Source organism: Ambystoma mexicanum, chromosome 11, assembly GCF_040938575.1.
Source record: "Ambystoma mexicanum isolate Mex_15411 chromosome 11, UKY_AmexF1_1, whole genome shotgun sequence".
NCBI lineage: Eukaryota > Metazoa > Chordata > Amphibia > Caudata > Ambystomatidae > Ambystoma > Ambystoma mexicanum.
In genome coordinates, this window is record NC_090934.1 from 1,017,224,382 (window position 1) to 1,018,377,814 (window position 1,153,433).

At 47.3% G+C, this 1,153,433-nt stretch overlaps 2 protein-coding genes and 1 long non-coding RNA gene across 5 annotated transcripts; 2 read left to right on the plus strand and 1 right to left on the minus strand.

The window, feature by feature from the left end:
- Positions 1–118,622: 118,622 nt before the first annotated feature.
- ANP32A (acidic nuclear phosphoprotein 32 family member A) lies at positions 118,623–355,559 on the plus strand. 3 transcript variants are annotated; one of them, XM_069624237.1, is made up of 7 exons: positions 118,623–118,790; positions 246,470–246,619; positions 321,985–322,107; positions 323,188–323,389; positions 333,468–333,565; positions 338,129–338,189; positions 353,869–355,559. In XM_069624237.1, exons 1-7 carry the CDS (start codon positions 118,737–118,739, stop codon positions 353,928–353,930), a joined length of 750 nt encoding a protein of 249 aa, XP_069480338.1. In that variant the 5' UTR covers positions 118,623–118,736; the 3' UTR covers positions 353,931–355,559. The 3 variants fall into 3 exon arrangements, with proteins under 3 accessions (XP_069480338.1, XP_069480337.1, XP_069480339.1); XM_069624236.1 differs by lacking the exon at positions 118,623–118,790 and adding an exon at positions 119,028–119,162; XM_069624238.1 differs by lacking the exon at positions 118,623–118,790 and adding an exon at positions 156,323–156,960.
- A 92,209-nt stretch (positions 355,560–447,768) lies between these two features.
- Positions 447,769–872,827, minus strand: CORO2B (coronin 2B). Its single transcript, XM_069624239.1, has 12 exons — positions 872,429–872,827; positions 598,680–598,880; positions 538,775–538,891; positions 485,413–485,562; positions 483,896–484,060; positions 483,571–483,687; positions 478,844–478,948; positions 477,875–477,971; positions 471,878–471,990; positions 471,363–471,453; positions 459,151–459,290; positions 447,769–449,009 (listed from the first exon to the last, which is right to left on the minus strand). Exons 1-12 carry the CDS (start codon positions 872,441–872,443, stop codon positions 448,881–448,883), a joined length of 1,440 nt encoding a protein of 479 aa, XP_069480340.1. The 5' UTR covers positions 872,444–872,827; the 3' UTR covers positions 447,769–448,880.
- A 34-nt stretch (positions 872,828–872,861) lies between these two features.
- LOC138504051 (uncharacterized) lies at positions 872,862–961,567 on the plus strand. The gene is made up of 4 exons (XR_011279760.1): positions 872,862–872,960; positions 873,546–873,640; positions 954,365–954,515; positions 955,299–961,567. It is a non-coding gene; the product is annotated as an uncharacterized lncRNA (long non-coding RNA).
- The last annotated feature ends 191,866 nt before the right edge of the window (positions 961,568–1,153,433 follow it).

Sequence of the window (1,153,433 nt, forward strand, 5' to 3'; positions counted from 1 at the left end):
GAGGCTATTTAAGCCACGCCCAGACAGCAGCTCATGCTTCGCGTTGTTCTGCTTCCTGCAGCTTAACGCTCACCGTGTCTCATCCTGCTCCTGGACTCCAGCCACGCCCGCCTCGAACCTGGATGACCTGCAAGGAAGGAAGAGAAGAGAAAGGTGAAAACCAAGGACTATTTCAAACTTCTTACCTGCATCCGGAATCTTCTCGCCAGCATCCCTGAAGAAAGACTTCCATTTAATAGCATCGCGTTGCTCGCTGCAGCGCCACGCTTCACTCACCTGTCCTCGAGACATCTCCCGGCTCCATCGCGGCTGTCAGCATCGGACGCCACATCTCTGCACCTAGGGGAGAGAGGAAGAAACAAAAGGTGAGCAGAAGGAACACAGAAGGAAAGCCTGATTAACAGCCATAATATTTACCAGCTTTTCTTCCACATTTCGGGTCGGCGTGGCCCCGTTGGCAGGTACCGTACCCCGGCCCCTATGGGGAAAGGACAAGAGACATTTCTGGGGAATGATAAGGACATGTAGAGGGATCGCCCTCATCACTACTCACCTCGGCAGTTTAACCCCTCGACGCATCGCCTTCATTCTGCACCTGAAATAAAGGACAGATCACAGGTTAGAAAGACAACATAAAGGGGGCCTCACTTGAACTTTGAACTTTCATACTTACGGCGCATCGCTCAGGAAAGTCAAGTGGATTTTGCCAGCGCCATTCTGAAAACCAGTGAAGTAACTGGACGAACACGCGCCCCTGCACCAGAAGCAGGATGGAGAGTTCATCCTTCCAAACCATAAGGTGAGCTTAAACCGGGGTTTGGAGGAAGTTAGAGAGGAACAAAGGGGCAAAGGGGAAAGGGGGGAGCTAGCACACTATTCTGCAGACTGTTAATCCCCTTTCTCATCTGCAGAAGGATATTCCTACTGTCAAGGCAAGCACGATTTGTAGGTCCTGTCCAATCGGTGTTCCGGGTCCTGCGCATCACGCTAGAAGAGGCCACAGCAATCCAGACAAGACCAGCGCCCCCGTGGGAACCAGGTGAGCGTTACAAGTACCTCGGACTTGTCCAAATTTATCCTAAGGCCTGAGTGTTCACCAAACCGAGTCACTTCCAGTATCAAAGGGGCCAAATTTGCGCGTGGATGTTTAACGTATAGTAGGATGTCACGTGGATGTTGAACGTATAGTAGGATGCTTTAGGGCAGGACCACTACATGTGATACAAGTCTCCTCTGTTCCCATATTGTCTGCAGCAGTTGGGGGTGTATGAGGGATTCATTTTAAGGTGCCTGTGTGGGTTAGATACCACCTGGTGCCTATCTTCTCCCTGACAGCTGTGCATTTGGATGTCTTTTGTGCCCTTTTCCATATTCGTCCCCATTCCTCCTCTGTAAGGAGGGTGCCCAAATCCTGCTCCCAGTTGTATTTGTATGAGATTTTGTCCTCTACTTGTGCGTTATCAAGTAATCTGTACATTTTTGCTAGTGCCTTCGATGGTACCCCTTCCTGGAGGGTGAGCTCCAGTCCCAATGGGGTTCTAGTAGCTGCCTTTTTAACCTCTTTCTGAGAGATCCAGTGTCTTATTTGTATGTATGCGTATCTCTCTTTTTCCCCTATGCCAGATTTCTGCTTACAATCTTCAAATACTAAAGGGGTTCCCTCTTGAAAGAAGTCTCCCAAATGGATCAACCTTGCTTATCCCCAGTTTTCCCAGAACCCGCCCCGCATGTCCAGGGTGAAATCTAGGTTATGCGCCATTGGGGTAAAGGGACCTAGGCCTGGAGTAATGTGGCGCTTCTTAAGTTCTTTGTCCCATCCCTTCAGAGCTACTCAGGTGGCTTCCAGCAGCTGTCCTTCTCCCCTGGCCCTCGTTCGTAGTGCATGTAATGTTCCCAGTGGAATGTTTGTCACTCCTTGCTCCCGCCCACCCAGTCAGTGTGTTCCCGGCCCTCCATTTCAGCATTGGTGCTATTTGGGCTGCGAGGAAGTATCTTTCAAGGTCCGGGACCCCAAGTCCTCCTAATAGGGGTAGTCTAGTCAGGACCCTTTTTTGCATTCTGGGTTTTTTCCCCTACGATACGAAGGTGACTGTTTCTTTTTGCAAGGCTTTGCTGATTTTAGGGGGAATTTCGACTGGGAGGGAGCTAACCAGGTACAATAGGCGGGGTAGTAGCGCCATCTTGAGTGCGGCAATGCGTGCAAACCGGGACAGTTCTTGTGTATCCCATCTATGTAAATTGTCTTTTAACTGCTTCCACAGTGGCGTTATATTTGCCCCATATAGGAGTTTGTATTCTTTTGTTCGTAAGATGCATAGGTATTCTATGGCTTTGGGTTCCCAGGTTAGTGGGTATCAGGTCTTTATAATTTCAGCCACCCCCTCTGCCTCTGTTACATTCAGGGCCTTTGATTTGGTGTAATTAATGGTGAAGCCAGATATGTTGGCTAACTCCTGTAACCTCTCCAATGCTTTGGGGATCGAAGTAATGGAATCTTTAAGAAACAGTAAGATATTGTCGGCATATAATGCAATTTATGTGCTGTTCCCCCCACCCCCCACCACTCCTTGTACATCCGGGTCCTGTTTTACCATTTCTGCTGTTGGTTCCATTGCCATTGTAATGATCAGGGGGGTTAGTGGGCAACCCTGACGCGTACCCCTATGTATTTGTATCTTTGTTGTGGGTTTTCCATTGACTATAAAGGTTGTTGAGGGGAGCTGGAAGTTCGCCAGTACCATTTGAATAAAGGTGTGATCACACCCATATTTCGCGAGGACCCGTGTTTAGGTATGCCGAGTCCAGGCTATCAAATGCCCGCAGTGCGTCTAGTGCAATTATAGAAAACTTCTGTCCCGTTCTAGTCCCTACGTCTATGATATCCACCGCTCACCTGGCATGGTCTTGCATGCGCCTTCCTATGATACCCCTGCCTGGTCCTCATGGATTATTTTCGGTAATACTTTTGCCAGCCTGGTTGCAAGGATTTTTGCGTAATGTTTGGCATCGCTGTTGAGCAGCGAGATCGGTCTGTAGCTTGTGCATTCAGTGGGATCTTTCCCCGGTTTAGGGATCAGGACTGTGGTCGAGGTCCCCATGTCAGGTGTGACCGTACTGCTCTCCCTTATGTGGTTGAAGAGTTTTGTCAGGGGGCCTAAGAGCTGATTCCGGAATGTTTTAGAATACCTGTTCCCTAATCCATCTGGTCCCGGGTTCTTATTGGGAGGAAGGTGTGTTAAAGTGTCACTAATCTCTTGTGTTGTGATAGGGGCCTCCAAGGTAAATTTATCTTCGTCAGTAATTTGAGGCAAGGTGAGTTTTGACATGTAGATATGTGCTTGTAGAGAGAGTCTCTCCCTTTCTAGAAGGTTCTGGTGGAACTTCTCCATTATGTCTATCTAGCTTCTCCTCCTCCGATGTACATGTTTCCTCTTTTGAGTTGTTGAGACGCACTATGTAGTTTCGGGACCACTGTTTATTTAGTTTGGCAGCTAAGAATTTGTTGGCTTTCCCCCCATGCACCTAATATGTCTGTTTGGTGTGAAAGAGTGATTGTGCAGTGCGGCCTGACCTTCCAGAGGATTCTTAATGTTTTAGGCGTTTGTTTAGCTTTGTGCTGCGCTTCTGCCTCCCGTAGTTCTACTTCCAGTTTCCGCTTGATGAGCCCCCTCTCCCTTATGTATACTGTGGCTTACGATATGAGTTCTCCCCGGGCGACTGCCTTAAGTAATATGTGTTCTTATATGACAATGTATCTCACACTTTTGATTGAGTATATGAATTTGATGAAAAATAAAGTAGACTTGTTTGAGGACGGATTTTGAACTATGATGTGTGTTCTATATACTTATGCATGTAGCCTTTCTTTTTATGCGTTTTACTTTGTTAAGGTTGAGTTTTCTTTACTTAGCCAATAAAAAAAAAAGAAATGGTGCTGTTTTGGTCTAGTCAGCGTTTTGGCAAAAGCGCTGTACACATTCAAAAATAAAATGGCACTCATCCACAGGGAGCAGCACCACAAAAATGGTACTCGACCCTCCCAAAAACTACTCAACAATGGAGTTAGATGTCTCAACTCCTTGTGTAGGTTAATCTGATGGTTCAATGATAGGTCAAGGGTTCAGTGCTAAACTAATTTGCTCGACCCAACAGTGTAAACATCTAAGAAATGTATGGTACATCTAAGAAATGTATGGTAAAAGGGTATCGGTCCATTCCATCAAGGCAAGGGAAATATATCAAAGTCATTCTGACAACTAGTTCATCTGGATAACTACCTAACTGTCAAACTTCCTTGCCTAGCTTTTGTCCCACATTCCCCACAGAGCACCCTTGCTACACTTCCTTTTGGGGACATTTTATGGGTAAAACCTTAAAGAGTTCTAACTATTTGGTGAAGATCAGGGTATTTGGATATGAGGCTGTCTTCAGGCATGTCCTTACCCGCTCTCAGGATCTGTATATCACCTCCTTGGTCTCAGTTCAGACTTCAGGGAACTTTGTTATCCCTTAATACACTAACTCATGGACACAGTTTAAATTGTATGTGATGGAACAATGTGCAATGTCCCTTGTCATGTAATACTGTTCTCTCATACTCCAAAACCTGAAGAGGTCTCCTTTTCAAATGCCCCAGAAGCCTCCTGTGCCTTGCACAACCATTGATGTTTTTGTCCAACATACTTTCATACACATCTGCACTCATAACCATGTAAGGTGGATCCGGTATCCAGAAAAATCTTCAGCTTACTCTGCTCAATCATCATTTGCACCATGGGCACTTCCTGGTAGAACCCTAAATATGCAGTGTGATTTCTACTGCCTCCCCACTACCTCAACAAATTTGACTAATCACAAATTTCTTTCCGACTCTCACTTGCACATCCTAGTGAATTACCTGCTGATGTTAGATTTGCAACATTCACGCTTCTAGCCAATATAGGCCATGGTACTCCCTTGCTCTAACCACCAACACATTTTTAATTTCTAACTGTGATTGGTGCCTTGCTAACTGAATCTATTTTTTGGCCCACTTACATCCAACACTTCAACACTGTCCTTGCTATCAGAATCCTACCTAATCCTTGTTGCCAGTATAAGAACGGGGAGGCAGAAAGGATGCAAATTAAGTTGATTCTAAAGAAAAAGCAGGGTACCTTGACACCTGCTGCAACCCAACAGCTGCTTCAACTGTCTCTCATTGAGCACCTCTCAAGCTACAAAATCTTTTGACCTACTTTCCAAACTCTGGAAGGTTACATCAGTTGACATCAGTTGACATCCCAATACTTATCATCACTTTTAACACTAAGTACCCCCACAACAGTCCTCTTCAGTTATAGAGTTAGAAGAAATATGTGACATTGAATGCATTTTAGAACACTACAAATATGATGCAGTGAACAGAACCATTATCAGGCATTGTTCAAAGGTATCACTAACTCTAAATGTTGTGCAAATTAAGGAAACGTGAAGCAATGTGGTGGATTTTTAAAATCAATATTTTATTGATGTTTACAAAGATAAACATCAAATGTATCAGTACACAAAACATACAGCCATAGTTCATAAACAGAGCAGTGCCAACCAAGGTCTGAAGAGGATGGGTTTCCACTTCCAAGATATGATAGCAAGATTAAATGGCATTACGCGTGTTGAGAGGCAGATGAATATGTTGTCCATTGCTTCTGCCCCTCACCGCCCAATACAGCACAGGTGAGAAATGTTAGTCACTGAGGCAACCGTACCACCCTTATCCTAGGCAAATACAGCAGGACATAGATACAATTTAGGCTGAAGATGGCAAAAGCAGTAAAACTACTGTTGTAACAATACATGTGCATGCATAAGACACAAAGCAAATGTGCACGCAACATGAAGAACATATACACTAGGTAAAATATGCATTTATACATGAAGAATATTAACATAGCATCCGCAAGAGATGAAGAATATTAACATGCCTAACGTAGAAAGTGACTGTAACATTAAGAATACGCACATATAGCTCAGTTACAGTGTAACAAGAGTGTAATTGGGCAGCAATCTTCTTTAAAATGGAAGCCGTAGCATGCTTTTAATTAGAAGAAATGCCTCAAGGATTCAAGACAATTCAAAATGCTGAATCCACAAAAATACATAGTCATGCAGAAGCTCAGACAGTAGCTAGCAACTCAAGCCAAGGTTACCATCAATAAGGGTGCATAGGAACTGCAGAGAGAAAGCACAAGATAACGATTCCCAAGACAAAAGCAATATATTCTTAGATTAAGAGCACAACCAGTATTTATTAGCCAGGTGCAAGGACACGCTAAGCCAAAAAGTTCCATGTAGGATAACTCAAATGTGTTCCCCGTAGTAACAGAAAAATAGCACATGCATTTATATTAGCTTAAATCCCAATAAATAAAAGTTAATTAAATTTCATTCATGGGCCCATCACATGTGACTCATAATTGGGGGACACTGCCTATTCATTACAAGCAAACACAGATAGCACATCTGCTGTACTCCCTATACGTACACACAGACACGAGACGCTGCACAAGGCCAAGTACAAAGAGATAACCTTGGCCCATGGCCTAGGAATGAGGGATGTTAACTTATTTAATGAACGGTCTATGGGCCTCTCTTACCCTACCCATTGTCTGGCTCATGTCTTGATGACCTGTCAAGTGCCCAAGGTTGGTTAATAAGAAACCAACCAATCAATGGTATGCCACCCATGAAAGAGCTTGCCAACCAATCACTTGGTATAGGGATGATGTATTTTTACCTTTATCACTTTAGAGGTGGTACCAGGTGGAGCCATCAGATTGCTGTAACCCAACAAAATGTGTTAAACCTATAGAGTCTATATGTAGTCACCAACACTAACCTATCCCCGTTCACCATGGGTTTTTGTAACTAAGATTACGTTATGACGTCAAAGCCATCTTTTAATGAAAAGATTGAGAACCTCATGATTTCATTGCTTGTATGCTGTCTCTGCTTTATTTTGTTGATAATTAAGCTGGACTTTGCCTTACACTTTGTGTACTTCATTTTCTAGTCCGGTGTGGATTGACTCCAAGTCCTCTGGGTAATTTGGGACTTTCCTGGGCCATCTTAGTAGCAGATTTAGCCATCCAAAGCAGTTGAGCTTCTTAATCAAGAATCTTTGGATGCCCCTGTCACACTGCTCCCCACGCTGGCACGATACATGGAGGTGTGTGCTGCTGCTGAAGCTCACTAGGGGTTTCATAGGGCTGAACGCATGTGCAGCAGTGGACACAGACATTCGGCTTGTGTTAGATTTGAGGAACGAGGGCAGTGCACAGGTTTTTTTCACTTGCCCTGGGTGTTAGTCAGTGTTGCATAGTTGCCTCAGTATTATTTGCCCTCTACATTAATGAAATTTACCGGGCACTGGTAGAAACAAATGCGGACTACATCAGGGTGGGTTACTGCTCCCAATACTGGGTTATGCAGACAGCATGGTCTTAATCGCCTGGATCCCCATAGCACATTTGGTAGATGCTTATACTTGGGTTCATGTCTAATCTCAAGTTAACAGTGAACTCTGAAATCCGCAGTAATGGCTTGTTCGGCCAGAGGAGGTAGATCGCAAAAGATGCAAAGTATCTGGAGTGGTGACAAACTAATACCCAGGGTTGAAAGATTCGACTATCTGGGAGTTACTTTAAGTGAAAACTGGCAGGGGTCCAGTGTTACGATGTTCGTTGGTCGTGTAGAGTATGAACAACCCCTCTGTCCCCAAGAAACACCCTGACGGTTTAGAAATATCGTCAGTGTGAATATTAAGGCCACAGGTGGAAGTCCGGAAAACCAGGACGCGGGAACAGCCGGAAGAACCCCTTGAGCGCTGTAAGGAAAGGTACAGTGGTTAAGTAAAGAAACAGGGCCCGAATACCTTTATGTGCATAACCCCAAAATACCTGAATACCTGTGAGGTCTTGGGTCAAGGCGTGGGTCTCCTAGCTGTAGCTGGAACAAGCTGTAGGGTAGAACAGGTAACCACCTATTTGTAGGACTGAGGCCCTAGCCAGTGAAGGGTTAAGCAAGAGGAATCCGTGGAGCAAGCGTGGGTCGGTAACAGGCAAATCCAAAAGTACTTGAAGGGCTAGGCAAGAGGAATCCGTGGAGCAAGCGTGGGTCGGTAACAGGCAAATCCAAAGTACTTGAAGGGTTAAGCAAGAGGAATCCGTGGAGCAAGCGTGGGTCGGTAACAGGCAAATCCAAAAGTTACTGAAGGGCTGAGAAGGAGCAATCCGTGGAGCGAGCCGAGGTCAGAATCAGAGCAGGTCCTTGAACGAAGAGAGAACGTCACGTGATCCAAAACAAGACAGCTGTGAAGCAGCGCCTTCGGTTCACAGACTCCTTTTATCCTCGGAAGGGTCGTACGTAGAGTCACGTGTGATGCAAACCGAAAGCGTTGCCATGCTGCTAGGCAACAGAAGTCACGTGATCCGTGAAGCGCCGGGAAGCGCCGGTCTCCGCAAGGGATGTGAGTTCCTGAAATGACGGAGCCTCCAGTTGATCTGCCACCGCCGTGAAGGGCGATAAACACCCGTGACCCCAAACCTGTCATGCCGTGCCCTGCTGTGTGCGACGTGAGTGGGGAGCATAATGCACGAGTGTCGGGGAGTGCGGGAATGGGTAGACAAGGAGGGGCGAGCGGAATGGTGTGTCCGCGGTCTAGGAAGCGGTGTGACATCCAGCCATATAGAAAAACAAGTGTCTGAAAATGAGGCAGGGTCTTGGGGGCTTGTCTTGCTTTCAGAACATGTGTATAGGGCAACAAATCAAGTTGATCCTGGAGGTTTATAGAGCTCAAACAAAGGCTGCCACCAATTATGGACCTTCCTTGTGGGGCATGGAGAATGTAACATCAATCGAAACCATAGAAAACACTTTCTTAAAACAATTGCTTGGGTTACCGTGTTCAACACCCAATTTTGCCACACACATGGAACCCGGAAGCCTCCATATTGCCGATGAGTGGCATATGGCCTCCTTGTCACAGTCGCTGGCGGTTTGGTCAAACCCTAAAGCCACCTTAAAACACATGATTATTAGAACCGTGCAGCCTGACAAAATCTAAAATCCCATGGTTATCCTATATCGACAAATGTGTCTCCTTGCTGAATGCCCAGAATCTGTAGAGGACTTACCTTTTTGTCAGCGATTACAGTAATCAAATACAAGCACCTGTTTAAAGCAATTCTTGTGTCAAACAGAGAAACCTCTGCGCTCAGGGTTGAGGCCAACAGAAAGCATATGCTGATCTCGGCTGCAGAGGGCATTCAGCCATATTTGCTGCATAACCACAGGCCTACAGACCGCTGGACACTGGCGCGGGCACGCTTGAACTCCCTATGGCTTAGGACACGCACAAAGAATTGGTTAAGCACGGAACAGTCCACAGCCTGCCCGTATTGTCACTGGCCAGAGGAGGATATCATGCACTTTGTAATGTTTTGTCTGACCTATCACGACATAAGAAGGAGGACTATTGTATCTTTGCTAAAAAATGCAGGCTTTAGTCAGGTAAGACCGGCTTTGATTTTCTTGCTGCGTGCTGAGACCACTCCATTCCCATGGGGCTGTGTAGATTTCTTAAGAAAAGCCTGGTAGAAGCTGAACAAATTGATTGTAAGTTGAGTGAACACATGCATTCTTTTTTTTATCTTGTTCTTTTAATGTTTTTACACTGCTTTGTATGAATATCATGATTTACCAGGAACTGTCTCTTAAATATTATTGAAAGTTGTAATATTTTTTGTGTATTGTTTGCAATGTGGTTTATGGATCTTTTTCCGAATAAACTTATGCAATGATGGTAAAGTGTTTCTACAGGACTCTGGCTGTGCGATCCTTACGGATTCACTGTAGCCTCAGGAGAGGCCTTCTAAAACTCACAGAAGAGCCCAGCTCCTCTATCCTCATGGTCTTCGTTCTGCAATAAAAACCTCCAGCGTGCATTTTTTGCTAACCATATGTTCCCTAGAGGCCATTTTATCTGACCAGCACAAAAAAGAAAGCAAGCCCCTGTAACTTGCTGCTCGATCCACTTGACCCACTCAGCACACAGCCTAAGGAGAGACCTGACCACAGATATGGTCCCAGCTCCCCATGTCTGAGCCCAGAAATTAGCAGCCTTAGCCTGCAGTAGCTTGCCAGCTGCCTGTCCGTGTCCAGGAGAGGCACTTTTCTGAACAGACCGCCTCACACAGGCTGCATGGGTCACATGACAGGCACACAACTGCAGACCACAGACACCCATGCACCTGGAATCAATGCAAAGGGCAGTACGGCTAGGAGTATGATATGTTTGACCCTGTTTGGGCCATGGACCCTACCCATCGGTATGCCCCACTCCCCCTTCTCAGTTTTCAAACCTGCCCTTTTATTTCTTTGACCTCGCACTATCCTGGTCTTCGCTCATTGACACAATTTGTTTACCACCAACACATGGTCGCTGTACTACACACTGCTTTGTGGTCACCTAGAACCCGTTTATAAGGTTCATTGCAGCTTTCTGGTCTTCCAGGACTGTTTTAACTTGTATTACAGACGTTGTCAGGTGTAGCCCACTTGTCAATTATTTTATCATAGAACAGTGTGTCCCCTATTTGAAATGCAGCCTGGGACAATATGGGTTGAGCTTTCTGTAAAGTATTTCTTTGTTTAGATGTCAGGGAAGCTGTTTATTGGCTGTTACCAGAGAGGCTGGGTTGAGTAACTGTATCTTAGGGACTGTATGACTGACAGCAGACTGGGAGTGGGCTAACATTTGACAGAATAGAGAGCTGGGATTGAGGAAGGGATTCTGAGAGAAGGCGGCCAGAGGTGAAAGAAAAGAAGTACATCATGTGATGTGTGAATTGATTAATATCCCTGGACTAAAGGGCTTTGAAATCCACAGCTTGGGCATGGATGATGCACCCATAAGAGCTTTGTAGCCTTTATTCTAGGAAGACTTGACTTTTGGCTGCTGGTATTATTTGGTTGCGAAGTGACTTTGGCCTGAATCACAGTGGCACAAAGGGGGGCATGCTGTCTGTAACGCAGTGTCCTCCTGTTCCCCCAATGGATAGTTTAAAAGGTGAGAGTACTAGCATACCATTTTGTTTTTATTGTAAAACTTCAACTTGAAATATTATATCAAGCTTTTCTTACATTTCAAAGAATACTTTATTTCATTTAATCTCCTCCGTAAGATAGCCAAAGCCAAATTCCACAGAGATGGTTAGACTATTATGATGCAAAGTCACATGGAAAAACTTGGACTGTTATGACATGCCCTTCAGTTACTCACAAGGTTCAGTTAGGAACTGACTTTAAGACTTCATCAAAGAAATTGACTAAGTTACAGGAAAGCTTAATGTTATGACCTGCTACAGCATAATCCCACCAGTCATTAGACACATGGATTTGTGGTTTGAATTCATTTAAATGCACTTCGCAGAGATCTGTCAGCATTGGGCATGTAGTCGCTAGGTGCTTTAAAGTCTCGACTTCTGTTGATTTACAGAATCGGCAATTGTTGTTAACTGTTTCTTTGTTCCTGCGCAGCCACAGCATTTCATTAGTGTTTAACGCGTTCAGTCGGAACCTTAGAAATTGAGCCCTATGGTGACGAGATGGACAATTCGTGAGATATTTTGGTTGACAGTGTAGTTTAACCAAACTTCTGGAAGTGGGCAAAGTAGATTTAAGAGCTAGACGACTGTTATAAGTTGCAATCCAGTCCCATATTGCTAGCTTCTTTTTAGCGTGTTGCGGGCGCTGGATGATCTCTTCTTCCGATATGCCTGCTTCATCCATAATTGAATTTAGTTTGAGCTTCCATGCATGAATGAGGGCATTTTCGACAGATTCTTTCCCCTTCTTGAAGATGTTATATGCCGGGATGGAAGAGCCAAGTTGCATGTTACGTAAAATGGATAAAGATTTCCAGGCAATTGTCATGTACATTGAGTTCAGGGCTAGCTCATATCTCAAAGCTGACAGAGATATAATTAGGGAGGCCCAGAACACGCCTCCAAAACTTTCCCTCCAATCTGCGCCATACTGTATGATTGACATTCAAGGCTGCTTCGCCACCAAAGGTGAGTGTTGGGATTACTTTTTGAAGGTAAAACATTACTACGGGAGTGATGTAAAATTTCCCGTAGTCAATGTTGATTTTAGCAGATTGGATACTCAGAATTTTTGTTTTGTCCATCAAGTCGCTAATCCAGGGAGCTTTGCAAATGGAGTCGTTAACCATTACACCTAGATAACGGATTAACTTGACAACATTTAGAGCCTTTTTTCTATGTACCATCTGAAGGACTTGTCTTTCTTTGACATAGTTTGTCCGATGCACATGATTTTAATTTTCTCTGCATTTAAACGTAGCTTGTTAGTAGTTAAAAACTCATGCAGGCGAGAAAGGAGATGTTGGAGGCCAATTTGTGTTTGGTCAACCAACACTATGTCGTCAGCATAAACCAGGTGGTTAACAAAGGATCCATTAAGCTTAGGAGGGAAACAGTGGACAGACTTTAGCCACTCCGGTAGATCAGCAATAAAGAGTTTAAAGAGATCTGCTGCAAGAGGGCACCCTTGTTTAACGCCTTTGAATGTTCTTATTGGATCAGTAAGGTTGCCTTGTGAATTGACTCTAATTTGAATGGAAGTATTAGAGTGCAGGGCGATAATGGGTTCTAACAGGTGATGTGGACAATGCCATGAGCGTAGTTTTGCCCATAGTTTGCTGCGGTTGATGGCATCAAATGCTTGTCGAAGATCGACAAATGCAAAGAAGATTCTTTTTTTTGCTTCCATTGCTGACAACTTTAGGAATGACAAGATTGTAAGATTTACATCGGTCCCCACATGTTTCGTGAATCCTGTTTGGCGACAGTCAAGTTTTCCAGCTGCGAATGCCCAATTCACCACTGTTGGCGCAAGAAGGATCCAAACATTTTTCCAATAGTAGCAAGAAGGGCAATCGAGCGATAGTTTGCAGGATCGGCCCGGCTGCCCTTCTTGTATATAGGAACTACAATTGCCCTGGACCAAGAGGACAGAAGCTTCTTGCTGTTTGTGATCTGGAAAAACAGCTCATGGATGAATTTAGCCCAGTGTACACGATGCTTCTTGAGCATAAGATTTGAAATTTGGTCTGGTCCAGCAGCTCTTGAATTTTTCAACTTGGAGATTGCATCCTCAAGCTCTTTGCACGAAGTTGCAATATCCCAAGTGGAAGTTGTCACCACAAACGGCAAGGAATCTTCACATGCAGGTTTTTCATAGATTGAAGTAAAGTATTCACGCCATTTATCGCTTGTAATTTCATTAGAGATTGCTGGAGTAGATTTGGAACGCCCTTTATTCAGGATGGACCAAATTTCACGTGTGTTTTTCTGTGCTAATAGTTTTAGCATCGTTTCTGCTCGTCCTTGATCGATGATGGTCGAGTGTGATCTTAGCCAATTTCGATATAGTTGCCGCCGAACCTTGACCTTCCTTGCCTTACAGCATGGGTCGCTCAGCTCTCTTTTGAATTGTTAAAGGTCTTTTCTTAGTAGTTTTTTTGCCGATGCTATTTCAGAACTATATAGATGTTTCGGCGATGACCCAAAAGACCTTGAAGTAAGCATTTTCAGAGTGTGGTCCATCAGCAATGGGGTGTATTTCTACTGTCTGGAATGCATTTAAGCTTTGGCTTAGATGTGCGATGGCAGATCACTTAGTTACCAATCGGTTGCCTGCAGCATTTGATTGTAATTGGAAGGAATATTTTCCTGCCGTGTTACAGTGCTCTTCACACCATACAAGCTGCAGCATATCATGATCGCTACATGACATCGGTTGCACGTTGAGAGAAGAGGCTTTATCAAAAAGATGAGTCGAGGCCCAAATGTAATCAAGAGTACTTGTTCGGGCCATACTATGCCACGTCGGATTAGCAAGAAGGTTGCCTTTTATTGCTCCATTTAACATCTGACAGTTGCGTTCCGACAGATCTTTAGCCCAAGTTTGGCCTCTCGAAATAACTTCATGATCAAGTAGGCGAACATTTGACTTGGTAGATGGATCAAATTTAAACCAACTGCAGTTGAGGTCACCACAGATGAGTACAGAAACATTGTCATACTCTAGAAAAGAGTGGTCAATTTCATTCAGTACTGACTGGATGAAAGATGTTGATGAGATCATGGCGGGATTCCAGTATCCATCGATTATTAAGAGATTTGAAACAGGGGCTCTCAACAACAGTTTGATCAAAGTACTTTGCACAAAAGGATTTGGATTCGTGGAGGCTATTAACGACCACCAGTTCTGGATTTTCAAAAGTGTTATCAGACCTGCAAAAGGTCAACCCTTAGGGTTTTTACCAGCTGGGTTTATCAGCGTGGTAAATCCGTCGCGAGTGGGTGGATCTCGTAGCCATGTTTCTTGTAAGCATATGACAAACACATTTTCTAAAGATTCTTGGAATGTGTTAAACAAATGCATGAATCCTCTCGTATTCGAAGACAGTAGAATTAGTTCTTGTTGCTTGACGTTGGCTCATTGCTATTTGCATGGTCCATTTGGGAATATTCTCACGTTGTTGGCTCTTCTTTCGAATGACTGATGTGTGGCGGCGTCTAAAATATCAGGTGATGAGACTAGAGACTGGCGCAAGGCCGATCGCTTGGTGGCTCTGTGGCTTGCTTCATGCTCAAAATTTGCCTTAAAAGATGAAGCAGGTCTCGTGGCAAGAGTGATATCGAAACCGTAAAGCAGGAGATCTTCGTTTGCGTGGAGTAACATGTTTTTCACTGCCACCGATGAAATGTGAAGAATAACTTGGTCGGAAGACGATTCAGATAAATATTCCACAATTTTGATGTCATCTGATGAAATAGCTCGCAGTGATGGAATACATGCAAGTAGTTTTAGAATATTTGCTCTGTTTAAGTTAACTTCATTACCATCCGAATGAATGTTTTGAAGACGAAGTTTACACTTGCATGTTGAAGTCTCGAGATTTGCAGGTCCAGAAGCTCGCTGAAGTCGAGGCAGATGCGAATTTAACTGATTCGACGTGTGTTTAGGGTTCAACCTTGAGCTTAGAGGTTGCTGAGAGGCCCCCTTAGTCCGAGGAGAAAGTTGTCGAACATTGGGTCTTGGTTGCGATGTGCTCTGGATTTTGCTGGCCAATAAGTTCCCCATCATTGATGACCCGGTTGTTTTGACAACTTGAGCTTCAATAGAGGCATTGATGGGGTTCTCTCGGTCAGCCGAGTAGGTCGATAAATTACATAAATGAATGGAGGTGTCAGAAGTGGCATTTCCAATGGAGGAATCATTAGATGCTATGCGCCAGCGTTTTGCAGAAGTCCTTGAAGGATACAGTGGAGCACCTGTTGTCCTCGGTGGTGCACAGCTTGCAAAGATTGTCGCCACAGTTGTGTGAGCAGGTCGGATAAACAAACTTGTCTTCTTTGGGGTCGTTATGTTTCTTAATGTTTTTTACCTTCTGTTGTGTTTGTTTAGGCTGATCTTTTTTGGATTGCTGAGCATGTTTCCCAGATAACTTTTTCAATTTAATTTCAAGGCTTGTAGTAATGGTTTTTGCCGGACCTTTAAATATATTGAATGAATTCACGGACATTAGAGTTTGAGCAGATTCGCTTCCTTGGATCGGGATCACATTTGTTGCAGAACTACTCACATTAGGGACTAGACCCTGCATTTTCGAATTTGGGTCCAGAGCCTAATGAGAGGGAACCAGAGAGCTCCCCATTGGGACAGGCTGTAATGGTTCTTTGCAGCTGTCGCGGGTGCAACCATCGGTTGAGGATGGGGGGATCCAGGTGAATTGTCTCGAGTATTAGAGTCACCCCTCGAGGGGATGATTGCATTTTTTCGCATCCATTTCACAGAGTCCAGCAGGCCCTCCATTTTGGCAATGATGACGAGCAGCTAGATCGCTCAGCCTGTCTTGCCATCTCACCGCATTTTCAGCATTGGATGCCATTTGAACTTGCAGGAAACTTGAAAGTGTTCAAGTTTGTCAATTTTTGTCATTAAGGTGGAAATGGCAGCACCTTGATCACTTATAGTCCCCATCAAGGATTCAAAATTTTTTGTGAATGGTGCTAAGGCAACAGCAGACGCAGCTAGGACATTGTTATGTATCTGAGAAAGTGCTTCAGATGAAATGCTGAGCGATGGAGGTGCAAAATCATGAAGTGACGAAGAGCAGGCTGAATTGTCCAAGTTATATTGCGGATTGAAGGAGGTGATATTTTTGGCAAAATTTGTGGGATGAACTTCTTCACCAAACTGAGACAACATGGGATGCGGGGTGCTCGCATTTAGCATGGAGTTGTCACGCAGAGGAAGTATGGTAGAAGTGCATTTTGCCTTGAGCTCGGCAACTCTTTGCAGGCGACTAGCGCGCGCAATCACACTCCGCTCAAGATGAATAGGGAGTGGATTGGATTCGAGCACCCGAGGCCCAGGGTTGTCAGATGGATTGGCGTCAATGAACTGTTCATTTGCGCTCAGTGTGGAAGAGCGACCAACATCTGGTGCTTGGCATGCTAAAGCACTGTCATTATCAAGTTCAGTACTTTCAAATACAGCTCCTAGAGCAGCTCAACCTGTTGTTTTTGGTCCGGTAATCTCGATTAAGGGACAAATTGAATTGGTTGCAGACAGAAGGCATGGAATAGTAACACAATGGGCCTCATTCCGAGTATGGCGGTAAGGGATAGCGGCCACCGCTAACGAGAGCGGTGGCGGTAATCCCTTACCGCCATACTCCGAGTTCCCTTAGCGCCATGGTGGTTTTAACACCTGCTTTTAGCAGGCGTTAAAAACCATGGCGCTAAGGGACCTTGATGTTAATTACGCCACCGTAATTTACGGTGGCGTAATTGACGCCTTCCCCACTCCCATTATGCCCTATGGGGCAAGAATGGGAATGGGGAAGGGTAAATGGGGATTGGGGAATTACCGCCCCGCCAACCTTGGAATGGGGCGGCAATTCCGCCAACCACCAAGGCGCTGCCGGTCCGGGTACGGCGTCAACCAAGGCGTTAATAGCGCCATTGGTTAGCGCCGTACTCGGAATGAGGCCCAATGCCTCACTCCATTTTTGGCATCAGCCGAGCCAATCTGTAGATCATGCGACTGGGCAAGAAGGCAGCAAGAGGTTTTCTCCTGTAGCAAAATGTCTTTGGCAGTAAGGGGACGAGTGGACCCAGAGGTAGGCATGAGTAGTCGTTTCTCTTTTGGAGCTTGTTTAAGAGGCAGTATGGTCGCCGAAAGATTTTCCACTTCGTTCGGAATCTTTAGCAGTTCTTCATCAGTTACTAGATGTGATGAAAGACCTTTATCTATAGCAGAACCGACAATCTTTGTAGAGTTATTGTTCTGTGAAGGTGCCCTGGCCAATAAAACCGATTGCGTCGTTTGTGATGTGACAGACGCCTTGACATCAGACTGAAGCACCGCAGTGGCGTCTGGAGCGCTGGGTATGCTCAGTGAGTCCACCTTGTCCGCTCTGTATGCCAACGAGATTGTTTCATCGGCAAACATGCTTGCGAGTTTATCACAGTTGAAGGCAGGATTACAGTCAAGATTAGAAGCGGGGATAATCGAAGAGCAGGAATTTCCAAGATGGGCTGCTGAAGAGCCAGAAGGAACAGTTGACGGAATGGGTGGAGTTAAGACATCCGGTGACATGTATCGCTCATCGAAAAACGACGAAGCTGGATGCGGTGGAGAGCAGGTAGCCACCGTTGTTAACAAGCCATTCGCAGCCAAAAGCGCGCGTCCGGTTGCTTTGCTTACCTTGGGTCCAACGGCTGCTTTCATCATGGACCAAGGTTTTGTTGTGGGCCGTTGCTGTGAAGATTTTTTCCGGGTCACGGGGCCGTCTGCTAACAAAGTCATTACACCGCCGCCAGAGGGTGTGTGATCAGGCAGAGAAAGCGGGAAGGAGCGGGGGAGCAGACTAGGAGCGGACTGGGGCAGACTGGTACTCTGCTCCTTGACTCCACGCCGCGCTCTGAAGGTGTTTTTAAACACTGAAGCAGTAGAGGTAGAAACAGGACAGGACGTGCAGCTCCTCAGCAGAACAGGGAGACTGGGGCAGACTGGGACTCTGCTCCTTGACTCCGCTCTGCGCTCTGAAGGTGTTTTTAAACACTGAAGCAGTAGAGGTAGAAACAGGACAGAACGTGCAGCTCCTCTCAGCAGAACAGGGAGACTGGGGCAGACTGGGACTCTGCTCCTTGACTCTGCGCCGCGCTCCGTTCTCTGAAGGTGTTTTTAAACACTGAAGCAGTAGAGGTAGAAACAGGAAAGGACGTGCAGCTCCTCTCAGCAGAACAGGGAGACTGGGGCAGACTGGGACTCTGCTCCTTGACTCCGCATACAATACTTAAAGCTGTTATAAGTAACTAGTCTGAGTCCTTGATGTAATGCACACCACAGGATCTCCAGTGTAGATGATGTTATCAATTTGCCCCTCAGGCATTATATATGTGACTAAGGATAATAGGTTTAATTTCTGTGATCAGACTAGGTCATGGAAATAGATTGCTCTACAGGTATCCTACTATGGGGCTCATGTTCGGCCTGGCGCAGCTTAAGCGAAATGTGTTCACATATTTTGCTTATGCTACGCCCCATTTTCAATCATGTGTATGGCGGCAAGGAGGTGCCAAATGCAACTTGCATTTCCGCTGCCTTCGTTCCTCTCTGTCCCAGCTACCTGCCATAAAATTAAACACTCCCTACCATGCATGCATGCTAGGCAGCATTTGATTAAAATTGATTAAAATTGTGAATGCTGCCTGCAAGCATGGTAGGCAGTGTTCATTCATTTACACTCCCCCATGCAAATAACCAAAATGTGTAGCAGTGAGCTGCCGACGTATACGTCTACACGTAATGGCTCTTTTGCTATTTGTGATAAAACTACTTTTACCACCGACTCTCACAACCCCCTCTTGTAGCCAATGGCATCAGAGACATGATGCCCTGCTGCCTTACACACACTGCTACCTTCTCTCATACCTCTCCATATTCTAAAGGGTGCTAAGGGTTGGCCTATTGATGAACAAGACTCATCCACCTGTCCTCTTTGCACCTTCAAACTTTCTACATCTCTCGTTTGAGCTCAATGCCTTCCAACTACTCCCTCCCACCACCATCCTGATTTATTGGCCACTAGGAGTCCCCATTTATACACCAATTAGGACCACCATCTCCAGCCGGTGCCCTCAACAGATAATCACTCAGTGTGCTTCAGATATCCTTTGCTTGACATCGGGGTGGCAACATGCTTTCATATGTTTCACAGTAGGCCAAAAGCCAAAGCCATTTTTGGGGAATAGGTGGAGGCCCTCTTTACCAGGCTCTCGCAACCAGGTTTCTCACGGAGGTGGAGGCCATGTTCAGAAAATGTCCCATACAAATACTTGTTTTGTCAAATAGGCCCAGTAACCATATTTCGAATGGATTGTGTCCTCCCACGTATTCCTCATCTTTGCTAACTATCCTTCCAGCAGCTTTGGAAAATAATTTTCTCGACACAGGGCGCTGTGCGGTAGCGTCAATGACTTAATGTCCCTAGAGGTCCACCGTCCATCCGTCAAATCATCTGCAGTATATGTTGCACGCGCAGCACCTGTTGACTTCAGTTCCATTTTTCCAACGCAGCTTTCGCTTAGAGAGAAACTAAGGAGCACTTTGGTTCTTTAAGGAAAACATCATGCGTTTGCCTGTGGTGCCTTGGCATGGAGCATTGTACAAAGGAGTGTAATTCCTGTCAGGCGATGACTGACACAGCTCTGAGAGAGCGTAGAGGTAAATTGGCATTGGGGAGAGTTCCTAAGTCCCCTTCTGTTCCAGAAAACATACTTCTGATGAGTCAAAAAAAGAACGATGAAATCTCGATCGAGAAGTCGTTTGTGTCATTCTTCATCTTCCTCCAAAAAGTAGAAGAAAAGACGTCTTACGTCTCCTTCTACTGCGGGTGACTCCTCACCGGAGAGAATCACATGTCCAGCGATATCCGACTCTCAAGCTAAATGGGATGAGTTTCAGAGGGAAATTATGAAAATCTTCGAGAGAGAAGCCCCTGCTCCCTCGAAAGAACGAAAGAAAGACCATCTGCCCCATCACGAGTTTGGCGGTAACCCTTAAATGCGGAGGTAATGCTATTACCGGCACATTTAAGGGTCCGCCAAATCACAGGCTTTGCAGATTTACCCCCAGCTCTGAGCTGGAGGCAAATCTGCTGCAATTTTGCGGATTTTCGGCGCTGTTACCGGTAATAGCACCAAACATTTCCCATTGGGCCCAATGGGGAATTCCCAAAGGAGCCCAATGGGGAATGTGGAGAGTTCCGACAAACCCGTGATCCGGCGCTAATAGAGCTGGGGGTTTGGCGGTAGAGCTAATAGCCCCGGCGGTAATACCACTGGGGTTAGCACCCAACTCGTGATGAGGCCCCATATCCCAGTCACTCTGCAAAAAAGACGACAAAGGGAAGTCTAAGGTAAAACCCTGTGCAACCTCCAGTCCGGGGCGCAAGCATGACGATCATCAAAAGTTTTGAGGCCTCGAAAGAATGAAAAAGTGTTGAGAGTCCAGCCCTTTGAGGGCTTTGTCAAGGAAAACTTTGATGAAAACAAGATCGGTTCCATCAACGCCATCAACGTTGGAACCTTCGATACCCATATCAAAGCCATTGACACCTAAGTCGAAGACCTCAATGCCATTGGCCTCAAAGTTTACTCTGAAGACTTTTCCGGAGCCATTGAAGGCAACACAAGAGAAATCTTATAAACCTCTGCCACAAAAAGATTTCTTCAAATCTCTTTCTTCAATTTATGAAGAACATGAACCATCTGACGATCATCAAACACCTTTTGGCCTTCAACATGGCACTCCAAATGTTCCAGATTAATTTATTTCAGAGGAATCTAGGCTTAAAGACCTGTATGAAAAACTACAATCAGCCACTAGGGTAGATACATCTCCTGAGCTGGAATTCGGGAAGCTAGATCCTGCAGATCACACCGATAGCTCATACACCCAATTAATGAGCAAAGAAGTGAAATATTTGGCATGGAGTAGACCTGGTCCTCCTTCTCAACAAGATGACTTAACAGACATTTAGACCAAGGTCCACAGAGGGAACCCATTTTGCCCTTCCATATTGCTTTAGAAAAAAGGGTTCCAACACATTTGGAAACCCCAGATTCTATTTCTGCGGTTAAGAAGAACTTTCCCAAAAAATATAGACCATCCAGCAGTGACCCAAACTATTTAACCAAGCACCAGACTCTGGAATGTTTGGTGATCCAGGCAGCCACGTCCACAAAACAATGCGCTTAGCGTACCATTCCTACAGACAGGGATGATAAACGGGTGGATGCTTGGGCGCAGAAAGTATTTACTGCTGATAGCATGGTTTTGAAACCGGCAATGCCACTTGAGCCTGGTTTACATTTTTGTTCATCCTGTGGGATTGCAGAGCAATGGAGTTTGACCACATCCCTGAAGGGGAAGAAACGACTTCCTGGCTATCATCAAGGATGGTAAGGAGGCAGTGTGTGAATGCCTCCAATCAGGTCTGGATACTGCAGATTGTATTAGTAGATCCATGGCAACTACTACTGTGCTCTGCAGATTTGCGTGGTTGACGAATTCTGAATTTGCACCGGACGTGCAATCTAGATTACTCAATATACCTTTTAATGGCTTGAGGCTGTTTGGTAGCAAGGCTAATGAAAGTCTGGAAAGCCTACAGACATCAAAAGCAGTGGCTAAATCTATTAGTGCCACCATTAGACAGCCTCAACATTCCTACTCCGGTGCATCATCTTGGAGGGGTAAGTCCTTTTGTTTCTACTCCTCAGTTGGAAGAGGTGGAGGACAAGCCAGTCATAGAGGACAAAGATGATTCCCTCGTGGTGGACAAGGGAGAGGTACTAAATCAGCCCAAGCAGCGGCCGCTTTGTCCTCAGCCGCTGCTTCAGCTGCCTCAAAACCTCTCTGAGTTCTTAATCCACAAGACCCCAGTGGGAAGCAGGCTCTCACAGCATCTGAAAGATTGGTGAGACATTCCTTCAGATGCTTGGCCACGGGAAACGGTAGCCCTGGGTTACTGTCTTCCTTTTCTAAAAAGGACTCAGGATCATCCACCGGTGAACAGCTCATTGAAAATTCCAGATCCGCCCCTTATGCAGGAAATGTTGACCCTGCTAGAGAAAGGTGCAATAGAACCAGCACCTGCGGCGGAGAGGAACAAGGGTTGGTAGTCGCTGTATTTTCTAATCCCTAAGAAGGACAGAGGATTAAGAAACTCCAAGACTGGATGGTGTCATTGGACCTTCAGGATGCTTACTTTCATGTGCCTATCCATCACAAGCACAGGAAGTACCTGAGGTTTGCGGTTCTCATTATCAATTTCAAGTTCTGCCATTTGTGCTGACCTCCGCCCGAGGGTATTCACCAAGTTGATGGCGGTGGTGGCAGCGAGTTTCAGGAGAGGGAGGGGGGGATTCACATCTAACCCCTCCATAGACAATTGGCTGATCAGGACTCGTTATTCCAAACAGACCCTGGAACATTTCAGCGTGACTTGCCACTTTTTTTCCATAAACTGGGCTTCTCCCTCAATTACAAGAAGTCAAAATGATACCATCTTAAAATCCCCAATGTAATGTATCGGGCAGTCCTGGATGTCTCCTTGGGAAAAACCTCATCACCCGAGGCGAGGGCTCATCACATTCTGCAGATGGTCACCAAATTTCAGAGTATCCAGCATCTAATCGTCTTTGATTTTTTTGAGGTTGCAAGGCCTCATAGCATCCTGCATTTTTATGTTGCCAGAGGCTCGCCTGAGAATGAGATTCCTGCAATGGGCTCTCAGGACTCAATGGTCCCAATTCTCAGGCAAGATGTCAGACCTATTTTAGGTTCCAAACATGGTCCCACAGGATCTCCTGCAGTGGGCCTTATAGGACAACATTCTGAAGGGAGAACCTTTTTGGAAACCGTGGCTAGAGATAATGGTAGTGACGGATGCCTCACTCACGGGTGGGGAGCACATGCCAACGATCTGACAATCAGCGGTTGTTGGTCTCCATCGGAGTCCAAACTACACATCAATCTTTTGGAGCTGGGAGCAATCAGACTTGCGCTGAAGGCTTTTCTGCTCTCTGTATGGGGATGGAATGCCTGATAATGACAGACAACCCAGTGGCCATGTACTACCCCAACAAGAGAGGAGGTGTAGGGTCATTACCACTGTGCAGAGAGGCAATGCAGCTCTGGTTCTGGGCAATTCAAGAAAAAATCTCCCTATTAGCTGTTCACCTAACTGGACAAGAGAATACATCAGTGGACACTCCGAGCAGGCAGAGCACAGTCTCCCACGAGTGGGAACAAGCTCAGGAAGACTTTCAAGAGATCGGCACCCTTTGATGAGCCTGTCAAGTGGATCTGTTCGTGATCAGTGTCAACCAGAAGTTCAAACTATTCTGCTCCAGGAAATTTCCCTCAAGAGGAGATCTAGGAGACGCGTTTGTGGTGGACTGGGAGTTTCCACTTCTGCACGCGTTTCCTCCAGTCCCCGTCATTCCTCACATGATCAGGAGGTTGAGAACGTTTGGGAAATCCATGATCCTAATTACTTAGATTGGGCCAGGAGGACGTGGCACCCGGACCTTCTGGACATGTCCATCTGCCCTCCGATATGTCTTTCACAAAGAGGAGTTCTCTGTCCAGGGGTCAGAACACTCATTCTTCAGGCATGGTTTTTGAGAGGCTGAGGTGCAAGGATTGGGACCTCCCGGACGATATAATGGAGATTTTGCTTTCGGCCAGAAGACCAGCAACAAAACCCTTATACCGCTGTTGTTGGAACAGGTTCAGCAGCTAGTGTAGGGATAAGAATGTGGATCCATTTCAGTGCAATAGCATTACACCTACATTATTATCTTTTCTACTTCACTTGGCAAATCTGGGGTTCCAGATCGCAACAATAAAGGGTTATCTGACAGCGCTTTATTTTATTTTTTTGTGTTTCATTAATAAAAAACTTTTACAAAAATCTCAGATTAAAATGCAGAATCAGAAAATTATTAACAATACATATTACTTTAAAATCATTACATCAGTGTGTATACAAAAATAGTTACTAAAATACAGTAAGCCATTTCCATCAGTATCGATTTTCAAAAATTACCAGGTCTTTTTCTATGATCTTTGAAAAGGTGGCCCAATGCAAAATGTGTGGATAATATATACCATGCATAAGTCTATCCCATAAAATTTCAGTGCAATCTACATTGGTGGCACACACAAATTTCGGTAAAAGCAAAGTTCGTGGAGTTTTGAACTGCGGACATTCTAATACCAAATGTTTCAGTGTTTAGTTTGTTTCATTACAATTTGGAAACCTGCATTTCATCGTCTGCATAAATAGAGGCATATCCGCCCAGTGTCTACATGTTTTTGCTTCCATCAAATTGTGTAGGTCTCTATATAAACAGGTACTTGGAGGATTTAAGAACTTTGCGTTATTAGAGAGTGATCGGCATAGTACTCTACATGAAAGAGATATGAGACTAAACTAATGTCTGATTACGCAATTAGGAATGGATATTGATACATTAATAGCACCTTTGAGCAGACGACTTTGCATTGAATCCAAGTAAGTGCTCATATCGAAAGGACAGATATCAAGAATATAGATTAGGATCGCTTGCACTTTCATTATTAAAAAATCCCTTAGTGGTTTTAGTGACTAAAGACAGTATTTAGCGAATATAATCGTCATTTGACTGGCTAGTGGTCTAGCTTTCTGATTCAGTCTTTCTTTCCATATAGCGATGGATGAATTACTGCTTACTTGATAACCCAAATATCGTATCTCAGTTAGTTGCTGTACAATCATTTCACCTATTTTCCATGTGAAAGATAAACAAGTTACTTCTTACCTTGTAACGTTCTTTCGATGGGATGTTCCTCCGACGTATTCCTTATCTTTGATAGATCATCTCCCAGCTTGCTGGCCTCAGAATTTTTTTTTCAGTAGAGGGCGCTGCGCGTCGATGTCCCTCGAGCCGATGTCCCTCGACGGCCTCTGTATCGGTGCCGACGTCATCACGCGTATAAATAGACTCGCGCAGCGTCCGTTGCTCAGTTCCGTTTTGATGTTAACAGTTGTTTTACATGAATTGGTTATTGACCTTGAAGGAGCGTAAGCTGCAACCACAAGGGAAGTATTACTGCGGGGATGGATGGGAGGGGCGATAAGGAATACGTCGGAGGAACATCCCATCGAAAGAACGTTACAAGGTAAGAAGTAACTTGTTCTTCGAAGGGATTGTGTCGTCCAAAGTATTCCTTATCTTTGATAGACTCCCATAGCAGTGGTGTGTAATTGGAAGGTGGGAGTAAAATGCTTTTTTCCTTTCAGGAATGAACCGAATGTAATACGGCTTTGCCAAACCTAGTCTCTTGACTAGAGGAGGAATCCAGGTTGTAAAATCTTTTGAAGGTATGTGCGGACGACCATGTGGCAGCCGCACATATGTCTTGAACCGGAACCCCTCTTTGGAGGGCCGAGGAGGCTGCGATACCCCTGGTTGAATGAGCCCTAAGATTTTGAGGAGGCTCTTTCCCTGCTAGTTTGTAACATTCCAGGATGGCCAAAATAATCCATCTGGAAATGGTTTGTTTTGTTATCGGTAGTCCTAATTTGTGCCCTGAGTAACCTACGAACAGTTGGTCTGCTTGCCTAATCCTAGCAAGTCTGCTGATGTAAAAGCTTAAAGCCCGCTTTGGGTCCAGCCTATGTAGCCTTTCTTCCCCTTTCCCCGGATTGGGAGGCGTATAGATTGAAGGTAAGGTAATTTTCTGAGTGATGTGGAATTCAGAAACCACCATTGGGAGGAAATTAGGCTTCACCTGTAGGACAACTTTGTCTTTATGCAAAATTGTATGAGGGGGTTTACAAGATAGAGCTTGTAATTCGCTCACCCTTCTAGCAGATGTTAAAGCCACTAATAAGACCGTTTTAAGGGTGAGAAATCTTAGCGAACAAGAGCGGAGTGTTTCGAAAGGAGTACCCATCAGGAAATTTAAGACTCCATTTAAGTCCCATAAAGGAACCTGGAAAGGTCTTGGAGGGTAGACATTAGTTAATCCCTTTAGAAATTGTGTTACTAAGGGTAATTTGAAATATGAAGGCTCCTCTGCAGTGCGCTTGAAGATCGATAGCGCTGTGATATAGCCCTTGATAATGCCAACTTGAAGGCATGAATTTGCCAAGTAGAGTAGAAAGGATAACACCGTTGGTGTACCACATGAAAAGGGGTCGATATTCTCTTCTCTACACCAGCTGCAAAATTTGTTACAACGGCAGCGGTATAAAGACTTTGTTGCTGGCCTTCTGGCTGAAAGCAACACTTCCATGACGTCATCAGGGAGGTCCCAATCCTTGTATCTCAACCTTTCAGAAGCAAGGCGTGAAGGTTGAGGGTTCTGATGTCTGGATGGAGAACCTGACCTCCCTTTTGTGAGAGAAGATTCTCCTTGAGTGGAAGACGAATTGGAGGGCAGATGGACATGTCTAGAAGGTCCGGGTACCATGTTCCCCTGGCCCAGTCTGGGGCAATTAGGATCATGGTCCTCCGGAATCTTCTCAACCTCCTGATCATTTGAGGAATGACAGGGACTGGTGGAAACGCGTACAGAAGTGGAAACTCCCAGTCCACTACGAACGCGTCCCCTAGAGCTCCTCTCGGGGGAAATTCCCTTGAACAAAACAGATCGCACTTTCTGTTGGTACTGGTGGCAAACAGATCCACTTGAGGGGTTCCCCAAAGGGCGAAGATCTCCTGAAGGACTTCCTGAGCTAGGTCCCACTCGTGGGAGACTGTGCCCTGCCTGCTCAGAGCGTCCGCCGTCAAGTTCTTCTCTCCGGCTAGGTGAACTGCCGATAGAGAGATTCCTTCTTGAATTGCCCAAAACCAGAGCTGCATTGCCTCTCTGCACAGTGACAGTGATCCTACGCCTCCTCTTTTGTTGAGGTAGTGCATGACCACTGTGTTGTCCATCATTATCAGGACAGTTTTCCCCTGTACAGATGGCAGAAAAGCTTTCAGCGCTAGTCTGATTGCTCTCAGCTCTAACAGGTTGATATGTAGTCTGGACTCCGATGGAGACCAACGACCGCTGATGGTCAAGTCGTTGGTATGGGCTCCCCACCCCGTGAGTGAGGCATCTGTGACTACTGTTATCTCTGGCCATGGTTGCCAAAACAGTTCCCCCTTCAAGTTGTTTTTCTGGCGGCCCACCACTGAAGGTCTCGAGCCTCCTTGTCCGGAACCTGAAGGAGGTCTGTCATTCTCCCTGAGAATTGCGACCACTGAGTTCTCAGTGCCCACTGAAGAGATCTCATTCTCAGGCGAGTCTCTGGCACAAGGAAGATGCAGGATGCCATGAGGCCTAGCAACCTCAAAAAGTCAAAGGCTGGGAGACGTTGGGCATTTTGAAACTTAGTGACCATCTGCAGAATATCTTGAGCCCTCACCTCTGGTGGCGAGGCTTTTCCCAGGGAAGTGTCCAGGACCACTCCAATGAACTAGAGTCTCTGTGATGGTATCATCTGTGATTTCTTTAAATTGAGGGAGAAGTCCAGTTTGTGAAGGAAGTGGCAGACATAATAAGCTGGATCTGAGATTGTTCCGAAGATACAGCTCTGATCAGTCAATCGTCCAGGTAGGGGTAGACGTGGATCCCTTCTCACCTTAGACTTGCAGCCACTACCGACATTAGCTTGGTGAAGACCCTCGGGGCAGAGGTCGGCCCAAATGGCAGAACTCGAAATTGATAATGAGAGCCGCCAATTGCGAACCTCAGGTATTTCCTGTGTTTGAGATGGATTGGCACATGGAAATAAGCATCCTGGAGGTCCAGAGATACCAGCCAGTCCTGGAGCTGGAGGGCCTAAAGTATCTGAGAGAGAGTTACCATCTTGAACTTGTCCTTCCTGAGGAACTTGTTCAATTCTCATAAGTCCAAGATAGGTCTCAGTCCTCCGTCTTTCTTCGGTATGAGAAAGAAGGGCGGAGTACCAGCCCTTGTTCCTCTCCGCTACAGGTACCGGTTCTATGGCACCTTTCTCTAGCAGGTCTACAATTTCCTGTAAGAGGAGCGGATCTGGAACTTTCAGAGAGCTGTTCCCCGGTGGATGACTCTGAGGGATGCGTAGAAGAGGCAGGCAATATCCTTGGGCAACTGTCTCCAATGCTCAAGCATCTGACGTAATAGCCTGCCATTCCGTCAGATGTTGAGTTAATCTGCCCCCTACTGGTGTTTTGTGAAGAGAGTCCTCAGAGCGGTTTGGAGGCGGCTGATGCAGATGCCGAGGGTAAAGAGGCACCTGCTGCTGCTGCGGTTTTTGCATTTTTACCCCGTCCACCTCGGGTGAATTTTTTCGGACCCCTTTGAACCGGCTGTCCTCTGCCTTTTCCGACCTCGGACTAGAAGCGAAAGGATTTACCTCTCCAAGAGGTTCCTGAGGGGTGAGGGGTTCCCGACGGATTGCAGCTCCTAGGGATTTTGCTGCTGCCTTTGATGTTTGTAGTTTTTCTAAACTGTCATCCGCCTTCTTACCAAACAAAGAAGAGCCGTCAAAGGGCATATTCAAGAGTCTGCTATGCACATCTGGAGCAAAACCAGACTTTCGCAACCAAGCGAATCTCTGGGTTGTTGTACTTGCCGCCATGGCCCTGCTGATGCTGTCAGCAGAATCAATGCCAGTTTCAAGGGATTTGCTTTTTGATTTTTCGTGTCTTTCACCCAGGGTATCACCCTGAGCAGTCTTCGAGGGGGTCGAGGCCGTTTTCTCGAAGACGCTTAGCATCTTTTTCCTTAATTCCTCCCACTCAGCCTGAGAGCTATGTTTTGTGGGGCAGGAGACCCTTTTTGGGGAAACGGAAGAAGACAAAGACGAGGAAGGGGATCTTCGACGTCTCTTTTTTGAATGCTTAGATCTCGAAGAGTGATGGGAACTGCTTCGAGACCTAGAACAAGAATGTCTTTTGTGATGGCGAGGAGACGAATGTCTCGACTCCGCTGAGGAAACTTTCGAAGAAGTTTTAACTGCCTTACCTCTCTTGAGCTTCCCCTTACGCTCCTTCAAGGCTTTCGCCGTCATGGACATGCAGTCCTCGCACTCCGAACAATGGTGCTCGATTCCCAGGCACCATAAACAGATCCTGTGAGGATCCGTCAACGACATTTTCTTTCCACAGTCTCGACATTTTTTGAAGCCGGACCATGGAGTCATCGGTTCGGGTGAGGAAGCCATTGAGTACGAGTCGATAGTCACAAGGAATAATGATATATTTGACTGAAGAACTGAGCAACGATATAACGAGGCCCCATGAAGCGGGGAAAAACGGAACTGAGCAACGGACGCTGTGCGAGTATTTATACGCGTGATGATGTCGGCGCTGATACAGAGGCCGTCGAGGGACATCGGCTCGAGGGACGTCGACGCGCAGCGCCCTCTACTGAAAAAAAATTTCAGAGGCCAGCAATCTGGGAGATGATCTATCAAAGATAAGGAATACGTCGGAGGACACAATCCCTTCAAATTAAATTTTCTTCCTGCATGGAAAACCACTATGCTGGTTTTACTTACATTAGGTACTAGATTCAGATCGTATGCATGACTTTCAAATAGTTGTAGTTTAGTCCGAAGGCCAGCTGGTGTGGAGTCCATGATAATTAGGTCATCGCGAATGCGAGCCAATGTATTCTGAGACTACCAAGTCTAACAGAGTACATACCCAACCCATTCCATACTTCATCAAGGTCGCATAAGTATACGTTAAACAAGATTGCTGCAAGGTTACAACCCTGTTTGAGACCTATAAAAGTGTTGATGAGGTCAGTCATTGCTCCCCCTCTGGTGATTCTAACTTTATATGCTGTGGCCGAGTGCAACCTTATCAGCCAAAATACAATTCCTTCAGGTATTCCCAAGTTAATTAGTTTACCCCAAAGGAGGACTTTCACTACAGAATCAAACGCAGCCGATAGCTCAATACTCGCCATGTACACAGGGTTGGCACCTTCCTTTTTTGTGTTTGCTATAATATGGGAGATTACATTTGCATTCAACAAAGTCCCCATACACTTCCTGAATCCAATCTGCACTTTGGAGACACAGCCTAGACTAAATAAACTTAACATAATAAACGTCACATAGCTTATAAATCATTCATCATTGATGGGAACATCATTAAGGTGTCTAATGATACTAAAACCCTCTGTATCCATCTAGATTGTACCTTATCACTTAATCGACAAATCAACGCAGTAGTCTCTGCAGCAGTGTACGAATGCAAGCTGACAACAGCATGCAGACCCTTTCTTACAACCAATAACTGCATCATCTTGTCCAGAACACTCATACTGTCAAAGATTGACTATTGTAATGCCCTCTACCTTGGAACTAGTCAAAGAAATATTAACAAACTTCAGGTTACTCAGAACAATGCCATCAGGGCTGCTCTCAACTTTCCCACGAAATTACATATTTCAGACACCAGACGGAGCCTTCACTGGCTACCGATTTCACACAGAATTTCATTGAAAACTCTAGCTATCACCCACAAGTGCCAAGCTAATCTTGCCCCGGAATACCTAGCTTTACTATACATACTGCCCTACGTCCACTGAGATCTACTCTCACTCACTCGCTGTCAATTCCTACATTCAAGTTACAAACAGCAGGAGGGGCCAGCTTCCCTGTCCTCGCGGCCAAACTATGGAACAACCTCCCCTGCCCACTAAGAGTGGAGCTCTCCTTCTATGCCTTCAAAAGCAAAACAAAAAAATGGCTTATTAAGCAGGATTTAGCAGCATCTCGCTCATAATGTTTGTATTTCTATGATCTGTATGATACCTACTGTATTCTTGGAACCCACACTTTTGATGCAACAGCTGTACTAGCTAATATTTGTAACTTATGTACATTGTAAGAAATATGTTGTTATGTTGTAACCTTACCCTGCAAGTAATGCGCCCAGATGCCTCCGGGCCAGGTGCGCAGTACAATTAAATAAACTAAACTAAACTTGGATAAGATGTTATTTTGTGCTATAAACTTCTCTAGATCGTATAAAAGTAGACTTGAGAATATTTTGGCACAAATATCCATTAGGGAAACGGGTCTTTAGTTTTGGGGATCGTTCAGATTACCTTTCTTATAAATTGGGACAATTAAGGATGTGCCCCATTGTTCAGGAGTGTTACCCGTTTTTATTATCAGATCAAATTTGATCTTAAGGATTGATGCCCACAAGACAAGGTCAGCTTTATATACGCAAGAAGGAATTCCATCCGAGTCAGGGGCTTTCGAAAGGCCACGTTTATTTATTGGCCAAATAATATCTTGCTCAGACCAAACAAGACAGTCCCATTTTACATTTTTAGTCAATGTAATTCAATTTCCTTTACACCCTAGAGGGCAAGAGAATCGCTGAAATATAGTTTACCCAAGTTTGAACAGGTATCGTGTTCTCAATGGTTGTTCGTTGCGTAGGAGTTATATTCTGTATAGTAGACCATACTGCCCTAGAATCTTTTTAATGTAATTTTTGGATAATCGCGCAATTTTGGTTGTTATTTTTCTTGATTCTCAAATGTGTTTGTTTATTTTTGTAAATCACTAGGATTTGTTTTTTTAAAATACCAGTATTGGGTTAGATTCTTTATAGTTTTTTTAAGTTGGCGTATTTCCTTGTTTTTTGTGCATTTTAACTATTGTACATCAGGATCGTATTTCGAAGCGTTAGAGTTTGGCTTCCTTACAGGTTTAGCATGTATTGAATGTATAGCAAGGGTTATGATGTCTCCTATCATCATTTCTTTTGTGAAGAGAGATAGATGATAGGTATCGGTCCTCCTTGCTCTTAGAAATTCTGTTCGTATCTTTTGCGAGGTCTCTTTGCACAGACGAGGATTCCATCTAATAGATGTCTTAGGGTGGTTGTCTTCAATCAAGGAAAGCAAAGGATTTACATTATAAATGAGATGGGTCATATCTAAGTTTAGATGTATCGGAGCATGGTCACCGGTTGTGATTGGGTAGACAACAACCGGTGCCGCTAATTGCATCATCGTGTTGGGAACAGCTAAAAAATCAATCATTGATACAGCAAACCCTCGATTCCATGTATGCAACTGGCCCGATTCCACAACCTTTACAAATGATATCTCCCACGTATCAAGGTAAGCAGACCACTTAATTCCACAAGTCTGAGCTGGGCTATTTCCTAAATACCATTTTGGCCAGTTTTCTCATTTCATATCCAGACATCTTGAGTTGAAATTGCCAGCAATGATGATATTACAACAAAGATTATGGGTATGTAAACATTCTAAGCATAGATCTAAATCGTCAAACATATCTTCTAAAGGCATTTTTAGTGGATTCCAATAGACTGATACAATTACTAAAGGACCTTCAATTTCGTTATACACCTCTAGTCTTATTGCTAGCACATTTGCTGACGAATACACAATTTTAGCATTGCATTTCATTTAGTTATTAATTGTTATCGCAATACCACCCATTGGGCGACCCAGTTTGCCTTTGATAGCATGGCTACAAAAGGTGTCATATCCTTCTAAGTTTATACCATGAACACTCATTGTTTCCTGCAGCAGAAGAATATCTAAATTACATCTACCAGGAAAAGATGAAAACCAACTATGGAGCATCGAGTGGGCACAGGAGTTCCATGTAACAAGATCCAATCCCCATTTCCTTACTTGCTAATTTGGGCTTTTCACATGTTTGATGAGAGCAATTGAACGAATTAAGGGTTCCACCCAGGCCAAATCATGTTTTCAAGCAGTCATTGCTATGAGCTGAGAAATACTGTTTTGCTCCATTAATGCATCCCTTGATGTTCCATTGAGATGCTCTCTTCTTTGTATTGTCTTTTGAAGAAATTCATTAGCTGCAATTTCGCAGTTAAACATATGAAGTTCAAAACCAAGTTCCTTTACATCGGATCTAAATGCTCAGATATATTTCAACACGTTGGTATTAGATATGTAGCAAATTGTTCGATAGTTAGCCAGATTGGCCAGAGCTATCCTATAAAAGTCCCCAGTAGTGAGGATACGAAGTGACGCGATTCGGGCAATAATGTCTAGGAAGTATCTACAATGGATTTGTTCGCACCTAAGAATGTCAGGATTTCCTTCTAGTCGATAATATTAAACTCAAGGGGTAACGATGTTGAAACAATGTTTGTTGGTTCAGAGTACGGAGTGGAGTGCCTTTTTCAAACTGTCCCTCTACAGAAGGAAACAACACATCCCCATTTGATGGTAAATTAGATGACCCATGTTTTACTAAATCAATGCCAGGAGCGCAAGATGAAATATTCGCCTTTATATTTAGTGGTCCTTCACAATGCAAATGTTTGTGCGCTCCTATTAAGTTCAATTCCTTGACAAGATAATCTGATGAAACTATCCCACTTTCTACCGCAGTATTCAAAGAATGTATAATGTTTGCATAGTTCAGTGAGTTGATCGTAAAGGCGCACTTGTAGTCATCGAGTTTAGGGCAGAGTGGTAATCTAGACGGTGGATTAAATACTACTCCTGGTGGATTTATGTGTGGGTCCAAAACAGCCATGTTGTGGTCTAAGACTAAGGGGGCACATATCTTAGTTGGTGTGTCATTTTTAGTTTCTAACTGAGGAAGACAGCTACATTTCCCCGGGCCGCATATGATAACAATCATTTTTAGTAAGAGGGTGAACTGATTTGACGCCTTCATGCATAGATCTACAAGCATTGGCGTAGGGGTTCTGGGTTTCTAGGCCGAGAACCTCTTGTTCTACCAGATCTTGACCTAGGGAGTTGTTAGTAGGTGGCTCAACTTTGGGGGGGGGGGCACCAGGTTCTCTTCTTTACTCAACACTTTGTTACTCGATTTCATACCTATACTAGGGAAATAGTCCTTCAAATCAGTAGTATTTTTCTGGCTTTCGTTAGTAGAGGACTCAGGCAAAGCAAACTAACTACGCGGCTGATTGAGAGGTACATTTTCTTTTCTTAAATACATTTTTTTGTGTGTTTTTTATTATTGATGCGGACGAAGTGGGGAAGAGTAGAGCGCGGCTCTCTTCCGACAATTGATCCACATCAATTACATCATCATCTTGGGGGTGAGGAATTACGTTCCCCTCTTCCAAGTTCATTTGATTTTATTTTTATTGATAATTTGCCTTTCCTCCACTTCTTAGCGTGTTTGACCGCTCTGAGATGGGCTTTTTTGATGCGCCGGGATAAGAATGAGGATTTTTCATTTGGAATATTCCCCTTTCTCTCAGCGTGAGCAGTGTTTTCTGTAATTTTTAAGAGAGCAGAAGGACTATCAGCAGTTTCAGATTCATGAGATATCCGAGGGGGGAGTGTCCTCACCAAATTCAGTCGCTAATCTCATTTTAATTTCGCCCAGATCTTGTTTAATTAGGTCAATGGCATTTGACCAGTTGTTCATGGATTTAAGAGGCGTTAAATCCACAGGTTGGGTAAGCAATTCTTCAGGATGTGGTAAGTTGTTTGTTATATAAGCAGTATCGTACTGTGTTTGTCCATCAACCTGGAGAGGTCTGTTATTTGATTTGCTGATATTCTATAGTCCTATGTATGCAATTACAATAGAAGGTGGGATTCGCCTCTTTTGCCATTATAAAACCTTGTAGGCGGTTAAGTTTTAGCATCATCTCATTTGAGGTATTTTTCATCTCTCTTACGTGAAATCGTGCCCCTTATCTAATAGGTCCAGTATCCTGATAATAACGGAATGTGTAAGGGCTGGGAGGTGGGGAGGGGAGATGTGCCTAATAGGTCCTTGTTCCCATACCCATGGCGCCTTTCAAACTCTGTTTTGGTAGATGGGGGGTTTGAGTTAGGCGATTTCCGCTCTAAGTGTTTGCAAGCAATTTTTACTTTCTTTGGGGTAATGTTTGGATTGATATAGGCCTCATGCAGATTTTTGCTAAATGAAAATTCAGGGCGGTAGAGGAGGTATAGATTGGGTTTGAGAGGGAAGGTCCGACAAGAGTTTTCGGTCAATCAAGGACGTTAACACCCCGATAGAATCACAAATTTGCTTGTTCAGCTCCAACATTACGAGAGGTCCTTCTGCTAGCATATCGAATGGTGTTTCGCCTTCCGCTGACGACATGCTTTGAGCATTCTCAGTGTTAGGCGGTACAGCATCCATATTGCACAAGATCCCTACTGCTGCACTCTCGTATACAGATGAGTCCTCGAATTGTAAGACTACTGAGAGTGGATTACCATTGGGAGTGTTAATCTGTCTCTCTTTGCTTGTATTAAGTTGCTCTTTATTGGGTTTATTCAAGAGTATGTTGATCACTGGGGATATAGGCATTTTTTTACGATCAATATTGGTTACACGAAGTGGGTTGGATAAATCATACCCCAAATGAAAGTTTGAGTACGTGATGTTTCCAGGACATACTGAGGCACAAACATTCATGCTATTTAGAGCAACCGGCTCAGTTAAGCGGCAGCTGTGAAGCCCGGACGCCATTGTAAGTGCGTCCGTAACTTGATGTCACAGTATGCAAGAAAACCTGTTAATTTACACAGTTACGGTCTATAGCGTTCTAGTGCAGTAATAAATATAGTGATTAGAAATGCTTTAATTAAGTAAGCAGCCACTCACCCGCCACCCTAACAGATCCAACAGCCAGGCACTTGGCAATTCACTTTGCAATGCGCGCGCACATGTTATTTGAATAGTAGGTCGAAGTTTGTGATGCGAATTAGGGGGCATGTCAGAGAGCAGGTGGGCAGGTCAGGTAGGCAGCAACAGAAGTCTGTGTTGCGAGGGTATGGCACTTACTCTTGCTGACTAGTGCATCAATGTAAAGCTTGATGTAGGTTCCGATGTCCTGGTTCCAGAAAAGGTTTGATTTTTTAAGCACTCATCAGAAGAAACATCATACTTTAAAATCCCTTTAATCATCCAGTTTCTTAAGGGACTCACTAATAGGTTTCATCCTACTTTCTTTCAGGTCTCTGTTTGGGATTTAAATCTTGTATTAAAATTCTTAACATGCATCCCTTTTGAACCCATGCATTCATGACCATTAAGACTATTAACACTAAAAATTGTTTTGCTAGTCACAATCACATCAGCCCCCAGGGTTGAGCGAATTACAATCACTGTCTTGTAAACCTCCATATGCGGTCTTCTATAAGGATAAGGTCATTCTTAAAGTAAAACCATTGTTTCTGCCAAAAATGGTCTCTGAATTCCATTTGTCCCAAAAGATAGTTTTACCAACTTTCTATCCACCTTCTCATCCTGGAAAGGCAGAGGAGAGGTTACATAGACTGGACCCTAAGAGGGCTTTCAGTTTTGATGTTTCGCAAATGTCAGAAATTCTCCAGGACCACCAATTATTTATTGGATACACAGGTCATAAATTGGGTTTAGCAATAACAAAGCAGACTCTTTCCAGATGGATTATTCTGGCTATCCAAGAATGCTATAGATTGGCTGTTAAAGATTCCCCAGAGGGTCTAAGAGCTCACTCATGCAGGGGCATGCCCACCTTTTCCGCTCTTGAGAGCGATTACCAATTAAAGACATTTGTGCAGCTGCCACTTGGGCTTCCATAGACACCTTTGTAAAACATTACTCCCTGCACACTTCTACTCAAGAGGGAGCGTTTGGGAAAGCAGTCCTGCACTCTGCCCATGATAACTTCTAAGGACAAATCTAAATTATATTACCACCTCCAAGACTATTACTGCTTTGGGAGGCTATCAAAGAGTAGGAGTACGTGGGAGGACACAATCCATTCGAAGAACAAGTTACTTACCCCTGGTAACGTTCTTTCAATTGGACGTTCCTCCCATGTATTCCTCATCGCTCTCCCCAACCTACCCCACTGCAGAATGTACGTCTTTTACACTCTACGCTCTCTGAAAGTCTTCTAAGTTCTAAGGAGGTACTAGTTATAAAACATGGAAAAAGAGAACTGAAGCCAACGGGGCGCTGTGCGTGCTACACATACTGTGATGACATCGACGGTCGGAGGCCCTGGAAGGACATTGAGTCATTGACGTTACCGCACAGGGCAGGAAGGATAATTATCAAAGATGAGGAATATGTGGAAGGAACATCCAATCGAAAGAATGTTACTAGGGGTAAGTAACATGTTCTTTGGGAAACTCAGTGATTGAAATACCCGTCAGTCATGTCACAGGTCATTACAATTATTTGAGCCCATAAGTCCTGCACTTCTGGAAATTCTCATGACAAGGGTATACCATCTGCAACTTCCTCATTGCATCTCTCACAAGGAGTCAATGGGCCTCATTCCAACGTTGCCGGTCTGGAAACAACGCCGTTGTTTCCGGACCAGCAAAGTACAACTCTGCTGGGTGGGTGCCCTCCCGCCAGGCAGTTCTGACCTGCCGGGCGGACCGCCACCCACCTACAGAGTTTCACAGAAGCACTGGCACCATTATTACTGGTGCCTGTGTTTCCATGGTCCCCATCCCCATAGAATCCTATGGGACTTTGTAGGAATGGGGAACAACAATTTACAGGCGCCTGACTTTCCGGCCGCTGGGGTTGTTACACCCCGGTGTTAACGGCAAGTCAGGCAGTGCTAACTATTTACGGGTTCGGCAGCTAACTGCTGGTTTTACCGGCATTTACCACCGGACCCGTAATGAGGCCCAATGAGGATAGAGGATAGATTTTCCTTAGCTTAGCTGGGGTGTAATAGGTTTGGTGGAGATATTTGTAGGGTGTTAACCTAAATTTACTTTTCAGGGCCACTGTCTTAGTAAGTGTACACGTCTGCTTCCATTGCTCATCCGTGAGGGATGTTCGAAGAGAGGTTTCTCATCTCACTCTTGCTGCCAATTGGGGCCTTCCAGTGCCAGCCTTCAGCATTTTTTAGATCGTTGACACCAGCCTAGTGTAGCGGGGAGGTGAGGTGATCTGCTATGGGATGGGAGAGAAGAGCGAGTGACTGGGGATCTATGGATGTGTTGCCCTATTGTGTGCTTAAGTCGCATGTAGAAGAACGTTGTAAGGCCATTCACCAGGCCCTTCTCTCTGAACTGCTGCAGTGTTAACAGTTGACCATCCAGATATAGGTCACCCAATGGGCCTCATTCCGAGTTGGGTGGTAAGGGAAAAATGATGACGGTAAAGGAATACCGGCATCGTTTCCCTTTACGGGCCATTCTGACCCACCACACCGTTATTTACGGCGTCGTAAAGTACGATGCCGTAAATAGCGGTTTAGTGGCACGCGCACGACACGCCATGCCGTAATTAGCGGCATGGCGTAAACCGGAGCTGATCCCAAGTAAAGCGGACATGGAAAAAACGGCCTCCACAAGACCGCAAAGTACCTTACCGCCATGGAGTAAATACCGGCATCGCTGAGAAGGTGTAAAGGACCCTGAGCAGTGTTTCCAAGAGGAACAGGTGCACTCAATCAGCACAGGTGGAGGCAATGGAGTCTGGCACAGCACAAAAAGAGCACACCCACACCACACCCCCTCCCACACCAAAATGATACCGATTGTAGCAGCATTTCTGGAGCTGGCGGCCCTGCTTGCAAGGCAAGAACAACTACAACAGCAACAACAACAACCACAGCCACCACCACAGAGGATACACAGGAGGAGAAGGAGGGTGAGACAGGGCCAGCATGCCCTACCGGTGCAGCCACCATTACCACGCCGGCAGCCCCCAATCCCCCGCATCAGAGCCACCCCCTTCAACCTCACACCAGAGCAGATCCACACCCTGTACCGGCTTGACTGGGACACCATTACCAGCATAGTGGACATGATACATGATGATATCGTGAGCCGCATAGAAATACGCACTGCCATCCCCCCTCAACTGAAGGTAGTGTCTGTTCTCCACTTCCTTGCCACAGGCACCTACCAGCATACAGTGGGGCAAATGCATGGCATTTCCCAGCCCATATTTTCACGGATACTCAAAGAAGTGTTGGATGCCCTCCTCACCCACACAAGGGAATACATATCCCTACCCCAGACTCCCCAGGAGATCTACGACACCAAAGCTGCCTTCTATGCTCTGGCAGGCATGCCAAATTGCATAGGTGCCCTCGACTGCACCCACGTTGAATTGGTGGTCCCGCATGCCATGGAGGTGCCGTATCGCAACCGCAAGCAATACCACTCCATCAATGTCCAGATGGTGTGTAATGCCAGTAAATCCATCACACATTGCAATGCCCGATACCCCGGATCAACTCATGACTCCTTGGTTCTGCGGAACTCAACACTACCACGCTACATGGAGCGACATGCCGGACGTCGTGCCTGGCTGCTTGGTGAGTCATCTGAATGGGCCATGGCGTTGCTTTGGGGCTGTGAGTAGTTCTGGGAAGGGGGGGGGTTCATACTCTACCTGCCTGGGAAGGGCGGGATGCATGCTCATCCCAGTAATCATCTGCGGCCATGCATGACCAGTACAATTTTCAAAAATTAGGGCACACACGATTACCTCTTTTCCACTTCCATGCAGGTGATGCTGGCTACCCTCTGAAGCCGTGGCTCATGACCCCCGTCCGCAACCCACAGAACAGGCACGAGGAGGACTACAACAGATCCCATACCCGTACACGCGTGGTGATAGAGCAGACCTTCAGGCTCTTGAAGGCACGATTTCGTAGCCTCAGCCGTTCAGGTGGGGCACTCATGTACAGCCACGAGAAGGTGTCCAAGATCACCATGGCATGTGTAATGCTACACAACATGTGCATCCGTCGGAACGTGCCACTGCCCCCTGACGTGGAAGTGCCACCACCAGATGACGATGAGGGGGAGGAGGTAGGAATGGCAGGACAGCAGCCGGGTCCCGATGCACAGGAGGGACGTTCTGTGCGTCAAGCATTGATTGGACAATATTTCTGACTCACAAGTCAGCTGAGGGTTTCAGGATGAGAGGACATTGGCCACAGGGTGTGGGGATACATGTACACCATGTACTGTGCGACATTAAAATACACAAGCAAAATGATCAATGTCCACTCTGTTTTAGTGAATGAACAACCAGTGTATTATAAATTTAATTCTGAAAGTGTACAACAAAACCACCACCCTCACCCCCCTCCCCCTCCCCCCAACTCCCAATAACACACCCTCACCCCCCTCCCCCCAACTCCCAATAACACACCCTCACCCCCCTCCCCCCAACTCCCAATAACACACCCTCACCCCCCTCCCCCTCCCCCCAACTCCCCAACTCCCAATAACACACCCTCACCCCCCTCCCCCTCCCAAATGTGTGTGCCAGGATGTTCATTGGCCACTTCCGGAGCCAGGGGGATTCATGTTCTGGCGGCGGAGTGTCCGCATTGACCGGCGGACAGGACTGGTCTGTGTGGATGAACTTTGTGATGGTGGGTACTCCCACTGGGGCTGTGGTCTTGGGTGTGCTGCCTCCAGGGCATCAGCAATCCGGCCCAGCACCTCACAGAGGCGGTTGGTGTTTGAAGTGATTACCTCACCCAGGGCCTGCAGGTCAGTGTGGCATTGTGATTGCGATTGACGGTTGTCCCGTAGGAAGTCCTCCAGCAGGGCTGTGATGCGCTGCCCTTGCACTCCATCCGTGGATGGTGTGGCAGATGTGGTAGCCAGCCGTGGTGTTGACCGTGCAGGGCTCTGTGGGCTTTCGGCAGGGGAGGAGGATACAGGACAGGCAGGTGGTGCTCCTTGGCCTGTAAGGATTGGGGTGTCACTCTCCCCAGAGTCGCTGAGTGCGACTTGTGTGTGAGATGGTGTTTCCGGGCTGTACGCTGTGTCACATGTCTCCCCCACGTCAGATAGGTGAACCGATGTAGGGCTCTCCGGCCCGTCGATGAGGCACATGGCAGCGTGCTCCCCTGCCACACTGGATTCCTCCGAGTGGACTGTGGGGTATGTGTCCGTTCCCAGTGCAGGCATGGGTAGGGGTGTGGGTGGGGGTTGTGCAGCCTCCATGGGGGTTGCTGGTGCAGATGGTGTTGCCTGTGGCCTCCTCCTTCCTACAGGCTTCCGCTGTCCCCTGCCTGTGGCCCTGGAGGTGGAGGGCTGGGTGGCTTCATGGCCCTCAGTTTCATGTCCGCTGCCTGTGGGGTGGAAGAGAGAGATGGCATTAGCTATGATTTGGGGGTCAGCATTGCTTCAAGGCTATGGTATGAGAATGGTGTTGCAGCGTTTGGGTGACATTTGGGTGGTGAGTGGGACATAGATCTGGGCTAGGATGGTAAATGCATGCAGGTGTCTGGGTCAATCAAGCTGGCAGAGTACTGTGCTGACTCACAGTGACTGCCTCTTTGTGTGCTATGGGCAGTATGGGTTGTAGCCTTGCAAGTGGCATCAGCCTGGGTCTCACTTGTTACGGCATGATTGGGGGGGGGGGGGCATATGTGACATGACTGCTTGCCCATCCCTTGGCGGTGGCTTAAATTGGGAATGCATTTACTGTCTTCACTCATGACACTCACCTCCATCTGCGGATGACGGGGCACCGCACTCCATCTCGCCGACCCCCTCGATGGATTCAGGGCCCATCATGTCGGCACGAGTCTGCTCCCAGGGCATCATCTTGATTGGAGATGCTGGGCCTCCTCCTGTCTCCAGGGCCTGGGTCCTGTTGGCCGATAGGATGGCCCGCACCCTGAGACGGAGGTCGTCCCATCTTTTGCGGCAGTCCCTTGTTGTGCGGGGGGTGTTGCCGACAGCGCTCGCCCTCTGGGCAACCAGGTCCCATATTTGTTTTTTTCTTGCTATGGTGGCCTTGCGCATATCAGAGCTGAACACCACTTCTGCATTGGCATGCAGGATGTCCACCAGGACCTGTAGCTCATCCTGTGTAAAGCGCTCCTTGCGGAGGCGTGCGGCTCCTTTTTTGAGTGCTTTCGGCATGATGTAGGTGAATGCTGGAATGTCTCAGGTTCAGAATCTTCCTCCGGGTCCTGTATCAAGGGGATGGCAATGGATTGTGTTTTTAAAGATGGCCGCCGCGCTCCTTCCCGTTCCTGTGCGATGATGTAATTTCCGTATCCGTTAATTAGCGGTGACCGTAATTTACGGTGTCCGTAAATTACGGTCACCGCTAATAACGGACAGCAGAGCTTCGGTGGCGGTGTTGTAACGACCATCTCGCTTCATGCCGCTAAGGGGTTTTACGGGCCCTTTAGCGGTATGCCACGAGGGGATTTACCGGCATGCCGGAAAGCTCGTGCCCGCGAAGTCGGAATGGCCTGTAAATTGCGGCGTTCTACCAGACCGGACTCGTTCTTTCCGCCATGCCGGTAAAAACCCATACTTACCGCATACCTCGGAAGGAGGCCCAATGTGTGTAAACCCTGCTGTTCAAACTTCTGTCTGAATAGTTTCTCTTGGGTTAGGGGTATACTGGCAACATTATAGAGAGTACACAGGGGAAAAAAGACTACCCACCCCTAACTTGTTCACTATTTTCCTCCAAGCCATTTGACAACTGTTTGTATTGTGGCCTTCTCTGGAGTACAGGAACCCCACAAGGCGGCCCTTGGGTTCAGGGGGTGTGTGTTTGCCCTCTCGATATGAACATGGGTATATTCATGTTGATCCATAAACCACCATGTGGCATATTGTGCTTGGATGGCTCGGAAAGTAGGAATGCAAGTCACGGTAATCCATGCCCCCCAGCTCCTAGGGCTTGACAAATATTTCATACACCACCCAGGTTTGTTTCACTGCCCGTGTTCATTTAGTCATTAAAGATTTGATTATGCACCAATATGTCTCTGGGGGCACCATCGGGACATTATTGAAGATGTTTAACATCTTGGGGACCAGCACTATTTTTGCGAGAGCTATACGTGCTGCCTGTGATAATGAGAGACAAGTCCATCTAGCTACTTTTGCCTCCAGGGTGGCAATATAGTTATCTCTACAGAGATCTTCCACGGTAGCAGAGATGGTGATGCCTAGATAATGTATTTTGTCATCCCTCCAAGCGAGATCTGTAACAATCTCTTCCCTACGAACGCTCTGCATCAGGACGAAAAGCTCAGATTTCTCCCAGTTGATTTGGAAACCTGAGGCATCCGAAGACATCAAATCTTCTATAATTACCTGGAGATTACGTGCCGTGTGTTTGATGTACCGCAACATATCATCAGCGTACAGTGATATTACATTGATCGCTGAATACAGCTTGATCCCTCTCCGGTTGTGATACTCATAGATATGGCACACAAGCGGCTCCTCAGCCAGGGCAAACAGGAGGGGTGACCATGGACATCCCTGCCGCATGCCCCTAGAAGGTGAGAAGGTCTCCGAGTGTATACCGTTGGCCAGCACAACAACCCTAGGATTGCTGTATAGGAGCCTAATCCGGTAGAGGAATTGTGTGCCCAGGCCGGGCCTGCGAAGGACTTCGAATTGAAAAGGCCAGTCGACAGAGTCCAAGGCCTTCTCCGCATGAAGCACCGCTATAATCGCAGAGACGGCAGGCTCTATATTATGCACCTGGGCAAAAAACCTACTGAGGTTATTCTGTGTGGACCTCCCAGGCATAAAGCCGTCCTGGTCAGGCAGGACCAAGACAGCCATATGCGGCTGTAGCCGAATGGCAAGCATCATGGCTAACAATTTATTGTCCCTATTAATCAGGGACAAGGGACGAAAGGAGGAGCATTTTGATGATGGTGTGCCTGACTTAAGTAGGACGTTGATTACTGCTGTTCGGGTGGATGCAGGGAGGACTCCCCTCCAGTGAGGAGCAAGCATAAGCCGGTAAGATAGCTCAGCGAGTTGAGCGCTCGCTGCTGCGATCTGAAAGTGATCTGCAGGTCGCAAGTTCAAATCCCGGCAAGGCCAACTCAGCCTTTCACCCTTCTGAGGTCGATAAATGAGTAACAATTTCGGTTGGGTGATATTGTATGTAAATATGTGCTCTGTAAAATGCATTGGATTAAGGCGCTATATAAATAACACATCATTATCATTATAAAGATGGACTATGTGTGGCATACGCTCAGCAACTAACTCTTTATACAATTCACTAGACATCCCGTCGCTCCCAGGGGCCTTACCAGTACGGAGTGCTTTTAAGCAAGTGTTATATCTTCTTCAGAGATTGGACAGTTAAGGAGTGACCTGGTGGTATCATCGAGCCTTCCCAGCGCCACTGGGTCAAGAAAGGCAGTGATGTGCTCAGTAGAGGCTGTATTTTTACGCTGCACATAGCCGGCCATAGAATTGGGCGAATACATAATGTATCCCTGCATTACCCCCAACCATGATGTCCCACTGTCCCCCACCACCTCTACAATGTCCCCATGGTCCATCTCTAGGCCTCTGGCCCTAGCCAAGGACCTCCCAGGTCTATTGCCCTCACTGTGCCACTTGGCTCCATGTGGGTCTTCCAGCACGCGTGCCTCCCGAGCAGCAGTGTCTGCAAATTCTTCTTTGGCCAACCTTATCCGGGCCAGCAGGGCAAGAGCCTCTTTCTGATCAAGTATTACCTCTGTGCCTTTAATCTCCTGCTGCAGCTGGGACAAGAGACACCCGAACGCCTTAAGTACTCCATGCTCTTTAGCCATGCATATACCCCTTATGAAAACCTTGAACACCTCCCATACTATGTGGAAATCATCCACCAATGATATGTTACGCTCAAAGTATTGGGTTATTTCCTGTTCTATATCCTCACGGTTTACCGGGTCACGGATAATCTCTGCCCAGAAGCGCCAGTGTCCAACGGAAAGCAAACACCAGGGAATTTTCCGAGAGTGTTCTAGGCAGTATATCACACTGGAAATGATCACGCAGAAAAGCAGGCATCAACATTACATAGTCAATATGGGACGATGATCCTTGTACCAGAGAGTGAGATGCAAACTCCATATCACAAGGATGCACCAAGCGCCACACATCAGAGAAAGTTGTACCACCTTGCGATTTCCCCCCACTGTGCCACTGATGCAGATAGCGCCTGCTGGACTGAGTGTGCTCCATATGGAGCTTATAATGTAGAGGGGTGGATATATGTAGTGACCCCTCTCGCATGAGAAGAGAAGGATGCCCCAAAGTGGTGAATCCCCCACCCCTGTGCCCAAGAAACTCCCTCGCCCTCTCGCAGGTGTGTCTCCTGAAGCATCAGTACGCTTATGTGGTGTCTTTTGGCATATTTCGTCACCAGCCGGAGATGTTTTTTGTTTCTGAAGACTCATCACATTCCATGTGAGAAGCCTTATCTCTGGGCCCCTATTGTGAACTAGTACTGCATACCAAAATATAGATTTGCATAGGTCAAGCAGGAAACATGATCATGCTGTGGCTGGGCTTTGGACTGTTAACTCCCACAAACTCCCCACCCACCCCAGGAACTAAAATGGACTGGCTGAAACCCCTGCACCACCATCACCACCCCCCAGTACCCTAAATAACCAGCAATAAAGCAAATGAGGGGGGGCTGACGGCCAAGCACAGCCGCTCTCTGCAGTAAAAAAAACAATCAGATCTGGGAAAATAATACATGCAGGATTGCTGAGTTTGCAGTCTGGGATGCTATATGTCTCTCACAAGGCTAGCATCTGGATATTTCCAGCGGTAAGAATCATGCGCATCTTGCTTGTAGCGCATTCCCCATATAACAGTGTCAATGGATTCCAACAGGGGAGTTGCAACCTCAGGAGCTTTTGTCGTAACGTTTAAGGAAAGGAGCACCACCAGAATTAGTTACACATGCTAGTCAGGGTGCCCCCAAATCTTCTGCAGGGGTTGGAAGGATGCCTGGGTCATTTTGGGGCGGAGGTACCCTCCAAATCCGTCAGTGATGGCATATCCTGGGTCCCTTCCTGCCCCCGCCAACCAGCTCTACCACGAATCGTGATGCCACAATCGGATTAACAAAGGAGGAGGATTTACCCTCATGATTAATTTTGAGCTTCGCCAGGTACAACATTGTGTATTTAATATCAGGCACGGGTTGTATAGCTCGATGGCAACACGCTCATCTTGGAAGCAAGACGACGTAGAGCAACACAGGTTTGAATTCTGAGTCCACGCTTAGAAACCTCTTCGGTATTAAGCACGTTATTAAGAAACAATTATAATTGTGCTTGCGCATCGTGGCCTTCAACTCAAGAAACAACCGCCTAGAGTCCTGCACTTGTGGGCTGAAGTCTGTAAAAATGTGTATGATGAAGGATCCAAACTTCAACTCCCCCCACCCCCTGCTCCCGGGCTAGCTTCAATATGGTATCTCTATCTCTGTAATTGAAAATACACACACAGACCAGGTCCTCCAAGGGGTGGCCTAGGTCCTGGGGATCTATGGGCACGGAAACATTGGGGTCATCTCCTGTTGACCAAGCAGGTCCAAAGCAGCCGTTCCAAGAATGTCTCCATTTTCTCGATGGCTGTGGATTCAGGCACCCCGATAATTCTAATATTATTACAGCATGACCACCTCTCGAGGTCTTGGTTTTTGGCCAACACGTTTTCGAGAGCTGCTTAAAGTAGTCCAACATCTGTTTGCAGTCCCTATGCACCCCTCTGCCTCCATGACTCGACCGCAGAGTTTTTCCAGCTGAATTGAAGAGTTGTCGACCTTGTGCATCAGGGAGTCTTTTTTTCTGGCCAAGCTTGTCCACACTATCTTTAAAATGCTGCTAGGGTGATATTCAGCTGCTGCAGGCCTGGTACCGTGCAGTGTGCCTCGCATGACTCTGGGGCCAAAGCAGGAGCCCTCGCAAATACCTCCATCTTGGCCTGACGCTTTTAGATGCCATCATGGGGCTGGGGGTGCAGGTGACGTAGCAGGACACGCAGATAAAACAAAGAAGGGCAGGTTGAGCAAACTCGGCCTGTAACACAGGATGCAATCTAGGGCAATTCGGTCCGTCTGTGCACGAGAAAGCCGATGCTCAGACTCACACTGGCATTCATTCCACTCCGGAATGTGCACGTTTTGAGAGACGGTCCACGCTAAGAAATCACACAGGATTCCTAGACTCTTGGCTCTCCGGACCACAATTATGAGGATATTTTGAAAGGAATTCCCTGGATCGTCACTGAAACCCTTTCAGACACAGCCATCTTGCTAGCAGTGCCCCCGATACCTACCCCTTTGACCACTGTAGCTCCACTTCAGGATCTCTGCCCAAGTCTCTCCCTGTCTCATCAGCTCCCTAACTAAGCAACAATTCAAACCGTTTCCTTGGTCCCCTACATAGCTAAAGTGTGGTCCTCACTTCTCTGTGTTGCTCCTGATGATCAGGTATCCTCTGTTAAACAAGCTTTCTGTGACTTCAACCTAGCTCTCCGATCACCATTATCCTTCTTGCATCCTTCACCCACTCACCCCAGCCGGGGGAACCCCTCCGATCCGCCTCCTTAATACAGACATGCAACACCACCTTTGGTGCAATGCTTGCACCTGCCTTTATCTCACTTGCAAAAAATGCCTCATGTCTCTCACAATGGTACTTCTCCATTTTGTGGAACAAGGCCACCTGTGTCCACGACTGTGTTCCCAGTTGGTTTCCCCGCAGACTACATCCCTTTACTTTTTATACATTATGCGTCATCAACTTATTTCCTTTGGATTCTCCTATAACATCTTCATGGGTCACACACACATTTTCTTTTTTTAATTTTTTTGTTTATTGACAACATACATAACAGGGAGGGCCATGCGGCCTATCCAAGTAGCAAAAAAGGAGTTAAGCAAGATGAAGATCATATTGTCAGTAACATTTTCCGATACGTTTCCCCCCCCCCCCGTTACCCAAACTCCCAACCCCTCTTACCCCCTCCCGTACCCTCACCCCCAACAATTAACCTGCCAAGTTCAGAGAAGATGCTAATACTTTAAGCTTAAAGGAGAACACTTGCATAGCATACATTAGTAATAAGTGATCCTTGAAACAGTGGGGTAAAACCCCGAAGCGGTTAGGCCAAGGTAAGACCAAACCTCTGAGGAGTGAGTGGGCCTATGCCATGCAAACGTTTGTACAATTGCCCCATTATAATCGCATTGAAATACAGTCATCGTGCAGCAGCACTGCTGTCCAATCTTGGATAAAATCTGACATAGTATCGTTTGCTATTGCGGTGAGTTTATCGTAGTTGAAAATCACCCTGAGTTTGCAGAGCCATTCCTCTTTAGAGGGTGCCAGGGCACTCTTCCATTTTTGCGCGAGCGCCACCCTCCCTGCCCGCAACATGGCGCCAATGACCTTGGGGAAGGCATTCACCTCGGACTCGGGCAAGGGGGAGCCCAATAGAATTTCCAACGGGTGCAGCGCTGGACCATAACCCTCTATATCTTTGATCCAGCTAAGTAGTTCCGTCCAATAAACTTGTATGGGCGGGCAGCTCCACCACATATGAAACCAAGTCCCCCATTGGTGGCACCCTCTAGGGCAGAAAGGGGAGACGTCCCGGAACATTTTAGACAACAAGGCCGGGGGGCGATGCCATGAGTGAAGGATTTTAAAGTTATGTTCCATAGCTGCTGTGTATAAGGAGCCCGTGAAGATGCACTTAAAGACCGCCCTCCAGGTGTGATCATCCAGTGACATTCCCATCCTCTCTTCCCATATGTGCTTGAAGGGTTGTCTGCCCTCCAGGTCCGATGTAACCAGTACATTATAGAACCTAGACAGCGAGCCTTTACGTGATGTACTTTTGGCCAAAATAAGTTCGAGTGGGGTGAGGGGGCGACTGAGCAGCTCGGACCACCTTGGTTGAGTAAGTATCCCTTTCAATCGCAGGAATTCGAAAACCGAGGGGGGCCTATCCACCAGAGCCTCCGCCATGTCGGCGTGTTCAATGAAGCCCTCTTCTCGTAAAAGCTGGGAGACTCTTTCCAGGCCCATGTCAGACCAGGCCTGGGTATCCCGGAAGCCCCTCATGTCCAAGTCGATGGGCGGACCCCAGAGCGATGACAGCGGAGAAGGCCATGTAGTTAACATTTTGTTGGCTTTACTGGGTCTCCACACCGCCCAAAGAGCAGCTAAGGTGGGATGTGTCCTGAGCTGTGGGGGGAGGGACCTGGGGGAGGGCCAGAGGTAGTCTCTGACCTTTTTTGGGTGAGCGTGGGTATCTTCGACATACGCCCAATACGTACGCATGTCGTCCCGCATGTGCTCCAGCAATACCCTAAGCTGGGCTGCTTTATAGTAAAGCCTAAAATCGGGGAGTCCAAAGCCACCATGGGATTTTGGGAGAGTCAGGGTGGACGCTTTGATCCTGGGTCTTTTGCCATTCCAGATGAAGTGTGAAACACGGGACTGGAGCACCTCGAAAAAGACCTCGGGAACCACAGTGGGGAGTGCAGAAAAGAGATAAAGGAGGCGAGGTAGAATATTCATCTTAACCGTTACCATGCGTCCGAGCCAGGAGAGTGTAAGGGGAGCCCATCTTTTGAGATCGCTACTGACCTGGGCGAGGATTCCAGGGAAATTGCACTGGTATAGTTTTGACAGGTCTCTGGGGATGGTGGTGCCCAAGTATCTTGTGGATTCTCGCTCGATTCTAACCCCCTGAATGTCGGAATTGTTCCCGACATCTTGTTCCCCCGGGCCCATGGGCATGATGCTCGATTTGGATGTGTTTATTCTAAGCCCCGAAAAGGAGCCAAAAGAGTGTATGAGATCAAACAGTCTCAGTAGGGACTGTTGAATGTTGGTCAGGTAACCAAGTATGTCGTCTGCGAATAGGGAGAGCTTAAATTCACACTCCCCACACCGTATTCCCATGACTACCGGGTCGTTCCTGACCGCTATGGCGAGGGGCTCCATGGCCAGGGCATATAAGAGGGGCGATAGGGGACATCCTTGCCGAGTGCCCCTAGAGAGGGAAAAAGGCTCAGATGTACCCCCGTTAACCAGTACTCTCGCCGAGGGCGAGTTGTACAGTGCTGCGACCCACCCGCAAAAATTAACTCCCAATCCCATCTTCCGAAGAACCTTGATCATGTAAGGCCATTCGACGCGGTCGAAGGCCTTTTCTGAGTCGAGTGAGAGGAGGTATCCCTCCACTCCCTGTTCGGATGCCTCATGCATAAGGTCGAGGGTTTTTCTTATGTTGTCTGACCCTTGACGCCCCGGGATGAAACCCACTTGATCCCCATGTACCAGGGTAGGGAGGAGTTTTGCCAATCTATTCGCCAGAAGTTTGGCCAGAATTTTAACATCAGTGTTTAGGAGCGAAATGGGGCGATATGATTGGCATAAAGCGGGGTCCTTGCCTTCTTTAGGTAAGACCACTATTAGGGCCGACATCATCGTGGGCGGGAGAGACCCGTGGCTAAGTGCAAAGTTAAACATCTTGGCCAGAAAGGGGGCTAGCGTGGATCTATAGGTCTTATAAAATTTGACTGAGAAGCCGTCATCCCCCCGGGCAGTGCCGCTCTTTAGGGAGGTGATTGTATCGATTACTTCTTCCGGGGAGATGGGGGCTTCCAGGGTGTCGGCTGTGTCAGGTAGCAGGCCCGGGACAGGGAGAGAATCTAGAAACCTGTCAATGTCCACCCCATCTCCCTTGTATTCTGAGCAATATAGTTTTTCATAATAAAGCCTAAATTGTTCCGCTATCTTGGAATCCCTTGCAGTAGAAGCCCCATCCGCGGCGCAGACCGAGTTCACTCTCCTGCTATTCCTAAGTTCGCGGAGTCTCCAGGCCAGAATCTTATCGGCCTTTTCCCCTTTTCCATGTATTTTTGTTTAAAAAAATGAGAGCTTCCTTTCCATTTGCCCTACTTGCAGGTCGGCCAGCCTAGTGCGCAGCCTCTGCAGCTCCTCCCACTGCCCCGGAAACATCTGTGTTTTCAGTTTTCCACCCGGTTGTATGACCTCTATCTTGGATTTCAGATCTTTCTCTTCCCGTTCCCTCTCCCTTTTTTTTCCCGCCCCAATGCCAATCAGGGTACCTCCGATAGTTGCCTTAAACGCCTCCCACACTCCCATGGTGCCCACTCTCCGTTGTCGTTGAGGGAGAAGTAGTCTTCTATGGCCTTCAGGAGGGTTTGGCGTGTCTCCTTGTCATGCAGAAGGAGGTTGTTACAACTCCAACGGGAACAGACCGCCGGGGCAGGGGGGAGGCCAATCCTAATCTTAACCATGTCATGGTCCGTCCAGGGGACGGTTTCCACCCCTGCGCCGGCGACCTCCCCCTGCATGGACGAGTCCACCAGAATGTAATCTATTAGCGAGAAAACATCGTGGGGTTTTGAGTAAAAAGTGAAGCCGGGGTTTAGACCTTCCTTGGGTATACTCGAGTCGCACAACCCCAATTCCTCATTCACTTTCTGAAAGGTTGATGCCATTTTTTTGTGAAGACGGAAGTTAGGGCAAGGGTTCACGGATTTCCTATCCCTCTCGGGGCACAGCACCATATTAAAATCCCCACCCACCAGGAGGGTGCCTTCCGCAAAAGCGACTATTGTCGCCTTCATACTTTCCCAGAAAGTGTCCTGTGACTCGTTTGGGGCATACATGCAGACCAAGGTGAACAAACGTCCCCGCACATCCCCCTTTACCATGAGGTACCGGCCCTCAGGGTCAGCTTTAGACGCTTTGAACCCAAAGTGAGCCCCGGGAGACACCAGTAAAGCCACTCCCCTCTTCTTAGTCTGGGCAGAGAGCACCTGTTCTATGTTTTTGGCCTTGAGTTTGGGCTCCTTCCCCCGAACCCAGTGGGTCTCCTGCACAAAGAGGAATTGTAGATTCATCCTCTTAAATTCACGCATAAGGAGCGACCTCTTGGTGGGTGAGTTGAGCCCACGTACATTCAAAGACCCCACTGACAAGGATTGGAGTGAATCATCCATTGGGACGCAATTTGAAGCTCATAGCTCCAATTTCAAGGATGCAAGTGTCGTAGTTCTCAAATTCTGTGGTCAAGTCTCCGAGCCTTGGGGTACTATAACTATTTCCCCAACAACCCAACTTCCCCCCTTCTCTCCCCCCACCCCCCGCCCCCCAGATCGCCTGGTTGTGTTGAGGCATCGTCCCAAAGTCACACAACCGGCCAACCATGTCTCCCTCCTCCGGGCTCATTACCTCTTCATAAGCACCCTTATGAGCCCCCCCCCCCCTTTCTTCGGGGACAATACAAATCGAAAATCATAACAACCTCCCCCCTTGAAACTTTCTTGAATGAATTGTTCGTCGGACACCAATGGTTCGTTTCAGCCATTCTGAATGTCCGGAGACGTTGGGGCCACTCTCCTGAATTTCCTTTGGCCTCGTACTCTGCGCCACTCCTTCGGAGCATTGTTCCCTTTTGGGCCCTTCGGGGCTCGCTCCCGATCGTGGTCACCTGGTTCCAAACCCGAGCCATTTAGGAGTTCACCCGTCACTCTATGGATGTCGTCCTCGGTGACCAGGGCATATTTATATCCCTCGAACTCAAAAGAAAGTGAAAAAGGATACCCCCACCTGTAACAGACTCCCTTGGCGTGGAGCATTTTTGTCAGAGGGGAACAAAAGCGGCGTCTCGCCAGAGTGAAGGCCGATAAGTCTTGATATACCGAGATCTGGGCCCCTTCCCAGTCCACCGGGCCCTTCTTGCGAGCGAGCTCGAGGATCCTGCTTTTCTCTGAGAAATAGTGGAAGCGGACTAAGACGGACCTGGGGCCTCTGGGGGCTGCCCCCATTCTGTGGGCTCTGTCAATAGTGGGCTCGTTGGTATTGGCCCCGTCAAAGAGCACTCCCACCACCGCGTTTACGGCCTTGACGATGTCCGCCTGGGTTTCGCCATCTTGTTCCGGGAAACCTAAGAAGCGTAGGTTGCAGCGCCGTTCCCTATTTTCCAAATCGTCCATTTTTAGAGAACATTTCTCCTCTCTTCTCTCCAGTTCCGATAGGCGCATGTCAAATTGCGTCTCGAAGATGCCATTCGAGGTAGTATTATTTTCCAATGCCTGCACCCTGTCATCTAGATTGTCCACCTTTTTGTCTAGGGTGTCCAGCCTATGGGTGATATCTGCGCGGAATCCTCTAATTTCCTCAAGAAGGGCCGCCATTCCCCTGGAGACCACGTTTGCATCTGTTGCTTCTTGCTGCGTTTGGGACGCCATTCCAGGGGCTGTGGGGGATTCTGGGAGCGGACGCCGGAACCTCTGTAGCGATTCCCTCCAGGACATAGGCCTTCTTCGGGCCCACTTGCTCCGCGGGGGCCACCACCGGGAGATCGTAGCCAGTGGGGCCTGGTTAGCCTCTTTGCAACCTGGGGGAGGCGGGGGCCCCTGGTTGGCCTGGGGCCAAGGTCCGGTTATGGGGGGTTCAACGCCGCTATCAGGTCCCTTAGTGTGGGTGGGGGTCTCCCCTTCTCGGGTTTTCACCTTGTAGTTCACCGCAGTTGGGGCCGTGGCCTGGGGTGGTGTAGCTAGCCAGGGAGGGGGCGGGGAGGGGGTCCCGGGACCCTCGGAGCAACTTTATGCAGCACTTGCGGGGGGTAGATGCTCCCAGTTGGGCCCAGCCCCCCACTCCGTCTCAGGGTGCTTGTGTGGGCTACCCTGGGTTTCTCTCCTTCCCCCCCCCGATGAGTCTTGTTACCCCCGGCGGGTGCCCAGCCCGGGTTGGGCCTCCTTACCTCGGGGGGCCTCTCCTGCGCCGATCGGGGGATTCCGCGCACTTCTGGGGTGCTCGTTCTCGCCTCCCCGTTGGGAGTGCTTTACGACCTGCCGCAGTGCCCTCTTCTCGGGCTCCTGGGACCTCCTCTCGGGCCGTTGCTCCGCCGCCGACAACCGTCAGGCCGAGGCGGATGCCCGCGGCCTCGGTCGTCTGGGTCTCTGTGGGCCTTCCCTGGGCCCGGCGCTGCGTGCCGCGGAGCCTCAAACGCCGCAGGGGGGAGGGACTTCGCGCCCTCTGGAATCGCGGGGCTGTAACTCCGGCTCCTTTGCACCCCCGAGGCTCGGGTTTGAGCTGGGGGTGCTCTGCACCTTCGTACTGTGGGGGGGGTGTATGTCCCGCTCCGGGGGTTTCGGGGGGGGGCTCAGGTCCCTCGATTAGCGCCCAGCTGGGGAGACGAGCGGAGATGCTTCAGAACATCTCGGCGCCCCCTGGTGGATCCCACACACACATTTTCTACTTGCATTTCTGCCTGCCCCTCTGTAATTAGTCACTGTATGGAACCTAATTGTCTTATGCTGAACTATGTACCTTTCTGTATCCAATGCCCTCTCTTTCCTGAATTCCTCCATCTATTTTACAACAGACATGCTCTACCCCGCCCATGTACTAACTAGGTGTACTTTTTTACAGTGACCTTAGCCTTCATCTCTATCACCTCTACTCCACAGTGGCTATGATTAACCTCCTTAATATTAGGAAAACTTGCTCCCTCTTCACCGACAACTCCTGATCCTGGTACTTAGTTGCCTTGACCTCTGTGCCAATCTCCTCTTGGGTCGCCAAGTCTACTCATACTCACCCTGGGAACGTGTTCTAAATTTCGCCATTCATACCTTGTTTAATCTCCCCTGTTCCTTTCCCACCCCCAAAAACAATCTGCCTTGAGGCCAGTTGGATTTCGACAAAAAAGAAAAACAGTCCCTTTTCAAATGTACTGCTAATATTTAAATATTGTGGGGAGCCCTACGCCCCCCACATAGCAATTTAATGCTACTTTCCTTTACATACCCTTGCTCCACTAACCTCCCTAATCTCTCTATTCCCAGACCACCCTCTGCTTCGGTTAGCTTTTGCTCGTTGTTCCCTCCCTGATCCCCCCCACCCCCACTGGTACTCCCTGCTTCTGTGAAATATAAATTACCCTACTATTAACTCTTAATTCTGCACTGAAGCTCGACCTGGAAGCATCAGCCTCCACTTGACATTAGTCAACCAACCTGACTACCTAGTACCAAACTCTGCAGCAAACACAAGCGTTGAATACCATGTCATCTCGCTCAGCTGCCTCTCATCTTTCTTATCCCATCCCCGGTTTCTGTTCCATGTACACATTATCCACTGATCAACTTCTCATTAGCTATCTTTTCTTATGCAAGATATGTGATCCAAGACTGCCTTAATGGCTGCTGTTTGCTTATTTGTAAATATTTCTACTTGTAACACCTTGTTTCCCCAATAAATACAAAATACCAATACTTGTCGCCACTGAAGGATAAATCGGTCAGGGGAGACGGGGATGAGGAAAACCACCATCACATCCCATGCTCACACCATGGTCGTTGGGGCTATGTGCGGATTACAGCAGGGCTGTATCAGACTGTCACGCACCCGACACGGAACCGCCACCCACGTAGCAGCGCCCAGTGCTGTTGCGCCTCACTCTCTTTCCAGCTACGGCACTTCATGGCTCTGCTGCGTTGTCCTCTGCCTCCGTGGAGCCGTGCACTGCTCGATTGGGGGCTGCTCCCGCAGCGGCTACCTTGGGGCACATCACGGCGTACCCGGTATTCCACCTGCACAGCTCCTGGACGTCTCCAACATCATGTGACTCATCCATCCGCCACGTGATGCTTGGTATCACGTCGATTCCCCTCATTCTCATTATAAAAGCAACACAGGAACTGTACACATCGCTTCTCAACTGCTCCAGTGATTGACCTTACCCTGATGTTCTTTTCTCGTGGAGATCTTGTGTTTTGGATTGCCTTCACGCCAGGATTCTGGGTTACCCCTTGAACTGGATGCTATTTGGACTATATGGTTAGATGTTTATGGATAGATGTTTATGGATTTTATTACCCTTGGCTAACGAACTTGGACTCTCGCTGGCTCATCCTCTGGATTCGGCATTTGGACTTGGACCTTGCTTCTTGCTGCCCATATCCTTAGTTTCGCCCTTGTGCCACCCGGGACTCCCTCTCCTCCTAGTTGCCCCCTTGTTCTGCCCGGGTACAGGTCTCTATCAGCTTCCTGCCGTTTTAGTACCCTGTGCCACACCTGCCCCATCAGCCTTCGTAGGTACATTTCCTATGGTGCATTTTGTCTTTTCTTTTTCCCTCTTATTTTCTGCGAGTGCTAACTAAGTTTTGTTCTTTTACAGCGGATGACTTCCTGTCAATATTACTGCTCCCTCCTCCCTTTTGCTCCATTGGTCCGCCAGGGTGGTCCATGGGAAGGAAGGTTTCTTAGTTCACCTGGGGTGAGCTCTTGACAGATTGAGAAGCCATTAGTCCCACCTGAGCTAACATGGATGCCACTGTGGATCCGTTTGCAGCCTTGATGTAGGCCATTACCATGCTCAGCGTTCACGCTAATGCAGCCATCCATCACCGCTTAGATGCTATTCGAGGGGGGCATCATCCATTACCTCCCGATGATGAATTCGGGTATGTGGCGGCAGCTCCTCCCACACCCCCTATTCCTCCGAACATTGCTCCCGCAGTTATGCCTATGGACCCAACATATGTCCCCACTCCTTTACCATTGGCTCTGTGGAGAGGTTTCTGGGGGACCCACAGAAGTTTCGTACTTTCCTCAACCAATGCAAAATGCATTTTCTGTGTAGGTCACTAGCCTTCCCTGATTCCACCACAAAGAATGCCTTCACATTGTCATACCTCGCTGGTATAGCGGCTACGTGGGCCAAACCCTTATTAGAAGTAACAGCCCCATCTTGTATGATTTCGATCTTTTGGTGTCTGAAATTACTAAGGTCTTTGACACTCTTTCTGAGGTCTCAGGCACGTGACCTAGAAATATTGGAATTATCCCACAACAAGACAAGCCATCTAGACTATATTACCCGCTTCAATCAGTTAGCTTCTGAGACGGCCTGAACAAAAGAATGATGCAGTATTTTATACTCTGTCCCCACAGGCCATCACCACCAATTTAGTCCTCCCGTGATGTTCCCTTGTGCCCCCCCTTCTCACACAAAGGTGTTGCCTGTTTTGCTTGATTCTTCTACCTGGCTCCCCCTCATCCTCTCCAGCCTACTTCTGCAGGAGTCTGTCCTGATACATTCTAGTTTCACCATCACCGTCATGTGGCCAATGCTGGATTTTACTTTTATCGACTTCATTGATTCATGGTGTGTCACCCTTTCTCATCATGCTGTTCCCATCTTCATCTTGTATCCAGGCTCGCAACATTATGTGTTACTACTGACTGCAATTGTTTTCGCTCTACCCCTTGCTTGTCCACTCGTTTTGATTGCTTACTCTATTCTCTGCTTCTCTCCCTTTTCCTATGTCCTCCCCTTACTTTCTTCTATGCACTTACTCTATCAGAATTGTCTCTGGACCTAGTATGATAGAAACCTCGTCTGTCTCCTCCCACCTCCCCTTACTTGCCACCCCCACCCCCCAGCACTATCTGAAATGTTGTCAGGCCCAGTACGATAGTCGCTTGTTTTGTTCCTCCCCTCCCTTTCTGCACCCCTCTCCCTCGCCTTTTGTTTTCTCTGGCTCCTCCAGAAATGTGGTTAGGCCTAGTATGGTAGTCACCTATCTGTTTCCATTTCTTTCCCACTGTCACCCTCCCTCCCTTATCTATGTCTTAGCTCTTGCACTATCTGAAATGCCGTCAGGCCGAGTACGATAGTTAATTTCACATTCTTATTCATGGCCTGTAAGAATGTCATTGTGTTTTCCCTTGTTCCCTCCCATGAAGCGCTTTCAAACACATTGGGCCTCATTACGAGTTGCCCGGTAAAACTGGGTCCATTACCGGCATGCCGGAATGAGCGGGTCCGTGCTTGTATGAACCCGCTAATAGCGGGTGATTACGAGTGCGCGAGCACGTGCTTTACCCCATGCCGGTAGTGGCAAAACCGCCATGCCGGTAACGGGCCACCAACCCCCCCTATACTGGCATTGCGGGTACCGCCCATTCCATAACCGCGTCATAACAACCACTAAACACTGGCACAGTATTACCGTGGGCGCAAAAAAGGACCCAGAAATTACGTCATCACGCAGGAACGGGAAATGAGCCGGCGGCCATCTTTAAAAACACAATCCATTGCCATCCTCCATAACCACCACTACACTTGTGGTGTTGTGTGCCACAACTGAAGCAGGATGCCTAAGGCCAACAGTAAATCCTCCTAAAGGAAGAGGAAGCAGCGTTTTTCTGATGCTGAACTCACTATGCTTGCTAACACCCTCGAACAGCATGCAGACACAATCAGGAGCACAGACCTCAAGCATGCGGCCCAAACGAAAAAACGTCTGGCAGGAGGTCGCTCAGAGGGTGTCGGCAGTGGGGAGCACCCCAAGGAGTGTACGTGACTGCCGGAAGCGCTGGGACGACCTCCGGGTCAGGTAGATCCTGGCAGAGAACAGGAGGGCCACAATGGCGACCGGGGGTGGCCCACACTCCCCTGTGAAGCTCACCGCATGGGAGGAGACCGCATGTACATTCATTGACCCAGAATCCATAGAGGGAATAGGAGACCAGGAGTTCGGCGCTGCAACTACCACAGAGGAAGGTGAGTGAACCATCACATCCACGTATACCAAAACATGATGTGGCACAAGTGATGTGGAAGTTAGACAAGACAAGGCATGTTCCAAGGCTACATCAACACATCCATAAAATGAGTGCCACACCCTGCACCACACGCATGCTGAGTGAAAATCCCAACAGAGGTGCAACATGACCCAACCATGCCCATGGGACCCACCACACAGACACCAAACCAATGCTATGCCACCAGCCATGCATTGATTGCCAACATGTCCCCTCAGTACACCAAATGCTACTCACCAGAAATGAAATGATGCCTGAATGTATGAACATATCACACCGCAATACATCATAGCTGCCATTTGACAACATCACTGATGACCTGCATCTCTTCTATCTCCCAGGCACTGATGAGGAAGGTGGAACACAGGACAGGGGTGCGAGTACATCCAGTGCACGCAAAGGGACCAGGGCCACCGCCACCCCCCCGGCCAAGAAAATGCCTGCAGCAACATCCAGTGTGCCACGCAAGGCATCAACCCTGCAGGGGGCACCTGCAGCGACAGAACAGCAGCAGGCACCCACAACAGTGGGAGCCGTTCCGCCATCCACCGTGGACGTTGTGTCCACAGAGGTGGATGATGAGGCTGGAATCATGTCTGGAACACCGACCCTAAGCCCCATTGCCAGCCCCCACCCACCTGCAGAGTCTGAGAGCCTGGACGATCCGTGTCTCCATGACTCTGACCTTGGAGAATCAGACATTGGGATCTTCCTGGAGGACAGTGCCCAAGACGAGGACCCCACGCAGGTGCCTTCCACCACCCTGCCAGCCACCAGTACACCTGCGGCCGACACCTCCTTCGAGGCTCGCCTGGCAAGGGTAGAGGCCCGCCAAGAGTCAATGCTGCAAATCATGCGTCAACAGGTCGACGCTGGGAATGAGGCCATGAGGGCCATAGCCACGGCAATTGCAGCCAATACAGCTGCTGTGGAGGCATCTACGTGTGCATTCAGGGAGGGCATGGGGTTGCTGACACAGGCCCTTCTTGCAAACATCCCGCAAATGCAGCGGCCACACCTTGGCCCAGCCATGGGACTGACAATAGACACCTCCACTACAACAACCCCTTCCACCTCGGTGCAATCGAGCCCTGTGCGCTGAACGCGGAGGAGCGCTCGGCCATGGCACCCCCAGACCCAAAAGTCTCAAAGAAATAACAGTATGGGCAATGACAATGTGAAGAACTACATTGGTGAAGGGAACACTGTTTGTTGCACACATGGGGACATTTGGGATCTGTGGGGTGGGTGAGGGAGTTTGTTGGGGTATTTTCCGGGATCTGTGGGGTGGGTGAGGGAGTTTGTTGGGGTATTTTCTGGGTTCTGTGGGGTGGGTGAGGGAGTTTGTTGGGGTATTTTCTGGGGTTTGTGGGGGAGTTTGTTGGGGTATTTTCCGGGATCTGTGGGGTGGGTGAGGGAGTTTGTTGGGGTATTTTTTGGGATCTGTGGGGTGGTGAAGGAGTTTGTTGGGGTATTTTCTGGGGTTTGTTGGGTGGGTGAGGGAGTTTGTTGGGGGATCTGGGAGGGGGGAGTGGGCACATTTTTTCAGTTTTAAATAATACACAAGTTGTGAGAAGAAAAATCCATGGCTGGACATTGTTATTTTTCGTGTGCATTCATTTAATGCGTTACAGTGTTCAGTGCCCAATTCCCAACATTCCCTGTGTGCATGTTCACATTGGCCCAGTGTCTGACTGACACAAGTCTTTCATAGTCCCTGTGTTTCAGAAGTATACTTGAATTCGTGCTTGCCATACAGCATGGCCATCCCGTGCATCACGTACTGGCAGTGGGGCTACTTCACCTCCGTCTCCGTCCTCATCATCCTCACCCGGCCCATGCATGTCAATGTCGGGTGACAATGGTACATTTCTCCGGATGCACATGTCGTGCAGCATGACACAGGCCATGGCGATCTTTGCCACCTTCTCAGGCCTATATAGGAGTGCCCCACCAGACCTGCTGAGGCAGCGGAACCGCCCCTTCGACAGGCCAAAGGTCTGCTCAATGACAACACGGGTACGGGTGTGCACACGATTGTACTCCTCCTCATGGCCATTCTGCGGGTTAGGCACAGGGGTGTGTAGCCACGGCCTCAACGGATATCCTCCATCACCTGCAAGCAAATTCAAATAGGTGTGTGTCACTCTGAACTCCCGTAATTCAGGGAGCACAGTCATGGCGCCAGCTATTTGGTGTGGCCATGTACATGTCCCTGTAAGCATGAAAAAATGTTATCTAGGTGCAATCTGTACTGTCATGAGGTGTGGTAGTCTGGTTGGCATGCAATAGATGATGCAGGGTGTAATCATGCATGCTGAGGCAGATATGCTGTGGTAGTGCAACAATGTTTTGACTCCAATTCATGCTGTTCATTATTTACTATGCATGGTCACACTGCCCACATAGCCACACTTGCCGTCTTGTTCATTCATGCATTGCTTGCCATCACCATGGTGGCCTGGTTGTGCCTCTTACTTGTTCTCATTGATATGCATTATTTGTGATATGTGGCCCAGTAAAGTGTCATGTACCGTTTGACTGGTTCAGGTCAGGAGTGTTTGGCTCTGCATGCAATCTCCAATCACTGGCTATTCCCACCCAGGTGCAGTATTGCCCCCCCCATGCATCCCCACACATCAGTACCCCAAAGCACTGCCATGGGACGGTTGTGCAACTCACCAAGCAGCCAGGCACGTGGTCCGGCATGTCGCTCCATTTGATGGGATACCGTGGATTTACCCAGTAACATGGCATCATGTGTTGATCCAGGAAATCGGCCGCAGCAATGGGTGATGATCTTCCTGGAGTCACATACCATTTGCACATTGATGGAGTGGTATTGTTTGCGATTGCGGTACACAGCCTCTATGGCATGGGGGACTATAAATTCCACATGAGTGCAGTCGATGGCACCTACACAATTGGGCATGCCTGCCAGTGCATGGGAGCCTACTTTGGTTTCGGCTATCTCCTGGGCAGTCCGTGGTAGGCATATGTGGGTGCTTGTGTGCTTCAGGAGGGCATCCAGTACTTGATTCAGCATGTGTGAAAATAGTGGTTGTGAAATGCCATGCAGCTGGCCCACTGTGTGTTGGTAGGTGCCTGTGGCCAGGAAGTGTGGCACAGACACCACCTTTAGTAGTGGGGGGATGGCAGTACATATTTGTATGTAGCTGGCAATGTCGTTCTGCATCATGTGCACTATGGTGGTGATGGTGTCACGGTCCAACCGGTACAGGGTGTGGATCTGCTCAGGGGTAGGGTTGAATGGGCTGGGTCTGGTGCGAGGTATTGCTGGCTGCCTACGAGGCTCTGGTGGCTGCGCTGGTGGTAATGGATGGGCCTGTCTCAACCTCCTTCTCCTCCTGTGTCTCCTCTGTGCTGCCTGTTCTTGCTGCTGTTGTTGTTGCAGTTGTTTCTGTAGTTGTATCAGTATAGGCAGGTCCTCCTGTGCCACGTTTGCAAATGCTAGGGGTGGCATTTTGGTGTAGGAAGGGGTGTGGTGTTTAGTTGTGCTCATTTTGTACTGGGCAACTCTGCATTGCCTACACCAGGGAGGTGGGGGGGTTGTGGTGTGTGGGTGTGCTCAGTTCATACTGGCACAGCCTCCTTTGACTCCACCTGTGGGGATTGTGTGCCCCTGTGGCAGCTGCCTTGTATCTTGCTTGCTGTTTGCGGGTGGTCCGCGATGCCTGTTTTGGTGGCATCATGCATCCCGTTATTACCGGGTTCGCGATGCCGGTATTTGCATGTTTATGTGGGTTGAAATTACCCCCTATTACCGGCATTCCGGTATTTACTACCTGGCGCTATGCCGCTATTAGCGGCACCGTTGTTTGGTATGCCGCTAATACCGGGGTTCCAGGTCAGAATGTAAATGATGCCGGTATTTACATACCTGCATCGTTTTTCCCTTACCGGCATACCTCGTAATGAGGGCCATATTGTGTGTAGGCGCTATATAGATAAAACTATCATATTATAACATAGGCATCACAGTAATGCCCTAAAATATGCTTTAGCTGTTAGACCTGCTTTACCTGCCTAATATCCAGATTTAGTCGACTTGTTCCTACACATTGACGCTAGAAGAACGGAACGTAGGAGGGAAATGCAGAAGCCTGTTTCTTTCCATTCACAGCGCTTCCCTCCTCTGCGTCTTCGAAATCTACTCCTGAACCTATACAAATAGGGAATGTTCATGGGCCTATTTCCCCTACCGAAAGAGAGAGACAGTGTTCCTCTAATGGCTGTTTTTATTACGGTCACGCTGGTCATTTTGTAAAGCAGTGCCCTAAAAAACAAAGACAATGGGCCTCATTACAAGGTTGCTGGTCCGGTAGTAACGATACCGGTACGTGAATACCGGCATAGTGTACCAGACCGGTGCATAGCACCTTCCCGCAATGAGTGCGGACATGCGGCAGCCGTGCCAATAACACAGGCATGAAGTAAATAAAGGGGTAAACCTGCACTCGAAATCCCTGATCCTTCAGATAGAGCATATAGCAATCAAAAGAAATGGATCAGTGGAATGGGATGACTTTGGTTAGATTAGATACATATCAAATTTTATGCAAAAACTCATCACATGAAAAATTCATCTTAATGTCATAAAATTTCATGAAAACCATTGATCAATTCATACCTTCGTACGTATCCACATACGAAAACACATTCAAACATACATGAATAAAACACCCTAGTGTAGTTATAGCATCAATTAGTATGATTCCGAATATTTTCAGTTATCTTCTATAGTGACCCAGTCCATAGTATCAGGTGTCGTTGTGTAACTGGTATCAAATTTCACCAGATATCTCTCAATACTGAGGCTGGAGGACATGCCTGCACTGCTACTACTCCAGCAGGCATTGAACCAGGGAATGCAACCGAGGAGAAGGAGGGTGAGACAGGGCCAGCACATACCACCAATACAGGCAATTATACCCCGCAGGCAGCCACCAATCCCTCGCCTAAGGGCCAGTCCATTTAACATAAGCTCTGCACAGATCCACACTCTGTACCGCCTGGACAGGGACACCATATGCACAATAGTGGACCTCATCCATGACGACCTGGTAAGCGTCAACATCCGGACAGCCATCCGCCACTTGATGAAGGTAGTGTCTGTGCTGCACTTCTTTGCCACAGGCACCTACCAGCACACAGTGGGGCAGCTGCATGGCATCTCACAACCATGTTTCTCCTGTGTGCTCAACCAGGTGCTAGATGCCCTCCTGAAACATGGAAGGGACCACATATATCTACCACAGACTGTGGAGGAGGAGAATGCTTCCAAAATAGCATTCAATGCACTGGCTGGCATGTCCAATGTCCCTTCTGAATGTCCAGATGGTGTGCGATGCAAGCAAAATAATTACGCATTGCTGTGCAAGTTTCCTGGGTTCCACAAATGATGGTGGGGTGATGTGCTTCCCCGCTAACTGGCACAACGCGCTGCACAACGTACCTGGCTGCTGGGTAAGTCCAATGACAGAGCAATGAGGGGTGTTGCCTGGAGGGTGGGGGGTACCACAAGCATTAGCAACCTGTCTGCTGGCTGGGGAATGAGGGGTGTTGCATGGGGGGGGGACCACAAGCATAGGCATCCTGTCTGCCTGCTGGGGTATGAGGGGTATTGCCTGGGGAGGGGGGGGACCCCAAGCATAGGCAACCAGTCTGCTGCCTGCGGTATGAGGGGTGTTGTTTGGGGGGTGGGAGGGAACACAGCGACCTGGGTGGCAAAACTGTGACCCCAATCACTTCGACAGAATGTTGGACACAGCCAATGGATGCAGATGTGGCATGCCTACACAGCTGTGCATTAGTGTAAGCAACATACACAGCGCCCACGCCAGCACATGCACCTTGAACACCATCGGACATGAACCATGGGTACCAAGATGGACCACCCTGAAGGCACAATGCATGAAATACATGAGCGGAGCAAAGTCCATCATGGGGCATGCAGCCGGCCTCTGTATCATGATGTTGGGCCATGGTGGCAACCAACTGGGTCACAGCCTGTGTCATGGCTGCCATACCTTCACGCACATGCCGGGCCACACGGTAGACAGCGTGGCTTACTGTCCTGGAGTTCTCGTGCATGGCCCGGCGTGTGGCTTCCCCTTCCGCAACGTACTGCTTGACCATGTCATGCATGGCCTGCTGGCGCTCCTCCATGCGGGTCAGCCGCCCCTCCAGGTCCTGGATGGATTGTGCAGCTGGTGGTTGCAAGGGAGGTGGTGTCTGTCTGGTTCCAGGGCTGCATCCAACTACGGGCATGTCCTCCGCAGAGCTGCGTCCAACTGAGCCATGTTCGGAGGAGAAGTGTGGGGTAGGCAGCATGGTTGGGGTTTTCCGGCATGTCCTCAGACAAGCAATAGCCTGCGGTGTCTGCCTCCTCCAGTTTCTCCTCCTCCTTCACGCTATGTTGCGCGGATTGTGCCGCCTCACCGAGATCACTGGTGGCCGTTGGCTGTGGCACCACCATACCACTGGCCACTGGGGATCCCTCCACATCCACCCGAGGTGTTTGCTGTGGGGCACATTTGTTTGTTGTTGTGACCATTGTGGCAGGGTTACCTTGATGGCAGCAGTGTGTCCTTGCTGGGACTCCTTCCTAGGTGTTGGTGGTAGCTGCTCGGCTGGTTCTCCAGCCTGTGTGCCCTGTTAGCTGGGGGGGGGGGGGCTGTGGCTCGGGATCTGTGGTTCGCTTCTGGCCAGCCCTTGATGTTGAGGGCCTAGAGGCGTCTTTTTTGGTGTTGTGGTGTGTTCCGCCTCGCTGTCTGATCCCGTACCTGTGGGAGACAGAGAGGCAGGGCATCAGTCATGGGTGACGTACATCCTACATACATTAATGCTAGTACATTTAGAGTCCTGTGCATTCTCGTGTACATGTTGGAGGGCAGCCATGGTGCTTACAGGAGTTGGGGGCGGGGGTGTAGTGTTTGGGCATCCTTCTGGTGCAGCCTTGATGGGCATGGTGTCTGTTGGGTGGCCTACAGGTGTATCGTGGCTTGCGTGCTGTAGCCATGCCGGAGGGGGTGTGTGCCATGTGTTTAGATGTGGGTCAGATATGCTTGCACAGTGTGCATTGTTGCATTGGTGTTTACACTGCATGCATGGTCATGGTGGGTGGGTCAAGTGTGCAATCAGTAGTGGTGATGTGCGCACCATGCAATGGGATGGCACAGTGGTCAGGCCTGCATCTGTACATGATGTATATGTGTGTGTGCATGCAGATGGTGCTTGTGTTTCCAAGTGGGGACTCATGTAGTTTATGTCAGTGGGGTTTGTTGTGTGTTTTCATGGCAGGGAATTTGCGGTTTTGTAGGGGCCCGACTTCAGGTGGGAGGTGATGGGCCATATATTTGCTTTCATCTACTTGCCATTTGGACTCCACCATTGTACTTAGGGTATTAGGTGTGTGTGGTGACTTTTGTATTACGCTAAGAGTCACTCGCCGTCGGCCGAAGAAGGGACTCGAATCTCGGAATGGCCAACACCCTTGATAGACTCCATGTCTGACAGTGCTGCATGTCTCCTCCCAACGAGCCAGCTTAATAGGGGATGGTGCTCCGCCATCCATGGCCTGGGCCTGGCTGCGATTTGCTGAAAGGATGTTGCAGAAACACAACCGCAAATCGTCCCAGCGTTTCATGCAGTCTCGTATGGTGCTTGGGGTTGTCCCCACTGCAGAGACCTTTTGCACCACCTCCTCCCTGATGTTTTTTTTGCAGATTTGTGCTACACTGAGCAGGTCTATGCAGAACACAACATCTGCATGCTCCACCAGCGTGTCGGCGAGCATGCTGAGCTCCTCATCACTGAAACGTGGCTTTCGCAGCTGCACTGTGCCTTTTCTGGTTGCCATGGCCATCACCTGGCTGACACAGTACACAGTTCGCCGATCCAGGTGCTGTAGGCAGAGGATTGCAATGGATTGTGTTTTTAAAGATGGCCACCGGAGCATTTCCCGTTATGGCGCGATGGCGTTGCTTCCGGTACCGGCATTTACAATACCGGTATCAACGGTACCGTTCCTTATGGCATCTAGGATGCCAGTGTCTACGCCACTGATGATGCCGCTATCGGGGGTTTGCAGGGCCTTACCGGCATGCCGGTGCAGCAGTTACCGGCATGCTGGTATGCGCGTGCATGCAGACTCGGAATCAACCGTTGATTCCAGCAGCAGTGCTACACGGACACGGTTGCACCGGCATGCCGATAATTTGCTTTTTTTACCAGCCAACTCATAATGAGGCCCAATGATGGCTTTTCAGAAGGCTCATCCCTAGGTAGAGGGGAATGGATAAGCATTATCCACAAAACACCCCTCAAGGACCACTAGACAGATTCTTCTACCCATTTCTTTGTAGAGGCACGTCTGGTTACCCCTGATCTTGACATTACCAACATTTCGGTTTTGATTGATTCTGGAGCCACAGGTAACTATATTGATATTGGGATGACCTCCTCCTTGGCATTACCCCTTGTGGACAAGACAAGTCCTGAACCAGTACGAGCAATGGACGGTACATCCCTAGTACTTGGTCCCATTAGACAACAGACTTGTAGTCTCCTTTTGACATTGCTACTAGACCATTCATTCATTTGATTTTATAGTGGCACCACTGTTTGGCATCATTCTAGGAATCCCCTGGTTGACTAAACATAATCAGGTAATCGACTCGGAACAACGTTCTCTTGCCTTTACATCCTCCTTCTGTCATGAACACTGCCTTCAGAAGAGGTCTCCGGCATGCACACCTGGCCAAGCCTTGGTCTCTGTCGGGCATTTGGTGGGGGTGGTCCTTACAAGCATCCCATCAGAATACCACTGAATTCTGGATATCTTTGATAAATGCCAGGCCGAACTACTCACTCCACATCGGCCCAATGACTTCCCTGATTGATTTAATCCCAGGTGCAGACATTCCATGCAGTCAGAATTATTCCCCCTCCCGACACCCCCAATATCTGGCACTGAAAGATTGCATTGACAAGGTCCTACGTAATGGCCGCATTGGACCCTCTCAGTCACTGGCCGCAAATCCCATCTTTTTTGTCCCCAAGAGGGAGGGTGACTTGAGGCTGTGTGTGAATTACAGATAGGCCAACCATGGAACCATCAAGAACAGGTACCCCATACTATAGATATTTGTTTTACTGGACCAATTGAACCATGCCACCATCTTCTCCAAACTCGACCTTCCGGGGGGGGGGGGGGGGGTTAAGAAATTAGTGAAAAACTGCTTTTTTCACCAGTTATGTCTTATATGAATACTTAGTCATGCCTTTTCGGTTTGTCATGCTCCAGCAACTTTCCAAAACTTTATGAATGATGTTTTCCATGACCTCCTAAATTCTTTATGTTGTGGTTTACTTGGATGACATCCTGATATTCTCTCCATCCTATCAAAAGCATGTCACCCAGGTATCGGCCATAGTAGTAAATTAAATAGAATACATTCTGGAATGCCTCAATGGAATTCAAACAATTGTTCAACTAATTCCTAAACACTTAAGTCTTATTGCTTATATGTTATTTCCCCAACTAACCCCTAGATTCCCGAAATGCCCACCTGTTATTCTCTGACTTGAGTTGATAAGCAAGGAGATTGTGGATTTGCACATGTAAAGTAATCATGGCAGTGTGTTAAAGGTGCTAATTCAGCGCCAGATAGAGGGGCGCACCTACCAACAGCAGAAATTAAGAAGATGCACGGTGGGGGTGGCTACATGGGGAATACCAGATACTCTGAGACACAGATGCACTGTATAAAGGACTTCACCGGGAACGGTAGGGGGTAACAATACATTGGATGTAAAAACTTTGTCCAACACATTGCTCTAGGATTAGCTAAAGGAGGGGAGGGTTGTAAAGAGCACAATCACAAATTTGCATAGTGGGAAATCACTCGGAGCAGGCTGGATCTGGGAACTTTCAATTTAAAACATGGGTCCACAACAACAGGGGTGTGCAAAGGGGAGGGGGGGTTTGGAGGCTCAATTTATTCATCATATGGGAATTAAGACTACTAGAACTGGGTGATGTAACTGCAGGGCGGTCAGCCAAACAAGCTGCCCTGCGCGGTTGCAGGGAGGATGGCCCTGTACCAGTGTGCCGGTCACATGACTGCAGTGCCCATTGGCAGGCAGCAGTGGAAAAGGAACACTGGGCGGAGTGGCATTCCTGGAAGGACCAATCTGACTAAGTTCCTAAGCTCTGAAAAGGGGGACAGCCCTCAAAGTATCTAAAGTATCTACCACAGAGTCCACAAAGGTCATTGTCTAACAGCTATCGTGTGAATGCCCCATTTCCTATCAGGTGCAGGTTGTCTTGTGTCCTGTTCTCAACAGTATATTAAAGTTTTGGCGGTCAGCACAAATGTTGCTTCATTAATAACAAGATGTTCCGGGGTGGGTTGTGAATAAAATGTGGTACCACATGGGGAGGTGAGGTGATGGAAAACTATTGAACCGTTTGCTCGAATGACGTTTTCACTAATTAATGTAACTGCCAAGGAGGAGATTTCAAACCAATCAAATCCCTGCGAAGCACAAAAAAAGCGAATCGTCCAACTTGCAAGTGTTTCTCCCGACTTCTGATTATTATATTTCTGGTTATAAAACTGGTGTTCATAGTCCATTCAGGTGTCAGCCTCTCGATCAGAGCTAATCCCCTGTTCGGTTTGATTTATGCTCACCCAGCTGTAATAAACAGCATTCGTTCCTGCCCGGTTTGTGCTACATTTTTTGAGTATGTGTTTTTAATTATGCACTAATTAGCATACCCCTGACTACAGTTTGGAGGCCCCAGCAAGATGTCTCAGTACTCCCAGCACTACTGAGGGTATCCAGGCCGCCCTCCCTGGGGGCACAGATCTGGCAACCACAAACCTGTTCACAGCGCATCACTGAGAAGTCCCTGCAGACGCCGAGTTCATGAAGGTCTGCCAGGTCTTGTGAGCCATCCCGCATTGCAGCGGAAGTGCAAGCCTGTGGTGGAGGCTCAGTGCAGAGGGGACTCAAGAGTATCCAGGACGCGAGTATAACCTTGCAAGAAGACGCTGCACAATAGGTGTATGCTAGCAGAAGGGGGAGGAATAGATTGCTTTAATGTTGAATAGGATGCACCCTCGAGAGAAGGGATGGCAATCGGCCCTAGAAGTGTAACTATTGGAGCGTAACACCCGATAGGGAGTGGGCGCTGGTGTGGGTATGCCTGTGGTAGACCAGGAGGAGTGTGTGGCGAACTCCGTTAGACAGGCAATTGTATAGTTGCGTCATTGGGGCACGAGTTGTGTTTCTTGTCAGTAGGGACATGCATGTGGTAATTAGCGTCATTGAATGGTGAGGGTTTGTGGTGGGAGACTCTGCACCCAGAGGTATCTCGTGTAAAATAGCAGGCTTTTTGCATTATTAACAGCAGGAGTGTCCTGTTGGTGCATGGGTAGACACTGGACACTCTAACATAGGGAATGGCAAGGACTGTGGAGAGGGCAGTCAAATACTAACATTGAGCGAGTGGTCGGGCCTGTGGAGCGGGCCAGTGTGAACGAGTGGAGTGGCTGGTTGGGCCTTTGGAGAGAGCCAGACTGAACATTGAAGGGTGTGCTTGGGAATATAGGAGAGCTGAAGAGTTGGGGAACAGAAAATGGGGAAACACAGGGTAGTGGAATGATATTATATGATAGGATATTTATAACGTGCTTAATGCCCAGAAGATTCTAAGCGCGGACCCGGGGATCGAACCTGTGGTGCTCCGTGTCGTCTTGCTTCCAAGGCGAGCACGTTGCCCCTGAGCTATCTTCCGAAAAGGAAATAATGGCATATATGGACAGCCCCTTAGACCACATGTGGCGTAAATTGCCCCAGTATTGCAATAAAATATTAAAATATAACTTCCAGTTGGCAGAGGAGACTGCAGGCCAGTGTTTCCACGCCTGGCCAGGAGAAGGGACGTTGGACAGTAAAATAGAGAATACATTCTCATACCCGTTAACAAAATATAAAGGCTAAAAATATATTGGGTCTCTGGAAACTATATGAGGAGACTAAAGAGGACAAATTAAAAAGAAAGAAGAAGTGACAGTGGGAGGAGACAGCCCGAGCTCATCGCCCCTGCCCTACGGGTTATATCACACTTTATGACCAGCCGCAGGGTACACAAACCCACGGCAGGAAACATCTAAGGGAGAGAAGTAGAAAAGCACAGGGGCGGGGGAGAGAAGGAGGCACAAATTGAGGAGATGCATACGCGGGGCGAAAGAAAATATCTAGCAGACATTGAAAAGAAAACGTGCCAGCAAGTGGATGTGTTGTTCAGTGAATTAGAACAGGTAATCGAAGAGCAGGTGAGGCGGAAGAACAAGGGGGACAAGGGGAAATGGGCATCAGGAAGAATAACATTCAAATTAGATGGGGATGACGAAGGGGAAACGAATATAGACGATGAGGGGGACAAGGAAGACTTAGCGTCAGAAGTATGGTAATGGAGTGATGGGGACAGTGACGAATGGACACCGGACAAACTATGTATAACAATTGTAAAACATTGAAACCAAAAAGAAAATCCTGATATTGAATTTACATTTTTATAATCATATAATATTTTTATAAAGCAGTTAATGCTGGATTCCTCACATGCCTAAGCGCCACAGTAACAAGCATGAACATACCCAATTCAATTGGTGCTCAAAAGATCCACTTCAAAGGGATGAAGGTTTGAGTGAGAAATACAGGGATTCAAACCTGTGATTGCAGGATGTAGACAGACCTTTCAAGTGGGCCTTAAACTCCCAGGGATATCACCCCAGATGATGCACTTACCTGTAATATATTTTGAACATAAGTGTGCTCATAATTTCTTCAACATGGTGAAAGAGGTTTATGCATCTTTCCTGTGTAAGAAAGTCTTAATGTATATGTCTAAATGTTAAACAGAATGCTGCTGCCAGCGCATCAGAATCCTTTAAAGAACAATAAGATCTGTGCAAGGCATCGATGTGCTCTGTAACACAAACAAGGCAAAAGCAAGACAAACAATGCTGAAATAAATTATCGCTTTGAAAGCGAGCACCATAGTTGAACAGGGAGTTGTGATCAGGTTTGCCTTCACTGACTGTAGCATTGTTAACCTTCGTATGTGCAACAATTACAGTAGGACTACTACTGACATATGAACCCATCCCGATCCTTTGGAGAGAGTAAGGCAAAGGATACAGCAGAGACCATCAGGGTTCATATTGCCTAAGGTGCTTATGGAGCAGCAAGTTGGATTAGGAACCCCGGTTACTGTGGCGCTGGCTTGGGTGGTTGCCAGTTGGTATGTTGATACCTTGTATTGCATCTCCAATGAATCAGGACACAGTTGTGTGCTTGGGATTGGTCAATTTTAATAGTTTGTTGATTTCTTTACACACTTTGCCACGGTTTGGCTGACATAGCCAAGTACAGCTCTGTCCCCCTGGAACCCCATCTACAGGCTGCAGGAAATATAATTTATCAAAAAATTGAAAACAGATCAGCACGGAGATCCACAGTTCCTTCAAGCTCCTACCCTCTAAACTGCTTATGGAGCAGCAGTACTACACAAAAAGGTATATGCACGATGCACCATTTTGGAATCAGGGTTACTCTACAAAATACTGAAGGAAACGTATATGTATCACTTCAGCACACTTAGCATAGTATCTTGAGTGATAGGGCATGAGGCGGGACAACATTCAAGCTTACAGTAACTAATCCAGTTCTCTTTTCGGGTACAGTCCCAGATTTCAGACCATTTTCCCGGTCTGACCTGTGTCCCCAAATGTGTACTTAAGCATTCGTCCCCAACAGTACATCCAATTAGCCAGCCAAAAAGAAGAGTGAGTTTTGTGTTTAGCCTTCTCTAGTACCGTCCTCTTATGCCACCCAAGGCAGGCATGCTTGCCTTTGGACATATGCACTGGAGACGTGAACGTGGGCAGCCATAGGGGCACCAGTCTCAGCAGTTTAAAGAGCAGTTGCAGCTGGTTAGCCTCTCACCCACAGCCACCAAAGCCAAATTCTAAGAGCAGCGGGGTCAGCGAGTCATGCCATGCACCGTCCTAGACATGGTCTTTACATTAACCTTTATCTCCAAAGCTTCTAACTTCTAAAGCTGTAACTCCACCACAAGCATGCACCACCTACAGTCCAGGTATCCAGTTTGCAGGTTATGAATTACTAACCACACTACTGAGCTTTTCTTTTGTACGGGAAGTGAGTTTTTTGCAAAGCAGAGAGAAATATTTAAAAAATAACGATTCATCACACTTGACCCTTTTCAGTGTGAAATATGCCCATCCTATTTGCAGAGTGCAAAACAAGCATCACTGTGGAAAAAGAAAGCGTTGCAATTATTTATTGTTAAGCATATGCTAAATAGATTTCTAAAAACAGTAATGTTGGATAGATAAAAATTGTAGTTTGTACTTGGTCTATGATAATTTGTTTTCTTCATTGTTGCAGGGAAAATATCTCAAAACTGACAAAGCAGAACAGGGGCTTCTGTGTAAACAATACTCCTTATTTTAACATCATGATTTTCAACTGCACGAAAACAAATTCACAGCACTTGATTTACGGCTTCTGTGAAACCACTTTGTTGACTTTCTTCCAAAATAAGCATAGACATGTCTACTCAATGTACACTGATGTAATAATTTACACACGAGAGGTGCAAATGTTCCCAGAGCAGAGAGGAACATTTCGCTCCCCGATCCTTCGGTCATTCGAAACTAGCTTCCGTCTTAGAAATAAAAGTTGTTGTAAACTCACCTGTGCAAAGGGAGCAAAAAAATCTGCACCATTTTTGTAGGTCTGTTTCTAAATTGTACTTTATTAGTTCTAAAGAACATATACTCCAAGCAACCTCAATTTTCACACAAAAATTAGATACAGTAGCATTTTCACAGCATTATGCTGCACATGCATAACAAAGGCTTTCCTGCTCCATCTAGCCTCTTTTTACACTATGCAGAGGTTAGCATATGTATCACATTTAGATTAAATGTGAAGGTTAACCTATGTATCACAGTTAGATGAAATGTGGAGGTTAGCCTATGCATCGCATTTAGATGAAATGTGGAGGATAGCACATGTGTCGCATTTAGATGAAATGTGAAGGATAGCATATGTGTTGCATTTAGATGAAATGTGGAGGTTGCCATGTGTGTCGCATTTGGTTGAAATATGGAAGTTGCCCTATGTATTACATCAAGCTCAGCCTCTGTATTGCGCCTAGACTGCGAGGGATAGTTCTCTACTGATCCCGATGAGGCTTGTAGGTTGGCATTGCGTTACACTCAGAAAAAGTACCACTTAGAAGATGGTGAAGCTAGCCTAGGCGTAGCACACAGTAGCTCTAGGAGAATAGCAAACGCACCACACTTAGATGAACCACAGAGATAGCCAATGTGTTGCACTTGGAGGATTTTGAGGGGAGCCAATGTGTTGCACTGTTTACTAATAACGCTCTAACTTCCTAACACTCAGCATATCCACCATCCACTACATAACTAACTTGACACAAGACACTGAAACTCCAAACTCTCTCTCATCTCTCCACAACACCCAACACACACCTAAAACACCTGCATACAACATACAAACGCAATCCACCAAAATCCTACTAGCATACAGTGACCATTTTTTTTCCAAACTGAAGCTAGCAACAGCACATCAATGCTCTCTTGCGCTTGTCCCTCTCATCCCCTCTAACCTTCCAAACCGGCTTCTTTTTCAGATCGGCCAGAGAGCCTGGAGACCATGAAAAATGGCAGCGGTGCGCGGTACAAGTCCCAATAACAACTATTCATCCTCCATCTCAGCAGAACAGCTGAATAACAACTTAGCGTACATCGTCCCACAACCGACACCCCTAGACCACAAACATCACATACAGCCCGCTTCCGCCGTATATCCTCTGATCACTCATCTCCCAGAATTTCCAATATTCATTTCCGTTCCTCATCCATGAATTAGCCTTGTCTACAGCTTCTGCCCCAATTCCTGACATTTCTGGAGTATTTCATTGTGTTCTCACACTTGCACATCAAAAGGTGGAATAATAACTTGGTGTACAATTGCTGATGAGATCCTGCACTGGGGTACAATCTTGAGCCGATGGTTGGAAAGAGGGTACCTCCCCTCAGTAGGACCTACTTAGGAATTCCCACACTGGGCTATCTGAGGAGAATGGCCATTCACTGGGAGTAGACACATTTGTACTGCTGGTAGGTGGGGCTGTCTATGCGATTCATGCAATGCGTCACTTACTGGAGAATCACATACTCTATGAAGGATGTTAATAAAAATATGGGTCTTCTGCAGACTTTGGAGGTGGATAATATTGCCTCATTTCAAAACATAATTTGGGGGAACCACATTATGCTAGAGAGGTTATAGCTTTGGATGTGTGTTAGGGCACATTCCAGGCAATGGAAGGTATGAGGAATCTGAAGGTGTTTCACTTACTAGTCCCCGGGGATCTATCATGCAGGTGGCCAGGACACGGCCATCGCTATTGGATCCAGTTCCTGGGCGTGGACCAGCGCGGGAGGATCGGCTGGATGGGGGCTCCTAGGGGTGTGGAAGTGGGCCATTGATGGGTGAGAAGCAGTATACTCCTCCTTATAACACCTTTTTCCCATCCTACCCCACAGTATACTCAAAACACTCTACCCCCATACCCCTTTTCTGACACAAACGCTTCGCACATCACGAAAGATGACATACGCCAGAGCCATTTACCTGCCATGTCCCACCACAAGGGTCAGGCAAAGTCACGCAATTCATCAGAGTCACACACACCTGGAGGCCCTTTCCCTTCCCCACATGGATAAAAGGTGGAGCACGAAAGCACAATACGAGAAGGCCAAGATTTAGGATATTTTTTTCTAAATTTCAAAACACCTGGCTGACCAACTGGGTTGGGAAGAGAACCTGCATAGTTGCTATTTGGGTCCTTATTGAAAGGCGAACTCCAAACTTCCTATCAATTACTTAACCTTGCACAGGGAGCTACCTTTCTGTCTATCAAGGAGGGGTTACTAAAAAGAGTGGGGCAGACCTGTAATTTTTAAATCGACAAATGTTACGGGCCATGAGGTTAAACCAAGGAGAAACCCCTTTAGAACTAGTTGAATGTATGAAAAACACAGTGGCCCTATGGATTAATAACAAGTCCTTAGAAGAACTATCAGAGATGATTACCTTAGAACAATTCACAAATTCCTTACCCCCCTTTTTTTTGCAAAAATCTGTCCTTCATTTAAATCGGGCTACTCTAGCCAAGGCCATTGAGACTGCACAAAACCATTTGGATGCAGCAAAACACTTCCATTTGACCCATCCATGGAAATAATGGAAGGACCATAAGTCTATCCATTGACCTCAACCTTAAGGAGTAGATAAACCAGGGATGCCACACAGGATTAAAGAAGGAACACCTGGGAGAGATTAGAAAGTAGGAAAATTGATCCAAAGGCTAAATATGAAAGTAGAAAAGAGGAGTCAAAAGGAAGAAGACAATCTCTTCTGATCTGTGTTTCTTGTGCAGAAACAGGACATCTAGCTAGACACTGTCCAAATAATATAAAAGACAAACCCATGGAAATAGGCTGTTTGAAGGGGGAAGAACCAGAGGAAGAGCTAGAGACCTTCAGCATGTGCTTGTGTCAAACTCCTGTTGAGTTTACCTATGAAAAGGCTTGGGTGAATGGGAGGCAAGGGAAGGCCTTGATCGACTCAGGTAGTAAGCAAACCGCTATACAGGCTGATTTGGTTACAACAAAAGGTCTGGAAAATGAAGCCCTATTCAGAGTGACATGTGCTCATGGAGACAATGAAGTATACCCCAAAATACTGGTACACATTTAGATCCGAGGCGAGTCCTGCAAAACAACATCGATATAATCCCTGGACTCCCCGAAGAAGTCATTCTGGGGCAGGATTTCCCGATCTTCTCTACTCTCTTATAAGAGTCTCCACCCCCTTTGGAGATTTTCTACCCCAAGGATCATGGCAGACTAAAGCCTACACCCAAAACTCCCCAATATGGGAATGGGAAAGCATTGAACCCAAAACAGCCCTTAAACCCCAATTTGTGGGCTATTGTAAAGAGACAGATGAACCACCTCCACCTCTATCTCCACCAATCACAACTAGCCAGTGGAATATGCAATCCTGTTCTCTTCCAGGTCTTACCAATCAGAAACCTGGACAAAGTACAGGTATATCGACCTCGCCTAGCAGAAGGGTATATGTGAAACCTGAATGTGTCTCGCTTACTAGACCCTGGGGATCTGTCATCCCGGGGACCAGGACACCACCATCGCTATTAGATCCAGTGCCTGGGGGTGGACCAGTGCAGGAGGACCACCTGGATGGTGGCTCCTCTGGGAGTGGAAGTGGGACACTGATGGGTGAGATGCCGTATCCCCCTTCTTATAATACCTTCCCCATTCTGCCCCTTAGGATAATCACTCTACCCCCCCCCTTTCCGTCAGGAACACTTCGCAGATCACGAAAAACGACAAACACCAGAGCCATTTACCTGACATGTCCCATCACAAGGGTCAGGCAAAGTCAGGCAATTCACCAGAATCACACACACCTGACTGCACACTCCCTTCCCCACAGGGATAAAAATGTGGAGCACGAAAGCACAATACGGGCAAGGCTGACCGCACGAGGAGAGAGCCAACTCTGCACAGCAGTTCAAGAGGAGGAGAAAGACGGCGCGAAACGAGAGGGTGACAAGGAGAGAAGCGACCTTGCCCTTTCTGACCAAGGCCTGTGAAACCTCTGTGGAAGGAATTGTAAGAATGCGAATAATAGCCAGAGTGTGTTGCAGCAGATGTCAATGGTACACAGGGTCCTCCTCCGTAGATAACCAAGCCGGGGAGAGACGCTTGCCACCGTGGTACCAGCCTTGATTCCAGAGACAAGAAAAGCCAGGCGGTTCATCACAGCCGGTGAGTCAAGGGGAGAGCCGATTAGACACTGAATGTGTTGAACAAAAGTAGCAAACGGCTAATAACTAGTAATGTGGGACGAGAAAACCAGCTACAGAGGGGTCAGACACCACGTGGGTGCTCACTTGGGAAACTTTGGGCGATTACCCTATTGTTCAAACTACCGTAAACCAGAAGGCCTTGGGAAAGGCGAGAAAAGGGGTCAAAGTGGTCATAAAGGGGTCTTGTGAAATCCTCGGTACAGTCGAAAGCCCTTGGCCGACAGATGATTGTGAAGCTAATGGAAGTGAATCCTGCATCTTAAAGAACTGTTCAAGCAGTGACAAAGTTGGCAATAGTAAATCCAACAGGCGGATGCCGATAAAGAGGGGGCAAAGCCAAAAGTCCCAATAAAAAGTGTGTTGACAAGAGCAAACCCGATGGAGGGAAGGCAAGCATTCGAGAAGTGTGCGAGACCGGAAGAGGGGGATCCAGGGGTGAGAAGCAATCACCCTAACAACACGTGAATTTTATGGGTAAAAGTGTGTGAATACAAGTCATAGTGAACCCGACAGAGGGACGCTGATATTCAAGAGGGGTCTGAGCCCGGAAGAGGGACCCAGGGGTGAAGAATCATTAACCCAAATGCAATTCGAAAAGAACTTTTGTTTGGTAGTTTGAACATATCAGGCCCTCAGAAGCAAGAGATTTACCCACCGAAGGTCCTGATATCGCTGATAACTTTTTGTGGAAAAGGGGGATCCAAGGGTGAAAGGTCATCGCCCACCGTACTTACGGAAAGGAACTTGTTTTGGAAGACATCATGTCCCCGGAGGCAAGAGACTTTTTACAGAAAAGAGACTTAACCACCAAAGGTCCTGGTAGCTCAGAGCCGAAATGTTGGCTCGTGCCGGGAAAGCTTGAGCGTGTGCTGTGCTCCAAAATCCCACCTTGTCCCATGCTCAAAACGTTGGGAAGGGAGGCCCCTGGCTAACTCATGCTGACTTATTATTTGTAAACACTTCTTTCTTTCTTGTGAACTTTATCCCACTCTTTTTTTGTGTATTTAGCGTAAGGATTGGCAATCCGTTTCTCCCAGTATATGCCCCTTAATTTTACAAGAAGCCACTAGGATTGCCTTTTTGTTATTTGATGGTTGTAGCTTGCTCCCCTCTTAGATTTAGGTTTAGATTGGGCCTTTTTCCAACCTTCCTATACAGTTTAATAAACATTGTTGAACTGTAATCTCTTGTGTCTGTCTTTACTGTTGCCACCATGAGTTCCTTACAAAGGCCACTGGTAAAAATGCTGTTGCATCATTTCATTTTTGAAGATGTAATTAGATTTCACTCCAACATACATTAGTTTAAAAATTGTGCTTTTTAGGATTAGAAATATTTTTCTTAAAAAGAAATACATGAAAATCCAGTAACTTCACAGTTGCAACAAAGGACACCACTGTTCTAAATGAAACTTTAATCCCTAATCTAGGAGGTGCTTAACTGGCACTTTTGCTATAGCATAAACCCAACGTTCCTTGTTGCAGGGAATGAAGGTCACAGTATCAGCACAATAGAATACATTATTTTTTTTTATTAAATTGCATTTGGTTTGTATCGTAAACCTTACATTTATACATTTGCATTTTAGTTCTTTAAGTTATTCTTCACTCATAGATTAAAAATTCTTAATTTCCGATCTTCTTTGCATCTGTACAGGTTTTTCCGGTAGCCATTAGTTGTGTCATTAATGTCTGACCAGAATCGAGTGATGGTCGTTACCAATTTTCCATTATTCCCCATCAAGATTTGTGACCATCGTTTACTTTTGTTTAACTGTGTTGTGGGTTTGAGGTACATTTCACTGAAGAGAAAGAGTTTCTGAGTCAGTGCTGGATATTGCATTATTATATGGTAAATGCTTTCGATTATGTCTGTTTTTTCAAAATCTGCAAGACTGTTCAATTCCTTGTGTCGGATTTCTTTTTCCCATGATTTCTTGGGTCGGAAGTATATTTAGTCGCAGTCTCAAAAAAATGTCATGACTCTTGCGGTCTGGGAATAGATTGAGGTAATGAGGGAGCCGATTTAGGGCTCTTGCTTCACCTTCACATGGTAAGGCAAGCTTATATTGGCTTTTGAGGTGTTGTGTCGTTATCCAATCGATTCTTGCCAGTTGTGTTAGTTTTTTGGGGTCTCTGGATAAGCATTTCCAAGGATACGTCTCCTTCAATTCTTTTAGTGTCTATGATGTTTTTCCATGTTGTTAAGGCAATCCCATTGGTCAGTTGTTGTTTGGTCCGAAGAATATCTAAAGCGGATACATAATCGTCATTATTCAATTTCCTGAAGAGATTGACTGGCTTCCATGTTATGATGGAATGTAGCGATTGTAGAGCCAGTTCATATCAGATACGTGGCATGGGCGTGGATGATGGTAAAGATGACACCTTTCTCCAAAATATTCCCTCCAATTTTTGCCAAATTTGAGGGTCAATATTAATCATGGTCTCGCCACCGTAGGTCAGGATTGCTGCCACCTTCTGCCTATAGAATGATATCACTGGTTTAAGAGAGAATGTGCCAAATTTCTTATGGAGGAAAAGCTCTTGTCTGGCCAAGGAGTGAGGTTTGGATTTGAGGTATTCTGCCCAGTTCTCCTCTACTTGAAATTGATTCATACCCTGAGATATTTGACGGTTTGAACATGATCGATTTTTTTTGTTTTTGTAGAAAGAAAAAGTATTGGTTCTTTCTCTTACCATATTCCTGAGTCAATGGGGGTCATTACGAGGTAGGAGGTAACCATGCCGCTATTAGCGGCATGGCTACTCCCTTACTGGGTACCGGGTCCGGGTTCCTTAAATGAGGAATTACCGGCCCATTCTGACCTTGGAGGGCCCAGTAATTCCTCATTCAAGGAACCCATCCCCATTCCCATTTGAGCCCCCATAGGGCTCAATGGGAACGGGGAGGGTTCTAACAACGGGCCCACTTACTAATGGGCCCGTTGTTAGCACCCTGGTCTGCTCACGTGACCTGCTAAGGATGCCTGGTTTTACCAGGTGTCCTTAGCAGGTCCCGCGAGCAGAACTCGTAATAAGGCAGTAAGGGGTTGACGGCTCCGGCACCTTTACCGGCGCTGTTAACCCTTACTGCCAAACTCGTAATGACCTCCAATTTCATAATTTTTGTTTTATTTACGTTTATTTCGAGTTGGTTGCGAATCATGTATTTTTGCAAGTTATTCAGTGCGATTTGTAAACCTCTAGAGTTTTTGCCAGGTTCACAAGATCGTCGGCATACATCATGCATGAAAGGATAGTTGCGTTCAGCTTTTGGGGGGGCTGAGGAGGGGGTTGTGGTTGGTATGTATACATTTTCTTCAAAGTCTGAGGTGAATAGATTGAATAAAACTGCGGCCAGGGGGCACCCCTGCTTGAGGCAATGCCATGTTTGAATCGGCTGGGCTATTAGTCCTTCTTTGGACATTTGTATTTGTATGTTGATGTTAGAGTAAAGCATCTTTATTGGCTCTAATACTTCTCTTGGGCAGCTCCACTTCGAGAGTTTTTCCCACAGGATGTTTCGGTTTATCCTATCGAATGCGAGATGGAGGTCGACGAAGGCTGCGTAAATCTGGGTTTGACTTTTTATTGCTTCTTGCTTCACCAAATTCAGAAGAAGTAGGTTTATGCTCGTGCCCATCTGTTTTACAAAGCCAGTTTGTCTGATAGAATAAATTCATGCAGGGATTTACATACATACAGAACAAGGATTTCAGATCTGAGAGATCAATTTGCAAATATAGCTTGGCATCACTAGTAGCGCTAGTTAAAATAGACATGGGGCGCTGAGGGCAAATCAACACTAGACAATGGGCAGAAAATGCGGTCGTGGCAGATATCAACAGTGTTCGGGTACAAGTAAGTGGGTGCCTTTTCTTTAACGTAAAGGTCATTGAAATCCTTCCCACCCCCAAAATACATTTATATTGCTACAGCCTTTCACGCTGGGTGTGCATCGTTTTTTCATACTTGGATAGCATCAACATACAATTCACGAAGTTGTCTGTGCCAGGAACTCTGTTGGTCTTACAAAGTCAAGAGCTTGTTATCTGCTCATGTAACCACCTTATAATTGAACTGGTATGTTTGGACAATGACGTGGAGATGTGGATGAGAATAGCAATAGTAAGCAACTGCGGGAGAGTGGTAACCACCAGCAATGTCATGTGCTCAATTACCCCCTTAGGCCCTGAACTCCTCATCGATCAGGGGAAGGCCCGGAACATACAGCCATGGGACACTGCTCTCTCCCCATAGTACCAGCATGCATTAGTCACTCAGCAAAAGCTTATACATTTTTGCGCGGGATGGGTAATCTCTCAATAAAACGTTGCATTGTGTAGCGTAAAGCCGCATCCACTTCTAGTTTCCTCATTACATATAGATGCCCATGACTCCCGCCGAAAATCTCAACTTCCAGGAGTGTCCTCTGTTGCGCTCAACAGGGTTTGCAGCATCCCCGCTCTCCAGACCTCCTGCCCCAATAATTTGTTAATGGGGAGCAGTTCAGAAAGTCTCCCACGCACCTCCAGAAACGTACACACAAGGCACTACCTTGTCCTTAAATGCCCACCATTTTCCCCGGTATTAGTCCCACTTTCCCCTACTCAAACCCAGTCATTAAGTCATTCGAACTCTTCCCATTATAAGAGGCTCACTTTCAGTTCAACTACGCTACTACCGCTTTTGTGAAAAAAGGGCTTTTGTTTCCATTTATCTATGTAAATAAATAAATATCTGACCCTTTCTGTGTGGGCCAACTTGTACTTACATTTTAAGAGTTCAAAGTTACAAACAGTATTCCCAGGCCAGATTTCTGCCACTACCACAAAACTTGCAGAGATACAGGACCGCCAGCAGTTTCTTGTGTATGATTAGAGCATGGTGGTCCCACAAGGACCATCCAAAGTGCAGTAGGTTATGATAGACAAATGGCTTTCACTGCAGTGTGTTGGGTGGGTGGGGGGGGGTGGGGGTACACTGCTGTGATCAAGTGAGCTTTCCATTGTCAAAAGCGATTGCAAAAGTGTAAGATTTCACGCAATCCTGCTCCCACTTTATCCCACCGCAGGATTTTGTCCAGCTCAGCCACTATTCCCGACTTCCTCCTCCACAGCGTCCTTTCCGAATTAAACTTTAATTCCTAGTCACTCAAATAGCATGGTAGAGAATTAAATATACAGCATAGCCAATGTAGCATTTTGTTTTAATACACGTCACTCGTCAGCGAGAGTGTGTGGTGCTCCTCTGTGCCTGTGACTTTGCTACAAACTGCATTGGTATTTGTTCTCCACTACATGGCACTGGATTTTGAATTTACAAACACAGTGAGAGATCCTTATTGCAGCATCAATGGACTTCCCCGAGTTGAACACTCCGTGCTCTGCAGCCCTTCCTGGACCAACGGGCTCATTAACACACAGGTGCACGTCAGCGCAAGTGTGTGTGGAGTGTGCCTTTTGGCATTGTGGTCTTGTAGGAAACATCACGTTCTGAAGAATTTAAGTGGTCGGTTCTTACCAGAATCTTGCACCATATTTGTACTGCATCGGACAGGGCGACCACCCGTGTCAAAACGTACAATTTGACACAGGCACCAAGCGTAACGAGGCACCATGTAGCGAGAACAGCCTTAATGTAGACTCAGACAAAGGGGGTGCCTCGTCGAGCAATGTCAGCCAAACTTTGATTGAAATTGACAACAACTCCCTTATCCAATTGTGTTATTCGTTGCAAGTCAGTGCGCTGGTACAAGCACGGGCGATTTCTACCCATCTGAGTGAAAATTACTTAGATACAAGTCCAGTACAATGTAGCAGCAAATCATCGCTTTCGCAATGGAGTCCCACTGTTGCACAGGATAAACCCTTGAAGATGTCTTACCACCACCAGTGTATTCCCATATCTTGAGGGCGATGTCCAGGGGAAATACACATCCAAAGCTATTCCCATTTCTAAGTTAAATACAAGTAATGTAAGTGCCAACTCCAACCTAAATGTGGCAGTCTAACCGTTTGCTGTGACAATTTTATTAAACTTGTGTGGCAGAATCCATGAGGACGGTAAGCTGAAATGCACTGCTACAACTCACTTGTCCAGTTTGATTAAGAACTCTGCAACGCACAATGAACTCATCTTTTCACAGCAGGCGAGTGCAGGCGAATTGGGGGATCCTGGAACGGATGGTAAAAGTGAGCAGGGCATCCCTCAAGTTACTGAGTCAATGTTGTAAATGACGGTTCGCCGTACATTTACATGATAGGAAAGGAGAGGAGACAAGCGAAGCACATTGGGACGCCTCTACAATTTTTTTTTTTTTTTTTTTTTTTAAAACACATCCTCTGCCCTCACCTGTGTCATTTCCCAAAGCCAGGGACTCTTAAATTTCACCATTGTGTCCTTGTCTATGGTTAAATCAAAAAAACAAAAAAAGATAAAAGAGCGGTAGAAGAAAAGACAGCAAAAGAATGCTGGAACACTCACTAGCTGGTTAATTAAGGACAATGACATCAGGGCTGTAAATACTGTGGGCCTCATTACGAGGCAGGCGGAATGGGTTTAACGGCGCCAGTGTCGTTAAACCCATTCCGCCCTATTATGAGGTTCCCTCGCGGGACCTGGAAAGGACGCCTGGTTAGACCAGACACCCTTTCCGGGTCCCGCGATGGGACCAGGGAGCTAACAACGGGCACGTTGTTAGCTCCCTCCCATTTCCCATTGAGCCCTATGGGGGAATCGAATGGGGATGGGTAAATTGAATGAGGAATTACTGGGTCCTCCAAGGTTGGAATGGCCCGGTAATTCATCATTCAAGGAACCCGGACCCAAGTTTGAAGGCAGCGGCATGGCTACCTCCAAACTCCTAATGAGGCCAACTCCTAATGAGGCCCTGTTACTCCTGAGTCACTGACATCGGTTAGTCCCCCAAGAGAAAACGGGGGTAACCTTGATGTGGTATTCTGTCATGAGAGTGGTTCTAAACTGGCAGTGAATGTTAAAATGTGATAAACAAGACAGCTTAAGTGCATACAATCCCGAGATAGACGAGTCCGCGAAACTAGATCCTATGGTCTTTACCATCGGGCCTGTTTAAAAATACTAGAGAAAAAAGATGTATTAATCGATCAACATTACAGGGCTTATTGCCATACCTGAGAATTCTGAATGCAGGCGATTTTGAATATGTGGAGCAACTAGATCTAGTGGAAGTGGGGGCGGGGGAGAGGGAAGGGTTAATCGGTCACATGTACACTGTTGCTTAGCAGACACAGTGTCCATGATCCAGTTTCACCACAATGCTTTGAAATCCTTAGGTTATCTGTTGGACCCCAAACCCTCCAAGGTATCAAATCCGGTTTGCTGTACCAGCTGCCAAGGCACACAGAACCAGGGAAAGGCTGTTTCACACTCTGTTTTTGTGCCTGTGCCCTCTCGTGTCAATAACGTGCAGGGCTGGGAATGGTTACTAAGTTTTTTTCAAAGCAGCCGATGAGGAATAAGTGATGGTTTAAACTGGCGAGTTGGAACACTAGAGGCCACTCGCATGTATTGGTCTTGGGTGGTTCCTTGCCTTTATTATTAGAACAGGAGAACATCTGGAAAAAATCTCCACAAAGAAAGTAACCTGGAACAGAAATCAGATCAGAGCAAAAGGTTACAACACACTTCACGAAGCGCCCAAGCAGCAAGTAACTACAGAGCACCAGGGGCAAACCAAACAGAGCTTTTGTCTTGGCCTAAATCTGACAACAATTCTCGTTGAAAACACTAGCAACGATTACCGGAAGAGAAGAGCCAGCATCCGGCAAACTGGAAAAAGGTAATCGACAAGAAAACACCCCCATTGAAGCTACTAAAACTAGGATGCTGGAACACGCAGGGTTTTGTGCATCTCACCAAAGAAAAGGATGTCAACTTGGGCAACTTTGATATTCTCTGCCTACAGGAGACTTGGCTGACCACCAAACCCCAATTAGATGGATTCGAAATAATCTTTACGAGTGCTAAGAAAGGAGCAGCAGGTCGTCCCTCAGCCGGACTCATAACTCCGATCAGAGCCGGATCAGGCATCGACGTTTCTGAAATCTTGCCGTCGCCGCACTGGATCCAGGCATCAACACTCACGAGGAAGCCCTCGCCTAGTGAAATGAAAGAGAGTACAATCCTCTTAATAAAGGTCTATTGGAATCCCGAGATGACAACGAATGAGGATTTCATCAACGAACTCCAAAACCTCCTAGATGAAGCACAGGAAAATATCTCGCAGTATAGTATAATCATAAACGGCGATTTCATGTGAAGGGATCAGTAATTGTTTGAAGTGGCCGAACCAAAAGTCCCGAGCGAGGCTCGACAAGCTAATGACTGACAGGGACATGCATAATCTCCATTGGCACTGTTCTAAAACAAATCTCCTGATCCCGACATGGCAAAGAGGTGATCAACAAGGGACGATTGATCATATATTCGTCTCAAGAGACATCTTGCCCGAGATTCACTCCTTTAAGTTCTTACCCACAGCCTTCAGTGACCATAACCTCCTTATCATAGAAGGCTTGGCGTCTAGGATACAAACGCCCACGTGCTCTTTGCCACTTGAGACATCGGAGAAAGGCAAACGAGTTAAAATCTCTGAAAAAGGACTGCTTGAATTTGACGCACAATATACTCGTTCTCGAAATAAGATCAAGATAAACGCAAAAAGGAACGGATCGACTTGGACTATACCTCCCTTATTAACCAGATTCTTGATGCTTACAGCAAAAACAACTAAACCGCAGAAAGGGCATCTACATTCATACAACAAAGATCTGGTAGAGAAAAGACAGGAGCACAGAAGGCTCAAGAAATTGTATCAAAAGTTACCTTCCACTGAAACTTTGGCAAATTGGTCAGAGGCAGTCAAACTACAAAAGCTGGCTTTTGCATTACCGTCACAAATTATACCAGAACGACTCTGAATAAATGCTGTCTGCCATTTGTGGAAATAAGCCAAAGGAATTCTGGAACCTGATTAAGGGGACACTAACCAATACCAACGATAACATCCAGAACAACGTGGGGGAGGCCCGTTGGATTTACCACTTCTCTGAACTATTTGCACCAATTTAGTCTGTGAACACCACCCAACCGCTTGTCAGAGTAAGGCATAAAAGCGATATTCCGTGAAACATCCCTGATGACAAAGAGTCAATCCTTAACAAACTCAAGAAATTGAATAATTCAAGGGCATAATTCAAGGGCTCCCGGGCCTGGTGGCATTAGCAACCTGGAACTTAAAAAACATCGGAGCTGTGGGCCAGCATCATGAGCAAGCTTTATTCAAACTGCAATCTTACTAAGGAAATTCCATCAACCTGGAAAAAAGCAACTATTGTCCCAATATTCAAGAGAGGTGCAACTTGCGATCCTAACCAGTACAGGCCGATTGCCCTCTTAGACGTGATGGGGAAAGTATTTGCGTCCCTTGTACGGGACGCTTTTCAAAATTGGACTTGTTCTACTCATCTTGTGGACCTCTTCCAGAATGGTTTCATCAGAAACTCCGGAACAACCACCAACATCTTGCTCATGAGTTCCCCGAAGGCTAAAGTCTTACAAGGAGGCCTTCCCATCTAGTGGCCTTCATTGACCTGGTCCAAACTTTTGGCCAGGTCAATAGACAGCGCCTCTTGGCGAAAAGGCTGTCCGGATTCAATCTTAGAACCCACAAAGGCTTTACATCAAGGGACCTCCATACGAGTACACCTCAGTGCGGACGGGCGTTTGTCTGAGGAAATTGAGACATCACGAGGAGTAAAGCAGGGTTGCCCCTTGGCTCCCTCCTTATATAACTCTTACATAGCAGACTACGGGGAGTCAAGTAAAACGGTCAGGCATTTTCCACCATCATTGGGAAGAGAGAAGATTGAGCGTCTATTGTATTCAGACGACATCATTCTGATGGATTTGACGCCCATTGGCCTTCAGCGCCAATTGGACAATCTGGTATCATACATGTCAGAGAACAACTTAAGGTTAAATAATGATAAAACCAAAGTTCTCATCCTGAGCCGGCCTGTAAAGAGGAAACAAAAACCTTCCTGGCACTGCAACGGCAAGAAATTGGAAACAGTCCAAGCTTTCAAATATCTCGGACTCACGATCAGTAATGATAAGGACGAAAAGACCATGCAAGAATCACTTTGGTCGAAACTGAAGAACCTTACAGCGCAAGCAAAGGCTGTGGATAGGAAGCATGGTCGCTTCTCGACCACCCCCATCCTGAGATTCTTCATGGCAAAGGTGGTCCCTGCCTAGATATATGGCATGGACGCAATGCCTCTGGCTCCGAATTCCATATGGGAGAAATACGAAAGTTACTTCTGGCAAAATGTCGTAGGCCTGGCGACATCTACTCCAATAGCATTAATAAGAAGAGAACTTTGTTTATCATCTCTCATAGCAACAAAAATGAGAGCCTCTCTCTCTAGCTATACCGTAAAGTTATAAACAGGCCAGAAGCGAGAGTTCTGGGTCTCATCCGAAAGGAAATCACAGATGGTGACAATTGGATGCTTTCAAGCCAATCTATCGATCTTGAAAGAATTGGACCTGTCTGTGGAAACACTGATCCAAAATCCTAACAGAGTATCGAAGAAACAGTTTGAAGCAGACTGGATCCACACGCAAGAAGTGGCTAACAACTATTCTTTGACAGCTAGTTTGCCAAGTGTTCCGATGAAGCTCAACGCGGTGCGAGGATACCTCCATAAATTCCCAGACAAGGGGCTCAGTCGAATGTTCCTACGGTTTAAACTAAACCAATTGAAAACCAATGAAATTCTGGCAATCCGCAATCAAGTCCAACTGAACATATGTCGCTTCAGTAAATTACAGAACACAGAAACTACAAAACACTTGATACTTGAATGTCCCGGGCGCGTGACGGAAAGACATCGCTTTCTTATGGAGCCGTTGAAGAACTATTCCACTATAGATTTGGATAATCTTTAGATATTGTTGACCAACGGGAATAACAAGCGATGTGTGATAGGAGTGACTTTGTTTCTCAAATCGCTGAACTTATAATAGAAGGATCCAGCTTCGGGGTGGCCTGTCACCAAAAGCCTTCCACTGTGAACCTGTTGAAGCTTCTTTCCTTTTTCTAGCTGGGACTCAGGACTAAAGATAAAGACAAAGTAAGGAACTGTTTCATACAAGGTTGTAAACAGGAGTTTACAATCGTCTTCCTGTTTTTTGTAAAAATTGTTATACAATTAAATTTAATAAATAAATAAAACGAACAGGATATATTCATATTGCAGGAAACCTGACTGACCTGTCTGGATGGTTACCCTTTGTATCATATGCCTGCTAAAAACCGTCCTAGAGGCCGGCCATTCGGGGGGCTTGTAACAGGGATAAAATCCTCTTTCTGTTCAAAAGTCATTGTACGTGAAGAAACCAATGGCAATGTTTTGACAGTGGAGGTCCAGCTGTCCCTTGAGGGGGGTAAAGTCAATACATGCTGATATTACGTGTCTGTGATACCCCGAGGGGGGGGGGGTCTACACCGAGAATACATTTATTTTTATCGATCAGCTCTGTTCTGAGTGGGTTGGTGTCGCTAATCACAACTTGTTGATTGGAGGGGGCTCTTAAATGCTCTCTGTGGGGACGATGAACGCTGTACATCATTTGAGAACGTTGACAGTGAGTGTGTGTTCCTCCACGGTAAATTTAACCAAGGTAAAAGATGGCCTTCTTTTCTTAGGGAATGGGATCTTGCATTAGTGAATGGCCGAGCAAGGGGCGACCATCCCGGTAAGGCTACCCGAGGTAATGGGTCACAGTCTGCCACATTGGACTAAGTGTTTGGCAGTAACATGGTCCTTGCACATACTGATGAACTGTGTGTGGCGCCCGACAGCTACAGCGATCATGCAGTGCTTAAGTTGGTACTGTGTAGTGATTTAGAAGAAACTGATGTTAGTAATATCAGTGGTGTTAGTCCCATCTCAGCTCGGAATCGCATTACATGGTCCAAATCCAACATAGATGAGGCACTGCAAGTGCTAAGAGGACACAAATTCACATGGCATGCTTCCCTTGGGCATCTTTCAGTCCAAGAAATTAGCAATTGGCTGGGGCATCTGGCCTTCACAACCGGTAGATCTTGTGGCAGGACTCACCTTGATTGTGAAAAGGCACATGCAAAATCTTTTGATAACATGATTCCTGATGCTAAGCGGACAAAGCATAGGGAGTTTTGAAGACTCTGTATGATAGACAGGCTGACATCAATAAGACAAAGTATAGTTATGACTGGCTCAGGTTATGGTCGTTTTCAATGGGAAATGTTCAATGGTAACGGATGATTGGGGTACTAACACGCGTTCTGTTTGGCAACTCCTGTCTTTAGCAAATGGACAAGTCGGGAAAAGGTTAATTAATTCAGTGAGTGAAGAGGATTGGCTCAAACACATTGCGGACGGGATGATAAAAACGGGGGCAGCCAGGGAACTTTGGCAGAGGAGGTTGCCCAGTGGCCACTTCCTATGATGCAATCATATAAGCAATTTAAGTTAAAAGGTTCGAGGGCCCCAGGACCAAACGGTTTAATGCGATCATTAAGAGCGATCCGCCGGGATGGGGAGAAATATTGCAGGTCCCGTTTGATAAAATAGGTTGTGAACACAGATTTCCGTTGACATGGCAGCAGGCGGTGCCGATCCTCGTCTTTGGAAAGGGTGACAAGAGATTGCAGAGTAATGTCACTCCTGGATGTCACCGGGAAGCTGTTGGCAAATTTGGTGCTCCAGGTTTGGGTGGAGTCGAATGAATTGTTCCCTTTTCATACAGGGTTTCAGTCAGGGTCCTCCACGGTCCACATTAGATCACTAGACCTCCTCACATGTGCAGCAAGAAGAAAGGGTAGCCCTGCTCTTTATGTAACTTACATTGATTTTAATGAAGCACTTGACACTGTCAACCGGGCTCTTTTGTGGGAGAAGATGCATGTTTTCCGACTTGCCTGGGATTTTTGCTGAGAACTGTTAAACTGCTGCACACGGACATCAGTGCGAGGGTGCCATTGAATGATAATGGAACGGGTTTTGCCCCAGTGATGATCAGCACGGGTGTCAAGCAAGGATGTCTCTTGGCTCTCCTGCTGTATTTGGTCGATCTGCCCCCACATTTGCTATCAAAGGTGAAATGCCCTCTTAAGAACCGTAAAACCAAATTCACCTGTATGTTATATGCAGGCGATTTGGTTATGATCGACCATACAGGCACAAAGTGGGTGAACTCCGAGCATGTACAAACTAGTTTGATTTGATTGTCAATATTGAAAAATCGAATGTTATGCTGAAAGCACCCTGAAAAATCAATAGTTATGACTTCTCCCTTAGAAACCATCGATTATGTGGAGAGTTATCGATAGCTGGGTCTTGACTTCAGTGCTACTGTGGATTATACAATAATTAATGAGGATAAAACGAGAAAAAGGCTAGGGTTATTACCAGCCTCTTTTATAAATGTGCAGTACAAACCGCATGATATTCCATAGAGGGTATCTTGAAGTTGTATAAACAGTGTTTTTTTGTTCTGCACTGTTATACGGTTTAGAGGCTGTGGTCTGGACAATGTGGCATGGTTTGTCTAAAGAGTAACTTTTGGCGAGCCATCCTTAAACTGGGCCCATCGGTATCTATAGAATACATGAATCTGGAACTTGGATTTCCCTTGGAGGTATGTAGTTGAAAAAACATGGTGACCTGTACATTAAATCTAAAACTACACCCAGGTGTCATTTATTGACATTTCTGAGCGGACAATAATGTGGAGAAGGTGGCAAGTGGCAGTAGTAACTTCAAGTTGATGAATCTTGCTACCTTTAAGTTAATCGATTGGACTCCCAGATTCAACGCCAGTAGTTCCTATGAAGTGGTGAAGGAGTGCTTTAAGGGGAAATTGTTCCTTTGGGATTGGAATAAAAATGATATCCACTTATCCAAACTGAAATACTATGAGCAGGTCTCTAATGTGACGCACAACTACCTATGCTCTCAGACGCATTTGATCTTGAGCCCCAATCCTGCCATCAGATGGCTGATGTTACGCTTGGCTATAAACCAACTGCCCCTTCTCTCTGTACTTGGTCCCCAGTTGAATTTGACCGTAGAAAAAAGATGTTGTTGATTGTTCATATTCAAGAAACAGCAAAACATGTGTTCATGGAATGTGCAGAACTGGGACCTGCTTACATGTGTATTTATGAGAGTTTTGTAAGCACTAAGGATTTTTAGAACTATTGCCTAAACTCTGATTCAACGTCACTGCACATTGCACTTTACTGCCTTTGGCTGAGAATAGCAAAGCAACTAAAGTTTTAATCAATAGCTTACTGATTCTAACAGATTAGGTTGTCTGGAGGTATCAGAATGTTGTGTTTTGTTGGCATGTGGATTGCGTGATGCTGGAAATGCATTGGAGGGACAGGGCCTCCATATCCCTGTCCTTTATTGCTTCATCATTTATGTTCTGTCTTGTTTTCCGCGCAGGAGTTCATGTGGGACTACTGGCGGTGGGGCTCTTCCTCCTTTTTGGTTTGGTGAACAGACCCTTAGGATACCCTTACGGCACCCCTGGGTGGGAGTACAACCCTGTACTCCTAGTGTATGTTTTTGGGCACCTGTATATGGCCCACAGAGCAGGGCACGGGCTGGTGGCAGCTCCATGCTGAATTGACAGGTGCTCCAAGTATCCTCCATTTTGGGATACCAAGCCATTGGGATCAGTGGATTCCTGATAGAAGACAAGATGGCCTCTGTGGCCTCTTGCTTTCTATTGCCTGTTACATTGTTTTACGGAAGTCCCGGGAAGCCCTGACTCTGTCCCTTCCCCCTGACTGGCTGTTGGGTGAAAGTTCCGTATATGGTGTTGTGAGGAAGTCCAGGCCAGACTGGCTGGAGCCTTCCCAACGACTATGTTGTGGGTACACCTGTAAGGTGGGACCTGGGTGAATGGAGTGTGTGACGAATACGCATTTCATGTTATGGGTGTCTAGTATCTGGTGTTTGACACAGTGACTGAGACAGCCCTGCCCGAAACTGGGATGAATGCAGTGTGGAGTGCTGAATGGCAGAGTGCTTGTCCGAATCCACATTCCGTGTTGTGAGTGTCTGGACGGAGAAGAATGACCTGAATGCACTGTGAACCTGATTGGCTGCCTGACCGCCCTTCTGAATGATTGGTTGTCTGCGTGTGACCCAGCAGAGTGAATGAGAGACAAAACAGTATATCTGGGGGCCTCTCACTGCTAGAATTCGTTCAGAAGCTGAAGTTGATACTTTTAACCTTGAAGCCCACTGGAAGAAGAAGAATTTCTGATGCTGTCCTTCGCCAATCTGAAAGCTGCTGTGCCTTCAAAGAACTGATCCAAGAGAGGACCTGGCTAGGAGACCTCTTCCCGTGCTGGGTGTTAGTCTTAGCAGTGCACAGTGGTGGCGCGAGTTATGGTTGCTTAGCTTACCATAATTGGCAAATTTCAGGGGTTTTTCGGTTTTACTTGGAACTATAACGTCCCTTTAACAAAGTTTTCTCATTGAATTTCATAGAGTTTTAGTTTTTTAGTAGCGCAACTTAACCATAACGTCCCCTTAAAGTCTTTTCATTGAATTTCATAGGTTTTTATTAGTGCAACTTAACCATTACGTCCCTTTAACAAAGTTTTTTTCAGTGAATTTCATGGGTTTTTACCAGTGCATGCTATTTTCCTACAACTTAGTAAAATCATACTTGTCAAATATAGCAATGTTTGTGTCCCATTTACAAAGCGTCACCTTAAAACTCTGCCATTTCCCACCATGCGGAATTATTTTTAACACTTCTATACACTTTTTTGCAACTAATTCAACTAGTTTTGTATCCGTAAAAGTCTACGAACATCTAACTTCATAGTGGACCTTCCGGACAGTGCCACATGACCATACGCTGGCGCGTGGCATGATGACGTGTTTGTGAACCCGTCCGCACTTCTCGAAAAGATCTCTGCTTCGCGGACAGTTCAGAACTGCATTTTCTACTGATCTAGGAACTTTCAACTTCAAAATTTCCCTTGCAGAGCTCCAACACCTATTCCTACTCATTATCCATTAACAATCTAGTACACAGTACATACTTTTAGAAAATCTGCTATTTATCTTAAAATGGCATCAGCTAATGCCATCCCTCCTCCCCAAGAGCCACCACCACTGCTGTATGAGAAACACTTCCTCCTACCTTAGAAATAACACACGTGCAACATTTTCCCTTGTCCACCTACCCCTCCATATTAGTGTTTGGTTCCTCCTCCCTCATTTCTCTCCCCACCATTCGTTCTCAGCTCTCCTGCCAAATAAAATACATCCAAAAACAACAGAAGACATACTCCTTTAGGAACCACCTTTCAGAGTTAAAAAATAGAACTAAAAAAAAAAACATGTATAGACTCCATCTACTTTATATTTCGCAGTAAAGTACATAGACTCAATAAGATTTTACAACATTTCCATTTTGTGTTATTCTAATGGGAATATTGTGGCGTTCATCCTCCGTTACAGGGACTAGATTGGTGGATACTGGCCCAGCAGCCCAAGTTATCAGCCCAAGCGAAGCGAGGGTGGATAACGAGATCTCTGGACCATTATCCCCCCCATTCCAGCCCCTGAAATGGGGGATGGAGGCCATTAGCACTCCAGGTTCCCAAAGCGGGAACCCAGGGTGCTAAAAAAAAAAAAAAAAAAAAAGAGGATTTTTCTTCCTACACCAGGATGCCTTCGGCAGGAAGGAAAATCCTTTTCCAAGATGGCCACCAAGAAAGGGAAGGCGAGGGTTCCATACATGGCCCTCTTCGCTTTCCATTGCAGCCTGCAGCAGGCAAAAAGAGAACCCTATGACCATATTACCACAAGCACATTTTTCTTCCCTTTCAGATCTAACCTAATTTCGAATAACTTTAACACAAAGCCAGTCCCAGGTGGACATGGCCACTTGAATCCTATGTTTTGTCCCTTGTGGTCATGGCCAGTAGCTAGATTGTCTGGATCATGACCTTATTCCATGACCCGGACAATCTGGCCATTGCCCATGGCCACAGGCTACCCCTCAGTCACTAAAGGTATACCGCTATTTTTTGTAGCTACATTATGACACTTGTCAAATAATAAAATACTGGCACATTTGCAAAACCATGCTTGTAGGTCCTTGCCAATGCTCCTTAAGCAAGTTTGCTGGAAATCCAACCAGGTTTTATTTTTTCAAAAGTGTCAAATGTATGCATATACAATCGTCATATAACCTAGCCCCCACTTGACAAAATCCACTCAGACTTTACGAAAACATCTACATCTAGATCTATAATAGTTTTGCAAACCTTTGTGTAGATTTGTCAAATGACACCACATTTATAAGCCGTTACAATATTTTGGGCCCCCCCCTCTAATTTTGCCCCCTCATGACAGAATCCCACCAAACTTGGCATTCTCTCTCAGAATTAATCAGGTCAGGAATATACATGCAAAATTTCACGCAGTTCCATTAAGTGGCGCCAAAGTTATAAGCCATCCAAGAACTGCATTTCACCAACCCTTTAATGCTGAGGTGTCCGCGAACTTTCACAGGACTGTTCACGAACATCCGAACTGTTTGCGGACTTTTGTGGCAAAAAGCACCAGTTTTTTTGCTTCTTGCAGCCATATCCCATCCCCTCCTCATCACCCCTCACCTCCCCAGAGATTTTTTCATATGTTTGACAGCTGCAATGTTGTGTTTTTTAATATATTTTTACTGCGATGTCCGCGGACAGCGGCGAAGTCCGCGAATCCAAGATGGCGGGCGTTTCCAAAAATCTGACGCACTTCACGTTCTTCACCATCCAATCAGCGAACACGTCGCATGTCCGCGTACATGACGCAAGCCGATTAGCCAATCAGGACACTGTCTGCGGACCGAACATAGATATCACTAATTTTTTGTGACCTACTTTTTGGTCATTTTAAAAAAAAAACTACTGGACGGATTTTCACCAAATTTACAAAAGCACGCTTTCGGGACCAAGCCGTTGCTCCTGGTCCAAATTTGGTGAAAATCCATCCAGCGATTTGGGCTGAGCAAAGTTTTTTCCCCATTCAGTATATGGGACAAAATACATTTTGGGACCCCCCCCCTATAACTTTGCCCCCCCTGGACCAAACCTCACCAAACTTTGCAAAACAATTCAGAGTGGGCTATATACTTTTTTTGCAAAGTTTGGTGAGGATTCGTCCAGGGAGAGCGAAGATATAAGCCGCCCAAAAAGTGGGTTTGGGTGGGGGGGGGGGGGTTTTGCGGGGTGTCTCCCCCCACATATATGTAACAATTGACCTTCACAATTCGGTCAGTTGTGCAAAGGTCAATTGTAATTTGACCAATTCATATACAACCGATCTCTGCCAAAGCTCCCTGGATGTCAGACCCTCGAAAGGCTGCCGACAGACGGGACCGCCGCGGAATCACAAAGCGAAGCACCTGGACATTGAAGTCCATCACCGTTGACGACCGCCGTTGCCAACCGGAGCCGCAGAGCTCCTTTGCCCAAGGCATTTGATGCAAGGACTCCCTTGCTCATCGCCGTCGACCGCTTCTCGCCCTGCCAGAGAAAGTCAAGGCCGCTGACGACCCAGGAGAATCCACTTGTGGGTTTCCCAAACCCGAATACCACAGACGCCGAAGATCCGACCCCCTTGCTGAGCCAAAGTTCTTCTACTCTTTGCGGTCAAGAACCCTCGTCATCAAGGTGCACCGCATGCCTCAGCTTGCAGGACATTTGCGAACGAGCACCGCAAGACCCCGAAGCTGCTGCTGCAACAACAGTGTTCACCCTTTTCCTTCACCGACTCTCAATGACCCGTGGCTCCTACCTTAAAGGGAGTGCACTCAAGAAGGGCTCGTCGACGACTCACCGAAGAACCCTATGAGACCAGGTACTTTGGGGTCATAGCACCTTTAGAAGGAATTGAGACTATATTAAGCATAATTGGCCTGCGTTTGTCAATACACTTTATTTACAGGTTGCCCAGGTTGGGGGGGGGGGTGGTAGGGGATCTTCGCACAGAATTGTCTCTAGGTAGACGGGGGACTGTTCTGCCATTGCTCGAGTTAACTTGCTTTCTTTCTGTGTCTATCGTAGATTCATTTAACAAATCGGATTCGTATGCTGTTTGGGGCTGTTAGCTGTGGGAGCATTTCAAAGGAATCGATAGTAAAGAGTGGTACCACGTAGACTTGTATATATTTGCCATGATAGTATTGACAGCGTACAAAGTGTGTTATTGTGCATATTACGTGAACCTTATTTATATCATGACTGTGTTTTCACTAACATAGTGTGTGGACATTCCTTTGTGGGTGCTTGGGGACTACACTGTACTTAAGAATCAGTCTGCATCACCTCCTGAGAGCTTAATCCTTGATTGCTCGTCCATTACTATACTTTAAAGAATCTTGGCTGGGGTGCTCTGTGCTTCTACTCTGCAATATAGAGGGCAGGAGTACAGATAAACCCCCCTTCAGTCTTGAAAGATTTTCATTTTAATTATTAGTGTGGGACATGGTTGGGGGGTGATTTGATTGGATGATGTATTTATCTTGTCTTTTTAGTCATATTTAGGTGACGTCTGTCAACATTTATATAGGTTAATTGTAATTTATCTGCACATTTGTATATTTATCTTTGCATACTAATTGTTTTTATGATAAGTAATTTATAAGAAGTCTTTATATTGACTAAATACAAATAAATATTCTATTGTATTATTTGTATAGTTCCAATCTTGCCCCAGATTGTAAGGTTCAGTATAGACCACCATATAGTCTTCCTTTAATCCCAGCATCACACATGCCACATTCACCCACAGAGTTCTCGAGGGGCCTCTAACATGTCTCATACTTAAGCATGTCACTCCACCTTCCGATTATTTCATGCCACTCTGCTGAAAGTACTCATGAAAGCAAGTCCTTCACAGTAGGACCACGTCACTTTTCCCTTTATCTTATATCCAAACATGTCCTCATATCAATATATGACGGTCAACAGTGGCATTAGCGAGTACACTGAATCGGACTAGGTCACTACCACATCCTTTGCATATTCCAGGGTTTTTACTGTGGTAGGGCCAGAACAACACCACAAACTCTATGGTCCTGATGTGATGCTGCCAGTAGAGGTTCAAGCGGCAAGTTAAATAGTATGGGATAGAGTGGGCAACCTTATCTTGAACATCTTTCCAGGGCAAATATTGGGGACTGGTGGCCATTCAGCTTTGAAGACCCCTCCCCCCCCCACAGTCTAAACGAGCTGATGTTTCTGGTGCAATCTAGTTTCTCAATCTTGCTTTCCAGTATGCAGCCGTCCTTTCCCCTTGTTCCCAGAGAATCTGTTGTGTATAATAAGCTTCCTTCTCAGCCTGACTGTCTCGTTTCACCTGCCTGCTCAACCTTGCTTTCTTGAGAATTGGCATATCTTCTGCAAGAACTTTAATCACTGGGTTCCTTACTTCCCTCAGGTGTGTGTTCCTTCTAGTTGATGCATAACTAATCTTCCCTGGTAAGGTTGCCTTCTATGAATACCAAATAATAAATATTTCAACCCACATCTCATTAAAATCACTGCCTATTAAGCATTTCTGCTTTCTCAGAGTTAGTAAGTCTCGTAGCAGCATCTTCTAGAAAAAGTATGAAGAACATGCTCATTGTTTGGGGCCTAGATGCTACCTAGGATTTATAACTATTCTCCACTGACCAAATCTCAGATTCTTATTGGACAATATGTTCACCCCTTGTGTTTTGGGGCTGCGACAACAAGGGCAAACGTAAATGATCTATTTAGAATGTATTCACATTTTTCTTTTAGTTGGGATTCTTGCAGCAGCACAATGTACACTTAATTTTTTGGACAGGTGAAGCAACACTTTTTTTCATACACATTCCAGGAGATCCTGGTCAGAGACTCTGCCATTCTATTTCAATTCACCTTTGAATCTATATATAGCAGCTGCAATTTACATAAACACTCGTATCCAGGGATATGCCTCCCATTTCTACTGGGTTGACTTAGTACACAAGATCCATCTAATAGATTGCCCTCTTGCCAGCCATACAGATTCATAAATGCTGTAGAAATACACAATAACGGGTAGAAAAAAATAATGTGGGAACGGCACATTACTGCTTCCACAATCAAAGGAACGGCACTAAACAGAAAAATAAGACAAATTGCTCTCCATCCAGGGATTTCCACCTTTCCTTCCTGGCCCACTCTCGCACTTCACCAGTTTACTGAGATCAACCCCCCTTCATTTCTCAGGACCAGCAAAGCAAGAGGACTCGGTCACAAGTGCTCTACACAGACTGGCACCATAACAGCATGAAGGCCGGAACCACATCCCCACTCTGTGCTTCCATGTTCTCATTTCCTTGTCCGAGCTCGACCTTTTACCCTTTTCTTGCTACATCCTGCAGATTATTCATGGAGGAGTAGGTGGCAGATTCCAAGCCAAGCCTTCCCCAAGGAATGCCTCCCCTGACCATGTTGCCATGCATGCCACATGTAACGAGTGTGCTCCCCATGCATAGCCTGTTTTCTGAACAAGGAGTGGTTGGCTTCCGACAGTGGCAATATGTCTTCCTGCTCTGCAAGCCAACCGACGCTGTAACTCACCCACATCTGATCATCTTCTCTGAACAGTACCAGGCGCTGAAGCAAAGTGCCGGACTGAAACATCAACTGGTACGATTTGTTTTTTTTTAAAATGCATCAGCTCCATCTGATCTCATTGCCATTTCAGGGCCACAGGGGGACAGTTTTCAACTATGCATAAAAATGTGGGGTGCCAGGCCAACATCCACCCTTATCGCTCTCAGTCTGATATATTTAAGAAACTAGAAGAAGCAGGTATTCCTCACTAGCAAAGGCCCATACATTCAATTCATCCCAACTATTACCAGCAACCCAAAGCACTACAGTTCACATAAGAATCACAGGGAAGACATTCCTGTGTGATTATATTGTGAAGTGCTTGTGGAGACAGGCACAAAGTTATTCTATAGCTTTGGCTTAGTCTATGAATGCTAGGACTTGGCCATTCCAGCATCCGCTCGCAGCATTGTCACCTGTGTCCCCTTACCGGCAGGAACCTCAGTAGCTCCACTGCTGTTACCCGTGCCTTCTACCTGGTCCCAGGGCCTTTGCCTGCCTCTTTTCTGCTCCAGCCCTCTTCCCTACACTTTCCCTCCCTATCCACGGATTGGTTGGCCCGTGGGGCAGTGACTAGAACTCCTCAGGGTGTGTTGGGCCTCTTACTTCATCAGAGCCCTCGCAAGGCTCATTTCCAGCATCTGCTCGCAGAAGTAGGTTTCTCCCGTGTCCCTTTACCTGCAGGAGCCTCGGCAGCTCCATCACCTTTGCCCGTGTCTCCCATGCCTACTTCCTGGCCCAAGGGTTTTCCCTGCCTCTTTTCCCCTCCAGCCGCTCTCCCTTCACCCATCCCTCCCCCATCCATGGATTGGTCAGACCTTCGGACAGCTAACCGGAACTCCTCAAGGCATGTTGGGGCCCCTTACTTAGTCGGAGCCCTACAACGCTAATTTCCAGCACCCGCTCCAAGTGGTGTCTTCTGTGTCCCCTTACCTGCAGGAGCCTTGGCAGCTCCATTTCCATTGTGTGTGCCTACCTCCTGGTCCCAGGGCCTTTCCCTGCCTCCTTTCCCCTCCATGTCTCCTCCTACCTCCCCATCCACGGGTTGGTCGGCCGTGGGCCAGCTGGCCCGAACTCTCGAGGTGTGTTGAGGCCTCTTCATCTGAGCCCCAAAGAGGCTCATTTCCAGCATCCGCTTGCAGCAGTACATGTCTCCTGTGTCCCCTTACATACAGAAGCCTCAGCAGCTCCACCGCCGTTGCCCGTGCCTACTTCCTGGTCCCAAGGCAGTTCGCTGCATTTTTTCCCCGCCAGTCTTCCTCCCTCCCTTGGATTGGTCGGCCCCTGGGCCAGCTAACCAGAACTCCAACCTCATCAGGAAACCCCTCCCCTTCCAGGGCAGCCAGCCAAGGAACATCCTGTAGCCACCTCCTTCGCCCGTTTGCCCCAAGCCAGGCCTCCAAAGCTGCCTGCAGCGACTTCCAGGTAAAATACCATGATTTGGTTGCACAGCCAATGCTGCATTTGTGATTTCCTGACACTGTCTATCTAGTATCTACCTTACCTATAGTGCTACCACAGTTTGAACTCTTGCTGAGTTTTGAATTTACCCCCATTTCAAGTTAGCTGCATTTGAGCATAGCCACTGTGTTGAATTTAGCTGCGCTTTGAATTTTGCCACTGTTATATTTAGCTGCATTTTGAGTATAGCCAATGTGTTGAATTTAGCTGCACTTTTGAATTTTGCCAAAGTTGAATTTAGCTGTATTTTGAGTATTTTCACGGTGTTAAAATGTAGCTGCATTTTGAGTATAGCCACAGTGTTAAATTAGCTGCGTTTTGAATATAGCCACTGTGTTAAAATGTAGCTGCGCTTTGAATCCACCGAGGACACACAGGTACGTATCGCACTCCATGCTTATGGAAGATAGCCAAAGGCATGGCCACCCACCTGCACGCATCTGCTATCATACACTACTTTAAGACACATTGCACAACACCTCTGCCATAAGAGTGCAGCTCCCCCACAATAGAAATGTGGTCTAGCTGGATACATAAGGAGTCTCCTGCACTTGCATACTCTCCAGACTATCTCACAGCTCCGATCCACATGCCAGCTCGACATGGGTAGCCAGGAGGGACACCCCTACCTACCTTTGTATTAGCTAAAATGCACACATGCATTCTAAACTCTTCTGACGAATTTCCCATGCCTTGGACTTCGGTCCCCCGAGGTGTTCACCTGCAGCGCTTTGAGCCCATACCAATGGGTAAAGGCGACTGTATACAAAGGCGATTGTATACAAAGAACAAATTACATTACATTATGCACAATTTTGAAGATTGCAGGATATTTCCTATAGTAGGTGATGTTCCTCTGTCGTTCCATTGGTTTAGCCTCTGCAAATTGCTTCCATTGATCCCTTACCCCTCTGCTCAAGTAATTAAAAGAACATTTGTCTAATTTCCCATAAGTAGACATTTTGAAGGCAGACCTCAAGTTTTGTATAATCAGTGTTTTTACTAGTAGGCTTAGAAACTTGACTTTAAGCTGGCAGAGTCTTCTGCCTTCTCTGGATTTGGGTGCAGAGTTGCAATACGTCTTCTCAATTTTAAGTTGTTTTAGTATTATCAGTTGCAGGATATGTTGCAGGAAGTCTATTGGATATGAGACAAACCAAAGACTGAGAGGAACCAGAGATTGCGAAGGTGCAATAGACATTTGGTACTATTTTCTGGAACTGTGCAATAGGGCAAGCAACCCCTTTTTCTGATAGTGAGAGACCTCATGGTGGAGTCAGAAAGGTTAAACAGGCAGGGTGACCTAGCCTTTCTGTAGGGAAACGTAGCCAGTGATGTGCTTTGAAATTATGAGGAAATACATATGGTTCTTCTATTGTTGGGATACAGGAGTCAGAAACCAGCCATCAGTCCTCTGTTGGGCAATGGCTGTTACTGTATTTTTGTTAATGTTAAGCTCTTGCAAGACCACCAGGGGGTGCAGGCAACATGGGGTAATGTCATCTCTCTTGCCAAGCAGCAGATAATGTTTTCAATCAACCTTTTAAGAGAATTACCAAGGAGAAGAAGTGACTTACTGACAATCGGAAGGGGTAGAGAAGCCCCCCCGCCAATAATTGAACATTTCTGCCACCAAGGCGTTGAGAAAACGGTCCTCCCCAAGCCCCGAGGTCTCCTCGACCCCGGAACAAAATGAGGATTGCATGCTCTGAGAGAGGAAGGCGATGTTCAGTGCTGGCCCTCATTCTTTGTTTAAAACGAGGAAACGGCAACCTACAAAAGGGAACACTTATAGCCTCAATAAGGACGGCAGCCGACAGAGAAACTAACGCGCACCTCACAGAGACCACAGATCTTCAAAAGTAGAGTGCGGCCCTGGATTACCTTCCCTCTAGGGGGTGGCGACATGGCAACTGATGGTCCTATTTGAAGGAGCATGCAATGAAGTACGGAGCACTCCAGGGGATCCCTGAAGTGAGACAATAAGGACGGTCAGACATCCATTCCACAGTCTTCATCAGAAAAGGCAGTTACCAAGAGCCCAAAAGGACACGCAACTCAAATGGGTTGAGAACTCCTCCCCTCACTACTGGGTGGCATAGTATAGCTGAGCCCAGACTGCTCCAGGGGCACTTCTCCACCTAATGACACCCCAAGCACATGAGGAAGTGGGAACCGAAACAGTGAGGCTTCAGCTGGAGCGGGCACCAATACAATCACTGTACCTGAACAGCTGAATAGAGCCGTTAAGAGCGGTACTGGGTAGGCCCATTAGACGCAGCCTATCTCCATCGACAGGCAGCGCCTTCCCTGTACAGCCTAATCGGGCCCACACCGTGGATTGCATAACTCCTGCACCTGAGACTGCGTTACAAATTGGCTCTACACATCCTTCTGCCATTCATCATAACATCCTGCAGAGAAACACAGGGACTGGATAACCCAGAATCTGGATCCTCACACGGCCAGACTGCTAAACAGCTTTTGCAGGAACTCAAAAATGTTGGCAGAGAAGCAAATGGAGAACCCTCCAATTATCGCCGGGCCGGATCATGAAACATCCACCAAGGCAGACATATGCTTCTCTTGGAGATTAGATCGATAGAGAGTGGTATATCTGCAGCGATAACCGAGCTGAAGGTCCGGGTTGACAAAATGGAACACAAACTTGAAACACCAGAAAACAACCAATTGGCAAAAGACCTACTGGAAATGAAAGTCGAAAGTCGCATGCAGGCTCTTGAGCAAAGGGAGATAGATCTTGCATTAAAAGTTGATGACCTTGAAAACCGAGAAAGGCACTCAACATACGAATCATGGGGCTGAAAGAAACAGGAGCGTAGCCAGTCTCTCGCTTGAGCACTGGGTGAAGGCACTCATCAGCCTCTTCTATGAACCCCCCATTCCAGAAATCTTGTTCGATAGAATTCATTGAGGTGGCGGTCCTCCACGCGGATTACGATCAGTCCTCGCAAAGTGTCATTACTTCAAACAAAAAATAGACATTACACAAAAGGCAAGAGAACTGGGAAGGCTCTAAAATGTGTATATACTAGGATCTGGAAGTGAGGACATGGACCAAGAGAAGAGAATGCCCTCCGCTAATCCACTGGCTACAAGAACCAGATATTTGGCATTGATGGGGGTTTCCATTTGTGCTATCCTTCGAGCATCGAGGAGAGGACTATAGTCACCTTAAAGTAATTACTGCAAGGTGCCCTAAAACAATTGTCCTCGACAGATCGCAGCTCGAAACGGAGGTTGCAGGCGGTACGCCAAGCCCAAAGGACGGGAAACAGAAATCTCAGCTACAGAGATGCTGCCCAGCAGGCACAAGAACATTTTTTTAAATTTCTTTATTAAACTTTTTGAAAACATTATACGGATACAGTTCAATGCAACGCATTTATGCATAATCTCAGAATCTTAAGCACTCCAATCCTCCCCCTCCCACAATATTAGCCTATGTATAATCTTCCCAGTCCACTATGTTCCTCCTGTTCACGTCACGCCTCAGCTTTATCTTGTCCATCTAGTGTACTCCTTTCGCCCCTGCCCCGGCTGAACAATGTTACAGTGAGCAGGATCTTGCTTTTGCTCTCCTATCGCCTTCTCCCACACCCCAGTTTCGGCTGTCGTCCATTTCCGCAAATCCACCATCTTAACACACTCTGATCTTTTTCCGCTTTCCAATGCATAGCTATGCTGCGCCTGGCTAACACATATTATTAGGTCTTTGATCTTCCACATTGCTTTCTGCTTAATGTCCCAAAATGCATGCCTCTGGGGTTTGAATATCTAGATTTATGCCTCCTTCGGTCACTATGTTTGCGATTTGCCTCCAGAATTCCTGTGTGATATTGTATACCCAAAACAATGTGTCATGCCTGCATTTTCTTTCCTACATTTCGGACATATCCGTTTTCTTGCACCCTTAAAGATGGCTATTGCTTCTGCATTAGGTATGCCATTTTTGTGATGTATAATTGTATCAATTGTAGCCTAGCATTCCTGGAGACCTTCTTGTGTTAAGAGACTATTTTCTGCCAGTCCTTATCTTCAAAAGGCTTCCGCAGTTCTTTCTCCCATCCCCTTCTGCATTTCAGTTCTTCGCTCGAGTTACGTTCTAGTAATACCTCATACAATCTGGATATGGCATGTCCTCTGTCCGAAATGTTTATTATATTTTCGATTTCTTTGCACTCTGTACTGTCCTCCGCGATTGTTGGCCATCTTCCCCTTATAGTGCATATCATAGCTCTGTGCAGTAAGAACTGACCTTCGTGTATGCCCGTAGCGGCTTGCAATTCCTGAAAATCTAGCAGCTTATTTCCACTCCATTGGTCCCCCATCATGGCAACCCCACAGGTCTCCCAATGTTTACGCACACTGGCCCGTAGTCCCCTCTTGTCGGTCATCACCGCTGCCAGTGGTATCTGTGGTGAGGGCTCTTCATTACCAGTGTTTTGCAGGTCCTCTGCCATATTTGTATGCCTAGTGTCACTAGTTGCAGTGTATTTTCAACTCCTGTGGGACGACCCATATCAGGTCTCTCAAATGTAAATGCTTAATTGCCGGCCGTAGGAGTGCAGTATCTTCTGCTGTGGGGTCATCCGCCAGCCAGTTTACTACGTATTGCAACCGACATGCTAGGAAATGGAGTTCAAAGTTAGGGATTCTCAGTCCACCATCTCTTTAACAAGTTGAGTGCTACTCTGTGCCTTCCATCCTGCCACAGGAATCGCCTACAATCCTTGTCCAATTCGGTGAATAATTTCTTTGGTACGTTACATGGGATGTTCACGAAGCAGTGCATTAGCCTCGGCAGTGCTATCATTTTTAATAGGGCCGCTCTCCTCATAACTGACATTGGCAACTTTCCCTAGAATTGCATGGATTCGATTAATCATTCTTTTGATTTTATTGTGTTGTCTGTGTGTTCTTGCTTTGGGTCGTGGTGAATATTTAGCCCTAGATATCTGAAGGAGTTCCTGCTCCATGGCAGAGGTAGTTCCGGCAATACTGTGTTGCCATGCTCAGCTATTCCTGCCAATGGGAATAAGCAGGATGTATTCTTGTTTATTTCTATCCCTGTTAATATGCTAAAGTTATCCAGTACCTCCAATACATGTTGCAGGTTCTCCCCAGGGTTCTGTGGGTATAGTAATGCGTCCTTTGCATGCATGGACACAATATGCCTTGCCCCGTCAGCAGGCACAAGAACATTTTAAAGATTTAACACTCTGACTTGGCAACCTTCACCTATCCCTAACGCAGAACTCTGATTCTTTCATAATTGGGGCTGCCGAAGCAAAGACCAGCCCAAGGATATTATCCCCCAACGGCCAAAGGCTCTGTGAACTTATCTTGTACTGCTGTGATGGAAATCACATCTCATGAGTAACACAGTTATAAAGGTTTCATATAGAGTTCTTATTATATTGTTGAGGGCAAGGGGTCTCTCCTAGATGGCTCTACTTTTACAGGGCGTCTCAGTACCTGGATTGAGGGGGGTTACAAACTCGACCTGTAAGTTGGAGGGTTTGTAACTCCCCCTAGGTGGGGTTGCCAGGAAATTGGGTATTTGATGGAATCTTTTGAGCTGTTTTTATTTTCGGGGATGGGAACATTGTGATACAAATAGGGACTGTAATGATCTTGAGGAGGGGATAGAGATCGATCAGAGGCCGTTATGATGCTTGGACAGCAAAGGGGGGTCAGTCATGAAGATAAAGGAAACAGTAGATAACACGGGGCAATGCAGTGAAAATTGGGTCCCTAAATGTGAAAGGCATCAACACACCACAAAGACGCTCAATGGTGATGCAGGAAATCAAAGAATCTGTGATAGATATATTCTTTTGACAAGAAACTCAATTTTAAAAAGTTGAGGAATATACACTTAAAGGAAGGCAATTAGGGGGGGGGGGGGGGGGAGTATTGTGCTCATCTGGTTCGTCGAAAAAAGCTGCGATGGGCATTTTAGTCCACTGGGTTTAGAGATTTCAGAGATCAAAAGGGCATGCAAGGCGACTACTAACAGTAAATGGTATGATAACACAGCAGTGACACTGTGTTCTGTGTAGGCCCCTAATCAACAACAGTTATCATTCTGTAGCAAGGTTTTGTCATTTCTGAGCATGTGGAAAATTGGGCTTGTCATTTGTGGAGGGGACCTGAATTTAATAACAAACCCATTACAAGACTGGTCATCATTGAGGGTCAGAGCTGCACACAACACTGATAACCTGAAGAAACTCTTACAAGAACACTATATTATAGACGCATGGAGAACGACGCACCCTCATACACCTTTTATTCGTTGCCACATAAAATATAATTGATTCTGAAGAATGTTTTATCAGACGTTGCCCAAGAGCATAACATTGACACAAGCAAATAAACATAAGGTGGTCAAATCACGACATGTGTAGGCTAACAATGGACATTGGGCCTCGGGCCCCGTTGGGCAAAAGATGGGTCTGCAATGAAACACTATCTAGTGATATAGTGTTCAGAGAATCCCTACATACAGAGATTAAACAATTCTTTCCACATAATGATACTGGCAAATCACCACTGCATGTAGTTTGGGACGCTGCCAAGGTCACCTTTCATGGTCTATTCATTTCCAAAGGGTCACCAAAAAAAGAAAAAGAGAAAGGAGCTACATGAGTGCAAACTGAAACTAACAATTAAGGAAAAGGAAACTACCCTCCATAACACAGATCAATCAGAGGATAAACTTGCCAAAATTGGGTAATTGTGCCGAGAATTATTTGGAAGGAGAAAGCAAATCGCACAACTACAATGTGTCAAGCAGAAATACTACAAAAAAGGAGATAAAGCCCATACCTTATTGGCTGCCCGTCTGAGGGGCCAGAGAGCAGAAAGATTGGTTTATGAAAGGTGAGAAGGGTACAATCTCAAATAAGACTGAGCAAATTGCACAATGGTTTGGCATATATTACACTCGACTACATACCACCGAAAATTCATGTAACTAAAAAAAAGTACATGATTACCTTGGAGCACTCTCTCTTCCTACATTATCCTCTGAGGAAAGGTCTCTGCTAGATAGCCCAATAGATGGCAGTGAAATTCTCAAAACTAAAAAGGCAGGATCTGCTCAAGACAAGATGGCTTCACCCAAACCTTTTTCAAGAGCCACGGTCCCTTGTGTGATGCTGGAAATGCATTGGAGGGATGGGGCCTCCATGTCCTTGTCCTGTACTCCCTTATGTGTGTTCCGTGTTGTTTTCTGCACAGGAGTCCATGTGGGACTCCGAGCAGTACAGCGCTTACTCTTTTTAGTTGTGGTGTACAGAGACCCTTGGGATACCGTTATGGCACCCATGGGTGGGGGGGTACAACCCTGTACCCCTATTGTGGCATCAGCTCCATGCTGAATTTTACAGGTGCTCTGAGTATCCTCCATTTTGGGATATCCAGGCCCTGCCATATGAATCAGTGAATTCCTGATAGAAGGCAAGATGGCCCCTGTGGCCTCTTGGTTTCTATTACCTGTTACCTTGTTTTCCCGAAGTCCTGGGAAGCCCCGGCTCTGTCCCTTCCCCTGACTGGCTGTTGGGTGGAAGAACCATATATGGTATTGTGGGGAGGTCCAGGCCAGGCTGGCTGGAGTCTTCCCAGTGACTGTATGTTGTGGGTACACCCTTGGGGTGGGATCTGTGAGAATGGAGTGTGTGACCAATATGCATTGCATGTTATGGGTGTCTGGTATCTGTGTGTGTGAGTAAAAGAACAAGACAGCCCTGCTTGAAACTGACATGAATGCAGTGTGGTGTGCTGAAAGGCTGGGTGATTGCCCCAATCCACATTCCTCGTTATGGGTGTCTGAGTGTAGGTGAATGGCCTGAATGTACGGTGAGCCCTATTGGCTGCCTGCCTGCATGAATGACCTTCTGTCTGGTTGGTTGACTGAGCTTGGCTCAGCAGTGTGAATTAGGGACAGGTGTGTATATCTGGGGACCTCTCATTGCTCAATTTGTTCAGAAGCTGAAGTTGAAACTTGAAGCTCATCCTTGAAGCCCAGCTGGAAGAAGGTGGTTTGTTGCTGCTTTCCGTTGACAAAATCTAAGAGCAGTCGACTCGGTCAAGGACTGATCCAAGAGAGGACCTGGCTAGGAGACCTCTCCCCGAGCTACGAGATAACATCATTCAGAAGCTGATCTTCATTGAGGCACCCTGGAAGCCAGTCCTGAAAGGTATTGACCGGAGACAGGGTTTGCCTAGAAATCTTGAAGTAAAGTGCCAGGACATCAAGGCCATCGAAGTCCATTGTCGTTGACCAGGGTTAGGAGGATTTCTGTAACCGCTGGAAGCCAGTCAAGTCGTGTTGCCCAGAAACGGGGACAGTGGATCGTGCTGCTCGACGACCGGAGCTACAACGATCCACTGTGCCTAAGAACATTTAAACGAAAGGCTCCCTTGCCATCACTGTCAACTGCTTTTTCCCGCAGAAGAAAGTCGAGGTTGTCGACGACAGAGGAGAATCCACTGGTGGGTTTCCCGCCACCTGAAGGCTACAAAGACGCCAACAAGTGAAGATCCGAAATTCAGCCGTGGTCGAGTCCCAATCGTCGGTGCAGACACCCAACGCCTGCTGCCGGGCCTACGTTCTTCACTGAGTCTTCTTTGCGGCATCAAACTCTTTACATTGAGGTGCATCACACGCCTCATCTTCGCAAGACATCCATGATCGATCGTCGACGAGCACCACGAAGGGCAAAGCTCCTGTCTCGACCACAGTGTTCACATTTCTTCAAAGGAATCACAACGGCCTGTGGCTCCTGCTTTAAAGGGAGTCCACTCTCGAGGGATCAGTCGAAGAATAACTTCTAACTCAAGTACATTGTGTAGTTGAACATTTTGACCAGGAATCAAGACTATTTCAACATTAATGGACTAGGCTTGTTAATACTCTTTAGTACAGGTTGCCCAGGTGGGGGATCCTCACTCATTCTGCCAATGTTTTATCTAACTTGCCTTCCTTCCTATGATCTATGCTGATACACATTGTTATAGGATCTGTATGCCATTATAGCGGTCAGCAGCTGATGCATTTTAAAAGGAGTCAATAGCTAGGGGTGGTGCCACCTAGACATTTTAGATATTTGCCATATTAGAATTGCCAGATTACAACATGCGTTATTGATTGATGTATATATCTTGAACCTTATTTATGTATAAAGAACTGTGCTAGCAAATAACAGTGTGCGACCATTCCTTTGTGGGAGGCTTGGGGACTACACTGTACTTAAGAACCAGCCTGCATCACCTCCTGAGAGCTTAAGCCTTGGTTGCTCGTCCATTGCTACTACATAGAGAACCTTGGCTGAGGTGCTCTGTGCTTCTACTCTGGCATAGGGCGGGAGTACAGATAACCCCCCTTCATTTTTCATTAAGCTCTTTAATGACATCTTAAATGGTGGGAAAGCCATGGATAGGTTCACACAGGCAAGAATTATAGTCCTTCCAAGAGATACATTGGAATGTGGATCATATCGCCCATATCAAATGTTGATGCCAAAATATATGCCAGCGTTGTGATGAATCTGATGAGGTCATCACTCCTTTCCTGGAGGTATGTTCCCCTCATGTGAGTCATGTGGCCTCATTAGAAGTTTGCCGGTCCGGTAACTATGGTACCGGTAAGCTTGCTAGTACCGTAGTTACCGTACCGGCAAACTACAAGTTCTGCTCACTGGTGCCTTTTCGCCCGTCAGGTCAGACCAGGTCACGAGCAGACACTGCCGGTAGCACCGGCACCATTCTGAATGGCCAGTGCCAGTGCTACCGGCCTCCCCATTCCGATTGAGCCCTATGCGACTCAATGGGAATGGGGAGTAAACGTTTCCAGCTCCTGCCAATGGGGAAATACAGAGTCCGCCAGGGTTGTAAAGGCCCTGTATTTCCCCATTGCCAAGGGCCAGAAAAATGTGCACGTTCGGCGGCAGCCTGCTGGTCATACTGGCAAGGCTACCGCCGAACTTGTAATGAGGCCCATGGTATCCCCCACTCCTATTTAGGGACACCCCTCAATGCTCAAAACTTAGTCATAGAATGTTTAAACATTGCATAGTTAATCAGTAACAAAGACTGACAGAAGGAAGATAGCGAACGGAATGAAGATTGCTCAGTTAGACTGAAGAGAGTGGTCTATCTGTTCCGATTGGCTCCCATCAGTAATCCCAGGAGTTCATAGATGGAGCCGTGGAGAAATGCAGAGAGATCTGACTGGCTACTAACTGCTGGGTAAGCCAAGCAGTCAAGTGGACAAGCGAGCGAGGAGACACGAGCGAATCCAGGAGGCGGTGAGCGAGGCAGAGAAGTGGCCCAGAGAAAGGCACCATCTGGACCAGAGAGCATTCTTGCAGTCAGGAGACACCGAAGCAGGACATGCAGCAAAGGAGCTTCGTGCCGGCAAGAGAAGCCAGATCAAAACCAGACCACCACCAACCGCACCACCCAAGCTGGAGAGAAAGAGAGCAGAAGCAGAGAAGTACCCGAGTGGGGTCGGACAAGCCAACAGAGCCACCCTAAAGCCGGTGAGCCAACAGTGGAAGGTCGGGCCCTAGGAGGGAGCTCGAGAAGGCATTCCTGGTCCCTAGGTGGAACAGGAGGCAAATTCCCTAAGCTTACATCACAAACTGAATTTAATATGTTCCTGTATTTGGGGAGATACAAATGCACCAATGATAAGAGTAACTTTGGGGAAAGGCATGTGCCCCAGATCTTGAAAGTGAATGAACATATGAGAGAACCTAGCAGGAGAGTACACCAGGTGTTTTGGGAGTCTGGGACGCACACGCCCAAATTGTATCAAGGACCCTATGAGAGAGCATGTCAGGATAGTATACCAAATGTTTTGTGAGTCAGGTCACCCCAAGGAAGAGTCATTCCCTTAGGATTTTGAATTAACTGGGGAAAAAGACCTGGGGAAGGGAGTCATTTCCCCTGGAGTGAATTGCAACACCCAGAGAAGGGGGTTATCCTCTTGGGCTACAAAGAACTTAATTATTATTTTGAACTTTTGTTTTGGTGGAGAGAAACCTGGGGAAGGGAGTCATTCCCTGGAACTGTGAACATATATCAATTCTGAACTTTTGTTGGGTTTATACCTTTTGTTGATTTGTGCACTTTTCACGCCAAAGACCATACTCTAAGCACCTTCAAGTTACTTTTAGAATGAGAGGGCTAGGATAGGATTTCTGACACAGGACATTTTTGCTTTGGACATCTTGACACAGGACATGCCCTCGGTTTTTGGCTGAGGTAGGGAAATACTTCCTAGATTAGAGACAGTGAGGCATTTTCCAAACCCGTTATTTAACAAAAGTGTGTACAAATCACCATGCGTCATCTGTGTCCGTGTCTCATTCCTGGTTCCTCAGTGTCCTGGCTGAGAGGTTAAACGCAGTCCTCCCCAAACTCAACTGAGCTTTATTAGAGGCAGACAAGAGTCGGATAATATTCATAAGACCCTGAACTTCATCCCTGGAATCGAAGACAATGTGCAGAACCCTGTCCTGCTATTGATCTATGCCGAAAAAGCTTTCAACGGACTTGAGTGAGGCTTTGTGGAAAAGGTCTTGAGAAAGTGAGCTTGGGCCGTAGATGGCTCACTGGAGCCATAGTGTTCTGCCAAACCTGTAGAGCCAGGGTGGTAGCCAGAATTCCAACTGAGCCACTGAACTCGACGCTCAATGGGGTAAATACGGGGCCTAGTGATTGGAGACAGGATTTACAAACTGGCCTTACATGCAGATGACATACTGGCCTATGTAACACACCCAGAAAGATCAATCTGGGAACTTATTTCAACCACCACAGAAAACGTGAGGCTGCCTGGCTTTAAAATGAACCTGAATAAGACGCTAGCCTTACCATTAAGGGTGATTACAACCCAGTTGAGCTTGAGCATAATGAACCAGGGCATTAAAATACAAACTGGCAGCATAAAATACCTAGGGGTAAACATCGCTTGGAAACTCGAGCAAACTATCCACCCTCATGGGATAAGATAAAAGGGGACTTGCAAAACTGGTCGAAGGTTATGTTGTCCTGGGCAGGTCACCTTACATCAATAAAAATGAACGTCTTGCTGAGGCTATTATTCCTGTTTTATGCCCTTCCAATCACATTGCAGGCCCTCCTTCCACTAAGAGATAATAAAACACTCCTTGCATTTCTTTGGGCAAGGAAAAAACCACAGATCGCATATAACACATTTTTTACTGAAGGAGAAGGGAGGGGCAGGATTCCAAGATGTTTATGAGTACTATAGGGTGGCTCAGCTACGAGTACTGGTAGATCATTTAAAGATGAATGAAGAGAAACAATGGGTAGCCCTCGAAAACCACCTTTTTACACCAGTTACTTTGAGGGAGTGGTTATGGGTTCCCTACCGACGGCTAGCACACAAACTACATCACATATGCCAAGAAACCTGCTCCTGGCAGTGAAAAGTCTCGCTCTTCATTGGAAGAGAGCCCCTTGCACGACGCAGAGGGAATGGATAAAAAAAGAGCTAATGAACTATATAATATGGCATGGAAAGCTTGAAAGCAGTGTTAACAAACAGAATCTATTCACATGTTGATATTGAGTGGCTTCCCTTTTTGGAGTACTATAGACCCCAAACTTGAGGGAAAATAGTGCACATAGGCCAGATGAATATTAACGACCCAGAATGGTTCTCTTTACAATGGGCCCGAAGGACTGTCTAACCACATTGAACTCACAAGGTGTATAGTCAAAATCCCCTAATCATGCTATAAGAGGTTCATCCTCTTCAGTGCCCCATCCATTTTGTTTCCATCAATCCAACAGAGGTGGGAAATACGGGGATGGGTTTATGAGTTAGCTGGAACAATATCAAAGTAGGATTTTTGAACTGTGTCACAGTGATGTTATAAACAAAACTTGGACAGAGTAATGTTTGAATTCCACTGAATGCCCTCAATCTTCATTTCGATGTTATTATTCAGATTCCTCATGGAAACTTGAATAAAGATATATTTAAAAATAAAAAACGCAGACTGATTATTTTGTAGGACACCTTGGCGAGCTCTCTTTTAGACTCCTTTGCTTTCTTCTAGAGAAGGGCTGAGCAACTCAGGGACAGCTTCGTTTTTTGGGTATTCAAATGAAGAAATCCCTAACCCAAAACGCAACCTTGTCCGCCTCCTGATACTCACTCAAGAACAAAAGACTCAATCCTCCATACCAATCCAGAAAAATCAGAGGAAGTGTGTGTTTTGGATTCAAGACAGCAAAGTAGAACAGACTATACCACAATCACAAATGGATAGATTATGGGCTGGGATTGAACATAGGAGTCTGTTTTCAATGTTAACACACCCTATTTGCGTCAGGAACAGGGTTAAAATAAAGAAACTCAAGCTGCAAGCTACTACTCAGACATAAAAAGTTACTTGCCCCCTCAGCTTTCTACATGCACACAGCACACCATTTGTCAATGGCTAATGGATAGAGAATATGTTCAAGCCTAACAAGAACATCGAGGGGACAACCTGTTACTATTACTCAAGTCCTGAAAGCATCTAAGCCACAGCTACAAAATCTAGCCCTCCATGATAAATGTGGCAGAGGAACAAGGGGAGCGTTCGATACGGTCAACCACGCCATCCTTCTTGCCCGGCTTGCCGCAGCAGGCATCACTGGAACCATCCTGGACTGGTTTTCCTCTTTCCTATCTGACTGCCGCCAAACACTCTCTCTACCTCAATTTCTCTCTGGCTTACATTATCTATCTTGTGGTGATCCTCAAGGCATCGCCTTGTCCCCTATGCGGTTTAATCTCTATGTAAAGCCGCTAGTTGCTCTCATCCGCTCCCACGGCTTCAGATGCTACACCTATGCAAACGACACCAAAATACTAGTTAGGTTTGACCAAGATCAGGCAGAGGCGTCGACACAACTGGGCGAGTGTCTGGTGGCCCTGAGGAGCTGGATGGACAGCAACTGGCTAAAGCCTACTGGGGACAAAACAGGTACTGGTGGTGGGTTCCTTTAAGGTCACTCCCAGGGTTTCCTCTTGTTGGCCATCTGTTCTTGGGGACCTTCCTGGTCTGGTGTCCTCGGTTAAAAACTTGGGGGTCTATCCCCTTCCCTGTCAATGGCCACCCAGGTGAGTGCGGTCTGTAAGATGAGTTTCAACTCCCTGAGGGTACTCCGGAAGATACTTCCTTTTCTGCCAGCGAATCTCCACCTTCAGCTAGTGGCGTCCCTGATCACTAGTCGCATCGACTACTATAATGCTCTCTATCTAGCCCAGCCGAAGGGCCTGATTCAGAGGTTGCAGAGGCTGCAAAATATGGCTGCCAGGGTGGCCACGGGCTCCTCTTATGGAGCTCATTATCGGCCCAGTATTTCGCTCTCTGCATTAGCTGCCAGTGGCCAAAAGGATTCATGTCAAAGCCCTCTGCCTGGTCCATCGGGCCTTCTATCTTCAAGGGGCAGAATACTTACAGGCAAAATTTTGACCTTACACCCCTATCCGTCTGCTGCGATCTAGGTCGGCCAATCCCACATTTCAGAGAACACGGGTTGGGGTGGGGCTTTCTCTGTGGTAGCAGGAACTGTTTGGAACGATCTGCCTATGGCCCTGCAGAGCATGCAGAACCACCTACAATTTCGCTGTCTTTTAAAAACTTTCCTCTTTTAGAACAATGGGTTGGTCCAACCTTAGCATCCTAACACCATGATACCTTAGAATGAACGTGCGCTCTACAAGTTTTCCTAACATAACATACCATAACAAGGGGAGTGTTGAATTCAGCGTTCACCTGTGTGAACACCCTTTCTATTATAGATGATGGCTTTTTGAGTTATCGTTGAATCTGTGAAGATATTGGCCCCTGTACATGTGTGGGGGTACATTGGAAGTTGCTCATTGAAAAGATATGAGAGGTATGTAATTTGTTTCACCGATACTTGACAGTAGTGTATGTCACCACGAGCACCAATGCAAGTAGGGTGATTGTTTTGTCTCCCTCTATGTTTTTTGGTCTTGCTTGCAGAATCGATGAGCTGCATTAACCCAAAATAAGGGCTGAGATTGACCAGACTGGGCTTCCAACAGATGAGCCAACAGTATGTCGTTTGCTCTACTTTTATATATAGGAGCTATTAACAGATGTTGATAGTCTATGGACAGTTGGGTTTTGCTGAATATTTTAATTGGTTTTATGTATGTCTTTTTTAGATTATGCTAAACACTATACGTGATGGTGGTCTTTGAAGATTTTAATAATTTTTGGTCAATGAGAGTCGAGTCCTGAGGAAGACGGGCATCAATGCTATTGCAGCCCTAGATGCTGCTTGGGAGAAACTAGGAGAAGGGAAGGTCTATGTAAAAATTAGAGAAGACAAATGGATATCTGAACAACCTCTAGTCGACAGTTCATTGCGTTGTATGCATTTTACGACAAGTGATGGACAAAATGATGAATACTTTATCCAATTTTTATGGTAAAGTATTGTATGAATTTTGAAACATTTACCAGCACTTTAGGGTTCGAGTGTTGTAGATAGGGATTGGTACAGTCTAAATGGATATAAATTCTATCATCAACTCAATAGTGACCATTAAATTGCACTTTATATCTTTAGTGGACTCTACACATTCCACTGTATTATTCCTTGGCTTATATGCTAAATACGTGTGAATAAAGGCTTTTTCCAATTGTTAGTAATTTTTCTATTTGTATTTTATATTATGGTATTTATATAAGAATAAAATATGCTATTTTCGCAGAACTGTCTTGATCTTTCAACCTCTGTCTAAGACCTTTCAGCTAAAGAAATATTTGTAAGTGCTTATCCCATGTGACACCATGCTTGTTGTTTTCTTCATGATTATTTTCCAGGTGTCTACGATGCAGGGGGACACCCATACATAGTTGAGATATTAAGAACACAAGGCATTGCAAGTTGTGGGTCTACCCACATTGAAGGTTGAGATCCCAGCAGCTAAAAGAAAATAAGCATCATCAAATGCAGTGAGGTTTCTGTACTGTGTTCCCTCACATCTAGTTCTGGATTTTGCAAATGAATAGAATAAAAGGAGGATGCCAGTGGCACGTCACCCTCACAATAAATAACAGGGAAACCCCAGAGCCCTAACCAGGAAGAGCTCTCCCCATTGCCTGGATTCACATTCTGCTATGACTTATACCAGATGAGGGTAGGGATATTCATAAGACTCATGGTTTCAGTTAGGTACTTGAAGAGTGAAAGGTAGGTAGCCCCCTTAGACGAGCTGTGCTCGTCAGTTAGGATTACTGCAAGGTTCCTCCATGTAAACCTTCAACCTTTGCCTGGATTGTCAAGCCCCATTTCGTTTCCTCTTCCTTCATCACCTGTACATTGTGGTTTTCTGTGTTATGAGCTTGTGTAGAACGCCAGCCCTGCCTCTAATGATCCATTCATATTTACTTTTCTTAATGTTGTATTTTATATAGTAATGTTGTGAGAGCATAAGGTTGAACTTTTAACCATAGCACACGCCATAAAAAATAAATAAATAATGGCTACCTTCTACACACAGATCAGTGCTTTTGATTGGGAGTTTATTGGCCCATACCTACTTCCGCTGTGCTGTGTTCCTCGAGTCCTTAAACCTGTATTATGTGTCCTGGCCAGATTACATCCTTCGGGATTGTATGAGTTTGCTGAGGGAAAGCTCTAATTTCTTATCTCACAACATATGCACAAATCTGCCTACACATTAAAATCCTACGTATCCGAAGTGGTGTGTGAAACAGGCCTGTGTGATAGGTGCACATGATGAAAAACTCGAATTCAAGGTTGGTCTACACATTTATTTGATGAGCAGCTCATTCTTAGACACGCTGATGAGTCTAAAAGAGTTTGTAACAAATTCTGGACTTTGTCCTGGAAATTAGAGAACTTTCGCTGATCCACAATTTGGACCAATGGCACTAAGACAAAACCCTCACATTGTACTAAAAAAAACCCACCCCATTAAAGGTGTCACTCCACAAAAATGGCTTACGGTCACGTGATACCCAAGTATAAAAGGCCATAAAGCCCGCTAACACAAGTATTTTTCCAGACTCCTCCACAGAACGCTCCCGGAATAATAGAGCTGTATAGTTCGTAAGCAGTTTAACTTTACACTGCAATGTGAACAGTTACAGATCCCATTGACGGGTAGTGCAGTGGACCCCAAGCCGAGTTAAGACAGCAGCTGACAGGCCGGGTCGAAAAAGCAAAACCCAGTCTTATTCACTAGATCCGTAGCGCAAGGTCCTAGAGCCTTCAGCGCGTGGGTCCCGCAGGACGAAGAGACACGCTTGTCAGCATATAACTAAGAACAGGAGGCAAAGAAGGGCTGAGCTTGTTGATTACACACCAGAGACAGTAGATTCCCGGGTGGGAGGGGGTACCGACCTCAATGAAAAGATGCTGCGGTTTAGGGTGGGTACTCCCTGGCAAAAATCTCGCTGCTATGAAGAATGGTAGATGCCTGTGAAAAGAGTCGATGGGAATAATACTAACCTGACACCAACCCGGTCCGAGAGAACAGGACCCGCTTTCTTCAGTCCCTCCGCGTTATATGAGGAATCTGCAGTGCACCCTCAGATGGCCGCCCTGTGCTGCTCTCGATTGGCTGTCTGCGAGCAGGGGGATCCGAGCTCGGCCTGTGGTTGGTGAGATGGCTCGTCAGTCCGAGGCAGACCCCTCCCACCGGTGATCAGTTTAGTGTTGTGCAGGCGCGGGTGGATCCAGCTGATCCCAGAGAGTCTGCTTTGGTAATTATCGATTATCGGAAGCGAGGGCAGAAGATGGATATGAAGAAGAGGATCCACCTGGAGCTCAGGAATAGGACGCCCTCCGAGGTAAGCATAGGAGGCGGGATCTGAAGGTAGGGGCCCGGCCTCTGCGACCCTGCGTGATCCCCCGTGGTAGGGTGGATGGGTCCGCTGCGCACGGGGTAGAGGGGTCAGGCATTTGGGGGGGAGATATGCATACCACAGCCATGCGTGGGTCATGCCCCCGCAGAGAGCGTGGAGATAATGCCCACTCAGGTCAAGGATCCGTGTTTGTAACTTTGTAGCGCGGGGGATGGCGCGCACGCACCCTTTCTTTAGATGCGCGGATATTTGCGCGAGGGGGAGGGGTATGGCACGTTATCGTATCCAGAGCGCAGGAAGACCCGGCCACCAAGATGTTATAACTGGCAACTTTCCGAGAGGAGTGATCGTGGGGAGGTAAAGATTTCTGCTGCGCGCAACGTCCGCGCATAAATAGTGCAGATAAACTCACTTCAGGCAGCGGTGCGCCCTGTACAGGGAGTAGAGCGCAGTCTTATTTAGACCAATGAACACACGGTCCTGGACTTTTACCTACGCCTACGAGGATCATTTACGCTGTCCTCGGCCAGATGCGCTTTCAATATTCGCGCACCTCCAGCCTCAACTACATTTCCCCGCGGGGGTGATAGCATCCGGGGATTGGAGACGTATAGCCTCCCATGTCGCCAACGTAGGGAAAATGCATTTTCCGTGCAGATTATGTGCATTTTTTGGGCGGGGTGGGGGCATTTTTGGGAAAGGCGGGGGTTAGCGGTGTCCAGTGACATAGTCAGTAGGTTGCGTTTAATATGGGGGGTGGTGTTAATTGGATAGGGTGTCTGCCTACAGTATCTTATCAATACGGTTCTGTTCTGGGGGAGGAGGGTGTCGTGTTATAAAACCCCGGGTCTCCTCCGTCCTTACCCGGCGGACTGCGTCTTTCGGGCTGGAATGACACGGGTGAGCACGGGGAAACTGGTACTGCCAGTGGAGGCAGCCGACCTCACCCAGGAGGCGCCATTTTCTTCTCGGTGCAGTCTGGTTAAAAAAAGAGACGTCAAGGCGGGGAGCCGCGGTGCACACGGTCAGGCATCTGGGTTGTGAGACACTGTACCTTGTTAACGGCGCTTTGTGGTTGCGGAGGACGTGTCTGGCTTCGGAACATTTCTTGCGCCGGCGGCTCTCTCGCTGCTGCCATTTTGTTGCAGTACCTGTTATGCACAGCTCTGTCCCCTCCCCCAGAACATGCGAGCGCTGAGCTCTTGCAGGAGGAACCTTTCGACTGTATCCCAGAGCGGACAGGATTTGGGGGAAATGAACGTTCATTAGACCACCAGGACGTCTGGACAGTGCACTGTGCTCACCAAGAACGCTTTTTGAAAGTAGAGACCATAGCCTCTCCTATTGGTCTCGGGCGGTGACCTTCCGGAGCGGTCAGCACGTTGACACAATAAACAAACTGTCTCGTGGTTAGACCGTTGGGGCGATGCCCCTGCTGCGTATTCGGAAGGTTTTGTGCGTCGCTCGCTTGAATCAGCCAAGGCGCTGGGTGACGATGCGACTGCAAGTCGCTCTCAGAATAACGCTGAGACAAAAGCCCACATGCCAGGACCTTGAGCACAATGCCCGGTTGACAGTTGACACTTGAACATGATCTCATCTGCGCAGAAGGGAACCCATGAGATCACAGCTGCAGACTACGCGCGTCCAGCGCCGACCGGGGAGCAAGTCTGTGCAACTGAAAAGATTTGCCTTTGCTCCCTACTCTCATTTTGACCGTGGCAGTTAACTCTTTAATCAAAAGTATTATTTTGTATGTATGTATTTTTTTGCGGGTACACTAGCACTTTTGTTTAAGGGCGTGGGGAGGAGGGGCTAGATATTGTTTCTGTGGGGCGGTGGTTTAAGGCCAGGGGGTTGATGGTGAGGGTGCAGATCAAATCTTCGCGGTGGAAGGGATACGCGGACCGTTTCAGAACCCATTCCGCTTTAAGACAAAGAGAAGGAGCGGGTTCCCGGGGGTCTGAGTCTCGGGGGAAGAATAGATGCGTTGTGTACGTAGAGTAGCAGGCCAGTGAAGCCAACCTTGGTTGGGTGTCTGGTCAATTGGAAAAGCACCATCGGGTCTGTAGGTCCGGGGGGGTGTTCGTTCATTTAGGGTTTTGTGGACTGGGCGGGACTCGGCGTTTAACAGCTGGTGTGAGCAAGTCTGTACTGATGGCACAGCCCAGGATTTCGTTCTCAAGGCAGCCTCCGTGACATTTCCCGCCACCAGATCTGTAATGAGGGGATACCTGTGATGGGCAGGCCTGGCTCCAGCAGGGGGGGGGCAGACCCCACCAGAGTCAGCCTCTGCACCCCCCGCCCCCTCTAGACACTGATTTATGCCTCACCACCATTAAAGTACAAATGACCATGACCATGGAGATGGAGGACCATTCATATCTCCACGCGAGGTAGCAGACTTATTCAAGCAGGCTCCCTACAACTATTTTCTCAAACCTAAAATTACAATTTTGGTTTCTGTGATTTAAAGTATGTTTGTTTTGTGGGAATATAGTGGTTTTTCACATCATGCTTAATAAAATGGTTAACTATATCAAACAATAAATGATAGGTAAAGTTGCTTGAACACAGATTTCTACAGAAGGTGCGTCAACTGACTTGGGGCCCTTACAAATTACATTCAAAGTATATATTATGCTGCATTAACTAATCTACTTGAGTATAAGTGAATAGATAAGGTTGGTAGTAACACAAATGTAATTCTAAAGGGGAGAGTTTAGTAAAATCAAAAAGTGCGAAATGCAAGGCTGTGAATTAAACATTACCACGACTGTTGCTCTGTGCAACATTCCATGCCATAATTCTGTAGTATGTCTGTGCGATTATAGAAGGGGACAAGCCATTAGCAAATGACTTTTGGTGCTGCCATCAAAAGGCGCGATTCAATCTCAATTGTTCGGTTGTGTTCCATCTGCACTGGAACACAAGCAACCATATGCATTTTTAGGCCCTGTGGTCTAGCAGTTAGGGAAGGGATTCTGGCATTAGTGACAGGGCCAAGGCTGATATGCAAACAATGGTATGGAAGGTTGCCCAGAGCAATGACGGTTGTTCTAATTGATATTGGACACAACCAGAACGCATGCTGTGAAACGCAGATAGGATGGCAATAACGTGAGGAGAAACACACATCCTATGGGTGTTTCTTGTCATTTATCCACCTACTAGCCATGGCTATGTCAATGCCCCACCACCAAAACCTAACCTTTCTAGAACTCTTTGAGCAAGCTCTATCACAAAGTAACAGCAAACGTGTTGCTGTATAGGGCCTGCCAGTGTTATATCTAAGCATTCTTTTGAGTGTTTAATTACTTAATTAACTCTGTAAATGAGCTCCTGGTGTAGTGCTGTTCTCTTGATGTGTGTCTTCAGACTGTTGATTTTATAATCAAGATATTTATCAATGCCTCTGTGACTTGCACTGAAGTCCTGTCTTAAACAAGCAATCACAAAGCCAGCAGTTTTGGCTTATGTATAGGTATTAGCAGACATTTGCCATGCAATGCCATTATATGCCCAGTTACTGGCACCATTTTCCAGCTGTTCTCATCTTATGGCCAGGTGATACCCTTATGGCAGTGCCTGGCAAATGCCTATCCATGCCTAATCAATGCCAGAGCTGTTTTCTTTGCCAATGCACGTTGGCTTCCGTTTGTCTCCATAGCTGAATGTGTATATGCCTAGGAAATCAAGCTGTACCTCACTGAGCTGGACCAACAAGGCCCTACCTGAAAATGATGGGGCTAGGTTGGCAAGTATTGACCAGTTTCAGATCTTTTCATGCATACCTACCAGTGGGGCGCCGACCTAAATAGAGTGTACCTTTGTTTGGAAGCCTAGTCTACTCTGACGGAATGTTTCATGATTAAGTACTGACTTGATAACCTCATTCTGTTTGAATACATTTACAGAGTTTGCATGCAAACAGAATCTGTTGTGTGTTGTGGGATTTGTTTGGAAAGTATGATGTAAATCCTGGGTGCTGGTTGTTTAGGCAGTGCTGGAAATGAAACATGAACACCCGTAAAATAATAAAAAAGAAGAGCGTTTCTACAATGTTGCGGGCAAAGTATAAATGGTGTACATCTTTTACAGCTAAAAAGCAGTATTTCAGTATTTTCTATAAAGTGCAATCAGAGGTGGATTTAACATTTGAACAAGGGACACATGCCAATGCCACCCTCCCCTCACCCCACCTGCTCTTCTCTCTCCCCTCAAATACAAGCAGCAGGACTGATCAGGCCCTACCAATGAGATCTTATTTTTTTAAAGTGTCCCAGAGGCGGATTATTTACAATAGGAAGTGATTAGAGATGAGAAAAGGTAAAAAGGCACTGCCCATTGCTGTGGCACTTAATTAGTAATTAAGGGGATACAGAAAAAGCTGTGAAACAATAACCTTGTCATGCATTTCATTTTGCTTTGTGTCTGTAGGAAATTGTAAGTTCTCGTTAATGGCTATGCTGGAGCTTGTAGGCTTCCATTCAGGGTGGGGAAAATAAAGCTAGAGTCATAGGGGATCATTTTCCAGGTAAAGTGGAGTGGAAGAAGTGGCTCTAAATGCATGTTGCTCCACTTTTTATGAGCTGCATGGTTTTGTATGATTTGACAGGTGAAGTTGGAGAACAGATCAGACTTAACAAGGTTCCACTGCCAAATCCGATTGGTATTCCACCGGCATGTATTTTTATGTTGGCATAACACCAATAGATTGCTATGGGACCTGTCTGTCTTTTACACCTGGAAAAAGTGGGCAGAGTCCAAAGAAATCCATTGTGGATGGCTGCCACAGTCAGTAATTGTGGAAGAAATGTACACTTTTCCAGACACGTAGTGGTAAAGTAAAGAGCAAAGGAGATTTTCGCCTGTGGTTTCCTTTTTACTTTTCCAGTACTTGGTGAAAAGAATTAAAATTAATGAATGGCCCCTTTTGAAAAAAAGTGCAAATCGGAGAATTCGGATCTGTGCAATTTAGGATTCAAAACGAAATGCCCTCATTAATCTTTTCATCAACATGTTTCTACATGAATACATTGTCGAGTAGGTTTATCATGTGATTTGTGCATTTTTAAAGTAATCTGTATACAATTTAGTATTTTAGGTATTAAAAGACAAACTTCAACACACATTTGTTTCAACTTGAGCTCGGAAGATGTGTGGTCTAGTATCTAAATTTCAGGCTAGGCTCAAATTATGGCTTTATCACTTGACCAAAGTGTGTGATCCTGGGCATATTTTTTTATTTCACTATGCCTTACCTGTTAAAATTAGGTGCCCCCTAGAAGTGATTCAGCTTGCATTATAAGCTATTCCAAAAAGCCTCACTTGTGGTTTAATAGATGGGCAGCACAGAGATTAGGACACACACACATCTAACTTTGAAAATATTCGTGCCACATTTATTGAACACAATTGTATCATTCAATAGCAAATCAGAGTAAACACATCAAACAAAGAGTCATGGACAATTGCATATTATAACCAGTATGTACCGGACAATGATGTACAGGGGCAACGACCCACCAGGAGCGATACTAGGAGACCGCAAACCCCTCAACCAGCACTGTCTGCCTCCCGATGCAATCCTTTCAGCCCTACCACTCCCTTGCACTCTCAACTCAATTAAAATGTGCTGCAAAAATGCAACAAAAAATAACATTTTGTGTTTAAAATGTAATTTTGGACATGAACCATTGATGGGAGACATTCAGAATGGGACTACTGTAGGGGTTCAGTTGGAAAGGAGGGGGGGGGAGTTGTGGAATGGGTGGGTGAAGGGAGGATTGTATACTTGTGTATGTTATTGGAGGATATGTCGCTGTGCTCGAAATATTGTTAAGATCAACAAGACTACCTGTAATGATTGGACATGGTATGTTCTGTTCTTAAAATGTAAGAAGTTTGAAAAAAATGTAATTTTGTAGGAAACAAATTTGTTTTTTTTTTTGCTTCAGTATTCTGGGTGGGGCGTCTATCTTTCACAACAAGATGGAGGGAACACAAGCATCTCCTGCAGGGCCTGCTGGGAGTAGCCACAAGGATCAGGAAGGTGTTGTTGGGCAGATACCATCCGAGATGGTACAAAGACTGGGGGCCTCACTGCTTAGCCCTCTCGGAGGAGGAGGAGGAGGAGGAGGAGGAGCAGCATCACCCTCAATTCTCCCAAGCCAGTCCAGGAAAGGCATGCTGGGTGCTGGTGTGAATAGGTTGGAGGGGAGGTAAATGGGAACATGGTTAGGGCAGCTGAAGGAAGGTGACTGGGCGGTGAAAGGTGAAGGAGGATCAGATATAACAGAAAGGGGAGAGCAGATGGGAAGGGAAGATGGGTAGATTGATGTTGCAACACTATTGTCCTTGCTACTCTTTTGCTATGTACAGTTTTTTTTATAGAGTGGTGCAAATGTATTTTAGCAGATCTGGGAAGACACTTTTTTTTGGATCACAGATCTGGGAAATCTGGATCAACGCCAGCACTTTGTTTAGGGTACGCCTAAACCCACACCCAATAGAATGTGGGCCCCCCTGATCACAACCCTGGCCCACCCAGATACAAATTCCTGGAGGCCGGGCCTGGTGATGGGTTAACAGATACCGCTCTCGGCGCACATTGAATGACATGGTAGCATTGGCTCCTTAATGACGACAGGCATCCCTATTTATCTACTTGAATATGTGGCTTCTCTCAGGAGAGTCTCACAAAAAACCTTTTAAAAATCTGTTTTTTATTTTCGTGGTATCTGCTTGTTTGGCAGACTTAGGTTTTTTCATGTTTTGTTTAATTTCACGTAGCATGTAACATGCTACATGCTTGTGTCCAGTAAGCAGGTGGCCTCCTCCCAGTTTCATTGTTTCTTTTCTGAGTTTTGAAAGTAGATGTACTTAATGAATAAATAACAGGATTTTAAAAGAAATACATTTGGGAACGGAGCATCCAGGACCAGAGGGTGGATTTACACTGATGAAAGGTGGAGTGTGCATCCATGAACGAACATAATAACTAGTGTTAGTAGTAGTTACCGGTTCTGAAACGGGGCAGTAACTAAAGGACATCAAATGACAATATCATATAGTGGTGTATTCAGTATTTACACTATTATATAGTTTTATATGGGTGAGAAGAGGGAGAAGAAGGGACAAGCGTATTAGCGACGGTGTGCTGTACACCCAACTCCCAGAGCAAGGAGGCACATTTTTAAGGCATCCAAGGTAGAGGTGGCTTTTATGTCCATTGGTGGAGTTCCAGCAGTAGTATACAGTGAAAAGGGAGGAGCAGCCGAAGCACGAGTTAGCCAGTCGGGGGAATAGGGGGTTAGGAGACACAGATGTTAAGGATAGCAAGTGGGGGTGTTAAAAGATGCCAATGTGCAAAATACAAAAGGGTAGTGCTGGAGGCTAAAAAGCATTGTCTTGCCTCTAAAATGTATAACGCACAAGGTTCCTCCCAAGCTCTCTTTTGGATCTTGGAGGAATATTGATACCTTTCAACCAAGATTAGTGATGGCCATTTTACGATTGATTGATGCAATAATCTTAATCATTTTTTGTGGAAAAAATAAATGCTATCCATTCTCACATCGGCGACTCCCACGGATTGGGCATAGCAAGTCACCCGACCTACCAATACGTTCCCAAGAAGTGTTTACAAATTATTTTGCACTTGAACATTTTACATTGTTCGATGTTAAAATTGCAATTCTTAGTTTAAATCCTGCCAAGTTCCCTGATGATCATTGCCAGTCACAGGCAGTGAAATACTGTGAATAATCTCTGTCCTTTAGTCTCCCATATTAGCAATGCTTCCTTTTTAGGATATTATTATTCCTGAATGTTTGAAACTTTCTTGGATTACACCCCCCTTTTGAAGAGGCCTTCCGTAGTTAAATAAAATTGAGTTATTATAGACCTAGCACTAATGTCCCCTTTTCTTTTGAACATATTGGATAAGGCAGAAAAATAGATCTGCAAGAGCACTTGGAATTCAGGGCGAAATTAAGATTGGGTAAACAGGAGCTAAAGGTATCTCTTGGTTATACTTCATTAACCAGTGACCAGGAGCTACCATTGGGGAACATGGAGCAAGTACATAACATTTCCGCAACTCTAAGTACCACATAATATGCAAACATATTATTTAGTCCATTACTTAAGACTCTTTAGGCTATAAATGTTGTGTATATATATATATATGTGTCCTAATGTTTATTTATAGAAGAGTTAAATCACTTAGGTGTGTGTGTTTGGCATCATTTGCCTGGGGGCAGGGAAGCTAACAGGCTCTTCTACAAGCAGCTCCTCTTCCATTTCAAACCCTGGGAATCTAACCAAATAATCAAAGACAGACAAGTCTATCTAGAAGCACTAAAATGGTGACGTTGGGATATATGAATGTTGATGCTGCTGAACCTCTCGGCAGCTTTCGACATCCTGGACCATGCTGTCTTACAGAAACGTCTGAGATAGCTGCAGTCTTTGTTTTTTTGGGGGCATTTTTAACAAACTGAACCACTCGTGTAAAGATAAGGTCTATTCTACGCCTGAGATTCTGTCATGTGGTATAACTCAACCGTGATGTATTTCTCCTCTCTTATTCAACATGTTAAATCATTGCATGACCTATTGATTGATCTGGGTGTAACTTTCCAGAACTGTGCCAATGACACCCAGATAGTATTTCAACTGAAAGGGGACTTTTATTTAATCAACTTTTCATAAAATTTAGTCTTTAATGTCAGTGTATTGGCATGAGTTAAACCAAGGCAAAACGAAGCTCTTGATGATTCCACCATCCTCCATGAGATGGAAAGAAATCTTGCTGGCCCGATAGTCTCACTAGCCAATAAGATGAGGTGAAATCCCTTGGCATGAACCTGGATGTCTAATGGTCTATGACCCCACACATTGGAAGCATAATTAGGTGCACAATCTTTAATTTAATTAGGCTTAGACGATTAAGACCCCTATTAGCTGAAAAACACTGTGCCACCGTAGCTGGGGCTAATATTGGGTAAAAAATGGGCTTTTGCAACAGCTTGCATTTTGGATCGACTAAACAAGCTATTCAATATCTACAGATTCTTCAAAGCTGCGCAGCTCGTATAGTCACTAAAAGCTTTAAATATCATATTACATCTCTACAGAAGCGACTACGCTGGCTTCTGGTCAGTGCAATGATAAAGTTGAAAATTCTTGTGCTATATCTTAAAGAGTGACTTATTCACTATGAGCCCCCAATACCTCTGAGATCGTCCACAAAGTTAAAGCTTCTGACTCCTAGGTTCCTAAAGAATACATTTTTTGGTAGATCTAGCGCAGTCATGGGGAATAGATTATAGAATAGTCTTTCCATATGTATTAGAGAAATTACTGCTTTTTTAATCTTTGCAAAAACAGTAAAAACCTTTCTTTTTGGTCAGCATTCTTAATTTCTCTTTCACCTCTCATTGCTGATATCTGTGGTTTACCTGAGCACTGGGAAACCTTTATGATCGTAGTGCCTTAAAGACTATTGAAAATAGGTAGCATAACAACAAACCCATTCATTTCTGGGAAGTCCATCTTTTATGTGAATTTCCGCTTGGAATGTGGTATGATGATTTCAGTCTGCTGATCCTGACCACGGGGCATTGGATCTCCACCCCATGATAACTTCTGGTCGCCTATGAACGTCCTTATTGTCCATACTAGTTTAGTCCGCTGTGCGAGACCCTCATCCATGGCTCCAGCTACCTCGACTGCACAGCAGCCTTTAGTCAAATTTCCATAGGCTATGCAAGTTATAGTAAAGCTAAAATGGGATCGGGAAGCCTAAGAATAGTCCGCTAAGGAAACACAATCTAAGGGAAAGTGGTTGATGAAATGGTAGAGGCGGGAACACCTTTATTCAAACTCCTAATCGGAAAGACCAACTAGAAGAGAAAAGTTCACCTTTTACCCAATCGGAATTAATTTATTTATTAGTGATCCTTTTCCCACAATCCCCTAACCCCAAATTTGCACTTTAGTGCAATCTTAAACTAAAATCAAACTTTAATATACATTCCCAGTTCCTCGCCGTGTTACAAAAACAACCCAGCTTTCATGAGCGAGGCCCTTTATGCCCCCCCCCCCCCCTACAATCAAATTTCAATGTTCATCAAGGCATCCAAAACCAGTTGTAATTCCTTTGGTTCTTGTGACTTTTGATGAATAATCATTTTCACTATTTGACATTCCTATGGGCTCCGAGGGCTCAGTATTCACCACGATTCAGTCCCTTCTACAGCGACAACATGCAGTTAGTCTTGCCCAAAGAACAATATTGCCTACACAGTGTGCAAATCCTGCTGCACGTCTATAATTCTCGCAAACCTCCTTTGGATCGTTTGTTAGTTACTGTTCTGATTCAACATGCAATCTTACCAACTGCTTCTCTTTTTCTGGCCAATAGATATATTATTTCATCTTTGACTACGAGATAACATGAACACCCACAAAAGACACACACTCATTCGACGCAGCTATCGTTTTCCTGGAATAGTAGTCTACCCTGCAAGGTACCACCTACTGCAAAATCCTACCAACATATCCTGTTTCCCACCAGTACGACCAGTCATTGAGCTAACTTGCTAAGACATTTCAACTGTAGTGGTTGGAAAGGCCAGCAGTTCCAATTTGTTCCAGTGCCTAACCACAAATCAGGGGTGTCCCTAGCGCAGAAGTCAAATAATGAGCAGGACTTCCAGTAGGCGCACATTTCCACACATTGCAATGAGTGACCCAGTCCCACATAAAGCCTCCCAGAGACATAGTAAAATCTTGGTTGTCAGAGACTATGGGTTTGGAGGCAAGGTAATTAGACCAAAATCCCTTTGGAGCTTTATGAACTTCATAAATGGGGACTAACACCACCATACCGCCACTTGTAATTCGGGTGTAATTCTGTGGGACCAAGTAATGTAAATCAAGATACCACCAAACTACCAGTTTGGTTAGCACCTCTGGCAGTTGCACTTAAAGTTCCAATAATGTGGAACTCACCCACCCAGTGAAGGGCGCTGTTGCTTTTTGTAGGCGACCTAACCAATCATGCATAGATTGCAGGGGTCGAAATTGAGCATCATGGAGCAGAAGCTGAAAGTAGCTCCTGGGTGTTTGGGATATTACTCTGACCAGGAGCTGTTAAATTTTGTCTTATAAATGTGTTATTGTTTAAGTAAAAACGAAAATACAAGCAGCACAACAGGAATAAAATATAAACAGATTGGAAAATATGCATGTTTTATTCAACATTTTTACAAGACCTGTACTTTCATCGTAAATAGAATCTGAAAAATGCGTGATTAAGGACGGGACAGAGACCTATTGTCTTGTCTTGTGTTCCTATGTGTCCAACAGTACAGTCTAGAGCAGCGATAGGCAATCTGCTCCCTTGCAAATGGTTTGGTTAACATGTTACCTCATCACTGAGTATGCTTGCTAGGGATGATGAGAGTTGTAAGCCTAAAATATCTAGAAGTTTGCAGGTTCCTCGCCACTTATCTAGAGGCGATCTGGTGAAGGATTCAACTTCACTGTACATCAGGGCATACCAGTAGCTTCACAGCAGCATCGTAAATACAATTGTATGTACACTTGGTAAACTAAAGCTACTGATGCAGATGAACCAAAGTCCACGTTTACCACCTAAGAACACAGTCTACTAATCAGGCTTCAAAGTTTGGAGTTGCCACTAGCCACTGACAAGTAAGAAATTGTGTGCAGCATGTATGTGGAGAAAGTGACGTTTTATGCAAACTAGTAGCTTTCAACTTGACATTTTTACTCTGTGCACCGCATTAACTCACTTCATTCGTGAGAATGCACAGGAAAAACTTGCAAGTCATGCTAACCTAGTTTAAAAGCCTGGACACTTTTTTTTAAAATTTCATATCTAACATTGGGACAGATTAAGATCTCTGCTGTCCTAACTTCTTAAATATACCACATACGAGGCCCTGTGTCACCTACTTCGAGACTGTTAAAGACAGCCATGAAGCTTCTTTTTATGCATGGAAATATGCTTAATATTTGCAATACCAGCAACCCCTTGCCCCCAAACCCATGAGGTGATACTCATCTAGAATCCTGTTTTTTTCTTTGGATTCTTTGGCTTGTATATCTTCGTTAGCCACTATAACCCAGGAGTACCAGTACCAGTTCCAGTGCAAAGGAAGACAATCATAATCTTTTCTGAATGACATTGGCATGTTGGAATCAATATTTTAATGGCGAACATGTTTCTTTGTTACTTCATTTATCGAGGAGTATGCTACAGAGATTGAAGCGCCAACTCCAACATTTACAGTTAACATGAGCAGACACTTGTCGGGTCTCACTTAAAATCTTCACATGTTATGCCAAGACTTGGAACAGTTTTGAAGCTTTTTGACTCCGTGTAACATACCAGAAATTACCTTTCAAATCTTACGGGGACATTTCTGTGCATGATTATCAGGGTTCCAGTCGAGGATACATGGATTTTCCCTCTTAGCTAAATGTTTGTATGGGTAGGCACTGTTTCTCATCTTACTACAGAGAACATGTGTATCTTCAGGCAACACACACTGAAGTATAAGGGAGCGCAGGAGCAGCTCACCAACCCCTGCAAAATAATATAATTGGAGCCAGGTAAACCCGTGGGCTATTACAGATGACTGGCACCAAAATCCGCCGTGCGCCGCTCAACCATCTTCTACAGAACAGCTGATGTAGCGTAATTGCAGTTTGTGACCCCCACCTTTGCCGTGATATCTCCAGTTGCCGAAGAAAAAAATGTATGCTCTTTTTTGCCCATTACTGTATTGCTACAAACCGCAAGGTTTGTCCGCTACAAGATGGCCGCCGGAGCAAAGAATTCGCTCTGAGCCTGCTATAACCTTTGATTGGCCCTCTCCACCTTATAGCCAATCCTGGGACACTGGCAGGCATAAGCCAGCCCCCAACGAAGGCACTCAACTAAGGTACCTGTCCTGTGCCTGTCCGCGAAGTCCACACGCCCACGCTAAGACCTCTGCCCTAACCAACTCCCATTCCCACCATCTTGTCTCTCAGACCCATTGTCAGTTTGAGGCAGCAACAGTAATGTTGGATGTATGTACTGCCATCTATAGTATGAGCTGCACGTGAGACTGCCAGCAGGCATTCACCAAGCCCAAAATCAATTGTACGCAGAATTACCATTTGCCTTGCCTTGGTACAAACCACCCACAAATCAGTGCGCTATTGCCGATGTACCGCTTATCACCGCTAAATTACCATATGCATTGCCTTTGAATATTTCATGATAAGCACTCAGCCAAACCCTAGCATGTTTAGATGTTATACCAAAGTTTGTATTGTACAATCGCACACGAGCATTACCTAGCTAAACATACTGCTTCTAAGAACTGCCTTACTATGATTGCTTGGTCTACTCCCCTAAATGTGCATGCCCATTTGCCTTTGACATCAGATCTCATCCTAGTTCCTCCTGTTATGGCCATAGGAAACATATGCCAAATGTATCTTAGACCAACCAAAGCCTTAGGCATAACATACTGTGCGTTGTTATACCTATCACTCCTACTGTCCTATAACAAACAAATCTCACCAGCACGACTGCAGTTACCACCAGCATACCATGTTTTTAAACATGCCAACAACACCTTAGACACCACACCATGCTCCCAGGGCGCATTCATCCAACTAGGTTCTGGCCTAGTGTGCATACACTGTCCTACACCACCACCCCCTACAATGCCCCACCCCATTTCTGCCCAACATAACAGCCTTCCCCCATGCCAGCACCCATGGCACCGTTACCACACCCCACTATGCCTCTCATTGAACACCTACAGAGCTCGCTAGAATAGAACGGCGAGGAGCAATTAGAACACTTACAGAGTGCGCTAGAACAGCACAGTGAGCGCCTCACACAGACCTTAAACCCTACCAGGCGTAACCCCTTCGCCCACCCTGATGAGATTGGGAGGACTGGCGAGCGTTACACTCGGACGAGTTCTGAATGTTAGCATGCTAAACTTCATACAACCCACTAACAAAAAACTCAGCATTTCTGTAGCCTTATCTCACTCAAAAATCTCACACAACCATCCCTCGCACAACAACCCACACACACTTCACAACAACACATAAACTGCACCAACAGCACACGAGAACGGACACCGATCCGATACTCGCACCAAAGCTCGACACCCGGTGTATACTTAGTTGAAGCTGCCAACAGAACACCACTCCTCTCACTATCCTACTCCCACTTCACCTACTAACCCATCCCACCTTCTGGTTTGCAGATCCGCGAGAGCACCTGGGGACCAACTCTGTTGGTGACGGTGCACGGTACAAATACCAACATTTAACGTAGCCTGCTGGTACAGACGCTCTTCCAGAACACACACCATACACACACTCAAAAGACCCATACTAGGAATCTTAAGAAAAATAAGACTCTGTTCCTGCACTATCAAGAATAGATCACTCTCCCACTCCTTTGTCACTGCAGACAAAAATATAGTGGCTGTCACTGACAAAACCACTAACCTCAGAACACTGACACAACAAATCCAAAAACAAGCATAAAAAAACTCAATGTACCACCTCATCTCCCCCACCAGCACTTGTACCCCAAACACTTTTCCCCCCTCCAGGCACAGAACACTTAAAAGATGTATTACTCCACGTACGATCTTTAGGTGCACACACCATTAATGTACACGACCCTATTCTTGGAGTACAAACTAGATTTCTTAGTAATAACAGAAACCTGGCTCATGCATTATCCATACCACCTGACTACACACTACTCAGAGCAGACTGCCTCGAAGCCCCAGGAGGAGTTGCCATCCTCTCCAAAACCACCCTCCAGTTTAGAAAATGCAAAACAGAAATGCTATTAGGCTATGAACTCTTAGTTAGCTCTTAAGTTAACCACTAACCCCAAAACAATCATCAATTTCCTAATGGTGTACAGAGCCCCAAGCTCTTCTAACAACCCAGACATTTAATTACATTTGCTAATCTCCCCAATTCTCAAACCCAACACCAAATCTATCCTACTAGGAGACATTAATCTGGGGTTTAATGACCCCCCTGATCTCAAAGCTAATGCCCTCCATTATGCATTCCTCGAAATGCAATTCAAACACATTTGTAACGCTCCAACCCACTCAAAAGGACGAATTCTGGATTGGATTCTAACATTGAACACCACAGTCTTCCAAGAAGACATAGAAATGTCTTTGTATTTTATTGAATTTATATAGTGTTTTAATCCAAAACGCTTTACAAGAGGAACCAACAATATACAGCAAGCATTACATAACAATTGAATTAAACCAGAAAGCAATACAAAACACAATTTACATTATGGAAGGGGAAGAAGAGAATGGAGGGGTCAAGAAGAGATAGTGGGTGAGAGGAAAGGTGAGAGTAGAAGTAAGAGAGGAGGCAGAGGGAGTAGGTAGAAGGAAGGAAGAGAGCAAGATGAGAATTGCACAGGACATAAGGAAGGAGAGAGTGGAGAGAGAGGGGGAAGGGAAGTAGGAAAAGGAAAAAGGAGGGGTAGGAGAGAATACTAAAAGAAATAAGAGGATGCAAAGGGTTTCAAGGAAGTGAATGAAAGAGGAAGGATTTTAGGAAGGTACGAAAGTAAGTGAAGGAAGAAGTAGAGCAGATGAAAAGAGGAAGGCGGTTCCAGTGGTAAGGGGCAAGGAGTTGGAAAGAGTGGAAGCGAGAAGGGGCACAGGGTAGAGATTGGAAGAGCAGAGAGAACGAGTGTAGAAAGTGAGGAGGGGGGAAAGATGGGGTCGGGGGGCAAGACCATGGATGGATTTGAATACAAGACAGAGGAAATTGAATTTGAATTTGAGCTGGGAATGAAATGGGAGTCAACCTAGAGAGGAGAGAGTCTTGGACCGACCACTCCCTCATCAGGTTCAACATTATTACAACGGGAGACCCACCCCACCCAACCGCCAGCCCCACATTGCCCATTCTCATGAGAAATATTAGTAAACTCAAGCTTGAAAATCTAACTCCCTTGCTGAACAAGCTAATTAATACACAATCACCAGTTAACAACCCTGACTACATTTAAATACACTATCAAAACGGCTTGAAGTCAGCCATTGATGAAATAGCTCCTCTCAAATCCAAACTTCCCAAACATAAGCGTAGTAACATATGGTTCAATGATGACCGCATTGAGCTTAGAAGAAAAAAAGGAGCACTCAAACACCTTGCCAGAAAAATCCCACTAAGGAAACCAAAAGTAAACTACAGCTAATATCTAAATCCTACAAACAAGAAGTATATACCCAGAAAGCCAACTCACTGAACCTACGTATCACTTACGCCACTTCCAATAGCAAAGAACTGTTCACCATAATCAGAGACCTAGAAACACCTATTCTTCCTCCCAGCATAGTCCTAGCCAATAAAGCATGGTGTACCACCATTCAGGACGCACTAGCCTCCAAAATAAACCCCCTCCAAAACATAATCTACTCGCAAAGAAAACTTCTAACAGCCTCTATAGAGCCAACCCCTCTGCCATCTACAAACACCACAACCAACATACCTGAATTCCAGTTTACCCCAGTAACCGAGGATCAGGTTCTAAAAACTATAGCCTCACTTAAACCATCCAATTGCAAAGGAGATAACTTTCCTGCCAAATTAGTTAAGGACTGCGCCCTAATTTTAGCACCCACCATCACTAATTTCGTCAACGCCTCATTCAACACCAATATCATCCCTTCTAGTATTAAAGAAGCTTGGGTAATCCCCCTCCTAAAAAAAAAACAACCTTTGATCCCACTATCCCCACCAATTATAGACCCATCACCACAGTCCCCTTCCTCCTCAAAATCATAGCCAAAATTGCTTATACCCAAGTCCAAGCCCACCTTGAAAACGACCAACTACTAGGGGAAAGACAATCAGGTTTCCGCCCCAGACATAGCATGGAGACAGCCCTGCTGGATTTAAAAAACCAGATGGACTCCATCAGAGACTCTGGGAAACTATGCATCTTATTAATACTTGACCTGTCCGCGGCATTTGATTTAGTAGACCACAATAAAGCCTAACACTAACTAACAACTTTCACTTTTCTAAGAAAGCCACAGCCTGGATTAAATAATTCCTTGCAGACCGAACATCCAGAGTAACCATAGGTGATGTAGCAGCAGATCCCATATCAGTTCCACTGGGAGTTCCCCAAGGGTCCATCCTCTCTCCTACGCTCTATAATGCGTACACTAAATTACTCTTTGCAACCCTAGATGCAATGGGATTAATTTATAATAACTTTGCAGATGACACACAAATACTTATCCCGATAACAGGTAACCTTGAACAGGACACCATCTATGTAAATAAAATATATTCTATCATCCAGAACTGGATGGCAATAAATAGCCTCTGTCTAAACGGAGAAAAAACTGAGATCCTCATAGTAGGCTCCCCCGTCAATCTAGGCACGCTCCACCCACATTACACAGCCATAGTCATAGACAGCACTCCTATTAATATATCCAATCAAGTTAAAACCTTAGGGGTTTATCTGGACTCTAGCCTTACCATGTGCGAAGACATAAGTGCACTCGCCTCATCCACAGCCTACACTGCTAAACGTATTGCCTTGAGTCGACCTTTCCTCACTCCCCAAAACAGTATCACCCTCTCCAGAGCTCTTATTTTGGCCAAGATAGACTACTGTAATATACTCCTATTAGGGACCTCCAAAAAATATATAAACAAAATGCAGCTACTTCAGAATAAAGCACTAAGAGCAGCGCTAGGCATAAAAAAGAGGGCTCACATATCGCAACATAGGAGAGAGGCACACTGGCTTCCCATTCAAGCCAGGATACGTCATAAAACTCACCTATGTGTCTCGGGCATTGCCTCCAGTTATCTCAACCAATGCCTATACCGTAAAATCACAACCAGAACACTCAGATCCAACACGGACACAAGCACCTATTTATCCCCTGCTTCAAGAATGTAAGACCGGGCAACACCCGCTTCCCAGTAGCAGCCCCCAGAATCTGGTACTCACTCCCAGTTCTGAGCCTTCCCTGGTCAAATGTAAAAAAACTACTCAAAACATGGCTCTTTTAACAAATTCTAAGCCACGACAGAGACACAGCATGACGCCAACTGGCCTGTCCCTTCCCTGTTATCCAGCTCCTTACCACTTAAGACAAATTCGAAATACTAATGAAACCCACCATGTAAATATTACTGTGTGCAAATTTGATGACTGCATGTTTATAAGTTAAGTGTTTACCAAGTAATTATTAAGATTGTAAGACTATACTGTACCAATGTTAAGCTATTGCTATCATGATGTAATAACCAAGATCAAGTATACCTGTAAACTTACGCTGTGATAGCCCTGGGTTTGGGCGTACAATAAAGGCAATACATACATAAAATAAAAAATGAATAATATAAGTCCATCAGCAACCTGATCTCTGTTCTTTAACCAGTAAAGTTTAATCATTAAGCTATTCTACATGGACATGAAAATGGCAGCTAGGCGCTAGTGACAAGCATTACTATAACAGCCTTTTGAGACGGCTATAAAAGGTTGCTCTTTCTGCTTTTGTATACGGGCAAAGCGCAGAATGCAGAAAATATAGCGTCACTATAAACACATACATTTGGGACACATGTACCTAGGCTTGGCAAAGCTGCAAATGTGCTTCAAGCAGTTGAACATTGTTTTATACAAAGGCTGAACAGGGGAGTGTAGTAGCTTGAATTCCAGAGACACTGGGGGCCATTACAACCCAAGCGGTAACCATGGCGCTACTAGCGCCATGATTGCCGCCGGTATTTTACCGATTTTGCCATGGTGAATGGCGGAATTACCGCCCTATTCCAAGGTTGGTGGGGCGGTAATTCCCCATTCACCATTGGCCCTTCCCCATTCCCATTTTTGCCCGCATAGGGCTCAATGGAAATGGGGAAGGCGGTAGTTACCGCAAATTGCGGTACCGTAAATACCTCCACGGTCCCTTTGCGGGTCCAATCCTTAACGGCTGGTAAAAACCAGCCGTTAAGGTCGGGACCCACAAAGGGACCTCGTAATTAGGCGGTAAGGGGTTAGCGGCGCCGTCAACCCCTTACCGCCTGGGTCGTAATGAGGCCCACTGTATGCTAATAAAAAAGCAGTAAAGGGGGGCTGCTGCCATCTCAGCAACGAACCACCTGAGTTGAAATCCACTCATGCATGTTTTGAAATAACAGGGTAGTTACTTTCACATTGGCATGTGTTCTTGTTGGTGTGATTGTGGCCTTTTCATAGGGGGACCTGAGGGCTGAACCAGACACTGCACATTTTTCTGGGAGGTATCCGTTACTAGAAACATCTCCTGAATGCCTAGCGCTAGTCATTTCTGTGATCGTCATTTGCAATTTCGTTTTGTCATTATTTTTACTACTACATGTATAGTTTTTGGATTGCATTACAAATAAAATAGCACTGTAAAAGTATATTGTTGACAAAAAACAATCCAGAATCAACCAGTTTCATAATATTTGATCTTTTCTTTTAAATTGTATTTTGAGAAAAAGCTGAACAAGAAATGCTTTAAAAGCTTGTTGTGTCCATCTGGCTGCTTATGGCAGCGTGGAGTGAGGCATTTTAGATTGATAAGTGATGAGGTATTGCAGCGTGGTGTGCCGCCACCAGCAATTACCTAATGGTACCTAATTAGAGAACCGATGAATCCTACAGACTCCTCACTAAACCCTGTCTGAGGTCTCCTCCCATTGGCCAGGCAAAGGCAGACACTTTCTTATCCTGACCTTGGGTGTGGTGTTCTGGGGGAGGATCACCTGGGAGGAGAAAGGGCCCAGGGGAATGAGATGACTGCATGGGGGTGAGACGCAGTATTTATCCTCTACTGAGGACATCTCCTCAATACCAAAGTAGGTAATGGCTTGTTGTCATAACAATATTTTTGTTTCACAAATTGAGCATCTTAAAGTGGGTAAAAACAATCCTAAACCCCTAAGCATTGGGAGAAATAAAAATACTTCTAAAACCCTGGAGACTTCTAAGGCTAGAGGCTCCCCTACGGAATTCTGTGAATAATAACAATTCAAACTCTAAAGAACTTTATTCCTCTATACAATGAAGTCTCTGAGACTGCTTTCATGCTCAATACAGGCAATTACAAATTAACAAACACGTGCGTGTGAATGGAAATAATATTAAAGGCAATTTTGAATACTGAACTATTAGAAAACAGCGAAAACAGTTTCAACACCAAATGATTGTGACTTCAAGTGTGTGAGTTTGTTGAGAACCCAGCAACAAGATGGGGCAACATTATTGGAACCTAATGCAGACAACCATTGCCCAAGCCCAAAGATACCAAAAGTAATGATGCAAGGTCCAAAGGTTGTGAAGCCTGTTGGCCAGATTTGAAAAGAACATATAATAAACACTGGTATGAACCCACATTGCCAAAGCCAACTAAGAAGCAGAATAAAACCTTATCCATGGCAGTATTTGGTTACTTATGCAGAGGGGAATCAAGAGTGGCAAGAAGACTGCCCTTCTGGAAAAGGTTATTCAGAAGGAGAGGGCTTAACTTGCAGAGGTTTGGGAAAGTGCACAAGAGTACCAAAGAGCAGCAATGTGAATCTTGCTTTTCCTGAACTAATGCAAAAAGTCTGATGTTTTAAATTAATGAACATTGTGAAGCTGTCATAAGCTGATCTTAACCACAGAAGCCCTTGTTTGTGAATCACTATTCGGGCAGTGGAGTATACCCAAATGGCAAACCTTTGAAGTAGTAGGCCTGTCATGGGAGTAAACCAGGTGCGATTGAAGTAGTAGGGCTGGCATGGAAGTAAACTAGGTAGAAGTTTATGAAGTGCTGTAAAGTTTGGTGCTGACAAGTTATGTTGACAGACATTTGGTGCTGAAGAATGAACTGTATAAAACTGCTGCAGAGGAGGTATATTTCTTCAGAAATAATAAATTGTTGCAAAGCATCGTGACAAAGACAATTTGTTGCTACTGACGAACTAAGACAATTTTGTTTATGTGAAGATGATAATTTGGAATCATACTATTTTAATTTATTTATTTTTCACATTAGTACAGTACATGGGTAAGAAGAGCAGAATATATAGTCGCCTCGGCCAAAGGCCGCAGGCAGCATTAACTCATATTTATTAAACAACCAAGTCTTAACTCATTTTTTGAAGGTGGAGAATGATTGTTCGTTTTTAAAGCGAGTGGGCAATGATTCCAGAGTGAGGGTGCCGTGATGCAGAAACTGACTGCACCCGTGCTTTTGGTCTTGTACTGATCGGTACGAAGAGAGATGCTGGAGCTAGATCTTAGTACACACATGGGCAATTTGGGTGATGCCATTGTTGAGGTATATACGCAATGGTGGGTATCGCCCAACAATGGCATCAAAAGGGTTTCGAATTCCACTCGTGCTTTGATAGCAGCCAGTGTGAATCGCACCTGGTGGCTGAGATGTGGTTAGAATGTTTGAGACTGAGGGCAGAGCGTAGTGTTTTACTTTGGAGTAGTTGGAGTTTGGACATATTGGCTGTCCCCATAAGTCTACTCAAAGAGATAAGTTTGGCTGTGTAGACAGTGGATGATGCTAGGGCATTAATGTGTCTAGATATGGATAGGTCCGCTTCCAGGTGTACTCCCAATGTTTTATTTGTTTCAGAACAGGGATAGACGTACCGTCAATGCACAAAGATGAGAAGGTGGAGTCCAAGTGTTTGAGATGGTGTGGGGGTACCAATGATGAGGAGCTTGTCTTTTTCGTCATTGAGGCACAAATTATGCATGGCCATCCAGTTCTGGATTGTGCTGTAGACTGCACTGATTTTGATAGTATCGGCGACGTGATCACCTGTTAGAGGGATGAGAATTTGTGTATCATCAGCAAAGTTGGTGTAGATGATACATCTAGCATCGAGGAGCTCAAAGAGGGGTGGGGTTTTGTGTAGGTATTGTAGAGGGTGGGAGAGAGACATGATCCTTGTGGAATGCCGAGCGGGGCAGGGATAGCATCAGCTGCAGAATACCCATGAACACTCATGTGGTCCGACCACTAAGAAAGGATTTGATCCACTGGGATAAGTGTTAGCTGAGGTGTTGGCACAGGATATTGTGATTGACAAGGTCGAAGGCCACAGAGAAATCAAGCAGGAGGAGGATAGCTAATTTGCCGGAGTCACGGATGGAGTCCATTTGTATGTTACGTCCAGTAGGCCCGTTTCTGTACTGTGCTTAGGGCGAATACCAGATTGCCTTTTCCCAAGAAGATGGTTGCTCTCCAGGAACGGTTGGACTTTAGTATCGGCTAGGCGGTCCAGGATTTATTGTAGGAATGAGACTCTGGTGATGGGGTGGTAGTTGGTGGGAATGGAAGGGTCCAGGGAGTTTCTTTTTTGTTTTGTTGTAGCGGTGGCACCCAGGCAGCTTTGATAGTGGAGAGCACTATTGCACACAGAAGAGAAAGAACCTTGATGCTGAACCACTGGAATGTTGGAACCTTTCTGTTGTTAAGTTGGAGTCATAAAGAAGTGTTTTGGAACCTTTTATAAACCAGGATTCTCTTTTTTGGAACTGTGGAGCAGAATCCTTCTTGAATCCGGGGAAGGGGAATTCACCCAGATTATAAGGAGATACTGTTATCATATTGTGAAGTTCACAAAGTTGGCTATCTCACATTTCTGACCCCTCACAGCGTGCATAACAAGTTCTCTACATGACTCTTCATCAAAACTACATATGAGGGCAGCATCTGCCTCTGAGCCCATCCCCTAGTCACAACCACAGTGTAATGTGGTAATGTTTACCTAGGGGCATGTTCTGGGAATTAAGTGCACTGAATTGCATTCCCATTTAGAAGAGTCAATGGTAGGCTCATGTGTTCCAATCTTCTGGTCGCCGTGCTGCCATCTAATGGTAATTACCTAAATCTCACTGGAACATTACACAGCAGGCGCTGATAACCACAGCTGGGCACACTGATTTACATGAGTCAGCCGCTGAATAAGTGTCCTGAGGAGCTATTTAGCGCTCAGTTCCTGGGAATCTCGAACACTGCATTGCCCCTGATAAACACACCAGACTGCAAGGGCTGTATTGCACCAACCCATCAGACCTTATGCATCAATTGCCTTTAACCCCTTATAGGAAAAAATGTTTCTCTCTTCTGCTGCAATTTGAAGGGTGGTCCTTGTGAGCAGTTCGGGAGCAGAGTGGAAATCTGAAAGGCGGATGGAGGGATTGAAAAACAATTGTACCTGAAAATGCATTGACAATGACATATCAGAACCTCAACCTATCTATCTCACTAACGGTATCATACCGCTAGTACTGGGGGAATAACTCTAGTACCAATATTAAACTCTGAAACGCTAAATGCTTGGAACACCACATGATGGATGACCAAACAAAACCTATTCTCCTTACCACAATTGTATTGACAGATTATTCTGGAGTTTGATTAGATTCCACCTTCCTGTGCCTGTCACTGTGTGAAATCCTTGAGGGATATCTATTAATCTATACGTCCCCTCATTAACAAATGGTCGACCTGTAGCATTTACAACCCCGGTGAGGACAGAGTCGATCTTCATCCAAATAATCAAATTATGATCTATAAAATACAGTATAGAAACACAGTAAAAAGACAAGTTAGATAAATTCATCAATTCAGGCATAACTAAATCATTTTGGGCTGTTTGAGTTGGCATGGGTGATGTCTTATTTTGGAGTGCAGGGCTGGTGTTAAGATCCACTTGTTATGATCTCAGTGCCTCCTCTCTGGTATGGAGATGCTAGAAGGGACTGTTGGCCATTCCAGGATAGCACTAATGCATTTGCCGTGATCACGCTCCGACGTAGACCGTCAAAATGGCGCGGCGCAGTACTGATCGGAAACATCACAAAAGATGCTACGAAACGGTAGGCTGTGCATCGCAATCTTGCTCCTTACCCAGATTACCATGCCGCTCGGTACATGCTTTCTTCCAGCCCTTTCTGCTTTTCTCTTTGCTCTCATCCAGTCCTGCCTTGCCATTTCTTTTTTTTTTTAACATGGTTTATTTATTCCGCAGATTCATACAGAGAGCAAACATTTGGAAATATTCATGAACAGTTATCTTTCCACTTTAATTTACAATCCCTTTAGAGTCCCATGAAATGTCTCTTTGGGCTCCGCGGGTTTTAACTTTTCAAACTCCCCATCCCAACGGTACCCCCCTGGCCCTCCCTTTCCCAAACTTATTCGAATCCAAGTTTGTTTATTGTTAAGGTCTGCCCGGTATCTTTGACCATCTAGGTCAAGCTTATTTGATATTTTAGTAGGTGTCCACAGGTATCCTGGGTCTGTAGTACTGAGGCTCTTTATCTTTTACCATCTCTCGGAAGGGCTCCCAAATTGCCAGAAACTTGAGGTATCTCCCAGCTTGCACAGAGCTTCTCCATTACCGGAATTCCCCATATTTTAATCCACCGCCACGCTATAATTGGGCCCTGTACCGTTTTCCATCCCTGGGCCAGAGTCAGTCTTGCAGCCGAGAGCAGGTGCATGATTAGCATGGCCTTGTATCCCCGTCTTTAGCGCCCTCCCAGTAAGGATCCTGCCCGCGTCTCTAAAATTCTGCAGGTAGCTATTTCTGCCTTTGTGTGGAAAGGCAAAAGGCCCAGAATTCAGAAGAAAGTTATGACGCGACCCCTACTTCTCGGAGGCCTAGGAAAACCAGACATGCAGAGATACATCCGGGCGGCACATATAACACCTATGCTATCTCTACTGGGCGACTCAAGACACCAATTCGGAAAGTTTTATAGAATTCCCCCCACCCCCAAGGCCATCCGGGCCAGGAGTTTTATTTGCTGGTAGGCCGGTTATAGCATCGCTGACTTCCCGTGCCGTTATCTCAGCTCCCAGTGCGTCCTTTTCCTCCTCTGTTATTTGGGGCAGGGTTGTCTCCGACAGATCATTTCCCTGGGCCTGGGTATTTAATTCCTCTTGCTGTAAAAGGTTTGTACAGTAGTTTACCATTATTTCCATCTTATCTTTTTCCCCAGAGCGCAATGCTCACTGACTATTCCTCAATTGTGTCATATATTTGCGAGATTTCTGTTTTTGTAGCTTGGCCACTAGGAATTTATTCACTTTTTTCCCCCATGGACATAATAGGATTGCTTGGTACGCAGGAGGGATTGCGCTAATTTATCTGCTCTGTGGGCTTCCAATTGCTCTCTAATTTTCTTAAGCGCTCGGAGTGACTTGTGTTTGTCTGAGCTTGTGTTGGGTTTCGGCTTCTTTCAGTTCCTTATCCGATTTTTTTGAGTTACTAATGCCCGCTCCCTCTTGTACATTGCTGCCTGTGAGATGAATTCCCCCTGGGTGACTGCCTTTCCTGCATCCCAAACAGTTTTATAATCCACCTCTTCCTTATCATTTTCCTTAAAGTAGTTAAGGATCGTCTCTTCTATGTTCGCTCTGAGCGCTATGTCTTTCAGGATGAGCTCCTTAAGCAGCCACGGCTTTGTTTTATTCATTTTAACCTCCCCCATATCCATGTGAATTATAACGGGTGCATGGTCCGTCAGATATTGAACCCCTATATCCACCTTACTTACTTGTGGGATTATTGTAGCAGATACCAGGATCATAACGATCTTGGAATACCACCGATGGACTGCTGAGAAATGTGTGTACTCCTTTTCTTTTTCGTGGAAGAACCTCCAGGTCTTGATCACCCCCAGATCCCGAAAGAGTTTGCCTAATGCCTGCCTATGCCTCCCGTCTGCCATTGATTCTGGCAGAGTTGTATCTATTGACGGATCCATGACGTAATTAAAATCCCCTCCTATTATTGTTTGCCCTTCGCACCACCTGCCGAATTTATCCAAGACCCCCGAAATATACTTGTCCTGGTTGTCGTTAGGTACATATAATGCAATGATAGTGTATTTCTGCCCTCTGATCCAGCCCTTGAGGCCTATGAACCTCCCCTCTGGGTCAGTAAGCATTTGTTCTTTCCGGAACCCCAGCTTTCTGCTCAATAGGATTGCCACCCCCTTCGATTTCTTCCCTCCTGAGGCAAAATATTGTTGTGGGAAGAGTCTGTGGGCCGTCCTCCGGGAGGAGATGTGTCTCTTGTAGGATCCCCACCGACACCTTAAGTTCTACTAGCCTCCCCAGTATTGCGCAGCGTTTTGCTGAGGAAGTTAATCCCTGCACATTCAGGGATACTATTACTGCTTCATCCATTTCGCATGACCTGTGGAATCTGTTGTCCCTGCTTGTTGCCCCTAGTCTCCTGTATGTATTTCCTTAATGGGTTGCTGCTTCCCATATTCAAACCTCGAACTCTGAACCTTAATGTACTTTTCCCCAATCTACAGTTAGCCCTTCTTCCTGTTCTTCCCCGCGTTCCCCTCCTGCCCCCCCGCCCTCCCTCCTTTCTCTTTATCCCTCTCCCTTACATGGCCAGGGTCCATCGGGACTTTCCCTTATTCATGATCAGGGCTTTGGGCCTTTTCCTCTTCAAACATTCTCCACTGTCTGGACATTAGGATGCCCAGTATACAGATCCAAGATGTCTCTCTCTCAATCTCTATCTTCGCTTGCAGATTTGTTTTTTGCAGTTTAACTTCCTCCTGTTGATCATCGGTCAGGGGAGATATGAGTCCAATTTCTCCAGCTTGGTGTCTGGCATGGATTCACATGCTCATGAATATTCCCCGTCGTCAGGCTGGGAATCCTGGGTAAAGAAAAAATCAGTTTCAGTTTTGTTTCTGAACTGTCTTTCTCCTAATAACCAATAACTGGTCTCTGGGTCATACTGCCCCCAGCCAATGACTGTCCTCTACCTAAGCCCCTCCTCTGGCAACCATCCTCAGATTTTTACTGCACGTTCAAGTGTTGGGAGTCCTTGTGCTATAACTCTCGAGTTTTTACTGCGTTTTGCAATTTTTCAAAGAGTTTAATCTCATTTTTTCAGTCAATCGAGCCTCAAGCTCCACCGCTTCTACTTCCGATCAACGGGGACCCGTTTCGGAATTTTCTACACCCCTCAAGGGCAAAGGTTTCATCGAGTTCCACTTCTTGGATGATTCCAGAAGATCTGAGGCCTACTCCGTGTGGACATGGCCCAGGACAAAGGAAGCACGACGCCCGGATCCAAGCTGTTCAGAATGTCTTCAAGGAGGATGAGCATTCTAGATGCCTCTACTGCCTTCACGAAGACAAAACGCATGCAGAGAAGGACTGTGCGTTTTGCAAGAACATGTCGGAGCGTACCATGAAGGATCGGCGTATCCGCCTCACCAACTGGCTGGAGGGGAAGAGCCCAGCAGCAGGTGAGAAGAAGGAGAGGTCTGAGCGGTCTTCTAAGACCTTTGAGGGCGCTCCGGCGATGGGGGCCGAACAAAAGACAAAGCACCGTGAGTCCGCGGGCACCAGGAGCGCCAAACGGTTGGGCCCCTCGGCTGCCAGGCAGGGCTCACTATCACCGACGCCATCAACCACGAGCCAACGCTCTGGCTCGGGGAAGTGGAAATCGGAGAACCCGGGGAAACTTCGGGAGAAGTCCTGGTCGATCCCGATGGAGACAGCTGAAGGAGAGCAAGGCGGTGACCCTCCCCATAATTGAAGGCCTCAAGTGCGCCCAAAGTCGTGAAGGCCTTGATTCACCCAGCTAAGGCCTTTATCGAGGGAGTCGTGGCGGACTTGGCAAAGCCTGTGGAGGCTACCCCACTGGAGGCGACCTCAGAGCCCAGAGTTTCCCTGCCACCGCAGAGGGAATCTTCTTTTCAACCCATCAATAAGACCCCGTGAGAACCCCGGCAGAAAAAGAGGGGGAAGCCGGTGGCCATCACGGACACGGATACAGCCTCTGAAGAGGAGCTGGCTGGAGTCATGAAGATCCTGAACAAAAAGTTTGAGGAGATCCGGTCCCACGGGAGGGATTCCGACGAGGCGGACGAAGAGAGCGATGGTGGTGCCGACGAGGTTCCCATGGAGGCAGAGGATTCCACTCCCCAACCGTCGCAGCCGGTGCCGGACCACAGGACAACTTGGGAGCGATCTTTATGGCGATCCATGCCTTATGTACAGAGATAAGGACGAGGTTGCCCTTACCCCCAACTGACGGTCCAACAGAGCCTGGCCTGTCGGGGAGCCCTCCAAGCAAGCGGAGGAGAGTTCATCCCCCCCCAACCCTTCCGGCCTTCACGGCCCTCACAGTCTTCATCTCCTTCCCCAGATCCTAGGGAGGACACGGGAACAGAGATGGCCACGACAGGGACGGATGACGACGGTGGTGACGACAGGATGGGCCTTCCATCACCACCTCCTCGGGCCTCCCTGCCCGACAAAATTGGCTCCTTCCACGCCATGATCGCCAGGGCATCCGAGCTCTTCCAGCTCTGCCCCGAAGAACAGAAGAAGTAAGGCTTCCTCTATCAACGGCGTGAGGCCAAGAGGAATACGGTCCTCTTGGTCCTGTTACTTGACGACATCTGGGACGAGGGACTGTCGCTCCTAAAGAACCCGTCCACGACCCCTGCCAAGAGAGACCGGTACGAGAAGAAGTACCGGGTCCCGGATTCCGCCCCCTTGTGCCTCAGGGCGCAGCTGACCCCGGATATGGTCGTCCCGTCATGGCCAAGAAGAAAGCGGCGGGGGCGATGGCTTCAATTTCAACCTCCCCGCCGGATGGCGAGGGGAAGAAACTGGACGCCAAGGGACGACTGGTCATCTTGTTGGCGGCGACGACAATTAAAGCGGCCAACACCCTTGTGATTGTGGCCCGCTACGAAAGGGATCTGTGGTTTAAGATTGCTCCACTGCTGGCCTTCCTTACGGACGACAAGAGGGCTGAGGACCTGGAGATACTGCAGGAAGGCGAGGTGGCGTGGGACCACGCCATAACAGTGGCCACGGACATTACTGACACCGGTTTCCGCCAGTTGGACAACGGCATTTGCCTTCGACGGCGCGGTTGGCCCAAGGCCACCGATTTCCACCAGGGCGTGCAAACCAGAGTTTTGGACATGCCCTTCGACGGGAACAACCTGTTTGGCAAGACAGTGGATGAGTCACTGCAGGCCATCAAGGCCGACATGGAGACGGCCCGGGCCTTAGGAGTTTTACAGCAACAACGGCCGCCCTTTCAGAGCTCCGGAGGCAAGCAAGGTGCCTCAAAAGGATTCGGCGGCAGCTCCTCAACGTAGCGTCAGAATGCCCGCTCCTCGTCGCAGGAGGCCTACAGAGGATGCTGCAAGTCAGGAGGATCTTGTCGTCGTCGCCAAGGAGGCCAAGGCGGCAAGGCCACTGCCAAGCAGGACTGAACCGGCCGTAGCGTCGGGCCCCCACCTGAGCACCCCGTTGGGAGGCTGGCTGGCGAAGTTCGTCACCGTGTGGGAGTCCATCTCCACCGACTGTTGGCTGCTGGATGCCCTGGCCCGCGGACACACTCTCGAGTTTCTAAAAAAGTGCGCCCGCATTCCTCCTGTGGCCAGGAAGGAAAACCACGTCCCTCAACTGCTCCTGGAAGTAAGGGCGATGCTAAAAAAAGGAGCCTTCGAGCTCGTCCCAAAGAGGCTCCAGGGCTCCGGAGTGTACTCACGATACTTCCTCGTAAGAAAGAAGACAGGTGGTTGGCGAACCATCCTGGACCTTCGTCGTTTAAACAAGTACATCAAGGCCCAGAAATTCCAGATGGTCACCCTCCAGCACGTGCTGGGGCAGCTGGAGGAAGGTAACTTCCTATCGTCGCTGGACTTGGAGGATGCCTACTTCCACATCCCCTTTGTAAAAGGACATCAAAAGTTTCTCAGATTCGTAGTCCAAGGCCGGCACTACCAGTTCAAGGCCCTTCCTATCGGATTGAAGTCAGCCCCCAGGGTATTCACCAAGGGCCTAGCACCAGTGGCGGCACGGCTGCGTCTGCAGGGGATCCACGTCTACCCCTACCTGGACGATTGGCTCATCCGAGCAAGGACAAGAGAACTCGCCGTCGGACACAACTTCTCGAAATCCCACTTGGTTCCGTCGCAGGTCCCACTGTTTCTGGGAGCCAAGCTCGACACAGTGGCGCGACTGGCCTCTCCGTCGCAGGAAAGCACGAAGGCCATCCTGGGCAAGGTGCAGTGGCTGTTGGCCATGGACGTGGCCAGGGTGAGGTCCATCAAGTCCCTTCTCGGCATGAAGTCCTCATGCATCTACCTAGTGCGCTTGTGCAGGTTGCGGATGCGTCCACTGCAAGAGTTCCTCGACGCCCGTTGGATGTAAGCGACGGGCAGCTTCGAAGACAGGATCTCGCTCAACGAGACCTTCCTCCAAGCGATCTGGTGGTGGGGCACCCGCGCGCATCTGGCGACAGGTACGGACTTCCAGACCCCGGTACATCAGGAGACAGTGACAACGGATGCCTCCCTGGATGGATGGGGAGCGCACACCAGCGATCTCCACGCAAGAGGCCTGTGACTCCCGGAGGAGAGGTCACTACACATCAACGTCCTGGAGCTCCCAGGTCGTTCCTTCTGTCCCTCAAGGGCAAGGTGGTGAGGATCTTCACCAACACCACCAGGATGTTCTACATCCGGAAGCAGGGAGGCACCAGATCCCCAGCCCTATCCAAGGAGGCCCAGGATCTGTGGCACTGGGCCGTCGCCCAGTGGATGTTTCTGGTACCCTTCCACCTGGCAGGAATAAAGAACACCATCGCCGACTCACTCAGCCAGCATGGAGCTGCGCTCGTGCCACAAGTGGGAACTGCGGTAGGACCAAGTGGATCTGCTATTCCAACGATGGGGCAATTCCCAGATCGACCTATTTGTGACGGCGACGAACACCAAGTGCCGGAGGTTCGCCGGCAGGTTTCCAAAGCCGGGGAGCATGGGCGATGCATTCTCATTTCCCCCCTGGGACGGCCTGTTCCTGTATGCTATCCTGCCGTTGCCGTTGCTGCTGCGACTCATCACCCAACTCAGACGGTCCAGGTGCAGGATGATCCTCTTCGCACCGGCGTGGCCGAGACAGGTCTGGTTCCCAGACCTTCTGGACATGTCAGCGTCCCCCCCCCCCCTCAGTCAAACTGCCGATGGATGCAGATCTCCTCTCCAGAGGAGGAGAAGCCATCATCCACCATGACCCGGGGTCGCTGAACTTGCAGGCCTGGCTCCTGCAGCACGAGTTTGGAGGGTACGATATCCCGGCGGACTGCAATGAGGTGCTTGCAAAGGCCAGGGCGTCCTCAACTCTCAAGTGCTATGGACACAAATGGAAGAGGTTTTCTGTCGGGTGCCGGGCACAGAAGATTAACCCTCTTCGGATTACGACCCCTCAAGTGCTGCCGTACTTGCTATCGCTGGCCAAGGCGGGGCTGGCCCATGCCTCCATCAAGATCCATCTGGCTGCTATCTCACGCTACACCAGAACTCAGGGGCGCTCATCCCTGTGGTCCCATCGCCTGGTGAAGGAATTAATGAAGGGACTGTTCCGATAGTTCCCACCGGTGAAGGCTCCAGCCCCGGGGTGGGAACTCAACGTGGTGCTGACCAGGCTCATGGGGCCGCCATTCGAGCCTCTGCATTCGGCACTGTTGAAGTTCCTGTCGTGGAAAACAGCGTTTCTTGTGGCCATCACCTCCGCACGACGAGTGGGAGAGATCCAGGCCCTCTCCTGCAAGCCTCCATACCTGACTTTCCACGAGACGAGGGTGGTGTTGAGGACGCACCCATCCTTCATGCCCAAGGTGCCGTCGGACTTCCATCTCAACGAGCCCTTGGTGTTACCTGTTTTTTTTCGTCGCCGGCCGAGAGGACTTTGCACTCGCTGGATGTAGCTAGAGCGCTGAATGCACGAAGAGTTTTCGGAAGACTTCACAGCTGTTTGTGAACTTTGGACCTGTGAACCAAGGGAAGGCCCTCTCGAAGGCTTCCATTTCCAGATGGCTCTCCGACTGCATCATGCACTGTCACCGGTTGGCAAACCGACCGTTGCCCGGCCGTCCGAGAGCCCATTCGACCAGAGCGATCGCTGCTACCACGCCGTTCCTGTCTGGTGTGCCCCTGCTGGACATCTGCAGGGCTGCTATGTGGAGGTCGGCGCACACCTTCACAAAATTCTACTGCGTTGACCGGGATTCCAGGGAGGAGTCCAGAGTCAGCCAGGCAGTGCTGCGCAACCTGTTCGCCTGAAAGTGGGCCTGGTGAGGAGGTAAGAGATGCTTAATGTTGAGTTGAGGAAATGCTTAATGTTGAGCCTTGCCACCTCCCGTGGTTGTGCATGTGTGTACTGCTATGTATTCATGAGCATGTGAATCCATGCCAGACCCCATGCTGGAGAAGGAACAAGTTACTTACCTGTAACTGTTGTTCTCCAGCATGGGTCTGGCATGGATTCACATGCGAACCCTCCCTCCTACCCCTCTGCGGCTCATCACTTGGTCCTACTGCCACTTTACGTGCTACCAAATCTGAGGATGGCTGCCAGAGGAGGGGCTTAGGTAGAGGGCAGTCATTGGCTGGGGGCAGTATGACCCAGAGACCAGTGATTGGTTATTAGAAGAAAGACAGTGGGAAACAAAACTGATTTTTTTCTTTACCGAAGATTCCCAGCCTGACGACGGGGAACATTCATGAGCATGTGAATCCATGCCAGACCCATGCTGGAGAACAACAGTTACAGGTACTGTTTCTGCTAGGCCTTTGATCCTAATATTTTATCTTCGAGATCTATTTTCTAAATCCTCAGCCTGTATTGCCAGGTTAGTTGTGGCTCTGGCCACTTGTTCTAGCAGGATGCTATTCTGCTTGGAATCATCTGCCACACAGGAGAGACCATTCTCGACCGTGTCCACTCTCTTCCCAAGTTTGCTAACTTGTTTCCTAATGTCCTGTAAGGCCACCTTCAGCTCCTCCTTCAGTTGGCCCAGTTGGAGCTGGAATGTGCTCATCATTCCCGTTTCCATGCCTTTGAGACTTTGCAGCAATTCTTCCTTGTCCGAAGCCATGACAGCTAGCGCCACAGCACTTTCCGTGTTATCTTGCAAGGATGCAGGTGTGAGACTAACCCCCCCCCCCCAACTGTTTATTTTTCCAACTCTTCTCTATCTGGGTTTCTAGGGGTGCATGTACTCCTTTAGCTTTCCTTGGAGCACCTCGAGATTTTACACCTGGCATCAGAATCTTCAGGATTGGGCAGGCATTGCAGTCATGCTGAGTCCTACCTATACGCTCAGATGTTTTCTTGCTTGCGTTGGGGCCAGAAAGGATTCCCTCCAGTCAAAGTTTGGCGGTATTTAGATTGGTGTCCAGGTTCCTGTCGGGGGAGGGGGATTATCTCTCACTCTCAGGTATGGGCAAGTGTCCACTACTCTGTTTCTGTGGCGGGCTGTGGCGCTCCACCGTCATAGCTACTATGTTGGACTAGTTGGTGATTTTTAATTGCCCCCGAGTGCTAGGCGGCAATGTTTTGCACTGCCCTATGTCCCAGGAGACGGGATGGCAATGTCTGTATTTCCCTGAAGATTAGTATTGCCGAGTATTGAAGACCTCCATGGTGCTATTGCGGCTGTAGGTCCAGTATCCCTGTATTTTGGTTTGTTCAGCTTTCATTGGTACTTCCTGCACATTCAGGGTACTGGTTTCTGCTGCTGTTTTCTTCAGTCTTCCGGGCTGTGTGTGAGTGGTATGTTTTGATTAGCACCTCCGTGAGGGCTGGGGTTCTCCCTATGGTCGGTGGCAGTCCTTTTGTCACTTCTGGAGTGGCGGGGGTCCACTGCTCCAGCTCTGCTCCCATTAGCAGGATTCCCGTGCTATGCCTCCCCCTCGCCATCTCTTTCAGCTCGTTTCAGTTAGTTTAATGAATCTCTCCCATGAGTTTGCTGGGACTCTGGGCAGCTGCCTCCCCCTCTATCCCGTATTTTGCCGCACTCCCCACCTCACGAGGGCTCCGCACCTGTTGTTGTTATTGACTCTCCGAGTTTCAGGGAGAGCGCGAGGCCCAGCTGGGTTCCCTCGGCCGTGGCTCCTCCTCCTCTGCTGTAATATGGGTGCAGATGCCCGCCGCTCCTCCGCGCCTCTCGGGCAGGGGGGGGGCTCATCTTACCCCCACCCCTCGGTAGCGGCCCGCCTGCCTTGGGCCCGGTTGTCGGGGGGGACTCCTCCTCACGCCGCCCAGACTTCCCTTTACAATTGCATCTGTGTGTCCGTGCGCGGTGTCTTCCGTCCCTTCTCCCCCTGTATCTGTTTCGCGGTCAGGGTTCTCCAGACCAGCTTTGCTTCTTTCTTCACTGCCCATAATCAGACCTCAATTTTCGGGGTCAGGGCTTTTTAAAAGCTGCTTTTTTCTGCCTTTAGAAGTTCCCGCTCGGACGGAGACCCGAGGAGCACGTCTCCTCTACAGCGCGGCCATCTTGGAATTCCTGCCTTGCCATTTTTCCTTTCTGGTCTGGATTCTCGGCTGGTTCTAGTTGTCTGTATTCCGGCGGAACTGTATCCGGCTTCCTCTGGCTTTCAAGAACTCTCTACTATTTCATGTCCTGGATCTTCTGTTCCATCTCAGAGGTTTTTTTCCCTGTAAAGGGTTTTCCATCTGTTCAGGGACTTGTTCTCTCAGGATGGCCTTTGTGCCCTCCTGTTAAATATCAGGTGGCACGTTGGCCACTTAGGGAGATAGGCCTAACCTCTTTGGCTTCAAGCAGTGAAAGGCTCCTTAGGTAAGGCCTGTTGCTGACACCACTGTTCTGTGGCAGGAGCATACAGATCATTTTAATTGCAGATCCAATTTTCAAGGGCTTCACACGAATATGGTGGTTCCATGATCTAACCTTAGAGGAAGTCCCTGCATAGAAAGGGTTCAGCTTTCATCCATGTCTATGCTTAGTGGGAACTGATTAGTACGATTTTGGAGAGAAGTCTTTCAGAATAACCAACAGATTGCCAAAACCGCTTGTCTCTGAACAGTTTCAAAGCACATTGCTTTAGTGGCATCTCACAATGGCACTGCAAAATGTAAAGCCAGGCATGTAATTCTCTTACTTTTATGGCATAATTAGCTGCAAGTATTACCTGGTACAGTCCACTCCATCTTGGAGCATATGCAGATTTCCTTTGCTAGCTCTTAATAAGGACAAAGTCCCCATGTTGCAGAGAATGACTATCCTTAGCCGGTTCCTGGTGCAAAGTCTCCTGCACCTGCGTCTGAAGAGAACTGATGGAAGAAATGACATATTCAAGATGATCATCTTTCAATTGTACATTTGCTTTGATATCCTTTTCTGGCAGAGATGAAGGCAGTCTCACACTGTGTCCATAGAGGACTTTGTAGGGGCTCAGTCCCGTTGTCTGTTTTGGAATTTATGCATACTAAAGAGTACCAAGGGAAAAGCTTGTGGCCACTGGAGGTTAGTCTCCGAACATGCCCTTCTGCCGCTCCACGTGTATGCAACAAGGGGGTATCCTACCACATAGCATTTAAGACATTTCATTATTCAAAAGATGTCAAACGTTACTTGGGGAGGGGGAGAGGGTCTAATAGCTTTAAGAAATTACCTTTTGGCACCCAATCTCTGAAATGTTTTGGATTTGCCCGGTCAGTCTGCAAAAGAACAAAGGAACATTTTGTTTATGTCGAAAGAGCTTTATTGAATTGGCTGTCCGTTGACTTTTTTTGATTATACTGTTTCATTTTTTACTTTGTTTCAACTTTATTTTCTTTTGAATACAGTGCAAACCGTGTACAAACTAACATATTTCTTAATACATATAAACAAGTAGGTGTTGTGTAAAACAGACAATAACATATCAAGTGTTAGGACCATCAAATTAAGTTACAGATGGTCAAATAAAACATTTTAAGCACTTGAAAACAGGAATTCACCAAAGCTATTTAATTTTGCTCGGATTCTGTACTTCTGTGACACCGGGCCTATGCATGTGTCCTAGTTCAAAAACCTAACATAAAATGAAAACAAGAGATGACCAATCCATAGGTCTACGCCTCGGGGGTGCGCCCTTGTGTATAATGGAAGGACTCAGCAGTGAAGGTGCTAGGTTCAATGGCGTTTCGGCTCCTGTGATTGCGCCTTCTTCCGGGCCTCGGAAAGTGTCTCTCTAAGGGGGTGAGGGGTGTTTGTTAAAAAGTGTTGGAAGACCAAAACTAAAGCCTAGAGAGATAGATCACTAGGTGAGTGAGTGCAATATTAAAAAGATTAGAATCAACATCTCTTGACCTCATGCGAGGGAAGGCACTAACCCTGGGTGTGTCCTGGGAGCTTGGAGGAGACGAGCAGGTCAGGGATCAATTTCTGTGTCCTCCTCATGGGTGGCTTCTGGTGATGTTACAATACTGTGTGGCTAGAGTAGCTGTACTCTCGGTCTGTCTGCTGTAAAAATACATGGTGGGACAGGTTCAGTTGTTGTGATGGCCACTAGTGCATTGTCCCACATTGCCATAAGTGGGGCTGGGCAAAGGCCATATGGTCATTGCTAGGCCGTCGGATTAGAAAAGAGAGATGTTTACCTTAATTTTTGCATCTTCACAGTAACACTAAGCAGATTCTAAAGTTTCTGCTGTTTAGCTAGCTGCTGCTCTTCTGGAGAGGCATGAATTGTTTCCTCCTTGTGGCACACGTGGGACCTGGAGCGTGTGCTGCAAAAAAGGAAGGAGACTTGCGTGTGAAATTAATGCTTAGTGACTTGAAGTAGGCAGAGCCCTGCACTGTCAGCGGTTAGCCGGGCCGTGTGTGTCAATGGAGTTACACCTTTACTGGAAAAACTAAGGCATCTCGCGGAGAACTACTTTCTCGGGCTCCTGATACTGTGGAGCTCTGTGGCACAGTGAATAGCGCCTGCGCCGTTGATTAGTGTGTGTGTTCGGCTGTTCATGCGTGATGCTACTGTACACGTTTGAGTTTTTAGTTACGGCAAGGTGGTGCACAAAATATGTTCTGATGGAGGGGCGCAGTGTGGAACCAGACGAGTGCCACTTTGTGCTCTGACAAAGTTGCTTGTCTCATTTGTATGTAATAAATTAAATGCACCGAATCTCCTAGTGTGCTCAAAGGGTGGCAGTCTAGCTACGAGGGATGGAAAAGAAATGGAGCTGGTGTCTATATTGCTGTGTGAGGGCCTGCTCAGCAAGTACCTCCAATGAAATGGGCTTATATTAGTTTGTCCAATTGCGCGATGGAGAGACGCTCATTACTTCGGGAGGGTGTGTGTGATGAGCCAGAGGAAGCTGAGGTACCTCCGAGTCAATTGAATAGGGAAATACCATCAAATCGCTATGTTTTCAGGAAGAGTGAGCTGTGGGACTGATATCATAAAGGGTCTTGGAGGGAGGGCCTTCCTTATTGACAGACAAGCAAGTGCTCCAATGAGAGAAAGAGTGAGGTGGGAGAAAAGGTGCTTTGCTTTAATACTGGACTTTTTGATATTGTGTTTTGTTTTGGTAGGCGATGGAGAAGGGCGAGGAAGAAAGGGCCCCTTCGGAAGAAGAGCCAGTTTATGAATGGGCCTATTAAATAATCCTGTTCAGAGTTAAGCCGAGGTACGTTCCGGTTGAGCGCCTCGTGAAGTGTGTGGTTTACACTTTTTAAGACCTGCGGAGAAGTGAGGGGGAGAAAGACAGTGTGGAGTGACCAGGAAGCTGTTAACTGTCAAGTGTCTAATGACAGTCAACGTCGGACAGCTGTTATCACGATCAAAGACAGGGGCAGCATAACGTCCGGAGGCCTGAAGCAGCTCTGGCCCAAGCCCGATCCAGGGACTGACAACACGTAACTGTCGACAGAACAGCTGTGAGGAAGTGTGATACGGCGCCCGCTTTGCCTCAGCCCCTTCTGAGGAAGAACCTGCCATCGTGAAGCCGACCGGAGCGCACAAATCAGCTGGAAGGAGCTGCTGCGGAGCGCCGTGCTGATCCGGGCCCCCACCTTTGCAGGGGCGGGGCTTGCCTGGAAACGAGGAGCAGAGGCTCACTGCAGCCGCGACGAGCCTCGTATGAAAGGGTCACAGAGCCTGAGGGGCCGCAGAAGTCCGGGGAGGAATGCTCTTTAACTAACAGCCAACTAAAGAGCCCAGAGGCCATCTAATGAGGTGAGAGGCTTGCCTGGCGAATGCTAGAGAGGCTGGATTTACAGAGTCAAAGCTTCCATATGAAAATCAGAGAGTGTGATTGATAGTGATTGATAGGGCTCAGCAAAAAGAACATTGAGACGGAATTCCTTGTAATCTATATTGGTTGAAAGAGAGCCACATAAAGGAACTGTCATATGATTCAGGATGTGAAGTCCATGTTTGAAACATTGCTTGACAAACCTTGTTAAAGATATCGGGGGAGTCTATAAGAAGATAAGTCATCTATTCTTGCCAAAACACGTAAAAGGCCAAAGTTTGTCCAACCAAAGCATAGAGACTCTTCCCTCTGAACTACATACCTGGTGGTCATTATATCAAGGCAAAGGAAGCGTGGCAGTTGAACTTAAGGCCCAGAAGTTGCCAATAAACTGTTATATACTGCTGTTATGAAAGTAAAAGGAGTTAATTAATAAACACAGTTCAAATAAATCATATAGTGTCTAGCCTATCTCTATCTGCTCTATCACAGGGTGCTAGTGTGGTTTGTTGATGGGAGGCAAGTTATGGCAACAAGGTACCCAAAATATGTTCGGATAGAGGGGTGCAGTGTGGAACCAGACCAGTGCCACTTTGTGCGCTGAAAAAGTTGCTTGTCTCATTTGTATGTAATAAATTAAATGCACTGAATCTCCTAGTGTGCTCGAATGGTAGCAGTCTAGCTACGAGGGATGGAAAACAAATGGAGCTGGTGTCTATATTGCCGTGCGAGGGCCTGCTCAGCAAGTACCTGCAATTAAATGGGCTTAGATTAGTTTGTCTAATTGCGCGATGGAGAGGCACTCGTTACTTCGGGAGTAGGTGCTAGTGTAGTTTGTTGATGGGAGGCAAGTTATGGCAACATGGTACCCAAAATATGTCCGGCTAGAGGTGTGCAGTGTGGAACCAGACGAGTGCCACTTTGTGCGCTGAAAAAGTTGCTTGTCTCATTTGTATGTAATAAATTAAATGCACTGAATCTCCTAGTGTGCTCGAATGGTAGCAGTCTAGCTACGAGGGATGGAAAAGAAATGTAGCTGGTGTCTATATAATAGCGCAAGGGCCTGCTCGGAAAGTACCTGTAATGAAATGTGCTTACACTAGTTAGACTAAATTCGCGATGGAGAGGCACTCTCTACTTAGGGAGGGGGTGCTAATGTAGTTTGTTGATGGGAGGCAAGTGATGCCTAGACAGGGTAGCGAGGACATGATAGCCAATCGTGGCAGCGTCTGTTGGGAAGTTCTTGATTCATGATGGCTGCGAGTCTGGGAACTCCTATTGATGACATGTGGGCTAGTGAAACTGCTCCATTGACTTTTAAAGGTCTAGCCGGGGTCCACATGTCAGAGCGTGGAGTGGTGCAATTGTACAGGAGCCTGTGTGCCTGGATAGATCAAAGGCATGGTCTCAGTGGGATATGAGCGAGAGAAATCATTTTCAATTATGAGGGTAGGCTGGGGTGGCCTCTTTGAGTCCTTTGGGTAAGGATTTTTATTTAAATATCCACTACGCTTCCTTGTGGTTGAGGGCGTTGCTGGTATTAGTGTCATTGATTACTTTATCGATCACCCACCATCTAATGTCATCTGGACCATATTGGTATTCTAGAAAGTGCGAGACCAATGGGGCATTCTGCGTCTTGTATCAAATTGGGGAGTGGTGTTCGCCAATCCTTTTATTCATCTGTCTCTGGGTTTGGCCCACATATCTTAGCCTAAAGGTGCATTCCACCATATAAATTACATCGTTGGTTTTGCAATTTGTGAAGTGTCTTAAGTGCTAATCTTTGCCTTCAATATTGAAGGTCTTTGTCTTGCTGGTAAATTTACAGACTGTGTATGTCCCACACGGGTAGTGGCCCGTAAAATCCCTTAGTTTCGATACCTGTTCTGGGGGCTTTCTTTAGTCTGGCATGCGTCAGGAGCTCTTTAAGGTTCTGAGAGCACTTGAGCGCCATCCTAGCACTGGGTTTCTTTGGAAGGCTGATCTGCACCGGAGGCGAAGATTGGATGTCTGATTTTCTTTGTATCCAGACTGAATGTGGTGACGCAGGTAATTCTGTCCTGCTCCGGTTCCCTGGTTTTTGGTGTCGGGAGTACTTCTCTTGGGGTACATAGTACTCTTTTCCGTTTGTGCTTCACCAATTTATTGGGGTACCCTTGTGCTTTCTATCTTGTCTCTAATTCAACTGCATGTTGTCTGTACTGTTGTACTTCTGTACAGTTTCTTCTCAGTCTCAAGAATTGTCCAAACAGTAGATTATCTTAAGGTTTTTGGGATGGCTACTTCTGTAGTGCAGTAAAGTGTTGCGGTCTGTATCTTTCTTATATAGAGTACAGACTAGTTTGTCATCTTGTGCCTTTATGGTTAGATCTAGGAAACTGATGGAATCAGGACTACTGTTAATGGTAAATTTCATCTATGGCGTTTGCGAATTGACCCAGGTGTAGAAATCCGAAAGTGCTGTTGTGTTCCCCAGCCAGATGAAGATAATGTCATCAATGTATCTACGCCACTTGCCGATCTGGTTGGCAAAAGGATTTCTGGTGGAGAGGACATAAGTGCTTTCATATTCCGCCATGAAGATGACTGCCAGGCTTGGCACAAAGACGGCCCCCATCGCCGTACTGCAGGTGTGGAGATAAAAGGTTTCATCAAAGGTAAACAAGTTCTTAGTCAGGGCCAGTTCTAGTGATTCAATTATGAAGTTTACCAGGACTCTCATTTGCGTCATGTGATGGGTGACGTGTCACCTTACACATTCCAAAACTGCCTCCTGCGGGATACTAGTGTAAGATTTCATTTTTATTGAAGTGTTCTCAAAAGTGGAGATGGCTGACATGGTGTCCCTGAGGTAAGTAGGTGTTTGTTGGCTCAGGGGTTTTAGGAAAAAGTCGATGAATTTGCAGAGGGGCTCGAGGATTGAGCCACAACCCGACACTATAGGTCTACCAGGGGGGGTTTGTGGCATCCTTATGGATCTTCGGGAGGGCATTAAATGCTAGAATCCTACCCTCAGAGTTGTTTAAGAAGGCCTCCTCTTTTTCAGAGATCCAATCGTGTTCCGGAGGTGTGATCCTTTTAAAGTTTTCTGTAGTTCGTCCCATCCTCCAAGAGATCAGCAGCCATTTTTCTGTACCGGGTCGTCCGCCCCCCACACCTTATCTGCAGTTTTGATCACTAGGTCTTGACTCTGCTAGAAATTTCAGAGCTTGATGCTCCTTATTGGACATATTATGTTGGAGGGTATGTGGCCCATTCTGTAGTTTAATCATTTCTTGTCTGATGCACTTCTCAAAGGTTATGATTGGAGGTGGAGTTTCGTTTTCACTCGGGCAAAATGATGATTTAGTTCTTAGTCCTCGGTCTTCATCAGATTGGGTGTGCTGTGAGTCTCTGATATACACTTTAGGGTGTATCGTCTGTGTAGTTCCTTTATCAGGGTTGAACCAATTAGTTGGATTCGTTGGCACATAGGAACATAGGATAAACCTTTTGAGAGGACAGAGAGTTTGTTTTCTGTGAGACTGGTTCCTGATAAGTTGAAGATCGGAATTTCTTTGTGGTTGTTTATCTCCATTTGTTGCGTCTCCTCCCTCTTGACTGAATCCAGTTTGGATATTGTAAGGGTGCCTCTCGGGCCCCTCTTCCTAAAAAAGTAGGCAGCGGTGGGTGAGAAAAGGGTCTGTGGTGAGAGTATGCTCTGTAATCGTAATTGCTGTATTGATCGCCTGGACCAGAGTCTGAATTGGACGAGTCAGAAAACATTACCCATTTTCTTCTTTGCCTAAATATTCCTGCTGTGTTCTGTGCCCTCTCTTTGTCTTTGTTTTCTTTATACTCTGGCGATAGGTACGCGTAGACATTTTCTAATGTGAAATTCTTGGTGTCCTTCGCCAACTTTTTATACTTCCTTTTCAGAGTGTCTGATGTAAATTGGTCCAATACAGAATTAATTTCCTTCAATTTATCTTGCGCATTATCCAGACTAGTGTTGGACAAAAACTTTTCTTCCTTTCTGGCAAGTTTTTCTTTGATTTTGATGTGAATCCTTTGTGCTGTTGTAATTGTGAGGACCATCGGGTCCCTGCTACATTTAGTAGCGATGCAGCTAAATCCTGTCATATATTCTTAGTCTTCAAGAAACAGGGCTGGTTCATTCCGGACTGTGGGACCCATAGGGACTAGGTTGGCTTTAAGGTAGTCTCGCAAGAAGTGCCTGTGCACCTCTGACCTGAAGCATTGTTTGCTTAATTTTAGGAGTTCATCTCCAGATGTAGTGGACTCTATATGATAGTTGGCCTCCTGCATGTTGAAGAGGATGGGGCCTTGAATGATCTCATTAATTTGTTCCTCAGTGAAACTTAATCTTTGTTTCATCCTGAGTGGTGGACCGGGGCAGAGGGGAGGGGTGCAAGGTAAACTGGATAATGCAAAGGACAAATGAAGGAAATGCAATGTTAAATTATCCAGAGGTTATATAAGTCAGGGAGTTGTAAGGCTGATGTGTTAAAGCCTACCAAGCTGCCACCGGTTCCTAGACTAAAATGCAAAAGTAAAAGTGAATGGCTAAGGATCGTCCTTACAATCCAAAAAAGTGCTAACCAATTAATGGGTCACTGATATAGCTAGAGCTGTAGCTAGATACAAGGTAACGGGAGGGACTTCCCGCTACGTGGAAGGATTAATCCATATAGAGGGAAGTCCCTCCTGTTAACTTCTTTCTTCTGCCGCTCCACTACACCTGCTGACTGAGAATCGTGGGGGTTAATGGAGATACATTTTAAATATTCAGAGCAACAAATATTTTGTATAACCTTACTGGTCAAGTGTGCACCTCTATCACTGTTTATGCTCAGAGGCATCCCAAATCTTGGTACAACATCTCCAATGAATCCATTCACCACTGAAACAGCACCTGCTCTCTGACATGGATAGGATTCGACTCAGCTGGAAATTATGCCTCGGACTTAAAACATACTGCAGATTACAATGTGGCAATTGAATAAAGTCCACCTGGATGTCAAAGAAATGGCCATAATCTGGTGGATGTGCTCCCTGTGCAGTCTGAACAGTTTTACATATGCTATTTTGAACACTGATAGTATATCTGCTGCAGTAGTCCTGTTCCTTTGCTGTAAATTCTGGCGCAAAGCAATGTCTATTGAAAGTTGAAATCATTCCACTTTTCCATACATGTGCTTGTCCGTGATATATTCTAACCAGTTGAGCCAGTATCGTTTTTTGGCATTACAAAGCATCCCAGTTCCTCTCTCCATAAAGAGTCCTCAAGTAAGCAACACCCCTTTTGTATCCAAAAGTCTTTCTCTCTTGAACGAGGATTCTCTTGTATCTGTGCTAGTTTCTCAAGTTTGTTATAAGGCGGTGGCTCATATAATGTTTTAGTACATAGAATAAATTCAGCCTGAGAGTTTGTAACATCCTCCAGCGATGTTGTATAGTCTACAAAGATACTGCAGTTTACCTCCCTATCTAATGGTTGATGTTCTGTGTACTTAATAATCGCTATTTGCTTGGGAAGTATAATTGCATCTAACGGTGTACCGAGGGATGTGTTATTCTTTATAGGGGAACCAGATGAAGTCGGGAAGGCGTGTTGCTTCCACAACTTTCCAAAAACATGACCAACTCCAAAGGCATACCTAGAATCACTGTCTGTTCTTCTGCCAATTGACATGCCCTCATCAGTGAAACCGATTTGGCTACATGTGCTGACATGACATTTAGTAATTTGCCACTCTCCACAACCTCTTCTGGTGTACATTCAGCAATCCTACCACCAATTGACCATTCTGATACCTATGAGAAGACCCATCCACAAACAGATTTCTGTGGTTAAGAGGAAATCTGTGGTAGCTACATAGCCATTGGCTCTAATTGCGTGTAGTTCACCATCATCATGAGTGGGAAGTAAAGATGCAGGGTTTAGCACCGGGTTAAGGTAACTTTGGGATAATTCAACAGCAGGATTTCAAATTTGTTAGCAAGGGAAACGGATCTGTCTTGTGTTTTAGACTTGAGCAAAAGCACTATTACTGAATGGGGTACAGCAACTTCCAGAGGAGAACCTAACACAATCGTTTCTCACAGTTATACTGCTATAGATGCAGCTTCCACTGAATGCAATCCGGGTGGCATACCTGCAGCTACAGAATCTAATCCTTTCCTATGATATACAACTGGTCACCTATAATGGATGCGCCCCTGTGTCAGTACTGCTAATGCAAATACGTTTCTTTCATGACAAAACATCATACATTTCTTCTTAAGATCTGGTAAACCCAAAGCAGGTGCCTTTCTTAAAATCCTGCTTCCGCAAAGGACCTGCCGCATCTACAATTGCCCAGGTTTGCTCGAAATGGTAAAACATTTATTTGCAAAGTGCAAAACCCTGGGATCGACTATTATGATTACCATGGGTGGTTTTGTGCATAACTACGACTCAATAAAGCATGATGCCTTTTGGAATTTTTTCCTCAACACAGAGGGTGAAATGGTACAGTTGGCCTTGTACAGCTTTTGGTATATTGTTGAGAAACTGTTGCCCAAGAATAACTAATGGTGTTTACTCCTTGTATTCTCATCTAATGAATGTTAATTGGTTTACTGCACTGCACTAACAGTTCCTTTTATTGTTTAGTTTGTATAGTCAATGATGACTGGTAAATTTTAGTATTTATAATTTAAAGATTTGAAGATATTATGGAACATTTACAGTGGACCATACTTAATTTTTGTACCCTTTTCTGGAGTACCAATTCTATGGAGCCACTAACTGTTGTACACCCTCGGATGAGATAACTTGGCCAGTGTAGTCCTTAACAGATTGAATATGTGGAATTTCTCCCCTTTTTGGGTAAAGCATATAGTGTACTGTGTAGTGTGTATTTTGATCAGTTTGATTTTATTTTATGTGATGTTATGTCATATGTTTTGTAAATGTTTTCAAACTTAAATACAAATAAATAAATAATAAATGCAAATTCTTCTTTAGGTTCTGTTGAATAGTGGTGGAGCGTCTAGAGTTTTGGCCTTTGTATAGTGTTGCAATGGTTTTACTATCTCTCCGAAACCAAAATTCCATTGCCTACAATAACTCGCTATGGCTAAGTAGGCTCTTATTTGTGAAACAGTCTGGGGTTTTGGGATCTTGTATATTGCCTCTTTTCTTGAAGGAGCTATGGTCCTTTGTCCTGTTATATGATGTCCCAAACAGTGTACCCTTTTTCTGCATAACTGCAATTGTTGTTTTGATGTTTTGGCCTTTTTTGACCCGAGCAATCAGCTATACCTGTGTGTCCATTAACATGCCTCATATGAAGGGCAAGCTAACTGCAGACCATTAACATATTTCAGCAACATTGACTTCTCTGGGAAATTAATATCATCCAATTGCATCTTCGGCTTTTGGGGAAAAACAGTAGGTGTCCCAGTATATCCATGGGACAGCATAGTCCATGTACACTGAATTCATGGGTAAGAAAATGTGAACAGGAATTGACTATCTACGTGTGCACATAGTAAAGGAATCTATGAAATCCTCTGCTGGCTCCTGGCCTTATGTCTCATCTCCTACTGGGGGCTTATCAGTGCAGGGTACTTGGCTGCCTTGTCCTTTGGGTACTTCATTTTCCCCCTTAGTCGATCATTTGAATCTTCCAGTCCTCTAAACTTTGATTCCTTCTGCCCATCAGTCACTTCCTCCCCCAAGATGACTTCTGCTCGATTATGAGCAGCCTTATTGTCCTCACCGGTCTAAGCTGGTTTAGTCTGCTGTGTGAGAGTCTTTGTCGTTGGCCCAGTTACCTGGACTGGACAGCGGTTTTTAGTTTCATTTGTAGAGTGGTTGTTCAAGTGAGTTCAAAGTTCATGCGCATAGTCCATGTGAGTAATGACATGGGGAGGCACTTGTCAGGAAAGAAAATCTAAGGGAAATCGGGTGATGAGGGTTAATTTATTCTAATTCATAATCAGAAAGTCCACCTGGAAGAGAAAACATTCCCCCTTTTACCCATTCAGAATGTATTTATTGGCAATCCTTTACACACAGAGGTAAATGAAGTACGGGAAAGAAGGAAGAGGCTCTAGGCAGCAAAATTGATAATCTTGTCAAAAGGGTTGACAGATTAGACGGGTATGCCCACCAGCAGGCTGTGTACAGGGGTGGATGTAAGCTTTTTGGCAGCAAGGAAGGCCATGATGACGCATCTTGGAAATGTTCAGGATGTTAAGGCTGGCTTCAATGGCAGTAGAGGTGATTGAGCTACTCAAATTTGAGTTTGGTGTCAGTGGATCCCCAGGTTGTGAGCCTGGGATGACTCTGTGAGGGTTTATGGGGAGGGGGTGGAGGACGACAATGGGAAGAGAAGGAGTGCTGTCAGAGAGGCTATGAGATAGATGACTTCATGCTTTGAAGAGTTAAACATGAGCGAGCAAAGCTTGTCAACCAGTCCTGTACAGCTGACAAACAGAGTATTTGGTGGAATGTTCCGGGAAGAGGAAGGGGAATGAGAATAAGGTCTGGATGTTGTTCATGAAAAAGATGGTAGGATGAGAGTGAAAAGGGGAGATGAGGAGGCTATTGTAGGAAGATTTGGGTGAGTTAGAGAAGGGCCTCCGTATCAGAAGTAAGGAACAACAGTGCGATTTCCTCCAGCGCCTGGGTGTTATCAATGTCACATCTTAGCTTTTGAATGGCTGGGGAGATTGATGGTTAAGGATGCAGGCAAGCAGGGAGAATAGTTGAGTAGAATAGCTTTTATCAAAGGGGGTAGCAAAAACATTATAGAACCCTTGGAACACCTTCTCAATAGGGCAGGCATCCATGGATGAGATGGCTTGAGGGTAGGAGTTCACCCTGTCTAAGCCTGACTGTAGGCAATTTTCTCAAATCGTTTCTTTGGTGATTATGGTAGGTGGAGGCAGGTGGAGAATTTGCAGGATGGAGACAGTGAAGTCTATAAAGATGTGGTCTTCTGGGGAAGGGTTATTGGGGGGATGAGGAATAGAAGACAAGATGTTTTGAAAATCGTGTCCGGAAATGTCCATGAGCGTGAGTGTAATATTTGTGGGGAGAGACCAGAGAGTGGTCAGATGGAAAAGAATTAAGCAGGAGCCGATATGAGGTTTAAGTCCCCAAAGACTTTTTGGTAAAGCCCTAAGAAGAGGGATTTCATTACAAAAAGAGGGCAAGAGTGCCACGTGGCAATAGATGCTATTGAGGGTGATAGGATTCGAGCAAGGTGTTGAATTTCAGTGTGTTCGGAGGGAAATAAGTAGAGATGAGGGGACGGTTGAGTAGAGGGTATGTTTTTCCGGACCCTTAGGCCCACTCCATCTCCCCTCTTGAAGTGCTGAGGAGAGTGTGAGAAGGTGACCGACTCAGTAGAGGGGGCTACAAAAGTTGCTGTCTCGTGATGTGTAATTCACCTTTTTTTAACCGCCATTACTGTTAACCGATGAAGGTGGGAGTGAAAATATTGCGTAAGAAAGGAGGTTTTATTGCAGAGGGATTGGGCATTCCAAAAGCTAGAGGTACGATCAGGGCATGAGAGAGAACTGGGAGAAGGGGTGGGAGGCAGGAATGGGAAGGTGAGCCAGGTAGTTGTGTCTAGGGTAGCATGGGGACTTAAAGTGACGGGGGCACTTGGAAGAGGCAGAATTAGGGATAAGATGGGCGTACCGCAGCGGGAGAAGATGGGACGGGTCCAGAGGAGAAGGGGACAGCAGCGCGAGAAGGCATGTGATGGTGTGCTATAGAAGAATGCCTAACCGTCAGCATGAATACATATATAACGATAATTGACCATTTGCATGTTACACACCCCAAAGGTATTTTGTCTCTAGCCAACTTCTAGTAACGTAACGTTCCATTATGCCCTCAAGACAGATGTGAATCACTTTGGCATCTTCTGTTTGTCACTTCTGGTAATGTCAAGACATAAAATAGAGGCCCTGGAAAGCCTTTTGGTGCACCAGGCCCAGTAATCATAGAAGTGGCCCTAACTGTAATGTGGCCCGAGTTTTATATCCCCAAAATGAGCCGAACACTGGCAGTCTGGGCCTGACCTCCGACTTAAGCCACCACAGGTCCCACTACGGTACTCCATGCTAGAAAAGATGACCATAGGTGTTCAGGTGATGTGGTGGGAGGGCAGTTTTAGGAGTGGTGGGGTCTGGCATACTAATTCTAGATGACATTGTTGATTACTGTTGAATCTGAGATTGTGTATCGTGCGATATGGTTGTGGCACAGGAGGCAGTTTTGTTCCCCTCCCTCCCCCAACGCTTGCTAGGTAAACATTCACCTTTTTTATTTTATATTTTTAATTCCACCCATAGTTGTGTTTATGTGTGTGTAATATATATGTAATATACAATTCATAGAAAATCTGACACCCTACCGGCCCTCAGAGCTGTCCTATGCAAACAAAGCATACCAAAAGGTAATGTTTGCTAGAAATTATATATACATGTTGTAATATGTAGTGTGGAGGCATCATGAAGCAAGACACAGACAACAGATTCAAAGTTAAAAAAAATCTGATTTATTAAAGTTAATGTCGAGATGGTAGAAGGCCTAACTTGCCCTATGCTAAGGTGGGTGTTCCCTACCTGAACAAAACGAAAGAAAGTCTGAGTCAAAGAATTCTACTTAAAAGTCTATGTCCAAAACCCATCCTTACCCTCACAACTAAAGCAAAACCATGTTTAGGGATGTCAATAACCAAAGAAATAGTGATCAACACAAATGCTCTGAGCTTCTTCCAGCTCTAGCTTCTTCTTCAGCTCCTCTTCCTCTTCAGCTCCTCTTCTTCAAGTTCAAAACAGTTCTACAAAAGTCTCAAGGTTACCCTTCTCCAGTTCAAGGCAATACAGTTCCCCACAGTCCTCGGGGTTCCCTTCCTCAAGTTACAGGCAACACCTTTCAAAAGAAACGGGTCTTCAGGCTCCGTCCTCAAGATAGCACGTGCAGCTCCTCAAGTCTCAGGGTTCCCTTCCCCAAGACTTTAAGGTAACAACTAGTATTTGCTTATCAAAGTTCAACACAACTTTTGGTCAACCTGACCCTCCTTCTGAATGGCATTACCAGTTCGGGTTCACTGGTCTAGGCACAGTTGTCAGAACACATGGTCCACCCATCACAGGTTGCGCAGCCAGGATCCCTAGGAACATCAGCTTGCACAGGTTCTTCTGTACCCGTCCTGTGCACAGCTTTACATTCACTTAGTTTCTCTTTGTCGGCTGTTTGACTTTATTGGCGGTTTTACACTTTCTTGGCTTCTCCTGGTTCGCCTGTTGGACTTGCCATACCGTTTCACACACCTCTTGCCAGACTTTGGCCTTAATGTACTAGATCCATTCAAAAATGTTCACTTTATGGTGGTCTGATTCATGCCCCACCTTTGTGTTACACTCTTTCACACTTGTGCTCTTTTTCGTAGGCTACGTTCACTTGGGCACTTTCGTGTTTTAGCTTTCATCCGTTATTTGCTCTGCCCATAAAGTTTTATTTCCATTTAGTGTGCAGAATGTTTAATTTCAAGGTTTAATTTAGTTTGATATTCAATGTGCGTAATTTTTATTCTGTTCGTACGCAATATGTATAATTTAACTTAGTTTCAAGCTTATATTTGGTTCCGTATTCAATATGCATAGTTCAGATTAAATTCTTAAAGTTTGTAGTCGGTTCAGTATAACATTATCTCCATGCAGTCCGCTAGGAGCGCTCCAGCTTGTCAGTGTCTTCCTCTGACACCTGCTGGTCATCTGCGTCCCTTTCCGGCATGGTACCACTGCTTTCTGCTTCTCCACGAACCCGCTCGCATGCCGGGTGATGTCTTCTGCACGCTGGCAATTCCAGTACTCCTGCATGGACGCAGATGTCGTCCTCTCTCTTACTCGCTTGCAGCTCCGTCCGCTCGCTTTCCAATCTGGAAGCTACCACACTTGTGGCAACTGCACGGCCCACCTGCCTTGGACTCCACAAGCTCTATGGGATGTCGGCCGGCATCCTGTCTCCTTCACAGGTCCCACCACGGCTGCCTCTTCACGACACAGGTTCCCTGCTGGTCTACCTGTTGTTCTCTTTACTTGTTGCACCTTTATACCCCTGCAACCACGACAGGGTACAGCTGTGGATTCCCAATTGAATCTGCCTGACTGTGATTAAAGGGACATGCCTGACCTTGCGAGTACTCTGCCGGCATCTTCTTCCTCCCAGTACTAGAGTGGTAAAAGGAAGGTTTAGTGCTCATGACTCTTAGTCACCTCTTCCTCGTCCCAGTACTATCAAAGGTTGAATTAGGAGAAATGAGGGGAGAGGTTCTACAATAAGGGTACAAAACTGCAGAGAGTTTGGAGCTATTTAGCTCCTGGTTATAGCAAAGGGGAGCGTGGTTAGCTTGGAACCATTAGCCACCAGGAGCTACTTTTCACTCCCCAGGCAAGTTGTGCTATACAAACATAGCTATGTGATATTAACTGTGAGGGTTAGGGAATGTGTCTAAAGAAAATAAAGGACACACCTAACACACCTAACAGACATTTAAAGCATATTCCATAATATATAATAGGAAAAAAAAGGAGTTTGCAACTTGCGCACAAGTTAGATTTGCTGTGCACAATGTTTTAGCTCCTGGATCCCCAGAGGTAGCTCCTGGCTAAAGGGTGATGCCCGATACCCAGCAACTGCTTTTTGCGCCTCATCAACTAATCCTAATTTCGACCCCTGGCTACAGTAGCCTATTAAGACCTGGGTAGGGTTAGGTTGGTGTTCCATAGGGAAATGTGGATACCATGTTTCAAGGACTCCACCCAGGTTGTGCCCCCTTCGGTGCTCCACCCTCAGGGTTAGGATCGAAAAGCGATGGCCTTTCCCTAGCCACCTGAGAAGAGGATCCAGGGAGAGTATGGGTGAGGATACAGTCGGGGTTCTCACAGTAGGTGTACCTGACATTTTCTAGAACTAAATCCTGAAATTAAACTACCATGTGAAATGTCTTGTGGGCTATGTTTAGAATAAAACTACATTAACTACTCCAGTACATTTTTATTGAAAGTTGCGTTTACAAAAATCACTGCGCCTGCCTTGCTTAATTTACACACAAGAAGACAACCCTAACTACATACCTGGAGATATAGGGAGTCACCAGCAGTGGAGTAACTTTGCAAAAAAAGTTGAGGGGTCGGGGACATGAATTCTGAAGAGAAGGTCCCCCAGCCAAATGAATGGGGACACAATGGTGTGCCATTAAAGTTGGGGGGGACAAACACCCCTGTCCCCCCAACTTTAATGGCAAAATTACACCCATGGTCACCAGGATGCTGCTTGGTATCATTATTCTGCACTTTACGCTGTCTTGGGGAAACACTTCAGTTTTCACTGGCACCTTGCTCGTACCAACCTAAAGGAACTATTACAGAACTGCTTTCTTCTGGCTTTGCTCATTTTCTTGTCAATGTGTATAACTGCAGCCTGAGTGCAGTTAGGTTTGAATACTTGGTGAAAGAATTACATTTACAGGCCACATGCTGTGTTCCATATATCATGGATCTCTGTGGTTCAGCTAATCTATGAATGATCTAGAACAGAGTCTCTCATTTCTTTTACGTTCTCCTTTCGTAGCCTAAGTTTGGCAGCATTTTTTCCCTGTTACCCCAGCTGGAAAGAGAATGTCACTGCTTTGGGATATGGTTGTCATGTTTGAGCTCCATTCACAAGGAAGAGCAGTCTGGTTCGGAATTACAGGCTGGAAGAGGTGAGCATGTATTTTTTTGCATTTGTAGTGTCGCGAAGTGATATGCACGCTTAGTGACAAAGGAACCGTATTTGTTCCATTTCTGTTTCATATGCAGTTATGACCTTTTCTAAGTGTGAATGTAACGCGTTTTTCTGTGAACCAAACGATCTTCAAGTTGGGCAGTCATGGGGATCTGTGAATTTAGTAGGGGGTTGTTTTCCCCCAAAAGGGCCACTCCAGGGCTTATAGTGCCTAGATCTAGGTGCTAGAACACCGAGAGGAAGTTTTGCGAGAAAACTGTAACCTGTAAAATAACGATAAACCAAAGCTCATGACTCCTGTGGTGCAGCAAGCGTGTGGTAGCATTGGAACTGGAGTCGAGTAGGAATGTAGAGGTCATATGAAGACTACCTTTGCCTAGATATTTTAGATATTTCCATTACAAAGGACTTGTGGATGTGACTCAGCCACAGTAACAACAGGGGCCTTTATAGAGTTATGTTCTCATGGCTCTCTAGATTTATGCCTGGATCCACTCTGATCACAAGAGCAGAGTGAGTGGGCTCTGGTTTGAAGGATGTATTCTGTACAGGAACTGCAGTAGATCAGGTATAGAGTCTAGAAGCCAGGTGCATGTATGATGTTCTCCCTGCACTTCGAGGCGACCTTCTAAAGTTGCCACTCTTCCTTTATCAACTCTAAACCGGACTCCGAGGCTGGTCTTGGTTTCAATGTTTATATATCCTGGTAGTCTCATCAAAGCTACCAGAACCACTGTTGCTTGGACGGAGCACAGCTACAAAGGTGGGGAAGTGGTGGTCCGTCTGACCTTTTTCCCAGCTAGAACCAGCACGAGGTAATTCCCAAGGATGCAAACAACATGGGGCCTCAGATTCCAGAACTCTCAATGTTCTGTTTAGTGGGTGATTCCCCTTTAAGATGAACCTTCTCATTACCATGCATGCTTATAGGTACTGTGTTAGCCAGGTTAACTTCGCTGGAACAATAAAAAGGAGGTCCCTTCATGTGCATGGGACTCGCAGTTCCAAGTATGAGTTGGTGTGCGTATTCATTTATACTGCTGTGCCTGCTAGCACATCTTCCCTTGTATGCTCAGTGAGCTATTGGCTACATTGAATGGAATCACATTTCTAAAGTAAGAAACATACTGTTTCTTTTAATGCTTTTGTTTCACAGATGCACACCCAACCTCAGCTCAAGGGCTGTCTCACAGGTGACATAACTTGTCCCCACGTACCCTTCTCTTCCTCTCCCACCTAGGATCCGATTGTGCCAGCAGTACGTTGTACCAGGATTCTTGGGCGTTGTATTGCGACATTAAGCACAAAAAGCTGCTGGCAAATTGTTTCTGAATATCGACTTCTCAAAAGTGCTATATTGCAAATTTGGGTCCTGATAGTCTTCCAGCACAGGAAGGAAGATTCAACTGTAGACTCCTCACTGGAGTTAATGTTGAAGACCCAAATCAAAGATTGTCAGCTTTCTTTCCAGATTTCTGCCTAAGACTTTTCAAAGGGCCCATGCTAACCGCTTCAGGAGATGTTACATTAGTCCCTGTAAAACTATCTTCATTCCTCTGCTGAAATAATTGATGACAGTATTTGGACTCCCGATGAGTTAAAGTTATGAACTCAACCTGCAAATGTTTCCTGGGAAGCTTATGAACTTTAGCTTTTTTAAAGGGTTGTAAAAAAAATGTCAGATAAATCCACTAGGGAAGTGGCCTTCTGGGTAATGTGATGAATCCAATAGAGTCATCACGGATCCCTTGCCGGTATCCTCTACCATGTGGCCAGGGGACGGCAGTCGCTACCTGATCCTGAGCCTGTGGGCGGCTACATGAGGGAAGATCACATGGGAGGAGACCGCCTCCAGGGAGATGTCATGATTTCATTGGATGAGGCATGGTATCTCCCATTTGCACATGAAGAAGACTCTTTGTTGCTCAATACCCCAAGGCCAAACTTCCTTTTCAGAATTAAAGGGTAAAAGCTCCAAGACTGTCTTTTCCAGTTCTAATTGTCATCCATGTAGAACTGGTTCATCATTTTGAAATCATTGCAAGCAATTCCCCAAGTGGTCTGCGTCAGTGGACTCCATCTCCCACAATTATTTAAGCACTGTTTTGAAAATGCACCTGTACGCTGGACATTTAAAGATTGAAAAGCTACTGCATAGAGAGACTGCTGCGTTAGTGGCTGCTGCTTGGGAGAAGTCGTTGCGCCTCTCCGTGAGGCTGGGAAGCACAAACCGTGTGGCAGAGCCGAGGCTCTCACTGACAAAGAGGCAGAGGAACGCTGCACGAGCAAGGCATGCCCCTGATCCGCCAGGAGACTCCTGGGCATTTGGCAATGGGAACCGGCAGCATTTCACCTACTGTGTCCTGACACAAGACAGGTGTGCTGTAGCAGAGCCATGAGGGTAGCTAGAAAACGGTAGAAGCATTGCAGAGTAGAAAGAGAGCGGCAAAGCTGAGCCGTGTAAGCACGAGGAGGATCGAAGACACCAAACCGAGCCGGTGAGTCAACCCAAGCAAAGTCGGAATCCTGAGGCGTTTGGGCAACTGAGCCAAATACAAACTGTGAACATTGAAGCTACAGAAAAGAGGCATTAAAGAGACTGATTGTAAATCAAGGAAACCGACTACAAATACAGTCCGCAGGCATATATGAATGTATGGGATACAAATATGGGGGGAAATCAGAACGAGTGTGGAATCAATCAGATGTACAATATCCAAGGAGAGATGTGATTGTGCAAGTGAAAGAAGAACTGTTACCTGTGAATGTAAGAAGTCCTGACAGGCGAGTAAACCAAGCAGTTACAAGTGCTTAAGAAGTCTACTGTGATTATTACATTTTCTACCTGTTTTACAACCATCCTTTACCTGAAATGCAAATACCTGTACCACAACCAATGTTCTTCTAACTCTACCTGTAATATAACTACCCTATAACAAGACAAGTAAGCTTTCTTTAACCTACACCGTGATACCTCTGGGTTTGGGCGTATAACAAATGCTATAAATAAATAAATAATAAAATAAGTCCTGGCAAGGGAATATACCAGGTAGTTGCAAACCTGCAGGAAGTCCCAAGAAAGGGCATGAACTGTGTTCTGCTAAATGAGAAGGAACCTTTGAAATTAGAAGGAACTTTTGAAAGAAGGAACTAACAGGATTGTTGTGAACACAGACAAAGATAACGAATTGTTAGATCAAGAATTGTTGGCCATTAAAGAAGAATCCAGGGGAAGGGAACCACCCTGTGGAACCAAGGGCTGTTTACTCTTTAGATAACTTTCTATGTTGGAGCTGTTCTTGTTTCTTTATGAACTATATTTGCAGCACCAGGTTAAAGACTCCCCTTTTTACCCTATGGTTTGATTTGTAGTGTGGAGGTCAGGATGGAACTCTTGGACACAAGGAAGGTTTATGCTTTTGACATCCTTACTCAGACAGATCCTTAGTTTTTGTTATACATGGGGAAATCCTCTTGAAGCGGGGACAGAGAGGCCTTTTCCTAACCTTCTTTGTGTTAATGAAGTATTTAACCAAAAACATGACAACTTTGTGTCCGACCTCCATTTCTGACCCCTCACAGTAACCCCTTGCCCCCCAATCAAGAACCAGATACAGCTGGTGGCCTTGAATATTAATGAGAGCAAGCTAGCTAATTGTGTGGGAAACCCAAGTGAGAAATGTTATTAAAAAAGTATAGATCAACTTGATTATCTACACAGTATATGTGAAAATGAATATGGTCAAGGACCGACATTGGCCTTTGAAGGTCTATAATTAAAGGAGTCTTCCCAGTTCCTTTCTTTATATATTGGGATAAAATGGGAATGCTTCCAAGAAGTGGGCGTTTTAGTCAAAGTAATAATGTTACCAAATAGAGCATAAAGACCGTTGGCCCACAATTCTGGTGCCTTTTTCAAGACTAGATTTGAGAGACCATTTGGGCGGAAATGGCCCAAAATGTCGCCCTCGCAATTGAGACGGCCAAAATGGCAGACATTGTTTTTTTAAACACCCCCTTTACACCATATAAATATGTGGGGTGTATGGGATATTATAGTAATATAGGGGGGTGGGGTGGGTTGCTGAGGGTCTCCCTGCATATCTATGTGGTGTAAAGAGGGTTTAATAAAAATAAAAAAAGCCTGCATTTTCGGCCGTTGCAATTATGTGTGGTCGCAGTGATGACATAGATCCATTTGGTCCAAAAGCACAAGAATAGCTGGCCTTTTTGATAGAAGATAGGGCATCCTCATAATAAAAACTGAGTACCCATTTAGCGTCTGTTGCTCTTTCTCCCATATTTTGCATATCCGTATTCTTTGCATATAGTGTATAAAAATATTTGACCCAAACAGCTTCCAAAATAGGAATGGTCTGCACATATCCATGCGGATATTCGAGGCTATTAATTAACGTCCAAAGGTTCCCACTGGACATTATAACCTTTAACATATTTTAATCTTCTTTCTGTGACATAAGTATTTGTATTGCTTCATCCAGTTTTTGAAGCTTTGTCGTCTTTGCTTAGATAGTTGGATTTTTCTTGGGTATGTTGTCTCTGTAATGCTCCCCCCTCATACCACTTTTTTTCCTGTTGTAGCTCCCAATCAAATTTGTGTGTAAGATATTGGTTAACTTTGGGAGACCCGTTTTCAAACCCTGTATTCTGTATCTTAAAACAAGTTAAAGTTTATGTGCGATATTAAGAACCTTCTTGGTTGGGCAGCCACTTCATAAAAGGCATTTGAAACCAGGTTATTAAGCTTTACTGTGCTACTACAGTTCTATGTAATTCGATTGCCTGCCATATTGACTAACCCATTTGAATGCCCCCCCTACATTCGGCAACTTGTGCAGGAGAAAAATGTATGCAGTAAGCATTCTATGGTCACTATACTCTGAGTCAATGATATGGAATTTGTTGCACTGTAACAATTTACCAGCATATAATCAATTATTGATGACTGAGGTCCATTATGCCAGGTATCTCAATTTTTGAGGTCGCCCACAACATTGCCATATAGGCTATACAATTCTCATTTTTGGAAGAAATCTGTTCATTGGTGGCCATCAACATTTGAATTAACTACATGCACAATGGGCCTCATTATGACCCTGCCGGTCCAGAAACAACAGTGGCGGTAAATTTGCTGCCACCGTTGTTTCTGGACCGGCTGATTCCGAGTTCTGCTGGCGGGAGGTGTCACTCCCGCCAGGTCTGACCTGGCAGGAGTAACGCCACCCGCCTTCAGGCGGAAATGGAAATACCGGCTCCGTCATACACGGAACCAGTGTTTCCATTGTCCCCATCCCCATGGAGTCCTATCGGACTCCATGGGAATGGGGATTTACAGAAATCCGCCTCCGGAATTACTGAGTCACCGGGGTTGTAATGCCCAGTGATTCTGGCAATCATGGAGGCGGAATGGTATTTTGGGTCCGGCGGCAGCCTGCTGGTTTTTCTGGCACGGGTACCGCCGGACTCGTAATGAGGCCCAATGTCTCATCTTCGGCTTCCTTCTTTCTAAATACATATTTGAATTGAAATCACCTGCCAACAAATTATAGCCCCCTCTCCCATCCAAGTACCAATCTATAGATTGTTAAGAAATTGAACAATAGGGCAATTGGCCACATTCCAGTAAATGTTTCACAATCAAAAAAATCATTTTTAACAAATCCATCATCCATGGAATACCAATTTGTTAGGAGACCATATGTGCTTGAATCTGAATCCACAAGTGCCCATCCAAAGAATTTGTAATCACAATTGGGAGTCCCCTAGACGGGCGTCCAATTTGCCAATTGTTGATTAATACTATATTCATCAATGTAGATGTAAGATGTTAACTAGATCTTTTGCAAGATGACTGCTAAGTATTGCCTCAAGTATATAAATCAATATTATGTAATAGATGCCCATTACCTCTAGTATTTCAAGATAAACCTCCTGATTTTAGTCGTTTACTAAAGGTGCTGTGTTGTACCGCCTAGTTGGCAAGGATTTTTATTTAACACTGTCGATAACCACGCCCAATCTAATTCACATACCTTTAAAGGGTTCCCTGTTTTCACAACCCTATGTGTGTTTGAGTCACCACTTTGGGTAATGCAGGTTATCTTTAGATGTTGAATAGGATACTCCATGTTTTGACTTTGCACAGAATGTGACCTCCCTTTTATAAGAATAATTTTCTGTCTCTGGCACTATATCATAGGCCATCTGCCTATCTGTTTTGGATAGTAACAATTCTCGTATGACTGGTGATGGGATATCTACATCAACTAAATCTGTTCTGGAGTCATCGACGTAGTCAACCAAATCAATATCACAAGAGGAGATCAGTCTAAGCTTGATAGTATCATAAATGAATGCCAAGACATTTATTCTATTGAGCAAAGGTTGCTGTCTATCTGACAATAACAGCTCTATTGTGATTATTGATGATGACAAATCCATTACCCCCCTTCAATTATGTTTGGGGATCTCATTACCTAGTTTTGAATCTGGGAATCTCACAGTCCTCTTCTGTTGATCACTCTGGAGTTCCTTGTCACAATCCAGAAATTACTGGCTTATTGTTGGATTTTCTTCTGAGGGCCTCAAAGATGCACAATAAAGCAATATGACCCGAGCGGCGGGGGCATTACCTGAGTCGGTAATGCCCCCGCCGCGAGGGTCATATTGCTATTAGTACCCCGGCCCGCATTATGTGCGTGACCGGGGCACTAAAAGCATTTTTTTCTCTCCCGAAACGCTGCAGCGTTTCGGGACAGAAAAAACAAAACAAAAAAACGACCAAGAAAATGGCCGTCATGCAAAGGGAAAACGGAGTCTGTTTTCCCTTTCCATGGCCGCCATCGGGAGCAGATGCGCAATACATTTTAATGCCCACCTCCTTTATAAGACAAATCACAGGCTCATCGTACAGGTCTCTGTGATTTATTATGCATCCAATTCCTTGTGCACCCTGGAGTCTCATTCTCCCAAACCTGGATCTGTCTATTTTTCATATTTTGTTTCTTTTTGGGCCCGTACAATCTGTTATTTTCATTTATTTATTCGAGGTTGCCTCTTCAATTGGTTCATGTAAACGTGATGATCTCTGATTTATTCTGGGTTTCTTTTTATTTTTAGATTTTTTTTTGTGGCTGGTTGTTCAAGTTTAACGCTCTTTCCTTTCTCATCAAAAGGACATTCATTTTTAGAATAGCTGAGACTGAGATTGTCATTCTTTCTTTATCTCCTCTCAAAAGGACATTCATTTTTAGAATAGCGGAGACTGAGATTGTCATTCTTTCTTTATCTCCTCAATTAACAATGATAGAGAGCCCTGCTCCAGTGCAATCTGTGTACATTTATTTGGCGAATCTAAGGGAATAATCTCAATAGGTTCCAAAGTACATTTCGGGCCCCATGAGTCAAGGCATAGAAGAATATAATTTAGAGTCACTGTATGTTGTTTTACTTAAATTCTTATATTATCATACATGTCCATCATCGAGGTCAATACCATATTCATTGCGGATATGGAGGCCGGGCCAAGGTTAATAGTATCTCCAGAGGCCTTGACATTATTCGTAGGTGGAACAACGACTGAAGAGGAATATAAAACTGATAAATTAAATGAAAAATCAGAGGAACTGTCAGCAAACTTTCTAGAGGAGAGGGAGAGGAATTGCAGAGTTAGTGTATGCGTCAAGAGTCTTTTATTCAGTCTGGCCTTCCCCTACCTCACCATACTCTAGCCCCGCCAGCAACTTGGCATCAACCACGCTTCCATTAGTAACTATGGGTGGGTTCATTTCTCTAGATAAGTCTAGAGGTACAATAGCCCCTGGGACCGGTGTAGAATTGAGGGCATTTGAATTATTGTTGTTAAAATAGTGCGTAATTTTTTCTCACATTTTGTTGCCATTTTTAATGACGCAATTTCACTTGCCTCAAACCGTCTTTCTGATGATTTAAGCAGAGTTTACGAAATACAGGTAGGAGTAGAGTAACAGATCTGATTCGAGCAGGTGCGGTTTGGGTTAACAATAAAACAATTATCTGGCTGTGGCACCATAACATGGGCATGTAGGGGCCGCTCCAAGGGTACCTAAGCTATATGGACTATGGGGAACCTTGCAACCCCACCCTCAGCCTTCTTGCTATGCAGGTCATACATTGGCAATGTTAGTTTCTACCACTGGGAGAAACTTGTTAAGAGGAAGTATTTGATACTTTTGAGTTGGAAAGCACAGACTGCTTCCCTCACTGCTTCCTGAGGCATGGCATTGTTACATTGACTGCGTCAACTGCTACCAACTGTGCTTTCCTCCACTGAGCTTCACGCTCGCCAAGCTTCACGCAGTTCAGGCAGTTTTATGCCCATCAGCTCCTTTGCTTCCTGTGTCACCCAAAAGACCGTCCTCACTGCAACTAACTGCGCTTTCCTACACCGCGCGTCACGCTGACTTTTTAATAAATGTGCAGCGCCCATAACCCGTAGCTATGTAGGCGCAAGTTCTTTGAATTGTGATAGTACAAGGTATTTATAACGCGCTCGTTTATTTTTCTTCAGGCGCGGATCCAGGATTCAAACCTGTGTTTGCTCAGCATGGTCTTCCAAGACCCGCATGTTGCCAAAGCGCTGCTGACTACTGTGCCAGTCTACTCTACGGCCTTTCCAACTACACGTTTTCACCTCTCAGGAAAGTCCTTAACTTTGCTGTACATACTGCGAAGGCATCATGAATAGTGTTCAAAATGAAGACCTGAGCTTTTTCCAGCTCCTCGGCTTGTTGTATAGCCCTTCTTTAAGTTAAAAGTACCTTCATACACCAAACCCCGAGATCCTTTCCCCAAGTTGAACATAGTTCCAAAATGATATTCAGTTCTCATGTTTTCCAGTAAGCTTTTCACACCAACTTTGCAGTTCAAATAGAGCTAGGTGCAGTTGTCCGACCATACAGTCCACTCATCACAGGTCACACAATCGACAAATTGGCACTTCATTATAGTCACTGGTTCTCTTTAAAGTTCCTTTAATGCACAGGCTCCCTCTTTATACCTGCAACATTTAGCTATTGGCAGCACTTTCCTCTTCGGCAGCGTTCTAGGCTTTGCCTCCACATGACTTTAACAATGTTCTCTTTGGCGGGGGGGACTTTCCTTACCTCGTCAACACACTTTCATGCTTTGTAATAAAGTTGTATTCATTGTACTTCTCACTTGGTTTCAAAAAGAGCTGGTTACTGGCTCTCCTTTAATTTGTATTCTCAGAATATTCATTGACTTCTTGATTCGACTTTCATTATTGTCAAAATTGTATTTCACTTTGCTTTCATTCACCCGGTAGGTTTCACGTGCTTTACACAACTTTACTTCTGTTTGGTGTTCAAAATTGCAGATACGATTAATTTAATGTGTTTCACATAACTTTACTTCAGTTTGGTATTCAAAAATTGCAGGTAATATTCAGTAGCTTGTTCGTGTTTCATAAAACTCTTCTTTGGTCTCGTGACCCAACAGACATTCGCCTTTGTCCAATCTGCATCCTTGACTGCCCGAACCCAAGCCCCTGGAGTGCCCCGGTGTGACTTTCCCTCACCGTCACTCACTGGTATCCGACAACTCCTCTGGGTGCCTTTGGTTCTCTCCTTGGCATTCGCTCACTCCCCGTCGTCCCGTTGGGAGCTTCAGCAAGCCTGACTCGCCTTTTCCGAGCCTTCCTGCTTTACGCTGCGGCTCCCTGAAGTTTTCAGTGTCCCCCAGCTCCAGCAGGGGACACGTGGCATCGTACCTTGCAGGACTCTGATCCTTCTCACAGTCCAGTCGGGCTGCAGTGTCTTCTCTGCTTGTCCTGCAATGCTCAACGCCCTTTTCACCGAGCAGGCTCCTTTCTCCACACAGGACACCGTCTGCTGCGTGCTGGGCACACTCTGTCCTTCTGATATTTCTCCCATTATATACACCTGTGTTGGCAATTGGCTCCAGGTGTAAGTCCTTTACCTGACCCCAATTAGTGGGACTTGCCTGACTTGTATACTGATGTTTCACAGCCCTCTTCCTCGTCTCGGTCCTAGAGTGGTAAAGTGACATGTCATTGTGTACTGCTCCTAGTCGCCTCTTCCTTGTCCAGTACCAAAGTGGGTTAGACATGGGGAAAAGAGGGGAAATGCCTTTACTATAGCCTATAAAGACTGGGGGAGGGTAGGTTTCATTCTCAGAGGTAAAAGGGGATAGAATGTCTTTGAACCTACACCCTCTTCTTGGCACCTTATAGTGATAATATTTTCTAGTGTTTTCCTGGTCAGTGGGACGGGGATAACAATATCCCATGAATACATATTGGATTAAGGGTTCCTCCTGGAATGGAAACGAGGGATACCGCGTCCCACCCAAGGATACCTCGTCCCCAATTCCCAAGGACCCTCTGCCCAGGTGATCCTCCCTCGCTTCTCCACCCCCATGGTCATGATCCAAAAGCGATGGTCTTTCCCTGGTCACCTGAGAAGAGGATCCTCAGGTGAGGATGTCCTCAGGTTTCTCACAATACACTCTTCAACTTTCCCAGCTTCACCTCCACCTCCCTAGCCTGTCGTCAATTAGGCTGGTGATGAGACAAAGGGCAAAATATAAACTCATTCTTATCATCTTCAAAACTATACATGGACTTGCCTCACTCTACCTATCGGCCCATCCCACTCCTACTCTCCTTCTGGCTCCCTATGATCATCCTTGGCTCACCTCCTTGCCACCTCTCTTGCTCCTTGCACTCCCTCTCCTTTCCATTCTCTTCCTCTCCTCGCTCCCTTACTCAGGAATGGTCTTCCTCTCCCTCTCTGCACTACTCTGACTCTACCTCTCATTAAATCCAACATCCTAGCTCTCCTTGTTTCTGAAGAACCACTTGCATAGTATTCTACACCACTACATCTCCTTGTTCTCCTTTCCCCCAAATCTCTGTACGACAACCCCACAGCACTTATCCCTCACCCCTTCATCCTAAAAATTAGCACTTCCTATACTCTCTCGTTCCAAAATCATGCTCTACTGTTCTTGTCCCTGGTTCATGTTTGTACCTCCCCTGCTTCATCTGGGCTTAATTGAATTTTTTTAATTTTCGTTGGTTTTTAATAACCAGAGTTCAGGTTCTAAGCGCAGATCTGGGATTCCAACCTCTGTTATTCTGTCTGGTCTTGCTTCCAAGACCAGCATGTTGCCCCTGTGCTATCCTCCGTTCATATTTTCACATCCTCCAACTCCTCTCACCCATTGTTGAGGACACTGGTCAATCAATGTTAACATTTTATGTAAGCATTTTTGTACCAAAAGTAATTTATTTCCCCCTGTAATTTTCATTCATTTAAAAAAAGTTGGACTTGAGGGCAGAACAAGACATTTGTAAGATCTTAAGTATGTTACAAGCGCGCCATTGCACTGTACTGTCAAATTCTATAAAATGCGACTCCTCAGGCTCTGTTCCAATAAAGAACATTTGGTGATGTAACTGTTGCAGCAAAAAATGCCTTGGAGAATGCTATTTCGGCATTTACTATTCTCAGAATACCATTGTATGTAATTCTGCTGTTTCCTGATATTTTCAGCTTCTTTGTGCACAGATTGAAAATGTAAATACATTGTTGCATGGATGTTTCTGCAACCTAATCCCTCGCACTGTGCAGTTGCACAAATGTTTTTATCGCTTCAAGCACTGCTGATCTGTTCCTCCCCTTTGTGTTGCTTGTTGAATGTGCAGGGTCTAAAAATATTTGTAGCTTTATGTGATCGTAAACCTTGATGTCACGTTTCAGTCAGTAAACCTACGCAAATCGCATACATCTGCGTAAAACTCTGGGTTTTACAGCGAGCAACAGAAAGGTTGTCCTACACCATAGAGGAGTGAAGAGACCTATATCCTTATGGTGTTAACTTTTATTTCTTTGGCTTTGTGTAGTGTGCCAGTGCTTGTGTTTAGTGAGCTGCTCAGATATTGCTGCGAAAAAGACACTGTACAGTGATCCAGGAGTGGGGCAGCGGGTAATGATAATCTTTTTTGTAATATATGTATGTGTGGTGTGCTCGCGAGTGAGTGAGGGAGTGCATGTTGTATCTGTGCGTGAGAGAATGGGGAAATGTATGTATGTTTGAATGCATATTAGAATGAGAGAGATGGATGCATGAATAATAATGCGTGCATGTCTGCGCAGAGAAGGTGTTTATTCACATTTGTTAAGCGCGCAGCAGCCCGTGGGCATCGTGGCGCCGATTACAGTGGTTACTCATAGCTTAGTTACATACAAGCCACTGGTTACAGTGGTTACTCCCAGCTTAGTTACAAACAAGAGAGCAATACAGGTGCTGGAGTCATTGAAGCGCTAATTGCAGTAGATGAACATAGCATAGATGCATACAAAATACAGAAACTGAGCAAGCATGCTAGCGTGTAAATCTTTGATATTGGATATAACTGTTATGTGTAATAGAGGAGAACAGACAGAGGGTGTGATAATGTGTCTTATTAATTGAAGAGGGTACTTTTAAGGTTTTTGCGGAAGGCGTAGAGAGAGTGTTCGGCTCTGAGGGCGGTAGGGAGCGCGTTCCATAGCTGTGGTGCAAGATATGGGAAGCCTATTCCTCCTGCCTTAGCCCTGTTGATTTCGGGGTACTGAGAGTTGGTTGGTGTACCCTTGTCTGGTGGGCCTTGTTGATAAGAGTTCTAGTTAGTGTGATAGGTATGAGGGTGCTGAGAAGTTGATGCATTTGTGAGTGGTGGTGAGAATTTTGAATGTGATGTGGTCTTTGACTGGGAGCAAATGAACAGTTTTTCTTACTTGTGAAATGTGTTCTCTTTTGGGTATACTAAGGGCTGCTCTGAGAGCGTTATTTTGGGTTGTTTGGAGTCTAGTTAGGTTTCTGTTGGAGGTGCCAGCTAGAAGGGCATTGCAGTAATCCAGTTTTGCCCCTATAGTGGCTCTAGCAATAGAAAGGCAGTTGTCCTTTGTTAGAAATGGCTTTATAGCATTGATCAGTTTAGTACTCAGTGCTGAGGCCGAGACAGTGGCGCTTACTTTATCCATGGATAGTGTGGCATCAATGTGGACTCCAAGCGTTTTTACAGAGGATAGGACTGGGATAACACAGTTGTCGATACTGAAGTTGAGATAGGCCGATCCTAATTTAGCTAGAGTGGACTTTTGACCAAGAATGAGGATTTCCGTTTTGTCCCCATTGAGGCACAAGCCATTCGTGGCCATCCAGGCTTGGATTGTGGAGTACATTTTATGAAGGGTAGTAGCGTCTTGGTGATAGCACCCAGTGAGTGGAAGGAGCACCTGGGTGTCATCAGCATAGTTTGTGTATGTGATCCCAAGTGCATCCAGTTTATCAAAAAGAGGCTTGGTAAATAGATTATAAAGGGGGGGGGCGGTACAGGATCCCTGTGGGACACCACAGTGTATGATAGTGGGCTCTGCATTGGCTATGTTGGAAAACACTTTCATAGCTCTGCCTTCTAAGAAGGATGCGACCCAGATTGCTGCGTGATTGGAGAAGTGCGCAGCCTGCGTGAGATGATTGGTGAGGGTGTTGTGGTCAACCAGATCAAACGCTCTGAGGTCTGGGAGCAGGAGTAGTGCAGGCTTGCCCTTGTCAAGGATGTTGGCGATTTAGTTTTTTAGATCTAGTAAGGCTGTTTCAGTTCCGTGTTCTTTGCGTAACCCCGACTGTCTCTTACCTAGGATAGAGTTAGTTTCAAGTACAGTTGGATTTGTCTGTGGGCGGCCTTATCTAGAATTTTAAGAACAAATAGGATGGTTGTTATGTGTCGGTAGTTATTAGGTTGAGAGGGGTCTAGCGTGTTTTTCTTTTTTAGGAGTGGGCGCACCCAGGCCTCTTTGAGGCTGTCGGGGACTATGCCTGATTTAAATGAGGCATTGATGAAGGCAGTTAGGAGAGGAGCGAGTTGCTCAGCACATTCTTTGATGATTTTGGGAGGGCATGCATCGCCCTTACATTGGGAGGGTTTGAGATGTTTAAGGATGTCTATAACATCTGCTTCGGCGATTTCTGTAAATGAGAATTTAGGAAGGTTAATATTTATGGGTTTCAGCGGGTTCTGCTTCTGGTGGTTCTGACTGGGGAGTGCTTTGTAGTGGTCTGATATTTTGTTTTGTAGGAGGTTTATTTTGTTTAGCATAGCAGATTGTATGCCATTGCACCAAGCTTCATCTTTAACGATCTTGTCAGTGCAAATGGGAGGTACTGTTAGCTCTTTAAAGATAGTAAAGAGTTCTTTAGATTGGGAGTTTGCAGAGGAGATTTGTTTATTATAAGCTTCTGATTTGGCATTGAATATGGAGTCTTTGTATTTTTTAGCAATGGGTTGGAAGTTAGCTTTGGTGATGTCACAGGGGTTGGTCTACCATGTTTTAAGCGCCTGGCGTTTGGAGTTGCGCAGGTTTTGGGGTTCTGCTGTGAACCAGGAGTTGGAGTGGAAAGATTTTTTTCTCTTTTTTATTTTGTAGTGGTGCGATAGTGTTGATGGCATTGGTAAGTGTGACTTTGAATAATTCAGCTAAGATGTTAGGGTCTGGTGCGAATGGAGGTGATAGGCATGCAAGGTTAAGACAAGCACTAATGCTTTCTACAGTGAGTTATTTTGCACTTCCAGCTAATGTAGAAGGTTTTGGTATAGTAGGTTTGGCGCAGTGTGTCGCTGGGATGGTAAATTGGAGGCAGATGTGGTCTGTCCCTGGGAGGCCAGTATAAGACACGATGGTTGTGTCACAATTATGGTCTATAACCCAGTCTAGGATGCAACCCTTTGCGTGAGTGGGAGAAGTGACTTTCTGGGAGAAACCAAGGTCTGCAAGGTCCTTCGTGAAGGAGGTGGCATTTTTGTCATTAGGGTCATTGAAACCTAGATTGAGGTCGCCTAGGAGTAGTGTTTTTGTAGATTTTTTAATATTATTTCCTAAAAGGTGGGTGACTTGACACTGGAAGTCGGAAGTGGCTCCCGGTGGACGGTAGATAACATGGATATTTATAGTATTTTTAGGAGAGGGAGCTAATTTAGCTGATAAGATGTCTACATTCCCTCCTCCTTGGTGGGGTACAGGCCTGACGGCTAAATTCTCTTTGAAGATTAATGCTACTCCCCCTCCTGTTTTGCCAAGCCTGTCCTGTCTGAGGATAGAGTAACCTTCAGGAAGTGTTAGTGTGATGGCCGGGCCGGATGCCTCGTGAAGCCAAGTTTCCGTGATGGCTATTATGTCTAGGTCTTGGCTAGTGATTAGGTCATTAACTTCTATTGCATGGGCATTGAGAAAGCGTACAGTGTTGTGCTAGTGGTGAGACTGCAATATCCTAAACACCCTCTCACCCTCATATTGAGGGTCAGGGGGGGTATTCCAGGGCATGACATTACATGTTTTTATGGCCATCAAGAGTAAAGCAAACATGATTCATGTTTGCTTTACTCTTAATACACATTTTGCTTTTACATTGGAAAACTGGCCTATGTTGGTTGGCAAGTCTGGATATATGTTTTACTGTGTCAGTATAATATATTTCGAATGGATTTGGTCCTCCCATGTATTCCTCATCGTATGATAATTATCCTTCCAGCTTCAGCTGCTTCGGAAAAAAATATTCTCGACAGAGGGTGCTGTGTAGTTGCGTCGATGACTCTATGTGCCTCGAGGATCTCCGTCTGATCGTCGACATCATCCGCAGAATGTTTAGCATGCGCAGCGCCCGTTGGCTTCAGTTCCGTTTTTCCGACGCAGCTTTCGCTTTCAGAGAAATTACGGTGCGGTTCGTTAAAAGAAAACGTCATGTCTTCACTGTCGACTCCATCGCCGTCCAAGACAGATTTTAAGAACTGTCAGGACTGCAGGTCAAAGATGTCCATCACCAACCCCCACCGCATTTGCCTTTGGTGCCTCGGCACGGAGCATCGTACCAAGGATTGTAAATCCTGTCAGGTGATGATTGAGAAGGCTGTGAGAGAGTGTAGAGGTAAATTGGCGGTGGGTAGAATTTCGAAGTTCCCTTCTGTTCCAAAGAAACCTACTTCTCATGAGTTGAGAGATGCTCCTTGTCAAAAAAGATTGAAGAAATCTCTATCGAGAAGTCGTTAACGTCATTCTTCATCTTGCTCCAAGAAGTCAAAGAAAAGACACCGTAGCTCTCCTTCTTCGAGTGACTCCTCACCCGAGAGAATCACATGTCCAACAAAATCCGACTCCCCACCAAAATGGGAAGAGTTTCAGAGGGAAATGATGAACATCTTCGAGAGAAGCCCCTACTCCCTCGAAAGAACGGAAAAAAATAATGTCCCAGCCGCTCAACAAAAAGACAAAGGGAAGTCTAAGGCAAAACCCTGTGCGCCCTCGAGTCCGGGACGCAAACCTGACGATCATCGAGAGCCTTCGAGGCCTCGTAAGAATGAAAAAGTGTTGAGGACATCGACAAGTCCAGAGCCCAGCCCTCGACGTTGGAAACTTCGACACCCATATCGAAGCCATTGACGCCTAAATCGAAGACTTTGACGCCATTGGCCTTGAAGCCTACTCCGAGACTTTTTCTGAGCCATTGAAGGTAACACAACAGAAATCTTATAAACCTATGCCACAAAAAGATTTCTTTAAATCTCTTTCTTCAATTTATGAAGAACATGAATCATCTAACCATGATCAAACACATTTTGGCCTTCAATATGGCACTCCAAATGTGCCAGATGAATATATTTCAGAGGAATCTAGGCTTAAAGACCTATATGAAAAACTACAATCTGCCACTGGGGTAGATGCATCTCCTCCAAAGCTGGGGAAGCCAGATCCTGCAGATCATGCGGATATCTTATATAGACAATTAATGAGCAAAGTAGTGCAATATTTGGGATGGAGTAGACCTGCTCCTCCTTTTCAACAAGATGATTTAACTGACATTTTAGACCAAGGTCAACAGAGGAATCCCATTTTGCCCTTCCATATTGCTTTACAAAAAAGGGTTACAACAAATTGGGAAACCCCAGATTCTATTTCTGTGGTTAATAAGAACTTTTCCAAAAAAATATATACCATCGAGCAGGGACCTAGATTATTTAACCAAGTACCCGACTCCAGAAAGTTTGGCGATCCAAGCAGCCACGTCCACAAGCTGCCTACCCTACCATTCCTACAGGGATGATAAACGGGTGGACGCTTGGGTGCGGAAAGTATTTACTGCCGCTAGCATGGCTTTGAAATCGGCTAATGCCACTTGTGCCTCATCTAAATTGTCGTTCATCCTGTGGGTTTGCCGCAGCAATGGCGGCTGACCACATCCCAGAAGGGGACGAGAGAGACAGCTTCCTGGCTATCATCCAGGATGGTAAGGAGACAATGTGTGAGTACCTCAAGTCAGGTCTGGATACCTCAGAGAGGATTAGTAGTTCCATAGTGACTAGTACCATGCTACGCAGATTTGAGTGGTTGAGGAAGTCTGGATTTGCACCAGATGTGCAATCTAGATTACTCAATATTCATTTTGACGGCTCAGGACTGTTTGGTAGCAAGGCTACAGACCTCAAAAGTGGCGGCTAAATCTCTTAGTGCCGCTATTAGACAGCCTCAACATTCCTACTCCGGTACATCATCTTGGAGTGGTAAGTCCTTTCATTTCTAATCCTCAATTGGAAGAGGCAGAGGACAAGCCAGTCAGAGGACAAAAAAGATTCCCTCATAGTGGACGAGGGAGAGGTACTAAATCGGCCCAAGCAGCAGCAGCAGCTTTGCCCTCAGCCGCTGCTTCAGCCGCCTCAAAACCTCTCTGAGGCCTTAATCCACAAGACCCCAGTGGGAGGCGGGCCCTCACAGCATCTGAAAGATTGGCGAGACATTACTTCAGATGCTTCAGCACTGGAAACGGTAGCCCAGGGTTACTGCCTTCCTTTTCTAGAAAGGCCTCAGGATCATCCACCGGGGAACATCTTATTGAGACTTCCAGATTATGCAGGAAATCTTGATCCTGCTAGAGAAAGGTGCAATAGAACCAGTACCTGCGGCGGAGTGGAACAAAGGTTGGTACACCCTGTATTTTCTAATCCTCAAAAAGGACCGAGGATTGAGACCCATCTTGGATTTACGAATCTTGAACAAGTTCCTCAGGAAGGACATGTTCAAGACGGTTACCCTTTCTCAGATCCTTCGGGCCCTCCAACTCCAAGACTGGATGGTCTCATTGGACCTTCAGGGTGCTTACTTTCATGTGCCTATCCATCACAAGCCCAGGAAGTACCTGAGATTCGCAGTTGGTGGTTCTCATTATCAATTTTGAGTTCTGCCATTTGGGCTGACCTCCGCCCAAGGGTATTGACCAAGTTGATGGCGGTAATGGCAGCAAGTCTCAGGAGAGGGGGGATTCACATCTACCCCTACCTGGACGATTGGCTGATAAGGGATCATTCTCCCAAACAGACGCTGAAACATCTCAATTACAAGAAGTCAAACATGATACCATCTCAAAGACTCCAATTTATCGGAGCAGTCCTGGGTGAGGGCTCAGCACATTCTGCAGATGGTCACCAAATTTCAGAGTGCCAAGCGTATTCTGGCCTTCGATTTTCTGAGGTTGCTTGGCCTCATGACACCTTGCATTATCCTCGTGCCAGGGGCTCGTCTGAGAATGAGATCCCTGCAATGGGCTCTCAGGACTCAATGGTCCCAATTTTCAGGCAAGATGTCAGACCTACTTCACATTCCAAACGGGGTCGCACAGGATCTCCTCTGGTGGGCCTGCGAGGAAAATATTCTGAAGGGAGAACCTTTTTGACAACCATGGCCAGTGATGACGCTAGTGTCGGATGCCTCAATCAGGGGGTGGGGAGAACATGCCAACGATCTGGCAATCAACGGTTGTTGGTCTTCATCAGAGTCCAAACTACACACCAATCTTTTGGAGCTGAGGGCAATCAGACTTGAGCTTGAAAGCCTTTCTGCCCTCTGTACGGGGAAAAGAGGTCCTGATAATGACAGACAACACAGTGGTCATGTCCTATCTCAACAAGAGAGGTGGTGTAGGGTCACTACCACTGTGCAGAGAGGCAATGCAGCTCTGGTTCTGGGCAATTCAAAAAGGAATCTCCCTATCGGCAGTTCACCTAGCCAGAGAGGAGAACACATAGGCGGACGCTCTGAGCAGGCAGAGCATTGTCTCCCACAAGTCGAAACTAGCTCAGTAAGTCCTTCAAGAGATCTTCAACCTTTGGGGAACCCCTCAAGTGCATCTGTTAGTTTCCCCCAGTCCCCATCGTTCCTCACGTGATCAGGAGGATGAGAACGTCCAGGAAATACATGATCCTAATTGCCCCGGATTGGGCCAGGAGGGCGTGGTACCCGGACCTTTTGGACATGTCCATATGTCCTCCAATACGTCTTCTACAAAGGCAGGACCTTCTCTTAAGAGGAGGGTCGGGTTCTCCATCCAGAGGTCACAACACTACCGTACAGCACCCACTGTCGAGAATTATTTTTTCTGAAGCAGCTGAAGCTGGAAAGATGATTATCATGAGATGAGGAATATGTGGGATGAACATCCAATCGAAAGAACGTTACGAGGGGTAAGTAACTTGTTCATCCAGACCGGCCCACCAGCATATGCCAAGGTTCAGGGGACTGGAATCCGGAGCGAGGCTCCAGTTAGGAATACAAAAACATTATTTGTGTGTGCGCGTATGCCGGGGTTTGTATCTGTATGTGTGAGACTGTGAGAGTGTATGTTGTTTGGGTGCGCATGTTTATGTTAGAGCGTATGAATGCTGTATGGGTGCAAGGGCGAATGTGAGTGTTTGGGTGAATGAAGAATGAATGCTGTATGAATGCTGATGCATTTGAATGTGAGAGTGAATCAAGAATGATGTGAATCAAGAAGTGAGTAAATGCTGTATAAATGATTAATGCTAATGTGTGTGTTTGAATGTGAGATGCTGTATGATTGAATAAGCATTAATGGATGCATGTCTGCAAGCTGGGCACTAGGCGTCTTACTGAGGGATCAGGAGGAGAAGGAAGAGGGTGGGATGGAAGCCAGGAGGACTTGTTTTAATCTTATATTTGATGAAGAGAATGTTTGTTCGAACTGAACACACCAAGTGGTGGGCCCAGTTTGGACACAGATTCAATGTGGCTTTGCATTTTATTACTTGGCATCAAAGGGCATCATAATGAGAGTTCTTTCTTGGCACTGACCCACAGTGTAGGCCAGTACCACGTATTAACTCTCATTACGCTGCCTCCACCATTGGTGGGTCCAGTGTGGACCTATTTCTTTACTGAGGTAGTTTTTTTTTTTAAAGTGTAAAGTTGTCCTGAGTGTTCTACATGCTGCTGACCCACATTGGTGGGTGCAGTCTGCAGGTTTCTTTACTGTGGCATGGCATCACTGGGCATCAAGGGTGAAGGCTGCATAATAAGTGTTCCTACTTGGTAGTGGTCCACATTGTCGGCCAGTAACGCGTAGTAACCCTCCTTATACAGCCTTTACCATTGGTGGGTCCAGTCTGGACATATACTGATGTAGGGCATTTTGTTTACTAGGTATCAGGGTGAAGACATTGTGAGCGTTCTACATTGTACTTACCCACATTGGTAGGTCTGCACATGTTTCTTTACGGTGCCTGGCATATATCACTGGGCAGCAATAGTGAAGGTAGGATAATGAGGGTTCCTGTGTGGTACTGGTCCACATTGTTGGGTCCAATATGGGCATTTTCTTTACTGGTGTTGACATATTTTCTTACTGGGCATCCAAGGTGAAGACATCACAATGAGCCTTTCCATGTGGTACTGGCCCTTATTTGTGGGCCCAGTCTAGACAAATCTTCACAGTGCTATGACGAGATATACTGGCCATCAAGGACAAAGGCAGCATGATTAGTGTTACTAGATGGTACTGGGTACTGGCCCGCATTGGTGGGTCCACGCTGGGCATATTTTCCTATTTGCATTTGGTACTGTTAAAGCTATCCAGAGTATGTTCTTGACACCAAAAAATGTTTTATTTATACTCACAAATATTGTGTGCAAAGGCACCATGAAAATGAGCTGGAAAATGCAGCTGTGCAATGTTGATGAGATGAATCTGTTGTATTTTTTACATAACCCATTGCAAACTGCCTTTGTACCCAATTTTTCATGGAAAGTGTGCTGACAATGTATTATTTCAATCAAATATTTGAAAACATTCTCAGGAGGAGAACAACCCCCCAACCTCCAATGCTTCATGCTAGTTTCAGGCTCCAGCACTATGCTTGGTCACTCCCACATATTCGGGGAGAAACATTTACTCCACCCTCCAATTAAAACATTCACTACCTGTCACTAACCTGAGCTTTTGTGATATGTTTCAAACTGGGCTCTCCAAGTTCAGTCCTCGAGGGCAAAATCCACTGAAGAACAGAAAAACCATTGGACTATGATGCAGCTAAATGGTGGGTCTCCTGAACACCTGGTGTGGTCGAGGTCTGTTCTGAAGCACTCTTCTTAGGAATAAAGGCTCAGGAAACAGCAGTAAGAGTTAAGCCCTTTATTATGGAGCAGGTTCCTTGGCAGCGACCTCCCAGCTCACCATCCAGCAAACAGCCCCTCCTGGAACCTGGAACCTATGCACACTCCAGACCTCCAGGTTCTGTCGATGCTGGATACCATGCTGTCAACTAAGTACAATGTAATGCATGACTTACGGCATACTAAACATAATGTGATGCATAGTTGTTATGTTATTATGCTTGTACCGCGCCAAAGCCTGTGGGCATCCAGGCGCGGAGAGACAGAAAGATGAACAAGTGAGTTGCTTACAAGTATTTATACTAGTTGAAAAGGTACGTTTTCAGCTGCTTCCGGAAAGCAAGATGATTTTCTGTCTTGCGCAACAGAGGGGGTAAAGCATTCCATGCCTTGGCTCCTTGGATGTGGAAAGCCCGGCCCAAGCCACGGGCACGTTTTACCCGGTGCACTACCATTAATGAGCCCTCCGCTGACCTCAAATTTCTTTTAGGCTCATAGCTGTTAACTTTGTCTTTCAAATAGGCAGATGCGTTGCCAAAGATGCACTTATGGCTTATACTTAACAGTTTAGACTGGATTCTAGCTCCTACTGGGAGCCAATGTAGCTTTTTCCTTGCTGCAGTAGTTGGCTCTGAACGCTTCATCTGAAAGATGATGCAGTAGCTGCATTCTGGATTTTCTGTAGTTGTTGGAAGTCTTATTTGCACCACCTAAGAGTGCGTTGCAGTAATCTACCCGTGGGAGGATAACCGCTCTCATGAGTTTGGTCCGGTTTCCAATTGAGACTAATGGTGCTACTTGCCTAAGCACTTTAAGGTGGTAATTAGTACTGGTGGTAATGGCTGCTACATGGGCTTCAAAGTCTAGGCTGTTGTCCATATATGTACCTAGGGTTTTTACCTTTTTGTACTACGTTTATTTGACTACTGTCTATGATAAAACCGACATACTCCTGACCAAGTTTGATTTGCGCCTGCCGGGGGCCAAATAGCATGAGTTTGGTCTTGGTTGCATTTAGACAGAGCCAATTTGTTGACATCCAGCATTTTATGATTTTATACACCGCATCCAGCGTGCATTGGTCTTTCTCATAATCGCCAGTGATGTCCAAGACCAACTGAAAATCATCAGCATAGTTACAGAAAAATATCTGTAATAAGTCTAAGTCATTGCAGAGGGGAAAGATGTAAATGTTAAACAGCAAGAGGGAGAGACCAGCCTCCTGGGGCACTCCACACGTCATAGTTTGAGAGTTTGTTGGATCTCCATTGATGTACATTAGAAACACACTCCCTAACACCTCCCTTCCTTCCACCAAACTCTACTCAGATGCCTTCTTCTGATGACAGCCATTCAAACCTTGCTCCAAACTCCTCCACTTTTGACTATAACCGATTCACCCAAATCCACCTCCCTTGAAAACCGTAGTCACCCTTTTAACCTTGACCCTCAACTTCAATTTGATAATATCACCTGGCCTCACACCAACAGCCTTGCAACAATTCTTCTCACCAAACACCCTCACACCTGGACCTGCCCATCCAACCCGGGCATAAATGTGTATTGGGCTTCCTGCCTCTCAACAACTCAAATGGTGCCACCCCTGTCACAGTGTAGGGAGCCAACCTATACTGAAAAGTCCTCTTTGTGACTGCCCTAATCCAATCCCCACCAGTGGCCACAACAATCCTGATGACATCCATCAATGAGAGATTGAATCTTTTTACACATTGGTTGCCCTTGGGGTGATACAAAGCTGCCATCACTTGCTCAATTCCATACTTCTCTAAAAATGCTCTGAATTATCTTGATACCAACTGTGGACCATTGTCCGACAGACATCTATGTGGAAAACCTTGCCAAAACAAAGGTTTTAAAAACTTGGTAATGCTACTGGATGTCACATCTTTCAAAACACAAATTTCCAGCAATTACGATTGCATGTCCATTACTACCAACACATATGTATACTTGGCCCATTTATTATTGAATGGTCCAATAAGTCCAGAGCTATTTCATACCATGGCACCCTAGGACTATCCTGCACCTTCATGGGCGGTTTACACACCATGAGTCCTTTGTCACCATTTGCACAATCTGAGCACTCCTTTGACTTGGCCTCCACCTCTTTATCTATTCCAGGCCACCAAAAATCAACGCTTTGGTTCTTGCCAGACCCAAATGTCCTCTGTGGCTGAACTTCATAACAGCATTCCTCATATCCTCAGGAACTACCAGTCGATGGCCTCTGCAAAAATAAGAATCACTCTCATACAATTCATCTCTTACCTTTCTATACTCCTTAACCTTCTAATCACCACTGGCATATGAATTTGTTTGTACCAACTCCAACACTGTCTGATAAATCTCATCTTTCGCACATACTTCGTTTCAATCTTTCTGTTTGATGCTCTCCTGCACCTGAAAAATACCTGCTACTTCCTCCTCACCTTCATCATCATCATCGTCCCCTACCAATGAATATTCAAACGCAGACCTCGACAATGCATCTGCTATGACATTGTTCCTCCCCTGAACATGCTCAACCTGAAACTGTATGACCAATATACGTCACTTTGTCTGCCCTGAGAAAACAGTTCTCCATGGCTATTGTCAAGCCTGTCTCCTTTAAAATTTCAAGCACTCTTTTTAACTGTCTATCATGCTCCTCCATAGACACATCACACACAAGGATATCATCTTGATGGAACAGCACTCCCAACTGGTTCACCAACAGCCTGTGCATAACATTCTGAAATACACTTGCCGCTGAGACAAGCTCGAACGGCATCCTCTTACTCATAAACAAAACAACAGGAGTTATGAAAGATGTCAAGTCCATTGAATCCTCATGGAGTTCAAATTGGTGGTACGCTGCTCTTAAGTCTAGAATTGAGAATATTTGCGCACCAGCCACCCCAGACAGCAAATCATCGATTCTGGAGAATGGAACTTTCTCTGGCACTATGTTGCTATTCAAGCTCCTAGGATTGATACAAAGTCTTACAGATCTATTGGGCTTCTTCACAGCAACAATCGGACTGACCCATTTGGAAGTATCAATTTTTTAAATAATCCCTTCATATTCCATTGTTTTAATCTCCGCTTCTACTTCTTTGCGCAGAGCCAAAGGTACCATCTGCACTTTAGCAGACACTGGAACTGTCCTATGCCTGAGTCTTATGCAATGAACAAAACCTCTGAGGCAACCCATTTATTTTCTCGAAAACCTTCGGAAATCCAAGCTGACACTTCCACCACATTGTTCTTCACTGCACTTTCTTGAACAGTCAAAACTTGTTCCAGGTGACGAGATTGTAATCGGATTGCCAACCCCCGCCTGATCATTCATGGAAGTAGCTCTCTTCCTTTTCTTGCTACGTACACCATAGCAGTAGCTCCCCTCCCTTTAAACTGTAATTCGTCCGAGAACTGCGCTACTATGTCAATGGGGCTATCTCATATGCATTTGCCCTAATCTGAGGTTCCTCTACAGTACATCACTTGAATTAATTCTTCCAGGCTTGTACACTGACCAGTGTGTAGTCTGCCCCACTGTGTATTAACATGGGCATTTGCAGCACATTTATGGAAACCAAGGCATAGAGATTCTTCCTCTTCACCTTCTCCGAGACTGCTTAAACAGAGTTGAAAACTTCTCTTCCCATGTACTCCTAATCATCACTGTCATCCTCCTTGTACACTTCCCTTACTTGTCCAAAAGACTTGACATTTTTGCAACATTGAGCCAGATCCCCTTTTTAACCACACCTTCGACAAATATGTGCAGCGCTACACACTCCTTGTCCTTTGCTAGATGACTGCCACTTCCACATCTGTATCATCTTCTTCCTTGTACATTCCTAGACTCCACTTAGGACGGATCCAATGGGCACCCAAAATTCTTGGTACCACGGGGTACCACATCTTTCACTTTCTGTCACCTTTCTTTCCTTAACCACACCATTGCCTTTGGGCTGCCTTGGTCATTTTATTGATTATCCCCTCCTCCGTGCCTGTTTTGTGACTATCACCATTCTTCTCATAGTGTAATTCTTTGATACACAGCTTGGTATGTTCAACGTTCTTCGCAATCTCAATGGCCCTATCGAGTGTTGGGTTGCGTTCCTCCACAGCTCTTCCCTGATCTTGTCATTGAAGCTCTTAATCATTAATTGGTTCCTAATGTGCTCCCCTTGGCAGTGAGTAAAGCAACATTTAACAGCCAGGCCCCTCAACACCGTAACAAATTTCTCAGTGGATTCACCCGTTTTCTGTTCCCTGGTGGCAAAGTGATAATGTGCAAGAATTATGTTTTTTTGCACCTCGTAGTGCTTGTCAAGCTTGGCTATGCTCCTCTCATATAGTCCCACGTCACCAAGTCCTACAAGTTCAGGCAATTTCTTAAGCACTTCCTGGCCAGCGGACTCTAGACAGTGAAACAATAGGACCTCCTACCTGTCTTTCTAATAATTGGTGCCAAATACTCCTAGAACATATTTCGTAAATCCATCTCTCCAAACTTCCCACCGTACCTTGGGCTCACCAGGTTTTGGCAAAAAAACACTGGCCCTGGTACATTGGCTATTATGTAGTCAATTATCAACACTGTATAAACAAGTTGAGTGAAGCAGTTCCAGTCAAATCAGGCAGGCAGATGTGTGAAGAAGACGAAAATGAAATTAACAAAAATCCCTGCAACAGGCAGGTCCTTATGTTAATCCAGCCTGCCACAATGAATTTAATGATCACTCCCACTCAGTGTACTGGGACGAGGAAGAGCGCCGGTATATGTTGCACAGCGGTTCACAAAGTACTGAGACGAAAATGATGCCGGCGGGCAATGCTGATCAAGGGATGAAACGAATGTCCACCCAGATGGCCACGCGCATATCCACATTCTCGGGTGCCTTCCACTAAGCACCCGAGAGCTTGTCACAGCCTTTAACCTTGTACAGCGCTGAGTACAGCGCTGACGCACAGGCAAACATTAAACGCAGGCACATTCGCCACTTTGGAAAATGCCTTTCTTGCCCTCGCGCTCCAAGGGGCCACCAGCTTGTGGTCCGGATTTTGGGCACCACCACTCTCTGAAACCTCAGGCCCCCACTAACCACCATCGAGGTGCCTGTTTTCTTCCTCTCGCACCTGGCTGCCACGCAGGAAGCGGCACAGGGCACCAGCATGGATCGCAAGCCACTGGCAAGCAACTAACAGCTGGAGGTCGCTACCCTTCGTCAACCAGCCTATCGCCAGTTGTTAGGAATAAAGGCTCAGGAAACAGCAGTTAGAGCTAAGCCCTTTATTGTGGAGCAGGTTTCAGGGTCCTTGGCAGCGACCGCCCAGCTCACCATCCAGCAAACAGCCTCTCCTGTAACCTGCAGCCTCTGCACACTCTAGACTTCCCCCAGAAGTTCCAGGTTCTGTTGATGCTGGACACCATGCTGTCAACTATGTGCAATATAATTCATGACTTATGGCATACCAAACATAATGTGATACATATGTGGATCTCCCTTGATGTACATTAGGAACACACTCCTAACAATTCCTTTAGATGTTGCCTTCACAAGATATGCTTTTATTTATCTTGAAGAAGTAATAGGGAGGTGGTTTGTACAGCCTTTTGCGTAGTCTGTTCCAGTTGTCAGAAATGCTGTTCTTCGGCATCGGTAGGGGTGTGAAATTAAAAAGAAATCTAACTGTCTAGGGGACAAAATGTTTTTTATGAAATGTTACTGTTTTTAGGGAAATGCAAACCTTGAAATTAATGCTCCATGCATTTTGATAATGCTTCAGCCGTGTAGCTTTATGATTAAGTCTCACTAAAACATAGGGCATATGGTAGGCAAAACTAGATATGAGTTTGGTCATGCAACCACAGACAAGAACATTGCAGCTATACATGAAATTACTACATTGCATTTCAAAACTTCTCAAGACTCACAGAATACCCAAATGATACCAAGGTTCCAATGTCACATGCTATAGCAGCTCGGCGGAGCTCCAGGGTTTGAGATGGTGCCAAATCTGAGATGAAGGGGTCTGTGGTCTTGAAGTCAAAAGAGGCTAGTGTTGTTTTATTATAGGGTTGAAATTTGAAATTATTCTGTTGAAATTTATAAGGGCCCATGAACAACAGTTTAGCTTGCAGATAGTGCATAGTTAATTAAAATGTATATTTTGTAGCGGAAAAGTGAGCTGGATCATGATCAGTTGGGTTCTTCTAAGGCCTTTGTTTGAATCCATGATTAACATTAGCACTTTTCCGACCAAAACAAATAGAATTAACTAATTCTCTTTGCCTAAACCAGCATGGTCACTGCCATTAGTTCTATGACAGTTCACTAAATTAGATGGAGAAAAACATAGAGGGGACTTTTTCAGATTGCTTTACAGTTGTCCACAGATTTAACACTCAGTCTTAATACAGAAACAGTAATTTGCAGGCTGCAGCCCTCTGAAATAGGACCATGGGTTCCTAAAAGGCTTTTGAAGTTGATTAGCATTTCAATGTTGGAATTCCCTCTTTGAAAGGCTGGGATCTAGAACAAGTGAACAGTGGATTATCCGTGCATTATATTAGGGGAAGCCATTTCCTCCACCCAGGAAGCCCAAAAAGAAGTGGTACTAGCCTGTGTTGTATCCCCGTTTCCAAGCTTTTACACAGCTGCTTGACTTTGCTCCTCTTCCTCTCCCCTTACATTTAAAATCGCGTCACTTGCCTCTTATAGTTGTCTGTATCCTCTTTTGGGTCGGCCACATGTCTACATTCACTTAGCGATTGACATGAGCAGAGAAAAGGGGCTCGATTTGACCTCAATTTGTTCTGGAAGCATTCTGACAGTGATCAACTATAAGCCTTCAGAATCTAGGGTTTCCCTCGAGTAAACATATTGCCAACCTTCTAGTGAAATTAGCTGTCATGTGACATGATATTTTTGGCAGAGGTAAAAAAAAGTCAAATTATGAAAGAGACAGAGCTCAAAAAAGGCAGGTTGCACGCCCAAATAGATTCAGAAAAAAAACGTATAACAATTTTAATTTGATAAACTTTAAGAGTTAATAAAACACACAAATAGTCACTTCACACAAATGCTACATACATACAAAAGGTCAAAGATCATCACATAAAAAACATAGGATTTCGTCATTCACAATCAAATGTTTCATTAACATCAGCTGCAGGATACAATTAACATATAGCTGGTACTGTATCAGTTTCTAATCATTATTAGATAACGGGTGTTCTTAGCTACTTCTTTATGTAACTATTGAATGAATCAAGCTTGGTTTTTAGCTCACTGGAAAAACTCTCAATGAGGTTTTTCGTGTATTAGTTACAGGTGGTGAACTAGTGTATTAAATTAAACTTGTTATATGTTTTTTTCTGAATCTATTTGGGCGTGCAACCTGCCTTTTTTGAGCTCTGACTCTTTCATAATTTGATGTGTCCCTCCCTCCCCCCCGGGTATAGACAGAGTAGACATTTTCTCCATTCCGTTAGGTGGACTAGTGACTACCGGGATTCCTTCCCTATTAACAGTCAGAGGTAAAAAAGTTACACGCTACTAGCCATCCATAAAAAGTCACAATCCCTCTCAGTTCTCCACATAGACGCAACACATCATTTATTACTCGCAAAGAATCAATTATCAATAGTGGTGCCAATTGGTAGTGGCAAGTGCACATTTTGAGGCCTGTTTTTGGCCATGCTTCTACAATACTAACCTGATGAAATGGGGGATTGCTGCTCTGTAACGGGGAGTGGAGCTTGGTTTTCCACTCCTCAGACGTGGTTGCATTATTTTCAAGTTTAATTGTCCAGACTTGTAGTGGTATGCAGTTTGCCTAATGGCATGGGGAGGAATCTTTGCACTTCACCCATGTCTGTGTATGGTGCTGCTGCTTGTGGCAATACATAAATGTGGTACCAAAGTTGGCACCTGCACTCTCCCGGCACACTGTTTTCTGGCTGAATGTGCAAGTTGTCATATTAAGTTATTATTCAAATGGATTGTGTCCTCCCACGTATTCCTCATCTTATGATATACTCCATTTCAGCAGCATCGGCTAAAAAGCAAATTCAGCAGAGGGCGCTGTGCGTAGATGTGGTCGACTCAATGTCCCCCAAGGGCTTCCATCCTGGAGTCACTGTCATCGTCGGTATATATAGCATGCACAACGTCCGTTGGCTTCAGTCCTGTTTTTCAGCAATAGCTAACGCTTTGAAAAATTGCAGCGTGCTTCCGTTTTGTCTGTGAGAAAAATGTGTTCGAGTACGATGGCCTCGTCGTCTTCACCTTCAACCTGAAAGACCTGGTTCAAAAAGTGCTACAACTGCGGCACTACAATGTCTCTCACGGACCCCCATCGGGTGTGTCTGTGGTGCGTTGGCCTTGCGCATAGGACAGCGGACTGTGAAACTTGTCAGTCTATGACTGGTAAGGCTCTAAAAGAGCGTAAAAGGAAACTAGCGGCGGATTGGCCCCCTACTAAATCCCCTTTACGGACTCCATCAAAATTAAATCATCCGACGAGTCAAGGGGTGACTCTCCTTCAAGGAAAAGGTCAAAAACACGCTCGCGCTCCAGGATCAGGGCCCACCATTCCACGCCATCCTCGAGGAAGTTGTAGAAATCACCCTTTCCCAGTTCATCTGATTCCTCTCCGAAGAGAAGTATAACCTGCCCAACTAAATCCTCTACTCCAGCTGAGTGATAACATTTCAGACAGGAAATGTTGTAAATCTTCGACCCCCCCCCTCGAAGGAAAAGGTAAAAGACCATGCTCCTGTCGAGCCACCTAAGGCAGACAAGGAAAGGCCTAAGGCTACATCGTGTGTGCCCTCGAGCCCGGGACATAAGGTGAAGACCCCTCGAGATCCTTTGAGATTTCAACACAGCGAAAAATCGTCAGAAGACTCATTCAAGTCGAGGGTCAAGCCCTTCGAGGGCTCCAGAGAAGACGAAATTGGTGGAAAAGTAACCGTCGACACAGTGTTGAAATCATTGACACCTTTGGTGAAACCATCGGCACCTTTTACCTTCTAAGCCTAAAGAAATTCAGGAATCTTACAAACCTCTACCAAAGAAAGATTTCTTTAAGTCTTTATCTTCAATTTATGAACATTATGAACCTTCAGACCCCGATACTACACCATTTGGATTAGAATTAGGCACACCTAATGTCCCAGAAAGCCTTGTTTTAGAAGAATCCAGGCTAAAGGATTTATATGAACATCTGCAATCAGCTAGTGGGGTCGACACTTCACCTGAGATTGAATTTGGCAATTCAGACCCAACATATCATGCAGATATCTCTCTTAGGCACCTGATGACAAGAGTCTTTGGGCCTCATTACGACCCTGCCGGTCCGGAAAGAACGGTGGCGGTAAAAACGCTGCCACCGTTCTTTCCGGACCATCTGATTCAGAGTCCTGCAGGCGTGAGGTGTCACTCCCGCCAGGCCTCACCTGGCGGGAGTAACGCCACCCGCCTGCAGGCACAAATGGAAACACTGGCTCCGTCATAGATGGAACCAGTGTTTCCATTGTCCCCATCCCCACGGAGTCCATTGGAATGGGGATTTACAGAATTCTGCCTCCAGAATTCCCGGGTCACCGGGGTCGTAATGCCCCAGTGATTCTGGGAATCACGGAGGTGAAATGGTGATACAGGTCCGGCGGTAGCCTGCCGGTTTTTCCGGCACGGTTACTGCCGGACTCGTAATGAGGCCCATTGAGTTTCTGGGATGGGGCAGACCTACCCGACCGTTTGGGCAGGATGACCTAACAGATATTATGGATCAAGGACCACAAAAGGATCTCCTACTTCCTTTTCATATATCTCTCCAGAAAAGGGTTATGGCAAATTGGGAGGTTCTTCAGTCGAGCCCAGCGGCGAACAACAACCTCACCAAGGAATACAGGCCATCCAGTAGCGACGCTAGCTATCTGTCAACACACCCAACACCGGAAAGCCTAGTTGTTCAGGCAACAACATCTACCTTGAAACAGGCTGCATACCCCACCGTCCCACCAGATAGGGATGATGAGCGGTTCAACGCTTGGGCAAGAAAGGTATTTTCTGCCGGAAGCATGGCGCTCAAGTCTGCAAATGCCACTTGCACTTTATCAAAATTAAACATTCACCCTCTGGGACTGTGTAGCTATGGCGGCTGACCGTATTCCCAAAGGGGAAGACGGAGATAACTTTCTGAACATTGTAAGAGACTTCAAGGAGGCTATGTGCGAGTCTCTACAATCAGGATTGGATTCAGCTGATGGTATCAGCAGAGCCATGGTGGCAAGCACGGTAATCTGCAGATTTGCGTGGTTGGGAAAGTCAGGTTTCGCACTGCAGGTGCAGTCTAGGCTCCTCAACATGCCCGTTGACGGCACACAGCTGTTTGGCAGCAAGGCTGATGAACGTTTAGAGGAGCTGCAGACCTCAAAGGCAGTGGCCAAATCCCTTGGATCCGCCATCAGACAGCCACAACCCTCTCATCCCAGTGGATGATCATGGAGGGGTAAGTCCATTCGCTTCTACTCCTCAATTGGAAGGGCGAGAAGACTGGCTAGTTAAAGGGGTCAGAGAAGATTCCCTCGTGATGGACAAGGGAGCGGTGCAAAGCCCGCCTAAGCAACAGCTACTTTACCATCAGCTGCTGCTTCAGCCGCCTCAAAACCTCTCTGAAGCCTTAACCCACAAGACCCTGGTGAGAGACATACTCTCACTGCATCTGCAAGAATTGCAAATACATTACTTCAGATGCATGGGCGTTGGAAACAGTAGCCCAGGTTTACTACCTCCACTTTCTAAAGAGGCCTCGGTACCATCCACCAGAGGATCACTCTTTCAGAGTTCCAGATCCGTTCCTTGTGCAGGAAATTTTAAGCCTGCTAGAGAATGGTGTTATAGAACCCGTACCTGTAACGGAGAGGAACAAAGAGTGGTGTTCTGCCTATTTTCTAATCCCTAAAAAGGACGGAGGATTGAGACCCATTTTGGACTTGAGACGCTTTAATGGTCGCACTTTCTCTAATCCTTCAGGCCCTTCAGCTCCAGGATTGGATGGTGTCATTAGACCATCAGGATGCTTACTTTCATGTGCCGATCCATCACAAGCACAGAAAGTACCCGAGGTTCGCAGTTGGCGGTTCTCATGATCAGTTTCGATTTCTGCCATTTGGGCTGACCTCCGGCCAAAGGTTTTCACCAAGTTAATGGCAGTGGTGGCAGCGTGTCTCAGGGGAGGGGGGATTCACTTCTAACCCTACCTGGACAATTGGCTGATCAGGACTCTTTACCCTGAACAGGCCCTGGAACATCCCGGGATAACCTACAACTCTCTCCACAGACTGGGCTTCTCCCTCAATTACAAGAAGTTCCACATGATACCATCTCAAAGGTTCCAATTCATCAGAGCAGTCCTGGATGCATCCTTGGGAAAAGCCTTGCCACCCGAGGTGAGGGCTCAACACATTCTACAGATAGTCACCAAATTCCAGAGTGCCCAGCATCTTTTGGCCTTGGGACTTTTTGAGGTTGCTCTGCCTCATGGCATCCTGCATTTTCTTGGTGCTAGAGGCTTGCCTGAGAATGAAATCTCTTCAATGGGCCCTCAGGACACAGTGGTCTCAATCCTCTGGGAAGATTTCAGACCTATTGCAAGTTCCAAACAGGGTTGCACAGGATCTTCTGTGGTGGGCCTGGGAGGACAATATTCTGAAGGGAGAACTTTTTTGGCAACCATGGCCGGAGATAGCAGTAGTTACGGACACCTCACTCACGGGGTGGGGAGGTCACACCAACGTTCTGACAGTCAGCGGTCGCTGGTCTCCATCGGCGTCCAAACTGCACATTAACCTTTTAGAGCTGAGGGTGATCAGACTAGCGCTGAAGGCCTTTCTGCCCTCTGTACGGGGAAAGAATGTCCTAATAATGATGGACAAATGTACTACCTCAACAAGAGAGGAGGCGTAGGGTCACTACCAGTGTGCAGAGAGGCAATGCAGCTCTGGTTCTGGACAATTCAAGAAGGTCTCCTTATCAGCAGTTTGCCGAGCCGGAGAGGAGAACACGGCGGCGGATGTTCTGAGTAGGCAGAGCACAGTTTACCAGGAGAGGGATCTAGCTCAGGAAGTCCTTCAAGAGATCTTCACCCTTTGGGGAACCCCTCAAGTGGATCTGCTTGCAACCAGTGTCAACCGGAAGTGGCAATGGTTCTACTCCAGAGAATTTCCTCCAAGGGGAGCTCTACGGGCGCGCTCGTAGTGGATTGGAAATTTCCACTTCTATATGCCTTTCCTCCAGTCCCCGTCATTCCTCACGTGATCAGGAGGTTGAGAAAGTTTGTGAAATCCATGATCCTAATTGCTCCGGATTGGGCCAGGAGGGCATGGCATCTGGACCTTCTGGACATGTGCATCTGCTCTCCAATATGTGTTACGCAAAGAGAGGACCTTCCCTTTCGAGAGGAGGCTTGGGTTCTCCGTTCAGAGTTCAAGACACTGAACCTTCACGTAAGGTTTCTGAAAGGTTGAGATATAAGGATTGGGACCTCCCGGACAACATAATGGAGATTTTTCTTTCAGCCAGAGGGCCAGCAACAAAATCCTTGTACTACTGCCATTGGAACAAATTCTGCAGCTGGTGTAGGGAAAAGGATGTGGACCCTTTTCAATGCAATGTTGTCTTTTTTTCTTACATTTGGCTAATCTGGGGCTCCAGATTGGAACAATAAAAGGGTGTTTGGCAGCGCTTTCAATCTTCAAGCGCACCTCAGAAGAGATCATATTTCAAAATACCATTGATTATGCCATTTCTTAAAGGGCTTACTAATGTGCTCCTTTCAGCCACTTGACTCATGCCCATTAAGACTGCTAGCATTTAAAACCATTCTGTTAATTGCGTTAACATCAGCCCGCAAGGTGAGTGAGTTGCAGTGCCCATCCAGTAAACCTCAATTTACAATATTTTTACAAAGATAAGGTTATCCACACTATTACAAAGCATTACTGTCTGGATTCATCCTCTAGCCCGGAAGGAGGATTTGGGAGAGCAGTCTTATACCCGATCCATGATCTTGAAACTGAAAATTCTTACTCCCTCATCCAAAACCTAACACTGCTTGGGAGTCTGCCATAAAATGAGGAATATGTCTGAGGACACAATGCATTCGAAGAACAAGTTACTTACCCCTGGCAACGTTCTTTCGCTGTAGAATTTCTAGGCATTAAGCTTTACGCTCTTTCAGAGTCTAGTACTGTCTAGGACTCAGTGAGACTGGTAATTCTTCATGAGGAAGAGCCTAAAAACGAAACTGAAGCCAATGGGCGCTTTGCATGCTATATGCATCGACGATGACGTTGACTCCAGGATGGAAGCCCTTGAGGGACATAGTCTACGGCATCGACGCTCAGCGCCCCCTGATGAAATGCTTGCTGAAGCATCTGTAGCTGAACGATATATAAAACAAAGTCGTGTTTGCTTGTGAGTTTGTATGCGGCGTTCTTATGGACGTAACTCCTCATGAACAGTGAGGTCTGGTGTCATGACTTTCGGAATATTCTGTATTTCATTGCCAAATTAATGCAACTATTTCTGGCTCGATAGGTCATCCCGTTCCTGAGATAATTAATCTTTTTGTTTTTTTGGCTTTGTTTTTCGCCATTACGTTTTCTGGTGTTACACTGCCATCTACATACAGGTCATTTGTAGAAAGTGCACATCATCACGCATCGAAGCTGAAACATGATCAACATTCTGAGGAAGGAAGATCTCAAGACCATGAAGCTGATAGAATTTAACATGCTTTGAGATGGAACAATGAAAGAACCTGAAGCAATACTTACTATTTAGAGAATTTGTGCTGCTAAAAACCAAAGCAACGGGACTGCTGAAGAAACTGAAATACAACTTGTGAAGAGAATTAGTGCTGCTGAATGACGATGGAATGAAACTGCTGAAGAAACTCAAGCGACAATTACTGATCTGAGAATTTGTGCTGCTAAAAAACGAAGCAATGAAACTGCTTAAGAATCTGAAGTGAGACTACCGATCAGAGATTTAAAAATCTGAGAATTGAAATCCTGTGGAAAGCCGGGTAGTTCAGCCAGTCATATCATAAGATGAGGAATATGTGGAAGGAACAGCCAGTCAAAAGAACGTTAGCAGGGGTAAGTAACTTTTTCTTCTATGTGAAGTACTGCCACCCTTTTGTTGTGGGCTAGCACAGAATCTGGTCTCCCAGTGGCACAATGGCAGGGTTCTGGATGCCACATAATGGTGATACTTTCTGGTCTGTGACAGGAAGCATTTTTCTCGAGACTGTGGTTGGGGGGCGCATTCTTTTACTAATATAGCCTCTGTATCTATGAAGTACCTCTCTTAGGTTTCACTGCTTTCCAAAAGCAATGCACATTCCATTGTTGTCTGACTGATTAGTGGACGGGGTGGTGAAGGTAGATACCTGGTATTTTCAGCCACCTCTCTCCAGCTAATCAACTACACCATGTTTTATTCTACCCTGATGTTGTCAGTCGATATCTGTACCCAGTACCTAAAATGGTGGAAGGAACTGAAATTGCAACCTTCTCTCTCTCAGTGGATGTTCACCCATCATCACTCAAGTGTGTGTCTTCCTTTAGCTGCCCTCAGAAATTCTCTACTCTTCTTCCACTGACAGCAAGAGACGGACACGGACTGTCTTATCACCCGTCTCTCGGAATCTCTGCTGCTTTTTCACTTAAAAATAACGTGAACCCGACTCCCGCACTAACTGCCCTCTGGGATTCTCCTGGGTTACACCAGAGTCGCTCTCCCTAGCAGGGATTTCCTCACTCTAGACTTGTACTGGATGGCACTTTGGTGTGTTACTGAACGTGTTGCACAGCGCTGCCTAGAGCAACACCACTCAGTTTATTAACCCTGCCTTACATTTCTTAAGCTTGCTTCCAACAATGATCTCCTGTATTTCTGAAGGCTCACAAAGACCTAACACAAGCTCAAACCACATGTGCCCCTTCAAAGGCCACGTTGCTGAACATTTTTAAAAGCTTGTCTGATATTTGATCTGTTCAAATCTCCCAAACGTGGGTTAACTTCAGTGGCTGTTTGAGCAGCCAAGCTGTTATTTGAACTGGAGCCAGTGACAAACTGGTTGATTCAAATACATGCATGTATTGTGTACATTGCATGTGCCTATTGTGAAGGCATCATGGAACAAGACAAAGACAATAGATTCAAAGTTGAAACAGAACATTTTTATTAACTCAAATGTCAGGATGGTGTAAGGCCCAACTTCCCCAATGCTAAGGTGGGATTTCCTTACCTAAAGAAACTAAGGATAGTCTGTCAGTAAGTTCAATTTAAAGGTCTGTCTGTGTCCAAAACCTATACTTGCCCTCACAAATAAAGCTAAACAATGCGTAGGGATTTCAACAACAAAAGAAGTAGTGTTCCAATAAAGTTCTGAGCTTCTTCGAGCTCTAGGCTTGCTTTCCAGCTTCCGTTCCCCAATGTTGAAGCAGTTCCAAACAGACATTGGCGTTCCCTTCTCCAAGAAGACAACACAATTCCAAAAGGGCCTCAGGGTTCCCTTCCCCAAGGCAACAACAAAGTTCACAAGGTCTTAGGTTTCCCTTCCCCAAGGCGCCAGCTTCTCCAGCTTGCCAACTCACACTCAGTTCCAGTCTCTTAATAGTCAAAACCAGTTCCAGGTCGACTTTACAATCTTTAGACTCTTCAATAGTTTACAGAGATTGCCATCTTCTGTATTCACTTCAGCAATCTATTTCATAAGTGAAAATATGTTATCTTGTTATCTGTATTTTTCCTTGACTTTTTCAGACTTGGTATCCTCGGTCTAGGCGCAATTGTTAGACCACATGGTGCACAGATTACAGGTCACGCAACCGATAACTCTAGGTTTTCTTGCCAACACAGGTTTCTCTGTCACTACACTTGTGCTCTGGTTCACATTCATTTTGGTTTCTCCTTGCCAGTCTCTTGGCTTTGCCACAGTGTGTTCTTCCATACAATTCACTCTGCGGTGCTTACTCTTTTTCACCACCTTACTTTCACAGTCTTCAGCAATGTTCATTACTTGCTTTTCACTTTATTATGTTTGTTTATTGTATTTATATAGCACTTTAAGCCAATTCAGTAAGATTCATTCTTTGTCTTTCAGTGTTCATTACGTGTGTTTCACACATGCTTGCATTCCAATCTTAGAATTATCCAAGGCTTTCCTTTAGTTGGTATTCAATGATGCTTGATTCACGTTCCTTCACTTATAGTTCAACTTGTTCGTATTGTTCAATAAAACCCTCACTTTGGTTCACTTTCAATTGCACATATATTTCCGTTTATCTAGCAGTAACATTTGTCCTGTAGTAGCCCCAGGATCTCCCCAGTACGAGTGGTCCCTCTGGTTCACTCGCCGGTCCTTGGCGGCTCCTCCAGCCATCTTCTCTCTTAGTTCTCGGCTCTGCACACACTTCTCTGTAGCTTTGCGAGCAGCACTCGCCTTTCAATAACCTTGCTGTGGTTTGCCAGTAGCTCAGCTCGTCACTCGAGGACACTACCATTGGCCTGCAGCACTGGGGACTCTTCTGTGCCACACAGCTCTGGCTGTGGGTACCCGACTAAGGAGGCTGTGGCAGCTTTGACCTTCTCACGGCCCAGTCGGGCCCCAGCATTGCAGTCTCTCCTTAACAATTGCTGGCGTCTTGGACTTCAGGCAGGACCCTCCTCGGCAGGCTCCTTCTTAGCAGGATTTCTCCCCTCTCATGCCGTACCTCCCGATCCGGATTCTCTACTGCTGGTCTCTCCTTCCTTGCTGGTGGCTCCACCTTTTATGCACCTGTGACCTGTTAATAGGTTGCAGGTGCGAGTCCTTCAGTGTAGTTGCCTGACTCCAATTACTTATGTTCTTGGGACATGCCAGACTCTTGAAATGGTTTCAAGGCCTCTTCCTCGTCTCAGTACCAGAGTGGTGTAACTAAATGTTAGTGTGCACAACTCCCAGTCTCCTCTTCCTCGTTCCAGTACTAGAGTGGCGTGACTGAGGGGAAATAAGAGGAAAGGACTGGCAACAACCTATGAAGGTAGGGGGAGTGGAGGGTTTGCTATCACAAAAAGGGGGATACCATGCATCGTCTAAAGACATCCTATCCACCCTCCACCCAGGTGATGCTCCCTCGAATCTCCACCCGCAGGGACAGGATCCAAAAGTGATGGCCTTTCCCTGGCCACCTGAGAAGAGGATCCAAGGGGAGTATGTGTGAAGATGCCTTCACGGTTTTCCCCCTATCTAAACTGTATCGACCAATGTGGTTAGACAACTGAACTGGCATTCGAGAAATAGTAAAAGTTTCCAACATGCCCTGCTGAAGCCCTGCTGTATTCTGTTTGTGCCCCAAGAAATCTCAATATGACCTATGTTATCATATACTGATGTAGGTAATTCTGGAATCCCGGTAGTAAATAAGAAAGGAACATGGTCACTCTCCTCTCACGGATGATGATTCTCAAGTCCAGGTCAGATTCAAATTATGCTTAATTTGCAAAAACATCATTAGTGATGTAAGCACTTTCTGGTATAATTTCTGTGTGTCACTGATACAGTGTCTATTAAGCATGCATGGTTGATGCTCCAAAAAAGGTCAGCCCAAACAATGCCATACACATGAAGGCATACATTAGTTTTCAAAAACTGATAAGCAGAGTTTTCTCATTAAAATATTCTTTATTAGCAAACAGCCCCATTTGATTAGCAATGTTGAATTAATATTTTGAATGTTACCAGAAGTTATTTGTACCCAAGACATAAAATGCGTAACAATACAGCAGTTTTGTGCACCTCTGAAGTAAGACATTAGTGAGATGAGTCAGGCCTTGCAGATTATTTAAAATTCCACTAGACCTGCAGGTCAAGCAACTTAATTGACCTACTCAAATGATGAGAAATGCACTTCTGTAAAGAAGTGCATGTCACCACAAACCACTTTGTTTGGCACACTGCTGCCACCCAGAAACCAGCCATGCACAGTGAAACTTTTATTTGACATTTACTGCAAACAAGTAAATTATTAGATAAAAGTTTCAAACATCCCCTGTAAATGATACTCGTCCTTCATGAAATCTACTCGACTATGTGAGTGGGCAAACAGACTGCGCGGTCTTGATGAGTGTCTGTAAAATTTAAAAGGTTAGCTGCATAAATGGACACAAATAAATGGATATGATAAAAGGCTCTGAAAACAGTGTGGCCAGCTCTCTTTTGGTGCTGATATAAAATGCAATCATAATCGTAGAGCAAAGCCAGCTCTGGAGGCTAGCTACAGTGTATAGTAGTTCAGTCGGTGCACCAGATAAAATGGGTAATTGTAAGTATTTTACGTCTTATTTTTTAAAGTTGGGAGTAAAATATTATTTTAGGTAGTGAAGAGCAAGTTCCTTTCCTAATAGGAGTCAAATGTGTTAACTATGAAACTGAAATGTATTTGCAATAAATATGTATTTGCACCTAGGTATTCCGGGGCAAGCTCATATGTGCCATTTTCCTAGTTTCTATTATTATTTTTCACTCTCCATTTTACTTTTATGGGAGTATTTGACAATATTTAGGACGTAAAAGTGGCTGATACACCCCCTATCTGTAGACTGGGTGCAGTAGATGTTCAGAATGGATAAAACTATTTATCACTACTTTGCGTAAACATCTAGTTAGCTATGTTCATTCATTATGTAAGAGTAAACGAAGTAAGAGACTAAGCATAGTGGATGGCGTAGCAGGCAGAGAACTGGGCAAACTAGGTGGAATATTGCAGTTTGCAGCCGTCTCACTTTCAAGGTAGCTGGTATAAAGCAACATGATGATATGGAACGTCATTGAGTATGGGTTCAACCAATGGCTTGAGCACCAGTTGCAAGATTTATGCAACCAGCAGGTTACAGAACTAGGTTTGCCATCAAAAACTTATCACCATGTGATCATCTACTTTTTCAAAAGTATTTACCCATCAATATCGTGCATCTTTCCCAACAAAATAGAATATGGTTGACACATTGATTTCAATACAATAACCTAAACTTATATTTCTATGTCGTAATCCCTCATTTTAAAGGCTGACCACAAAAAGGACCGAACACCCCCTTTCTCCACCCACTACCCCTTCCCACATAGAAACACGCATTCTGCCCACCCATACGCATACAAACACATACACACTTACACACACACATACATACCTGCTCTCCCGCGATGGTTCTTCCTGCTACTGACATGCCTGTCAGCCCCTGTGCACGCTCGTGTGCGGCAGGGGCAAGACAATCCGACCACTCTGTGCGGTCACAGAGCGGTCTTTCTAAATCAATATATTTTTAGTTTTTTTTTAAAAAGGTCTTTTCACTTAGGACCAAACTTTACAGTAAAACATGAAGACCATGCAGTGTTTTACAGTAGCAATACTGTAATTATGCATTATATAACAACTTGTTATGCTCACTGGCTAGTCATGCTCAATTTTAAACGGGCTAAGGCCAGTGGATCAAGCGTCCCAGCCATGGCTGCCAAACATTGGAACACTACCACCGACCGTACGATCAGAGTAATCCTACTGGGTCTTCTGGAAAGCCCTAAAACCTTGGCAATTCGTGTAAGCATGTACTCAAGCTATCTCATGCATTTACCTGTACTGTAACAGTGCCTCGATGCCCCAGGGTTTAGTGTGCTTTATAAATGAAAAAGAAAATAAATAAACTTACATGTTTAGGAATGGAATTGCATGGCTGTGTTAAAAAAATAATAATAATAATAAAGTTCACACATACTCGTCTTTGCCAGACAGGAAATAGTTAGCTTAATAAAACTATCAACATGATTTCTTCTGGTTTGGAATTATTTGAAAAAGAAAAAAAATGTTTTGCGTAGTACTCCTACACATGCCGTTAGCGCTTAAGAGTGGAGTAAAGGATTACTGCTGCATTCTTTCCACTAGCCCCTTTGAACTTCAAGTGAACAGAGGGTGGAGAGGGCCCTTAAGGCATGAGAGGCATGCAGGGCGAGCGCTGCGTTCATTGAGCAGGGTAACTTAAATAGCTAGCATTACTACATAAGTGCCAATTTAATTATCAGACCTACAGGGCCTCATTACGACCCAGGCGGTAAGTTACCGCCATGGCGTAAACTACGTTTACGCCATGGTGGTTGGCGGACTTACCGCCCCATTCCGACCTTGGCGGGGCGGTAAGTCCCCAATCCCCATTTACCCTTCCCCATTCCCATTTTTGCCCCATAGGGCATAATGGGAGTGGGGAAGGCGTTAATTACGCCACCGTAAATTACGGTGGCGTAATTAACTCCATGGTCCCTTAGCGCCATGGATTTTAACACCTGCTAAAAGCAGGTGTTAAAAGCGCCATGGCGCTAAGGGACCTCGTACTCAGGCGGTAAGGGTCGGCGCTGTTAACGCTGCCGTAAACCCCTTACCGCCTGGGTCGTAATGAGGCCCACAGAATTACGTAGCAAATTGCTATGCGATACTGCTTATTTTATGCCTTGCACCTCAGAGGAAGTTTGTAATAAAGTGGACACTAGGATACATTTGTGTAAAGAAGAGGTGAGTGGGGGTTTTAGCATTCAAGTCTCCCATTACCAGTATATGATGACTATCACTGGAAGTCTGAAATAGATTATGAGGATCTGCATGATTGTACCGAACCCAAAGGTTCAACTTCCAAAAGATTGATTTTTTTTTAAAATTCCGCAAATATATATGTGGGGGCAGACCTTACCCCTATACATTTTTTATACACTTTACCCCCCCATATATATATATATATATATATATATATATGTGGAAAATTGGGGGTTGGACTTTTGCGAGTCGAACTTTTGGTATTTGGTCCTTTTGTACAATACCAGATTATGAACCAAGTTAACCAATGTAAGATTGTGCGCTTGTTCCGGAGGATCATCTAAGTTAACTATCAATAAATCACACTGATTTTCTGAAGTATTCCATGTAATCATACCTGCCAACATTAAGTCCGAGGGGAATGCCCAGTTTATTTAATGAGAGTGAATTTTTAACATTAATAATAAGCCACCCCCTTATGGCGACCCCAGGAAATGTATAAGTCTGCTGCTGCTACCTCCTCCTCACTGTTTCTGGGATAGGTCTGTAGTCTTCGGGTTTGGGTGCCTCCACCACTATTGTAAGCTCCTCATTTCCGTGGGCTTCAGAAATTGACAGGAAAGTTTGCAGGAGATCTTCCCTTTCTGCCTACTTGTATGTCCACACTCCAGGCTAATCCTTTTCATTAAAGGTGCTTTCTACCCATTCCCAATTATTTCCCAGCGGATCACTATGGCTGGCTTGCCAGGTTTTACCCAATATTTTTAGAATCACGTTAGATCCTTGGTTTCTTGAAACATGCTATCATACAACATATTATGAACATTATGCATCATGTTGTTGCCAGACTTTCTCAAAAGGTACATTTTCTCCACATAGGACAACTTTGATAAGGGGTAAATGGACTGCTCATAAAGATTCAGATCTTAACAAAGTTTATGGAAGCAACATTGTCATAGTAAATAATGAACCAAAAATACTTTATATTTCGTATGCATATTAGTGTTGTAAAGTAGGCTTACTAAGGCAGATGGTGCTCACTTAATCCGAGGCCTTCTGGATAATCACATTAGATAGATAAATGACAAACTTCAATACACATTATCAATAGGCTATATGGACAGGTAATATTGTAAATTTATTTAAAAATGTAAAATTGTGATGTGCCACCATTGCTGTTAGGCCACTCCAAGATGGCCGTGTTCCGAGTTGCCGTGCCAAATGTTTTGTTGTTGGTGTGGGCCAGCCCCTGCCTCCTCTCCCATTGGTTGCCTTGGCCCCTTAAGCCAATGGCAGCAACCAGGAGGCGGGAGCCGGCCACACCATTGAAGGCCCACTTCTAAGGCCCTGTCTACCCCTGTCCACCACGACCCCCGCGAGTGTCTGTGTTCCCCCATGCCCCCCAGTGAGTGTCTGTGTGCCCCCATACCCCTCGTGAGAGTCTGTGTGCCCCCACCCTGCCTTGCTCCCCCCTTTTATGGCTCTGTGTACCCCCCCTACGTGCCTTCTACCCCTTTCCCCCCTCCAAAATTCCCTCCTCTTCTACTATCTTCCTACACCCCATCCTACTTATTTCCCCCTCCTCTCAGCTTTCCCCCTCCTAGCACTTACTCCTATCATCTGTTCCCTTGACTTTTGATAGCAGCTTGTCTGTCTCCCCTCCTCCCCCTTGTTCTTCTCCCTCCTCCCCCACCCCTGCTTTTTAAATTTGTCACTGACAAATTTGCTCAGTAGCGTGCCTTGTTCATCTCCTTCTCCCCACTCATTTCCCCCCATCCCCCTCCCACCCCTCCTCTTGTATACCACCTGCACTACATCAATTGTCGTCAGACATAGTAATATTACTGCTTGCTTTGTTCTCCTTCTTTTCCATTACCTCTTGCCTTACTTGTTCTATGCACTTGCACTATCAGAAATGTCGACAGGCCTATTATGATAGTTATTTTTCACATTCTGTATTGTTTCAAGGACTTTTACTGAATGTAACTGTATTTTCCTATGTTCCCTCCCTCCTTGAAGCGCTTTGAAACACATTGTGTATAGGCACTATATAAATAAACAATCAATCAATCTACCTTCTCTTAAGACTATACCTCACTTAACCTATCAAACTAGAAGCACCATTGTTAAGATTGAGGGGATTTGAGAGTGGGTCATAGTGGTCCTTTATTGTGATAAAATGTACTTCATCCAACGTTGAAATGCTGTGTTGTGGTGGCAATACGACTTTTTTAAAGGCTTTTGGTCCATAATAAATTATAATTTACATACCTTTTTGTTCCTTTCCAACCAATGGGAATCCCCATGGTTTATCATTGACAAACTTCCTCATAGAAACTTGAAACTCTTCAAAAAAGTGATTTCTTACATTACCACACATCAGAAAGGGTTGCAATAGGCAGATTGGCAATCACTAAGTAGCTTGCAAATCTTCTATGGTGGCTTAAACATTTAGAATGGTGGCATGGAAAAGATTCCTGGGGCCTTTCCTCTATTAAATCAGCCATCTTATTAGATGCTTGGCATCATTTTGGGGTTCCTTATGGAAACCATGCTTCAGGGGCCAGGTGGAACCACAAGGAAGCATCTCTTCACAAAATCAGTCTTTTCCAAGTTGGTTACTTGTAGTATTCTATTGAAAATTAACCATATTCTGACAGGATAGTACATTATTCAGATAACCAGATACGGGTGAAATATACCAAAAGAATTAAGAAATGATATCACTAATTATTTAATGGAATGCAAAACAATATACTCATTTCATGTTGTTTGGTATCCAGGGTCAACTGTCAACTTCGGGGTCAGAAAATGTAAATTCCATATCTTGTAAATTTACAACTGCCTCAAAGCTCACGTACCAAATTTGAGGAAGCATGACTGCCAGAGGGAGCCTGGCAATCTTCCTTTCAGTTCTCCTGTTTTCATCCTAAGTCTGGAAGATTGCAGATGACAGTTTTCATTTTGTGTGTCCTCCCCACTGCCCAGCCTGCTATTTTTCTGGGGGGTGGGAGGGTGGAGTCAGGCTTTGTGGTACCATTTCATGTTTACCAGTATGAAGCACTAGTCCCTTGAAGAATGGTTAATCTGGTTAGCTCATGAAATATTAAAAACAAGTCGTGCTAATCGGCACGAGGAGCGCCACTGGGCAAGATATCCCTCCTCAATAAGGAGATATGCATAAGAAGGTAAACAGCATTTTTCATCCTATGCAAGCTCATATATGAGGAGACCCTCAAAACTAACCTAAAGGACCATAAGTAAAAGCCCTGTTTTGAAAAATACCCAAGCACGGTCGAAAAACAGGTCAACATATGGTCAAATCCACATCATAAAGAATATTGGGCGCATAATTCCAAGACTTAAATATTTCATGAGCTAACTAGCTTAACCATTCTTCAAGGGACTAGTGCCTCTCGCTGGTACCCAACCACGATTAATACTTAAAGTAATGTATGGGTATGCCTTAAATTACCAGCAGAGAGCGACAGTCCATAAGCGCAAATCTATAAAAGAGTTTGCGCAGTGTCAAGAAATGCCCCATACTTTGATGCATTTCATGTTTACCCTCCCTCCGGCCCCTGATTGGTGGTTAAGAAGCTTTGGTCTTTGCTGACCACATGTCCTGAGGGAGAAGTGAATTGTGCACAGAGCGCCAATCCTGAATGAGGACTGGATAAACACAAAAGGTGGTCACTAGAACTGAAACAAGTCGTGCAGCAGTTGGTTAGTAGTTTGCAAGTTTTTTTTAACTATACAGGGAATGGGGTAAGCCTGCTGCAAGAACACAGGAAGAGGAGGTGTAGCCCACACCATGTAGAACGACTAGTTGGGTTGCAGCTAGATATCTTGCACTGGTTACCCTAATAACAGTCAAAGAAATGACAGTAATTGAGCAGTGACTGACATTTAATTGCAAGATAAGTGTGGTGAGATCAGGAGATAGAAAGATCTTCTCGAACTATTGATAAAACTCAGGTCCACCTGAGTAATAATTAAATAATAAAAAAGTAAAAAAAATTCCAAGATAAGTGAATCAGCCGACACGTGTTTCAACCCTCTCGGGTCTTTCTGAAGGCGAAGAATTTTTCGAGATTACCAGTCTGATCTGGTTGTGTTGTTCCCTGTGGGTGAGTATATCCTGGATGGATTTTCAAAAATATGCACAGCGTGGCTCATGATGGTTAATATGTTATTGGCCCAGCCGGTTGGGGGCACCAGCAAAGTAAGGCATGGTAGGGCTTAAAGGCAATAATCATAAAGAGTGAGGGACTTGCAGATCAGTCCTCCTCCCGCCTTTCGACTCAAAGTGCTTCTTGGCTCTGTCTGTGTTCTCTGTGGGTAATACAACTATTTCAAGTTGGGTTGACCTAATCGAAATTGCCATTTGCACAGCCTTTAGAGAGCCCATTGAATTCAAATAGGTGACACCAGGATGTCTGGCTTTGGGCCTTCCTAGGCTTTTCCCCATCTCCTATATGCCTGAATGTGCTTGTTGAGGTGATTTCAGTATCTGGGGGATTTCTGATTGGTGCTATTCGGAAATATTGCTGGTACAGAGACCAATGAAGGGCAGCATAGTCTAGCCTTGAGCATTAAATGAGCCTTTGAGCCATGGTGTGTGGGTTTGGAACCAAAAGGATCTGTGGATGTAGCACATGACTGTCTGTGACATCAGATCAGTGCCCTGGAGTGAATGTTGATGTCCTAGCTTGTGGAAGCCTTAATGTGCTTGAAGTCTCTGGTGCTGGGGAGCTGGCAGTCATTGGCCTGCAAGCCAGTTGGAAAAGAAGAAACGCACACAAAATAAATGATAGAAATTACTGATCAAAAGCAACATGCATGCGCTTGGTAGAGATAATCTACTTCACTACCAAAGGAAGATTTGAATCGGGAGAAACTAGATGCAAAGAGTTAAAAGCACATAATTAATTATTCTTCTGTTTGTGACAAGGAAGTGATGTACAGCTACAACAAATGAATCCATGACTTTGTAAAGAAAAAGTGCACAATAAACAGTCATGTGAGAATGGGTCCTTCAAGATGCAAAGATTTCAAATCGATGGGAACAATCTTAAACTCAGTCATTGTGGGGTCCACAATGAGTAAGTGTAGCACCTTTTGTAATAATCCACACATTACATAAACGAGACATTTTCTGAAATAGGCTTTTAAAAAATGACTCCCATTTGCTCTACACTGAAGTTACCCAGAGTATTGAATTGACTGCAATCCATCATTGGCATCGGTATGATCTGTGAACGCTATCAGACTAAAGATAGAACAGAGAAACCCTATCTCACCACAAAGGTTTAGACAAGTACAATTTAATATTAAACACCATAGATAGATAGAATGGTGAACTTTGGCCTACGTCGCATCTAGGTAGAGTTGTGAATATTAGCATGTCCACAGTCAGGTAGAACTGTGAACATTAGCATGTCTACACCTAGATAGAATTCTGAACAGTGGCCTGCGCCGCATCTAGATAGGATTGTGAATGTTGGCATGCCCACACCTAGATAGAATTCTGAACAGTGGCCTGCGCCGCTTCTAGATAGGATTGTGAAGGCCAACAAGTGCCACGCTTGGACAATACTGTGAATGTTCGCATGCTAAAGGTCAGGTAACCCACTAACCAATATAACCTCAAACTCTGCATACTTATCTCACTCAAAAACTCACACAACCATCTCTCGCACCACAAGCCGCACGCACTTCACAACACTGCAACAACACATAAGCCAGAGCAACAGCACACGCGGACTGACAACGATCCAACAATCCAATACCCGCACCAAAGCTCAGCATCCGGTGTATACCGAGCTGAAGCTGCCAACAGAACACCACTCCTCTCACTATCCTACTCCCTCTCACCTTACTAACCCCCACCCCCCTTATCGTTTACAGATCCGCCAGAGCGCCTGGGGACCAATTCCATTTGTGACGGCGCGCGGTACAAATACCTTTTAACATTTAACATATATATATATATATATAATTCTCTCTCTAAGGTTTAAAGGGTGCACTAGTGTGGTGGTCTCTGCGATAAAGACAAAAGACCATATGGACCAGGAGCAGACTTACAACCGAATATAACTGTTTTTTTCATCTGGTTGGCTATTGAATTCACAGTTCACTGTGTATGTGGTCCTCCCTAAGAGACAGAAATGGTCACCTGGAATTACTGTACTCAGAATATTCATCCAGAAACACCAAGGTGTCAGCAGGCAGTGTAATATCACCAGCAGAGGGGTTAATGAAGGTACCAGTGGTAGCGATAGAGGTAACATGAAAACTGCATCTACATCAGATTTTCTTTTAACTGTTCAGTTAGTAGTAAATGGTAAACATTCTCACTCCCATTTGTGGATGAAATTCTACTCTTGAAGGTTGACATGCTATCTGCTATAAACTCCTGTGGTGGATCCTCCTTTGGGTTCATCTAATAATCCCCTCTGCCAAATATGTATCCTCTTGTCTTTGGTTTGGCATATCCGTCATCTTGGGTTTTGTTCCCGACAGGAGAGTCCATTTGTGGCACACCCTCAAGGACCAGCTCCGTTCACAAACGCCTCCTTCTAATATTATTCTGTCCCCTTATATAATGTGCAGGAGGTTTTGGGTTATCAGTTTGCTGAGCCTACAGGTACCTATTAGTTCCCAACCTAGATTCATAGAACCTCTTGCTGGGCAGGTTTTGGTGACCGATTACTTTTACCCTGTGCCTAGTTGACAAGACTGCAGTTAACCCACCACAGGCTCGGGCATAGGGCTTGCTCCAATTGTCTCCTACTCAGCAACAACTTCTCCAAGGAAGTAGTAGGATTCTCGGGGAGCACTACAGCCACTCTTGGAAACATTTATGATAATTTACAGAGATCAAAATAAAGATCTGATGAGCCTGTGATCAAAGCTGCTCCTGGGTGTCAGTGATCACCCTGTAAGCAGGAGCTACTCCCATGGCACAAGGAGCTAGTAGTAATGTGCTGAAAGTGTAACTTGCACATGAATTGCAAACCATAGCATTGTTTCAGCCCCAATATGCTTTCAATGTTTCTAGATGTTTTATAGTCACCATTATACACATTTCCTTGACACGGTCTTTGTCACATGGGTATGTTAGTTTGGCCCCAGTTCACCTAGGGAGTGATGAGAAGTGCTAAGTAGTTGTTGGTTTCAAGCTAGCCAGCCTTTTCTAGGCTACAAGCAGGAGCCAAATAGCTCCCAGGAATTTTGATATCTGTGTCTTATTAGTATCAGTCAAGTCAATCTGGAAGTACATGAGGGCAATGTCTGAGGAATATTGCAGAGATTTTGGTAGGGCTTGAAGAATCGTCTAGTTACCCTGGCACCTTTTGGTAGTATTTAATGAAGAGCCTGAATTTTCAATCCGCCATTTTATCTCTGATGGAAAACACAAGGCTAGTTTTTACAGATAGGTTCAGTAAGCCCAAAGAGCACTATCAGGAGCGGCACTCGACACTCTGTAAATTAGAGTATGACTGTGACAAAGCATGAGATGAGAATGCTGCAACAATGCTGCAACAATGCTGAGCTGATGGGCTTCACTACTGGGACGACCATCAAGGGTTAAAGTTCAGGTGATATTTAATGCTCCATGAAAAGTGGGAAGAACACTATGAGAATATTGTTTTAGAGTTGGGGGTTTGGAGCGAAGCAGATAACCCATGGCGTTTATAACTGATCTTCTTAAAATAGCAACTCTTGGAAACCCATGATCTTGACCTTGCTTTGAGGTTCAGAGAGCCCATAGCACCCCCTTTTCTCAGTGCTCCAATAGGGCTAAACCTTTGAGATTTCAAGTAAACTGCTATAGTTTTCAAGCTAGAGAAAAGGCGTTATTCTTAGTTTTGATATCCGCAGGGAAACTGAGGCTCGGCTCCAGCGAGTTTAGCCCAACCTATCCCTTACTCTAATTTAGAACATTAAAGGCCACAGCCAATTGAATTTTTCCTGAAAAACCTAGGATAATATAACGTAACAAAATGGGGGTGGAGGTACAAGACAAAGGAATGTTGGAGGGTGGGGCCGGCCCAGGAAGTATTGGAGGGACATGACAGTGTTGTGCAGAAAGAATGGTGGAAACTTAATGCTGTACAAATGGTAGGATTATCAGAATGGGATACTTTGGCAAATGCAGATCGAGTTTTGGTTGTAATACATCTATACATGTTTTGCATTCACTGGGCACCCAATGATGTCTTTGTGACAAGTTGAATATTTCTTTAAAGTGGGAGAATAAAGTTTGTCCCATGGAATGTTATTGAAAGCCATTCAGGAGACTTATTTATCAGAGGATAAGATACATACATTGATTAGAGAACATTTTAAAGTCTCATGTTTAACCAACCCACACCACTCGAATAGCATGTCGCTGGTTGTTTTACAATCTAATTCTGTCTTTGCAGTCACCAAGCCATTTTTGGACAAAAGGGCTGAATGTGTTTTGCTGAGCGCTGTGGGTACTATTATTATTATTTATTTTATTTATCTTCTGTTATGCATAGGGCCTACTACTAATCCCTCTGCTTTTCTGAACTTCTCTATGTACTAGCACAGTGTAAGCAGTCTTTCATTGTGGATGGAGACTTTACTTCCTATTGAACTGTGCAATCAATAGGACTGGCTATGGGACGGGGCGGATAGGACTCCCAAATGTGAGACTTTAATTAATTGCTTTTGTCTATCTAATAGCTTAAGGATTACTTTGGGTTTTCCAAAAAGTGGATATTGTCATATACATGCATTCCCCTCCCTAATGATCAGTACCACAATGGTCTATTAGAACGTGTCCCTGAAATAGTCTGCAATTCTGGTCAAGACTATATCATTACCTCTTGCAATGAGGAGTAGCGCCCCAGCTGTTACTTTCACTGTATATTCTGTTTAAACTGGGAGTACTTCTGCTTGCTAGTGGGAGGTCAACTGTTTAGCAAAGTCTTCTGCAACTGTGATGGTGTCTCTTTGGAAACCCGGAAACATTTTTACTTCTTTTTCCCCTGTTGTTCTATTAGGGGAAAATGTTAGAAATTGGTGCTTGGTGATTGACATCAGTAGAAAGAACTTTAACTCGGGTGCTGCTAACAAGTGCTCCCCCTGTAGGCTTTTCCTTCTCAAAACTATCTGTGAAGAGTGTGGACGTGACAAAAAGTGACTGTGAGGAAAGAGCAGAGCGAGCACCTGCAACCTGTTACACAAGGAACAAGGGTTGCCAATAAGTTATATAGCACAATCCCACCTTATGTGGCGGGTGAGCAGGAATTGTATCTGATAATGTAACAAATTGACTGGTTTTCTTTTTCAAATGTATTGTCCTAAGACTTTTCTCATTTTATGTAATAAAATGCAATATTGCATTGTCATTATTTTGATGTTTGTAATGGCCATGCATAATGGTACTACTGTAGGAAATGTAGCAGCAACTTCCAGTGCAAACAACCCAGATCAGACAGCACCACTTGTTGATGCATAATTTCCCCAATGGTGCTGTCCTGCTTAGAAAAAAAGTATTGCCTGCCCAGAGACCGAATTCCTAGTTGTGCAATGTTTGCATGGTGGAAATGTAAATTAATAAGTCAGTGGGCCTCATTACGAGGTGGGCGGTAAGGGATTACCGGCACCGGTAAGGGCACCGGTGCTGGTAATCCCTTATCACCCTACTACGAGTTCTCTTTGCGGGTCCTTCCTTGACGCCTGGTTTTACCAGGCGTTAAGGAGGGGACCCGCAAAGGGATACCGGGGTCAATAATGGTACCACAATTTGCGGTACTGTTATTGCCGCCTTCCCATTGAGCCCTATGGGGGCTCAAATGGGAATGGGGAATGGCTCTGGTGAATGGGGAATTACCGGTCCCGCCGACCTCGGAATGGGCCGTTAATTGCTCCATTCACCAGACCGGAGTCTGAACGATTTTGGAGGCAGCCATGGCGCTAATAGCGCCATGGCTACCTCCAACCTAGTAATGACCCCCAGTGTATTGATTTGCATAATGCAGCAATATGTCTGCGACCTGTAATCCATGGGTTTGTATCACAGGGAGGCAGATTTGCCCCCTCCCTTCCTCCCTCTACAATCCTTGCGAAGTAGGTAAAATCGTGGATCGTGGCAGGCAGATCTCTGTATAAAACAGGTAGGTACCTAGTGTTCATCATTTGTTAGTCATGTCTTGACAACCGCAATCGCCTAGTATTCAGGATATTCTACATACTGCTGCAGTGTGCGAAATGTGCATTCATATTATATAACACGTGGGCCTAAGTCCTTTGGTTCTTTTGATGTTTTTGGACATCCATTTCTACTATAGGTTATGCTTTAAAGGGCCAATAAAAGTTGTAGTCCACAACATCTGGAGAGCCGCAGGTTGCAGACCCGCAATATAGCATATCCTTTTTGTTTGAAGTTACTGTGACGTTGGCACCCATGAAAGCAGAAGGGAGACTCTCCACTCTTTATGTTCTCGCGTGCTTGAGCACCTGTGTGGCTCAGAAGTAGCTTTTGCTAGTTTTGCTTTAGGAAATATGTTCTGTGTGTCCATACTTCATTGTCGAAAGCACTAATTGCAGCTGCACTGAAGCTGCTCTTCTTTTCATATGTGGAAAGCACTGAGGGCGCGCACTACAGACAGAGTGGTCTGCCCTGAGTTTTTAGTATATGACCGGCACTTGCTTCCAAGAGGCTTGGTCATTCTCCAGCGTAGGACAGTGGTAAAACAAGAACCCTCTTGTTTGAAAGGTCTGTTTCAACCCCTGTTAACATGTGGGGAATGCTCCATTGTGATGTGGGGATGTAATATTGTACTTGTGAGATACCCACAGTTCTTCTAAACGTTCAGGCCCTTTGTCTGGAAATCCATATTCTGCCTTTTCCACATTTGTTAGTATACTGGAACTCTTCAGCTAACGGATAAGGAATCCCTAATTTGGATAACTTTTTTCTGGCCATCAAAAGCTCTGTATCCTGCAGGGCGGGCAGTATATGTTACATGCTGTGTTTCCTTATGCGAATCTGGCTGCTGCACAGCACTTTGTCCCGCCCCCCACACACGTTGCTTCAAGGAGTGCCACAGGGTTGGCAGATACTTTCTCTAGGTTGCCCACTAAGGTTGAATATTTTGCAGAGCCAGTGATCACTGGGTATTTGTTTATGAGCTCAGAAGTGAGATAGGTGATTTATTTCTTTCATAAAAAGAACAATATATTATTTACCTAAATCAAATCCAAAAACTGTTTTGAAAGCATACACTGTTTGTAACAAAACAGTAGAAAAAGCATACAAATGTCCGTTGAGTGCATTCCAGAATGAGTGCAGAATAACATCCACTTTACAGTGTCGAGCAAGAGTCCAATCTAGCACAGCGCCGTAAGGGAGATTGTTATTGAGAATTGACACCTTTAGGCTCAGCCGCTTTTTTCTTCAAGATTTCTCCTGGATCCCAGGAATACTTTTCTGATCTGACCCATTGGGAATTGGTATAACCTTTTTATCAAAGAGGACTGATTGTTTTTTCTCTGGGTAGATACCATCAAGCGGCCACCAGAGTCACACCAGAGGGTCCAACAAACTGACCAACTTACTCACCCACTTCCCCTTCCTGCTTCTCCAACATAATCAACGCCACTACACCAGACCTTGGGCTAGCCACACTACACAATAACACACCAAGAATCCATTCTATGATCACAACCACCATCTCTGAGATGCCTAGTGTGAACCATCCCAAATAGTCCATAAAACCGCCAACAATGCAAGTACACACCAAAACACCAGATAGTCTTACAGCTACGGCCACCCGCGACTGCGGATTCCTTAAGGACCCTATCTAACCAGTGCACACAACCCACCCCAACATCACATAACATACTAACACAAATACTAACACACAGCCAAGGAACTGGGTCTTACCCATACGGTTACAACGCACAGGGCCTCCCGCACTAACTCCCACATGCAAAACAACACTCACTGACACCAGTTCCTCCTGGTTGTGAACCTATTCTCTCATCCCATCCTCACTAACCTCCCCACCCTCCTGGGTGATAGCGGTGCACGGTATAAATCAACATAATGTAATATTATGGAAAGGGTATTGCGCTGCGTCTTCCCCTCCCAACAAAGGCAACAGTGCAACAAACCTCTCTGTGGAAATATGGCAGTTTGCTCCATTTCGCTTGCGGAAGCCTAAACCTATGTTTTACGTGGAAAGGGTGTTTCTCAAAGCAAGTAGAGGTCACGTGGGATCCAGTGATTTGCTTTCTGTGAGATTCCTTGGAATTGTGAATGAATTGCCCTGATGTTTGCAATGTTCTGTTCCTACTCTTGACATCCTGTTCCCATTACATGTGCCCAACTACAACGAATCATACATAATTGATTCCTACCTTTCCAGATATGCATGACTCGCTCCTAGCCTTATAGCCTCCAGATGCCCACATTGTCCAGCTCTCTTTTGCTTTGTGTTTGCAGGACAACAGAAGGCACTTGTTTGACATTTTAAGACAAACTATATTTTGAGTCGCACAATATCAACTCGTAGGATTTAAGCCATGCAAAGCATATCCATATCAAGATAATAATGATCGCGGGGAAGTGTTTTATTTGCTTTTCTTTTTAATGGATTTCTCTCAGGAACAACGGGTGTCAGATAGCTTGTTCTTCAGCTCTTAAGATGAGGACACTGGGAGTATCTGACGTATGAAGTTTGGGCAGAAGCTAGGTAGCGACCATAGAACATAGTGATCTGGGGTGAAGCCAGTGTGGTCTGAAGCATGAAGGATGCCTTTTTGGGCGTGGCGCCGGAGATGGGAGAACAGGATCATGGTTAAACAAAAAATAGCTAAGGAATGTCAAGGTCAAGAAGGCTAGAAAATCCATGACTGGAGCCACAGGACACAGCTCAAAATGCAGAGTAAAGACTGAATGAATTGACCTTTGAGTCCTATATCCAAGGCTGACCGGGCCCCCAGAGTCTTGTCTGGGATGGGGAAAACTTCTGACTCTGCTTGTTCACAGCAGGACCATCTATCTCTTTACTGCCTTTTCAGTGTTTGAAGCTCAGACTAAAGAACTCAGTTTGTCTGTTTGCCCTTGTATTTCAAGCTCGTGGTGGCACGGCAGATTCCCCACTTTTGTCTCTCAAATAGCTTCATAAATCACCCTTTGTTTTAACAGACATTGGGCCGCATTACGAGGTTGGTTTTAAACCAGCGGTGCGACCAGTGGGTTGCCGCCAACCCCGTAACACTGAATCCGTCGTCTGACTTCCCGGTGCCATCGGGACATTACAAGTATGGGCGGCGCCGGAAGGGCAGGCGCCACATTTTGTAACTCCCCATACTCTATGGGATTGGGGAGACGGAAGCACTTGGCACTATTGCTAACTGGCACCCAGGGTGCTTAGCGACACCCTGGTTTCCGGACCGCCACACTCGTAATGAGGCCCATTGAAATGGGAGAGATCAGTGAAAGATAACTGTGGACACAGAAGTGAGTGGTTTCTTTGGGGGTGATGTTTGTCCCTCAAGAGGTGAAAATCGTGTTGATTAGGAATAGTAGCATAATGTTGCATGTCTTGTGAAATAATGATTACAAGCCGGTGACCTTATCATAAAGGTGACCTTACACAGAGTGTATTTAAGTCTTGATAACATTATTTTTAAACCCAAATGACATTTGTTTAGGCTATGCAGCTACAATAATCTTTCACTCAGGATGGAGAAATTAAACCTATAACCTCTTTTTGCTCGATGTTGCTTTAAATTTTATATATTGTTAGCTTTGTTTATTGTGTAATGTATGTACTTTTCAAGACATGTCTTCAAAACAAAGTATTATTTTAGCTCTTGAAAGCAAGACCTAAACCACATATATTTCTATCTTCAGTGTCTCCAAATATTGAAGCATCTAAATTTCACACCAAGCTGAAATACTAGTTTCTTCAAAAACAAAAAGGAGGCCCAGGTCATACTTGACCAAAGTTAAATGGGTTAAACGTAATGCCTTTATAAACACACTTTGGCAGTTAGTGTGTAAATAATTACGATGCAACAAAACAAAATGTTACTACTGTTGTTTTTCATAATCTTAAAACTCCTAGAGAAAGTATGAAAAACAGTCCAAAGTAAAGTGATTTTACATTGTAGAAAATATACATATACCAACACAGCATACATCTCCACTGTTAAATATGAGGTACATTGTAAGGATGTTTATTTTAAAAAGGCATCATGAATTAACCTCTACAGTAGTTCTTCTAGGATATGTTGCATATATTTTGTACAGCATGATCTGACAATTGATGATTGGCAGGATCTACAGAATACTTACCTCTGTAGTAAATGCACCGCTCTTTCAACTGCATTTTTCCCCAGGTGAGATTCTTTACAAGATTAAATGTCAAGTACATTTAAGGTCAGCCCTTCACATACTAAGTTCTACATATTAGTGTCCCCCTTTTTTCCCCACAATAGGTGCATGTCTATTCATAAGACATGATGGGATCATATGTGTTACCAATAAAATCATGATAAAGACTTCATTTATGGAGGTAAGTGAGAGTACAAAGAATCACCCGTGTTACATATCTAGTGTGTATTCCTCAAAAATATTATTTTTGTATTAAAATCCTCCCTCCCCCTTCCTTTTTAGATTCTCTTTTTCCACCTCTATTGTTTCGTTCTTTGCACCTGAAAAAGATCCTATAATAACATAGGGGATTGAAACATGTAGGGCATTGATTATAATGACCAGAGAAAGTAATTGTTGCATATCATTGATTGTGACTTTTTCTTTTACATTGTACTTAATATTTCACTGTAGCTGTCTGTGGCCTTGATATTTGTATATTTTATTTTATGTCAAAAACTCTCTTTGTATATATCAATACAAGGGCTCAATGACATACCAATTCAAGTTTATTTCTCCCCAGTAGGGAGGCACTTCTCACAATTCACCCACGCATGGGAGGGAATTATTTCAGACAAGTGCGTACTATACACTGTGTCCAAAGGGTACTCCATGGAGTTCCTTGAAAAACCTTATTACCATCCACCAAGACACAGAAGAATTTTGCAGGAACACTAGCGGATTCTAGAGGATGAAATACACTCTCTTCTGTGCAAAGGAGTGATAGAGCTGGTCCTGCCTCTCGAGGCTTCTCAATCAACAAGAAAAAATCAACTCTTGTTCCAAGTCAAGTTGGAGCTCTAATTCGGGCAGAAGACGCTTTTGTTTTCCCCTCAAAACGAGAGGGGACAAAACATGCTTTTTCAAATCCCACATTATGTAGCTGGTCGTCAGATAACTGTATGAAAGGCCATGCGCTTTCTCAGAATGATGGCTTCATCCATTTACCTATTGCCTCACGATAGGCTGCGCATGCGTGCTATGCATGAGTAGTTGGCGAAACAATGGTCGCAAGCAAGCGGCCAATGGGATAATCTAGTGGTCGTTTGACGGTCCCTCATTCACTCTCTGCAGTGGTGGACAAAAGAAAACCTTTTGAAGGGAAAGTCATTCACCACCCCCACAGTATAGGCCACTCTAACCACAGATGCATCACTATCAGGGTGGGGAGCACATCTTCTCCAGTAAGCTGCACACGGCGTGTGGACACAGTCCCTAGTAAAGAAACACATCAACTTTGTAGAGCTACTAGCATTGTTCAAAGATCTTCAAGCTTTCAAAAACCAGCTGCAGTTGAAAACAGTACTAAAGCACAGCATGTTCCTCCTATCCCCACATGTTCTAGGGGAACACAACTGTCTAGCCGATGTGCTAAGTAGAAACGTAGAACTTCCATCAGAGCACGAATGGCAGTTGCACACAGACATCCTACACAATATTTTCACAAAAGGGGGTCAATCAAACATAGATCTCTTTGCAATTTGAAAGAACGCACAATGCCCAGACTACGCATCCAGGTATCCCCAAACAAGGTCTGAAGGGAACGCTCTATGCAAGGCACAAATTAGTTTTAAAAAATCGATTAGCAGAGTTTGCCGATTTAAACATTCTTGATTAGCAAATGAACTTCTTTGATTAGCAATTTTGTACCGATAAGTTTAATGTCACTAGACCTTTATTTGAGCCGGAGACATGAAATTAGCAAACAAGAAGCATTTTGGTGTACCTGTGAAGTAAGACATTAGTGAGATGAGTGTTTGTAAAATGTAAAGGCTAGGCACATGAATGGACACAAATAGAAATGATAAAAAAGCTCTAAAACAGTTTTCAGTGCAAGACTCTGTGCAACCAGGTGCTGTCAGTTTTGCACAGAGCAGTGTCCAGTATATTGAATGCTTGATCCATCATTTGCTGTGTAAGGAGAAGTTCAGAGGTTTTGTAAATCAAAAAGTTCACAATGTTAAAGGAAGGTCATAGCCCGAAACTATTTAAGCAGCATGGTGTTGAGGCAGGCAGGCTAAATGCAAATTTCTGGTAGACAAGATGGCCATGTCATTGTCATTGATATCAACGGTTTTCAAAATAACGGTAAATACCACTTTTGGGAGAGGGCAGGCCTCTAAAGGTCCTCAAGCCTGGGCCAGGTAGACCCAAGCACGGAATTACAGCTCTGCGCACCCATGAAAGCAGTTTTTACCGCTGTTTGTACTCTGAGCCCCATCTGGACTGAGGATACTTTTTTTTAAGGGAACCAGGCTTTGCACAGTTCATGCTTTCCTTAAAAAGAAATTACCCATATGTCCGTATTTGGAAATAACTATTTCCAGGACATGGATGTTAGAAAGGAGGTGTGCGCATGTGAGTGCTTGCGGGGATCGAGGTGTGGCACTGCAGTGGAGGCTTGTGCTGGGGCGCCGCCTCCTAGGACCGGGTGAAGGTTAGGCAAAGGCTCAGCGGCCTAGGCTGAAATGCGGGCTGCTACTTGCAGATTCCGTTATTGTTCTTAGCCAATCCTGCAGGAGCTAATATATAATGCAACCATAATCTCAGCTAAGCGAGTTCTGGGGGCCAACTACTGTGCACTGTGTTTTAGTACATGTGTAGATGTACAGACTGGATGGAACTATTGCTAATTTCTTTGCGTAATCACCTAGTTAGCTTTGTATATTCATTATGTATGAGGAAAGAAAGTAAGAGACTAAGCAGAGTGGATGGCCTAGCAGGCAGAAACCGAGACAAACTGGAATATTGTAGTTTGCGGCTACCTCACTTTCAGGGTAGTTAGCATAAAGCAACAGGGTGATAATAGAGAATGTCAAGGAGTTTCAGATCCGCTTATGCGTTGAGCACCTGTTGCACAGATGGATGCAGCCAACAGGTTATAGAAGTAGGTTTGTCATCAAAAGCATTTGGCTGTGTGATCATCCCAGTATACCATATGGTGTCCCCCAAGAATTCTGCATCTCCCTCACTCTCTACAACATGTACACAAGACCTCTGTTTGACCACCTTTCCACCCACTACTCAACATACCATGTACTAACTTTGCAGATAATATGCAAAGTCTCCTGAAGATCACTGGGAACTACAGCCTAGACTCAGCAAACATCAACCGAGTGTGCAGCATTATTCAGACTTGGATGGCTGAACAATACCTCTGTCTCAACAATGACAATATGGAGCTCCTCATTCTGGGTTCCCCCCATCTTCTCAAACTACTGGACCTTTTGTATTTATAGCAGCATGCCAAACCCACAGGTATCGGGGTGCTCATTACAGTAAGTGCGAGGAGACATTCTGAGAGCGCAAGATTCCGCTTAGAGTTACAACATGCGGGTGGATCTTGGAAACATGCTTAGAAAAAAGACCTCTTTTGTGGTATGGGGGGGCTACATCAGGTGAACAGGGAAACATGACAGACAAAATAGGTAAGGGTGCACACCCTGGAAAAGCCTCGCCTCATGGTACTGGGGCTACATCAGGTGTACAGATCAGCATAACATGCAAAATAGGTAAGGGTGTACACTATGGGAAAGCCTCGCCTCATGGTACAGGGTACATCATGTGTACAGATAAGCATAACAGGCAAAATAAGTAAGGGTGCACACTTTCTGGGAAAGCCTCACTCCATGGTACTGGGGAGCTACATCAGGTGTACAGATAAGCGTAACAGACAAAATAAGTAAGGGTGCACGCTCTGGAAAAGCCTCGCCTCATGGTAGGGTCACATCAGGTGTACAGATAAGCGGAATAGGCAAAATAAGTAAGGGTGCACACTTTCTGGGAAAGCCTCACTCTATGGTACTGGGGAGCTACATCAGGTGTACAGATAAGCGTAACAGACAAAATAGGTAAGGGTGCACACTCTGGGACAGCCTCTCCCCATGGTACGGGAAGCTACATCATGTGTACAGGTAAGCATAACAGGACAGGTTTGATTGCAAGTGTAGTAGGGGGTATTGGAACCGCGAGTGGCGAGAAGTATTGAATAGACAATGCGATGAGGGCGTAGTGTGGGATCGCTTGGAATGAGAACAGTGAATAAGGTTAGTGTAGATGGGAGGGAGGGGGGTAGGCCAGTATGTGGTGTGAAAAACCTGAAGGTGTCTCACCCGCTGGTCCCCGTAGATCTGTCGTCCAGGTGGCCTGGACACGCCCAACACTATTGGATCCAGTTCCTGGGGGTGGACCATTGGGGGAATATTACCAGGGTGAGGGGTCTTCAGGGAGTGGAAGTGGGACACCGTGGGTTGAGACCCAGTATCCCCTTCCCTGTAACACCTTTTCCCCATCCTACCCTGTAGGCTATTTAGAAGCTATACCCCCCTCTTTTCCCACACAAACACTTTCTTACACTGTAACAGACAACGGATTAACACCAGAGCCGTTTACCTGATATGTCCCAACACACGGGTCAGGTAGAGTCAGGCAACTGACAATAACCACGCACACCTGACGGCCCTTTACCTTCCCCACAGGGATAAAAGGCGCAACACGAAAGCACGCTTCGAGCAAGGCCGAACGCATTAGGAGACAGCTATACCAAACCGGCAGGTCAAACGGAGGAGAAAGGCGGCGAGACCTGGAAGTACGATGAAGTGGGAATTGCCCTTGCCCTTTTCAACTCGGACCCACAAAGCCGCTGAAAGAGAAATCATGACACCAGGAGTTACAGCTGGCATGTGGAGCAGCAGATGTCAACGGTACATGGGGGGCGTCCCGCATTGATAACGCAGGCGGAGAGGCAAGCTGGCTACTGTGGCACTATCCTTGACTCCAGAGATCAGAGAAGCCAACGGGGGAAGCTGATAGCAAGCTGAACTGTGTCGAGCCCAAGGTTGCAAGTAGCAACATTTTGAATGGGGGGGGGGTGGGGGTGGGGGTGGGGTGTGTGTGTGTGTGGGGGGGTGGGGGGGGAGGTGTGTGTGTGTGTGTGTGTGTGTGTGTGTGTGTGTGTGTGGGGGGGGGGGTTTGGGGGGTGGGGGGTCCGGTCCCCCCCAGTTGAGGTGCTGACCGGTGCCTGTTTTGAAACTACAAGAACCAGAAGGCCCTAGGGAAAGGGTGGCATGAGGTGTCAAAGTGGTCCTACAAGGGTCACGCCAAATCCCTTGTACAATTGAAAGTCACTGAGCCGTTGCCTTAGGACAGCTAGGGGAAGGGAACCCCACTTTCCCATAAGATTGTGGAATAAGGCAAGTGTGAACCCGACAGAGGGATGCCGAAAGAAAGCTAGGAAAAGGAAGGTCCCTCTTTCTGATGAAAATGAGAAATACATGAACTGTGTTAAAGAAGGGCCGTAGTGCGCAAGGAGGATCCGAGCCCGGCGGAGGGAGATCCTGGGGCGAAGAGAAATCGCCCAAGATAGAAGGCTACCGAAAGAACTTTAGTTTGTCATTGTGAATCAGCAGGCCCTCTAAGGCAAGAGCCTTTTGCAGGAAAGAGCATAGCCTCTGAAGGTTTTTGATATCGTTGAACTGGAACTGTGAACCCAGTGCTGACGTGGCCAAGGAGTGTGCTGTGCTCAGAAGTCCGCCCTGGTCCCGTGCTTAAAACGTGGGGAGACCCAGTCATACCATCCTGAGTTAGCATTTTGTGAACACTTCTTTCTTTTCTGGTGAACATTTTCCCACACTCTTTTTGTAATTTAGAAGTAATGCTTGGCAATATTTTTTTTTTTTTAGTATAGGCCTTTTTTCTTTGACAAGATGCCACTAGGACTATTATTATTTGATGGTCGTAGCTTGCTCCCATCTTAGATTTAAGTTTAGATTAGGCGTTTATCTCACCTATTATAAAGTTCAATAAACACCCTTGAACTGTGATCTTTACTGTTGCCACCATGAGTTCCTTACATTGGTGACATAGGCAGCAAAGCGCAGGGTACAGAACAATGACAGGGAGTTTTAACAAGTCGATGCAGAGGCCAGATGCAGCGTGCAGGGCTCACCTTGGAGCTCAGAGGTTTCAAAGACGCCTCCAGATGAAGAGGGGAGATAGCATAGCTTAGCGGTATCGCTGGCGGAGACCGGCAGAGAACAAGTGAAGCTCAGGCCTTAACTGCTGGCCTTTTACCAGAGCCGGCTGTGTCTCTCGGCTGTTGTGTGCTAGATTACAAATACAGCACTCCAGCCAATCAGGAACTTGCCTGTTGCATGCTAGTATGTTGTCTTCATGGAAGAACACTGCTGTGGCAGCCATGCTGGAATGGCCTTACTGGAGCACATGTGCAGTGCACTTTGCTTCGGTAGCCTGGCTGATGGTGTGCAGGCGTCTAGGAACCAAGTGGTCTCCAATACCAGCAGAGAGCAAGTGAAATCCTTCTCTATAGACGGCGACACGACCCCTGTCTCCAGGGATGTAAAACCACTGGGCATCTACCCCAACACAGAACTTTCCATGCACAAGCAGGTTAACTCCTTGGCCTCATCTGCAGTGTACTACACAAAACCTAATGACAAACTGAACATTTCTCATTTCAGACAACTGCCTCACCCTTGCCAGGGATATTAATGGTGGCAAGCTAGACTACTGTAATGTCCTTTTCTCTGGCACCTCCTCAAAAATCCTTACCAAGCTACAATTGATCTACAATAATGCCTTACGTGCTGCCTGGGGTATGAAATGCAACAACCACATCTCACAAGCCAGGCATAACACCCACTGGCTTTCAGTCAGAGCACAGATTGAATTTAAGATCCTATCAATCGCACACCACATTATCCATAACACTGCACCCCCTTATCTCGACCAGCACATCTCAAACTATTCCTTGCCATCAACGCTCATCGTCCGACCCTTACCTTATCTACTCCCAGCCCAGATACAACAGAAAAAGAGCAGGGGGAGAGAGCTTCCCGTTATTGCACCCACCCTGTGGAACTCCCTCCTGCCTCTCATCCAAGATGAACCCTCATTTACCCTCTTCAGGAAACCACTGAAAACCTGGTTGTTTCACAAATACGACTACTACCAGTCCACCTGTTACCCACAGTACCTTGACTTTACACTAATGTCTTCAATGATTTTTATGTTACCTACCATGTACTAGTGCTGTGCTACCTACGGGTCTGGGCACTGCAAACAAATAAATTAGGAACGTTTTCAAAAGTGCTCACTCGTCAATACGATGCATCTTCCCCAACATAATGAAATATGAACAGACCATGCAGTAAGTTGCAGTAGCAATACTGTAATTATGCATTATGTATCAAATTAACATTTTTATGAATCGAATTGAAGGACTGTCTTTAAAGAATAAATAAAGTTAACACGTATTGCTCTTTGGCAAAAAGGAAATAACTTATTAAAAATATCATCCTGAGTTCTTCTGATATGCAATTATTTGAAAAAGAAAACCTTTCTTGCCTAGCACTCCCACACAGGCCTTTGGTGCTTTTAAGAGTGGGGGGGGGGGGTGATTTCTGCTGCACTGTCTCTACGCTAGCCCCTTTCATCTTGCAGTAAGCAAAGAAATGAGGATGGAGAGAGCGTCAAGGGCAAGAGAGGAAGGCAGCATGAGCTAATCTTTCATTGAACAGGACTGGGTAATTTAAATAGCTAGGTGTGCTACACAAGTGTCTATTTAATTAGCAAACCTGCAGAATTGCATAGCAAATTGCTGTGCAACACTGCTTATTTTATGCCTTGCTGTGGATGAACTGGTTGGGGAGACTTGCATACGGTTTTCCACCAACACCACTTCTGAACAAAATAGTCCACAACTTGCACCAGGAACAAGTCAGACGTATTCTAATAGTGCCATCGTGGGCACGTCAACCATGGTTTTCACACCTGCTCAAGATGTCTCTTTGCATGCATGTCAAACTTCCATCCCATTACAACATGGTGTTCCAGCATCAGGGAACAACACTTCATTCATGTCCGCAAACACTGAACTTGGCAACTTTGCTCCTGAAGTCATAGAGTTTGGCCATTTAAACTTCCCACAAAGATGTATGGGCATCTTAAAAGAGGCACGCGGACCCAACATGAGACACTGCTATTTCAACAAGTGTAAACACTTTGTAATTATTTTTTACAAAACACGCAGCATCAATACTATTGTTTGCTCACCTTCTCACATATTTCTTTACCCGATTTACTTTTTAGACTTGAGGTTAGTCTTTAACTCCCTTAGAGTTAATTTAGCAGCACTCTCTGCATACACCACCTCTCGGAGTAAAGTATCTTGGCGGAAAGTTCCAGCAATTAAAGCCATCATGGAAGAGGTTAAAAGATTCCACTCCCGCTCCCAATTTAAAATCCAATCCGTGGATGGGATTTGAATGTTGTACTTACTAAACTCATTGGTCACCCATTGGAGCCAATGCATAAAACCAGTCATAAACATTTCACTTACAAGACTACATTTCTCATGGCCATTACATCAATAGGAAGGGTTAATGAACTGCAAGCCCTCTCAGTTCAAGATCCATTTGTTGTTATTCATAAAGACAAAGTGGTTTTAAGAACGCATCAACGTTTTTCTCCCCAATTTATCTCAAGTTCCATGTCAATCAGTTCATACAATTTACAGCTTTTTTTCCAACAGCCAAATAGTTCAACAGAAAAGAGCCTCCACATATTAGATGTTGACAGGTCATGTATTACCTAGACAAACCCAAACCACTAAGGAAAACAGATAAGTTCTTTGTTTCCATAGCTGCAGGGAGAGAAGGGGATCCTGTCTCTAAGTCAGCTATTTCAAAATGGATAGTCAAATGCAGACACATTTGTTATACTGTATCCAATAAAATTCTACCTTTCACGCCCAGCGCACACTCAACTCGAGGTGCAGGGGCTACTTTAGCTTTTATTGCAAATGAACCAGTTAGATAACATTTGCAAGGCAGCTACTGGAGTGCAATTCAGACCTTTACACAGCACTACTGTCTAAATACACATTCTAAACAAGATTCTCAGGTGGGACAAGCTGTGTTAAGACATCCTTTTGCCTCTGTGCTTTAAACATCCCACCACCTTCTCCAGGTACTGCTAGCTAGTCTATGCAAGCATGTGATTCTAAGTAGATCCACAAGCCTCAGAAGGCATACATTACTCACCGTAATCGTAGTTCTGATGCTTGTACATGTTAAGATTCACGTGTACCCACCCTCCCTCCCCTCTTGGAGTTGACGGCACATAGACATCTTCCACCTTCCTTTCCTTTCATCTCTGTACTCACGTATACACTTCATGCTCCCTCATGTCAGAAACAAAACAACATGAGGCGCCTTGATGCATGAAAAACCATGGGTACAGTACACGTCAAACTTGGGATAATATTACAGATGCCCAGTCGACCTCCCTTTTTGAAATTCGAAAGCAAATCATGCAATACTGCACACCTACCACTTGGCCTATGCATACATCTGAACTAAGCGGATACAAGCATCAGAAGTACGATTTAAGTGAGTAATGTATGACATATATACGTACAAGTAGAAAAGTCCATTTGAGCCAAGTTACACATTCCACAACACCACCTAGTAGCCATCGCTGGAAGTTCACCTCCAGTTCTAAGCCACAACAGCAAGGCATTGTGGGTATGCAAATGAGCTCAAATGCAAACCTTTTTCTCCAGGAAATTGTCATTGTCTAAGAGGGCAGTGTCACTTTATACATAGCTTAATCAACACAAGACAGACATTTGCAAGGCTGCCACGATAACCACATACCTGGTTTCACTGTTATTAAGGATCATCAGTGCAATATAATCCTGACAGCGTTGTGGTTGGAACATTTGGCCATGTTTTCACAACACCAAGAAAGTTATGGTGGGTTTAAAAAGGTATGAAAAAAGCCCTTTCACCTGAAATGTGAAAGTAGGAAAGTCCATTTGAGCCAAGTCACACATTCGACAATGCCACCTAGTAGCCATCGCTGGAAGTTCACCTCCAATTCTGAGCCACCACAGCAAGGCATTGCAGGTCCTACTTTCACATTTCAGATTAAAGGGCTTTTTTCATACCTTTTTAAACCCACCATAACTTTTTTGGTGTTGTAAAAACATGAAGTAGAATGATTTTTTAGAGAGTAAAAATGTAAATCCAATTCCCATTGAGAGTATTTTAAAAGTGAGTAAAAATATGTTTTAACTGGAAAACGTTAATGTTTTTGTTATAGTTATTTATTGGTACGTAGTTATTCATGCATATTAAAAGATGCATGTTTATTTCTTCCAGTCATGCAGTAATAATGGTTGTTTGTTCCTATGCTACTGCGTTCAATCCTGGTCCAAACACATCCTTATAGCTGTGGGTGAAAGCAAGAACAGAAGGTTCTACATGTCTATTTTCTATTTTTTGTTGGGAGTATTTTTACTTCCCCATTTATTTTTGGGGGAGTATTTGCCTATTTTTAGGGAGTAAAAGTGGCCAATACAACCCTTATCCGTGGGGCTGCTTATAGGTGATGCAAGTCATGAATGCTCAGTGTTTTTGATTTTCAAACATGAGCCAGGTCTGAACCATGGCCCCATGAGGTACAAAAGTATGGGGTAGATGCCGTGGCATTGGGATGCTTATGACGGATTACATAGGTATACTGAAATATTGTCCAGAGGTCGTACTTTTAATTTTTCAAGGTATCAAAATGTATTTACTGAGATACATCATTTTCCACAATGAATTAAACATCAATTAATACACACATTAAATTATATAAATATTGCAGGAGAGCATAGTACACCAGGCTATAAAAAAACTTATACACAACCAACATCCCTCAACAGTCAAACGGTCATTTACAACTCACATCAATCAGCCTCATTCAATCACAATTTGATAAAAATTGAACCATACTGTTGGTACAATATATATATATGTAGTGGCACTTCACTAATTAACCCTACATAATCTTTGTCATTTCATCCATATTAAATATGTATCAACACAATGATTGTCAAAAATGTGCTCTGTTTCACGGGGTGGGTACATTCAACAGAAAATGGCTGATCCCATCCCCGGATGTTCTTCTCAACCGGTTTCGACGTTTGAAAGCCATTGCAGCAACGTCTTCATCAGGAGAAACAATTAATAAAATACAACAACTGGCTCCCAGGGTCGTATGCTCTCGATAACCAAACCTGCAGGTATCACTCGAAATCAATTCAAGGAAATTCTACATCTCGAGCAAGGAATGGAGGATGTTCCAATGTTCGAATAATTGTTGCAGTGTATGCAGCTACAATCGATGCCGGCACAACGCGCACTCGCCATTGACATCGGATTGTGTCCTCCGCAGCGCGTTCTGTTTTCAGCACCAAAAGTAACAACTTCGAATTTCGATTCCTTTGAGCTGAATGAACACTACCATCGATTGTGGCTGCATACACTGCAACAATTATTCGAACATTGGAACATCCTCCGTTCCTTGCTCGAGATGTAGAATTTCCTTGAATTGATTTTGAGTGATACCTACGGGTTTGGTTATCGAGAGCATACGACCCTGGGAGCCAGTTGTATTTTATTAATTGTTTCTCCTGATGAAGACGTTGCTCCAATGGCTTTCAAACGTCGAAACTGGTTGAGAAGGACATCCGGGGATGGGATCAGCCATTTTCTGTTGAATGTACCCACCCCGTGAAACAGAGCACATTTTTGACAATCATTGTGTTGATACATATTTAATATGGATGAAATGACAAATATTATGTAGGGTTAATTAGTGAAGTTCCACTACGTATATATTGTACCAACAGTATGGTTCAATTTTTATCAAATTGTGCTTGAATGAGGCTGATTGATGTGAGTTGTAAATGACGGTTTGACTGTTGAGGAATGTTGGTTGTGTATGGGTTTTTTATAGCCTGGTGTACTATGCTCTCCTACAATATTTATGTAATTTAATGTGTCCATTAATTGATGGTTAATTCATTGTGGAAAATTATGTATCTCAGTAAATAAATTTTGATACCTTGAAAAATTAAAAAAACGACCTCTGGACAATATTTCAGTATACCTTGGTACATTAATACCCCGGTCCAGGGTGTAGGGTTTTCCTGCGCCTTTCAGTGTGCATGTGACGGATTACATGCCAGAGTCCAACATAATTCTCTCTAAAGGAAAGCAGTGCTTTCATATCTTTCCTCTTTACTGCATCGAGGGGTGGACTATTTTCTTTAATAAAATCAGTTCAAGTCCGCAAAGTGTACGTTTCACAATGGGTGCACTTTAATGTAGATAATGTATTTTAATACTTTGATGTGAAAAATTGCTTCATCTTTTATAGTACAGAAGAAGGGAATGTCCTGATTCTTACACTTGCCACCTTAATTACAGTGTAGACATTTTGAGAGTCTTTGATTGTTTGGCGGGATCAAATCCGTGCAACAGACTTGTTTGGCCACTTCACCATAAGGCTTTGTGCGCCATTATAAGGAATCATTTCAGAAATGCTCTGTAAATAACAGAACTGCCAAGTTGACTGTCACGCGTATCCCCCCCACCCACCCCCCCCCAGTTAGTCCTGGTTTTCTCCCATTGAATGCTGGGACTTGTATGTTCATACTTGCAATGGGAGGCAACGAAACTGTAAGTCGCAGCATGCAGTGTGAAAAACCAGGACAGGTCAAGCATAACACAGGGCACCTTGGCAACTATGAAATAATTGCAGAGTTATAGATTTGAAGTTGCGAACTACTAGCCAGCTATAAGCCACTCACCACCTCAATGCTGTGCATACTGTACAGTCACCTGAGGTCAGGGTTACCTTTCATCTACTACACATCCTGTTCTCTTTCTGTGTTGGGTATCTCCTGCCCGTATCTCTCTCGTGCTCTGCACATGCACATCACGAGGAGGACCGCATCTGCCGATGGGTGGCTCAATTCAAATATTGTTAAAATCATTCGAGCACGGGACGTTTGCTTTTCCCAAAGCTAAGTAAGCCTATGTTTCGAGAAGCATAGTCCGTTCTTGAAAATGTAATTTCTCCTCTGGAGGGGTCCAGCTGTGAGAACACCACAGGGTTCAATATAAAGCAGCTTGGTTAAGTTTTGTTTGGATCTTCATAATACACATATTATTTTCTAGCATGTGCATCATGACTAACATAGACCGAATTTGTACTTGTTGAGTGCTTTGTTTGCCCAAATGCTGAGGATAGCTCATGGGCAACGCGTTTGTCTTGAAAGAAAAACCACAAAAAGCATCACAGATTAGAAACCCGGTTCCGTGCTTAGAGGCTGGCTTCGACATGAAGCGTGATTTAAGTGCTGCCTGGAGATCGACCTTAGTGTCAGAGCACTTGGCTATCATTGGCACTAAGAAGTAAGAGTAATGGCGATGCACAGCATGTGATAATTGTAGGGCTAGATTTGATTGGCCAGATGGGTTCAGTGACTTTGAAATGTATGAGGTCTGTGGGGGGATGACAGTGGGCCTCTGGGGCTAGATGACGCCACCATCTAAATGATGCAACCCTCAGGAGGTGGTAAATCAGGGATCCACCAGAGTCCATGCAACCACCCCGAAACAAATTGTATTTGTATTCATTTTATTTATAAAGCACACCAGGCCCAAGGGCATCCGGGTGCATCTCTTAGGTTACAACATGGTATGGACAGACAAAGCATTACAAATAATGACAAGTATGTACATACATATAAACATAAAGTAAGGATAAACAGTTACATATTTACACAAGGTGAGGCAGGAGGCTATCACATGAGTGGAGGCTGGTGGGTGGTCGGGTGCGAGTCTTGGGCAATTAGCCAGGTTTTGGCCATGTTTTTGAATCTATGGAAGGATGATTCCATTCTTAATGGGTTGGGGAGCGAGTTCCGAAGTTTGGCAGCCAATACTGGGAAGCTGGTCCCGCTAGATCTCTGGAGGTTGAAGGGGGGTATGGTTAGGCAGTAAGTCTACGCAATTCTGCGGGTCTGTTAGAGATGTGAATGGACAATCTATTGGCCAGGTAGCTGGGTGCTTGGTTCGAGAGACATTTGTGTGTAAGAGCAAGTGTTTTCAAGGAACTTTGTTGTGTTACTGAGAGCCAGCGCATACTGCGTCTGGTGTCTGAGATATGCTGGTTCCTAGGGATATTTAGTGCAGCTCTGATGGCATTGTTTTGGATGTTTTGTAACTTATTTAAATTACAAAGGTTAGTGCCAAGATAGAGGGCGTTACAGTAATCGTTTTTGGACAACACCAGTGTCCTGGCTCTTTTACCCTTCCCCCTCTCCCATGCACTTGCACGTTCTCAATGTCACTGGGCCTAGTAAGATCGCTGTTTTGTTCTCCCCTGTTCCCCTCCCTTACCTTGTCGTGCTCTGAAAAACTTGTGCATGAGCGCGATAGAAATAAAATATCAATCAATCAATCTGGCTAGTGTGGTACAGTTGGCTGGAGATAAAAAAAAGGGCGACTGGCTGTGATAAGCTTGCAGGTGTAAGCAGCTGCGGAAGAGACCGCATTAGTTTGTCTAGCCAAGGATAGAGTGGAATCAATGTAGATACCTAATGTTTTAGTGGGTAACCAGTCATAATGTTGAATGCAAAAAGTCAAATCCAAAAATGTCGCAAAACAAGTCAGAAAAAAAATTGGAATGTGTTTTTTTTTATTTGTATTTTTTTGGCTTTAGCTAGTAAAAAAAATTAAAAAAAGAAACACATTCGAATTTTTTTTTTTTCCCGATATTTTTGAATTTGACTTTTTTGAATTGGACTTATTCACTATAAAGCGTTTTAGTGTCCTTGGAGACCTTGATGTTATTACCATCGATAATGAAGGAGTTGAACAGGGGGTCAAGTCTGGTGAGTCTTTGGTGAGAACCGAGGATGAGGAGCTCTGTCTTTTCGTCGTCCAGACAGAATACATGTTGTGCCATCCAGGCTTGGAAAACTTGGTAAATGGAGTTAACAGCCAGAGAGTCAGTAGTATAATCTCCTGAGATGGGATGAGTATCTGGGTTTCATCGGCATAATTAGTGTAGGTGACACCCAGATAGTCCAGAATATCAAGAAGTGGCTTTGTAAACACGTTGTACAAAGTAGGAGAGACACACGATCCTTGTGGTACCACACAGATGACTGGTGAAGGTTTTGCTGCTGACGAGGGGGAAAAAACCCTCATGGATCTGTTATCCAGAAATTAACTGATCCAAGCCATTGCTTTATCTGAGAAGTGGGCAGCTAGTTTGAGGTGTCGACACAGTATTTGGTGATTTACAAGATCGAACGCTGCTGAAAGGTCAAGTAGAAGTAGTAGGCCAAGTTTACCCTTATCTTTTAGGTCTTCAATCTGGATTTTAAGAGCAATGAGGGCAGTTTCGGTACCGTGCCGTGGATGAAACCCAGATTGCCTCAGTCCCAGGAGTTTGTTAGATTCAAGGTACTCTTAGATCTGTAAGTAGGCAGCTCGATCGAAGATTTTTAGTAAAAAAGGCACCGTAGTGATGGGCCTGTAGTTTGTTTGTATGTCCAATGATGGTTTTTTCTAGAGCGGGATAACCCAGGCGTCCTTCGAATTGTCAGGTACAATCCCAGTGCTGAAAGAAGAGTTGATGAAAGTAGTAAAAAAAGGAGCTAGGTCATGGGAGGCCTCCTTAATGATAGGCGCAGGGCATAAATCCCCCTGACAGTTGGAGGGTTTAAGGCTGTTGATAATATTTTCAACTTCAGTAACGGAGAGGAGGGAAAAGCTGAATGGTTTCAGTGAGTCAAAGCTAGGGTTGTATTTGGTCAAATGGATATTGGATTGTGGGTTGAATTGCAAGTTAGTTTTTTTATCATTGATTTTGGCTTGGAGAGAAGCTATCTTCCCAAGGAGTGCGTTTTGAATATTAGTGCACCTGATGCTATCTTTGGTGCATGTGTCTGGTGGGGTGACAGGGGATTTCAACTCTTTTAGTATTCTGAACAGCTCTTTGGTATTGGATTTAGCTTGTTCAATACGTTTGTTATAGGTGTATTTTTTCGCCTGCAGTATGGCTTCTTTGTAATTTAGAGTTGCAAGAATAATGGTAGCTTTATTTGTTTCAGTAGGGTTACTTTTCCAGCGTGCTGTGCATGGAGCACTGACACACCCACTTCTTGAAAGCCCCACCCCACCCATTATGAACCATTGGAAGATGTGTTCTCTAGGCGCAGGGTTATACAAATCCCACAAGTTTTATGAGGCACAACATGGACTTATAATTATCTGTCTTAAAACAGTAAAAGATTAATACACCAGGCTGTAGTTGCTGATCAATGAAAGGAAGCCCACAGTGTGTGGCACCCCTGGGCTTCTGATTTAGAATTGGGGAACCAACTGGGACTTGGGTGCTAGGCCCTCTTATATAAACCTGTTCCTTTAATTCTCCAACCTGACACTGTTGGCTATGGAATCTCACTCTTGTGGTTCAGGTTTCTTCTCCTGTAGACTTTGTAAGAGTCCCTCCAACCCTCCACTAGAGAAAAATAAAGGTGCTGGCATTTTTCCTTATGTATCAAGTCTTCCGTTTCACCCCCTCTGTGGCACCGTGCAAAGGTTCACCTTATATATAGCAAGGTTGTGATGGCCTTATAGCATTTAACAAGAATGGAGTTGAGGCGAAGGGGTGCTGTAGAATTTGCAGATTTTAGAAACTTTGCCTGTGAAATATCTGCTTCTGATGTTTCTGACTCTAAGGAATGTGCAGGTGGGAGAGCAGAGAGCTGGGTAAAGTATTACTGTTCCCAAGTTGTGGCAGAGGTGTGTTTGAGAATTAAGATGGGAACAGTGAAGTATGCATATATGTTTTATTTATTCCCACTGCAATATGGCAGCCAATGAAAGGAGTTGAGGGGTTTGAAGAAAGGATTGTATTTAGAAAGATAGCAAAGAAGTAGGTTGGCCAGGTTTTAAACCCATTAAAGAACGGTTATATGGGATGCTGGTATCCCTACAAATAAATACTGCTCCCTAAATTGAGGTAGGATGCTTGAAAGGCAGCACCCATTTTAGGAAGGAGAGTGTGCAGAAGAACACAATCACACGTGAGGGATCTCCAGAAGAACAGTTCCTAATTTACCCAATGCCCTTGTCTACAACAAAGTGTGGTCAGGTCTGGCTACCCTGAATGGATCTTGTCAGAAACCTGAGCCTCACATTTTTCAATTATGCAGGCAACATGTCGCAAAGACAAACACACCTAAGATCAACATATGACTGGACCTTGAACATGCCTAAGTTCAACCCACCCAAAACAACTAATTATATTTTGAACCGACCATTAGAACCACAGGTTAAAGTCATGGTGCAGAGCTGATTCTTTACACTCTACACCTGACGACGAACCATTCCCTATTGGACCTAGACGCACAGGACCATGACAATTGCCTTACTGGTACTATTGAGATTGAGACTCTATTACCTCGACAGCCTTTAACTTGCATTCCTAGATTACATACTACACAGATTACAAAGAATCACAAATACAGCAGCCAGATTAACCCTAAAACTGAAAATACACAAACTCATTATGCCAGCCCTCGTACCTTCCACTGGCTCCCAATCAAAAAGATCAACTTAAAAACAATATCACTGAATTTACCTACCCACAGCAGGGACCAAGAATTCACAGAAAATTCTCAGTGTGAACCATCAAGAGCACACGGATCCAGCAATGCACTACAAACCGTACCAACTTCAACCGAAACCCCTTACCAAGCGCATCCATACGGAAGCAAAACAGCTAGAAAAAACTGTTATCAGACTTCATCACTAGACCAGCACTAGGACTCATTCAACCTTACGCCTACTCACTTCAACCTTGCACCAGCAAAGGGATTTTTAAACTATTGAAATTACCGGATGCCCATATGCGTCCTTCTGAGAAACTTATCAGAAACAAGGTCAATCAGGTCTGATTCCATACAAATGAAGCAGATTTTAACAAGTATCAACGATAATATCCGACAAACCAAATATATTCCCTTCATCAGAAGGTGCATAATACCTCACTCCGGGAGGGTGCCCAACATTTACCTCCTCAATTGCTTCTTGTTCCTGCATTTGACTACTTGCCTCAACTAATCAACTTCCCCCTAAAATCTCCTACCACCTTACACTACACAATCACATCCCACACAGGGATTACAGATAATACATGAACACTATGGAGCGATGACCATGCTCGACTTAGTCCTACAGCACTCTCCCACCTCAGTGGATAACGCTGTCGAAAGCACATTTGCCCTCACATATCTGGGGTGCTCCCTTCTGGATAATATTCCCAAAGGTCTCAGCCAAATCCCTAGATGCATACCAGCAAGCAGGAGATGGGTAATTCGACCTGCATCCATCACAGGTTTCACATCTGCCTCTCACATGAGCCCACAAACTCCCCTTGCCTTTTATTTATTTTTTAACAGAGCCATGCGTATTGAGGCCATCAACAAGTGACAGGCACTTTACAAGACCACATTATTATTCTTGTTTTTCTCCTGGTTTGCCCTTTATTCTGTTGTTGCTGCAGGGAGGTGTGGATGGATTGAGTTGTGAGTCTGGGAATGACGGAGAGGCTCAGATCCACCATATGCTGTCTCTGGAGTTAGCAACATCAGATAGGTGGGTTTCACCATCCCCCCACGCACCCCCTACCCAAGTTCCCAGACTCGGTCACAGAGACCAAAATATCAACCTTGCCAAGGATATGTTTTAAAGAACTTAAAGTAATCCCGTTTTTAATAGTTGTGAGGAATGCTCAGAGGTAAACTCTTATGGACCCCTAGTCCCCATTTGTTGGGAGTTGGATGTGGGTGTCATTAGCATTGTCCTAAAGATAGACACTGTATTTGTGGCATGTGGCTACAGATGTAAATTGTAAGGGGAAATCCTTGCGGCATTGCAGGGGAGGGGCATGAGCAGTAAAAGGTGGAATGGACATAGAATGACCTGAGGCAGTGAGTGCCAAGTGTGTCCCCCGAATCCCAACCACCCCGTGTGTAGGAAGATGTCTACCAATTTCTGCATATGGTGGTGACAAAGCATAGTTATCCTTTTTCTGATTATAAGCTATTTGAATACTATCACTTTTTTTTGCTCTTTCTACAGCATTGCTCCAATATTGTTGGTTGTAGCTCATCCATAATCTGTTTTATCACTTTCAGATGAAAGAGCTTGTGCTTGATAATTGTCGGTCCAATGAAGGCAAAATCGAAGGTTTGACAGATGAATTTGCAGAGCTGGAGTTTCTCAGCACGATCAACGTTGGCCTGACCTCTGTGACAAACCTACCAAAGTTAAACAAACTCAAGAAGGTATGTACGCAAAAGCGTGGTTTGTTTTACTTGCATACGTTTTGAACACTGCCGATTCCGAAAGCAAAGAGAACAATGTGAGACCCTCTGTCTATCCTCAGAGCATGACGCCGTCTTTCTTTGGAGTGTCCCTTAACCCTCGGGTAGATTAATCTTTTGAGCTAGGATCTTGCACGATTAAAGAAAACATGGGTGTTTTTGTCATTTCCAGGTAGAAACGTGTTCTGCTACAAAACTCTTCTCACAGCTTCACATCAGAAAAAAAACATTTAAAAAAGTCCCTGCTGTAATGCAGCTCAATCTATTTCAGGGAGGCTCAGAATATTTTGTGACCCCCTTTGAGGGGAAGTGTTTTAGTTCCTTGAACTGTCTGTCAAACTTCTAGGGCAAGAATCCCAGTGTGCTTCTGGCATCAAAAAACCCTCAAAGTATTCTGGAAGCAGGGTTGGCTGGCCCGTAGGGGACACTCGGGTGGGGCCCCCCTCCCTCCCTCAATTTTCAGGACCCTATATATAGATCAAGAAAATGTAACAACAGAAAAAAAAGAATTGGCATTATGGAGAAAATGCAATGTAGTGTTTGTAATTTGCAAAGAATCTAAAAGCCTTTAAATGATTTGCCAATGCAAAGACTAGTGGCGTCCTTCATGACCTACATAGCACTTTACATGACAGAAGGCAGCAAATTAAATGACCATCCTGTCACTTTTGTAGAGCTCGGTGAAAGGCATTGGGTAGTACATGGGTGAGTGACCCCACAGTTTTCAGAAAGCTTCTGGATGGCTTGAAAATCCAGTCCATGAAACTTTCTGAAGTCCTGTGAGTCTGTGGCAGGAGGCGGGGTGAGAATGCTGACCCCACCCGCTGCCTGTTCCAAGAATGTGCAGGAGAGTTGAAGGGTGTGTCCTGACGTTCATTCTTCAACATGATGATGTCTGCAGGAAATGGAAAGCCCATCATCCTGTTAAGATCACAGCTATAGCCCAGTACGTTTTTAAAATAAAGACATTTTATGTTTGCATGATTTGTTCGTGCATGTATGTGTTTGTGTGATTGAATGTGTGTGAGGGTTTTTTCAAAAGGGTGCGTGCATGTGGGTGACATTGTGCATCTGTTTGAGTGTGTGACCTTAAATCTTTTGTTATAGACTCATTAATGACGAGCAAGAAGGGCAGAGTTTACACATGAAGAATCTTAGTAGGAAGCTCTTCATTTGTTCACAATGGTATGCCTTCATTACTGTGCAGATTTTTGCCTGAGAAAGGCTTGTGACGTCAGAATGCAACAGTTACAGAAGCTACTGCAAGCCATGTTTCACATCCAAATGTAAATATGATGAGGTATTTCAACAAAAAGTAAAGGAGATAAGTACTTTCATAGGCGTGGAACCAACCGGATTATAACTTAACTTGAGAACACAAGGTCCACCCTTTGTGTTCACTATTGCCTTATGCATAGGTACTATTGTGCCAAAAAACCCCTCACCTTTTAGGTAAACATATCCTCCTTATCAAACATTAAAAAAAGACTTAGGGGCCGATTCATGGAACAAACGTGCGCCGAAAACCCATGCGCAAGCAGGCGCAAGGTAGCGCAAGCGCGAGAAACGCAGCGCACGCGCACGTGTGCGATTCAAGGAAGACGCTGCGCGTGTTTCCCGCTGTCCGTGCACCCAATCCAGCCATAGCGCACGCAGGCATACACGGCGTGCGCTACGCGCCCAGCAAAAGCGCACATAGCGCGGCGCACTCAACCAAAGTGGGCGGAACACGCGGAATGGGGAATAACACGTGAAAAAGAAGGCGTAACTGGGGAAGTACTGCAGGGAACTACACGGAACGCCCACACGCACGCGAACAACCTGTATTCATGGATCCGAATACGGGAAACCCGCGCACGGCAAAAGACGCACACAGGCGTCAACGCGTCCGCCACACGAAGGCAGGTGGAAGCGTCCCGGCGCACAGTATAAAAGTGCGCGCAAACAACAAACACGTATATACAGCTACGATGAATGCCCCATTTGTCGCAGCACTGATCGTGGGACACCGCAGGAGGAGGAGAATAGCCAGGGCACGCATTTTCGCACCACAGACAAGCCTTTTTGGGATGCGTGACGACCAGGTCTATGGCAGGTATAGGTTTCCACCCCACATCATCCTAGACCTGGTCAGGGAGTGGGAAGATGACCTTACATCCCCCACCCTTTGCTCCCAAGCATTGAGCCCCTTGGAGAAGCTGCTCAATGTCCTGCATTTTTTGGCCACTGGGTCATTTCAGCGGACTACTGCCATAGTGGGGGGGGTCTCACAGGCCACGCAGTCACGCTGCCTACACCAGGTACTGGCAATCATGACAGCGCGCCCCTCAGTCCGCAGGCACATATACATGCCCAGAACACCCGCAGAAAGGCAGGCCGTTGTCCTGGATTTTTTCAGGGTGGCACACTTCCCCAAAGTGCTTGGTGCCATAGATTGCACCCATGTGGCCCTACCTCCACCTAGGGCCACTGAGCACATCTACCGAAACCGCAAGCACTGGCATTCCATCAATGTACCGGTGGTATGCGATGCAAAGGGAATCATCACCTCTGTCTATGCAAACTACCCTGGCTCCACCCATGACAGTTTCATATACAGAATGTCCGCCCTGAGCTGGGCCCTGGAAGCTGGGCAGCATGGCGACACATGGCTCCTAGGTGAGTACAAATGCCCTTGCACATGCATGCATGTCACACACACACACACACAAATAAACAAACCCCAATAATCATAACTATTTACACCTCCCCAGGGGACAGTGCCTACCCTCTGAGCAACCACATGATGACGCCAATCCGGAACCCCACCACACCACCCCAGGTAAGATACAACGCCGCCCATATTGCAACCAGGGATTAGTGGAGCGCACATTCGGAGTGCTCAAGTCACGTTTCCGCTCCCTTGACCGCTCTGGCGGGCAGCTACTCTATGCACCACCAGTAGTGTGCAGGATCATTGTGGCAGCATGTGTCCTGCACAATGTTGCAACAGGGCAGGGCGTCCCGGTGGACATGGTGGTGCCCCCACATCTCAAACCACAGGCACAGGCGCTGCCCATGGGAGGGGACAGGGCACGTGGCGAGGAAGCCCGGACCCAGCTTGTGGCCACATTTTTCACCTAAACTCCCACCCCTGCGGAGTGCACACAGGCCTGGCACATACCAGGTGACAATCGATGATGACAAAGAGACAGTCAACTGTCACAACCCTACCACACTGAGATAGTTGCCATGGAAGTGCCACATTGTCTGCATCCCTAGCTACTTAAACACAAGCTATCCTGTGTGACCAAAAGGCACACATATGACATGACATGATATGGCCTATACACAAGTATTTCAAGGTGCGATGAGGCAGGGAGGGGGGAACAAGGGAAGACAGACAACGGTACTACTAGGCCAGGTGTCATTTAGATTGTGCAAGTGCAGGGGTAGGGGGAAGGGAAAAGTGCAAGGGGAAGGGGAGGGGGGGAGTGCAGTACAGGGTAAGTAGACCCAAAAACAAATACATAGGCCAGCTGGTGGCAACTGCAAAGGTAAGTGCAGACAAGTGCTGGGAAGGGGGGGCTGTAGGGATAGAGAGACAGTACCGCAGTGCAGGGGTTGCCAGGGAGGCAGTGCAAGTGGAGAGTGGCTGGGCCAGGGACCGAGGTCGGTGAGAGTGGCCCAGTTGCAGATCCAGTGCAGTTCCAGTGAAGAATTTTGCAAGGGAGAGGCAGAGAGAAAGCAGAAGCAAAGAGGAAGGTCTTGAGGTGCTTCCCGAACCGGAGATGGTTCTCCTCAAGTTTCAGTGAGGCAGGAAGGCTGTTCCAGAGGGAGGGCCCTGCCGCGGAGAGAGATCTACCCCCAGCTAGTTGCTTTGAGAAGCAGATGACCCTGACATGCAAGGTGTGAATCACACACACCTGCAAAACAGGCCATGGCCATCACTGTTATGTCACTCAAACCCTCCCAAACCACAACATGACATGGCAAGCAATACCCATACACCAACACAGTAACAATAAGGTACACATTGCCATGTCCAAAATGTACAGTGGCATCAGACAATGATGCCTGACCTGGAATCAGATGAAATGACTGACCAACAACCTCCCACCCAAAATAAGTAATTTCCAAGTGCATTACAAGAGTTGTAGACGTAACATAACAATGAATGCCTGTCTACATGCACATTGTGCATTGCAAAATCAACACTGCAGCTTCTGTGTGCTGTGTCCTACTCCTGCAACACACTGCTCAGCGCACAGCACAGTGAACAGCCATTGTGTGTGATGCACACCCTGAGCATCACATCTAAGTGACAGACCACATCAAAAAGCAAATTGGGCATGTACGGGATCCATAATTGGTCACAGAACATGTGCTGCAGGGACACAGTGGGCACCAGAAGGCAAACAGTGTACACGTGGATATGCAAGGGTGGTAGTACATGTAGTGCATCAGAGTGCAAGTGTGTGGGTCAGCAAGGACATGCACTCAACATATGCATGTGCAATCAAGTGACCATCAGTGTTCTCTACACATCACATGTGAACATTCACCATGTGTACACCCCAGCATGTCAAACCACAACTATCCCCTCACACCTGAAAGGTAAACACAACACATGAACAGGCATTGATCAGCAGAACACAACATGTACATAGGATACCACCATTACAATGTCAGGGTTCCCATCACACTGCAGGGCAAGGCAACTATCAACAACAACCCCCCCCCTCCCTCACAAATGACCATGACCCACTGAACAACTGCACCTGGGTCATGGAGCCTTCAACCCTCAATTCCACCTGGCCACAGGATCACCTTTACCCTTCGTCACCATCTCCCACCTTGTGTGTAAAAAGGTGCCTGCACCCTCAGAATCCACACTCATTTCCAAAATCACAAAATCCAAGGCATAAAAACGAACCAGAACACCCTCCAGTAGATGACTTGACGTAGCAGTACCTCACAAAGGCCAAGTACTACCACAATGATGCAACAACCAAGGTAGCACAGTAAAACAATGTCACAACAGGATGTGAACCATGTGTGGTACATAACATAGAATGATGCACCATGAACGGATGTGTACCGTCACATGTCCCGTGTACAGGCGCGGGAGTGTCATGAAACAACCACCCCCACCGTGTCCCGGGTGCCTGCAAGGTCAAACTCACACAGGCCCCTGAGACCCTGGTGGGGAAGGAGGTTCAGGGATATGCAGTCGGGACAGGTGTTGGCACACTGGATAACTGGAATGAGTGGCAGGAGAGGAGAGGAGGAATGACACATGAAAATAGGGACTGCACGAAAATGTACTACCTGCATGAACACATACACAGTCCAAACAAACTTGGACATCATTGTCATGGCCTTCTGTAGTTCAGGCTTAGGAGTGGCACGAACCAACCACCCCCTCTAGGGTTTTGGCGCCTGAAAGTTTGGGGCTTACACAGGCATCCGCAACCCCAGCGGGGAAAGAGGGTTAGGGAACGTTGCTTGGATAGGTACGGGAAGCAGGAACACTGTGTAGAGGGTACAGGGTTCAAAATTGCATAGGATTCCGGGTGATTAGGGGGAAGAAAACATACAAAATTGAATTACACATACATCCATGCATTAGTGCACCCCCCAGCAAGCCTATGCAGAGCAGTTTGAAAGAAAAACAACAAGACAGTTAGCTCTGGTTTTGAGTGCTGGCCTCCTGCCTGCGCACTCTCAGTTCCGGTTACAGGAGCACTGCAATGCTGCAAAGAGAGCCACAGTCAACAACCTGTACGTGCCAATCACACAAAAACACACCACCAAACATGCCCCATAGCAACAAACTACTCTACACACAGATAATCTGGTGTGCTATGTACCCATATATAACATTACCCCTGTGATGGGTCATTCACAGTCAATGCAGTAAGTCAGCCGCCGGTGGGTGCGTGGCAAATGGAACACCAATGTGTCACAATTCACACAACATGCAATGTTCCCTGGGTAAGCAGACATACCCATATAGCAAGCCATGACTTTAGAGCAAGTTGTGTACCACCATGACCAAAACAAAGTTGGCAGTGCATTTATCATAATGTACATGGAAATGAAATGCACTGCACCCGAGTATGTCCCTTGCTGTATGTCCCTGTGAGCTGCCCCTTTCCATGTCTCGGAAGGCTACATGGTTGATACAAGTGCCTCGATGGACCTTGGTGTACCGGAGGGTATGTGCCACTGCCCCTGCAGGTGTCCCAGACAACCTTACAATCAACAGCCATCAGTCCACCAACACATCTGAGCTGCACTGTGTGCTTCAACACCAACATTCGTCCAAGCTCACCCTCAGTGCTGTGACTAAGCCTGCATGTGCAACTCGCCTGGTGCAAGCTTTGCTGTGTTGTGGCCCCCCTGTGCTGCTCACCTTGCCTGGAGTTCCTTGGAACACGTCAGCAGTTCTAGGATGTAGGTCTGCAATCCCTGTGCCTCTGCTTGTGCACACATGTGCATGTGGGCACCAACAAACGTGTCCAGAATTCCGTCATCCAATGGGCCATGTCTGCTGGCAAAGGTGCTCTGGAGGCTCATCCCCCTGCAGAAAGGGCATGAAACACATGATTAATGCTTCAAAGTCATCTGTGTGTGTCTCTTCAGGCCTCTCATTACTTGACCATGTCAGAGAGTCACATCATAAATCACACCATCAGTCCGTCTTTCACATCCAAAGTGTGGAACACTATCTACAGCATGAATTGCAACAAGCACGTGTACAGTAAAGATAAGAAACATACTACACAATGCATAGCAATGAATGTACACATTAATCATGAAACACCCCATCTAGCAAAAGCTGAACAGTGGACAATAACACCAAAATCATCCCCACTAGGGGTGTAAACACAAGTCACACAGCAACAGACATGCCACAGATATGACAGTCCAAAGCCCTTGTGTAAAAGGTTGTGACACCGAACAATCCTTGCGAGCCCATGGATAATGGAGGCAGGAGTGGCATATGTGAGTCAAGGACCCCAAGCAGCAAACACATACACAAGACCAGCCTGAAGGGCCCAGCTGGAACAGACAGTGGATGCCTTCAAAAGCCACAAAGCACCGCACCGTCACATGAAAGCACAATAGACAAGCAATTTTAAACTATATTAACTAATTACACTAACTATGGAAAACCTACATTACCTAATTAAACTAACTATCAAACAGAAACCTAACTTACTAAACTAAAAGAAAAATCAAAAAATGGCCACATATGACCCGGGGGCGAGGGGAGGCACCCAGGAGGGGGGAGGTACAGGGTGCTGCTCAACATCCACATGCGATGATGCTGAGCCAAAAAAAAAACCTCCATGGGCTCAACGCCTGCACAGCCCGACCTATGTGGGAGATAGATGGTCGTCCGAGTCTGGCTCATCCTGTAAAGGAGGACGTGGCACAGTAGCCTGGCCACGCCTAGCCGCAGCTTGCCCCTTGTCAGCAGCAAGTCTGCTGGACGGGTGAGCCTGGTTCTGTGTGGCGATGTGACGTAGGTCTGCATGCAGAACCTCACGTGATACACGTGTTTCCTCTTGCAAGGTAGCACGTGTAACACAGAGTTCCTCCTGCAAGGCCTGGCTGGAAAACCGCTGCACCTCCCGGCAAGCCTGTAGCTCAGCCGAGATGGTACGCTCAAGCTGTGCAAACCTCTCCTCTGCCTGCTGCCTCTGGGACATCATAAGGACATCCAGAGTGGATCTGAGGGAAGCATACTCCTCCCTCAGGGCATCCATGTGCGCCTCTGCGTGAGCAGCAATTGCTTGACGCAGAGACGACATTTCAGCCTGGCGTGCCCTGTCTGAGGCCGCCATGCCCAGCCTGAGCGAGCGGGCCGTGGACTGTGCCACCTGCTGCTGGAGAAGCACCTGCCTAGCAGGGGGGGAGCACAGATCGGGCCACACGCTCCATGCTCTCAGCGATGTTCTCCATTGCTGCCCCCTGCCGTTCTGAATTGGCAGTCATGTCTTGCTCCCACTCAGTATACTACGGTTGCGCGCGGCGACCGCATTGCCGGGCTTGACCCCTGCGGGACCCAAGGACCAGGGGTCCTTGCTGTGTTGGCACCGCCTGCGGCTGCACGACTACATGCCCCCGTCGACGTGATGTCCCAGGCACATCAGTGACTGGTGTGGAGGGTGACCCTGCGTCCCGATCCACCATGGGCGGAGGAACCAAGACTGTCTGATCCAACTCAACATGGACGTCAGAGTCGTCATCAAGGCTGGACCCATAGGCAGCCAGAGACAAGATGGACTGTAGCACTTGGGGGTTTTCGTGGCCTACCACCCCACGACCCCCACTAGTGCCAGGTTGATGTAGTGGTAACAACCCTGTGTCTGGCATGACAACACCATCCTCCGCCTCCATTGCGTCATCACCTGAAAAATAGAGAGAAAAAAGGTCACTACACATGTCAGAAGCACACAACACACACACACACCGACAGCAAACACATCAGGCAGACATGTGACACACAACATATAACCTGGCATGCATGCTGGGTCAACTTTGAATTGCATCTGTGATCAGACCTGTTGAAAGGTGGCAGTTTCCATGGAAGTGGGTCTATGCAGTGCAGAAAATGTGTACGCCACTCACTACCTACATGTACAAGGACTCCATGGTGTGTGCCAGGAAATGTGAAGGCAGTGCAATGTCAAATTCAGACATCACGTGCATTGTGCATTCAATGTGTACCATATCTAGAAGCCAAGCACCCCTCCACCCCAGTACCAAAGCAGGGATGCCTAGCATGGTATCAAAAGGCTGACCATACACCTGTGTATTGACAGGCAGTGTTGACTGGCATCAACAGCTTAATGTGATTCAAGTGACAACACTGCAAATGATGCTGGGACGGTAAGCAGGACACATGATGAACTCTGGATTCCGCCCATGTGTGAAGAAGACACAACAACAGTTGGACAGAGTCATTGGCCGTTGAACAGGCTGAGGCCTGTGAGCCACACAGATTGTCAGACCCTAAACATGTGTGCAACGCAGGACTGAGCCACAGTTGACATGGGAAGGCTGATGAGATGGCAGGCAATGTATGTAACCAAGGACTTGTATTACAGTGATCATCCAGTCAAGGACACATAGGGGCATGCGTGCAATGCACATGGAGCATGAATGGGCACTCATGTCCCTGCGGGACATCTGACCTATGCACAGTACAAGTGAGATACCCTGCATCAAGTACTAAGGCTGTACCACACGGCATATGTTTGGCAGATTCCACGCTGGAAGTTAGCATCTACACAGGACGCATGAACAAGAAAGTACACATTGGCAAGATTGAAGAACACCAGTGCAAAGGTGGAACTGGGGTGCAGAGTGGCGGAGGAGGGGCAAGGGAGCATGCCTACATGGAGTCCCCGCATGCAGGCAGAGGAGACATGCCTGACCGAAGCATTGCATTACTTACACATCAGAACCATGTACACGTCACATGTAGTGGCAATCATGCACAACACATCCCACAAGTGAAACACACACGTCCTCAACAAACACGCATCAACACTCACTGGACTGGGCATAAAAGTCCAGCATCTCTCCCACTCCTTTGACCAATTCAGGTGGTATGAACTCCGCAACGAGTGCCTCATGCGGAGTGAGCTCTTCCTCCTCTGGTGCAGGCCCACCGCCAGTCACCAGAGTCAAGTTGTAATTAGAGGCACGCTTAGCCTTAGTGCTGCGTTTGATGTCATTCCAACGCTTCTTGCACTCTTGCGCCGTGCGCACCTCATGGCCGAATGAACTGACATGTTCCGCAACATGCTTCCAGTGGGTGTCACGTTGGGCAGCCGTAGTCTGACTATTGGCACCCACTAGCATGTCACGGCTGTGGCCCCGCACGTAGTCCACGAGGAAGTCCAGTTCCTGCTTGCAGAAAGGCTTCTTCCTCGACGTGCAGGAGGTCGTGGCTGTGTGTGGGGTCCCAGCCTGTGCTGCAGGTGCAACCTTCCTCCTCTTGGACTGTGGCGCAGACCCTGGCTGGTTAATGCCACCCTGACTAGTATGGCCAGTGGGTTCGGTGGATTGAGCCAAGGGAGTGGCAGGTGGAGGGATGACCAAAGGCCTGACTTGTGTCAGAGGCAGCTGGGTGCCCACTAATGGACCCTGCGCAGCAACATCAGCTGTGGCAGGGTCATTGACCGCAACGGTCCTGGTTGGCAGACTCACAACCGGGGTGCTGTTGGGTGCATCTGCCCCTGCACTTGCCAACACCCGGCTGTTCGGGGCAGCAGATGACATGACTGCCCCAGGGACACGTGTCTTGGTCTGAGCAGCCCGGCCTGCCCCTATGGTTTCCCCCCTGGCCTGTTGGAGATCTACCAAGGGCTCCTCAAGTGCCAACGCAGCCTGCGCTGGCAGACCCTGAGCCTGGGTGGCGGTGTCCACAGCTGCACCTGCAGCTACCACTACCCTTGGGCCCGTGGCAGTCGATGGAACAGACTGCCGGGTCACACGGGTGCCAGTGCCAGATGCAGAAGCTGCATCCCCCGGAACCACAGGGGGTGGTGGCATGACTGCACCGACACATGGCACAACATTGTGCTCAAGTGGCGCACCCCTGCCTCTTCCCCCTCTGTGGCCGCTCTGGACACCCTGGAGTCCCTCTACTCCCTGGTCACCACGGCCACGTCCCCGACCACGCCCGCCACGAGGAGGACGCCCAGCTGAGGTGCCCCTTACCTTTGGTGGCCTCCCAACCATGGCACAGATGTAGTAGTGCCGGCACAGATGGAGTAGTGCCAGTGGGAGGTGTACACCACAATTGACCTGGGCAATTGGGGTGAAGGGGGTGGGAAGCAAGATGTTAACAGCCCCCCTGCACCTGCAAGGCTGTATGTGACCCCGGTGATGTAGTGATGGGTCACGCAACGCTCAGGCACCCCAAAACTGCAGTAAAACCGTGCACGCAACCCTGCAGCCTACGTGCGTGGATTCAACCTCCCGCAGTACGCGGTGGCACCCAGTAACACGAATAACGCGTATGCGTGGGACACGCAGGCTACTATGACATCGAAAATGGGTGCGATACACAGGGGCACCCGCAGTGGGAAAAAGAGCATGTGCGACTCACCGTCTGACTAGCGCGATGCAGAAAAACACACGTAGCCAATACCCCCGCCAAAGGAAGAGATACGTCCTTGACAGCTGTGAAGTTGTGATGGCGCGCGAAACAGGAAGCAGCAACACACGTCGGTCTCCACGAAAAGCACGTACAGCTAACTGCTGGGCCCGCTCACCTTTAACCTGTGCTGAGGGAAACGCCCGCGCGCGTCACGTCACTTACGCGCATGGGCCCTTTCCTTGGATTACACGCTGACGTGCAGTTTTTCACGCGCGCTGAAATGCCCATGCACGCCTGTGCGCGTCACGTCACAGGGGCGCTTGCGCTTGAGGGGCCTTCTGTCCAATGAAATTGCGTATTCGTGCAGACGCGCTTACGCGCTAGGGGCCTTTCCTCGAATTACACACTGACGTGCAGAATTTTCACGTGCCAAATCACTCCGTATCAAGCTGGCCACGCATAAGCACACGGAAGACCATGCTCCTGCCCAGAAGGCCGAATTACTGCCCCCCAGAGCCCCGAGCACGCTCCCACCTGCGATCTGCTGCTGCCTGACTGCCTGCTGCCCACGTGCCCTGCCATTTGCTGCCTGCACATCAGCCAGGGGTGCTGTTGCTGTGACCACCCCTGCTGGAACCGAAGACTCCCGACTGGGATTCCATCGCTCGACAGCCCAGCCCCAGGACCCAGTTGCCCACCCACTCCTGCCTCTGGGGTTGTCATGTCGGGCACTGCAACATCTGGCACCACTGACAACTCCCGGCCAGAGAGGCAGAGGGGCACCAGCTTCAGTGCCAGGGAATTTGGTGTCCTGGTGGAGCAAGTCCTGGGGCAGTATGATGCCCTCTTCGGAAGTTCCCGCGCCGACAAGGAAGGACGGACTCGGATCTGGACTGACATTGTGACTGCCATCAACGCGGAGGGGGTGGCAATCCGCGACTTACAACATGTCAAGAAGCGATGGGAGGACTTCAGGTGCAGGACCCTGAACAAGGCCCGGCGCCTCTTGAAGGCAGCAGATGCTAAGGGGCGCCGGGGCCACTTGTCGGAACATCAGATGAGGGTCCTGGAATGCATATCCCCAGCGCTCCACGTCCAGGTCCTCGAGAGGCAGACCTGTCTGGAGTCGAGCGGTAAATGTACATGCATCATGATTGTGAGCTGTGCGTGTGGTGATGTTTCAGTAGTGTGCAGGTTGCACATCTGTTTGTATGGGGTCGAGTATGGGTTGGGGTGTACAGGGCCGTGAGGCTAACACATGCGAGGGCTGTAATGTGTGAGACATGGATGGTGCTTGTGTGTGTAGGCTTGCATGCCAAATGCAGTTGTGTGGGCACACATGTTTGGATGAATGTGTATGTAAGTAGACATGTTTGTGATGTCACGCATGTATGTTGTTTTCAGCTGCATGTATCAGCACTGTGTACATGTGCATTTGTGTGTATTTGACAAGGGTGCAACAGTGATGCAACATGGATGCATGTGACAGCGGGATGTGGAAGCCTGATTGGCAGATGCGACATGGATGCCCATCTGAACACTGCGACACTTGGCAGAGGTGTACACATGCGTGCAAGTGTGGTGGTGTGTGTACATGTGTAGTGCACTTCCTGTGTTGCATGTGATGTCTGGCTCAGCTTTGCCTGCTCATGCTGTTGTATGTGTATGGATGGTGCTGGCAGTTGCGATATGGCTGTGGTATGGCTCATGTGTGCGAGTTGAAATGACGTGTGTTGGGGATTGTGATGGCATGTCTGAGGTTTGCCAATGCCACTCATGTACAACTGTCATGTGTGTATGTGTCCATTGTACAGTGCCCTGATGCCTGTGTTTTATTTCTCCCTGTCTGCAGCGTCAACTGATGAAGAGGGCGGAGAAGGTGCTGTGGAGCACAGCGGCGGGGATCCCACCGCCAGCCGGAGACGCAAGGCCCGGCTCCCCTCCCATGTTGTGATCTCGTCGGGGAGTGAGGAGTCCGGTGCCGCGTCCCAGGCCGCAGCTGCCGGGGGGAGGTCCAAGAGGCAGAGGTTGGAGTTGGACTCCTCAGCAGCAGAAGGGGCAGCTGGGACCCCACAGGGCCCAACGGGGGAAGATGGCACGGAGTCATCCAGGTTGGTGGGGGGGGTTTGGTGGAGGAGGAGGCCGTGCAAGCAACAGAGACGGGGTCTGGAGGTGGGGATCCCAATGGTGCTAGTGGTGCAGTGCAGGACCAGGGACAGGAGGCAGCACAGGCCGCCGCGGAGGTGCCTGTGTGCAATCCTGTCCCTGATCCTGTCCCTGCATCATCTTGCACCAGCAGGGATGCCTACGTCCAGACCCGTTTTCAGGCAGGGGATGAGCTCACGACAACTGGCCTTCCTCTGCCTGCGGACGTGGCTATCCGGTCCGGGTTGAGCCTGTCCTGACTGGTGTGGCGTTGCGTCAACGGGCCATGCGAGGTGACCTGCAGTCTTTTCATGAGGAGACTGCACGTCATCTCGAATGGCTCGTTGACCGCGTCGGCCTACTGGGACAGGTCACCCAGGCCGGATTCCTCCGTTTGATGGGGCTTGCTGCGACCTCCTCCTCAACTGAACCCCCTATGCGCCAGTCGTCCTCCGTGCCATCTTCCCACCCATCGGTCACCTGGGTGCCCTGTGGAGCTGCCTCAAACGGTGCGGCCAGGCTGGTGGAGGAGGCATCCCTGCCACAGTCGAGAGTCGGACGTCCAGCAGGGGTGGCCACATCAACGACTGCACCCCAGCCAGCGGAGGATGTGCAGGCAGCAGGAGGCAGTGCACGGGCAGAGGCACAGCAGCAGCAGCAACGTGGTGGGAGCCATGAAGGCTCGGGGCCTTCAACATCGGAGGGGCAGGCATCGGCCGGAGGGCAGGAGGACCCAGGACAGAAAGTGTCTTCCGTGTGGCAGCGGTTGGGCCACGGCATAGATGCGGAGCGGCAGCGGGCGGAAGAGGCACGGCTCACGATGGTCAGGGCGGAGAACTCCATGCGGAGGGCCCTGAGGCGGGCCGAGTGCCTCGAGGCAATCCGCAGGAGGTTGGAGGTGGACACGTCGACGGCCCTGCGGACCCTCGTGGCCATGGAGGAGGACCGCCTCTGGGACATTGAGCAGGAGTTTGATGATGCCCTGGCCCGGGACATCCAAAAGTGAGCCGTCAGACTAGCCCGCTGCCCTTGTACATAGTTATGTAGTTAGTGTTAGGTTTCCTTTGTTTTTGATTTTTTTTGGACCTTTTGGACAATGGGCCACATTTTTGTATATAGTTTTTTTTTATTAGTTAGTGTTGTTAGATAGGTTTCATTTCTTTTGTTGGGATAATGGACCCTGGCTTGTTCATCTGTACATAGTTCACTGTTGGATTTTCTTTTTCTTTTACAATTTACCCATGGAGCAATGGCTTTCAATTATAATTTTCCATTGGATTTTCTTTTGTGGACTGTGACCCTGGACACCATTCCTTTGGATTATGATTTTTGGTTTTGCTTTTTTTCAAGGACATGCTTCTTTTCATTTTTTTACATTCCCATTTCTGTTTGTTTATTTTTGATTCAATTTATGTTTCCTTTAATACATATTTTTTGATCAAACTTCAATGTGTAGTATCATCTCATTGGTTTCATGCATATCATGATATGGGTTTTGAGATTCACTTTTGAGATTCACTGACACCCATTGGGTGTATGTGAGGGACATGTGTTCGTTTCCAAACTTGCAATTGGTGTTCTATCATGTTATTGCCATTTCTAAGTGGGTGAATGCAATACTCGGGTGGGTGTTTTGCATTTGGAGGCTGACCATAGGGACCAGGGATCTAGATTGTGATGACATGTTGGCTGGGGAACATGGGTGGGGCCTGCTGGCAGGTGCCCCACAGTGCTGGGGGGTGGGGTTGCAGGGGAACATGAGTTGGACATGAGTGGGGGCCTGCTGGCAGGTGCCCCACAGTGCTGGGGGGTGGGGGTGCAGGGGAACATGAGTTGGACATGAGTGGGGGCCTGCTGGCAGGTGCCCCACAGTGCTCGGGGGTGGGGGTGCAGGGGAACATGAGTTGGACATGAGTGGGGGCCTGCTGGCAGGTGCCCCACAGTGCTGGGGGGTGGGGGTGCAGGGGAACATGAGTTGGACATGAGTGGGGGCCTGCTGGCAGGTGCCCCACAGTGCTGGGGGTGGGGGTGCAGGGGAACATGAGTTGGACATGAGTTGGGGCCTGCTGGCAGGTGGCCCACAGTGCTGGTGGGTGGGGGTGATGGGAGGCATGAGTGGGGGCCTGGTGGAGGCTGCCCCTGCACTGCTGGGGTTGGGGGTGATAGGGGACATGAGTGGGGGCCTGCTGGAGGGTGCCCCTGGTGGCTGGGGGGTGGGGGTGATGGGAGACATGAGTGGGGGCCTGGTGGAGGCTGCCCCTGCACTGCTGGGGGGTGGGGGTGGTGGGAGACATGGGTGGGGGCCTGCTGGATGGTGCCCCTGGTGGCTGGGGGGTGGGGGTGATGGGAGACATGAGTGGGGGCCTGGTGGAGGCTGCCCCTGCACTGCTGGGGGGTGGGGGTGGTGGGAGACATGGGTGGGGGCCTGCTGGAGGGTGCCCCTGGTGGCTGGTGGCTGGGGGGTGGGGGTGATGGGAGACATGAGTGGGGGCCTGGTGGAGGCTGCCCCTGCACTGCTGGGGGTGGGGGTGATAGGGGACATGGGTGGAGGCCTGGTGGAGGGTGCACCACAGTGCTGGGGGGTGGGGGTGCAGGGGAACATGAGTTGGACATGAGTTGAGGCCTGCTGGCAAGTGCCTCACAGTGCTGGGGGTGGGGGTGATGGGAGACATGAGTGGGGGCCTGGTGGAGGCTGCCCCTGCACTGCTGGGGGGTGGGGGTGATAGGGGACATGAGTGGGGGCCTGGTGGAGGCTGCCCCTGGTGGCTGGGGGGTGGGGGTGATAGGGGACATGAGTAGGGGCCTGGTGGAGGCTGCCCCTGCACTGCTGGGGGGTGGGGGTGGTGGGAGACATGGGTGGGTGCCTGGTGGAGGCTTTCTCTGGTGGCTGGGAGGGTGGGGGTGATAGGGGACATGAGTGGGGGCCTGGTGGAGGCTGCCCCTGCACTGCCGGGGGGTGGGGGTGATAGGGGACATGAGTGGGGGCCTGGTGGAGGCTGCCCCTGCACTGCTGGGGGTGGGGGTGATAGGGGACATGAGTGGGGGCCTGCTGGAGGGTGCCCCTGCACTGCTGGGGGGTGGGGGTGGTGGGAGACATGGGTGGGGGCCTGCTGGAGGGTGCCCCTGGTGGCTGGGGGGTGGGATGATGGGAGACATGAGTGGGGGCCTGGTGGAGGCTGCCCCTGCACTGCTGGGGGGTGGGGGTGGTGGGAGACATGGGTGGGGGCCTGGTGGAGGCTGCCCCTGGTGGCTGGGGGTGCAGGGGGACATGCGTTGGTGGGCAGTAGTGCAAGGTGACATGTGGGTTGGCTGGGGGGCATGGCCATGGTGGATGGAGTGCCTGCAGGACATGTGCAGGGTAGGCCCCTGTGGTGTGGGCCACCTGCAGGGGCCGTGGAGGGTGTAGAGGGAACACCTGGGAGGACCCACACGTGCAATTCACGTGTGGTGCTCCCCACGCACTCCTGTAATACACGTACCCTGATGGAATCGCGTGTGATACTTTCCGCGCACCCTGAAATACACGTACCCTGCTGATTTTGCGTGTGATACTTCCCGTGCACCCCTGGAATACACGTACCCTGCTGTTTTTGCGTGTGGCACTTCCCGCGCACCCCTGGAATACACGTACCCTGATGGAATCGCGTGTGATACTTCCCCCGCACCCTGAAATACACGTAGCCAGGACATTCGCATGTGGAACTTCCCGCGCACCCCTGATATACACGTACCCTGCTGATATCGCGTGTGAAACTTCCCGCGCACCCCAAGATACACGTAGCCAGGACATTCGCGTGTGGAACTTCCAGCGCACCCCTGGAATACAAGTACTCTGCTGATATCGCGTGTGAAACTTCCCGCGCACCCTGAAATACACGTAGCCAGGACATTTGCGTGTGGAACTTCCCGCGCACCCCTGATATACACGTACCCTGCTGAATTCACGTGTGAAACTGCCCGCGCACCTCTGATGTACACTTACCCAGCTGAAATGACTTGAGGTACTTCCCGCGCACCCCAGTGATACACGTAGCCCGCTTGCCGTGCTGGTACAGGGTAAGCGCAGCCCTTTGCGCTGGATTGGGGATTTTGATGGCTTTTCCCTGCGCGAGAGGCGTTCTTGGGGGCGTAACTGGTGCTGCTGCAGGGTCGCTGCGCCACTGTGCGCCACGGCTGGTTTTGGTAGCTGGAATCCATGAATACGCTGTGCGCGTAAATGGATTTTGGCGCACGCGGCTGGCGCAGGGATTCGTACGCGCACACTGTGCGCCAGCTGCGTGCGCCACTTGTGCGCTAAATTCTATGAATTACCCCCTTAATATATAGTATTATTTGTATAATTGCATCACTAAACTATATATATGAAACAAAGTTGTGTTTCTGATTTGGTAAATGGCGATGATCTTGGGGACGTAACTCCTCATGAACAGTGAGGTCTGGCATCATGATGTTTGCATGGAATATTCTTTATTTCATTGCCAAATTAATGCAACTATTTCTAGCTCGATAGGTCATCCTGTTCCCAAGATAATGATTTTTTTGGTTTTCCAGCATTACGTTTTGTGGTGTTCCGCACGCCATCTACAGGTCATTTGTAGAAAGTGCTCATCATCACTCTGTTTTTTTTGTTTTCAATTTTTTTTTTTTATAAGAGAGTTAATGTGTCTTTCTTTTCATTGTTTTGCAATACACTCTATACATATTAATTTCACAAATTAATTGAACACCACATTTTTATTCCGATTTAAATTCTCACGTGAATATCATGTGTATGCTTACTCTGATTATTTGCAGTGTGTGTTTAGCAGTGAAAATAGCCTTAAATTCAAATAATCAGAGTAAGCATACACATATGATATTCATGTGAGAATTTAAATCAGAGATAAATAAAAATTTGGTGTTCAATTAATTATTGAAATTAACATGTATCGAGTTTTACCTTTTGTAGCAAACAACAATATTTGTTCATCTTTATCGGTTGAATATGTAAACAAATCTGAGAATGGACATCTCGGCAGAAGCCGGGCACTTAAGCTAGCATGCCCTTTTTCTATAAATCTTGCTAAGCAGTGTTATGCAAAATTCCTGTGTCTACTTTGGGAAGCACAGGATCTTTACAGTTCTGGAGCCCTATATCTCAATTTCAGTTCAATCTTTATTCGGTTCATGGCCATAAAGTGCAAGTCAACAATAAGTACAAGAGCAATAAATAAAACAAACAGTGCAACAATATAATTCAAGCACGCTAAAAATGATGTTCCTTAAAGGCTTAAAATACATCAAAATTGTATGCAACATGTTACGAATCGCTAATTTCCCACAATACCTATGCACAGGTCAACATGGCCTGGCTTCAGTTTCTCCAAATATGAAGGACATAGGTGCTAAACGAAATTCTTTTCTTGTGGTCCTTAAGTAGTACAAATACTTGAAGAACTAATTCTATTAAATTTTGAACCGATCCAGTCTTCGGCAACATTCATGAGACTTAATAGGAAAATGTCCTTCATCTTATAAATGGAAATTTATAATACTAACTTCATTATAAAAACAACATTTTAATACAATTATTAATATTTATTTAGCCCATTGTTAAGATTGTCGATAGTTAATCTGTTCCTTAACCTTCATCTAAAGCTAGTTACAGTTGCTATATATGGGTCCAAGACCATCTTCCTTGACACCCTGAGATGTCTCATTCTCTTATTTCAGGCCCTAGATACAAATTGTGCCACATTTTCCAGTAGATCCCAATCACTAGTAGATTTCCAGCCCCTATATTTTAGTTATGGTAGTAATGTAACACATAGTGTGCCATATTACACATTATTCGACTACTGTTTAGGTTGCCTCTGAACCCATTAACTACTGAACACGTTTCTGTTCCCAGATGTATTTTGGAACATTCCTCCGGATGTGCATTTTTCACAAAGCTTTATTAGTTTTGATTATTGGATAGCGCCCGAGCACTACTTATACTCCAACATTATTTCATTGGAGCACAATAATAAGTAGGGATTGTCTGTCAATCCTAGATTGAATTGTTTTGTCACGTGCCAGAATGGGATGTGATATTTGGGTATCTGAAAATTCTGTGTGTTGTAATCAAGTAGGTACATTTTAACATCTCAAGTGAGAACATCCAATTCCAAGCAATTTTTGGGAAAAGCCAACCATTTACACATATATATACACACACATACACACACACTCTCTCTCTCTCTCTCTCTCGCCCTCTCTCTCCCTCTCTCTCTCTCTCTCTCTCTCTCTCTCTCTCTCTCTCTGTCTCTGTCTCTCTCTCTCTCTCTCTCTCTCTCTCTGTCTCTCTCTCTCTCTCTCTCTCTCGGAATGTCACTGATTGGGTAGACGCGCCAATGGTTAGCTTGAGCAATTAAATTTCCTCCCATCATTATTTACTTTACTTTCTTATGGATGGGATAAGTGTGGTGGAGTCCACTGGGCCTGGGTAATTCTTATATTTCTGGCTATTGTATTATTTGAAAATGAATAAATAAATGACAACAGAAGAAGGTAAGTTTTCTATTTGCACTTAAAAGGCATTTCTAAAAAAGCAAACTCTGAGACACCTTGTGCCACCATATGACGTTACCCGTGAATTTCGGCAAGGATCTAAATCGGATCCACTTCTATGTTAAGACTGCACTATTTGGTACCATTAGCCCATCAAAATTATATTTTCTGCTGATTAGTGACTGATATCCACGATCGCGTGCTTCCCATCCTACCATTTGCTGCATAGAATTACCTTTTTGTGTCCTTTCTTTACTCTTCTCTAGGTCGGCCTCAATTTATCATTTATGTGCCCTCATTTGAGGAGATTGTTGCATCTTGATTTGAGTGGGTATGAGCAGCAACAAGAGTATTGAAATGTACTCTTGCTTGTACTGTAAACAGCCTTTTCTACAACCCTTGCCTTTGTAAAATGCCATTCCTTGTTTTTTTACTATGTCACAGCATTTTACAAAGGTGTTAAGGTCATACTGCATACCCAACGTGATGGGTGTTCTTATATGGGCAGAGCCAGCCTAGATTCTGAGAGGGTTGAAGCCCTCCAACTTTGAGACAGAAGGCATCACTCTGATGTGACGCCCAACCCGTTGTTCCGTTGGCAAGACAGCCATGTATCTACTTACAGTTAAATAATAATTAACTTGATGACAGCAGCAGCAAATGTACAGTGGCAAAAGTTGGTCCGGGCAATATCAGTTTCTGATGTTTTCTATATAGCTTCCGAATTTGGCGGAAAGAGGCATCTAATGGGCCAAAGGAAGGCGTTCTAGCTATTCAGCCTCTTGGTATTAGAGGAAAGGTCTGCAGTGCAATGGATTTATTGCCCCACCCACTACTATCTTTAAAAACCGCCATCCAACCCCCTCCAAAACATTGAGGCTGCCCTGCCCCTGGACATAGGGAGAGGGCTTATGGGATTATTTCATGCTATAGGGAAGGATGGTTGATAGCTCAAAAGCTGCTTCAGGGCCGGTTGGACTGTGTTCTGCATCTGCCATCTATATTCACGGTGGCAGAACTATCAGTTCTTCCTGCTCCCTTTCAATACCCTTTTGATTATATTTAACATGCGTTCACGTTGGCAAGAAGCTGTCAAGTAGTTGTATTCCCCTGTCTAGCGCCTTTTGGGTTCATGAGCCTGCACTGTGTCACAGGATTTGCTGTTCTTCCCTGTACCATTTCAGAAAAATCAAGGCAGGGTGATGTTGTGTTCCTCCCTGCCGGTGCAGGGAGGGATGATGCGGGCCTGCGGCAGAGGCCCTGCAGAGGAGTCAACAAAGGACATGACACGCTTGCTCTGGCTGATGCCCGGAACTGCCTGCCTTCTGGCAGGGCGAGCCCTTTATTAAACGTGCACCTCACGTCACCATGTATGCGGGACGTGAGGTGTAATGAACATTCCTCCTTTTTTCCAACCAAACGCAACGACACACGAACACAGGACCACTTTAAACAACATCACTAATTTTCCTGTGCAAATCTAGTCCGACACAGTTCCGCACTCTCCACCTTGTCATTTCACCACTCTTAGTCTCTTAGCCTTTCCAGAGCCTTTGGGGCTGCCCTTAGGTCATACCGGCTGGGCCTTTGCCGGGGATCTGTCTCAGGGCCAGGTCCCCCGTCTGGGGCACCTTCATCTTCTTGATATGCCCCCTCAGATCCTTCTGGTTTCTCCTCGGGCCCTCCACTCTGGGTCGCTTCTCCCTCCCCCTGGTGCCTCACAACGTCTGGTGGCAGGTCTGCCTCAGCCTGGGACTGTCTTGTCTCCATCATTCCACATTTGCTGGAGCACCCTCTTGAACCACGAAGCATTCATGGCAATCGTCTGTTGCCCTCGTGCCGCTGTCACCATTGTTCCTTCCATTCGGATCACTGTCCAGGGTGTGCAGTTATACCGTGTTTAAAGCTTGGACTTTGTGGGGTTTCGCAGCACCAATACGTGATCGCCGACCTTGTGTCTCGACTTTCTTGCATGCCTCCTGACGCTCGTGTGTTCGTTTGCTGCCACTCTCCTTTGTTGAGTGCAGTCACTGTCGAAGGTGTCTACTCCTCTGCTCGGGTGGTGTGGTATGGTTGAGTGTACCAATGTCCCGTACATGAGGTCCGCCGGGGTTTAGTTGATGGAGTTGTGGAGCGTCACCCGGTAGTTCCATAGGAATCTGTATAGATCCACTCTCCAGGGGCTGTTTGTTGATTGTCCGCATGAGTCTCTCCACATCGGCATTCGACTTTGGCCACCGGGGCGTGATGTGGTGATGGTTGATATCAAAATCGTCCCAGTATTTCCTGAGCTTCGTCCCTTGGAATGGTGGTCCATTGTCGCTCCTGATGCGTCTTGGCAGGCCATATGTTGCAAACATCTTCACGAGTGCAGGTATCACGGTCTCCGCTACTGTGGAGGATATGATCTCCACTTATGGGTATCGTGAGTGGTTGTCAATGGCCACCAGCAGGTATGTTCCTTCCTGTACTGGGCAGAAGTTGACGCTGATGGCGTCCCACCTCGATGACCCACACTCCGCTGACAGTATGGGTTCAGGGTTTGGAGGTGCTCCTGTGATTTGGCAAGGGTGGCAGGATGTAATGACTTGCTCTACCTTGGAGGCAATGTGAGGAAACCACACCCGGTGTCATATTCTGGCCTTTGTCATGACCATTCCCTGGTGGCCTTTGTGTGCCAGCACCACAATCCTGTCCTGCAGGCTGCTGGGGATCACAATGCGTGTTCCCCTCAGGATCAACCCTTTGCTGGTGACAGAAAATTCCTGTTGTACTGGGAACATGCCATTCATGAAGTCTCTGGCTGCTAGCGTACGGTTATGTACATGGCGGAGGAAGGATTTCTAATCACCCGATATGATGGTGTTCTTGACTATGTCGCAGCAAGGGTCAGCGTGCGTGGCATCCACTATGTCCTCGATGGCGACCACCTTGGGCTTCATGGTGGGAATGATTTGGCCTATGTGCTCCTCCGTTTCCTCTGCTTCACTCACTTCCTCCAAGGATGCAGCCCTCGGATGCCTGGATAGGAAATCGTCCTTGCCTGCTTGGTAGCCCAACTCAAACTCATACTGCTGAAGGTCGAGCAGCACTTCCCAGGGTGTGCTAATGACCCTGTGAAGTTCGGGATGAGTGGCTTGTGATCTGCGAAGGCCCTGAATTTTCGTCCATAGAGGTAGATGTGGAAATGGCGGCAGCCGCAGAGCACCGCTATGGCCTCCTTCTCGATGTGGGAGTATCGCTGTTCAGTGAGCGGGAGGCATATGCGATGGGCTTTGTTTCGCCTGTCCATGATAGTTGAATGAGGATAGCCCTGATGTCGACGGGGCTAGCATCGACATATAGCTCAGTCGTCAACGTTGGGTCGTAATATCCCATTGTTGTTTCCGATGACAGAGATGTCTTGATTCGCTCGAACGCCACCTGGCATTCGGAGCTCCAGTTCCATTTGGTGTTCAACCTGGTAAGCCCTGTGAGTGGCTCGGACATTGTTGCCAGGTTGGGGATGAACCTCCTGCAATAGGTTGCCATCCCCAAGAAACTGCGTACCTCTGTGGATGTTGTCGGAGGGGAGGCCTCCTTTATGTCTGCCACCTTTTGTAGGTCGGCTGACACTCTATCACTGTTGAAGACGTACCCGAAGAATATTATCTCCTCTTTGAGGAACTCGCATTTGTCCCAGTGGATGGTTAGGCCTGCGGTCTCCAGCCTGCTGATCACCATATCGAGGCGACGCCTGTGTTCCTGCCTGTCACTAGCGTGGATAAGGATATCATCACTGACATTCAGCACCCCTGGGATTCCCTGGATTACTTCCTGGATGGCCTGCTGGAACACCTCAGCCTCTGAGGAGATGCAGAAACTCAGTCTCGTGTACCGGCGTAGACCCAGGTGTGTGGAGAAGGTTGTGATGTACCTTGAGTCGCATGTAGTTTCAACTGGTGGTTTCCAGCGTGCAGGTCGATTTTCGAGAAAACATTTGACCCTTTGAGGTCCGTAATTATCTCGTCTAGCGTGGGGGTGATGTGACGTTCCCTTTTGATTGCTGCATTTGGTAGGCGCATATCAATGCAAATCCTTACTTTCCCCGGTTGCTTCGGTTTCTTCATCACCACCATAGGCAAGACCCAGGGCGTTCGTCCTGTGGCTTGTTTAATAATGCCAGCCTTTTCGAGTTCGCGTAACTCCTTTTCAACCAAGTCTCTCATATGAAATGGGGTTCTCCTGTGGCGTACTGCCCAGGGCTGTATCGTCTGGTCGTTGTGAAGCTTTATGAGTTTGCCTTTCAAACATCCAATGCCGTTGAGGATGCCCGCGTACCTCTCTAGGAGGTTGGAGTTGTCCGTTGAGTCTGTGACGTCTCGGATGAACCGGATCAGTCCTCGGCCTTCCGCTGCATCCCCACTAAGCAGGCATTCAATTCCTGCATTGACAACGTTTGATTTGAGGACTCTTGTCACCCCTGCTGAAGCGTCCTTCCACTGGTAGTGGCGTCTTGCATCCGTAGGCAAACAGGAGTGTGGTCAGGTCGAGGATGCAGTGTCCGGAACATTGTTGATGGCATGACATTTACTGATGCTCGGGTGTCTATCGTGATGTGTGTCCTGCCCTGTATGGACACCAGGTATTTGTGTCTTCTCTGTCTTTTCCTCGGGTCCATGCTTCTGTGCTCAAGTGCTGAGATCAAATGTACCGTTCTTCTTCTCCTCGTTCCCCCAGTCCCCACATCCGTCGCTGGGTCGCCATCGTCATCTCTGGATTCATCTGTCGACGAGTTGTCGGCCTCTACGCCACACGTATCCGCTTGCTTCTTTTTCTTGGAGAAGGCTTTAGCTTGTTAGGTTGTGGTTGTGGAATTTGAGGCTGCACTGAGGATCTGCAGACATGTGCGTAGTGGTCCTTCCGGCTATACACCCCTACACATGGTTCCCTGCACTGGGCAGTTTGTTCTTCCATGACATGCACCACCACACCATCCACACTCAGTAGGCCCCGGGATCCTTGGGATGCTACCGTGGTGAACTGTTCGCCTCATTGTAGTCTTCCCTGAGTGCTTGGCGGTTGGCAACCTGTGCTATCACTGCAGTCGTTGGCGCCAGTTGGAGCTTCTGTAGCATGGTTCCCATGTGTGCCGCCCTCACGTGCGACAGCTCTCTTTGGTGTCCATATTCAAGGATCCTGGCTAAGGTGATGCCCTTTTCGCCCAAAACCATTCTGCGTGGTTTCCACCGAGTGCATACCGTTGATGATCTGGCGCCTTATTTCCTTCTCAACGTTATCGAATTCACACAAGAGTGCTAGTTTCCTAAGCCTGGTGTGGTAAGCGTCCAGTGTTTCATCCCCGGATACAACTGTGGCATGAAATGTGCTGTAAGGGTGTCTTTGCAGCCGGCGGAGGGAGGGATGATCAGGGCCTGCGTTGAGGGCCCTGCAGAGGAGCTAACAAAGGACACAACATGCTTGCTCTGGCTCGTGCCCGGAACTGCCTGCCTTCCGGCAGGGCGGGCCCTTTATTAAACATGTACCTCACGTCACTGCGCATGCGGGACGTGAGGCGTATGTAAAAAGTGCTAACCCGACGTTCCATTTCTACTTTCACCTGGCCTCTTATTATTTGGGGAAAAGACATGTGTAAGAAAAAATCTGTTTCTAGAACTGGTTCTTTGATTTACTTTTGCAATTTGAAGCTGATAATTGAGGCATTTCCTACAGTGCGTAAAAATCAACTCCACACGATACAGAGCATAGCGAGTTCTCCCTTTCAATCTTGCTTGTTGTTCTGCACCAAGCAGGGGAGGAATTGAGCCGGAGCAAGACTGCGCTCTGCTCCGGCAACAATTCTTGCCAAAGCTGCATTCTGTGTAGACCAGAGGCCTAAGCAGCCCCCGTGCCACTGGGCTGATTTGGTTTACAATAAAATGCTCAGCAAGTGACTGCAAAGACCAATAGCGCAGAGAGAAGGCTTCGAGACCAGAGTCGAACTGCATTTGCGGAGAAAACAGCACCGCCTGGACTGACTATTACACAGTGATTGGCTGAATGCTTCCAATCCTTATGATTGGCCAGAAGCTGAATAGCAGCTTAGGCTTCCAATCAGAAGGAGGAACAAGCAGCCAATCATTGTATAGCCCATTTGAGGAAGTGCAAGAGCTGTGGAGTGTGTAGCCTGTTAGATGAAATGTTCCTTTATGAGACACTCTTCTGGTCCAGAGCTTCTTTGCTGCCACCATTGCTATCTTAGAATGCCCATCCTGGCCAGCAACAACCTCTTGCTGCTGAAACTTGGAGTTCCTGCTGCCCAAAAGGTACGTTTGCGTTAGCTCTTTTCCATTAAATCTGCATTCTGCACTTTAATTTACTGGGTTTCAGCCGTGTTCGGCATTCCCATGTTTCGTTTGTTTAATGGGGGTTGGGACCTTGGGTGGTGCAGAGGTGCCTGCTTGGAAAGGGTAGCGGGTTGGGGACTGAGGTGCCTGCTGGGGATGGGGACAGGGACAGAGGTATTTGCTGGGGAGGGGTAGCTGGTGCCTGTCCTTGTTTCAAATGTGGCAGAAAGGCGATGGAACCTTTCCTAAAACTGGCTATTTTTAACCTTTGTTGCGTTTTTAAACTAATGCTGCAAAGTGTTAAAAATAACTCGCTTAGGAGACTTCCATTGACTCCTCCCAGTATTACAATTAAAATAAATGCACGCATCAGTGCCCTTGCCCGCATACCATCAAACACATGTTTGCACTCAGAGAGAAAAGTGATATTAAAGTGCAATTGCATTTTTCTCTCTGACTTCATTGGTTTTATCCGGCATCCTGGCAGGGGCGGGGGAAGCCTTATATGGGCTCTTTTTTGATTGAAATGTGATGAGGAGGTAAGTTATGGAACCCTTACCTGAGTGTTTTATTTGTAGTGGTTTACTGTGTTGGGTGAAAATTAAGCAAACGAGTAAAGTAAGGCGCCAGTTTGTCAGAGCTACGCGTGTTGGGTATGCTACACAAAAGTCCTAGCTATTGGCGCTGATAATAGAATACAGAAAGTGAAGGGACAGCAGATAAATGCTGGTAGAGTGCTAGGGTGTAAAATAGTGTGCAAGGGGGAATCCGCGGTACCTGGTGGTATATAAAGTGACTAACGTGTGACACAAAAACTGCAGGAGCTGCATAAAGCCTATTAGTACGCTGCTAGGGCTGAGTGTCGGCCTCCCAGCCAATGGGGAGACACAGAATGCGGCAGTTACCAGACAGTAATCCCGCTGCCCTGAGCCTCCTCTGGGCTGGCGGCTGCTATCTCCCCTCGCCAGAGAATTGGGCAAGTGTTCTGCTTCCCCCTAGCCCTCCACAGATTTCCCTTTCCACCCCACCCCCTTCCCTCCACTTACCACTTGCTTGGCTCCTCTTCGGAAGCAGACGTGCTGGAAACACTTCTGTTTCCGCTCTCGATCTGCGACACGCCGCCATGGAAAGGAAGAAGGGACTATATGTAGTCCCTTCTTTCCTCCTTGGTGGCCATTTGGTTTGTTTACTTTTTTACCTATTTCCAATGGCCGCCATGGACATGGAGAACGGACCTTGTTCTCCGGTCATAGGTGGCTATTTTTCTTTTTTTTTTCTTTCATCACTGCGCACAACCAAGAAAATTGCTTTTAGTTCCCCAGTCCGGCATGCCGGGGTACTAATAGCAATAATCCCTGATCCGGGAGTATATGGGGGTATCCGAGTCTCTTCGCTCGGGCCAGTAACTATGGGTCCTGGGGCATTAACTGACTCTGTAATGCACCCCCCCCACCCACCCCCGGCTCAGGGATTATTGCTTAAATAGCGCAATAGCGCAAAGGACGTTCGTTTTCTCTGTTTTGTGGGTCATCACTCCTAACTTTAATAAGATAAAACGTGGAGAGCAATGCACTGTATCTGAGAATGCAACCTCATAAACCATGGCCGCTAAGCGTCATTGTGAGGATATCACTGTAGAGGAGCAAGGTATGGTCACCAGGCGAAACGGGTTTACAGACAGCAAATAAAGTTGGGGATCTTGGGGCTTTGTGGACAGTACTAGTCGCATAAGCATAATGGGATGAGGTTAAATGTTAAAAAAATCTAAACTCCTCCCTATGATAAGTGCAGGAAAGACAAAATTAGAGAGACTCACATGGAGGGTGGATGGAGCCACGCTCGAAATGGTGGAATCAATAGTCTACTTGGGAGTCACACTAAACAAAAATAGTAATGATGCGGCCCATCTAGAATACCTATGGTTTAGACTAACATTGTTGATTAACCAAGGTAGAGCATTCCAACGCAGATATGGCCGTTTTACCATGGAGCCAATTCTGTCCTTCTACAAGCAGAAGATGGCACAAATTCTAACCTATGGAGCAGAGTCAACCCTCCATCTTTCCTGGCAACTGTGGGGAAAATTGGAGCCTCTTATTTGGAGATGTATCCTAAAATTGCCTTCTTCACTCCCCCCCTTGTGCCATTAGGCGTAAACTCAGGCTCCAATCTTTAGAGTAAATGGCAATTTGGAAATTTATTTCCCTTTACAGAAAGTGTGCACTGGAGGAAGTCAAAGGGCCATTTGAAAACTTGATCTTTAATAAAACCCTGTTAGAGGGACCTCTTTCTTAAGCTTTGGAAAAGGAAGATCGAGGCTTTTCTACAGGAAAAAGACATTGCAGTGGAAATGTTAATTCAGAACCCTGATATGGTAAAAAAGAAACAAATCACTAGGGAATGGATCACCATGGTGGAACAGTCTGCAAACTTGAAATCTCATCAAATCCTAACCTTTAAGATTGGGAAGGTAAATGTTCTCCCTAAATTTCTTTTGAATTTCCCTTCTTCCAAATATAGAGACCTTCTTCTTAGATGTAGGCTAAACATCCTGTCCACCCTAGAAATTTTGTTTATGAGGAAAACCCCTGGGGTTGAAAATGCTCTGTGTCGTTTCTGTACATTTGAGAGGCCTGTTGAAATGCCAGAGCACCTAGTGATGCATTGTGTGGGTCTTCATGAAATGCAAAGTTTTTTTTGGGATGAATTTAAAATGTTGGGTGGTACCCTTTCTCGGAAAGACTGGTGGAATTGGATGTTAATGGGAGAGCAAATGAAACTGGTAATTGCCGTAATGAAGATGCTAGAAGCTGTTTTATGATAACTTAGTAAACAGTGATAGCTATTTGGAAATTTGAGATTTTATGCATGGAAGATGTAATAATTTTAAAGGTTTATTTTGTGTATGCAGAAACCAATAAAACATTTTAATTAAAAAAAAGGTAGCATAAGCAGTGGTCCCACTGTTTGCCCCAACACCTTGATTTCTGGAAGCAAGTAGCCAGTCTGTTTAGCTGAAGTGCAAGCAGACTACTTCAAGTCCCATAATCTCTGGTTGCAAATAAAGAAGGGGAGACTAGGTTGTACTATGTGTGCCCAAGTAGAGAACCATGGTTTACATACACACTCCAGATGTATAAGATTTGCAAAAGAATGGAGTCTAAAACACTGCATAAATAACTTTATTTGTCCATTCTTTTGCATTTTGTGTTAATATAACCTGCTGTCTGGTGACAAATGATCTCATGCCATCTGTAGTAGCATTTTATTTTGTTTAAGTTGTGCTTAAGAAAAAAGGTAAATCCTCCTTGCTGAGCTAATCACAAGCTTCCCATACAGCTTTACCTAGCTCTGCCCCTTGGGACATGCCCACATCACTCTGACCACGCACCTCCCCCAAGAGGGTGCCGTGGAGAGAGTCCCACCAGTAAATGTTGTCTATTTCCAGCACAGGTGTCAAGTAACCAGCAGCTGGTTCCATTCAAGCGTTTTCCAAAGATTATGGCCTCATCTCTGTGTAGGTTTCCACGCATCTCCCAGTATTAACCAGTAACAATCCTTGAAATCAAAACCAATCTGGGTTTCCAAGCAAGTTTTTCATTGTCTACTTAAAGCCACGCCTTCTGACTCCATAACTTCCGTGCACGTTTATTTTAAAAGACTGTACTGGAACTAGCCACCAGGTGGCATTAGATGCAAACGTTTGAGTTGATGCAGCCCACCAAAATCCAAAAATAAGAATTGGCCGTGGTATATGACGTCTTTTACAAATTCTCTCTTTCAAGTTCACACTCTGTCTTTTAATGCTAATGCTTTTTTTTTTTTAACGAAACCGAGGACTTGGAAGACCTGCCTTCCCAGCGCACTTTTGCTGATGTGAAACTTGTGCATGTTCTCCTGTGTGGCCAGCTAAGAGAGTACATTGGAAGGTGGCAATCCACTAGCAGAATAACTGAAATTGTCCAGAATGTGAAATAGCACTTCGGTATGAGAGCCACATGTGATGTTCTTGGGTTTGCGTCGCTCAGCGACTGTTCATAGCACCCGAGAACACCCATTACCCCATCGTGTTGACGTAAGTAGAGGAAAAAAAGACCATGCTAATTGGAAATTGGAATCAATGTCAGCAAAGCACTAATACCTTGTGGAAATATTTAACAATTATTAACATAGCATTTTAAGGACTTAATATAGTGTGTTACTTACTGAAGAATATGCACCCAAGACTGCCTTTCACTACATACATACCATAGTCCATAATTTACTAAGTATACGTAGGTGGGTAGTGTAATAAGATGCAAGTGCTCACAGCAGTGGGCCAAAATGAGAAGCCATTATCAGAACTAGAAGACTACATACGTAGACCACCCATGGTCAAAGGTCTTATCTTAATATGGATAACAAAACTGGTGTGAATCACTTCATCACAAATCAATGCTTAGAATGACATATAATGAACATAGTCATAATTTGTCAAATAATAAGGTGCAAATACTCGCAATATTAACAGAACTACAGAAGCAGTCCAAGTTAACAATATCCTAAAAGCCAACATAGCTGATCGATCAATCGGGGCAGTTCTAGAGTCATACGAGTGAAATGCTAATAAACGTTGCAGGTGAAGAGAAAAATGGATCATGTGATTCATATAAGGTGCGAGTGCTAGCAGCATTTGCAGTACTCGAAGAACAGTACTAGCTTCCTAAAAGACACCATCATGGCACAGCCCAAAATGGACAGTGGCTGTTGTAAACTGAAAAGTCTATGAGAGCCTAATTGACCCGAACACTGAACGATTACGAAGGTGATCTGGAGGTCTAAAGTTAGGTGAAGCCCCACAAGGTATACATACAATACCAACACTGTAATCAGAAATGGAAAAAGATTAAAAATAGCCCAAACCTTCCTTGCATACAGAGAGATAAAAGACAGTGAGCAAGATTAATATTGGCCAAGGTATCGAGCAGCTAAAAAGAGCTGCAATGTCTGGCCAAAAACTCCAACAAAAAGAGATGGCACTAGAAGAATCCCAAATCATGTGTTAGTAAATAGAATTGTAAAGGAATAAAACTGCGTGATTGAATACAAATAGAGAAAACATATCAAGATGACAAAATGGAAACAAATTAGACACCTATAAAAGTGTACAATTCCTCGCCAACATTGTCCCATTGGTACTTTAGTGTGAAAATCCAGGATACATTTGCTCTCAAGCTGATGTAGTTGGAGCACCCTGTCACCCCCACCCCCTGGGATGCTTGGCAACATGTGCCACCCCAAAGAAACTGAACATTATTATCATGATGTTCCTTGAAGTGCTTGGCCATGGAATACGAGGGATCCAATGTTTTTATAGCCCTCAAGTGCTGAAGTATCTTTAATTTTAATTTACAAGTGGTGCTGCCCACGTACCATTTGTCGCACTGGCAACTGAGGATGTATACAACAAATGTTGTATCACAGGTGATGAGCTGTTTGATGGCACTTGGAACGGCTGTGACAGGATGGACAAAATATCTTTGGACGATGGCATGAGCACAGATTTTGCATTTGTGACATTTGGCAAAACCAGTAGAAGGCCCAGAGAGTCAGCAGTCCCGACTGGATTCTTAATGGAGGGATGCAGAAAGCTCGACACCAACTTATACTTCAATGAGGGGGCCCGTTTGTAGGTTAAAATGGGGTGAGTATAAAGTAAAGGAGAAATGTCCTTGTCCATAGTAAGGACATTCCAATGCTTCTGAATTATTTTTCTTACATTAGGTGTGGATGTGTCAAAGGTGATGATAAGACTCTTCAGGTTTAGCTATGGCTAACCTAGAATCCTAAACCTCCTTCCATCATGCAAATCTTATTACTTAGGTCTTCCCCGCGCCTTGATGCATGCAGGCTTTTGGCGTGTTGCAAGCATATAGAAATAGAAATGGAAAAGAAGACGTAGGTCATTACTAAAGGTAGATTTAGGAAGCTTATTCATGTTGAGTAAAGCATCTCTCTGTAGTAATCTGGCCTTAATAAATGCAATTTCTATCACCACTTTGGAGTAAACTTGTGCGAGAAAGGTAACGGAAGAAATGGCACAGCTTTTTGTCAAATTGCTTAATGTCAGTACAATTCCATCTATAACTGACACATTCGCCATATGGGATGCTCCTCTGGCAGCTTGATAATTGGCTGCTTGTGGCATGTAGAGGAAGACCCGTATTGGTCGGTTTTTTATACATGGAGGTGTGTAATCCAGAGGTATCCAAAGTGACGGTAACTTCTAGATACACAATCTCGCTACAACCATGGCTTTCCGTGAACATCAGATTGACTCCATTGATGTTGATACTCTTGACAAAGGCTAGCCAATCACATTCTGTGCCCATCCAGGTGACAAAAACATCTTTGATGTACCTCCACCATGATACAATCTGTACAGGAAAATTCTCTGATGAGTGGTCTGACACGAAGGTGGCTTCCCACCAACCCTTAGTCAAGTTGGCATAGGACGGAGCAAAGGTACTGCCCAGGACAGTGCCTCGCACTTGACGAAAAAAGTTCCTTAAAAAATGAACACATTGTTACATATACAGAAATTCAACATTTCCACAATCATAGTGCTATGTGCTGGAAAATGTAACAATTGTGTATCCAAAAAGTATTTATAGGCATTCAAACCCACATTATGAGCGATGGAAGTATATAAGGAAACAACATCAAGCGTGGCCAAAATCAAGCCTTCTTCCCATGGTACGTCATTAATGTTTTGCAAAAAATCCTTTGTGTCCTATAAATAAAAGGGTCAAACTAGCACAAAGAAAATCAAAAGTTTCATCAATAAAGCAGGCAAAGTTCTCCAACAAAGTTCCTTATAATGTGACTATAGGTCTGCCAGGTGGATGAACTAAGGAGTTATGAATTTTAGGCAAAAAATAAATGGTAGGGATAGTGAAAAAAGAGGGAACCAAAAATGTCAGTGTCCCCATCGAGTAGACGATTCTCACATCATTTAGTCTCCAATGTCCTGAGTTCCAACTGTATGGCAGAAAAAGGACTGGAGGACAAAGCTGAGTAACACGTTCAGCCACATAATCACAACGATCCTGGAGGACAATGTTCAAACCCTTATCAGCTGGTTTGATGACAATATCTTGCAGATTTAGATTTTGCAATCCCTGTAAAGAACTGTGTGATTGAAAAGTTAAGTTCTGTTTGATGGTGGAGGTATATATAATTTCTGAGGCTTGTGGAATCTGCTTAGATCACATGCTGTGCATAGGCCAACATCTAGTGGAAGCTGCGGAGTATTACAGTTTGTTTTTCGAAACTCGAAAAGGGGTGTTGAACTAGGGCGGACCAGTAATACTATCCCTAGTGTGACGTCCACTGTACCCATGATCCCTCACGCGTGTAGGACCCTCAGATTGTTTTTTTCCGCCATAATAGTCGGGCGCATGTTGTGGAGTTCCCTTGGCATTTGCCAATTATACTAAAATTATTGTTAAAACTTCCCCGTTCTTTCCACCCTACGCCGAATATCGACACCAGTGAAGATCGAGGAAACCAGCCGTCGAAACTCCATGACGGACCTTGGGCCTTGGAAGGCCTCTCGTCTCGGCCCTGTACAAGTAGGGAGAGTGGGGGGTGGTCATACAAGCTCCCACATTTATTTCCTACACATACACGCCCAGTGCCAAATTGATACATATGGAGAGTACTCCTTTCAAATTCTGCCCTAAGTGTAACCGGAAGTTCCTCTTGGTAGATAAGCACAATGCGTGCAATTTGTGTCTCCCACAACACCATCCGAGGCTACCTGTCGAGCTTGCAAGCTGTTCAAGCCGAAAACACTTAAGGACTGCTCCACTAAACGCTGGGCCCACTACACCAGGCAACGAGAGGCCATGGACGCGGAAGGGTCTATTAACGACGGCAGCAACGCGGCCGTTTTGGACGGCGAGGGCAGAGGGGTGACTTCAGACACCCACGAGCAAGCCCTCGACGCTGGAGGACTGGCCAGCGGCTCAGTAATGGGGACAACACCTGGCAGCATAGGTTCGAAACACACCACTTCCACTAAGCACATCAGCCCCGGCCACAATTCGACACACGTGTCAAGCGATCAGCAACGGAAGACACCAAGAGAGCGGTCCCACGATTCTGTGTCCTCTGGGCGATCTCGTTCAATATCGCCTCACGAGAAAGACCAATCGTCCGCGGTTGGAAAAGGTGTCGCACTCCCAATACTCCCGGAGGCCTGATCGTCGGAAGACGATTCCGACCTCTATCCCCAGTCAGGACGCGTAACGTCTACACGAGGTGTCAGTTAACACCTCAGAATTTCGACGTAAGGCGCCAGGTTCTTCGGAGGCCCCGAAAAACACTGGGAAACATTCCTCTAATCATGGGAAGGGGGAGAAACAACACAAAAAGTCTTCAGAACACCATGTTCATAAAGAAATACAAAGGGCCCCATAATCAGTTGGAAAGGCTAAGGTCCCTGACCCTCCCACTAAAAGAAAAAACACCCCACCCACTGCTCACGACATGGGTATGGAAGAAGAAACAGAAGAGGTTGTAGTTATTCTTAGCTCCAAGGAATGGAGCTCAGCTGATATCGACAGGGTTATGAGAAGAATGTCATTTATGACAGACTTTTATGAAAAAGACCCTAATTATTTTCATGGTTATGCCAACACACCAGCCACCTCGGCCCCTTCGGGATCCAAGGATTCTCAACACCCTAATAAAAGACCCCGCTCTGATGCCCAGGTGCAGTATTTGGTCACAGACCTTTTGGTCATTGAATCTTACCATCCCGAGTCATACTGTGATGAAACAGACCTACAAATTATGGAAGACCAGACAGGGGTCTCTTATTATGGGGATGGTGAGGACCAGGAGGAGGAGGCTGAAGCCTACAATGTTGGCTCCCCAATTCCTAAAGAACCCCCAGTGCATAACCATAATCAACCACTCCTCAACGAGGTACTGGCCAAGGCAGCAGCCCATTTTCAAATGGACACACAAGGTTTCCAAGAAGACAGGGATTTTGTGGAAGAGATCCTGGGTGACAAAAGAGCCATTGCTTAGGCTATCCCTGTATTAAAGTCTCTCCAGGGTAGAATTGACCCCTCGCTGGTAACTCTTAATCTTACTCGTGCAGTTAATCCACGAGTTGAAAAATTATTCTGTGCTGCACCTTCTGATCCCCTATACATTAGGGGCCAATTAAAACCGGACTCCGTGGTAGTAACAACCACCAGAAAAAGGGCAGATACACCTCTCGCTTCTTCGGAAGCACCTCCCGATAAAGAGAGCAAGAGACTATATACTCTCGGCAGGAAAGTTGCCACCACTTCTGCCTATCAGGCACGAATTGTAAACAGCACAACTCTTTTGGCAAGCTATAATTGCAACCAGTGGGAACAAGTAGCTGCTTTAGTATCCTCTGAACTTGAACCACTGAAGAGGCAGTTGGCTCAGCTGGCGGCAGATGGTGGGTCGGTATCGGGATGCATTCTGAAAACGAACTTTGATGCAGCAGATAATGCAGGAAGACTAATCGCAGAAGGCACTGAAAAGCATCACGCATGGTTAAGACAGTCGGGGTTCAAACCCGAGACCCAAGCCACCCTTATAGACATGCCGGTAGAGCCGGACGTACTATTCTGCAAGGCAGTGGAGGAAACCTTAAAGACAGCGAAGGACGAGTACGAGACACTTGTCATGATGCATACCCCCGGGCATCCATACCACATCCATCAGCCCCGGGAGCAGGCATCATGTCGTCTTGCGAAAACCCAGCAATCTCTGCTAGGGGCTGTCTGGGTTCAGTCCTGGAGCCTATGGCGCCAGGCTCATATGGAACATCCGTCCTGGCGCCATAGGCGCCAGGCTCATAGGTGCACACTTACCTGATGCAGACCATGCTGCAAGAAGATCCAAGCCCATGTGAGGCCTGGAAGGGACTACTTTACCTTAGGGACTATTTTGTTACTCGGGTGTGGCCGGGGAGGAATACCTACCTGGGACTACTTTGGAGGCTATTTAAACCACGCCCGAAGAGCAGCACACACTTTGCGTTATTCTGCATCCAGCAGCGTAACGTTCACCGTGCCAGCAGCAGCATCCAGCCTTCTGCCACGCCCGCCTCGAACCTGGAGCACCTAGAAAGAAGGAAAGAAGCAAAGGTTAGAACAAGAGTATTACCTGATTTCTTACCTGATTCCGGATTCATCGCATCTTCAAACCAGAGAAAAGACTTTGTTTTAAACGTGTCGCATTGCCAGCAGCAGCGCCGCGCCATACTCACTGTTTCAGGCAGCATCTCTTCGATCCGGCGCTGTCTCCATCTTTACATCGCCGAATCCCGGCACCTAAGGGGGACAAGAAACAACAAGGTGAGCAGAGAGAACAGACAGAGACAATCTCTTTAGCCGCCATATGCTTACCTGATTTTTACCGCCAGAGGTATAATTCATCAGCACGCCACATCTTCTTATACCGCACCTATAAGATAAGGAGAAAGCAGCAAGTTTAACCCTTGGCATTATTTACCGGACAGTGTTGGGTAACAGACTTTTACCGGAGCGCTTTCAGCTGTCAATCTTCTTATTGGGTCAAAGCTGCAAGATGAAAGAGGAATTGGACACGAGTGAATTCCAGACATTTTGAACTCTTACGAACTATATACTTACGGCTTTTCGCCAGGACCTTTTGGAGTCAGGATTCGTCTACAACTCTTCCAATATCTTCAGGCCAGTGAAGTAACTGGTCATCAACGCGCCCCTGCGTGCTTCGCAGGATGGAGGGCTCATCCTTCAAGAATATAAGGTGAGATTGCTGAGAGGGCGCTTCAGTGGTGATTAGTGGGGAGGACAGTGGGGGTGCTATCACTTGAATCCACAAGTGGCTAAAACCATCTCTCCACTTGTAGGAGAATATTTCTACGGGTCAAGCAGACAAGATTAGGAGGGCAGATCCAGTCAGCCGTTGCTGCACTACGCATCACGTGGGTGGAGGCCGCAGCAGTCCGTGTCCGACTGACGCCCCTGTGGGAGCCAGGTGAGCGTAACAGAAAGTGAAGCCTATCTACAAATCCCCACCCGGGCGTTATGGAAACCTCAGAAACCGACCAACTGGCCCAACTATTGGGGGAACTTAGGGCGGAAGTGCACTCCGCTCACCAAGAGACTAATGCCCTCAGAAGAGAACTAATTGTATCGAAGGAGCGCACAGATGATCTCGCTAGACAACTGCTGCAAAATCAAGCTGGACAAGCACCCCTACCTGGTTCCGGGGGAAACCCAGCTCCTGTGTTAGCGAGTAACCCTGTGCAAATAAACCTACCAGGAAATATTCTATTAGCTCCACCCGAACGCTTTGCCGGAGATCCCAAAAGGTTTGCTGTGTTTATGAACCAATGCCTCTTGCACTTTTTATGCAGACCAGGAGCCTTCCCAAACGATCAAGCCAAGGTAACCTTTGCATTATCATATCTCAGCGGCAGTGCAGCTGATTGGTCAATTCCACTAGTTGCTCAGGATGACCCAATTCTTTGGGATTTTCAGGGCTTTCAAATGAGTATGGAAAGACTATTTGCCTGGCACTCCCAAGGACAGGCCTTGGATAACGAACTTTTGTCCCTATGACAGGGTAACCAGGATCTGCTAAACTATATTGCAACCTTCAATAGATTGATAGTGGAAACTGGATGGCCTGAGGAAAAACGAATTACATTGTTTCATCGTGGACTTCGGGGAGAACTTAAAGACATCTTGGCCCAAGTTGTGGACCCACCTCAGGATTGCCCTGAGTTTATAGACTTAGTGGTCCAGCTGGATCATTGACTCCAGAATAGAAAGGCTGATCGAGCTAAGTTCGAAAATCGGGTATTGGTTAAATCCAACGTTGCCCCCAAAAGGAACAGATGCATCAGAACCTATGCAAATCGGGGGTGGGGGTCAAAGGACCCTTAACTCAAAAGGAAAGGGAAAGAAGAAGACAGATGCAATTGAGTCTGTACTGTGGAACCTCAGGACATTTTCTACAGGATTGCCCTATAAAACCACCCAAGAAGGTGGTAGGAGTTGCTGATAAAAGCCCAAAAGAGCCTGATTCGGAAAACGACCATGCCCAACAAGCATAGAGGTCCGCTTGACGAGCTTAAAGAAGGACGCTCAGACCTTGCATCTGATCATACCAATGGTCCTAATTGATCCTAGACAACCCTCACGTATGCACGCAGTAAGGGCATACATTGATAGCGGGGCCATAGGGAACTATATGGACCACTAATTGGCTTCAAGGATGAATCTCCCTCTTTGTAAAAAGACCACTTCGGATGTCATCACCACAGTCGATGGAACTGAAATTGCCTCTGGGCCTGTAACTCATTCCACTACAGAGATGACACTGTTGGGTCAAGATGGGCATCAAGAGACTATTGTGTTTGATTTAATTAAAGCCCCGCAGTTTCAAATAATACTGGGGATGCCGTGGTTGGAAAAACATAATCCTTGTATTGAATGGCGAGAGAAGAGACTAACCTTCCCGGATTGTGCACACACCTGTTACCCGGAGAAAACCCCGAACAAAGGCCTGGCCACAGTCCTCAACCCAATCGTGTAGTTACCTCAGGAGTATCAAGAATTTCAGGATGTTTTTCAAAAAGAACAGGCCAATACATTACCACCTCACAGACCGTACGATTGTCAAATTGACCTTCTACCCGGTGCACAACCCCCATGCAGTAGAATCTACACCCTCACAGAACCTGAAAATCTTCACCTACGGCAATACTTGGACCAATACCTGGCTAATGGCTTTATTCGCCCTTCCAAGTCTCCTGTATCCTCAGCTTTGTTCTTCGTGCCAAAAAAGGAAGGTGACCTTAGAACGTGCATAGACTACCGCGCACTAAATCAGATTACGGTAAAAAACCGGTACCCACTGCCTCTGATCCCCGAATTGCTAGACCAAGTAAAGGATGCTTGTATCTACACTAATTTAGATCTCCGAGGGGCATATTGTCAGACTTCTTTCTTCTCAACGCAGAGGCAGCACAAACGCAGCTAGAACACCTCCCTCCCCGTCGGGTCTTGGTACCTGGGTGCAAGTAACGCAGGCCGCCTTGACCCTTGGGGGAAAGAGGGTTAGGGTCCGATGGTTGGATGGGTAGAGGTTGTTTGGGAACACCGGAAAGAGGGAGAGGAAGAAGTTATGGATGGGGATGGGGAAGATCAGGGTAACATGCTCTTCAGCTCCAGCTCCAGTATCTGGAGTTCTCCGCCCTGGTGCTTTTGCATTCACTGGCACTCTCTTGCTCATACCAGACGGAATGGGCCTTTGTACTGGAGCCCCAGACCAGTTACTATGTTCAATTCACATTCAACAATACACTCAGATGCCAGATGATGTTAGGCTTTTGTACTGGAGCCCTCTACCAGTTTCTGGACCTTCGGTCCTACCGCTATCCACCCATTACTTCATGGAGGGAAGCTGTGTCTGCATTTACATCATACAGAATTATACATTCAATGCCCAGTTTCTAAACATGCCCTACTGTAACAATGGAAATTGCACTTAGCTTCGGCACTGCCGTGTAGTCTTCTGGTCTTTTCGGGCTGCTAGACCCCTATGACGTTCTGTACCTCACAAGCACTGCAAGAGGCAAGAAATAAGTCAGAATGAAAGCGTACATATGAGCGGAGTCGCTGTTTAGGGATTAATAGTTCAGAAATTGCACTTCTGCTCGGGTGTCGTTCCAGTCTAAACACATATAGGAAGCATGCTTCATCTAGGAACACAATCGCGTGTTAATGGTGTCTCATGCTGGGTTATTGGACGGAGCGCCATGCATTCCTAAACTGCCTCGGGCGCGGTTCCAGTTCGGAAATCCAAGCGCGACTTCTGCTAATTAACTGTCTCTCTAGAATGCTGCCGGAACGTGCGCGCTTTGCTCTGCACTTATCTGATTAGTCACGCGGGGCCTGGGGTGGCTAACAGGCGGCGGGGAGCCCCGCGTAGGCGTGCCTTCAGGAGCTAAGGCTCTGCACGTCCTTCCTCTCTGCTGGCCGGAATCGCAAGCGTGGGACTTCGGGTGTGGCTCGCGCATGCGCATTCGCACGGGCGTGGTTGACTTCATCCCAGCAGGCCTGTGCCACGCTCGGCCTGCTGGGAAACGTAGTTCCTAGGCTGTCCTTCGTCCCAGAGGCTGTTTCCTGAAATAGGGATGAAGGACACGCCTGGGGAATAATGTAGGATGAATCCTACGCCCCATTAGGGTACCTGCCACACTGCCAGAGCCCCCACCAGCCTCAATCCTGACAGTACTTCCCCTCCCTCCGGCAGGCCCAGGTTTAGATGGATTTGACAAATGAAAGAGGCGAAGGAGCCGAGGAGCATGAATGTTTTCAGCGGGCTCCCAGGACCTATCCTCCGGGCCATACCCCTTCCAATCCACTAAGTAAAAGAGTTTACGCCGGGTACAACGGGAATTAAGGATTTTGCGGACCTCAAACTCGGGCTGATCATTGACTAGAATAGGAGGAGGATTCTTGGTTTTGGAAGTGGCCGGGGCTGGTTTGAGTAGAGCTATGTGGAATACAGGATGTATTTTCATGTGTGCTGGTAAAATCAACCGTACAGCTACTGGTCCCACCAAAGCTTGCACAGGAAACGGGCCGATAAACCGGGGCATGAACTTTCGTGATCCCTGTAGCCGGAGATGACGAGTGGATAGCCACACCCTATCCCCTACCTGGTATTGTGGGCCTGGTCGTCTTCCTTTATCTGCTTGGTATTTATAAGCCTTTTTCACTGCTTTCAAGTTATCCTGCACTGAACACCATATTTCTTCAAGATGTTTTTTCTTCGCGGCTGCTGCTGGTACTTCGGGTACGTGTCCTACAAGGGCTGGTTGAAAGCGGGGATGATACCCATAGTTACTGTAGAAAGGAGTCGTCTTGGTTGAAGTATGTATTGCATTATTATATGCTATTTCAGCTAACCAAATAACGTCCGCCCAATTATCCTCCTTACCAAGAGTAAGGCACCGGAGGTATTGTTCGAGAGTTTGATTTAGCCTCTCCGTCTGCCCGTCAGTTTCTGGGTGAAAAGCGGTGGAGAGTCGTATGTCCATACCCACGGATCTACAGAAGGCCTGCCAAAACCTTGACGTAAATTGCGGTCCACGATCAGAGATGACAATGTGCGGTAAGCCATGCTGGCGGACGACATGCTGCAAAAACAAGTCTGCTAGAGTATTGGCTGACGGGGTACCAGTGCATGGTATGAAGTGAGCCATTTTGGTGAGGTAATCCACTATTACATAAATTGTGTTAAACCCTCGACTTGATGGTAGATCCACAATTAGATCCATAGACACGGAATGCCAAGGAGCAGGAGGCGTCGGTAAGGGTTGTAGAGTTCCTGATGGTCGTTGATGATCTGATTTGTTTCTGAGGCAAGTTTCGCACTGGGTCACATATGTATGAACATCCTTAGGTATGGATGGCCACCAAAAATGGCGTTTTATTAATTCAATTGTTTTAGCTTTCCCGGGGTGACCTACGAATTTTTAGTCATGACACCATTTAATGGCTTGTTGTTGCAGGGGTGTCGTGGGTAAATACAAGGCTGATTTTAAAAAAAGGTAATCCTTCCTTAATAGTTTGGTTTTTGTTCTGGCTAGCCCATTGGACTAATTGCTGTGCTGACATCGCCTTTCTAATAGTATCGAAAACTGCATCCGCAGCTACACTCCCGATTACACGACTGGGATCAACCATTGGCTTGGGCTCTTCTACTCTTGTGGTGGATTGATCGGGATCTGGTTCCGGATACCTCGATAGAATGTCTGCTTTTCGATTCTCAACTCCTGGGCGATAAGTGACTACAAAATCGTATTCGGAGAACGGCATGGCCCATCTGAGCTGCCTGGGACTGAGAGCCTTTGCTGATTTCAAGAACTGCAAGTTTCGGTGGTCGGTATAAACGGTTACAGTATGTCGAGCCCCCATTAGATAATGTCGCCATTCGTCGAATGCTGTTTTAATCGCCAACAGTTCCTTGTCAGCTATGGCGTAGTTTTGTTCTGCGGGTAACAACATTCGAGAGTAGTAGGCAACTGGGTGTAATTGTCCATGTTCAGTTCGTTGCGAAAGAATGGCCCCCACAGCATAACTAGAGGTGTCCGTCTCGACAATGTATGGTTTGGTTGGATCAGGATGTATTAGCACCGGGGCAGTAACGAAAGCCTTTTTTAGAGCCTGAAAGCCTGCCTCAGCCGCTTCATCCCAGGAAAAGGTTACCCCCTTCCGTAACAGTCTAGTCATGGGCTGTACCTTCTTGGCGAATCCTTCTATGAAGCGACGATAAAAATTGGCGAAGCCAAGAACTGTTTGAATGTCTTTTACTGATTTCGGTGAGGGCCAATCCAGGATGGATTGTACTTTTTTCTTGTCCATGGTGACTCTTTGAGGTGACAGAATGAACCCTAGAAACTCCACAGTGGATTGATGGAACTCACACTTCTCGAGTTTTGCATATAGGTGATGTTCCCGAAGCCTCTGTAGGACTGCCCGGACGTGTTTTTGGTGATCCTCCAAGTTCTGGGAATAAATCAAGATGTCATCAATGTAGACCACCGCGAACACGTCCAGGTACCCGCGGAGCACTTCGTCCAGGAAATGCTGGAAAGCTGCTGGGGCATTGCATAGGCCGAACGGCATAACCTGATACTCGTACAGGCCAAATCTCGTCCGAAATGCCGTTTTCCACTCATCACCGTTGCGTACCCTTACCAGATGATAGGCCCCGCGCAGGTCCAACTTGGTGTAAATTGTCGACCCACGCACCTGATCCAACAACACCGGTATCAAAGGCAAAGGGTAGCGGTTCTTGATGGTAATTTTGTTGATTGCCCTGTAGTCGATACATGTTCTGAGGTCTCCAGTCTTTTTGGGTACGAAGAATAAGGGGGAGGAAACGGGTGACGTAGAGTGTCGGATAAACCCGTTTGCCAGATTTGTTTCAATATAATCTTTCAGATACTGATTTTCTGCTTCTGTGAGAGCATATATCCTACTACAAGGAAGTACTGCCCCTGCTTCCAAATCAATCCGGCAGTCAAATGGCCGATGTGGCGGTAGGGTTTCGGCGGCGGCCTTGCTGAAAACATCCCGAAAATCGTGATATGCCTGAGGTAATTCTGGGAGTGCACTTCCTGCGACGAACTGTGGAACAGATACTGAACAATATTCTTGACAGAAGACAGAATTAAAAGAAACTGAGCCAGCCTTCCAGTTTACCTGTGGATTGTGAAGTCGCAGCCAAGTCAGTCCCAGGATGAACCCGAATTGAGGGGCCGCTATGACATCGAAGACAATGGTTTCCTGGTGTGTGGTACCCATTTTCAGGAGCAACGGTTCTGTTTGCTGAGTCACTGGCCCTGAGATTAACGGGGACCCATCTACGGACTTCACTTCTTCTGGTAGAGTCTTAGCACGTAACGGAAGACCCATTTTCCGAGCTAATTGAACATCCACGAAGTTACCCGTGGCGCCCGAATCCACCATCAGAGTAACGGGCACCCATTCCTCTTGCCAGTGCAAATTCCCGATCACTGTGATGTGGGCTTCCTGAGTCGTGTGCACATTAGCCAAATTCAATGGGGTGTTTTCTGCTTCGCTCGCTCCTACCACCCTTATGGGCGAGCTTTCTCGTTTCCCGAAGGCCCTCCTTTAATGGGCTTGGTAGGACATTCCCGCACGAAGTGCCCTGCTTTTCCACAATACATACATAACTTGTCTCTGCGCCTCTTTTCTTTCTCCTCCTTGCTCAGTGGTCCCCGCACCGAGCCAATTTGCATAGGTTCCTCAGTTCCCTTCTCCACTGCTCTGGTTAGTTTTTGCTGGTCCAACCTCACTATCGGCTTATTGTCCCATTTCCGCCTGTCCTGCCGTCGCTCACTCTGTCTTTGATCCAACCTGAGTGCTAGGTCAATCATCGCGGAACATTCATCTGGCTGGGGATCTACTTGAGCCACGAGATCCTTTAAGTCCTCCCGTAGTCCCTGGTAGAACAGAGCCATTCTTTTTTCCTGTGGCCAGTCGGTTTCCATTGCCAACCGGTTAAATGCTGTTACATATGAAACCAAATCTCTGCCCCCTTGTCTTAGAGTCAATAGTTCCCTATCCTTAATTAAGGTAGCAGCTCGTCTGTTAAAGATTTTGCCGAACTCCTCTAGGAAGATATCCCAACTATAAAGCAGAGCGTCATCCTTTCGGACTAAGGGTGTGGCCCAAGAAGCTGCATCTCCACTGAAATATGAAATCACGAAGGCTGTGCGGGACTGTGCTGTACGAAACACTGCCGGCTTGGTCAGGAAATGCAATTGACATTGCATGATGAATTGGTTAAAGGTTTGAGGGTCTCCATGATACCTTTCGGGCGCAGCTAGAGGCAGTTGGGGTTCAGTAGCGACCTGCACCTGAACCGGGATCGGCGGAGGGGCCCTAGGCAGTGGCGTGGCTTGGGCTTGTTGTTGGATAGTAAGGGTGTGCACCTGACCCGCCAGATTCTGGTAATCCTGCCTAGTTGCTATTAACTCAGTCTTGAGTTCCTGGAGTAATGCTACCACGTCTGCCATGGTTGTGCTGCCCAGGCGTCTGATGAATACTTGGGCTTGCGATTCTGTCAGACTTCTTTCTTCTCAACGCAGAGTCAGCACAAACACGGCTAGAACACCTCCCTCCCCGTCGGGTCTTGGTACCTGGGTGCAAGTAACGCAGGCCGCCTTGACCCTTGGGGGAAAGAGGGTTAGGGTCCGATGGTTGGATGGGTAGAGGTTGTTTGGGAACACCGGAAAGAGGGAGAGGAAGAAGTTATGGATGGGGATGGGGAAGATCAGGGTAACATGCTCCTCAGCTCCGGCTCCAGTATCTGGAGTTCTCCGCCCTGGTGCTTTTGCATTCACTGGCACTCTCTTGCTCATACCAGACGGAATGGGCCTTTGTACTGGAGCCCCAGACCAGTTACTATGTTCAATTCACATTCAACAATACACTCGGATGCCAGATGATGTTAGGCTTTTGTACTGGAGCCCTCTACCAGTTTCTGGACCTTCGGTCCTACCGCTATCCACCCATTACTTCATGGAGGGAAGCTGTGTCTGCATTTACATCATACAGAATTATACATTCAATGCCCAGTTTCTAAACATGCCCTACTGTAACAATGGAAATTGCACTTAGCTTCGGCACTGCCGTGTAGTCTTCTGGTCTTTTCGGGCTGCTAGACCCCTATGACGTTCTGTACCTCACAAGCACTGCAAGAGGCAAGAAATAAGTCAGAATGAAAGCGTACATATGAGCGGAGTCGCTGTTTAGGGATTAATAGTTCAGAAATTGCACTTCTGCTCGGGTGTCGTTCCAGTCTAAACACATATAGGAAGCATGCTTCATCTAGGAACACAATCGCGTGTTAATGGTGTCTCATGCTGGGTTATTGGACGGAGCGCCATGTATTCCTAAACCGCCTCGGGCGCGGTTCCAGTTCGGAAATCCAAGCGCGACTTCCGCTAATTAACTGTCTCTCTAGAATGCTGCCGGAACGTGCGCGCTTTGCTCTGCACTTATCTGATTAGTCACGCGGGGCCTGGGGTGGCTAACAGGCGGCGGGGAGCCCCGCGTAGGCGTGCCGTCAGGAGCTCAGGCTCTGCACGTCCTTCCTCTCTGCTGGCCGGAATCGCAAGCGTGGGACTTCGGGTGTGGCTCGCGCATGCGCATTCGCGCGGGCGTGGTTGACTTCATCCCAGCAGGCCTGTGCCACGCTCGGCCTGCTGGGAAACGTAGTTCCTGGGCTGTCCTTCGTCCCGGAGGCTGTTTCCTGAAATAGGGATGAAGGACACGCCTGGGGAATAATGTAGGATGAATCCTACGCCCCATTAGGGTACCTGCCACACTGCCAGAGCCCCCACCAGCCTCAATCCTGACACATATCATCTGGTACGTGTAAAGAAAGGCGACGAATGGAAGACGGCCTTTCGCACCAAGTACGGATTATTTGAGTATCAGGTGGTGCCCTTCAGGTTGTGCAATGCACCAGCAGCCTTCCAGTATTTTATGAACAATGTCTTTCGTGAACTCATTGACGTCTGTGTTGTCGTATACATAGACGATATCCTTGTGTACCCCTCCTCAGAATCAGACCATGTTAAGCACATACGTGCAATCCTTGAGAAACTATGACAGCACAAGTTATATGCAAAATTGCAAAAATGTGTTTTTCATGTTACGGAAGTTGAATTCCTTGGATTTATCTTGACTCCAAAAGGAGTCCGAATGGACTAGGAAAGGCGGACGCAATTCTCAAGTGGCCATCACCTAGTTCAGTTAAAGGGGTACAAAGCATGCTCGGATTTGCCAATTTCCACCGCAGATTCATTCCGGACTTCTCACATGTTGTACATCCCATCACAGCACTTTTGCGAAAGAACAAACGTTTCCTGTGGACTGAAGAAGCTGAAAAGGCCTTCCAAGAGCTGAAAGCGAAATTCACGGCTGCGCCTGTCTTAAAGCATCCACGCCCAGAGCTTCCATACATAGTGGAAACTGATGCATCCAGTTTAGCCATGGGAGCTGTCCTGTCCCAGAAGGATCCTGAAACTGGTCAACTTCACCCAGTGGCATTTTGGTCCAGAAAGTTCTCAGCACCCGAGTTAAACTATGCGGTTACTGATAAAGAGTTATTAGCCATCAAATCCACCTTTAAGGCTTGGCGACACTATCTTCTCGGTGCCCTCTGCCTTTGATCCCTGAACTCCTTGACCAGGTGAAGGACGCTTGCATATACACCAAGTTAGATCTCCGGGGGGCTTATCATCTGGTACGAGTTAAAGAAGGCGACGAATGGAAAACGGCCTTCCATACAAAATATGGACTATTCGAATACCAGGTGATGCCATTCGGGTTGTGCAACGCGCCTGCTGCCTTCCAATTCTTCATGAACGATGTCCTTCTGGAACTCATCGACGTCTGTGTTGTCGTGTATATCGATGACATTCTTGTGTACTCCTCTTCAGAATCTGATCACAGAAAACATGTCAGGGCCATCCTTGAGAAATTGCGCCAGCACAAACTGTTTGCAAAGCTGGAAAAATGAGTTTTCCATACCACCGAGGTTGAATTTCTTGGATTCATCCTTACACCTAAAGGGGTCCGAATGGACTCACGGAAAGTGGATGCCATCCTCAAATGGCCATCACCTAGTTCGTGAAAGGTGTCTAAAGCATGCTTGGTTTTGCCAATTTTTATCGCAAGTTTATCCCAGAATTTTCACGGGTGGTGCAACCCATCGCTGCACTCTTGCGGAAGAATAAACGTTTTGAATGGACTGAGGAAGCTGAACAGGCCTTTCAGGAATTAAAAGCTAAATTTACGTCCGCACCTATTTTGAAACAGCTGCGTCCTGATCTCCCATATATAGTCGAAACCGATGCATCCAGCTTAGCCATGGGAGCTGTCCTGTCTCAGAGAGACCCCGAAACCAACCAACTGCACCCCGTAGCATTTTGGTCCAGAAAGTTCTCGCCGCCGGAGATAAATTATACAATCACCGATAAGGAATTATTAGCCATTAAGTCCGCCTATAAGGCTTGGCGGCATTATCTTCTTGGCGCCAGGCATACCATCACCGTGATCACTGATCAACGAAATTTACAATATTTAAAAACTGCCAAGGCTCAGTCTTCACAACAGCTCCGATGGGCTTTATTCTTTGCTGAGTTCGATTTTGTAATTACCTACCATCCTGGCTGTAAGAATGGCAAAGCGGACGCGCTATCTCGAATTGGAATGGGAGAAATGGACACAAACTCAGAACCTGTGCCGATAATTCCCGAACAAAGAATCTTGGGGATAACCACTTTACAAACCCTTGAAGACATTCAAGCACGGGTAAAACTATTCTTGGACTCTTCAGCCTTGCAGGATTGGATCAAAAGGGGGTCTGCCTTTTCAATCAACGATGGCTTGCCTTACTTCCAAGGACGTTTATTTTTGCCAGAAAAGGAATTGCAAGAACTGGTTATTTCCCGTCATCACGATACTCTGATGGAAGGACATCCTGGCATTGCCAAAACAGAGGAAAAAATTAAACGACAATTCTGGTGGCCGTCCTGGCGAATCTTTCGTGATGTCCTGTGGAGTTTGCGCCCAAAACAAAGGTAAAAAAACAAAATCCGCCGGTCTTCTTCAACCCTTAGACATTCCACCAGCACCTTGGCACACCTTGTCACTAGATTTTATCACGGACCTGCCCTCTTGTAATGGTTACAATACTATTCTGGTTGTGGTGGATTTATTTTCCAAGATGGCCCATTATATTCCGTTGAAAGGATTACCTTCAGCTTTTGTTCTTGGCAAGGAATTTCTCAAAAATGTCATCCGCCTGCATGGATTCCCGTCCATACTAATCTCCGATCGGGGAAGCCAGTTCATTTCTCGTTTTTGGAAAAAGTGTTGTCAACTGGCACAAATCGACGTAAGACTCTCAACCAGTCAGCACCCACAGACCGATGGTCAGACGGAGAGAACGAACCAGACCCTTGAACAATATCTATGATGTATGTTGCACCAATCGGAGGGTAATTGGAAGGACATTTTATGGGTGGCTGAATATGCATACAATAACTCGATACACTCTGGAACTGGTCAGAGCCCCTTTTATACCTTATATGGACATCACCTTCGTACTTCAGACCTGGACTCACCTTTGAGCCTCGAAATGCCCGCAGTCGAACATTTGCATTCTACGATTACTCAAGCCTTCAAGGATGCTACTGCACACTTACAACATGCGAAAGAGAAATACAAAAATAATGCGGATCTGCATCGCAAGGAGGCGCCTCCATACCAAATAGGGGATCAAGTATGGTTGGCTACCAAACACTTATCACTCAAGGGACCTCGGACTTTTAATCCAAGGTATTTAGGCCCTTACTCGATCAAAGCTATAATTAACCCAGTGGCAGTCAAGCTAGATCTACCAGCTAACATGCGGATTCATCCCGTCTTTCATGTGTCGCTTTTGAAACCAGTGCAACCGGGAACCAGATTAATAAAGCCACCAGAACCAATCCAGATAGATGGGGAGCCTGAATTCGAGGTGAAGAACATTTTGGACTCTAAGATCTTAAAATCAAAACTTTTCTATCTAATTGATTGGAAGGGGTACGGGCCTCAGGAAAGATCTTGGGAACCCAGCGACCACGTACATGCACCTCGGCTAGTAAAAAGGTTGCATCGGAATTTCCCGAACAAACCAAAACCTCCTAGGGAAAAGGCCTTGGGAGGGGCCTTGGGGGGGGGGGAGTTCTGTCATGATGCCTACCCCCGGAGCACCAGGCCAGGCCCAGCACCCCCAGGAGCAGGCATCACGCCCCCGGGTAAAAGCCCAGCGGCCCTTTATAGGGGCTCTTTGGACCCTGTCCTGGTGCCGTTGGCGCCAGGCTCATGTTGGACATCAGCCCTGGCGCCATAGGCGCCAGGCTCATAAAGGGAAGTGTTTGGTGCACTTACCTGAAGAAGACCATGCTGCACACTCTCCTGATGCAGACCATGCTGCATGAAGAACCAAGACAAATGAGGTTAGGAGGGACTATTTTTCTGAAGGAACTATTTTGTTACTTGGGTGGGGCTGTGGAAGAATACTCACCTTGAACTTCTTCCAAGGCTATTTAAGCCACACCCGGACAGCCACACGTGCTTCACGTTGTTCTGCATCCCAGCAGCTGAACGCTCACCGTGTCTGCTCCTGCACCTGGACTCCAGCCACGCCCACCTCGAACCTGGAACACCTGTAAGGGAATAAGAGAAGAGAAAGGTGAAAACCAAGAACTATTTCAACCTTCTTACCTGCATCCGGAATCTTCACGCCAGCATTCCTGAAGGAAGACTTCCATTTAAAAGCACTGCGTTGCTCGCTGCAGCGCCGCGCTTCACTCACCTGTTCCCGAGACGCCGCCCGGCTCCATCACGGCTCTTAGTGCCGGTCGCCACATCTCTGCACCGCACCTAAGGGAGAGAAGAAGAGACAAAAGGTGAGCAAGGGAACACAAGAGGAAAGCCGGATTTTCAGCCATATTACTTACCGGCTATTCTTGGTGAGCCATTCCACATCTTGGGTCGGCGCCTCATCTCTGGCAGGTACTGCACCCCGGCCCCTATGGGGAAAGGACAAAAGACATTACTGGGGAATTATAAAGACATTTAGAGGGGTCGCCCTCATCACTGACTCACCTGATTTTACCCCGGCAATTTAACCCCTCAACGCATCGCCTTTGTTCTGCACCTAAAATAAAGGACAGAAAAAGACAACATAAAAGGAATCTCACACTTGAACTTTTGCATCTTCATACTTACGGTGTATCGCTCAGTAAAATCAAGTGGAATTGCCAGCGCCATTCTGAAAACCAGTGAAGTAACTGGACGAACACGTGCCCCTGCACCAGAAGCAGGATGGAGAGTTCATCCTTCCAAACCATAAGGTGAGCTTAAACCGGGGGTTTTGGAGGAAGTCAGAGAAGAATGAAGGGGAAAAGGGGGGAGCAAGCACATTATTCATCAGACAGTTAATCCCCTTTCTCATCTGCAGAAGGATATTCCTAAGGGCCAGACAAGCAAGATTTGTGGGTCCTGTTCAATCGGTGGTCCGAATTCTGCGCATCACGCTTGAAGAGGCCACAGCAACCCAGACCAGACCAGCGCCTCTGTGGGAGCCAGGTGAGCGTTACAATCCAACCACATAAACCTGTTGGAACTGTTGGCAGTGTTCAAAGCATTAAAAGCTTTCCAGACACAACTGCAGGGGAAGATGATCCTAATCCTCATAGACAGCACCACGGCCATGTACTATCTGAACAAACAAGGGGGAACTCATTCTCCAGGGCTGTCCAAACTGTCCCAGAACATTTGGAAGTGGGCTTTCAAACGCAACATGTTCCTGTTATCACAAGATGTTCCAGGGGAAATCAATCTTCTGGCAGACATACTAAGCAGAGTCTTTCCGCTGCCCATGGTGTACGAATGGCGATTACACTGAGACATCATCTCCAACGTTTTCGCAGAATAGGGCTTCCCAGAGATCGATTTGTTTGCTACGCTGGAGAACGCTCAATGCCAAGATTACTCCTCCAGGTACCTCCAGAACCTTTCCAAGGGGAACAGACTCTGGATAACATGGTCAGGGAAATTTGTCTATGCTTTTCCCCCCCGACTCCCCTTTTCAACAAGATTGTGCACTAGATGCACCAGGAACCAGACACGATGATACTGGTGGCCCCCGCGTGGGCCCGCCAACCCTGGTTCCCACATCTGATGGAGATGTCCCTATCTCCTCCAGTCAAACTGTCTTGCCTGTAGAACATGTTGTCGCAAGACAGAGGGGAGATGCTTCACCCATGCCCGCAAACATTGAACTTAGCGGCCTGGCTCCTGAGGTCATAGAGTTTGGGCACCTGCAACTCTATCAGAGATGTATGGACATCTCAGGGAGGCAAAAAAAACGAACACCAGATACTGCTATTCCAGTAAATGGAAACGGTTGGTCATCTGGTGCAATTGAAAGAGCATTAACCCGATTGACTGCTCTCCCGCACACATTCTTTTATACCTAACTCATTTACTTGACTCAGGCATGGTCTTTAACTCCATAAAGGTGCTCTTGGCTGCGCTTTCAGCCTACACTACATCACAACAGAAAGTGTCATGGTGGAAGATACCAGTTATTAAAGCTTTCATGGAGGGAGTGAAGAGAATTCACCCTCCCATTTCTAACCCAGCTTCCGGATGGGACCTAAACGTGGTGTTGACTAGGCCTATGTGGGCTCCTTTCGAGCCCATGCACAAAGCAAGTCTTAAAGACCTCACCTATAAGACTGCATTACCTCCATTAGGAGAGTAAGTGAACTACAAGAGCTCTCAGTCCTAGATCCCTTTGTAACAGTTCCCAAAGATAAGGTGGTTCTGCGCACTCACCCTAGGTTTGCGCCTAAATTCATTTCCAAGGTCCATGTGAACCAGTCCATAGAACTACCAACGTTCTTTCAAAATCCTTCAAGCCTGGGAGAAAGAACCCTGCACACACTGGATGTACGCAGAGCTGTCATGTCTACATGGAAAGAACTCGACCACTTAGAAAGACTAATCAGTTTTTTGTTTCAGTGGCGACAGGAAGAGAAGGAGATGCAGTCTCCAAATCCACTATCTATGCTAAGAGAGATCTGCCCTTCGAGCACATTCCACTCGAGGCACTGGGGCGTTCATAGCATTCATTGCAAATGCTCCCCTTGAATCCATTTGAAAAGTGGCAGCCTGGAGTTCTGTACACACCTTTACAAAACACTATTGCCTAGACACTCATTCTAGGTCTGATTCTCAGGTGGGACAGGCAGTACTAAGACATCTTTTCACTACTGTTTTTTCTCACAACCTACCTCCAACTCCGGGTACTGCTTGCTAGTCTATGCACAGCATGTGATTCTAAGCAGATTAACAAACATCAGAAGACATGTATTACTTACCATAAAAGCATTTCTGATGGTTTTATCTGCTTAGATTCACATGCGCCCACCCTTCCTCCCTGCTCGGATGGAAGGAACATAGATGTTTTACCACTTTTTGTCTTTCTGTACTCACTCACGATAGTCATAAGGCTCCCTCTTCGCTGAAAAAATACAATCGGAGGGACCTCGACCCGTGAGGGATCTTGGGTACACTACACGTCACGTAGGGATAGTGTTACAGGCACGCCCATGTCGACGTCCCCTTTCGATTCTCGAAAGACAAGATGCAATACTCTGCGGTTACCAGTGGATGTCGGACCATATGCACAGCATGTGAATCTAAGCAGAGACAACCTTCAGAAATGCTTTTACGGTAAGTAATGCATGTTTTATTAACTCAAATGTCAGCTCTCTTTCCCCAAGTTCAAGAAAGTTCCACAAAAATCTCAAAATTACCTTTCTCACATTCACGGAAGTACAGTTCCACACAATCCTCGGGGTTACTTTCCCCAAGTTGGAACACAGCTCAAAGGAAAAGTGTCTTGGGGCTTCGTTCTCAAGACAATGCATGCAGCTCCTCAAGTCTCAGGGTTCCCTTCCCCAAGACTTTAATTTAGCCACTTGTACTTGTTTTAGTCTTTTCAAAATGTTGACCACAACTCGAGGTCAACCTGACCCTCCTTTCTGGATTGCATCACCAGTTCACATGCAGTGCTTCTCCTTGGTTTATTTCGCAATGTTTTTGGTTCTCACAATTCAGGGTCTAGGCGCAGTTGTCAGACCACGTGGTCCACCCACCACAGGTCACGCAACCAGGATCCCTAGGCTCTTCAGCCCACGCAGGTTCTTCTACACTTGTCACTGTTTACATAGTCACATTCCCTTAATTTCTCTTTGTTGGCATAACATGTCAACACACCTTTTGCCAGTCTTTGACCTTGCCGTACTGCATTTACTCATGCATTTACTTTGTGGTGGTCTTGTTCATCTTCCACCTTCCTATGGCACTCTATCACACGTGTGCTCTTTTGCATGGGTTGCTTTCACATAGGCACTTTCGCTTTGTCTGTCCTCTCCTATTTGTTTTGCCCATGAAGTTTTACTTAATTCCGTATTCAATAAGCTTAATTGCAAGGTTTCATTCAGTTCGACATTCAACAGATATTAAATATGCTTAATTTCACGTTTCCATTCAGTTCGGTATTCAATATGAATTTGTTATGCTGAATTTCAAGTTTCCCTTTAGTTCAGTATTCAATATGCACTCAATATGGTTCATTTCAAGTTTTTATTCAGTTCAGTACTTCATTACCTATTTGCAGCCCGATAGGAACGCCCGGCTGTCGAGTAGCTTTCCCCGACACTCACCATTCCTCAGCGTTGTTCCTCAGTGGCTCCTGCTGCTTCTTTTCTGCTTCGTAGGTTGGCAGGGCAGATTCTACGAGTCCCGCTCGCACACCAGGCTGTCTTGCACACGCGGGTAACTCTGCTGCCTTTGCACGGACGTGGACGGAGTCCTTCTTTCTCCTGCTCGCTCGCATCTCCCACAGCTGGTTCCTTGACACAGAGGCTCCCACACCTGTGACGGCCCAATGGGCCGACTGCCTTGGGCTGTACAGATTCTCCGGGTTGCTGGCCGGCGTCCTGGCTCCTCCACTGGTAACGCCACAGCTGCCTCCTTCTGAAAAGGGTCCCCTGCTCTCCCACACAGGCCTCCCTGTTGCTCCTTGTGCTGTTGTCTGGCCCTCTCTTTATACACCTGCAACCACTTAACAGGATGCAGGTGTAGCTCCTCAATTGGGTTTGCCAGACTATGATTTAGTGGACGTGCCTGACTCTCACCATACTCTGCCGGCATCTTCTTCGTACCAGAGTGTACCAAAGTGTTAAAATCAAGGTTTCATTTCATTACTCTGTCTCCTCTTCCTCGTCCCAGTGCTTTCAGAGGTTAAATGTGGGGAAATGAAGGTAGTGGTTTTGCAGTAGCCCATAAAGACTGGGGGAGGAGTAGGTTGGTTGTCAATAGGGAAAGGGGAATACCATGTCTCGCCTCTGGGTACCCCACTCCCAATACCCAAGGACCCTCCACCCAGGTGATCCTCCCTCGCTTCTCCACCCCCAGGGTCAGGATCCAAAAGCGGTGGCCTTTCCCTGAGCGCCCCTCAAAGGTAAGTTTCTTCTACAATTTATCGGTCGTCACCATTGTGGTGCTCAGGAGCACAAACGACAGAGCCCGCAGGAGGACACAAGGATGGGGAAGGTTGAGCAAGGCGGCCCTCGAGCAAGCAGAAAAAGGCAATCCGGTGCCACCCAAGAGGGACACCCACAGACTTTGCTCATTCCACCATACAGCCGGACACGGGGACAGCACAGCAGGCCTCCAATCAGGGAATGACAAGACTCCACAGGCAAAGAATGGCCTCCCAGGCTGTCAGCACTACACCTGCAGAGATCCCGCTGGCTATGCTCAAGTCCTATGGGGCCACGCAGCGGGAGTCAGCTGCCAACATGATCAGGAGTGAAGTCATCAGACCGCTGGATGCAGGCGCAGCAAGCCAGAGGTCTTAAGGATGCACAGCCCCCAAGCTACCACCACTGTGCTACTGCTGAGCAATCACGGGCCCCGGGGGCCACCTGCTGGACTAGAAGGGCTGCCACCTGGTGGGAGTGAGGGGGTTCAACAAGTGCCTAACACCAGCAGAAAAGCACCAGCTGGGGGCCATTGGCACCCCCGGACTGCAGGATTAAGCAGCTGGCGTGGCTCCCAACTTCCACCACTAGCCACTCACAGGATGTTGCAGTGTCTGGGACTACCCTAGCACTCCGCTCCGGGACCCAACTCTGCTGGCCCAGCTCCATTTGTTAATGGAGGGGGTTTCAGCAGGCACCACACACTAGCAGGAATACATCGGCTGGGGCTACCAGCGACCCTGGACCACAGGATTGAGCGGCTGGTGTGCTCCCAAGTGTTGGCGCCAGCCCCTCACAGGATGTTGCAGCGTCCGGCAAGCCCTGCCATCCATCACTGCAGCCCAGCTCCACCTATCAACGGAGTAGGAGGCTCACCCCAGGAGCCCACTTGTCACCAAACTGGAGAAAACGGCAGCACAGAGGGACGTCTCCCTGCCGATTGCCACAGGTCCAGGGCCAACCGCCAGCCACGCTGCCAAGGCTGTGCCAGCACCCCTGCCAAGGCTGGGCCTCCTCTGCGCTGAGACCACCTCACTGTGCAGCCCTGCAGCACTCTGCCACCCCACCAGGCAGCCGGGCTGGGCCAATGCCAACAAACAAGCACACCGGCCAGAATCAATGTTGCAACCCTCCTGCGGACCACCACTGCTCCCAGGAGACAATGGCAGAAACCCATCCAACTACTTCAGCTGCAGCTTCAGCCCTCTTCCGTGGCCTGTCACCCAGACACGCCCCCACCCCCTCCACCCCCTGGGCCGAGTGCTGCCTCCTCACCGGCAGACCTGTCACCTCCACGCCAGCGAATTTGCCACCAGACGGGTCTACGTGCCTTTAGTCCCCCACTGGCTTCTGCATACACCAACGGGCCTCCCGGGTGCCGCAGTAAAACAGGATTTATGTGAGCCGACAAGTCCCCCATTCCTGAACAGGCTCTGTAGCGCAACCCCATGGACTGCAAGGTTGATCTTTTCTCTCAAAAGAAGTAAATCAGTCCTGTCTTTAGAGATATGGCAAGTTATTAATAAAAGTAAGTCCTCAGATCATCAGGTCCTTTTCTTGTGTGGATTTTAAGCTGTGTAATTGTCTTGTGGTCCTCCTCGGATATTATCAGTTGGTTCAAACCCACCTGACCAGTGTGCAAACAAACTGTCCTCTTGTTGGCCGACTCCTTTTGTAGACTGTGTAACCATTTTTTTAATGAGTCATGTGACAAAGAGATACATTTTCAGTTTTCTTCCCAAGAGACCTCTTAAATTACCTAAGTGGGGCAGTATGATCACTCTGGCCCGCCTTTCCTCCAGATGACTGTCTGTCACCCTTTTTTCCTCCCTCTTTTCTCTGTATCCTTGTCTCCACTCTTCTCTGCCCTCCTTTCTCTGTGTCTCTCTCCCTCTCCCCCTCTTTCTCTCTCCTGCTCCATCCTGGTCTTATTTGCTTCACCCTAGATCTCACACCTCCCAGATTATCCCTTCTGCTTTTCCACTTCACCCTCCTAGCTATCATTTCTTGCTCTGCTTTCTCCTCTCTGCCTTTACTCAAAGCTTCCTTATAGCTCCACCTGTTCAACCCTCCTATCTTCACTCCCCAATAACTATCCTGATCTAACCTCTCACTCACTCTCACTCACTCTCGCACTCTCTCTCTCTCCCTCTCTCCCCCACCCACCCTCTCTCTCTCTCTCTCTCTCTCTCTCTCTCTCTCTCTCTCTCACTCACATGCAAACAGACAAACGGGTACCAAACTCTAACTCTACACCTTACTTTCACTCTCTCCAACAAGTCTCGCATTCTCCTCCAAGTTCTCCTCCACCTGATACACTCTCCTTTCTTGTCTCTTGGTCCTCTACTGTGGAAGTTGGGGCTTAAAAAGGGTTATGGGAGTGTTCCCAGGTCTCACCTATACATGTATATTTCCTTGCCAGTTCCTGCTTTGCTGCCGTTGCCCCATTGTATACAAGCTTGGGTATGTGGGCTAGCTTTCTGCTCTGGAATTCAGCTCTTAAATGGAGAAGTCGATTCCCTTTCCCTTAGTGTAACCATTAATTTGCTCCTTGTCCAGGTTAGGTTTTGTCTGTTGTTTTTCATATTTGCTTCTTAATTGTGCTGCTTTTCTGGATCCACAGTCCATCCTATGAGTCAGAAGCATTTGTTGACTGCTGGTGGTAGTAGTAGTATTTTGTGCTGAGATCTCTTGCTCGCACTCGGTCTCTCTCTCACTCTCATACAACCAGCCAACTAGGATTTTAGCCAGTAGGTTGTTCTGGTCCCAAGCCTCTGGCGAAGTATTACAGGATACAACCAAGACCTGGCCAGGAAAGAGGCTGATGGGCATCAGGTCAGAGAAAGAGGCACTAATGTGCATACAAAGCTCTAGGCATGCTGGGGACGGGGGTCCCCATAAACTCCCCCACAGTACTTCTTGGGTAGGTCTAACTTTGGTGTTGTCCATTTAGGTCGCCAACCCAATTTGAGTCCTTGGACATCCCCCCTAACCGCTCTTGACAGGGTCATACCCATGATCCTGCCGTATCTAAGACCAGGAACATGTTTTCAGACTCTCCCAATTTGACCTTCTCGCCCCCCACCTTGGTCCCATTCTCCACTCTTTTGAGGGACCTTTGACAATGTATAGTGCCCGACGTATTACAGCAGGGAGCAAAAATTCAAGTTGCAAGTTACTAGCTAGCCATAAAAAAGTCACTCACCAGCACAATTCTATACATACAGATAGCACACTATTTCTTACTCGCCAATAATCAAATATCACTAGCCATTCGCTAGTGGTGAATTAAAGTGTTGCACCCTATTATACAGTAGTCATTAAATCCCTTGGTAGAATTAAGGGGTCCTCCCTCGGCTATATTAATCAATAAGGTTTTAAGCTGCCCTCTCACCTTTTGTTAGCTGTAAGTAAAGTGACATTGAGCTTTAAGCCTTGGCTCCTCTCTTGATTGTGCCGCAGTCAACCCTGGAGTCTTCTGCTCGCTACTGCCAATTAAGTAAGCCTGCTAATTTCCATGACTTTCAGAGAATCCCATACAACATCAAAAGGGGTACTGTGCTCAGCAGTTAGAGCAAAATATTCATAAATTGCAAGAGCAATTATCTTAATGTGAACTGCTTCCCTGAGAATATAAACCCAAGTTGCCATGACCCTCTTGTCTTCATTTTCTTCCCTAAATCAAGCTACATTCAAACTGGACTGTGATGTGAAATTGAGATCAGACATATGCTGGACAAAGATACCTTCCTCATCTAGGTCGGCCGAGAATGACTTATGGAGATGATTGAAAAAAAGAAAGTGTACTCCTTTGGGTGTTATATGTGCCAGGCATCGACAAAGGCCACAATCAGTTGGTTCTTCAGCTTAGTGTGAGCAGCCCCATCACTTACAACATGTTTCTTTTGGACCAGTGCTTTTCACAGCATTTGTTATTATTGAAATCTCCTGCAGATGTAATCTCCCCTTCCCCAAAATCTTCCAAGATCTTTAAAAAGTGATTTAATAACCACTCCAGATTCTGGTGTGGGTCATAAACTAATGATTTGGTGGTCATAGACCTTGAATTTAACGCTTTAGTTCTAGGATGCGCCTCTTAACCTGAATAGGGGCACAAGGCTGGAGCAGTGTTGCAGCTTCCCCCTCTCTTAGCAGTGTTTCCAGCTTTAAACTGAAGAGGAAAATGCCCACACTGCAGATTATGTGTTTCCCTAACTCTGAGCTGGGTCTCCTGCAGACATACCACCCCAGGATTTTCCCCTTCTGTGCTCAGTCAAGAGGTCTACCGATTTGTTGAGGGAAATCGGGATCCCGGATGTTCAGTGACCAGATCAGAACCATTATACCGAACATGGATATCTGCCATGGGCCTGGTCTGCCACCCAAGCATCTGCCAAATTTATATCAACTTAAGCTCTGTCTCAATTATGCACTGAACAATAAATGTTGAAGCTGTAACACCCCTCGCCCCACCAGAAAGCACACCAGCATCTCGTGCTGCACCCCTCCGAAAGCTGCATGCACAAGAAGCAGAACTGAAACCACTGAGAGAGTCCTTCACAACCTCTCATGTATGGGTCTTGATGCCCAATCTCCATGTAAATTGAGTCTCATCTATACCCCACCACCAGGTAAAAGGCAAGCTCTATAAGAGGAGCAAATGCACACCCCTGCATATTGACACACTGAACATCCAGTGTTCCATAAAGAAAGAACCATGAAAGTAAAAGCTGACCGAATAAGCACCCCATAATGCGTATGATAGCCCAAACTAAAAGCTTAACTCAATAAACAAAAGGCTCTTCAACAAGTTGGCAGTGTGCACAGCACTTCCACCGACTCCCCGATCTGCGCCTCCCTCTGGTTTTCTACCCTGGGGATGGTTTCTGGTGTGCACAGTCTTTATTTGATGCATGTTGTTCTGAGCCATTTGATGAGTTAGCCTGTGCATCCTGCTCCATGAGACCCAGCTGCTGCATGATGTCCTACTGAGTTCACATATAACTCTTAAGTCCTCCATGCAAATCTTCAAGGCAAAGTGAAAGAGCAACCTGTCCTGTTGCACTGCTCCACCAGAACCTCTGTTATGGGTGTACCCCCTTTCATAATTTCAAGAGTACCCAGTGTAATCTCTGGATACAGCTGCACCTAATTGTTCAAGTAGCCAATGCCTCAATCTTTCTTTGCTACTGCCCTATCCTTCTTTTTAAAGGAAAAATCACATAATTTTACAAAGATGTTTCTCTGTGTCACTTTCGGGTCATGTCTCCTGTACACTATATGGTCTCTATCCTGACCCAGATCCATGGAAATCAGTTCTTGCATGCAGGTCTGGTTATCGTTGCCCTATTTCAGGGTGCTTGTCACTCATATTGTCCCTACTATAGTGGTTTGCAGAGCTTCACGCTTGTGCTGTGGCGTCTGCGTTGTCAATCGGATATGGTCGAGGTCCACAAGCTGTGGCAAGTTGCTCTAATTCCTCATCTTTGTGTGGGGGGCGGCGTGAGCTACCAGAGAGAGTGGGAGGATGAAGAGGAATCCCACTTGCTTGCTGTACATCCAGGAGATGCTGTTAACTCTTCCCCAAGGAAACCCTTGAGGCTAATGATAATGATTATAATGATATGTACCACAATGTATTGCCTTTATTTCAAGCTGCTACAGATATAGAACCACTAACTTTCAACAGAGTGAGGAGCTCTAAGAACAGGTCATTGGCATTTAGGAAACCTGCAGAAGAAAAGGGGCACTGGATTGATCCAAAGACCTGTGTGCCTTTGCGTATATGGTTGCATCGCAGAGTGCAGATGGGAGAGCCCATGGAATACTGAAATCCTGCTTGCTGTGAGAGACCCACATCCAAGATGTTGCCGCATGCCACAGGCTCTTTTAAAGACTTGCTATCTAGATGTAAATTCCAGGTAAGCCACCAAATAATGTACCTTAACTAATATCGGAATAAATGCATTTAAAGGTGCTCAAGTGAATAACCAATTATGAGAGAGAATTTAAAAAGCATGGGAATTAATAACCAATTAAAGATTGAGGAATGAATAAAAGGGCTGGGGAAAGAGAGGTCTTAGATAATCCTGTTGCAAGCAGTCCTGCAGAACACTCCTCCCAGCACATGGGAAGAGTACTGAGCAGGTTTGTGTTCCTCACATACAACTCGCTGAAGACCGAAGCTCATGCTGCATGATCAATGTCTGGTGCATCCCTACCTCTATCCATGCCTGTTAGAGTGTCAGGAAGCTACAACTGCTCAAGCTATCATCTTATCCAGGACCCAGGCAATAGTTCCTTCTTTGTCAATGATTGGAATTTCATTCTCTCAAGGTCCTCTAGGAACTGAGACTCGAAGTTCCAGCATACAGCTTTGTTTCTTGTGCTTACTTTCTTAATGGCTTGCATATTATTTGCATTCTATTTCTCCCACGGATTCATCAACTTAAAAATATCTTCCCTTTTCACCTGTCACTGGTGCCCATGACACCATGGGCATATATGGAGCCGGCTGTGCCCACTGCTGCCAGTTCTTTTTTTTTTTTTACATGCTCAGAGCACTGCTTGAGGAACACCATGCTTAAAGGTGTCCCTGCATCAGGTCACCCCCAAGACTCAGACTTTAAAACCTGCAAGGAATTGAAGAAGTAGATGTTGGTGTTAGATCCACAGCAGGCTGTGTTTGGTGTGGTCTGGGACCGTATCACGAAACAGAGTGCAGCTCTGCAGACCCAGCCTCCTCCAGATCCTTGGCTCCCCCAGCAATTTTGAGAAATGTTTTGCCCAGTCGGACAGGAAGAAGAACAGGGGCAAGATAATCGGGCTAACAGCTTGTAATCCTCCAAGTATCATTCTTTTCCTTCCTTCTCCGACACTTCAACTCCCTGGCTCAAGTATCTGAGGAATCACCACTTTCCTTACCAGGCACCTTTCCCCACTGCTTTTTCTACACTGAAGCAATGGGCAGAATTCATTCAGAAGATGATTGACGTTCTTGCCAAAGCCCCAACGGTTCTCTGTTCACCGACTGCGCCAACCCCCCATCCCCCATGCTGTACTGTTCAGACTTCTAGCTCAGCAGCCTCTGTGCTGAGCCACAACTAGTCAACAACTTATAGTGCTTTACACTCAGAAATGCATTCCAGTTTTCAGGAACTAGACATGGTCTGGCCACATATTGTCACATTTCTTACGAGGAATGAGTCTCAGTACCTTTTGGCCTCAAAGCCTTGAAAGAGGGTGAAGTAGGGGACTTTCCAAAGAATTTTATGGCAAGGATGAGGAGCTGGTTGACTTGGCCACCGATATGAAATAGGCCAGTGATCTATACACAACTTTTGAGGCAGATTTTATGCAAGCAGTCTCCTTTGGTTTTGAGACTGTTCCTTTCCAACGTACCGTTGCAAATGCTTTGGGATCCCTGGGTATTGCAGCCCTTAAATTGCATAAAAGCAGCATGACATCATGGACATTCTGGGTTGAGGTCCACCCAAAGGGACCCTGCTCACCCTCAACTCTGCTCTCCCGCCACCCATAAATGTTTGAGAGAGAAGCCTGCTTCGTCTCTAACCTTCGACAAAGGTTTGGCTACGGCCAGCATCTTCAGATCCTGTGTTCTTGTCTGTTGACCCGACGCTCCGGATATTCGGGTGTTTCAAGCTTCCACTGCCAGTGCCAAGGGCTATTCCTTTCCTTGCCTCCCATTGGCCAGCGAATGCAAAAAAAGTGATGCCCTCAGTTAGAATATGTTTCCCTTGGGTAGTCTTATGAACTGCATATGCAAGTCCCACACTCCTCTGGATATAGTCAAGGAGGCAGCTTCCCATCACCCCCTCCCTCCCCAAAGAAACAGTCCATTTTCTGAACAATTTTCAGAAGGCAAGTGGTCAAACAAGCTAAATTTACAGACTCGCTGGGACATGTGTGGCTAGACAGCACAAGTAAAGTGGTATGGAGGCACTGGTGGATGTGAACTTATGGATTCGCTCTTGACAAATCTTTGACATTCCATGCGTGAAGCACATTTGTATGTGGGGTATCCCCAAAACTACCGTTCTATCCCCTCTAGCCTACTACCCTTCATATTCCTGATTTCGTTAGCCCTTAACCTGCAACACCAAATAAAAATACTGCAATATAATGCTGTGAAATGTCCTCTGGGCAAAGGGCTGTAGTGGCGTGGGGGATACCACTCCAGACATCCGAACAAAGGTTTTAAATTTGATCTTTTAATCGGGGCAACCGTCCCTGCTCCAAGGCAGATTACTCCTTGGAGAGGTTCAAGGCCAGTCGAGCAACCTTTAACATCGTTTTTGTGGGGCCACTACTTTTGCCGACCTAGATAGGCACCTATGTAGGCACCTATGTTAGAAGCAGAGGCGATACATGCCTCTATCTTAAGGGTAAGGGCAAAGGTGCACCTGATTGTAAGCTCGCCTCCATGTTCCCTTTCTCAGACCCATTCCTCTGTAATTTGCCATTCCGACCAATGGGCGAGGGGGAGAAGCCGTCCCTGTTTTTTTCCAGAATGGATACATACCAATTCTCGTGCCTGTGCTTTCCCAGTCGTTTTGTAGGGTTACTGCCTTCCTTTCCTCCAATGCCCCCCCCCCCAACAATCCTCCTCCCCCTTGTCCCTCCAGCCCTGCTGAAGGAAGTTGCTTAACTCCTGGAAAATTCACCAGAGAGCTGTGACCTGTATTGGGAAGGGGTGGCGGTACTACTATTTCCTGGTGCCAAAAGAGAAATTCTCCTTCACCTCCTGCCCTCCTTTCCTTTGACCTGTTCTGACCCTCATCTCCGTCACAGCCTTCATATGTTTCAGCTATTTGCTGCTGGGAAACAAGTGCTATGATTGGTGCTTGCTGTTGTGAACTACAAAGTTCTCAGCTGTCTTTGATCTGCAACCTGTATCCGTCATAGAGGCCATAGCCAGTCATCTAGGAAATGCTGGTCACCCCAAGCAGACCCCACGCTCTGTTTTCCTTCCACTCACTGACAGGCTCCCTCTTTAACTTTGAAGCTTGGGCCATCCTTTGTGTATCTCCTCTGAGTTTTACTTCAATTAACAGATGCTGGCAGCTGGCTCCCAAGGTCACCCCTGACCCAACATCCAGCCTCTGACATGGGACTTGGTCATACAACCTTAGCCTTGGGTTATGCTCGTTACAGACTCCTCCTGGAAGGGATCATGGTTATTTTTCAGCAAGGGGCTTTCCGCAGGACATGACTCAATGTACACTGTTCTCATTCACCTCACCTCTTTCCCTCCTTGGGCAGGTCTTTGAGCCTTTCCGGCTACTCTGCGTCCTATCCTTACCAATACCTCCAGCTTACCCCACTTTTTTCGGCACTTAGCATCCACATATCTGTTTTCCACTCCCCTCTCATGGCCTGTGTGATTATCTCTTGGTGCACGGGTGTCTCTCTTTCTGGTACTGCCTTTCATGTTGGCCACTCCAGTGCACTGTGTGCCATGGTGTCCCTCTTCTCATGGTCTTTCTACCCGTTCCTTCTGACCATCAGCCCGCCTGCTTCCATAATACACCATACTGATGTGAAAAGTCTGCACAAACTTTTCCATGTGTCCACAGAAAGATGACCTGCTCTCCCTTGAAGGTGCTCGGGCGACCACTTGGGCGACTTTACAGTGAGCCACTTTTGGACTCCAGCAGAGTGAAAAGAGCACAGCAACCTCCTGAAACGTTGGGCTATCAGATGAGCATTTGTGACCTCTATGCCATCAATGCAAGGCAGATTTGTCCTCATTGCCTCCTTTTGTAGATCTATGGTATTGTGATTTGCTAAAAGGTGAACATTCTTTTGCATATAAGTTAGATGTATTTGGTTCCTTGTGCTGGCAAATTAATGATAAAAATCCCAGATTTCTGACCGAACAATGTTTGTTAAATACTTATGATTGTTATGAATTGCAATGGATCCACCTTTATTTCTGTACTTTAGCCTGGCATGTAGTTTATTGTAGCATTTGAGGCTGCAGCTGACTTATGACAGTCAAAATCTGTTGGGGTGGCCAAATTATTGATTTTGAGTTTTGGGGAAAAAGGGGAGAAAGTGGCATCTTCTTTTAGTTGCCATGTTAGTTTAGGCGTGCCCACCCAGCCAGACAGCATCCCGTCTTTCACTGAAATATTTCCAGGAATATATGCATTTGCAACCTCTTTAAAGTTATTTCAAGCTAATTATTGTTTGACTGACATTCCAAAAAATGTCAAGTTTATAGTTTTTAATTAAAGTGCAGGAACATTTAAGAATACCCATTTGGACAGCATCAGTTATTATTCTATGTGTGAAAGCCAGAAAGAGATGAACACCAATATACCTGATTTTGCTTGGACCATGTATCCAGGAGACGTTTTAGTTTAGGTTAACTAGCTGTTATCGATTTGTTCTTTTTGCTCATCAGGTGCTGTTCCTGATATTATGACAATTTCTAGATTGGTCACACGTGCAGAAAGGATTCTTTTTATGGTCGGGATCTGAACATCAAACTTCCATTTTCTTTTTAGCAGCACAAAGCACTTTACAACGCTGCAATGAGTCCCCATGAGTTTTCTCAAGTGGGGGGAAGTTGGGGATAAACAAGGGAAATCAACGCAGAAGGCACTGGACAGCCACAGAGGTGCAGACCCGCTGGATTGATCAGGTGTGTCTTCATTGTAGTGAGAAACACAGATGGATGACTCTTCCTTGCAAGAACCGCTTGATGTGGTGGTGAGGAAGGCCATAGTGATGTGACTGTCTCAGGGCCATGGTTGGTGATTATGTGGAATATGTGCAAAGAAATATATTATTCTCCAGCATGGGGTCTGGCATGGATTCGCATGCTCATGAATATTTCCCGTCGTCAGGCTGGGAATCCTCGGTAAAGAAAAAACCAGTATCAGTTTCGTTTCTGATCTGTCTTTCGTAGTAGTAACCAATCACTGATCTCTGCATCATACTGACCACAGCCAATGGCTGCCCTCTACCTAAGCCCCGCCTCTGGCAGCCATCTTCAGATTTTTACCGCACGTTCAAGTTTTGGGATCCTCGTGCTATTGCTCTCGAGCGTTAGTGCTATTTTTTCATGTTTTTTTCTCAAAAACTTCGATTTTTCGGTCAAAAGAGCCTCAAGCTCCACCGTTTCTTCATCCGATCAACGGGGACCCGTGTCGGATTTGTCTACGCCCCTCAAGGGTGAAGATTTCGTCGAGCCACGCTTTTGGAGGATTCCAGAAGTTTCTCAGGCCCATCTCGGACATGGCCCAGGAGAAGGGAAGCTCGACGCCCGGAAAGCTGTTCAGGGTCTGCCCTGGATGCCAGCTTCAGAATGTCTTTAAGGAGGACGAACACTCCTTTTGTCTGTTCTGCCTACATGAGGACAAGACGCACGTGGAGAAGGACTGTGTGTTTTGCGGCAATATGTCGGAGCGGACCATGAAGGACCGCCATCAACGTCTCGCCAACTGGCTGGAAGGGAAGAGCCCGTCAGGCGAGAGGAAGAAGAAGAAATCCGAGCGGTCTTCTAAGACCTTTGAGGACTCCCCGGCGACGGGGGTCCAACACAAGGCCAAGCACCGTGAGTCCTCTGGCACCGGGAGCGCCGAACGGTCAGGCTCTACGGGCGCCAGGCAGGGCGCACCCTCCCCGGCACCATCAACCATGAGCCAACGCTCTGGTTCGGGTAAGAGGAATGCCGAGCACCCGGCAAAGCTCCTGGAGAGGCCCCGGTCGAGCTCGAAGGCCCCATCGGAGGGAGAGCGAGGCAGTGACCCTCCCCCCAAGGAGAAGGCGGTGAGCGCACCTAAGGTGGTGAAAGCCTTAATCCATCCGGCCAAGGCCTCTATCGAGACAATCGCGGCGGCCCTGGCTCAGCCTGTGGAGGCTACACCAGTGGTGGCGACCTCAGGGCTCAGAGTCTCCCTGCCACCGCGGAGGGAGTCCTCGTTTATGCCCATCGACAGGACCCCCGTGAAACCTCCGATGGAGAAGAAAAAGGGGGGGCAGGGGGTCGTCGTGGATTCGGCCTCAACCTCTGAGGAAGAGCTGATCGAAGTCTTAAGCCACGGCGTTGGCGTGGAAGAAGACCAGCCCGTCGGGAGGGACCCCGACGTGGGAGACGACGATAACATCGAGGGTGCCGACGGGGCCCCTGACCGCCCGTCGGAATCCCCTCAACCAGTGCCGAAGACAACTCGGCGGCCATTTTGTTGGCTATACAGTCCTTATGCTCGGAGATAAGGACGAGACTGTCGTTACCACCAGCGGAGGAACCGCTCCCGACGGGGGACCCGGAGCCAGGCCCTTCTGGGAGCCCTCCCCCTAAGAGAAGAAGGATTCATCCTCCACCTCCTTTTCAACCATCGTGCCCTGTTCAGCCCTCCTCCCCGTCCACGACTTGTGGGGATGATACGGGGACTGACACGGCCGCGACGGGTACGGACAATGAGGTTTACGACGAGGATCTGCCGTCGTCACCTCCCACCCGGGCTTCCCCGCCCGACGAGATTGGATCGTTTCACTCCATGATCGCCAGGGCATCCGAGCTTTTCCACCTCTGCCTGGAAGAGAAGAAGAAGGAAGAAAGCGGGGGGGGGGGGGGGGTGCGGCCTCTACGTCGACCTCCCCGCCGGACGGCGAGGGAAAGAAATTGGATACGATGGGACCCAGGGTCATCTCGTCTGCAGCGACAACGATTAAGGCGGCCAACGCCTTGGACAGGGAGTTGTGGTACAAACTGGCCCCCCTGCTGGACTTCCTACCGGACGACAAGAGGGCGGATGCCCTAGAGATCTTGCAGGAAGGAGAGGTGGCGTCGGACCATGCCATTACGATTGCGACGGACATCGTTGACACCGGATTTCGCCAGTTGGGCAACGGCGTGTGCCTTAGGCGGCGTGGATGGCTCAAGGCTACTGACTTCCGTCAGGACGTGCAGACCAGAGTCTTGGACATGCCGTTCGACGGAAACAACTTGTTTGGGAAAACAGTGGACGATTCCCTTCAAGCCATCAAGGCAGACACGGAGATGGCCCGGGCTCTTGGGGTTCTCCAGCAACGGCAGCCGCCCTTTCGGAGCGGCAGAGGCAAACAGGGTGCCTCCAAAGGTTCCGGCGGCGGATTTTCCACCTACCGTCAAGCGGCCCGTTCGTCGTCGCAGGAAGCTTACAGGGGACGAGGCAAGACAGGCGGACCCCACCGTCGTCGCCAAGGAGGTGAAGGCGGCAAAGCCTTGTCGAAGCAGGACTGAACCGGCCGTGGGGTCGGGCCCCCACCGAAGCACCCCGGTGGGAGGCCGGCTGGCGAGCTTCGTCAGCGTGTGGGAGTCCATCTCCACCGACCGTTGGGTGCTGGACGCCCTAGCACAGGGTCACGCGCTCGAGTTTCTAAAGAGGTGCCCGCGCGTACCCCCTGTGGCCAGGAAAGGACATCACGTCCCTCAACTTCTCTTGGAGGTAAAGGCGATGCTCAGGAAGGGCGCCATCGAGCTCGTCCCAAAGAGGCTTCGGGGCTCCGGAGTTTAATCAAGATACTTCCTCGTGAAGAAGAAGACGGGAGGATGGCGTCCCATCCTGGACCTACAACGACTGAACAAATTCATCAAGGCACAGAAGTTCCGGATGGTCACCCTCCAACACGTCCTGGGTCAGCTGGAGGAGCGCGATTTCCTGTCGTTGGATTTGGAGGATGCCTACTTCCATATTCCCATCCTAAAGGGACACCGAAAGTTTCTCAGGTTCGTAGTCCAAAGACGTCACTATCAGTTCAGAGCCCTTCCCTTCGGACTGAGGTCGGCACCCAGGGTGTTCACCAAGTGCCTCACACCGGTGGCGGCGCAGCTGCACCGAGAGGGGATCCACGTCTACCCCTACCTGGACGACTGGCTCATCCGAGTGAAGACGAAGGAGCTCGCCGTGGAGCACACAGCAAGGACCGTCCAACTTCTCACGGACCTGGGATTCTCCATAAACTATGACAAGTCCCACCTGGTGCCCGCGCAAGACGCACTGTTTCTGGGAGCGAAGCTCGACACAGTGTCGCTTCTGGCCTATCCATCGGAGGAAAGGACGAGGGCCATTCTGGGCAAGGTGCAGCGGATGCTGGTTGCGGACGCAGCCAGAGTGAGGCCCATCAAGTCCCTCCTCGGAATGATGTCTTCTTGCATTTACCTCATCCCCCTGTGCAGGCTCCGGATGCGCCCGTTGCAGGAGTTCCTGGACGCGCGCTGGATCCAGGCGACGGGCAGCTTCGAGGAGAGGATCACACTCGACGAGAGTTTCCGACGAGCGATCCGGTGGTGGGGCACCCGCGCGCATCTGACGGCGGGCATGGACTTCCAGACCCCCGGCCACCAGGAGACAGTGACCACGGATGACTCCCTGGAAGGGTGGGGAGCGCACACCGAAAATCTGCACGCGAGAGGCCTTTGGCTCCCGACGGAGAAGTCCCTCCATATCAATGTCCTGGAGCTCCGTGCAGTGTTTTGGGCCCTCAGGTCCTTCCTTCCGTCCCTCAAGGGCAAGGTGGTGAGGATCTTCACCGACAACACCACCACCATGTTCTACATCAGGAACCGGGCGGAACCAGGTCCCCAGCCCTGTCCAGGGAGGCGCAGGATCTGTGGCATTGGGCCGTCGCCCAAGGGATGTTTCTGGTGCCGTTTCATCTGGCAGGGATAAAAAACACCATCGCCGACTCACTCAGCAGGGAGCTGCGCTCTTGCCACGAGTGGGAGCTACGACAGGATCTAGTGGACCGCCTCTTCCGACGGTGGGGCACACCCCAGATCGATCTGTTTGCGACGGCGACAAACTCCAAATGCCGGAGGTTCGCCAGCAGGTTTCCCCAGCCGAGGAGCATGGGCGATACGCGTTCCCTCCATTGCCATTGCTGATCCGGCTCATCAACCAGCTCAAGAGGTCACAGTGCAGGATGATCCTCGTCGCACCTGTGTGGCCGAGGCAGATATGGTTCCCGGAACTTCTGGACTTGTCAGCGTCCCCGTCAATCAAGCTGCCAGTGGACGCGGATCTTCTCTCCAGGGAAGGAGGCGCCATCCTCCATCACGACCCGAAGTCGCTGAACTTGCAGGCCTGGCTCCTGCAGCGTTAGAGTTTGGAGGATACGACATACTGGCCGACTGCAGAGAGTTTCTTGCAAAGGCCAGGGCGTCCTCAACTCTTAAATGCTATGGCCACAAATGGAAGAGGTTCTCTGTCTGGTGCCACGCACAGAAGATTAACCCTCTACGGATTACGGCTCCCCAAGTACTGCCGTACCTACTGACGCTGGCCAAGGCTGGACTGGCGCACGCGTCCATCAAGATTCATCCTGCTGCGATCTCCCGATACACCAGAACCACGGGGCGGACGTCCTTGTGGTCTCATCGTCTGGTGAAAGAGTTCATGAAGGGACTGTTCAGATCGTTCCCGCCGGTGAAGGCTCCGGCCCCGGCGTGGGAGCTCAACGTGGTGCTGACCAAGCTCATGGGACCTCCGTTCGAGCCTCTGCACTCGGCTCCGTTGAAGTTCTTGTCGTGGAAAACGGCGTTTCTTGTGGCCATCACCTCCGCACGACGGGTGGGAGAGATCCAGGCCCTTTCCTGCAAGGCCCCGTACTTGACTTTTCACGAAACGAGGGTAGTGCTCAGGACGCACCCCTCCTTCATGCCCAAGGTGCCGTTGGACTTCCACCTCAACGAACCCTTGGTGTTGCCTGTTTTCTTCCCGTCGCCTTCGTCGCCGGCTGAAAGGACTTTGCACTCGCTGGATGTGGCTGGAGCGCTGAAGTTCTACGTGGACCGCACAAAGTGTTTTCAGAAGACGTCACAACTCTTTGTGAACTTTGGACCTGTCAATCAGGGGAAGGCTCTCTCGAAGGCTTCCATTTCCAGATGGCTCTCCGGCTGTATCATGTACTGTCATCGGTTGGCAAACCGACCGCTGCCTGGCCGTCCGAGAGCCCATTCCACCAGAGCGGTCGCAGCTACCACGGCGTTCCTATCTGGTGTGCCCTTGCTGGACATCTGCAGGGCTGCTACGTGGAGGTCGACGCACACCTTCATGAAATTCTACTGCGTCGATCGGGATTCCAGGGAGGAGTCCAGGGTCGGCCAAGCAGTGCTGCGCAACCTGTTCGCCTAAGGTGAGCCTGGTGAGGAGGTAAGATTTGCTTAATGTTGAGTTTGATGTAATGCTTAATATTGAGCCTTTGCCACCTCCCGTGGTTGTGCTTGTGTGTACTGCTATGTATTCTTTATTCATGAGCATGTGAGTCCATGCCAGACCCCATGCTGGAGAAGGAACAAGTTACTTACCTGTAACTGTTGTTCTCCAGCATGGGTCTGGCATGGATTCACATGCGAACCCTCCCGCCTACCCCTCTGCGGCTCTTCACTTGGTCATACTGCCACTTCACGTGCTACCAAATCTGAAGATGGCTGCCAGAGGCGGGGCTTAGGTAGAGGGCAGTCATTGTCTGTGGTCAGTATGACGCAGAGATCAGTGATTGGTTACTACTACGAAAGACAGATCAGAAACTAAACTGATACTGGTTTTTTCTTTACCGAGGATTCCCAGCCTGACGACGGGGAATATTCATGAGCATGTGAATCCATACCAGACCCATGCTGGAGAACAACAGTTACAGGTAAGTAACTTGTTCCTTCGAGTTTACCACACTTTTTATTCAGCAGTACTATTGGATTCTCATTGGTGCCGGATATTGAAGCAAGATTTTTACTGTAATTCTATTTTCAACAACTCTGACTGTTTTGCAGAAGTGTGTGTCTGTTTTACTGCTCTTATTTCTTGCATCGGTAACCAGGTATGTGATATTTCATTGTGAGGCATGTTTATAGGGTACTAGTGTTTTTACCAAAAACACTTCCTAGCAATAAATATGTGGTGAAAATGCTTCGGCAAAATGACTGGATGCTTTTTTATTGTTGCAGACTGGTGAAATAGTGTTGATTTTTTTTATTTCACCTGCCCAACACCCGTAGGATCACCTGTCGTACATGGTAAGGGCTGTTCTACTTTGGAATGTGAGTGCAGTTTGAGTAGTTCATAGAAGACTTGGGTTTTATAAGGTGACTTGGATCCACAAAGGTCGAATGGCAACCTTTTCTCAAGTGGAGAAGTTCTGTCTGTCGCATAGGAGATTTGCATCGCAGTGTCATGAAACCGGTTCCAGGACAACTTGTCCAAACATTGTGTGAGGAGCCAGGAATGAGACACAGACACAGAGAGCTCATAGTTTTGGCTATAAACTTTTTTTCAAATATAAAAAGGGTTTGGAAAATGTCTCGCTGTCCAATGTATTTTCCTACCTCAACCAAAAACCAACCTCTGTCAATGTCAAGATGTCCAAACCAAAAATGTTCTGTGTCCGAAATACTATTCTGGCCCTCATATTCTAAAATTAAATCTAAGGTGAAAAGGGTTATGTTTTTGGCCTTGAAAATGCCAAATAGTTAAAAAGAGAAGGTTTAACTCCAACACAAAAGTTCTCAGTGATAAAGTTCACAGTTATAGAGGGTTGCTCTCTTCCTCTTGTTTTCTCTTCCAGACACGTTAAACTCCTATGGGGTTAAGTCTTAATTGGAATTCTCTAATCAACAACAAAAAAACAACTTGTTTATAAAACAACTTGTTGGTTAGTTCCAACTTTGTAGGACACCTGGTGTACTGCCTGTCAGGTTTCTTCTCCACTTTAATGTAACTCTTTATTCTCAGTGGTGGCTTTCACTGGTGTATTCTCCAACCAGGAGTTCCTCATGCGAGTCACTTTACACACTTGCCAACTTGACTTTCCCTGGTATACTCTCCTGCCAGGGCTTTTTCGTGTGGGTCACTTCACACACGCGCAAGCTTGACTTTGCCTGGTATACTCTCCTGCGGGGGCTTTCTCATGTGTTTCACTTTACTTGACTTTGCCTGGCATACTCTCCTGCCAGGGCTTTTTCATGTGTTTCACATTACACACTTGGAAACTTGTATATATCTTGCATTCATTCTGTTGTTCCCCCATTGGAAATATTGTGTTTCATATTCCTCATTATGTGCTTCATTTACTCTTATTTGTCCATGGTAAGGTTGCCGAAGCGCCCCAGTGTCCCAGTTTCCCTCCTGAGGACTCGACGGCTTTCTGAGACATTCTTCAGTTCTGCAGTGGTAAAGGCAAAACAGTGCTTCAGTATCCCGTTCCCACTTCCCGGGCTCACCGACTTCGATTGGCGGCTTCCGCTTCCCACACAGCGCCTACTGTTTGCTTCTCTGTGCTAGTGCACCATGGGTACTGCTCCCTGATTGCCAGCAAGTCTTCTTTCTTCCTCTCACTGCCTCTGGAAGTCTTCTTCCTCTGGCTGGCACTCCCTGAGCTGGCTCGCTCCATGGTCTTCTCAGCAACACAGAAGTTCCTCGGTCGATACTGAGAGGACGAGGCTTTCCCAGATAGCGTCACTCTCATGGCAGCTGGTTAGGGTTTTTAAATGTTCTGGCACCTATCGTGCGCTCTTGTGCTTCTCGTCTTTACTGCTCCATTCAGCTTCCTCTTCACAGTACTTTCACATGCATGTAAATGGTAGTCCCTTTTTGGTAACTCATGTAAAGAACATAAGAAGGTATTAACACTGGGTCCCATTGATTGTTGAAGGGAACTATTACAATAGGCCGTTAAGGCATGGGGAATTGAGGGGGTCTCCTTCAGAGGAAAAGAGGGATACCATGTCTCATCCAATGATGTGTCACCCCTCTGAGGGCCACCTCCCTCTATGTGGTCGTCCCTCATATAGCCACCCACAGGGTCAGGATCAGGTAATGGCTGCTGTCCCCTGGCCACATGAGGAGAAGTTACCGCTGGGAAAGGCGTGATGACATCAGCCACACCCAGTAAGATTTTACTTTAGACTTGTAGTACAGCAATGTTAACAGAACAATGAAAAGGACGTAGCTGTGTCTGTTCTGCTTAGCGGTTTCCATCTTTAGGAGTAATTAAGTTGTTCATGTGTTAGCGATTGGGAGGATGGGAGCTGTACCACAGTGTAGTATTTTGTTTTTAGGATTTGTCATTATTTAAGTGATATATTAAGTTATTTGGTGATTTGTTCATTTATTATACCAGAAATCAGTAATAGAATGGCAATAAAATGTAAGACGTTTGCATACATTCTAGGTGGCTGAGGTGGTAAGAGTGGAACATTCAAATGCCTGTAATTGGGTGTGTTAGTGCAGTAATCTTGAACTCTCTTATTTGTTTGCATTTATATTCTTCCATAGCAGCAGAGAAACAAAAAATGCTCCTAAAGCATTAGTAATCCCCCTAAAAACTTTATTTTCTTTCTGAAATTACACATACTTGTGTCACTTTATTTTCTGACATTGCCCCTCTCAAGATGGCCGCCCTGAGCCTTGAAGGATTTTTAACGAGATGGCTTTCCGATAGTCTAGTCTTTCTTATATTGCGGCCTTACACATCGCTTGAGCAGTGAAAGGCCTCTGACCCTTGTTTGGTTTCCCCAGAATACGTAGGTACGTGGAGAGGTCTAACTTTAAAGTGGCAGCCTACCTCAATGAATGTGCAGAACTATAATTAGTGTCAGGCCCAACTACGCTTGCAAGTGGTCCCTAACAACGCTCAACCGCTTTAGGCTCCTAATAGAAGTCCCAGCAGGTGTTTTTCTTCTTTTTTGTTTCCTGGTTGATCTTCTCTTCTGGTCAGGGGTGGGAATAGGTAGTCTGAGAGATCAGCGCTAGGGTAAATTGGATTGCCAAATCCAGCTACAAAGCACCTCAGAGGTTGGATAAATACAGTAGGTGCTTGAGTAGCTTAAATCCTTTTTAAATCTTAATTATGAACTTATTTCTGATGGTGTCGTCAGTTGACATAGAGGTGAGTGGTGAAGTTGCACTCTTGTGCTGCAAACATTTATTTAGCAACCCAATTCCATATTCCTTCTAACAGGCTTTGTACCACAGCATGGTATTGTGCAATTATCGCTGGCTTGTTCAATATGCACACTTGTTAGATCCTTCCCTTGGCTTGTACAGTTACTATAAGCCTCTACATTTCCGGTTCCATTTAAAAGAGGGGGTCGTGAGTAGCACAGAGATGCGTGAAGAAAGTGACTCAGTTTAAACTAGATCAAGGAATAAGGAGACGAAAAGAAACACTGGTAGATGGGGGGGGGAGATGAAATTCTGGCATCCCTGCAGCTACCAAATTGTGAACCTTTGACTTGCTGTGAGACTGGACATTGACCACATCATATCTATATATAGATTATCCAGCAGAGTTTACAACATGATAGAACATGTAATTCTTGTGGATGCTGAACAGGCATGGGACATTTCATACTTTGCTGGGCATTATACAGTGCATGTGAGACATTTGGTTGACTAGTCCACATGAGAAGGTTGCACGTTCTTCCAGTTGAGTTATTTTTAACTTGTTTTTTTCTCACCTTTTGCAGTTGGAATTAAGCGACAACCGAATCTCTGGAGGCTTGGAATTCCTGGCTGAAAAATGTCCAAACCTCACACACCTCAATCTAAGTGGGAATAAAATCAAAGATCTAGGCACCATCGAGCCCCTCGTGAGTGTCATTGTTATTGCATGTTCATAACCAGAATTTCTGAAGCCTGGGATCAAAAGAAAAGCTTGTATCCATGTTTCTCCAAAAAAGAATTATGGTTCTGATGTGTGTCCTTAGTCCTCCTAAGATTATGTGCAAATAAAATGTTGCTTTATGGTGGCTGGGATGGGGAGTGGTGGGTGGCTTTCACTATTTTCGCCTTGTCTAAGTCCCAGCAAAGGTTCCTTCCACTTAGGAGCAGAATTGTGGCACAGGGCCAAATACTGGAATGATTGGGGCATGTGGACAGACAATGCGAGCATGGATATAATGCGCTCGGAGCACATACTGAGCAGATACATCTTAGGAGCTTGCAGCACATGTATAGTGAGTTACTTGGGGTACCTAGACATTCGATGTGAGGAGCCTTGGGCACCTGGGAAGCTGGTGTGAGAAGCTGTGGTGCATTGATGGTGTGGGGAGTTAGTGGCACATGGTCCTACAGTAACCTAGGGCTCATGGGCAGAGTGTGAGGGGCTTCAAGCATAGGTTGCATAATTCAAGTTACTTGATCTACATGGACAGACTGTGTGGGTAGCTTGTGGGGCTTGGGCAAACCGTGTCGGCAGCCTTAACATAGTGTAAGAATTGAGGTCCCTTGAAAAGATTGTGTATGGGGCTTATGTCACCTGGACAAACTATATGTGAGTTTTGGAGTGCATAGACTGTGTGAGGAACATGGGGTAGGGCATGTGAACAGACAGCACAAGGTGCTCAGGGCACAGGGACAATGTGCAAATCCTGAATTGCCATTGTGGATTCCAGGATCCAGCAGCCATAGTCCTCTTGGACAAGCACCGCTGACCAGGCTTGCTTGTTAAACATTCCCTAATACTTGCTGTGTTAGCTCCCCTTAATGGACCCCTTTTTGCTGCATAGTGCTGGGACACTTCTGGTTAGTAATAGTTTTATATAAATAAAGAAATCTGCCAGTGTGCTTTTGCTTGTTACTTGTAAAGTCGCTAATAGCTAATTGAATAGTTATATAAATAATGAAATATTGACATGCCAGAATACAAAGAGGATGTTTTTTTGTTCCAGAAAAAATTAGAAACGTTGAAGAGCTTAGACCTTTTCAATTGTGAAGTCACTAACTTGAACGAGTACCGAGACAACGTGTTCAAGCTCCTCCCACAACTTACCTACCTTGATGGCTATGATAAAGACGATAAAGAAGCACCAGACTCTGATGCCGAAGGCTATGTGGAGGGCCTAGACGATGACGATGAAGATGACGAGGATGGTATGCAGTTTTCTCCTGCAAAGTCGTATAGGAGCGGATGTCTGTGTTGAGCATGTCACTAATTAGGCTGTATTGCCAGATATGTCCTGCTCAGCTAACTCCATACTAATGGGTTAGTACTCCCAGTATGGAGAAGGGGCAGAGAACCCCTGCACAGCATAGGTGTATCCCATTTAGGAATTTTAATCCTGCCCGTATTTGCGGTCCTGCCTGTGCCAAGGCTCCGAAAGACCACCACCCCAACACAACATACCTGCATCCTGACCTCTCTCAAGTGCTTTCTCTCCATTTGGGGAAGTATGTCTCGCACAGCTCTCTTACTGCCACACCAACAGTACTCACCATGGTGACTGCACTTTTAGTCAACAGTGCTAAGATGTATAACCCATATAGGAAACCCATTATCTGTATTCACAAATGAACCTTTGAATCGGTGGAAAGTAAGCCAGCAAATCTGCTTGGCGGTGGCAGGCCCTGGAAAGGCCATACCTGTTCTTTACATTTCTTAAGAGCACAAGTATGCTGTACAGAGGTTCTGCTGTCCCCACCTGTGCACGGAGGAATGTGTGAATGGGATATTTTTTTTTCACCAATTTCTTTTTTATTCATTATCTTAGACATAGGTTACAATTGTTCAGTTAACATTCCTCCACTCTCCCACCCCCCTCACATGGTGTAGCATCCAGTCTCTGAGCATATCCTTACGCCTGTACTATCTCCATTATTCAAGTGTTATGGGGGACACCATTGTTGTAAATAGTCACTCTGAAAGTGTCTGATCACCTGTCCCCAATCTTCCTTGAACGCCTTCTGGGCCCCCGGCAATTGATAAGTTACCCATTCGAGGGATACAAAGTTCTATGCTTTCTGTAGCCATTCATATACCGTGGGTGCTGTTTTTGTCTTACCATTGCTGGGCAATCAACAACCATGCTCCTATTACTAGTATCATGAAGCCCCTTTTTTGGGCCCTAGTGAGATTCCCGTGCCTTGTTCCCATATCCCCCCAACCATACCCTTTACCCGTATCTGTTCTGTACGTAGAACCATTTCGCCCACCTGCTCCTTCAGTTCTTCCCAAAACTGTTGTAGAACCGGGCAGCTCCACCATATGTGCTTCCAATCCCCCTTCACTTTGCATCCTCTCCAACACCAGCCTGGAGTAGTCGGGAACATGGCATGAAGTCTCTCAGGCGTATAGTGCCATTGAAGAAAGACTTTTTCCACATTTCCCTCAGTTGTATTGAACGTGTAAGCTTGGAGGTGATTCCCCATGTGTATTCCCACTGTTTCATCGTTATCGTTTCCCCTAGTGTCTTTTCCCATTTCAACATATAGTTCCACCAAACCTCCTCCTGTGTGTTCAGGAACCTATAGAGGTTTGTTACTAATTTCCCTGATCCCTCATTCGTTATCAAGTACATCTCGAAAGACGTCAGTTATCTAGTGGCAGCTTGCCTCAACTGGAGGGTTGACAGCCAATGTTTTAGTTGAGTGTATTTAAAGCTATCTTTCCCCGTAAGCCCCAAAGCTCGGTTGCATTCTTCAAGTGTCATTAAGTTCCCCCCTGATACATATCCCTTATCGTCCGACACCCCACCCTTACCCATCTCTTATATTCATTCCTCTCCATCCCTGGTTGAAAATCGGGTTTCCCAAACATTGGTAGAAATGGGGAGGGGAGTGTTAACAGTGCCCCTCTTTTGATTGCTGCATCCCATATCTCGACCCCCACCACTTTGCAGATCCTGACGTTCTGGTGTCTATGTTGACCCTTCAGCTAAAGAAGACCCGATAATGGGTAAGCTGCCACCGCCCTGGCCTGTTCTGTCCATATGCGTTGTGGGGTCTCTGCAAACCATTCCTTCACTACCCTCAGCTGGGCCACTTCATAATATCTGCAAAAGTGGGGGAGTACTAGTCCTCCATGTTGTCTTGGTGCCATCATCATTGGCATTGCTATTCTTGGCGTCTTTTGTTTCCATATATACGCCTTAATGGCTTTGTTTAGGGATTTGAAAAACATATTTGGGACTCTATTTGGTAGGGCTTGAAAATTGGATAGCAACACTGGCAAGACCACCATTTTGATTGCCACCATTCTCTCCCACCAAAATGTGACTACGGGGTTCCTATTCAGGATATCCATTTTAATTCTTTCTAAAAGATTCAGATAGTTTGCCTTATAGATTTGGTCCAGTGTCGAGGTCAATGTTATCCCTAAGTAGGTAATCCCTGTTTTTGCCTATTTTAACTGCATTTCGCAGGATAATTTCCCCACTATATCTGGTTTTACCGTTGGGTTCAGTATGATTTTTTTGTCGATTTTATTTTTAGCCCGGATATTGCTCAAAAACTCTTTAATTCCTTTATAAGCTCCGGGAGGGAGCATTCCGGTTCAGTTATTGCCTCTAACATATCATCCGCAAATACCTTAGTTTTGCGTTCCATTCCCGCCATCTGTATCCCCTTTACTCCCTCCGCCTCTCTAATCCTAGCCAATAATGGTTGCAGATATATCGCAAATAACAGCGGCGATAATGGGCGCCCTTATTTCGTACACCATCCCAGGTTAACCGGTTCCGACAATATTCCATTTAAGGCGACCCGCATCTGAGGTGAGTAATAATAGGCTTTCACCATATGGAGGGAATTCTGTCAAACCCCATTTGTGTCATTGTGCGGAATTGCTGCGTCCACTCCACCCTGTCGAAAACGTTTTACACATATAATGAGACTATAACTGCCGGCTTGTGTGTTTTCTCCACTTTTTCTATCAGATGGCCTACCCAATGCATATTATCAAAAGTTTGCCTTGTTGGAATAAACCCTGACTGATCTGGAGCTATAAGTACTGGGTGCAAGTGTGAAATCCTATCTGCCAACACCTCTGTATAGAGCTTTGCATCTAGATTTATCAAGGCTATCGGGCGGTATGATCCCAGAAGTTCTGGGTCCTTTCCCTGTTTTGGGAACACTATTAGTTTCGCTTTGTTCTTTGACTGAGTGATGTTGCCTTCTTTTTTAAACAATTCTGTTAATTTAGGAGCCAATATATCCTGGTACTGTTTATAAAAGCAATTTGGGTAACCATGTGGGCCAGGGGCTTTTGTTTCTCGGCAGACCTTTAATTGCTTTCCGGACTACTTTCTGTCATAGCTCCCTCAAAGGTTTCCCTTTCCTCATCTGAAATTCTCGGGAGCGAGAGTCCTTCTAAATATTTCTCCTGTGTGTCGGTAAACAGGCTGTCAGTTTTATTTTACAGTGTCTGATAGTATTCTTGTAGTATCTCAGCCATGTCCTCATGTTCTGTCTGCACCTGCACCAGTTTGTCCTGGAGTTTCAAGACCATTCTGCATTCTCTTTCACCTTTAGTTCCCTTGCCAGCAGCGTATCTGCCTTGTTGGCTCTTAATATAGTACCATTGTTTTATGTAGAGGAGTGCTATTCCTGCCTGTATATTACGCATCATTCCCAGCTGGCCCTGGACATGTCTTAATGCTAGTCTCATTTTCATTATTAGATTCTTTGAGATCTTCCCTTGGATCTCTTTCAGCTTTCACTCCAGCTGCTCTTCTCACCTGCGTCTCTGTTTGTCTCTTCCCGCTTTTAGGGCTATCAATTCCCCCCTCAGCATCATATATGCCATTGTCCGAGAAGTATTGCGCTATTCTTTCCTCTTATGGTGCCCACCATAACCTCATCTTGTAGAAGCTCTGATGGAAACTTCCACTTCCACATGCCCCTTCTAACGTGCCCCAATATGAAGGTGGCCATGACCGGGGCCTGGCCCAAAAGAGAGATGGATCCTACATCAATTTCTTTTACCTACTAGTCCGGTTGAGGCCCATATATAATCAATCCTCGTTTGTGAGGAGTGAGCCTAAGAGTAATATGTGTATCCCCGGTGTTGTCCCCTTACTGCCCTCCACACATCATGTAGTGCCTGCATCTCCATTTTGTTTTTCACTGCCCTCGATGGCGTAGTGGTGCTCCTGTCCAAGTAGGGGTGCCATGCTAGGTTGAGATTCCCTGCCAGAAAAATCTCTCCTCAAGCAAACTCTTGCAGGGTGGACAGGACCCCCTTTAGAAACTCATCTTGGCCGGTGTTAGGGGCATATATATATCGAGGCTAATGTTAATTTCCAGTCTCTAAGAGTTATATTCAAAAAAAGATATCTCCCCTCTTTATCGACCCTTGTTCCCTGAACCCGTATCCCTTGTCCGTCCCAAATTGCTATCAATACCCCTGCCCTTTTCTCCCCAGCGTTGGCTTGATATACTTGAGAGAAACCTCGCAGTCTTAAATGGTGTTTGAATGTGTTCTCAATGTGTGTCTCCTGGTACATTAACATGTCCGCTTTCTTCCCCCTCACCAGGTGTTCAACCTTTTTCCTTTTAATTGGGTTATTTAGCCCCCTTACGTTATAAGTCAACACTTTTAATGACGCCATCTAATCTTCGTCCCCTCTATTTACTTTCCTTTCAAGGACTTTTATTCTACACCCCCCTTCCTGGCCTTAGCCCCTTCTTATGCCCCCCTAACTCCTCCACCCACCCCAAACTTCCCTAACTGTTCATCCCCGCTCCTCTCCCCAACACCCTGAGGAGGGTCCAGGTTCCTATGTCCGCTCGGATAACATGTCCGCCGCACCTGGTCCTCAAACCACTCAGAGTTATCTGAGACATTACTAAACCCGACTGTGAGCCCAAGATTCCACTCCCGTCCCGCCCCCCTGGGCCTCTTGTTCTCTGTAACACTGACAGTTCCTATCCCTGTCGGGATCAGCAACCATCTTTTATCCCAATATCTACCTTGTGTTCGTTGTTCTCTGACTCTGGCCTATATCGCCCCTTCATTTCTTATTGTCTTTTCTGCCGCCGCTTGTGACCTTTTTCCATTCCCACAGCTTTCTGTGGGCTAAGGCCCCATTTCGTAGTCCCTCACCCACTTCCTGCGTGTCTCCTTGCCAGTTCAGTATCTGTTCTCCTTCTTCGCATGTGGTGATTCTGTGCTGTCGTGCTTCCCATGTGACTAGCAGTCCAAAAGGAAATGGCCACTTGTACCTTGTTTGCTTTGACGCTAGAAATTTCATCACTGGCCCCATCTGCCTTCTCTTCTGTAGCGTGACTTGTGTGAGATCTTGATAGAGTTGCACCTCTTCTCGATTTATTTGGACTGGGCCTGCTAACCTCGCTTTCCGCAGGATCAGTGCCTTCTGCCCATAGGATGTAATTGCTGCCAGGACATCCCTTGGGGAGTGCTCCTGGTTCCCTTGTTCTTCGTGCGCCTACACGATGTACCTAGTCTATCTGAACCCCTTCTTCCACTTCGTCTGCTAGGATTTCTGCGAACAGCTGCTGAGTAGTTGCTTTCAGATCTTTATCTTCAATTGATTCCGATAGATTTTTGATTCTTATATTGATCCTCCTCGAGTGGTTTTCCATGTCCTCGCTTTGTATCTCCAGATTTTGCGTCAAGCGCGCAAGATGTTCCAGGGCCTCCTGTGTTTTTTGCGAGTCCTCCTCCATGTTCTGAACTATCCTTTGCAGCGTGTCAGTTCTTTCCTCCAGTTTTGCAACATCCAGCCTTATTTCCTGTATTGTTTGTCTCATTTCCACTTTCAGTGTCTTGAATTGCGTTTGGAAGGAGACCATGAACTGTTCCTGGAATTCCTTGAACCAGCTCTGCATGTCTTCATTGCACATTGCCATCAATGTTTTGGTGAGGTTTGCTTCTTGCCTCCTCCTCACATGCTCGTCGTTGACTCCGCTCCCCACAGTTGTTTGATGTTCTCCATTTGTTTTGTTGGTGGGCTTTGTAGGTTTGCCACCACCGCCACTTTCCCTTTTGTCTTTGACATGTTGGGTTTTGTAGTTGTGCAGGCTTGTTCATGTCCTGGCCTTTTTAAGGTTTGTGCATTGTGCACTACCCGTCCTGCGTTCGTTTGTGACCCTCACTGGGTCGGTGTCTTTTTCTTATGGCTCCCTTGCCCCACCCCTGGGGTTTCTGCTCCTTTTGCTGGGTTGACCATGTCTCCTTCCTCCCCTTCCTTTGTTCTCGCCTGTGGCTTTGAGTGGCCCTGTGGTTCTTTTGTCTAAATGTTGTGTTTGCGCTTATTACCGGGCCTTGGATCGGCCTTCAACCCTGCTGTCCCTGCGCAATCCCTGAGCTTAGTTATGATGGGGGTGCCGACTTAACATTTGTTTTTCCGTGGTACTCCGTCCCACTGGTGTGCTTCTGGTAGAGCACGGGTGCCTGCCCCTCCGTAGTGAGTTGTCTCCTCTCGCTGCCTCCTTTACTTACACGTCTTCGGGCTGTTTTTATGCGGTGCAGTTCGACTGCACCAGGTGGACCCTCTCTCATGTGGCTGGGCCGGAGCTGTGCCGTGGCTCTCCTTCTCAGCACTACTGTCATTGTGTGTTCCTTGTGCTTTACAATTGGGGGGTGCCTGACAAGTTTATTTCTTCATTACCAGTCCGCCCCCCTGGTGTGCCTCAGATGGTGCGCGGGTGCTTGTTCCTGCGTGGTACGAGGCACACCTCCTTGCTGCTTCCTTTGGTTCCCTGTCCTCGTGGTTGCCATTTATTCTGGTCCTTTATGATCGCATCAGGGCGGGCTCTCCCTCCTTATGGCTGGATCTGATCTACGCCTCCACCCGTTGTCTCGAGCCACGCTGATTCCTTTTCTTTAATTCTTTGGGCTGTGGCGCTTCGCCTGTTACTGCCGAGGCTGCCTGTTCACCTGTCCCTCTCTGTGGGCTGCGCAGCAGAGTTCTCTATGCACTCTTCGTATCAGCCTTCAGTATTCTGCTCACTGTCGTTCCATCACGTGCCAACCCTTTTTTCTTCCAGGATAACGTTAATTCATCTGCCAGTGTTGCTTTAATTGTTCACCTTCAGTGCAGCCCTGTGAGGTGAGCCTCTCACACACGTCCTCTACCCACGGTGGCCAACTTGGAATCGTGAATGGGATTTTGAACTAAGAGTGCAGTCGTTACTATTGTACATAATGGGTATTTCTTTGTGTACCATTCTTCCGCTTTCTTATTGAACCCTTCTATGGCCCTTTCTGTAATGTGACTGACTCTTGTACTGTGATGCTGGGATTTCCTGACACACCGCCCTTTTGCAGCATTCAGCTATTGCCAGTTTGTAGCCAAAGGGTGTGTCTGTAGTGAAGCTAATGAGGGTGCTCTGCTAGGTCATTATATTTGATTTGTTACGTTGTCTTATAACGCTCACTGTTACCATTAGTGTTGTCTCCATGCACTCACGTGGCTCTGTAAGAAACAGGGCGGGGTGGGTTAGTGAGGGAAGAGGGTTAAGCTAGAGGTTGTGCTCTTCTGCTGGTGCTTGCAGAACCAGGAGAAACTGGCATCTGTGCGTATCAGCCTTCTATGTGAGTTTAGATTGTTTTCACTGGCTTGTTGTATCCGGAGGGGTAAGGCCTCCAGTGTCTGGGATTGTTTGTTGTATCCAAATGTTTATTATGTTTGGTGTGTCTGTGTTTTATCTGTGGTTTACCTGGCCCATAGGCATGTGTGGTACTTGGGAGGTATGCTGGAGAGGAGCTGGGTGGTTATGTATTGGCTCCTCCAAGTGTTCTTTTAAGAACAACATATTGGCTAATCCTCATTTTCCTAAGTGCACAGTTTTTGAGTGCAACACATACCTTGGAAAACATTCATAAGTAGTTTAATTGTAACACATTGGCTAATATTCACCATTCATCTAAGTGCAGCACATTGGCTGAACTGCACAATTCTTCCATGTGTGATACCATGGCTAACCTTCTCAATTCTTCCAAGTGTAATACATTGGCTAACCTTCACCATTCATCTGAGTGCAATACATTGGCTCGCCTTCACAATTCTTCTAAGTGCAATACATTGGCTCGCCTTCACAATTCTTCTAAGTGCAATACATTGGCTAACTTTCACCATTTATCTGAGTGCAATACATTGGCTCGCCTTCACAATTCTTCTAAGTGCAATACATTGGCTAACCTTCTCAATTCTTCTAGGTGCAATACTTTGGCTATCCGTCACACTTTTTCTCCGTGCAATCCATTGGCTAACCTTCTCAATTCTCCTAAGTGCAATACATTGGTAAAGAGCCGGTGGTAGTAATGTGGGAGTGACCAGGTTTTATCAGAGCACAGTAATGGCTGTGCTCCACGCCGTACTACCTTGCCTGGTTGTAGCTGTACAATGTCACCTCATGCGTCCATGGCAAACAGGGGCAAACGGAATGGGAGCCACCTAGGGAGATGCCCTTTGCCTTAGGCCCTTAGCTGGCTGCCTGGGCAGGGCTGCCCCGGGGTCTAATCACGGGCCGGCTGGGTGGGAGAGGGGCAGGAAGAGGACAGGGAAGGGGGTTGGGAGGGCTGGAGTCACAGGGCGAGGGAAGCAGGTAAAATAAGGATAAAAAATAAAATAAGTATAATGGAGGTGGCAGACGGGCAGAGGGCACTCACCTTAGGTGCAGTGCACCGAGCCACGAGGTGGATGAATCCCTTCTCCAGAATCCTTACAGAGAGTAGATCAGTGTCCTTGAGTGGCGGTGGACACCTCTATCAGCCCTTCACCTGTCTTTTTATTTCTCATCCAACCACAAGGCATCTCCTCTCTTTCCAGCCTCCACACCTCTGTAACTTCTCATATTCACTAACCCATTAGGTCATTCACCGGAATGCCTTTGTCACATAAATTATTAAAGCTATCTGCCCGATAACTCGCCCCCACCTTCCTCACCTATCCAACATGCAGCTCCAAAAGCCCTTACTCTACCTGCAAAGCTCCAATTTGTAATGATGCCACTGCTGCCACGCTTTCCAATTGCCACTCCTGCTCCCTGCTCTCGTTCTTCTCAAAACTTAGAAACATTTATTTTCAAGGAACTTACCCAAAAGCTCTCACATCATAACCTCCTAAACCCAACATTTTAAATCATCAATTGAAGGACTCCATCAGAACGTGTAAATTTGCTGCATCAGTTTTGAACTCAATCATTACTGCCATCTTCCTAAAGCTTTCTACAGCCCTTGAAACTGTTATGAACAAACCCGAAAGGACACTATAATCTCTTGGCTAGAACATGCATGCTTCTCTTGCCACACAGACATTATCCTACACTTGCCATGGTGGTCGGTCAACTCCTCCCCTCATCCCTTAAGATGGTATTTGCCTTCTTCAACTCCTTGGCGGGTGTATCACCTTCTTGTGGTTCACCCCTCACCCGTTGCCAATGTTGCCCAATTCTTTTGTCTCCTTCTGTCACTTGCCCATATCTTGTATCACTATGTATGCCTCTGTCATGTAGAGCAGCACTTTTAAACATTGCATGCCATAATGTGAATTTGCATACATTACATGTGGACCGCCCACTCCCTCTCTCCGCCCCTCTCAGTCAGACTGAAATCAATAATATCCCTCAAGAACAGCTTCTTGAACTGCCTCATACTTCTCAGCCTTCCTTCAGAAATGTGTTGTCCTTCGCACTCTGGAGGGAGCAAGTGGACCACCTGCTGCACAGATATTTGCATTATTTGCAGTTTACAGGTGTATTTACTTGTTTATTACTCATATCCTAACTGAATTGTCAACAAAGAGATTTCCAACAAACTAAGGTATTTGTCAAATTATTTAATATGATCACAAAAGACCAACAACCAGCCCACTGACAGCAAAACATTGCTCAGGAGATTCACACTCCTCAGCAACGAAATAACTATTCACAAACAATATACAATGAATTGGGGATGAGAAATGACAGCAGAAGCTGAGAAGAAGGGTAGAACTGTGAGTTATAGGAAACCATAGGTAGTAAATGGGGAGTGATGAGAATAGGCAGATGGTAGTGCAGAAATCTAGGAGGTTTGAATCCCCTCAGAGCTGGCCCGGCTTTTTAAAAAAATTAAATTGCTTGGATGAGTATCATTGAGTTTGTTAATAACATCTACGGTTCAAGCACCCAAAACAAACACCTCTTTGTTGTGTGTGTGCTTAATAAATTATAGATATCACCATGGGAAGAGCTTTGGGAGAGACTTTAAATATTTCTATTGCATCAACAGAGGAAGAGTACGATGAAGAATTACCACCAGGTGAAGATGATGAAGAAGATGAGGACGATGAAGAAGCAGAAGAAGAGGAAGTGAGTGGTGAAGAAGAGGTATGCACATTGGATAGAGTTGAGATGGTTTCAATGTATTCTGCATAGCACAATTTATAATGTGGCACTCTTGTGTTTGGCGGGGCCTGGGATGCTATATATTTTTTCCCATGTCCTACAAGTGGAAATAAGGCAAGACAAAACCTTTTCCGGAGACCAGAGCTACCTGAGCTAAGTGCAGGGGAGGCCTTAATCGAAGGAGTGGGCTCCGCAGGGTATAGTATCTGAAAATGAACAGGATCAGTCCTTATTCCTGAGTCTGCTTAATCCATCTTTTTAATGATATTTGTATTCATTTTCAGCAATGTGTATTGGTACATTCAGTACAAGCAGATGAGAAAACGTGGATCAGCAATGCCAATATACGTCTTTGGGTAGGGTGTTGGCAGATACTGTTTAATTATAAATGAAGATGAGGGAACATAATGTAGAGACTTGGAAACTGCAGTACTTAATGGAGGTTACTATGAGGTATCACATAGGTCGGATAATAGTTGTAGGTTTAGTTATGTGCCCAAACTTTTATTTTTAACATATTTATTTATTCTTATTTTATTGGCGCCTATATGACAAATGGTGTTTCAAGGAGCCACAAGACAAAAAAGGGGGGGAACAAGGGAGAAAGATAACAAAGACCGTCCTACTAGGCCATGTGACATTCGGATCATGCAAGTGCATTAACAAGAAGTGCAAGGAAGGGGGGGAGTGCCGGTCTGCGCGAAATGCAAAGTGCTAGGGTGGGAAGGGAAGTGTAGGGTAAAGGCGAGAGAGTGCACGTGAAAAAAGGGGAGGTTGGAAGGGGGAAGAGGGCAACAGGGGCTTGGCGAGTGCTAAGGGGAGGCCAGGAGGGCAAGTGCCAGGGATTGCGTGGGGTGCAGAGGTTGAGGGTCCACATGCTAAATGCGAGGAGTGGGGGGGTGGGTGGGAGGACTGGGCGGTGGGGGGAGGGCTCTGGTGCCCTGTAGAACTCAGAGGGAACCACACAGCCAGTCACTGCGGCAGATTGGGGTGTTAGCAGGGGAGAGGGAAGGAGGAAGGGAAAAGTAGGGTCTTGAGGAATTTCTGGACCTGAAGGAGATCTGGCTCAAGCCTGAGAGGGGAAGGGAGACGTTTCCAAAGTGAGACTCCTGCGGAGGAGAGAGATCTAACCCCCTCTCTCTGTTTAGAGAAGCGTCTGATCAGCAGATAGTTGGAGCTAGAAGACTTAAGGGCTCTAGCAAGGAGGTATTTAGGAAGAGAGAGTTGGATGTAGTGGGGTCCCAGGCCCCAGAAAGCCTTGTGAATGATGCATAGGGTGTTGACCTTGATCCTAGCAGCAACCAAGAGCCAGTGGAGATAGTTTAGGGCTAGGAGATGGGGTCCCTGGGTTTGAGGCCATTGATATGTTTTTATGCCTCACAAAAGGGGGAGGGGACCCATAGAGGGGGGCCAGAGGGAAGGTGGAAGCTGGGGTCCCAAGGAGAAGAATCTCCATTTTACTGGCATTAAGGCAGAGATCATTGGCAGCACGCCATGCCTGACTAGCAGTCAAATAGTCAGGGATGAGAGAGGAGGAAGAGGAAGCAGTAGAGGGAAGCTTGAAGAAGAGCTGGGTATCTTCTGCATAACACTAGAAGGGGGGAGAGACGGAGGAGATGAGGTGAGCCAGAGAGGTTGAAGAGCCACGGCAAGAGGATAGAGCCTTGAGGAATACCACAGTTGGAGAGTGTGATAAGGGAGTGAAAAGGGCAAAGTGGAACCTGGGAAGATCGGTCGGAGAGGAATGAGGTCAGCCAGTCAAGAGCCAGGCCTGTGATGTCAAGGGTGTCACGTAGCTGATTTGTCAGGGTGGCATGATTGACCGCATCAAAGGCAGAGGAAAGATCCAGAAGGATAAGCAAGGATGTAGAGTTGGAGTCGAGATTTGAGAGCAGGAAGTCTTCACGGGTGTTCAGTATAGCAGTTTCCATGCCTCTGGCTCCTCTGAAGCCAGACTGGTGAAGACAACCACCAGATTCAGTGTGTTGGATTAGTTGGAAGATGACCAGCTTCTCCAGTTGTTTTCCCAAGAAGGGGGTAATGGAGATAGGGCGGTAGTTAGCCAGGCAGGAGGGGACGGCAGAGGGCTTTTTGAGAGGAGGCTGCACAAGGGAGTGCTTAAGGGGTAGCAGAAAGGATCCAGTGGCAAAGGAATGATTACAGAAGTTGGCCAAGGCTGGTGAAAGGGAGGCAATGCTGTACGTGGTAGTATTTGAGGAGCAGGGGTGCACCTGTTTGGATGAGACTTTCATAGAGAGGACTTGTCTAGAGACCTCATACAGTGCTATGGGCGAGAAAGAGAAGGAGGGAAGAGGAGAGGGGGGTCAAGGTAGGCCTGAGAGCTGTGGAGGGAGGAAGGGAGGGAGAGGAGTAGAGGAGAGTTTTGGTTAAGAAGTGCGAGGCCAGTGATGTACAGAGAGAGTAGGGGATGGCAGGGGAAAAGTGGAGACTGCAGTAGGATTGGAGAGTTCTTTGCAGATTTGAATCAATTTGCCTGTGTTGTTAGTGGCCCCAGAGAGGTGGGCTTGGCTATGGACCCTCTTCTTCAAGCGAATGGAGAATCTGTATTGCCTTTTGGAGCAGGTGGCAGGCCAGTTTGTCAAGAGTATGTGCCTGATGCCCGCCACTTCCGCTCAGCAACTCTGCACTTAGGTTTCAGAGAGGCTAAGTTGGAGTCATACAGGGTCTTGCGTTTGGAGGCAGGCTTCAAGCTGATCCTCGTGGCAGGGGCAAGGGTGTAAAGGGTGTTGGTGAAGATTAGCAATGGCAGAGTCAGTGTGGGAGTCCATGGTTGGAGGGGGAATGAAAGTGGCGGCAAAAGCAGCAACTGACATTCGCTTCATCAGTCAAATGACAGAGAAGGAGACTGGCAATGCAGGCAGAGGTTTAGCCAGGGGACCTAAGAGATCCAGTTGAGAGGACAGGAGAGCATGGCCAGACCAGGAGAGAGGTGTAGTGAGGGGGTTGGAGATGGGAAGGTCTGCTGAGATGAGAGCATCCAAGGTATAACCGGCTAAATGCGTCAGACCTGAGGGCTGAATGGTGAGGGACAGAAACTCGGAGGCTGCGGAAGAGTCCAGTGGGCAGATCAGGAGTGTCAAGGTGAATATTGAAGTCTCTGAGCAGGAGAAGCTTCGAGGTGGCGGCAAGAAGTGAAGAGGTGAGGTCAGACCACTAGGAGAGGAAGTGGGAGACTGGACCAGGGGTCCTGTAGATGGTGGCAGGAGTCAACAAGAGGGTTGGAGAGACGCCAAGCGTGCAGACGAGGCATTTGAAGGAAGAGTAAGTCTGAGTGGGAATCCTAGTAGTAGTGACCCATTCAGGGAAGATCAAGGCCACTACGCCACCAGATATGTGGAATTTTCCAGCTTCTCAGGATAAAGTGCTTGGCAGTGACCAGGCCTTTTGCATTCTATTCAAGTACTTCTTCAAGGGCAGCTCAGTGCTCTTTGAAATAGAGAGAGGGCTTCTTTTGCTGTTGGACCACCACGATACAAATGTCCTATTCAGTTATTCCTTCATTCAGCCCCTGCTCTTCAGCAAAACTGAGCTTTTTTGTCTTGTTCTCAAATGAGCAATTGCGGTTTTATGGTGATCAATCAAAAATGTCACGTAGACAATGTTTTTTAAATGGATTTAACCACTATTTTGTTCTCTGGTGTCACGTAGATCCATCTGTATGCACAGAACTCCTACAGTGTCTTGTGTTCTCCATTGAACATCACTTATAATGCACACTAGTGCTCAAAGTGAAATGTTTGCATTGGCAGGCAGTGGGCAAAATGTGCACTGCTGGACGATGACCTCTGGGAGAAGCTGGTAATGGTGGAGTGTTCCTCTCTGTGTCATATGATAACATTGTTCTGATGGGCAATGTGAACGCTTGTTTCAATGCCAAGTTTCAATTCACTGTAAGCACAAAAAGAGATTTCCTTCATCGCTACTGTTATGAGGAGCCGTCTGATTGTGGCTTTGTTTACTAGTAAACACTAAGGGCCTCATTCCGAGATTGGAGGTAGCCGGTCTGTTTCAATGGGGACTTACCGGTGCATTCCAACCCTGGAGGGACCGGTAAGTCCCCATTGAACCAACCATTCCCCATTCCCATTGAGCCCGTACAGGGCTCAATGGGAATGGGCAGGGCGCTAATAACGGGCCCGCGAATAGCAGGCCACACGTCCTTTACGGGTCCCGCTAAGGGACCTCGGAATTGGGCAGTAAGGGATTACCGGCAACAGTCTCCTTACCGGTGCCCGGTATCCCTTACCGCCCAACTTGTAATGACCCCCTAATTCTCATTATAAGACCGAGCACTGGTAATAGCTTGCATCTTTGCTACAAGGGTTTATGATGAAAGGGTTGCCACTGTAAGACTCATGTGTTCCTGTACATGGTTGGTAATTGCAATAGTACATGCATCTTTATATCTTGGATTTGGAAGTGCTTTAAGTGAGAAGAAATATTGTAATATCTGTCCTATCTGTTAGAGCTGCTGATTTCTGCTGTAAGGCTGCTGTTGAGTCTCTTGTGTTGCTTTTCCCACAGGAAGACGACGAAGATCTGAAAGACGGTGAAATAGATGAAGACGAAGATGAGGAAGAAACTGGTATGTAGATGTATACTTGCACATGTCATACCTTGACTCGCCCAGTACAGAGGATTATCCTTATTGGTTCTAAGTAGTTTCCCACCATGGGTACGAAATAGAGAGGGCATGCATGCTTGTCCCATAGGTGCCCCTGTGTTTCCCTTCCTCCATACTAAAGGGCTAAATGTTCAAACGACTTTGGTCGAGGGACTTGCAGGTCGTTCATTGAGTTGAACCATCCTTTTCCACCAGTTGATGGGCCCCCTTTGCACAGTGGTTGCACATTTCTACACCCAGTGCTTTTTTTCTGCTATTAAGGGATGGGTTTCTTGGTTCCTATAACGGAGTCCTTGTTGCAGAGGCACCCACTCATATTGCAGGTAAAAAGCTTAAAGAATACATATCTTGTGGATCCTGTTTCTGGGGGGGGGGGGCTGATCCTCTTGGGTTCTACCTGCAAAAGGTGTATGCTCAGCATCACATGCATCACTTTTGTAAGTTTGACTCATTTAGCTAGGACGATGTTAAAAATATTTTTAAAGAAAGGGATAGACCACTTCAGTTCCCTGATAGTCTGACTACTTGGTAATGTCTCTTCTGCTAGTGGGACTATCGCCACATGAAAGTGACTTGTTTTTAATGCGTCCTGTGACTGTTTATCTTCAGCCTGGTCCACTAGAGTGGGGACGATGAGTTGGCTGGCGTTTCGCTCTGCTTACTCTCCACTAAAGAAGTCATAGCCTGCAATTGTGTCAGGATTCCTCTCCAGGGTCCCAAACAAACTTGCAATGCACAGAGGATCAGTGCCAAGGACCTTACACCAGGGCTAGCTGAGGTATGGACCAAATTGTCTTACACTGGGATCCTCGCAGGGGTACCAGTTAAAGCTCTCTTTAAATTAGGGTCCATCCTTGTGTGCAACGTTTTACCACAATCCCTGCCAATGTGCATGGTCACCCAAGTATTTTGAAAGCTCAAGCACCAGAAGCATAGATCTGAACTTTCCGGGATTTATCTCGCAAGAAATTGGTGCCTTCAGCAGTCTTGGGCTCATCTGTCCAGAACTAGTTTTTGTGATGAGCTTTGGATAATCTGAAGACACAAGATCCATTGATTGAGTGGTTCTTGATCCTCTATTTCTTCCAATGAAGTATGGCAGGAGGAGAGACTTGGTCTGCCTCCCCTCGCTCCCCCAAAGCTTCTGTTGGGAGGAGGTATTTTTCTAAATGCACCTTCAAGAGCAGTTTGTTGTCAGCACATTATTCAGAAATGCATCCCGTTGTTCCTTGGCAAGTGCTTTTACTTGAACTCTGATTGTGTATCTTCCTCAAGCTCTGGTTCCAGCTAGCAATGGCAGTTTCATAATGCTAATGTGTGGGTTTATGTAGCACCTTAAGATTGAGTGCCGCTCATTTAAAGAAAGGAAGTGTCTGATGCCATTCTTACCCAGTTTTAATGATACTCAAATTATCGAACTAAGAAGAATGTTGGGCTGAGCTGCCATCTTACTAACAATAATTTAAAATAGCTATCTGAACTAGTTACATGCTTTCCATAGGCTTCTTAAGGATAGCATTATCATTTTGAGTCTTAGGGCATATGAGCCTTTGCCCTCCAAGAATGTTTTTCTCTATATCCTTTCTTCCAGTTAAAACGTCCCACACACACGTATTTAAGATGGGCACCAGAATTTTGCAGAAGATTCTCTCTGCCATGCTTGTTTCATTAAACACAAGGAGCCTCATTATAAGTCTGACGGTAACCCTGGCGGTGCTTCCGGCGGGTTGCCACCGGACTCATAACATTTTACTGGCACATTACAAGTCCCAGCAGTCCGGGAAGCTGGGTGCCAGAAAATGTTAGTCCCCATTTCCATGGAATCGGGTTCACAGAAGCATCAGTACTGTTACTAACAGTGCCAATGCTTCCGTGAAAAGTCTGCATATTGGGGCCCCTGCGACTAGCAGGGTCAGACCTGTCAGGCGCTGCGGCCCCAGCAGGCAAACTCATAGTGTGCCTGTCCAGAAACAAGGGTGCCGATGAGCTTACCAGGACACTCTTTTTTCCGGACCGCCACACTCATAATGATGCCCAAGGTCTTCAAGATGATGGCTGGGTGCATCTTCATAGTTATTTTCCAGGGCATAGCTCTCTGTTCATATGAAGAAAGCTCTTCCCCTTTTAAGGTAATTTTTCGATGTTTGTGGGATTGGCCGTCCAGAACTTGAAAATATAGTTTTTATCCCCTAAAGGTGGTGGTTACTTTCAGAAGGTAGGTTCAGTGCTCTCAACAAATGGAGCAAAAGGGAAACCTGCTCTCATCAAATGCTGGCCGAATAACTCTGCACCCATGCATTTAGCCATTTACTCCTCTGTGAAGTGGTGCATGGTTCTTATTTTATCTCTTCATGCTGATGCCCAAACTAAGAGTCCATATGTATCCACTACTTGAGCAGTATTTCAACCTCTGGCAAGTACATGTGTTCTAACATCTATGTTTGTCACCCATCATCATTGTTCTATTCACTTGTGATGTACTAATGCTCTTCTTCCTGTCCCTTTCCCTTTGCACTTGAGTGCTCTGAATGCTTCCTGAGCCTGTGAAAGATCAGGTCCCCATCCTTCCCCCTTTTCTCTAGGAGTGCTTAGAAATGGCTCTGTCTGCCCGTAGCATCTCACAAAAAAACAGATTAAATAAATACATTTGGAAATAATTTTCTCCGCCTCCAGATGTGTTGACACTCCTCGACCCTAACCCAGAGAGGCATAAAATCCTGAAATGTAGCTTTCTAATAGCTGGATCAGGCACTTCGCTCCTTTCACAGATTAAAAAAAATAATCCATTCAAGTCGTAATCTTTTTTTAATCCAATTTTGCCTCTGTCTTCTCTCCCCCGTCTGCTCAACTGTCCCAGGAGTCAAGTGGGTCCTGCTCTGCCAAGTCTGTCCAGGATGTCCCATCTGATTTGTCTATAGTGGACCTGGATGCAAGTTCCAAAAGTTATCTGGGGTGGTTTGCTTTTTCCTCACTTACAGATAAAGGATGAACACAATTATCTGTCCTTTGCTGCAGATTAAAGACCACGGGCCTCATTACAACTCTGGCGGTAGCCGTGCCCTTGTTAAGGGCACGGCTGCTGCAGAGTTGCCTTTCTTCCGGCACCCGCTAATGGGCAAGAACCAAGTCATGCCGAGCTCGGCGGATCATTTGCGGGTGCCGGAATCAAGGGCCTCCCGATCCCCATTCTGCCCCATAGGGCTGAATGGGGATGGGGACGTTGGATGCATCGGCACAGGTCAGCATGTGCCGGTGCATCCGACGTGCTCTGCTCGCGGGTGCCGTAACACCCGCCAGGGAAAACCTGGCAGGTGAAACTGCACCCGCGAGCAGAGCACGTAGTATGGCGGTCCGGGAACTACAGTACCGACATGCTTACTGGTACCGTAGTTCCCGGACCGCCATGGTTGTAATGAGGCCCCACTTCTCTCCTGCAAGAGGGGCTAGTGCAGGGGAGGGGTGTCACTGTGAATGGGAGGGCGGTCACTCTGGAGCCTTGTTTGTTGTGGGGAGGGATTCAGTCTTCCTCTCTGTGTTTTCCCACTCGCTGCTGCTCCGTGCTAAGCAGTGGCATTGTAGTCCTGGCTGGAAATGAACAAGCTCCTTGATTTGAGGTCATTAGGCTTTTTGCACGTGTTCTGCTTCTGGTAGTGCGATGTCTGTCGGAAATGCTGAATTTATCCGCGAGTTGGAGCCCCTCTGTTAAAATTACTAAAGGAATTAAATCTCCCCTTAAATATATTCAAGAAGTGAAAAAACCTAACTTTGATGTAAACTACATGTCCCAGAATCCTAGAGAGACTGAGACAAGTAAGAGGGCTGAAGAGGCATGTAGATGTAGTCGGGCAATTAGGCCTAACAGCCAAGGCAGGAGTCAAGCAATTGAAACTAATGGCTCACACCTGAAGCCAATTGCCAAACCTGTGAGACAAAAAAGGTTCCAGCAGGAGTAGAGAGGAGGGAGGGGCCAGAGCAGGAGTTGGAAGGCAGACAGTAGTAGTAGTAGAGGAGGAGCACGAGGCTGGCAATTCACAAGGAAGTGGGCACACAGAAGTTACGCAGGGGCATGGAGATAGCAGATTCCATCTGCAAGTTCTGAGAGAGTGGCATGTTCTCAAAATCTGCATTGCCTTGGCTGCACAGAGGAAGACATGCTGAGAGTTTTCCCTAAGCTGTGATTGCAGAGCCGTGACCGTGCTGGAGCCGAGGCACATAGCAGAAGGCAAGCTGACGGACTGAGGCATGAAGGAGACTCCCAAGAATTGTGGCTGGACTGGAGACAGCCGTGCTGCAGAAGGGTGTAAGTCGCAAGTGTGCCCAAAGCAGTCGAAGAAGTCGGGAAAGTGAAGCAGCCCGCAACCGCAGTGATCTTGTAGCCGGTGAGTAAAGCTCAGAGCTCAGGTTCACTCAGTAAGCCTTGCCGGTAACTCTATCCAGCTCTAAAGTGACTAGCGTATAATTGGAAGTGAGTAAAAGCGGTTTGTTGTTATAAAATCCTTTCTGAAAATGGAAATGTAGCATGTACACCAATAGTGAAAGTCGTAGTGATCGCGTAAGAAGTAAAACCCATTGTCTCCTTTGTTGAACATTTCTTTTTGTTACCGGAGTGTTCGCGTGTCCTTAATTGAATAGGGAACATCTGTGAAAACTTTTCCGAAAGCTTAACGTTGATATCTCATCAGAGTTACAAGTGAATACCACATCAAAGGAAGGTCACCTATGGCCAATTGTGTTTCCCAAGAGAAGTCCAAAATCATCTCCCTTAAGATTATTTGGGACTACAATTACTTGCAGTCCTTTCCTTTAAGGAAATAGATCTACCTTAAAGAGTAGTCGCTTGTGCCTAAAAAAAAGAAAAAAAAAAAAAAAGCTTTCCCTTTGAAGACTGAACCTTGTAGCATCCTGAACAATCATTCTTTATTACCAGAAGTTAGTATACAGACGAGGAGAACTAGTATTACCCAAGCCAAGAGGCAACACACTTTCTATAGTGGAACAAAGCCTGTTTAGTCTCATCCATCTAGTCTATGAAGTTGTTAATGATCAAGTAGCCCCTGATAAAAGTGTGGCATTGTAACCTGAAAGAGTGGGACTACAGCTTCTGGAAAGTTGCTGGAGCAGAGAAGGTGTGAGGAAAGTTGGGGAAGGGAGCCGGGTGCTTGTCAAGAATATTAAGGAAACAGTCTTGGGGCAGAGGCAGGTTATACTTGTGGCAGTGAGATAGACGGAAGAAGCAAAGAGGTTGCCCTTTTCTTGGAGTATAGAAATGAAGAGTGCCTTGCCTTACCTGTAGAGGTTGAAATGTCTTGTCAATACATGCTTACTAATTCTGACATAAGACTGAAGCAGAAGTACCTGAACTGTGGTGGTGTATAAAACTGTCAGTGAATGTCACATTGGAGTAGTAGCGTACTGTCAAAGGAACAAAGGTGACTGTTCTCACAGTAACCTAAGTAGAAGGGGGTTAAGAGGAAAGCAGCAACCCAAAAAGAAGCATCCTGAAAATTATACCAAATGTACTGCAGAGGTCATAACCAATTGTAAGTTGTAGAAGAAGTTTACCTATTCTCCAGCATGGGGTCTGGATTCACATGCGCATGAATATTCCCAGTCGTCAGGCTGGGAATCCTCGGTAAAAGAAAAAAGTTTCACTTTCACTTCAAAACTGTCTTTCTCCTCCAAACCAATCACTGTCCTCTGTGTCATACTGTCCCCATACAATGACACTCCTCTCCCTCAGCTACGCCCCTGGTGGGCATCTTCAGATTTGAACTGCACGCTTCAGTGTTGGGAGTCCTCAAGTTGGTCTCCCAGCTAATTTCAAATTTTGTTCCAAATAGCTAAACTTTGTGTCTGATTTTTGCTTGATCACACTATCATGGTTGCAGTGGACATTGCAGACACTGGCCCCACGGACAAATGGGTGCTGGACACTAACGGACAAGGGAAGAATCTGGATGCAATGGGCAAGAGGATCATTTATACAACAGCCTCTACCATAAAAGCAGCTAACACCATAGAAATGTCATTTCGATACAATGGTTCAAGCTGGGTCCTATTCTGAACTTCCTGCCCGAAGACACGTAGGTCGAGGCGCTAGAACTCTTTCAGGAGGTGGGAAGTGGCCTCGGAGAGAGACCGGCAGTGGGGATCCGCTACTGGCGAAGATCTCTAGAGTATATTCCAAATACTTCCTGGTTCGAAAGAAAACAGGGAGTTGGAGGCAGATCCTGGATCTAGGTAATCTCAACAAGTTTCGGGATGATCACATTGCAACACGTGCTAGGTCGCATCCAAGTTTTGAGAATGCCCGGCCTTGGGCCTACTTTGCACTTTTCAGCCATGACTGAAGAGAAGAAGGAAAGTCATAGACTCTTCAAACTCTGCTTGAAGTGTGGATTAAGAAACCTCTCTATGGAATATCGGCTTCAGAAATGCTTATATTGCCTGCCGTAAGGTGAGATACGGCTGCATTGGCCGCAGCGAAGGCTCCGGGGTCAAGAAAAGAGCAGGCGGCCACACCGGCCCAGCAACCTCCTTTTGAAGGAGAAGGAGAGCGAGACGGTTCCTCCGGTGGAACTTCTCTGGTAAGTGGACCAGCAGGTTTCTCCAGATAGGCCGGAACAGATCTACTTAAGTACGGACGAGGAGAATGATCTGCACAACGGTTACTGTACAGATCAAGATGGGGAAGGATCTGGGTCGGTGGACCCCAGTCCCCGGCTCGCAAGAGAAGACACATTAGCCCAGACCCCACTTCGCTGGCTCCTTTCACCCCTAGACCTAGGGACGTGTTGCTGGACATTCTAACGACCCTTCACACACTGGTCACCGAAATCCAGCAGAGGATGCCTCCACTGGGTCCTACAACTCCTTGGGAGATGCCAGAACCTCTGAGGTTGAACTCTCCCCTGCGGAAGAGAAAGTCCAAAAGGGGTGCTAGCCCACACCATCATCCGACTCCTCCACCACCACATTGCAAGAAGACCCCACCCAGAGCCCCTGACCCACAGTTGGACACGCCTACCACGGCTACGGGCACCGACGAGGACAACGATTTCATCACGGTTGATGGAGATATGCCACGCACGGACGAGCCCCATAGGGCTTCCCCACTGGACAAAGTTGTTTCCGTTCATTCTGTCATGTCAACGGCTTCTGAACTGTTTCAGTTGGTCCGCGAAGAGACTAAAAAAGAAGGTTTCCTCTATCAGTGGCGCAAGTCGAGAAGAAAGAACAATATTGTCCATCCCCTTCCTGCATCATATCTGTCCTAGCTCCAATAAAAATCCAAGTACGGCCCGACCAAGCGGGTCAAATTGGAGAAAAAGTACAGGGGTGCACACCGTCAGAGGGCAAGGTGGTTAGGATCTTCACAGACAACATCACCACCATGTTCTACATCTAGAAACAAGGTGGGACCCGCTCGCCAGCACTCTCCAAAGAGGCACAGGACTTGTGGCGCTGGGCCATTCGTCAAGGCATGTTCCTCGTCCTGTTTCACCTAGCATGAGTCAAGAACACCATTGCGGACTCGCCACGAATGGGAACTTCACCGGGACCAGGTGGATCTTCTGTTCGGCAAGTGGGGGCAGCCCTAGCCTAGATCGATTTCTTCACGACGGCAACAAACGCCACGTGCCATAGGGTTGCCAGCTGGTTCCCTCAACCAAACAGCATAGGGGACGTGTTCTCGTTCCTGTGGGAGGGACGGTCCCTGTACGCTTTTCCTCAGTTTCCCCTCCTCTTACATGCAATCAACCCACTCGGACAGTTGCCCCCAGCGTGGAGACAAATCTGATATCTGGACCACCTGCATCTGTAGGTGGCCCCGTCCATGAGGCTGCCACTGTCCCCAGACCTTCGCGCCTTCGAAGGGGATGGGGGGGGGCGGCAATTCTGCATCATGACAGCCCTAAGGTTTGGGGGTTATACTCTACCCGCAGAATGTAAGGACACCCTGGCCAAGGCCGGGCCCTCTTCAACATTGAAGTACTACATGCATAAATTGGAACGCTTCATTGTGTGGTGCCAGACTCAGAAGATGACCCCGCTGTGTGTCACAGCCCCACAACTTACCATACCTTGATTTCCTTGGCCTAAGCGGGACTGGCTCATGCCTCTATTAAGGTGCATCTCGCCACCATATCCAGGTACACCAGGTCTCACAGGCTCGTCAAGGAGTTCCTGAAGGGAATCTTCAGGAATTTCCCACCGGTGAAGGCTCCTGCCCCGTGGGAGCTCAATGTAGTGCTTAGTAAGCCCCGGGGAGCTCCTTTCAAGCCTATGCACCAGGTCCCACTCAAGTTTCTCTTGTGGAAAACCGCTTTCCTCGTGGCTATTACCTCAGCAAAGCAGCTCAGGGAGATTTGGCCCTTGTCTTGTAAGCAGTCTTACTTGTCTTTCCACGCTTCAAGGGTGATGCTCGGTATACACCCCACCTTTATGCCAAAGGTACTGTCGGAATTCTTCCTCAACAAGCCATTGGTGTTACCTGTCTTCTTCTCGAATCCGTCGTCGCCAGCGGAAAGGGCCTTGCATTCGCTGGACGTTGCTTGTGCCTTGAAGGTCTACGTGGCACGTACAAAGAATTTCCGGAAGACTTCTCAGTTGTTTGTCAACTTTGGACTCTTTTCAACCAAAACCGGAGAGTTGTTACCAGTGGATTTTTATTTGATGAAGTTTGTTTTGACTTGGAATTTACAAGAACTGGTTTAAGACTTTTCCTTTGACTTGAACATTTTTGAAGTTGACTTTGAAACCATGGGGAAGGGATTTACCCAGGACAGGTGAAGGCCATCTAAATACTGTTTAATTATTGTTTATTATCTTATGTTGTTTTGTGATTACCTGTGAATGTTTTGTTGTTCAGTGTGAGGGCCAGTTTACCTATGTTAGGAATTGTTCCCTTAGTCTTTAAACTAGGCCGTCCATATCTTGACATCCCATGCCTGGCACCTTCTTTCGCACAAGACCCAAACATCCTAGCGGATATATTGAAGGACACCATTACTCACACAGTCCACACCATTGCCCCACTAGAAGAAAAGAAGGAAAAAAAGTCCTTCCACTCAAACTCATGGTTCACGGAAGAGCCCCAAAACGTACGTAATAATAAACGCCAGGCGCATAAAAACTGGCAGGCTAACCCCTGTGTCACCACTAAAGAAAGCTTCAAAACTATTGCCAAAAAATACAAAGACACCATTTTCACTACCAAATCTGAAGCGTATAATCGACGGTTATCCGATGCCAAGTCCCAATCCAAAGAACTCTTTACTATCTTTAATGAACACACTGACCCTCCTATATGCACAGATGAGATCATTAAAGACGAAACATGGTGCTTGAGCATAAAAGCTGCCATGTTTAAACAAACAGACCTACTGCAAAACAAAATACAAGACCAGTACAAAGCCTTAATGAACCAGAGCCAGCCAATAGAGACCCTGCCAAGCAGCAAAACCACCAACTTCACTAAATTTGTATTTAAAGACATCACAGAAGAAGAGGTCATAGACATCCTTATACACCTCAAACCCTTGCAATGCAAGGGCGACTTATGCCCTCCCAAGATCATCAAAGAGTGTGCAGAGTCTCTTGCACCACTCATTACCGCTTTCATGAACGCATTGTTTAAATCAGGCATTGTCCCGGACAGCCTTAAGGAGGCGTGGGTGCGTCCCATCTTAAAAAAGCATACACTAGATCCACCCCAACCTAACAACTACCGGCCAATAACTACCATCCCGTTTCTGCTCAAAATACTAGCAAGGCTGCACATATCCAGATTCAACATTATTTAGAAACCAATTCCATACTGGGAAAAAGACAGTCCGGATTCCGCATAGGGCACGGAACTGAAACCGCCCTGTTAGATCGAAAAAAATCAAATAACACAGATCTTAGACAAAGGCAAGCCTGCCCTACCCCTCTTATTAGACCTCTCAGTGGCGTTCGATCTTGTTGACCACAAAACCCTCACCACACACCTCACGCATGATGCACACGTCTCTAACCAAGCAGCTTCCTGGATCACTGCCTTCCTCGAAGGCAGAGCAATGAAAGCCCTCTCCAACACAGCAAATGCTGCCCCCACCATCATTCACTGTGGCGTCCCACAGGGATCTTGTACTGCCCCTACACTTTACAATCTCTTCACTAAGCCCCTATTTGATACATTGGATGCATTGGGGATCGCATACACAAACTATGCTGACAATACCCAAGTGCTCCTGCCTCTATCTGGCTCATACCACCAAGATGCCACAACCCTACGGCAAGTCTACTCCACTATTCAAGGATGGATGGCCTCAAATGGCCTATGCCTCAATGGGGACAAGACTGAGATTCTTATCCTTGGGCATAAATCCACACTAGCTAAGCTAGATTCTCTCTACTCCAACTTCAACATCGACAACTGCATCATCCCAGTCCTTTCCTCTGTGAAAACACTAGGTGTCCATATTGATGCGTCACTCTCTATGAATAAGCAAGTCAGCGCTATTGTCTCTGCCTCTACCCATAGCACCAAACTCATCAACGCTATTAAACCGTTCCTAACTAAGGACAACTGTCTATCAATAGCCAGAGCCACCATATGGGCCAAGCTTGAGTATTGTAATGCGCTATTAGCGGGCACCTCCTCTAAAAAATAGACTCCAAATCAGCCAAAAACACTCACTCAGAGCAGCTTTAAGCATACCAAAAAGAGACCACATTTCACAAGCGAGAAAATCTGTTCACTGGCTCCCAGTGAAAGACCTTATCACATTCAAACTTCTCACAACTGCACACAAATGCATACACCTTACAGCACCATCCTACCTCTCAGATACACTATCTAGATCCACCAGAACTTGCTACTCCAACCAACTCACCATCCCTCGCATTAACAGAGCCAAAGCAGGAGGGATAAACGTCCCATATTTAGCCCCGAAGCTCTGGAATGAGCTCCCCACTGCCCTCAGAGCTGAAACTTCCCTCCCCGCCTTTCAAAAAAACCTCAAAACTGCTCTTTTCAACTAACCACTTCTACCCGTCATTTTTGCCTCTTCCTCCTCTTTACTCTCTCAGAAGTGCAAAAGGTTCTATTTATATAGGACATAATGTATTACTGTCTGCTTTTCAATGTAACTAAGCTATGATCACTCAATGTAACAAGCGCAGCGATGCTTTTGGGCTGCTGCGCACTCTACAAATGTGAATATATAAATAAATAAACCCCTGATAGAGTAGGGCAAGCAAGGCTTTATTATCAAGTTTTTACTTTAATAAAACGTCTGCTCTTGAGAGAACTACAAGCAGTTGTCCTCCTCGCATTACTGACCTCTCACAATTGCCATCATCCATGTGGGATAGGAGCAGTGGATTTAAAGCTGTCCGGTGGGAGGAAGGGCTTGACTTTCCACAGGATGGAGTGCTGACACCAAACGGTCTCGGTTTTCTTAGCTATATTTGTCTTGAAGGAGATGTGTTTGTCGATGTGGAACCCGAGGCACTTGGCGCAGAAGGAGAGCTCCGGTGTGGAGCCGTCATAGTTCCTGGCTGAAACCAGGCCTGTATGTCTGGGTGTTCGGTGTGGTTGGCGAGGAGTAGGAATTCGGTCTTGGACAGGTTGAGCTTCAAGTATGCACTGGACATCCAAGACTGGCTCAGCGTGAGGCAGGTCTTGAGCCTATGGATGTTCTTGGAGGAGTCGATCTTGAGGTATAGCTGTGTGTCAGTGTATTGGTGGATGTGGATGTTGTTTGTGGCTAAGAGGGCTCCCAGCGGCTCCATGTATAGATTGAAGTTCACTGGGGAGAGGATGGAACCCTGCAGGACTACACAGGTGACTGGTAGCATTGGCGATTTAGAGGAGTCCATGTTAGGTAACATTTTCATATCAATGATAAATCTTCCTGACCTGTGTCCACCCCAGAACTTTTTGCTGGACTGGAAGATTATTTTCCCTATAACTCAGTGAGTGGGAACCTATTTCCACACACAAGTCTTTTACTCTTTTTATGGGTGTCCTTTTTTAAGACTCTCCATAGTGTCTTTTTAATTTTATCCTCTTAGACAACTTTTGGCACATACTGCCTACTGTTGCTGGGTTACCCTTGGGGCTCCCCTTTTAACTTTCTCTGGGTAACCTTGTTAGAACTACAGTTCTCAACGATAGAAAGGATGTTTGGATCCCTTCTACATTTTATTCGGGGAGACCAGCACACCCCACCTTAATTGGAGTGCTGGGGAGATACAATGTATCCCCTTTCTCATTTTAAATGTAACATTTATGTTACAAGGACAAACATATCTTTAATGGCTGGTGGCAGTGAACCTTGTCATTAATTTGGTGATGGGGTGATAGTTATCTAGGTTGTCGGGATCCAGAGTGGGTTTCTTTAGTAGAGGGAGGATTTGTCCTATTTTTAGGGTGGATGGGAAGGTGCCTTGAGTTAGGGAGCTGTTTAAGATCTCCAGGTAGGGAAGGAGAGCTTCTGTGGGAAGGGTCTTGAGGATGGATGATGGGGGGGATGTTGTCTATACGATGTGGCTTTGAGGGTGGCCAGGGTTTTTACCAGGTCCTCTGTAGAGAGTGTATTGAATGTTGTCGCGGGTGTAGGGATTTCGTGAGGTGGGTCTATGGATACAGAAGTAGAGACTGTGTGCTGACAAATCTTGCTGATTTTGTCGATGAAGAAGGGGTTGATGGCAGTGGATTTTTCAATGGAGTGTGGTATGGTTGGTGCGGGTAGCAGGTTGACGCAGTGCTTGACCGCTTTGACGAGGGCTCTGCTTTTGCTGTCGGCTTCTACTATGGTGTCTGATAGTAGAAGGCCATGGCTGTGTTGATGAGTTTGCGGTGGGTTGCTCAGATTTCCTTGAGGAGTGCCAGGCCCAATGGATTTCCAGGAGAAGTGCCAGGTTTTCTCTTATTTCCTGATGACTTTTTTCTGAGGTTGAGTTCTTGCATGTACCAGGGTGCTGATGGTTTCGGTTTGCAGGTGCGTTGTTTCAGAGGCATGTGTCAGTCAATGGAGGCTGAAAGGGTGGTGTTTAATATTTCCACTAGAGTCGCAGTTCGGTTGGGGGTGTTCAGTCCATGATAGGTGGAGGTTGGCGAGGTTGTCTGTAAGGGGTTCCACTAGAAAGTTCTTGAAGGACCTGAAGGTTTGTGTGATGGGTTTCTTGACTGGATTGGTGTACAGGATGTTGAAAGACACAGCAAGGTGGTCAGACCAGTCAAGCAGGAGAGGAGAGCTGTAGTGGAGGGAAGACTGTGCAGTGATGATTAGGTTGAGGGCGATACCTTTCTCATGTGTTGGGTCTTTCGTGTGCTTTGTGAGGCTGAGGGTGTCGAGGAGGCAGAGGAGACCTTCCTTCATCAGTTTGGTGGTCTTGTTGCCTGAGAGGTTGAAGTTGCCTAGGAAGATGATGTTGGTGTGCTTGAGGGACATGGTGGTGACCAGGTCGGTGAAGTCGCCAATGAAGGCAGTGTTTGGGTTGGGTGGTCTGAAGATGAGGTGGAAGGTGTCTGTGTCGGTCGAGGAGAGCAGGAAGTGGAAGGAGAGAACTTCAAAAGAGCCAATGTTGTGGACGTCAAGTCTGGCGCAGGGCCAAAAGGTCTTGTGGACGACTGTGAGGCCTCCACCTGTCAGTTTCAGCTGGTGTCTCTGTTGGATTCTGTAGCCATTGGGGACCAGGACATCTAGGAGGTGGGTGTCGGCTAGGTCTCAGTGATGAGGATGGCGTCAAGGTTGTGCGTAGTGATGAGGTTGCAATGTCTGCTGCACAGTGGTCGAAGTGAGCGGGAGCGGTTGGGAGCGGTGCTCCTCTACTTTTTTAATTACCTTTTACAGCTCCTATACTTTTATTTTAAAAAGAAACCGTTCTGGAATGGTTTCGTTTTAAAATAAAAGTGTAGGAAGAAGTTGAAACTTGCACTTTCAGTGCAGTGCACTGGACGTTTCCTTAAACAGCAGGTGCAAGTGTTTGGGGGTGTGTATTGTGTGTGTGATGGGACGTGGTGATGGGGTTTGCGGGGAGTGGGTGCAGGCCAGCAGGGAACATAGTTCCACTACTTCTTTTCGTACATTTCGATCCCTGCTGCTGCATAGGTGATAGCGGAGCAGACGTTGGCGAGCATCAACTTCTGTGTCTTGGACGATGAGGGGGTGTTGATGGACTTGGGGCTGATGTGGGTGAGGTTGCTGTATTGCAGAGTCTATGCCTTAGAGGAGGGGCAATGTCATTGGTGTTGCCTAGTGATGGTGGGGATGGCCTGTGGGGACGGAGGGAGAAAACGCATGTCGGCGTGCGTATAAAGACTCCCAGTTCGAACAGGAATTGCCCTTTTCTTTGTCTGCCCTTCACTTCAGACCCCTGGGCGAGAAACACCCTTCCTCTCAGAGTTAAGAGCAGAAATGACAAGGCAGGGCTAAGAAGGTGGGGTGGGGCTTAGGCCAGGTGACCTAGATCCACTTTCACCTGCTCACCAGCTGCAAAGAAAAAGAGGCTGGAGGGCTGCTTAAGTAGGGAATACATTGTACACATCATCAACCTGATACAGAGGCATGCTGGCTTATGAGAAAATCTGGACATTTCATCAGAGAGGCCAGTGCCTCAGAGTACTATTACTGTGAGTTACTTTGCCTACCGGCCTTCCGAAGTGCTAGTGTAATCCAGAAGAATTCCTTATTTCCCTTTAGTAAAGACCACCTCAGGCTTTGTTGGTAAGGGCACCTGTATGTGGAACCCAGTTGTTCTTTGCTTCAAAAGCACGACCCAGAACTGGCACTGCTACAAATACAGCTCTGTGACTTGCTAAAGAGAATTTATTGAGGTGTGAAAAACAGTACCCACACAGATTAAGAATATGTTGGCTGTGCACATTCCAGGTTTTAACATGAGTAACGTGCAGCGTCTGGTCGGCAAATGTACCTTCAGTCCTCTCACTGTTTTATTTTGGAGGCTGAAAAATTGAATGCCTGAGCTTTCTGAAGGAGTGGGGGTGGAGGGGTCATATTTTGTAAGACGTGCACTAAACATAGGTTTTGCTGTCAAAACAATCGGTGCAGTCCTGGTGGTGGGGGGAGGGTAACAGAAGAACTCCTCTTAGAAAAAAAAGACACTGATAAAAAACTGTAAATAACTCTGCAATCTGAATGCCCATGAAACACCTGCAGGTTAAAGCCAATCCATGCCTCAATTATTCTACTTCATACATTGAATGCTTATGAGCTGGGTGGAGTTACCTGTCATTATAGGGCAATAACGTCTTTATTTTAAGCACTGTTTAAAAAGGGAGAGGAAGAGTGATATTTTAGCCATTCCAATAAGCGTTGTTAACATTTTTCCAATAATCTACAAAACAAAGCTTGGTTGCCAGCAATATTGTTATGCCAAGTAAAAAATCAATGTTGATGAACGGTGTGAAAAGGGAGTGAATGAAATTGCACAATAGGGCTTTGCTAATTAATTTTGCTTGCGTCTGGGAAGAGGACTTGTCTTGGCTATCTAAATTTTGAGTAACATCTAATTTACTAGCCACCTCCTGCCACCTTACACATGAGATCTGGAAAGGAAGTCTACATGTTTTTAAATATGTGTATAAAGAAAAGCACTTTAAGTTCTTGTTTGCTTTACTTTTCAGAAGAAGAAAAGGGACAGAAAAGAAAACGGGAGCCTGAAGACGAGGGCGACGAAGATGATTAAAGCCAGCAGTGTATTTTATTAATCCCTTGTCATAAATTTGACTGTTTTTACCATGTATTTCCCCTGAACCCTGTTTCCCTCCTAGACTTATCTTTTTTTGCCTCCTGATCGTGATGTTGCTGTGGGAATGACAGGTAATGTCTGTTGACCGGCGAGGAAATAAAGACGACTATTTTATTGCCACTCCTTTTTTTTTTTTTTTTTTTTTTTTTAATTGGTTACATTTTCTTTTGTGTTTTAGTTGAATTTCTATTCGTATGAACCCCAGTGGTAAATGTGTTTCTTATTATTGGAGTGATGATTTTGACACCTTTTAAAAAATGTTATTCAAAAAATGTAATAAAAAACATTGTTAAAGTATCCCTGAGATTTACAGTGCAGTGACTTTGAGGCGACTGACGGTTTGGGCTTGACTTCAGCCCAACCCATGCCACTGATGCGATGAGCATATAGTATGTGTGTAAATGGTTCTGCGTATGTTTTGTAGGTAACGAGAGGACCCAGTGCTCGTCCTAAGCATTTTAATGTTCCCATACTGGATGTTTGCTTATATTTATAAAGTAACAACCCTTCACAAGGAGGTTTTGCACTGTTTCTTGCTTCTTGGCATGTTGTTGCCCACACTTGCTTCTCGGCATGTCGTTACCCACAAGCCATTGCTTTGCAACTCAGTGCAACAATTTCAAAAGCAAATTTGGTCACCAATATAAAGATACATTGGTTTAAAAAATGTTTTTCGAATTTGCAGGGTTGCGGCCTGCCACTATCCTATCGCACCCTATTGCCTTTCATAGTTTTTCATTGAATGCCAAGGGGGCTGCTCTGCTAATAAAGAGGGGCAAGAAATGGAATGCAATCCCACCCCCTAAATCCAGAGGCGTAGACAGGGTAGGGCCTGAGCGGGCAAGGACCAACCAAAATCTGTAAATGCCCACTCAGCAGCTTTGTGTGGGCATTTACTGATGATAATGTCACTGCGGTGGGCCCAACTACATTAGCTTCAGGCCCCACTTGTTAGACACTATTGGCTACATCTCTGCCTAAATCTCCAGCCCATCAAATTACTAGGCAGATTATCACTGTTTGCCAATATTGATGAGATGGTTTAATGCCCTTATATTTTTTTGTGCAGCAATTTTGTGTTCTTGATTGTTTTTGGGCTGGAACATCCAAAGGGTACAGCTGGCCAGATTACCAAACATGCCGATTCCTAAACGGCTAGATCATTTTTCTAAGCCAGCTCGTTTTAGTAATGAGACGCGGCTGCCACGTCTGCCGTATACTTTGGAAACGTTAAGTTCCTTGCGTGCAGGAGAGTAGAGGAGGCATGCAATGTAGACATCCTTTTCCTACACACCTGCATGAAGTAAGAGTGTACATTTGTATTTCCCCACTTTGTCAAGGTTTCTAAAAATGGCTGAACACCCCTCCCCCCAACTCCCTTCCGGTGAATGTACAGTTTTTCTTTCATGTCCCTTTTCAGTAGTTTTCAGGGTGACTTGTTTTATAAATGACAACTCATCTGTATAAACCATCCGCCACAGTCTACCCCATACTGCCAGAGGAGCAAAACTTTGACTTATACGTTTGTTTGTCATTGATACATTTCAAATAAATCTTTTGATACAATTTTGGTGACTTTCTCCTTCTGTTCACTGGGCCACAGGCTCTGAGGGGTTTAATGTTAAATGGTTTCATGCAGGCGAAAGCCTTTCATTTTGCTTGTTCTCGCACCATACACTTAACTTGGGTTATATGCAAGAATGCAGCTCTAGGGCGAGCGCTTGGGAATGGTGCCCATCTTTGTCCATAAAAGAAGTTAAATTGTACTGTTTTAATGCATCTTTGGAAACTTTTTGTTATTGTGTTCGTTATTTGTTTGCATTTGAACCAGATACCAAATAGATCTCTTATGCCAACCGTTTCAAAGGCAATATCTTAAAACCCCCTTAAACTGCCTGTGGAGGGCAGTTGCTAAGGAGACATGTTTGCTTTTGGGGTTCTGCATCTTTGCTAGTGGGAGGCAGTGATCATGGATCTGGGTGCTTTCGCTTAAAGAGCCCCGGGATTGCTGATCTGAACCATGGCCACATACAATGTGGTTGACATTTCTTCACTGTATCCCTCCATTTAGCCATATCCAAGAGCTTGGAGATGCTGTCGTAGCAGACTGGTACCGTTCCCACTCCCTCTATATTGTGGATCTGGCTCAATCAACCGAACCCACCCAGAAACGAAAGGCACAAGATGTATGTTCTGTCTCCAAGCATTCTGCAGACATGTTTCACCTTATTTCCGAAGGTCAGACAGAATTACTCTTCATCACAGAAACAGGGTTTTCAGATGATGAGTCCCCGGTTATCCACTAGAGTATCCTATCAGGGTACACGGTCATCTGTGCTAATCGCAACAATAGGGGAGGAGGTGTTATAGCTCTGGTGCACCGTGACTCCTTTGTTATCTAAACACCCTTCATTGACACCATCCCAGACTGTGGATCCCTTTCTCAGTCCTGCTCTCTCCTACAGCTACACTAAGCTTCTTAATCCACAGACCTTCCTCTTACATCTGCCACTTTGCTGACAAACTCACTGATGCTGCCACCATCCTGTCCGTAGATCGCTAACTATACTTGGACATTTCAACATCAGGTTTGAGAAAGAAGACAATGGACCTCATTACAAGGTTGCCAGTCTGGTAACAATGGTGCTGGTAAGCTTGCTGGTACCGTTGTTACCGGACCGGCAAACTACGAGTTCTGCTCGTAGGTGCCTTTCAGCCTGCCAGGTCTGACTTGGCGGGCAGACCGGCACCCACGAGCAGACCTCGACGGATGCACCGGTACCATTCATGAATGGTGCCGGTGCATCCGGCCTCCCCATTTCCAATGCGACTCAAATGGGAATGGGGAGTAATAATTACTGGCACCCGGCAATGGGGATTTACCGGGTCCGCCGGGGCTGGAATGCCCCGGTAAGTCCCCATTGCCTGGTGCCTGTATATTCATGACTCCGGCGGCAGCCGTGCTAGTATTTACCGGCATGGCTACTGCCAGACTCATAATGAGGCCCAATGCTATTGCAAAGTTACTTGGAGCGAACCTTACTGCATTAACCTTAAACATATGTTCAAGGGTCCCAGACACATCCCATCCCCTCTCAAGCACTCCCTTGTGCACCCCCTTCTTAAGAAACCCTCTTCCGACCCTTCCTGCCCAGCTAACTATCGCCCAATCTCTATCACTCCCTTCCTGGGCACGCTCCTGGAGAAACTGGCCATCTCCCAGCTAAATCTCCATGCTGAATCTGTTGGTAGCCTTCATGACTATCAGTCTGGCTTCAGAGCTGCCATAAGCACGGAAACTGCTCTCCTGAACATCCGTGCGGACCTGCTCTCGAACCTTGACTCTAACATTCCATGTGTTCTCATTTTGCTTGATCTCTCTTCTGCCTTTGATACGGTCAACCATGACATCCTGCTCAACCGTCTCCGTGATAACCTGGGTATCACTGGTCAGGCTCTGGTGTGGCTGACCTCTTTCCTCTCAAATTGACCCTCCCAGGTCCAACTGGGGTCTTTCCTCTCTGACATCTTTTTCTCTACCTGTGGTGTTCCCCAGGGTTCTAACCTCTCTCCCTGGCTGTTCAACCAGTATCTGGCACTTCTCGCCCACCGCATCGCCGCTCTCTGTCCCAACTTTCAGTGCTATGTGGATGATACCCAGCTCATTTTCAGGCTATCCTCGGCCTCCTCTTCTCCTTCCCTCATCTCTGACTGTCTTTCTGCTATCCAGGAATGGTGTGCCGCCAACGACCTCTGCCTTAATGCCAGTAAGACTGAGATTCTACTCATCGGCACACCCACTCCCTCCTTCCCTGCAGTTCTCTGGCCGGCCTCTCTTGGCCCTCTTCCTGCTCCTACCTGCAAGGCAAAAAACCTCGGGGTCATCTTCGACTCCACACTCTCCTTCTCTCCTCACATATCCGACGTCTTAAGAAGTCACACTACCAAATACACCTCCTCAGAGGTATCCTTCCTTTCCTCTCCTTCCCCCAGAAGCTCACTGTCTCTAGAGCCCTGGTTCTCTCGAAGCTGGACTACTGTAACAGCCTCTAGCTAAATCTGCCCGCCTCTACTCTCCGCCCTTTGCAACTCATCCAGTACAGGACTGCAAGACTTTTCCTTGGCCTCAAGCCCAGGGACCGTATCTCTCCAGGACTGAAATCACTACACTGGCTCCCAGTGACTGTGAGAATCAAGTTCAAAACCCTTTGCATTGTCCACAAGGCCGTCTGGGGCCTTGGGCCAAAATACCTTCAACTCTCTCTTCCTAAATATCTTCCTTCTCGTGCTCTTCGCTCATCCGCCTCCAACTCCCTCAGGGTCAGCTACTTCTCCAAACAACGAGTTGGGGGCAGATATCTCTCCGCTGCAGGGGCCTCCCTCTGGAACAGCCTTCCTGCCTCCCTAAAACTTGAGGAGAACCATCACTGGTTCCGGAAGCACCTCAAAACCTTCCTCTTTCTCCCCCCCCCCTCCCCTGCTAAAATTACTGAAACTGCACTGAATCTGCAACTGGGCCACTCACCGTTCTCGGTCCTTGGCCCAGCCACTCTCCCCTGTACTGCCTCCCTGGCAACCCCTGCACTGCGGGACTGTGTCTGTATCCGTACAGCCCCCCTTCCCAGCACTTGTCTGCACTTACCTTGCACTTGCCACCAGCTGGCCCTTGTTATTTATCCTGTATGCTATAACCCCCCTGTACTGCACTTTTCCCTCTACCTTTCCCCCCTGCACTTTTCCCTTCCCCTCTACCCTTGCACTTGCGCGATCTGAATGACACCTGGCCTAGTAGGATCGTTGTCTGTCTCCCATTGTAACCCCCGCCTTGTCGCGCCTTGAAAAACTTGTGTATAGGCGCGTTACAAATGCCATATCATATCATAGCATTTTTTGGAATGAAAAGATAATCACTGTCTGCACCCCAGTGCACCTCCCCTGGGGACCACTTATTTATTTTGTTCACAATATTCACAGAGAAACCACTGCTTGCTGGACCTTCAAAGAACCATCAACCATTACCAGACCGTGGAAAGAAATACACATCAAATCCCTATCAGAAAGACTAGAAACTACCATATCTACAGTACCCGCAGATGGACATTCACAACTGGATTATTTCCACATTGGACTGTATTGCCTCCACAAAAACTTTTCAGTAACCCTCAAAAAAAGAAACAAGCCAACTGGTTCACCCCAGACAAAATCACTTAAAAAAGGAAAATCGCAAACTGGATAAAATCAGGAGGAAAATCAATCTACCATCAACAGTTACGCCTTTACAGGGCTGTAGTCCTGAAAGCAAAGAAAGCACACTACTCCATATGCATTGATTTGATGCATCATAGCAAAAGGGAAATGTATAACATAATCAGATAATTCAAAAACCTGACAGCCAGTAGCACAACCCTACCCGTACACGAGCTCTGTAACTAGATTGTTGCATACTTCAACAAAAAGATCTGAGACATTCAGGATCACCTTGACAATAGAGGATGCACCCATCCACACGCAACCGAGATCCCACCAACACATCCCACTATCTCCTCTCTACTGTCTTTCTGCCTTCTGTCTGCAGAGGACCTACACGCTACTACTGACTCATGCAACCCACCAGGATCTCCTGTGGATCCATGTAGCCCCTATCTTTACAAAAGAATCATGAAATCTCCAGACTTATCGCCCAGGTTCCTATCCCTCCTCAACAACTCCATGAGCACCAGCTCAGTTGAAATCTGAATACATCTGACTTCTGCTCAAAAAGCCCAGAGCAGACCCAAATGACCCATCCAGCTATCAGCCCCGATCTCAAACACGTCTTTCATTAGGAAACCTATGGAAATGTCATAACATGAACTCTGGGACTTCATCAAAACAACACCTGAATGACACACAGCACAGATTCAGACCTAGGAGTATAGAATCTGCTCTGTGCTCCATCTGGGATACGTTTAAAAACAATGCGGGTGAAAACTAGAGTGCACTCATCCTGCTAGACAGCTCAGTTGCTTATGACACCATCAATCACAAGATCCTCCTGAAAAGACTGTTTGGGAAGGCAGTGGTAGAGGCCTTGGAAACAGCTAAAAAGGAACACGAAAGCTTAAAGTCTCTGAGCCAAATTACTCAAAGACCCTACCAGCAGCAAGGGGGTAGCTCTAGCTTTGCCTTTCTGGGACAATCCTTCCCACGTTCCCCTCACAATCAATACAGAACAGGGAATACACAAGGGGCAACTGCCACAGGCCAATATGAGCCAAGAGGGCAGCGCCCTGACAAAGGAAGAGGTAGAAACTCCACCCCAAGATGCTCCACGGCTTCCAATCAAAAAAGACTTACCGGTCTGGGTCCCCTCCCATGCCTCCCCCGGTTGGGGTTACCCACGGTTACTGTATCGCGTTCAGGCAACCACCTGGATACCGACCCCCAATGTCCAGACGCTTATCGCCAGAACACCTTAAGATCCTGCTGCAAGAGGTGGAAATCCTGCAAGAAAAGGCCGCGATAGAAGTCCTATTCTACAGGTAAACAAAGGTATTTATTCAGTGTACTTCCTTGTACCCAAAAAGGATATCACCATGCGCCCTGTGCTAGACTTGTGCCCAGAAAATAAATTTGTTAAACCACAAAAGTTCAGAATGACGACATTGCAAGAGGTAACCCCTCTAACTAACACATGGGGGGATTACATGGCAACATTGGATATGAAAGATGCATACTTTCATGTTTCAATGTTGCCAGCGCACAGAAAGTACCTTAGGTTCATGATAGAGGACAGGCACTATCAGTTCAAGGTCTTTCCCTTCGGCATTGCCTCAGCCCTAAGGGTATTTACAAAGGTACTGGCAGTAGTTGCAGCTCACCTGCGCAGGCAGTCCATTCCAGTCCCCCCTTACCTCGAAGACTGGCTAATAACAGGGGACTTGTACGGAACATGCCTATCAAACACCCAGAAGATGGTAGATCTACTTTTCAGTCTGGGATTCTCAACGAGAAAAGTCCAGCCTAGACGCCAGCCAAGTCAAACAATCTCTGGAGGCTCAAATTCAGACAGAAGACAGCCTCCTCTTCCCCTACATGCTGTTCAAGTCCCTCATTATATAGCCAATCACGAGGTGACTGTTAGGGATGATGGCCTCCTGCATTTACTTAGTCCCACTTACACGGTTGCGCATGCTCCCCATGCAAGAGTGACTCAGCCAATGGCGTCAGACCAGCGGACAATGGGACGATCTAGTGGTTGTCTCGGCAGCCCTCATTCTCTCTCTGCAGTGGTGGTAGAGGGAAAACCTCTTACAGGGAAAAACCTTCACCACCCCCGCCATAGAAGCCACTCTCACCACAGACGCATCTCTCACAGGGTGGGGGACTCCCCTCCTTTATCCCATGGCACACAGCGTTTGGTCCCCAGCAGTAGCATCCAACCACATACACCTGTTGAAATTGTTAGCAGTGTTCAAAGCCCTGAAGGCTTTTCAGACACAACTACAGGGGAAGACAGTGCTAGTCCTCAAGGATAGCACCACGGTCATGTATTACCTGAACAAACAGGGGGGCATGCACTCCAGGGCTATCCAAACTGTCCCAGAACATTTGGAAGTGGGCTCGCAAACACAAGATGTTCCTCCTGTCTCAACACGTTCCAGGGGAACTCATCTTCTGGCAGACGTGCTCATCAGAGACTTCCCACTACCCACATAGTATGAATGGTGATTATACAAAGACATAGTCTCCAATGTTTTTGCAGAATGCGGCTTCCCAAAGATCAGCCTGTTCGCAACTCTGGAGAACACACAATGCCCAGATTACGCCTCGAGGTACCCCAGAACTGCTCCAAGGGGAACGGTCTCTGGGTAACATGGTCAGGGAAATTTGTCTACGTACTCCCCTACTCTAAAAGATAGTACACAAGATGCAGCAGGAACCAGTCACAATGATTCTGGTGGCCCCAATGTGGGCCCGCCAACTCTGGTTCTCCCATCCAATGGCAATGTCAATCTCTCCTCCTATGAAGCTACCTTGCCCATACAACATGCTATCACAAAACAGGGGGGGAAACACTCCATCCATGCCCGCAAACTCTCAACTTAGCGGCCTGGCTCCTGAAGTCTTAGAGTTCGGGCACCTCCAACTTCCTCAGAGATGCATGGACATACTAGAAGCAAGAAAACCTAACACCAGACATTGCTACTCCAATAAATGGAAACGCTTCGTTATCTGGTGTAATTCCAAGACTGCTCTCCGACACATATTTTCTTATACCGACTCATCTACTTGACTCAGGCCTGGTTTTTAATTCCCTGAAGGTACACCTAGCTGCACTTTCAGCTTATACTACGTCCCAGAAAAAGGTGTTGTGGTGCAAGATCACAGTCATCAAGGCTTTTATGAAAGGGGTTAAAAGACTTCATCCCCCTATTCCAAACCCAGCTCCCGGATGAGACCTAAATGTGGTATTAACTAGACTAATGGGATCTCCTTTTGAACCTATGCATAAGGCTAGCCTTAAAACACTCAGTTACAAGACCGCCTTTCTAGTGGCAGTCACTTCAATTAGAAGAGTTAGTGAACTACAGGCCCTTTTAGTTCAAGACCCATTTGTCACAATTCACATAGACCAGGAGGTTCATGCGCACTCACCCACGGTTTGCGCCTGAATTAATATCAAAGTTCCATGTGAACAATCAATAGAACTACCCACCTTCTTTCAGAACAACCACTAACATGACAGAAAGAAGCCTAAACACACTTGATGTGCTCAGGGCAGTCATATATATTATCTGGAAAAGACTAAACCACTAAAGAAAACAAACCAGTTTTTCTTTTCAGTGGCAGCTGGTAGAGAAGGGGACCCTTTCTCTAAATCAGCCATTTCAAAGTGGATTGTAAAATGCATCAAACTCTGCTACACTCTTGCCAAGAGAGACCTGCCCTTCAAGCCTAGACCACACTCTACTCTGGGCACGGGGGCTTCCATAGCATTTATTTGCAAATGTTCCTCTCGAGTCCATTTGCAAAGCAGCTACCTGGAGTTCTCTACACACCTTTACAAAACACTACTGCTTAGATACTCACTCTCTCTAGGTCTGATTCTCAGGTGGGGCAAGCAGTACTAAGACATCTCTTTACTACTGTTCCTTCTCACATCCCACCATCAACTCTGGGTACTGCTCGCTAGTCTATGCACAACATGCGATTCTAAGCAGATTCACAAGCATCAGAAGACATGCATTACTTACAGTAATAGCATTTCTGATGATTTGTATCTGCTTAGATTCACATGCGCCCACCCTTCCTCCCCGTTCAGAGTAGAAGGAACATAGACATCTTACTACTCTTTTTATCTGTACTCACTCACAATAGTCATAAGGCTCCCTCTCGCGACCTCGATGCGTGAGGGATTTTGGCTACACTGCACGTCACGTTAGGGATAGTGTTACAACCACGCCCATGTCAACACCCCCTTTCGAACCTCGAAAGACAAGATGCAATACTCTGCGATTACCACTAGATGTCAGACTATATGCACAGCATGTGAATCTAAGCAGATACAATCATCAGAAATGCTATTACGGTAAGCAATGCATGTCATACAAGCTCCGGTGAGAGCGATGACAATCTGCCCGAAGACTATTATTCAGACCATGAAAGGGGTCAGGGACCAGTGTCTATAGGTGGGTCACCACGAGGTGAGCCCAGTCCTCCACCTCTCCAGAAGAGGTGCACCAGTCCTCCACCTCTCATTCCTTCCATGCCTCAGCCCAGGGGCATGTCTTTGGACAGTCTAACCATGCTGCACACGCGTGTATCAGAAATTCAACAGATCTCTGCCCACTCCCAGACCCTGCTCCGTCTAGGAGTCCCCCAAGACAGCTTCCCAGAAGCCCTTCCTGGCGCAAGCACAAGTCAAAGGACCCTGCTGGTCCAAGGCATCAACCAACCCCACTGCCACTTCCTCGGGACTTGACCCTGACTGGGGATACTGCCACGCACAAAGGCATGGATACAGTGATGGACACCGACAAAGCCGATGACGGGGAACCAGTGGGCACGGATAAACGCACAGGGCCTCAGCGCCAGATGAGGTCGGCTCAAACCACGCAATGATGTCCAGGACCTCAGAACATTTCCAACTGGTGTCTGAGGAGATGAAAAAGGAAGCATTCCTTTACCAATATGGTGAGCCCAGACAGAAAATCATCATGTCTGTTCCCTTGCTGGACGATATCTGGGATGAGGACCTGGCACGAATGAATAATCTGAGCACCGCTGCACCCAAGCGGGACATGGTCGAGAAGAAATACAGTTCCGGGCATGGCCATTCAAGTGCCTGAGGCCCCAGCCTTCTCCTGACTCTGTGTCCTAAGCCGCGGCCCAAAAATGTTCTGTGAACCCGTCGTCCTTGTCCATGGTGCATCCGGACCAGGAGGGGAAGAAGCTGGACACTATGGGGAAAAGGATGATCTATACTGCTGCCAGCACCATTAAGGCTGCTAATGCCCTGGCTACTTTGTCCCACTATGATCGACAACTATGGTATAAACTGGGCCCTAGTTTGGACTTCTTAACTGAAGACAAGAAGGTAGAAGCTCTGGTGGGATGTGGTCTCGGACCATGCCATCACAGTGGTGGTGGACATCGCAGACACTGGGTTCCGTCAAATGGGCAACGATTGGCTCTTTGTCAGCAAGGATGCCTGAAAGCCACCAACTTCAGACCGGATGTACAGTCCAAAGTGTTGGACATGCCATTTGATGGAGAGAACCTATTTGGCAAGACGGTCGACGAGTCTCTGCAAATGTTCAAGACAGACACGGAGACAGCATGTTCACTGGGTACCCTGCAGCAACATTTGTCGTCCTTTCGTTCCTCCAGAGGAAAGCCAGGCAGGTCCTCCAAGCGATATATCACCCTTTATTGGCAGCCTTCCCGATCAACGACTCAAAAAGCCTACCTAGGTCGCCTATAGAGGTCGCTCATGGGCGACGAGAAAAACACAGGTTTGGCAGAAAAAGTCACAAAACCACAGCGCTTGTATGAATAAACATTAAGAGTGCACATAGGCTGCAGGTGCCTGAGAGGTGTGGGAGTACTGCCAAGTACAACCCACTGTTGTGGAAACAATTAGAGCATGGGCAATTCTCAGTCGCACTGCGCCCAAGAGTGCAATATAGGCATGTGTTGCAAGTAATTGAAGAGAGATGTGGTTATAAGTCCGATGGATTTATTTGCATAGTAGCCTGACATGTGTTTCGAGTCTAAACCGACTCTTCATCCGAGGCTGTAAATGGGAGATGGAACCTAAGATAAATTGAATGAAGGACAGTGCCAGAAAACTCTTTATTTATTTATATTTATATAGCGCGCAAGCAGCCCAGGGGCATTGAGGCGCTGCTACTTGCAATAACTTAGTTACATGGTACATATGATAGTGATTGTTGACACATTATGAATAGTACAAGAAATCATACTGTTGTTACAAATATTGCATTTGGTCGTATATTACAAACATATATGATAAGTATTCGTGCTGATGTGTCGGTCCTCTTTCACGGCTTCGCAATTGCAGTAATTTCAACACAGCAGGAAAAGCCAAAGTAATGTGAAAGGAAGCAGGCCCGCTTTTGTGGAATCTGCTAGCCCTAAATTTGAGAGCTGTTCAGTTAACTGTCAAGTTTAAAAAAGAGCTTAAGACGCTCCTCTTTAACCTACCTCATGACTAGACCTTGTCCGCTCGATTTGCTCCCCTTCTGGATCTGGTACTGTTGACCCGAGCTTTCCCCTTGTATTTCCCTTTTCACACTGCTCCTAATGCTTTCTTTTCTTGGTTGTCTGTCTTGTGGTCTTATGTGTACGTGCCCTGAGGCCCATGGGCATGTGGCGCAGTGGTACAAGAATTTTTAATAAATACGGCAGCAGAGGACAGCATTGGCCCGACCGCAGGGCAGAGTCTGGGCCCCGAAACAGGCTTCACCCAGCCGTGGACTCGGGCCCCCACTTGTGCACCCCAGTGGGAGGCCAGCTGGCGATGTTCATGCTGGATGCTCTCATACAAGGACACACCTTGCAGTTCCAACGCAGGTGTCCTCGTTTTCCCCCGCTGGCTCCACAAGCACAGCAGGTGGCTGCTGCAGGAGATCCATGCCATGTTGAAGAAGGGGGCGATGGAGCCCGTCCCCCAGCGCCTCCAGGCACTGGAGTGTACTCAAGATAATTTCTGATCTGAAAAAAGTCAGAGGGTGGAGGCCGATCCTGGACCTGAGACGCCTCAGCAAGTACTTGAAGTCCCAGAAATTCAGGGTCGTCACGTTGCAGCATGTGCTTGGCCAACTGGAGGAAGGCGACTTCCTGGAGTCTCTGGATCTGGGGGAGGCCAACTTCCCTGTCCCCATCCACAGGAAGCACCGCAAATTCCTGCGGGTCGTGGTCCAGGGGCAACATCATCAGTTCAAGGTGCTCCCCTTCGGCCTGAAATCAGCCCAAAGGTCTTTACGAAGTGCTTGGCTCCAGTGGTGGCGCATCCTCGTCTCGAGGGCATCCAACTCTACCCTTATCTGGACAATTGGCTCATCTGATCAGGCTCCCACGCTCTGGCGAGCCTGCACAGGGTGAGGACTGTTTGCTGATGGATCTGGGATTCTCCATAAACTATCTGATGTTTCTGCGAGGGCGACTCAACACAGCAACTTGTCTGGAATCTCCCTTTGAAGAGAGGGTGATAGCCATCCTTGGAAAGGTGCAGCGCCTGTTATTGGCACGGTCAACTACTTTGTGAACCATGAAGTCGCTGCTGGGCATGATGTCATCCTGCATCAACCTCATCCTCCTTTGCACACTACGGTTGAGGCCTCTCCAGGAGTTTCTGGATGTGTGGTGGCTGTAAGTTTCGGGATCCTGAACAGACAAGATCACCCTCAACAAGGAGTTCGGACGAGCAATACAGTGGTGGGGCGTGTGCTCATCTCACACAAGGGGCCCCATTCCAAGTCCCTCTTTACCAGGAGACAATCACCACAGATGCTTCTCTGGAAGGTTGGGGAGTTCACACCGGACAGTTGTACGCCAGAGGCCTCTGGCTGCCAGAAGAAAAGACCCTTCAAATCAACGTCCCTGGAGCTACGGGCCATTTTATGAGCCCTCAAGTCCTTCCTGCCATCGCTAAGGGGCAAGGTGGTGAGGATCTTCACGGACAACACCACCACCATATTCTACATCCGGAAGCAGGGTGGGACGCGCTCTCCGCTCTCTCCTAGAAGGCCCAGGATCTGTGGCACCGGGCCATTCCTCAGGACATGTTTCTTGCCACAAGTGGGAGCTACGCCAGGACCAATTGGATCTTCTATTCCAGGAATGGGGTCACCCCAGATCGACCATTTTGCGACAGGGACAAATTCTAAGTGTCAGACGTTCACCAGCAGGTTCCCGCAGCCGAGGAGCATGGGGGGATGCGTTCTCATTCCTCATTCCTGTGGGAGGTGCTTTTCCTACACGCTTTTCCTCCATTCCCACTCCTGCTACCAGTGATCAACACACTCACAGTGCCACTGCAGGATGATACTTGGCGCTCTGGCGTGGCCGCGATAAATCTGGTATCCAGACCTGCTACATCTGTCGGAAACCTCCATCCATCAGGCTTCCACTACTTTCTTCTCTACAGAGAGGGAGGGGTGATTCTGCACCACAACCCAGCATCACTGTACCTTAGGGCCTGGCTCCTGCAGCCCTACAATTTGGATATTATTCTTTATCTGCAGAGTTTAAGGACATCCTGGCCAAGGCCAGAGCCTCTTCAACGTTGACATGCTACGGCCATAAGTGGAAGCGCTTTTCTATGTGGTGCTGGGCTCATAAGATTACCCCTCTGCGTGTCACAACTGCGCAGCTCCTATCATACCTGCTTTCCATGGTCATGGCTTTATCAAGGTGCACCTGGCTGCCATATCACGTTACACCAGGACACCAGGTAGGGCTTTCTTCTGGTCGCACAGACTGGTCAAGGAGTTTCCCAAAGGCCTCTCCAGGACATTTTTGCTTGTGAAGGCTCCTGCTCAGCTTGGGAACTCAATGTGGTCTTGACTAAACTCATGGGGGCGCCCTTTGAGACGATTCATCAAGCCCCGCTCAAGTTTATCTCGTGGAAGACGGCTGTCCTTGTGGACATCACCTCGGCCAGGCGAGTTGGGGAGATTCAGGCTCTGTCTTGCAAGCAGCCATACTTGTCCTTCCACATTTCAAGGCTGGTACTGCATACACACCCCACCTTTATGCTGAGGCTGCTGTCGGAGTTCCACCTCAACAAGCCTTTGGTGTTGCCTATCTTCTTCCTGAATCCGTCGTCGCCAGCGGAGAGGGCTTTGCATTCGCTGGACGTGGCTTGTGCCTTTAATTTTTACATGGCATGCACAAAAGGGTTTCAGTAGATTTCTCAATTGTTTGTCAAATTTGGATCTATGAATCCTGGGAAGGCCTTGTCGAAGGCTTCCATCTCCAGATGGCTCTCCGGATGCATCATGCACCGTTATCGGCTGGCTAACAGACCCCCTCTAGGCCGGCCGAGACCACCAGAGCCATTGCAGCAACAACACTGTTTCCCTGTTGTGCCCCTGCTCAACATCTGCAGGGCTGCTACGTGAAGGTTCACACACTCCTTCGCGAGGTTCTACTGCGTCAACGGGGATTCCAGGGAGGAGTCCCGGGTTGGCCAAGCAGTGCTACGCAAGCTGTTCACTTGAAGTGAGTCTGTTCCACAGGTGTTTTTACTTCTGTTAAGCCTTGCCACCTCCCATGATTGTGTATGTGTACTGTTGTGTAATATTTATTCATGAGCATGTGAATCCATGCCAGACCCCATGCTGGAGAAGGAACAAGTTACCTGTAACTCCTGTTCTCCAGGATGGGTCTGGCATGGCTTCACATGCAAACCCTCCCACCTTCTCCTCTGCGGCACTTCTTGGTTCATACTCCCACTTTACATGCTACCAAATCTGAAGATGGCCTTCAGGGGTGGAGCTTAGGGAGAGGACCGTCATTGGACGGGGGTATTATGACCTAAAGGATAGTGATTGGTTTAGAGGAGAAATAGTTTTGAAGCTAAAGTGAAACTGTTTTTTCTTTTACCGAGATTTCCCTGCCTGACGACTGGGAATATTCATGAGCATGTGAATCCATGCCAGGCCCATGCTAGAGAACAGGAATTACAGATACGTAACTTGTTCCTTATTTAACATTCACCCACAGGGCCATGACCATAATTTCTCTAATACTATCCAAAGTAGACTATCCAAACAGTTTCTATCTTGGACTCCCAGATTACGTAATTGGGAAATTTCAAAGAGTTCAAAATGCAGCAGCAAGTCTACTTCTCAGAATGAAGCGATTTGAAAATATCACACCAGCATAACGTACTCTCCACTGGCTGCCCATCGAAAAAGAGGATTCATTTCAAAACCATGTGCATTGTCCATCGCTCATACCACAGAGTTGGCCCTTCCTCTTTCAAAAGTAAGTTTCAACACTACACTCCTTCCAGAACACTTGGGTCCAGCAATGTGGCACTAGTACTAGTCCCCAATTTAAACAAGAAACGGCAAGGAGGCTCCTCTTTTTCAATTCTGGCAACGAAACTGTGGAACACCCTACCCAAATCTCTCAGCCTGGAGGAGATCCACCTGACTTTCAGGAAACGGCTTAAAACTCTCCTTTTCAGCCAACCGCTTTGAAAGAAATTAACAATAATAGCAACCGACTAAAAACTGTGCACCAGAAACTTGGGCTAACGTACCACAAGCATTTTCCGAAACTCATGGCCCTACCATCTGTGGGAAACTAATCTGACTCATGGAACCTCTCATGTGCAACACTGGTCACACCTTTAATTTCAATGAACTATACCACCAAGAGCCAACACCCTCACCCCATCCCTCAACTACCTCCTCACTCCTAAAATCTTGAATTCTTACACTCCTAGAGATGGCCTCCAAGGTCTAGTGTTCTTAATAGATTCAGACCATATCCATCTTCTAACAGATAACCAAGTTGTTTATGTTTTTGCACTCTGCAATCTGGGGGCTGCCCATATAACTAATCTGCCTGGTCTGTAACATCTACACACAACATAGGGATTTTCATATTGACTCACAGGTAACAGGTACGTATGACTTGCATCCATCAACACCAAAGGTTTCTGCATGTGCCTTCCTGCTATGCGATCAACACCCTGCAATCCTTTCTTACAGAGCCATGCGAAGCAAGGCCAACATAATCGGCAAATTGGCAGAAGGGAGCTATATAAGACCACTTAACATTACATTACATCTAATCCTTTTCTCCAGTTTCATGGCTCTGACTGTTAATGATTTCCTAGCTTTGCTGTATCAGGGCCTCACTGTGGAAATACTTTGTAGCATCACATGCCCGAGTGACTTAGGCGGATCTCATTACTAAACCTTGAGGGTGAATAAAGATGAACAGTAGTAATACAAGTGTTTGTTTTAGGTAAATATTATAAACTGGTTGAAAGTTACTGATGCAATTGAATTTTTAGCTTAAAAGTTAAATATGTCCAGATAAAGAATGCAAAGCCTCTTTTGTTCTTCCAGGGCTGTACATGCTGTGTGGCGCAATGCTCAAATAATATTAACTGACAAGTGAAATTCTGTCAGCACACACAGAAGTGCTCGGAACGACAATATCCAGGTAAGAACCCTTGCAAAGAATAAGACTTGGAACGCTGTGTTGTAATGAGCAAGCAAATGATGTTGGCTTAGGTCGAGCTAAGCACAATACTGAGCCTTATTTGTTCAGACTGAGTGGGGGTGCTTCTGTATTGGCTGTAGCGCTGTTGTCCTTTTAGTCTCTTTTTGAAGGGCTGGCTGCGCTGCAGTTCTGAGTGGTAATACCCCAACCACCCCAAATTTGTACAAGTTTATACACTGGATTAGTACTGCAGAACCGCGCAATGCCCAATAATAGATTCCAATTAACACAATATTGAAATAGTTTGAATTCTTCGTTAGTGTATTTTGTTGATCAGCCGACACGTGATTCAATCTCCTGTCATTCTCAAGGCTGAATATATATTTAAGTATATTCCAAACATATTTAAATCATAATCACAAAAAATATCAAATAAAAATTATATAATTGTGGGTCTCACAACAATTAAGACGTTCCTATCACCATCAAATAAAATAATAAGAGTAGTACTACAAATTTAACATACAAAAATTGGCCCGTTAGGCAGAGCTTCAGAGTATAGAAAGAAAACTTTTCGTCAGTCCTTTTGCATAGCAAGTACTAAGGTTTCAATATTTATGCATATGTTGCTCTTTGCAGTTGTTAATCATTCATTAAGGTCCCACTTTTAATAGTATACTAATATGCAGTGTTGCATCAGTGCTGAAATGATAAGTGCCACCCTACAGCCTGTGACAGTTATATAGTGGTATATTGTCTATTTTTGAGTTATTTCAGTATTACCACCTCATACGTGAATTATTAAAATCGAGTCATTACCGTGCTACATCTAACTCTCCTTACCTATTAGTTGCTGGTTCTTACACCCATCAATAAAAAGAAATTGGTTTTTAATAGTATTAGCTTGCTAACGTCTTTTGTCATGTGTAAACCCTGCTTAATATTCACTTACCTAATTTTTGGAGTCGGCTCACTCGGCTCCACTATTGAGCGTGTTTGCTATCTGTACTAGTCATGGATAAATATCCTGTGGAATAAAGTATAGTACATCACTATAATTCCCCATATGCGTACCCATTAGATTTGCCAAGGTTTGTGCATGCTTGTTTTCAAATAGATATACAGGGGACTAATGAACACAAATATGACCCGTGACGTCCGACCCGTACTAATATACTTGCTCAAAGTTAGGTGTACCGTGTTCTCAAGTTCGCTGTCCCACTTGCCGAGGAACCCCAATCATTTACGGGTTAGATCCTGGGCGCTGCAATAGATCCAGCACGCCAGCGTCATTACCTCTGTTGTTTTTAATGGTTTAGTGTGTGACGTACAGGAAAACGTGTGCATGCTGTCATAATGATGCATCACGCTAAGTACATTTAAGTAATCACTATTACTAATATTGATAATCCGTTACCTTGTAATACCAGAAATGTTTGTTGAAACTCAGAAATGCTGCTTAGGCCCTTCCCTTCTTGTATTGCCACTCTTTCAGCTCTGACTGACTTTGTGTTGTGCATAGTATGAATTTGAATTAATTCACTCAAGTTATGATTCCTTTGTATTCTGAACGAGCATACAAAGTAGTGGCTTAGTGTCACAGTTAGCTCTGCCTCTTATCAATAGATCCGATTCTTGTTCCTACTAGGTCTGCACATTAACCTCTTACTCCAGAACATGTCTTATTAATCGATTGTGCAATATTGCGTGATCTCTTCAGTTGGTAGTGCACCAGCAATTATGCACCAATTATTGGACCAATTGTGAGGGAGTATAGTATTTTGTTAATCATAAATTACATCTCTAATATGCAGTTGACTATATGACTAAATGCCCTATAACCCACTAGTTAATATTCCGAATGGTAGTACAAATGTTGTTTTCGTTTCATTAACCCTTGTATCGCTCTTCCATTCCGCTATTTAGTGTAAATTACAGTTTGGTGCTCTATACGACCCTCCAGCTTTTGCATTGAAGTGGTCTCACAATGCATGCCTTCCTTCTGATCATTTTTGCAGAATTATGTGTGGGGTGCATATCAAAACATATGCATCATGGATTACACTGATTGTACATCATAACCTCCTCTCCAACCCCTATAAGCTGTACTGGTTGCTCGGGTGCCGCACACACAGATTTTTACACAGCTAGATATCACTTCACAAAAAAGTATTCATTTCATGCTCTGCATTTAGTCCCTGTGTAACACAATGTATAAGACATATGCATTTCCATTCCATTCTCTGTAGTTTCAATTTGAGGGCCCCCTCTTTTTCCGCTCTTAGCTCGCATAAAGCCTATGAATTTTTACATCATTTCGATTAGCCATTTGGTGGCATTGCTGCCAGTGAACAGCGAGTGGTAGCCTGTCATCCTGGCTACCGAGATAGGCCATGTATTCCCTAATTCTCACCCGCAGTTGTCTACTTCCTACATAGATCCTCTTACATACACAAATAATGGCATACACAGTGTACGTGGTCCGACAGTTGATAAAATCTTGGATTTTAATCACAGTACCTTTGTGGTCTCTAAACTTGCGACAGTCAGCATGTGCAAACTTGCACATAACTGCAAGTGCCACATTTGTGGAATCCTGTTGTTTTAGTAAGCCAATCAGTGCCCCTTGTTGGTTCAGTGTTCAGAAATGAGGAGCACAGCTTGTTCTTAATAGTGGGTGCTCATGTAAATATGAATTCAGGTTTCTTCCCCAGAAAAGGGCAAAGGTCTGGGTCCATAAGTAATATTTTCCAATGTCTCGGGACAATTCTATATAATGCGTTAGCATCCTTAGAATATTTTGTAATAATGAGGATGTTGTTGGGAGCGGTCTTGGTTTCAGTGCATGGTTGTAACATGGAAGCCCTTTGCTTGAGTAATATTTTCCAGTGCAATTCCTTAATGGTATCCGCTGTATAACCTCTCTCCTTGAATCTTTCAGTTAATAAGCTACATTCTTCAATGAAACAATTTTCCTCACTACAGTTGTGGCGTGCCCGATAGAACTCGTCAGCAGGTATATTGTTAATGGTGGACTTTCGATGACGCTTTCAATATACAGGGTTCAGTTCACCTCTGTGGCTTTACAAAAGGTTTTGGTCTCAATTTGACCGGGTTTGATCTAGATCTGTAAATCACGAAAATCTCTACATAAATCATCACATTGTCCCTTTAGCATAATACCAAACACATTCTTGTTCAGATATTGTGTGTACAACTCAAAATCTTCCGAGGACCCATGCCAAATGATTAGTATATTGTCAATATAGCGCTTCCACATAATCACATTTTGCAAAAAAAACATTATTTGTTAAGGCATGCGTCTGCTCATATTCTGCCATAAAAAGATCTGTATGGGACAGAGCATACTTTGCCCCTATTGTCACTCCTTGTGTTTGGACATAATAATCATCTAAGAACAGAAAAACATTGTTGTCAAGTGTACATTTTAGAAATATCTTAAGCATTTCAACATGTGATCTATATGATACAGAAAAGTCTCGATAGCCATAATCAATAGTTCACATTGCCAAATTATGATTAATAGAGGTGTACAGGGCGTTACATCCAAAGTGGCCAAACAATATCCTTCTTGCCATTGAATGTTAGACAATAGTTGGAAGACCTGTGTACTATCTCTTATGAAAGATGGTAAAAGTGGTACACATTCTCTAATAGTATTGTCAATATATTTGGACAGGCCCACCATTGCCCACCCTATCGCACTCATGATGACCTAACCTCTGGAAGTGTCATAAATGGTTTGTGTATTTCTGGCAGAAAGTACATTGTTGGGTCAGTTATTATCAGATATCTTCTCTCATCATCCGATTATAATCACTTGGTATGTCAAACTTGAATCATTGTGGACAATATCTGAACACAATTAAGAACAAGCTCTGCCCCTCATTTCTGAACACTGAACCAACAAGGGGCCGTGATTGGCTTACTAAAACAACTGGATTCCACAAATGTGGCCCTTGCAGTTATGTGCAAGTTTGCACATGCTGACTGTCGAGAGTTTAGAGACAGCAAAGGTACTGTGATTAAAATCCAATATTTTATTAACTGTCAGACCACGTACACTGTGTATGCCATTATTTGTTTATGTAAGAGGATCTATGTGGGAAGTACGATTAGATAACTGCGAGTGAAAATTAGGGAACACATGGCCAATCTCAGTAGCCAGGATAACAGGCTACCACTGGCTGTTCACTGGCCGCAATGCCACCAAATGGCTAATCAAAATGATGTAACATTCATAGGCTTGATGGGAGCGAAGAGCGGAAAGGGGGGGGGGCTCAAATTGAAACTATGGAGAATGGAATGGAAATGCATATGTCTTATGTTGTGTTAAAGAGGGACTAAATGCAGACCATGAAATTAGTGTTTGTTTGTGAAGTGATATCTAGCTGTGTAAAAATCTTTGTGCGGCACCCGAACCACCAGTACAGTTTATAGGGGTTGGACAGGAAGTTATGATGTACAATCAGTGGAACCCATGATGCATATGTTTTGATATGCACCCCCCACATCATTCTGCAAAAATTATCAGAAGGAGGGCATATATTGTGGGACCACTGCAATGCATAAACTGGAGGGTCGTATAATTGTATCACCAAACTGTAATTTATGCTAAATAGCCAGAATGCAAGAGTGATATAAGCGTTAATGACACGAAAACAATATTTTTATTACCAATGGGCATATTAATTAGCGTGTTATAGGTTTTGTTTATTGGTTTGTTTAATTTATTTGTAAAGCGCTCCAGACCCATGGGTATATGGGCGCTCAAGAATATGGTTGCAGAATACAGGTTATACATTTAGGACAGTTATACGGAGTTATACAATTTACAAAATACAGTTTTTATAGAGTTACAGTTTTTGCATAGGAGATATACATTGGCAATAATATGTACACAAGAATGATACAGAGGCTAGTGCCCATAGACCCAAGGTGGTAGTGAATGGGAGCTGGGAGGGGTCAGTGTGTAAGGTCTCCTGAGTCACCTGTGGTGGGGTTAGTTTTTATTCAGTAGCCAGGTGATAACCTGGGTTCTGAATGGTTGAAAGGTAGAAATGGATTTGATGTCCAGTGGAAGTGTATTCCACAGTTGTGCGGCTAGAACCGTATTTAGTCTTATAGTCAACTGCATATTAGAGATGTAATTTATGATTAACAAAATACTATATTCCCTCACAATTGGTCCAATAATTGGTCCATAATTGCTGGTGCACTACCAACTGAGGAGATTACGCGATATTGCCCAATTTATTAAAAAGACGTTCTGGAGTGAGAGGTTAATGTCCAGAACCAGAAGGAACAAGAATCTTATCTATTGATAAGAAGCGGAGCTAACTGTGACACTAAGCAGCTACTTTGAATGCCCATTCAGAATACAACGGAATCATAACGTGGGCGAATTAATTCAAATTCCTACTATGCAAAAAACAGTCAGAGCTCAAAGAGTGGCAATACAAGAGGGGAGTGGCCTAAGCAGAATTTTTGAGTTTCAACAAACATTTCTTGTATTACAAGGTAACAGATTACCAACATTAGTAATAGTGATTACTTAAATGTACTTAGCATGATGCATCATTATGACAGCATGCACACGTTTTCCTGTACGTCAAATGCTAAACCATTAATGGCGCTGGCGTGCTGGATCTATCGCGGCGCCCAGGATCTAACCCGTAAATTATTGCGGTTCCAAAGCAAGTGGGACGATGAATTTAGGAACAAGGAACACATAACTTTGAGCGAATATATTAGTACGGGCAGACATAACGGGTCATATCTGTGTCCACTAGTCCCTTGTATATCTATTTGAAAAAAGCATGCACCAACCTTGGCAAATCTAATGGGTACGCCTATGGGGAATTATATTGATGCACGATACTTTATTCCACAGGATATATCTGTGATTAGTACACACAGCAAACATGCTCAATAGTGGAGCCGAGTGAGCAATCTCCAACGCTGCAGAAATTAGGTAAGTGAATATTAACTAGGGTTTACACATGACAATAAACATTAGCAAGCTAATACTACTAAAAACCAATTTCTTTTTACCGATCGGTATAACAACCAGCAACAAATAGGTAAGGAGAGTTAGACGTATCACAGTAATGACTCGATTTTAATAATTCACTTATGAGGTGGCAATACTGAAATAACTCAAAAATAGACAATATACCACTATATAACTGTCACAGGGTGTAGGGTGCAACTTATCATTTCAGCACTGATGCAACACTGCATATTATTATGCCATTAAAAGTGGAACCTTAATGAATGATTAACAGAATTGCAAAGAGCAATATATGCCTAAATATTGAAACCTTAGTACTTGCTATGCAAAAGGACTGACGAAAAGTTTTCTTTCTGTACTTTCTCAGATGCTCTGCCTAATGGCCCAATTTTGTTATGTTACATTTTTACTGCTGCTCTTATTATTTTTCTTTGGCAACATCTTAATCGTTGTGGGACCCACAATTATATACTTTTATATTTTTTGTGATTATGATTTAAATATGTTTTTAATATACTTTAATATGTATTCAGCCTTGAGAATGACCGGAGGTCAAAACACGTGTCGGCTGATCAACACAATAAACCAACAAAGAATACAATCTTTTTCAATATTGAGTTAATTGGAAGCTATTATTGGGCAGTGCGCAGTTATGTGTTACTAACCCAGTGTATAAACCTGAGCCTTATTTGGACTCAATTTCTGGACCATAACAATGTTATATTCCAGCTAAGCAGATGACCAAACATGCTAGCCATAGACCAGTGAAGATAGAAGCATTTGGTGGAACACCATATCTGAAGCTCTCCCTTTGAGCCCACTCCATACATCTTTCCTTCAAGCTTGATCAACTAAAGTTCTGCAAAGCCACAAAAACCCACCTGTTCCAGAATGCCTGTGGCTTATGACTTCCTTGTTGGAGAGACCACCTAACCTATCCTTGTCGTCCTCTCCTTCTGAAGCAGCCACATGTTGTCTGAGCATGTTACAAAAAGGTACTTCATAAGTAATCCAATACATTAGAAAATTAATGTTAAGTGGGAATGTCCCAAGTGGTTATAATAGAGCTGTATCTGAAAAACCTGATTTTGTTTTTAAAACAAATGCTTTTAACTGTGGGCACTCTAGTTTCATGTAACTTATTTTGGGGACACATCACATGTTTTGATGTTCCTTGTATAATGAGTTTACTGTTCGACTACCATTTTATTGACAGAATAATGCTGGTTGCCAAAAAGTGCTAGACAGGCTAGTCATCAAGTCAAAAGATGGACCGTCACACCTTATCAAATCCTTTGATGACTAAGGAGTTGAGGGGGCAAAGGGGATGGTTAGGAAGTTCTGAGTGAGGGAAGGGGTTGTGGAATGGAAAGGGGATTAGCAGGGGAGGAGGGGTGCTGAAGGTGGTTTTAGGGGGACTCCTTGGCAAAGATAGAAACTGGTTGGAGGGGAATGGAAAATGGATTCCAAAGTCTGGGGTGAGGAGAAAGGGTTGAGGGTGGGCAGGGGTCACAGAAAAGGGAGTACAGGGGGGGCTCCCAATGAGCAGAAATCACTGAGTGTAGGGGAGAAGCGGTGGCAGTACTTCTGGCAAGCAATTGCATAGGTTAACCAATAGGGGTTGACAAATATGCAACTGTCCATTGCACATTAATAGGATTGACCATCTTGATGGCCGGATCAGTTGAGGTTGACTAGCGGTTACGAAGATCCAAATGGAATGAGCATGAGACATGCAACAGTTCTTAGGTGTTAGCTGATTAAAATGCCCACATTAACATTGTGTGTTTAAGGTATTTTTATGTTTGATTTTGTGATTAATCCGATGGATTCATCACCGATTCCCTTGCGATATCCTCCTCCCAAACGGCATGGGCACTGTGATGCTGGAAATGCATTGTCCTTGTCCTGTACCCCTTTTATCATGTTTGTTATTTTCTTCATGTGGGACTCCTGACAGTGCAGCTCTTCCTCTTTTTGGTTTGGTGAACAGACCCTTGGGACACCCTTATGGCATCCATGGCTGGGAGTACAACCCTGTACTCCTAGTGTATGTTTTTGGGAACCTGTGTATGGCCCACAGAGCAGGGAATGGGCGGGTGGCAGCTCCATGCTGAATTTAACAGGTGCTCTGAGTATCCTCCATTTTGGGATACCCAAGCCCCTGCCATTGAATCACTTGATTCCTGATAGGAGACACAATGGCCTCTTGCCTGTTACCTTGTTTTCCCAAAGACCTAGGAAGCCCTGACTCTGTCCCTTCCCCTGACTGGCTGTTGGGTGGAAGTTCCATACATGGTATTGTGGAGAAGTCCAGGCCAGCCTTCCCAGTGACTATGATGTGGGTATGCCCTTGGGGTGGGACCTGGGTGAATGGAGTGTGTGACCAATATGCACTTCATGTTATGGGTGTCTAGTTTCTGGTGTGTGACAAAATGACTTAGACAGCCCTGCCCGAAACTGGTATGAATGCAGTGTGGAGTGCTGAATGGCTGGGTGCTTGTCCCAATACACATTCCTTGATGTGAGTGTCTGGAGGGAGGAGAATGGCCTGAATGCACTGTGAGCCTGATTGTCTGCCTGCCTGCATGAATGCCCTTCTGAATTATTGTTTTTTTGAGTGTGACCCAGCAGAGTGAATGAGAGACCAAACAGTATATCTGGGGACCTCGCACTGATGGAAATTGTTCAGAAGCTGGAGTCGAAACTTGATGCTTGATCTTGAAGCTGAGCCGGAAGAAGAAGGTTAACTGCTGTTTTCCTTCAACGCAATCTGAAAGCTGCTGTGCCGTCGAGGACGGATCCAAGAGAGAGCCTGTGCCCTAAGGAACCCAGTCGGAAGGACAAGGGCAAAGAAAAAGAGGGCTTCTCAGAGGTCTCAGGAGTTCCAAAAGCAGTCACAGTCAGGTACATCTACACCTTCCTCTCCTAAGACCCAAATATCTAGTGGAGATATGTCCTATGTTTGTGGGAGTAAGAGTAATGGTCCTCCTGCTGCCATGAAGGCTCCCAGTGGCTCCAGTACCATACCTCGCATTCCTGGCACTTGTTGGGACTGTGGGGCTCTGGACCACAAGAAGGGTGACCCCAAGTGTAAAGGTAAGGCACTTGGAGTCCAGGATGTCAGCCTGGCCTACCTTTGCTCCATATCTGAGGTGGAGGCCACCGTGTACTCCCCTCATCTACAGGGATCACATTCGGTGCTCCTGTAGATATTTCCCTACTGTCCTTTGGGTCCTGGGACCAATATGCAGAAGTACTGGCTACAATCCCCCAGAACACCCGCCGATTTTTAAGAAGTGTCCTCCTGAATGGCCAGCCTTCAACTGGTTTGAGAGACACTGGGGAAAGTATGACAGTGGTGGACAGGACCCTGCTCATTCTAGAGGACTATGTAGGTGCTCCTCTGAGAACTACCAGGTTAGCTGGTGGTCCTCCCAAATTATCTCCTGTAGCCCTAGTCACAATCATGATTGGTTCAGTACAATGTACCTGCTAACATTTTGTGAAGCAATGATATAGTGGAGTTGGGGTTGATCTCTGATGGTCTACCCCTGACTGCTGCTGCAGTCACTAGGTCACAGGTCGCACCGGGTCTGACTGCCAGTCAGGTACCCAAGCGCAAGGGGAGGCCCAAGGCATGATGGAAGAGTAAGAAAGCCACCTCTGTGAATGGGGCTCCTTCTACTCCTGTTGCTTCAGCAGCACCCACTGGGATTCATGCTCCGGACGGGCTGGGTTCAGTGGTAAACCCAAACTCAACTCCTGAGGGAGAAGATCCAGAAGACCCTTGTGTGGGAGAGGTGCTCGACCCAGAGGATCACCCGACCTTCAATGCCTGCTGACTGAAGGGGAGACTTCTGTAGGGGTCTGAGGAAACAGGCCTTTGCCCAGGCACAAGGAGAAGTGCCTAGGTCTTTCCGGGTTTATTGGGAGGGTGAACTCCTTTGTAGTGAGCCCACTAAGCTTGAACCTGGTGCCCTTAAGAGGTTGGTGGTACCCCAGGTTTACAGTTCCTTCCTATTGCAGTTGGCGCATGAGGTGCCCTTAGCTTGTCATCCTGGTACCAAGAAGACTAAGCAGAGGCCCTCTGTCCATTTCTACTGGCCCCGGATGGGAGTAGAAATGGGGTCTCACTGAAGGACTTGTCCCACTTGTTAGTTGTCTGGCAAGACTGGAGGAAGTGTCATTGCCCCAGTGCAGCCATTGCCAGTGGTTGGCACATCTTTTCAGAGGGTGGGCATTGACATTGTCGGTCCCCTTGACCTTCCCACTTCAGGTGAACATCGGTTCATCCTGGTCTTGGTAGATCATGCCACCAGGCACCCTGAGGCTATACCCCTTTCGGACTGTTACTGCCAAGGTGGTTGCCAGGGCGCTCGTGGGCTTTTTTTTTTTTTTACCAGAGTTGGATTCCCTAAGGAGGTTGTCTCTGACAGAGGATCCAACTTCATGTCGAGTTACATGAAAACAATGTGGAAAGAGTGCAGAGTAATCTACAAGTTCTCTACCTCCTACCATCCCCAGACCAATGGTCTGGTTGAGAGATTTAACAAAACTCTCTAGGGCATTCTGGGTGCTTTGGAAGAGCCCCCAAGGAGGAAATGGGATCTTCTCCTGCCATGCCTGCAGTTCGCTTACAGAGAAGTACCTCAAGAGGGTGTTAGTTTCAGCCCCTTTGAGTTGCTCTTTGGATATCCCATGAGAGGGCCCCTTGCCTTGAGCAGAGAAGGTTTGGAAGCGACCCCTCCAGGTCGTGCCAAGCAAGTGGGGGACTATGAGTTAGGCCTCAGGTGGAGAATGACACATATGACGGGCCAGGCGACAGCAAATCTTAAGGCAAGCCAGGAATTGAACAAATAGTGGCATGACCTTAAAGCATCACAAGTGGATTGGACTCCAGGACAGGAGATCCTTGTGATGGAGCCTACCAAGCCTCGAGCTTTGGCAAATAAGTGGATTGGACCCTTCAGGATCATCTCCAAGATGGGTCAAGTCAATTATCTGGTTGACATAGGAGTCCCTGGCGTAGCCGCTCGGGTATTCCACGTCAACAGGCTCAAGCCTTTCCATAGTCGAGCAGAAGTCTCATGCCTCTTGCTAGCTTCAGAGGAAGAAGAGGATGAGAGTAAACCCCTTCCTGATTTGCTGCATAGCAACCATCAGGATGGCTCAGTGGAGGGAGTGTATCTCTCTCCAGATCTGACACCAGAGCAGCAGAGGGCCTGCAGAGCTTTGCTCTGGCAGTATGGCCCTCTGTTCTCGCTGACACCAGTCTTCACCCCGTGTTGCAGGCATGAAATTGACACTGGTGACAGCGTATCTGTCAAAAGCAGATGCTACAGGATGTCAGACACAGTTAAGAAACACATCCAGGCTGAGGTCGCCAAGATGTTGCATCAAGGTGTTATTGAACCCTCAACCAGTCCCTGAGCCGGTCCAGTGGTCCTTGTCCCCAAGGCAAGTTCCCAGGCAGGTATCAAGAATTGGCAGTTGTGTGTGGACTACAGAGGGGTCAATGCTGTCACCAAAACTGACGCGTACCTATTGGCCAGGGCTGATGAGCTCATGGACACTATAGGTGCTGCCAAATTTGTGAGCACCTTTGACCTTTGACATTGTTGTCTACAGTTCCACCTGGGAAGAGCATTTGACTCATTTGGATAAGGTGTTGCAGGCCTTGAAAAGGGCTAACCTCACTACCAAGGCCACCAAGTGCCAGATAGCTCAGGGGAAAGTCACGTATCTTGGTCATGAGGTAAAATGGGGTCGAAACCAACCTCTCCCGAGTACAGTCCAGGATTTACATGACTGGGAGACTCCCACTGCTCAAACCCAGGTGAGATCCTTTTTGGGCCTCACTGGGTATTACTGTTACTTCATGGCGGACTATGGATCCGTAGCTGCCCCTCTGACAGCTCTGACTTCGCCCAAACAACCAAGGAAGGTTCATTGGACAGAAGACTGTCAGAGGGCCTTTGTTGGCTTGAAAGAAAGTCTCTGTAGGGCACCTGTGTTGTGTGCGCCTGACAAGAAATAACAACAGGGTAAATTTAACATATATAGGAAAAACAACTGACTTCCCTAACCGTTAATCAACAGTCTTATATCATAACATAAACGGTTCTTTGGGAGAAATTGAATTTGTTGATCAAAAATGGACTCTCAAACCATTAAACAAAACAGATAGGGGAAAAAACAATGTGCTATCTATTCCTAAGTAAGAACGCCATAACCCTAGCGGGAGTGCCTGTCCCTAGAAGGTGGATGGTGCAATGCCTGTCTGAGACGGATAGATGAAGAGAAAACTGTCCCTCAACACTACCAATTGAGTGAGTAAATTAATGATAAAATCGTTTTTAAGCAACAACACACACAACCAGTGGGATATTAGGAACACACAAGACTTTTTATTAGATCTTGTGAAAAATAGGTGTCTGGCTTGCATGAGGGTAGTTGTGTCGGGGGATTTCAAAAATGTTGTATTCACCTTTTGGCATCAATTTAGCCACATGCGAAAGGTTGTGTATGCAAGAATTTAAAGTGTTAAAAAACATGTTGAAGAACACGTGCCTATATCTATGGGCCAATCTTAAAAGGCTCACGTAATGTGAGTAGTTCGATGTTATTGTGGTTAGAACGTATCCCCCATTGTTGTAAGGGATATCTAGGTGGTCGTGGGAACACCCAAGACCAAAAGGGTTGATCGGTTTCGATGGTACAGCGTGGTTACACCATCTTCTTCAGGACCAATACTTTGTTCTGTAATCTATACATCTTCCAGTGTGTCTCATAATGAGGCAGCGTAGGCAAACTGCTCCGTCCCCTGTAGGGAGACACAAACAAGAAATGGGGGGCTGCGTGTCAGTCAACCCTAGAAATGGTCTGCACTAGCTAGAAAACAAACGATTGGAGCACATTGTTGTAGAGTAAAAGAGATTCAATCTGATTGTGCAGGAGGATACAGAATATGCGTGGCCACACGACTATGTGGCATGATGTGTGCACAAGTACCCAAGGGGTGAGGGAGGGAGTTAGTGTCAGAGCTGAGGGGGTCTAGTGAACCCGATATTCAGAGAAGGCTGAGTTCAAATGATCAGGGGGCCATGCTGCTCGGTGTGATCAGTATATATGGAAAAACTCATGCAACAGGTGCAGGATTAGGCATGCACAATGAATTTAGAGACAGATGCCCACCTGAAGTTCTGGGCGCTAGGTGCGAATCCTGGAGAACAGCATGGGAGGGGAGCAGGAGTCTGAGGAGTCGCATACCGTTGTTCTGCAAAGGAGCACAATCCTGACGGATCGGATTACAATGTGAGTTTGTGAATTACCAAAGGGAACTCCTGCATAGGAAAGACTGTGTTGCAGTTAGTGAGCTAGTGAGTAGCTCTTACCTGTGTAGGTCAGGAAAAGCGCCGTCTCGTCCGTCCGCCGGTAAGGAATGGAATGGACTCAGCGAGCGTAGACAGAGCAACAGCGCTTCCGCATGCGACACGGGAGTGGGACCGGAGGCGGGGGCTGCAGAAGCATGTAGACGGAGAAGACAGCCAATTGTGTGTTGGATGGGTGTGACAGGTCCAAAGCCATGTTACTATAGGGCAAGCAACTGGCAGTAGGCGGTTGTCATGCGAGTGTTGACAACTGTTAACATGTTAGGGAAATATATGAATATGTGTGGGCGCGCATGGAAGCGGCTGCAATTGCGTGCAATGTCTAAAGGTGTTCTCGTCTAATTGTGTAGAAAACAACTTGACAGGGTGTGCGATGAAGATCTGCCAACAAATGTTGGCGAGTCCAATAATGGTGGTGTGCGCCTAACTACAGCAAACCCTTTATTATTCAGACTGATGCCTATGACACCGCAATTGGAGCCGTCTTGTCCCAGTTAGATGACAAAAGGAGGGAACATCTGATCATATTCCTCAGTAGGCAACTCAAAGGTAGAGAACTTAGGTGGGCTACTGTTGAAAAGGAATGTTTCGGTATCGTTTGGAGCCTTAGGCGTTTTAGGCCCTACCTTATGGGGTCTACCTTCAAGGTCCAAACAGACCATATGCCCCTGAAGTGGCTTATGCAGATGAAGGGTGAAAACCAAAACAGCTCAGGTGGTCCATAAGCCTGCAAGGGCTAGACTTCACCATTGAGCATAGGCCAGGGAAGAGTCATGATAATGCGTATGTCCTTTCCAGAAGGTATGTTGACCATCTGGATGAGGGTGTCAATCTTGTGGGAGATTAGACCACCCTAACCTCAGTAAGGGTGGGGCAACTGTGATGCTCGAAATGCATTGGAGGGACAGGGCCTCCATGTCCTTGTCCTGTAGTCCTTTTATCGTGTGTTCTGTGTTATTTTCTGCACAGGAGTCCATCTGGGACTCATGGCAGTGCAGCTCTTCCTCTTTTTGGTTTGGTGAACAGACCCTTGGGATGCCCTTATGGCACTCCTGGGTGGGGGTACAATCCTGTACTTCTAGTGTATGTTTTTGGGCACCTGTGTGTGGCCCACAGAGCAGGGTATGGGCTGGTGACAGCTCAATGCTGAATTTGACAGGTTCTCTGAGTATCCTCCATTTTGTGATACCCAGGCCCTGCTATTGGAATCAGTTGTTTCCTGATAGGAGACAAGATGGCCCCTGTGGCCTCTTGCTTTCTGTTGCCTGTTGTTGGGTGGAAGTTCCATATATGGTATTGTGTGCAGGTCCAGGCCAGACTGGCTGGAGCCTTCCCAATTACTATGTTGTGGGTACGCCCTTGGGGTGGGACCTGGGTGAATGGAGTGTGTGACCAATATGCACTTCATCTTATGGGTGTTTAGTTTCTGGTGTGTGGCACAATGACTGAGACATCCTTGCCTGAAGCTGGTATGAATGAGGTGTGGAGTGCTGAATGGCTGGGTGCTTGTCCCAATACACATTCCTTGTTGTGGGTGTCTGGAGGGAGGGGAATGGCCTGAATGCACTATGAGCCTGATTGGCTGCCTGCCTGCATGAATGTCCTTCTGAATGATTGGTTGCCTGAGTGGAACCGAGCAGAGTGAATGAGAGACCAAACAGTATATCTGGGGACCTCTCACTGATGGAAATCGTTCAGAAGCTGAAGTCGAAACTTGATGCTTGATCTCAAAGCCGAGCCAGAAGAAGAAGGTTAACTGCTGTTTTCCTTCTATGCAATCTGAAAGCTGCTGTGCCGTCGAGGACTGATCCAAGAGAGGACCTGGCTAGGAGACCTCTTCCCGAGCTACGAGGGAACATCATTCACCAGCTAACCTTCACCAAGGCTCCCTGGAAGGCAGTCCTTGAAAGGCTGCCGACCGGAGACAGGGACCACCAAGGAATCTGAAGCGAAGCGCCCAGACATTGAAGACCATTGCCGTCGACGACCAACATCGCCGACTGGAGCCGCAACACTCCATTGCCTAAGACATTTCAATCAAGGTCTCTCTTGCTCATTACCATCGATCGCTTTGTCCCGCCGGAGAAAGTCAAGGTCGCTGACAAACCGAGGAGAATCCACCGGTTGGTTTCCCGCCATTCGAAGTCCTCAAAAGTGCCGACGAAGATACAGAAGCCAGTCGTGGTCGAGTCCCGATTGCCAACGCCAGTCGCCGATGACCCGACGCCCTTGCCGGGCCAAAGTTCTTCACTGACTCTTTGCGGCAACAAACTATCGTTGTCTAGGTGCACCGCACGCCTCATCTTCACAGGATGTCTGCGACCGATCGTCGACGAGCACCGCAAGGACTGAAGCTTCTGCCTCTACAACATTGTTCACCCTTTTCTTCGTGGAATCTTGATGATTCATGGCTCCTGCCTTAAAGGGAGTCCACTCAAGAAGGATCCGTCGGCGACCTGACTTTGAACTGTACTATGCCAGGTACAATGGGGTGGTAGAACAATTATAGAAGGAAATAAGACTCTGCTAAGACTATATATGGACTGGGCTTGTTAATTATCTTATTTACAGGTTGCCCAGGTGGGGGAATCCTCACGCCGAACAGTGTCTAGGGGTAGGGGCCCAGTATTCTGCCAATTGCTTAACCAGCTTTTTTTCCTTCTCCAGTCTATTGTTGGTTCACTTTATTAATTGATTGGTATGCCATTTTGAAACAGTCTACAGTTGATGCATTTTAATGGAATTAAAGAAATAATTCTGGTACCACATAGAAACTGTATATATTTATAATTTTAGAATTGCCTGTGCACAAAGTGTGTATGTTTAGATAACCTGAACCTTATTTATATAAAGAACTGTGTTATCAGTAACATAGTGTGTGGACATTCCTTTGTGGGGGCTTGGGGACTACACAGAACCAGCCTGCATCACCTCCTGAGAGCTTAAGCCTTGGTTGCTCGTCCACAGCTACCGAATAGAGAACCTTGGCTGGGATGCTCTGTGCTTCTACTCTGCCATATAGGGAACAGGAGTCCAGTCTATACAGGTATGGCTGCCTGGCCTGGGGTGGTTATATGAGGAAGGATCACATGGGAGGGGGCAATAGCCAGAGAGAAGGGATGATTCCATTGCATGAGACACAGTATGCCTCCCTTTTCGCTGACAAACACCCTATGACACCTACGTTCTTGAAAGCTTGTAGATACCCCACAAACCCTGCTTTTTGGAAAAATCAGAAACCCTTTTCTTTATGTCACTCTAGAAAAAACACCATATATACTCCAACCATTCATAACACACATAAAACATCTTCTATTTTTCACATTTCTTTATGTGAAAGTTTTGAACGACATCGTTCTACAAATCCAGTTACATCTGTGGACTTCATCTCCCATAAAACCTCAAGTACTGAGATGCGGAAGACGAGGGAAAGGTTGATACAAACTAAACCTAGTCCAAAGACTAACATGCGGACTAGTTGTTCTGTTGGAGCTAAAGTGCCTGAGACATTTAAAAATGGCATTCAGAATATTCAAGAATTAAGCCGTATTGAAAAGAGCTGTGCTGGACAAAGCCGACAGAGAGAAAACTGACACAACCGTGCGGCGGCTCGTGAACGTGAGTCATACTTACCAGCATGGCGTGAAGGAGGGGAGCACCGAGATGACAGCAGAGGTCCTGGAGGTATGGTTGCACCAGGAAACAGCATTCTCCAGTCCAGGTCACAGAGGTAAAACGGCGAGTGAACACGGAGCTGCAGGAAATGCTGGGGAGACGTCCACATCGAGCCAGAAGCCAATCCAGCGAAGAAGCTTCACCCCAGAGGCATGCTATAAGTTGGAAATGTCGTGAACAACCGGTGAGTCTGCACAGAGCCTTTGGCGACCCCGGGGCGTACCGACAACCATATAATGAAGTGAATGAAGTATACAAGATTGATATTATGGACATTGCTCAAAAACAATTTAAAAGCAGACAAGACCTAATATATTGATGCTTGAAAGGAAACAGATTTGAATATCAACAAGATGAAGTGCAACAACAAAAATTAAACAAATACATTTTCATGAGATGTCAATGTGGGGGAGAGCTGAAACAAGTATTACCTCAAATGAATACATTAAACTGATCAAAGCAGATGCTGATGTGGTAAATTGAAAAGGACATTGAAAACAATAAGTCCTGTTAAAGAGAAGACACTAGGCAGTTGATATTCTAGGGGGAAAGATACCTGGCAGGGGAGAATACCAGGGTATCTGAAACCCAGCCCAACAGGATTCCTGCTAGGGGAGTAAACCAAGCAATCCACCAAAAGTTGTACAAAGACTAACATTCAGGGAAGTTGCCTTGCAGTTCAGTATACCAGGGAATCTGAAGAGCCCCATGAAAGGGATTTCTGACGAAGGGGTATATAAGGAGTCCACCAAAGAAGACGTTTATGAAAGACGTTTAACCTCGCTATAAAATACCTGGCAGGGAAGTGTACCAAGGAATCCGAAAAGTAAATGAAATACGTTCTGACATGTAAATACACCAGTCATTTGAAGTTATATCAAGACTCTTAACATCTTGTAAGAATACCTGGCCAGGGAGTATACAAAGAAGTATAAAAAGCTCACAAGATGATCTCTGATAGAGGAGTACACCAGCCAATAGTTTAAGAACCAGAACCTCGTGAATCCAATATATAGAAATTGTTGTTCAAAGGCACTGCATTTGCTACAAAGACATCATTGAATATTATGGAATGTGTTGATTGAACAAGAACTTTCCGAATGAAAGTTAAAGCCTCAATGAATTATTGTTTAAAAGAGACACTTTGCCATCCTACCCAACAATCCAGGGGTAGAGAACCATCCTCTGGAAAAAGAGACACTTTGCCATCCTACCTAACAATCTAGGGGAAGAGAACCACCCTCTGGAAAAAGAGACACTTTGCCATCCTACGAAACAATCCGGGGGAAGAGAACCACCCTCTGGTAAAAGAGACACTTTGCCATCCTACCCAATAATCCAGGGGAAGAGAACCATCCTCTGGAAAAAGAGACACTTTGCCATCCTACCCAACAATCCAGGGAAAGGGAACCACCCTCTAGATCCAAGGGTTTCTTCTTGGAAAACTCTTTTTGGATTTATCCTTCTATTTTATTTATGAACACTTTACATTGAACATAAGTCAGAGACGTTGGGCCTCATTACGAGCCTGGTGGTACGGGGTAAACGGTGCCGTAAAAGGTGTCGGCGCTGTTTACCCCGTACCGCCTCATTACGAGGTCCCCTCCTGGGACCCAGGAAGCAACGCCTGGTCAAACCAGGCGTGCTTACCGGGTCCCGCAAGGGGAAGAGGGAGCAAACAACGGGCCAACTCGTAATGGCCCGTTGTTTGCTCCCTCTCCCATTCCCATTCCGCCCTATGGGGGCTGAAATGGGAATGGGGAAGGACCGGGTCCGGGTCCTTGGAGGGAGGAATTACCGGGCCTTCCGAAATCGGAATGGCCCGGTAATTCCTCATTCTGAGGACCCGGGCGCGATTTTGGCGGCAGCCATGCCGCCAATAACGGCATGGCTACCGCCGAGGTTGTAATGAGGCCCATTTCCTTGCATACTTAGTTGTTTCTAGTATGAGGGTCAGTTTAGAAGGTTTTGAACACAAGAACAGTTTCTAAGTTACTAATTACTTGACACAGACCGATTCTTAGGGCCTCATCACGAGTTGGCGGTAGCCCTTAAATGCAGCGGTAAAGCGATTACCGCCACATTTAAGGGTTGGTCCAATCCAGAGTATGGCCACATTCACCTCCAGCTCTGAGCTGGAGGTGAATACGCCTGCGGTATGGGCCATTTCAGCACTATTGCCACTGCCGGTATTTCCACTGGTGGTAATAGTACCACCCATCCCCATTGGGTCCTATGGACCCAATGGGGAATAGGGGTTTACCGCCTTGCTGCTACTTGTGATCCTATGCAAATTGTGCCAGACTGGGTAGCAGTAACGCTATTTGCGTTGGCAGTATCCCGGCGTCATTACCACCAACCTCGTGATGAGGCCCTTAGTTTTAGTTTTGTAGGCAGGGAACCTCTTTCTTTGGGATAGGGCTAGAGAGGTGTTATTCCAATCCATTTGAATGTTGAATAAAATGTTTGACTCAGTGAGAATATTACAACCTTGTGCCCGCCTCTCATTTCTGACCCCTCACAATTCCCATGCATAGTGCTATTAAGCCTGCATCCAGTGTATTTGTATGAAATTGTGGCGCCTCGAAACACATTTTTGCTGTACAGTGCATTTTAGAAATGTTCAATGAATAAAAATGTATTAAAAAATCATTGGAAGTCGATTGCCAACACATTTTGGCCATGTGGTGAGCTAGCAGAGATAAAACACTTGGTGAGGTTCAGATGAGGGTCCTGGATAAGCTGTGTGGGCACTGTTTGCAGTCAATTGAGTGTATTATCGGCAACCAGTGGAGGCCTGGAGAAATGCGATCAGAGTGCTGCAGACCAACCATATTGCAGACTTTTTTTTTTTTAAGAATGGTTTTTGCTAGGACCCGACAGTTTGTGCTTCAGTTAGTCCAGACTGGATAATACTGCTATCAGAATGATTCAAATTTAGTTTTTCTTGCAAAGATGTGGGATTCCTGAAGTACTCCTAGACTGAAGTACACACCTGTGGCGCGAAGTATAGGTTGTTGAGGGTGATTACTAAATTGAAGGGTGGTGGACAGGTTGTGGCCCCATTTTAAACAAGACTGCCAAAGGCCCTTTGCCACTTCCTGACTACCACCAGATCCCTTTTCAATTTTAATATTTAGTTGTGTTTAGTTTGCACAAATAGGTGATCCTACGGTTATGTCCTATTGTCTTGGGCGGGGATCAGACTGGAGCCAGATGCGGAGCAGCAATTCAAGACTGAAAACAGAATGTGGGTCACAGACATATGCAGAGCCTTCCTTATATATGCTCCCCTACCATCAGTACTTTTGGAAGCGAAGTCAGAGTAGCAGTATTTTGTGCAGAAGTACTTTTATTGCATAGTTTAAACAGTTTGAGATCCGATACCAATGTGGGCCTGTACTTTTGTTTGTGATTCACGTTCCTTATGTTCTTTGTGGCCCGAAGTGAAAAGACGTGTTTCACTCTTTCTCCACAGAAAACCAAGGCTTTGTGTTGTGAAGGTGAGTAGACATTTATTTTCCAAGGCACCCCGTCTTGGTAACACATTCCTTGGGTGCAGCCTTCACAGAGACTTGTCCGGAGGTGCCTGTTGGGTCTTATTCTGCTTCCTAGACCAAAGCTTTGTTGTCTGTTACCAGGACCTGTCCCGATGGGAGTGTTTTGCTTCCCAACACCAGTCACACTCGGGTTACCTCTAGGACACACAAGTCTGTAAAGATCGCGGGGGGTTCTTGGGTGCCTTTTCCTTCTTGCACATCCAATTCCCTTTGAGTCTTTGCCATGGGGATTGAAGACCCAAGCAGAGAAACCTTGCTGCTCCATGAAGAAGTATGCATGGTTGTCGTTTTCACCTGGCAAAGAGGGCGCTCAATGCTCTTTATCCTTGGTGGAGGACTGCTTCTCAAACAACACCGCAACAGGTAACCAAGAAGGATTCTTCTAAACACAAGAGAAGTAAGCCTTGGGGGACGTGGGCAGGGCTTGCAGGTTGAGGGAGTTTGACCCCAAGGAGAATGAGTCCTCTACTAGAAATAAAGTACCCCCATCCCTTCCTTGAGGGATTTCTTAATGCATGGAGGGGCCCCTCCTTGATGCCTTGTATCACGGGATACCTTTTTCCATTCCGGATTCTGAATGTCTCATGCTTTAGGATGCCAAAGCTTGCCATATCAGGTGTACCTAGGGGAAATCGGCCTTGCTGACCAGATTTAGAGCTTTCATGATGTCCCCAAAAATGAGGGACAACTCCAGAGGCTCTGCCAGTGACTCATCCATTTCTTTCTCTGCCACCACAACCTCTTCCTTCTCACACTGCTCAGTATGGTCGCTGGAGTTCACTTGGTAGGCTCAGATGCTGGATCAAGATCCCAACATACAAGGGACTGGGGAGGTGAATCGTGCATCCTCGATTTGATCTTTTCGTGTGATGACGCTGGCGGTTATGGGTTTCTTGGGCATTCAGGTACCATAAGCTCCCCTGTTTGAATTTTGGGTGCCTGTTCCGGTTTTGTCTTCTAGGCAGGGCAAATTGGGTATAACCCTGCAACCCCATGACCTAAAGGAGGTGCAGAGAGCATGCAGAACCCCATCACAGATAAAAAAGAATAACAAATGTGTCATGTCACATGCGCGGCTGACTTAGTCGTCCTCCACTGTTATGTGGGCTGGCCTGCATTTTGGCCATATTGAAGGGAAGTGAAGTTGGGGATAGAGAGGCGGGTGTTAAAGGAGAAGTTCAGTTCTGTTGTGATGTATGATTAAAAAGGATGTGTCCAAGTATCTTTCTCACCAGAGGTGAGAGCCTGCCTGCTAGCAGAATGCTGGCCGATCCCCGCGCGTCCTGAACTGCACATTGGCGACGAGGCTGACGGATGCACATAGAGTGCAGGTGAAGCTTTGTGGGAGCGGACGTTGGAGGTGAAGGGCCTGGACGATGCAGTTGGGCATTTACAATGCACGTCGGCGTGCCTCCCAAGTGTAGGTCTGCCCCTCCCCTCACACATAACGGCAGCAGAGGTCTCGCACGTACCAATAAGGGGTGGAGGGAAGCACCCTCCTTCCTCAATAAAGGCCCAGGAGGGCCTCCAGTCACAACAGCAGGCCCGTCCCTCCCCCACTCATACCGGCAGCAGCGACCTCATGCGGATAAGTATGGGGAGGAAGGCAGCACCCTCCATCCTCATTAAAGGCCATGGGGGGGCCTCCAGACATAACGCCCAGAATGGGGGCATGCAGGGGGATGCAGTAGATGCCCCAACAGCCTGTACAACTGCCAGGAAGGGGCGGTGATACAGCAGACCACAGGACCCCAGGCCTAAGAGGGGGTGCAAGTCCGGTGTGTCCTACCAAAACACAAGGCACGCAATCCCCAGAAGAGGAAAGTACCTACAACATAGGCATAAGTGCGGCCTACCAAATACTCCGTCATGTCAGACCAGGAAGCCTCATCCACATCGGCAGATGGCACGCTGGGTGGCGGCGCATGCCCGGAAGCCACGTCTGGGGGCACCTCACCTGCCTCACGCCTTTGAGCTGCGAGAATCTGGGGCCCTGATGGGCTATATGGCTAAGGGACTTCAAGTTCTACGTGGGGGCCATAGGGCTCACGGATGACTCCAGACTAAAAAAATACCCTATCCATGGCAGTTGGACCCGCAGTACGGGACATCACGAAAGAGTTGCTCAATCTCGACACTGCATCATACCGCGACCTGCAGGGCAAATTGTCGAAATACTTCACACATACACCAATATAGACTACGGGAGACACATCTTTTATACGACACGGCAGGACAAAGGGGAATCTCTCGAAAACTTCATCATGAGGCTCTGCGAATTCCACCGATATTCCAATGAAGAGGCCCTGCAGTCTCAAGTCATCGCCAGCTGCGAGTCACAAGCATTTAGGAAGAAGCTACTGCAGAAACAGTCGTTGGCGGAAATCTTGTCGTTAGTTCGGATGGAGGCGGCAGTGGAATCCCAGCTCGACAGCCTGGAGAAAATCACAAACCGGCTGATTCGGATGCTATAAACAAGCTGTGCACCACACCAAACCAAATTGGCAGATGAGCAGAAGCCATGTTCTTCCGGTGCGGATAGGAGTATCCCCACACGGGCGAATGCCCGGCCCCGGGACAACAGTGTGCTGCATGTGGGGGAGATGACCACTTTAGGGCCGTCTGCAAAAATGCACCACTCACCATGCCCGGCATGATGGAGAAGCACCGGGACCAGCCTACCAGGCAACAGGCAGGAAGGAGAACCCAGGAGTCCGAGGCGGGAGGAACGAGAACGCCGAAGCACGTATGTTCGAGACGACCGTAGGCCCTCGATGGGTCCGGACGCAGTGGCAGGAGAAGGTTTGTCCGATACATAGAGATGAGGAGCGGCAACTCCTCATAATCAGGCAACAATCAACAGAGGAAGGTTTATGTGTGGGCACTCAACAACAATACTGCCATGCAGCATAGCCCCGTCCTCACACTCCACGTGAATGACACCCCACTACAGTTTCTCATCAACTCCACGGCAACCGTTAATATCATTAGTGAAGAGGCGTACGACACTCTTGCCCGGCCTCCGAATCTCAAAAAGTCACAGATGACATTTAAACATATGAGGTCGATCACACTGCTACTGTGCAAAGTCAGCATAATGGCCTGGTGCACTCATAAAACACGCAGTGCTAAGATCCCACTGCATGTATTGAAGACGGAAGTCAACAGTGGCTGCATACTTGGCTTCAGGGCAGCGGTCGACATGGGGCTTGTACACATCTCATACCAGTTAATGGCCCATAAATACTTTGCCATTTCGGAAGACATGTAAGCTGCATTCCCGAAGCTGTTCAAAGGGCTTGGAAAGCTGAAGCACCAGAAAATACAATTCCATATAAATCCTGAGGTTCATCCAGTGGCGCAACACTACCGGGGCATACCTGTCAACCTACAGAGGCAAGTGGAAGAGGAACTAGAAAAACTCATGCAGCAACAGGTGATTGAACCAGTCAACGGCCCCACCCCGTGGGTCTCACCCATACTCCCGGTACAAAAGAAGTCGCTGGATGGATCCATATGACTGTGCATAGATATGAGAAGGGCCAACGAAGCAATCGAGCGTGAGCGACACCAAACATCACCAACATGATTCATCTGCTCCACGGAGCGAAGCTGTCGTCCAAGCTGGACCTCACAAAAGGGTATCACCAGATCGAGATTGTGCCCAAGTCTTGATACATCACCACATTCGTGACACACCTGGGGCTATTTCAATACAAAAGACTTAGTTTCAGCATCTCACCAGCAGCCGAGATATTTCAGGAGGAGATCCAGATGGTCATACGGCATGTACCTAACTGCCTCAATTACTCGGACGATGTTCTCGTGTTTGGGAAGTTCAAGGAAGAACACAATGTAGCCCTACACAAGGTGTGTTCTGCACTCGAGGCGGCAGGCCTACCGCTTAAAGCAAAATGTGAATTTGGAAAAGGGTTGCTTCGTTTCTTCGGGCACATTTTCTCAGAAAAAGGGATGAGGCCCGATTTTGACAAGGTGGCAACGCTCAACACAGCACAACCCCCTGAGAATGTGTCCGGACTAAGATCCTTCCTCAGCCTGGCAAACTACTGTTCGAGATACCTCAAGGACTACACCACCATCAGCAAACCTCTTTAGCTCCTCACCTAAAAGGACCAGCCTTTTGAATGGTCCAGAGACTATCAAAGTGCCTTTGAGACTATCCGTAACAACATCGCACAGGCCGGGGACATGACCTACTTCGATTCACAGAGGAAGACTGAAGTGATAGTGGATCCTGTGGGGCTGGGAGCAATCCTGACACAGAGAGACCCGGCTGACCCTGCTGACACATTCATGGTAGCCTACGCAAGCAGGAGCCTCACAGCCATGGAACAGGCATACTCCCAGGCAGAGAAGGAGAGGCTGGCGGTTGTATGGGCCTGTGAGTATTTTCACCTGTTATATGGAAAGGCACTCACAGTCGTGACAGACCACCAGGCCCTTTTAACGATCTATGGGGACCCGAACGCCAGAATGCCTCCCAGAATAGCCAGGCGGGGGCTGCGCCTGAAGGACTACATGTTAGACATCAAACATCGCCCGGGCAAGGAAGAAAACCCAGTGGACTCTCTGTCCCGCCACCCCACAGGCCCGGCTTAGGTGAGGCCCTCCATTGCGGACATGTATATCAACTACGTGGTGCATAACCTACAGCCACTCCCAGTGGGCTGTGCTGATCTCAAGGTAGCATCGGAACAAGACAGAGCCCTCAGCATTGTAACTCACTGCCTTAAGTTGGAAAGAATGTTGCATCTGAAACATCAAGCCAAAAACGAGAACGAGTCTGTATGGGACAACATTCGGTGTCTAAACCTGGTAAAAGAGGAATTGTCCATAGTAGATGACCATATCCTCCTAAAAGGCTGTAAAGTGGTCATTCCAGAGGCACTACGATAGAAGATAGTCAGGCTGGCCCACAAAGGTCACCGGGGGTGCCATGTGTTAAAATTGTGGCAAAAATGGCCGTGAACACAAAATATCGTGGCAAAAATGCTGTGGTTTTGATGTCGCAATCCATGTAAAGGATGCGGGGGACACCCCCGCAACCCCTGGACCCATTATATCATTTAAGGGGAGCAGGAGACACCCCCGCTCCCCTTAAATGGTGTAATGGGGTGCACCTTTAACGGGTCAAACCACAGCATTTTTACCGCGATTCTTTTTTTTTTTTTTACAGGCGATATTTTTGCCACGTTTTTATCACTGCATACCCACCGGGTGTAGTGTCAACGAAGCGTCTTCTGAGACAAAAGGTGTGGTTTCCCAAGTTGGACGCTCTGGTAGAGGATATGGTCAGAGGATGACTGACAGGTGCACAAGTGGCTCCGCCTCCACACCCAAATCCATTACAAATGTCCCCACTACCCGAAAATGTATGGGATGAATTGGCAGTGGACTTTTTCGGCCCTCTCTGTAACGGCAATTACGTCCTTGTGCTGATGGATGAACACTCTGGTTTCCCAGATGCTCAACTGGTCGAGAGTACGTCTGCTACGTGTGTGATCCTGGTACTCGACTGCATGCTGCCAACATACAGAGTCCCGAAAGTCATAAAATCAGACAACGGCCTGCCGTTTACAAGCCAGGATTTTCAGAACTTTGCAAGGTACATGGGGTTTCAGCACAGGAAGATAACCCTGCGATGGCCTCAAGCCAGTGGCATTGTGGAGAGGTTTATGGCAAGCATGGAGCGGACTCTGCAGATAGCCACCATCCTCAATAAACCCTTTGAGCAAGCTCTCTATCAGCTGCTGTGGGAGTACAGGCACACCCCTCACAACACCACCAGGGTTTTCCCAGCAGACCTGGTCTTTCGGAGACCTGTCAGAACCCAGCTGCCGGAAGGGCCTATCTCGGCCTTGCCAACACCACTTGAACAGCAGGCAAGAGACAAGGAACAGGAGAAAAAGAGCAAGATGAAGGACAGAGCTGACATGCGAAGGCGAGCCCAAGAATGCACCATTGAACCTGGAGACCAAGTAATGGTGCGCCAACCAAAGGGTCGGAAGGAAGACTCCGCCTTTGCGCCAGAACATCTGATAGTGACCCCTGGAAAGGCACAATGGTCACTGCCAATGGGGATAGACATTCGTCTGTGACCAGAAACTCATCACAGAAGCTAATTGCATCCCAGACACTGGGATGAGAGCAGAGACACGACAGTCCTGATGAGACAGTCAGATGAATCCTACCTTGGAGATGGCGAGTAATCTGAAGCCGATGACGGTGGTGGGTGAGAGCGCTCGCCTCTGCCGGTGACTCGCATTCCCATGAGGCCTCAGCGATGTCGCATGAAGCCTCACATTCTAAGCGAGGAGATGGGCTGATAAACTGAGTGAACCACTGTCTTAAAAAGGGGGGAGAGGTCATGTCGCATGCGCGGCTGACTTAGTCGTCCTCCACCATTATGTGGGCTGGCCTGCATTTGGACCATGTTGATGGGAAGTGACGTTGAGGCTAGGGAGGCGGGAGTTGAGGGAGAAGTTCAATTCCGTTGTGATGTATGATTAAAAAGGATGTTGTTGTGATGTCACGTGCCGGGGAAAAGCCGGTCATGTGTCAGGGGGCGGGAGCAAGGAAATAAAGGCATCCCCGGAACTGGCGTTTTGGCGCCAGTCCGGGTTTATGTAGTGGACACAGTGGTCATGTTATTCTTCCGCGCTGCGCCGCGCTTTCTGGCCTAAGCAGGCCCCTGCCATTTGCCGGTCCTCCGCTGCACTGGAGTGTCCCAACATCACACTGGCGATGAGAATAACACGAATCCCCAGCTCCGAAGCACCAACAACCAGTGCACAACCTTCTGCGAAGGGCTGCTTCCAGAACTGAACATTCTACTCCTTACCTTAAAGTACCGACAGTGCACGACGGACTTGCATGCAGATTCCAGGCATATGCATCAATCGAGTAAGCAAGCCTCACTTTCAGGCCTCCAACGTTCTAAAGAGGCCTCCAATAGTCTATCTGCTTCACGTATGAATGAACTCGGAAGCGCGAGCCTCGCTCTCACACCCCCAACGTTCCAAGGGGACATCGGCAGCAACATCAACGTGCACAGCCTCGCTCTCACACCACCAAGGTTCCAAGGGGATATTGGTGGCACAATATCAATGCACACAACGTTCTCAACGTTCCAGAGGTGTGCCAGAGTACTTAATCCATGGAATAAGGCAGAATCATTGTATTAACACTGGTGAGTGACTCATCCCACCCCCAGTGAACCTCAGAGACAGGAGGTGCTGTGCCAACGCGCCCAAGGAACCGTAACAATAAAGGGGAAATATTGCTTTCCGCTGCCACACGTGCAGCACCACCAGAAGCACGTGTTTACACCAGCGCCTCAATAGTACTGTTTGGGTAAACAAGTGACTTAATCTCCAAGAGAAAAGAACAACTTCCTGCAGCCACACTTGCAACATCACTGTTTGCACCTGCGCCAGGAAAGAACTGTACCTCCTGGGCACAACCAGCGGCCCACCGCATAACACCGCAATGCAACCATGTCAAGCACAAACACAAGCCCCTCAAGGGCAAGTGCAAGCCCATCAGCCAGAAGGAGTGTCAACCCAGAACACCCGGACCTGGCACACACCACTCTCATGGCACCCTTCGACCCATTCACCACAGGGGCAGCCATCCGATGGGGCATCTGGCTACAACAATTCGAGATGCATCTCGATGCCAGGGAAATCACGGCAGACAGGAAGAAACGCACCTTCCTCCTGCTCAATGTCAGAGCAGCAACACTATGCCTGTTCAATGCCATTCCCGACAACGGTGTTACAAATGACTACAACGCTGCCAAGAATGCACTTATGAACAAATTCAGATCTGACATTAATCCAGACTATGAACGTTTCTATTTCTGCATGGCCAGGCAGCGAGAGAGTGAGACAGTAGACAACTTCCATGTCCGCCTACGGGAGATGGCAGTCGGTTGCGAGGTCCCCAACAAAGAATTCGCCATACGTCTCCAAATAATCAATGGGATTTCCTCAGAAAAACTGAGGAGGGCCATCCTGTCGGAGAAGAACATAACGCTATCTCGCAACCTCGAAATGGGCCGTCTTCGGGAATGCACGGACGACCAGGTGGCAGTAATCGAGGCTGCGATCTAACGACTCTGGACAACCCAGGAAAACAGAGGAAGTCGCAGCCGTCTCAAGGCACCAAAACACTTGAGAATCAGGATACCGAGGAATGAACCCCTCCAAGCCCCACATGCCTCATGGACGAGAAAACGCATGCAAGTGGAGTGGTGGCCCATGGCACAGAGGAGAAACATGCCTTGCATGGGGGTCGACCTGCCTCAAGTGCAACCGCCTCAACCACTACACGGCTGTCTGCCTACATCCACCAAGCGGAGGAGACCGAGAACAACTGCTGTCACGGCCACAAGAACACAAAGAAATTTGCTCCTCGAGAAACCTCTCGTCAACCAAACAGGAAAGGGAGAGCGAGAGCCGTAGACCAGACACACAGATCACCGGATACGAGTGAGAGTGAAGAAATCGAAGACAGTGCATCCCCAGATAGACGGGACAAAGAAAGGCGAAAGGAGCCCAGCAAGAGAATACAGTGTGCACACCTCATATCAGCAGTAGAACCTAAGAACCACAAGCAAGAGAAAAGACCATCATGCACAGTCATATCAGACGGAAAGCCCATAAGAGTAGTTATTGACACCGGCGCAACCAACAACGTAATGCCTATAACTGCATTTGACAAGCTCCACCCAAATCCGAGACTCCAAGACAGGAAAGTCTGACTGTACGTATACGGCTGCAAGAAACCACTGCCGGTATAAGGGTCATTCAGATCAGACCTTTCACATAACATTACGTGCCGAGCCAGAATCTATGTAGTCGATGCTGGCTGCGAGACCCTCCTAAACTGCAGAACAGCCGAAAAACTGCAGCTAGTACAATTTGCATTCAGCATTCAACATGCAGAAATCACTGACCTACTAGAAAAACACCAAAAAGTGTTCCAGAGTATTGGCTGCCTAAAGGGCAGGTCCATCAAACTACACATTGACCCCATGATTGAACCGAAGGCAATGCGTCATTGCAGGGTACCGTTCTACATGAGGGAAGCCATAGAGATGGAACTAGACAAGCTAGAAAAGGCAGGCATAATAGAGAAGACCTCAGGGCCGACCCCGCGGGTGTCATCCATGGTGGTAGCGCAAACGTCCAAACAACCTAATGCAGTACGGATCTGCATCGATATGAGACTCCCCAATGCAGCCATAGGAAGGGAACGACATCACACCAACCATAGATGAGCTCATTGTTGATCTGACAGAAGTGACGATATTCAGCAAGCTAGACCTCAGGTCAGGGTACCACCAACTCAAGCTGGCGAAGGAGTCGAGGTACATCACCACCTTCTCCTCCCACCTCGGCCTGAGGAGATACAAGCCCCTGAACTTCGGGATATCGTCGGCAGCTAAAGTGTTTCAGCATGAGATCCAAAAGGTCCTCAATGGCCTAGAAGGAACAACAAACATCAGCGAAGACATCATTGTGTATGCAACAAATGACAAAGAACACCATAAGCGCCTTGCTGCAGTACTGCGCAGACTGGAAGAAGCAGGACTAACCCTGAATGCGGAAAAATGAGAGTTCGTAAAAGAAGAACTCTGCTTCTTCACTTAGATCTTTAATTCAAGAGGGGTATCACCAGATACAACAAAAGTAAAATACATCAAGAGCACCAAGGCCCTGCAGTCCGCCACAGAAGTAAGGAGCTTCATGGGATTGGCAACGTACTGTGCAAGATTTATCCCAGACCTCGCCACCATAGCAAGCCACTCCACAAACTCACAAAAAATGACCAGAAGTGGGAGTGGTCCTCCACTCACCAACAAGCTTTCCAACTAATCAAAGACTCGCTGTCTGCCTCCATGACAATGGCGTTCTTCGACATCGAAAGACACACAGAGCTCCTGGTCGACGCTAGCTCAGTTGGCTTGGGGGCCGTGCTTACCCAAATTGACAAGGAGGGCAACGTATACCCCATCGCCTTTGCCAGCCGCACTTTGACCAAAACTGAACAAATTACGCGCACATTGGAAAGGAAGCCCTCGCAATCCTTTGGGGGTGTAGACACTTCAAAGTCTATCTACTGGGGAAGTGAGAGAAGGTATTCTCAGACCACAAGCCCCTCATCCCTATTTTCAAGGGCTCAGCACCACACCTGCCGGCACGCATCGAAAAGTGGATGCTACAGCTCCAGCCCTACAACATAGAGGTGGAGTATCAAGCAGCAGCAGACAACCCAGCAGACCACCTGTCCCGCCACCCGCGGCCCGCTACAGACCAGAAGGAATGACACACGACAGAGACAGACGAACACATGTGTCACGTAGTTGCATGTGCCCGATCACGGGCCCTCACCCTGCAAAAAGTAGCCTACGGAACCGAGGCAGACGCCATCCTGACCCACACCACACTCACAATACAATCCGGAAACTGGATGAACTTCCTAACCTCCATAGCCCAGTGCACAAAGTCCTCTCAGGAGAAACTGCAAGCACTCTCCGGGATCCGCCATGAACTCACTGTAGCCCCGGAAGGGGCGATACTTAAGGGACACCGAATTGTGCTACTTACAACACTCGAAGAAAGGGCTCTCAAACTAGCCCACAGTGGGCACCAAGGAATCATAAAAACCACGTCATACTTAAAATCCCGGATGTGGATGTCCCACATGCAACAGCGAGTGATAGATCTCATAGGATCCTGCCACTGGGAGGGCTCAGAGCCCAGAACCCATTATCAGTGCCCCGAGGAGTAACAAACGGTGGGAATCTGTTAGCATAGACTACTGCACCATCGCAGGGGAAGGCTACCTACTGGACCTGGTAGACAAATTCAGCCGATACCCTGAGGTTGTACATGTGGCGCCTGCCAATGCCGAGACAATGACTCTAGCTCTAGAGAAAGTATTTGCAATACATGCAATCCCGTTCAAGATCATGAGTGAAAACGGATCACCGTTCACCAGACAAGAACTACGACAATTCTTCCAAGACCTCAACATACGACACAAGAGGATCACACCAGGATGGTCGCAAGCAAACGGCGATGCCGAACGATTCATGGCATTGCTCAACAAAGTCATCCGCATTGGAAAGGAACGAGGCCACTCCTGGCTTAACGTAGTATACAGTTTTCTAAGGACTCACTGTTAAACCCTGCACGCCTTGACAGGGATCAGCCCTACTGCCCTCATGTTTGGGGTACCAATACAAATGGAACTTCCCATCCACCCAACCTGGGTAGCACCCGACCCCGACGTCCCCGCCATAGAGGCAAGGTGAGTCAGGCAGAACAAACAAGAAAGCTGCACCCGCCGCGCCAGCCACCGTGGACTGCTGCCCAGAGACACCGTACTAGTCAAGAACCGAGCTCCGCCCAAGAAGATGTCTCTGAACTTCGAGTTCAGACCATAGACAGTCAGTGCTGCGAACCACAGCATGATCACGGCCATGAGAGGAAGCGAAACGGTGACCAGGAACATATCACACTTCCAGAAGGTTCCAGCGGCCATGTGGGAAGAAGGCCCGAGGTGCCCAAGGAGAGAACTCAGATCGCCCGCTCAACAATATGACCCCCGATGCGCCAGAAGCCTACAACACACCCCACGAACCCCGAGCACTGACACTGTGCGAGAGCGAGGCCAGGTCAGAAACCCCGCCAGCAGAGGAAGCCGAGAGGACTCAGCCCCGATACAATCTGAGAGAAAGGCCACGACCGTCACCTCACCTCCAAGGGTATGTCATACAAGGACTCTACCATCGATTGAGCATGCCCAGGGCACGCTCCTAAGAGACTAGAATGGTCTACACCTGTTTGAAAGTTATTATTTATGAGCAAGGAAAAGCATTCCAAGTTTGGGTGGAATGTGATGTGACGTGCCGGGGAAAAGCCGGTCACGTGTCAGGGGGCGGGAGCAAGGAAATAAAGGCATCACCGGAACTGGTCATTTGGCACCAGTCCGGGTTTATGCAGTGGACACAGTGGTCATGTCATTCTTCCGCGCTGCGCCATCAGGCCAAAGCAGGCCCCTGCCTTTTGCCGGGCCTCCGCTACACCGGAGTGTCCCAACATCACAGTTGTGACCCGAGGCTCCGTGTCCGAATATCTTTCTCACCACAGGCGAGAGCCTGCCTGCCAGCAGAATGCCAGGCGGTCCCTGCGCGTCCTGAACTGCACAAAATGCTTGATGCAAAATTCAGATTGGCATCTGAAGAAAAGCCGTGCTTGTCCTCAATTCCTCTACCACACTCGTCTGTAGTCTCGGCAGTACTTACAGGGGTGGACTGGGAACTAAAAGAGGTCCTGGAAATCATTACTGGGGGCCAGAAGAGGCCCTGGAAATCATTTTCAAAGTGGCCCCATATGACAAATGTTCAGCAAACCCAATGCTTTTCCTATGAGAAAATTTGCAAATACCACACAAAAGAGGCCCAGGGTGCAGAGGCCCACCGGGGAATCTCCAGAGCTCCCTGTAGGCCAGTCCACCCCTGCACAAGAACGTCCGCCTTCTCTCTTGGACCAGTCATCACTCATTCTTTCACGGAGAGAAGGTATTGGACAATAAGCGTTAAACAATGTTTACTTGTATAGTTCCCACCATTTGAGGCAAGCCAATGCTGATGCCATCCCGGCTGCCTGCAAAAAAGAAACTTTGGACGAAACTGGGGCAATTCACCAATGAAGTTTCAGGAGACAGGAAGAAAATGTAATAGAGGTATAGGCTAATCACATGGATAACAGCGGGAAGGGGAATGTGCCTTGGATTGGATATGAAAAGGATGGCTTATCTTAAAAGCACAAATAATCCAAGAGGCACAGGATAAAGTTCAGGTTCCTCGATTAGGTAGAATTAATTTGTTCCATTCTACAAACGATGACTAGCTTTCGGAAGAGAAGACAAATTAAACAAGTGAGGGCACAGCTTCCAGGCCCGAGCTCGGTGGGGAGACAGGCGTGGGAATCCACTGCAGCATCCTAGGCAGAGGAAATCGTTCTACACCTCGACTTCCTCCACCGTAAACCTAGAATTTTATTATCTCCCACATCAGTGCTTAGACTGCCCAATAGGGGGCAGCATTTCCCCATTTCTTCATTCTCAAGGAGTCTACCATCAACGTCCTAGAACTGAAATCCATCTTCCTTTCACTGAAAGCTGTTGGTCCCTTTATATAGAACAGCAGGGCATTAATCCTTACGGACAACACTGCTGCAATGTTCTATCTCAACAAGTTTGGGGGTCTCCAATTTTGCATATGCAGGCTAGTGATCCTAATATGCAAGTGGTCAATCCCTCTTGGGATCTTCGCAATGGCAGCAAACCTCCTGGGAGAATTACTCTAGAAGAGGATGCACTCAACATGAGAGAATGGGCCACTCACAAATGGGTTCTTGTTGATCAGATTTTTTTGTCAGAGTTTCAACCACGGGTGGTCCCCCATGGTGTATGTATGAGAAATACACCATGGTGTACCTTGTGAGAAGTGCCATCTTTGCTGGACCACGTCAATTCCTGTGCACTTTCCCTACCCTTCCTCTTCTAGAGGAATTGTTATGCAAACTGTTAAGGAGCCCCAATTATCACATTGTTTGACTGCACCTCACTGGCCAAATTGACTGTCTTTTGGACCTTTTGCATCAGTCATTGGTTCCATGCAGGCTCCTCCCAAAGATAGAGGACATTTTCACTTGCGATGAGCAAGGGGAGTTTTTCAGTCATCCTCTCTGCGCATAGCTTCTTGGACCCTACGCACTTGGTTTTTGCAAATCATGGCCTTTCCCACGACAGCATTCAGATCATTAAAGCAGTTAGGAAGACCTCTACAGGATTCCTAAGTGTCCGCAATTGGATGAGGTTGTGCCATTGTTATGTTGAGAGAGGCGTTAAACTTCAAAGACGTTTGCTGGTTAAAGTCCTCACACTGGTTTGCCATCGGGCTAGCTGCGGAATCAAGATGTAATCCGAAAGTACTGATCAACTGCCTTAGTCTATATTTCGGGGGGGATCCAACAGTTTTTCCCCTCTCAAACCCAGTTGAGACAACTTGTAGGATAAAGGTTCAGGAATCCATTAGTAATGAACTACCCCCCCCGCCCCACAGTGGGACCTATATGTTCTGCGGTTTTTGCCCATAAGCCTTTTGTGCCTATGGCTGCAACATACATTAAAATAGTGAACTGGAAAACTGTTTTTTCTGGTGGTAGCCTCTTCTTTGCCTAGACTAAGTGATTAACAAACTTGGTTCCATTTGATTTTATCGGAAAGCATACATCTGAATTTCTTTTTACTGGTCGATTTTGCCACAATGATATGCTGGGGGGAGATCCCCCCTTTAACTCCACTACATTATTTGTTCACCTAAACCCACCTCCCACGTATATTTGGGGCAAAATCTGACAAAAAACTTTGATGCATTCTTCTCCGATTAATTCTACTGTGGCAAGAACACCTGTTACCACAAGCTCTATGTGTGTCAGAAACATACTCGAGATTCTGGGAGGACAAATCCTTCAAACTCACCCATCCTTGGTGGCGATAGAGTTCCATATCGACCAAGAAATTCCTCGTCCTACTTTTTCCCCTGGCCCACAATCGCACGTCAAAAGGACCTTACATTGTATTGATATTGGTCAGAGCCTTACAATTTTATTCTAAATGATTTAAGATTATTGGATCATCGCTTCCATTCCTTTGGGGGTCACATCTCCTGGTCCTTCTGCCTCCGAATTGTCTAAAGGCAGGTGGGTGGTATTCAGTATATTGGAACGCTGCAAGATAAGCAATTACCAACTGTAATTTCCTTCTAAAAAATCCTGGACAAGGGGGCTACTCTACAACTTCAGGCATTCGTGGTGTCCTTCAGTGTGCTACACCCAAGGCAGTCGAGATTCAGACCATCCAACAGTACCAAACCAGCCCTCATTGATCTCCAGATGCATATGCTGGAAGTTGTGGATAAGGGATATACTGGACTAATGGTCCTATTAGATCTGCCGGTGGCCTTTGACCACCTGGATCATGAGCACCTTCTCTATACTCAGAGATATTGACCACTGCACAGACAAAATATGTAAATGGGTCCAGTCCTTCCGGACTGGTCAGATGTCCAGAGTCTGCTGGGGGAGGCTTCCTCTGCTCCAGCCCCAACATACTGTGGTGTGACTCAGGGAGCCTGCACGCCCCTGGTTCTCTTTATGTGTATGCCAGACCCCTTTGTAGCCTCCTGGAGGACACAGGGGTATTTTTTTCCAACTGTGCACACTACACCCAGCTGGTCCTTAGATCACTCAGTACTATGATTCTGATGCAGCAAATCTTCAGCATATTTACAACCTGATTGAGTCATGGATGACTGAAAATTGGATGTGCTTCAACGAAGGAAAATAGAGTTATTGATTATTGGTTCATCACAGGCGAGAGGCAAATTGAAGCCTAATTATCAGTATTTTTCCACCCAGGATTGTAACATCTCTGTATTAGGCAAAGTCAAAACTCCTGGCACATACCTTGATTCTTCCTTGAGTGAAGAACCCCAAGGCAGCCAGGTGCAAAACATTGTGCATACTATCTTCGATTGCTAAAAAACATTCCCCCATTTCTCTCAGAGACTAACAGCGTAACGATAGCGCGAGCTGTTATTCTACCTAGGTTTGATTACTGCAATGTCCTCCTTATAGGTGCAAACAAAAAATGCTTGCAGAAACTCTAAGTTGCACAGAACAACGTTGTTCGAATTATCAAAAGGATACATAAAAGAGATCATGTATCTCTTAGCAGACAGGCACTGCACTACCTCCCCATGTCGGCCAGGGTACAATTCAAGACAGTCACCATTGTGCATAAATGCTTTGACGGGAAAACTCCTGCCTATCTGTATACTTTGGTGACCCCATATGAGCCAGCAAGATCTCTCCACTCTTCTAACCTGGTACAGGTGAGCTGTCCAAGCTTCAAAAGGGCTAAAGGTCTAGGCAAATCCTTTGCCTTGTGCTCAGCTAAAATCTGAAGCAAGCCTCCCCTGGCCATGAGACAATAGTGAAATACAAGAGCTATCAGGTGATCACTGAAAACGTTCTTCTTTAAATGAGTAAGTGCTGCCTTACCACCTCTTCTACTCTGACCTTCACTGGGCCTCATTACGAGTTTGCTGGTAAAAAAAAGAAAATGACCGGCATGCCGGTGCTACTGTGTCGGAATGTGCTAGCAAAGATGTATGTTGGATGTATGCAGACCCATGACTAATGCCCTGCCTCACTGTCCCCCCACAGGCATAGGAACAGACAGTGACAGTGAACACGCCCCAACACCCCAGAGAGCTCCTGCACGTCGGCGCCGTGGTGAAGACACTGCCTCCAGCCAGGAGCCTTCAACCTCCATGGGAAGACAGAAGCGTGCCACACCTTCCATGCCACAGCCCCCCCACCAAGAGGACACACTGGCTGGCCAGCATGCCAAGCAGGCACCACCTGCCTCCAGCGAGGCCCCCCAGCAAACTTCCACTCCTGGCAGCAGGGCCCCCCCAGCCAAGACCTACTCCTGGCAGCAAGGCCCCCAGCCAAGGTCTACTCCTGGCACCAACTCCCCCACCCCCCGGCAAACATCCACTTCTGGGGCACAGGAGCCACTTCAAGTGGAAGAGCTGGAATCCCCCGTGGCCAGTGAGGTGGAGGAGCCACAATCTGCGGTGCAGAGTGAGCAGTGTGAGGTGGCCCAATCTGCCCTACACAGTGAGGAGGCAGCAGACTCCCCAAGCCACAGCCAGCATGAGGCCCTCCAATCAATGCCACCCAGGCAGGCAAGCCCAGGTGGTGCATCTGTACATGGCTCAGGTGCCCACAGCACAGTGGAGGCTAGTGGCCCTGAAGTGAAGCTGTGTTCAGCCCTGGAAGCCCTCACACCTAATCTCCCGTGCCAGCACCTGGTCCACAGCACATCAGGGATTTCAAGGGGCGACTGTCACGCATGGAAGGGTGGCAGCAGGCTATGCAGGGCATGGTGAGGCAGTACGCGACGGACGCAGAAGCAACACAGCAGGCCATGCAGGAAGCCCTGCATGACAATGCAAGTGTGGTCAGCAGGGCTGTGTACCGCGTGGCCAGGAGCGTGCGGGAAGTGAATACAGTAATGGCTGCCATGGCCCAGGCCATCACACAGTTGGCGACCACCATAGCTGAGCAAAGAAATGTCACCACTACCCCCCAACCCGGTTCATCATCGAGCACGACACCGGCCAGTTCAACACAAACTAGCCCTGTGCTTCGCTCGCAGCAACGTGTGCGCCGCACAGACGCTCAATCCCCTCCTCCAAAAAGGGGCTGTGAATAGTAGTACTCACAAATACATGTTGGGATGGAGTAGTAATGGAGTTGTGGTGGGGGTATTTGGAGTGGGAGTGTTGGGGTAGTGGGGTTGGGAGTAGTGGGGGCGGCGGGATGAGGATGGCGGTGTGGGGTCAATTCAATGGGATAGTGGTGGTAGTTAAGTAATGGAAATATGTATATATTTAATACTTGATCAATACAGCTGGTGTGAGTAAGAAAAACACATGACTGGACATTGCTTCTTGGGTGTGTGTCATTTTAATTATGTACAGTGCCCAGTGTGTCGCATGGCCAGTGCCTTGTGTAGTTTAGTCCATCAGAAGTATTTGGGTAATTAAATCTTGGCGTGTCACACGTCCTTCATTCACATTGTGCCGCTGATGATTTCCACCATCTTCCACATCATCATCCTCATCCTCGGGTGGGATCATCTCCATGTCAGAAGGCATGGGTACGTTGCGCCGGATGCACATGTTGTGTAGCGTGGGACATACCAATACAATTTTGCCCACCTTCTCTGGCCTGTAAATGAGTGCCCCACCCAACCTGCTGAGGCAGCGAAACTGGACCTTCAACAGCCCAAATGTCTGCTCCATGGTGACACGAGTGCGTGCATGTGCACCGTTGAAGCCCTCTTCGTACCTGTTGACTGAATGGGGTCAGGAGCCATGGCTTAAGGGTTGTACCCAGCATCACTTGCATGGCAGCAATAGAAAGGGTACTTGTGATTAATTCAGTAATTCCTTGTTAGGATTGCCTGTACAGTGTACATGATTACATGCAGCAGAATATTCATAACTGTACATGGCATGTTCCTTATTCAAAGACCCAGGTAAGGGTACCTAGGGATAATCCATGGTTGGGTGGGGGATGGGTGCTGTTGACGTCCCAAGGAACATTCAATCTGAACCTGTACTCTCACAAATGAAGTCCAAAAGTCCACGATGTCCTCACATCTAATTGATGTGTTACCAATGAAAATGGCCTATGCATGGACAGTGCATATTCACACATTTGCCTAATGTGCTTCATGAAACACAGTGGTTTCCACATTATGCATTTGACTAATTGATGTCATCATGTACATGTCCATCAACACATTGCCCCATATGACGAATGCAGATTCACATTGGTGGTATGGGCCGCGGGTGAAAGGTTACGTTTCTGTGATACGGCTGGTTGGGGACTGGCATGGTGGGAATGAGGTACTTTGGATGAGTCCTGCTCCTCTCATTCATATGTTGGTGGTGGTAAATGATTGATGATTGCATTTGTTTCCATAATTGAGCCATTGTACTTGGAGGCGTCCCTTTAGGTGACGTGACAAGACAGGCATACTGATCTGCAGTGTACCTGTGGACTGAGTGCAGGGACTGAGATTTCTCTGTGTGGCAGTTGGATTTAGCTCAGGCATGGCAGCATGACTCATGATTTCCTTTGCTGCAATCACGTATTTCATGTATTGTGACTGCAGGGTGGTGCATTGTGGTACCTGTTGTTCATGTCTTATGATGTTCCAGATGCATGTGCTGGTGTGAGCACTGTATATTGCTTGCATGTACGTGCAGCTCTGTAGGCATGCCACATCTGCATCCATTGGTTGTGTTCCACATTCTGTTGAATCTACTAGGGTCACAGTTTTAGGCACCCAGCACGCAGTGTGTGGTCTTGTTCCATTCTATGTGTGTGATTTGTTATTGGTAGCAGATCTTGTGGCAGAGGGGGACTGGCAAGGTCCAGCGCAAGGACTGGTGCGTTAGGCTGGTTTGAGAGGGCTGCAGATGAAAGCAAGTAGCACGAACCTGCCAAGTTGACCACTAGGTAAAGTATACACAAGAGGGCTGTTTGCAATAACACTGCGCACACAAACTACAATTGAGTACAGTTGTTTGTGATTTTAATTGGAATGCAGGGCAGCCTGACACGTGTTTCGAGCTAGAGAGCTCTTCTTCTGAGGCTGCGTGTCAGTTGTACAATTAGAATAGTGCATTCAAGACATTGAATTTGATATTGGAACATCCAATATCTACAAACCCGAAACACAAAGGCAGGGCACATTCAGCGTTTTATTTATTTATTTATTTTCCGATCAATCAGGCAAGCCAATCAGAAAGACACAAATCCATCATATTTGTTCAGAAGAGAACATTGTAACAGATTGAACAAATTAAATAAAGGATATTGATTGGCCGGATGCAGTTAGCGTGTGTCCAGTACAAGGCAGGTACAGAGGGGAATAAAACAAGGGGAAAGATATGGAGATAGCTGAATTCCATTGTTGGTCATACAAATAGACTTGTGCAGAGTTAACAAAAAAAATAATTTGATTGGTAGTGTACCTTGAAGTCTTGAAAAACGAGTACAGGTCACTAGAAAAACAAAAGCTTTTTTTAACAATATGGTGATGCATAAACCAAGTGGTTCAAAGGTCTGAGAGTCCCAATGAGTTAAGCAATGTACCTCACTTAACAAAAATGTTGTAAGGCTCAATCTAATAATTTGTGTCAAATCCCGGGCTCCACTGAAAACGGAAATGAATTGCGTTAGGCACGCTGGTGTATTTACGAATGGTTAGATAGCCATGCATTAAATTGCATGCATAGAAATCACATTGTGTGAAAAAGAACATACTTATAATTATGCAGTTGCAAGTACAGGCATTCAATTTGGACGTAATTGTAACTGGTAATCCCCATCGTTAAGGACCACAGCATGTGTTGGAAGGTAGGCATTTGCGCAAAACAGAGAAGAGAAGGCGAGCGCATTTTGCACTCATTAGCATGATCATTACACCCGTCTAGACTGTCAGATGCGCTGCGAAAGACCCTAATAGACAGTCTAGGGGTGTGCGCGAAAGAGCTGACTTACCTCATCCATCGGGGCCAGTTGTCCCATCGACAACCTCCCGTAGACTACTACCTAGTCGTTGACTTTGTCTACAAAAATGAGCCCTCCGTCGACGGCTGCGATTCCACCAAGGGGATCATCCAGCACCATCAATGTTGCCACTATGATGGTTACCAGACCCGAGTATCCTTACCGCCTAGACCTCCATCAGCGGTACCACCGACAGTCCCATCAATGACGGCACCTGTTCCTGCGGCGCAGGCTCCAGTCATCACCTCTTTCCCTAAAGGCTCGGATTTGATGAGGGAGATGCCTCCAGTTGAGGATTTCCTGCCTAGAACCGCCAAGGTCACACCGCTTTTCACCCTGACCCCTCTGGGATCTCCGAGGCTGTAACCAACACATTCCACCAGTTCGGGGAAGGACCTGCCAGAGGGATTTTGCTCAGACCAGGAGGGTGGTCAAGGTGAGCTTGATCCCATTATGCTAATACCTCGACAAGGAGTGCCATCTTGGTAAGGGGAACCATCTCACCAGCCATCTTGGCCTTTTAACCCTAAAATTCAGAGGCCAGCTCCTGCACCAAGGGATATGTCTTTGGACATTTTGACCACTCTGCACACACTGGTGGCTGAGATCCAGGAGCGTCTACTTGCTGCTTCCATTTCTGTTCCAACAAAAAGTCCTCCAAGGCCTTCTCGAACTCAGCTGACGCTGTCTCATCTGGCCCCCCCCATTAGCCCTCGGCCATTACCGGTTCCAACCCCTCCTGTGGTGGAGTAAGCAGCTCAGACAGACAATGATACTGTCACAACTGGTGAGCAAAGCACAGATGAGTTCAAGGACTATGTTCCTGCGGATGGGGAACCCTCCCGACTTCGAGGTGCTCTCTAGGGCTTCTCTGCTGTACAAAATTGGGTCGGTCCACTCCATGATCTCTTAAGCAGCAAAGTTATTCAAAGTCATGCCTGAGGAAAAGTTTAAAAAATTGAAGTTTCATTTTCGAACTACAGAAGTCCTCCAAGAGGACCATTGTTTCAGTCGCCCTATTGGATGACATTTGGGAGGATGGCCTGTGGTTTATGGTCATTGCATCTAAAACTTTCCAACAAAGGTTTTTTGCATCGAAAATGTAACCATCGAATGCATTTTTTTGTATTTTTATGGGGGCAGTGGTCCACCGCCAACACCCCGTTTTTTTACCTAAAAAAGACACCACGAAAATTAACCCTTTACCACCCCCACATATGCATCCGATGCTAACATTTTCCATGCATATTTTTTGATCTTAAGTGTTTTGTTGGAAAAATGTTCTATGCAATTACCAGACACCATGGCCTGTTGGTCATGAAGACACCTAACACAACTCCTGTGAAATGTGATTGCTTGGAAAAGAACTACCAGGTTCCAGACTCAGCCCCCACGTGTCTCAGGACCCAGCTCTCACTGGACTTGGTGGTCTCGGCTGGTCTTCCAACCCATCTTCCTCGTCTATGGTTCCTCCGGACCAAGAGGGTAAAAAGCTGGATGCAATGGTAAAGCGTATCATCATGAAGGCAGCATCTACGATCAAGGCCACAAACATCCTCGCCATTCTCTTGAGGTAAAACAGAGTTGTGGTACAAGTTGGGGCCCATCTTCAATTTCCTGCCGGAGGACAAGAAAGCCAAAGCCCTGGCCCTGTTCCAGGTAGGGAAGATGGCCTCCGACCAGGTGATCACTATCGATCTCGACATCGCCGATTCAGGCTTTCTTCAGTTGGCCAATGGAGTGACCCTCCACCGCCAGAGTCGGGTCATGGCCACCAACTTCTGCACAGATGTGCAGACAAAGGTGGTCGACATGCCGTTCGTTGGTGACATCCTCTTTGGAAAAGCTGTCAACAAGACTCTACAGGACATAAAAGTGGACACAAAAATGGAAGATTCTTTGGGCACTCTTCAGCAGAGGCGGTCTTCCTTTTGTGCCTCTAAAGGGAGAGTCTCAAAATCCTCTAAAGCTTTCACTCACCCTTATTGCCAGGCCTGTCATTCAACCACCCAGGAGGCTTATAGGGGACACTCCCAGGCTCACTGTAATTGTAATTGGTTATTTATAACATGCTTAATACCCAGAGGTTTCTAAGCGCAGACCCGGGATTGAACCTGTGTTGCTCCGCATTGTTTTGCTTCCAAGGCGAGCGTGATGCGCATAAGCTATCCTCCCGAGACCACGGTAGTGGCAACCAGCGTCGTCGTGGCCCCCCGTTCAGGACACAGATGCTGAAGTAGACTTGAACCAGCGCAGGACCTGCACTCCCTCCTCTGCACCCCACTAGGAGAATGGTAATGGCAATTTGTTGATCAGTGGCACACAATCTCCACAGACAAATGGGTGCTCGATGTCCTTCAGCAGGGCTGTGAGAAACCTAAAGGTACTCTCACCTCTATTCCCCTGAGTTCTTCTGTTCAGGTAGCGAGGGAAGGGCCATCGCTCTTGGATGCCGACCCTGGGGGTGGACAAGCGAGGGAGGACCAGCAGAGTGTAGGGTCCTTGGGGATTGGATAGAGGGTACCTGGCGGCAAGACATGGTATCCACCCTCCTTTCCTGACAATAACCTACGCTCACCTCTCCTCCCTTAGCATTTATGGGCTTTTGCCAACTGTATTCCATCACCCCCAATACATTTCCCTTGCGTACTGGGAAGAAGAATAAGAAGCAACTAGGAGCAGTGCAGATTTCCTATTGTAACCACTCTGGTACTGTGATGAGAAAGAGAGGTTCAGAGGCATATAACCATGAAGGATCAGGCATGTCACGCTAATGGGTTTACACAAGGTCAGGCAATCGGGAATACCTTGTTCCACCTGCAACCCATTAGTAATCATGGAACATACAAAAAGTGGAAGAGACAGAGAGAGAGACAGAGACAGAGATTGAGAGATTGTGACCGTGTTGTGTGGAGAAGAGAATCCAGATGAGAAGCCGAGACGCCGGAACGCTGTCAATCATCCCAGTAGTGCCGATGAGAGTGCCATGCAGGACTGGGAGCCCTTGTGAGGGAAGGCGGAGACTGACCGCTGCGAAGGAGCGGGGGCCCAGCAAGAATACCAGTGTGTGCCGACTAAAGCACCCACTGAATAGAGCTGCAACCCGGTAAGTGTCTGCGGACCCTCAGATCTCCGGGGCACTCTGAAAGGGGCTGTTGAGCCTGATGCTTAGATATATTGAAAGCCAATGCAGCAAAAGGGGCTGTTGAGCCTGCACCACTAAAGAGTTACAAACAATTGAAGGCTGAATGTAATGTGAGGGGCTGTTCTAGCATAGCGAACACTTGCACAATTGTGGATATCGAACTTCAGGAAAGAGGCAGTTTGAGCCTGCATCAGCGAAATCTACATGCACTGAATACTGAATTTGATAAGAGGCTGTGTGAGCCTGAATAACTGAAATTGCATGCATACTGCCAGAGAAAAAGGGGTACAATGAAAGACCTGAACTGAAATGTGAGAGGTGTCTTCTTTGCCATTGAATATCAGCTATGGGAAACATATGTTTGCGCAACCTGTAATGGGTGGACGATGTGGTCCGACAACTGCCTAGACCAGAAACCACTGAAGGTATGACAAGCAGGAAAGTGGCGTGAACCATTGGTGAAGTGAACCAAAGGAAGGATCAATATTATCTTATGAACTTGTGCACTTATGAACTTGTGAGCTTGTGAATTGTTAAGTCATCTGCTGAAAGTGACTCTTGGGGAAGGGAATCCTGAGAGTTAAAGCCAAAGAATATTTGTCTTGGGGAAGGGAGTCCCAAGACCACAGTGTTGTATGAGCATTTGAACTTGTGGAAGGGGAATCCCAAGACCTTATCGTATACGAACTGTGATAACTATGAATCTACAGAAGGTAACTTCAGAACTTGCTCAGTCCTTATTGCTAAGAGTTTACATTGGAACTATGTTGAACTTGAAACAGAACTTTAGAAGAACCTACATTGCCATTATTTCACGCTTAGAAACCTCTGGGTATTAAGCGCGTTATAAATAACCTATAATATCACTTACTTTGGAACAGTGAAACTTTGGTTGAGAGCATTTTCCCCACAAGTGGTGTTGTAGTTGTGAGGATAAGCATTGATTTTTGACACAGGGACTTTTTGATTTGGACTCCTTGACACAGACTTTCCTAAGATTTCTTTAGGAAGGGAAATACCGCCATAGCATAGGGTTAGTTAGGTGTTACACCATCCTGATCATTAATAAAGCTTTGTTTAAAATACATCTCTCTTGATACCATGCTTGTCTCACAGGGCACACTCTGGAATTCTAGGACAAGTGACTTCACATTCCTCCTGTCCCACGGCACGAATAGCACCTGGCACAGCTGCTAAACGAGGTTCAACCTATGCTAAACAAAGCGGCAATCGAACCCATCACTCAGCGCCTCCAGGGCTCCGGAGTGTACTCCAGATATTTTCTGGTATGGAAGAAGTCAGTAGTGTGGAGACCCATTATAGACTTGGGACGCCTCAACAGATTCCTCAAATCCTGACAGTTCATGATGGTCAAGCTGCAGCACGTTCTCAACCAGCTGGAGGAAGGAGATATCCTAGTGATTCTCGAAGATGCTTACTTCCACATCCCCATTCATCGCAGACTCCGCAAATTCCTGCATTTTGTCATCCAGGGGCGCCATTACCAGTTCAAGGCCCTGCCATTCGGCCTAAAGTCATCCCGAGGGTGTTGACCAAATGCTTGGCTCTGGTGGCAGCACACCTGTGTGGCGGAGTCCATGTCTATCCTTACCTAGATGATTGGCTAATCTGATCCCGCTCTCCTGCTCTGGCAATCTGGCACACTGCAGAAACCATCCAAACCCTGACTTCTCTGGGATTCTTGAAAAACTATCAGAAATCCTGCATAGCACTATCTCAGAACACTCTATTCCTGTGTGCCCGCCTCAACACACTCTTCTCTCTAGCGACGCCTTCAAAAGAGACGTTGAAGGCCATCCTGGGAAAGGTCCAGCGGCTATTGACAGCTTCCTTTGCAGGAGTCCAGTTCATCAAGTTCCTGCTGGGGATGAATCCCTTCAGGAATTTCTGGATGCCAGATGGCAGCAGGTAACTGGCGCATGGAACGACAAGACCGCCCTCAATCGGGCATTCTGTCAGGCCCTGCATTGGTGGTCAGTTTGACTACATCTTTCGCAGGGAGCCCCTTTTCAGATCCCCGCATATCAGGGGACAGTCATGACTGATGCCTTTCTGGGAAGTTGGGGAGCCCACAAATTACATTCTCACGCCAGAGGCCTCTGGCTCTTGAAACAGGAGTTACACATCAACGTCCTGGAACTGCAGACATTTTTCTGGGCTGAAGTCTTTTCAGCCTGAGGTCCAAGGGGAGCTGGTGCGGGTCTTCACGGACAAAACCACCACCATGTTTTACATCAGGTAACAGGGCAGGATGTGCTCCCCCGTGGTCTCCCTCTCTCTCTTTGGATGCTCAGTCTGGGGCATTAGGCCATTGCTCAATAGATGCTTCTCATCCCATTTCACCTGGCAGGCATTTGGAACACCATTGTAGACTCAGCACGGAGCTGCGGTCCTGCCATGAATGGGAGCTCCAGCAAGCACAAGTGACTTGTCTCTTCAACGGTGGGGGTCTCCCTCAAATTGACCTAATTGCGACAGCTACCAATGCTAAGTGTCGGAAATGTCCCAGAGGCATCCTCAGCGAAGGAGTCTAGGGGACGTCTTCTCATTCCCTTGGGAGGGCCTGTTCCTGCATGCTTTCGCGCCAATTCTGCTGTTGCTATGAGGGATCAACACACTCAGACGTTACCACTGAAAGATGATCCTCATTGCACCGGCGTGGCCCAGGCAGATCTGGTACTCAAACCTTCTCCATCTGTCAGTGGTTCCAGCCATCAGACTGCCTCCAGCTCCAGACCTGCTCTCCGGAGAAGGAGGGTCAATCCTGCATCACAACCTCGCTTCTCTGAGCCTCACGGCCTGGCTCTTGCATCCGTAGAATTTGGGCTTTATTTGTTGCCTTTGAAATGCAAGAAGATTCTAGCCAAGGTAAGGGCCCCTCTAGGCTGGCTTTCTACAAGCACAAGTGGAATCGTTTTGCAGTGTGGTGCCTGTCAGGGAAAATATCTCTGCTGTGCGTGACTGTGCACAGCTTCTCCTGTACATGCTCTCACTGGCCAAGGCTGGCCCTGCTTATTCATCTATCAAGGTCCACCTGGCTGCCATATTCCCGTGCACCCGGGCTCCAGGTAAGCGCCCCTGTGGCCGCACAGGCTAGTTAAGGAGTTCCTCAAGGGACTCTTCAAAATATTTCTTCCTGTATAAGCTCCTGCCACTGCGTGGGAGCGCAATGTGGTACTATCCAAACAGATGGGGCCTCCGTTTGAAGCTATGCATCATGCCTCCTTAAAGTTTCTGTCGTGGAAAACCGTCTTCTTGGTGGCAATCACTTCGCAAGGCGGGTGTGTGAGAAACAAGCTTATGTATCTGTCGTTCCACTCAGCTAAAGTTGATCTACAAACTCATCTTTCCTTCATTCCAAATGTTCCTTTGGATTTTCATCTAAATCAGCCTTTAGTTCAGCGGGACCCGAATCTGACCCTCGACCGAATACTAGACCTCGGCTGCGCCCAGGAATTGTCGGAGGTGCGGGCCTCAGTCATGGACTCGTCCAGACACCACCTCAAGCTGGAGTCCCCCATGCAGCGAGTCAAGCTCGAGGAAGTGGCCTCTATTGGCAAGTGGCAAGGAGGAAAGCCCATGAGGAGGAGGGACTGGCCAAGGAGAGACCCCAGTGCCCAAATATGCCATCACTGTGGGTGGGATCTTCCACACCCGCAGGACTGCCCTGCAAAAGGACACATCTGTGGAAGGTGCGGGAAAGTAGATCACTTCGCACGGGTGTGCCCCGCTCCTATTCCAGGCAGCTTGGTGGGGGCCTCCGTGGGGAGTCAGTCGAAGGGGAGAAAGACCCCCAGAGTCGCGGCGGTCCAAGTGGCGGAAGATCCAAGGAGAATGCAATATGATGTGGGAGAGGATAAAGAAAATGTATTCTTGTCCTGCAGCAGCGCCACTGGCCAGTTCGATCCTGGAATATTCTGAGTTTAGACAGCCCGCGGTCGGGCCCCGTGGTGTGCGGACTGGAACACACCTGCTGGTTGCCGTGATAACAGTTTAAGTTTGTGAGTAGATGCTAGGTGCTGCTTGGACTGGAATGCACCCAATGTTTGCAGTGATGATGTAGGGGCACAGTGGGTGCGCGGACTAGAATGCACCCAGTTGGACCCATAGAGGGTCACCGTTTTGCAGTGGGGTGTGATTTTTCTTTGTTATAATAAAGGAGGGATGTTGTGTGTTGGTCTAGTGTTTCCATGTGAGAGAGCGTCGTGACGATGTCATGACGCCTCTTTAATAAAAGGGGCACTGCTGGCACGCAGAAGCCATTGCAGCAGAGCCCCAGGAAGTGGCAACTCGTGTCTGTGTGTGTTCTTTTGGTGGGACCGATCGCCGCGTGGTCGCGGCCTGGCTGGCGGACTTTGCCTGGGTGCCTCCAGGCCCTAGCCAGCCACTGTTAGGGTGAGCCCAGCCTGGTGATCCAGGTGCCGGAGATCCGGGCCCTGCAGGGTGATCCCTGCCTATGGTACGCTGCATGGACGCAGCGTCTGCAAGCCGTGTCGGGGATCCCGACACGATCTGTGGCGCGCCCCGGTGACCGGAGGCGGGCCACCACAATTAGGATTGGTAACTTACAGAAGAAAACCATTCAAAATGTTGGCAGTTACCATCGTAAATCAACTTGATAGAAGTTGATTCTAATGGGGTAAAACAATCTGAGCTAGCTTCCATCACTACAGGTTATGTCAGGTGGTGTTCCCAAATCTTCAGGATATGTGTGCTACTGCGGACACTAGCGTACTTACCTCTGGGGGTACAGTTCACCTAGAGGTTTGTTACGTGTTTTGCTGGTGTTGTATTTTAAGTACATACTGCCTCCTCGTTAGTAATGCAATAGCGCCAGCTAGCCCTAAAGTGGCATTGCAATAATTCCTGCAGGATTACCATCTGGTGGTGCAGTCGGTTCAGGGGAGCAGTCATTTGGCAGTGACGTTTTTTGTTAATTAATAGACTCTATTTCGTTCACGTGCTGTTGCAGAAGTGCAGTGTCCAGTCACATGGACGCCTGGGAAGGCAACACTCAATGCCGCCTTGCGCGCATGGCAGAACGCGAAGCAGGTACTGCTTTAAACTGTTCATGCATCTGTTTTTCCGTTCAAGGAAACATTCAACCCACGCTCGTGCCCGGATTGACAGGTGACTGGGGTTCTGCGATCCTGCGCATGCGATGTATTTCCTTGTAGATCCCCTCACGCCTCGTTTTGGTTGATCTACCAAACACCGCAAGTGCTTAAGGGGAAGCTAGGTGGCAGTATAACGCAAGTTAGTACCACGGAAACATCTCGTAGAAAGGGGAGGAAACATGCAAGCTTTTCGGTTTGAGTTTTTCTCATCTTCTAATCTAGGGGCAAAGTTCGCACAGCCATCCCATATTTGACAAGGCATAAGAAATGATGCTACCATCCTCTGTTTACCATTTCTTCATAAATTCACGCCCTATGCAATGTTTATTAATACTTGTCGGAAATGTGACATCTATTAAATTGAATGCCTTCCTGTAAATAGAATTTAGTCAGATCTGCCGTGGCAGTGCTATTAGGCAGGATTCTAATATACGGTGGGTTTCTGTGGTTATTTCGTTTCTTTTTGAGTGGAGCCTAAACCTATCCGTTTTACCTTCAACTGATGGTAGGTGCTTCTGGGGTGCACTTCTCTTCAGCTTGAAGAGGCACTTTTGGGCGAGCCAAGGGGCACGTGGCACTGTCAGCACTGGCTGTCTAAGCCGGTTTATGCCGGTTCGTGCAGGGACGGCAGGAAGACCAGGGCGTAGTGCCTCCAGGGTGTCTCCTTCCGTGGGTTTCTGGTGAGTACTGTAGTATACACAATGGGCCTCATGATAAGTTTGCCGGTCCGGAAATAGGGGTGCTGGTAAGCTCAACGGCACCCTTGTTTCCGGACCAGCAAACTACGTGTTTACCTGTCGGAGCCGCTGTGCCAGACAGGTCTGACCCTGCTGGGCGCAGCGGTCACGCTAAGCAAAGCCGCCATGGAAGCACCGGTACGTGCTTCCGTGTCCCCACTCCCATGGGAATGGGGATTAACAAATTTACTGGCGCCTGACTCCCCCGGCCGCTGGACTCGTAATGAGCCAGTGGCACCGGGAAGTCAGGCGCCGGTACATTTTTACAGGTCCGGCGGCAACCTGCTGGTAGCATCGGCAGGGTTACCGCCGGACCCGTCATGAGGCCCAAGATCTTCTTGAAACCCCTGCTGGCAAAACCATAGGACGACCTAATGGCTTAGAGATTCTGCTGGCCTCACAGATGACGACCCAGGAACTAATTGTATTTAAATACATCTCAATGGCACTACAAAAACATGACATAGCCATCGCGAATCTGCTTACCACAGGTAGGCTTGATCTTCCAAATCAACTGCCCACAGCTGAAATTATTACCATCAATAGGCCGTACCTATTAGTACCTTTATTAGCAATGCAATGACACTGGCCACCGTTGAGCAGATAGACCCAACTGTCAGCACTAGCTTAGTCTTACCTGGTCATGCAATACTACCTGACCGGTCCACGGTCAACAAACCTGAACTGGAGGCTTCCAGCCGTTTAAGATGAGGTAGCAATACCCTTGAGATGAATGGGGATGCAGAAGTTACTCAAACATCAATAATCGAAACGACTCAATTAGTTGGCAAAAGGATAACTGTTTTAACATCAATTATCTAAAACAGGGAGTACAACGGACGTCTCAGCATAAGATCTCTCAATGCATCTTAAAAAAAGCATTGTTTTATAGCAAAATAATCATCATTGATGGCATCAACCTACGTATTACTAACGCCATCCTATGTGGCAAACTACAAAAACCTATTGAAGAAAGTGATAGGACTGGAGGGAGCATCTAAGTATACGATCCATACTCGTCTAAGAGAGTGAAGAAAAGTGATAGGTTTCTTAACATCAGGTGGGGCAACCAAGCCCTCCCCTTAAACAGGTCACTATGAACGTCACTAAATATACATCGTCGCATTGGCTACACAAACTACAGGACCCTTAATCCCATGTCCCCCTACTGTCGGTTGGCACTCTAACCTCAGTTCTTTTCCACCTACGTTAGAAGCACGCAGACTGGGCTTCCAGGTGCTGGTGAGCTAGTCTTCAACCATAGCTTCCCAACAATGAGCATATTCATCTATCATCACCTCAGTGGTCTGCTGTCAATTAAGGCTTTGAACTTGTCCTTGGAAGTGTTCTTTTGCTCTGGAGAATACAGGGGAGTGAAGGCACACTATGCCCTCATGCGTAGGTGTGAGCATAGCGTTCGTCCAACTTCATCCTTCCACGTGACTGAAGATCACAAAATCGAGACCTAGTGTATTTAAAATACTATTTTCTAATAGACCTCTGATGTCTTCCTTGTTTTTGTCCATGCCTTCTGAACAACAGTTTTGTTCTTTCACACGATTTTTATCCAATGTCTGCTCACCCGATTCTGATAAGACCTTGGCTTCTTGGCTCATCCAGTCTCACCTTTCCGATATCTGCTTCTGTACTTTAATAGCTTTTTTAACTGCGATACACTGGAAAAAGAGGCCTTCCTTTTTTAGTCCAGCTCTGCTATAACACGTAGTGGAAACATTCATTCTTTACTCGCTTCAATATGTATATGTATGTATATGTTTGCGCATGCCGCAATCTATTCACTATGAAGCTAGCCTCAAGAATATTTCGTCTGCTTGCGTTTCTTTGCATCTGTACATGTGTAAAATGTCTTGATATCTTCCTCTGTTCTGTAGAATAAGTTTCTTCATCTTGATCCCAAGATGTCACTTATTTTCGATACTGTCTTGATGCCTTATAGAATATCTTCATTCTCTAGTCCCTGCATCTCTTCTATGTACGTCAGCTCGGCTCTTCGTGACATCACCATTCTTCTTTGCCATTCATTGGTCCTACTTCATCCGGGATTTCATTCAAATGGCTATCATACTGTCTCGTATGCAGGTATGGCTTCCTCAGGGGAACCTTGCCTCCAAGATTTTCCACGGTATCAGTATTTTCACTGGTACCGCACGTGACTCACACTCTGGTTCCCAACATATAGGCAATATGGGTGAAGTGGTTGAGGTGGGGGTACTTAGCTCCTTCTCTACAAACCCACATTATCAGTGTCACCATCTGGCAACTTAAGTAGGGGGGGGACACTGAGGGGATAATAGATCCAATCCCCATCACCTCTGCACTTTTTGCTATGACAACAGCGCTGACAGACATAATCACTCACCACTAGAATGTTCCCCCATTGCGTCGCACAAAACAAATGCCCTTTCCAAAAAGGTGACCCCTACAACACCTCCTAACCTGCGCCACGTTGCTAGATTTCCAGCAACACCAAATCTACCTAGAAGGGACTATATAAAGATAGAACTACTAAACACCAGGTCTTTAAATAAACACGCATCTGATATACATGACTACATTTTAGAAAATGACTGACATTTTGCACAACGGAATCCTGGCGTAAAGACTTTAACGGCCCTACTACTGTCCTCGCCACCTCCCCAGGCTACGTCTGTTTTGCCCAAAATTGCTCCCTGGGCAACGGGGTGGAGTCACAGTAATAGCCTAAAAGGAGTTCCCATTGTATGAGGTCTCATGCCTGTGTAATGGATGTGAAAACATGCATTTTAAATCCAACCCAAACCATAACGTGCATTATAATTTTACTGTATCGTCCACCTGAAAATATGGTCACCTTTAATGATGAAATTATGCATACTCTGAGCCCGCTGACCAAACCCAACTGCTCCACAATTTGAATGCGTGACTTAAACCCCTGGCGGGGGGACAACTCAGACAAAGAGGCTGTCTCTTTTGGAATCCAACTGCAACATCATCGAAATTAAGGTTCACAACACTGAGGTCACACACACAAAAGGAAAAGTATTAGACTGAGTGGCATCTCGAAATCTAGATATTCTTATAACCGTTATATTCTTATACTAAGACGTGTTTGTGGTCTGATCACTCATTTGTAGAATTCACATTTCACCACCTAGTCAAAGTTTAGGACATGGTAAACCATACTGAGATAATTCTTAGTAGAAACTTTAAGAAGTTGAAAACCCCCAACCTTACTATCTGCATGGAGGCAGTATTAAATGCCACCAAAGACACAGACTTCCCAGAAGAGCTGGCCGCCTCTTATCGGACAATCTTGACGGACAGCTGGGATCAGCTGGCACCGTTAAAATGGAAGACCATGAGAGATGACTCGAATCACCAAAGTTGGTTCACACCCGAGGTAGAGGTCATCCACTTGCGTGCTCGATCTACCGTCAAGACGCGAATGCCGGCAAGTTCTCCCCACACAGGAGGCAGCCCCGAATGCACACGCTAGGAGCCACACCGGACAACAGCCACGCTGTCAAGGAAACAAACCTCTGCAACAGCTTGTAAACGACACAGCAGAACATAACTATCCAGTTAGCAGAACCTCTGTGTGGTTCAAAATTACTGTCCGGTTTCCCACTGTTTTCACGGGACCTGTTTGAGGATCTATCCTGCACAGCATTACGCTTCTTAGTTATCGACAACCGAGTACTTGGGATACGTAGCACCGGCAGGGTCGCCCATGTGGAGCCCTGATGAAGGCGGACGCAATTCACTGCAATTCCGCCCAAACATGAAGCAAACTGGGAACACCTGATCAAATCGGTTCCCTGTTTACACAGACTCTGTTCAGTCAGTCTTTGCCATGTTGGCAAATATATCTTTTTCCCCATGACCCTGTAACATTTATTGTTATATCTCTAAAAAACATTCACTGCCTATTGGAAATCACACCCTAGTTAAGGCACCTTTGAAACTCAGGCGATTTTACAGCCACTTTATTTCTCTTCTTTGGATTTATCATAAAGTACTTATATATTCACATAAGCATGTATATTAACTGTGTCAATGAAATAATAATTGATACCTGTCTGTATAGTAGCTGTACAGTATTTTATGTTTTTCTGTTGTATATTTTTTATGATGTCACTGTCAACTGTTAATTCTCACATGTATGTTGTATTCTTTAGCAATTTTTCACTTATGTACCACATGTTACCTATGATTAGAAAATAAATTATTGTTTTCTAACACTTGTATATATCAACACAGTGAGTAATTAGCACTTTTAGACTCAATTTTTGGATCTCTTATTTAGGAGACCAACCCTTTGAAAAATGTGTGAGAGACAGGCCTAAAAATCGGTGTCTGTCCCCCTCAGTATCTGCTTTATACTTATTGCATTCTTTACCAGTAAGGGTACAAACAATTGTTTACAGACGTCATCAAAAGAACTAAACGTCAGGCAGAAAGATCTTGGATTAAATCCCAGATGGAAGGCAACAAGCTTAAATGGGAAGATCTCAAAAAAATATATAGCTTGGCCATATACAAAGCTAAAGAAATCTTTTTTAACACCAACATTTTGAATGCTAAAAACTACTCATAGAAATTCTTTGAGATCATAAGATCCCTGGAAAAACCAAAAGTAAAAGCAGCACCATTTGTACTTCAGTAGATTACATCAAGGCCAAACTAGCTTTTGCAGACAAAGTTTAAAAAGCTAGAGAGAAAATATTAAAGGGCCAAAATCCCTTATCCAGTTTTAGATAACAACCAAGATGCAGACGAGAGGGTTGAGAAGGCCGCGAGCATCAAACAAGTACCGAACATCCCTAAATTTACCTTTCACCATTTTAATATTTCGGAGATGGAAGATATGCTGAGGACATTCCATCCCACCTCTTGTTTCAGGAACTTGTATCAACCAAAGTAATCCTAGACAACAAACACTTTCTCTCCCTTTTTGACAAGGTTTGTGAATTCATCATTCCAACATGCGTTGATGCAAGATGACATTAATGAAGTCACAGTGACACCACTTTAAATAATAAATAAAACAAGACTTAGCCCAAGGGACACAGCCAATCTTAGGCCGGTCACCAACTCACATTTCTTATTAAAAAATAATTGACAAGGTCGCCCATTTACAGCTCCAAGAACACCTGGAAAAAGCCATCCTTCTGCACCCGAAGCAGTCTGGCTTCCGCCCACATCATGGGACAGAGAGCGCTGTGATAGACCTGCAATCCAACTTGGTAAATATCCTGGACCAGGCAAAGCAGGACTATTGGTCCTGTTGGCTTTTTCTGCTGCCTTCGATCTCCTGGATCACACTCTGTTACTAGCCAACCTTGCTACATCAAGTCACTGCTCAGAGAATGCAGTGTCTTTGATACAATCCTTCCAAAGTAATAGACAATCCACACTGCAATGGGGTAGTGCCTCTTCCACCCCAGCCCGTATTGTTCACTGGGTACCACAGGGTGCAAGCCTGTCACTGGTGCTGTTTAACAGTTCAGTTATATCAAACCGCTCTGTGACATCCTTTCAAAGAAGGGTGTGACTTTTACAAACTACGCTGATGACACACAGTTACTGTGGGAGCTGCTAAGGGGCATATGAGGACCGGTTTCAAATTATACTTTGCTTTGCTCTCTTTTTTTTAATTGAATTATTAGAGTGCCATCTGCGTTAAGCGCTCACCGCTCTCTGAAAATAAGTGGGGCTTTACTTAAGACTTGTCTAATATTCTTTTAAGGGAGTGTATATCTCTTAGTGACCGTGTTTTTGGATTGCTTACTCTTAGTGACCGTGTTTTGGATTGCTTACTATTAGTGCCTATGTGTTTTTCTAGATGTGGTTTTAAATAAATAATTATATCTCTTTTACACCAAGCCCGGGTCAGTGTTTAGTTGTTCTATTGTGTTCTTTTGACCTATTGTGAATACTCTGTATACTGCCTAACTCTTCTTGAGGGAAGTCTGACTGCTCAGCCACAGCTACCAAGTGAATCTGTGTGGTACAGACTGCTACCAAGTGGGTTTACTGCCAAACACCTGTAGTCCTAAATCTTTTGCAGTGGTCCCAGAGGGAACTGCACAGGTTTCTGCCTAACACACATCAGTCCAGTACTAAGCTTCCACCAGACTACTCCACATTTTGGATAGAGGACTATAAGATCTCAGTTCTCAACAAAGTTAAAACCTTGCAAGACATCTTGGAAGCATCACTAGGCGCAGAAGCCCATGTTAACTACATAAAGAAAAACACCCATTACCATCTGAAATTATTAAGACAGATAAGACCGTTTCTCTCTGAAGAAAATTGTATCTCTATTGCACGGGCCACCATTCTTCCGAGAATGGACTACTGTAACGCCTTACTGGGAGGTGCAGATAAGCAGAGGTAGACTGGCCTATAGGAAACTCTGGATATTTCCCGGCGGGCCTCTGCACCCTGGGCCTCTTGTTTGGTAACCTATTTTATTTTAGCATTTTCCCATGGGAAAAGGGTTGGGCTTTCTGAAAAAGGGTAATATGGGGCCACTTTGAACATTATTACCAGACCACCCCTGCAGATAAGACTAGCCTCCGGAGACTACAAGTTCTCCAAAATGATGCTATCCGCATAGTAAAAAAACTGCCATGGAATTCCCATGTCTCTGAACTGCGGAACGAGCTGCACTGGCTTTCTGTTGCATGGCGCACACAGGTCCAGTTACTCAAAGGGTCATGAAAGACCCTGTGCCAAGTGTACTATGCAGGCCGGAGCTTCATTTTCCAGTTTCAGCCGTTGGATCGATTAATTCCCCTTTCTTTGTACAGCAGTCTGTGTTTTGACATTTTTCTGATGCCACTTGTCCGCAGCCACTATTTTGGAGCAGGCCACGTGCCTGTCTTCCCTCCCATCGGAAAATGCCATGATACAAGAAGTGGTTCAGCTGTGTTTGGATCAACAGGAAGGGAAGCAGGGAATCTGTCGATCAGATGCCGAGGTCGCGCTGGTCTCTGGGCTCCAGGCGCCGTTTTCACTTCCTTGAATGACAGCTCTGGGCTCCAGGCGCCATTCACAGTGCCTTGAATGACAGCCTATGTGTTCCTCACTCTTTTATTTGCTACCAATCAGGGAGCCTTATCAAAATACACCCAAGATTTCAGTTCTTTGTTCTAGTCTTCAATCTGTCAGCCCGGGAATGTTTTCTCATGTTCTCACCCGGTACCTTTGGTTATCAGTGGTTGTGTTTAACTTCTGACTGGATCCCTGGGTATTGACCTCCATCTGTTTTAATTATAAGCCATTTTAGTTAGCTCTTGAGTGACACAGAGGCTGGTATTTGATACAATCAGGCTCATTACGAGTTTGCTGGTATACAGTAAAAGTCCCAGTAATACCATTTACTGGCACTTTTACCAGTTTGGCCAAGTACGAGTTTGCTAGAACACAGTTGCTGTAATTACCGGCACCGTTAATACTGGCAACAAAAATACTGGATGGGACGGAAACCTATGCTGGTATTACTGTTTCCAGCATAGGGGAGTGCACATGGCCGAGGACTTGTATTGCATCAGTATTTCCAGTGGTCGCCCTGCCGAAGACGGTAATGGCGTGATGGTGTTACAGGCAAACTCATAATGACCCTCAATGTATGCTTCCTGAAGGTACATACCTAGATTTAGCTTACTCCATGTGCGTGTTGGACCCTTATTAAGGGCCAGGACTTAGGTTCGGCTCTTTGATGTCTCCATCACCTATTGAGACAGGACTACCATTGATGGAAGTTATCATTGAAGTGTCTCTAGTTTGGTGTTGCATCTTAAAAAGAGAACTGGTTATCAGAATATAACTGCTGCAGCACTATACTCCAGGTGTGTCTTGGGGGCATTGCTCCCAGAGGAATAGATTTAAAATCGATCCTCATTTAAGAGAGCCAGTAGTTCCTCCCAGCTTTACTCTGTGTATAACCTGGCAGTGGCGGAGTATGTCCATAGAAGGGCTTTTGGTCTCTGGTTTCAGGCTAACAACGACACCCAGGCTTTATGGAAGGCCTCCATGCCCTTGAGCCGAAGATAGTTTTACGTCACTGCGAGATGCCACCCAAATAAGGCTAGATGGTGGTGGCAGAGAGTGGCAGTCATGCAGAGAACCCTACCCTGCAGAGTCTGTCTATCCTGTCCATTCCTAGCTGGAGGAGGAGTCATTGGAGCACCTCCAACTTCCTAGCAGCCCGCATAGCAGACGCGGAGTGGCAGAGGGTGGCAGTCGTGCAGTCATGGCTGTCGTGACTGCAATGACTGTCCCCCCCCCTCGTGAGGATAAAAATCAGCACCTTTGCACCTTGTGTCCTCACCTGCACCATGATAAACTCATTAACTGAAACCCAGGATCCGGGCGAGACGATTCTAACAGAAGCAAAACTAACAAAAACCAAAACAAAAATCTAAGAAAGAAGGACCCCAAACCATATGTTCAACCTACTGGTCCAAGAACTTTGCCGACATCCGCCGGCCTTCCTTGCATATTGTCAAACACATCACCAGCCCTCAAACTGGCTCTTCAACAACAGACCGATGCTTCCAAAGCTCAGCTGAGTCCCACAGGCCTGCTCGGTGGTGCCCCTCCCGCCAGCTTACCGGCTTTCCGCGGAGGGGGGGCTGAGTCTGCAGTGCGGCAGGCAAGCTCCGCCGAGCGCGAGGCGGGACTCTGGACGGCCCATGGGGAATGACGTGTGGAGGAGGAGTGTTGCCGGAATCGTGAGTCCTCCAGCTCCCAACCACTGCCTCTCTCCACGCCGTGCCGGGATGCGACTGAGGAGCAGCAAGGTCCTGGGGCGGAGGCGGCCCCTTGCTCGTTGGAGACAGTCGATTTTGCTTCTGGTGTGCATGCTCGCGCGGTTCGGGCCCTGGTTCACGTGAAGGCCGGGGCTGCCTCGTCTCAGTCGCCACCCCTGGAGCCCGAGATCACAGCGGTGCCACTTCCTCATCTGCATGCTGCAGACGTGGATGATTCCAACATCGGTACGTCATCGGAGCAAAGTCCACACCTCCCTTCTATGGACTCTGGGCCACGCCCCTTAGGCACCCTGCCTCACCAAACCCTTAATAACTAAGAAATGCCCAACCCAAGGAAACGTCCTCGTTCAGCGTTGGACAATATCTCGGAATGGAGAAAAAGAGGCACAAGATGTAACCCAGACAAACATATCCACGTCTCCATTTCCAGCTCACAGAACAAATCAGTAAGATCTAAGCAGTCAGCCAATAAAGAAAGACGTACGCATGCCAAGAAATTAGGGCCTGCATCCTCTTTGTCCGCCCTGGCAAATTTTTAAAAAAATAAAATAAAAAATAAAAAAACACAAGGGTCCTGGCATACTGGAATGTTGAACTAACTCACGGACGCAGAAATACTTGATGCTGTACTTGACCTGCAACCACTAAATAAGCAAAGAAGCACTGACGAGATACCAACGGTCACTCCATCTCTCTCCAAATCCATCTCTCTTGACCCAGAAAATGTGTCCCTGACCACTGCCGCCCAGCAGGGGCAAACTGCACCAGACCCAGTACACCAGATCCAAAAAATTGCTGAGCCATTCTTTGAGCAAATCCCATGTCAGGCTCAATTTTTGGCCTCACCAACATTACTATTGAGAAACTTTCCATCTCTATTACCCAAAGACCAGGAACAAAGTACAGAGCCCGGTGGCTCGCCCTGCTTCGACCTTCGTCAGCACTGAGCGGTCTCACTCAACTCTACCTCGCCTGCACTACCAACTCACCCTGACCCAGCACACATAACCGGGACTGAACCAGTGCCTCAGAGTGAAAAGAGGAGAGCAGTGCCAACAGAACATGACCTGCAAGCTCAACATCAGAAAAATGCTCATCTAAATTCAATTCCTCTGGAGATTAGGGCTAGGTCCAAATCGTTTGCACACACTGATTCCCGCTTTGACAAATCAAGTTTCTCCATTCCATCTACCCCCACGCATGGCCTTAATCAAAAACCCTCAATAACTACGAAAGACACACCTTCAAAGAAGCCAGATCTTCTCTCATATATGTCTACACTCACGATTGCACTGGCCCCCTTTACCAAATTGTATGAATCACTCCACGACACATTGAAGGATCAAACAACTTTACAGGCCATGATGCACACAAAGTTAATTTTTCTAGAAGGATATGTTATGGCCGAGGAGTAAAAAGCCCAAAACCCCTTACGCAAACATGGCCGTCATATCTTCACGCCTTCAAGCAATAGAAACTGCTCTGACCCACCTGGAGAAACGTGTCTTGCCCAACGCCAAGGGAGTCCCGGCCATCGCTCCCACACCTTTCATTGATCTGACATCTACTCAACTACAAAACAACTTCTGCCACAAGAATTAAGCTCGCCTACAATAAAGTTCTACAACCTTCTACCCAAGGTGCCCAAGGGATGTCTAACAACATCATGTTAGTTGTAGACGAAGAAGGGAGTTGAAACACGGCTCCTACAGAACTGGTGGACCAACCCTGCTCAATTTTTGAATCTTCAAAGCTTAGACACAATCAGCTTCAGTCGAATTTGGAAACTTCTAGACCCAACGTGGTCAGCAAAACAAGACCAACAATGCCGACTAAGACAATCAGGCCATCGTCTCGCACTCTACCCTTCAAAATCTACAAAACCATCCGGAGTACGGAACCACAACCTCTTACGATACACCCATGAATCCAAAAATCTTGGACTCACCAAAAACAACAGAAGATTTTATGTTAACTGAAGACCTGATGAACCTCACTGAGCACTTAGATGTCACAGTTTCCTCTGGCATGACGGATCCGTTCTCCGAAAAGAAACAGATCCCCCACATCGGGACCCTAAACCAATTTCCCCTCGTCAAGACTCAAACTAGACAAAGAAAGGCTTCAATCCCCCTTCATGACCCTAGAGGAGCGTAGGAAGAAAATCAAAGCCTCAGCTTCACACAGACCAAAAACAGCATCTAAAAACATAAACCTACAAAACAAAACAGACCTTCAAGGATGGGCCGAAACAACTTAAGCCTAGCTCTGAAAGTCGCTGGCTACAACCAGTAGATCGTTCCAACGCTTTGGAAACAGCCTCCAACACTAGACCTCCATGTCAAGCCATATTGAGAAACCACCTTCCAGAGGACCACGTTAGACACAACACAGGTCACGCTGCCCTACACTATAGATCTAAGACGGATATATACCACCAACCAACAAAGCCCGAAAAACCTACTAGGAAATGGATCCTCAAATTAAGGAAAACCGAGACGAAGTAACATTAAACGGAGGTGGAATCCTTTACTTGATTCACCTCATACCCAAGCTTCACCAAATCAACTCGGATGACTTGAGGATCATCGACCCAAGCCACTACCACAGAAGGGCGATATATCACCTTCATATCCTTTCAAGAAGGGTCAAAAACATGTTGATCGACCAGGACAGAGACTTCCTAAGATTAGGATATCACCTGTCCTTACAGAGCGAGCCCACACTACACGACAACTCAAAAAACTACAAACCTCCACGTACCAAGGCTGGTCAGGAAACCAGGAATGTCAGCGAATACTATCAACAACCAGAAAAACAGTGTAAACCAAACACTACCCAACCTAACCAGAGAGTCTCCTATCCATCATCTTCGGGAGATCCCTACCTCAGTGCCAAACCGACTTTTTCGATCAAAAATCAATCTTTGTCACAGGAGTCTCCAATGCTACCTAAATCAGGAATCGCCCATTCAAAAAAAGCAGACATCGAAGGAAAAGTTAATCTCTGCAAAGAATGTCAAGAAACCAAAAGGACAATCACCCAAAATCTTCAATCGAAGAAAGACGGACCAACAGCATTCAAAACCAACACCCTGTCCATTTCCAGCTTCTGGTCATAGCTTCCAAAAGCACTTACATCCCAGCGTACTAAATAGCAGTTCAAGAACAGGAGTTCTACTGAAGACTCGACTGTTTCAAACAACATCGCCCCCTACGAGCTAAGGATAGGCTCCTGGAATACTAGAGGCTACTTGCACCTAACCTCGTCAAGTGATGTTAACCTGGGTTTTTACGACCTCCTGTGTCTACAGGAAACTTGGCTGTCCAACAAGCCCTCACTTGACGGATATGAAATATTTCTGGCACCAGTCTACTTATTTCAACTATGACAGGCTGAAGCTCGGGTTAGAGCAAAACCCTCATGGAACCAGGCTGAGACTCACTGCAAACAGCATCAGAGACCTAACGAACCAATACAGAAAACCAGAAGACTAACTCCGCCCAAATCCCCTGGACTATGGCCCCTTACTTATGGCGTATAGGAAACCACGAAGAAACCAAAACGCCAGCTCTCAAACGACCATCCATTCTTACGACAAACTTCTGGTCCAAAAACGACATGGATTCAGAAAAGCAAAAAGAACTGCAGCAAAGCTCTCACTGGAGGAAGTAAAAACAGCTATTCAAGTGCTCACTAGAAGATACAAAGCCTGGGAGAGATCATACAGGTGGAAACTACATCAACAAGATGCAGAAGCTGTACTAAAAACAATTTGCTCCAACAACTCCAGGGAATTCTGGTCACTGCTGAATACAACAACAACCACCGACGGATTGGCAATCTTAAACAGCATCCGCGGAGCTACTTAGTCATCGCACTTTAGATCGCTCTTCCAACTTCCTACAGCCAATCCACTCGTGAGTCCCTCTCATCAGCTAACGACGACACTAGTGGGCTCAAACCAACCCAACGATGCATGAAATGTGATGACCAAGAGGACATATGTGACATCCTACGAAAACTGAAGAAATCACGGGCGCCAAGACCCGATGGCATCACAAATTTTGATCTAAAACCCACCCAGAGGAATGGTCAGCATTTATAAGAGCTGTTTTAATCATATGTGCAGATTTTCAATCTGTCCCGCCATTGTGGCTATCGGCAATTGTGGTCCCGATATGCAAAAAAGGAGACAAACAAGACCCTTCAAACTATTGTCCAATCGCCCTCCTGGACCCGATAGGGAAAGTCTATGGTCATTACTGCTAAAAAAACTCCAAAGATGGGCATCTCAAGCGCCATCCAATGACAACTTTCAAACAACCTAGGAACCGTGATAAACATCTTTTTATTGTCCATCTTAAAAAGTAAAGTGATGGAGGGTGGCCCAAGACTGTTCAACGCATTCATAGACTTCTCCCAGGCCTTCGATAGAGTCGACCGAGCTAGACTCTGGGGAAAACTGGAAGCCTGGGACTGTCCTAACGACATCCTTAATCCTATCAAAGCCTTACACACAGACACTAACATCAAAGTCGGTCTAAATCAGCGCTGATGGCTATCTGCCCCTATTGAGACAAAAAGAGGAGTTAAACAGGGGTGCCCTTTGGCCCCAGCCCTTTTCCTAGCCTATACGGGGGATTACCAATACACAGAGGAGGCCATCAGATCGTTTCTGCTGAAATTAGCCCAACAAACATCAGTAGGCTATTCTACGCAGACAATCTTATTTTACTGGACCAGACCCCCATAGGCTTACAGCGCAAACTCGCCAACTTACATAATGGTTTTGGAACGATCGAACAAGAAGCTGGAAAAACTCAACTGGTCTCTGAACAAGATTGCCATCGATAAAGTCAAAAGGTTCAAATACTTGGGCGTGGTTCTAGACAACTCAAAAAAAAAAGAACTCACCATGCAAGAAGCGCTCCGAATGAAGATTAGAAGCTTGGTGGCAAAAGGAAAGGCCATTGATAGAAAATCTGGACGATTTTCTACTATCCCAGTAATACATTTTTACAAATCAAAAGGTTGTCCCTACTGTGACCTACGGTTCTGAGGCCATGCCTTACCTACCCAAAATGATCTGGCCTAAACTGGAGGCTTACTTTTGGAGAACGGTTTTTGGCTTACCAAACTCAACTCCTGTCCCACTGATTCGAAGCAAACTAAGCTTACTCTCCCTTCAAGGTACTGTTGAGTGTTACACACTCTTGCTGTACAGGAAATGTGTCCTTCTGAATTGTACTTTCCTCCATGGCTTGGTCATCAAAGAAACTCACGCATTAAACTCCTAAATGTTGAAACTATGGAGAGATGAAACTTTAGCGCTAATAAAAAGTGTACAATGCCCGGAAGACAACCTAAAGTTCAATCCCACAAGGGCAATCAAAAAAAAAAAAAAAGAGTTGGACTGGATTTGCACTCTAACTACAGCAACCAGCAGTAAACTGACTTCACCTACCCCCGTTATGGAACAAACTGAACTCGCTACAGAACTACATAAAAAAGTTCCCTAGGCGACCAGCACGAAACATCATAATGAGAGCTAGACTAAATCTCCTTGACACTAATGAAATACGTCATATGAGAGGTCTTTCGCTGACCAACATTTCTAGATTTTGTAGCAAGGAAAAGGAGACTATTCGCCATCTACTACTATCCTGTACAGGCACGGTGGACATCAGGCTCCCTTACATGAAACATCTACTAAGACAATCTTCAACGACAGACGAGGGTACATGGTGGGCAAGAATGATCAGTGGGGACAGAACTGCATGGCAACTAGAGACCTTTAGGATTTTAAAATACATTTTATCAGGACAAGAACACAGAATAAATGCCCAACAATAACACCTCACTTTCAAGGTGCCGGGCTGTCAATATCAGACCGGGCTAATCCCCACCCTATCCTTTCTTATCCACAAACCTTCACCTTTTACACAGCTTATTCTTGCCAAGGACACAATTGCCATCAGGTTCTGCAGGCAAAGCATTAATATTCTGGGGTTCACCCTGCAGTATGTCCATTTATGCCCCAGCAAATAAGCCTCCAAGCATCAAGGCTTTGCCAGGGCACATCTTAGGCCCATCATGCATCGAAACATTACATTGTACCCTAATTTGACAGTCTCCAAATCTGCCTTGAAACACATTGCAATTGATCCCACACACTTCAAGGCATTTCTTTTTTGCAGTATGTAACTATGGTCCACCAAAACAGCACCAACATGCACCCATGCAATCACAAAATATTCCCCACCCACGCTGCATTCATCCTATGCTTTTTTTCTGTGGTACATATTCCCTCTTTCCCATTTCACATACCAAGGTCTAGATAACCCTCTCCTTGGGCACAATACTGCAACGGACATACAATCTAGGCACTCCACTACTACGGTGGTGACTTGGTGCAGTATAAATGCCTCATAACTATCTCAGATGTGGTGAAGATTCAGGCAGTGCTTGTTATAGCCTCAAAGAGTAAAGACTGCGATGAGGAAGACCAATGAGGGTGTAATTATCTTATTACTGAACTATAATCTTCATTACTCAAAGGGTTCCTCTTTCATAATCCTTGCAATGCGTCCTTTGTCAAATGGTTTTTGTGATATAGTACTCTTGATTGTCAAACATGGAGTCCCGGGGAGTCAGCCATGTTTGTAGTTTTGTTTAAAAAGAAAACTTTTTGGGAGCTTGTGCGTCCCCTGTATGCAGGGTGAGTATGGTGGGAAGGAGCCAACGCCCTCCTTCGTTCCCAAGCACTTTAGAATTAGGCAATACTTCTTTTGACTGTTTCTAAGCACTAGAGCACTGAGAAAGCCTTTTTAATGCAAATATAATCATACACAGACATGGGTGGGCACTAAATGAAGATAGTTAGTATTAAAATATAAGGTGTAAATAACTATTAGCTGAATAAATGTGTAAATGTTAAAACCTATGCAGTTCTTAGCACGGTATGAGTCAGAAATACTCCCCTTCCCGGAAAGAATGCAGCCTGTGCTAAAAATGGACTACAGGCATTGCTGTGGTGTTCGCTAGCTCTGGCAGGCCAGCACATAACTCAGCAGCTGTTTGCTGTCTGTCAAAAACCCATGTACGCTAAAAGGGGATTGTACATGCTCAATGAACGACATGCAGAAATATGAAAACAAGGTTTTGAGGAGAATATAAGATCAGATAAAAATATCAGTTGAATGAATGAAATATGGAGAGAATGGCAGGAAAAGGTTTTGTATATATAAATGTTTATAATGTAGCAAAATGACGAAAAACAGGAGCTACAGTGTATTCTTGCATAGGCTAGCAATATGTAACATGGCCTAAATCACCGACCATGAAGAAAGGAAGACTTTGCAGAACCCCTTGTATGGAAGAAAGACAGTTTTGGATGGAGCCATCCCCATATCCAGTGACCAAGTTAAGAGTATATAAACTCCTGACTTACTCTAGTCTAGAGGAGCTAGGAACAGAAGGACATTCAGGGAGCAAAGTTATTTGCGCCCCATCCTCATTTCTGTAAAGATTAAATGTGTTATCCTTGCAAGATAAGACTCTTGGCCTTAATTTCCCACAGGGGTGCATTTACTCTGGTGTGAACGTGATTAGGCGTACCCGTATAATTAAAGGGTACCCCTGTAAATTGGGCTACCTTTCGAGGATTTACCTCTAAGTACTAGGACAACGAAGACCAGGAGTAATGAAGGTTACTGCTATGTAGGGGTGTACCAAAGAGTAGATTTAGGTATTCAGCCGAATGCCGAATAGTTGGCCAAGTATTCGGCCGGAGTCAAATAGTTGGCTTTTCAATAAATAAAGTTATGTATCCAAGAAAAACACTTTGTAAATTAAAAACACACTTTACAATATGTATTTCTGTTCTTTGTTGCATTTCTTTTCTTTGTTGTCGATTGAAGATGTTTGTGTAAACCATTACCAGAAAAGAAATGTTCAATAATAGCAGTGTTTGTATTTATGTGGATTCATGGGTGTCACGTGTTGGGTAAGGCTGAGTAAATAGGACTAGCCTATAACTATAGTATGCATGTATGTAATCACAGTGAGGGGTGACTGGGATGTGTCTACTCTGACTTTCAAATGCTCCTTTTGGCTCTGCCTGTACTTAGCATTCTGGCTCCAGCAAGGCACTGAAACACAAAAGGAGGGATTACATCAATTAGCACCCTGCTGAAGTGCTACTGAATACAAACCTGTGGGATGCTAGAAACATGCTTTCTATTTGTGGTACTGAGTGTGGATGAGGTAGTTGAATAAATGTCTTTTCATGAATAGATACTATTTTATTTTTGGGTGGGGAATGTTTGTGGTGCTTTGTGTCAAAGTTAAAGACACTAGACAAAAATATATATAGGAAATGCCGAGTCCTCCCGTCTGAACCTATAGGGGAGGGGCAGTGCTGATTTACAGATATTTAATTGGCATGTTTATTTTACTTATTTGTTTCACTTGTACATCCATTTAGTCCAATGTTACTAAATTGTAAACTTGTATCTCCTCTTTATTACACAAATATCCCTCTTTTGTAGCTCTCTAATGTTGGGAGCAGTATTTCTGTTGCCACAGACTGGAACATTCTGGTAAGATATCCATGTTCTTTAGTAACATCTGTCACTTTGCACCTTGAAACAATGGTGTATAGGCGCGTTATAAATGCCATATCATAACATATCACTTTTACTCAATTCAAAGGGACTCCTTTTGGGAACGTGAGACAGTTGGGGGAAAGAATTGCAACCTACGTTTCAATATTACAGGTACATCTCTGCCACAGGAACACTTCCCACTGAGCCATCTTACTTGCTTTAGAACCTTACCCTGCAGGTTTAACACTTTGCTGCATGTATACTACCCCCTGGGCTATTTTACTCGGGGTTTGGAACACACTGATCACAGCAACAGCTATATTAATCCACTTAATTATATTATTTGGGTTGGGAATTGGTGCGACTGGAACTTTCAAATTTCTCATACAGGCCATCAGCAAATCAATACATGCATTAAGAATATATCATTTTTCAAAAGTGACGTCTTAAACTATGTACCAGCTCAATGGTTTTCAACTGCAAAATACAGGGGAGACTGGATATACATTCACAATATTGAGAGTGTTGTGTCAGCAGCTCACCCCTCCACACCACAGAAAAGCACCAGCTGAAAGTCTGTCTGTCCAGTGCAGGAAGGGCAGGGATTTTGTTGCACTTTCTCAGCTGTGCTCTACCTGCACTAAATCAAAAAAGGTGACAGCAACATTCATTTAAAGGATCCTTTTAAAGCATAAACAAGACATGCCTGAATAATTCCAGGCACCAGGCAAAGCAGCGCTTAATGTATTTTGAAGGGGAAACTATTCGGTTTCGAGTGATAACCTCAGCCCTGCCACTTCTCCGACTCACTTCAATTATGAAGTGGTGATCGTCCGGGCATCCATCAACCACAATGAGCAGGTGCAAGCATTAGTGTAACCCCAAAAATGGCGACACTGTGTGGGGCAGCTATCGGTGGTGGCACTTGGGACCTGCCCACCCACAGAGTCACAAGAGTGGTAGAAAATATTTCGGCCCTGGCACCTATTTTTCTTTTTTTTACAAATTAAGCATTTGTACACGTTGCCTGGACTGTCACATACATGCATAGCCCCTGCTCTGATCGCTAGGCATCTGCAGACGCATGGGAGCTTTGCATTCTTGGCCCGCGGTGGGACCCTGTGACTATTTCTCAATAATAAGGGCCGAATTCACAGAACGGGTTTATAATGGCAAAACTCCATTGGAAAACGCTATGTGAATAAGGGCCTACATGGTTTGTGTTTTATCTTTAGTTGCAAGAACGATGGCAGTAACAGAACTCCTCCAGCGAGCATTTCGGATCAACGTACGGTGCATCATTTACATTTTATTGAAAGTAAAGATATTTAATAGCGCAGTCTGAGTGTCAACAGGCACTAAGGGAGAAGGGACTAGGGACGATTCTAGCCACGCAATACATCAAGTGCAGACTTGTTTTACCTGGATCCCTTGAGTGCTTTGCAGAGTGGTGGTACAGCGTGCAACAAATCTATACATCCACGGTCAGCAATAAGCATTAGATTGGTGGGGGTTTCCCCCATGCGTTGACAGATGGCAAATGGGGATTTTGTGGTGGCTTAACATGCAGTGCAGTAGCCCCAGAAATGATTGTCTGTAAAATCACCTCGAAGCAAACAAGGAGGACTGAGCCAGTGGGATGGGGATATACCAATGCGAGGTGTGGATGGTCATTACCAGGCATTGGTCCATCTTCAACGGTTACAGAAGGTTAAGCTTCAAAATGTATGTAGGAAACAACGTAATGTGTGAATCTCTCATATCTCGTGTCTAAGGTAGACGGCATAGGACGAAATGTCTGAATAAAAATGACTGACCCCACCAAAAGACCTAAAACACACACCACAAAAAGTTCTAACTACCAAAAGTTCGAACATTTCGTGGTATGTGTTTAGGTGTTTTGGTGGGGTCGGTATAAAAAAAAAAAGGCTGTGGGGAGCAGGGGTTGCGGGCAACACCCCCGAGCTCTCCCAACAGAACAGAAAAAATAAAAAGATAGGGGATGCGGGGGTGTCCCCGCAACATCCCGCTCACTGTACTAGACAGCATAGTGAGCAGGGGTTGCGGGGGAAACCCCTGCAACTTCGCATGGGAAATGTACGAGCATTTTGTGTTCCTGCATTTCCCATGCAAACATTTCCGTGGCGGGAAATGCAGCCGCGGGCAGATCACGCAGATCATGGTAGACCAAGTCCTGAGTGTTTTGCTCATGATGGCTGTCTGGGAGTGGACATTTGCAGTGACAAGCTGGCCACCAAACCCTGTGATTAGATGCCAAGGCTAAACGTGCTGATGTTACCGCTCTCAGTGCTCAGTCTGTTGTGTGTATGAGTGAATAAGTCACTGATGCTGCCCATGTTGTGCCATTTCTGTGTGTGATGAAACCTTACACTGGGTGTGCCTGTGCGGACTACTCCTTTTGGAGTAAGCTTGCAAAGATGCCGTACCACAGTGTGCAGGTCTGTTCTAGGATCTGTACGGCCTTGTGTGCAGGAAGACATGTGGTGGGGGTGTAGAGTGATCTAATTTGCATAAGTATTGACATCCCTGCAAAGTGACAGTAGAGAAGAGGATCTCATTTTACAGCCAAAGGGCGTGAAATCAGTCTTTGATATTCTATGGCATCATGGGAAGTTACATTAAAAGCATTGGCAATTACAAAGGACTGATATGCATATGGTCAAGGGGTTCGAAATTGAGGGGAGCTGCGAGCTATGTAGCTCCTTCTTATAGCCTAGAAGAGCCTAGTTAGCTTTACAGCAAAGGCTGCCAGAGGTTACCTTTGGCTCCTGGGCCAACTGATGCTGAACACAGAAACCTATGGAAACTTAACTCTGTGCTTTCAGAACAATCACTAAATAAACATTAGGACACATCTATATGACATTTAAAGCATGACAGGGCTGAATAATGCACAAAGTGATATGGGTGTATCTTGCATAGCACTGTGTACTAGCTCCTGGGTCCCCAGTCCTAGCGCCTGGTCACTGGTTAATGCTGGATACCCAGGACCTGCTTTTAGCTCCTGCTTATCAAATCTTAATTTCGATCCCTGTTCTCACAGTATTATTATTCCTGGAGGCATTCCGCAGTCTACGATTGAGGCCTTTTGTCCCCAAAAGCACACACTGCAAACTCAATGATTTACACAGACTTGCAGTTTTGGCATGCAAAGCTCAGCACAAGAAAGTGATGTGCCAAGGTCACACACTTAAGTGGTTATGCTGGGATATGCGCCCAGACTGCAATGTAGGCACTTGACACACATCCTCAGCTCGCACTGGTAAAAATATATAATAAATGGACCTACATTTTCTACTCACAGGAAAATGAGGCAAAAGGTCACAGCACAGCACCAAAATGCATAAACCATTTTTGAATGCTGACCAGCGCCTGTTTTGTTAGACTATTTAAGAATTAGGAACATATGTGGCAGCAGGAGAGGAATAGAAAGGAATACATTGCGGTCATTTAAGAGACTGAGTTTATAGTACTTGTTAAAAAAAAAGCTGCTGTCTTGATTTCATAGTGTTCACATATTGCCCGCAATGCTATTTATCACCCGTCTTGACTAACTCATGCTTGACAACTTCTTATAAGGTAACCACCCATGATGCCCTCATCTCGAGTATCAAAGGCTGGTGATGACAATGGATGTCTCTCTGGCAATGTTATCAGTGATCACAGAATATTATATGGAATTGATAATGCACAAAGCTAGCTCTGAAGAAACAGAGTTTTTCACATATGGGAGGACTCGCCTAGTTGGTTACAACTAGGGTGAAGATTTGGTAGGTAAAGGAACTAGATCAGTGAGGCTGGGGGAGGGGGGTCCAGAGGTGGAGAAATACAGTTGAATGGTGCAATTTGAAAGATGTTCTTTCAGGAGTAGTGTGAGAAACCTGAAGGTGTCTAACCTGCTGGTCCCCTGAGATCTGTCATCCAGGTGGCCAGGACACAGCCATCGCTATTGGATCCGGTTCCTGGGGGTGGACAAGTGGGGAAGGATCACCTGGGCGAGGGGTCTTCGGAAGTGGGACACTGAGGGTTGAGATGCAGTATCCCCTTCCCTGTAGCACCTTTTCCCCATCCTACCCTGTAGGATATTTAGAAGCTCTACCCCGCCCCCTTTTCCCGCACGAACACTTTCTTACACTGTAACAGACAACGGACTAACACCGGAGCCGTTTACCTGACATGTCCCAACACACGGGTCAGGGAGACAGGCAATTGACAATAATCACACACACCTGACTACCCTTTACCTTCCCCACAGGGATAAAAGGCAGAGCACGAAAGCACACTTCGGGCAAGGCCGACAGCTACACCAAACCGGCAGTACAAAAGGAAGAAAAGCAGTGAGACCTGGAAGGACAATGAAGGGGGACTTGCCCTTGCCCTTTTCAACTCAGATCCGCAAAGCCTCCAGAAGGGAAATCGTAAGACTGGGAGTTACAGCTGGTGTGTGGAGCAACAGAGGTCGATGGTACACAGGGACCTCCCACTTTGATAACGTAGGCAGAGAGGCAAGCTGGCTACCGTGGTACTATCCTTGACTCCAGAGAACATAGAAGCCAATGGGTTTAGCACAGCCAGTGAGTCGGAGGAAGCTGATATCAAACCAAACAGTTAAGCCCAAGGTTGCAAGTAGCAACATTTTGAATGCAAGAAGAAAGGACTTGTGTGTATGCTTGAACTTTAAAAAAAGCCCAGTTGAGGTCCAGGTGCAGAGGGGTCTGGCGCCATGTTGGTGCTCATTCGAAAGGCTCTGACCAGGACCTGTTTTGTTTGAAAACTACAACAACCCGAAGGCCCTAGGAAAGGGTGGTGTGAAGCGTCAGAGTGGTCCTATAAGGGTCACATCAAATCCCTTATACAATCGAAAGTCTCTGACCCATTGCTAGAGGAAAGCTAGGGGAAGGGAAACCTGCTTTCCACTAAGATTGAGAACTGTGATAATTGTCAAGTGTGAACCCGACAGAGGGATGCCGAAAGAAAGCTAAAGAGAAAGAAACCACGCTTTCTGATAAAACGGACAATACATGAACTGTATTAGGAATACATGAACTGTGTTGAGCAAAGGCTGTATTAAACCAGACCGAGAGAGGCCCATTTTTGTAAGGAGGATCTGAGCCCGGCAAAGGGAGATCCCAGGGGTGAAGAGCAATCGCCAAAAGAACCTTTGTTTGTTTGTCATTGTGAAATCCGAGCAAATAACAATTGCCCAAGGTGCAAGATGACTCAAAGAACATTTGTTTGTCTTTGTGAAACATCACAGGCATTCTAAGGCAAGAGACTTTTTCAAGAAGGAGACTTAGCCTCGGAAGGTTTTTGATATCGTTGAACTCAACTGTGAACATTGTGCAGACGAGGCTATGGAGTATGCTGTGCTCGAGAGTCCTGCCTTGTCCCGTGCTTCAAAGGTGGGGGAGACCCAGCCTTACCATCCTGACCTTTCATTTTGATGAACACATGTCTTTTCTGGTGAACATTATCCAACCCTTTTTTGTAATTTGGTAGTAAGGATTGGCAATAGGTTTTTTAGTAGAGGCCCTTTTTCATTTGACAAGACGCCACTAGGACTGCCTTATTATTTGATGGTTGTAGCTTGCTCCCATCTTGGATTAGGTTTAGATTAGGCATTTATCTCACCCATTATAAAGTTCAATAAACACCCTTGAACTGTGATCTCTTGTGTCTGTCTTTAATGTTGCCACCATGAGTTCCCTACAGTAGGGTCTTCATGTCCTTCCTGAAGTGCAGGATGGAAATACTGCATTGGTAACTTTTTCCAGACACTAGGTGCATAGCACGAAAATGCATGGCTCAGGCTCTAATACTGATATTGTGTTGGCTTGGCAATTGGTAAACCCGCTTTGCAAGTAGAGCCTGCCACGCTGTGCTGGCTGGCATAGTAGGTCCTGGTCTCCTTCGCCCTTGCATCACTTTGTTGCACACATGACTGAAAAGCAGCCTGCACCCAAACATTCTATTGCCACACAATGCCAAACACAATTGGAGGAAACATTGAGCCAGACCCTGATTTGTGGAAGAAAAGGTAGCAAGGGTGTGAGGGGATAAGAGGCGGGGGGAGGCGAGGCTGCAGGAGCCACTGCATGAAGATCTATGGTCTACAGTTCAGAAATGCAGACAATAGTATAATCATAAAATGTCTGTACTCTCCCAGACTCTTAAATGAAGAAGGTTCAAAGTGCATTATTTAATTATCTTGCTATAACTGGCACAGCGTCCCGGGAGGATAGCTCTGCAGCAACAAGACGACACGAAGCAACACAGGTTCGATCCCCGGGTCCATGCTTAGAAACCTCTGGGTCTTAAGCGGGTTATTAATATGCAACTAAGAGACATATTCCTGTAACAGCGCCTCGATGTCCCCGGGCTGTGTGAGCACTTTAAAAATGCAAATAAATAAAATAAAATCAAATAAATAGCTTACGCTGATATTGTGCTCTCTGCGTCTGTCGGATCGACAGACACACTCTCTCTTTCTATGTTGGTGAGAGGCCTGTTGCCAGGTGTGTTTTTACTGGAGCTACCCCAGCCTGTGCTGAGAGCTCTGTAACCAGAGAAACACACATCACTTTTTTGTAAAAGCATTTGCAAAAGAAACGACAAATTGCTGTTTTTAAAATCTTAAAATGTTCCTTTCTGATCTTCACTTCCAGTACATATTTCAATTATAAACAGAATGCTACACTTCTATTAATGAGCAAATTTCATGATCAAAACCTAGAAAAACCATGTACAGTCTTTTCTGATAGGTTATCATTCCAAGATGAACAGTCTAGTACACTCTTATTGTACTTTGTCAAACAAATACTAGGAGAAAGGGGACAGGGAATAAATAAAACCACAGAGCTTTCCAGACTTCTTTACATACCATCAAGGGGATTTTGGAAACATAAATAACCACAGAGCTTTATAATTCACAAGTGTAGGGATTACATCGTCAGATTCGTCACACCACCCTCAAATCTATGCAAGTGCAACACATTGCCCACCCTCAGGAATTCACCCAAGTGCCAACCCTACCTCCGTTCAAAGTTCCTCCCTGATTGAGAGACACGCTACCCCCATGACCCTCCCTCCCGAGTGCAACACCCTGGCCACTTTTCAGTAGTTCTAGAGTCGCATCACAGTTAAACCTCCCAGTAGCTCCAAGGGCCGTACACAGCCTACCTTCAGGATCCTTCTGAGTTCAACACATTGGCTAACACGAGAGTGCCCTGTGTGGGTCTACATCAGGTTAGGCACAAGTAAGAGTAATGAGGAGAGGCAGAGTTTCACCACAGCACAGTAATGGCTGTGCTCCCTGCTCATACCCAGTGGCAAAGGGTACCAGCTTTGTTTAGTAACTCTGAGCTGAATGATCATGATGTGCCCTTGGAAACGCCTGTTATGTCTCCCGCTACCTAATAAATGCGTTGCTCAGTCCTGTTCTCCATGGGTCCTTTGGAGGATGGCCTATGTCACCTGATCAAACAGCTGCTTGATATTATTAAACACCAAAACAGATGTGCACTCCAGCTTCAAATACTTCAAGTCCTAATTAAAGTCAGAGTATTAATTGTTTTATCCCAGAAGGCACTACTTTGTAATCAGACAAAAAATGATCATTTTAAAATAGAATGTGCTTACTTTTCTATTCTTTACACAATTATTTTCTTATATCATTTGAACTTCATTTTTCATCTAACATTTTGTGTTAATTTTTCCGACCTCAGTATTTTTAAAGCTTCGCTATTTTGTCGTTATTTAAATAGAAAATCCAATTAATCGGCTATCATTGAACATTGGTTATTCTTTATCAATATTTCAATTGTTGGTCCCAAATTATTTTTTTACAAATCTTTGTTTGCTTTTTCCAAAGAATCCCAGTTACTTTCTACTTTTGAAAAATCACAGTTGCCTTCCAACTTTTAGCAGTCACATGTAAACATTGAAAACACTGGTTTTGCTATGTGTATTTCTACAGCTTTTTTACACCGTTATGTATTTAGTTTGGTGAGAAATCCAGGGGAAACACTAGTCCAACAGAAATTGCAGCAGATACCATGGGTCTTTTCCCACCTTTTTTTGTTGTTGTTCGAAACAGAAAAAATGCCATTCACAATTAGGGTTGCAGGCTCTCTGATCCCAGCAAAATGGTGATGCAGACTTTCCATCAAGGGTTTTTCCATCAAATTTTTTTCCAACGAAAAAATGTGCATCGAATGCATATTTTTGCATATTTTTGTGTGGTAAAGGGTTCATTTTGTTTGGGGTGTGTTTTTACGTGTTAAAAACGGGGGATTTGGGGGAGACCCCCCCCAAAAAAGAAAACCAATGCATTCGATGCACATTTTTTCATTGGAAAAAATTCCATGGTACTTCCCTCCGATGGAAAAAATGTGAAGCAAAGACATGTAACCAATGGAGTGTATATCACCTAGGGTGGGCGGGATTAGCAAAGGCCCTAGCGACGTCGAGTGTATACACAAAGGAGCTGCAACTCGCTCACCCCAGTGGCCTGCACTGCATTAGCTAAGACAAGGGTCCTTCTGCACAATGGCCATTAGAAAGGGGGATTGCAAGCACATTGACACAGATGCTTGTGGGGACATTGTAGAGGGCGTTATCTTCACGGGCTGCCCTCAAGCCCCGCTCAACAATCTGGGTTCAGGGTGTGCGTGGCCAATTACTATCAGCAAAGGCCTCGCTGCACTTACAGTGTTTTGGCAAGTAGGCTGTAGCCTCTCTTTATAGTGTCCTGGACCACCATGATGGGGGCACTGCGGTCTGAGGACACTTCCCATGAAGAGAGTCTTCTAAGGGCCTACAGCAGTGCTCTGCAACCTTTGGAGAGCCAAAGGTTTTGGACTACAATTGCCATCATCACTAGCCAGCATAGTCAATGGTGAGGAAGCCCACTTTTTGTGGTCCAAAACATCTAGAGGGCCACATGTTGCAGACCCTTGCCCTATAGGAACCCGCATGGCCCCTTAAAGAATTACTACCAGGGAGTGCACAAAACAGCCGCCATCTCCTGGCTGGTGGACTGCCAGTGTGCACCTTCAGGGATCTTTATTGCAAATGGGATTGCCTAATTTGCAAGATGGGCACATCTAAGAGGGAGTGCATGCGCAATGCAGTGATAAAATCACGGCAAAAATGTCGCATGTACAAAAAATAAAAATGTTTTCCAAAAAATAAAGGTGTACCCCATTATACCATTTAAGGGGAGCGGGGGTGTCCCTCCCTCCCCTTAAATAGTATAATGGGTCCGAGGGTTGTGGGGGTGTCCCATGCATCCTTTACATGGATTGCAGCGGCAAAACCACTGCCTTTTTGCTGCGATATTTTGTGTCCACAGCCATTTTTGCAGCGATTTTAACACATGGAACCGTGCACTCTTGTGAATGCACTACCACCACAACAGAGTCTTCGAGCTTTCGTAGTATAGGGAGACCACAATGTCCCATGTGTAATAGCAATGTGCACCCTCTGGGGCCAACAGCAGAGTACGCCATTTGCAAAGGGGGAACTGGTTTAGTAATCTGAACCCTGGTGGGTAACTGGTCACTCGGAGGAGAAGAGCTTGTGGGCCCTGCCATTCGAGCCAAGCACAAGATGGGCGAACGTACCTATCCAGAAACACCTGAAGAAGGACCAGTATCCAGCTGTTAAGTCCTTGGCCACACCTGATGCTTGATAGGACCAGCAACACAATGAATGCCAGAAACAAAGAAGATGAATACTTGTTACTTTTTAGAATTTTAATTTTGTTAAAATAAAAAAATAAAAAGGGCTGACACTGATACGTTCACACTTTGTTTAGTTCTTTGCCAAACACTTTGCACCTTGTCAAACAACCTGCTTAGCCTGCTTAGAATAATGGCAGATGGACTGAGTGTGTTCGAATTCCCATTATTAAGCGGCGTACAACGGTACTCACTTTGCATAGGACAAGCATCGGACACGCCCTGCTCTAGTACTTTCATACTTACAGCGTGCCATAAATATTACATGTCTTTATAAAAAGGTTGCGAGTGTGCCTGTGAGGAGGGTGGAAATGCTGCAGTTCTCCCCATCCACAACCCACCTGCATCATCTGTGAGTATCAAGGGGCGTGGATAAGATAAATCCCCTGGAAAAGAGGGCACCAGGCAACCAAAGAGGAGGGAAAAAGAGAAGAAAAGACAACGCAGGAAGAGTGGCTGCAGAGGGCAAGAGAAGGCAAGATGGACAGCATACAGGATAGAGACTATTGTAAGAAAGCCAGTGCTGCTGAAATGCTGGTAGGGTTTGGGCAGACAAGCCATGTTGGCCCTGACATGGGACTTCCTCTGTCACCCCCCTACTAATGTTGCAGAGCCCACCGGTCTGCGGGAAATGTCCAAATTTCCCAATACACCCGTTCGTCTACATAGATGCATTCATTATGGAACAAACATACAATGAATGAGTTTACAAGGTTTTTTTTTAAGCCTGTGTTGGACTGTCCAAAGCACACAGTGGTTCCATCTCTGCAGCGGTTATTACATGTCATGGTTTCGCTGGCACATGCCCAATATGGCTTCAACTGGATCCATAGCATCTTGATCCGAAAAGGCGTTTATTTTCCTGCGCTTCGAGATATGCACCCAGATGTCACAGAACATACAATGTCTCCCTCACGCAACAGAACACAAGCGCTTGATGGTTCTTCCGAGTGACACGAAAGGTCAGTCAGAACATTCCGTCCAGTGAATAGATTGATGCTCGGCAAAGTGACTTGTTTCTGCTCCTATTCTGGGGTCAGCGTATAAAGTTAAATTAAATTGGCGAAAGCAGACTTTTTATTTACAGAAGGCCCAAGGTGACAGTTATTTTTTGGGGCAGTTCCGCAGGTTTTTCAGCTCAAGTTCCAGCTGTCGAACTCGGACGTCTTTCTGGTTGAGGTCTTCCTTTAGCCGTCGGATCTCATCCTGCTGCCGGAAAAACATTCTAAGAAGCTACAAAAGAAAAGGGGCGATATGGTCAGAAGGGGACAGAGTTATTTCTCAAGTGATCACATGCGCAGTGTGGAATCTTTGTTCTTTTTACAAAAACGTGTACATGTATGGATTACTCATCAAATTGAGATCACAAACAATTGAGATTCAAAGTCAGAAAATAGAATCTTGTGATTATTAATCCTTGATCAATAGATCAACCTGCCTCAGTCACTACTTCTCTGCATTTCAAAGGAGCTGAAAAAGGAAGGTTCCAATTGGAATTTCATAGAAATACATATAACGTTTGATTGCTTTACATCAATAACCACTGTTACACTATGTAGATAAAAACACTTAACACATTGACAAGTATACTTTTTTTTAGGATTCGCCCTCCCGCCCCCCAAATTCATTTGCCCCTTGTGCTTGCTCTCCGCAGATTGTTCTCGTTTGCCATCACCTTGCACGATTTGCTTTGCTGAGCTAAGATAGTTTATTTGAGCAGAGATCCGGAGAGAGGTGCACTTCCCAAAAGGGTCTTGTATTGTCATAGGCAGGCTGTCCGATTATGTACTTGGTTTCACCTTATGGTTGATTCCCCCATCAGGATTATGCGGAACAAGCCTTGGCCACAGGATTCAATATGTTTCTTAAATGAACATTCATACACACCCTTGAGTCTTACTTTGTGTCTTCGGTTTTGATTTTCTAGATCCTCAGATTTGTACATGAACTTTAGGACTGTTAAGCTGCACTAGAGCTAGTCACTTGATGGTTATTACTATACTCCGATCATTAGTACTGTTGCTTCCCTCTTAATGAATTAAGTATTCCGAATGTGGCTAATCACTGCTATCATATTAGCCCTGTGGGTTGGAGATTTAGTTTCTGATCGGTTTCCTGAGGTCTCTTTTGCAGTGCTGTATATATTCATGACTGGTGTAACTTCTTGTCCCTTTTTAAACACCAATATTCTAGCTTCTAGGGGCTGGCTAGAATTGTTGCTGGTAGGCTATCAATGGCCCATCTTAGTTTAGTGCTCGGAGAGCTGTGACGAACCTGGACATTCGTCCCTTCTCCATAGTGGGGAGCCACCCCCCGTAAGGCTATGGAGGTGAGCCCACTCTGCAAGACCATCCCTAGGGTTCTGGGCAGGTGGAACCTCACTGGGAGGGACTCCCCTCTCAGAGACCAGGACTCCTCGACCAATGACGATTGGATCACACAGAGTGTTCACTTTTTTTTACTGGAAGTACCAAAAATCCTTCTTCCTCCCTATTGGCTTTAGGTAATGCTGACGTATGTGCACAGAATAAATACTGAAGCAGTGTGCGACTCCTACGCAGGGAGGAGAATCCACGGTACGCAGAGGTGAGCCTCTGGAAACACATCCTGGAGGGGCAGAGCTACACACAGACGTGGAGCGAGCGGGAACAAAGCCCGCAAGCTGGAGGATATGATGTGAGTGGGTACGCTGACCAAGCAGGAGGCTCGGAACAGGAGGGGAGCGTAGACTGGAAGCAGCCCGTCCTGTCTGGTGACGCGACCACTAGAAGTCAGTGGTGGGTGGGGCGCCCAGCAACAGACATCAAAACCAGAAACAAACAAGGAGCCAGAGCTCCACACAGAGTGCGCAGGACAAGGTCGGACGAGCATGAACAGGGAGGTGAGCGCTCCTGCCGTGAGGACGCCAGTGAAGACAAAATGCTGTGATGTCAGACTGCCAAAATCATTCTCGGTATGAGACAAAGGCCAACCAAAATTAGCCCAAGATCCAGGTAACCTGGAATTAGATTGTTGCAAATATCGCTTGTCATGGCGGAGAAGTCACTGTGAGAGTGAAAGCCAGACAGCATTGAATGGGTATGCAGCGCCTTGCAAAGAGATTGAAAGAAACGAGGGATCTACCTATGAAGTCTGGGGAAGCAGTGTTCAGTATCAGAAAGTGCAGGATTTATATGGACACACGTCTTGTGGACCAGGGAGTTAAAGGAATATGTGTGATATGTATCCTGGCTGGGGAAGCCAATACATGTGTCCAAGTGTTTGAATTGAGAAATAAACCCGCCACATAGTCAGAGGACTTCGAGACGTCCCAGTGCCAGAGTAGGTGGGATAAAAGAGAATACCAGCAAAAGTAATCCTGGAGGGATTTTATACTACTGGCAAAAGTTGATGAATCCTGAAGGAATGTAACCAGTGGTAAACAGCAAATTAGATAAAACAAGGGGAATTGCCCTTTAGTTCCCAGAGAGGGGGGGTAAGAACTGTATACCAATACTCACCTTTCAAATGATAAACGATATACCAGGACTGGATGATATGTAGGGGTATCCTAATTTAACTTTGAGACAGAGTAGTACTCCAAGAACCGGACCAGGCAGAAACGCATGCCAAGGTTGTTCTGCAACCCTCCTTTTCTTTTTAGATAGGTTTTTCTAAAGTGGAAGGGCAAGTTAGGAACTTAGGAATTTGGACTCCATATTTTGGACTACGACGAGCACCCTTAGTTTTTGTTTTAGAAGGCAGTGAATTTCCTTCATAGTGATGGGGCCAGTTAGGCATATTCCTTTTATTTTGAATAAACACTAATATACCATAACCAATTGTTGTCCAAGTCCTCCTCCTGGTTCGCCAAAGAGCCTTCCCACGTTTTGTAGTGAATGGTTAATGTTTCTGCTTTTCCTCCCTTTCTCCCTTTTGCTTTGTCCTCTAGTCATGCGCTGGCCAATCCTCAGCACATTAAGGATATACGCTTGGAAGACATGTCTTTCCGTTTGACGGAGGATCATCTCCTGTCAAGATCGAATGTCCAGATAGTTCATCTGCAGGAGGAGATCCTGCAGGCAAGAAGCATCTGCTCCGGTTTCAATGCCTTTGATGCCCATCGGGCCTTCATGACACTCGCCCTATGCCAACGGAGGACCTCATGTTCAACTGACCTTCAGTGGGAGAAAATCACAGATTCGGTTTGCAGAATGCTTCATACAGATTGAGAAAAATAAAACTCATGAACCGAATAGACGCCCTTAAATTGTCCTCAAGATGCTTAACGATGCTAAGCACATCCCTCATCTCAGCATCGCAGCCAGATGGACAACGCTAGGGGCCTACACTACAGTCCTCACAAAGGTGCCTCAACTGTAGAGGCAGCAGGTAGCCGTAGAAGCAAGCCATGAGAGACGCTCTTCTTGAAAAGCAGAATTTTATTAAAAACGAGTTTCCTCTAGTCAGCCCTACAGATAAGGGGTGTATCGGCCACTTGTACTCCCTAAAAATAGGCAAATACTCCCCAAAAATTAAAATGGGTAGTAAAAATACCCCTCCCCACCCCCAAAAAAATAGGAAACCGATACGTAGAACCTTGTCACCCTCATTTCACCCACACAGCTCTATGGATATGTTTGGGCTAGTAGGGCACGTAGTTAGGAAGAAATACTATTGTTCCTGCCTGATCGGAAGAAGTAAACATGTACCCTTTAATGTGCATGCATAACTAGGTGCAAAGAAATAATTATGACAAAAACATTTGTTTTTCCAGTTAAAACCTATCTTTACTCGCTTATAAAATACGTCCTTCGGGAATCGGACTTACATTTTTACTCCCTAAAAAATAATTTTACCCCCAACTTTAGAAAACAGGGAGTAAAATACTCCCACTTCCAAATCTTACCCGGAGCACTGCCTCTAGTCAAGGTTTGGACAGGTTTTACTGTTCACATCACTGATACCTAGTTTCCACTCTTAATTCACACTCACTTATCTGTCATTTTGAGGGGCCTGCAACCTTTGGCTGTCCAAGATGTTTTGGGGTAAAACTCCCATCAGCCTTAGCCGGCATAGTAATGCTGATGGATTATGGGAGTAGAAGGCAAAACACTAGGAGAGCTGCAGATTGCAGACGCCCATCTTAGATTAAGCCGTTTTTACAAGCCATCCAGTACAGCTTTGTCAACAGCCCTTCATTATTCCATTACTGCATTCCCCATATCTTTTCCTATAATTGTTGCTTATGGTCAGGCCAGTTTTTAATCAATATCTTTTCATCTAAACGAGGTTGGGGTGCATGTTTCTGTGAAGGTGCTTCTCCGCTCTGCTACTTCTTGACTATCAATAATGGAGTAGGGTGCACATGTGCAGCAAGGACAGGCCAAGCTCAAGACCTCCACAGACGTAGACCTCATGAGGTCCAGGCCAGAGCCAGGCACATGCCTGCATTGGCAAAGTGGGCCACTCTATTTGACCCCACCTCCCAATGCATCTGCCTGTTCACCAGCTGGGGTGACTTCAGACAAGTGGCCCACACATACGAGGGCATAAACAAAAATAGAGGGTGCGTCAACCACTATCGTTCAATCTGAAACGCAGAAAGTATGTACTTAATTAAAGTATCCATACATATTGAATGTATGTGCCACGACAGAGTGCAATCTACACTTTATTAGGCGTTGTAGCAAAGAGTGGGTGTGACTCAAAAGTGGTGTTGGCCTAGGTCACTGAAAGGACCAGTATGTGGTTTGATGCGGCCCCTACAACTCAGCGCCACTCAGTGGGAGAACCACTTCTAGCTCTGGGTCCTACGATTTTGAAAAAGCTCACAAGTTCCCTATTTCAGACCAGTTATTCCACATTAGTCATTAAAAAATGTTCTCTATCCGATTTTCTTTTGCTTAATTATGGTCACAGCAGCACCTTGAGGCGGTCTAGTTTGTGGGAGAATGTGATACATGTATACATTCAATCAATATTATTTCAGTATATAGAACAATTAAACTATCTACAATGGAGGATTTTTTGTTTGGTGCACAACCGCATGGACTACTACAGACAATAAGGCAAGTGTAAGTAAAATGATTTACCCAGGATCACAATTTGCTCTAGTGCTGGAGCTGGAATTGGACCATAGCCCCCTCTAGCAAGTGTAAGTAAAATGATTTACCCAGGATCACAGCATTTGCTCTAGTGCTGGAGCTGGAATTGGACCATAGCCCCCTCTAGCAAGTGTAAGTACAATGATTTACCCAGGATCACAGCATTTGCTCTAGTGCTGGAGCTGGAATTGGACCATAGCCCTCTCTAGCTTTACACCAATGGATAATGAAATGTGTATAGTCGTCTTTCAAGAGCTCACTTAGTTCTCTGGATGCAACCCAGCAGACTTTCAAATCACAATCATCATATGTGGAGCCAACCATTTTAAAAGAGGCGATACAGCAACTTGCTTGGCAAAATGTGTAATTCAATTCTAATGGGGACAGGAACAGGAAAAACCAGTGTGCGCGTCAGCAACAGTATTAGCTAATCCAACAAAATGTATGGATTAAAAAAAAAGTGTTGTTCTCCATAGCTACGCCAATTTAGGAAAAGAAAAACACTCAATTTCTAGGTCAATATCAATGGGCCCCAATAAATGAACAAGCAGTCCTCCTGTATCAGAAGCTGGGAAACTTGCCAAGCAGGTATTACAGACATATTTGAATAGGGGCAATAAACTGTACTTGGAAAACAATTAATTAATTAATTCACTATCGTCTTACTGGTCTTGCCAGGTCACAAGCGTTACTGGTCTTGGATCAGCAAAATGCATATTTGCTGAAGCCGCAGGACTTGTGTTCGCTTTGGTGTTTTCTACACCCAGCAGCTGCGCCAGCGTAATTAGTGGTGCAAGATGACTTGTAGGACAAAAAGTCAGTGGATAATCCCAAAATGGAAGACACAGCACACCAGGCCTTCACATCCTGCCCACAGCCTAAACTCCCATGGCTCCATGCGCCTGGACTTCAGCTCTGGCACAAGCGCACTAGGGGGCTTGCCAAACCACCACCTCTCCACCCCCACAGCCCTCCTCACGCCAGTCATGCAACATCTAGAATTGCTCCCTTGTCATTTTTTGGCAAACCAACAGTGTCCATGCTCCCAGCTCTCCACGACCAACCTCGTAGTGATCTCCACAGAGTGTGAACCCAACAAGAAGTGTGTCTAAGGGATTTGTGGAGTGAGGTTACGAGTTTTCAGAACTCAAACAGGAGGAGCTCCGTGGATCTCCATCCTGTCAACTTGCCATTTTTACCACACCTCGCTCAACCTAGGGCAACATGAATTTCCAGAAGGTCCCATAATCAGTTATCAGTTACTCATAAATTGAATACATAGGGCCATGATGGCCAATCGGTTGCTTATGAAAAACTAATTTAAACATTCCATCATTGAGCATTCTTTAACGGCAGATTGTAGTAATTGGGGTCAAAGGTCAGTGACTGGTTAAATCTAGAGCTTTCTCTCTCCAGATCAGAAGCCAAATACCAATTAAATTCAGACTAATAACTATTAATTTGATGACCAACAAAGAAGTCAATGCTTGCTAAGCCAAAACATTAGTCTACACAGACAATGGCTATCAAATGGGTGTCATCGTCAAAGGTGCCTAGACTCAATAACCTTGACATCTATGGCGTACGTGATCATTGGGTAACTGTAGTAGGTATATACCACTATGACATGAATACTCATTGGTTAATCTCAATACCATTTGACCCCAAATTCATGAATACTCACTTGATGGGGATCACTGTAAATATCTTTGTGATGAGTAAATTAAAGCTTCAAAGACTAATTGACTCAATCAAAGACCTATTTTCATTTATGTCAAAACAACCCACAGTGATGGATTCTCTTGGACTACTGAGGCTGTCCAGCAGGCACTAACCTCTTAGAGGTCTGTGAGTAAGGAGGTCAACCAATGAGTACTAATGTGATTTAGGTCTAAGATCCCTCAGTCTAGGGATCTTTCAGTTACTTAAGGAGAGAGGTCCGTTGCCCGCGCTCATGCAGTGACTGTTCAAGGTAAAAACCTCCTCCGATGGTCATACCTGGATCCATAAAGTTGAACTTTCAGACAGAGATGCAGGGAGGAAGAGTGTAAAAACAAAGCCAGCACACATGATTCTGATTCTAGCCGCCATCACACAAGCCTCCCAATTACATTTTAGGGATTTGAGGATTGAGGTTATTTAAAGGCCATTAAGTGTTGTGGCGAATCAGAAGTAGGAAGCGAACTGAGGGATGTCAGATTCCGGGTGCTTTATTTAACTAAAAGAAAAATACCCAGCTGTCCCTACTGCTCAGAGGGATTTCCCTACCAATGAACTAAAACTAAAGGTACTTGTCTATTGTCAATGTAAGAAATGATGGTCCTCATTCCAAAACCTATCCAATATCTGCCTATCACTTTAATAAAACAGACAATTAGTCCAGAACCCTGGTCTCTCAGTTCAGGCTTTATCCAGCCAATGTGATTGGGATCACTCCCAGGGCAGTGTCCACAGTTCACTAAAGAAATATTCTTACCATTCACCAAAGCCAACTCCTTAAGTCTTTCATTACACTCCTCATAGAAATGTGGACGTCTCTGCATAAACATAATGTCTCTCGTCTTTTATGGGGAGAGAGGATTTCCTTCCTCCATGTCCACCAATTTGGCCCTTTTCTTTCCTCACCTTTCCTCTCCTATGTGGGAGTCTTGACCAGACGCATTGAACCCTCCAGCTCCTCTTTCATATCAGTTGTATAAAGTTCCTTGTTTTCCCAGAGCTCTCCAGACCCACCTGGGTTTTTCTCTGTCTTCATTTTTGTGGTCCGATTATTGGCTTCTGACAATATTCATAACTCTGGCTTTTTGGACTCGTGTTGTGTTTTGTTTTTCTCCCTCCTTACTGGGCGGCCCTGGTACCTTCTTGGATGTCAGGGGTGCTCCATCGGGATAGGGGTGCATGTGGAGTTATTGCTCTTTCCTCGCGTTCGCTTCTTGGATTCCCGTCTTGGCAGCGTCGTCAGTCCTTTTACTCCTAACGCAGATTTCGCTCCTCCGATCTCTGTTCTGGTCTTGGTGTTCATTTCAGGGCCCACCACGGCTTCAACATGGTCACGCCACCAGGTAAGGTGGTTCTTCAATCCCCAGTCTCCTTCACGGCAGTATCGCCATGTTTGGCATCTCTCTTGATCCGCTCTGCTGTTCCACGCTACCACTCCAGGGCGTATGCTCGTCAGACATTTGCCTCGGCGTAGGACTCCTCTTCCTCCATTTGAGCTTCTTCGTCTCTATTAACATCGCTGCCCTTCAAAGTGGCATGTTGTTCTTCACCAGCTGCTAAGCCCAACGTGATTCCTTACCTTGAGGCAAAGATATAGAGGCAATGTCATTATGTTTTGAATGCCACACAGAGAGGGCATCCATCTCTTCCACTCCCATATATGCTGACAGGGTGTTCTTTATAGGGAGTTCCTTATGGGATAGGGAGTCCTTGTCCCCTAGAGGGGGTCCCTCCCAGTGAGGTCCTGCTTTCTGAGACCCCCTAGGGAGGGTCTTGCTTAGCGGGCTCATCTGCCTAGCATCAACGGGGGTGGCTACTCCCTCAGAAGATGGGACGAATTTACCAGATTCGTCACAATGTATAAAGACATACATGGATTAGGCTTGGTAGTATAGGCCAATCTTGTCAACTCCACCCATGATATACTTGCAGGTAGACACTACACCAAAGAGAAGGAGGGCAGAGAACAGCAGGCTTGGCTACTTATTGGACCTTACAGTGTCTATCCATTCCACCACGGGTGGCAATGTGTACACAATCATTCATCCCAGAAATAATCCTTACTTTCATTCTGCCAAACTGCCCAAACCTGCGTTGACCTCTCTCTCTCTCTCTCTCTCTCTCTCCATATTTTTTTTAATGTAACTTTTAGGCTGGCCATTAACATAATGTGAGTATTGACAAATGGAACATTTGACATTGGTGGACAGAGACTGGCCGACTGCTAAGCACTACCTGGTCTGCCAGATGTCCCTCTGCAGCTTAAGCACATCCAAAACGTCAACCACTTCTCTTCCACCAATTCTTCGAGCTAATTTCTAATCTTTCACAGAACCTCCTACAACGTCTCCGTATTGTGCTACTGTTAGGCTGGGCTAATACCTTGGTTAGGTCTAGTCCCAACAACTAAAGTGTTATCCTGGAAAGAGCAAAAATAAAATGAAGTATAACTGCATATGCTTACAGAACTGCTCCCCCCGGATGAACACCATCATGATTGACAGTACGACAAAAAACATGCATTGCTGAATTGTTGTGGGGCTACCCCCTGGTGCATGCTCCAATTCACTAGCGCATGGAATTCTTGCACTAGTGTGGGAAGAACTACTGGAATGGTGGGGTACTCGGCACTACAGCCGCACAGCACAGTGCCTACCACATCTCAGAGCCGAGTCTGGTCCAGTCGAAAGTTTCTCTAAAGACCTCACCAGGCTGTGTGCTGGCATTGATTGCCCCCATCGTGGTAGGTACCCTCAGACCTTTGACAGACCGAGCAAGCACAAATGTCTAAATGCCCCCGGGAATCTAACCAGCATCTGCCTGCGTGCCATGGTGGTATGACTTTGGGTGAAGGTGCAATCGTCACTTCAAGCTCTTCCACCCCCTCTTTAGGGACTAGAGGTCCAAGCTTTCCTCCCAGAGTAAAGGCCCCTCTACATCCCAACAGGCCCAAAAGGTCTGCTAAGCCACCATAACAAAATGCCACCGGGCACTGCATGCCCATTTTGGGTGGCTAGTGCTTCACTGCATGATCCCCAATGGCAACGTGGGCAACGTGCCGCCATGCCAACCATGGATCTCACTATTACCAATGCACGTGCGTTAGGGGAGAGCCTACTCATTTGGTATGGCAGAAGGGAGTAACACATCCCTTTCTGTAACGCCATTCTGCACAGCTTGCACTGCACACAGCACTGTGTGCAGTGTTTGGAATGCAGCCCCATGCCTTTATTCTTAACACAACCTCTCTTTCCTGTCATTACCAAGGCTCTTTCAATCGGGTTCGGACTGGCCAATAGGACAGTACTGCAATTGCCGAAGGACAGGCCAACGGTGGGCCAGTGTGAGGGCTTGGCCAACTATGCCGCCAATGTTGATCAATGCTACTGACCCAATATTCTGTGAAATGCACAATTTGCCAGCTACTGTCACAAAAATGTATCCCACGGAACAAGTTAAACAGTTTTTGAAAGTTGATAAATTGTGAATGTGGGCCACTGTTTGGTGCCAATCTGACAAGAGATCAAATGTGTGGAAATCAAAAAGCGGGTGCAACGGCTTTTGCTCACCTCATTTTCTGTCCTAGGTGGGACATTTTCTAGTAAATCGATTCCATTCACCACAACGCGCTTCTTTTCTTTAATGGGTGCCTTAAAAATCACCTTCACGTCCTTCTTGTAACCTTCTTTGAGTGACATCAGAACGGGATCTGGGAACGGGAAGAAGCGATTAGAAGGAGCCTCTATTCCAACCGCTGCTCCTTCACAGACACAGAGCATGCACTGCAAAGGGCGTTGAAGAAGATGGTTCAAGCTTATTAGAGCCACTCACACACACACACACACACCTGCTATTGTGAACCCAAGGCAGAAGTTAACTAGCGAGCTGATAAGACTCCTTATGGGTCTTTTAATGTATGTGCCTTAAATCCAACGGGTCTACATTTCCCTTCTGCTATCGTCCCAATTACATGGGGGTTCTCAGGGAGGATAGCTCAGCGGCAACGTGCTCGCCTTGGAAGCAAGACACACGAAGCACCATAGGTTCGATCCCCGGGTCCCCGCTTGGAAACCTCTGGGTATTAAGCATGTTATAAATAACCTATCATATCATATAATGTATCGTCTTAGGTTTGGAACAATACTCCACTCATCAATTACATTTCTGGATTAATTTGAAAGACACATTTTGAAACACATACTTGTTATTCTGTTTGGGCATACAGCAGTCTCAGAACCCTGTCATCAGCAGCTACTTGCTCCCATTTCCTTTTTGGAAGCCATTTTGAATGACGCCCACCATTTCTTCCCAAATAAAATGGAAGAGAGGTAGCCTTGTGACTCCAAAATACAGCATCACTGTTACATGCAGGCTTTGTGTTATTGCCAACGACTAATGTCACTAAGCTTTAGAGAATAAAGGATACGCGGCAGCTTGATTGCATCCTTTACTAACCCACTCACCCTTCTACTTTCCACTTTTTACTACACACATTGTTGCACCACGCGCACATTACAGGTGAACACCAGCTAGTTCCCCCCTCTTTCGCCTGCACACACTAACACCATGTGAACACCACACCTCCCCAACTAACTTGTCACACACACCCTCTAGTAACCGCCTGGCCACATGCCTGGGTTGCACACACCATCTTCCCATGCCACCTAAGCTCCTCTCATGCTCTGTCCATTTCGTCCAAGCTCTTCAGAGTGTCACGTGATCTCATTTCCTCACATTATTTTCCAACGGACGTCCAACCTGCCATGTGCCTTCAAGCTCCTCAGACCTGTTCAGTGGGCTGCCAGGCTGGTCCCACTCTGCATCAGTGCCACACAATGTTTGCCAATGTGTACTGAACTCCTCCACTGACCACCATTGCCAAGCACCACGCACTGGCCATCCATGTGCTCCGATCTCTGCTTAGAATGGCCAATGAGGGCTGTGCGACGACCATGGCAAGGGCTTAGACGTAGAAGGCACCCTCCTCGCCCCATGTGCGTAGGCCGGCTCCTAGTCCCTCTCAGACTGTCGCATCTTGACTACCTGCCAAAAGATGTCGGTGGAGGGATCTAGTGTAGGAAAAGGTTACATAAACATGTTGGGAGAGGCTTGGAGAGACCAGCGGGAACTCTGAAACAAGCATTCCAGGGGCCACCTCAGAACTAGGAATTGTTGATAGGACCTTAACAGACAAGCAGACGAGTGACAGAAATAACAGTGTCAACGTTTTAACAGGCTGGCAGCGGCGGGGACGACGTGGAGTAAGTCGCAGGTGGAGTTGTTGCAGTGTTGTGGGAAAGTCTGGGCAGTGCCTCCCTGGAGTCCAGCACAGGGGTGTTGCTAGGCCTGGAAAAGACCTGGGGCTACGCTGATGTCGAAACTGTTGGGACTGGGGGCTAGCTAGCCTTTTGGTTGTAACTCCTGAGATTCTATCCGGGGCTACAACCAAAAGATCAGGGGCTATAGCCCCCTCAGCCCCCCCTAGCAACGCCTCTGGTCCAGCATAATATCAGAGTTGATTACACTGCCTAGCCAGCTCAGTATGCCTGTGCAAGTACCTGTTATGTGTAATGGAGATCCCAAAACACTTAGTTATCACACACACATGTGCCCCGAACAGGCTTATATTCATAGTCATGATATCAGTGCCGTCATTTCCTGTATTCAGGCACCGATAGCTTTTTCACATGTCACTGCGCCCAATTGTTCCACGGCTGATTACCACTTCCTTTTCAATCAAAGCGTCATTTGTGTATTTCATCTAATCACTTTCACATGTCCTAATACTAGTTATTTCATATTTTACAGTATACATCATTCATATACAACTTGTCCACTTCCACACTAATCGGATATCATTTCTGTCGCTGATGTAACTGTCCCATTTAGTCTGATTCCAATGATTCTTATAGGATCTTGTCCCATGTATTGTCCATTTATCACAGTTCATAGATCATATCAGATATGTTCTCACGATCCTACAGCAGAACCCATTTGCCATGCACCTATACCAAGGTTGCAACTATACTTTATATACCATATATCTGATTCCATGAAACACATAACATGTCATACACCCCTTAATACACTAAATACCATACACTTGTTAGCTTACATATTTGTGGCCAGATTTGATGGCTCAATTTATTGTCCATTACAGTATATTATTGCTTTTCAGTAATTGTATTACAAATATAATAAAATGGCTTTATGATATGGGTATAGTTCTTCCTTAATGTGGTTGGTAACTCTTCCTTTTCTTTATCTATGAATCGTCATATCTGCGGATAGTAGGGCTTTAGAGGAAGTAACTTCTGCTTTGATTTGCACTCTTGCTCGACTATCGCTTGCCAAAATATTCTTTTTTTGGTGGATTTTTAAAATTAACTCTGTATTCGTACACTCTTCTCCCCCCACCTGATCTAATTCAAAGCGCGATGGCACACGATAGTCTTGCTTTTAATGATGCCAAGACAGAACATACTCTTGTTGGGTACTCATCGAAGGTGTTTCATACAAGAAACGCCTCCGATTCATACAAGAACTTTACTACTGCGGATTGCATTATCTCAGTTCTCACGAAGGTCAAAACATTGGTTGTCTACCTAGATTCTACTCTTTCTATGAATGATGAGGGTAATGCTGTGATGTCTTCTTCTGCATATTACTTAAAATTGCTCTGTCGTGTTAGGCTCCCTTTATCTTTGATGATAGCTCTGCTACGCTTTCTCGCACAATACTTGGTGCACAAATGGACTACTGTGGCGGTCGTTTTGTAGGCAGCACTCAGATGAACATTATTAAACTTCAAGTATTGCAGAATGGGGCTGTGAGGATTGATGCTCATCTTAATTGAATGGCACATATCACATCTGTTGGTAGAGCGTTGCATTGGTTACCGATTAAAGAGCGCTTGAATTTTAGGGTGCTTACCATCACCCATAAATGCATATTCAGTAAAAGTCCAGCAAATGTATAACTAAAGGCAGCTTGCTGAGATCCTGTCAGAGTAATCTGCTTACGGTGCCTCGTCTAAAGCTTGGGAGGGCCGGCAAATAGTCTTTCAATATGGAATGAATTGCCCATTTCTATAAGATTGGACTCCCCTCTCTTATTCAAGAAATCAAACAAAACGGGTGCATGTGCTCCATTTCATAGATCTGGGCGTCATCCTGGTTCACTAGTGACAGGGAGCTTAGACTAACCAAAGTGGATGTTATCCAAAAAAGGTACAGTCTCAAAACAAAGACGGACAGCCTTTTGGGCACCAGTATGGAACCTACTAGAGTAGATTAATTTCAAACCTGCACCCGTCATGACTTAATTGCTCACACATCAACCCACTACTGTCCAAAGGCCGGCCCTGCTCCGATTCTCACAATATTGACACCCCCTGTGTATGCTCTTCTCCTTCGCCTCTGGACATGGATTCTATGGCATGACCAGAGGCGAGTATTACGGATTTACGTGATTTTTTGTTGCAGAAAAATCTGCGACGGAAAAGTTTGCATGAAAAATGTGCTTACCACAAAAGATGCATACATTTCCCATGCAAATATAATTTTACAAAACCTACAAAACCCACACCCCCAAAACCCCCCCACCCACGCCCCCAACAAACGCACACCCTACTTACCTTGTAAAACGCTCTGTGTCCCTGCGACGCCAGTTCCCCTTCACTTCTGTGATTGGGAACCGGCGTCGCAGGGTCCTTTTCTTTTTTTTTGGGCAGCTGCAGGGGTTTCCCCCCGCAACCCACGCTCACTATACTGTGTAGTATAGTGCTATAGTGAGCAGGGTGTTGAGGGGGACACCACCGCAGCCCCCGTTTTTGTTTCCCTCGGGAGTGCTGCGGGTGTTTCCCCACGCAACCCCCCACTCACCATACTGTATGGTGAGCAGGGTGTTGCGGGGGACACCCCCGCAGCCCCACCTGTGGTTTTTTTTTAAATGCATACCACCAAAAGTTCGAACTTTTGTATAGGTCGGACCGTTTTTTGCGGTCATTTCTTCCTATTCCGAGTATTACAGTCTCTTCGACTTCCCTAATCTTGGATCAGCAAACGAAACACAAACCAACTAATATGTGCATACAATTTAGGGTGGTGAGACTTGCGGTTTGGCACCAACACTGTGTGACTCCATAGAAAAATCAATATTCCCAAGAATCCTTTTCCTCCTTTCATGACGCCACCATTTTCCTTACTGATCAGTTACAAGATAATGCACCTTTTTTTTATAGCCCCAAAACACTACATTTTGGTTGTTTGCTTTGAATGTATCAAAGGAAAAATGAAGAATACTTTTTTGGACGTAAAGTCCCTTACAGGCACATTGTACTTTTATACCATGGATTCCGGTGAGGCGGAACCCAGATCATCTGACATAGGATGGCTCTAGTGCTTCAAAAGACCAGCTCGGCAAGCACTGTCGAAACCACTGCTTTGCTGACGTATCTCCTGAGGGCCATCGCGGACGCAGTCAGCCAGGACTAGGAAGCTTCTGGCATCCCCAATGTGAGGTTGCCATATATTGCAAACCCAAGAAGGACCTAGTGCACTTCCTGCTTCCGCCGGGACTAGGAATCAAACAAACAAAGGGGCTATTCTAGTGAGCTTCTGGCATCCCCAATGCGAGGTTGCCATATATTGCAAACCCAAGAAGGACCTAGTGCACTTCCTGCTTCCGCCGGGACTAGGAATCAAACAAACAAAGGGGCTATTCTAGTGAGCTTCTGGCATCCCCAATGCGAGGTTGCCATGTATTGCAAACCCAAGAAGGACCTAGTGCACTTCCTGCTTTTGCCGGGACTAGGAATCAAACAAACCAAGGGTCTATTCTAGTGAGCTTCTGGCATCCCCAATGCGAGGTTGCCATGTATTGCAAACCCAAGAAGGACCTAGTGCACTTCCTGCTTTTGCCGGGACTAGGAATCAAACAAACAAAGGGGCTATTCTAGTGAGCTTCTGGCATCCCCAATGCGAGGTTGCCATGGATTGCAAACCCAAGAAGGACCTAGTGCACTTCCCGCTTCTGCCGTGCAAGGATTCTGCACAGTTCTGGAACCTGTGACCCTCAGCAGAAGATCTAAAAAGGGATTAGGGCAGAAGAATAAATCAGTTTTCTCCTGAAGCATAGAGAGCCCAGATGTAGAGTTTGGCAGGGGCACCAGACAACCTCCCTCTCGACCTTCAGGGAAATTGCTAAGATCAAAGACCTCACCGACACTATTACCAGATTGGCAGAGCTAGAGGTATAACTTGCCTGGAGGGGCAGTGAACATGTCTGGTCAGGGATGGTCTGATCATGGTGAGGAAGAGAGCTGAAGATAGCAAGAGCCAGATTTTCTAGAGAGTTTCAGTAGCATGCTAGGCTCTTCCTTAGACACTGCCATGCAGTAAGCCATTTCAGAAATCCCGCAGCCAGCTCAGCAAGGGTGAGGCTCCCTGCTAGGCAAGTCTGGTATCACGTGGGAGACACACATTTGGCATGAATTGGTTCTGATCCGAGTCCACCAAAAGCTCAGAGACAAAGTAAGAGTGGAAGAACACAGACCTGCCGTAGGCCTACATCGTTTACCACCCGGGCACTTCGAAAGAAGGGAAAATAGATCCTCCATCTCCAGATGCTTTTGTCAAGCTAAGATCAGTGGGTCTTCCAGGAAATCGGCAAAAGAGAATCTCCCCATTTGTCCGACAGAAGTTAAAGTCTCTCTCTGCTGCAGACACATTGGTTGCAGTTACTGAACTCCAAAGAGGACACAAAGAAGGACCATGCTTTGTCAGCTCTGTGGAGACTGCACAGGACGTGAAAGGACTGTAGATCAACCACACCATCCCTTGGACGAGGATGATGGAATATTTGGTCTGGATGAAATTGGTCACCCAGGAACCTCAATTGAAACTCTTAGACGCAAGTAATGGAGTACAACAATACATGTTGATAAAGAAACCGGGAGCAGGCTGAAGTCAACATGTCTGCACTCCGGCAGAGTGGAAATGGACTAATACACAAGCTGTATTCTAATATGAGGACATTCTTTTTCCAAATGTATTGGGGCCCCAAGAAAGTCAGTCATCGACAATGTTTGCCAAGACAAGCTGCTGAATCCGATTGGGCCACTGTCAAAAGTATTGGATTTGGCAGAAGATGAAAGTGAATGCAGGGAAATGGTAGATCCAGGATTTCATCTGAGCCTGGACACAGTGAGCAATAAGCATTATAGGCAATGCAAACTGAACCACATCCATTGAGTAGCGTAGAAGCTTATTGCCAAGGATTTATGCTAATTAGGAGAATGGTGGTGTTGCAAGTCGTTCGGCAGATGGGCCCCTGAAAAGGAGATGGCCCATCTACAAGAAAGATGGGGACATTTGTGGCTACTTATACAGACTTTATTTATTTATTTATTTGATTTATTTTATATTTTTAAAGCGCTCACACAGCCCACAGGCATTGAGGCGCTGTTACAGGAATTGTTTGTTTTTTGGATGCGCAATTGTTTTTTTTTTGTCTTAGTTGCGTATTTATAACGCGCTTAAACACCCACAGGTTTCTAAGCGCAGACCCGGGGATCGAACCTGTGTTGCTTCGTGTCGTCTTCCTTCCAAGGAGCGCACGTTGCCGCTGAGCTATCCTCCCGGGACTTGACCTTCCATTAGGAAAGTATTCCAATCACACGTTTGCACAGGTTTAGTCGAGGTAGGAGCCACCTGCCTGCCCATTTCCACAACACATTTCACAGATTCCACTGCAGTAGAAGTGCCTTTTCGATAACAGAAGGAACAACAGAAGATGAGTCCTTTCTTCCTTAAAAGATGCTGCTGCGGTGGCAGCTACAAATGGAGGGGAGTGCCTAGGCATCAGCCCTTACCTTCAGGTGAGCACACGGGGGAGTGGGAGTGTCCTGCTGGCAGTGGGAGACAAACTGGCCTTGTTTGCAGAAAACAGCAATGCTGTATCAGGAGATCCTAGGTCATTCATGAAAGTCCAGATGAAGGCCCAGCATGGTGTGGGCGACTGGTACATACATGATGTCCACAGTCTGTTTGTATCTTCCCTAGGGGGAATCTTGACTAGTAGACTGGGAAGTGCCAGACACATTAAAGAAAGGGGCAGTGGCCAGATCCGTCGAGCATCCTAGATGTTTCCTGGACAACTTTTCTTGGTGAAAAGAAAGAAAGATTATGCAGCCATCATCCTCTGGAAATTCTACATGTAGCTGCTGACAAGTCACTACAGGGTCAAGGCAGCCATTTGCTCAGAAATGCTTCCATGGTGGGATTGACTAATGAGACTAGACCAGAAGGACACATATCTGATGTTAGTGGTGTTCAACCCACAATTCCTGCTCCTACCGTTGCAATTGGCAGGACACATTCAGGAATTTCCATGCTCCCCATCTGGGTCTTTCATTCATCCCTTGATGCTTCCTCAAGCCAGTAGTCATGTGGCAATGGCAACAGTTAATTGCCTTGAATCTTTGTGAACAGCTAGAAAATCAGAGCGTTAGCACCCCCAGGAACATTGCCTGGAATTCCTGGCAATGATGGTGGAGACCAGAGATGCGACACTGACACAATCTAGAAAGTAAATCCTATGAAGATGGCAATACCACTCATGTCAATGCAGCAATCCACCCAAGTGGAAAATTGCAAAGATGTCAGTACTCAAAGCATTTCTCAATGCCCGTTTCATTATGTATTGTTTCCGAGGCTGAAGAACAGCCATTTATGCAGAGGGCTGTTATGCTCCCATCTGATCCACTTTCAATAGAAGCCAGGATACAGCTGTAAGGGTGGTTGGATCCTATTTTGTGCTGGAACTGAAGAGCCATCTTTTGCAGCACCCCGGATTGTGTCACAAAATTGAACATGAGCAGGTCCAATTGGGGTGTAAGATGGTGAAACATTACCACTGGAGGCAGGGGGCCACTAGAGATATTAATGTTAGACAAATTATTTAGGAATTCTACCATATTCTTTTACAGTTCAGTGATTGGTTTGAGGATACATTAGTTAATTTCTGATTCTACAAATGGACAATTATCAGCAGTTCAGGGTACATTTACCATCTAAGAGGTATGAGGTCCAATGTTCTAGCTGAGCTAGCCAAGGATGTTTGGTTTTTCTGATTGGATAGAATCAAGTCCTTAATGGCAGACTCTCTACCAGGTGTGAACAACCAAGCAGCAGATTGGAATTCCAGGTACCAAGCAGATCACAGCTACTTGATTACAAAGTGGAACGTATTCAAGAGCATTTGAGTTGCAGGGATCCACTGAGACAAGCTCTTTCAATATCATGACACAACGCCCTACTAACAAGATGATGCTAGATACATACTTGCATTCAAGGGGTACAGGGACAGACTATTGACTTCCACCCATCTAAATGATTCCAATATTGCTTACCCAAGTGAGAATGGACAAAGAAAGTGCTGATAATGACTATGATGATCACCCTCCCCCACCCGTTAGGGTAACGTAGACGTCCTTCTGACAAAGATAGACATTTTTATGGATTTTCTGATCCATTTTTCCTCATAAACCTTATTTTCTTGGGAATCACCATCCATTCATGGAAGACTAGTAGATTGTTCTGGATGATTTTAGGGATTGCTGGAGAACATCAGATGTTTCCAAACATTGTAGTTGCTCATCCAAGATTGCTGGGCAGCATCTAAAGGCTGGTGTGTGAAACATGATCCCTATTTGCGAATCAACAGCTCTGGTGAACGTTCTCAAATTTCTGTTATCCATCTATTGCAGATGGCAAAAAAAAGCCTACAGCACTGTCCATTCATACAGAGCTGCTCTGCCAGCAGAGCCGTATTCCGGTAGAGTGTGCCCCAGTAGGAGGACACCCTCTAGTTTGAAGATTGGTGAAAGGTATTGGTCTGCCTCAACCTCCTGTGGCCAGATATTCTTCCCTTAGGAGTTCGGGCAGGTTTTGAACCTGCTTTTTTGACAGGACAGATAATACAGGCAATTTCTGGAAAAACACAATGCTGTTACGTTGGATTTCTTGTACAAGGGCCGTAAGGGTCTTGGATGTGACTAACAGGATGCTCTTCCTGAAAGGCCAAGTCTTCCAAATATCCACCAAGATAAACATCAACACAAAATTGGTTGAGTGCCTGTCTTTTTTGAATTGTGTGGTTCGGTGTAATAGTTTACCTGGAAGCAACTAAAGGCTTTAGGAAGCCACATAGTCCAGTTTATTCTCCCACTTGGACCAGATGGGTTTGGTGGATTATGAAATGACCCTGGGGAGGTAGGAGTGGGTTTGGAGCTCATCAGCTTCAGGGCTAGCCCAGCCAATGCATATGCAGGAGACGCAAAGCTTGAAGACATTATGAAGGCCACGCACTTGTCGTAAGAGTGGAGTGAAGGGTTTGTATTTTAAGCTGATGAATCAGGTAGCATCTTTAGTAGCAAGTAAACTTTTGATTGCACTATAAAATGCAGATTTACCATAATGATATAGCACATGAAATTCATGATTCAATCAATGATCCAAAGACAAATGTTAACCCAACCTTTTTCATGAATCAGTAAGATTATGGCTAAAACGTTAGATCATTTGATAACTAGTTCTAAAATGTCATTCATTTGGGGGGCAGAAGGTTTAAGAATGGGTTTGATGCCGAGGGTCTTATGAACCTGTAGATTGTTACAATGGATCTGCTGAGGTTTTCTTGCAGATTCAGGGACCAAAGTGGAATGAGTAGGTTAGGAGTAATCCAAGCAAGAAAGGCTAAGCATCTTGCAGGAGACTTCAGATTGTATAACAACGTCATCTAACTACACTAGCATCAAAGAAAAAAGAGGAAAGAAGGCAATGAGCAGCACTGATTGGGGCATGGGGCACACACTTTTGTCTGTTGCAAACCATACTTTGATTCCAAGGCCTTTTGGGAAATCTAGTTTGTATTGTTTGGTTTGCTGCTCAAAGTCCTGTAATGTTAAAGAGACAGCATAACACTTGCCTCACTGTCAAGAACAGAATCAGGATTTTGATCTACTAGATTAATATGAAAAATCTGGTTTTGCGGGCAACCATAGTATTGATGGATTAGACAATGCAATGTTCCCTCTTACTCAGAAGCCTTTTCGTCACATGAATGAGTTTTCTGAACATTTGACAAACATTGTTTTGCTGTGCAAAGGGCTGCAGTAGCCGAATACAACCTTCCGGAGTGATATCTTGCGCTTGTGGACCATCTGCCCCATGGCTATGGGAACACGCCGACTGCCGATATTATGGTTGCTACTGACTCGTATGAATGTTGATTAAACTGCTTGATGGGGCGATGTCTGATTTTGTTTGACTAAAGGTAAATGAGAAAAGATGTTCAAATCCCCACCGGCAAAACCCCGGTGACTCCAACATCCTTCGCTCACTTGCTTTCAGGCAGAGAGCATTTGTGTATAATCCTATGCACTATAACCATCCCCTACAAATCGACATCAGAGGATGTAGCCTGTGATCCACTGATCCCTGCAAAGTGATCTGATTGGGAGAGGGGATTTCAGATCTTTAAATAGTGGTCTTCCTTGAGGTGGGCCTCAAAAGGAGGAAGCCAGAGGGAACCACCCCAGGTAGCACACCCCAGGAAGCAAAACGTGCCTGCTCTGCAGTGGTAGGGACATCAACTATGAACATGTCCCTGACCTATAATCGAAAGGGACAAACATACAGGACAGGGGAGCTTTGTGGGAACCTTCAAGTGACTAGTATGGTTTGGAAGCAGAATGTTTGCCAGAAGGGAAATCTTGGAAGCAAGGCGAGGCAGTCTATCACATGGGGCAGGTGCTGGGAAGCCCATGAAATCCAAACTAATGCACAAGGTGTTGAAAAAAATACCTGGTTCTTTGAGACGGCCGAGACAAGAGAGATCATTGTCAAAGCAAAACACACTAGTTGGTGCAGTCGATGATGGCAGATAGAAGATTTCACATTACTAAACAACGCTGTGACAAAAGAGGTAGTAAAGTGGGCAGGGTAAATCCAACAAAGAAAAAGTGAGCAAGGAGGTACCATCGCGAAAGCTTTCCTTGACATTCTAGTGTGAGTCATTCAAGAAGATCACGACTACGCTAAAGAGGGCATTGGCATCCTGAGCACGAGGCATGGTCAGCTGGCTAAGCCATCCAAAAATACTCTTGCAATCCTCATAAGATGTCAGCTGTCACCACTGACTAAATAGAATGGTTACTCACAGCCACAACATATTCATGACCGGACAAAACACTAAAGAAAGACAAATCAAGCCTGATGTCCATCTTCAGGTCCACCATCTGTGGCACATGGAAAATCACTACCAAAACGAGCACATACCGAGTCACAGTACTTTCTATAGAATAAGAACATTCTGCAGAAGGTAACACACACCAACAAACCAATGCTCAGATCTTACACAACATTGTGTGCTTGGCTTTACCCACACCACACTCAAATCATATCCTGAAAAATAAGGCCACAGAGGTGCAACACGTCTACGATGATATCTTACGAAATAAGCAAATCCATGGTGACAGGCACCACAGCCACAGCCATGTATCACAAAGTGGACTAATTAGGCACATGCATCACAGCCACAATAATATCGTTCAAAATGAACACACAGCACATGCACCGCATCTCCAATATCATCCTGCAAAATCAACACATCATTCAGCAGCGCCTATGCCCCACGCACACAATCCTCTCTAATCCACTGCACTGACAGTAGCTGAGCACGGACAGAAGAGCAGGCTCAAACACAAGGCCTCATTTACCTCGGTCAATCCCGCTCAGCCACTCGTCCGGATTAAGAGCCGGCTCCAGCCCGGGGGTCATGGGGTAGATGTCCTCTTGGTAGGTTTCTGACTGATGAGTGAAGACATCTGATTAGAGAACATTGGAAGCTCAACCGAGCGACACACCTAGATGTACAATTACTACTATTGTGATAACAACTGACATTGCAGGGTAGTGGGAATGAGAAGGCCTAGGGAATGTCAATAAAGACTGGATACGGCCTGGCGTAGTACATCTTTGGAGGTCTATTGTTAGAAGGGGGCTGCACTGACTAAAGGTGCAATGGGTGCAGTGGGGTCATGGCAGGAAGATCTGCACCAACTCTACAGGAATCTGCAAAGAGTCTCCCAGGGAAACAATAGGTATTCTATCACAGTGGATGTCGCGGCGGGGCATCTATTTCTTCTTATCACTCACCGGCACACCCAGAGTTTACAAATACCCACAGGGTGACTACGAAAGTGACCACTGCATTTATACCCTACTTACATACCCGCCTTGGCACAATCATGGAGATGGGCTCGATGAGTCCTCGTAGGGTGATAAGCTTGTAGAATCTGAAGACCTCACACGCGGATACATCCAGGCCATGCTTGGGCATGACTCCTAGGAAGGCAGAGACAAGAAAACAGGCAGGGCAAAAAGACAGATTAGCAAAGCAAGAAACACCTAGCTTTCCCAAAAGCCTGAAGGGATTCCTTAAACATTCCCAATTTAGCAGACACCTTCCACCAATAAACAGAAAGAATCACTGGTAACTCAACCAAATGCAGCAGCAAAAACCAGTCCCTATCCGATTCCAACTAATTTACCTATTTCTACCTACCAGGCGTAACAGTGATAAACAGATCCCTTGGCTGGGGTGTGCCTCCGCGGTCAAGATGACCTTACTACCGAGACTCCGATATACCTTCCAGGCCTTGCCTTTTATAGTTCCAGAGCAGATTTATTGGAACATACAGAAAGCAGTGGGACGTTTCATTTGGCAGGGTTAAACCCCTATACTCTTGAGATCAAGTGGTCTGGGGGTCCCGTCGATCGAGGGCTACTTCCAGGCTTTGCAGATTGCGCCAATATTGGATTGGGCGTCTGAGGACCGGCACCCGAAATGGAAAAAATTGGAACAGGTAGACCTACCTTTTCCACTGGCCCACCTCCCGTTCCTTCCTAAATCGGCAAGGGGCACTGAACGGGGCCTACTCGAATCCAGTCGCTCTTCCTTGTGTCATTGGGGTAAAGCTTGCTCTCAGTTGGGACTGAAGTCAGGTCTAGGCCCCCTCCCCCCAGTACTGCAAAACCCAGAGTTCTCCCCGGGATTGGAAAAAAGGGTGTTTGCGCAATGGGAATATTCTGGGGTACTGTGATTAAGGGATCTATAGAAGGAAGGAATGCCACTGGTTTGCAGAGTGTAAGGAGAAGTTCAAGCTACCCGAGTCAGAGCGATTTAGATGCATATCACTGGGTGTCCAATAACAGGGTTAAACAAGCAGGATGTAGGCCACCTAAAGTACTAGAAACTCAGGATGCTAGATGGCCAAGAAATGCCCAAGGTGTCCACATGCTATCGTTTTCTAGAAAATGCTTCTTTGGAAGATCGATTACCCTATATGGTACTTTGGCAGAGCGAACTGGGAACTGAAATCACAGAGGGATCCTGGCAAAGAATCTGGGCTCACACTCATAAGAGCTCCTGCTGCACTCTTATTAGGGCAGGGGCAATCAAGAGTTACCAGTGGTACAGGACCCCTCAAACGCTGCATGCAATCTGCCCCGACTATTCTGACCGTTGCTGGCATGGATGTGGACAGCTAGGAGACCTCGCACACATGTGGTGGCACTGCCCAATCATGCAAACCTATTGGCAGGAGATTTGTTCGAGAATGAATGATATAACAGGTAGCCTACTCCCTATGTCCTTGCTGCTGAGGGATGTCCCTGAAGATGGTACTTACCCATTAACAGTGGCGCGAGTGGACTTGACGTCACATTTACTGATGGTGGCAAGAATAAATCGAGCATGTTTCTGGAAGTTGGCAGAGGGCCCCAGTATCTCATACTGGTGGGTAAAAGTGTGGGAGACTATAGCCATGGAGAGGCTCACTGCACATTTATCAGAGAGCATGGTTAGATTCTCCTGCACCTGGGCCCTCTTGCTGGATTTTGTCCAAGAGAGAGAACATATGTTTTTCGTCCACAAATCATGAAACGCCTCTTTCAAAACTAATAAGGCAACAGTGAGGTTGGAGGATGTAGGCGAGGCAAGAGGAGGCCCACTTTGGGGGTAGAGGAGGAGTTGGAATCGAGGTGATGGGAGGAATCAACGGCTTCCATCTGTACACTGGAGTTCACTAAATCGTTTGTGTGTACCCGTGTGACAACATTTAAGTCGTTTTCATTTGTTTTATTTTATGCCAAGGTTGGGGGGTTCAAGAATGCAATGTGAAAATGAAATTTTGATGTTCCTTAATGTTTTGGCAATGATATGGCACTGACATGTAACATGTTCATTGAGATATCAATAAAAAGATACTTGTAAAAAAAAAAATAAAAGTGATAAACCAGCAACTGCAGAAATCAACAAAGAATCCCTGTAGGAAATAATTAAAATATAACCTAATCTGCCTGCGAACCAAGACCAAAACGACCCCAGAACATGTCCCACGCAACAGAATAATCACTGGCCCACCACAGTGATAGAAGACGAGAATGGGATTTCCACACAGGTGTCAGCTGTGAAAAGGGGAGGGGGGGGTCTTGGTAAGGCCAGTCTGCCTGGCAATTACATTTCCTATACACCAGTACAACACTGGAAACGATTTTGGGAGAACAATGCAGAGCTTGCTCCTGGCAAGCGAATAATGAATTCGGAATCACACAAGATACAGACCCACTGGGGAGAAAGTAAATACTGGATATGGAGCGAATGACCCCCAAAGAGAATGTAGAAACAGACCTTGATACTGGGAAAAGCTTGGAAGAGACCCCAGATAATGAAATACCCTGACCCATACAAGAGCAAGGAAAAACCCAGAAAATGAAAAACCCCTGACCCATACAAGAGCAAGGAAAAACCCAGAAAATGAAAAACCCCTGACCCTTAGAAGAGCAAGGAAAAATCCAGATAGTGAAAGACCACTGACCAACAGAAGAGCAAGGAAAACTCCCAGATTATGCAAGACTCCTGACCCACAGAAGAGCAAGGAAAAACCCCAGATAATGAAAGATCCTTGACCCATAGAAAAGCAAGGAAAAACCACAGACAATGAAAGACCCCTGACTGACAGAGGAGCTAGGAAAAGCCAGAGATAATTAAACACTTCTGACCCACAGAAGAGCAAGGACAAATCCAGCTAGTGAAGACCCCTGACCCTCAAGAGAGCAAGGAAGAAACTCAGATAATGAAACACCCGACCCACAGAGGAGCAAGGCAAAAAAAAGATAATGAAATACGGTGACCCAAAGAAGAGCAAGCAAACCTAGAGGCGTAGGCAGGGTAGGGCCTGAGCAGGCAAGACCCACCCAAAATCTATACATGCCCACTCAGCAGTGCTGTGTGGGCATTTGCAGATGTTGCTGTCACTACGGTGTGCCCAACTACATTAGCTTCAGACCCCACTTGTTAGACAATCCTGGCTACGCCTCTGAGAAAACCCACAATAGAAGAGCAAGAAAAACCCAGATAATGAAACACCTCTGACCCACAGAAGAGCAAGAACAACCCAGATAATGAAACACCTCTGACCCACAGAAGAGCAAGAAAAACCCAGATAATGAAACACCTCTGACCCACAGAAGAGCAAGGATACAAGCCAGATGACGAAATAACCTGATCCATAGAAGAGCAGGGAAATCCTCAGATAATGAAAGATCCTTGACCCATAGAAGAGCAAGGAAACCCACAGATAAGGAAATACCCCTGACCGACAGAGGTGCTAGGAAAAGCCAGAGATGATGAAAGACCCCTGACCCACAGAAGAGCAAGGATACAAAACAGATAATGAAATGCCCTGACCCATAGAAGAGCAATAGAAATAGAATAGAACCCCCCCAGATAATGAAAGATCCCTAGCCCACAGAAGAGCAAGGACAAATCCAGCTAGTGAAGACCTCTGACCCACAGAAGAGCAAGGAGGCAACTCAGATAATGAAACACCCGACCCACAGAGGAGCAAGGCAAAATAAAAATCATGAAATACCCTGACCCATAGAAGAGCAAGGAAACCCCCTTATAATGACAAATCCTTTACTCATATGAGAGCAAGGAAATTCCCAGATAAGGAAAGACCTCTGACTCACAGAAGAGCAAAGAAAAAAACCCAATAATGACAGATCCTTGACCCATAGAAGAGCAAGGAAAAGCCACAGATAATGAAAGACCCCATATCCACTAAAGAGCAAGGAAACCCCCCAGATTATTAAAAGACCCCTGATCCAGAGGAGCAAGGAAAACCCCAGATAATGAAACACCCTGATCCACAAGAGAACAAGGAAGAATCCAGATAGTGAAAGATCACTGACCGACAGAAGAGCAAGGAAGAAACTCAGATAATGAATACCAGACCCAGACAGGAGCAAGGCAAAAAAAAGATAATGAAATACGGCGACCCAAAGAAGAGCAAGGAAGCCCACAATAGAAGAGCAAGAAAAACCCAGTTAATGAAACCCCTCTGACCCACAGAAGAGCAAGGCAAAACAAAGAATGAACAACCTGACCCATGAAGAGCAAGGATACATTCAGATAATGAAAGACCCCCTGATCGACAGAGCAGCAAAACAGACCCAGATAATGAAAGACCCCGAACCCACAGAAGATCAAGGGAAGAAATAGATAATGCAAGAACCCGGAACCACAGAAGAGCAAGAAAACCCCACATAATGAAAGACCTCTGGCCCACAGAAGAGAAAGGGAATAAATAGATAATGAAAGACCACTCATCGAATACATAGTTCTCTCCAGTGTGTGTGTATCTGTGTTTCCCTTTTTCATTATTGCCAGACAGCAATCGTTTCTAGATAGACATATTGCAATTCTGGCTCCTGGCGTGTGGCGCCATCCCAAATGTCCACACATGTATTTACATTTCCCCATAAATCTTCAGGAATAGATTTTAGAACTAGAAGTCTTATTCCACTAAAATTGAAGACATATCTTGGACGAATCCTAACTCTTGTTTCCTTATTACCCATAATGTCAACTGACATGTTAGATTGTTGCTCTTTCAATGATTGAGGAACCTGCCAGGGGGTAGAAGTCCAGTGGCCGTGTTATGGGTTCAAAGATCTAAAAGGCAGCAGCTTCAGAGCATAGAGAGAATTGGCTTCTGTGAACCTAAGAAGTCCCCCTCACATATTTGTCAAGAAGCCCTCCTATGATGCATATGTCCCTTACAAATAATGATGTAAAACCCATAGTGTACTTGCACTGATGCTTCATGAACAATTTTGTTTCTCCCAAGTGTTGGAATCATTGATGCATCTCACAAAATGGCGTCATTGATGAGTGAGTGGCTGACCTGAGCTGGGCTGAGGCGAAACTATTTCTGTTCCAGCTCGATATCGACTGAGCATTCATTCTACAGAGAGCACCTCAACATTCTCAGAACCCCCTGCTCCAGCAAGGCATGGAGCAGTGCTTGGGAGTGCCATTGTGCCTCTGGACATCTGCTAGTTCTGGTTTAGACATAGGGTTGACTGTGTTGCTACCATGCTCAGGCACCGGCCTGTTGGAAAAGCCCCAACGTCTACATGAGCTTTTCTGCATTTAGGCGTCGGTCTGTCAGACCAGTGCACCAATATTTTTTCATTTGAGTAAGGGGGGCCACCAGGCTGAATGTCACTGGTAGGGATATCTGTAGAGTGTCAAAACCGTATGTGAAAAATGTAGCCTATGATAGCTCAGCAAATTAAGAGCTTACTTCATTAAATTGTTGTGAAACCTCCCGGCGCAAGTTCAAAAACAGCTGGGCTGAGCCAGGATTTCATACTTACGAGATCGATAATCTGAGCAACATTTATTTGAAGAAATACTACATATTATTTCAGTACTTGAAAGCTTAAGGATTCAGCCATGAAGCACTATATACAAAAGCAATAATATTTTATGCTCCACCCACTTCAACAACCTTAGGATGACTTATCCTCATTCCAGTTCCGGCCCCAGGTCTACCAGCGCCCTGTGCGAGAATTACATGACACTGTCATGTAAAGTGTCAGTCAATGACTTTCTATTAGTGAGTGACAGAGGCGCAGCGCCTAGTCAAGAATCACGACACGCCTCTGTCAGTCACTAATAGAAAGTCATTGATTGACACTTAGGGCGCCGGCAGCTCTCACAATATAAAGTGTCATGGTGACACTTTACATTGTGTGAGCTGGTCGGCGCCCTTTATGTGCTGCGCCGGTATGTGACCGCACCACTTAGTCCCCCCCCCCCTTGAGGCGGCTCGGACTCATTCATACATTAGGCACATTTTTTAAGGAAAATCCTTACCCAGTCCTTTTTGAGGTGCAGGTGAGCGGAATTCCATGAGGTAATTTAGGTATGGCTTCTCACCAATGATCTCATAGTAACGGATGTTTCCGTCGCCCTGAAATATCAGACGAGTAAAAATGAAGAGGAAAGAAAGATTGTAATGTGTGAAGGCATCATGAAGTGGATACCGACAACAGGTTAACTTTTGGTTCACAAAAGTTGTATTAACTTAAAAGGCAAGGTGGAGTAAGGCCTAACTTGCCCTATGCTAAGGTGGGATTTCCCTACCTAAAGAAACAGAGTAGTCTGTGTCAGAAGTCCAAATCAAATGGCTGTGTCCAAAACATATACTTGTCCTCACAACTAAGTCCAAAACAGTTAAGCCACTGTTGTTGGGGTTCCTTTCCCTAAGAGTTCAGATCTTCCAGCTTTTCAAAAACAACACAGCTCCTTGGGACACTTACTAGCTCTTTTGATATTGGGGCTTTTCAGTAGTTCACATAGGCAGTTAAATGCCTTCAGCTCAATTTCTTAACATCAGGAATCACATAGGAGATTGTTGTAAAACACAAGCTTCTTTATGGAAACCTTCAGTAGCTTTTCCATACAGTGGGGCACTCAGTCTAGGCACAGTTGTTGGATCACACGGTCCACCCATTACAGGTCACGCACGCTATACCCCTTCTTGGCTGCTTTCCATCCACTATGTGCCACTGCTTCAATTTGACAGTGATGCTTGGTTAATTCACCCGTGTCACACTCATGCGACACTGTACCGTGGCTTGGTTGGCCACCATGCATTTGTTGCACTTTCTTGAATTCTCCTGGCTCTTGCCAATAAGTCAAAACTAGCTACTCACTGGACCTGTGGCCTGGTACAGCGCATGTACCTAAAGGCAAGTGGAAGGTTCTGGAAGACTTTTCATTAATCTTACTATAAATACTGCAGATTCTTAAATTACCAAACCATGAGGAAAACCAACCTACCTTTCCAGCCAAGTAGAGCATGTGTGTATCAGCATCATAAAAGGGAAAGAGGAGGCCGGAGAGCCCATCGATCTCCTCCTCAACGAGCGGCATGGATAGATCTTCCTGCAACAACAAAGAAAACAGGGGTCAGCCCGGTGTGGACGGGGCAGGGCAGTAGACCTGCATGGGAACAAATGGCTCAGCTAGAAGGTTGAACAGTCACATGGCTAGGAAGTGGCACCGACTAACGAGGTGGAAGACATCCTGAACTAAGGAGGTGAACAACACTCTACCAAGCAATGAAGACACCCCTTGTCAAGAGAGAATACTTGGTACTGCTGATCAACTTGGTCTCAGCAGTCGTCAAATCATTTGAATGAAGGCAAAGCCTGTATTGTCATCAATATTGACTCAGGAATTTGCCCCACAGCCATGGTCCTCGAGCCCTGGAGGTCTCTGGTGGGGGAAGAGTCGCTGCCCTATGCCCTAGCCACTTATGCACCACACAGCTTCTGTGTGATTTGGCTGTCAGCCCCTGTGTTTGAAAGAATTCTGCTCACCCAGAGAGAGTTGGTCCCAAGTGATATTATGAGAAAGTGGTCAAATATGTTGTGGTGTCTCCACGGAAATGCTCTACCGCCTTCACTTTGAAAGGATGCAGGACACAGTAGCCATTTGATTCCAGGCAGGCCGTGCCAGGGTTCATGTAAAGAAGATGCGGACTGGGTGGGATACTCAAAATGGGGATCTCTGTCCGGAAAGTTCCTTCACAGGATTTCTCTGATCCATTCCCCTCTTCCCAATCCTTATTTCTGTGAACCAGGAGATTTTAAACTCACCTCATCATCACTTCACAACTGCAGCCCCAGAACGCCTACTGAGAATTGGAGCGACATGGGCAGATGTGAGTCACATGCTTGTGCCTGCTACTCACGCTGCACCTCAATAATGAGACCCCATAGCGTTAAGAGATTTCTGGGGTTGCTTGTCCTCGGAGACATGGACTCTCAGTGTGGGCTCAAGGGGTTCCACAGCTCAATCCCATTCGTCTGGCCTCTTTTCCATGGGCAGCCCCTCCAATTTAAAGTACAATTGGATTCCCATCAACCTCTCCAGCTATCTTGCTCTTGGCGCTGCATCCCGTGGAATACAATTGCGTCCCGTGATAAATTTGGCCCAATTGTACACATAGCTCCTCTACCCATTTCCTTCTCATGCCTTCCCGTGCGCATGTTTTATCCCTCGCCCTCATCCCAACTGTCTACCTGACTTTGCTTCTCCCTACCACTACTGGATATCCCTTTTGACTCCTCCTTTGCCTCTCTGACAGGCAAAAGCACTTTGAAGCCATAAACTATGGCAAGAGGTGCTATACAAATGCAAGATAACATAACATCACCCTAAGTTAACAGGGGACTCCAGACGTGGACCCCCTGCTCACTGCTCTTAGAGACACACAGCTTCACCTCACTGATGGTGCCCAACTAGGCTGAACCACGTGTATGGGGTTGCTGTGGTACTCTTGTTCAGAGGAGAATTGCCTAGCATTTCGGTGCTGGACTGCCCCTGGGCAGGACAAAGACTGATATGTGGGGATATTTCTTCTCTGTGAAAAGAAAAGTGAGCTAAAGACTTGGTTGAGACTCTCCCAGGGGCCATCCACCCAAGAACAAGTCAATGGGCTGTGTTCATGCTGGTAGTGAGATTCCCAGACCTCCCCCCCTGTTTAACATATCAGTTTCAAGTTTGAGCAGTCACTCATTCTGCAGGTCAATGTCAAAAAAAGTGTGTTCTTTAACTTTAAAGGATCCGCCCCCTGCTGCTGCTTCCCCATCAGATGAGCCTGGTCCTTGCAGTGCTCTTCTCCCGCAATGATTACTGCAACAGCTTTGGTCACGGCCTTGCAGACAAAATAATGACCAACCTCCAAATTGTACAAAATTATGCAGCTCGCCCAGTCCCAGTCTAAAAAGTGCACATCGAATTATCCCCACACTTAAGTTCCTCTATTGAATGTTGAGAAAGCAGAAAGTTGACCTCAAAACCCTCTGCCTTGTGCATGGACACGGGCCGCAAGGTGATACTATTACTTATGTATCAACCAACCTTTTGCTTTGCATCATCCTTCTTAAACAGACCCATGTATATGACCCTTGCTCTAGGGCCATATACCTGTTTTTTGGAGGATCCATAAATTCAAGACTGACTTCTGTACCTTTATCCCTCTGTCCAACATCTGTTCATGAGAAGGTCCTCTGAAGCAGTCAACAGGCTGTGCCAGCTCTACACAAACACAGATACATTACATTGTTTTAAAACAAATGCTGAAAAGCTTCCAGCAACCCCCAGTCCAATGCAAATATCAGAGGTATTCACTACGAAATCAGAAAGTTACTACTGACTGGACACTACCAGAGGCATTCAAATCCATGGAGGAAGCAGTGACGAGTTGGTTTACACTACCAGAGGCATTCAAATCCATGGAGGAAGCAGTGACGAGCTGGTTTACACTAGCAGAGGCATTCGAATCCATGGAGGAAGCAGTGACGAGTTGGTTTACACTAGCAGAGGCATTCGAATCCATGGAAGAAGCAGCGATGGGTTTGTTTACATTACCAGAGGCATTCAAATCCATGGAAGAAGCAGCGATGGGTTTGTTTACATTACCAGAGGCATTCAAATCCATGGAGGAAGCAGCAATGAGTTTGTTTACTTTGACTGGACTCCTCAGGCTGATGTCTATCCTATTTAATGAATTTAGGCTTACAGAACAGAACGTGTAAAATATGAGCGTGCTGCAACTCGTCAAGTCGAGTGATGGCAAAGGCCAGCCAGTCAATATACTTTGAAAAGGAGTTGCAGTGTGATGAATGAAATTTTGCGAAGAACTCGCACATCCTTTCAATCACGATCAATGGAACCATATATAATGTGACCAAAATAGAAATCGGATGTGTGGTGAGCTACCAATTGTGGATCAAGCTCCTAAACTGGGATGTACCCAAAATGTTGGTTCAGCTCTTGGCGCTGCTTCACGCAGGCACTTCTCTGAGGGTGCACCTTACAGGCAAAGGTTCTTTGTCCTCTTGTATCCGGACTTGAGTGGGTTTGAAGCAGGGCTGTACTGTTGACCCTGCCCTCTTCAATCTATATGTGCGCGATGTGGAATATTCGTGGAGGGGTGAGATAATGACATCGGCTAGATTAAGCAGTCTCAGACTTGATTGGTTAGCCCTTGCAGATGATTTTATCCTCTACGATCAAAGACACCCATGGGCCTCCAACATAAATTAATCTTATTTGCTCAGTATTGTACCTCCAACAATGAGTCCCCTAATGGGGGTAAATCCAAAATAGTCATATTTTCCAAGGAACGAAAGATAATCAAACACTGTTCATGGAATCTAAGCGGGGAGAGACCGGAACATGTGGACTCGCTTAGGTATTTGGGTTACAACCTGAGCAATCGGTCCTCGGGTGTTATCTGGAAGGAAGGCTCTCCCCCCAGACCTGCCAAATGAAAGGTCTCTACAGAAAGGTGTGCACATTTTCAGTTTTGCCAATTCAGCATTTTTACCTGGCTAAGGTTGAACCTGTGTCACTGTATGGACTAGACTTCTGCCTTCTAGACATGGGTGATTACCTCAGTGTTGTGCAAGGTAAACTGTGGAAACAGGTCCTGGGTCTTTCTAATGCCATTCCTAATTGCATTATTAGGCATGAACTTTGCTTCACCTCGCTCAATGCCCGCTATACTTGGCGTATGCTAGTTACCTATTCTAAGATCCTCTACCCACTGCCCAATAGCCTCTACATGGATCTAGTCAGTATCACTAAAGAAGCCACAGCCCCTTCCGTCAATTCCTTTATTAAAAGAATGCAGGACATTCAAATTCATATTGCTGGAATGGAAGAGGAACAAGTTAATCGACCTGGTTATGTAAAGGCTAAATTGTATAAATTAGACTGGGTGGAAACAGTGGATTCAATTTATTTGTATGCTACATATCCCGAATATGCCAAATTTGTACACAAAAAAGAATGTATTGCCAGGTATTTGCAGAGGTTACCATGCAACAGAGTTTGTGAGGTCTATCTACGCTTTCGCCTCAACAAGTTCCACTCCAAAGAACATATCATCCATTGGAAAGGTCAACAGTCTCTATTTGATAACATCCACTGTGAGTTCTGTTATAGTACGAATGATCAGGAAACCCTTAAACTTTGGGGCAATGCCCGTCCTTACTTTCGGGAAAATAAAGAAAGATGTTTTAAACAAAATGCTCAGAGGGAATAGGATTTCTCTATTGATTTGGTCTTGGTTAATGTGGGGCCATAATGTATTGCTTATTTTATCTCTATCAATTTTTATTATGCGTTTCTGTTCTTATAGTGAGAATTGCCTTTGTTCACACAGTGTGAATTGTTTATTTTCTGTTTTTTTTTATTTCTGGATATGTGCTTCTTTTTGTGTAAGGTTGCTTTGGTAACCACTATCACTAAAACAAAAAAATTAAAAAACGATTTAATATAGACCATTTCACCAGTGAGTTAGAAGAAGAGAGAAATAAAACAAAAAAAAAATAAAGAGTTCCATGAGACAAACACCTCCATACTGCCAAGCCCTCCCTTGACCTTTTCAGCTGCCCCTTACCACCAAAACAACACTTTGATATATTCTGCCATAGTGTAAAGCAGTACGAGGCTAATGTAGAGGGATGTTCTCCGTGGGGCCTTCACCTCACCTGATCCCACAGTGCAATCTGCCTGGTGTTCCATCTGGAGACACCAGTCGTCAGTAGACGCTTCATGTCACCCAGGAAGACGACACGGTTGACTTTATGGTTCTTGCAGTTGGCTTCCTATGGGGAGAGAGAGAGCTCAATTATAGACTGCACACGAGCACCGTGATTACCTGAATCACAGTGAGGCCACAAGCTACCAGGAAGTGGAGATCGTTCACTGGGGCAGAGTGAATGGTACAATGCGGCCACATGTGAGTGGCGTGTGGAGGCTCCATCTTACCCAGCGCCCTGTTGTAGGTTCCCTGTAAGGGCCTCATTTGCTCACCTGCAACACTTTCCCCGTGCGTGGTTCGCAGACCCGCAGCTTCTTGTCCTTGCACGTGGTGGTGAGCAGGCTTCCGTCTGTGTTGAAGGACATGCAGAGAATGACATCCGTGTGGCAGTCAATCATTTTCACCGGATCGCCCTTCTCTAGGTTCCAGATGAGGATCTAAGGAAAGGAGGTTCAAGTTAGCAAGCAAAAGCGTGCAGCCACCAATCATCAGCCAGCAGTCAAAAGTAGTTTACTCAACGCACCCTTAGCTACCAATTAAGTGTCCGTTTCTTGCATCAAACTAGTCTGTAACCCCAAGCTTGCCATCAGGCTTAGTTTATACCACTTTACAACCCCCGGGTTCCGCTGTTGTAGCAGTATCAGATTGCATCAATTTCAGGGTACAACCCTGGCCTGCCTTATACCTCAAGTTAACCTTTTAGCTAGTTTATAACGACCAGTTCCTAATCTGCTATATTGTGGACTCCTTCGCTTGTTCAAAGCTTGTAGAATTCAGTAGTAGCTTCCAAGACATGTTCCCGTGGAGGTCAACACGCATCCTGCGTTCACTCAGAGCCCGGATTTAGCATCCGCGTCTTTGGTTGTCACATTTACATCAAGTTTGTCTTGGAATCCTCTTAATCGGGTCCAACAAAAGAAGCCCCAGGTAGATGGCCAAGTCTTATGGGGTTTGGATTGCACCTATTAAGGCTGTAGATTGATTCTGCAATTAATGGCTACAACGATGGTCCATAATGAATGCCTTTCAGCCACGGCCAATGTGGTGGACGCATCATGTTGGCTCCTTGGAAGGCCAGCGGGAGCAAACCAATTATAGCGATACGCCAATGAAAGCCCAATTTTCTTCAGATTTTGCAAGTGATATTAGACTACATTCTAAATGGTTGGTCATTGGCATTGCAAGGGTTAATGATCATGAGATGTTTAAAAGACTATGGGCAAGCCCGCCCACGTCGACTGTCTTCGGAAGGTGAATAAGCAAAAACGATCACCGTAGAGAGAGAAGAGATGGGAAGAAAGGGTCACGTCACATTTGAATACTTTCATGATGCGTTACTCCTAAAAGTACCCCATTGCTGGTAACCTCTTTGAGAATGGTTTTCTTATACGAGCCATGTGTGGGTTAAAGTTTAACTCTTGCAGACTGGTGGGGGCGTGCAAGGAATTCTTTATAATACATATATGTGCCGGGAGGATAACTCAGGGGCAACGAGTTTGTCTTGGAAACAAGAAAACGCAGAGGAAAACACAAGTTTGAATCCCGGTCCCGCGCTTAGAGGCTGGACTCCGGTATTAAGAGCGACATAAAAGATGAATTCATTAAAATAGTATGAAACTGTTCAGACTAACCTATTGAAAGATGGTGCATGTTAAAGGAAGTGTGAATTAAATATAAGAAAACAAAGAATTGCAAAAGAGTCATTCCATAAATTATCGGTGGTGTGCTCACCTTGCACACCAGGTCTTACCCAGAGGAACACACACTCCGAGTGGCCCCTGCCGCTCACCTTATAATCGTAGCCTGCGCTAAAGAGGATGTTGTTGGCTGTTGGGTGCCACTCGATCAGGCCCACCCTTCGGCTGTGCCCATACAGCTCCAGGAGGGCGTCACTCATGTGCCGCTGCAGCCCGCCATCCGGAATCTCCCAAATCCTCACCTGAACAGGAAGAGATGGAAGAACATTCCCATTGGAAGCACCAAGCAAAGGCACAAGATCTTCTGTACGCGACAGGCTCCGCCCATCAGTGGAGCAGTACAATAAAAAACGGACAAACCATAGAAATGCAGATCTGTCCGAGGATCTGCAAACCTCGAGGAGATCACAGAGCCTTTTATTCACCAGGAACTCGAACAGCCATACAGGTGCCACATTCACACCAGGCTTTCAGGAAAACCACAACATACGTACGTACACACGCGCACACAACTCCAGCGCTTAATGCAAAAAACAAATAAGTGCAACCGCTGAAATATTTTCTAGCACGCCTGTGCCACGTCGGGGTAGCAGGTCGCCTGCAAACTTCTGCCAACACCCACTGTGTCAACATATATTTGGGTTACGGCTGTAACTCCCGCCAGCTCACTGGGGGTGATGGGTGCATTACCCATGGCAGATGTGCACTTTACAAATACCAATCAACATAACATCAATTAGCATAACATACTGGTTTGGTCATGAAATGAGACCCCAAATGTTTCTTTAAACACATCATTCTCGTTGTCGTTGGTTTCTTCTGATCCTACAGGCGCACGTGGAACATGTTGACGGTCTATCCACAGAAAATATACCGCAAGTGCTCCCCCCCCCCCCAGAGTGATGGACACAGAGAAAAAACATTAGTGACCTGATGAACTTGCCAGTCACAAATCTCATCAAGATCTTCTGCTCTAGGTCAGCACTCCATCTATGCCCTCTAGCTCAGCCGCCACCCTTTCCCTTGCCTTGCCCCTGTGGTGGTGTGGGTGGCTGGTGGGGGCGGAGTGTCCGGGTGCCCTCTATGCCCTGGGTATCCGTCTGCTTCCCTAATGGCACTGAGAACTGTGCAGGAGCAATCCCAGTCCCACGGCAGTATGGGCCTCATTCCGAGTATGCAGGTAATCATGGTGCTATTAGCGCCATGACTACATCCAATACCGGTACAGAGTCCGCCCTCGTTTAATGTCGACTTACCGTCTATTCCGACCTTTGCGGGACAGGTAAGTCCCCATTGAAAAAGCCATTCCCCATTCCGATTTGAGCCCCCATAGGGCTCAATGGGAAGGGGAAAGGCGCTAATAACGGTACCGCAAACTGCGGTACCGTTATTAGCTCTAAAGTCCCTTAACGGGTCCCGTTAAGGAAGGGACCGGCTAAGGGAACTCGGAATAGGGCGCAAAGGGATTACCGGCACTGGAGTCCTTACCGGTGCCCGGTATCCCTTTGCGCCCAACTCGTAATGAGGCCCTATGTGTTTAAGATTCAGGGAGTCAGTGGCCTTCACGTGCCTGCATATCGCTGCACTGCTGGCGGCCTACAAGAAAAAGAATCCGTGCCCAGCTGCACAAGGCCGGTGATAGCAGTGTACAGAAAATAGTAGTGGAACTGGGGTCTCAGCAAGGGAGAGAGTAGGGGGAAGCATAGTGCAACATGTGACAAGTGTTGCAGCCGGGGCATTACAATAGTCTAAGTGACTAGTAACTAAGGATCCTATTACAACTTTACACTTGCACAGGCATGAATGGACAAATATTGTATATAAAATAGTGAATATGGCCATAAAAAGTAGAGGAATAGTATAGAGAAAAAAATAAAAAGTAGTGGACCAGCACTCCCGATTGTTCCCCCTCACTTCGATCACTGCACAAGGCCCTGATTGTGTTGGCGGAAGGACCCCACCTGCAGGGGATAGCAGCACCAGAGCTGTGCGTGCCACACTCCACCCATACCACCAGACCACTTAAGATTCCCAATTCTTTGCAAGAGTAGGTTATCAGGTCTTGTTTTGTAATTTTATTGTGGGACTTTTATTCTAGAATTTAAAATTGGAAAATCAAAACTGCCAATACAAGAATGCAAAGAATAAAATAAGGACTGGATGACCTTCTCAACCATTAAGTGGGCAGACTAGAGCGCTCTGTGCCACTAACTGAACTAGTTGGCTGCTCTCGACACCACAGCTGCCCACACTACTGAGGCAGTGCAGCTTATTACAATTCCATGCAGGCTGACTGAAGCAGTGTGCGGGTATGGCCAGCATGAGCACCCAACACTTTCACATTCTGTCTCACTGTTAACTCATGAACATTGATTACTAAAAAGTGCATCACAAACATAGCTCATCAGGTTCATGTTTAACCACCAGCAGACGCGGGATGCAGAGGCAGGTGAGTTCTGCACAGTGGTCTTGCTTATTACTCAAGCACGACTGAATGAGAGATAAAATAATAAAGTTGCCAAAACACTACATTATCAAACTGAGTGAGAGATGGTAAGTGTCGGTGTTCAGAAATATGTGCCGGGCTCAGCCTTGGCAATCACCCCCCCCCCACAAATTAAGAACGGTGCAACTCGTTTAGAACCAGCATTGATAAAATGAAAAGGTCTAGCTTTGTTACAGTGGTTGCCTACACAGCCAACACTTGCCTCCACACATGCAAACATCTGCCTATTCTTTTACATGTGTAGCCACTCCCTCTGCATGCAAAGTATTGCCATCATCTGCCAAGGTACTTGCAGGACAGGAGGGATTTGCTTATTTGTCATTTGTACCAGGCCATGTGCAAACACATCACACACATTGTTGAAGTAGACAGGAGGGAAGGACAAGATATTAGCAAAGGTGTCAGTGGTTAAAGAAGGAAAGAAAAGTACCAGGGAGATTTTCCACAACTCTCCGGTGAGGGATGTGAAACCATTAAACCAATCGTCAAACAGGGTTCCGACCAAAGGAAAGACCAGACCGCTCTACAGTAGTATCTGTGGCAGAGCAATCCGAGAGGAAGGCTAGTAATGAAGTGCAGTCAATTTCACAATTACCCCCAAGAACACATTACATTGGTCTACTCAAAAATATACACTTTATTGTAAAATCACAAATAGAATCTCTATTGGGCAAAACAAGTACTTTGGGTTAAATAGAATACGTAGTAGGTATGTATAAAAGCATTGATGGTCAGGCGAGCCCCAACCTACTCCTACACTACATGCGTTATTCACTGCCTCGTGATGGGCAAAATACAAGGCTAAGGGGTGGGAAGAAAGGGGAACGTTGGGCAATAAGAACACACAGTCATGGCCAGGAGCCAATATAACCGTACAGAATGGGTTATTCTTACACCTTTACTACACAGTAGCAAACATGATATAAATGCATACCATCAGGGTCAGACTGGGACAACCAAGCAGCCCAGGCATCAAAAAGAAAGGGTCCCACTACCCAAATAAAAAAAGAAATTGGCCACGCTTGTAAACTGCGATTGCAACTTTTCTTTAATAGCATACCGTCTAAAATAAATCCTCTCTAGGGACTAGCAATTTTGGAATGGAAGGCGCAGTGAGATGATTTGCGCATGATCACACACTTTGATTATATGTTGAAACCTGATTGTGAGCCCCTTCTCAATGTACACACTTGACCACACTGTTCTGTAGCTTAATTTGCAGGGCAAGATGGAAGCACTTGTGAATATGTAGGTTTGAAGATCTGAAATTAACATCTCTTTTATAGTATTGACTTGCACTGTAGACACACATTATGATAAACCAAGGATACATCAACCTAACTATATATATACATGTATGTTTTGTTTAAAAAAAACGTAGAGATGCAAGTTACTCAAAAGGAGGATGATTGAAGCTTTGTTTTTCTGTTATAAGTGGAAGAGAAGTAGTATCAAAACACATAGCGATATGAGACTAAGGTCCTAGTTACGAATTTGAAGGTACTGAGAAAAACAGCAATAGGATGACCTCCTTTTTTCAGAAAGCCTGATTATGGGTTGCAAACCATAATGAGATAATATCTCTTTGCATGTGCTGGAGGTATTGCCTTCACAAAAATGGAGCGATTATTTTCTGAGGTCTTTCCTTTGGAGGCAACTCCTCCGTGCTCCTGTGAAGTCATGTGGGACTGCGGAACGGGCCTCAACCAAACCTCGAAATCAGGTGGAGATTCACCAGTTACTACTTGTGGTAATTTAATTCTGTTTGGAGGAATGCAAAATTCCTCAAATACTTCCAAACTATGAATGTGGTCCCATATCTGGTCTTGCTTTTACAACTGTACTTACAAGAATCAAAAGACAAACAAAACTGTGATGAAGCCACATTATTTGATAGGTATGCAGCTGTATAAAACAAACTGAACAGTGCAGCTTCGTGAGGGAGCTTGAGGGCAGTGAATGTCTTGGTTTACCTCGTGATTGCATTCAGCAAGCAATCGTATGGTTGACAACCACATAAAAACATGACATTTAAGAAATCTTAAAAGCAGCAGAAGTATTATTCACTGTGTGTGGTACAAAACAAATCAATCAAGCACCTAAAGAGGACCCAGCATGCATTGTCCTCTATACAAGAAAAACCACAACTACCAATAAGCATTTTGTGGGCACTATACAAGAAAATGTAATCTTCTAAATGTGATTTGGTGTGCCATGCACAAAAAACCTCTCAAGCTCTTAGGTGATTGGGTGTGCATTGAACTATACAAGAACATCACTTCAAACCACTGACGATTCACAGTGCTTATACCACAAATCTCACTAGGTCCTGTCGGTGGTCGGTGTGAGGTACAAAGGAAAACATACAAAAAACCTGGATTGTGCGCACACCGTTCACTGTAGAAAAAAACTCTTCCTAGACGTAGTCCGCAAAATAAAATTAAGCACCTAAAGATGATGGCTATTTATACAGCCGGTCCGATAGCACAGCGAGTAGAGTGCTCGCTTTGACATCTGTGCAGAGCCGGCTGACGTAGGTTCAAATCCCAGCAGGGCCAAACTCAGCCTTTCATCCTTCTAAGGTCGATAAATGGGCACCTCACACCACACCGTGGGTAAGATACCGGAGGTTTCGTAGCGCTATATAAATGCTAAACTATTATTACAATACAAGTAGCCTCATCAACACTTACATTAGGCCTCAAAGATGACTTGTGGTCCTAAAACCCGAGAATCAAGTCCCAACACAGAATCTTCAAAGGTCCACCCAGAAATTTTTTAGTTTTTGCACTTAAAAGATGAAGTATAACCTTGGCATCTAGATTCCTGAGGGAGTAAATTCCCAACCAGAAATGTACAGAAGTTTCCACGTCCAGCTGCAGCAATCAGCAAGCCTGCCCTACTGACGTACTCCCATGAAATGACCTGCACGGAGCTCCATTTTCATGGGATTTCATTCAATTAGGCCAGAATAATGGCTCATTAACCACCTGCGTCATTGATCTTCCCCATGCTGTGTTGACCACCCATCCCTTATGATTGGTCAAAGTCCTGTCTCCTTGCTTGGACGTGCCTTTTTACAACAGTGGTTTATCTACTGCTAATTATATCACCTTTGAGTAATTATTTGAAAGCTTTGGGCCTGGTGTTTTCTTTTTTTAGTTAACCGGATTGCAATTGCCTTTCTTTCACCAACATATTGTTCTTCAACTATGTTCAGAAGAGTTACTTTATTCTCATCCTGTTATTAAGCCATAAACAAGGATGCCTTTGAGGACATGTACCCTTCTTTGTGCAAAACAAGACAGCTGTGGCCCTCTGACCGTGCTTAAAGCGATGGCAATACTTTGACCGAAGTCTGCCCTCCATCTTTTCCTCAGAATGCTTTGTGAGGGTGCGTGAAGCAGCTGCTAGCTAGTGCGAGGGCTCACAAAAACAAGAAGCACAAATAAAAAGCACACTTTTTGGAACTTGACCAACATCAAAAAAGTTATCCAGCACTTCTAGCACCCATACATACATTCCTTTCGCAAGGCAAAGCAGAGCATTTCCTAAATAAAGGCAACGGGGTGCCTGCTGCATGCTTTTAATGCTCGTCTGCGTGAGTACCTACAGATCTTCACAAGGGACCAGCACAGAGGCGAATGCGTTTACAGGAACATGCATCTCAGCTGGAGCTCGCGGTGCGTTTGTTTCACCCCTTCAGTGGGATACCTAACAGGTACACGAATGTGACGCTGCATAGAAGGCAAACTATCCTTCAAGATGTCTTGGAACCAAAGGGCCCCCCACTAGGAGAAACTATTCCAGTGAGGTGTTGTATCTCAGTAATTACCCAGCCACTGAGGAGTTATACATGCCAATCCCGGCGTCTACTATCGACCAGCTTCCATGATCTCATATATGTATATGGCGCCGGAGCCCACAGGCGTCAGGGCACAGATCTATTTATTTTCCTGTGCCTCCCTGCGTCCCCAGTCTGGTCATGCATTGAGTAATAGGTTAATCCCCATTGTCTCGGGAGGATAGCTCAAGGGGCAACGTGCTCACCTTGGAAGTAAAATGACATGGAGCAACACAGGTTCTATCCCTGCGTCCGTGCTTAGAAACCTCTCGATATTAAGCGCATTATAAATAACCCATCATATCATATCATAAATCGCTGCATAAAAAGGCCATGTGTGTATGCACTAAACAGAGCCACGTACACAAGGAACGTTGGGCTCGCACTTCCTTCCAATTCGGAAGGTGGGGTGGTACCCTGAATCCTACATCAACATGACCCGTTTTCCTACATTCCAGGGTAGTGAGTGTGACCTATAACCTTCACCAGCCCCCACCCGTACCCCCAGTGACAACACTGATCAGAATCATGTTCCAGGTTCTGCTTCTGAATTATGCCAGCCTTGGGGACCACCGAGCCCACTGCACATATACACCCCTGCCCGTAAATTACCGATGCTGCTGTGCCCCTCAAAATAAGTTGAGGCGCTGAGCTAAATCTGTTCTTAGACCAGCGTTTCTAGCAATATTATATATACGGCAATCCAGGCAGGACACAATGACAGGAAAGCACTCCTTCGCCCATCTGACTTGAGGGACTCTACTGGGAGACCAGGTTCATAGGTGAAAGCGTTCGGCGGTTTGCTGAGCGAATTCAGAGTTCTCAAGGGCCTCCTCTTCGGAGACGACTTCATGCCACGCAACAGCCCAGGTGGAGGGCTGCTCCTCTGACACTACGTCTACCGACGCACCAGGAAAGAAAATATAAGAATGACATCATAGCGTCCTCACCTCGTCAGTCACATGCACAACAATGAGCTGGTAAAGTGCCTGTATGCATCATTCTTTTTATCCATGTGTAGACTCTGAATGCAAGTTAGCTATTTTGCACTTGCATTATTTTAGTGAAAGGTGGAGCATGCATTCAGCATAATAAAAAACGGCCCACACACTGGCCAGGAAAACCGTCCCATAATTAACATTTACCGGGCATTGGCCGAATGCCCATTGGGCCAATCCCACCCGGCACACCATACACTAAATATAGCACGTAGGGGGAGAGAAAGGGGTTAATACTTTAGAACACAAGCCCAGGATACAATTAGACTGATCGTAACAGAACCATATGGTCACATAATACTCCTAGAAATACAAAGATACAAAACCAACCACAAGCATAACAGACTGGACTGTAAAATAATTCTTTGAAAATGCATTAGAAATCAGTGGTAATTGCTAAAATTCTGGTCTTTGGCCTAAAACTCCCTGGACCCATTGGGGGTCTCAGGAAGAAGTCCAGTCAAAAGGTAAGTACCGGTTTAGTCACTTCCAAAGAGTTTTAGACACATTCAAAATGTTCCATGTAGGAATCAAAGGGACACAATCTGTAGGTATAACCGATTAGGGGAAATGTTCTCCTTAATATATGTGGATAGCGCAGCATCCTACCTCAGACCCAGGAGACATCAGGCGAGACCCTAGAGAGCAGTCCCCGCCCCAGGTTCAACCCAAGGAGCCCAGGCGGAAAAGTAAGCAGAGCAGGATTTGTGCCAATGCAAGTATATTGGCACAGCACAGTTGAAGAGGGCCTGCAGAAACCGTCAACCACGGACCACTGGGATCCCCAAGTGCAAGTATTTTGAATGACCCACCAACCCAGGACCCAGAGGTAGATACTCATGGCCGCATATACTCAAGAAGGGCAAAAGAACCTTGTGAGTACAAGATCATCTTTTTACAGGAGCCGGTCACCCAGGGATTTTAACTACAGCCAATGACGACCTAGACAGCCCAACGGAAGAACAACCGCCTTCCTTGGAGCAGGACGCACCACCCAGGAGTGCCAACAATGGTGAAGATAGCTCCAGGAAGACAGAGCACGTTGACCAGGTGGTTCCTGGTAGCTCGATGAGAGAAGGGTGTATCCAACCAGCAGAACATGGACCTACAAAGGAGACGGCAATGGAGGTACCCCCGGATGACGCAGACAAACAGCAGAGGTGGGTGGTAGTGGTGTCCCATGGCTCTTCCAGATGACATCAGTTTCCTAGACCGAGGCCCGCAACCATGGTGGTAAAACCTGAAGACAGTGGTAAAACTGCTCAGAGATGGTCCAAGCATGGGCATCCCAGCCCACCTGGTATGGAGAACCAGGGGGAGGACAGGGACATCCAAATAAGGAAGTCCAGTAGCTAAAAGGAAGGGCTCAGGAGACTATTACAATTGCAGCAGCTGCATGGCACAATCCTCCAGCAGTTCAGTAAATCGGCAGAATTCCAAAAGTAAACCAACAGCAAGAGGCAGAGTTATGGCCTCCCATAGCTATACCCATACACTCATGGGGTGGGCTATGCCAACTCTGCAATCACACAATCAGACGTACTCAAATGAAGGTTTTGGTAGCCAGCCAATCAGGCTGGCCCTAAACATTGCCCAAAATTCATGTCCACTCACACGGTATGTGTTTTGTCCAGTCTTCGGCTAGTGACTGGTTTAAACCATAGGAGTGAGTGCAGGGCTGGACTCAGAGTGGCAATTCGGTCATGTTAGGCCCGCCTCATGATTTCCCCAGAGGAAAGACCCAAAATCAAAAAGCCCAAGAGCAGTACTTCAGAAATATTTCAGTACCTACGTGGTCACCAATAAGATACATTGGGTTACTAATGCGGTAAATCAGTTTGCACCCCTATTGAATCCAAAACGAAATTGCGGCTTCCAACAGCCTACATTCTAAAACCAATATAGAGGGATAATGTTAGATTAAAAAGCTACCATGGGACTATATACAAAAAAGGGTTACAGTGGCAGAGGGACTACAGTAGAGGCAGATCTCAAAAAGAGATCAGAGGTTCTAAAAACCAAAGGGGCAAAGGAGTAAACAGTTTAGTTGTCCAATAAAAGGGACATCAGAACCCCCAAAAATGTAATTCAGTTTTTACAGAAGGGATAAAATAGGCATATTCAAAGCTAGACTGGATAGCACTGCAGGGACGAAATAAAGTAGGCAATTGAGTGTTTAGTCATGAGGGCCTAACAAAAGGCTTTTAGATGCTTCTGGTCCCATTCATTGCTATAGCCCAATTCCATTGTCTATTGAAAGGCCTGCTTGAAATGTTCAGTTTTATAGCCTTAATAGCCTTAATTAACATGACAATGTTATTTTGTTGTTTTGACAATTACCTAATGAAGGGATCAAGGGACTGGTGGGCTGGGGTGTTGATCTTTGTGGCTTACAATCAGCCTTGATGTATTGTTCTGGACCAATTGTATTTGGTTAACAAACGTCTTTGATAGTCTTAATGTGCAGGGCATCGGAATACTCTCCGGGAGATGAAACCAAAGACTCTGATTATATCATTGGTCATGTTGGCCTATCTCGACCAGAAAAACAATTGAGCATCACTGGCCTTCATTTGGACATTTGGAAGGATTCAGTGATGGGTGCTAGAGGTCTCTCTGGTACGCCCCCCATTGTCCAAAAGTACTACAACCACACGACAGGTGTTGTCAACACATGCCCATGTAATTTCACCACATGCTAGGTTTTGCTAGCGCATACTCACATTCCCCACATCACATTTCAGCTATATTGCCATTGGTCAGATGTTTTACCCATAGGGCGATCTAAGCAGGTTCCATCCTGACACAAGCAGGGCTCTGTATGCTCCCAAGGCTTGGCTATTGCCAGCAGTGGTTGAGCAATGAAGGCCAAGCTACCTGAAGAGAAGATGTGAGGCGAATGCAATCCAGGTTAACAGAGTTAGCCCTTGAAATACGGGAATGTTTACACTAATACATAATCTTAAATAAATACATTCTTTCTTTTATAGGTGAGGACGGAGGTCCAAGTGTGGCCCTCTGGAATCCCACATGACTCGCAGCCCGAAGGCAGAGAAATGGCGAATGCACATCACTCCTAGGCCCCTCATCGCCATCGCAGATGTGAGAAACGTTACTCTCTCAGACAGCCATTCAAACCATACCCGACTGACGACATGGAGAAGGTAGAGGTGTCATCAATCGAACAGGTCGACTGACTAATTCGAGAAGTTAATGGCATCATCACCGACATCACGCCGTAGATGCACGTAGACATGAAGTACATAGGCGTAGATGCACGTAGACATGAAGTACATAGGTATCCATGCACGAAGCTACACAAACATACATTAGATTATTACAGGTAGACATGAAAACATGCTTATGGCTCATGCAGATACATGATGGACACACACATATATGAAACAGTAAGATGACAAAAATACATATACCTAGCTTGCACATGCTTAATTGCAACTAACATGGAAAGCCATAAGAACAAAGATGAAAGCTGTAAAAGCGCTAAAGTGAATGAGAAATGGGAGACAGACTTCGAATACATGGAGGGACTGACAGCCTGATTCATCTAAACACAGGCAGACAGAGCTTCCAGCACAGACACGGTGCACACCCTATCCAAGGCTCGAGCAGAGACAGAAGGTTTCCAGTTACCAAGACGATAAGGCACCTTCAAGAAATTCAGTTTACAATCCTCATAATTACTCGTAGAAGAGCTCAATTTTGTGCTCCCTACACACATGACCTGGAAGAGCAGGACAATGTCTATTCACTCAAGGTAGATGGAGGGAAGCTGTTCCCATCGAACCAGAGGTGTAAAGATACAAGTGCTGCTCAACAACTGAATGTACTCCAATCGCCTTGAAAAGCTACACCTAGCCTGGTAGCTGTCCAAGGTCCCAAGGCTTGGAGGACACGTTCTGTCCAATCTGTAGTTACCTTCCACGTTAAGACAGAAGTGACCAATAGCTTCTTTATGTTCCTGTAACTTTGTATTTGTTGTAGGCAGAGGTGGTCCTAGGAAGAGCCACCAGACATGGCGATCCAAAAATCAAACTAACCCCCACATATCATATATGTATTTTTTAGGGTAACATTCTGTGCTCTGTTCTCCGAGTGCCCTCCTCAGTCCCGGTGGAGGCATTACGTTGTGAGCTTGGTGTTCCCTCTATCCGCTCCCTGTGGCTTTTTCAACGTATAAAACTTTTCTTCGATATTTATAGGTCCGCCTCCAGTGTGAACAACTTTTTTCAGTTACCTCGCAAGATTTTATCGACAGACTGGTACCAATCAATTTTTAACCCAATTAAGAACTATGGCTATTAATCACTTCTAGAAGATTGATGTAGCGCTTGATGCATTAATTTTAATGCCTAATCTATGTAATGTTTGAAAGAAGAAAGTTAGTGATTTTGATTTTATATCTAACATTTCCTATTTAAACAAGGTAACCTATGAAATCTACAGCACTCCGAGCTTTGGATTAAATTGGCACACAACAATAGGATTTGCCGTCTTTGTGAAATGGAACTTGAAACTGCCAGACACTTATCTCATGCTCCCTCTTATTGACGGTTATATCAGAGGATATAGTGGGCTTGTTCAACAAAGCTAGCAGGTGCCCCTCTCTCGGAAAAACAAGGCATGATAACCTGTTCAGTGGTTGTTAACCACATTGAGAGTTCGCAGCCAACTGCTTTTTGCTCACTGTACCTTTCACAGATGGGAAATATCCATTTGCATATCAGTCTTTGTCCCGCCCACATGGGCAGTACAGCACTGAAATGCTATGGCAATTCCTCTCTGAACAAGAGTACCAACAACAACCCCATACATGTGTTTCAGCCTTGTTGGGCATCATCAGTGAGGTGAAGCTGAGCCTCTCTAAGCACAGTGAGCAGGGAGTCCACGTCTGGTTGCCCCCAGGTCATTAAGGGTGACCAACCCCAAGTTCCTTCAAAGAATTCAACAAAGGTAGCAGGCGCCCCTCTCTCGGAAAAACAAGGCAAGATAACCTGTTCAGTGGTTGTTAACCACATTGAGAGTTCGCAGCCAACTGCTTTTTGCTCACTGTACCTTTCACAGATATAGTGGGCTTGTTCCTGATATCAGATCTATTGAAGGTGAACAAGTATGGAGCTGAAACTACTGTATCCTCTGCAGCAGCATATTATGTGTGGAAAGAAGCTTTGCGTGCCATTTCTTCCCCTACTATTAATTCTTAATGCTTAAATTATATTTGATAATTTTATTGATCGGAGTCAGTAGCATAAGTCTAATTTATGCTAGCTTTTTTTTTAATGATTTTTATTGTTGGACGAATATTTGAATTTGATTCTGTAACTGATTAAAGGTGCAAAACGTTTGTATTAACTATATGCACCAAGTTATAAAAAAGAAATAAAAAAAATATGTATTTTCCCTAAATTGCCCAATCCGCACCCCCGATAGGTTTTGTGGGATGTAGCCTGTTTTTGTGACATCACCTCTGGTTAAAACAGGGTCACACGTTTGGAGGACGAGCGCTCTGGAAGCGATATGTTCTAGTGTGATCCCTGTCTTTTTTTTGTTGAATAATAAAGACAGTAAAATGTGCCCTATGGTTGAGTCTTTCGTTCTTGCCGCAGTATTTTGTTGGGACCCAAGTATCCTTTTGCTGGTAATCAGGGTGACTGCTAGAGATCCCCCGTCGCCCCTTAACATAGGTATGCATGTTTTCGTACAAGGAAAGGCAAGGTTTACTGTTGAAAGTCCCAAGTCTTACAAAGGCTCCTGTTAGCCTAAACATTTGTGCTAGCAGCAACTACATGGTGTGATGAATCCTACGGATTGCTCAACAACTCCCTGCCTAAAGTCTCCTGCCAGGTGGCCAGGGAAAATCAGACGCTTTCTGAGCTTGACCTTGGGTGTGTTGTTCTGCGGGAGGATCATCTGGGAGGAGAAAAGGGCCAGGGAAACGGGAGGAACCCATGGAATGAGACACTGTATTTGCCTTCCTCTAGGGAGGATAGCCCCACAATGCCAAAGTATGTAATGGCATGTTGCATAACCATCTTGCTATTCCACATGATCGACCTGATAATGGGGATGAAAACAATCACAAACTCCTAGGTCTTGGGAGGAATCAAAACCCTTCTAAAAGGAGGGGGACTTATAAAGCTAAAGACCTCTCTGATGTCCAAAGGTACAGTGAATGAAAGTCTATGAATAATACGTTAAAATAATTGGCTGTCCCTTGTCAATCAAGTTTGGTTACTAATTCTTATGAAATTCCTTTAAAGATTATTGTGAAGAAAACACTTGTACTTAAAAATGAAAATCAACAGGAGACCGCTACGGGGCACATAAGGCAATGACTGCCTGAAGTGCGGCTCCTCGCCCAGCGGAGATAACAAAGAGGATATAGTGATGATCCCGATCCGTAAATAAGGAAGGAAACGATTACCCAAACATTGGAGAAGCAGTCCTACATGGAGAAGCACCTCACACCCCGTGATACGGTGGAGAAGACCACCAGCAACAGCAAGACCCATCCCCCACTCTGTCCGAGTCATGTCAGCTGCGAAATAAAGAGCGCCAACTAGCTTGGGAGACCAGTATCAGCCAAGTGTCTGGCAGAGGCACTTCAGAGGGTGAAAGAACATAGCCCTGACTTGGCACTGGGTTCGCTGGGGCCCCAACAAAAGTGAGGTTACTCCTCCAAGCGTAACACAACCGATGGAGTAGAAGAATCTGGAGGGAGGCAAACTGCACGCATGAAGGTCTGCGCCCCGGGTAGGAGAGATGACAAATCGGCCTGTAATAGGGACGCAGAGCAGCAGGCCCCAGATGACAGGCGAGAGGAGCAGCGCATCGAGAAGAACCGGAAAGCCAAAGACCCGCAAGAGAAGTACAGCAGAGAGGGGTTGGGGCCACGGACCAGAGGCTCCAGTTCTCCCTGATCAAGGTAAGAGGTGCCCTCTTCCCCTCCCACTCCCCAGCGCAACGGGACAAAGAAAGGCGAGGAGGGAACGGGGAGGCGGCCACAACCAGAGAGCGCCCGATGTGGCATTGCCGCGACCTGGGAAAGGCAGTGCGGGGGAAATGAATCCCTGATGGGAAACCTGAGAGAGGCCACCTGAATTGAAAACGGGAAACAGGCGAGCGGCAGTGCATCAGTGAGAGAAGCGTATGTAGATGGGCTGCTCCCCGCCACCCCTCGGGAATGTAGGAAAACATAGGGCAGTGGGAGCGGCTCCCCCTGATCTGGACAATGCCACAGAAGTTCCACGAGCCGGGGTGGGGCAGATAGAGTGCTGCAAAACCTCTACAAAGTGCTTATAAAAAAAGACGACTACAAGTGATCCCAAAAGGGCTGACAAGAGATAATAAACAGCCTCCATGACACCCTCCTTGAGGGAAATACGAACTGAAAGCTGCCTCGCACCAACAGGAGAAGAGGCCCAATACGTCAAAGACAAAACCTCCTGCATTCCCTCAAGGGAGGTCGTACAGCAGCCAGCCAAGGCCTATTAACCACCCCAACATACACTGTGAAATCCATACAGAGGTTGAGGTCGGACAGCAGGCCAGAATCCACAAGGAGAACTCCACCTAGCACCCCCAAAAGGACAGTAGAACTGAAAAGTAGCAGAGGCTCATCCTGAAAACATTCTAGAGAGGCTACAGTAATACAGGAGCCAAGGGGCCAAGGGGCCCATAAAGCAGAGGCCCCCTCCAAAGAGTCTCCCAAAATGAGCAGTGCTTCCACGAAAGAGGACAGTGCGAACATCATGGCACAGATTAGGGCCCTAGGCTCCGACATCCAAACCTCCATATCAGAAATTAGAGGGAAAAGTGGAGAAAACTGAAGGCAAAGTAGAAACCCTGGAACACAACCAGATCAATGTGGACCTGGTAGAAATGAAACTAAATGCAAGAATGACAGATATTGAATTAAAGGAAGAAGAACTAACCCTCAAACTGGACGATCTGGAAAACGGAGAAAGAAGATTGAATATAAGAATAGAAGAAATAATTAATCTCTTATTCGAGGCAGAGGGAGGAAAAGAAGTACAAATCGAGAAAGCCCACAGGTGGGGAAGGGCATACGGAGGTGGACCCAGATCAATAGTTGTGAAATTCCTCAGATAAGGAAAGAATTGAAGTCCTGAAAGCAAAGCAAGCGCAGGACAGTGTTCAAGGGCTCCAAAATAAAGATTTTCCAGGATCTCTCAAACTTCACGTTGGAACGCAGGAGAGGGTGAGACCACTTAACACATGGCTCATGGAACGGGGCATCCGATATCGATGGGGCTACCCCTTCACAATGACTTTTGAATATAAAAGGAGAGGACTATAGAGTAACCTCATCCGAGAAGGCAAGACAAGTGCTGAATCACCTAGCACCAGAGGTCCACTGGGGGCCCCGGGACCCACTTGCCAAGATCACAAAATATAGAGTCACCGCCCCAGAGGAGAAAGAAGCAAGGTGGCGAGAAAATACATTAAATTGGGTCCCACTTCCCCCACAAAACCACCTTGAACAGGGAAAGGGGAGGCAGGAGCCAGGGGCAATAAAACCACATGGGGTACTTAAGACACATTAAGGGATTACATATAGGATTCCTGTTTGGGGGAAGAGTTTAAAAACCTAGAGGCCCTCAGTTTTACAAGGTCATCTCAACCCAGGGGACTGTGGACGTTCTGAAACATCTCTGGTCAATTTTGTGGACTCCCTTATGTTAATATTTAAAATAGGGGGGAGGGAAACGCACAGACGAGACCAATGCTAAAGGAGGCACGTCTAGTAAGGTTTCATACAAGGCAAGGGGGCGAACAGGGAGGGAATGAGCGAGAGAGGAAGGGCCCAACATAGGAATGGAAAGGACCTTTAAACAAGAGACAGGGAGGGTGACATTAAAAGTGGGCACGCTCATGGTAAAGAGATTAAATTCCCCCACCAACAGATCACTAGTTGCAAGGGAATTTGATAGGGCTGCACTGGATGTTATGGTTAACCAAGAGACTAGGCTAAGAGCAGGGGAGGAGAAGCCATTGATGGGAAGGGGAGTAGGACAAACATATTGGGCCTCAGCAGACCGCAAGAAAGGGGAAGTCGGTCTGATATTACATAAGCGAATCAAATGAAGAAACTCCACAATACAAACAGATATGGGAGGCAGGCTCCTGATATCGAAGAGAGAACGGGAAGGTACTCAGATCACGATCGCAGGGGTATATGCACCAAATCAAGGTCAAGGGGCATTCAACGAGGAGGCCCTCAAGACAATCACGAAACAGAACAAATGCCCCATAATAATAGGAGGAGATTTACATGGGCTGACCCGCAGATGGACAGACAGACGGTGAGGGTAGAAGTTAAGAACCGTACAAAGTAGGATGGGAGCAGGTTCTTGAACAATTTAAAAGAGATGGGTCTGGTGGAGGTCTGGAGAGTAGTGAACCTCGAGAAAAAGGGATATACTTTTAGATCCAGTGTCTGTGAAACATACACTAGAATTGACTACTTGCTAATTAACAGGGAGTGCGGCCCCAGGATAAGGGATAGCACAATCTGCCCCATCGGACGGTCGGATCACGATATGGTGATAGCAAGGCTAGAAATGGAGGGGCTGTGGAACCGCAACTCTAAATGATGTTGCAACAAATTCCTGTGGCGAGATAAACTCTCTGCTCAGGAACTCAAAGCTTCTATGGAGGAGTACTTTCAGACTAACGATAACGGTGAGGTAGGGATCACAACAGTATGGGAAGCAGGGAAAGCAGTGTGGCGGGGCCTTCTCATGAAAGAAGGGGCAAGGCAGAAAAGGGAACAGAGCTTGCAAGAGGAGAAACTTGGGAATGAGATCTCAAGCTTAGAAGAAAGATTACATACCCAGGGATCATACCGGAAGGAGCACTTAGAGACACTTAAACAAAAAAGAAATTAATTAAAATCACTGGGGATGGGGGACAGCATGAAAATTGAAATAATTAAAACAAAAACTCTACGAAAAAGGGGACAAGGCTGATAAGATGTTTGCTTCCAGACTACGAGCTGAAAAGGCCAATAGATGGGTAGAGAAAATCGAAACGGGGGAAAGGAGAATGGGCAACGACCCCAGAAGACATAGCCAACCATCTTGCCAAATACTATAGTGGTTTATACACCACAGAGGGTGGCAAGGCAGAAAAAGAGATGCAAAACTACATTCAGGGGGCGGGGTTAACACACCTTTCACAATCAGAGCAGTCCCTCCTTGAAACGCCCATATCCCCATAAGAAATAAAATCAGCAATAAAAAGGCTCCCACCTGGAGGGGCCTCAGGGGAAGATGGCTATAGTATCAGTTTGCAGATACTCTAGCCCCCCCCCCCAGCTAGCTAAATTATTTAATTATATCCAAGAATCAGGGCAAGCCCCGCCATCATTCTCAATTGCGAATATAGTGATAATCCCAAAAGCAGGAAAAGACCCCACATCCTGCAAAGCCTATCGTCCAATATGGATGTTAAATAGGGACACGAAAATCTATACAGGGATCCTAGCCACATGAATGGAAGATATTATGCCACGTCTGATCCACCCTGATCAGGTGAGTTTTATAAAGGGTACACAGGGGGTGGATGCTATGCGCAAGACACTTGATATCCTGGAGAACACAGAAGGGTGGGAAGGAGACCAGGCTCTCCTAACTTTGGACTCGGAGAAGGCCTTTGATCGGGTCAAGTGGGGTTTTCTCTGGGCAATACTCAAAAACATGGGCTTTGAAGAGCGATTCATAAACGGAGTCCAAGCAATATACAAGGCCCCAAAGGGAAGGGTGGTTGTAAATGGCAAGCTCTCGAGAGAATTTGAAATATCAAGGGGAGCCAGGCAGGGATGCCCGCTCTCGCCACTCCTCTATGCCCTATCCATCGAGCCACTGGGTAATGTAATTAGAAAAGACGCCACAATAGAAGGGATAATGGTGGGGATGCAGAATACAAACTGGCCATGTTCGCCAATGACATGCTTCTCTAGCTGGCAGACCCACAAATCTCTATACCCAAAGTGTTAAGGATTGTACGAGAGTTCAGTGAATGGGCAGGGGTGAAAGTTAATGCTGGGAAGTCCACACTCTTTCCCTACAATGCGCCAGACCCACCAGGTACAGAAATACCAAACGTATTGGGAATACCAGTAACATAACAGAAGTTAAAATATTTAGGTATCAAGGTCACAAGAAGAACAAAAGTCCTATCTGAGGCTAACCTCCCTCCATTAATGTCGGAACTATCAAAGGACCTGGATAGATGGGCCATGCCAACAGTGTCATGGCTTGGATGCCTAAATGCGATAAAAATGGTAACCCTCCCCAAAGTTCTATACCACTGTCAGATGCTCCCAATCGATATCCCAGGAAGCCACTTCCTAGATTTGAAAGCAAGAATCTTGAAATGTTGATGGCAAGGCAAAAAACTGTGAATAGCCTGCAGTAATTTAACACAGCCCAAGGAAAAAAGGAGGAATGGGTCTCCCGAAATTTTATACATATTATCGAGCAGCCCAATTAAGGGCCCTAGTGCCGCACCTAAGAGAAGACAAGCAGCAACAATGGGTTGCAATAGAGAACCATATGCTGGGGACAGTAACACTGGGAGAATTGCAGTCTGCCCCCAAATCAGCATTCCCGGCGAAAGCAATCAGACATTTTGTGGTGGAATCCCTTCCAAGGCTGTGGTAGAAAAAAGGTGAGATGAGGGGCCTTACGATATGGCCGTCCCCCATGAGCCACATATCGCCCCCCCTCCCATCAGAAATGAAATTCGAGACCCACAGCGCTTCCAGAAATGGTATGAAGCAGGACTGGAACGGGTGGGGCAGATGATAAGCCGGACGCTGCATAACCATCCAAGCTCTGGAAACAGGTTTGCAAATCAAACCCATAGGGGTGTTCTTTTTTCTGCAGCTGAGGGGAGTCCTAACAGCCCCAAGATGGAAGGAGAATCTCCAAAGAGACCTAACGCTACTGGAAAAAATCTTAAGTGAACCCACATCGACCAAGGGCCTCATCTCTAGGTTATACAACACCCTACTAAGCGAGCAAAAAAACGGGATTGGAGCCCTCAAAAACAGATGGGAGGCTGCCCTGGGCCGCATGATGACCGACCACCTATAGATAAAAATGTGCAATTCGGCACATAAATCTTCTATCTCTGCACAGTATAAGTTGCATGGAATAAAACTGTTACACAGGTGGTAGTACAATCCCAAAAGACTCTAAAAAATGTTCAGTCAAACGAGCCCTCAATGCTGGAGGGGGTGTGTGACCCAAGCAGACTATTGGCACATGTGGTGGGATTGTGCGATAGTTCAATTGTTTTGGAAAGAGGTACTGTCATGAATCAGGAAGGTGGACAGGGTGGTCCGTGAATGCAACCCAAGGTTGGTGTTATTTGGATTGGAGGAACCTGAAGAATGGTGGACGCGACTTCCCCATATGCCCCACTTCTTGCTACTAGCGGCCAGGGTCTGCATCACGATAAATTGGAAATCCCGGACCCTTCCTTCGGAAGCCGCATCGGCCCGGAAAGCTAGAGAACTATATGAAATGGAGAACATTACCGGACTTATCCACGAGATCTCTCTGAGCAGAGAAATGGAATGTGCACCATTCCGCGACGCCTACAAATAAGCGATAACGAAGCAAGGGTCAGGTGCTGTGCCGAAATGTTTGAAGCCCCGCTTCAGAACAATATCCAAGTCTCGTCTTGTGTCAGGGGGCTTGGGGGGAGGGGAGGGAATGGGTTGTTCATGGTTAAATGTTATCTGATCTGAAAACCCGTTGTCCCATGATGGTACAATTGAGAAATGGAGAGTGTTGTGAACCATGTAAGAATATAATGCTTAATAAAAATTAGTTTTGAAAAAAAATGAAAATCAAACTCAGAAACCTAACTGTCATTAGGGACTCCAAGTCCCATAATTCTCTAAGGACTGGGGAGAGGAAGAGGGCTGAAGAGGTGCAATGTTGCAGGAGTGGTCAAATCATTAATTTCAATGGCCCACACCGGAGAGAGACAGAGGCTCAAAAAGCACCCTCAGGTGCAGGCCCAAAGAGAGCAGGAGAAGAGCAGTAGCAGTAAGAAGCAGCAGCATGACTCGTGCAGGCAGTCCAGACTCGAGGTGAAGGAGAGAGAAGATGCTGGGACCTCTTTGCAACTGTCGGTCCAGAGAGGGTTTGTACCTCCTGGATTCTGAAGGGCAGAGGTCGTTGCAGTGGGAAGCGTGGAGGAAAGAAGCTTGTCCGTGGGAGACCTGTTTTTCAGAGGCTGCGCAGCGGAAAGCGAAGTCAAGGGAAGCTTTTTTCCCCCGAGGCGCTGCCTTAGGTGGCTGGCGTGCACCTGAGGGCCTCAAGGAGGTTTCTGGCGACTGGCGTGCATCAGACGACCTCTGGAGCAAGAGATGCTCCAAATGCAGGTGGCGCAGAAGGAAGCGGACTAAAGGAAGCAGTTTGAGGAGCCACAGGAGCAGGAGACCTGCGCACGGCGAGTGGAATGGAGATGCTTGTCTTACCCGTTGAGTTCACAGGTTTGTAGTCACCTCGGAGCACTCCATTCCCACATGTGTAGCTCAGGGCGGCATTCGGCGAGTGAGCAATGCTCATGTAGGAGTAAAAGAAGTTCAGAGCACAATTTTGAATACCGGAATATTGAACAGCAGCAGACGAGATATTCGCGTATGAGAAAAAGTGATTCCCAAAGGGATTTCAAAACTATAACTAGTGAAAGGCAACCCATTGTAACCAAGGTGAATGAATGTGGGAAGCCCAGCAAAATCAAGGCAGTGAAATTGGTAAAAGCTAAGACCAACAAGCATTGCCCAAGCCAAAAGAGACAAAAAATTAAGCAAGCAAAATTTTGTCAATATTGCCAACTGCAGAAGGGGGCTAAAGAAAGGTCGACGGGCTGGGAGACTTGTTGCCCACACGATGTCAAACATATGGTGAAAGTTGAAATAAACTGACATTGTCAAAGCAAAGGGAGAAGCAGAAAGAAAACCTATCATTGGCAGTCATTGGTTACTGGTGTAGTGGGGAAATGAGAGTGGCAAAAGTACTGCCCTGCTGGGGAAGGGATACCCAGAAGTTAAGCATAATTGTAAAAGAATATTAAACAGCACCTATGTGAACCTCATTTTCCCTGAAGAGTTGTTGCCAGTTCTGAAGCTGCAATTTGTTGAATACTTTGAAGTGCTTGTGAACCTCTCATCACTTGATTTAAATCACAAACACACTGTTGTGAAACATTGTTCGGGCAGGGGAGTATACCCGGATGACAAACCTTTGGAGCTGTAGGTATGGCATGGGAGTAAACCAGGTAGAAGTTGAAGGAGTGCTATAAAGTGGTTCTGGCAGAGACAATTTACGTCGGTTGTGGTGCTAAAAGAAAAGCTCAGTAAAGCTGTTGAAAAGGAACTATATTTCTTTTGAGTTTATTTGTTGTGGCAAATCATCCTGACCAAGACAATTATTGTTGCTATTGATGAACTGAAAACTCATTCAAGGAGGAAGAGGAACCTTATAAATCATCATGACCAAGAGAACTGTTGTTGCTATTAATGAAATTAAAAGATGTTCAAGGAGGAAGAGAAGTCTTATACTTTTTGTGTTGAAACTTTCTGCGGACAAGTTGAGGTGGTATAAACGGTGTTAGAACTTTAATTGAAAACCAGGATTACCTTATGCTGGCTTGTTGGACTGTGCAACAGAAACATTTTTAAAGCTGGGGAGGGAAAATTCACCCAGGTTGTGAAGAGAGACTGTGGTTACAACGCAAATATATTTATCATCATTATTTTTGAACTTCCATGTATTTCCTTATTTATTCGTTATGTGTATAAGTGTGGAGACAGATATCCTTTTGTTAGAGTGTTTCCTTTAGTTTATTTTAGGCAGGGAAATCCTCGCCAGGATAGGGATAGTGAGGCATTCATCCAACCTTTGAATATAATAAAATGGCATTTGTTGAGAAAACTTCATAAAGTGGTCCGCCTCACATTTCTAACCCCTCACAATGGTTACCAGTGTTTCTAGAACTCGCTGGATCTTGGTTTAGTTAGCATCTGGTGATTGATGGGAACCGTGGGGACACTGGACTACTCTCCACTCAACAGATGCACAAGGTAACTTTGGGATACAGACTTGTGGCTTAGGTGGTCAGTGATGGGTGGAACATGAGATGGTCCAGATGCTGAGCCCTTAACATGCGTTGGGGGGATAAGACAATGCGGCCAGAACATCTAACTGCCCTTCAGATAACGGTCCTCTGCAGTCAGAAGCTCCTATGGTGCTTTTGGAGGGGCATCCAAATGCTCAGGTACTCTGCTGCTGGGGTTCTTTGGTTGTTTCCTCCCAGAGATGTCAGAGGCCAGGCCTCAGTGTTGGTCCCGACGCTCCTTGGACTCCTGTAACTTTGGGGTAATCTGCTGATGTTTCTACATGCCATACAAGCACACAGATGCTACGAAGGTGAATCTCTGAAGATGGGTTAAATTGCAGGCCGGTTTGGTCTAGTGCAAAGGCGACTCATGGCAGAGAAAAGTGGCAGGAGTCCAGTGCTGGTGAAACAAGCGAGGAGGCACTCAGAGTTCAAGCACCATGATGGTGGATTCAGGCCTTCCATTTCCGTCTGCTACCTGTGTCTCATTGTTGGTGTTCTCTCATCCTTGTGGTCAGTGTCAGTGCAGGGACCAGGCATAGCAAGGCTTCTGGAGTCTGTAGGGTTTGAGGCTTTGCATGGAGACTGGTCCCACTACGACAGTGGGAGCGAGCACCAACCTGGTAGCCGTGTTTCATTAAGTCTTGGACAGAGACTTGTAACCTACAACCTTTCAAAATGCTTCTATTGCCAGTTTCAGCTGGGATTCCTCACCTCCAATCTTCAAGTCTTCATTTTCTTCCACAAGTTAACAGAAGCAGATCTTCTACTTTTATAGCAATATGTCCTTGTGGTAAGGGTCCCAAACCTCATTCAATCAAAGAATTGAAGTTCTTCAAAATGTTGCCTGCTACCCAATTATTGGGGACACTCTACTTTGTGGGTTTCTTCGATTGCAATTACTCCAGTGGTGGAGAAAACTTTGCAAAAGTGTTTGGCTTGTCCACTGGTTTCCATTTTAGAAACAAATACCACAAACTAATCAGGGGAATACGGATACTCAGCCTGTGCCGAGGTCTACCAGTCTAATTTGCTAAAACCTTATTTTTTTAAATCTCCAATCTCTTGAGAGTGTCCTCCATGTGCTTCCACATTTTGAATCGAACATCAGGTTTCGCGAATGTTCCTCAACACCAGGATGTAACCAGTATTTTGGTCTATGTAATCCCCTGTAGAGATGTTCTGTCACTCAGAACCACCTGTGACACTGTCTCCGACCATTAGATTGAACATGTTGAGGCACTGCTTTTCCTAGTTTGTGTGACTTCAGTCGTCTCTTGTAGGCATGAGACCTAAGTGCCTAAGAGGTAGTTGATCACCAGTTATCCTACAGCGCTCAGATATTTTTATACATCCAACGAGTTCCTGGAGCATCACATGACATTGAGCCTCAGAATTCATGAAGACACGGAGTACGTGCAACAGCAGAGGTCATGAGGACTCTAGGGCAGAATTCTGCAACTTGTGGCTCTCCAGATGTTTTGCAGTACACCTCCCATGATCCCTTGACATGGACTATGCTGTCTCGGGTGGATGGGTGTGGAGTTTGAACAGCCAAATGTTGGCAGCCTCTGCTCTAAGGTAATCGCTTTGGAGAACTGGAGGGCATGGAGATGGCCAGCGGTCACTAAGCACCATGCTGGCCAGATTCACGGAGCAGGCAGTGCCGGAAAAATATTAAGAAAAGGTCCGTAAGGATTGTAGGGTGCATGAGACACTCTAAACTCATGCCTGAAAATAGATCCTCAAACCTCTGAAAGTATCCCTAAATCTGAAGGTTGCCAACTTGTACACGATTTCCCTTTATGACAAAGGTGGCCCTGGAAGCACAAAGGGTTTAATTCAGAGAAAGAAAGCTTGCAAGACCTCTCCTAGACTTTGCGTTTCCATAGTTCACAGAGTGGAGGGAGGACAAGGCTGTGTGGTGGGAAGTTGTTACTTTTGCATGAATCCCTTGTGTGGGCCTTTTACAAATGGCTGATCTAGTCATTAGTCTTTGCCTCGTGAACCCTGTCTGCCTACAACTGGAACCATGAAAACTGCAGCAATGACTTTAGGGGCAGGCCATGTCTAGGAGAGTCAATACTGTGGTTGATAAGAAGCTGCAAGCAGAGGGAGGAGCATGTCAGTCTGATCCAGCGGCCTGCAACGTTTAGCTCTGCAGAGGTTTTGAACTACAATTCCCATCAGCCCCAGTCAGCACAGTCAATGGCCAGGAGTCCCAGCTCAAAACATAGGGTGAGCCGCAAGTTTTGCCTCATCCAAATAATGTGGTGCCACCTCAAGAAGGTGGCGTCCACCCCCTCCGGAGTTGGCAAGGTTCACTCACAAAGTACAAGACTCTACCTCCTTCCACGTGCATCTTAGAGCCCAGGGCCTGGTGGAGGTCAAGACCTCGGTTCATAGCCGCGAAGCTGTGAACAGAGCCTTGTGGGTGGCAAAGAAGACCTCTAGAAAGCCAGGTGAAATGATCACATTAATGCATCAATGATTACGGAAAAAGGTCTGTCAAGGTGCACTTAATGCACTCTCTCTGCTCAGTCCATTTTTGCACAATTAATTTTGGGCGTCATTGAAGCAGGATGTCCGCTGGATTCAAGTGACGCTTAGTAAAGCTGGGGAGTTGGCACGAAAGTCTGGTGGGCAACAGCCATATTACAGTCGCTGCAGGGGACAAGGATGTTATATTAATCCTGACGTGAGGATTAGTGCAAACCTGTTGGACGAACAATCACTTCACAGTCTCTGCTGTGGCGATGCCAACTACGCAATCTCAGATCGGCAAATAATACTGCCTAATGGGTATTGGGGCCAACTACGCAATCTCAGATCGGCAAATAATACTGCCTAATAGGTATTGGGGCCAACTACGCAATCTTAGATCGGCAAGTAATACTGCCTAATAGGTATTGGGGCCAACTACGCAATCTTAGATCGGCAAATAATACTGCCTAATAGGTATTGGGGCATTCCTGCAGAGAATCTGCTGGGAGAAATGGCAAGAGTCACAATCTCCCCTGGAACCAGAGGCGCGGCTGGGGGGTGTTTTGGCTGTAGCCCATGGGTAGAAGCTCATGGGCTACAAGCAAAAGGCTAGCTAGCCCAGAGTCCCGACATTAGCATAGCCCCGGATCTTTTCCAGACCTAGCAACGCCCCTTCCTGGAGCGGATTACCGGCGGAATGCTGTCTGGGACAGTGATTACTGACAGGAATCTTCTACGGGCAATGGTTACTGGTACACTTACGTCGGTGTGCAAAAAACACGGACTCAGTCTTTGCTAGGGGTCCAAATAACATCTACCCCTAGCAAACACAGAGTGTGTTTTTTGCACACCGACGGAACTGTGCCAGTATACCCATAGAAGATTCCTGTCAGTAATTCATGCCCCGGATCTGCGGTGTTTCCACGCAGCAATTTGCTCGAATTGTTTCAATGAAATTTCACTGCAACCAGAGTGGGGTGCGGCCCCCGCAATCTCCACCACACCTTTCTAAATCCCTAAACCCAGCCCCTCCACCACCATCCACATCGGCAGTGAAATGTGGTAAAAAAAATAAAACATAAGAACAAATTGGCCTCGAACAAAGTGGTCTGCGAGGAAACGGGCTGGTTCTCCAATGTCGGACGCCGGTGGAGGGGGCATTATTGCCAAAACGGCTGTAGCTGCCTCGGACCAGTCATAGAACAGAACTGAAAAACAGTCACTGGTGCAGCAACCCCGGAAGCATTGGAAGTGTTGGCCAAGTGTCGGGTGCTAGCAGACACGGTATGGTCATGTTTCAGAGGAATAGGTGGGCATTTAACAGATCTCAGTGGGCACAATGTCTAGCGAGCGTGGATTTGTCATAGTGTATTGAGATATCTGTGCCACTCCACATCAATGTAAGTGGCAAAGCATTGTATTGACCTAAACGTGTTCCGCCAGTGTTTGGAATACGTGTGGAAGTCTATGCCAGAGGCCTTTTTGGTAGGGGTGGCTGCTTAGGTCCTTTAGAGCTCAAATTCATATAAGCCGCAAACACAACCGGCACCTCTAAAGCTCCAAATGTCCAGGTCTCGTACTTTGGGGTAGCTGGAGACCTGGGCAGCAAGAGAAAGAGTAACGTGCAACCGTTTCTTGGCTTCTGTCAATACTGTGCAGCGTGGCACTGTCATACGGCACCGTCATACGGCACCGAAGGCCACTACTTGGACAATGAGATCATTACTGTGTAGCGCTAAAATACTCCGCGCAAGGATGACATTACTACATGGAATGGCAATATCCATAGCGCTGACAATACTGCGTGCCCCAGTGACAATACTGTGTGGCACAGCAGAATACTGTGCACTGGTGTCAATACTGCGGCATGGCTCCATTATGTGCCACAATGAAAATGCTGGGATGCGTGCCAAGATTATGGACATTCAGTGAAGCAATGCATGGTGTTACGGTATCCTGCCCATCAACAGCAACAGTGTGCAGCATTGTGGACTAGCCTACCTCGTCCTTGGTGCAGATTCTGTGTGGCATGCCAATATGGTGCGCATCGCTGAAATTGCTGTGTAGTAGGCCAAAAGAGCAGTTGCCCTTGACAATCACTTGGATTAAGGGTGTATCTAGTGGACTGGTAACACTACTGTACAGTTGGCAGTGTTTATCTACTGTACACGACACCCTGTGGCATGCCAACATTTTGTGCATTATTAAAAATGTTGACATGAGGCATTGTATGAACTGATAACAATACTATGTGGCATCACAATATCATTTGTATTTTTGATAATACTGTGCACGACCACACCTGTAGCATGGATGATGCAACTGTGTGGCAGGATGCCATTGTGTATTGCCGACATTGTAGTGTGGTTTGGCAATATTCAGTATACCGATGACTACACTGTGCGGCAATAGGTAGTGTGCATATATGGCAAGGCCCTGTCCGGGGCACAACATCTTGAGTATTGCTAATACTATGGATGGTCACAGACCGGTATATAATGGCTCTACTGTGAGATGCTAATAGGAATGGCAATATTAATAACATGCGGCGGCTCTGAGGAGTGGCCTTTCCTCGGTGGAACAGTTAATGGCGGATACACAGCATTTGCAGGCTGAATGGGTCAGGGGCAGGGGATTGTGATTTTGGTAATGGTGTATGTTAAATGTTAGAGGTGTTTGTAACGCGCACGGTCACCAACAGAATTGGTCCCCAGGCGCTCAGGCGGATCTGTAAATGATAAAGGTGGGATGGGTTAGTAAGGTGAAGAAGGGAGTAGGATAGTGAGGGGAGTGGTGTTCTGTTGGCAGCTTCAGCTCAGTATACACCGGGTGCTGAGCTTTGGTGCGGGTATCGGATCGGGGTCAGTCCGCGTGTGCCGTTGTTCCGGCTTATGTGTTGTTGCAGTGTTGTGAAGTGCGTGCGGCTTGTTGTGCGTGAGATGGTTGTGTGAGTTTTTTGAGTGAGATAAGTATGCAGAGTTTGAGCTTATATTGGTTAGTGGGTTACCTGACCTTTACCATGCTAACATTCACAGTTCTGTCCGAGTGTGGCACTTGTATGTTGAATCCAGGGGAATTTTATATGAGCTCTGGGGGGTGTAAACATATCTGTTAATCCAAATCTTAGAAACAGGTCTGGCGGACGGGTAACTTTGCAAACATGTACGTATGTAGATGTTTGACGCACTTACACGCCGCCATGATTATCGGTACGCCTAGTGGACGCCTCTTGCGATACAAGCAGAGAGCAGTACAGTGCCCCCGCATCACCCCATCAGAGCAGCTTTCACATAATCCAGATTGCATCCGAGGTACCATCTGGCTCTCATGACGGATGAAGTAGATAAGCATCTTATATTTAGCTCACCCATCCGAGAGCAACGGCCCACAGAAGTGGGCGGCGCCCTACAGCAGGGGGAGGGGCGAGAGAACATTATACAAGTGCAGGATTATGGAATGCTGAGAAATCCGGGAACACAACGAGGGAAGGGGCTTATAACCAGTGTTGTCACTAGAAAATCAGTATTGGGAGGGGGTGGGCCAAATACAATAAGGGTGGGGTGGTGGCACATCAAATAAGGGTCAACAGGCCAAAATGGTTTAAGTAAATCTATATTTTACCAAGCTGATTTTAAAAAAGGGTGACAATTAAGCATTTTCAGAGTAGGTTAAAGGCAAACGTTTTGCATCCAGGTAATATCTATCCTAAAAAATATTCAACAGTTGCAAAAATGCCCGAGGCACCCAGAAAGAGACGGAATTCTTTATACTCAAGCAGGCATCCCCAGCACAGCTTCAAATAATGTGGTATTTTTCAGAAAAGACATTAGTTCTCATTACATGTGTGCTGGTCTCCGGACCGGCACACTATGGGTTTGCATGCCGGAGCTGCTGTGCCCGACAGGGCAGACCCTGCCGAACACAGCAGGCACGGTAGGCAAACCATCACGGAAGCACCGGCACAGTTACTAATGGTGCCGGTGGTTCCGTGGTCCTCACTCCCATAAAGTCCTCTGGGACTCCATGCGAATGGGGATTAACAGAATTGCCGGCGCCTGACTTCTCAGCCGCCACGGTTGTAATACCCTGGTGTTACCGGGAAGTCAGGTGCCGGTTATTCATTGCGTGTCCAGCAGCAATCCACCGGCATCACCGGCAGGGTTACCACCAGACTTGTAATGAGGCCCATTGTGTCCAGCTCAGCTTTAAATAGCGAGTCAGAAAGAGTCAGTGTAACAGAAGAGATGTCACTCATACATCAGTTTCAAATGATAGTCAAGGACAGTCTCTGTTAAATCGATGAAATATATCACATACAGGCGCCGAGCACAGGGGGAAAGAAGGCAACAGCTTCCTCGGTTCTTTAGCAATGTTTGCAGGAATCTCACTTTGTCCCCATAGAATTATCCACAGTTTTCAGTTTCTGGCTGTACATCCCAGTGGCAGCTTCTGATTTTGTTTAATTGCCGGGTGTAAATATTTCCCCCCAGAGTGACCGAGCGTCGCTAAGGAGCCCGAACCAATCAAGAGGGCTGGGGGAGGGTGTGGGATTTTTTTAAATAATTGTTTAAAAGTGGGGATTTTACAGCACACTTTGAAAAAAATTGAGTAGAAAGCCAAACAGTTTGCAATTGGTTTCAAAGGGTAACTCATGAAAAGATCCAAGACGCAAGTCACCAACAGTGCACAGGAGCAATACCCGAACACATTTTCGTGATGTCTTTGCCCACAATAATGCTAGTATACAAACATTTCCATGCTGACTGTGCCCATACATTTCCATGCTGGCTGAACCTATACATGCCGGTATTCCCATATAAGAACATACTCGTGTTTGCTTTGCCCATAATGATACTATAAGAAAACATGTCCACGCTTGTTCTGCCAATATATGGCAGTATCCTTACGTAAGAAAATACTCCAGTTGGCTTTACCATAAAAAATGCCATGCTACAATACGAAAACATGTCCAAACTGGCTCAAAATACCAATCTAGCCACGTAATAACACTTATTTTGTATTGGGCCTCTTTGCTAAAGCAAGCATTATGTCAAGTCACAGTAGAATTGGCAAGACTAGCTGCACCAAAATGCCAGTTTAGCCATGTAATAACACTTATCATGCTTGCTTTATCATAGATGGTGTGAGACAGGCATGGTATCAAGAGATGAGACAGACAACAGAATGTGAATTCAACAACATGACTTCTTAATTAACAGGATGGATGTAATGCCTAACTTGCCCTGTAGCTATGGGTGGTATGTCCCTACCTATAGAAACTAAGGAAAGTCTACGTCCATAAGTCCAAATCAAAAGCCTGTCTGTGTCAAAACCTATGCTTGTCCTCAAATGTAATACAAAAATGTAGTGTAGGGTTATTCCAACTCAAATAGTGTTCATCATAAAGTCTGGAGCAGTCTCTAGCTCCCTTCTCCAAGCTAAGATACAGTTCCAAGAATGATATGCTTCCAACTGTCCATTCAGGGCATGAATGTATCTTCTCCCAAAGCACAATTGGTTTCAATATACAACGTTCAGGAGGAAGTTAGGGTTCCCTTCACCAAGCTTCAAGTATTGGTTCATTAAAACAATGTTCCAAAAGAGCTCAGGGTACCTTACCCCAAGCTTAAGGCACAGATGTAGCAAAAGTTCAACAAACACTTGTTCTTAAGTTTTCTTCAGCAACTTTCATACACTTGGTTGGGGCTCTTTGTTCGAGTCGCACGGTCCACCCACTACAGATTGTGCAACCAGGGGCCCTTGGCATTATGTTTTGGCTTGAGACCTTGTCCAAGCGTCCTCCTTGGTATTACTTGACCCTTTGTACTTTCATTTGTTAACATTATATTCAGTCTGTCCACGGTTTGCTGCCTATAGGTTCTCTTTTGCTCCTCCTTCTGCTGTTCGCAAAACAGCTTTTAACCACTTTCTCTTCATTAGTAGTGCTTTAAATACTTTTTATTCATCTTCGGATATCCAGAGACTTTTGAAACAGTGCCTATTGCCTGCACCTGACTACTCTGATATCCTGCTTCAAGATATTCTCTTACCAACATGTCAGTCTTTCGCCGTTATTCGAAAGGCTTTCAAAACTTTGTAAATCTTCTATTTGCGATCACTTTGATAACCAGTATCTTCATACTGCCTCATTAGCATAACATTCGATTGTTCATACAGTTCAGAAGCACTCAAGTTTATTGGCGACCCGTGCCCGCTCTGCTACAATGCATCTTCTCTTCCTGTTGCTTGCGTACCAGGCTTCTTTACACAGAAACGTACTGGTCGTGTTAGTGATGCTGCGACTCTTCTGTTCTTACGGCTTCTCACAAATGAGGCCAGGGTCCCACCACCTGCCACTCAGGCACTCCGGGGCCGCCTCCTCCACTCAGGGGAAGGACCACATGCAGAACTAAACAGGAAGGGCCGACACTGCATTTGGCTTCCATCCTCTGACCTCACTATCTCCCTGGAGACACGGCTCTCTCGCCACGCTTCCGCAGCGCGCCCTGCTCTCAGACTTTCCAGTGTTCTCGCTTTCCGCTCTCCTCCAGTTCCCACTGGTCTGTCTGGTCTTCTCTGCTGTTCTTGTCCCTTCTGCTGCGCTGCTCTTCCCTTCTCTTTTATACACCTGTATCCCATCAAGGGTGTTCAGGTGTGCTTCTCTTGCCGGTTTTGTCCGATTTTTATTAGACCACTTACTGGGACATGCCGGACCTACAGCACTGCAATGTTCAGACTCTCTCTTCTTCGTCCCAGTACTATAGTGGCGTTTCCGATAGGAAGTGTGCATTACTCTTAGTTGCCTCTTCCTCGTCTCAGTACTTGATGTGAGATTACAGGGAAAAGTTGGAAAGGACTGACAAAATCCCATAAAGATTGAGGGAGGGTGTGATAGGTCAGTGTTAGTGAAGGGAAGATATCATGTCTTACCTTCAGGTACCCTCTTTCCAATCCCCAAGGACCCTCTACCTAGGTGATCCTCGCTAGTCCGTCCCCAGGATGGGGATCCAAAAGCAATGGCCCTTCCCTGGCAACCTGAACAGAAGATCCTTGGGGAGTAGATGTGGGAGTACCTTCAGGTTTCTCACAATGGGAAGTACAAAAATGCAATGTCTGCCCACTAGGTGCCACCAGTGCCTCAAATGCAATGAGAGAAACCGGAGGGTATTCTCACTTCTACTCCCCTTTCATCCTCTTCTCAGGTGGCCAGTGAAAGACCATTGTTGTTGGATCTCGACCCTTGGGTCGGAAAGGTGAGAGAAGATCACCTGGGTGGAGGGTCCCTGGGCATTGGGAATGAGATGGTGCAGAGAGGATGCCGCCCATGTCCAAGAAGCAGTCTTGAGCCGGCGTGTATAGACCAACACACGGCAGGTGAGCGGGGCTTGCGCGGGTGGGTTTACTGACTTCAGCAGTCAAGAGGAAGTCACAGTAACTGGCGGGAAGACAAACCAAAGGCCAGTGAGTGTCAGGAGGGCATGTAAGCCCCGGGGTGCACCTGTGGGACTGCAAGTGAACAAAGGTCTTATATGCACGGACAATACATGCATATTGAATACCAAACTAAATGGAAACCACTTTGAAGAAAATAAGTGCATATTAAAAACTGAATTGAGTGAGACCTTACAATTAAGCATCAAAAGTGCACATTAAACACTGAACTGAAAGCGAACAATATTAAATGTATGTTGCAAAATGATTTAACTTAAACTCTGAAGTTAAGTACGTCAAAGGCTAAAGGGAGCCAACAGTGAACTTTGATGAGTGACTGCAGTGCAGCAAGTCCACAGATTGGCAAGTGGCGTGTTACACGTGATGGCAGAGCCACAAGGCTAACAAAGAGAAGCCAACAGAGTGCAAGACTACACATAAAGCCAAGTGGCCGCCAAAAGGAACTAACTGAAGGTGACTTGGTGCACAGGAAAAAGTGTCCAGGAACTTGATTGGGAAAAAAAAATAAGGAAGAGGGTGGCGATCTGTACACATAGGCCAGAAAAAAGTGCGGCTAATTGTGTGGGTTACGCTGCAGTAACGGAAATCAAAAGGAAAGCGTTTGGAATTAGTCTAACAGTTGTTATCAGGGTACATTGGTGCCGAAGGGACATAAAACAAAGAGGGCTGTGCATTGTATGTGTTGCTAAGTGGGGAGAGCATAAAATGAGTATCTTCGGGGACATCCCCTGCAAGAGACAGGGATAATATTTAAGTTTGCAACACAAAAAGAAAAAGAGGGCTACTACCCAGGAGTTGGGGAATGGACCCAGCTACTCTGGCGGCCATCATTGCTCTATTACAGGGCAATGAGCTAGAGGCAGTATTATGATCCCTTCTCAGTGGTAGTGGGACTGAGCAAATGGCGGTAACACAGGTGGAGGGTGTAGGGGCCAACTCACTGGAGCCCCCTCCCTCGAGACCTAGGAGGAAGAATGTGACCCCGAGAGCTGCATTTCCCCCGGCATAAAAGAGGAGGGCGGCAAGACGGCCACAGCTCACAGACCAAGAGTGGTGAATGATCCTCCTATCCCCACACAGGCAGCAGGCAATAGGAGCGGGGCAGCAAGCTCCAACAATCACAGACAGAAGGGCCACGGGGCAGGAGGCACAGGCAGCCAATGGCATAGTGGCAATGGGTCATCCACAGGGGCAATATAAGCAGGGGCATCACAGAGGCTCCTTGGCGGTATGGGGGAGCCGGACAGGCAGGCTCCTGGGGGGGTAAACAACAGACAGGGGACAGGATTTCGATGGGGAAACTCATCTACAGGGCCTCAGGTTGGAGGGAGTGGTTTGCCCCCTGTGGGTAATGGTGGGAACTGGCAGGGAACTCCACTGCAGCAGGGCAGCACCAGACGAGTCTGACTGGTCACAGGGGCCACACCAGAGGGGGAAGCACGCCCAGGGTGAGCAAGCAATGGGGGTGTGACACCCAGCACCAGGAGGGGTGGGAACCTCTGCTGGAACAACAGTGACTACACAGGGGGGCACCGGTGAGCCAAAAAGGGGCGAGAACCCACAAGTGGTGGGGCATTTGCTAAGTTCTGATTTGGCAGCAAAGGCAGCAGAAACCATGGCTACAAGCCTTGGGGGCTCATGCTCACATGTGGGGGCAAGGCACGGCAAACTTCCATCCCAATACAGGTAGTAGTGCCAGGCATGTTTACCTGGCATGTGCCTATAGAAACAAAGCAGATTATATGGAAGGAGAAATGTATTGCCATATTCTCACTCCCTCCTGGATTATAGGAGGGAAGAAGAAAGCAAGGAGGGAAAGAGTGTGGGAAAAGAGAAGAGATTCTTTGTCGAGAGGTCTCTGGACAAAAGGGTTACTGGCTTTGCAATATTTGTGGCCATACTGCTGGAAAAATGTCCTTAGCTTCATTAAAAAAAACTGCGGTCATACCCCATTTGGTTTAGCAATGTATCATGATTGCATATTTGGTGCTTGGTTGGTATACAATGAGAGATTTAGGAGTGCAAACGCAGGTAATGCTACATTGGACTGGGGTAGGAGGGCAATAGATTTGTGGGCAAGTTGCACGGTAGCACGGCCATCCATCAGCAAAGGGTTTACACAGGGAGGCCGACGTAGACCTTTTGGAACAGCAGAAGAGGCAGGGACAAAAAAGAAGCATGTTGGACATACAATAAATCCTCTTGTGCAAGACCGGTCTGTAAATGTAATCATGTTTGCTCATTCTGTGAGATGTCGGGGCACGGGGAAGCAAAATGCATCAAGCGCAGCAAAGAGCACAAAAAGGAGCAGGGGGCTCGGGGTTCCACTGGCAGGCCTATCCTCACCCGTGCATTTGGACGTGGTAGGGGCTTGGGTAAACGGATACTCACGGGTGGGCGCAAGTTTGTTAGTGGAAGGGTTTTCATAGGGTTTCCGGATCCTGGTGGAGGGGATTACGGTCCCCCCCTATGCCCGAACACTAGAGGTCAGCCAGGTCACAACCATCTATATTGATAGGAAAAGTGGTCAAGGAGATTAAATTGGGGAGGTTTGCATGTCCATTTTCATCCCCATCACCAAAGGGGTTGGTTTGCTCCCCGTTGGGCATTCTCCCAAAAACAGAACCAGTGAAATATAGGTTGATCCATAACTTATCATTTCCAAAAGGGGTTTCTGTAAATTATGCTATCAATGGCAATCTGTGCTTGGTTAGGTACGCCTCTTGATTCGGTGCAGTGGATGGGGATGGGGCGCTGATGGCAAAGGCAGACAATGAGACCACCTTTCGGCTTCTGCCAGTTCAGCCAGAGGACTATCATTAACTAGGATTTCAATTATGACAGGTGCTTGCCCATGGGGTGCTCTATCTTGTGTGCTTACTTCAAGACATTCAGCACGTTTCTCGAGTGGGTGACAAAGAAGGAATGTAAGGGGGTGCAGGTCCTACATTACCTGGACGATTTCCGGTTTATGGGGAGAAGGGACACCACTGAATGCAGAGAGGCATGAAGAACTTTTAAGGAGGTGGCAGAAAAAATGGGGGTGCGACTGGTGGCAGAAAAAACAAAGGGCCCCACCACCTCCCTATGCTTCTTCGGCTTCGAAATGGATTGTGCAGCTGGTGAATGCCACCTCCCAGAGGACAAGGTACAGGATTTCAGGGAGGTGGTTTATGCTTGCCTGTAGGCTAAGAAGGTAACTTTGGGGCAGCTTCAGAGTTTGGTAGATCAGCTAAACTTTGAACTCAGAATTATTCCTATGGGGAGACCCTTCTCTCAGCCCATTGAAGGGGCCATGTCATGCTCGACTAATCACCCATCAGCATAGTAGGTTGTCTAAAGATCAAAAACAAGACCTATTGATTTGGGACACTTTTCTGAAGGATTTCAATGGGGTGCAGGTCTGGCCAAGGGAAGATGAGAACAAGTTGGGCTTGTTCATCAATGCTGCAGGGAGCTTAGGATTCTGGGCCATCCTGGCCATTAAATGGTGTGTGCAACGGTGGCCGGACAGCTGGAAGACGGAGGAACTGTGCAGAACATTGTAGAACATTCAAACGACAATTATTCACGCATTGTTGATCTAGTTAGATGGAACTGTCAAGATCCATACCTCGGGCTCCTCATAGACTTCCATTGATGATATTATTGAAGATGATGCTTCAGTGACTCCCTGAAACACAGTAATTGCATTAGTATGGTTTTATATTTTGATAAAAAGAACAGAAACTTTGTGCAGGCGTGAACGGCTCATCTAAATAGACCTGCACAAATGATCAGTTGTCTAAAATAAATAATGGATATGTCAATATGATTCGATTTGCTCGATCGTTGGAAGTGTCACCACCCAGAGATCTGCATCAACTACTAGGGGTGATGTTCTTGTAGAAGAAGCTCCGTCATCTCCCAGAAACATAGTACTTGCGTTAATAAAGAAGGAAGTATAGCGGATGTAATCACATCATATGATTTCGCTTGATTGAACTGTCAGTATCCATACCTCGAAATGCATAAGAACATCAAGGGACGATGTAACTGCGGTGCACACTTCTGCAAGCTGTTGCGCCGACCCGTAACTGCACGCTCCCCCTTCTTCTTGGACTAATGCTCCATCGACTCCCTGAAACATAGGACTTTCATTAGTAATGAACACAATATTGAAAAAAGAAGACACATAGGAGGGCGACGACAGAAGGACATATCAATGGCTAAAAACGAAAGAAACATTGTGTGTAACAATCACGCTACAAGAATGCAAGATCTGATGATCTCCATCGATGGAACTGTCCTGAAACGTACCTCGAGCATCTGAGTGACATCAACGGTAGTCGTCAATACGTTGGACTCCTCAGCATCTCCCTGAAAGACAGTACTTGAATTATTTTGGATAACAATAATTATAACTGAAAACAAAGACTAGAGGACGAGTACAAGGGTGTACCATTAGGTAAAATAATTACACGATAAATTAAAACTATTGATTTACATGCCTAAAACAAGTCAGTGGCAGAATAGCCAAGTAAGATTACCCGATAGGCGCTTGAAGTGGCTGATGACTGCAATAACGACACGGATGGAGAATCTTCCGCCTTCATATTGAGTGGATACATAAATGGGGAAATTATTGTTAGCTAATGCTACACACTACCGCAAGGCCGAGAGATAAATACGTAAACTTGACTCACCAGTGGAGGGATGTGGACGAATAGAGTGGGAATAGCGGTTGAGAGCAATTTTCGCCTCGCTCACGGTGTGTTCTTCTTTATTAGCAATGATGTGGAGTACATGTCAGAGGTAAAGTGCCTGCTGCAGATGCGGTATCGATCACCCCTCTTGTCCGCAAAGACTTCTAGGACTCTACTTTCAAGCTCAGACGGTGGATATCCGCAATATCGGACCCATTCTCTTATCTGATCTATTGTCTTAGGGAAAACATGCATTATAGTACCTTCAGATTTATTATGGGTCTTCGAAGGGCAACCGCCAATGGAACAGGCAGGCATTGTGGAAAGTTCTGAAAAGTAAAGATCAACAATTCTCTATGAATACCAATGTAAACTCAGAACATGTGACTAGTTCCTTGCATGTACTGTCTTGAACGAAAAGAAATTGGACGCAAAATGATTATGGTACATGGCCTTACCTTGACGAACAAACAGTTAGATGCAGGGATCAGAGTAGTTTCTTGTCGTAGAACAGGGAGCAGTTCACAGGTTGCAAACTGAGGAGTTTCCTCGAAGTGGTCACGGAAGTTCACAGAGACGAAGAGCAGATAGCCAGCACCTTCACGGGTTGACTAGCAAAGCGCAAAGAAGTGCTCATTAGAAATATGAAGTGGGTTATAAAGAATTCGAAACAGGGGTGTGTTTGTGAATGAATGACGTGTTTAAGTCGTGGCATTATGCGGTTTGCAGGGGGGCGTCCAGCGTGAGGGGGGATGCTTGGCAGGAGACACAGGGTCTGGAGGTAGACATGGGAACAACAACCCATGCTCTAGAGACCACTTTGAAGTGTACATGGTCTTTGGCACCTCTTGGCCTTTATCGCTCCCTGACAGCTCCACTTGCCAGCGTAAGTACCCCGGTGCGAACTGCCTTTGGTAGGGCGGGGGGGTGGATTGGGGCGGTGGTCGTGCAGACAAGACACAGGAAGACTCGTGAATGGAGACACACTTATGTGGATTGCAGGGGGGCGTCCAGCGTGAGAGGGATGCTTGGCAGGAGACACGGGGTCTGGAGGTAGACATGGGAACAACAACTCATGCTCTAGAGACCACTTTGAAGTGTACATGGTCTTTGGCACCTCTTGGCCTTTATCGCTCCCTGACAGCTCCACTTGCCAGCGCAAGTACCCCGGTGCGAACTGCCTTTGATAGGGCGGGGGGGGGGGTGTGGATTAGGGCGGTGGTCGTGCAGACAAGACTCGTTTGCCGCAGGGCCTCACCAAGGAGAGGCCATCTAACTGCATGTAAGAGGCTGCCTGCAGGATCTAGTACATGGAAGGCAGGGGGGTGAGTTTATTAATACCTCACCCTCCCAGGAGAATATATGGGTGCAGTTCACCCTGGAGACCCTGGATGCCTAGGCAGTTAGTCAGCAGCAGGCTGGCCTGTGGTGGCAAGGCGGCACTGGCCAGAGGTGGTCATCTCTGTACCCGGTGCCCAAAAGGATGATTTATTATGATCAACCATATTGATTATTTACCTATAACCATGTTTTGTATCAATAAAATCCAACGGCCTTCCTTTTATTGCCAACGCTTTAACAAAGTGGTGTGGTAAGTATTTTTGGGGGAGGAGGCAAGGCCGGGAGGCTTGATGCCAACCCGCAAAATAACATATGTATGTCTGCTGCATATGGGTTCAACGGTTATGTGGATTGAAGGTGGGCGGCCAGCGTGAGGGAGGATGCTGACCAGAGACATGTGGTGTGACAAGACAAGGCACAGGAAGACTATTTAATGGAGACACACTAGATTCATTTAAAAAATCAAAACAACCATTGTTAAAATATATGTTGGGTTTTATTTTAGATCTTAATTTCAATTGAACATAAATAATAAACATTACACATTGTAAAGTTGCGGTTGCAGCACATCCAGGGAAAATCCGCGGTATTGTCCACTGTCGCTGGGGAAATGTTGTCTAATGGCAAGTACCGCACAGGCAGGTATTACTCTCCGAACGCGGTGTCCGAGCCTCCCGTGAAGCCACCAAGTGAAGCAACGATAGGCCACCAGCCTGTACCACCTGTGAAAATGAAAGATGCAAACTGTATTAAAATGACAAAACTTTCTTATCACTGTCGATTCAGGTAAAAAATGTCATTCTGCTTTGAAAAAAATTCTATCTAGAACATGCACAATATGGAACCAATTTACATGCATTCGAATGATATGTAGATGTAATTTTATATGTGGGAGACGACCATGACATAGTAGTGGCATCACTGACATCACAACCAGAGTATACTTACTCGTTACTCGGATTACGCGGACGAACAGTGCCGCGAAGTTCGTGCATAAGCACCATCATCATCCTCAATACGGTCCGTGAGAGGCAGGCTTCCCTGAACTCTGGCAGCTCGGTGATGCATTGCGGACTTGGCTCGCCTTCGGAAATGTAGGCCAAGCACCCGGAATTTTCACGGCAGCAGCAGTTCTCCTCCTCAGTTGGCATTAGCTCGCACCGATTGCACGTGCACCAGGTGGAGACGCCGTCCATGCGACATGGTCCAGGCTCTTCATCCGTTGACTGGTCCTCCCAACTGCCGTCCGAATCCCCATCGTTTTCACGTGCTTGCCTTTCCAGTAGTTCTTCCTCGGTGTACTCGGGCTCGTACATATACGGCATTATTGTAGCCATTGTGTGGTAAAGAAAGTAAAATAATTTACAGAGATGGTACAGGTGTTCACAAGGCCTAGAAGCGAAGGTAGCTGACCAGAGCACAGAAACGAGTCACAGAATACTCAAAGTAACACAGAGAATAATGGAATCGAAAATCTGCTGCTGTGTGTTGTGAAACGGTGTGTTTATACTTATTGAGGAAAGAGGCGTCCTGCCATTTCCATGGCGACACGTCATTAGCTGAGGCGCAGCGATTGTTGACACGAAACGTGCTTTGGCGTTGGGAAATGGGCGGTACGCGTCTGCTGATGTCAGGCTCAGGGGCGGGGGATTTGATTTAGTGCCGCAAAAGCAGGTGAGCCAGGGCGATGCGGCAAGTGAGAGGATTATCAGAAAATGGCGGCTGATTTGGAGTGCGTTAATGGACGAAAAGTCGGGTATGGTCCATAGGAAAGTTTTCTACGATCTACCGATTTATGCTTAAAAACACATGGCCGAACCGTAGGGACAATAAAAAAAAAGTCCCGGAACTCTCCTTTAACATTCTTGGAGCTTTTTCCAATCATAGTGGCACTAACCATTTGGGGTAATGAGTTATGGGGTAGAGATGTGGTTTTCTGGTCAGAGAGCAGGTCTGTGATCTGCTCAATCAACAGTAAGAAGGCAGCGTGCCCAATGATACTGAGATTACTGAAGAGATTGGTGTTACTATGTTTGAAGGGAAATATGCGCTTTCAGGCTAAAAATGTACCAGGTGTCTTTAGCAATGCGGCTGATGCTTTATCCCGTTTTAAACTGCAGGGATTCCAGCGATGGTTTCCACAGGGCAGGCCTAGCAATGTTTTCATTCTCCAAGATACTATGGGAACTTGGTGCCCAGAGTTAGCATCTTTGATAGAAGTCTCAGTGTCAAGGAAGGCAAAAAGGGCTTATGACAAAGCATTTCAGGAATTCAGGGACTTGTGGAAGGAACAGATGCTGGAAGACATCTTTCATAGTCGTGCAATAAGGAAATTCTTGGAGCAGCTGCACACAGAGGGCAAAACAATGGGGATGCCCAGAACAAAGATGGCGGCCATTCGGTTTTTCATGGGATTACAAGGAAGGTCCCTGCCATCTGCCGATTTTGCCATCAAAAAGGCTTTATCCGGCTGTAAGAGGACAGTGGTACCAGGGGAGGATATTAGGAGACCACTAGACCTGGAAAAGTTGGCAGCAATAGTTTGGGTACTGTGGGGAATGTGCAGAGATAACTGGGAGATTGCTCTGTTCAGGGCTGTCTTTGTCACAACATTTTTTGTGGCCTTCATGATTGGCAAGGTGGTAGGGGCAGCCACAACTGACCGTGGGGGAAGGCTGTCCAGGGACGACCCGTCATTTGAAAGGGGGTGGGGAACTGGCCCTCATATGGTTGAGAAAGTAAAAAGGAGCGAGGGTGACTATGTCAGTATATACAATAACAAACATCTGCCGTGTGGGGAGGTTACGGGTATACCTGGGATTCAGGGGAAACAGACAGCCCATTGTTCTTACACAGGGACGGGTCTTGCCTACCCAGGTATCAGTTCAGGAAGATTCTTCAAAAAGCACTGGAGAAAGCAGGGCTTGGGTGGGGGATGGGATTTGGCGCACACTCCTTCAGGATGAGGCAGCCAGCACGGCCACTGGTTACAGGTACGGTGAAGAGCAGATCAAGGCAATGGGCCAGTGGAAATCTCATGCATATAAAAGGTAACATCAAGCCACATTTATTGTGTTAGTATGGGGGGTGCTGACTCTATATAAATGTAAATACGATGGTAGAATACCGTGAGATGACTAACGTGCTGTTTTTTGTGTCTATTTTTGAGGACGGAGATGGTGAAACCAGTGGTGTGGGTCGTAGGACACTTTCATGAGAAGGATGGAGCAGAGTGCGAGAATGGCTGTGGTTGCTGTCGGACATGTGGATCCACTGGATCAATCGCAGGGAGTTGCAAGTGTGCCAGCTGCAGTCCTTGGTGGAAGAAAAAACGACGAGGTGTATGCCGAGCCCCGTGTTGGTGATTTTGCACATTGGGGGAAATGATCTGATGCGGCTGGGAAGAAAGGAGCTGATCTGGTCCTTGTTGTCTGTGCTGAGCTGGTTGGGACGGGCACTACTCGCCTGGTCTCAGGCTATCCATAGATTGAACTGGGGCACCTGGGCCTGGCGCACCCTTTGAACATGTTGGCACGGAAATTGAACAATGAACTGGCTTGAATGGCTGCTGGCCATGGACATTTTCACATCATTAAGAACGGCCTGTTGAGGGGCCCAGGAACTTGTCAACAAGACCGGGTGCACCTATCCCAGCACAGGATGGAACTGTTGTTGCAGAACTGTTTAGCTACGATGTGAACATTTGTGCATTTTGGTGGGGAGGAACATGGGTCCGCGCCCCTGTGACAGGTGGGGGAGGAACAGGGGACACTGAGATCCCTTTCTGGAGGATTGCGGAGCTGCAATGAGGCACATCATCTGGAGGCTCCCGGCAGGGGAGGTGGGCGGCAGGGGACTGAGGAGGGGGGCAGCTGGAACCGGTAAGAAATGGGACTGCTTCCTGTTAACATCTCCCGAGAAGGGGCATGGTGGGGAAGGGACAGGGCCTCACCACCATGCGACGCCCACCCCTGGGGCAGAGAGACATGGTCCAACTGGACCACTTGCCAGTAGGAAGTGTTGACAGTTATGTTTTGATTATTGATAAATGTGTATTGGAACTGATGTTTGCTGTGTTAGTAAAATGTGGCCGGCCCGGCATCCAAAAGATGTGTCTGGTGTGTTCACTCTCCACCTGGGGCATGCCCCCTTGTTCAGCCCATAAATCCAAGAGGCTGCCACAAGGAACTAAGTGAAGGTGACTTGGTGCACAGGAGCAAGTACCAAGGGACCTATATGGGCTGAGGAGTCCAGGCATCCTGGTTGCACGACCTGTGATTGGGGGACCGCATGCTCTAACAAATGCGCCTAGACCAGTGAGCCCTGAATGGTGAAAAATAAGGACACTGTGAAACAGCCCAATGAAACCACTGCAAATGAACTGGTGAGGCAAGCCAGGAGGAGGGCGAGGTTGACCTGGAGTTTTGTTAAGACTTTTTGGAAAAGATTAAAACATGGGTAAGTGGCAAAGATGAAGTCTTGGGGAAGGAAACCCTAAGACTTAAAGGGACCACACTCGTCTTGAGAACAGAGTCTAGAGACCCCCTTTTGTTTTGTAAGGTTTTGGGGCAGGGAACCCCAAGAAGTGATTTTGAACTTTAACACCCTGAATTGGAGAAAGGTAATTGTGAGATCTTTTCATGGAACTTTGTGTTTGCGGAAGGGGGTGTGGAAAGAAAGCTGTGAGCAGGACAGAGCTCAGAACTGTGAGTTGAACACTATGGGCCTGATTCATGGAAGTGTTTTATAATGGCGCAATGCCATAGGACAACGTTCTGCAGGCCCTATGTCTTTTGACATTGACATCCCTGTATGTTATTTTGCTGAAGTTGTGAGGGCAAGGATAGGTTTTGGCCACAGACAGACTTAAGTTGAACTCTTTGACTCAGACTTTCCTTAGTTTTTTGTTCAGGTGGGGGAATCCCACGTTAGTATAGGGCAGGTTAGGGCTCCAACCAGCCCGACATTTAAGTTAATACATATATTTTGCTTGAACTTCAAGTCTGTTGTCTGTGTCGTACTTTGTGATGCCTTCACAGTACAGAAATGTGATTACATGTGCATGTAAGGTGCTTGGGGCCCAAGAGGGCGCTACAAGCCCCCTCTGGCCAAAATCAGCTCCACTGCCCACCACAAACGCACACGTTCACACAACATTCAGACATAGCATACACTCATTAAATCCCACAAGCATCCATCATACACTCACTCATTGCACACAATACACGCATACATACACACATTTAAATTAACTTACCTTCTGTCCCGGTCCTGAAGTTTCATCCCTGCGTTCCAGGTCCAGTATCACTAACAGGAACCAGAAAACAAAGCGCGCTTCCTGGTTCATGCACATGCCAGTATCCTCAATGGGCCATGCAAGGTTGGGGAAGCACACGTCTCTGGCTTTGCAGGGCCCATTTGACATGGGTGGCTGGGGAACAGAACTGTCAAATGGAAACCACGTTTCACTTTGACAGGTCAAGCCAGCCTCGGAGCACTCCCTCAGCAGCATAAAAGCAGCTAAGTGAGCGCTCAATGTTTACACTGTGCTGGTTCCTCAGCTCCTCCATAATGGGCGAGGGTACCCATGGGTCTGTGTACCTTGCCCATTCTGGGCTAGCCGGCACTGGTACAACCTCAATGAATCGATGCACAGGGTTCAGTGAGGCTGGAGATGAAATACTGTTGTCTTTCAAGTCATGTAAATGAACTGCACTGTTGGTAATGCAGTGATTTTGAGAAAATTAAGGGATCCATAGTCACCTCCTACAGTAGAAGATGACCAGGGTAGCTCTGCAGGTTGAGTGACTGTTGCTGAGATGTTATAGATTTAAAACTGGCTGTAAATCTTATGACATTTTGCTGTTCCTTATAAAATGTGTTCTGCCAAGGGATGGGATGGGTTGGGCTGGTCGCTTTCATATATATATTGCATGGGGGTCGGCGGACCTTCTGCTCCTGTAGTGAAAATCAAAAGTGGTCACATCTTTATGAAGATATCTCATGATAAAACACAAAGGAAGGGGCACATAATGCACAGGGTATTTGTGTGGTAGTCCGACAAAAAAAAAAAATTTTGAAAGAAAACTAGTGAATGTAAGTTTAAGAAGCATATTTCAGTTAGGAAACATATTTGTTTTCTTTTCTATGGAGGTGTAAGCTGCACATTTTGAAAAAAATAGTGTGCCAGCATGTACGAAGCCTGCTTTTAATAGCGATTGCTCCGACCCCAGTGATATTCATGGCCCATTTATTCCTTTGGTGTCGCTTTTAGGCTGAAGAAAGAACCCAGGCTAGGCAAATAGTAGCTGCAAATGTGCACCTTTAAGACTCCTGAAAGAGTTCTTTGCAGGGATGGGGTAGTCCACCCATTATGGTTGGGCAACGCAGCAAATAGGGGGTGCAAATTGCCCCTATTTCCTCCCCACCTGGCATGCCTATGCTTAAAAGAGCGGAAGTGAACAGGGTGGCAATGGGGCAAGGGTAAGGTTATGTATGGAGAGCAAAAGCGGACTGGGGGTAGCAAGAGTGAGAAAGCGAAAGAGTGACAGGGAAGAGTGCAAGAAAGCGAAATCGGACTGAAGGAAACGACAGAGGACTAAATAGCTGGGTAGAAGAAATTAAAAGACGGTAAGCACATGATGGGTTTAATAAATGAATTATCTACGTTTTATACTGCGCTGAAACACTACGGTAGTGGTTTCATAGCGACTATCCTTGCCTGAGATTTTAGGGTGTGTTGTGTACCCCCTCCTGGGTCACCAGACCTTAGTCTGCCGGTGGAAAATAGATACAGAAAGGAGGGTTGGAAGAAAGGAAGGGAGCTTCAGCCAAGGGAGCGAGTGAATGGAGAGATGAAAATAATGGAATTGTAAACGTAGTCTGGATGGATGAGTGTCTGGATTTGTGCTCGGGCTATTCTATGTATAGTGAAGGAATGATTGACCGGGTCACCGCTGGATGGACCATGCCTTTTAAAGCTTTGGAAAAGTTGGTGGCCAAGGACATCAAAGTCCAACATATGTGTGTTGCTAATATATAAAGAAAGTAGTCTTGCCCCTTAGAGTCTATTCCATTAATTCCCCTTATTGCCTTGTAAGGGTTAAGTTACTTAGTCTTTGCCAAAACCTTTCGACTTGCTACATGGTAACTGCCCCACTTGAGCAGTCCACCAGTCTGCCATGACTGCATTTTTCTCGACAGTTATCAGTCCACACTTGGGCACACTCCTTCCAGGGCTCGAAGCGCACACAAGAAAGTAGTGGAACTATGTCCTCTGCTGGTCTGTACCCACCACCCCCACTTCCCACCAACAACATACCCACACGTGCCCCAATACAAACTATAACCCATACCTGGGACACCCTGCCTCTTCTAATAATCAACCATTCACACCTCTTAAGGGGCACACCAAAGACTAAAGCCACCCTTAATTACTGTGAGAAACCTGAAGGTGTCTCACCTGCTAGTCCCCGGGATCTATCATCCAGGTGGCCAGGACACGGCCATCGCTATTGGATCCAGTTCTGGGGGATGGACCAATGCGGGAGGATCACCTGGATGGCGGGGCTTCGGGGAGTGGAAGTGGGACACCGAAGGGTAAGACGCGGTATCCCCTTCCTTATGACACCTTTTCCTCATCCTGCCCAGTAGGATACTTAGAAACTCTGCCCCCTCAAACCCCCTTTCCAACACAAACACTTTCTCACACCGTGAGAGAAAACGGACTAATACCAGAGCCGTTTACCTGACATGACCCAACACAAGCGTCAGGCAGAGTCGGGCAATTGCTGACAACTACACACACCTGTCTGCCCTATCCCTTCTGCACTAGGATAAAAGGAAGGAAAACAAGAAAACACTCTGAGCAAGGCCGAACGCACGAGGTAGAAGCTATTCCAGGACGGCAGTTCAAACTGAGGAGAAAGGTGGTGAGACCTGAAAGGAAGTCAAGGAGGGAGTCGCCCTCGCCTGTTCAACCCAGAGCCACAAAGCCTCTGACAAAAGAAACTTAAGACCAGTAATTGCAGCTGACGAACGGTGTGATGGATGTCAGCGGTAAATGGAACCCTCCTGCACTGATAGCCAGGGCGGGGAGATCTGGTTGCCATCGTGGTACCATCCTTGACTCCAGCGGCAAAAGAAGCACCAATGAGTTCATCACAACCGGTGAGTCGGAAGAACCTGGTAGTGGGCCAGACTGTGTTAGGCTCAAGGCTGAAGTGGCAAAAGTAAGAAGATGAAGATACAGAGGTCTTTTGTGAACGAACTTGGTACCAGAGATATAGTGGTCCGGCGCAACATGGGCGCTCGTTCGAAGGTTTCTGGCTGGTACCCCTCTCCTGAACAAAGAAAGTATTGAACAGCAAGATAGTGAAACTACAAGAACCAAGAGGCCATAGAGAAGGCCAGTGTGAGGTGTCAAGGTGGTCATAAAAGGGTCAAGCCAAACCCCTTGTACAATCGAAAGTCCTTGACACATGTAGAAATTGTGAACTGTGGAAAGTGTGAACCCGACTGAGGGAATTGTGAAACTGCTGTTTGTGCCCAGCTCAGTGGAACGCCGTGCGAATGGTAATATTGTGAACCGCACACTTGCCTATAGATTATCCCTATTGGATCCAGATCCTGGGGGTGGACAAGTGCAGGAGGATCATCTGGATGAGAGTTCTTCGGGGCATGGAAGTGGAACACCAAAAGGTTGAGACGCAGTATCCCCTTCCTTATGGCAACCTTTCCCCATCCTGCCCAGTAGGATACTTAGAAACTCTACCCCCCCAATACAGACTAAACCTGAGCCCTTTACCTGACATGTCCCAACATAAGGGTCAGGCACAGTCAGGCAATTACCGACAACCACTCACACCTAACTACCCTTTCAATTCCCCATAGGGATAAAAGGTGGATCACAAGAGCACACTCTGAGCAAGGCTGAACGCACAAGGAAGCATCCATTTCAGCATGGCAGTTCAAATAGAGGAGAAAGGCGGCGAGCCCTGATAAGATGTCAAAGAGGGAGTTGCCCTTGCCCTTTTCAACCCAGACCCGCAAAGCCTCAGATGAAAGCAACACAAGACTGGGAATCACAGGTGGCAAATGGTGTAACGGATGTCAGTGATACATGGCATCCTCGTGCACTGATAGCCAGGACGGGGAGACGTGGTGGTCATCGTGGTACCATCCTTGACTTCAGCAGAAAAGGAACTGCCAACGAGTTCAGCACAGCTGGTGAGTCGGAAGAACATAATAGTTGACCGGACTTTGTTAAGCTCCAGGTTGGAGTGGCAACATTAAGAAGATAAATAGACAAGAGGTTTTTTGAGAACAAACTTGGTACCCGAGATAGAGTGGTCCAGCTCCCCTTGGGCGCTCAGTCGAAGGTCTCTGGCTCGTACCCCTCTCCTGAAGAACGAGATTGTGTTGGACATTATAAGTAAAGAAACTACAAATACCAAGAGGCCATAGTTGAGGGTGGTATAGGGTGTTAAGATGGTCATACAAGGGTCAAGCCAAATCCTTTGTACAATTTAAGGTTTTTGAAACATTGCAGAGGTTCTATGATATTGTGAAACAGGCGTTTGCACCCGGCTGAGGGGAACGCTGGGTGAACTGTCAAGGTATGAAGCCTTTGCTTTCTGTAGGCTAACAGAGTGCCCCTGCGAGACAAGATCCCCCTTTGGAAGTGTCCGTTTAAAGATTAGCCAGTGCTTGGAATGCCTGAGCCGGCTGAGGGGGACCTCACTTAACCGAAGGGGTTGTTTAAAAAGACATTAAGACTTTTTGAATAGTACAACTGTGCAAAGCCTGACTGGGGGCTTTAAGGAATGCCTGACTGGGGGCTGAGACCCAGACTTAGGTAAAGGGAAGAACTTAAGGGGTCTAGAAGGACTGTTTGTTGAACGGTGAAAAAGCTAAGGGAGCAACATTGTGATGGCAAGTATGAACCCGACTGATGGATGTCTGCAGTGAGTGGTTGGTCTGAGCCTTACTGAGGGAGGCTGACGACAGAGAAGGATCGGAACCCAGTTTAGGGGGATCCAAGGGTGGTGGGTAATCACCCAACGTAAAGGTTAACAGAAGAAACATTCATTTTGTTGTTTTTGCTCATCAGGCCCTCTGAAGCAAGAGACTTTGTATAAAAGAGACTTAGGCGCAGTAGGCCCTGATACTGAGAAAAAACGACCTGTAAGCTTGTGCTGGAGAAATCCAGAGTGTGTAGTGCTCTAGAGTCACGCCTTGTCCCGTGCTAAAAACATGGGGAAGGGAGACCACGGCCATAACATCCTGACTTATATTTTGTGAACACCTCTTTCTTTTCGTGTGAAACATTACCCCACACTATTTTGTATTAATAAAAGGCCCTTTTTATTTGACTAGACTCTACAAGGACTGTATTATTTGATGGTCATAGCTTGCTCCCATCTTAGATTTAGGTTTAGATTAGGCGTTTATCTCACCCATTTTACAGTTTAATTAACAACCTTGAACTGTGATCACTTGTGTCTGTCTTGCTTTGATACCATGCCTTCTTTACATTACTCAAATGCCCATTATCTATATGCGCAGGTGTGCCTGCAGCAATATCACATTCATCGGTTGATTATGCAGAACGCAAACGATGATGACTTTGGGAGCAGGGCTATGAAGGGGCTTGGGAATGGGCTTTATGTCCCGACAAGGCTATTGAAATAAACAGCGGCTGCAAGATAGCCCAAAGGGATGTGACGTCAGAACAGATCCAGCGGGGACGAAAATTGAATCCCCAGTAAGGCGGTAGCAAAAAGCAAACATGCTCTTGGCGTGCATTTCAGGAACGGTTCTCAGCAGAAGAAAAAGTATAGGAATGGTGGCAGATTCCAGACCACTTCGACCTCCGACTGCTTCCCTCTTGTTCAGATGGCCACTCTACCCCCTTTGCAATCTCTACAAATGATTGCAAAAACATAAGCTTTGGAAGCTATCTAGGTCAATTCATTATTACCCGTGTTGGCCCCGATCTCCTTCATAACTCAAATCAGAAGCTAGACAACAGAATATAGACATTACCAGAATCTCTCTCTAGGCTTTGATGCTCTTGCCACTTCTAAAGTCATCTGTATGAAACCAGACAATCCACTATTCGGTCGGGAGCTAAGATTGGCTGTCGGCCAATGAACGTATCTGAGGCTGCTCTTGCAGCATCACTGCGCCAAAACGTGCAAAGAGGTCTTAAAAACCACCACTTGGTTTGAAACAATAAGGCTATATTATGACCTCAGAACTGCCTGAGCATAAATATAATCAAAAGAGGCATTCACCATCATGCATAAGTTCAATTCCCCTCCAACCGTGCATTGACCGCTCCGATATCCCTCTCATTAAATTCATCTTTCATTCCATTTCTAAAAACCAAAAGGGGCCATATTCACCTTAATATCACAATTGAAATCATAACTCTTGCACCTTCATCCCTCCTCTTGTTTCACCCCAGACCAACTGAACGCTCATAAAACCAGTCAGTGCTCTGGGCCTTCCCTGGGTCCTCCACCAGAGGGTTATCAATACATTTCTCCTTTCATCAAGCTAAAACTACTTCACGTATTAGATTTTCCGAACATCAGGACTGTTGGACGTGCATAAACGAGACACAATAAAACCCATGCTTAAGAAGTCTTGAGTATATTTGATGAGCATTTGGTTGATCGCTCAATTGGCATTCCCAGGTGCTTGACTTGAATGCCCAATAAGGTAGCAGCTCCAAGCATTTGCAGAAGCAGATGGTACTCTTAAGGCTGTTCAAGCACACTGACCAGGAAAAAAGTATGAAACTAGTCAACAATAACATCTTTTTTGTTTGTTTAATTGTTTCTTTAAACCTCTACTTGGGGATTGGCAGAGAAGGCAGTGGACAATAATGACATCATAGCTCTTTTAACGGTAATGCCCAATCTGACCAAAAAAAGTTGTTCAAATGAGAGATTTGATTGAAGATTTGATTAAATAAGATCATTGCGATCAAATCTCCCATTCATATGGCATTATAGTGAACAAGGGAAGCGGGTGTTGCAAGCGTGTCCCTGCATCCGACCCCTTAAAGATTAATACAAATAAAAAAGAAAACAAAAAAGAAAAAGGCAACCTGCAGCGTCAAATCCAATCCACGTTAGAGGGACGGATCTGACGCTGCAGGGGTGCAGGCGGAGCAGTGGAGGCGGCGGGAGAAAAATGTTAAGTAGGGGAAGGGGATGTTTTTTTTTTTTTAGTATGGCATGATTTGGGCTGTTTTGCCAAAGTGAAAACAGATTTGGGGGCGAAATTGACTAAGGTCAATTCCGCTGCAAATCTTTACACTTTGGTCAAACAACCCAAATCCCTTTTAAGAGCATAGTAACTCAATGCCTCCTTATTTTCCTCTCTGCCCAGTAAGAAAATCCTGGTTAATACGTATTTGCTTAGTGCACTTCTGAGAATGATTGCCCCAGTAGAAACTCCCATAACAATCCACCAAAGATCTGGAGGGGGTGTTGGAGGAGGTCAGAGAGGAAACAAACTTTGGTGGCGTTAAAGAAGATTGGGTCTATTTGTTGTTCTGGCCTGGATATAACAGCATCAGGTCGACTTTACTGCCAGTCTGAAGGGAAGCTAATATCCGCTCCAATAGGCCGGCAGTCTTATTTCTTTTGACTGCTCATTCTGTTGTAACAGGGTGGGCATTATTATCATTCTAAAAAGAGCGATGCATCATAGGAAGGGGATGTGAATATAATGGATACAAAAGCATGGGAACTCATCACATGTATAGAGGTCGTATTGCCCCTACTGAGTTGGGCACTATGCTACCTGTTTTCCAGGTTGGTTAATGCCATTATGAAATTTTACAGTTTAGGTATTCTCACTAAGTACTTTGTTTTATGGATTATTTTGTATGGGATTTTATGAAGTGTTTGTATTCTGCTACTCTATATTGTTGAGAAATGTGATTTATCGATATTTTGTGTAGGTTTTTAATGCGGGAAAGGGATTGTATTAATTCTGTGGGGTTTTTTTGTATGTGTTTGATGGACCAATGGATCTGAATAAACATATTGATTGATTGAAACAAACTGAAAATGTCCTCAGCTCGTTACGTTGTCCCTCTCCCCCTCGACCACAGGTCATTCAAAGCAACACTGATAGGAGTTACCTGCAGCAGTACTCCAGAGTCGCCTTAACTCCTGGCAGGAACCTCCTCGTCTCCTCTGGTTGGATGAAGCCAGGGACGTTGTCCTCTAGTACCGCCCTTAGACCAGCAGAATGGAAAACCGTGTCATTGATCGGGAGCTCCCCTGCTCCTTTCACGCATCTTAAAGACATGTTAGGCTTATTGGTGTCTCTAGTTAGAGGGCAATTAAGACGATTACTCTGCACCCTTCCGGATCGAGCATTTTTAAATCGTTGCAGCGCCTAATGCAGAGTCGCCTCCTACAGCCAGTGTTCGAAATTGAGCGGGAGGGTGTGGTGCTCCTTTCCTATGCTTTTATTTAAAAAAGAAACTGTTCCGGAATGGTTTCTTTTTAAAACAAAAGTAGAGGAATAAGTTGAAACGTGCACAAAGTCCCCATAAACAGAGATAATAGATTCATTGCAGCAGTAGATCCCCAGCTAGTCTAATAAAAACCTGTTAACCAAGTGTGCCTTCAGCCACGTCATTTATATCTGATCCTTGCTCTGAAGTCCTGTTAAAAACTAATATTGACAAAGGCAAAGGTGTTGGCATGTTTATAGTCATTAGACAGACATTTGCCAGGCACTGTTGCCATATGCCCAGTTAATCGCACCATGTATAGCTGTTGCCAATTTATGGTCAGGTAGTACCTTTATTGCAGTGCCTGGAAAATTCCTATACCTCCCCACACAAAAGCTTAAACTGTTGGCTTTGCCAACTCTTGTTTATGTGGCACTTCCATCAATCCAATCAGTGCTGTAACCGCTCCATGTGCGTGCAGTCGGATTCTGAGGAGTGGAAAAGGGCCTCACTCGCCCTTCACGTTTCCCTGTTATGGGGAAACAACCAACCCTGACAAGCTCCTCCCCACCGTGGCCAGCGCTGCGTTTACTCATGGACCTTTGATTAGAGGATGGCGTGTTTGTCTTGCAGGATGAGGATAGAATGTTCCGGCCATGGTTGTGCAAGAACATTTCCCTTCCGGTATCCCACAGATCCTCCTTTGGCGTCAAACCAATACTCCTTCCTCACAATTTCCACATTTTACTTCCCACACAGATATTGGTCATGTGCTTCAAGGATCTCCTGTGTGTCCCCCTCTTAAAAACATGCATGGGCATGAAAGGCATGAGGCATGAAAGCGCACTAGGAGGAGAACATCTTTGGACTGTTTGAGCTCAGTGCAGCTTGCACCCAGGGTAGCGCCCCTGCCACCCTTCCTTATATATATACAAAAACCCAGGGCAGAATTGGTACTTTATCCGGATAAAGGTCTCTCTGGGTCAACGTACAGGTTCCACCCATCTCCACAGTCCAGCAATTCACATATACTCATTCACTGCATACACCCAAACTGAGCTATCATGGAGGACAGCAAGTAAAAATGTCTTACCTGAGTATTGAGCTGCAGTAAAGTGAAAGGCCAAAATCGAAACTGCACGTGGAATGGTACAAATGTCTCCTGCCATAAGTGCGGGAGTGGGGTGGGCTATTGGGGGTGGTGATCAGTTAAGAGCCTGGTGCCCCCCTTCTCCTGTTGCTGATGTGAGAATTAAGAGCTCAGGAATGCAGCCATCATAAGAAATGGTGTGGGAGAGAGGCGAATGGGGAAGTATGTTTTCTGCAAAAATGTAGCCAGTTCAAAATAATGGGAAAAGGGACAGGGGAAATGCTAGGCCCCATGTTAAAAAGGGAAGAGTGGCCTAAGGCTGTGAGGGGGAAAAGGGGTGAACATTAGACCACCTCCCTACTCCACCATCTGGGGTAATGCATGAACTCACTGAGGTGTCTTCGGAGCATGAGGCAATAATGTTCTCCATGAAAGGGCTCCACTTGATGTCCAGCACGTTGCCTTGGTGGCCACACACCTTGGGGAAGTTCGGCTCGATGCGCCCGGTCTAAAGAAAGAGAAGACAGCTGAGTTAGTAAAGGGTGCAAAATCCTAGAAAGGCGCAGGCCTCCAGATTTGGAGAGACCACATGTCCAGGAGAGGAACTCATGAAGCAACACCCCAGTTCAGAAGGCTGTAAGGGAAGCTGGTGGATTGTCCAAGAGGCTTGGGTCTCCGAGAGACCAGCATTTATTTTGATGTATCCATTTAGTTAAGATAATACAAATAGAAGCTCTGTACATTTCTGGTTGTTTTACAAAACTGGTTCATTGAAATATCAGGTGAGCACGCACCAGGTACATTTGAAACACTCAGGGTGTCACCCTAATTAGAAAGATAATACAACATGGACCCTTTGCTCTATGTGCCAGACTGGCACATCTTCACCTCACTGATGACCCAAACAAGGCAGAAGCGAGTGGGGTTGGTTTTGGTACTCTTGTTCAGGAGACAATTGCCTAACATTTCAGTGCTGGACTGTCCTTGTGGGTGGGTCCAGACTGAAATAGAAATGGCTATTTCTCCTCTGTGAAGGGTGCAGTGAGCTCAGCCGTGGTTGTAGACCCTCCCGGGTGGGAACCAACCCAGAGAATAGGCTATCTGGCCATGTTCCCTCTTAGTAGAGGGAATCTCACAATTTTGTTAAATTTTAAGCATGCACCAGGCATTTGAGGTAGACCATGTGGAGGCTAAACAGTCCAACAATTAGATATACAGTAATTTACAGAACTTTACAATTATTTACAGGTGGAAACACGGTAGAGGTCCAGGAGGTTAAGCTGGAGGATTGAACACACTGAATGTCTCATTTTAAAGCTCTCAGATGCTGTGTGGGGCTAAATCCATGCTGTATGAAACAAAATAACGAATCAACCAGTCTTCCTGTTGGAGTGGGTGGTGAGTAGAGAGCGACTGGGGTTGGCGGGAGGTGAGGAGGAGGGAGAGTATGGCGACTTGGGAGAAATAGTGGGAAAAGTCCTCAGCAGAGGGAAAGGAGATGATCAAACAGGGATAAGTTGGGTGGCAGCATTGCCCAGAGGGTTCACAGTACCTTGTGATGATGGAAGCAGATACATATGAGGAGGCTGGTTTAGTGCTTGGATTTAGCAGTATCTAGAGAAGGGGAAAGGGCAAAATAGGATTCCTTATGAGAGCCAATGAGAGTGGGACAATTGGAATTTCATGAGCAGACCGTGTGAAGGTGCATGGTCATCAGCTGTCGAATCTTTGGGGTAGATTCAAGGCTGGGGGTGATGGGGAGTGAAGGAGCAGATTGGATAATCATGCTCCAAAAGAGAGGCTAGAGCTGAATTCAAGGACTTTTCAGAGCTAGTGTGGGGAGGGGCAAGAGCTTGGCAGGAGGACCCGATTTTGGCAAGACAGGATCCAAGCGAGTCTGGTTTGAGTTTTCAAGTGCTGATGGAGAGGTGGGGGGAGCAGAGGGGTACAGATGCAGACGGGTATGAGGGAATGGTCAGAGTGAAGGGGATCAGGGGTGGAGGCAGTACATTTGATGGGGGAAGAGAAGAAAATGAGGTCAAGCATGTTGCTAAGAATGCGAGCCGGTGGCTTGCAGTGGTGAAGCAGACAGTAGAAGGAACAGGTAAAGTTACGCTGGATGCATTCAGAAGGTTGAAGCCCACCATAAATAGAATCAATGTTTCGGAGGGTTGGAACTCAGTAGGAGGACAAGACAGGAATTTAAATTGCTGGGGTAGATGGATGACTACAACAGGAGAGGTTGGTAGGTTTAAAGGAAGAAGGGGAAAGAGGTCGACTCATGAAGCGGCCTCCACTCCCTCTCTTGTCCACATGTGGAACATGGAAGACAGTAGAAGGTTCTGGATGCGTGGCCGAGTGACGAGGGCTACTTCATGCTCTTATAATGGCCAATGCAGATACACAGGGTTGGTAGGGGGCGTCAAAGGAGGTCAGACGGGAAGAAGGCTCATTTCCAGAGTAATTGGCGATTCCAGAGTTCAAGGGAGAGGTCCCTAAGGGGACAGGAAGATCAGGGGGGTGGTTTGCTTCTGGGAAAAGAAGACAGGTAGATAAGATTGTAGTGGATCTGGTTGCTGTGGCATTATGCCTTTTATCCGAGGTATGAATGAGAGGGATGGGAGACGATGTGGGCAAGAGAGTAGCAGTAGGGAAAATGAGAAGGTTAGTGGATCAAATCCCCATATGACGGGTAGGTTATGGTTGGATGAGGAGGCACATTGTATGTGTAGATGGCTAAGCACTATACAGTGCTTCTGTCCCATCACCAAAGGATCTTTTCCTTTTCGATGTTAAACCGTAAAACAATAGGGCTGCATGTCACCATCTGGCACTGGAAATAAAGTAAATAACGGTCAATCAGGACAGATATTAGATCACTGTAAACTCAGTAGCGCCCAAACAGTGTTCTTACATAGGCTCATCCATGTCAGTGGAGAGTGATCGGTAACCAGCCTAAATATTATACCAGTAAGGTAGTACTTTAAGTAGGACATTGCCCACTTTATAGCTCAGCCTCAAGCTCAATTGTGGCATAGTTATTTTCTCTTGGGTAAAGTTTTCTACTGATACAAAGTATTGGGTGTTCAATGCCATCACGATTTTGGGAAAGGAGCGCCCCTAGTCTGACAGGTGAGGCATCAGTTTATAAAACAAACTAATTAAAGTTGGCTACTTTGAGTACTAGCTCACTACATAAGATTGTTTTAAGTTTGTCAAAACAGCTTTGATCTTTAGGGTTCCATTTTATCTTTTGATACTCTGCGTTCTTAGGTTTTTCAGTGAGGCAGGAGGTGATTGTAGAATAACTGGGAATGAACCATCTGTAATATCCCTCTAACCCTAAGAAGGCTCTCAGATCTTTCTTGGTCTTGGACTTGGGGTAGCTTGTACCACTTTCACCTTTTGTCTCTGGGCTGAATAAGTCAGTTTCCCACAAAGAAACCAAGATACTTGACTGCTGACTGTGCCAAGTGACATTTGTTTGAGCTTGGGAGAAGGCCCGCTTTTCTTAAGGCTCTGATGACTAGATAGAGGTGGTGCATAGTTCTTCCCATGACCTGCTATGAATAAAGATATCATTAAAATATGCCCTGTAAAAAGAGGAATATGGCAGAAGAAATTGGTCCATTAACCTTTGAAATGGGTCTGGTGTCCTGTGCAGGCCAAAGGATAATACCTGGAAGAGACCAATAGGGGTGGAGATGGCCTTTTTTCCACTTGTCCTCAGGATTGACCAGTACTTGCCAGAAACCTTTAGTCAGATTGATCATGGAGAGGAAAACAGCTGCTCCCAAACAATCAATTAGGTCATCTATCTTTGGCACAGGATGACTATCAAATTGGGACACCGCGTTTACCTTTCTGAAATCGATGCAGAATTTCCATGATCGATCTGGCTTGGCAACAAGTATAATCGGAGAGGACCAAAGACTCTGGGATGGCTCAATTATATCAGAGTTCAGCATCTTCTCCACTTCCTGTATGACCACTTTCTTTCTTGCTTCAGAGATTTGATAGGGTTTTAAATGGACAACTTTTCCTGGGGATGTGCGAATGTAGTGAAAAACCCATTTTACTCCCACTGGTTCATTCTTAAAGACATCAGTAAACTGCTTTAGGAGGTCTTGTAGGTCTTGTTTTTGGGTCAGGATAGGTGGGAAGGAATCAAATTATCTTCATCCGACTCGTCAGTCAAGAGACGAGTCAGCACCACAGTTGTGTGTTCGAGAGGATCCTCTCGCCACTCTTTAAAGAGCTTTATATGATATATGTGGGTTTTATTCCACCTGTCTGGTTGGGATACTCTATAGTTATATGGCCCAGTTTGTTCAATTAATTCATACGGTCTTTGCTATTTGGACAACATCTTATTGTTAGATGTTGGTTGGAAATCAAGGACTTTTTGCCCAATAGAAAAAGACTCAAGTCAAACCTTTTTTCCTGATAGGTCTTTTGGGTTTCTTGAGCTTCAGTAAGGAGGGTTTGGACTATTGTTCTTACAGTGGCCATATGTTCTTTCAGCCTTTGAGCAGTTGTGAGAGTGGCGTAAGGGCTTCCTCTCTCTCGTCCCAGGTTTCCCTCAACATAACAAGGACATCCCGTGGTTCCCTACCATACAGCAACTCAAATGGTGAAAACCATGTGGAGGATTGTGACATTTTCCAGATGATGGCAAACAGGGCCCAGGGGATCATAACATCCCAATTTTTACTTTAGGCTTCCACCAATTTAGGAATAACATTTTAAAGAGTTTTATTGAAATGTTCCACTAATCCGTCAGTTTGTGGGTTGTAGAGAAGCAGATGTGAACATCACTGATAGAACCCGCCCCCTCACATCCGACATATTGGATGAAGAACAAGAAGACACTGGGCATGACACCAGGTATTATTCCAATACTGCATTGGGTGTATGAGAGACGTTATGCACTCAGACAACTGTACTGAATGTACCCTTGAACTGAAGTGGTAGCAGGAGATTTGCAGACACCACTAAATATCAAAGACCTTTAAAGGAAATCCGACAGGCGCAAAGTGATGTAATAAGGAGAAGACACGATGATGCATTGAAACGGTATAAGAATACTTAAAGAACTAAAATGTAACTGAAGAAACAAGAGTAAGCCTACATACATGTGAGAAGAAACCATATATATATATATACAAAATATAAGTAACCAGATGAGTAGTAAATGTATATAGGCAGAAACGCAAGGTAGATGAGTCACATAGAAGCTTGCTGCAGTAGAAAATATAAAACAGGTAAAGCGGCCATCTGGAAAAGGTGGACTTTGTCTCTGAATAAAAGTAGGCGAAAAGCTCGTAGGAGAGAGACCATGGCTGAAGAGTTGACAGATGCTGGAAGTACATTTGTGCATGAACAAAGAATATCTGTTGGCCAGAGATAAAGGATGCCACAGCAAGAAGCAATTGCAGAGCACAATGGGAGTTAACAAGGATAAGCAACATACACAGGATATATTTCTCCTAGATTAAGTAAATGAGCAAACATTTGTAAATACAAAGGACTGAACAATTAAAGATGCAGAAAGCATATACGAAATGGAGAACCCAAGTCTCCAGTGGCCAAAGTGAGTTATGACACCCAGGATAATTGAGTCAAATAGTACTAAATGGAAAGACGGGAAGGACAAAATCATTGTCTCTTCATCCATAATTCAAGGCTTGAAAACAAGGCCCATTCATTAGGCTCTAACTGAGGATAGTGATGTACCTACACTCCCTTAAAGGTTCCAGAGAAGAGGACATCTAGCAAGGTCAAGTACAAAGGAGAAGCCTTGGCTGAAGGATTGGCTGATGAGAGATGGTAGACTAATTGGGCAAGTGGGCAGTAGTCCGACGTTGTTCTCGGCACCTGGGTTTCGTTTTTTGAATATGTGCTGCTAACGAGTCGAATGTCTAAGGTTGGGACAGAATACCAACCAACCAACCAGAGGGCCTATGCAATGGTGAGCATACATTGTTGCAGGTGCCAATCCGCCGTTATAATCTGTATTATACGTAGCTCGAGGGAAGTTCAAGGCATGCCTGCCAGAGAAGGGTCAGCCAATGCGGTTACCAACACTTACAGAAACTATAAGTAGATATGTTCCACTAACCAATCCCTCTGTACGGTAGGTTTTATTATTTGACATGTAGGATGATGTCATAACTGATGCACATCGAGGTATAAAGCCTTTGTGTAACTGAAATGTAATCGAGAATGTGTGGACTACGATTTGTTGTTTGCCAGGTTTCTCTATTTTATTGAACTGATAATAAGGTAGTATTTTGCCATATTCTTTGAGTCTGTCTGGTTATTTGGGCCCAAGAACATTTATTATGGTAATCCTATTCCACGAACTCTCAAAAGTGCTACTGCACAGGGTGGTAGACCGAGGTTCTAAAAGTATTAATGCAGAGAATGTCCTTTACTTCTGTCATTAATCGACTCATGAAAGTAGTCCCTTGATCCATTAGGATCTCTTTCTGGAAACCGACTCATGAAACAAATGCGATTAGGCGTTTCAAAATTTGTTGGGACGTATTGATGCGTAAAGGAAAGGCCTCTGGGTATCGAGTGGCGTAATCCACAATTATTAATATGTACAGATTTCCCAACCTAGATGCCTCAAGGGGCCCCACTATGACCATGCCTATGTGAGAAAAGGGCACATCAATAATAGGTGAAGGTTGTAGTGGAGCAGGGGTAGGTATTTGGGAGCTAGTCTTAACATAGGGAACATGCGATTACACAATTCTTCACATCAGCATAGATTCCCGGACAATAGAACCAGTTTAGGATGTTTTCCCCTGGGTATTAGCTGTTCCTAGGTGACCACCTGTTAAATGGGAGTGGGAACTCTCTAGTACCATCCTTTTATGATTTTTAATCACCATAGTCTGGGTCATAGGAGTATGTTTGGAACTGAGATTGCCTCTGTAAAGTAGCCCCGGTTTCCGAAAGAAGAATGGCTCCCCTTTTAATCTTCCCTCCTCTTCAGGCACTACCTATAGAACGGCCTCTGCTAACAAGGGGTCATTCCTTTGAGCAAAGGCTAAATCAGGAATGGTCTCCATCTCCTCACCAGTCGCTGAGGACTTTTCCTCTGCCTCACCAAAGCCCCCTTTTCAGTTTTATCTGTCTCCTTAACTTCTTTCATCTTGATGAACAAAACATTTTCTAGGATACCATGAGCTCTGTATCCTCCTCGTTTTACTCGATAGGCTTTTTCCCATTATTTTGGAGTAGCACCTTTATATCACCCCTATGATCAGGATCTATGACGCCTAGGCCATACCTGCCAAGCTAGGCCAGATTTAGAGGTTAACCCTATATACACGTGTTGGTGGGTACTACAACCAGGTCAGTGGGTGTTAGCATTCTTTCTCTGAGTTGTATCACTTCTTCCCTGTTACTACAAAGGTCGAACCAGATAGATCTTTCTGTAGCTACTGATGGATCCGAGGCTCGGTTGCTACTTTTCAAATTTGAGGGTTCCCCAGTGTGACGAATCAACTTCCGGGGCACCAGTGGTCCAGGGATGAATATCGGTTTCTAAACCATCAATCAACCCCACACCTCTAGTACACCAGAAGGGATATGAACAGATTATAATACAAGTGAAAGACCTCCTTGTCCAATTTTGGTAACTTGGATGAACAACAGGCTTATCTCTGCAAGGTCGTGGATTGTTGGTTAGTTGCAACACAGCAAAAATACAATTATTACCCAATGATTAAAGAGACTGTCCAGTAAAGGTTATATAAAAATATCTACTTTACAGTTCTAGCACACTACAATTACAACCCACTGTAAAGGAACACAGAGGACAGACCGTTTCAGGAAAGAAAGTGGTGCACTCGGGATACTGACAGGAGGGTAGTTGGTAAAGCAATCAGTCTTACTGTTCAAGGTTATTTGGTTTCAACACCAAAAGGGCATAAAGTCGTAACGGTCTCTAGGGGCCTTCAGAGAAGGACCAGGGGGAAGAACTGCAATATACCTGGTGCTGAAGAAGTTCTTGGTGCTCGACAGCGTAGAGGTGGTTCGAGGGTGCTTCCCAGGCCATGAGACAGAGTTGGTGGCGGGAGACAGCTGCCGGTACCAGGCAGCAGGCAGTTCAGCAAGCGAGTCTGGATGGATGCCTGAAGGCTGTCCGGTGCGGTGGCTCAGGGCCAAAAATCGTCATCTCTGTGCTGGTCGGCGGATCTGGAATGCTGGTCAAGGCGTCTCGGACGGCTCTGGTGACTACGGCGTGACAACAGTCAGCGGTGCAGCCGGATGCGGTTCGAGGACTCTACTGTCTCAAAATTGTCCTTAAAAAGATGGACGCTGGATGATGCGCGAGTGGCACTCATCGTATCTTCTTCGCAGGGCTCGTGTCCCTTCAAGGCGGACAGCCCAAAGCTCAGGAGGGTTTTATCAGGCAACAACCTTGTCCTTTGTCCAGAGACTACGGCACTTCCCACCTAGGAAGCTTGCTGTCAGAACCTAGCATTGCAAGCTGTGTGCTGGCTGGGTACCAGTTCTGGAGCTGCTGGATGGGTCCTCTGAGTTCGGTATCTCCTGCTGTTCCCTGGGAGATGTATAGGGGAGGAATCTTGCTTCCCTCTTGGAACTCCTGGCCTTCCTTCACTGGCGGAAGATGGAAGGTAGACTGTACCTTTAGCTCGGTTCCAAATGAGTCCTTCCTGTTCCATTTGAAGTCTTCATATGATCTGATCAGTGGGGGTCTCAGCCCTCTCTTAAAGCCAAACGGGCCCCAGTGATTGGTGCAGACTTAGCCATCCTTAATGAACCAATCCTGGGTCCCCACCAACAATCTTCAGTGATGCTTCAGGTCAGAATCAGAGTGCTTGGCAAAAGTCAGGGGAAGGATGACAACATATACTTCTAAGTCCCACCCATCTTCCTTTCTGTTGTAGTTTCCCTACCTAAACCAAACTAATGGCTCTGTCTTTTGTCAAGATGTCCAAAGTAGAAATATGTCCCGTCTTCGAAAGCATTTTCTGGCCCTCACAATCTAAAACTAATTCTAAGGTGTACAGGGGCAATGTCTCTGGTTCTCAAAGTGCTCAAATGTTCAAATCCATCAAAGGAATAAATCCAACCAAAAGTTCCTCTTGAATGATATTCACAGTTGCAGGGAATGGCTCCCTTCCACAGATGTCTCTTTAGCAGAACAAAAGTGTCAAAGAATCATTAAGTTCCTTTTAACCCAAGCAGGTAACTCTTCTCTTTGCATGTTCACAGTTCCGGGGCATGGCTTCTTTACCAAGGTTTCCTCTTTACCACTTTGAAGATAGTTAAATAATCCCAAGAACATATATCGTAGAGTTTCTCATTTATGATATCACAATTAAGTGCGGGTCCCAGACTCGCAGGTTACCTGGTATACTTCCCTGCCAGGTTTTCCTTTACCTTCACTACAATTCACAAACTAAAGGGCATGGATCTTCCTTGAGATTCTCCTCTTTACTGAGGTGTGTAACTTGTACGTGAATTGTCCTGGTATATTCTCCTGTCAGGACTTGCACTTGATTCACAGTCTCTTTCAACATCTTGAGTTTGCCTAGTATACTCCCCTGCAAGGACTATGCAGTTTCTTAAATATTTGCTTTCAAAGACTTGGCGTTTTCGGGTGTACTCTGCAGCCAGGACTTCCATGGAATATTTCAAAATGTTTGATTCATAATTCCTCTCAAAAATACTCGGCCTTGCCTGGTATACTATCCTGCCAGGACTTGCATGAAATTGTCTCTCTCTTCATCCATATAATATTTGCCAAATGTTGGATTAACAGCTCTTGTTTGCAAAAGTCTTTCAATATTCACTTTCCTGCTTTGGGTCTCTGCCCCTTTCACCAGACTATTAAAATATAAGGGATTCTCCTTTATGTATGGGTTCAACGACCAAGTTGTTGTGGAACTCTCATTAATGTTACTTTCTCTACAGGCTACGTTTTGCATCTCTTGCTTTGCTTTCGTAATGCAGCATACACTTCTAGGTTATCCGGTAACACATCTGTCTTCCCTGGGCTTATCGGTTACTCTGAAGTGTTATCATGCTTCTCTGCTTTGCTTCAGGTTGTTGAGTTGCTGTGCATCCGGTTAGCCGCTGCGCCTTCGCCGATTTTGCTGTGTGCGATCTCTGCTGCTTTGCGGTTTCAGGTGGCAGGCTTACTGCAGTCCGGTTTCTCCCTGCACCAAGATTCACTGTCTCCCCGCTTCCTAGGGTCATCTTCTCTTCAGCATCTGGATCAGCGTTCACAGAGGCCACTGCACCATACAGCCTCTTTACTTTGTTGCCTTGCATGTCAGCTATGGCAGATTTAAATCTCCTGACGTTTTCAAACAATTTCCAACGACTAGACCGTAGCGTTGGTTTTCCAGTCTTAGTCTCTTCACTGTTTTGCCACTCTTTCTCATCTCAGTCGCTGGTATATTACTTCTTGGAACATATTGGGGAATGCCTGAAGTAGGTCTGGGAAGTGGCTGGGGAAGAGTACCACAGTAGGCCGTCAGTCAGTGCCTCAGGAAAGGAAGGAACATCCCCGAAAGGGAAGGGGGTGGGTGTATGTAACCTTCTCGCATGATGTTGTGCCATCCTCCCAAGGGTCACCTTCCCCATGTGATCCTTCCTCATATAGCGCCCCCAGGGTCAGGATCAGGTAGTGGTTGCGGTCCCCTGGCCACATGGGCAGAGGGTACCTCAGGGAAAGGAGTGCTGACACCATCAGATTCATCACAGCATCTAAACCAGAAAGGCTACCTTTCCTTAGATTTTGTGTATCACTTCTTTCTTACAGTGGTATCCATTTTGCAAATGTCTATTTTTTCCCGATAAGTGTGCTGCGGCAACAAGATGTAAAGTGATTTTCCTAGCACCACAACATTTTCGGGAATACAGGATTGTAACCCAGATCTCTCGATACCAAATTCTACAACACCCTTGCACAAATAAAAAAAATATAGTAGTCAATATTCTAAATGTTTCAATTTATTCCATGTATTAGTTCCATACATTCATCATCCTTCTGACATTGGTTAATCTCCTGTAAATGTTTCAATTTATTCCATGTATTAGTTCCATACATTCATCATCCTTCTGACATTGGTTAATCTCCCAACTCGTGTTTCCCCATAGCTTTGGCTATGGTTTTTCAGGAGAGATTTCTAAATAAACTAAAGAACATAATGTTTTTTCCTATATAAATATTCAGAAGTATTTTCTATTTTTGGTTAGCAATTGCATAAAATAGAAATACCACATATGTCATATCTATATGGAAGAGGACAACTCACCCTTATTATTGTTTTCTTCCTTCCACAATATTGTTTAGTATTGTTGGTTTGTATTATCCTTCACTTTTACAGGAAAATTCAGATTTTCATTTTGAAATCTGAAAGAATGGGTGCACAGAGTTTATTTAGTATATTATGCTTAGGTTCTGGATTTCTTTGAAAAGCTATAGATAACTTCATTTCTATGCAAGTATAGTGTTCACAGAGCTTTTTTTTCCCTAATCCCTTTTCTTCAACTCTGTTTGACTAGAGTTTATTACATTTCAGTGCTTCAGATTGCATATAACAATTGCTTTAATTTAATGTAGGGTACAACTTGCCAGGTTCAACAAAATCCAGGCTGTGGTAGCCATTAGTATTTAGGAAAAAATTTGAATCCAAAAAATAAGGTAAGTAAATCTACAGTCTAAGTTTTACCTTATGTTTAGGTTGGTGCAGATCCATCTACAAGGTGCGATTGCCTTGATTCCTCCACGATTCTGGATGGATCAAGCACTGACAAATCCTTTCATTTATATGCCGTTCTGCATCGCGCGTAATGACGTCATTGCGTAAGCGTACTGCAATGCCGTCATACCTGTAGAAACGTGCGGCGGCCATTTTGGGATAATGGTTCGTTCAGCGAACTGTGTTTGTATTATTCCATTATTCTATATGAAAGCGACCAACTAATAAGTAACGTATATTTATATCTGCTTTTAGCATATGTGAATGAGTATTAATTGGCTTCATGATACTGTGTTTTTCGGCACCAATTGGTGTGTCACCATGAAGTTTCCACGGTAACTTCAAACTTGTATATAAACGAGTCACGGCCATCTTAAAGGGGCATATTATACCATTTGTACTTAGACATTACTGACTTTAGTTAGCAGTTTTCTACATTTTTTTAACATCTCAATATTTGTTGAATATAGATTATTATGACATTCCAAAAATGAAAGAAGTAATAAACTGAATAGAAAGTACAGAAAAAGAATGAGAGTAAAGGTAAGCGATGATTGGATGCATGGTAAATGATAAATGGAGGGTACAAAATATATGCAAAACATCAAAGATTGTAGCAGTCTAACCTGCAAATGGCTGCTATTGCATACTAACAGTGCAAGGAGGAGAAAAAGAATGAAAAAAATAAAAAAAGGAATAATGAAAAAATGCAAAAAGAAACAAGATATTTTATGTGTTCAAAAAAAGTTTTTCTTTGAAGTTCTAGTGTAGTCATGCAGGGTTTTGTTCTTTAAAGCCAATATGCCATCTCAGGTTCCGTGTTCAGTCCAGTATGGCATATGTCCATAATGCAAAACCATTTTGATTCCATTCTCCGTAATAGAAGTTCTCTATCTCCTCCTCTTTCTGGTTGGTCTATTTTTTCAATTCCAAAGAATCTGATGTCTAATTGGCTATGTTCTTGGGTGAAGTGAGTAGTCATTGGATACCTGGCATCTCCATTTTTAATTGCTCTGAAATGTTCCGATATATGTGTCTTGAGTTCCCTTATTGTACTGCCTATGTATTTCTATTCACAGATACATTGTATTGCATAAATTACGTATTTGCTTCTGCAATTTATGAATTGTTTAATGTCTTGCATTTTCCCAGTTGGTAGCTTGAATTGTTTGGTGCCATTAAGCATTTGAGGGCAGATGGTGCACTTGCTGCATTTATATGATCCTGTTGGTGCCGGCACTTTCAAAAAGCTACTAAGGTTGTTTTTCACTGGATTCCTTAGGTGACTTGGACTAAGTTTTTTCTTTAAAGTTGGTGCCTTTCTGTATACCATTGTAGGTTTCTCTTCAATAAAGGTATTTAATGTGTCGTCTATTTGTAAAATATTCCAATGTTTGTTGAGTATTTTCTTCACACTGGTAATTTCACTGCTGAATGTTGTAATGAAATGCATTTTCATTTCTTTCTTTCCAGTTTTTTGTTTTTCCGTTAAGAGGCTAGTTCTTGCTACTTTTTCTGCTTTCCTTATAGCATGATTTAAGGAGTCTTCATTGTATCCTCTCTGTAGGAAATTTTCTTTTAACTCAGTTAGGTGTCTTTGATACTTTGTGTCCAGGCTGCAGTTTCGTTTAACTCTGAGTATGTCTCCATATGGTATATTCTTTATGGTGTGTTTTGCATGGTCGCTCTGTGCATGTAGCTTGTTATCAACTGCTGTTGGTTTGATATATAAATCCGTTAGTATCTTTTCCCCATCTGTGTATAATAGTAGATCTAGAAATTCTATTTCTTTGGTGCTGATTTTTTCTGTAAATTTGATGTTGTACTTATTCCCATTCCATATTACAAGTACATTGATGTAGCGGCCCCAATACACAATTTTGTTTTCACTAAATGCTTGGTGCTGACATGCGTGATTCAGTTCGAAATGGCCCATGAATAAATTTGCATATGGAGGGGCAAATTTGGCACCCACGGTCGTCCCCTGTTCTTGTCTGTAAATAATCTTATTGAATAGAAAGATGTTATTTGATACAACAAAGTTTAACATCTCTAAGATCATATTATTTTGATTAAGATATGAAATAGATCGTGTTTTTAGAAAAGATTCTGTTGTTTCCAGTCCCTTGGTGTGTTGGATACTTGTGTATAATGACACCACATCAAGAGCACAAATAAGTAATCCGTCTCCCAAGGGATGCATTCTATTTGCTGTATCACATGTGTGTCACGTAGGTATGAAGCTAGTCCTGTTGTTAGAGGCTGTAAATGTAGATCTATGTACTGTGAAATTCTTTCCGTTAAAGAGCTTATCCCATTTATGATAGGTCTGCAGGGCGGAAAAGTCTTGTATTTTTTATATATTTTTGGAAGAAAATAGTTTATCTATGTCCAAATAGTTTGTTTCTTCTGCCGATAGTAAGCCTAATTCTTCCCAATGTTTTACCATCTGATGCCATTCTGCTTGTAAGGTTTTGATTGGATTATTTTGTAGCACTGAATAGCATTTGGTGTTTTTCAGCTGTTGTGTGCCTTCAGCAATATAGTCTGATTTTTTCATAAGAACAATGTTCCCACCTTTATCTGCTGATTTTACAACAATATCTTCATTTTTGGATAATAGATCGTTTGCTTTTGTCTCTTCCTTCGTCAAGTTATGTCTGATATATGACTTTTGTTGTCTAGATATTTCTTCCTTAGATCTGTGCTTACAGCTTTATGAAAAAGATCTATGGCATTGTTTTCCATTAGAGTTGGTGTGAATTTAGATTTCGGTTTCAAATATGTTTCCTCTGTCTGGAAAGGATCTATGTTTTGTTCTGCCATAAAGGTGCCCATTGAGTACTCTTCCTCCATTCGATTCATAATGTTAACTGATTCTTCCACTAGTTCCACAGTTAGGGGTGAAATATCTTTGATGTTGCGTTCTTTAGATTTAATTGGGGTTTCTGCAAAGTATTTTTTAAGTTTCAATTTTTGACAAAATTTAAAGAGGTCTACTTGTGTTTGAAAGTAGTCGGCTCTGTTGGTGGGACTGAAGTTTAGTCCTTTATTCAATGCTGTATTGAGTGTTTTTTCTACATCTTGTTTCGATAGATTCAGGACCAGATTCACTCATTTCCTGTTTTCCCTGTTCTTGGATCTCGTTTGCATTCCTCTTTGTCCTGTGCCTATATTTGTTTGATCTCCTCTCTTCCCCCTCTTGGTTTTGTGGAACTGGGTGTAATATTTCCACCGGTATTTGGTTCTAAGGTTGATCCATCCAGAATCGTGGAGGAATCAAGACAATCGCACCTTATAGATGGATCTGCACCAACCTAAACATAAGGTAAAACTTAGACTGTAGATTTACTTACCTTATTTTTTGGATTCAAATTTTTTCCTAAATACTAATGGCTACCACAGCCTGGATTTTGTTAAACCTGGCAAGTTGTACCCTACATTAAATTAAAGCAATTGTTATATGCAATCTGAAGCACTGAAATGTAATAAACTGTAGTCAAACAGAGTTGAAGAAAAGTGATTAGGAAACAAAAGCTCTATGCACACTATCTGCCCGATTCATGGAATTATTTGCGCTGAAAACGCAGATTTGCACACCTTTCTGCCCGAAAATCCCTATACTTCAACAGGGATTTTCAGGCAGAAAGGAGTGCAAATCTGCGTTTTCGGTGCAAATAATTCCATGAATCAGGTTGTAGACTTGCATAGAAATTAAGTGATCTATAGCTTTTCCAAGAAATCCAGAACCTAACCATAATATACTAAATAAACTCTGTGCACCCATTCTTTCAGATTTCAAAATGAAAATCTGAATTTTCCTGTAAAAGTGAAGGATAATACAAACAACCAACAATACTAAACAAGATTGTGGACGGAAGAAAATAATAATAAGGGCGAGTTGTCCTCTTCCATATAGATATTACATATGTGGTATTTCTGTTTTATGCAATTGCTAACCAAAAATAGGAAATATTTCTGAATATTTATATAGGAAAAAACATCATGTTCTTTTGTTTATTTAGAAATCTCTCCTGAAGAACCATAGCCATAGCTATGGGGAAACACGTGTTGGGAGATTAACCAATGTCAGAAGGATGATTAATGTATGGAACTAATACATGGAATAAATCGAAACAGTTACAATATTGACTACTATATTTTTTTCTCTGGGGATCGCACCAAGCAGAAGTACCAACTTCTTTTTTCACTAATTTGATTTACATATTGTTTCAGCCACAATATAGGCACTCTAAGTTCAGACCCTGGAATCTTTAAACTGAAAGTAAGGCACATAGGATTCGCTCTGGAGAGGTGTTATAGCTGGAATTGGCTGAAAAAATGTGTACTTGCTAAATAACCCTTGCACAAATGTTTGACACAATAATACATTGTCAAAGTAGAATATTCAATACTAGTTCAACCGTCCAAATATATTTATTATGATTTTGGGTAAAAAGGATTGCCACTGCTTTCCTAGTACAAGCCGTGGACAGGATGCAACCCATCCTCCAGCTGGTTTTGTTGGAACACAGGCCACCCCCTGTAATGGGAGAGACATCTACATATAGATGCACAAAACTAGTGGGATTGTCTAACTTCGCGCTCTAGGGCTACGGCCATGAACCCACCCCTTTCTTTCTAAAAATGGGCTGGTGAGCTGTGTGGTTTCAAACAGCCAATCACAGTCTGATATATTGAAGTGTCCTGAGCACTTCTTTTTTGGATGATGGCGGATTCATCAGGGTATCATGTAGGTCCTCCTGGACTCGCCCACCGGGTATCAGCACTGTGATGCCTTTAGAGCATTTTATGGTGTCAGGTCTCACATATGTCAGGGTCATGGGGACCCCCCGGTACTTCATTGTTCCCCTTCTGAAGGTGGAGTTTCTTAAATGAAGGCCTGCAGAAAAGTTAACCTAAATTACTCTGGGGTCATCTATCTTGGGGCAACCTTACTCTCAGAAATATGAACTGGAACCTAATATTTGGGCAACACTGGCCACGAGCTGCCCAGTTCTTAAATCGCTCACCGCTCCTTACTCTCCATTTAGGGCCTTTTTCTCAATGTATCCTCGTCTTGTTCTTCTTTCAGTCTGGTCTTGTACTCCTCCTCTTCTGCCTCTCCCCCTTGGGCTTTCTCCTCATCCCATTTCATTTGGGGTTTGCCACCTCTCCTTCCTTTCTCGCTACAGGTTTCTTCTCCCCATCCCCTCTCTCATGGTCTTGCTCGTCTTCTCCTCTCCCTGTGTCCGCAAGTAATGTCTTGCTGACAGTTTTGATCTGTCAGTGGGGTTGTTGGATACCGAGGCTGAGCCTCATTACTCCAGGTTCTTTGGTTAAAAGCGTAGTCACGGTTTGAATTGCTTCTGTTTATCTTGCCACAGTAGTGATGGTTTCACACGGCCAGCATGGTGATAGGCCGTGGGTAGCGGTCTACTCTCCTTTGTCTTGGATTCCTTTTTATACTCCTCCTAGGACTGTAACTGGGCTTAGGGGCAGTAAACCTGTGGGACCAATGGGAGGGACATCTGATTGGTAGAGACGATGACTAACTACACTTCGCTCAGTTGCTTCCTGTTGGGTTGTGGAGCGGGCTGCAGATACACACGCGCTGGGAGCATGCTGATGCTCAACTATAATTGTTCTTTTATAACGTGCTTAATACCGAGTGGTTTCTAAGTGCGGGATCGGGAATCAAACCTGTGCTGCGCTGTGTTGTCTTGCTTGCCACCTCTTACCTGCAAGACAAACCGGTTGCCCTTGAGCTATCCTTCCTCCACCTTTAAGCTTCCCTGCATTGTTGGGATGACACAGAAGTTCCATGTCACTTCGCCGACAGTAATTACTTCGACATTTTTCATCCATTTTCTTTCATTATAAAGTTGGGGGTCAACCCATGTTGCCCCTTCCCCTTCATTACTGCCCCTACTCCAAACCCTCGTCACAGCCTTTTTACTCCCTATCCACAAATACTTATATTTTTTTCAATTACATTTCCAAGTAATTACTTTGTGGTCAATTACCACAAAGTAATTCCTGTCGGCAAAACAACGGGATACCCACACAGTGTGTGTGTGTGTGTGTGTGTGTGTCTCTCTCACGGGACAAGCTCATGGCTTCCAGTGAACCAAGATCCTCCGCTGTTCACTAGCGGTTATCCCTTCTCCGCGACTAGTGGATCCTTGTGAACGTGGGCTCAAAGGCTATGTACAAAATGTCCTTCTCGAACAATTTTCTACTAAAGCTCTAGAAACGCGGTGCTGGTCTTGTACAGTGGAACTCGCAAGACTAGGGATGGGATGAGGCCTAGGAGGAGCCTTCATACGTGGCCACTTGGGCCAGCATTACGGAGCAAATGGTGGTTCTTAGCCCTCGAGGTCTACAGACTTCCATCCCGTAACCTTTTCAATTTAAGTGACTTGGTCACCTCCCCCAGCAAATGTTGCAAACCTTGGGTCCATCACAGAAAACTCAAACAAGTCATACTACAGGTGATGTTGCCACGAGTGAGCAAAGCAAGCTTTCAGCCTGCAGAGTGCCCTCTAAAAATATTCTTCATTATTCTAGTGTATGGAGCAACACTATAGTCCATTTACCCTTGCACGCTTAACAGAATCCCGTTGATTCCAATTTTAGCGGATAACGAAAACTGTGTACAGTGGAGTCAAGTGATTCACACAGGATCATGCAATTCTGTCAAACTGGGACGCTGGGTTTTGAGCCCAGATTTCCTGGTCAACAATTTGCATTTTGGCAGCACACTACAGCTCCTCTGTTTTAGCTTTACACTAATGTATGATGCTTTCTCTCCAGTGCTCTTTCAAGAGCTTAATCTTACTCTGCTCGTTAACATTGGCTTACAAAGCACCCAGAACAAAACCACATGGTAAACGAGCGTGGCACAATACGAGAAGCACTTATAGAAACAAGTCTGTGATTCACTTGGAAAGCAGGAAAGGAGGCAGAGAATTCCTGTCTGTAAAAGGCAATTCGGCCAATTACGTTGATTGAAAAGGCACCTGCCCCTGTTCCCTGTAGAGAAAGGTTAAACCAAGGAATGCAAAATAACGCAAACATGGCTGACAGACATGAGGAAATAAGCTATGGTTTCCCATGTATCAGTACAGGGGATAAACTACTACATTAGAAAAACAACAAGGCCACTAGAGAAAGAGACTGGCTCAGGGGTTCAGGGCTGCGGACTCGTTTGCACCGAGGTCTTCCAGCTTGCGCGCCTGCAGCCACTTAATAGCGGAAGGGAATCTTGTCCCGGGAGGATAGCTCAGCTGCAACGTGTTTGCCTTGGAAGCAAAACATCACAAAGCAACATAGGTTCGATCTCTGGGTCTGCGCTTAGAAACCTCTGGGTATTTAAGGGCGTTATAAATACGCAACTAAGACAAAAACAAAAAATAACCAACAATTACGTAACTAAAAAAAAACAAAAAGAAATTCCTGTAACAGCACCTTGATGCCTGCGGGCTGTGTGAGCGCTTTAAAAATGCAAATAAATGAAAATATATATATATAAAGCGGTATGTATGTATGTATGTATGTGTGTGTGCATGTTAGTTTGGCTATACAAATCCACACTGCTACCAACATTTGCATGGATACCTCATTTGTCTGGGGCAATATTGCAGTCTATGGATGCAAAAAATTCACTCTGTAGACACCCTCATTTACTGATGCTTACCCCGATTCACTACAGTAGGTACCAGGAGGAGGCAGCATTTTGAAAAGTGTCTGAAGCAAAATGTTCGATGTGCTGGTTATTCCTTTGAAATATATTATTACTGTATACAGTTTGAAAGTTTTTATTAAAGCATTTTTCAAGGGAATAAAAAAAAACATTTTATCACGCCACTCCAAATATGGGCAATGGCAAGGTTACAGTTTACTTAAGTTCATACACGAGAAGAGAGCACAGTCAATCAATCTTTCTTGGACATTTTCGCAAATGTGCTGAAGCCATTGAGTGACTGAAACATGCCGCACAAAAAATGAACATCAGTTGGAAAAGCTCCATCTGACGCAAAGCGAAAATCAATTTCAAGAGCTTCTGAAACACAACAAAAAACAGCAGCACGACTTGCCGACCAGAGGACAAGAGCAACTTTCTTCAGGGCAACTGAGATACCAGAGCAAACTGAAGCAAGACTTGCTGGCATGAAGACAACAGCAACATCCTCCAGGGCACATGAGACACCAGGACACAGGCAACACCGGGTACCCCAGCTAGTTGAGAATAAGGATAAAGTTGTGGGAATGGCTCAGCAGGAGGGCACTTGTGGGGCCCAGTCAGCTGCTGACAAATCCACGCCTGTGCCGCTCTAGGGGAGGAAATCTGCAACCGGGGAAAGGCTAGAGGAGAGGTGCTGGGTTGTTGATACAGGCGCTTTAGGCTGAAATTAGGGACAAGTCCGCAGGGTCTATTTTTGCTAGTTTAGCTGGACCCAGGGCACAGGCAGGTCAATTTCTAGCCAACTTGGTGCCCAGGACGAAACACTAGAACGCACCTCCCCTGTCTGGCACACATCACTTTCAAACTACACCTCTGTGTCGCGTGACAAAAAACCCCTCCTCAATATCAATTCATTGCTATACAAGTGAAGCTGGTTTCATTACATTGTAATTCAAGTACTTTACAGAAGAAATCTGATGTGAAAACACAGCTGTTGCTGCTCAAGTAAATGGTTCTTCTCAGGGCCGCAGACAAAAGGGGGTGGACTCTGGCTGCCTCTTCCTCTGAGACACTAACAGGTGTCGCACTGGCATACATGGAAACAAGTCTAAACTGATAGGACTTGTATTTCTTATAGTAGAACCCAACAAAACTTTTTCAAAGGTGCTAAAACTTATTTATTTAACACACAAGTGTTCCTTTTTCATAATAGATATACAAACTAAAAGTCCACTTTCACAAATTGCATTTCCATTATATTATATCGGCATATAATGTCAACAACAAATGATTGTTAGTACAACATAGTTATCAAGTGCAATGTTACTGCGCATGCACTGAAAAAGAGTCGACACTCAAATGTCTTTCCAGCTATGTAACAACACAGGTGTTGATAGTGGGTTGTTCTATAGCTTTCCTCAGGACTGTAAAATGGGAAGGAATCGAGTAGTCTTTCGTGTGTTGCTCAGAGAAAACTGTGGATAAAGAAAAGGAACGTGTGTTGTTTAAAAGGTTCTACTAGATAAGTAACTAAAAAGCATGATGCAGTGCTCAGACATACCTGTCTTCAACAGTATTTTGTCTCGGGGCAAAATGATGCGTGGGGAATGGCGGATCCAAGTGTGCCAGACCAAGGAGAGATCATTCTCTTGAGTTGCAGAAGAGACTTCCATTACAACATATAGGACACAGCATGTTTTAGAGAAATGTGTCCTACTTGTGTCATGTAATTGACACAACGTGCACATAAAAAATAAGTGCTGGTGACTTATTATTGGCCGGTGTAGAAATCGTGAGACAGTGTGGCTAACTGTGCAAGGACGAGTGTCCTATTCGGTAAACATTTTCGGATGTTGTTACTTATTGGGGAGAAAGTGGTGACATGTCATTTTTTCAGCGTGTTCCACTCTCGATCTCTTTGTAAGACATGTTTCCCTACTCGTATGCCTTGCTGTCCTTCGTGCTCTTCGTATGATTTTGGGTGGGTACCCCCTTGCTTTTAGGCGGAGTTCTAGGTCTTTTCCATTTCTATCGTATTCTGGTAAGGGTGTACAGTTTCTCCGTATCCTCAGAAACTGTTTCTGACCTAGAACTCCTGTGTCACCACTTTCTCCCCAATAAGTAACAACATCCGAAAATCAGTCCTATCAAATTGGAACCTCCTACAAACAGAGGATTTTTGCCCCGAAAAGCCCAGATTTGCATTCAAAAGAAGCAAAAATCTAAAAGACCGCCTAGTCCATACATACCCAGGCTCCATACAAAAACCCAGCCAAACTAACCTGTGGGACCTACCCCCTGTTATTGGACATCACAGATGTGGCAAATGCTCAGTCTGTAACATCACAAAAGACCAAAAAACCATCTCGCTAAATGGCCTAGAATGGAAGTATAAAACCTTCTCCAACTGCCGTACGAAGTGGAGTATATACGTCATACGGTGCCCCTGTGACTTACTATATATCGGCAAGAGTAAAAGAGAGGTGAGGCAGCGTATCTGTGAACACAGATCATGTCTAAAAAACGCGGTTGAAGATAAACCATTGGTTGCCCACTTCAGCAAACTCAAACATAAATATACAGACTTCCAGTGAGCGATCATCCAAACCATAGATGAAAAAGAACGAGGAGGTGACAGAGACCTGGCCCTGAGGAAATTGGAACAGAAATGGATCCACAGATTGGATACGGTGAAAAATTGATTAAACATTTGTATAGAGTGGAACCTCTTCTTCTAAAACATAACCAGCCGATTTATACCTTCATACAATTATCTCCCAGCACTGTACTTCCTAACCTTGCCCCTCCCACCATTAATCAATCAAGATGCAGAAAGTGGTACAATGATGTTACAGTAAGGAGAAGCACGCCTGGTTTTTAAAACCATTTAAAACCACTTCGGGCTTTGTGTTAAAAAATATGTTCAAAAATGTTTTTCAAAATATCAAAAGTCTGTTTATCTAAACATGGACATGCTTCTATGAACGAATATACATACATGTTCAGTTCTATATTTTTGAGATTCAAGCTCATAATGTATACTGTGTTGTGTTGTTATTGTTTTCAAAATGAGCACCCGGACTACACAGACCCCCTACATACATAACAATTACAGGACTAGTTCCCCGCACACACAGACTACGCCTTCCTCTGACGCGACATAGCAACAGTAACCACGCCACATACACACGTAGGCTCTCGCATTCTCCTCTCACGCATGCGCGGCAGTTCCACCACTATTCGCTCGCACATGCGCAAATCGCTCGCTCTCGTCTTTCTGATCGCTCGCATCCCCGGCACGACACAACGCATGCACGGATCACGTCCAGCGACAAACGGAATACACAGCTCACTTCGGGAGCTCTTCCCAGTACGAGAAGGTAAGCATCCCGCTCTCTCCTTCGGGATATCACAAGTACTGGCACCATGGGGATTGTTACATTTGACCGTCAGGCCCCATATAAAAGCATTTTTTCGTTTCTCATATAATGAATAGAGATTACCGAATAGGACACTCGTCCTTGCACAGTTAGCCACACTGTCTCACGATTTCTACACCGGCCAATAATAAGCCACCAGCACTTATTTATTATGTGCACGTTGTTGTCAATTACATGACACAAGTAGGACACATTTCTCTAAAACATGCTGTTTCGTATATGTTGTAGTGGAAGTCTCTTCTGCAACTCAAGAGAATGATCTCTCCTTGGTCTGGCACACTTGGATCCGCCATTCCCCACGCATCATTTTGCCCCGAGACAAAATACTGTTGAAGACAGGTATGTCTGAGCACTGCATCATGCTTTTTAGTTACTTATCTAGTAGAACCTTTTAAACAACACACATTCCTTTTCTTTATCCACAGTTTTCTCTGAGCAACACACAAAAGACTACTTGATTCCTTCCCATTTTACAGTCCTGAGGAAAGCTATAGAACAACCCACTATCAACACCTGTGTTGTTACATAGCTGGAAACACATTTGAGTGTCGACTCTTTCAGTGCATGCGCAGTAACATTGCACTTGATAACTATGTTGTACTAACAATCATTTGTTGTTGACATTATATGCCGATATAATATAATGGAAATGCAATTTGTGAAAGTGGGCTTTTAGTTTGTATATCTATTATAAAAAAGGAACACTTGTTGTGTGTTAAATAAATAAGTTTTAGCACCTTTGAAAAAGTTTCGTTGGGTTCTACTATAAGAAATACAAGTCCTATCAGTTTAAACTTGTTTCCATGTATGCCAGTGCGACACCTGTTAGTGTCTTAGAGGAAGAGGCAGCCAGAGTCCACCCCCTTTTGTCTGCAGTATAAATGTGTCCTCCAGACTCAGGCCCCTCTATAAAACACAAAGAGGACCCCCCTTTTCCCTTTTCTAAAAACCTCTCCTCAGGGCCAGCCTTAGTGCAGGGCCGACCAGGCGACCGCCCGGGGCACCATGCCCCCCCAGAGCGCCAGTAACCCCTTCCATGCCAGCTCAGGGGAGTCTTTCAAGGGCTCCCCCGAGGTGGCGTAGTGGGAGAAGGCTCAGCAGGCACCCTTTTTTTTATTAAATGCACCCACGGCTTTACATCAGTCCCCATTCAGATTACCTCCCAAATCTGACGCAGGAGCGAGGCGGTTTATATTCGAAGAGGGCGCCCATGCGCTAGCATGAGCATCCTATTCCAGTGATTAACTCCATGCTAGGCGCCGGAGCGGGGAGTTAAAAAGAAAATGTGGCGCTCCTTCCCCCCCTACACCGCCCCTACCCCTGTTGACCAGGGGCATGCGGAGAGAGAGAGAGGGAGTGCCCATTCTTTTTTAACCAGCCTAGGACACTGCTGCAGCTAAGGCCGGCCCTGGTTCTTCTGTCACCTGCTCTGAAGGAAGGCCTTGCCTGAATACAGTTTCAAACTGTCCGTACTGGCACACTGCGGTGTGACCAGCCTGCCAGGGTCTGAGGGCCCACCAACCTCTGGCCCTGTGTTGCAGGCGTTCTGTTCATACCACCTCACTTGTATTTTGCAATGGGCAATACTTGACTAACCATATGAATTATTTTCTGATAGAAGGTTATCATTCCAAGATGGACAGCCACTCCTATTGTATTCTTTCAAAATACCCCAATAAGAGAGAGGGAAAGGGGACAAATAGCAGCAATGAGTGCTCCTGTCTCCTTTGCATTAATTCACAGAGCATTTCAGGAAAATAACAATGATCAGAAATCCGATATTTGATAAACAAGTCTGTGTTTATCAAGTCTGTGCAAAGGGTTGCATAGGTAAATCTCTAAATACATAACCAACACATGGCTTGGTGCTTACATCACTACTCACAACGCTCACCCTAACATTAAAATGTTTTTAAAGATGAACCATGCATACTCATTCGAACATCTTACATTTTTGGATGTGACGATAACATGGCTGCAACCTCAGCCACTCAAATGGCGTACAATGGCTCTTTTGCTTCTTGTTTCTGTAGAATTTTAGATGAAGATGGGCTCGGTCTAAGTGTGAGCATGCCCAGCCCCCAGTACAGAAAAATGTAAAGGGAATTATATCTATAGACACGAAAGGATACCCTACAAGAGACACACAAAAAACAATGCACAGAAAGGATGTACCCCTTACAAACTTTAGCCTGACCAGTAATAAGCGGATAAAGCGTTTTGAACCAAACCAGCTTCTGATATGTGTTAAAGGGTCCAGAGTTCCTCAGCCACAACCTCCTCACTATGGCGCAGGCCTCAGGGGTTATTTCTACAAAGAAGAGCAGGCCCATGCTTTATCTAACAGAGCTGGCATTAGCGTCAAGGATCAAGCAACCCACAGGTAAGTTGTACCAGGGGTAGGACAGTACCTATAAGTGAAGAAACAGTTGCTGCAGGACAGTTCCAGCGGTGAGGTGACAGCAGACCCGGTCACTGGTTTCTCGGTCTTGGTGACAGAAGAAAGGAACTGCAGTGGATCTGGCGACAGCTCTCATGAAGACAGACACCCAGCAAACGATATTCTCGGTTCTGGCTTGTTGGCACCTTTTTCAGGCTTGGTTGAAGGATGGTTGTCATGGTGAGGGACTCTTCTCGGTTTCTTGGTCCTCGTCTCAGTTTAGGGGACTTTTGGGAGCTGGATCAGGTCACTGCAGACATAGAAGGATGCCCACAAAGTTTCAAGCAAAACCACACCTTCAAGAAACTATGCACAGCGATGCAGCCGAGGTCACAGCTTTTCAAGGGATGGCACAAAATGCAGTTTTTCTTGGGACTGGTTAGGCCCACCAGTCCAAAAGGAGGAAGTCGTCTTCAGATCTTCCCTGTCGCTTAGAAGTTGAGGTCACGACAGCAGCGGTTACTCAGTAGGCCCTGGTGGTTGCTTGAAGTTGCTGGCGTTATCCCTTTTGTCCTTCTTTGGATTCTTCAGTTCCAGTGGCCAACCCTCGCTTTCAGCTCTAGGACCTCTGGACTTCTACAGGAAACCTGGCTGCGTTCGCCAATCGTATCCTATGCACCATTCAAATTTGGGGATGGCTGTTCAATGGGGACAGCTCGCCTCCCAGTCTGAACTGGTTTCTCTCAGACACACTGCAGGACAAAGGACAGGGGAGTTTCGGTTGACCCACTAGCTGTTCTGCCAGTCACTCAAAGGGTCCTTGCAGGCTTTCCAAGGGAAGCCCGGCAAAGACAAAGGGACAAGAGGACCCTCCCCCACCTAGCAGGGTAGAAGAAGACATAAGAAAGGTCAGGCCATCATGTTCAGGGTTTTACAAAGTACAGCCATTTGGGGCAAATGGGCTCCCTTGTGTTCTCTACTGCACTTGCAAAGACAGCCTGTGATGAAAGTTCACAAAAAGTTGTGTCAACGGTACACTGCCACCAGCTTAAACGGATAGACCTGTCACAGTAACCAAAATGTTACTGTAAAGTCGAGAAAAGGGCTACATTGGATCCCATCTGCACTCCACATAAGGTGGGGTGTGTTATATCCCAAAATAAAAAAGACAGGTCGGATAAAAACGTATCCCCCTGTCTTGGAGTTTGCCAAGTAAAGTAAAAACAATCCCAGGGAGGCCCTAGGAGCCTCCAGCAAGACTGCACTTTGTGCTTTCTTTAGTAAATTGCAGATGCCTTTAAAATTGGAGCAAAGCCTGTCTCCACAAAGAAATACCAAAAAGAGGAAAAAAGGGTTCCCATGATCGGAGTAAAAGAATGAGTGAGTGTGGAAAACAGTTGCCACTAACCCAGGAGAATCAGTAAAAAGTACTGGGGGACTCACAGGTGGAGAGAATTTCGCATAAAGATGCAAATCTACTCTACCACCATCTATGACTTATTCCTCATTCTAAAATAATATGGTATTTAGTTAAGGCAACTCAGAGGGTTTCTGAACTTGGAGAGAGCAGCGGGGACTCGAGGTTGGTCTGGGTCTGGCGCACGCGGTCATGTTTTCGGAGAAGTGGGAATGCCGCAGGTCTCCAAATCACCCATCACATTTGCAGGGTAGTCTCCAAAGCTCGGCTAGGCAGCGAGGGCTCCCCGGGCAAGAGGTGTCTCGGATTGGGAGCCCCTGGTGCGTGCATGTGCAGAGTCTTTCTTCTCGCTCCCCTATCGATCAGGCTGTGTAAAAGATGCCAACTGAGAACAAAATACACCGGTCCCCAGTTCCCTGATGCCACTGGAATCAACGGGGATTTTCTGCACACCAGAAACGATACGTGTCACTGGAATATAAAGCGGGTATAGCATTAGCGATCTTTAGGGTTGTTTACCAGGGCAATTTGGGTTCAAAATTCTATGTTGGCAGGCCAGCTGTCTCTCGCTCGCACACAGAAACGCACGCACGCACGCAGTATTATTCAGGGCAAACCCACAGTTGTTTCGGGCGCATGTGAAGGATTCGGAAGTAAAGAATTATTATGTACCCGTTAGAAAGTAATTTTTTACATGTTATGGAACAATTTGAACAATACAATTACAGTATCAAATTGGTAAGAAAACAATTCATGGCCATTTCGGTTGTACTTAATGGGCATTTCAAAGAAATGACAAAGATAGCAAGGCAGCTTGAAGGAAAAGTTATATGTATAACGTGTGGTCTCTGTTGCCATGATTGCAGACAAGCCCTGGCAAATGTGATGTATTCATTGGTGCAACCCCAGCGTATCCTGGAATGTGGTTACTATGTCATCACGCGAGACTACGGGCATCACTCCAGGTGTCACGCCAGAGGATGCTGACACCTCCTGGAGTGGGCACGCATCCCTGCCATGATGGCTGCATTACTCGCAGCTGTGCAGGTAAATAACGGACCCCCCCCCCTCCTCTTGGAAGCATAGCACAGGGTGTAAGGGCAGCAAAATGGGGTGCTAGCTTGCGACCACGGACGAATGTAACAGGCGGGAAATCCGCTGTTATTTCATTTGGTTTGCTCTCTGTGTTTTACTTTTTGCACAACAAAAGGAACCCCGCCTGGAAGGGGTATGGTTGGTGCGGTAGACTCAGGTGACTGGGGGAGGTGCAGGGGGGGCTGTGTTGGAGCTGCAGGCGAACTATTAGTTCCGGATGTAGTAACATCCTGCTCTGAGAAGGGGAGGGCGGGGGGGGGGGGGGAGTAAGACCCATTTCAGACGTTTGGCTGTGCTCCTGTTTGCAGCCTTGCCTGACTATAAACTTTTGGTTCTCTGCTTTCAATTCTGTGCCTTTGCGTCATTATGCGAGTGCAGCTATGCTCAGACCGCACTCTCTAGGAAGGGGTTCAGCCAAGCCTGAAACTGTGTCTACTTCTTGCAGGTAGCTCGTTGGATGGAGAAGGAGATGCTGCGGCCTCTCCTGTGATCCTCGGCCTGTTGCTGCTGTCGACCCAGGTAAGGGGTGTGCAGTCTTTGAGTCCCTAGGGCGACATGAAGGTAACACACATGTTAAATATATTTATTTGGGGATTGTACAGTGCTAATTGTCTACTGCACGTCCTTTCATCCAGGCATCCGTGTACCAGGCACCACTTCTGCAATTTTATGCTTGTGAAAACCTCTGGATCATCTTCGACGCCACACCCTCCTTCTCTCCTCACATCTCTGACGTCTCTAAGAAGTCACACTACCAGCTGCACCTCCTCAGGGGTATTCTTCCTTTCCTCTGCTTCCCCACAGAAGCTCACTGTTTCCAGAGCTCTCTCTCTAGGCTGGACTCTATTGCAACAGCCTCTTTCTAAATCTGCCTGCTTCTACTCTCTACCCCCTGCAATTTATCCAGAACAGTACTGCGAGACTTGTCCTTGGCCTCAAGCCCAGGGATCGTATCTCTCCAGGACTGAAATCTCTGCACTGGCTCCTAGTGGCTGCGAGGATTAACTTCAAAACCCTCTGCATCGTCCACAAGGCCTTCTGGGGCCTCAACACCTTCAACTCTCTCTTCCTAAATATCTTACTTCTTGTGCTCTTCGCTCATCTGCCTCCAAATCCCCCAGGGTCAGTCGCTTCTCCAAACAACGAGTTGGTGGTAGATCTCTTTCCTCGGCTGATGCATCCCTCTGGAACAGCCTCCCTTAAACTTGAGGAGAATCATCTCTGGTTCCGGAAGCACCTCAAAACCTTTCTCTTTGCTTCTGCTTTTTCTCCTCCTCTCCTCTGCTGACCTCCTGGCTGTATCCTGAAATGCACTGGCTACCTGGACACCCTCTGATGACGGGCCCAGGTCCCTCCCCCGCCAGCGTCTCACACCTGCACTGCCCACCTAGCAACCCCTACAGTCCCCCTACCAGCCCCCTGATGTCTGCACTTACCCATGCACTTGCTGGCCGTCACTTACTTATTGCTATCATCTTATACTGCACTATCCCTGTCCCCTTCCCACGCACTAGCGCGATCCGAATGTCACCTGGCTTAGTATGATTGTTGTCCACCCTCCCTTTGTTTCCCTTGACTCGTCACGCCTTGAAGCAGTTGAGGGTAGAAGGGAATTTGGTCACTGGTCATGTGTAATATTAATGTTTGTGCTACTATTTCGGTGTACTGGGATAGAATGGACTTGCATCGGAAGCTGGTCATCGGACACTGCCTGGAACTGGCTCTTCAGTGAAGAAAGAGGGGAACCGGAACCACCGAGTGCCTGATCCTGGTCCGGCACCAGCATCAGAAATAAGCACCCCTTGAGTAAAAAGCAAGTTGGTTGACACCCCTATTAAATGTAATGCTTTATCTTCTCAGTCAATATGCCAGTGAAATCTTAGTCTTTTCCTGCCTCATCTCTCCCCTCTACCCCGGCATTCCTGTGAAGACATCTTGGGGTTGATACCCTTGTAAAGTTTGCAATCGACTATATGCCTAAGCCTACAGATCTATAATTGTATGTATTGTGCTTACAAAGCTGTTTCACCAAAGCATGATACTATGTGAATAAATAACCAGTTAGGCAGAAAAGCAGTAAGGAAACAAGATAAACAGACAGCCAAAAAGAGAGCATATAATTGTGGATGTGGCTTTATTAAATATTGAAATCTGAACAATTTCCAGATCTTGATATAGTTTTTCAGGTTTGAGAAATCTAATCATTTTTCTTTTCTTATATACACATAGGAACATTTGTCTCGTTACAGGCTACATGGTGAACCAATGGAGATTGTGATGTCGGCACAAAAAGACAGACGAGCCACTTGGCCCGCTACCTGCTGAAAAAAACGCTGGCACGTGAATGTAGCAAAATGGCAGAAAAGGGAAGATTAACATTGGATTGTCAGTGACAAGAAGCAATAAAAGGTACCTAAATGCCATTCAGAACACACATGTTAAATATATTTATTTGAAGCTTGTACAGTGCTAATTGTCTACTGCACTTCCTTTCATCCAGGCATCTCTGTGCCAGGCACATCTTCAGCAAAGCTATGTTTGTTAAGCATCTTTTTCCAGCTATTTTCAAACAATTTCTACAGAATGATTCCTTTTTTGCATTTAAGAATGTATCCATTAAAGCAACAGAAATGGGCTTTGGAGAACACTCTGCTGTTGAATACCGAAAAGCACTGCCGAAAACAATTGGGATCTACTGTCTGAAGCAGAAGGCACCAGACTTTTCTTTTTCTACGCAAGTCTAGTCACTATTTACAGAATGCAAAATTCATCTTATTTTTCAAAACATTTAGTTATTGTATTATAAAATGCTACCTGGGTTGGTTCAGGGGAACTCCATTGCTACCTGTACTTGTCTGGGGCCCCCCGGCCCTCTTGCTCCCTGCGTTGTGGCTGGGTCCCCGCCACCACTTGCTACCTCGCATGGTTTTGTGCCCTCCCCTCTCTTACTCTCTTGCTCCGTGGGCCGGTATCCCTCCCTTGGCGTCCTGGGCTGGGTCTGCATCTTCCCTCTCCTCTGCTCCCAAGGGTAATCAAGGGCCGCCCCAACACTTGCTTGATCCCTGGGATGAGTCTGCACCACCATCTTGTTTAATCTCTGGGTTGTGTGCACACCTCCGTTTTCCTCCCTGGGATGGGACGTGCCCCCCAACTCCCTGGTCTGTGCCTGTGCCCCCCATGCTCCATGGGCTGGTTCTGGGTCATCATCTGACTCCCCTGGACTCACCCTAGGTCCACATCAGAATCCCTCGCTCCCCAGCTTGCTCTGGTTCCCCATTTGACTCACTGGCTTGTTCCGGGTCCCTAACAAACTTCCTTACTTGCTGGGCTGTGTCTGGGTACCCATCTGGCTCGCTGCGCTGGTTCCGGGTCCCTCCTTCACCCTTGCTCCCTGGGCTTGCCCTGGGTCTCAATTTGACTCATTGCCTGGTTCTGGCTCCCCACCTAACTTCCTTGAAAGCTGTGCTGAGTATGGGTACCTGCTTCACAATTGCTCTGTGAGCTTGGTCCGTACCTGACTTCTTGCTTACTGGGTATATCCGGGTTTGACTCCCTGGCTGGTATTGTTTTTTTTTAAATCCATACATGTGCACTAATTGTAAAGTACCCAGTTCTGGGATTGCTACAGTCATGCTTGTGTATATGTGCCCATTTTCAGGTTGAACCTCATTGTGCCTCTTTTAATAAAGGAAATTGAATTAAAAGCAGGTGTGTTCTTTTTTAAAAAATAGATAATATCCCATTAGCCTTGTTCGACTGTCATATAATTTTACCCAAATGACGACTAAGACCCAGTGAATGTAATGCCTACAAGAGGGTTTCTTTTCAGGGTTATAGTTAACATCGCTTTGGGATTTTTATAGGATTGTCTTGGGTTTGCATTGCTTTTGGATTTTTATAGGATTGTTGTGGCATTTCATTGCTTCTACCAGGAAGGACTTTGAGTTAACATATTTCGGGTGCATTAAACCAAAAGGAAGCCATTACTTGGGTTTATTTGAAGATTGTGTATTTTAGTGCAGCACTTTGTAATTGTGGGAGTTTATTGGGTGTGAGGACATGTTAGCTAGAGGTGAGAAATTAAATGTGGGAGTTTACAGATTGGTTCGTGACATGGGGGGATTTGCAGTTTTGTACGCTAAATCAGCTTAGTTAACGACATTTGGGTGCTATAGCATAGAAGTCAAAGAGGGAAAGTGAGGGCTGCAAAATTCCCTAGGAGTTTTTCCAGTACACTATACGTAAGTCTAAATAGTGTCATTCTAAAGTGATGCCACCAATCTTACTCAAAAGGGGTACATCCTGGGGTAATCCAACCCCTTTTCCTAAATCTTTTGGAAGCATCTTGAAATCATTTAAGCTCATCCTGGAGTGGTCTGCAATAATCATTCACAATTCAAAACCCATCCTAAAGTTATCATGGAACCATCCTGGAGTAATCCCCACCCATCCTGAAATTGTCAAAGTCATCCTCGAGTTGTCATGGAGTCATCCAAAGTCATCCGGGAGTAATCCCAGCTCATCCTGAAGTTGTCATAGAGTCATCCTAGAGTAATCCGAAGTCATCCTGGAGTAATCCCCACCCATCCTGAAGTTGTCATGAAGTCATCCTGGAGTTGTCATGGAGTCATCCTAGAGTAATCCAAAGTCGTCTGGGAGTAATCCCAACTCATCCTGAAGTTCTCATGGAGTCATCCTAGAGTAATCCAAGATCATCACTGGAAGTAATCCAAACTCATCCTCGAGTAGTTTCTGTGATGACTCTAGAGTCATCATCTCATTACATATTTTGGCCTGTGGGAATACTTCGGATGATCTTCCTGAACTATCCATGGATGACTCTAGAATGGAGTCATCGGATGACTCCATAATGATTCCAGGATGATCTTCCTTTTTGACTAGGGTGAGGCTGCAGAGTGTAACCCCTAGCCTTCGATGGCCTTCTCAAGGAGAGTTGCAGGATGAAACGTGCTGTGCGTCGAAACGTGAGCGGTGAACAGCAACCAGCTGAAAGAGTCGGTGGGAGAGGGGGGTGTAGCGAAGGGAGAAGGGAAACATTTGTGGAGTGCGTCTTGCTGGAGAGGAGGAGGAGGGTTAAGAGAAGAGGAAGGTGGGGATGGGGAATGGTAGGTGCTGGAAGAGGTGGGAGAGCAAGAGAGCGGGAGAGGAAGGAAATGGCAGAAGAGAGGAATGGAAAGAGGACAGAAAGGCTTGATGCGGTAACAGAGGAAGCGGGGGAGGAGCAGGGGGATTGAGCGACTAGCGCAGCTTTCACTCCACAGGCACAAATTAGGCAGGAATAGCTGGGTAGGTTTCTCCATCATGAATAAATATAAAGGAAGTGACAGCTGGAGGGGGCTGCCTGGAGTCTCCATGGAAACCAAGCGTTTGGGGGCGGAAGAGCATATTATGTTTTAACAACTTTTTTATTATTTCTGAAAAGAGTAATAACGCCCTTTTAGTTCAGGCGTTGCCTAGCAACGACAAATGCTTGGGTGAAGCAGCCCGTCATACAGGGGGCTGAAACAGGCATGTGTTCAATGAACGCGCTACCACACACGTGCTTAACGGTCTTAAAGAGGGGACAGACCACCAAAACAAAAAAAGCCCTACCTTTTATCCAAGGAGGTGGGAGACTTTGCACCCACAAAAACAAAAAAAGTTCAACCTGTCCTTCAGAAGCACAAGTCATGTGACTTTGTACCTGCCATTATGAAACATCAGTCAGGCATGCAACTGTACTCCAGAGATAACTAACAACTGTGGTGGATGACAATGCTGTAGCCTCCATTTCTTAGCAAGTGAGGTTTCCTTTGGATAGCAATATATTTAATTGTTTAGCTCATTTGTGCATTTAAAGAAGAGGACCCACTATATGCAAATGAGGTGACAGTGAAAGGCTAGTGAGTGGCAGACTCTGCCCAAAGTCCTACTGGCCTTTTAGGGGCAGAAGGGCAGCCATGCTCTGTTCTTCTCTGGACCAAATGGGATTTTAGAGGCACAAGATTGTCATGTGCAGCCCAGCGAAATGTAATAAATACAAAAAAAAAAAAACAGACAGAGCATAAGATATCATGGAAAATAGCCACAAAAGGAAGGCTCCAGAAACTGAACACATACTTAGACACCGACGAAAGCCCTCAAGTGACTCCCCACTCGCACGTACCGGACGCACTATATCCAGACCGGCAGACGCATTTAGATGGAATTGAGAATATTAGCATGGCCACACTTGGATGGAGTTGTGGACATTGGCCTGCGTCGCATCTAGAGGGAACTCTGAATGCTAGCATGGCCACCCTTAGATGGAGTTGGGAATGTTAACATGTCTACATTTGGACAGAATTGAGATTGTCAGCCTGCATTGCATCTAGGTAGGACCATGAGTGTTGGCATGCCCGCACCTAGGTGAAAGCTGAATGGCAACATACCCATACCTAGATAGATTTGTGAAATATAAGCATGCGTTGCACCTAGATAGGACTTCGAGCGTTAGCATGCCCGCACCTCGGTGAAAGCTGAAGACTAGCACAGGCCACTCCTAGAATTGTGGACACTGGCCTGCGTCGCATCTAGATGGGACTGATTGAAGGATGGCAAGCCCGCGCCTAGATGAAACTTGAATGTTGGCGTGTGCCACACTTGAATTGTGAACACCAGCCTGCGCAGCAGCCAGATGGGGTTGCGAATGATAGCATGTCCACACCTGGACAGATTTCTGGATGCTAGCTTGCGCCATATCTGGACGGGACTGAATGTTGGCTTGCCCACACCCAGATAGAATTCTGGACATTGGCCCACGCCGCATCCGGATAGAGTTGTGGGGGTCAACTGGTGCCACACTGGGAAAGAACTGCAAAGGCTAGCATGCCAAAGGTCAGGTAACCCACTAACCAATATAAGCTCAAACTCTGCATACTTATCTCACTCAAACTCACACAACTATCTCTCGCACAACAAGCCGCACGCACTTCACAACACTGCAACAACACATAAGCCGGACCAACAGCACACGCGGCCTATCACAGACCCAATACCCGCACCAAAGCTCAGCATCTGGTGTATACCGAGTTGAAGCTGCCAACAGAACACCACTCCTCTCACTATCCTACTCCCTCTTCACCTTACTAACCCACCCCCACCCCCACCCCACCTTATGATTTACAGATGCGCCAGAGCGCCTGGGGACCAATTCCGTTGGTGATGGTGCGCGGTACAAAAACCTTTAACATTTAACCCAAAAAAAAAATATGAAAAAATAAATACCTTTAAACATTTAACATGTGACTGGACGTCCTGCAATCCTACTGGGTTTTGAGTCTTGAGTCTGGCAACAGTCTTGCCCCGCCGTGCCTTCTGGTCTTCATCGGTAAGATGGACATAGGAATAACTGTGCCCCAGCCCTGTTGCCCTATACAAGCCCCAGAACGATGCATCATTGAACGTGGACCATCCCCACCAGCCTTTAAGAGGCACTGGCCCTACAATATTTATTTATTTATTTCGTTTATAAAGCATGCAAACAGTCCGGAGGCATCGAGGCGTTGTTACAGGTATTGGAATTAGCATTGGTTATGACGTCCAGTAGATTGTTGACATTAGTTTTGACATAGGATGGATTTTACAGGCGACGGAATTGCAATGGCTATGACAATTGGTTATGACATACAATACATTAGGTACAGGGAGAAGCCGCAAGGCTTTATTGAACACCCGGTTGGCTTTTTCTGCTCTGAGTGACGGGGTGGGAGGAGGGAGTTCCACTGTTTGGCAGCAATGTAGGGGAAGCTGGAGCCGCCACCTTTGATTGTTTGACTTTATGTAGGGTCTCCTGGTGGGCCTAGTTGAGTGAGCTTTGGCTATTTTCTGGGAGACGTAGGGGGGCTGTGTTGGGGATGCGCTTGTGGGTGATGGATAAGGTTTTAAATGTGATGCAGTCTTGGATGGGCAGCCAGTGGGCCTCTCTTCTGGCTTCTGAGATGTGTTCTCTTTTAGGTATGTTCAGGGCTGCTCGGACGGCATTATTTGGAATTATTGGAAGTTCATGGATGTTTTTGGCGGAGGTGCCTGCGAAGAGGAAATTGCAGTAGTCAATCCTCGGCTCATGATGGCTCGGGCAATAGTCAAGCAGCTGTATTTCAAGAGTAAAGGCCTAGCGGCATTCAATACCTTGGTTTCGTAGGCTGCTGATGATGTGATGGCATTCACTTGGCGGGACATGGTAAGGGAGGCGTCATGGTACACGCCCTAGAGTTTTTACTGTGGGGCAGAAGGGGATAGTGATGTCAATTTGGAAGGCAGTGTATTGTTCAGTAAGACTATTTAGTGCTTCAGGTGAATCGACTAGGAGGATTTCAGTTTTGTCACTATTTAGACATAAGTGTTTGGCTGCCATCCAGGACTGTATCAGGGTGCAAGTATTGTTAAGGGTGTCGGAATCACCTGCATAAAGGTCTGTAAGTAGGAGCCGGATTTGGGTATCGTCAGCATAGTTGGTGTAGGCTATGCCGAGGGAGTCAAGGATGTGGAAGAGGGGCCTGGTGAAGATATTGTAAAGGGTCATAGATATGCACGGCCCTTGTGGTACCCTACATGGGATGGGGGAGGGTGATGCATTGGCACTCACTGAGAAGACCCTCATGACTCTTCCTTCCAGAAAGAAAGCAATGCAGGCAGTAGCCATGGTGGAGAAGTTAGCAGAGGTAATAAGGTGGTGACATAAGATTTTGTGGTTGACCAGGTTGAATGCAGCAGATGGACCTAGGAGGAGGAGAAGTGCTGGCTTTCCTCCAACCCTGAACCTATCCAGTTGATTTTTTAAGTCATCATTCCATGGCCGTGGCAGAAGTCAGATTGGCGCAAACGTAGGATGTGTTTAGTTTCAAGAAGTGCTGAAATTGCAGGTAAGCTGCCCTGTCAGGAAATTTTAGTAGGAAGGGGTCTGTAGTGATAGGGCTGTAGTTGGTGGGAAAAGCAGGGTACAGGGATGTTTTTCTTTTAGGAGCTGGAGGACTCAGGCTTCCTTGAGGCTGGCTGGTACTGTGCTTGTGGAGAAGGAGGCATTTATGAATGCTATGATGATTGGGACGAGGATTTCTGCACAGTCTTTGATGGGGGTGCTGGGCATATATCTCCTTTGCATTTTGAAGGTTTAAGACTTTGGATAATTTTCAGGGCTTCAATTTCTGATATCTCCTTGAAGACAAATAGGGGGGTGATGGGGGTTAGGGCAGTCAGGTGGGGATAGTGCGGCTGAGGTCTGAGGGTGCATAAGGTAATTTGCTTGGTGATTAAGAATGTTGTTGTTCAGTGTGTCCATTTTATTGAGCATTGCCCTTTGGATGTTGGAACACCAGGTTTCATCCTTGATGAATGTGGGGGGAGGGGATGCTGGAGTTTCCAGTTCCCTAAAGATGGTAAAGATCTCTCTAGTGTCCGATTTGGCATTGTATATTCTGGCATTGAAGGAGTTGGATTTTGCTGATATTACTGCAGACTTATATTGCTTTGAGACTTAAGTGAAGTCATCTTTCCGGTAATGGTGGGATTTTTTTGTCCACATTAGTTGTGCCTGGAGTTTTTGTTACGTAGTTCAAGGAGGTCGGGGGTGAACCACGAGTTGGAATGCCTGACGGGTTTAACTTTGCGAGGTGCTAAGGAGGGCAATGGTGTTCACAGCTTTGGATAAGGTAGAGGTGAACATGTCCACTAGTGACTTGGGGCTGGTGGAGAATGGGGATTTGAGGGCATGATGTTCTCCCTTGTGAGCTTCCGTGATCTACGTGTGACTGCAGGTGATAGTGGGGCAGCTGTGCATTTGCGTTTCCTGGGCTGAGGGATGGAGAAGTAGATGTTGTGGTTGTCAGACCACACACAGGGAGTTTTTGCATTGGTTGAGACCTGGCAGTTGCGGTCGGCAATCCAATCCAATATGCGCCCCTTCACATGCATGGAGTTGGTGAAGTGGTGCTTGAATCCTATGGTTTCTAGGGCGTTGGCCAGCGCGATGGACTGAGGGTCATTGGGGGTCATGAAGGCCTAAGTTGACATCTCCCAGGAGGGGCATTCTAGAGGTTTCTATATTACCCTCAAGGATGTTTTCCAGTATGGGGCCTGGGGGCGGTAGACAAGATGGATAGCCATAGTACATGTGGGTGAAGGAGATAGCTTGTGGGAAAGCAGGTCTACATTGTCGTGGCTGGTGGTATTGACCTGTCTGATGGGGATGGATTCACTAGCTACAAGTGCGACTCCACCTCCTTTAGATGTAGGCCTGTCATTCCCGTAGATGATATAGCCGGAGAGGATGGCTAGAGATAGCGCGGGACCTGATGCCTCATGGAGCCAGGTTTCTGAGATTGCTAGGACGTCAAGATTGTGGGTGGTGACAAGGTTGTTAATTGCCAGTGTGTGAGCTGGTATGGCACATGCATTGATGAGTGCACATTGTTAGGAACGATTTCCATTTCATGTGTAATTTTCCCTCCAGCTGTGTACCCCCCAACTTTTTGCTTTGTTTAAACACCATAGGCTGACTAGGTAAACCGCGATTACCGTGTCTGGCACGGTTAGGTGGCCTGGCTCCAAAATGGCCATACCACAAGGTTCTTTGTCCTGCCCTTTGGCCATCTTGCCCCTTCACCTTCCCCGGGTTGAGCCGACCCGGGTCAGTCCTTATTTGGCCTTGGGCATGCATTTTCCCACAAAGCGCCAAGCGTTTGCGGGCTTCTGCATGCCTTGTGTGTGCACCTCCAGGTTGTAGGCTGGAACGTCTGGTTCCAATACACATCCTGGGTGCCAGAGAGTCTGGAGTGTTGTGAATGCCTGAGACCACCATGGTCCATGATTGGTCCACGTATGGTATGCCTGTATGTGAGAAGATCTCCCATCGGGTCCTCTTCGTTTTGACGTGAAGGAGATTCTGGATAAGAGAAGGCTCCAAACACCCATACCATGTCGATCTCTGGAGTTCTCACTGAATGAAGGATAGGATCCAAGTATACTGAAACTAAGAAGCCTGGTCGAGGAACTGCTGGTGACCCACTGGAAGGTTTGGCACCCTGAGCCCGCTGAGGTCCCGCTGGACACCTCTGTATCTGGTTGTCCTAGGAGGTCTGCAAAGATGCTTCGACCCATTGGAATAGTGGGACCAACTATTCTCGGCACCTTCATTTTAACCTGCAAGTAAGCCTCTTCGGAAGTGTCCCTTGGCCAACCAGTGGACTGAAACGTTTTGCCCTGATTCCGTCGCCATTTCAAGGAGGCCCTTGAAACTTAGCACATCGCAAGTTCTGTGTTCACGGCACCTCACACCAAATTTCGTACACTTGGCATTCCCAGGTCTGGAGTAAAGTGAGTGCGCCCGAACTGGAGTTTACGCGGTTGCCGTGTCGCCCAGCTGTGGTGACAAACTTTCCAAGTTCATTGCAGCTGTGGTCCTCTGTGACCTGAAGCCTGCTACAGCAGAACTGGCTTGATCCATCCACCAGGAGTGGAGAAATCTCCACTGTCCTATAGGGGAATCAACATTGTATCTTCTTCGCTGAAAGGCACAGAGCCGCGAGATTGCCGCATTTGAACCTGCAACCGAAGAGAACTCGACTGCCGAAGTTTGGTCCGGAGTGCGCTGTGGGTTGGTGAGTAATTTCAACCCTAACCGGTGGCCCCTAGCGCACCCATCCATTTTTACCCAGAAGTGGCCCCTGAGTGCCCCTCTCCTTTCCACTGCTAGTACGAACTAGTGAACTATTCCCAACTCTTGGAATTGACTCTGCCCTCAAGTGGAGGCCCTCGTCGAATAGTGGGAACCTATTCTGCATCACCTCACCTACCCTCCTGAGCAGCTACAGCCCCTACAAAAGACCCTGCTTTGCCCATTTGAACTACAACAGGCACCAGCTTCGCAAGTACATTTGAGCATTAGGCTCCCCTCATTTTAGGGATTGGACTGCCTTTTAGTTAGGATTGTGTTTGAAACTCTGCCCACCAGGTCAGAGTTCAGAAATCCATCTTAACACACATGGAGAGCATTTCAGTAGACTTACGGAGGTGGGGCGGAAAGTGCTTTCACTGTGCCAAAAGCGATATACAAGCTACTGACCCAACACTAGAGAACACTCCTGCTCCCTCAGCGTGTTGAAGGTGCCCAAGTGCAGATCATGAGGTGATGCGAGGGTCCGCGCCTCACAGTACAGATTGGCCTTCAGATGACCACGTTGATGTAGGACTTAGCATCTTGAGATGAGGGGGGGCTTAAATACCAATTGTGGTTGGTGGGAATTATTGGGGTTTGTGCAGGGGTGTTGTTGAATAGGTGTCTGCTCCAGCATCAAACCAAGAAGGATCTTTGGTGTAGAAAGCAGCACAGCACGCCACACTCCACAGACAATCCTGGGTGTTCCGAAATGAATGCGCTGCAGATTTGGCGCAGTATAAAAGCATATTAACATAGCATAACAGGCCACCTGCAGAACAACAGAGCCACATCTTGCATAAATGGATATGCTGCAGATTGGCGGCAAGGGGATACGTTTGTTTGGGTATTGAAAGGAAATAGTTTGTGCGGTTCCTGCTGTCCCCGTTTGGGCCTGAACCGCTGTGGTGTTTCTTTAGAATTCTCAGTGTGCCAGAAAAGGCTGGGCAAGCCAACTCGCACTAGAGGTTAGAGGACGAGGGGCTAACAAAGGGGGGACGCTGCAAGTGGACATTGAGGATGCGTGGCTGAATAGTCCAGTTACTGACAGTAATGCAGATGGCCCCGAATTCCATCGAACACAGGGTCTTTCTCTGGACTAGAATGGTAAGAGCGGGCTGTACAGGGCATGCTGCACATCAGTTGAGACATTGCTTTGTTATGCAACGTGATGCTTTCTGTCCTTTGTACTGTGCATTTCACCACTACCGTGGCCTTAAAGTGCAGAACCATGTCTTTGTAAAGGCGAAGTGTGGCAGCCAGACCGTGATCTGTGAGGCAAAACGGAAATGATGTCACCGGAACGGGAAGAGTCAGGGAGATGAAAATGGAGAAAACGTCTCTCACAACATGTAGGGAAATGAAGCAATAGTGGTGTGCGATAGTGGTCATTGGGATGAATGTAAAGTTTTCAGTGTTTTGACCAGAAGAAAACGTAATTAAAAGAAGGGAGAAGAACGTCCCTTCAATGGCCAGCAGAACTTTCATGGCGGCCGTTGGAAGCGGGCTGGTGGCATTACATCAAGTCATTCTGTAGATACATGATGGTCTTGGGGTATTCTCAATAGCACCTCAGAGTTGTGGGGGCAACTAACCAGATTTTACATGCGATTCCCCTCCTGTCGATGGCCAGAAGAGTGTCCGTTATGTGAAGGGGATTTAAAATTGAAAACCGAGTGGTAGATGACTGCGGACACATCAGTAAATTGGTAACTGGGGGGGACTCTTGTCTGTGGCATGCCCCCTAAGAGGTGTGTATGTTGGGTGATTAAAAACGAGAGGGGTAAACGGGTTGCATGCTGTGTGAAACAATGACTACATGTAGGTGACTTCAGAAAGGTTCTTTCACTGTGTGTCTAATTCTTTAAAGTACAGCTGTAAAAGCAGATTTTTTTTTTAAAGCTCACATCACAGTTTGCTGTATTTGTTTTCTTGCATTCAGGATTGGGAAAATAAATCTACAATTGCACTCTTTCTCAGAATGTTACTATAACGATTTATACAGGGTCGGGTTTATTATTTGATCTGCGTACTTTTAAAGTGCTCTCTAAAAACCAGTGTGTCATTTTAGCTCTGGACCCAAAACTTAGAAACTATTTGTGCAGGATAGAGCTCGGGGGATATGTTTTCAAGAGCCTAACTCCAAGATTGGTCGCAAATCCTGGCTTCACCACTTAACAGAAGTGTGAGACACTGGACAAACCCAGGGACGTCATTTAACCAAAATGACGGGGGTAGCGGAAGTGACATAACACACCCTTGACCTCTGATGACATCACAGGAAGTGATGTCATTTTACCCCACCCCAAACGGACATCACGGGAAGCGATGAACACAACCTTTACAAAACAGGAAGTGGTATCACTTAGCAGTGTTCCTAAGTACACTACGGAAAACATGGTTACAATATCACTGTAATGTGATATACATTTCATACAAGAATGAATCATCCTGTGTATCATTAATATCAGTGTGTATAGGCCCATGTTACCAAATTACTCTGAATGCAATCAGACGTCGAATGATAATGATGGGTTATTATATAGCACTTAGGCGTAAGCGCTTTTTATAGAACAAATATACAGACAATTTCACCCAACCTGTGTTGGTACTCATTTATAGACCTCAGAAGGATGAACACCTGGGTTGACCTTGCCAGGATTCCAAACTGCAACTTGCAGATCACACACACACACATCGCAGCAGTGAGCGCTCAACCCACTGAGCTATCTTACCAGATATAGCTATCTTACTGACCATGGCAAAATTAGAAATTGTATGTCTGAATGTTTTCAAAGTCAGAAAGCAAATTACACTCTGTAGTGTATTCCAAAAAACTGGTAACTGAATAGAATTCAAGAAAGACTATTTGTTATTCCTGTTCTTTCTCATTTAGGGTCAATGCTCAAAGTGTTACACTTGGGGAACCTCCTGTTTTTTCCAGAGGCCGAAGAAAGCCAGCCACTCCAGAACAAAGATCCACATGGTGCTGGCTACAGCCCAGGAGCTTCCATTTTTTAAAAAAATCATAATTTTTAAAAAGAAAATTTGGGGTCGGGGTAGCAAGGGAGCCCCAGGTGGTAGCAAAGAAGACCACAGGGTCGCAGTTGCGACCCCCCAAATGACATGCCTGGACAAAACCTTTAATCTTACTGTCCCTTATATTCTTAAAATTAGAGTCCTTAGACATGATGGAGCTCGCAGTTTAGTAAAAAATAACTTTAGGTTTACTAGAGTATATTGGTAAACAATTATGGCTTGTGGACAGAAAAAAAATGTATTTTTTTTCTTCAATATATTCACCACACAAAGAAACATTTCATATTTCCAAATGTGTGGCTGCCCTGAGCATCTGGGTTTCATTTCCAGTTGCTGTTATGAGGGGAGTTTCAGTAATTAGTACCCGGCGAGGGTCAACCGGAATGTAACAACCATTCTGATTGGCCCTCGACCAGTCCCCACCTCATCGAGAAACTCTCGAAGCTTCAGCTTCGTTCTCGTCCCAGCGGGCCTGTAACTATGGGCCCTGGGGCATTACCTGACTCGGTAATGGCCCATGGCTCAGGGCATATTGCTTAAGTAAAGACTGATGAACATATTTACAGCCTTTATTAGCTTAGAAGAAGCTATTTGATCTTGTTATACTTTCAATTGTATTCTTATTAAGGTATTTATTGAGTGTAGGCCTAGCTTCAGAAAGTATAGTGTGTAGAACACAGTGAGGGGAGCAGAGAAACAAGGAAGCGGGAACTAAAAACAGGCGAGAGAGAGGTCAGGCAATTTGTCACCAAGGGATCTACAAGCAACCAGGAGAGGAACAAGTGGGGAACAGATCACCCAGTCTCAGATAGGATGGGGAGTGGAAGTGTGTGTGGCCCTTGATGTTATGCTGGAACCATTCCTTGAACATGAGGGTTTTGAGCTCCTTCCTCAACTGCAGAAGTGAGAGGTCAAGCATGATGTTGACAGGGAGGAGTATTTTGGCGTAGAAAGCTTCAGGTAGGTACTAGACATCCATGACTGGATAACTGAGAGGTAGGCCTTGAGCCTGTGGATGTCTTTGATGGAGGATATCTTGGAGACAGAGCTGTGTGTCATCTACGTATTGGTGGATGTGCACGTTGTGTGGAGTGAGGAGGGTTCCAAGCGGTTCCTTATAAAAAGATTGAAGATCACAGCGGAGAGGATGGATCCTTGTGGGACAGGTTGATCGGTGATCTGGAGGAATCCATTAGTACAAAATGGTGGCGATGAGCAAGGTAGGATTTGAACCAGCTGCGGACAATCTCGCTGATCCCGATGCAGCGGCGTAGATTGTTGGCGAGTGTCTGGTGGTCTACTGTGTCGACGGCTGCTGAGAGGTCACGGAGACCCAGGAGGCGAGAATGGTCATCGAGTATTTTAAGGGCATCGTTGATCACCTTGATGGTAGTTGTTCCTGTGCGACATCCGGGTCAGAAGCCAGATTGCTAGGACTGAGAGGTTGTTGCCTTCGATGTGTTGGAGGAGTTGCTTGGCTTCCGCTTTCTCAAGGATCTTACCTAGGAAGGGAAGATGGGTGATGAGGCGGTAGTTGCTGAGGTCTTCAGGGGTCGGTGTTGGTTTCTTGAGAATCATGAGGATTCGTCCGGTTTTGAGGGTTGAGGGGAAGGTGCTTTGAGTTAGGGAGCTGTTGATGGTCAGGTAAGGGAAGAGTGCTTCAGTCGGAAGAGTCTCGAGTATGGGGGCAGGGAAGACATCATGCATGTATGGTTTTGGCCATGAGGGAGGATGCAAGGATGATGGTGAGGTCTTCCATAATGAGTCTTTTGAAAGCTGTTCAGGCAGTTGTTTCTTCGCGAGGCGGGATGTGTAGTATAAAATAAGAGCAAAATGATTGGAAGAAATACATTACACAGCAGAAATAAACACTTGAGGAATCAAACTCTAGGAGCGTGCATGTTTAAGCAATGACCATGTACCCGAGGGAAAAAAAAAATTGAAAATGGTCTACTTTACTCCATCTACTTACTATATTAAGTACTTTAATTAGGTTTATGTTAACATTATTTAAAAATGCTGAGACAGTTGTAGTGCGAGGTTTAAGTAGTTGGGGTGGGGTGCATTCTAGTGTTTCTCCCCGAGTTACATATCTTCTAAAAACTGCCCTGCCATGCGGGGTACCAAAAGGGAGGCTAGGGTCATCACTTTGAATTGAGGAAAGGTGTGTGGTCAACAGGGACGGAATCTGCAGCTAATAACCCCCTCACTTGATTCCTTTATGTGTCCATTAAATCTAACCACCCCACTGGGGCCTCAAGCTGTAGTCAAGGGCGCCCCCAAACATGTTGAAGCAGGTCCCTACAAACCCAGACGCATGTTCAGCTGACCTTGGTGGTCTATGTTGCCGCTGCTTCAAAGTTGGGAGTGAAGTAAGATTAGGTGGGTTGCAAAATAAAGTCTACAGACAGTAGGGACTCTGCAGGGAAGCAGAGTCAGCAGATCGCCATCGTGCACCCAAAGAGCCCCGAGGCTGCGGCGCGGATCGCTAGGCGGAAGTAAGCAGAATCGACAACTACTTTGCACCATGTCAGCTCCCTGTCTCCCTCCGCCCCATTACTCAATCACAGCCCCCACCAGTGCGCACAAGATGCAGGCGCCTCGTCCATCTGCCAGAATGCGGACACCGGCTTACACCTCGATGGGCGTGGGTGTATTCGATGCTCCCTCGCAGTTAGTAAGTGCAGCAACATCTCTGGCGCCTCAGCAGCAGAATGGGCGGGGGGAGTTTGTGTTAGAAGAAGCACGTACTCTGTGGGGAGGAGGGCGGCCAGCCCCCGCTCCTGCAAACATCCGTAGTGCCCCGCCCTGCCCCGCAAGCGTCCTTGAGTGTGTAGGGCGATGCACCAATCACGCAGTATTGCCATCACTCGGGATTTACAAGTATTGTCAACGGTTTAATGAAGGCTGGTGCCTGCATGCCATCTGCAGAACTGTAACTACAACTCCCAGAAAACAAGGACTGGATGGGGCATCCCCTGAATGGAGTGGGGCGTGCTGGCATGCACGGCAGGGCAATATCACAATAAATGCATTCTGTGTAACTTCGTGGATTTCTGGGTGTGTATCGAGGGGTATTCTGCTGCTTTTTTCGGCAGTCCCTGGGCGCGATCCGAGTTGCAGTCCATCGGAAAGCCCTTTGCAGCTGGCGACCTTGCTGTGAGCTGTGTGCCAGGGTTTTCATTGTTAGGCTGCAGACCGCTTGGACCTTTCTTGGCTTTTCAGCTCTGCCTGTGCCATCCCGTTTCCATTACTCGTATTCTTGGACTGTGTGCTTCATCAGCGTCTGCCTGCGCGTGTAGCTTGTCACTGTGATCAGGCAGTGTGCCAGGGCGCACCTCCTAGCTAGCATTCACTAGTATTTCATTGTGTGGTGCGCCTCCATCAGAGTTTTAAAGGGTACCTTTGATTGACATCTTCCGTGAGCAGTTCTGTTTCAATGTTTCTTTTGTTTCTGTGAGGTGTGGGTCTTTGATGATTAAATATTAGTGTGAAAGCTCGTGTACACGTGCCAAAATGTGTGAGGAGAACAAAAACAACGATCTTACTAGGCCCAGTGACATTGAGAACGCGCAAGTGCACAGGAGAGCGGGAGGGGGAGAAGTGCATGGAAGGGGGAACAAAAGGAGAGCGCGGAGCAAGGAGGAAAAAAAACCCATCAATAATAAATTAATAAATAATACAGGCAACAAACAATGCTAGTGCAGCCAGCAAGTGGCAAGTGCTGGGTTTAAGCAAGCAGCCTGGGTAGGTCTGATAAGTGCAGGAAGAAATTTCTCACGCGCACCAGACAGACTACACTGCATTCGGGCGCAGATGTTAACTATCCTTCAGCAATAGAGTATGTAGATTTAGCATATGATCTGTGACTAGGTTATTTAAATAAAAAAGTTTTTAGCCTCCTTCTGAACACTTCCAAGGCCTGGCATGCTCGAATTTCCACAGGTAACTGATTCCACAATTTGGGCCCAAATACTCCAAACCTCCTGTCGCCCCTAGAGACCCGTTTGGCCTGCGGTACACACTTCAGCATTTTGCCTCCTGACCGTTGATCTCTTGTTGGATGATAGCATACTCTGGTAGTAAGGTACTCCGGTGCCAGTCCATTAATACATCTGCACATCAGGCAGACCACTTTGAATTTAATTCGGTCTTCCACTTTCAACCAGTGTAGAGATCTACATAGGGCCGAAACATGGTCCCTCTTCCCTAGGTGACCAATCGGCTGCATTCTGAGCCCTCTGTAGTCTGCTGATCTAGTTTGCTGGAATCCCTGCCAGCAGACTGTTACAGTAGTCCAGGTGTGAGTTGGTCATTGTACCCATCACTGCTGCCTGATCTTCCTTGGGAATAAATTGAAGCACGCCCCTCAGTGTTCGCAGTGAGTGTAGTATACTGCCTTCACCTTGGCACCCACCTGGGCTTCACCACGCAGATTTTCGTGCGAAAGGCACCTGAGGTTTTTGACTTTCCGAGAGTATTGAAGTTCCTCGTCTAGTATCCGGGGAGGTAGCTTTGGTCTTTCTCCCACCATATTTCATTCTGGCCCAAACATTATTTGCTCGGTTTTCATTGCATTTAACTCCAACTGATTTCCTGCCATCCATTTTTTTTTACTTCTTCCATACATTGATTAACCTTCTCAAATGCCTCTTCGATATTCTCTTTCTGAACATATATCTGGGTATCGTCAGCATAGGAATGAAACCTCACCCCATGCTTCCTCAGTATGGTGAGCACCGGGCGAATGTATAGGTCAAACATCAATGGGGAAAGTGATGAGCCCTGTGGAACTCCACATGTTAGTCATAATATCTCAAAGAGAAAGCCCCCCAGGGTAACCTGTTGGGTCCTATCTTTCAGGAAGGAGCTGAACCATTCCACCACTAGTTTCGATGCTTTCCCAGCTTTCCCTATCCGTTGGAGCATGATCTGATGGTCCACCGTATCGAAGGCCACGGATAGATCCAGCATCACAGTATTGTAGATTTCCCTCTATCCGCAGCCTCCAATAAATCATCCTGGACAGCCAGCAATGCGGTCTCCGTCCCATGTTTGGGTCTAAAACCGGACTGGAGTTCATCCAGTAGTCCCTTACTGTCTACAAAAGCCTGAAATTGACCACACACTACTTTTTCTAAAGTTTTGGTGGGCTAGCACAGATTGGCATTAGGACAATAGTTTTTCAAAACTGTTGGGTCCAGGTTAGATTTTTTTAACAACGGTTTAACAAGTGCCTTCTTAAGGGCCCTGGGGACCTGGCCCTCCAGCAGTGATTTGTTGAGAAAAGATGTTATAAAGGGGGTAATGTCCACTACTAAACGGTTCGCTGTGCATGCCTGCATCGGGAATGCTCGGCCATTCGTTGGTTTTAGTTGGAGTATCCAAGAGTGGACAAATTCCTCGACAACATGCTGGAAATGGAGGCGATCTTTCTCTTCCTCGGTTTCATCTATGTCCTTCTCTTCTGTGGGTTCCTCCCTTTTTTCTAGGGCCCTCACTTCCGCAAGATTTTCTTGAATGTCCACAATCTTTTCTTCAAAGAAACTGGTGGACTTATTGGCTTTTCCCTGCGTAGGAGCAATGGGCATGGCCAAACATGCTGGATTTTTGAATCTAGACACTACATCAAACAATGGCCTTGATTGGTTCCCTGACTGTTCAATTTCCATATGGAGGAATTCTTTTTTTGCCTCAAATAAGGCTATTTTATACACTTTGAGTATTTATTTTGCCTTCACTGCATCACTCTCCAATTTAGATGACCTCCACCACTTATTTGCTTTTCGCACCTGTTTACGCATCAAGGCCAACTCTGGGCCAAACCACGATTTGGATTTTTTGGTGGTCTTTAATTTGAATTTTATTTTAAACCAGATTAGAATTTCAAGGTCCCATGGATTTGTATCTCCATTGTTAAACCTTGCTGGTGGTGGCGAATACTGAAGAATGTTAATTAGCAGGCCTCAGGGAAGTCCTCGTGCAGGAAGCGACAATGGAGACCAGACGCCAACACCTCTTTGTAATGCAATGTGCCAACTTGGTACCAACACCCCTCCTTCGTATGAAGGGCCAGTGAATGCCCTTCTGGATCCACTCCTTTCAGAGCAGGGAAGTATGTGAATTGCAGGAGACAAACGTTTAGCTGCAACTCCCTGCATCAAAGGAGGCCCATGTTGTGACAAAGTGCTGCATAGGGCTCAGTTAATTAGGGAGACACTTTGATGTACAGCAGACAGGAAGATGGATGGGACTTAGCAGTATATGTTGTCATCCTTCCCCTGACTGTTGCTAAGTGCTCTCATTCTGACCTGAAGCATCACTGAAGATTGTTGGTAGGGACCCAGAATTGGTTCATTAAGGTGGGCTTAGCCAGCACCAATCATGGGCCGGTTAGGCTTTAAAAGAGGGCTGAGCCCCTCACTGATCAGATCATCTGAAGACTTTGCAAGGAGTAAGAAGGAGGACTCATTTGGACCCGAGCTGAAGGTTCAATCTACCCTCCATATTCCACCAGTGAAGGAAGGCCAGGAGTTCCAAGAGGGAAGCAAGATACTTCCCCTAAACATCTCCCAGGGAACAGAGGGAGATACTAGAGGACCCGTCCAGCAGCTCCAGAACCGGTACCCAGCCAGCAAACAGGGTGCCCTGCTAGGTTCCGACAGCAAACTTTGTAGGTGGGAAGTACCGGGGAGTCTCTGGACAAAGGACAAGGCCGTTGCCTGCAATCACTCTCCTGAGCTTTGGGATGTCTGCCTTGAAAGGACACAGGCCCTACGCAGAGGCTAGGAGGAGGGCCACACAAGCATCATGCAGCGTCCATCTTTAAAGGACAATTTCGAGACAGTCGAATCCTCAAACCGCATCTGGCTGCACCGCTGACTGTTGTCACGTTGCAGCCACCAGCATTCCAGATTTGCCAACCAGCACAGTCAACGATTCTTGGCCCCGAGCCGCTGTGCCGGACAGCCTGCATTTGTCTGTCGAGCCTCGCTTCCCGAACTGCCTGCCGCCTGGTACCCGGGGCTGTCTCAGGCCACTAACTCTGCCTCACCAGCTGTGTAGTGGCCTGGAACCGCCTCAAAGCGGTCGAGCACCAAGAACTTCTTCAGCACCAGGCACATTGTGGTTCTGCCCCCCTGGTCCTTCTCTGAAGACCCCTAGAGACAATTACGACCCTGTGCCCCTTTGGTGTTGAAACCAAATAACCTTGAACTCTAAGACTGATTACCAACTTCCCTCCTGTCAGTATCCAGAGTGCATCCCTCTCCTTCGTGAAACTGTCCTCTGCGTTGCTTTACAGTGTGGGTTGTAATTGTCATGTGCTAGAACTGTCTTTTGTAGTAATAATAAAGTAGACATTTGTATACAACCATGACTGGATAGTCCCTTTTACCATTGGGTAAGAATTGTATTTTTGCTGTGTTGCAACTAACAAACGATCCACAACCTTGCAGAGATGAGCCTGCCATTCCATCCACGTTACTAAAAATTGGACAAGGTTTTCTTATAATTTACTTGTATTCAAATCTGTTTGGATTCCTTCTGGTGTACTGGAGGTGTGGGTTTGATTGTTTAGAAACCGATATTCATCCCTGGGCCACTGGAGCCCCGGAAGCTGATTCGTCACACTTGGTTAATCCATTTTATTGAACCGGGGGCTGATTCACAGCAACTTGAACTCAGGAACTTAATTGTCAGCAACAACGAGGCAGCATGCTTAGTGCCCCTGTGGGGCACTACACAATGTAACATTAATAATGTTTTGTAAAAAATGTGCATTGACATCTGTGTAACAGGTAACGGGCAGAGGTTCTTCCCGCAGTGAGCACACGAGGCACGTGCCCCATTTGCCCACCAATTGAGTTGCTGCTGAGAGAGAGGGGGGTGGTTAATTATTAGCTACCACGAAAATGAAAAGGCCAATACACAAGTCCAGGTCCAAGAAGAACAAAGGAAGAAAAGAAGGATTGCCCATACCGTGGCAGTTTTGGAGAAGATTGATCGCAAGGCTAATGGGAGACCAGTCGAGGCGAGAAGGACCTCCTGGATCCCAGCAGTAAAGGCTAAGAAACTTCCACCCCTCTAGTTCAGTCTATGCAGAAATTAAAATCTTCTCTTTTTAACCTACTATGCAAGTTCCTTCCTTAATGTTTTGGAGGAAATCTTTACACATCTGTTGAGTTGGCCATCAGCGGAGTCGTCAAAGGGCTCCGTGCCATGAAATGGCAAGAGAAGATGAACGCTGCTGGTCTGCATGCATACAATCCATGGCTTAGTTCACGGCCTAGGATGCTGTGTTTAGGTGACCCAGGCCTGAAATATTGAGGTCCAAGCCAGTTTTCCGCTCCTCAATAAGATGTGCTCCGAGCCACACCTTTCTTTCTGGGGAAGGTCCATCACAAAAGCTACTCACAAGCCCAAGCCACATATGGTGGCTATACACTGCCATGATAGCCTCCAGGTTTGCCCGGCACAGCGAACCATTTAGGTTGTGCTTTTCAGTATGAAGATGACGAAGAGCATCAGCGTTCAAGGGAAGAGCACATTCCAGTACTCCTTTTGGGGACAGTATGGAGTATATTCCTCCAGACCCATCCATAGAAAATGTCAGCTTAACAAGAGCCCCCCTCCTCCAGTTCATCCGATGCATCCTGCTCCGACTCAGAGGCTGCCACTCTGGCTGGTGGCGATGGCCTCGGTATCAGCAAGTGTGGGTAAGTATCAGACTTAGGAACAGGAGTGCAAGGTGGTGGCAGAGAGGACGCGGGAGGTGGTGCAGCAAGATTGAGCTGTCCCAGTGAATATCGCTAGGGGGGAAAGCCTCCAGTGGTGATATCAACCAAGGAAGGCATCAAGGAGGATCTGGTTACCACACAACATGGATTGCGTCGGTTGGCAGGAGGCAACGGTGCAGCCAGGAGGTCTACACCTAAACCAGCCTGACTGGAGCCCCAGGAAAGACCGACTCAATGCCAGTGTCTTCAGGTACAGGAGATATCCAAAAGGAGTACCAGCTGTCTTTGGAGTGCCCCCCTCCCCAAACCCTCCCCCACACATCTGCCCCATGAGATTGCGATCAAGGGGTAACAGGACTAGTCATCACCCTGAAAGAGTACCTAGCCCTGAGTCCACATTGGACAGGCTCAATCTGTTCAAAGACGGCAAACCACTGGAATATCATTCCGCTGTTGGTGAGTGCCAGACTGATGCCACTCCCTGGACCTATTCATGGTCAAAACCTGCCAAGGACAGAGGAAAGGGGGCGGCGATCAGCTGGTTTGCTACCAGCCCAGGCATCCAGAGTAGAAGCGCTCCCAGCCTTATTCTTGGCTCTCTACGCACTGCCATGAGTAGGTATCTGATACGAATTTGACGTGAAAGTATTTTATTCCCCGTTTTGGGACTTTAATAGTAAAATGATTTTAAGGGAGTAAAAATGTAGCTATTTCTATTTTAACTTAAAAATAGACATGTTTCTTGTACATCAAACATTGTTTTTAGATAGCAGTTCTCATAAGTGAGGAGAAACAGGTTTGCCATCTGGTTAATCTTCACATCAGGCCGCACCAGGGCTGCCTACGCCCCCGATCCGAGCACATCACCTTATCAGCAGTGGCGTCGCCAGCAATCACATTTCAGAGGGGTTTAGAGGGGGCCACAGCCAAAAGTAGGGGGGCACCTATAAAAGGGCAATGTGTGATGTCAGAAGCACTCCTGAAGAGAATCTTTTGTGCACACCAATTACCACACCCCACTGCACTTCCCCTCCCAGTGTAGGCACTAAACCATTAAGTCACTAATTATCCATCACTAGCGGTTTCGTGCACTACATTCGGATCAGAGGGGCTGCTTTTGGCTGCAGGGGGAACTTAACAGCTCCATTGTTGTGTGGTAGCATTGACTGCGGCCCTGTGTGTGTGCGCGCGCTGTACTGGCGGACACAGCACTGCAGACAGTGCAGAGAAAGTAGCCCAGCTGATGTGGGGAGGGGTACAAGCGGGGGCCCAGCCCCCCCAATCCTCCCTAGCGACGTCACTACTCATCACTGGTGGTGGTATGCATGATACATGCTTGCCCGGTATTTTCATTGCATTTCTTTTCGAAAAACGCTGCAATTTTCCCCGCAAAATGCAGGGGCGTTGTTTGGGTAAAGGAATATGGGGCGGGCGTTGTAGGGAAGAGGGTGGGTGTTGGCGTAAGCGGGCGGGCAGTGTGGTGCCCTCTCCACTCCCCCGCTCCGCATTTTAGTGGCAATGAAAAAATGTGTGGTGAAAAGACACCCGCTCACCTGTTACTTCCTGTTTTTCGCGGCCTGATTGTAAGGCATATAACAGCCCCTTGGCTGCTTATCTGGAGCTCTGGCTTTAGGCAGGCATGGTAGGCCTGCTGTGCCCATGCACACAAGCGAGAAGTAGACATCTCTCTTCCAGTGATCCCCAGCGCATGGACTCTTGGGCAGAGTAGCCCCATATTTCGGCTGCTCTGCACACCGGGGCACAGGAACCGGTGATGAAACGCAACCAAGTTTGGCTGTTTAAGCCGCCGAGGCCTGTGACGTGACCACTTGCTCACAAGCGGGAGATCTGGGGGAGCCTCCGGCTCCTTGATGTGATACAGACCCCCATGTGGGTGGGAAATGGAGGATCCCCCGTCATCCTCAGCACTTTATTCTTGGGGCCCTGGGGTAGTTAGCACCGAATATGGAGCGGGGTCCGCACAAGGCCATAGGAAGGCCATGCCTCCTCCCCAAGACCCAACACTTGCTCTGGTTCCATACGCTGAGCATGGTCAGGCCCGGCTCCAGAACTAGGTGGGCCAGAGGTGTTATTGGGGGGCCTGTGCCCCCTGGCCCCGTGCTGAAGCTGGGCCTGGCAGCGTGCTTCTGGCGCGTGAGCCCTGGCATCAACTCCAACCGTGTGCACAGCAGAAATCCTTAAAAAAAACCTGCGTGGGGCGGATAGCTCAGACACAGTTCACCACGGCCGGTGTGCAGTGGTCGAAGTGTACGAAAAGAAGTAGTGGCGCCAGGTACCCTGCAGGCCTGCCCCCACTCTCCGCAAACTCCATCACCACGCGCACTCCAAACACCCAAACGTGCACACCTGCTGTTTAAAGGAACTTAATCGTACACGTTTATTTGCAAATGAAACCATTCTGGAACAGTTTCTTTTTAAAATAAAAGTATAGGATCAGTACATTTTTTTTTTTTTTTTAAAGTAGAGGAGCACTGCTCCGATCCGCTCTCACCCACTTCAACCACTGCCAGTGAGAAACTAAGACACTCACAGAGACTGCCAGGATTAGCGGAAGTGACATCACATGGCCATTAACCCCCCCTATGACATCACAGGAAGTGATGTAATTTGACCCCGCCCAAAGTGATATCACAGGAAGTGATGGAAAACAACCTTCAGATTTTTTAGATGCATCTAGCACCCGTGTTTCCAGGTGCTCTCATTTCAGCCAGATATTTGAACCGAGGCACAGAGAGAGCCGTGATTTGTCCACGATTACACATTTGGGGGAAGCCATTTTCCAGATTCCACTTGGGTTTTATATTTAAAACATACATAATGCAGTATTTCTAACGGGGTAACCGAAATATGTAACGCAGGCTACAGCTAATGTATGAAACATCTATAGACAGTGCCTTAAGTGGCACTACAAATCGAGCCGGGGCTCATCGAGGAGGCGTGGCCTAACAGCGGGGGCCTTGATGGCCCGTTAGGCCACGCCCCCTTGACGAGCCTGGCTCAATGGGCTACTGGCACCCCTGCCAGGCAGCCTTTTGTAGAGATTAGCACCCTCTCCCTATGGGGAAGAGGGTGCTGATCTCTGCATTTCTATTCTATAGGCTTGCCTGGCAGGGGACAGCGCCTCTCCTATTCAGCCTTAATGGTGGTGCTGCCCCTCGCCAGCTGGGGAGGGGCAGCGTCACCATCAAGGCTGAAAGGGTGAGGCCACTGGAAGCAGAGGCCTTTTTCCTAAAGACTGAAACTCCCGCGAATCCGCGAGAGCTTCAGTATTTAGAAAGCAAGGCCTCTGCTTTCAGCGGCCTCACGTTTTCTCCATAATGGTGGCGCCGGCCCACGTGCATCACCTGATTAAAGGGATGCCTCGTAGGTGCGGCGCCACCATTATGGCTGAAAGGCATTTTTTTCTGAGGGCCCTGCCTTAAAACGAAATTTCAGAGCCTGCCGGGGCTGAGCCCCGGCAGGCCCGCGGCCCACTTAAAGCCCTGTCTATAGATCAATGGGCACAGAAGTATGTGTTATCTGTGCCATTGCTGTGCTAAACAAACCAAAAAAGCACTGACCTAGGGAGGTGTGCGCTGCTGTTTAACCAGGAGAAAAATGCTAAACGAGCAAGGCCTGAAAATTCAATCATTGACCAGGATTTAGAATCAACAAAATTATTCCCTGGTTATAAATAGATCTATGATTCATCTACCACTATGATTGAAGAAACCTATTAGACTGGTCAGCGTGCACAGAGGGGAGTGCACCTGATAATGTTCTCTTTGCTGGAGTATAGTACTGGGTAATCTTCTTTCAACATACCCAAGACCCCCCATAGTTTTTATTATCTAAGCGTAATACTGTGTGCCAGAGGACTTAAAAAAAAAAAAAAGATTTCATGTAGTATCATTGCTGCACACATAAATTCATAGCACTACAGTTATTTAAAATTGAAAACACCCACGAGTTGCTTCTCACCCAGGGACTCACTGGCAGACTTCAAGGCGTGCGCTGCACACTACCCCTTTGTCAGACCCAGTGGTGCCCAATGGTGTAGCACAACATTTGTCAACTCCCTGGCAAGCCATGCTTTGCCCCCCCTAACCCCAAGCTCCTTAAAGCACATCGCACCCCACGGTCCGGTTGGGACCACCATGTGTGTGGAATGTCCACGATGATTATGCCGCTGCAGGGGCATGCACTACTGAAAGTGAAAGAAGTAAATATGCTTTGCAATCAAAACTTAAATCTTTAACGTAACAGAGAAAAGGGGGCATTCCTGGTCCACAAATATACCAGCCACTAGTGGTGGCTGGTGATTTGTTTTTTTGGACGGTGTAAATATTTGCCACAAGTATGTGATTGCGACTGAGCATAGCGATGTAGCACGAACAAACGAAAATGGGTTTGGGGGGACCCGGGGTGATTCTTCTCCCTCCCCAGAGTAAATGGTTTGAATAATGGGTTAAAATGGTGCATTACAAAGCACACTTTCTGGGAAAATTTGGGTCAAAGCCAAGAATGTGTGTAAAAGGCCAACAATCTGTTTTGTAGGGTGTAGAGTAAATCATGAAGAAAAGTAAAATAGATGCAAGTCACCAAAAGTGCACAGGGCATTTCCCAATGCATTATCATGCTGGTCCCTGCGATATCTTTTATACTGGCATATGTGCTCATGCTGGCTTTGCCCATACATTTCCATGTTGGCTCCACCAGCATATGCTAGTATTCCCATATAAAACAATACTTATGTTCGCTTAAGACATTTTTCTATAGTATCATTACTGGCACTGGGCACAAAACTGGCTCTGCCAATATATAGCAGTACTCCTATGCAAGTACATACTCCTGTTGGTTTGGCCATTAAAAGTGACATGTCACAAAAGGAAATCCTGTGCAAACTGGTTCCAATGTAAGCCAGTCTAGACCGATAAGAACACTTAACTTGCTTGATTCATCATAGATGCTCAGTTAACAAAAAGTCATGCTACAGTGAAGAATATACAGGCCGCTATGCCAAAACATCAGTGTAGCAAGGTAACAATACTTATCATGCTAGCTTTTTAAAGATGCGGAGTAATAAATGTAATGCCACAGTAAGCAATGGCTAGACTGACAGCACCAAAATGCCAGTCTAGCCAGGGAATGGCACCCATGAACTTTCCTTTGCCCAAAAATACCAATAAAACATGCAAAGTCAATAAAGGATGTGGCAAAAATGCTCCATTGAAGCCCAGGGCCTTACACACACCTGCATGCCCTTTCACCCACCAGCCACTCGCCCATACAGCTCCTCTCACACTCGATTCACTACACAGGAACATACCAAACCCCACCCGGAAAAACACACTACCACATGTATGCTCATTCATCCACCAGTCACTCACTCACACCTTCTCTTACATGCACTTGTTGTATTCTCTACACAGGCACACACTCACCCACCCAGAACGCTCAAAAACACACATCACATCTAATTCACCCACCAGTCACTCATACCTGGTGGATGTAATCCACTCATTGCATTCTCTACAGAGACACATACCCACCCACCCGCCCAGTCTGTTCATTTTGCAAAGAACAGACTGAGTGAGGTATGGGGCACAGCAGAGATAGGCTGCTGGCATTGGGGGGCAGCAGTGTGGCAACCTGGTTTCTGGCGATTATTCAGCCTATGGCAGGATAGGCCTGCTTATCTTATAGTTTACTCTCTTCATCATAGAGCATGCAGAATATATCCCCTTGAGAACCCATTATCTATGTATTGTTCTGTTCCTACCTGCTTGAGACAAGTTGTAAGAGTGGGCCTAGATGGCACTTTATGGTAAGTCATGTTTTTCATAGGGGCACCACAACACTCATGTTTTTTTTACGTAACTGGAAGGGGTAGCCAGTTGCTGACATGATCTCAGCATTTTTCTACTTCTGGGCTCTGAACTCCTGCAGTTCGTTTGGTGGGGGCAGTGCTGAAAATGGATGGCCAAGGCAAAAACCTACTTTTGAGGGACTGGAAAGAAAGGGTGTTACAAGGACATCCTGCGACCACACACAGAACCCCCCCGCCCCCCTCCCACACACACACAACCACACATGCAACCACACACACACACTTACGACTCCACACACATGCAATCACACACTTATGACCCCCCCACACACACACACACACGCTTATGACCCCCCACACACACACGCTTATGACCCCCCACACACACACTCACACATACTTACGTCCACACACACTTATGACGACCACACACTTACGACGACCACACACACTTACGACGACCACACACATGCAATCACACACTTATGACCCCCCCACACACACACGCTTATGACCCCCCCACACACACACTCACACATACTTACGTCCACACACACTTACGACGACCACACACTTACGACGACCACACACACTTCGTTCTCTTTATGACAGTTGCATGTTGCCGAGGACAGAATGTGGTCAATGCACTGCACTGTGGCGGGGCATCCCATCCCACAAACAGGTATGGAGGAAGTGGGAATGGGCATGCCAATAAGGCATTCAAAAAGATCAACACTAGTGAGCCATAATACATTTGATGGGGGTGAGTCACAGACGTCTTTATGGGAGGGCAAAAGGGGCATTTGCCGTGCATCAGCCCCCATTGTTAATCTAACGTAAAATAGCACAGGCCATGATATTTTATGGGGTGCTGCTGAGGCCTTAACCCTATTGCCTGCCTGTTGACAAGTGCATTCTTCTCTGATCAATTGATCATGCAATGCTTTGTGTGCACTGTGCTATTCATAGTTGGTCTGTTCACTAAGACAAAATTCGTGTAGCATTCTCACCTTTCTGTTGTGATTATATTGAGCATGTGGTGTGCAATAGCCATAGTTGAAATGTGTATTACTAAATGGGAGTACTGCGATGGTTCAGAAGATAGCACAGCGTGTTAAGCACCGATTTCAGAGATCTGCGTTCATATGCAATATTACAATGCCAAATTCCAGCACGGTCAACTCAGAATTTCCTTTGTCTGAAGCTGATAACATCTGTGTACATGCACTTTGTTTTGTAGCACAACAGGTGCTATTATTAGTAATGTACCTGCACCAGATAGGGGTTGCTATAAAAAGAAAAAAAAACAAGAAAAACACAAAGCATCAATGTGGTGAAGGTCTAGAAATTGGTTTGTTCATATGGTGTGTGCTGTAAAACTCAGGCAGCCACCCCTAATTATGAACATAAAGTGTTCGTCCAAGAGGTGATTATATATCCATATTCAAGACTGTGAAACCAAAGTGTTCTTGCTTATAGCCTGGCTTTGCCCGCAGACGATACAGGGATCCTGGACAAATCATCTTATATAACTGACATTCCTGTGCTGTCTTCTATGAAAAGGTTTGCCATCTCACATGCTGGTGGCATTGTTTAGCCCATTACCTGATCATTTGCTGATGTAGGCCACTTTTGTGGAAGGCGTTCTAGACCGAATAGAGCGCACCAGAGATTGCAGGCCTCTGGCTGCCATATTTTAAGGTTTGCTCATTTGACACAAAAAACAGCTGGCTTTTTTGTACAACACAAAGGTTTGTCTCCACATGTATAAAGAACAATTTTTATTTCACACTCACAAGCCTGTGTTTTGAGTGTATTTAAAGCTTTAAAATACAAAAGAGAAACCCAGAGGAAGTCTTAAGAACACAACTTATTATGCTGGCACTTACGTACTTCCCTTGTGGATGGAGGCAATGAAGCTAAAAGCATTCCCATTTTGCTTAATATGCTTCCATTACATTTTGTTTTAAAAAATTGCCATGTTAGTTTATGACATTTGTCTACTTTCCAAGTCAGTTCTATCAAATGCGATTATTTTAGTTAATTTAAGTGCTAGAAAAGAAAGTGGTACAATGCAGAAATTGCAGAGTGGGTGAAAATCCCATCTTTACCTCTTAACCAGTGTGATCCTGGGCAACTCATTTAATCTTTTATTTCCTAGTATATCAAAATTGACAGTCTCTAACCCTTTTAAAATTGTCATCCTGTAGAATGATTTTGTCTTCAGGGTATGATCTCCAAAACAGCCTCACTCGTGGTTGCACTAGCTATAGTGTTGCATCCTCTATAATAGTGAATTTTGATATGCTGCACACCACATCAACTTGTTTCTTTGGTCTCTAATGGCAACACTCCTTGAAAACCCGGTCCCTTCTTCTAATCTAAATCCGGATGGATTAGGAAACCTACCTGGTAGGATCTAATCTTCAGCCACAACACATGCCATTGTATGTGTAGCTTTCTACTGGCTTCCAGTTGGTCTCCTGTATCCATGATGGAGTATGTTTGCATTCAGTGAGGCAGCCAGTCATCCGTCTACTCTGGATTATGTGCACCACTTTCATATGATCTGTGTCCTGAATTTATATTAGGTCTGGTATACCTTCCTCGTGGCGGTTATTGATGCAACATGTCCAGCACCTATGCTAGAACACAAGTACCCTTGTTGTGGACTGCTAATGTTGGCCTTGAAATGCTACTGGTTTATCATTCTGATTGCAGCAAGAATGAAGAGAGTTACAGTATTGAAAGGGGAAGCACCCTTGCCTATTTAAATCACTGTGAGGCAGCATATGAAACAATGGTTTGTGATTGCAAGGAGGGGGCGCAACCAGCTATTCCGAATCCCTTCAATGTCATGGGTTCAGTGCCACCCCTCCCCCCCCCCAAAGGTGTCCATGTCCTGGGCCACAAAAGTGCTTAAGATGGCCCTGCAGGCAGTGCTGACTTGCAAGATCAATTCTGTAAGATGTCTGCTAGCCAGCTCAGGCCTTCCATGCTTGCTGCTAGGGAAAGACCTACTTGAGATCTTTCACACACTTTAAATGGTTGCCATTTTCAGCATTATCCAACTGCTGGAAGTGGTGGTAACGAGTTGAGGGGAAGGAGCTGGTTTAGGAGCCTTCTGTGGATTTTGGTCTGAATATGTCTGGAGCCATTTATCCAGAGCTGCGTTTTGGGCCTGGAAGGGTGCGCCAGGTGGAGCCAGTTGGGCGTGCTTACCTGTTGAAGGGGTATGACGAGGAAGGCGCCACCGCCAGCGCTCTCGGTGACCACGGCAAGGAACTTGGCGTTGACGGCACAGAAGTGGTTGTCGTGCACATTCTTGGTGATCGGAACGCAGTCGAAGCAGTGCTCCCGGCTGGCCGCCTTCCCATAGACGTTCCGGAACTTGGAGCTGCGATACTGCGACCGCCATGACATCTGCAGTCAAAAGACAAAGGGGGACACAGATTAATCAGGGGGACTCACACAGGAGACCCTCTCAACCCTTCCCCTCATCACACTGGACTTTTCCAAAGAGGCACTGGGCATTGGCTACACCCAGTCACGTATCAGGCGGGTTATTCATAAACAAATCTACTCTACCCAGTCCTTTTTGTCCTTTTAGGGGCACCATCAGGTCATGGGCCTACCGCACGACAGCCTGACAGTTATTTCACAGTCCTCACCACCTCGAAACAAACAGCCAGATTTCCCTATAGAATAGACCGCTTCTGCGAATTTGGCCTGCACCGCTGGGAGGAGACACCCTCATTCTGAATGCAGTCTCTTTTTAGCTACACATTTGAGCAGTTTTCCACTCCCCCCGATCAAGCGCTTGCAGCCTCAGTATGCCCAGGTACTATTAGCATATGCCTGAGGCAGCTTGATATGCCTAGGAATTACATTACAATAACATGTCCTGTGCAGCCATTGAGGCTGCAGTGCTCCAACCAAGTAACCGCACGCATGCTTCTTCGGTCAGTGCAGAGGTTCCATAAAACTGCATTTACCAGAAGGCACCACGCCTGCTGAGAATACATGCCACACAAGATACATCACAATACTGCATGTCCAAAAGCACACAACGTACTCAGCACAGAGCCTCCTCCTCACACCAGCAATACTAGAATACCACAGAACTCACTATGCCTCGTTCAGCACAGTGCCCCCCCCCCACGCCCCATCATCTCGACTGACTATCGCATAGTGCTCTCTGGGTCACTCAGGGCAGGTGGTACCACAGCACTAAATGCCACAGAGCACACATGCCCTTAGTCAGAGGACCTGCCGCAAGACAATGCGCCCCAGGGGGCACTTTACTCACCTCAGTATGGAGCCCCACCCACAACACTACTTGTGCATCCTTCGGTACAGGTGCTAAAGACAGACTACATGGCCCAGAATGCAGTGAGTGGAGAAAACCGTCTGCACATAGGTGTATGCCCCACCATAGACTTGCTTCAGGAGGAAATGGTTATTAGGTGACTGCTACAAACCCCCACCAGATTCTCATTTGTGAGGCTTGGGGATGGGTAGGACCTTGGGGTATCTTGTGAGGGCCACCCACACTTATTTGGAAAGGGCGCCTGGAACCATCTAATGTATCATCAATAATAAATGCACGGGTTCAGCCATCATAAGGCTGGTGCACTTATGTCATATGCCCAGGTGTACCCATATGGCAGGTTCACACATCCTACACTAGGTCAAGCTTGCATGCCCAGAAACATCGATTGTGTGGCAGGTTTTGCCATATTCCCAAGCACCCCCACTGCACGCCATAATTCACGCCCCTTACTCGGGACAGGAGCCCTACACAGGCTCACATTTGCTACAATACAGTCATGCCCGAGATACTGACCTCACCCCGTCTGGTTTATTCTGACCTCTAACTCCCTCCGGGTCAATCGTTTTTCAAAGAAATGAGCTGGGGGTAGATCTCTATCTTTGGCTGGGACCTGCCTCTGCAACAGCCTCCCTGCACTAAAACTTGAGGAGAACCATCTCCGGTTCCGGAAGAACCTCAAGACCTTCCTCTTTGCTCCCCCTCCCCCCTTGCTGTTCTGCTCTCTCTTGGCCCTGTGCACCTGGCCACCCTTTGTCCCCTGGGCCCAGGTACCTGATCACCCTGCCACCCTCCTGCACTGCTTCCTGGCCACTCCTTGCACTGGGGTCTGTATCTGTACCCTTACAGCCCCCCCCATTTTTCTTCTTTTTCTGCACTTATCAGACTTACCCGGTCTGCTGCGTTAAACACAGCACTTACCACTTGCTGGCTGCACTACCACTGTTTATTGCCCCCATTTTCTATTTATTTTTATTTATTATTCATCTGCTCTCCTCTGCTGCACACTTTCCCCTCCCCCTCTCCCATGCACTTGCGTGTTCTCTATGTCACTGGACCTAGTAAGATCGTTGTTGGTGTTGTGTTCTCCCCTGTTCCCCTCCCTTGCCTAGTCGCGCTCTGAAACACTTGTGTACGAGTGCGATACAAATAAAATATATCATATCATATCATATCTTTTTCTCATGGCGCCCCGAAGCTGCTTACACAGCCACTGTTGCACGTTCTAAAGCAGCAATGTGTCAAATAGTATGCCCTCTGCCTCGACACTACAGAGGTTAACATCAGAAGTCCCAGAATACATCTTTCTATCTCAAAGCTGGTGCTGTGGCAAACTCAGGCATTCGATATTCCGCGACAGCATCTGTGGTTCGCTTGGGAGGGTATACACTGACTGCAGGCCATTGTAAACTATGATCTTTAGGTCTTCTGATGCACCCGTGAGCGACGCCATTCCACTGGTAACACCGTGGAGAGCGCAGTGGCCCTTTTAGGTAGGAAAGTGGCAATGTGGACAGGGACGTCATTTCAGTAAAATGCCTGGGGTAGCGGAAGTGAGATCACATGACCCTTGGCCTCTGATAACATCACAGGAAGTGATGTCATCTGAACACACCCATAAGTGTCCTCATGGGAAGCGATGGAACACGAACTTTCACCCCTTTACAAAACAGAAAATGGCATCACATAGCATTGTTTCTAAATACACTATGAAAAATATTGTTACGTATCACTGTAAAGGGACATGCATTGCATACAAGAATGGATCACCATATGGATCGTTAATATCATTGCGATTAGGCCCATATTACCAAATTACTGTGAATGCAAGCAGACGTCCAAGGCCAAATGATAATGGTGTGTTATTACATAGCAATTACGCTTATGTGCTTCATATAGAACAAATATATATATACAATATAACTCAACCTGTGTTGGTACTCATTTATCAATCTCAGCAGGCAGAAAGGGTGAGTTGACCTTGCCGGGATTCGAACCTGCACCTGCAGATCACACACACATTGCAGCAGCAAGCGCTCTACCCACCGAGCTATCGTGCTGGCTACAGCTACCAGAAAACCAGCCACTCCAGAAACAAAGAGCCATATGCTCAAGCCTCAATAAAACATTTGGGGTAGCAAAGGAGACTTCACCGGTTGCATTTGCGACCCCTGGCCACCCCTAAATGACGTCCCCGAGTGTGGACCAGGTTTCCAGAAGCTGGGTGTGGTGGGCAAACCTCGGGGAGGCCCATGTAAGTGGGACATTACTTGAGCGGCAGCAGAGGAGTTGAAAGGAAAGTTGGCAGTAGAGAGATGAAGATTCGACTATTCCTGTGGTTGTTCAGGTAAGAGATCCTGCACAAACACTGACGGAAAGGGATTCTATATTTCGGGTTTGCCTGGACTCGGCCTACCAGGCAGTCAGAAGACCACGCGCCTATGCTTTTTGATGCTCCGACGGCTTGGCAACAGAGAAAGAAGCCAGAGGGATAACCCCGACATGAGCTTTCTGGAGGAAATGCAGCACCCCGAGGGAGCGGGTGACACATGACTGGACAGAAGACGAGTTGAGAAAAACACTAGCCCACAAGGCCCCCTCCTTAGTAATGCAAGCCACCTGTCCTGATCTGCCAGTCTATCTCGTTCCCTGGTTCAAAGCATCCTTCAAGCTGGACATCCGTGTCCTTATACGCGTCATGTTCCTATTCGTCTCATCCTCAGACTTAAACCAGGGAGAATTGTAAAGAAGGAGGAGGAGGAGGTAATAAAAGGGTATTGAGCCTGTCCAACAAATTAGGCTTTAACAAGATCATACGCACAGGATAAGAAAGGTGATCACGCTATCATTGAGCGCGAGAGCCTTTATATTGAACTAGGTGAACAGCCCATGCATACGGGCCAAAGTGCGTATATAAAGACATTTTTAAGAGTGTGGCATATTTTGCTGTCATTTATGTAAGAGAAAAGAAATGTACACAGTAGGACCAATATGAATCCTAAGGCAATAGCTCCCTCTAGCAGTGACAACAGGCGAAGCAGGCAGTCTGTACTCTGGGTGACTGCATCAGACATACATTTGGCCTTTTATTATAGTAGGATGTGGTCCCCAATGTGGTTATAATTACTCTGTTGTAATTTACTTCGACAAAAAAAATTGTTTTATTGTGGTAGGTTGGGTGCATCTCAATCCAGCCAACGTAGATCAAAGATCAGGCGTGCAGAAGGTACAGAGGCTACATTCCAAGGTGTCTGAAGGAGAAGGGGACGATTCAACGAGGGGAGCTCCAGAAAGCTAAACGGGTAATACTAAAAGCTTCGTGTGACGGACTCGAGATGTGCTCAGGCAGAGACATGCAATGTAGAATGATAACCATACAGGACGCACAGGCTGTAAATGTATCTACTACAAAGTACACATGCTCAAACTGACATACATCGCTAAGATGCACTTGGTCTCACTCTATGCACAACTCCCCCCCCCCCCCTTCCAAAAGGGACTACATGTCCCAGAAGGAACACAATCTCACCCAGGACAGCAGCCCCTGCTGGAGTACGCGTCCAAGAAGCCATGCGGCCTCGCTCAGGGCACCGACCAGCACAGGACTACATCACAGAATGAACGCCGCTTCAATACACTGGACATCCCCAGACATTGTGAAGACTCCATTTCCTGAAATGACCCCACAGGAGTAGGTGCCAGAGAAGGCACCCTGCCCACTCTCTACAGAGGCACCACAGGAGAAAGCAGTCTTCTCACTCTGTCCACATCTGAGCCAACAGGCTACAACACTCATATCCCCACAAAAGGCTCCACCATGTCTCCATTCGCTCTGCCTGACCCAGATAACCCCAAAAGACTACACATCTCCTAACATCTTCTGTTCCTCATACTCTCATCTGTGTAAACAGGAAGTGCGATTTGTGAACTCAGTGGACTTGTTTTTATACTGCGTACAGATCTATAAACAGGGGGTCTACAGATGCTTTAAACTACAATTCCCATCAACAATATGCACCTGAGTCAGTGAGGAGGGATCATGGGAGTTGTAGTACATGCATCTGGAGAGCCGCATGTTGCAGACCTATTTAGAAATCGTAAACAAATTCATCATTTATAAATATAAAATACAAATATTGATCACAGCGGTTAAATTACCAAAAGGGAGTTGGCATACACGGAGGCACTGTGGGACTGGGTTCCGTTTGCAGAGGGCCGTTAAGGACAGCGGAGGCCGTGGTAGTGACTGGATGGGCAGTGGGACTCGGCAGGTCTCATTACAACCAGCCACATGCTCCTAGGGTACGCATAGAAGCATGCCTCAACATGCGAGGCAGAATGGGTGGAGGCGGGGTCGTTTATTGAGCCTTGACATCCAAGCTCCAAATGTACTTACCGGGTAATGCTAGTGAAGCGGTTTATGTTATGTTATCTCTCATTTCTATAGTGCCTGCTGCCATAATTCATGGCGTTGAACAGTGCTGGTCATTGGGCCGGCTCTCGGCGGATCTGAGATCCGGCACCAGATATGGAGTCGGAACTCGGGATCCGGCCAGAGTCAGCCGCCCAAGCCCATGAACAAAAAAAAAAAACAAAAAAAGCACCCGCGAAGGCAGCATTGCCTTTTACCGCGGCTTTGGCACTGTTGTGTAATGCACAATGATCGCTACATGTACAACTGATTCCTTTCAGTTGTACATGTAGTGAGCATTGTGCATTACACAACAGTGCCAAAGCCGAGGTAAAAGGCAATGCTGCCGTCGCGGGCGCTATTTTTTTTTAAGTATTCCAGCATTGCTGGTTGTCCACTACGAGCCCCGGCCCCTGTATGACCACGCCCCCCTCGGGTTCCGCTCCCCAAACTCCTCCCCGACCCCGGCCTTGTGTTGTGGGATCCCCCACAACATTTTTTCCATTTCCACCACTGGCGTCGAAGCGTCGTCTATGTGGACAACATGACCCATTCCAGTCTATAGGCGTTTATCCAGTCCTGTTTTTTTTTCCTTTTGCATTCTGCGACTTGCCGTCCGAGTTTTATAATGGGAAAAGTGGAACACAAGTCCCAGAATGCAAAGAAAAAAACCAGGACTGGATAAGCACCTACAGATTGGAATGGGTCATGTTGGCATCCATCAGACAACCCTAGAGACATCCAATATGGGACACTTTTTAGTTAAATAAATGTAGCACAATGAGCGACGGAAATACCAAGTCCTGTTTCCATCTTTAACACGGATTTGGGTCCTTCTTCAAGACCGTTTTTTGGCTGGCACAGTGTACTGGGCATAATTAAGTACTAAACAGAGCTGTGCACAAGGTCGGGGTTGAGGGGGTGATACGAGTACCCAGAGTATCAACAGTCCCTTATCCAGGGCTTTAAGTGGGCCGGGGCCTGCCGGTGCTGGGCCCCGGCAGGCTCCGAAATTTCGTTTTAAGGCAGGGCCCTGCCGGGGCCCACTAATCTCCCCTGGCAGCCCCAGCCACAACACGAAAAGGTCTTTTTTTCTAAAGCCTGAAGCTCTCGCTCGTGAGCAAGAGCTTCAGGCTTCAGAAAAAAAGGCCTTTTAGCTATAATGGTGGCGCCGCACCTGCGAGGCATCCCTTTAATCAAGTGATGCACGTGGGCCGGTGCCACCATTATGGAGAAAACGTGAGGCTGCTGGAAGCAGAGGCCTTGCTTTCTAAATACTGAAGCTCCCGCGGATTCGCTTCCAGCTTCCAGTGGCCTCACCCTTTCAGCCTTGATGGTGACGCTGCCCCTCCCCAGCTGGCGAGGGGCAGCATCATCATTAAGGCTGAATAGGCGAGGCGCTGTCCCCTGCCAGGCAAGCCTATACAAAATAAATGCAGAGATCAGCACCATCTCCCCCTTGGGGGAGAGGGTGCTAATCTCTACAAAAGGCTGCCTGGCAGGGGTGCCAGTAGCCCATTGAGCCAGGGCTCGTCAAGGGGGCGTGGCCTAACGGGCCATGAAGACCCCTGTTGTTAGGCCACGCCCCCTCGATGAGCCCCGGCTCGATTTGTAGTGCCACTTAAGGCACTGCCCTTATCACCGCAATACCCTAAGAAATAGCATTGGGCGACCTCTCCAAACGGCAGGCACCAGGGTCTCTCCTAGGATTTGCGAGGATCAATGCTGCAATATACCAGGACCCCTAATTTGCATATGCATTGACATCACAGAAAATATCATCACAGCGGGTGACATTAGTCATCGATACGCAAAAGGATCATGGGAAGTTTCAAGGCAAGAAGTTGCATCATTAAGCCAGGAGGAAAAACGCAGTGATGCACAATATAAAAAATGGCCGCTGCTATGAGTATATCTGGAGCAATACCCTCAGGGAGGCATTAAAAAAAAATGTTAGTGTACCCCTTTTAGGAACTTTTAATTTTGAAAGCTCCCCCTACCAGGAGAATTCCTCTAGCAGAGCTCCTCCTGTAAGGAGAATTTCTCTAGCAGAGCTCCCCCTGCCAGGAGAACTGCTACACCGTCAGCTGCACGGCCAAATCAACTCCCAAACCAGGCAGATTCCAACAGACACAGGAGTTTCCGCTGCCAGAAATATTACCAGTACTCGCTCCGCCAGGGAAAATCTAGAGGACATTTTTCCCGACTCGAGAATTGCTATACTCCGGTGTGGACAGGCAACCAAAAGAGGCCCTGGAAATAATTTTCAAAGTAGCCCCCTATTACGCATTTTCAGCAAGCCCAACCCCTTTCTTTTGAGGAAATGTGGAATTAAAATAGGTTAGCACATAAGAGGTCCAGGGTGCTGAGGCCTAGCCGGAAACCGCTAGAGTTTCCTATAGGCCAGGCCAGCTACACTAGGAGTTCCAGTTGCCCCACCAGAGTTCTCCCTGCCAGGGAGCCCTTTGCCGTAAAGAATTCTGCACCAGAGCTTTTCTTGCCAAGAGAATTGCTACACCAGAGCTCCCTCGGCCAGGGTAATTGCCTCTGCAGAGTTCCCCCTTTCAGAAAACCCCCACTTCCACAAGAATAGTTACACCAAACTTCCCATGCTAGAATAATTTCTGCAGCAGAGGTGCCTCTGCCAGGACTATTAGCAACCCCTCCCTGGCTGAGCCAACTGCCAGACCAGGCAGATTCCAATAGACACACGAGTTTCCTCTGGCAGGAAGATTGGGACACCAGAACTCACTCTGGGAGGGAACATCTAGATTAAAACTTTTCCAGGCAGGAGAATTGCTACATTAGAGTTCATCCTGCCCGGGAATGGCCTAACCAGGCCTCCCCCTGCCAGAGACCCCAACCTCCCCGCCACAAGAATGGCTAAGCTGGTGCATCTTTGCCAGGAGATTAGTTACACTAGAGCACCCCCCGCCAGGGCACATCTACGTTCGAGCTCGAGCTTCCATGCAGAGAAACTTATCCAGGACTACATTTAACCGAACAGGAGAGTAGTTCATGGTTTGCACCCAGAAATGATAGGTCTTGTACATTTCCAGACTTTTGATGAACTATTCTTTTCCGGCCAGTAAGCTAGTGGTCAAGATGTACGGTGGGCCAGTGTGGGACGCTGCTAATTCTCCAGTATTTTCCCATCTCCTGGGGAAAATGAAAACTTGACGCGCGGAACCCCGTGTAGCAGAGGGGGGAAGAACAGCGCTTCCGGGTGATCACAAGGAGCCGGGGGCTTACCCGTTAAGGTTTCATAGTTTATCTTTAATTATAGTCTAGACTGGAGGAATTCAGGGGGAGCGAGGCCAATTTTTGATATAATTGTATGTTTGTGGTGAGGACTAGTTTGGTTTGGAGTGCACCCTTTAAATAAGAAAACCTCTTGGACTGCGTAGGACTCGGTTCGGGGGATGGGGGGGGGGTTGTCACCATGATTCCTAGCAGCTCATCCAGTAGTAGCAGAACGCACAGTTGCTTTTGGAAACTTTTCCGACCATTGGCGGCCTGAATAATTCCAACACTGAATTTGGAGTCGTGGAGATCCTTCTCTACATGGACGCACACGCTGGAATGCAGATGTTCCCTGGCAGGGGGAACTCTAGTGTAGTCATTCTCTTGTCAAAAGAAGCTTCAGTGTGTTCTTGTGGCACAGGGGAGGCCTGGCGAGCCAATTCCCGGACAGGGTAAAATCTAATGTAGCAATTCTCCTGACTGGGAAAGTTTGAATCTAGATTTTCCCTGGCAGAGGGAGTTCTGGTGTAGCAACGTTCCTGGCAGAGGAAACTCCTGTGCCTGTTGGAATATGCTTGGCCTGGCAGTCGGTTGGCCGGGAAGGCGTTGGTGTAGCAATTCTCCTCACAGGAAGAGCTCTGCTGGAGCAATTTGTCTAGAAGGGGAAGTACTGCTGTAACTATTCTTGTGGAAGTGGGAGGTTCTCTGGCAGGGAGAACTCTGCAGGGGCAATTCCCCTGGCAGGGGGAGCTCTGGTGAAGCAGTTCTCCTGGCAGAGGGAGCTCTGTGTAGCAATTATCTTGTTGGGGGAGGTTTTGGTAAAGTAATTATTTTGGCAAGGTGAGATCTACTTGTTGAGGGGGCCTCAACCCCCCCAGCATACCACCAAGATGACAGATGCCACCCACTGAAGCAGCCCCACAGACCATAACTGCATAACATCACCAACGAAATTATGAAGAGGCGACGTGGCTGAAGACACACGTAGATTCATTAGCCAGGTGCAAAAGAACACACATGAACTGCTCGCAGAAACCCAAAAGCAACTAACATGAACAGCTATGAAAATAAAGATGTAAGGCCACGGCGTCATTGAAATGACTGGAGGATGCCTTGCACACCGATTTCCCTGAGAAGCGCAAAGCAGAGCTGACAGTGCAGTCCCTGTGCCCAACCTGGTCAAGGACGCGGGGAGAAAGTGTTTCGAGTTAACAGAAAAGATAGAACACCTGCAAGGGCTGGGAGTTGGCATTCTTCATAAATGCAAGCAGAGAGCTCAATTTTGCGGTCCCTACACACGTGATCTGAACCTGGGGAACAAGGCCCATTAATCTGAGGCAGGCAGAAACTGATTTTGCATCAAACTGCAGACAAGATTAGAAAATGTGACACAGCATGAAGCTGGAGGCTAGAATGTCCTTGCTCAGGGCCAGAGGGGCCAGAGGAGCCAGAGAGGTGGTAAAATTGGTGGGGAACAGGCAGAGGCATTCTCTCCACCCACTACTGTGCTCACAAGCTGGTAAATTTCCCAAGCTGAGAAGGCTCACACTGGCTTCCTGTGGGTGGTGCCATGGGACGCTTGTGTGTGGCTTGTGTGCAGGAATAAAGCTTGCATGACAGGTGGCTTCTCGGGGGGTGTTACTGGTGTACCAGTTCTACTACCAGGGAGCGCTCTGGTATAGGTATCGCTCTGATGGGGGGAAACTGATGTGGCAAATCCCTTGGCTCGGACGTTCTGTTGTAGCCATTCTGCCGGCATGGGAAGCTCTACTGTAGGCGTTGCATGCCAGAAGGATCCCTGGTGTAGCAATAATCCTGGTTGGGGAAGCTCTGGTGTAGCCAGTCTTCCGGCATGGGGAGATCCACTGCAGGCGTTGCATGCCAGAGGGATCCCTGGTGTAGCAATCCTGGTTGGGGAAGCTCTGGTGTAGCCAGTCTTCCGGCATGGGGAGATCCACTGTAGGCGTTGCATGCCAGAGGGATCCCTGGCGTAGCAATAATCCTGGTTGGTGAAGCTCTGGTGTAGCCATTCTTCCAGCATGGGAAGATCCACTGCAGGCATTGCATGCCAGAGGGATCCCTGGTGTAGCAATAATCCTGGTTGGGGAAGCTCTGGTGTAGCCATTCTTCCGGCATGGGAAGATCCACTGCAGGCATTGCATGCCAGAGGGATCCCTGGTGTAGCAATAATCCTGGTTGGGGAAGCTCTGGTGTAGCCATTCTTCCGGCATGGGAAGATCCACTGCAGGCATTGCATGCCAGAGGGATCCCTGGTGTAGCAATAATCCTGGTTGGGAAAGCTCTGGTGTAGCCAGTCTTCCGGCATGGAGAGATCCACTGTAGGCGTTGCATGCCAGAGGGATTCCTGGTGTAGCAGTAATCCTGGTTGGGGAAGCTCTGGTGTAGCCAGTCTTCCGGCATGGGGAGATCCACATGCAGGCGTTGCATGCCAGAGGGATCCCTGGTGTAGCAATGATCCTGGTTGTGAAAGCTCTGGTGTAGGTAGCCATTCTTCCGGCATGGGAAGATCCACATGCAGGCGCTGCATGCCAGAGGGATCCCTGGTGTAGCAATAATCCTGGTTGGGAAAGCTCTGGTGTAGCCATTAGCCCAGCAGGGGAAGCTCCCCTGTGTGTAGGTGTAGGAATCTAACTTGATCTGGCAAGACACTGCTGGTATATCAATTCCCCTGGGAGAAGGAGCTCCAGTGTAGACATTTTCCTGGCAGGAAAGGTTCTGGGGTAGGATTTCCTTGGCACAGAAAGCCCTGTTGTAGCAATTCGCCCGGGAGTTGGAGTTCTGGTGTAGCAATAATCCAGGCAGGAGAAGCTCTGGTGTGTGCAGGCATCAGACTGGGATTTGATTTGACTTGGAAGGGCAGGTACTGGCAGGGAACGTGCAGTGTAACAGTACCTCCTGGCACAGCAGTTAGGTTCTATTGCAGTGCTTTCCCTTTCCCTGGGGAGGCTTTGGCTCGGTGGGACCCAGAAGCTCCCACGCACACCCTGTGAGGCTCCTGATTATTCTCCGAGGTCTTTCATTCTCTTCCTGAACACATGCTGATCTTAGCCGTGCAAGCGGTGACTGGCAGCTTGAATCAAGGGATTGGCAGCCGGTCCTCTGGCTGTGCCAAGAGCCTGCTTCCCATCCTCGCAGGGCAGACGTGCCAGCGCACACATGGACACAGGAGGCTAGAATGAGGGTCTGAGCGCAGAAAGAAATGACAACTTTCCCCAGCACCAACAGAAAGTGATAATATAAAATGGACTCATTTTTTATCTAGGTTTTAGCAGTTCATGACCCCGAGCTGCTGTGAAGGTCAGCCTGCAGCTGTTCGCTTAGCTTTACCGCCACTGACTCCCATCTCGAACTCAGTCGCAGAAGCATGAAAAGCGCCCTGAAGCCGAGACAGGAGTCAGTGGCGGGTGCAAGAGGTACATTGTGGTTCTGTCCCCCTGGTCCTTCCCAGAAGGACCGTAGAGAGATTTTAAGACCCTTCATTTTCCGTTTGCTGAAGCCAAGAAGCTTTTTAAATGACTATTGTAGTTATTTACCATACCAACTACCCTCCTGTCAGTATCCAGAGTGCATCCCTTTTCCTTTTTAGAAACTGCCTGGTCCCTGCATTCCTTTATGGAATCGGCATATTTGTTTGAATAAAATGAAAAGAATGGGAGATTTATTCGAATGTCGGCTGTATGAAAATGACTACAGCCGAAAACTTTGAATAAATACCCCATTCAGTGTCATTGTAGTGAACAAGGGCTGCGGCGATGTCGCTGCACCATTGTTCACTGTAATGCCATTGGGGGTTGCGGGGGTGGCCCCGCTCCCTATTGAAACAAGCTTGAAAAGAAAAAATAAAAATAGAGGAAGAGAACCTGCGGCGCTGGCTCCCATTCACGTAAGTGAAGGGAACCGGCGCTGCAGAGGGATGCAGGAGACGGCGCACACAAGGAGGTGTGCCGCCAAGAGGTAAGTAAGGCAGTGGGTTGTCAGAAATGTTCGGCGCAGTGAAAACCAAAAGTCATTTTTGTTGAAATGACAAGTCTTTTTCTCCCTCGAACATTTCTAATTTGGTAAATTAACAGTAATCCTTCCTTTACAGGGTGGATTGTATTTAGTAATGTTATTAGATTGTTGTGCTAATAATAAAGTAGATATTTGTATACAACTTTGATTGGACATTCCTTTTATCATTTGGTAATAATTGTATGTTCGCTGTGTTGCAAATAACCAACGATCCAAGGCCTATAGAAGAGATGAGCCTTCCGTTCTGTCCACGTTACCAAAAATGGACAAGAAGGTTTATCATTTTAATTGCATGCTTGTTTAATCCAATCTGTTCAAATCCAGTCTGGTGTTTTAGAGGTGTGGGGCTGATTGATGGTTTAGAAACGATATTCACCCCTGGACCACTGGTACCCTGGAATTCGATTCATCACAGCCATCTAGAAGGATTTTGAGATTACCCAATGCATTAACTATCCTGCTTATGCTACCCTCCAACACACCTCCCAAGTACTATACACGCCCTATAGGAGAGCCAAATTACACACAAACACACACCCAACACAAGTAACACTCGCATACAACAAACAATCGCAGGCACTGGACTTTAAACGTACAGATACAACAAGCCTGTGTGCAAACCCACAACCTTAAATACCAGCCAATCTACACATAAAACACACAAACACGCACCCAACATAACAGACATTCACATACAACAAACAACCCAGACATTTGGTCTTACCCTTACGGATACAACAAGCCAGTGCATGCAATCAACCCATTGGCAATCCAACACACACAGACGCCAGTTTCTCCTGGTTCATGACCTATCCTATCCTCTATTCTAACTAACCCGCCCCATTCACTTTCTTGCAGAGCCACGTGAGCACCTGGAGACCACCTCTGCGGTGGTAGCGGTGCACAGTATAGGTCAACATGACATAACCATATATATAGTGATGCAGACTGGCCTATCGGGATGTCAGCTTAGATGGCATGCTGGTGATAATCAAATATCTGCATATCATGCTAGCTCTGCATTGATATAGATTTAGTATCAGGTTAGGGACTGGCCTGTTGGGAGATCACCCAGCAGGAGATTGCCTGTCAAAGGGTTAGGAGGTCAGGCCCCAATGGAAGGCTAGACGTGTTGGGCTACAAGGGTCTACAACATGTGGTTCTCCTGCTGTTCCGGACTAACGGCCCCATGATCCCCAACCATTGATTATGATGGCTAGGGCTAATGGGAGTTGTGGTCCAAAACATCTGGAGAGCCAAAGGTTGCAGACCCCTAGGCTAGGAGCACTGACCGGCCTGGCGCTCAAGGGCAGTGAGGCTGGGAAGTGTGACTTGCAAAACGCAAATCAGCCCAACAGGGGGCAGAATCTGCCTCGAATTCTGAAGACATTTCAGAGGCACCGATTCGGAGTGACCCTGATGTAGTCTTGAAGGTAGTGTTCTTTGAAAACGGGGTGGGTCCCCTTCATAGCAGCACTTAGATCAGTGATGATTGACAGCAGTTAGGATGGGATTTGGTAGGTTGGAATAAAGGGGGGAGGGCACAGTCCAGATCTTTGTTAACCAGACATCCAATCACAGCAGAGTGGCGTCTAGGAGGGAGAAGAGAAGGAGCAGATCCGCGGGCAAAGCACTGTGGTCATCTGGGAAGTTGGGTCTACGTGGCACTTGGGTATACTCTCACGCCAGCGTGGACTCGGTGAAGGAGAGTAGCGGGTGAATGATCGTCCGCAGGGTGACACTGGGGCTTGAGCATGGGCATGGAAGCAGTATTCAGGTTTCACCTCCACCAATGACCCCCTCAGGGCTTCATGGCACCAGTGCAGTGTGGAAGGGTTTTAATGGATGGATGGATGTGCCTAGGATTGCGAGCATGGGAGCGGTGAGGGAGTCTACAGTTCTGGAATACTCAGAGGTAGCAGGCAAAGGATGAAGAGTAGTGGGCCAGCGAGGGACATTGTAAGAAGGTGGCCCTGATGGACACCGAGTCCCTTCGTTTGACATGATCGACTGACTGCATCTCACTAGTGTCAAGTGATCCGAAAGGATGCTCCATGAGGCGGTGTCACGACTCATCTGGATGATCTCTGGTCCAGACAGTACTCAATGCTCCTCTGCCAGACCTTGGCAGGGGTGGACTGGGCACCAGAAGAGGCTCGGGAAATAATGTTTAAAGTGGTCCCATATTGCACATTTTCAGCAGGCCGAACCCCGAATTTGGAGTGTAAAATAAGCTGCCACATAAAAGAGGCCCTGGGTTCAGGGGCCTGCCGGGAAACCTCCAGAGTTCCCTGTAGGGATGTCCCCCCCTGCACCTTGGACACGGGCTGTTGGTGGTGCCAATGAACCCAAACAGGCACAAAATGTATGTTTTGCCGAAGACTCATCAGAGCATTTGGCTGCAGTGATCTCAGGTTATAGAAGACCAAGCAAAAGTCTGCGTTGAACTAACATTTTTCTTTCCATGAAAAAGCTCCGGAAAATATCCTGTCAGAAAAATCAATTGTAGCTGAGGCAGGAGAAAAAGGGGCATTTTATAGGAAAACATGATATTGGCGAGGCACAAAAATCCCTGCAGTTAGAAATGTTAGAGGAAACTCCCGAGGTTTATTTTCAGGGGTTTTGACATCTTACATTATTTTTGTTTCGCTACACAACATTTGGGAGTATAAGCTAGAAGAAAAAAAAATACTATGCTGTGGCCGAAACATCCAGAGCCATCGGTGAAAATTTAAGTGAAGTCAAAATTAAAGATAATAGCTTAACTGTGGTGGGGATTTTGGCCTTTTGCAAAAATTATTCATTATCACACTATGGTGCCCATCAGAGTAGCCATCATGTGATTGGCTGTCTCCCTGCAGGACATTCTTCATTATCACGCTATGGTGCCCGTCAGGGTAGCATCATGTGATTGGCTGTCTCCCTGCAGGATATTCTTCATTATCACGCTATGGTGCCCGTCAGGGTAGCATCATGCGATTGGATGTCTCCCTGCAGGATATTCTTCATTATCACGCTATGGTGCCCGTCAGGGTAGCCATCATGCGATTGGCTTTCTCCCTGCAGGATATTCTACATTATCACGCTATGGTGCCCGTCAGGGTAGCCATCATGCGATTGGATGTCTACCTGCAGGATATTCTACATTATCACGCTATGGTGCCCGTCAGGGTAGCCATCATGCGATTGGCTGTCTCCCTGCAGGACATTCTTCTTTATCACGCTATGGTGCCCGTCAGAGTAGCCATCATGCGATTGGCTGTCTACCTGCAGGATATTCTACATTATCACGCTATGGTGCCCGTCAGAGTAGCCATCATGCGATTGGATGTCTACCTGCAGGATATTCTACATTATCACGCTATGGTGCCCGTCAGGGTAGCCATCATGCGATTGGATGTCTACCTGCCCGTCAGAGTAGCCATCATGCGATTGGCTTTCTCCCTGCAGGATATTCTACATTATCACGCTATGGTGCCCGTCAGGGTAGCCATCATGCGATTGGATGTCTACCTGCAGGATATTCTACATTATCACGCTATGGTGCCCGTCAGGGTAGCCATCATGCGATTGGCTGTCTCCCTGCAGGACATTCTTCATTATCACGCTATGGTGCCCGTCAGGGTAGCCATCATGCGATTGGCTGTCTCCCTGCAGGATATTCTTCATTATCACGCTATGGTGCCCGTCAGGGTAGCCATCATGCGATTGGATGTCTACCTGCAGGATATTCTTCATTATCACGATATGGTGCCCGTCAGGGTAGCCATCATGTGATTGGATGTCTACCTGCAGGATATTCTTCATTATCACGATATGGTGCCAGTCAGGGTAGCCATCATGCGATTGGCTGTCTCCCTGCAGGACATTCTTCATTATCACGCTATGGTGCCCGTCAGGGTAGCCATCATGCGATTGGCTGTCTCCCTGCAGGACATTCTTCATTATCACGCTATGGTTCCCGTCAGAGTAGCCATCATGCGATTGGCTGTCTCCCTGCAGGATATTCTTCATTATCACGCTATGGTGCCCGTCAGAGTAGCCATCATGCGATTGGCTGTCTCCCTGCAGGATATTCTTCATTATCACGCTATGGTGCCCGTCAGGGTAGCCATCATGCGATTGGCTGTCTCCCTGCAGGACATTCTTCATTATCACGCTATGGTGCCCGTCAGGGTAGCCATCATGCGATTGGCTGTCTCCCTGCAGGACATTCTTCATTATCACGCTATGGTGCCCGTCAGGGTAGCCATCATGCGATTGGCTGTCTCCCTGCAGGATATTCTTCATTATCACGCTATGGTGCCCGTCAGGGTAGCCATCATGCGATTGGCTGTCTCCCTGCAGGACATTCTTCATTATCACGCTATGGTGCCCGTCAGGGTAGCCATCATGCGATTGGCTGTCTCCCTGCAGGATATTCTTCATTATCACGCTATGGTGCCCGTCAGGGTAGCCATCATGCGATTGGATGTCTCCCTGCAGGACATTCTTCATTATCACGCTATGGTGCCCGTCAGGGTAGCCATCATGCGATTGGATGTCTACCTGTAAGGCATTCTTCATTGTAGGTATCAATGCAGTCTACCCCAACTTCACCTCTTTTCCACAAAGCTAATGGTCTAGTGAACATTTAGATGTTAGCACCCAGTCAGGGTTGAACTGGGCCATAACATTGTCTCGGGCACCAATGAAAAGGTGGCTGACAGTTGCAAATGGCTATTCATTCCTTTTGTGACACTGTTTGAACAGTACCCAAGGGTTTTTTGGATAAAATGTGATGCAAATTGTGCATTTTAAAGAATATTTATTCAGCAACACTGGTCAAAACTGTTATATATGTGATTTTATCGACCCCAATTTTAGAGTGGCACATTTCATCACGGCCATAATACCGAAAAACACAGAATTGGTTTTTGTTGCTTTTAATTTGAGGGGGGGTTCCGCCCCTACAACACCCCCTGTTTTTCTACCCTCATAATGCCACCTCAACCCCATCCTAACCCATTTTAACCCCTTACCCCACCACCCATTATATATTTAATTAATATTTTTGGTGTTTTTCGGTGTTATGTACCTCAATGAAACGTACCACCCTTTTGCATTCGGTAAAATGACTGGGTACCAGCAAAACTACTAGCCACATAGTGAAATAAGAAGTACCTCGTCAAACTGGCCCACAATGGTGAAAAAAGTGGCCCACTTTGACCCAAAAAAACAAGCCCACACCAGCATTTTGCATTTTTGGTTCGGCCATAGGCCTATTGCCGTATGGGCCAGTCCGAGCCTGCGCCCCATAGATCTCTTACCCGCACTTCGGTTCATCTTTCCAGGCATAGAGATGCACATCACAGCAGCTACGTCACCTCTTGCCAGAATCGAACACCAAATGTAGCAAAGGTTGTCAATGGCAACAGTGCACTAAAACAACCTGAGTCAAAAGGCTTCCATCATTCGAGCCCAGTACAAGCTCAGCCATCTTTTCTCTTCTAGGAGACTGGGGCACCTGTAACTGCAGATCCAAGCCCTGGACACCCACATATCTGCTTCTGTAACTGAATACCCACACACATCTTTATCAGTTCTGTGTCTCCACCACCAACTAAACAGGTAACTGGGGTAGAGGTGGGACCCTCAGGGTCTAATGTTAACTCGGCCACAACAAAGCAACCCCAGTATACAATCACCACATTGAGAGAGGTGGGGATGCAACATGCACTGTGTGCAATGATGCAGAAATTCCTTGTGTTCCCCAATATCGGCAGTGGGTCTGGGTCCATAGCTTCTATACGGTGTGATTTTACTTCCTTTCACTACACACCTGTGATAATATTGTGACACACGCTTTCTTCCATCCTTCTGATGTGTGCAAAAGGTCTTCCTTTTTGCTACTCCCTGTGCATGCATGTAGAAATGCGATAGTCACTACTTTCTTCCCCAAAATGGCACAGGGGTGCATCTAGGTCTCTCCAGTCCTCCCTCCGACACCGACTGCCCTACACCATAAAACAGACAAACCATGACACTTCTCGATGTTTAAGTGGTGTAGGGAGGTGCCATGGCAGTCGCCAAACCCTGCTCCTCAGCCAGGGATCTGCAAAGGCCCCTAGTTAGCAGCCCCTCTGCTTTCCTACTGTGCACATGCCCAGAGGATCAGGAGAGGTGTGCTATGGGACAGTTGCAGATAGCAAGCAATTGTCGTGCAAAGAATGCATTTCAAGAAACACTTCTCTGTCTGATCAAGCAGAGAAGCTCAAGCTCCAAGGCTGAGGCTATCTGAATGCTTGTGGTTTGCAAACAATATACTGTTAGGGTGAGGGCTCTGACAAATGAAATGAGCATGGAGTCCAGTGTGTATTACATCACTAAGAGTTTCATACTTGATTTTACACAACACGGTCCGGTAGCCTACATTGGTGTTATTTATCCCCTTCCCTTCCTCATGGGTCAATTATTTACAAAACGAGGGTGTTCTACTCTCGGAATGAAGCATTATATACAGATAGAGTGATTTATTTACAGAGGGCGATTATTTACAAACCTCAGGGATTTGTTTACAAGATGCAGAATGGATGCAAACAAGATCACCCGAGACCATACCGAGTGTCCCAAAATACATGTTTGCAGGGTCTCGTGATGTATTGGTTGGGACAGCCGGTGCCTGCCTTAGACCACACCCAGCACTTTTTAGGGGACAACAGTCATGGAAGCCATGCCACATTCTTAAAGACCGTCCTCCATTTTGTATCCCACTTAAAGCACTGTGCCCTCTCCTATAGTCTAGGCTAAGCGCAATGCCTTTTTTTGAAGAGCCCACAGAAAACTAAAGCCCGTAGTGAAAAAGTAGTATTTGGTCTCTTGCTCTCACTTTTTTTGCATGCATGTTTACAGAGACAGAACCAGCCCCAAGCACAGTCCCGTGGTTTGGGTTATGAAGCTCGGAACAGGAGCCCATTCGGCTATCATCGCTAGAGTGGTCAATTCTTGGCCCAATCTCCCTTTAGACATTGGTTTAAGTTACAGTGTACTCGTTTAAATCTTCAATATGTTGGTAAGTCCATCGCTACTGCCAGTACACAGTGCACTGCTTTGGCTTCTGAATTTACGCCGTGGCAGATAATTCCACCAGTTATGGTGGGGGAAAAGTGTAACAAGGTATTGCGGAGTGCCAGCATCTACTGAATATCCTCCATCTTGGATAAGATGGCGGTCAAGCACACTATTTCCAGGCCTGGCTTCAAAACCATACATCTAAAACGTATTGGTGACAACAGATAATCCTGGAGCACTCTGCGCGCGGAGTACCCCTTTGGCTCATAAATTAATTTCTGCAAATTAAATCAAAACAAACCATTACATTCTCTAATTATGCACGTTTAATGTTTGCACAGAATTTATAAATCACTCTTTCAAACATTAATATGGTCTCAGCCAAAACCACTGACTCAATTTTGGCTAGAGTCGCAAAAGTTACAAGTTTCCAGTTACATCAACTAGAGGTATTTTTCAATCCTCTCCCCCCCACCCCCACATCAAATTTAAAAGACATCATAATCAGTGTTTCGTGAGTGATTGTTGTTGGCAACGCGTTTCGGATATACCCGAGGTATCCTTCTTCAAAGGCTAATCTGTTGCGGTTTCCTATTCTCTGTTAACATTCACTTATATTGTATTTTATAGTGAAAAAAAATCATATTTGCAAATCGGTGCTCATTCCCAAAATATCATGACTCAAGTAATACACATATTCACCAGTCTGTGCATCCCTGACCTCCAGTAGTGCGTCTCCATTCTCGTGTAGGCCTGGATTCAAGCCACACGTGGCATAAAGCGCCGGCACAGCTTTCACCTGCTACCCAACTATCACTAAGAGCAACGAACACGTGGTCGCAATGAGTGCATTGCGCTCTGTACGCTCCGATTCGCAATATCATGCACCAGAATCCCCCAGGGGTCGAGAGTTTGGAGTTGGGCGGATCACATACATCGATACTGTGCAAAACTTCTCAGAGCTTCAGAAACTATTCCCAGAAGCCACTGAGGAAGCCCAGAATGTCTCCTGGGACCCTGTACAGAGAGCAACGAACAGAAGCGGGAGAGGCAGACTAGCCTTCTCGGTGCCCGCTGCCAGAAGCACCCCGAACTCCCGGCCGGGTCCCTCTTTCCGAGGCAGCTGGGAGGGCACAGACTTTGCAGGCGGTGCTGCTATCTGGCTGGGGACATGTTGGCTTCGCTGACGCTCCTGGTTAGCTCGCTCGCTGCACGCCAAGCTTCTCTGCGGAAGTGTGTGGGAGGCCGGAGGAAACGAGAAACACTCACCAAAACAGGCAAGGAACACGCTCCAGATTTCCCGAACCAGATACAAGCGAACGATTTCCGAAACGTGGATGCAAAAGGGAGAACACGCTAAGGGGAAGATGAAGGGATACAACTAAGCATTAGAAAAGTCAAAAATCGCTTAAAAGAAAGAAGAAAAAAACACACAGTCTACAATGTTCTTATAAACCTCAAGCATGGCCTACCAGAACCCCCAAACATTTGTTCAGGGGTGGACTGGGTGCAGAGGCCTAGCGGGAAATCTCCAGAGTTCCCCATAGGGCAGTCCACTCCTGCGCCCACGGTGCAGAGGCCTAGCGGGAAATCTCCAGAGTTCCCCGTAGGGCAGTCCACTCCTGCGCACAGGGTGCAGAGGCCTAGCGGGAAATCTCCAGAGTTCCCTGTAGGCTAGTCCACCCCTGCGCCCAGGGTGCATAGGCCTAGCGGGAAATCTCCAGAGTTCCCCGTAGGGCAGTCCACCCCTGCGCCCAGGGTGCAGAGGCCTAACGGGAAATCTCCAGAGTTCCCCGTAGGGCAGTCCACCCCTGCGCCCACGGTGCAGAGGCCTAGCGGGAAATCTCCAGAGTTCCCCGTAGGGCAGTCCACTCCTGCGCACAGGGTGCAGAGGCCTAGCGGGAAATCTCCAGAGTTCCCCGTAGGGCAGTCCACTCCTGCGCACAGGGTGCAGAGGCCTAGCGGGAAATCTCCAGAGTTCCCCGTAGGCTAGTCCACCCCTGCGTCCACGGTGCAGAGGCCTAGCGGGAAATCTCCAGAGTTCCCCGTAGGGCAGTCCACTCCTGCGCACAGGGTGCAGAGGCCTAGCGGGAAATCTCCAGAGTTCCCTGTAGGCTAGTCCACCCCTGCGCCCAGGGTGCAAAGGCCTAGCGGGAAATCTCCAGAGTTCCCCGTAGGGCAGTCCACCCCTGCGCCCAGGGTGCAGAGGCCTAGCGGGAAATCTCCAGAGTTCCCCGTAGGCTAGTCCACCCCTGCGCCCAGGGTGCAAAGGCCTAGCGGGAAATCTCCAGAGTTCCCCATAGGGCAGTCCACTCCTGCGCCCACGGTGCAGAGGCCTAGCGGGAAATCTCCAGAGTTCCCCGTAGGGCAGTCCACTCCTGCGCACAGGGTGCAGAGGCCTAGCGGGAAATCTCCAGAGTTCCCCGTAGGCTAGTCCACCCCTGCGCCCAGGGTGCAAAGGCCTAGCGGGAAATCTCCAGAGTTCCCCGTAGGGCAGTCCACCCCTGCGCCCAGGGTGCAGAGGCCTAGCGGGAAATCTCCAGAGTTCCCTGTAGGCTAGTCCACCCCTGCGCCCAGGGTGCAAAGGCCTAGCGGGAAATCTCCAGAGTTCTCTGTAGGCTAGTCCACCCCTGCGCCCAGGGTGCAAAGGCCTAGCGGGAAATCTCCAGAGTTCCCTGTAGCGCACTCCACCCCTGCCTTTGCTGCCCGTAAGTGGAAGGAGAACACATTCTGTGGTACCATGCACTCAAAGCAAGGTTTGGTAGAAGCAGTAGGGTCACCCACTGAACATCGCCATCAGCTGCGCTTCTGCTCTATATCTTGATTGCGCTGCTCCGATGTGCAGTTTTTGGATCAGACAGTGTAGATGCTTATTCGTGGAAGTCCCTCCACGCTCCTTCCAAAATGTAGTCCTAATCGTCAAAAAGCCTGGGATAGTCGCAGATAAACTTCTCACCTGCTAACTTGCTCATGTATATTTTTTTTAATAGATTTTTGTTACAGATCTTTCACTTCACCATTGATCAAACTGCTCACTGGGATCTGTAAAGAAATGCTGCCTTTTATTTGGTTCAGGGAAATGGTGCCAACACAGGGGGCCAGGAGGATAGCTCAGGTGCAACTGTGCTCGCCTTGGAAGCAAGACATGCGGAGCAACACAGGTTCAATCCCCGGTCCGTGCTGAGAAATCTCTGGGTATTGAGCGCCTTATAAATAACCAATTAAGTAAATAAAAAAATAAATTATTCAGGGAGGCAGACATTTGCTGTCATATGCCAAAAAACTCCATGAGAATTGGGATCCACAGTCACCAAAATACTTCAGGATTTCATTTCCCCACAAATCAAGCCCTGGTGTTTTTTGAATTTTTCAGCGCTATAGTTGGCCATTCAATATCCAGGGCAGGAAATCAGTCCATTATGGCGTTGAACTACAGTTCGTACACAAGACCCCTGTTGCAGGCTTTAAAAAAGGCACATGTAGATAAAAGTTTCCATAGAATGGACTGAGGAAATGGAGGGAGGATTTTAAGAGTTGAAAAAAAGCAATCTGTACAGCTCCCAGTTTAAGAATTCCCAATTTTGCGGAGGAGTTTTTCTTATTTTCGTACACTGAAAGAGTTCCCAAATGATCTCAGCAAGCGGGAAAAGTTTCACCTGGCGATAGACAAAATTAGCCAAAGGTAAGGCTCAACCCTGCCATTCCTGCAAGGAAAGGGGGCCCCGGAGATTATTCAACTTTTCAGACAACCAAAAAAAAGGTCATTAATAACAGAGGATGAGGAAAGGATCCCATGGAAAATTTGAAAACCTATGAATCCACTCCCATAGAATTGCAAAAAATGCTCCATTAAGGTCGGCAAAGAAATGTGCACCCCGCTAGCAATGACCAAGAGATTTATGAAGAATTGAATGTGTATGGAGTATTAACGCTCTGCCCGCCCGCCGGAGCAAGTTTGAATTAGGACTGGGGTGGGGCAAGAATTGGGCTACGTGGCGATCGGGATGAGAAGTTGATAGGATTTCAGGTAATGCGCAGAGCTGGCATTGAGGGAGTAGCGCGTTGAGTTGGCAAGCATGGAAGGTGGCGATGTGAGACTTCAGGCACATCACTCTTTTACGAACCCACTTGTGAAGATGCAGTCTGCAGAAATTAGAATACAAGGTTTAAAAAGGAAATCACGTGCACAGTGATTTCACTTATCAAAATCACTTATCTGGTCGAACAATCTGCCCCCTGCAAGTCCCCACCTGTGTTGAGACCACTTTTCTTGCACTCTGAAATATCAATGTCAAGGTCATCCCATCAACGCCACTCAGGGAACCTTCTTGATCCTAGGATGGTGGAGATGTGTTGATGTGGCTCAAATGACCTTGCAAGCAAGAATAACCAAATGATAAAAGCTGTGGATTCTGGTGTCCGCCTCATGCATGCCTTGCGATCACGGCGATGGCATGCACCAGGTGCGTTTTGGGGGGAAAACATATTTCGTCCACATTTACCTTAAAAACAGCCTTAGCAAGAGAATAGACGCCTGCTATAAGCAGAAGGGACTTCACAGGGCCCCCCCTAATCCCACCTTGTCTCCAGATTCCATTACTATGCCACCAGGAAGAGCTTCTTTCCGGGGCTTGGAAGGAGCTAATGCTGTCAGAGGTTGGGGATAAGGTAGGGGTTGGGTGAGAGGGGGATTGGCGAAAGAGTTGGATCCTACTTTTTACCTGCTTTCCCGAAAGCTCATTTTACTGTCCATGGCATGTGTTTGCAAATGGTTTATAGTCTTCCATCGAAAATCATCCATCGAAAATAAAATCCATCGAAATAAAAGCACCGAAAATGAATTCATCAAAATGCTATCTTTATCATTTAAAAGTACACATCCATCGAAACCTGTCCATCAAATGTAGGAATACATTCGATGAAAATAGCAGATGCAAGAGTAAAGCATGTAAAACGCTTTAACGTTATATGGAGCTGTCCAGTGCTTAAATCTCAACAGCTCGGTATAAGATGTGTAGTGTGCACTTTTATTTTATTTGGGGTGGGGATCCAATAAAATAAAGGTCCCAAGCCTAAGAAAATAAAAAAAAAATACACACCACACATCTTATACGGAGCTGTTCAGATTTAAGCACTGGACAGCTCCATATAACTATATGACTACACACTACACTAGTCGTCGGAGGGAGCTGTCCAGTGCTGAAATATATAATTTATTTTAGCACTGGAATGCTCCCTCTAGCTTGTGTATATTGCCCCCACCCACCCCCTAACTCCCAGGGGTCCCCTTTCCCTAACCTCCCACCTCAACCCCCATTTTCAAAAATGTAAAAAGGCTTTCAATGAATAAATTGCGTTGGATTTTAATTTGATTAAAGTATTTGATAGATAGACTGGATATCTTTGTAAACCTGCCCGTGCATGCTTTCCACACCTGCAGTGAAACATCTAGCATCCCCACAATATCACAGGACTCGTGATGCCCTGTGTTGGATGTCGCGGCGGGGGGGGGGGGGGTGAGGGGGTACATATGGGAGAACATAACTCTGAACACCTGCAGTGAATTAGAAGAAAACACTACACCTTCTGCAGGTGAACACAAATGAAAAAGCACAGAATTTCACCCTCTGTAACATAGTGGCAATAATTCTCGTTGAGCCACTGACACTGGAGCAGTGTTTAGATATAAATGAACATAAATGCACCCAAGCACCCTAGGACACCCTAATCTCTCAACTGACCTGGTCTACGGTCCCCGTGCGCTTTTAAGTCATACCAATGATATGTGGAGCGCTATATAAAAATGCCAACATAACATTTAGGCCAGGTTGTCATGATTAGCACGTTGATGGGCCGCTCTACAAAATGGTCAGAGCCTCCCATCAACTATTTTAAACTCACTGGAAAGTCTCTGCCTGAGGTGTTGGAACCCAAATCCTTCCAATGGCTCCCCTTCAGTAACCTGAAAACATACGTTGTAAAAGAAAAAAATGTTTGCCCTCAAAAATGAGGGCTGTGGGACTGCTACTCTGATGCGCAACCACACAAAATATTGCTCAAATGTTCAACCCAAGAACATCATTGCTGCAGGGTTTTGCCAGTATAGACCCAGAGTTCCCGATGAGCCTAACAAGTGGTATATCAACAGACAAGGTATTGATTCAACCACTGTACATAGACCAATCCTCTCCTTAATATACAATGTTATCAATAGGTATCAGTATTCTTTCCAATTTTTCCGCAAATTAGAGTTTAACAGATTCTTCACGTTCAAATTTAATTTCAATTGGTGATTAATATGCCCCTGCCAACATGTGTTTCGACCTTACAGAAAACAGGTCTTCTTCAGGGCCAATGTATCACCTTTCAACATTACAATGATTAATAAAAGTCAACATAAAATACACAATAGAAAATCAACATAATTTACTAAGCACAATCGAAGTACAGAACACATGTAACTCACAGGTGTTTTATTAGAAAATGGAAAATGTGTAGTAAATACTCATGAGGTATTTTATTAGCTGATGTAAAGATATTACAGTAGTATTATTGTTTTTCTTTCTTTTTATATCAACGGTTGATAATGACACCTCATCCCCTGGATGCGAAACGTTTCCCGATTTGCTTGTTATGCGGTATTTATATTGTTGACAACAAACACTGATCACTTTTTTGAATAATATTGTTTACATGTGAAAACATATGTTGCCTAACCTTGGCCTTCCAGCAATTCCTATAATGCATTTACAGAACATTGGCGCAAGAGAGTACTCTTAAGCTCGGCCAGGGAGAGTCCTTACATACAGATCCGCCCTGTCATGGCGGAACTGGAAGACTGAAAGCCAACCATCAAGTAAGCACCGGCCTGACAAACTCTTCTGGAAAACAAAATAAAAAATCCAAGCTCTTTTAGCATGCTTAAAAATCGCCGGGTCTGTAATAAACCCTTTTATGCATTGCTTTACCTTGGCATCAGAATTTAAAAAAGATGCCACTTGAATTTGGAGCCCAGAGACCTATTTAATTTTCCATTCTGCAGTAGCTTCTGGGATTTTTGTGGGAGTCTAAAATCCGTGAGGACACCATGCAGCTCTTTGCAAGGAGCCCATGTTTCTAGGTTTGGCCTATACAGGTGCACTCACGCTGCTAAAATCCTGCCCATAGTCCAACCCAATCAGCATTCCCGCTTCTGTACAGCTGATCCAGCGAGGTGCATAGCGAGTCATTTGGCCTAGCCTCAGAGTTGAACCAGCACTTCACCAGGGGTCCATTTGCCCCCGGCTCTCAATGACTCATGACTCATCATTACCTACTTGGGATTTCTTACTGTACCTCTTGCTCACGTTTTCATCCAGACACGTATTAGGAGGGTCATTTTAAATACATGTTGTCCTATATTAAATGTTGTAAAAATCATGATTAGCACCTTTAGGTCCTTATTCTGTAATTCTATTGGCATTGCGTTGCGGACATAGCATCCACAGCACCTCTGGCAGCTTTGAATTTTGGATTCAGCCTGTGTTACTAAAAGGTGAGCCAAGGGCAATTCACCAAGGCGTTTGTCATCCCTCTTCACACAGCTTATTAGGGAGTTGTAGGAGCCTAGGCACCAACTCAACAATTTCTAACATTAGGATTTAATTCACTTTTAGTGTTCAGATTTAAAGTTAAAAAATGTCAAAATTGAAGATGCCCCTCTAGTGATAATGAACATGCCCACATGACCTGTTCCTCTGGGATGATTCCCACTCTGGAGGGTTCACAACTACACGTTAGGTCACTGTACCGTTCAAAACCGAGAAATTCACATTTACAGATCAATGGGATCCTTCCCACTAGCACAGCCCTCCTTGGATTTCCATAGTGCCAAGAGTTTGCCGAGCTAGGTTTGGCGGCAGAGCCTTCTCTGTCGCAGCTGCACAATTATGGAATAAGCTTCCTTTGAAACGTTGAAATATCACAGATCATCTGGCTTTCCGACACCTGCTTAAACCCGTTCAATTCCAGTAACTGTGAGTGTTCTAATTCTTGCCTGTTCTTTACTGAATCTCTATAGCGCCATGATGCCGAAGGTGTAAGATGCGCTTTATAAGACTGTCTAACATAACATAACGTAGAAATGTCACGCGATTCTCCCACTTAATGTTTTACTTGTCTTTTGGATCTGGACAGGCTGCTCATTGATAGTGCATATACTACGGTTATGTATAGGCAGGCATGCACGTGCGCACCACACACGCACGCACACGTGCACTGCTTTGCTCATTCGGAAACGAGGCTAATTTACATAAAGAGTGCGGAGTGGATTAGGGTCGGTGGTAAGGGCAGGGACGCCCATTAGGTTAAGGCTGGCAGAGCAACTGTGTGCACCGCCACCATCCAATGTGCAGCTCTTTCGCTCAAACATGGATGGATTTCATTTACTAAAATCTTAAAAAGACAAATTCATTAACAAGCCGTGAACGAAAAAAGTCACATCTTACAGAAACAGTCAGGATGGCCAAGCAAATAATATGATCTATAACCAAGACCACGGTTATGTTTTGTTTAGAGCCAAACTACTGCCTGTCTGCTCAAGGCCTAGGCCAAGACACCTGCCAACTGCAGGCTGAATTTACACCCCATTTCCCCCTTTTCTGAGCGCCGAATTTCATCTGTGAGCAAGTGTGCCATTCTCCTGTAGGTTCCGGTCAAAGAGGGTTGGTACTGGTGAAAGGGGTCCCCTGTCAGAGTGTATAGAGGTCAGTAAGAGTGTGGTAACTTTCCGGCCAGAAATACTAAAGGCAGTAAACCTTAGGGGTCCAGCTGCGAGTATTCTATATTACCACCCAACATATACATGTACTTCCCTCCAGGTTTAAGGGAATTAAATGTATATTCGAGAGCTGCGGTGCACACCGCTACGCTCCTGGGAGTGAGAAAAGGAGCAAAAGGGGCAGTACAATAGTGGCTTGTGCCGGGGCTTATTAATTTGCTCCGGAGCAGGGTGGTCCACTGAGCTCTGGCAGAGACTACTACCTAGTAAGGAGCAGGATTCACTGCAAATCAGAGGCATTGCTTGGTTGTAGCCCCGGATAGAAGCTCAGGTGCTGCAACCAAAAGGTGCTAGCTAGCCCCGAGTCCCGCCAGTCCCGACATTAGCTTAGTGCCTGATCTTTTCCAGACCTAGCAACAGCCCTGCTGCAAATGTTCTAATGCGCCAGAGTTCCAAATTCAGGGGAGCTGGGAGCCTCGTCAGCTGGATACCAACATCTACCAGGAGCTACTTTTGGCTCCACAAGCCAACTAATGCCTAACAAACACACCTATGTAAATGTAGCTCTGTGCATTTGGGATAATCTATAAATGAACATTAGCACCCCAGGCGGGTGAGCCAGCCAATCAGTTGTCTAGGAAGGCAGGCTTGAACCGCCGGTACAAGCCCACGTTCCAAGCCGCCTGATGGCCGGCTCTCCCTGCCGCCATCTTCCCCCCACCCTCCTTTTTATTTAGCACCCCAGGTTGCTGCTTTGGTAACCTGGGCTTGGGCTGCTAATGGCCTTATGTACCCATTCCACAGACAACACCAGGGGAGGTAACAGTCCTGGGCCCACATTAATGGCCCTCGCTTTGTTATAACGTACACCCATTATGTTATGCAAATAAAGGGATGAGGGGGTACATGGCTTCCCCTGTGGGGGGAAAGGATTTTGTGAGTTAGCCCCATTGTTTTGGCTCAAAAAAGTGCTCTAGGTTGCAAAAACAGGCATTCTGTTTTTACTATTAGTTCCATATGCATGACGAGCCCCTGTGTCTCTGGGAATCTCTCTCCTTATCGATCAGAGTTATTACTAGGAAGCGATGTAAACTGCAAACACCTTCCAGTTTCCATGGTAACGTCTTGAAGAGCGTTAACGCTTCACCCCCCCCCCCCCCAGCCCCCTTCTTAGCTCTCCCTTCTGAGTCGCTCCACGTGGTAGAAGGGCCAGGAAGGTGTAAGAAGTACATACGATAGAAGAGGGTGGATGCAGAGCTTGCAAGTTCTTCCAGGTGATCACCTGCACTGTGGCTCACGGCACCAGGGCAATACAATGGGTGCTATAGCCCTCTGGGATCAGCACCAAGCGGAGCCCTGGGGTGCAGTGGTCAAAGTGGATGGGAGTGGTCGGGAGCGGTGCTCCTCTACTTCTTTTGATGACGTTTTACCGTTCCTACACTTTTATTTTAAAAAGAAACCGTTCCAGAATGGTTTCGTTTTAAAATAAAAGTGTAGGAAGCAGTTGAAACTTGTACTTTCAGTGCAGTGCACTGAACATTCCCTTAAACTGCAGGCACTTGCATTTGGGCGTTTATATTGTGCATGGGAAGGCGTGTGGCGATGGGGTTTGCGGGGAGCAGTGCAGACCAGTAGAGAACATAGCTCCACTACTTCTTTTCGTACACTTCGACCACTGGTGGGGTGAGCTTGCACACTGTAAACACACCAGCTATGTTAGGATTCTGCTACAGCTCTTGAAGTCCTGCGTTTTCAGAGCACTCTACAGTTCAAGAAATTTCTGTTAGGAAGGAAGGAAAAGTCAAATACGTAGCGTCACATGGAGCATGCAATTACAACAAACATGCCCCATGCTGCGAGTCTGAGTGGCAAGGGTCACACCTGGAATTCATTTCTGCAGCCTGGTGCTCCACCTGTAAAGGATCCACTTCAGGGTTTAAGCCCGGCGCGCAAAGAGCAAGTTACTTTTTGTGGATTGGCAACGCTGTTTGGCTGTGCTGTGTGGGCGAGCGGGAGAAGAACACAGCTGAGAGCTGAGTGACGGGAGACACGAGACCTGGCTCTGCCCCCTTTTTGCTCCGCCTTGACCAGGAAGTACCTGGATAAAACACTGCCCCGTCAACCCTTGCGGCGCTAAAGTGACGCAGTGTTGCCAGGTCCGCTTATTATAAGCGACTTTGGGCTTGTTTTTGCCCAAAGTCGCTTATAATATTTGGAGGTCGCTTGTCGCGGTTTTCGTCCGCTTGTTGGATCGTCTGTGCGCGTGTAATTGGGCTTGTTTATATTGCTGTTAAGCCCATTACACGTCGCACAGAGCGTCCTGCACTGGGCTGCTGGCAGCATTTGACGGCAGTTGCTGCTGTGTCTTGCTCTCGGGTGCGAACTGTATTTTGAATATGCTTAAGTGTTTGGCACTGATGGGATCGTTACTTGCCCACCAGGTGGCCCATCAATGCCAAATGCCTAAACATATGCAAAAAAAACGCACTTTAAAAGTTTTGTCATGCAGGCAGACACACTGACATGTAAAGATGTAAAGAAGGGGATTGGTTTAGTTTAGCAAGCGTCACTCTATAGCAATATTATCCTGGTGATATCCCCAGTGCTGACGCATTATCCACTAACATCCTTTATTTATTTATTTTTTAAAAACTTTTTTTTGCAAGACTGGGTTAGAGGATTATTCGAATCTATATACAACATTTTCTCAGAAAGATGTATTCAGGAAGACCATGTTTCTTTTCAGCTTCCAATTGGCCATGTTACAATATTATATAGCGCCTTGGATTAAGGCGCTATATAAAACAATAAATACAAATATTTCAGGGTCGTATTATTTTGCAATCTGGGACTTCTAGTCACCATGCAATAAAATATTGTTGTTCTAACACACTATGCCAGTGTTCTGTCTATGTATGTTTTTCTTGTTGTGTTATGTTTCTTACTTTTGAGACCTTTCCACAACTTTTTAGGTGCACGCTTGTTTTTTCCGCTTATTTGGATGGGAGTCAGCTTGTTTTGGGCTTGTTTTTGAAGGGCATTCAGCTTATTTTTTCCTTCCGACCTGGCAACACTGCGCTAAACCCGGCGCGCAAAGGGCCAGTTACTTTTTGTGGATTGGCAACGCTGTTTGGCTGTGCTGTGTGCGCGAGCGGGAGAAGAACACAGCTGAGAGCTGAGTGACGGGAGACACGAGACCTGGCTCTGCCCCCTTTTTGCTCCGCCTTGACCAGGAAGTACCTGGATAAAACACTGCCCCGTCGACCCTTGCGGCGCTAAGCCAGGCGCGCAAAGGGCGAGTTACTTTTTGAGGATTGGCAACGCTGTTTGGCTGTTTGCTGTGTGCGGTGAACGGCCCCTGATCATCTTGGTTTGCCCCCCCTTTCACGGCAGTACACCAGGAAAATCAACGCAGGCGGAAGAAGGGAGACGGCCGTGCGATGATCATTTTGTGGCCAAGCATGCTGCGACGCCAATAATCGGAGTCCGGTGCCAACGAGCCTGTGGCAAGATGCAGGAGACAACAAGTAAGTTCTAAGGAGGAAAACGTTATCCATATAACTGCTTCTGTAAATATTGCGGATGCAGGACGAGGCCAAATTGTTAAGTTGTAACCATTGGAGTGCAAGGACAAAGAGCCTACCAGAAACTCTGAGAGGCTTGAACGCTTTGGCCCACAGTCAAACCGCTGCAGTATGCACTGATGTTGGGCAGGATAGTTTGAGCATGCCTAACAAATCAGATGCCTTCGAACTAGATCGCGCCCCAGAAACAATTAATTCGAGTGGAACAACAAACAGCCATCAATCGGTTGTTTTACCAAGAATGAGCCTTGATTCAATGATTATATCTGGTGAGGGCGTTTATGCAGCAATAAACGACCAATGCGGCGATTTTGAGGGAAGTGGCTTTGCAAAACTGAACAAAGATGACACTTGGACGATATCAAATGATGAATTTGTGGTTAATCATGACAATGCTACAGCGACAATCAATGATGAAGTATTTACAGTGGAGAACGTAGACAAACAAATTATACTAAACAGAATGGAGGAAGAAAATTGCAGCTTACCTGATGCTACTGGCAAAAATAGCGATACATCACACAGGAGAGACTCAATTGCAGTCGTAAACAAATTGTTAAACGACTTGAGGGGCATAAATCAAACACTTAATAGTCTCACACGTGGTCATAATCCCGAGAACTGGGATTCTTCTGGTAACCTTAGCATCCCCTGAAATCCTCCCCTTCTCCGATAGGTGGGAATGGAAGCCTACAAGAGCCAATGAAGCACTTATGCAATAAAACACCTTCGCAGTTGATATGAAGAAAGGTGCTGCACCCAGTGCTGAAAACGGAAAATATGTACTCTGGGATCCTCCCTGGCTGTTGCTTATGGAGTCTGGTGGGGCAGTCTGTGTGGGTGGGGCTGAGGGGTGGAGCCACAGGCCAAGTCGAGCAGCAAGCTATCGCTTCAAGGAAACCAATCCTGGCAATTTGGATAAAAGCAAAGTGCAATCTGGGACCATAGGAATGACCACGTTATACATTTGAAATAGGACTGTGATGGTGATTGAGAATTAAATCCTGACCAAAAAATGCAAATTGGGCTCTCTGCTCTTTACATTTGTCTCAATACTCACCCTAACAGAAACATGTCTGTAAATCTCAAGTGATGTATGTTAAGACGGATTTCTGAACTCTGTCCTGGTGGCGCAGAAGTTCAGAAGGCCAACCTAATTACTTGGAACAGGGTAACCTCTGGACAAGCCAGACCAATCAAGGTAGCGATCGCGGCGGTCAAGACTAGGTCTCAAGAGGGGTGAGGGTGACTGAAAGCCCGCAGTGAGCACACAAAGCAAGAGCGCTTACAAACTACTCCAAACAGTTGTTTATATCAAAAATAGATACACATTTATTATAAGGCCTTGAAACTAATAACCACAGTAAAAGCAGCAATATACAACGATATTAAACCAACACATACACTATCCACCCAATATATATACAGAATACACAGTTTCACAGCATTAGCAGCACGAAATATGTTATCCACCTGCAGGGGAAGGAAAACAGGCAGTGCGAACCAATGCGTGTGATATGTCCGCCTTCTGAGGCCCCTAACTAGATGGTAGTCCAATCCCTACGAAGAGTGGAGCCTAGCGCTCAAAAGTACCTGCACACGCCGGTGCCAATGGGCAGAAGGTGAAGCTCTTCGGAGGACGTTGGACAGCTCTGTAGGGTGCCCTAGTGAAGGAGAACACGGTCCGCGACTCTAGCGCAGCCTCCACTGTGAGGCAGAAGCAGGGCGCGAGTACGGACAAGGGGTGCTGTATTTACAGCGGGGAAAAGCAAGGGGCACTGCAGGAGGGCGACCAGATCCTAGCTAATCTACTCACCGGTCCCCGAAGCAAGCAGGCCCGAGCTTCTCCTCGATAGATGCAGCTTCTGGCAGGTTCTGAAGAGCAGGGAACGTCTCGTCGTCGTGCAGAGTAAAAAGACGTCCCGATCGAAGAAACAAGCACAGTTTTGTCGCCACAGCAGGGCAACGGAACGGCCGGGTGTATTCAAGCCAAACGAGCACTGCTCACCTCTAGCTTAGGGTTGCTAAGCAAACGAAGCGTGTGAGCGTGCCCCGGACTCAGAATACCACCCAACCTGTCGGCGATTACAGAGCAGGACTCCTTAGTAAGCTGGTCAGTCAACTGGATGGCCCAGAGACACTTCCGAAGGCTTACGGCAGGAGTTGATGAAGGTGCCGGGAATAGCTGGTCCTGCTATTCCAATAGGTCGAAGCGCCAGTACAGGCCTTCTTGTTCGATCTTAAGTGGAAAGGGCTTCACCGGACGACAGCAATGAGGAGCAGAAGTTCTTCAGGGGGTCACCAGCGATTCCTCGGTCCAGCCTCGTGTTCGCAGGATACTTGGCTCCTGTATCCCTGGGTTCGTAAGAACTCAGGAGATCGACATGGTAGTGGTGTTTCCAGCTCCCTCTTATCCACGGTTCCCTTCGCGCCAAAACGGAGGGGAGCCAATGGGAGATCCGCTCATCAACACACATACCATACGTGGACCAATCACGGACCACAGTGGTCCCAGGCATTCACACCACCCTAGACTCTCTGGCACCCAGGATGTGTATTGGGACCAGACAGCCCAGCCCACATCCTGGGGGCACTCAAACGACATGTAGAAGCCCGCGAAAGCAACCGTGTTTCGCGGGAAACTACATGCCCAAATAAGGAAGGCCCCGGGTCGCCTGACCCGGGGGAAGGTAAAGGGAGCAAGACGGACAGTGGACGAGACAAAGGAGCCTCGTGGTCCGGCCATTTTGGGTAGCCGGGCCACCCTTTTGTGTTCGCGGCAAAAAGGTGCTCAGAACGGCAAAAGGAGCTCAAAATAAACCAAATGATCGCTGCCACCAGCCCAGTCCCTGAATGACTTGCACCGATCCAAAAACCATCCTACAAGAGTGTCTAGGGTCTGTAGAAGGCTAGAGACCCAAGAGAGCTGTAATTTAGCTTACAGTGCCCTCTTGTGTCGTGTTGCACTAAAATGGCGACACGATAAAAGAAACTACGGGAAACAGCGTTCCCCGGTACTGACTGTCTTAAGGGCATGTCAGTTTCCCCATAAGAAAGGAGCGAAAGCCCAGAGGAGTACGGCAGAAGGCTGCACTTCTCTGGCAAAGTCAAGAAAACAGGTTGAAAACAATAGCAAAAAGTTTAGGGGTTGCCACATGGAAGGAAAGTTCCCTATAATAACGAAATCTTTCCTAACACTCGCCCCTCCCAGACTATGGACAGGGGGAACTAATCCACCCCTGGATGAGTCTCTTGTTCAGGTCGGTAAAACATTCTGGACAACCCATCAGCATTGCTATGTTGGACACCTGGCCTATGCTCAATAGTGAAGTCGAAGCCTTGTAGACTTATGGACCACCTAAGCAACTTTGGATTCTCCCCCTTCATGTTCATTAGCCACTTTAACGGCTTATGGTCAGTCTGCACAGTGAAGTGGGTCCCATAGAGGTAGGGCCGCAGCTTCCTTAGGGCCCACACAACAGAGAAACATTCTTTCTCTACCGTGGACCATCTGAGCTCTCTGTCCTTAAGCTGGCGACTAATAAAACCGATAGGGTGTTCCTTACCCTTCTCATCTACTTGTGATAGTACAGCTCCTATCCCAGTGTCAGAGGCATCCGTCTGCACGATAAAAGGTCTTTGATAATCAGGGGCCCTGAGCACAGGGGCCTGGCACAAGGAGTCTTTCAAGCCATTGAAGGCCTTCTCACACTCGTCAGTCCAAGTTACCTTCTTGGGTTTCTTCGGAGTTGTGAGGGCAGTCAGAGGAGCAGCTATGGTGCCATAGTCTGCCATAAAATTGCGGTAATAACCCGTGAGTCCTAAGAAGGCTCTCACTTGGGTTTGTGTAGTGGGGGTAGGCCAGTCTTGTACTGCTTGTACTTTACTGGGGAGAGGCTGTATCCTTCCTCCACCTACTTCATGCCCAAGGTAAACCACTGAGCCTTGTCCAATCTGGCATTTACTCGCCTTTATGGTCAAGTGGGCTTTCTGAAGAGCCTGGAGCACAATCCCGAGGTGTTTCACATGGTCTTCCCAGGTGGCACTGAAAACTGCTATATCGTCCAGATATGCAAGACAGAATTCGTCCAACCCATTCAACACATGATTCACAAGCCTCTGGAAAGTGGCAGGTGCATTCTTCAATCCGAACGGCATTACCCGGAATTGGTAAAGCCCGTCGGGAGTTGAAAATGCTGTCTTCTCCTTGGCATGTTCTGCTAAAGCTATTTGCCAATAGCCCGCAGTCAGGTCAAACGTGCTGAGGTACTTGGAGGCACCCAAGGTATCCACCAGCTCGTCAGTTCGAGGCAAGGGGTGAGCGTCTGTCTTGGTGACAGCATTCAGAGCCCTGTAATCCACGCAGAACCTCAATTCAGAAGTGCCTGCTTTTGGAACCAGAACCACAGGACTGGACCAAGGACTACTAGAGGGTTCAATCACCCCAAGGTCTAACATCTTGTTGACCTCGGTCTTAATATAAGACCGTACTTTATCCGACATCCTGTATCCCCTACTTTTGGTAGGTACACTGTCTCCTGTGTCAATGTTATGTTTGCACCAAGGTGTCAAACCAGGCGACTGTGAAAACAGGGGGGAAAACTGCCTAAGCAAACTTTTCACCTCAGCCTGCTGATCAGAAGTCAGGGGAGGGGCCACTCGGACACCCTCAACGGAGCTATCTGAAGGACCGCTTTGGAACAGGTCGGGAAGAGGTTCTGACTCCTCTTCCTCAACGTCTGACGCCAGTAGCAGTGCTGCGATTTCGACTCTTGGGACGAAAGCCTTCAGCCTATTTACGTGGAACACTTTTGGAGCCTGTCCAGGCCTTCCAAGGTCCACTAAATAGTTCACCTCACCCAGGGGCTCCACCACTGTGTAAGGGCCTGACCATTTGTCCTGTAAAGCGCGAGGCCTTATAGGGTTCATGATCAGGACTTGCTGACCAGGGGTAAAGTGAATTAAGGAAGCTTTCTGGTCGTACCAATGTTTCACCAGCGCTTGTCCTGCCTTCAACTTTTCACTAGCCAAGCCCATCAGGAGTACCATCCGTTTTCTGAGCCCTAGCACATAGTCAACTACATTGGTAGTAACAGGGGGAGTGGGCATCTCCCATCCCTCTTTGACGATGGCTAAGGGTCCCCGTACGGGATGACCGAACAGAAGTTCGAAGGGGCTGAAGCCAACACCCTCCTGTGGTACCTCTCTGTAGGCAAACAACAAGCATGGTAAAAGAAGGTCCCATTTCCTCCTCTGGGGCTCCTCCAGAGCCCCAATCATGCTCTTTAGCGTTCTGTTGAAACGCTCCACCAGACCATTGGTCTGGGGGTGGTATGCAGAAGAGAACTTGTAGGTGACCCCACATTCTTTCCACATAGCCTGCATATACTTCGACATAAAGTTGCTGCCACGATCTGACACAACTTCTTTAGGGAAGCCAACCCTAGTAAATATGCCGAGTAAAGCTTTTGCAACTGACTTGGCAGTTACAGTCTTTAATGGGATGGCCTCAGGATACCTGGTTGCATGGTCGACCAGCACCAGGATAAACCTATTGCCTGAGGATGTTTGCGGGTCAAGGGGACCAACGATGTCGATCCCTACCCTTTCAAATGGTACCCCCACAACTGGGAGCGGTACCAACGGAGCTTGGATTGTCGCGCCAACCTTACCAGACAACTGGCAGGAGGCACAACTCCTGCAGTGACTTTCTACTTGCACCCCCATCTTGGGCCAGTAGAAGTGCATAGATAACCTTTGCTTGGTCCTCTTCATTCCAAGGTGACCAGCAAGGGGAACTTCATGCGCCAACTGCAGGAGGAAGGGTCTAACAGAAAGGGGAACCACCAACCTCCTATGGTCTCCTTCTGTAGACTCTGTGGGCTCACTGTACAGGAGTCCACCTTCCCAATAAATCCGATGCTTCCCAGGAGGTTCACCCTCAAGCTGGGAGCAGGCCTGTCTCCTTAGGCCTTCCAGAGATGGGCACTCACGTTGGCCCTTACTGAAGTCGTCCCTATCAGGACCTCCTTCAACTAACAAGTCTTTTAGTTCAGGATGGTCGTTGGGGTCGAACACTTCAGGCATCGCCACCTCCTCGTCAGGCTCGGGCGATTGACCAACTCCCTCCACCGCAGTGGTAGGCGAGCTCGGGGGAATATTCTCTTTCCCCCGTCGGGACTTGTTGACTCCTTTCGCCTTGGGTTTCCCCTTCGGCTGGGGCGGCGTATTGGACTTGGCCAATGCTGCCCGTGCTTGAGACCGTGTGTAGGGTCTTTCGGCAGTGTCTCCTACGAGCCCTAGAGCTCTGAGATCATTGCCCAACAAGACCTTTCCCGGGACGTTTCTCTGAATGCTCACTGGAATCCTAACTGCTGTACCATTTAAAGTTAGATTAACAGGGATCACGGGAAACATACGGAGGGGGCCGTCAGCCAACTTAGTGGGCATCAGAGGAGCTCTGGCAACTTCCTCTGAGTCTACCAAGGTAGAATCCACTACAGTTCGACTGCACCCACTATCCCTAAGAGCTGGAGTATCCACTCCATTGATCAGCACACTGTCTTTAAAGTAGTGCTTGGTATTATCCGGAATCCTAGCATACGCCTCTGCGACTTTAGGCTCCCAGGAACCCAGGGACACTAAAACTACCTCAGCCTCTATTCCGCTGGGAAATGAGTCTGAGGAGAAGGATGCTCCTGTAATCTCTTCTTCCTCGTAGGAGGAGAAGGCCAGATTAGCGGAGTGGACCCCCAAAGGTCTAACCTTACAACGGGGATCCCCCTTCACATGGTCAGTTGCTCCACAAGAAAAACAAGCCCCATTGGGTCTGTTTACGTAGGGAGGCTTATTATAACCAGAGTTCTGTTTCGGAGGCGAACCTCCACTACCCTGTGAGTTCTCGGATGGCTTACCCTTATTTTTCTTTTTGTGGCCCTTATGGGAAGAAGATTTAGCAGATTCCCCACCCTCCATATCTTTGGACTTTTTCCCTTCCTCCTGCTTACCAGGATGAGTTTTGTCCTTATGGGACACTCGATGTGACACCCATAAGTCTGCTGCAATGGCCAGCTTCTTAGGATCTATCTCCTTCGAATCGGCCAAATGCTGCTTAAGCTCCGGGGAAGAAGAAGCAAAAATGTGTTCCAGCATGACCAGATTGATCATGCCTTCGAAGGTAGAAACCTTATAACCTTCAACCCAGCCAGTCAAGTTTTTCAGGGACTCAGCTACATACGACACCCAAGTACCACCTTCCTTTTTCTTATACTCTCTAAACCTTTTCAAATATTGGGTCGGAGTCTTCCCAAACTTTAAAATGAGAGTCTGCTTCAACATTGCAAAATCAGCGCGCTCAGCCTTCGACATTTCCATAATGGCACTGCAACCAGAATGGGGCAGTCTGCTGAGTAACCATGCAATCTTATCCGCATTATCAACCTCTTGAACCTCGCATGCATACTCAAACGCATTTAACCAGTCCATAATGTCATTTCGTTCCTCATACACACTGAGCAGATCTTTTGGAAACCGTGGATGAGAGGAAGCCCCAGAACCATGTCCAGGACCCTTGGACCCATTTGCGAACTGAAGCTTGGCCAGTTCCAACTGGTGATCCCTGTCTTTTTGTTTTTCTGCCTGGTCGATTTTCAGTTTGGCTAGGCTGAATTCAAGCTCCTGCTGCCTAAACCGCAGCTCTTGCTTCTTGAATTCAAGCATAGCCTCCCCATCAACACTGGCAGAGGAAACGTTAGACATTACATCCTCCCTGTCCTCGTGGTCGTGATGGATCAGTGCAGCGGCAGAACCGTCGGTTCTGCCAGTGAGAGCAGCCCCACCACCTTCTGCACTGTCCTCGGAAGTTATAGCGTCAAGCTGCGCTTCTTGCCACGCCACGATTCTCTGGATCATTTCCAATTTAGTGCCTTGAGAGGAAACCCCTCTCTCCGCACACATCTTCTTCAATGTTTCAGATTTCGAAGCATTTAAGGTTAATAAAGTATTCGTTTCCATACTGTTGATAGGACTATGGCCTTTTTAACGTTATATTCAATACTTTACTGCGTGTCCTGGTTGGAATAACCTGAAAACGCCTTAGCTCGTGCGCAACACTGGATACCTTCAGTCGTATCCCACCGCTGTACACCAATTTGTTAAGACGGATTTCTGAACTCTGTCCTGGTGGCGCAGAAGTTCAGAAGGCCAACCTAATTACTTGGAACAGGGTAACCTCTGGACAAGCCAGACCAATCAAGGTAGCGATCGCGGCGGTCAAGACTAGGTCTCAAGAGGGGTGAGGGTGACTGAAAGCCCGCAGTGAGCACACAAAGCAAGAGCGCTTACAAACTACTCCAAACAGTTGTTTATATCAAAAATAGATACACATTTATTATAAGGCCTTGAAACTAATAACCACAGTAAAAGCAGCAATATACAACGATATTAAACCAACACATACACTATCCACCCAATATATATACAGAATACACAGTTTCACAGCATTAGCAGCACGAAATATGTTATCCACCTGCAGGGGAAGGAAAACAGGCAGTGCGAACCAATGCGTGTGATATGTCCGCCTTCTGAGGCCCCTAACTAGATGGTAGTCCAATCCCTACGAAGAGTGGAGCCTAGCGCTCAAAAGTACCTGCACACGCCGGTGCCAATGGGCAGAAGGTGAAGCTCTTCGGAGGACGTTGGACAGCTCTGTAGGGTGCCCTAGTGAAGGAGAACACGGTCCGCGACTCTAGCGCAGCCTCCACTGTGAGGCAGAAGCAGGGCGCGAGTACGGACAAGGGGTGCTGTATTTACAGCGGGGAAAAGCAAGGGGCACTGCAGGAGGGCGACCAGATCCTAGCTAATCTACTCACCGGTCCCCGAAGCAAGCAGGCCCGAGCTTCTCCTCGATAGATGCAGCTTCTGGCAGGTTCTGAAGAGCAGGGAACGTCTCGTCGTCGTGCAGAGTAAAAAGACGTCCCGATCGAAGAAACAAGCACAGTTTTGTCGCCACAGCAGGGCAACGGAACGGCCGGGTGTATTCAAGCCAAACGAGCACTGCTCACCTCTAGCTTAGGGTTGCTAAGCAAACGAAGCGTGTGAGCGTGCCCCGGACTCAGAATACCACCCAACCTGTCGGCGATTACAGAGCAGGACTCCTTAGTAAGCTGGTCAGTCAACTGGATGGCCCAGAGACACTTCCGAAGGCTTACGGCAGGAGTTGATGAAGGTGCCGGGAATAGCTGGTCCTGCTATTCCAATAGGTCGAAGCGCCAGTACAGGCCTTCTTGTTCGATCTTAAGTGGAAAGGGCTTCACCGGACGACAGCAATGAGGAGCAGAAGTTCTTCAGGGGGTCACCAGCGATTCCTCGGTCCAGCCTCGTGTTCGCAGGATACTTGGCTCCTGTATCCCTGGGTTCGTAAGAACTCAGGAGATCGACATGGTAGTGGTGTTTCCAGCTCCCTCTTATCCACGGTTCCCTTCGCGCCAAAACGGAGGGGAGCCAATGGGAGATCCGCTCATCAACACACATACCATACGTGGACCAATCACGGACCACAGTGGTCCCAGGCATTCACACCACCCTAGACTCTCTGGCACCCAGGATGTGTATTGGGACCAGACAGCCCAGCCCACATCCTGGGGGCACTCAAACGACATGTAGAAGCCCGCGAAAGCAACCGTGTTTCGCGGGAAACTACATGCCCAAATAAGGAAGGCCCCGGGTCGCCTGACCCGGGGGAAGGTAAAGGGAGCAAGACGGACAGTGGACGAGACAAAGGAGCCTCGTGGTCCGGCCATTTTGGGTAGCCGGGCCACCCTTTTGTGTTCGCGGCAAAAAGGTGCTCAGAACGGCAAAAGGAGCTCAAAATAAACCAAATGATCGCTGCCACCAGCCCAGTCCCTGAATGACTTGCACCGATCCAAAAACCATCCTACAAGAGTGTCTAGGGTCTGTAGAAGGCTAGAGACCCAAGAGAGCTGTAATTTAGCTTACAGTGCCCTCTTGTGTCGTGTTGCACTAAAATGGCGACACGATAAAAGAAACTACGGGAAACAGCGTTCCCCGGTACTGACTGTCTTAAGGGCATGTCAGTTTCCCCATAAGAAAGGAGCGAAAGCCCAGAGGAGTACGGCAGAAGGCTGCACTTCTCTGGCAAAGTCAAGAAAACAGGTTGAAAACAATAGCAAAAAGTTTAGGGGTTGCCACATGGAAGGAAAGTTCCCTATAATAACGAAATCTTTCCTAACAATGTATACTCATTTGGACAGCTTAGCTATGGGATGCGAGCTGTTAAACATCCAGTCTCGCTTTCGTGAGTCTTCTGAAGCCTGCTTGTAGTAGAAAGCTTGGGTACCCGGCAGGGGAGTTGCTAGGTCTGGAAAAGACCGGGGGCTAAGCTGATGTCGGTACTGTTGGGACTGGGGGCTAGCTAGTCTTTTGGCTGTAGCTCCTGAGATTCTATCCGGGGCTACTACCAAAAGATCAGGGGCTATAGCCCCCTTAGCCCCCCCCTAGCAACGCCCCTGGTACCCGGGGAGATTAGATTTGGAGATGGCTGTGCTATCTTTGCCCCAGGGGTCTGAGGTCTCAGGTCGAAACAGCTCTCTGGCAAGACAAACTAAGCTGGAGGTCGTGTTCCTGCCCATTTCCTGCCCTGGCTGCACCATGAAAGTTTGCCAACAGAGGATCGTGTGGAGATGCAAGAAGTCCAGCAAACACTGTGCTCAGAGGAAACCCCTGAACAACATTCAGTGCCTATACCACCACCCAACAATCAGTCTGCGCAATATAAGATTTAATACGCCAAACAAACAGACGTTTATTTGGTTACTTGGAGATGGCCATAGTCTTGGTGGTACAGGGTGAACCTCGGATTAGAATGGAGATAGTGAAGCCCAAACACTGTCAAAGGAAACCGCCTGAACCTAGGACTGCATGACAACGTGCGGTACTTCTCTGCTCGGACTCGGAGCAGGAATTCGCTGTCCGAAGTGCTCAGTTTGGGAAAGTGTCCACACGCCCAGTTATCAATGCACCCCATTGAGAGTATGAGAAGCCTTGTGTCATCTGCAACGGAGGTCCCCATGCACTGTTGCACGGCGTGGTTAGTAGCTCCCCCTGTGGCTCTGCATGCAAACTAGGCGTGGCCACCGGATGGAGTCCCGGGGTACACCTCACTTTTGAGAACCAGTCCAAGACAGCCACCAAAACTCCCTGCGTCTTTCAAGGTGTAGAGAGGATTGTGCAGTCATGCCTTGGAAAACCCAAACTGGATCAGCAAAGAGAATAATTGGTTATTTAGCACTGGGAGACCAAAACAAAACATTACCAATAAGGGGCAACGAGAACCAATGAAAATAGCCAAGAAGGAATTCAGAAATGCCCAACGAACTTCAGAAAAGATGCAACATGATTCAACTGGGGTATGAAGGTTCGAGAGCCCAGATTGCTGTACGTGTGGAGGGAACCAGCGTGCATTTCTCCACGGAAGCAGAAGATCGATATTACAAGAATCAGATTATGTGTAACGTTGCATGGGAAATCATTCTAAAAGATGTACAAGAGACGTGTTTTGGGGCAGTTATTATGAATTATTGTACAAAGCTGATGGGTGCAAGTATTTGTTTCGAGAACATCGATACATCCGTAACGTCCAATCCGTCCCACAGGAACATTGATAAAGCAGGATTTAAATGTTGTGTGACCTTTTCAACACATATGTTACAACTTAACAGAGTACAATTAGATGCGGACTGTCTCCGCCCTGCCAATGCAAATTAAATAACCGGGCAAAAAGCAAAGCATTAAATGTCAAGAAGGAAATAAAGATTAAAAATGGGTGGAGTATTAACCAAACAAGACTGGTGGAGAGACTAAAAAAAAAAAAAAGGAAAAAAGAATGGGAAGCTGACAGTTATGGCGAGTTCTAGGAAGGGATGTGAAAAACCAAAAAGCCAACAAAGTGCAAACACTATAATGAGACCCTTCATTGCACCATTGAGGTGAGTGACGCATATTAGGATACAAGCTGTGCACTCTCACAGAGGCCGAGGAAGACCCTGTCTCTTTCTGCTTTTGGCACATTTTGGTGACAGCCACCAAAATATGTCAAAAACCCTTACCACCCAGAAAAGTGAGGGGAAGGGGGCTTTAAGAAGTAGAATATCCCGTTGGAATTTCAATCGGCCACGATGTGCATGGATTTTTCAAATTACCAAATGTTTTTTTCTTTTAACATTCAACTGTGTGATCCAATAAGGACGTGTTTAACTTTAGTTCTCCCAATCACAGGCTTCCAACCAATAAGTTATGCGCCTGGGCTTTTAGGAGAGGAGGGGGTTGCTCAGTGATTTTACCAACTTCTTTTTGTTTGTCATAGCAGGCAGGGAAACTACCACAAGTAATGCAATCTCACCGTATCCCACCGCACCCCAAACCACCACTCCTGCCACTACTCACCACCACTCCATTAAAATACAAACCCACCACTCCACATAACATCCCCACTCCTTCACTCCACAACACCAGCCCACACTCCCTCCCCTACTCAAGCCTTCACCCTCCCTTCTGCATCGTTCTCTACCCTACCACCCTTCATCACCACACCATGCACCATACCTCACCTGCCTCTATTCCCATCAGTCAACCCCACCAATCTAAACCTTCCAACACACCTTACTACTCTGTCCACACTGCCTACATCTCTCCTCTCTACCGCACCCCTCTCCGTTCCAACTTTACCCCACTCTACCTTCCCCACTCTAGCAGCACCTTCTCTATCTCACTTTTGCACTCATGCTGCATCCACCCACTCAGCCTCACCCCTGCCTATCCCCAGCAACCCACTCACCTTAGCTCGCCTCTAACCCTGAGATCTGAGGTCATTACTCATGCCTACCATGATCACCCTCTGACTATTGCCTTCCATCTTAGCTCACCCCTTTTCCTTTCCATCTTACCTCATCCCTACCTTTGCCACCCTAGCTCACGCTTAGCATCGCCATGCTTATCTCAAAAGTTCCAAGCATGCCTGCAAGTTAGTGTTTGCAGACACAAAATGTCAGTAATACACAGGCTATAAATACTTCCATTCACTGCAGTGAAGAGCAGTCTGTCTACCATGTCTATTAGTGTTATTTGTCTGCAAGCATTAACTTGCAGACATTTTTTAAATTACTCGGTAATGTGAACAAACAGAGGGTGCCTTACCTGCTAGTCCCCAGGGATCGATCTCTATCGTGGCCATGGCATGGCCATCGCCTTTGGATGCAGACCCTGGAGGTGGACCAGTGTGGGAGTATCACCTGGGTGAGGGGTGTTCAGGGAATGGGGGTGAGGCAGCCGATGGCGAGACGCGGTATTTCACCATTTTTGTACATCCAACCCCTCCTATTTTGTAGGATCCGATGTCTCAACTCTCCCTTATCCTCCCTTTTCTGCACAAACACTTGGCTGAGGAAGAGGGCGACTGAGACCGACTCTTATACATCGTACTGGACATGTCCAGCCAATCGGGTCAGGCAAAGTCAGTCAATTGACTTCATGTGCATACATCTGATTCCAATTAGCTCTCCTCCCACGGATAAAAGTCGGAACCTAGAGACACAGTCTGAGCAAGGTGCAACACAAGTATGAGCAGGGCTTCCGGGGCAGAGGCGAAAATACTGGAGTAGAGTGACTGACCAAGGGACAAGAGCAGCGGGCCGAAAACCCCAAGAGTTCCCTATAGGAGGTTGTTGCCTCCACAAGGCCATGAAAGGCACATGGAGAAGGCAGATCCCAATATCAAAGACTGCATTGTGTTTCAAGGATGCCAGCGACCCTCCTGGCTGAATGACAAAGTTGGGGAGGCGAGGCCAAGCCTGTGGTACTAACTTTGACTTACGAATTAGAAAAAACATGAGAACCGCACACAGCTGGTAAATTGTCAAGCGACCCGAGAGACCGGTGTGTGCTAAGAAAGATTGACGTTTGCAACAAAATATCACAAGTGAAGGCTGCACACGTGTGGATGAGATGCAAGGAAAGGCAGACCTGCGAATGAAGGTTAAAATCAAGAACAGCTGTGGTATCAGCGATACTTAGTACCAGAGTGGTTGGGCAAAAAGGAGTAGTCCACTTGAAAGGCTCAGTGAAAGGTACATTGAGACGATAAAAGTACATGAACTGTATAAACGAAAGTGAACAAAGTTAACCCCGAGAGAAGGGGAGAGGAAAAGCTATGCATTTAATATTGAGTCGAAGTGGTCCGACGGTGAAAAAAGGTCCGAGCCCGGCAGAGGGAGACCCGAAGTTTAAAAGGCTTGGGGAAGGGAGCCCCAGCAAGTGTTGTTGAATGTGCAAGGTCTGAGCCCGGCAGAGGGGGACCAACGTTGAATTATGCAAGGTATGAGCTCGGAAGAGGGGGACCAACGTTGAATGATGCAAGGTCTGAGCCCGACGGAGGGGGACAAGTGTGAACATTCTGTTTCATTATTTGGGGAAAACTGGAACATGAGCCTTTAACGTGGAAGGCCAGGCGGGCTTCGATCAACGTTTCAAACTGTTTCAGTGTTAAAGCCTAAGCCAGAGTGCGTCATCCTGCCTACAGAGACTGCCTTATTCCGTGGGTAGGCGAGCGGATTCAGCCACATGTATTCTTTGCCGAACACTGACTTTCCTTTTACATACATACTTCCTTTACACACCTTTTTAGTACAAGAGGTAAGGCAGGCATTAGGTCTCGTTAGCATAGGCCATTTTCATTTGACAGAGACAACCAAGACCGTTTTCTTTATTCTTTGATGGTCAAGATGACTCCCATCTTAGTTATAGGGCAAATTATGAGTTTTTCCGAACCCCACGAAGTTAATAAAGGTTTTACAAATTGTATCTTTTGTGTCAGTGTCATACTTGTGATACCATGCCTCCCCTACAGTAAGCAAAGCTAAACTATTTACTGCATTTTAACCGGTAATTGTGAAATGCAATAAACTGCAGACTTCAAAAATATTTGCAAGTCTTTAAAATGTTCAAAACTCATTAAATAATGGGAAACATTTTGAACAATTGATGAAGAGTATGGATGTACACTTGTGTTGTACGTTCACTTGATCTAGGGAACATTACGCCAGATGCTCGATTTCCTTAAAAAACATCTGTCTACCCGGACGTCAACGGTGTTATGCAGGGATGGGTAGGAAGGGCCAGTGCACATGGACACCGGATAAGACTATTTGTATTCTACAAGTAAATTATAATGGTGCAGAGCATGCACTGTTATGCACATGCACAACAAACAATAGGAACATAGTGGAGTAAATGAATAAAGAAGTCACTGTTAAAGATAAACGAATGCCAGAAATGTATAAAATGACCTCAAGGGGCACCCTTGCCGAGACGCTACAATGACTACAGCATATGGAGGTTCCAAGTTACTCACGCGCACTTCACTAACCTCCCTACACTAACATTCTTAACCTCTACTCTCAATCATACGGTACGCCTACCAGCTAAGCGACACACATGCAGGGCATTACCTGGAAAGCAGAAACCTAATGGGACTCTGCCAATCAGGTTTCCGACCTAGACGTGGTACAGAGACAGCCCTGCTAGATCTAATAACACAAATGGAGTTCATTAAAGACAAAGGCAACCTGGCACTCCTTTTGCTACTAGATCTATCAGCGGCCTTTGACTTGGTGGACCACAAACACCTCATCTGCAGCACACTTCTTGGACGAAGCCACCTCCTGGATTTAGTCTTTCTTAGACAACAGAACCACCAGAGTTTTCTCTCCCTCTGCCTAGGCGACTCCAGTCCCCGTCACCTGTGGAGTACCCCAAGGATCATGCACCTCAACCACCTTGTACAATATTTTCACGAAGTCCCTCTTTGACGACTTGGACCATTTGGGTGTCTCCTATGCAAACTATGCAGACGACACCCAAATCCTCCTTCCCATCTCAGGTTACTACGACATTAACGCCAAACAACTAAAAGACATCTATCAAATCATCCAAGTCTGGATGGCCAAACAGGGACTTTGTCTTAATGACGACAAGACGGAGTTGCTTCTAGTGGGAACTGAAGCCAGACTTAACAGCCTTGACAAACAGTTCAATGCCTTCAACAGTGATGGTAACATTATCACAGTCTCAAAAGATGTAAAAACTCTAGGTATGTACATCGACTCTTCCATCTCTCTGACTAGACAAATCAATGCAACGCCGTCCACTACTGCATACACCTGCAAGCTTATCCTTGCTTGCAGACCTTTTCTGACTACAGGTAACTGCATCACTTTGGCCAGAGCCTCCGTTCTAGCCAAGATAGACTACTGCAACGCTCTCTACCTCGGCATTAACAAACACAAACTAAGTAAGCGTCAGACCTTCCAAAATAATGCCCTCTGAGCAGCAACAAACCACCCGAGATCGCACCACATTTCAGAACTCAGGCACAGTGTTCACTGGCTATCCGTCCCACCAAGTATCAACATGAAATCCCTTTCAGTCACTTTCAAACGCATACATAACCTAGCACCGGAGTACCTGTGTGACAAATTCTCATGGAAATCCTCAGACCAGCCCACTAGAAATGCATGCTCCAATTGCCTGACCATTCCTAGGTTCAAGCTCCAAAAGGCAGGCAGCAGTAATAGCTTCCCAGTCCGTGCTGCCAAAATGTGGAACTCTCTACCAGCAACACTCAGAGCAGAACCTTCCTACAATACCTTCAGAAGTCGGGTAGTAACTTGGCTCAAACTGTCTGATCATCCATAATGCTACCACCCCCTAGAAGGTATATCTTACCGGTTGGACATTCTTCCACCTTACTTGTCCTTTGAACCTCAGTTTGTATTGTGTACCTACATCTCTGTGATTATCTGTAAGCACATGTAACTTACCTACTGTATGATTATTAATCACCTTCCTCTGTATTTACTGCATATCCACTTCTCTGCAATTCTCGTGCAAGTCCTTGTAAATTACCTATTGTATTTCTTTTAACTGCGATCCTTGTAATTGACCTCTGTATGTACATGTAATCCCCTTGCTCAACCAATGTAAGGAATGCGCCCAGACGCCTAAGGGCTTGGTGCGCTATAGAAATAAAAATACAATACAATACAAATGAATAACCCTTCCAGACAGGTAACAGCTGAATGCTGCACCTCTACCACCAACTCACTCACCGCCTAGACGACCAATGCCTCCCACCACCACAGCCCACACACTGTCTGCCGCCAGTGCTTTAAGTGGGGCGGGAAATCAAGGGGGAGAGGTCTGCAATGAGGGGTTGTGGCCGAAATGATAGGTGTGTGTGCTGGGCATGTCGCTGCAAGGCATGGAACTCAAACTTTGTTTTAAATGTTAATACTCCCCAGCACCAATCTGCAGACATTAACAATTAACTAGCTAAATGGCACAGGTTTGATTCTATTTTGAAACAGAGAAAACAAACAAGTTAGCGCCCAAATCCATCTTCTTACTAAATAGTTAAATGACCACAAATAGTGCGTCATTGTCCCGCACAGCATGCTGTTTTATGCATCCCCCCCTTTCAATCACGCAGCACTCCAGCCAGACAGTGAGGAAAGCCATTGTGTTTTCCAGTTCCTGTGCTGGGATTTGGACCCAAGCCCTGCCGGTGACCAGCCAGTGTCACATCGCACTTTTGTAGGTGCTGAATTGCTTTTGTTTCATTCAATAGACTACTTGACAGATAAAGCCTGTAACAGGCGTGGTGTGTCAAACAGTCTATTGAATGAAACTGAAGAAATCCAGCATCTCTGAAATAGCACCGTCCAATAGGGCTCGGGTTCAAATTCCCGGCACACGAAAATGAAAAAAAGCGGATTGCTGTTGTGGTGGTGGGGGCAGAGGCTAACTTAAAGCCTCGTCTGCGGCAAACGCTCCAAAACGCTCAGTGTCAGTACCTTTCTCAAAACACTCAGTCAGGATAACAAGGAGGTAACTTGACAGAACAACGCAAACCCTCAGAGGCTGACCAGCCCCCGTAGGGGGCGCTAGAGGGACAGCCTATATAGCGGACTGTCCCCTCTGGCCACCCCCTTCCGGGGGTTGGTCTAGCCTCTACTCTCCCTCCCCTTCTTGGGCAGAAGAGGCGTCCTCGGGGAACTGGCTTCCGGTCTAGTGGTCCGGGGACTCTTATAAGGGCGGGAGCTGCAGGTCAGGTGCTCAGTCTCTTTGAACAAGCAGCTCCCCCCGTCAGTTGATCACCGTCAGCACCCGCCGTGCTGTTGCAGTACAAGGAGTTGGTAAGTATGAGGGGCGTTTCGGCGCACGGAGGGTGGCGGGTTAAGGGGGGGGTATGCTCGCTGGTCGCCAAGTAAGCTCGAGCAGACCCATTCCAATGTTCCTTTGGAGCGTTGCCATCAACGCGCCGGTATTGGCAAAACGGGAGCGCATATCTAATTTACCGTTATGCCTCCATCAACTTCTGTTCTGTTGCCGGCAATGAAGTGAGTTTGCTCTTATCTTTGCAATTGTATTGGTGGATCGGGAGTGCATAGTTAATTTATCCATTATTCCTCCTGCTATTTCTAGTATGTTAGCCTGCCATTAAGTGAGTTTAATTTATCTTTGCAAATTTTAACGTGTTTATTGTGGCCGCCGTGCCGCTTGTATAGGTTCTGTTGTATGGTTTTCAAGGGGTGTGATGGCCGCCGAGCCACGTGTACTTGCTCATGTTGTTCATTGTTAGATGGGCCGCCGTGCCACGTTGGGGATATTTATCCGCGGTAAGGAAACAGAAAAATTGATATGAGGCCGGGAAGCCCAAAGGAAACACACCAACACAGGTTACAAAGGACATACAAAGCGCTTTATTCAAAGTTACAACAATTACCAAAGTCAATTGACATACGGATAGCTATTCGGCCCTCAGAGTAACAGAACCAACCATCAACGGTAGTTCGCCGTGTTAGTATGAGAGAGCGAACATTGGGATACTCGGGTTTTTATACTTTTTATCCAACCTTGGCCAACCCCCTCGCGGGTTAACCATTCTTCGGACCAGGCCTAGGGTTCGTTGCCAGGTCAATCCCATAATGTATGCAATTTGATCAGTTCCGCTGATACAGTTGTTCATTTACACATAGGTCAGGGATAGGACAAGGTCTCAGTTCGCGACCCCAACAAGTGGCCTGCGGGCATATTACTTATTCATGTGTGCGGAGGTCACAACGGCCAGAATCCCACTCGAAATGTCATTCGGCCTCCATTTTGTTGTTCAGGGTGACTTCCACACTGCAAGAGTACCTAAAATGGTGGCTTAATCCAAGATGGCGATTTGCACAATACATTAATGTCAAGACCTTGCCGCGGAATCTATGTACACAATGTTTTTAGACAACTTGGCGTTGGCCAACATACATTCAAACAATGTGATAGGAGGCACAATATTATTTCGATTTCCAGAGACCCTCCTTTTGGCCTATGCCAAGTGCTAAACATCATCCCTAATACTGTCGAAAATGACTCCATGTATTATCATCCATAGGTTCGGCATCATTGTCTGTAATGTCTATAGCCATAAGGTCGTTCAGAAGAACCTCTTGTAACATGAATTCTTTAGATGCTGTATCTGGGGTATATATTTTATGCCCTATTGCGCTCACTGCTTGAGCACAACACCCCCCTATCACTCCACATATACTTGGGAGGCATTGAAAACAACAACAGAGAAATAACAGAATCCCTAAAATAACCAAAATGACGGAAAGCACCTTCCAACCGCAAGATCGCAGAGAATCCCAAAACCAAGTACTAAGGTTCCAGTTTCCTACAGGGATATGGACTTCAGAACTGAGAGTATGCAAGTTCTGAATTGCTTTAAAAATTGTTGGGGAGGAGTCTGGTACGAAAACACAACAAGCGGACCCCACTAATTTGCATACTCCACCTCGTTCTGCCAAGATGACATCTAATGCCATCCGATTTTGAAGTGCTACCAATCTTATCGCCTTTTGCTCTAAGGTCATATTGTAGAGTATGTCCGTGGTCCGGTTGATCTTTCTCTCCAATACCCTTGCTAATCCCCTAATGTTCTCCGAGTTTGCTATTTGTCCCCAAAAGGGCACAACCGATTTAGCTATGTCCCCAAATACTTTCCCAGGGGTAACTCCATTGTTGTCTCGCGGTGGGCGAGCCTTAGAAACCTCCAAGGTACTTGCTATAAATACCCTGGGTAACAATATTCCTAAATAACAGGTTCCCTGCCAATCCTTGGGCAACCAGGGAAATGCTAAACTACCACAAACAAAATAAACGGGCCCTCCTACATACAGAGGCCTGTTTTCCCCAGTCAAATTTACAATATTTTTACAAGTTTCAAAATCTCCCATTGGCCTAGTGCCATTTCTCTGTACACAGAAGGGAACCGAGTCGGGACTATGATTTACAGAATAAGAAGGAGGTACAGCGTCCTTGTTGCCTATCGGAGCCATTTTAAAGGAAATCAGAGTTTGAAAAGAACAGATAGTTTGTCAGACGGCCTAATAGAAGCAACGTTAGGTTTACTTCTATTTGCGAAAGGCGAGCATCCCAGGGGAGTCAATTCACGTTTCTCGAAATCATTCAAATTAGTTCCATCAAAGTTCCCTGAGATGCTATCATTCCATCGGCCAAAGAATAGTGCTCTAAGAGAGGCATAGCAAGAAGTCGTTAAAGGTAGAGGATGTATATACCATCCCAGTCCCTTGTTGCGGTAAGTGAGTACAAATCCAACAATTGCTCTTATTAAAAATAGCATGCGTAGCATTCATTACTATCATCAGAGTGTTATTATGATACTTCTGTCTATGTTGGGAGTCTCTAGGGGACAGAGTGTGAAGGTGTACAGAGGGAGTCAAAGCAGTTGGTACGATCTTGGTCGGTAATAAAGGTTTCAAAGGATAGACTTCTTCGAAATACCAAAGTCCTGCAGCAGCAGCTGCAAAAATAACAATAATCAAAATCAAAACACAACAGTACGTTTTCGGGGCCCAGGCACATTGTTCATTGCTCGATTTGGTCACCCCCTGATCTAAAAGTCCAATGCGGGGAGCAGCAGTGAAGGTGGCAGGCATCGTAGTTCCTTGATCGACGGCCCCAATGTTCGTTGCTGGCGACACTACGGTCGCGTGATTTCTTAGTCCTTCCCAACCCTAGCCAGCAGAATCCCTTTTTTGTTCAACAAAACAAAACAATTTTCCGATCACTTCCTTTTCCAGATGCATGACACTTGTGCCGTAGTTCTATTTCCGTGGTCGAAAGTTGTACCTGATGGTACCCAAATTTGTCTGGTCCAGAAGCAAAGTATCGTCACTTCCTGAGGGAAGCGACGTGTCGGTGGCGACGGAAGTCGCAGAGCTCGAAACAGTGTTTTCCGGAAGTGATTTTTCAAGAGGGTGCAGAGACGAGATGGACTGTTCCCCAAGCTCCTCAGGCTCAGAGACCTTCTCAGACGCACTCACAGCGCTGTTTGCTACTCCAAGATCAGAGACTGTAGCATCAGCGAGGGGTTCTGCTTCTTCTATAGCATGTGGCGTCGGGTGAGGAAGTTTTTTGACGTGCGTCGCGTGAATCCAGTTCTTCTTTCCAGCCACCCGCACTGCTGTCCTGGTGACCAACAAAACCTGGTGGGGTCCCAGTCAGCGAGGCGCGAGACAGGAAGACCTCTCGTAGGCCTTCACGAGGACCCAACTTCCAGGCTGTATATCGTGTCCTGGGCCCGTGAACCGTACAGGTAAAGAAGCATGCACCTGGTGGTAGATGAAATACAGGTTTTTAGTTAACTGGTTACAGTAGTCTACAAGCTCCACCTCCCTCAGGGCCTTAGGTTTCGGGAGACCCCAAATGTTAGCAGGCCTCCCCATCACTACCTCAAATGGAGAAAGTCCAGTTCTAGTCTGAGGTGTGGTACACATAGCTAATAACACAATAGGCAAAGCAGCTGGCCATTTCAGTTTGGTATCAGCACAAGTTTTCGCAAGTTTATTCTTTAAAATACCGTTGTGTCTTTCTACCAACCCAGCACTTTGAGGATGTTTAGCTGAATGAAATCGTTTCTCAATACCTAGGGCTGTACAAATTTGCAAAATTACTGCTGCGATAAAGTGAGGACCATTGTCCGACCAGATTATCCTCGGGAGCCCAAATCGAGGAAAGAATCCTTTTACCATAATCTTTGCAGTGGCCATGGCGGTAGCATCTTTGACGGGGAACGCCTCGACCCATTTACTAAAGGCACAAATAATTACAAGAACATATTTCAGATTATTACATCGCTCCATTTCAATAAAATCAAAATGTATAACCTCAAAGGGGACAGAGGGGGGCCCGAAACTTCCCCTTGGAGTCACTGTCCCCTTTCCCACATTGTGCTGTAGGCAGATCATGCAGTTCTGGACGTGCCTCTTTGCAGTTTCCAGAATTTTGTCATTTACCCAAACCTGTTCTAACATTTTCGTGATCTGCTGGGCACACACATGCGTAGGACCGTGTGCCATCGTAACCATCACCAATACATAAGAATCAGGAAGCAACCATTTCCCTTCGGATGTATCCACCCAACACCCTTCGTCATCCAGTTTCCCCATTCCTTCAGCCCACTTTCTAGATTCTTCCATTGTGGCATCAGTCTGAATATCTCGCACAGACCCAATACCTTCATCCATTATGCAAACGTCTCTCATTTCCCTCGAGGTATACATGTCCGTGCTAAGGTCTGTGGCCGTTTGTCTGGCTATCAAATCTGCAAAAGCGTTCCCTCTGCCCACATCATCTATGACCTTGCGATGTGCTGCACATTTCATGATTGCTAACCGTTTAGGGAGTGAGAGCGCCGAAAGTAATTGCACTATCAAAGGACCATGCTGAATCTTGGTCCCATGTGAGGTCAGGAACCCTCTTTCCGACCAAAGTTTTCCGAGGTTGTGAGCCACCCCAAATGCGTACTGGCTATCGGTATATAGATTTACTCTTCGCCCTTGGGAAAGTTCACAAGCTCAGGTCAACGCTATAATCTCTGCGGCCTGCGCGGAGTTATGCAAAATTCTCTTAGTTTCGACAATTTTGCTCAATGTAGTAACTGCATAGGCAGCTGTAGATGTACCATTCGAAAGTTTGAAGCAGGAGCCATTGCAAAACAGCTTCCCTTCTGCATTATCCAAAGGAGTATCTATGAGATCTATCCTGCCCTTCGTTTCTTGCTCGGTGGTATACAGGCAGTCATGTGATTCTCCGTCACCGCAAACAGTGTTTTGCGGGAAAGGTAAGAGTTCAGCCGGATTGAGAACACAACACCTCTTAATTTGAATATGAGGGGCAAACAGAATTAGTTCATACCTTGTTAACCGTGCAGAGGTGAGGTGTTGCGTTTGGGTTTTGTTCAATAGGATATCAACAGAGTGAGGTACCATCAAAATCAAATCATGGCCTAGGACCATTCCCTCACTCTGTTTTACAGACGCGGCAGCAGCAGCAACAGCGCGCAAACATCTTGGCAAAGTGCATGCGACAGGATCAAGGGCGGAGGAGTAGTAGCCGCACAGCCTATTCTTCCCTCCGTGTTCCTGTGTTAACACAGCCAAAGCACATCCATCACATTCATGCACAAACAACACAAAGGCCTTGTCATAATTTGGAGTACCCAGAACCGTTGCCGAACATAGCACGGTTTTGAGAAGCTCAAATGATCGTTGATGTTCCGATTCCCATGGCAGTGGCAGAGAAATGCCCTTCTTCGTCAAAGCCAACATCGGTTTTACCACTAGTGCGAAATTCGGGATCCACAACATACAGTAGGACGCCATCCCTATCAGGGCTCTGACTTCCTTCTGTGTATTTGGAACAGACATGCCAGAAATGTGTTTTATTCTTTCAGATGTCAATCTTCTCCTCTCCTTCGACAGGAGGTAGCCTAGATAGGCAACCTCCTGACAACAATATTGAAATTTTTTAAGCGAAGCTTTGTGACCATTTTTATCTAGATGAACAAGCAACAGTATAGTGCCTTCTTTACAGGCCTTTTCAGAATCTGCAGCCAAAAGTAAATCGTCAACATATTGAAGCAGCGTGCAAGTAGGTGGCAATTCAAGGGTGTGGAGCTGCTCTTTTAAAGCTCTACTATTAATACTGGGACTTTCAGTATACCCTTGAGGTGCCCTTGTAAATGTGAATGAGCGTCCCCCCAAGGTGAACGCAAACATATATCTGCTTTCTTTATGTATAGGGATACTAAAGAAGGCGTTTTTCAGATCCACAACACTAAAGTGCGTAGCCGTAGCAGGGATCATTGTTAATATCGTCGTCACATCAGGCACAATTGGAAATTGTGAGGCGACCACTCGGTTAATAGCACGAAGATCGATTATAAACCGGTATGGAATTGCATTGTCGCCTTTCTTATATACGGGTAAGATCGGACTGTTACACAAACTACCTGTAATCTCTTCGATCACCCCACGATGTACAAAATTGGAGACAATGCATTTCAAAGCACGTTCACCTTCTACTGATTTTATACTGCGGGATGCGTGGCAGTTTCACCCCATGTTTCAGAACTATTTTAACGGGCACAATCTGTAACACTCCGACATCATTGTCGTCCACCACCCACAAGCATTCCGGGACAATGCTGAACTCGGGAGGTAAAGGTCGAATCAAGAACTGAGAATTAGGAAGTTGCTGTGCTGAAACCGTTAGCCGTACTCCATCCGAAGAACAACTAATTACTGCGTTCAATTTTTTTTAACAAATTCAACCCCAGCAAGTTCTCACCACAGTTTGAAGTGAGAAGAAAAGGGCAATGGTCCGTGAAGGGACCCAAAGAAATGGATATCGGCGCAGAAACCGGACAGACAGTTGGTATACCAGAAAACCCTACGGAAACATTTGTTTGCCCTGACAGTGGGATGTTTGGAACCCGTGAATGATCAATGGAGCACTTCTGTACTCCAGTGTCAATCAAAAACTGGTGTTTCCTATTCCCCAGTAATAATTCAACGTAGGGGCCTTTTTGATTAACGGGAATAGGCAAAGGTTCCAAACCCTGCTTCGGGCAATCCTAATAAAATAGAGCCTCATCAGAAGGAAGCTCTTCAGAAAGGTAGGCAGCAGAAGGGTGATCAAATATGTTTCTCGAGTCCATACTCGAGGTCTGATTTTCCTGTGAAAAAGTTTGCTGAGAATCTTGCAAAAGCTGACCTCTGTCAGGGCCCCCTGCTCCAGGGCGGCCCCTAGGTCGTCTACCCATACCCCCAAACACACTGCTTGACCTCTGGCGAAGGACACGGCACTGTGCTCGCCAATGACCTTCCTGGCGGCAATAAGCACATTGATTAATATTTACAGGACTCAGAGGAGCATTTCCTTTTGGAACGAACTGACCTCTAGTCTGTGTCGTACCTCCTCTGGGGTTTCTAATAATTTGCTGTAATAATACTTTAGTTTTCAAATCTCCCTTTCTCCTTTCAATTTTTTCCTTCTCATTATTACCACGGTTCTCATAATACTGAGCCATGTGCAAAACCTCAGATTGAGATTTTGCCTGCCAAGCGCTCTCAGAGGACATCATTTGTGACTGGATGTCAGGTAACAATCCACGTACAAATTTGTCCACGAACAACCTCTTCCCCGACTCTTTACCTAAATCCTGTCCACTGAAGTCAGAAAATACTTGCTCGCATCTATTGAAAAATTCGGTGGCGCCTTCAGTTTTCCCTTGAACACAGGCCGTAAGCTTGTCCCAAATAATCCTTTTTTCTGGGATTATAGTTTTTAGTTTAGCGACAATCCTATCAGGTAAAGTAAGTATTACCTGTAGCGGTTTCTCACCAGCTGGTCTTTCTCCATCAATTCTAATCATATTTGCCCACGTATCTCCCAACCCCGGCACATCGTCTATTGTCCGAACCTCTTTCCATACATCTACGGGTAGGAGTACAGGGAATAACAAGTCAATGTCACTCAAGGTGAACACAGAGGACTGCAGAAAGGACTCTATTTCTTTGTAAAACCCCGTCGGGTTTTTCCTAATATTGGGAACTGATTGTCTAATTGTGTTCACTTCCTGTCGTGAAAACGGGACGTGAACGAATTGTGATACATAATGTGCAGGGATATTCACCGCGGGGGCACCAGTCGCCGCGTTGGCGGGGATCTCAACTTTTGGGACAAAGGTCGGAGGAACTTCTCTCATAGGCAACTGAGATATAGGTACCTCCGGCCGCTTACTAAGCAAAAGAGCCAGGTCGAGCGCTAAGGCAGCTGTGGAAGTGTCAGGCGAAAAAGCCTTTTTACAAATCCCCAATAATTCTATGGGGCAACTAACCCTCTTCCTTACACATTCCTCTTGCAGGTGCTGTACCATCACCTGAAATACTTTTCTTTGCATTTCTACTGTATACTGACTATACGTGTCATACACTTCGTCTGGCGGTATCGATGAATCTGAGATCCATCGAACCGCATCTTTGGTACAAATTTGTACTTCCTCAGGTGCTGTTCTTCGGCACGGAAGGAACCGTTTCTGTACATATATTCTATCGTCCTCATCATCCTCATCTCGTGATTTTTCAAAGTCTTTCCTAAACTCAAACAATCTTTCAACATGTCCATATACTTTCTGCTCTGTGTCCCTCGAAAGTGCCAAAACATTCAGATCTCTCACCCCTTTTGGAAGATCCGAATTTTGTTACCTACCCCACATCACACACAAATGAGTCCCCAAACCTTCGATAAAAACATTTTTCTCGGGAAAACTATTCAAATTAGATAATGTAGAAAGAACATTAGCTTGATCACCTTTCTCCATGCAATGCTTAGCCCATGCAAACAATTCCCGTTTCCTATCTGCAGAAACAGTACTACGAGTCACAATCTTTGACCCTGCACCTGGATCGACTCCAATTGATACGGGGCCACTCAGGAGCTGAGGTATAGGTAAATTTAACAAAGGTGCAGGTGCAGGGGGAAGGGGCGGTGCGATAGGCGGGGGAACAACAACCAAGGGACTAGGAACAATAGGCTGTACAGGGGGAACAGGAATAGCAACAGGAACAACAGCAGGAATGGGCAGAGTGCCCAAAACAGGAGCATACGGAGGTGGTGCTGAGGCATCGGGCCTGCGTTCATTTAATAATTTCTCAATAAATTCCTCAGACACATGGAAATCTTTAGAGGGATACATTTTCTGGATCCCGAGTGAAAAGGCTCTATCCATATTTTTAACTGTTTCTGTCCGCTTTTCTTTATCATATAATAATGCTTTTTCAGCGTTTGTTTTATGACGACATGCATGTTTATCCTTACTTTTAAGCTGCTGCAATGCTTCTTTCTTCCAATTTTGTAACACATCAAAGGCTGCTGGTCTAGCCTTTTTCTTTAACAAGATCGATTCTAAGTATTCAATACGGGGGATCTCAAAACTACCGTTGATTGGCCACTGAAATTTGGATACATGTCTGGTCTGTCTGTGCCAAATATCATTAAATACTATACTTCCAATGCCATACTTACAGTACATAGTACAGGCCGGCGACCCCTCCTGTGGTGCCGGGCGGCTAAATTCCAAGGATTGCCGATCGCTGCGGAACAGAGCCCTAAAACAGCTAGACAATTTCCCAGGCATTTCTCAAAAAATTGGCGTTACCTGGTCCAATAATTGTGTGTGCAGATACAATACGCCAAATTCAAAGTGTCAGGGTTAAATTAAGAGCCGGGTCACGACTGCACCTGACCAAACCTAAGGAGGACCGTACGGTTTACAAAGAACTTACCTAACGAATTTTACCTTGCGTTTGGTGGTTTCGGCAAATCTGCCCGCCTCAAAATTGGACCCTCATCAAGATGCCGTGTCAGACCACGCGACTATCGTCCAAGGATCGGATCGTGCAGCGCTGCCGAGGTATCGCGTCTCGATCGGTCGGGCCCACAGAATCACACCGTCCGATCCCGGTTCGATAGTCTGCGTCAACCTTCAATGATCCGGCATCAATCTTGAGGGTCCCTGTTCGGGCGCCAACTGTGGAAACAGAAAAATTGATATGAGGCCGGGAAGCCCAAAGGAAACACACCAACACAGGTTACAAAGGACATACAAAGCGCTTTATTCAAAGTTACAACAATTACCAAAGTCAATTGACATACGGATAGCTATTCGGCCCTCAGAGTAACAGAACGAACCATCAACGGTAGTTCGCCGTGTTAGTGTGAGAGAGCGAACATTGGGATACTCGGGTTTTTATACTTTTTATCCAGCCTTGGCCAACCCCCTCGCGGGTTAACCATTCTTCGGACCAGGCCTAGGGTTTGTTGCCAGGTCAATCCAATAATGTATGCAATTTGATCAGTTCCGCTGATACAGTTGTTCATTTACACATAGGTCAGGGATAGGACAAGGTCTCAGTTCGCGACCCCAACAAGTGGCCTGCGGGCATATTACTTATTCATGTGTGCGAAGGTCACAACGGCCAGAATCCCACTAGAAATGTCATTCGGCCTCCATTTTGTTGTTCAGGGTGACTTCCACACTGCAAGAGTACCTAAAATGGCGGCTTAATCCAAGATGGCAATTTGCACAATACATTAATGTCAAGACCTTGCCGCGGAATCTATGTACACGATGTTTTTAGACAACTTGGCGTTGGCCAACATACATTCAAACAATGTGATAGGAGGTACAATATTATTTCGATTTCCACAGCGGGACTGTTTGCGGCCCGCAGTCGATTACATAATGTACAGTTTGTCGTTTCATTCAATTTGGTTCAAATCAGTGGCTTGAGCTTTGGGGAGAGGGTTCTCTGGGCGTGACATTTTGTCCACGATGGGGAGTTTTTGTTGTTGTCTGCTCCACGTTAAAGGAAATTAGTGCACACCCCGCGCCACTGCTCAACAATCGTACAATGCAATGTTCATCTTACCAGCCACCAGTGGCACAAGTGGGAAGGGCTTGGTATTGTAATGCGGGAGACCTGGGTTCTAATCCAAATTTTGGAATCTCTTGGGAAGGTTCAAAAATATGGGCACACCACTGGTTATAGCGGCGGGCTTATATATTTATTGTATATGTACAATATATGTGGGTGATAGATTACAGCGCCTAATGGCAACACGTGGTCGGCCACGGATACTTTCACGTTCTCCTGCACAATGTACAGCAAATGTCAGGAACTCCAGGGCATGCTATTAAACATGGTGTATATACGTAAAGGTTTTGCGTTTTTCGTGGTTTTTCACGTGTGTTACAATACATAATGTCTGTGCCTGCCGCATGTAATTACTTGTTTTCTCGCTTGGGCACAACACGGTTTAACGTGGCCAGCTGCACTCCTTAAAGGCAGTCACGGCGAATTGTGGGCCGCCATGCCAAGATGTGTATTAAGATCAGTTTTAATGTTAGGGTGGCCACCGCGCCACCTTTAATGCAACGTTTACGGGTGCAAGCACAGCACAGCCACTAGTGGCTCAAGTGATAAGTGCTTAAGCTTGGAACGCTGGAGACCTGAGTTCTAATCCAATGTCTGGAATCTCCTAGGCATGTTTTAAGCGGCGTGTTTTGTGTTTAATTTAAGAACGTAAGGCAACATGGTGTCTCCGAAGTTATAGAACAAAAATAAGTTCCCAATTTAGGAACTTACGTCCCCTGCACACTTTCTAATATCTGGATAACCATACCAACGTTTATAGAAAGATTAGTAAAGTAACTCTATGCAATAAAGTCTTAATACAAGTCGTGTTAGTGTGAAAGCAACAAATTCTTAATAAAAGACAACATTCAATTGTTTAAGGTCACAAGAACCAGTATTCATTTTTTATTCTTGGTGGTGGAGCTGTGGTAGGCCCAACGCGTTTCGAGTGAAAGAGACTCTTCATCAGGGGCAAAACAATGATTCTAGGAAAAGATATGCACAATATTTAAATTAGAGTAATGTATAAATCCAAATGAAAACATTAACCAAATGTCATTGTGACTCAACAAAGAAAGTGGTCCCACGATCTTTGTTGAGTCACCGTTAACATGTATGAGATTTACTGAGTACAGATGAATAACTAACAACAAACACATACTTATTCATATATCTGAAGAAAGAAAGCAGATATTAATTGTTTAATAAAAGAAATTGCCCAATTGGTGGTATGTGGATCCCAGACCAATTGAGAATAGGAACTAATATACCCCAAAAGTATGCAAAATAGAAAAAAGGAGAGAGAAAAATCTAACCTTGTGGGTTTTCTGTAAAAAGTTCTAAATTAGAACAGGCCGGGGTCTGGGACAGGAAACCCCGTCATTCATGTATGCAGGGAACCCTTTGTCTGAAAAAATAGAGCATAACAATACTCTGTTCAGTCAAAAGTTAGTTAGAAGTCTGAAGCAAAGTCAACCACAGAGATTCACTTACATGCTTAATTGGTCATCTGAATGGGAGAACCCATCAATAGGAAGTTTGAGAGGATAGGTAAGCAGAGGGTCTTGTAGTAGTGCAGGGCTTGAACACTATAAATGAAAGTCCAAAGAAAAAGGAACATGTGAGAAAGTCAGGGTGCGAAAAGCAATGTGGATGGAGTAAAGCGGGTTCAGCAGAACCCAAAAGTAATATAGCTTACCTAACGTAGTGCAGCGTTGCAGACAGGAGGCAGGAGACCGGCAGGTAATCCTGTTCCTCCTACAACGCTGCCGCCATTATGTACTTTTTGTTAGCATGACGTCATCACATGCATGCGCGTGATACGCCATTATTGGAGCTGCTGTGAAAGCGCAAAGCAAGTATGCGCAAATAAATGGCATTAGCCAGTGCCCGAAACGGATGATGCCATTATGGGGAAAGAGAGAATAATAGGGAGAGGTAAAGGTGAGTGACCACCAGCCCGGGAGTGTTTACAGTGTGATGTCATCACGCACACGCGTGCATGACGCCACTTGCAAACCCACCGTGGGCATGGGAAGAAGCATCTTAGGCGAAAGGTAGCGCCATGTAAAAAAATGCCTAAAGATGGTCCATGCAGTTGCATGGAAAGATAACATGTCACAATACTTTACTCAAGGTATAGCTAAAATAGGTATGTCTAGAGCAGCACCTAAGGGAAGGCAAAGTTCGAGGGAGGCGTACGAGCGAGGAGAGTCCGCCAAGGTATTTAAGAGGAGCTCACTGCATGTGATGACGTGATGTCAATCGGTATTTGTATAATAGATGTCATTAGTCGTCGGAAAAAACACAAAGTCAAACTATATAAATACAAGGGGTTGCAGAACCCAATTAGGAAAAGTAGAGAGGGTCAATGTTGGATGATAAACTAAAGGAGACTCTCAGGTTTGACATAGTCCAGAACTGGAAAAGACATCCATTCAGAAAGCATGGTAATGGTCACAACAAAGGTCTTAACCAACAAATATGTTTGTTATAAGGTACCTTGATACATAGTCCGTTAGGTCACATCTTAACAACATGTCTTTAGCCATAAAAGGCAATCTGAATGCACAAACAGCGCTTTTGTCTAACTTTGCATGTCCCCAAAACATAGGATAAATCACTGCCCACAGTTGTGGTTCACATACTCATAATTCGGTTATATTCTACTTAACAGAGAATCCTCATCTGTGGAAATGTCAGATGTTTCTACATGAAATCATTGAGCTAGTGGACATTTTCAACCAGTATAACAATAAGGTGGATGCCAACAAACTGCCCATTGGAATGGTTCACAGTCTTTAAGTTAGGATCTGGTCTTCTCAACTGTCATTAGTTAGTGAAGTATATGCCCATTATTCCCATGGAGTAATCCAGGTAATAGGAAAAGAAAAAGGAAGAAACAGTATATCCTTAGATAAATGGGCCTAGGTAGTAGTCCTCATTGAGCCCAAGAGGGGCCATTGCATCTAGCCTATGTATCCAGTATAGTTCCTTTTGTGCCAATAGTTTTGTTAAGTTGCCACCTCGTTGGAGGGGATGTACCACTTCCAGCACTGCAAATCTCAATTTTGAGATGTTGTGTTTATTGGGCCTCATTATGAATCAGGCGTTAAGGGGTTAACGGCGCCGTAAATGGCGCCAACCCTTAACGCCTGATTCCGAGGTCCCTTTGCGCCATGGTGAGTTTAACGCCTGCTTTTTGCAGGTGTTAAAATCCATGGCGCTAAGGGACCATGGTGCTAATTTCGCCACCGTAATTTATGGTGGCGTAATTAGCGCCTTCCCCACTCCCATTATGCCCTATGGGGCAAAAATGGGAATGGGGAAGGGTAAAATGGGAAATGGGGATTTACCGCCCCACTCACCTTGGAATGGGGCGGTAAATCCCCCATCCACCATGGTGGTAAGGGTACGACCCAGGCGGTAATTTACCGCCTGGGTCGTAATGAGGCCCATTGTCTCTAAAATGCCTGAAAACAGGTGATTTGACATTTTTAGTTCTGATCTGAGATTTATGTTCGGTCCACCTTTCCGTGGCTTTTCTACTGGTTTCCCTGACATAATATTTCCCACAAGGGCATCTGATAGTGTAGATGACGTTTTTGGAATCGCAAGTAGCAAAGTTTTTTAAGGAGATCTTGTTGCCATTATTCGGGTGTCTGATGTAATTGCCTTTAATGATGTTTGAGCAATGCTGACAATTTAAGCATGGAAAAGTGCCATTTTTTAATTTTGTCAATACCCTTTGGGTGGATTTCTTCGGTCTTTCCGCTTTAATTATCCGCACTATCAATCTCCGAAGTTATGTCCGCCAAGTTTTTTTAATAGGTTTCTTGGATAGGCATCATGTTTTTCGTTTATATCAAAAGGTAATGCAGCATGTTTTCATAAATTGTGGCCGCCGCGCCATGGAAGTAGGGCAGGGGTGTATTAGATATATGATATTGCACTTTTGCTGCAATCGATTGCCGCGCCACAGACATTAATTGATGGGAGGGCGGCATATATATATATTTTTTTTTAAGTCGTGGCTCGCAACGGCGGTGCTCACTTGGGGTCAATGTTATGCCTGCGATGCCACGTGGTAGTGAATGGGCAGCAACATGCGGGCACCATACCAGAGCTTTGTTTGTGCAGCATGGCATTGGTGGGCAGTAAAAGTTTTAAGTATTTGTGATGGGGGGAGTTTTTGTGCCTGGGTCATGCTTGGAGCGGTCTTTGGCAATCAAAGAAGGGCAATTTGTTAAGAAGGGATGGGCAAATAAATTATTGGGGTAATAAGCAATTCCTTTCTACATTAAAATTTGTCCGATGCAGGTTTGGCAAGGAAGCAAGCTATTAGTCAAAGACTTATCCTTTTTTCAACGCAGAAAAGAAGAGGGGTAAGGTAAAGGCTGATTGTTTTCCCAGTATGGGGAGTCTTTCGTGAACAGGTGTGAATCGAGTGTTTTTGCCCAATCCAGCACTGCGTAGTACAACAAGGATCGTATTAATTGTACAACTTTCCCACGTTAAGTTTAGGATGTCGGTGGTGGACTCACAGGACCTGTTCCACACAATTGATGAAGTACCCAACACCCCAGGTTCAAGTGAGGAGGAAGATGAAGGGGCAATCTTGGCCTTATTCAAGGGAAGGGCTGGGCTAAGAAGGTTCTGGGAAGCAATCTACCACCGCCCCCGCAGCCCTTGGTGGTGGATGTCCAGATCTGCCCACCCCCATTGATAGACACCCCTCCCTCGAGCGCGATTACACCAAAGCCCTTACCCGCCAAGAGGAAGCGTCAGAAAAAGGGTAAGAGATCTACAGAGGTATTACAGGTGGTGCTTCCACCACAGGCACCAAGCAAAGTGTCCCAGGCCAGGCCAGGGTTTACGGCCATACAGACCTTGACAATGCCTGGGGCAACAGGAGTTACCCACGTGGGAACGGCCCCCGTAGCTACATCCCCAGTACTTCCAACCGCTAATTCAGCAGTATTGTCATCAGGATGGGGCGTATCGGGTAACGAAAGGTTTGGCATGATTTTGGAGGAAATGTTGTTGTTGGTCAGGGGAGGAGGGTTCCTTCCTCAGGGGCGGTCATTCAGCCAGTGGCAAGAAGCGTTTGGGAGGGTCGCAGCTTGAACACCCTTAGCAGTAATCTACCCTCCACTTCTGCTCTCACCCCCACTGCCCCCCTACTGGTGCCTAGCAACAACACCCCAGAAGCTCCCAGTGCTCTGCCCTTAGCCGCTGCAGCAGCGGACCAGCCGGTGACGGTTGCCCCATTGTTATCTGGCAGGTCATCTTTGGCCTGGCACATCCCCCAAGATATAAAAGAACAGATATGGGCCAGAAAAAATATTGACATATTTAGCCTTTTGGCGATTGAAGATGCTGGCCCCAATATAACTTTAAGTGCGGAAGAAAACAATAAAAGGCACCGCAAATATCATCCCGAGGAGAACATCTCTAACTGGGAGAAAGCGTTCGCTATACTCTGTGCTCGTTATGGAGAAGAATCCGGAGCATGGCCCGGGTTTGGTAAAATATAGGGAAACTATTGTTGGGGAGGCAAGGCAGTATGGCTCGACTGGTTGGATAGATTATGACAGGAAGTTTAGACATATGATGGAACAATGCCCTACTATGACCTGGGACCAGAAAGAGATGGATGGTTGGGTCACATACATGGGTGGCAAGCAAAGGACAAGTATTGTCTGGGCTGAATTTTACAAAAGTGGTAAGAAGAACTGGTATGGTAAGAAGAATCAAGGGGGCACGGGGCGCCCTTTTCACAATGCCCCTCAGGGACGGGGGGCCAGGATGCAGGAGCAGCAAGCTCAAATACAAACGGAACCCATGACGACAGAACAAGAGGTAATGTTGCATGCCGGTTTTTCAACAAGGGCAGCTGCACCTGGGGACCCAAGTGTAGATACAATCACGAGTGTGAAAAGTGTGGGGGGAGCCATCCGCTGGTCAAGTGCATCAAGCGGGAAGGCGCCTCCAGGGGCAGAGGACAGCACAAAGGGCAGTAAGTGCCCAGTATTTACTGGCCCCCCCCCCATTGCATTGTTGGCATCACAGACCATGGATTTAGAAACAAAAGGTCCCACCCCAATTAATTTGCACGTTCTAGAGGAACACCTAAATCATTACCCCAGGAAGAGGTAGAGGGAGTTGCTACTACAAGGTTTCACGGAAGGATTTGTAATTCCTTATGAGGGACCACTGACCTGCCGCTTAGCGAAGAACTTACCTTCGGCGATGGAGTTGCCAGGGGAGGTTGATCGGAAGATTAGTAAGGAGCAGGAACTGGGCAGAATTGCTGGTCCTTTTGATGTCCCCCCCCTTCCCAACTTCCTTGTATCACCCCTGGGCATAGTTCCCCAAAATAAGAGCCGGGTAAGTTCAGGCTCATTTATCACCTTTCCTATCTGAAAGGGGAGTCAGTGAATGACTGGTTGAACCTGGAACTATGCTCCGTGCACTATGAATCCTTTGATCAGGCAATGTTGGTGGTTGCCAACATGGGCAAAGGGGCCTTGCTGGCCAAAGTCGACATAGAATCGGCCTTTCGCTTACTACCGGTGAATCCGGCCAGCTTTCACTTGCTGGGTTTCCAGTGGAAAGGCGGTTTCTACGTTGAAAAATGTATGCCCATGGGTTGTTCCGTGTCCTGTTCCTTTTTTGAGGCATTCAGCATGTTTCTGGAATGGGCTGCGCGCAGATTGGAGCAAACAGGGGCAATGGTGCATTATTTGGATGACTTTCTATTCTCAGGCAGGTATGGGTCTGGTGACTGTGCACTGGCAATGTCTGCTTTCCAGCAATTGATGTACAAGATGGGGATTCCCCTAGCTCCAGGGAAGACAGAGGGACCGTGTAAGGTGCTAACCTGATTACCTGAGGATAAGGTCAAAGGATTGAAAGCAGAAATTGCCAATAATCTGTCAAAAGACAGAACCACCCTGGAAAAAATCCAGCAACTCCTGGGTAAGCTTAATTTTGCGGCCAAGGTTATCCCAGCGGGCAGGGTCTTTGCGCGCAGGCTGGCCAAGGCAACTGCAGGTGTAGAGCAGAAACAACACCACATTAGATTAAGTGCTGCCCTAAAAGAGGACTTAAGGATGTGGTATACATTTTTAGACAGCTTCAATGGGGTGCAGATTTGGCGAACACCTTGGGAAACCAGTGCTGAGCTGCAGATGTTTCCTGACGCCGCTGGGAGCGAAGGTTTCAGAGTAATTCTAGGGCGGGAGTGGTGCGCCCAGAGGTGGCCACAACAGTGGCACAAGAAAGGCAGGACAAGGAACATAATGGTCTTAGAAATGTTCCCCATTGTGATTGCACTACTGTTATGGCCTATCTGTTAGCCAACAAGAGGGTACGTTTTTTGGTCAGATAATAATGCTGTGGTACAAGCCATTAATCTTCAGTCAGCATCCTGCCCCGCTATGTTGAGCTTACTCAGAAAATTGGTGGAGATATGCCTGTAAAACAACATAGAATTTAGAGCTCGGCATGTGCCGGATACTGCTAATATTGCTGCTGACGCTCTTTCTCGCTTTCAGTGGTCCAAGTTTCGGAAGGCCCACCCAGGGCCAGGTTGGAAGGAGCGCAGTTCAGGAAGGAATGGTGGCAGCTGGTGGTGTGGACAGGGCGCTCTCCGAGTTAAGTGAGCGTTCGCTTACGCCAGAAGTACGCTTTAGGTATCAGCAGAATTATGGTAAGTTTAAAAGCATAGTAGCTGGCCTGTGTGGTGTTGAACAAACAGTGGAAGAACAGGTACGGGCATTTGTGGTTTGGGCTCACAAAGAAGGCAGGTCAAAAAGCTGGTCTGCAGCCCAGTTAGCGGAAGTAGCCTTCCACGTCAAACTGGAGGGAAAGAGCGATCCCACAAAAGGATTTTTGGTACGCTTCGCTCTGAAAGGCTGGGCCTGTTCCGAGCACAAAGCTAAAGATGGGTGCAAGCCCATTGACTGAGTTATTGGTGAAGTTGTTATCCGCACTATCAAGCGTATGTTTATTATTATGAATTATCATTATTCAGGTTAGCATTTGCATTGGCCTTTTTCGGGGCATTTAGGATTAGTGAGCTGGTTTCAGCATCCAAGAAGGACACATCGGGAAGAGCCATTGCCTTGGGGGATGTCACTATTTTTTCCAGGGACACAGGAGAAGGGGTCAGAATACAGTTAAGAAGAAGCAAAACGGATCAGCTGGGAAAAGGTTTTAGCATAGTATTACAATTCAGATATTCAAGCGCGGGCCCCCTGCTAACGCATGCTGACTCATCCCCCCCCCTTTATGCATTTCAATTTCGCAAGGTGTTGGCAATGTCCTTGGGGGTCTTGGGCATCCAAGGGGAAGGTTGGTGAACTCATAGCTTTAGGATTCGTGCGGCTACCACAGCATTTCAGCAGGGTATGTCTCCCCGGGCAATCATGAGGCTCGGTAGGTGGAAGCCTGGCCGGTATCGCCTCTATGTACGCCCGCTGCATTTCCAGAGGAATATTAGATGCACATCTCGCACAGGTCCATGGGCAAGGCGGAGGGGCAAAAGGATCTGGGTTTGTTATCTTGGCTGACTTACAATATGCAATTTTCTCCCCACAGATGATGCAGTGTGGCTGATCAGCCACTCATTTGTTACGCGCACAGAGAGAAGGGCTAGGCAATGGAGAACGGGTCCCAACCTAGGATTCAAGGGTACCGAGTGCGTGTGGTTGGGCACACCTGGAATGAGGTGGCACTCCCTGCTGCCCGCCATTCACTGGCGACTCCAGTGGCGGCAGGCACCAAGGGTGTTGTTGATTAATTTGGGGGGCAATGACTTGGCCAAGCTGGGTCGCGGACGCTTACTGGCCCAGATACAGGTGGCTTTGCGATTGGTTGCACACGAATTACCAGGCACGGAAATGTTCTGGTCGGAAATGGTACAAAGGCAAGTTTGGAGGGACGCCATTTCTGTGGCGGGCATGGAGAAATCCAGGAAGCCCCTCAACAGAAGTGTTGAAAAATTCACTAAGGCAGAGGGCCTGGGCTATGTAGGGCATGGCGGCCTGAGCTCCTTGCCTTCCCATTTTCATACAGACGGGGTCCATCTATCCGACAGAGGCAATGATGTGTTCTTGATCGCTATACTGGGGCACTAAAAAGGTCCGGCTGCAGATAAGCTTAAGGCGAGTAGGGTCCAAAAGTTGTGTGCTGGAACTAAGTATGGTCCTAGAGTTTTTGGGGGCATTAATGGCAGCGTAAGCCCCCACCAAAGCGTGGCAGAGTATCAGGGCAGTCCTAGCCAGTGAGGGACTTCTCGCTGCAGCTTCGGTGGCAGCAGTTCGGGATTGGCCGGGCTCGAGACGATCCCTTGACGGGCACTGACTTCTCTTCTTTAGGGCTCTAGGCCAACAACCTCCTGGTCAGTGCCCAGGAGTGTCCTGCTGGTAGTAACCAGTGTTAGCTGGTAGTAACCAGAAGTTTGTCAGTTTTTGCCGGTGGCAAATAGGATGACATGGTTCACCTGTAACCGGACTGTAATTATTATGTGGCTGGGACCGGCCCAAATTATGGTCTTGCTCCTAATAAACTGCGACCGTGTACTTTCCAAAATCTTACAAAGATGTCTGTGGCTACTTAATCTGGTATCTGTTACACTGAGCAAAGGAGGTGGGGGTGTCCAATGGGGCTCTCCCCGTTAAGCAAAACCACTCAGCAAGAAGTGGCCCTCAGTTCATTTCACAATTGAGATCAGGCACAAAGCAGTGCATTCAAAACTGCACTTAGTTGCAGAGTTGCTTTTATTTAGCTACTGGTTTGGTTTAGAGAAAGCGAAGTCAAACGTCTATTCTGCCTTTTTTCCCTTAAATGTGCGGCCCTTTGGGGAGTAAACGTTTAGTTGGGCGGGGGCGGGCATTCTCTGCGGGAAACAGTCTAGTGCCCCCCCCCCCCCCCCTTCAGCAGGTGACTCTTGATGAGGCCACTTCATCGGAGAGCGGCCGGGCCGACCAGCGCCGCCTGTTCCACTGGAGTGAGCCCCGTGCAGTGCTTAGGCATGGGAGCAGTTTAGTGGCACCTCCTCCTGGGCAGACCCTCCCCTAGCAGGGGCTTCTTGGTGCCCAGCCCGGTCTGTTCCAGCAGAGCCCTGTGCAGTGCTCGGGTCTGTGACAGTGCCTGGGGCAAATAGAAGCTGAATTCTGGAAGCTCGAAAGGCCCGTTTGTTCGAAGGGAGGAAAGGGCATTGTGGGAAAGCAGCGTGCCTGCTGCCAGCGTTTAGTTACAGTCTCGCTGGGAAGCACAGCCTTGGGAGATTAACTATGCGTTAGATTTCTGCTTTGAAGAGGAGACTTGGAAGACGCGTAGCCCCCGACTAAAGGTTTTTTTGTTGCGAGTTTATATGGCGGCTACACAGTGATGTAATTACGGGTGGGGGCTGGCTTCCTCCCGCCTCCAAGAACTGTACAAATAATTGCTGCTCCATGTAATGCTGTTCAGTTTATGGCTCTCAGAAGGATAAGGGTCCAAGAAGGCCTTGCTAGGTCTGCAACCTACGACTGCAGAATTACACAATTCTCAACAGTGAGCACTTGCCTCGCTGAGCTGTTCTGCCAACTAATACCATCAGCTGTTACAGCACGTCGAGTCTCTGATGAAGAAAAGCAGTATATATGTATTTAATCATTATTTTCTGTAACTGGTTGAATGATGTGTCGGCATGAAGCAGTTTGCAGATATAGACATGTTTCGCTACTAAACGTAGGGCTTCTTCAGGAGGAGTACATGTAATGTAGCCGATGCGGTCCTGTATTTGTAGGTTTATGTAGCGCAAGCCTAACTATGGAGCAGCAGAGTGTTGTGAATGTCGTAGAGGGTTACTTTGGAGGTAAGGGGGGCTTACAATATGTGGCACAGGATATTCCGGCCGGGCAGGGAGGTGGGACGGGTCTAAGAAAAGCAAGGAGCCCAGGTGGCACCTAGGTACTCACAGAAGTGTAGGGTCTTGAGTTCCTCCCTGAGCTGCAAAAGCATAGGTGCAATCCTGCACAGTCTAATGGATTTCTTCTTGCAGTGTAGCTACTCGCGTTAAATGATTTCCAAAATAAATTCTCACAACATCTGGGTTTCAGGTGGCAGCCATTATGCTGATAATGTGCCCAGCGATGTGTTCTAGTTGAGTTATCTGCATGAAACTTGGAACAAATCAGAGCTCTTTACAACACATGAATACAATTTTTTTGTTTGGGCTATTAGGTGGTGCTGAAAGCACTATCTTTAAGCCGAAACGATTGTCATTAAAATAAGAGCGTTATGATAAGAGCTTGAAATATGGGCTTCGATTGAGGGTCTGTAATGCTTTTAAATGGAGATTACATCTGAGGAGGGATACACAGTGCATTTGGCATCATTTGGTTATGGATCCCTCCCATTCCTTACCCCTAGCCAGGCTAATCCCTATGTCTAATCCCACCCATTGCTGCACATTACAGAACTCTTTGAGCTCTTCCATGGAAGGAGCCATCTTGGATGACTGTCTCTAAGGAAGCTCTCTGGAAACAAGCCAGAACTAGCGTCCATCTTTGAATGGGAAAGATACCATGCATCATCCAAATAAAATGATGCATTGAATCATGCAAGTATAATCTTTTTTTAAATAGCTAAATTAATTAGCATTTTGGGAGCTTGCTTTACTTTGGAATGAAATGATGGCTAGTTTTGTTTCTAAGCTCTTTGGTGAATTTTACTCTGTGCTCTCTTGTATGAAGTCTCCTTGCCTCGACTGTTATAGACCGAGGTTGGATTTGCTGCTGTCGCTTGTGGGACATCGATGTGGTGCCTCGGTGGGGCCCATGGAGGAGGTGGAGGAGCCGAGGGCACCCAGGCTGGGAGCAGGAGTTATGTCCGGAGCTGTGGCAGGGACTTTCCTCCACGAGAAACAGTGTGGACTGGTGGCAGCCTTCCTACAGGGCGAACCCGGGAAGAGTTGGAGCCGCTGGCCATGGAGGAAGGATTCCAACAGGGACGCAACCAGGACTTGGGGGACTTTATGGCCGACTTTAGGCTCATGGTGGATAGTTGCCATCAGCGACGAGGAGTGGGGCATTGGATGTCCAAGCAGGGCCAGCGCCTGGATGGCATGCTGGAGAAGAAGCGGTCTTTGCTGGCCCGGTGGGAGCCCAACGTGCTGACAGGAAGAATGCCTGTCTATGCACCTATATTATTTTGCCAAATGCCCTTCCACTCCACTCCACTCCACTTGTACTGCTCCGGGTCCTACTCCTCCGTTGGTCAGTCTCCACCTACTCCTCACAGCTAAATTTCACCTGTCAATTTATTCCAGTACTCATGTATTAAGCCACCCACTACCTTTCTGTTTGCTCATTCTTTCTGGCTTCCTATCTTTTTGATCGATCCATTATCACTCGCCTCTATGGTCACTTTGCACAAGCGAGGCTGTCAAAGCTTACCTTTGTTTTAGGTACGATATAGGCGAGAACGAAGTCCCAGGGGCAGCATAGTTTTTTTACAGAGAGCATTTCAAGCCTGAAATTCAGTATAAAGTGTGCTTGAGACCGTATTTCAGAAAACGTGATTTGATCTGCCCTATGTTATTGGGAGTGTAGTGTGTGGCAGTCTGTACAGTTTTTTCAGTTTGAAATTGGGGATATGGGGAATTGCCCCGATGGGGGTCTTTGGTAACATCCAGGCCGGTATCTCCCAGAGTCTAATTTAGCTGTTGGGTCACGCCCCCACACTATAGGCTCCTGCTATTTCTTTTAAGGACATCCTGGTACACCCGTGTCAAACCCTGAAGACGCGTGCCCCATGCATATCGAAAACATTACATCTGGATTGGATTGTAACACCAAGCAAGATCCATCTTAACTCCATGTTGCTGATAATGATTGTGGTTTTAGAGGGAAAAAAATAGTTGAAGTTGACAGCTGTTTCTCGCTACAGTTCTTTAGGACTTTGACATAAACTTTGTTTCCGTCTGTGGAGACGCTAGCGACGGACTCTGTAGAAAATGGATGTGGTGTTGATTCTCATCTTTTCTGAATAAACAAACATCATTACACTAAAGGTGGTAAACACATTTCGATAGTAGGCTGGATTGAATTCAAATGTACCTCTCGTGGGCCGCAGAGGCGGCCTGTGAAAATTAACAGGATAGTAACAAACAGTAGCAGCTGGTGGATTTTTCAAGTGTGTGTTTCTCCCCAAATTAGCACAAGCGGTGTTGGTAGGGTCCCAAAGATTGTTCTTTTAAATAATAGATCAAAACGACACAGTGGATTTTAAAACAGCCCTTTCGGGAGAAATTGGATAAAAAGCCATAACATTTACAAACAATTCTGTTAGGCAGAGGTCAACAAAGTTTGGCTCTCCAGATGTTTTTGACTACAACTCCCATTAGCCCTAGTCAAGGGTGAGGGACCATGGTAGTCGTAGTCTAAAACATGGGAGCCAGAGTATGCAGACACCTACTGTAATGTAATATGTCAATTGTATAGCGCCCTTCACCATTAGTATAGTCACAAAGTGCTATAGATTGAACGCCCTCGGTCGAGTCCACCTGTACGGGAAGAATTTGAGGAGGTGCTAGTATGCATGTGTGCATAATGACCAAAACGAAGATATGAGGGGTGGCCAAGTCCCTCCTGCAAGCCCCCCAGGCTGAGCTGGTATGTGGATGGGTGGCGAGAAGTGGTCTAGAGAGGGTATGCGAGAGCGGGAGGGACACGTGTGCAGCTACTAATGGAATTTTTGTTGTGAACGGTAGCTGCATTCTGACGGCAGAGTTGTTGTGCCAGGTGTCTTCCAGTGGTGTACAATGGCAGATGTGTGCAAGTCTGCGGGCCTGCAGATGTGTGCAAGTCTACGGCCGTGCCTTTGGCTAGAAACCCTATGCAAGGAGTGTGAGATGTTCAAAGCATTGTCTACATTTTACCAGTGTCCCTGATGAAAAAAATGTAAGCTATTTTAGTTAAAATTGTCATTTCTACCCATTCGACACATTCTGGTGGTCTACCGCCCCCCCCCACCATGGCGCATGGTTCCTTCTGTGACTATTTCTTTGAGTTTGTCACGGATTTGGAAGATATCTGCACCTGGTTAATACAGGACATTTTAATCTTCATTTTAACTGTCCTGCCATAATGGCAGAGAAACAGTTATTTGAAGCAATGAAGGATGTGGGTCTGATTCAACCGGCGTCTGCTCAGACTCATTTAGCTGGTAATACATGCAACCTAGTTTTTGCCAGGACCCCCTGGTCACGGCTTTTCCCCTTTTCCCTATTCTATGGTCCGACCATCTAGTAGGCCCTTTTTTGATTCAGGCACAGGTCGCTCGTGACCAGATGGAAGGCAAATATCAACTCTGTCAAAACTGGTTAAAAGCCTATAACGCAGACATTGCCTCCAATATCCAGGCACACTAACAAGCGGCAGGTACAATACATTTTTCCACACTAACAAAAATGTTCCCTGGGTTGGCAGACACCTTAGCCCTGCTTACCGTCCGCAAGCTGAGGGGTCGCCCCTCTCGGCCTTGTTTAACGGATGAACTCAAGGCCCTACGGTCTAAGGGCTCCTGTCTTCTTGTGATTCCTCCCTACCAGTTCCAGCGGTTGGGGGGTCGCGCTTTCTCTGTGGCGGCTGCGAAATTGTGGAACCCTTTTTGCACCCCCAGAAACAATGGACGTATAGTATACAGACATATTTTGGCCACAGCACAACTGAGGCAACAATCCCTGATTCAGTTGCCTCTGCCACCCCCAGATAAAAAGGTCAGTGGGCAAACTGCATGCCAGTAAAAATTAGAGCAGTTTAACATGTCAAAGTGCCTGGAAGACCTGTATTCGGCGCTGCAACTTTGGTTCCATGTCGTGATACACTCTTGAAAGGTTAGTTTCGATGGGAGGCAATACCCTTGAACACATTCATGAAGGAGGGGTGAAGAGTGTGCCCTCGCCACTTTCTAGAGACATTTGCCTCTTTGCAAGTGAGGCATGGTGTGCTGTGTGCATGTGCAGATCTGAAGTGGCGAGTGACTATTGTGTGGCTGGCTAGTAGTTTGCAGGTTGAATGTTTGGCCCCTGGTGTACAATTACACTGTATCGTGACATTGAGGTAAACGCCTGTAGAAACCTGTACTGGTATTTCGGAAACCATTTTAGATTTAACCGTGATCAGATAATTAACATGTGTGTGTCTGGCATGGTATTTTCTTTGTAATACCCCAGTAACTAATGGCCCTTGATAGGGCGTTGCTGTGTATGTTGTGGACTTCAGAATAATTGCATTCTTTGTTTATACATGGTGCCTTCCTTCCAGGGACATCTGCAGAAAAGTCAATGTGATTTTATGTCAAAGAAAGGCACTTTTTGATGGAAAGGCGATTTATTCCGTGTCTCTCTCTCACTCTCACTCTTTACATTTTCGCTGGTTTGTGCATGCTTTACCTTGCTTCGGCTAGGCTGCTTTGCACCCCAGGGGGTCTGCAGGAAATCAGCTTCTGGTGACAGTGACTTTCTCACCGATGCCTATAGGGGGAGGGCGGGAGGAGCCGGGTAGATCATCCCGGCTGCTGGAGCAGCACTTTGCTCTGTAGTTTACTCTGCCTGGAGGGATGGATCAGGGGCCTTCGGGGTTTTGATGGGGGCATTCGGATTGACACCGCTGATTTTGCTCACACGATCGAGTGACCCTTCCGTGGTCTCATTTAGAGACTCGACTCGCGGTTACTTAGAATATTGCTGTAAAATACTGTATGAGGGATCCGTTATGCAACGAGGTGTAGAAGCATTCGACTCGGCCTGCATTTACATCATTCCTACTTCACCCCCCCCCTCCAAACACACCCCTCCCTCCTCCAACTCCTGGTTTTATTTTAACGGATTGTACCCCTCCTCCTACTTATATCCGGAGACACATCATTCCTTAAACCTTGGGGTTCCCCTGGCCAGATCGCGCACAATAAACAGATGAATCAATGGAAAAGGTCTGTGCCGCCACCCCCTGTGATGTAATGGGGCGCCTCGCTCCGTTTCACCCGTGAGCTGACGAATCCTCAAACCTTGAATTTGCGCATTAAGGCTTTTTATGCATTTACCCCCTTTTGGAGCAACCGGTTTCCATCCATAGTACCACACCTGCCGGGCAACCTCTTTCCCTGACCTATTTTGATCACCGGAATTAAACCGGTTAGATGAGATTTTACCGACCCAAATTTCATAGTGGTACATTTCATTGCGACCATAATACCGAAAAACACTGAATTTCTTTTTGGGGGGCTGGGAGCGGGGGGCATCCGCCAAGCCCACATTTGTGTACCCTTATAACGCCACCCTAGCCCCATCCCAACTCATAGTAACCCCTTACCAGCATACTGTTCCAGCATAAACAAACATTGTCAAATCCCTTATTTCTAGTTTGGGCTGTACAATCTAAAACTGTTGTATCGGAGTTCAGGTAGCGGGGGGAGGAGATATGAGGAGGGACACACACACACACACACACACACACGGTATTTGCACACTCATTGACTGCGGCCATGCCTATCCTTATTCCTTTCCACCCACTGCCCATGGACATCATTTAGGGGTCGCAGCAGTGACCCCTGAAGTCTCCCTTGCAACTGCAACAAAACAAAAAAAATGTTATAAATTTAAGTTCCTGAGCTCTGGCCAGTGCCATACAGTTTTCTGTTGCTCAAGTGGCTGGCTTTCTTGTTCAAGGACACAAAAAAAAAACCAAAAAAAATAAAAAACACAAAAAACCACAAAAAGGGGGTTCCACAAATGTAACACATTGAGCAGGGACCCCAGATAAGAAAGAAAAGAAATAACAAATAATGTGTCTTTCTGGAATTCTATACAATAATTGCTAGACTCATTTAAGGTTCATTTCAGGCACACTTCAGGTGGTGAGTCACTGATTTAGTCTGCTCTTAAACACCTCAACTCAGACTTTCATCCTTCTGAGGTCGACAAATGAGTCCCAACACAGGTTGGGTGATATTGTATGTATATTTGTTCTATATAAAGCGCTTCAGCGTAAGTGCTATATAATAACACATCATTATCGTTTGGCCTTGGATGTCTGCTTGCATTCACAGTAATTTGGTAATATGGGCCACAGTGATTTTAACGAAACATATTGTGAGCCATTCTTGTATGAAATGTATATCACATAGTGATATCATAACCATATTTTTCGTAGTGTACTTCAGAACAATGCTATGTGATGCCACTTCCTGTTTTGTTAAGGGGTAAAAGGTTGTGTTGCATCACTCCCTGTGATGTCACTTTGGGGTTGGGTCAAATTACATGACTTCCTGTGATGTCATCAGAAGTCGAGGGCCGTGTGATGTCACTTCCGCTACCCCTGGGATTTTGGTGAAATGATGTCCCTGCCACTGCCTGCCCTTCCTTGGCCAAAACACATCCTCCTGGGATCTCTGAGTTCGCTCCATCAAGCATTTACAAAACACCTTACCTTGACAGTGTTTTTTCTGCAGTCTTCCGAGAGTTAATTGCCCAATTGCAGCTGTAAATGGCTACTAATGTAATAACATGTCTTAACCAAGTGTACCTTCAGCTATTAATGATCTGTACTTGCAGTGAAGGTCTCTAGTTTCAAAAGAAAAGGTTTGCAATTGCTGCACATGTCAAACTCCATTTTGCTGCTTGACTGAAGACAGAAAGAATTAAAACCAATATTGATGAAGCCCGCATTTTGAGCTTACATATACGTATTAAATAGGCTTTTGACAAGCACTACTTTCATATGTGGAGGTAAGCACACCATTTTCCAGCTGTTGCAATCTTATGTCCAGGTATATCAGTGCCTGTCAAATGCCTAGCTCATACCTAAACAAAAGCCCAAACTGTTGGCTTTGACAATGCTTGTTTTTAATGCTTTCTGGCCTCAAAATGGAGTATGACATGCACAGCGATTGCAAACATTTTCTTTCAAAACTAGAGAGCAGATGACACCTGGTTGGGTGCCTTGGATTTTCCAAGACACAAATGTACAGTTATATGTTAATTGGTCTCCTGTGCTGAACCTGTGGGCTGTAGGCCTGTTAGAAGATATATATAGAAAAAGTGCCACAGAAACAGCTACCCGCCTACACACGTACTAGGTGTGTTTAGTTGCAGAGTGCTACCTATCATGTCAATTAATAGCGACAGAACCAATAGAGATATACATCTTTTAATTTATGAATACAAAACACTCAATAAGATTAATGTTAAAAAGAAAAGACAAAAATGCATTTGTTTGTACAGAACATCACATAAAAAACATAGTGAAAGTCAATGTTTTCAACCAAAAACAATTTCTTTGAACTTAACACAATCATCCTGTAATGGTAATGTTGTGGGGTTAGTAAGGATGTGAGGTGAACATCTTGTTATTTCATGAAACCTCAAGTTGCAATAAACTTGTCCTTGACTGTGTCGACACCAAGAAGTGTGTTTCTGGGTCTTAGCAATGTTTGTTGAACAAAAAAAAAACACTCTGTAGCCAGTATGAAATTGCTATAAGATGTGTGCTAGACTCGTCTTCAGGACTTTGTATGGAAATACCCGAGAGTAGATGTCAAAGGTAGTTCAAAGGTTGACGCCCTTCACATATGGCGATCTTTCAGTTACTTGGTTGACGTGTGTGGCCTCAGATGAGGTATAAATGTGGACGAAATTCAATTATCCAGGCTGTGGATCGTCACAATTATTGAAACTTTCAGGGAAAGCAAAATGTGCTTTCATTCGTTTCAGCAAGCCGCGGGTGTATTGACATGTGCCTTGTCCGATGGTAGCGAGAAATGTTGCTCACCCAATCTTTGTCAAATGTTGATAACTTCCAAAATCCGACGCTCACAGGGATTTCGTCCTGTGGCTGTCAGGTGTAATCACACTCGCGTGTGGCAAAACTCTAACTGGCCTGTTAGAAGAGCCTGTTTCTTTCATAATTTCAAGGGGTAATTTGTGCAATTCATTCAGGGAAGAGGCAGTTTCCAGCTTCTGGGACATTTCAGTGGTGAACTCTGTTGTGCCCCCTAATCCCCAGTATGTGTGGGTACTAGTTGAGGTTGACTGCACAATTCACTTGCATGCCTCACTTTTCTTTTCCCAGAAATGTGGCCAATATACATTGTCCTTTTGACTTGGGACAGTCGCATGGAGGGAATAAGGGTTTTTAGGCTTGAGTGGGATATGCAGATCAGCTTGGATCTTGATTGGGGTCTGCATGCCCGCAAGAAAAGGCCACTAAGTTGCAGGAATGAATACAAATAAAGTCGGGGAGCAACATGGAAACTCAGCTAACCCTATCACTTACAGGTGGTCAAAAGTTGTAACAAATGACACAATGAGTATCTTCAAGTTGATACTTTTTATTTAAGGTGTCAAGATGGTTGTTCTTTTGTTTATAGTGTTCTCCAATACGTCACAAGGACAGTATGTTCTTCTTTCCTGGTTAAGTCCCCAGGGGACCTTTTACTTTCTTCACCCCCTGTTTCTCGTTACATTTTTTGCCCCTTAGGCCACAGTTTCTACCCTTCCATTCTCTGCCACCTTTGAGGCACTTCCTCCTTCTCTGTTCAGGGCCTCTGCCCTTTCCTGCTCTGCCTTCCCCATGGCCTTAGTCTTCGCCTGCTCTGTCGTTCCCTCATCAAAGGCCCCCATCTTTGCTTCCTCTTCCCTATTAAGTTGGGGCTATTGCGCCACCTATCAGTCAAAACTATTGCATTAGAGTACAAATGGGGAGAAATGGCATACGAGGAGGGACACACAGCTTGTAGGTGTTGTTTATTTGTCCAGCCATTGATTGCCCATAGCCCAGCTAATCTCTGTAGCATTACCGCCCAGTCACTGCTCCTCCTGACCCAAAGCACCTGCTCATGGGATCTCTGAGCTCATTTTACCATCAATCTTTGCCCTCAAATGAGCTCATTTTCATTGAGTAATTTGAGGTTGGGGAGTCATAATGTTAACATTTTAACATAGGTGTCCCTCGCTGCCACCTTTTCGTCATTTGCTCGGTGGGGTGGAAATGTAAAGGTTAAAGGGCAGCATACAAGCCCGTTGCAACCGTTTTGTCTTGTCTATAAGTATTGGGCATTAACCAGGCACCGCTATTAAATGCACAGGTACTCACACCATTTTGCACCTGTTACCATCGATGGCCAGTTAACACAACTATGGCAGTGCCTGGTAAGTGCTTTTGCCATGCTTACACAGAAGCCCAAACTGTTGGATTTGCCAGTGCTTGTTTTGACTAGGGCTGTGGCTAGGTCTATATTCATCTGCTGTTCAGTCTCTGCTTCAATCGCCTTCCTTTTATGTATTTCTGGTTTTCGGCTTTACATGCCCTGGTCTCCAGGTTTTACAATCAACCTCTTCTCTCCAGGAGTGAATGCTCACCACTCCACTCCAGGTCTTACAGTCTGCCCAACAGTCTTCCCCCCCTCTCTGGGTTTTAAATCTGTTCTTCCACTCCAGGTCTTACAGCCAGCACAGCAATCTTCTTTGCTGCTCCAGCAATCTTCCGCCTTCTCTTCAACACCACAACTCACCTTCTCTGTACCACAGAACTCCATTCCACTCTCATCATGGAAGCTGGCCCACATATAGTGATTGGGCTGACAGGTTTCCTGCTGATTGGCCAGATGGGTCACATGTCCACTCTGGGCATACTCCATGGCAGCAATGCTTTGTACTCCCCAGTTCATGGAGAACGCTTTAAATAGGGAAGTCTTCTTCTTGGATCCAATTTCCGTCTGCGTTTGTTGCTAGCTGGGAAGGAGCTGCTGGTTTGTTCCCCTGTCTCAGGCCGGGGAGTTTCCCTCTGAATTACGTTTTGTGTCCTCCTGTGTCAAACCGCTCAGGGTATGTATTAAGCATTACTACCGTGGGATGGGCATTTGGAATAATGTTTGTTATGTTTGGTGCAGCGCTGGTATACAGTCCCCTGCTTTTAGAGGAGGCTGCATCTACAGGTGATTCGGGTTGCCCTTGTGCTGGAAGACACAGGTTCTCCCGTCCCCTCTGTTCCTGGTCATGGAGGAAGGAAGTGGGGCTCTGCCTGCGAGTTCATTAACTACACGGGCGAGGACAGGGCTTCCTGCTGCCATTCTGGATATCAAACAGACGAAGGATGCTGGTCCCTGAAGACTGCCCCCTTTTAGGGTGTAAAGCACTTGCAGGAGTTACCCCATTCTTCCGCATTAGATTCTTGGGTCCAAAGATGCAAGCAGGTTTTGCTGATCTGAATTTTCCTCTCATAGGAAAGGAGGATTATGGGAAATGTAGTCCCTTTCATTTTGCGTTGTTAACATGGTTTGTGCAGTCTGGCCAAGGGACATGCTTTCCAGTCTTTTTCCTGGCCTAGGAGACCTGACTGGGTCTTCGGTATGGTCCACCCTCTTCCGGGTCCAAATTTCCATTACCTGAACCGGTCCTGATTTTTTCATCCAAAAGGGATAGGCCTATGACAGGGTATATATTTTTACTGTAGAAGACTGCTGTTGTGGACTTGGTGATACCATACCCAGGTCAATGTGGCGAAGTCAATGTGGTCACTTTGCCACAAGGTCCACAAGTTTTACCCTGGCAATGTACTTGCACAGGCATCTATCGTTCTCTGTGCTCTTACTGGATGAAAATCCAAACTGTCAGCAGGCGATTAACCCTTAAGCTCAAACCAAAAGTGCAAGTGCAACTAATTTTCCCAAAAGTCACTCAGGAAGAGGATAGAACAGCCTTTAAAAGGAAGCAAGCCAGAATTTGCCTGTGAGGAATTCGACCATCCGCACGGGGAGTACGCTCACCTGGGCTTTTTTATTTTTTTATATATGAAAATTAATAATGGGAGACTAACCTCCGAGAACTGTGTGGGGCCATTCCGTACACAGTTCAACTGCTTCCCGCACAAAATGCATAGTCACATGTACTCCAGGGAGACACAGCCTACAGGCGACATCTTCCCTGGTCATATTAAGCTGGAATATGACAGCCACAGGTACATCAAACCATCTCCAGAAGGAGGAAGGCACACCCATGTCCAGCCATGGGCAGCCTAATTTGAATATCGAAGGCTCCATGGATCTGCCTTCCCTTTGTCTTATATGGCTGGTGGCCGTGCATACTAATAGGAGGAAATTGAGACAAGCCTGCCGAGGGGGGCTTGGTTGCCAGACACACAACAGGGAAGGCGGGGCTAACACCCCTTTGGTATGCAATGTGTCAGCTTGAAGCTAGTTCCCACCACCCTGTATGAAAGGCAGTGAATGGCCTGTCCGGGTCCAGCAGTTACCGCAGGTGTCCATGCAGAGCAGAGCCCTTTCAGAGTGACAAAGGATGTGATTTGGGTGAGACCGGAAGTCTGCACCCAGCACATACTTGAAGGGAAAACCTATGCTTTCAGAGGGCTCAGTTAACCAGAGAGACACTTTGATCAACAACAGATAGGAAGATGGGTGGGACTTGGGTATATGCGGTCACCCCTTGTCTGTCCTGTTGCAGAGCACTCTGGTCCTGACTCCATTCATAACAGAAGATTGTTGGTGGGGACTCAGGATTGATTCATTAAGGTAGGCTTAGCCTAGACCAATCACTGGGGCCCATTTGGCTTTAAAAGAGGGATGAACCCCTCACATAGCGGATCATCTGAAGACTGGCCGGAGTAAGGACGACTCATTTTGGACCCGAGCTGAAGGCACAGACTACCTTATATCTTCCGCCAATGAAGGAAGGCCAGGAGTTCCAAGAGGGAAACAAGATCCCTCCCATAAACATCTCTCAGGGAACAGAGGGAGATACCGGACTCAGAGGACCATCCAGCAGCTACAGAACCGGTACCCAGTCAGCACAAAGTGTGCCCTGCTAGGTTCTACCAGCAAGCTTCCTAGGTGGGAAGTGCCAGAGAGTCTCTGGACAAAGGACAAGTCTTTTGCCTGCAAACACTTTCCTGAGCTTTGGACCGTCAACCTTGAAAGGGCGATATGAGCCCTGCGAAGAAGCTATGATGTGTGTCACACAAGCATCCAGCGTCCATCTTTTAAGGACATTTTCGACACAGTCAAGTCCTCAAACCGCATCCGCCTGCACCGCTGATGTTGTCATGCCGCAGTCACAAGCGCCGTCCGAGACGGCTCAACCGGCATTCCAGATTAGCCAACCAGCACAGAGACAACGATTCCTGGCCCCGAGCCACCGCGCCGGACAGCCTGCAGACGTCCGTCCAGGCTTGCTTGCCGAACTGCCTGGCACCTGGTACCCGCAGCAGTTTCCTGCCACTAACTCTGTCTCAAGGGCTGTGAAGCACCCTGCAACCGCCTCAACGCTGTCGAGTACCAAGAACTTCTTCAGCATTGTGGTTCTGCCCCCATGGTCCTTCTCCGAAGGCCCCTAGAGACAGTTACGACCCTTTGCCCCTTTGGTGCTGAAACCAATAGCCTTGAACAGTAAGACCGATTACTTTACCAACTACCCTCCTGTCAGTATCCAGAGTGCATGCCTTTCCTACGTGAAACTGTCGGTTCTCTGTGTTCCTTTACAGGGTGTGGTGAATTTGTAGTGTACTAGAATTGTCTGTTGTAGTAATAATAAAGTAGATATTTGTATACACCCTTGACTGGACAGTCCCTTTTATCATTGGGTAATAATTGTATTTTCGCGGTGTTGCCACTAACCAACGATCCACGACCTTGCGCAGATAAGCCTGCTGTTCCATCCACATTAACAGAATTGGGCAGGGAGGTTTATAATTTGCTTGTTATTCCAATCTGTTCGGATCCCTTCTGGTGTACTAGAGGTGTGGGGCCAATTGATGTAATTGGTGGTTTAGAAACAGATATTCATCCCTGGACCACTGGTGCCCCGGAAGTTGATTCGTCACATTGTCACACCTGGGAAGACAAGGCAGCAGGGGAGCAGCACGCCCTGCGATACCACTTCCTCTCAGATTCGGAGTGTGTGGAGCACAGCAACCAAGGCCAGGAGAAGGAGGGACTGGAAAGTGGTAGGAGGCAGAAGTGCGGTACATAGAGTAAGGGGATACTATTTTAAATATAGAGCTTGTGGCATTTCATGAGGGGAGTAGTGGGTGGGCGCTTCAGGAAGGAGCTCCTGGCTAGCATGTGCCAGAGAAGGGAATGGTACAGGACCAGAGGAAGATGGGTAACACATTGTAGGGGAGAGTGGGGAGGCGGGACATCATTGGGAAAGAGGAGGAAGAAACTCTGGTATAGGAGAGCAAGAGTATCTGCAAGGAGACAGGTGAGGATATTGATGGTTTAAAGAAGGAAGGCTATGCCCAACTGGAGAGGCATGGTGCTAGCAATGGGAAAGGATGAAATACCATTTGGTAGAAGAGAGAGAGACGGAGAGAGACAGAGAGAGACAGACTGAGAGAGACAGACAGAGAGAGAGAGAGAGACTGGCTGGGCAAGAGAGGATGCTTTGAAGCAGACTGATGATCATGAGTGCGGGCTTGAGGATGATGCTGGAGGCGGGAAAGAGGGTTGTGGTATAAAACAGACACCATTGGGGCGAGTTGAGCTGCTAGAGAGGCAGATTGAGCCGGATCATCTTTGGTGGCTGAGAGAAGGGGGAAATATCAAACTGTCTAGCAAGCACAGGGAGGTTCTGGAGGACCATGTTGGTTGGTCAAAAGGAGTTCCTAGTTGCAGGTGGAGAAACAAAACATCCCCACAATGGCGGGGAGAAGGGAGGCCAGCATAGGCTCATGCTTGAGGAATAAGCCAATCAGCAACACCACCAAGGTGGGCAGGGGATGGAGGACTAGAGCAGGGCCACGCTTCTCTCCTGAACCCCACTAGGGCACTCCAAGGCATCTGGTAAGTGCCGACCTTGTGCCCTACTCGGAGGAAGGAGGGTTGCGCTTCTTGACCGTGTCCCAGCAGAGTGCCCCAAACCATCTGACAAGTGGCAACTGGGCCACGTTTGATGAGAGAAGAAAACCGCCTCTGTCAAGGGAGAGCCCCCAAGATAAATGCAAAAAAGGGAATCGATCAGGACGAACACCAAAATACTGGTACATGGATCAGCGGCCTACGCAAACCTGCAGTCCAAGATCAAGACAAATCTTTCCTGCGAAGACCCAAAAGGAGAAGACTTGCCCTCCTTGAGGATGAGAGACTGTGTGGTGTTCTTTTAATTTGGGACACAGGACTATTTGTTGGGACACTTGTTTTGGCACGGACCTAATTTGAATTGTGTGGAACTTTGAGTAGCTTGCTAGAGAATGCCTTTGGGATAAGAGGGGAATCCCCGTTTTTCTGCACATTTCAGAACACAGCTGGCCCCTTCCACACTTTATAAACCGGACACTCAAAAGAATGATCATAATCCCTTTTGGCCATTTCTGTAATTTAACCTTTTAGAACTGCACATGTATCATCACCCTGGGAGGTGCCGTCAACCAATGAGAAGGCTCAGAGCGCATTCGGAGCAGTTTCATTGGTGTTGGGTGCTTCCCTTCCCCGCTCCCCCTTCACCTTAGCACCCGTGTAGGTCTCTACACCAGTGATAATGGAGTTTTTTTCAGAATGAAAAAAAAAACATACCTTTATCCCGATGCCGCACAGCACTGTCAGCCAGGCCGTCCCTCTTCAATATTGATGATGTCATCCATATTGTAAACAGACATCCTGGCTGACGGCACTGTGAGGGCGCGGGATAAAGGTAAGTTTTATTTATATTATTTAAAAAAACATGATCACCCATGTAGGGATCTACACGGGTGCTAATGTGGATATACAACTCGGTAGCGGCCGACCTTGTGGGTAACAACCCACCACCCTCGTTAAGCAACCCTTGCTCAGGGTCGGACTGGGACAAGAAATGGGCCTGGTCCCCCAAAAAAAGTGGGCCACCCCTCGCCTCAAAAAAGTGGGCCACCCCTCGCCTCACAACCCTGGACCTCTGATGACATCACTGAAGTGATGTCATTTGACCCCTCCCCAAAGTGAAATCCCGGGAAGTGATGAAACACGACCTTTCACCCCTTGACAAAACAGGAAGTGGCATCAAATAGCATTGTTCCTAAGTACACTAAATTACTGTGAATCCAAGCAGTCGTCCAAGGCCAAATATGTTATTGTATGGCACTTACGCTTAAGCTCTTTTTTATAGAACAAATATGCATGCAGTATCACCCAACCTGTATTGGTACTCCTTTATCGACCTAAAAAGGAAGAAAGGCTCTTTGAAATGAAAAAAAATGTTTTTTGAAAAAAATATGTATTTTTCAAATTTTTTTTTCCTTCCAAACCGGCCCCCAATCCCCAGGGACGATTTCGCTCGGGCCCTTAACTTGGTGGTGGCCGTTACCTACCGGGTCGGCTCGCCACCTCGAGGCATATCGTCTCAGTTCTGTGAGCACAGTGATGGTCAGTCATTCAAATGATAGGTCACAGCATGTGCGCTCATCTACAACCTCCCTGCCCCTAAGGTACAAGAGGGAACGGTTGGGCCAGAGATTATTCCAAGTAGCTGACCCTTTGGCTCTCCCTACCCAACCCTTCCAGGGGGATAGGCAGGCCACACGTAGAGGGACCATGCGGGAAGACAGTCTCCGCCAACATTTCTGAGGGGAGATGCAACCCCCATATATTTTGGGAATAAAAAAAATACCAGTTTGTTGCACACACTTTGAAGTGTTGTAGTGCCCCTGCGAGGATTCGAACCACGGCCATGCGCCTTACACACATAACCGCAATCCCATACGAATAGTAGACTGCGAATTAGTACAATGTCTCATATTGACATCCTGCTATACAGTAATCATTCGAATTCTTAAATGTAAAAATATCTAAAAAGGTGTCTACCGTTTATAATTAGCCAGCAATACAATAATAAAAATGTTCTATTGGCAAATGTTTGTTCTGTGCATTTTATTCAGCTGTGAAAGACAACGAGAATGAAATGTCCATATTTAACTTAAGGAAACGGCCACTTCCCACAATGTCAATTCCCAATGGGTGTGTCAGCGATCCCTCGCTTTATATTTTAGAACTCGAGCCCTGGGTGTAGGCTAGAACACCCTTGTTCACAAGCCACTGCAAACCAGGGTCGGACTGGGACAAGAAATAGGCTTGGTCACCCAAAAAAAGTGGCCCACCCCTCGCCTAACGACCCTTGACCACTGAGGACATCACCAGGCGTGATGTTATTTGACCCCACCCCAAAGTGAAATCGCGGGAAGCGATGAAACACGACCTTTCACCCCTTGACAAAACAGGAAGTGGCATCAAATAGCAGTGTACCCAGGTACACTAAATTACTGTGAACCCAAGCAGAGGTCCAAGGCCAAATGATCATATGTTATTGCGTAGCACTTCCGCTTAGGCTCCTTACAAATCTGCATACAATATCACCCAACCTGTATTGGTACTCATTTATCGACCTAAGAAGGATGAAAGGCTTTTTGGAAAAAAGGCCCCCACTTCCCAGGGACGATTTCGGGCCAATCCGACCCTGCTGCAAACACACATTTGCCTCCCACAGTTCAGTGCCACATAGGTCAGTGTTGCTCTGTGTTGTGTTTGATGAGTTGGCAGTGACGGAAGCCACTTTTGCCATTAACGCCCTCTATAAATGACCTTCAAAAATCAGTGTGTGGCCAAGGAATCAGATTGTGCAGTTTGGAGTGTGATGGAGGACCAGATTGTGGAGGTGAGAGGGATCGACCTTCAAAAAGGGGGTTCTGTGCTCCATGTGGGGGCAGTACAAGGTCTGGCAGGGCAATTTTTCAGGGTCCATTTTCCATAGTTCCACACTAGCTTGGCAACCTGGTCTGAAGAAGTTGCCAATGTGTTTATATGTTGTGTATTGGGGAGTAGGGGTGAAAGGCAGCTTACGCTTTGCTTGGGAAAAGGCAAGCCTGGGAACATTGCCAAGGACACACCCTAGCCAAGCCTAACATGACCACAGGTCAGCCGTTAAGTTCCCATACAAATGTAACATTTGGCAGCCTCTGCCACTAGGTCCAATAAGAAGAAGTGAGGAGGCAAAAACACGAAACCGGAAGTGATGAGTGCAGACCGGAAGTACCAATGTTCTGCATGCTGGTATGCATCTAGGTGAGTTGGTGTGAGGGTACTTTAGATAGGGGTATCCAGAAGAGAGCCCAAGGTGTAGGTATCCTGTTTGGTTTGTACTAACGAAGTCTGTCGTCAGAGCATGGGGGTCGAGAGTCGGTGCAGGGCTGTGAAAAAGAAGCTGGTGGGAGAGGTCTAGTGTTGGTGTGAGGAGGTGGGCGATGCTAGCGCGTGTTCGCCAGCAGTGTGTGAGCGGCGGGTCGATGTGTGCAGTAGGAGTGGGAAAGTAGAAAGGTGATCAGGTTAGCAAAGGGGGCAAGCACCCAAGAAGCCCCGTATCACAACGTGGCATGAAACGTTATAGCAGGCATAGTATAAAAGTCTAACAAAGCATTGAAAGGCACAATTTGCCCTCCTCCTGACAATCCTACAACTCGTCTCCGCAGGCAGCTTCCATGCTTTCTTTCTCATTTTGCAAATGTCACAACACTCATACAAACGCGCACGTTGCAGTTTTGCAAACATCCGTGCACTTCAAACGCCTTTCTTGGAGTTGTTCAGTTTTCACGACAGGACAAAAACACCTATATTTCAAAAGGTACACGTGACTAGAGACATTAAAACAATTCTCAAGCAGAAAATGACCAGACAGTATCATTAGAGCAAGTCATAATAATAGGTGCTATTATTACAGTGCTTGGAAGCGGGAGGAAGGTGACAGCGCTTTATAAAACATGATATCATTATGCGGTTGAATGGACAGAGTCTTTAAACGGAGGGCCGGCCAATCTGCAAACGTTTTTGTAGCTCTGAAGATGCCCCCTTTACGCCCCTCGTGCCCTCCTCTCACAGCCAATGGGATGCTACTTGACAGATGCCTTGCACTTCAGAGGCTGTGCAGCCGTGGCCGTTTACCTGCGACTCCCGGACAAAGGGAATGTGTCCTCTACAGACTCCCGCTCAGGAAATGGTGGGGGCTGGTAAGTCGCATCCCTCGCCTCCACCCCACCCCGTCCGGTCATTTCTAGGCGACACCTCTGCTGGAAAGGCCTATCTAGATGACATTTCATTCGTCCAGTTTGCTTAGGGACAGTGGTGGACTGGGAACCCAAGGTGGCCCATGGAATGTTTTTCCAAGTCGCCCCATATTACACACTCACTCCTCTAAATAGGGTTAAGGGAGTGCTCCCATAAGATTATCTGAAGAATTGGTCCAAATGGGGAATTTGAAAGCACATTTCCCTATATAAGGTTCAGGCGCTGTGAGACCAGTACAGTGGTGATGGGCGCAGGGCGCACACTTATTAATACATTGGGATTAATAAGGAGGTCACACATTTTACATGTCAATGTTTTATTTATGTGTAAGTGAGAAATAACATTCTGTAACCTTTAGAGCAAAGCCTTCCCTTCAAACAGACGGTGAAGATGAGGAGAGATGGAAGGAACGGGGCAGAGTGCATGATGGGAGTGTAGCGCAGAGGAAGAGAAAACCTGAGCCACAGCACAGAAGCGGCCAATGGTTCTGATGCCCACTGGGAAATACCCCGATTCGTGGACACCTCCTTTCCGTGGGCAGGGGAAGCACGAGTCTCCAGAGTGGCTGGCGCCATGCTACCGCCACACTGCTCGCATGTCTTTGGAGCAGGGCTGGCCTTAGCAGTCAAACAAAAATGTGTCTCCCCACCTACGCCACGCAGTGCTTAATTTGCCAAAAAAATAAGGGGCTCAAATATTTTCTAACACGCCCATGATACATCAGGATGGGCAGCTCCCCACCCACTGTTACCACCCCCCACAGCTGCTCCCCATGCTGCCAAAATGTATGGGGTTAAAGCTGCCACTCTCGCTGGCTTATTGTGGTTGACGGATGTACTCACTGTGGCAGATGCTTGATTCACAAATGCCAATCAACATACACATAAAATAACATGCACATCGTGTCTTGACATGAGACACACTTAAACGTGTGTCTTTAAACACAATCATTTAAATTTTGTCCTGATTCTATAGGTGTTTATTATGTGACTGGCAGTTCAAATCATAAAGTTGCCAAAATGCCATGTCATAATCAAACTACAGCCGAGGCAGTAAGTGCAGGGGCTCAGAAATAAGTGCCAGGGCTGAGCCCTGGCAAACACCCACACAAATTCACCACCGAAAGCATCAGCTCCCTATTGTTATTAAATGCGGCCCGCTCCCGCGCTGCAAAGCCCAGCACCAGCACAAGAGCGGGGCACATTTAATTCCAATAGGGTGCCTCCCGCGCCTTCTCGGACCACGCCAGCTCAGGGGAGACCTTGAAAGACTCCCCTGAGCTGGCGTGGCGGGGGGCTAATGGTACTCCTGGCGGTCGCCCAGGTGGCCCTTCCCTAAGGGTGGCCCTGCTTTGGAGACTCCTGGTATAGGGTTATGAAGGTGGTCCCGTCTCTCTTGTTAACCTCTGTGGGAGATGCTTGTTGTGGGGATTAACCCCCTGCAGTGCGTAAGGGCCGCGTTTTGTATCGAGAAGTTTGTTTTCGCCTGTTGATGATTTTGTTCATATATAGGATCATCCTACACGTCCACAAAACCCTTCTCGTTGGCATGGTCTTTCATTCGTGCTGCACGATTTCCTTGGCTACACAGTCTGGAGTCCATGGCAACCATTTTGCAGATTCCTCAGGCCTGATTTAGAAGCTGCCCATTGCTTTGATGCCTAGCAACCTTTCCAGCAATTGCACAGATGTGGTGCCTGCTTTACATTGGGGCAAATGCAGCCTAAACAACGAAGCTTAGTGCATTTTTTAGCATGTGTCATATGACACAAGCAACGTTCAGCATGCCCTGGTGCCGTAGACATTAAGGACTTTAGCTGGTACAGAGGCCCTAGCCAGGGGAGCATCGGGCCGCAGTGGGGACACACATTTCGGCATGTCGGAGGGTTGTCTGGGTGTTTAGCCGTGCCCTAAGCAGGTCTGATGCAATGCATTGTAGAAATGGCAGGGGCCTGAGGTAGGTGTCCTAAAATCAAGAGCACCCCCGCCACGCTTTCCACTCCCCATCGTCGGCCATTTTATAGGTTTTCCAAGTGTCCCATTCTATGATAAGAATTAGCATGGGGACATGCCTGGGAAGTGGGAGGGGGGGGTGCTTGGTGAGGAACTATATGGAAAATGAGTAGGGGTGGTGGTGGTGCGGAGAATGGATGTTAGACCGCGTTCACAGCAGACCCTGTGGATAGAGTCACTGATGGAAGTCACACTCTTTCAGAGTACAGTTGGATATGGGGCCGGTAGATCCTGTCCCCCAACCATGCTCTCAGGCAGCAGACTGGGCCCCGAAATACAAGGGAATTGGGGGGTGGCGCGCCTGGGAAATCTCAGGCAAGTCCCTTCAATGCGACATGGGGTCTGCTCTCTCCATGGGTGAGGAGACACTGCACCATATGATTGGCCTGGCTACCCCGGGTTGCGGTACTCCAGACTGAAAGATGTCCTTTCCCCCCACGTTGTAACTTCTAATGAAAGTGCTGGCAGGAGGAACTGACAACTAAAGCCACCCCCTTCCATTTTTAGTTTGGGCTATGTTGCGTGTGACACCTATAAAATTAGATTACAGTCTGGGCCCAACTACATTAGCTTCGGGCCACACTTGTTTTACAATACTAGCTATTCCTCCGAGTAAAGATAGGAAGAAATGGCATATGAAGAGGGACACACAGCCTGTAAGTGTTTGGTTAAGTGTCCATCCATTGACTGGCCAGGACCATGCACAACCGCTGTGGCCGTTGCCACCCAGTTCCTGCTCCTCCTGCCCTAAGCAACTCCTCATGAGAACTCCAAGTTCGATTTAATCAAGCCTTACCATCAAACTTTGCATTCAAAGTGTATGCCAGTGTTTTTTCAACACAGTCTTCTGAGAGTTAATGACTTAATTGGAGCTGTCAACATGCTACTGGTGTAATAAAAATGTCTGACCAGGTCTGCCTTCAGCCACTCGATTTTATATCCTGTTAAAAACAAGCATCGACAAATCCAACAGTATTGGCTTGTGTATAGGTATTAGGAATTTGCTAGCCACTTCTATTAGATGCCCAGGTACTTGCACCTGCTACCATCACTGGCCAGTTAATACCACTAGAGCTGTGCCCAGCAAATGCCTTTCTCATGCCTACATAAAAGCCCAAACTGTTGCCATTGGCATGCTTGTTTATATCAGTAAGGATAGCTCAGTTATGAGCAGACCTAGAAATGAAAAAAAATTCACTGGGGGAAGACTCTCCTCCTCGGGGAAGCGGGGCAGTGGGAAGGATGGGGTTGGCCAAAAAAAAGGCCAATGGAAATCGGGACAAGTCACAGAGCAGGGTAGTTCGGACTATAAAAGCCAGCAGGAGACAGACATGGGGGATTTCAGGAGTGGAGTTGGTGGACCGAGAGGCCAGGAGGCGAAGAAAAGTGCTGAAGAGACTGTGGCGGTGGTATGATAGTGTCGATGTAAGGTATTGTGTGAGAGGGAGCCCGTCACCAATTGAGTGCAGTGTTGTGAAGACTGCCAAAGTTGGATGAGAAAGAGAAATTAAGGAGAGAGAAAGGTGAGAGGAAGATTAGGGGGCTACAGAAAGAGTGAGTGAATAATGGTGAAGGTGTGTGAGTCTGCAACAGCAGGGTGCTGGGAGAGTGAAGCTAATAGCAGTGGTGAGGGTGGAGAGTTGAGGGAGGACAGTAGTAGTAGGAGACAGAAGCAAAGGGTTGTGAACGATCATGACCCGTAGGCAGTAGATAGGGTGTTAAGACTAAGGTGCAGAGGGAGAGATGCGAGAGACGAGCGAAGTGAGGAGAGAGAGGGAGAAGAGGTGAGATGAGCGGAGGAGTGGATATATATATATATATTTTTAAATTAAAATATGTACAGTTTATATCTTTATACCTTACATTTATACGTTTTATATGAGTTCATAATTAGATCTTTACAGTTATTGATTAATCTGTTCGTTATTTCAGCCAAGATCTCTGTCCAGAATCGAATGACAGTCGTTATCATTGTTCTATTATTGCCGATGAGTATGAGTGATCATCGTTCCCCGGGATTTTGTTCAGTTGTAGCATTCAGATACATTTGACTGACGTGAAGGCGTTTTTCTCCAAGGGCTGGACATTGCATCAAAATATGATAAATGCTTTCAATTGCTCCTGTGTTCTTGCAGAATCTAGGGCTGAAGGGTGTGGCCCCAAGGCCAGGGCCCGCATGGTATCCCTTCATAAAATCAAAGCCGAGTTACTTTGCATAAAAGCAAAGTGCATCATGGGAATATAAGAATGCCCATAATTTCAAATCTGAAACATCCGATAGTAGTGATTGAGCAAAAAACTCTAGCGCGAGTAATGGAAGTTTAACTTTGCTCTTTTCATTGGTCACATCACCCTAATTTAAAAAGTCTGTAAATTGCAAGATATATATATCAATGTGGATAGCTGCTAAACAGTACGGGAGGCTGTGGCTGTCCTGCAGTCAATCTCCAGCTGCTTGAGGACATTGCTGGGAGTTCCCTGGGACTTTGGAAGGCGCTCTGCACAGTCTTATTCAGGCCATTTCCTACCCTGGCTAGGAGTGATCAGTTTATGTAAGGAACATTGTATTTTTTGTTCCATTATTTTCTATTAAAAGCAATCCCTGTAATCCCGTTTTAAAGAAACACCTTGTGGCCCCTGGGGGGAGGTGGGAGGGGGGTCAGCCGCACAATTTGAAGACCCCTGCGTCCAAGCAAAGCCTGCACTGCAATGAACAGCCCCTCCCATGCGCAGAGTTGAGAGGATGATGAAAGAAAACGTTAGGCACGCTGCTCCTAATTCCAACTGTTGTGTGTTATTGCCTTGTACGCTGCCAATGACGTAAACTGGGGCAGCATCAGGGTCTTTCAACATTTTCAGTTGGAATGGGCCTCTAGCCTCAGGGGCCCCGAGCTGGTATGCATAGATCTCCATTATAATTACGCATCCCGCGTGTCCCTCAGACAGGTTTACCCAGTTGTTGGCAAAGAGGCACTCGAGTAACATTTAGAAATGGCCCCCCCTCCACCACCGCCGCACGAGCCCTCACTCAGATTCCACTGACCCTGGAAATAAGAGCCAATGGAATAGCTTTGTATTTCTTGGGGAAAGCACTGCATCGCCGTTGCACAATGTCCGACGGCCCGGCTCTAAGCAACATACGCCCCCCCCACCCCATGCTACAACATGATAATATACACTGAACCGTGTGGGGTGGTGATTCTTTCAATGCCAGAGTGCACACGTGGAGGAGGTGGGTATGGTTTGCATAGCTTTCCCCATGAAACCTTCCATGGCACAGTGTTCGCTCACAGCTCTAAACAATGGAGACTCTGTCCCTGACAAGATGGTGGGGGTGGAGGCGAGACAGGTTCTGTAAGGCCGGTAGGGCTGGCAAAGAGTCAGCCATCTTTCCCCTGAACTCCTTGCTTGACTGCCAGCTTTAGGGTTAGCCCTTGGTTTTCTGACAACAGACAAGCCTACAGAGGGTGACACCCTATGGTGATGGTGTCATATGGCAAGAGGGCCGCCAATCACCCCCACCCATCCGTAGAGAAGAACCGCCATTTCCAAGATGAGGGGTGCAATCTACTTTGCCCCCAGGACACTTTCATCCGGAGCGTTTGTCCAGATCTGACCACATTGAGGTGCTGCACAATTGTTAGTACATTATAAATGAAGGCTAAAACACATTTTAAAGGGGGAGGACACGTTTCCTACGCCGTCCACACAACTCACCATGTCCTTATTTTCTTTCTAACTCGTTTTCCGCATCTTTTTATTTTGTCAAGTTCATGTACTGGTTCTTTTTAGTTTTAAAAAAAACACCGTCATAACATGTTAAACTATCCTTCATTTTGACCGTTCAGTTGCTCTCTTGCTTTTAGCACATTTTTACACAAATCATTCATTTTGGTCTTTCTTTCAAACATATGTTTTTCAAGCAATCTGTGACAAATTCACCCTTGCCCTTGCGGAATACAAGGATGAGCAGACGCTAAAATGCCCACTCAGCCCTCAAACTATTGCAAACCGAGAGCCAACACAACTAAAGGTAAAACAGGCAGTGTCAAGAGATATACCTCCTTCGTCTTTTGTGGTAACGTGGGCCGAAGGAAGTCTATACTCTTAAGAGGGGTATGAATGTGGTTCAGTACCCACCCAAACAGCGGAGTATACCAGCCCAAAATATAAGCATGTCCAATTAAGGTGCTATAAAAATAGACACTTTAGACACACCATGCACAATACTAACTAGAAAACACACCGCTGTAGAAGAAACACAGAATAAGCACAGATGGAAAAGATGCTGCATTCTGGGCAATGAGACAAGGGGAAAAAGGCATTCAAAAGACCACAATGTACAAATGTATATTTCTTCAAGTCGCAACAAGGGATACAAATGAGCTAGCCAGTCTCTAGGACCCAAAGATGGACCGGGGGAGGGAGGGGCAGATATCGGTCTCGATGTATCCACTCGAGCTGTGGGGTTTGGGTGGTTACCCGGTCTGATTCTGTGGTTTGGCTGGTACTAAGAAGCACAGACGAGTCGGTTCGATACAAAGGATCAGAGGTTGCAGTTTGGGGAGCACCAAAACGTTGGGTCGTTCATCTCAGAGGAGCGGAGATGAAGAAGCTGGTGTTTCAGACAGCGACTCGGGCAGGGCAAGGCAGCAGTACTTCGTAGCCCGAGTCAAGGCAATGATGCACTTTTGTAGGTGCAGTGCAGCGGAGAATGAACTTGAACAGTGGATGGTGGTTTGAAGAACAGCGGACGCCAAAGGGCAGCATTGACAGGTCCTGCTAGATCATTTGGTGACAAGGTGCGCTCGTATCACTGTTCAGAGTGTATCAGTGTCGACAACAGGGATATCTCAGATGTTCAGGCTCCCAGGTGTAAGAGTCCCACTCTGGTGTCTCGAGGGCCCAGGTCAGTACGTTATTAGACTCCCAAACACGGGAGAGGGTGGCCCACACTTCAGGTGACCTGCAGCACAGTGAGGTCCTAGGCACAGGGTGGCTGGCAGAGTCGGAGACGTCTGGTCCAGCAGCAGTGTTCACCTCCAATGGTCCCTGAGGATGGTTAGGGAGCAGATGTTGCTTCTGCCTTTGGAACCTCTGCCTTCCCCCACAACTGGAGGAATTTAGAAAGGACCGCTTTCTCAGCACTGTCCAACGAAATCTTCAGGATGGTTCAAGATGAGTCCAGATGATTCCAAGAATTAATGGGAGACCCCTTCTTTCTAAGGCAAAAGTCGCCAAGTGATCAAACTAAAGCTAGCCTGCTTTAGAGGTCCAATCCCTGGTCTTGAAATGTGTGGACTTTGCCATTATGAGGTCACACCCAAAATGCTTTGCTCCAGAGGACGTTGAGGGAACAGGAAATAGTAAAAGAGGAAGAGCGAATCAAGATGTCAGAATCTTCCAAAGACAATAGATACCCCTCTCTGGCCATCAGGGATCGAAATTAAGATTGGATAAGTAGGAGCTAAAGGCAGCTCCTGGGTGTCCAGCATTAACCAGTGATCAGGAGCTACCACTGGGGAACTAGGCATTAGCATGTAGGATGCAAACATATCCCTTTCTCCATTATTTACGACCCCTTATGCTCTATATGCCGTATAGATGTGTCCTAATGTTTATTTATATTTAGTCCCACATTTACAGATTTAAATTCATAAAGCTGTGTTCATTCAGCTTCAATTGGCCTGGGGAGCCAAACGCATACACTGGTAGCTGTTGGTGTTAAGCTAATCAGACTCTTCTGGGAGATATTTAGCTCCTGCTTGTAGCCCAGATCCCCTCAATTTCAAACCCTGGGGTATCTTAGCAGTGCCCCCCCTCTTGTTCAATTTAGAAATGCAGCCCCTTGGATTGAAGCCTAGTTGTCTGTGAATGGGTGTGCCTCTTTGTTTCTGTTCCCAAGACCAGCGGCGTGTGGAGTGGCTGTCCTGGGGGAAAGGGTATTACCTGCCCTTTGCAAAGGAAGAAAGAGAACCAATCTTCCCCAAGGCTAGTCCAGTCAGTGCTCAGGGGTGGGCCTTGTCTGGGAGGAATTCTGCAGCTGAACTGGCCAAAGAGGGCTGTCATGTGCTACATCAATTCAATGAGGCTGGGATAACTCTGCAACATGCTGTCCACCATGCCCTAACTAGGGTATGGCTTATATTTACAGTTTTATGTGTTTTCAGGGTTGTGGAGTTTCTGGAACAGGGGTGCATATTTTACATGCAGCGGCTACAGCTTAAAGTTTAGGGCTCAATAGCTGGGGAATAAGGCTTTATACCGTTTCACAGCTGCCACACCTGGACATCTGAAGATTGTCAGCAGTCAGAAAAGTGGGCACTTTAAGACTCTGACCTACGAAAGGGGTTAGTTTGCGTCACCTGGAGGTAGGAGAACTGTTTGAAGAGCATTGGGGAAGGAGATGGTAAGGACTGAAAGAATTAAGCAAGAAGAGGGGAGCTTCTCCACATGTCGGGTGCAAATTGATATCCCATGTAATACTGATGTTGAATACCATAAACAAGAACATAACAAGCAGTTTAGTGTTGGTATTTTTTATTTAATGGAGTTTAAGATCTGGAATCTCACACTGAACGACTTGAATTTATATATTTTAGCATGTAGAGGACTTGGGCACTTTAATCTTCATTAGCACTCTGATGGAGGAGGCAGCCAATCAGGTGGCTTGGATGGCGGCTGAAACTGGCGATATCAGCCCACATTCCATGCTGCCTGATGGCCAGTTCCCCCACCCCCCTGTCCCAGTTTCTTTTTTTCACCATTCCCACACCCCCCACTTACCCCATTTTGGCTGTGACACTTGCTGCAGCCGCTCCTTCCGCTTGGCTGCCGGAGGCCGCCATGAAAAGGGAAGAGGGGCTCCATACGGACCCCCGCCTTCCCTTTCCATGGTGGCCAATTTGGAATGCTATTTTCCTTACACACCCTCGTTAAAGGCCCTCACAAATGTTTCTCTTTAATATGGGTTATTCTCCCCCATGCACTCTAAAGTCTTAATTCAGTGGCCATTTCAAAAACGGAGGCAATTGAAATACCACATATTTTACCACTACTACATAAGAGTGGTAAGAAATATGAGGCAGACAACTTGGTAAAGGTTTTTCATAAGATGCCATTTCATTAACTCAAAAGGGTTTGACAAATGCCTCACTATCCCCATCATGGAGAGGATGTCCCTGCCTATCAAAATAAACTAAAGGAAACATTCTAACAATAGGAATCAGTCCCACACACTTATACATACAATAACCGTGTAAAACGAATACAGGGCAATTCAAATATAACAGAAATAACAGTTATGTTCAACATAAACCTTGTAGCTGTTTTTCCTTGTGACCTGGGAGAGATTTCCTTTCCCAGATTCAAAGCAGGATTTTCAATCAACAGTTCTGTCTTGCAACAAAAGTCTCTCACTTGGACTTCAACAGTTCAAAATAAACGACATGTCTTTGTCTCTCCACGTGTAGCAAAGAGAACAGCACAACTGCTTCTTAATGAACAACGTTCACAGTTTATCTTTATCAGCAACAATGATTTGTCAGGATGATTCCACAACAGTTCATGACATATTTTAGTTATTTTAGTGGTCTTGCCACTTCGTCTTCGTCGAAGCTTTTAACCACACCAAAGTACTTCAATGGCTTCTCCCTGGTCAACCCACATGCCAGGTCTATCCCTACAAAGTCCCGGCCCTGGCATACTTGCCTGCCAGGAGTAAAAGCTCCTAACACTAAAAGTACTTTAGTGGTAAAGTTTGCTTCAAACAACTTAGCCAAGATTTTTGACTTTCAACAACATCAGTATTGACTACTTCTTCCGGAAAGACATGAAACATATCACTTGTGATTGTCACATGCAATGCAGATTCTGCTCCTCTCCCCCTGAATTATTCCTATCAGGAGGGCTGTTCTCCTGCCACTCTTGTTTTCCCACTCCTACATCAAACAAGTATGTATAATGGCTTTCTATTACGCTTGCTCCTCTTTGGTTTAGACACTGCTTGTTTGGGTGTTTTACCACTCTTGCCTCTTTCTCTCTTTAGCAATATAGGTTATACTCAGCTTGTTTGTGTATTGCCTTCTCTTGACTTTGGCAATGATAGTTCTGGTCAATTGGTTCTTGTATTGTTCCCTCTTGGCTTTGACCATATCCGTTCTGATTCACTTCTTTTAATATTGCCCTCTTTTGGTTTTGGCAATTGCTTCGAATGTTACAAGTATAATTATACCCTTCATGTCTGTTCCCCAAGTTCTTAGTCTGCCACTTCAATTTCTGTACATCAGTTTGGTATTCAAAGTTATCACTAATGGCCAGCGGGCGATTACAGAGCGTTACACAGTATCAGTGAACTCACTGGTTGCTGCAAACGCGTCTGCTTGCTCCGCTGCCAGTGTGACTTCTGCTTCTTCTGCTTCCTTCTACACTGCAGAGAGCTCCTTTTCCCTTCCTGCAGCCTGCGCCGGTCAGGAGAGGAGCATTCGCTGGTGCTCACCTGCTACTGGAGCTCAACTTACAATGAGGTAAGCTTTTCAAATTAACGCTTCCCACCACGCGACTTCTGCATTCACGGCCCAAAGGAGGAAAGCTTTCCAAAACAACGCTTCCCGCTGCACAGCCTCTGCATACAAGGTATTCCAAGGTAGAGACACACTCAGAACAGGCATCTGTACTGCAAATAGCAGTGGCTCCAGCGTCTCTGCTTTCCTTCAACTTCTCCTGCCACTGCAACGTGGAGTTGCAGCAATCACTCCACTTCCTGCTGCTTCTTATGGCCTACACCGGATGAGGCCCTTTATACTTCCCAGTGCCTCTCAGCTGTGGGTCATTAACACCACTAGGCTGCACCTTGCAGTCTAGTGCCTCTGCATCGCTCTTCCTCGTCCCAGTACTTTGGGCATTGTGGGACTGGAAGTCCCCAACGTTCAAATGACCTCTTTTACTCTGGATATTGGTCCACAATGTATCTACCTCACACTTCTATTCTTAATTACATCTTGCAAAGGTGTTTTAGAAGGCCTGAATGGGTGGTTCTGATTTATAGGAGAGTTCGATTTATCAACTTAAAATGTTAAATGTTCAGATATTTGCATTTAAGATTCACCTGTTGACTACAAGTGTTTTTTTCTACCATAAATGTAGGCCACTTTGTGAAGGGGTTCTTATTCCTGATAAATGAATGATTATAACTGTTTTCACCATCATCAACATGAATAGACTTGGGAAATGATTGTGATTGTTATGATAGGTTATTTATAACACGCTTAATACCCAGAGGTTTCCAAGCTCGGATGCGGGAATCGAACCTGCGTTGCTCCGTGTCGTCTTGCTTCCAAGGCGAACATGTTGCCGCTGAGCTATCCTCTCGAGACAAGGAAACCTCACTCCGACAGCAAGCCATTACATATTCTGGCATCACAGACATCTCTGCCTCTGAGGAAGACAAATACTGCGTCCCTCTCAAGGAGGAGTCCTGTTCCGTTGGGGTCCTTCTCCTCCCAGATGATCCTCCCGGATAATACCACCCCCAGGGGCAGGATCAGGTAGCGGCTTCCTTCCCGGGCCACCTGGGAGGAGACTTTAGATAGTGTCTTTGTGAGGACGCTGCAGGATTCATCACACACCATTTCATAAAGAGGTCTGTCGTTTCACACCAAATACTTCTTAAGGGCTCGGAGGGATGTAGCAATTTGCATAAGAAGAAGGTCAGCACATAGCACTAAATGTTTATCTTGTGGACGAGGAGGATAATCTCCTTCCAGGAGCAGACTGTGTCCCTATAAGAAATCTCACTTTGGATTTTCTCAACCAATGTTTGTCTAATGTCGTAATTGATAAACAAGGCTCTCGACGCAGCACAGCGTTTGATCATCTGGTAGGGGCAACACAAGACTCCCTGTAAGGGCATGTTTTTATAAGAACAGGAGATCCTACCCACCCTCAACTGTTGAGGTAGGCTCTGTTAAAGGCAGAGATCGAAACTTTGAGAGGATGTAACGCAGCGTATCGCCTTTATTTCCAAGGACGATTATGCTTGTCCTTTTTGCATAGACTTGCATAATAGCCTGGTACTTATTATAGAAAACCCTCCATACCGCAATTGCTTCATCCAGAGGGGCTATTGTTGTCAGATCGCACTCCAGTAACCGTGTTCAGAGAGAACTATGCCAAGCGATGCATGCTATAACCAGCGAAAAGTAGACTTCCATGAAAATATTACGTATGTTGTTAGAATTTCTGAGACTCCTGATTGGCCAGCGCCCCCACGCAGGGTGCTAATGGACACACACACACAATCTCCCTCTCCTTCCTTCTCCTTGCTTCTATATCCCTTCCCTGATGAGGGCATCTTGTAAGGGACATCATCCTGCAAGGGGGCTGGGCTCCTTGTCCTAATGCGGAGTGAGGGCAGGTTTGGCTCCTGCGCCAAAGTCAGGGTTCCTTGATTCATGATGCAAAAGAGGGTGCATTGGTCGGGGGGTGCGGTGCAGCCACGAGGCAGAGGGCATGGTGTGGTTGCAGGCCACAAGCGGAAGGGGCATCGATGACACTCAATTCTGCTCCCAAGCCTGCCAAACAGCGTTGCCCTTTCCTCATTGAAGGCCATTAGTCAGCCTGGCACAAGTGGGCCTTTCCACTTTGAAGTGAGCAGCACTTGCTTATTTTTCAAGATGAGCGCTAGCACTTCACCAAGCCTGCACCCACCAGGAGAGGGGACAGAACCCTGCCACCCAGCGTTCAAACCAGACTTATTATTTTAATATTAGTGCGAAAGGCTTCACTTTGAGATTCAAAACGGTGGCACTCCTTCCCCCATACTTCAAGTTGTGCGGGGGCAAGTGTCCCCTCTGCCCCTGTGTACCCAGCACCTATGAGTGTTTCTATCTCCATCCGGATTGTAACCCGGCTGTCATTTTTGCAGAGGACTCTTACAGTATAGCAGCAAGGTGGCAGGGACGGCGTCAGGGCTTTTCAACTTTTTCAAATGAAAGGGGCCTCGGGGGAGGGGGGGAGCAACTGTCCCTATATTGCTAGTCAGCAGTCCAATAACACAGCACTATATTCCTCAAATTCTGGGGCTTGCAGTGTGCATCACTTGCCTTACAAGCTGCGTTTGATGGAGCCTTCCATTGGGGAAAACAGAAGTGTTATCACCTCGTTGCGCTTTCAACACCAGTTCCTTCGTGTCAGCCATTTTCTTACAAAGATTAATTGTTATTCAGCGGGCATTCAGTGTTTCAGCTCACATCTGGCGATAGCTGGCGCTATTAACCTTCTCTTTAAGTCATTATATTGTATGCCCCCCCCCCCTCTCCACGGGTGCCTCAGACTGCTGTCCACTCTAAGCTAGGGTAGGGAGGAGGGAATGGGGGGGAGGGGGCAACCATCATGTTGAAATGCCCCGCAGATCTGATCTGCAGCCGAGCCTGCGGGGTGGGATTACTTTGTATTGTACGGAAGAGTGATATAGTGAAATACGTGTGAATAGTATTTTGGATAAAAGTAACACATTTGGTTGTTTAATAACGGCCTGCTACATTTTCAAGAACCTTCCCCGAGTTTCGTGCACCCACGGGCTCCGATAGTTTGACGGGAAGCCGCGGCGCTACTCCCTTCTGGTGGACATTGCTGCAGGCCTGGGTCCAGCCGACTGCACCGGCCGCAGCCCTCCCCCTTCGGCTGCAGGGTGGGACCCGGGCCCGCAGCTTCTCACAGCTGCTTCTTCCTCTGCATTGGGATACGCTCGAGGATTGCAACGAGAGGAACTATAAGGTTTCAATTAAACCCAGCGTGTGCGGAAAAAGCTCCCATGATGCTTTGAGCTCCGCATCGGCACGTGAGAAAGGCGCTGAGTCACTGGGCCGAGGCAGGAGCTGCGCTGCATTATTTACACGCTGCGCTCTGGCGGCGCAGCCAGGACACCTGCTGCGGCGCGCAGCACTTCCGGGCCGCGAGCAGCGAGGTGTTACTCTTTCACCGGGGGGGGGGGGGGGGGGGGGGGGGGGGTGTGTGTGCGTGCGTGCGTGCGTGCGTGCGTGCGTGCGTGTGTGTGTGTGTGTGCAATACCTGCCTACATTCCAAATTGAAAAACCTGGAGATCTATGTCACCAGAATGCCCCGCCCACATGTTCACAAGGTCACCCCCACACGTTGCATAATATTTAAGTTTGTTGTATGCGTTTAATATAATAAGCACCAAACGTGCAAAACATATTAAAGGATCCATCACACACATATATATATATATTCAAATGTGAACGTCTGATGGACACAGTGTTACTTGCCGGTATTGCATGGCAGGAAAGGTATCAAAGCACACAAATCTAGGGGAGAGACAGGGACGGCTGGAAAACCCGGAGAAGAGCGTAAAGACCCAGAGTCTCTGGGTAAAACCCGGAGGTTAGGCAGGTATGGGGGGGTGGGAGTGTGGGTGGGTGTGTGTGTGTGTGAGAGAGAGAGAGAGAGAGAGAGTGAGTGTGTGTGTTTTCTTCAGAAAGCACGCAGTCTCGCACCTCCTGCTGCCTGCACTGCTCAACTATAAACAAAAGCCAGGAACAGGCTGCAGGCAGGAAGGCCAGGAGTCATGTAGCACCACACAAAATGTAGGCCCCATGCTCTATGACGTCACTGGATTGCTAGGTCAGTGACTATGTGAGTTCTGGAACATTTTTCATGGGACACTATTTGGGAATTACTAGAGACATAAGACATTCAAAGGCCATATAAGTGGCGTTAAGCATATGTGCATATAGAGTATGTTATAATAATTCATTTTTGAGCTGTATGGTGGGCCTATTGTGACCCTGTCCCAGGATCAGAGGCGTTGCTGGGGGGGTGGGGGCTTAGGGGGCTATAGCCCCTGATCTTTTCGTTGTAGCCCCGGACAGAATCTCAGGAGCTACAACCAATTGTGCAATTCTGCATGGAAGGCAGAATTGAGTGCCTTCCATGCAGCCCCCAGTCCCGACAGTTCCAACATTAGCGTAGCCCCGAGTCTTTTCCAGACCTAGCAACACCCCTGCCCAGGATCATCGGACCTTAATCTCAGGGCTTTAAACGGTTTGGGGCTAGCCAGGGCCAAGCCCCAGCAACCTCCAGAAAGGGCTCCCAAAAAAGGGCCCACCAAGACTAGCCCCAGCCATGCCGATACCTCGGGCAACAGTGTAGCCAAAGCGCAGCGCAGTTACACAGACTGCCTGCAGGTGTCAGCACTTCAGAAGTACAGACATCTGCAGGCAGCCAGTGTAACCGTGGCTTCGGCTACATGGCTGCCAGATGACTCTGAAAAAGGAGGAGGCCTGGAGGGCCAAGTCTCTCCTTTTGTTTCTGAGTAAACAGTCATTATGGAGCATGAAGCCTTTTAAATGAGGGTTCATGATGTGTGATGACTCTTTACTGGGAAACAAAAGGAGAGACGGCCCTCCAGGCCTCCTCCTGTTTCGGCGTACACAGTTATCATGCAGCAGACCGATCTTTCATTCAAAGAGCCTGTGGTTTTTAACCATGCGGCACCTTGAAAGAAAGGGCTGCTGCTGCGTGTGCCAGTTGGGGAACACTGGTGTCACATCTTTGGTGCGCCCAGCCCTAGTGGCTAGTTGCCAGCTATTACACAACGGCTCCCATCGGCTGTTGTGTAATAGCTGGCAACTAGCCACTAGACACAAACTGATGGGATTTAACCCCTAACTACAGGAAATCTAATATGACCACAACCAGTAAAGGTGATCTCTAATGATGTGCAATAATTTTAGCTTCAGCGACTAACATTTATATGCCGCAACAACCAAGATTGTGAGAGCTAAATGTATCAGACTACTAATTAGTCATCAAAACTGAAACCAGCCTAAATCAGGCACCACAATCTCTGAAACTTCTAATATGAGTTGATGATTTTGGAGAAACGTAAGGCGGCCTTGACAACGACCAGGGGTCGAAACACTTGTCGGCTGTTTTCATCATACAAAGAATAAAATACTCCATATCGCCTATTGGATCGCTTGGATTATCATGTGAATTTATAGGATGTAAATAATGACATGTAGATTTGTTGCACGAATGACAGATGTTTGAGAGGGGCCCGGGCTATCCCAAGTATGATGGAAGGCATGAAAAACTGTCTTTTAAAAGTCGAGCTAACTCGGCTGCTTATGTGTCTCGTGCAGAAGCGCCCTCCCTTCGATCCACCCCTTGCTTGGTTGGGGTTCCTTTGGTATGCTCCGTCAGCCATGCACACTCCTGGGAAATGTCTGCACCCCTCCTACCGCTGGTAAGGACTTTATGCATTTGCACATCTGCTCCTCACGAGATGAGGCGTTTGGTTGTGGGCCTGGCTTCGAGCTTTTGGTCCATCCTGCTCTGTTCCATTACTTTCTCGCTCTTGAATACGGATGGCCTGCACCCTTGTCGGCAAGCTCACAGACAGCTAGCGTTGCCAGTCTCGGGAGGATAGCTCAGCGACAACGTGCTCGCCTTGGAAGCAAGACGACACAGAGCAACACAGGTTTGATCCCTGGGTCCGCGCTTAGAAACCTCTGGGTATTAAGTGCGTTATAAATAAGCTATCATATCACATCATATATCATGTCAGGGTCGGACTGATGCCGCACATAAACAAAGCCCCCTTAGCATCACAGGACCAAAGCACCCTTTTAACCACACCCCACAACAAGGACGTCATTTCACCAAAATGCCAGGGCTAGCGGAAGTGACATCACATGACCCATGACCTCTGATGACATCACAGGAGGTGATGTCATTTGATCCCACCCTGAAGTGACATCACAGGAAGCTATGAAACATGACCTTTCACCCCTTGACAAAACAGTAATTGGCATCCCATAGCATTGTTCCTAAGTACACTACAAAAAATATGGTTACAGTATAACTATAATGTGATATACGTTTCATACAAAAATGAATCACCATATATATCGTTAATGTCAGTGTCTATAGGCCCATATTACCAAATTACTGTGAATGCAAGCAGACGTCCAAGGCCAAATGATAATGATGGGTTATTATATAGCACTTACGCTGAAGCGCTTTAAATAGAACAAATATACATACAATATCACCCAACCTGTGTTGGTACTCATTTAGCGACCTCAGAAGGATGAAAGGTTGATTTGAGGTGTTTAAGAACAGACTAAATCAGTGACTCACTCCCTGAAGTGTGCCTGAAAAAAACCTTTAATGAGTCTAGCAATTATTGTATAGAATTCCAGAAAGACATTATTGGGTATTCCTATTCTTTCTTATTTAGGGTCACTGCTCAAAGGGTTAGACTTTTGGAACTCCAGGTTTTTTTTTAAGAAACAAAGAGCCACATGGCACTGGCAACAGCCCAGGAGCTTGCATTTAAAAACATGTAGGGGTTGCATGGGAGACCACAGGGGTAGCAAGGAGGACCCCTGGCGACTCCCAAATGACGCCCCTGCCCCACAAAGGCGTTCATGCATGCATCTAAAGCCCTCCTCTGTCATACTGCTTTGATAAAGCCACATGTGATAAGGGGGGGGGAGGGTGGTATCAAAGAGGGGGCCGGAACACTTCAAAAGTGCTGCCTCCCAAAGCACTGAACTGAAGGCAGGGCAGAGACCAGTCCAGAAGGTCGGACGGGGTGCTGCCAGGTTTGTAAATGATCCGAGGCTGCGCTGTCAGGACTGTCGCGATTCTTGTAGCCCCGGAGATTCTATCCGGGGCCACCAGGCACAGGAAAAAGAGAAAAATAATAAGTGGGCACCACAGGGTAAATATTATTATTATTTGTCGTCTTCAGTTCGTATTTGCATTTCAAATTTTAGCAAAGAGAACACTTGCGGGAGCAGGCTGAGAAGGGTCTGGAGTCACCCTGACCCAAGAAAACAAGTAAGGCAATAGACTAGATGAGAAACCTAGTCACACAACCGCTCTCCGTTTGTACCCAGTCTGGGTAATTATATTCGAACAAACAATTCCAAATAACATTAGTTTGGTTCTTCTTAATTTAAGAATTGTTCATAGAAAAAATAATAAGTTCCAAGACTTTTTTTATGTAATATATATTCTTTTATCAAAAAAAATCAAAAGAATGATCACTAATCAAATCTTAGTGAGGACGCAGCTGACATGTTACTTTATGCTAGTAGACTTCAAGTGCCAATGCATTTCGGAGTATAAAGCTCCTTCATCAGGGCAAGTCTGTACTTATAGGAAACAATAACATCATCAAAAATGCATACAATATACATAAAGCAAGAAATACATAATGATATGTAATGGTAGCATAATGATAATAAAGCGCATAGAAGAATAATGGTTACATACCCCAATGGAAGAATTCGAGTCAAGGTGTAATATGTAAAAACAGAGAAAATGAAGTAAATAGAAATTAGTGTAGATTTGCGTTTACAATCATTCAATTAATGTCATGGGCTCATAGGTAGAAGAAAATTACCTCGCTTAAAAAATGGAGTCAGGCGCGTTAAAACTGGAAAGAAACAGTATCAAACGTATGTTCTCGCAAAGAACACGATCGGATGCTGGAGGGAATCCAGTGTGCGATCTGTAAAAGCGAAATCTGCTTTAGTGGGTGCGGTTGTAAAAGAGTAGGTACACGGAGTGTAAGAAGCCACAACCGAAGCGGTTACCTGAGTTCAAAGAATAGTGTCAGCGGTGGACGCAGCGAGCCGTGGTGCATCGCTGACTGAAAGCGTTGCTAGGGAAACGGTAAGTGAAATAGGCACGTGACCGCAACCCGCTGGGCGAACCCACGCGATGCGTAATGTGATTCAAATGGCAGCATACTGCCGTTGGGGGCAACAAAGGTGCAAGAAAAACCATTACGGGGGCTGCAAGGGCTGAGGCATGAATATTAAAAACGAAAAATAAAAACAAAAATGTGCATAACATAGACATAGAAAAAATACTCATCATATGTAAACATCTACATTATGAGTAAAACATAACCTATATAAGGCAAGTGTAATCGAATTCCATCATATTCAAAAAATGTTATACAGAACTGAAAAAAAGCGTCCATTACAAGTGCTATACCTAATGTATCAAGACTAATAGATGTATAAAATAATGAACATTCAGACAGCATAAACAATATATACGACCGATCCGCAGGTGGTGGTGCCAGGTGGTACCACCTTGGGTCCCAGTCGAATGACCAGGAGAAGCAGACCGCTTGGGGCGAATCATAATATTTGTAAAATGAAACAAGCAAATAGAACAAAAATGATAACCATGTGTATCTATGCTTATTGACTTGTTGTGTTAGAACCTATGTCATGTTTAAAGAATGAAGAGACACATCAAAACAAATGCATTTCAATGGTAACAGATTGACTGAAAGTTGAAGCATTAAAGATAGCAATGATAGTTAATCTCATCATTAAGACCATTGGGTTGCAAACTCCCAAGTTTGTCAATCCAAAAAGTTTCTCTCTGGTTGAGGCGAAGACTCATATCTTCATGTGGATTAATCTTGGTTAGTACTTCCAAAATCAGGAACCTGATTTGTGCCAAACCATGTCGCTTCTCACTCCAATGTCTGGCCACTGCAGAATTAGATAAAGGGGGAGCCCTGGTGATCATGAATACCTCTGACTATGATGCAGTATGCAACCGGCAATTACAAGATCTAACAGTTTATGCACCCCTTGACCATGATCCTACAGCCTCAATCAAACAGAACTTGGAAACTATACTCGACAGGGCAATGGAACTGGATTGGATAAATGAACACACTCGTAAATTTCTGAACAACAAGCATCCCAGGATACCCAATTTTTACACTTTACCTAAGATTCACAAGGATCAGGCCAAACCACCAGGGAGACCAATTGTTGCAGGCATGGACAGCATCAATCAGCCATTGGGTATATATATCGACTTTTTTCTTCAGCCACTCATACAAAATACTTCTACTTACATCAGAGACACAACACACTTCTTGCAAAAACTTAATAGCTCGATTTTCCAATGCGAACATTTGATGTTTACCATTGATGTTAAGAGCCTATATACATCCATACCGCATGATCTAGGCATTGAATCTGTTGAATGGCTTTTACTGCAAACACCCGAGGTCCGGGCTCAGAAAGAATTCATCATCGTTCTTCTTCAATTCATTGCAGAAAATTCATATTTTCAATATCAGAATAAGTTTTTTCTTCAAACATCGGGTACATCGATGGGCGCCACCATGGCACCATCATATGCAAATTGTTTCATGTATAAATTTGAAACAGAACACATTTTGAAGAATCAAAAATGGAACAGCAATATTCACTTATGGTCACGGTACATCGATGACATTTTTGGAATCTGGACAGGAACTGAATCCACATTTAACGATTTCTTTGAATACCTCAATAGCATTGATCCGCGTATCCAGTTCACGAGTGAGATATCCAAAGACAGGATCACATTCCTTGATGTCTTAATAAAGAAGGGAAACAGCGGTTACAGCACCACTCTGTTCCGCAAAACTACTGATCGTAACAATTTGCTACACCGTCTCAGCTTTCACCAGCCCAGCCTCTTGAGAAATCTTCCATACAGTCAACTCTTGAGAGTCAAAAAGATTGTGAGTGACCCTGAAGAGTGCCTAGCCCAACAAATCGAAATGAAGGATAAATTCCTGGCACGGGGTTATAAGCAGGCAGAAGTACTTTTAGCATCTGAGAAAGTGAATGCCCTCAGTCGTGAGACCTTGTTGACCAATATCACCAAATCCAAAAGAGAACTTAAATCTCCGGTCTATGTTTCAAAATATTCGATTCAAAGCAATAAAATCAAGAATTCCATTAAAAAACACTGGGGTATTTTTAAGGATGATGTGAGACTTCAGAAACTATTTGATCAAACACCAGTATTCGCCTATCAAAGAAGTAGGAATCTCCGTGATGAACTTGTTCATACTAGACCTCCTTTAAAAGAACCTAGCACTCAACGGACGGGCACATATCCCTGCCTACACTGTGCTAACTGCAACATGGTAATCAAAGGAAATGTTGTGAACCATCCTCGCACAGGCAACAAGATTCCTCTGAAGTCTTTCGGCACTTGTGACAGTGTGAACATAATATATGGAATTAAGTGCCCGTGTGGTAAATATTATGTCGGCCAATCCACGAGAGCTGCTAAAATACGATGGAATGAGCACCGCTCGTGCATCCGGAATTCAAATCCTAATTCTGCAGTGGCCAGACATTGGAGTGAGAAGCGACATGGTTTGGCACAAATCAGGTTCCTGATTTTGGAAGTACTAACCAAGATTAATCCACATGAAGATATGAGTCTTCGCCTCAACCAGAGAGAAACGTTTTGGATTGACAAACTTGGGAGTTTGCAACCCAATGGTCTTAATGATGAGATTAACTATCATTGCTATCTTTAATGCTTCAACTTTCAGTCAATCTGTTACCATTGAAATGCATTTGTTTTGATGTGTCTCTTCATTCTTTAAACATGACATAGGTTCTAACACAACAAGTCAATAAGCATAGATACACATGGTTATCATTTTTGTTCTATTTGCTTGTTTCATTTTACAAATATTATGATTCGCCCCAAGCGGTCTGCTTCTCCTGGTCATTCGACTGGGACCCAAGGTGGTACCACCTGGCACCACCACCTGCGGATCGGTCGTATATATTGTTTATGCTGTCTGAATGTTCATTATTTTATACATCTATTAGTCTTGATACATTAGGTATAGCACTTGTAATGGACGCTTTTTTTCAGTTCTGTATAACATTTTTTGAATATGATGGAATTCGATTACACTTGCCTTATATAGGTTATGTTTTACTCATAATGTAGATGTTTACATATGATGAGTATTTTTTCTATGTCTATGTTATGCACATTTTTGTTTTTATTTTTCGTTTTTAATATTCATGCCTCAGCCCTTGCAGCCCCCGTAATGGTTTTTCTTGCACCTTTGTTGCCCCCAACGGCAGTATGCTGCCATTTGAATCACATTACGCATCGCGCGGGTTCGCCCAGCGGGTTGCGGTCACGTGCCTATTTCACTTACCGTTTCCCTAGCAACGCTTTCAGTCAGCGATGCACCACGGCTCGCTGCGTCCACCGCTGACACTATTCTTTGAACTCAGGTAACCGCTTCGGTTGTGGCTTCTTACACTCCGTGTACCTACTCTTTTACAACCGCACCCACTAAAGCAGATTTCGCTTTTACAGATCGCACACTGGATTCCCTCCAGCATCCGATCGTGTTCTTTGCGAGAACATACGTTTGATACTGTTTCTTTCCAGTTTTAACGCGCCTGACTCCATTTTTTAAGCGAGGTAATTTTCTTCTACCTATGAGCCCATGACATTAATTGAATGATTGTAAACGCGAATCTACACTAATTTCTATTTACTTCATTTTCTCTGTTTTTACATATTACACCTTGACTCGAATTCTTCCATTGGGGTATGTAACCATTATTCTTCTATGCGCTTTATTATCATTATGCTACCATTACATATCATTATGTATTTCTTGCTTTATGTATATTGTATGCATTTTTGATGATGTTATTGTTTCCTATAAGTACAGACTTGCCCTGATGAAGGAGCTTTATACTCCGAAATGCATTGGCACTTGAAGTCTACTAGCATAAAGTAACATGTCAGCTGCGTCCTCACTAAGATTTGATTAGTGATCATTCTTTTGATTTTTTTTGATAAAAGAATATATATTACATAAAAAAAGTCTTGGAACTTATTATTTTTTCTATGAACAATTCTTAAATTAAGAAGAACCAAACTAATGTTATTTGGAATTGTTTGTTCGAATATAATTACCCAGACTGGGTACAAACGGAGAGCGGTTGTGTGACTAGGTTTCTCATCTAGTCTATTGCCACCAGGCACAGGACCCAGCCTTGCCGTGACCCCCTTCAGAGGATTTGAATATAAAGCCCACGTTTGCCCGCTTTTGGTTCTCCACTTCACTCAGTAAACTCTGCACCATTTGCATCAGGGGCTTTATTTTCCCAAAGCCTGCATGAACTTATGACATCACAGCCTCCGTAACATTCTTGCCCGCCGCTGCCTGCAGGCTGCGGTGCTTTATACATACATGAATAAAGCCCTCCCTTTGCCAACAATAGAGAGTGGCCGAATTCTGTTCGCAGACACCAGTTAAGTGCAGCATTTCTGAAATCCTTGGCCGCTTGGTGCAGGTGGCATTCTTGGGCATGTGTGGTGCCCACTCATATTTCTGGTTTTGGAGTCCCCTGGGGTTCCCCAGGTGGCCCTCTTCCATCCGCCGCTTTGCAAGACTGGTCTTGGAGGTGTTGGCAGTTGGGTGTGCAGTGGGTTGTGGGGTAGAATTGTTAGAGGTGACTGATCCTAGGAAGCTTAACCACCAGCTGGAATTGGGACCTCCTGGGAATGGAATGCAGGGAGGCGGGCTGCGTTAATACCGATATATAAATCAGACCATCCAGCTTATTCGGATTTTGCTCTTGCCACAAACAAAAAACACACATTAGCCATTTTTAAATGTGCCACAAAAAAAATCTAAAGTGCGGTGAAAAGGGAGCAAAATATAGTATTCGACCGATCTGCCACTTGGAATTAATCTGATTGGCAAAACCCAAGTCAATGTGCGACATCCAGGGCCCAGGAAACCAGTCCCAGCACATCACGGATACGAGGCAAATCCCTCTGACCTTAGAAACAGGAGTATGAACGTTTAGGCAGCACCCAGAACTGCTTCCACTGAGCAGAAATGCGGAAAAATGTGCCCAGGTGGGTCACTACACATTTCCCTTGTCTTGCCACACAATTTGGAAAGCAATGCCACTATATCCTTGGGGTGAAGGACTGCACATATGCAGTGTGTGGCGTCGCCTGCCGCATGCCTGTGTGTGCACAGTGGGGTGCTTTGTATGTTCCAATCTCTCTAGTGCAGGGGTGCACAACTGATTTTGACAGAGGGCCGAAAGTACCTTACATGAGGGCTATATAAAGGGCCGAAAAGTTAAAGTGGGCGGGGCAGTAGGCGGGACATGTCAGGAGTCTTTTTCAACCTCCAATTTGTATTAAACACATGGAAAAAGAATATGTTTTTGAGGGGTAACGATTTTTATTGCATTTCAAATGTACATTTTGTACTACACATTTTCCATTGTTATCATTTATTTCAATGTAGTTATTGTATATCGTCTGTTTAGTTAAATTATATATATTTTATTGACCCTTGATTGAACATTCCGTTATTTTGGACTGCTATAGTTTGCTGTTTGGGTTGCCCAAGAGGAGTATTGCCTTCGTTGAGTCAGGTTTCCTCAAAAAAGCAAAGGATGTACATCTCCTAACTGTGCCTGTTTAGCTTTATTATTGAGTTCACTCTTGGAGTGCAACACTATGCCCCATGGCTCCCACCCCCAACCAAACACTATGCCCCATGCCCCCCTCACCCCCAACCAAACACTATGCCCCATGGCCCCCTCACCCCCAACCAAACACTATGCCCCATGGCTCCCACCCCCAACCAAACACTATGCCCCCTGTCCCAAAAGCAAACATTCATGCACACCCAAACCCCCCACCCCCCAACTCAGCACACACAATCTCATACATGCACCCATACAGACCCTCACCCCCACCCCCCAAATCAGCACACTCTCAAACATGCACCCATACAGACCCGATCCCCTCACCCCCAACTCAGCACACACACTCTCAAACATGCACCCATTCAGACACGAACCCCGCTACCCCCCTAAATCAGCACACTCTCAAACATGCACCCATACAAACCCGAACCCCCCACCACCCAAATCAGCACACTCTCAAACATGCACCCATACAGACCCGAACCCCTCACCCCCCAACTCAGCACACACACTCTCAAACATGCACCCATACAGACCCGAACCCCCACCCCCCAACTCAGCACACACACTCTCAAGCATGCACCCATGCAGACCCAAACCCCCCCAACTCAGCACACATACTCTGAAGCATGCACCCATACATGCATCTCAACATCCAAACACAAACACTCAAAAACAAACATTCATACACATCCCACACGCCCCCCCACCCCCATCTCAACATACACAACACAAACACTCAAAAACAAACATTCATACACATCTGACACGCCCCCCACCCCCCATCTCAACATACACAACACAAACATACAGCAGGACAGGCCCGACACACAAACACACAGACCACTTACCGGAGACATGCTGGAAGGCAGGTAAGCTGGAACGCTGGCGAGGTAAGTGGAATCGTACTATGGCTGGCGTGGCAAGCAAGGCTGAAATGCCTTCCAGCATCAAGCCTTACTGGCCACGCCAGCCGTAGTGCTGGCACTCCATTGGTGCAGCACACACGCACTATGTGGCTCATAGGAGTGACGTGGTGCGTGTGTGCTGAGCCAATGGCGGCCAGTGTTTTGTCCGGCCCGGAAGACAACTAAGACTTTCCTAATGGAGGGCGGCCGATGCTGCTTGTGGGCCGCCCTCCAATAGGAAAGTCTTTGTGCCTCGCGGGCCGTAAAAAACAGCATGGCGGGCCGCAACTGGCCCGCGGGCCGCATGTTGTGCACCCATGCTCTAGTGTGTGGTGTGCTTAGGGCGAGTGATGTGTGGGGCGCCCTTCATGGGCACTTCGGAGGCGCGGGGTGTGCATGATCGGTGGTGTGCCCATTTGGGTCTGGGCGGGACTCCACTAGCGTGGTAAAGTCTGGCGACTTTCTCCAACACCCTGTTGGCCACGCGGTGCACGGTAGGTGTTTTTGTTTAGTAATTAGACAGGTGTAAAATGACCCACTCATGCAGTGTTCCAGCTAACGCTGACATTGAGTGCGTGATGGGAGCAACATAATAATGTAATAGCTGGAAGGTTTGGAATTAACCATAGCCACGCGCACAGTTCTGGGCAGCCATGAAACTAGCGTGGAGGAAGCCATTAATAGTGACACGTGGGTGCACACAGAGCACGAACATGCAGCTCCCGTCTTTCAGTCTATGGTTTTGATTGGGTACAGTAGTTACTTGTACAAGAGATGGGAAAGGGCCTGCTCCTCGCTAGCTGGTGTGCTAAGAGGCATGGACTGACGACAATGGTTTAAAAAAAGCCCCAGCTCTGTCTTTGTTCTGACATTGCACACCCTTTGACTAACAGTTTACAGTTGTGTCACAGACTTGGAACTAGCCAGCTAGCCCATGACCGTTCTATGGTACAGTAATGTTAGGCAGTCACACAGCATGGAACCAGAAGGGGCGCCAGGGTTGCCACAAAGGGGCAAAAACAAAATGTGGCCCCAGGGCAAGTGGGAGCAGGAGGTGACAATGTGGCCCAAATCCTTAACATTTTTATTTTTTTATTTGTGTTTTTCAGTACAAAAGTACATTTACACAAAAATCAAAGAATATAACAGCAAAAGGAAGGAAAACAAAAAAGAAAGCCGATCCAATTAATATAATAATTCACATAAAATTGTCCTCAGACATTATTAGCACCAAAAGTCAAGTAGAAGAACATACAACATGCATTGTCACTTCAAGTATAACATGATCATTCCTAGCATTCAGCACACACGCTTACATGCCCTCCATCAAAGCCACGTCTCTCGGACCTGGATCTGATGCTTTATCCAATGCAGAAAAATACCCGTTTTAACATCCTAAGCAAAGCTACAACGAGTGACATGTGCGGGTGGCTGCGTGCCTATCATCCTAAAGCCACAAGGAGTGACATGTGCGGGGTGGCCGTGTGCCCAACATCCTAAGCAAAGCCACAGTGTGTGACATGTGCGGGGTGGCCGTGTGCCTAACATCCTAAGCAAAGCCACAAGGAGTGACATGTGCGGGGAAGCAAAGCCACAATGCGTGATCTGTGCGGGGTGGCCGTGTGCCCAACATCCTAAGCAAAGCCACAAGGAGTGACCTGTGCGGGATGCCCGTGTGCCTAACATCCTAAGCAAAGCCAAAAGGAGTGATGTAGTATTCTTGTAGGCATTCTTATGGTTACGTAGGTGTGGTGTCCATGCCTGCTCGTGAGTGAGAATGTTTGGGTTTGAAGGAGATTCAGGCGGAGGGTAAGAGCAGAGAGGAAGTTGTTGGAGGTGTGAGCAGCAGTGCAGGGCGCCGGCTGATCTAGTGTAAATAAAGCTGTTCTGTTTTACTTAACCTACTCAGTGAGATACTTCAAATTGGCGACGAGGATGCCGGCGTCCTGAGGACCCACGGGAATCGTGAGAGGAGGGAGCGCTGATCAGAGCGATCGTTACGCTCCGAGCCGACGCGTGTGCTGCGTTGGCTTGTGCTGCTGCCTGGGGCAAGGAATATAGAAGGAAAGAAGTTTTACGGAGAGCGGTCGCTCCGGACTGATGTGTGCCCTCACGTTGGTCTGTGCCGGTTTCAGATACGTGTAAAGTGAGAGCAGATGCTCCGAACCAACGCTTGACGCTGCGTTGGTTCGTGCTGACGTTTCCCCCCCTGACCCCTTGCTAGTCTAAAGAGACACTGACAAGCGCTGTGTCGGCCTGTCAGAAAGACGTGTACAGGATACGTAATTATCTGGAATCGGGCGGGATGAGGAGTAGACTCAAAGTTTTTTTTAAAAAAGAAAAAAAAAAAAAACAACAAAGGAAATCATAGAAGCATAGAGCATTACCTGAACTAGAAAGACTGTAGGTGATTAGTTTGGTGAAAAGGGCATCATAAGGTATGCAAGGTATTAGCATACAACCTCCGGCAAGCTTTCTCCCAACGCCAAGGCAGCCAGTTGTCAATTGGGCAGAATGGAAGGAATTCTGGCTGAACTATGTACAAACAGTTGACCAGGAAGGTCTCACACCTCACAAGAAGAATTTGTTGCTTCTCCATGCATTGGGGTTCGAAGGACAAAGAAAATATAGGGAGCTACCCGACTTGCCAGTGGATGAGGCTGGGGATGAGGATGATCACGAAAGGACTAAGGCAATTGGACAAATATTACACCCCTGAGACGAATGTAGCCATAAACAGGTATAATTTCTACACCAGGACTCAAAAGGAGCACGAGTCGATTGAAGATTATGTGTCAGCCGTAAGGGTTTTATCTCGCACATGTCATTTTGGCAATGGGATCACCTTAGATGAACTCATAAGAGATCAGATTATCATACATGCAAAGGATAGTTTGCTCCAGGATAGACTATGGATGGTGGGGAATCCATCTTTACCGGAAACCATAGCCATTGCCAGACGGATTGAACACAGCCATTTATGCTCCAAGGAAATGAAAAATAATAAGCAAGAAGCCGTTCTGAACTTGCAGCAGCAAAACGACAAATATTCAGGAGACTCTGGAGAGCAAAGCATGGTTAACACGTTGAGGACGAAAGGACGTACGGAAGTCAATGCAGTCAAAAGCAATAGGCCAAGAGGATATGACAATAGAGGGCAGTCATTTAAGGGGAAGAGCTGGGTGAAATCTGAACCCAAGTTTGTGAATACACAGTCTAGAGATGGGGACAGATGCTATAATTGTGGAAGGTTTGGACATTTTGCATACACCAAACATTGTCCAGCGATAGGACAAAAGTGTGGAAATTGTGGGGTGAAAGGACATTTCGCAGTCACTTGCAGACGGAAGAAAAGAATTTCAGTCATACAGGAAGAAGATGAAGAATCAGATGAGGAAAGAGTTTTCACAATCCGTGAACCTCCAGGAGGAGAGTTCAAATGCAGAAGTTGTATCATAGTGATTGACAACTGGAAACTCAAAGTAAAGGTGGACAGTTGCTCGCCATGGATGATCATTACAAAGAAAACCTGGAAGGATCTGATTGCATGTGGCCTAAAAAACAAATTGAATGCACCTGATATAAGAAATCCTGGCGGATTTGAAGGGTCGAGTATCAAAATGATTGGCTTCTTTTCAAGTATTGTTGAATTCAAAGACAGGCGTGCAGAAGTCAAAATCTATGCGGCGGAGAAAGGAGTCAACATTATTGGTTGGAGAGACCAGGCTGGTTTGCGGATCAGGCTAGATCCGTGTGAAAAAGTGTTGATTGTTAATTCCGGTCAGGAGCGGGGAGTAGGAAGTAAGAATGGAGATAAGGAGCACCAAAAGAAGTTGGGATTATTAAAGGATTTTGCCCATAGGATTCTCCTAAAGAAAGGAGCTGTGCCTGTTAGACATGTGAAATCCAGACCCATACCGTTTGCCATAGTGGACAAGGTTGAACAGGAATTGGTGAGGTTGGAGTCAGAAGGAGTCATAGAAAAAAATAGAATCATCCGAATGGGTGAGCCCCATCGTAGTAGCAATGAAAAAAAATGGCAAACCCAGAATCTGCGTGGACCTCAGGGATGTTAATAAGAACATCATAGTTGACATTTTTCCACTTCCTGTAATATCGGAGATGCTGAATCGTATAGGAAGTGCAGATGTGTTCTCCACACTGGCTCTCTCAAGTGCATATCATCAGATTTCCCTGACGGAAGATTGTAGAGACATCACAGCATTTGTTACCCCACACGGATTATATAGATTTAAGCGTATGCCATTTGGGTTGGCATCTGCTGCAGCGGTGTTTCAAAGGGTTATGGTACATGTGTTGAAAGGGTTGAAGGGGACATTTTTGTATGAAGACTATATTATTGTATTTGGCAGGGGCAAAGAGGAACATGACATAAGGTTAAAAGATGTTTTATCTAAATTAGAGAATGTGGGATTAGAAATTGAAAAAAGCAAATGCAAGTTTGGTATGGATGAAGTTGAGTATTTGGGACACACAGTGAAATGCAAAGGTTATAAACTCAAGAGGGATGCCATGAAGGCAATCAGGGAATCGCCAAATCCCTGTAATAAGGATGAACTTAGATCATTCTTGGGGTTATGTGAATTTTACAACAGGTTTGTTGAGAAATTTGCGAATATGACAGAACCATTGAGGAATCTATTGAAAAAGGAGGTTAAATTTGTGTGGAGTGAGGAATGTGATGAAGCAGTGAATTAATTCAAGAGAGAAATATGCAATTCTGCAGAATTGGGTGGGTATGTGTTCGGGAGGTCGACCAAAGTTACAGAGCGATTACAGCCACAGAATACAGATATTCTGTAATTTAGAAAGAGTTATTAGCTTGCTCGTGGGCTGTAAACTACTTCAGAAAATATTTGTGGGGTTGCAGGTTTGTCATTCAAACTGACCACAAGCCCCTCATAGAAGTTCTTACTGTGAATGGGATGTGCAAAGCCTCACCTAGATTGGCTAGGTTAAGTATTAAACTACAAGATTATCAATTTTTGACAAATGATGTGCTAGGGAAGAGGAATGTTCTTGCAGATTATTTGTCACGTCTTCCATTGAAAGATACTGAAATGGAGTTGGAAAGTAATGAAGAAATGGTGGCTGTGGTTATTGAAGTGACTTCTAAAGAAAAATGGTTGGATGAGATGTCCAGAGATGTAATTTTGCAGAAAATCGAAAGCTATATGGTGGCAGGTTGGCCAGAAAAAAGATTGGTTGATCAGGAATGTTTGAAGTTTTGGGAAGTAAGAGATGAACTATCCATGGAAGATGGATTTCTGCTGAGGGGGAATAAATTAATACCTCTGAAAGTGTTGTATGAGGAACTCATAGAAAAAGCACATCAGGGACACCCAGGTATTACTGGGACTAAAAATAATTTGAGGTCTGTATACTGGTGGCCAGGCACGGATCTATTGGTTGAGAGATTCGTTAGGAACTGCTGGCCATGCCAAAACAGCGACAAAAGCTGTAAAAGTTTCAAGTCGGAGCCCATTGTCACAGACAAGGGAGAAGCCCCTTGGATGAAGTTAGGTATTGATATTGTAGGGCCGTATGTGAAGTTGATAGGTGAGAAGAGGTTTTTAATAGTAATGATTGACTATTATTCTAGTTGGGTGGAATTGAAGGCGGTCAAGAAGATTGATTCGGAAGAGATAATTACATTTTTGAAGGAAATCTTTCAGAGAGAAGGATTTCCTAAATCCATCATTAGTGACAATGGTGTCCAGTTTAAAAGCAGGGAGGTTAGAGAATTTGTGACAGCATCAGGTATTGAGTGGAAGTATTCTGCATTGTATCATCCCCAAACTAATGGATTAGTTGAGAGATGCAACAGAATGGTTGTGGAGACAGTGGAATTGGCCTTAAGAAAAAATATGCAAGTGGAGGAAGCACGGTTAGAAAAACTGTGGAGTCTAAAGATGTCTGTCAAAAGAGGGTCGGAGTTTTCTCCGTTTGAATTGATGAGGGGGAGAGCTCCCAACACTTTGCTTAGCCCGGAGTGGGTCAATAGCAAGAGAGTACCAGAAAAAAAGAAAATAAGGAGTTGGAGATGTCAGGAAGAAAAGGCCAGGTCGACATGTAGTGATATTAGTCACAGGATTGACATTTCACCAGGTGATTTTGTGAGGCTAAAATTTGGACGTAGTGTTAGGAAAGGTGATTCTAAATACAGTAAACCGGTCAAGGTTTTGCAAGTGTTTGGCAAGGCTGTAAGGGTAACTGGAGGGTCAGTATGGAATCCTGACAGAGTAAGCAAATGGAATTGGAAATGGGGGTGTGATAGATTTGGTCAATTGAGACAAGATAAAAGAGGGGGTGGTTCGATGGGAGATGATGATGTTATTCGTGAGATAAATGTTCGAAGGGGTGGTGTAGAGAATGCGAACATGGATGTTGATGTTGAGTTACAGAATGAGAATGATGTGGAGTTTCAGAATGAGCAGGAAGGTTTACAATTGAGAGAAAACTGTAATATGTTTGGTTGTGGTGGTTCAGGTAATAATCTTCAAGGGAGGGGTTTTGAAGATGAGGAGTTTCATCAGGGAATGAACTCTGGTACTGCTGATGGAAACAAAAGTATGGATAATAGTCATCAGGGAAGTGATTTAAATATCTTGTCTAGGGACAAGACAGTGCGCAAACCAAGAGACTACCGTTCTGGTCCAAAGACTATGTCATGGGAAAGTAATGTCATCTAAATATTGTTATCTTTTTTAGTTTCCTGTGCTCAAATGTTATGGTTTTTTTTATGTTATGTAATAATTTACAAACCTCGATGTTATAATTTCTAGTTTAAAATTGTTTCATGGTTTTCAAATTTGGTTAATGTGAAAGGGGGGGGTGTGTAGTATTCTTGTAGGCATTCTTATGGTTACGTAGGTGTGGTGTCCCTGCCTGCTCGTGAGTGAGAATGTTTAGGTTTGAAGGAGATTCCAGGCGGAGGGTGAGAGCGGAGAGGAAGCTGTTGGAGGTGTGAGCAGCAGTGCAGGGCGCCGGCTGATCTAGTGTAAATAAAGCTGTTCTGTTTTACTTAACCGACTCAGCGAGATACTTCAAGTGACATGTGCGGGGTGGCCGTGTGCCCAACATCCTATGCAAAGTTACAAGGAGTGACATGTGCGGGGTAGCCGTGTGCCCAACATCCTAAGCAAAGCCACAAGGAGTGACATGTGCGGGGTGGCCGTGTGCCCAACATCCTAAGCAAAGCCACAAGGAGTGACATGTGCAGGGTGGCCGTGTGTGTGTGGGGTGGCTGTGTGCCCAACATCCTAAGCAAAGCCACAGTGTGTGACATGTGCAGGGTGGCCGTGTTCCCCACATCTTAAGCAAAGCCACAGTGTGTGACATGTGCGGGGTGGCCATGTGCCTAATATCCTAAGCAAAGCCACAAGGAGTGACATGTGCGGGGAAGCAAAGCCACAATGCGTGATATGTGCGGGGTGGCCGTGCGCCTAACATCCTAAGCAAAGCCACAATGCGTGATATGTGCGGGGTGGCCGTGCGCCTTACATCCTAAGCAAAGCCACAAGGAGTGACGTGTGGGGAAGCAACGCCACAATGCATGACATGTGCGGGGTGGCCGTGCGCCCAATATCCTAAGAAAAGCCACAAGGAGTGACATGTGCGGGGAAGCAAAGCCACAATGCGTGATATGTGCGGGGTGGCCGTGCGCCTAACATCCTAAGCAAAGCCACAAGGATTGATATGTGCAGGGAGGCAGTGTGCCCAACATCCTAAGCAAAGCCACAAGGAGTGACCTGTGCCGGGTGGCCGTGTGTTCAACATCCTAAGCAAAGCCACAGTGTGTGACATGTGCGGGGTGGCTGTGTGCCTATCATCCTAAGCAAAGCCACAAGGAGAGACATGTGTGGGGTGGCCATATCCTAAGCAAAGCCACAAGGAGCGACATGTGCAGGGTGGCCATATCCTAAGCAAAGCCACAATGAGTGACGTGTGGGGTGGCCGGAATGACATGTGCGGGGTGGCCATATCCTAAGCAAAGCCACAAGGACCGACATGTGCGGGGTGGCCGTCAGGTCCGGACTGGGAACCAAAGGTGGCCCTGGAATTTCTATTCAAAGTGGCCCATATTTTTCCAAACGAGCGAGCACAGCGCGTGTGCCTAACCCTGCCATGACGGGATTGAGTGTATCCCCAAGAAAATGTTAAATAAAATAAGTCAAGATTAGTGCATTTAAAGCATGTTTTAAACATATATGGATTAAAAAGTGAGGTTTTAAATAAGTTCATGATCTCTCAAAGTAGATCTTCAATGATAGAGGGACCTGGGATCTTACACATTTTGCAAATGAGAACAACTAATTAATCTGGTATTAATGGTGCCCAGTCAACAGCCTAATCCTTTTCATTTTATTCCTGTGCTGGGAAGGACACACATATAACATGTATTCTTAAACAGGCATTGGCAATGCCAACAGTTTTGGCTTTTGTAAAGTCATGGGAAAATGATTTGCCAGGCACTGCCATAGTGGTATTAACTGGATTGTAGCACCTACAACGTGTTGAGAGTACCTGAGCACATAATAGCAGTGCCTGGTGAATGCCTAATATTAATACACAATCTTAAACTGTTGGCTTTGCCGATGCTTGTTTTTTTAAAGGACTTCAGTGAAGGACAGGGCTTATAAATCGAGTGGCTGAAGGCAAAGCTGACTTTTGTTACACCAGTTGTGCTTTTACAGTTCTGATTAAGTCATTAACTCTCAGAAGACTGCTACACAAGCAGGCACATTGAGCACAAAGATTGATGGTAAGGCTTGATAAAGCTAGCACAAAGAGATCCCAGGATCACGTGCTTTGGGCGGAGAGGGACTGAAAGCAGGTGGAAATGTCACAACAAAGTGGCAAACTGTTGAGTGTAGATGTTAAGAATGACTGAGAGGGTGACATTGTGTAAGCACTGCTGACTGATGGTGAGAGTGGGTGAGAATGAGCGCATGAAATCAGTGGGGTAAGTCACGGTGACATATTGGTACGGTGTGTATTTGGATGAGAGGCCCGTGTGTATATGCAAGGACAGGGATACAGCTCTCCATAAAACTAATCTCAACAGTTCATGTGACAGCAATCCCAAAAGACCACGAGACTGTGAAATTGGGAGCTCCCAGGGCAGCAATTGAAGACAATCATAAGACTGCAAAATCTGCGGCCCCTCTGCCACTAAAACCAGAAGCACATGTGACAGCAATATCTGACAGTAATCACAAAATCCCCTAAGACTGCGAAATTAGGAACCCATGGGAGTGATCCCTGCAGCCAATAGGATTGAGGGTTCAGCATCCCACGTGACAGCAAGCCCAGGAGCACATAAGAACACAAACGTATAGGCACATCACTGACATTAGGGACCCCAAAAGCCAGTAAGCCTGAACTCTGGAGCTCATGTGACAGCAATTATAAAAGCCAATGTGACTGCAAGCTCAGGAGCCCATGTGGCAGAAGACTCACCAATTACGTGATGGAGAGCTAAGTTATCCATCCCTATTATGGCGGGCCAGCTAAGACCCCATGTATGCAGCTAGCTCCGAGTTCCATGCAAAATTCAGCTGTCAGGTCATATGCAGGCAGGATCAACAATGTATTTCCACGATTGCAACACCTACATCCTTCTAACTGGGGGCCAATATTCTAGGCAAGTTCCCTCTGCTTCAGTGAACACGGCCACGTTAAGAAATGCTCATATCAGAATACCTTCAAATGTCCACAGCACACAGTGCTTGGGGTATGCAACCCTTCAGGCAGTGCCTCAGCCTGGCGCCAAGCTACGACCTCTGAGGTAGCAGACAGACGAGCTGCTTCGTCATTCTTAGGGCACCAGATTTCCCTGGGGTCTGCAGCTGCACTGGGGAGGGGCGACGTCTTTTGTAGAGGTTTCGCTTCAGAACGCCCAATGAACACACTAGCTTGTATGGCCCCATGACGGGTTAAGAGTTGAGGATGTAAATGGATGAAAACGTTGCATTCCCATATGACCTTCCCCCATAACACCGCCCTCTGAATGCAAGAGAGCGGGGTCGATATATCTACTGGGAAATAAGGTGCTGCAAGGGAGAAGATAGACATAGACACAGAGGACGTGACGACACACAAGCATGGCGCACTAGTCTGCCCACGTTTCTGTGGAACCAACATTGTCTCCAGCTCTGTCTTTGCTCAGACTTCTCCATCACTTCCACTTGGCATGTAGTTGCATTTGCTCTCGCATCTCTAGCCCTCCCGTGTCATCCACTACTTGGCCCCCCTGAATCATGCAACCCATTCTGCCACTAGCACTGTTAGTGGAAGCAGTGCATTGCTCTTGCAAAGAGCCTCTGCGGGTTAACGCTGAGATTGCCCTGCATTGAAAAGTAAAAAGTGTTACATCTGATGCTCCCTCTGCCTCTGTTGTAGTGCGGGCTCTTGGCATGTGGCAGTACTAGAATGAGTGGTGGGCACTATCGGTGGAATCTGGGAGGAGGAGGAGGGGGGGCTGCTTGAGAGGGTGCACTAGGAATATAAGAATGCCTTTGAGGGGCTTGATACGGCTAAGCGCTGTGGGGTCTTGTTATATTAAAAGGATAGTGAAAAGAGCACATTTTGCAATTGTATAGAAGGGAAACTCAGTGGAGATGACGACATTTCAAAAGGCGCTGTTTCACCAGACCGTTTTCAACGAACGGCACACAACTGTGTGTGGAGATCCCGGCACATTGATTTTGCTTAAAAACTGTTGTTGGCAGAAAAAACACTCCCCTTTAAAATGTACACGCAGTGGCTTAAGTGGCACTACAAATCGAGCCGGGGCTCATCGAGGGGGCGTGGCCTAACAGCGGGGGTCTTGATGGCCCATTAGGCCACGCTCCCTTGAAGAGCCCCGGCTCAATGGGCTACTGGCACCCCTGCCAGGCAGCCTTTTGTAGAGATGAGCACCCTCTCCCCCATGGGGAGAGGGTGCTGATCTCTGCATTTATTTTGTATAGGTTTGCCTGGCAGGGGTCAGTGCCTCGCCTATTCAACCTTAATGGTGGCGCTGCCCCTCGCCAGCTGGGGAGGGGCACAGGGGTGGACTGGCCTATAGGGAACTCTGGAGTTTTCCCGGTGGGCCTCTGCACCCTGGGCCTCTTTTGTGTGGTATTTCCAAATTTTCTCATAGGAATAGCATTGGGCTTGCTGAAAATGTGTCATATGGGGCCACTTTGAACATTATTTCCAGGGCCTCTTTTGGTCCCCAGTAATTATTTCCAGGGCCTCTTAATTCCCAGTCCACCCCTGGAGGGGCAGCGTCACCATTAAGGCTGAAAGGGTGAGGCCACTGGAAGCAGAGGCCTTTTTCCTAAATACTGAAACTCCCGCGAATCCGCGGGAGCTCCAGTATTTAGAAAGCAAGGCCTCTGCTTCCAGCGGCCTCACGTTTCTCCATAATGGTGGCGCGGGCCGACGGGAATCTCTTGATTAAAGGGATGCCTCGCAGGTGCGGCGCCACCATTATGGCTGAAAGGCATTTTTTTCTGTAGCCTGAAGCTCTCGCACACGAGCGAGAGTGTCAGGCTGTAGAAAAAAATGCCTTTTCGTGTAGTGGCCGGGGCTGTCAGGGGAGATTACTGGGCCCCGGCAGGGCCCCGCCTCAAAACGAAATTTCGGAGACTGCAGTGTCAGAAATTGGGCGTTTTATTACGAGGAATGGGCAAAACCAGGGCCTTCGAGCAGAATGCGGCTTAGATGGGCGTTATGGGAACCCTTGAGATGTCAGCAGGCATTGGAACGGGAGAGAAGAGGATGGGAACTCGGGACTGCACTATCCTGTCACTATTACTTTTTATGTTCACCAGTATGTCTTCGGTTCTCTCTTGGTGTCCCTGCCAGGGTCTTCTACACGGGGCCAGGGCTCAGATTACGTTATTGCCATATGCGTTATGTTATTGGGCATCTGTATTTGCGCTGTGTATTACAAAGAAAGAAGGAACCAATGTGCTCTCTGCCGTGGGGCTCGATACCACAGTGTCTAATCCCTGAAGAGGAACTCCCAGCTCTCCGGGTCAGGGACAAAAACCTGCACCATGTAAACATGCAAGCAGAGAGCGAAATCCCACCTAAATAATCGTATCGCTAATGCTGTTGGAACAGCGAGGTAGTCAATAAGAAAGCAGCATTTAAACACGCATCCCTGTGTGCCTGGGACCAAACCAGGTCGTGTGTTGTTGCTGGGCTAATCCAAACATAAAACCACTCTCCCAAAGTGCGCCATTTTATGAACCCTCCGAGTCAATATTGGAATTGGCTGATGAAAAGTTGCGCACATCGCATAGACTGAAAAACAGAAAGCCACCCTTAATGGGCATTCCATCCCATAGAGCAAATGTGGTCTAGAAACGGTCTGTCCTAGTTCGCGTTACAAACCAAACCGGCCCGCAATGTAACGCACCAGCAATGAGCATGTAACCTGCTGTACTATCTTACAGACCGTATTGTGCCGCAGTATTTTCCCCATGAATTTGACAAAGACTGTGGACCTACTTGTTCATTTTGCCCACAGATGCTCAATGCCGTGAGGTAGCTAAGGACCCGTCCTTCTCCACAAACCACTCTCAGGTCTGCTGTGTGCCCCTTAAACCACAAACCCACTTTGCCCTTATTCGCTGGTGGAACGGCTCAGTTGGCTTGGCTCAAATCCCAAAAAGTTGGACGGCTCATTAGAAAATGAAATGTGTTTTCTGTGACCCCCCCATATTACACATTCTACAGGTCCTCATACTCTTGAAATTCTCAGCTTTGGGCCAAAATATTCTAACGTGGAAAGGCATTGTAGTCTGAACCTTAGGTACCAGTATCTAATTTTTTGAAGATGGAAATTTCGCTAAATAACCCCTAGGTTCCATTATATGAAGGAAGAAATGCTCCTCGCCCGAATAATGCTTCAATCTGCCCAAAGCTTGTACGTCCATAATTCCATCCCAGATTTTAATCTTTTTCTTCAGTACTGCTTCGGGGTCTAGGGCTATCAGCTCTACGTCTTCCCTCATCCTGTCGCATCATCTTTTAAGTTTCTTTAGATAGGGAATCAGATCTAATGACAGCTGAGCCATCACATAGAATCCGAGCACAGGTTTACCTGCCTGCTCCAGATTGCCCATTAGGGAGAGACTCCTCTTGGTGTATTGTGCCCACCAGGAAGTCAGCCCCAGTTCCAGTTCGATGACACTGATTGGTGCTGAGACGGGGAGGCCCAGCGCTCGCTTAAGAATCCTAGCTTCCAGAGCATCAAAACATTTCCGATCCCTGATATTCAGAAGTTCACACCAACAGAGGATCATTGGTGAGACTTTAACTTTGTAAAACTCAATGAATGGATTTAGGGAGAAGGCATAACTTACTTTTTAGGACCACGATGCATGTACGTATTTTTTCATCAAGGCGTGCTTTCAGATGTTCACGATGCTTTGCTACTGAGATTAAATAAATCCTAGCTGGAATACGGATTCAACACTCTGAAGAGGCGCGTTATTCAATTTCCAGGTAAAGTTCTTTAGCTTCTTACGAGTCGTAGCGGTCAAGGCATAAGATTTGCTCGAATTGATCGTCAAATGATTTTCGTGTAGATATTATTCTAGACCATCTAATCGCCGCTGCAGTCCCAGTTGTATGTAGTACTTAAGTATTAAATCATCGGCATATGCTAAGCACCTCATTTTCAGACTAGACAGACCGGGAACATAACCCCCCCTCCCATTCTTTACTTTTGGCCCAAAGATCCGCTAAGTATAGATTGAATATTGTGGGGGTGAGCATGCCGCCCTTACATACACTACGTTTTAGGGGGATCTTTCAATATAGTTCAACCTGCATATTAAGTCTTACTTTGGTCAAATTATCTGAATACAGATGTTGGATCAAGGATAACAGGCCCCGGGTCTATCCCCCACTTTGCCAATTTAGCCCACAGCACAGAAATGTTGATGTAATAAAAAAAAAACGGCAGACAGATCACCCGTCAAATCCCTGCAATGCCCCCATGCTGAAGTAGCCATCTGTGTCATCAGGTATCAACGTCTATTCACCTAGGCACATGAAATCTGGCACGGCTTTCTGCACGCATGCCTGCGAACAGAGGGCGGTCCACTCGGAGACCCTAGGCCTGCCATATTTCAACCATTCAGCATTCACGCAACAGGGCAATTCCAGCCGCAATACGATGCCCCCAAAGCGTCTAACCACAACAGAGTACTTGCATTGGGGAGTGCCGCACTCAGCGCGCTACAAGGTAGGTTCACATCAATGCTGTGTCAAAGGGGAAAGCTCACAAAGGAAGAGCATTTTGTGCTCAAACAGGATTCGAAAATGCTGCTCAGCTGCCAATGACCAGAACACCTGCAGCTGAGGCCCATCTCATCCATGCTGCATATCTCACAGATGGGCATCATCACTAGTCCATTTATTTATTTATTTTATGTTACTTGCCATTAGTTTGAGCGCGCAAAGCCCGAGGGCATCTGGGCGCTGGTTGCAGGCATGCCAGGTGCAGCATCATAGATCAAGTAGTGTACAGTTGTTTTATTTTCACTTGACTTCCCACTGAATGCCTTGCCTTCAAGCAAAGGGAACCAGGCTGGTCTCCTAACCAAGGTCCATGGCAGTCCACCATCCTAGTGGTCAGAAAGACAGCCAATAAAAAAAGGAGCATATGCACACGCATGTTCCGGTCCAACTAAGACTAAAAGCGAGAGTCATGTCACTAATAATGGATTCCATGGCAGACTTAACAGTGCCGCAAGAGTCCCGGCACGTCGGAACCTCTTCAGCTCCCATAGTTCCAAGGCAATACCGGAAACCACGTGTTTGGGGTCTCCTGCAATGCTTTCCAGGACACCATGAGAAACATACTGTTAAGACGGATTTCTGAACTCTGTCCTGGTGGCGGAGAAGTTCAGAAGGCCAACCTAATTACTTGGAACAGGGTAACATCTGGACGAGCCAGACCAATCAAGGTAGCGATCGCGGCGGTCAAGACTAGGTCTCAAGAGGGGTGAGGGTGACTGAAAGCCCGCAATGAGCACACAAAGCAAGAGCGCTTACAAACTACTCCAAACAGTTGTTATATCAAAAATATATACACATTTATTTTAAGGCCTTTAAAACAATGACCGTAGCGAGAAAATCACAATATCACAATACTAAGCCAACACATACCATATCAACACAATATATATACAAATACACAGTCGCAAGCGTTTAAAGCACGAAATATGTAGTCCACCTGAAAGGAAAGGAAAACAGGCAGTGCGATAACGCTTTAGACTCAGTTCGCCTTTAGAGGCACCTAACTAGATGGAAGTCCAAGCCCTGCGAAGAGTGGAGCCTTGTGCTCAAAGTACCTGCCACGCCGGTGCCAACGGGCAAAAGGGGAAGCTCTTCGGAGGAAGTCAGGCAGTTCGGGTTAGTGCACAGCAGAAGGAGAACAGGTTCCGCAACTCAAGCGCAGCCTCCACAGCGGGCAGAAGCAGAGCGCGAGTACGGCCAAAAGGGTGCTGTTTTTACACAGCAGGGAAAAGCAATGGGATACTGCAGGAGGGCGACCAGATCCTAGCCAAACTACTCACCGGTCCCCGAAGCAAGCAGACCCAGGCTTCTCCACGTTAGTTTCAGCAGCTGGCAGGTTCAGAAGAGCAGGGAACGCCTCGTAGTCGTGTAGAGCAAAAAGACGTCCCAATCGACGAAACCAGCACAGTTTGTTGCCGCAGCAGGACAACGGAGCGGCCGTGTGTATTCGAGCCAAATGTACACTCCTCCCTTCAGACTTGGGAACGCCAAGTGTACGAAGCGTGGGAGAGTGACAAGGACTCGAAATACAACACAACCTGGCGGCGGTTACAGAGCAGGACTCCCTTGTAAGCTGGTCAGTCAACTGGATGGCCCAGAGACACTTCCGAAGGCTTACTTGGCAGGAGATGATGAAGTCGCCGGGAATAGCTGTTCCTGCTATTCCAAAGGTCGAAGCACCAGTACAGGCCTTCTGGTTCGATCCAAGGAGGAAAGGGTTTCACAGGACGACAGCAGTGCAAAGGAGGATTCCTTCAGCGGGTCACCAGCGATTCCTCGGTCCAGCCTCTTGGTTGCAGGATACTTGGCTCCTGTATTCCTTCGTTCGTGAGAACTCAGGAGATCGAAATGGTAGTGGTGTTTCCAGCTCCCTCTTATCCACGGTTCCCTTCGCGCCAAAACGGAGGGGAGCCAATGGGAGATCCGCTCATCAACACACATACCATACGTGGACCAATCACGGACCACGGTGGTCCCAGGCATTCACACCACCCCAGACTCTCTGGCACCCAGGATGTGTATTGGGACCAGACATCCCAGTCCACACCCTGGAGGCACACAAACGACATGTAGAAGCCCGCGAAAGCAACCACGTTTCGCGGGAAAGTACATGTCCAAATAAGGAAGGCCCCGGGTCGCCCGACCTGGGGAAGGTGAAGGGAGCAAGACGGTCAGTGGACAGGACAAAGGAGCCTCGTGGTCTGGCCATTTTGGGAGCCAGGCCACCATTTTGGGTTCAGTGCGAAAACGTGCTCAGAACGCCAAAAGGAGCTCAAAATAAACAAAACGATCGCTGCCACCATTCCAGTCCCTAAATGACTTGCACCGATCAAAATACCATCCTAAAAGAGTATCTAGGGCCTGTAGAAGGCTAGAGACCTAAGAGAGCTGTAACTTAGCTTACAGTGCCCTCTTGTGTCATGTTGCACTAAAGCCGCAACATGATAAAAGAAACTACGGGAAACAGCGTTCCCCGGTACTGACTGTCTTAAGGGCATGTCAGTTTCCCCGTAAGAAAAGGAGCAAAAGCCCAGAGGAGTGCGGCAGAAGGCTGCACTTCTCTGGCAAAGTCAGGAATAAGGTGAAAACAACAGCAAAAAGTTTAGGGGTTGCCACATGGAAGGAAAATTACCTACAATTACGAAATCTTTCCTAACACATACTAACATGCGTGCTGCATACTAAGGATGGAATTCAAGTGTGCCCAGACATGCAGAGGAAAACAGGAAGAGGCGGGGAGCAGCGTGCCAAAGACTGAAGCAGGCCGCCTCAAGGACAACTCTGCACAGAAAGAGTGAATACTTCCGGGTAGAACCGGCAGTCTTTGACTAGGTGTTAAACAGCTGGAATAATGGCCCACCTGAAAAGCCAACACATTAAGGCCCTTTTTCACAGAGTGTTATCCAATGGGGTTTTACCATTATAAAATGCTTCTTTGAATTAGGCCCCAAGTTGGCTCCCCACCACAATCGACATCAGAAACGAGAAGCTTCCTCAGAATGGCCAAATACGGTGGCCGATACAGCTCAAAAGTGGCCTCCATCACTGGACCACTGAAGGAGGGCTGCTCAGAATCGAGGAACGTGAACACATCTGGCAGGTGGCACTGGGGGGCTTGCTTGTGTCAAAGGACACCCTCAAAGGGTTGAAGGTTGGCATGATAGATGAGGGCCTGTATAAATAATCTGCACTAAAGTATTCTTTAGAATGGACGCAGACCATAATCCTAGTCACGCTGGAAGCCATTAGCCAGTCTCAGTCAGGGCAGCAGAAGGGCAGTGGGGCTCATGCCACGTACAACCACGGCTCAGTCAGCAGAAGGGCAGTGGGGCTTATGCCACGTCCAACCACGGCTCAGTCAGGGCAGCAGAAGGGCAGTGGGGCTCATGCCACGTCCAACCACGGCTCAGTCAGGGCAGCAGAAGGGCAGTGGGGCTCATGCCACGCCCCACGTCCACCCACAGCTCAGTCAGGGCAGCAGAAGGACAGTGGGGCTCATGCCACGTCCACCCACGGCTCAGTCCGGGCAGCAGAAGGGTAGTGGGGCTCATGCCACGCCCCACGTCCACCCACAGCTCAGTCAGGGCAGCAGAAGGACAGTGGGGCTCATGCCACGTCCACCCACGGCTCAGTCCGGGCAGCAGAAGGGTAGTGGGGTTCTTGCCACGTCCACCCACAGCTCAGACAGGGCAGTGGGGTTCGTGCCACGTCCACCCACAGCTCAGACAGGGCAGCAGAAGGGCAGTGGAGCTTATGCCACGTCCACCCACAGCTCAGTCAGGGCAGCAGCAGGGCAGTGGGGTTCATGCCACGTCCATCCACAGCTCAGACAGGGCAGCGGGGCGCATGCCACGTCCACCCACAGCTCAGTCAGGGCAGCAGAAGGGCAGTGGGGCTCATGCCACGTCCACCCACAGCTCGGTCAGGGCAGCAGAAGGGCAGTCGGGCTCATGCCACGTCCACCCACAGCTGCTTTAGCGATCAGAGCCAAATGGAATTATTCTGCACTGGGCCTCGGAGGGGGTCATGAGACTGCCCTGTGGTGCGCGGGGCACCTTAATAAATGTCACGTGACACATTCGGAAGTCACGCTACTGAGCAGTTAGATAAAGCACCCTGTTGGGATACCGTCAAAACTGCTAGGGTTAGTCCAACACGCGGCTTCGTCAACCCATAGTTTTATTTTGTACTCATAAATCGACTTATTCCGCTCAGCTTGTTGCATGGAAAGGTCTTGCGGTGTGCCGCTTCCCGCAAGCAGCAAACGCGCAAGCCATCCATCAGCCCCTAATGTAATTGCTATAAAATGGAGAGCTCGTGACCAGTCTGGACAACGAGGCCTTCTGTGCAGACACAGCTGCTCCGACTGACAGGCCATCAGGGATACTGCACGAGGGTGTGTGCCAACTAAGCGCTGGACCACGGACCAACCTTTCGGGGTAGCGGGGTACTGTCGGGCAAGCAGAGAAACTCATTGCCCCAGAACCAAAGCCACTAACAGATTTCGGCACTACGGAAGTACCAGCTGTTGAAGCCGCAGCTGGGGGCGGAGGGGGCACCATCTGTCCCACGCCAAACATAGCTTCTTGGGGGGCGTTTACTATGTCAACCAAAGGCTTGCCTAGTTAGAATAAGGGATGGCGTGTTGGGGCCTTTCAACCTTTGCAGTTCAAATGGACACCAGGGCTCTGTGGGCGGGGGCGGCAATGCAGCAGCCCCATGTTGACAGTCTTACGAAACAAACATACTTACAGATTTTGGACTTTAAACCTGTGCAGCACCCACTTTACAGGCTGCCTTTGCTCGTTATAGTCTGACTTTTGCTGGTGCACACGTTACAGGCTGCCTTTTGCAGGCGCCCTCAGCCCGTCACCTCCCTCTCATCACCTCTTTGCCTTTTTACTCTGGTTTCCCCAAAATGAGCACCCTCCTGTCAAAGAGCAATTAATATCGGTTTACCTCAGTTACACGAAGGGTATGTTATGTTATAGGATATTTATATCATGCACTATCACCACCTGAGTGGTCACCTGGCGGCTCTGAAAAGCAAGAGGGTAGGATAGGGTAGCAGGACTGAGTGGGAGAAAGCGCAAGAGTGCTGTGATGTGCTGTTTGGGGCTTCAGTTCGGTTTTCACTGAGCGTAGGTGTGATCTTTCGGTCTGTAGTTGTCATGTGCGATTTGTTTCACTGTTGCAGTGTAGTGAAGTGCCTGCTGTTTGAAGTGCTGTAGAGGTATGGCTGGGTTTAGAGTTTGAGAGTTGTAAGCAGAGGGATGAGTTTATTTAAGGGGTTGGTTAGTGGTGGCGCTCCATCATGCCCCCTCTGCTTTGGTCACCTGTGGCGCATGTCCCTGCCCGTGTTGTGCATTGTGGTGTGCTGGGGGGGGGGGGTCGGGCGGGCGGTCTCCCTCCTATAGTCTGTGCAGATGTGTGGGTTGTCAGCAGGGCTGTTTAGTGGGAATGCCTCCTCCACCCCCCCCAACCCCTGTGATCAAACCAATGGCTGTCTACACCGCTTTCTTCCCTGGCATATCCTGGTGTGCAGCCACCATCGCCTCCCTGGGCCCCTTGTGCGGGTGCTGGGGGTGGTGACAACTCTTCCCTGTGCCCTTGAGCTCCCTGGGCCTGTGGTTTATCTGTTCGGTCGCCACTCTGTCCCCTTCAGCTATAAGGCCCTCCGGTTAATCTAGGACGCTCCCATCTCTCTCCCTAGCCTCTGGCAGGCCCTCCATGGGAACGGGTGCACCCGGGTCTCCCTCCCACTCGGAAGTCCCTTCACCTCCCTGCACTTTGTCGTGGTCCGGCATAGTCCTCCATCTTGCCATTTGTGTGTTCATTCCGAGGGGGGTGGGTGCTGCTCATTCGCTTTCGTAGGCAAAAAAAAACAGCAGCCTGACAGATCGTTGGGATATTATTGGAAGCGGAAAAACGCCTCTCACGGTAACCTGGATACCAGGTAAAGTAGCATCAGGCACTGGTGTCATAACAGCTGCTGCTCTTCTCGTTTGTCAGGTGGGAAGAGGGGGGGGGGGGGTTCAACCTGCAGCTCTGCAGATGTTTCGGCCTGCATCTCCCATCAGCCCAAGCCAGCCCAGCCAATGACAGGGCTCATTGGAATCATAGGACTAAATGTATGTCTGGGGAGCCGCAGGCTGCAGAATTCTGTGCTAGGGGGTACGTACCCCCAGTCTCGAGTGAAGTGTCCTCCTCTCAGAAGAGCCTGGCCGTTCCAGGGACACGGGCGAAAGGAAGAGCGCACCTCAAAAGAAACCACTACCAGTGTTTACCTTCAACCGGGTTCAATGAGGTGTGAAAAGGACATGCTTCCCTTTTCATAAAAAAAAACCTTCCGTGAGTTGATATGTTATGGTTCGGTTCATTTGACTTTTATAGCGCGCAAGCTAGCTGCTTTTTGGCGCTTGGCAGCAGAGGACAATAGGAGCTCCTAGTAATAAACGTAATCGGCACCAAGCGGGATAACAGTGAGGCCTGCAGCAAACGGAATGCATTTTGGGAAAGTTAGTTTTGCGTCAGGACAGGTTGGATTTTGTGGCGCACCCTGCTGCCAGTGCTGGAAAAGGGGGGGGGACATGTACTCTGGGAACTCTCTCCCATCCCTGATGGGGGCGGTATGCGCGCGGGGTTAATGCGTGGAGCCCCAGGCCAAGCCAAGACACACCCTCTCTCTTCAAATCCTAGGGATTTGGATTTGGAAATATTTCTGTGACAATTATTCAGCGTGACAACGCGCTGATCAAGCAATGTAAATTAGGCCCAATGCCTTTACACGAATCTTAATACTCACCCTCACAAAAAAGGAATGTAAATTGCAAGACATAGCAGAGGTTCGCGCTGCTTCTACACAAAACAGGGGGGGGGGGGGTGGTCTGGGAATCTCTCTACCAGCACGAACACAGCCCAATCATCTGTTCTTCGGTGAATAACCCCTGGGAGAGACTCTACCAAGTCTTTAGCTCACTGTCCCTTTCACAGAGAAGAAATGTCTCTGCATATCAGTCTGTCCTGCCCAAGGGCAGTCCAGCACCGAAATACTAGGCAATTCTCCTCTGAACAAGAGTACCAACAGCAGCCCCGTTTCTACACAAAGCTGTTAACATGTTAAGGTATGCTACGATATGCCTCCGCTTACCCACGCCGTCCAAAGTCTGCAGTGAGGTTAGCGGAAAAGCAGCGGAATAGCGTGAGCTCCGGGCTGGGAGCCTACAATGAGTGGAGCAGTTGCTTCACAGCCTGCATGCGGGTCAACGCTCTCCTTGCTATTTATTTTAGGGGGCTGCTGGGTTGGCCTAGCTCCGAGGGTTTGGGCTTCGGGGTGCACTGGCAAGACAAACATTGTCAGAGCTGCGCTCCGTTTTGTTTCGGCCCATTTCCTACCCTGCCTGCTACCTCTGGCTTCATCAGTTGTCTTTGTGCATGGGTCGTCACACACTCTTGCTCGCTTTTCGAGGAGGTTATACGCATTTTTGAGGGGATGGGGTCTTAGATGTTCGTGCATTTGGCTGCAGGGCTGGCTGGATATCTAGTCTATCAATCAAATGCCTTTCCATCGAATTATTGTGCATCGAGGGGTTTGCAACGAAAAAATATGCATCGAATTCATGTTTTTGAGGGGTAAAGGGTTAATTTTTTTGTGGTAAAAAACAGGGGTTTGAGGGGGACCCCCATTAAAAAGGTGTTTTTTAAATGAATTAGATGCACATTTTTTTTATTGCAAAAAATTCTATGGAAATGTCCATCGATGCAAAAAAATCAATGGAAAGACCATAAACAGGCTGGCTGTATGGATATGGCGCGCAGCCCTGCGCATGGCCATTTTAGATGCTCCGAGTGTGCCTGGTGCGGAAACGCAGTGCTTTGGTCGGATGCAGGAGATGTGCAGGTGCAAGTAGCTGTAACAAACACACACAGTCCATCCCTCTCGGTGTGCAGAGCCGAGGGGAACCAGGCAGTTTCCTAGGAAAGGACAGACAGAATAGGGACGTGTCCACTATGTACCAGGCAAGCGCCATGTACACAAAAAAAAAGGAAAATCTATTTATCAAAGTAAACATGTGTGCAGGACACTTACTACTCGTGCCCAGTGGGGAAGCTCTGGGCCCTTGCGAGGACTGCATCTTGGGAGATGCTAGTTGCACAAAACTCCCTTTCAAAGAAGCGGCTGAACAGCAACTTCAGCTATTGCCCAAAAAATAAGGATCCTCTTCTTGTTTTTTTTTAATGATGCATGTATCTTGTTTTAAACCTCGTTTTGAAAGGTTGATTTAATCAGCCATCCAAAATAAAAAAAAAAAAAAAAAAAAAAAAAAAAGGATCCTCTTCCAGAAGCTCCCTAATCGGTTCCGCAAGCGCTCATTGGGTCTCACATGGATGGTGGATCGGCGCTATGCTCACCCCTGGGAACCATCCCACCCACCCCTCATAACCATATTAAAAGCAGCTGGTGGGGCAAGCCCAGTGGCAGGTGAAGGAAACGGGCATCTCCCAATGTCAGTCTCTCCTCAACGACCCCCTTGGAAGCCCAGATACTATTCACAACAGGTTGCAGAGCACCAGAAGCCAACCTGATTAGGCGGAGGGCTCTCGGTTCACACAAGGCCAATCCGTTTACAGACTCAGCTCCTAAAGTCACAAAAAGGGAAGGCCCGAAAATGAGCGTGCTGGGCCCAAGCTCCTTGTGTAAGGCTAATCCGTCCAGTAAGCCTCCGATTGGCACCCGGCTATTGCACTGTAGGAAAGACCCGAACACGCGTTGGACCGAGAGATTGTGCTTTCTGGAGGGGAAATCCCATGTGAGATTTTTCTGGGAGGTTTGATGTTTCGCCCTCCTTGGCAGTCGACCTCAGACACTGGCAACGATGATAAAATAAAAGCGATGAATGGGTCTGTTGTAATAGACTTCACAATGTCAAATGAAATGATTGGCAAGCGCTCCACCGCTTCCTGGAGCCAGCTCCACGCTTAAAGCGTTCTATAAATAACTACAAGAAATAGAAGTGCTCGGCCAATGCCAGAAGTATGGTGTGAATGCCCCTCTGCATTACACCCGCTGTATATCTGTTCAGTTGTTACCTCTGAAAAGTACTCTGTTATGCATCTGTATTGTTGTATACCTCTGTAAAGCACTCCGTTATGCATCTGTATTGTATAGCTCTGTGGCGCGCTCCATTATGCATCTGTATTGTATAGCTATGTGGCGCGCTCCGTTGCGTCCCAAAGCCAAGTCCACACTCAATAAATACCATAATAATAATAATAATAACGAAGGCCAATTGTTTTTCAGTGCCCCACTTCACATCCAGGTCAGAAATTGGAAAGATGATATTACAAAATGGTTGGTTACCACCCTAGTGGTATGCTTCTACCGGGGGTCACACCTGTTTCCACCAAGCAATATTTTACACACTTGACAAAAGCTGGTGTCGGTGAGTCCAGCACTGTGCACATCCCCTGTTAGCCCAGTTGCACCCATGAATGTAGCTGGGCCAGCCCTGCCTCTGCGCTACAGTTTTAGACACATAACAGGCAGGGGAAACAGTTTAGATTAAGACCCGCCATTTGCTGGTCTGAAGATAGGTGGCGAGCTGCAGGCGACAGGACATTGAGACATGCCGTGGTTTGGGGAATCCCACGCAAACCAGTAAGAGGGCACAAGAGGCACCCTCTACTGCCACTGTAAGGGTGGCAAGGTGCTGCACCACAATGCCGGTCTGCATGACATTAAATCCCAAGTCGTAAACACAAAACCCAGTTTTACCACTCGCCCAGGTAGAGGGCTTCCCTTTATGAATCGCACTCCATCTTGCTTTAGAGACCATACAGGAGGAGTTTCTTCCATAACGAAGACCAGTCATTTTTCTCAACCATTCTCTTGTAGGGCAGGACACACAGGGCCCGATGCACAGAAAGTTTTCCTATTGGATTGCGCCATTATAAAACACTTCCATGAATCAGGCCCACAGTGTGAACCTGGTTCTGGTTAAACAGATGAAGCTGTGGGCATTAAATAGCAGAGTTGCCAGTTGGCCCCACATCAGAAACACCTTCATCAAATTGGACCTTTAGTCAACAGCCCTGTAAGGAATTCGACCATCCGCATGGTGGGTGTACACGCGCCTCAGCTTTTTTTGAAATTGTTCATTAAATTGAATGATTGTAGACCAACCTCAGGAAAATGTGTTGGGGTAATCCACACACATTTTCCTATACTTACATCATGACATCTGGGTGGACATAGTGTGACAAATCAACTTCCGGGGCACCAGTGGTACAGGCATGAATATTGGTTTCTGAACCATCAATCAGCCCCACACCTCTAGTGCACCAGAAGGAATCCGAACAGATTGGAAACACAAGCCAATTATACACCTCCCTGTCCAATTTTGGTAACGTGGACGGAACGATAGGCCCCTCCCTACTCCACTCACCTGCGTTTTGCGTGGCCATTTCCCTGGCTCAGCTCGTGTTTGGCCCTAAGAGCCAGACCTGAGTCCCTGGCTCGGCCCTAGCCATGAGATCCCTGGTTCTCCCAGCTCTACTTTGCAGGCCAGGATGGCACTTGTAATTTAAATTTTTGCTCCCAAAGCACGGGCCTACAGTACCAGGACAGGATCAAAAGTTGCTCATGATCACATTAGGCCAGTTGCTAGATTAGCGTCGGGTCATTGGCAGCTTGTACACCCACTAGACCGCGGGTGGGGAAAAAATACAACAACAAAAATGGCATGGGGAATTAGCCATTGAAACACAGCGGGGTTGCTGTGGTCACCTGCTTCCTTTTCATTTATTTATTTAAAAACCCTGAGTACAAAAGGAGTGTCATTCAGTTGTTATATCATCTTGAGTTGCAAGATCTCAGCTGTAGAGTTTTCCGTTTTCCCCCGGCTTCTTTTTGGGGCGTGCACCTCCCATACTGCCCCCGCACTTTGCTGAATCTCACTTGAAGGCCGCAGCACATGTCTCGTCTTCCTTTTTTGCTTTGCGCTTCTGCAGCCATTTCACATACTGTATGTGGGCGGGGAAAACGCTAATTGGCTGTGCGAAATGCAGTACTACTTCAGAGCAAACCGAAGAGCCAAAAGAGTTCACTATTCGCCATTTTGACTTTTCGGTTTTTTAAAGGGATTTCGGCTAGTTCAGGGATCTGCAGCATGTGGGTCTCCAGATGAACTGAACTCCAACTCACGTGATCCCTCCCCAGTCACTATGCTGGGAAAGCACGATGCAAGTGACACAATCTGTGGAGACAAAGGTCGCACATCGCTGGAACAGTTCATCAGTAGGCTTAACACACGCTGTACGTACAATTCACCAAGTATGGGTATATGTCACACCAAGCGAATACACACCCCGAGCTGGTCAGACACTGCTACCCGCCACTCCCGCCCCCGCTTGCCCTCTGATAGCATGGGGTGCCTTGAATTTGGAACCCCACTTCAAGAGTAAAGGGCTTCAGTCCAAATAAGACAGCCAAGCCGAGAGAGAAAAAGTACATCAAAAGGAAATGAAAAACAACAAAGAATCAAAAAACAATATTCCAATAGAAACCGAGACAGTGGAAGAAAGGAATGACCCTCATGGGAGCGGCTGCGCCCCCAAAGCTTTGAAGCATTGGGTGTAGGGGGGGAGGAGGGGGCAACATCATCTTTGCATGAAACTGAATTCCGCATGCTTGATCTGAGGGAAGGAGGAGTTAGTAGGGTGCAGTGGGAATAGGGAAGTGAGAGTTATGATGTCCTGTTGGCCACTTCCAGGGACGTCCTTTCACCAAAATGCCAGGGGTAGCGGCAGTGACATCACAAGACCCTTGACCTCCAATGGCATCACAGGAAGTGATGTCATCTGACCCAACCCTGAAGTGACATCATGGGAAGAGATGGAACACAACATTTCACCCCTTGACAAAACAGGAAGTAGCATCACATAGCATGGTTTCTAAGTACACTATGAAAAATATGGTTACGGTTTCAAAGTACACTATGAAAAATATGGTTACAGTATCACTGTAAAGTGATATCCATTGCATACAAGAATGGATCACCATATGTATCATTAATTAATATCAGTGCTTAAAGGCCCATATCACAAAATTACTGTGAATGCAAGCAGACGTCCAAGGCCAAACTAAAATGATGTGTTATTATATAGGACTTGTGTTTAAGCGCTTCATATAGAACAAATATACATACAATACAACCTGTGTTGGTACTCATTTTTCAACCTCAGCAGGAAGAACGTCTGAGTTGACCTTGGTGGGAGGCGAACCTGCAACCTGCAGATCACACACACATTGCAGCAGCTAGCGCTCTCCCCACTGAGCTATCTTACCGGCTATAGCTACCAGAAAACCAGCCACTCCAGAAACAAAGAGCCTCATGCTGCTGGCCACAGTCGACGAGCCTCCACAAAAAAAAAAAAAAACTTTTATTTCTTTTTTTTTTTTAGGGGTAGCAAGGGAGACCACATGGGTAGCAAGGGAGACTTCAGAGGTCATAAATGCGACCCCTGGTGACCCCTAAATGACGTCCTTGGCCACTTCAGTTCGGTGTGCACTGTTTGCTGAGCTTAAGTGCGGTTTTCAATCAGTACCAGAATTGCCATTTATTTATTTATTTTATTTGTTTATTTGTAGAGCGCCGACCGCTCGCAAGCATCGGGGCGCATACGAGGAGACAGAGACACAAAAGAGGATAGTACATTGGACGTGACAGGTTGACACATAAGGAAGTTAGCAGTAGGTGGCGAGGGTTCTATTCAGGGATTACCCATGTGCTGTTGTGGCATGTTATGTGTTGTTAGTCTGTTGTTAATATGATATCATCCATATTAACACCAGCAGCACCATGGCACGTGCGAAGAGCAGGGCACTCACACCATATAGAGTTGCAAGCACCCCAATTTTACTTCAAACACCCGGTTACAAAGTTCTGTTGGCTAAAAGGTGAGGACTAGCAGAACGGCCACTTGGCATCTTAGCGCCCCCTCACACATCCATAAGCGGCGAGAGTCGTGAATTCTCCTCGTGTTAGCAATGTATTGAAGCGGAGATGATGATGCGCCCTGAGTGAGCCTATTTCCACAGCGCAGTCGCGGTCCACCGGACCGGAACCAATAAGATGGAGATACAGTGGGCAATGATTTCTACAATGGCCCAGTGTTCTGCTGCGAGGCTTGGAGCCGCGACACCGCACGTCTCGGAAACATGAATAAAGCAGTTCAGATGTAACCAAGGAGAAGGGTGGCTGTGCCAGGAGCGCCGCCGGCTGCCTCCGTCACCGTGTGGCACGTGACTGCCTGCGACGCCACGAGCACGCACGCAACTCGCGCGCACATGCTGGTGTGGCCGTTAACGGCAGACCACCTTAATGAATGCAGTGCAAAAACGAGGTTCCAGGCAGGGATGGCATTCGATTAAAGGAAGAGGTTCAAGAGTGTCTGGGGATTATAATGAGAGAGCGAGCCGAAAAAGTCATAGGCCATCCACTCTGCACATTTCTCAGCCTATAAGGCCGTCGATTTGCGCAGCCCTTACCCTCAACCTGACCACAAACAATTCACACTGGCCCTATGTGGGAAAACAAACTGGCAATATTTATCGTGCCAACATCACAAGACGCTGCATGAAAACATTATGAACACTGCATATGAACGATGGGGTATGTGAATGGTGCATGTTGCCACCAGACCCACTGTGAAGGACAATAGCACCTTTACTTGACCACCTGCCAAAAACCTTGAATACGGATGCTTTGTTTGACCTTGTGACCCTCTTAGGCTCCCCTGCCACCCCTGCTCTCTCCAGGGGGTGATCCCAGGTTCTCACACCCCATACCCTTCAGCCTGATCACATTCCCTCACGCTTCTAGGCCAGAGTGCCAAGAGAGAGTGACCGCTGCATTTAGGCCCACCTCTCTCCCAAAGACCGCCCCGGTTCTCCATCCCCCAGTGGAAGCTCCTTCACAGCATTGGATGGCAAAATCCATTGCCACAAAAACCAGCCCAAATGACTCCACCGTAGCACCCCCACCCCCAAACCCCACACCCCAAAAATTTACAGAGTGGGTGGATAACGAAAAAAGGGCCCGTGATCACTTCAAAACCTATTCAGGTGCAGGCATGGTGGTCACATCAGCGCATCGCAAAAAAGGCGGAAATGGTGAGAGCGTGCCCATTTAAGCTCCCACTCTTCTAGTCACCACTGAGAACTGAAATCATGTGGGCTACAAGGCGCAGCATCAGGCGTGCCAGTGTGGTGATGCGCTGCAACTCATCCCCGGACCTCTACGTCAGGTGGCAGCATGCAAGCGCCTATCCGTGCTGCCCGCTATTGCGGGTGCACTTGCTCCATAGGCTGTAGCGTTGCCACACCTCCACCAACTCACCCCGACATAATGATTGTACAGGTTTGCACCTGTTGCAGGGTTTAAATATATGTTCCTGGTTTTACCACTAACGCTCCTGCTGTGAGGCAGTACCTGCAATAACGTTATTCTCTCTTGCACCGCTCCTGGGCAATATGAGCCCCTTGTTCTAGAACAACCTTTCTGCCAGCATATGCCACCACCTTTATAGCGTCTACGGTATCGTGCTCTTTTGCCAACAGCAGTTTTTTAAAAGTAATATTCTATGAAAAAATTTACTTTAAAAAAACCTCATTGAAATATATAGGGGTAGTGATAAGGTGTTAAAAGGGGTGGGAGGGCGTTGGGGTAGGGGTTATAGCATAGAGAAGAGGTGGGTTGGGGGGGCCCAGGGGGCCCACCCCTACCCAAAGAATGTAAAACAAATTTCTATTTATTTTTTCAATGAAAATTACTTTGAAAAAACATGTGTCGGCAAAGGGACATGGACCCGCGTCTACCCCCCCCCCTGGGTATTTGACTGCCCCTTCCTGTAGGCACCATACAGCACTCGCATCACTGCCTAAGCCGGCTGGACTCTTACCTGCCCAAACCTGGAAAACACTGAATAGTAGAAGCGGACCTGAGAAGGAGAGGCAAATGGGAAGGTAAAAAGCACCTATGATCGTTCTATGAAAACCTATGGCATGCTACTTGATCTTGATAAAGCACAGCTTGGACATTTGCATGCCCCCTTGGTGCTTTGGAACAAAGTGGGGAAGTGTGAGCAAAGCAAAGTTTGCTATTTGTCTGGCTTTGAATGGGAGGGTCAGGACTCACCATAGCCCGTGACTGAGCCAGTGTGGTGTTTGAGTTCTCGGTGGGGTTCCGCAAGCCTAGAGCCCTGTGCTTTTGTGCAGGTGATGGCTTGCTATCACGTCGTCTTTGGGTTCAGGTGTACCGCGGGCCAGAGCCTGTCATTTGCATACAGGATACTATAGAAGGTTAAGGAGGTGGACGGTGTTGGAAGATTCAATTGGTGAGTGAAGGGGCTTGATGCATGTTGCATGAGGATGAGAAGACATGTGATGGGTGCTAGGGTTCAGTTGAGGGGGTGTTCATGCATAACATACCCAGAGTTGCTAAGATCACACCAAGCAGAAGAGAGAGGGCGGTGAAAACATGTAGACAACACAAACGGGTGAACATCACCTCATCACTCTCCCAGCTCCACTGGCTCCCGGCACCCCAGCGTATTGCATTCAAAGGACTAGGCATCATATACAAAGCCATCGACCTCAAAACCCCATTCTACCTCCACAACACACTGAAACGCATCACCCACCGAAACACCAGTCCAGCCAACCAAAATCTCCTAAGCATTCCACTCTGCAAACTCACAAGCTCACACAACATGCATTCACCCAGTGGGCAGCCAGAACCTGGAAAACCCTGCCACTCCACACCTGCACTGCACTCTCGATTATCCATTCCCCAAAAGCCTGAAGGCCTACCCGTTTCCCTGCAACTAATCCAGCCAGCCACCTCCTCTGCAACCCTCCTCTAGTTTCATCATCCTATACGGTCCTGAACATTCTGTAACTTGTCCCCCCCCCATTAAACTTGTAAACCGCTGTAAGACGCTCGGTTTAGGGCCAGCGCTGGACACAAGTTCAAATATTAAGGAAATAAAAGGTGCTTTGTATAGTGCACAGCTAACATTGCACCACTGTATTCTTCCCTGAAAGTGCAGTCACAAAGTTCAGGGTTATTGTACATGGAGGGGCTGTGCATGTTTGAGGAGACAGACGACATAATGTTATGGTATGCTGGGTGCTTGTCCACCACAGTAAGCACATCTCACAGCACAGAGGGTCAGGAGCAAGGGGGATGCTATTGAGGAGGGTGCACAAAAGGTAAGAACCAATGCATGGATGCAAAACTGGCCATTCATGGCCAGGGGGACTGGGTCCCCTTAGGCTGCTGCCCAAGCATCTGGAGGAGGCAGGGAAGAGGAAGTAAATCAGGTGATAAAAACATCTTCCATTGCCCAACAGTGTTTCGAAATCGGCTTCCTTCCATGAATCTGCAGCGTACAACTGCCCTGGTGAGAGCAGGGATTGGATACGCTAATGCACCCTTTGCTGTGCTCCACAGCAATTTCCAATGTTCCTTAAAGGAGATCAGGGGCTTAAAGGTCACTATGGTCCCCAAAGGTGAACTGGGGGATAGGCCCCCTTCACAGTATCGTATTCGTGACCTTGGGTGCTTGACAGCGCTCAGCCTGGGCCCTTAGTGCCTTAGCAGCTGTCAAGTTGAGGTCGAGACATTTCAATTTGATGCAGTCTCACTGGCGGTCAGCGTTGAGTCAGTTCTATGGTGCAGGCTCTTGAACAGTCGAGTCCGTTTTGAAATAGTGAGATAATGTCTTTCGACTGTTTGAGCAGTGGTGGAGTGTGTGGCAGGATTGTGGCTCTCCTGGGTCAGGTCGGCATTCACACCATCGAGTTAGATGGCTTCCAGGAGGTCAGGTCTGTGCTTGACTCAGTGCTCCCATGAAGGTCGAGACTGCAGTCTGGTTTCTCAAGATGGTCTGTGGCAATGGGTCGATGCAGCTCAAGATGGAGCAAGCAGTTTGAAATTCGCTTATAGTGCCAAAAGCAGCACCACATGTTCGGTGGAGGCTTGAGGGCATCTAGCGTGATTGATCCAGCTACATGGAATGAACTAGGATCTCAGTTGCTTCTGGGTTTCTGAAAGTCTCAATCAAGGGGCTCCAGGACAAGGTAAATACCTTCTGTTCTTCACTCCAGGTAACTAGTCTGGCACTGACAGTGGATCCTTCACTGCCCGTGAACAGGAGCCTGGTTTCAGTGCAGCCAGCAGTGAGGCCTTGGTCCAACAACAGTAACCCCCAATGTTTTCTGGGATGGTTAGGGGATAGAACACTCCTCTGCCTTGAGTGCTTTCTATCTTCACCTCTACATCAGAGGACTTTGGAATGGATTGCACTCGCAACTGAGGGCCAAATGTGTATCCTGCTGTTGATGGTCTTAAGATGAGGAATCCAAGAATGAGGGAGTGCCCCTCTCCTTTTAAAGGCAAAATGTAATGTGGGATTGGTCCAAAGCAACTCTGCTGAAAGGGGTCTAATTCAGGTTGTTGTGACAAGTGCCCTTTGCCTTATGACATAACACCCAGAGTACCTTGGCGGCAGGAAAAGGAAGAGAGCCCCAACAGAAACCAAGGTTGTGTGCTCCTTTTCTCAGCCCACCACGCCTCTCTGGCTACTCAAACTCCTACCCCTTCCATGGCTGCTGACTTTGAATAGACTCCTGTGGTCAGCACCCTAGTGTGAGAGTCGATTTGTTATGTTGCGTTACTTTTGATGCAACTGTTCCAATGGGACCTCCTTCCAGGAGAATTTACTATACCCCTGGGGAAAGTGTAGGAGAATCCAAGTGGCAGGATCCTAGCTATTGGTCCACATAAGAGTTCTGGAGAAAGTCAGGCCATACACCAATATCTCTAGGTCTGGTCATATCTGGGCCCTGCTCACAGAGCTGACACTAATTCAATATCAAATTGCTGTGGTTGTATAATTGTATGCTCTTAGCAATCACCATGCCATAAGCAGGCATGGTTTATATTTAAATATTTAACAACCAGACTGATTAAGACATGCAACATGTGACATTTAAACCTGTTCTGTGCAACTGCAGAGCAGGTGTTTTAGATCAGGAGACTGGCTACAGCAAAGGCACATGCGTGCACCACCATTTTCTCATGGTGCATTTATAAAGGGGTGTCCAATTAGCACACCACCCATCAGAAGCAGAGTTGCCTGCATCATTCTAGTATTAAATATTTAAAACGCTCTGGCTATTCTGCCCTCACCAGATGGTGTTCTGTAACAACTATCTTCCACTGCCTCCTGAACTGGGCTGTCGCTGCTCCCCAATTTTACTGGGGCGCAAGTTTCGAACCGGCAACAGCCTGTTCCGCTCATGATGGTGACAGATCTGGGAGTCCGCTCTGAACAATTCCTCAGTCTGCTTGCTGTCCATATGTGTGAGGAATTCTACCATCCGTGCTGTGGGTGTGCGCTCACCTGGGCTTTTTTGAAATATTTAATTAAATTGAATGATAGTAGACCAACCTCAGGAATATGTGTGGTGCTAATCCAGACACATGTTCCTATGCTCACAGCATGACAAACACATAGCCCCCTGTACTCTGGGTGGTCACAGCCTAAAGGCACAGTCCCCTGTCATATTTAGTTGGGCTATGATAGACAGGGGTACACAATACATCTCCAGAAGGCGGAAGGACCAAATCTTCCCCCTGCCATGGCCAGCCTGATTAACTAAAAAAAGGATCCATGGCAGCAATGTGCATACCAGTTAGAGGGTAATTCAAACAGGCCCACTTGGGGCTTGGCTGCAGAGGTTAACAAAGGAGACAGGAAAACCCAACAACCTTTCATATGCAACTATGTCAACCTGAAGCCAGCTCCTGCCCTCAATATCTACGACAGTGAGCTGTCATGCCTGGGACTGCGCGTTTACAGTAGTACCCCATTAATTAGTTACGAGGATGAGGTTTGGCGAAGCCAGCGTGTCTGTTCTTGCTGCAGCTTCCAGGGAAACCTGTCGCTTTAATCAGGAACCACAGAGAGATCCATTGGCCAGAGAGACTCTTTAATCCACAACATACAGGAAGATGGGTGGTACTTAGTATCACATATTTTCACACCTTAACATTTTTGGTTGCAAAGCACTCTGGTTACGACTTCACACATACAGGAGATCGTGGGTAGGGACCCTAGGATTGGTTCATTGAGGTAGGCTTAACCAATGTAGAGAAACCCCTCCATGTTTGTACCAGAAAAAATGCAACCCGCTAGGCGAAAAGGCCCAGCACACCTCTAGCAAGCAGAACAAAGTTTATTTCCACAAAAATGAAGGTGTGCCAGCAAAGAACACTGCTGCCATCGAATTTTCTGGCAAGATCAGCACGAACAACACATTAAAAAGGCCCACAGCGTCATCAATGATGTAAGTTACATAAGTTACAACTCAGAATGGCTGTTTCGTGCGAACGTATACGCAACCTACCTGCTCTATAGGGGATGTCAGGCCATTGGACCCAGCCCCTTCTGTCCATCTCCTTCTACGTGGGCTCCTCCTTGCACTTCAACAGGCACGTAGCTACAGTGAATTGCTCATTAAACAAAGAAAAACAATGCATTCTCCATCTCTAACCTAATGTGCACCTGGTACTGCAGACACGGGCTAAGAGGATACTTCGGGCCCACTGTAACTCACAAACCCCAGCTCGATTCCAGATACGTCAGCGCCCTTCCAAAGCTCCCCACCCTCGCTTTGCATTCGTTGTTTTGCCCCTCCCTGCACCTTACTGCACAAATCACATGACCAAACGAAGGCAGCTTGGTCCTGCTTTCTGATCAATTGGGGGGGGCGTGTCTAACAGCTTTATGGTCTGTGGTCTGGGACTGGCCGGCCAGTACCTTGGAATGCAGGGATCCTGGAATGGGGGCATTTGGGTGCCTTAACTTCGAGCTGGGACTGGTGAAAGTTGGAGGCTCATGCCCTCCTTCTCATGGGATTGCTTTTCACAGGGAGCTCTCAGCACCCCCCACCCCATGGCCTTGCAGGGTGCATTCCTTCTAGGCTATGAATGCTGGCAACATAACACAATGTAAGTTTTATGAATGTCTGTGGCTCAGGCCTTTCTTTCTTATCAATGCCTATGAAATAACCTATTCCCGCAGGCAAATGCTTATTTCTGTACTCATGGCCTGGGCCTGCGATGCTGGCTGCAGCACAGAGTTAGGCCTCAATTTCAATATGGCTTCCATTTGTCTTAGATGGCGTTTGATTCCCAGTGTATTCTAAACCCAAAACATGCACTGCCCTCCCCCACACTGAAGCCTCTTTCGACACCCCTGTGCCCCCTATACCCTCCCAGAGCCGCTACCATACACTTCCAGACCTCTGCCTCATCCGAAACCTCTTGGGATGACTGTCCCCCCCCCCCCTTCCTAACATTTAAACCAATCCGTGTGGTCCATTTGGCTTTAAAAAGAGGGCTGAAACCCTCTTTTGGCAAATCATCTGAAGACTTTGCATGAAGTAAGAAAGAACTACTCAACCTTGGACCTTGGCTGAAGGTACAGTCTTGTAATAAGTCAGTATGATGGCACACACTCACAAGCCCAAAAACATTATGGGTGAATGTATTCGGACTCTAAGGGGACGAAACAGTGGCGACACCTGAATATTGGGTTACATGTGATTTAATCGAATGAAAAACCTACAAATTAAATTTTAACAAATAAAGAACTAAAACCAAAATAACAAATTTCTTTTTTGTTGTTTTGGGGGTGAGGGGGGAGGGGTTCAACCCCAAAGCCCCCTTTTTTTGTAATACTTTTCCCCCCACACCCAAAACCACTATTCCCGCTCCCAACCCCATTTTTCATTTTTCCCAAATTCGTTATTTTTGTTTTCATTGTTTTTTTTCATTTGTTAAAATTGTATTAATTGTTTTCTACTATGTATAATCACTGCATGCCGAATATATAGGTGTTAGAGTGACGTCTCTTATCTCATAGGGGATGTTACACCGCTAGAGGGGTATATAGTGTCCAAGCGTGATGAAAACATGCATACATTTATCAGGAAATCACATTTACAGAGACACAGGCACATCATTCCCTCATACAGTTTATTTGAATACTGTTGCACTTTATATTTCCTTGCACTTTTATGCATTATGCACTTTATGGTATGTTGCAATACTTGTCTTGCATTTTTGCACCAGGAGAACACATTTTCCCTGTATTGTGGTTCTAAGACGATTTACTGTGTTGTAGTGTATGCATGTATATTTTTATAAAAAATGTTGAAAATTGGTTATTTCTAAAATAAAATAGTTAGATTATATTATGAGGTGTTGTATATACAATGTTGGAGAGATTTGTGGAACCCACATGATAAAAAATATTATGCGATTCACAAGTGTCTATTGAATTGGCTCCGAGTGTGTGCCATCATACTGATCTAGGGTGTCTTTTTATTTTTAGGTATTACGAGAGCAAGGCAACTCTCCTTGGTCTGTGATTTATTTGAAGATACCCCACCTTTGGAGTAGTAGTCCTTTCGTTTTCATAAATGTGAGGGGTGACCCATTAGAGGTTTTTTGACAGTGCAGTCTGCCTTACATCTTCTGCCAGTGAAGGTAGGCCAGGACCTCCAAAGAGAGAAGCAAGATCCCCGCCCCCTAAACATCTCCCAAAGGAACCGATGGAGATACTGAATCCAGAGGACCCTCCAGAAGCTCCAGAACTGGTACCCCGCTAGCACACAGCATGCCCTGCTAGGCTCTGCAGCAGGTTTCCTATGTGGGAAGTGCCCCAAGGTCCATGAACCTGAAACAAATGACAAGGCAGATGCCTGCAACACACTCCTCAGCTTTGGGTCATCTGCCTTAAAAGGATGACACAAGCCCAGTGAAGAACCTAGAAGAAGTGCCTCGACATATCTACCACTTTATGCCTTAAAGGACATTTTCGAACCAGTCAAGTTCTGCGAGCTGTAACTGACTGCAAAGCGGACTGTTGTCAAGCCGCAGTCACTTAAAGACATCCGAGACGTTTCGACCAGTGTATCATAACCGCCGACCAGCACCAAGACGATTGCTGATCGAGAGCTACAATGTAGGCCAGCCTGCAGCTGCTCACCCGGCTTCCCTCGCGGAATCGTCTCGCTGCCTGATAACCACAGCTAACTCCCATCTTGAACTCTGTCACAGAAGCCTGCAAAGTGTCATGAAGCCGACTCAACCCGGTTGAGCACCAAGAACACCCACAGCACAAGGTATATTGTGGTACAGTCCCCCTGGTCCTTCCCAGAAGGCTCCTATAGACATTTTAAGACCCATTGATCCCTTTGTGCTAAAGCCAAGAAACGTTAAACTGTTGCGGTTATTAACCATGCCGACTACCCTCCTGTCAGTATCCAGAGCGCATCCCTTTTTCTTCTTTGAAACTGCCTGTCATCTGCATTCCTTTACAGGGTGGGTTGTATTTCGTAGTGTTGCTAGAACTATCTGTTGTGTATAAATAAAGTTTATATTTTTGATACAACCTTGAAAGGACGGTACCTTTTTATCATGGAGTGAAATTTTTGCTATGTTGCAACTAACTAACGATTCACACGACCTTTCTAAGATGAGCCTGCCGTTCCGTCCACGTTACCGAAATTGCACAAAGAGGTTTATAATTTGCTTGTGTTTCCTATCTGTTTGGATCCCTTCTGGTGTACTAGAGTTGTGGGGCCGATTGATGGTTTAGAAACAGATATTCATCCCTGGACCACTGGCGCCCTGAAGTGGATTCATCATTGTGAGATGTAGTACGCAGCGCAAGAATACTAGCCAGTCCTTCAAAATATGAAACCTGCTTTGAGCCAGTTTGTAGACTATACTTGAGAGCAACCAGTGCTCCATGACTTCAAGCATGCATGCATGCATTTTTGCTACTCCCAGATATGGCCCGCATGGGGTTTAACCGGAGCGGGAGGGAATTCCAGATGGGTGTGCAAACCATCCAGTGTCTCAAGCACCAGTGAAAGAATTTGATGTGCTCCACCATCAATGTACTAGAGAAAGAGACAAAAGACTGTCATAACTGTTGGAACATAGTCTCGACATGATTTCTCAAGTAATCTCCCACAAATGCTTCTTGCGGAGAGCGAATGCTTTCTTCAGCCAGGCCTACACATTTGTTAGGCAGGAAATTGATTTTCCTGTGAGAGCTAAAGCAGAGCTGTCGAGTAAAGTCCAAGACGTTACAGCAGCCAGTGTAATAGGCAGACCAGATGGGTCAAGCCTTCAATATCTATAGCTGGACTTATTGTGTGGTGGTGGAACCATTTACCTACCTTTGTATCCTTTCCTCCACCGCACTCACACTCCTAGTGTGACACGTATAGGTCCTGAGTGGGCCTGTCGAGTGGAGCATTGCTATACAAATGGTACTACCAAAGGCCTTGGCTACCAGTGTGCGGTCGGGACCAGGGAGGCCTGACCAATAGGTCCCTCGAGCAGATAAAGACCCTTTATTGGAGGGGTCGGGCTGATTTATGTGGGAGAATGGCAGCAGTCATTTGGATCAGAAGGTAGTTTTAGTTTTCTGAGCAGTGGAATGGTGTGATTGGGGGGTCTCTGGAAATCCATCCACCAGGCCCCTGGCCCCTTTCCGCCATTCTTCAGCAGAGGGTGTCAGATTTAACAATTCTGGGCTTGCACCTTTTCAAGAAGGCAAGAGTCCTCTGTGGCTCCGCCATGGGAGTCGTGTCATACTTCACTGGTGGATTCCCATACGACGGCCATGTCGGCGGTACACGTGCCGGAAATTCAAACACGGCCTGCAGAGAGTTTCCAAGCCCCTGTGCACGTCCGCCCACGCCCTCTAGATAGTACACATGCATACATACACACTGGAGGATAAACATATTGAACACAAACACCCAAGGATAGGCACACATAGCAAATCTACTTGGTGGCAGGTATATGGGACAGGTGCACGTGATCTGCAACCCAAAGGGCAGACAGACACACACACGTGTAGCTATTATACAGATTTCCCTCAAGGTTCCCTCCCTCCATTTTGCTATGTTATGTAACTGGGTCTTGCTACAGTGCCGTTTTTGCAATTTGCCTGGCCTCTTTGCAATTCAGGAAGCGGGGTTATGGGCGGGTTAGTGGGAGCAGAGCAGAGGTTCCCAGTTTAGCTGCACGAGGCAGTCCCACAGTTACCATTGCCTACCCAGGGGTATTTTGTTTGCATTAAGGTCATTAAGGTTTGGCGGAGTGTTGGCGTTCAACAAGTCCAAGCCTGTTGCCTAGTAGTGGGTTAGTGCTGGGGTACTGGACGAAGCACCACCGAGGAGCACACGCCACCGGCAACATACAGCTCAACTGGACTATAAAAGGCCAAGTCAATTTAATGGCGCCGACTGAGTGAGGCAAATACAGCCACCTCAAAGAGGAGCAACACGCGGAGTAGAATAGACGGTGGCAGCAGAGGGCTGAAGAACGACGAAGGGGGGGGGGCACGGCACAGGTGCGCGAGGCGGCTGAGCGGGGACACCCATGGCGCCCACTCAGTGCAACCAGCCCCTCGCTCCTCAGGAGGAGTGAGGGGGGGGGGGGGGGTGCCGAGGTCAAACCACTTTCAAACCCGACGGCTGTCGGTATTCCTCAGAGGGGAGTGTCGCATCTAATAAAAGGCTACGCGTCGCTAGGCCTCCCGAGGCCCGCGCAATTCAATTATCACTCTAATGGGACCGTCTCGCTGAAAAAGCTGCCAGTCTGGGGGCCATTCATACTGACGTGAGTGGCTTCAGTACCCACAGAGCGAAGGGGTGGCAGGTGGAGCCGTGACGAGACACATCCATCAGACGCCGTCTGGCAACGCCGTTATTCCCGGAGACAGACATCGGGACCGTGCCACCCCTCGGATTATGGCGAATTAATAAGTGCTCCACTCGACCCCGCCTCTCTTCTCGCCCATCCCATCCCTGAAACCTGCGTTACCCCCCCCTGCACCCTACCTGTAACCCACTGGGGTAGTCTGCTACTGCCGGGCTCGCGCTTTATAAATCCCACGCATAACAGCCATTTGGATGGCCACACGGCGCCATGTTGTTTGCTTAGTGATTAATCAGTAAAATGGGTGCCAGAGTCCAGCATTATTTTAGGAAGCGGGAGCCACCCGTTGCTGGCGATACTCTCGGTGCAATTATACAACGCTGACACCCCCACCTGCCCCCCCCCCTCCCCAGCGCACTGGTGAAATGACGGGGGCTTCCGGCCGTGGCAAATGCGTGTATGGGGCGGCGGAGGGGCTGAAGGCAGGCTATTGGCTTTCACTTAAAAGAAACAATGTCAAAAGGGGGAGTGGGCTGGGCTGTCTCGTCCCCGAAAAGAATCATTCAATAAAAACACACAACTGGACAACTGGTTTCGGGCATTATTTCCTCAGAATAATCGATTTCATGTAAACAATGGCCGCTTGCCCCCCCCCCCCCTTGCCCCCTTCACTCCCACCACACCGGGGGCTTACTGCTGGGGGCTATGAGAGGGGGGGGGGGCGGTACAGGCATTTGGAGCGGGCCTCTTAGCACCATATATATAGTCCTGCAAAATAGTAACTTGACGTATGTCGTTAACAGGAAGCACGGACTACCACAAGCCACAAAGCTGCAAAGGGAGGTCGAAAGCAGGCAAAGTATACCATAGCTCTCAACTCACCCGCTTTTGGCGGGTGTCACCCGCCTTCAAAGCAGACGAATCACCCGCCAAGTCCCTCATACGCCCATTCACTTCAATGGGCCTCTCACCCGCCAAAAAGAAAATCGGGTGTTTTCACCCGCCTAGGTGACATAAAAGGTTGGGAGCTATGGTATACTGTGTGTTGCATTTAGACGAAATGTGTGCGGTTGGGGGGGCTGGGGTGTGCCCCATCCTAGAGACAGATATTAGGGGCCCAAATCCCGTTGACTAGGGTTGTGCAGAGAACCCCCGCCTTCCTATTGTGGAGAGTGTCACTCCCCACACCGAGGACATTGGCATTAGAATCAGAAACCGGTCACTTGGACTGATCTTGTTGCTATAGTTTCCAACAGTGTAGATAGGCATTTGCCCAATACAATGACAGATCCTTAGTGGACTGTGATATGCAATTAATGTAATCATTTTATGTGCATCACTTAGTACAAGGGTGCGCTGCATTGTTCTTTTAAACTACCTTTTCAGCAAGGTCGGGACGTCGCGGGATTGCATTGTAGTGCCTTGTGCTCTTGGGCATGGAATGTTTCTAGGCTCTTGTGCCAACTATTGTCGTAGAGAAAAGACAGTCTGTTCCGGTGGATTGGTGAACAATTTATTAGTAGAAAGCGAACAACAGGACAAAACAAACAGTAATGCGAATTTGGTGCACACAAGAACCTCTCTCCCTCTCCCCCGCACAGTTCTCTTATTCCCAAAGGAACACATGCATTTCAATAGAAGGGGTGGTCAAGGCAGGGCAAGGGATCATAATGAAACAAAGTTGCAAGGAGGGAACAAAGCCCCACTATACACGTCTTTGATAGCAACTGCTTTCTCACACTTGGAGACAGTGTTATCAAGGAGGACAGCAGAAAATCATACGTTTAGTGGCGCTGGATATACTCTTCAGAGGTTCGCACACAGTCTGAGGCAGGTGAGCACGCTTATAGTATTATGGTTTCCGTCTGCTAAAGCTGCTTTTCGAAAAAAAAGCAGGAGCCCAAATCACGCTTACCAGTGGTTTAAATGGGCCGGGGCCAGCCAGGGCAGGGCCCCTGTAGTCTCCAAAAAGTGGGGCTGAGTCAAGGCCCTACTGGGGCCCCCTGGTCCCACCACACCACGGCGGGACACATTATCATGCCACGTCTGAAGCCGCGACAGGAGATGCGCCCACCATTTTCAAGTCAGGCAAGCTGACAGACATGCCAGGCAGCTGCAGCTGTGGCTGGCTGTCACTTCTGTCAGTCACTTACTTTCTCTTGTGACCCCCCTCACACGAGGGTTCAGAGGAAGTTAGTGTCCTTTTGTTTCCACCTGCCCAGGTCACTGAGGCGTCTTTGACCCTCGGCGAACCTGGGGACACAGTGCCATATTTCTGTGTTTATAAAAGATAGCTTGAATTGTGTACCTTTCAAGCCATCTTTAATAAGCTTGGCCGATGGACAAAGACGCCTCAGGCTTTGTCCGTCGTCAAAGCTTTATAAATGATGGATTGAATTGTGTATATTTCAAGCCATCTTTTATAAACATGTTTAAAAAAAGGATTGCTTGAATTGAAAAGTATGCAAACCATAAAGGTATGCACACATATATAAATGCTATATATTTGTGTGCGCACCTTACTATGGTTTGTGTACTTTTCAGGCCACACCCATCCTCTAAGCCACACCCCCAAATTAGCCCCCCCCTGCGATTCTTACCCCCCACTTAAAGCCCCGACGCTTACCCATGACAAAAGGGAATAAAGTCATGAGGCGCAAGATGTGAAGGCGAGCATAGCGCCACACACTAGGCAGAGAGCCTTCATCACAAGGATATGCACAGTAAAGCCTAAAGCCGCTCCTCACACGGGCAAGAAGCAGTGTTTTAACAGGAGAGTTTGCAGTACCTTCTCAATGATTTGATGCAGCGGTATGCTAAGGGAGTACATACCATTTTCAATTCCAGACTTTTCCCTTACTCTTTGAACAACTTTCTAGACATATTCAAACATTGTTAACATACATGTTCAGTAATCAAACAAACGCAACTGTCTCTACTTACAAATAACCAAATGGTAAACACATTTTCAAAAGTAAGTTTTATTTTTAAGAGGGGGGCACTCACTTACTTATGAACATGACGGCATTAGCTTAAAAGGCTTGGTGAGCAATGAGATACAATTCTGAGCTGCAGACCTCCGAAAAGCCAGGAGGTCAACCCCCTGTGACTGATGAAGAGAAGCAGAGCCCAGTAAAAAGATCCTGCACAAAAAGGCTAATGGCTCGCTCTGCATCTAAAATGTTAATCACTTTAGTAACATGGCCTTATTTCAAAGCCTGACCTGCTTGTGGGTTTCCGAACACCATTTGCAGCCTTGCAGGTTTGGGCTTTTTTGTGGATCAAACCCATGAGTCGCAGGTGAGTTGGCAGCTACGTTGCTTGCACTTTAGGGGTGGAAGGAGGAGAGGCATGATGTGTTCATGTGATGTACGTGTGAGGAATTCGACCATTCGCACAAGGAATGAGCGCACGCCTGGCATTTTTGATTTTTTGATAATGAAAATGAATGATGGAAGATCAACCTTCAAAAATGTGTGAGGCCATTCTGCACATATTTTCTCTGCTCACCGCACGAAACACAGTCACGTGTATTTTGGGAGGACACAGCCTACATCCGCCGTCCTCCCCTGTCATGATCAGATGGAATGTGACAGCCACGGGTACATCAAAGCATCTCAAGAAGGGGGAAGGTACACCTTCTCTGGCAATGGGCAGCCTAATTAAAATATCATAGGCTTCATGGATCTGCATTCCTATTGTTTGGTTCGGCTGGTGGCAGTGCATACTAATGAGAGATTATCGAGGCAAGCCTATTGAAGGAGCTTGGTCGCTGAACAAGACAACAGGAAGGCGGGGCTAACAACCCTTTGGTATGCAATATGTCAACTTGAAGTTAGTTCCCACCCCTATGTATGAACGGCAGTGAATGCCGTGTCTGGGTCCATTAGTTACTGTACGCACCCCTGCAGAGCAGACCCCTTTCAAAAGGGGAGTCAGGAAGCCTGCTCTCATCACAAACTATAAGGGAGACCTGCGCTTTAAATCAAGAGTCACAGAGGGCTCAGTTAACCAGAGAGACACTTTGAGGAAGATGGGTGGGACTTGGGTATATGTTGTCACCCCTTACCTCTCCTGTTGCAGAGCACTCTGGTCCTGACCTCATGCATAACAGAAGATTGTTGGTGCGGACCCAGGATTGATTCATTAAAGGTAGGCTCAGCCTGCAGCAATCACTGGGGCCCATCTGGCTTTAAAAGAGGGCCAAACCCCTCACTTAGGTGATCATCGGACAACTTCAAAAGGAGGACTCATTTGGACCTGGGCTGAAGTTACAGTCTACCTTATATCTTCTGCCAGTGAAGGCAGGCCATGATTTCCAAGAGGGAAGTAAGATCCCTCCCCTAAACATCTCACAGGGAACAGAGGGAGATACCAGACTGAGAGGACCTGTCCAGCAGCTGCAGAACCGGTACCCAGCCAGCACACAGTGTGCCCCTCTAGGTTCTGCCAGCAAGCTTCCTAGGTGGGAAGTGCTGGAGAGTATCTGAACTAAGGACAAGGCCGTTGCCTACAAACACTCACCTAAGCTTTGGGCCGTCCCCCTTAAAAGGACGACAAGCCCAGCGAAGAAGCTAGGAGTGCCACTAAACAAGCATCAACCAGCATCCATCTTTTAAGGACATTTTTGAGACAGTTGAGTCCTCGAACCGCAACCGGCTGCACCGCTGACTTGTCATGCAGCAGTCACCAGAGCTGTCCGAGATGCCTCGACCAGCATTCCAGATCTGCCAACCAGCACAGAGATAACAATGCTTAGCCCTGAGCTGCTGTGTAGGCCAGCCTGCAGTCGTCCATCCAGCCTCGCTTACTGAACTGCCTGCCGCCTGCTACCCACAGCTGTCTTCCGCCTCGTACGCTGTTTTAGGAGCTGCAAAGCACCCTGGAACCGTCTCAACGCTGTCGTGCATCAAGAACTTAAGCACCAGGTAGAGTTAAGACCCTTTGCCCATTGGTGCTGAAACCAAATAACCTTGAACAGGAAGACCGATTACTTTACCAACTACCCTCCTGCCAGTATCCAGAGTGCATCCCTTTCCTTTCTGAAACAGTCTGTCCTCTTTGTTCTTTTACAGTGGGTTGTAATTTGTAGTGTTGCTAGAACTGTCTGTTGAAGTAATAATAAACAAGATATGTTTTTATATAACCTTGACTGGACAGTCCCTTTTATCATTGGGTAATGATTGTATTTTCGCTGTGTTGTAACTAACCAACGATCCACAACCTTGAGGAGATAAACCTACCGTTCCGTCCACGTTACCAAAATTGGACACAGAGGTTTAGAATTGACTTGTGTTCCAATCTGTTTGGATCCCTTCAGGTGTACTAGAGGTGTGGGGCTGATTTATGGTTTAGAAACCAATATTCATCCTTGGACCACTGGTGCCCCGGAGGTTGATTCGTCACAGAACATCTGTTAAAGTCTGGCACCCCAGCACACCATCACTGTAATGGTCTTAAACCACTGAGCCTGTCCGTGTAGATCTCAGTGGCATCCTACCCTCCCATCGCAAGTACCAGGCTCAATAATTCCATTTGCTGACCTCATGCAGTGTTGGGTCTTCATTCTGTAGCTAAATGCACATTGCCCATTACCAATTTAGGTCTGCCTAGTCCTAAAAGCTTTAGGGCTTTTAGGACTAGGCAGATAGGGCCATATGGAATGACAAATAATGTTGGGGCCGCTTGAGGTACATTCCAATCAGGGATGTGTGACTGACTCGGATCCAACCCCAACATCCTTTCAGGGATACCAACCGGTCAGGAAATAAAAACTTCTCTGAAGGGAGCTAGTAAGCCGCCACTTCATGGGAGAGGGGGGCCTAATATCTACATTGTGGCTGTACCCACAGAGGACATGGGTTTAAATGCGACACCTAGAGCTGTCAACTAGCCCACGACTCGCTCAAACGTGTGATTAAAAACCCTCGAGCAGGGGAGGTTGACAAAAAAATAAAATAAAATAAAAGTCATCAGTTACTAAAGGGATGATCCTTTTACATGCAAAGCAAACCCTTCATCTCCATACAATGGCTTTACTGAGGTCTTCTTCTGTCTGTGACAGAGCTTGGACTGCCTGTGGCTGCCTAGAGCTAGCAGATTTCCAAGCCCAGAAGCATATTGCCTTGGTGCCACATCTTCGGGAAAGAGCATGATTTAAGTGCCCTGGAATCCGGGACCGAGTTATTGGCGGGGCTGGGTGGAAAAAAGAATACCCATTTCTGATTTAATAAATCCTGCACTGATACACAAGTGTTAACAATTAGGTTAATTTGAAGTTTAGGTAATTGTGTTCCCCCTTCACTACATATATTAATTACTGATGTTTCAATTTGTCAAGAAAGTCAATGCTAGTGAAGACACTTTCTGAGAACAGTTTTGCCCAAGATCACAAGGCACTCCAGTGCAATCCCATCACTTCTGAACAGTGGCGTCGCTAGGAGGGTGTCTGAGGGGGCCCAGGACCCCCCTCTGAAATCCTGCCCCACCCCCCTTTTCCCCCACCTCATCTGGGCTGCTCTCTCTGCACTGTCTGAGTCCTGCACCTTGTGGACTTCAGCCTCAGCCCTGCACTGGTGACTGCCTTCTCTCCCCATATGAAAGAAAGGATGCTGTCATAAGTCTTCATAAGCACTAGGCTTGACTCATAAGCACAACAATCAAAACAGTTCAGTTCCCTTGGCAGCAAAGACCAGCCCCTCCAATCAGAATGGAGCACACAAAACTGCTAATGATGGGACATTAGTCACTGAATGGTTTCCTGCCTGCATTCTGATGGGAAGGGAGTGCAGTGGGGTGTGGGTAGTTGGTGTGCACAAAAGCCTCTCCGCAGGCGTGCTTGTGACGTCACACATTCACTTTCATAGGCGGCCCCCACACCTTTGTCTCTGTCCCTCCCCTACTTTGGTCTTTAGCCCCCTCTGTGCCCCTCCTACATTTGATTCCTGGTGACGCCACAAGTCCCCCCCTCCCCACTGCCACCAGAGTTCCCTTATATGGTGAAATTGGGAGCACTTGAAAACTAGATATCCAGATACAAGTCGCAATAATTAGATGAACTATAATGTATAAATCCATCGCTGCTTCATGTTACACCCAGCGTACATCCGCGTATTTCACTAAGGTTACGTTTGTATACGTCAACTTATTTTGCATTTGTATAGCACCTCCTGCTGTTCTAGGATTAACGTTCATGCGTTTTATAATGTTCATTCAAATGTGAACATCTTTGCTTGGCTTTCTGGCACCACATCAAACATGCAATGTATGTGCTTGGACTGTAGTTGCATCTTTCCCACTTGACCGCATATGTCATCCTGGCCGAGCCATTTTTACCTCCTTGCACACCAGTTCCCTTGTGACCTGCAACATTTGACCAGTGTCATTCGGAGGTGGGACAACAGGTGACGCAGTCCTGGTTTTCGTGCGGCATACTAGCACTTGTTACCCTGCATTTTAAATGAGAAAAGTAAAACTACAAGTTCCAGAATGCAAAGAAGAACCCAGGGTTGGATGAACTCACAGCTGGCATCGAACGTAATGGAGAGTAAGAAGAAGCAGATTTGGGGGGTTCCCCTCCTGAGCCATAGAGGAATTCCAGCTGAATGAGGATAGACAGGGGTTTTATGGGCACCGGAAATCCTGCTGAGAGAGGATTGGGAACGTTTATTTTATTTTAGCATTTGTAGAGCGCACTACAGCCCACAGTCAACGAGGCGCTAGAAGGAAATTATAAGAAGGCTTGCTTGAGGGTTAGTAAGCGGCCCCAAAGGTATATTTAAATACATTTGCTTAGGTGCATTTGCATGGTTACAGAGGATACACATAGGACGTTACAGTTGGTTACTAATAATCTAGTCTGGGTAACAGGTGGCAACACAGATATTCTTCTATACAAGGTGATATAGAAGAAATGCATACCTAGAATGACGGGGTCTTTAGATGAAAAGGTTGGTTTTTAAGGCCTTGTGGAAGGCCGTCTGTGAGTCGATTGATCTAATCTGAGCTGGTAGGTTGTTCCATAAGGTTGCCGCCATAGTAGGGAAGCTGGTGCCTCCTGCGCGCACTCTGCGTGTGTGCGGGACAGTGATGCGGTTGGCATAGGCTGCCCTTGAAGATCTGGCAACTGTTTGTCTAGTTAATTGCAGGGTAAAGCTCACTTGTTAGATGAGGCTGTTGGAGTATCAAGTATGCTTGGAGAATTCTTGCTATTCAGAATCAAACTGCTTTAGAGCAAGGGTCTACAAACTTTGACCCTGAAGAGGTTTCGGACTGCAACTCCCATTAGCCCTAGCCAGTAAAGTCAATGGTGAGGAATCTTGGGCGTTGTAGTCCAAAGCATGGAGAGATGTAGGTTGCAGACCCTTTATCTATAAAGATAGGAGGAGGAATTCTGAAAGGATGGGGCAGAGTAATTCACATGCCAGGTGATTGATAACCTGGCACGTGACAGCACCGGCCCCAGCACCAACACACCTTTCAGATGCACGGGCCTGTAAGTAAACACAAATTGCCCAGAGTCTTTTCTGCCTCTGTGTCTGCAGCTGGACATTGGCCTCGGCATCTTTTATTATTAATTTGTTTTCCCGAATCGGCTGGTGGATCCCCGATGCATATCAGTGGCCGATTCCAAGTGTCTCAGATTGAGAGCTTGGATGTTGTCGCGGGTTAGTAGAAGACTGCTCTCCAGCCCTGCTTCTCTTTAACATGGCCGCCTCTTTCCATGAGAGTGCCAGCTGCCTGCTGCCTCGTTATGTGGGTTTCTGTAGCTCCCATAGAGGCGCGGAAACGGAACTGTAGCAGGAACAAGATGACTGCACAGGGCAATTATTCGCTTTGCAAAGTACAAGGAGAGATCAAGAAAAGGCACTTTTGACGACAGCCGCTTTGCTCCCCCCTCCCCCATCAGAAAGTGCGTGAAAGCTGGTGAAGGTGCAGGACGCCGGCGATAGAGAATGGCCAGCACACGTGCCCGAGGGTACTGAAGACATTACCGTGAACAGGCAGTGGACTGTGACGCTTACACCACAAACTGGTGAAGAAAGCACATAGACGCCTGTTTTCACAAGGCAAGCATGCAGGTTTTTACCGACCTCAGGAGGGCGAGAGCCAGGCTTGGAATCCCACCGTGGATGCTACACTGCCCAGCTCTGAAAGCACTCCCGTTCATCCTACCCTGAACCCCGAATTCCCAATCCCTGCCCTCAGTGAGGCCAGCGTCAAACACTGCTGAAGAGCCAGCTGAGGCCTATCAGGAAATCTAACTGCGCCACATGGCGGGCGCAGGGGGCACGCAGAACCCGTTACCCCCCCGCGCCCCTGGGTAAATGTGGGCACTGCACGGTCAGCCAGCAAGCCACATTAGGGGTTGGAGTGGCCACCACTCTATATATGGGAGGCTGGCAAAGGTTTGGGAACAGTTGGCGGTTTGACGCCTTACGTGTTGGCCGCCCACCCATGAATTTCATTAAGGTCAATTTTACAAGGGTTGACAAGTGACAGAGGGGGGGGAGGGGGATTTGAAGAGAGCTGGCGATTTTGGTGCGACAGGCTGGGGACGTAAGGGGCGGCATTGTTCGTTAATTATGCTCGGTCATTGATGATGTAACAAATACACTTATATTTTTGGTCAACCCGCCATGTCAATTTTATGAACTAGGATCGATGGGTATCCAACAGTGAACACAAGAAGATCCTCAATCTGATACAACCTGTTTTGCGCGATAAGAAATTGAAGAAAGGCGGAAAGCCACTTAAAGGATTTTCATTCAAATTCATTCAGTAGGTGTAATTATGCACCGTTTGTTCCAAATAAAGACACCACATATAAAAGTGCAACGTTTTTAGCAAAAGACCTATATACAAAGGGTACATAACAGCAGTAATATACATTACATTTTTCCCCGAACATCAAGCACAAATTATGGTTGCGAACCGCTCACTAAAAGGACATCCTTATAAGATACTGAAACATTTGGCCAAGAAGGTTCGATACACCCACAGGCCACAGGGATGCCCAGTTACAATCCAAAGGGGAAAAGTGAGGTGACAACAAACTGGTAGGTGTTAGTGATTTCTCTAAACATGTATTAAGAAATTGATCACGAGGTATTGCAACTTCGTCACTAACACAGGATGCGTCACCAATTACCCCATGTTCGCTCTCAAACGAGGGAAGAAACCATAAGGACAGTGTGGTCCACTCCAGATTTGGAGGGGAGAGGGCCAACATGGCACAAAACATTCTAGAAGCGGCATGGAGCTCACAAAAGATAACTGTGCTGGGATATCACAGCAGCTGTAGCGCATGTGAATACACCATTAAGAGTACAGTGTTCATCCATGGGGAGTTCCAATGGTCTTTGAACCAGTTTACCAACAGTAACTATGATCAGATGCCTCTGTTCACTGATCTATATCGGAATGACAACTCGCAAGGTAGCTATTCCAATTAATGAGCACCGTTGCAGGATACGTAATAGAACATTAGCAGCACAGCTTGTCCAACATTACATGGACAATCATAATGACCGTGACATCGGATGGATGGTCATTGACAAGCTGACACCTGACAGGACTAACTTCTCTATGGCCAACAGGCTCTTTAGGTTGGAGCAAATTTGGATATACAGGTTGAGAACCTATCAAACCGGTCTCAATGACCTTGAGTGGTCAGTAATTTTGGACTGACCCGTAAGAATCAGGCACTGAACCGGGCTATGTGTTATGGTTTTGCAGAAGAAACATTACCCGCCAAATTGCTGCCCGTGATTTTTTCTACGTTAAGTGGGGAATGGCTGCTTTGGCTGCAATTTGTTTAGGGGACCGTTTACCATCTAGCCTGTACATCCAGGAGTTTTCAATGTAAATTTGCCGATTACCAACATGGCTGTCAAGGGTTGGTAGGATTTCCCTGAAGTTCACAACGTGTCCCCAATGTTCCATTATACGGTTTGAAAACACTCAACATGGCCGAACGGTTTTTGGTTCTAGGGATCAACGTTCTTGTAGTGTAGCTAATGCACACATATATGTATTGAATCACATTAACTTTAATAGCAAAGCGGCGTCTAGGGGACGGTTCATGGATGCGTTACTTATCGGCTCTGGTGGGGGCACGCATTGCTGAGTGATGTCGGCCAGCACTCTGTCCAGAAGCATAGGTAGGTTTTGTGGCCGTGAGTAGGGGCGCCAGTTTTGAGCATGGTGTGAATTTGCTTTGAATTTGTATGGTCAGCTTGCTCATGCTCACGGGTGTCTACTGAATGTCTTGTTGTACTGTTTTAGGCAACTCATGAACACTGTGTACAGGGTGCGCACAAGAGGTATGTTTGGATGTGTGTATAAGATTCCTCTAGTTCTGTTATGAACTCAATACGGGCTGCCTGATCCAGTCCTTTAATGATTTTTACGCTTTTTGTTTTTGCGTGTGTTCGTTGGTGCGCTCTGATAGGTGATTTTACTGGGGATGCAATACATTTTCTAAATGGCTGCTTTGCCAAACAAGAATTGCACTGTGGCTGAATAAGTGTGTGTCTTTTCCTATATAATGTTGTATGAGTTAACATCATTCATATGTTGCTTGAGTAGACTCTTCGTTGCAATACTAAATGATAAATATTTTTCTTGACTTCTATTGTTGTAGACTTGTTCCTATCTCCCTTGTGATGGAAAAACACTTGCCCTGAGGAAGGCTGGGTAAAGAAATTGCCATACCCAAAGTGCCGAAACTTGAGTTAGGAGAGGATGAACTGTTTTCGTCAATTACTCGACCTGTGGGTATAATAAAGTTATTTTATCCTAGCGGCTGAGAGTTAATTTTATGCACTGTCGGGTGTGATTTAAAGAGGACAAACATGCAATGAAAGTAACAAGTATCTAAATTGCATGATTGGCAACCAGCCGTATAGATTATATTTCAGCAACTTTTCCACATTGTGTTTTTGTATTCTGTATCTGTTGTACAATATATTGCATGTATGCTTCATGTGAGTATGCCACGAGGGTAAAATGAAAGAGGTATTACTTTGGTTATGTACCCTTTGTATATGGGTCTTTCGCTAAAGCATTGCACTTTTTAATATGTGGTATGTTTTTATTTGGAACACCGGTTTTATGATTACACATACTGAATGAATTTGAATGAAAATCATAAAGTGGCTTTCCGCCTTTCTCAGATTTCTTATCTGTGTGATCTTGCGCAAAACAGGTTGAATCAGATGGAGGGGTTTCTTCTTGTGTTCACTGTCGTTGCTGATGGGGCTGGTCAGTTGGCCTTCCAGTCAGCTTGGCCTTCCAGTTAGGAGGAAGAGATTTCTAGAATTGTGGAGTATAGGACAGAGGGGAAGAGCTACTGGAGCAGCAAAGTCGGGGACAAGGTCAGTTAAAGGATGGTTGGCGGAAGCCAAAGGGTGATTATCGTGTTAAACAGGGTGGTTAGCACTGTTTGGACGGACAGGCTAACCCAGGGGTTGCACCAAAGCGTGGGGAATAGGACATGGATAAAGTTGGGAAAGATGGTTGCAAGTTGAAAGGGAAATGAATATTGAAGGGAGGGAATGGAATGGAGATGGGTGGAGGGTAGTATTATACGTGTTAATTGATTGGTTAGTCTGTAAGGCTGAGAAGCCAAGTTAGTGAGTTTTGTAAGCTGTGGCCTGTCACATTAAATCAACCTTTTCCACTTACAGCGAGTCTGGACGTGTGTGCAGTTTAGCCTAAAAGCTATTCAGTCTCTGCATCAGTGACATCAATGAAAACGTGAGCCCCCCCCTACCCAAGGCGAGCAGTGACCATGTCGTCTGTTCGTAGTGTTATTTGCGACACTCACTAAGCCAAATGTCTGCATATCACACGGCAAATACTCTCCTTTTGTCTCAAAGCTAGCAGTGATCTTGGTATGCATTCTGTCATCAGTAGGAACATGAGCACGGGTCACTTCTCAGGTGTTCCTGCCTGGCTTCTGCACAGGGACCTCCATAGTGTGCAGAGCAGCTTGCAGCCCCTCCCATCAGAATGTAGCCCAAGAAACTGCTAATGAGGGGCCATTAGTCACTGAATGGTTTCCTGCCTGCATTCTGATGGGAGGGGAGGTGCAGTGGGGTGTGGGTAGTTGGTGTGCACAAAAGCCTCTCTGCAGGAGTGCTTGTGACATCACACATTACCTTTCATAGGCAGCCCCCCACTTTTGTCTGTGGCCCACCCTACTTTTTTCTTTGGCCCTCTCCGTGCCCCTCCTAAATTTGATTCCTGGCGACGCCACTGGGTGCATTCTATTAAATTCGATGCATTCATGACAGAGCAGCTGACGTGACCTTTGGGTGCCATAGCTTCATTTAAAGCCAGTTAGACAGGATATAAATTAAGATCTCTACCCGAGGCCCACTCGATTGCATTACTGATATAAAAAATGTCTTTAAAAATACCCCCACCCAACCCCCACCCAGTGGATGTTTCCTGGATCCGAGTGATTCATGGAAAATTGATTCGATACCGCAGGCCCACGGCCCAGGGAGGGTCGTTGCATCCTAATCCCCCGGGCCGGGGCTGTCTCCGTCCCTATCAGCAAGCCGGGTCTGCGGACGCTGGCCGGACAATGAGTCTCTATCTTCTGAATGAAAAGGGCCTCTCTCTTCAGTGGGGATGACCTCACAGGCCCCTGCCCGGCTTATCTGTAAAGATGAATAACTTCCCCTCGAGTCAGCCAAGCGCCCCGCAGCCCCTGAGCTGCCACCAGATTTCCCGAGCCGAGCCCAAACAGATGCGAGAACCAAGGTATTCATAGCAAGTCTGCAGGAGCTCGGCCTGTGTGCGCATGCGCCTTGTGACTCGCACAACATGCATGTGTGGGGGTCCTTTAGCCACTTCAAATTTAGTTGTCTAGAAAAACCGCTTTTACTAATCATCATACAAACGTTTTTTTAAAACCATATAACATACAATGTTTGGTAAACTTACCATACCTCATTACGGCCTCACCTCCCAGCCTCTCCTGCGAGACCCAAGTACCCAGTGTTTCCAAATAGCCAGCCACTGAAAATACTGCCACCTCAGTGGCAATTTCAGCATCTAGCTATGCGTGTTTTGACATTCTAGTTCCCAGTTGGAATGTCATCACATGCGCAACTGACAGTTGGAAAGGGTACCTTGATGGCCAGATGCATAACTGCTACTGGGATCCTATATGTCCAATACACTTACCTGAATAGCCCTTTGGTTTTCTACTGGTTACTACAGCAATGCTGCGGGCCCACACGGCAGCTTCACGCATGCGTCTATGTCATGTGTTCATCAACGCGGAGTAAAGAGGACAGAACAGAAAGTGGCTAGTTCTTTCGCTTTGGGACCCGTAAGCACAAATATCTATCAGATCGGTTCAATTCTACCTCCAAACCACCGCAGTCTGGGGCAGCGTACCAGTGCAGAAGGTGTGGTCCTCGGCCTAACAGATATTGAGTCTCAGCCTCTCAGGCTCTCTCAAATCATTTGCTGTCCCTTCTCTCTCAGGATTGCACTCAGCTCTCTCATATCTGCTTTTGTAACAAGGGAGGGAGGGTCTCACAGATGACCCAAGCCTAATTTAACAAGGCCTGTCCTGAATGATCTAAACCAATTTAGATCGTCATGTCCTGGTCGGGCTCAGAGCTCCAACAAATGATTTTTATATATCGAAGAGCTGAGTGGAGAGGCAAACGCACGTTTTGCATGCATTTGCCATTTTGAACATACTGCTGTTCAGACAAATCCTGGGACCCAAAGCGTCAGCGTAGTGGCAGCCGTAGAGGGCAGTTCCTGCAAATCTCAGTGCTGAGCAGAGCATTTCCTTGGTGCACAGCGGAGCGGAGAGGCGAACACAGCGCTATGCATGCATTTGACGTATTGAACATACTGCCGTGCTGTGTATACATTGTGGAGCTGGGATTGGCCCAAATCCTCACACAAAACATCAAGGTGTTCAGCAGCAACTCCTCAGTTATGGGTCTGACTTTTAATTGTCTCTGGTTTAGAATCATGGAAGTGGAAGAGACAATAGACATTGCAAAACAATGTTCTCTGCACATTGGAGCGCTGAACAGTTAACAGATCCCCAGAGTTCTGCAGTGTACATGGCTCCAGCAACAGCCTTGGCTGTGTAAGGCTCTAACAAGACGCTAACAGTGTGACCTCGGAAACGACGATTGAAGCGTAGTATCCTGCCAGTAACCCGTTTTAAGATAGTTAAACTTTTCTCTGCCTGAACCATCCATGATCCAGTACTTAAAAATCCTCAGGAAATCAAAGATGATTCTAGCTCCACAACAACTCTTCCAAGAACTGGCCTCAGACCTCGGCTGCATGCTCGGATTGTGAGGCTTGGAGCTGCGTGGCCTCCAAATAAGAAACAAACCAGGTTTTTTTCTTGATGACCCTGAATGCAAATTGAATCTCAGTTTTATCGAAACCAAATGCAGCAGAGACCAAATGCTGATAATAATTACTAAAGCAGTTAAACACAGTGATGAGATCAAAAAGGAAATTGAGGAACCAGAAAATTACTTCTTCCAATAAAGCAGTTAAGGATGCAAAGGATAAATTAGCCAACATTACCGATGAGTTGGAAGGTTTTCAAAATAGTCTTCTCAAGAAAAAGCATGACCAACTTAAAAAAGACATAGCCCAATTTTCCATTGGTGCTATATATAGACAACATTTTCTTCATTTGGAAAGGCTATGAAAATGACCCATTGGAGTTTGATACCTGGATTAACATTTGCAATAACAATCTTGTATTCACTTCTACATATGAAAGATTCACTCTGGCTTTCCTCGTCTATCAAACAGGAGTCTGGCAAATTAACAAAATCTCTGTATTGGAAGCCCACTGATCGTAATACCCTTTTGATGCATCAGAGCCCATATAGGCGTTCATTAAGGGATAACCTGTCCTTTGGGCAATTTCTTAGAATTCGCAGAAATTGTTCCCAAATTGCAAACCATGAGCCGGTGGCAAGGAACTTAGAAAAACACTGGAGGGAAAGGATATCCTCTCAAACTGGTCAAAAGATCAAGAAAAAAAGCACAGCTCTACAATAGACCTGCATTATTAGAACCATCAGAGACTACAAGATCTGTGCAACAAATAGTCTGTGTATCCACATTTAAACGCCTAAGCAATACAATCAAGGATGTCATCGATAGATGATGGCAAATTGTCCAGACTAGATTTCCTGAATGGGAAAAACCAATGTATGCATTCAAACGCGGTAAGAATATTAAGGACAAGCCACAAAGTAACCATCAGGATTGGAGAATATCGTTCAAGAATCCAATCCCAAACATTGAATGCACCTTGTCTCACACTATATGGAACTAGGCCATTCGGACAAAGATTTAACATGGGTTGTGTTACAGACAGTGGAGAAGAACAAATCGATGCCGCCTGACACAGGACCTCTTGTGCCGACTTGAACCAAAATGGATATTGAAGACTCAGAGCCACACATTGGGGTTCAATGACAACTCAGCTGGGAATTATTGTGAACTTACATTTGGTCTTTCACACATGTTATTCCCATACAGACACGTTTCAAAATGGCGTCCCAATCAGGTGAGAAAATAATCCCCTCCACCTAGTTTAATGTATTCAACACCCATGATTCATTTTATTGTGTTCTGTGGTATGGTTTCAACACAAATAATTTCCCTTCACTGTTGCTTTATCATTGTTTTATTTAGTTTTTTTATTTTATTATGCGTCTGGACTTGCTCGTGCGTCCGAACCTGCTCATGCATCCCTCTAACCGGAAACTCCCTTCTTGGTGGCACAGGCACCCAGCTATTTGCGGCACTGTGCATCTACATTAGCAAGCATTGTTGCTTAAACATAAGGAGTAGGCATTGATACCACTCTATTGTCACTTTGTCCATATGCCCTGGCGCCTAACATTCCAATTTATAAATATGTTCTATTTCATAAATGTTCTTCATGGTGCCAAAAAACGTAAATGTTACTTTTATTAAACATTTGAGGTACCGCAATCAGTGGTCGAAGTGGGCGGGAGCGGTGCTCCTCTACTTTTTAAAATAAAGTTTTCCTGTACCTATACTTTTATTTTAAAAAGAAACCGTTCCGGAATGGTTTAGTTTTAAAATACAAGTGTAGGACGAGGATGAAACTTGCACTTCAGTGCACTGCACTGAACATTCCCTTTAACAGCAGGTGTGTTTGTATTGCATTTGGGAGGGGTCATGGCGATGGTGTTTGTGGGGAGGAGGTGCAGGCCAGCAGGGATCATAGTTCCACTACCTCTTTGCGTACTCTTCGACCACAATATCCAACAAAGATCTCAGAAGTGGCACTAACTTTTGAAATCAGTATGTCTCAAAGCCACTTCAAAATGGCGTGCGATTAAGTACCAAGATACATTACAGAAGCATTTCCGGTTTGCTTCTGAATCTGCACGTTGGCACGTATCACAGATACTGGGCCGAATATATACCTCTATTCTACCCTAACACAGTAAGGGCTTGCCCAACGCACTGCAAGACTTACAATGGGCTTTTCCCTACAGCATTACGTGTTCCTTTTTATGCTTACACATATTTGGTTTAGTATTGAGGTTCCGGTACTGTAGAGGGTTCCCGTAGGCTTAAAGACCCAGGAGCATTCACAAACGCGTTGCAATGTTTGTTACAATTTGTATGCATATTTGTATACATTTTTAATCTTGTAGGTCAGCTTCAAGTCTACATTGAGATCTTTTCTATGAACGCACTCTGGAGGTCTAAATTCAACCCTCAATTAAACCTGCATTGGTCCAAGTACAAATATATTCAGCCTGACGAAGGCAGCCATATACAGTAGGCATTGCCGAAACTAGTTGGTCCTTTGTGTCACAGTCTTAGAAGTCTGATCGTCAGTGGGCATGGTGGATATCTCTACAGACTTTAAAAAGCCTCCCGATTCATGGAATTAATTGCGTGTAAAACAGGGATTTGCGTGCCATTCTGCCCACAAGTCAGGTAACCTGTTGCAGAACCAAGGCAGGTACATTTGAGGTTAATCAGGTAACGGTTCAATCTGGCTATAGGGTTGTATTTGTATTTATTGTGTTTATATAGCACTTTAATCCAAAGCGCTTTACATTATAGCAAGATACATAGGAATTTATAACAGTAGAAGCAATTTACAAGACATGAATCAAACCAATAAAACAGTAAGTAGAGCAATTAACCTGTGAGGGTAAGTAAGGGAAGGAGGGAGATGAGGAAGGGAAAGGAGTAGTGAGACAGAAAGGGCATTAGGGTGAAGATGTAAGGAGGTAGAGGTAAGGGGAAAAGGAGCAGATGGGGAGAGGTGAGTAGGGGAATATGTGAGGAAGAGAGAGAGAAGTGAGAGGGGTTGAAAAGAGTATCAGGGTGGGGAATGGAGGAGGAGAGATTTCAAGGAAGCACGGAAGGAGGAAAAGGTGGGGATGGAGCAGATAGAGAGAGGTAGGGAGTTCCAGTGCAGGGGGGCTAGGAGCTAAAAGGAGCAGAAACGGGAAGAGGCACATGGGGAAGGGGGGCACGGTGAGAAGGAAGAGATCGCCAGATCGAAGGGAGCGGGGAGGGGTATAGGAAGAAAGGAGAGAGGAGAGATAAAGGGGAGTGAGATCATGAAGAGATTTAAAGACGAGACAGAGGAAATTAAATTTAATTTGGGAGTGAAAGGGAAGCCAACCAAGATAAGAAAGTGAGGAAGAAATGGAGTCGTGAGGAGCGAGAAGACAGAGGGTACGGATGGCCGAGTGGTAGAGGGATTTGAGAGGGGCAAGATGAGATGCAGGGAGCCCAAAGAGGATAGAGGAACAATAGAAGAGGCGAGAGAAGATGAGGGGGGATTAAAAGTTTGGTGGCATGGAAGGTGAGAGAGAGTTGAAGGCACAAGTGCTGTAGAGTCAAGTCTTTAAGTCAATGGTGGGAGGTGTCCCTTGGTTAATGCATACAGACATAGAAGAGTTAGATCATCTGTTTACAAAGCCAGAATGTAACTTTCCTTTCGAACGTCCTGAGGGTATGTTCTATTTTCATGATTGTGGGGTGTTGTATTTCAAATCTAATAATGTGAGGGATCTCTGTACGGGTTTCCGTTTTTTAAATCTGTGCGTAGTTAGGTTATTACCCTATGATGATCTTAGTGGACTTGTAGGGACATATTGGTTTATGTAAAATGCAAGGTATTTAGGACCAATTTTTTAGGACCTTTTACTCTTTGGAGAGAAAAAGAAACAGCCAAGATTGAATCACTTCCCGTTACTTCTGACAATCACAAACTGAATTACTTTATAGACAGGCAGGAATCATTGCTATCATCAAGTATATACCATAGTGTCTGATTGTGTGCTTTTTTTTTAAATGTATTAATGCATTTCATTATGAAGCATTAATTTGAAAAGAACACAGATCCTTTTTAAAATTGCCCCCAAAGTCAAGAACTGTAGTTAATCACACTTCTAATTTCTTGCCACAATGTAAATTGAACCACCATATATGTGCAATCTTACGCACGTAATCACCAGATTACCAGATACAAGACATTTTTCAATTAAAAACACATATTTTGATCGTTCAAAAATGATTCTGTCTGCTCTCTAATTGTAGCCTTCCTTCCCTGCGTGCACATGGTTCAGTCCTATGCGTTTCTGACTGCTGGACTTTCTTCAGGGGAGGTCTTGATTCTGTATCTCAGTCTCACCATGTATCTAAACACACAATAGATATAAGCGACTAAAGGGACTTCTAACTTCTTTAGAAATTGGTATGAATCAAATATCTTGATATACTAATAATTTGATTTTTATAATTCATTTGGCATCGCTTTGCTTTTAGCGAACGCGCTCCTGGATATGCAACAGCTTTCTTCTTTTGCTCTTCAATGGCATAACTGCTCTGGAAGTCAGTCTTAAAACTCCAGGAAATCGGTAACAATTGAAACCGTTTTATTTTGTGTAATACTTGAAAGCTGCTTTTGGCGTGTGATGCTGTTTAGTTTGTGCATTATTCTATTTGCAACGGGAAGCACGTTGAGGTTTTGCAGGCCTGGTAAAATGGTCCCAAGGCTTGAGTTCCAAAATACACCCAGCTGCTTTATTTTGCCTATATTGAAGTTGGTTTAATTATTTTTTTATTTAATCCTTGATAGAGACTATTACATTAGTTTGGGCAAAAGACGACATCCTATCTGGTCATCTCAATGTTCAGTATTATTTTCAAGAATGGGACAATTCTCCCAAGAAAGTGGAGCTGAAAGTGTGATTTTTGGGCTATAGAGTCTATTTGTGGCTGCAGTGACAGTCGAAAATGATACCTGGATTATTTAACTGCTGTGACGGGGTGTGTGCGTGCTACAGCCACGAGGGGTGGCCATTTTAAAGACAGAAGTGTTATTGGGGTTGTATTAGTGGCTGACGGTTGAACCATGGGATAACCTTGAAATGTAGCAAAAGTGGTATAGGTGAGTGGGAGGCCGTTCAAGTTGCACCACACAAAACAGAGTGCGCCACCTCCTCACATTCTGCTTGTTAAATGCCCTTAAGCACTTTACCCCTCTTTCGTAAAGCCTACCCCGTACATGTTGGTACCCTTCTCAGCTGGTCTTGGGCATGCCCAAACGTGGCCTTCCTCCCTCCTGCACTTTGTACGCTGTTGGGGGGTGGTTCAATCTAGATCAGTCACCAATAAGAGCCAGGGCCTCCAGGCCCACGATGTGGTTGTGCGTAGCCCACCCACATTTCTAAGCCCTTTAGATTGGTGCCAAATGGAGCTCTTTCTGTGGGTTCATAAGTAGGTATCAGTTCGATTTTCAGATTCTGACACAGAAACGGGGGACGCGGGGGCTAGTTGTCAATCTGCGGTGATCCAGCAGGACAAAAAAAAGCATACGAATGAAAAGACCGCTTTCCTGAAACATTTCACCAAGGATGCCGTTTGCATGATAGTGACTCAAAAGTGCAGATGGAGTCCCACATTTACTTCACAGAAAAGTTTAAGAGCAAATGGCCAAGCTTGGCAGCATGGCACAAACACAGGACAAGCTTATTACTTAAAAAGTGGTAAATTTAACGTGGAAACTATTGCAAACCTTGTCTTTTGCCCATGTGCTAATGCACGCAGGATGCAAGAGCTCCTTGCTCAGTCCATACAAGTTTTTTTAATGGAAGTGTCTAGACCTGTACATGCTTAACTGCACAGGTTTTTGCATTAGCCAAAGTGGGGGACACATTCAAAGATGCCACGTGTCAAGCTTTATAGCTCCTGTCTCTTTGCATGCCCGCATTGTCGCGTCTAGCTTTTATTCTAGGAAAGCATGCCCGCATTGTCGCGTCTAGCATTTATTCTAGGAAAGCATGCCCGCATTGTCGCATCTAGCATTTATTCTAGGAAACCACAATATACAAGTACTCGAATGGAAGGTCACGCGACGTGGGATGCTGGTCTGGCAGGAAAAGCACACCGAGGCATTCAATATGGCAAAAGTGTCCACAGTCCTTTAGTGGACACATCAGAAATCTCCCGCCTGGATGCCTTCCAACTCCCTTGAAACAGGTCAACAGGGTGCATTTTCTTCCTTAAACTAATGTATCTTTTTCCCCAAAAAATGTTTGGTTGGGTGGCGGCAAGTTTCTAGCCCACATGTGCATTTGCGGGCATCCCGGAGGCCAAGGACAATAAACCTGGGCCCTCGAGGGTCTCAGTATCTGTTTTTGTAGAAGCAGACCTGCATCTAATGCTGGTGGTGAACCGTTTTTGGTCCTCACAATTCTCACAGTCTCTTCCCTTTTCAGGACGGGCAGAGAATGGGGTCCAGCGGGCCGCCGATCATAGGGTCCCTGAGCCCACCACAATCACAGCCCGATTGCAGGGGTGCAGGCATTGTCCTGGGCGCCTGCCTATTAGGGATATTGGCGAATTAAGGGTAGCCACCCTGGATCCACAGTCAGCCACACTGCTCAGAGTCCCCACAGGCCAGGAACTCATGCAGGACACTTGAAGGTTTCCATCTCTCCCCTGAATTGGGCGAGTGATAATGCATACATATAACTCATGCAAGTACTCCACAACGTTCACCAGAATGTAGCCCCTCGTCAACGTTGCCTCTGCCTGGTTTCTCCTTAACGGGTAGGACAGATAGCACGGGGGACATCAAGCAATCGTCAGAACCGTACTACTGCTGCCACTGGTTGCCCGTCTTATAGCACGTCACACCTCAATGCGAACTTTGACCCAGGGCACTCTTACGCTTGTGTGTCCTTTTACCCTCCACAGTTAGGCAGCACAGCACTCCAGACAGTGAAGATTTTTCACCAGTTTACTCCTGCCTGTGTCTGCCAATTTTCTCCACAGAGCTAGGCCTGCTAATAGTTTGCACACTGTATCCCAACAGGACCCATCTTTCTGCTTCTGGAGCTCGTGCCTCCATTATTATTTTACTCTTTAAAGCATGGAAATAGCTTGAGAGCAGTAGATCGCTTCACAGAGTATATACGGCGCGTAATTAACTTGACTTTAAACGTTACTATTTCTTTCATATGTCCCTCCAAAGTTAGACCCACTCATTTGCATTTTGGCTTACTGTACGGTTTTCTGCCCGTCGTTTTTTCACTTTTCCTCCGAGTTATCGCATGAGTAACGAAAATCGCCCTGCCCGTCGCCTTGAAGGGTACCCTACTTCGGACCATCCAGCCCAGAGACACGCCAGGTTCAATATATGAATTAAAATCATTTCAAAATAATCTTCCGTCTCCCAAGCTTCGTGGGAATACATTCACTCAATGGTATATAGCAAGGATGGCTCCATTGCCAAAGAGACGAAAGGAGGCTTGCATTTAATTTTCACAGCCACTAGTGTCCCTTTGTGGGGTGATCAGACAGAGAATTGCTCAAGCATTTCAAAAAGAAGCTTCCTCCTATACCCAGGCTGAGTCATGAAGTAACACACTTACCAGCCACAGAATGAGTCCCTTGACCTCGAACACTATTTCAGCTATTGGCAATGGAGCAGCCCCTCCAATGACACTGACAGGGCTAGCAGGCACAGGCCCTGCAGGCAGACCACGAAGGATCTGGCAAGGGCAGCCCAAGAGACTCAAAGATCGCAGCAAGTGAAGAGACAGAGCATGCACATCACAGATAGGAGGAAGTGGATCAATCGGAAGAGCAGTGGGGTGGGCAGCTGAAGAGCTGGAGCATCTAACTAGTGCCTAGATGCCTGAGAGTGTTATGCGCTGAAAAACATGCAAAAATAAATAAATCGTGCTTCATGAAAGGTACAAGGCACCATGGACCATGTGCTACAGCCCACGGACATGCACGCCTCACATCCCGAAGGATTAACGTCACCCACACCATGTAAGATTGCAGACCCTGGGCACCGTCAATGAAATTACAATTCCAAACCCAAAAATTAGCCTCCAAGATTAGCTAAAGAAATATGCGAAAAATCCCCTGCAGTGGCAGAAGCAGGGTTTGGCATAAGGGGCACGACACACTCCCATTGCCCCAGGGTCCAAACTGCGGGACTGGCTACAGTTCAGATGCATATAGACTGGTTCTTGGAAACTGAAGAGAGTGCATGTTTGATGCACAAAACACATGTTCAACAGTTTGCTAGAGCTGTAAAGGCTATGCAAGTTTTATTTAACAAGCTTCATGCCAATGTAGAAGGGGGGCCCAATCTGACCCTCATGCCTCCCACACGACTCAACACGAAGGCAGAGAAACAACAGATGTGCCTCACTCTTGCAAGTCGGCAGACTGCAAAGCCAAAAAAATTCATGACATCACTGACATCACAAACTAGCCGCATTTATACATGAAGTACATATCCATCCATTCATTAAGTTACACAAACGTGTACTAGTTTAATGCTTATGACCCACATAGGTAGAGGACAGACACGTACATATCTCTATGTTCATATCTTCTGCCAAAGCTGGAACCGCAAGATGCAAAGTATTCATACATTTAGCATGGACATGCTTGACTGCTACCAATATGGAGAAGCCTTAAGGAATGATATGGAAACTATAGGTCTCTAAAATGGATGGCAAAGGGGAGACAGGCTTTGAGTACATGAAGATGCTGACATGACTGCCACAGCCAGAGGCATGCAGAAACAAGGCACTTTGCCAAGGACAAGTGGAGACGGAAAGTTCCAGTTCCCAAGACAATAAGCCACCTGTAGAAACTCAGGCTAAAATCCTCATAATTACATGCAAGAGGGCTTCATTCTGGGGTCTCGGCACACGTGACCCAGCTGAACAGGACAATGCCCATTCAACCAAGGTAGAAGGAGAGTGCCGTTCTTATTGACCCAGGGGAGAAGAAGCTACAAGTGTTGCATCTGTACGATTAACTGAATGCACTCTCACAGGCTTAGGTAAACAGAGATGGCAACATTAGGGAACACTTTGCACCTCCCATGTTCTTTCTCATTGCCTTAAAGGGGTACATTCAGTCTGAGAATTGTCTAGGGTCCCAGGAATGGGAGGACACATTCTGCCCAATTCAGATTCACCTTTCACGTGGGGATATAATTTGTTGCAAGGGCCAATGGTCTCTCTACGACCTTGCAATATTGTAGATTGGCACTAGTAGAGGTGATCCTAGGAGGAACCACTAGATATGGCTATACAATTGTAGAACTAACCTGTATATTCTCTATATGTAGCTCACCCAAACTGACCAATGTAACCGGCTAATAGGTTTTCGGGTTGGAACCTGTATTTGCGATGCCATACCGGGATAAAACCGGGTGACACATGCTTAGAAGTTGAGAGCTCTAGAGTATATCTGGTGTGATCCCTGTAATTTATGTATGCTAATAAAAGACAGTAACTTGCCCCATGGCTGAGTCTTCCATTCTTTTGGCGGGGAGTCTTGGATGGGCCCAGGTGTTCTCTGCTAATAATTAGGGTGTCCTGGCTACAGCTATACACCAGGGCCAAACAAGAAGTAATAGCATAGGAAAGTCCTTTCCTTTAACCCTTACGTAGTCGACAGAATGAATAACAGTTGAGCAATAGTGATGTCTGTTAGACACAAATCGACAAATGTAACCTATATATCCGGCAGCCAAATCCCTCACCATTAAGACTGCAAAGTCATCTTTGAATACCCCCTTCATCCCTTCCTCTGCCTCGCTGTCCTCCAGCACCACAGCTCCCCACACAGGTATAGTTCACAGGTGGGGAGCTGGCGCAATATATATATATTTTAAAAACTCTAACTGTCCTTTGCACTCCTGTTTCTTATCCAAATATCAGAACTACAGTGAAACACTACACACTTTGTAACAAAAATGTAATTTTTTTACATTTTATTCATAGACATGACATACCATGAAAACATATATAGATAACATTTCACATTCTGTACAAAGCAACAAAAATGTATCACCACAGGTGCATTTTTCAATTGTATGGTGATTGTTTACAAATACCTTCTCGTCTTCTTAGACGAGGTTAGTGAAATAAACAGATTTAAACAAAAGCAGTATTTCTGCCACTTTGGCATACAAAGACAACCAAGAGTTGACACATTAGTGTTTCGGCCTATCGCATTTTGTGTAGCTCCAATCTAACGGTTTTCATTAGGACGTGAATTGTGCTGAAGGATCAACACAGTCTGTGGTATGTCTCATGGCGTGGACACTTTGCACGGAAAATTGATGTCACCAAAAATGGTGCCTCAGAACACACAGTCAAAATACATGTGCGAGGATGTAACACAATGAATGTTAACCCTTTCTCAACAATGGACATGTCCTGGGATGAAATCCCAATGTAGATTTAAGAGGTGTGGCAGAGTTGTTATGCCCTGTGGTTCCCTGGAGGGGGACGTGCATTCAATCCATCCTCTGTGCAGGTGCAAAATTCTTTGCTGCAGCGGCATCAGGTTGTGATCAGGCTTGCCTTGATATGTTTCCATGTTGGTGACCGCGCCGGGCTGTAGGTTTGAGAAGTAAACCTACAACCCGGTGCGGACACCCACACAGGCACAGCGGCACCATGCGTCATCACTCGTACGTTGGGATTTCATCCCAGGACATGCCCCTTGTTTGATAAAGGGTTACATTCATGGTGTTACATCCTCGCACATGTACTCTTCATAACTGCGGCCTAGCTCACAAAATACTATGCAATGGTAATACACAAGGCTCTTGTTCCTAACATCAGGATTTCCTCGGTTCAACTGAAAAATGAAGGGAGCAGCAGGAACAGCTCTCATACACTAGGCTTACATTCCCATTTACATAACCTCGCCTACAATTATTCCAGATTGTGGATCCTTTTTAAGTTTTGGCTATTAGGTGTTGCTTAAGTACCATGAATAAGCTGAAACTATTGCATTGGAGTACTGGTAATTTAAGATGCGCTGTGAGGAAGGGACACACAGCTTGTGGGTGTTTAGTTGTTTACCAACCCACTGACTGCACAGTGCCTTGCTAATCCCTATGGCCATGCCCACTCACTTTCTGCCCCTCCCCACCCAAAACATACTCTTCTGGGATGTGTTTGATCTAGCTCTATGAACAAGTAGAATCAAACTGTTATACTGGGCAGCATGCATTATGTCCAAGCACTGTTCTGGGGGTTAGAAGCTTAATTGGAGCAGTAAATATGCTTCTGGTGTAATAAGAATGTTTTACAAAGTGGGTCTTAAGCCGCTTAATTTATAAGCACTGAGGTCCTGTTAAAAAGCAAGCATTGGCAAAGGCAGTCATTTTGGATTGTTTACAGGTATTAGATATCCATTTTCCTGGCTCTGTTATCATATGTACAAGTACTCACCATTTCCCAGCTGTTGGCACCTCATGGAATGGTAGCACCATTATGGCAGTTCCTGGCAAATGACTATTCCCCGTCTACATAAAACAGTTGACTTTCCCAATGCCTGCTTTTCTTTTTGCTAGTATACCGATTACATCATCCAACTCAGCTTGTGTGGACAGTTCGCATAGCCAGTCGCAGATGTGTTAGTGAACCACAAACACCTCTCAATCGCAAGGGATTGCAACACGTGGTTTGAGCAAAGCACCTACTCCACAGCTACATCGCCACCCTAAGATTTGGAAGACCTGCACCCCAAGCATCTAGTCCAAGTGGAAACACTCTCTGGAAAGCCCGCAGACAGAATGGTATGCAAGACGTATCTAACAATGGTGGGCCTGTTGCTCCCCCTGCCCAGGGTAACCACCTCTGCATTAAATTCCTCATCTTGTTGCCTGCACACACCCTAACTGGGGCAAGAACAACCACCAATAGTAGTTAAGAGAGCCTGGAACAAAGGTGATTCTGGAAACCTTAAATGCGGCTTTCAAAGTTAACTGCAGTGCCTTGAAACGGGTTTACCCCAAAATAGAAGGGAAAAAGGTTGAACGCAGACTTAGTGCGCATTCGGCCTGGTATAAAAGATTGAATTCCATAATACCGAACAAGGGGATCGGGGGTGTCTCCCTCATACATTAGATATTTTGTAATTCTAACTTTTTGTATTTGGTTTTTTAACATAGATCCCCTTGAAACCACATGAATCAAGGAGTTAACACTACGTATGATCAAGAACTGGCTCCTGATGGTCAGAACAAGCTCCTGCTCCTACAGCTCTGCAAGCCTTCGGACAAAATACATGCTGCTAGATGGCACAAAGCCACACTATACTCCATCCAGAAAAGAAACCGGAAATCATAGCAAGCATGGAGGAAGAACTACAGCAACAAAGTAGCACACAATCACAACTGCACCCCTACAGGGGAATGGTACTTAGAGGAAAGAGGCCCCTATTCTCAGCGCATAGAAGGTGCTGCCTCTCCTCAAAAGGAGATGGTGCATATCTTCGAGGAAGTAAGCAACCCAACAGCCTGCAGCAACACTCATGTAGCCGATGCGACAGAAGGGTTCCATGTTCATTTGCCGACAGACGTTTTTCGAAGTAATTTCCAACACCGAAATTACTTAGAAAAAACACATCAAATTTTTATTTTTTCATCTTGGGGATAAGGGGGTGTCACCGCTGAAGAGGGGAAAATCCGAATTTCCTTTCCCTCCTGACGGGTCCCCTAACCGGAAGAAGCACTCCCGACAGAACAACTATCGACTATCCAAGATTGCACCCGGTCCCACCGCTCCCAACGTAAGCTCACATCACGACAGACATCCAGCCATCCGCCCACTGAATCCCGCGATGGCACAAGCCTTAGCCAACACAACCAATGACAACCAAGTCCGAGCTGAAGACGACTACATGGACCAAATCGATTGACGTCTCCACAAGCCATGCTGCAAGTCGTTAGAGACTTCATGACGACATAGCTGCGTTAGACAGGAAGCACACATGCAGTCAGCACACACACACACACACACCAATCCACACGAAGAACATACGCGTACAGTTCTATGAGCTAAGGGACAGTGACACACATGCTGTCGGCACATTTGTTACTTTCCATATAGGCTTGCTACCGCACTGCAGAAACGCAAGATGCCAGGAGAGCTTGTGTATATGCTTGCAGATGCTACTCGCTATTAACCCTATGGATGGACAGGAGCACTCAAAGCACCTGACCACTCATTACATGCTTTAACCTTTGAACAATCATATTGGAAGGATAACCAAAACTTAAGTAGGCCTCAGACCAATACAGCACACTAAACTCATTTCACAGAGATCTCGAAGCTGCGAGCTGCTGAGCGAGTAGAATCGCCCTGGCAGGTACTGCCAACGCCAAGGCCATGATGTTGCAAGTGACATTCCTCATTCACTGCGCCACAATGAGCCCAACTACCAAAGCAGACTACCCCAAGCTAAAATACAAATCAAAGTAATTTGGCTTCACCAGGTGTCTCCTCACACGTGATCCGGCCGACTTGACATGATGCCAAGGCCTGGAAGCTGGGAAGATGTAGCCGTCTCACGTCTGGGACTGAACCTTGCAACATAATTTGCAACAATTCATTTACAATATGCGCTGGGATTGGACTGCTCTCATGGCATTAGCGAAATCCTCATTGTTACATACTGTCACATAGTCACAGCTTGTTGATACACATCAAATGAGAGCAGGTGTCTTGCGGGCTGGGAACAACGGTGGTCCCAGGATTGGGGGCCTGACCAATCAGGACACTGGGGGCTGGCGGCCAGAATCTCCAGCCAATCATCAGGGGTTGTAATGTAACATTTCTCAGGTAGAAATTTTTAGGGATGAACCAAGTGCACCACCTTACATCGTGACCACCAATAACCAAGCATCCTATATGTCCCCATACTGGACCTACCACTTTGGGAGCCAACCCAGAGTGGCGCTAGGTTCGGGGAAGGATTTCATTTAAGTGATGCCGATTGTGACGTCACGAGTGTACAAAAAGGGTCTGCGAGCCCGAAATGGATGAGATGTACCTGGACTGAATTTGAGGCCTCGTATGTTATCCCTTCTTGTTTGATATAATAAAAACAGCAGTTTTCCCTTTGATCCTTGTGTGGACCTTGACTTCTTTGGGACATTGGAAGGAGTTCGGGCTTTCCACGAGTTGGAGGTCCGCGGACCCTAGGTACGACTCTGCCAACACCAGAATTTTCCCGAACACCGCCAAGCCCCCTTTTCCTATTCTTTTACCATACCCCAACCCCCACCCATTTTACCCACCGCCCCATATATTTCAATGAGTTTTTTTGGAAGTAATTTCGGCGTCGTAAATTACTTCGGAAAAAAAAGTCTGTCTGCAAATAAAGGCGATACCGACAGAAGAGGATGAGCATGAAACCGATGCAGTGTATATGAGCTGCGCGTGCACATGCAGAAGCACTGAGATGTATGAATTGGCAATGGGATTTGGAGGCGGCTTTGGAGAGGGGACACAGCAATCAGCAGAAGGAAGACTGGGGGATGGCGGCAAGAGCCATGAAGCCATCTGAAAGAAGGTGCCATTTCACTTGGCAACCCTTCATGCCTACAGTCCTGGTGATCTTACACTCCTCTGCTCATTTCAGCTCTCTCTTAGGGCCATCTTTGGACTTTGCTGATGGGTGTGGTCAGAGCAGCCGAAGGTGATTGAGGGCCCAATTAGCATGCTGAACTGACTCCTATCACCTGCTCCGTACCCTCCAGTGGCCAATGAAGCTTGGACTGGGCACTGTGTGGAGAATTCGCCTAAAAATATTGCTCCCGCCACCCATACCAGCAGCAGACCTTCACAGATTCCTACTCTTGAGCTTTAATGTTAGCGTGGACAGACTTGTGTTGTGGTCTAGGGTAACTACACTCGGGTTTGTGATGTTCCTGAGGCATGCAGTCCCCCTCCCCCACCCCCGACTTCTGGTTTATTTTTAAATTTGAATCTGGGGTTCAAGGCCCGCTAAGTTAGGGAGCACCGTTCTTCCGTTAGGATCATTACCACAGATACTCCATCACTCCGTTTTTAATTTGTATTTTTTTTTATCCTCCAAACCGTGCCTCTCTTGGTTTCAGTCCTCCCAGTGCCGATAAGCCACCTTGCAGAGGGACAGGAGTGCCCTTTAAACCAATAGAATCAATCAATCAATATCCCCACACTGTTGCAAGGCACCATTGTAAACCAGTTCAACAATAAAGCTGATCAGATTTATCAATACCTAGATGGGAAGCAAGCAATGCTGAACAACAGGGCGGTAACAGGCAACAATATACAATTGGACACCTTGCAACACCTACTGCTTTTCATCTCTATGCCAACCAACGTGGGCAGGGGTTGGAAGTTCAAGCAACCAGAATGTTCTCCGGCATCTCCATCTCGTCAGGCCTCTTCAAAACAACTCTCGCTCAGGAAGCCCGATCCAGGCCTTGCACAATATCTCCAGAGAACAAGGAGCGGCACCTTCAGACTAGATGCAGCTTATGCAAACCCCTGCAACAGTGAACCCTGAGGAACCAGCAAACTACAAAGCTCTTTCTAATTTGCCAGAACCAGACACGTTCCTGGAGGGTTCCGATTGCCTCCAACAGTTACACATTTGGGAAAAAAGTCTTACGGTTTCAGGCCAATTAGAGCCAGAATCAGACAGAGTATACATCTGGGGTGACCAAAAGGCCAGTGCAGGTGCAGACGAGCCGTACACCTTCACCTTACTGGACATGTACGCAGCATTCGACACAACCAGCCAATGCATGGTAAGTGAAAGGTTGGTGGAAGCTGGCTGAACCTAAGCATCATTGGGCTCACTGATGGTCTTATTAGAACAGGGACCACCTTTCCGCCAGCATTTCAATAGAACAAATGTAGCGTCACTTGTCAATGACTGCACCGATCCAGCCCCTGCCCCTCTAGTTCAAAATGTACATGCCACAGCTCACGAGACTTCAAGAAGACTGCTTCATAAACTACAACTATGTGGATGACGCACAAGGAACAAGTTACTTACCTGTAACTGTTGTTCTCCAGCATGGGTCTGGCATGGATTCACATGCTCATGAATATTCCCCGTCGTCAGGCTGGGAATCCTCGGTAAAGAAAAAACCAGTATCAGTTTCGTTTCTGATCTGTCTTTCGTAGTAATAACCAATCACTGGTCTCTGCGTCATACTGACCACAGCCAATGACTGCCCTCTACCTAAGCACCGCCTCTGGCAGCCATCTTCAGATTTGGAAGCACGTGAAGTGGCAGTATGACCAAGTGAAGAGCCGCAGAGGGGTAGGCGGGAGGGTTCGCATGTGAATCCATGCCAGACCCATGCTGGAGAACAACAGTTACAGGTAAGTAACTTGTTCCTTCTCCAGCATGGGGTCTGGCATGGATTCACATGCTCATGAATAAAGAATACATAGCAGTACACACATGCACAACCACGGGAGGTGGCAAAGGCTCAACATTAAGCATCACATCAACTCAACATTAAGCATCTTACCTCCTCACCAGGCTCACCTCAGGCGAACAGGTTGCGCAGCACTGCTTGGCCGACCCTGGACTCCTCCCTGGAATCCCGGTCGACGCAGTAGAATTTCGTGAAGGTGTGCGTCGACCTCCACGTAGCAGCCCTGCATATGTCCAGCAGGGGCACACCAGATAGGAACGCCGTGGTAGCTGCGATCGCTCTGGTGGAATGGGCTCTCGGACGGCCAGGCAGCGGTCGGTTTGCCAACCGGTGACAGTACATGATACAGCCGGAGAGCCATCTGGAGATGGAAGCCTTCGAGAGAGCCTTCCCCTGATTGACAGGTCCAAAGTTCACAAAGAGTTGTGACGTCTTCCGAAAACCTTTCGTGCGGTCCACGTAGAACTTCAGCGCTCTAGCTACATCCAGCGAGTGCAAAGTCCTCTCAGCCGGCGACGAAGGCGACGGGAAGAACACAGGTAACACCAAGGGTTCGTTGAGATGAAAGTCCGACGGTACCTTGGGCATGAAGGAGGGGTGCGTCCTGAGCACTACCCTCGTGTCGTGGAAAGTCAAGTACGGGGCCTTGCAGGAAAGGGCCTGGATCTCTCCCACTCGTCGTGCGGAGGTGATGGCCACGAGAAAAGCTGTTTTCCACGATAGAAACTTCAACGGGGCCGAGTGCAGAGGCTCGAACGGAGGTCCCATGAGTTTGGTCAGCACCACGTTGAGCTCCCACGCCGGGGCCGGAGCCTTCACCGGCGGGAACGATCTGAACAGTCCCTTCATGAACTCTTTCACCAGACGATGAGACCACAAGGACGTCCGGCCCGTGGTTCTGGTGTATCGGGAGATCGCAGCAAGATGAATCTTGATGGACGCGTGTGCCAGACCAGCCTTGGCCAGCGTCAGCAGGTACGGCAGCACTTGGGGAGCCGTAATCCGTAGAGGGTTAACCTTCTGTGCGTGGCACCAGACAGAGAACCTCTTCCATTTGTGTCCGTAGCATTTAAGAGTCGAGGACGCCCTGGCCTTTGCAAGAACCTCTCTGCAATCGGCCGGTATGTCGTATCCTCCAAACTCTAACGCTGCAGGAGCCAGGCCTGCAAGTTCAGCGACTTCGGGTCGTGGTGGAGGATGGCGCCTCCTTCCCTGGAGAGTAGATCCGCGTCCGCCGGCAGCTTGATTGGCGGGGACGCCGACAAGTCCAGAAGGTCCGGGAACCATATCTGCCTCGGCCACGCAGGTGCGACGAGGATCATCCTGCACCGTGACCTCTTGAGCTGGTTGACGAGCCGGATTAGCAGAGGCAAGGGAGGGAACGCGTAGAGGAACAGGCCCTCCCAGGGGAACGAGAAAGCATCGCCCATGCTCCTCGTCTGGGGAAACCTGCTGGCGAACCTCCGGCACTTGGTGTTCGTCGCCGTCGCGAACAGGTCGATCTGGGGTGTGCCCCACCGTCGGAAGAGGCGATCCACCAGATCCTGCCGTAGTTCCCACTCGTGGCACGAGCGCAGCTCCCTGCTGAGTGAGTCGGCGATGGTGTTTTTTATCCCTGCCAGATGAAACGGCACCAGAAGAATCCCTTGGGCGACGGCCCAATGCCACAGGTCCTGCGCCTCCTTGGACAGCGCTGGGGACCTGGTTCCGCCCTGTTTCCTGATGTAAAACATGGTGGTGGTGTTGTCGGTGAAGATCCTCACCACCTTGCCCTTGAGGGACGGAAGGAAGGACCTGAGGGCCCAAAACACTGCACGGAGCTCCAGGACGTTGATATGCAGGGACTTCTCCGTCGGGAGCCAGAGTCCCCTTGCGTGCAGATTTTCGGTGTGCGCTCCCCACCCTTCTAGGGAGGCATCCGTGGTCACAGTCACCTGGTGGGCTGGGGTCTGGAAGTCCATGCCCGCCGTCAGATGCGCGCGGGTGCCCCACCACCGTATCGCTCGTCGGAAACTCTCGTCGAGCTTGATCCTTTCCTCGAAGCTGCCCGTCGTCTGGATCCAGCGCGCATCCAGGAACTCTTGCAACGGGCGCATCCGGAGCCTGCACATGGGAATGAGGTAGATGCAGGAAGACATCATCCCGAGGAGGGACTTGATGGACCTCACCTTGGCCGCGTCGGCCACCAACATCCGTTGCACCTTGCCCAAGATGGTCCTGGTCCTCTCCTCCGACGGGGAGGCCAGAAGGGACACTGTGTCGAGCCTCGCTCCCAGAAACAGTGCGACTTGCGCGGGCACCAGGTGGGATTTGGCGTAGTTCACGGAGAATCCCAGGTCCGTGAGGAGTTGGACGGTCCTTGCCGTGTGGACCACGGCGAGCTCCCTCGTCTTGGCGCGGATGAGCCAGTCGTCCAGGTAGGGGTAGACGTGAATCCCCTCGCGGCGCAGCTGCGCCGCCACCGGTGCGAGGCACTTGGTGAAAACCCTGGGTGCCGACCGCAGTCCGAAGGGAAGGGCTTTGAACTGGTAATGACGCCCTTGGACCACGAATCTGAGGAATTTTCGGTGCCCCTTTAGGATGGGAATGTGGAAGTAGGCATCCTCCAAATCCAACGACGATAGGAAGTCTCCTTCCTCCAGCTGACCCAGGACGTGCTGGAGGGTGACCATCCGGAACTTCTGCGCCTTGATGAACTTGTTCAGGCGTCGCAGGTCCAGGATGGGGCGCCATCCTCCCGTCTTCTTCTTCACGAGGAAGTAACGCGAGTAGACTCCGGAGCCCCGAAGCCTCTTTGGGACGAGTTCGATGGCGCCCTTCCTGAGCATCGCCTTTACCTCCAGGAGAAGTTGAGGGACGTGAAGTTCTTTCCTGGCCACGGGGGGGACGCGCGGGCACCTTCTTTGAAACTCGAGCGCGTGGCCCCGGGCCAGGGCGTCCAGCACCCAACGGTCGGTGGAGATGGACTCCCACACGCTGACGAAGCCCGCCAGCCGGCCTCCCACCGGGGTGCTTCGGTGGGGGCCCGACCCCACGGCCGGTTCAATCCTGCTTGGACGCGGCCTTGCCGCCTTGGCCTCCTTGGCGACGACGGCGGGGGCCGCCAGACTTGCCTCGTCCTCTGTAGGCCTCTTGCGACGACGAGCGGGCCGCTTGACGGTAGGAAGCGAAACCGCCGCCGGAACCTTTGGAGGCGCCCTTGCCTCCGCCGCTCCGAAAGGGCGTCCGCCGTTGCTGCAGTACTCCAAGGGCCCGGGCCGTCTCAGTATCCGCCTTGATGGCCTGAAGGGAATCGTCCACTGTCTTCCCAAACAGGTTGTTCCCGTCGAAGGGCATGTCCAGGACCCTGGTCTGGACGTCCTGCCGAAAGTCCGTAGCCTTGAGCCATCCGCGACGTCGAAGGCAAACGCCGTTGCCCATCTGGCGGAACCCAGTGTCGGCGATGTCCGTCGCCACGGTGATGGCGTGGTCCGAGGCCACCTCACCTTCCTGCAGGATCTCAAGGGCCTCCGCCCTCTTGTCGTCCGGCAGAAAATCCAGCAGGGGAGCTATCTTGTACCAGAGTTCCCTGTCGTAGCGGGCCACGATAGCCAAGGCGTTGGCCGCTTTAATCGTCGTCGCCGCCGACGAGATGACTCTGCGTCCCATGGCATCCAATTTCTTTCCCTCGCCGTCCGGCGGGGAAGTCGACGTGGAGGCCGCACCCCCCCCCGCTTTCTTCCTGGCTGCCGCGGAGACGACGGAGTCCGGGGTAGGCTGCGCCCGGAGGCATAGGGGGGCCGAGTCCGGGACCCGGTACTTTTTCTCGTACCGGTCTCTTTTCGCTGGCGTCGTGGAAGGGTTCTTGAGGAGGGAAAGGCCCTCATCCCAAATGTCGTCCAACAGAGGCACTGCAAGGACCGTCTTCCTCTTGGTCTCGCGCCGTTGGTAAAGGAAGCCTTCCTTTTTCTTCTCCTCAGGGCAGAGTTGGAAAAGCTCGGATGCCCTGGCGATCATTGAGTGGAACGATCCAATCTCGTCGGGCGGAGAAGCCCTGGTGGGAGGCGACGACGGAAAATCCTCGTCGTATGCCTCGTCGTCCGTACCCGTCGCTGCCGTGTCAGTCCCCGTATCATCCCCTCGGGTGGACGGGGAGGAGGGCTGGACGGGGCGCGACGGTTGAAAAGGAGGCGGTGGATGGATCCTTCTTTTCTTGGTAGGGGGAACACCAGAAGGTCCCGGTTCTGGATCCCCCGACGGGAGAGGTTCCTCCGTCGGTAACGGTAGTCTCGTCCTTATCTCGGAGCATAAGGACTGTATAGCCAACAAAATGGCCGCTGAGTTGTCTTGCGGCGCTGGCAGAGGGGAATCCGACGGGCGAGCAGGGGCCCCGTCGGTATCCTCGACGATGTCGTCGTCGTCACCTGCGTCGGGGCCCATTCCGACGGGCTGGTCTTGTTCCACGCCTAGGCCGTGGCTTAAGACCTCGATCAGTTCCTCTTCTGAGGTTGAGGCCGAATCTACGCCGACGCCCTGCCCCCCCTTCTTCCCCACGGAGGGTTTCACGGGGGTCCTATCGATGGGCACGAAAGAAGACTCCCTCCGAGGAGGCAGGGAGATTCTGGGCCCCGAGGCCGCCACCACTGGTGCAGCCTCCACAGGCTGGGCCAGGGCCGCCGCGACCGTTTCGATAGAGGGCTTGGTCGAATGGATCAAGGCCTTCACCACCTTAGGTGCGCTCACCGCCTTATCCTTGAGGGAGGGGGCACTGCCACGCTCCTCCTCTGCCTTAGAGCTCGACCGGGGTCTCTCCAGGAGCTTCGCCGGGTGCTCGGCCTTCCTCTTACCCGACCCAGAGCGTTGGCTCGTGGTTGATGGTGCCGGGGAGGGTGCGCCCTGCCTGGCGCCCGTAGAGCCCGACCGTTCGGCGCTCCCGGTGCCAGCGGACTCGCGGTGCTTGGCCTTATGTTGGGCCCCCGTCGCCAGGGCGCCCTCAAAGGTCTTAGAAGACCGCTCAGATTTCTTCTTCTTCTCGCCAGACGGGCTCTTACCCTCCAGCCAGCTGGCGAGACGTTGATGGCGGTCCTTCATGGTCCGTTCCGACATGTTGCCGCAAAACGCACAGTCCTTCTCCACGTGCGTCTTGTCCCCATGAAGGCAGTAAAGGCAGAAAGAGTGTTCGTCCTCCTTGAAGACGTTCTGCAGCTGGCATCCAGGGCAGGCCCTGAACAGCTTTCCGGGCGTCGAGCTTCCCTTCTCCTGGGCCATCTCCGAGACCGGGCCTGAGAAGCTTCTGGAGTCCTCCGAAGTGTAGCTCGACGAAATCTTCACCCTTGAGGGGCACAGATGAATCCGACACGGGTCCCCGTTGATCGGATGTAGGATCGGTGGAGCTTGAGGCTCTTTTGACCGAAAGAATCGAAGTTTTTGTGAAAAAGCGCGAAAAAATAGCACTAACGCTCGAGAGCAATAGCACGAGGATCCCAACACATGAACGTGCGGTAAAAATCTGAAGATGGCTGCCAGAGGCGGTGCTTAGGTAGAGGGCAGTCATTGGCTGTGGTCAGTATGACGCAGAGACCAGTGATTGGTTATTACTACGAAAGACAGATCAGAAACGAAACTGATACTGGTTTTTTCTTTACCGAGGATTCCCAGCCTGACGACGGGGAATATTCATGAGCATGTGAATCCATGCCAGACCCCATGCTGGAGAAATTGCCTTTAAACTCTACACAAGCAACCAAAAGGCTTATCCAGTCTTTACCAGGTGTCTTACAAGGGGACTCCTGGATAACCAAGAAAAGAGTGACATTCTACACCGCACATTGATCTACTTCACCAAAGCAAGAGTCACTGCAAAGACGCCCTCGCCAGAAGGGATGGGAGCCTGGCACAGATGACAAAACCGATTAAGATCCCCAGGATCCTCCTGGCGAGCCCCCTAAAACTGCAGCAACAAGTGAAATCACTGACCGGGGAAATACCTCATCCACTTGAGGTCCAGCAGGTATGCTGTGCCTTTCTTCACCTTCTGTAATAATCAATTTATGCAAGGTCACGTGCAATGGAGATCCTTTATTTAGAGGTGAGGGTTAAGGAGGACGGTGAAGTATGCAGCAGGTACATTGAACAAGAATGAAGGAATACAAAAGGAGGACCCAACCACCAGCCAAGCTCGCCCAGTGCCAACCGCCATACTCATATCAGCACCCTGGGCGGGGGAGCCAGCCAATCAGGTAGCTCAGAATGCAGGCTGAGCCTCGAAGTATAAGACTGCGTTATGAGCGACCTGAAGGCTGCTCTCACCTGCCCTGCCATCTTACCCCCACCCGGATCTTCTCTCCGGTCAATGCTGCCTTTGCACCCGCCCCCTACTCCACTTAACTTCCTTCTTGGGTGGCAGCACCGCTGCTTCTCATCCCAGGCCACAATGGAAATGTAAGAGGGACCCCACCTTCCATTTCCATGGTAGCCAGCTTGGCTACATTTTTGGTTTGAATGAAAGCGACACCGCAAGAGGCCTTTAACTAGAGCCCGGAGCCTTTACCACCCAATCTGGCCCACCGGCTCTGGTCTTATTGCTTAAGTGAAATATGCACATCAACATTCCATATCATCACACAAGTGCTTGAGATGACAAACTTTCACTGGAAGAACATCATTCCTACTAACAAAAATCATACTGTAAAAACCTAAAAGTAGATGAAGACCCAACTGTGCTGTCTTCTGCACGTGGTACCCAATTCCGTATTGGTCACCAAACAGGTGGAACCCTACACCTGAAGGAAACTGTGCACCAAGATGGTTCTCACCAGAACTGAAGACCACTAAACAACTATACTAGATCCACCTTGGCCCGGCACCATCGCCTCTACAAGGCTGAAATCAGGAAAGATAAAAAAGCCCATTACAACTCCCGAATCCTAAACTGTAAAAACCCCAGCAAAGAACTTCACAAAATCATCGCCGAATTCACCACACCGTCATGTACCACCACCCTTCCCACCCCTCACAATCACTGTGCGATTCACTCTCTCTACACTTTTACACCACAGCTCTCGAAAGAACAAACTCTCTAACCAACAAACTAGCTCTCTTACACCGACCACGCAATCCACCCACCCTACTTGCCATCCCACCACCTGCGACCGCTACCCAACAGACTTTCGACTCCTTCATTCCAATATCAACCAACCAATTTCTCAAACTTCTCTCTGCACGCAAACCGTCTGGTTCCCCGCTGGACCCCTGCCCAGCCACAACCCTCAAAGAAATGTTTGCATCCATCTGCGCAGGAGAACATGCAAGAACCATCATAAACGACTCCCTCTCATCAGGAATTTTTCCCGACGCGTTCAAAACTGCTCATGTCAAGCCTCTTCTAAAAAAAACTTCCCTCGACCCTCTCGAGCCCAAAAACTGCCACCCCATCTCAAACACCAGGTTCCCTGCCAAACTCATTGACTGAACTGCCTACTCCCAACTAAATGCCTTTGTCGAAGCCAACAATCTCCTAGACCCCGCTCAATCAGTTTTCAGAGCCCGATACGGGACCAAAACCAGCCTAACCTCAATCTGGGACGACCTTAAAAACACTGCTGATTCTGCGGGATGCGCGGCACTAATCCTTCTTGACCTATCCCCCGCCTTCGACAGAATCAATCACTCAATCCTCCTTGACTGCCTCCACTCCCTGGGAATACGTGGACACGCTCTCAAATGGATAGCATCCTTCCTCAACAATAGGAACCAAATTACCGTACTCTCCACCCATGCTTCCCACGCCCGACCAGTCAACACCAGAGTTCCACAAGGAGCATGCGTATCAGCCCTCCTGTTTAACCTCTATATGTCCACCCTCCCACGAATTGTCCGCTCGCACAACATCCTATGCTACAACTACACCGACGACCCACAACTAATCCTAAAACTCCTGAATTCAAAACCCAACTGCTAACCCGACCTCGCTTCCTGCTTCCTCGACATAGATCACTGGATGACCACAACCACCTCTTGCTAAACCCCTCCAAAACTGAAATCATGGTATGTGGCAACACCAAACCTCTTCCGCACCCGCTACCCTGGCCATCTGCCATGTGCAATTCCCAGATACCCTCAAAATCAGTAAAAAACCTTGGATGCACCCTAGACTCAGACCTAACCCTATCGCTCCAAGTCAACAATGTCTCCAAGTCCTGCCACTACCACCTTAAAACTCTCAGGTGCATTTTTCCATACCTCTCCTTTCCCAACAGACTCTTCGCGGTCCAGTCTATTGTTATGTCACGACTGGACTATGCTAACCCCCTCTACCTCAGAGTCCACGCATACCAACTGACTAAACTACAAAGAGCACAAAACGCTGCAGATCACATCTCCCCAGGCCTCAAAGCTCTGCACTGGCTTCCAGTTGCCCATAGGGTAACCTTCAAAACCTTCAAAACCTTATGCATTTCTCACCGAGCAATACAAAAAACCTGACATCAATATCTGCAAGCCAAACTAAAGCCATACAATCCTTCTCGCACTCCAAGATCAAGCTCTACAGGCCTCCTAGTCATACCAAAAACCAACTCAGTCAGGTTAGGTGGATCATCATTCTCAGCCCTGGCCCCCACTCTGTGGAATGCACTCCCACCCCACATCCATCTCACTGAAGACCTCATGTCTTTCCACCAATTACTAAAAACTTGGTTCTTCCCCTAAAATCGACTCTTAACTCAAACTGGATAACAGCAATCAATGACCAGGCCCAAAGCTGCCTTATTCATAAACAACGATCCAGCAAGAAATCAAAAACTATGAACCACTAAGGCAATTTAAAACGTATACACTGAATAGAACGAATGAAGTGGATGAAAGGAGTGAAATGGATGAATGGAATAAATCAGATGAAAGCAGTGAAGTGGATGAAATTAAGAAACGGATGAAATAAATGAAATGGACGAGAGGAACGAAGTGGGCGAGAGGAATAAAGTGACAAGACGAACAAAAGGATGAGTGCATGATATGGATGGAGCGCACGGAATAGACAGATTGCATGGAATGGATAGATGGCATGGAATGACAAAGTGCATGGAATGAACGGAACAAATGGAATAGATTAATCAAGTACATGACATGACAGACAAGAGTGTGGACGGAGTGCATGTGACGGATGGAGTGCATAGGACAGATGGAGTGCATAGGACAGATCGTGCGACGGACGACATGGGTGGAACGGATGAAGTGTGCACGAATCAGAAGGAATGCATGGAAATGAATGAACAGACGGAATGCATAGAACTGAGTGAGTACATGCGACGAATGGAATGCATAGAACAAATAGAGGGCATGGAATGGACATTGTGCAGGAACGGTTGCAGTGCATGGAACAGTTGGTATGCATGGAACGATGAATGCATGGGACGGTTGGATTGTAAGTAACGGTTGGAGTGCAAACAACGGTTGGAGCGCGTGGAACGGTTGGAGCGCGTGGAACAGCTGATGAGCATCGAACGGTTAGAGTGCATGGAATGGTTGGAGTACATGGAATGCATGAGCATGAAGGCGCTCTATCTCAAGCACCTTCTGACAACCACCATATCACATAACCACGCTTACTCTCTTCTATACACCACCACTCAACTAGAACACGGTGATACTATGACACATTCGGTATAGCTGTTCTCATACCAATACCTGCCAGATACTACCCATCATCCTAACTAAACACAGCTGGTTACACACCCTCCAGCCTAGGCGTTCTCCTCAGGCCCAACACAGCCAGAATCATTATGGTATCACCCAGCCAGAACGAACACATACTCCTGATCTCCCAACCACCACACCTACCGCTAAGAAGCAGCTATCACACCTGCTGCACACATATCCAGTGTACACACGCACTTTATGGCTCCCTCTCTCTACTGACTTGAACTACGGTTCCCGAGGGCGTTCAACCTACCGGCGGCTTGAGATCATACCAATGGTACATAAGGCGCTGTATAAAAGCAAAGCAACATAACAGTATAGAACCACTGTGCGTTATGGAAAGTGCTGAAGACCGGGCTCATAACAAGAGCGTAGGAAATCTGGAGGGGTGCCACACATGCATATGGGTAAGGAGACACTCGGAACTCATTCCCATAAAGCCACACCGTGGCACTCAAACGACTGCACATAAGCATCATATCTTGAAAGCGACATAGGACTCTGCCAGCACAGCACTCAACCACACCACAGAGATCCCAAGCAAACATAACACCCAACCTACCAGCCGACACCAACTGAGCTTGACGTCCAACCATTTCGCAGAAGTAACATATCCCTGTCCGCAGTGCACCAGGTGGACACCAAAGAACAGAAGCACTCCTCAGCAATCTGCTGCAACTGCACGAAGGTACTCCCTTAGACTAACCACATACTAACCTCCAACTCTACGCCAGAGACCCGTGCTCAGCTACCCGAGCACCCTTGCAGTTTAGCAAGTAACCGCTTACAGCCAACACCCTCACAAGCCCTTTGACCAAAACACCAGGCATCCCCCTGCAAATATAGCAGGCTTGGAGGATTACTCCCGACAGCATCAGGCATGAAGCAACTTGACCACCCTTTGGTCTCAACCTGCAACACAAACATCACCACACAGGTCTCTTAATGCACGGATGCATAAGCAGGCTCTGCTTTCTGGGTCTACCTCAGGCAGCCACCTTGCCCTCCTTCTGCTGCCCACCTGGTACCTCCAAGGGGCTAAAATACCAAGCAAACGGCAGATGGTGCTGTATTTAATACCCAATACCTTAACCGGTGACACTGCCACACCTCTAATTGCGCATAGATGGGCATCGTATTTTGCTTGTGACACTTTCTTCCTTTTTATTGTCACGCAGTCCTCCATGCGCCTTTTTTCTAGGATTTTATCGCAGCGCTATACATTTAGGGCGGCACGTGAACGCATAAAACGACCGGCTTATGCCTGCATGGGTGGAGCACGGCATGGGCGATTGACTGGTTTGGCATGAGAGTAAATGAAAGGACAGCCTGGATGCCCAGACTCGGAATACGGACTGCGGTGCCTCCCCAAACTAGCGCCAGAAAAACGGGCCTCTTTGCATTGCACGCTACTAATCTATGGGCTTTCCGCCCGCGTCCGGATAGATAATGCACAAAAAAACAGTTTAAATGGACATGTATATCGACACGGGTCTCTGAGGCCGCTCCCCGTCCCTGGGCAGTAATGGCCGAGCCTCGGGGAGAGAATGCCCGCTCAAACATGGCTTTTACACAAGGGGAATGCGTGTCTTTGTCCTTAGCATCACGGCAGGAACAGACAATTATTTCTCCGGCTGTGGACGAGATGAGACCCGACACTGAAAGACGGAAAATCGATTTCCCTGCTGCCTGTCAGCCCTCGGGCCCTCAACCGCGCTCTTTCCTGTCCCGGGAGGGCCCAGCATACAAATACAGGCTAATGCGGGTAACTGATGGGGAAAACATGACCCGAGTTAAGTGCAGCCATTACCCGCCCCCCTCCAACAAATGAGTAGTGCGTCACGCAACCCGTGAGGCGTCCGGACAGAATACACTACCCGGAGGGGCTGAGGGGTTCCTTGGGAGTTCAGAATACACTGTTGTCCATGTGGTGCAGATCTCCGAGTAGAGACCACTCCCCGCCATGAAAACATGGACCAGGCGACCACCCTTCACCCTCCACAGGCATTCACTTGACACATCAATGCGCAGGGCTCAGATTACATAAACGTTGCCCTGGTGTAAGTGAAACATTGCACGGTATTGTCACCAGGGCAAAGTTTGGCCTATTCCGAAAAACCGACGGACATATTAGAAAATCATTGCACCATGACACGTGCAGTTTCGCATGCTTCAAGCAAACCTTGCCCTGGTGCAATCCTGCATCAAAAAGGTACCTATTTTTGCACTAGGGCAATTTCTGCCCTGGTGGTTTTTACCATGCCAACCCGCACTGGTCATTTTGCAATGGTTTTCTAATGGGTCCAGTGTTTTTAAAAATAGGATTAACTTTGCCCTAGTGCTAAAACCGTGCAATGTTGCACTTGCACAGGTGCCAAGTTTCTGTAGTCTGGCTCCTGGTTGGTGTGTTCTTGGTTGACGCACTTTTGAACGAATCTGAGTGATTTGGCCGCGGTAGAAACTACCACGGCCGAAACCTTCGCATGTGAAAGGAGCGAACTACCAAAAGTTTGCACCTTTCTCATGCAAACACACATACATACTCACACCCACAACACACCCATAACACCCCCCCACCCACCCACACCCTCAACACACCCCCACCGACTCCCCCAACTTAAACAAACCTCACTTACCTTCATCTTCACGCTGGGTTCCTGCAGCACCAGTTCCCTTTCACTTCCGTGATTGGGAACCGGCGCCACAGGGTCCTTTTCTTTTCTTTTTTTGTTTGTTAACGGAAGGCTGCAGGGGTGTCCCCCGCCACACCCGCTCACTATACCATGAGGTGTAGTGAGTGGGGCGATGCGGATGACACCCCCACAGCCCCTGTTTTTTTTTTTACAATGCTACCACCAAAGGTTCAAACTTTTGGTGTTCGAACCTTTGGTGGTAGCATTTTTAGAACTTTTGGTCATGCCGACCAATTTTTTGTCAGTCAAATAGGCATATACCCTTTTGAACAAATTGGACTAAAGTACTGGATACAAATGATTTATAAAAGGAATGCTCAAGATTGGACTCTGGGTGTACTGTGTGTCCCACATTTCAGTGAAGTACAACAAACTTTCTGAATGTCTGACTGGTTAACACCAGGAAAGGCCTCAACCTGGGAACACATTGGAGGGTTGCAGTGCTCAGGTGGGGAGCTAACACAAGGAGCAGTCAATGTAAGGGAATTTTATAACGTTTATCATCTTAGACCAGGGGTCTGCAACCTGTGGCTCTCCATATGTTATGGACTACGACTCCCATGATCACTCACCATTGAATGATGGGAGATGTAGTGCAGAACATCTAAAGAAAAAACCAGGACTGGATAAACACCGACAGATTGGAAGGGGTCATATTGGCAAATCGGGTTATCTAGGTGCTTTTGTTTCATTTGTTTTTTGTTAACACACCATACTATGTCTTCTACTGACACACGGTCTTCTCTTGATGTCAGAGAACCAAGATTAAATCACACTACAGCAAGTCTTTCGCCCTCTCATTAATTGGAACAGAAACACTCCTATGACTAGGGTAGTGATCTGTATGCCATGTAGTGGGCTCAGCAGAGAGGGAGTACCAGGCAGTGGACGAAACCACAAAGACATTGTTTTCTGCAGCTATATGGCCACGTTTATTTTTAACACATCTAAAGAATCATCACACCAAAGTATAAACGTGACCCTAAAAAGCCAAATGCATAATTATCACAGACATATATCAAATTGCATGTTTATCTTCACAGTGGTTCCTCCATGTGACAGGTGGTCCAGGTGGAACCGCTAACTCCGCCCCCTGGGTGCTGTAGAGCAGTGAGGTCCCCCATGTCAGCACAGACCTCCCCGCACCATACCCCGCTCGTTGGCATGCGAGTAATAGAAGGCTGTCATGTAGTTCACTTTATATTGCGCTCCCTAACGCTAAAAAAACTAAAAAAAAAAAAAACCTCATTGGATACCAATTGAACTCCATTGCCGGTTACCAACTCTTGATAACCTTCACTCCTGAAAATGTCTCTCAGCAAACAGATCACGGTTCTGGTGGTTATGTTTGGGGAAGTGTAGCTCGAGATCCACTTGGACAGGTAATCTAAAAGTGTGTTGACAAAAAAAAAAAAATCCAGCCCCACCTGTCCTCAAGGCACCCCTGGAGCCTCCCGCCACAGTCTGCATGGGTAGCCTGCCTGTGAAGCCACTTGTCACCAGTGGTTTTCAAGCAAGACCATCGCCTATTTGAGGGCACTGGTATGCATCTCTCGGTCTTCAATTAGCGAGATTGAGCCTCAAATGCCCTTTGTGTGCCTTGGATCCAAAAAGGGAGCTGATCTTGAAAGGGGCGTGGGTGGCTTTTGCTCCTCAGAATACTATATATGCCGTCACCGAGAGTTTGGTGGTGGATTGGCTGCATGGCTGTAGGGGCAGTGTGGAACGTCTTTCATCTGGCCAACCTTCAATGGCATGGTGGCACACCCATTAGGGCTTCTTCACGGACTGTCTTCCACGGATGCTTCTACACATTAACCATTTTAGAACATAGTGGAGGTCAGTTACTTCCAGGGCAGACATTGAGTCATCTTTGTTATGTTTTGTAGCCAGGAACGTGATTGACTGAATGTATACTCTTGCATTTGTATAGCCAGTCTTGCCAATACAGGTGCGGATAACTTTGTGCCTCCGGGACTGAGCTTGTGTACTAGGGGCTTGTCACTTAGGAGGCAGACTCTGCGTTCTGCAGGTTGCAAATGTCCACGCGCAGGCCAACCTCTCGCCATCAGCGTTTTGGTTCCCTTTTTGTCTGTGGATCAGGGTTGCTCCTATTCCCTAATCCTTGACAGCAACAATAGTAGTCCAGGTGTCCGGCTTGGGATCGACTATTCCTTCCTAATGTAACACTATTTCTGCAAACATTGCTTCTTGGCCCTTTCCTTAGCAGCCCCTGGCTGACGTCTGTTTTTTCAAAGATGTTTCGGAACAAACTTTGCATTTTTCATGTGGTCAGAAACGAACTTTACCTCTTGTTTGGTGCTGGGAGATGGGGGAAGTGGTAACTGACTTGAGAAGATAGGCTTTGTGTCCGATCCCTTAGCTGGAGATGGTATAAAACAGGCAATTCCACAATGTCATTCAGGAAGATACACTTTTCCTTTCAACAGTGTACACTTGCAACCTAAACGTCTCATTATGGCTGTTCCCATTCTCTCTGTAAACCAGGATATTGTCCTTGAAGTAGGACATATTTTTGACATCTTCCAGCAACATTTCCATGGTCTGCTGAAATACTGAGGCCACTCAGGAGAGACCAAATGGCATTTATGCTGTAAAAAGGGTAATACATACTGCAAGTGACTTATATTGTTTGTGTAGTCTAATGTGGTATGCGTGCCACACTTTGAACGTTGTGCAGACAGTGGCATTGTTCAGCATGAGCACCAGTTATGGATATTTGACAAGGTATTGCTGCTGGTAATCATTTCTCTGTTGATGCTCCAGAGGTCATTGCATAGTCACAGTTTGTTGTAATTGGCTTTCTTTATAAGAATCACTGGACTCAGCCATTCAGGGACTTCAGATGTGTTGTCCCTTCTTTCTCTAGATCAAGGAGCAGGTCTTTAAGAGCTTACCTGGCACCTGCGAGTACAGACGTGACCTTATATTTGAAAGGTACGGTTCCTTTTGTATAGCCATATTTTGAGGGACACCTTTCTTCCAACATGGTGCCTTTAGAGGAAACCCCCTTGTGCTGTTCTCTGATGTCCTCGTATATTCCTGTAACAAGGATCATCACTCGGGAGGAGACCGGGCCCGGGGTGGGGTGGTGAGGAGATCCTGTGGGACGAGACACAGTCTTTGTCCTTTGAAAAGCGGTGCCTTGCTCGATTGCCAAAACAGGTAATGGCTTATTGCCATTATAATGTCCCTGATGCACATATAAGACCCATGACCCGGGGTAAAAGTTTCATTAAATCTGGGAAAGCCTTAACAACAGAGAGATCTTTCAAATGATCTCAGGTCAAAGACCCTCCTTATTCCCAAAAGTATAATGTAAAAAGATGTGCAGAAAATGCCTTAAAACCTAATATCTTCTTCTGTAACAACTAATTGTAACAGTCTTAACCTCCAAACCTGAATTGTGACCATCTCAAAAGCCTGTTGGCCTAATGGTAAATCTAAATTGCACACACATGATACTGCCTCAACACTTTATATTTCATATTACAAAGATTGTAGTGTAAAATCTGTATAGTACAAACAAAATTGCAACAAAAGCAGACACATGTTTCGACCAAAGTCTTCCTCAGGGCTTGTTGCTAAATCTATCAAGATTAATAATCCTTACCCCATTCAAGTTTACATAACATGAATGTTAATGTTAAATTCAAAATGCCACATAATTACAACTCAAAATACATATGTAATAATGCAAAGCATATATCCAATGATGAATCAGCGATGCATATATGTTGTAAGAAGCCGCCTCATTTGGTGGTTGATTGAGAGTGAAAAAAGAAAACAAAGGAGAGGGAAGTGCAAAGGGGAAGGGGAAGAAAAATCTAATTGGATACATTTGCTTACTCTTTCTTAGCAGGCTCTCTATTCCTTGTTCAATTTACTTGGTGAGCAAATTGGTGATTGATTAGTAGGGCCAACTACACCTAAGATATTCCACCCTCGTACTAAATGCACATTAGTGTGCACACCCTGAAAGGATTATATTCAAACATCCAAGTGCCTAAAACGCTGAACAGCAGCTTGGAGTGTCTGTATAAGTACAGCATCTGGTTATCCAAGCACATGCAGCGTTCTTCAAACAGAAAGCTTCCTCATGTCTAAAACATTGAGTGTACATCCATGCTGTAACTAGACCCGTGCCTTAAGAGGCTGGAGGCCACCCCTGGTATGCAAAATCTGTCTTCATGCAAATAAGTCTGAAGTGAAAATTGATACAATACCCGGGACTGTCGATAAAGTATGTTCATCAAAAAGATGTGCTCCTGTGAAATCCACACTAAGTCCAATACTTATAGCCAACGACAAATTCCACAATTGCATTTCCAGCTTGCTATTCCCGATGATTGATATTAGTGAATAGTGCGTGATTCTGCCTAAGTGATAAAGTGAAACAATACCAGTTTACTCAGGCAAACGCAAAATTCGACCTTTGGTCGAAACAGGTGTCGGCTTTTGTTGTTGCAATTTCTTTTGGTACCATATGGATATTAAACGACAGTGTTTTTACTATGAAATATAAAGTGTTGAGGCAGTATCATGCGGGTGCACTTTAGATTTACCATTAGGCCAACAGGCTTTTGGGAGAGTCACAATTCAAGTTTGGAGGTTAAGAGTGCATGGGAGACGCATCTTTCTTTTCATGTTTGTTCTTGTTTGGCCTTGGGCTTATGCCAGCTGCTTTTACCCGTGATAGCACTGTTGCTGGAATATTATTTGTAGTATTTCAGTAGCGCATAAGGGTGCAGCTTGACTCGAAAGCAGCCTAATCCTCCACTTCCAATTCTAACAGTCCATCCTTTAATAACATTAAGGGAAGGAAATCTACCCTTAAAATTAACCCAAATGTTAAAAGAACAAAAATGTGTTGAAGGGGACTACATGTCCCATAATCCCATGAGTACTGGGATGAGGAAGAGGGCTTAAGAGGCATGTAATTGCAGCAGTCAGGCAATTGAGCCTAACAGCACACACCTGGAGGACCTGGTAGGCATACAAGGCCCTGTGACGTACAGGCAATTGTAAGAGGAGGAAAGAGGGAAGGGAGCTGGAGCTGTGACTAGAGTGCCAGGTGTAGCAGTTGCAGCAGAAAGAAGAAGGCACGAGGCTGGCAAACCAAGCAGAAGTGGGAGCACAAGAGGGACATCAGAACGTGGAAACAGTAGATTTCACTTTCACCCGTTTGTTCTGAGAGGGTCCTGTTCCCCCAAAATCTGAAGTGCAGAGGCTGCCCAGCACAAGGTGTGCAGGAGAGCAGTCTTTCCTCATTTGGGCCAGCTTGCTGTGGCTGCCGAGAAGCAGACGTGCAGGAGACTGAGGCAAGCAGCAGTTTTCTAGCTGTGGGTTTCGGGAGTGAGACGTGCTCCCAAAACATGTGGCCTGACCGGAGACACCTTTGCAGAAGAAGGGTGTGGGGGTCCCCAGTGAGCCAGAAGCAATAGAAGTTGTTGTAGAAGGCGTGAAAGCAGTGCAACTTGCAGAGCAAGTGTCAAAGAAGCCAGTGAGTGAAGTACGGCTTTCTAATGGCTTGGGCGAGCATTGCCAGCAACAGTATCCAGTTCCCTGTTCACTTGCATAGGACAAAGCAAGTAGAAGTTGTCTGTTGCATCCGAAAGACAAGAACAATGGAAATGTAACACTCGTGTTTAACAGGAAAGTCATTTTCTTCACGTGAGAAGCTAACATTATCTAAACCAATTGTTGCATAATTTAAGATTGTTAATACTTGAAGGAGTGGTCGCATGTCCCTAATTAAGGAAGGGAATGCTACTAAGACCATTACGAAATACAAACTTAGACAAAACAAGTGTTACAACCTTTAACTTGTGAAAACTACACGAAGGAGGGGTCATGTGTGCCTAATTGTGAATTCAAAATAAAAACTGAATTCTATTCTTCATCTTAACATGGCATACCTTTCATTCATAAGAAGTTAAAGACTGACTTACTAACCCACTACCCCTTCCTGCTCTTCGAACATAACCAATGCCACTACACTAGACCATGGGCTAGCCACTCTACACACACATAACACACCAAGAATCAATTCAATGTTAACACCAACCATTTCTCTGAGATTCTGGAAGCACACCTAGAGTGAACCATCCACCATTTAGTCCATAAAACCGTCAACAACACAAGTACACACCAGATAGTCACACAGCAACAGCCACTCTGGATCCCTTATGGACACAACCTAACCAGTGGGCACAACCACAACCCACCATCCCATGACACACTAACACCAACACTAGCACACGGCCAAGGCACCAAGTCTTACCCATAAGGTTACAATGCACAGGGCCTCCCGCACCAACTCCCACATGCAAAACAACTCTCACAGACACCAGTTCTTCCTGGTTCTGAACCTATCCCCTCATCCTATCTTCACCAACCCCCCACCCCTATTCTCTTGCAGAGTCACGCAAGCGACTGGAGATTGCCTGTGGGTGGTAGCGGCCTGCGGTATAAATCAACATCACATTGTTCTCTGCTGCAAGGATCTCATTGGATCTTGACGCTTCTCTGGTCATGCTATTCAAGAATAGACAGGATGTGCTGTGCAAAGTACACTTTTCCAGAAGCTGTGTTCCTCCTTTACTCAAGGATGCATTGTCCGTATCCTAGAAGATTTCCCGGGTGGACAAGTTGTCACAAATGTTCTCTAAAAGAGGGGTGCTTCTAACAGCAGTACCACCGGGAGATAAGGTAGAGTACAGCTATTAACATACGACCCAGAGAGAAAGCCTTACATCAAGCCGATTTAATGCCTCCAGAGGTCCCTAGACCCCCTGGCTGCCTCCTTTTATCAGGCTGAGGCAATTGATGCTCAATTAAGCAAGTGTGGAGCTAGTGGTTATAAACTTGGACTAGCAGCCTAAAGTAGGTCAGTCGCTCATAGCGTCAGCACCTCCGTCGTGAGCATTGTAGCAGGTCCAAAGAGCCAACAGGGGACTAGATTAGGGCATTGTACCAAAGGCAACCAACAGGCCTTTGATCATCCTCATCACAGAAAGCTCCGAGGTCCAGCCAGCTGCCAGGTTTATAAACCTGGCCATCCGCAGAGTAAACTGTTGGGCGATGACAGTGGATCACAATACCCACGGCTAGAACCCAGCAAGAGCCCTTTTTCACTGACCAAAACTGGCACAAACCTCCTGATGAATGGAATCCTTTGGTCGGGACCAGTAACCTCAACAGGCCTAGAGAGGTGCAATGGAAATTAATGTGTGCTGGAGCGGCCCAATATTGCCCCCGTCCACCTGTGAGAGAATGCAGATGCATTGCAACGTGCAGACACCCCTCACTAGTGGAAATATAGCTAATCTCAAGTGCTGCCGATACAGCATTCGCGCCTAGCCATCCACTATAATGTTGGCGTTAAACAAGAGACAAACCACCTTTGATAGTGTGCACCTAGCAAGCAAGCACGCTAAAATGGCTGCAAGGAGATGTGTAGATTTATGCACAACCCTCCAAAAAAAGGAACATAAAACTACGTCATGTTAAAAACACGACTTCGAATCTGACTTTTTTGCCCTAATATACAATCCAACACTCGTTCATTAAAAAAGATCTTTAAAAGAATCCTCTGTGCGCCCTATGCAATGCACAGTAATGAAACGGGCTGTAGCAAAGGATGAGATTCCCAGCAGAGGCGTTAGTGGGGGGTGCTGAGCGGGCTATAGCCCCGGGTCTTTTGGTTGTAGCCCTTCAAAGAAGCTTAGGCGCTACAACCAAAAGACTAGCTAGCCCCGATATTTGTGTAACCCCGGATCTTTTCCAGACCTAAACACCCCTGATTCCCAGTATAGATCAAATGAATACCTGCAAAAATATTGACTTCCAGTTTCCAAGAATGCGTTTAACTGGGAACTTTTAGGTCCACCATAGCCAAAGAGCTGGCGAAGAGAAAATCATTTTCAAGAAACCAATGGGAACAATCTTAGGCCAAGAAGGCGAGGCATTAGAACATTACTGAAATGTTTTCAACCAGTACTACACAATCTGCAGATCGTGACAATGCATAACACATTGGCATATCACACTCTTGCAGATCGACACGTCTACCACATGCACCAATTCAATCAGTTTGGCACGTGTGGAAGAAATACAGGTGACCCCTAGAAAAATCGCCTCAGTCCTTCAGACCATGAGGGTCGACTAATTGTTTTATTTTTTTATTGTACAAAATCCAAAATGAAAAATATACCTAAAACAGTATTAATCGCAATATTGTAATTGTATTTGGTTATATAGGGATCGAACCTGTGTTGTTCTGTGTTGTCTTGCTTCCAAGGCGAGCACGTTGCCCCTGAACTATCCTCCCGAGACAATACATTATTGAAGCTCAACCATGTCAGTAGCTGTCATCCTTAAAAATTCATATGCAAGCATTTATCAATTCACTTTAAGTTAAAACGTACATAAAACATTTTCAATACATTACATTCTCTAAAACTACCCTTTCAGCCCTGTCTGGGCCACCGATTATTAGCTGCCGTTAGTGATAAAAAGCAGTCAATTCGATGCTCAAAAAAGAACTAGTACAAGCTATTTGGAATATTCCAGGTAGACAAGTAAATGGTGCAAAATGTGTCCTTCGTTTTTGTGATAAATGAACATTCGACTGTGGACTAAAATACCTTGAGACACACGGCGCAAAGCTCAGAGTTCCCGGACAGAAGCATGATTTTAAACCACGCAGGAAACTCAGTCTCAGCGCCAGTCTGTTCTTTTTTTTCACTTACATTTTTATTAGCTTTTAAGTCAAACAAAACGCGCAGTATAACATGCAACGGTTGCACAGTTGCGCCCTCTCTCGCAGATTAAAAGCGAGGGCGGCGGGCGTTCTAGGGTCGGGCTTCAGCCGGTGTATTCACACGGACGTGCTTCTTCCGCCCAGAAGAAAAAACCCAACTCGAGCAGCGTTGGATTACATTCCTTATTAAAAAGTGCAGAGCGAGGAAAGGGCGACATCCCTTAGTCTGCTAGCTCAGTGCTTCCGTGCCCGTTGATCTCTCCCTTCGCTCTGAAGGGCAGGGGCTCGACTCCCGGCAGCGCTGGCTCAGCCTTTTTGGCTTAATGCACAAAAACCCAGACTCGTTTAAAAGTGGAAAAGGTCGCTTTAATGTGACAGGCCAAAGCTTACAATCAAACGCTTAACTGGCTCCATGGCCTAACAAACTAAAAGGAATATTTTAACCACCACTTAAATAAATTAAACATTTTCATTTTCCCCCAACAATTAAATAATTAAATAACCCAATTCCTCCCTAATGATCCCTTGGATCCTACAGTCTCCTTGCCCCTTTTCCAGGCGTCCCGCTTTCTCCCAGGGGCCATGCCCCTCCAGGCTCAATACCTGTTCCCCCGGGGTGACCTGCTTGTGCAAACAGCGCCACCCCATCCTTTCCCGTGTCATTCCCCCATTGTGCTTCCCTCCCCCCACATCAAAAGGGGCCATGCCCCCGGCGCCCCGACCCACTTCAACACCCTTCAAACTCCCCTCTACACCAAACTCCCCCTTCCTATGACCTGCAGCCAGCCTGACCTGCCACATCAGCAACATATATTACACACACTTTCACAATGCCCTGACCTGTCACACAAAACTACCAACCCTACCTTCCTAACAGACCCCAAAACTCATGAACCCGCCATGTCATCTAAAAAACCCCCTGCATAATCCCATGAACAATGCCCCCCCCCCATATTACATAACCAGACACTACCCTAACGAAACTGAAAGGGGTGGGAGGGCGGGACAATCATCAAGTCCTAACCGTCGCCTGCCTCCCGAACCTTCCCTGAGCCCTTAAATACCCCCCCAGGAGGCGCTCTGCCCCACGGCCACTCGCTGGCCATGTGCATCGCCAAAAACTCCCCGGGGGGAAACGCTTCGCGTTCCCCCTGGGCCCCCCCTTTTGGCTTAATGCACAAAAACCCAGACTCGTTTAAAAGTGGAAAAGGTCGCTTTAATGTGACAGGCCAAAGTTTACAATCAAACGCTTAACTGGCTCCATGGCCTAACAAACTAAAGGAATATTTTAACCACCACTTAAATAAATTAAACATTTTCATTTTCCCCCCAACAATTAAATAATTAAATAACCCAATTCCTCCCTAATGATCCCTTGGATCCTACCGTCTCCTTGCCCCTTTTCCAGGCGTCCCGCTTTCTCCCAGGGGCCATGCCCCTCCAGGCTCAATACCTGTTCCCCCGGGGTGACCTGCTTGTGCAAACAGCGCCACCCCATCCTTTACCGTGTCATTCCCCCATTGTGCTTCCCTCCCCCCACATCAAAAGGGGCCATGCCCCCCCCAGAAAAACCCTCCCCCGAGGAGTTCTTTCTGCCCCACCCCCCCAAACTTTTCTACCTCAAACTTTTTACCCAGTCTCCCAGCCCAGAAACTAAGAAGAGCCACCCGTATCCCTTCACCAGATCATTTTCCGCAGCAAAACTAATCCCCCCCATCTGTAGGCCCATAGCTTTCCCTCACCCCAGCCAACATAGGAAGCAACTAATCCCAGCCCAGCCCCCCAAACCCGGACATCTTACCACAACATCTTTATAGTTGCACCCCGCTTGCCTGCCAACAACCCTTTTCTCAGCTTCTTTCCCCGCCCACTTAACCCTAGAATGTCCCAAAAACCAGATTTTTGACATCTGACCGGACCTCTTAGCAGCATCTGAAAAAGAAATTACAAAATCAATTACAAATCAACAACATCCTAATAAATGCAACACCTTGCTACCTACTGAAAGAATTCTATAAAGACCTTCCGTTTGCCCCGGTCCCCGACATACCCTTTGTATCTCCCTTACTCCCAGCGTCCCAACCTTTTCACCTACTCCTCTTAATAGCCCCAGCCTGCTACTTTCAGATGCTGCACCCCTCCTGAATCAATGAGTTCCAACCTCCTAACCTTTCCCACACCACTAGTAACACCTCCTCAGTACCCTATCCTCTCTGGCCATCTCCTAACCTTCTCCGCACACACCTCAGGTCTTCTCCTACCGTCCCCCAATATTTCGCCCCTTTCCCTAACCTTTATACCATACACCTAAACCCACTTAGACCCCCTCTTTCCTCTAAACTATTACCCCCTTGCTCCCCCTTTGCCCCCCCACCTTCCAACACCTTATTAGTATTGGCCCTGCGTTGCCCCCCCTGCACCAGGGGCCCACGTGCACCCCCGTCCATGCAGGCCCTTTGCTTTATTGCTCCTCCCGCCCCTGCACCAGGGGCCAAACCTGCACCCCCGTCCATGCAGTCCCTTCCTTATCACTCATTTCCAAGATCCTCGTGTCCATTACCACCTGTTTCCCCCTGCACCAGGGGCCCTAGTGCACCCCCGTCCATGCAGGCCCCCTTTTCTTCCTTACTCCTCTCCACCGCTGCACCAGGGGCCAAACCTGTGCCCCCGTCCATGCAGTCCATTCCACATAAATTCCTCTTCCAGCACCCTGCTTCGTTGCTCCACGTCTTTCCCCCAGCTGCACCAGGGGCCCTAGTGCACCCCCGTCCATGCAGACCCAGCTCATCACTTCCCCTAGCTGCACCAGAGGTGCTCCCGCACCTCCGTCCATGCAGCCTGAAGCTTACTCACCTTGTCGTGCGGCAAGCGTGAGAGCTTCGCCACCGTTGTCCATGCCCTCTAAACGACGGCCACCGCCCCTTAACAATTTCCACAGTTACATCCCCCCTGCGGCCCTCCCCTACCTACGCTTCTTCCTCCTCACCCATTTCCTACCCCTTTAAGTCACCCCCAAAAACCTTTCAACAAACCTTGTGCCCCCCCCCTCCTTTTACGTTAAACTGAGCCCGAACTACCAGCCCGCCCCAATTTACCTGGCCTGCGGTCCTTCCCCCCCACCTCCTTGCCCCGCTCCTCGCCCTGCCCCACTGTCCCCTGCCTGAAAACAATCTGTAACTGGATGCTGACCCGCACACTTGCTGCACTCGTGTTTAAATTTGCACATCCACCTCGTGCAGCCTTCTTTATTGAACGCCCAACATGCTGTCGAAGGCTGTCCTCCGCCCCTTCCCCCCGCCACCTCATGGGCGGGGCGACCAAGAAAGGGCCGGTAAGGCACAGGCAGCCCACTTGCTGTGTGCAATGTCGGGGCAGGCCTCGTTGGGGCCATCCATTGCAGCCAAAGATCCATATCTATCTCCCCCCAGACCGCCTGACTGTCCTCTGCCATTCTCGCTCTAAATTCCTCATCATACCTTACCCAGGCAAAGCCCCCAAAACTCGTAAAAGCCTTCCTTATTACATCCATATATTTAAGCAGGGCCACGCAACGCTCCGGGAATTTTTCACGATACACACTGGCATAAATGATAAACGCCGACGTCCAATTCTCAATGGTCACCGGGACCCTCGGGCGAGAAGCCAGTTCCCTCTCTTCCTCCCTAGACCCTTCCTTCGCTCTCACCTCCCTATGCAGCAATTTGAAAACATCCACAAATTCCCCAGCCTGGATCTTCTCCCTGGTCGCCGCCATCAAATGCGCCCCCAATGGTTTTGTTATCCCCATGTATGGCAATTTCTTCTCCTTTCCCTTTACTTCCACCTCTTTATCTTTTCCCACCTGCACCTCAAGCCCCAATGGCTCCACCGCTTTGTCCGTTTGGACCTCCACTGAGCAAATGTTCTTTTCAATCCCTTCGGCTCCAATGGCCTGCACCCCCACCTCCTTCATCACACCTTGAAAACCACCCCGTTCATCCCCCAACCTCCTATTTGTAACCCCTCTCTGCCATGCAGCTGACCAATCCCTTTCCCGCTCACCTCTTTCAACGCCTGCCACCTGCGGCCTGGCATCCACACCGTTGCTACTCCTCTCCATTCTTAGAGGGCTCCTGCTGCGGGGACAAAACATGTCAGCACAATCACCCAGCCAATAGTTCCCTTGACTCCTTTCACCCCGACCGCCCTGCACTTCCCTTTCCCTATCCCACCTTGCACTCCTTCTCTCATCCACCCTTTCCCTTTCCGCCCTGTAATCTTCAAATTCCCATTGCCCCCCGTATTCCTCCCCACCAACTTCATCACCCCTTAAATACCATTGAGGATGCGAGCTCCTGCTCGAGATGATTTGCTGTTCTTCTCGCGAGTCCGGGGCTTTCGCCCCGCCACTCCCCCGACGTCTTCCCGGCGGGGTTGTGGGAACCTCTGCCTGGTCCTCTTCTCTTGGGCGAGGCGTTCCGACCTCCACCCTGAAATCCTCGTTGCTAGGGGCCGTGCTGCATCCTCCAGGCTCTCTTTGCGTTGACCGAGGAGGGGCCATACCCAAACCCTCACCCTCCATCTGTACAGCGGGGGCTGCACAGCACCCTCCGCCCCCACTCCTATCCGGGGGGGCCGTTCCGCGCCCCGCCCTACCCTCCTCACTTGACGGGGACCTCTCCCTCCTTCTCCCCCCTGCGCTCTTCTGCAGGTATTTGCCCCCTCTTCCCCTCTGCCCCGACACTCCCGCCTGCGCCCCACCCCTGCCCCCACTGGTGTTCCCTGGGTCCCTAACTTCCCGCGTGTTCCCCTCTTCCCTAGCGCTATCATACCCTTCCTCCCTCCCTGGCCGCCCCCGACCTGCTCAAACCCCCATCCGCCCTCTTGTCTATTTCCCTCCTCATCTTCCTGCCCCTGGATTCCCAACTCTCCCCGCCGTAGGGGTGCAAGCCACCACCGCCGCCAGGGCACCATCCGCCGCCGCTCTACGTTGCGGCCGGCCCCCACCACACTCCTCCTCGCCCGTAACTTCCCCCACCGCCCCTTCCAATTGGGCTTTAGTCGCCCTGCTAATTATTTCCAGGGCCTTCTTCAAGGCCCCCGCATCCACCCGCCCCTTCTTGCTTGCCCTCCGGCCTGCCATTGTGCACACTAATCCGCGTGTGCCCAGAAATATACCCCCTAAAATTGCACTAATTACTCTATGCCCCCGAGCCGGGACCTACCCGTGGACTAGCCCCCCTTTGCCCTGAGAACCCTCACAAACCTTAACACTAAATTAACCACCCCCCAGAACCACAAAACACACCTTGTGTGATACCCTGTAAAATAACCTCCCAATACTGCCAATTAATAAAAAGGAAACATTTTTTCCCAACTAACCTTCCCAAATAGTGTAAAAAAAAACTAAAAAAAAAAAAAAAAAAAAAAACACTATCTGCTTCCTTTCTGCTAAAATGCAAAATATAAAATTCGTATAAATATATATTTTTTTTTATTTTTTTTTTTTTTGAAACCTAAAGAACTAAAAATTCCTCTTCAAACCCCTCCCCCCCGCCTCTCTACCCTGGTCAAAAAACCCAAGAGGGAGCCCTCCAAAAAACACTATTACTAAGCACTACTAGAGCTTGCTACACGGCAGAGAACACTGCCACCTGGCGGTGCCACAACAACACCGCACTCCCCACACACACACGAGGGACACGGCCCCTTTAAATGCGCTGCCCAGCCCCCCTTTTGTACGTGCGCTCATACGCGCCAACCGTACCCAGCTCCAGCGCCCGTCAAGAGGCGTGGAAAATTCCCCCGAGGAGCCGCGGAAAAGCCGCTGAAGCTCCGCTCCCCCCCAGGCCCTAACGTCCACACGCACAGTGGGCCCGCGCACGGATGACCACTTCCCTCCCAATCCCCGCCGAAAACCACAGAGCCCCCACACCCCCCGCTCACGGGATACCCTCGGTGTGAAACGGAAGCCCGAAGACACGGTAAGAAGCGAGGGGTGTCTTATGTACGGCACCCCTCCTACACACGCTAAAGACACAGAAACGAAATTATTCTCTTTTTTTTTTTTATATATATAAGACCTACCCCTCCTCCTCCTATACTATTCCCCTACCTCACCTACGCTATCCTGACAACGAAGTCCCAGCTAACTCAGGGAAGGCTCGGGAGCAGGCGACAGGACCGAACGACAATCATCAAGTCCTAACCGTCACCTGCCTCCCGAACCTTCCCTGAGCCCTTAAATACCCCCCCAGGAGGCGCTCTGCCCCACGGCCACTCGCTGGCCATGTGCATCGCCAAAAACTCCCCGGGGGGAAACGCTTTGCGTTCCCCCCGGCGCCCCCCTTCCTCCCCGCAAGGTCGAGAACCGGCCTTCCTTGGAATGATGTAGTGGTAGCAGCCGCCATTCACACAGCAGCAAACTGCACAAACTGCGGCAGCATCGGTATATGACAAGGGTATTTCCTGACTGAAACCTTGAACGCAAAAGAAAGGTTCAAACGCAAAAGAAAGGGTCAAACGCAAATTATTTGGCGTCTAAACCCTTTATTTTATTTGAGTTTATTTTTCTGAGTTTTATACAGCGCCACGTACACAGACAACCACTTCAGTGCACGAGAGGGGGAAGCGTTAGGTTGGGGAAGCGTGAACAGGAGGACATTTGGTAATCTTCATTACTACGAGACCCGTTCTTCCTCGTCACAGTACTTATCAGGTACTAAACATTCAAGACAGCAATCCCTTCTTATATGCCCTCCCCCCTCACTGAGAGTAGAATACCCTTAGTATATCAACATGTATCACTTTATTTATTTCATCCAAGATGTCCAGAATCCTGCTATCCTCCCCTGAATGGGAGCAGCAGGTCGTAAGTACTGTGACGAGGAGGGGCAGGACTAGGGGTTAGTGAAGATTACTGTTAAGTAATCCGATCATTACCATCCATGCCCTTCTTCCGCGCCCTAGTACATATCTAAGAGGAATACTAAACCCCCAGAGGAATGGGCTGAGGAAAAATCGGGCTCAAACCAGAGGCCGGATTCTGGAAAAATGCCGGCAGCACCACCTCTTGTGACAGATGAAATTCTGACAGCTTTTGCAACAAAAGCTCAGTCGCACTTTAAAGACATAAGGTGACCAAATGCACCAGAAAGCCTGGTGCTTTGCACGTCAGCGCCACAAATTCCCCTGACTGGCGAACCAATGCAGTGGCCACTAGAAACACAGCTTTCATTAGACTTTTTAGATCCACTGTACTACGTGGCTCAAACGGAGCATCCAGGAGTGTCTTCAGCACCAGGTGCCAGGGAGCAACATGCTACCCAGACAGGCCTTGCAATGTAATCTGTTACCAATTCCTCGTTCTCACAATCAAGACCCCCTGACTTTCTAAATGCCCGTAGAGCCCTCAGGAATGATTCTGCCAACACAACTTAATACAAAAAACAAAAAAAAAAAATTATTATTGCTGGGATGCCTAAAAGATTTTTTTTTTTTTTTAAATCACACACATTTGTTAAACTGGACCTTTCTCCAGTGTCTATCATACACTTAAGGGTTGCTGGTCTCTAGGCATTTTGAGCGGTCATAGCTACCGTCACTTTATTTTTTAAACCCTTCCAAGGATACCCACCCACAACTCCTCCCCCCCCCCCCCGACCCCCGCCCCTACACTCGCCTTAAAGCTATCTCGCAGACCAGATCCGCCGGGTTCAGATTGAGAGGGCAGAGGGCAAATGGAAGTAGAGGCACACGTGCTGCCCCCAGCACCATTACGAGAAGAAACCCGGATCTCCGTGGCCTGCCGGTGACAGGAATTTGGTTGTCAAGTCTCTGAGTTAATCGGATAATCAGCGGTAGAGGAGGAAACGCATAAAAGCCCTTCTGGTCATTGCATCCAGGGCCGGCCTTAGGCCTGGGCGACTGCCCGGGGCGCTCTACTCAGTCTCATGGTGTACTCGGTAGAACGTCACACCTCGGGTCCCCCTGGAAGTTTTCTATATTTTTAGTTGAAGTATTTTTTTTCCTCCGCTCCCATCACCCTTTCTGTCATCAAGGTGCGCCTGCGATCTCAGGGTGCGCCTTGGTGATGCGTCTGGTTGTCTGCTCTCTAAGGGGCAGCACATGGCAGGTGGGCATTGTCCCCCTGACAGATGCCGTGTGTGGACACAGGACAGCCAGCCTGTTTTTTCTCTTTGGTTTTGTAATGACTTTGCATCCTGTCTCCTTACAGAAAGCCATGTTGCATGTGTTTTATTAGAACATGCAGTACAGAGGCAAAGCCAGTTTGCAAAGGATCTTTTTGACATACATTGATTGTGGTGCTCAGGTGTTTGAAGATTGGCGTGTGCATTTTTCTTTTTTGGAGGGGGGGAATGCCAAATTTGGGTTTGCACAGGCCGCTGCTAAGGTCGGCCCTGATTGCATCCATGCCCGAAGCACCTTAGCACGGGAATCTGGAGCCAAATCGTTGGCCTTTTGCATTGTGAGGGGAAGGAACCAAGTCAGGGGCCGGAGTCCCAAAATGATGGCAAAGCAATTCAAACATCTCTGGATGCAACTCTCAAATGGCTGAGGGAAAGTTCTGCTTAATCCATCTGCTGCGGTGTTATCCCCGATATGAACCACCAAATTGACAGGTTTGTCTCTACCAATTCCCCCAGGCAGTTCGCCTCCTGTGTTTCCCACTGTTCCTGAAATGTGAGCTTTTCTACTGGTGCACCCACCATAGCTCGCTTGCGTCTGAGGTAACCAGGGGTGGACTGGCCCATAGGAAACTCTGGAGATTTCCCGGTGGGCCTCTGCACCCTGGGCCTCTTTTCTGTGGTATTTCCAAATTTTCTCATAGGAAAAGCATTGTGCTTGCTGAAAAGGTGTCATACAGGGCCACTTTGAACTTTATTTCCAGTAATTATTTCCAGGGCCTCTTTTAGTTCCCAGTCCAGCCCTGGAGGTAACCATAACCCGCCAGCCCTATTCCAATGGACATCCTTTCAATACGTTTTCCATCTGTAACCCCCAAGTGTAACTTTGAGTTTTAAGTCTATCGGAAATGTCGGAAATGGGATCATTGCTTTGAAATCCTGCGATCCAGTGCCTGTCTAGATGCGACAGGGGCCTCATGTGCCACCTGGGCACATAGCACCAGAAACCCACATGACACTATGTCCCCGAAATCTGCAGCAGCATCTTTGCTGTTGCTGGATGCAACTCCAATTTGCCAATGTCTGTAGCTGGATTGCCATTCCCCCGGGTAACAGGACTACCCCCTTTGGATGTCCAGAATCCTGTTGCTATGAATTTCAGGTAATGTAAGATTTCTCCTTGTTCAGTATGAATTCTACTGCTTTCAGTGTACCCCCAGATTCACCAGGAAAAGAGCTAGCGGAGTAAGCTTCACTGTCATAGCCCCCACACTTTGAAACGCCCTACCCCACCCTGTACCCACCCGATTGCCACAATATATTTATTATGTACCACAACCTATTTTAGTGCTTTGATACCTCCGGGTCAGGGCGCTACCAATAAACAAAATACATAAATAAATAAAATGTAGATTCAGCATGCTGTCTTGATCTCCCGAGTAACCAATCGTCCAAGTAAGGGAACGGCTGGATGACCCTTCAAATGCAAGGACTCCCACTATTGGCTACAGAACTTTCATGAATACTTGTGGTGCCTTTTGAACCCCAAAGGCATAGCCCTGAATTGAAAATATGTCTGTCCATGGCAAATCTCAAAAATGTCTCGTGTGTTCTCTGAATTGGCACATGATAATAGGCATCCTGAAGACCTCGAGATGCCAAAAGTCCCCCCTTTCTTGTCCGCCGAGCCCACCTTCTGCAAACTCACCATTTTGAAGGTTCCACAAGCTGAATCTACAAGATGGCTTCAGATCTAGGAAAACCCTTTCCCTTCCTTCCATAGGTGGACCCTTTTAATCACCCTCTTTGCAAGGAGCTCCAAACTCTTCCGTTTCAATGACACCCTCTTGGCAGACTTAATAGGAAAGGGTTTAGAAATTGCTTACATGGGAATAGTTGCAGAAGAGAACTCCATCTTGTGTCTCAATCTCGCCACACGCTTTGCCCAGCTATCTGACAAAATTTTGTTCTGGTTTTTCGAAAAGTGATAGAGCCTTGCGCCTCCTCTCACTTGGTCCCAGGATGTTAGTGTCAGAGAAACAGTTTTTCCCATTTCTTTGGGGCAGGCCATTTCCCTGGAATTCCTCAGCTCGGGAACAGATCTGGGAGTTTCCTGGGCTAGCCCTGGGCCTCAGGACCGAGCAGAGGCGCTCCAGCAACACTCAGCATCAGGATTTTGCCAGAGCTCCACTGTGTCTTGTTCCAGCCCCTTTCCTACCCTGCCCAGCATGAAAAGTGCTCCATTATTAAAAGCAAGGTCTAGATGAAGTTGATGAGGACAGGGATCACGTTGGCAACCATGCAAGACCGAGCTGGCAGCCACATAGATAAGTAATACGACTGTGAAATGTAGACTAGCCTAGTGAATCCCAAAGCAAAAGCTCTAGGCGTCTCTGTTGGACATAGCACCAAGCAAAGACTGGGCGAGGCTGGAGCCTGCCCTCAGTCTGCCACCTAACCCCCGCCCCAAGCAATGGAGATAGGATGCCTGTGTTTTCATTTGTCTACTGGGCCAGATATCACACAATAATGACCATCCGCAAGGGGAGTGTGCGCTCGCCTGGGCTTTCTTGATTTAAAAAATAAATAAATAATCAAATGGGAGTTCAACCTCTGAAAATGTGCGGGGCTATCCCACACACATTTTCTAATGCTCATCGCACTACAAACACATACTGCAGTGTAGTCTGGGGGACACAGCCTACAGGCGCACAAAAACATCCAGAGGAGAAGGGCAACACCTTCCTCCTCCCATGGCCTGCCTAATTAAATATCAAAGGCTCCATGGATCTGTCCTGTTCTATTGTCCAAGTTCTGTGTGTGGCGGCGCATACTGATGAGAGTTAATTGAAGCAGGCCCGTGAATAGGCCTGGTCACAGAATATAACAAGGGGCAGGAAAACAAACACCTCTTTGATATGCAATGTGTCACCTTGAAGCTAGCTCCCACCCCTCTGTATAAGGGACAGTGAATAGCATGTCTGGGTCCCCTATTTACTGTAGGCAACCCCTGCAGAGAGGACCCCTTTTAGATGGACGAAGTATGTGATTTGAGGGAGACAGAGGTATGTTCTCACCACAAACTTCATGGGAGACCGGCCCGTTGATCAAAAGCCAAAGAGGGCTCAGTTAACCAGAGAGACACTTTGATCTATAACAGACAGGAAGATGGGTGGGCCTTAGGAGTAAATGTTATCACCTCTTAACTTTCCTGTTGCAAAGCACTCTGGTCCTGACCTCACGCATAACAGAACATTGTTGGTGGGTACCCCGGATTGTTTCAATAAGGTAGGCCTAGCCTGCATCAATCACTTGGGCCCATTTGGCTTTAAAAGAGGGCTGAGCCCCACACTTCGCAGATCATCTGAAGGCTTCACCAGAAGCAGGAAAGAAGAACTCTGCATTGGGCCCTGGTTGAAGGTACAGTCTACATTACAGCTTCTGCCAGAGAAGGAAGGCCAGGACCTCCAAGCCTTGCTTGCCGAACTGCCTGCCTCCTGATGCCCACAGCTGTCTCCCGTCTTGAACTCTGTCGCAGGAGCTTTCTAAGCATCGTGGAAATTACTTGACGCTGTCGACCATCAAGAACATCTCAAGCACCAGGTATACTGCGGTTCTGTCCCCCTGGTCCTTCTCCGAAGGCCCCTAGTGACATTTACGACCCCTTGCCGCCTTGGTGCTGAAACCAAATAACCTTGACCAGTCAAGACTGATTGCTTTACTGACTACCCTCCTGTCAGTATCCAGAGTGCATCCCTTTCCTTCGTGAAACTGTCCGTCCTCTGTGTTCCTTTACAGTGTGGGCTGTATTTTGTAGTGTGCTAGAACTGTCGGTTATAATAAAGTCAATATTTGTATGTAACCATGACTGAACAGTTCCTTTCATCATTGGGTAATAATTATATTTCGCTGTCTTGCAACTAACCAACGATCCACGACCTTGCAGAGATAAGCCTGCCGTTCCGTCCACGTTAGCAAAATTGGACAAGGAGGTTTATAATTGACTTGTGTTCCAATCTTTTGGATCCCTGCAGGTGTTCTAGAGGTGTGGGGCTGATTGATATTTTAGAAACTGATATTCATCCCTGGACCACTGGTGCCCCCGCAGTGGGGATATCAGCAGCCCCTCCCGTGCCCTTCACTAATTCTTGCTGCACATAGTGGGCACTTTACAAAGGGGAGAGGGAAAGGAAAAGAAAGAGAAAGAGGGAAAGAGATTGATCAGCAGCATCTGCCACTCACTGATTAATATTACAGTCTATATATGAGTGAGTGAGAACGGAGCCGAGTGAGAGACAAAGGGGGAGCTCTTTGCAGAAGTCAGTGAGGTGGTGGGGGAATATGAGGTGAAAAGGAGGGGTAGTACTGGAGTACAGGAAAACAGTAGAAAACTGCCTTTTAATGTTGCCTTAGTGCAGAGCCGTCACTCTCACTCTCGCTCGCTCTCATATAGAAGAAGCGAGCCAGTGGGCTCCAGCGGTGTGCAATCAATGTGGCGATGGGCAATGCCAGCGTCATACTTTCCTCTCATTCCGCCCCCTCTATTCTTGGCAGTCCAGAGCATTCGATGAATATTAAGCAGTGCCGGCCTTAGCGGCGACAGCGCCCCGGGCAGTAAAAGAAAAATGTGGCACCCCGCCAAGTGTGCCCTTAGTTAATGCTGGGTGGTTGGGGGGGCAATCATTTTTGTTAAACTCCCAGATCCCATGCCGGAACAGGGAGGTAATCACTGGAATAAACCCTATTCTAATGAATACTGCCAGCTCCGGAGTGGGCAGGTGATCACATCAATAGGGTGCAGATGAAAAAGCATCAGCACCCTCTGGATATTAAATGCTCCCGCTCTGGAAAGCCTGGTGCATTTAATTTCAATATGGCACCTGCCGCACCTTCTCCCACCACGCCAGCTCGGGGGAGCCCTTGAAATCCTCTCCCCGAGAAGGTGGGGCCAATGGTGGCCCTGAAGGCCGGCCCTGATACCAAGTGTCTCTTAGCGAGTGGGATTCACTTTAAGCAGACGATGCAGTGATGCTAGTGGAACACCTGCAGCCTGGCCTTTAGAAGCCACATCAGAATACAGACAACAGCAAAATGGTGGAGGGAACGGAAGCTGCAAGAAAGCCAACTGTAGTATGTGCACGTATGTGGACCAGAGGACCCAACGCAACCAAGACGCCAGCTTCGGCCATTTAATAAACCCCATCACACCAAGGTGTCACTTCCTCAGTCTCGCCCCTTCCGTTTAATAAACTAGGGCCTTCTTTGAGCATAGTTTTTTTCTGCAACATTTTGTTTATTGGACTATTAGGTATATTGCAAATACAGCACCGTTGCCCAGTGATCAGATCACACCACCTGAAAGCAGCGCAACCTATTGAACACATACTAGTCAAAGCAAGAGTCAGTGAAATAGAAAGGGAGCAGACAGGCTCTCCTATGACTCCCAATCTCACCCAGTTATCAGGCAACGGTCTGGCCATAGGGTTCACAAAGTTATGATTAAGTGCAAAATGTACACACAAGTTTCCCTATTTACACCATGGCAGGAATACAATATGCCACCTTTCTGACAAGTCACCGTAAAACCACTACAGTGGTGATGGGCGCAGTATAAATACTGGATAACATATGTATGGCATGTTTCATACAACAAAGCACGTTGTGGTCTTGATTAAATTCAATTGAAAAGGCACCCAATACCTGTGACTCTGAGAAGGAAAGCCTGGCACTAGAAAATTGATCTCCCAGTGACATGCCATGAAGTCTCGCAGCGCAACCAGGCATAAGCGCCACCACGCTCTGGCAAATATGGCAATGTAATGAATGATATGAACCAACATTCGTCGGTTTCATGAGTGTTACAGCCTGGGGTGGCGGCTCACCCTCTTCTGGATAGTAGAACACAAAATCCAGCTACATGCATTACCACCGTTTATTGACCACATTATGCAACCAATACTTGGGTCGATCCTTGCTCAATGGAGTTCAAAGGCCAAGAACATGTGGGACGATAGCCTGATTTCAAGTAATACAATTAAATGTAGGATTCATGTTCCTCCTCTATAGTTCTAGGATATAAGGGTACCTGTAATCCCAAAGGTCCTCCAGGTATGTAATAAAATAATAAACAAAACATTGACCTTGGTACAGAGGTTGGAAAGATACTAACAGATCATTTCCATAGAAAGATACATTATATCACAAAATACAAGGGAATAATTATACAGTTTTTCTATGAAAATAAAATCACATATTTGACATCATCCATTTACATTCCACCATTCATATACATACTCTCTCGCATGCAGCCAATGTCAACTTTAACATTAATCTGGGTTAACCCTTGCGTAGAACCCTTTTATACAACCACAAGGTATTTCCATTCTCCACACCCATATAGTCTATAAGCGTGTATTTCTGTACAATAGCAAAAGCAGCTTATTGACATAGTCTACTTATATTTTAGTCAGCAAACAACCTTTGAATTCAGCCGGATGTTGTTCCGACCTTCTTCAGGACATAGGCGAGGCATGAATATTGCCTCACTCTTGGAACACAATCCAGTGGAATATGTCTTCCGACAAATACTCTCCAATTTCAACTTAAGGTGGTAGTGCAAACTATGGACCTAATCCTCAGTGCTTCAGAAGTAAGAGTTCAGAGAAGCTTATAGTGATGCAGTATGGACTGACAATGTGTCTTGAAGGTCCACGCCTCCAAGTAGGCTCTATGGCAGATCCCAAAGTCGTGTGTTAGATATCAGCCAACAGATCCGTGACCCCACTTACCGTTTCAAACGGTGCCCTGATACCTCCATGCCAACAGGCCACCACATTCCCAGTCATGTGCTGTCATGCTAGAACTAACGCTTTCAGGGATGGTTTGTGTTTAGGCCTGCCTAGACAAAGCTTTGCCACTCTACGAGAGTTCTTGAAGCTGTATGGAAGAGGGACCCTGGTGAAAATCAGATGCAGAAGGAGCACTTCATGGTAAAACTCTGTTTTAGGGTCAGATATTTTGTAGAAGACAGTGCTACTATGCTACTATGCAAAATGGGGAGAGAGTTGCTTTAAACAACTTCTTTGGTTTCCATGCTGCTGGAATCACTAATCCCCCCCTCCGCACCCCACACTGTGCTGTTTTAATAGTTTTGTTATTGATGTTGCATGGTACATGGCTTTTTCTTCACTTGTGTTGCAAAACATTTTTCTTTAAATATTGTTTTTGGAACTCACCATTTATTTTTCAATGGCTGTGAGTTTGAGATGTCAAAGAATACACCAACAAGACTCCCAATCCATAACCATCAGCTACTCCATAATGCAAACACTATCTTTCATTGGCCTGGATTTTTTATTTTTTTATTTTGTTTTAATGTTTATTGGTTAATTATAAACGTATATATATTGTAAAACGTATTAAAACATACATCATATCATTGATTAAAAATCCATTGCTTAAAATTGTGCATAATCAATGTTCTTAATGTCTTAATTTCCTTCCATAAATAAAATAATGTAAAATTCATAATCAGATTTTTTCCTGAGAACAAATATGCCCAAAATTGGTCTGACGAAATAAAACTACTATCAAAGCCCCGGAGCACATACGCCTTCTCATATAAATTGCGAAGTTCCACACAGTCAGTCAACCAGTAATAAATAAATAAAACTGGGAGTTGATTGAATGTTAGGAGCATGATGAAATGTCTCACTTGAATATTGTGTAGGTTTGTTAGATATACGCAAGAAGCAAGCCCCAAAAACACTTGGCTAGAATATTCTCCATAGTTTGTCTTTCCCATTAAAGAGGCACTTCTCATATTTCTGTCCCAAATCTCGGACTCTTGTTTTATTTCCTTAAATAAATATGCCAGCTTTTCATTGGCATGTTGCATCTTAACAAAACCAGTTTTCTTAGGGTCGCCATCTTGAAATGATCGGATTTGCCTGCCTGGTAATATTAGAATTCACTGGTGTGCGTCAGCCCCATGGTAAGGGTTCTCTTGGATGTGCGTCTTACTTATGTGTGAAAACCTACAGCTGCACCATGTAATTTAGCTGTAAGTTACATAACAGTGAATAACCATTTGTGTTAGTTCATGGGAGGACATCTTTGCTTGCAGATTAGTGTTTCGGCAAGAGAGTACTTGTTTCCAGGACGTTTGATCAAGTGGTGGGGAAGAGGAGATTTGCTGTGTGCCTGCATCATTTTTTTTCAAACAGCTTTAGATCTTTCTTGCTGGTGTATTGCATTGAGCAAGCTTCTCCACAGTCAGACAAATTGGTATGTATATCTTACTATGTTTTAAATGTTTCAAAGTTAGGATGACCAAATACCACTGACTATCCACTGATCTCTCTCTAGTCAACCCTTAATAATCCATCCTGCGTGAAAATATAACATGATCTACAGGAAGGGAGGCAAATCAATCCAAACATGGCCTCGTGCAAATCAGACCCAAATTAAGGATCATGCATGACAGAGTAGGGACAGTGACATTAAAACCCACAGATGCTGCAGAGCAAAGCGGGAGTTTTGCAATCTGACAGACATCTTGACGTTAAAGCATTGGAATTCTCTTAAGTAGTAAATCTACAAGAACAAACGTCAGGGACAATAGTTTGGATATTTGCAAATTTAGAAAAAAGATTTTGTATGTCCAGGGAGAACTATACCAAGTAATCTTCTCCTTTTCATGTACAAAGCCAAAGCTATTGACTTTGCAAGTGCTGCCTATTTTTCAGTGGAACAAATTGTAGTTCAGCACCTGGTACTGATCATCTGTAAAAGGAAAGCCCAGAACAAAATAAGTGTTTTTTGTGGAAATTGGGCCTTCTGGTCACTACCATCGATCACCAAAAAACAAAAGGAAATATTTCATAAAGGTTAAGTGGTCCACAAAGGAAGCCCACCTCCGTTGGCACTCATGAAAAACGCTAAAGTGGAAATTGAGACTCGCCTGTGCTCGAGATCTCAAAAATCCCTTAAAAAAAAAATAAACAGCTGAGATCATATAAACGCACCGTATTATTTGCAAAAAAAGAGATTGAGGCAATAGAATTGAAAAGGCTCGAAATAAATCAAAGGAGCTCTTTTCTATCATTAACCCTCATGTCAGTAACCTAATACACCCCGAGCTGAAAGCACCTTCACAATCTCCTTTAGCTTATTTATCCAATTTATTTCCAAAGGTTAAAAACAATCTGTGTGAACTGACCGTTCAAACTGCATTACATTTTAACCCAGTTGCCAAAAACCCAGACATCGCTTGCTTCTTTTAACCCTGGGATTCTCCTAATGGCATGGAAAAAAGCCAGGATAAGAAAGTTACTAAAAAACATCATTAGAGCTAATTTCTGACCAATATCACAACTTCCTTATCTAGCTCGACAAATGGAAAGACTAGTTAATCAACGACTGCAATCATTAAAAGAACAATCTTCTAGACGAGGCACAATTCAACTTCTGATCCGGGCATAGCGCAGAGATGCTTCTCACATCCATTGAAGGCGGTATGCAGTCTTTCCATTGAAAATGTTTCCAACAAATGCTTTTCCATTGAAAGTTTTCCAACGTAAATGTTTCCATCTAATGCATATATGTATGGGGGGAAAGGGTTAATTGTGTTTGGGGTGGGTTTTTAAAGGGTAAAAAACATGGAGTTGGGGGGCCACCCCCAAACAAATACAAAAAAATGCATTTGATGGACACATTGTCATTGGAAAACTTTCGATGCATTTTACTTTCGTTGGAAAGTATTTGATGCAGACTAGTAACCATTGTAGACCAGGGGGAGGGGGTGGAAGCGGGCTGGAGCTTTGATATAGTTAGATCTTTTGGCAGCTTCTGATACCGCCGACCATCATATTAGCAAGACTTAACTCACAAGGCTTTTGGGGATCAGCTGTGTTGGATCTGCTCCTTTCTTACACACCGTACAATCGGTCAGACTGGGTAGCTTTGTTTCCAATCGAAACCCACCGATATGCGGCTCGCAATCCAGTTCCCTCAATCAGAAATGTAGGAATCCTCTTAGACTTCGACCTTACTTTGGCCCAACAAATTGCCTCTGTGTCCAACGAATGTTTCTTCCATCTGAGGACACTGAAATGCCTACTTCCTAAAGGCCTTAGTCACTTTCTGACTTAACTCCGACAATAGTATTTATTTGAAATATAAAACAAAAAGTGTCTAAACTTAAAGACACTCCCGTCCCCTGCACACCTTACAAGCTGAAATAAATCAGTCAAATTTCATAACATTTGCACTTTTATATATAGAAAGAATTGTCAATTTAGAACATAGGTAACAAAATATCTTCATAAAAGTACAGAAAAAAGCTATCAACTGACTTCAACTGACTTGTTACGTGTAAATTGGAGAGGAGCCGTTGAATCTGAGGTGAAGAGGTGCGCTTCTGGAATTGCATTATACATATCTATAATCAGCAGGATGCTTTACATTGGATGCGGAGTACTGGAAGTCCTGAATTTGGATTGGATTGGCTATTGATTTGCCTTAGAGTTCGGCAATCACATTTCACTTGTTGAGGACGGCAGGAGTATTCGCAGGGATCCTGGTTCTGTGTACGTCGTGCACAGACAGATGCACAGACAGAGACTCTATTTTCTTTGACAACATTCCCACTGTGAGATATTTTTGCTCCTGAAGAAGGGGATAGTCCCCGAAACGCGTAGAGCTTGAAGCTGCAGTTCAAAATTGGGAGCTTATTTCTTTGTCTGGTTTGATTTGTTTTTCATGCTGGCCATATTGGAAGTCAGTTGATAGCTTTTTTCTGTACTTTTATGAAGATATTTTGTTACCTATGTTCTAAATTGACAATTCTTTCTATATATAAAAGTGCAAATGTTATGAAATTTGACTGATTTATTTCAGCTTGTAAGGTGTGCAGGGGACGGGAGTGTCTTTAAGTTTAGACACTTTTTGTTTTATGTTTAACACATGCTCCAGTGTCAGGGCGTGTATTCCTCCCCAGCACCCAGAATTGTAATAAAATCTCTCTAAATAGTTATTTAGTTTTTGAGTAATTAGGTGTGCTCTGATAGATACTTCTTTTTGTAATAGTATTTATTTGGCCAGCTCTGCCAAACTTTTGTCAAGGCTGTAAAGACTTCGGAACACGGCTTGCTGAGATTGCACAAGTTCGACCATGTCTCACCCGGCCCAATAGCCTTGCATTGGCTGTCAGTGAAGCAAGGCATTATCTGTAACTCTCAGTGGTCGAAGTGTACGAAAAGAAGCAGTGGAACTATGTTCCCTGCTGGCCTGCACCCACTCCCCACAAACCCCATTGCCACAACCCATCCCACACACAATACACTGCCTTTTCCCCCAAACACGTGCACCTGCGGTTTAAGGAAACGTTCAATGCAGTGCACTGAAAGTGAAGGTTTCAACTTCTTCCTACACTTTCATTTTAAAATGAAACCATTCCGAAACGGTTTCTTTTTTAAATAAAAGTATAGGAGCTGTAAAAGGTAATTTAAAAAAGTAGAGGAACTCCGCTCCCGCTCACTTTGACCACTGATAACTCTGTCTGCTTCATTACACCCTCTTTGACTACAAAGACCTTCACCTGTGGAACAGGATATACTAGTACCCATTTCTCCCCCTCTGTCCCAACCACATTCCTCACCACCCCCGCATGGGTGACCAATTCCTTGACAATACTGGACCAGAGAGCAGCTGCTACAGATGTGGAAACCTGGGGCAGAGGGAGAACATGTAGAGGAGTTTGCTGCAGAGTACACCTGGTGTGTTCACCAAGTACACAAGGGCTGCGTCCACAGGCAACATCTCGAGAACGCGGTGACAGAGCTCTCAAGATGTCCCATATCAGATGTGAGCGCTCATCCAGGTCTGGTTCTTGCATTCTGGTCTTGGACTTTTGCTTTCCCTCTTAAAAAACAGGAAGGTAGCAATCACACCAGGGGGCGTACATGGCCATTTACGGCCCACCAGCCTGAGCTAAGGGAGGGCCTCAGCATGGGCTGCAGGCAGTTACCTGCCTGTATGCCCTTTGCTAGGCTGCCATTGCCAGTCGCACCCCAGGGTTTGTCCAGGGTGCAGGTGTAAATAGTCCCCTCTCCCGCCCCCTAAGAGATGAGCTCTGCGCTATTGTGCGAACCCAATCAGCAGAGAGAAAAAAGATGGCCACCATTGTAAAGGGAATGTAGTCCCTTTTCCATTTCTATGGCAGCTGGGGGCAGTAGGCGCACCGGGACCGGAGCACAAAGGTCCATTCCAGCAGGTATGTGAGGAGGGAGGAAAGGAGGGATTGGAGAAAAGCGTGGTTTGAAATTGAGGGGAGCTGGAAGCTCTTTAGCTCCTGGTTGTAGTCTAGAACAGCCTGGTTAGCTTGACACCAACAGCTACCGGGAGCTACTTTTCGCTCCGAAGGCCAACTGATGCTGAACAAACACACAAGTGAATTTCACTCTGCATTTGGGACAATCTATAAATAAACATTAGGACATCATTTGACATTCAAAGCCAAAATTATAAGTTCGCATTTTAGGTGGAAATTAGATTTGCAGTACGCCATGTACTAGCTCCTGGTCACTGTTTATTATTAACTGGCAAGGAGCAGCTTTTAGCGCTTGCTTCAGTTCATCCGATCTTAATTTCGATCCCTGGAAAGGGTACCTTTTGTTTTGGGCGGGTTGGGGGAGGCAACAGAAAGAGGTTCCCTATTGCCTCCCCACATTCAACTGAAATAGCAGCAACTACCCTCAAATGTGACTGAAATAGCAACGGTTACCCTCAAATGGTGCCTAAATAGCGGCCGTTCCCTAGTCTTACGCAAAACAACTTTAACGTACACATAGCTCATTAAAACAACTGCAGCTACCTAAAGCTTCACCAGATGAGTTACCGCTACCTCACATCTCATTGAAAGTTCTACAGCTACCCACAATTTCACTTGAACTGACGCACAGCAGACCTCAATGTAATGGACGCAGCTGCCAAATACAACCATATATGCGGCTGCAGCTAACCCATAGCTCACAGGACAAACTACTGTGATCCCAATTCAATAGATACCCCTAATGTCATGGAAACAGATGAAGTCCCTGAAATTGCCCTAAAAAGTCTTTAAGTACATCAAATCTCTAGAGAGAAGATGTAGCTCCTAGATAAGGTGGGGGCTACCCCAAAGTCCCAATGAAAGCACTACGGCCAGTCCAACACTCAATGGAACAGCAATAGCACCCACAGACCTCACAGGAACAGCTGAACTCTCAGACTGCTCTGAAATTAGGGTGACCAGACGTCTGGGTTTTCCCGGGACAGTCCGGGGAAATCACCCTCCGTCCAGGGGTCCCGGGAGTTTTTTCATTTTTGAAACCCTGTCCGGGGTTTGCATGTTTGGGGGGCTACGGTAATTAAAACCATAATTATTTCTCACAACACTTTCACAATTTTGAAGTTGGAGGTTTGGCTCGAACCCCCAACCTCTCAGGTACAAGTCAGAACACTTACTGACTGTTCCACAGAGACTGGCATGGAAATTATTGTACAACAAGCCATGTAATCTCAATTAGAGCTAACGCTCTTATTGAATTAACATGCCACGATTCACAGACAAAACTGCACAAATGAGATCATATACAGTTTATAGAAAGGGGAATTTCTGGAAATATGGTTGGGGGGTGGTTGTGGGGCGTGTTGGGGGGATGGGCAGTAATTGGTTGGCTGCGATGGGGTAGTCCCTCTTATGTTGTTGGCTGTCCCGTTTTTTTGTTTTGAAAATCTGGTCACCCTATCTGAAATGGATATCCCGACATCAACCCCCTCTGGAACAACTGCAACTCCACCTCAAACCTAACAGACTGGGCAAAAGCCAGGACAACCCTCAATGGAACAGCTACATCAACCCGAGATCCCACAGAATCAAGTGAACTCACAGAAGCCAACCCAGATCCCAGAGAAAAGGCTACTGCAAACCTCTGTTACCATTAGACCTCACAAAAAACTGAAATAGCGAACAGAGCAAAACTGCTCAAAACATCCTGCGTAAATGCGGGACACGCTTGGAGTCATTGCCTGAAATCACTTTTCCCCTCCCCCTCTAGTGATTTTGCGAGAATATCGCGTTTTGGGTTACTTTGATGACCACTCAGTGTTGAATTGGGGCACGGGCCTCCCAGACTCCATATAGATTAGCATTAAAGGTTTAAAAGAGAGGTAGAAATACCATGTTAAGCAAACAGCCACAAAAAAAAAAAAAAAAAAAAAAAAACACCGAAACAAGCTCAGGATCTTGTAGAGAGGACACCTTTTTGTTTTCTAGTTTTATGGTGTGCAAAAGGGAAATGCACATTTGTTGAAACATACCATGGTGTGTGCGTGTGTGGGGGCGGGGGTGATTAAACCCCTGCACTGCCCTGTTAAACAGTTAGGCCGCAGATCTGGCCGGCATCAGTCTGGGGCTGGCGGGCGGGGAGGTAGTACTTCGCGCGCAAATCTGAGCCAGTCTGCTGCCTGCTAATCTGGGCTTCTCGTGACTAATCGTCAATTTCGATTGGTTCCCTTGTTTGTTTGGAATTTCTCGGCTTGACCTTTTGCATAAATTGATACATGTTTTGAATTGATGTGGACAGAGAGCTGTGGGGGCAGTTTAAAAGCACACTTCTTTTTTGAAGTGGGCTCAGACGCAGACCCCCGGATTATTGGCCGAGGCCCGAGGGATTAACATTTTTTACGTTGATTGGATACAGGCTGGAGTGTTTCTCTTTTCATGGGGGTTAGAAATATGAGTTTCCACCTCAGACATCAAGGGGAGTGGGGAGAGGCCTCCCCAAAGGTTAAGAGGCTGGCCAGCCACCGGATGGGGCGGGGCGCTCGAGGGAGAGCCTGCATCAGAGGCGTTGCTAAGGAGGGGCTGAAGGGGCCATAGCCCTGGGTCTTTTGGTTGTAGACCTGGATAGAAGCTCAGGGGCTACAGTCAAAAAGCTAGCTAGCCCCAACTCCCACCAGTCCTGAAATTAGCCTAGCCCCGGATCTTTTCCAGACCTAGCAACACCCCTGGCCCTGCAAAGCAGACCGCTCCTCTGGTCGCGCCCCCCAGGGAGTATTCAACACCTCGCCACGCCTCCTTGGGAGGCAGAAGGGGCATTCCCGGTCCAGCCGCATCCAGCCTCCGGCTCCGGGGAGCACTCATAAGACTCATTCACTTTATTGCAGCCCCTGCCTGAAGTCCAGCCCCTGCCTGAAGTTTCTTCATTGTAGCCCCTACCTGCAGTCGAGCCCTTGGAGTTTCACCCGCAGTACTATTCAGCCGGTAATATAGTTGAGGTCAATATGGGCTATGGGATTTAAAGTACCGGCCCTCCAGTGCCCGGGTCTTCTTGGGTGGCTCCGGCGGCATGCATCAGTGTGCTGTCGGTCCGGCCCTTAATCGGACTGGTAGAGAATGAGCCCCAATTTCGCATGCGGGAAGAGTGCTGCTAGTTCCCTTGACAGTCGTCGTACCGCCAGGGCCATTTTTTAATATAAAGCTGGCTGTTCTTCTTGGGCCCTGGGCGGAGTCTGTGCCGCCATGGTAGTTTCTTATTTATAGTGTTTTAATGTTCTCGTTGCACCCTGGTTGGTTGCCATGCCGCCAGGCCAGCTTGGTTCCATGCAATGTTGGATGACTGATGTATTATTGTGCCCCGGCTGGTCGCCGTACAGCCAGGGTAGCTTTATATGGCCGATTGCTGTGCAATGTTTCCGTGGTGCCCTAGCCGGTCGCCGTGATGCCAGGGCATTTTTCCAGGTGAAACGTTTCATCACGAGGCACCGCATGAAGGGTAGGGTGGCCAACTGTCCCGTATTTTACGGGATTGACCTGTAATTGGGCACTCTGTCCCGCAGTTTGCTGAGTGGCTCTGCGGACGCGGGTTGTCCCGACTTGCTCTGTTCAAGCATGCTCGAACAGAGCAAGTTCGGAGTCACAATTAGGCATGATGGGGGCTGGGGCCCTGCCACTGCAGGGCACACCGGTCACAGCTAATTGCTGTGCATCCATCTCTGTCTCACAGATTAGCTGCCACTTGCCAGCCACTGTTATTCTGATTCGTGGGTAATGTACGTTTATGACCACCTCCTATAGTAGGAGCGTGGGAGGGGGTCCTATACATATATTTCACACGAATCGGAATGACAGTGACTGGCACGTGGCAGCTAATCTGTGAATAAGAGTCTTATTGCATTCAATTTCCCCTGCAGCTGCTGACGTGACGGGCCTGCTCAGCAGCTGCGGGGGGGAGGGAGGGGCAATGCATTGATTCTACCCGGTGCTCTGCGGTAGTGCAGGGAAAGGGGTGGGCCAAACGTAAATGACGCTGCGACATCATCACCACCTTGTGTCCCGCAATAGGATCTCAAAAAGTTGGCCATCCTAGTGAAGGGGTGCCTTCAGGGGCTATTGGGGGCCGCAGGTTGAGCCTGTATTTGCAGGATTGAAAGAGGAGGCGGTCAAGATGGCTTTTTTACACACCATATATGCGGCACACAAGGATGTTTTTTTTCTTGAGAAGTACTCTTGGACTTGTGTAAATGTCTTGCCTAAGGGCCTCAGGACCGGGGTTCGGTTTCCCTTTCCAGCCTAAAGGGATACAGCAAAAAAATCATACATTCGCGTTGGAGGCACGTTCGCAGGCCTTCCGGGGCGCCATGGCGCATTGCTCAATGCATTTTCTACGTTCCTTTGTGGGGACGGCTTGCGCGCCATGGGAATTTACAGGGCTGCTTTGGTTGACGTGGAGGGGTACACTGTAAAAATGGCGACTTCTCGAGACAGTTAAAATAAAATGAACATCTTGCCGTTTTCACGCCTTTGGTGAATTTTACAAATGCTGAAATGTTGCATTTCTTGAGCAGAACTATCCCAATTAATGTCTTGTTATCAGGGAACAGGGTGGCCAACTGTCCCGGATTTCACAGGAATGTCCCGCAATTATGGACTCTGTCCCGCAGTTTGCAGAGTCGCTGTGCGGGACGCAGGTTATGCCGACTTGTGTCGGGACAACCTGCCTCCAGCACAGCCACTCTGTAAACTGAAGTGGCCATTTACACAGCACGGCGCTGCCCCCTGCTGCTTTCTTTCTCTGGGTGGATCTGCAGCCCTGGCTCCTTTTGAGCCTACAGGTCGAGCTGTAACGCCCGGACACCTGCTTCATTCAAATGCTAATGCTTTGTTCCTGGGGCCGTGATGGTCATGTTTGCAGTTGAAAAACGTGACCATCACCTCCCAAGGACACACCATTTGCATTTCAATTAAGCCAGAATTGAGAGCCATTAAAAAAAATGTAAATTAAAAAAAAGGGGTGGCCAAATGTGAATGAGGTTGTGACGTCATCACCACCTTGTGGGCAAGTGTCCCGCGAAAGACTATCAAAGAGTTGGCCACCCTACAGGGAACCCGTTTCGCTGCCGTGGGCTTGCGAAATTACATTCCTTAAAACGTGCTGCATCTCATATTTTGCATTTCTTGTTGGCACAATGTGCTATGTAGCCCATGCTTTAAAGCCCATTGCTGGTTTAGGGAAAGCACACTGTCCATTACGTCACACCTGCGGGTGTTTATATGGCAAGGTTTACATGAGGAAAGGTTGAGCAGCACCGCACTGCAATGGCCGCCCCCCCTTTCTTTTTAAGGTTCTTTTTTTGGGTGGCGGACGTTAAGGCTGCTATGACGAATAAAGGGCAGGGCGCACAGGTTTATTTAATTACTTTGGCGATTATCGATTTATTGGGTATTTATAATGCGCTTATACACAAGGTTGGAGGTCACGGACTAGGAGTGCCGAGGGGGCGTTACAGAATGCTTTATTTTCTGACCTTACAGTAATAAGGGATTGTTGTATGTGCTAAACACAGGTCAAGGACATCTTACAAGAGTAAAGAGCCCCTCGCAGGTCAGTCACGGTACAAAGGAAGAGATGGACGTTATTGGTAAAGTTTGCTGTGTGCACTCAAGCGCGAGAGGCTGTAAATCTGTAATATATGGGGACATTTGGGGCCGATCAGGGAACCCTGCATGGGAAGGCAGGAGATACACGCTCTAACAAGCTGCTTTTTGTTCCCATCACCTCAGGTCGGTTTGGAATGACGGGCGAAGGGTCACCAGACATGTTCGCCAGCATCGAGGGTGGCTCCAACAGTCTCAGTGATAACGAGTGTGAGGGTGAGGCCCAATTGTGGGCACTGTTTCAAGAGAAAATGCCCAGAAAGGGTAAACCCTGGGCAAAAAAAGATTCTGGAGGAGGAGCAGGAGGTGACTACGCACCAACAGGTTGTTCAGGCCCCGATCTGCCCGTCGACAACAATGGACGCCCCCCGCCAAGCGAGATGCCTGCCAAGGCTCCACCGGTTACAAGAACAAATGTTATTACAGTTGGCTGCTGATCCCGCCAAGTCCTCTGCTGTATTTGCATTGGTGCTACCAACGGGTAACCAGTTGGGTAATGGGCCATTGAGTGTGGCACTGGAACTGCCTATAGGTAATGAGTGTGAAAATTGGTAAGGCGTTGGAAGAGATGCTAAGGCTGTTGCGGGAAGTGGTGCAGTTACCTAGGGAAGGGGCTACCTTTGAAGTGGCAAGGGGAGTTTGGGAAGGTCCCGCAGAACCTGCCACGATCGTGGGGGTTATATAGGCTCAGACCTCTCTTGGTGCAGGAGGGGTGTCAGTCACACCGGAGGTGGCGGCACCAGTACAGCAGCAAGGATCCACAGGACTGGGGTACTTGATTGCACAGGTACTAGGGGAGAACGGGGTAGCAGCATCAACTTTGTCCATAGGGGCACCCACACTGTAGCAGCCAGGTGCATTAGCAGGGCTACAGGGACCCCACTGTGACTAGGGATGGTGGACCGGGTGTCGGTGGCACCCCCTTAGTGACCACTGCGCACCTACTGCCTGGCATGTCTACCTGAACATGGCATATTCCTATGCAGGTGAAAGAGCGAATTTGGGCAAGGGAACAATTCGACATTTTTATTATTGACTGTAGAGACGGCGGGTCAAGCCATTACAGTTAGCAAAGAGGAAGACAAGAAGAGGCAGAAGAGAAATAGAACATATTTAACTGGTACAAGGCGTGCTCTTTGTTAGCAGCAGCATTGATGGAAAAATATCCAGAGCAGGGGGCTGCGTTATGGAAATATAGGGACACTATTGTCAATGTATGTCTCCACTGGGTGGATAGATTATGACCGGGATTTTAGATCCAAGATGTTGATGGTTCCCGATATGACCTGGGGTCAGAAGGTCATGGAGGGTTGGGTTTCCTTCATGGGTGGTAAGGACAGGGTCAGTCAGGCAACTGGTGAGGTGGTAAAGTGTACACGAAGCTGTGGTACAGTAAGTATGAGCCCAACCAGAGAACAAACTGGCGACCCTTCCAGCATGACCCCTCAGCACCAAGGGGAAATGATCATGCACACAAGAATTCTGGTTCAGGCCAGGGGGCAAAAGCATTGGGATACCCCTGCAGATCGTTTAACAAGGGGGTCGTGCAGTTGGGGACGAAGGTGCGGATATATACACAAATGAGCAAAATGTGGTGGTGGACACCCAGTCGCGAGATACTACAAATCCGAGGGGGGGGGGATGAGGGGCAGAGGGTAGCACAAAGATGCTCGGTCCATCCTCTTGGGAAAAAGGACCCTCCCCAGCTGACAAACTGGTGCCGCAGGATTTTTATTTAATGAGTATTCAAAAAACAAATGGTGTGGTTATTTAAAAGGTATTTAGGGATGGGTTCCAGATTCCTTATGGGGTCTGCCGACGGTCCGGGTTACCAAAAACCTCCCGTCTGCACTTCGACAACCAAGAGTGGTAAGCGAAAAAATAAGAAAGGAACTGGGCAGGGTGGTGGCCTCCTCCCCCTCCCTCACGCCCAATTTCATAGTTTCGCCATTGGGCATTGTGCCCAAGAAGGAACAGGGCAAGTTCAGGTTGATCCACCAATTGTCTTACCCGAAAGGGGACTCTGTCAATGACTGGCTCCACCCTGAGCACTGCTCAGTGCACTATGCCTTCTTTGACCAGGCCATGGTTTTGGTGGCCAGCATGGGCAGGAGGGCACTCCTGGCCAAAGTCAACATAGAATCTGCATTCCGCCTGCGACCGATGCACCCAAACAGTTTCCATTCATTAGGATTTCTGCGGGAGGGCAGGTTTTACATTGACAAATGTATGCCAATGGGCTGCTCAGAATCCTGCTCACTATTCAAACCTTTCAGCACTTTCTTGTAATGGGCTGCGCGCAGGGAGGAACAGCGGGGAAGCGTTATCCGCTACTTAGATGATTTCCTTTTCATAGGCAGGGAGAGGTCGGCCAATTGTGCTCATGCGCCGTCTTCCTTTCAGAACTTAATGGCCAGGATGGGCATCTCGCTAGCTCCTGAAAAACCACAGGGCCCACAGAGTTGTTAACATTTTTGGGCCTCGAAATAGATGCAAAGAAGGACACTTGCAGGTTTCCCCAGGAAAAGGTACAGGGACTGATTTCCGATACAGAGAGCAACCGATCCAAGGATCGGACCACTTTGGAAAAGGTCCAACCCCTGTTGGGCAATGTGAATTTTGCTTCCAAAGTTAACCCCGCGGGCAGGTTGTTTGCACACAGGTTGGCAAGGGCAACAGTGGTGGGTTACAGAGAAACACCACCATATCCGGCTTGGCTTGGGCTTGAAAGATGACTTGCAAATGTGGCTGTCATTCCTGCAAGGGTTTAATGGGGCGCAGTATGGAGAACCCTGTGGGAAACAAGTGGGGAGCTACAGATGTATTCAGATGCATCAGGGAATGAAGGTTTTGGGGTCATCCTGGGGCAGGAATGGTGTGCTTAGAAATGGCTGACCCAGTGGCACAAGAAGGGTAGGACCAGGAATATCATGGCACTAGAGCTCTTCCCCCCCCCCCATAGTGGTAGCCCTCATGTTATGTGCCAAAGGAATTGGGGGGGGGGGGAAGGGCGGATTTTTAGTCTGACAATAAGGCAGTGGTTCAGGCCATAAACTAAATCAGCATCTTGCTGTGCTGAACCTCTTGAGGAAATCGGTAGAGGTATGCTTGTACAGGAATATTGAGTGCAGGGCGTGGCATGTACAGGGTGTTGTTAATATTGCTGCTGACGCTCCCTCTCATTTTCAGTGGAGCAACCTGGTGGAAACAGCCTTCTACAGCAAGAATGCGCACAGCATTGAAGGGATGGGGCCGAGGAGATGGGCCCAAGCAGGATGCGCGAAACCTATTGATTTTGAGTTACAGCAGAAACTGCTTAAAGCCTTGTCAGACATATGCTCCGATGCCTAAGAGGTGTCATTGGTTAGGGTGGCGTTTGCACTGGCATTTTACAGGGCTTTCTGCGTCAGCGAACTAGTCTCTGCCAGCAAAGAGGTTCATTCTGGGAAGGTCTTGTTAGTAGGAAATATTTTCTGTATTTATTGTATTTGGTTGTATGCCCAAACCCTAGGGTATCACGGCAAAGTTTACAAGGATGCTTTTTCATGCTTACAGGTTACAACAATACTTACATACTTAGTGGTTACAGAAGAGCTTACTCGTTTCTTTGTTACAAGAGAAACTGGTTACAATGAGCAGTATCAGTGTGAGTAAAACACAGTTACATTTTGCAATTTTAGCATTTGAGATATAAACATTAGGAGAGGGCATATGGACGATCTGATCTGAAAACAGAGGATCTGAGCTAAGGGTCAGGGTGGAGGAGCAGATTGAGAAGAAAGGTGACTTATGAGGTTAGTATTTGTTAAAAGTTTGTTGAACTGTGGAAAGGACGCTTCATTTCAGATATTGGGTGGGAGGGAGTTCCAAATTCTAGGGGCTGCTACAGGTAAACTAGAATGACCTGTTCTTGTGTTGTTAAACCGGGGGAGAAGGTGTGTGTTGGAAATGGATCTGAGTGTTCTACACGTTGTTTTGCGAGTGAGGCAGTCTTTGAGGTAGGTGGGGGCCTGCGAGTTGATGCATTTGTAAGCAATAGTGAGTGTTTTGTGTAGTATCCTTGCTTGTATGGGTAGCCAGTGGGCCTCTCATCTGTACTGCGAGATGTGATCCCTCTTCTTGATACCGAGTGCTGCTCTCAAGGCCTTATTTTGTAGTCGTTACATTTTATTTAGGTTTTTCATTGAGGTCCCTAGTAGAAGTATATTGCATTAATCCAACTGTGCAAGGATGAGGGCTCTTGCAAGTGTGATGCAGTTTTGGGGTGCGAGGAAAGTTTGGCTTAATGTTGTACGTTTTGCGGTGTAAGCGGTGGATGAAGCAAGTGAGTTCATGTATTTGGACATGGTGAGGCTGGAGTCGATGTAGACCCCTAGGGATTTGACTTGGTGCGAAATGGGTTTTGGGGTGCCATCTAAGAGTATGGCTGTGTATTCTGAGTGCAGTTTACTAAGACGGGCAAGGGCATCTACTATGATGATGTCTGTTTTTTCAACATTTAGGCAGAGGCTGTTAGTCGCCATCCAGCTCTGGATCAAAGAGTAGATTTTGTTGACACAGATGGTGTCTTGTTCAACATTGCCTGTGATAGGGATAAGCATCGGCGCATCGTTCGCAAAGTTGGTGTAAATTACTCCCATGGCATCAAAGGCAGCGAACAGAAGTTTCGTATAGGCGCTATAGAGCATAGGGGAGAGGCATGAACCTTGTGGGACGCCCAGTGGTACTGATATGGGATCAGCTGCTTCATTACCAATGGCTACTCGGGATGTGCAGTCTGACAAGAAGGATTTAATCCAGGAGGTTTCTTCCTTAGAGAAGTGGAAATTGTTGGCTGGAGTTTGTTATGATCCACTAATCAAAAGTTGCAGATAGGTCAAGTAATAGAAGGATGCATAGGTTCCATGTATCTCTGATGGCATCTTTTTTATTTTATTTATTTATTTATTTATTTTAGGTCCAATAAGGCAGTCTCCCTACTATGCCTAGGGCAGAAACCTGATTGTCCATCTCCCAGCTGGTAGTTATTTTCTAGGTGTGATTGCACTTGGGTATAGGCGATTTTGTCGATAACTTTAAAGAGAAAGGGGACTGTGGTAATTGGTCGGTAATTTGTGGGGATGGTAGGGTCTAAGGTGGGTTTCTTGAGAAGGGGTGTAACCCAGGAGTCTTTGATGTTGGCAGGTATGTGGTTGGTGCGAAACGAAACATTAACAAAGTTTGTAATAGTGGGTGCTAATGAGGGGGCACAGGCACCAAAGGCACAGGCGAGGGGTTGAGGATCCAGTTGAGACAATGGAAGACTGATCAAGAGGAAAAAGGAAAGTGGGTTGCGATGTACGGGTCCCACTACAGGGACAGCTGCCCTGTCCACCTTTTGAGGTTGTTCCTGGCAAATTGGCCCCTATGGGGTGTAGGGGTGACTCCACTAAATGCATGGGTGTAGGGGTGACTCCACTAAATGCATGCCAGGGGAGCCCCCCTGACCATATAGCAGTTCCAGAAGATCTTGTCAGCCTTCTTGGGAATACACATCAAGGGCTGGACCTCACAGTTTTAGGATAGGGGCTGCCACCACAACTTTTTTCAAGGGATGACCGCACCTGTAATTATGAGAATAGGAAGATGAGAGTCCGACTGCTACCGAATAGGCCACAGGGCAATCCGGTCCACCCTTGTAAAGCAGAACATAGGGATTTTCAGCCCATATTGTAAATAATGTTGTACCCGAGAACTGACGGCCTGTGCTTCAACACAGGAGGAATTGGCGTGTGGTTGTTATCCTTTATTGTATTTCGTGCCACAATTTTCTTGTATCAATAGATGACGCGGTATGGATTATGGGGCATTCATTTATAGCTCAGACTGAGAAGAAAGCACAGCAATGGAGTATAGGTCCCAAATTGGGATTTCACAAAACAAGGTGCTTTGCCTGGGAACGTCTGGTATGAGGTGGCATTCCTGTTGCCCGCAGTGTGCAGGCAGCTGCAATGGAGGCCAGCGCCCCGATTTGTGGTTGTACACTTAAGTGGGAATGACCTTGCCACATTGGGGAGGAGGGGGTTGCTTGTTGGCTCAGATACAGGTGGCACTGCAGATCTTGGCACAAGAGGCACCTGGCACTGACATATTTTGGCCTGAAATAACGCCCAGGTAGGCGTGGCGTGGAGACTCCTCCCTCGCAGGGTTAGAAAAATCTAGAAGGAGGTTGAACAAGAGCATAGGAAAATTTGCCGAAGCGGATGGCCTGGGATTTATTAGGCATTGTTGTTTGAATTCACTCCCATCCGATTTTGGGGCCGATGGGGTGCATTGATCCGACAAGAGGACAGGCGTCTTCATTACAGCAATTAAGGTGTCAGTGAGAAGTGCAGGGTGCAGATAGGTTCCTTGGTGAGTATGACGTACTGTATTGGGAGCAGCGGGGGAGCCACCCCCAAAGTGTGGCAGAGTTACGGGGCGGTCCTAGCCCGAGAGGAGCTTAGACGCTGCGGTTTCGGCCATGAGCGGTTCCCGATGGCCGCACTTGAGCCAAATTCGGATGACGTGCATGGACTTCCCCTTAGGGACAGTTGAGACTCATCAACTGAATACTGTAGTCCTGGATCTATACTGCCTGGCAGTTGACAACGATAGGTGGATGTCTGCACTTTGTAAATTGCAAACTGGAAGTGACACGTATCACCCGTGGACAATCTTGTTGCAAGCCTGGGAAATCGTTGGGCTTCCATAGAAGTTGCTAAGACATTGCTTTGCTTATGTGCTGGGACAGCCCCAATTTGTTGGCTCCAATTAATGTGATCTTTTGTTTCTAAAAAACATACAATTGTTTCTGTGGTTATTGGGAGTGGAATGGCAACCATTGCATCCAGGTCTTGGATCCTTGTGGAAGAGAGGGCCATAGTGGGGGATGGCCCCACTATGCCAATACAAACCAGTATTCAGGAACTGGCTCCAGGCCTGGACAATCCCAGCGTCTGTCTGTCTGTCTGTCTCTCTCTCCCCTTCTCTCCCTCTCTCTCCCTCTCATTGGTGACAGAGACCCGACCACTCTGCAGGCCTCTCTTAAAACCTCATTTTCTACCCTCGAAGCATGTGCGAGACCCAGAGCAGTCCACGTCTCCTGAGTTTAAACGCCCCTTCACCACCCCTAGTAATTGACCATCTCTGACATGGAATAAAAAGACAGGACATACAATTAAAAGGAACAATTTTGCATGCACAAGCAGGACTGTCTTATAACTTCATTCTTCATTTACTTTTCTTTGGAAATTTATTTTAAAAAAATACAAGAAGCCAAACTGTAAAAAAAAACAATCATTGGCAATGCCAACAGTTTGGGCTTTTGTAAAAGGCAATTGCCAGGTACTGCTGCAGTGGCATTACATGGCCATTGATGCCAGCAGGTGAAAAATGGTGCGAGTACAAGGGCATCTAATAGCAGTGTCTAATTCTTAAACACAAGCTAAAATTGTTGGCTTTGTTAATACTTGTTTTGAACAGGACTTCAATGAAGGACACGCATGGTGCTTATAAATCGAGTGGCTGAAGGCAGACCTGCTCAAGGCATTTTATTACACCTCCTTAACTCTTAGAAGACTGCTTTGAAAAAAAACACTGGCAGTCACTGAGTGCAAAGTTTGATGGTAAGGCTTGTCTAAAGTGAGCTCACAGAGTTCCGACGAGAAGGTGTTTTGGGCAAGGGGGGGGGGCAGGAACAGCTGTATGGATTAGCATGGCTATAGGCAGTAACTGGGTGGTCAAATAACCAAAAAACACCTACAAGCTCTGTGTCCCTCCTAATATGCCATTTCTCCCCATCTGTACTCGAATGCAATAGTTTTGGCTTCCGCTACCTAATAGCTGAAACTAAAAACAAACAGATTTATGGAGTACACAGACTGAAAAAAGCACATCTTTCGTTCCCCAAATGTGCATGTATGTGCTTACTGCTGTGCTCCTTTGTGGGTATTATTCCTAATGTGCCTTTTGTGAAGCATGTTTATATTATGGGTCAGTGACAACCTGTGCCCTTTAGTGCGGCCACTACACAAAACGTTCCTGTTCAATCTAAGGTTTCTTTTTAGAGGTTGTCCAAGAAGGAAGACCAGAAAGGGCACTAAAAAAATGCGACCTGACAACTGTTGGTGGTGGTCAGGAAAGTTTCCAACGATAAACAGGCATTCATATTGCGACCATATTGGTGACTGGGGGGTGCAGCAAAGTTAGCACGAGGTTACAATTGTGTATGTGTATCCAGTGCAGTTAAATGTGAATGGGATATGTTACTTTAGTGTTACATTTTGTTTAAATTGAAACATATTAGATTTGCACGCACGTAGAAAGACAAATGCCTAAAACCACCAAATGAAATATAAAACACAATCCTGATATGGTGTGCCATGACATGCCTTGAAGCCGGCAACAAGCAGTTTCATAATGCGCATGCGAGAAAGGGGACTGGTCAAAGCAAACCCACTATGAAGAAAATATGACAGCTATTAAACATGCATGCACACTGCGAATTTATAAATCTACATGTAGTGGGATATTTTATATATGGATTAAAACGCAGCAGTCAGGGTTTTTGCGAGGTGAATTTGAAAGGACTATGATAAACTGGTTTTGCAGTATTTCTAAAGCCAGTGGAAGGGTAAACGAGTAACTACGACTTGAGCAGATGGTTAGCTCAGCTACCAAACTAACATGGGTATATGGCCTGTCGGTATCGCAGAAAGCAGATGAAATCTCTTCTAAGTGCATGAGAGGTTGCAGAGGGGTCTGGGCATTTGTTTTTGACCAACAATAAACGTGAAGTGAAGGACGCCGGAGGCCAGAGTTGACGGATACTCTGTTTCAATTGCTTTCAGGATGTGCCATGCCCACTGAAACGGTAGTAATTAGATTTGAATTTTCCAATGATGTCAAAGCAGGGGTGGGTGAGTTAGTTATCCACAGTTCAAAGGGAACGTGTTTATTCTGCTCTCTCATATGTCGTTGAAGTATCTGTGCTAACTATGTGCAAATTACATTTGGGGTTAAGAGGTCTCGGACTAGCTGGGATCTGTAATGAATTATACATACAAAATGATTGAGAGCCCCTATACCGAGATGGAACACTGTCAAATAACCTGTTCTATGGGTAGGTTCCCACTCGTTAGGGTCTACATCCACATTTTGGCTCACTGTACCCTTCACAGAGGGGAAATATTTCCATTTGCATATCAGTTTGGTCCCACCTACTTTAGCAATCCAGCACCAAAATGCTAAGCAAATCTCCTCTGAACAAAAGTACCAACAGTAACCCCAGACACGCGTCTCCTCTGTGAAGGGTGCAGTGAGCTAAAACATGCTTGTAGACCCTCACGAGTGGAAGGAATTCCAGAAAAAGGGTATTTGACCCATGTTCGTTCTCAGTAGAGGGACTCCCACACTCCTTTTCAGTCGTGTAATGAATTATGTTTGGATATGAATGTGTAACCATGTGCTGATGTCATGACCTATCACGGACGAATCCCACGAAGAGGTGTGCTATAAATACAATCTGAAGATGCTAGTTAAGATAATCGGTGACCAATGAGACTGGAAGAATTGGAGAAAGATGGGATTTCTTCGTATAGGTTTTGTCCAATCACATGTGCGGGGGGGGGGGGGTGGATTTTAATAAAATTTCTGGGAGTGTTTCAACTGTTGCATCAATGTATATATAAACTGTGTCAACTTATGTGGTTCAGTGAGACTTGGGATAGTTTGATAGTTTGATAGCGTCGTCTAGCTCCTCCCCGGATGATTGTACAATAAAATTGCTTTAATTACAAACATGCACTGGCTTCTTAAGCAGTGGGCCTGCTTTGGGTTAAGGTGATTAAAGGCCCATCCGCACACAACCAGACCACAGACTAGCTCGTAACAGAACAAACGGTAGTCAATATTTCCGGCAAGTCCCTTACAGAAGCACAGTGCCAGTCCATCACCTACAAAAAAGGAATTCAGTACACATTCCCCCCCGCCCCCTTGTTCTCCATTGCACATCATTAACATTTTCTAACAGTAATTTTGAAGAAGAATAAATGATTCACTGTTTCAATGGCACACCAGATTTTGCAATCTCTCTACACAAGAACAAGCGATTCAGGAATTGCAACATGACAATGTGATAACGATTAAACCAGCTGACAAAGAGTGCTTTAGTGGTGGGGGCTACTAAGTACTATAATATCGAGGCAACTCTGTGAAGATAGGACCGTTCAGAAGCTAGAGAACAATACTGTCTTAATCCTGTCTAACACATTCAGGAGTCCCTCTGTAACATCCTGGAGCACACAGAAAAACAGGGATTTATTGCACGTGAAACAGCACAACAACTGTATGTTGGATATCAGATAACTCCTCAATTTTACGGTCTTCCTGAAAATGTTTGCACAACCCCCCAGGAATGTCGATTGGGGACCAAAATGATTCTATGTTTCAACCTGTGGTGGCATATATTGACCAGACCATCAGAAAACTGGTACCCCTCAATGAACATCACCTTAATAATACCTCACATTTTCTTAACTCCTTACATGAACCGGAAACCTCATTTTTTTTTTTTTATTTATTTTATTTATTGCATTTGTTACTCGCCCAAACCCTTAGGTACCACGGCGATGTTACAGACAGCTTAGTTAAGACATTTCTTGGAAATTGCCAGTAGGGCGCAGTGCATGTGAGTACAAAATAATCATACATGAAAACTTTAAATGAAGGGCTTAAATACAGTGATATTTCCTGAAGCATGGAAGAGGCTTTTAGTCTTGGTTAAATAGCCACGTTTTCAGAGATTTCTTGAAGCCTGCAAACGTTTGCTCATTTTTGATGGGGAGGGGAAGAGTGTTCCAATACGTGGGTGCGAGATATTGGAAACTACTGCCTCCTGCCTTGGTAGTCTTGTATCGGGGGATGGCTAGGAGTAGTTGACTGTTAGATCTGAGGGTTCTCTTTGATACTTTTTTGGTGATGGCGTGGTTGAGGTAGATGGGGACACATGAGTGGATGCATTTGTATGTGACGCACAGGGCTTTGAATGTGACCCTGGCTTTGATGGGGAGCCAGTGATGGTTTCTTCTAATATTTGAGATATGATCTGACTTCCTTATTCCAAGGGCCGCCCGAAGGGCTTTATTCTGAATAAGCTGTAGTTTGTTTAGATTGGCTTTTGAGGTGCCCAGGTAGAGTACGTTGCAGTAGTCGAGTCTGGATAAGATTAAAGCTCTTGCCAGCGTGATACAGTTAGTGGGTGTCAAGAATTGGCGACTGAGAGCAATAAGTTTAGCGGTGTAGGAAGTAGAGGAGGAAAGGGCGTTAATGTGCTTGGTCATGGTGAGGTTGGCATCAAGGAAGACACCTAGTGTTTTGACTTGTTTGAGTACTGATATGTTTGTGCCATCAATGTTGATGGATGAGTAATCAGGGTGTAAGGCTTCTATTTTGGATTGGGAGCCCACAATGAGAACCTCAGTCTTCTCATCATTGAGGCAGAGGCTGTTTAGTGCCATCCAATTTTGGATTATGGCATATATTTTATTGATAGTGTCGGTGTCTTCAGTGTAATCTCCCGATAAAGGGATGAGGATCTGGGTGTCATCTGCAAAGTTGGTGTAGATGACACCCATGTCGTCTAGCGCTGAGAAGAGGAGTTTAGTGTATGCATTGTATAATGTTGGTGAGAGACAGGACCCTTGGGGGACACCAATGGGTACTATGATTGGGTTGGCGGCTTCTTTACCTATGGCGACCCTGGAGGTGCGGTCAGCAAGAAAAGATTTGATCCAGGTAGTAGCTTCGGTGGAGAAGTTAAAGTCTTTCGCTAGTGTGGCACACAGTTTATTATGGTCTACTAAATCAAACGCTGCGGAGAGATCGAGTAGGAGGAGGATGCAGAGTTTTCCTGAGTCTCTGATGGTATCCATCTGGATTTTTAAGTCAAGGAGCGCCGTTTCTGTGCTATGGTTGGGGCGGAAACCTGATTGCCTCGTGCCAAGGAGGTGGTTTTGTTCGAGGTGAGTTTGGACTTGGTTGTATGCTAGTTTGTCCAATATTTTGAGGAGAAATGGGACAGTTGTTATTGGCCTGTAATTAGTGGGCACCGTAGGGTCTAGGGTAGGTTTTTTCAGGAGAGGGGTGACCCAGGCTTCTTTGATGCTAGCTGGTACTAGGTTGGCATTGAAGGAAGCGTTCACGAAGTTGGTGATAATAGGGGTGAGGGTGTGGGCACAGGATTTGACTACTGATGCGGGGACAGAATCGCCTCTGCAATTGGAGGCTTTGAGTTTGGCGATGGTGTCAAACACTACGTTTTGGGATACTGGTGTGAACTGGAATGGGGAGCTGGTGAATTCCTGGTGTGGTCGATTTAGATTAAGGAGGGCAGGTTTATCGGCTAGTGATTGTTTTTTAGATGTGATTTTTATTTGGAGTAGTTCAATTTTGGCTGTTAGTGCGTCTTGAATAGTGGTGCACCATTCCTTGCTGGGGATGGTTGGGTTTATGGCTGGGGTGGGGTTTTCCAATTCTTTTAAAATGGCAAATAATTCCTTGGTGTCTGAGGTGGCATTGTTGATCCTATTGTTGTACGCATTAGATTTATAAGTAATAGTAGCTATTTTATAGGTTTTGTTTATTTCTTGGTAGGCTTTTTCTGCCTCTGCAGTAGGATGCTTTCTGTAGGTATGTTCACGCGCGCGTTTGGTTCTTCTGAGGGCGATAAGATCCTCATTGAACCAGAAGCTAGATCGCTTGTCTGAGCGTTTTGCCTTGGTGGTGAGCGGTGCTATGGCATTAATGGTTTCAGTGAGGCAGTTGTGATATATGTCAGCTAGGAGACAGGGGTTGTCACTAGTGATCGAGGTGGAATCTAGGATTTTTGAAAGAGGAGGCGTGAGGTTTTCTGGCGTGAGTTTGCGGGCGTTTCTAGTTTCATAGGTAATCATGGTTTTAGGTTTCTTTTGTATGGGTTCGGAGGGATTGATAGTAAATACAATATTATGGTGATCGGACCAAGTGAGAGGGGAGATGGCGTCAATGGTTATGGGTGTATTAAGGGAGAGGATCCAGTCAAGGGTCCTGCCTTTGATATGTGTGGGTGCATTAACTAGTTGGCTGAAACCCATGTCCTTCAGGGCGGAATGAAGTGATTCTGCTTTGGCATCTTGGCTATCATTGAAACCTAGGTTGAGGTCACCCAGGATGATGTATTTCGAGCTAGGTTTTATTAGTGGAGCTAATAGCAACGGAATTTCAGTCTCTGGGTGGTTGTTAGGGCTAGGTGCTCTATAAATTACTATTAAATTAATAGTAGTTTTAGCATTTATGGGAAATTTTACGAGTAGTGTTTCATACCCTTCTATACTTTCGATGGGACATGATCTAAGCTGTAATTTAGTCTTGGCTATAATAGCGACACCTCCTCCTTGTGAGTGGGTCCTATCTGTTCTAAATATGGTGTAGTCGGGTGGGATTGCCAGAGTTAGTAGGGGACCTGATGCTTGATGGAGCCAGGACTCTGTGATTACTAGTATGTCGAGCTGTGCTTCCATAATGAGGTCGTGCACTTCAATGCCTTGTAACATCCTTTTATTCACGATCGATATTGCAAATACATACTTTATGTTTGACAACAACTTTTACACACATTTGCCGGGTATGTGGACACTATGTGTGCCAAATGATGTAACTTCTCATGCCTTTCCATAAAAAAGATTAGCATCTGCCCCTTTTGCCGTTGTGGCAAGCATAGGGAGTGAAATGGTTACGTTACTTAGATGTCGTGTTTACAACCTTGAAAGAAGATTCTCACCAAATGCATCGTTTCTTGAATAGGTTGAATGTATGTTATGTTTCTGTTCAATTCTCTCGAACGGGAGGATCAGATTAAGTTCTGTCAATTTTCTAGACTGTTTCTTTTGAACCTGGGCATTTTGTAACCAATGTGTACCATAAGCCTACTCAATGTAATACCTTTCTCCATGCTAACTCAGACCATGGATGTAGTTTTATGAATAGTCCTCCATACTCTCGAATTTTACAATTCAGAAGAATTTGCACTTCTAGTTATTACAGAAAAAGTGTTCACGTTTTTTGCCCATCAGTTACAAGAAAGGGGATTCTCCCACACTTGTGGCTAGTGCATTAGGAAAGGTGATAATAAGCATTGACTCAAATGGTATACTAAGAACTTCAGCAAATCCCACCCTGCCATAGCATTTTATACAACTTATGGACCAATCGCATGATGTACGGCAAAAAGGATTCGATATTTTTTGTCCATTTTACAAATCAGGGTTTGAAATTGCTGTGAACCATTTAGCACCTGCTTGTAGCCTAGGAGAGCCTGGTTAGCTTGAAACCAGGAGCTAGGTTTTGCTCGCCAGGTCAACTGGTGCCTTATAAACATGAATCAATCACATTAACCTTCAATATTTGAGAAGGTTAATAAAGAAGAATTAGGACACATTTAAACATAATGGATCAAACAGAATGGGCAAATGGTTAAGGTCTGCTTCTCCTCTGGAAGTTAGATTTGCAGTGCACTGTGTACTGGCTCCTGGTTCCCCAGCAGTAGCTCCTGCCTACGGGCCGACACCCCGGAGCTGGTTTTAGCTCCTACTCATTGAATCTTAATTTCGAACCCTGCGAAGTGATGTTGCACTAAAAGAAATAAAAACAAAATAAAAAAATAAAAAGAAATCCACTAAAATGTACTAATGTCTATAAAAGACTACCAAATCTGAGATAAACTTGCGAGAGAACACACTACTGTCAAAGTCCAGATCAATCTTTTTTTGACCACTTCTCAGACTGGAACCTTTCTAGGTCTTAACTGTGTTCATTGAAAGAGCCATCATTGGGTCTATGATGACACACCAGTACAAAGGCAAGATCATACTTCTGAAACAGTATCGTAATTGTGCATCATCGTTCAAGATGAACTGTTTAAAATGTCAATGCAGACTATTTTGTGTTGGCAAACATAAGTCTAACACTCGTAATAAGGATAGCAAGTCACCGTTGCTTAGACACTTCTTTAGAGACAATGCTTGCTTCACAATTGAGATTCTAAGTGATTGAAGAAATGTTACCACATTTTGGAGGTGGAGATAGAATTCGTAGATCAAGCCAGAAAGAATCCTTTTTGTACTTCTTTTTGGATCCTGTGTACCAACGAGGAATGAAAGAGGCATTAGTACAGTGATCTTTTTGCCCTAACTCTTTGGTGTATGATATATGCCATTTATAATGCGCCTGTATACATGCGTTTCTAGGCGCGACAAGACAAGGGAGGAAGACAGTGGGAAGACAAGAAACGATTGTTCTAGGCCTTGTGTCGTTAAGATCGAGCAAGTGCGAGGGATACGAGTTGTTGGCATCAGGGCCATCTTAATCACTTTGGCGGGCCGGGGCACAGACAGCTTCTGGACTACCTCCACCGAACAAGGAAATAAAGGGATCCAGAATATCTAGTCATGCACTCCTCGTCAGGATCACAAAACACAGCTTGATGTGTTGCCTCGCAGGAATCAAAATAGGCAGGGGTACTCCCTGCTAGTCGCCTTAACCTCCTGCTTTAATCAAATGATAAACAAGAAGCATTTCAAGGCCAACATTTGCAGTCCATTGTGAGGATCCTGTGCTCTAGCCCAGGTACAGGGCACTTTTCATCAATATTAGCAACGAGAAAGGTATTCCGACCACAGTATACATGCAGGCTACAGATCGTATCTTATGCAAAACGTGCACCTAATGTAGAATAGACAGACGACTCGGATTTGCTGCCTCCCAGAATGCAATAGTTCTCAAGCATGGATACAGGAGACCAATGGGAAGCAAGGCGAAAGCTACACATACCAAATCATAGATAGTGGATGAGACATAAGAAAGGCAGAGTCCACCATGCATACATTTCGTATTGCCATTATGCATATGAACATATATATCACTCCAATGAGTGCCTAACACGCTGAGCTAGCTTCTTAACCATCAAAGCACTCGAATGCATCCATATGCATTTCAACTTTGGCTATTGAAAATGATAAATATAATCCCCCAGAAAACTGAGACTGCTACAGGAGTTCTTTCGTAGTGAACACACAAACAAGGAATACAGCAGTGAACACAGAAATCATTAAAGGATGAATTGATCAAAGCAGAATGTACTTAACAACAGACAGTGAAAAGATTTAGAGCCTCAGCAGAACATCATAAAATATAGTCACATGTGCTTTTTAAGTTTAGTAAACAATGGGAATTGGCTTCTTAAAGTCAGATTGCCTTGTGGGGCCACCCCTCTCCAATATGGGGCCCAGGGCAAGTGCCCCTTTTGCCCTCCTATAAAGACGTCACTGGTTGGCATGTGGCGGTGCAGTGTAGCACTTAGTGAATTTAACCTATTTGGTATAGCGCGCATTGATCTTTTGATGTTTGATCGGTCAGCTTCAGGAACTTTTGAAGTATTTTTTCCATGTTTGTTTTGTTGATCTCAAGGGATACCCTTATACGTATCTGAGTTTATGGCAGCGCAGAGGCCTGTTTTTTTCTGCCTTTGCCACTCTCTGCTGTTTTTCGTTACAGAGTGGGTCAGGGTGTCGTTGCTACCATGGTGCCAGTAGTACCACGATTTGCTACACGTTGAATATTACAATGTTAATTGATTGTGTTGCGGTCAGCTGGGATACTGAGGGAGTACAAGAGCTCTGAGCTGGTTGGTTGGTACTCGGATCCCTGCTGTCACCGACCCCTGTGCTGGTTGAACTCCTGCTGTTATATTGGTCCCTTTTCTGGCACTATTTGTCAAAGCGTCCATTTTAACATGTAACAGTGTCTGCATTCCGAGGATTCGGAGCCGGTTGTTTCACAGCTCCACTCTCAATGCCGGACTTTGATAGCGAGTTTCTTCAGGTGTTATGCATTGGCGGTACTGTAGGGAGGTACACTACTTTTTATTTTATGTGCAGTTTGGCGTCTGGTGTAGTGCCAATATTGTGTGAAATATTTATGGTTCTATGTCATTTCATCGACACCCGTTTTAACGGCGGGTGTTTTGCCACAGCATTTTTGCAGTAAAAAATGTACAACTTGTTTTTACATTATTTTTGGGAGTTTACCCCCCCCCAACCCACCCTTCATTTACCTATTTTTTTTCCACCACACCAAACCCTTTATATGCCCTTGCCCACCCCCAAATATATATATATTTCTTTTTAAACAAAATCGAAACTTTTTCTGGGGAAAGATGCCGTGGCAAAAACAGGTGTCGATGAAAGGACAATATACCATATTTATGAATATTGATATTGTAATGCTCTTTTAGTTTAGCGTATTGGCTTGAGGAAGCGCTTCGTGCCGAAACATTGCCATCTCCTACACTGGGTTATTAATGAATTTTGAGGATTATGCAATAAAAGTCAACTTTTCCAACACGCTACTTGGAAAGTTTTTTATAAAATATTTCGGTGAATGAGTGTTATTGCTCGTGTCTTGACATGTGCACGGCCCATCTTGCATTCTTTTTCTGCACTTTATTTTCTCCTCCTAGAGGAAATACCCCCTCACGGCACATTTAATTCAGCGTGCCGCTCTTTCTAGGGTACTTCTCCTACACGAAGAGACAGCTTCTTTATGCAGCATGGGCATTCCAGTGGGTTGCCTTTATTTGGTATTCTTACAGGACTTTGATTTTGATGGTGTTTTGTCAGTGTCATTGTTGGTGATTGATTAATGTCCCATTGCATTTGCCCATTCTGGAATCAGGGTGGTATTGGTGACCCGCCTGATGAGGGAGAATGGGGTGAATCCCGAAGTTATGTTATGTTAAATGGTATGTATATAGCGCCTACTGCCATTTGTTATGGCTTCAAAGCGCTGTAATTAAATGGCTGATGAACAGACAGGAGAAATGGAGAATCACATTGCATGAAGGTAGTAGATCAAATGAAAGCAACTGGTCAATTATTAACAGAGATGACTGATGTGGTGACAGAGATTTTTTCCAGGCATGAAGTGGACTGTGATGTCGGAGACTATGTGACAGCTGGACCAAAAAAGACTACATTATTCTACAGCACTAGAGGTTGAAAGCGAGCTACTACAAATCAAAATTAGATTATCAACCCCAAAGGCCAACCATCTACAGTTGAGGGCTCTGCTATACTTAACATGTAGAACACATGCACAATGAATTAAATGCAATCACCTGCAAATTAATATGCACAATTTGTGAAACGGGTCAAAGCAAAAGTAAAGCATAATAGGCTGTCTGTAGGCCCTTCAAGGCCAGTTCACTGGTGCCAGTATTGGACAGTAGATAGCATCCATGGGTCTCAGAGAGCTACTGGCGCGTGTCCCTCGGTGGACCACAATAGACACACATTTTATGTCAACTTTTGTTTGTTTATAGGCAAAAAAGCTTCGGTCTCCTTTTGGGATATCTTTGAGAAAAAAAATGAAACCACGTGGAAGTTTAGTTTTATGAGCATAGATGGTTAGGTTTTGTAGAGAATGTGTTGATGGAGCGTCAGGTAAAACATTGAAACCCATTAATTCCTGTCCTTTGCATACTCGCTTGACAATCCACAGAATAGTGTACTCTCCCATGAAGCAGCACAAGGGCCCGAGACTCTTTGATGCCCGCATTGGAGATCCGTGTTGCCATTTTCCACCTAAAGCACACCGGCCATCTTTGGTGAAACGTTCACTCAGCAGTTCAGATTTCCATTCAGCGCCGAGCGATGATGTCCCCCTTCTTCACTTGGCCAGTTGGGAGGATGGGCAGGTGGCTCTCACAAATGCTTTGTTTGAATGGAACTCCCCAGATGATGAGCCAATTAAGAAGCAATGTTCTCATTATGACGCAATGTCCGGGTAGTATTGTACTGATTTAGTCTTTGTTAGCAACAATCCATTACAACATATGACAACCAACGTTCCCCACACTGCAGCTTCCATTAATGAAACTGGTAGTTCTCCTTCTGTGCAGCAATAATAATTCCAACATGGCACGTTCGTTATTTTGTTGCCCAAAAACGGTGGGGGTCAGTGAAAGATGTGAAGGGCATCTCTCTGCAGGTTTCTGCGTCTCCTACTTTGAGGAGGGATCCCCATGTGGAGCGTGGCACAGAACGGGAAATCCGCTCTGTGCCTTCACCCACTTCGTAGAGGGGATCCACCATTGCGGGCAGAGGGGCTGGGATCCCTATGGATGCTGCTCGCTCTTGTATGCCACAGCAGAGGTTCATTTTATTTACATACATACAAGGAGGAACAATGCTATTTTGATCACAAAAGAACATACTATAGATAAGAAATCAGATTTGACGGGACGCGGTGAGCTTCTTACAATGGCGTGAGTTCAATGGACTTTTCCGACCAGGTTGTCGAGGGGAGTTAATGGTACGGACACCGGGGACAATACATGAGTGGATATACATAGAACAAGGACAACCAACATTAGACATTTTTAAAAGCAGGCAGGCAGTACAGCCAGCTGTGTCAGTTAGGCAGAATACAGAGGGATCCGGTTTATCAATAAAGCTTACTATGTTTGTACAAAGTGGCCACCATAACGGATCACTGCTGTGTGATCACAGGGCACGTTCTGCCTTGGGTGAATGCTGCTAGGGGAATCCGGGGTCCGCACAGATTCATGTGCCATTATCAAGCCCATCCAGAAAATTCTTTGGGAAAAGCTGTGATGATGGCAGTGGTCACAGACGTGCCTTTTCTGGAGGATTGGTGGTTGGTCTCAAAATAGACAGGTAACCCGTTTAACATGTCAAAAATTACAGGGAAGAATAAGAAGAAGGCCAACTAACGTGTTCATCTGGCTTCACCGTAACATGTGAAAATCAACATTGTAACAGGCCCCTGACTCACACGCACACACCCCTAACAGACCTCTGATTGTTACATGTCAACTTTAACATTCGTGCCTGACTTACACATGCCAACCTCACTAACAGAACCTTGTCTCTCAGATGTTAATAACTGAGACCCCGCTTTCACATGCTGATCCTACTAACGGAGACCCCACTTTCACATGTTAAGTGTAGACACATTTAGAGAGGCAGATGTACATGCCATTTATAGAGCCCACCCCTTCACCTCCATTCTATTGGAAGAACAGCAAGAGAACACCGAGCATGACACCTGGTATCATCCTAATACCACATCAAACGGGATGCGAGACGTTATGCAATCAGACAACCGTTTCGAACGTCTCCCCAAACTGATGCGGTCGACATGAGCCTGCAGACACCACTGGATCTAGAAGAACTATAAGTAAAGACGGAGAGGTGTAAAGTTAAGTCATAAAGAAGAGAAGATACGTGGACACACTAAACCTTATGTATGGATATTTAGAGAATGAAGATGTGACTAAAAGTGACAATGTAAATATATATGCGGATATGAAGAAAACCATATACAATTAGAAGATAAGTAACAAGAGATGCAGTACATTTATTTACGCAGAAATGCAGGTAGATAAGACAATGCAGAAGCTGGCTAAAATAGGAAATATAATGCAAGTAATGCAGCCATGTTGAGAAAATGGACGTCAGCATCGTATAATAGTAAGCGAGAAGCTTTGAGGAGAAAGACCAAGGCTGCAGAGCTGACGGACGCCGGAATACAGATTTGTACAAGAACAAAGGATATTTGCTTGGATCAGAATCGAGGATGCCTAATGCATGAAGCAACTACAATCCACGAAAGGAGTCGAAGAGGATAAGCCATGTACGTAAGACGTATTTCTCTTAGATTAGGTAAAGGATTGAATAATTGTGAGTGGCAAGTATTGAACAATCAAAGATGCAAAAAGCATATGCAAGACGGAGCAACTAAGTCTTCAGAGGGCAAGGAGAGTAATATCAGCCAATATAATTGAATCAAATAGCACCAAATAGAAGGACAGAATGGACAAAATCATGGTCTCCTTACAGGTGGTACAAGATCAGAAGACAAGGCCTATTCATAAATTTTCAGATGAATATAACAATGTGCCTTCACTCCCTTTAAAGTTCCAAGGAAGAGAACAGTCAGCAAGGTCAACTAGAAAGAAGCCGCCTTGGGTTACAGCCTAACCGATCAGAGGATAGGCTAATTAGCTAAGGATGGCAGTTGTCTGATATTGCTCCCGAGTTGCATTGCTTACGTGCTGCTAACGAGCCGAATGTCCAAGGTTGGAAGAGAATGCCAACCAATCATGGGGGTGTATGTAATGACGTGCCATACATTGTTGCAGCAGCCTGTATACGCTGCTGGTATTATGTTATTAGAAGTATTTTACATAGTTACAGGTTGTTCAAGGTGTGCCTACCAGATAAGGGGCAGCCAATGATGATACTAACACTTATATGAACTATATGTATATATGTTCCCTTAACCAGTCCCTCCACCAGGTAGGTTTTTACTGTTTGCCACGTAAGAGGACGTCATAGCCGATGTGCACCAAGATATAAAAACTTGTGTAATTGAAATGCGTGGAGAGAGTGTGAGCTACAATCTATTAGTTCGCCAGGTTTCCCTACTTTATTGACTGAAAATAAAGTGTTTTGCCATGTTCTTTGAGTCTGTCTGGTTATTTGGGCCCAAGATCATTTATTGTGGTAATCCCATTCATCACTTGGAACGCTCCAGGTGCTACTGCAGATGTATATCCTTTGCGAGCAGCAAAGCCCTCGCTTTAATTGGCAAACCCTAGCAACAGAACCCCATCTCCCAAGTGATCATCCCAGAGGCAGAACCCGATGTTCATGCACCATCCCTAATTATTTGCTATTTCTTATTTACAGATCTAGCCCTCTTCAAATCCATAGTGACCAAAGCACTAAGCATGGTGGTAGCTTAGTCATTACTACTGGGAGTGCCGAGTTGCCCCCCGCTCTCCCATCACGTTATGTGGCGTATCCTACTAAAAAGGAGAGCAGAGCGATTTGGGAACCACAGCTTTACTAGATACTTTTGAACGAAAACACCGGCTATGTTTCGGTGTGACTGCCGCGCCTTCAGAGCGTTCCTTGTAATGTCTCACATTGGCAGGATGTACCATACACAATCCTATCCTTTCCTGCCTCCTATGGGGACTTCAAGTTTGCCCTCCTCACGCCCCTTGACCATCCTACACCATCTGAGCAAACATTACCACATTATTTATTTCCCTTAAACTACCTATTTATGTAGCCATGAATGACATGAGACACTTCAGTCTGTACCATGCACCGTACAAATGGGCAATATTATATATGGTGGCAAGTTTGACAAAACCCCTGGGGAGTTACTGTCATGGGTATCTGTCCCCTCTGTCATCTGGGGAGGAGACAATGATTCATTTTCGGTTTTTCTGCCCTCATCTTTAGGGCATTGAGGGGACTTGACCTGAAACCGTTGCTAAGCTCTGCAAGTGGCAAAACTATCGTAGGCGCATAATTGTCATGCAAACGAACGGATGATATAAACATGGTTTATCGGGGAGCTACGCGTATTCATCACGCCTGGCTCTTAAGATCATGGAATAGGGAGAGAGCAATTGGATTTTTATTGTTTTGTCATGTTTATCGGGGAGATGCATGGTTATTATCGATTGTTGTGAGGGGGTGGGGGGGCTGCGAGTATTTACTCCCCCCAGAATGTTATGCTCCTACTCTATTTGAATTTTGTAATGATTCTTGCATGCTCTTTTTTTAATCCTTCCATCCATTGGTTTATACTGTAATATTGCACTTTGTGTAATAGTGTCATTTGTTTGTGACTTCTATGGCCTAGTGCCGAAAAAAAGTAAATACACGAACATATTATTACATACATTGCAACAGTGTAGTGTGGTAAATTATGCATGAGTGATTCACGTTGTGCAGTACACACCTATACAAAATAAATAAAGATTTGACCAGGATCACATACTCAAGTGGAGAAGCTGGGATTTTAGCCAGGTGCCCTGATTCTGCAGTTTCTAATTCGGGCACTAGGCCACATCTCCTCCCATTTTTAGTTTAAAAGAAACATACAATGCTGTGTGGGTACTATGTGTTCAATAGAGTGCACTTGGAAGGCGCTAAATGGCAAAACAACATGAAAAGGCATTTTTAGAGAACCATTCACTCGGAAAGGCAAACGCGCAAAAGAGAGTGTATATCCGTAAACGCAGTACAACACAGCTATGCAAAGTATAAGAGTTACAAAGGCAATCTATGCTGTCCTCCACAGTAATGTCAAAAGCAAAGGGAAACAAATGTTGCTTTGTTAAAACCGCAAACGACAGACAGACAGAGAGAGAAAGAGAGAGAGAAAGAGAGAGAGAGAAAGAGAGAGAGAGAAAGAGAGAGAGAGAAAGAGAGAGAAAGAGAGAAAGAGAGAGAAAGAGAGAGAGAAAAAGAGAGAGAAAAAGAGAGAAAAAGAAAGAGAGAAAAAGAGAGAGAAAAAGAGAGAGAAAAAGAGAGAGAAAAAGAGAGAGAAAAAGAGAGAAAAGGAGAGAGAAAAAGAGAGAGAGAGAGAAAGAGAGAAAGAGAGAAAGAGAGAAAAAAACCGAGAAAAAAAGAGAGAGAAAGAAAGAGAGAAAAAGAGAGAGACAGAAAAAGAGAGCCAGAAAAAGAGCCAGAAAGAGAGAGAGAGAGATATCTGCAAATCACAGATTCGCATCTTCAGGGGGTGGACATTGACATCAGACAATCATGCCACCTATCGAGAAGGACTACTCGGGGCTCTTTGCAACGTGCTGCCCATAAATCCCAGCAACAGGTGCACTTGCTGCAAACGTCCATCTACTGGATCCAATCCCGCGTGCCCACGGCGCAGCAGAGATGGAGGGTAGGTAGCAGTCTACGCCAATCTAAGCTATTGCCAGGGGCATATCTTAGCCAGAACCCTTAGGGATGCAGATATGAGAGGCCCCCATCTAGCAATGTGGGGGGGGGCGCGGTATATATTGGACTGCTCGGCCGCATAGTAGTCCCTCCTAGCAAGACTAGGTTGAAGGCCAGCGGCTGCTGGCTACGCCACCGCTTCCTTTACACTCATGGCAGCTCATATGCAGAGGTGTAGAGCTAATGGCAGATGGGCGGGTACCTGCCAGTTAGGTCTTTTTACCGGATGCCATTGTGCTCCCTGTAGTGAAGCTTCATTTCTTCATGCATGTGCAGAGCTACAGATGTGTGTGCAGGGAATCCAACGCTGGGAATTGGGCGGCCAGATGGAAATGCAGAGAGAGTACCCCTTTCTAGCACAGATGCCAGTAGCGTTCAGCTCAGCGGCGCAATGCCATGTCTGACCCAGCCCTGGCTCTTCCACCGACAGTAGTATGTTTTTTGGGCATTCTAGTTCAGCATGGCCTATTGGATTCGTCCTAGGACTCGAAGCGTAAAGTGGTATTGGCTGAAAAGCCAGGACCGGCCTCTGGTCATCCGCTTTCCCGCGGCTACGCAAAGTTACTCTATGTGGCTGTTCTCGTGCAGGGAGTTGCTGCCTCACACAGGTCTCGGGCTTCTTATTCCTTTGCACCCGCACTGTATGCCAATTCTACTATAAACGCAGAACTACAGGTCCCACAATGCAAAGGAAAACCTTGACTGGGCACGCATGACATTGGACAACTGGGGTCGACTGTATTTCCACACCAAAGAGCTGAGCAGAAATACTATTATAGTGTGTGTTGCAGGCTGACGTATTTACCAGATGTGTAAGGTGCTAAAAAAGGGACTCTCTCTCTCTCTCTCCATAGTGCATGGAGATCGACAGCGAAGGTCAAGCTATGCCGTCTATCAGGCGTGAGTGGCGCTTCCATGGCTCCGTCTTCCCAGGGGAGTTGCTAGGTCTGGAAAAGACCCGGGGCTATGCTGATGTTGGAACTGTTGGGACTGGGGGCTAGCGAGTCTTTTGGCTGTAGCTCCTGAGATTCTATCCGGGGCTACAACCAAAAGATCAGGGGCTATAGCCCGCTTAGCCCCCCCCTAGCAACGCCCCTGCGTCTTCCTCTGCATTCTGGCACTTATGTTGCTTTGCTTCTATAAAATTAGAGCTGCAAGTGGCAGTGTGCTGGGGAAGGAGGCTGGAACAGAAGCCGAGACACCGGAACAACTCAAGATGGCTGTGTAGCCTGCTGTGGCTTGGTTTTACTATTCATACAAGGGCATTATTTTTTTTAAAACAACCTTGCAGCATGTTTCAGATTGTAGAAAGTTGTGAAAAAGAAGTCAAACTTCATCTGTATGCCAAACAAGCAGTCAGCTTTGTTGAAGTATTTGGATGGCCATCACTTTTTCAAAATTAACAATTCAGGTTCTGTGAGCTGCGGTTGTGGCTTAATGCACTACTTGGCCCATCACAAGTAACAATCCTAACATTAGCACTTTTCATGAAGGAGGCGGTTACCGCAGGTAAGCCTGCCCCCAAGACACACTTAACTGCTGCTGCTGGGAACCCCTTCTCGGAGAATAGATTTGCAAATCACAGCTTCAAGGAAAACCAGGGAATGAAACAGCAGAAAAAGAGACCCCCCCAGAAGCTTTGATGAACACCACGCATTGCAGCTCTGCTCCAAACATCCACCTTCACGCCCCTAGCCTCAGCTTGCAGCATTTTGGAAGAAATGAGAGATGGTGGAGGCCAAGTACTGAGAACGTGTGGAAAGTAGGGGGGGCCCTCAGCTGTTGCTGTAGGCGCTACCCTCTTTCTCATCTAGTGATTTGAGCCCCACCAGGCCCAGTCGCCGGCCTCCAGTGAAAAGGTTGCCAGCAACAATGGGGAAAATACCTTTGCGCGAAAAAGGCACCAAGCAAAAAAGTAGCCAAACGTGCAGTGCTGTGAAGGGAAGCGATAGGGTTTCGAAGGCTTGCGATTGCCTGTTTAGGGTTCGGCTAAGGGTAGGGCGATGGGTCCGAGTAAAGATGTTGGTTAGAATGAGGCTGGCGGTGAGGCTTAGGGTCAGGGTGGTTGTGGAGGGCTGGTGAACTTGGGGTTTAGCTAGAGCCAGGGTTAGGGTAGGGGTTCTAGTAAAGCTAGGGCTAAGAGTAATGGTTAAAGGGTTAGGGATAGAGAGGGCTGGTGATGTTGGAGCAGGACAGGGCTTAGGGAAAGTGTAAGAGTTGCAGTTACTGCAAGGCTAAGGCTAGGATTAGAGCGAGGGTTATGGTTGGGCAAGGGCTATGCAAACTGTGGTGAGGTGGTGATGGGGGAGTGCGCTAGGTTCCCAGTTCCTTTTCCATTTATTTGGCGTTTTGTATTGAGGCGCATGCAAATTAAATGCTTCAGCACACTGAAGGGTTAGGGTGAGGCGAGGGTTCGGGATAGACCAAGGATTGGAATTAGAGCTAGGACAAGGATTGTAATTAGAGCTAGGGTAACGACTGTAATTAGAGCTAGGGCGAGGATTGTAATTAGAGCTAGGGCGAGGATTGTAATTAGAGCTAGGGCGAGGATTGTAATTAGAGCTAGGGCGAGGATTGTAATTAGAGCTAATGCGAGGATTGTAATTAGAGCTAGGGCGAGGATTGTAATTAGAGCTAGGGTAACGATTGTAATTAGAGCTAGGGTAACGATTGTAATTAGAGCTAGGGTAACGATTGTAATTAGAGCTAGGGCGAGGATTGTAATTAGAGCTAGGGCGAGGATTGTAATTAGAGCTAGGATTGTAATTAGAGCTAGGGCGAGGATTGCAATTAGAGTTAGGGCGAGGATTGCAATTAGAGTTAGGGCGAGGATTGCAATTAGAGTTAGGGCGAGGATTGCAATTAGAGCTAGGGCGAGGATTGCAATTAGAGCTAGGGCGAGGATTGCAATTAGAGCTAGTGTGAGGATTGTAATTAGAGCTAGGACAAGGATTGGAATTAGGGCTAGGACAAGGATTGGAATTAGAGCTAAGGTAACAATTGTAATTAGAGCTAGGGTGAGGATTGTAATTAGAGCTAGGGTGAGGATTGTAATTAGAGCTAGGACAAGGATTGTAATTAGAGCTACTGTGAGGATTGTAATTAGAGCTAGGGTAACGATTGTAATTAGAGCTAGGGCAAGAATTGTAATTAGAGCTAGGGCGAGGATTGTAATTAGAGCTAGGGCAACGATTGTAATTAGAGCTACTGTGAGGATTGTAATTAGAGCTAGTGTGAGGATTGTAATTAGAGCTAGTGTGAGGATTGTAATTAGAGCTAGTGTGAGGATTGTAATTAGAGCTAGTGTGAGGATTGTAATTAGAGTTAGGGCGAGGATTATAATTAGAGTTAGGGCGAGGATTATAATTAGAGCTAGGGCGAGGATTATAATTAGAGTTAGGGCGAGGATTATAATTAGAGTTAGGGCGAGGATTGTAATTAGAGCTAGGACAAGGATTGGAATTAGAGCTAATGTGAGGATTGTAATTAGAGCTAGGGTAACGATTGTAATTAGAGTTAGGGCGAGGATTGTAATTAGAGTTAGGGCGAGGATTGTAATTAGAGCTAGTGTAACGATTGTAATTAGAGCTAGTGTAACGATTGTAATTAGAGCTAGTGTGAGGATTGTAATTAGAGCTAGTGTGAGGATTGTAATTAGAGCTAGGGTGAGGATTGTAATTAGAGCTAGGGTGAGGATTGTAATTAGAGCTAGGGCGAGGATTAGAGTTAGGGCGAGGATTATAATTAGAGCTAGGGTAACGATTGTAAATAGAGCTAGGGTAACGATTGTAAATAGAGCTAGGGTAACGATTGTAAATAGAGCTAGGGTAACGATTGTAAATAGAGCTAGGGTAACGATTGTAAATAGAGCTAGGGTAACGATTGTAAATAGAGCTAGTGTGAGGATTGTAATTAGAACTAGTGTGAGGATTGTAATTGGAGCTAGTGTGAGGATTGTAATTAGAGCTAGGGTGAGGATTGTAATTAGAGCTAGGGTGAGGGGATTGTAATTAGAGCTAGGGTGAGGGGATTGTAATTAGAGCTAGGGTGAGGGGATTGTAATTAGAGCTAGGGTGAGGATTGTAATTAGAGCTAGGGTGAGGATTGTAATTAGAGCTAGGGTGAGGTTTGTAATTAGAGCTAGGGTGAGGATTGTAATTAGAGCTAGGGTGAGGGGATTGTAATTAGAGCTAGGGTGAGGGGATTGTAATTAGAGCTAAAGTGATTGAAGTTCGGGTCATTGGAAGGGTTACAACCTTGTACTTTTGTGTACTTACAAATACCTTTCTTACCGTACATTTTTTAAAATCTTTTCACACGACTACATTTTCCTGGAGATATTTTCACACAGAACCTAGTCTCCTGTATGTTGGTAAATCTCCAGCAGCCATAACATTCCTATTGGCTGCAAATCACCAGAAACCACCCAACTGTCACGGATTTCCCCCTTTCTCACCCGAGTTCTATCCTTGCAGGAATTCTTGGAAGGAGCCTTCCTGCGACCTGATCGGGTTTTGTACAAGCCCGCGCGAGCCTCTTCTGGTTCCAGCGTGCGTTCAGTGTCCAGGAGTACTCTGGGTCTCCGGGAAGTCCAGGAAACGAGGGAGGTGTACTCCGAGGTGGTACACGAGATCCGGGAATCAAGGCAGAGTAAGGAGGGAGGAAGGGAAGAGGGGGAAATCGAGGGTCCGGGAACCAGGAAACAAGAGATTAGTTACAGCGAACTACGGAGCACACGTCTAGCAACTGCAAGCGGTAGCATTGAGACGCGCGGGGCATGGTCTCTTTGTAGAATGACCTACGTCTGACGTGGAGCGCGTACCATGTTAGAGGGCCATGTTAGAAGTACCAAGGAGTGCAAGCCCTGTTGTGACAGAGACCAGGAAGTCAAAAAGGGACACGTTCTATGGCTCATGACACCAACTTGCTTAAAAAGTGAATGAAACGAGTACCAATATTAAGGATGCGAAGATTATAAAGTGCAGGATTAAAACATGTGCAGGTGCATTCTGCGAGCCACTGCTAGTCTCACCAGAGGTTCTCTCTGGGGAAGCGCCCCCTAGACACAGGCTTCTATGCCACAGGGAGTGGGCACCAAACGCTGGGCCACGGGACATCATTGGCATCAGCCAGGGAGGTGGGGTGATCTAGAGAGACAACACCCTGGCATGATGAGGTCCCACCTCCCCCCACAAGTCCGGACACTTGTAGCGGGTGGAGGGTGGCGAGATCAGTGCATCGAGAAGCTCTGACTTGGTCACAAGCTATTGTTCAACACGTCGAGCGAACCTGAACCTACTTATGAAGTTATGAAAGCAGAACAAGAGGCAGGCCTGGATGGGGAATGCTGGCTGGATCCAGAAATGGGGCATTTGCCCCAGAAATGTTAAAATCCCCATGTGCTCTTAAGGTGGCCACCATCTTGGAAGCAGGTAAAAGCAGGTGCTCTATACAAGTGGTTCTTTTCCTCCCTGTTAATGTGACCCTCTCGCCAGAATAATAGCAGGATGCTGCAGCCTGTTTTAATGTCAAGCCAAGTTGTGCTGTCTTTCAGTGTCTGCAAGTGTCATCATTTTTGCATCTAAGTTTCTGTGTATATACACTATGTGTAGATTGACACTGTAGGTGCACAAGGGTCCTCCACTCCACAACACTCCCCCATCACGGATGCAGGCTTCTACTTGGCTGGGAGGAGGACCCAAACACATCAGGATCTCCCCTCCTAAGGCAATATTGCTGTCTCTCTCTCTCAAGGCGGGTGATGATGGGAAATGTCTCCTGCCCCGGGATGCCAATGCTCTGAGGACCATGAGTGTTGCCAAGATCTTTCTGGTGGGGGCATCAGTTGGCTTCCCACCCACCTACCACAGAAGGAGCTATTGCTCGGCTGTGAACTAGATGGGTATAACCGCAGAGAGGTTTGGGGAATTGGGTTGTATTACTTTGCAACATCAACTTCTCAGGAGGCATTAAGCTCTCATTTGGTCACCTAACAGGTTAAGGCACGAGAACATACTTGTGTCCAGAGTTCATAATCACCTAGTTGGTGACCTGCTAATGTTTGACCAGTTAAGACAGGGTTCTTCAGCCTGTGGCACGCCAGATATTTCAGACTACAAGTCACATGATCCCTCACGATCGGTTATGCTGGGAAGGGCTGGTAGGAGTTGCAGTGCAGACCATCTGGTGAGCCAAGTGTTGCACAGCCCGGTGTAAAGCGCAGCAACTAAATATTTGTGATGAATAAATAATTTTTAAAAAGGGTAGGTCAATTAGCTCTTATTTGGCCTCTTACTGTTGTTTAAGCAAACCCGCTTTTATAAGTAATGAATACAGAACCAGAGGTTGGACCGGGGCAGGGAGGTATGAAGAAACCCATATGAATTGCCTGAAAGTACCTTTGAGCCGGCAGCCATCTTGGGGGAGGGGAAAGTGGGTTCCCTCCTGACGGGGCCTTTACCCCCTCTACCCTTAATAACAACGAGCTGGTTGCAGCCTAATGTGAACCCAAGTCAAGTTGCAAGGTCTTACTTTTCCTGTAAGCCTAATTCAGTCTGTGCGAGTGGATGTGTTGTGCTGACCGGCTGCGAGTGGATGTGTTGTGCTGACCGGCTCAGCAGGGAAGGGTCCACGGGCCTTCCAGATTCCCACAACAATGGGTTTGCCTGGACAGGATATACAAATGGGCCCACAGACCGGGAGACATCTTGGAACGGTTTTAGAGCATACTTTTCTCCTAGGTATTTCCACAGCAGACTATTTATTTATTCGGCCCGGCACTGAGCAGGCAGGAAGGCCATATGGACGTGATGCTCCGTTTTGTTTTTCTAGACGTTGCTGCATTCCTGGGGAGACATTGGCCTTTAACTGTCCACCTTTTAGCTATTGGAGAGCGGGTGGTATGCAAGGAGGGTGGGGGAGAGGGGCGGTCCTTTCGCGTGTCCTTTAGCAACTTGGGAGACGCTGGTGGCGCAGTCAACTGCTAACGCCATCCCACCATGGTCGGACATTTTGACCACCATAAAAACATTGACACTGGGAAGTGCTTGGAAGCCAACATGCAAGACACATAATAAAAGAAACAGGGTAGACAGTAACTTTCCAAGATGGAAGCAGGGGCCCCTATCACGAGTTTAGAGGCAGTGGTGAAACAGGCGGTATTTGGAAATACCGCTCGTTGTACAGATCAGCCTAAGGGTTTTGAAGCACTTTGAAACACATTGTGTGTAGGCGCTATATAAATAAACGATCATATCATACACAGGTGTGAAAAACATCTGGTTTTGCATAGAGGTATTCGCTGCACTACAAATGGCGTTATTGCTGGTTACGTGAATGCCACCAAACGGGCAATGAAGTCCAACCGGGCTTCAGAATGAGTGACCACGGATATTGCCCATCTCTTCACGGTCGCTGTTTTTGGCAGCTTTTTTATAATTGCCCCACACCGGGACTATCCTACAAATCATGTTTAAGTGTGCCTGAAGCATCCAGCCCTGGGACCAAGACTCGGTAACCAGGCGGGAGACGGTAAGTACACAAACAGGAAGTGTACTTCATTCTTCAGTCCCAGATTCAGGCTGAGAGCAGAACACAGGGAGTGTGCATCAGTCCAGCTCACCCTGACCAACAGTCCCTCCCGGAATCTCCAGCAGCACACATTCCACATTCCACCCCGCATGCATGCATGCAGGGTTTCCATGTGATAATGTCGCCTGGAAAAAGTCACCAAGTAGGCGACCTTTTTTTTCCCTGACCCCTAAAATAAAGTCCCCAAATATTCTAGGAGGGGTATCATTTTATATTATAAACTCCCATCATAGAATATTTGGGGAAGGTGCTTGATTTTAACCGGGTTGCATTTTTGGGGAAATCGTCGCCCCCTGGTGGCCATTAATATGATAGGATATGGCATTTATAGCGCGCCTGTACACAAGTGTTTCAAGGCGCGACCAGGCAACGGAGGGGGAACAGAGGTAAGACAGAGACAATGATCCTACTAGGCCAGGTGACTTTGAGATCGCGCAAGTGCAGAGAAGGGGCAGTGCAGTACACGGGATCAACAATACACATAAATAGAAGAAATAAGACAATAGGTAAAAGTGCGGCCAGCTTGTGGCAAGTGCAAGGGTAAGTGCAGACATCAAGTGTCAGGAGCTGGCGTTTCCAAGCGACATTATCACTGGACACTCATGCATAATACTACACACCTCCTTCCTTAACAAACACAAGACCCATCCAACACTCAACCTACCTAACAACCATTCAGAACCAAACTAACTGATAAAATGCACAACGGGAAAACTTAACATCCAAAATAAACAAATGCTGCCTTATGCTCTGGCCTGCCACGCCAGGGCCTTGGGTCTGCCACCCCACCCCTGAGCGAAAGCCTGCTCAACTACACATAGCAACCAAACAACAAAACCAAATCCTGTAATGTCGCAAACACCAACTAAACACCCTGACAACACAACCAACCACGAGACTGCACGCACCTCAGCCAAAAGCTCAATTCAACCACATCTCCCTGAGAGACAACAAAAAAAAGTAACTCACCAGACAAAGACCACACCAAACACGAACGCCACTGCAAGAGAGCAGCAACGCCACAACCCACACAAACACAGGAGGCTAATCCCATGTTCAAGTGGAACCTCACCTGTCACCCAAACACAGGTTAGCCAGTCCCATGTATTGCTGCTAATACCTCAAAATGAGTACTGAGGCCCTTCTACTCTGGGGGCTGTAACATCACAATGGAGAGTATTAACGTTGTGCGATACTGTAGGCTTAGGTTTACAGTAAGACAATCGAAGTGAACGGAGGACAGGACAGGGGCAACGCGCTGGACCTGGAAGTAAGACCACGCAGAGCAACTGAGTTTTGAACCGTGGATCAACGCTTAGAAACCAAACTCAGGTACGGTATTAGGTGCGTTATAAAAAACCAAATAAAAGGTGGCTGTATGCTGTGGTGGGCATTGCGATCCGTTGTGGGAAGTAATAGTCTGGGGAGGTGGTAACAGGGCAGGCCTGCAGTGCACACACGTGTGGTTGATAGTATCTGAGTGTGGGTAATAATACCCCACGGCGGGCAGTAATAAAAGGAGGCGCACTTGCTCTCAGAGGTGAGGAGTCCCCACAGCACATGGGGGTACTATGGGTCTGAAGAGGACCAGTTGGACCCGTGCCACACACCTGCCAGGGGGCAAAGCCTATCGGGAAGGAAGAGCAGGCTGCCCATCCCCACTGCATCGGCCTGGAGGGGGCAATGCTGCGAATGGCGCAGCCCCCATGGGTTAAAACTGCAGCATGCTGCCAGCTCGCGCGGTGTCCTGCTGTGTTGCCAGCCCTGGAGAACTCATGCCACGAGGCCTGGAGTCTCCCCGACTAGGAGCCGGCTCTGCTGGTCCCGAGTGACGCAGCAACAAGGTAAGGGCCGGGCGGGACGTGCAACCCAAGTCTCCATCTGCTCGCGGGGCCGGTGGAAGGCATGGGCTGCCTGCGCGACCACCAGGGCATCGCAGCCCGCCCCACCCCCACCACTCACCTCCGAAACCCGAAATAAGAGGATGCTGTGTGCCTTATGCCACACCCCAAACAAAGGTTCAAACAAATCCTTCAACGTGTCTGCGCCGTTGAAAGGGGAGCTCCTAGTCAGCTCTGAATGGCGGCAAATCCTCTAATTTAGCTTCCATGGGTTGCTAAAAAGATGAGGGATTTTGCATCTGAAAGCCCCGCCCCCCTGGCCCACCCAAGGTTCCACCAGTTGAGGGAAATCTGCATCTTTTCTCAAGATACATAAACGGAGGCACAAAATGGCATCTTACCCATTTTAAACTGCCTCGTTTTATATGAAGGATGAAAACAAAAATGTCTTTTTGGTGGATCCTCACACTTTCTTTACATCGTGCATGCTTACAAGCTGCAGCTTGCGTTTCTTGAAGGGTTGAGATTAAGTCACAGAACCAAGAGGAGAATGATTAGTCTTACAGTACTTAGCATTCTGTTGTATACTTCCATTCTGAATCGGGAGCATGCAGTTACACTAACACTACTTGTATTAGTACGAGGATTTATAAGTTCATCAGACTGGTGTTTTATACAAACTAGAGCTGAGAAGATAGGTGGTAAGAGAAAGGTTTAAATGGCAATCTGTGTTTAAATCCCAGCTACTACCGTAAGGCATATGATCTTGGGCCAATTAGGTTCTCTTTCTGGACTTTATCTGCCAAAAGGTTTTCAGTGTACACTTTTCGAAAAAGCCTCAAAGTGTATCTTGCTCCAATCCCATGCACAAAGTTGTCTCTTGTTTGTCCTGTGATGCACTAGACTAGTATACAAGGTTGAGGTCAGTCATCATGATGTCAGTTTTCAGAATTGTCCTTTCCGGGAATGTCAATACATTTCTACATTAGGGGGTCCCACTGGTCTTTTGCCGCAGGTCCTCACAAATCCTAGAACGCTAGGATGGGGAGTTCCCTATTCCACATAACAATATCTCAGATACACCGCAGTAGAATCTGTGGAACATGGCATATAACACTGAGGAATTCGACCATCTGCACAGTGGGTGTGCTCTCGCCTGGGCATTTTGTTATAGAAATTTTAAATGAAATTGAATGATGGTAGATCAACCTCTGGAAAATGTGTTGGGCTAATTCACAAACATTTTCCTATGCTCACTGCACAACATACACAGAGACCTGTGTACTCTGAGTGGAGATAGGGGCAGTCCACCCTGTCATATTAAGTTGGGATCTGACAGGTGGAGTACACGATTCCTCTCCAGAAGGGGGAAAGCCAAACCTTCCCCCTTCCATGGCCTGCCTAATTAACTAACAAAGGCTCCATGAATTTACCCTGTCCTTTTGTTGAACCCCCTAGCTGGTGGCAGCATTCACAAACTAATCAAAGTTTAATTCAAACAGACCCACATGGGGCCTGGCAGCAGAGGCTAACAAAGGAGACAGAAAACCCCCAAAACCCTTTCATATGCACTGTGTCAACCTGATGCCAGCTTCCACCTTCAGTATCAATTGACAGTGAAATGTCACGTCTGTGGCTGCTTGTTTACAGTAGTCATCGCCGGAGGGGGACCCCATTCAAAAGGTACGAGTATGTGGTTTGGCAGAGCCAGAAAGTCTGGTCTAGCAGCAGCTTCAAGGGAGACCTGCCACTTTAATCAGGAACCACAGAGAGATCCATTAATAAGAGGGACCCTTTGATCCACAACAGACAGGCAGATGGGTGGGACTTAGTATTACATGTTTTTACATCTTTACCTTTTCTGCTGCAAAGCAATCTGGTTATGACCTCACGCATACAGAAGTTGTTGGTGGAGACCCAGGATTGGTTCATTAAGGTAGGCTTAGCCTACACCAATCCCTGTGGTCCATTTGGCTTTAAAAGAGGGCTGAGCCCCTCTTTTGGCTGATCTTCTGAAGGCTTCACCAGAAGCCGAGAGAAGAACTCATCATTGGACCCTGGCTGAAGGTACAGTCTGCCTTACAGCTTCCGCCAGTGAACGAAGGCCAAGACCTCCAAGAGGGAAGCAAGATAACTCCCTAAACATCTCTCAGGTGTAGAGAAGGAGCCAAGTACTCCGACCTCAATTGACCTGCCCCTTTTACCTGTATGCTGGAAACCAGAGTATGAGACATATACAGAAGAGTTGAATCGACAAAGAGCAGAATATGGACTCAGTCCAGTACCAATAAAGGGGCCAGTACCTAAGAAGATTTGCGAGCCAAAAAAATATGATGGCCATCTGAATGAGATTCCTGAAGAAGCAGAACCAATAAAAGGCAAAGATGAATGGTAATATTACTAGCTATTACCAAGTATATGTTCTATGGAGCTGAAGATCAAGTAAATAAAAGGATGCAGTAATCAGATAATGCAGATATTCTATAAAGGCATCAAGAAAACAATAAGGATAAGTGACATATTGGGATCAAGGTGAAGAAACAGATGAAGATATGAAATCATTTTACACGTGTACAGATGCAGAATAAACGCAAGCAGCAAAGTAATCGTGAAGCTACATCTAAGCTTATAGTAAAATAGATTGCGGCAAGCGCCAACGTATACATACATAGGAATGAGAGAATTATGATGTTTCCACTAAACATATTAAAGCAGGTTGGACATTCGCAAAAAGGGCCTCAGTTCAGTGTGTCGCAGTTTAAAAAGCAGACATTGAATTACAGAAGTGGAGCTCAGAAAGGCGAGGTTGGATGAGCCCCAAGAAGCCAAGGTCTTATCAAACTGGAGTAGACTGACTTTGGATACAAAACCGTGTGAAAAACAAACCTCCTGTCCAGAAGGAGTGAATACAACAAGGAAGACGTTAGAGGTCTATTAGAACAGAATATAAAATACACAAAAAGGCTCGATTTCATGGTCTCTAGTCACATGGAAGCATGAAGTTGGATGAACGAGATGGTCACACCTACACATGAAGGCAAACTGTGCCTCTCACTCCCTAATTTTCTCAGAGCTAGGACACTCTCAAGGATGAAGTTCAAAGGCCTAATTGACAACAGCAGACCACTGAGGTGATGGATTGATATGCTAATTGGTGGGCAGCTAAGGCAACCTCACCAGCATCTGGACGACCAGCCTGTAGGCTGCTAATGTAGGTGGAAAAGTACTGAAGATGGATAGAGTGCCAACCAATTGTAGAGGACCTGCGTATTCAAGGGTCCTATAGGGTGTAAACCAATGGGACGTTGTGTATTTAGTGATGTTCATATTGGTCATTTTTAGGGGAGGGCTTAGTTGCCCACCTGATGTTAAGTAACCAACCACATAGTTACACTTAGTATGGATCATATACTTAGATATTCACTTAGAGCCAATCACTCCCTCCGTTAGGTTTTTGTAGTTTGCCACGTAGGATGACGTCGCTAACACGTAGGTTAGATGTCAGTGATGACACATTCTGATTATAAAAGTACAGCTTTTTTCTTAAATGCTTTGAGTTTGAAGTTCAAGCGTTTGCGTGGATGTTCGTTATGCTCTTTGTTTTAGACATTAAAACAGTCTTTGGTGTGTCAACTTCCTGAGTCGGCTCTATTATTTGGTGAATGAGTAAGATCTGCATCCCCATCCATCTCGAGGGTGATTGCTGCTCATCAAAGGGGCTGGACTATCCAGTTCACAGGGAACAGAGGAAGATGCCGAATCCAGACGATCCTCCAAGCAGCTCCAGATCCGGTACCTAGCCAGCACACAGCGAGTGCCCTTCTAGGCTCTGCAGCCAGCTTCCTAGGTGGTAGGTGCCAGAGAGTACCTGAACCCAAAACCATGGACAAGGTAGCTGTTTGCAACACACTTCTCAGCTTTGGGCCGTTTGCCTTAAAGGATGACAAGGCCAGTGAAGAAGCCAGGAGTAGTGCATCGACAAGCATCTACAGACATCCGCCTTAAAGGAAATTTTTGAGCCAGTGGAGCCCCTCAAGATGAAACAGCAGCCCTGACTGTTACGCCTCAGCCGCCAACGCCGCCAGAGACGCCTCGTCCAGTGCTTCAGAACCACCGATGAGAACTGTGACAACGATTCCTGAGCAGTCGAGTAGGAGAGCCTGCAGCCGTCCATCCAGCCTTTCTCGCCGAACTGCCTGCCGTCTGATACCTGCAGCTCTCTCCCTGAACTCTATCAGAAGCTGCAAAGAACCTTGAAACCGACTCGATCCTGTTGAGCTCCAAGAGCACAAGGTACATTTTGATTCTGTCCCGCGGGTCCTGCTCTAAAGGCCCCTAGAGACATTTTAAGAATCATTGCTCACTTTGTGCTGAAGCCAAGTAACCTTAAACTGTTGCGATTATTTATCCATACCGACTACCCTCGTCAGTATCCAGAGTGCATACCTTTTCCTTCATTGAAACGGTCTGTCCGCTGCATTCCAAGGTGGTTTGTATTTCGTAGTGTTGCTAGAACTGTCTGTTGTGATAATAACAAAAGTAGATGTTGTATATAACCTTGTCTGGACAGTCCCTTTTATCATTGGATAATAATTGTATTTTCGCTGTGCTGCAATTAACCAACAATCCCCGGAGATACGCCTGCCGTTCCGTCAGCGTTACCAATATTGGACAGGGAGGTTTATAATGTGCTTGCGTTTCCAATCTGTTTGGATACCGTCTGGTGTACTAAAGGTGTGGGGCTGATTGATGGTTTAGAATCCGATATTCATTCCTGGACCACTGGTGCCCCGGTAGTTGATTCACCACAAACACATTGCACAGCTTAACACAACATGCAATATCAGGCACTGGCGCTGCAAAACATAGAATAGCACATCATCCCTGCCCCTGAAGTGTGAAGACGGCTGTTCGGAAGTGGAAGACAAACTATACATACATCATAACATATACTCCCACCCTGAAATGTGCAGAGTGAAGCTGTGGAACGGCACATAGCATAACCTGCCTGCATCCAACACGTGCAGACTGGAACTGTCGAATGTACCACAGCATATCCTCACCTTTGAAATATGCAGACTGGAGATGCAAAAAGTACCATAACCCCATGCCTCTGAAATGTGCAAAGGGTAGCTGCGAAATGTACCATAGCATAACCCCCTGCCTCGGAAATAAGCAGACTGGAGCTGTGGAATCTGCCAAAGCATAACCCCCGCCTATTAAGTGGGCAGGTTGGAGCTGAGGAAAGTACAACATCATAATCACCCTTCAGAAATGTGCAAACTCGAGCTGTGGAACATACCATAGAATCCCCCCTCCCCCTCCTCCCCAGAAATGTGCAGACTGGAGCTGTCGAACGTAGCACCCCCCCACCCCCCTGAAATGTGCAGACTGGAGCTGTGGAACGTAGCACAGCACCCCCCCCCCTGAAATGTGCAGAGTGGAACTGTGGAACGTAGCACAGCACCCCCGCCGCCTCTGAAATGTGCAGACTGGAGCTGTGGAACGTAGCACAGCACCCCCCCCCCCCTGAAATGTGCAGACTGGAGCTGTGGAACGTAGCACAGCATCCCCCCCTGAAATGTGCAGAGTGGAACTGTGGAACGTAGCACAGCACCCCCGCCCCCTCTGCGCCTCTGAAATGTGCAGACTGGAGCTGTGGAACGTAGCACAGCACACCCCCACCCCCCCCCCCTGAAATGTGCAGACTGGAGCTGTGGAACGTAGCACAGCATCCCCCCCCTGAAATGTGCAGAGTGGAACTGTGGAACGTAGCACAGCACCCCCGCCCCCTCTGCGCCTCTGAAATGTGCAGACTGGAGCTTTGGAATCTACCAAAGCATAACCCCTGCCGCTTAAGTGTGCAGGCTGGAGCTGAGGAAAATACCACAGTAATGCCCCCCCCCCCGCCTCTTAGGTGGGCAGGCTGGAGCTGAGGAAAGTACAATAGCATAACCCCCCTTCCTCAGAAAGGTGCAGACTTCAGCTGTGGGACATACCATAGAAACCCCCCTCGCCCCGACTCTGAAATGTGCAGACTGGAACTTTGGAATCTACCCAAGCATAATCCCTACCTCTAAAGTGTGCAGGTTGGAGCTGTGGAACATACCATAGTAACCCCCCCGCCTCTTAAGTGGGCAAACTGGAGCTGAGGATAGTACAGTAACATAACCCCCCCCCCCCCTTCCTCATAAATGTGCAGACTGGAGCTTTGGAACGTAACACAGCTCCCTCCCACCCCCCCAAAAGATGTGCAGACTGGAGATTTGGACTCTAGGAAAGCATGACCCCTGACAAATAAGGGTGGTGCAGTCTGGAACCCAGGAAAGTATCATACAACTCTCTGCCAGTGGCAAGCCCGGTGGGGGGTGGGTGCATAACCCCTAACTCTGAAATGTGTAGACTGCAGCACAGTCACAACCCCCCACCGGGAGACGTGCAGAGTGCTGCTGTAAGACACATCACAGCCCAACCTCCACGCGACTTTAGCTGCCCGCTGTATGGTGCTGTACCGCTGTCAATGACCTCTGACCTTAAACTCGGAGGCTGTGTTCTGGAGCCAGGAGGACCAACGCGGGATAGAGTTGAACTCCATCACATTAAGAGTCCTTCTAGCGCCCCCCCCCCCCCGCGGGGCGCAGTGGCGGGGCTGCAAGGAGGCGCAGCCGGCAAGTTCCGGACAGCTTCAGTCGCCTGCCCCTCACCCTGTGCCTCTGCGGCGGCAGTACCAAGGCACGCGGAGCCCACCCTGCCCCTCGGCGTCCTTACCTTGGTGACAGTCATGCAGAGGCGCTACAGGGCGAGAGTGGCAGCGTGCCAAGATGCAGGTGTTGGCTGGGCAGGGATGCCCACGCGTGAGGCTGCGGCAGATGGCTGCAACGGGAGGGATTGTGCCAGGGAAAGGACCCGTGCGGGAGGAGGCTTCCCAGTCTGTCAGGATGCTGGCCGGGAGTGGTACCAGCCCGGCCGGGGGGGGAGGGGCACCGGCACCGGCGTGTCAGAATGCAGGGGCAGGACGTCGGCTCTCGCAGGTCTCCCCTCTCTTCCTCCCCAGCAGAGGGCCGAGCATCAGTGGGCACAGAGCAGGGCGCCGCCCCCGACTCTCCCCGCCCACTGCCTCTCCCCGCCTCCTCTGCCACACTAAGCCGTCCTCGGAGCTTCTAGTTGGTGCTGCTGTGGGCGATGGCAGCTAGCCCTTCAGCGGGGATGCTGGCTCCTCATGAAGGGGGCACAGGCAGAGCAGCTGGAGCCAGGGTGCCGGGAGACGGGGGTCGTCAGCGTGTTGTGCACTGGGGACGAGGTACTGGGCGCAAGACGATGGCTTTGTTAGAGAGGTCGCGTGTACAGCACGTACAAAATGTCCCGTGCCTTGAGTGAGTTTGCCATCCAGTGTGGTGGTTTCACCTGGCATTCTGGATCTTGTAGTCTTGAATTTAAAGCAGGACAGGCAAAATCTGCAAGTCCCAGAAAGCCAGGCTAAATATAGGACTGACTTACGCGTGACACGAGGAAACGGAAGAGCTGTAATTGGCGCAAACATGCCCCATTCCATTTTAGTTTTAGCTTTGCATTTTAGGTGTGTGTGAGTTTATAATGCGGAAATCCAGGACTACAGATCCCAGCATGCAAAAAATTAAAATGAGGACTGGACCTGCGTCGCCCAAATGGAATGGGACATGATGACATGTGTGCTTGCATGAACCTAAGTTCCAAGAGAGGACAGCTGACAGTCCCTAGGGTTTGTGGTGCCCTGGGCATCAACATTTGTATCACAGAGACTGATGTCACAAAATGAGTCATAATAAACTCACCTCCAGTCTTTGCATTCTCACTATTAATATTACAGTGTCAGGAGTGAGGCTTTTATTTTTTATTTTTTGTATAGCCCACAGAGTGAGCTGAATCATTTGTAGAGACGGGTACCTCAAAGGAAAGTACTGTGACGAGGAAGAGCAAGACGAAGAGTAATGAAGATCTCCGGTAAGTAATCATGCATACCTAATGTGACTGCACATTCCAAGGATGTAAGAGCTGCGATGTGCCCTGGACCAGACTGGGCAAAGTGCCTTTGCTGCAGCGTTGCCTTAAAGTGCAATCCAAGCAAAGCCAGCTTATCGGAAAGGTACTGAGGCAGTAACTGTAAGCAATTCCACAGGTCTTCAAATGCTAATAACGGGGCTCACGTCTCGAAAATATGGGGGTGCTCATTAACATACATACAGGGACTGAACGTATCTTAAACTGTAATACACAAATGAATTCAAATGGCGTTTCCTAATAGAAGAAAATGCAGAATACAAATGCGCATTGTATTTCAACAACAAATCATCAATGCCTGAAAAATACCCAACTCGAGGAGAGTTCCCTATAACACTGCTGGAAAAGTATAAATGGTGCACACCTTTTAAACCCCCAAATCTATATTGATTGGAAAGGAAAATACCAATGCAAGACATGGGCTTTGCAGACACTTTCATGTGGTTTTGTGGGTGAGTGCTTCGAGTGCTTGAGGACTTGGGTTCAAGTCCTGGTGGCTGAACACTTGACCAAACAAGCTGTTTTCTGCATGCCGGTCTCAAAAACAACACTGATTGGGGATGGCATCCGCTCTGTGTAAAAAGCGGCCGTATGCGGTGAACCCACATGCACCCTCAACTTGTACCCTGAAAATCAGCACAAGCCCAGGGAGAAGATCTTCAGTCCAGCAACCGCACCCCACAGAGAACTTTGGAGAGTCAACTCTATAAACAGAGGGCCAGCAAATTCTTCCTCAGGTGTTTGTTCCCAAGTAAATTAAAGAAAGAGTGGGAGACCCCTTCTTTTAAAGGCAAAAGTCCACATGTGATTGGACTAAAGTAATCCTGCTTTAAGGGATCCAACCCGTGTGCCTGAGGCAAGTGCTCTTTGCCTTCTGACGTCCCTGCCAAATCTCGATGCAAACTCTCCTTCCGTTCTCATCCTTCTCAATATTTCCACTGCTTTTGATATGGTCAATCGTGCCATCCTTATAAATCGGCTCTGCGATACCCTTGGCATCACAGACCTGGCACTAGACTGGTGGACCTCCTTCCTATCTGACTGACCTTCCCAGATTCAACTGGGCCCTTTTCTCTCCTTCCGCCTCACGCTCCACCTGCTGCATCCCTGAGGGCTCTATCATCTTGCCGTGACTCTTTAACATCTACCGTGCCCCTCTGGGCCACTTGATCTCCACCTTCTCTCCTCACTTCTAATGTTATACGGATGATACGCAGCTCTCCTTCAAGCAGGGGTGCTGCTAGGTCTGGAAAAAAATCTGGGGCTATGCTAATGTCCGGACTTTTGGTTATAGCCCCTGAGCTACAGCTAAAAGACCTGAGGCTATAGCCCCCTCAGCCCCCCCCAGCAACGCCTCTGCCGTCAAGCTTCCCTCCGCTTCCTCCTCTTCTTCCTCTCTCATTCCTGACTGTCTGACTGCGATTCAGGTATGGTGTGCTGCTAACCACCTCTGCCTTAATGCCAGTAATACAGAGATCCTTCTCATTGGGACCCCTGCTCCCTCCTTCCCTCCTACTCTCTGGCCACCCTCCATGGGTCCCAGTGGCGTCACACAGAATTTGGGGGCCCCCTTGGGAGCCATGCTGAGGGGTCCCCCCTACCCAAACTCGGCAACAAATCATGGGTCGCGCCACGCTCTGGGCCAGCCTAGATTACCACGCTTGTGCAATATTCATGAACATGCTGCTGCAGGGATACGCCGCACACTACACTAGGAGAAAGATATAAATATGTGTTTTAATGCAGAACAATTGGCTAAAAGGTCAGAGTGTTTGCAATTGTTTTGTAGGGTAACACCCACCTAAAAATCCAAAACATGAAAGTCACCAACCGTGCACAGGAACATTAATGCTTTAATTAATATAATGCTTTGCTATTAATGCCATGCCACAATTAAACCATGTCCAACTGGCTGCACAATGTAGACCAGTCTAGACACGTAATAACATATTACAGTAAAGCATGCCAGGCCACATTTAGACATACCTAGACTGGTTGCACCAACATACCAGTCGGAGCAATAACACATATCATGGTTATTTTATCAGAGATGCCCTGAAAAATATACAAATCTGCAGTAAGAAACGGCTACACTGGCAGCACCCAAATGCGAGACTAGCCAGGTAATTATACTTAGCAGGACTTCTTTATCAGAGATGCCCAGTTAAAAAAAGGCCAGTCAAACTAAGAAATTACTAGACTGGCTGCACCAAAATGCCTCTCTAGCCACCAATACCACATAGCAATACTCCTTAGCCTGGACATGGATGGCCATTACAATTTATCACACAATCCCCCCACTTCACCCACCCAAACCCCCAAACATCCCTTCTCCTTCCGACCCGCTGCCCCAACCCCGAAAATCAGCTTCTCTGCCCAGAATTACCTCTACGTCCCTATGAGGCTCCTTGCAACATAGCTAAGTACTGGGATGAGGAAGAGTGGGACTAGGAGTAATGAAGATTACAGGTAACTAATCCAGGTATTACCGCCATGCCCCTCTACCTCATCCCAGTACTTGTGTATGAGTCAAAGTGCCTCATACACAAGTACTGGGACGAGGAAGAATAGGTCTATGAGTAAGGAAGCTTAGCAATAGGTAACCAGGGGATTAAACACAAGTAGTGGCGCAACACCATTGAGCTGGCTGGGCTTCAGCCCCCACCTCATTAACATTTTGTGCTATGTTGACTCGACCTGACTGACCTACAGAGCCGTTGTCGGACAGAACAGGACACAGATGTTAAATGGCACCTGCGTTTCACTGTTAAGGCCCAGAAATTACTAACATAACGCATTTCACTGTTAGTACCTGCATTCAAATGCATAATTCTTTAGGCAATTGAAATCTTGATCTGGGTTTAGTACTTGCATGCCAGGGAAGTGATTGGAAGTGTAGAGAGGGGACAGGAAACTGCTTATTCTCACAGCAGTCCATAAGTAGGTGCTTTCAGACTTCAAGGAGAGAGTTAACTGCTTGTAACATTGAAGATGTACTATATTATTCTCATTCAAATGCATAAAGAAGTTAGATGCCCCACATAAATAAGTTTGTCCCTCCCCCACCGCCTGTGAATTTAGCACCCCTCCCAACATTTGAAGGGCAAGCACCCCCCCAAAATGTAGGTTTTGTTGTGCCCCTGAACACAAGCACACACACCATTCAACATACACACATGCACACCCAGCAACCCATACATTTAAATGTGTACCATTTCACCATACAGGCACACCTAGGCAGCCACCCATACATTTAATTGTGCAACTCAACAACAAATCATGGGTCGCGCCACACTTTGGGCCGGCCTAGATTTAAGTGTGTACCCTTTCACCATACAGGCACACACATGAGTGGAGCCCTATTAATTCAAAAAGAAATGTTTTCTTTTTGAAGTCACTCTTACTTCATAAAGAAATTATTTTCGTTAAGGACCGAACCATAATGGAAATCATTTCTTTATGAAGGCAGAGTGACTTAAAAAAGAAACTATTTATTTTTGAAGTCAGAGAGCTCCCCCGCCCCATGACATGGAGGCTACCAGCTTAGAGGCTTCCCTGTCATGGGGTGGGGGAGCCCTCGGACTCAAAAAGAAATACTTTCTTTTTGTAGTCACTCTACCTTCATAAAGAAATTGTTTCTGATACGCTGTAACAGAAATAACTTTTTTTTTTTGTTCAAGGGAGCCCCCCCCCTCTCAGCACATCTGGTGCAGGTGACCCCTGCACCACAGAGGGTGCAGGTGTGCCCCGTTACGCCAGTGATGGGTCCCCTCCCCATACCATCTTGTGAGGCTAAAAACCGTGGCGTCATCTTTGACTTCTCTCTCCCCTTCTCTCTTCACATCGCTGAGCTTGCCAAGAAGCCCCACTTTCAGCTGCACCTCCTCAGAGGTATTCTCCCTTTCCTCATTTAGTGCAGAAACTCAATGTCTCCAGAGTTCTGGTCCTCTCTAGGGTTGACTACTGCAACATCCTAACCCTTCATCTTCCCTTTGTCCCCTTCAACTAATCCAGAATAGGACTGCAAGATTTATCCTTACCCTCAAGCCCAAGGATTGCATCTCTCCAGCCCTAGAATCTCTCCACTCGCTCCCAGTGGCTGCAAGGATCAAGTTCAAGACCCTCTGCATCATCCACAAGGCCATCTGGGGCCTGGGACCCCATTACATACAACCCTCTCTTCTCAAATACATCCCAGCTAGAGCCCTTCGTCTTCTAGCTCTGACTCTCTGCAAATCAGATGCTTTTCCAAGCCGAGAGTGGGGGTAGATTCATCTCTTCGACTGGATCCTCCCTCTGGAATGGCCTCCCTGCCCCTCTCAGGCTTGTGCCAGATCTCCTTAAGTTCTGGAAGCTTCTCAAGACCCTTGTTTCTTCTTCCTTCCCTCTCACCCTCCCATGCTAATGACCCCCTCTGCTGCTTTGACTGGCTGCCTTGTCCCAGGCACCAGTATCCCAGACTCTTTCCCCCCATCCCCCTAACCAGCACTTGCCCTTCGGGCCCCTTCCCCTGACTAGCCTGGCGGGAGTGCTTCCCCACTGAGCCTGGTCCGCCGCCGTCCTCGCACTTAGCATGTGGTCCTCACTCCTTGCACTCCCTGCTTCCCCTTGCACTTGCCCTCCTGGTCTCCCCTTAGCACTTGCCTAGCCTTAGGGGCCCTCTTTTCCCCTCCTCCCCCAAACTTGCCTACCTCCACTCTGCCCTGCACTCCCCTACCACCCTAGCTTTATCCCTTCCGCCATGACCGGCACTCACCCCCGCCCCCCCACACCCCAACACTCCCCTCCTCCTGCACTTCATGTTACTGCACTTGTACAATCAGAATGACACAATGCCAGGTAGGACCGCTATTGTTGCTTTCCTCCCTGTCCCCCTTCTCCTTTTTTCTTGTGGTGCCTTAAATCACCATGTATTGTATAGGTGCCTTGTAAATAATCAATAAATAAATAAAATAAACCAAGTACTTTGTGCTGAAGTTGTTACGCTCACCTGGTATCCACAGGGATGCCACCCAGCTGGGTTACTCGCTGGTATGCTTCTCAGCTTTGCCCTGATGTGGTCTGCGGGGAAGGTTCTGCCTTGTGGTAGAATTAGGCGTGCTCTCCGTCCTGCCTTCTTTGCAGGGGTGCCTTGTCTTTCATGGGCAAGTGCGGTCCAGTTACTTCACTGACGCCGGCCCGTTTGATATTGTTCAGGTCGGTCTTATTGATTTTCTTTTGTTTTGTTGCTATCCTGCATGCCTTTCTTTGTTTAAAATGTCTATTTTTTTCTCCCTTAGGTAAGCGGAGCTTCAGCGCGGCGAACTGGCTTGGTTGAGCCCCGCTGGTAAATGATGGCGCATTAAGAGCGCTATGATGCGGTAAGTAAGCGCTATGCACAGTGCTGCGAAGTCTTGCCTTTGCTAACCTGTGTTTTCCTTCCTTGTAGGTCGCGGTGTTCTTCAGCGTGAGTGGAATGTCTGGAGTGGTGCCAGCCAAGAGGCGACCAGCCAGGTAAGCCTTTTGAGCAGTTCGTAATTTGTAAATGTCTCTACAGCTTTCTTTTAATGTTGCCTCCATCTTCCTCTTTCAGCTCGTTCTGTCCAGGAGGCGTGCAGATTCGAGGAAGCTGTTCTCAGTAGCTGTGAGTGTTTAAAGATGAAGACTGCAGGTAAGATGCTGCTGCTAATGATGTTTCTTTTGTCTCCTTGCAGGTTCTGCTTCTCCGAGGTTTGAAGGAATAGCTGGACACGGTGAGCGTCACGTTGCAAGCTACAAAGTAACACGAAGCATGTTCTGCAGTAAGGGTGTGGTTTATATAGCCCAGGTAAAGTAGTACCAGGGAAAGTTGTTCCAGGCCTGCCACACCCAAAACACTAGACCGCATAGCTTGGTTCTTAGGAACCAAGCTATGTGGATGCCTCCATGTTGGCTGACAATACAATAAAGTAGTTCCCAAGCACATTGTTGTTCATGGTGTATGAGCCTGGCGCCCTAGGCACCAGGACTGGCCCCATGAGGGCTTTTGAAGAGGATGCCAGGCTCTAGAGGCCCGAGTCCTGACTCCACCTGGCCAATGGGTTTGTCAGAAGGGGTTTTGGGCGAGGGGCGTGACAGAAGTATGTGGAGAGGACAGGAAGAAGGGTTACAGCTAGAGAGGAATACAATAGTGGACTCTTCCTGCCACTGGACAGAGCTCCCTCTGTCTACACTAACTCCACCCTTTTCTTGTCAGTATCATCAAAGGCCATTTTGGTATTTTGCACCCTGCTGTGAGGGTAGGCTTTTTGGGAGGGGTGTGCACTTTGATTCCTGTTTCCAAGGCCAGCTTCTGTTTGGAGGCTGGCTCACTCAGTGATTACCCTACCTCATAATGGATCAAAGAGAGGCAACCCCCAGGGCTACAGTCTTGCCGGGAGCAGCAGAGATACCCTGGCTGGGGGAATACACATCACCCTTCCACACCTGACCTAGGCTCACAGGGCTGACACATGTGTGATATCTATTTGATGTGGCTTGGATAATTATGAGATACTAGCCACCATATCCTAAACTCAGGAATGGCTTATAGTTAAAGTTTACAACTGCCCCAGGATAGTTACTCTTAGTTATGTGTTTTCTGGATCAGGAGTGCATGTCTTAAATGTAGCCCCTGCTCTGCAGAGACTTGGCTGTCACAGCCTCTGTTAGATGGGCACCTGTGATTCCTAATCCTGCTCGGTGCCACTGGAGAGCAGGCGCTGCAGATCAGGGTTCTGATCCAGCAGAGCACAGGTGAACACTGTGCTTTTGGCATAAGCTCCACTGTGAAAATGCTAGGAGTTGTCCTCGACTCCATGTTAACTATGAAACAACATATGTCGCACGTTAAAACATCTTGTGCCTATGTTAACAAGCTGTTCAGACAAATTAAGCCTTAACACATCAGCATCTCTCATCTTTGGCTACAGCATTTGTTAACTCCCGGATTGACTAATGCAATAGCCTCTTGGCTGGCACTTCCAGACACAACCTGAAAAGTTTCAAAGAGCTCAGATTGGGGCTGTCAGAGTTGTCTGTAACCTCGGCCAGCAGGATCACTTCTCTGATTCCAGAAGATCATTAATTGGCTCTCAGTATGCCATCCAATTTCTCATAAGCTACTTAACCTCACTCATAAATGCATGGCCAGGTGGGCCCCTCAGTACCTTACCAGGTGTCTCCTCAAAGCCCCCATTACGCACACCCTTCTCTCCAGTGGAGCAAACAAACTTTTCATACCCAGATATAAGCTACAACATTTTGGCGGCACCTGCTTTCAAGTCTATGCCCCCACATTATGGCATTCTCTTCCTCCCCATGCATTTTAATTCGAATGACTAGCATCACTTCCTGTCAGTCTGCTCCCCGGTCTTACTCCTTTTTACCTGGCTCCTTTTAAGCAATGAGGCCTATGGGCGTGCTGTGCACTATAAATACTAATTAATAATATTAATAATAGTAATAATGGAGCTTATGAAAGGTAGATCTGATAAGAAGATGGCCCTTCCTAGGATGGAAATACCCATATCATTTTATTAATTTAATAAAAATAAAACCATGGTTTCTAAACCCTTCTTTGATGGGTTCCATGTGTTAAAATCGTAGCAAAAATGGCCGTGAACACAAAATATCGCGGCAAGAAGACAGTGGTTTTGCCGCTGCAATCCATGTAAAGGATCCGGGGGACACCCCTGCAACCCCCAGACCCATTATACCATTTAAGGGGAGCGGGGGACACACCCGCAACCCCTGCTCCCCTTAAATGGTGTAATGTGGTACACCTTTAACGGGTCAAACCACAGCATTTTTGCCGCATTTTTTTGTACAGGCAACATTTTTTCCGCATTTTTATCACTGCATACCCCTCAATGGCAATCCGTCACATTGAGAGCAAAGGCGTTGGTGGAACCCAGGTTGGGTCCATGAGGCCGCCGCATGCTGGGCCATAGCCAGACTAAATGGGCCCCTAAGACCTTAATTTACTTCAAATGAGCTAATTCAAACCAGAATTCGGACCCAGAAAGCTCTTAGCAGACAGCCCCCCTACCCCGTGGTAGCTGTGCAGTTTGTTTGTACACTTGCCAAACACTGTGGGCATAGAAACATTCAGAGTACTTGCTTAAGACGTATTATTTAATTGGATTTTCCTATGTCAACGAAACATATATCTAGATGTTTGCATCACAATGAGTGTTGATATGTTGACTAGTTCAATTGGTTCCTTTGCGTGTCAAAATAAATCACAGGTAGGAATGTCTTATGTCATGATAGTGTGTTGCCCTTTTAAAATGTACATGCTAATATTGTGTGTTTGCGTAAAATGTTACATAGTCTTGTGCATGTTCAGCACAATTCATAAGGATGATGCCATTACATGTTTTGTCATGCACGGATCATGGTGCGCAGGTATGCATCTCACTCTATGTGGGTTTTACTTTTACGGCCATATTCGTGCATTTCACCAATGTATGTGTTTGTAGTCTCTAGAAATCGACCGCTATCAAAAATCCCTTTCCTTTTCTAAATATTGATTTACATGCTCAACGTGTTCATTTTTGTCCTGCAGGAGAAAATGGCCTTGCTTACTTTTTTATCAGGACCATTTGACTGCTCTGAAGGGCCACAGGCATATGCTATTATTACTTTGATGTTGAAAGGTATCAAAATCAAGAAGTGTAACCAAACCTGTCAATACGTGATATGAGTTTTCTCTCCATACTTTGATTTGAATGTAAAGCATTAAGGAAAGGTACACACTTTTATTTTTGCTTTATCCAATTACTTCTTGTCCCGAAGCAGGATACTGTGGTGGGCAGTTTTCTTTACGGAGAGTACATCACCCAAAAGGAACAGGTATGTTGCTAGACTTTGCTTTGTGCATATCCACGGGTATGGTTTATAGGCTTGTGAAAAGCAAGCATATCACAAGTGAAAGATATGACTCTGGAGGCATACTACAGTTCATATCAGCTTGCCTTTTACCTGTTACAATAGTGTAACTTCACTAATCTTTTCTTGTTCCGAACGAGTCTACATTTATTTCAACTCTAATGCCAGCACCATATGACGCAACTCAAGCAGGACATGCATACCAGCTGTACTGAATTTGTTTTTCAGGTGGAACTTTATACATGGGTATAGTTTGATGTCATAGTTGTCTGTGTAGGCCATTTAAAAGAATACTTTCATACCTTGTACTTGTATCATTTTTCTTCCTTCATATCAAAGTGCAAGATCATTGCTTTTGCAGCCAGATCAGAAAGTGATGATGACTGTTGATTCAGGACCACAAGCCACCATGCAAGGAGCACAGGCATGACGTAATGACATGCTAGTTGTATCTGTTATTCTTTTTTACAATGTACTGTTCAGTGGAATTGGGTGAGAGTTTGCACTGACCCACCGTGCAATTATTTTTGTATCCCGCTGCCAGTCAATGATTGGTGAATTGGGAAGAACTGATTATTGCAGAGGTCTGAGCAGTGACCCATTGTCAATATGGATGCCCATGGGCAGTGGCCGGGATGTCAGTTGAACACTACAGAAGAGCTTTGAAAGGTAATAAAGGTTCATTGCTACTCCACACCATGCACTCCTCACCTGCCACTATCAACAGAAGAAGCAATGACATTCAGTGCGAATCGAGTTACGCATTCAATACCACGCAAGGCTTGGTGCAACATTCTGAGGGAGTGTTCTCTGTTCGACTGATTGCCTCAAAGCTGCATGATCTATCCCTGTTGGAAATGACTAAGGCAACCTCTGAATTAACGGATGACTCAGACAAAAAAACCTGACGGCAGCATGTCCAGAGTTGAGGAAATAACCAACGCCTTTTAAGCAGAAGATACTCAAATGGCAGATGAGCTGCTTTTGTGGGAACCGGAATACATAGTTTTTGGCTTCTACCTGTCTGATACTTTCAAGATGATGAAATGCAACACATTGACATGGGGTAACGGGTATGGCAAATCTTTGATACATTTTTAAAAGAAAAGTAGTTGGAACAAACCTGAACATTCAAGGAAGCTGCAAGGACGAACAATCTAGCCTTTCTTGTCTGACTCAACCAATGCTGGGAATGTTCCAGCAGGAAATGTACCAGAAAAGTTCTCGAGGACTGTTATTTAGTGGCTCCACAATGTGAAGCGTTTGTAATTCATTTGGACTAGAGTTTCTTTCCAAAACCTCATAGTCCAAATACCATTACAATGCATTATTCTCTGCAATACATGATGTGTGAAATCAAGAGCAGGAAGCACTGTGCAGCGGACAAGTGATGGACAGTGCGACAGAAGATGTTGATCTGCAAAGTATTGCGCTTATCACCCCCAGGACTTGGAAACTAAAAAAAAGTATGAGCTCGGTAGTGGGACAGGTGACTGAATGCACATCCACATCCTCTGTTGCCATGCAGAAGCATGGTTGGTAGTGGGACGGGTGACTGAATGCGCATCTTCAGTTGCCATGCAGAAGCATGGTTGGTAGTGGGACGGGTGACTGAATGCGCATCCTCTGTTGCCATGCAGAAGCATGGTTGGTAGTGGGACGGGTGTCTGAATGCGCACCCTCTGTTGCCATGCAGAAGCATGGTTGGTAGTGGGACGGGTGACTGAATGCGCACCCTCTGTTGCCATGCAGAAGCATGGTTGGTAGTGGGACGGGTGACTGAATGCGCATCCTCTGTTGCCATGCAGAAGCATGGTTGGTAGTGGGACGGGTGACTGAATGCGCATCCTCTGTTGCCATGCAGAAGCATGGTTGGTAGTGGGACGGGTGACTGAATGCGCATCCTCTGTTGCCATGCAGAAGCATGGTTGGTAGTGGGACGGGTGACTGAATGCAAACCCTCTGTTGCCATGCAGAAGCGTGGTCGGTAGTGGGACGGGTGTCTGAATGCAAATCCTCTGTTGCTATGCAGAAGCATGGTCGGTAGTGGGACGGGCGTCTGAATGCAAATCCTCTGTTGCCATGCAGAAGCATGGTCGGTAGTGGGACGGGTGACTGAATGCAAATCCTCTGTTGCCATGCAGAAGCATGGTTTTGTAAAATCTATTGAACCTCTTCAATCAAGAGGATTACAAATCAAAGTACTAGCCACAGACAGACGTGTGGGCATTGCCAAAGTCATGTGAGAGAGGTTCCCACAGATAAGACATAATTTCAGTGTTTGACAGGTTGTAAAGTCTGTTGTCAAGACAATGTGGCAGGGAAAAAATATGCTGCGATGAACTACTGAAATGGTTGCTTTCCATAAGTAGCCATCTCTGGTGGAGTTCTGCACCGCTGGTAAGACGGGGAGGACTCCCTCCCCTGACAGCACCACAATGCTGGCCCTGCCACATCTATCTACCCAGATGGAATTTTAAACATTCATCAGTGGCCTTGTCAGCTAAGAAGGCAAGGGAAAGTATTTTTCCCGCCTTACAGGATTCTCGCACTAAGGAGTGTTTTACTAGGAGTGTTCAGGCAAAATATGCATTGTGCTAGCATTTAAAATTGAATTGTGAAACCTAGGCCTTTCTCCCCCCCCCCCGCACCCCTTACAGGATTCTCGCATTTAGGTGTGTTTTACTAGGAGTGTTTTACTAGCAGTGTTCAAACAAAATTGCATTGTGATAGTATTTAAAATTGCATTGTGATAGCAGTGCCATTCCGTGGTCGACGTCTTAGCTAAGCACTCATCTAGCAACTGTCTACCATTTATTTATTTATTTATTTATATTTATATAGCGCGCAAGCAGCCCAGGGGCATTGAGGCGCTGTTACTTGCAATAACTTAGTTACAGGGTACAGGCAAGATAGCGGTTGTTGACACATTATGAATACTACAAAACATCATACTGTTGTTACAGATATTGCATTTGGTCATATATTACAACTTATATGATAAGTATTCATGCTGATGTGACGGGCCTTATGTGAAGAGGGTAGTTTTCAGAGTTTTGCAGAAGGTGGTGAGGGAGGCCTCACCTCGGATAGTGGGAGGTAAGGCATTCCAGTGAGTGGGCGCGAGATAACGGAAGCTGGATCCGCCCGCTCTGACTCTTTTTACTAGTGGCACAGAGAGCATGTTGGTGTACGGTGATCTGGTTGGCCTGGTAGTGGAGACGGGGTGGATCCTTTGTGAGAGGTAGGCAGGAGCAGTGAGGTGAATGCACTTGTGTGTCAGTGTCAGGGCTTTGAATACGATCCTTTCCTTTATTGGGAGCCAGTGGGCTAGTTTTCTGGCCTCCGAAATGTGTTCTCTTTTAGCAATGCCTTGGGCTGCCCGGACAGCATTGTTTTGTATGACTTGTAGTCTCTCTAAGTTTTTATTGGAGGTTCCTAGAAAGAGTACGTTGCAGTAGTCTAGCCTAGAGCCGGTGATGGCTCTGGCTATGTTGGTGCAGTTCTCTTTGGAGAGAAAGGGTCTGACTGCGTTGATAAGTTTGGCATGATAAGCACCTGTGGAGGCTATTGCGTTGACTTGTCTATCCATGGATAGGCTGGAATCCAGGTAGACTCCCAGAGTTTTGACAGAATCTGAGACAGGAATTTTAATGGAGTCAATGGTGAAGTGACTGAATTGGGCATCTACATTTTTTAGCGAGTCGGGGGAAGCTACCAGGAGGAGCTCCGTCTTGTCAGAGTTGAGGCATAGGCCGTTGTCTGCCATCCAGGCTTGGATGGTGTTGTAGAGGTTGTTGAGGGTCAGGGAGTCAGTGTCATAGTTACCTGTGAGGGTGAGGAGGATCTGAGTGTCGTCGGCGTAGTTGGTGTAGGAGATGCCCATAGCGTCGAGGATGAGGATGAGGAAGAGGGGTTGTGTGAAGATGTTGTATAGGGTGGGGGAGAGGCAGGAGCCTTGGGGCACACCACAGAGTATGATGGTTGGTGATGCGGCGGCTAGGTCAGAGAATACTTGCATGGTTCTGTCTTGTAAGAAGGAGGTGATCCATGCTGTGGCCTCTGGGGAAAATTTGGCAGTGGAGGAGAGGTGGTGGCATAGGACGCCATGATCAACGAGGTCGAAGGCCGCGGATAGGTCAAGGAGTAGGAGAAGTGCTGGTTTACCCATGTCTCTAGCATCGTCCATCTGGTTTTTCAGGTCAAGTAGGGCGGTTTCGGTCCCGTGTCTGGGGCGGAAACCAGATTGGCGGAGTCCAAGGAGTTTGTTCTCTTCAATGAAGTGCTGAACCTGCAGGTAGGCTGCTTTGTCCAATATTTTGAGGAGGAATGGGACAGTGGTGATGGGTCTGTAGTTGTTGGGGGAGGTGGGGTCGAGAGTTGGCTTTTTTAAAAGAGGGCGGACCCAAGCTTCCTTGAGGGAGGCGGGGACTTTCCCTGTGGTAAAGGAGGCATTAACAAAGGCTGTTAGGAAGGGAGCTAGCGCTTCCGTGCAGTCTTTGATAATGGAGGCTGGGCATGCATCACCTTTGCAGTTAGAGGGTTTGATGTTCCTCATTATGTTGATGATGTCTTTTTCCTGAATGGGTTTGAAGGAGAAGGGTAAGGGGGGTCCGGGGTAGGTGGTGGGAAAGGTATATGCTTACTAGGTAGGGCTTGTTTGGTGGCTAGTATTTTGTTTTTGAGGAGGTTTAATTTGGTTTGCATGGCCGTTTGTATTTCATCACACCAGTCTTTGTCTTTGGTGAAATTCTGGGGGGCGGGAGTGGGTGTCTCGAGCTCCCTGAAAATGGCGAAGATTTCTTTTGTGCTAGATTGGGCTTCCGAGATTCTGGATTCAAAAGATTTGGCCTTTGCTTGGGTGATTGCCTTTTTGTATTTGGTGGATAGGGCTTTACAGATCATCTTATCTTTGTCAGAGTGGGACGTTTGCCACTGTGTGAGTGCAGCTTTTTTCTCGTTGCGGAGTGTGAGGAGTTCAGGGGTGAACCAAGAGTTGGAGTAGGTAGTGGGCTTGGATTTGCGAGGTTTGAGAGGGGCAAAGGAGTTGATAGCTGCTTTGATGGCAGCATCATAGGTTGTTGCAAGTGTTTCTGGGTCTGAAGAAAAAGGTGGTCTGAAGGCTGGACCTTGGAGGAAGGGCAGTAGCCTTTCCTTAGTGAGCTGGCGGGAGCTTCTTGCGAGGCAGGGTGGGAGCGGTTGAGGTGAGGGGGCAGCAGGGGAGCTAGTGGTGAGGATGCTAAAGGTGATGATGTGGTGGTCAGACCATGGGGTGGGAGTGTTTCCTGTGATGATGAGTGGGCAGTTGTGTTGTGCGATCCAATCGAGCGTTCTGCCCTGGGTGTGAGTTGGGCTAAGGATGGTGTTCTTGTAGCCTAGAGCCTTGAGGGCTGAGTCAAGGGATTTGGCTGCTACGTCCTTACTATCCAGGAGCCCTAGGTTGACATCCCCAAGGAGAATGGCTTTGGACTGTTTTTTGAGGTTGTCAGAGAGGAGGTGGATGAGAGAGGCTTGAAAGTCTCCTGTTGGGCCTGGAGGGCGGTAGACAGTGTGCATAGTAATGGTGCAGTGGGGAGAGAGGGTTATTTTGACTTGGAGGTAGTCGCTGTTGTTGTTCAGGGATTTCTCTACCTTTCTAATAGAGAGGCAGTCTCTGGCAATAATAGCTACACCTCCACCTTTAGAGAGGCAATCTTGTCTGGTGATGGAATAGCCAGGGGGTAGGGCGAGGGAAAGCGCCGGGCCGGAGGCCTCATGTAGCCATGTTTCAGAGATCATGAGTAAATCTAGGTCATGGGAGGTTAGGAGGTCGTGGATGTGTAGAGCGTGGGCATTGACGGACCTAGCGTTAATCACGGCGCATTTCAGGTGGGGTTTAGTAGTGGCTGGGGGGGGGCTTATGAGGGGGGAGGGTGAGGTGGAGGGGGTGGTTGCGCTGTGGGTGTTTGGGGAGTTGCACATCACAAATTTTACACTCGGGTGCTCATTTTCGGTGGTGGTGGACACATGTGGAGTAGCATTTGGCACAATAGCATTCAAAATGGTGGTAGAAGAATTGCACACCACAGATTTTACACTGGGGTGCTCATTTTCGGTGGTGGTGGACACAGTTGGAGTAGCATTTGGCACAATAGCATTCAAAATGGTGGTAGAAGAATTGCACACCACAGATTTTACACTGGGGGGCTCATTTTCGGTGGTGGTGGACACAGGTGGAGTAGCATTTGGCACAATAGCATTCAAAATGGTGGTAGAAGAATTGCACATCACAGATTTTACACTGGGGGGCTCATTTTCGGTGGTGGTGGACACATGTAGAGTAGCATTTGGCACAATAGCATTCAAAATGGTGGTAGAAGAATTGCACATCACAGATTTTACACTGGGGGGCTCATTTTCGGTGGTGGTGGTCACAGGTGGAGTAGCATTTGGCACAATAGCATTCAAAATGGTGGTAGAAGAATTACACACCACAGATTTTACACTGGGGGCTCATTTTCGGTGGTTGTGGACACATGTGGAGTAGCATTTGGTATGGAGGCAGAACAATTGTATGAGGGGTTAACTACTTTATTGGCCGCTGAATCGGTAGTACCTGTAGTGGATGCAGGCTTTGAGGTTGGGCGGAGGAGCCTGGCCTTATTAGCAACTAGAGAGGGTTGTACAGTACGTGAGCATAGCCGGGCATTACGGGTGCTCGTGGGGATGGGCTGTGAGCTGATGGCTGCTTGCAAAGTACGGGTGCGCAATCTGAGACGCCTTGAAGTAGAGCAAGGGTTAGAGAGAAGCTTGCAAAGGTTGTGCTTCTTACCTTCCGAATGCGGCATAGGTTTGGGGCAAACGGCAGACGAGCAGCGAAGAGCTGCAAAGAGCACAGGAGGCCTTTTCTCCTGGCCTTCTCTCATCGGCTTCGCCTTACGGTCCTCTCCCCCTCCATTTAAAGCAGGAGGGGAGGGGCAGGCAAGCCGGCCTGACGAATGGGCACAAGTTGCTGTGGATGTTGTAGATGTGTCCATGGCAACAGCTACGGCATCCATTTTGGAGGACTTTCGGTCGGCACACGCGGTGGGAACCTTCACAAAGGAACACACGGTTGTTCCAAATGAAAGAACAGCTGATCCAGCATCCAGCTGGAGTGGGTGGCCATTGTCTGAGTGCCTGTTGTCTTGTCCAATTGTCAACTTGTCTCATCTCTCTCTGTCTTGTCTGCTTGCACCCCACCCTGTGTCCTTCCCTAGTGTTCTCCCCTACCCCTCCATCTCCCTTCCTCTTCACTCCTCTCCTACTCTATGGTGCTCTCTGTCTCTCCTATCTTTTCTAACTGCTTCTCTATTGACTATCCTGCTCTCCTCACTAAATCTGGTAGGAAGAAGTTTAAAAAGGATATCCTGGTCTCCAACCCAGGCCTCCCTATCGCTGACACCCATACCAGTGCCACCTCTAGGCAAACCTTCACCGACATCCTCTTTGTCGTTCCCTGGCCCGACCTATGGACTTTTCATATGGTCTCTGTGCTTTCTCCTAATCTTCTTCTCCCATCAATGTTGGCACCCGGTGGGAGGCCCTCCTGTCTTCCTTCCACTCCTCTAAGGTCATCATTAATGTTTACTTGAATGGTACCGTATTGATACAAGGCCCTCCGGCCAATCTTCTCCTCTTTGATAGACGCTTCCAGCGCCTCATCAGTTTCAGTCCTTCTCCTGCTGTCCCCTCGGTTCCCTCCACGGATTCTCCGGTTTCCCCTGCTGTCTCCTCCTTGGCTACCTTGCCCTCTCTGCCTTCCTCTTCTACACCTCCACAGGGCATACTTCTGATTTGTACCCCTCCCCGGAAGTCTTTCAAGGACGGCAACCTTCTCCATATTACCACTCTTAACTCTCGCTCAGCTGTCAAAATCTCCTCTGACATCTGCTGCCTCCTGGAGGAACTTGACCTTGATGTCCTCGCTCTCGCCGAGACATGGTTCGCGGCCAGCTCTGTCACGAGCTTTGACACTCTCCTCCCTGATGGCTATAAGATCCTCTCCGCGCCCAGGTCCAACCGCTCCGGAGAGGATGTAGCCCTGATCTTCCCCGAGGGGATTCCTGCCTCTGTCATTCCTAAGCGGGCCTACTCCTCTTTCGAATGCCTCATCTGCAGGCTGTCTCTCTCCTAGCCATTCCCTCACTGTGGCTACTATCTATCGGCCACCTGGTCAGATCTCTTCCTTCTTCTCTGAATGGGTGGACCTTTCATCTTCCCTCCTGGTCTCGACCACCCAACTCCTCCTTCTTGGAGACTTTAACATCCACCATGGTGCTTTCTGTCCTTCCTCTGGACTCTTTTGTGACCTCTGTGACTCTCTCTCACTCCCTATTCTCCACTCTGACCCGACTCACTCTGCAGGGAACACTCTGGATGTTCTGATCTCTACAGACCTTCCCCTTTCTATCCCTCTCACCACTCCTCTCCTTGAGTGATCACTTTCTCCTTTCCTCCCAGCTCACGCTCTCTTCCCCCCAGGCTAAGCCACTTCCAGCACTACCACCCACCTTCTCGGTTATCCGACCCATGAAGTGTGTGTCAGTTGAGGCTTTCGCTGCCACGTTCTCACCCCCCTACCCCTTTGGGGACAGAGCCCTTTCCATGCTCCACTCTGCTATATCTGATACTATCGATATTCTTGCCCCTGTCATGAGGATCCGCTTGAAGCCCAAAGCCAAGTGCAATTCCTGGTATGACTTAGACCTCGTCACCCTCAAACACAAGTGCAGGGTGGCTGAGCAGAAATGGCGTGCTTCTGGTAAATCCTCTGACAAACTGGCCTGCCGTCTGCTCCAAAGGCAATACCGGCTCTCTGTCTGCACCAAGAAGAGAGCTCACATCCAAGCCTGCGTCTCTGCGGCATCTAAAAACTCGACCAAACTCTTTAAAATCTGCAAGGAACTGGCCAATCCCTCTGCAGTCTCTACCTTTCGTCCCTTCCCAGGCCCTCTGCACGCCTCTGGCTTCTCATTTCATATGTAAAACTCAGGACATCCTGACCTCTCTCTCTCTTCCTCTCCCCATTCCCCTTCTACTCCCCGCTCTTCCTCTGGCCCTTCTTTGGCCACCTCCCCACCCTCCTTCTCTGCCTTTCCCCTGTTCTCTCAACACAAGGTTTCTAGACAAGTCTGATCTATGAAAGTCTCATCAAAACAGGTTCACCCCTGTTCCTCCAAAACCATCAAGGACCACATTGACACCCTGGCTCCTGCTCTGACCGACTTCTGCAACCACTCCTTTGCCACTGGAGTCTTCCCATCCCCCCCTGAATCACTTCCTTGTGCACCCTCTTCATAAGAAACCCCCTGTCGACCCGTCCTGGCCTGCTAACTACCACCCAATATCCATCACTCCCTTCCTGGGCAAACTCCTGGAAAAGCTGGCCATCTGCCAGCTTAATCCTCACACTGAAGCTGTTGATTGTCTGCATGACCATCAGTCTGGCTTAAGAGCTGCCAGAAGCACGGAAACTGCTCTCATGAACATCCGTGAAGACCTGCTCTCCAACCTTGATTCCAACACACCCCTGTGTCCTCCTCTTACTTGATCTCTCTTCTGCCTTTGACACGGTCAACCATGTCATCCTGCTCAACCGTCTCCGTGATAACCTGAGTATCACCGGTCAGGCCCTGGCGTGGATGACTTCTTTCCTCTCTGATCGACCCTCCCAGGTCCTACTTGGGTCCTTCCTCTCTCTCTATCTATATCTCTACCTGTTGTGTCCCCCAAGGTGCTAACCTCTCTCCCTGGCTGTTCAACCAATACCTGTCTCTTCTTTCCCACTGCATTGCCGCTCTCTGCTCCAACTTTCAGTGCTATGCGGATGACACTCAGCTAATTTTCAGGCTACCTTCGGCCACCTCTTCCTCTTCTCTCATCTCTGACTGTCTGTCTGCTATCCAGGAGTGGTGTGCCGCCAATGATCTCTGCCTTAATGCCAGTAAGACTGACATTCTCCTCATCGGCACACCCGCTCCCTCCTTTCCTGTCACTCTCTGGCGGACTCTCTTGGCCCTCTTCCTGCTCGCACCCGCAAAGCTAAAAACCTTGGGGGTCATCTTCGACTCAACACTCCCCTTCTCTGCTCACATCTCTGACATCTCTAAGAAGTCATACTACCAGCTGCACCTCCTCAGAGGTATTCTTCCTTTCCTCTCCTTCCCCCGAGAAGCTCACTGTCTCCAGACCTCTGGTTCTCTCTAGGCTGGACTATTGCAACAGCCTCTTTCTTAATCTGCCTGCTACCACTCTCCGCCCTCTGCAACTCATCCGGAACAGGACTGCGAGAATTGTCCTTGGCCTCAAGCCCAGGGATCGTATATTTCCAGGACGGAAATCTCTGCACTGGCTCCCAGTGGCTGCAAGGATTAAGTTCAAAACCCTCTGCATTGTCCACAGGGCCTTCTGGGGCCTGGGGTCTCAATACCTTCAACTCTCTCTTCCTAAATAACTTTCTTCTCAAGCTCTTTGCTCATCCTCCTCCAACTCCCTCAGGGTCAGGCGGTTCTCCAAGCAACGTGTTGGTGGTAGATCTCTTTCTTTGGCTGGGGTCTCCCTCTGGAGCAGCCTCCCTGAAACTTGAGGAGAACCATCTCTGGTTCTGGAAGCACCTCAAAACCTTACTCTTTGCTTCTGCTTTCTCTCCTCCTCTCCCCTGCTGAATTCCTGGCTGAAACTACTGGTTACCTGGCCATCTTCTGATCTTGGGCCCAGGTCCCCTCCCCTGTCAGTTACACACCTGCACTGCCTCCCTGGCAACCCCCGTACCTGGGAACTGTTTTCTGTATCCCTACAGTCCCACTACCAGCACTTGACACCTGCTGTCTGCACTTACCCTTGCACTTATACCCTTGCACTTGCCAGCAGCTGGCCCCACTGCTCTTATTGTTTTTATTTATTCTATTACCCCATGTACTGCACTGTCCCAACCCCCCTCCCACTCCGCACTTTTCCTCTCCCCTTTCCCCTGCACTTGCGCGATCTGAATGACACTTGGCCTAGTAGGATCGCTGCCTCTGTCTTCCCTTTGTTCCCACTCCCTTGCCGTGTTGCGCCTTGAAACACTTGTGTATAGGCGCGTTATAAATGCCATATCATATCATATCATAATAACCAAAGACCATAATTTAAAACTGTAATTAAAAGTATGACATTTTGAGGCAATAATGTTGAAATAGGTAGGTGAAAGAAAAGAGCAAACTGTAGAGTATAAATAACAACGTGTTCTACATTGTTACGTGTGAAAGGTGCAGTGCTTGGTTGTGAATACCAACTGTGTAAAGTCAAAGAGCATGCGTACACTTCAACGCCACTCATTCGGCATTCTGGTCTACTAATTGTCAAGCTGGCACAACTGGAATGGTGGTAGCAAACTCATCTCATGGCTAGCGATAATGCTTCACACTGGCCTCCCACCTCTCTGCCACCAATATGGTAAACTGGTGGATCTTGCCTCTAACACCTCTGCACGCTGAAAAGCAAGACACCTTTCAGATAAAGGAAGGATTAGAGTGACTATAATCTCTGTTTTCTTTTCCCTCCTTGATATGGTAGGGCTTGATCTACATGAAAGTCAAAGTATAAGCGTCAAGTTCATTTCTTGTTATGCTTATCTAACAATCTGAAAGTTAATGCTTTCTTCTTGCACTAAGATTTATGCAACAGCTGCATCGGTTTACTGTAGGCCCTTCAAAGCACAATACAAATATATGCAATGCATTTTGTATTCATTATGCTCAATTTGAAAGTTAGTTAAAATGTATTTTAAAAATGGACAATGCATTGAAATATAAAAAAAAAGATGGAATGGTTAACTTTTCTTCAGTCATGTTATTCAGTTTGTCAATGAATCATTTCATATGTATACATATCCAACATCTCATTTTTTATCGGTATGACTCTACACACGTGTTCTTTGCACTAAGTCAAATTCGTGAGAGGGCATACCGAATTAATATTTGTTTTAATTGTATGTAGTTATTAGACATGGAAATGGCAGACTAGGATATCATAATCTTATGGGCAGGTGTTAGCTTCATGGATGTACAATTATTAAAATAGCCACATGCAAAATAGAGGCTGACATAAAGTAGGTAAGATTACTACTACTCGGGTATGTCCGCTTGCAAAATGAGAAGTTTGAAGAAAAAATGTGAGTCCCTGTACAGTTTTTGATGACCTTTATCAGTCAATAAACGTGATTCTCTCAAAAACGCAACCATGAAAATGAGTGTGATTTAAGCATTGAAGTGGATACAAATGTGCAACCTATCTATTTAGAATAAGGCATTCTTTGTTTTAAAACAACTGTATTGCATTCGACGATGCAAGAGTTTCACATTCCTTTGAGGATTTATGACAGCATGAAAGCAACATGGAATAGAAAGGGTTTTTAAATAATATATTTATTTATAATTTAAAATATATATTCAGAAAGTTGAATTAATGTATTTATCAACAAATAAAACAGCTAATAATGTAAAATGTATTCATAAGGGCAGAATGTTAAAGTTGTCCTTATTGAACAACCAGTTCCTCTGCCCAACCTACCACAAAAATGACATTCCAGACGCCGGTGTCTACAGCTGACATGTGATTGTCACACTCCTAAAGGGTCTGATATTGACTATCCTATGGGAAGACAGGGCACGACAGTCAGGCCAGTTAGCTTTCCCTATTAACAAAAGCAACACACCCATTCGAATCCTGTTGTAAGAGGATTTAGTGTACTCCTAGATTTACACACTTTTGGGGGTTGACAGCCACCACCCAATTAGCTTACTTACCCCTCAAGCTATTCACACTGCCATGTACATCAACTGTACTCTCAACTATAAAATAGGGTGGTTTGACCCAATCTGGGAATAAAAAGAGTTGAGCGCTACAGATCTGGATAAGGGTCTATCCAGCATTGCAAATCACAAGTAAGTCTTCGAAAGCTGCATCTCCAAAGATTTAAAAGTGAATAGTTTCATATGGATCTCGGATTGAGATATTTTGCGCAAGAACTGGACATTTTTCATTACTTTGGACGGAAAGAACACGCAGGATAAATATTTAAAAGAAAATTATCTTACCTATTAATACAACAAAGAAAAAATAATTGTATAATTGGATATACATTCTTGGAGCTAGGTGGATTTTGTTTAAATAGCAGATGAAAAAGATGTGATTTCTTTGCTATTCTGATGACTATAAGCCGCATAAATACCTCCCATCGACATATTTTACAAAGGTTTGAATACAAACCATACAGATATATTAATGCCTCAACTGCCTTAATTCATTCCCCACACCATAATAATGAACACGTTTGTTGAGCAAAGCCAGTGAATAAATGTTGGTAGGCGTTGCATGAGCAAGCGTCTTCCATGTTTGCCTGGGCAAACGTGATTACATAAGTGCCTACACGGCATGTTTGGTGACGTTGTGCACTGACGTCACGACATGGGGCATTGCGTAGCAGATGCGGAAGCTGATGTCGCAAGCAGAGGAGTGCTCTATTATTTATTTCCGTCAGGACACTTGAACTTAGTTTGGAGTTTACATTGTCACAAGATGGATGGAACAGGTGAGGTTCACAGATATTAATCATGCGAAATGTAAGTTGTGCTACGCAAAAAAAAGTTGAATACATCAATATATATGGTGCGAAGTGGATGTCATTGTGATTGATCGAACTAAACACGCGCGTAACACTTTCCTTTAACAATTGGGCGCTTTGAAACAGAATGTATTTCCTGTATAAGCACCTAACAAGCAAACGATACATAAAATAAATCCATTGTAGTTATGCTCTATATGAATGTCACGTAACATAACTGATATATAAGACAATTTGCTGGAACTGGTCTCCAAGTTCAAATTTCCCATTTATGCAGGCTGTAGAAGAGACTTTCAAAGCGGAATACCCTTAGAAAAACGACATAAATTCCATGGAAATGGTTTTCGATGGATTGTTATTCAGTAGCGAAACACTCAGATTAGCGCTTGTAAGGTTTATGTTCCTTCTTTTACATGTGTTGAGTGGACCCGTCTTCAAGAGCTTGCCTGCCCATCAGCCGCAATGGAAGAGACAACAGAAGCCCATGAGGTGAATGCAGTCATTTGTAAGAGGGCGCTTGAGAGTATAACCGTGCTCATCTTTTCTAAAAAAAAAAATGGCTCCCTGCAGGGACCCGTCTTGGAGGACATTTTGTAGCTTTTCTGGATTTGGCACATGGGAAGAGCTCAACCACTTAAAGCCCTGCATAAGTTGCTCCAGAGCACAGGTTTGCAATCTTTGGCTCTCCAAGTATTTTGGAATACAATTGCCATTAGCCCATGGCAGCATAGTCAATTGGGAGGGATCATGGGAGCTGTGGTCCAAAAACATCTAGACTGCCACAGGTTGCAGAAGGCTCCTGAGGGAGGCCCTTGACAGTGGATTAATCAACCCTCAAACCTGATATATTTTGCATGGCTTGTTGAGTGTGAATACTTTATAGCGGTAGAGTGGTGATGGACCATGGACAGATGTAAGTGTCCCGCTTAGGAATGTTAAAGTTAATATGGTGTTTAGTCAACACCAACGCAGCGTCTTCATGACATGTGCAAAGTGTCAATGTTTTCTTAGCCAACGATAGGCTGTGAAACATAGTTTTGAGCCGGCTGTTTATTTTACATCTTTATAAGCATAGTGTCCAGCATAGAGAGGGTTGGACTGGGGCATAAATCTGTCTCAGGCCCCAAGGGGAAAGTGGCCCACAATTGCAAATGGCAATGCATTTCTTTTGTGACAGACTGTTTGAATAGTACCCCCCAATTGGGAGTTTTGTAAACATAAAATGTGATGCAAATCGTGCAAATTAAAGAATATTTGTTTAACAACACTGGTCAAAACTACTAGCCGCACAGTGACGTAACTCATCAAACTGGCCCACATTGGCCAAAAAACGGGGCCCACTTTGACCAAATAAATTGGCCTACACTGGCATACTGTGTTTTTGGTTCGGGCATTGCCCTATTGCCCTATAGGCCAGTCCGAGCCTAAGAACTGCTGGAAATGGTCTAACGTGTGCTGGGTGTGGCCTAAAAGGGGGGGAAGGGCACGTGATTTAGGGATCGGCAGCCTGCCACAAACATTACCTAACTGTGTGGTGAGAGAGGGGTGCAGGCCGAGTTCTTTACGGACAGTTCTGTGGTATAAAATACAACGTGTTGTAGTAGTTTTATCCCCAAATATAATAATCCAGATGTGGGGGAATTTGATGTTTTTTTTAGGTTGCACACAAATTGCCAACATCCCACTTTCCAATTAAATAGAAATGACACACTGGTCCAAATTCTCATAAATGAGTGCAAATGGAAGGAGCGCAGAAAATGCACTAGTGTCATTGGTGCTCTTTGCTGAAATGCTCCAGTCGCCTTATTCTCAAAGGTTACCTAAGCATTTCAGGAGTGGCTGGACAATGCGCAAAGATGCTCTGTCCAGCCTTCTTGCATACATTAGTTTTGGGAGTGCGTGCCAGACACCAATAGAGGACAGACTCCCAGCAAACACGTGGTTGCTGGGAGTGTGTTTCACTGAGACGGGACATTAAAGGGCCCGTATCTGTCAAATGACTGAAAAAGTATGCATTTTCATCTCCATTTGGGGGATGGAAATGCCAGTGTGACAGCCACAGTTCAAACCGCCAATGTAACCTATGAACAACAATTCATGAGAGGGTCAAGAATGACCCTGTCATGCTTTGCCCCTCCCCCGTACTCGCCTTTATCAGCATTTAAATTTAAAAGCACATCACGTTTGTGGATTCTGGACGCGCTTTGAATGCACAGAAACGCCCCCTTCTTTGTGCAAAAGCGCAAAGGGAGGTTAGAGGGCATCTGAATGAGTGCATCTAAGATCCGCTCATTAAGATGTCTTTTGAGCATTGGGCTGTTCCTTCTTTTGGCACAAGTGAGGAGATGCGTTTGAACCAACAAGCATGTGAGGTCTGGCCCAGTGTGTTGAAATAATGCAAATTTCGTCTGAGCTCATTTTGCTCGGTTGCATTAAGATGAAGGACACAGAATGTTGCATGCCCAGTAGATGAACATTTAAACTCACTATGGAAACATTTGAAAGGCATTCCACTTCACGTGCCACTTGTTACACTAAGCTTGGTAGGTTCCTCACAAGATCAAGCAATTAGCTGGGGAGGGATTTTGAAACACTTTGTGGACGTCCAACCCATACTTCCCTAGTCTCCGGGTTTACCCCAGAGACTCCAGGTTTTTACACTCTTCTCCCGGTCTACGGGGAAGAGCGTGGAGTCTCCGGGCTTTACGGCCCTTCCAGTAACTCTGCCCACCCCTCGATGTGATCGGCTACAAACGCACTGATAGTAGCCATTCACATAGAGGTAATGACAGAAGAGCGTAAATCTTGCTCAGATTGAAGTCGTTTGACATTGATTTTTTTATTTGTATTTGTGTGGCGCGCGTGGGCAGAGTCTCTGAGAAAAGGGGGCAGGGAATCCAATGACATCCTTCTCCGGGTTTTTCTTTAGCAAATGTAGGTAAGTATGGTCCAACCCAATGCATTAATTGTACTCCCTTTTTGCAAGTGCGGAGGTAAACCAGAAGCCAAGCGGGCGGTGGCGAGAGCTGGATAGGGGAGGCCGCTAGTGAAACAGGGGAAGTGAAGGAAATGAAAAAGGTTTGCACAGTGACTGCAGCACCTAAACATCCGCTACTGCTAGGGCTGGAGTGGGGATGGAACCCAGACACGCCGCCTCCCTCAACAGTGTCGTGTGTGATTTCTGAAACGTACGTTTCTCAAACTATGCATGTGAGAAAACCAGTAAGGGGGTTGGGGCTGCTCCCAGTTCGTGAAATTCTGCTGGGAGCCTGGGCAGCGACCTGGCTCAGGAGCAGATTATGGACCCTGCAGGGGCTTTGTCTTGTCTGGCCCTGACCTACTTATAGGGACGGAGATGTCCCAGGTTGTATGATCAATCCGAGATAACCGCGATATCGGCCATAGCCATGGATCCGCAAGGCCCTGCAGAATGACTTCTGCCAAACAAAGGCCATTTGGAGACATTCTTCCCCGGTTGTGTGAGAGGCAGTCCACAACCAGTTGTATTGTAGTGAATTGTATTGCAATAGTCATTTATATAGTGCCTTTTCCCATTTGTATGGCCTCAACGTGCTATGTGGTAGGAACGCCCTCTGGGACCATAGTCCAGGTATGGGAACATTTCGAAGGGGAGACTTAATATGCGTGTGTGCATTTGGCCGAGATTAGGACTTAGGAGGGCTGGCAAGGTTCCAGTAAGCAGCCCAAGAGGTGAGGCATGTGGACGGGTGCTGAATGTTGGTCACGACAGAGTGCTAGTACAGAAGACTCTATGTGTAATCAGCTAGACCGCAATTGTCGTTGGTTGTCGCTGTATTATAATGGCAGAGGTGTTGAGGCAAATCTTGTGTCTCAGTGCAAAGGTTATGTGACCACCTAGGCCAAATTTGTCATAGTCCCAGCTACATTCTAGAATGCATGGGTGAAAAGCTCTGTCTGCGTCAGATGTCCACCGAAGTGGTGAGTGTATACATACCTTAAACTCGGATAGAGCCTATCTTCATTGTCACTGTGTCTGATTTACCAACACTATGGGCAGGCTACCCCTAAGTCTGCCAAGGCGATAACCTGGTTGTCCCAGAGCATCTTCTAGGTGGGACAGGCATTCTCTGAGCGCAATTAATAATGAATTAAATAGACAAAGTTACTACATGTCTTCCATGTTCCACAGATTCTAACCAAGGTAGTCTAATAATCGTGATATCAAGGCTACCTGCACGTAACCACTGTGCGTTCCAATGTGCTTACTCTATGCAGTTGTAAGTGAAAAGGGGGTTACTAACAAATATCGTGAAGAGTCATGGGCGAGCTGAACCTGGTAGGCGTAGTACACCCCATGTGTCAACCGGCATTTACATTCCTCCAGTTGCAGTGCCAGGCCTCTCATATATCCAGTCCCAGCCCCATGGCTTGTCCCTGCAGGTATTGGATGCAGGCTAATGTCAATTGACAGGTCCAGCACCAAGGCCCCGGAAACGGTGGTAAGCCGTACTGTCATGTTAAAGCACAGAAGGGGAACTCCCAACACCTCATCTTGTTGCAACCAGCATTCTGTCCTAAAGGGCTTTATGTGCACTGGTCCATTTCTCACTTATTACATATTACACTTATTACCAATTAAATGAAGAAAATAGCACAACCATCGCTAGAGCCGTCATCATCTCAAGACTGGACTATGGCAATGCTCTGCTATTGGGAGCAAGCAAAGGCTGCATTGATCAGTGCCAGATCATTCAGAATGACGCGGTGAGAGCTATAAAAAAGAAATCCCGACAAAATCACATCACAGAAGACCGCAAAGCCTTGCACTGGCTGGCGGTAGAAGACCGTATTACATTTAAAGCAGCTACAGTTGTCCACTACTGCCTCTACCGCTCTGCCCTAACTACCTAAAGGAGCACATTTCTTTGTATGAACCAGGACGATCACTGAGATCTACAAATCAAGGTCTAGTCAAGATCATCCAGACAAAGAAAGCAAATAGAATGGGACGCTCTTTCCCTGCCCAAGCATCCCTAAAATGGAATAGCCTGCCTACCACGCTCAGACTAGAAACCAACTTTCAGAATTTTAAAAAGAAATTGAAAACATTGCTCTTTAAATAAAGCTACACAACCCCTTAACTAGACTTCCTGTTCCCTGTCCCGTCTTACTCATAGTTCTCTATCTTTATGTCCGCGCCCTGATGCCTGCAGGCTTTCAGCGCATAACAAAAATAAATACAAAAATACAAAATACACACATTTCCCCTCCCCAGGGCATCCATTTAAGTAGGTCATGCTCCATACCGCACAGTCCATCTCAGTGTGTCACCATTCTTACCCCCTAAAAATCAATCTAAATGCATTACGTTTCCTATCCCCAAGCACACCTCAGGATGGACCATCGACCGGTCTTCTCGTTGTTCAGCCGGGCCGTGGATTTGGATGTTGTCCCCCCCAGTGCCTGTTTCATGACGTGACCATATGTCCAAAGCTTTCCAGTGGTAAAGTACATGCTAACATCAGATTGTCAGGTGTTGTATACCAGTAGCCAGAGTGTACCAGTCGGAGTGGAGGGAGCCCGGGGCTGATGTGTAATTGTGTGCAAGGAGTGGGCTTGTTTAGCAGGGCAGGCAGCAACAAAAGCGGCCGGCATCGGTTGCAACAAGTCTTGTTGATGTTTCGATGAGTCTGGGGCTGATTCCTGTCTGTGAAGAAACATTAAGTGAAGGAGGAGCGAGGGGATTCAGGATGTGGTAGGGAATAGCCAAGTTTTGAGAGCCTTTCTGAATGCCAGGTGGTTGTCAATGGGGTGTATGTGGAGAGGGAGTGAGTTCCAGATGGTAGGAGCTTGAATGGAGAAAGAGAATCCTCACAATCGAGAGGAGTTGCAATGGGGGATAACAAGGAGGTTAGCAGCGCCATATCTGAGGTTCCTGGTCGGTCGATAGCATATGAGTTATCCTGGAGGAATTTGGGTCAGGGGTTGCTGAGGGCACAGTGAGGGATGCACATGGCTTTAAAGGTAGACCGTCGACCAATAGGGAGTGTAGGGGAGGCATGGTATCACAAGTATGACACTGGTACAATAGGCACATGTTGCAAAACCTTTTTGAAATTGTTGGAGTTGAAGAAACTCCTACTTTGCCCTATAACTAAGATGTGAGTAGTCTCGACCATTAAATAATAAGTAACACAGTCCTTGTGGAGTCCGTCAAATCAAAATGGCCTATGCTAACAAAACCTAATGCCTGCCTTATCTCTTGTACAAAAAAGTGTAAAAAGGAGAAATGTATGCAAAAGGAAACATCAATGTTCAATGAATAAATGTGGTTGAACCAGCTCTCCTCCACACGCTAGACCTCACAGAATAAGGCTGTCCCTCTAGGCAGGATGACACACTCTGGCGCAGTTTCCAACACAATAAACAATTCCAAAACATGGATCGAGGTCCGTCTGGCCTTCCAATTTAAAGTCTCTTTTCTTGACTTCCAAAATAATGTTTAAACCAAAATGTTCACAAAGGTCCCCCTCTTTTGGGCTCACACCTTTCACCACACAGTTCTCATAGGTCCCCCTCTGTCGGGTTCAGACCTTCCATGATAAAGTTCAACCACAAACTTGCAAGGGGGCTACCTTCACCAAGCTTATTTCACTTCGGGTCTCCCTCTGTCGAGCTCTGACCACTTTCGGATGTCGAAGACTTTTGAATGTGCGTGGCTTTTTTACTGACCACTGCATGACCACTTTGACTCAAAGTTTACAGTCCACCTTTCACTCTCGTCTTCTATATGAGTTACATTTCTTTATTTTACTTTTGCTGTTCATTGGCTTTATCGCTTTAAACCATCTCCTTTTCACAGAGACTTTCTAATGGGCTACTTCCTTTTGCTGGATCACTCTGTTACTTAGTATCACTCGCTTCGCAGCTGTCTTTTACTTCAAAGTTCATTCACAAGTCTGCCTTTCCTCGCATCTCATTCACACACGTGCAACCTTCACTTGCGATATAATGTTGCTACTTAATTCGTTTTAACACACACCAGTCTTTCAGGTCGCATGCCAACTCAATGGCTGTGTGTGTCTCTTTCTTGCTTTTGTGATTCCCAATTCACGAGTCAAGGTTAGTACCACAGGCTTGGCCTCGCCTCCCCAACTTTGCCGTTCACCCGGGAGGGTCGCTGGTGTCCTTGAAACACAATGCAATCTTCACTTGTGGGATCTGGCCTTCTCCACGTGTGTTTCGTGGCCTGACAGAGGCAACGACCACCAGTAAGAAACTCTTGGGGTTTTTGACCCGCTGCTCTCGTCCCCTGGTCCAGTAGGTTTTCCTTCATCCCAGAAGTCCTGCTCGTACTCGTGTTCCACCTTGCTCAGAGTGTGTCTTTGGGTTCTGCCTTTTATTCGTGTGAGGAAAGCTAACTGGTGTCAGGTGTGTGCACTTAGAGTCAAGTGCCTGACTTTTCATGACCCGATTAGCGGGACATGTCCAGTACAATGAGTGAAAGTTAATGCTCTTACTCTCAGTCACCCTCTTACTCGGTCCAGTGTTTGTGTAAAAGGAGCGGGGTGGTGGGACTTCCAGAGCATCCTAAAACATGGGATGGATTGGATAAACAAAGTAGGGGCAATACCACGTCCCACCATTGGCTGCTGCACCTCACTTCCCGAAGACCCCTCACCCAGGTGATCCTCCCACACTGGTCTACCCTCAGGGTCTGGATCCAAAGGCGATGGCTGTGCCCTGGCCACCTGAGAGAGAAATCCCCAGGGACTAGCGCGCAGGGCTGATATGTTCTCTACGTGAGAGGCCGTTGAGGAGATGGGCAGCAGCGTTTTGGATTCTTTGGAGTTTCCTGAGTTGGAAAGCCAGGGCGCCTAGACAGAGGCAGTTTCGATAGTCTAAGCGGGACATGGTGATGGCCAGGATAAGAGATTTGGTGAGGGTAGGTGAGGTATGGGAAGATCCGCCTGAGGATGCTTCGGTGGAAGAAGCAGGTTCTGGACACAGAGTTGATGTGTTGGGAGAAGGATATATTAGAGTCCAGCATGTATCTGAGGTTTTTCACAGAATTTGAAGTTGTTGGATGGGGTGACCTAGACAGTGAGGCCAGGGGATTGATTGGGGAGTAGAGCGGTTTTGCTCCATACTAGGATTTCAGTTTTGCCAGGGTTGAGGAAGAGGTGGTTGGCCGTCATCTAGTGGTCAATATCAGAAAGGCAGGATGAGAGGTCTGGGCGAGCGGCACCTGGAGATTTGGGAATTTTGAGGATGATCTGAGTGTCATCTGCTAGTTATAGCAGGTGCTGTCATGAGATCAGACGAGTGCAGGGAGAGGGCTAAGGCAGAACACTACAGCACTTGTGGTGCCCTGTTAGAGGACCAAGTTTTTTCCTGCCCCTCATTTTTGCATAACAGCCTTCTGCTGCATGTGTGATTTTGTTACAAGTACATTTCTCTAAAGCATTTTTTGCATTTTCATCTTGCAATTCTCGTTTTCAAAACCTACTGTACTTCATTCGGTATGTAAAATGCAGGTTAGCAACAAAGCATGTATTTGTATTTGTTTTATTTATAACGTGCAAACCATCAGGCCGGAGGCATCAGGGCGCAATTTGTACAGAGTTACAATAATGCATATATACAGACATAAAAATTATATTAACAGAATACTAAGCAGTGTTTCTATGTACGTATATTACAGAGATTACAGTGCCGCTAGGTTTAGCAGTGGATATACCCATAGGGTGTACAGAAAATGGTAACGGAGGTTTTGGACTTTAAGGTATTGAATGAGTCTTCGGCTCTAATTGTAACGGGGAGGGAGTTCCATAGCTTAGAAGCTAGGACAGGGAAGCTAGTGCCTCCCGCTTTTAGCAGTTTGAACCTCGGGATCGATAGACAGTGGGTCTGGGCCGTTCTAAAAGAGGTCGAGTGTCGAGACAGCCGATTACAGAGGTAGAGAGGGGCCTTGTTAGCCAAACATTTGTGCGTGAGGGCGAGTGTTTTTAGAGAAATTCTCTGCTTGAAAGGTAGCCACTTTAGGTTAGTTCTGGATTCTGAGATGTGGTGGTTGCGGGGAATGTTTAGGGCAGCTTGAATGGCATTGTTCTGGGTTGTTTGAAGTTTGTTCAGGTTCTCTTGGCTGGTACCTAAGTAAAGAGCACTACAATAGTCAATTTTGGCCATAATGAGAGTTCTAGCTAGTGTGACACTGTTAGGGGTGGTAAGAAACGGTATGCAAGCTGCAATAAGTTTGCACGTGTATGCAGAGGCAGATCTGACTGCATTTATTTGTTGAGATAAGGATAGGGTCGCGTCAAGGTAAAAACCTAACGTTTTGGTGTCTTTCGAGACCCGTCTAGTATTACCGTCTATGATGAATGACTGATAGGACGGCTCTAGTTTACTCAGGCGTTGCGAGGTGCCCAGGATAAGGAGCTCCGTCTTGTCGTCATTTAGACATAACTGGTGTTGGGCCATCTAGGCTTGGATGACCAGGTAGACGTTGTTAAGGGCCTTGGTGTCAGCTAGATAATCACCTGTGATGGTAATGAGTATCTGGGTGTCGTCTGCATAGGTAGTGTAGGAGACACCCAGATAGTCAAGCACATCAAAGAGTGGTTTAGTGAAAATGTTATAAAGTGTGGGTGACACGCAAGAGCCCTGAGGTACGCCGCAGTGAATTGGGGAGGGGTCCGCGGCTGCGGATGGAGCAAAGACCCTCATGGATCTATTGCTCAAAAAGGATTTGATCCAGGCCGCAGCAGAGGACGAGAAGTTGGCAGCAGAGTGGAGGTGACTGCATAGGATCTGGTGGTTGACCAGATCAAACGCGGTAGAGAGGTCGAGGAGTAGTAGCATTGCTAGTTTACCCTTATCCTTCAATACCTCAATTTGGGTTTTTAAATCTATTAAGGCAGTTTCCGTCCCGTGTCTAGGACGAAATCCAGATTGTCATAGACCTAGCAGATTGTTAGATTCCAAGTAATCTTGGATCTGAAGGTATGCTGCGCGGTCTAGAATCTTAAGCAAAAACGGTACTGTGGTAATAGGTTGGAAGTTAGTAGGTATGCTTGGGTCTAGGGATGGTTTTTTGAGCAATGGGATCACCCAAGCGTCCTTAAGGTTGTCTGGGACAATACCTGTTTTAAAGGAGGAGTTGATGAAGGCCGTAATGAATGGGGCCAAATCATGTGCAGAGTCCTTAATGATAGGAGCTGGGCAAGGGTCACCATGGCAGTTCGATGGTTTAATTCTCAGGATGATATTCTCTACCTCAGTAATGGTGAGCGGTGAGAAGGCAAATGGTTTGGTGTTAGCAAATGGTTTGGAGTTGGCAGTGGCTAGAGGGGGGGCCCTATCAGGGGAGAGTGAGCAGTTGTCGAACTTCAGACTATCCTGCTTATTTTTGATTTTAGATTGTAGTGTGGAGATTTTATTGAGTAAGGCTGCTTGAATGTTGGTGCACCATTTACTGTCTTTCGTGCAGCTGTCTGGGGGGGGATGTTGGACTTTCTAGCTCTTTTAAGATTCTGAAGAGTTCCTTTGTATTTGAATCAGCTTACAGAATACGGTTATTAAGAGACTCTTTTTTTGCAGTGATAATAGCATCTTTGTAGGTGAGTGAGGCAAGAAGGAAGCCATCTTTATGCTTGTCAGAAGGGTGGCTTTTCCAACGATTTTCAGCAGAGCGTTTAACTTTGCGGAGTATTCTTAACTGTGGGGTAAACCATGAATTAAGATGTGCTCGTGGTTTGGCCTTCCTCAGTTTGATGGGAGCTATAGAGTCAATAGCCATAAGCATAGTTTGGTTGTAAATGTCTGCTAGGGAGGTGGGATCAGAGCAGGTATTGGTGGCCGCATTGGGGGCTGGGAGTAACAGTGGGAGGAGTTTCTCCTTAGTTATGTCCTTTTTACTCCTAGTAGGGAGTGCTGGGGCTATCGGAGTCAAGGCTCGCAGAGTTGCTTCAACATTGAAAGTTATGATGTGATGGTCAGACCATAAGCAAGGGGTATTGTCAAGAACCTTGATATTGCAGTTAGAGCCGGCTAACCAGTCAAGCGTCCTGCCTTTGATATGGGTGGGTTCTTGGATGTACACGGTGAGGCCGAGGTCAGTTAGAACATTCTCCAGATCTAGTGCCACGGGATCTTTTGGGTCACCAAGACCTAAGTTAAGGTCACCTAGGATGATTGTTTGTGAATTAGTTTTAGTTTTGTGAAGGAGGAGAGTGGATATTTCGCCGACAAAGGTCGGTGCTGGGCCTGGGGGCCTATAGATGAGATGGAGGGGGGCCGTTTGGTTAGGCGTGAGTGATAGTTTGACTGAGACGACTCAGCTGATTCAAGTTTGAAGTCAGATACCACTGTTAGATCAAGAAAGTTTTTATGGATAAAGGCCACGCCACCGCCTCTGGATTGGGCAGTGGTACGGTCACATCGCGTGATGCCGTAGTCAGGTGGTAAGGCCAAGGATAGTGAGGGGACAGATGCGGCATGTAGCCAAGTTTCAGATATAGCAATGAAGTCGAGGTCAGATGTGGTGATGAGGTCAGCAATGTCTAAAGCGTGAGCTGAGATAAGCGTTGATAAGGGCGCCCTTAAAAAACAGGCAGTTCAACCCCTGTGGTAGTGGATTTGCATGTAGCGGGGTGAGGGTGAGCCAGGTGGTGTATGTGAGGTTTGCTTGGTAGCGTTGTTGCGGGAGTGTCGTAAGCAGAGTCTAGTGCCTAATCTCTTGTTTCTGAGAAAGAGGGGGCATGGTTGGTTAGGTGTGGGTTTCCTGGCGAAGTGTTCCAGCCACAAAGCTGGGTCATTGAGGTATTGGTTAATATGGTTACTTAGGCAGTGTAAACCTACAGTGGTTGCTGCAGGGCTCATTATAGGAGTCACAGTCATAGTGGGCAATGCCTGGTGGTGTAGGTGCGGGCAGGCCAGACTATTAGGTAGCTGAACAGGTTTAGCCCAAAGGGGGAAGGTTGTTGCAGTAGGTAACTGAGTGACTGGGGCAGCCGGTAGGGCTAGAATGTAGTCTAGTAGAAGGAGCACGCTGACGTGCATGATGGTAGTACTAGGTACCTGGGTAAGATACCTACGAAATTGTTCACACAGGGTCAAGATTAGGTCTCAATAGATAGGACTGTGGTATCAGTGACCAGAGCGGCACAATATAGTGGAACACCTGGGTTCAATTTTGCAGTGAGAGTCTAAAATGCAGCAATTCAATACACAGATAGTGGAACACCTGGGTTCAACTTTGCAGTGAGAGCCTAAAATGCAGCAATTCAATACACAGATAGTGGAACACCTGGGTTCAATTTTGCAGTGAGAGTCTAAAATGCAGCAATTCAATACACAGATATGATATGATATGGTATTTGTAACGCGCCTATACACGAGTGTTTCAAGGCGCGACGAGGCAGGGAGGGGGGGAAACAAGGTGAAGACAGACAAACGATCCTACTAGGCCAGGTGTCATTCAGATCGCGCAAGTGCAGAGGTAAGGGGAAAAGGAGAAGTGCAGGGGGAGGAGGTGGGGGGGAAAGTGCAATACAAGGTAAGTAGCGTAATAAAATAATAAATAATAAATAAAAGGGCCAGCTGGTGGCAAGTGCGAGGTAAGTGCAGAGCAAGTGCTGGGAAGGGGGCTGTAGGGATGCAGTGACAGTCCCGCAGTGCAGGGGGAGCCAGGGAGGCAGTGCAAGTGGAGAGTAGCTGGGCCCTGGGCCGAGGTCACAGAGTGGCCCAGATGCAGGTTAAGTGCAGACTTCGGAGGGGAGTTAAGCAGGTTTAGCAGGGGAGAGGGAGAGAGAAGGCAGAAGCGAAGAGGAAGGTTTTGAGGTGCTTCCGGAACCGGAGATGGTTCTCCTCAAGTTTCAGGGAAGCAGGAAGGCTGTTCCAGAGGGAGGCCCCTGCTGCGGAGAGAGATCTGCCCCCAGCTCGTTGCTTCGAGAAGCGGCTGACCATGAGGGAGTTGGAGACGGATGAGCGAAGGGCTCGTGAAGGCAGATATTTAGGAAGAGAGAGTTGAAGGTATTGTGGCCCCAGGCCCCAGAAGGCCTTGTGGACAATGCAGAGGGTTTTGAACTTAATCCTCGCAGCCACTGGGAGCCAGTGAAGAGATTTCAGTCCTGGAGAGATACGGTCCCTGGGCTTGAGGCCAAGGACAAGTCTCGCAGTTCTGTTCTGGATAAGTTGCAGAGGGCGGAGAGTGGAGGCAGGCAGATTAAGATAGAGGCTATTACAGTAGTCCAGCCTTGAGAGAACCAGGGCTCGGGAGACAGTGAGCTTCTGGGGGAAGGAGAGGAAGGGAAGAATACCTCTGAGGAGGTGTAGTTGGATAGTGGAACACCTGGGTTCAATTTTGCAGTGAGAGCCTAAAATGCAGCAATTCAATACACAGATAGTGGAACACCTGGGTTCAATTTTGCAGTGAGGATGGGGCAATGGTGTAGGTATACAATAGGATGCACAGTGCAGGCTCAGGTATGCGATTGGAGTCAAAATATGTAATGGGAGTTGTTGCTGAGGGCTGCTCAGTACTCCATTGCTGTGCGGTAAAGGGGCATCTGAGTCCAGTTGTACATTGTGGGCTTGGGGTGGTAGTAGTAGGCCGATAGTACACAGTCAGCGGACAGGCATTAAAGCTGTAAATGAGCACAGGTTATTGAAGCAGGGGTTGGCGCTGCAATAAGGGGGCCAAGTAAATGTGAGTTGACTGTTAGGTAGGTGGATAGGTTCTGGGTATCATATGTTACTCACAGTTTCGGGGGCAGGAACAGGGGGCATGGCCCTGGGCTCTGGTCAGCTCGGGACAGTCTCAGGACAGTTGCTGGTCTTGCCTTCAGGGCATTTCCTGGAAGAGCCAGCTCCCGCCTGCCGACTTCCAATAGGCCCGTGGAGTAGGTGCAGGGGCCAATCAGTGGCAGGCATCACTGTGGTGGAGGGGCTGAAAATGGTGGCCAGGGTCTGAAAAACGGGCAGCCATCTTTGAATTGGAAAACACCTTGTGTGTTGGAATGGTGGAGGTGTACTGCAGGCATTTAAATCTGCCAGTACATCTCATGTGCATCACGAGCGCCTCTTAATTAAAATGCTCGTGTTTGCAGAATTCTCTCGGCTACCGCGCCTAGTGCGCTAAGAATAGTGATGCATTTCAAATAAAGGCTACTGGCAGCATACCTTCGTTTTGGGATGAAAAGGCATTGATATGGGAGTTTACATTTTTTTTATAGGTGAGGAACCCATTTTGAAATGGAGTGCCTCTTTTTGCCCAAAAACAGTAGTGTCAAAAGGAAGGCAGGCGCAGACATTGACACTGAAAAGAAAATGCAAAATACAGTAAGTATGATGCCACATATTTAGACTTTGGATTTACTTCCATTGTAGACGGGGTGAAACAAGGCCTCAGTGTGTGGTGCATGGAGTAACTTTAGCCAATGAGTGCCTGAAACCAAATTAAGATGCCAGTTGGCAACAAAACATGGGGATCTCATTGGAAAGAGCAGAGACGTAGTCAGCCAGCAGAAACTTACAGTAGGAAATATTGATTCTACTCCAGCCAGTGCAGTGAAAGCATCCTATGATATTTTCCACTACCTTGCCAAAAATGAAAATCCTTTCGTTGATGCTGAGAAAGTCATCTTACCAGCAGCCATGGCAATGTGCAGGAGAATTGGTGCTGAAAGTTTAGCGGACAAGCTAAAAATGATTCAGACACCACCATCAGCCGCCGTATGGCTGAGATGTCGGAAAATATCACTGCACAATTATTCACACAGCAGTTGAAAACCAGTCTCTTTGCCTTACAGATGGATGAGGCAACAGATATATCCAAACAGTCTAATTTAATAGCCTATGTAATGTACTGTTGGGCAACAACAATATTGGAGGCTTTTTATGTTTTATAAGGTCAATAAAACCAGGGCAACAGCATCAGAACTGTTTGATATTTTAAATGATTTCATGAGCAGCCACAGTTTGAGATGGGAATCCTTCGTAGGAATCTGCACGGATGGCGCCCCTTCAATTTTTGGAGATAGATTGGGGTTGAAGGCCGAAGTGTTAGCAGTCGCTCCACATGTTGCATGGACGCACTGTATAATTCACAGTGAAGTGCTTACTGCTTGGAATATGAACAACGATCTTGCAGATGTACTCAATTCAGCTGTAACAATGGTTAATGCCATCAAAATACAGCCGCCAAGAGCATGTGTCTTTGCCATTCTGTGTGCAGAAATGGGGGCAGATCATGATGGTTTGCTCTTTTACACAGAACTCAGATGGCTGTCCAAAGAAGCTCTTAAAGTAGCTAGTCGTCTAGTCCTTGAAGGGATAGAAAAACTTACTGCGCTTTGGTCGCGTTGCATGGAAAGTTAGGGTGATGCCACTAACTAGGTGGTGTTTCCACAACTCAGTCAATGTTTGGGGTACTAGACCACTAGCTACTTTAAGAGCTTCTTTTTATTTATATCCCGGTTACAGAACACTTAATGTCACTCATTTTATATTTTTTGTAGGTACATACCACAAGCTGTGAAGAACCTATACCACAATTCATGTCCTGATGAAGGCCATTATACTTGGAGCTACCCAAATGCATTAGGTCGAAACACCATTGTGTTGATTCTTTTTTGTCTTAGTATGACAATTAGGCAGAAAACACTGTATGCTTAATTCTATATCGTTTCACTGTAACCCCTTGGAAATACAAGGTTTTGTATCTAGCGAATCACCAGATGATTGAAAAATGTACCAATTGCAGTAGCATTTTGTTTCCTTTGTTATGAATATGTAAGGTTATCTAAGTTCTTTATGGTATGTTATGTTCATGAAAGTATTCACACAGAAATGGCTTTTTGTGTTTGAAACACAACTGAATGGTCAGTTTTTTTGTGTACTGCGGTTCTGACCATGGTCACCCTGCCCAATTGTTTATACATACCTTGTAGTACCTGGAACGGTCAGGGAAAAGCCAGGTGCCCCTTTTTTCTTACACATGAATCACCACCACAGACATATTCGTAATGTAAAATTATGTGTTTTTTCTTAGGATCCCGAAATGCACTTTGCTTTTATGCAAATCAACAGGATTACATTTGTTGACGAGATGGGGTGCTGCTCGACCTAAGCGGGGGCTGTGGCTACATATCCCCCTCTCGCATGAAGGAGCGGGGAGTTCCCAGAGACAATTCTTTTCCATTTCCAGCCCTGCCATTGAATGGCTGAATATCACAGTGTGGGCACGGGTTGAGAAAGGGAGGCACTTTCCGTCTACAGCATCTACGCTGTAATTCCCTGCAGTAATCTTGCCCTCAGATGTGCCTTCCTGAAACGTAATGCAGAGAGACAGATGTATATGTCATTAGACCCCACCCCCTCACCGCCATCATATTGGAAGAATAATAAGAAGACACTGTGCCTGACACCGGGTATCATCCCAATATCACACTGAAGATAAGAGAGACGTTATGCCCTCAGACAACCGTACCGAATGTACCCTGAAACTGATGCGATAGAAGGAAGTTACATAAAGCATATGCAAGACAGAGCAACCAAGTCTCCAGAGGGCGAGGAGAGTAATAACACCCAATATAATTGAATCAAATAGTACTAAATAGAAGGACAGAATGGACAAAATCATGGTCTCCTCATCCGTGGTGTAAGACTAGAAAGCAAGGTCTATTCATAAAGCTCTAGATGAAAATAACAATGTACCTTCGCTCCCTTTAAAGTTCAAAGGAAGAGAACAGTCAGCAAGGTCAACTACAAAGATGAAGCCTTGGCTTCGGGCCTAACCGATGAGAGATGGTAGGCTAATTAGCCAAGTGGGCAGTTGTCTGATGTTCCTCGCATCTGGCTTTTGTTTTGCTTAAATGCTGCTAACGAGCCGAATGTCCATGGTTGGAAGAGGGTGCCAACCAATCATGAGGGCCTATGTAATGGTGGACTATGCATTGTTGCAGAAGACAATACGCTGCTGTTATTTTGCTATTATCTTTATTATATGTAGTTAGAGGTAGTTTAAGGCATGTCTTCTTGATAAGGTGCAGCAAATGATGTTACTAACACCTAAATGAACTGTAGGTATATATGGTCCCTTCACCAATCCCTCTGCCCAATAGGTCTTTACTGTTTGCCACATAAGATGACTTCATAGCTGATGTACATTGAGATATAAAGCCTTTTGTGTAATTATAATGCGTTGCGAGTGAGTAAGCTGTGATTTGTTTGGCTTGCCAGGTTTCCCTACTTTATTGAGCTGACCATAAAGTATTATTTTGCCATATTCTTTGAGTCTGTCTGGTTATTCGGGCCTGAGATAAATTATTGCGGTAATCCCATCCAGCCCTTGGAGCGCTCCAGGTGCTACTGCACCTTTTGGTAGCAGAGGATGGCTCAATACATACCCTTGGCTTGTTGACGTCTTCCACCATTAGCCGGAAGACCGCAGTTTCCTGTGGAGAGCGGAAGAAAAACATGTGTAAAATGAGACAGCTGGCAGGTGGCTCTTTGAAGAAATTCCTGTCCGGTCCACACAGGCGGACCGTGGACTGAAGGCAAAGTGGTTGATTGGGGAAGAGTCGATAATAAAGGGCTCGAACTGAACAATGGACGTAAGTAGAAGCATCAAAAGAGGCAAATAAAAGAAAGGGAAGCGATCTTATTGCATAAATATATATAGTGGGCAACTTAACAGGATTTGATTAAGGAGAGATACCTTGTTTGCTATTCTCAAGGAAATAGAAGGGACCGCATCACATACCAGTATTTTTAAGGGATTCCTGCAGCTAGTCCTCAGAAGGATGTGTGACACACTCCAAAATGGTGTTAAATACAGATGAGATACTTTTACTAGGGACAGTAAGGAAGACGATCATAGCACTTGTTCTGTACATTTGTTTGGGGTTGTGAAAATATTAGTGTAAAAAGTTGACATGTTTTGTATTAGTTGTGATAATATATAGGTTGTAGGTTTAAACTACAGAACAATAGTAATAATTATATCAGGCCCTAAAAACAAGCGATTGGCGCCAATGATATGAGGGTAGCAGTTGAGGAAAAACATTAGATTGTCAATAATAGAAGTAGCATAGAGAGAATCAATAGAACCATACATGAAGAAGCAAACAGAATATTATTGTGTAGGCTTGGAAATTGTTTGGAGAATATTATGGAGAAATGGCCGGTGATTTATGGTGTTTGCCCAAATTGATTGTTGTGATGTAAATATTTAAAGTAATAACAGAATAAAAGAACTGGTAAGTAGTGTCAGTTAAAAATGACTTGTCATTATGGGGGACACAGCCCTTCTACACTTGTGCAAAACATTACCGTGATACAAACCTAATTTTAGGAAATACCATGCCGAATGAGTAAAAGGCATGGCAGACAAAATGTTCACACCTTGACCTCAAGATGGTTCGCTATCGAGAACATCATTGCAACACATGACAACATACTTACATGCAGCATACTCGGGGAAAAAGTTACAAAAAAGGTTAGCTATTTTAGAGCTATGGAAAATGTATCAGGGTGAGAAAGTAGACCCGCTCGAGAAGGAGTGGATGCTTAATCAGCATAAAGGGGGTGAGAGGGTGTAACACCCCTGGATCCTCTTTCTTCTCCTGAAAACAATAATACAATTAAGGACAAACAAGGATTTTATCCTCTAAAGGAGTCAAAAGCAGCAGCGGGGCATGTTAATCCAACATATGCGGCCCCGCACGCAATGAACAGAAAGAGTGTGATGAAAAAAGGGACAGACAGATAGAGATAGAAGAAGCCAAGAGACAAAAAGGAGAGAGACAGTGCTAGCGGAGTGACAATAGTACAGAACGAGTGGATGGGAGGCCAGATGCTACTCAAATTAGACAGAGAGGGTAATGACGACATTAAAGAAAGAGAGGAATGGGAAAAGAAGGAAAAGGAATGAGAAAGGACATAAAAAGAGGTGAAGGAAAAAGAGAGGAAGCAAAAGAAAGAACGAAGAAGGTATGAAGAACAGAAAAAAAGTGAGAAAGAGAGAAAAGAATAGAAGAAACATGAATAAATAGAAATACAGATATTGAAAGAACGTAGGTCACGAAGAAGAGAAGAAGAAGAGAAAAGGGAGATGAGAAGAAGGGAAGAAGAAATGAGAAGGAGTAGGGGACAAAGGGATGCTGAAATAGATCACATTTTTAATAGATGTGTAATACCAGTTGAAGAACGAGAATGATGGGAAGAAGAGAGAAGGTCATAACAGCCCTACAGAGAGCTGCACAAGATACCTAGAGTACAGGCATGGGCTGATGAGCATGAGGCAGAAGGCATAAGGAAAAGGATTGGGGATCTATAAAGGCAAATGAAGGAGAAAGATGGTTATGAGACGAAAGGGAGTATCAAACGATCTCCACCAAAGGAAACAGGTGGTAGATCAGATGACGGAATTATGGACAAGCATAGAACTCTGCCCTTAAGTAGACTAGATCTTGATGATGAGGAAAGGGAAAACAGCCATACCAGTTGGGGTATCCGATGTCAGATGATGAAAGGGCAGAAAATGAGAGCACAAAGAGAGGCCACATGTGATTTTTCGATCGATCCAAACATAGAAAGAGGGGTAAAGTGGTCAGAATGTTGATGTCTTGAGACGAGGTAACCAAGGGATAAAACTGTAGCTTTATTATATCATATTCGATGTCATAGACTGCCCGAGCCAGTGCAACAGCAGATGAATAAACAGGTAGGGATGGAAGAAAAACCCTGGCCAGAAATACAGTTGTCTATTGTACATCATTGTCAATTGTTACAAGAGAAGAATAAGAAAAAAGCTGAGAATAGAAAGCACGAGGAAGATAAGTTAGTTTGGAAAATGTCAAAATTTGCCCTAGAAAGAGCAGTATTGATGAGTAGTGAAGGTGTGGCCACACAAGAGTTACAGCCTATACAGCCAAGCAATGTAGGGTACCCTATATAGCAAAGTGGGTAAAATGTTTGGCCATGAGGTGGTGGGAATGGACCTAGAGGACAAGGAGGTGGATTTCAAAACCCTCAAGGGGGTGAGGGAATTTAATCAGGACAGCTGCAGTAGTGCTGAAATTGTTGGAGGACAAGAAATATGGCCCGCACATGTAGAAGTAGAGGGGGAACGCAGCAGAACTGGCAAGCTCCAAGGGGGGGGATGAGTTATTCTCCACAATATAGTACAGAGCCACCAGAATATTATGCCCAAGATCACACACAGTATCAGACACCCACGCTGCAAATACAAGAAATGCAGCAGATCCCACTGCAGCTACAATCACCACATGTGCAACCACAGCCAGCACCTATGCAAACACAAGTACAGACACAACAACATTACATTCTGATGCAACAAGCAACAGTGTCAAAATGCAAGGTGAATGCAGAAGCCCCACAAGCATCCACACCAGGATAGGTAGTGTGAAAGTAGTGGGAGGGAATCCTTTTACAGGTACAGGGATGAATTTATACCCACAATAGGAAAGCCCAAAGAGAAACCTGATGTGTTCAGTACTATCTGTAACACCCGACCCACAAGAGTAACTGAGGGTCAAGGCAATGATAGAAGGCAAGACATTTTCATACCTTGTAGACACAGGAGCAACCTGTTCCTGTGTTCAAGAGGGAAAGTACCCAATGTCTGGCATTTCCATGAATGCACAGGGATTCGCTGGGGCTATGAGTTTGGTTCCTTTGACTGATGAACTACCAGTTTCAATAGGAGAACACAATGTGTCTATCCCACTATTGTATTCATGGAAGATGTCAATTAATATATTAGAATGTGACTTGATGAAAAAAAGGACGATATCTTTCACTGACAAAGGGATAATGTGTTCCACGCCAGGGATACACTACTGTGAGAAAACTGAGGGTGGTTACACATATAGCGTCCAGGGATTCTTTGTTCAGGTGACCAGGGCACAGCCATCGCCTTTGGAACCAGACCCTGGGGGTGGACCAGTGCAGGAGGATTACCTGGACAGGGGTTCCTTGTGGACAGTTGGAGGAATGCCCTTAGGTAAGATGCTGTATTCCCCCCTTTTGTCCGACACACCCATACCCAATATCCCCTTTGTCTTTGGAGGATATTGTCATCAGAATCCTGTCACACCCTAACTCTTTAACTTAGAAAAGGGAAAGGGAAAACACCATGGGAAATCAAATCACCTTTTCACTGTTAAAAGTAATCTAGTTCCCCCTCTACTAAACCCAGAGGACAATTAATTCCTCCTTTTCTGACGTGTCCGTACACAAGCTATCTACCGCCATGACAGGAAAAACCTCAACTCCCTTAATTCCCTTACCCCACTGAGTTACCCATGTACTACAACTAGAAAGAATACCTCTAGTAATATACAGTGGCCCTGTTCCCTTGAGACCAAGCAGGGTCAAGCGCTCAATCACAATCACAAACATTCTGCTTTTAAAGGACAACTTTTGCATCACAACTCCCCCTCTCCAATCTTGAAAATCACTAAGAAGAAGAGGAGGCACCTAAGAAGAAGAATAAAGATTACGCCAAACCACACTGAGGGACAGAAGACTACCCCATGCTAATACTGGACTGTTCCACTAATAAAGTCAGGCATGGACAGGCAGACCCAGCACAGAACTCACACCTGCAGCCTGTTAAAAAAAACTTGTGTATAAAAGGTGGAGTTCCTGGTAGAACAGAGAGCAGCAGTTGAGAGAACTGAAGGGAGGCTGCATGGCTGAGTCTATCAGGAGAACCCTTCTCAATCCCAGCCCCACTTGATACTTGGGCCAAGGAAAAGTGAGTTGATGAATGCTGACCCAGTGTGGCTGGTGGCTTGCAGCCTGGAGAGAGAGCCAAAAAGCAAGGAGAGCTGCTCACAGCAGGCCAGATACAGGCCAGTGCTGCTTTCCATAGGTGGATGTTCATCCCCAGGGAGACAGAGGGGCAGGTGACCAGACCCTGGCCTCAGATATGAGAGCGGCAAGTCTTTTCCTGACAGCATTGTGCGGCCAATGAGTTTCTGAGTGAAGGGAAATCCGGCACACGTATAAAGTTTGAACGGGAACTTGTCAGAAATATATTAACTTTTCCTATGAGCATGAAATCCATTATTTAACCATAAGGAAAGGTGCATTATGGGACATGTAGTGGAAATACAACCACATAGACATCTGCACCTTGCCTATAACTTATGAACTGTGGACAGATACTACAGAGTAACAGAGTGGACTGGCATAGTGAAAATGCCCAATCGAAAATCTCTGTTTAGACAAACATTTAAGACTGTGAGAAACTGAAACTGTGAATTGAAGGGATTGGAAGTTTAGGGGAAGGAAACCTTTACCAGTGTTGTGATTGCGAAGTCTGAGCCTGGCTGAGGGAGACAAATGTGGAACCATGTTCTTCTTGTTGAAAGAGGTCTGAGCCCGACTGAGGGAGCCCTACAAGAACTTTTAAATCTGTCATGATGCCTGCTCCCGGAGAGCCGAATCAAGCCCTGTGTCCCCGAAAGCGGACATCCAGTACCCAAGGAAGGACCCAGCAACCCCATATAGGGGCCCTTTGGACAGTGTCCTGGCGCCTATGGCGCCAGGCTCATAAAAGACATCAGTCCTGGTGCCATAGGCACCAGGCACATTATGGGAGTGCTTGGGTGCACCTACCTGATGCAGACCATGCTGCAGGATCCCGGCCTCCTTGAGGCCTGAAAGGAACTACTTTACCTGTGGGACTAATTTACCATCTGGGCGTGGTCGGGGAAGGATACATACCTGATTGGAGGAAGGATACATACCTGGAACTTCTTCCAAGGCTATTTTAACCCCCCCGAACAGCCACACGTGCTTCACATTGTTCTGCATCTAGCAGCTGGACGCTCACCGTGTCTGCTCCTGCATCCTGACTTCTGCCACGCCTGCCAGCATCCTGAATCACCTGCAAAGGAAGAGAAGAAGAGAACAGAAGAAGGAAAAGTCCTTACCTGCTAAAACCGCATCCCGGAGACATCTCGCCGACAATCCTGAAAAGGAAGACTTTTATTTAAAAGCTCATCGCGTTGATCGCTGCAGCGCCGCATTCCACTCACCTTTACAGGGCGCCTCCATGTTCAGCTGGGCAAACTCCTCTACCCGGTTACGGAGGGAACCGCGCTCCTGTGGTTTCCAGTAGTCCTGTGCAGATTAATCTACCTGGAAACATGCCGCTGGCCCCACCCGAACGCCTTGCTGGGGACCCCAAACGATTTGCCGTATTCATGAATCAGTGTCGTTTGCACTTCCTATGCAGACCTGGGGCCTTCCCTAATGATCAAACCAAGGTAGCCTTTGTATTGTCATATCTCAGCGGCTGCGCTGCCGATTGGTCAGTTCCACTGGTTACTCAAGATGACCCGATTCTCCGTGATTTTCAAAGGTTTCAAGCAAGCATGGAAAGGTTATTTGCTCGACACTCTCAGGGGCAGGCTCTGGATGACGAACTTCTATCCCAGCGACAGGGCAATCAGGACCTCCTATCCTATATTGCAACCTTTAATAGTCTAATTGTGGAAACGGGATGGCCAGAGGATAAAAGAGTCACGTTATTTTATCGAGGCCTTTGCGGAGAACTTAAAGATGTCTTGGCCCAAATTGTAAACCCGCCCCAAGAATGCACAGAGTATATCGACTTAGTAGTCCAATTGGATCATAGACTTCAAAACAGAAAAGCAGATCGGTCCAGGTTTGAGACCCGGGTGTTGGTCAAGACCCATGCTAATCCCAAGGGAGTTGATGTCTCTGAGCCTATGCAAATTGGAGGGGTTAAAGGACCCTTAACTCAAAAGGAACGTGAAAGGAGGCGACAGTTAAAATTATGTCTTTATTGTGGGAATTCTGGACACTTTCTACGAGATTGCCCGGCAAAACCGCCCCGAAAGGTGGTAGGAGCCGCTGATAAAAACCATGAAGACTCTGTTTCGGGAAACGACTCCGCCCGACAAGTGTAGGGGTCCGCTTGCTGAGCTTGAAAACTAACTCTCAGACCTTGCATTTCATTGTGCCAATGGTTCTCGTAGATCCAGAACAGCCTAAGCGGTTTCATGCAATAAAGGCATACATCGATAGTGGGGCTATTGGAAACTATGTGGATCGTGAATTGGTCTCTAGGATTAACCTCCCTCTCCGTCCTAAAACCAGCAAAGATGTCATCACCACAGTCGATGGAACTGAAATTGCATCTGGACCGGTAACACATTCCACTACTGAGGTGACCCTTATTGGTCCCAATGGCCATCGGGAGGGTGTTGTGTTTGATGTAATCAAGGCTCCACAGTTTCAGGTTATTCTTGGAATCCCTTGGTTAGAGACACATAATCCTCGAATTGATTGGCGAGCTAAGAGAATAACCTTCCCGGATTGTACACAAACCTGCTACCCAGAAAACCTGAAGATTAATCTAGCATCTGTAACCTCAGCCTCCATGCAACTACCTCCGGAATACCAAGACTTTCAGGATGTCTTCCAAAAGGAACAGGCCAACACGTTACCTCCTCACAGATCGTACAATTGCCAAATCGATCTGGTGCCCGGTGCACAACCCCCTTGTAGCAGGATTTATGTCCTTACCGAACCTGAGAATCTGCATTTGAGACAATATTTGGATCAATACCTAGCTAATGGTTTTATTCGCCCGTCAAAGTCTCCGGCATCCTCTTCTTTGTTCTTCGTGCCCAAAAAAGAAGGCGACCTTAGAACTTGTATCGATTACCGCACATTGAACCAGCTAACGGTTAAACACCGTTAACCTCTGCCTCTGATCCTTGAACTCCTTGACCAGGTGAAGGACGCTTGCATATACACCAAGTTAGATCTCCGGGGGGCTTATCATCTGGTACGAGTTAAAGAAGGCGACGAATGGAAAACTGCCTTCCGTACTAAATACGGATTATTCGAGTACCAGGTGATGCCTTTCGGATTGTGTAACCTGCCGGCTGCCTTCCAATACTTCATGAATGATGTCCTTCGGGAACTCATCGATGTTTGTGTTGTCGTATATATCGATGACATTCTGGTGTACTCCTCTTCGGAATCTGATCACAGAAAACACGTCAGGGCAGTACTTGAAAAACTGCGCCAACACAAACTATTTGCTAAATTGGAGAAATGTGTTTTCCATACCACAGAAGTCGAGTTTCTAGGTTTCATCCTGACACCCAAAGGAGTCCGAATGGACTCAAGAAAAGTGGATGCCATCCTCAAATGGCCATCACCTAGCTCTGTAAAAGGGGTTCAAAGCATGCTCGGCTTTGCCAATTTCTATCGCAGGTTTATCCCGGAATTTTCACGCGTGGTACAACCCATTACTGCACTCTTGAGGAAAAATAAACGTTTTGAATGGTCTGAAGAAGCCGAGCAGGCCTTTCAGGATTTAAAAGCTAAGTTTACCTCCGCACCTATATTGAAACACTTGTGTCCAGATCTCCCTTATGTCGTCAAGACTGACGCATCCAGCCTAGCCATGGGAGCTGTCCTGTCCCAAAGAGATCCTGAAACCAACCAACTGCATCCCGTAGCATTTTGGTCCAGAAAATTCTCGGCACCCGAGGTTAATTATGCAATCACGGACAAAGAACTGTTAGCCATTAAGTCCGCTTTTAAAGCCTGGCAGCATTATCTGCTTGGCGCTCGACATACCATCACAGTGATCACTGATCACCAGAATTTACAGTGTTTGAAAACCGCCAAGGCTCAGTCATCACGGCAGCTCTGATGGGCTTTGTTTTTCGCTGAATTTGATTTCGTGATTACCTATCGACCAGGCTGCAAGAATGGCAAAGCAGACGCCTTATCCCGAATTGGAATGGGAGAATCTGATACAAACTCAGAACTAGTACCAATGATTCCCGAACAGAGGATTCTAGGCATGACTTCATTACAGACGCTTGAAGACATTCAAGCCAGAGTGAAACAACTCCTGGATCCTACAACCTTACAGGATTGGATACAAAAGGGATCCGACTTTACCATAGATAATGGTTTACCTTATTTCCAAGGACGCTTATTCCTGCCACATAAGGAATTACACAAACTAGTTATTTCCGGTTATCATGATACATTAATAGAGGGACACCCCGGTATTGCCAAGACAGAGGAAAAGGTGAAACGACAATTTTGGTGGCCCTCTTGGCGAAAAGATGTTAAATCTTTTGTGATGTCCTGTGGTGTTTGCGCCCAAAATAAAAGTCAAAAGAAAAGACCTGCCGGTCTCCTTCAACCTCTAGACATACCGCCAGCACCCTGGCACACCCTATCAATGGATTTTATTACGGACCTGCCTCCTTGTTCGGGGTACAATACTATTCTGGTAATTGTGGATTTGTTTTCCAAAATGGCCCGCTTTATTCCTTTGAAAGGTTTACCTTCAGCAATAATTAACCCAGTGGCTGTTAAACTTGATTTACCAGCTAGTATGCGAATTCACCCTGTTTTTCATGTGTCACTTCTGAAACCAGTGGTACCCGGAACCCGACTACTCAAACCTCCAGAACCTATTCTAATAGATGGGGAGCCCGAATTCGAAGTGAAGAACATTTTAGACTCAAAAATGTTTAGGTCAAAACTGTTCAACCTAATTGATTGGAAGGGGTACGGACCTCAGGAGAGGTCGTGGGAACCCAGCGACCATGTGCATGCACCTCGATTAGTCAGGAAATTCCACCGACTCTTCCCAGACAAACCAAAATCCCCGGAGGGAACAACCTTGGGAGTGGCCTTGGGGGGGAGTGCTGTCATAATGCCTGCTCCCGGGGAGCCGGTTCAAGCACTGCGTCCCCGAAAGCGGACATCCAGTCCCCAAGGAAGGGCCCAGCAACCCCATACAGGGGACCTTTGGACAGTGTCCTGGCGCCTATGGCGCCAGGCTCATAAAAGACATCAGTCCTGGCGCCATAGGCGCCAGGCTCATTATGGGAGTGCTTGGGTGCACTTACCTGATGCAGACCATGCTGCATGATCCCGGCCTCCTTGAGGCCTGAAAGGAACTACTTTACCTGTGGGACTAATTTACCATCCGGGCGTGGTCGGGGAAGGATACATACCTGATTGGAGGAAGGATACATACCTGGAACTTCTTCCAGGGCTATTTAAACCCCACCCGAACAGCCACACGTGCTTCGCGTTGTTCTGCATCTAGCAGCTGGACGCTCACCGTGTCTGCTCTTGCATCCTGACTTCTGCCACGCCTGCCTGCATCCTGAATCACCTGCAAAGGAAGAGAAGAAGAGAACAGAAGAAGGAAAAGTCCTTACCTGCTAAAACCGCATCCCGGAGACATCTCGCCGACAATCCTGAAAAGGAAGACTTTTATTTAAAAGCTCATCACGTCGATCGCTGCAGCGCCGCATTCCACTCACCTTTACAGGGCGCCTCCATGTTCAGCAGCGATCATCCGGAGTCGCAGTCACGCCCCAGCGCCTAAGAAGAAAAAGACCAGAACAAAAGGTGAGAGAGAGAAGGGAATAAGGAAAGCTAAATCTCCATGTTAAGACTTACCTGATGATTCATTCCCTCTCCATTTCGGGTCCGCGCCGCATCCTGGCATTTCCAGACCCTGGCCCCTAAGGGGAAAAAGAGACATCAGCGTTAATGAGCGAGTGAAAAGACATTACCAAAAAACGCTCATTAAAGACTTACCTGATTTCTACAAGGATTTCCCTTTTCATCTCGGGTCGGTGCCTGTTCCCCGGCATTCCGTACCCCGGCCCCTATGGGGAAAAATACACTAGCATTAGTACATTAATGCATGGACACAAGGGGAACCTCTTATCAAAAAACTTACCTGGAAGCCAAGCAAGTTTGGTTCTCACTAATCCGAAAATCCAGTGAAGTACCTGGATACCAACGCGCCCCTGCATCAGAAGCAGGATGGAGAGCTCGTCCTTCCAGACCCTAAGAAGAACACTTCTGCGAGTCAGACAAGCCAGATTTGGGGGCCCGGTCCAGTCCGTCTTCCGAACCCTGCGCATCACCTTAGAAGAGGTCACAGCAGTGCGAACCAGGCCAGCGCCTCCGTGGGAGTCAGGTGAGCGTTACAAAATCCCTTGTGAAAGGTCTGAGCCCGACTGAGGGAGACCTGTAAACGAACAGTGGGCCTCATTACGAGTGTGTAGGTCCGGTAACAATGCTGCCGGTAAGCTACTGGCACTATTGTTACCAGACCGACACCCTCTGAGGTCTGCGAGTGGGTGCCTTTCCGCCCACCAGGTCTGACCATTGTGCCTTTGTGACATCCACTGTACACACAGGATTGTCGTGCTGGAAAAGGAGTGATTTCCTCCACGCAGACAGCACACCAATGTAACATGCACCACTGTTGGACAAACTTATTAAGGTACTAAAGCTCCCATGGGCAATCGACGTGGTGAAGTGCGCAGCTCATAATAAGAGAGCGGAGATGATTAATGAGTAATAAAGCTGCAGAAGTTGAAGCCAAAGAAGCCACATATTTTCTACATATTTATGATTTTGAAGTAGAAGATGTTAAGCAAATGTCGGAACGATCTATGATGGTGAATTAATGTTTTAATATGTTATCCATTGTACAGTTAATGGAGCTGCAAGGTTGAGTTCCACAGGAAGAACAGGATTTATGGAAAAGACAGGGGTTTTCTTTATCCCCACACAGGTTATACAGAGACCAGATAGCACTGGAACTCCAGTCATGCCTCTAGCATTATTGAAAGTGGCGCTGGATCAGCTTCACTATCCCGCGCATACAACCAGAGAGTGTCTTGCTGCCATAATCACAGAAGACTGGTTTTCAACAAATTTGTTAGAATACGTTGCACAGTTTATTGTAAACTGCATTATCTGTTAGAAGTTCACAGTTAGGCATACCTTGCAACAGTGAGAGGAGCAATACCCAGAAGTTCACAGTTAGGCATACCTTGCAACAGTGAGAGGAGCAATACCCAGACCCAATGGTCCTTTTCAGCATATAGATTATGTGGATATGTTGCAAACATGTAATGGCTACAGATATGTTAGTTGTAGTTTGTCCCTTTTCCAGATGGATTGAGGCAGATCCATGTACGCACCTGGATGCCACATGTGCTGCCAAATTTCTCGCACGTGAGGTATCTCCTAGATGGGGCATGTGATAAGTCCTGCAGCCTGATAATGGGCAGCATTTTGTAAATTAATTGTTCAAACCAATAGCTCTTCAATTAGGCATAAAGGACAGGTTTTCATCTGCTTAACACCCATAAGCGAATGGTATCTGTGAGCATTTAAATGTACTCCTTAAAGAGAGGATAGCCAAGATTAAGATAACTTTGAAAAAGAGATGGCTTCATTGCCTTCCCCTTGGCCTTCTTGCTTTGAGAAAGCAGCCTAGCTCAGAACAACACCTGACTCCTCATGAGTTGGTGACTGGATGCTGCATGAGAATACTCCTTGCTCCTCCCACTCGAATACAAACTGATGCCCATAGTGTAGCAAAAACATTAGGGGATGAGATGCATGATTATTTGACAAATATGACTGCTAGTGTTTATTTTATATCCCAATAGATCACAAATCAGAGGGACAGGTTGAAGAGGATTGAAGAAGACAGCCAAACAGTTGATCCTATAGACTTGCTGAAGCCACTGAGTTTGTACCCTGGTGACCAAGTGCTTGTTAAGAATTTCGTCCGCATTTGGAATATTCCCCCTTTTGAAGGACCATACCGCATAGATGGGGTAATTCCCACTCCTGTAAAACTCCAAGGAAGAAGGGCTTGGCTGCACTTGAATGACATAAAGCTTTACAAAGGAGAGACCCTTACCCCTCTGGCACCTGCTGACAGTAAAGCAAGAGAAGACATTCTGTGCATGCAGACTAGATTGGCTACCAAGAGCCAACAAAGAACAGATGAGTAAAAACAATCTGAATTCTCAATTATTCCCAAGTTTATAAAGGAAACAAACAAACTTTGTTCACAGAACTATATCGGTTAGGCGAAAGAGACAATGCTTTGAAGACAAAACACAAAGACTGCACATGACACTTTGTGGCTGATTCAAGGAATTTGTGCGCCGAAAAACGGGGATTTGTGCGCCATTCTGCCCGCAAATCCCTGTTTAACAAATGGGGATTTGCGGGAAGAATGGCGCACAAATCCCCATTTTTCGACACACAAATTCTATGAATCAGCCCCTTTATGTTGCCTATAACGTTGCACACATTCTTGTATGCTGTTTTCATTTACATATTTGGATCTTATCCAGCTCTAGTGAGACAACGCGTTGATATTTTCACTTTCTGGGGAAATGCTAAAAGCAGTCTTATCATTTGCAGGTTCATCATTGCAATCATATTACAATTTTTGATATAAAAAAGTGTGGTTTATAAAAGTGACAGAAGCTAAACGATTGAATTAAAGAAAGTGGGAATCTTCCATTACGTAAGATACACATTGCTAGTGAGAAAGCTGCCAACTGCACAGGATACAATTTGACATATGAATCCTTTTGCAACACTTCTTGTAGCTACATTTTGTACAATGTGCTTTCTTTACTTCCTGATGCAGAGGGAGAGGGAGGCTGTTCCACAGGACAGAGCCATGCCAGGAAAAAGTGATTGCTCACCAGCTCTCTGTTTGGCAAAGCACTTAACACATAGGGAGTTTGTGCTGGGGGATCAGAGGAGCCTAGAAAGAGAGTATTTGGTCAGGAAGCATTGAAGATAGTGTGGTCCCCTGGCCCAGACAGCCTTATGCATGATACAGAGGGATTTGAATTGAATCACTGCTGAGACTGGGAGCCAGTGAAGGGTTTGTAGGGCAGGGGAGATGCGGTCTATGGGCTTGAGGCCAAGGATAAGTCTTGCTGTCCTATTCTGGGTAAGCTGGAGGGGTTGCATGGTGGAGAAAGGAAGATTGAGGAGGAGGCTATTGCAGGAGTCTAGCCTGGAGAGAAACAGAGCACAGGTAACATTGAGTCTCTGGGAGAAGGTAAGGAAGGGTAGAGTCCCTTTGAGAAGGAAGACCTAAAGTGGGACTTCTTCACAATGTCCTGAATATGAGGTATGAAGTAAAGGGGGGAGTCAAAGATTACTCCGAGATTCCTAGCTACAGTGGAGTGGGTTTGGGGGGGCATAGAAGAAGGCCAGAGTGCAGGGAAGAGAAATGGTGCAGGGGACCCAATAAGGAGAATCTCAGTTTTGCTGGCATTGAGGCAGAGGTCATTAGCAGTGCACCCAGCCTGGATGGCATAGAGACAGTCAGGGATGAAGGAGGGTGCAAGGACATCAGTGGGAAGTTTCAAGAAAAGTTGTGTATCGTCAGCGTGGCACTGGAAGTTGGGGGAGAAGGAGGAAATGAGTCGTGCCAGTAGAGAAAGGTATATGTTATAGAGCCAGGGTGAAAGAATGGAGCCCTGGGGGATTCCACAGGTAGCGGAGGAGGAAGGGGACGAGAAAGGTCCAAAAATGGTTTTTGCGGATGGTCAATTAGGAAGGAGGTAAGATAGTCCAGTGCCTGCTCAGAGATGCCATGGGTGACATGGATCCTTTTTCACTGAGTGGGGAGTGCTGCGACATGACCTGGAGTGTGGATGAACACATAAAGAATTCAGATCATCTGAGGGGGGTGACAAAGATATGGATTTTGAAGAAACCACAGTGTGAAGAAAAGGTGAAGAAGATTGAGGAGGTGGTCGAAGACTCAACCAGAGGGGGGAATGTAGAGAGGCAGATGTATACTTCATTAGACCCCACCCACTTGCCTCCGTCATATTGGAAGAATAATAAGAAGACACTGTGCCTGACACTGGGTATCATCCCAATACCACATCGAAGATACAAGAGACGTTACGCGCTCAGACAACCGTACCTAATGTACACTCAAAATGATGCAGTAGAAGGAAGTCTGCAGACACCACTGGATATAGAATTATAAGTAAAGTCTGACAGGTGTAAAGTGACATCATGAAGAGAAGACACAAGGACACACTGAAACAAAATATGAATACTTAAAGAATGCAGATGTGACTGAAGTGACAAAGTGAACATACATGTGAATACGACAAAATAATATACGCTGAGAAGATAAGTAAGAAGAGATGCTGTAGATGTATATATGCAGAAACACAAGGTAGATGAGACGTATTGCAGCTTGCAAAACATATAGGAAATATAGTACAAGTAAAGCGGCTATGTTGAGAAAATGGATGTCGGCTTTGTACAATAGTAAGCGAGAAGCCTGAAGGAGAAAGACCAAGGCTGCGTAGCTGACAGGCACTGGAATATAAATTTGTCCAAGAACAACGAATATTTGTTTGGCTTAAGATCAAGGATGCTGCAGCAAGAGGCAACTGAAAGGTACAAAAGGAGTCAAAGAGGATAAGCCATGTACGCAGCACATATTTCTCTTAGATTAAGCAAAGAAGTGAACATTTGCGAGTGCCAAGTATTTTACAATCAAATAGGATATGATATGATATGATCTGGCATTTACAATGTGCCTGTACACAAGGGTTTCTAGGCGTGACAAGACAAGGAGGGGGGAAACAAAGAGAGGACAGAAAAACGATCTTACTAGACCTTGTGTCATTCAGATCGTGCAACAGCAGGGACGGGAAGGGGAGAAGTGCCAAGGGTAGGGGGTAGATGGAGAAGTGCAGGACAAGGAAAAAAAAGAGTGCAGCCAACGGGTGACAAGTGCGGGTACTCATAAGTGTAGCCAACAGGTGGCAGATAAGTGCAAGAGAGGGGACTGTAGGGTTGCAGATACAGACCACAAGTGCATGGGCACCAAGAGGCAGTGTGGGATTGCAGCTGAACAGACAGGGACCTGGGACCCAGTTCAGAGGGTGACCAGTGCATGGATCAGGCAGGAGATCAGCAAGGGAGAGGAAGAGAAAAGGACGAAGCAAATAAAAAGGTCTTTAGTTGCTTCTGAAACCGGAGATGGTTCTGCTCAAGTTTCAGAGAGACAGGGAGGCTGTTCTAGAGAGAGGCCCCAGCCAAAGAAAGAGATCCACCCCCAACACTTTGCTTGGAAAAGCGACTGACCCTCAGGAAGTTGGAGGTGAAGGAGCGGAGTGCTCGAGAAGGCAGATATTTAGGGAGAGAGAGTTGGAGGTAGTGCAGTCTCAGTCCCCAAAAAGCCTTGTAGACAATGCAGAGGGTCTTGGACTTGATCCTTGCTGCCATTGGGAGCCAGTGAAGAGATTTCAGAGCTGGAGAGATACGATCCCTGGGCTTGAGGTCTTTCAGCCCTATTCTGGATGAGTTGTAGAGGACAGAGAGTAGAGGCAGGAAGATTTAGAAAGAGGTTATTGCAGTAGTCCAGCACAGAAAGGACCAGAGATGCAGAAAGCATATGCAAGGTGGAGCAACCAATTCTCCAGAGGCCGAGGAGAGTAATAACACCCAATATAGTTGAATCAAATAGCACTAAATAGAAGGACAAAATGGACAAAATCATGGTCTCCTCACACGTGGTGTAAAACCAAAAAACAAGGCCTATTCATAAAGCTCCAGACGAAGATAGCAATGTACCTTCACTCCCTTTAAAGTTCCAAGGAAGAGAACAAGCAGCAAGGTCAACTACAAAGACAAAGCCTTGGCTGAGGGCCTAACTGATGAGAGATGGTAGGCTAATTAGCCAAGAGGGCAATTGTCTGCCGTTGTTCCTCGCACCTGGATTTTGTTTTGCTTATGAGCTGTTAACAAGCCAAAAGTCCGAGGTTGGATGAGAGTGCCAACCAATCATGAGGGGCTATGTAACAGTGGACTATACATTGTTGCAGAGGCCAATCCGCTGATGTTATTCTGCTGTTATCTTTATTATATATAGTTAGAGGTAGTTCAAGGCCTGCCTACTTTATAAGGGGCAGCCAATGATGTTACTAACACCTAAATGAACTATAGTACATATGTTACCTTAACCAATCCCCCCGCCCGATAGGTTTTTAGTGTTTGTCACGTATGATGACGTCATAGCTGACGTACATCGAGGTATAAAGCCTTTTGTGTAATTGAAATGATGCACTGAGAGTGAGTAAGCTGTGATTTGTTTTGCTCGCCAGGTTTCCCTACTTTATTGATCTGACAATAAAGTAGTACTTGGTCATATTCTTTGAGTCTGTCCGGTTATTTGGGCCTGAGATCAGTTATTGTGGTAATCCCATCCAGCAATTGGAATTCTCCAGGTCCTACAGCACAGTTCTATTCAGTGAACAGTCCTGTGAGCCATGTGCAAAAGGCTCAAAGCTTCTAAGTGTGGCCCCAGAGTCCAAACACCTATGGAGATATGCTATTTAAAATGGATGCTGCAGTTACTGTATAACCGAGGTTGGGGTTGGTGGCTGTCACACTATCAAATGGGACAGATACTCTTGTGGAAAGGGCTAAGTGTATCTTTGCAGTTTCTTCGAGAACCCCAAACCCCACCCACCAAACACCTCTCCCGCTGCCATTTCTACCAAATCCCTTTTTGACAAATACTTGCTCTCTAATGGCAAGTTTCAGAAATCTTTACGCCAGCATACTCATACACCCAGCGTACCCATGCCCCTAACGCCACTCTCCCACCCTACACCCATGCTCTCCTTACCTGTTCTGGGCAATGCTGCATGGGCATCCCACAAGCAAGGCAGGGTAACTGCTGTTACCATCGGCAGCTGGGAGAGGGGCAGCCCCAACCCCCCGCGCCTGCTCCTCTCCTTCCCCCCCAGCTACAGAGACGCGCAGTCTCGGTGGCACAAAAGCCACGGAAGGGTAAGGTGCGAACAGTCATCGCACCCTTCCTCCAAACAGCAAGGCGCTAAGCGCCATAAGGAAACAACCACCAGGCAGGGCCCAGGTTCAAAGATCTGCCCCCACCGGGGGGGTCAGACAGTCGGCTATCCGGCCGGGGGCTGCGACAATAGCGGCCCCCACCACATACACAACAAAGACCCAGGGCCTCCCTGGGTCCTATAAATGAGAGCAGCATGCTCAGAGTAAACACAATCTGTTTGTGGACCCTGAACTGGGACCCAAGCAAACAGGAGGTTCACTGTTTACACAGTGTCTTCCAAATCTTCTTGCTTCTTTAGCAATTCTTGAAGTTCGCTGTACATCGCAGTGTCGTTTTCCTTCCTGAACATTGTACTGTTCAAACCAATTGCAACGCAGTTTTAACGAAGGAAGAAACGACAACCGAACGGCCAGCGCGGACGCTGTCAGCTTCAACAATTTTCGGCATAGACCGAAAAAGCGAGCGGCGAGCGTGTCCAATCCACAGCAAACAAAGACGCATGCTACGGAATTATCCACAAAACCAGTGCGAACGAAGGAGAAGTGGCACTCAAACAGCACGGCACGGACGGTTTTCCGATTCAACATTTTTACAGGTGAGCCACCACGCTGGGGCTACGAGGGAAGAAAAATAGACATTTATGTCCAGGAGAGATACATTGTATTTACAGTGGACCGGAACCCCCGCGTTATAAGGCAGACGGGGCAAGATAATACAACCCAATTTTAAATTTGGCAGAGTCACAAACCAGCTTGAGGGCTCGTCTTTGCTTGACACCCAGTCAGAGCTGGCGAACACATCGCCAAGCTTGGCGGGCCCAAAGACTGCAGATTTAAAATAATTTCTGTAATATTGCAGGGCGATCCCACAGCGAAACCAATTATTTAAATCCAGTAAATCAAGCCTGGGGGCTGCCCAATTTTCGGAAACCCAGGCAAGAAGGCACAGTCAACAGTTACCCAGCACGGGCAGCAAATAGAACAAGCGCAAAGAACTCGCCGATAACAACGGTTTTAACTCCGTGATAAAACCCTTTTTCTTTTTCCTATAGCAGGCATAGAAAAACATGTGCCCCAAACGTAAAACACGGACACCCCCAACACCGGCGCAGAAGCCCAAATCACCACAATTGCTAGCAGCCATTGAAGCGGCAGAGCACTACGGATGGGCATGGGTTAGAGAAAACATGTACGGCCTACCCAGGGAAAGAATTACCAGCCCACCCAGCCAGGAGGAGGTTCCTGCACCATTGAAAAAGAGAAAAATATCCGAAGACGCCAGAAAAGGTACAAAAAATTGTCAAAATTATGCGAGAATATGGCAGAACTGCAGCAACTAATGGTAGAAATAAGGGGGAAACAGACGCCGCCCGCAACGGAACCTGGGGCCTCAAACCCCCCCATCACAATAGAACCTACTATAACGGTTGTCAATCCACCCGTAACACCACCTATAGCAACTCCGCCACGACAAGTACAGCAGTTGCCAATAGCGGCCACAGCTATAAATGCAACAGCCTCCACAACTCCAGCAACTGATCCAACAGGTGCCCTAAAAGCATGGACAATGCCAGGCGCAGACAGCCCAGGCGCGACAGGGACACCCGGCAGCAATACAACTGACATTATATCAATCTGTAATGCGCAAGTAGAACAAAAAATGAAATCTTTCCAAGCAGAGATATTAAATAGGTACAAAAGATGCCTGCCATGGAACATTGATACTACAATCAAAGAAGCCATATGGGCCAAAGAGTTTATAGAAATCTTTTCCCTAATAGAAGCACAGAGCAAAGGGAAAGACGCTTTTAGAGATCCCAAAAAAATAGAAGAGAAAGCCATTGCCAGGAACGCCCAGGTCGAGCAAAACTGGGACAACTGGTTACAGGCCTTTGCCATACTAGCAACAATATATGAAGAAAAATTTCCCATGGATGGTAGGAAGATCTGGGCATATGTTGATAAAATAAGGGAAGTAAAAGTAACACAGAAGGGGAAGACATGGCTTGCATACGACATCAGATTTAGGAGGAGCATGTCAGAAAGACCGGCCATTGAGTGGGATGAAGTCCAGAATGATTTATACACCCTCAACGCCGAACCTCCCCAGGAAGAAGATACCTATACAGCGATAATGAATGCTCCATTTTGATATGGTGAGTTCCTAACCACACGCTCTTACTTTAGATTTGTAAGATTAGCATTTTTAATACTTTGACCTCATGATCCGAGTTTTTTGGCTAATCGGTAGGGTATCACTGCTAATTTATCAACAGGATACCGAACACCAATTAGGACCAAAAGGGTTATGAAGTTAATCCGCGCCAATTTACCATGAGAATCGGATGAATTTAAGTGAGTTACACCTAACTTCATGCATGTATGTACTGCTAGAGCATTATGCAGCAACAATCGTGCAGCCTACAGAATAATTTGAGCTGAATTTCGAGCATTTTAGCCATTTCCACTACCTTTAGGTTATGGTCACTGGGATTCACATCCACTCTTTTATGTAAAATTACAAGTGCATGGTGTCACTTTGAGGTGTCGTCTACACACACCAATGCCATTATGCCATATCTATATTATAGCAATACACAAAAAGTAGATTTATTCATGTGCCAAAGAATCTTATTTCTGTTCAACCCCGGCATATCCTGTTCATTCGACTAATACTGGGGTATGTGCACCGACTTTCTATTATTTAATTTCTCCTTACTTGAATCATACTATATGCTGATTGATTTAATTGTTGCTGTCACTCTCTCTTATGAACACATTTCTTGTTTTTTATTTATTCCAATTTCGATGTTAGCGGACTAATGGTGACATACATTATAATGCCATGTTTCACTCTTTGCATCCAATTGTCAGCCTTGAAAACGGCAGAAGTCGAAACACGTGTCGGCTGACATCTTGAGCAATAAAGAACCAGTCAAAATCTATGTCTTGCTGACATCTCATGCTATCAACAACCACTCTTATCTGAATTTCATCAAGTTTATACTTGACCATGTATTGCGTTTAAGCAGTTACAGTATAATTCAAGGGGAGAGCGCGCAGAACGTGGCATAGCTAATACAGTTGTTCTCTGTGATTAGATGTGAGTGGGTACACCATCCCATGTTTCACGACGCGCAGCTCAATCCCGCCTAAGAATTATTAGGTGAGCATAGCGCACCAGTATAGGCCGTCTACCCACATTTCTTTAGTTTATTCAGTTTGGGATATAGAAAATGGTCAGCACAAACCCCTTACGCCATGGTATCATGCTACCAGGGCTTTACGTGGGGTAAGAAATCGAGGGGGAGGGGCTCTTTGGGGGCGTGGTGTATGGGGTGGGCATGACCTAAAAAACACACAAACCATAGGAAGGTACGTAAATATATAAATGCATCTAAGCATTTATATATTTTTATGCGTACCTTACTATGGTTTGTGTACTATGCAAGTCATCTTTTATAAACATAGAAATCTGTAACATATTTCAATGTTTATAAAATATGGCTTGAAAAGTGCACAAACCATTGTAAGGTACGCACACCAATTTATAAGATTTATATATTGGTGTGCGTACCTTATGGTTTCCGTACTCTTCAAGCCATCTTTTTTAAACATTTCTGTGTTTATAAAAGATGGCTTGAAAAGTACACAATTCAAGTCATCTTTTATAAAGCTTTGCCGACTGACACAGTGTCTTTGTCCGTCGACAAAGCTTTAGAAAAGATGGCTTGAGTTGTGTACTTTTCAAGCTATCTTTTATAAACACAGAAATCATCACAGTCAAAGACGCCTCGGCACCTGGGGGAAACAAAGGGACTGCAACTTCCTCTGGTGACCCCTCACGCGAGGGGTCACCAGAGGGATTTACAGTTACTGGCAGAAGTGCCAGCCAGTCACAGCAACCCTGCTGCTTGCTGGCACTTCCGTCAGCTTGCCTGATTTAATGCGGCTGCGGCGGGATAATGTGTCCTGCCAATGTTGCGGTAGGACGGGGCCCCAGCTCAGTCCCACTTTTTGGAGACTACCTTGGCCTGACCCCGGCTGGCCCCAGCCCACTTAAAGCACTGCATGCCGCACACTGTGTCTCAAAGCGCCCAGAAGTGACAAAAGGAGCCTTTTAGTATATGTAGAGTACCTTAACATAGGCAGACTTGTCATCACTTGGATCACATGTGCAAGAGGAGATGCATGTAATGATGTTGATTTGCTATTTCGAATGAAATCCAGCAATTTACCCTGGAATGATTCTCTTTTCGGTTGCATTTGCTGTTATATATATATTTTTTTAAACTTGCGGTACCACCGTGACTTTCCGATCGCCTAATTATCCCTGTAGATAGCCTCCACCCATCTCTTACTTTACTTTCCCCTTTGTTTTCATTCTTTTTTTCCCCACTGTTGTTTCCTCTTTTCCACCGACCTTTCTCTGTCCCTCTAGGAGCCTGCACAGGTCGCTAGGGAGCGATTCGTCAACCAGTCTTTTTTTCTTTTTCATTAAACCGGACTTACCAAGCAAAATAGATGTTACCGCCTTCCACATGTGATGTTCATCTTCTTGTCTGGCGCACACGACCCGGTGGCCATTTTGAGTGTTACCTCTGAACTCCGCCTGTCCACGTGAGGAAGCTCCGAAGTGAAATGCTGCATCTGTATTTGCTTAAACATGGGTCACTCTACTCGGTCATACATGTTGGCAATTCTTATCCTGTCACGCCCCACCCATCTTCTAGTCGGCCTCCTTGTCTTGACCTTTTCTGGGCACTGGCAGAAAAGGCCGGGTCTGACTCCAGTAGCCCCTCGTCATTGCTGACGCGCATCGCTGCGTTTTGGGTCCCTTCAGAATCGCGCTTCTCCTTTTTTTTCCTCCTCCTTTTTGCTCGGTTATCCATGTTCCTTTTTGATTTCAATTGAACTGAGGGTGTTTTTAGTCTAAAAAGATGAAAGTGAATTTTTTCTTTTTTAACCGTCTTGTCTTTTTTTTCGCCTCCTGATATTGGTTGATTTTATTGAATGAATTGTAATAGAATCGTTAAATATTTTGTATACGTTTTTTTTCAATAACCAAATACAAATAAAAAAAATAAAATAAAAAGGTCCCTTCAGAATCTGATGCGCACCGTCCACCATTGAACCACTCGGGCTTGATGAAAGGTACGTCAGCTTGTTTGTTGAATATTGCCTAGCGAACGCCCCCTCTGCCCCACCCCGTCCTGAGCCACTGTTATCCTCCCAACACCCCCCGCCCCCTTACTCTTTGCCCCGGCCCAATCTTCCAAGCCTGTCCGTAGATCCAGCCCTCCCCTCCACCCTGCACATGGATGGTTGCCACCCGATGGGCCAGAACAAGAAATGCCCTCTTCTGTTTCCTTGTCACCATCTGTAGGACATGCAGTGCTTTTGAAAGCCAGAGCTCCCAATTTCCCAGGAATGTGTCTGGGTCTCCAGCACACCACCACTTCACTACCTGTTGCTTGACATGCGCAGAGTGACCTAAGTCCTCAGTGCCACCCAACTCATCACTGTTCCCACGCTCCATTCTGTGGCTGGTGGCCACCAACATTAGCCACAGATGTAGCCTCAAACAGTTCACCACAGCCCCATTCATAGTTTCTTATGGAACCCCATTGAGGCCCAGCAATGCACTACTGAATGGCCACTCCGTGCTACGTTGCCATATGAGTGGCAGGGTAGTGCCTGGCTAATAACAAAATAACACACCACTCTTGCCCGGCGGAGGAGGACTGTCTAGGCTTGGCATGAACAGGCAGGAGGACCTTTCTTGTGTGTTACTTCAAATGCTCAGCCTACCCCTGGTGTACCTACTAGCGGGAGTCTGAGATTACCTCTCCCGTTTGGGGAGTTTACTCTGCCTCCCAGACCCAGTAAGTATCTGCCTGGCACACATGTGGCATTACATCTGTTTGCGATGCTGACCTTCTGATTCAGACGGTGCAATAGTTTCAGAGCGAGGTTCAGAAGCTGAACTGATCTCTCCTTTACTGTGTCCACAGGACTAGCGAACTCTTGAGGGCTCTGCCTCCAGCCTGACTGGCCAGCCCCTCCACTGTAGAAGAACACTCCTTGAGGACCAAAGCCTTCTGCCAGAGGCAAGACCTCCAGGGTCGGCCATCCTTGGACCATGACCTTCAGCGCCCTTATCTCTGATTGGCTGTCTCCGTAAGCAGCAGACCCATTGAATCTGCCAGAGCATAACTTCTCCTTGCTGAGTGAGGATGGCTTGTTAGCAATAGCATATCTGTGTACAGTGCTAGTTGCACCAGTCCTGACCAGAGTCCGGTCTGTGTGTACGAAAACGCCCACCAGAAGTACTCACATTCTGTGATCCTGCTGAGGATTATGCATGACCTATGTGCAGACTGGCAAGTCTGGGCCACTGCTCGAAAGACTTTCGAGGCTTGTGTTCCCATTCCTGGCACTGCAGCAGCTCAAATCCTGGAACCCACCACCCTAATTGGACTTATCTGAAAAGTGAATAACCCAGCAGCCTCCTGGCCATGGCTCGACTCTCTATCCATACCTACTTGCTCCAGGGTTCTGTTATTCTGTCTAGCAAGAATTGTCCCATTTTGGGTCTTTGACATGTTTAGTGGCCTCTCCAGTGGCAGAAAATAAGTGCTTTGAAAGCTCTTCCCCTTAAGGAGGGGCCCGCAAAGTGCCACGAGGCCAGTGGGCATGGATGCCTGCTCACTATATCTTTCAGGATATCAGCCTTACTTCTCAGTCTCGCTAGCAATGGTTGAACCAAGGAAGTTTTAGACTGATCTCCGTATAGTTGCCTTGTGATTGTGGTGAGATGGCATACCTCGAACCTAGCGGAAGAGAACGCAGTGGTCTGCAACCCTCTGCATGCCATTCCACAAACCCCACCCACATCACAGCACCAATAAATATCCACACATACTAGGATTAATATTAAGTTTTATATAGCCTGCATGGGGTGCATGAATCTGCATGCTGGAGGGGGGCATTGACTGAAAGATATGATGGTGGTTTAAGGTGCATTTTCTTTCACCGTTTCCTTTAATCTTGATAGTACTGTTATAAAACAAGCACCTTTAGGCTGTAGTTTCAGAACGGCGGGACCCAGGTATTTGGATTTTATTGGAGGAGGTGAAGTGAGGGTCGGTATGGAGCTGGTGTGGGTGAGTCAGGGGGGAACATAGTTCCACTGCTTTTTTTGTGCACTTTGAAGGTTTTGGTAATCAGGGATCAATCTTTTGGTAGCTTCGCATTGCTACCTTTACTGAAGTTTCCCAGTTATGTTATGTTATAAAAAAAGCGCGCGGTTGCATCTTGGCGCTACTTATCTGATTAAGAAAAGTGGTACGAAGGGATATTAGAATAGATGGGTTTTCAAAACACGCATGAACGAGAGATGGTTTTTCAAGACTCTGACTTCACGTAGTAAAGAGTTCCACAGCTTGGCAGCCGCTACTGAAAAGGCGCGCCGCCAGTTCTGACTAGTTTATAACATGGAACAACAAGGAGAAAGCCATAATCTCCTGAAATTTGGCACAGAGAAATTGCGCTCCCGGGCCATATACAGCCTGATGAACCACACAGAGAGACTTAAACTCAATGCGTTTCCTCACAGGGAGCCAATGAATAATCCGCAAAATGGGCACGATATGGTGCCATAGGGAGACGCAGTGCCAGCTCGAGCTGCCAAATTCTGGAGTCGCTGCAGACGTTGAATTAGATACAGGGGCTGCGCCAGATATAATGAATTGCAGTAATCGAGGCAGCTCACAACATGAGAAGCACCCACCGGTGCTTGCAAATGCTTAGGAAGAAAGGGAAGGGCCTTCCGCAGTATTTTCGGCTGGAAATATCCCACCTGATTGGCTCCAATTTGAACTCCCAAAGAGAGGGAGGAGGACAACTTAACTCCCATGTCCCTGTCACAGGCCCAGGTGCAGGAAGAAGTCCAAGTGTAGCCAGAAAGAAGGGCTCCACAGGGCAGTGGCAGATGGAGGGCTAACCACAAGGACCTCTGTCTTCTTCCCATTCAGTTGAAGCCAATTTGAGGCCATCCAACATCCCACCCAGTTGTGGGAGCAGGTAACTCTGCACCTGCGCCACAGCAACACACAGCCCTATTTGTGCATTGCATGGCACAGGGTCTAGGCCAGGCCAAAGGTTGGCCCCTCAACTAACACTGAAATGCACAACGAACAATGGAGCATCAGGGACCATGAGGCTAAAAAGGGAAACGATTGGGTTAATTCCTAAAAGTTTATCTTTTGCATCGAGTGGTTAGTCTTTGGGTGGTCACACGTACAATGTCACAGTTAATATGTTTCACGCATTACTCCGACTGTGTTGCAAAGATGTTCGACCGGCCGCAGGGCTCAAGTCGAGGGAGATATGCGGGTGGACAGAGTCCCCCACTTTATTTTGGAGGGTACCTTGATATGCTATTTTCTGGTGATGCTACATTGCATTAGTATGTTAATGAGTCCCCCCCCACTTTTTTTTAGGACTTGACCCCTGCAGGGCATGTCTATGAGAGGCAATGCACCAATGCCCAGGGCCAGACTAACCTATAGGGAAAGCGTGAGAGTTTCTAAAATGAGTTCCTCTAGCAGCCACTAGCTCCATCACCTCCAACATGCATTAACCTCATGCAACAAGTCCACACCAACAATATCGCCCTTTCAGAAACACCATGTGCCAACAGCCGGCCTGCCCCGCCCTACTGCCCTTTGATTGTCTTCACACCAGTCTTGTAGAAGTGACTGAGAAACCGCCCTGGACTGGAAGCCGCAGCACACATTAGCAGAGCCCTCTCGGTGCCCTCACTCTGGGACCAAAGACAGCAGGAAGTCAAGTAGTCTTCATTAAGTGCCCTATGATTGAATTCATGATTGTCCTCAGATGGTATGGCAATGGCGAGTAACAGCAACAAAAAAGGAGGGCAGCCCCCTGAATTCTCTGCTGAGGGGGGACCGCAAGCTAATTGAAGAAGTGCATGCAGCACCACAGATTCTGGGTAGCCTTTGGTCACCACACATGTGCAATGCACATGATGTTCATGCTGTCGCAGGGGCACGCCACACACTGCACTAGCTGACAAGTTGCAGGTTTTTTAATCACATCCTAAATATTTCACCTAACATAGAAACAATGGGGTTGGTACCTGGCCTCTGGTACCCAAAAGTACCAACTGCCACTGTGCTTGGCCAGTAGCATTATTCTGTGCATGCAAGTACCAGAGGAAACTTTTGAGGCTAGGCGGAATGGGTGGCTCCTGATGGGACACTGGCATTCCAAATGATTCTAGGTCAGTGGCAGTAGGCGAATATTTTTACTGGATGAGCATTAACATCCCCTATCAATTATTAGTACTCAGCGACAAACAATCTGATTGGCCCTCGCTGTGTGCTAACCAGCCCGGGAAATACTCACCTGCAATGGGCGCACGGAGCACTGTGTGCCTCCAAGTTCCTTTTCTTTCTTTGTCTGGCTGCCATAGAAAGGGAGAAGCCTTCGCCCTGGTCCATGGTGGCCGTTTTTTTTGTTTACTTTTTAATATCTTTTTAATGGCCGCCATGAGCAGGGAGAAGGCACTACGTGTAGTGCCTTCCTCCTGATCCCTGGCGGCCTTATTTTTTTCTTGAGTTGCAAAACGGTTTCCACGCCGTTTCTCAACTTGAGAAGAAAATGCTATTAGTACTCCGGTATGATGTGCCGGGGTACTAATAGCAACAGAACCCTCGGAGAAGGAGCATTACTGGTCTGGTAATGCCCCTGGGGCTGTGTTAAAGCCATTGCAGGGGCATTACCAGACCAGTAATGCCCCCCCCTCGGGTTCTATTGCTTCAGCGTGAGTGACCGCCCTTAGTGAGGGAGCACAAAGTAATGTATGGCTGTTCCCCAAAGAACACTTCTCACCCGAGAATGTTGATCTCCAACAGCACACGGAGCATTTTATAACATTGTTGTGATGCCTTTGCCATAACATATACCAGCATTGCTACTATAAATCACTTTGATGTTGGGGCCACAATCTATGCCAGTAGGGTCACCGTCAATCACTTTTATGAATCTGTAGCCCCATCTATGCAAGTATGGTCAATGAAAGCGGTGGCCTCAATCTATGCTAGTATGGTCACTGTAAATCGCTTTATAATGCTGCATCTACAATGTATACCAGAATTCAAAATACATCACATTGGATGATGTTACACAAATACAATAAGTAGGGATTGTCACTTTGAATAACTTACAAGATGCAGTCCTCAATAACTTACAAGATGCAGTCCCTGCTCCAAACATATGAATGCATCAGTCTTGTACAAAGACTCACTCACTCACTCACTCACTCAGTCACTCACTCACTCACATATATACACATTTACATTCCAAATCTCTCCGCTTCTGCAATGGGTTGGTAGGCTGAACCACAATGGTCTGTAGGGTTTCCAAGAGCTGTGCTATTGGTTATGATTTATTCAAAACATTCAAGCCATTAACTTTTGGTTTTGCCTTAGTCAACCAATGTGGGACGGGTATGCCCAGACGATGGTCCCGGGACTGCTGGGCCTAGAGACCCAAGCTCCTCCTCACTAATGATGCCCAACGAGGCCAAAACATGTCTGGGGATGTGTGTGGTCTTGTGAAGGAGGTATGTGACCGAGCAGTTCGGGCTGGACTGCCCCTTTTGGGGGTGGGACAAAGCCTGATTTGCATGTGGTCTTTCCCCTCCTCTAATGGCTTGACAGGCTGAAGAATGATGGTCCGGAGGGTTGCCCAGAGCTGTGCCCATGGTTACGATTTATTCAAAACCTTCCATCCATCAACCTTTGGTTTTGCTTGTGCTATAGCATATGCCACCATTGGAATTGTAAGTCACTTTCATGCAACTGCGCCTACAATATGCACCAGCATTGCTACTGTAAATCACTTTGATGTCGGGGCCACAATCTATGTCAGTAGGGTCACTGTAAATCACTTTTATGAATCTGCAGCCCCACTCTTTGCCAGTATGGTCACTGAAAGCTGTGGACTCAATCTATGCCAGTATGGGCACTGTAAATCACTTTATGAAGCTGCATCTACAATGTATACCAGAATTCAAAATAGACCACTTTGGATGATGTTGCACAAACACAATAAGCTGGCATTGTCACTATGAATAACTTACATGATGCAGCCCCTGCCGCTAAACCTATGCATGCATCAGTCTTGTGCAAAGACTCACTCACTTACTTACACAAATATATTCACATATACATTGCAAATCTTGCAAATAAACATTGCAATGCATTCAGAAACGCATGAATATAGCTTTTGTTTTAACTTACCTTCAAGTTCACAGGCTGGTGCTTTGGTGGTCTTCTCTCAGTGTGAGCAGGGCAACAACAGCTCTCCCGAACAAGTTGTCAACAGGTGAGCTCCAGATTGATAACCTAGCAATCAGTTGGCCACATTAAGCGGCACCTTCCTGCCTTAGAGCCTGCGCGTCATGCAGCTCACACCTGCATTCCTTTTTGTAAGGCAGCACTTTGCTGCCAATCCAGTGGGAGTCGGGTCGGGGTGCACCAAGGATTACGAGGGACTCAAAGGTGTGACTGCCACCTAACCTCCCTCTGGCTCCGACACAGGTGCATTTGTGCTTGATTATGGTCAGTGCTCTAAGTGGGATGTGAAATTGAGGGGTGTCTAATATGTGGGTGAGATCAACGAGTGGTGGGAATTGCCTAAAAGGGGGGCTGTCAGCCCCAAATAACAAATCATGAGGGCCTTCAAACCTTGATTTTGGGTCACACTGCATGGTCTCAGGTGGTATTGTTGGAATCCTTTCTGCAGGCTCTAAAAAACCTCCCTCTTTCACTTAGTATACAAACAAATTCAATCAGTGACTAACTCCCCCTCATTCTGTAAATAAATCACCTATGATGAAAGGGGAGGGAGACAAATAACATCAATGTGAGTTCCTGGCTACTTTGCATAACATAAAAGAGAATTTTGGGGAAACAATAAGGACCACATATGTTTACATTTGACAAATAGGTCTGTGATTGTAATTCAAGCATGAAATCCTTCTCAACACAAACTGCACGCTAGGCTTGATAGTCATTTCATTTGTAAAACAACACCTTAACAGTACCATTTCTGTAAACCACGAGCCACATGTACACAATTGAACAGCCTTAGCTCTCAAGCGTGAGATTATGATTGTTCTGTTTGGCCGCCTGATGTCTTCTCACTCCCGCTATGCATATTCCTTTCACAGATTGTAAATGAACCTCTAGTACACAGGAGAATTCCATTCTGGTGCTTATTAATTGGGGCAGAGGGAGCCTTTGCAGCATTCATCATGGTGGCCCTTCTCAGGCCTCCCCCTTGTGCCTGTCCCCCCACTCTCCTGGGAATTAGGGGCCCAGATATGCCAGCAGCAAAGTTTGGTATGCATGGCTCTAAAAAATCACTTCTGAAACTGCAAGCAGTACACAATTATGTTCCCATATCCACTTTGTCCTAAAATGCTGTGCCTGTACAACCTCAGCCCTGATGTCACAGCCAGTCAAAGAAAGATCTAATTTTAAGACATTGCACCTCATTACGAGTATGGAGGTAGCCATGCCGCTTCTAGTGGCATGGCTACCCCAATACCGGGTACCGGGTTCCTGGAATGTGGAAACACCGGACCATTCCGACCTTGGAGGGCTCGGTAATTCCCTTTCCCGGGACCCGGACCCGGTACATCCCCATTCCCATTGAGCCTGCATAGGGCTCAATGGGACTGGGGAGGATGCTAACAACGGGCCAGTTAATGATGGGCCAGTTGTTAGCATCCTGGTCTGCTAGCAGGTCCCGCTAAGGACACCTGGATTTACCAGACGTCCTTAGCGGGACCCGCGAGCAGACCTCGTAATGAGGCGCTAGCGGGTTAACGGCTCCGGCAGCTCTACCGGCACCGTTAACCCTCTACCGCCTTCCTCGTAATGAGGCCCATTATGTCTTAGTAATTGGGTCCAGCATGGTTGGACACTGCTCTGTATATCCAACATCTCCCAATCATGCTCCCCACCCAGAAGCCTGGGCTCATGCATTCAGAACCCACTTCTCATCTGTATGCTGAAGTTAAGTTCCAGTGTTATGCAGATGACACGTAGCTCTTTTTCAAGCATCCCTCTCATTCCTCCTCCTCCTATCTCATCACTCGCTGTCTGACTGCCCTTCAGTCCTGGTGTGCTGCTAATGATCACTGCCTTAATGCTAGTAAGACTGAGATGCTTTATATTGGGACCCCAGCTCCCACCTTCCCTCCCTCCCTCTGGCCGCCTTCTATAGGCTCCCCTCCCCTCACCCTCCTGTGAGGCAAAACATCTTGCTGTCATCTTTGACTCCTCTCTCTCCTTGCCAAGAAGTCCCACTATCGACTACACCTCCTCAGAGGTATTCCCCCTTTCCTTACCTTCCCCCAGAAACTCAAAGTCTCCAGAGTTCTGTTCCTTTCTAGGCTTAACTACTGTAACAGTCTCTTCCTTAATCTTCCTTCTGCCCCCTTTCGTTCCCTTCAACCCACCCAGAAAAGGACTCCAAGACGTATCCTTGGCCTCAAGCTCAGGGACTGCATCTCTCCAGTCCTAATTTCTCTCCATTGGCTCCCGGTGGCTTCAAGGATCACATTCAAGACCCTCTGTATCATCCACAAGGCTTTCTGGGGCCGGGCACCACGCTACATCCATCTCTCTCTTACTAATATATCCCTACTGGAGCCCTGCGGTCTGCTAGCTCCAACTCTATGTGAGTCTGTCACCCCTCCAAACAAAGAATGGTGGGCAGATGTCTCTTCTTTGCAGGAGCCTCCCCCTGGATTGGTCTCCTTTCCCCTCTCAGGCTTGAACCGGATCTCCTTAAGTTCCGGAAGCTCCTCAAGTCCTTCCTTTTCTCCTCCTTCTCTCTCCCCCTTCCCTGCTAACCATTTTCTCCTCCTCTATGACTGACATCCAGGTTCCCTCTGAGTACTACAGGGTTCCAGGCCCTCTTCTGCCCGGGTACTCCCACCCCCTCTACTTATCTGCTTTCCATGACACTTACCCTCTAACCTCCCCTTAACTCCTGCCTTCCCCCTTCCCTGTGCTTATCACTCGCCCCTTTGGCCTCCCTGTAACAACTGCACTTCCCCTCATCACCTTTCCCTTCCCTCTTTGGAACTTCATTGGTCACAGCCCTGCACTTCCCTTCGCACTCACCCTTCCTTCACACATCTTGTTCTGCACTTGCATGATACGAATGTCACAAGGCCTAGTAGGACAGTTATTGTATCTTTCTCCCTTACCCGCCCCCCTTTATTTGTCTAGTGGTGCCTTGAAACACCGGTTGTTGCATAGGCGCCTTACAGATATCCAAGAACTAAAAGAGAATAAAACACGTTTTTCATGTAATGTAGGTGGGTGTCTTGTGTAGCGCTTAATAACACTAGTAAAACTCTTCTTGTACAAGGATGGATGGACCCTGTGGAATAGCTTACCTCATCAGAGAGGCCTAAAGGCTCACCTCTGCCGGGTGGCATACAGGCAGGCACCATTCCCGTTCTAGTGGGTGACCCTCAGACTCATCCCCACTCCCCTAGATGCTCGGACACTTAATTTTGCCTCCTGCTTCCACTTTGAAGAAAGGCGACTGAGTGGACAATCCCACCCTAAGGATTCTCAATCGCGGTAGCACCCATTACGATGAAGTGCCTATATATCCTGACATGCGTACTCTTATTGTTCTCATTTTCCCAGTGGCCGGAGGTCCCCTCAAAATGGTGCGTAGCGCTAATAAATATAAACAAAGGAGGGAGAAATGGATGCAGATTATCTCTACAGGGGTCTCCAAGGACATCATTGCAGGACAGGGATTGGACCAGGACACATCAGACCCACTTGGGGGCATACACTGGTCATTATCCGTTGCCTGTGAGGCCATTAAGCAGGGTTTGAGGGTGAGGGACTAAGTTGTTGGAGACTGATCACTGGCCTTTCAATGTGTCTTGGTAGGTGTCTGCAGTCCTGTAAAAATTGAGTAAAACTGAAAAGTATACATAACCCAATATTTGTTCTGTGCTCATGAATCTAGTATAACTACTTCGATTTAGTGTGCTGATTAGAGCTACACGAATATGTAAAAAATATGGCAAACTACAATTGCCGTTAATTGTGATCCAAGTTGTACTTCTTTAATACTCATATCATTTTTTAAAACACTATTTAAAACATTTTGTGTTAAGTTCCCTGGGGTAGGAATTGCAAAATGGCGCATATATGTCATACTAAATTTATTGACATTACCATAACATAAAATAATGTACACCTTAATAACTCAATAATATTAGTACAAAATAATCTGTTATTCCCTTATCTCCATCATATGTAGCATGTAGGGCCATGAAATGAGATTGCCAGGCTCTTGAAGTGAAATTGCTAACACAGGTTTCGACCTTGTCAGGTCTTTTTCAAGGCAAATAGTAGTGTATGATCCCACAGGAATACCGTAACGTTCTTGCAGACCGATGTGAAAACACACGGTTATATCATCAAATTAGTAAAACTATTAAATACAACACACATAAATAATAAACCACAAGATCACCAGTTGGAGAGTGAGAGAAAAAAGAGAAATATTTGAAAAATAATGTTAATCATTGTTTTCTATGCTTAGTAATGGCGCTATAACATATTTTGAATATAAAAAGGCGATTTTGTTTACCACTGATAAGCGATCCTTAAGATCTTCATTCACTTTTTCAAAATATGCCTTTAGCATTCATGTTTGCGATTTCTTGAGGTGCAAAACTGTACAATATTTTGCAAAATGTTGGTTCGAAAGTAATGAGTTTGCTATTTTTCTAATGTCCTAAAAATTGTATCGTTATGTATAGGTTAACTTATTAAATGCTCCTATATTGCTTTATGGATTCTTCTTCTAGCGTGGATTCTATGCTCTTCTTATATATGGCTAAAATCAAATGAAAATGCTATCATAAGCCAAGAAAAACATTTATTAAGAGTAAAGATAATATTACTTTAACTTGGACCTCACTGATAACACTGGCTTACATGAAAGAGCGCAGCTAGTGGCAAAGGCTCATATAATGCGACTTTGTTCTTTGTCAGCAGGATGAAATAAGTGTTCAACCTGGACCAGTTGGGACCACCTTTTACACTGGAAAGTATGTGCTTTGGTGGGTATAAAGGCCGGGTGGCTCGGTGGCTAGAAATGCTCAGAACATTGTGTCTAGTGTTGCTGTTAGGTTCGGGCTGTCACTGATTTCTACTAATAAAGTGTTCTCCAAGCCACCAAAGTCGTGAGTGATCATTTTTCCTCGACAAGATTGGTGCCTTTAGATAATGGATTTCAGCTGCTTTGCAGCCAGGTCCGGGCGCCGGCAAGCACACGTTCCAGTGATCCCCATGGGCCCAAGAGAGATGATTTCGTCAGAGGGGTGAATTGGCCTGAGCACCCGGTTGCCTGACGAGGGCAGCCAGAACAGACACGGAAGAAAGAGCCAACCAGAAAATTGTGGATTGGTGAACACAGGTGATCATGTCAATGTTCTGTCGTGTCTTGTAAGGTGAGATCTGAAACAGGATGTTAATGTTTGTTTCTGTAATTTAGAAAACTGAAATTCAATTATCTGGAAATCGGGTGTGGTTATCCAAGGATACAGGAGGGAGAGTACCCTGCTTATAAAACAGGTTAGCTGAATAAGGAAATGATAATAGCGGTTGGCCACAGCAGTTTAAACGCAGTGCATCCATGCTCCCTACTGACCTAAAAGAAAACATGAGACCGCTGTGCAAGTCAGAGTAGTGTTGGACCGATCAGGGATTGGGGTGAATGTGTTCTGTATGAGTGCAAAGAAAATATTTTGGATGAGAACCGCATGATTGTCTTAACCCACACCTCATCACTGAAAACCCTAAATGCCGGTAAGATAGCTCAGCGGGTTGAGTGCTCGCTGCTGCGATCTGAGCATGATCTGCAGGTCGCAGGTTCGAATCCCGGGAAGGCCAACTCAGCCTTTCATCCTTCCGAGGTCGATAAATGAGTACCAATTTCGGTTGGGTCATATTGTATGTAAATATGTGCTCTGTAAAGCGCTTTGGATAAAGGCGCAATATAAATAACACATCATTATCATTAAATGTGCAACTCGAGTTGTGATTCCACTTTCATTTCACACTCTTCTCTATCTAGTACGGGAGCTGTAATAGGCTGTGTTTCTACTGCCTCATTACAAGTGTGGCGTCTGGAATTAAGGGGGCCGGTAGCAACATTTACTGATGCCTTACCACCCGATCCACTGGGACTTGTAATGTCAACCGGGAAGTCATGCGCCGGTAAAGTGTTGCGAGTTCGGCGGCAACCCACCGGAAGCACCGGCAGGATTACTGCCACACTCGTAATGAGGCCCATAGTGTCTTGTGTTTGACTCTTACCCATTTGTGTCTCTGAAACGCTGAATACCACCCTGCATTGTGGATATCGCAATGGGGATATAAGCTGCAAACCAGCAGTTATCTGAATCTGACCAACACTTAGGAGTGTTTCTGAAATGTCTGTACAGGAGAAGAACGGAGGCTGGATGTGATACGTGAGGATCTGATTATACCTGGCAGAGCAGTTAAACTGATCAGCCGTCCCCACGCCACCAGCCACGGGGATCAATAGCGCGCCGATGCAGACGGAGTTAGGAACGGACCTGGATAAGCCATTCCTCGTCTTACCCAGAGAGAATGGGTTCAGGGCAGTCTAGACAAGTGCCACTCCCTCATAAAGGAAGTCCAACACACTTCATGTTTACTCACTATTCACCAAAAGCATGTAAGTACCTGGAACAATGACACGAATATGCACAGACTGAGTTTCCTAAGCACTTTCCCCAGGAATGCACATTTGATTTAGAGAGGATAACAAATTTGCAGAATGTGCTACGGAAGAAATGGGACAGTTATCTCAACTGGTATAGCAAAGACATGAAGAGGCAGGCTGAGTCTAAGACCTGGGCATTAAACGACATTCAAGAGAAACTCCTGCTTCAAGTAAACATTTTGAAAATTGAACAATCAAACCTGCAGGCACTGGCCCATAAGGCTGGGTACAAACGATGATATCCCGTACTTCAAGGGGAGCCCCTGTCAAAAGAATGTCCTGAAGATATTTTGGATATGTATAATCCGTCTTTTCTTAAGGAAATACCTGCTAGGCGAGTAGTTAGTCCAGACTCCTGCCAACCTATCTCCAGTCCACTCCAATACATCTTACGGACAGCCCGTTCACTCCTAAGCTACAGGCTCAGATCTCTAACCTGTTTTCATCATCCTCAGGCATGTTTGAAGAGTTTCCGAACACAACGCTTAATACCACCGCTGGCACATTCTCGCTCAGACAGCTCCCGGGAGGGAGCGGTACTATAGGGACTGTACATGCCCCTTGAGGTGCTACTGATTAGTTTAACGTTGTTCAAATGTTTCAAATGATACAATATGACCCTGTTAAGTTTCGGGCAGGAGGAATTGCAGGTCATTATTGACTGTTATCACCTCACTTGTGTTGATCTGAATCAGTTGCTACGAGCAGAATTGCCAACAGATACCTTTGCGTTGCTTAAAGTACGTGTAAATTGGCCAGCTGAAGAACCGGCTAGTGCTAGAGATTTGAAAGCATGTACTGACAGGCTGGTGCAAACTATTATTCAAATTTGTCCTCCAGAGGTGAATTAGCCATAGATCAATGCATGCAAGTGAGCGAAGGAAGAAAATCAGTTTTAAATAGTATTTTGGGATTGTGGATGCGACGCTGTTAGCACCGCAAGCTGTGGTGGCCCAGTTTGTGATAGGATTGTAACTGAAAGTGTCAGGAGGAATTAAGGCAGTGTTGATAGGCTGGGAAGGAAAGGTATTAGTGGAAGTATTGTTGGCCGCAGAGCATTTTCTTGAGAAGGTTGGAGACAAAAAGAAACTACTGAGGCCAAGTTAATGGTGTTGCAGATACAGAGTTTGCAACTTCCCCAGAGAATGGGAGGGTTTTGCCCTGCTCTGAGTGGGCGAGGGCAGGGAAGAGGGAGAGGAGCGCTTCAGCCACTTCGACCAGGGCAAACTGCTGAAAGGTATTACACCAACACCTATAGTGACCAATGCAACTATTGTAAAGAGCTTGGACACTGGAAAGCCGAGTGCCTACATCAGCCTCGGTATGACGGTTGAGGCAGGCAGCCAGCTATGCCAAGGGAGATGGCATGGATCCTGTCTCCACCGGCAGTGCAATCAACCGATGTCTAGGATTTCCAAGGGGTCCCTGGACTTGTTGCACCACTCATTTCGATTGATACTACTGCCCGGTATGTTGACTGTATTGCTGCAGGTCAGAACATTTCATGTCTGGTTGACACAGGAGCATCACGCTCCACTTTAAAAGCTTCTGTGTTTTCATGAGCAATGTATTCTGCTCAGGTAGTGAATGTGGTGGGCATAGGAGGGACTCCAATACCTCATCCTGTGTATACTCTGCTTAATGTTACGATAGGCTCCAGGTCCGACCAGCATGCTTTCTTGCTGAGCCCTTGTTTCCCTGTGAATATGTTTGGATTAGACTTGTTATGTAATCTGTACTGCCCTATTTACTGTTCCGGGATGGTATATACCTTGACATTGTGGCTCACAAGGAGCACAAGGTGCTGGAAGTATTGCAGAAGATCACCCATTCGGACTCTGAGGACTGGCCTGCCACCCCCTGTTTGTGGGAGCGGCTTGTAGACCAGGTCCCAATCAAATTATGTACATCCCATGCCAATTATACTGGATATATAGTCAACGCTGAACAGTCAAAACTACCCTGAATCCTGCCATGCCCTTGCCCTCTGTACCGCAGCATCCCATTTCCCCAAAGGCTGAGGAGGCTATTCATCCTGTGATATAATTCCTTCTACAGCAAGGCATTATTTTCCCAACCCACAGCCCCTCTAATATGCCTATTTTGCCTGCTAAGAAAGCAGGTAAAGAGGTTTATTATTTTATCCAGGACCTGCGCGCAGTTGATGCAACATTCCTACTAGCTTTCCCAGTTGTTCCCAATCCAGCTACGATTTTGTCATGTATTCCGTATATAGCAAAATATTTTACTGATGTGGGTTTGCTTTCAGCATTTTTCTCTGTACCTATCCATCCTGACAGTTCAAGGCACGCCCCTGCGTGCTCACACCAGACAAAATACAGCCCACTAGGGAAAAAGGCCCAAGACACACTTGCAAGGATAACAAGTATTTATTTCTACAAAATAGAAGTGCATCAGCAAAGAATTCTGCTGCCACCAAACGTTCTGGACTCCGTAGGCACGTTCAGCGGTGTCCAGTCAAACAAAAGAAAAGGATCGAATGACCTTTTGCTCGAGTGCAAAAGGATAAAAAAAGGTCGATTTTTTTATTTATTTATTTATATATGTTTTTAGTTTGGGTTGGTAAAAAAAAAGTTTTTAATAAAGAAAACGTGGGGTCCGGCGGGGGGACCCACTCCATTAAAAAAAAAAAAGAAAAAAAAAGAAAAAAAAAATTCAACCCTTTTTTTCGATCCTTTCACTGTCGAACAAAAGGCATTCGATCCTTTTGTTTTCAATACTATCACTGGTAACCACGTGCAGCACATTATAAGCACAAACAACGTCACTGATGATGTAATTCCATATAGTACAATTCTACAATCCTAATTAAAGAGCTCCATACATGTAGGGTCTGCTCCATATGGGATACCAGGCCATTGGTCCATCTTCATCTGTCCCTCTTCGTCCACGTGGGCGCTGCTAGACTGATCATCCACTGTGAAGTTGGTCTAACAATTAATTGGCTACTAACACAAACAATGTTATTTTATGGTAGTAACTGTGCACGTGGCATATAGAGATGAGCTTGGGGGGTGTATGGCTGAGGGAGATGAGCTTGGGGGGTGTATGGCTGAGGTCACACCAACGTGCATGCTCCACTCATTTCCCAGACAGATTAGCAACTCCCAAGGTCTTCCACCTTCGTTTTTTGGCTATAATCTGTTTTCACCCTGCACCTCGCTGCACAAATCACGTGATCCATTTGTGAACGTGCGATAGCCTTGCCTTCTGATCTTAGTGATGGATCGAGGGGTGTAAATATTTTATGGTCGGTGGTCTGGGTCTGGATGGTGCAGTGGCATGCAGGGGTCTCAGGATAAAAGCAATGCAAAGCTGTATTTCTTGTGGGGATCATTGGGGACAGGAGGGCCTTGCTATCGGCTCTGTGGGAAGATACTGCCAAGAAGCGCTCCGCTCCCATCTCATGAACTTGCAGGGCCCATTCTTCTCAGGGCACAAGGGCCTGTAACTTTTAGCACAATGGAGGATCTCATAGACTCTGTGAGACCTGGCTGGGGTGGGGGTGGTGTTTGAGCTCATGTAATGGACCTAATACTGACACACATAATGGTGTCCTCTGTGCTGTGGCCTAGGTTCCAAAATGGCTTTCATTATCTAAGATGGCGCTCACACCCACATCTACCATATAGCTTGAAATGCATTCACTAAGGTGATTGCACACCCTTCTCTATGTGCACCCCCCTACCACCTGCTCCCTGGATGTGCTCTCTTAGTGTTTATTTCTCATTCGGTATTGCCTGGGTTGGTGGGAAGACCCACTCTCCTTCCCAACACTGTCAGTGTCTTTTTGCATTCACCCATAAATCAATGCGGTACATGTCCACAAGGCTTCCGATGGGATACTTGGAAAGCCCTACCATGTTCTCCCAAATTTTGAAGAAAAATGTGGATTCTGTACAGTTTCCAGGAGGGTCCACACTGGTGCAATATGTAGATGATTTGCTCATAGCTTCCCTCTCCTGGGAAGCATGTGAGGAAGAAACACTGGTTCTGTTTACAGCGCTCACTGAAAAGGGTCACAAGGCATCCAAGGACAAATTACAGTTATGCCTACTCCAGGTGCAATATCTGGGCCATGAGATTCCTGCATGGGAAAGACACTTGTCCCAGGATCGGATTGCACTGATCCAGACGGTCTCTAAGCCCCAAACCAAGAAGTAGATGGTACGTTTCTGCTGGCAGGGATCCTAGGTTATGTGTCTAAAGTTAAGCCCCTTCAACCCCCTGAAGATGCCTTTGTCAGCATTAAGTAAGTGCTCGCAATAGCTCCAGCTTTAGGTTTGCCTGATTATAGCAAGCCCTTTTTATCAATTTTTCAACTAACACAAAGGGGTTTGCTCAAGTTTTGTTGACCCAGTTACACGATGACAAGCATTAGCCTGTATCTTATCATAGGGTAGCATTAGATCCAGTAGCCACAGGGCTTCCAGGATGTCTGCAAGGTGTTGCCGCTGCTGCACTATTGGTGGAGAAAACAGACTCCTTGGTACAGGGCCAACCTGGCATGCAGTGTTAATAATGAAAAATAAATAACGACAAACCTTTTTAGTGACACTTGAATAATGAATTTCTTTTTGTTGTAAAAGTATGTATGGGGATGGGGTAAGGGATTAAAAGGGGTGGGTGTAAGTTGGGGGAGAGTAAAAAAGCTGTTGAAAGAGGTAGTTTGGGGGGACCCCCAAATTAAAAAAGAGAAAACAAAATCAACTTTTTTCGTTATTAAAGTGTCACTGAACATGTATGTCGTTATTTTGGTTGTCATTGTAAACACATGGAACCGACCAAACTGTGACAGTTTCTGTTCCTCAAGCGGTATTGTCATTGTTACTTAAAAGAAAGACACAGCATGTGTCTAATTCCTGCTTTACACGCTACTAGAAGTTGCTCATCTCTGCTGCCAATGTCACCCTGAATCGTTGTTCTGTTCTAAACCCTGCTTCACTGTTACCCATCCAGGAGGATGTCCGGTTGTTGTAGAAACACTTTTGTCTCCCTGTGTGGACTTGCCTGATGTACCGTAGCTTAACCCTGAGCTGATGCTGTTTGTGGCCGGCTCCTGTATTTGGATGCCGGAAATGGGGGAACTGGTTTCAGTGTGTACTCCTTATGCTGTACTAGAAGCATACCTGTTACCTATGGTTAAATCAAATCAAGTTGCCGAGCTTGTGGCCATCACCCACGTGTTTACTCTGGCACAGGGTTGATCAGCCATGATCTAGAATGATTGTAGGTATACCCACTGGGTGATCCACGACTTCACAATTTTGTGGAAGCAGGGGGGGTATTTAGCATCCAGGGGTACCCCAATTCTAAATGGAAAATATGTGTCAGCATTATAAGAGGCACTGTTACTCCCCGCACCAATAGCCATCATGAAGTGTAAATGGCATGATCCCGCACAGTCATTTACCGCCCATGGAAATGAATTGGCCGATGATGCAGCTCATTCAGCAGCCTTGAGAGGGCCCCGGCTCCTAATTAATGTCTTGTTTGTGTTGCAGTTCCACGGTCACCTACATCTTCCCTGGCCAGTCTAGCAATACTCCAAGATCAAGCTCCTGAAGCTGAAAAGGCGACCTGGACGTAACATAAGTGTGTACTGGGAGGCGATTTCCTATGGTATCCCCTGATGGCCGTCTTTTGGCACCCAAGGTACTTCTCCCCTACTTAGTCCATGAAGCTCACCACGTGGCCCATTCAGGTAAAAATGCCATGATCGTACAGTTACAACGAGACTGCCTGGTACCTGGGTTAGCCACTATGGCTCAGAATCATTGTGAGTATTGTACCATATTTGTAACCTACAATGTCCGGAGAGTGGTGCCTATGGAGCTGTCTGCATGGTCTGTACCAAAGGGTCATTTTATACACATGCAAACAGACTTCCTACAGCTCCCCTTGTGCATGTCATATGCATGCCATATCAGTATTGTCTGGTCATAGCGGATATGTATTCTGGGTGGGCGGAGACCTATCATTGTATGAAAGCAGACTCAGTCATGTGGCCAAGACATTTTTATACCTCAGTTTGAATTGCCTTTATGCATGTACAGTGACCGATGTACCCACTTCACGGGTCAGGTCATCATGGAGGTGTGTAAAGCTTTAAGGATAAGATAAAAATTCCACTGTGCTTACCATCCTCGTTCCAGCTCACATGCAGACCACTGAAATGAAGACCTCAAGTTAAGGCTGATTAAAGTGAGACTGGGTTAAAATGGGCCCCATGCTCTGCCCTTGGTTTTTCTTGCTATGAGAAACAATCCCCAGCGTAAACATAGGTTGTCGGCCCACAGGATTATTACTGGTCACCCTATGAGTATGGGAACTGCACATTCAGCAGCCTCCCATATGCAGAGTCTATCACTGGAGGATGATGCCTTGATGAAATATTGTAGCACGTTAAGTAAAACTGTTTGATCTCTTCATGCTCAGGGTTGCGAAGCACTGCCTGAACTGGCTACAGGACCCTGCCACCCTCTGTGCCCAGGAGACTGGGTCCTGCTGAAAGTCCATCAGTGAAAGTCTGCACTTCAGCCGAGGTGGTGCAGTCCCTTTGAAGTTTTGTTAACCACCAATTCAGCAGTGAAGTGCTCCAGCATCCCGACCTGGATTCATGTGGCACATTGCTGTAAGGTCACTGCCCCCAGTTGATAACATCACCTCACCGGCCACCAAACGTCCACGGAATGGATCCAGCTCCCCCACGACCACCAACACCACCACCAGTGACATTGCCAAGTGTGTGTCAGTGTAAGATATTTCCAGGGTTCCTGGAACAGATCGATCAGTATCAGAGAGCGAGGGCACGGCCCTCGATCAGACAATATGCATATGTAATGAACACGGATCAGGAGCTGTGGAATCGTTTTTACGTAATAAGGTCTCAAAGGGAACTGTGGATAGGGCTCCTTTGGCAGGCGGCCGAGACGCTGGAAGGAACAACATTGATTTTGTTTCCTCTCCCCTGGACCTCAACACGCAACCGTCAAGAGGTATGCACTGCAATCCCATGGGAGGATAGCCGAGAGTCAGAAGCTCTGATCAAAGGGACAATGGGCCAAGTCACTCTCCTCTGGATTTGTCTTCCCAATGACAATGAGTCCCTCTGAGGAGGTGGTACAATGGCGGAGAGTAAATGCCACTGCTGCTAGGTGCCCGATACTTGAAGATTATGGACCTTGATGCTATCATGTTTTGATCATGCTCTTCATTACTATGACTCTGATATTTGTGTGGGTCTCGTACTATCAGTATCTGTAGTTTGGATTCAGGGGTGGATCTGTCGACCATAAAACTTTCAACTGTGGATTCTGCTGCTGGACACTTGACAAGCAAGGTGGAACTTTGGAACAGTCAGTCTCATTGTGCTACACAACCTATGGGTTTTTGACTAGAGGACTGGTGCAGAGAACAGGCTCAGCAGGTGTGTTGTACCTTGCCTACTTCAACAAAATAGTAAAGGATCTTTGTCTGCAGTGCATGAACTATTGTCCAGAGGATTTGGCTCAAAGCCCAAAGAGGATCATCAACAAATAGCAAGAGGGGCACAATGGTGTACTATATCTCTGCTAGTATAAATGTTGTTGGAATGTTGGTATATATGCATTTTATGGACTCTGATCCTTTTTGAACATCATGTCACCAGATGGACGGGCCTGCAGTCCAACCCTGGGTACACAGTGAAAACACATATTTGCACCTCTCCTGGCATTCTTTGTCTACCTTTAATGTAACCGACTGCTGGGTGTGTGCCCACTTGTCCCAGCATTTGTCATCAAGATTCCCTATTTCACCAATCCCTTTTCAGTGAGGGGAATCTATTATTTGGATCTCAAGATTCTCTCCCAGTCACAAGGCCCAAAACCCTGTAGGGATGTTCAGTCCCCATTGGGATTCACGGGGCCTCCATATTTCCCTGAGCCGAATCTAATACAACGAAAACCTGCTTCCCTCCATTTATCATCTCTGGCGGTGGGTCTCCTGTGCTATACTAACCAAGGTTCTGTTTTTGAATCAACTTCCGGGGCACCAGTGGTCCACGGATGAACATCGGTTTCTAAACCATCAATCAGCCCCACACCTCTAGTGCACCAGAAGAGATCCGAACAGATTGGAAACACAAGCAAATAATAAACCTCCTTATCCAATTTTGGCAACGTGGACGGAACGGCAGGCTTATCTCTGAAAGGTTATTGATCGTTGATTAGTTGCAAAACAATACAATTATTACCCAATGATAAAAGGGACTGTCCAGTCAAGATTGTATACAAATATCACTCTACATTATTATTATCACAACAGTAGTTCTGGCAACACTAAGAAATACAACCCATGCTGTAAAGGAATGCAGAAGACAGACAGGTTCCAAGAAGGGAAAGGGATGCACTCTGGATACTGACAGAAATAAATATGCAAATTGCTGCCACCAGCTACAGGGCCCAACAAAAGGACAGGGTGGCTCAAAGGAGCCTTTGTTTTTTATTTAGGCTGGCCATGGCAGGAGAAAGCTTTGGCCCTCCCTCTTCTGGAGATGCATTGTGTACTCCTCCTGTCACTTCCCAACTAAATATGACAGGGGGGACGGCTCCTGTAGGCTGTGTCCAGCCAGACTACACAGGTCTATGTGTATGTCATTCGTTGAGCATAGGAAAATGTGTGCGGATTAGCCCCACACATTTTCCAGAGGTTGATCTACCATCATTTAATTTCATGTACAATTTAAAAAAAGCCTATGCGATCGCACCCCCACCGTGCGATGGTCGAATTCCTCACAAGTGTGGTAATTAAAAATATTAAATTTGCCTTTGATCGGAATTTCACATTTTCCCTGGCTGCATATGCTACTTATCCTCAAACGTATTTCATCTGTGGAGATAAGGCATACCCATGGTTTTCTATAAACTGGGGAGGGAGTTGCTACATGGAATATGTTCTGCCTGCAGTGCGTCAAACCTCTACATTCCCTGCACCAGCTCGCCCACAGCGAACCTTTTCATGGGAAGTCTTTTTGCATGCCAATGTGACCTGATACCAGTACTGGGGATTAAGACGAACAGAAATCGGTTAATGCAGCTCTCACTATCGGTGGAGGATATTGCTAATGCAACATCTTCCTCCTTGTCTATGCTGTCCCATGATATATACATTGCACTACTGTGGTGTGTTAAACCATTCATGAGTGAGGGCCCTTGTGTGGTGCACACCTGAAGGAATCACTTTAAAGTGATAACAATTGTGTCAGTTATGGTAAGTGAAGCACAGTGATGTAAACTGATTTGGCCAGAATCACATGCTTGGGTGAAGTAGAGAAGGTAGTGTTTAGCCACATTTCCTGGCTCGATAGTTTGTAATTCATTCACTAGATGTCTTCTCCCTCCATCCTACCTTTAGCTTTATACTGACAGACAAAGCCCTCTGCATTGCTAGCTTTCAAAAGTGAGACTAGTGCTCTGTGTTCAATAAGCTGAAATGCAAGCACTAAATCACATGGTAAACCAAGCTGACTTATTTCACAAACATTTAGGAATCACTCTGAAAGCGAAATTAAAAGTGAACCTGCTGTTCTGATCACTAACATGCAAGAAATGGAAACTACTGTGCATATGTATATATTAAACTCAGTGAACCACACTGATTGACCATGATGAACTATTTAAGAAGTTGACAGGCTTGTGTAAACAAACATACTTGGACATATTATTTAGCAGATTGATTAGTATGGTATGTTTATAGACATACAAGAGCATATGCCTTCATGTGCTTTCTCACAACTTTACTGTTCGAGCAGCATCATTAAAAACAAAACAATAACTCCGATAGTGAAAAACTACAAGTCCCAACAGTTTAAATTCTTTTTGTAGTTCATCTGTTATTGGACTTTAAAAACATGCAACATTAACTACCAATCATCATAGTCCATAGGCCATCCCTATAAATCCAGTCCACCATGTTGATTCCTCCTCTTTCTTTGTCTGGTGTCTTGTAAAGTGCAGCATCCCAACCGGTCGATGCTGTAAACTGGTCCCTTAGCCTGACATCCTGTTCCTGTTGATTTATTATCTGCCATAGAACCTAGCCTATGAGCTTAGGTGACACCGCGGTAGTTTCATTGAGCCAAAGCAGTACCCTTCTCAACCAGGACGCACCCTCATATGCCAGACAATGATGGCATCATAGCTCACTCGGTTGAGGGAATTCTGCTGAGGTGAGTGTGTGCACACACCTTTATGTGTGATTTCCAAGTCACAGATGTGTATCTTGATAAGGGTGTTTATGGTTTTTCATCTTTATGAGGTCAAAGAAACAATGATCCTGTCAAGTAATTATGACATTTCTTAATGACAAGCAGAGAGACTAAAAACCTGGGGCCCTTTTATTATGTGCACATAGTCTACCCCTGTATTTACTACAAAAAGAACTCTGGTAGATCCAATCCGTTTTGCTCATGGGGAAACCAAGATGGATAGATCACCCCCGTTTACTAGGTGGGTTCTAATCTACTGCCAGGGGCATGTCTTACCTTGGATCTAAAGGAGGGCAATTATGAGGTTTCCGACTAGCAATGCTGGGAACTTGATTTAATGGTTCTAGGTCATATCTCGCTGGTTAGAGGTTGCTCCTACAAAAGACCCCATTTTTAGAACACCTCTGGGCAGTCTCCAATAGGTGGGATGTTTCCCCTGTTATGGGGATTTCACCCCCAAACTCCACATACAACATGCTTCCACCCCCATGGCAGCCCTGCCAAATCTTGTCCTCCTTGTCTCCTCGTCCCCAATCTGCCTTGTTAAGCCCCCTCTTCGACTCTCCCTCTCGAGGTCACCCTCCCCTTCCTCAACCCCCTCCAGGCCGCCCACTGTGGCATTACAGTAATCTACATGAAAAGTAACTTCTGAGTAAGATTACTTTGAAGGCCAAACATGTGGACAAATGAATCTAATGTCACCCCTTCATTTACACTAATTTTTGAAAAATTGCTGAATTAGAACTATTATAGAGCAAAATGACAGATATCACACATTCTGCTGCTCCTGTTTTTTTAGCTCCTATTTTTCTCCCTTAAATAATAGTGAAGTTTAATTTCCCCCAAATAAATGCAGATCTAGAAGTAGCAGATTTGTGTGATGGTGTGTGCCTGTGGGCAAGGACTGGTCGACTGATTACCTGACACCTGACATTGGACTGACTGTCATATCCCCGAGGAGGGAACTCCATTCCAGCAAAGCTTGGCCTCGTGACATGGTTGACACCCCCACCCTGCCCGCGGGGCTCAGCGAAGAGCAGTTCATATTCTCAGACGTGCAGTTTTTCCGACCCCGCCTACTCAATCTATTGTAGAGGAGGAGCCAAGTGCCCTACCGGAAGTCCCACCCCTGTTTTCCCTATATGTTGGAAGCCGGAAATTGCGACATGCAGGATGCCAATAGTGGTCTGTATGCCGCAAAGAATCCTCGAAACAAGGTATCAATTGAAGAAGCCCTATATAATGGACCCGCAGAGAAATGACAGTCTTTTAAAGGATGTTCCGGAAGAAGTGTGAAGATGAATGAAAGAGAAGACTGGTGACGTCACATGAAGCAGAAATGATGCACCCAGAAGAGATGCCAATGAAGAAGATGAATAGACCTTATGAAATCTGATGGTGAAGTGAAGAATTGAGCAACATTTCATTAGCGGAATGAAGATTGCACGTGCGGAGAGCACTGAAGAAAATGCAAGCTGTTTTATAATTGTACAGAGGCCGAAACGCAAGTAGACTAAGTAATCATGAAGGCTGGCTATACATAGTGAATAGACTGCAGGCGGTGCCGCCAATATATATATGTATATATGTATAGAATCTGGATGTGCCACGTTGTGTTTTAGCAAACTAGGACAGCATGAACAGAAGGTCTGAGAGAATGGCGCATTAGAAGAAAACATTAGAAGAAAACAGCTGACGATGAGGGAAGATTCGAGAAAGCTTGTCTGGCCCGGTGTCAAGGGTTGGGGCAGCCAGGAAACTGGTTATCTATTTGAGAAGATACAATGAATATGAGAAGTGAGGTGAGCTCCTGTTGAGATGTAATGGAAAAAACACTAGAAGCACCAGGTTTTATTAATTTAATAGTGATAAATATGAAAGGAAGAGCTCAAACACGGTCTCCTGTCACATAGTCTAGATGAAAATAGACTTTGGGCAAGCTACACCGAGACTTGAAGATAACCATTTTGACCATGCTAACACTCCCTTCTTTTCTCAGGCGCAGTGATACTTTGCAAGGCCGAGTTCAAAGACAATTTGAATGGCAGACAGCAAGAGTGATGATGGATGATGGGCTAATTGAGTGGGGAGGCATGGTCAAGTCCAACCCACCAGCAACTGGGGTACCAGCTTGCATGCTGCTAGCGAGTGGAATATTCCAGAAGGATAGAAGCGTGCCAACCAATCATAGAGGGCCACATAGCAAAGAGCCCTATAGTTTGAGACCCAATGAAATGTTGTGTATTTTATGACACTGAAGATGACTTGCACTAGGGGTGGGGATTGCTGTCCACCTGACCTTAGAGACCCAATCACAATCCTGTCGCCCATAGAAAGTATACCTAGATGTTCCCTGTAGACCAACCACAATCCAACTTAGGTTTTCTTATTTTGCCACGTAGTATGATGTCAGTGATGATGAATTTTTATTATATAACTGTGTTTATTCATGTAAATCTTTGAGAGACTTGAGCGAACGTCCGTTGATGTCCATTGTACTGCCTGTTTTAGATCATTCTTAATAAAATAGCTAAAGATTTGCCAACTTCCTCAGTCGGTCTCATTATTGGGGTAAGAGTAAAATCTGCATTCCCATCCATCCTATATAGTGCTATCTCGCTTAAAGGGCCTATGGGTTCTCTATAGCAGTAGTATTCAAACATTTTGATGCTGAGCCCCCCTTGTGTAAAAATAGTCTGGTTGCCGCCCACCCCATGTCATATCTGCTTATATTTGTTATTGAAAGCAGTACCCCCTTTTTGAAGAGCTCCCAACCCCTCTCCCGGTCATTGTTTGGGCTCCCCTGAGGGGCCAGCCCCAAAGTTTGAAGACCACTGCTCTATATAGTAGCTATGGTGTAGAAACATACACTATGCCTGTGACATGATTATGTCTTTCCATTTTTGAACGTGAACTATATGTTTTTCCTCTATAAATCCAGAACTTTGGGTTTCACAATGCAAAGGAAACAGACAATCGGGACTTGGTGGGCTGCTCGCGTGTGACATAGGACAGCCAGAGATGTGTGCAGCGTGTGCACAGTGAAAATTATGGTTTGTAGTTTGTGCAGCAAGTTTATTTATTTATTTATTTATTTATGCGGCTGGATTCACAAGACGCTGTATGCACCAAGTGATGAAATCCAGAGCTCTAACTGCGCCCCCCAGGGGCGTTGCTAGGTGGGGGCTAAGGGGGCTATAGCCCCTGATCTTTTGGTTGTAGCCCCGGATAGAATCTCAGGAGCTACAGCCAAAAGACTAGCTAGCCCCAGTCCCAACAGTTCCGACATCAGCGTAGCCCCGGGTCTTTTCCAGACCTAGCAACTCCCCTGGCGCCCCCTGTCAGCTATGAGGGGTGCATCCTCTGCTGTGTGCTTCTCTGCATTTTGGTTTGCTCTTCATTATAAATGCACTCATGCAGGTGACAGAATGCAAGACAAGGAGGCAGGGCTGGATGTCCTATTCACACGTGACACTGGGCTGTCTTGAAATTAATGTTTGCCTTCCTGTGGGCTGCCTGTATTATCGATAAAGGTCACTTGCTTTCTTTCTTTATTTGAAACAGGCAGGCAGCAAGCTGTTTAGCATTAAGTGAATAACACGTGTGGTTTAGTTCATATTTGGTGAGTGGAAGAGGGCTTGGCTTTGAAAAGCACAGTTATCGAACCCAAGGTCAGCACTTTGCCTGATGATTGGGCATTTTGCATATGAAAAGGGCACAGAAGATAACCTTGCCCTCGACCCGTTTCCCAATTACTTGCTGCCAGCGGAAAGCCTTTATCTTAAAATTGGGCTGTAAATCACAGCTCCCAGGAAATCCACAGACTGAGACTTTAATTGATAGCTCGGCAGGAAGCCCTTTGATGGCTGCTCTGCTCCAAACTCACTCCTCCTGAGCCAACCGGATGCTGTTAATCCAACAGCTAGCTGAACATGTGAAGAGTTGTACACCACACATACCCCCCTCCGCCCCCATCCCAAGCTAAAGCCACGCCCTGCAAGCATCAGAACACTGCACCCCCACAGCCAGGACTAATGTTTTCTAGCACTCAGGGCTGGAAATGGAGAACTTTGTTTGGGGGGAACTGTCACTTCTTAGGAGGGGCACGGCTTTGGGAAGGAGGGGGCGAGGCCAATGAGCTTGGCCCCTGGCCAGGTTGCCAACAAAGTATCTCTATATAGAACCCAATCCTGGCGATTTGAATAAAAGCAAAGAGCATAATGTGAACAACACAATGTCCAAAATGTTAAACATGTCTTATAGTGATTCGTTAAGAAAACCTTTTAAGCGAATAATGGTCTCTTCAGTTTTGATTGGTCACAATAGTCACCCTTATAAAGAGATGTCTGTAAAATACAACACATATATACCAGTTTGAACAGATGCAGAACTGTATTTAAGGCTTTTTGCAGTTTCTCGATAACTGCAGAATTGTATTTGAGGCTTTTTGCAGTTTCTCTATGTAGGTGCCAATATTGTTGGTTAACAGAGAGTCTTCTGCCTGAAAAAAAGATAACTGCAGAATTGTATTTGAGGCTTTTTGCAGTTTCTCTATGTAGTTGCCAATAGTGTTGGTAAACAGAGAGTCTTCTGCCTGAAACAAAGATAACTGCAGAATTCTATTTGAGGCTTTTTGCAGTTTCTCTATGTAGGTGCCAATATTGTTGGTAAACAGAGAGTCTTCTGCCTGAAGCAAAGATAACTTCAGAATTCTATATGAGGCTTTTTGCAGTTTCTCTATGTAGGTGCCAATATTGTTGGTAAACAGAGAGTCTTCTGCCTGAAGCAAAGATAACTGCAGAATTGTATTTGAGGCTTTTTGCAGTTTCTCTATGTAGGTGCCAATATTGTTGGTTAACAGAGAGTCTTCTGCCCGAAACAAAGATAACTGCAGAATTGTATTTGAGGCTTTTTGCAGTTTCTCTATGTAGGTGCCAATATTGTTGGTAAACAGAGAGTCTTCTGCCCGAAGCAAAGATAACTGCAGAATTGTATTTGAGGCTTTTTGCAGTTTCTCTATGTAGGTGCCAATATTGTTGGTAAACAGAGAGTCTTCTGCCTGAAGCAAAGATAACTGCAGAATTGTATTTGAGGCTTTTTGCAGTTTCTCTATGTAGGTGCCAATATTGTTGGTTAACAGAGAGTCTTCTGCCTGAAACAAAGATGACGATTGATGTGGTTACTAGGTGGAATAGTATTTACGACAACGGGAAGTCGGTGTTGGGGAAGGATCTTGTTGCTAATGCTGCACTCACTGCTGCCGCACACACTGGTACAAGCTGCGCACACGGTACATGAGAGCAGCCAACACGTGTTTTGACCAAAGTCTTTGTCAAGCTTGTGCCGGATGGCGGGTGAGGGTTCAGCGCTGAACCCTCACCCGCACTCCGGCACAAGCTCAGTCTTGAGAAACTCTTCGGTCGGAATACATGTTGGCTCCTCTCACATGCACCTAGCACAATTGTGCCAGGGCACTCGATCTCTACCATAAACAAACATTTACTAATAAGCCCTTTTCGTGAACATGAATCAAGTGTTGCAGACTTCTTTCAAGCAGCTTCCACCTTTTTCCAGCGCCATTACTTAACAAGGGTGGCCCCCTTGCCAATGCTCAATACCTCTGGGAACTTTGGAGTTTTGTTTCCCAAGCAAACCATGTACTAGGCTACAGGACTCAACCGATCAACCTAGCTAAATCAATAGCGCAAGCCACCACCATTCCTCCAAACTCCAGATATCCCTACCTCAGTCTTCAATTATAGCATTGCCTGCATCTCCGCTATGATTGGTATAACCACGGAGCCTATGACATATGCCTGCATGAACAGCTTTTTTGGTGGCTATTAAAAAAGGCTCCAAAATCTCTAAAGTATCTGCCTCCTGTGCAGTGGCAGCCTGTGGAATACTGTGTGTGCGGCTTGTACCAGCGCGTGCGGCGGCGGCAGTGAGTGCAGCATTAGCAATCCCCAACACCCTCTTCCCATTGTCGTAAATGCTATTCCACCTAGTACCCACATCAATCGTCATCTTTGTCTCAGGCAGATAATGTCTTGCTAGCATTTCCCACAACAAGGTGGTAGATGCAGGAGTATTCCTACAAAATGTGCTAACAGAGCGGCACTTATCAGAAATTCTATCTACAGACCGGACATCTTTAATTGCTTTGGTTACAATGAGGTGGAAGCAGTGTCCTGTACAGCGGCTATGCCTCCATGAGAGGCCAAGAAGATGGATGGCTTTCACACCATTTGAACCATTGTCTGTTTTGAGGGAACAGATCCACTCCCAGGGTAAGGCTACATTCCTGAAGAATTACAGAAAGCTGCTCTGCTATGTTTTCACCAGTATGTTTCTTGGGGAAAGACCTCACCCAAAACAGAAGTTTTTCCTCCCACTAGTAGGATGTTGAAGAACGTGCCCAGTGAAGGCCAAATAAGCATCATTAGCATGTGACGGCCACATATCAAACGTCAATGTCACATTGCCTTACCCAGCTCCAATACCAGGTTACTTCTGAAATCCTTTTGCCTTTTGGGCAGAATACAATAATTCAGCGCCCTCCTGGAGGGAAGATCATCCTTACTGCACTTTCCCCAAAAGACAAAGGCTGGCAGCCTAGATCAACCAACAGTGCAGATGCATCATCCAGGGCTACCTTCTCTTTTGGTTTCGTTTCCTTTACATTCAGGGATTGAAACATAGACTCTTGCTTGGGCTTTGCTACACTAGGAGCACGGCTCGCTCTAAACTTAGCTTCCTGGTAAGCTGTATGCTCCTTCTGAACAAGGACATGCGTAGATGGGTGCACACGTTCAATGGGCCTGAGAAGCTTGCTTGCGGTAGAGCCTTGCTCCCTAATAATGGCCCTCTTCATCATGCACCACTTGCATATAAAGTCCACATAGTCCATGCTAGAGTCACTGCCCACAGAAATACAGTTCTCACACTCGTTGCTGCAAGCACTTGTGTCTGCGGCACATCTTTGGGCGTTTCTGGCCAAAACTGTGTTGGGGCAGCTTTCTCAGATCCTGGGACACTGTTGGGCTCACTGAGACAACTCCACATCTGCTCTGATACTCTGGGTACTGGCTGGTCCAACGCTATGGGAAACATCCCCTCAACCTCAGAACAACACTCTTGTGGACACTTTTGCTATGGAAAGGGTGGAAAAACTATATATGAAATGGATGCCTCATGTCTTTAGGCCAACTTAGTCTAAGATTTGTGTGCTCACCAGCCAACAATATGCAGTATAAATAAGGGAAGTTGGGAGGGAGGCCAAAGACCAGCAGATAGAAACGTTGCAATGATTGCAGCATCTTTAAAGTGTCAAAATGGGGAGGAAGACTCTTGTGGCTAAGCAAGAGGACAGGCCAGGGGAAATCCCGCCCCCAAGAAATGGAAGAGTCCAACAATCTGGCAAAGTACTGTTTTATTCAACAAACCCTGTATAAAACAGGGACAGCTATGGACATCAAGATGATTTTCCACTCTCTCAAGTAATTCCAGGCTTGACAACATCTTAAGAACGGGTTTGACAGCACAACTAACGTTTCATTTAAAAAAAAACTAAAGTGGGAAGGGATTGGTTAAGGGAATCAAACATATATACTTTGTGTAGGGGTTAGTGCATTCATTGGCTACACCTTATCCGGTGGCTGCGCCTGGGCCCACCTATTAAAATGCTACAAATTAAAAAATGTCATCACAAGGTAATACAAATGGCTGTTGCAACAATGATAGATGAGCTTTAAAAGTGGGTAGAGATTGGTCTGTGGTGGCTTTCTCAGCCTTGGTACTTTGGAAGGTTACCAGCACATGAGCACAATAGGGGGTGGTGAGAATGGAACCAAGATGCTACTTATCCCAATAAGGTTACAATTTCTGATTCTCTAGGCCACAATCCAAGATGTTTAGCTTTCAAATGTGCACTACCTTGTATCGTTTGTCTCAGGAACTCGATAAGAACAAAGGTCTCTGCCTGTCCCTGTCTGACTCTAATGAATAAACATTATCCTCCAACTGCGGGTCATGTGTGTGGAGACCACATCTTGGATCATTCTGCTCAGTATTTGAGGATTTTTAGCCCTAGCAAAGCAGGTGTCCTACCTTCCTTGGCCTCTAGAGACTTGTTTGTGCTACTTTCCTCTCAATAATTCTGAGTTTGTGGGAATTTGACCTTCCAGCACTACTTGTTTCTTTACTAATCCAAGAGATCTGTATCTCACGTCTGGGAATTGATGCTGTCTGTACCTTTGGATGCTGTTTCAGACCTTTATTTCCCTGGTAACCTTAGCAGACAGATGCTCTTATTGTCTGGGCTGTTCAGCTTTTGGTTCTCTGCTAACTCAGCAAGCCAGGTTCCCCTGCAACCTCAAAGCTTCTCCACCATCTCCCATTCACCCACATGTGGCTGCGCGATCCACATTGATTTGCATGGTCACTCAATTTAGTTGTGTTCTACATTAACTAAGCTTTTTGTGCATTCTTGTGCATATTGTGTTTCAGCATGAAGGAAGAGTATGGCCATCATTATGACTTTGGCGGTAGACATGCCGCTATTTGCGGCATGGCTGCCGCCAAAATCGGGTCCGGGTTCCAAGAATGGGGAATTACCGGCCATTCCGAGTTCGGAGGGCCCGGTAATTCCTCCCTTCAAGGAACCGGGGCCAGGACCTTCCCCATTCCCATTCAGCCCCCATAGGGCTGAATGGGAATGGGAGAGGGAGCAAACAACGGGCCGATTACGAGCGGCCCGTTGTTTGCTCCCTCTTCCCCTCGCGGGACCCGCTCTGCACGTCTGGTGAAACCAGACGTGCAGAGCGGGTCCCGCGAGGGGACCTTGTAATCAGGCGGTGCGGGGTTGACGGAGCCGGCACCTTTAACGGCGCCGTTAACCCCTTACCACCTGACTCATAATGAGGCCCTATATGTTTTCTAACCTAGTGGACGCAAGCATGTTCTTCATGTATAAGTGCAATTCAAACTGGTGTTTGTGTATTTTCGTGGTGGATGCATATGTACTTCATGTCTAATCCACCTACGTTTGTCAGGGCTCAGCAGTGATGTCATTTGTTTTCATCACCTCTGTTCACAACTCCTTCATGTGCTCAATAGCCTGCAAGTTAATTTCTTTTTTCGCTTAATCCAGGATAAGGGCGATAAGGTTGCCTGAGCGAATAACATCTGTCGCACATGCGGTATTGCAGTGGTGAGGGGGTAGATGTGATAAATGATGCACTTCTACCGCTTCTATAATGTCTACATTGGGTAGGGACTGACGTAATGAATGGCACATTAATTTGCCTATCTTCAAAAGTGACACAGAAATTTGACAACATGCTACAAAGGGGGCCCCATCTGGCTTCCGTTACAAGCCACTTGTGCAATCACACACTCACACCCTCACTTAAGAACCCAAGTATATATGTTTCTCTGCTACTACAAGTACTTTGGTGCCCACCTGCAACTTAAAAAGGTGGCAATTCTAGGCATTTGCGCTTTCCTTACCTGATCCAACTGGTGCTGCATTGCCTGTAGTATCCGTGGCACTGTTATTGTGTGGCTGCCATTAACCCTTCCAAAATGAAAGTCCAACTATATGCAACTGCTTCCGCGACCTCTGCCTGTTCCCTCTAATCTATAACTAGAACCTCTCTCTAAAATGAAAGACATACTTTATGATCAAAACTAACCTGCATAAGGTAGACATTTTACATTGTGTATTTTACGGGCCGGGCATAAGAAGCTACTTGCCCACTATTACTCAGCAACTTGTTGGGTTACCTTGCTAACATGCAAGTCCCAACCACCCCCAATATTACTTTACATACCCTCTTTACTCAGGAGCTAAGAACAAACTCATGCTATCTGTGCAAAATTATAAACATTTATGCTGGTGAAGATTGCAGATAGCCCACTGCTAGGGTGGGTTTTGAGGAATTAAATTAACACAGAGGCCCATGTGTACCATGCCCTTAAAATGGCATGCTCGGATCACAATCCCAGCCATGTGGCATGAAAAATAGGTGACCCAAAGATGTTCGTCGGTTACTCACCCCAACTTTAGAGGGCTTTCCTAGTGTGCAGAGAGTATGGGAGTGTGTGCATGCCCCTTCCCCTTTTACAAAAATACAATGCACACATTTCTAAAGTCCTAGAGGGTGGCCAGCTCTTCCCGCAACCCAGCCCACATACACCGTAGAGCGGGAAATGGCGGCAGGGTGCATTACTGGAGCGTGGATCAAAAAGTATTTAATGTGGAGATGAGGAGACAGGACGTGGTTCAGCGGCGATAAAAATTGAAAGAAAATGAAGTAGCAGACCAGGCCCATGATGGAAGCAGTGGTAGGTGGCATGGCGGTGGCGGGGAGGTCCATTGTGGATTGAACAAGCACTGGCAATGCTAACTCTTTTGGCTTTTGTGTAGACATGGGAAAGGTATTTGCCAGGCATTCCTCTATAAGTACTACTATCTGACCATGAACAGTAGCGGCTGGAAAATGGTGTGAATGCCTAGCAAATGCTTTCTTAATTCTTATACACAAGCCTAAACTCATGGCTTAGCCAATGCTTGGCTGTAACATGACTACAGTGAAGGTCAAGCATACTGCTTATAATCAAGCTGCGGAAGCCAGACTGTGACGTGGATACGAAATTTATATGAAACCAGTAGTGCATTTTAAGCACCAATTCAACCATTGGCTCTGAGACTGGTTTGAAAGAGCCCTGGCAGGATTTGATAATTGTAGCTCAAAAAGTCTGTTTTGAGTGGTGAGGGACAGGAAGTGGGCAGAAATGGCCATGGGGATTAGCATAACCATGGGCAGCCAATGGGTGGGCAAATAATCAAACACCTACTAGCATTGTGTCCCTCATATGCCACCACACACTAGCTGTAGTGCATTAGAATAATGAAAACAAATACAAAATATATGTGGAAGAGAGGAGCGGCCTGGAGGTGCGCGGGCACAAAGGGAAATGAAGTGGAGGGCCCAGGCAGGAAGCCGGGAAGTGGAGTGAGGCAGAGCTCCATTTCATTTAAAAATAATTAGGCATAGAGAGGGGACTGCAGCAGCGTGGCCAAACAGGAAATAAGTAAATTAAAAGAAAATGAAATAAATGTAAGCCCGGGTGCCGGGAAGGACTCAGGGAGTAGGTAGAAATTCAGCCTACTTCCTGTGTCCTTTCCGGCACCCAGGTGCCCATTTATTTTCTTTCCTTTTTATTTATTTATTTTCTTTTGCCCACGCTGCTGCAGTCCCCTTCCCCATGTATTTAATTGGCCGCCACCAGAACGGTGGCGGCCAATTGAATACATGGGCGGAGGGGACTGCAGAGGCGCCGGAAAAAGGAAAATCAATGGGAGCCCTGGTTCCCGGGAAGGGCCCCTTTCTGGCCGCTCGGACCCATTGATTTACGTTACTTTTATTTATTTATTTTCATTTTGCCCGTGCCGACCACAAAAATAGAAAAGAAAGAAAATCGATGGGGACCGGGTGCCAGGACGGATGCAGGTAGTGAGAATGGCATAGGTCGTGCATTGGATAAACTTACGTTAGGCAGTTGTGGTCCGTCGTCGCTGCCGCACTCGTCTCCTGCACTGCCTATGCACAGCCGAGCTGCGTCACGCCGAAAACAGCCTTAACATGCTTTCCTTTTTCACCCGATCGCGATCAGTGTGGGCAGCCACGATTGGTGGGGACTATAGTAGGCCTGTGGCATCGGAGGGTACTGGCCCCAAACGAGGGTCGGCTAGAGCCCCTGTTTTGTCCCGGCCTGGATCCCCCACCTCTAAGAACTATGGGCACACAAGGCTCCCTTTCAGACACAAATGCCTCTATACGCTTGACACAGAACACCTTGAAACAAATTTGCGGAGAGAGCTCAGGGTACTTCTGGTCTGCACTCATCAACAAAACAACAACGCTATCTTGCATTTTCCCCCTCTCCCACTAGCCTCAAGGACCCTCACCAACCCTTCTCTCTCCAGGCCCTGAGGATAGCTCATGGGCAACACGCTCCCCTTGGGAACAAGAGGAGGCCATAAAATATGGGTTTGATTCCTGTGCTTAAAAATTGGAGGAGTCTGGCATTGAGCTCATTATAATTCAGAAATACTAATAATAATCTGCCACAGTGCCTGGAGACCATGCAAATGGCAACGCAGCACTGTATTGACCCTTAGCGAAAGGATTGCTTCTACTAGTGTCCACAATTATGACCTCAGAAACACATTTGTTTTATATTATCTTTGCAATAAGTGCATTTCGTATATCATTTTAATGACCTGTGTTAAGATAGATTTCTAGAATCTGGCCTGGTGGGCAGATTTTAGGAGGCCACTATCCTTAGAGTGAACAGGGAAACACTAGAAGGTTAGTCACAACCCAATCAAGGTAGCAGTGGAGAGCAGTCAAGGCTATTCTCGGGAGACTGTGAGTGGGGTCAGGGGTCCACACAATGAGTCCACACAGTGAAGCACACAGTAATTCAATTTAGATAGGAATGTATGAAAATACAGTATTTATTATAGGCCCAAAACACACACAAAATAATGAAACAAGCATGCGATCATATTGCCCAACACTCAGTAATAAACATATATACAGTCACCATAGGTTCTAATATGCATTCAGTGACTTAAGTTAATCAAATAAGGTAGGTAAGCGATGAAGTAAGATGGAACCAATTCACAATAAATCATCGTTAGCCTCAGAAGTCTAATCCCTATGAAGAGCTGGGCCTTGTGTCCAAAAGTCACAATTCTGCTCCCCAGAATATAACGCAATAGAGTGATAGTGATAACCCTGCAAGGAAAACCTTTAGATCTAATGACAAATCTAATTTGATTGACTACATCTTAGTGAATGTAGAAGCGTGGAGGAGGGTGTGCCATTTCATGGTAATGGAGCGACCAGAAAGTGACCACCACACGATTATAGTTTCTGTAATGGGAGTCTTGCTCGGATTGACCTCTGAGACCAATGCTAGTGACACAGTTCCAATCTCCATTAGGGGTGGAGCAAGGCGATCAATAAAATGGAAGGCACTAGACCTTTGGTTACCCGAAATGTATGCCAGTATTCTACCAAGGTTAGAGTCCTTCGTTGTGGCTAATCAATAATATGGGGAAGCGATAGTGTTAGTGCAATTATTGGCTACTGTCTGATGACTCCGCCTGAGACCACCTCCGAAATCTCTACAGGTGAATACATGTAATTTCTACAATATGCCATTGGCTGGTACAACAATGTGTAGGACAACGTGGACGGGGATAGGGATTGGTCAGTAGTGGCTTTCTGGCCTTGGCGCTTTGTAAGGTTACCAGCACAAGAGCACAATAGGAAGACGGTGAGAAAGACACCAAGGTGCTGCTTGTCCCAATAAGGTTACCATTTCTGATTCCATAGGCCACGAGCCAGGACATTCAGCTTTCAACATTGCGCTGCCTTGTATCTTTTTCCCTGAGAACTGGATGGGAACAAAGGTCTCGCCATGTCTTTCTCTGAATCTAATGAATAGACATTTTCCTCCGACTGTAGGTCACATGTTTGGGAACCACATTTTGGATTATTCTGCTCAGCATTTGTGAAGATTTTAGTCCTATTTACTGTGGGTGTTGTTACCTCCCTTGGCCTCTAGAGACTTGTTGGGGCTATCTTTCTCCCAATAGTGAGTCCGAGTTGGTGGGAATCTGACCTTCCAGCATTTCTTGTTTCTTTATTAATCTAAGAGAATCGTGTCTCATGTCTTGGAACTGGTACTGTCTGTACCTTTGGGTCCTGATTCAGACCTTTATTTCCCTGGTAACCTTGTCAGGAATATGCTTCTATTGCCTTGGCTGTTCAGCTTGGGGTCTTCTGCTACCTCAGCGAGCCATGTCCCCCTGCAGCCTTAAAGCTTCTCCCCTGTCTCCTATTCACCCACATGTGGCTGCGCCGTCCATCTTGTTTTACATGGCCACTCATTCTAGTTGCGTTCTGCACTAAGCAACCTTTATGTGTATCCTTGCACATCTTGTATTTCAGCATAGAGAGAGTATGTGTTTTCTAACCTAATGGATGCAAGCATGTTCATTTCTAAGTGTACTTTGACCTATTGTTCATGTATCTTCGTGGTGGATGCGTATGTGCTTCGTGTCTAATACACCTACGTGTGTCAGTGCTCAGCAGTGACGTCATTTGCTTTCATCACCTCAGTTGTAATTGTAATAGTAATTGTTTAATTAAACAGCGCTTATACACAAGTAGAGTGCTTCAAAGTGCTTCAAGGTGGGAAGGGAACAAGAGAATACAGTAGTAATTCTCAGGTCTTGAAGTTTCCAAATGATCTAACAAAAAACTAGCGTACTAGGCCTGACAGCATTTCTCATAGTGCAAGTGCATGAAGTGTTTCCGACACGACCAAGCTAGGGAGGGGATACAAAAGGGAGCCAAAAAGGGGGGCAGGTAGGACAAACGAACTTACTAGTCCTAATAAATTCAGGTCATGCAAGTGTACAGATGGAAGTGCGAGGAAGCGGGGGGTAGTATTCAGGGCCCTGGGTTAAGTGTAGAGAGGTTATTCCTCTCCTGGGGCGTTAGCTGAAAGTGCAGTAATGCTGATCTTAGTGCAGAGGCCTGGTAGCAAGTGCAAGACTGACAGGGGAGCCTCGGACCTGTAATGCTCTGGAGGTGAACCAAGCGACCAGTCAGCAAGGAGCTGAACAGAGTTATGGGGGAGAAGGTGGAGGGGGCAGAAGAAAAGGAAAGGAGGTTAGCAGGGGAGAGGGAGAGAGAAGGAGGAAGAGAAGGGGAAGGTCTTGAGGAGTTTCCGGAACTTAAGGTGATCCAGCTCAAGACGGAGAGAGGCAGGGAGGCTGTTCCAGAGGGAGGCCTCTGCAGCGGAGAAAGATCTACCCCAAATCTCTGTTTGTGAAAGAGGCTCACCCGCAGAGAGTTGGAAAAGGATGAGCAGAGCCCTCTAGAGGGCGAGTATTTTGGAAGAGAGCGTTGTAGATAGTGCAGGCCCCAGCCCCAGAAAGCCTTGTGGATTGTGCAGAGGGTCTTGGACTTGATCCTTGTCGCCACAGGGATCCAGCAGAGGGATTTCAGTGCCAGAGAGATGCAGTCCCTGGACTTGAGGCCAAGTATAAGTCTTGCGGTTCTGTTCCGGATGAGTTGAAGAGGACGGAGAGAAGCAGTAGGGGGATTGAGAAAGAGCTGTTGCAGTAGTCCTGCCTAGAGAGAACCAGGGCTCTGGAGATGGTGAGCCTCTGGGGGAAGGTGAGAAGAAGTAGAATATGTATGAGGAGGTGCAGCTGGTAGTGAGACTTTTTTGAGATGTCAAAGATGTGAGGAGAGAAGGAGAGAATGGAGTCGGACATTGGCTCTTTCATGTCCTCGATAGGCAGCAGGCTTTCTTCGTCTGCAATCCCTGTTGGGTAGGTTCGGGAGGGTTGTCTCAGTCAGTACCGTTTTTCGCACATGTAATATGGAGGTGGGGAGGAGTCAGATTCCATAAGTGACGTGCACCTGCCATTTCCGAAGCATAGAGACGTGAGAGGGGCTGACATGATGAACCATACACCTCCAAGTTGAGGAACGTGTTTGCCACACCAGCAGATCTCAAGGAAACATTTCAGTTGAAGAACTCAAAGCATTTGCAACCCTAATTGGAACTAAAAGCCTTCAATGGAAAAAAAACCTTTTCCAAAAAGAACTAGTGAATTGAACTAAGGACTTTCAATTAATAAGGATCTATTTCAACCTACAACAAGACCTAGTGAATTTAACTAAGGACTTTTCAACCCACAAGGATTACAACTTAGTGAAAGCAACTAAGCACTTCACCTTGTCACAAGTACACCAATTCTGACGTTTTCAAAAGAGCTTTTTTTATTTATATGTGCTAATCTTTTCAATTTCAAATTAAATACTAACTATACTTTGAAATATATCATTTGTGCAATTATTCAAATCAGAGAAGCGCAACAGGAGGGCCTATTCTCTTCAAAAATGGCTGACGTGATGAATGTCACATTCACCTGCCTGTCTTCAATTTAATGCAGAATGCCACCTGTTATGCACCGGTCTCCTGCCCAATCACCCACCAATAGCTCTTCTGAGTCAAGAAGCTCCTCCCAATGTCTTACTCACTGCTGTGTCTGAAGACATCTGCCACTAATCACTTTCCTTTTTAAATGCACTGCTGGTAACAAAGGGGTATGTTTAAAAGATGTGTCACAGGCATGACAGTGGGGCGTGTGCTGCCATTTCTCTGTGTGTGATTAAAATGCAAATTATCTTAGTATCTGAGCACTGAGAAGGGTGCGAACAGGTGACCCAGCGCCTTAAAAGCACCAGTTCCCTGGACAGCTGGCCTGGTTGTGAATTAGTTCGAGGGAAACTAAAAGCACCAGAGTTTTGGGTGGTTAAAATTAGCTCGAACTTTTGAACTTTTCAGTGCTCTGAGGACTGCCTGCTAATACCTAAAACATGTCTCTCTGCCAAGCCTGGGTCCCATATGGCAGTGAACAATAGTAAATATGTTTATTTCCAGTGCGCAGGTGATAAAAAAAATAAAGATTTTTTATTTTCAGCGCAAGAGTAGTAGAAAATTGCTCGCACTTTAAAGGGAAAAAATGAAAAATGTGTCTGTTTTCAGCACTGACAATTGAAAATAATGAAGGTTGGGAAGCTTTCCAATTTAAAAATGCATTGGTGTCCATTTGTACCTCTGGGCATCCGCCCATTTCAAAGAGAAGGGCCATGCCTATTGGTCCATGTGAATGACTGAAGGTTGACTTGAGTTTGGAACAATGGCTGCTGAAAACAGAGTTAAGCCCCGTCTCCTTTCACCACCACATAAAAATAAACAATAATAAAGAACGCACCGAGTCAGCGTTGGATGCATCTTCCCAATTTCCTGAGCCGACCCTTCACAGTTCATCATTGGTTGGGGGGAGGGGGCGGGACAGAGAGTCAGTGGGGGGCAAGACATTGGTGGAGGTACAGACCTTTCCCCTGAAGACCTCCTAATGTTCACTGGTGCGCCCCTCCTCAATCTCTGCCAAAGACTACATGAGGAGGATGCCAGTGATAAAGGGCCTCATCAGAAGTTGGGCAGTGCGGTAACATTATAGCGGTAATAGCGTTACTGCCACATTACTGCACTGCCCAATCACGATTTTAGGTGGAAGTCAGAGAATTCATCTCCAGCTCTCAGATGGAGGTGAATGCACCGACTTCCCACACATTTTTGGCACACTTATTACGGCACAATCACCACTGTGTTAATTGTGCCAAAAATGGCACATTGAGCCCTCTGGCCAAAAATAAATTGGGTCTTACACCGCCACTTGTGGTCCAGCGGTAATACCGCCGGACCAAGTGGTGGTAACGGTAATTGTGTTGGGCAGTATTCTGGTGGGTTTACCGCCCTGATACCACCCAACTCCTGATGAGGCCCAAAGTGTCCTGCACACCACTCATCCAGCACCTTAAGCGAAGCCTGAAATGAGGGTTTCTCAAAGCAATTTTAACATGTTTCTGTAGTACATTTACATGGGATCTTCTTCAGGTGGACAGCCACAAGGACACTGCTGAGTGGGGAATTGATGATTGTCTGTGACAAGTCCTCGTAGTAGGTGTGAATGTTGGGTAATAAGAACTGGGAAGGCACATTTTTACTCAGCATCCTCCAAGCCCACAGCTGCAGTTAACTATCTCATCAGTGCCTTATTCAAAACAAATTTAACTGAGTTGCAAATAGGATCTAAAGTGCAGACTGGGCTCACATCCTGGTTTCACTTCTTAACTAAAGTGTGAGATCCTGAGCAAATCATCTATCTCACTGTGCACTATCTACCAAATTTCAGACCCCAGGTATGGATTTATATGTAGAGAAGTTGGGAAAGGTAGGATTCCAGCCATAGCTCTTGTGTTGTGGGGAGTTGGAAGCCAGTGTGGGTTTTGTGCGGTCAGGGTGGAAAGGCAGGATTCCAGGTATGGCACTGTTACAGGCTTGGCTTGTTGTTGGCTCTTGGATGCAGGCCAGACAACCTGGCTCAGCTCTGGCTTGGCTCTAACAATGAACTTCCAGCCTCCCTGATCTTACATTTCTAGCACAGAGGCCCACTCTTGTGAGAAAGGTAAAACTGTACATTTTAATTGGACAGGGTGAGGGGGGCATCAGAAGGAGCGCTCCTCCTTAGGGAAATAAAGTAGGAATTAAGGAAAGGGAAGTGGACTGTATGAGACATCATGGGTTTTGTGAGGGTCCACCTGGCGTGCCCCGGAAATATTTATGCAAGGTTTTGGAACTAGTAGAGACCATTTACGGTCAGATGGGTCTATGCCCTTGGCTAAGGTCTGCATATTGGTCAGGGATGTTAATTGGGGGTCGCCAGATGTCGCAAGAGCGACCTCTGCCATTTCCCTAGCGACCTCTGGCATAATCTGCGACCTCTGGCCTGGCGCCTGCATTTTTTTATAAATAGTTTGCTACAAACTATTTATTAAAAAAACGAGCAAGCTCCTGACGCCATCGCCCCAGGCCTGGCCAGAGGAAGCAGAGAGCCGCACGGCAGGCCTGGGGATGAGCTCATAACTCGAGTAGTAGACCTTCAGGTCTATCACTCCAGCTATGGTTGCTTAGCAACCAAACCTCGTCCGGGCCCGGGGCTGAGGCAGGGAAGCAGTGAGAGAGAGGACAGTGAAGAGGGAGCGGCTGGTCTCGTGTTTAGGGCCGGGCACACTTTCCAAATATAAAAGATCAGGCAATGGGCACACTTCTGAGGCAACACCACCCACCCGACCGCACCCCCCATCAGCCCTCCAACTCCCTGGGGTGTTTGTCTTGAGGGGAACAGTGTTAGTGGGCGAGCTATAAAGGAGCGTTCAGGGCCGAGAGCGCCAGAGAGACAGCAGAAGCAGTGCCAGCACAAGCCATGGAGCTCAGGGCATAGCACAAAGCAGGACCCAGCAACACAAGCACAACGAACACCACAACAGTGCAAGACATGCAGAAGGAACCACAGCTGCCGCCATACCACAAACCATTGGAGCGCAACTGAGCCAGCAGCACAAGGCCTGATAAAAAAGACAGCAACGCAAAGCCAAAAACCCAACAAAAATTACAGTAGCGCTGCGTGCAGCAGAAAGGAGCTGTGGGAGCTGCACTAGCACAACAGCGCCAGGGGCATTAGCCCAAGGTACGGGATGCGAGTCAATGCTGCCGCAGCAGCGCAAGCCGCCACACTACATCTGGCACAGCATCACAAGGAACAAAAAAAATGCAGCCAGGGAAACAGCAGGAGGGTCCCCAGAGCCACTGCAGCAGCTCATGGTACTGCAGCCCAAGCCATAGCAGCACAGCTGTGACAGCAACACAAGTCACCAACGAAGTAGACACAGCAAAACAACTGAAAGCGCATCACAAGGCCCAGCAACAGCATGGAGCGTCTAAAGGGTGCGACTCACGCCTTGCATCAGCGTTGAAGCGTCCGCTGTGCGTGCCTTGCAGGACCCACAGCGGGAAGTGGCATGCTAAGGTAAGTGTAACCTGGAGCATCAAAGTGCACTACAGGGAATCTAGTGTCAAATAGACCCCCATAGCAAGCTGCACCTGTGTGCCACAGACATGCGGCCCTGTTTGTGCTACACACAGCACTACGATTAGGATAGACCCCCCCACAGCAAGCTGCATCTGCTTGCCACATAGCCACCCAAAGACATGCGGCAGCAGCCCTGTGGGTGCTACACACAATACCACAGGCAGGTAGTGCCAAGTAGACGCCACAGATAGGTGGCCCTGTGTGTTAAGTTATGTTGTCTTGCATTTGTGTAGTGCCTCCTGCCATAGATTGTGTCCTCGAAGAGCTTTGCCTGTCAGAGAAGCAAAGGAGTAGTATGATAGAACATGCAGTAGTGGCAGGGAGAAGCAAAGTCGGGTAGATGGTTGGGATGAGGGTGAGGGATAGATACGATGCACACACAGGAAAGTTAAAGGAGCTATGTGCACAATTGGACCGAGCCCTGGCAAACATCCCCACAAATTAAACACTGGTTCTACCCATTGCCAGGGCCCCGTGTTCAGGCATGGGAATGCTGTGTGAACTGTCTGCGGTGAGGCTGCAGAAAAGTGTGAAGCACAGGTTAGCTTCTATAATTGACACCAGGGCGGACAATTGACCAGGTGTTGCACCTACACACTGAATTGCTTCCAGGCATTTACCCTGCTTCACGTTGGTCCCTGTGTGCCCCGGGTTATTTCGGGTTCCCTGGAGCTTGGCATTTGTGGAGGCTCCAGATGCTCAGCCCAGCGAGACTGGATAAGATCCAGTGACGTGTTCATGCGTGATTGGGTCCTTACCATGATTGGCATACATCAGAATCCCGCCTCTTGCATTTTGTGGGATCACCGTCAGATGATGTTGCAGGCTTTGCTGCTGCTCCTTCCTGCACATCACAGACAGGATAGAGAGCTGAATCGGGGAAGTACTTAGCTCGCCTTAGGTCTTCGGTTTCTTATCATCTTATCACTGTAATGACTCTATTGCTATTTCTATTTTGCTTTTGTAGTTATCGAACCATAAGGGTGACATTTTGAAGAGAAATGACTGGCCTAGTGGCACATTTACAGATGACAGAGGAAGCCCCTGGGTGGGGGCCTTTGCCATAAGCAAAGGGGATGGCTGATGCCAGCCCCGGGCGATGAAGGGTTAGTGGAATGAAACCAGGACAGTGTCAAGGAAAAGACATGCCCAGGGACAGGCATCCATGGTGGTGTCGTCTGAGCACAGGCTGGGGGGAAGACCTGGGTAGTACGTGTAGAGACCTCCTCTGCCATTCGTGTGGCCTCATCGTGCTTTGGCCAGGCTAGGTGGGCCGGCTTCCACTTTTCTGGAATTCCAGAGGACTGTAGATATTACATATTCAATGGCATTGAGGAAAACGGGTCTGAATGGCATTAAGGTAACATTGCATGCTTAATATACCAGACTGTCCCATTAGCAATACCAGGCAGCATGTTCATGCTCAGGTTGCACTGTGTGAGTGTGTGTGGTTGGGATGTGGTGTGTTGACGGTCAACGGCGAGTCCATGGTGCTTGCCTGGCCACATTAGTACGTCGTTGTAGTGATGCTTCGGTTGGAAGGACTGGGAGGTGCTTGAGAGCAGATGGAAGAGATGCCCTAGTAATGACACGTCACTCTTTCAGCAGTGTCAGGTGGATGACATGAGGGCCGTATTTGCTGGGAAACATTAACACTGGCACACAGGCTGCAATCTGAGTCGGCTACATTTTGTACCTGCAGAATGTACAGTTGAAAGGCAGCTTCTAAAAGTGACCGTTAGAGCAATCTTCCTTACTATCAGTCCGGCGCCAGGCGTGCTGTTTTATAACCCTCTCTTAAAGCTGTCTTACTTGCTACCCGCACTGCTAAGGATGCAACGGCATGCACCTAGCCACGTGTTCTTGATCATTGAGCAATTATGTATAGCAGGCAAGCATTCTATCCAGAGTCTGCAGGTTGCCTGTTGTGTTGCGTGCCTGGGGGACTTTGTATAGCGCCTCTCTCGAACTACGGACTCTAGACTCTTCCAGAAGACCAAACTGCTTCACTTTCTTGTACAGGGTTTATTGTGTGGTGTGAGTGCTGCAATGTGTGTGTGTGATCTACAGGTTGCAGGTTCGACTCCCAGCAAGGTCAACTCAGCCTTTCATCCTCCTGAGGTTGATAAATAAGTACCAACACAGGTTGTGTGATATTGTATGTGTAGTTGTTCCCATTGAAGTGCTTAAGCATAAGTGCTATATATTAAAGCATCATTATAGTTTGGCCTTGGACGTCTGCTTGCATTCACAGTGATTTGGTAATATGGGCCAATACGCACTGATATTAACGATGCATATGGTGATCCATTCTTGTATGAAATGTACATCAATTTACAGGGTTATCGTGACCATATTGTTCGTAGTATACTTAAAAACAATGCTATGTGATGCCACTTCCTGTGATGTCACGCAGGAGCGTGGTCAAATGACATCACTTTCCGTGATGTCACTCTTGGGTCGGGACATTGTGATGTCACTTCCGCTACCCCTGGCATTTTGGTGAAATGACGTCCCTGACATTGGTCCAAAAGAAGTGTGGCAACCAAAACTCTAAGGTTCCCGGTGAGCAATAGATTCCTGTGGAAGCACCAACCACATGTAACCCAGCTCTTCTAGATGAACCAGCCTCATGTTACCAGCTCTGCTGCACCCCTGCTGCTCTTTCAGAGTAAACTGCCACATGTGACTAGCTTCACTGCACCCCTACTTCCAGAGCTACCACCCTCATGTGTCTAGCTCTGCTGCACACATACTGCACTTCCAGAGCTACCAGCCTCACTTGACTAGCTCTGTCACAGCCCTACTGCTCTTCCAGAGTAACCTGCCACATGTGACTAGCTTCACTGCACCCCTACTTCCAGAAATACCAGCCTCACGTGTCTAGCTCTGCTGCACCCCTACTGCTCTTCCAGAGTAACCTGCCACATGTAACTAGCACTTTCACACGCCTACTGCTACCCCAGAACTACCAGTCTCAAGTGACTAGCTCTTCCGCACCCTGATTACTCTTCCAGTTGTACACACCACATGTGACTAGCTTCACTGCACCCCTACTTCCATAGATACCAGCCTCATGTGACTAGCTCTGCTGCACCCATGCTGCTCTTCCAGAGGTACCAACCTCATGTGACTAGCTCCATCACACCACTACTGCTCTTCCAGAAGTAGCAGCCTCAAGTGATTAGCTCTTTATCAAACCTGCTGCTCTTCCAGAGGTACCAACCTCATGTGACTAGCTCCATCACACCACTACTGCTCTTCCGGAAGTACCAGCCTCAAGTGATTAGCTCTTTACCAAACCTGCTGCTCTTCCAGAGGTACCAGCCTCATGCGACTAGCTCCATCGCACCACTACTGCCCTTCCAGAAGTACCAGCCTCAAGTGATTAGCTCTTTACTAAACCTGCTGCTCTTCCAGAGGTACCAACCTCATGTGACTAGCTCCACCACACCACGACTGCTCTTCCAGAAGTACCAGCCTCAAGTGATTAGCTCTTTACCAAACCTGCTGCTCTTCCAGAGGTACCTACCTCATGTGACTAGCTCCATCATACCACTACTGCTCTTCCAGAAGTACCAGCCTCAAGTGATTAGCTCTTTACCAAACCTCTGCTCTTCCAGAAGTACCAGCCTCAAGTGATTAGCTCTTTACCAAACCTGCTACTCTTCCAGAGGTACCGACCTCATGTGACTAGCTCCATCACACCACTACTGCTCTTCCAGAAGTACCAGCCTCAAGTGATTAGCTCTATACCAAACCTGCTGCTCTTCCAGAGGTACCAACCTCATGTGACTAGCTCCATCACACCACTACTGCTCTTCCAGAAGTACCAGCCTCAAGTGATTAGCTCTTTACCAAACCTGCTGCTCTTCCAGAGATACCAACCAACCTCATGTGACTAGCTCCATCACACCACTACTGCTCTTCCAGAAGTACCAGCCTCAAGTGATTAGCTCTTTACCAAACCTGCTGCTCTTCCAGAGGTACCAACCTCATGTGACTAGCTCCATCGCACCACTACTGTTCTTCCAGAAGTACCAGCCTCAAGTGATTAGCTCTTTACCAAACCTGCTGCTCTTCCAGAGGTACCAACCTCATGTGACTAGCTCCATCGCAACACTGCTGCTCTTCCAGAAGTACCAGTCTGAAGTGATTAGCTCTTCCAGAGGTACCAGCCTTACATGACGACCGCTGCTGAATACCAACTGCCATTCCAAAAGTAACATCCTCATTTGACTTGCTCCACCACACCCCTACTATACTTCTGGAGGTAGCAACCTCGTGTAACTAGCTATGCCGCACCCTACTGCACTTCTTGAAGTAGCAGCCTAACGTGACTAGCCCTGTCCCACCCCTACTGCTCTTCTAGAGGTACCAGCCTCATGTGACTTGCTATTCCCCAGCCCTACTAACCTTCCAGAGGTTATGAGCCCAACTCTTTGCCTGTTCAACTAGCCTTGCATCCAGGGCTTTAAGTGGACCTGGGCGAACTTGGGCAGAATCCTGGCAATCTCCCAGAAATGTTTCTGAGGTGGGGTGCTGCAGTGGCTCTCTAAAGTCCCCTGGTACTGCCAGGCTTTTTTTCATGCTCTAGAGCTTTAGGCTTTAGGAAAAAAAAGGCCTTGGCTTCTAGCAGCCTCACCTTTTCTTCCTTAACGGTGGTGCCGACCCCAGCCAGGCATCCCTTGAACTAAGAGTTAGAGCGTTGCTTGCAGGTGCGAGGGTCATGATCCCTGCATCTCTTAGTTAAAGGCAAAGGTGCACAATGGGCCAGATGCGGCCCTTCACATCATGATTTATGGCCCTTCAGACCAGATGAGTTCAGGAAGAAGGTGCAGCCGGTTTGTGCTTATCTAAGAAAACAAAATTACCAATTAAGTGAAAGACATGCATTGCAGATTTTGCTTAATTTGTACCATGATACAGCAAATAGGCCTAGAATTTTAGACAAAAGGTGAATGCCAAGTGGGTGCCGACGTGATTTATTCAAATTTCAGTGGCTTTTAAACATTTGAAAGTTTTTTCTTCCTATGATTGTATTTAATTTTTGGTATTGTAGGTATGATACAGCATGACACATAGTTCACATGGAACATGGTATTGGATAAGTGAAACTCCAATCACAGCTAGGCGAAAATCACACCTCAAGCTTGCGGGTTATTTTGTTAGCATCCTTTTGTTAACCACAGGCCGCAAGTACTTTCCTCTAACAAACATTAGTTTATGCTTTCATTGTGTTCTTATGAAATATTACAGGATTTTTTGAAAGATTAATAAATAGAGGAATATAGTCAATAAGTACCTTTCAAAATGTGCCTTTTCTCTTGCTTTATTTTGACATTTTTATGGCACAAAAAGCCTGCAGCATCCTTGGTTCGGCCCACCACGGAAGACTTGCAGATTGCAGCCAGCCCTCCAGTAAAGCAAGTTGTGCACCCATGGCTAAAGGGATGTCTGGCAGATGTCAGTGCCACAATCAAGGAAGAAAAGGTGTGACACCTTCCACCAACAGGCATCCCTTTAGGTAAGAGATGCAGGGTTAATCACCCCAAGCACCCTGGGTGAGAGTATGATGAGAGCTGCAAAGGGATGCCTGGCAGGGTGATGCACTTACTTAAACTGCCTGCCGCCCATTAGGCCACTATAACTTTGTAGGCCACTTCACTTTACAGAGCCCCCCCCCTCATCGATTTCGCACATCACTTAAAGCCCTGCTTACACCAGATGCACCAGTCCGATTTGTGAAGGACCCAGAGTATGTGCAACAGCTCCCCAACATTCTCCTGGTGCTGAGTGCAATTGGCAGTAGCGCCCAGGACTTTTTACCAGGCAACGCATGCACGGGGTTAATGGAGATTATGTACAGTGACTCCTGAATTATTGCCGGTTGCCCGGGTTACCTTTCCACGACGTGACATGCCAATTGGCAGGAATCAGCAGTGAAGAGAAGGGATTTCATTGTCGAATAAGAGACGGGGGCGGTGGAAAATGTTACCTTGGAAATTAACTCTCTCTGGGAAGCTTCGATATTTCTGGCAATAAACGTGGCGTGCTGAGGTACAGTACTCATTCCACCCTCCCCCCAAACAGTACCTCCACCCCACCTCTGAGATGAAGTTGCTTTCAGTGAAAATACATTCGGGGAGAGAAGGTGTGGGAGGGAGAGGGTGGTAGTCAAGGGCCCTTCTGCCTCAAGGTTGCTATGAAATCCCAGCGCTCCTTTTTAATCATTTACTTCTCCAGATCGTCACGTGGTCTCTTGCTGTTATTGCCTCAAGGACGGGGCCGCCCTGATCTTGGTAGAGGTCGAGATCGGGCTTCTGACAGCATCAGCGCCTAGAAGCCATGGAAATCATGAACAGAGCGCCCCACTAATCTATGCAACGTAACGTAAATAAATAAACCCACTCATGTCCCGGTGTGGTCACTAGTCTTACGATACAAACAGCCGTGTGCAGCTCTACTCATCCAACTCAAACTTCTCCGTGTAGAGCATAGGCAACGCTTCCAGGAAACAGAATAGTGTGACAAAGACCCATGTCTTAGGCTAGAGAGGATGGGACTATGGAGACCATGAGGGCAGTGGATGTTGAGCCGACTCCTCCCCTATTCACATGAATGCTGCTGTGGTATGGTGTCCGTGGCATCTTGCCTGCGACAAAGTCACCCGCCCTGGGCATAACCTCTTCCACACACAACTATGCATTCCAACATTCTCCACTCTATTCGGGAGATGCTAGTCCAGTCCTGGTTTTAACTTTGCATTCTAGGGCTCGTAGTCCTGGATTTTCCTAGTATAAATCCATGCGAAAATCCTGAATGGAATGGCTAATGTTGGCATGTATGCACAACGTGCAAATTCGAGGTCACTCAATGCTCAGCGCTTCACTTGGTGGGGGGGGGGTGCGAAACTCTGTTGGGTTCAGTGCCGGGAATGTAAAATCTGTATTGGGGGAACTGTCACCTCTTTGGAGGGGCGGGCTGTGGGAAAGAGGGGGCAGGGACAATGGGGCGGCGGCCCACATCCAGGTTGCGCAACACTGTGGGTCTCATTACGAGGTCGGCGGTTACCCACCAGTGCCACCGGCGGGTTGACGCCGAACCCGAAACACTGTTTCCGGCACCTGACTTCCCGGTGCCACCTGGACATTACGAGTCCCGGCGGCACGTGAAGTCAGGCGTCGGATTTGGTAAGTCCCCATTCCCATCAAGTCCCATAGGACTCCATGGGGATGGGGATGGGGACTCAGAAGCACCAGCACTGTTGCTAACGGTGCCGGTGCTTCCATGAGAACTCTGCCTACCCGGGCTGTTGTGCCCGGCAGGGCCAGAGCTGCCGGGCGCAACAGTCCCTGTAGGCAGCCTTGCACTGTGGCGGCCCGGAAATAAGGGTTCCAGTAAGCTTACCGACACCCTTGTTTCCGGACCACCACACTCGTAATGAGGCCCAGTATCTCTTCATAGAACCCAATCCTAGCCATTTGCAGAAAAGCAAAGAGCATTATGGGAACATCACAATGTCCAGAATGTTAAGCATTCAGTCAAATGGACTCTTCTGTTTTGATTGGTCACACTATTCACCCTAATAAAGAGAGGCCCATACATTGCAGGACATATATACTAGTTTGGTCAGCTGCTATTGGAAGCTTTGGCAGTTTCTGCCTGCAGTGCAGTCTTCTGAAACCTCGTTGATAAACGGGTTACTTATTCGTGCAATGGAACGAGCAAGCTGCTTTCAGGAGACTAGGCATCGCCTCTGTGCAAGTCTTCTGGGAGCGGTCGTCTCGTTAAGGACCTGGGACAGTTATGTGCTGGCCCCTGGGTCTGGGGGATGGAGCGGCGCTCAGACGAGATGTTTTTTTTGCCGGAGCGCCGCTCAGTCTTGTTCCGGCCCATTCCCTGCAGCTGGTTGGGTTGGAAATGCGCTCCACAAGGGGGAATGCAAGGAACCCAACACCAGAGTCCGGGCTTTTATTGCACCGGTCGCCTCACCCACTGCTCCCCTCAGGACCTACTTTTGCCGAATCTAAAGCCATACCAATGACAGCTGTGCACTTTACAAAACACCCTTAACACTACCTTAAGGAAATGGTTTGCAGGAAGGATGGTAGGCCTTGGTGGGAGTTCCAGTTGGCCAGTTACTCAGGGTGTTTACTGCAACCAGTTTGGAACATGGGGTTTCCGATGTCTACATAACAGCTATGTTGCTATCGAGAACATTACCATTGATGCCAATTGCATCATGGCACAAGTTATGGCATCCACTGGTTAGTCCTGTACAAAATGGCTTATCTAAAATGCTGTCTGGCTCAAATTTCAAGTGATTTGTTGTCTGTCAAATCATTCAATATTTATAGAGATTCGGGTCAAATAAGGCTGTCTAAAGCCAACCACAAACCACATGAGAAATAACAAAAAATCATTTTGTATCTAGCACTGGTTCTGGTGAGTGTTAAAAAAAATGCACCACTATCCTTAAACTGTGCCAGACCCCAGCATGGCACAGGCCGTTTTTATCTTTTTTATGTAAGTCTTTGCCAGACGGTACTAGATATAGTACTTTTCTTGGTCTAGCAGAGGCTGAGGACAGACCTAGAGGGGCCTGCAAGAATGTTCCCTTTTCTTTTAAACCCTCTCTGACCAGTCACAAAAATGTTGGGGTCCTACTGCAGGCTAGAAAGCCTCCAGATAGACCAAGGCTTTGCACTCTGCAGCTCTCCCGATGTTTTGGACTCTGACTCCCATGACCCCTCCGTAATTCCTGTGCTGCGTAGGGCGGATGGAAGGTGTAGTTCAAAATATCTGGAGAGCCAAAGGTTGCAGACCCCTGGGTTAGACTTCAGCACAGGATGCTATACAATACTATATTATCCTGTGCGTGGGACAAAGACTGATATGCAAATGGATATGTCTCCTCTGTGAAAGGTACAGTGAGCCAAAACGTGGTTGTAGACCCTCCCGAGTGGGCACCTTCCCATAGAATAGGTTATTTGGCCTTGTTTGTTCTTGGTAGAGTGGTTCCCAGACATGTCTGTGCATTTTTAGGAACTTTGGGTTTCACCGTAAATCACCCAGGCTAATCCAGACGTGCACCCCTTGCTCACTGTGCTTAGAGAGGCATATCTTCACCTCACTGATGAGGCCCGACTAGGCTGAAACACGTGTCTGGGGTTGCTGTTTGTACTCTTGTTCTGTGGAAAATTGCCTAGCATTTCGGTGCTGGACTGCCCTTGTGGGTGGGACAAAGATTGATATGCTAATGCAGGGGTGTTGCTAGGTCTGGAAAAGACCTGGGGCTACGCTAATGTCGGAACTTTCGGTACTGGGGGCTAGCTAGCCTTTTGGTTGTAGCTCCTGAGATTCTATCCAGGGCTACAACCAAAAGATCAGGGGTTATAGTCCCCTTAGCCCCCCCCCCTTAGCAAAGCCTCTGTGCAAATGGATATGTCTCCTCTGTGAAGGGTACAGTGAGCTAAAACATGGTTGCCGACCCTCCCGAGTGGGCACCTTCCCATAGAGCAGGTTATTTGGCTGTGTTTGTTCTCGGTACAGGGGCTCCCAGACCTTTCTGTACTATATTATCCTTGGCTTTCTTTTCCTACATTCCCACTGTTTTCTAAAGTGAACCATGCACTTATCAGTTACCACCTAGAGCAGGGTCTGCAACATGCACTCCAGATGTTCTGAAATACGACTCCCACGATCCCTCACCATTGACTATGCTGGCGGGTGTGATGGGTGTTGTAGTGCAAAACATCTATAGAGCCAAAGGTTGCAGGCCCCTGGCCTAGGGGTTGCACCCATTAATGGCAACCAAACCTAGGAGAAGCAGCGCAGGACATAACGCATACCTGAACCCACAGCACCACAGCACAACTAGATGCTCCAACACGCTACCTTTATCGGGGAAGCCCCTAGTGCATCATGGGAAGTGTGTTGAAGCATGAGAGGACATTGCATGCAGGGGGCGATATAGGTTAGAGAGAGGGTCCGGTTGTGATGGAAAATAGGGCTAGCGACCAAAACAAAGTCGCCCACAATTGCAAACTACAATTTGTGACTTACAGAACCACAAGTTAGGGCAATAGAATGAGGGGACCACGGCACTGATCTAAGGGAGGTAGTTGGACCCCGCTGCATTTAGGGGTTCACTGCAATGGCAGTGCACGCCACAAAGCTCCTCAGACAGGCTTGACTGGGCATCTCCAGATTTAGGGCCGTTTTTTCCACAAATGAAACATATGTTGCTGCTGTGGGGGATCACCTCACAACCTCTATGATCGCTTGTCCTCACTTAAGGACCCTGCAATAGCTACCTCTACCAGCCACACGACCGGGAAAGCCACTACTCTGCATATCTTCCAACCGACCATCAGCTCCACGAGACTACTTCCAGAAGTTTCTATCCACATCTCAGCTCATCGAGTAATATACTCTGCAATTTAAGATTGCCTTGATAATGCCCCAGCACGGTCGAAACATGTTTCGGTTACAGAATGAATACTGTTTGCTTAGAACTACTAGAGTCTGCTTACTGCAATGGATTCAGACATAAATGTCTCAAACAAAATACCCAGATAAGGGCTCTCTTTTGTAGATTTTTTACAATTTGCGACTTTTCATGAAACCCATTTCAGTATTGTCTGGGGAGCACCTCTGGGCGAGATGGAGCACATTGTGCATTTTAAAACAGGTTGGGATGGTAACATAGGTACACGGTGGACCGAGCCATGAAGCTGTCACACGGTTGATCTTTGGGCATGGCTTCATTACCACGTGGACTAGTACGTGCCTTGTCGGGGGCGACTCAACCAACAGGCACGATCAGCCCTAAAAGCAGCAGAAGGATGGCAAGGTAGTATGGCTCACTAAAATATGAGAGGCAGGGGAGCCAAGCACATCTAAGACATACGATAAGGCTGGAAGAGTCAGGAGTAGGTATAATTTTCCACAAGGGGGACCCCTTCAAGAGGAATCCTTGCCATTGCACAGTGGAGGGTGGTTGAGGGGTGAGTAGGCGTGCTAATTAACCTGAACCCAATTGATCTATTGTGCAGAGAAGCACCCTCAAAGGCATGGATTAGTCATGCTCTGATCTTGAGGAAAGATTGAACAAGGTGTGACAATGAAAGAGGACATTTCCTTTTGGACCACATACATAAAGGCCAGTCTGCTAACTAATAAATATGGCGGAACTCACATGATCTTTAGTCAGCCATCTTGGGAGTAGTAACTCTGTGAGGGACCAGATGGCCTGTCAAGTATGATACTGAAAGGTGATCCGCGCTTGTAGGCTGGCCGTCTTTCACTCTCTATTTAAGGACATAATATGTAACAACAAAATCCCGATCTTTTGTCACACGGTGCGTATTATAGCCATTTATTAAAAAGGAGAAAAGCAGGACCAAAGAATTGTCGTCCAATTACTCTGCTGGACGTAACAAGAAAGATATGGCAGGCCTGATTTGAAAATACCTTGTCAATTGACCTACAAAGGCAGGGCGAATCAAGACCCAGCAAACTGTTTTGAGATGGGTATGCCAAGCACCCTAAATGGTCTTCTGATGTCTTTCCTGTTCCGTAAAACGACATGAAAGGAAACTTGCCATTTTGCTTGGTGTGGTAGGGGAACTTGAGGGAGAGGCTGAGCACCCACCGGGGTGTACTAAGCAGTGACAAGTCGCAGAAAGACCTCAGAATCCACAGGGTCGATGGGGACAGGGAAGCTTATGTTTGGGAGAGCCTCCGTTCTCATAAATACTGGAACGAGAGGGCTCAGTGCGGTGCTAGCACAGCCTGAGTTGGGAGAAGCTAGATTCCTTTAAGTTCAGGTAACAGGTGCGCTCTGGTAGGGGCTAGGAAGGCTTGTGCTGTGAGGGACTGATTCCGTTCAGTGCCATTCGCTGGCTCTTGTCGAGTGGCCATGGCTGAAATGAATAAGCGGGAAGGCTGATGGATGGGTTGTGCAGGTTGTGTGAGGGGCGATTGGGGCGCTGAGATGCGGAGGGTGACTGAGGCGGATGAGGGGGGTGTTTGTCATGCTGGGCAAGTGGCTCAGGTTAGGTATGCAAGAGAAGAGCGCAGAGTGGAAGTGCCAAGTTTTGAGTGCTTTCCTGAAGGCAAGGTGGTCCTCTATGCAGTGGATGTTTACCGGGACAGAGTTCCAAATTGTGGGTGCCTGTACTGAGAAGGGGGTGTCACTGTAGATATTGTGTTATCATTATTAGACCCGGGCTTCATTGGTCATCCGATAAGTAAGTTGGGAGATTATTTAATAACTAAGAGTTCAATCAACAATACTATACGAATACAGTAAATAAATATTGACACTCAATAGTCCATAAATCCATGCTACACCAAACACAAAACCCTGATCTGCACAAGGCACACTTCAGATATTAGGCAGGACACATCAGCAAACTGAGGATTGTGATGTTTTGTTGGGTCATGAGCTAAGGCTTCATGTGTTATATTAAAAACTTTTTATACTGTGCCAGTCCACAGAGCAGTGGGCAGAGAGCTTTCAGAGTTTGACATCAGGTGGTATGTGGCGCCCCCTTCAGGAGAATCCGGACCTTAGTTTGCAGAGGAATGGAAAAGGGCACCAGCGGAGGGCAAGGGTGAAGGGGGGGGGCAGAGCTTAACAGACATGGGAGATGTGGACTGGTAAGCGCGGGGACGGGAGGTAGGGTGCAGTGTGTGATAGCTTGCACGCCTCTGGCATCAGCAACGAGCGAGCAAAGCACACACATGAACGAGAAAAGGGCTGACGCATAGTACCCCGAGCGTGGGTTTATGATCCGCGTCAGGACAGCTTCTAGTTCTTTAAAAGGTCATGGTTGCATGCGGGGCTTGAGAGGTGCTCCACCGCACCCTTGCAGCAGTGGAGTAACTTTGCTGAAAAAGTTGGGGGGGCCATGACATCTGAAGAAAAGCTGCCCCAGCCAAATGAATGGGGACAAAATGGTGTGCCATGAAAGTTGGGGGGGGGGGGTGGGACAAACACCCCTGCCCCCCCCCTAAAATTACGCTCATGCCTCGAAGTGTGGATTCTTGTCTGTTAGGTGTCACCCAGGTGGACTTTATATTTGACCGAGTGTTTCTCCCTTAATGCCCTCATTTCCAGAGTGTGTACACTTTACTCTTGAATAGGTGGTTGGTAACTTAACGAAGCTAACATGATCATTCACGCGCAAGCTTGAGTGGGCCTCTCCTGCTGTTTAGGGCGCTTTTCAGGGTTCCTTTTCCATTTTGCAATTCATTATCTTTGTGTCAGCGACTGCAGAGGGCTTCGTCCCAGCGAAACCCCCACGTTACATCCCACACAAGAGTACTTGACAGACATGCGAGTGGTGTTTGCACTGCAAGCAGGGGGCTTTGTATAGGGGACAGTGTGATATGGGAGGCAGAATGGGAGAGAGCAATAGCCAAACCCAGGCCCTCTTGGGCATCTCTCCGGAAATCGCCTGTTCTACTCACTCTGGAATCAGCTGCACGCTAGTCTCGCAGGTGGGGGAATGTAAGATGGGGATATAGCCGGTTGCATGGTGGTCGCATCTTTGTAAGGCTAGCTTAGTCATGACAGCTCTGACTGGGTCAGTATCCTGAGCTTTTCTGGGAGAGGATGGGGGCTCCTGTCAGCCTGGGGTGGGAGGGCTTCCGGGTGGAACCCAGAGCCAGCCTTAGCCCAGAGGGGGAAGGTGACAATGGGAAAGGCCCCAGTTCCTGTCCTCTCTCTAAGTGCCTATACGCTTTAAGTAGCACCCTTGTTGGTCACCACATATTTAGGTGAAAAGATACTGGCCGGTCTCTTTCTTATTATTGCAGAGAGCAACACGTTTCAGCCACCCTAGCGAACCTGCCGTGGCATGGCAGCCCACCAAAGCCTTCGTCAAGAGAAGCATTGCGCCAGCAGACTCCTACAGACATCGCAGAGGGGAAGCGCTGCAGTGCCACAGTGGAAATACAGAGCCATGGATTCCTGCGCACCACCTGCCAACATGGCCTCATGTGGCCCGGTGGTTCCCTGACAAGAACTTGCGCCTGTGAAACACAAACCACTTTCCTTGGGTCCATGACACATACTCGTAAATTGTTCCACGAGGGACGCCATTGCTGGGAGCCAGCGGGCCCACGAGGCGGAAAGCGGCGGGGCTTAGGCCTCTTTTTAGGCATTTACCATTCTGTAACACCTTACAGCTTAGAAGAACAGGCACGATTGGCCAGAGGAGCCAGCAAGGGAGGACCAATGAGAGAAAAGGGGGAGATGAAGCTAGAAACAGGCAACAAGGAGGTGTGGGTTGTGTGGGTGAAGCCAGAGGAAGAGGAGGTGGCAGCGGACCAAGTGGAAAGGAGTGTGGAGTAACTTGTATAAATGGTTAGGTATTGGCTGGTGAGAGAACGTGGTACCATGTCGTGATTGTGAGTGGAAGGTAAGTGAGTGAAATGGCTAGTGAAATAGTAGGGAGACAGTGAGGGGTGACTGAGGGAGTGAAATGAGGGTATGAGAAGAAGGAGGACAGAGTAGTAGTGGATGGAGGAGGGAATAGTAGTGGTGTGAATGAGGGGGTAGCAGTGGTGTGGAAGAGGGAATGGAAGTGGTGTGGAGGAGGTCATATTAGTAGTGTGAAGGAGGGAGTAGCAGTGCAAAGGAAGGAGCAGTAGTCGTGTGGATTAGGGAGTAGTAGCGGTGTGGAAAAGTGGAAAGCATTAGTGTGAAGAGGGAGAGTTGTAGGGGGAAGGGTAGGAAGAGGTGAGATCAGAGGTAGGCGGTAGGTGAGTGACAGAACCATCAGCGGGACAGAGAGGAAGTAGCAGGGAGAGAGAAGGGAAAGTAGGTGGAGTCAGAAGGAGGATAGTAGGAGGAGAATGCGTGAGGGACAGAAGTAAAAAGAGAGAAGATCATTGTTGAGTGAGAGAAGGCACCACTTTCAGAGCTAACCAGCAGCGTAGGTCACACCTAGGAAGCCGCTGTTACGCTCACCTGGTCTCTGCAGGGACGTTGGGGCATGGTTGCAGCCCTCTCTGGAAATGGCTTCCCTTTGTCAGGCTTCTTCCCCTGCTCGAGTGCTGTGGATTGTGCTGGTTGTTAGCACTGCCCCTGCGAGGATATGAGAGGTCGTGAGAATGCTGCGATATGACTGCTGTGTCCCTCAAACCCTTCTTCCCAGAATGTGGTGAGCATGCGCCAACCCATATAGTCTCACCTGTTTAATGAGGATGACAAGCTCTCCGTCCTGCTTCTCACTGCAGGGTCACTTTTGATGGACTGAGTTACTTCACTGGTCCATGCGTTTGGCAGCCCAGACCGGCTGTGGCTGAACCACTCCTAAGGTAAGTATACTTTTAGTAATGTCTTACCTGATTATTGTCCGTATCCTTTTATAATGTCTCTCCTTCGCTTTCTCCCAATAGATGATGTGCGGCCCAGCGGTAGTTGCGGTGCCAGAAGCGAGCCTCAATGGAAGAGAGTGGAGTTCCCGATGTTCCACTAGACGGTAAGTATTGGTTTTTAAGGTCAAGCGCAAGGATATGTCTAAGTTCGACCTTAGCGTAATGTCTTTAGCGGTTTTCTAACCTTGTTTTGTCTTTTTCTCTTGAAGGCACTGTCTGCTGCTGTCGGACTGGAGTGCTGCCATGCGGAGATCTGCAGGTGAAGGCAGGATGCCTGGATCCGCGATGATGCTGACCGTAAACTGACTCTCGGGTAAATGCTTTGGCTGGTAGCTGCAAACAGGTAAGGATGAACTCCGACTGCGGTTGCTGGAATGAGGTAAGGATGCACTCCAACTGCGGTTGCTGCTGGAATCACGTAAGGATGCACTTCAGGCGGCGGTGAGCGTTACGCTGCCATAAACATATTAACGCGAAGCACTTGCATGCGGGCGGGGCAGGCTTAAATACTCTGGCTCTGGCCACGCCCATTAGTTCTGACTCATGGCCCCACCCTGCCACTCCTAGAGGATGCTGCACGTGCAGCCCAACTCTCTCCTAAGGCCACACCCGAACTGGATGCACGTGAATACCCTGCAGGGGGAAACGAGCACTTGCACCAGAATAAAAGTGTTCAATGCACACTTACTCATGAGCCTGGTGGTGCCAAAGGCACCAGGACTGGGTCCAACTGGACCCTCTATGTTGTGGAGATTGTGGTTCTTGCCCAGTGGCCATGACAGCCGCTGAGAGAGTTATGCAGATATAGCCATCACCACCAGAACAGACAGAACTTCGACAGTAGGGGCCAATGATCTGTAGAAGCTAACCCTTGGAGTAGGGAAGCCAGTGTTGGGGAGGGACTTTCCATCTCTAGATTGAAGGGAAAGGGGAAGACCCTAGAGCATTTTTGCAACCTAACAATAAAAACCCTTGAACTGTCCTGGGAGTTAGTATGTTATTGCACCCATTTGTGACACAGAGTAAGCACCCATTTGTGACACAGAGTAAGTAAGTCCTGCGTCTGCTGGCATCTTTGAGAGGTTTCTGGGGCTGGGTCAAGGCTGATCGCATGTTGAGCTGTTGATTCTGAAAGGCCAGCAAGGTGACCACATTTCTCGTCAGGTATGGGCAAGGTGCTTGTAAAAGGCTGGGGGTCCAGGAAAGAGTCAGACACCGACCAGGACATAGCCACTAGAAAGCTTGTGAAGGAAGTGTGTAGTAAGTAAAACGTTGGGAATATTGGTTGTTCTTGCTTGGGTAGATTCAGTCACGTGTCAGGCTAAAGCCTCTTGGAGGTTGGCGGAGCTGCAGCACAGCTAGTCATATTTGGGTTTGGGAGGCAGGTGAAGATGGGATGGAATCGGTCACAGGCCACGTAGCTGTCTCTGAAAAGCTGCCTACTTTTGGACACAGTCTGACATATGCCAAACTGGTGCCTTTGAGACATTTTGCTGTGAGAAGTGTCTGGGTTGGATGTGGTGGTCTCTGCATTTTTGTGGGTGGAAATGTTGGGAATGTATCGTTCAGGAGAGCTGCAATGTCTGTCAAAGCCACATCCCATGCTATTAAATTGATCCAGTTGATTATATTCATAAGTCTTTTTTGATGTCTTTCCTTACATTACCTTTGAATCTGACAGTCTTGAGATCAAAATATCATCACCCCGGGCTGCCATCTATGCTTTTCCCGAAATTGGATGGCACAAGAGTGTTGGACCCATACATCGCCACTGCTGGTCCTATGCCGTGAGTAGTAGGGGCACAGTTGCAGTGTGCATGGAAGCTGCGTCAAGGGTCTGGGTGTAACCCTTAAAGGCGCATAACTTGTGCTCATAGAAAATATACTCTGATGGCCCAAGTGGGGATGGGTTCCATATGAACAGCAGTTGAGCATGATGGCTCAGTCTATCCTAAGTGATGGACGAGCACCATTTGGAGGGTTGGGTGATGGCCTAAACAGCCGTGAGTCACCAAAAGGGAGTCAGTTATGATCCCCGAACCCAGAGTGATGGTGAGGGTCACCATCCTAGCATCACGTGTGTAAATGCAAATGACCCCGGAGAAGCCGCTGGGGGCCCCTGGGCGAGATTGCTGTTGTTTATTAATTAAGTAATAAGCCCCGAGCAGGGGGGCATTACCACCCGGAGGCCCATAGTTATGGCTGGAGCGGTAATGTCCCCCCTGCGAGGGGCTTATTGCTATTAGTACCCCAGCACGTAAGACCGTTGTACTAAACACAATTCTTTTCAGTCGCGAAACGCACCAGCATTTTGCAACTGAAAAAAGAAAAAAGAAATAAAATGGCTTCCAAGGAAGGGGAAATGAAGTCTGTTCTCCCTTTCCATGGCGGCCATTGAAAATAGTAACAAAAAAGTAAAGAAACAAATTGCCCACCATGGAAAGGAAAAAGGGACTACATATAGTCCCTTATTACTTTCCCTGGTGGCGTATCACAGATCGGGAGCCTACACGCTGGGGGCAGAAGTGTTCCCAGCGAGTCTGATTCTCTGAAAAGGATCCAAATGAGATGGTAAGTGAGTGGGAGAGAACTGTGTGGATGGGGAGCACTTACCTTTTTCCACGAGGATGAAGATGGCGGCCACCAGCCCTGAGGAGGCTCAGGCGGTGGTATTATCGTCTGGTAATACCCTTGTTCCGAGTCTCCTCATTGGCTGAGAGGCTGCCACACCCACCCGCCCGGTACTTATGGCAAGTAACTGAGCCTTGGAACGCATCACAGTTCTGGACTGATCAATAATGTAGGAGGTCATGTAAAGTCATTTTTTGTGTACTCTCACATGCTTTGTAATCTAATGTTTTGTCAATCGTTCTTTATGTGCTTTGAAACATGGCACAGTTGAAACTCAATGAAAGCACTTCTTTGCCAGTTATTATATGTTTACATGTTGTGTTCTGTAGTCAAGATATTTTTCCCAGCCCTTTCCCCCCTCTGTGTATGCCTTTAGGACCTCTGCCCTTGAGCATTTGGGACCTCCACCCTACAATCTCTAAGAGTTTGGTAAGAAACCATTTAATCTATCATTAGTTCTTTACTGTAACATCTGAGTTTCTCCAATAGATGCCAGGTCGCCAATAGTGTGCAGTAACATTTTTTTTATAAATGTTCATGCATATTAGGGGTGAGCAACATTTTTGCCTCTATTCGATTCTTGCTAGGTTTGCGCAGCGTCACAAGAAACGTCATACAGGTATTATCTGAAACTTTGTGCAGATCTTTTTTCTATCCGTGCTAGGTATGCGACACGAGAAACTTTGTGCAGGTCTTTTTTCGATCCATATTAGTTTTGTGCAGCGGCAGGAGAAACCTTGTCCAGGTCTTTTTTGATTTTTTAGTAGTTTTGTGCAGTGGCACGTGAAACTTTGCACGGTTTGCCACGTTCTGTGCTTGTTTTGTGCAGCAACACAGGAAATTTAATTCAGGCAAATTTTAGCTGCATAGTAGTTTTGCGTTGCGTTACGAGAAACTTTGCATGCTTTTTTCTAACTGTACTAAGTTCGCTCAGTGGCATAAGAAACTTTGCTCAGCTGTTTGTTCGATTCGTACTAGGTTTGTGCAGCGGCATTGGAAAAGTTGTGCCATTCTTTTCGATTCATGCTAGGTTCGCGCAGCGGCATAAGAAACATCATGCCACTCTTTCCGATTTGTGCTATGTTCGCTCAGCGGCATGAGAAACTTCGCATAGCTTTCTGTTAGGTTCGGAATAGGTTTGCGAAGCAGCATGAGAACCTTTGTGTCTCTCTTTTTGATTCGTACTAGGTTTGTGCAGCGGCATTGGAAAAGTTGTGCCATTCTTTTCGATTCATGCTAGGTTCGCGCAGCGGCATAAGAAACATCATGCCACTCTTTCCGATTTGTGCTATGTTCGCTCAGCGGCATGAGAAACTTCGCATAGCTTTCTGTTAGGTTCGGAATAGGTTTGCGAAGCAGCATGAGAACCTTTGTGTCTCTCTTTTTGATTCATACTAGGTTTGGGCAGAGGCACGACAAACTCGGTGCAGCTCATTTTGGTTCACGAGACAGCACGAGCAACTTCATGCCTCTCCTTCCAATACGAAGGGTGTCAGAATTGCGGATTCCAGCGAAACAAATTGAAATCTTACAGATTTCACTTCCGTGGCTGGCAGAATAGAATTTCACAATTTCACCCAGCCTTAAAGTGACCAAAGAAAGTCATGAGGCCTTCTCTCACCAACATTTGCTAGTATTGCCCCTGTAAAAAACATGTCCATGTTGTTTTCTCCTAAAGAAAACCACTAGTTCTTGTTGAACCATGCATATATTAGCATTGGTACAGTAAAGCACATTTTCATGCTGCTTGTGCTCAAAGTAAACCATTAAACCTCAACAATATATTTATTTTCATTTAAAACATGTATGAATCACTGCCCTTAACAAAGGGTATCAGGGTGAGGTGGACAGGTCAACCGGTATACAAAAGGTTACAGAATAAAAGCTAATAGAATTTCCAGAATCATCATCTTTTTTTTATTGTATTGATTTATCTGAACTGAGTCAACTTTATAGTATAAAATATAAACATAATCATAAACAATTAAATTCACTCAATTAGACTAAACATTGAAACATACAAAGGCCTTCACTGTCCATGGTCATACTAGGTTATTCCTAGTTATGAGTTTAAGATATAGTACGACTAGATAGTTATATGTGCAATCTGTTCACCACTATGTTGTATGCTTCCATAAAACATGATTGATATCACTATCACAATTTTAACATCATGATGATGATCTTACCAACAGATAGGTGCAACTTCAAATCTCGTAAAAAGTCAATGGGCCTCATTACGAGGTTGGAGGTAGCCATGCCCTTAATAAAAGCATGGCTACTCCCAAACTCGGGTCTGGCTCCGGGTCCCACGAATGGGGAATTACCAGGCCATTCCGCCCTTAGCGGGCCCGGTAACGCCCCTTGCGCTGGACCCGCAGCCGGTACGTCCCCATTCCCATAGATCTCAATGGGGAGGATGGTAGCAGTGGTACCGTTCATAACGCTACCCTTGCTACCATTCTGTATTACTCGTGGGTGCCGCTTTGCACGTCTGGTCTGACCAGGCATGCAGAGCGGCACCCGCGGCAGAACTCGTAATGTGGTGGCCCGGTATGAATGGTGCTGGTACCTTACTGGCACCGTTCATACCGTGGCTGCCAGTGTTGTAATAAGGCCCAATGGCTCTAATTCGTACATGTGTTAAAAACCCTGAATGGATCATACACCATAAAATCTCTGTTGTTACCATACAAATATATAATTTATAACCTAAAAAGAAACAATGAGAGAATAAAATCAAATACAAAACGTAAGCATAACTGAACTGAAACAGTAATGTTTTTAAGGCTTTTCAAAAAGAAAATAAAGAATGGAGAAAATAAATGGAAATATGCTGGGATTCCAAGCTTTGGAAGTAGCCGCAGAAGAATCTTGTGCAGGGAACCTGGGGCTGCAGAACTTTGAGATAGTCAGTCATGGAATATCCAAACGTATTGCATGTCTAAAAACCTCAGGAATCTTCAGCTTAGGCCCAGATAGGCAGCCCGGTCCACCACCACAGTCTAGGAGGGGATGGTCCAAATCTTTATGCTGCTGCTCATCTGAATAGGTAACCAGTGGGGGGAATGTGATCACCGGCACCTTTCCAGGAATCCAGCAGGCTGCTGACTGTAACTCAATTGATAGACAGGCCAAAGATGAGGCCAGGGGGCCTTTTAACATAACATTACCTACATAAAACCTTGATAGAAGTAGAGCTCAAAAGCTGTATGGAAATAAAAAAGCATTGACCTTTTTAAAAAAAAATAATAATAGCACAGGTTCCCTTGGAACTTAACATTAGAAGCAAGAAGAAACCCCAGATATTTAGCCTAATATTCCAACATAAGGATTCATACCTAAAGAAGAAAGAGAGAGTAACAGCAGTAGAATTGATGTGTTAATAGATGCCAGAAGTACCACAATAAAATATTTTCATGCTGCTATGGAAAAAGAAAAATCATGAGGCCTCTCTAACAATATATACGAGCATTGCAACTGCAAAATGCATTTCCATGCTTTTTGTGTTTGAAGAAGATCACGAATCATGCCACAACAATATATGCCAGCGTTGGTGCAGTAAAACACATTTCCATGCTGCTTATGCCCAAAGGGTGTGAGATCTGTCTCAAGAATGTTTGTCAATGCCATCCCATTTTCATTCTGACAAGGCACAAAAAAATCCTCAGACCTGTCTCAACAAAACAAGCAAGCATTGCAACTGTAAAACACATTTTTGTTTTGCTTGTTGCCTCAGTTCTGCCCTGTCACTCTTGTGCCGAATTGAGAGTATTCGCCCCTTCTTCCCATGTCGAAGCCACCCTGTGTGAGGCTAGGGCGGTGGACCCTCTCTGCAAGGCCCTCCCTAGGGGCCTGGGCAAGTGGGACCTGACTGAGAGTGACTCCCCTCTAGGGAACACAGACACACATTCCCACACAGAACTCCCCATGCAAGCAACACTATCTGCCTACATGGGATTTCCTGCAAGGATAAGTAATGTGTATTCCTCTTCTTCGGCTTCAGGTAATACTGGATCGAAGACTACGCCTAAGGGAAAATGGAATGCCCCATTGGACGTGAAAGCGTACGTAACTGGGATGAACCGAGCAAAGAGAGAGAGAGAGGGAGCCACATACGCAGGGGAAGCCCTCTGATGTAGCAACAACTTGGAGGGGCGCAACGTTGTGGAGCCGTGAAGCCCGCTGTAGCCTGTGAAGCAGAGAATGCCAGAGGCCCGGCACAAGAGCCAGTGAAGAGACCGTGGCCAGGACGGAAGGCTGGAGACCGTCCCAAGTGGTGGCGTGACCATGGGAAGCTGTGGTGGGCATGGGACCCAGCGAACAATGCTGATACCCCAAAGAGCAAGAGGTATGAAACCCTCTGTTAGCAGCCTTACGCTGACCACAGCAACACAGCGAGATGCGAGAATGCGCACTGCACTGAAGGCCAGAGAGACGACAACAGGAGTGTATAAAATCAACCTGTGTCGAAGGCTAGTCCCGAGAATCCACCCGGCAGAAGTCAAGGTACCCAGGTGGAACAGAGAAGGGGGTGGCAACCAGGAAGAGAAACATTGAAAGGAACTGCAAGAAGCATTATGAATTATTGAAAAAACATGAATATCTATGTGAAGAAACTACAAGAAAGTTACCAAGTAGAGTTGCGCAGAAAACATTGAAGCCATTAGTGAGAGACGTTGAAAGTTGTGTTAGTTTAAGTTAAAAAATTAATCTTCGATATCAGAGAGAGGAAAAGGGGAATTCAGTGGGGAGGCCTGAGGACTGGTGGTTCCACACCACTGATACGGGCATAAGAGTCTCCAACAGGGAAGGAATCAAGTTTAAACAGTCCATAGGACTAACAGTCAAGGGAAGAAATATACGAGACTACCTCAAAAGGCATAACAAGAAGGACACTGATAAGTCTTGCACACATTGGGAAAGCAAACATATGAACATATATAAGAGACTGCAGAAACTCATGAAAGATACACTGAGAATCAGAATCAACAGTTCCACTAACTTGTTGTCAGGAGAAGACTAAGTCAGACTTGTGGTCATTCTAAACCCTAAAAGAAAGCTCCAAGACGGATGGCTAAAGGGAAGGTGGCAGAAGATATAGCTTGGCCATTCTTAGTTATTAGTTCTAGCGGTAGGGTTAGTTAGAGTTAGGCTTTTGGACTGAGGAAACTTTGCTTTGGAGTTTGACGACAAACAAGCACCCTTAGTTAGCTTGGTTAGGTAGGGAACAAATCCCATAGCAATAGGGAGAGTTAGGCATTTTTCTTATTATTTAAATAAAAGAGTTTCAAATGTCCATCATTAAGCCGACTCCTTCTTCCAACCCGGCACACTCTCCCTGTCAAAGCTCTGTCCCATTTTGCTCATCCTGCCACAGTTGTGGCCCATGTGGTTCTTAGTACCCCATTTCGATCCTATGTGTCTCGCAGTGCCCCGTTCTTATCCACTGGTGGCTCTCGATGTCCACTTCTGCCTCCATGTGGCTCTTCGTGCCACATTCTCCCCACGTGGCCTTTGTGGCCCAGGTCTGACTTTATGTTGTTCTAAGTTCCGGGATCTGCCTCACATTGCTCACAATGACCAGTTCTGCCCTCATATAGATTTCACTGGTGAGGTCTGCTGCAACGTGGCTCGCAGCCTTGAGTTTTGCCCCCATGTGGCTCTCATTGATGAGTTCTACTCCAAATTGGCTCTCAGTAGTGTGTTCTTTCCCTATGTGGCTCTCAGTGGTGAGTTATGACCCATGTGGCTCTTAGGGCTCCATGTCTGCCCTCAGTGGCCACATCTGCATCAAGCTGCCCCTAAGGACCCAGTTCTGCCCAATGTGGCTCTCAGTGCTAGGTGCTGCCTCAATGCCACTCTCGCTGCCCCTCCCTCACCCTGAAACCTTTGCAAGATGCTAGTTGTCAGACAACCTACTAGTGGTGGCTAAATTAGGAAAATATAGAGGAGTGGGGGGCTTAACCATCTTGTTTACTAATTTACAATTTTCTTCTGCTTGCTATTTTGATGCTAATGATTAATGTTAACTGTATCAATTACCCTGGTGTTTCCGGGCTGTACAAGACTGGTTCCCTGCCCACCAGCTCGAGCTAAAAGGGCTCAGGGCCATTATCAGCCCTGGCTGCCCCTCAATGCGAGGGATATTGCTATTAGCACCCCAGGGCTCTCCAGGAGTGCTAACTAGCGTTTAGATTTTTTTTAGGGAACTGGGCTCCGTGCATATTGTCCCAGCCAAATTTCTCTAACAAAAAACAACCAACAAAGATGGCCACCATGGAAAATAGTAAACAGGTAAACTGAGTAAGTTCTGTTTTATATCTATGGTGCCAATCAGGAAGGGGCATGGGCTGGAGACCAGCAAGAGCAGGTAAGTCAACTGGGGGAAACGGTGTGTGGGATTCCATTTTGACTGAAGGGGAAAAAGTGGTAAGGACACAGATGGGGAGCAGGGACGTCATTTGGGTGTCGCCAGGTATTAAGGCTTTCCATAACAGAAAGAATTTATTTTTGAAGTCAGTCAGAGTGACTTCAAAATTAAATGATTTATTTTTTAACTCAGAGGCCCCATGTCGTAAATCTCCCCCCGTCTCACCTGTGATCGGGATCTCCCTTGTTCGGCCGCAGGACTCTTCCTGTGGATGGTTCGGGTCTTGAATAGGCTTGCCCGAGCCTCGTCAGGTTGCAGGACGCGTTCAGAGTTCCGGGAAGTTCGTGGTTCCAGGGTATCCAGGATAGCGATGAACAAGTAAGTAGGGGGGAAAATCCAGGAACAGGATAAAAGGCAAGGAAGGAAGTAAGAGGATCAAAGGGAACTAAAGTAGAGAGTAAGCACACGTCGAGTCACTACTGAAGATAGCGTTGAGACACCCGGACCCGCAGGGGCGTGACCAATTTATAGTACGTGCCACGACGTGGAAGCTAGTGCGTAGCACATAGCTTGGTACGGCCATGTTGGGAGGAACAAGGAGTACAAGCCCTTCGTGACAATGACCATGAGGTCCAGAAGGGGCAATTTCGCCGGGTCATGACAGCATGCCCCCTCTGAAGACTGGTTCCTCCAGGCTTGCCTGGGTGAATAAGATGGAATCTTCTGAGCAAACGAGGGGTCTTTAAATTAGAAACTGGTTCCCATGTTCTCTCGCTAGGGGGGTAGCCTTTCCACTCGACCAGATATTGTAGTCGACCCCTCCTATACCTGGAATCACATATCCTGGACACCTCATATTCCAACTGGTCATCCACAACAACAGGTGTGTGTTTGAAGGGTTTTCAAGTAGAACTAACGTAGGGTTTCAACAGAGAAGTATGGAAGACTGGATGTATCTTCTTCCAGGAATCCGGGAGCTTAAGTCGGAAGGAGACAGGATTGATGATCTCCTTTATAGAAAATGGACCATAATAGCGAGGAGCTAATTTGTTTGGTCGTAGATGTCGAGGTAACATTTTCGAGGCTAACCAGACTTGATCGCCAACTGAATAGGAAGGTGATGGTCTTCTCTTAGAGTCCACATATCTTTTGGTTCGAGTCTGGGCCTGTTCTAACTGATCCTTTGCCTCTCTTTATAAGTCGATTAGCGTCTGAATCCAAGAGTCAAGGGTAGGTACCGGAGTAGATTCTGGAAGAACTGATGGTAAAACAGACGGGTGATAACCTTGACTGCAATAGAAAGGGCTGATCTTGAGAGCTGAATGATCTGAGTTATTGTAGGAGAATTCGGCTAAAGGTATGAGGAGTGACCAATCGTCTTGAACCTTGGTGGCAAAACAACAAAGATATTGTTCCCGGGTTTGATTTACTCGTTCCGTTGCCCCATTGGTTTGTGGATGATAGCCTAAAGAAAGGGCACGTTGCATTCCTAGAACACGACAGAGATGTTTCCAGAATTGTGAAATATACTGAGGTCCCCGATACGAAATAATCTTGGAAGGAAGGCCATGAAGACGAAAAATATGTTCCAGGAAAATTCCAGCAAGTTCTGAGGAAGATGTTAGTTTATACAATGGTGTAAAATGAGCTAGATGAGTGAACAAGTCAATGGTTACCATGATGGTTGTATATCCTCGGGAAGGTGGTAATTCAACACTGAAGTCAGTGGCAATAACTTCCCAGGGTCTGGTTGGCAACGTAGGTTGTAGAAGCAGACCCGCCGGCCTCTGATTATCGTATTTGTTCTGACTACAAATAGCACAGGTCTTGATGTATTGAACTACACTGGACTTCATCCCTGGCCACCAGAATTGTCTTTGTATAAGACGGAAGGTGTTGGTTACTCCTCGATGGCCGGAGTGAAGAGTATCATGGCATAGATTCATTACCTTCTGTTGAAGTTCTTTTGTCGGAATGACCACTGAATTGTTCTTGAATAAATATCCTTCCTTGATTGTCAGACGCCAGGGATTCTTCTTCGATATGTCCTTCCAGAGTTCAGATAATTGAGTCTGTGCTCTGATTTCTTCCAGGAGATTGATCTCTTGAGCTACAAAGATTGTGGGTGGAAACATTTTGGGATAGATCTTATCCTCCAAGGGAATGTAGTCGGGATGCCGTGAAAGGGCATCGGCAATCAAGTTTTTCGATCCAGGAACATGGGAAATTTGAAATTGATATTGAGCAAAGAAGTAGGCCCATCGAGCTTGTCTACTGTTCCTGCACTCCATGGATTGTAGGACCTGAAGATTTCCATGATCAGTACGGACTTGAACTGGATATTTAGCACCCAGGAGTAAATGTCTCCATTCAGTGAAGGCATGACGAATAGCCAATAACTCCTTCTCCAGAACTGAGTAGTGAGTCTTGCTGGTGGTCAGGGTCCATGACAGATAAGCAATGGGATGTTCCAACTTATCATCTGATTCTTGTTTTAAAACTGCTCCAATGGCGTAATTGGAGGCATCAGTTTCCACTAGAAAAGGACGATTTATGTCAGGTTGGGCCAGGATGGGGGCCTGAGTGAATTCTTCTTTCAAGCGCTGGAATGCCTTGTCTTGTGGTATAGACCAGTTAAATGGAACGTCTTTCTTCAGGAGATTAACAATGGGTTGAACAATCTCGGAGAAGGTGGGAATGAATTTCCGGTAGAAGTTGGCAAGCCCCAGGAAGGATTGTATTTGCTTAACAGATGTTGGGGCGGGCCAAGCCAGTATGGCCTTCACCTTTGAAGGGTCCATACTAATTCCTTCTGAACTAAGGACAAATCCCAGATAGTGAACTGATGTAACATGAAACAAACATTTTTCTAGTTTGGCTAAGAGTTGATTTTCACAGAGACGTTGAAGTACTGCTTTTACATGTTCTTCATGTTTCAAGGAGTCCTTGGAGAAGATCAATATGTCATCCAAGTAGACGATAACATTGAGAAATAACATGTCAGAGAACGCCCTATCCATAAAACGCTGGAAGACTGCGGGAGCATTAGTCAGACCAAAGGGCATGACTAGGTGTTCAAAGTGACCAAAGGGTGTTCTAAAGGCTGTTTTCCATTCGTCTCCTTCCCGGATACGGATCAAATGGTAAGCACCTCGGAGATCCAGTTTCGTAAATATCACTGCACCTCTCACAGCTTCAAGGATATCCGAGATCAGGGGTAGTGGGTATCTGTCTTTCAGGGTGTATTGATTTAGGCCCCGATAGTCCAGGCAAGGTCTGAGCTCTTTGGTATCCTTTTTTGGAATGAAGAACAATGAAGCACCAGCTGGTGATTTTGAAGGTCTTATGGTGCCGTTCTCAAGATTAGTGTCTAGGTATTCCCGGAGGGCTCTCTTTTCAGGTTCTGAAAGGATAAACATCCTGCCAAAGGGAATCACTGCTGAGGGTTCAGTATCTATGGCACAGTCTTCGGGTCTAGGTGGAGGTAAGGCTTGAACAATGGCAGTAGAGAATACATCAGCATACCCTTGATAGATCTCTAGAACTTGTACAATATTGGTAACCATGAGTGGTGTCTCTGGACACCTTGGTAGACTTATAGGAGCTGTGACTGAGGTATCCAGGTTTAAACAATGGTTCATACAGAACTCCGAGCCCAGGAATAAGGATCCGGCCGTCCAGTTAATATATGGATTGTGCCTTTGTAACCAGGGCATGCCCAGAACCAAGGGGTAATGGGCTGATTTTATAATGTCAAACACAATCCTCTCTTGATGATGATTTATGGAAAGATGGATCTCCTTTGTTTGCAGACTTATGGGTCCTGAGGAAAGAGGTCTTCCGTCAATTGCTTCCACTGGCTGTGAAAAACGTCTTGCTTCATATGGAATGTTATGACTTCTGACCCAATCTTGATCAATGAAGACTCCCATTGCTCCGCAATCCACCAAGGCCAGTATGGGGTAGACCTTGTCCTTGGATGGCGATAAAAAGGCCTGTAATATCACCAATTTGTTTTGTCCAGGAGAGTTCAAGGATGGAATTGATGTGGAGCAAACATCACTCTCCCGAAACCTTGCTCCATTTAGGATCGGGAGCTGGCGTTTCCCGAGCGTCGGGGAGGAGCCAGAGGACACTCTTTTACTAGATGTTTATCTGAGGCACAATACATGCATAAGCCAGTGTTTATCCTTCTTAACCTTTCCTGCGGGGAAATTGGTCCACGAAAGGCTCCAACTTGCATGGGTTCAGAATCAGTGCTCGGATTCTTGGCAGATTCTGTCCTTGTAGTATTCTCTGGGGAGTTTCTTTGAATTGAGACTTTATTCTTTCTCTTTTCGGCCTTTCTTTCTTGGATTCTGAAGTCTATTTGCATAGACAAGTCCAGGAGGGCCTGGAATGAACTAGGACGCGCCACCCTGGCTAATTCGTCCTTAATCTCTTCATTTAGACCTCTGCGAAACAAGGTAAAACTGGCTTCCAGGGGCCAGTCCGCCTCTTTGGCTAGCTGTTTGAATCTGGTAACATAGGTCAACATGTCTTGGGATCCTTGTTGGAAGTCAAGTAGCTTCTCTTGAGCACCGTGGACCAGCTCTGGACGTTCGAACATGGTCTTGAGTTCCGCGATGAACCCTTCATAATCATCCAGGAGAGCATCCCCTGAATTGAGTAAAGGAGTGGCCCATGTAAGGGCATTACCGGAAAGATGCGATATTATGAAGCCCACCTTAGCCCTAGGAGTTGAGAAATAGTAGGGGTTGAAGGTAAAATGTACCAAACAAGAATCCAGGAATCCACATAAGGTTTTTGTTGAACCGTCGTATTTATCAACCACTCCTCCCAATAGTACGCTGTCCTTGTTCGCGGAGTCACGTGACAAGACAAGCTGTCTTAGCGCCGCATTCTCGGCTTTTAAATTCTGCATCTCTGTGGAAAGTTCTTGCATTCAGCGCATCAGGTCCTGAATAGCATTCTCCATGGTAGAATCCGTAATGATCGTTTGGCGTCTCACACTGTCGTAAATATCCCCCCGTCTCACCTGTGATCGGGATCTCCCTTGTTCGGCCGCAGGACTCTTCCTGTGGATCGTTCGGGTCTTGAATAGGCTCGCCCGAGCCTCGTCAGGTTGCAGGAAGCGTTCAGAGTTCTGGGAAGTTCGTGGTTCCAGGGTATCCAGGATAGCGATGAACGAGTAAGTAGGGGGGAAAATCCAGGAACACGATAAAAGGCAAGGAAGGAAGTAAGAGGATCAAAGGGAACTAAAGTAGAGAGTAAGCACATGTCGAGTCACTACCGAAGATAGCGTTGAGACGCGCGGACCCGCAGGGGCGTGACCAATTTATAGTACGTGCCACAACGTGAGAGCTAGTGCGTAGCACGTAGCTTGGTACGGCCATGTTGGGAGGAACAAGGAGTACAAGCCCTGCGTGACAATGACCATGAGGTCCAGAAGGGGCAATTTCGCCAGGTCATGACACCCCAGGACAAAGAGGCCACAAGCTCCTCTGCTTTGCGGATGAGCGTGCATTGAGCATAGGAGCCAGTGACCCACCTGCTGAGGAGCTCCTCTGAGTAATGGATGGTGTGATGAATCTGATGATGTCATCACTCCTTTCCCAGAGGTAGCCTTTCCTCATGTGGCCAGAGGACGGCAGCCACTACCTGATCCTGACTCTGGCGGTGGCTATGCAAGGGAGAATCAGATGAGAGGAGGCGACCATCAGGGGAGGCACAGGCATCATCAGGTGAGACATGGTATCCCCTTTTCCCTTTTAGAGAATTCTTCCCTAATTCTTCATGCCTTGATGGCATACTGTGATAATCCCCTTCAACAATCCGGAAAGCCTGTTGACAGTGTCTTTCAAAATTCTGTCACAAACAGAATGATAAAGATTGAGACGAGATAGCGGACTACCCAAATGAAGATTACTAGGCCAAACCAGAAGGAGCAGTCTGGTTCTTGGAGGAAGCTGTTTGTCTCCAAGCAACTTCCTTCCTTTTAGCGGGATTTGAAAGATAGAACAGCAGATAGCAACAGGGAGATCTGACCAGCTAGCCACTGACGGGGAAGCCTAGCTATTAGGTGGACAGGTGAGCAAGTAGACACAGGAGAACCGTGGAGAAGACTTCCCATCTTGGGCTGGGAATCCGGGAGGCAGCGAACGAGGCATAGAAGTACTATGAAGAAAGGGCAAGGCGGCATCTGGACCAGAGATGCATTCCCACAGGCAGGAGAGATGCCGAAGCGACACGCGCGGCAAAGGAGCAGCTTTGCGGCAACAAGGGAAGCTGGAGCGACATGCAGACTGCCACCAGCCGAGGGATGTGCCGTGTTCTAATGCCTGTGGGACCACAGTGGAAGGTTGGGGCCCCGGGATGGAGCTGGAGAAGGGATTACCTAATTGGAATGGGAGGCACATTTTCTACGGCTTACATCACAAAATGAAATTCATAGTCCCAGTATTTGGGGGGATACAAATGCACCAATGATAAGAGAAACTATATGAGAGAACCTGGTGGGAGAGTATACCAGGTGTTTTGCAAGACTGGGACCCGCACCCAAATTGTGTAAAGGAACATTGTTTTATATAAATGCACATATTATATACATCAGTTTATATTTGAATGTTTATAGTGAATTGTTTGTATTTAAAAGGTTGATTAAATTCAACTAATGCAATAAAAAAAAATAACTATATGAAAATGCTGCAGAGCATGTGCATGTCCAAATGTTTATTGTACAATTTGAAGCCTACAATTTTCAAAATGATGTGTTTTTTAAATCTATGCCGGAATCAGCGCTCCATTGCTGCCTCATTTGCCACTTTGCTTCTGGATCTCCTTCTGTCCCCCTGAGGGACACCCATGCCATCATGGCCACCTCCTTTCTACAGGCACAGGAGGGCTTGTCCTTGTTGAAGACTGTGCTGTGATTGTGTTACGCTCACCTGGACCCCACAGGGGTGTCAATCGGACCCGGACAGCTCCGGTCTCCTTCAACGTGATGCGTAGTGCAGAGATGACTGTCTGGACTGGCTCGCCTAGTCTTGTCTGCTGGACCCGAAGAAGTATTTTCCTGCAAGTGGAGACAGGGATGGCCTCCCAACTCTTCTCACTCTCCCCCACTAATCACCTCTGATATCCCCTTAGTAACCTCACCTTATGTTCGTAAAAGAAGAGCTCTCCATCCTGCGTGTCTTGCAGGGGCGCGTAGATACCAGTTGCTTCACTGGTTTGAAGGCGTTGGGAGAGTTCTGGTAAGTATTGACTCTGAAGTCCCTGGCGGGATTGGTAAGTATCAAGTTCAAAGAGTTCAATGTGCCCGATGTTCACTCTTGTCCCCTTCCTTCCTTAAGTTGCAACTGAGTTCGTGAGAAGAAGGTCTCGTAGCTGCTGCTGGCGTTCAGGTGAGAGTCTGTGTTACCCAACGCTGTCCGGTAACTATTGCATGCGTTAACGTGTTGTTTTTCTCCCTCTTTACAGATGCGGCATATGAAAATGTGGAGAGTTATGGAATAATACCAGCGGTGGTAAATCAGGTAAGTCTATGGTGGTAAGAGGTTGCATTTGTTGATTCCCTTGGCTTACCTTTTTTTTCTTGTGTACCGTAGGTGCCGGATTACGGCGAAGAAATGATGGAGACAGTGCCGGATCGAAAGATGCAGTGAGAACTGGTGAGTATGGCGCCGTGCTGGAGCTGGCGAAGCAACGCGTGCAGGACTGATGCACTTTCCAGGTCCGGAAATGAAATGGTTCCGGAATTAGGTGAGGAATTTGAAATAAGTTCGTTTTCTAACCTTGTCCTTTTCCTCTTCTTTATTCTAGGAGCTCCAGATTCGAGGCGGGCGTGGCAGAAGACAAGATGCTGGCTGCAGGCACAGTGAGCGTCACGCTGCTGGATGCAGAATAACGCGAAGCATGTGCTGCTATTAGTTTTTGTTGACAGGTCTGTTAACTGCTGTTCATCACTGACCTCTTTTAGAGTAATTTTTACAGTTGCCTTCACAGAATAGATACTCATTTGAGCATTTGAGGGCAAATAACTAACCCACTTAGTATGGATTTTTTTCAAATCGCCCATTACGCCAAACATTGTGCCACTGACCAGGCGCAAGTAAGCATATACATAAGCACCGGTAATGGTTTTGGTTTTAAGCCGTAACAATTTCTCAAAATTTAATACACAGTGATAAGTGAATACGTAAGGGATACTTGTCAAATTAAATTCGAGATAGAAGTATTCTAGGCTAACACATTGAGGTAAACTGAACAATTTACGAAGCAAGGAGGCTTCAAGTTGCACAACCAATTTAATGTATTTATGTCCCCATATGATAACTGCATATAGTATTATTGATCTTATCTTAGCAACAAAAATGGTCAGTATCGCAGAGATCGAATAGCCGCTGTTCTTACCAATAAATATGCTTAAGGTGTTAGTGGCTGTTTGACATCGGGCTTGTAAAGTCGTCCATTAAGCAGACCATGTCATACGATCATCTATGATTATCCCCAGATATTTATAAGATCTAACTTGTTCTAAAGGTTTACCATTCAGTGTCCACGTATATGTTTTTGGGCAACGTCTTTTTGTGAATACCATCACCTTACTTTTATCAATGTTGATCAATAGACCATTAAGGATACAATATCTACTTAGAACATCCAGCATTAATTGTAAGCCCACAGGGGTATAATCAAGCAAGATAAGATCGTCAGCATATGCTAACCACCCCAAAATCACCTCTGAAATGTTTACAGGATTAGCAGCAGCAATGCAAAATACTGCACCCATGTCTGCTAGATACATATTAAATAAAGTCGCTGCAACCATACACCCTTGTTTGACACCAGTGGATGTATTCATCGGCGCCGACAGACGACCGGTGGTGTTCAGGCGAATACGTACAGTGGTGTCCACGTGCAACAACATCAACATCCTTAGAAGGCCAGGGGGGATGCCCCACACTGTACTGCATCCCAGAGCGACAGTAGGCTATTGGGTGGATGAGTATGCAGGCCTGAATGCAGGCAAGCTCATCGGCTTCCAATGGGTTCTTGTAGAAGTTCAGGTACGACAAGCATGCTACGTGTGTGGGTTACAGAACAAGCTGCCACTTGGCTGGGAAGCTGGCAGTGCACAACCCTGCTTTGGAGTAGTTCATCATAGTTTCCGTTGAGGTTAGAGGTACACGTTCCCATAGTGAGTTTGGGGTATAGGTCCTCACCAAGTGGAATTTATAGCAAAGGGGGGAACATCTCACACATATAAATTACATTATAGTCTCCAGATGTATTTCCCTTTGAAGTTGGCAAGTACGTGTATTGGGGAACTGTGACGCGGCAGGGGCGGCGCAGCTGTCCCACCAGATAAAGGCATTATCTGATGGTCTACGTGGTATTTAAATACCGCGCTGTGGCGTAAAGTGTGGTTCTGTGCTGGGCCCCGCCCTGTGTACTTATGGTCTGGCCCCTCCTTAGCTCTCTTCTCATCACCTTTCAGTTCTCCTTGTGCCTTCGCTTGACTGTTCTCGCTCCCCCCTCCCCGTGCTCTGCCCTGTTTCTCTTCCGTCTTGTCCCAATACACTGGAATCGACTTCTCCTTTCTGCCTGATCTGCTCTTACACTCTCTCCTTTCTCCGCTCTCTGAAAATTCCATCTTCTTCCTCACCCCTCTTCCATTTCCCGTGCTTGCCGCTGAAATTGTAATTCTCTTAATTATGCTCCATTTGTGTTCTTGTGTGTTCAGAGCCCAGGCGCCAGAGCTACATGAATCAAATAAAATTAAGGCATTTATGAGCGACAATGGCCCCCTTATGAGTTGGGCGGTGCAGTAAAAATGCAGCGCTAATACCGTTACCACTGCATTTTTACCACACCGCCCAACTAGTTGGGTGGAAAGTTGGAGGATCCCCGAGAGCTAAGAGCTGGAGGTAAATCCGTCACCTTTTTTGCCAAACCTTGACAGAATTACCGCTGGCGGAATTACCGTGACGGTACTTCCACCGAAATCCCTCATAGATTCCTATGGACTCCAATTAAATGGGGACTAACACTGCCACCACCACCGCCGGACGATGAGGCGGTAACGGTAACCCCAGTTGGTGGTATCTTCGTGGATTTACCGCAGAGATAGAACCAAGCTTGTAATGAGGCCCCCACGTTCTTCTAACTTAATGAAACCCCATCAGTTTACACATAAAGGATATGCCCCTTCACATCCATACCAGGCCAGTTGGCAACCCCCATTAGTCTGCTTCCCTCGTCCCTCGGGGTTTGCTTTTGAAACTGCCTGGTTAGGATTTTGATCCATAGCAAGTGCCCCACACCGCCCTAACCATCCTACAAATGACCCTCCCCCTCCCTGAAGCCAGAGCCCCACTGGGCCCCGCCTGGTTGTTTATATTCCGTAAATGAAGTTAGGACACGTCTTCAGAGGCGCCCCCTAAAATACATTCCCAACTCTTGGGCTATCCGTGCTCGAGACACTCGACGCTCGGGGAGAATTGGAAACGTACCCCGGGATCTGCTCCGTCCTGCAATGCGTGTTGGGAATCGAAGCCCTGAACAGCACGAAGCTTCAGAACCGCCCCTCCCCACCCCCATCCACAAAGGTTCTTATTATTTTTCTGTATACAATGCGCGCCTGTCAGTGATGCACAGTAGCTCTCTATTCTGGCAGACACGAGAACCGTCCTCAGCTGATCCTTGTGATGCCCCCAGAAGCCACTGCCTTGACAGCAGGCGAGCAAGTCTCTAGGGCCTTGGAAGGAAACGGCTCCTTTGTGAAACAGCAACCACTCCACCTCAAAATAACGGACACGTTTGCTGTAAAACACCTGCTCCGCCTCAAAACCACTGCTCCACCGCACTGTAAAACAGCTGCTCCACCTTAAAACAACTGCTCCACAACCACTGCTCCACCGCACTGTAACCGCCTGCTCCACAACCACTGCTCCACCGCACTGTAACCCGCTCTGCCTCAAAACCACCGCTCCATCGCACTGTCAGACAGCTGCTCCACCTCAAAACAGCTGCTCCACCTCAAAACAACTGCTCCACAACCACTGCTCCACCGCGCTGTAACCCACTGCTCCACAACCACTGCTCCATCGCCTTGTAACCCACTGCTCCACAACCACTGCTCCACCGCACTGTAACCCACTGCTCCACAACCACTGCTCCATCGCCTTGTAACCCACTGCTCCACAACCACTGCTCCACCGCACTGTAACCCACTGCTCCACAACCACTGCTCCATCGCCTTGTAACCCACTGCTCCACAACCACTGCTCCACCGCACTGTAACCCACTGCTCCACAACCACTGCTCCACCGCCTTGTAACCCACTGCTCCACAACCACTGCTCCACCGCACTGTAACCCACTCTGCCTCAAAACCACTGCTCCACCTCACTGTCAGACAGCTGCTCCACCTCTAAACAACCGATTCACCTCAGAACAACTATTCCATTTCACTGTAAAACAACTGGCCCTCCCAAAAAAATGCAAACTTCACTCACTGTAAAACCACTGCTACCCTGTAAAACAGCTGCTCCACCTCAAAATAACTGCTTCACCTCAGAACTATTCCATTTTACTGTAAAACAACTGGCCCTCCCAATAAAAACTGCAAACTTCACTCACTGTAAAACCACTGCTCCACCGAAAAACAACTGCTCCACTAAAAAAAACCGGTCCATTTCCTTGTAAAACAACTGCTCCATCTCAAAACAACAGGTCCATTTCGCTGTAGACAACTGCCCGTCCCACTGAAAAACAACTGCTCACTTTCGTGTAAAGCAATAGCTTCAACTTTGAAAAGCTTCTCCACCTCACTGTAAAGCAACCTCAACACCTCAGAAGAAATGCAGCTATTAATTGTCAAATACCTACTCCACTAAAAACAACTGTCGACTTCACTGGAAAACAAGGGCTTCATCTCAAAACAACTCCTACACCTCGCTGTAAAACAAAGTAACTGCATTGTTGCGCTGTAAACAACTACTGTACCTCAAAACAACTGCCCATTTTATTGCACAACTGCTCCACCTCACTGAAAAGCAACTGCCCCGCCTCACACTAAAACCTCTAATGCACCTCAAAACAACTGTTCCACCACAAAAGAACACAAAAACATAGAGGTGATGGATGGAAGGTTTGGAATTAATCTTAAAAGTCTGGCAATTGCTCTGGGCAGCCCTCCAGACCATCGTTCTTCACCTGCCAAGCCATTACAGAAAGAGGAAAGACCATATGCAAATCAGGCTTGGTCCCACCCCCAAAGGGGCAGCTCAGCCCGAACTGCTGGGTCACATCCCTTCTGCACGAGCGTCATCAGTGAGGAGTGGCTTGGGTCTCTAGGCCCATCAGGCACAGGACCCACGTCTGGGCATATCCGTCCGACTCGGGGTGAACATGGAAAAACAAAGAGGTGATGGCTGGAAGGTTTAGAATCAATCTTAAACCTCTGGCAGTTGTTCTGGGCAATCCGCCAGCCCATTGTGCTTCACCTGCCAAACCATTACAGGAAGGGGAAAGACCATATGCACCTCAAAACAACTGCTGCACTTCACTGTGAAATAACCGCTCCAATTAAAAAACAACTGGTGACTGCACTGTAAAAACAATGGCTCCACCTCAAAACAACTGCCTCACCTCACTGCAAACTAACCAACTGCAAAACCACAAATGCACCTCAAAACAACTGCCCGCCTCGCTGCAATGTAACAACTCCACCTTACTGAAATGTAACTGCTCCACCTCACTGTAACGTAACTGCCCCACCTCACTCAAATGTAACCGCCCAACTTCACTGAAAAACAAAGCTTTTGCCTCCGTCAGAAAAATCCAATGTTCCTCTTGACACAAGTCCTTAAAAATAAACCTACGGTGTGTGCTGCTGTGGGACTAGCACAGAAAACCTGCAAACAAATTATGGAGTGTGACTAACAAAACCACAGAAGAGGTTGTGGCGAGAAATGCATATTCCAGGAAAACCAAATCTATAAAATCTAAACACACTTCCGAGCGACCAGATCCCTTAATAACTGCTGTAGTCACTTAATTAATTCTCTGTTCCTTTTTTCCGCTTTCTACGTGCTTAATATACACATGCAATACTGTGGCAATAAGCCACGAGACAGCAGGCCAATACCGCCCCAGGTAATGTCCCAACGCCGTAGTTACGCGAGGGCCTTAAAAAAGCCCCGGGGGTATTACCACGGGCGGTATTGGCCGGCCATCGAGGGGCTTATTGCCATTAGTACCCCGGCCCGTTATACCGAGGTACTAATTGAACAGAAAAAAAACACACAAAAAATATTTTAAAAAATGGCAGCTGGGAAAGGGAAAACGTAGTCCGTTTTCCCTTTCCATGCCGTCCGCTCCCGCGAAAAGAAGAAAAAAGAAAGTAAGTGGGGTTGGGAGGGAGGGGATAGTTTGCAGGGGAGGGGGGTAGAGGAAAAAAAAGACTTACCTGAGTCCCCGGCAGGGGACGAAGGCAGCCTCCAGCCATGGGGAGGCTCGGAGCGGGGATTGCCCTGTTTCGAGCCTCCTCATTGGCTAAGGGGCCGCCACGCCCCCCGCCGGGAACCAAAGGCACATACAGCGTGCAAGGGATTCCCGGCTGGGTAATGCCCCGGCAAGGGCCAATCGGAATGCATGTTGCATTCTGGTTGACCCTCGCCGGGTACTAATGCAGGATATATGCATAGATGTGAATTCTCTAAAGTGTCCTCAAAAGGTGCAGCCTAGGCTCTGATATATGCCTCATCTGTCAATCTACTCAAATCTGTTACAAAATCTTGCCTACCACGGGAGGAAAGCACAAGGGCACCATGCTCGCCCTGGAAGCAAGACGACAGAGCAATGCAGGTTCAATCCCCGGGTCCGCGCCTAGAAACCTCTGGGTATTAAGAGCGTTTTAAATAACCTGTCATATCATTACATGCATGAAACTGGTGGCAAGCCTATAAACATGCATACTTTTTTTTATCATGCTTAAAACACATTCTTATAAAGTGTGGTTTGTGCCCTGAAATCCTGCAAGCTTTGCTTGTCGAGGAGGCTCTTCAGGGGAAGAGGTTATGGACCTGCAGTCATCCTCATTTCCTGGAGACGCTCGTGCCATGCTCTGCCTCAGGTTATGGAGTGACCCCATTTTGGTGACTTTCCATTGGAATTCTGAACCTACCCTGGAGCTTGCAGCCACTTTTCACCCTGGGATGAATTCCTTAGTCTGGAAGTGGCTGCATATGACAAGGAACAAGCTCACAGTTTATTATCTTGGCTTGCTGCCATCTGGCCATTCTATGCGTATGGAGATAGGCCGGGTCTGCACATGTTAGTAAGGGACGCAGGTTGCTTAGTGCAGAGACGGGCATTCTGATTGGTTTTGGACCTAGAACATTTTCCAGACGACCACCAGTGTAGCCCACAGGTGCCTTACGATACATATTAACGGGCATGTTGACGCTCGTGGAGTACCCCGTGTCCCTAGGCAAATTCATGGGCGGGGTCACAGAGAGGTGATTATGTCCCCAGAAAGCCATACAAGGCCTCTTTTTCACAGGACTGTCAGACTGCAGGCCCACGGAATACAAATATTGTTCTTTTTTTGTGTGTGGCCATATTGCACCTCTCGATGACCCTCTTGACCTTATCTGGGGACAGGAGCGACTGTGGGGACTGCAATGCAACCATTTTTTGCATAGTGCAGGGGCTAGCCATGCCACCATCAGAGTGGCCACTGGGCATGGCACTGGGCATGACCAAATACCTTGCCCACTCAGCGGGTGGACAAGGCTGAAGACAACGGCCTGCTGTTAAGTATGTATCTCTTTTAGGCACATTTCCCTCCATATTCTATGGACCCCCCAAACCTTTTGCTTTAGTTTTTACACCTTGTCCCGACTTTTTGCAGAGAAGTGAAGCCTTCAGCTTCACTCCACTGGACCTTTCATCACTTGTTATGGGGAAAATGACTGGTCCTTCAGAATGTCAGTACTGGGAAACTATGTTTCCCTTTTGTGTTTTAAGTTATCTTTTTGGGTAACTTTTTCATATTGCACACAGCATCTTTCAATGCAGTGCCATGGGGATACTTTTGTCTCACCCTACACTTTTACCAAAGGGATTTTTAGTTACTTTTAAATGTGCCTAAAGACAAGTTGGTGGCAGCAGTTATATGTTTACCCTTTTTGCTATATTTTCAGTTAGCTCGTTCGTGTTTACCATGTTTGGTTTCTAACTGTGGCTAGTGTCCTAAAATGGCCGTGCCAGGAGATTTTTTGCTTGTTATTTGGCCATTTTGTTCTATGACCTTCTTTCTGCTTTCTCAGGTCAGGAATTCCTTTTATGGTCATGCATTTGCCCGGGAAAGCAGTGACTATCACTGGCTAGTGCATGCCATGGGTGTTGGAACCCAGGAAGTGGGCTGGGACTGCCTCTTTCCAGTCCACATACTGGTGCCAGTATGTCAGGGTGTGCATGCATGAGTCAGCCCCACAGTGGTCCCTGATTGGACCACTGCTGGCGTGCATGTGTGGGGCAGATCTTTCCATTGGAGGGCTGAGTCTGATCACTCACCTGAATTTGGGATAAGAAGAGGAATCCTGCAGCCATTCCAGGAGATAAGAAGAGGGGCCAAGTATCCATGCTGTCTTCGACCTTGTTGACCACTCTACCCTCTGCCACCATCTCGCCACCTCCGCCGACTTCTCCCCTGGTGCTACTAGATGGATTGCCTCCTTCTTGGCCGACCGTACCTCTAGAGTTTTCTTGGGTGAAGCCTTGCCTCGCCTACGCCTATCTTCTGTGGAGCACCCTAAGGATCCTAAGTCTGCCCCAACCTCTATAATGTCTACACAAAGCCCTTATCCAATCATTTGTATTCTCTACGCAGCTCATATATCAACTATGCAGATGACACCCAGATTCTCACCCTCTGTCTGGGAATCACACCCAGAACAGTAGGAACCTGAACACAGCCTATGCTACCATTCAGGCATGGATGACTGCACACCACCTGTATCTTAACGACAACATGACAGAAATCCTTCTAGTAGGAAACACTTCCTGCCTTGCAAAGCTGGAATCAACCTACCATTCATTCTCCATTGATGGCACAACATCCCAGTCTCCCCATCTTTCTTGGTGCCTCCCTCAGCATGATGAACCAGGTCAAAGCAATTGCCTCTTTCGCTGCCCATGCCATCAAATCATAAATACCAGCAAGACGTTCCTCTCAGTGGACAACCGCCTCATCATTGCACGAGCCATTATAGGCTCAAAACTCGATTATTGCAATGCCCTCTTTTGTGGAACCGCTAATAAGAACCTCAACAAACTCCAAATCATACAAAACAATGCGTTCCATGCATCCCTTGGCCTAGGTAAACAAGACCATGACTATGAAGCAAGAAAAAAAGCTCACTGACTCCCTGTCAAAGAAAGGATAACATGCATAGTCCTCACCATCACCCATGCTGTATCATAGACACTGCTCCATTGTACCTATATCATTGCTCCTCCAGACCGACACAGACCGCCAATAGCCACCGCCTCACCATCCTCAGATTCAAGCGCATCAAAGCTGGGGGTTCATTAGGTCAGACATCTATAAATGGTTCCCAGATTGGTGGGCCCGAAACTTGTTGGAATTATTTAACGTGATAGCATGCTCTCTGTTTGTTCCATCCACCTGGAACAAGAGTATTTTAATACCCGTTTTTAAGAAGGGATCACATGCCGACCCCCAGTGCTATCGACCCATATCCTTGCTAGATGGCAGCTCTAAGATCTTTGCCAGGTGTTTGGCCGCAGTGCTTGCTGAGTGAGCAGCGGACAATAATATTTTGCCTGCTTATGAGGCCAGTTTTAGAAAAGGTTTTATGACAATCGATCATGCCTTCATTCTTAAAACCATCCTAAAATAATTAGTCTCACTAAGAAGAGGCTGGGTATATGCAGGCTCCTTAGACTTAGCGAAGGCCTTTGACTCCCTGAACTGGGCCCTGTTGTGGAGTAAACCCCACAAATTGGTTGTGCCTGCTGCCCTTTTGCAATTGATCATCTGATCTGCCTGTCACGCTCACCTGAATCTCCGCAGGAGCGATGGATTCCTTCGACCTCTGCTCTGGTCTCCCCTCACCCGGAAACCAGCTCTTACTCCCTTCACTGGGGTTCTATCTCTTGTTTTAGGAAGGTGGGCTCTCCGCCCTGGCTCTGCAGGGGCGCTATGGTGCGGGCCGGATGGTTGACGTGCTGACTAGAAGCTGTTCTCCTGCTTGTTCTGGTGATGCTGTTGAAAAGAATGGCTCAGCCGTTCCCCTTATATGTGGCTCGAAAACGTTCAAAAGTCCCGAATAAAGTTCCAGGGGCAGTTACCTCACTGACCCTTAGTGCGTATAATGTCCAATGTCCTCGGATTTCCCAGTTGCTTCACTGGGTTCGAAAGGAAGATATGCAGGTTTGTATTGTCTTTGTGGTTCTTGCTCACCGAGTGTCTATAAAGACTAACCTGTCTTTCTCTTGTGTTTTCTTTTCCTTGCAGATTGCCAAAGGAAGGTCCAACGGCGGTGAAGATCAGAAGACCCGTAACTCGGACGGGCGGTGATGATCAGAAGGACCGCGAGTGAAGAATGAAGCTGCCGACGCCGTCGGAAAGACGCGGAAAGGTGAGTAGAGATTGGCGCTGTACTAATGCTTATGTTCCTTTCTCTTTCAGATGCGGAGCTCGTAGTAGCAAAGATGGAGGCCCTACCGGGTGCCGGAACTTCAGGTAAGCCGTAGAAGACTCCAGGGATTGGGATTAGGTAAGCGCGTGCTTGATGCAACAGAGGAATACACAAAGCAAGTCTTGTTCTTTGGGCGTGGCTTTTATAGGGAGCCTCGCCCAAGGACTAGAGCGTTGCATTAGTTCTGGATTGGCCAAAAAGGGGTCCATGCTAGTGGAACACGAAGTCTCATGTTATTCTATGGCCGCAGGGGTTTTCATTGGCTGACATGGATATTAACCCTGTTTTTGCTCTCCATGCTTTCACCCACAATGCACCTGCCTGTCTTCCCTTCTGCCTACCATGAACTGGATATGAGGGCGACTTGATAATGCGCCCCTAGTCTGGTGCCCATGACACTGCCTTTATTCAGATACATGGGCCTCTGTCGCTAGCCATGCCGGTCAAGGGGCACCTATTGAGTTTGCCACTAATAAAGGGGGAAGGCAGGGCTGTCCAATGGCCCCCTTGCTTTTTATCATTTTACTTTCAGATGTTAAGCTTCATTCTCAAGAGGAGGGTACAATATCACCAGTTTTAAATGGAGTTGGCTACTCTACTCTTTTGTACGCAGACAATGCCATTCTACTTGATCTTACACTGAATGGGCTGGGATGTAGCCTGGGTTATGGGGCTAGCTACTTCGAGCTTTATGTTTTAACTTGAAATCCTTCCAAGACGAAGATAGTGGTCTTCGGTAGCAATATTCCTAAATATATTTGGTCTATTCATAACATTAAGATCGAAATGGTGAGCTCTTATTGTTACCTAGGGGTTGTTTTTTCAGGCAATTCTTCTTGGGCTTTCCATTTACAGCAGGTCGAAAAAGGCTACGGACAGGCCTGGGTGGCCTGACAAGGTTTTATCCTAGGTTCGGTGGCCACCGGCTTGATAAATGTATCCAGGTTATGTAGGCAAAGGTTCAGTCAGCCGTTCTGTAAAGTAGTGAAATCTGGGGCAACATGAATTGTTCAGTCCTGGATTGTATCCAGCATGCATTTTTGAGGAAGCTACTGGGCCTGGGCCCTAGTACCACAGCAGTGACTCTGTGTTTGGAAGTGCGTATTCTTAGTATTAGTCTGCAGGTTATACTGAGATTTCTGGCATTTTTTCAAAAACTATTCGCAAAGCCTCCAGAAAACCCAAATGTCAGGAATGCCTGTCATGCACCGGCAGTGGAAGTACTGGTATCGATGGAAGTTCCTGTGACTAGGTGGATTGTTCTAACAGTGCAGTGCGGTCTAGTTTTCTTCCAATATGGCCTCCACATCTATTTCAATGGGCGTTTACCAGAGCCCATTGCCTTGTATCCGTCCTATGGTAACTTTTGCCCAGCTCGTATTCCGTCCTGTTGTATCATCTCTTCTTGTGGTCTGAGCATTTCTTGTCTTCTGCCCTCTCCGGCTTCTGTTATTCTTATTTCTTCCCTTGTTTACCCTCCTCCTACGGTTCTTGACCGGGTCCCTGTTCATATCCTTTCACATTCCTTATAACTCTCTCTATCCTTGTTTACTTTCTCTGCGTCTCGTCAGTAGTTCCTGTAATATTTCCCTTACCTTTCAGCTCTTTCCTAACTTTCTCTCTTGCTCGACCGTAACTGCGTTACATTTTCTGACTGTCCTTGGATCCCCGCTCTTCCTCCTCAATCAGCGGGGACCCTTTCTCCTTTGCCACGAATCTCGCCGGCCTTTCTTCCTGCTCTCCTTCACGGCGAAGCGCACAAGCATTTCTTTCTGCTCTATGCTTCCTACCTTGTATCTTATCTTATCTTTAATCTCAACGTAAACCTGTAGGCCTTCTTCAACAGGAAGACCTGCCCTCAAGACCCTGGGAACATGTCTCTAGGGACTTCATTGTCGAACTCCTGCCTTCCAGGAACTGCACCTCCATTATGGTGACGGTTGACACATACAGCAAAATAGCACGCTTCTCAGCTCTTCCTGGAGCTCTTTCGGCCCCCAAGACAACTACTGTGTTTTTTAGGGATGTGGTGAGATTACATGGACTATCTCGCATGCTGGTGTCTGACCGCAGCACCCAATTCACTTCCAAATTCTGGGTCTCCTTATGTGAATAATTAGGGGTCAATAGGCCATTGTCATCTGGATACCACCCACAGACTAACGGCCAGACGGAGCGCCTGAACTCAAATCTTGAGCAGTATTTATGATGCTTTTGTAATCTGGAACAAGACAACTGGGTGGATTATATCCCAATGGCCGAGTTCACCTACAATAACACCAGACACACTTCTATCAATATGAGCCCATTCCGCTGTACCTATGGTTATCACCCACAACACTTACCTTGGAGTGTTTTTTCCTCTACAAAATCTCCTGCAGTCGACAGTCTTATATCTGATCTGAAACAGATACACAAGAAAGCTTTAGGCTCTCTCGAGGAAAGGTGTGAGGGGTATAAGAAGACAGCAGATTGCAAGAGAAGACCTAATCCGTAGTGGAAACCAGGTACCTTGGTGTGGTTATCGACCAAATACTTGCCTAGCTGGTTGCATTGTGGGAAGTTCTCTCCTCGCTACATAGGTCCATTCCCGATCAGTTCCAAGATCAACCCTGTTGGATTCAAGCTAAGACTGCCACACAGTCTTAGAAGAGTTAATCCGTTTTTTCACACCTCTATCCCTCTCTCCTCAAAGAGTATGTGGAAGACCAATTTAAGCGGAAACTCCAAAAACACAAGGCAACAGCTCCTCCAGAACCAGAAGAATACGAGGTCTCAAGACTGGTTGATGCCAGGTACAGAAGAGGTGTCCTCCAGTATCTAGTGCACTGGAAGGGGTATTCCATGGCTCAGAGGACCTGGGAACCTTACACTCACATCCATGCACCCAGATTAGTTCAACGTTTCCACTGGCTTCATCCGAGTAAACATGGAGGGATCCCGAGAAGGAGGGGGCATACTGTGATGCGCCGGCAGTGGAAGTACTGGAAACGGTGGAAGTTGCTGTGACTAAGTGGATTGTTCTAACAGTGCAGCACAGTCTAGCCTTCTTCCAATATGGCCTCTGCATCTATTTCAATGGATGTTCACCAGAGCCCATTGCATTATATCCGTCCTATGGCAACTTTCGCCCAGCTCGTACTCCATCCTGTTGTACCAGCTTTTCTTGCGTTCTGCGCGTTTCTTGTCTCCCGACCACGCTGGCTTCTGTTATTCTTATTTCTTCCCTTGTTTACACTCTTCCTACGGTTCTCGACCATGTCCCCGTTCGTATCCTTTCACATTCCTTATAACTCTCTCTATCCTTGTTTACTTTCTCTGCATCTCGGCGGTAGTTCCTGTAATCTTTCCCTTACCTTTCAGCTCCTTCCTAACTTTCTCTCTCACTTGACCGTAACCGCTTCATGTTTTCTGACTGTCCTCGGATCCCTGCTCTTCCTCCTCAGTCAGCGGGGACCCTTTCTCCTTCGCCGCGAAGCTCGCCGGCTTTTCTTCCTGCTCTCCTTCGCTGTGAAGCTCGCCGGCATTTCTTTCTGCTCTATGTTTCCTACCTTGTATCTTATTTTATCTTTCTCTGGACTTCTCTGTGTTTACCCGCTTGGCTCTATACTTACTTACCTTGTTTGGTGCCACTCTATTCCTCTTCTGCAAACTTCGGCTTATTGCCCAGAATTTATTACCTACTTTCTTCTGTAAGGCAGCCCTCCTAAACCACTAAGGCTGCTGGGTGTGCTCTTTCAGACTCCAATCCGGAGCCCGTTATCTGCTAAGCTACTTATCCCCGGTTCTCGGAAGGGGAAAAAGAACTGCTTACTCTGCAGACTTCGATACATGTTTAAGAACACCCAGGTGTCATTACTCCTTTTTGGATTGCAGAAGGAACAACAGGACTATATCTACCATCCAAATTGCTACAGTCAAGTAATCTCTATTTCAACAACAGCAGGGTTTTATGTGCCTTGGAGGCTTTTTCCTGGATTTAGGGGGCGTGCTCCTCGGGGATCCCCTAGACTTGAGTAAGTCTACAGGCCAAGGTGGCTTCCGAGGGAGCTCACCCTTATCTACACCAAAAGAAGGAAAAGAAGTCTAAAGAATATAAGAGAACACACCGAAAGAAGGATTCCGAAGCCCAAGAAAGTACATTGGAAGACTCAGGTGAGGAGGAGCAACAGGAGGAATCTACGGGCCTAGACAATCCCATGGGGGAGATGGTGTCAAAGAGACCCCATGTTAACTACCCTTGGTTTAGGAAGTGTGACGTCTTGTGCAAGAAATGGGGTTTACATATTACTCTGCTCAAGGCAGGTGCCATGAATAAACAACAGCTAAAAAAGAAAGCTAGGGAGTTGGACTTTAACCAAGCCATGGTGGGTATTATGAAGTTGTGCTCACCGAGATTTCTGGCTGATGCCTGCAGTGCAACTTCAGTTAATACCCCAATAAGCACAGTAAAATCCTCGGCCCAAAGGCATATTGTGGCAATGGTCGGGCTTAATACACTACCGTTAAAGGATTGTATGTCCTGGATTTTAAGAACAAGCACTGTTCCTGTGGTAGTGGGGCTATTGAGGATTTACCTCATTTTCTGTTAATTTGCAATACACTAATGGATCTAAGGATGCAGTGACTGCGTTGTCATTTGATACTTTACAATGTTAGCTCGGTTCCTGTCTTGTGTTGATAGGTGTTTTATCTCTGATCTCTGTGAATATGGAAATGCCTCTATTAAATGGTTGGGAAGACAATTTTAACTTAGCCGAATTAGCAAGTTTTATGCATCCAAATTTGGCAACCAGTTCTGAGAAACCAGAGGGTGTCTCACCCGCTAGTCCCCGGGGATCTCTCTCTCTTAGGTGGCCATGGCACAGCCAGTACCTTTGGATCCAGTCCATGGGGGTGGACCAGTGCGGGAGAATCGCCTGGGCGAGGGGTCTTCAGGGAGTATGGGTGAGGTAACTAATGTTGAGACAGGGTATTCCCCCCCCCTTTTGTTTATTCACCCCATCATATTTTTTAGGATTTTCTGAAGTTCCAACTCCCCGTCCCCCTCCCCCTTTTACACAAACACTGGGCCGAGGAAGAGGGTGACTGAGAGCAACCAGACTAACTCTCCCACATTGTACTGAACATGTCCTTTTAAACGGGTCAGGCAAAGTCAGGCACTTTACGTTAAGTGCACACACTGAATGCCAATTAGCTCTCCTCACACGAATAAAAGGCAGAATCTAGAGACACACTCTGATCAAGGCAGAACACAAGTACAAGCAGAACTTCCAGGTCAAAGGCACGCCTACTGGAGCAGAGCGACGGACCAAGGAACGAGAGCAGCGGATCGAAAAGCCCAAGAGTTCCCTACTGAAGGTCGTTGCCTTTGACAGGCTGTGAAAGACACGTGGATAAGGCCACATTCCACAAATGAAGACTGCATTGTGTTTCAAGGATGCCAGTGACCCTGTCGGGTGAACGGCAGAGTTGGGATGGCAAAGCCAAGCCTGTGCTACTAACCTTGACTCGTGAATTGGAAATAGCAAAACCAAGAAAGAGACACACACAGCCAGTGAGTTGGCAAGCGACCTGAGAAACCAGTGTGTGTTAAAGCAAATGAAGCAGCAACATTATATCGCAAGTGAAGGCTGCACGCATGTGAATGAGATGTGAGGAAAGGCTGACCTGTGAAGGAAGTTTGAAGTAAGGACAGCTGTGAGATCAGCAATACTAAGTAAAGGAGTGGTCCGGCGAAAGGAAGCAGCCCACTCGAAAGTCTCAGTGAAAGGTACATTGTTTGAAGTAATAAAGTGAATGAACAGCAAAAGTGAAGTAAGCAAGAATAACTCCTAAAGAAGGGGAGAGTGAAAGTTAAAACGTGAACTTTGAGTCGAAGTGGTCTTGTGGTAGTCTGTAAAGAAAGCCACACACATTTGAAAGTCTTCGACATCCGAAAGTGGTTTGAGCCCGACTGAGGGAGACCCGAAGTATAATAAGCTTGGGGAAGGTAGCCACCCCTTGCAAGCTTCTGTTGAAGTTTGTCATGAGAGGTCTGAGTCAACAGAGGGGGACCTACGTGAATTGTGTGGTGAAAGGTAAGAGCCCAACAGAGGGGGACCTTTGTGAACATTTTGTTAAAACATTATTTTGGAAATCAAGAAAAGAGACCTTAATGTGGAAGGCAAGGTGGGCCTTAATCCACATTTTGGAGCTGTTTATTGTGTTGGAACCCGAGCCAGAGTGTATCATCCTGCCTACAGGGACCACCTTATTCTGTGTGGTCTAACGTGGGGAGGAGAGCTAGTTCAGCCACATGTATTCTTTTGAACACTGATTTTTCCTTTGCATATATTGCTCCTTTTTCACTTTTTGTACAAAATATAGGCCAGGCATTCATTTTTTTTTAGCGTAGGCCATTTTGATTTGACGGACTCCACTAGGACTGCTTTGTTTATCGTTTGATGGTCAAGACTACTCCCATCTTAGTTATACGGCAAAGTAGGAGTTTCTCCAGCCCCAACATCTTCAATAACGGTTTTACAAATTGTATCCATTGTGTCAGTGTTATACTTGTGATACCATGCCTCCCCTACACAGTGCATTTAAATTGTTATGCAAATCCGTATGTATTTTAGTTTATTTAAAATTTTGTATATGTATATCAATGATATGTTTCATTTCTTAATTCTTTGTAAATGGCGTAGGCCAAAAAAAGTGTTTAGCATACCAGCTTCCCCGTCACAGATTCCACACTTTGGAACATGCTTTCTCTCTCCTTATGCTCAGAATCCTCCTACTATGCCATCAGAAAACACCTGAAGACCTGGCTCGTCAACTAACTTTTTTCTCTACCCCTCACCCTTGATGGACTCTTACCTTCATGTTACCAGCGCCAAGATGCCTATGGGTTTTGTGTGCTTTTACAATTTTAAAAATAAATAAATAAATATCCTGTGTAGCTGTGCAGATGAAGGAAGACCTGAGAACGAACCCTGAGGAGGCCTGGTGACCAATTCTTGCTGCTGTCCCAGTGGATCCCTGTCTGCCTACTGATCCTAGAAGAACCTCACTGGTACGTTGACTCTTTGGACTGGTAGACCAACCTGTCTCAACGTCTTCTCTCCGATCCTGGAGTCTTCAGAAGCGGCCCTGCACCACCTGGTGGACTGACCAGTTCTGTTTTCGGCTACCATGCTAGAAGTGTTGCCGTTCCACGTTTTAGCCCAAAACTTCGGTGGTCTCCAGCTAGTCCTGCGAGTTGCATTCCTGCAATGATTCAGCATCCTATCATCAACGTGTCCTGCACAGGAAGACTTCCCTTGACCACGACTACTGAGACGCCTGCTGTCACCCCTGTACACTGACTGTTGCTGGAACCGGCCACGCCCTATCTGGGAGAGTGCCTCAAAGAGTCCTGCATCAATGCCTGCTGTATTTCTCCACTGGTAAGAAAGGGTTTCACTCAGCTCCTGGACCCGACCAGAACATTGCTTGCACCCGCAGCTCGTGGGCATCTGCTACTGGAACCAACGGTGGGAAAACCTACCTCTAATGACCCCCATCTGACCTGCCTAGTCTGGGGAAAAATAATAGTAAGGACGGTAAGTAATCAGAATGCTTACCGGTGCCCCTGGTATCCAGTGATATAATTGCTGGAAATAACATTGAGGGTGACTTGATATTTTTTTTAAGGCATTATCCCACACTTTCCCCAAATATTCTAGGACTGGAGTTTGTTTATTTAATTGCACCAGCCCTAAAATATGTTGGGGAGGGTGGTAAGTGCCTTTAAAAGAATTATCGAGTCACTGTGGATGTAATTTCCAGCGATTATATCACACACAACCGGTGTCCCTACCACCTCCATTATAACGTTTGTGAAGAACTTTGATTTATTTTACATCTCCATTGCTTTTTAAATTACTTTTGAAAAAGCACTCCAAATGATAAGAAAAGTACTTTACTCACCTGTAAACCTCTTTTGCTGACCTCTGGAACCAAGCTTCATAACCACAAGAACAATTCCTTTTTCCCAACTTTATAAAGTACTTGTAAACATTTGGGCACAAGGCCCCATTCAACTTAGGGTTGGACTTTAAAGTTATGGCTCTCATTCCCGTGGACTGTTGATGCAAGTGCCTAACTACTACCATTCCTTTTAGGTATTGGGGTAAATTGTATGCATTGCACTAGCGAACCTGTGACTGCATATATGTTTTATGCTTGTAGTCCTGTGTGATAACATCACCTGTTTGATCAATTTCTTTAGTGTGATTTGGGGCCTATAATAAATAGAGTATTTGTATACTTATTGTCTAAGCATAATCATTGTACGTTTCACTGTGTGGACTCATTGTGGACCCCTGACACCACTCAATTTTTCTGAGACTTAGCCTTGACCACTCTCCATGCTACCTTCATTGGCTTGACTACACTCCCAGAGTTTCCCCTGTTCACTATAACTAGGGTGGCCTCCTAAACTCTGTCCACCAAGCCAGAGTTTAGAAATCCATCTTAACACCCATCCTTGGTGCCCACGGGACAGGGCCATGGGAAAATGGGGTGCCTAAACGAGGCCTAGGGCATGGCCGAAACCCATGTTCCAGGCAAAGTATCCACAGGGCATGCCTGCACCTGTTGCCTAGTGGACATAATGGGCCTCATTCTAAGTGTGGCAGTCTGGAAATAAGGTTGCCTTTTGCACCACACCAGCACCCTTTCCGGACTGCCACACTCCAACTATGCCTTCCGGGGCCATAGCCCCCGGCAGGTCCGACCTGCTGGGAGCAACAGCCCGGACACCAGAGTTTTCACAGAAGCACTGGCACTGTTAACAATGGTGCTGGTGCTTCCATGAACCCATTACCATGGAGTCCTATGGGACTCCACAGGAATGGGGACTTCCCGAATCTGATGCCTGATATCCCGGGCCTCCGGGACTTGTCCCGGTGACACCGGGATATCATGCGGTGGATTCATTGTTACGAGGATGGCGGCAACCCGCCGTTAGCACTGGCAGGTTACCGCTGTCCTCATAATGAGGCCAATGTGCGATTAGGAGCTACATGGGTGTCAGATCATGCTTGTCGGACAATAAGAGTAGAGCAGACTAGTACATTATTGATGGTAAGGTTTATTCAGGGTTGTTTGCTACAATAATTTAAATGGGTTATGGCAGTTTAACCATAAAAATAAATGACAGTGTGCCTCATTATGACCCCGGCGGTAGCCGTGCCGGTAAAAATGGCACAGCAGCCATTTTTTTTTACGGCACCCGGCAATGGGGACTTACAGGGGCATTACAGCCCAGGCAGTCCCAGCAATTACTCATTTCCGGCCGCTGGAAATAATGACTTCCCATTCTCATTCGAGTCCCATTGGATTCAAAGGGAATGGGGAGGACGGTAGCACCGGCACCATTCAGAATGTTGCCGATGCTACCTTCAAGGTCTGCGAGTGGGTGCCGTTGCGCCGCCAGGTCAGACATGGCGGGAGGGAAGTCACCCGCAGGCAGAACTTGGAGTATGTTAGTCCGGTAACAACAGTTGTTACCGGACCGGCATACTCATAATGAGGCCCAGTATATTGAATGTCTTTCCCAAGGCTCGGAATTCCCTTCTTCCACAAAACAAACGTTCATTCTGTCTGTCCCATTTTCTTCCTGAAATGGGTTTTTACTTTATTTCTATGCTAATTATCCCAGCACAATAGTCAGGATGCCACTCTTTTAAAAGTCTTTGAATTTCTCAAAAAGAAAAGTCTGTCTAAAGTCTCTATGGATTTTTTCCTGGTGTCACTCGCAGCCTTTAGGAAAGAAAACAGTTCTCAGAATCTCTGGTCACTGGGTGTTGCGGTTGTGCCTTCAAGTAAGGCTGTCATTCTTGGTTCCCTTGATGGGTCATCGTTAATGTTAGTGCAGGGTCTTTATATGGTCCTGGGCTTCTTGCCAAAGTGGATGCCAGCTCTTGGGTTCCATGTAATAATGTCGCCACAAAAATATCGCCATGCAAAAATATCGCCGAAAAATTGTCATTTTTTGTGGCGAAATTATTGCATGGAACATGTGGGAGACACCCCCGCAACCCCCAAATTTTTTTTTTTTTTTTTTTTTTGTGTGTGCCCCTGTCGCCATAAATATGGTCACCCAAATAATATAGCCACAGCATTTTCCCGGCGATATTATTTACGGCGACCATATATGTGGTGATATTATTACCTGATACCAGCTCTTGGGGGTCCAATGGTTGCTCAGGAATAGAGAGCTGGTTTAGAAGTACTGCACGTTGCCCACTGGGGTCCTGATCATCCCCTAGTTCAAGGTTCCTCAACCTGCAGACCCAAAGCACAAATCTACTACCCTCCTCATCACTCTGCCATCTGCTCAGACCTAAGGGGCATGTGTCTAGTCCTAATGCCTTTCCTTTGGGTCTAGGAAATTCCTGACAGGCTTTCTTGGTGCCCCACTACCTGCACGTTCCTCCTCCCGCCCCACTCACACACGTCACAGACTTGGGGAGTGTGTGCCCTTCTCTGTACTCTTGTTCTTTTCTTAGGTCCCTCTCTCAAGCTTCTAGCTTGCCCACTGGGCATGGCTGCAGTGATTCTAAGGTCACTGCTTCCTCTTTTGGTCCTCTCTTTCCTTCCTCCTTCACTCTCTCTTTGACCATCCGCTCATCTGCACCTCTCTTCATCATCTCCTCTTCTGCTCCTCTCTTCATCGCCCTTTCCTCTGCTCCTCTCTACAGCACCTTCCATGGTCCTTGCTCTTCTACCCCCCCCTCAGAGGATATTCTGTCCACCAGCTACTCTTCGGCTCCTCCCTTCAGCGCCCTTTCCTCTGCTCCTCTCTACAGCACCCTCCATGGTCCTTGCTCTTCTACCTCCCTCTCAGAGGCTATTCTTTCCACCAACTACTCTTCTGCTCCTCTCTTCATCGCCCTTTCCTCTGCTCCTCTCTTCAGCACCTTCCGTGGTCCTTGCTCTTCTACCTCCCCCTCAGAGGATATTCTGTCCACCAGCTACTCTTCTGCTCCTCTCTTCATCGCCCTTTCCTCTGCTCCCCTCTACAGCACCCTCCATGGTCCTTGCTCTTCTACCTCCCCATCAGAGGATATTCTGTCCACCAGCTACTCTTCTGCTCCTCTCATCACCGCCCTTTCTTCTGCTCCTCTCGCCACCCTTGAGTCCTATGCTTACCTATTCACTGCCTCCTTCTCAGATCGTATTCTTTCCATCACCTCCTTTGCTCCTCTTGTCAACTCCTCCTCAGCTCTTACTGTCTCCACCAAAACCTTTGCTCCTCCTGTTACTTCAAACTTCCTGCCTGCCTCTAGCCCCTCCTTCCTCCAAATTCACATTGTCACCTACTCCAAACAACAACATACCCAGGCATCATTTGGGCTTTCTTCCATATGCCCATGTCTCCTCCCTGTGGGCTGGGCTCCCTGTGAGGGTGCGCACATGCGCATGGCTTCCTTCGCGAGAATAGACTTGAACATTCCCTGTTTGGTTCTCAGCCCGAGGGGCATGTATTTGATTTGCACAGGTCTCCTGCATCTGCACGTGGATGGGAACTCTGTATTGGGGAAGTGGAGCTGATGCTGCTCTGGCAGCAGTGCTGCTCCTTTCCAGTTACAGTAACAGTCCCACCAATAAAATGTGAAGTCCTTTCCAACTATGTGTGTGGCCTGTCTTAAAAATCCCACGAGGCTCCTAAATTCTCCTACACAATCAGCAATGTTCTGTATGGCCTTTGAAGGGCCAGGTGTAACTGTGGCACCAATGTGACAAGCCCCCGCCTGACCCGGGCTTTGCTTTGTTTCCCAGGGGTCCTCAAAATGGCAAGGTAATGACTCACACTCAATTTTCTGTCAATCCTGGTCAGAGATTGAAATGTCTGATAAGACATCCCAAGTCAAGTCAAGCGATTGGTCACTCATCGCTCAGGAAGTCCTTTCTGTTGAGGTCATAGCAGACTTTAGATGGGGATGCCCCCCACAGCACCCCAGTGCCCTGCATCATAGAGTAGGTAGCAGCTCCTGGCCCCATTAGTCACCCCCTCACTTACTCCAAGGGGCAGGAAGGGGACATGGGGATTGTGTGGCGGGAATGATCTAGATGGGAGTGCACAGCAATACCTTCGTGAAGGCTCTAGAATTCACCTTCAACTAATTTAGTAACACATCTGGTGCAGTTGGGTCTCTTCCCCGGTCCAATGGGAAGCAAACAACTATAACACATTAGCAAGACTCGTTGCCAAAACGAGTAACGCAAATGCACTCTGATGGGGAAATAAACCCCCTTGAACCATTTAAAGAAAAGTCAAACAGATTTTTAAATTATAAAAGAAGAAAAATATGTACAGGACAAGAAGCTACTTCCTGCCGATACAATCATTTTCACCACTCAGGATCCACTTTCAATGGAAAGGTTTTTCAATGTAATACAAAAAAGTATTTCATTTGTTCCAAACAAGTATTATACAAAGAAAACAATCTATTTGAGAAAAAGAATATTTTTCAGAAAAAAAAGGTTTTTCAAAGAAAATCATGGTCAAATGTCAATAAACCGTTCGGTGTGCAAGGTTTATCATTTGTAAGCTTTTTTAACAGTGTGTAGCATCGGTTTTTCTACTCTCACACTAATCATTCTCATTCCACTACATATGGTATAAGGTAATGGTCTTAAACACCCGACGTGTTTCGGATAGTAGCCTATCCTTTTTCAAGGGAACTCAAACCATATCTACAAAACACCAGAGATTTAAACTATTGTTTTTGGACTGTGTGGCATGACCAGAAGCTATGACCCAGGCAAAGTGACCAGTGGGTATTCCCAGAAGCCAGTGCAGTGTGTACATTGGGTGTCTAAGAAGTGCCTGGTACATGGTCACATGGCATTGCCCTTGTCCAAAGTGACCACTGGGCATGGCCGCAGATAAAGAGTGTGGCATGGGTCTCAGGGTCATGGGCAAAGGACATTCTCCGGGCCCAGTGGGCAACGTGGGTTACTTGCGGTTGCCTGGGGAATGCTAAAAGGCTATGGGCTTCATTACGAGGTATGCCGGTAAGGCAAAAACGATGCCGGTGTGGTAATACCGGCATCGTTTACCGTCCCGTTGCATTCCGAAATGCAAACCCGGTATTAGAGGCACACTAAACAACGGTGCCGCTAATAGCGGCATAGGCGCGTACACGCACCCCTTCAGGGAGCAAATACCGGCATGCCGGTAATAGGGGGTAATTCCAACCCACTCATACATGCACATACCAGCATCGCGAAGCCGGTAATCACGGCCTGCACGATGCCGGCCATACAGGCATCGCGGACCACCCGCAAACAACAAGCAGGAAACAAGGCAGCTGCCACAGGTGCACACAATCCCCACAGGTGGAGTCAATGGAGGCAGTGCCAGTATAAACTGAGCACACCCACACACCACAACACCCCCCACAGGTGTAGGCAATGTAGAGTGGCCCAGTACAAAAGGAGGACACCTACACACCACACCCCTTCCTACACCAAAATGCTACCACTAGCAGTTGCAATCATGGCACTGGAGGATATGCCTATACTGCTACAACTACAGCAACAACAGCAACAACTACAGCATCAAGAACAGGCTGCAAAGAGGAGACGCAGGAGGAGAAGGAGGGTGAGACAGGCCCATCAATTACCACCAGCACAGCCACCAATGCCTCGTAGGCAGCCACCAATCCCTCGCACCAGACCCAGCCCATTCAACCTAACCACTGAGCAGATCCACACCCTGTACCGGTTGGACCGTGACACCATCACCACCATAGTGGACATGATACAGAATGACATTGCCAGCCACAGAAATATGCACTGCCATCCCCCCACTACTAAAGGTGGTGACTGTGCTACACTTCCTGGCCACAGGCACCTACCAACACACAGTGGGCCAGCTGCATGGCATTTCACAACCACTATTCTCACGCATGCTGAACCAAGTGCTGGATGCCCTCCTGAAGCACACAAGCACCCACATATCCCTACCACGGACTGCCCAGGAGATACCCGAAACCAAAGTAGGCTTCCATGCACTGGCAGGCATGCCCAATTGTGTTGGTGCCATCGACTGCACCCATGTGGAATTGGTAGTCCCCCATGCCATAGAGGCGGTGTGCCGCAATCGCAAGCAATACCACTCCATCAATGTGCAAATGGTATGTGACTCCAGCAAGATCATCACACATTGCTGCGCCCGATTTCCTGGATCCACACATGATGCCATGGTACTGCGCAACTCCACGATACCCCGTCACATGGAGCGACATGCTGGACCACGTGCCTGGCTGTTCGGTGAGTTGCACAACAGGGCCATGGCCATGCTGTGGGGTACTGATGTGTGCGGATGCAGAAGGGGGAGGGCCAACTGCACCCGGGTGGGAAAGGGGGGGGGAATAGTTCACCTGGGTGGGAAAGGGGGGGGAATACTGCACCTGGGTGGGAATAGCTGGTGATTGGAGAATGCATGCAGAGCCAAATACTCCTGACCTGAACCAGTCAAACGGTACATGACACTTCACTGGGCCACATATCACAAATAATGCATATCGATGACAACAAGTAAGAGGCACAACCAGGCCACCATGGTGATGGCAAGCAATGCATGAATGAACAGGATGGCAAGTGTGGCAATGTGGGCAGTGTGACCATGCATAGTAAATAATGAACAGCATGAATTGGAGTCAAAACATTGTTGCACTACCACAGCATATCTGCCTCAGCATGCATGATTACACCCTGCATCATCTATTGAACACCATCCAGACTACCACACCTCATGACAGTACAGATTGCACCTAGATAACATTTTTTCATGCTTACAGGGACATGTGCTTGGCCACATCAAATAGCTACCGCCATGACTGTGCTCCCTGAATGTGGCAGTTCAGAGTGACACATACCTATTTGAATCTGCTTGCAGGTGATGGAGGATATCCCTTGAGGCCGTGGCTACTCACCCCTGTGCATAACCCACAGAATAGCCATGAGGAGGAGTACAATTGTGTGCACACCCGTACCCGTGTTGTGATTGAGCAGACCTTTGGCCTGTGGAAGGGGCGGTTCCGCTGCCTCAGCAGGTCTGGTGGGGCACTCCTATATAGGCCTGAGAAGGTGGCAAAGATCACCATGGGCTGTGTCATGCTGCACAACATGTGCGTCCGGAGAAATGTACCACTGCCACCTGACATTGACATGCATGGGCCGGGTGAGGATGATGAGGATGGAGACGGAGGTGAAGTAGCCCCCCTGCCAGTACGTGATGCACGGGATGGCCATGCTGTACGCCAAGCACTAATTCACGAATACTTCTGAAACACAGGGACTATGAAAGACGTGTGTCAGTCAGACACTGGGCCAATGTGGAAATGCCCACACGGAATGTTGGGAGTTGGGCACTGAACACCGTACCACATTAAATGGATGCACACAAAAATAACATGGTCCAGCCATGGATTTTTCTTATCACAACGTGTGTATTATTTACAACAGAAAAAATTTGCCCACTCCCCCCTCCCAGACTCCCACAACAGACTCCCTGACCCCCCCCCAACAAACACCAACACCCCAATAGACTCCACAAGATGCACCCCTTCACCCCCAACCTTGTGTCCCACTACCATTGTCCCCCCACACTACTTCCGGGACTTCTTCCTGTCCAGAGGCAGCATTTCAGTGTGCCTTGCACTCCTACGTGTGTGGCGCACTGGGCTGGTGGGGACAGATGAAGCTGGTGTGGAGGTAGTAGGTGATTCGCTGGCAGGTTCCACACCTCCTGCAAGCCGTGGCCGCTGCATATGAAGCAGCATTGAGGTCAGCACATGTGTCACCGCCCGCAGGCAGTCCCTCATTAGCCGAGCCGATGCATTGACAGCGGCTGTGTTTGCTTCGATTGCCGCTGTGGTCCCTGTAATTGCTGTGGCAATACCCCGCCTGGTTTCCTCCCCGTCCGCTATGTACTGGCGGAGTAGGTCTAACATGGCCTCCTGTTGGGCCTCCACCATCGACAATCGTGTCTCCAGGGTTCTGGAGGGGGTTGGAGTGGTGGGTTGTGCAGTCACGTGGATGGCATTTTCGGGACTGGACTCCTCAGAGGTGGGCAGGTCACAGTCACGGAGGCAGGGATCAACTTCACTGCAGGTGGGTGACTGCAGGTGTTGGGGCGAGGGGGTGGGCACGGGGCTCGGGTTGGCCGGGCATGTCACCTCGGTGTCTCCCTCAGGCTCCACACTGGCATCAAGTTCTTCCCCAGTGGAGGCGGGTGCTTCCAGGGACTCCCCTTGGACAGGTGTGGGTGTGGCCTGCTTGTCTCCAGCGGAGGTGGTGGTGGTGGTTGCCCTCTTCTTACGGTGTGAGGTTGATGCCCTTGCAGTTGTCTCCTGGGTTGCTTCTTCCTCATCAGTGCCTGGGGGGGGTAGAAGAGATGCAGGGGATCAGTGATGGTGTGACATGGCAGTGGCGGTGCTTTTCATTATTAATTTGATCATGCTTTCATGTCTTACAGGTGTGTCACGCAGGGTATTCAGAGGGGGCATGTAAGCATTCACTGCATGGCAGGTGGCATGCCGTTGATTTTGGGTTTGTGTGAAGTATCACATGGGCAATCTCCAGGAGTGTTGGCTGTGTGTTGGTTAAGGGATGGGCACTCAGCATGCATTTCAGTGTGGCAGCGTTTGGCCCGCCATCTGTATTTGGGTATGGTCATGTGGGTGTTGTGACATACATTGGCTTGCCTAGACTCTCTACCACTTCACTTTTGCTACTTCATGGTCTCCCCTACAGGGATTTGCAGGGTCACTCACCTCCTTCCACGGTTGATGCCGCACCCGTTTCCATCTCGCATAATCCCTCGATGGACTCAGGACTGATGAATCTGCTGGCCGTCTCCTCCCAGGGCATCAATTTGGCACGGGGGTGGGCATCCCCGCCTGTGGCCATGGCCTCCCTCCGATTGGTGGCCATGATATACCCTCAACCGGAGGTCATCCCACCGCTTCCTGCAGTCCCTCACACTGCGCGGGGTGGGACCTACGGCTGATACCTTGCGGGCTACCTCCTGCCAGATTTGCCTCTTTTGTTGCCGCACCTCCCGCTTCTTGTCGTGGTATTGTATTGTGTCTGCATGTGCAGCTAGAGTGTCCGCTAATATGGTGAGCTCTGCGTCTGAGTAACACTGTTTACGCAGCCGGGGGGTGGTCTTCCTGGTAGCCTTTGACATTCTCTATGGATTTCCACTGTGCTCTCCGAGTATCGACTGGTGGTTATGGAGGATGGCAAAGGATTGTGTTTTTAAAGATGGCCGCCGGCCCATTTCCCGTTCCTGCGCGATGACGTAATTTCCAGGTCCGTTTTTTTGAGAACACGGTATTACCATGCCGGTATTACCATGCCGGTATTTAGGGGTTGGTATGAGGCGGTACCGCTATGGGCAGGTCCCGCGATGCCGGTATAGGGGAGTTGGAGGCCCTGTAGCGGCATGGCGGTATTGCCACTACCGGCATGGGGGGACGCGCGTGCTCGCGCACTCATAATCACCCGCTATTAGCAGGTTCATACGAGCACGGACCTGCTCATTCCGGCATGCCGGTAATGAACCCGGTTTTACCGGGCAACTCGTAATGAGGCCCTATGTCTTGGAGGTGCCACAGAGTTCCTCATGTTTACATTTGTTGTGTGTTTAACTGTTTGTGTGTGGTATGCATGCGTGTGTTCCGAAGAGTGTATGTCGTGAGTGGGACCAAAGGGTGGACTGAGGACATGTGAGGGCCAGGGAAATCCACCAGCTGTGTAAATTAGCCCTTAACAATGATGAATGTAAGGTCCCCTGGAGCTCTCTCAGCCATTTCTTAGAACCCCCATAACATGCCTTGCAGACACCCCTGAATAGGAAAGGCCTATAATGCCCCCCAAGAGGATGATGACTCATAAGGAGTGATCGAGGGTGCCAACTGCTACACTCCTATGATGGAAATGATGTTAGGGGGAGAACACCACAAGAAAGCAGCCCCAAGAAAGGTTTCATGTAGGGGGAATGTGCAGAGAATTCTAGGCACCGAGCGCAGATCCATCATTGGAGAGGAACTCTACTATGAGCGCACGTTCGGGCAAAAGCCCTGAGGTGAACCACAGAGCGGAGCCCAACAAGACTTCGGGCAGGGGCAAGGGCAGAACTGGAGTATCAGATCAGGCAAAACATCTGAACATACGTGAGAACAGGAGGGATGCAAATGGTCAGGGGGTGGCACCATTAGACATGCATCAATCACCTATACAGAAACTAATGGGGAAATGGGTACACCAATCAACGCTCTGATGGAAACAAGTAGTGCCCAAGCCCAACTGTAAAAAGCGGCAGATACTTCCAGACCTTGTGGGAATTACGATGGCATTTCAGAGAGTTTCAATGATTTCAGGGAGAGGAGTGAGAGAAGGAGAAGCGACGAACCAGTGGGGGTCAAGTCAACAAGGCCACCCCTTAGAGGCAAGTAGCAGAATGCTGCAAAGCCAAATAGGCTACAATGTAGGAAAGCTCAGCGTGGCAGGAGAGAAGAGCAAACATGGACTGCAGGGGGTCTTGGTCCAGGAGCTGGAAGGGACCGCTGAACACTAAGGAGCAAGAGTGTGAGAAGTGCCTGCTGAGAGTGCTATCCCATATGTTGGTTGTAGCTGATAAACTAAAAGAGCGGAAGATAATGTTTCGACATGAACAACCTGACCAGAGCTTGTGACAGGATCATGCCCAGGAGGGCAGCCCTTGGCTGGCGGCTATAACTACTACAGCCGGACAAAAACCCAGCCGGGGTAAAGAAACTCCTACTCAGAAAAGAGCCTAGGGCAGTGATATTCAAACCTTTTCATACAGAAAATATTGGTTCTGGGCTGTCACAAGCTATAGCTGCTTACATTTACTATTAAAAACAGTCACAGTAATTCCCTTTTAAAGAGCTTTGCGCCCCACCCTGGGCATCCTTTGGGCCCTCCTAGTGGTCCATCCCCACAGTCTGAAGACCACTGCCCTTGGGTAAGAGGAGGACACTTAGGCGGCTTTGCTCGGTAAAGAATCTACAAGCAACCGTAGATCCAGTATATTGTGCATCATTGGGACCATCGACCAGAGTCAAATAAGGAAGGTTGTCTTAATACCACCGTAAGACTTGGAGTGAATCGAAGAGTTCTTTCCTGTGTCCGTATGTGAGTGGACTTTCGAAGTAAGGGCACTAATGTTTTTAGATTTGAAAACCCTGACACTGACTACTGGTTAATCATCCATCCTGGCCCTAGCTTCCAAGACTTTCCCCAGTTTGTGCTTTATTTACTATGCCATAGAATCTGTAGGCATGTTTTCCAATCTGTCCGTAAGACCTGGTGATCTAGACTGAAGAAAGCTATTTGACTAGGAGGAAAGGGATTCCCCGGAAGCAGGGTGATAGAAGGGAAGCCAAGGAAAGGGGTTCCCCGGAAGCAGGGTGATAGAAGGAAAGCCAAGGAAAGGGATTCCCCGGAAGCAGGGGGATAGAAGGGAAGCCACGGAAAGGGATTCCCCAGAAGCAGGGAGATAGAAGGGAAGCCAAGGAAAGGGATTGCCCGGAAGCAGGGTGATAGAAGGGAAGCTAATGAAAGGGATTCCCTGGAAGCAGGGTGATAGAAGGGAAGCCAAGGAAAGGGATTCCCAAGAAGACCCTGTGACATCCTATCCACCTATATGTAACTCTGTAGCCATGTGGACACCTCATTTTTTCCTACACTCACCAAGACATGTTGTGTATGTGAGTGGACTTTCAAAGTAAGGGCACTATTCCTTTTAGATTTTAAAACCCTGACTACTGGTTAATCATCCACCCTGACCTGACCCCAAGACCTGGTGATCTAGACTGAAGAAAGCTAAATGACCAGGAGGAAAGGGATTCCCCGAAAGCAGGGTGATAGAAGGGAAGCCAAGGAAAGGGATTCCCGGAAGCAGGGTGATAGAAGGGAAGCCAAGGAAAGGGATTCCCCGGAAGCAGGGTGATAGAAAGGAAGCCAAGGAAAGGGGTTCCCCGGAAGCAGGGTGATAGAAGGAAAGCCAAGGAAAGGTATTCCCCCGGAAGCAGGTTGATAGAGGGGAAGCCAAGGAAAGGGATTTCCCGGAAGCAGGGTGATAGAAGGGAAGCCAAGGAAAGGGATTCCCTGGAAGCAGGGTGATAGAAGGGAAGCCAAGGAAAGGGATTCCCTGGAAACAGGGTGATAGAAGGGAAGCCACGGAAAGGGATTCCCCAGAAGCAGGTTGATAGAAGGAAAGCCAAGGAAAGGTATTCCCCGGAAGCCGGGTGATAGAAGGGAAGCCAAGGAAGATTCCCAAGAAGACCCTGTAGCATCCTATCTGCCGAGATCCCATTCCATAGATAGGCTGTCCCGCTGTAGCCATGCGGACACCTCATTTTGTTCCTACACTCACCAAGACATGTGGTGTATGTGAGAATAAGACTGCTGTGATAGTGTGTGTAGGCGCATGTGCCTTCCTAGAAAATTATTTGTGTGCTTCTACATTCTGAGCATGTACTGAGTGTCTCATCTGTGCTTACATGCATTCTTAATATATGTGCCCATTCTGTGCTTTCTGTACATAAGCTTTTTATATATGGCACTGGGCTGGAGATTGAGGTGAGAAAATATGCTGTTGGGCATCCCTCTCTGGTCTCCTGTGGGCTTTCCCTCCTGAGGTCACGTGTCCCTAAATGCCAGGTTTCCCCATTAGCAATCAGTAACAACTACTATATACATCAAATTATAAATTATAATTGGTTGTTTATAACGTGTTTAATACTGAAGAGGTTCCTAAGTGCGGACCCAGGAGTCGAACCTGTGTTACTCTGTGTCGTCTTGCTCCAAGACGAGCGCATTGCCACTGGGTCTAAGGGCAACAGTCATATCCATCTAGACCCCTCCATGGATTTTGTAGCAATGCCTTATCCTAACATTCCCCAGGATAGTCAATGTGGCTTGATGGGAAAAGTGCCAATCCCAGATACTCTGGTTCAGTCTCACCCTCAGTCACCCCTTTCACTTCTCTTCCTGATCGTACTACCTTCTTCCTTTCTTTCTCCCACCTTCTCCTACTCCCTCTGTTCTTCTTATACCCTCTCCCTCTTCTTCTGATCTCACCATTCTCCTCACCCTATCTTAGCTGTCACAACACCAATCTCCTCACCTCTTACTATACTATTCTCCTTACCTCTTACTACATTCATCTCTTCATCTCTCACTACACCCCTCTCCTCTCACATAGAGGCGTCATTTCACCTAAACGCTATCAGTAATGGAAGAGACATCACACGACCCTTGACCTCCGATGACAACACAGAAAGTGATGCCATTCGATCCCACCCCAAAGTGCCATCACAGGATGCGATGGAACGCAACATTTCATCCCTTGACAAAACACGTGGCATCACATAGCATATTTCCTAAGTACACTACATAACATAGGGTTACGACAATATCACTGTAATGTGATATACATTTCAGACAAGAATGGATCACCATATGTATCATTGATATAGGCCCATATTACCAAGTGACTGTGAATGCAAGCAGACGTCCAAGGCCAAATGAACATGATGTGTTATTATATAGCACTTACACTTATGTGCTTTATATAGAACATACATACAATATCACCCAACCTGCGTTGGTATTCATTTATCAACCTCTGGAGGATGAAAGGCTGAGTTGGCCCTGCTGGGATTCAAACCTGCAACCTTCAGATCACTCACACACACACATCACCGCAGCAAGCGCTCAACCCACTGAGCTATCTTACCGGCTATAGCAATCTTTCCAGCTACAGTAAAAAGAGCAATTACATGTCTGAATGTTCTCCAAGTCAGAAAGCAAATTACACTCTCTAGTGGCTACCATTAAATTGGTAACTGAGATTTAACAGCAGGCCAGTTCCTCTGCAGGTCTGGTGCAAAGTTGGCCACATGTAAAACCTGCGTGGATCTATTTTCCAGGCTTCACAGGTTGGCAAAATACATACCATTGGGAGGGTTCATAACTGTGTATTAAAGAATTTAGAGTAGCACAGGGAAAGCAGCGCACTCACACGGCATCCTGTACTCTGGGCATTCGTTACCTCATACATGCAAACAAACATCCTGAACATCATGCCATGGAGATAGGGAAGATAGACACATTACAACAAAGCATTAATTGTGGCACAATGAAATGAAGGGCCACTTTACGTGCTATGGTTGTGGCGCTGGCCCTTTAAGGGCGCGCACGCGACGGGGTGACATTCACTCCGTCGCGTGCCCTGTTAAATTAACGGGGCGTGTCCGGTGGCGTCACAACCACCGGGGAGCCCACACGAGAAACATCTCTGTCTCCGTGTCTCTTTGTCACAGGGGTTGGGGGGCTCACGGACGGCAGTGCTTGGACACCGCCAACAGTGGCGACGAGGACCGGACCACTCCCTGGGACAGGCGGAGATTATCGTGTGCAGCGCGGATGATCTCACGTGAGCGCTGCAGCGAAATCTGACGCGGAGAGGGGAGAGGCACATGCGGCCAGCGGCCATTTTGATGAACGGGCCTCGGATGCTCATTGCTTCGTAACGAAGCCTCTGTGCGCCATCTGGCCACAATTTTTGAACCATCCAGTGGCGGATAGCCACTGAAAACAGCACATGTCAATTTTCAAAGGATTCATTGACAGGTGAGACTCCATAGGAAGCCTGCCAAATCCACGTGGAGGCCTGCCCTGCTCAATTTTTGGACTCTTCATTTTCCTGCCTGCTGCCAGGAGCGGTGCATCTACGAGGGGCACATCTGAAGATTGGTGGCATTTGAGACCGCGTCAGGAGATTCCCTGCTGAGGAAGGTGCTGGTGGCATCTGGTGGTGAGTTGCGGCCCCATTACTCAAATACTCTGGGGTGCCTGTGCAATATCCACTATGAGCCAAGCTGCCGCTGCGGCTGCTGCCGCTGCTCCGGCGGTTCAGCCTCCGCCCGCCCTCCTGCCAAGACCTCTGCTTAAGCCTCCTGGGTCCCTACAGCCAATACCTGAGTTTGATATCTCGGGCACACCATCAAGCCTGGGACAGAGGTGGAAGATGTGGATAGATAGGCTCGAGATGTACTTCAGGGCCACGATGGAGACGAGTGATGACAGTAAGCTGGCTACTCTCTTGTATTCGGCTGGCCCGGCTGTGCATGAGATTTTTCTGTCCCTACAACCAGCGGATGGGTCGTTTGCGGCGGCGAAGGATGCACTCCATAATCATTTTCTGCCGATGGCTAATGCTGATTATGAACGCTTTCTCATGGGGACTGCTCGACAGAAGGATGACGAGACTCTTGACGTGTTCTGCGGGCGGCTGCGCAGACTGGCGGCGCCATGTGCATGGAACGACCCGGAAGTCATGATTCGCAATCAGCTCATTCAGGGGTGCGCCTCTGGGAAACTGCAGCGCCAAATACTGGCCGAGCCGGGCATCACCCTTCCTCGTATCCTCGAACTTGGAAGATGCCACGAGGTGTCTGAGTTGCGGCCAACTAGAATGGAAGCGAGTGTGCGCCCAGGCAAGGTGGAGGAAGTCTGCGCGGTCGGTAGAGGCCGCGGAGCGTGGCGCCCCATGAACACCCAGGGCCTGCGCCCGCCAGGAACGACCTCATCGTGCCCGAAATGTGGGTACGACCTCACTCACCCCGCTGAAAGGCCTGCAACGGGGGTGAAGTGTGGCAGGTGTGGAGGCGCAGATCATTTCGCCAGGATGTGCAGGACTGCAGCTCCAAAGGTAGTGCCCAGGGGGCCTGTTCGAGCCGGTGCATTCCGCCCCCAGAGGGCGTCAAACGTTGCCCAGGTGGACCAGGGTGACGAAGGGGCCCCTCAGGAGGGGGAGGAAGAGGAAGAGGATGATAACATTTTCTTTGTGTCCAGTGTGAGCATGCTGAGAACTCGCTCCAAGAGACAGGCCAGATGCGACGTGCTGGTCAATGGGGACTCTATTCCAATGCTAGTGGACACCGGTGCATCTGTGAATGTCATGGCCAGACAACACTATGACACGATGCAGATCCCGCCCACGCTGGCGACGCCAAGGGCACGTATCTTCGCATTTGGAGGCGACCAGCCCATTTCTTTGGACGGCGTGTTCGTGGCAGAGGTTCAGTACGGCGACTCATCCATACGGGCCAGATTCTATGTCACGCCGGTGAGTAACAACACACTGCTGTGCTGTGCTGCGGCTGAAGCTCTGGGGATTGTGACATTCGCGTACATCTGGACGACATCCAGGTGCTCCTGGCCAAACACAGCTCCCTGTTCGAAGGTATTGGACAGTTGGTGGGTGAGCCAGTTCGGCTACACATCGATGAGTCCATACAACCAGTGGCACTGAAGCACCGTCGAGTACCTTTTCATCTCAGGGATCTGGTGGATCAAGAGCTGGACAATCTAGTGGGGTTGGACATCATTGAAAAGGTTGAAGGCCCCACCCCCTGGGTGTCTCCCATTGTCATCGCACATAAGCCCAAACAGCCCGACGCAGTGAGGATCTGCGTGAACATGCGACTCCCCAACAAGGCCATAAAGAGAGAAGGCACTTGACCCCTACCATCGATAACATTATCACGGAGCTGCGAGGGGCGAGATTCTTTTCCAAACTGGATCTCAGAGCAGGCTATCATCAGGTGGTCCTGCATCCCGAGTCCCGCTACATCACAACGTTCACCACTCATCGAGGTCTGTACCGATACAAGAGGTTGAGTTTTAGGTTGTCTTCCGCGGCGGAGGTGTTCCAGAACATCATAAGAGGAGTACTGGCTGATCTAGATGGAGTTCTTAATATCAGCGATGACATCCTGGTGTACGCCAAGTCAGAAACAGAGCATCTGGCACGACTGGCCAAGACCTTTGAGCGCCTTCGCTCGCTGGGATTTACCCTACACGAAGACAAGTGTGAGTTTCTGAAGACCACCATCGAATTCTTCGGGTTTGTATTTAAGGCGGATGGAGTGTCGCCTGACCCCCGCAAAGTGAGAGACATAAAAGAGACGCGTCTGCCAGAAAATGTGGCGGAGGTGAGGAGCTTTTTGGGCATGGCCACTTATACACTGTAGGCAAGCTTTTAGGCACAAGGATTTTGTCAAGTGACCGAGGACACCAAGATGAAATGTCTTGTGATGATCATAACAGAGGCAACAGCAGAAAAACACATGCCTTAACTGCAACTTGCGAAAAGCAAAATATATAATCAGAAATGGATGCTTATTGTACTCTAAATGCTTTTTGGAAGTTTGTGTCTGCATTGTGAATTTGAGGTTTTTAAGAACAGACTAAATCAGTGTCTGAGACTCACCCCCTGAAGTGTGCTTGAAATAAACCTTTTATGAGTCTAGCAATTATTGTATAGAATTCCAGAAAGACTAATTATTTGTTATTCCTATTCTTTCTTATTTAGGGTCACTGCTCAAAGTGTGGAACACCCCGTTTTATTTTTAAGAGGCCTGAACAAGAAAGCCAGCCACTCCTGAAACAAAGAGCCACATGGCACTGGCCACATCCCAGGAGCTTGCATTTAAAAAAAAAAGATAGAGCAAGGGGTAGCATGGGACCCTACAGGGGTAGAAACAGAGATCTCAGGGGTTGTAGGTGTGACTCCTGGCATCCCCCAAATTACGTTCCTGTCCTCTCTCTTCTCTCGTCTTGTCTCATCTCGTCTCGTCTTGTCTCCTCTCCTCTCCTCTCACTATACCCCTGCCCTCTCCTCTCACCACACCTCTCTTCTGTATCCACACATTACCATTGTCTCTGGCTATCTTTGACCACTATCTTAACCTCCCTTTCTGCTTCACTCTGCTTGTACCTCTACCACCGCCTTGCACTTTCCCCTCCCCTCCTACCGTCCACTCTCTCTATCCATGTTACGCAGTCTCTAATCCCCCATACACTGCCCTCCTTCTCTTACACACACCCTCCTCACATTACGCCACACAAACACACACACACACACACACACACACCCGCCCCCCCACCCCCCCGTACCACTCTCTCTCACAAATACCTCACCTCTACTCTGCTCCAATTCTGCCACCAACTCCATCTGTCCTCCACCTGGTCTCCCGGGCCACCTTCACACCTCTTGACCTCACCATTGCAACCCACCCTCTGTTTCTACGACTCTCTTCTTTTATACTGAGGTACTTCTTGGACGGTCTCCCTCGTCCCCACTCCACAGGCTGCAGTGCTTACCTAACAATAGGAACCAATCTGCGCCTGTCTCTTCCCCTGGGGTTAGTTTACACACAGGAACAGTTTTAAAAAAAACTCAAACCACCTCCCACTTTTCCAGCATAGTTTTGGAAACAGCCTTTGATGGTGTGGTAGCAGCCAGGGACTCAGGCTGCGTGTGTCCATGTGGCCTTCTTCGGGAGCTGCTGAGTTTTGTTGCCAATTCCGTTTGGAGAGTATTTCTGTGTCTCTCCTGTCCCCCTTCAGTCTCCCCTCACTCACAATTAGTTGTTTATTGCCCCAGCATTGGCCTGGGATTCCGTCTGGGGTTGGCAGGTTGGTTGTTGGGTCTGAATTTATGTTTAGCACAGAAGTTCCCACTGCATTCCTTAGCTGTGCATGATTCCATTCCCCAGGCTCTGGTCTGGGTTTTCTTCCAGTTGCACTCTGGGAGTTGGAGTTCTGCAACAGAAAAGAGAGAACTGTGGCCAGCAAATGAACTGGGAGGCATTGGGTGATAAAGAGTGGTACCAGTGATGAGATTCGTGCAACATGGGGGCTTGCAGGGACTGCCCCCTTCACACCCCTGCAGAGTCATGACAGTGCCCCTGTCACACTCTCTCTCCAGTGTGTCTCAACTGTGTACGTGCATATGTATTCTCAGATCGCAACATCCATGCTTATGTTACATACAAACATAATGTATGTGCACATGTCCTCACAGCGCTCTCTGTGTATCAGTAGGTAACATGCGTCTGCGTTCATGCAAATTCTGGGCCTGTGACCCATACTTATGTGAATTCTGATGCAATACATGTGCGGATTGTGCATTGACACTGGATATGCATATGAGGTGTGTTTACAATTATTTAGCGCGTATGCCATTTGAGTGTGCATATTTGGACAGATACTTGTGTAGAGGGTGTGTGCATGTGTGGTGGAGTGTGTGTGTGTTGGGGGGGTTTGTGTGTGTTGCATTAGTGGGTGGTTCAAGGGTGCCCATGAACTGTTCTTTTGCACATATAATTCTGTGCCGTTTGTACATATGTGTTATATTAATTGTTTATTTATCATGCGCTCATAGACAAGTGTTTCAAAGCGCAACATCCGTAGCTTTTGTGCTAACCTGCATTTTGTGCATACACATTTACAGCCTGATTCATGGAATTATCTGCACGCAAAATGCAGATTTGCGCGCCATTCTGTCCGAAAATCCCTGTTTGAGGTATGGGGATTTTTGGCCAGAATGGCGCGCAAATCTGCGTTTTATGCGCAAATAATTCCATGAATCAGGGGCTATGTCTGCATTGTCCATTTTTCTGTGCATATTGTTGGAGTGTTTTGCATGTTTGTTCCCTTCGCCTGTTGTGGTCCAGGGTAGTCCCTGAACATTGCTGGCGCGTATGCTCATTCTGAGAGTGTTGTTGTTGGTCATGACAATCGCTTCTACATACATGCGTCATTCGATAATGCATGTATTTGCTATTATTGCAGATTAACTGCGCAAATCTGAATTGCATACATATTTTGGAATTGAAAAAGTCAATGGGCCTCATTACGAGGTTGGAGGTAAGTGACTGTCCTTACCGGAATGGAGCAAATACTGTGGGCCTCATTACACATTAGGCGGTAAGGGTTTACCGGTACCGGTAAGGGCACCGGTACCGGTAAACCCTTACCGCCTTACCACGAGTTCCCTTTGCGGGACCCAACCTTAAGTAGGGTGCCGCAAAGGGACCTTGGTGCTAATTACGGTACTGCAATTTGCGGTACCGTAATTAGCTCCTTCCCCATTCCCATTATGCCCTATGGGGGCAAAAATGGGAATGGGGAAGTGCCTTGGTGAATGGGGAATTACCGCCCCCGCCCACCTTGGAGTAGGGTTGTAATTCCGCCATCCACCAAGGCGGACACAGTAAAATACCGGCGGCAACCATGGCGCTAATAGCGCCATGGTTACCGCCATCCGTGTAATGAGGCCCTGTGTCCGTGTTGTCTAGAGGCCGCTATTAGAGGGCTATTATGACTTCGTGGGCACGAGCTTTGCGACATGCTGGTAACGACCTTACTGCCATGCTGCAAAAGACCCAAAAATCGCCCTTACCGGCATAGTTTGAAGTGCAGATAGCTCCACCACCATCCATGCCTCCGGCATTAGCGGTTACCGCTAATAGCGGTAACCACTAATAAGCGGAACCGGAAGTAGCGTCACCGCACAGGAATGGGAAAGAGCACGGCGGCCATCTTTAAAAACACAATCCATTGTCATTCTCTGTAACCAGGACCCATATCACCACCACACCTGTTCCAACATATACTGCAGCATATTACAATGCCCAAGGCACTAAAAAAGGCGCTGCACGCTTGCGCAAGGAGCGCTTCTCAGAAGAGGAGCTCAACCTGCCGGTAGATATCTTGGCAGAAAATGGGGATGCTGTCTTCTCCAATGACATGCAGCGACCTGCAGTGATGCGGAAAAAAGAGATATGGGCGGAGGTGGCGCAGAAAGTGAGTGCCGTTGGCACCACCCAGCGCACAGTGAAAGACGTCCGGAAGCGCTGGGACGACTGCGCTTACGCGTCCGCAACATCATCTCTGCTAACCGTAGACAGGGGATGGCAACAGGTGGTGGTGCTGTCTCCCCCATAAAGATGACTCGCTGGGAGGAGACCTGTGCGAGCACCATCGGGATGGAGGCAATCAAGGGAGTGGGGGACATGGAGCGTGGAGCCCTGTCATCGCCTGATGTAGGTAGGTGTCCCAAATGAACCACTGTAAAGAATAACACAATGATGTCCCCCTGAACTGACAGTGCAATGATGCAACGCAGGGTCCACCAGACACGTTTGCAAGACTGCCTACAGGCAGTGCACAGCACCATCTTGTCCACATACATGATGCACCCCATATGTGTTTCATCCCAGACCCATCCCTGCATGACCCACCCAAAAGGCAAGCAACCCGTATGGCACTACCCCAACGCCAATTACCTGCCATTCCATAGAAATGCAGCTACCCCAATGCATGCCTGATGCATGTAGACCCATCACTAATGGTCTCCCTCTCTTGGTCCCTTGGGAGGGGGTGGGGGGAGAGGGTGTGTGGGGAAGTTGAGGGAGGAGGGGGAGAGGGTGTGTGGGGAAGTTGAGGGGGGAGGGTGTGTGGGGAAGTTGAGGGGGGAGGTGGAGGGGGGAGAGGGTGTGTGGGGTGGAGGGCTTGTGCACTTAATATGTTACATTTCTTCAATACACCTTTTGTGAAATTAGAATTCACATGAGTGGACATTGCTTATTGTGTACGTGTGATTTATTGGTGAACAGTGTACAGTGTCCATGTCCCTGGCACACCCAGTGCCCTGAGTCCCACCTCCATGTCACACTCCGCATCCATGTGTGCTAGAAACATTGGTTTATTAAAGTCTGACGCATGGCACGTCCCTCCTGTGCATCGCTGCCTCCCTGAAGTGCAGCCCCATCTCCACCCTCCTCATCCTCATCGTCAGGTGGTTGCAGTTCAGCATCAGGGGGCAGAGGCACATTCTGTCTGATGCACATATTGTGTAGCATGACACATGCCATGACGATCTTGCCCACCTTCTCATGCCCGTACAGGAGTTGCCCACCAGACCTGCTGAGGCAGCGAAACCGTGCCTTCAAAAGGCCAAATGTCTGCTCAATCACCACACGGGTATGTGTATGCGCACTATTGTAGTCCTCTTCGTGCCTGTTCTGCGGGTCCCGGACTGGGGTAAGGAGCCACCTCTTCAAGGGATAGCCTGCATCACCTGCATGTGTGCAACAATGGTTATGTGTAAGTGATCACATCATATGGGACCTGTATTAATGACACCATAGCATGCATTTATTTCCTGTTTGCACCCACATTTCCATGCATGAATAGAGCCTCATGATGTAACTGCAATGTGTGAATTCATCTGATCGACAGGTGTGCGTGGCTTCATCTAGTGGGTGCAGGGGTGTCCTATTCCTTGTGAGTGCTCATGCACTGTGGTAGTCCACGCCGGTTGTTCCCATGATCTGGGTGATATGTAGTCAATTGTGTGCTTTCATCCTGTGTCCATTGATGGCAGACTCATGATGATCTCACTCTGCACAACAGATGTTGACATGCTGTTTTGGTGGACCTCTGTGTTGGTGTAGGGGCGTGTTAATGTATTTTGCCCTCATGTGACTCCTTTGTACGCAGTAATGGACAACTGTCCTTTTTGATGATGGTATTTGGTGCTGTGCATTGGCTTCAGGAGGGCATGGAGCACTTGGTTCAGCGTACATGAGAATAATGGTTGTGATATGCCATGCATCTGTCCTACTGTGTGCTGGTAGGTGCCTGCGGCCAGGAAGTGGAGCACAGACACCACTTTCAGTAGAGGGGGGATGGCGGTACGGGTGTCTATGAGGCTGGCAATGTTGTTTTGTATCATGTCCACAATGGTGATGATGGTGTCCCGTTCCAGACGGTACAGGGTGTGGATCTGCTCAGGGGTTAGGCTGAATGGATTGGCTCTGATTCGAGGGATTGGGGGCTGCCTGTGTGGTACAACTGCCTGCAATGGTGGTGCAGGCTGTGACTGCCTCACCCTCCTTCTCCTCCTGCGTCTCCTCTGTGCTGCCTGTTGTTGTTGTTGTTGTTGCTGGAGTTCCACTACAATCATGTCCTCCAGCCCCAGCATTGCTACTAGTATTGGAAACATTTTTGTGTGTGACTGGGTGTGGGAAGCGGTGGCGTGTGCTCCTTTTGGGCTGGCCCAGTCTATATTGCCTCCACCTGTGATGATTGTGTGCATCTGTGGCAGTTGGGAATACTGCACATGGCCGTTTACGGGTGGTCCGCGATACCGGTATTTCCTCCATGCCGGTAAGGTACTTTTCTGTCTTCTTTAGGCCGTTATTAGCATGTCCGCATTACTTGTGTTTAGCTCCTGTTGACGCCATGCTGCTATTGCTGGCATGTGAGGTTGCGTGCCCGCGCCCATGGCGTTATTAGAGGCACCGTTAGTTACGGTACCGCTAATAGCGGGTTGGTGGGTCGTAATGGACCGTAGCGGTAAACGATGCCGGTAATCCTTTACCGGCATTGTTTTTCCCTTACCTCCAACCTTGTAATGATGCCCAATATCTCGAGGTTGGCTCACCTGATTTTAGAAAGTGTTACAACGTGCGACGGTTCCAGGCAAGTGCTGGGTGTTTGCTGACAATCTTGAAAATCGAAGTAGTCGGTCTCAGGCGAAGCATCAGATTTGGCATGAGTGTTCGAATAATATGTCAAGAAACAATTCTCGCCACACTTGGTGATCTGCTATTGACGAGATCAAAAGTTATAGAGGAAAATGTCTCATGTATTTCAACTTACATTACAAATATATACATAACTCTGAGCCCCGATTTCAAGCCCATGAGCACGCTGATGCAATCACAGATGGCATAGCTGATGACGTCACTTATTACACCATCAATAACATCACTGTAAGTTAATGCACACTGATGACAGCCATGGCCTGTTGGCACATTGACCAGGCCATGGACTTCAATCATGCCACATGCCCTTCCAAGCCATCCAAAGGAGCCACTTTACCCCCATAGTGGGTCCACGGGCCACTACCCATGGCTGGGTGTGCCAGCCCACTCATGGACACTTTACCCCCATAGCGGGTCCATGAGCTACTAGCCAATGCTGGGTCTACCAGCCCACTCATGGACACTTTGCCCCCATAGTGGGTCCACTGGCCACTAGCCATGGCTGGGTCTGCCAGCCCACTCATAGGCACTTTACCCCCATAGCGGGTCTGCGGGCCACTAGCCATGGCTGGGTCTGCCAGCCCACTCATAGACACTTTACCCCCATAGCGGGTCCACGGGCCACTAGCCATGGCTGGGTATGCCAGCCCACTCATAGACACTTCACTCCCATAGCGGGTCTGCGGGCCACTAGCCATGGCTGGGTCTGCCAGCCCACTCATAGACACTTTACCCCCATAGCGGGTCCACGGGCCACTAGCCATGGCTGGGTGTGACAGCCCACTCATAGACACTTCACTCCCATAGCGGGTCCACGGGCCGCTAGCCACGGCTGGGTCTGCCAGCCCACTCATAGACACTTTACCTCCATAGAGGGTCCAGGGGCCACTAGCCATGGCTGGGTATGCCAGTCCACTCATAGACACTTTACCCTTATAGCGGGTCCATGGGCCACGAGCCATGGCTGGGTGTGCCCACCCACTCATAGACACTTTACCCCCATAGAGGGTCCACTGGCCTCTAGCCATGGCTGGGTCTGCCAGCCCACTCATAGGCACTTTGCCCCATGATGTGTCTGCGGTTATTTTACAGCTCTATTAGCATGCACTGCACATACACCAGAACAATATGTCATATGCCTTTCAGTAGACTGAGAACTTTTTTATGACAGGAAGTTTCCCATAATATACACTGTGATGTCATCAGTGATGTCATCAGTGTGCTCCACTTTCCAATAATGGATGTCATCTGTGATGTCATCAGTGTGCTCATGGGCTGCACAAGGGGGCTCAGAGTCAAGGAGGGTTAGCTTCCAACTGTTGCCAGATTTCAGGGTTTTTTTAGATCATCACCTGAACCTGACTTCAACTAAAGTTTTTTCACTGAAGTTTAAGTGTTTAGTTGCTTTGAAGTCTTTCATCTTAACTCTATCTTAATAAAAGCTGTTTCCCTGAATTTCAAATATTTAGTTCAGTGGTGGAAGTGTGCAAATAGAAGTAGTGGAACTATGTTCCCTACTTTCCTGTCCCTGCTCCCCACAAACTCCATGGCCATGCCCCCTGCAACGCACAATACAAACCCCCAAACACATGCGCCTGCTGTTTAAGGGAACGTTCAGTGCAGTGCACTGAAGTGTATGTTTCAACTTCTTCCTGCACATTTATTTTCAAACAAAATCATTCCGGAACAGTTTCTTTTTAAAATAAAAGTATAGGAACAGTAAAACTTACTTAATAATAAAAAATAGAGGCGCACTGCTCACAACCGCTCCCGCCCCCTTTGACCACTGGTTTTGTTATGCTGCATTTCACACCACCAGTAGCACTACATTTGTTTTCTTTTCATAGCATCACAGATGTTATATTCAAGATTATTAGTGGGTTTCCAAGCTACGCACCACAGGAATTTTCCCGATTATAGGGCTGTGACCTACTGGCCATGGCCTGGGGTCCTGGCTAGTGCAAGTGGCCACTTTGCGATAATGAGGCACCGGGCCGAGAATATGTGCATTTTTGGTGGGTTTTACCAGACATTTAGAAAGGGTTTTTTTGTGATTTCACCCTTTTTCTTATGAGAAAGTTTTGCAGTATTTTACTGCAAGCATTTACAGTGAGAATTTACTGTGATTTTCTCGCAGGCGTGCAATAATTTTCCCATTATAGCAAGTGTACGGATTTGATTGGAATTAGTGGTGTAGACTTTTGGTGCAGTGCCCTGAAGGGTAAGTTTCAACTTCTTCCTGCACATTTATTTTCAAATGTACCATGTTAGATACATTTTCTGGAGGAGTTACACCTAATTATTTGGTAGCTTATTATGGTGGTGAATAGTGTTATTTATTGTAGCATAGCGCCTATTGTGATAATCCCCTTTTATAAAGTTGGAACTCTCCTCAGAATATCTTTTAATGAATGTCCTCTTTACCCCTGTTTTTTTACAATACCAGATACTAGACTTATTACACTTAGTTTGGGTAGTAAATGTATCCTTCAGCAACTTATATACAATGCCGATATATGCCCTGATGGCTGATATGCACAGCTGTAAACGTGCAAAATGAAATACCGCCCACTCGCTCACTTTCTAACTATAGAGTTCACATCAGATTATCAACATGGAAGCATTTAATATCGCGCACTTGTCTGTGTGTGCAGATCAAATAGAATTACTGAATGCCGAAAAAAATCCATCAGAAAACAAAGTAATTTCTATGATGTGTCTTTATCATGACAGATAAACTTACCACTTACACATGGCAACAGCTATGCATGGAACACATTTGCTAGTGCGAATGTGAAAAAAACGATTGCAAAAGGCACATACATTTCAAAACAAATAGAATGAACTGTAACCAGCCCTGGCAACCCAACCTTGAAGTAAAGGACTTGGCAGGAGTTACGCTTTATGAACATCCAACTAAAAAAAATCAGCCTTGTAAATTTAGAACCGCATGCAGTTCTGACTATCAGACAGGAAAATCCAGCACACCCTCACTTCGGAATATAATTACCTAGAAATGTATGGGATTCCTTGCACTGCTGAATGAGGGAATCCCCTCTCTCTAGGCTTGCCCACCAATAAGGATTATCAGGGCCCCAGCAACTGCCAGCACTGTCTCTGTCCAGCTCTCGGGAAGCACGACCTGGATGCCAGTGAATATCTGCCACCCAAGTGGTTCCTGCACGTCTGACCTGCACACCCTCTCTCAGTTCCTTTTAAAACCCCCCACTGTCAATCAAAATGAATCCTTCCCATTGCCCAGAACATGCTGTTTCACCCGTTCTGTCCAGTATTTTTCCTTTTGCGAATGACAATCTTGTTAAACTACAAATGTAAAATTGCTTCCTTCACACACAATGGCCTTCTGTAACAATGCCCTTCTTTGCATAGTTCAGCCTAGAAAACAAACCCATGCTGCACATTTAAAATCCTCATCGAACGAAACCACACAGCTAAACCTCATTGCAGAAGAGCATTTCAAACTCACTTTCAGGTTATTTCATCTGGACCAATTTGCACTCATTTATGTTAATGGGATGTTACGGATTAATGGTTAGCCTGTTACATTATGTTAGTATTTAGATATAGTGCAAGCCAGTCCAATGAAATGTCACCCTGAACTAGAAAACTTTTAAACATATGCTCACTGCAATAATGCATGCAATAATGCATGCATTTCCATCTGGTGCGCGCCGGCTACATTCCCCATTTATGATGTTTGTATTTCAACATAAACCCACTCCCACTACATATGCATGAACCCCTGTGACTCAGAACCCCCAACTCCTTCAGCCGACAGCAAAAGAAAGTACAATTGTAACGTATAGGCATTTTCACGCATTTTTTGAAGAGACAAAAGATCCCCTCCCATCAGCCCAATAGGCGCTGCAGGCCTCATAAGTACTGCTGATCACATTCTTTCTTAAAGCAGATTGTTTAAAGTGGGTACACTTTACTATTGATTGCCTATTTAAGAGACCATTGTGTTAAAAACTGCAAAGGGGCATTTTTATTTTGAAAGCACACGCAAAGCAGCAGTTATCTGCTTAAATTTTGTGCCTTCCTCCAGCACAATTAAACATATTGAACAAAACCGTTTAAGCTATTTGCCTTATTTCCAGATGCTTATATTTACCAAGCCAAATGTGTTTAAGTAGAATGCAACATTTTCCTTACATTATATATGCAAGAGAGCCATGAATATTTACCAAGGATGTGACAACAGAGGTTGTCATCCTGGAGACTGGAGGGGGTATTTTCTCTGGTTCTGGCCCTGTACTGATTTTTAGGGCAAACGTGAATACATGTGGGTGGACAACGTCCGCCCACTCTTTTCAATGAGCAGACGCAACCCCGCTTCTGTGTTTTTGAGGCTAGCAATTTTAAAAAGTTTGCTTGCTCAAGTGTTCAGCTACTAGGATTTCACATCAGGTTGTCATGTTTACAATGCAGATGCGTACCCACAAGAACACATCAAGGTGCCATTAAAGCGCACGTCTCTTGTTTGGATTTTGTTTTTTGGGAATATTTCATTATAAATTGTTGGGCTTAAAAGGTGGGCACCTTTTATACTTTTCTAGTGTAGTTATTGGAAATTCTCTCAGATTATATTTCAGCATATCAAAAGTAATTAATAGGTGCTTCGGTGCTTCAGTGCTTGCGAAAGACTATGGTGCTCCAAACAAGTCGGATCCCTTTAAATATTTAAAACTACGTAATCACAACAATCTGACAAAGCCCGCCAGGGTGAAACGCGTAGTCTTTTTTTTCTCTTCTTTTTCCTGTCCACCATGTGCTAAATAAAGGACATTTAACAGAGACCTTTTTTGGAGTTCGATTAGTTTTTCTTGGTATTTATCGAGGAGTGCCGCTGTCTGCTGATGTATTTCAGTTTTTTTATCCCGAATATGGGGGTAATTCATAGAATTTTGCGTAGAAGCAGCACACGCGGGCAGCGCAGAGAGGGAGCATGCGTCAGCGTGCGCTAGCTGCGTGTGCCAAAACCCATTTACATGCACAGCGTATTCATGGATACATGCATCCATAACCTGCCATGGCGGAGAGTGGCGCAGCGACCCTGCAGCAGCGCCAGTTAAGCCCCCAACCCCGCCCCGTGCTCCAAAAACATCACACAAATCCCCTACATGGTGCAAAGGCCAGTGGACCAGCATACAGCCCCTAACCACAAAAATGCGCTAAAAACGCCACACAGCCCTCACGCGCCAGCAAAATCACGTGTAAAACTCCCTGCGCATCCCTCGGAATATGCGTACCCCCTCGCGCCAGCGAAATCGCGTGTAAAACTTCCCACGCACCCTTCGGAATACGCATACCCCGCAGGCGCCAGCGAAATCACGTGTAAAATTCCCCGCTCACCCCTCGGAATACGCGTACCCCGCTCGCGCCAGCAAAATCGCGTGTAAAACTTTCCACAAACCCCTCGGAATACGCGCACCCCGCTCACGCCAGCAAAATCGCGTGTAAAACTCCCTGCGCACCCCTCGGAATATGCACACCCTACTCGCGCCAGCGAAATCATGTGTAAAACTCCATGCGCACCCCTGGAATACATGTACCCCGCTCGCGCCAGCGAAATCGCATGTAAAACTCCCCACGCACCGCTCGAATACGTGTACCCCGGTCGCACCAGCGAAATCATGTGTAAAACTCCATGCGCACCCCTGGAATATGCGTAGCCCGTTCGCTTCAGCAAAATCACGTGTAAAACTCCCCGAGCACCCCTGGAATATGCGTACCCTGCTCGCGCCAGCAAAATCGCATGTAAAACTCCACATGTACCCCTGGAATACGTGTACCCCACTTGCGCCAGCCCAATCGCGTGTAATTCTCACTCCCGTACCCCCGGATTCATGCAGCAGAGTGCTGAGAAGCCACATGCACCCCCTACAGCTAGACCACGCCACAGGGGTCCACCCTACGCCCCTCCCCATGCCCTGTAGGCAGCTCATCCACCCGCCCCATGCCCTGCAGGCAGCCCATCCACCCAGACCATGCTCCGCAGGCAGCCCATCCACTCTGACCATGCCCCGCAGGCAACCCATCCACCCTGACCATGCCCCGCAGGCAGGCCATCCACCCTCCCCATGCCCCCCAGGCAGCCCATCCACCCTGACCATGCCCCGCAGGCAGCCCATCCACCCTGGCCATGCCCCACAGGCAGCCCATCCACTCTGACCATGCCCCGCAGGCAGGCCATCCACCCTCCCCATGCCCCACAGGCAGTCCATCCACCCTGACCATGCCCCGCAGGCAGCCCATCCACCCTGGCCGTGCCCCGCAGACAGACCATCCACCCTGACCATGCCCCGCAGGCAACCCATCCACCCTCCCCATGCCCCGCAGTCAGCCCATCCACCCTGACCATGCCCCGCAGGCAGCTCATCCACTCTGACCATGCCCCGCAGGCAACCCATCCACCCTGACCATGCCCCGCAGGAAAGCCACATGGCACCATGCACTTGGGAGCCCCGACTCATGTCCCTCCAACCCACCCCCATTGACCGGCACCTGTCAACAGGCCCCGACTCATTCCCCCCACCCCACCCCCATTGATGGGCACCTGTCAGCAGGCCCCGACGCATGCCCCCCGACCCCACCCCCATGGACGGGCACCTGCCAACAGGCCCCGACTCATGCCCCCCACCCCACCCCCATTGACGGACACCTGTCAGCAGGCCCCGACACATGCCCCCCACCCCACCCCCATTGACGGGCACGTGCCAGCATGCCTGACTCATGCCCCCCCACCCCACCCCCATTGACGGGCACCTACCAGCAGGCCCCGACTCATGTTCCCCCACCCCACCCCCATTGACAGGCACCTGCCAGCAGGCCCCAACTCATGCCCCCCCACCCCATCCCCATTGGCAGGCACCTGCCAGCAGGCCCCGACACATGTCCCACCAAACACTACGTCATAACAAAACAGACCCATTGCCCTAATGCCAACCCAAATCCCCCCGCCCCCAGTACAAGCACACAACCATCAACTGCACCCACTCCCTACTAAATTACCCATGCCATGAGAGTCTGAAAACAACCAGCATGGCCATGAATAAATGTCCAACAGAGCCACACAGTGGCAACACATGACTGAGGCAATGCTCATAGAGACATGCACAAAACCAATGAGAGTAGACCACACAAATAATGAAGAAATAAGAAATGTATTAAAAAGTAGACAAAATGACATAACGAAAATCACACATGCAAATGAAGAAACAATGAATGCAATAACAAAAATAAAGAGAAATGCAATGAAAAAGAAAAATCCACAACATGAAAAATGAAAAGTGGTCCATCGCAAAAGTCCACAGAAAGTAAAGAAAAAATCAAAAGCACAAAAACCCATTTCTCCATGGGATGATGTAATAACGAAAGTATGTACATGTCTGGTACTATTTACAATGAAAGTCAGAAGGGTCCATGATCCCAAAACAAAAGGAAACCTACCTAAAACCCAATCTAAAATATAACTATATACAAAAAGTAAAGCAAAGTCTGCGAACTACAAATAATAATGAAAACCAAATGAAACCCAAACCTAAATAACTATATACAAAGGCCTCAGGCAAGTCCAACGGCTCACTTTTTGATGTCCCGGGCCAGGACATCATCGAACTCCACGTCGATGTTCCAGAGGCGGGCCTCCTCCCTGCCCTCGAGGTCTCGCAGGGATGCAGCCATGTCCTCCTCCAACTCCCTGGGAGTTGCCTCGAGGCACTCAGCCCACCTCAAAGCCCTGTGCATGGGGTTCTCTGCCCTGACCATTGTGAGCCGTGCCCTCTCCGCCCGCCGCCGCTCCGCACCTATTCGCTGCCACACGGAAGATACTCCCAATGCTGGGTTCTCCTGCCTGCCGGCCGATGCCAGCCCCGATGATGTGGAGGGCCCTGAGGCCACATGCCTCCTACGCTGAGCCTGCCGCTGCCTGCCGCCACGACGGCCTCCTGGTAGATGGCAACACCCGGGGCCATTGTGCAGGTGCCCTGCTTGTATGTGCATGCACATCATCCATTGCCAGGGGTCCAGTTGCTGGGGTGACCACCTGTGCTGGAGCTCAGACTCCCGACTGTGGCAGGGATGGGATCTCCACCAAGCTGGCTGCGTTGGTTGGAGCAGGTCCACAGGGGGCCCTGGTGGCATCTGGGCCAGAAGACGGCACAGAGAACAACTGGCGTATAGTGTGCACAGAGGAGGAGAGGGCCGCAAGACTGGCTGACACATGGAGGAAACCCCCGACCATGATCCCTCCCAACTGGGCCACGTTGGCACACATCTCTTCGTGATGACATGCGTGGTTCCCCAGGCAGCATGCACGTCATCACGAATGTCATGTGTGCGCAATGCGACACCAATCAGGACAGACTCAATCCTGTCATGGGTCACGTCCGCAGGTAGAGGAGTGCCAGATGACGTGGACCTCCCCCCTACCTGCGGACGGGCCTGGGACGGGGCATCCCTGTTGGTGCATGGTGATGCAGTCACAGTGTCAGGGACAGTGACATGCACAGGCCCCTCCGTGGCGACCTGTGCTGCCTCCTGCCCCTACCCCTGGACTGCACTACTTGCACCAGTGGTACCACCCCGACCAGGCCCCATGTGCGGCTCTGTAGCGGCCTCCTCCTCCTCCATACACACCACCAACCTGGATGGCTCTGCACCGTCTTCTGCCGTCGCAAGCCCCTGTGGGGGCTCACCCGCCCCTTCCGCTGCAGCCGTAGTGGCGGACGCGGCACCATCCCCTCGCTCCCGGATGATGGAATTTCCTGGGAGGGTGACTGGGCCTTGCGTCGCTGGCCGGTGGAGGCATCCCTGCCGCTTTCCTCCACAGCGCTGTCTCCGCCCTCTTCTTCACTCACCGCTGTGTAAAAGGAGACATTGAACACAAGCATCAGGGTACTGCACAATAGTCCCCTAGACAGAAAGCAATAGCACATGAATGGCATTGTCAAACGTCACTTCCATCATGTCCCTCCACAACACATGGGTCAGTGCAGGCAACACACATGCAGGAACAGGCATGGCACATGCAACAAACATTTGCATCCATGTCCAAGGCACCTTAGAAACATCCAATGGTGGGCTGAAACTCACATGCATCATGGGACATGCTGATCACATGCACACACATCACCGGAGGGTCATGCATCTGGCCCCGTGTACCCCCAGACACAGTGAATAAAAGGATGATTAGGCTGTATCAGTGAATCAACACATCGTCACAGACATGTGTCATGCATCCATGACGTTGACCAGTCACTCACACACTACTTAGACACACAGACATGTACACCATGCATGTCCATGACAGCAGCACCCATCTCTGACACCCCAAAAATGTCCAAGTACAGACACCGGCATGCATACATGTGTGCATTCCGCATGCTGCTCCGCATGCTGCTCCGCATGATGTATTGTAACACATACACCATCCATGTGGGTCACGTCTGACTGGACTCACATGCAGCACTATCATGTCCGTGCACACACACACATCCATAGATGACCCATGTCACACATACAGCCAAGGAGCTAACTACCAGCACACGGCAACATGCACTGTTTAAAACGGGAATGCATGGGCACTTAGCGCTCGACTCCAGACGGGCCTGCATCCTGAGGATTTGGTGATGAAGCACTGGGCGAATGCGCTGCAGGACCCACATCTGCTTGGTGGTAAGGTTGACCCGGTGCCCCACTGCATCCGCTGCGTCCAAGAGGCACCGGGCCTTCTTGAGGGTCCTGGACATGTAGTCCTCCGAGCGCTTCTGGACGTGTTTGATGTCGCGGGGTGTCACCCCCTCCGTGTTGATGGCACCCACTATGTCTTCCAGATCCTCTTCCGTCCTTCCTTGTCGGCGCGCGATGGTGTGAAGAGGGCATCATAATGCCCCAGGACTTGCTCCACCAGGATGCCAACTTCATTTGCACTGAAGCTGGCAGCCCTCTGCCTCCCTGCTGGGGGGTTGCCACTGGTGCCGGATGGTGTTGTGTCGGACATGGCAACCTCCGAGGCAGGTGTGGGTGGGCAACTAGGTCCTGGGGCTCGGCTGAAAAGCGATGAAATACCAGTCGGGAGTCTTCTGTTGCAGCAGGGGTGGTCACAGCAACTGGACCCCTGCAGATGGCTGATGTGCAGGCACCAAATGGCAGGGCACTGTTGGCAGCAGGCAGGCAGGCAGGCAGCAGATGGCTTGTAGGAGGCTCCCCAGGGCTCTGGGGGGCAGGGAAATGGCCTACTGGGCAGGAGCGTGGTTTTCTGTGTGTTGTTGCGTGGCCAGCTTGATGCAGAGTGAATTGGCACGTGAAAAAAATACCACATCAGCGTGTAATTCGAGGAAAGGGCCTTATCGCGTAAGCGCGTAAGTGACGTAATGTGCACAGGCGTTTCCTTCTGCACCGGTTAATGGTCTTTGCGGGTCTGCAGCATGCTGTACGTTCTTTCAGTGGAGACTGATGCGTGTGTTTTTCCTACTTTGGGGTTTACACGCGATTACTTCACAGCGATTACAGTGCCTACATGTGTTTCTTTTCCACGCAGACGGTGAGTCATGCACGCTCTTGAACACTATTTTTCCCACTGCGGGTGCCCCTGTTTGTTGCGTACCCCATTCATTGAGGTCATAGTAGCCGACGTATTAATCGAGTATGCTTTTTTGTGTTTCAGGGTGCCACAGCGTACTGCATGAGGTTTTTTTACACGCACGTGGGCTACAGGGGTTGCGTATATGTTTTTCTTGTATTTTTGGGGTGCCTGAGTGTTGTGTGAACGTCATTTATTGCCAGGGTCCACAGGCATTCTTGCAGGAGCACAGGGGTGCGTCTACCATCATGCACCCTGCCCCCTTACCTCCAATTGACCAGGACAACTGTTCAGTGAAGCTCCCATTGGCATTGTTACATCCATGCCATGGTTGTGAGGCCACCAAAGGTTATTGGGGGCTCTGCTGGGTGTCCTGCCAGTGTTGGGAGTGGTCAGGCATGTGGCCGGGGTGACCAGGGAGTATGTGGAGTCCAGGGTGGCCAGGGTGGCCGTAGAGCAGGAAGAGGCAGGGGTGCACCACAGGGGCAGGATGTCCAGCCACATGCTGGTGCAGCCATGCCACCACCCCCTGTGGCTCCAGGTGATGCTGCTGTTACATCCAACCCTGGCACCCTTGCGACCCAACAGTAAGTAACATGTGCTGACACTGGCCCACCGGTAGGGGTAGCCGCAGGTGCAGCTGTGGTGACCACCACACAGCCCACCACCCGCCAGGGTTACTCGTAATATAGCGGTATGGTATGGACGGTGCCAGTGACGTACTGGCACCGTCTATGGCATACCACCATACTCATAATGACCCCCTTTGTATGTGTGGGAGATTTTTGCCAAGTGAGTTCATCAGGTCCCATGTCAGGTGTGAATGTCTCATGCCTGTTTACATTTCTCATGTTGCACTTAATGACAATTGTGTCATGTGTTGTGCATTTGGTTGGCTGTTCAGCTGTTGCATGCCAGTGATTTACTTGGCCAGTTTTGTAGGGGGGTGGTGGGATATGCACCTTGCATGTGTTCCTTTTGGTCACACAGGATTGGTTATGTTTAAGTAGCTAGGGATGCACACAATGTAGCACTTCCATGGAAACATTCTCAGATTGGTAAGGTTGTGACAGTTGACTGTATCTTTGTCATCATGGATTGTCACCTGTTATGTGCCAGGCCTGTGAGCACTCCGCAGGGGTGGGAGTTTAGGTGAAAAATGTGGCCACAAGCTGGGTCCGGGATGCCTCGCCATGTGCCCTTTCCCCTCCCATGAGCAGCGCCTATGCCTGTGGTTGGGGATGTGGGGGCACCACCATGTCCACCGGTACGCCCTGCCGCGTTGCAACATTGTGCAGGACACATGTGTCACAATGATTCTGCACACTACTGGAGGTGCATATTGTAGCTGCCCGCCAGAGCGGTTAAGGGAGCGGAAGCGTGACTTGAGCACTCCGAATGTGCGCTCCACTATGCCCCTGGTTGCAATATGGGCTGCGTTGTACCTTACCTGGGGTGGTGTGGTGGGGTTCCGTATTGGCGTCATCATGTGGTTGCTCAGAGGGTAAGCACTGTCCCCTGGGGAGGTGAGGATGATTGTCATTAGTTGGGTTTGTGTATTTGTCTGTGTGTGACATGCATGCATGTGCACAGACATTTGTACTCACCAATGAGCCATGTGTCGCCATGCTTCCCAGCTTCCAGGTCCCCACTCAGGGCGGACATTCTGTATATTAAACTGTCATGGGTAGACCCAGGATAGTTTGCATAGACAGAGGTGATGATTCCATGGGCATTGCATACAACCTGTACGTTGATGGAATGCCAGTGCTTGCAGTTGCGATAGATGTTCTCAGTGGCCCAAGGTGGACGTAGGGCCACATGGGTGCAATCTATGGCACCAAACGCTTTGGGGAAGTGTGCCACCCTGTAAAAGTCCTGGACCACGGCCTCCCTTTCTGCGGGGGTTCTGGGCATGTATATATGCCTGCGGACTGAGGGGTGCACAGTCATGATTGCCAACACCTGGTGTAGGCATTGTGACTGCATGGGCTGTGAGACACCCCCAACTATGGCAGTTGACCGCTGAAATGACCCAGTGGCCAAAAAATGCAGGACATTGAGCACCTTTTCCAAGGGGCTCAGTGCTTGTGAGCACAAGGTGGGTGATGTGAGGTCATCCTCCCACTCAGTGACCAGGTCTAGGATGATACGAGGTGGAAACCTATACCTGCCATAGACCTGGTCATCAGGCATCCCAGAAATGCTGGTCCTGGGCAAAACAATGTGGGGCCTGGCTATTCTCCTCCTCCTGCGGTGTCCCACGATCAGTGCTGCGAGAAATGGGATATTCACCGTAGCTGTATATACGTGTTTGTTGTTTGCGCGTACTTTTATACTGCGGGGGGCGCTTCTGTCTGCCTTCGTGTGGCGGACGTGTTTACACCTGTGAGTGACTTTTGACGTGCGTGGGTTTCCCCTATTGTATTTCTTGAATACGTGTAGTTCGCGAGCGTGTGGCGTTCCATGTATTTCCCAGCAGTACTTCCCCAGTTATGCCCTCATTTTCACACGTTGTTCCCCATTCCGCGTGTTCTGCCCCCTTTTTGGTGTGTGCGCTACATGTTGTGTGCTTTCGCTGTGCTTGCCGCGCACAGCATTCAAGATGTCGCAGTGACGTGTGGGCCCATGTGCGCCATGCGCGGATTTGGCGCACATCCCAGGAAAAACACGCAGAGGGCCTTCCATGAATCGCAGACGTGCGCCTACGCTAGCTTTTTCACGCTTGCGCCACAAATTTCGTCCCACATTTATTCCAAGAATTACCCCCTAAATATATATATATAACGTGAACAAGCGGTCTGTTACCGCGAAACGCGTCGTTTTTCGTGTTTGTTTCTCCCGTCCTGGACATTTTATGAATTAAAGTATTGATTTTTGGCTGACATTACCTGGTTTCCTGCCTCAGTGTTTCGCTGTGACTTCGCTGTGACTATTGCAAGCAAGACTGTTTCGTGAAGTGCCTTCCACCTTTCCTGGACCTTGGTGCAGGGTTTTCTATATATATATATATATATATATATATATATATATATATATATATATATATATATATATATATATATATATATATATATATATGTAAAAAGAATGCGTACAGAAGTACGCTTTTTGGATGGCACTCCTAGAGCAGCGGACTGCAGCAAATCCTTAGGTCCGCAAGAAATCACAATCACGATGTCCACAGAAGTAGAATTTTTATTATGCAAACAGGTGAACAGGGAAGCACACAACACGACGCATTTCCTGGTAAACAAACCGCTTGTTCACGTATATGGGAGCAGACACAAAGGTAGGGCATTAATATGTGACAAAGCTCTATGGTTTCAACATGATAGACAATTGTCATGCTCTGAACAAACCTCTATTTCCTGCTGTAAGAGGTCAGACATCTTGTGATGTATACATGCTAGAGATTTTCCTGTACCAGAATGGATTCGGATACATTACGAATGCTGTTACACCTTGCCCGCATTCAGTGGTGTTACTTCACTTTCAATATTCACATATTGTGTATTTGAAAATGGTTCCGAAAATTATGCAAAGAAACACGTGTGATAGTGCGGCAGTATAACCTGTTGCTCCCCCAGAGAGAATTGCAGGTATAGTCGTTGCATAATGACCTTGACATTTGCCATCACTAATTAAATTGGGAAATGCATGCTTGTGTGTTTAAAAAGGGGTGGACACCGCAATAACTTTGCAGGGATCTGACATGTGAACAGATCAGCAGCAATGATCGTGTAGATGGAATGCAGTCTAAGAAAGCACTGGTGACATTCTAATTGGCTAGAGAAATCTAGCAATGATCAATATGTATATGAATGATTGCTAAATAAATATGCCACGTTAATATAATAATCACGTTACGCATATGTGTTTCCCAAGCACATAAATTTAAGCAATATGTGTCAGATCATATTTTGAAACATCAAAATACATAATGCAGGACAATGTGGCATTGTAAAAATCAGCAGCATATACATTTCAAATTAGAGTGCAGAGTCCAAATTTGATTTTTATATAAATGTGCAAAAAACAGCATGCTAACTTTAAGGTAAAGTGCATGGTGCAAGTCAGCCATTTCTGCAGACCGCTCATCTCTCAGAGATCCAAAGTGAAAAGTGCATGATGGTGCAAAGTGGAGTTGCATAGTGCAAATTGCATTGTAGTGCCAACTAGTATCTTAGAAGCATGTAAAATTTAAGTAAAGTGCATAGTGCATATCTAGTTTGGTGCTATATAAAATAACATAATACATGGCTATACTGACATCTAAATCAAAATAAAAGATATAATGCAGAAAAGAGGAGAGTTTGTGTATGGAATTAGCACCTGGTAGGTCCACAATAGTACACGTCGTGTCAAAAACCCTATGGAACCTACTAGTTATAAAAAACCTGGACCTGAGATGCCACTAATTTAAATAATAGTGAACATCAAATGAGGGACTGTAATAACGGTGAGTACCATCAATGGTAAACTCTATGCATATGCTGTGTAAAGTTACAGTATGTAAAGATACAGACCTATACTCATTGTGCTCTCTCAGGTCTAGAATGAAACCATATAAATCAAAAAGGTATGTGTCCTAACTTCCCTTATACCATGAACAAACCTACATCTACGCCGACGACACTCAAATAATTTTCAACATACAAGACACCCAAGAAGAAAACACCACACTAGAGAATTGCCTTTGTGATATATTCAACTGGATGAACCTCAACCACCTCAAAATTAACCCAGGCAAAACAGAGATAATGATTGTTACAAAAAACGGAGGAGACATCAACTACATCCCCTGGCCAAGAGAGCTCGGCACCACGCCAGCGCCATCGTCAATTCTAAAAAACCTACGGGTCCTGATGGACAACAACCTCCCTCTAGAGCCACAAGTAAACGCTCTACTCAAGAAATGTTTCTTTCTCCTGCGAGTGGCAAAAAGGATACTACCGTTCCTGTCATTCGCCAACAAAACACTTACTATCCTCGCTCTGTTCATGTCCAGAGTAGATTACGCCAATAGCCTATACCTGGGCATGCTTGAAAGACTTCTGAAAAAACTACAATGCATACAAAATGCGGCAGCCAGACTCCTCCTCAAAGTACCCAGAAGACAACACATCACACCTGTTCTAAAAATACTACATTGGCTGCCAATAAAACGAATAAAATTCAAATCAATGTGCATCATGCACAGAGCAATACACAAACAAGGTGCCTGTTCCTGAGAGATAAACTACGCCTACACCAGCCGACAAGAACACACAGATCAAGCACCGACACCCGTCTGGAACCGAAGCCCTATAACAGAAGAAAACTCGGAGGATACTCTTTCTCTCGCCAGGCATCGAAAACCTGGAATGACCTACCTAACACTATACGGAACACAACAAACCACATAGCATTCAGGAAACTCCTCAAATCCTGGCTCTTCACAGCGTAACTACAACACCGACGCACAAGAATGCCCACTCCGTTAAACAACGATGAATAAAGATACCGACCTCGGTCTCTACCAAAAACGGACACGCACAGAACCCAAAGAACGGACCCCATGACAAACCATAAGACATTATGAGAAATAGCCACAAAGGGAGGACACTAAAGACTGATCACATACTCAGACCGAGACGAAAGTACTTAAATGACTAATCCACACCCTCCCGGCCTGTACCATATCCAAACCTCCAACAGACACATTCAGATAGACAGTATTGTAAGAGGAGACCACAACACTGTAAAGACCGGAGGGGGGGGGTCTGCACTTCCGCTCTCTATATGGTAGAGGGGAGGCACAGAGACCCCTGCCAAGATTCTCTATTATTGGTATTTGTGGTGGAGCAATCAAGGCCTAGCTTCTCAGGAGGTGTGTGCAAGCTGGTTCTTAAGTACAATGTAGTCCCCAAGTACCCACAAAGGAATGTCCACACACTGTATCGGTTACAACACAGTCTTTATATAATTAATATTCAAGGTCATATACACGATCACGATAACTCACTTTGTACTCTGAAAATCAACAATGGTAAATATGTACAATTCTAAAGTGGTACCACTAACGTTATTGGATCACATTAAAGTGCATACGGTCAGAATGACACACAGATCAGAATTAAGAGGAAACCAGCAGTAGAGAGAGGAAGGAAAGCAAGATGGTTGAGCAATTGCCAGAATACTGGCCCCGTACTACTAGACACAGTTCTGTGTGGAGATCCCCCCACCTGGGCAACCTGTAGAAGAAAGATACAAGCCCAGTCCATACATTGTTCACACTAGACTTTCCAATAGTTCTGCAACCCCAAAGTACCTGGCGTTGTAGCGTTCCTCGTTGGGGAAATCGACAACCCTTCCTGAGTGCCCTCCCATTAGGACAGGAGTCACGGGTCGTCAAACGTCCGACGGAGAACAGGTCGCGCTATGACGGTGAAGTGGCCGTGTAATTCCTAGCAGTGCTCGTTGATGGGGAAGCGTACACTTCCTGCAGGGAAGAGGCACGTGGGGCACCTCGATGTCAATAATTCTGGACCACAAAGAGTTGAAGAACTGTGGCCCAGCAAGGGCGTCGAGTCGTCAGTGTCTCTGTGGTCTTTGGGTGGCGGGAAACCCACCGGTGGATGCTCCTCGGCGTGTCGACGGTCAGGCCTTCTCCGGCAGGATACAGCGGCGATGATGCGGACAAGAGCGTCCTTGGATCAATGAGGTTCTTAGGCAATGGGAGCATGGCGGCTCCAGTCAGCGACGGCGGTCGGCGACAGTGGTGGACAACAGTCCGGGCGCTTCTCTTTGGAGTTCCGCAGCAATCCCTGTATCGGGTCGGCAGCCTGTCGAAGGTCTGTCTACCAGGGAGCTTAGGCAAAGATCAGCTGTGCACGATGGTCCCTCGTAGCTCGGGAAAAGGGCGCCTTACCAGGTCCTCTCTGGGTCAGTTCTTGAAGCACAGCAGCTTTCAGATTGTGAAGGAGAGCAACAGCAATTCTTCTCGTCCAGCAGGGCTTCAGGATCAAGCTTCAGTTACTCCAGTTACTCGTCGTAGTGGACTTCAGCTTCTGAACACGATTCCTAGCAGTGAGAGGTCCCCAGATATACTGTTGATCTCCCATTCATTCAGCTGGGTCACACTCAAGCATCCAATCACGAGTACGGGCATTCATGCAGGCAGGCAGCCAATCAGGCACACAAGGTATTCAGGCCATTCACTTCTCTCCAGTCGCTTACAACATGTTATGTGTATTGGGACAAGTACCGAGCCATTAAACACTCCAAGCTGCATTCATACCAGTTTCAGGCAGGGATGTCTCAACCATTGTGTCAAACACCAGATACTAGACAGCCACAACATAGAATGTATATTTGTCACACACTCCATTCACCCAGGTCCCACCCACAGGTGTACCCGCAACATACGGTCGTTGAGAAAGCTCCAGCCAGTCTGGCCGACACTTCCCCACACTACCATATACCGAACTTCCACCCAACAGCCAGTCAGGGGGAAGGAACAGAGGCAGGGTTTCCCGGACCTTCGGGAAGATCAAGGTAACAGGTGATGGAAGGCAAGAGGCCATGGGGGCCATTTTGTTTCCATCAGGAATCTACCAATTCCAATGACAGGGCCTGGGCATCCCAAAATGGAGGACGCTCAGGGCACCAGTCATTTCAGCATGGAGCTGCCACCAGCCCGTACCCTGCTCTGTGGGCCACACACAGGTGCCCAGAAACATACACTAGGGGCACAGGGTTGTACCCCTACCCATGGGTGCCATAAGGGTATCCCACGGGTCTGTTCACCAAACCAAAAGAGAGAGAGCTGCACCACCAGGAGTCCCACATGAACTCCTGCGCAGAAAACACGACAGAACACACGATAATAAGCAGTAAAGGACAAGGAAACGGAGGCCCTGTCCCTCCGATGCATTTCCAGCATCACCGCCACCCCCCCCCCCCCAGACTGAGGTGGAGGGTGCCTAATCTCCCACAGATTAGACACCCTCATCCAGACGGTCAACATACCTTCTGGAAAGGTCATCTGCATTATCGTGACTCTTCCCTGGTCTGTGCTCAATGGTAAAGTCTAGTCCTTGCAGACTAATGGTCCACCTGAGCAGTTTCAGGTTTTCACCCTTCATCTGCATAAGCCACTTCAGGGGCTTATGATCGGTTTGGACCTTGAAGGTAGACCCGGTAAGGTAGGGTCTAAAATGCCTAAGGCTCCAAACAATACTAAAACATTCCTTTTCAACAGTAACCCACCTAAATTCCCTACCCTTAAGTTGTCTACTGATGAATATGATCGGATGTTCTCTTCTTTTGTCATCTAACTGGGACAAGACAGCTCCAATTCCGGTGTTGCAGGCGTCAGTTTGAACGATAAAGGGCTTGCTTTAATCAGGCGCACACAGCACAGGTGCCCTACACAGACTTCCTTTCAAGCCATCAAAGGCCCTCTAACAGTCTTCAGTCCAATTAACCATCCTAGGTTGTTTGGGCGAAGTCAACGCTGTCAGGGGTGCAGCTATGGTTCCATAGTCTGCCATGAAATTGCAATAATACCCAGTGAGGCCCAAAAAGGCTCTCATCTGGGTTTGAGTAGTGGGAGTCTCCCAGCCATGGACATCCTGTACTTTACTGGGGAGAGGTTGGATTTGATGCCCTCCTACCTCATGACCAAGATAGATGACTTTCTCCTGAGCTATCTGGCACTTGGTGGCTTTGATGGTGAGGTTAGCCCTTTTTAACGCCTGCAACACTTTATCCAGATGAGTCAAATGCTCTTCCCAGGTGGAACTGTAGACGGCAATGTTGTCTAAGTAAGCACACAAAAGGCTTCCAGCCCACTGAACGCATGGGTGACTAATCTCTGGAAAGCAGAAGGGGTGTTCTTCAACCCGAAAGGCATGACTCTAAACTGGTAGAGTCCCTCTGGTGTTGAGAATGCCGTCTTTTCCTTGGCATGGTCCGTCAGAGCTATTTGCCAATAGCCTGAGGTAAGGTCAAAGGTGCTCACAAATTTGGCAGCACCTATGTTGTCCACGAGCTCATCAGCACTGGGCAATGGGTGCGCGTCAGTTTTGGTGACGGCATTGACTCCTCGGTAGCCCACACAGAACCGCCAATCCTTGGTACCTGCCTGGGAACTTGCCTTGGGGACAAGGACCATGGGACTGGACCAGGGACTGGTTGAGGGTTCAATAACACCCAGATCCAACATCTTGGCGACCTCAGCCTGGATGTGGTTCTTGACGGTATCTGACATACGGTAGCACTTGCTTTTGACAGGCATACTGTCACCAGTGTCAATCTCGTGCCTACACCACGGTGTAAGTCCTGGTGTCAGGGAAAACAGAGAGGCGTACTGCTGGAGCAAAGTCCTGCAGGCCTTCTGCTGCTCTGTCGTCATATCGGGAGAGAGATGTACTCCCTCCACTGAACCATCCTGAGGGTTGCTATGTAGCAAATCAGGAATGGGCTCACTCTCATCCTCTTCTTCCCCTGAAGCTAGCAAGAGACATGAGACTTCGGCTCGCCTGTGGAAAGGCTTGAGCCTGTTAACATGGAATACCTGAGGGGCTACCCCAGAGGCTCCCATGTCAACCAGATAATTGACTTCGCCCATCTTGGAGATGATCCTGAAGGGTCCAGTCCATTTATCTGCCAAAGCTCGAGGCTTGGTAGGCTCCATCACGAGGAACTCCTGTCCCGGAGTCCAATCCACTTGCGATGCTTTAAGGTCATGCCAGTACTTATTCAATTCCTGGCTGGCCTTAAGATTCGCTGTTGCCTGACCCATCATCTTTGTCATTCTCCGTCTGAGGCCTAACACATAGTCCCCCACTTGCTTGGCGGGACTATGTGTTAGACTATGAAGGGGTGGCCTCCCAACCTTCTCAGATCAAGGCAAGGGGCCCCCTCACGGGATGTCCAAAGAGTAACTCAAAGGAGCTGAAACCGACACCCTCTTGAGGTACCTCTCTGTAGGCAAACAGCAGGCATGGCAGGAGAAGATCCCACTTCTTCCCGAGGGGCTCTTCCAAATGCCCAACATGCCTTTCAGAGTTTTGTTAAATCTCTTAACCAAACCGTTGGTCTGGGTGGTAGGAGGTGGAGAACTTGTCAGTTACTCCGCACTCTTTCCACATGATTTTCATGTAGCTCGACATGAAGTTGGATCCTCTATTGGAGGCAACCTCCTTAGGGAATCCAACATGGGTGAAAATGCCTAGGAGAGCCCTGGCAACCACCTTGGCCGTAACCGTCCGAAGGGGTATAGCCTCAGGGTACCTGGTGGCATGATCTGCCAAGACCAGGATGAACCGATGTCCACCCGACGTGGGAGGGTCAAATGGACCGATGATGTCGATGCCCACCCTCTCAAACGGTGTGCCAACCACTGGCAATGGTTGCAGTGGGGCGATGACTCTGCCTCCAGTCTTACCAGACAACTGACAAGTGGTGCAGGTCCTGCAGTGGGACTCCACTTCTACTCCCATCCGGGGCCAGTAGAAATGGACCGAGAGCCTCTGCTTAGTCATCTTGGTACCAAGATGACCAGCTAAGGGCACCTCATGCACCAACTGCAGCAGGAAGGGCCTGTAAACCTGGGGTACCACCAACCTCTTGAGGGCACCCGGTTCAGGCTTAGTGGGCTCACTAACAAGGAGCTCACCCTCCCAATAGATCCGGAATGTCCTAGGTACTTCTCCTTGTGCCTGGGACAGGGCCTGTTTCCTCAGACCCTCGAGAGAGTGGCACTCTCTCTTTCCTTTACAGAAGTCTGCCCGGGAGGGTCCCCCTTCAGCTAACAAGCATAGATGGTCGGGATGATCCTCCGGGTTGAGAACCTCTCCTACCGGAAAGTCTTCTGGTTCTTCTCCCACAAGAGTCGAGACGGGAATTACCACTGGACCCAGCCCGTCCAGAGCATGGATCCCAATGGGTGCTGTCGGAACAGCGGCAAGAGCAGGGGCTCCCTCCACAGAGGCGGCCTTCTTACTCCTCCGTTTCTTTCATGCCTTCAGTTTCCCCATCGGCAAGGATACCGGGCTCGCAGCCGTACCCTGTGTGTCCTGCGATCGGGTGACTGCCACAGCAGCCATGGGTAGACCGTCTGTGATCATCCCCAACTCGACCAAATCGTTTCCCAACAAAATGTTCGCAGGCATGTTATCCTGAACCAGGACCGGAAGCTTTGCTGTCTAGTCTCCAATCGCAATGTTGACTAAGGCTACAGGCGATAATTTGGGAGGCCTACCAGCTAACCTGGTGGTTCTCAGAGGAGCACCTACATAGACCTCTGGCTTGAGCAGGGTCCTGTCCACCACTGTCATGCTTGCCCCAGTGTCTCTCAAACCAGTAGAAGGCTGGCCATTCAAGAGGACACTTCTCAAAAACCTACAAGTGTTTTGTGGGATAGTCGCCAGTAATTCTGCGTACTGGTCCCAGGCCCCAAGGGACACTAAGGAAATCTCTACGGGAGCACCGAAGGTGATCCAAGTAGAGGGGGGAGGACGGTGGCCTCCACCTCAGGTACGGAGTAGGGATAGGTCAGACTGACAGCCTGGACTCCAAGTGCCTTACCCTTACACTTGGGGTCACCCCTTCGGTGATCCAGAGCCCCACAATCCCAACATGTGCCGTGCGTGCGGGGTACGGTACTGGAACCACTGGGATCCTGCTTTGCAGCAGGCGGACCACTACTCTTACTCCCACCCACAACAGACTTATCCCCACTAGGTTTTTGGGTCTTCAGAGAGGAAGGTTTTAGTTTACCTGGCTGTGATTGCTTTTGGGACTCCTCAGCTTTCTGAGAGTCCCCTTTTTCTTTGTCCTTGTCCTTCCCACTGGAGTACTTAGGGGACGCCCGGTGCGAGACCCACTTATCAGCCAACCTAGCCATCTTAAAGGGGTCCAAAATTTTCTGGTCAGCAACATACTGACACAGCTCTGGTGAACAGGCTTCCGAAAAATGTTCAAAAAACAAGAGGTGAGACAATTCAACAAACATTTTCACTTTGTAACCATCAATCCACCCCATCATGTTCATGTGCGCAGCACTCACCCAGTCAATCCAAGACAACATTGTCTCGTTTTTTTAAATCCCTGAACCGCTTAAGATATTGGGTGGGTGTCTTGCCAAACTTGGCAATTAAAGCAGACTTCGTGCACTCATAATGACCCTTGTCTTCCTCACTCAGTTTCAGAATACAGTCACATCCAGTTTGAGGCACTCTGCTTAACAAACACTTAGCCCAATCTCTCTTGTCAACATCGTGAATTGCGCTAGCCATTTCAAACACTTCGATCCATTGGATGATATCAGAACCCTCTGCATACACACCAACCAAATCTTTCATAAATTTAGTTGCTGGGGACCTCATACTCTCGACTGGTTTCGCTAAAGTCTCCACTAGAGCCTTCTCTAGCTGGATTTGCTGACATTTAGTGTCCTTGTCTTTGAGTTCAAGATCCCTATTTTTGAGTTCAAGATCTCGATTCTTGAGCTCCACTTGCTGTGCCAACTCCTCTTTCTTAAGCTCAGCATCTATTTCCAACTTGCGACATTCAAAGGCCAACTAACTCAAACTCTAAAGAACTGCTGGGGTTTGGAACAGAGGCAGCAGGAAGGGTGGCATTCCCAGAATCGGATTTGGCGACAACCCCCGGGGTAGAGTCCTCATTGGTTGCATCCCCCCGCTTCAAGAGTTTCACAATCGATCTGGTAGTCCACCAGGGCAGCTATCAGCTCAGCCCTAGACTTATCCACAAAGTCTAATTCCCTGGCTTCACAAGCACTCGGAGAGCTTCTAAGCTCATTCGAGTCAATTTACCATTTGCAATAGATTCCATTGCTTGTAATGTAGTTATCTAGTACACGACTAAACCTTAATTTAACAAAGTGCAAATATCCTTCGTAAGTGGCACAGTTATACACTGAGTCTTAAAACCATAAGCATCTCAGCGCTGCCACCAGCTGTAAAGACCAGAAGGGGGTCTGCACTTCCGCTCTCTATATGGTAGAGGGGAGGCACAGAGACCCCTGCCAAGATTCTCTATTATTGGTAGTTGTGGTAGAGCAATCATGGTCTAGCATCTCAGGAGGTGATGCGAGCTGGTTCTTAAGTACAGTGTAGCCCCCAAGCACCCACAAAGGAATGTCCACACACTGTATCGGTTACAACACAGTCTTTATATAGTTAATATTCAAGGTCATATACACGATCACGATAACTCACTTTGTACTCCGAAAATCAACAATGGTAAATATGTACAATTCTAAAGTGGTACCACTAACGTTATTAGATCTCATTAAAGTGCATACGGTCAGAATGACAAACAGATCAGAATTAAGAGGAAACCAGCAGTAGAGTGAGGAAGGAAAGCAAGATGGTTGAGCAATTGGAAGAATACTGGCCCCGTACTACTAGACACAGTTCTGTGTGGAGATCCCCCCACCTGAGCAACCTGTAGAAGAAAGATACAAGCCCAGTCCGTATATTGTTCACACTAGATTTTCCAATAGTTCTGCAACCCCAAAGTACCTGGTGTTGTAGCGTTCCTCGTCGGGGAAATCGGCAACCCTTCTTGATGGCCCTCCTTTTAAGGCAGGAGTCACGGGTCGTCGAACGTCCGACGGAGAACAGGTCGAGCTACGACAGTGAAGTGGCCGCGTCGTTCCTAGCGGTGCTCGTTGACGGGGAAGCGTAAACGCCCTGCAGGGAAGAGGCGTGCGGGGCACCTCGATGTCGAGAGTTCTGGACCGCAAAGAGTTGAAGAACTGTGGCCCAGCAAGGGCGTTGAGTCGTCGACGTCTCTGTGGTCTTTGGGTGGCGGGAAACCCACGGGTGGATGCTCCTTGGCGCGTCGATGTTCAGGCCTTCTCCGGCAGGATACAGCGGCGACGATGCGGATGAGCGCATCCTTGGATCAATGAAGTTCTTAGGCAACGGGAGCACAGCGGCTCCAGTCGGCGACGGTGGTCGGCGACAGTGATGGACAACAGTCCGGGTGCTTCTCTTTGGAGTTCCGCAGCAATCCCTGTATCGGGTCGGCAGCCTGTCGAAGGTCTGTCTACCAGGGAGCTTAGGCAAAGATCAGCTGTGCACGATGGTCCCTCGTAGCTCGGGAAGAGGGCACCTTACCAGGTCCTCTCTGGGTCAGTTCTTGATGCACAGCAGCTTTCAGATTGTGAAGGAGAGCAACAGCAATTTTTCTCATCCAGCAGGGCTTCAGGATCAAGCTTCAGTTACTCCAGTTACTCGTTGTAGTGGACTTCAGCTTCTGAACACGATTCCTAGCAGTGAGAGGTCCCCAGATATACTGTTGATCTCCCATTCATTCCGCTGGGTCAAACTCAAGCATCCAATCACGACTACGGGCATTCATGCAGGCAGGCAGCCAATCAGGCACATGAGGTATTCAGGCCATTCACTTCTCTCCAGTCGCTCACAACAAGTTATGTGTATTGGGACAAGTACCGAGCCGTTCAACACTCCAAGCTGCATTCATGCCGGATTCGGGCAGGGCTGTCTCAACCTTTGTGTCAAACACCAGATACTAGACAGCCACAACATAGAATGTATATTCGTCACACACTCCATTCACCCAGGTCCCACCCACAGGCGTACCTACAACATACGGCCGCTGAGAAGGCAGCAGCCAGTCTGGTCAGCACTTCCCCACACTACTGTATACGGAACTTCCACCCAACAGCCAGTTAGGGAGAAGGGAACGAGGCAGGGCTTCCCGGGACTTCGGGAAGATCAAGGTAACAGGTGATGGAAGGCAAGAGACCATGGGGGCCATTTTGTCTCCATCAGGAATCTACCGATTCCAATGACAGGGCCTGGGCATCCCAAAATGGAGGACGCTCAGGGAACCAGTCATTTCAGCATGGAGCTGCCACCAGCCGTACCCTGCTCTGTGGGCCAAACACAGGTGCCCAAAAACATACACTAGGGGCACAGGGTTGTACCCCTACCCATGGGTGCCATAAGGGTATCCCACGGGTCTGTTCACCAAACCAAAAGAGAGAGAGCTGCACCACCAGGAGTCCCACATGAACTCCTGCGCGGAAAACACAACAGAGCACACGATAAAAAGCAGAAAAGGACAAGGAAACGGAGGCTCTGTCCCTCCGACGCATTTCCAGCATCACAAACATCTGCCCCAACAGCCAAGGAGGAGAATAGTCACCCAACCCCACAATTCTCACTCAATCAGAATTAGAACACTAAACAGAGCTCGTTAGAATAGAACAACGAGCGCGTTGCACCAAAAACCTAAACCCTTGCCAGGCGTAGCCCCTTCTCCCATACAGGACGGATCCACTAATTTAGCTGTGCTTTAGGACTGCACTTACTAACGGGACTTGCATACCTAGCTGTTTCTCACCAAGCAGGACCTCGAAATCGAGGCATGCAGCACTCTATGATGATTAGCTGCATAACATACAACCCACTAACCAAAAAAGCTCACTTTTCTACATACTTAACTCACTCACAAACACAACCACCTCTCGTACCGCAAGCCACACTCACTTCACCACACTGCAACAACACATATGCCGCACCAACATCACACGAGAACAGACATTGCTCCAATACTTGCACCAAAGCTCAGCGCACGGTGTATACCAAGTTGAAGCTGCCAACACAACACCACTCCTCTCACTATCCTACTCCCTATTCACCCTCGTAACCCATCCTGCCTTTTCCCTTGCAGATCCGCCAGAGCGCCTGGGGACCAACTCCGTTAGTGCCAGTACGCGGTACCACTACCTTTAACACTTAACATCTAGTTATAATAACTAGGTGTTACCACCATTAACAAGAGGAGAAAGGATAACTGATCCTGGACAAAATGGACAACTGGATCAGAGCTCCTCACAGTTAGAATGGATGAAAATATAAACCCAAAAACGTGCACATGTGTAAATATAGAATATAGAAATAAATATAAAAATATATTTAAAAAAGCAAGGATGATATTGCTGCTGTTCCTCCTAAATCAAAGAGAAAGGTGATAGAGAGAGAAGGAAAAAGAGATAAAGAAAAGCAGTGGGGTGGCGGGGGGGGGTGCAAACGAGTAACATCGTATGGCAAGCCACCTATCAAACACATAACAAGGGGCCTAGTGCATACTTAATGCAAGAAATTCCAAAGATGCAAAAATACAAATCCAACTAGTAGTTCATGTCCACAAAAAAGTACACAGTTCTTCTTCCAAGTTATGTCCTTTTGGTTTTTTGGTCTATAGCTCTAATATGCATTTAGTTTCCAATTGTCGTAGTGGAGTTCACAATTGCCTCCCCCATGTAGCTCTTGGACTGTATGCCAAGGAATGTGAAACCATCCAATTTTTTTTATTTTTTTATTTTTTTTATTATTACTTGTATATAATCAAGAAACAGATTTTTACAAGGACTGATTCCAGATGGAGCGAATCTCGTTTGCAGTGTGAAGAGGTTTGTCGGCAGTATAAGCCACAGTTTCAAGTTTCTGTAGATGACGGATCAGCGGCAGTGATGATTCTTGTCTTTTCGATTGCAAGTTTTAAAAGTTTGGCAGCTGCCGTGTGCCATCGGGTCTTTTCGCCATTGATGATTCGATTCCACCAGATATCTTTGTTTCCTGCGAAGGAGGTGGCTGTCAGAGAGCTAAAGTAGGCGATTCTGGGTTGGTGCAAGGCAGGGCAGCATATTACTAGATGCCTTATTGATTCATCCAATTTTCCGTCATGTATATCTTTAAAATGTGAAGCCGTAGGATATGTGGGATCTGTGTTTTTTATGGGTCGAATTTGCTGGAGAATCCTCAACTTCAATATATATTTATTATTAAAAAATGTTTACCATGTTTTCGCTGCTGCCTACGTACCTAGTGGTCATTACCTTGTGATGTCACTTCTTGTGATGTTATCAAATGTAAATTAAGTGGCCCCGCCCTCAATTTGCCGCACTTGGCCCCGCAAATCCTAGGACCGGTCCTGATGGCCAGATGCCATCGCGTGGATGCTGCTGGGTTCCATTCGCTCCGCTATACGTTTGTCTGATCAGTTTCTTGAAGATGCGTCCAGGGTCGCTCCTCCGAGCAGTATAGTTAGGCTCGGACTGGCTTATGGGGCAACAGGGCAAGGCCCGCACTGCAGGACCTGTGTGCTAGTGCGGGCCAGTTTATTTAGTCAAAGTGGCCTCATTTTTCGCCTAAGTGGGGCACTATAATTAGTAATTTTACTGTGCATTTTATTGTGCAGTTAGCAGTTTTGAACAGTGATATTGAACACATATCCTTTAAAATCCAGAATTTGCAACGCATTTCACCCCAAAACGCCCCCATGCATAATACTCAAAGAGTCTGCTACAAATGAAGCGAAATTTGCCACAGTGGGCTACTTATTCATTGGTGTTCGAGCCAATTTAATGCCCCAGTCCGACTGTGTCTATCGTTTTAGTGAAGCTGTGTTACCATTCTCCAAATGTAGAGCTGCAGCGCCCTCTAGTGCCTTTCTTTTTAGCTGCGCCCGTTAACAGTGTAAGAAATGCTGCGGACGTCTCCGCTCCCGATTCCACGAAAGTCTTACGTTTTTTACAAGCCTTTGGGAAGTACACCCGTTCTCTCGATATACGATGCAGTACCAAAACCAGCTCTGCCAATCCCCATTAATATAACTTTCCTCCTTCCTCATCTTACAGCACGGGAAGGGGTCCTTGACCCATGCTCCCACGGAAGGCCAACAAGAATCCTTCAGAGGTCCAAGATCATTTACCCTGACACACACACACGAGCAGAGGGCGAGGGCTGTGGGTGAAGAGGGAGGAGTGTTCTAGTGATTCTGATTACCAGAAGTTACTGGGCATTACCCACTACGCCCCTCCCACGCCACCTTCCGCACACTATGAGGGCACACCAGAGAAAGCTGAAAGAGGCATTCCAAAAAAATGATAAAGTCGCCGGTATATACTTCACCCATTCTTTGAGGATTCATAGACCAAACCTTGAAACATTGGGGGCCGAGCCCAAGTAACTGCACTACATATGTCAGAGTGCGGGACTCCCTTTGCTTCTCCCTACCCACACAGCCAGCAGTGCCCGAGTGGAATGGTCCTGGACCAGCAGGTGCCAAGGCAACACTGCCCATTCTTCTGCTATGGAATAACCAACTTCCTCTGCCTGCTGAGAGTTGGAAACCGCAGGTTTAAATCCTTTTCCACTCTAGCCAAAGTTGACAAAGAGGTCCTTGTATTTCCCAAAGGACTCCACTTTTTGGATACATCAGGATAACGCTTTTATCATCAAGCAGATGTTACGGCTCATCATCCGATGAGCCCTGGGCAGGACAATAAACTGTCAATGCCACACCCTGATCGAGGTGAAATGGAGAGCATATCTTTGGGGAAAACCCTGGACCCAGACTTAAAATGAAAGCTTTCTTAGGCTGCGAAAACAGGGGCGCGAAAGCATACAGCATCCTTGTCCCCAAGGCAGCGGATGGAAGTTCAAGGCCACCAAAAACAGTGGGCCTTATTACAAGTACAGCGGTGTGGGTGAAAACGGCGGTAACGTGGTGGTAATTCTGATACCGCCACATTACTGCACCACCATACTAAGTGTTGTGGTTTGTCGGAGGATTTACCTTCAGCAAAAAGGTAAATGTCACACCTTACTGGCAAATACCGGCAAAATGAGCACCACCTGTAATCCTGCGGTATATCCACTGGACCAAGTGGTGGCAACCGTAATCAAGTTTGGCCGTAATTCTGAAAATGTATTGCCAAATTACTGCCAAACTCGTAATGGGACCCAATGTCCTGTAGCAGAAGGCATCAAGCCCAATCTCGTCCAAGGATTCAGAAGGGGGAGGGGTTTCCAGAAGTGCTTGGAGGCACCAAACTACTTCTTGCTGGGTGAGCTCATTGCATTGCGCTTCTCCCAAGAGGGTAGTGGGCAGGAACCTGCATCTACGCGCGGCTGATAAACATTCTCAACCACGAGGCAAGAACATGTGTTGGAAAAGGAAACGTTTCCGTGTTTCTATACGGAAAAGACATATGGCGTCAAGTTGAGGAAGCTCCCAGAGGGCGGTTGGTTCCATGAGATGAGAACCAATTCCCCCAGCAACTCTTGGCCAACTCATGGACATCTAAATAATTTAATGGCAGATCACTGAAACTTAAGCGTAGACACTGCTAAATCTTTATGGCGGCGATCCAGTAAAAATAAATGTTCTCTGGGTGTGAGTGTTGGGGGTTATAATATAGGGATCTCATGTCGTAGTCGTACACCAACGCTGCAACTACTCGTCTGATGCACCTACCCTTGATTGGCATTCGTACCACCAGATCCTGGCACTGCCGCACTTGACTAACCTAGACCCTGAACCCCGTGCCACTCCACCACCAGGCTTAGAGCCTCACCTGCAGCAATGCTCCCACCTCCAGCTGGGTACATCTAATGAAGGGGGGTTGGAGGGATAGTCAGATGGAGAGCATAAATCACGGACAGCTGAAAAAGGACCGAGAAACGAGATCTCCAGGGCCAAGAGGAGGACACCCTTTTAACCTCAGCTTCCTCCCACAGTAGATGCGCAAACATCCTGGACAGGAGGGGAACGCGAGGGAGGTGCAGAGGGGAAGTCTGGGCCAGAGAATGGACAGAGCATCTACGCCACATGCATGTGGATTGGGACTTCTGCTACAAAAGGAACAGCTGCGGGGTCCCCGATGGCAACGTAGGTCCAGCCTCGGTACCCCAGAACATCTGCAAATCAGAAGGAAGGGTCCCTGGAACAGGGACAGATCCAAAACCCGCCGGAGTCTGTTTGTTACCGCTGAAGGGGTCCCATCTTGCAGGAAATGAGTCCTCTGACCCCATTTCTGACCCCTGGAACCAAGCCATGCTTACACCCCCAAAACACAAATCCCTAAGGTGGCTAGACAAAGAAACAGTCTCCCTGAGCAGGATTCATGATGTCAGCTAGCGGGCGCGCAGAAGATTCAGAGGAGAAAGAAAGGAGCGCTACTGCACTCTGCGGAGCATACTGGAGGTCGCCATCTCGTCTAGTGATCAGAGGAGCAGGGAAGGCAGTAGAGCCCGTGGATACCCTCAAACAGCGGTCTGGGGAAGGCCAGGGACACCTCCGACAGCTGGATCAGAGAAGACGAAGGACGACACTTTAGGAGGGACAGAAAAGGTGAAAGGAGGTTTGAGGAGCGAAGTGGGGAGAAGAATGAGGAAGGAGAATATGACAGAGAAGGGGAGGTTGGAGGTGGGGAGGGGTCAAAGTGAGGAGGAAGGGAACAGAGAGGTTCCAAGCAGAGAACTAGTATTCTGGGGTAAGGGGGGAGAAAATGAGAGAGAGAGAGAGAGAGAGAGAGAGAGAGAGAGAGAGAGAGAGAGAGAGAGAGAGAGAGAGAGAGAGAGAGAGAGAGAGAGAGAGAGAGAGAGAGAGAGAGAGAGAGAGAGAGAGAGAGAGAGAGAGAGAGAGAGAGAGAGAGAGAGAGAGAGAGAGAGAGAGAGAGAGAGAGAGAGAGAGATAACACTTGTTATATTAATTGCTTTATATGTTTAATTCTAATATGTATTTTGTCAACTAATTTGTTAGTGTGTTCTTTCTTGTTGTATATACAAAGCCTTTTTGGTTATGAGCATATCTGCAATAAATAAATAAATAAACAAGATAACACTTTCCCACTATTAAGCAGAGCTTACATTCCCAATGAGTTTAAGATTAAATCTTAGAAGACTTGGAGGGCAGAAACAGAGTTGAAGAAATAGAGAGTTGTGCTCGATTGGCATTACTGTATGTGCCCACTGCAAATCAGAGCGCACCTCTTTATCACAAAAGGGCGTGTTTTTAATCTCCCCAGTATTGTGGGGCCTGCTGTGGGCAGGGGGGCCTGTGGGGCCTGCTGTGGGCTGGGGGCCCAGCACCCTGTTGGGTTGGCTGGGGTCATCCGGACTTATGGATGTTGCGGTGCAGGACCCTGGGCGCCCCTAGGAATATGTCCTGGGTGCCAGGGGCTCCATGGATGCTGGGAGCATCCTAGATGAGTGTGCTAGGCTGGACCCCCGGCACCAAGGTGGTCTAGGGGGCCCAGACAAGCGGGGACCTGCAGGACCATGCTCACACAGTGTGGGCTTGCAAGCCAGGGCTGCAGAACCGTGAACACAAGGTGTAGGCCTGCAGGCCCAAAGTGAGAGACAGAGACAACAGGACTTCCATTGTTGGAGTCTGCAACCGTTCTGTCGCACCTGCATGCGGAGGCTCCTTTTATTAGCTCGGCCATGACACAGTCACAGTCATGGCCCATTTAAAAGGGCAATACACTGGGGAGGGTCACACACAACACTCCCCATATTAAAAGGGCAAAACACTTGGAGGGAGCGGGCGGTCACACATAACACACAGTAGAGTGATCGGAGGGGTCACATCTAGCCTGAGAGATCACCATTCATAAAGTGACTTTTTCAGCAGATCTCAAGAAAATGCCCCTCATGCAGGACACCCCGTGCAATAATGAAAGGGACTCATCCAGCGCAAGTGAAACAATGACCCTTCACGGTGGACAGGAGAATGCCAGTGTGGGCACGTAAGTCAGGAAAAGGGGAAGGGAGGGGGAGGTGAAAGGAGGCAGGAAGGGGGCTCAGAAGGGGTGGGGAGGTGAATTATGGCAAGAGAGGAAGGCGCCCTGGCCAGGAACCCAACATTCATCCGGTGAGTGAGGCGAGGCAAGATGAGCTCAAGGGACCTAACAGGAGGCTTTGGAGGGACCCCTTTTCAGAAGAGGATTCCTGAGAGGCAGATGGCGGTTTAAGGAGTGTCCCCCTTTCGAGTGAAAGAAATGTGGAGGGACACAGTGAGGCAAAGGAGAAAAAAAAGAAAAGACAGGACAGTTTCTGCTGCATGTCTGATGCAACACGGAAAGGACATGAAACACATGCTGCCATAGTAAACAATTACCCAGGGTCCTCTCATGCTGTCGCTGAAAACAATTCACCCATGGAACCACTTGCTACCATAGGAGGCATTTACAGCCATAAAACACGCATCAACCAATGGTCTCCTGCTGCCACAGAACGCACATCACCCAGGGATTCCCTTACTGCCAAAGAGCACACATCTCCCAGGGATTCCCATGCTGCCAGAGAACACACATCTCCCAGGGATTCCCCCGCTGCCACAGAACACACATCTCCCAGGGGTTGCCCTGCTGCCACAGAACACACATCTCCCAGGGATGTCCCTGCTGCCACAGAACATATCTCTCCCAGGGATTCCCTTACTGCCAAAGAACACACATCTCCCAGTGATTCCCCTACTGCGAAAGAACACACATCTCCCAGGGATTCCCCTACTGTGAAAGAAGACACATCTCCCAGGGATTCCCCTGCTGCCACAGAACACACATCTCCTAGGGATTCCCTTACTGCCAAAGAGCACACATCTCCCAGGGATTCCCCTGCTGCCACAGAACACACATCTCCCAGGGATGTCCCTGCTGTCATAGAACACATCTCCCAGGGATTATCCTGCTGCCACAGAACACACAACTCCCAGGGATTCCCCTGCTGCCACAGTACACGCATCTCCCAGGGATTCCCTTACGGCCAAAGAACACACTTCTCCCAGGGATTCCCATGCTGCCAAAGAACACACATCTCCCAGGGATTCCCATGCTGCCACAGAACACACAACTCCCAGGGATTCCCCTACTGAGAAAGAACACACATCTCCCAGGGATTCCCCTACTGTGAAAGAACACACAACTCCCAGGGATTCCCCTACTGCGAAAGAACACACATCTCCCAGGGATTCCCCTACTGTGAAAGAAGACACATCTCCCAGGGATTCCCCTGCTGCCACAGAACACACATCTCCTAGGGATTCCCTTACTGCCAAAGAGCACACATCTCCCAGGGATTCCCCTGCTGCCACAGAACACACATCTCCCAGGGATGTCCCTGCTGTCATAGAACACATCTCCCAGGGATTATCCTGCTGCCACAGAACACACATCTCCCAGGGATTCCCTTACTGCCAAAGAACACACATCTCCCAGGGATTCCCTTACTGCCAAAGAACACACATCTCCCAGGGATTCCCCTACTGCGAAAGAACACACATCTCCCAGGGATTCCCCCACTGTGCAAGAACACACAACTCCCAGGGATTCCCCTACTGCTAAAGAACACACATCTCCCAGGGATTCCCCTACTGTGAAAGAACACACATCTCCCAGGGATTCCCTTACTGCCAAAGAACACACTTCTCCCAGGGATTCCCATGCTGCCACAGAACACATATCTCCCAGGGATTCCCCTACTGTGAAAGAACACACATCTCCCAGGGATTCCCCTACTGCAAAATAACACACATCTCCCAGGGATTCCCCTGCTGCCACAGTACACGCATCTCCCAGGGATTCCCTTACGGCCAAAGAACACACTTCTCCCAGGGATTCCCATGCTGCCAAAGAACACACATCTCCCAGGGATTCCCATGCTGCCACAGAACACACAACTCCCAGGGATTCCCCTACTGCGAAAGAACACACATCTCCCAGGGATTCCCCTACTGTGAAAGAACACACAACTCCCAGGGATTCCCCTACTGCGAAAGAACACACATCTTCCTGGGATTCCCCCTACTGTGAAAGAACACACATCTCCCAGGGGTTGCCCTTCTGCCACAGAACACACATCCCCCAGGGATTTCCCTGCTGCCACAGAACACACATCTCCCAGGGATTCCCTTACTGCCAAAGAACACACTTCTCCCAGGGATTTCCATGCTGCCACAGAACACACATCTCCCAGGGATTCCCCTGCTGCGAAAGAACACACATCTCCCAGGGATTCCCCTACTGCAAAATAACACACATCTCCCAGGGATTCCCCTGCTGCCACAGTACACCCATCTCCCAGGGATTTCCCTACTGCCTCAGAACACACATCTCCCAGGGATTCACCTGCTGCAACAGAACACACATCACCCAGGGGTTACGTCGATGCCACAGAACACACATGTCCCAGAGAGATTCCCCTGCTGCCCCAGTACACGGATCTCCCAAGGATTTTCCTTCTGCCACAGAACACATATCTGCCAGGGATTCCCCTGCTGCCACAGTACATACATCTCCCAGGGATTGCCCTGCTGCCACAGAACACGCATCTCCCACGGATTTCCCTGCTGCCATAGTACACACATCTCCCAGTAATTCCCCTACTGCCAAAGAACACACATCTCCCAGGGATTAACCTGCTGCAGCAGAACACACATCTCCCAGGGGTTCCCCTGATGTCACAGAACACACATCTCCCAGGGATTTCCCTGCTGCCACAGAACACGCATCTCCCAGGGATTCCCCTGCTGCCACAGAACATGCATCTCCCAGGGATTCCCCTGCTGCCACAGAACATGCATCTCTCAGGGATTTCCCTGCTGTCATAGAACACACATCTCCCAGGGATTCCCCCGATGCCACAGAACACACATCTCCCCGGGATTTCCCTGCTGCCACAGAACACGCATCTCCCAGGGATTTCTCTGCTGTCGTAGAACACACATCTCCCAGGGATTTCCCTGCTGCCACAGAAAATGCATCTCCCAGGGATTTCCCTGCTGTCGTAGAACACACATCTCCCAGGGATTCCCCTGCTGCCACAGAACACACATCTCCCAGGGATTCCCCTACTGCGAAAGAACACACATCTCCCAGGGGTTACCCTGCTGCCACAGAACACACATCTCCAAGGGATTTCCCTGCTGCCACATAACATGCATCTCCCAGGGATTTCCCTGCTGTCGTAGAACACACATCTCCTAGGGATTCCCCTGCTGCCACAGAACACACATCTCCCAGGGATTCCCCTACTGCGAAAGAACACACATCTCCCAGGGATTCCCCTACTGCGAAAAAACGCACATCTCCCAGGGATTCCCCTACTGTGAAAGAACACACATCTCCCAGGGGTTGCCCTGCTGCCACAGAACACACATCTCCCAGGGGTTGCCCTGCTGCCACAGAACACACATTTCCCAGGGGTTCCCTTGTTGTCAAAGAACACACATCTCCCAGGGATTCCCCTACTGCCAAAGAACACACATCTCCCAGGGATTCCCCTACTGCCAAAGAACACAAATCTCCCAGGGAATCCCCTACTGCCAAAGAAAGTGGTAACTGGCTGATGTTGGGATTTTTCAATCAGTTTGGCAAAAAAAAAAACGGAACGGTATCCACCCGACCCCCAAATCCCAGGGCAGGGTTTTTAAACTGTAAAAAGTGTTGTGACAACCGAACAGAGGAATTAATACCGGGACAGTGCCGGCAAAACCGGGACATCTGGTGACCCTATTTAGCTAATGGTTCAACTGTACCCGGCACGCCAAAGGAAGAGAGAACCACACAGGGGATGGTGTTGGCAAACAATGGCAGAGCTTTGCCGCCAGAAGCTATCTTGGAAGGATGCAGTCCGACAGAGCTTCTGCGCGAATTCTGGTAGCTGCTGCTTCTGGACATGTTCTAAAGGCTGCCACGAGTCACATGTTCAGATACAGTGCCTTCAGGGGGACAAGCAACTCATGGGGCCCCACGCATCATAAAGCCATCTTTCAGAGCAGGGCCTAAGGAGTGTCTGGCACAGCCTCACAATCACAAGTAGATAAGGAACCTACACAAAACGCAACACCCATACAATCAAAGGCTTAGCCTAGCAGGCACCGCGCGGTGTTCATACCTGCAAGTGGAAGTGAAAAGGAAAGTGAGTGGAAGGAAAAGAAGCGAGTGGAAGGAAAGGAAGTGAGTGGAAGGAAAGGAAGTGAGTGGAAGGAAAGGAAGTGAGTGGAAGGAAAGGAAGCGAGTGGAAGGAAAGGAAGCGAGTGGAAGGAAAGGAAGTGAGTGGAAGGAAAGGAAGCGAGTGGAAGGAAAGGAAGTGAGTGGAAGGAAAGGAAGTGAGTGGAAGGAAAATCTACTTTAAAGGGTCTGTCAAATATAATTAGCACGCAGTTAAAAATCGACAACAATAAAGATATTGGGCCTCTTTACGACCCCGGCGCTAAGTGGTTAACGGTGCCGAAAAAGGCTGCGGCGCCGTTAACAACTTAGCGCCTTACTACGAGGTCCCTTTGCGGGACCCGACCTGAACGGCTGGTCTGGACCAGCCGTTAAAGTAGGGACCAGCAAACGGACCTTGCAGGCACTTACAGTACCGCAATTTGCAGTACCGTAATTGCCGCCTTCCCCATTCCCATTGAGCCCTATGGGGCAAAAATGGGAATGGGGAAGGGCCATGGGGAAATGGGGAAATACCGCCTCGCTAACCTTGGAATGGGGCGGTATTTCCACATTTCCCCATGGCGGACTCGTTACAACACTGGCACCAACCATGGTGCTAATAGCACCATGGTTTAGCGCTGGTGTTGTAATGAAGCCCATTGCAATGTAAAATCGATACGTCAATGCACTTTCCAGCCTCTCAGTTTATTTGAGTGAAATCCATGATTCCCCACATATTTCACATTTATTGACTCATTCTTATGACAAAACGATGTTGCAAAAATCAAAAAAGGTATTCCCTATATTATAGTTTCCTTTCCCTTCAATGTTAGAAAACAAATACACATATAATATAATTCTAAACGTAAAAGTGATGATGTGATTCTTACCTTAGCCGATAGTGACATCTAGAGGTCAATAGCGATATCGTCGCTCATCATCTTTTCTCGTTTTGTGTTTGGAGAAATTAGCTCAGGAAGTCAGTTTGGGGAACAACGGCAGAGACCTGAATCAAGGACAATTTACGGAGACTCCCGGGGATGAGCCCAGGGCCTCTTAAAGCCATAGTTAGATAAAGTATGTCCCTGACCTCGCTCCAGAATGCTGTTTTGCTTCAGTTCTGCCAGAGTACAGTGATTGGCTCCTATTCCCGTTTCCTGGGAGTGATCCTGGTTGAGTCTTTCTTTCCCAGGATAAAATCGCTGATCTGCTTTGCATCTGGCACTGCCGAACTGAGGAATGAGGTATGGAATATTTTGAATGAATCATAGCCGCTAGCATTGCTCTGGGCAGCCCATCAAAGCATCTTTTTCCAACCTGCTGTGCCCATACAGGAGAGGAACACGACACAAAAGAACTAGTCCAACCCCAAAAGGAGCCTTCCTGCCAGAACTTCTATGCCAGCTCCCTTCTGCACACGACCATAAGCAACCCCAGACATGCTGCAGTCCCCATGGGTATCATCAGTGAGGTGCAGCTTGGGTAGGGTGACCAGACGTCCCGGGTTTGCAGAGACTGTCCCCGAATTTGGTGCTCTGTCCCCCTTTCTCGAGATTATGTTTCCATTGGGAAATGCAGTGGTCCCGGTTTTTGGTAGAAGGTCTTCATAGCTGGCAGGCAGGACTGCACACTCTCGCACAGAAGAAATGCTGCATGTTACGAATGAAAATAGTGGTAGTTTGTGATAAAATAATTATATGTTTATTCCACCAGTAACACTTAAACCTTCTTCTCCTCCAACTGCTACTGAAATAAAGTGCCTTGACATCCACTTTCAAGAGTTAGTCCTACTTTTATGTTATTTGCCCTGTCCCTTTTTTTACTTTTTAAATCTGGTCACTGTAAGCTTGGGGCTCAAGGCACAGCAAGCTCAGTACATGCCTGGTCGTACCTTTACCACTTGGGGTGACTTTTGCGAAACTGAAGAGTGAGGGATGGAAGCTTCCGAATGAATCATAACCACTGGCATTGCCATTGGAATCCATCAAAGCTATCGCTTTTCTGATGGCTGCGCCGTTGCTGATGGTGAAAGAACGTGTACCAATCAGCCTTGTGCCCCCCCACCCTAAAAGGGGTTCTCCCGCTTCACCAGAATACTGTTGTCGCTTCTCACTTCTAATTTGCTCTGGACGCTCTGGGCTTTGCCTCTTTCCCGGAAACATACATGGATATGATGGGACATTTCGTGCTTTGCCCCCGACAGACTCTCAGTCAATCACTGAAGGCCTTGGGACTCATGTTCAGGAAATATTTAGGACTGTTGTACCTACAGAGTTCTCTGCTCCTGATCAGTTCCTCGGTGCAGCTGCTGTTCTTCAGTATTTCAGAACTGAGGTTTCCAAAGAAACCCAGCAGTATTTCTGAAATCGAAGGCAGAGTTCCCCAGCCAGATGTGGTGGGCGTTGACGTTTGCTGTGTGCCCCTCTGGGTGTCTGAAAGATATGAACAAGTATAAGATTGCATAGGTGCAGGGCCCTCACCAGAGATTAGAATTTGGGAAGAACCATCTGTGTGATGTTGCCCCAGTGACCACCAGTAAGAGAGAGCAGCAATGTGTGCTTTTTGTTCATGAAAAGATGGGTTTCCTTGAGTAAGTTTCCACAGTTTAAAATAAACAAGCAAGGTAGCAATACCACAGTGTTCAATCCTTTTTTTTTTAGATCAGGCCTGCTGATTGACCCTGAGATGGAGTAGGGTGGACCACTGTTTTATTGATGTTGAGTTCATAGCTGGAGTATGTCCCCAAAACACTTGTTACCCGCAACATGTATACCAATGTTTGCACAAGATATGTCGCAGTGACCTCAATAGTGTGGGCATAGGCCAGTGCTTTGGTCGAAAACAAGTTTCTTACCACTGAGTTAATGGCCTCTTCTGACAGTAGATGGCGTTCCAAGGAATGGCTTTGTATGTAAGCTATACAGGCATCTCGCTGTCCAGTGAATGATAAAGGATAGTTGTCTGCTGTTACCTGGTGTCCAAAAGAATTCACTGTCAATAAGATGAAGTTTTCATAAGTTCATGAAATAATAATGCATTGTCAGGATTGGTTTAGTGCTTTTGGATAACTTGGTTCAGCTTCCCCAGCTTAGTACTCACTCTCCCCTACTTGACTTAAGTATTTGTCCCACTGTACTCGCTGTCCCAGAATACTGTGTTCCTTTTGTGTTCCTTTCTGGATGTTGGGAACTTTCTGGAGCTGTGCTCCCTTCCAGAAAATAATGTTCTACTTTCTTTCCTTCTCTGACTTTGCTGATGTTCTCGTATTGTATTCCCTTCCCCAGAATATAATGTTCTACTTGGTTTCTTTCTCTGGCTTTGCTGATTCTGTGGTACGTGTTTCCCTCCCCCAGAATGCAAGGTTCTACTTGGTTTCTTTCTCTGGCTTTGCTGATTCTGTGGTACGTGTTTCCCTCCCCCAGAATGCAAGGTTCAACTTGGTTTCTTTCTCTGACTTTACTGATTCTTTGGTACGTGTTTCCCTCCCCAGAATGCCAGGTTCTACTTGGTTTCCTTCTCTGGTTTTGCTGATTCTCTGGTACTTTATGCCCTCCCCAGAATATAATGTTCTACTTGGTTTCTTTCTCTTGCTTTGCTGATTCTGTGGTACGTGTTTCCCTCCCCCAGAATGCAAGGTTCTACTTGGTTTCTTTCTCTGGCTTTGCTGATTCTGTGGTACGTGTTTCCCTCCCCCAGAATGCAAGGTTCTACTTGGTTTCTTTCTCTGACTTTGCTGATTCTCTGGTACGTGTTTCCCTCCCCAGAATGCCAGGTTCTACTTGGTTTCCTTCTCTGGTTTTGCTGATTCTCTGGTACTTTATGCCCTCCCACATAATGCAAGGTTCTTCTTGGTTTCCGTCTATGGTTTTGCTGATTCTCTGGTACTTTATTCCCTCCCACAGAATGCAAGGCTCTACTTGGTTTCCTTCTCTGGCTTTGCTGATTCTCTGGTACGTTTTCCCCTCCCCCAGAATGCAAGGTTCTACTTGGTTTCCTTCTCTGGCTTTGCTGATTCTCTTGTACGTTTTTCGCTCCACCAGAATGCAAGTTCTACTTGGTTTCCTTCTCTGGCTTGGCTGCTTCTGTGAGAATGTATTCCCTCCCCAGAATATAATGTTCTACTTGGTTTCTTTCTCTGGCTTTGCTGATTCTCTGGTACGTATTTCCCTCCCCCAGAATGCAAGGTTCTACTTTGTTTCTTTCTCTGGCTTTGCTGATTCCTTGGTATGTTTTCCCTCACCCAGAATGTAAGGTTCTACTTGGTTTCCTTCTCTGGCTTTGCTGATTCTCTGGTACTTTATTCCCTCCCCAGAATGCAAGGTTCTACTTGGTTTCCTTCTCTGGTTTTGCTGATTCTCTGGTACTGTATTCCCTCCCACAGAATGCAGGGTTCTTCTTGGTTTCCTTCTCTGACTTTGCTGATTCTCTGGTACGTTTTTCCCTTCCCCAGAATTCAAGGTTCTACTTGGTTTCCTTCTCTGGCCTTGCTGATTCTCTGGAAGGTGTTTCTCTCCCCAGAATGCAAGGTTCTACTTGGTTTCTTTCTCTGGCTCTGTTGATTCTCTGGTACTTTATTCCCTCCCCATAATGCAAGGTTCTACTTGGTTTCCTTCTCTGGTTTTGGTTACACACTGCGATTGTATTCTGTCTCCCAGTTCTTTCACTTGGTTGCGTCTCTGAGTTTTATCTCATTTTCTTCCCGAATGCAGCCTTTCTCGTGCTTGACTGTCCACCTATCAAAGTTCAGTATTTCAATGGCTGCTTCTCTTTACGGTTTGGAATTGGACACTGTTTCCTATATGGCAACACTTCACATATTTTCCTTGTGAATATACTCATACTGGAATATGTATCCCCCCCGTCTCTCTCTGTCTCTAACGCACATACGCAGAGTACACAGTTTCAATGTAACTTTTTTATGGTAATTATCATAGACTATGGGGTATGTCTCTAACTCCTCAGCGTTTGACTACTTCTATACTCAGCTGTTTCGTTCTCGCTTACCTGCACATGACGGACTTCTCAACTTCTGGTCTCTTCTGGTTGCAGCTTGATGGGGTTCTGTGCAGCTCAGATCTCTTAGGCTTGCGAGCCCTCTCACTGGCACTAGTGCTTCAAGTGGGCTGGGGCCAGCCAGGGCCAGGCCCCGGAAGTCTCCAAAATGGGGGGCTGAGCCGGGACCTTTGCCGAGCCCGCCGGTCCCACCATGCCATGGCGTGACACATTATCCCGCCACAGCCCTAGTCGCGATGAGAGAGGCGCCTGCCATTTTAATGTCAGGCAAGCTGTGACCGACAGAAGTGCCAGCCAACCACAGCATCGCTGAAACTGGAAGTTGCAGTTTCAGCGACGCTGTGACTGGCTGACACTTCTGGTAGTCACTGTAACTTCCTCTTGTGACCCCTTGCTTGAGGGGTCACAGGAGGAAGTTATGGTCCCTTTGTTCCCCATCCCTACCCAGGTCACTGACCCTCGGTGAACTGGGGGGCTCTGTGATCACAGTGCCCCAGGTTCGCCGAGTTCAAAGACGCCTCGGGCTCTGTGTTCTAATCTGCTCTGCAGAGCAGAGCACAGATCATCGAGCCAGAAGCATCTTTGTCCGTTGGGAAAGCTTTATAAAAGATGCCTTAAATTGTGTACTTTTCAAGCCATCTTTTATAAACATAGAAATATGTAACATATTTCTATGTTTATAAAAGATGCTGTGCATAGTACACAAAAAATAGTAAGATATGCACATGTCTACCAATTTCTCATCTTTTCCTTCCATCCCACTCTTGCCTGCTTGCCAGTATCTCTGCCCAACTCCCCAATCTTTTTATTACCACTCTCCCTCTCATTCCACTTTCTCCCCTCCTTCCAACCCCCACCCACCTGCTTCCTCTTCCACTTTTTCTCCCTGCCTTTGCACTTTCTGTACCCATCTTTCATTTCCTTCCTCACTCATTTTTCTCCTGTTTCTCCTCTTTTCCATATAGCCCGAATGTACATGAAAAACAGTATACTGTATTAAAGGAGAATGGAATTACAATACAAATGCAGGCAAATTACAGTTTGGCACTGATTTCTAGTACTGTAATATCACAAGCTGCAGTTGTATTTGTTGGATATTGGATTATGTGTGATTTCTTCTGTCACTGAATCAGTGGTCGAAGTGTGCGAAAAGAAGTAGTCGAACTTTGATCCATACTGGCCTGCCCCAGCTCCCCACAAACCCCATCACCACATCACCTCTCATGCATAATACAAACCCCAAACCAAACATGCCTGCTGTTTACGGGAACGTTCAGTGCAGTGCACTGAAAGTGCAAGTTTCAACTTCATCCCAAACTTTTATTTAAAAAAATATATATATATTTCGGAAATGTTTCTTTTTAAAATAAAAGTATAGGAACTGTAAAACTTAATTAAAAAAAAGTAGAGGACCACCGCTCCCAACCGCTTGTGCCCACTCCACCACTGCACTGAATAAGTGATTGCTGGCATGATAACCAAGGTTGGTGGGGAGACTCAGCCAACTTATATGGTGATCAGGATGCTGCATTAAAGGTGAAGCTAGCAGTGTATATACACTACTATCTACCTCTAGAGCAACTGATTGCAGTCGTAGGCATTGCAAATATGCATGAAAGATCTTTACATGACATCAGGGGTGTTGCTAGCTCTGGAAAGGATCGGGGGCTAGGCTAATGGTGGGACTGTTGGGACTCGGGGCTAGCTAGTCTTGTGGTTGTATCCCCTGAGCTTCTATCCGGGGCTACAACCAAAAGACCCGGGGCTATAGCCCCCTCAGCCCCCCCCTAGCAACGCCTCTGCATGACATCCATATTTACTAAACTTTACATATTAAGCTGTTCATTGCATTGCATGCACTCATGGCAGTTCGAAGTTTGGTAATTTAGTTATGTAATGTTATATTAAAGGTTCTTACACCGTGCACTTTCGTCACTTGCGTGGTCTCTTGGCGTTCTGGCCGATCTGCAATGGGAAGGGGTTGGGTGTTTGTTAGTGGGGTTGAGAGGGAGAAGAGCAAGATAGCTTTACAGGCCGATTCATGTAATTCCTCCCAAAAGTGTCGCACGTGGCTGGCGCACAGCGTGCCCGTGCGAATGCCTGCGCCAGCCGCGTGCGATAAAATCAATTTCCGCGCACAGCGTATTCATGGATTCCCACCTCCAAAAGCAGACGTGGCGCAGAGTGGCGCAGCGACCCTGCATCAGCGCCAGTTACGCCCCCAAGAACGCCCTCGCGCAAGGAAAAGCCATCAAGATCGCAAAACCATCGCAAAGGGCTGCGCCTGCGAGAAGTATTACACGCGAATGGCCTGGGCGCGTGTATTTCAGGGGTGCGCGAGAAGTCCCACAAGCGAATGGCCTGGGTGCGTGCATTTCAGGGGTGCGCGAGAAGTATTACACGCGAATGGCCTGGGTGCGTGTATTGCAGGGGTGCGCGAGAAGTTCCACACGCGATTGGCCTGGGCGCGTGTATTCCAGGGGCTCGCGGGTGGTTTCACACGCGATCGGGCCTGGGGGAGCATGTGCGTGTATTTCAGGGGCTCGCGGGTGGTTTCACGCGCGATCGGGCCTGGGGGAGCGTGTGCGTGTATTTCAGGGGCTCGCGGGTGGTTTCACACGCGATCAGGCCTGGGGGAGCGTGTGCGTGTATTTCAGGGGTGCGCGAGAAGTTCCACACGCGATTGGCCTGGGCGCATGTATTTCAGGGGCTCGCGGGTGGTTTCACGCGCGATCGGGCCTGGGGGAGCGTGTGCGTGTATTTCAGGGGCTCGCGGGTGGTTTCACACGCGATCAGGCCTGGGGGAGCGTGTGCGTGTATTCCAGGGGTGCGCGAGAAGTTCCACACGCGATTGGCCTGGGCGCTTGTATTTCAGGGGCTCGCGGGTGGTTTCACACGCGATCGGGCCTGGGGGAGTGTGTGCGTGTATTTCAGGGGCTCGCGGGTGGTTTCACACGCGATCGGGCCTGGGGGAGCGTGTGCGTGTATTTCAGGGGCTCACGGGTGGTTTCACATGCGATCGGGCCTGGGGGAGCGTGTGCATGTATTTCAGGGGTGCGCGAGAAGTTCCACACGCGATTGGCCTGGGCGCGTGTATTTCAGGGGCTCGCGGGTGGTTTCACACGCGATCGGGCCTGGGGGAGCGTGTGCGTGTATTTCAGGGGCTCGCGGGTGGTTTCACACGCGATCGGGCCTGGGGGAGTGTGTGCGTGTATTCCAGGGGTGCGCGAGAAGTTCCACACGCGATTGGCCTGGGCGCGTGTATTTCAGGGGCTCGCGGGTGGTTTCACACGCGATCGGGCCTGGGGGAGTGTGTGCGTGTATTTCAGGGGCTTGCGGGTGGTTTCACACGCGATCGGGCCTGGGGGAGCGTGTGTGTGTATTTCAGGGGCTCGCGGGTGGTTTCACACGCGATCAGGCCTGGGGGAGCGTGTGCGTGTATTTCAGGGGTGCGCGAGAAGTTCCACACGCGATTGGCCTGGGCGCATGTATTTCAGGGGCTCGCGGGTGGTTTCACGCGCGATCGGGCCTGGGGGAGCGTGTGCGTGTATTTCAGGGGCTCGCGGGTGGTTTCACACGCGATCAGGCCTGGGGGAGCGTGTGCGTGTATTCCAGGGGTGCGCGAGAAGTTCCACACGCGATTGGCCTGGGCGCTTGTATTTCAGGGGCTCGCGGGTGGTTTCACACGCGATCGGGCCTGGGGGAGTGTGTGCGTGTATTTCAGGGACTCGCGGGTGGTTTCACACGCGATCGGGCCTGGGGGAGCGTGTGCGTGTATTTCAGGGGCTCGCGGGTGGTTTCACATGCGATCGGGCCTGGGGGAGCGTGTGCATGTATTTCAGGGGTGCGCGAGAAGTTCCACACGCGATTGGCCTGGGCGCGTGTATTTCAGGGGCTCGCGGGTGGTTTCACACGCGATCGGGCCTGGGGGAGCGTGTGCGTGTATTTCAGGGGCTTGCGGGTGGTTTCACACGCGATCGGGCCTGGGGGAGCGTGTGTGTGTATTTCAGGGGCTCGCGGGTGGTTTCACACGCGATCGGGCCTGGGGGAGTGTGTGCGTGTATTTCAGGGGCTCGCGGGTGGTTTCACATGCGATCGGGCCTGGGGGAGCGTGTGTGTGTATTGCAGGGGTGCGCGAGAAGTTCCACACGCGATTGGCCTGGGCGCGTGTATTTCAGGGGCTCGCGGGTGGTTTCACACGCGATCGGGCCTGGGGGAGCGTGTGCGTGTATTTCAGGGGCTCGCGGGTGGTTTCACACGCGATCGGGCCTGGGGGAGTGTGTGCGTGTATTCCAGGGGTGCGCGAGAAGTTCCACACGCGATTGGCCTGGGCGCGTGTATTTCAGGGGCTCGCGGGTGGTTTCACACGCGATCGGGCCTGGGGGAGTGTGTGCGTGTATTTCAGGGGCTTGCGGGTGGTTTCACACGCGATCGGGCCTGGGGGAGCGTGTGTGTGTATTTCAGGGGCTCGCGGGTGGTTTCACACGCGATCAGGCCTGGGGGAGCGTGTGCGTGTATTTCAGGGGTGCGCGAGAAGTTCCACACGCGATTGGCCTGGGCGCATGTATTTCAGGGGCTCGCGGGTGGTTTCACGCGCGATCGGGCCTGGGGGAGCGTGTGCGTGTATTTCAGGGGCTCGCGGGTGGTTTCACACGCGATCAGGCCTGGGGGAGCGTGTGCGTGTATTCCAGGGGTGCGCGAGAAGTTCCACAAGCGATTGGCCTGGGCGCTTGTATTTCAGGGGCTCGCGGGTGGTTTCACACGCGATCGGGCCTGGGGGAGTGTGTGCGTGTATTTCAGGGGCTCGCGGGTGGTTTCACACGCGATCGGGCCTGAGGGAGCGTGTGCGTGTATTTCAGGGGCTCGCGGGTGGTTTCACATGCGATCGGGCCTGGGGGAGCGTGTGCATGTATTTCAGGGGTGCGCGAGAAGTTCCACACGCGATTGGCCTGGGCGCGTGTATTTCAGGGGCTCGCGGGTGGTTTCACACGCGATCGGGCCTGGGGGAGCGTGTGCGTGTATTTCAGGGGCTCGCGGGTGGTTTCACACGCGATCGGGCCTGGGGGAGTGTGTGCGTGTATTCCAGGGGTGCGCGAGAAGTTCCACACGCGATTGGCCTGGGCGCGTGTATTTCAGGGGCTCGCGGGTGGTTTCACACGCGATCGGGCCTGGGGGAGTGTGTGCGTGTATTTCAGGGGCTTGCGGGTGGTTTCACACGCGATCGGGCCTGGGGGAGCGTGTGTGTGTATTTCAGGGGCTCGCGGGTGGTTTCACACGCGATCGGGCCTGGGGGAGTGTGTGCGTGTATTTCAGGGGCTCGCGGGTGGTTTCACACGCGATCGGGCCTGGGGGAGCGTGTGTGTGTATTTCAGGGGCTCGCGGGTGGTTTCACACGCGATCGGGCCTGGGGGAGCGTGTGGGTGTATTTCAGGGGCTCGCGGGTGGTTTCACACGCGATCGGGCCTGGGGGAGCGTGTGCGTGTATTCCAGGGGTGCGCGAAAAGTTCCACACGCGATTGGCCTGGGCGCGTGTATTTCAGGGGCTCGCGGGTGGTTTCACACGTGATCGGGCCTGGGGGAGCGGGGTACGTGTATTTCAGGGGTGCGTGAGAAGTACCACACGCGATTGGGCTGGGTGCGGGTATTCCAGGGCTGCGCGGGAAGTTTTACACGCTCGCCTACAACACGTATTCATGGAAACGAACGTGGCCAATCCGGAAACACGTACGCCAGCAGGAAGTAGGCGTACGTCCACCCGCACAGCATAAAAGTGCACGCAAATAACAAACAAGCTCAGACGCCAGGATGAACATACCGTTCCTAGCAGCAGTGGCCGTGGGATACCGCAGGAGGAGGAGGAGGATAGTCCGGGCCAGAATTTTTACACCCAGAACCAGCCTTTTTGGGATGCCTGATGACCATGTGTATGGGAGGTACAGGTTTCCACCTCACATAATACTCGACCTGGTCAGTGAGTGGGAGGATGACCTCACATCAACCACCCTGTGCTCCCAAGCACTCAGCCCCCTGGAGAAGGTCCTCAATGTACTGCACTTCCTGGCCACTGGATCATTTCAGCGGACAAGTGCCATAGTGGGGGGGGGGGTGTCACAGGCCACGCAGTCACGCTGCCTACACCAGGTCTTGGCCATCATCACTGCACGCCCATCAGTCCGCAGGCACATATACCTGCCCAGAACACCTGCAGAAAGGCAGGCTGTTGCCCAGGACTTCTACAGGGTGGCACAATTCCCCAAAGTGCTAGGTGCCATTGATTGCACCCATGTGGCTCTACGTCCCCCCAGGGCAACTGAGCACATCTATAGAAACCGCAAGCACTGGCATTCCATCAATGCCCAGGTAGTATGTGATGCCAAGGGAATCATCACCTCAGTATACGCCAACTATCCAGGCTCCACCCACGACAGTTTCATCTACAGAATGTCTACCCTAAACCGGGACATAGAAGCTGGGCGGCATGGCGATACATGGCTGCTCGGTGAGTATAAATGCCACTGCGCATGCATGCATGTCAGATACTGAGTAATGTCACAACCCCACTGATGATACCCATCACCACCTCCCCAGGGGACAGTGCCTACCCTCTCAGCACCCACATGATGACACCAATTCGGAACCCCACCACGCCGCCCCAGGTAAGATACAACACAGCCCACATTGCAACCCGGGGCATCGTGGAGCGCACATTCGGAGTGCTCAAGTCACGCTTCCGCTCCCTTAATCGTTCTGGCGGGCAGCTGTTATACGCTCCCCCAGTAGTGTACAGGATCATAGTGGCAGCATGTGTCCTGCACAACGTTGCAACACGCCGGGGCCTGGCCGTGGACATGGTGGTGCCCCCACATCCCCAACCACATGCATGCCCACTGTGCATGGGAGGGGAAAGGGCACGGGGTGAGGCAGCCCGTACGCAGCTCTTGGCTAATTACTTCACATAAAATCACACCCCTGTGGAGTGCACACAGCCCTGGCACATACCAGCTGACAATCAATGATGATTGTTACTGACAATTATGATGTGTCAATGGACAGTCAACTGTCACAACCATACCAGCCTGAGATTGTACATCTGGAAGTGTTCCATTGTGTGCTTCCCAAACTACACAAACAGCACCAATGCTGTGTTCAAAATACACACTTCTATGCTGCTGAAATCATTACCCCCTTGCAAGACACAACATGACAACAGTGCCATGTCACCCAACCCCTCACCAGCACCGCCACCCAACACACCATGGCATGACATGCCATGTGAGAGCAAACAAAGTCATCCCCCAAACATGACACGTGTCACAAAGTACAGTGTCCCTAATGGAAACTGGCCACACACAATATGCCCACATGAATGTAGAAACAACAACACACATGATCAAATACTTACCACAACACAATCGACATAGCATAAACATGACAGTACTAAGGCAAAGGATACGTAGTCTTACAACATGAGAATGCCAGCACATCCACCACCTCCAACTGTACAGTGTTGTTGCCACGCACATCTGGAAGTCCACTGCTCACAACATGAGCCCCATCTCCAAAGTGGACGGCCTTGTGAAGACATGAGGAATGAACCTGCAAATCAGGAGGGAGACATGGATGCACAAGCACACATCAATACACCATGCAGTGCACAATACAACAACAATATGCACTAGGAATGTATAGACAGTATTGACTACAGACTGCCCACACAGCTCATGGGTGTCCAACGTCACTGTGTAATTCACTGTCACTTGGGCACACCCTTTGCAAGCCCATGGAAACGGGAAGCAGGAGGGGTGTGTGTCTCACTGACCCAAGCATCTAACCCAAACTCAGGACAAGCCAGCATGTGCCCAGTCGGAATACAGTGGATGCCCAGTGGAGCCACACAAGGCAACACACTGCAACAAAAAATCAAAAATCAAAAATCTAAAATCAAAAATCAAATATCAAAAATCAAAAATGGCCATGTGTGGGCCAGGGGGCGTGGGGGAGGCCACCCAGGAGGTCCGAGGACAGGGTGCCCACCAACAGTCACCTGCGTGAATGTTGCGAAAAAAAAACACCTCCATGGGTTCATGGCCTGCACGGCTACTAAATAGTGGGAGATTCACTGCTGGATTCGCTCTCCTCAACCTTTGCTGCTGCTGCCACAGGAGGTGGTGGTGCCATGGGAGGCAGCCCACGCAATGCCCTAGTTTGGTCCTCCATGGCAGCAAGCATGCGGGCCTGGAAGGCCTTGTTCTGGAGGGATATGGTGCGGAGATCCCCATGCAACACCCGACCTGTTGCCCGGACCTCCGCCCGAGTTGCCTGCATCTCTGCTGAGAGCGTACGGGTGACGCACTCCAGCAGCTGTTCCGTCCTGGTGACAGTGGAAGCCTCAAGGTCCACAAGAGTCTGCCTGAGGTGCCGGACCTCTCCCCTCAGGGCTTCCCTCTGTCCCTGTGCATCTATAGAAATTGATTCCCTCAGATTGTCCAGGGCCGCCTGTCTGTCCCTGTTGGACGCCAACATGTCCTCCCTGACTGATTGGCAAATGGAGTCTGTTGCCTGCTGTAGTAGCTCCATCTGCCTTCCTGGGGGGACAATGGAAGTGGCCACCCTCTCCATGGCCTGAGCAATCATTTCGGATGATGCTGCCTGTTGGTTGGCCATGCCGTAAATGGATTGCTCCCATGCGGTATTGCCTGGTGGCGGACGGCCACCGCGTTGGCGGGCACCACACCTGTCTGGGGCAAGGCGAACTGCGCCTTGCTGTGTCGGCACTGCCTGAGGCTGCAGGACTGCATTTCCCCTCTGAACTGCTGGCCCAGGAACAGGATCAGATGTTGCGGAGTGTGGCCCTGCATCCGTAACCACCACAGGCGCACCTACCAACACTGACATCCCCATAGTGGGCTCTACCCCTGGTGCAGGTGGGTCGGACAGAACAGTATCCCTTCCATGAACACATACCTGCGAATCCACATAGGCCTCATCCGAATCAACACCTGAAAAGAGTTCTGGGGAGGTGCAGCCAGGGACACCCCAGGACAGTATGGCCTGCAGCAAGAGAGGGTTCTCCCCCACCACCAAACCACGTCCCCCACTGGTGCCTGGTCGTGCTTCAGATCCCTCCTGGGCCTGCACCATCTCCTCTCCCTCAACAGCATCAGGTGCGTCATCCTCTGCAAAAACAAGAAAGACAAAAAATGGAAACAGGCATTAGCACCATGGCACGCTATTAGGCCAGACAAGCTACAGTACCAGTACCTGATTTACACATGTCCCACATGACTATGACCCTCCCATGCATGGACTGTCCATGAGTTGGAAGGGGAGGAAAATGTCAGACACTGATGACACCAAGATGGGAGAGCAACACATCAGCTGCATGCTGGCTAGCAGTGCCATCACACATTGGCCTGTGAGTGGCATGTCCAATACACATACATGACACATGCCATCACACAGATGGCATGTACCATGGGCATGACATATATGTGACAATGGGGCAGAGTGATGCGCAGTAGAACCAGGTGAATTCCTACAATCAGCCTGAATGAACACAGCTTAATACGGAACAATGTGGTAGCAAGATGCCACTTCAAAGGCAACTGGCGCAATGTAGTGCAAAACGCCTACTGTGGCCAGAAGGGACACTGTAATACCCAAATCCCGGGGCGCAGTATGCATTGGATGAAGCACATTGGTGGGACAAAACACTCAGGCACACACACCCTGACCTGGCACTCAACCGAATCCCCTCCCACAAACTACATACACATGGATCACACACACATGCATGTGCACTCACCGGACAATGCCTCGTAATCTGGCAGTTCTCCCACACCTTGGATCTGCTCCTCTGTGACGTAGGTCCCAGCAACATGCTCATGTAGAGTGAGTTCTATGTCCTCTTGTGGAGACCCACCTCCAGTCACCAGAGTTGCGGCATGACTTGAGGCCAGCTTTTTCTTTGCCCTACGCTTAAGGTCGTTCCAGCGCTTGTAGCACTCAACAGCTGTGCGCCTCATGAACCCAAGGGCACTTATGCTGTCCGCAATGGACTGCCAGTGTGCCTGACGTCGAGCAGGTGTAATCCTACACCCTGAAGTGACCAACATTTCGGCGTCATGTTCGGACACATACTGCACAAGTGCATCCAGTTCGGCATCATTGAAGCTAAGCTTCCTTGGCGTGCCGGACCGTGTAGCCGTGTCGGGGTCATCAGCCTGTACTGGACGAGCACTCTTCCTCTTTCTTTTTGTGGGTGGTGGGGATCCGGAGTGCCCTACGCCGCTCTGGACACTAGAGGCAGGAGCACCGGTGGACTGTGTAGTAGTAGTGTGCGATGGCACACTGACCACATGACTATCTGCAGGGATTAGCTGAAGTGTGATTATGGCAGGGGGAACCTCAGTCTGATGTACCGGGACCAACACTGTCCTTGCTGGGGGAGTCAGAGCTGGGGTGGACGGAGCTGCAGCTGCCCCTGCAGCCTCCCCACCCCGCCTACTCGGGGCAGCAGATGACATGGCTGCCCCTGTACCACGTGGCCTGGTGACACTGGCTTGCGCCGCCACCCGTGGCCTGGACTTGGCGACCTGGAAGTCAGCCTGGGAGTCACCCTGTGCTAGGTCAGGTGCCACAACGGGCCGGTCCAACAAGGGCTGAGCAGGGATGGTGTCAGCCACGTTTCCCTCAACCATGGGGGGGGGGGATGTGTGTCCCTGACTGGTCCTCCACACGTGGGGGGCTTGGGGGAGTCTGCAAATCCTGGCCACGTCCCCTACCGCGCCCACCACGCCCACCTCTTGAGGCTCGGCCACCTTTGCCACCCTTACCACTTGCTCGCCTCCCAGCCATGGCACTGATGGAGTTGTGCGTATGGGAGTTGCAGTGGACAATTGTCCTGGGCAATTGGGGGTCAAAGGGGTAGGGTACTAGATGGAATTCATACCCAAGTGCTCTAGCAAGGCTGTATGTAACCCCTGGGGAAAGATGACGGGTCACGCAACGCACAGGCACCCCTAAAACAGAAAATGACGTGCACGCGACCCCTCGTAGACCACGTGCGTGGGAAAAGGTACCTGCACTACGCTGTGGCACCCAGGAACACAAAAATGAACGTATGCGTGTCACACGCAGCCTACAATGACCTCTGAAGGGGTACGCTACACACGGGGCTAGCACAGTTGGTAAATACGTGCGCGACTCACCGTCTGCCTGGGAAAAGAGCATGAAAAATATGCACGTGTGCGCGTTGGCAACACCCCCGCCAAAAGAAGAATTGTACACTGTCTGAGGAGACAGGACAAAAGGAGAAGTCAACGCTGTTTGAGGAAACAGGTCGAAAAGAAAATCAGAATAATACTGACAGAGGTAACAGGGAGTACGAACTGGAAACGCTGTGAAGTAAATCGTGTGTGAACTGACAAGAAGTACAGATTTCACCCACTCGCTCTCCACGGGAAGCACGTACAAGGAAATGACGTACTACACGCACCTTTTAAACCGCACCACACGTCCAACGTCACTTCCGCGTATACGCACTGAGGCACTATCCTCCAATCACGCAGGCTGACACTCGGATGTGCAGTTTTTGGTCTTGTAACATTCCCCCGGGTACAGGGACACGCCCGCGCGTGTCACGTCACAGACGCGCCTGCGCTGTCAGGGCCTTTGGTCCAATGGAATTGCGTACACAGGCCAATCGCGTGTGGAACTTCTCGCGCACCCCTGAAATACACGCGGCCAGGCCAATCGCGTGTGAAAACACCCGCGAGCCCCTGAAATACACGTACCCCGCTCCCCCAGGCCAGATCGCGTGTAAAAACACCCGCGAGCCCCTGAAATACACGCGCCCAGGCCAATCCCGTGTGAGAAGCTTCTCGCGCACCCCTGAAATACACGCGCCCAGGCCAATCGCGTGTGGAACTTCACGCGCACCCCTGAAATTCACGCACATGCTCCCCCAGGCCCGATCGCGTGTGAAAACACCTGCGAGCCCCTGAAATACACGTACCTGGTTCCCCCAGGCCCGATCGCGTGTAAAAACACCCGCGAGCCCCTGAAATACACGCGCCCAGGCCAATCGCGTGTGAGAAGCTTCACGCGCACCCCTGAAATTCACGCACACGCTCCCCCAGGCCCGATCGCGTGTGAAAACACCCGCGAGCCCCTGAAATACACGTACCCCGCTCCCCCAGGCCTGGTCGCGTGCAAAAACACCGGCGAGCCCCTGAAATACACGCGCCCAGGCCAATCGCGTGTGAGAAGCTTCTCGCGCACCCCTGAAATACACGCGCCCAGGCCAATCGCGTGTGGAACTTCACGCGCACCCCTGAAATTCACGCACACGCTCCCCCAGGCCCGATCGCATGTGAAAACACCCACGAGCCCCTGAAATACACGTACCCGCTCCCCCAGGCCCGATCGCATGTAAAAACACCCGCGAGCCCCTGAAATACACGCGCCCAGGCCAATCGCGTGTGAGAAGCTTCTCGCGCACCCCTGAAATACACGCGCCCAGGCCAGTCGTGTGTGGAACTTCACGCGCACCCCTGAAATACACGCACACGCTCCCCCAGGCCCGATCGCGTGTGGGCCTTCTCGCGCGTGTAGGACTTTGGCGCACATTTTTTTCCTGCGCAGGGACGCTACGCCTGCTTTCGTGTGGCGGACATGTATGGGCCTGTGCGCGTCTTTGGCCGTGCGCTGTTTTTCCCTATTCGATTCCATGAATACGTGTTGTAGGCGAGCGTGTGGGCGTTCTGCGCACTTGCCTCCTGTACTTCCCCCGTGACGCCCACATTTTCACGAGTTGTTCCCCATTCTGCGTGTGACGCCCCGTGTTACGCCTACTTTTGTTATGTGCGCCGCGCTATGTGCGAATTCGCTGTGGCCTTATCGCACGGTGTTCGTTGACATGTGCGCCAGCGTGCGCCGCGCACTTTCTCAGCGCACATCCCACATTTCGCGCGTGCACGGACTTTCATGAATTGATGTGCAATGTTTTCTGTACGATAATCGCACTTGCACTGCGATTTTCGCTGTTTTTCTCCGAATCGCACGTTTTCGCACGCGTGCGCCGTTTTTTCGGCGCACGTTGATTCCATGAATCGGCCTGTTAATGTGCTGTTAGCAGCTTCAGTTTGGAGAAACCGGTCACTGAGCGTTGGTGCGTTTTCGGTCGGTAGCCGTCATTTGGTGTTGAGGTCTGGTTATGTATGGTTTGGTTTCATGTTGGGTGTTGTGAAGTACATGCAGATTGTGGTGTGGTAGAGCTGTGGTTGTGTTTGGTTCAGAGTTTTAGGGTGAGTATGCAGGAAGTTGAGTTTTTAGTATGGTTAGCTAGGAGCAAAAACATTTCCTACCCTACCCTTCCGTCTAAGAGTGACACATTAGTGTTCCTAGCAGTCCATCTAAGTGTGGTACACTACCATCTTTTATAAACATAGACATATGTACCATATTTCTATGTTTATAGAAGATGGCTTGAAAAGTACACAAACCATAGTACGGTACGCATACAAATATATAAATGCTTACATAGATTTATATATTTGTTTGCGTACCTTATATGGATTGTGCACTTTTCAGGCCACGCCCATCATGGAAGCCATGCCCCCAAATGAGGGCCCCTCTCAATGTCTTACCCTACTAGGAGCACTGACTGGCACTCTCATCTCCCCCATGTCTCACCAGCTCTGTTCCCTTAGCATTTCTGGTTCGTCTAACAACTCTCTCTCGGCCGTGCGTCCTTTTCGCCCCAACGTCTTTCAAGTGTTGGCTACCTTGTACACTCTTCTCACTCCTACGACTTTTCGTTGGTTCTGTCCCCTTTTGGCGCCTGGCATTTGTTCTGATCCTCCGGTCCATGTGCTCTGTGTCTGGCTCTGTAGCAACTCTCTACCACCTGTTAGCTCTAACGTTCCCTCTCTGACATCTCGCGGCTCTTTGTTCTGGCCATTCTCCAGGCGGCAACCATTCAACTCTGGTGCATTGCACATCTGCGGGACTCCACCTACTCATTTCTGCGTAGCCCTTCTTCTTATTGGGGATCCCTGATCATAGAAACAGAAGTAGGGTTTACCAGCTGTCAGTCTGTTTTCCTCCACCTTAGTTCTCCTTTCCAGGTACCATTAACACAGATTTGATTTGCAGGTTGTTGATAAAACAGTGAAGCTCATCGAAAGAATTAGGGTCCAGATTCCATTTTCTCCATATGTGCCCAATCGAAAGCTGGTGAAAATATAGATGTTGCTCATCACGGTTGTGAATCTGTTGGCTAAGATGTTGGCTTCGCCAGAGAAACTAGGCTCCGGAAATTCTTGACCAACAACAGCAAGGACACGGACCGCGTCGGGTTCGAGTCATGCATGTGGCAAGTGAAGTAGTGATCCTGTTGGGCAGAATTAAGGGAGAGGCTGAAGGCGTCCATCAAGATGACTGAGGAAGCCCACTTCCAGGAGTCCTAGATTGAATGCACCCAATAAGGGTCGACCATCTGCACTGGGGTCCTAAATGGAAGCATTAATAGCCTGAGTTGTGTCTTCAATGTTCCATCCACTGCTTTCATCCCCATGCATGCTCCCCCAGATCTAGCATTGCTCATGTTACTGCTCCTAACTAACCCTACTAAAAACTCGCCTTCCTGCATACTCACTCTCAAACTCTGAACCAAAGACACCCATAGCTCTACCGCACCCCAAACTGCATGTACTTCACAACACCCAACATGAAACCAAACCACACACAACCAGACCTCAACACCAAATGACCAGGTCTAGCATCCCAGGGCGGCCAGATGTGCTTCTTATCAACACAACATACCTGCTTGCAATCAACAAATAACCTGGGAATTCAGCCGAACCATAGCAGCGCTGTCGCGCCCATTGACGTTGAAGCTCACTATCACTTCCGTTTACGCGCATTTTCAGAGTATTACCGTTTTTTATTTGTTTTTATTTTATTGTTTAAAGGGCAGATTTCACTCGATGGCAGCAGAGTGCTGTACACGGGTTGGGTCGCCAGGCGTGGATTGGGGAGATGGGGGGCGTTTCGATCTGTCCAAGCAGTTTTGACATGGCTCGTGCCTAGGGTGACCACGTTTTAAAAAGTAAAAAACCGGGACAGTGCAACTAACATAAAAGTAGGACTAACTCTTGAAAGTGCCTGACAAGGGACTAGACTTCAGTAGCGGTTGGAGGAGAAGGAGGTTTAAGCGCTACTGTTCAAATAAACACATATTATAATTCAGTTATCACAAACTAACACTATCTTAACTTAAGTTGTAAAATGCTGCATTTCTTCTGTGCAAGAGTGTGCAGTCCTGCCTGCCAGCTATGAAACCTACTACCAAAAACCGGGACCACTGCAGTTTGCAATAGAACCATAATCTTGAGAAAGCAGACAGAGCACCCAATTCCGCGACAGTCCCAGCAAAACCGGGATGTCTGGTCACCCTACTCGTGCCGGGTGTGTAGGTGTTGCTGGCTGCTACCACCAGGTCGTTTTAAGCTGGGGTGGCATCGTGGTCTGTCTTGGAGATTTGGTTGGTTATCTGTTTTGTTGGTTAGGCAATACTGTTTAAGCTCCCCTTAAGGATTGTGGTAGGGTGATGGCCTTGGTTTTCTGGAGCTTCTGAGGCGACTCGTGATGGATTGGATGCAGAAAGGGTTGAGGCAAAAGGAAGGTGAGGGGTGGTCCTTGTGAGTCGAACCAGTGAATTTCATTCCAGATGTTGGCTGGTTTCTCACGGTAGCCATGGGAACGTGCACCGCAGGCTGGATTGTGATGTTTGAGTGTAGAAGGCGGGTTGGTAAACAGCCCAGGAGATTAAGTTCTCAAGTTTGGTTTTATGCCGTCACAGTGCTTGGTGCTGAGCTAATCTTTTTTTGACATTGGGCTGTTTTCTTGAAGTTCCGCGGCACATTTTCAGGCTCTCAGGAGTGGCGGCAAAAAGCCCCGAAAATCATTCAAATTCAATAGATTTCAGCAGCGGATGGAAAGTATGACTCACGCGCGTCATATTGCACACGCTTTCCAGTGCGCACGCGGCACCGCAATGAGAACCGAAAACCAGCCTAAAAATACCCGCAGTAGCTTCAACAATCAATTTGCCTCTGCGTTTAAGATATCGACTATTTCCAGCTGTTGGAATCCTGCGCGCCGAGCATGGTGGCTTCCTGAAGCTTGAGAAAAGTGCACTTGGAGAGAATTCAAAACAATAAAACAATACTGCCAGGCGACCCGACGTCACTTGCAGCACCGTCGGTTCAGAGTGCATGCGGGCCCTTTATGGACATATATTGAGTGGAAAACTACAACTACAAGTCCCAGAATGCAGCGCGCTGTGCTTTTGAAAGGGTGGGCTGCTCCTTTCACGAATCATCGAACTGCAGAAAGGTACCATTCGGGGATGACATACTGGTGCGTTTAATAGGTCGGTGGGGCTGGGGTAGAGTCAGTTACAGGCAGTGCTTTAAGCAGGCCGGGGCCAGTCGGGGCCCGGCCCCGACAGTCTCCTAAAATTGGGATTGAGCCGGGGCCCTGCCCACCACAATGTTGGCAGGACACATTATCCCGCTGCGGCCGCAGTAGGAGATGCGCCCGTCATTAAGTCAGGCAAGCTGACACAAGTGGGTCGCCAAAGGAAGTGAATGTCCATTTGTTTCCCTAGGTCACGAGGCGTCTTTAACCCTCGACGAACCTAGGGACTCCTCGACATATTTCGAGGTTTATAAAAGATGGGTTGAAAAGTACACAATTCAAGTCATCTTTTATAAAGCTTTGCCAACGGGTAAGAACGCCTCAGGCTTTGTCCGTCAGCAAAGCTTTATAAAAGATGGCTTTGTCCGTTGGCAAAGCTTTATAAAAGATGGATTGAATTGTGTACTTTTCAAGCCATCTTTTATCAACATAGAAATGTTTTAAAAAGATAGCTTGAAAAGTACGCAAACCATACATATACATGTTATATATTTGTGTGCCCACCTTACTATGCTTTGTGTACTTTTTAAGCCATCTTAAAGTACCCAGAGACACTCTAACAAATATATAAATGTAAGCATTTATATATTTATGTGCGTACCTAACTATGGTTTGTGTACTTTTCAAGCCATCTTTTATACACATTATGGTACATATTTCTATGTTTATAAAAGATGGCTTGCATATTACACAAACCATAGTAAGGCACACATACAAATATATAAATGCTTGCACACATTTATATATTTGATTGCGTACCTTACTATGGTTTGTGTACATTTTTTAGGCCATGCCCATGCCACAAGCCACACCCCCAAATCAGCTCTCTCTCCCCCCCCCCCTCGATTTCTCACCCCATTTAAAGCCCTGGCTATAGGGATGACGATGTTTCAAAGGTGCCATTCGGGGATGACTTGCCTATTGGGCAATGGGGATATTTGTCTGCAGACATAAGCCTTTAATAGGCCGGTGAGGCTGGGGTAGAGTCAGTTCGTTGTCTAGGGATGACGATTTTTCAAACAGTCCCAGAGAGCAGGGCCACTGAAGTCCAGACTGGGATATTTTTTGAAAGGACCCGTCGGGGGGAGGGGCGGAACACCGCGCAGAGTTATTTTGGACTACGACGGAGAAATTAGAGTGCACAGAGACAACAAAGAGAACGTGATGAAACAGAGATATGTGGAAACTAACACAATGTGTAAACATCTACCTTCACTACCCGGGTGAAACAGAACAAAATAACCTCAGCTGTGTAATTCGGTTTGTAAAATGCCATCCCTGCGCTCTGCGGGTGCATGTACTTCTGAAGCCCTGGTGCTTTGAGAGGGCGTGTGCACTAAGCATGTGTGATTATAGTGGATGCTACATGGCCGCTCGTGTGTGTTTATAACTACTGGTTCACTGCTACATTGCACTTTCAAATTCTCCAGTGTTGAGAATAGTTTATTCTGAAATGAAAGCTCTGTGATTCGAGAAAGCCTTCAGTACAGTGCATCCTTTGGAAGAGGCTAACCTCTGACAAAGTCAATAGTTTGGGCTTTTGCATTAAGAATATGTTTTCTTTGCTATCAAGTATGGCCATCTTTCAGCCAGGGACACACTGAATGTGCCATGTATTGTCATTATATTCCCAGTGTCACAGCCGTGGGATAGACAGACGACTCAAAACCATATATAAATTCACTTTTCACTTTAATTTGAGTACCAAACAAAACAACCGAGATGGGGTTTTAACCAGGCCGGATGGCATGGGGTGTTGGGTCTTCACAATTTAGTCAGACTTTCTTTAGGAACATGGTCCTCAGTCCTTCCCTCTCTCCACTCAATCAGGTCTTCCTCCTTGGTGGCAAACCATTATTTACAAGCTTTGGGGTTTATAATGTCCCACACTTCTTTCTAGACCTGTTTCTTTCTTGGTCATTGCCGAAGTCACCAGGTTGTGGCGTTAATCCACCCAGACTCTCCTGCCAGGTACCCTGAGATCTGGAGACAAGGGTTGGGACACTGCACAGGTGGTAAAAACCGAGGGACTTTCAGGCTTCCCTTCCTGGTGGTAAAGAGAACATTTGCCTGGTAAGTTCAAGGGCTTTGTGTTTAACCCTAGGCCTCTCGACCCCTGTAAAATCTTTCTTAGGGCCAAAGTTCTGAGAAATGTCTTTTGCTCCACTCCCTTTCTCTAACCTCTCCTTTTCTGCCCCTTCCTCCGCTCTGCTCCCTCCTCTTCTTTCCTCCTCTCCACTGTGCTTTATTTGCGCACCCATTCCCCATCTCCTGTTGCTCTTCCCCTCCTAGTTCTCTCTCTTTCTCCATTCACCTCCTCTCCTTCAGTCTTTCGTTTTCCCCACTCTTCCCCTTTGTCGCTACGTCATGCGCTCTCTCTATTACTCCTCCCCTTCTCTCTTTATCTTCTCCTCCGTCTGTTTCCCTCCTCCTCACTGCCCCCTCTCTTCTCCTTCTCATAACATCACCACGCTCCTATCTTCACCTGCGCACCACACTCCAATTCCTAGCTCCCACACTTCTCCTTGCCTGCATTCCCCTTGTACAGGTCAGCGAGACTTGGCCGCATTGTGTAATGGTCTGACTGTGCGCAGCTGTGTGTGTGCTCCGAGGTGTGAGCATGTCCTGTGAGAGAAGAAGGATAAATACTAAAGGAAGCTAAGAAGCTTGTGTTTTGAGGATCTTTTTTGCAAGAAATTCATATTTAGATGATTGAGGAAATACAGAGATCCAGGGATGTGTTATAATAGGGAACCCAAGATGATGAGTGTTGGAGTTTTAAGTTGTAGAGTTGTTCATTTGCTCTAATTATGTGTTGCTTTGTCTGTAGGTTACAGATAAGACAAGTATTGAAGATTGTCATTGTTTGACATTTCAAGAGTTTGGGTGATTATGATTTAGAAATTGAAGGGAGAGACATAATGAGGGTTGTTGTTTGGTAATGGCACACCCGTTTGGGGGAATTGGTGATGGTGAATGGCAATTAGGAACACCTGGCTGCTCCAAAGGTTTAGAATTGGGTAATGGCGAACATTTATGTGAATGGAAGGGCAATGTTTATTTGGAGACTATTCCCTATATTGGGCAGTTATTAGTAATAAGGATCACTGGTGTATTGGTGCACAAGGTGTTCATATATGTGGTCATATATGTCACTTCAAGGCACCACCGGAATAGTTGTGACACAGGTGATTTTAATAACAGTGGATTGTTTGATTTATTTTCCTCACTCCCTTTTTGTTACACCCCTCCCACTTTACCGTTTTGTGATTTCACGAATTCTTGTGAATGATTGTTACCCCATGGTATATGGTTAAAACAATGTTTGCTCTGTCAATTCTGAACTTTGAAAATATCTATTTTGTCATTCATATCGATTGGGAATGGGACAACTTGAATGGATGATGGAATTTGTATAGGGTCTCATTCCATTACTTTAACACATGGATTTTTCAATTAATGCCTTATTTTTGGTTGTGTTTCCAGTTTTAGTTGTTTTTGGACTGGGATCATTGGGTGGTGGTTGGGTTAATTGTTGGATGTAATGATTTTGTAAGGGGTTTGGTAATGTTGAACTGGCTATATTATTGTATCATAAATCAAGCTGTCATTGTGTGTGTTTTTGTTTGGTTTGACAATATGTGGTTTGCTTACATATTTAATTTGGAATACATGTAGTGTTCATGTGACTGCATTTTACAAGGATGTCCAGCCCGGAGGAAGACCTCAATAGGTCGAAACACGTGTGGGCTGATGATAGATATTAAATCTTCTTGCACCTTGATCTTGAATGAGTGTATTTGTCAATCCTATCAATTGTTCTGTTTGATAACACAATTAAAGGAGTTAGGAGATCAGGTTTCAGAGACACTAGCCTAGAGCTGTGATAGGGTGTGGCCTAGGTATACTACTGACTCGTCAGTTGACATGTGTTGGCTTGCAGACTGCACCAAGGCTCCATAAGCGGAGGTTCCAGGACAAGTGTCAGAACATTTGCAATGATTCTTCCATTGGCTCATGCTCCTGAAACTATGGGTGAAGGCTGACATCCCTGCTACCCTGAATCGCCACAAGGCATCTTTCCTAACACCAATATGGCATTCTCGGGACCCTGCGGCTGTCAGTGGGGCCCACAGTTCTTCCCTCGTGAAACTCTGGATCTCTGACAGCCAGATTTCTCTAAATGTACTATGGTCCACTTCTCATTTCAACGCTTCAGGTTTGCACGACTATAATTCTATTTTCCAAGTAGCCAAAGGGATTTCGAGTTATCAGGAGGGTTCTAGGCTATTATACCAAATTAAATAACTTTGTTCTAATTGCTTGGAAATGTTATTTTCGAGTTTTTGTGGTGTTCCCGTATGTTCCCCCTTTTCACCCTCACTACCACCCCAACGGCCAACCCCTTCCACCCTGTAAGCCTTAAATACATCTGCATAATTCCTTTCCTACACAGTGTTTTTTGAAGCAATTTCAGCATAGTAAAGTACCTCAAAGTAATTTACTTCGATAAAACAACGGCATACCGTCAGGACTGGCCCAACACAGTGGCCTGGGGGTGGGGCAAGGGGACTCCCCGTGTAACTCCTCTGGACCGTGTATCAAAGACTTTGCGGCTGTGTCCGGCCCCAGGGTCACCCCAGACCCATCCTCCATTCCCCTGCATGCGACACCAGATACTGCAATCATTCGCCAGGTATTGCCATGATATGCCCTGTTAGTCAAACCATATGGCAGCAACCTCCTGGGACCTGTAAGAAAGACTGATGGTGAGTCTGCTCCACCTGCAGGTGCAGAGACCATGCGGGGTCAAGTGCAGGGAAGCACCGCTTCCTGTGCTCTTTGCAATACTGTGGGGGCCCTGTAGGTGCTGTATCCGTATGGGCACTGAACATGCCCTGTGAATATAATTCCTGTAACCAATAGGGCCTTCACCTGGAGTGGATTGCTGTGCACACTCCAGAGTATTCCTGGGAACAAAGGACGGCTGAGGCCAAGGGGCTGGGGCCCCTGCTTCCCTTCAGTACAGCTCACAGCCTTCTATCTTCTGTGAGGACGGCTGAGGCCAAGGGGCTGGGGCCCCTGCTTCCCTTCAGTACCGCTCACAGCCTTCTATCTTCTGTGAGGATGGCTGAGGCCAAGGGGCTGGGGCCGCTGCTTCCCCTCATTACCGCTCACAGCCTTCCATATTCTGTGAGGACGGCTGAGGCCAAGGGGCCTGGGCCGCTGCTTCCCTTCAGTACCGCTCACAGCCTTCTATCTTCTGTGAGGACGGCTGAGGCCAGGGGCTGGGGATGCTGCTTCCGCTCAGTATCGCTCACAGCCTTCTATCTTCGGTGGGGACAGCTCAGTCCAAGGGGCTGGGGCCGCTGCTTTCCTTCAGTACCGCTCACAGCCTTCTATCTTCTGTGAGGACGGTTGAGGCCAGGGCCTGGGGATGCTGCTTCCCCTCAGTACCGCTCACAGCCTTCTATCTTCTGTGTGGACGGCTGAGGCCAAGGGGCTGGGGCCGCTGCTTCCCTTCAGTACCGTTCACAGCCTTCTACCTTCTGTGGGGACGGATGAGGCCAAGGGCCTGGGGCCACTGCTTTCCTTCAGTACCGCTCACAGCCTTCCATATTGTGTGAGGACGGCTGAGGCCAAGGGGCTGGGGCTGCTGCTTCCCTTCAGCCATCTATCTTCTGTGGGGACAGCTGAGGCCATGGGGCTGGGGCCGCTGCTTTCCTACACTACTGCTCACAGCCTTCCATGTTCTGTGAGGACAAATGAGGCCAAGTGGGCTGGGGCTGCTGCTTCCCCTAATTACCGCTCATAGCCTTCCATTTTCTGTGAGGACGGCTGAGGCCAAGGGGCTGGGGCCGCTGCTTCCCTTCAGTACCGCTCATAGCCTTCTATCTTCTGTGAGGATGGCTGAGGCCAAGGGGCTGGAGCCGCTGCTTCTTTTCAGTACCGCTCACAGCCTTCTATCTTCTGTGAGGACGGCTGAGGCCAAGGGGCTGGGGCCGGGCTTCCCTTCAATACCGCTCACAGCCTTCTATCTTCTGTGAGGACGGCTGAGGCCAAGGGGCGGGGGCCGCTGCTTCCCTTCAATACCGCTTACAGCCTTCTATCTTCTGTGAGGACGGTTGAGGCAAGGGCCTGGGGATGCTGCTTCCCCTCAGTACCGCTCACAGCCTTCTATCTTCTGGGAGGACGGCTGAGGCCAGCGGATGGGATGCTGCTTCCCTGCACTACCGCTCACAGCCTTCTATCTTCTGTGAGGACGGCTGAGGCCAAGGGGCTGGGGCAGCTGCTTCTTTTCAGTACCGCTCACAGCCTTCTATCTTCAGTGAGGACGGCTGAGGCAAGGGGCTGGGGCCGCTGCTTCCCTTCAGTACCGCTCACAGCCTTCTATCTTCTGTGAGGACAGCTGAGGCCAGGGGCTGGGGATGCTGCTTCCCCTCAGTACCGCTCACAGCCTTCTATCTTCTGTGAGGACGGCCGAGGACGAGGGGCTGGGGCCGCTGCTTCCCTTCAGTACCGCTCACAGCCTTCTATCTTCTGTGAGGACGTCTGATGCCAAGGGGCTGGGGCCGCTGCTTCCCTTCAGTACTGCTCACAGCCTTCTATCTTCTGTGGGGACGGCTGAGGCCAAGGGGCTGGGGCCGCTGCTTTCCTTCAGTACCGCTCACAGCCTTCTATCTTCTGTGGGGACAGCTGAGGCCAAGGGGCTGGGGCTGCTGCTTTCCTTCAGTACCGCTCACAGCCTTCAATATTCTGTGGGGACGGCTGAGGCCAGCGGCTGGGGATGCTGCTTCCGCTCAGTATCGCTCACAGCCTTCTATCTTCTGTGGGGACGGCTCAGTCCAAGGGGCTGGGGCCGCTGCTTTCCTTCAGTACCGCTCACAGCCTTCTATCTTCTGTGAGGACGGTTGAGGCCAGGGCCTGGGGATGCTGCTTCCCCTCAGTACCGCTCACAGCCTTCTATCTTCTGTGTGGACGGCTGAGGCCAAGGGGCTGGGGCCGCTGCTTCCCTTCAGTACCGTTCACAGCCTTCTACCTTCTGTGGGGACGGATGAGGCCAAGGGCCTGGGGCCACTGCTTTCCTTCAGTACCGCTCACAGCCTTCTATCTTCTGTCAGGACGGCTGAGGCCAGGGGCTGGGGATGCTGCTTCCCCTCAGTACCGCTCAGAGGCTTCTATCTTCTGTGAGGACGGCTGAGGCCAGGGGCTGGGGATGCTGCTTCCGCTCAGTACCGCTCACAGCCTTCTATCTTCTGTGGGGACGGCTGAGTCCAAGGGGCTGTGGCCGCTGCTTTCCTTCAGTACCGCTCACAGCCTTCTATCTTCTGTGAGGACGGTTGAGGCCAGGGCCTGGGGATGCTGCTTCCCCTCAGTACCGCTCACAGCCTTCTATCTTCTGTGTGGACGGCTGAGGCCAAGGGGCTGGGGCAGCTGCTTCTTTTCAGTACCGCTCACAGCCTTCTATCTTCTGTGAGGACGGCTGAGGCCAAGGGGCTGGGGCCGCTGCTTCCCTTCAGTACCACTCACAGCCTTCTATCTTCTGTGAGGACGGCTGAGGCCAGGGGCTGGGGATGCTGCTTCCCCTCAGTACCGCTCACAGCCTTCTATCTTCTGTGAGGACGGCTGAGGCCAAGGGGCTGGGGCCGCGCTTTCCTTCAGTACCGCTCACAGCCTTCTATCTTCTGTGAGGACGGCTGAGGCCAGGGGCTGGGGATGATGCTTTCCCTCAGTACCGCTCACAGCCTTTTATCTTATGTGTGGACGGATGAGGCGAAGGGGCTGGGGCAGCTGCTTCCCCTCAGTACCGCTCACAGCCTTATATCTTCTGTGTGGACGGCTGAGGCCAAGGGGCTGGGGCAGCTGCTTCTTTTCAGTACCGCTCACAGCGTTCTATCTTCTGTGATGACGGCTGAGGCCAAGGGGCTGGGGCCGCTGCTTCCCTTCAGTACCGTTCAAAGCCTTCTATCTTCTGTGGGGACGGATGAGGCCAAGGGCCTGGGGCCGCTGCTTTCCTTCAGTACCGCTCACAGCCTTCTATCTTCTGTCAGGACGGCTGAGGCCAGGGGCTGGGGATGCTGCTTCCCCTCAGTACCGCTCACAGGCTTCTATCTTCCGTGAGGACGGCTGAGGCCAGGGGCTGGTGATGCTGCTTCCGCTCAGTACCGCTCATAGCCTTCTATCTTCTGTGGGGACGGCTGAGTCCAAGGGGCTGGGGCTGCTGCTTTCCTTCAGTACCGCTCACAGCCTTCTATCTTCTGTGAGGACGGTTGAGGCCAGGGCCTGGGTAATGCTGCTTCCCCTCAGTACCGCTCACAGCTTCTATCTTCTGTGTGGACGGCTGAGGCCAAGGGGCTGGGGCAGCTGCTTCTTTTCAGTACCGCTCACAGCCTTCTATCTTCTGTGAGGACGGCTGAGGCCAAGGGGCTGGGGCCGCTGCTTCCCTTCAGTACCGCTCACAGCCTTCTATCTTCTGTGAGGATGGGTGAGGCCAGGGGCTGGGGATGCTGCTTCCCCTCAGTACCGCTCACAGCCTTCTATCTTCTGTGAGGACATCTGATGCCAAGGGGCTGGGGCCGTTGCTTCCCTTCAGTACCACTCACAGCCTTCTATCTTCTGTGGGGACGGCTGAGGCCAAGGGGCTGGGGCCGCTGCTTTCCTTCAGTACCGCTCACAGCCTTCTATCTTCTGTGAGGACGGCTGAGGCCAGGGGCTGGGGATGCTGCTTTCCCTCAGTACCGCTCACAGCTTTCTATCTTCTGTGAGGACGGCTGAGGCCAGGCGCTGGGGATGCTGCTTCCCCTCAGTACCGCTCACAGCCTTCTATCTTCTGTGGGGATGGCTGAGGCCAAGCGGCTGGGGCCGCTGCTTTCCTTCAGTACCACTCACAGCCTTCTATCTTCTCTGAGGACGGCTGAGGCCAAGGGGCTGGGGCCGCTGCTTTCCTTCAGTACCGCTCACAGCCTTCCATATTGTGTGAGGACGGCTGAGGCCAAGGGGCTGGGGCTGCTGCTTCCCTTCAGCCATCTATCTTCTGTGGGGACAGCTGAGGCCATGGGGCTGGGGCCGCTGCTTTCCTACACTACTGCTCACAGCCTTCCATGTTCTGTGAGGACGACTGAGGCCAAGTGGGCTGGGGCTGCTGCTTCCCCTAATTACCGCTCATAGCCTTCCATATTCTGTGAGGACGGCTGAGGCCAAGGGGCTGGGGCCGCTGCTTCCCTTCAGTACCGCTCACAGCCTTCTATCTTCTGTGAGGATGGCTGAGGCCAAGGGGCTGGAGCCGCTGCTTCTTTTCAGTACCGCTCACAGCCTTCTATCTTCTGTGAGGACGGCTGAGGCCAAGGGGCTGGGGCCGGGCTTCCCTTCAATACCCCTCACAGCCTTCTATCTTCTGTGAGGACGGCTGAGGCCAAGGGGCGGGGGCCGCTGCTTCCCTTCAATACCGCTTACAGCCTTCTATCTTCTGTGAGGACGATTGAGGCAAGGGCCTGGGGATGCTGCTTCCCCTCAGTACCGCTCACAGCCTTCTATCTTCTGGGAGGACGGCTGAGGCCAGGGGATGGGATGCTGCTTCCCTGCACTACCGCTCACAGCCTTCTATCTTCTGTGAGGACGGCTGAGGCCAAGGGGCTGGGGCAGCTGCTTCTTTTCAGTACCGCTCACAGCCTTCTATCTTCAGTGAGGACGGCTGAGGCAAGGGGCTGGGGCCGCTGCTTCCCTTCAGTACCGCTCACAGCCTTCAATCTTCTGTGAGGACAGCTGAGGCCAGGGGCTGGGGATGCTGCTTCCCCTCAGTACCGCTCACAGCCATCTATCTTCTGTGAGGACGGCCGAGGACGAGGGGCTGGGGCCGCTGCTTCCCTTCAGTACCGCTCACAGCCTTCTATCTTCTGTGAGGACGTCTGATGCCAAGGGGCTGGGGCCGCTGCTTCCCTTCAGTACTGCTCACAGCCTTCTATCTTCTGTGGGGACGGCTGAGGCCAAGGGGCTGGGGCCGCTGCTTTCCTTCAGTACCGCTCACAGCCTTCTATCTTCTGTGGGGACAGCTGAGGCCAAGGGGCTGGGGCTGCTGCTTTCCTTCAGTACCGCTCACAGCCTTCCATATTCTGTGGGGACGGCTGAGGCCAAGGGGCTGGGGCTGCTGCTTCCCTTCAACCATCTATCTTCTGTGGGGACGGCTGAGGCCATGGGGCTTGGGCAGCTGCTTTCCTAAAGTACTGCTCACAGCCTTCTATCTTCTGTGGGGACGGCTGAGGCCAAGGAGCTGGGGCTGCTGCTTTCCTTCAGTACCGCTCACAGCCTTGCATCTTCTGAGAGGAAGGCTGAGGCCAAGGGGCTGGGGCCGCTGCTTCCCTTCAGTACCGCTCACTGCCTTCTAAATTCTGTGAGGACGGCTGAGGCCAGAGGCTGGGAATGCTTCTTCCCTTCACTACCGCTCACAGCCTTCTATCTTCTGTGAGGACGGCTGAGGCCAAGGGGCTATGACTGCTGCTTTCCTTTGGTACCGCTCACAGCCTTCCATATTCTGTGAGGACAGTTGAGGACAAGGGACTGGGGCCGCTGCTTCCCTTCAGTATCACTCACAGCCTTCTATCTTTTGTGTGGACATCTGAGGCCAAGGGGCTGGGGCTGCTGCTTCCCTTCAGTACCGATAACAGCCTTTCATCTTCTGTGAGGACGGCTGAGACCAAGGGGCTGGGGCCACTGCTTCCCTTCAGTACCACTCACAGCCTTCTATCTTCTGTGAGGACGGTTGAGGCCAGGGGGATGGGGCTGCTGCTTCCCTTCAGTACCGCTCATAGCCTTCTTTCTTGTGTGAGGACGGCTGAGGCCCGGGGCTGGGGATGCTGCTTCTCCTCAGTACCGCTCACAGCCTTCGATCTTCTGTGAGGACGGCTGAGGCAAAGGGGCTGGGGCCGCTGCTTTCCTTCTGTACCGCTCACAGTCTTCTATCTTCTGTGAGGGCGGCTGAGGCCAAGGGGCTGGGGCCGCTGCTTCCCCTCAGTACCGCTCATAGCCTTCTATCTTCTGTGAGGACAGCTGAGGCCCAGGAGCTGGGCCTGCCGCTGCCCTTCAGTACCGCTCACAGCCTTCTATCTTCTGTGAGGACAGCTGAGGCCAAGGGGCTGGGGTTGCTGCTTCCCTTCAGTACCGCTCACAGCCTTCTATCTTCTGTGAGGACAGCTGAGGTCAGGGGCTGGGGATGCTGCTTCCCCTCAGTACCGCTCACAGCCTTCTATCTTCTGTGAGGACGGCTGAGGCCGAGGGGCTGGGGCCGCTGCTTCCCTTCAGTACCGCTCACAGCGTTCTATCTTCTGTGAGGACATCTGATGCCAAGGGGCTGGGGCCGCTGCTTTCCTAAAGTACTGCTCACAGCCTTCTATCTTCTGTGGGGACGGCTGAGGCCAAGGAGCTGGGGCTGCTGCTTTCCTTCAGTACCGCTCACAGCCTTGCATCTTCTGAGAGGAAGGCTGAGGCCAAGGGGCTGGGGCCGCTGCTTCCCTTCAGTACCGCTCACTGCCTTCTAAATTCTGTGAGGACGGCTGAGGCCAGAGGCTGGGAATGCTTCTTCCCTTCACTACCGCTCACAGCCTTCTATCTTCTGTGAGGACGGCTGAGGCCAAGGGGCTATGACTGCTGCTTTCCTTCGGTACCGCTCACAGCCTTCCATATTCTGTGAGGACAGTTGAGGACAAGGGACTGGGGCCGCTGCTTCCCTTCAGTATCACTCACAGCCTTCTATCTTTTGTGTGGACATCTGAGGCCAAGGGGCTGGGGCCGCTGCTTCCCTTCAGTACCGATCACAGCCTTTCATCTTCTGTGAGGACGGCTGAGACCAAGGGGCTGGGGCCACTGCTTCCCTTCAGTACCGCTCACAGCCTTCTATCTTCTGTGAGGACGGCTGAGGCCAGGGGGATGGGGCTGCTGCTTCCCTTCAGTACCGCTCATAGCCATAGCCTTCTTTCTTGTGTGAGGACGGCTGAGGCCCGGGGCTGGGGATGCTGCTTCTCCTCAGTACCGCTCACAGCCTTCGATCTTCTGTGAGGACGGCTGAGGCAAAGGGGCTGGGGCCGCTGCTTTCCTTCTGTACCGCTCACAGTCTTCTATCTTCTGTGAGGGCGGCTGAGGCCAAGGGGCTGGGGCCGCTGCTTCCCCTCAGTACCGCTCATAGCCTTCTATCTTCTGTGAGGACAGCTGAGGCCCAGGAGCTGGGCCTGCCGCTGCCCTTCAGTACAGCTCACAGCCTTCTATCTTCTGTGAGGACAGCTGAGGCCAAGGGGCTGGGGTTGCTGCTTCCCTTCAGTACCGCTCACAGCCTTCTATCTTCTGTGAGGACAGCTGAGGTCAGGGGCTGGGGATGCTGCTTCCCCTCAGTACCGCTCACAGCCTTCTATCTTCTGTGAGGACGGCTGAGGCCGAGGGGCTGGGGCCGCTGCTTCCCTTCAGTACCGCTCACAGCGTTCTATCTTCTGTGAGGACATCTGATGCCAAGGGTCTGGGGCCGCTGCTTCCCTTCAGTACCGCTCACAGCCTTCTATCTTCTGTGGGGAGGGCTGAGGCCAAGGGGCTGGGGCCGCTGCTTTCCTTCAGTACCGCTCACAGCCTTCTATGAGGACGGCTGAGGCCAGGGGCTGGGGATGCTGCTTTCCCTCAGTACCGCTCACAGCCTTCTATCTTATGTGTGGACGGATGAGGCGAAGGGGCTGGGGCAGCTGCTTCTTTTCAGTACCGCTCACAGCCTTCTATCTTCTGTGGGGATGGCTGAGGCCAAGGGGCTGGGGATGCTGCTTCCCCTCAGTACCCCTCACAGCCTTCTATCCTCTGGGAGGACGGTTGAGGCCAGGGCCTGGGGATGCTGCTTCCCCTCAGTACCGCTCACAGCCTTCTATCTTCTGTGTGGACGGCTGAGGCCAAGGGGCTGGGGCAGCTGCTTCTTTTCAGTACCGCTAACAGCGTTCTATCTTCTGTGAGGAAGGCTGAGGCCAAGGGGCTGGGGCCGCTGCTTCCCCTCAGTACCGCTCATAGCCTTCTATCTTCTGTGAGGACAGCTGAGGCCTAGGAGCTGGGCCTGCCGCTGCCCTTCAGTACCGCTCACAGCCTTCTATCTTCTGTGAGGACAGCTGAGGCCAAGGGGCCGGGGACGCTGCTTCCCTTCAGTAACGCTCACAGCCTTCTATCTTCTGTGAGGACGGCTGAGGCCAGGGGCTGGGGATGCTGCTTCCCCTCAGTACCGCTCACAGCCTTCTATCTTCTGTGAGGACGGCTGAGGCCGAGGGGCTGGGGCCGCTGCTTCCCTTCAGTACCGCTCACAGCCTTCTATCTTCTGTGAGGACATCTGATGCCAAGGGTCTGGGGCCGCTGCTTCCCTTCAGTACCGCTCACAGCCTTCTATCTTCTGTGGGGAGGGCTGAGGCCAAGGGGCTGGGGCCGCTGCTTTCCTTCAGTACCGCTCACAGCCTTCTATGAGGACGGCTGAGGCCAGGGGCTGGGGATGCTGCTTTCCCTCAGTACCGCTCACAGCCTTCTATCTTATGTGTGGACGGATGAGGCGAAGGGGCTGGGGCAGCTGCTTCTTTTCAGTACCGCTCACAGCCTTCTATCTTCTGTGGGGATGGCTGAGGCCAAGGGGCTGGGGATGCTGCTTCCCCTCAGTACCCCTCACAGCCTTCTATCCTCTGGGAGGACGGTTGAGGCCAGGGCCTGGGGATGCTGCTTCCCCTCAGTACCGCTCACAGCCTTCTATCTTCTGTGTGGACGGCTGAGGCCAAGGGGCTGGGGCAGCTGCTTCTTTTCAGTACCGCTAACAGCGTTCTATCTTCTGTGAGGAAGGCTGAGGCCAAGGGGCTGGGGCCGCTGCTTCCCCTCAGTACCGCTCATAGCCTTCTATCTTCTGTGAGGACAGCTGAGGCCTAGGAGCTGGGCCTGCCGCTGCCCTTCAGTACCGCTCACAGCCTTCTATCTTCTGTGAGGACAGCTGAGGCCAAGGGGCCGGGGACGCTGCTTCCCTTCAGTAACGCTCACAGCCTTCTATCTTCTGTGAGGACGGCTGAGGCCAGGGGCTGGGGATGCTGCTTCCCCTCAGTACCGCTCACAGCCTTCTATCTTCTGTGAGGACGGCTGAGGCCGAGGGGCTGGGGCCGCTGCTTCCCTTCAGTACCGCTCACAGCCTTCTATCTTCTGTGAGGACATCTGATGCCAAGGGGCTGGGGCCGCTGCTTCCCTTCAGTACCGCTCACAGCCTTCTATCTTCTGTGGGGAGGGCTGAGGCCAAGGGGCTGGGGCCGCTGCTTTCCTTCAGTACCGCTCACAGCCTTCTATCTTCTGTGAGGACGGCTGAGGCCACGGGCTGGGGATGCTGCTTTCCCTCAGTACCGCTCACAGCCTTCTATCATATGTGTGGACGGATGAGGCGAAGGGGCTGGGGCAGCTGCTTCTTTTCAGTACCGCTCACAGCCTTCTATCTTCTGTGGGGTGGCTGAGGCCAAGGGGCTGGGGATGCTGCTTCCCCTCAGTACCCCTCACAGCCTTCTATCTTCTGGGAGGACGGTTGAGGCCAGGGCCTGGGGATGCTGCTTCCCCTCAGTACCGCTCACAGCCTTCTATCTTCTGTGTGGACGGCTGAGGCCAAGGGGCTGGGGCAGCTGCTTCTTTTCAGTACCGCTCACAGCGTTCTATCTTCTGTGAGGACGGCTGAGGCCAAGGGGCTGGGGACGCTGCTTCCCTTCAGTACTGCTCACAGCCTTCTATCTTCTGTGAGGACGGCTGAGGCCAGGGGCTGGGGATTCTGCTTCCCCTCAGTACCGCTCACAGCTTCTATCTTCTGTGTGGACGGCTGAGGCCAAGGGGCTGGGGCAGTGTTAGGATTAGCCTTCCTTTCTATGGTTTGTAAGGGAAGATGTTAGGATTAATCTTTCTTTGCATGGTTTGTAAGGGAAGGAGGTGTTAGGATTAGCCTTCCTTTCTATGGTTCACCTTCTGTATGCTGTATGTATGTGGTGATGTCATTAGTGGAATGCATGAGCTAGCGTGGAGTGTTTGTGTATGAATGGGTTCTAACCCAGGCAGTTGATCTAAGGAAGCCTGGGTGGTGGGAGCCAGTGGGTTTCTCTCATGATTTCCTCCTATCTCCTTATGGACTTGATGAGACCTGATTTGTACCTGTAACTGAAGAACCTGAATAAAGCAACCATTAAGCATACCTGCAACTGTATCCTGATTATATCACTATGACCCAGACCGGGTCATAACAATTGGCGACGAGGTCTGGTCTTGGAGGGGACTGGATATGGATGGACCTTTAAGGCAACAAGGCAACAGGTACCTGTGTGTGTGGTCCAGGATAAAGAGAAAGGAGATACTGCTGTGGGGGGTGCAGAGCAGGAGGGAAGCTCAAGTGAGAGACTGTACAACGAGAGGGAACCCACTGCCCCCCATGGTCCAAGAAGAGTCCCACCACCCAGGGCTGAGAAAGTGACAGTGCCTTGGTAGGCGCAATGACAGCCACCCAGGGCGGAGTAAAGCAGGCTGTACTGGTAAGCATCCAGGTTTCAGCAAGAGTGGCATCCAAGGCAGTAAAGCAGGCTGTCCCGGTAGATTGCGAAGAGAGTATCCTGCCAAGCACTGTGCCTCCATTAGGCAGCAGTTCACAAGAGTAATGTTGCCCTTAAACTGGAGAGCGAAGTGGGGGCCCAGGGCAGAAGATAGAAAGGGTGCTGCGTCTAGAAGAGTGATCGCTGAGTGAAGTTGTGAATGCTGGAAGTTGCTGTTTCCGCCGGCCGCGACAACCGAGGGGGCCGTTTGGAGCTGCGGAGCTCCGTGAGGTCTGGAGGACAGAGGCTGACTGGTGACGTCATGTGAGCATCAGTAGGATATGGCAATCAAATGGAATGATCATTCTACTTACATTCGCGCTAGGAAGTTCGTTACGGTTGGTGTTGCTGGCGCTGATGATACGAGGTGCAATGAGGAGACTAGTGAGAATGAAGAGTGACTTTGGAGTAAGGCACCTTAAAAAACGTCATAACGTGACCAGGAAGCGATCTTCGTTAAGTTTGTAGACTGTAGAGCAGACACGGGGCAATTCTCGGGAGGCAGCCAAAAACATATGAGGATAAGTGGGAAGCATCCGCTAGGAGCGTACCTGTGTGGAGCGGCTACAATAGTTAACAGCTGCTCCTCGGTGGATTAAGCTGTTTTTGATGTCTAGTTGCTCCATCTATATGGTAAAAGATTTTTTAATAAAACATTTTTTATTGTTTTACATTCAAAACAACACAACAACAGCTTGTGTGGATTAGCATGTCCTTCCAAAATTCAAACATTAACAGATCAAGTATCAATCACCCATGACATTACCCCAGGTTTTAGTGCAATCCGACCATATCCCCCTCACTGCACACAACAGGGTCCAGCCGGTTCTAGGGTCCATTCTCTTCCCACCTTCCCCATATCTTGTCCGCCTTAGTAGGGCATCCTCTGGCAGTATATACTCGGTGCTCTATAGTGGCACAAATGTTCATATCTGTTGCCCATTGCTCCATCGTTCGGGACTCCGGGGCTCCCCATTTTTGCGCTATGTTGCGCTTCATCAGTCCCGCTGCTGTGTTCAGGAGCAGCTTGCCCCATTTAGTAAGTCCAATCTCATCCGGAACACCCAAAATGAGAATCTTCGGGTCTAGTGGTATGCGGCACGCCAAGACATTGCCGAGTACAGTACAGCATTCACTCCAGAAGGTGCGGATTTAGGGGCATGCCCACAGGATGTGGAAGAAGGTCCCCTCCTCATCCCCACAGCGGAGACAATTCGGGTTCAAGGCTCTCTCCCATCTATATAGTATCGTCCTGGGGTAATAGACCCTGTGCAGGATCTTTAATTGAACCAGCCGAATCCTGGAAGAAACGGCCACCTCCCTTGGGTGCATTAGTACTTGGATCCAGTCTTCTGGATCTATCACCCCTACATCCACCTCCCATTTAGCTTTCAGGGTCGTGAGTTCTGGCGTAGCAAAGGATGTAATAGCATTATATAGGATGGAGGTGCATTTGGTGGGGATGAGAGCTGGTAATATGTTACGCTCTATTGGTGTGTAATCCGGGATATTGGTGCCTGCAGGTATGTGGTTTCTTAGGGCGTGGGCCAGCTGTACATAGTGGTATCGCTCAGTGCCCGGGAGTTGGAATTTTTGCTGGATAGTTTCAAACGAGGCTATGTCCCCCTCCTCAAGAATGTCCCCAACCCTCAGAATCCCAGCCCTTACCCATCGGGGCCATGGTTGAAGCTTCTTTATCTCGGGCAGGTTACAATTTCTCCACAGGGGTTGTGCCACAGTTACACTATTTTCCCACCCAACGAATCTATGCGCCTGTTTCCAAACCACAATAGTATGAATCGTGGTCGTTGGTGGAAGGGGACTCGGAAGAGTTTGGTATAGCAGTTGCCAAGGGTCGGTATCGTGCATGGCTGCAACCTCGGCCTTGATGTGGGGGAGTTCCCTATCTCCATGAAGCAGGTCGTTGACCACTGCCAGCTGTGCAGCCCAATAATATGTTTGGAGGCGTGGAGCTCCTATCCCACCTTCCCAGACCGATCTTTGGAGCGTAGTTAGCGCTATCCTCGGCTGACCACCCCCCCATATTAGTTCCCGAAAAAGGGATTCAACCCGCCTAAAGTCGGAGTCTGGGATCTTTAGTGGGGCATTTTGTAAGACATAGAGAAACCTTGGGAGAGTCATCATCTTAAAGAGTGCGGCTCTTCCCATGGGCGTAAGAGGAAGAAGTCTCCAGTGGTGGACGTCATTGACAAAACGGTCAAGGACCGGTTAAAAATTGTGTAGTGTGTATTCACTCAGGTTTGTGGTCACCCAGATCCCCAAGTATCGAAAACCTTGCGGTTCTGTTCGGTACGGACATTCCCGAGGGTCAGCCTGCACATTGCCTTTCACCGGGAAGAGAACTGATTTTCCCCAATTGATTTTAAGCCCACTAAGGTCACCAAAACGGGTAAGCATCTGCGTCACCTTGGGGCAGGACCGAGCTGGGTCCCCCAGGTAAATCAGGAGGTCATCTGCGTACAAGGAGACGCGGTCCTCATGTCCTTCAGGCCATCTGAACCCCGTCCATGCAGCGTCTTGGCGAAGCCAAAGGGCTAGAGGTTCAATTGCCAGGGCAAAGAGAAGGGGAGAGAGGGGACAGCCCTGTCTCGTGCCCTTTCCCAACGGGAAGGACCGGGACGGCCAACCATTCACTCTGACCTCCGCTCGAGTGTTAGTGTAGAGTCATTTCACCCATTTCAAGAAGCTGTCTCCGAACCCCATACGCCTCATGACTTCCCAAAGGCAGTCCCACCTAACCGAGTCGAAGGCCTTTTCAAAATCTACTGCCAGTAGGGCGAGAGGGGTGTCAATGATCGGGGCCCGCTCCAGCGCCAGATGGAGCCGGCGCAGGTTCATACGCGTTGATTTGTGTGGCATAAAGCCACATTGATCCGGGTGGATCAAGGTATGGATCACTGATTGCAGCCGGTTAGCAAGGAGCTTAGCAAGAACCTTGGCTTCGCTGTTAATTAACGAGATAGGCCGATAAGAGGCGCACTGTTCCGGGGGCTTATCGGGTTTGGGAATGACCACAATGGTGGCTTTACATAGGTCAGGTGGGAGGGTGCCCTGGTCGCGGGCGCCAAGAAACATCCTGTAAAGGGGGGTCGCCATTTTATTCCCTCCAAGTTTTTGCCAGGTCTCGGCCGGGAAACCATTAGGGCCCGGTGTTTTCCCTGTTTGGAGTTGCGCTAGGGCTTCGGCTATTTCGGATTCAGAGAGATCCGATTCTAGCTCCTCCCGTTGTTGTGGTGTCAGTGCTGGGAGTGTAATTTCATCCAGTAGGGTCGGGTCGAAAGGTGCTGTCGGGACTCGGTAGAGTTCCGCGTAGAACTGGGCGAATGCCTCTGCTATTTCAGCATCCGTCTGGTATCCAACACCACTCGGGGCAACAATCTCCCTGACATGACGTCTCCCCTCCCCCCTCCTCTCCAGCCAGGCCAGCATTTTGCCCGCCTTGTCCCCCAGCTCGTATATCCTCGCTCTGGTGTCCCAGTGGGCCTGCCTGGCATTATCTAGCATGATATTTCTGAGGGTTTCTGTGGTTAGTTTGAGGGACCCTTGAGTCTGCGGGGTAGGGTCAAGAATATGCGTGCTTTCGGCCTGGACCATTTCAGCCTCTGCCTCTACTATTTTTTGGAGTCTCTCCCGCTTTTTGTTTGCTACCCAGGAGATGATTTCCCCACGCAGCACCGTTTTATAAGCCTCCCACACCACCACCGGGTCATCCACTGCTGGTATATTTATGTCAAAGTATTCATCGGACACCTCCGTAAGGCGGTCTACCAATTCTGGGAAGCCAAGGTGGTAGCTGTTTAGCCTCCACGTTCTAGGGGGGGTTACAGAGTGCGTTCGTATTTCAATCAATAGGGGGGAGTGGTCCGAGATTCCACGAGGGAGGAATTCTGCGGATATTGCCCTGTATAGGTCTGTGTTCGGGACCAGGAGGTAATCAAGTCTAGAGAGGGAGCCATGGGCTCCAGAGTGGAACGAGTAGCCTCTATCTTGGGGGTGTAATTCGCGCCACACATCTCGGAGGCCTAGGGCGGACACAAAGTTGGAGAGTTTCGTGGGAACATCCGGGTTACGCCCTCTAAGATGGGTACGATCCATAGCATTGCACATGACATCGTTAAAGTCTCCCCCCAGGACCCATCGATCTGGGTGGTGTTTGCCTAGGAGAGTGGTGATATCCTCCAAGAATCCCTGGCCCAGTCCGGGTGGGGAATATATTGACACAATGGCCAGCGTTTCACCCCGAGTGAACCTAGAATGAGTACATAGCGACCCCGTGGGTCCAGTTCCACAACTTGTGGGGAGAACGGGAGCCTCTTGTGTATAAGAATAAGGGTGCCCCTGGATCCCATCGTGTACCCTGCATGGAATGCGGTCCTGTAATTTGTTCTCTGGAAAAGGGTGCAGTGTGTTCCTGCTAGGTGCGTCTCTGATAGAAGGGCCAAGTCGGGAGAGTGCCTATTCAACAGTTGTTTAATCAGACGTCTTTTAATCCCAGAGCCCATTCCGTTCACATTCCAACTGAGCAGCTTAAGGGACCTGGGGCGATCGGGTGGGGGTGGGTATGTTTGTGGGTGTGTCATCTAGAGCTTCCCGTTAGAGGGCACGCAGGATGCTTGGGTCGGGACAGCTGCCTCCCTTTGGTGTGTCTGTCGGGAACATGGTCCCAATACATAGTACAGCAGGGTGTAATGTGCAGAGGGTTGCACTTAGGTCTGTGGTTGGACATGCTATGGATCCAGACTAACAAAGCAACATTAAAACTTTCCCTTTCATCCCCCACCCTATACTCCACCCCAACTTGAAGTACCTGTCGCCCGAACATACAAATACAACCGACTGTCAAGGGACAGTCAACTCCTCAACCTAGAACTATTCCTCAAGTGGTATAACTCTACTTAGTCTTAAGTTTCCTTGTTCCGGCCGTGGGGGTTGCGTGGTCTGGGCCGTCAGTTATACAGACATCGGGTTCACAATGAATTCGCTGTTAACATGGTCTAATAACATGGTGCCGGGTCTTAAAGCGTAACTGCGAATGGGTACCTTATTCTCCATTTCAGTCATTGTCCCTGTTTGGCTGTGCCTGGGGTTGGTGTTGCGGGAGTTCAGGAGGTACCCTGTCTCGTCTCGGGTGATTCCTACCGTTACCTTGTCTTCCGTCTGGCCTCCAGTCACCCTCCAGGTGTCTTGCCGCCCAATTCCATGCCTCAGCTGGGTCCGTGAAGTGCACAGTTGTTCCATTAAAGTATATTTTCAGCTGCGCCGGGAATAGGAGTCCATATTTTATGTTGAGGGTCTGGAGACATTTTTTAAGAGGGCCAAAGGATTGTCTAGCTCTTTGCACTTCTCTAGTGAAATCCGGGAAGAAACCTATCTTGGAGCCGTTGAACGTTATAGTGCCCTTGGTTCTGGCCATTTGGAGTATTGCATCTCGGTCTCTATAGTTCAGGAGTTTCGCGATCACTGTGCGGGGTGGGGCACCTGGGATTTGCCTGCCAGTTGGCATTCGGTGGGCCCGTTCAATTGAGAAGAAGTTCGACAAGGTCTTGGGGGCAAAGATGTCCGCGAGCCATTGCTCTAGGAACAATTCCATGCTTGCTCCTTCCGTTTATTCCGGCAGACCGAGGATCCGAATGTTGTTTCGTCTTGCCCTGCCCTCCCCCTCTTCCACCCTTTCTTCCAATGCTTTGAGGCGGGCTAGTGCTCCTGACATTTGCTGGTTCATTGTTCTTAAGTTGTCCTCTGTTTCAGATATTCGACCTTCGGCTTCTCCAGTACGGGCTGTGAGTTTTTGGAGGTCGTGGCGTAATAATGACACCTCTGCGCTGATGCCATCCATTTTCTTTTCCATGGAGGTTCTCGAGCTTGCTATGGCGTTCATGACATCCTTCAGCGAAATGTTCTCCTCTGTTTCTGGTGTTGCGCTAGTACTGGATTGCTCCGGCGGGAGGGCTTGGGCGGGGGTCGTATACTGCTCTATTTTGCTCTGCGTTGTCATGCCCCTTGCCTTATCCTTGCCATATCTGAAGGTATATAGTGGACCGCGGCAGGTCGGCCCCACTCACGCACAGTTTATAAGGCTTTGCGACGTATGTTCGTTAAGACGGTTTGTAGGGCGGGTAGGTACGGTACCCCGTTCCGGAGCTGGTAGGCTATGTTGGCGCCCAACGGTTGATGGGTGGGTTGGTTTGCGCACTTGGGGATTGCCCCCCTTTTCCCCCCCCGTACGCCCCTTTCCTTGTGTGTTCCGTGTGGTGTCTCCGCAAGGACTCTACTTCTCTATTGCAGCAATGTGTGCTTGATTGTTGGCCTCTAGTTGTGGCACTGCTGAGAGGTCAGTCTGCAGACTGTGTCTCAAGCACCCAACCTCAGGTCACCTCAGGTCTGCAGGCACTCCAATCGCTGCTCATGTACTGTTTATTGATGGACACCACATTGGTATTGTGGCTTAGTGCGTCGTTTCAGGCGCCGCGGTGCCGCTCTCCCAAATCCGCTCCCCAGGGCCCCAAACTTCCAACAACTTTCTCGCTCCCCCCGGAGCCGCTCAGTCTCTATCACGCGGGGCGGGGTGTGGAATCATGCCTGCCTCCGGTGAGACAACGCCTCCGCGGGGGCCGGATTCATGTGCGCCCGAAAGCACCCAGCAGGATGTGGCCGCTAGCAGCGGGGCCCGCCTAGCTTCCCACTTGCGGGCAGCTCCCGCTGTGCGACTCGTTCCGCCCGGCAGGGGTCCCCGGGCTCGTGTCTCCCCTCCGCCCTCCAGCTGGGCCGGGTGTCTGCCTTCCTCAGTTGGCGCCGTGTTACGCGTTCTCTCCTCGTCTGCCGCTCCGGCGGCCAAGCGCATCCGCGGGGGCTGCGGGGGACGGGTTCGTGTGCGCCCGAAAGCACACGGCAGGATTTGGCCGCAAGCAGCGGGGACCGCCTACCTTCCCAATCGCAGGCAGCTCCCGCTTGTACGATTCGTTCCGCCCGGCAGGAGTCCACGGGCCCATCTCTCCCCTCCGCTCTCTGCTGTTCTCTTGCGTGGCTGCTCCAGGCACCAGCGGGGCAGGGTGTCTGCCTCCTGCAGTTGGCGCCGTATTACGCGTCCTCTCCTAGTCCGCCGCTCCGGCGGCCATCTTGTCCGTTGTCGGCGTCTCGGGCTTCCCAGACCAATTGCGCCCGACTGGTGCTGCGGTTCGGGTCGGTAGTATAGCGACCTGAGCGTCCAAGGTTCCGCTACGCCTGGATATAATTTCCGCCGTTGTGGTGCCCAAATAACAGGATATCTCCAGGATTTGGCTGACGGCCGCGGGAGCTCCGAGGAATCACGTCCTCATCCCGTGCTCACTGGCCACGCCCCCCCATGGTAAAAGATTTTTGAAGCTGATTTTTTTTTATACTCATTATGGACGCTATGCAGCTCCCATTGTTTTGTCAAACCGATGAAAATGAAAATACCAAGGTTTTGAAAATTGCACGGCATCGTTGCGTAAATGACTAAATTAAGTGTTCTCTCCTTTACCTTAGTAATGTCATTTGAAGCATTACCTTGAATGGAAGGTTGTTGCGGATGCGTGGGTGATTGGAGGTGCAATTGTGGTTTAGGGATTAACATGTTAGTGTTTAACCAATTTTGAGGCATTGCAGGAGGGTCAGCTTTGGACTTTTAAAAAATCACAATGAGTGTGGAGGTTTACACTCTTAATAACATTTGCTGAAATGTGCAGAGTGTATTTAGTTACATTCTTTAATCATATGACAAGGAATTCATAAAGGTTAGGTTAGATGCAAGTTTGCGTATTTGTGCTGATGACTGGGTAACATTTTGTGGGGTGTGTTAAAAGGAATTGATTTGTATGCTGCCTAATATGTAGGATGTTGAGGATTTGCAGCTTGTAGCGTTGTGTCATGGATTGGACAACATGGACTTATAGATTTTGACTCTACAGACATTACTTCAGAGTAATGTCAAATTGATGTATTTGCTTTTGCTAAGTGAATTGTAGGAACATGTTCTTTTGATATGAGTGTGGGTAGGGCCCTGCCCGCACTCCACAATTTTCACCTGCTAATAACCAACATGTTTTTTTCTTAAGTGTTGAGTGGTTATGCTGCAAAAACTGTTTGAAGATGCATGGCGTGCATGTAACCAGTGTGAAGTGTGTGTGCTCTGACTGGTTGTGGTTATTCTAGTGACTCTGCGGAGTCTTTGTGTAGGTGACTAGTGGTAGTCTAGTCAAGTGGCTCAGAGGAGTCTTGATAGTGATTTGTGTGACTAGTGGTAGTCTAGTCATGTGGCTCACAGGAGTCTTGATAGTGATTTGTGTGACTAGTGGTAGTCTAGTCAAGTGGCTCAGAGGAGTCTTGATAGTGATTTGTGTGACTAGTGCTAGTCTAGTCATGTGGCTCACAGGAGTCTTGATAGTGATTTGTGTGACTAGTGTAGTCTGGTCAAGCTGCTCTGCGGAGTCTTGATAGCGATTTGTGTGACTAGTGGTAGTCTGGTCAAGCGGCTGCGGAGTTGTGATGGTGAATTGTGTGACTAGTGGTAGTCTGGTCAAGCGGCTCTGTGGAGTCATGGTAGTGAATAGTGTGACTAGTGGTAGTCTGGTCAATCGGCTCTGCGGAGTCTTGATAGTAATTGGTGAGGCTCTGCGGAGTCATGATAGTAATTTGTGTGGCGTTGCGGAGTCATGATGGTAAATTGCGTGGCTCAAGAGGAGTCAGGGTAGTGATTTGTGTGGCTCAGAGGAGTCAGGATAGTGTTTTGTGCTGAGCCATGATGGTGAGTGATTGATTATTATTGTTTTTACTTGAAGTGTTGCTTCTGGGGTCATTCTGGATTTTGTTCTGGGTGGTTCTGGGAGCATGGCAACAGAACATCTTGGTAGTGGGGTTACCTGGTTGCTCTTAGTAGCCATGAGGGCTCGAGGTGTCTGGCCAACTCCTCGAGGAAGTATGGTGGTATGGTTGACTGGTTCTCCACTGGTTGCCTCTGTTCTCCGTGTTGCTATGAATGTTGAGTGGTTGAGGATGAGTCAAGTGAGTGTGTTTTGGTTGATTGGAGGCGCCTGTCTCTTTAGTTGCCATGAGTCTACGGTCTGGTGTAGTAGGTTAGACATGTTCCTTGTAGGTGTGTAGCGGACTTCGTGCCAGCCCGTATAGGTGGCCGTTTGTGCTCAGGTGTGGCAGTCCTGAGGTCTACCAGTGGCAGTGGTGGACGGGAGGTGTTTTGTTTCCTCAGGTTGTGTATGGAATGCTGGTTAGTAGCCCAGAGGGGCAGGTCTGTGTTCCAGCGTGGCAGGCTGGTGACCCGTTGGTGGCGGCGACGGGTGGAAGGTGATGCGTGATTTCTTGAAGGACAGAAGTTTTGTTGTTTAGTTGGTGGGGTTGCCGTTACCTGATTGTTAGTTACGCCTGTTTGTCCAGCTGTTAATTTCTTGGTCTTTTAGAGTGACTGGCAGGGCATCGATGCTTGAGGCCCTTCCAATGGTTAGGTGTGATGACCGCTTTAGGTCACGGTGTGCTTGAGGTGTGAGACTGGATGGTTTGGGATTGTAAGGGAAGGAGGTGTTAGGATTAGCCTTCCTTTCTATGGTTTGTAAGGGAAGATGTTAGGATTAATCTTTCTTTGCATGGTTTGTAAGGGAAGGAGGTGTTAGGATTAGCCTTCCTTTCTATGGTTCACCTTCTGTATGCTGTATGTATGTGGTGATGTCATTAGTGGAATGCATGAGCTAGCGTGGAGTGTTTGTGTATGAATGGGTTCTAACCCAGGCAGTTGATCTAAGGAAGCCTGGGTGGTGGGAGCCAGTGGGTTTCTCTCATGATTTCCTCCTATCTCCTTATGGACTTGATGAGACCTGATTTGTACCTGTAACTGAAGAACCTGAATAAAGCAACCATTAAGCATACCTGCAACTGTATCCTGATTATATCACTATGACCCAGACCGGGTCATAACAGGCAGCTGCTTCTTTTCAGTACCGCTCACAGCCTTCTATCTTCTGTGAGGACGGCTGAGGCCAAGGGGCTGGGGCCGCTGCTTCCCTTCAGTACCGCTCACAGCCTTCTATCTTCTGTGAGGATGGCTGAGGCCAGGGGCTGGGGATGCTGCTTCCCCTCAGTACCGCTCACAGCCTTCTATCTTCTGTGAGGACATCTGATGCCAAGGGGCTGGGGCCGCTGCTTCCCTTCAGTACCACTCACAGCCTTCTATCTTCTGTGGGGACGGCTGAGGCCAAGGGGCTGGGGCCGCTGCTTTCCTTCAGTACCGCTCACAGCCTTCTATCTTCTGTGAGGACGGCTGAGGCCAGGGCTGGGGATGCTGCTTTCTCTCAGTCGCGCTCACAGCCTTCTATCTTCTGTGAGGACGGCTGAGGCCAGGCGCTGGGGATGCTGCTTCCCCTCAGTACCGCTCACAGCCTTCTATCTTCTGTGGGGATGGCTGAGGCCAAGCGGCTGGGGCCGCTGCTTTCCTTCAGTACCGCTCACAGCCTTCTATCTGCTGTGAGGAAGGCTGAGGCCAAGGGGCTGGGGCCGCTGCTTTCCTTCAGTACTGCTCACAGCCTTCCATGTTCTGTGAGGACGACTGAGGCCAAGTGGGCTGGGGCTGGTGCTTCCCCTAATTACCGTTCACAGCCTTCCATATTCTGTGAGGACGGCTGAGGCCAAGGGGCTGGGGCCGCTGCTTCCCTTCAGTACCGCTCACAGCCTTCTATCTTCTGTGAGGATGGCTGAGGCCAGGGGCTGGGATGCTGCTTCTCTGCAGTACTGTTCACAGCCTTCTATCTTCTGTGAGGATGGCTGAGGCCAAGGGGCTGGAGCCGCTGCTTCTTTTCAGTACTGCTCACAGCCTTCTATCTTCTGTGAGGACGGCTGAGGCCAAGGGGCTGGGGCCGGGCTTCCCTTCAATACCGCTCACAGCCTTCTATCTTCTGTGAGGACGGCTGAGGCCAAAGGGCGGGGGCCGCTGCTTCCCTTCAATACTGCTTACAGCCTTCTATCTTCTGTGAGGACGGTTGAGGCAAGGGCCTGGGGATGCTGCTTCCCCTCAGTACCGATCACAGCCTTCTATCTTCTGGGAGGACGGCTGAGGCCAGGGGATGGGATGCTGCTTCCCTGCACTACCGCTCACAGCCTTCTATCTTCTGTGAGGACGGCTGAGGCCAAGGGCTGGGGCAGCTGCTTCTTTTCAGTACCGCTCACAGCCTTCTATCTTCAGTGAGGACGGCTGAGGCAAGGGGCTGGGGCCGCTGCTTCCCTTCAGTACCGCTCACAGCCTTCTATCTTCTGCGAGGACAGCTGAGGCCAGGGGCTGGGGATGCTGCTTCCCCTCAGTACCGCTCACAGCCTTCTATCTTCTGTGAGGACGGCCGAGGACGAGGGGCTGGGGCCGCTGCTTCCCTTCAGTACCGCTCACAGCCTTCTATCTTCTGTGAGGACGTCTGATGCCAAGGGGCTGGGGCCGCTGCTTCCCTTCAGTACTGCTCACAGCCTTCTATCTTCTGTGGGGACGGCTGAGGCCAAGGGGCTGGGGCCACTGCTTTCCTTCAGTACCGCTCACAGCCTTCTATCTTCTGTGGGGACAGCTGAGGCCAAGGGGCTGGGGCTGCTGCTTTCCTTTAGTACCGCTCACAGCCTTCCATATTCTGTGGGGACGGCTGAGGCCAAGGGGCTGGGGCTGCTGCTTCCCTTCAACCATCTATCTTCTGTGGGGACGGCTGAGGCCATGGGGCTTGGGCAGCTGCTTTCCTAAAGTACTGCTCACAGCCTTCTATCTTCTGTGGGGACGGCTGAGGCCAAGGAGCTGGGGCTGCTGCTTTCCTTCAGTACCACTCACAGCCTTGCATCTTCTGAGAGGAAGGCTGAGGCCAAGGGGCTGGGGCCGCTGCTTCCCTTCAGTACCGCTCACTGCCTTCTATATTCTGTGAGGACGGCTGAGGCCAGAGGCTGGGAATGCTGCTTCCCTTCACTACCGCTCACAGCCTTCTATCTTCTGTGAGGATGGCTGAGGCCAAGGGGCTGGGACTGCTGCTTTCCTTCGGTACCGCTCACAGCCTTCCATATTCTGTGAGGACAGTTGAGGACAAGGGACTGGGGCCGCTGCTTCCCTTCAGTATCACTCACAGCCTTCTATCTTCTGTGTGGACATCTGAGGCCAAGGGGCTGGGGCCGCTGCTTCCCTTCAGTACCGATCACAGCCTTGCATCTTCTGTGAGGACGGCTGAGACCAAGGGGCTGGGGCCACTGCTTCCCTTCAGTACCGCTCAAAGCCTTCTATCTTCTGTGAGGACGGCTGAGGCCAGGGGGCTGAGGCTGCTGCTTCCCTTTAGTACCGCTCAAAGCCTTCTATCTTCTGTGAGGACGGCTGAGGCCAGGGGGCTGAGGCTGCTGCTTCCCTTCAGTACCGCTCATAGCCTTCTTTCTTGTGTGAGGACGGTTGAGGCCCGGGGCTGGGGATGCTGCTTCTCCTCAGTACCGCTCACAGCCTTCGATCTTCTGTGAGGACGGCTGAGGCCAAGGGGCTGGGGCCGCTGCTTTCCTTCTGTACCGCTCACAGTCTTCTATCTTCTGTGAGGGCGGCTGAGGCCAAGGGGCTGGGGCCGCTGCTTCCCCTCAGCACCGCTCATAGCCTTCTATCTTCTGTGAGGACAGCTGAGGCCTAGGAGCTGGGCCTGCCGCTGCCCTTCAGTACCGCTCACAGCCTTCTATCTTCTGTGAGGACAGCTGAGGCCAAGGGGCTGGGGACGCTGCTTCCCTTCAGTACCGCTCACAGCCTTCTATCTTCTGTGAGGACAGCTGAGGCCAAGGGGCTGGGGCTGCTGCTTCCCTTCAGTAGCGCTCACAGCCTTGTATCTTCTGTGAGGACGGCTGAGGCCAAAGGGCTGGGGCCGCTGCTTTCCTTCAATATCGCTCACAGCCTTCCATAATCTGTGAGGACGGCTGAGGCCAAGGGGGTGGGGCTGCTGCTTCCCTTCAGCCTTCTATCTTCTGTGAGGACAGCTGAGGCCAAGGGTGTGGGGCCGCTGCTTCCCTTCAGTCCCGCTCACAGCCTTCCATATTCTGTTAGGACGGCTGAAGCCGAGGGGCTGGGGCCACTGCTTCCCTTCAGTACCGCTCACAGCCTTCCATATTCTGTGAGGATGGCCGAGGCCAAGGGGCTGGGGCTGCTGCTTCCCTTCAGTACCGCTCGCAGCCTTCAATATTCTGTGAGGACGGCTGAGGCCAAGGGGCTGGGGCCGCTGCTTCCCTCAGTACCGCTCACAGCCTTGTATCTTCTGTGAGGACTGCTGAGACCAAGGGGCTGGGGATGCTGCTTCCCTTCAGTACTCACAGTATATGGAAAGCTGTGAGCCGTACTGAAGGGAAGCAGCGGCCCCAGCCCCTTGGCCTCAGCCGTCCTCACAGAAGATAGAAGGCTGTGAGCGGTACTGAAGGAAAGCAGCATCCCCAGCCCCTTGCCCTCAGCCGTCCTCACAGAAGATAGAAGGCTGAGGCCAAGGGGCTGGGCCCGCTGCTTTCCTTCAGTACCGCTCCCAGCCTTCCATATTCTGTGAGGATGGCTGAGGCCACGGGCTTGGGCTGCTGCTTCCCTTCAGTGCTGCTCACAGCCTTCTATCTTCTGTGAGGATGGCTGAGGCCAAGGGGCTGGGGCTGCTGCTCCCCTTCAGTACCGCTCACAGCCTTGTAATTTCTGTGAGGACGGCTGAGGCCAAGGGGTTGGGGCTGCTGCTTCCCTTCAGTACCGCTCACAGCCTTCCATATTCTGTGAGGGCGGCTGAGCCCCAAGGGCTGGAGATGATGCTTCCATTCAGTACCGCTCACAGCCTTCTATCTTATGTGAGGACAGAGGGGCTGGGTCCGCTGCTTCCTTTCAGTACAGCTCACAGCCTTCTATCTTCTGTGAGGAAGGCTGAAGCCAAGGGGCTGGGGCCGCTGCTTCCCTTCAGTACAGCCCACAGCCTTCCATATTCTGTGAGGACGGCTGAGGCCAAGGGGCTGGGGCTGCTGCTTCCCTTCAGTACCGCTCACAGCCTTCTATTTTCTGTGAGGACGGCTGAAGCCAAGGGGCTGGGGCCGCTGCTTCCCGTCAGTACCGCTCACAGCCTTCTATCTTCTGTGAGAACTGCTGAGGCCAAGGGGCTGGGGCTGCTGCTTCTCTTCAGTACCGCTCACAGCCTTCTATCTTCTTAGAGGACGGCTGAGGCCAAGGGGCTCAGGCTGCAGCTACCCTTCAGTACCGCTCACAGCCTTGTATCTTCTTTGAGGATCGCTGAGGCCAAGGGGCTGGAGTCGCTGCTTCCCTTCAGTACCGTTCACAGCCTTCCATATTCTGTGAGGACGGCTGAGGCCAAGGGGCTGGGGCTGCTTCTTCCCTTCAGCCTTCTATCTTCTGCGAGGACGGCTGAGGCCAAGGGGTTGGGGCCGCTGCTTCCCTTCAGTACCGCTCACAGCCTTCCATATTCTGTGAGGACGGCTGAGGCCCAGGGGCTGATGATGGTGCTTCCCTTCACTACCGCTCACAGCCTTCTATTTTATGTGAGGACGAAGGGGCTCGGTCCGCTGCTTCCCATCAGTACCGCTCACAGCATTCTATCTTCTGTGAGGACGGCTGAAGCCAAGGGGCTGGGTGCCGCTGCTTCCCTTCAGTACCGCTCACAGCTTTGTATCTTCTGTGAGGACAGCTGAGGCCAAGGGGCTGGGGATGCTGCTTTCCTTCAGTACCGCTCACAGCCTTCCATATTCTGTGAGGATGGCTGAGGCCAAGGGGCTCTGGCAGCTGCTTCCCTTCAGTACAGCTCACAGCCTTCCATATTCTGTGAGGACGGCTGCTGCCAAGGGGCTGGGCCGCTGCTTTCCTTCAGTACCGCTCACAGCCTTCCATATTCTGTGAGGACGGCTGAGGCCACGGGCTGGGGCCACTGCTTCCCTTCAGTACCACTCACAGCCTTCTTTCTTCTGTGAGGATGGCTGAGGCCAAGGGGCTTGGGCGGCTGCTTCCCTTCAGTACCGCTCACAGCCTTCTATCTTCTGTGAGGATGGCTGAGTCCAAGGGGCTGGGGCTGCTGCTTCCCTTCAGTACCACTCACAGCCTCGTATCTTCTTTGAGGATGGCTGAGGCCAAGGGGCTGGGACCGCTGCTTCCCTTCAATATCGCTCACAGCCTTCCATAATCTGTGAGGACGGCTGAGGCCAAGGGGGTGGGGCTGCTGCTTCCCTTCAGCCTTCTATCTTCTGTGAGGACGGCTGAGGCCAAGGGTGTGGGGCCGCTGCTTCCCTTCAGTCCCGCTCACAGCCTTCCATATTCTGTTAGGACAGCTGAAGCCGAGGGGCTGGGGCCACTGCTTCCCTTCAGTACCGCTCACAGCCTTCCATATTCTGTGAGGATGGCCGAGGCCAAGGGGCTGGGGCTGCTGCTTCCCTTCAGTACCGCTCGCAGCCTTCAATATTCTGTGAGGACGGCTGAGGCCAAGGGGCTGGGGCCGCTGCTTCCCTCAGTACCGCTCACAGCCTTGTATCTTCTGTGAGGACTGCTGAGACCAAGGGGCTGGGGATGCTGCTTCCCTTCAGTACTCACAGTATATGGAAAGCTGTGAGCCGTACTGAAGGGAAGCAGCGGCCCCAGCCCCTTGGCCTCAGCCGTCCTCACAGAAGATAGAAGGCTGTGAGCGGTACTGAAGGAAAGCAGCATCCCCAGCCCCTTGCCCTCAGCCGTCCTCGCAGAAGATAGAAGGCTGAGGCCAAGGGGCTGGGGCCGCTGCTTTCCTTCAGTACCGCTCACAGCCTTCCATATTCTGTGAGGATGGCTGAGGCCACGGGCTGGGGCTGCTGCTTCCCTTCAGTACCGCTCACAGCCTTCTATCTTCTGTGAGGACGGCTGAGGCCAAGGGGCTTGGGCTGCTGCTTCCCTTCAGTGCTGCTCACAGCCTTCTATCTTCTGTGAGGATGGCTGAGGCCAAGGGGCTGGGGCTGCTGCTCCCCTTCAGTACCGCTCACAGCCTTGTAATTTCTGTGAGGACGGCTGAGGCCAAGGGGTTGGGGCTGCTGCTTCCCTTCAGTACCGCTCACAGCCTTCCATATTCTGTGAGGGCGGCTGAGCCCCAAGGGCTGGAGATGATGCTTCCATTCAGTACCGCTCACAGCCTTCTATCTTATGTGAGGACAGAGGAGCTGGGTCCGCTGCTTCCTTTCAGTACAGCTCACAGCCTTCTATCTTCTGTGAGGAAGGCTGAAGCCAAGGGGCTGGGGCCGCTGCTTCCCTTCAGTACAGCCCACAGCCTTCCATATTCTGTGAGGACGGCTGAGGCCAAGGGGCTGGGGCTGCTGCTTCCCTTCAGTACCGCTCACAGCCTTCTATTTTCTGTGAGGACGGCTGAAGCCAAGGGGCTGGGGCCGCTGCTTCCCGTCAGTACCGCTCACAGCCTTCTATCTTCTGTGAGAACTGCTGAGGCCAAGGGGCTGGGGCTGCTGCTTCTCTTCAGTACCGCTCACAGCCTTCTATCTTCTTAGAGGACGGCTGAGGCCAAGGGGCTCAGGCTGCAGCTACCCTTCAGTACCGCTCACAGCCTTGTATCTTCTTTGAGGATCGCTGAGGCCAAGGGGCTGGAGTCGCTGCTTCCCTTCAGTACCGTTCACAGCCTTCCATATTCTGTGAGGACGGCTGAGGCCAAGGGGCTGGGGCTGCTTCTTCCCTTCAGCCTTCTATCTTCTGCGAGGACGGCTGAGGCCAAGGGGTTGGGGCCGCTGCTTCCCTTCAGTACCGCTCACAGCCTTCCATATTCTGTGAGGACGGCTGCTTCCCTTCAGTACCGTTCACAGCCTTGCTGCTTCCCTTCAGTACTCACAGTATATGGAAAGCTGTGAGCCGTACTGAAGGGAAGCAGCGGCCCCAGCCCCTTGGCCTCAGCCGTCCTCACAGAAGATAGAAGGCTGTGAGCGGTACTGAAGGAAAGCAGCATCCCCAGCCCCTTGCCCTCAGCCGTCCTCACAGAAGATAGAAGGCTGAGGCCAAGGGGCTGGGGCCGCTGCTTTCCTTCAGTACCGCTCACAGCCTTCCATATTCTGTGAGGATGGCTGAGGCCACGGGCTGGGGCTGCTGCTTCCCTTCAGTACCGCTCACAGCCTTCTATCTTCTGTGAGGACGGCTGAGGCCAAGGGGCTTGGGCTGCTGCTTCCCTTCAGTGCTGCTCACAGCCTTCTATCTTCTGTGAGGATGGCTGAGGCCAAGGGGCTGGGGCTGCTGCTCCCCTTCAGTACCGCTCACAGCCTTGTAATTTCTGTGAGGACGGCTGAGGCCAAGGGGTTGGGGCTGCTGCTTTCCTTCAGTACCGCTCACAGCCTTCCATATTCTGTGAGGACGGCTGAGGCCACGGGCTGGGGCCACTGCTTCCCTTCAGTACCACTCACAGCCTTCTTTCTTCTGTGAGGATGGCTGAGGCCAAGGGGCTTGGGCGGCTGCTTCCCTTCAGTACCGCTCACAACCTTCTATCTTCTGTGAGGATGGCTGAGTCCAAGGGGCTGGGGCTGCTGCTTCCCTTCAGTACCACTCACAGCCTCGTATCTTCTTTGAGGATGGCTGAGGCCAAGGGGCTGGGACCGCTGCTTCCCTTCAATATCGCTCACAGCCTTCCATAATCTGTGAGGACGGCTGAGGCCAAGGGGGTGGGGCTGCTGCTTCCCTTCAGCCTTCTATCTTCTGTGAGGACGGCTGAGGCCAAGGGTGTGGGGCCGCTGCTTCCCTTCAGTCCCGCTCACAGCCTTCCATATTCTGTTAGGACAGCTGAAGCCGAGGGGCTGGATATGCTGCTTCCCTTCAGTACCGCTCACAGCCTTCTATTTTATGTGAGGACGGAGAGGCTGGGTCCACTGCTTCCCTTCAGTACCGCTCACAGCCTTTTATCTTCTGTGAGGATGGCTGAGGCCAAGGGGCTGGAGCCGCTGCTTCCCTTCAGTACAGCTCACGGCCTTCCATATTCTGTGAGGGTGGCTGAGGCCAAGGGGCTGGTGCTGCTGCTTCCCTTCAGTACCGCTCACAGCCTTCTATCTTCTGTGAGGTCGGCTGAAGCCAAGGGGCTGGGTATGCTGATTTCATTCAGTACCGCTCACAGCCTTCCATATTCTGTGAGGATGGCTGAGGCCAAGGGGCTGGGGCCGCTGCTTCCCTTCAGTACTGCTCACATCCTTCCATATTCTGTGAGGACGGCTGAGGCCAAGGGGCTGGGGCCGCTGCTTTCCTTCAGTACCGCTCACAACCTTCCATATTCTGTGAGGACGGCTGAGGCCACGGGCTGGGGCCGCTGCTTCCCTTCAGTACCACTCACAGCCTTCTATCTTCTGTGAGGCTGGCTGAGGCCAAGGGGCTGGGTCTGCTGCTTCCCTTCAGTACCGCTCACAGCCTTCCATATTCTGTGAGGACAGCTGAGGCCAAGGGGCTGGGGCCGCTGCTTCCCTTCAGCCTTCTATCTTCTGCGAGGATGGCTGAGGCCAAGGGGCTGGGGCTGCTGCTTCCCTTCAGTACCGCTAACAGCCTTGCATCTTCTGTGAGGACGGCTGAGGCCAGGGAGCTTGAGCCACTGGTTCCCTTCAGTACGGCTCACGGCCTTCTATCTTCTGTGAGGACGGATGAGGCCAAGGGGTTGGGGCCACTGCTTCCCTTCAGTACCGCTCACAGCCTTCCATGTTCTGTGAGGACGGCTGAGGCAAAGGGGCTGGAGATGCTGCTTCCCTTCAGTACCTCTCACAGCCTTCTATCTTATGTGAGGACGAAGGGGCTGGGTCTGCTACTTTCCTTCAGTACCACTCACAGCCTTCTATCTTCTGTGAGGACGGGTGAAGCCAAGGGGCTGGAGCTGCTGCTTCCCTTCAGTACCGCTCACAGCCTTGTATCTTCTGTGAGGATGGCTGAGGCCAAGGGGCCGGGGATGCTGCTTTTCTTCAGTACCGCTCAGAGCCTTATATATTCTGTGAGTATGGCTGAGGCCAAGGGGCTGAGGCCGCTGCTTCTCTTCAGTACGGCTCACCGCCTTCCATATTCTGTGAGGACGGCTGAGGCCAAGGGGCTGGGGCCGCTGCTTTCCTTCAGTACGGTTCACAGTCTCTATCTTCTGTGAGGACGGCTGAGGCCAAGGGGCTGGGGCTGCTGCTTCCCTTCAGTACCGCTAACAGCCTTGCATCTTCTGTGAGGATGGCTGAGGCCAGGGAGCTTGAGCCACTGGTTCCCTTCAGTACGGCTCACGGACTTCTGTCTTCTGTGAGGACGGATGAGGCCAAGGGGCTGGGGCCGCTGCTTCCTTCAGTATGGCTCACGTTCTTCCATATTCTGTGAGGACGGTTGAGGCCAAGGGTCTGAGCCGCTGCTTTCCTTCAGTATGGCTCACAGCCTTCCATATTCTGTAAGGACGGCTGAGGCCTAGGGGCTGGGGCAGCTGCTTCCCTTCAGTACTGCTCACATCCTTCTATCTTCTGTGAGGACGGCTGAGGCCATGGGGCTGGGGCCGCTGCTTCCCTTCAGTATGGCTCACGGCCTTCCATATTCTGTGAGGATGGCTGAGGCCAAGGGGCTGGGGCCGCTGCTTTCCTTCAGTACCACTCACGGCCTTCCATTTTCTGTGAGAATGGCTGAGGCCAAGGGGCTGGGGCTGCTGCTTTCCTTCAGTACCGCTCACAGCCTTCTATTTTCTGTGAGGACGGCTGAGGCCAAGGGGCTGGGGCTGCTGCTTCCCTTCAGTACCACTCACAGCCTTGCATCTTCTGTGAGGACGTCTGAAGCCAAGGGGCTTGGGCCGCTGATTGCCTTCAGTACGGCTCACGGCCTTCTATCTTCTGTGAGGACGGCTGAGGCCAAGGGGCTGGGGCCGCTGCTTCCCTTCAGTACGGCTCACGGCCTTCCATATTCTGTGAGGAAGGCCGAGGCCAAGGGCCTGGGCCCCTGCTTTCCTTCAGTACCTCTCACAGCCTTCTATTTTATGTGAGGACGAAGGGGCTGCGTCTGCTACTTCCCTTCAGTATCACTCACAGCCTTCTATCTTCTGTGAGGACGGGTGAAGCCAAGGGTCTGAGCCGCTGCTTTCCTTCAGTATGGCTCACAGCCTTCCATATTCTGTGAGGACGGCTGAGGCCAAGGGGCTGGGGCAGCTGCTTCCCTTCAGTACTGCTCACAGTCTTGTATCTTCTGTGTGGACGGCTGAGGCCAAGGGGATGGGTCTGCTGCTTTCCTTCAGTACGGCTCACGGGCTTCCATATTCTGTGAGGACGGCTGAGGCCAAGGGGCTGGAGCCGCTGCTTCCCTTCAGTACCGCTCACACCCTTCCATATTCTGTGAGGATGGCAGAGGCCAAGGGGCTGGGGCTGCTGCTTCCCTTCAGTACAGCTCACAGCCTTGTATCTTCTTTGAGGACAGCTGAGGCCAAGGGGCTGGGGCCGCTGCTTCCCTCCGGTACCGCTCACAGCCTTCCATATTCTGTGAGGACCACTGGGGCCAAGGGGCTTGGGCCGCTGCTTCCCTACAGTATGGCTCACAGCCTTCTATCTTCTGTGAAAATGGCTGAGGCCAAGGGGCTGCGGCTGCTGCTTCCCTTCAGTACCGCTAATAGCCTTGCCTCTTCTGTCAGGACGGCTGAGGCCAGGGAGCTCGGGCCATGCTTCCCTTCAGTACGGCTCACAGCCTTCTATCTTCTGTGAGGACGGATGAGGCCAAGGGGCTGGGGCCGCTGCTTCACTTCAGTACGGCTCACAGTCTTCCATATTCTGTGAGGATGGCTGAGGCCAAGGGGCTGGGGCCGCTGCTTACCTTCAGTACCGCTCACAGGCTTGTATCTTCTGTGAGGACGGCTGAGGCCAAAGGGCTGGGGCTGCTGCTTTTCTTCAGTACTGCTCACAGCCTTCCATATTCTGTGAGGACAGCTGAGGCCAAAGGGCTGGGGCCGCTGCTTTCCTTCAATATCGCTCACAGCCTTCCATAATCTGTGAGGACGGCTGAGGCCAAGGGGGTGGGGCTGCTGCTTCCCTTCAGCCTTCTATCTTCTGTGAGGACGGCTGAGGCCAAGGGGCTGGGGCCGCTAGTTCCCTTCAGTACAGCTCACTGCCTTCTACCTTCTGTGAGGACAGCGGAGGCCAAGGGGCTGGGGATGCAGCTTCCCTTCAGTAGCGCTCCCACATTGTATCTTCTGTGAGGACGGCTGAGGCCAAGGGGCTGGGGCCGCTGCTTTCCTTCAATATCGCTCACAGCCTTCCATATTCTGTGAGGACGACTGAGGCCAAGGGGGTGGGGCCGCTACTTCCCTTCAGTCCCGCTCACAGCCTTCCATATTCTGTTAGGACGGCTGAGGCCCAGGGGCTGGGGATGCTGCTTCCCTTCAGTACCGCTCACAGCCTTCTATCTTCTGTGAGTATGGCTGAAGCCAAGGGGTGGGGCCACTGCTTCCCTTCAGTACCACTCACAGCCTTCCATATTCTGTGAGGATGGCCGAGACCAAGGGGCTGGGGCTGCTGCTTCCCTTCAGTACCGCTCGCAGCCTTCAATATTCTGTGAGGACGGCTGAGGCCAAGGGGCTGGGACCGCTGCTTCCCTCAGTACCACTCACAGCCTTGTATCTTGTGTGAGGACTGCTGAGACCAAGGGGCTGCGGATGCTGCTTCCCTTCAGTACTGCTCACAGCCTTCTATCTTCTGTGAGGACGGCTGAGGGCAAGGGGCTGGGGATGCTGCTTTCCTTCAGTACCGCTCACAGCCTTCTATCTTCTGTGAGGACGGCTGAGGCCAAGGGGCTGGGGCCGCTGCTTCCCTTCAGTACGGCTCACAGCTTTCCATATACTGTGAGGATGGCTGAGGCCAAGGGGCTGGGGCTGCTGCTTCCCTTCAGTATGGCTCACAGCCTTGTATCTTTTGTGAGAACTGCTGAGGCCAAGGGGCTGGGGCTGCTGCTTCCCTTCAGTAACGCTCACAGCCTTGTATCTTCGTTGAGGATGGCTGAGGCCAAGGGGCTGGGGCCGCTGCTTCCCTTCAGTACCGCTCACAGCCTTCCATATTCTGTGAGGCCGGCTGAGGCCAAGGGGCTGCGGCTGCTGCTTCCCTTCATCCTTCTATCTTCTGCGAGGACGGCTGAGGCCAAGGGGTTGGGGCCGCTGCTTCCCTTCAGTACCGCTCACAGCCTTCCATATTCTGTGAGGACGGCTGAGGCGCAGGGGCTGGAGATGCTGCTTCCCTTTAGTACCGCTCACAGCCTTCTATTTAATGTGAGGACGAAGGGGCTGGGTCCGCTGCTTCCCATCAGTGCCGCTCACAGCTTTCTATCTTCTGTGAGGACGGCTGAAGCCAAGGGGCTGGGGCCGCTGCTTCCCTTCAGTACCGCTCACAGCCTTCCATATTCTGTGAGGACGGCTGAGGCCAAGGGGATGGGGCAGCTGCTTCCATTCAGTACCGCTCACAGCTTTGTATCTTCTGTGAGGACAGCTGAGGCCAAGGGGCTGGGGATGCTGCTTTCCTACAGTATCGCTCACAGCCTTCCATATTCTGTGTGGATGGCTCAGGCCAAGGGGCTGGGGCCGCTGCTTCCATTCAGTACCGCTCACGGCTTTGTATCTTCTGTGAGGACAGCTGAGGCCAAGGGGCTGGGGATGCTGCTTTCCTACAGTACCGCTCACAGCCTTCCATATTCTGTGTGGATGGCTCAGGCCAAGGGGCTGGGGCCGCTGCTTCCCTTCAGTATGGCTCACAGCGTTCCATATTCTGTGAGGACGGCTGAGGCCAAGGGGCTGGGGCCGCTGCTTTCCTTCAGTACCGCTCACAGCCTTCCATATTCTGTGAGGATGGCTGAGGCCACGGGCTGGGGCCGCTGCTTCCCTTCAGTACCGCTCACAGACTTCTATCTTCTGTGAGGACGGCTGAGGCCAAGGGGCTTGGGCTGCTGCTGCCCTTCAGTGCTGCTCACAGCCTTCTATCTTCTGTGAGGATGGCTGAGGCCAAGGGGCTGGGGCTGCTGCTCCCCTTCAGTACCGCTCACAGCCTTGTAATTTCTGCGAGGATGGCTGAGGCCAAGGGGTTGGGGCTGCTGCTTCCCTTCAGTACCGCTCACAGCCTTCCATATTCTGTGAGGGCGGCTGAGGCCCAAGGGCTGGAGATGATGCTTCCATTCAGTACCGCTCACAGCCTTCTATCTTATGTGAGGACAGAGGGGCTGGGTCCGCTGCTTCCTTTCAGTACAGCTCACAGCCTTCTATCTTCTGTGAGGACGGCTGAAGCCAAGGGGCTGGGGAGCTGCTTCCCTTCAGTACAGCCCACAGCCTTCCATATTCTGTGAGGACGGCTGAGGCCAAGGGGCTGGGGCTGCTGCTTCCCTTCAGTACCGCTCACAGCCTTCTATTTTCTGTGAGGACGGTTGAAGCCAAGGGGCTTGGGCCGCTGCTTCCCTTCAGTACCGCTCACAGCCTTCTATCTTCTGTGAGAACTGCTGAGGCCAAGGGGCTGGGGCTGCTGCTTCCCTTCAGTACCGCTCACAGCCTTCTATCTTCTTAGAGGACGGCTGAGGCCAAGGGGCTCGGGCTGCAGCTACCCTTCAGTACCGCTCACAGCCTTGTATCTTCTTTGAGGATCGCTGAGGCCAAGGGGCTGGAGCCGCTGCTTCCCTTCAGTACCGTTCACAGCCTTCCATATTCTGTGAGGACGGCTGAGGCCAAGGGGCTGGGGCTGCTTCTTCCCTTCAGCCTTCTATCTTCTGCGAGGACGGCTGAGGCCAAGGGGTTGGGGCCGCTGCTTCCCTTCAGTACCGCTCACAGCCTTCCATATTCTGTGAGGACGGCTGAGGCCCAGGGGCTGGTGATGGTGCTTCCCTTCACTACCGCTCACAGCCTTCTATTTTATGTGAGGACGAAGGGGCTCGGTCCGCTGCTTCCCATCAGTACCGCTCACAGCATTCTATCTTCTGTGAGGATGGCTGAAGCCAAGGGGCTGGGTGCCGCTGCTTACCTTCAGTACCGCTCACAGCTTTGTATCTTCTGTGAGGACAGCTGAGGCCAAGGGGCTGGGGATGCTGCTTTCCTTCAGTACCGCTCAGAGCCTTCCATATTCTGTGAGGATGGCTGAGGCCAAGGGGCTCTGGCAGCTGCTTCCCTTCAGTACAGCTCACAGCCTTCCATATTCTGTGAGGACGGCTGCGGCCAAGGGGCTGGGCCGCTGCTTTCCTTCAGTACCGCTCACAGCCTTCCATATTCTGTGAGGACGGCTGAGGCCACGGGCTGGGGCCACTGCTTCCCTTCAGTACCACTCACAGCCTTCTTTCTTCTGTGAGGATGGCTGAGGCCAAGGGGCTTGGGCGGCTGCTTCCCTTCAGTACCGCTCACAGCCTTCTATCTTCTGTGAGGATGGCTGAGTCCAAGGGGCTGGGGCTGCTGCTTCCCTTCAGTACCACTCACAGCCTTGTATCTTCTTTGAGGATGGCTGAGGCCAAGGGGCTGGGACCGCTGCTTCCCTTCAGTACCGCTCACAGCATTCTATCTTCTGTGAGGATGGCTGAAGCCAAGGGGCTGGGTGCCGCTGCTTACCTTCAGTACCGCTCACAGCTTTGTATCTTCTGTGAGGACAGCTGAGGCCAAGGGGCTGGGGATGCTGCTTTCCTTCAGTACCGCTCACAGCCTTCCATATTCTGTGAGGATGGCTGAGGCCAAGGGGCTCTGGCAGCTGCTTCCCTTCAGTACAGCTCACAGCCTTCCATATTCTGTGAGGACGGCTGCGGCCAAGGGGCTGGGCCGCTGCTTTCCTTCAGTACCGCTCACAGCCTTCCATATTCTGTGAGGACGGCTGAGGCCACGGGCTGGGGCCACTGCTTCCCTTCAGTACCACTCACAGCCTTCTTTCTTCTGTGAGGATGGCTGAGGCCAAGGGGCTTGGGCGGCTGCTTCCCTTCAGTACCGCTCACAGCCTTCTATCTTCTGTGAGGATGGCTGAGTCCAAGGGGCTGGGGCTGCTGCTTCCCTTCAGTACCACTCACAGCCTTGTATCTTCTTTGAGGATGGCTGAGGCCAAGGGGCTGGGACCGCTGCTTCCCTTCAGTACCGCTCACAGCCTTCCATATTCTGTGAGGACGGCTGAGGCTGAGGGGCTGGGGCTGCTGCTTCCCTTCAGCCTTCTATCTTCTGCGAGGAAGGCTGAGGCCATGGGGTTGGGGCCGCTGCTTCCCTCCAGTACCGCTCACAACCTTCCATATTCTGTGAGCACGTCTGAGGCCCAGGGGCTGGATATGCTGCTTCCCTTCAGTACCGCTCACAGCCTTCTATTTTATGTGAGGACGGAGAGGCTGGGTCCACTGCTTCCCTTCAGTACCGCTTACAGCCTTTTATCTTCTGTGAGGATGGCTGAGGCCAAGGGGCTGGAGCCGCTGCTTCCCTTCAGTACAGCTCACGGCCTTCCATATTCTGTGAGGATGGCTGAGGCCAAGGGGCTGGTGCTGCTGCTTCCCTTCAGTACCGCTCACAGCCTTCTATCTTCTGTGAGGTCGGCTGAAGCCAAGGGGCAGGGTATGCTGCTTTCATTCAGTACCGCTCACAGCCTTCTATATTCTGTGAGGATGGCTGAGGCCAAGGGGCTAGGGCCGCTGCTTCCCTTCAGTACTGCTCACATCCTTCCATATTCTGTGAGGACGGCTGAGGCCAAGGGGCTGGGGCCGCTGCTTTCCTTCAGTACCGCTCACAGCCTTACATATTCTGTGAGGACGGCTGAGGCCACGGGCTGGGGCCGCTGCTTCCCTTCAGTACCGCTCACAGCCTTCTATCTTCTGTGAGTCTGGCTGAGGCCAAGGGGCTGGGGCTGCTGCTTCCCTTCAGTACCGCTCACAGCCCTCTATCTTATGTGAGGATGAAGGGGCTGGGTCTGCTGCTTCCCTTCAGTACCGCTCACAGCCTTCCATATTCTGTGAGGTCAGCTGAGGCCAAGGGGCTGGGGCCGCTGCTTCCCTTCAGCCTTCTATCTTCTGCGAGGAAGGCTGAGGCCAAGGGGTTGGGGCCGCTGCTTCCCTTCAGTACCGCTCACAGCCTTCCATATTCTGTGAGGACGGCTGAGGCCCAGGGGCTGGAGATGCTGCTTCCCTTCAGTACCGCTCACAGCCTTCTATCTTATCTGAGAACGAAGGGGCTGGGTCTGCTACTTTCATTCAGTACCACTCACAGCCTTCTATCTTCTGTGAGGACGGGTGAAGCCAAGGGGCTGGGGCCGCTGCTTCCCTCCAGTACATCTCACAGCCTTCCATATTCTGTGAGGATGGCTGAGGCCAAGGGGCTGGGGTTGCTGCTTTCCTTCAGTACCGCTCACAGCCTTGTATCTTCTGTGAGGATGACTGAGGCCAAGGGGCCGGGGTTGCTGCTTTCCTTCAGTACCGCGCAGAGCCTTATATATTCTGTGAGGACGGCTGAGGCCAAGGGGCTGAGGCCGCTGCTTCCCTTCAGTACGGCTCACCGCCTTCCATATTCTATGAGGACGGCTGAGGCAAAGGGGCTGGGGCCGCTGCTTTCCTTCAGTACCGATCACAGCCTTCTATCTTCTGTGAGGACGGCTTAGGCCAAGGGGCTTGGGCCGCTGCTTCCCTTCAGTACGGTTCACAGTCTCTATCTTCTGTGAGGATGGCTGAGGCCAAGGGGCTGGGGCTGCTGCTTCCCTTCAGTACCGCTAACAGCCTTGCATCTTCTGTGAGGACGGCTGAGGCCAGGGAGCTTGAGCCACTGGTTCCCTTCAGTACGGCTCACGGCCTTCTATCTTCTGTGAGGACGGATGAGGCCAAGGGGTTGGGGCCACTGCTTCCCTTCAGTACCGCTCACAGCCTTCCATGTTCTGTGAGGACGGCTGAGGCCAAGGGGCTGGAGATGCTGCTTTCCTTCAGTACCTCTCACAGCCTTCTATCTTATGTGAGGACGAAGGGGCTGGGTCTGCTACTTTCCTTCAGTACCACTCACAGCCTTCTATCTTCTGTGAGGACGGGTGAAGCTAAGGGGCTGGAGCTGCTGCTTCCCTTCAGTACCGCTCACAGCCTTGTATCTTCTGTGAGGATGGCTGAGGCCAAGGGGCCGGGGATGCTGCTTTTCTTCAGTACCGCTCAGAGCCTTATATATTCTGTGAGGATGGCTGAGGCCAAGGGGCTGAGGCCGCTGCTTCTCTTCAGTACGGCTCACGGCCTTCCATATTCTGTGAGGACGGCTGAGGCCAAGGGGCTGGGGCCGCTGCTTTCATTCAGTACCGATCACAGCCTTCTATCTTCTGTGAGGACGGCTGAGGCCAAGGGGCTTGGGCCGCTGCTTCCCTTCAGTACGGTTCACAGTCTCTATCTTCTGTGAGGACGGCTGAGGCCAAGGGGCTGGGGCTGCTGCTTCCCTTCAGTACCGCTAACAGCCTTGCATCTTCTGTGAGGACGGCTGAGGCCAGGGAGCTTGAGCCACTGGTTCCCTTCAGTACGGCTCACGGCCTTCTGTCTTCTGTGAGGACGGATGAGGCCAAGGGGCTGGGGCCGCTGCTTCCTTCAGTATGGCTCACGGTCTTCCATTTTCTGTGAGGACGGTTGAGGCCAAGGGTCTGAGCCGCTGCTTTCCTTCAGTATGGCTCACAGCCTTCCATATTCTGTGAGGACGGCTGAGGCCTAAGGGCTGGGGAAGCTGCTTCCC

Excerpts from the sequence above, each read along its gene's own strand:
- ANP32A (XM_069624236.1), top strand. The coding sequence starts at position 119,043 with ATGCGCGGATATTTGCGCGAGGGGGAGGGGTATGGCACGTTATCGTAT. Across the intron at positions 119,163-246,469 it reads AGAGGAGTGATCGTGGGGAG|ATGAAAGAGCTTGTGCTTGA; the intron begins GTAAAGATTTCT and ends TATCACTTTCAG. Across the intron at positions 246,620-321,984 it reads AGTTAAACAAACTCAAGAAG|TTGGAATTAAGCGACAACCG; the intron begins GTATGTACGCAA and ends CACCTTTTGCAG.
- CORO2B (XM_069624239.1), bottom strand. Across the intron at positions 483,688-483,895 it reads GCACGGGGAAAGTGTTGCAG|GAAGCCAACTGCAAGAACCA; the intron begins GTGAGCAAATGA and ends CTCTCCCCATAG. Across the intron at positions 477,972-478,843 it reads TGCTCTACTTGGCTGGAAAG|GGCGACGGAAACATCCGTTA; the intron begins GTAGGTTGGTTT and ends CTGATATTTCAG.